The sequence below is a fragment of the Ambystoma mexicanum genome, chromosome 1q, assembly GCF_040938575.1.
Source record: "Ambystoma mexicanum isolate Mex_15411 chromosome 1q, UKY_AmexF1_1, whole genome shotgun sequence".
NCBI classification, from domain to species: Eukaryota; Metazoa; Chordata; class Amphibia; order Caudata; family Ambystomatidae; genus Ambystoma; species Ambystoma mexicanum.
This window is the reverse complement of record NC_090922.1, coordinates 190,581,526-191,708,276: the sequence shown is the minus strand read 5'-3', so window position 1 is coordinate 191,708,276 and position 1,126,751 is coordinate 190,581,526. Positions and strand designations below refer to the sequence as shown.

General features: G+C 46.9%; 1 protein-coding gene and 2 pseudogenes across 1 annotated transcript; all 3 read right to left on the bottom strand.

Annotated features, from left to right (window-relative positions):
• Positions 1-283,071: 283,071 nt before the first annotated feature.
• CYTH2 (cytohesin 2) lies at positions 283,072-765,536 on the bottom strand. Its single transcript, XM_069637143.1, has 12 exons — positions 765,303-765,536; positions 639,806-639,953; positions 569,472-569,538; positions 492,305-492,423; positions 481,928-482,008; positions 418,084-418,196; positions 417,115-417,263; positions 391,692-391,803; positions 388,564-388,640; positions 388,369-388,440; positions 325,892-326,046; positions 283,072-286,230 (listed from the first exon to the last, which is right to left on the bottom strand). Exons 1-12 carry the CDS (start codon positions 765,319-765,321, stop codon positions 286,125-286,127), a joined length of 1,218 nt encoding a protein of 405 aa, XP_069493244.1. The 5' UTR covers positions 765,322-765,536; the 3' UTR covers positions 283,072-286,124.
• Positions 466,240-466,716, bottom strand: LOC138521142 (large ribosomal subunit protein eL32 pseudogene; annotated as a pseudogene).
• Positions 761,537-761,856, bottom strand: LOC138522825 (cytochrome c-like; annotated as a pseudogene).
• Positions 765,537-1,126,751: the final 361,215 nt, after the last annotated feature.

Genomic DNA, 1,126,751 nt, shown 5'->3' with positions numbered 1-1,126,751 from the left:
CAAGCTCCAGCAATCACACAGTCCGCTTCCTCAAGCTGGGCGAAGCAGTTGAATAACAAGGAAAATCAGCTTTTCACTAGAAAATATGCTATCAATAGTGTTTGGTGATGTGGACCCACGATTCCCTGCTTTGGAAGGTAATGTTCTACCAGAAAAGCTCTGCTCTGCTGAATTCATCCCATCCATCTGAATTCCTTTCCTTCCAACCTGGGCCCAATCTCAAAAGTGTCTATACCTTGTGCATAAGGGGATCCACTCATCAAAGCCCCCCTATGGAACAGGTTTGGATGGTCATGGTGCCGCTCCATCGCCATGCCCAACATCGCGATTCCAAAGTATTCCACATTCTCCAGACAGTTTGTGTGTGACACACACTGTGCCTTGTTAGCGGAGAAAGACACACAATCTTCGAAATTGCAGTGCTCCCCAGTGCAAGGATCTTAGTCATAGGCTGGAGACAGGGATATGAATAGCATAGCTTCAAAGTACAGTATGGTGGATTTATATTGTTTTCAATTTCTTCTGTTATCCTGGCGAAGTAGCTGTGAAGCCTTTGAAGCTTGCAAATAATGGCATAGTTTAAAATGAATAATAAAAGTCCATCCTTTCAAAAGGAAAAGTTCTGGGTTGATTAACATGTATGTTTCCATGTGTGGCCAAGTTGCACCAAGAGTCAATTCTTTGGCATTTGCCCAAAACAAAATATTCCTGTCCGTAACCTACAAAGAACTGGTTTCCCTTTAAAACATCTTCCATATATGAGTTGTCCCCAAGACTTAACATCTACTTTCTTGCAGAAAATAAGTGTATAAACATGAGGTGTCTGTTTCTGAATCACTGTATCCTTGACCCCGGGCTGTTTTCTTGTAACCTCGATTGGCTTACCACCAGACCTGCCATTTTTTCTAATCACATCGCGGAGTAGAGTGGGCATGAGAAAAGCAAGTGTCATTAGGATGGCGAGCAATGACCGGCCGCATGTTCCTTCCCAAAGATGCTGGTAAAGGACCTGTGGCCACCACAGCCCTTTCTTGCAGCAATCTGCATTGTGGGAAATTCACACACCATGCGGTTGGCCACATTAGGAGGCCAGGGAACCTGCTATGGACTCCTCTCCATGCAAGGGTGAAACGTGGACCTCGCCAAGGATCTTCTTGGCCAGAATCACGATGCGATAAAGGTCAACCTGCCCATGGTTGAAGGCGAGAGCAGAGGCACTGTGTTCTGCTAAACTGGAAGTGAAACAACTCTCAATGCCATTATTTGAAGCTCCTGTCTGCATGAGGGAGGGCATGGATCTTGCTTTTACTACTCCTATCCCACAATCCTTTGGTGCATGCCGGTTGACGTGAACCCTTTGGTGAGTCCTATCTGCTAGGACAGATCAAAACTCTTTCTAACCTGTTGAATTATGTTCTCAAGTATAATTGTGCATTTGTCAGTCTTACTATGACAATAGTGAGGCGGTTTGTCAGAGGTTGCAGAAAGGAGTTTTTAATTTAGAACAAAGAAAGTGTAAAAAGGCTGCAACCTTTTCAAATGTTTAGGGTTCTAGTTTAATTGTGCGTTAGGTAGGTAAGCAAAGCTGAGCTTTCATAAGTGTGTGCTTCTTCCTGCCCACTTCCTTCAAATCCTATTCATGCGCTAGGTCCATCTTGTAATTTTTACCCCAACCACTTCCGCTCCTCCTCCCAGGAAGTCATGGCCTATTTCTGAAGCTCATTCCTCTCTTGTTTCACAACCCCGCGCATTCTGGTAACTATAGTGCCAGCTCTATCGCTGACAGCAAGCTTGCAGGTCCTATCATTAACTACGGAAACTGGGGCTGAACTACTGAACAATCCTAAACCTGGAACTGTGCTATCCGCATGGTATGTCGATATCAATGAAGCAGCCTTATAATACGTATGGCAGTTGAGCGTTATATTGATTCGCATTGTAAATCGACAACTTTGTAATCACTGCATTTGGGACTGGGTTTGAAATGTGTATTCCACAGCATGAAATGATTTGAGAATGGATTAATATTACTATTTCTTTTGTACAGATGTCATGTGATCAGCTAATACATTTTGCTCTGTTGTACCGCCTAACAGTAAGAATATCATTAAAGGCTTTGAAGAAAAAAGCGACAACGCTTCATGTCTTGAGATATCGTAGGATCTGAATGGGTTTCGTTTCTTTTCAGCTAAACCCATCAGCTAACTCATGACAGGATCCATTTCTGCAGTGAAAAATGTATATGGCTAAAGGAAACTTTGTATAGCACAATTGTGGGGAATACAATACTTTGTAACTTCCTGGTCCCTCGCCAAATATACTAGTACATAAATTAGGACTCGTAAAGGATATTGCATGCCAATAAATAATTAAGGACATCTTCTTGCCCGTCCCTCCAAATGCTGACAGACTGGTTTTACTAGTCCTTACTTAATCTCTGGATTATTAAAGAAGGATGTGTGGATTTCGCTAAATAATAAAGGTTTATACAATTTACTGTTCCAAACTTCCATCAAAGGAATTTTGCGAGATGGCTTATGGTTGGCAAATGTCAAAATTCCTCTGTGAGCTATAATGAGTTAAAGGAATTTGGTGCGGGTAAAGAAAATACTCTGTATGATCCCAGGCCAACGCAATCGTGAATAAGTAATGTATTGATCCATGGTGAATGCTTACATCATCTGTCTGTGTGTCTATTTGTCAATACATTTGAGCATCCTCCCAAGCATCCATCTACTACCTGCTCACCTGCCAGTGCATCCATTTATCCAACCTTCCAGCTATTCATGCACCATCCATCGGCCCATCAATTCATCCATCAGTCAGGAGCATCCTTTCATCCATCCATGTATCTGCCTGTCTGTCCATCCAATAGTACATCATACAATTGACCACAAATTGGTCCAGCGTGCCTTGTAGACCCTTGTTGCTGTCACTCACTGGTGTGCCCTATGGCTCCAAGAAAGCATTTGGGCAGCTTTCCTGCAATGAAAGGCACACCCCTGCAGTAATGGAAGTGGTGAGTCACCTAGAGGTAGGATGGTGAAAGCAATGTCTTCCTGTGCTACATCTCTACTGTGTGTAACTCGGCACCTACTCCCAAAATAATCTTTGCTCTGGTAGGGCCTCACCTCTTGCTTGATTTGAGCAGGCAACTATGAGGTTGTGTGCTCATCGGTCTCCTGATGCCTACACAAATGTAGCCTCTTTCACTTCCGGGTCACCAAATCCAATCCTATCAAGTATTGGAGTGATGGACATGTCTAAGCATCTGTCAATCTACATCAACTGAATTGGGTGGGGCCATCTTAGCTCCCAAGGGGAAGGGCACCACCAATGGACACCCATGCTTCAGTCTCGCACTTGGCAGATGTTGATGTGGTGGGAGCGGACCCTGCAGCTACCGTTACGCATCTTACGCCAGCATTCAATTGATTGCAACCACAAAGGAATGTTGTGGGCCACTGCTCACCTCCAACCGCGTTCTGCTTCTCCACCGGACATCGCTTAATCTTGGGGAAAAAGGATACAGCATGTGTTGCCGCTAAAGGAAGCAGCTCTCTGCCCCAACTCAGTGAAGTCCCATGTTTCAGTTCCCACATACTGCCTCCTTAGGAGTATGGAGGAAACATTAAAAATACGTGGTATTTCACATAACTATTATTTTTTAAATAGAACTTAACTATGAGTTGCAGTGGGACGGGGTGCATAGCAAGTACCACGTGGGATAAATATGGGTTATCCCATCCAATCCCAACTCCTAATTAGCTGATATTTGGAAAATATGAGGTATTTGAAATGCCACATGTTAACCATTACTGCCGTACTCATAATGCGGCCCCAGTTATTACTTAAGATTTCCGTTTGTGAAGCTTGGAAATGGATGCCGGCCATTCTGGCTGATTCAGCATTTGCAGTTCTGGCATTATCTTTTTCAGTAACAAATTACAAAGGGTCATCATTTTCTATGATTACCTTGTGACCAATGGCTTTTTATTTAAAGGGCGGGATAAATATCAGTTTCTGTTACATGTCCTATATCGGCGGTGTAGCTAGAGAACTGGAAACTGTGCACAGGGATCCTACAATCCACCCTGCAGCGCCTGACACCTTTTGGCCCAGCCCCCTCTTCCCCTCTGACCTAGACCATTGCATTAACTCCACAGCCCCCAGATATAGGGCACAGACTCAGGACCCTGCGGAAGAAAGCCTAAACTAAAGGCCCTGCCGAGGGCTTTTCACATTGAAAGCCCTGCTGCAGTGAGCTCACGCTAAAGACGCCCTACTATGAAGCTTGCACTGAGGCCAACGCTTTAGGAAGCTTGGCTGCCTTATGCTGCGTACGCTTTCCATCTTTCATGACCGCCCCCACTTCTAATAATTGAGACCATTCATTGGCTGTGGCTATAATAGAGAGCAACTTGATTTTTTGTTTTTTTAAATATAAAACTGGAGTTGTCTTACCAGTGATCCCAAAAGCATTTGGTATAATTTACATTTCATTTACATCGAAGTGGATTTATCTCAGACTGTGGTGGATGGCCAATGGAAATAATACCAAGGGCTTTTAGGATCAGCCTTTCGTATTCTTTCCATTGGCCATCCACCACAGTCTGACCCTTCTCTCCTTTCTCCATGAGTGCCAGGTCATCTGCTGCCCATCTTTCCCAAAGCCACAGCTATGCTGGTTCAATCTTGGGTCTCGGATTATTTGTACACTACATGGCCAATTTTGGTGGCAGCTGTTCTTTTTCCTTCTAGGCCACCATGTAACTCTTCTGTAGCGAACAACCTCATTGGTGCTTCTTCACAATGCCTGCCTGTGAGTGTCTGAGTGGGGTATCAAGGCCTCAGCTGATCACCGTTTCTGCCTTAAAATAGGTTTTCCTACCTTTGCCTTCCCTGTATTTGTCCCCCTGATTCTTCGCCCCAGTTCGCAAACCAACAGCAGTAATGTGCCCCGTAATCACATCTGGTCTACTTTGCTTGCCGATAGTCTTCTGGGGATGTTTCGGGTTCACATCCCATTTCTTGCCTCACTTTCATTCCTTTTACGCATGGCGGCAGGGTTTGGCAATTCAGCAATTCAATTTGTGCCCGCTAACTCTTTAGGATGAAATACTGTATAAGGGTTGAACATTCAGACCTTGTAAAGACTTTTCAAAACAGTCTTAGTAAATGGCAATGCCAAAAAGTACCATGCTTTAGATCTGTAACAAACAAGTTTCCCAGGGCATTCTCGGACTGGAGGAAACATGATTTTTTTTCTAGTTCCAAAACATTGTTCTGGGAAGATTAGCGCATTTTACAATTAATTGATTGAAAACACGTTTTCCACTAAGCCCCTCTACTAACAATGAACATGGCTCACATAATAACCTGTTCTATGGCATGTTTGCCACTCAGTTGGATCTACAAACACGTTTTAGCTTTCACAGAGAGTAAATATTAACGTGTCTATGAGTCTGGTCCCACCCCAAGGGCAGGGACGTCATTTGGAGGTCGCCAGGGGTCGCAGTTGTCTGAGCCTTAACCCCTGCTGTCTGGCTTGCGACCCCTGTATTTTAAGGGCAAACTTTTTTTTAAAAAAACGGAAGCTGTGGGCTGCTGACAGTGGCATAACGGGCGCGGGGCCGGGGGCAGGTGGTGGGGGGCGTCTCACAGACACAGCAACAACAGTGAGGCAACCCCATTTCAGTGGGTGACACCAGGTCAGTCTACAGATGGAATCTAGCAAACGCAACGCAGCTTGTGCCCCAGGCCCCGGGCCATACGAAGGACGGCACGATAAAGGGCCTGGGAGGTTAGGCGCAGGGTGGGGGGAACGGCGTGAAAGCCGAGGGGAGGGGTGACCAAATGGCGCCCACAACTCAGCGTTGCCAGGAAATAGCACGGCAACAACAAGGAAAGGTGTGAGGGGAAAACAGCAGGGGGGCTGGGGGAAATCCAGCCCCCCAAGGGAAGAACAAAGGGGTTCAGGGATATAAGTAGCCCCAGAAAAATGTATGAGCCACAAACCAGGTAAGGAGCTCACCTCATTTGGGTAAGCTCCTAGGGCCTGGAAAAGGGGGAAGGAAAACGTTTTTTCTTTTCCCAGGGTCAGTTGTTCGCTCACCTCTGCGGGTAAGCTGAAGGAATTGCACCGAGGGACTGAAGAAGGCAGGAGAAGGTCGTTCGTTCGATCACCTCTGTCGGGTAAGCTGAAGAAAATTCACTGGGAGACTGAAGAAGGAAGGAGAAGCGGTCCACTCACGTAAGCACCTGCCCGCTGAGTGGGGATCTGTGGTCCGCCCACTGAAGCAGAAACCAACTGGAGGTCCGGGTCGCTGCCAGCGGAAGGAAGAAGCAGCTGGAGGGCCGTGACGGAGAGAAGAACACAGTGCAGCAAGTCGCAACAAACGGAGCAGGAAGGAGGGGCCACCCCGCCCACAGGCGGCCAACAAAAACATTGCAACTTGTGCCTGGGCCGTTGCCTAGTAACCACGCACATGAAGCGAGCAATTTTCACAAAGAGGGGCACGCCTACAGCAAAGCCGACACGGTTTTAAAGGGGCAGCTACACAAACGCGTCTTCGAGGGCAACGTGCAGGAAAGGCACATCTGGGAAAAGAACAGTGAAATTAAAGAAACACGCACAATACGTTTAATTGGAGCGGCAAAGGGCGGGAAAGGCCCAACTGGGGGAGGAACAGTGAGTGATTAAAGAGACACACACGAGGGGTTACTCAGAGACCCGGAAGAAAGTGAAAGGAACAGCAAAATTGGTTACACAGCAAGCAATATAAAAGGAAAGCGGCAGATTGCAGCAGAAAGGAAGAATTCAAACAAGAAGAATGGCGGAGGAAACATCAAGAAGGGCACAGGAATTCAGTGAATGGGTCAGAAAGGCAGAAAAAGAGTATGGGGCACAATGGGTTTTGGAAGTCATGCAAAAGGAGGAAAGGGCAAAGGTAATGTCGCCTTTGCTGATAGAGGAGTCCAGCAACAGCGAAGGAGAAGAGGCAGAACCACAAGGACAGAAGAGGGGGAGAGAAGAGCCAAGGAGATTGCAAGACCAGGCGGAGGCACCCAGGAAGAAGAGGAAGGAAAAGAATAAAGGTACTGTGAAACGTGATGATAAAGTGGGGAGGCAAATTGTTAAAATGTTGAAAACCTGCATCACGGGTACGGGTAAGTCACCCAAAACCAGTGGCAGGAAGGGCAGAGGGCATAGGGGACTCGGGGAGGAGCAGGGGGTTTCATCATCCGAAGTAGAGAGCAGTGATGACGAGGAGAGGGATCACCTGAAGGCATAGGTAAAATGGGAAGGTGTCGTTAGCAAAGAAAATCAGAGGGGCTCTGGGCCACAGGGGAAAGGAAGAGGGGCAGGGGGGGCAGGGTCGGTACCCATAGAGACCCCGGTCCCAACACCTCAGGGGGCACCAATGGTACCAAATCCAGAAGGGGTCCCTCAAGGTACCAATCCCCAGGGGACAACACCCGGCCAGCCATTAGCACCTGTAGGAGCAATGGCAGTACCTGTGGCAGGAAACCCACCGCAGGGGGTGGTACCACCAGTGGTAGCGGCTACAGTTACAGCAGACAAGGAAGGGGGGCCAGCCATGACTAAGTATGGCAGACCAACAATGGGAAAGGATGCACAGGGCCGGTCCATGAAGGCAATGGCATGGTATATAAATGATAAGGTAAAGGGAAAAATATGGAGAAAAGAGTTCATTGACATTTTTTCGCTACTAGAATGTCAAAAAAGAGGGATGAATGTGTCAATAGAGGACATAAAGGAAGATGAGAAAGGCCTACTGAGGAGGATAACAGTAGTAAAGAGCTTTGACAACTGGTTGGCAGCCTTTCAGATAATGTCCACCATCATATTGCAGAAATACCCAGAGGACGGGGTAGCATTAGTCGCATATCAACAGAGGGTGTTAAAAGTGTACAAGACATTTGGGGGGGATGCATGGCAGGAATATGACCACGAGTTTAGAAAAGAAATGGATTGCTTCCCGGATATGGGGTGGGACGAGGAAAACTTTAACCTATGCATATTTAACGTATTGAAAGAAAAATGGGACTCCAGGGAACGGAACTCGGGAGGGCAGCAGAGAAGGCAGTATTGGCAGAATGATTACAGAGCTGAGTATAGATATAATAGAAGATACAGTAATAGCTATGACAGGTCTAGGGAGCAGAGTTTTCGGAATAGGCAATATGGGTCACAAAGAGGTTGGCAGAGCAGCTTACCACCAACTACACAGGGGGGCGGCAACGGAAACACGTGGTCACCACAGGCAGAGCCGGGGCAATGTTGGAATTTTGAAAAAGGGGTGCCGTGCAGCTGGGGCTGGAAGTGCAAGTTCAGCCACAAGTGCGAGAAATGTAAAGGAGACCATAGCAACTCCAAGTGCACGAGGGCAACAGCACCCAGCAACAGAGGCAACGAGAAGCGGAATTAAGGGCTATGGCGAGAAGGGGGGCTACACCAGTTAAAATTGAGAAAATGGAAGGGTGGCTCCAAACTTTCCCAGACCAAGAAGCTGCCAATTTGATCAGAAAAGGTTTCCAAGAGGGGTTTAACATTCCATTTACAGGGCAAGGATCGCAAAATATCCCTAGAAACTTAAAGTCTGCAATGGAGAACAAAGAAGTAGTGACCAAAAAAATCCGGAAAGAGGTGGAATTAACAGAGACATTGAAGTTTGGGGAGAATTCCTGGGGTCATTTAATGGGTCAGTCTTCTGGCGCTCGCCCATCAACGAACAGGGGAAAAGAGTGTTGTTCACGGTTGCGGCAGGGGGCTTTAGTTTTGGCGCAATACTAGGAAGAGAGTGGTGCGCGGAGAAATGGCCAAGGGCATGGCAGGAGGCAGCGTGGACTAGGAATATCACGCTGCTGGAACTTTTTCCAATCTGGGTAGCATTATGCTCATGTGGAGAGGAGATGAATAATAAAGAAGTGGCGGTGTTGTCGGATAACATGGCAGTGGTGCACGTGTTGAATAAAGGGAGTGCATCATGCCCAGTAGTATTGGAATTAATGAGAGCGTCACGCTGGAATGCCTAAAAAATAATGTATGCATAAGGGCGAGGCACATCTCTGGAGAAGCAAATGTCGTAGCTGACGCCTTGTCTCGTTTTCAGTGGGAAAGGTTCAGGGAGATGAGGCCGGATGCCAAAAGGGAGAAAACGCCCACGCCAAAGAAGGCATTGGTCCCATTAAAAGCTCTGGAAAGGAAAGAAAGGTTGACTACAAGGTGAACTCAAAAGAAAAAGGAAAACCGCAGGTCATAGACAAGCTGACAAGGAACGCCCAAACGTACAAAACGGGTAAGCAGTACGAAAAGCATGTAAAAAATGTATTGGTGGAAACAGGAGTGCAAGATGTGGGAAAAATTTCGACGGATAAAATGTGTGCATTTTTGGAAGGGGCATTTGCCAAAAGGAAAAAGAAAAGCTGGGCGGCTGCACAATTAGCCGCAGTTGCATACACCGCAAAGGTGGCTGGTGTACCAGATCCAACAGACAGCCCACGGCTAAAGTATGCAATGAAGGGTTGGGCAAAGTTAGAAGGAAAGAAACCGGACAGCAGGAGGCCCCTGAATTTTGGGAAACTAGTGATTCTGTTGAAAGTATTACAAAGTACATGTAGCAGAATATATGAAACAGCACTGTTCAGGGCAGCATTCGCCTTGGAATACTATGGGGCCTTCAGGGTAGGGGAACAAGTGGCCTGTAACACAATAGCGGGAGATGGCCTGGCAAAAAGCAATGTTAGTATAGGAAGCAAGGGCATGTCCATAATGTTGAGAAAATCCAAAACTGAACAGACAGGAAAGGGGAGAGCAATAGACCTCAACTGCATCAGAGAGAAGGACCACTGTCCTAGATGCATCACCCAGGCATTTTTGGATATCCGACCGCAGGTCGCACGGACAATTGCTAATACATAGGGACGGCAGCGCACTCAGCAGGTACCAGTTCCAGGCGGTATTAAAACAAGCAGTAGCCAAAGCAGGGTGGGATCCAGCTGAATTTGGGACACACTCATTTAGAATAGGAGTAGCTACTTCTGCATGGGCAGGGGGCCTGGGAGCAAAGGGTGTGAAAAGGATTGGGGAGTGGAGGTCACAATGTTTTAAGAAATACATAAGAGAGGAACTGATATGAACCTATCCCCCCCCTTTTCCACAGAGATGGGCCCCTACAAGTCGGCATGGATAGTGGGGCACTCCTTCGTGACACGGGCAGGCAGGTGGATTGAGGAAGTGAAGCAAGGACTCCACTTCAAGAAGACAATCACGTCCTGGTGGGGCCTCCCGGGGATGCACTGGGAGGACATTCACAACAGGTTGTCGGACCTGATCGACTTCAGGAATCCCCCCCCCCCCGAGTACCTGGTTATACACCTTGGGGGAAACGATCTGGTCAGCACAAATAGGGGGAATTACAGAGAAGCATTTGCGAGTCCCTGCATAGCATAGCACACAGTTGGTAGAAAACTGAAATTTTCATGTCAGAAGTAATAGCACAGAGAATCTGGTATGGGGCGCATCGGAGGCAAGCCATCGAGACAGCGAGAAGAAAGCTAAACAAAGCAGTGGAGAAATACTGCAGGAGCACAGGGCTCCACTTCATAAAGCACGGTCTCTCCCAAAACAACCCAGAGATGTTTCATCAGGACGGAGTGCACCTGTCTACCAAGGGGATGTTTTTTTTTTTTTCTGACAACATTTTCAGGGCACTGGAAGAGCGGGAATGCACATGGGGTGCTTTTGGGGGGACCTGAGCGGCCGAGGCAACACCCACTCAGCAGTGGCGGCTGCTATGATAGGGCGGCCGGGCGCCGCCCCCCCCAAAAAAAGAGAGAAGCTAAAAGAGATTCAGTCAGAGAACTTCTCTGATTGAATCTCTTTTAGCTTTAGTGCTGCTGCATTTCCTTTGCCAACAGCGTGGGGGCGCTGTGGCAAGGAAATAGGCCTGCCCGGCATTCACAGTGGGACCGCGGGGCGCGTCCCAATTTAGTAATTTTTTTTCTATAGTAGAGGCGTGGAGCTCGTAGCTCCACGCACTCTACGTAGCCCCTTTAATTAGAAGCCTGGCGGGGCGCTTCAGGGGTGGCCCCGCCAGTATGAAATGTGCGCAAACAGCGCAGTTCCCCTCCCCTGCCATCGATACAGTAATGTCATTGGCTGACAAACAGCCAATGAGATTACTGTATCTATGCAGGGTGTGTGCGTGCGCGCGCCTGCGCGCCTTCACACCCTGTTTGTTGACTTCAGTTCTTTCTTTCCAGCCATCAACAACACAAGTGTGCTGCTGCCCCACCCAGTGACCAGGCGCCGCTGCGGACCGGTAAGTACCCTTTCTTCTCTGGGCCCGGGGACGGGAGTGTTACTTACATTATTACACTCCCCTCCCCGAGCCCAAACTATGTGGTCCACCACACGGCCAGGGCCAGGGCCCAACCCCACACTGAACGATGTGTAGGCCAGGGCCTACACGTTGTTCAGTGTTGCAGTGCCGAGCTGACTGCCGTCAGCTTGGGGCGAGACAGTACTAGAAGCGGGCCGCCCGCTACACAAGGCTCGCCCCAAGTTGACGGCAGTCAGCTCGGCGGGGGCCGCCTGCGGCCTGGGCCTAGCCTACTTTTGTTTACCCCTGGTCCGTGCGTGGCCCAAGGGCCTTGCCTTGGGCCACGCCGGATCGGGACGCAAGGCCCAGGGCAGGCAGGCGTGCACTGCTGCTGCACTGCAGTGCTGCAGCTGCCCATACAGCGGCCCGCGACCACTCCGCATCTGCTATTGTGCCGTTTTATATTTTCGGCATTTTTCAACAAAAAATGCCGAAAATATAAAACGGCACAAGTCACCCGGGAGAGCCCTGGCAGGGAGAGGCTCTGCCAGGGCTCTCCCTGCTGGTGACTTGTGCCGTTTTATATTTTCGGCATTTTTTGTTGAAAAATGCCGAAAATATAAAACGGCACAATAGCAGATGCGGAGTGGTCGCGGGCCGCTGTATGGGCAGCTGCAGCAGTGCAGCAGCAGTGCACGCCTGCCTGCCCTGGCCCTTGCGTCCCGATCCGGCGTGGCCCAAGGCAAGGCCCTTGGGCCACGCACGGACCAGGTAAACGAAATCGAAAAATGCCGAAAATAAAACGGCACAATTAGCAGATGCGCCGGGGCCCGGAGTGGTTGCGGCTGAGTTGCACTCATGTATTGCAAACGATGCATACACATTGTACAATCAGCCATGCGTAGCGTGCACACACCCAGCAGCCACACTGACTGCATAGCCTTGCTCGTACCTCAGTGTGGCTGGGTGTGTGCACGCTACGCATGGCTGATTGTACAATGTGTGTGTGCATCGTTTGCAATACATGAGTGCAACTCAGCCGCGACCACTCCGGGCCCCGGCGCATGGTCCATCAGACATGCCTATCTGGCTGATGGAGTGACGAGCGAGCGTGCGCACTCTGGAGGGTATACATAACCTATGTATACCCTCCAGAGTGCGCACGCTCGCTCGTCACTCCATCAGCCATGATCAGTCATGCTCTTCACACACGCAGCCTCGCTGATTGCACCCCTTCATAATCAGTACCATCAGCGGTGCTTATTTGAAAAATAAGGATGAAATTAACTTGGCAGTACTTTAAGCCTGCATACAGTTGCACTCATACCTGCCTAACCTCTGAGTTTAGCCCGCAGACTCAGGGTTTTCACGCTCTTCTCTGGGAAGAGTGTGGAGTCTCTGTTTTATCACACCAGTGACCAGGCTCAGAATTGCTGCGGCTAAGGGATTCAGATGGGCTGGCGCAGTCAACATTGAAGCGGCTATGGCGGCACTTGCCGCACCTGCACCCCTAAAAAAGGGTGTTTTTAAAATTGTCAATCATTTTCTAAAGGGTTACCTGTATTTGTTCCTGCCAGGGAAGCGCTGATCAAGGGCGTGATAAAATGTTAGATGTCTCAGCAGGACTATCCAGGCTGCGGGCATTTTCCCCTCATTCTGTTTCTTTTAAGTAACCCACTTGGCACTTCTTATTAAAGGCATTAGCAGAAAAGTGAATGGGAATGGTCAATTTCTCTGTGAAGCCACAGCTCATTGGGATGGGCTGCTTAGCATTTAAAAGCCCCATAATCTGCATCTATGCTAAAGTAAATACCAGACTAACAATCCATACTAGTTTGTGCCTTGTCTGCATGGTTGACATGAAAACAATGTTTTTACCCTTTATGAGGCATTGCATATTTTTTTTTCGTCCTGCATAACAAGATGCATGCCAGTGTGAAATGACAGAACTGCATTCTGGGACCCGTAGTAGTCTTGTAGTTATAACAGGGAAACTAGGGTATATTCCCAGAATCAACTTAAAGAGGCTGGAAGGCCGTCTCTGAATGGAATGGTGTCTGGGCGCAAATTTCAAAATGATGTTTGGAGGTCCCTTTCCCTTCAGCTGAGAAGACCTGCCTGCACATGTGAGCAAAAATGCCTCTATCTGGAATAGTGCAAGGTTTTCCAGGTGCAAAAGGTCCCTGTCGAAATGGTAAATGAGTTTTTTTGAGGGTGGTTTCATTTGATGCAGTTTTCTACGCAGTTTATCCTTTTGACACTTTGGCAGAGCCTCGTGTGACTGGGCGGAGTCTTGTGTGGATATGGGCATACAGCTCACTCAGGGATTTTTTTTCTAAAAGTAGGCAGGCCTGGCTGCACTGCACGTCGTCTGCTGTGGGACTCCTCTCCTAGGAGGTGTACCCTGGCTTAGCCACCAGTGCTATCCTAGGCAGCCACTGGACACCTGGCCTGGGTAGAAAGGGCTGAACTCAAGCCTCAGGAGACCCCAGCACCTCAGATCAGCCTGGTTTGCCCCTGGGATGTATTTTTGGGATGGGGAAGGGTCGTCGTGCTACCATCTCCCCTCATTCAGTCCTCTTTTACAAACGATAGTGAGACTCCACTTGGCTGGAGCCTCAACTTGTAGAGTGAGAAGTGCGCAATACAATTTAACGCATGGATGGTCTGGCAGTGGCTGGCACACTCATAAACTGGTAGACACAGTGACCGTATTACAGAATCGGGCACGCCGAGTCAGGCATGTATCTTTAAGTGCTTGAGAAATTGACCTGTTTCGGATATGATTTCATTTATATCAATTATTTAAAACATGTCACTTGTTTCTTTGTCAGTCATGTATATATTCCATTATCGCAACACTTGTTTTTACTCTTCTGAGTGCGTATAACTAACACCCAAAAAAAGTATATGGCAAGTAGTACTATTCAAAACAATACTGCCTACTGTTTGTTTGCTTTGTTTGTGTACAAACTTTCAAAATGATTGACCAGTGAATGTTCTGTTACAAACGAGCTATTTGCAGTTATTTTGTGGGTTACCTTGAATTCTTTGTTTCAATGGCCTTATATATGTTAGGATTTTGTTTAAGGTTGCAGTGATCTATTTGACAGAACAGTGAGAAATGTGAAGTATGTTTTGATGTTATGGTTGTTGGTTGATAATAAAGCACTCAACATAGTAAACTATTTCTGTTGCATTTTTCTCCATGCAATATGTATGTGCCATTTCTGAGACCTGTGCATTCCACGTGTTGCAACTTTGAGCAACTGACGCAATGGCAACTCAGCGAGGCAGACAGCCATTAGAGGTAGGACAAATATGTCGCATTAATTAAGTGGTTAAAAACTAAAGTCATATTTTAGCTTAGTTTCCCCCTTTCAGAAAATGCCTCAAATCCCACCTTAGTAAGAGGATGAACGCATGTGAATGCCAGTAACAGCATGACAAACATGTTTCCATCATTACTGACTATATAATGAATTTATTTATGCATACACCATAGTACCAGCTATTCCCAGTACAAGCTGCTGTAAAATACACCATCACACTTGCACACGTAAGAATAGTGTACCACCATTAATATGTAAAACCGAATGCTTTTTTCATATTTCGGTGGGTTTTTTGGACAGTAAATTGCACATTTTGTAGGCCATTTTTCCAAAATTTTCGCGGGGGGAGAACCCCCCCGCACCCCCCTTGCTCGCGTCTATATTCGGCCTGGGAAATTTACGCCCCACCAGCTTTCAAACTCACCAGCCGCCACTGCCACTCAGGTGTGGCGGCATGTGTCCAAGAACGGATGCCTAAGGGTAACAAAGACTTGGTGAGGAGAAGCCTTAGGAAACTGAAAAGCTGGACACGATGTGCCCAAAAGCAAATTATTGTGATATATGTTTTATTGTGTATTTTCTGTAAGAAAAGAAAATGCCTATGGCCTATAATTTTTCCACAAACAAAATTGGTCTGCTATGTTATTCCATAGGTAGGGTTCAGGTAACAAGAGCAAAGGGAGCCCACACTACTCAGCCTATGCCCCAGACCCTGGGCCGTACGAAGGACGGCACGATGAAGGGCCTGGGAGGTTAGGCGCAGGGTTGGGGGGAAACGGCGTGATAGCCGAGGGGAGGCGTGACCGAATGGCACCCACAACTCAGCGTTGCCAGGAAATAGCACGGCAACAACAAGGAAAGGTGTGAGGGGAAAACAGCAGTGGGCCGGGGGAAGTCCAGCCCCCCAAGGGAAGAACAAAGGGGCTTGGGGATATAAGGAGCCCCAGAAAAATGTATGAGCCACAAACCAGGTATGGTGCTCACCTCATTCGGGTAAGCTCCTAGGGCCTGGAAAAGGGGGAAGGAAAACGTTTACCACCCAACCCACCCTACAAAGATAACGAAAGAAGGAGGAAACAGGCAGGAGCCGGAACGCCGAGTACTTTCTTCGGTACACGGTACAAGAAAGTCGTAGGCGGCACGTGTCCAGGAACGGATGCCTAAGGATAACAAAGACTTGGTGAGGAGAAGCCTTGGGCAACTACAAAGCTGGACACGATGTGCCCAAAAGCAAATTATTGTGATATATGTTTTATTGTGTATTTTCTGTAAGAAAATAAAATGCCTACGGCCTATAATTTTCCACAAACAAAATTGGTCAGCTATGTTATTCCATAGGTAAGGTTCAGGTAACAAGAGCAAAGGGAGCCCACACTACTCAAGGCGAGTGATACAAGCTAAGTACACTGTAGTCAGGCCTGACTGTGTCAAGGAGGATGGGGCAGGCCAGGGACCATCGGCTTAAGGTTAAAATTGTAACAGTTTGCTTTGAAGATGTGGTGCACAGAGCTCAGTTGAGCTCTATGCACGCATCTGCAAAGCAAACTGTTACAATTGTAACCGTCAGCCATGCTCAAGCACAGAGCAGCAGGACTCAGGGCATTGGTGCCCCCTCCTCCCCTCTGCACTGAATCCACGGCTCAGATTAAAAAAAAAAAAGAAGAGACACACAATCTGGTCAAAACTAAGCTATCCAGAGGGCCAGAGCCAGACACACTGGCACACCACCAACGCTCAGCCACCCATGGGCCAGATACTGTGAGATACCTACACCTATAGCTTCACAGCTACCCATAGACAGTGCTGCTTCATCATGTGGCTAAGCAGTGGTCACTTAGGAAGAGACACAGACTGCAGGCAGCAGATCCTCGCTGCCAGTCTGGATCAAGCAACAGGAAGGCTTGGGCCACCTGCATGATAACAGGTAAGAAATGCGCAGAACTACTCAGGCTTGAATTTTGGCAGGTTCGCTTGCACTCTCAGCAGTCTCCTGTTTAAATCAGAGGTCCAGTTCCATTTTGAAGTACTGAAGTGGCAAACGTACATGTAAATCCTCTGCTGTGCACATGAAGCTGGAGAGTGCCCTGGCTTTTGAATTCAAAATGTTTATATTTTTTAAATGTTTGCATGTATGCGAAGCAACCATTTTCTATTATCACCCGATTAGGCTGGGCGTCACTTCCCATTATGCATTTTAATAAGCACCTCAAAGTTGTATCCTTAACAAGATTAAAGCAGGGCAGGTGGGTTTGGCGAAGGGGTCCCTAAAATGCACTGCCAATACGCGACTACACTGATTAGAAAGCGATAGAACAGTTCCTGCCCATGAAATCATGGCTCTTGCATTTGAGACTTCCTACAGAGCCATTTAATTAGAGGAAAATATGGTGATGCATTTTGGGGTGGAGAAATAACACTCCTTTGAAATGTGTAGAGACTGCCTTATTCCTTTACATGCAGGAACAAACAGCGATTGGCAGGGGTGACTTTTGGTCTCCCGTGTGAGCAATGTTCAAGAGTAGACACTAGTTATTGAGTTGTGATGATAATTGCGTTTTTTTAAAAGTACTTTTATACTTGTGCGTACGGCTCCTCGTCCAGCTACTGACAGGCGCGCATCATGGTAGTCACTTGTGAGTACTCTGTCAGGAGTCGCAAACCACATTGGCAGAGACGTTGCGCACAAAATCGATTTTCTGAAGTAGTTACATATTTATATTTAAAGAAAACAATGGAATAAGTGTGCAATACCTTGCCATATTATTCTAAGCATTCAAAAATGATGCGACAACCATCATCCACAGAAACATATGGTTATTGACACACTGGGCCTAATTTACACATTGTTTTTCAATGGAACAGCTTCATTGTAAAAACGCTTTTGTAAATCAAGCCGCTGCACACATACTAAGCTTTCAGAAAAATAACCTGAGCAGAGATGTTCCTACAATGTTGCTGACAAAATATTAAAGGTGGGCACCTTTTAAACTCCAGACTCTGTATCAAAATATTTCAAAATATACCTGCAGAATTAAGACCATGTGCTTATGCATTCATGCAGGTTTGTGGGGAAGTGTCCTATCTGGGACTGGAGCAGATCTCACTTTGAAACCTGGCTTTGGCACTGGTTCAACAGGTGCAAACAATTTGTTTTACTGCTGCCTCAAAAAACACCCCTGGGGATGAGGGCGGCAGATCGTACGCCATCCCAAAACATTTGGCAGACACAGCCCATCTTCTTCCTGTACCCTCAACTTGTGCCCTGCTTTTGTTGCACTGAGACTTGCATCTAATGCTTGTAATCGTGCAGTTAATGCGAGGATATTCATTAACAGAGACCTGTAAGTCCCAAAAAATCAGCCGAAGCTGAAAATGTATTTTTCTCGAATCTGTGGAAAAAGCAGTTAGCAGCGGTCCCTTCTGCTGCGTGTTAATAAAATACACACAAGGCGTGGAACGTGAGGAGATCACATTTTGTATGCATGCTGATATGGGTAATGACATTTGTTATTTTATTTGATTTTAGCTAAGTAGGTTATGCTATTGGTGGATTGCGGCTTTTAGTGTTTTGTGTTTTTTTGTGTGACACCTGAAGCAGTAACTCATGGTGTCACCAACACCAGCCTCCCCCGCCACCTCCCCCTCCCAGGGAGAGGTTGACACCATGAGTTACCGCACCGAGTGTCACCAATATACACAGCACAAAAAGCCAGCAGTAGCACATGGCACACTCTGCCAGCAGCGAGGCACTGTAAACATTGCCATCAATGAAACATAGCTGAAAGGCCCAGCTGTGCAGACACACAGCATAGTCTGCCATAAGTGGCACAAGACACACACTACCAGCAGAGACACATACTGCATCGTGTTAGCAGTGACACATAGCATAAGATGCTATACAGGCACATACTATTCCAAGCTAGGAGTGACACACAGTACAAACGGCCAGCTGTATTACCCAGTATATAAGGCTATCAGTGACACAAAGCACAAAGTGCAGGCAGTGACACATCGCTCACTGTTCTAGCATGCGCTTTTTTTTACAACAGCATTGACAACCAGCACAACGTGACAACATCTACCAGTGACGCACTCTGTCAGCAGACACGACAAGCACTGCGAGTTTAATGCATTGGTGATGAGATCTAAAATATGTCGCTCATTTGTATCTCTTTATACGGTTTCAAATATACTGTTAATTTTGCTTCCAGAAAGTGGTCATTCCGATGTGTTACATTGTCTACATTTGAATGCACTTTCATCCTTGATGCAGCATGCGGGGATGGGCACAGCGGGCACACACTAGCCTTATAACGTTTTGGGCTGCCAGGCTCAGCCCGGGCTGGTGGAAAGATGGCGAATGAACGAGTTGTTCCCTTTAAGTGTTATTCTCGCTGTTGCTCTCAAAGTATTCCTTAATTAACTTGGCAATTAAGAGAACACACCATTTTGGCTAAGTGTCACAGTTAGGATTTTATCCCAAGTCCTCAGTTTTGAGAATGGCCGATTTAACAAGTAGTCAATCTCTTCTGGTGCGAGGTCAAATTACATCACTTCCTGTGATGTCACTTGGGACCGGTCAAATTACATCACTTCTGGTGATGTCATCAGGAGGTCAAGGGTCATGTGATGTCACTTCCGCTACCCCTGGCATTTTGGTGAAATGACGTCCCTGCCCAAGGGTAGTCCGGCTCTGAAATGCTAGGCAATTCTCCTTTGAACAAGAGTACTACCAGCAACACCAGACACATGTTTCAGCATCATTATTATTACTAAGGGTAATCCAGATATGAATCCTTTGCTTGCTCTCCTTACACAGGCTCAGCTTCACCTCACTGACAATGCCACGCCCCGCAAGCAAGGCAGAAACATGTCTGGAGTTGATGATAGTGCATCTGTTCTGAGCAGAATTGCCTAGCATTTCAGTGCTGCTGTGCCATTGTGGGTTGGACCAGACATATGTGCAAATGCACATTTTACCTCTGGTAAGATGCAGTGAGCTAAAACATGGTAGTAGACACTCCTCCGTGGGGAAGGTATTGTCCAATTTGACCCAATGTCAATTTGACCTACTCCCATTTGACTGCATCTTTTTGACCTAATTTGGTAGCTCCAATGGTACACTTTAATAAAAAATAGGTGTGGGGTGGGGTAAGGGAATAGGTTGAGGTGGGGGGAATTTAGGGGGGTGGGGAGGTCTCCCCGCATTATGGGGGTTGAGGTGGGGTCTCCCTCCGCAGTAGGGCAAAAAGAATTAGGTCAAGAAAATTAGGACAAATGGGCAGTAGGTCAAGTTTTGTAGGTCAAGCACCCCATATCCAGTGGGGAAACATCTCATAGAACAGGTTGTTTGAGCCATGTTCATTCTCAGTAGAGGGGAACCCACATTTCTGTTAAATACATTTGAAAACTCATTATTACACACAAGATACATTTCTTTTCAAGAAAAGTCCCCAGAGCCATTTCCATCTGCACTTTGAAAAGTTTCAAAGGATGTCAACATCTCATCCTTGGGCAAAGTGAGGAAGACCCACCAATGTCAGCAGTCAGGAACAATGCTCCGCCGCGTCTGTCCCTTTAAGGAGCTCTCGGATTCTACCACGAAGAGTTGAGTTGTGGCAAATCCTAGGGTTTTGCAGAGAATGCCCTTCCCCCTACCACAGCCGCCGGTCGGCCTACCTTTGGGGTATTCCCCTGCATATCTGTTCGTTCTAGATCCGCCCCGGGGTCTCGCAGCTTGCAAGCAGCCTCCTCGGGAGTGAGCTCTGCAGGCTCAACCCTTGACATTGCTGCATGATCCACTGTGCTATTGGATATTTTTAAATCCCAAGGATCGCTGCAGGTTATGCCTTGGCACTTTGATATTTGCAAATCGCTAATCTACCATGCAGGCACATCTTAAAGGGGATTCCTCGTTTTCTCTCCATCACAAGCAATGGCAGGGTGGTGTAAACAGGAAAGAGGAAGAAAGGAGGAAAACAAACATTGCTTGGCTCAGAAAACCATGTCTGCCGACATCTGCACCGCAGCCCTGATTCCCTAGATTAACCAATTCTCCAAAAGTGATTGTATACTCGATTTATTTCTTCTAATAGAATTTGTATTTAAATGTGTGTTTATATGCTTTCATGACGCTCTGTCGAAATAAAGCTATTTCTGAATCTGAGGAATAACCAATACTAAAGTTGGCTGTGGCCTCACAACCGGTTACTCAGGAAGACAGGTGAAAGTTTGGGGTGATACAGATGTCCCTGAGGGTGTTGATGGCTAAGTATCCTGAATATGGATGTTGTTTTCTTATATTTCCCACTCTTAATATGCCCTAGTATACCCTTAATATACACTTAACATACCACCACACAGTCATACCGCCCATCTCCCTGAAAAATCCTCTTACCACTAACAGAATTATTAGTAACAGACAAAGGGCCTGATTAATGGAATTTTTAGCACTGTGCAAAGTCACTCTGCACTGCAAAAGTGCTCTTTGCACTATGCTAAATGGGCCTAATTCACGGACCAAAGAGTACTTTTGCAGTGAGAAGTGGCTTTGCACTGCAAAAAAAACACTTTGCACCGCTCTGTGGATCAGGGTGTTTGTTGGTGGTGCAAAGTCGCGTTGCACCACGCAAAAATCCCATGAATCAGGCCCAAAGTCTTGTTGACATATCGCCTCGGGTATTGATAATACTATGATGTCCATGAGCACCTCTTCTCTCCCCCTGGCAGTGCTGTACCCCCAAAGGATGTGCCTCTAGAAGTACTGGGGCAGGGCACTGCATGTGTGTGTGGCGATGGAGCAGATGAGATCCTACCACTGCTCAGATGGCAGGCTGTTGTGGTTGACGATGCAAGGTGGACGAGGGGCCAACCAGGAGGCTGGAGCAATAGTTGAGCCTGTTGAAGGCCAGATTGGCCATCAGGATTCTAGCAGAGCGAAAGATCAGATATGTATTCATGCATGAATCTGTACTTTTATAAAGTTCGGCAATCACCCAAAGGCATCTTGGCACTATCAGAGAGAATAAACAGTGGCAGGAAAGGAAAAGAGTGTGTGGTAACGATCACAGGAGGTTACATAAATAGGTCTTAAGTTGTTTCCTAAAGATAAGCAAATCTCCATTCTTAGTAGAGGAGAGAGGGACTTCCACTATTTAGCCACAAGGACCAAAAAGGACTGGACTCCTAGTCCATCCCGTCAATAAGGTGGAACACAAATGGGCATGAGATGTTAAGATTAGTGGTCGAAGTGGGCGGGAGCAGTTGCGAGTGGTGCTCCTTTACTTTTATTTTAATAAGAAACCGATCCGGAATGGTTTCGTTTTAAAACAATAGTGTAGGAAGAAATTGAAACTTGCACTTCAGTGCACTGCACTGAACGTTCCCTTAAACATCAGCCGCATGTGCTACGGGGGTTTATTGTGCGTAGGAGGGGGCGTGACAATGGGGTTTGTTGGAAGCAGGGGCAGGCCAGCAGGGAGCACAGTTCCACTACTTCTTTTCGTACACTTCAGCCACTGGTTAAGATGCATGTTGGACAATGGCGTTGCAGTTTAAATAACGAAGGTGTAACTCCAGGACATTGCAAAGATTTAAAAACCAAAAACATAGATTTAAAGACAATCGTGTTTTTAACTGGTAGCCAGTGCAACGACTACCTGCCAGGGCAGCGGCATTCAGCTTTTTTTTTTTACTTAGACAAGATTTTGGATTCTTTGCCACCATAGGATCAAAGTGGATGACAGTCCAAGGTAGGTGCTGGTTTTTCAATCCTGCCAACAAGATATGAAGGCATACATTATGATTCCCTGATGTGGCAAGGCTAAAAGTGGTTGAAGTCATTTTACTCTTTTAGATGAAAAAAGCAAGAATTTGAAACATCTGTGGCCTGTTTCTTTAGGGTCAGGTCAATACAGACCTCATTAAAATCACTTCTATCTATGCTGCCATTGAGGACTGGATGATCAATGCCCTCAATGGCAATAAAACTAAGATAATGCTTGTTGGTACTCCTCAACGTCTTGCCAAGCTGGATTTCAGAGATTCAGCTTTTAACGTCTCCGGAACTACAATTCAGGCCAGCCCCTAGGTCAAGACCCTTGACTTTTATTTAGATGCCAATCTCAACATGAACAAACATTTTAGCCAGCTGAAGGTCTCCTGCGCCTATACAACACGCCTTATCAGACAAATCAAACCTTTCTTATCCACCAACACTGCAGCCCTTGCCGGTGCCCTGGTCAACTCCAGACTTTAGCAACTGCCTCTTGGCTGGTACGTCTCGGTCCAATCTAGTTTCCTTACAGGTGGTTCAGAATAATGCTGTTCGTGCAGCAAGTGATATCTCCAGAAGGAGCCATATCACTGAAGCCCGTAACTCCCTACACTGGCTTCTTATTAAGCACTGCATTGCATATAAGGTACTTTCCCCTCACTCATAAGTGCCTCATAGACAATGCCCCATCTTACTTGAGAGAATGGATTAAGCTTTCTCAGTCATCTCGCATTCTACGATCCAACAACTCCAATAACCTTACGCAGCCGCAGTACAAGCTTGCTCGCTTAGGCGGCACTAGCTTTGGCTCTGTTGCCCCACGTTGGAACTCTCTCCCTGTTTTTCTGCGCACCTGCCCTGAGCTTTCATCCTTTAAGAAATCTCTTAAAACATTTATTTTTGCATTCTTATTACTAGTCGCTATCAACCCCAGCGTCACCCTGGTGTGCCATTTGCTTCTTTCTACTGAGCTCTCTTACTTGCTGCGCACTGAGGCCTACAAGGATACTGTTTTTTACAGTGTGCTTGGCTTTAGGACATGGGCCTAACATGTCAGGTCAGAAGGAGTCATTTATGGATTCCAGGCATCTGTAATGGCTAGCACTTCGGCCTTATCAGGGTTTATTTCTAGATAATGTACATCCATCTGTTTTTTTAAGGTCATCAAACAGTCTTTGACTCTTGCTGGCGTAAGATCTCTACTACCAGATAACTTCACCAGATTCTGGATGTCATCAGCATAATTAAAATAGAAGAATCCCTACTGTCACATCATGTGCATCAATGGATGAGTGTAGAGTTTGAAAAGGAGTGGAGGCAGTGCAGAGCCCTGTGGCATTCCGCATTTAAGTGGTATGGATTTTGATATAAAAGTACTCAATAGTACTAAATGTGTTTGATTAGTTGAAAATGATTGAATCAATGTAAGTGCCATGCCACAATTTCCCTGTCTTTCCAGTTGGGAACAGAGTTGTATGGTGGTCAACAGTGTCGAACACCGCAGAACCACCGCTGTCAGCCTCTTCCCTCAGGTGATCTAGGATTGCAATTGTTACAAGTTTGTTTGGTGCTACGAGTCGGCTTGGAACCAAACTGGGCTGTGTCAATTAAGGCAGACTCCTCTACGAAACATTGCAATTTGTGTACCACCACTCGATCGAGTTGGTTTGCCCAAAAATGACAACTGGGAGATGTTGGGGTGGGAGGGGGGGTGGTGCTTGGGTCTGTCCGCTATGAAGAAGCTTTCTTCAACAGTGGTTTCACCACCGCTTGTTAAAAGGCTACGGGAAAAGTTTCATGATTCAGCTAGGAGTTAAATAATTGGTGGATACCATTGGTATTCAGCCAATCAGGTGGCTACAACAGTGGGCAAGAATACACAGCCTCCGCTTGCTGTTTCCAGCCACCCAAGTCCCTTCCACATGGGCTCCATCTTTTTTCTGGGGTGAATGTGGGGAGGCAACAGGGAGCCCACGCATTAAAGAAATGGGTAAACACTTCCCCACCCTTCCGGTTGAAAAAGGGAGTGGCCATTTTGATTTTCTTTTCTCAGGAGATTGGCGTCACGCAATAAGCACAGCAAATCTCCCAAGGGGAAAAAAAATATCTGCACCCCAGGCAAACCCGTGATGGGAATAGCAATCACTCCCAAGCAGAGAGGCATACAGGCTGGTAACTGCCCACAGCCCTTGCCTAGGTTCGGGCTGCTTGGCCGTTACTGGGTATGTACGCCCCCTTGCTGTGGCATAATTGCTACAATAATAAAGGGAAGACATTGTGTGCCACCTTCAGAGTATCTGCAGGAGACCCCGAGCACTTAGATTATGCATTTGACTTCCCTTGCTCTAGTTGGGTAGATATTAATTGTTAGCAAGGACAATGCCGATTTAATCTTGTTGAAGGTATGTACAAAAAACATGGCAAAGTTGTCACCCAGGGCTTGTGAGTGGTTGATGTTATCCAACTCTGGCCAGTTACATAATTAATTTATAAATGAGAATAGTTATTTTACTAGATCAATCATCAATCATATTACCAAATTATTGTTTTTGGCTATTAGGATCTCAGCTATGTTTCTTCAATGTTATTGTTTTAATAGCATCTTTAGCCCTGGGTTATAATAACATCGTTTTCAACTTTTCAGGACATTAAGTTATTTTCCAGAGTAAACTTATGTTTGGGACTCAGAGGTTCAGCCCAGTGAGCACAGCCTGTCACTACAGTGGGGTTAAAACCAGCTTTGGAGTGACAGTATATCAGAGATTCCCTTACCGAATGGCCCCCAAAGATGAGAGCAAAGTTACTAGAAGGCTGGTAAAGGGGCAGATCGGTACAAGAGGGAAACAGATCTTCGCTGAAACCATCAGTAGGGCAGCCACTTTTCCCTCAGGCACAGAGACTGCAACTGTCCAGGTAGTACTTTTGTTTGTAGCATAAACTGAGTTCTTAACAAAAGTGACTTGTTGTCAATATTCAATTAACACACCCAGTTTCATTGTACGCCCAGGACAAGAAATTAAATGCAATCATGCTATATGCATACACATCTAGGTGATAGAGTTAGTTTCCTTATGGAAGGGGATTTCATTTTAAAATGTATTCATGTGGAGAGGACCCTATGCTCCTGGCGCCTCCTCTTTGGAATTGACATAGGGGATAACCACAAGGAAACCCAAGTTCACATGTTACAGGTCATTTTGGTGGCAGCCAGGTGTTGTCTGGCACAGAAGTGGAGGAGTCCACGCATGCCAGGTGAAAAAGAATGGGTCACTAAAGTTCGGGCCATTTACGACATGGAGTTCTTACACACCTCACAGATGAGTCCAAATCGAACATTGAAGAACTGTGGCTCCCCTTTTTCGAGAAATACAGACGCCTGGCCTAACGTGACAGCACTGCACTGGGGGCTCCCCCCACCCAGACATGAAAGGCCACCGGGAATGGTACTAACATAAAAATGTTCAATGTTGGGCCCAAAACTCCAGTGTGCAAGGGAATAACTGATTGTACTTTGAAACGTTCTTCATGAGCTCACCAGGTGGACTAAAAACATGAGCTCGAATTGGGTGCGGGTGCGGTGGGGGGGACTGGGGGGATTTATTGTTATAATTGCTTAAGGAGATCTATGTTAACACGTGTTACACAATGTTATTACCCAAAATGCCAATAAAATGATTTTTAAAAAAACAAACTTCTTTGTGGGACTCGGGTATAAAGCGTGATCGCTTACAAGGGAGCTAAGGTACATTGCTCCAAAGCAACTACTATCCCATCCGGGCAGCTATGCTATCCTGATGGGTGCTACTAAGTATTATAGATTGTTTCCCAGAAATCATACCCCTGGTGGCTACTTTCCATGGATGGGAAAAGCAAGCAGACATTGTTTTAGGATTTACCGGATTGGATTGATAGATTGGATGAGTAAATGGGATGCTGTTTGGACCTGGACACTGGTATAAGGCCGTGTATATGCACATCTGATGTTGAGTAAAAGTGAGTGGCAGATGTTAAGGATATAAGTAGGTTGAGTCAGGCTGCAGTGGCCATGGACATGACACAACCATTCTTCATCCCACAAGAAGCCACATATTGCGCAGTGAGTTAGAAACCTGACAGCAGAGTTAGGTCAGGTAATTATGAGACGATAGGCCAGAGTGGAGGAAGTGAGTGAGAAAACTCAAAGAGAGCAGAGACCACAGCGCTCACTCACTGCACTCAAGCTGCATGTCACTTTTCTCATTCTGGAGAAAAAGCGGCATGAGCTGTTATTTGGCAGAGCAACGGGGAAGAAGGTTTCAGCCTGAGTAACAACATGCCTCCCAACAACAGAACCCCTAGATGAGTGGAAGCACCAAATCCCAACTTATGGCTACTTTTACCTCAACACAAACTCAACTAGACAAATGCCCGAAAAGTTGGGGCATGCCCATGACAGAGCACCCGACCAGATGGCCGCACTTTAAGCGAGCTCTCAGTCACAGCACAATAGCCTTCTGAAAATATTCTGTCCAGATCACTAAGATGACGAAAGAATTTACGAATGCCCCGATGGTTGAATTCTGCACAGTGGAATGCCGAAGCTCCAAGGGAGAGACAAAGGTTTGCTGCTGCTCTTCACCCCTACGCACACCTAGGAGGCAAGACAGAAGGCACTCCATGACCTAAGTATTCAGGTGTGCTGGGCCCGATCTGCTGATGCTGTTTTCCTGCCTGGCTGCCTGGTAGTCTGGGCTGCTTTCAAGGATTGCTGTGACTGACTTCACTGGATGTAAGGGAGGCCTTCCACAACAGTTAAAAAGAGACCTGCTACTGCCATGGCTTGAGTGTGCAGATCCTGAGGAACAGAAGGTAGCACTGGTGGGTGGTTCTCAGGATGGCAGACCTCCCTGGGCCTTGCTTCAAAGGCTTTCTGAGTTGGTGGTAGGGATCCCTAGCACTCTCCAAGAGTACTCCAAGAGTAGTGCCTGTCTTAAGCTAGATCCAGAGTGGGTGAGCTGCCTGTAATTTAATGGCCTTCTTCACAAAGTAAAAGTGTGAGAACATTCATCACTAGGTGGTTGGGACTTCCCTGCAGCTTGGGGATTTGCACGGTTGGTGGTATGCACCGGTTGGAGGAGTTGTCTGGCCAGTGTCAGCAAGCGGCCTGCTTCCTGCTGTCTGAGAGCAACCTAGGGGTATTCTCTCATGTAGACCCTGATATTCCTATGTTCAGGTGGGCAGGGCCATCTGCTTTGGATCCCAACCTTGGGGGTGGACGAGCGAGGGAGGATCACCTGGAGAGGGGGGTCCGGGTTGCACCCATGGGAAGACCCCACGTGAGATGTAGTATCCCAACAGGAAGATAGACGAGGAGGAAGAAATCCCTGAAGCCTTCATGGGATATGCGGGTCCCACCGTTCCTGATCCAAGCGGGAGGCGGAAAAATCATACCAGAACAGAAGCAGGCAGTGAGGAGGGTCAGATGAGACAAAAACATGGATTTGACCTCAAAACCTATTTACCTTCCCCCATTTCCCATGATAGAGGGTGCTGTCAAGACCAGTACTTTCATGTCAGGGTACCAGGTGTAGGGAGTAACCTAACAAAAGGGGAATTACCACAGTAGTATAAAAACAGGGCCAGGGCATTCCCCTCTCTCCTCTGACAATCAACCTATGATCATTCAGCCTATAAATATCAATTTCCATCTTGTCCTGTCTCCTCCTGTCCATTTCCAACATGTACTGGGACGAGGAAGAGGGAACTGAGAATTAGGAAGATTACCCATAGGAACAGTACTGTGCAGAGGGAGATAGATGACTGGATAGGCCTACACTAAACCACTAGGCTGTCCCCTTAATTTAGTAGGCAGGGTCAGGAATTTGACACTAACCATACACACTAGACTCAAATTGACCCTCAGTTAAGGTATAAAAGGTGGACTTCTGCCAGAGTAAATGAGCAAGCTGGAGTTGCTGATCGTGGAAGCGAAGGAACAGGAGGCTGCAGCAGGAGCAGCCCGGAGAATCCGGAGGAGAACAGGACACCAGGACGCTGACCCGGGGTTGTAGAGTGTCGAGGGAGCTGTGTCTCCATGGGTCGGCTAGGGGAAAGCTGTGACCTGTTGGCCGTATCCAGGCCAGTGCTCGTTCCTCTGGGAACATTAATGTTGAATGCCAATGCCAATGCCATGAAGAAGCAAGAATTTTGTTTTGGTGTTAAAAGTGTTATGACCAGTGTGTGTTAGATGAATTGCCTTTTTTCTTGCCCCTGAAGAAGTTCTTTCATATCTTCAACTACAGATAAAGAACGAAACATGTTGGGTTTTCAAAGATGTTGTATAAATAGCCAACATTTAACAAAGAGGTATTTAGTTGATTAGAACCACATGTTAGTACGCATGAGGATTCATTGAATAAGGGCATAAGGTGTCACAAGAGAGTATCCTTTAGAAAGGGACTGTCTTTTGTTTGAACTAGGAGTGTTTATCATGACACGGGGTCTCTTATATATTGTAGAGGCAACCATTTGTTGAGCACAGCTGGTTGCAGTATTGGATTTTATTCTTGTATTTTTAAAGGTGAAAACTTATGAGTATTGATTTAATTTCACTTTAAATTTAAAAAAATAGAAAATGAAATAAATTGTGTGTTTTTATTAGATAGGTGCTACGCACCAAGTTTTTATTACTATATGAATATGTTCATAAAATGTCAATTTAATAAAGTATTATAAATATATGTATTACCTGAAGGTTTAATTGTTTTGTTTGTTAAGTGGTGTGCACTATCTCAAGGGAGGGTCAACATGGAAGCCACGAGATTCTTTAGTTTAGAAACTGTCGTAAGCCGTGCTATGGGGACGAATCTCGGGGCTATTTAAATTTTCCCCAGAGTCTTTTCTGTGTTATTTGGCAGGTACCAGGTGTGTCTGAAGTGCAGGTGGTGAGACCCTGGCCTTGAAACTGTGAGAAACTAGAAGGTGTTTCACCCTTCTAGTTTAATCCCTGGGGGTCTCTCTCCCAGGTGGCCTGGGCACGGCCATCGCATTTGGAATCAGACACTGGGGGTGGACCAGTGTGGGAGGATCACTTGGGTGAGGGGTCTTCGGGAGTGGGAGTAGGACACCTGATGGCGAGATGCGGTATCCCCATCCCTTTAACACCTTTACCCCATCCTACCCGATAGGATATTTGGAAACGTTCCCTACACTAACACTTTTACACGAACAGCCTGCTCTGAGAGAAAAAAGACACACCCGAGCAGTGTACCTGACATGTTCCAATACAATGGTCAGGCAAGGTCAGGCAATTACTGGTAATCGCTCACACCTGACTTCCATTAAACTTCTCCACACGGATAAAAGGTGGAGCAAGAGAGAACACTCTGAGCGAGGCAAAGCACACGAAGGAACAGTACTTTCCCAACGGCAGCTGAGTGAAGGAAGGAAGACGGCAAATCAAGAAGGGTATGCACGGAGGGAGATACCCTTGACCTTTTCGGCGAGAAGCCATTACTTTCCAGAACCCTTCAGATTAGAAAGCCTAAGGCCAGGAAACAAGACTGAAGAATTCTGTATTGTGTGTCGGAGATACCCGGGGCCCTTGTGCGTGGCTGACTAAGTCGGGGAGGAACAGCAGCCGCTGTGGTACCGTCCTTGGCTCCAAGATCAAAAGCAACACCAGAGAGATCAACACAGTCGCTGAGTTGAGGATACTGATGCAAGACCGGTCTGTGTTGAAGTCAAGGTTGCAAGCGGCAACATTGCATAAAGAGCGCAAGAACAAACATTGAAACGCATGTGATGAAAGACGTGAGGAAAGCTTAATTGCTGATGAATGTTTGAACATTGAAGGAAAAGATACAATACCAGTGACAGAGTGGTCCGTCACCACTAAGGTGCTCAATTCAAGGTCCCTGTAAGGCATCCAGCCAAGAAGTGGCAGAAACAGAAGTTGAAGATTGGCAAGAACTTTGTGTGAATTGAATCAAAGTGGTCTGCAACGGTTTAAGCAAAACCAATCACACATTCAAAAGTCTTTGATTTTTTATATCAAGAGGAAAACATAGAAAGTGAGATTACATGGTCCAAGCACAAACGAGGGAGACCATTTGTGAACATTGTGATAAAGTGGTCCAAGCACGAACGAGGGAGACCATTTGTGAACATTGTGCCAAAGTGGTCTGAGCCCGATCAAGGGAAACCAAGTGTGAATATTCTGCTAAAGGGATCCGAGCCCAAAAGAGGGAGATCCATAGTCCGAGCCTGAAGGAGGGAGACCCATGATGAACACTTGAAGCGAGAACTTGTGCATGTAAAAATCCTGAGAAGAAAAGAACTTTGTGGCTTGTTTGTTACAACAGGCAGTAAGAGACTGTTACTGAGAAAGAAACTTTTGCAGAAGGCTCTGATACCTATGCTTTGAACTGTATCCTCGTGGCCGAAAAGCCAGAGTGTTTGCAAAGCTCGAACATGCTGCCTTGCCTCATGTTGGAAACATGGGAAAGGGAAGCCAGCTGCTCAACTATCTTTTTCTTTTGTGCATACATTATTGTCCCACACCATTTTGTATTTAAAAGTAAGGATTGGCAATAGATTTATTAGCATGAGCCTTTCTATTTTAACAGAGACTCGACTAGGACTGCGTTATTATTATTTGATGGTCACATCTAGCTCCCATCCTTAGATTTAGGTTTAGATAGGTGTTTAACAAACCCATTGAAGTTCAATAAACACCCTTGAACTGTGTTCACTTATGTCTGTCTTCACTGTTTGATACCATGCCTTCCTTACAACACACACATCCCAAGGAAACGGCCCGCCAGTGCCGTGCTACTCAGTGAGTTTCAATGAAAGGGAGAACCTCAGTAGCGTGTGGGAGGCTGGAGTGGGAGTGTTGAAAGAGAAAAGTGCATGCGGCACGACAGTGACAGAGCAAGCAAGAAAACGAAATAAAGGTGCTTGAGCAGCATGAATGAACAGAAAAAGGAAACAGTATGAATTGTAAAGAAAAGGAAGAAACAAGAGGGTGCGAGCAACCCGGAAAGAAAGTCAAGTGAAAGTTTTAAAGGTGTGAGCGGCACAAAAAAAAAGGGAAAAGAAATAAAAGCCTGCAAGTGGCCCGAGGAGAGACAGTAGAAGGTGCCAATGGAAAGTTTGCAAATAGCAAGGAATGGCAGAAGGTGCCAAAAGAAAGCAAGAAGGCAAGATAAAGGGCCTCATTACAAGTGAGGCAGTAAGGGGTTAATGACGCCGGTAAAGGTGCCGGCGCCGTTAACCCCGTACCCCCTCATTATGAGGTCCCCTCGTGGGACCCGCTCTGGACGTCTGGTCAGAGCAGACGTCCTTTGCGGGAACGGCGAGTGGACCAGCATGTTAACAACGGGCCCGTCATTAACGGGCCCATTGTTAGCATGCTCCCCATTCCCATTGAGCCCTATGGGGGCTCAAATGGGAATGGGGATGGTCCGGGTCTGGGTTCCCTGAATGAGGAAATACCGGGACCTCCAAAGTCGGAATGGCCCGGTATTTCCCCATTCAGCAACCACAGACCCGGACCCGACTTTGGAGGCAGCCATGCCCAATGAGGCCCAAAGAGTTTAAGGAAAGAGGCTATGTATCAGAGTGGTCGCACATGGGCAGGAGTAAAAGCCCTGCATTCTCGAAAGTCTCTGATATTGCCCCAGTGTTAAAAGAGTAGGTGTACAACGCCACTTGATAGAAGGTGGAACATGGGAGAGCTACACTGAGAGTAAAGTTGGAGCAAAATCTCCAAAATGAAAGAAAGGCTGTTAAAACTCTACAAGAAGGAGTTGTGCTTTCAGAAGTGCATCCTGACAAGATTAACCTTTGTGTTTTGTGTTTGTGAACTTTGAAGTGAATCCTTTGAGACAGGAGGGGGATAGACTTGGGGCAGGGAACCCTGAGAGGCCCAAAGGAAACTACGATATACATTGTTGAAAAGAGAGAGGCCTAGACTTGGGGAAGGGAACCCTAAGAGGCCTAAAAGGAACTGTGACTCTTTGTTTTGGGAACCAGAGGGGTCAAAGCTTGGGGAAGGGAACCCCCAAGAGACCCAGAGATATTGTAAACTGTATTGTCCTGCTGCAAGAGCCCTACCTAGAAGATACCAAGGGCACCCTTTTTGCGTTCAACTATTTTTTAAGTGGCAGAACTAAACCTGATGGTACAGCTACCTGAAACCAGCCGGGGTTTACATTTTCTTTTTGAACCACCATTTTTCTTTAAGAAGACCTAACACCACATTTGTTTTAAGAGAAAGAGGGCAAATATTGGTTTTGATACTGACAGAGTTTGGTTTTGGACTTAGGGACATCGACAGCCCTTAGCAGCATCAGCTGAGGGAACAATCCCATCCCATTAGAGTTAGGGCCAGCTAGGCACTACACCAACCTTACAAAATATTATAATAAAGATTTTTGAAACTGTTACTTTTGAGACTGTACATTTGAGACATGCCTGTCTCACATGTCCCTGATAGAAGACCTGTATTGTCACCCTCCTTTTCAGACAGAGGGTTAACTAGGAATGGAAGCCAGGATAAGATATCTGGGTTAACCTTCCCACATAGTGTTTGGCATTTTGTCTCTTGCAGTGCACACAGGGGGCTGGCCTCCACACTTCATTGCCCTCCATGGGTAATCCCACATTCGGGTCATTGACGCTGGTTCCAACCTGCACCATTTACTCTTTCACTGTGCATCCTCCATATCGGCAAGGTGAAACAATACATGGGTAATGACAAGGACATCATTACCCAGCTTCAACTGAACACAGCTAAGATTAAGGGAGAACCTTAGGTAATATCTGAGAAAGATGAGGACCTCAAGGGAAAGGCAAGAAGGAACAAAATGAGGATTCTGGGTTTTTCGAACCAACCTGGCACAAACAACATCACAGAGAAGTTTGTGAAACGTTTCCTTCTGGACTTGTTGGACAATGCTCTTGTCTCTTCACACATCCATGCCATGAGACACCAGAAAGAAATTTACAGAATCTGGCTAAGAAACTGCCACATGATAGAGGGCGACACTGGGCTGCCATGACGTTTCAAGTGACATTGAGAGTGACCAAAATGAAAAATGTGCTTCCTCACTGACCCAAAAGAGGGCTGGATTGTGCTAGATCCAGACATAAAGCCAGCAAGCAGAGCAGAACCAGAAATGCATGAGGATGAAACTTCCCTTAATGAATATGCAACTGTGCCACAAGGCACTGATCCAATCACACTGTTTTGTTCTCATCCTAATTAACCTTTCTTTTGGCCCACTAGTCCAGTTGTGTGCCATTTCAGTATCATAGGGGAGTGCTGCAGCAGTCTAGCTGCTCTTGGCCATATGTATTGCATGTATTACTTACATCTGAGCCATTTGGTCACTTGAGTCAAGTACCAGTTGGGAATGACGTAGCCTTACTTTTACTCGTATTCTACTCCATGCTCTAGGCCATCGATTGGTGTGTATGGATTTGCCCCCCCCTTGTTCTACAAGTTATGCTTCCAATCCTTTCTTTGAAGCTATTAACCAGTAAGGGGGCATTGTGTGCCAGTTAATTGGGGGAAATGCTGTGGGTGGTCGAGGAGGGAGGAACCTGCTGGCAGGGGCAGTTCATTATATTCACAAACGCAGAGTTGAGGAGATGAACACGGTGCTGGAAAATAGCGGAGAGAATCGTTAGGACACAGAGGAATGTTGATACATCAAATGGGGCAACAAACAAAAATGAAACATGCAACATCTGGGGCCATAAAGATATTACGAATGTGAGACACATTTCCTCTTATGCCAATAGGTCATACGTAAGCATCTACTGAAAGCCCCCACCTTGGGGTCAGAACACAAACCTCTACTTAATTCTTAAGAGCTTTGACCATCACAGATGCTCCTCTCCATATTTTTTAAGCTCTATAGCGTTGACCACAATGACTCAGAGATCTATGCAACAATATAAACTATGAAAGGTGGACCTCAGCTTGGGTGATAGACCTTAATAGTGGAGGGAGAATTTAGTGGAGTTAAAGTGGCCCTTCTTAATGTTTACACACCCAACTGGGACTCCCTGAAATTTTATGAAACCCTGTGCAGAGCCTGATTCAATTTCATGGCTATGAAATAGATAAAGGGAGATTCTAATTTTACCCTAAATCTGTAAATGGACCGGTCGAGTACCAAATAGAGTGCCACCTAAGGCGGCATTGATGTGGCAGGAACTCACACAGAATCACTCACTTTCTTATATATGGCTGGACACATTTCATTCATCTGCGCATGATGATTTATTTTAAATAGATTACATAATGCTGTCCTATTCTCTTCTCATAAATGTACTGGCTTTCAGAGACGTCTCTCAGATCACTCACCTGCAATGCATTCCATCTAACTCTTTTGGGTGGACATAAATGATGGCGGTTCTAATGAAACCCTATCATAAGTGTTGTTTCTAAACATTGTGTGGTGGAGAAAACAGATCTCTCTGTCAATTGAAAGCAGCTGTCAGTAGGTAGTGATCAGAGAGTGTGTCAAGGACCATACAAGGTGGTATGTACCATAGTTCAGTGAGAAAGCAAATAATGAGGTCAGATTTTCAGTCAGACCAAAATCAATTTGCTCGCCATTCTGGCGAGGGCACGGGCCTGGTAGATTATTTGTTTGGTCGAGTAGACATGAGCAAAACAAAAATCAACATTGCAAGACTCGAAGACTCTAAGGGTAGCCTGCACCATGACAAACCCAACATAAACAAAACATTGGAATCCTTTCATAGAGCAGTGTATCACACTAGAGTCCTAGGAGACCTGGAAGACATCAAACACTTTCTCAGCAAAGTGTTGATTGGGTTGATAATAGGAGATCCTAAATTCCCTGTGAACTGTAGAACAAGGGTGCAAAACGTTAGATCTGTGGGCTAGATCAGACCCATACAGACCCTTCCTCTGGCCCTCCACACAGACAGTGCACATTGCATAGCAAGGTAGACTGACATGGGAGATCAATGGTGAGGCTCCTCTACTCCAGTGGTTCCATTTCTTGTGATGTGCAGGAAGGATGCTGTCACCTGCAGCTGATTCTATGCCTCCAAAATAAAAACAATAAAATAATTAGATTTTAAATAAAGGTGAAGAGCACATTAAGCAGCTGTTTTCTTTTAAATAAAAGTTGTATGGCATTTGTTCTGCATCTGCCCCGAAAAATATTGAGAAGGAGTGTTAGAGCAAGTTGGAGGCACGAGCAGAAGAGGAGCAGCTGGAAAGAGACTGCAGAGAGGAGGCAGTTCAGAGGCAGAGGAGAAAGATGTTTGCCGGTACGGGAACTACAGTAGCGGTAACCTTGCCGGCACCATAGTTCCCGGACCGGCAAACTACGAGTTCTGCTCGTGGGTGCCATACCGGCCGCCGGGTCTGTCCTGGCGGCCATACCGGCACCCGCGAGCAGAGCATGTCGGATGTACCGTCACCATTCTCAATGGTGCCGGTGCATCCAACCTCCCCTTTCCCATTGAGCCCTATGTGGCTGAAATGGGAATGAGGAGTAATGCATTCCGGCGGCCGCGAAATGGGCAATAACTGGGTCCGGCTGGGCCGTAATGACCCAGTAATTGTCCATTCATGGTTGCTGGAAACAATTACAAGTTTGGCAGCAGCCTGCCGGTTTTACCGTCGAGGCGACTGCCAAACGTGTAATGGGGCGTTGTAAGTAGTAGCTTGTGAGTGATACTAGAAGGAAAGAGGTGATAATTGGAAACATCAGGAGGAGAGAGATGAAGAATACTGAGAGGGTGCTTAAAGGAAATGTCACATCAGAATGGAGCATATTGAGAAGCATATAGTAGAGGAAGGTGATTAGATATAGCATCCAGAGGAACAAAGGAGGAACGCTTTGAAAACAGGAGGAGGTCGCAGGAAACACCAACAGACGGAGGCGTCTGGAGAAGAGAATTGGGGTAGAACACTGATTATAAGTGTCCACAAGGGGGCAGGAGGGTGGTGAGTGAAGATACCCAGGGGCAGAGGGGGGAAGTTAAGTAGACTTGGGAGTTATTTCTGCTAGAAAACTTCAGGTGCGAGATGGGGAGAAATACTAAGGACAGGGTTGGAGAGAAGAGAAGGAAGGAAAAAGATGTAGAGTTTAGAGTTAAGTAGACAGTATGGGTAGACTAAAGCCGGAGAGGACAGAATTTGGGAAGGATGAGGTATAAACATGTGGTCAGACATCAAGGAGGTGAAGGAGGGGGGCGCTTACGAGCTTGTGACCATGATGGTCGCTTCCTGGTGAGCTCTGTCTAAGGACGCCTGGAGGAGGGTGCCCGCAGCTGGATATTCAGTGCGCACAGTTAAGATGAACTGTGACTTGGCATGCTAAGGACCCGGAGTACCTGGTGTCCAGATTTGCAGGGGACCCACGATCTGTGAGCCCCGTTGGGCAAAGTATTGGTGGTGAAGGCTGCGGCCTGGGACAGAGGCCAGGACATCGGCCGTGTGTGGCGTACCCATTGGTCTTCTGCGCAGGGCCAGTGTTGAGAAGCGCAAGCCTTGCCGGGATATCCCTGCCCCATTGCCGGAGGGAGTGGAACACCTGAATCAGTGGGGGAGGAGCGGGTGCTCGGGACGGTGAGCGATGGCCGCTCCGGCCCCTGCTGGGACCTGCTGCCGGCAAAGGAGCGCATTGGTTGTGGACAAAGAGGCAGCCTACGGTGAGGAGGTAGCCCCCCTATCACTGGCAGGCTCTGCCACCCTGGGGACTTGTGGCCATTGTGGTATGTGTGCCCTGCTAAGGCTGGAGGCAGCAGTCTGCTCCCTGGCAAACAGCAGTGGGCTGGCACTGTAGGGTGCTGCAGATTGAGCCCGTGGAGCCACACTGGACTAACTGTGGAGGATACAGTGATTGAATTTTAGACTAAGGCCTGTTGTGCAGGTGGTGCTGGCTGTGAGTGATGCATTGGGGTGGGCCCTAGTCTGATGCCGGGCAGCATTTGAATTGTGTTTTTTTCTTTTGAATTGAGGATCCTTTCACTGGTCTGAGGTTATGGATGGGGCTGGCTCTCTGAGCTGGCCTAGGGACTGTTCGGTGCCCCTGCCTGGCACCTGGTGTGTAGGAGGTGATCCTTGTTGATGCACTCACCTGGCTGACATTTTCTTTAGTGAACTTGGAGGCCTGGCTGAGAGGTTAGGCTTCATGGATGTAGGCAACAAGAATCAGGCCCGGCTGTAGTTTGGGCATAAGGATGTGTTGCCTGCAGGCGCAGATAGAATGGCTTCTCCCGGGGCAACAATAGGAAAAGAGAAAATGGGGGGCTCTGCTGGTCAGGGCCCCAACACTGCTGGAGTTGACCCTACTCTGGCCCTGGAATTAGTGCTCGCCGAGATGAAAAATGGTTTTGCAGCCATCAATACTAAGCTGGATGGTATGGTTTATAAGGTGAACAGAATGCAAGAGTGTATTGATAAGGAGAGCGGCCGCATATCCGAGACAGAGCAGCGAGTGGGAACTCTGAAAGATTCAAGCTTGGCAATGAGCCAGGCGCTGCCCACATTACAGCATGAGGCGAAGAATATTAGGGATAAAAATGAGGATTTGGAGGCACTGTCTCAAAGGAATAACATCTGTGTTGTGGGGATCCATGAGTCAGTACCGTCTCAGAATCCACTCCCAGTCATTGCATGCTTATTGAGTTATAGGGATCGAGACGTGGTGCTGTGGCGGCAGGCAAGCAAGCTTGGCATTCTGCAATAAAAGGAGGCTGGGGTCTCATTCTATCCAGACTTTACTCCCTCGGTTCAACGCAGCAGGCTTTCCTTTCTGGTGGCCAAGCGCTCACTGAGGGAGCACAGTTTACAGTTCGCAATGCTTTATCATTCTAAACAAGACCCACTTTTTCACTGAGTGGAGGTGCAGGATTTCTTGGAGTCACTGACGAAGGGCTGATGAGCTCTGGGGTGGAGGAGACAGGGGTAATTGTGGATTTGGTGGCTGGAAGTGCAGGGGGCTCCTGTACGGTACTGTGCTAGGCTGGTCATCATGCAAAGTCTGATGCAGGACTGCTGTTATTATTGTGGGCATGAGTTTCTTGGGTCCGCTGAATACAGTGCCGCTGGAATTGCTATTGTCATGAATGTAAGGAAACAGTTAACTTGCTACGATCCTTGAAGTGGTTGTCCCCATCCTCTTGGGGATTGTCCATGGGTTGGGCTCATTGAGTTGTTGAGTCTGACGTCTCCAGGTGTATGCCTGAGTTGTTATGGGGTGTATTGGGAGGGGGATGTAAGTGGGGTGTTTCTCTGCAAGTTGCCGTTGGGCAGTGTGGGAGGGGGCGGGATGGGGGAATTATGGTTGGGTTAGGGTGAACATTGAAAATGGTTCATGTCTTTACAGGGAATGGTACACCTGTGGGTGGCTGTATCCGGGAGACCACAACCGAGTGCTGGTGGCGCCACGTGCAATAGATTTTATGGGAGTTGTACAGTTCTTAGTTGGAATGTCTGCCGGCTTAATAACCAGTGATAAGTCAGGCCTGGTACTGCGCTACTGTGAGCGGCACAAGGCTAAAATTATCATGTTACAGGAAACCCACTTGCTTGCGATATTATGCGACCATTTCCACATATTTCAGGGGGGTGCTTACCCTGATCCATAGGTCACTTAGGTTTTGGGTAATAGATGAAGTGATTGGCCCGGAGGAGAGGTCTGTCATTGTGTTGGGGATTTTGTCACACACCCCAGTTACTATAGTTAATGTGTACGGACCGAATGTCGATGATCTTAGGTTTTTCAAAGTTCTCCTGAAGTGTTATAAATATAAGGGTACCAACATTGTCTGGGCCAGAGATTTCCACACGATCCTGGACGGGGTCATGGGTAGGTCTATGAGGGGTTCTCGCTCTCTCTCTCAGGTGGCTCGTCAAATCTAGAGTGGCATGAAGGTGCTAAAGTTATTGGATGTGTGGAGAATGCTTCATCCTGACATTAGGGAGTATTCGTATTATCAGGAGTCCATGATATGGCATCTCAAATTTACTTCATTCTGGCTGGCCCGGCATTGTTGAGAACGACTGTGGCATGTGAGCTTCTTCCCAGGATGCTATCGGACCACTCCCTTCTGGGGTGGACGATTGATTTGGGAAAGGAATGTGTGGTGAGAACCTTCTGGTGGTTTAAGGCGCAGGTTCTGCTGGGTATCGTTTATCGTAGTGAGGTGCTTGTCCGGCGATGGCTAGGAAATATGGGGAGGAAGAGGCGCCGGGATGTCGTCTTGCCAAAGTGATTAGATGAGAAGGAGGAATGGCTGATATTGCAGCATTGCATACTGCGAGTGGGCAGGTGTTGTCTAACCCAGAGCAGATATTAGGTACCTTTAGGACCTTTTATGCCAGTCTATACAGTTCCAGGGAGCGTGTGGATGCCATGTTGCTTATGGAGTACTTCCAAGGTGCGTCCTTGGCGACATTGGGTGATGACGCTGTGGAATAGCTCGACCCCACATTTACGGTTGAAGATATTCTGGCAGTTATGAGGGCATTACCGTCATCTAAGGCACCTGCCACCAATGATAGCTTGGCTGAATTCTATAAAGAGTTTGTCCCTAATATAGCGAGGCATATGCTGAGTATGTGGCAGGAGGCAATGAGGATGGGAGTGCTTCCCTCATCGCTCCATGAGGCAGTGGTCACTTTGATTTTTGAAGCCAGGTAAAGACCCTCAAGCTCGTGCATTCTACCAACCTATTTCTCTTCTTAATTTAGACATGAAAATGTTTGCTAAGATCCTGGCCGAATAGGTTATTGCCCTATATGACATACATTATCCACAAAGACCAGTAAGGGTTTATCACTGGGCGTTCCACTGAACTGAATTTGAGGAATATTTTTGAAATCCTATCACAGATAGATCCAAGGGCCCAAACGGTAGCTGCCTTCATAGATGCCAAGAAGGCATTTGATTCTGTTGGGTGGGACTATTTGTTCTTGGTCTTGCAGGCGGTTGGTATCACGGAATGTTTCTTGAGTGTGGTGCGAATCCTGTATGAGTGGGCTAACGCCCACATAGGATTGTTTGGTAAACACTGTGCAGCATTTCTTTTAGAGTGGGGGATGCAGCATTGTTGCCCGTTGTTGTGGCGGCCCACCTCCGAAAGTGTCACTCCGAGCAGGGATTGGCTTTGGGCGGTGGGCAGGAGCTTGTGTCCCTGTATGCAAATGATATTGTTCTCTTTCTAAAGCACCCAAAAGTTATCTTGGGACCCTTGGCGGAGGAGGTAGAGCAACTTGGGGAGTTCTCGGGACTCCACGTAACTGGGCTAAGTCTGTCTTGTTCCCGTTGAATCATAGTACAATGGAGCCCAGAATGTGCTCTCCTTTAGGTGGGAGCAGAGATCCATTCTATATATGAAGATTTAGATCATCAAGCCCCGAGATACTTTGCTGGGTGAGAACCATTTGGCCTTTTTAGAGGAACTTCCGATAAAGTTTGATAAGTGGTGCACCCTGCCTATTTCGCTAATGGGACGGCTGGCGATAGCCAAGATGGTGGTGATACCCAAGGTTCTATATGTTTTTCAAAATGTTCCTGTGTGGCTTGTAGTGGTGCCTTTTGCGGACTTCCAGCATTTGATGGTTAAATTGTTGTGGCATCCTAAACATTCTTGCATTAAGTGGGACACAAGGACTAAACCCTATGTGGATGGGGGAGGGGGTGATGAGCGCGCCGGATAGGGAGTTATACTTCCTGGTGTTGCTACTCCATTTCGTTGTGTATTGGATGTCGGATGCTGGTTCTTATCCCCATGTGCATATCTAGCGCTCCTCAGTCCACCGGTATTTGTTGCAAAATACGTAATTGACGTTGAAAGTGCACGACCAGTGTAAATTTGACCCAGTGGCTTGCACAATCCATGCATGGAGGAGAGTCTTGGGGCCGTTGAAGGTGGAGTTCCTGTATGCGCAGGGCTCTGCATCCGACGTGTGATAAGGCATTGGCTATGGAATGGGAAGGATTGGTTATCAGATTTATGTTTGATATGTATCCTTAGGGGTTGTGAGTTATGAGCAATTTGCGAAGGAGGTGGGTCGTGATTTCCGCCTGGGGTTTCAATATCAATGTGTGAGAGCATACCCTAGGTCTCCATTCTTTCCACAGGAGCCGGTAGTGGTGCCACTTTTGCAGTACCTCGCAAATTCGGCCAATGCAGGGCATGTAGTATCTGCTATTTCTAGGGCAGTTATGCAAAAAAAACAAATGTAGAGTTGGGCTGTGGACCGAAATGCTGTGTTGCTCCGCGTTGTCTTGCTTTCAAGGCCAGAGCATTGCCCCTGAGCAATCCTCCTTCAGCCATACCTCTACTTCTATGCCAGTGGTGTGGTTGGCAGACAGGACCTGGTTCCGCGATATGGATCATGTGTACTGTGCACTGTCGTCCGGGGCTAGTAGGCGAAGGAATACCTCAGACCCCTTCATCCTGTTCCTTGGAATTCGGCAGCGAATTGGGATGGAACCATACACTTTTTTTGGAAGGGTGCAGGGATGTATGCTATTTCTGGTGAATTGTTGGGACAATGCGCTGTTCTTTATTGTTCGGTGGGTTTTCCCTGTAAGCCGCATTGCTCAGTTACATTGTGCTGTATCGGATTGTATCTGTATGAGACGTGAACCTTAATAAATACTATTTTAAAAGGAGGTGAAGGAGGAAGTCAAGGAGATATAGTGAAGAGGAAAGGACGGAAGAGGAGGGGCCAGAGAAGTCCCTTGAAACATGAGACATATTGCAACTTGTTGAGAACATAGACAAGGCCAGGATGTGGAAACTAGAGCCAGGACCCTGTATTAGGGAGGTAGCAAAGAGATTTCCACTAAGCTTTGGAAAAGGCTTCGACTGCATGCCTTTTAGGTGCTGCTGCTGCGGTTGTGCATTTCGCCATCAGTCATAAGCCTCAGGAGCTGCTTTTTAGTGCTTTATTGAATTATGAGATCCTAGAGAGAACAGAATGATAAGAGTCAGGCTGTTACAGAGGCATGGACTCTGAACCATCTTCTCCCTAGTTTTTCTTATTCATATGGGGGATTAGGAGAAATATGACATGCAGGCAATGGAGAGCGCACCTGGGAACATAATAGGTCACTTATTCAGATGTCTGGGACCATCATTATAAAGGATTTGATAGATAATGCACGCCACTTCTTTGGATTACTTTTGTGAAAAGGCAGCTAGTGGGCAATCTTTAGAGCTCAGAGATTTGCTATCTTAACCTAATGCAAAAGAGAAGCCTAAACTCTGTGATTTGTCCTAGTTGAAGTATATGAGCAAAATAGGCGCAGTTGGGAGTTCATTTAGCAATCAGGGTGTCTATAGCGGTTCTGAAACTCTTAGCAATGCAATAGATCAGAGCTTTAAGACAATGCAGTAGAAAAGAAAATTATTTATCAGTACTGGCAACCCAAGAGAACACGGATAAACCAGTATCAAGCCAGTTGCCAATTTCCATGACTTTATCTTTGGGGTAAAGGGATGTAGGGAAGATTTCTGGCAAGGCAGCTCTGCTTGGAGAAGTACTGAGAGATTTCAGGCCAGTTAAATCAGTTATGTATTCCAGCATTTAATGCCTCTATTCACCCCAGACAGTTGTTTAAGACGTCATATTGGCCCGAGCGACCATCCACGCTCAATTGAATCTGGGTGTGATCTGTGAATGGATAGCAGTCGAGGTCAAAGGATGAGATCATGTCTAGCAGGAGACAGATGTAAATATCAAAGAGACTGGGCATACATGAAAAGCCCTGGTGTATTGCCATGGTCAATTGACCTCATTTTGGTACAAAGGTTGCCCAAAGAGACCGCCAAGCTCCTACCTCATGGAAATAACTTGGGCCAATCCAATCCATGAACTGTGCTTCCACAACCTCCAGCAGGTAGGTAATCAAGATCTTGAAGTACATCATGAAAAAAGGCATTGGGGAGGTTCAGTCAGCACCTGATAGTAAGCTGTCCCATATCTTGATGAGGTTGGATTCTGCCCCATGACAAGGTCTGAACCGAGACTGGGTGGAATCTGGGGGTACATGATTATCCAGCTGGGCCTACAGCAGACGGCCTACTTCAACTTTATGTATCTTACTAATGGGGGGAAAGACAGTAACAGATGGATAAATGCTGGGCATGGCTGGATCCAAAGAATGTTTCTTTTCAGAGGAGGCTTGATTAGGCATCCTTTGAAGTGGGTGGGCAACAAACCCTCCTTGAGAGAATAGTTTACAATGTCTATCACAATAGTGGCAATCTGGTCTACTGCGGCCTTTGTCGCACAAGATGGGATCAAAAGAACTCATTACTTCGAGGATTTAATTAATTTTATTCTGGTTGCAACATTGCTAGCCAAGCGTGGAGTAAAGGAAAAAGTAGGACTCAGCCCTACAAAAGGGTTAAATACTGGGAGCTTGTTTGAATAATCACGAAACTTAGCAATCGTTTCGATAAACATTCTTATACAAAATAAGGTGCAATTATGGCTCAGTAGAAAGTGGACTCGAATTTTCAGGAGATACTTGGCCAGATATACTTTGTTCTGAGTTAAAGAGCTTATAAGCATGGTTGGATTCCAAAATGATATGCTTCTCCATGCTAACTATGAAATAATTCAATAAAAATAGATATAAATCTGTCCTACCCGCCGAAGGACAAGGCAGACAATGAAAATAGTTGGATGTATTGTCCACTCTGAATGCTGTTAAGCCCACGCTTCATTGAATCCAAAAGAGGGGTTTTGTTGAATATCTTTAGGTCCATGATGTCTCAAATATTTCATTAAAGGAGAAGGTAACAGTCCAGGATGTTTTTTCATGACTTCCCTAGAGGATTCTTTACATAGGATCTTTCAGAAGGATCAGGTAAGTGGAGCCGTCACCACAAACCTTATAACGCCCCAGATATTGCAAGAAGGTTAGAATATTGGAGCAACAGACATCAGAAAGAGCGATAGAGAAAGAAGATAAGCAAATGATGATCCGAGTAGGACAATGGCACATTTAGTAAGGCATTTGAGAGAAGCAAGTGACCAATTGAGCCTATACTGGAATAGGAGCAGGAGAAAGAGAAATGAACTGAGATCATCAAAGAGCAGGGAAATGGAACATTTTAGCTTTACCCAATTTGTCAATACGTTGTCCACCCAGTCAGCCACACACCCAGTCAGCCACAAACAGATGGAGGGAGGAGGCTAGACAGTCAAATATTATCTAAATCCAACTTGAAAAAGGCTGTTGTAGAATGCATCAAAAGCCCATGTTAGACCTTGCAGCGGGGATGCAAACTGAGGCTAAGATTCATGGGCTAGAGAACATGTTCAAAGCATATAAATGAAGACATTGTTCACAAGGGCAAAAGTCTCAGACACATAGTGGAAGCAAATGAAAGAATGAAAGTTACGCGTATAAATAGCCACACAAGAACTACTGAGGGTTTCAGTAAAAATTCAATTGATTACACCTAATCCAAGACTACGACCACTATGTAGGTTGCAAAGGTGGTGTTATGTAGCTGAGTGGGCGGCGCAAAGGACCAACCGATGTGGGTAGAGTTTGAACAAGTTCATTTAAGCAATTCTCCTCTGCATCATCCGTTCCCCAAACAATTCCAAGTAAACCTACGACATGGGCGGTGGGGGTTAAATGCATCAGAATTAACATATACCGCTGCATTACCAAACTGCCCAACTATGAATTGGGCAGAAAGTTGGAGGATTCACCTCAAGCAATCAGCTGGATGTAAATCACTGACTTTCTGCCAGAATTACTGCACTGGAATTACTACCACAGTAACTCCACCGAAAAAGTCCCACAGAGTCCAATGGCCTCTGAAAAAATGGGGCTTTACTCTGCTGCTCACAAATGTAATCCGGCGGTAATTCCACCAGACCAAGTGGTGGTAATGGCAATTTCGTTGGGTGGTACTGTGGCAGATTTACCTCCAGAATATTGACCAACTCGTAATGACCCCCAATGTCTGATCAGTCTCGAGCTTGAAAGTTTTCCCAGAGCCTACTTCACTAGTCTACCACAAGTCTTTCAGTCCTGGATTTAATGGGTTCCTGTATCATTCTTCTCAAAGTATCCTTCTGGTCTGACCAGTGGTTGTTGTACGTAATGGTTTCACACACCCCTCTTCACTGAGGCTCCTCTCCACCTGATCGGTTTGCTGATGTAGATGTCTCTGTATCTCTTTCAGTAGTCGCTGGTATGGGATACATTTCTCTCCCAATCCCAAGGTGGTGCCATGGGGTTAGTTTGTCTTCTTGCACCAGAGGCTGATTGATTTGGACCTTGTCCCCTCCCTCTCCTAGGGTGCTGACCCTTGCCTCTACACACTCTTCTCCAACCCTATGCTTTGCATGACATTCCACAATGTTCTGCCTCATGCAAACAACCTTTGTTTTTCCTCTATTACATTTTCTGCGTCTTCTCTAATCTCCTCCTGATCTTCCACAACCTACCTCTGATATTTCAAGCATTCTTGCGGATCTACCACATCCTCCTGATCTTTCACCAGTTGCCCCTGATGTTCCACAACCTCCTTGTGATCTTTAACCACCTCCTCCTGACCTTCCATCACCTCCTTCTCCCCCCGAGTATCAATCTACTCTTTAAGCCCTTGTGCCACCTCCTTCAGCCTTTGTGAACCAACACCAATCACCTCCTACAATGAACTCCAAGCACACACACACACAATGACTGAGGTGCTGGGCTCATAGTGTTTGAGACACACCATCCAATCCAATAGTAGGTGAGGGTTTACAAAGTGCATCACCACAGGATAGGGGAAATGGGCAAACATTGCTTGTACATGGTTCTATGGACAGCTACAACATTGGACGCATTGTCAGCTGCCACAAAACCCACTTGTAAACCACAGGAGTGAGACATTATACCACAACCACCTTTATTTTCTCCCAGAGATCAAATCCACTGTAGGACCTGCTATCAAACTATTACACAAGGTGGCCGTCTGACCAATGGTCTTTGACAGCTGATGTCCCAAGCGTTGAGAGCTGCAAATGAAAGTGAGCCAGTGTCCAGTGATGGCTATACAATCCCTGCGTTGAGCACTGGTCCATATGTTCATTATTAGGTAGACTTTCTTACCCTCACAGTGATCCAGTCAATTTTCCACTCCCTCCACAACATATCGTAAACACAGGGTCTTCAGATAATTTCAAGAGGAACCCAGCAGGCACCTAAGAGGGCCCAGTCTCCACAAGGCCCCAGAATCCTGAAAAGGTATTCTGGCACTGCCCAATGACTGCTCAGGCAGCAGCCTCAGACTGGTGTAGTCAATAGGGAACCTTCATACTGAAAATAACCCTAATATGAAAGTGTGTTCAGAGTTCAGCAACTTCTCTGTACTATTAAACTTGCCATTCAGGGCTGTGGGGCCTCTCAGTGCTGTGCTTTACGTTCAATGGCATGTACACTGTGGGCTGAAACATTCCCTCTGCACTCAGTGCTGTGAGGGGGGCCCCACTGTGACACGCAATGTGCTTGCTATACAGGCAATAAACGGGAATAGCCTAACTTATCAAGTCCTATTACCAGGGCTCAAGTCGAGGGTACATGCGGGGGACGGAGTCTGCCACTTTTTTCAGAGGGTGGACTTAGTCCCCCCAAGCTAAAATTAGAACCATTGAATGTTGTCCTCTTTGAATTTATGCATTAAAGCTGACCAGAGGATCGAACCACAGACATCAGGTTTGTAGGCCGGACACTTCACCAGCGCACTATATATATAACCTGATGAAAATTAACCGACAACTAGAGGCAAAATGTCTCATTTCGGTACTGCAAGTCCCAGGGAAAACATTTGTATTGGTTCTTGGAGGTTAAAACATGCACATCTTTTAACGTTTTCAAAAACACTATTAGAATAAAATATCCTCTCTTGGTTTTGTTTGTGTGTTGCTTTTATAAAAGGCACATGCCATTTCGGCCTGTGCAATTTGGGTGGTTATGCAAAGGCAATTCAATGAAATGTGCACATTTCACGTTGATGTGCTAATTTCTGGCGATGTCGCATTCCCTTGCATTTGTTGATGAGTCCCCTCACTTTAATTTTAAGAACTTGACCCCTGCCTATTACCATTGCAGCTCCCACCACAGGAACACTAAGCTTTGCATAGATTGCACTCTCAGGCGGTATATTGTCAGAGTGTCACACTATTCACCTTTCTTTCTTGCAGCGTAATCTAGAACATGTTCCCCGATCCAAAGCAGCCCACCCTACCCTTTTGTTTCCTAACTCCATTCTAGTCTAGACTGGGCCACATCTGACCTCCCAGCTTGGCAGCTATAAATCACTATTCCAGGGTTTGGATGCCACTCCAAGGTTTGCAGCATGCTACGTTGGCTGACTTGCACTGTAATAAGTAAATAAAAACTTTTTTTTAAAACTCTTAACATATAATAACGCACAGAACCCCTCTGACATGAAGAGTTTTGTTCTCTTATTCACCTTCTCCTTCTGTGCTTTAGAGAGCCTAACAGCATTTAGGGGATGTGCAAGTAAGCAACATAAAATGCATGTGCCTCCTTGCCCTGTTTCTGTGAATGCCTTCCTCCTCCTCTCAGCATGTTGAACTGGCCGGACGGAGGGCAATTTGTCAGTTATATACCCTCACCTTATCAGTACAGCAGTGCCATATGACTTCTCATTTGTTCTACATAAGGGCAGAACATATCACCTTAAAATAAAAAAAAATCTCTCTTCTGCTGGACTTGAGACAAAGTGTGTGTGTAGTGATACATTTTATTCTGTTTTACGTAGCTAACAAATGCATACCTGTAAAGTTAGTAGGATTGCATTAAAACCTATATGATAATGTTTTGCACATATCTATATATATATATATATATATATATATATATATATATATATATATATATATACATAATATAGTGCGGCGGTCGCTGCACTGTAGTTGAGAATCAAGTCCATAGGAAACCTGAAAATTGAATTGCTAATAACGTTTGACTTGCATGACGGATTAGGCTGATATTTTGCAAACAAAAAGATTGTCAAGGACCCACTCCCCACACTGGAAATTCTGGGAAAGATTTGTTAGAAAAATGAAAAAGTTATCAAGAAAGCAAAGAAAGGCTGTTTTCAGCCTACTGCCATTCATTGCCCCATAGAGAAAAAGTCCACATTTCTGCAAAGTGCACAGCAAAAACTGCTAGACGTAATTGCACCACGCACGAAACAACTTGAGCACAAAGCATTGGCTCGATTTGCACATGGGGTCTGCGGTTATTCTGTCCAATAGTTGTTAAATATTTGGCGCAGAAGGCGGCACCCTCTCCTTCTAAAATTATAGCTATACCTGCCATGGTGCTCTGCAAAAAAGCTGCCATTCTTTTTGTTCGATGCAAGAGATAACCAGAGTTAGCCAAAAACGAAAAGTGGAAAAAATGACATATATAGGAAGAAAAAGGATGAAATGGCATCAGGCTAGAGGTGGGGATGGGGAAGAGGACACCATGTGAAATTGGGAAGTTGGCGGGGGAAGGCTGGTGACCAAGGTCAGAGCTCAAACATTTTCGCATAACACTGGATCAGGAATGAAAGTGCGTTACACGAAAATAACCAGGGTTATTTTCAGGAATTTACAAATAACCATGGTTATTTGTAGTGCATTGCAAATATAACCGCAGTTATGGAACAAAAAGATTTTCTTTTAAAAGAAAGAGTTACAAAAATGTGATTAACACAAAAAAAGAGGATTTTTACAGCTACTGTAAGGTGGTGGGTAATGGGTGCAGCTGAAGACTATGGCTACTGGGTTACTTTAAGGAAATGAATGGCGCAATATGGAAAGCGGACACGGCCGAAATCCATGGTGAGTAGGGCAGAAAGACATGTATACTGGCCATGGCTGAAGACCATGGCCTCCTTGTTGGCCCAAAAGAAACATATTGGGGGAACATGTACAGTGGACATGGCCTATGGAACTTGATACTCAACTTAACTATAGTGTGGCAACCGCTCAGATTCCACAGATGTAGTGAAGAAAGCGGAAAAAGCTGTAATGAATATACAGAGACGGACACTACTTAACCCGAGAGTTGGGGACTTCAATGTAGAAGACTCACAGTTGAGATTTATCACCAGATACAATATAGATAGTTATAAGATCCAACAGATGCGTAGGAAACATTGCACCTTCTTCGACTGGGTGAAGATATTCAATAATGGATCAAAGACTGCCCTAGTGTACCTTACAAGAAAGCACCTACTATCAGAACTATGTTGCGTCTTTCAAGTATGCCAGACCTATCTTGTGACAATGGAAATTGGTTGTCAACCTCTCAATCTTTTGGTTTCCAAAAATGAGGATCTTGTTCCATTTGTCTCTTTGCCCTTAATACAAGTGGGTTAGATTTACCTACATTGGGCAGACACTGTATTCAACAATTCATAAACTGTAGAACCAAGTTTGTTGTGTATGGGATCATTTGTTTATGTGCACTTATATATATTGGAAGCACGATAGTTAAGAATACAAATTTGTTAAAACACATTAATGAGTTGGGGAGCCAGGAGATCAAATATCCACTGGTCATGCACTGGCAGGAAACACATCAAATAGACAATAAGGACTGCATCAGATTAATTGGACTACAGAGGGTTAAATGTGGTGTCAGAGGTGGAGACCATGAATTGCAACTGCGCCAAGCTGAAGCACGACTGATATGCAAATATCGATCTGTGACTCTGGGTCTCAATACAGAACACGAATTCAATGTATTTCTGTAATTGTCATCTACTTTTCATTAACTTATAACATGGATCTACATGTAGGAACAATATTACCCCTCTTTCATCAATACTATGGTCATATAAACGTTTCAGCTCTATGTTCTTAGTACATATCTGATATAACAACCGCCTTGGGGTAACCTCTTCAAACGGTCATTCCCTAATAAAGTTCATCCTTGATGATACTGACACAATTCATAGTATGCTTCTCTGATCTACTAGTATGACCATTGCCCCCATCTTGGTCCTCTACTGGATATCATTTATTTTGATATCCTTCGATTGTAACTTATGGCACTTCGGTATATATATCAAATATACTCAGTTGTTTTTGTTAAGTTAGACTGGTTGTTATACACAAGGTGTATTATAGCATGCCCCCTCTAGTTCCATCCTCCATGTAATTGAGGATAGGGCTCACCCTTACTAGATACTGCAGTTTTTTTCCATATGCACTATTATTTTGTTACTGAGAAGGAGTCACTGCACCTTCAACATGTATGTATCTTATCACCATACTGCATATTGGAATTTTCTCTGTCCCGCCCAGGGTGGGTACATTGAAATATTCATACCACGATAGTGATTGCCCAATACATTTTTTCACAGATCACTTTGGACATCGGTCCCTGAAATGTCAGACCAAGGCGTTACTTTGCAGGTAATGACTCACTCTATTTTAATTTATGTGGTTTGGTGACCTCACATAGTTTCAAAATAAGATAGTGAATTCCATAATCTATATTCTTGTAGATTGCCCTGGACAATTGTCCCATGAAATGTCGGACCCAACGTAGCTATTGCAGACATAATTGGATTGTTCCGAATTTGGGATTGGCACAGCATTCTTGGCCAACCAATGTACTGTTCCTTCGGGATCAGCACTAGCACAATATATTTATAAACCTTGCATGAAGTGATTCTGATATCTTTTATATTATTTCTAGCAGGAATTGTAGATATTACTTGGTACGGAATCGCCCAGCAGCATTGCATTCAATTCATAGACACAGCAGCTATGCAAGAGCAGTGACCCATAGGCGAATGGTTACCAGTTACTTGAAACTTTTGACAATTGGAGTCAAAAACACAACAGGTCTACACTAATTACTTGTCTCTTTTGTTCTCTCCCTCCTGACCACTGTACCTGGAATATGTGTAGCTATAACATGGCTGGTTTAATTGATGACATATTTCAAAGCATGCCTTTACATTACATGTTCTATCACATGGGTTGCTATCAACTTTCAGTTTTCACTGTTCGTGTGATATACCATCTTTTATGTCAAACATGTATGGTAAATTCAATCGCTACAGCCTTGAAAAAGACCCATGCAAAGTCGAAACAATTGTTGGCTGTGTTTGTCCCATCGCATTATCAGCGGCATTGCATTTTGCCTTGTTGGAGGAGAATTAATTTCATTTGGGGAGGAATGATAGCTCAGGGGCCACGTGTTTGTCTTTGAAGCAAACCAACACAATGCAACACAGATTCGAATCCCGACCCTACGCTTAGAAACTGCTCATGGTATTAAGCGTGATATAAATGAACAATTATAATAATTATAAGATTCCCACTACCAATATGGCGCCCGTTGTTCTATGTACCGGTCTAGATGTGCCACACATCGGAACTCTACATAGGAGAAAAGTTCCATTGGCAACAGTGCGTTGCTACACTTTCTGCAAAATGCTCCGTAAATTTGTTCTTCTAATCCTATGTCCTTTTTTCGCATAATCCTACAAACCTTCTCTCTGTTAGTCCAAGTTCATGTTACTAACCTTTATTTCTTCAATGTCTAGTCAACTCGCATCACTGACTCAGCTTTCTAAATGCTCTACCTTATGTACTGCTGCTTTATTTTCCCATGTTAATCCTTTAAATATAACAGCAGCTATCATATTACACCTCCAAACCCCACATGATGAGTGTTTTGTGGACAACGTGTCTTTCGCAGTTTCTAACGATTCTCCTGCCGCCCAAGCCCCTTGTGAAATCTTCCTCCCGATGCCCCAAGTCGATGGGAGTGACCTATCTGAGACACGCCCCCTTTCGAACTCTTGTGTTTCCCTGTTACAAAACGTTATAAGAGACTCTACCAGAAATCCATTAAAGATGACTAAAGCGATCCAATTAACTAATTCAGTGCTGACGTCAAATTCACAGAGTATGCCTCTTAAAGGCGCTGTGCAGAAAAAGAGATGCAAATCTGTAGCAGACCCCTCCACCTTAAGATGGCATTTTTACCAAATGAGATCCCCTCAACTATCCACAAAGATGAGACATCCAATTTTTCAGTAGCCTTGTATGAGAAGGATAGCTTCACCTCGAACACAACGTGGAATGCCCCGACTGATGGAAACTTACTGGATATTGAGGAAAGTAATCAGGTAGTGAATTACAAAGTTTGGTCATCCGCAGCCGTGACGGTGAATACAGTTACAAACGAAGCTACCCATTATAACACTTCTAAAATAATGGAAGTTATACAAGTTCTGCGTGAATCTCCAATCCATCAGCAAGCCTGCGGTCTGGAAACAAGTCACCCATCCACTGAGAAACCCATCACCCTTGAGTCCTTACGTATATGCAAGACCTTGATAGAAGGGGCCATTGAGCAGTCAGTTAACGCTGATAACAACCAGCAAACAGGTCTCCATTCAGGTGAAAATTCCCATGAGATGCCTGGTGATATAGACTTCTCATACCTTACAGTACTAACAAACATTTACAAGCTGTGCAAAACAGCTCCTTGGTTGAGGTGTCAACAAGTGTCTGTTTGAGGTCAGAACACACAGACGTGCTCTCCCATAGAATCGCTAAAGAAAGGGTTCACAAAGTTCTCCACTCTAAAGTGCTCCTGGGAGCTTAATAAATATGGACTGTGATGTGATTCTACGACCTGACCCTCATAAAACATCTATTGAATAATGTAATTCAATGCAGTGTGTAAATGAGGATACTCAAGCCTACCTTCCACCTGCAAAACCTTCCTGCCAAAAAAAGGTTTGGCTATGCAATTCCAATGACAACGTTTACTCTTCAGATCCAATGTCGTCCAGCTCAAGGGCAGCTCCTGATAAGGAAGTGGAATTCCCCAGCGACAGGAGGCTTCCTCGAGAGACCTACAACCAAACAGTCCAGAAGACATACCATACCTCATGAGAGTATTGATGTAGTAAAGAAATCAGAAGAATACTTATTATGTAAGCAACTTGAAAACCTCTGAGCAAATTTAATCTTGGCTATGTCGATTTTGTTAGCACTGTATCTGAAGCTATATGAACATTTATCTGATAACTACAAAGATCAATCAACACTGATCACTTTAATGAACTCAAAACTGATCCATTTTGAATCTTTCATTGAAACATTCAGAGAAAGGAAATTGAAAGATAAAGAGTTGGATAACGCAGTACTGAAGACATTGGTTGAGCTGGTTAGAGCTGCAAGAGCCGTCCAAAGAGCAGACCGTGGTAATACAACTGGCTTCTCTGCGAACAAAGACTTGGTCGACTCATCACCCGTGCTAGCACACATCCAAACATCGATGAAAACAAAACTCTTACCAATGTCAAAACATTTGCCAGTCAATCAAACTATGGGAAACTCAATCATCCGTCCAGAATCTCTGCAGACGGATGTGAAATAGCTGGCCCCTTTGGAGTACTGTTACACACTGAACCTGAAACCATTGCCCAGACCGTTAACACTCCAGTATTAATTGATCAAGAGGTAGTACACGATGCAGCAATTTCAAGAAGTAAACCTACTGAAACTATCTTAATATCGGAGACTGAAGAGATAGACCCCGCCAGTTCGACAGTGACCTATGCAATATTTGCAGGAAAGTGTCAGGGATCTTTCGCCAAATGAAAGAAACTTGTAATCCCAAAATTAACGAAGAAAACAAAAAATAGGGCAATGCCGCACAGCGCTACTAAAACAACAAGCTTGCAAAGCTTTATAAAGAACTTAAACCAGCCGGCGGCCAACGCTCGAATAGTGGAACCGATGCCCCATCGTAAAGCCACTTTGGTAGAAGCCTGAAAAGTCCTGCATAAGAACCCTTCACTTAATTCCACCTCTAGATGATTTGCTGCTTGAGATGTCTGTAAGAAGAACCTGATGAGAGTATGATCACAATCAATTCTAATGACAATGAAAGGAACATGATATTGATATTCCGATGTCAACCTCCCCTTATCTAACTTTGGTAGAGTAGCGGAAGAAACTATGAATCGACCGATTGAATCTGTAAACCCTGATTCTTTGCTAACGCAATTGATCATAAACTCTATATCTACCACCATATATAAAAACTCAGAGCAGAGGAACAGCAATATGCAAAAACAAATGAGTGCAAAAGCCACAAGAAAGACGGCAAGAGAAACTGTACTGAGCAATCCACGAGTACCACAAATACTGCTAGAAAGGGTCATTTTCTATCATGTTCCCAACCTATCCTTCCTAGCGACATTAGAATAGTATCTTTTGTTAATGAAGATGAAAATGGCAGAGTCTTCCTCCATATGGCAACTACTGTCTTGACATCTCACATTTTGGATTCCTGTGATCAGTTACAACCTCTTGGTTTTGATGTAAAAGACCCTGAACTGAGATATTGCATAAGCGATCGTAAACCCACATCACCATTGACAGTACCGGAGAACATGCCTCACAAAATCCATAAGAAAAAATGGCTGGCTATATTGGAGACCCTGCTGAAAAAAAAATGGCTGGCTATATTGGACACCTAGCTGTACTCTGCCTCTGAAAACGGCAGAGAAACGCTTCAATTTGATGATTTAAATTCTCTTAAAATTACCATTAAAGGTCGTAATGTAACATTCAACGCAAGCCACCCGATGCAGAAAGAGACTGTAACTCTACTGAACAATGAAAACAATCACTCATGGAACTGGCTAGCAAGAGCCTTATCCACAACCTCAAAGACATAAAGCCAGAAGGAAATGGAGACATGGTCCTTGGGAATCGGTTCTTGGAACACCCGTGGTTTTACCCACCTCTTACAAGGATTACCTGTTCAATTGACCACTTTGGGAATCACATGCCTCCAAGAAACTTGGTTGACTGAGGTCCCTCTTTTGGAAGGTTTTTCTACCCATCATAATAAAGTAGTCAAAGATAAGGTTGGTAGACCTAACTCAGGTTTAACCATCTTTGTCAATAAGAGCCTGAATCTAGAAGTTGTAAGAGAAATTCAACCAAATCCCTATATACAGATCTTGATAATCAAATTAAATGAGCAATCAGCGAGTTCGAATAACAAATATCTAGTTTTTAATTTATACTGGAACCCTAAATGTTCTGCGTGATCAACCTTTCTGGACAATGTGATGAGGCAAATAGATGACATCTATGCTACACTCCAAGAAACCTGCCTGATTCTATGCAGAGATCTCAACCTGGATTGTTTGGATTTGAAACTAGCCGAAAATATTTTCATGATGTCCAAACAGAAACTTAAACATTTGAGATACCAAAAATGGAATGAAGGGATTGTAGCCAGACAATTTCACCTGTTACACGGCAACATACCAGGAGAACCTGGACAAATGCAGTATCGAGTTTGACATTAGACCATTTCTATGTCTATTCAAGCACACTAAGTCGAACAACTTCTTTACGAGTAATACCAATGACATCAAGTGATCATGAACTTTTGATCTTAACCTTCAGTATGCCCAGCACAGCGGCAACACAGACATGGCCCTATCCAATAGAATTGGAATCAAGCAGAAAGCTGTTGAGGCTAAAAACAAGGGATTCTGGAAAATTCATTGAGAACTTGTTGCAATGGCTGCCCCTTGTCTATGGAAATGTAAAATATGAAAGTGTGGTATCTGTTTTCAAAGAACATCAATAAAAAAACATGAGACCTCACTTTAAACCAAAGTATTGCTATGACAATGTAGTTTCAAAGCAAAAGCGATTATTGAGCAAAGAAGTGAGAGATCTACAAAACGCCACCTTACTTGTGCGAGTCCAATTAATCAATTAGAGAAAGCAAAAATATTGCAATTGGATAGCAGGGCACAAATCACTATTGTTCCAATGAGATTCGGAACTAATGCTCAAAACAATGGGGTCAAAAAACTTGACAAATATCCTGCAATTGCTAAATGGAGGTAACATTCCAACATGTCCTTTCCTTCTGAACCCGGTACCAGAGAATGCATGGGTGTCTCATTTCTCATCCCTGTACGGAGAGAATACCCACAAAAGTTCTGAACCAATGTCAACAAGGAGAGATTCCTGGAACATAAAATTCGATGAAGATGACATCTTAATGATCATAAAGAAACCAAGTAATTCAAGAGTGCCAGGCCCGGATGGGCTTTCTAATGAAATATTGAAAGCTGCCCCTGAAGCATGGGGCAAAGGTTTGCTACATCTTGTTAAAGCAGATTACTCTGATAGGCGAAATTCCACCCTCATGGAAAAAGGTATAATCCTACCGACCTTTAAGAAAGGTGACCGGTTGGGACCAGAAAACTAATGCCTGATCGCCCTGCTCGATGTGCTAGGAAAGATCTTTGCCTGTGTTTTATTAAAATGTCTAAATGATTAGGTGACCATGACTGGGTCCCTGGACTGTCGACAAACAGGATTTTTTAAAAGGCATTGGATGTAGCCCCAATCTGCTGCTGTTGGGCCTGATGAAGATGCAAGCCATTAGAGGAGACTGCAAAATCTATCGTGCACGCATCGATCTCGAAAGTGCTTTTGACAGTATAGTCAGAGAACGCTTATGGAAGAAAATGCTTGAGGCTGAATGCCTTCCAGATATGCTAAACACTATTAAAGATCTTTACTCAGGAACCTCATTGTAAATCAGGTTAAACCAAGAAAGCAATCTGACAAAAATTATTCTGACTTAAAATGGGTTAAAACAAGGCCGCCCTATAGCAGCATGTCTATTTAATTTCTCCATTTCCAATGTGAGACACATCATCTACCCAACACCGTCATGCTCACCAAAAGTAAACAGCCAATTGATAGGGTGGCTACGCTATGCCGATGACTTGATGGTGCTGGACAGAACCCTTGAAATTAAATGCACTCCAACTTCATGTAACCCAAAATGAATTAAAAATGAACTCAGAAAATAAGAAATTCTGGTTCTCGGAAGTCGCTTGGATGGTAAATAAGAGATCATCGCCTGCAAGCAATTCCAGCGATTAAATACATGGGAGCAATGATCAGCGCAAATGTCACTGAATCCCATTGGAAAGACCATTTGACGACTAAATTAAAACAATTGATAGACCAAGCAAAGATAATTGGGCGAAAATATGGGAAATTCTCACTCATACCAATTATTCAATTCTACAACCAAAAGGTGGTCCCAGTTATTACCTATGTAGCTGAGGCATGTCTTGGACTACCATGGAAGACGTGGGACTGGCTGGAAGGTAAATCTTGGCATACTATACTCCACCTGCCGAATGCAGTCCCTATTATCATCATTCGTCACGAGATTGGTCTCTTGTCTCTTAACATAAGAGTGAATTGGAAATCACTTTGACTTCAGTAAAATACACTTGAGGAATTGTCCAATTCAATTTAATGTGTTGTTACCAAAAAAAGACACCTCCCCAGACTGGGCATTGGCCTTGTGGGTTAAATCTCGTCAATCTTTGCTCTCAGCAGTAGGCGTGTCAGCTGAAATCCTATGCCAGAATCCTGCCTAAGTAAAAAGGATTTTAAGGGCAGACGACTGGACCTCCGGAACTCATGCTCTCTCTAAAAACCAGAAGACTTGCTTCTAACGCCACCTTACCTATCTAAATCCCCTAATGCTAAGCATCAGGACTTCTTCTTAAGATTTTGTCTGAATATTCTGCATAATAGAACCACGCTATGTAGGTATGGAATAGCCACAAATGCAATATGCAGACTATGCAACAGTGAAGTGGAATCCTTAAAACATTTAATCCTATTTTGTCCAGAACTACGAACCCTGAGAACTGTCTACCTGTATACCCACCTATTTCCGAAATTTCAATTGGATGCAGACGCATGGTGGGAGGCTCTAGATGTGGGTGCCAATAAGAAGTGGCAATATGCACTGGTACAATATTTGGAAACGGTTTTTAAAAACTTATCTGAAACTTAAGATATGGGGATATGTGTGAAATGGGACAATTTCTGATTTGCAAAACGTTGGTAATTAACTGTATGCTTATAATAAAAAAATAAAATGTAAATCCTGCTTTAGAAATACATGTTGGGTTCACTGAGCTTTTGCCTTCTCCTCCACCTACAGAAAGGACATGGGGTTCTCTGTGCTTTAGCCCTTCTGTCTATCTACAAAATGCACACTGGTTTTTCAGTGCATTGTGCTTCTCCTATGTCCACTAAATTAATCTGGGGTTCCAGTGCTTTGGCCTTCTCTGTGCCTACAAAATGCATGTGGGGTATACAACCCTTCCACCCACAATGCACACCTATACCCACACACAAATCATGTACCCTCAATGCCCTCCAATAAATTCAGACCCAATTCCCCAACTGTACCTTTATCGATTTCATGCTATTCTAAACTAAACTATCCTGGCTACAATACCATCTTTATATATAAAGCGGAATGTATGTATGTGTGTGTGTGTATGTTTGTCTGGCTATACAAATCCACACCGTTGAACCTACATCTGCAAAATTTGGCATGGATTCCTCTTTTCTATAGGGCAAGATCGTAGTCTATGTTTGGATGCAAAGATTTTATATGCAAAACATTTTTGGGGTCTGTGTCTGTATGATAGTCCGGCTATACAAATCCACACTGTTGAACCCACTGCTACCACACTCTGCATGTATTCCTCATTTGTCTGGGACAAGATTATAGTCTATGTTTGGATGCAAAAGAATCACTCTGTAGACACTTTCATTTACTGATCCTCACCCTGATTCACTACAGTAGGTACTAGAAGGAGGCAACATTTTTATAAAGTGTCTGAATTAAAAGTGTTGGTTATTACTTTGAAATTCATTACTACTGTATATAGTTCGAAAGTGTTTATTAAAGCATTTTTAAAGGGAATTAAAAAAAAGGAACTGTTTTTATATCACGCCTCTCCAAATATGGGAAATGGCAATGTTACAGTTTACTTAGGTTCATTCACGAGAAGAAACACAATCAATCAATCTTTCTTGGACATTTTCTCAAATTTGCTGAATCCATTGAGTGACTGAAACATGCCACACAAAAAACAAACATCACTTGGAAAAGCTCCAACTGATGCAAAGAGACAAATCAATACCAAGAGCTTCAGAAACACAACAACGAACAGCAGCACGACTTGCCGACCAGAGGACAAGAGCAATTTTATCCAGGGCAAATGAGATGCCAGAGCAAACTGAAGCAAGACTTGCTGACATCAGGACAAGAGCAACATCCTCCAGGGCACATGAGACACCAGAGCAAACTGAAGCAAGTCTTGACGACAAGAGCAACATCCTCCAGGGCACATGAGACACCAGAGCAAACTGAAGCAAGACATGCCGACAAGCGGCCAAGAGCAACATCCTCCAAGGCACATGAGACACCACTCGCTCAGGATACAGGCAACGCAGGGTAACCCCGCTAGTTCCCTATAAACTTGAGCAGCACCTGTCTCTTTAAACACCAACCAACAACTAACAGACCCACGTTTTAACTCACCTGGCATTATTACAGACACACGGTCGAACTCTGTAAAACCTCATATTTCGAACCCTGGGAAAAACCTGTCAAGGTCGGCCTGGTCAAAACCATGGAAATCCTAGGAGTTTGGGTTTCGCAGAAAACATGCGCTGCATGCCTAATTGCTATGCCACACGCAGAGGATTGCACGCAGGATCGTGTCCTCCACCCAGGGATATCACACAGATTTATACCGCTACAGACAAAGTGACATTGTGACAACCTCGCTTTCAATGGGGCATAGTTTTATGTGTTTAGGACCAAAGTAGCACCCCATGGTGTCCCTTGTCTGATGGCACCTTTGGCAGTAATCTTGAATTGACTATTGTACAACTAGAGGTGCTCCTATTCGATTTTCAAGCCACATTATAGTGCCTCTTTGTCTCAATGTGTGTGGCCATACTGTCAGACGTGCCTTTCCTGAGAGGGCCAGCACCTGCTAAGGCGATGATGATTATCTGAAGACGGAGCCCAGAGTTAATAATCTCCTTAGCCAATTAGCCAAAGGTCTTAGCGCTGATGTCACGTCCCAGAGACAAGGTCGATTACCCACAGTGTATTTATATCCAACTTTCACACGCCAGCCATCCGAATCTAAAAGATGGCTGCCACAAAAGAACTGGCTACAGCCACGGTGAGCATACCTAGAGTGATGTTAATTGCTTGTAAAGTGTGTTTGCGATCCTACCGCTGCTTCAAAGCACCAAGCATGCACAGGCGAAAGAAGGAAGTAAGTTGGCAACAGAAGGCTCAGTTAATGGCGGCCTGATAGTTGGGGAGGATTTGTGAGGGTACGTTTAAAGACATACGAAGGTTATTTGCGTCTTCACAGGCCACTCTTTGCAGTTAGGTGAAGATATCTTCGAGGTTGTTGTGTTACACGATGCTTTCTCGTGTTGGTTATTGATTAGGTACCTCTTGGCGCGGCCTATAGGAGGAGAGCCTCGGTTTGGAAGGCGAGGATGGAAGACATATCTGTGGTGGAAAGGGAAGTGGAGTCACTCCTGACTGAGGGATATTTTCAGGAGGATGAAGAGCAGGAAATGTGAAATAGTGCAGTTTTAATAAATATATCCCTTTATGTTGAATTCCTCACGTGTATAGGCTCTAAATGTATCAGCATTATTGGTATCCACGTTAATGACCTCAGAACGATGAATGGTGCAGCTGGGGTGCGAATCAGTGCACGCAGTTTGCACATCATTCTCTGAAGAAAGGACTCGCTGAGCTATGTTCTGACTGGAGCAGTGTTGAAAGTATGCCCAGGAGTTCAGAGTTGAGTGGGTCAGGGGCCTTTACAACCTCCGCCCCGGCTGCTCTGTCTGTCTCTCTCTTTCAAAGTGGCCCCAAATTACACATTTTCAGCAAGCCCAACCCTTTTCCTATGAGAAGATGTGGAAATGCCACACAAAAGAGGCCCAGGGTGCAGAGGCCTACCGGGAAATCTCCAGAGTTCCCTAAAGGCCAGTGCAGCCCTGATTCCGGGAGCAGAGTCACTTAAAGGTCCAAAGGACAACTCCAAAAGGTAGGCCAATAGAGGCATAGTGCGTTTACGCTTTTAAGCATTCTAACGTTATGTAATGTTATATTATGACATTGAGATGTATAGCATTGACGTGTGCCTAGTCTCCAGGTGTTCTCATGGATCTGTAAGACTGGTGAGTGTTAGTTTAGTGGGGAGGAGATGGAATATGCAAGATAGCTTTTTTTGTGGCGGGTCTGTTTCTGGATGTTCGGTGTCAACAACATGGAGGGCTGGGGAGCACATTGTGTACAGTGCACCTTTAGGGGAGAGAGCCACCCCAGTGAGCATAGTATTAAAGCACGCACGCACACCCCTATTGTTAAAACAGCATATTTAATATATGTTTCTTTCACTGCACTTACCTATGGTTGTAGGCTGCAGCTCTTCTCATCAGGATCCTCGGAATGTTGGTGAAAATGGACCATTGGGAGGTCCCCCCTGTAGTGACCAGGGGCAATGCACTGACCTTTGTGGCCTGAAGAAAATGAGACGGAGGGGGACATAGGCTCTTCTTTACTGCTACTATTTCATCCAAAAGTAGTCAAGTAAATTATCTGCAAACGTATTGGCGAATATTTCAATTCGTGTTCTTTGCTCCCTAATCCTGTGTTAAAGAGGTTGTTCTACTACTTAACAAGGCATCTCAACACATTGTAGGTATGATATGATTATAATTAAACAAAACTTCAATCCTTGAATATATGGTGACATTGGTGGTTAGTGGGAGAAAAATAACACTGTGGACCCCAGCAATATGCTTTCCATGTGCTTTTATTGTCTCTTACATTTGCTAGTGTTGGAGAAACCAGGCTCATGAAATCATTCTGAGATAGCAGCAAGGTCAGAGACAGATCATGTCTTGGGAGACAATCACCAGAATAGCATGATTACTCTACCAGGGCAAACCCGCAACAATCGGGAGGATAGCTCAGCGGCAACGCGCTCGCCTTGGAAGCAAGACCACATGGAGAAATACAGGTTCGATCCCTGGGTCCGCACTTAGAAACCTCTGGTATTAAACGTGTTATAAATAACCTATCATATCATATCATAACATACAAAAACTTTGATAGCTGAACCATTAGAATGATCATTTCAGACAATAATGAACACACATGTACTTATGACTTTAGACAATGCTATGCTTGACAAGGAATACAACATAATGGATACTCTAAAGGAATTGAACATCCAACAACAAAATTTAAAAATTAAAGATCTTCATAAACAATCCAACTTTACGCCCATCTTTTCAGAAGATAACATTATTGATACCTTCCATCGAGCTGTAACTAATGACATCCATGCACTGGCAGATCAGAATAAGCATTACAGACATCACACTGTTAATCTTACTCGATCAGAATCATCGGCCTTATGTCATCTAGCATCCAATGATGCTCTTATCATCAAGAAGGCAGATAAAGGTGGAAACGTCATTATTATGGATAGACAAGACTATGTGAATATGGGACTATCTCACCTTAATGTTATTGGTTGCTATGAGATTCTAAAATCTAACCCGCTTCCATATCTGAAACATCAAGTTAATACTCTCATTGACAAATGGTACACCAAAGGGCTCATCACAGATCGCCTCTGCATTGTCCACAAGGCCTTCTGGGGCCTGGGGCCACAATACCTTCAACTCTCTCTTCCTAAATATCTGCCTTCACAAGCCCTTCGCTCATCCGTCTCCAACTCCCTCATGGTCAGCCGCTTCTCGAAGCAACGAGCTGGGGGTAGATCTCTCTCCGCAGCAGGGGCCTCCCTCTGGAACAGCCTTCCTGCCTCCCTGAAACTTGAGGAGAACCATCTCCGGTTCCGGAAGCACCTCAAAACCTTCCTCTTCGCTTCTGCCTTCTCTCTCCCTCTCCCCTGCTAAACTCCCCACTGACGTTTGCACTAAACCTGCATCTGGGTCACTCTGTGACCTCGGTGCAGGGCCCAGCCACTCTCCACTTGCACTGCCTCCCTGGCTCCCCCTGCACTGTGGGACTGTCACTGCATCCCTACAGCCCCCTTCCCAGCACTTGCTCTGCACTTACCTCGCACTTGCCACCAGCTGGCCCTTTTATTATTATTTATTATTTTATTACGCTACTTACCTTGTACTGCACTTTCCCCCCCACCTCCTCCCCCTGCACTTTCTCCTTTTCCCCTTACCTCTGCACTTGCGCGATCTGAATGACACCTGGCCTAGTAGGATCGTTTGTCTGTCTTCCCCTTGTTTCCCCCCCTCCCTGCCTCGTCGCGCCTTGAAACACTTGTGTATAGGCGCGTTACAAATACCATATCATATCATATCATATCAGATGTGGAGAAATTATATCTTATTGTTGAACATCCAACCATGTCGACAGAATATTTCCTCCAAAAGATTCATAAGGCATTCCAGAATATATCAGAGGGGAGCCTATTATTAGTGGGCAAGGCAGGATTTTGGAACCAATCTCTATTTACATTAATGAATGTTTGACACCACTAGTATCTTACATACGTGATACCATGCATATTTTGCACATATTGGAGAAACGACCTTATCGCTCGAATCTTCTGTTAGTTACACTCGATGTGAAGGCGTTATATACGTCAATTGATCATAAGAAAGAGATTGAGACTGTGAATTACATCTTTCGACAAGAATCAGCCTTGTATCATGTACACTTAGAAATGATCACAGAACTATTGATGTTTGCACTACAAAACAATGTGTTTCTCTTCAATAATATGTATTTCAAACAACGTATTTATATTTATTTTATTTATAGAGCGCACTAGGTCCGAGGGCATCCGGGCGTGTATTTTAGTTACAGTATAATAAGGCAGGCATGGCAAAAGAATTACAGTTTAAGATACAAGTTACAATTTACAGAAAAGAAACATTTATAAACATATATACATAAAGAAGTTCCGTGTGAGCGAGAGGACAAAACCTATGTACCAACAGTGAGGATAGGTGACAAGCGCATGGGCAGTGATTGGCGGGAAGGAGATGGGTCTTGGGCGATTAGCCAGCCTTTGGCCATGTTTTTGAAACTGTGGAAGGATGGTTCAGATCTAATCAGGTTGGGAAGCGAGTTCCAATGTTTCGCTGCCATAACAGGGAATCTGGCTCTGCCAGATCTTTGCAAGTTGAAACGTGGAATAGAGAGGCAGTTAGTCTGCGCAGTTCTGCGAGGTCTGTTGGTGTTGTGTAGGTTGAATCTATTGGCTAAGTATAGTGGTGCTTGGTTGGACAGGCATTTATGGGTGAGGGCGAGTGATTTCAGTGAGATTCGTTGAGTGACAGAAAGCCAGCGTAAGTTACGTCTGGTGTCTGAGATGTGCTGGTTCCTAAGGATGTTGAGGGCAGCTCTAATAGAGTTATTTTGGATGATTTGTAGCTTGTTTAAGTTGCATTTGTAATAAGCTTACATAAGCTTACAAGTGTAAGCCGCTGTGGTGGAAACTGCATTTGTTTGTCTGGCCAAGGATAAGGTTGAGTCGTGTCCTTTGAGGTTTTGATAGTGTTACCATTGATATTGAAGGAATTGAACTCAGGGGTGAGTTTAGATAATTTGTGCGGGGAACCAAGTATGAGGAGCTCTGTCTTCTTGTCATTTAAAGAGAGTCCGTGTTGCACCATCCACGCTTGGATGACTAGGTAGATGGCATTCACAGAGAGAGAGTCAGCTGCGTAGTCTCCAGAGATAGGGTTGAGTATCTGGGTGTCGTCGGCATAATTGGTATATGTGACACCCAGATAGTCCAAAATATCGAATAGCGGTTTTGTGAACACGTTATACAATGTGGGAGAAACACAAGAACCTTGTGGTACCCCACAGGTGATGGGTGCCGGCGATGCTGCTGCTAGTGGAGAGAAGACACACATCGATCTGTTGTCCAAGAATGAAGTGATCCAGGCTGTGGCTTTGTCAGAAAAATGGGTTTAAGGTGGTGACACAGAGTTTGATGATTGACGAGATCAAACGCTGCAGAGAGATCTAGAAGGAGTAGTAGGGCAAGTTTGCGCCTTGTCTCTTAGATCTTCAATTCGAGTTTTGAGGTCGATAAGGGCAGTTTCAGTTCCGTGACGTGGTCGGAATCCAGATTGCCTTAGACCCAAGAGTTTATTAGATTCAAGATAGTCTTGAATCTGTAGGTATGCTGCACGGTCAATGATTTTGAGTAGGAACGGCACTGTGGTGATGAGCCTGTAATTTGTGGGTATATTGGCATCCAGTTTGGGTTTTTTAGGAGCGGGATCACCCAGGCATCCTTCAAATTGTCCAGTACAGTCCCTGTGCTGAATGAAGAATTGCAACGTATCAGTATTGCAATGGGTGTGAGCTTTGTGCCCTCGGTGGCCAACATCTTTATGCATCATTTCGAGCAGCAATATGTTTTCACTCATAACATTTTTTTTGACACGATCTATATTTGGAAGAGATTTATAGATGATGTGTTCATGACATGGACCGATAGTGTTGAAAATCTGATGGAATTTGTTCAATATTTGAATGAAAATGAGTGGGGTTTACAATTTACTGTTCAGTGGAATGTAACTTCGATTGATTTCCTTGATCTGACTGTAATAGTGACTGATAATGGTTTCAAGACTAAAAACTTTCGTAAACTGACTTCGGTTAATGCTGTGTTGCATGCAACAAGTTGTCACAAAAAGACAGTAATCAATAATATCCCTAAAGGGGAATATATTAGCGCAAGGCGAAACTGCTCAGACTCCAGTGATTTTTCTGTCAAAAAAGGTGTAATTCATGACAAGTTCAAAGCAAGAGCCTATATGCTCCTGGTACTGAACAAAGCAGAACGGGATGTTTCAAGTCTGAAGTGAGAATGTTTATTAATTCTGAGACAAAAATGTACCAAACATGTGAATCAAGTAAGATTTATAACTAGATTTAATGCTGACAGTAACAATCTCTATACAATTCTGAAACGACATTGGCATTTGCTACATTTAGATTCAGATCTGACTAAATGGCTTGAACCTAATCCTGGTATTATTTTTAGTAGAACTCCGACATTGAAAAATATTTTGTGCCCATCATACATGCCAAATTCAAGCAGGGGTAATACATGGTTGTCTCATGATCGACCCAATGGCTTCTACAAATGTGTTAGCTGCAACATGTGCGTAGACACATTGGAGACAGCAGTACTAGACTTTAGAACCTTGGGGAAACATATGATTAAATCATTTATTAATTGTAACACAAACTTTGTAATTTATTGCATCACCTGTGTCTGTGGATTATGCTATATTGGAAGTACCATTAGGCACCTGGAAATTCGGATAAGAGAACATTTGTCATCCATCTCTAATCGCAAGAGTAAATATCCTTTAGCATTGCATTGGCAGGAAATGCATCAAATGGATGACAAACAAGTTATCCGTTTTACAGGTATAGCTCAAACAAACCTCTCACAGAGGGAAGGCAACCGGGAACTTAAACTAAGACAATTAGAGGCAAGATTAATTTGCAAATATAGGTTGGTAACTCAGGGCCTTAATTCAGATCATGAATTCTATGTGTTCCTCTGAAGCCTATCAATAGTTCACACAATGTACTCAGTAACTAATGATTCTAACTAATGCAATCTTAATTTAGAAGAGCTCTGTGAACCCTCATATATATCAAAATGTGTCCCATATAGGTTAAAAGGTATAATTGGGTGTGTGCCAATGAACTAATATGCTTCAATATGCTTTGATTGTAAAATAGTTTTGTGGAATAATGTTTTGTGGAAGTTATCGATATTTATGAAATCAATCTGTTAATATTATATCAATGATAATGTGTACTGTTTAGCTAAATGCTTTTAACCTAGACTGCAGGCATTAATGTTGAGGTGAATGTTACAGTTATTCTTAGCTTTAAGCCATACGCAATGATCTGAAGGGTGGCTAATGTCGTGCCATGATAGCTGACTGACAGAAAGATGCACATGTATGAGATAAATCAATAATTGATTACAGGAAATTCAGTAATGAGGAGGAATATCCATGATCTCCAATCATTTTTGTTATTTAGATATGATTGGAGGAGCTTTGCTATTTATGCAATGGAATAGACATACATAGCCCTAGGGACTGCACGATTAATTTTTAATATCACGAATAAATCATTAATGTGACTTTTTTTCCATTATGAGCAAGGAGAGCAATACTATTGCGATTACTTGTATATCCAAGGTGTCTAATTATGAAAAGAGTACGGTTTGGTGGATCATACCTATAGAACTTATATGGAGAATACTCACGCAAGATGGCGGACACATTGGACCGAGTGTCAATGCATCTGCAACTAGACTAGCTTTACTTTATCAGATGTAGGAAACAGCGCGGCCGGTTCTCCCAAAAAAGTAGCAGTTGCAGAAAGGCTGGTGAGTAAGGAGGACGTTAATTTTGTTACGGTCCCTCAAGGAACCGATGTGCACAGCTCAGTTCCAATTAACTTAGCTAAATTGACAATTAGGCGCTCATTCAGAACTATCAGGCCGATTCATGGAATAATTAGCGCGGCGCAAGTGGGCAAAAACGTGCGAATCGCAGTGGAATAGCGAAAATCGCAGTGCAAGTGCGAAAATCGCACGAAAAGCAGCGCACATCGATTCATGGAAGTCCGTGCGCGAGAAAACCAGTGGATGTGCGATAAAAAAGTGCGCGGCGCACGTTGGCGCACAGGCCATCTAACAGCGTGCGCCAGGTCACAGCGAAAATCGCACAGGCCACAGCGAAATTCGCACATAGCGCGGCGCACGCAACAAAAGTAGGCGGAACACGGGCGTAACACTCGGAATGGGGAACAACTTGCCAAAACGTGGGCGTCACGGGGGAAAGTACAGGGCACAAGTGCGCGGAACGCCCACACGCTCGCCTACAACACGTATTCATGGAATAGAATAGGGGAAAAAAGCGCACGCTCAAACCAGCGCACAGGCACAAACACGACCGCCACAAGAAAGCAGGCGGTAGCGTCTCTGCGGCTGTAAGAAATGTGCGCCAAAAGGTGCGCCAACAAATAGCACCTATATACTGCCATGATGAATGTCCTATACTGTGGCCCTCCAGGAAAAATGACGTGCAAAGGGGTACCCACAAACACGGACACCCGCTGACAAAAAATACGTGTGCGTGTATACCGGGGTGCGCGGGAAGTCTCACACGCGATCGGGCCTGGGGGAGCGGGCTACGTGTATCTCAGGGGTTTGCGTGAAGTTTTTCACGCGATCGGGCCTGGGGGAGCGGGCTACGTGTATCTCAGGGGTTCGCGTGAAGTTTCTCACGCGATCGGGCCTGGGGGAGCGGGCTACGTGTATCTCAGGGGTTCGCGTGAAGTTTCTCACGCGATCGGGCCTGGGGGAGCGGGCTACGTGTATCTCAGGGGTTCGCGTGAAGTTTCTCACGCGATCGGGCCTGGGGGAGCGGGCTACGTGTATTTCAGGGGTCACCGTCTGCCTTGCGTGTAGAAGAACGCGTAGCCAACACCCGCTGTGAAGTAACAGCGTGTGAACCCCAACGAATGGAAAACACACGCACCGCACGAAAAGCACGTACAGAACATAAAGGCACGCGGGATCACCAAGCCCTGCCAGGGCAAAGCCCGTGCGCAAAACGTCACAGACGCGCTTACGCTGTAAGGGCCTTTGGTCCAATGAAATCGCGTACGCGTGCTGACGCGCTTACGCGCTAAGGGCCTTTCCTCGATTTTCACGCTGACGTGCAGGATTTTCACGTGCCAAATCACTCCGTATCAAGCTGGCCACGCGAAAACACACGGAAGACCCGCTCCTGCCCAGAAGGCCGAATTACTGCCCCCCAGTGCCCCGAGCAGCCTCCCACGTGCCATCTGCTGCTGCCTGCCTGCCTGCCTGCCTGCCTGCCTGCCTGCTGCCACCGTGCCCTGCCATTTGGTGCCTGCACATCAGCCATCTGCAGGTGTCCAGTTGCTGTGTCCACCCCTGCTGGAACAGAAGACTCCCGACTCGGATAACATCGCTCCACAGCCCAGCCCCAGGACCCAGTTGCCCACCCACTCTTGCCCCTGGGGTTGCCATGTCGGGCACATCAACATCTGGCACCAGTGGCAACCCCCAGCCAGAGGGGCACCAGCTTCACTGCCACCGAAGTTGGTGTCCTGGTGGAGCAAGTCCTGGGGCAGTATGATGCCCTCTTCGGATCGTCCCGCGCCAACAAGGAAGGACGGGACAGGATCTGGGCCGACTGTGTGGTTGCCATCAACGCGGAGGGGGTGGCAACCCGCACCATCCAGAAGGTCAAGAAGCGCTGGGAAGACTTGAGGTCCAGGACCCTCATGAAGGCCCGGCGCCTCGTGGAGGGGGGGCCGGGGCCGCATGAGTTCCATCCAGTTGAGGGTCCTGGAACGCGCACACTCAGCGCTCCACGCCCAGGTCCTTGAGAGGGAGAACCGTCTGGAGTTGAGCGGTAAGTGGCCAAGCATTGCTGTGTGAGACAGGGCATGTTGCAGTGTGCTGGTTGTCTGATACTTGCCTGCATGTGTGACATAGGCCATGTACGCCTGTATGTGTGCAGGGACATCATGGGAATGCATGTGCGACCTGTAATGTGTGAACCGCACGGTTGTTGCATGTGTTTGAATGCGACATGGGGAGCCCTGTGCAGATTGCACACATGAGAGCATGGCAGTCTCTGTTCCTGGACATGGGTGGGGGCGAGGGATGGGTGCTGATGCCAGATACATATGTGGTATCCATGTCTGTGTGCCTGACCTGCGTGTCTGTGACTTGTGAGTGCCATGGATGCATGACACATGTGTGTGACAATGTACAGATTCACTGATGCAGCCTAGTCATCCTTGTATGCACTGTGATTGGGGTGTACGGGGCCAGATGGATGTGACTGAGGTGAAGTGTGTGCATGTGATAGGCATGACCCATGATGCATGTGAGTCCCATTACATTGTATGATTCGAGAGTCCATTGGACATGCATTGAAATGTCCATGGCACGCACCATGAGTGTCACTGTGTGTGTTTTGCCTGGACTGACACATGTGTTGTGGTGTGACATGATGGAAGTGTACTTTGACAGTGGCACTCATCTGCTATTGCTTCCTGTCTAGGGGACCATTGTACAGTACCCTGATGCTTGTGTTCTATGTCTCCCTCTACGCAGCGGCTAGTGAAGGAGAGGGCGGAGACGGCGCTGTGGAGCAAGGCGGCGGGGATGCCCCCACGGCTGCAGCGGAAGGGGTGGGTGAGCCCCCACAGGGGCCTGCTACGGCGGTAGACGGCGAGGAGCCATCCAGGTTGGTGGTTTCCACAGAGGAGGAGGAGGCCACCACTGAGGCGCACATGGGGCCTGGTGGGGGCATCCCTGCTGGTGCAAGTGGTGCAGTCCAGGGGCAGGGGCAGGAGGCAGCACAGGTCACCGTGGAGGGGCCTGTGCATGTTGCTGTCCCTGAACCTGTGGGTGCACCACCTTGCACCAGCAGGGATGCCCCGTCCCAGGCCCGTCCGCAGGTAGAGGGGATGTCCATGTCATCTGACTCCCCTCCACCTGCGGACGAGGGGACCCCTGGCCGTGTGGAGAAGGTCCTGATTGGGGTCGCGATGCGCACGGCTGTGATTCGTGATGCCGTGCGTGCTTCCCAGGAGGAGCACGCACGTCATCACGAAGAGCACCGTGCCGACGTGGCCCAATTGGGATCGGCCATGTTCGGGGGTTTCCTGCATGTCGGCCAATCTGGCGGCCCTCCCCTCCTCTGTGGAGACTTTACGCCAGTCGTTCTCCTTGCCGTCTTCCGGCCCAGATGCCACCAGGGCCCCCTGTGGACCTGCCCTGACCAATGCAGCCAGCTGGGTGGGGATCCCATCCCTGCCACAGTCGGGAGTCAGAGGTCCAGCAGGGGTGGACAACACAGCAACTGGACCCCAGCAGATGGAGGATGTGACGGCATCATCGGGCAGGGCACGTGCACGACGGCGTTGGTGGTTTCCATCATCCTGGATGCCGTCGTGCTGGCAGAGGCAGTGGCGTCGGAGGCAGCAGCAGGCTCGACGTGGGAGGCATCATGGCTCGGGGCCATCAAGATCAGAGGGGCAGGCATCGGCCGGAGGGCAGGAGAACCCTGGGATGGTAGTGTCTTCCGTGTGGGAGCAGCTGGTCCAGCGGATAGGTGCGGAGCGGCAGCGGGCGGAAGAGGAGCGGCTCACCATGGTCAGGGCGGAGTTCTCCATGCGTCGGGCATTGAGGCGGGCTGAGTGCCTCGAGGAAGCTCGCAGGGAGTTTGAGGTGAACATGGGGTTATCCCTGCGAGACCTCGGGGCCAGGACAGAGTCCCGCCTCCAGGACATCGACATGGAGTTCGATGATGCCCTGGCCGGCAACATCACAGAGTGAGCCGCAGGACTTGCCCGCTGCCATTGTATATAGTTATATAGTTAGTGGTAGGTTTCCTTTAAATTATTTTATTTTTTATTTGGTTGCGATTGGACAATGCGCCACTTTCTTGTATATAGTTCAGTTTTTAGTTAGTTGACATAGTTAGGTTTAATTTGGTTGGGCTCATGGACCCAGGATCATCTTGTATATAGTTCTTGGATGGATGATGTATTTTTTAGGATTTTTTTTTGGACACATGGAGCAATGTGTTTTATATTTCATTTACACTTGGATTTCTTTTGTGACTGTGACTTTGGACACCATTTTTTAGGATTGTGCTTTGTGTTTCGAATTTTTTTTCATCAACATTCTTCTTTTGGTTGTTTTGCTTTGTGGTTTTTTCTATTTCTTTTCCATTCTAGTTGATTTTTAATACATTTTCATTTCATCTTTCAATGTGTAGTATCATCTCATTGCTTTCATGCATGACATGTGGGGTGTTTCAACATTCACTTGCAACGATTGTGTGTGACAGACATATGTTCATTTGCGTTATTTACATTGGGTGTGTCACATGTAATTGCCTCTGATGTGTGGGTGGATGTGATAGTTGGTTGGGCCTTTTGGCAGGGGAGGCTGGCCATTACGGTCATGATTGGGGATTGTTGGGACCCAGGTGCAGGGGGGGGCATGGATGGGACATGGGTGGGGGCCTGCTGGCAGGTGCCCCACAGTGCTGGGGGGTGGGGGTGCAGGGGAACAGGAGTTGGACATGAGTGGGGGCCTGCTGGCAGGTGCCCCACAGTGCTGGGGGGTGGGGGTGGTGGGAGACATGAGCTGGACATGAGTGGGGGCCTGGTGGAGGCTGCCCCTGCACTGCTGGGGGTGGGGGTAATAGGGGACATGAGTGGGGGCCTGGTGGAGGCTGCCCCTGGTGGCTGGGGGGTGGGGGTGGTGGGAGACATGAGCTGGACATGAGTGGGGGCCTGGTGGAGGCTGCCCCTGCACTGCTGGGGGGTGGGGGTGGTGGTAGACATGGGTGGGGGCCTGGTGGAGGCTGCCCCTGCACTGCTGGGGGGTGGGGGTGCTGGGAGACATGAGTTGGACATGAGTGGGGGCCTGGTGGAGGCTGCCCCTGCACTGCTGGGGGGTGCGGGTAATAGGGGACATGAGTGGGGGCCTGGTGGAGGGTGTCCCCACAGTGCTGGGGGTGGGGGTGCTGGGTGACATGAGTGGGGGCCTGCTGGCAGGTGCCCCACAGTGCTGGGGGGTGGGGGTGGTGGGGGACATGGGTTGGACATGGGTGGGGGCCTGCTGGCAGGTGCCCCACAGTGCTGGGGGGTGGGAGTGGTGGGGGACATGAGTTGGACATGGGTGGGGGCCTGCTGGCAGGTGCCCCACAGTGCTGGGGGGTGGGGGTGGTGGGAGACATGAGCTGGACATGAGTGGGGGCCTGGTGGAGGCTGCCCCTGCACTGCTGGGGGGTGGGGGTAATAGGGGACATGAGTGGGGGCCTGGTGGAGGCTGCCCCTGGTGGCTGGGGGGTGGGGGTGGTGGGAGACATGAGTTGGACATGAGTGGGGGCCTGGTGGAGGCTGCCCCTGCACTGCTGGGGGGTGGGGGTGGTGGTAGACATGGGTGGGGGCCTGGTGGAGGCTGCCCCTGCACTGCTAGGGGGTGGGGGTGCTGGGAGACATGAGTTGGACATGAGTGGGGGCCTGGTGGAGGCTGCCCCTGCACTGCTGGGGGGTGGGGGTAATAGGGGACATGAGTGGGGGCCTGGTGGAGGGTGTCCCCACAGTGCTGGGGGGTGGGGGTGCTGGGTGACATGAGTGGGGGCCTGCTGGCAGGTGCCCCACAGTGCTGGGGGGTGGGGGTGGTGGGGGACATGAGTTGGACATGGGTGGGGGCCTGCTGGCAGGTGCCCCACAGTGCTGGGGGGTGGGGGTGGTGGGGGACATGAGTTGGACATGGGTGGGGGCCTGCTGGCAGGTGCCCCACAGTGCTGGGGGGTGGGGGTGGTGGGGGACATGAGTTGGACATGGGTGGGGGCCTGCTGGCAGGTGCCCCACAGTGCTGGGGGGTGGGGGTGGTGGGGGACATGAGTTGGTGTTCATTAGTTCAAGGAGACATGTGCCTTTGCTGGGGGGCATGCCCATGTTGGGTGGGCTGCCTGCGGGACATGACCAGGGATGCAGGGTAGTCCCCTGTGGTGTGGGCTGCCTGCAGGGGCCGTGGAGGGTGTACAGGGAACACCTGGGAGGACCCACACTGTCAAATCACATGTAGGACTCCCCGGCACCCCTGAAATACACGTACCCTGCTGAAATCGCGTGTAAAACTTCCCGCGCACCCCTGAAATACACGTACCCTGCTGAAATCGCGTGTAAAACTTCCCGCGCACCCCTGAAATACACGTGCCCAGGCTATTCGCGTGTGGAACTTCCCGCGCACCCCTGAAATACACGCGCCCAGGATATTCGCGTGTGGAACTTCCCGCGCACCCCTGAAATACACGTACCCTGCTGAAATTGCGTGTAAAACTTCCCGCGCACCCCTGAAATACACGTACCCTGCTGAAATCGCGTGTAAAACTTCCCGCGCACCCCTGAAATACACACGGCCAGGCTATTCGCGTGTGGAACTTCCCGCACACCCCTGAAATGCACGCGCCCTGGCTATTCGCGTGTGGAACTGCCCGCGCACCCCTGAAATACACGCGCCCAGGCTATTCGCGTGTGGAACTTCCCGCGCACCCCTGAAATACACGCGCCCTGGCTATTCGCGTGTGGAACTTCCCGCGCACCCCTGAAATACACGCACCCAGGCTATTCGCGTGTGGAACTTCCCGCGCACCCCTGAAATACACACGCCCAGGCTATTCGCGTGTGGAACTTCCCGCGCACCCCTGAAATACACGCGCCCAGGCTATTCGCGTGTGGAACTTCCTGCGCACCCCTGAAATACACTCGCCCAGGCTATTCGCGTGTGGAACTTCCCGCGCACCCCTGAAATACACGTACCCTGCTGAAATCGCGTGTAAAACTTCCCGCGCACCCCTGAAATACACGCGCCCAGGCTATTCGCGTGTCGAACTTCCCGCGCACCCCTGAAATACACGCGCCCAGGCTATTCGCGTGTCGAACTTCCCGCGCACCCCTGAAATACACGCGCCCATGCTATTCGCGTGTGGAACTTCCCACGCACCCCTGAAATACACGCGCCCAGGCTATTCGCGTGTGGAACTTCCCGCGCACCCCTGAAATACACGCGCCCAGGCTATTCGCGTGTGGAACTTCCCGCGCACCCCTGAAATACACGCGCCCAGGCTATTCGCGTGTGGAACTTCCCGCGCACCCCTGAAATACACGCGCCCAGGCCAATCGCGTGTGGAACTTCTCACGCACCCCTGGAATACACATAGCCCGCTCCCCCAGGCCCGATCGCGTGAGGAACTTCACGCGAACCCCTGAAATACACGTAGCACGCTGGGAGACATGAGTGGGGGCCTGGTGGAGGGTGCCCCTGGTGACTGGGGGGGTGGGGGTGGTGGGAGACATGGGTGGGGGCCTGGTGGAGGCTGCCCCTGCACTGCTGGGGTGTGGGGGTGGTGGGAGACATGAGTGGGGGCCTGGTGGAGGGTGCCCCTGGTGGCTGGGGGGTGGGGGTGGTGGGATACATGGGTGGGGGCCTGGTGGCGGGTGCCCCTGGTGGCTGGGGGTGGGGGTGGTGGTAGACATGAGTGGGGGCCTGGTGGAGGGTGCCCCTGGTGGCTGGGGGGTGGGGGTGGTGGGAGACATGAGTGGGGGCCTGGTGGAGGGTGCCCCTGCACTGCTGGGGGGTGGGGGTGCAGGGGGACATGAGCAGGTGTGCAGGGTAGTCCCCTGTTTTGTGGGCTGCCTGCAGGGGCCGTGGAGGGTGTACAGGGAACACCTGTGAGGACCCACCCAGCCTAATCGCGTGTGTAACTTCCCACGCTCCCCTGTAATACACGTACCAAGCCAACTCGCGTGTGATAATTCCCGCGCACCCCTGTAATACACGTACCCAGCCGAATCGCGTGTAAAACTTCCCGTGTACCCCTGTAATACACGTACCCAGCCAAATCGCGTGTGATAATTCCCGCGTACCCCTGTGATACACGTGCCCTGGCTAATCGCGTGTAAAACTTCACGCGTACCCCTGTAATACACGTACCCTGGCCAATCGCATGTTCAACTTCCCGCGTACCCCTGTAATACACGTACCCTGGCTAATCGCGTGTATAACTTCACGCGTACCCCTGACATGCACGTTACCCGCTTTGCGTTCCTTGTTTGGCAGCCCTGTAAACTGGTCCAGGGTTAGCGCAGCCCTTTGCGATGATTTAGCGATTTTGATGGCTTTTCCTTGCGCGAGAGCGTTCTTGGGGGCGTTACTGGCGCTGCTGCAGGGTCGCTGCGATACTCTGCGCCACGGCTGGTTTGGGAGCCTAAAATCCATGAATACGCTGTGCGCGGAAATCGGTTTTAGCGCACGTGCCTGGCGCAGACAATCGCACGCGGACACTCTGCGCCAGCCGCTTGCGACACTTTTCTGCGAAATTCTATGAATTACCCTGTTAATTTCTCTGTTTTTCTTTTCCTGGGTCCACCTAATAATCACCAACATTGAATATATGGTTGGATGACACATGGAATATGATCTACAGTAATTGTGATGTAAGAGAAAGTGCTAATGCATGAAGCAAAAGGTAATACAATTTACAATGAGCTATAAGGTGTTATGGTGTTGGTCTGATATGGTTATATATGCACCAGAGAATATGAATATGATTACATGGTTTATGATTTACAGATGGTGGATGGATTTTCAGTGCTATAAATAATTGTGGTGGTAAGTGCAGATCGGAATAATTCAATGAGAACCAGAAATAGTGAATTTGGATTATATAGTTAGTGTTGGTTTTAATCTGTGGTATTTGTTTTTACTATTTAAATCATCACATTGGGCTAATGACACCAGAAATCGGAAGAGTGGAACTGGTAATTATGCAATTTTTGCTCTTTTTTGACAGTCGGGGATACATGATGTGACATACCGCAATTGAGATCATTGTTATAAATATTTCTTCATACAAATTAACAGGTTGTTTATTTTTCTTATGCTTTACGCCTGAATTGATTGGTATGTATTTACATTGATCAAACTATAATGTGGTGAATATGCAATTGCTACAATTAACTATACGTATAATGCATACTTCGTGGAACACGTGAAAACCTGTATTACATACGATACAACATGTATATAACTATTACTGTATTTTGGTTTTGCCATCCCCGGATACGTCTTGCACTGTGCTATTCATTTGGGTCTGATTATGACAATTGCAAATTATATACAGATTGTTGAATTTATACGTTAACGTAACTTGATGATTGGTCAGCCTCAGAAGAAGGGACGTTCCCGAAACACGTGTCAGGCTGATCTGGTCTACCATTAAATTATGCACAACTGTGCATATTAAAAAATCAACTGTTTTGGAGCAGTGTGATTGTATAAACTTTGTATACCACATTTCATAAACTGGGGATTGCAGGGCAATACATCCACACTATACAAATCACCCGCAGCCGCAGAACAAACCAGTATCGTTATTGATTGCAAGCGCTGGTGATCTCTGTCTCACCTTGCCCCACATTCTCTTGGTGCCAATAGGACATCGTACTTTTAGTGACGTTCATAGTGGTCATTTTTAAGGTAGGGCGTAGTTGCCCCACCTGACAGTGATTATCCAATCCCGTCTCCCCGTTACCACATACAGATATAGTACCTATGTTAAAGTTATCTTCCTATAACCACTCACGTTGCATGTTAGGTTTTTAGATTGCACGTCAATGATGACGAGTTTTTGCTATAAATACTATGTTTTTTTCTGAAATGAAGTGGAGTTGGAAGAGAGAGAAGATTGAGCCGTTGCTGATGTTCATTGTACTCCCCGTTTTATGAACTTGTCATTAAACCGACTCCCTTTGCCAAACTATTGAGTTGTCATAGTTATTTGATGCATGAGTATGAATCTGCATCCCCATCTATCTCGAGGGTACTGCTACTCATCTTAAAGGGCTGTTTGGAGATCCCCAGTCAGGGGGCTGGCTGGAGACCATCCAGTTCACTTGGTAACAGAGATTGATGGTTCGATTAGATAAAATACCCATTGGCCGTCGACATAAGTAACTTCAGGTCCTCAGCAATATCACAAGTCCTTTGCCATCCGGCTGATAGAACGAGAAGCTCCCTGTAGATAGTGTTTACTTTAATTGAAAACCCTGCAGGTTAGGTGTGAAGGGACCGTTGCTTTCCCCCAAAAACCCCTTCCCTCGTCTATGAGCAGCTGTTTGAACGAGCGGCATGGAAAGGCGGTAACGAAGGCATTGATCCCAAGCGTCCGGAGAGTAAAAACATGCGAACCGTGAGTGAAAAAGACTGGCAAAAGCCTGCATGCCTTAAAAAACAAGTAAAGGGAAGGTAACAAAGGGAGGTGGGACAAACATAATGTCAGACTAAGAATAGAACGTAAGTGTATACATAAGGGAAAACATTGACTCGAGTGTGGCCGAGCAATATAAAGAGGTATCGTGAGTGTGGCCGCGATAAGAATATACGCCCAGTGCCTAGGTTTTAAAGATCGCTAGCAGAAGCCTTCATCTAAGGTCCCGTAAACGGGATGACGTAGGAGACCAAATCGATTAAAGACGATCTGAAAGAGATGGGCTTAGATTCCATGTCGGAATACAAATAGGGGCAGGATGCTCTGAGGAAGCAGATGGCATAACATTTGTGTGGCCAGCCAGAGTCTGTCTGTCTGTTTAATGTGGTTTAATAAGTCTATGACATCATAAGGTCAAAAAACTTTTTGAAATAGCATGAAAATTGCACGATTATAAAGAGAAATGTTGCATGGCATGGATTGATGGTTGTTGTTAACAAAAGTGAAAAGTAAAATTATTGTTGAAAAAACATGATTGTAGCTTGCGACGATTGGTGCTCGCTCACATTGTACATTTTTGTTTGTGAAATATAAAATATAATAAAGTGTTATACAAAGAGAAGATAAACAGGTTAAGCATGGAAGACATTACCCCATTGATACATTTGTGCAAACAGTTGCCAAAGCATGCACCTAAGCTTAAACAGTACAGTGCGGAATGGGTTAAAGGGACCGCAGACAAAATGTTTATGCCATGGCCCCAAGGTGGATTGCTATCTAAAACGGTCCTGCAGCACATGACCACATATTTACACGCCACATACACAGGAAAAAAGTCAGATAAACGCCTAGCTAGCTTAGAACTTTGGAAGATGTATCAAGAATTAAAAGAGGAGGAGCCACCGATTGGATACTGAATATATGCACAGGGGGGTGAAGAGAGTTCTGTGCCACCCACCCCATCTGAAACAAAAAGCGAAGCTGGTAAAGATGAAGGATTGTACCCGTTGAGGGAACTTAAAGCAGCCACGAGATATAGCAATCTGTCATATGAGTCGCCTACGCAAAGTAGTAACGAAAGGCCAGAGCAAGACAAGAAAAGAAATATTACCTCCAAAGTCCCGAGGGACAAGGAGAGATGTGAAAAGGAAAAAGGTGATCAAGCACAAGCAAGTACATCGCTAGGTACGAGAAGAGAGGAAAAAAGATGGAAAGGAGATGAGGATAGACTGATGAGATAGCATTCACACAGAACAAATGGATGGGATGTCAGATTTTATTGAAACTCAATGGTAAAGGCATTGAGGATATGAGACAAAGGGAAGAACAAGACGAATTAGAAGGAAAAGAGAAGGAAAAGGAAAGACAAGAAAGAGACAAAGGGGTTAGGAAAAAAGATAGGCAGAAACGAGAGCAGTTATATCACGACAAACAAGTCAGAAAACAGGAAAAGGCAGAAGAAAAAAGAAAACGCAATCATAAGCAGAGAACAGCGATGATCACGAAAGAATAGAACAAAGGAGAATAGAAGAACAACAAAAAATCAGAGAGAAGAGAATAAAAAGACGAAGAGATGAGGAAGGCCGAAGGGCAAATGAATGAAGAGATGTTGAGGAAACAAGAAAAAGATAAGGTTAGAGAGGAAGCGAGAAAGCAAAGAGAATTTGATGATGACATAGAACGCAAGCGAAGACAGAGAGCACGGGATCTCGAATATCTGGAAAGAGAAGCTAAAAAACCCGATCCAGTAGTAGACTGGGAAGATATAGAAGAATTCTTTCCTGAGTTCGATTCAGTACCACGCATGTCTAGAGTAAGGGCCTCATCACGAGTTGGGCGGTAACGCTGGCGCTAATAGCGCTGGCGCTATCTACCCTACCGCCAAACCCACCGGCGCTATTAGCGCCGGATCACGGGTTTGGTGGATTTGGAATTCCCCATTCCCCATTGAGCCCATTCGGGAATGCCCCATTCCCCATTGGGCTCAATGGGGAAATTTCGCGCTCATACCGCCAGCGGATTTCCCGCCAGCGGTATGAGCGTGGATTTCCCCCCAGCTCAGAGCTGGGGAGAAATCTGCCAAAGCCCTGATTTGGCAGACCCTTAAATCTGGCGGTAACAGTGCAACCGCCGGATTTAAGGGTCACCACCAAACTCATGATGAGGCCCTAAATCTAGAAGATGACTTCGACACCAGAAGTATCGGAGAGACAATCAATAGAATATATGATGAGATGGGAATAGAAAAAGTACCCCAAGGAAAGGGAAAGGATGAGCGCCTTGAAAGCACTGAGCTGTATGATACTGAGGACGCCTCCGGAAAGTAGCAGACATAGAGAGCTGTCGTTAGATCGGCTGACTCTAAATAGAAATGAAGAGGATGAGAGAAGCTGCACAAGTTGGGCACAGACAATCTCAGACGCAGAGAGAGAAGAAAATGAAGAAAGAGAAGACGAGAGAAGTCGCGAGAGAGGCTTCTCTAGGGGAAAGGGAATAAGATGGTCGGATTCTATTTGGTCCGCACGTAACGCGCCAGAGCTAGCCATACAATCAGATCGGCATGAACGATTGTCACATGGTCAGAGGGGGGTGTCTCCACCACCGTATGTGAGCAGGTTAAGGACATTACCAGGTAGACGGTGATGTGGGAATATTACCCCTCTGGTAGACAGAAAAATGATGAGAGAGGAAAAGGAGTTCAATGTGTCGCCTTATTAGAAAAAGGAGGAACAAGGCCACAATATATACCTTGGCCGCATAAGGATAGAGAAAACCTGAAAAATAAGCTCCCAGTGTTGACATCTGGAGCTGGACAATGGATACATGAGTTAGAAAAAGTGACGGGAGGGAACACTCTAGCTATAGGGGATATTAAGGGTCTTTTAATCGCCATACTTGGTAATAGAGCTGACAATGTGTGGACACGTGCAGGTTACCCTGTGGTGACTACAGTTAATACTGCACAGGATGGAGCGCCATTTAACAATTGTCGAACCACGGTATGAAAAGCGCTTCAAGTGCTATACCCAGAAACTTCTGATATGGGAGCTATAATGATTCGCAAGATGAAGGAGAGAGATGATAAGTTGCTTTACATTCAGAATTTCCAAGACGTGTGGGTACTGGAAACGCGGGAATCTTGGGGGAAATCTATACCCGTATTTTACCATATACTATGCTAGGGGCTGCTAGAACAGGTACAGAAGCAGCTCAAGAAATTGTTTGGGATTGAGGCTAAGCCATGGTCTGAAATACAGCTGACCATCACACACTATTGCAGGCTGCTGCAAGAGAAGAATTGCAAAAAGGATGCTGCACGAAAGGACGAAGAGGCTAAATTAGTGCAGAAGAAATTATCAAAATATGCCATTGAGGGGGCAATGATTACTAATACAGATGGATCAAATACGCTACGCAGCAGGTCAATAACCAAAGGCAGTTTGATCAAGGCACCAATGGGTTTTACCCAAGAGGAAGAGGTTTTCGAGGAAGAGGATGGCAGAGTAATCAGGGAGGTTTTCAGAGTAAACAAGGAAGTTTTCAAAATATGCAAAATGGGAATCAGAATGTGCAAAATGGGCAATAATCAGAAAACCACCAGCATGTTGGATGTGTGGGATGACAGGGCATCTAGCACGTATGTGCAGAAGTCATGGAATGGTGCAAAACGACCAATTCACAAGAGGAGGGATGGTGAATCCATCTGCCTTCTCGCAGCAGGGTGGAAATGGATTTGCACAGAATCACATTGTACAGCAGCAAGCGCCAAGAGTACAGCAAAGCTACAGCCGCAGCAGAATGTGACAAATTTTCCACAGGGACAGTCTCAACAGTCTCCGATGCAACTGTCAGAAACAACAGGCACAGGACAGGTACTGAATTATGGAATAGGAAATGCCACTGGTGATGGAGGAAATCCATTCACTAAGTATGGCAGAGGATTATATATGGATTAGGACAGCTCACTGGGAGACCTGATGTGTTCTATCCTATCAGTGACACCAGACCCTCACGAGGAACCAAGGGTAGAGGTCTGTATAGGGGATAAGGAATATTCGTTCTTAGTTGACACGGGTGCGACACACTCGTGTATACGTGAAGGCAGGTTTTCTTTGTCCGGCGATGCCATAGGGCTTTTCAGGAGCAACAAGTCGTGTTCCTTTTACAAAAGAACTTCCAGTTTCAATAGGAGAATGTGACATGAAAGTACCATTGCTATATTCGAGACAAACTCATGTAAATATATTGGGACAAGACTTGATGACAAAGTTAAAAATGACAATCTCGTTCACAGAGAAGGGCATAGTATGTTCAACTCCAGGTATGCATTATTTGAACGTGTGCAAAATGATCAGAGCATATGCAGGACAAATGGCTATGAGAGCTATTCCGTTGGAACCAGAGATATTCGCATATGGAGTGCGCATATTAATGTCATGGCTACCAGGCCTTTCATACAGAACATTGAGAACACCAGATGAGTTTCTGTTCAGGCCAAGAATACCTATGCATGAGGAAAAGGGACGAGTGTTTGCCTTAACAATACATGATGCCATAGTGCGAGGAGAAATGGCTTTGCTTGATGGCTGTGATGATGAAGGCAGACAATGGTGCCCAATAATCGCCATTGGGGAAGGGTACAGATTGACTGACATCACTAATGATGATCTATTTGAAGAACAAATAGGTGAAGATTGGATGACATTTGAGGTAATCTCATTTATTAGGTGAAAATGATTAAAAGAGAGGTGCCCCAGAGAATGATGCTGGCACAAAAACATTCTGAATATTTTTATGCCGACATGTTAAAGCTCCCTGTCTCATTATGGACTACAGGCCCTTATGATGTAGGCTTACTGAAAGGAGTTGGAGAAGTGAAGATTAAATTGAAACCAGGAGCTATTTTGCCAAAAGCACGAGAGTATCCCATGTCTAGAGAAGCGGATGAAGGAATTTTTAAGACAATTTCTGCCATGATGGATCAAGGTATTTTAGTGACGTCAGAGTCGTCATGCAATACTTCGATTTACCCAGTGAAAAAAGGGAAGGGGGCTTAGGAGTCTTGGAGGCTAGTACAAGATCTTTGCCCGATAAACCAGATAGTCGAGGTCGAGTTCCCTCAGTCCCGAACCGTCCACGATCCTATGTAATATACCCGTTGAAGCATGGTATTTCACAGTGATTGACTTAAAAAACACATTTTTCTCAATCCCACTGCACAAGGATTCACAGGACTTGACATCATTTACATTCAGACAAGTTTGTCTGAAAAGTACAAGACTACCTCAAGGATATTGTGAGTCTCCTTCAATTTTCAATAGGGTCATGCAGATGGACTTAAGCAATATTGCATTAGAGAGTGTTGTATTGCAATATGGGGATGACATTCTGATTTGCAGCAGAACAGTGGAAAAGTGCAGGCGCGATTCCATTCAGCTATTGACTATAATTGCTGAGAAAGGATATAAAGTTGACAAAGAGAAGTTACAATATTGTCTACAAGAAGTGCTGTACATAGGCCAGCTGATCTCACATGAAGGGAAAAGGATTACACCTGAAAGAGCTGAAGCCATTTCAAAAACAGCTAAGCCACACACGATAAAACAGATACAGAGTTTTCCAGGGTTATGCAATTACGTCAGAGCATGGGTCTTTGATTACAGACGTATACTAAGCCTTTATTACAAGCCTTAAAGAAAGCACAGGCAATGAAATAAAAAAAATCATGTGGACTAAGACCATGGAGGAAGGGTTTGGTGAACTAAAAAAGGCCATTTGCACGGCACCAGTCTTAGGGATTCCCAATTATGCAGAGGAATGCTATCTGTTTTCACACAGGAATGGCAGTGTTATGACAGCAATCCTTACACAGAAAACCACGTTGGGGTACAAGCCCCTAGCATACTACAGTGGGAATTTGGACCCAGTAATGAGAGGTCACTTCCTGTGCGAACAAAGTTTGGCTGCCGCAGCGTTCGCCATTGAGAAAGCTACAACCATTGTAATGGGGTGCCCAATGACATTATTCAGCGAGCTCACATTATTTGCCATTTTAGAAAAAACGAAAGGCACATTGACATCTCAAAGAGCTTCTGCTTATGAGGTGGTCATATCGAACCAAACGATTAAAATAGTACGATGCAAAATAGTGAGCCCAGCTATGTTTTTACCAGAACCAGTCACTGAAGGAGAGACGATACATGATTGCACGAACTAGGAAGAATTTTATGATGAGATTCCTAGAGTGAAAGAAAATGCATTGGCAGAAGGAGAAATTGGGCCTCATTACGAGTCCGGCGGTAACCGTGACCTGAAATTCCAGCAGGTTACTGCCGGACTTGTATTACCATTCCGCCTCCGTGATTCCTGGAATTACCAGGGCATTACGACCCCAGTGACCCGGGAATTCCGAAGGTGGAATTCGGTAAATCCCCATTCCCATTGAGTTCCATAGGACTCAATGGGAATGGGGAAGTGGATACACCGACACCACCTCGTGATGGTGCTGGTGTATCCACATCCGCCTGCAGGCGGGTGGTGTTAAACCCGCCAGGTCAGACCTGGTATGAATGACACCTCTGCCTGCAGGACTTGAGATCACCTAGTATGGAAACAACAGTGGCAGCAGGTTTATCGCCACTGTTAATTCCACACCGGGTGACTCGTAATGAGGCCCATTGTCTTTGTTGATGGTCCTTCGAGGAACGATCAAAATGATGGACTGAGATATACAGGTGCCGATGTGATGAAGCACACAGCGAATGGGGAATTCCGAGTACTCATTAGTGCATGGTTACCCTCACATTATTCAGCACAGGCTGCAGAATTATTGGCGTTGATACTCACGCTCGAGAATCACGCAGACCAGGAAGTGACGGTGTACAGTGACTCTGCCTATGTGACGTCAACCATGCACGCAGGCTTAGCATGCTGGAAAAGGAGGAACTACCTCCGAGCGGACAGCACGCCATTGCAACACGCCGCCTTATTTGACAGGCTCATAAAGGCACTACAACTCCCAGTGGGCATAGCGGTCGTGAAATGCGCCGCACACACGAAAGGGACAGATTTTATCTCACGTGGAAATCAAGCAGCAGACACTGAAGCCAAGCGTGTGGCAACCGAAGATGAAATAATAATGAATGTGAAAATGCCTGATGTGAATGAGAAAATTATTGTTGCACGAAGTGAGTGGGAAGGCTATAGTAATATGTCAAACACTCAGTTAATGCAGCTCCAAGCGGAGGCACAGTAGGAAGAAAAGAACCTCTGGAAGCAAAGAGGGTGTTCTTTAAACCCCTCCGAGAGCTTGTGGCGACAAGACAGCACTGGTAAACCAGTGATGCCTATAGCCTTATTGAAGATAGCACTGGAACACTTACACTATCCAGCGCACATAACAAAGGGAATCTAGTAGCAACAATTGCCCAAGACTGATTTATTCCGAACTTGGCAGAACATGTTGCATTTTTCATAATAAATTGCAAAATCTGTCAGAAGTTTACGGCTGGGCATACAATACGTGTGATAAGAGGAGTCATCCCAAGGCCTAATGGGCCTTTTCAGCACTTGCACATCGATTATGTCGATATGATTCAAGTATGTAACGGCTACAGGTATTTAATTGTTGTGGTGTGTCCATTCTCTAGATGGATAGAAGCAGGTCCATGTACACACCCAGACTATACCTTTGTGGCCAAATTCCTGGTGAGGGAGGTGTTTCCCAGATGGGGAGTGTGTGAAGTTATGAGGTCAGATAATGGTCCTCATTTTGTTAATGCAGTATTTGAACAGATCAGCTTGTTGCTTGGTATAAAGAACAAGTTTTCATCGGCGTATCATCCTCAAGGGTATCGGGTTGGTGAGAAGCTCAATGGCTTGTTAAAGGAAAGGATAGCCAAGTTGAAGCTTACTCTGAAGAAGGGAAGGTTACATTGTCTTCCATTGGCACTGTATGCACTCAGAAACCAACCTGGTTCTGATTACCATCTCACGCCGCACGAAATCGTGACGGACAGAAGGATGTGAACGCCTTTAACACCTCAAACTAGAGTGCTCAGCCAACAGGAGAAGTGTTGGGATTGGAAATGCAAAACTATTTGGACTGTATGACATCTTGTTTCTCTGTAATTTGTAATTTCAGGACAGCTGCAGCGACAACAAGAAGGGTGTAGATCAGTACAGAACACAGAAGGAGATGCTACAACAGATAAACTTTCCAAATTACATGTACCTCAATTATTCCCTGGGGACACTGTCTTAGAAAGGAATCACACAAGAAAAAAGTGGGACGAGCCAAGGTTCCACGGCCCATTCATAGTAGAGGACGTTACACTCTCTGCAGTTATGTTACAGGGAAAAAGAGCTTCGATCTTCCTGGGTGACGTCAAGCCATATATCGGAGAAATTCCTCTGTCCGCACCCCACCGCGAAGAGACTACAGACAACGGGGAAGAATCACAGCACGAGCAGACAAGATCCATGATGAGGAAGAAGGATGCATGACCAGTCGAGCAAAGGGCAAGAAACTTTTGTGCAAAGTTGTGGCTTAGTTCTGGACATTTAATTTAAGCATAATAAGGAAAGAAGGACACAAAACACAAACACTCTGTGCATCCTAGTTGCAGGGTGAAGGAAGAGAATTGCATTTATAAGCCACAAATAGCTTGTTGATTTTGAACTTTGGACTGAGGCACACTGAAGCCTTGATAAGAAAAGCTATGCCAAATTTTGATCGAGGACATATAAATTGGAAAACAATACAGTATCCTTAGTCCTTGGCCACAGAATCCTTGTTTGGACTCACTTATGGTGTCACACAATAAGGACCTCACCAAAGACATTCTGATCTATTCCGAGTTAGTATAAAGGTCCTACTCGTCGCTGGTGGGAAGACTCACAAGCATAACAGAGTGTCTTCAAGAAAATGAAAAGACAATAAAGAGGCTGCTCACAGTGATTGCAGAACAGTTTCTTTTACTTCCGGAGTACAGAAAGGACAAAGCAAATGTCCCTATCACAAGAAAATAACAGACTAGCTAATGCTGTATTTTTTCGCTTAATTGAAGACTTTTCAGACCTTGTGGGGAGACATGCCAATGTCGATGTCCTCACTTTCATCAGAGATCCAGCAAACACTACACATCTAAGTATGCTCCTGCATAGTATTGTGATTCAGGTCTCACTTTTCAGTCATCATCGAAATCACAGAAGAGTGTAGAAACTTTCCTTCAAGGGACAGCTCATCAAGGTGTTGCCAAGGACTTCACTTTTGTTTATACTGACAAGAAAACAACATGTTGTCTGGAGTGAAGCAGATTAGAGGCCTAGACTGGGAATTGGTCTATATGGATCATGCAATTTAAGACTTACTGAACTTATTGCCTTATTTGGAACTTTTGTTAGTGGAAAGATAACTGTTTCCAGAGACAAGAGACAGTCTATTATTCAGACCAAGAGGATAATCGGTCCAGCACTCGTGACCTGCAAGCAGAGACAGCGGAGTCCAGATATAGTGACACTGTTTAGCATGCATTAAAGGAATTAGTTTTGCTTCCTTAGATGATCGAGATGGGAAGCCAGAACGGCGGCATAGTCCTCCTTCATGCGGAAAGACATTCATATTGGCCCACGAACAAATGCTGTAAAATTACCTACAAGTGTATAATTTACACATGCATTGTGTTCATTATCATACTGTTGTCATTAACAATTAGAACTGCATTTTTTATAGGAGCACAAAGCGTTCAGATTCCCATGCACCCACCTAATGATGTACGCATGAGACCTACAAAGGTGCCCAGACCTTACATTTTCATTCCAGTTCCTAGAAAGAATGATGGAGTGACTGAGCTTGAGATGGATGTGATAAACAATGACACGCACACGGCACTTGTGTTAACAAATTCATTGAAATGCCGGAGACAGGGTCGGCAAAGTAAACCAGTCAAGGGATTGATGAAAGGTACACCTACACAGATAATGGGCACATGCACACCTGGTCTAGTGTCAATGATTTCAGAATCACATTCCAGAGAATGGGGAAAGTTTGAACAAACAAACGATGAGACGTTTTACACCAAGAGAAGTTGAGAGACAAATGAAGAAAGCTGAACTTTTAAAGAGACAAAAGACTTTAGAAAGTAAGCAACTAGAGACCACACCTGCAAGCACATCTGATCCTGCGAGACATGATATCAGGGCAGTGCCTGGAGTGAAGACACAGACAGAAATTATAAGAGACATTTTCATGCCTAGTTGGTATATTGAAAGGATGAAGCAAATTTCACAATCTACCACTTGAACAGTACAAATGGGAACGCCCGGATCACTGATGGAGATGCCTGAGAATCCTCCAGCAAGAAGGAGCTATACAGAAGTATTGTGTAACATGCTTGTGGAAGCTCATATCAAAAGAGTAAGAGCCAGAGGAAGTACACAAGAAGACAATAAAGAACTGAACGATTACCTGGACAGCACAGCACACTTGGTAAACAACGTATGGTACCAACATATGAAGGAAGTTGGAAGGCGAACTTCAGATGAAGAATGCTTTGTTTGTGCACTCCTACCGTACAGCATTGGAAAGTCAAAAATCTTCGTAGCTGTTGAGATAGATGTCAAAACAGCACACTGCCTGTCGCATTTAGCAATGTGCATGACCAGAGGTCAGTTCATGGGAAGTGATGCTTTGCTCAAATGGGCAACTGAGGCAACTGACCCAAATGAAGATGATTATGTCCAAGATATAAAGACGAGAAATAATGGCAAAACGAAGAATACTGTGATCAGATATGAGAACCCTGGAACAAAAGGAGCAGAGATCAGAAGAGAAGCAAACAAAAAACTTGACATCAAAGGAAAATCTACAGAAGATGCCCGCAAATGGAATAACAGAGGATAAATGCAAATCTGGGAAACAGTGCTTTCTCCAGACGGTTGGGAGAAAGGAGTGGTGATTTGCAGAGCACGGATGATCATTAGATACTATAAAGAAACAATTGAAAATGCACAAATGATATGCAAACCATTATGGCCGAGGCTTGCAAGACTACTGACATGGGTCGAAGATTGAGGATGACCCCTGCAGAAAGTGCCCTTGGATAGTTGCAAACTAAACTTCAGAAACAATGGTACAAGAAAAATGGGAGAGAATCAGAACTGTGGACAAATCTTTAATGCTATAGGAATGATGCATGGAACTGCAGTAATCATGGACCGTTATTGGGCGTGTGGATCCAAAGCATATATCAGATTGCCAAAGGATTGGGGAGGTATATGTACATTGGTGAATGTCCATGTTCCAGCATTGGTGATTCCAAGGAGTGATCTGAATATTGACAGTTTCCCAAAAGCAGATACTCACCTAAGGAAGAAGAGATCTGTGGAACTGCTAAGCCGAATGAAGAGAGAAAACTACTTCTCTGCCAAATTAATAGAAGCCTTTGATGCAATCCCATATGAACATAGGTTGTTTAGCCCAACCTTATTAGTGTTCACGATGATTCTGATCCCAAGAATTCAAGTTGGAGCAAATACTAAATGGTTGCAGATAACCAGATGGGAGTTATTGCAGTCCATCAACATCACCATAAAAGAATTTAATGCAATCAAAGAAGAGTTAAGAGCAATCGGACTGATGACACTCCAGGATGTATATGTCCTAGACATGATCACAGCTATGGATGTACGTGTTTGTGCAAAAATTGGAGAATCATGTTGCACATTTATACCTTCACACGATGACGAGAATGGAACTATAACAGAAGCCATAAGCATGCTGACACAACTACAGAATCAGATGATGGATGAAGTTGACGAAGTTGATGATGACAGTTGGTTTGGAACACTGTTTTCATGGGTTCCACAATGGATGCCAGATGCATTCATGTTCCTAGGATCCCTACTGATGATGATACTGCTTGGATCCTGTGTTATCAAGCTAATATTCTCTCAGTGCCAGAAAGCTGCAAAAAAGGACATAGGGATGAAGATCATGATTGATGCTGAGTCAGGATGGAAGCCCAAGGACCTGACTGACGAAGAAATAAGAGACTTTGTGAAGGCCAGCATTTATGCACCAGAAGGAACAAAGTTCCGATATCTGAGGAAACATAGAAAATATGTGGGAAAATGGATCTATTGTAATCCAAGTGGAGAATGCCAATTGATGACATGGGGCAAGGATGAACACGTGAGAACAGCAGGATGCTTAAAGGGAGTCATAAAGATATGGACCCCAAAGAAGAATTTCTTCAGATCTAGATGTCTGGATCTAGAGGATGAAGAAAAAATGGATACAAAGAAGGAAGTGAGAGTGGTTGATGAATCACCCAGACGGGGGAGTGAAGAGGAAGTGCCAAGTGTCATCCACACTCCAGCCACCCCCTTCGTAGTACCCGGTACTTTCATGCCAAAATATGTGACTTATGATGAACAACTGAACCAGCAGAGAGCAGCGCCTGGGCTCTGCCCAGTAACTATCAGAGTAACAGCACCTATTGAAGTGCCGACACCTAAGAAAACCTGGACAGTAAGGTACCCATTGAGAAAAACATATCTACAGTCAAGACAAAATGACAGTTGTCAGAAGGGAATACCTGAAGAAGCCAAGAAGATAATAAAGGAAGACGAATGGTGACTTCATAAGACATCGGACTGACACACACATGGATGATATATGACCAGAGAATGCTGATAGAAGATGAAGTCAAAAGGAGATACTATGGATAAATGATATCTTGACGTCAAGATGAAGAAACGTATGCCATATACACAATGAAGATATTCAGTTAGTTTAAGCATGTACCGATGCAAGAAATACCGCAAGAACCAAAGAAATTGTGAAGCTTGCATATGCTTAATAGTAAATAGATTGCGGCAAGCGCCAACATGTACAAATATATACCTCAAGAGCACTTTATACATAAGTATAATTCCACTACTCACATGAGCAGAATTAAACAAAGGTTACTAAAGGTCTCAAGAGGAGAGTGTTGCAGCAAACAAATCGAGAACTAAGACAGAGCGTAACCCAGCTAGGAAGGACCATGCCAAGAAGCCAGGGTCGTATCTGGCTGGAAAAGGCCGACAGTGGATACAATTAAGGAGAAAAGAACAGAGTATCCTGTGCAGAAAGGTCAAGATAAGCCACAGATGGTAGAAGGCTGGCAGAATTAAATCACATACACGAAAATACATGAAGAAGAGGCTGATTTCACGGTGTCCTAGTCACGTGACAAGGAAGGCTGGAAGAGTGAGACTTTCACACCTACGCATGGATCTCTGCCATGCTCATACTCCTTAAAAGTTCTCAGACCAAGAAGCAGACTCGAGGCCAAACTACAAAGCAGTAATTGACACATGCTCACTGAGGTGATGATTGATTGTAACATAATTGGAAGGAAGCTGGGGTGCAGACTAACTCCCTGCACCTGGCTGGTCGTTCTGCATGCTGCTAGACATAGGTGCAAAAGTATGAATGGGGTTGTTGCCAACCCAATCATAGAGGACCGTGTGATCTAGGGTCCTATAGAGAGTAGAGCCAATGGGACGTCGTACTTTTAGTGACGTTCATAGTGGTAATTTTTAAGGAAGGGCTTAGTTGCCCTATCTGACAGTGATTATCAATCACCTCTCCCCGTTACCACATACAGATATTCCTATAACCAATCACGTTGCATGTTAGGTTTTTAGACTGCACGTCAATGATGATGAGTTTTTGCTATAAATACTGTGTTTTTTCTGAAATTAAGTGGAGTTGGACAAGAGAGAGAAGATCGAGTGGTTGCTGATGCTCATTGTACTCCCCGTTTTATGAACTTGTCATTAAATGGACTCCCTTTGGCAAACTATTAAGTTGTTATAGTTATTCGAAGCATGAGTATGAACCTGCATCCCCATCTATCTCGAGGGTACTGCCACTCATCTTAAAGGTCTGTTTGGAGATCCTGAGTCAGAGGGCTGGCTGGAGACCATCCAGTTCAGCTCAATGTTACTGAAGCTTTGGTTCTCTCTAGGCTAGACTACTGCAATAGCCTTCTCTTGAATCTACCCTCGTCCTCCCTACGACCCCTCCAGCTAATCCAGAATAGGGCAGCAAGACTTATCCTTGGCCTCAAGCCAAGGGACTGCATTGCTCCTGCCCCAAATACTCTCCACTGGCTCCCGGTTGCTGCAAGGATCAAATTCATGTCCCCCTGCATCATCCATAAGGCTGTCTGGGGCCGGGGACCATGCTATCTGCAACTTTCTCTTACTAAATACTCTCCCTCTAGATGTCTATGTTCCTCTTGTACCAACACTCAATCACCTTCAGCAGCCGCCTGCCACCCAGCATTTGCCTTGGCACCCACTTACCAATGCCACTGTAGGCCTGCACTTACCTATTTATTGCAGCTGAACTCTCCCTAGCACTTCCTACATTGGGCACTTACATCTGCTGCTCACTCATGAGCACAGGCACTCCAGGCTCTTATCCCCATTCCCTCTTCCCCTCTACTCTCCCTGCACTTGCACGCTCTGAATGCTCACTAGGCCTAGTAGGTTCGTCTTTATCCTCCAGTGTATTCATTGTTTTTCTTTTCAATCCCATGTTCCCTCCGTGTTGCCCTGTGGGCGCTTTTAAAGACAATTTTCTTGTATACGCACCTAAAAAATGCACAATAGATAAATAATACTAATGACCCTAAGGAATACCCCACAATCGTCCAGAGGGTTTGCACCGTTCAAACGCCTACTTTGAAGGCAGCCTCGGTCATTGATAAACATACTCAAAGAAGAGTGGGAAGAACAGCCACCTCAGGAAAAACCCCTGACGGAGTTGTAGAGGAGGTCCCAAATATAACCTGCACTCCAGTCGCCCATTTTGAAGTACCAGGAACGTTCACACCGAGATATGTGACGTATGATAAGCAAATAAACCAGCAGAGAGCCGCAGTAGGGCTCTGCCGAGTACCTTTCAGAAGAACAACGCCTATTGAAGTCCCAGTGCCCAGAAAACCATGGACAGTAAGGTATCCATTAAGAAAACCCTACCAGAATATGAGACGAAATGAAGATTGCTTAAGTACCATCCCGGAAGAAACCAAAAAAGCCTTAATGGAAGACGAATAGTGACGTCACGAGGGCCCGGACAGACTCACAGATGGAAGAAATGACAACCAAAAAATGACACACAGAGACAAAACGCCATGAATAAAGATATTGTGAACCCAAAGGGAGAGAACGAGGTTGAAATACAAAGAAGCTTAAGCTGTGAGCAGGATGAAGATATTCAACAATATAACACCTGTAAATATGCTTGGAACTGCAAGAAAGATAATAAAACATTTCGCCTTGCTATGCTAAGTAGAAGAATAGCGCGGCAAGCGCCATTATACATACTTTACCTCAAAACGAAGCACAATGTTATAAGTGTGATTCCACTTTGCACGAAAAGCAGAATCAACTCAGGTTAATAGAGACCAAACAAGACAAAATTCATATTCTAAGCAAAACGAGAAGAGACGGCTGAATCGAAACTCAGAAGATGCAACTCGTGCCATGAGAGCCAAGGTCATACCAATAGAAGGAACAAACAGTAGCTAGATATAATTGAAACTTAAGAACAGAATATCCTGTCTTCTTAGGGTCGAGTTAAGGAGGCGTAGGCAGGTGGCAAGCTAAATACGAATTAAATGCACAAATTAAGAGAAACTAGACAAATTCACAGTGTGGGTAGCACGTGACCAGCCGAGCGAGAAGGAGCATGGGTTCACACCTACGCTTGGCATCTGCCCAGGCAGAGATATCAGAACTTTTCCAGACAGAAGATGCAGTTTCAAGGCCAACCACAGTAAAATAATTGACACATAGTTGCTGAAGCGATGATTGATTGTAACCTTAATTGGAGGAAGGATGGGTAACTAGGGGGCACCCTGCACCTATGGGCGTAATTTTAGGGGGGACAGGGTGTTTGTCCCCCCCAACTTTCATGGCACACCATTTTGTCCCCATTCATTTGGCTGGGGTAACTTTTCTTCAGATGTCATGTCCCCCCCAACTTTTTCAGCAAAGTTACTCCACTGCCTGCACCTGGCTGACCGTTCTGCATGCTGCTAAGCAAAGTGGAAATTTATGCATGGGGTTGGTGCCAACCCAATCATAATGGACCAAATAATCTAGGGTCCTATAGTTAGTAGAACCAATGGGGCGTCGTACTTTTAGTGACATCTACAGTAGTCTTATTTGAAGGAAGGGCATAGACGGCCACCTGAAAGTGTTTACCCAATCCCATCACTCCGTTTACCATATACAGATATAGTACCTATATTAAAGCTACCTTTTCCTAGCCAATAGAATTGCATGTCAACATTTGAGTGTTACACGTCAATTATGATGAGTTTTGAGTATAAATGTCACTGCTTGTATGAAGTTCGTTGGAGTTGAAGCGAGACGTACTATCGCATCACTGCTGATTTCAATGACTCCCCATTTTTTGTACTTGTCATTAAACCGACTCCCTTTGCCAAACCATTGAGTTGTCCTTATTGATTGGTGTTGTAGCAATAAATCTGCACCCCCATCCATCTCAAGGTGCAGCTATCTCGTCTTAAAGTACTTCGGAGCAAACCTCGGCTCTATGGGCCGTCCGGGGGTCTCCTGAGTACAGAGTATGAACATAACTTGGCCAAACATATACAAGTGCTTATAAGTCCCATTGAGGCCCTGCTTCCTTTTCTCATGCAACATAGGAGGGTGATTTTGGGCTCTTGATAGTTCGGTGCTCGCTCAGCTTTCCTGTCTTCATACTCCATGGTGTGTATGTTTGGCACAGCGTGCGGCTCCTTAAAAGCAGGAGTTTCTGAGCGTGTGCTAGGACTGCCAGTTTCTTTCTTTAGTGTGCCGAAGTCTATGCTAGGGGTTTGGGGGAGCTAGATATGTTAGCACTGGAAGTTCTTAAACGAGACAAGAAGAACTCAAGCCAGCATCGAAACAAGGTATTGAGTGATTGACAGTGACACCATATTCCTTCAACATGGCACATGCAGGGCTAGGGCAGAGGCGGACTCATAGGGGGTTCTCCAGCCTGCACCCCCATTGGGCCAATCAAGGCTGGGGTAGAAAAACAGCCCCAGCCTTTTATGGCCCATAAGGCATGCGTGCTGGGGTACTGAACACTGTCAAAGGGGAAACACATTTCCCTTTGACAGTTAACGCCATCCCAGGAGCACTCCCTCCGTTGTTGTTGCCGCTTAGATAGTGCACTGGGCTGGCTTGGCTCCTCCATAGTGGGTGGCGGGTCCGCAGCCCTTCACCCATTATGGACAAGATGTCTCTGGCGGGAACCTTCGAAAGCACTGACAAGCCATGGAGAGCATCGTTATAGGCTCCACTGTGATGTTTACTAAATGTCATAAGGATTAGCGGCATGGCCATCTATTGAGATGAGATATGGGGCATTTGTTCAAGAAGGCATAAGTCTGTGGGCACCAGTTTTCACCTCCGTTCAACTAAGAACCTATGTAGGTGTCGTTGGAGAGGCATTTAAGCACAGTGTACTGATTGAACCAATCAAGGCAGCCTATCCACCCCACTACAGTACAGGGATAATGGTGCATCACTGGCATCTTGTCAGGCTAGGCACTCTGCCTCTGCTTTGTACCAGTTTGATGACAAGTTGGGTCCAGGTCGAAGGTTGGTGTCTCATGATGCAGGCTCTTGCTGGAGAAAAGACAGTAGAATGGTGCATACTGGAAGCCAACCCTCTGGGTGCCCGCACACGGGTATACGAGAAGCCCGGGGTGCAGACTCCCTACACCACGCTGGTGGCTTCAACGATTTTCATGGTATAGGGACAGTGTGGACACTGATAGGAAAGCAAATAGATGTCTTTCCAGGAGTTGCCAGTGAGTGGTGAAACCAGGTGGTGGCAAGGCAGGGTGGACAGGATACTGCTAGGCTGGTGGTAGATAGGAGATTGGTAAGCAGGAGAGAGGCAGGAGGGACAGGTATGTGGCAGACATACAGGAAAAAGGAAGGAGGCATACTGGATGGGTACAGGTAGGTGGCAGGCTGGCTGGGTTCAGGTAGGTGGCTGGCTGGGAATAGGCAGGAAGCAGACAGGCAGTTGGCAACTAGAAGGAAGAAGGTATGAGGGAACAAGAGTCAGGGCCACTCCAAGGAATTCAGGCACGGCTTCGGGGTACAGGTAATGGAGGTCAGGGAACACACAGTCTCCCAAGGAGCGTTAAGACCCTCTGAATTAGCAGTGACAGTGGTTTATAAGCACCGCCGGCATGGTGTTTAGACTAGGGGCCTCATTACGACTCAGGCGGTAAGGGGTTTACGGCGGCGTAAACAGCGCCGACCCTTACCGCCTGATTCCGAGGTCCCTTAGCGCCATGGAGGTTTTAACACCTGCTTTTAGCAGGTGTTAAAATCCATGGCGCTAAGGGACCTTGATGTTAATTACGCCACCGTAATTTACGGTGGCGTAATTAACGCCTTCCCCACTCCCATTATGCCCTATGGGGCAAAAATGGGAATGGGGAAGGGTAAATGGGGATTGGGGACTTACCGCCCCGCCAACCTCGGAATGGGGCGGTAAGTCCGCCAACCACCATGGCGTAAACGTAGTTTACGCCATGGTGGTAAAGGTACGACCCAGGCGGTAATTTACCGCCTGGGTCGTAATGAGGCCCTAGGTGTTCCTGCGCCCGTCGCCATAACCATGGGGGAACGTATTCCAAACTGGGCATACATGGAGCAGGAGAGCCGGTCCTCTAAGCATGAGCAGTCAAGGCAAGATGGCGGCACCCACGGAGGCTGTCGCTGCTGTGGCTCTCCGCAAGGCCTGCCGCTCCCCACCATGACAACCTGTTCTGCGAGCCCGCCACCCACCAACAGCACAGGTAGACCAACCAATCGGCGTGTGCTGGTGGGGCGGCACATGACACATCACTCTTTATCACCGGTTTATGTTACATTTTGTTATGTAGAGCTTCATATTGTGACAAATCACTACTGTGTTGGTCTCAGAGTACCTAGCCCTTTATGAGGATGGGGTGTTGTGTTCCAGGTAGGGTGTCCATGCCCGATGTCTGAAAGAAAAAGGAGTTCTAGAGAGACAGGAAGGATTTAGGGTTAGGGAAGGAAATGAGGCTGAGGTGGAGAGTATTTGGAAAAAAACGTGTTGGTCACATTACCTACAAACCCTATGTACATCTTCTATCATGATCATTGTGATGTGTTTTATTGTCAACAGTAAGCATGAATGCAGAGTATCCAACCTAGTCCCATGTAAAAAGAATTGTATATTGGGTGCGTGTGGGTCGCGAAATGTGCTCAAGCAGAATGTGTAGCCAAATTCCCCTGGAGGCAGCTTGAATCTTCCAGAGAGCTAGACTGCAGAATCTTTATTCTGGGGCTGCCGGCCCCAAGCACCAGGAAGGTCCAGTCGAGCCAGTATGTGTCTGAACTAGAATGCTCTGGAGAGAAAGGGATGGGGGATTAGAGACACTACTGGTTTGATCATTTGAGGAGGTTCCAGCATGGCATGCTGTGCCAGTGACTGAGTGAAAGCTGGACTGGATTACTGTGGGACTTGACGCATTCTATGGGGTGCAGCACTCAAGGTGGAATGGGGCTAGAATAAATTCTCTATCGACCCTAACAGCAACTGTATACAGCAGCTATACGCTACACACAGAGCACATGCACAATGGTCCACCACATGCAAATTACATGGACATGTGTCAGATACGTCAAAGATACACTCAATACATGTCCACTTGTCAGGCAGTATTTCAGAACGACTACGACTCGACCTATATGGCTTGCAAAGGCGCGATAGCTGGCATTAGGTATACTGCATACCGTAGCATGTTTACGAAACAAATAAATAAAGCCATGATCCTTTGTTGGTAGCGCAAAGCATTATGGAAATTAGTTTTCAATGTACCATTTTCGAGGGAACACTTGCAATATGAGCTGTAACAATGGGCTTGGATCGCGGGGGTGAACGTATAGTTTTCAGTGTTTTGTCCAGTGAAACATGTAAGCAAAAGAAAGGACAGGCGCTTTCCTTATTGGCTGGTAGAACTTTCATGGAGGCAGTTACTAGTGTGGTGGCGTCTGCTGTTGGTGCGTGATGGCAGTGAGGCGTGTTTAAGAATTCCTAGGTGTTGTGAGGGCTACTAACAGATACTCATACTGGCTTCCCTCCTGCTGACAGCCAGGGGGCTGTAGGGTTGCTGGTAAAGCAGAGCACACTTCGGAGGCGTCAGAGCTAGGAAGTGTCTGTGTGCAGAACAAGTGCTGGGGGAAAGGGGAGGTCACAAGGGAAAGATTCACAAAATGGATCTCCTCCAGCCTAAGCCCTACCAGAATTGAGAAGAGAGAACAAGAGTCTCCCTTGCATGTACTGAATTGGTAAATAAACAACTGCAATGCAGCATTAGAAAGTTAAATTAGAGATATGGTTGCAAAGTTAAAGTTTGCATAGCAGGCAGGCTAGGTCAAAGGAGACATTGAATATTAAGGACAACACTCTAGGAGGGCAACAGTCCATTAGAAGACAAGTATGCAAAGGCTGTCTGGCACCTTAAGCACAGGCTTCGACACTTCCTTTACTGCCTAAATATGTTCAAGTGTAGCCCAAAGGATCAGGAGAGGTCACATTCTTCCACCTACTCCCCCGAAGAAGCTCTGGTTTGGTCAGGTCAAACTGGACTTAACACTTGGCAGTAACCTCTGGTGTTGCCAAGGCTGAATGCAAGCCAATTGGAAAGGTCCTATAGCTCCTTCATCCTAGCGTCAATGTTAGATTTACCACATCAGTACCTCATGATCGCTACCAGTATTAGGTCTATGTGGACACGGGATTAGGCTTGTTATAAAATCTTGGAATTCATGTTCCCTGATATTTTGTAGTTTGGGCTATTAGGTGGTGCTGTAAGTACTACCTCTAAGCCAAACCTTTTGGGATCTCAAGATAGGAGAATGATGAAATGTGAGAGGGATACATAGCCGGTGGGTGTTTGGCTTTTTCCCCACTCCTTGACCACCCATGGTCATGCTAGTCCCTAACACAATTCCCACCCACTACTTTCCCCTCTCTACCCAAAACACACCTGTTCAAGCTGCCTCTGTGCTCTTAATGGGATGCCAGTGTTATTTCTATGCAGTCTTCTGAAAATAAATATTTGAATTTCAATTATAAACCAGTTTATAAGGGGGGGTGGTTGGGGGTGTGTGTGTGTGTGTGTGTGTTAAAAAAAATTGCAATGCCAACAGTTTTGGGTCTTGTATATGCATTAGATAGGTATTCATCAAGCACTGCCATCATATGGCCGAGTACTAACAGCATTTTCAAGCTTTTGGCAATCTATGGCCAGATAACACCATTAGGCCAGTGCCCGGACAAAGCTGAATCCACGCCTTTACATGTTTCATTAGAGGGATTTTTTTGCACCGTGCGCTCTGGCCCAGTCAACTACATCTTAGGGAAGACATCACAAGAGTAAGGGGGAAAGGGAACAGGATGGAGCAGTAGAAATGTCATTCCAATGTTTGTTGCTATTTTATGTTACTCTTACAAAGTTTTTCTCTTTGGCTTGGTTTCTGTCACTGAGCCAGAAAGCGGAAAAAGGCATAACCGGATCAACGTCTGGTTATTAAGTATGATCAGAAAAGCAACTGGAAATTCTTAATTAAGCCACTAGATGGCAACATATGCAAAGTATTTGAAAATGTAGGCAGACGCATGCCGGAGCAGGACGATTTGGCGCGGCCATTCGGCGCGGGCTGATTTGGCGCGGCCGATTGGCCAGAGCCTGTTTTGGCGCCCATTTCGGCGCGGCCAGTTCGCCGCAGGGATGTTCAGGCGCCAGGATGTTTTGGCGCGGGAGGAGAGCTCGCCCCAATGCTCCTTGGGCACTGTTTAGTACGCCATAATGATGGAACAGCAAGACTACAAGTCCCAGAATGAATAGGGCGACCCTGGGAATGCAGCAAGCATCACGGGGGATCTTTTGGCAGCGTGGTGCCCCAGTTGGAGGTTCCCTGCAATTCCAGCACCGGCATCACTTGGAGCACCGTGATCAGAGAGCATGATGACCCCCCCCCCCCCTAAGCCACCTGTCCAGATATTATGATGTACATGCTTAGCTCAGCTCTTTGTCCAGACTGTGCATGTCTATGCATTCACCCCGAACAGTTCAATCTTCCCACCTGCGCCCCCTTATCCGCCCACCCTTGTCCCGCAAATTGGTCGAAAGGTGTCAACTTCTAAAGGCTGAGCATCAAAACATGAAAACACTAAAAGGGCCTAGATTTCCCCACCGAACTCCAAGAGGGTCAGGAGCCCGAGTTTCTATAAAAGAGATGTTTCCACGGTGGGAGCGGGAGTGTATTCCCCGTGCCAGAAGCAACTCCATAGTCATTAAACCATGGGTGGGGATTGCCTTAATAGAAGATTATAACAACATGAAAACACGAACTATGCACCGAATCCTTATAGGGACTCTAGAAACGACACATGGAGATGTATTAAATTTTACATTTGTAAAGCATTCTTAACCTGAGGGCATCAAGCCGCTACTTATATTACATGATTTTCCCAGGATCATATCCTTTGCTTAGGGATTACTCCGTGGCGTCAAACGCAGAGGCATCACCGCTGGCACTCTTATAGCCCCGATCCTCCGGTAAGTGCTGAGAGGAGAGGAAGCACTATGCCATTTCACAAGCTCACTCATTCAAACAGCCCCACATTTCTCGTTCTGTGACGTTGTCAGGGTGCCATGTAGCAGCCTTCCACACTACACATGCGGAGGGACTCACGGAGCTGATACCCAAGAAGCGGCCAGAGTAGATTCAGCGCTATGTACGGTCAGTCATTCATTCATTCACACAGTGGGGTGCCAGTCCCAGTGGTGTTGCACGGTCACACGAGGTCTAGTCAGCAGTGCCCTTGGCATTCAGAGTCCTCCTATGTAGGGAAGTGTGGACCGAGCAGCCACTCCCCCAGCTGTGCTCACTCTGCGGGCTACTCCCCACCCCTCCCCCCCTCTGTGCAGCTGGAGAGACTCTTGTGTCACAAGCTGTGTGATCCTGGTGCACTTACCACTGTGCCTGAAGTAGCGCACCGACGGGGCAGGGTGGGGCGCTGGCAGGGTTGGGGGCTGGTGTGCTGGCTCTCGCAGCAGTGGCTCACGTAGGCCCTGCTCCAGTCCCACACCCACAATTCTTTTCAAATGCAACACGTTAACATTACCTGCCAACGTGCTGTATTTGAAAAGAATTACTATTTTGAATTTGGCGTGAGGGAGTTTAGACGTGGCTGCAAGGTCAGCCACGTCCAAGCGTCCCCCGCGCCAAATCGACGGCACCAGAAAGGCTTCTGCGCCAAAATGGGCGCGCCGAACTGGCCGCCGCGCCAAAGCGGGCGTGGCCAGTTCTGCGCACCCTCTTCGGCGCGGGAACGTTTCGCCGCCGGTATGTTTTGGCGCGAGGACATGAGCTCGTACTTGCCCATAGGACAGTAAGGCAACGCCCAAAGCGCAGGTATAACATGCTAGTGTGCCTCCGTTTTTTGGGACACAATTGGACAGTTTTTGGGCCAAAACGGACCAGTTTGGTGAGGTAGTTCACTGTGAACGTGGTCAATTTCACCAGCGTTACTGAACCTTCTCTTTGCTTTGGTTGCCACTCACACTGTTGCACAGGGAATTCTGGAACATGGGCCACTTTTTCATTGGTGTCTGAGCCAATGTTCAGCCTCAGTACAACTCAGCGGACAGGTTGGTTGACTCTGCCCCAGCCCCTGGGGCCCTCAGTGTTGCATCTACCGCAATGTCTGCATGGGGTCTGGTTGGCTACGGGTATTCTGTTTTGCTACCTTGCCATCTGACCTTCTATAAAGAAAGTATTCTATTATGGAACCGATGTAGGTAGCTCGGTGGGTTATGACACCTGCTGCTGAGATCAGTTAAAGCTTTCTTAGCGTACCTTCCTTGCGAAATGTATAGTATTAGCTATGTTGATTGATGCGGCCAATCACGTTGTTGCAACAGGGCCTTAATGTCACATGAATGACAGTAAGAAAATATAAAACACATTTGAATTATTCTACTATGTGGAGCGCTTAGAAGCATCCGTACAGCAGCGCAAACACTAATAGAACTCATCTTGATTAGGTACAAGATTGTGTCTGTATTTTATTCTCTTAAATGATGCATTGCATTTTATATATGTCCATCCATACTCGACGCACTCGTGTCTTGTTCGTGTTATATGAAAACCTCAAATAAATAAACATACAGGCAGGGAGTTCCATCGGTCTCCAGGGTCAGGTCACTTCGAGACGATCTTTGTGCTCCTTTGCCCCCCCCCCCTCCTTCACCTCCTCCAATACCCCACCAGAGTCCCAGGACTGGGTGACTTTTAACCCGGAACACTCACTGCTACTTTATGGTGGCATCCACTGGATCATTCTGTGCATATGCAACACGTTAACAGGCGCAGTACCTGTCAGTGTGCCGCACTTGCCAAGAATTATGCTTTTTGGCTTACTGCACAAAACCCAGACTCATTTAAAAGTGGAAAAGGTCGCTTTAATGTGACCGGCCAAAGCTTACAATTAAACGCTTATCTGGCTCCATGGCCTTACAAACTAAAGACATATTTCAAACAACCAATTAAATAATTAAACATTCTCATTTTTTTACCCAACAATTAAATAATGAAATAAATCAATTTCCTCCCTAACTATCCCTTGGACCCTACCGTCTCCTTACCCCTTCTCCAGGCGTCCCGCTTTCTCCCCGCGGCCATGCCCCTCCAGGCTCAATACCTGTTCCCCGGGGTGGCCCGCTTGTACAAACAGCACCACCCCATCCTTTCCCGCACCATTCCCCCATTGTGCTTCCCTCCCCCCACATCTAAAGGGGCCATGCCCCCGGCACCAGAAAAACCCTCCCCTGAGGTGTTCTTTCTGCCCCACCCCCCCGCCACCAATTTTCCTACCTCCAACTCCCCAACCAATCTCCCAGCCAAGAGCTCAAGTCCGCCAGATAATGATTGTTCCCCAAAAACCGGAAAGTTTACCCATCCTCTCTACATCTCATCAATCCTTCCTAAACCATCTCCTTACGGTCCAAAACCTGTACTGTAACCAATGTACAAAATCCTACCATATCTCTGTTTATCCCCTTCCTTGCCCGCTCCAACGGACCCTCATTTCTCGCTCCCCTCCCACTCTCTGTGGCAAACACTTAGTCCCCACTACAGTTGCTTGAGGCCACACTTGTCGGACCCATAACAAACGACCCCTTTTATTTTCCTAGGAAGAGCCACACCCGTATCCCTTACCAGATCATTTTCCCCACCAAGACTAATCCCCCCCTTCTGGAGGCCCATAGCTTTCCGTCAACCCAGCCAACATAGGAAGCAACTAATCCCAGCCCAGCCCCCCATACCCGGACCATCTTACCACATCTTTATAGTTGCACCCCACTTCCCTGCCAACAACCCTTTTCTCAGCTTCTTTTCCCGCCCAATTAACCCTACAATGTCTCAAAAACCAGATTTTTGACATCTGACCGGACCTCTTAGCAGCATCTGAAAAAGAAATTACAAAATCACTTACAGATGAACAACATCCTGATAAATGCAACACTCCTGCTACCTACTGAAAAACTTCAATAAAGACATTCCGTTTGCCCCAGTCCCTGCCATACCCTTTGTATCTCCCTTACTCCCAGCATCCCAACCCTTTCTCCTACTCCTCTTAATAGCCCAGCCTGCTACCTTCAGATGCTGCACTCCTCCTAAATGAATGAGTTCCAACCTCCTAACCTTTCCCACACCACTAGTAACACCTCCTCAGTACCCTATCCTTTCTGGCCATCTCCTTAACCCTCTCCGGAAACACCCCAGGTCCTCTCCTACCCGTCCCCCTATATTTCGCCCCTTTCACCTAACCTTTAAACAATACACCTAAACCCACTTAGCCCCCCTTTTTCCTCTAAACTATTACCCTCCTGCTCACCCTTGCCCCCCCACCCTTCCATCACCTTATTAATTTGGCCCTGCGTTGCACCCCCGTCCATGCAGGCCCTTTACTTTATTACTCCTCTCGCCACTGCACCAGGGGCCAAACCTGCACCCCCGTCCATGCAGTCCCTTCCATATAACTAATCTTCAAGCTCCTTGCGTCCATTACCACCTGTTTCCCACCTGCACCAGGGGCCCTAGTGCACCCCCGTCCATGCAGGCCCCTTTTCTGCCTTACTCCTCTCCACCGCTGCACCAGGGACCAAGCGTGCGCCCCCGTCCATGCAGTCCATTCCACATAAATTCCTCTTCCAGCACCTTGCTTCGTTGCTCCACTTTTTTCCCCCAGCTGCACCAGGGGCCCTAGTGCACCCCCGTCCATGCAAACCCATCTCATCACTTCCCCTTGCTGCACCAGAGGCGCTCCCGCAGCTCCGTCCATGCAGCCTGAAGCTTACTCACCTTGTCGTGCAGCAAGCGTGAGGGCTTCGCCACCGTGGTCCATGCCCTCCAACGACGGCCACCACCCCTTAACAATTTCCACAGTTACATCCCCCCTGCTGCCCTCCCCTACCTACGCGTCTTCCTCCTCACCCTTCTCCTACCTCCTTTAAGTCGCCCCCAAAAACCTTTCATCAAACCTTGTGCCCCCCCTCCTTTTACGATAAACTGAGCCCGACCTACCAGCACACCCCAATTTACCTGGCATGCGGTCCTTCCCCCCCACCTCCTTGCCCCGCTCCTCGCCCTGACCCACTGTCCCCTGCCTGAAAACAATCTGTAACCGGATGCCGACCCGCACACCTGCTGCACTCGTGTTTAAATTTGCACATCCACCTCATGCAGCCTTCTTTATTGAACGCCCAACATGCTGTCGAGGGCTGTCCTCTGCCTCCTCCCCTCACCCCCTCATGGGCGGGGCGACCAATAAAGGGCCGGTAAGGCACTTGCTGTGTGCAATGTCGGGGCAGGCCTCGTTGGAACCATCCATTGCAGCCAAAGATCCATGTCTATCTCGCCCCAGACCGCCTGACTGTCCTCCGCCATTCTCGCTCTGAATTCCTCATCATAGCGTACCCAGGCAAAACCCCCAAAACTCGTGAAAGCCTTCCTAATTACGTCCATATATTTCAGCAGGGCCAAGCAACGCTCCGGGAATTTTCACAATATACACTGGCATAAATGATAAATGCTGACGTCCAAATCAAATAGTCAACGGGACCCTTGGGCGTGAAGCCAGTTCCCTCTCTTCTGCTTTAGACCCCTCCTTTGCTCTCACTTCCCTATGGAGCAACTTAAAAACATCTACAAATTCCCCCGCCTGAATCTTCTCCCTGGTCGCTGCCACCAAGTGCGCTCTCAACGGTTTTGTTATACCCATGTATGGTAGTTTTTTCTCCTTGCCTTTCGCTTCAACCTCCTTTTCTTTTTCAACTGGCACCTCGAGCACCAATGGCTCCACCACGTTGTCCGTTTGAACTTCCACTGAGCAAATGCCCTTCTCATCCCCCAAGGCTCCAATGGCCAGTACACCAACTTCTTTCCTCACCCCTTGCAGTCCAGACCCTTCATTTCCCGCCCCCCTTCTCGTGCCCCCCCTCTGCCATGCAGATGACCATTCCCTTTCCCGCTCACCTCTTTCCACACAGCCCGTCTGCGGTCTGGTGTCCACACCGATGCTCCTCATCTCTTTTCTTAGAGGGCTCCTACTGCGGGGACAAAACATATCAGCAGACTCACCCAGCCAATAGTTCCCCCGACCTCTTGCCCACCGACCACCCTGCACCTGCCTTTCCCGGTCCCACCTCCAACTTCTTCTCTTCTCTTCTCCCCCCCTCCCCTTCCAGCTCTATAACCTTCTACCTCCCACTGCCCCACATAATCCTCCAACCCACCTTCATCACCCCTTAAATACCTGTAACGCTCACCTGATTCCCGCAGAGGCGCCGGTCTTGACTGGGTGAATGCCGTATCTTAAGGTGATGTGTAACACACGGTTGGCTCTTTGGGCTGGACCTCTGTGCACTGTATGTCTGACTCGAAGAGTAAGATGTCTGCAGATAGAAAATATGGGATTAATGAACTGGGGTTATTGGGTGCCTCTCTCCTCTTCCCTTTCTCTTCTCCTGTAGAACCCCAAAGGTTAACGCCCTCACCTTAGGTAAGTGAACGCCAAGCTCTCCATCTGCCTCGGGGCAGGGTGCCATAACCAGTTCCTTCACTGGATAAGGGTGCAGGCCTCTTGACCTCAGAGGACTGCTGTCCGTCGTTAACTGCACGAACGGTAAGTTCTGGGCGCTTCAAATGTCTTAAAAGTCTTTTGTAATGATATCTCTTGTTTTGCAGGGTTCCGGCGATGGCGGATGGCGGGCTGATGAGAGTTGAGGATCGAACCCGCGTGAGGAATAGAAGCGCCTGGAAGCACGTAGGTAAGCGCTTGTAGCCTGCTTCACGATGCGCACTAACTGTCCCTTTTATCTTGCAGGTACAAGTTCGGAGCTTTAGAGAAGCTGAAGGGTGCTGGAATACCCACTGGATTCGGCGTGGGAAGGAGTAATGGCACGTGAGTAATAAAGTTGCCCAATGTCTTTAAACGCACCTTCTTTTATCTTTCAGATGCGGGATGCAGCGCCGAAGGCCTCCGGAGCGTGCGAAGAGCTGGTAAGCTTTTGTCTTTCAGATGCCGGAAAGCAGTGCGAAGACCTCCGGAACATGCAAAGAGTAGGTAAGCCTTTGTCTTTCAGATGCCGGAATGCAGCGCGAGGCGTTGGTGACAGCCGATGGACCAGGAAAGAGATGCGCTGCCACTGAAGACCGTAGTGCTAACCTGTTCTTTCTTTGTCTTTACAGGTGCTGCTGAAGACTGGATTCCAGGATGGTAAGCCTTTGTTTCCTTAGGCCCAGGATCAGAAGCAGAAGACACGATGAGCGTTCTGCTGCAGAGAATGCAGAATAACACAAAGCAAGATTCATCCATCGGGTGTGGTTTAAATAGCCTCCTGTAGTGCTTAGGTGTCTCCTTCCACAGCCACGCCTAGGTAAGAAAAGAGTTCCTGCTTTCCAGAAGAGTTCCAGTGTTCTGAACCTAGGGAGTGGCTCCTGCCCCACCCAACAGGAAAAGTAGTCCCAAACAGAAGAGGATCCGGGGTTCAACTGGCAGGTAAGTAAGCAGCATGGTCTGCTGCAGGTAAGTCCACCCAAGCATTATGAGCCCGGCGCTTCCAGCGCTGGGACTGGGCATCTTTATGAGCCTGGTGCCACTGGCGCCAGGACAGGGTCCAAAAGGTCCCAATTGGGACTGGCTGGCACTCGGAACCGGGGTTATGGGTCTGCTTCCAAGGGAGTCGGGCAAGTCCTGATCTTTTGGAAGCAGAGATCATGACAATACCATTGTGGATGCAAGCTCATGCCAGAGTTGAGTTGATCTTCTTTGTGCGAGCCCAGGGCGTCCGCCCCGCCACTCCTTTGACGTCTTCTCGGCGGGGCCGCAGAAACCCCTGCCTGGTCCTCTTCTCTCGGGCGAGGCGTGCCGTCCTCCACCCTGAAATCCTCATCACTAGGGGCCGTGCTGCACCCTCTAGGCTCTCCTTGCGCTGACCGAGGAGGGGCCGTTCTAAAATCCTCTACCTCCACCAGAACAGCGGGGGCTGCGCAGCGGCCTACGCCCTCACTCCTCCTACCCGGAGGGGCCGTTCCGCACCCCACTCCAACCTCCTCAATTGATGGGGACCTCTCCCTCCTTCTCCCACCTGCCCTCTTCTGCAGGTCTTTACCCCCTTTTCCCCTCTGCCCTGTCACCCCCTTCTGTGCCCCATTTCGCCCCCCACCGTGGTTCCCTTGACCCACCTCTTTTTGAGCACTCCGAGCTTCCCCTCGGCTATCATTTACTCCCTCCCTCACTGGCTCCCCACCCGAAATCATTTCTCCCCCGGACGCCCTCCCATCTATCTCCCTCCCCCTCTTCCTGCCCCTGGATTCCCAAACCTCCCCTCTCCCAGCCGCGGGGGTGCAAGCCACCACTGCCGCGAGAGCCCCATCTGCCGCTGCTCTACGATGTGGCCTACCACCACTTACCTCCCCCCCTCCCATGACCTCCCCCACTGCCCCTTCCAACTGGGCCCTAGATGCCCTACTAATTATTTCCAGGGCCTCCCTCAGAGCCCTAGCATCGACCAGACCCTTCTTGCTGGCTCCCTGGCCCACCATCGTGCACCAATAATCTGGTTGTGCACTATAATATGCCCCTTAAAAGTTAAACTAGTTAGCCTAAGCTCCCGAGCCAAAATCTACCCGTGGACCTATACCCCAATTGACACACTACTATCTTTGAACAGAGTTAACTAAGCACTAATAAAACCCAACTGGTAATATGTAATACCATAAATACTATTCTCAAAAATTATTATTATTTTTATTTTTTTATTTTGTTTATTTTTATTTTTTTTAAAATATATTTTCTTATTTTTACCCCCCCCCCCAAATACTGCCCTAGCCCTTGAAACCCCCTACCCTGGCAAATAAATTGCCACAGGAAAAAGAAAGCCCCAAAAACCAGCAGCCCAACTAACAATGGGGCCGAGAAGCGTCCGTGTCACACTGCCCCCTAGTGGCGTGTAAGCACCACCGCACTTGACTGAACAGAAATGGCGCGGTCCCTTTAATAGGATCGCACTGCCCCCTCCGTCACGCGACGGCTACCGCATACAGATTCCCCTCACCCAGACGCGAACCAACACGGGACCCGGCGCTCCACAAAAGAATGCCACCCACAACAACCAGTGGAAGGATGGTGCGCAAACAGCTAAACAACAACTAACTGAACCCAAAGATCTAAAAAATCCCCAGCACTTTAATGTAAATGCCCAACACCCAAATACACGAGACGATCCCTACTTCATCGAACTCTGCTCCCCTCGAAATCACCTCCAAATCTAACAACCATATGGAAGCAAACCGAGAACTTAACTGTGGAAACGTGGGAGATTGGATCTCTCCCGCAAGGCTAAATCTAGCCACTAGTACCCTAAGCGGACTGCCTGAGAGGGAATCACACGCTGATAGTAACACACTGGAAACAAGATCTCATGACAAAGAAACAGTAAACTACAAACAAGGTCGAGGACAAAGGCCTATTCCAGTGACAAAACTCAAAAAGAGTAAACAACACCAAACCCTGGAATAAGACCGTTAATACCAGGAAGGCACCCTCCAAACGGAACTCTCCAAAGTTCTCGCTGCAAATTGTTAACACTGAATCTCTGGAAAAAATTTTTAGGAAAAAAGCGTTATCATCGGAGTAAGTACTCAATGAAATCTCGGATGTGAAAATACTTGAGAGTATCATTACTCCCTTTGACACAGATTCAACGGCAAAGACCAGCGAGGAACGGCCAGTAACAGCCCAAGCTAGCCCTCTTGCAAACCCAGAGGCCTGCGCCAAAGGCCTTGTAACATCCACGCTACTTAGATGGCACTTTGGAACAGACCCGAGAAAGACAAGTACACACCTTACAAAGCCACTGATCGGACTTCCCTCCATATCTAACACAGTGTTACAATCAACGGGGTTCGGGCCCTTACAATCGATTGAGCCGAAGGAGTACTTTGAAGATCCTCACCAACCAGCTCTTAGTAAAAACCCTGCGCCAAGAACTAGCAACACGTCAGAGAAACGCAACGTGTCAGCTGTAACACAGACCAGCCCACTGACAGAAGAGCCACAGTACAGGCAGCCAAACAGAGAAGGAGGAAAAAGTGCACAACATGTTTTAATCCGTGCCACAAGACCATCAAGGCAATCTGATCAGGCATACTCATCCAAAAATTCCGACCTAAGAACAAAGCAAAAAAAAATTGGCTCAAATGAAAGCCTACAAATAAAGGATACACAAGGGAAAAAACCTGATCTGTTAAGTATCATGGCAACAGTTACAATAGCTCTCGCCCCGTTCAGCAAGCTCTACGAGTCTTTGAATGACACACTAAAAGACCAAACGTCATTGATTGCCCTAATGCACACCACGTTGACCTACCTGGAAGGTGCATTAGTGGCCAAAGACATTTGGCTGACCACAACCATGAAACAAAGGTCGGAAGAAAAATGAAATGCCCTGGATGACCGGATCCTTGAGATTATTTCCTTCCTTGACTAAACCAAAAACCTACCTCAGAGAGGCCTCAACACAAACCCAGGAGCCCTCCAAATCATGAGGCAAACAAGAAAGCCTCACAACCAAACCTCATCCTGCTGTCAAGAAAACATCCACGTGGACAACTCTAAGTGGATCTGAGAAGGGACTCCCCCCACAAAACGGAAATAAGGGCAAGGAAAGAAAGACTACAAAGCAAAAAGAAAACAGCCAAACCATCTGCGACCAGGAGCCTAGCTTATGCCCGTTAAACTTAACACCAGAACCAGTGGGAAACAATAGAGATAAAACTAAGAATAACTTGTTTACATTTGACATATTCAATCATTCCACGTGGCCGAAGGAGAGCGACTTGACAATGAAATTAGTCCCGCAATCTCAAGTACCAAATACTCAGCATAAACAGAAAAAAAAACAGAGAAAGACTTATTCCAACAATCTCAGGGAGGACATCTCTGTTATTCAACTGGAAAGACCAAAGATGGTCGAAAAGGACTTAAAATCAGAAAGTCAGTAGCTCCCAAAGAACTAGTTTCAATGACGAAGAGAGCGACGCAACTTCAGTGGACCTGATAAGGTTTTCATAGTCGAACCACCCTCCCCTGCATCGGATATGGAGTATACCTTGCCAGAAATGAAACTCCAGAACCAAAGAAGATCCCCATGAAGAGGAAAAACTACTCGCAAGAGACCGGACGACACAACATTGAGGACACCAACCTATAGAAGACGAACTACAGGACACCGGGAGGAACCCAAGGCAAAAGTATGGTCCAGAGAGCATAGTTTTCCACAAGCGAACAGCCCCTCCCGTACTAATAGACCTAACTCGAGAGGATCCCCAGTCAAGAGGAGACACGAGCGGGGCCAAAGTAAAGGAAGAAGCCATCCGACGGGAAACTTGACCTTAACCTCACAGACAAGAGGAAGAAAAACAAATACACTGGCCAAAAAAATCCACAGTCCTAGTATCTTCAAGCTGGAAAGACAACAAAAACATAGCGATAACCTAACCTTGAACAGAACCACAATACTATGCCTGTTCAAACAAATTCCTAATTTACGGAAACTAACAAACAAAGATATCTGGATAGTGGAGCCGTGCCATAATGGTAGAAGAGATTGCTCCTTCCTCCACATCCAGTCAATTGTAACAAAAAAACAGCTCAAAGGGGAAATAGACAACTTTAAGCTCCTTGGATACAACTTGAAAGAGCTTAACCAACCGGGAACCACACCTGGGGAAGACAATAGAGGCAAAACAAAGCAAAGTAGGGGAGGGTTAAGAAGTCCAACAGATCAGAGACCTCTAGCAAACTGTTCCACCAACGAGCCCAGAAACAACAGCCATATTCAGATGAGACCATCCACCTGTAATCCAGGTGGAAAACACTCTGCAAAGATCCAAACAGCATTTCTCATGCAAGAGGAACATTTTAAGAAATACAAAAAACAGATATTGACGACACGAGAAGAGGTGAATAGTGAAGAGGAAAGAGACCCAGAGCGAAGACCCCCAGGCCCATCAAAAAACCCTAAAATCTCAACTAACCTAATTACTGAAAAAGATAACCACTCAAGACAGAAAGTAAACAGCAATAAGCTCACAAAACCTACAAATTCTAAAAAATTGACATGGTCGCTGCCACAAGTGAAGATGACAAGTTTATCATAGCCACTATTATCGAGATCAGTAGTCCTGCAGGCCGGAACAACCGACCTACGTAACACTGGACAACTTAACCTTATTGTTATGGCCTCGTGGAATACCCGAGGTTTTAGCCATCTAACAACTCCCAGTGAGATCGATTTGGGCCAATTTGACATTTTATGTCTTCAAGAGACCTCGCTCACCACTCAACCTCATCTGGATGTATACATGTATACATGTATACATGCGTATATCCGTATACAATACGGATGTATTTCATACACACCAGCCAAAAAGAGCATTACTGGGAGGCCAAGTGCAGGACTCATCACGGCAATTTGCTCAAGCTTGGATATTGAAGGACCACTCTTCTCAAACACATTAATGCAAGCCACCTTACTTACCTGGAAACAAATTAAAATGGAGGGAAACTCAACAACGGAAACAATTGTAATAATCAATGCATACTGGAATCCGGAAGTGACGACAAATGAACTATACCTGAGTACGTTATCTAAAGCACTAGAAGTATCTACAATTGACCATCATTGCAATCATATAATAATTAATGGAGACTTCAATGCAATTTGCCTCGACATAGGCGATCAAAGGGTACATCTCCCTAGATCGGCTACAATTCTTGAAAGAGGGAGACTCTTGGAAAACCTTATGTCGGAAAATGATCTTAACAACCTGCACTGGATGAGAGATAAAACAAACGTACATTTACCAACTTGGGAGCGAACCATACAACACAGCACGATTGACCATACATACGTCTCAATCGAAATGTTGGACCTGATAACTTCTTTCTCAATTGTCAGAACAACAAATAGTGACCACAACCTACTAAAAACTACTTGGTCGGCCCCCAATGGCATACAACAACAAATGCCATTTCAAATAGAAACTGATACCAGAGGCACTCGACTAAAATTTTTGGCTGAAGCAATTGAACAAATATCCAACAAGTACAAAAAGCTCACGGGAAATGTCCAAGCTTCCGACAGACTACACTCCAATGTGGTAGATTATATACCACTTCTCCAGACTCACATACAGAAAAGGTCCTCGAGACCTACTGTGAATACTAGCCATCGACATACCTACGACATCCAACTAGTGATAAGAAGGAAAATCATGCGGCGGCTGACACGTATCCTGAAAAAATACAATACACTGGAAAATCAGGAACAGCTGACCCGCGAAAAAAGAGACTACAAACATTGGCTTGTACAACATAGGCATACGTTACACCAGCTGGATGCGGAACAAATGTTTCAAACAATATGCAAAAAGAACTCAAAAGAATTTTGGACTCTGATAAGAGGCACAAATAAAAACACCAGTGATGCCCTGCAAAACAACATAGGAGAAGCCCAATGGGTGAGCCACTATACCAACTTGTACAAACCTGCGCCTACTGACACTAATTCCACAACTTTAACCGTTTCATCGCCATGGAACATTCCTGAAGATGAAGGGACAATTTAGAATAAAATAAAAAAATTAACCAACTCCAGAGCTCTGAGCCCAGATGGTATTTCGAACCTAGTCCTTAAGAAGGACCCACAAGAATGGGCCAGTCTCTTGGGGAAAATCTTCACAAACTGAAACAGAGCGCAAGAAATACCATCATCCTGGGGGAAGGTATCGTGGTACCAATTTGAAAAAAAGGGGCAAGAGACGATCCTCGGCAATACGGACCGATAGCCCTTTTGGACGTTATCGGTAAAGTGTTCAGCTCCCTGGCGTTAGATGCCTTTCAAAACTGGCTATAAACGTCAAACACAGCAGACCCATTCCAAACAGGATTTATAAAAAACATGGGGACAAAAACCAACATACTCCTGCTGAGTACGATAAAAGCAAACATTTTGCAGGGAGCCCCAACTCTTTACATGCCATTTATTGACCGGGTCCAGGCCTTCGACCAGGTCAGTAGAACCCGTCTATGGGCAAAACTAGAGAACAATAATTGCCCCGAGTCAATAACAGGACCAATCCGAGCTTTCTACAATCAGACTTCGATGAGAGTAAGACTTAACAATCTCGGACAACTATCTGAAGAAATCACAACAGCCAGGGGTGTAAAGCAGGGGTGCCCATTGGCCCCTGCATTATATAACACCTACATAGCCGACTATGTGGGTACAGAAGAGACGCTGAGAATCTTTCCTCCAAAAGTGGGAGATAAAAAAGTCTCTAGAATATTGTATGCCGACTACATTATTCTTCTAGATGTAATGCTGATCGGCCTACATCGGCAGATCAACAACCCCTCCCAGTACTTAAAGACTAACAACCTAGAAATGAATAAAGTAAAAACGAAGGTAATGGGTAATTTTTCCCGCGAGAGAAAAAACTGGATAAAACCAACTGAAACGCAGATGGCCTCAGATTGGAGAAGGTAAAATCCTTCAGATGTCTTGGGGTAACGAAAAGTAGCAGTCCAACAGAGCATCCGATGCAAGACTCCCTACTAGCCAGACTAAAAATCTTAACGTCCCAAGCAAAGGCAATTGACAATGAGCATGAATGCTTCTCGTTAATACCTGTCATCAATTTCTTCAGAGAAAAGGTTACACCAAGCTTGACGTATGGAACAGAGGCAATGCCACTACTGCCAACATCTTTATGGCTGAAACTTGAGAGCTACTTTTGGAGAAGAGTTCTGGGCTTATCAGGCACGACACTGATGGCGCTTATTAGGCGGGAACTATGTATGTTATCTCTGGAAGCAATAACCATAAGAAATACTCTGATGTTGTACATAAAGGTGATCATTAAGAATATACCACTGATTAGGTCCATTGTCAACTGGAAAGTGGTAGTAATCTCATCATGAACAAATGGGCCCCAACTAATCAAAAAGTACTGTAGAGCCTAAATACCACGGAAATCGAACTACTAGAAAACCCAAATAAAGTGGTAAAACGGCTAATGGAAAAAGACTGGATTACAGCATTAGAGATGGCCAACAACTATAAATTAACAGAGGGCTTTCCAACAACGCCAATGAAACTGAACACTCTTCAGAGCTATATAGAGAAATTCCCAGACAAACGCCTTGTGAGACTATTTCTAAGATTCAGACTGAATCAGATAAAGACCAACAAAGTATTGGCGGCCAGAAAACAGTCTACCTCCAATAAATGCTGATACTGTGATGAAAAAGACAGGATAGAAACCAGTCAGCACCTTCTACTATCCTGCACAGGAACACAACTCATCAGAGAAAGACATTTGAATAAAATCCTCGCAACTTTCACGACTTTTGACGAAGAGAGTTGGTGGACCGCCTTAAACAGCGGGACAAAAACAAAATGGGTGATTGGTGTGGCTCTATTCTTTAAAGAACTCGACCTGAACCAAAGAAATTAATCCTGATGGGAAAAGGAAAACTAGTCGACCCACCACACACTCAAAACTTTAGAAAAAGTGTGGAGCTTGATGGAAATATTCACTCTCCATTTTTTAGTAAAAATTGTATTACAATTAAAATTCAAATAAATAAATAAAGACGGCAAGAACACGCGAGCGGGAGGAAGTGAAGATGAAAGGCAAACAGAAGACAAAGATTAAACAAAAAAGTGAAGGGCAGAATCGGAGAGATGCTGCTTCTACCCCTCAGCCCGCTATGTAGCACTCACTACAGGGCTCCCGAAGCCTGACCCTCCCCCCACCGGCTCTCTCTCCCTCTCCACAGGTGACCCGCTCAGGCTGCTCCACCAAAACCCTTCGTCCTCATGAATTATTAAAGTGGTGTCCTACTGTCCGGCGGCCCAGCACCTGGCAATCCCGAGAGCCCAGAGATGCGATCCGCTGAGCAAGCCAGGCAAATTCAAACCCAGAAATCCGCCAGACTGCCATCTGCATCCAATATTGCAGCAATTTGTCAGAAAAGCAGCATTTTGCATGCACACAACACAGGAATTAAATATGCACCGTCAACAACAGATCTGCGTTAAATACGTTTCTCAATTATCTTTGCAAGAGAGGCCCTGAAATATCAACTGCTTGGGGGCCTCCACAGGGTCTCATCTGGCACTGCATACAGCTCACTATTTCCAGAATAGTGAAATTCGGTGTCACCGTTATGCCACTTTGAGTACTGAGGGTGTTAATCCTACTGGAGTTTCAGGGCTCTTCTAGAAATAGGAGGAATTTCTGGTGAGTTCATTAGTTGCCGTTATTAAATAGTCGCTGGTCATTGTAATGATGAGAGGGTGCAAATTAAATTAAGTCACTGCCTCAAAACAATGTCTCCAACGGTAAATTACAATTTCTCCACTCTCCCTGCTATGTCTACATATCGCTTCATTTCTTTTTCGGCCTATGTTACTGGTTCATCCTGCTCCCCACCAATGATTGTGCACTCAGACACCAAATAAGACATAGGACACCAGAAGTAGAAAAGTATAGGAGCCAACCCCAGGGACGATGGCTCTGCTCTGCCCTGCCCCAGGCGTGTCTCACCCTTATATGCAGATGGAGTGGCTGACCCATTCTCCACCAATAGCACAGCCAATAAAACATATATCCATATAAGGTGCAGTGCAGAGAGGAAGTTTGATTTCTTTTTGGAGTTCTGCTGATGAGTGATTTCCTGGTCATGGGGCAGTCTTTGTCCTCGGAGGTCTGTTCCAGCCGTGTTCATAGTCACATAGCCATGTACTTCTCAAGAAGCGCCATAATTAGCCAAGGCTACCCAAGGCGTGGTATCCACACATTCCACAGCACTGTGACCTTGCTTGCCTGTGACCCGTTTCCCCTTGTCACGTGCCTCGGATGAAACGAGAATACACATATTAGAAATGGTAACGTGTCCACTTTGTTTTCCCCTCTCTTCTTCTGCCACATACAAGGGTTGCCTAGCACTGTGCATATCTGCCACCTTTGATCCCTTTCATATTATACACGTTCCAAGCACTATCACGATATATTACGAGTAAAGAAATAATAAACAAAAGATACAGCACTATCTAGTGACCCAAACCTCCCAGCGGGCCTATTAACCACTACCACCATTCCCTCTCCACTTTGCCACCTAGTGCAACCTGGTGGTATAGAGCCGCTTGCCGTTTGATAGTGTCAATATCCTTTGTGGTCGCACCCTCCTCCCCTACGTATACGCAGCAAGATTTGTTAAGAACAGTGCATACCCCCCTTTCTGTGCCAGTAATACATCTAGTGTCATTCTATTCCGCATCGCCGTAGCTTCTACACTGTGTTTGTGCTTTTTGCATAAGCCCCAAAGCATCAGCAGTAGCATTTGCAAACAGTTCTAATGATGCTGATATAATCACTATTGCTCGCTCCAGGTCATATGCCCTCCAATTGAGGAAGCATTACTCTGATCGCTTGTTGGAATCCTGTATTACGTATTGTTAATGGGTTCTCCACTGTCTCTCTCTTAGACCTAGCCGCTTCCTTTTCCAGCTGCCCGCTAAGGACATCTGGGTAAATGTATCCCATTGTGCACGTCCCTTTCCAATTCCATGGCAACGTCTTGTATGCTCGGTGGTCACACAGCCAAAATACTTCTGGGCTGTATAATCTAACCTTATATGTTTTGTTGGAGTCCTACGCAATTATCCTTGTTAAAGGGAGGAGGGCCTCTAGTGTTGCAAATTTTAGAAGGTTGCATGATACCCAATGCATCAATCAATATTCCGTCTAGCTCATATATCGTAATGTTGAAGCTATCATTTTCTTCCATTACTGGAAGAGTGCATTTCATTGTTTGTGGGCCGTATATACGATCCATGTTATTTATCATAACTGTGTGTAAGCATGGTTTATAGGTCCCTACCGAGACCTCAGTGTATCCAGTGATATTGCTAACAACATCACGACTGCATACACAATATGGCACCGGAAAGGATAAATTAAAGAAAAGGACTGCTTCACTCAATTTTACTATAGCTCCCCAAGTTTCACCTACCGTTCCCATTTCGACACTGGGAACAGTTCAGCTACTTGGGGTGTACCTTGCTGTGCATGTTTGGGGAAATGCACACATAACCATCAATGTCGAGAAGTCGAAAGAACATGCCCCACCCTGAGTGATGCTGATGAATCCATTCATATTCCACTCCGCCAAAGTCTTCCAAATTACTGCTCGCCCAACTAACTTCAGCAGCCATGGCTTTGGGCACACCTGCAACAATAAAACATCCAAATGTATAGATCCCTCACTTTCTTCACTTGTTTCAATTGGCTGAAGTGTCTCATGACCCTCACGGGACCATCCCATGGGTCAATGCAATAAACAACATCACTTATTCTGTCTGTGATGATATGTAAACATTCATAATACAAAAATGAGCAAGTTTATCGAACCAAGACAGACACTTACTCCTAACTGTCAAATATCAAATGGTGCCAATGACTGCTGTTTTCCCAAACTTTAATACATAAAAAGCATATATCGTCAGTACATAGATAATCATAGGACACTCAAAAAGTTACATATAACATACACAACATGGTACAATTAGTGTTCATCCAAACGCTACTATTTGGATATTGATTCACAACAAATACATTCTCTATGATCCTTTTCTCAGGATTGACATAAGAAACAAATGTGCATTCGTAATACAAAGTGCAAATGTTGCTAATCTGGACAGTGCATCAGTGAGACACTGGGACAAAAGTCATATCGTCTCGACGAAATGTTATATTGAAAACTAGCTGTTCCCGGCGTGACATGTGCTGTTCTAGCATATCTTAAAGGCCAATATGGGTTGGTGTTTCATAGGGTCACTTCTGTCCCCCTTCTTAAATATCAGAATGACCACAGATCGCTTCCAGGAAGGGGGCATAGGTGCCTGTGATTTATTAATGGTCATTGAAAAGGCTAAACGTATAGGAAACTCTTTTTTTGAATTTGCAAGGCATATTTGTATCAGATGAAATGAGAGGTAATCGTGGTATAAGAACAGTATCTAAGTTTAATCCATCGATTACACCAGCCTCTATGAGGTGTAGATGTGCAATTGTCAACATTTTTCCATTGCGTAGTAGCATAATTACAGCACCTACTTTCAGTTTTCGCTTGTGAGAAGGCATTCGTTCTACAGGGTTTTGCTCTTCAGAGACTGAATCGTTGAGCCAATACTTAACTGTTCAATGACACTGGAACCCCCACTGAAGAGAAGTCGGGGTGGAAAGAAGTAACTTGAACTTATTCTGAATATTTGCAATAGTAGAAGGTGAAGGTGACCACGTAGATCAGTGATCATTCTGTCTGCTAAATTAATAGCTGTTGTTGTAGTGGAAGGGCAGGCAGATGTGCACTTTGCCATTTGGACAGCAGAGGGCAACCTAAAACTGATAAATTGCATCAGCTGAGTACGGAAACATACCTATGTGTTTTATATCTATATAGATATCTGTCTGATGAATACTGTGTGATTATCCTAACCAACCCCATTGCTGTGCTTCAAATGTTACTGTTAGGGTTTCAAAAGTCTACTCCTTTCCATTAGTAAATGTGTCTCTTTAGCATGTACACAATTGATACTATTGTAACCATGTTGTAAAAATCTCCCAGTCAAAAGATCAGATTCTTTGGTGAATGCATCAATAGTACTGCAGATGCAACGAGCATGCAAAATTCCCCAAGAGGAATATTCTTAATTATACTTTTCTGATGGTTACTGGAAGCCAATAAAACAGAGTTTGTCTCTGAAAGTTTCTGGTAAGTGGTTGACATCATTGTGCTGTGTTTAAAAGAAAGAGAGACATCCAGGAAGGTGATCTCAGTGGGATGTGTTACAAGTAAAAATGATGCCAAACTGATTCTAACAAAAGTCTGCAAAAGGCTTGCATCTCCTTGCCAAATTGGAAAAATGTCATCAATAAAAAGATATCACTTGACAATGTGGGGTAAATAAATGTTTTTGGTGTAAACATGTACCTCATAAAGAGGTTGGCCAAAGTTGGTTCATAGGTAGCCCACATTGCTACCCCTTGTGTCTGTCTGAAAAAAATCACCATTGAAGAGACACACATTATTGGTCAGGGTGAACCATTACATTTCTTTAAGCATTAGTACATGTGCCATGTACAAACCTGGTCGATTCTCATAAGTATAATCAGTAGTTCTCAAGGCTATGGCATGTGCGATTGAGTTGTACAAAGCTTTGCCATCCAATCTAACAAAGCAATAATCCTCATTCCATACAAATGTATCAAGGATTTGAAGCAGATGCATTGTGTTTCTAAGGTAAGCCGGAATGTTAACCAACTTGCTGCGAATTATGGAATCAATGTATTCCGAATATTTGTCGGTAATCCACCCTGTGCCACTGACTATTGGGCGTCCCTCTTGTTTTGGTCAAAATCTTGATGCACTTTGGGCACAAAATAAATTGTGGGTACTCTTGGACGTTCTCCTGTTAAGAATGCTCTTTTGTACTCTGTCAATAATCCGTAACAGATCCATCTGGATATCAATTATTTAGCTTCCGTGCCAATTTTATGACTGCCTGTCATTATTATCGCATAACAGCTCAGTGTATCTAAATGTCTCTTGGCCGTAGTGATGTTGTCGTGTCTATTAAGGATAACAATATTTCCACCCTTGTCCGCCTTTTTGATGACAATCCCAGCAATATTGCTAGGAGACTTCAATGCATGCCTTTCTAACAATTACACGTTTTTCCTGCTATGTCCTAAATTGCCTTTATCTATAGCTTTATGTATGTCAAGGGTTACAGCTCTATGGAAGATATAATTGTTCTTTTATAACAGGCTTAATACCAAGGCGTGCTTTCTAAGCGCGGGATCAGGATTCGAACCTGTGTTGCATTGCATTGTCTTTCTTCCAAGACTAGCACATTGCCCAGAGCTATCCTTCCTCCCCAATCAATCATGTTGTTATTACTGAACACTGGTGTAAAGGTGGAATTATTCTTAAGTTAGGTGATTAGCTGTGATGTCCAAATCCTGAAGCACTTCTAACTCTGAAATGACTGTCTGACCCTCTAAAGAGAGAATATATTGTACATTCTGAATGTCTTTGATTGTAGACTCACTGTCAGGAAGATGATGACGAAAGACTGTGTATGTTTTAATTTCCTGATAAATTTAAATGTATCAATTTGCGCATTGATCCAATCAATGTCATTAATAGGAGCAAAGGATAAACCCTTGTTAAGGACTCAATGATCATCATCAGTAAGAGCCCTATCTGAGAGATTGAGAACTACATCTACTGACAACATGGTCTCTCCTGCTTCTGCGACCGAGATCTTGTAATTCTTCTTCTTGGGGCTTCTGTTTCTCTTGTTTCTGGGTCTTCTTCCTCTCATTCCCCTTCTTAGTCTGAATCGGTTAATATATGTGATTGACAAGGTTCTTGGAAAGTGACATGTTTGGCATGTGCTCTGGTTTTGCCTTTTCTGTAGCTCTTGATCTGGTCTAAAAAATGACTCTTCTTCACTGCTTGATTTCTAAGCAAACAATCTGATGCAACTAGGTTGCTCGCCTCGGGTTCACTCTCAGTGTCAGAACTTCCTGGTGATGACAATGTTGTGCTATCCTTAGATCTTGGTTGTTTCGTATTATCATATTTAGGCTGAAAAGTGTAAACGCGATTATTGCAATAATCCTTATCATCCCTAAAGCAATTCAGGGATTCCTGAATTTTACCTCGCCTTGATGGATTTGCAGTATACTGTTCCATTCATTTGTTATTTCTCTATTTTGATGGCCACAATCCGCTTAATTACTCTCTCGTGGTCTTGACTTGTGTGTTCTATCAAAAGTTCTATCACATTCTTAGAACTGGTATCTAGATTTTCATGCCACTTATTATAAGTTAAATCAGTATCTTCTGAGTTTTAGAAGTCAGGGAAGATCACCATTCTGACTCCTCTTGGAATTTTCATGGTAGTCATTTGCCAAAATGTGTTTATCTCTTTCTTAGATAATCTCTCTCTAATTTGACAAGTTTCGGTACCAGAGTTTCCTGTACGTTAGGATCCATTCTAAAGGCATTTGATGAACTGCGCCTCTCGGGGCAAAGAGAGCTTTAATGTCTTCATCATGTGAAATTAATTTATCAGCCATATTGGAAGGAGGAAACAATAGCTCAAAGAACCTCCTGGTAAGTTTGAGAAACTACTGAATACAATGAAGCCCAACCTGGGTTCGAGCTGATTTCCCTACTTTTAAGAAGGATGGTGTGCTGCAGTGTGGGCCTAGTGTGGTGCTGGCCCCAATACCACAATCAACAGGCGAATGCAAACAGGTGTGTCTAGACCTCAATGTGCTCCCATCAAAAAAGAAATTGGTTAAGATATGTTTCTGTTATTGAATATATAACCAATCACAAAGGACTGAAAAGCACACAGAGTAAGTCCATTTCAATCAAGTGTGAATTTCACAAAGCAACAATAAAGTGAGTAAATAATCAGCCATGTACTCCCCATATGAGATACTGTTTGGAAGGAATATGCCAACACTGAGAAGTTATTGTTGCCACAGCGGGTGCCCCTAAGGACTATTGGATGCTGATTATATCTCCTGACTATGAAAGCATACACAGGATGGAACGTGCACACAGGCCTAGACTGACATTGACAATGCGCACAAGCACAATAGAAGTAGGAGGGAGGTGGGAATGCAGTCATGCTTAGAAACGAGGAGAGTAAGGGGAAGAGAGGGCAAAAATAGAAAGGCTTCCATATAATCAGAAATCTGAAAAAAGAGTGCCAGGATAAGGCCCTGCTCTACCCAGGTATGTGAACATTCATGATACAAAAATGAGCAAGGTGATGGAACCCAGACAGACATTTAATTACTCCTAACTGTCAAATATCAAATGGTCACAATGACTGCTGTTTTTGCAAAATTTTATACATAAAAAGCATGTATCGTCAGTACATCGATAATCATAGAACACTCAACAAGTTACATATAACATACACAACATGGTACAATTAGTGTTCATCCAAACGCTACTATTTGGATAATGATGCACAACAAATACATTCTCCATGATTCTCTTCTCAGGATTAACATGAGAAACAAATGTGCATTCGTAATACAAAGTGCAAATGTGACTAATCTGGACAGTGCATCAGTGAGACACTGGGACAAAAGTCATATCGTCTCAATGGAATCTAAAAGTGGTATTTAATGTGCTGGACTGAAGAGAATTAAGAAGAGTCCCAGAGGAGGAGCCAGTGAGATGCATCTTCATCAAGTTCAAGCTAAACTTATCTGCAAGTACAGGACTGTTCACCAGGGGTGAAATTCAGAACATGAAATGAGTGTTTTTTGTGAAGAATATAGCCCTTGTATTTTTACCAATGCAGTGAACAATCAAACATCACTTGGTAATTTTAATTTTTCCATTTATTTTTCAGTTATCAGATGCATATCGTATATGAACTAATTGACAACCCACTGAGGGTATTTTAGTGATTAACTTGCAGATGACAAGCAGGCATGACTCCCTATGAGCATGTTTATTTTTTCAAGTATGATGGTTTGAGTTTAACTCAATGTGCATCCTTGAGTACTTAATTCTTGTTTATCTGCTTCAAAACCTAAACACTGTTTTCCAATAATCACTCTGGCTTATCCGTTAAGGTTGAGGTGACAGAGGTGATTTTAGTAATGATCATGAAAATGACAAGCAGGCATGATTCCCTAGGATGATTTTATTTCTCCAATAAAATGGTTATAGGGCAACTCAACCTGCATCCTTGGGTAGCTAATTCTTGCCAATCTGTTTATAAGTAAATCCTTATTTTCCAATTACGACTATGGCTTACCCATTCAGGCTGCTAGTTAGTTTCCCGAATGTGGTCAGACATACATATTCAGCAAGGCAGACTTTCTGGTGTGAAACAAGTCGAGTTGATTAGGATCGGCACAATGTATTTCTGGAGGTTAATGTTTGAAACGTAGAGTAGAGGAAACAAACAGGCTCTATATTAGGTGATTGAGGTTAGTGTTTGACTCAAGTTGTATCTTAATTGACAGTCCGAATAGATACGTTAGAGCCTTTGGAGAAGGCGGCAAGTTACTGAGCAGTGTTTACATTCACACATAATTGATGCCCCTGACATCAGACGTTTCGCATGGGATGTCACTATTTGAATATTAAACTTAATTCTGCAAAAAGGCAGCTGATACATGCAGAACGCCGCTTTTCGGATCTAGGAAAATCACAGGCCTAAAAAAGCTGTCATATTTCTAAGGTACGTGGGTCTTGGGGTACATTTTCAGATGTTAGCCGTTAGTAAATTACATTGTCGATTCTAGTTTATGTGACATTTTGGAGACTAGGATATCATCACAATATATTTGCATGGTGTTTGTTTTTCATTCTTCATATGACACATACTCCATCAGGAGTTTGCATTTGTCTTCAAGAAGGAACCTTGGAGTTATGTGTCGGGGAGTAAGCACCATTGCATAGGTGATACAGTACAATTGTCTTGTGTTATGCCTTGATTGATTGATTGATTGATTGATTGATTGATTGATTTATAGAGCGCTTTACACCAAGGCCCTTTACAATGGAGCAACAAAGTACAGAGTAATAATAACAAATAACATTGGGAGCAAAAATTACAACTTGAATCATTCAACAAAACAGTGCAAAGAGCAATTAACTGAGAGGGGGTGGAGTGGGAATAGGAGTGTTGAGGGGGGCAGAAAAGGATTGGATGAGTGTAGAAGGGAGAGAGAGTGTAATGGGAGAGGGGAGAGAGGAATTGGAAGAGGGGAAAACAGAGGGGGTAGAGAGGGCAGGGGGGGCTTCGAGGTGGGGAATGGAGGAGGAGGGATTTAAGGGAAGTGTGAAATGAGGTGAGGGTAGTGGAAGAGCGGATTGAGAGGGGGAGTGAGTTCCAGTGCAGAGGAGCAAGAAGTTGGAAGGAGCGGAACCGGGAGGAAGCGCAGGGGGAAGAGGTACAGTGAGAAGGAAGTGGTCAGCGGAACGAAGGGAGCGAGAGGGGGACTAGAAGGAGAGAAGGGAGGAGAGATAAGGAGGAGCAAGACCATGGAGGGATTTGAAAAGAAGGCACAGAAGTGAAATTTAAGTTGTAGGTGGAAAGGTAGCCAGCAAAGGTGAGAGAGCGAGGAGGAGATGGAGTCACGGGAGGTAAGGAGACAAAGGGTACGAATAGCAGAGTAGTATATGGATTTAAGAGGGGCAAGCTGAGATGCGGGAAGTCCGAAGATTAGAGACGAGCAGTAGAAGAGGCGGGAAAAGATGAGAGAGGAGATTAGGAGTTTGGTAGCGTGGAATGTGAGGGAGGGACGGATTTTGCGAATATTGTAGAGGTGGTTCGGCAGGAGCGGGAGGTGAGTGAAATGTGTTGCGAAAAGGTGAGAGAGGAGTCAAATAGAACGCCTAGTTTGCGAGCATGGGTGGAGATAGGGAGATTGGAGGGAGGAAAGTGGATGAAAGGGAGGATGGGAGGGATGGGGAAGAGTATTAGAGGGGAAGAAAAGGAACTCAGTTTTATCGGTGTTAAGAGAGAGAAAGCGGGAGGACATCCAGTTCTTGATGACTGTGAGACAAGAGGAGAGCCTTGCCATGTGGCATGTATCTAATGCAGCCAGTGAACGTTTTTCTGTTTTTTGTTCAAGGAACTAGGTTTGACAGCTCATGCAAATGAAAGATCAAGTACACTAATTCAGACTGGCTGATACAGAGTATGAATTGATAAGATACAAGTTTTACCGGGATTCAGATCACTTATGGTTTAGATGGTGGTGTGCATTTTATTTCGGCCGGATCAAGAGTTGGTACCGTTTGAGGGTAGTTTACGGCGGGTTGTCATATGTGTGCATTGGGTACCCCCACATCCCTGCTTAATAGCTGGAGTATGAGTGTTTGCCTGGATAAACATTGCCCAATACCGACTTTGCATGGAGTTCTTATCGGACTTTCTAATTGAGTTTTGAAATATAAGCTCATATTGCATGGCCTTGTTATGGGTGTTGATCGTTGTTTGGGTAAGACATTATTTAGTAGTAAACAGGTTGAAAATTGTCAAAAAAGAGTCACATTCTTGCCTTATTGTTTATATTAAACTGCACTGCTTAACATTGGTCTATACAGACTTTTTACTGCAGTCACGCATAATCCTTTCAATTGTGTATTCCAAGACATGCCTTTAGTTTATGGCCACTTAATAGGTGTGGATGGGCTTTAGGGACGACACAAACAAAATGTTGAACTAATTACAAATTGTTAACTGAGTTAATCAGGTTGAATTCAATTTTAATCAGATTGTTTTTTTTTTTCTGCTATGTATGTCCTTGTCAAAGCGAAGCATGTTTTGTGTTTAAATTGTTGTACTGTCAGATAACCTCTTGATTATGTTAATTACCATTGCTCCTTTGTTCAAATGCATGTGACCTGATTGTTATTTGTAATGGGCCTTTTCCATGTCACCAGCCCCGATGAAAACCTTTAATGGTTGAAACACATGTTGGGTGTACAGTTGAATCATGTTATGGTTGCTTTGTGAAATATACACAATTTTTCACTGCCAAGGATGTGAAAACTCTAGGCTTCTACCTAGATGCCACGCTCTCCTTCAACAAACAGGTGAATTCTCTGACCTCAGCCACAGCCCACACCTGTAAGCTTATCAGAGCTGGTAAACACAGTATCTCTGATGAGAACTGCTTGATCCTAGCGAGAGCCCTCATATTATCCAGGCTCGATTATTGTAATGCCCTATATATTGGGGCTAACAAATTCATCCCGCATAGAATACAAATTCTACAAAATAATGCCTTGAGAGCAGCTTTGGCATCCCCAAACGAACCCATATCTCTAAGATAAGGAGGAACAACAACTGGCAGTCGTCCCAAGACAAAATCTTACTGAAAGTTGCCGCCCTCACTCACAAAGCCCTGAATAATGCGGCACCACCCTACTCCCCAATAGATTCATAGAAAGAAGATCATCCAGACCTTCCAGAAGCTCCTATGCCAACACCCTTATCATTCCGAGATCAGAATTGACTAAGGCTGGAGGTGCTAGCTTCCCCGTCCGGGCGGCCCAACTATGGAACTCACTGCCCACAGCCATACGCGCTGAGAAATCCTACCTTAAATTCAGAGCCAACTACATCAATCACCTGAAACACTCGATCAACTAACCACCACCCTGGACATCCTCCTGCCTGTATTATTGATACAAATTGTATATTATAATTGCTCTATATTGCTTGACCATTGCTACACCACCGGCAAGCATCATATAAATATCATATCCTGTATATATCCTATTGTATAAATATGTATAATTACCTGTATAATAATGTATTGCATTGCTGCCTATCCTATCTATAGTATTTTCACCATGTAAAACGCAACGTGTAACTATTGTAACCATTTTTAAGCTTTGCATACCTTGTACTGCTGCGCCCTCTTACACTTGGGTCTGGTGCGCATTATAAATGAATAAAACAAACAAACAAACATACTTGATTGAAGTAAACTTACTCTGCAAACTTTGTGTTCCTTTGCGATTGGTTAAGATATTTTTCTGTTATTGACAATATAAACAATGGCCCCCATTACAAGTTCGATGGTCGGGAATCCGGTTTTACCATGAAGGCGGTGACACTGTTTCCGTGACCGCAAGCATGCAGTAGTAAGGTGCGATTACGGTTTGTCGGTCACCCGCACCAGACCATTGCAGAAAACGGTGTCACCGCCGTAACGGAAACACTCACGTAGACGGATGCATCGGGCAATATGGCAGCGCTACATCTGTATCCGCCACGTCCATATCGGATACGGAAATACCGGTTCTGGAAACACCGTGATCGCGAAAACCAGAAAGAAAGCGGCGGCCATTACTTAAAACACAATCCACTGCAATCCTCAGTAACCACTAGGCCTACAGCTCCTGTGACTTTCTACAGACAACCACTGAGATGACATCAAGGATTTCAGCCACCCACCAGCGCAAACCCCGCTTCAGCGAAGCTGAGCTGACAGTGCTCGTTCAGCACATTGTGGACAATGCAGCACTGCTGTTCAATGCAGATCAAAGGCGCAGCACACAGCAGAGGCAGAAGGAAATATGGTCAGCCGCTGCACAGAGGTGCACAGCAGTCAGTGTCACAGTGTGCAAGGTGAAGGACTGACACAAGCGCTGGGACGATCTGCAGCTGCGTGTCCATAACCTCATGGCAGCACACAGGCAGCGCAGCACAGCACAGGAGGGGGACCACCTTCACCTCTGAAGCTTCAGACCTGGGAGGAGCGGTGCAGCAGCTTCATGCACCTAGAGGGGATCAAGGGAGTTGGTCAAGCAGAGGTCGGAGCCGGCACACCTGCCGAGGCTGGTAAGTACACAGAGTGCAAAGTCATGAGTGCGAATGATGGAACACTCCCTCCCCCATCCTCCAGTCAGGGCCTAGAGGCACACTACACATCCACCATTGACCCCACCCCCTAGGCAGGGCCTAGAGGCACACAACACATCCACCATTGACCCCCCCAGGCAGGTCCTAGAGGCACACAACACATCCACCATTGTCCCCCCCAGGCAGGGCCTAGAGGCACACAGCACATCCACCATTAACCCGCCCTCTGCCCCAGGCAGGCCCTAGAGGCACACAACACATCCACCATTGACCCCACCACACACAACACCCCCATGTGACAACACCATCAGGACAGGCAGCCGGCATGGGAATGTGTACAAGCCGTGATCCACACACCTGAGTGCGTCAACCATCAAATGTGTGTACATGCAAGTGGACCAATTATGAGGAGTGCTTTGCATGTAAATGCCCCATTCACATCCTGTCACGTGACTAACAGCATGCCCTACATTCCCCCACAGGCACATCAACCAACAGTGACTTGGCACAACAGCCAACGCCAAGGGGGACTGCACGGGGCCCTCGGACAAGACCATCACAGTGCCCAATGACACTGACACCTCCATCCCCGCTGCACCTGAAGTCCAGCATGTGGCAACACAAAATACACCTGCTGCCAGTTCCATTGCACCCACCAGTGGCCGTCAACCAACCAGCAACAATGACGCAGCCAGCGCCAAGAGTGCGCCGGGAGAACAGGGCGTTTACGCACCCGGAAATGCGAATGACGGGGACAACACCACTCCAGAACAGGTGGCCATATTAAGCCCCATGGGACCTCACAGTCCATTGCGGTCCCCCACACCTTCGAACCCGGAAATCTGCGCCCGCCTACAGCGCATTGAGGAGCACCAGGCAAGCCTGACGGACCTTGTCAAGCAACAGCTCCAGGAGGCAAGGCTGCAACGTGAGGAGGCACAACTACAACGGGAGAGCACTGCCACCTCTGTGCGCCACTTCTCACATGCCTTCGCCATGACGAACATGGTTTATCATGGTCGGGTCAGGGAGGGGAATAACATCATGTCCAATATTACAGAGACAATGCTGGTTGCCCAGCAGGCTTACCTGGGCTGTGTGCCACCTACAAACCCTGCATTGCCCTCTGCCAGCAGCACACCCTCCAGTTTGGTGACCAGTAGCCCTCGTAGGAGGTCATCACGGCTGGCAGGACCCTCTGGAAAGGATATCCATGGGCACAAGCACAGCAGAAAATAGGCTGGGCATTGCAGAACTGTTCTCCCACTAGTTGTGATGGGCTCTGGGTTGGGGTGGTGGGAGTGGTCCTTAGCGGGGTTAGTCAGTTGGGGCCTGGTTGGTGGGTGGGTACGTTGGGGTGGTGGGGGTGGTCCTTAGTGGGGTTAGTCAGTTGGGGCCTGGTTGATGGGTGGGTACGTTGGGCTGGTGGGGGGGCACGTGTGTTCTTGATTGCAATCCAATACCTATTTCCCCTGTTAATTCTGAAATACACTTGTGTCAAAATGAAAATGACGAGTGGACAATCTCATTTCGTGTGTATTCAAATCATTTACTGAAGTGCTGAATGTACATAGGAAGTGTATCAGAAAAAATGGTGTGCGAGTGCTGCATGTGCATGTTGTCCATCAATGGCACCCCGGCCTGGTAGAGCACCCATCCCATCACCATCATCCGGGGGCAGTGGAATGTTCCTGCGTATGCACAGATTGTGCAGCATAGCACATGCAAGTACTATTTTCCCTGTCTTCGCCGGGTAGTACTGCAATGAGCCACCTGATCTGCTCAGGTAGCAGAACCTGGCCTTCAGCAGTCCAAAGGTTCACTCTATCACGCCACATGTGCGTATGTGTGCCTGGTTGTAGTCCTCCTAATGCCTGTTCCGTGGCCGTTGTATGGGCGTCATCAGCCATGGCGTGAGTGTATATCCGGCATCACTTGCATGGGAGTGAAGGCAAGGGCACATGTTACTGTTTGTGGGATTACTGTCTTAATCAGATGCAGTCCACTGATGCCCCTTCTGGTGGTGTTTGAATCAACTATTGAGCGCACTTGGATCAAATCACAATGCTGGGGTCTGTGATGCTTAGATTTGTGGAGCAATGGTGGGCCACAACATGTTCTAATCATCGTAATGCACATGCGTTCTGATGTGGTGGGTGACTCCTGTATTGTGATGTGATGGGCAGATCTGCATCAGACAGACACAGATCACTTCAAAGATGTGATCATTGCAAAGATGTGACCACTGCACACTGCACAAGATGCTCCCATCGTGTGCATGGGAATAGCAAATGTACATTGGGCGGGGCAAGGACTCACATCCTCATGTTGACATTGCATGTAGTGCCAACCCATGGCTAGGGTGTGCATGGAGGTAGGCAGGGCATGTTCTTGCATGACATGGCATGGGGAAATGTTGGACTTGCCACAGTGAGCTGTGTGGTTTCTGGTGCTTGTCCATTCCCCACCCCCTCACCCCTCTCAATACACAGGGGTCAAGCATTGACAGTTGTGCTAGCCCAACTGCCTGGGACACTGTGGCCCTTGACTATTCTCCCCCCAATACACAGGGGTCATGCATTGGCAGGTGCACTCGCCCAACTAACTGGGACACTGTGGGCCTTGACTATCCCCCCGCCCCCAATACACAGGGATCATGCATTGGCAGTTGTACTCACCCAACAGCCATGTGCTTTGTCCCACATAATGTTCCATGTAGCTTGGCAATGTTGAATTCCGCAAGACCATCGAGTCGTGTGTGGACCCCGGGATTCATGTGCAGCAATAGGTGATCACTTGTTGGGCATCGCAGGCCATCTGGGCATTCAGTGAGTGGAATTGCTTCCGATTGCGGTACACCACCTCAATTGCATGTCTGACAGTCAACTCCACGTGCGTGCAATCTAACACGCCTATGCAATTGGGCATGTCTGCAATGGCATGGAAGGCCCCTTTGGTTGCAATGACCTGGGCAGAGGTATGGGGTAGGTAAATGTACTATAACACATGGCGCAGCAGCACATCCAGTACCTGGACCAGTATCCTTGAAAAACAGGATTGTGACAGCCCATGCAGCTCCCCAACAGTGTGGCGAGGAAATGCAAGGTGGCGAGGAAATGCAGTACAGAGACTACCTTCAGCAGGGGGGGGGATTGCAGTCCGGATGCCGATGCAGCTGCTGATGTCCTCTTCGATGAGGGTGACGATGGATATGATTGAGACCCTGTCAAGCTGGTATAATGTGTGAATTTGACCTGGGTTCAGGTTCCAGGGTGAGGCCCTGATGCAGGGTATTTCTGGCTGCCTGTGGAGTGGTACCTGCTGACCATTTCTGTTTGGGATGGGCACTGGGGGCCTAATTTGCCTCCAGTGCCTACGCCTCCTCCTCCTCTGCCCCTTTGCTGCCTCAATCTGCACTGCTGCTTGCAGGTTCCCTATCCCAAATGCTGCTAGGGTGACTGACAGCATGGTTATGTTGGAAGGTGGCCTGAGTGTGTGTGTGGCCCTTTTGTAGGCTCCCAACGGCCTATGATGTGCAGCTGGCCGGATTGTGCACACCTGGGGCCTGTTTCAGCTCACCTGACACTGTTTAATGCAATGTCCGCAGTGCCAGTGGTACCAGCACAATGTTTACGGTGTTTACGCCATGATGGTGGCAGTGTTTCCGTGTCCGTGCTACTCGTAATGTGCCTGGTGTTGTGCATTGCCGGTGATTGGGGGTGCGCATTTGAGTCATCGCGCTGTTTCCGCCCACGGAGATACCGGGTGTGTTGACACCGCGGGGGGTCACTTTGCAGTGGTGGTGTTTCCGGATTCGTGGGTCAGAATGAGCCGGTCCAGTAAACAGTGCCGGTACGGGTTTACCAGCACCGTTAAGTCTACATCGGCTAACTTGTAATGAGGGCCAATGTCTTGTTTAATGGGAGCACATTGAGGTCTAGGCACATCTGTTAGCATCTTATGGGGAGTATCCTGTTGCTGAATGTTGTCTGGATCGTAGGCCATGTAGAACAAATGGTAACAGCTTATCCCACTGTGTACCTTCTTCTTCCATTTGTTTAAACAGTTCTTTCTTTCTTTAGTTCCTGGTGCAGCCTCTTCACTACACCTGCCGATTCCGGATGATATAGAATATGAAACAGTTGCATAATACATAGTTTTTCGCACAGTGCCTTTGTGAGTTCTGCTGAGAAAGGACTGCCATTGGCAGATGTCATTTTTATGGTATCCCAACTCTTGCCATGATGTCTTTCATCAGTATGTCCACTGTTGTTTTTGCTTTACAATTTCTTGCTGGAAAATCTTTAGGGCATCTGCTAAACATTTCTATGAACACTAAGATGTATCTGTTCCCTATTGATGTCCTATTGAGCAGTCCCAAATAGTCTGCTGTGGGGTTCATGTTGCAACAGGCCCACCTTGTCCTTTCCCCTTCGATCCCTCCTCTAACACGTGACACAGTTAGCAATATGCATCTGCTAGTTCTCTCTGATCGTGTGCCACCAGGCCATGGCCACAAGGCATGGGGACCATTGTCTCCTTGCTCATGTGCACAGTATCCATGGGCCCATTGTAACATATCCTTCCTCAATGGGGTGGGCAGCTTTATTACCCACTTTCCAAATGATTTGTACCACATGTTCCTTCCACCTGTGTGATTAAGTCATTTTGTTTCTTCAGGTTAATGTACTGTATTAGTTCTTCATCTACCGTTTGCCAATCTGCCAGCAGTCTCTCTCATTTGCCCTGTTCCTTAGAACGGCCTTTCCATAAGGTGATTTTAGTAGCCCCTGGTTGTGGCGTGTTTGCTACATGCCATACTTGTTCTTGCATGGGTGCAATTGGCTGTGTGTCAGAAGTGAGCGGCGGGGTCAAATAGTTTCTAATCGCCTGCTTCACCACAGAGTCTACCAGATTATTTCCTTCTGCCCATTTCCCTTTCTTTTTATGTGCCTTTGTCTTCACAAACCATACCCTGTGTCGTGTGTCTAGTAAGTCATCAATGTATTTCCATTCATAAACAATGATGGCAGATTCATCTGGCGCTCAAAAGTATTGGGCTCTCCATCATTGTAAATATAAGGTGAGCCCTTTGAATACATAATACCAGTCCACCACCAGTGTGGCAGTTAGCTCAGGTGGGATATTCTGCATGGCTCAGAGCCTCAACACAAAAGACTGTAGTTCTCCATGCTGTGCGCTCCTGCCCTCAACCACCACCAAATCATACTGTCACTGACCATCCTTCTTGTATGCTATTGCTGCTGAAGCATGCGATGTGTCAATATATATTGAACTCCCATCGCAGTCGAAAAGTGGAGCCATTGATGCCTTTACCTGAAAATGTCATGTCATGTATTTACTGTCTCCACCCAGCATTTGTGCAGTTCGTCAAGTAATATTCCTTCCACGGCAAATACCTCTAATTTCCTTCCTCAAAATGTAATGAAATAGTTGTGAGCAATGCAGTCCATTTCCCTATCCTCTATGTGCTGACATTGCCTTGTTACATTTTAGATGAGATCAACCTCTGTAACAGCTTTGTTTTTTTTTTACAATGCATGTAGCCCCTCCCCCGTGATTTACCTAAATGTAGTACTTGCCCAGTAAAGTGTACACAGTTGTCATTCACACCGTATTTTAATTCTGCAGTTTTGTAATTCTGTGAGCTATCCGCTACCAGGTGGCGGTTATCTCCATACTTCTGTGTCACACCGGCTGCCTGCATGCTTTCTGATACCACAGCCCAAGTATAGAATGGCAAGTCAGGATTTGGGCTCACTAATGTGGGCGCCCTGTTTAACGATGCTATCAGTTTCTGAAAAGCCTCAGTGTGCTCCTCAGTTCAGTCAAACCTCTCTGCTCTCAACAATTCATATAGTATCTTTGTATATTATGCAAATAAGGACATGCCATTCCTTGAAAAACACAATATACCTATTGCTCTGTGCAAAGCAGTGTGATCAGTGAGCAACTGTAGCCCATGTATTAGTTGAAGCCTGTCTTTAGATATGCTTTTCACTTGGCTAGAAATGGTAACCCTGCAAAACCTCACTTCAGTTTGAAACAGTTGTGCTTTGTGTCCATTCAAGTTCAGCGCCCCCTCCTGTAAAGCGGTTAAAGGATAGTTCCGGGACTTTTTTTTTATTGTTCCTATGGTTCGGCCATGTGTTTTTAAGCATAAATCGGTAGATCGTAGAAAACTTTCCTATGGACCTTACCCGACTTTTCGTCCATTAACGCACTCGAAATCAGCCGCCATTTTCTGATAATCCTATCATTTCCCCCCATCGCCCTGGCTCACCTGCTTTTGCGGCACTAAATCAAATCCCCCGCCCCTGAAACAGACTTGATCAAAACATTCATATTCCCCGCCTCTATCCGTGACGTGACTGAGCTGCGTAAGCAAACGCGCCCAGGCGTCTTCTACGCGACTCCACACAGAACCAGGAAATCAACACAGATGAGCTCACACAACACAGCGCGCCACAATTGGGAATATGAAACTGTACTTTTAAATTAAACCGCAAGATTGTAAATTTGGTAAAGTACATTTATTTGACATCAAATGTTTTGAGAATATTCAGCGATTTGCATTTTTATTTGCTCACGTTCCAAAAAGTTCGTTTTTGAGGCACACGATGTTCCTTTGCTGTACACAGGGTCTTAGATCATCTCACAATACAGTGCCACAATTCGGAATATGAAACTGTGGTTTAAAAGCAAACGGTAAGATTGTACATTTGGCAAAGTACATTTATTTGACATCAAATGTTTTGAGAATATTCAGCGATTTGCATTTTTATTTGCACACGTTCCAAAAAGTTCATTTTTGAGGCAAACGATGTTCCTTTGCTGTACACAGGGTCTTAGATCATCTCACAATACAGCGCCACAATTCGGAATATGAAACTGTGGTTTAAAAGCAAACGGCAAGATTGTACATTTGGCAAAGTACATTTATTTGACATCAAAGGTTTAGAGAATATTCAGCGATTTGCATTTTTATTTGCTCTCGATCCAAAATAGTTCGTCTTGAGGCAAGCGATGTTCGTGTGCAGTACACAGGGTGTTGGTTTACGATAAAATAAGCTCTTCGGTCGCACTGATAATCGCATGGCTGTTCCAACAACGAGGCACTAGGCCACCACAACGGTCTGTATGTTGCATCTAGCCGTTAGTACCGCGTAAGGGCATACTTGTACTTGGCGATCGTCCCATAAAATGGTCAGGGTGGGAACGTTGTTCACGCGGAGAAGCAGCTGGCGGTTAAAAAACCCATCCGCCGGTGTCTGGTACTTGTGACAGACAATAATGGATGATGTACCTGTTTGAAAAACATAAAAAATGAAATTAGTCTCACCATCAGATCTTTATTAAAATTATTCATTTTATATATTAGGTCGGGAAATTATTTCATAGCTAGGACAGTGCAACTGGGTATTATACGTCAAGGGGGGGCTGTAGGATACTGAGACAGTCCCCCAGTGCAGGGGTTGACAGGGAGGCAGTGCAGGTGGAGAGTGGAAGGGCCCAGGACCGAGGTCGCAGACAGTGGACCAGTTGTAGCAGGGGAGAGGGAGAGAGAAAGCAGAAACAAAGAGGAAGGTTTTGAGGTGCTTCCGTAAAAGGAGATGGTTTTCCCCAAGATAGTGCGCGGTACAAAACAATATGCCACATAGAACGAACAAGTACAACTTAACCCGTCTTTAAAGCTACTGTATAGTAATTAAATTGCGGTATAAACTCATCTAAAGAGTTACTTACATTATATTTGCATTTTCCATTGTGTCTGTGCGTAGGGCAGCCCCGAAATACCACTCCTTCTATGCCGACGTTATTTCTTCTAATGAACAAACATGAAATGGCTTTCGTTTCTGAAATTATATTCATTATCGTTTCTTACGTTATTGCCCCACACCCCCAAAAAGAAGTCTTTCGGGATGGTCCCGGCCTGTCAAGGTCAAATAACAATAGAAACTTATACTGAGTCGTGGGCCATTCCATCAAAGCAGCTGACCTTCACTTTGAACGAGCACACATTCCTTATAAGCTACATTCAGTGTAAGGCCATCTCACAGGACTTGAAATTTACACTCCATCTTTGCATTTCCATCTTTGCAGCCCCAGAGAACCATAAATACGGAGACATTCTATATTTTTTGAAAAATGATTTATATTACTGTTTGGTTGGATAGACACATTGCATGTACACTGAGCAATCACTTTTATTTACACATTACATAGATACACATATTCAATGGGCCTGCGACATGAGGAGACTCGAGAGAACAGACAATCAAATTACAATAATTTAAACCGTGATGTGTATTTCTCAATGAGCTCTTCTTTAGGTGGACATGGAACAGAGGCAATGTTGGGTGGCAATGCAGTTGTCCCCTGCACAGGTTTGTTCACAACTCCATTTATGTGCCTATCTAGGACGTCAACAATAAGTCTCTCAATAAACTCATATTGCATATCCTCAAACACTGGTTTGATCACCCATTGTTTACTTCTTTTAGTGAAGGCCTTATTGTAGCGAAGCGTCCCTAAAGTTCCGGTCGTCCTATTTTGTTGACGGCCAACATTATGGTTATGTGCCAAGACCGCTAGAAGAGTCCGATTTATCATGCCCTCCATGCCAAAATGCAATCGTTTTGGCCTGTACTTTAGGCACATATTGTGGAACACCTCCAAATCTCCTGTGTGGCAGAATTCCGTGAGTCCCCTCAAATCTCGTGTTATAGTTTTATCAAATACAATCTTTTCAATGGCTTTGTGAGTGGGTGATGAAGGAATCAACCACTTCTTCTTCCGTGCCTCCTCTGTGGACAAATGGCCATGTTCACAATTGTGGAAATGTTGGTTTGTGTTCCAACGGTGAACGTTGGTACAGTGTAACATTACTGACCGCCATTTTTCCAGTAGAATTTCCAACGATCCGCCACATGTTTTTGAGCTCTACCAAAGATGGTTGCTGATTGACTTGGACCACTGTGAAATACCTTGCATTTCTTTTTTTTTACCTGCAGCAGACATTTTTTTATTGATTGTTTTTGCAAGATGCCAAACGTCAAATTGGTGATTTATATTTTTGTACTCTTCTCTCATTGTCTTGGCAATTGAAACGTGTCTGTCCGTGGCTATCAGGTCGATCACCATTCCCCGCGATTGTAGTTCTTGCAATGATGCTACAAAGCCAACTTTCTCCATGGCCACTGAGGATGTACTTTGTGACACCTGCACGACCACCGAACTCACAATTTTCTTACTTTCCATGTCCTGAAAGTGGTAGGTGCAGTACTTGGCTGAAAATCCTGGGCTGTCGCACTGTCCATCACCGGCTAGCCTGAACCGTTTGCCCGCGAATGTACTATCAATAGACATTTTTTCCATTCTCCAAGCTTCGCTAATGGCTGGAAATAGATAATCGGTTTGGTATTTGTAGAACTGAGTTTTCGCAATGAAATGGATTCCCACAAACTGAAAGAAAGACTCTAATTTTTTAAAACTTGAACCACTAAAAAGTGCAGCCGCTGCACAAAGTAGATTGCCTGCTGGCAGTTGTCCCAGCATGGGTTGTGCAGACCATGAGAAAGGATGATATTTTGTACAGGTGGCATGTATTTTAAGGTTAGTGCCTCGAATTGCACGAGTCACATTAATCAATGGCTCCCCACATACTTCCCCACCTACCGAATGCCCACATTTCAACCGAATAATAATATCAATCAAACAACTATCGAATACAATGAATTTGGCCTCTTTCCTTATACTGTCACTCTGCATCCCAGCTGGTTCGGCCTGTAACGTTGAGGACATGTCACTCACATGAAAGGTAGAATCTCTGATATCGTCTTCCGCTATGTTCAGTGATATTGATGGTGTTTAATTGTAGTCCACTTCATTCTCTTCCATTGCAACATCTGTTCCTTCTCCGGCGATGGGTGAATAAGACAATTTCTTCAACTTTCTCGCGGTCTTAGTTTTTGCGGGTGTGGATTCTGTGAATTGATCTCCGACTGCAGCCGAACTACCAGGAGGACATTCACTATCAATGGCTGGTGGTGGTATAGCTCCGTTGTCAATCACTTCATATTCTTCCCATTGGCACGATGCATCTCCAGTCTCAAGTCCCTGCCAAAAGGTTTGACAAGCAACATCTCTCGTTCGCTTCACTGTCTGTGTAGATCTAGTTCGTACACCCACTCGCAACTAGAGGACAGATTGGAAAAGGGATGTTCAGTTTAAACACAACTTACAGTATTGAACTATTAACAGTGAAAAACAACATAATATAGTGACCAGGACACTAACCTTCTTTTGCTTTCTTTTCTTTGAAACTTTCTTGCCTCGAAACTTCAACATCAGGACGCTGTTGCTCCGACTCGTGTGTGCATGTCTCCACTTCCTCTTGCGCTGCAACGAATATATTTTCATGATAAGCACATCCGTCACGCACTGACGCTCCATCGACTCCCTGAAACATAGAACTTTCATTAGTATGTATAATAATATCGAAAACACAAAATGTACTTGGGGACCAATACCCACGTACATCTCAATAGCAAAACACGAATGAACGCTTTGTGTAGAACATTCAAACGACAATTATTCACGCACTGTTGATCTAGTTAGATGGAACTGTCAATATCCATACCTCGGGCTCCTCATAGACTTCCATTGATGATATTATTGAAGATGATGCTTCAGTGACTCCCTGAAACACAGTAATTGCATTAGTATGGTTTTCTATTTTGATAAAAAAGAACAGAAACTTTGTGCAGGCGTCAACGGCTCATCTAAATAGACCTGCACAAATGATCAGTTGTCTAAAATAAATAATGGATATGTAAATATGATTCGATTTGCTCGATCGTTGGAAGTGTCACCACCCAGAGATCTGCATCAACTACTAGGGGTGATGTTCTTGTAGAAGAAGGTCTGTCATCTCCCTGAAACATAGTACTTGCGTTAATAAAGAAGGAAGTATAGCGGATGTAATCACGTCATATGATTTCACTTGATCGAACTGTCAGTATCCATACCTCGAAATGCATAAGAACATCAAGGGACGATGTAACTGCGGTGCACACTTCTGCAAGCTGTTGCGCCGACCCGTAACTGCATGCTCCCCCTTCTTCTTGGACTAATGCTCCATCGACTCCCTGAAACATAGGACTTTCATTAGTAATGAACACAATATTGAAAAAAGAAGACACATAGGCGGGCGACGACAGAAGGACATATCAATGGCTAAAAACGAAAGAAACATTGTGTGTAACAATCACGCTACAAGAATGCAAGATCTGATGATCTCCATCGATGGAACTGTCTGGAAACGTACCTCAAGCATCTGAGTGACATCAACGGTAGTCGTCAATACGTTGGACTCCTCAGCATCTCCCTGAAAGACAGTACTTGCATTATTTTGGATAACAATAATTATAACTGAAAACAAAGACTAGAGGATGAGTACAAGGGTGTACCATTAGGTAAAATAATTACACGATAAATTAAAACTATTGATTTACATGCCTAAAACAAGTCAGTGGCAGAATAGCCAAGTAAGATTACCCGATAGGCGCTTGAAGTGGCTGATGACTGCAATAACGACACGGAGGGAGAATCTTCCGCCTTCATATTGAGTGGATACATAAATGGGGAAATTATTGTTAGCTAATGCTACACACTACCGCAAGGCCGAGAGATAAATACGTAAACTTGACTCACCAGTGGAGGGATGTGGACGAATAGAGTGGGAATAGCGGTTGAGAGCAATTTTCGCCTCGCCCGCGGTGTGTTCTTCTTTATTAGCAATGATGTGGAGTACATGTCAGAGGTAAAGTGCCTGCTGCAGATGCGGTATCGATCACCCCTCTTGTCCGCAAAGACTTCTAGGACTCTACTTTCAAGCTCAGACGGTGGATATCCGCAATATCGGACCCATTCTCTTATCTGATCTATTGTCTTAGGGAAAACATGCATTATAGTACCTTCAGATTTATTATGGGTCTTCGAAGGGCAACCGCCAATGGAACAGGCAGGCATTGTGGAAAGTTCTGAAAAGTAAAGATCAACAATTCTCTATGAATACCAATGTAAACTCAGAACATGTGACTAGTTCCTTGCATGTACTGTCTTGAACGAAAAGAAATTGGACGCAAAATGATTATGGTACATGGCCTTACCTTGACGAACAAACAGTTAGATGCAGGGATCAGAGTAGTTTCTTGTCGTAGAACAGGGAGCAGTTCACAGGTTGCAAACTGAGGAGTTTCCTCGAAGTGTTCACGGAAGTTCACAGAGACGAAGAGCAGATAACCAGCACCTTCACGGGTTGACTAGCAAAGCGCAAAGAAGTGCTCATTAGAAATATGAAGTGGGTTATAAAGAATTCGAAACAGGGGTGTGTTTGTGAATGAATGACGTGTATATGTCGTGGCATTATGAGGTTTGCAGGGGGCCGTCCAGCGTGAGGGGGGATGCTTGGCAGGAGACACGGGGTCTGGAGGTAGACATGGGAACAACAACCCATGCTCTATAGACCACTTTGAAGTGTACATGGTCTTTGGCACCTCTTGGCCTTTATCGCTCCCTGACAGCTCCACTTGCCAGCACAAGTACCCCGGTTCGAACTGCCTTTGATAGGGCAGGGGGTGGATTGGGGCGGTGGTCGTGCAGACAAGACACAGGAAGACTCGTGAATGGAGACACACTTATGTGGATTGCAGGGGGCCGTCCAGCGTGAGGGGGGATGCTTGGCAGGAGACACAGGGTCTGGAGGTAGACATGGGAACAACAACCCATGCTCTATAGACCACTTTGAAGTGTACATGGTCTTTGGCACCTCTTGGCCTTTATCGCTCCCTGACAGCTCCACTTGCCAGCACAAGTACCCCGGTGCGAACTGCCTTTGATAGGGTGGGGGGTGGATTGGGGCGGTGGTCGTGCAGACAAGACACAGGAAGACTCATGAATGGAGACACACTTATGTGGATTGCAGGGGGCCGTCCAGCGTGAGGGGGGATGCTTGGCAGGAGACACGGGGTCTGGAGGTAGACATGGGAACAACAACCCATGCTCTATAGACCGCTTTGAAGTGTACATGGTCTTTGGGACCTCTTGGCCTTTATCGCTCCCTGACAGCTCCACTTGCCAGCACAAGTACCCCGGTGCGAACTGCCTTTGATAGGGTGGGGGGTGGATTGGGGCGGTGGTGGTGCAGACAAGACACAGGAAGACTCGTGAATGGAGACCCACTTATGTGGATTGCAGGGGGCCGTCCAGCGTGAGGGGGATGCTTGGCAGGAGACACGGGGTCTGGAGGTAGACATGGGAACAACAACCCATGCTCTATAGACCACTTTGAAGTGTACATGGTCTTTGGCACCTCTTGGCCTTTATCGCTCCCTGACAGCTCCACTTGGCAGCACAAGTACCCCGGTGCGAACTGCCTTTGATAGGCCGGGGGGGTGTGGATTAGGGCGCTGGTCGTGCAGACAAGACTCGTTTGCCGCAGGGCCTCACCAAGGAGAGGCCATCTCACTGCATGTAAGAGGCAGGCTGAAGGATCTAGTACATGGAAGGCAGGGGGGTGAGTTTATAAATACCTCAGCCTCCCAGGAGAATATATGGGTGCAGTTCACCCTGGAGACCCTGGATGCCTAGGCAGTTAGTCAGCAGCAGGCTGGCCTGTGGTGGCAAGGCGGCACGGGCCAGAGGGGGTCATCTCTGTACCCGGTGCCCAAAAGGATGATTTATTATGATCAACCATATTGATTATTTACCTATAACCATGTTTTGTATCAATAAAATCCAACGGCCTTCCTTTTATTGCCAACGCTTGAACAAAGTGGTGTGGTAAGTATTTTTGGGGGAGGAGGCAAGGCCGGGAGGCTTGATGCCAACATGCAAAATAACATATGTATGTCTGCTGCATATGGGTTCAACGGTTATGTGGATTGAAGGTGGGCGGCCAGCGTGAGGGAGGATGCTGGCCGGAGACATGTGGTGTGACAAGACAAGGCACAGGAAGACTATTCAATGGAGACACACTAGATTCATTTAAAAAATCAAAACAACCATTGTTAAAATATATGTTGGGTTTTATTTTAGATCTTAATTTCAATTGAACATAAATAATAAACATTACACATTGTAAAGTTCCGGTTGCAGCACATCCAGGGAAAATCCGCGGTATTGTCCACTGTCGCTGGGGAAATGTTGTCTAATGGCAAGTACCGCACAGGCAGGTATTACTCTCCGAACGCGGTGTCCGAGCCTCCCGTGAAGCCACCAAGTGAAGCAACGATAGGCCACCAGCCTGTACCACCTGTGAAAATGAAAGATGCAAACTGTATTAAAATGACAAAACTTTCTTATCACTGTCGATTCAGGTAAAAAATGTCATTCTGCTTTGAAAAAAATTCTATCTAGAAAATGCACAATATGGAGCCAATTTACATGCATTCGAATGATATGTAGATGTAATTTTATATGTGGGAGACGACCATGACATAGTAGTGGCATCACTGACATCACAACCAGAGTATACTTACTCGTTACTCGGATTACGCGGACGAACAGTGCCGCGAAGTTCGTGCATAAGCACCATCATCATCCTCAACACGGTCCGTGAGAGGCAGGCTTCCCTGAACTCTGGCAGCTCGGTGATGCATTGCGGACTTGGCTCGCCTTCCGAAATGTAGGCCAAGCACCCGGAATTTTCACGGCAGCAGCAGTTCTCCTCCTCAGTTGGCATTAGCTCGCACCGATTGCACGTGCACCAGGTGGAGACGCCGTCCATGCAACATGGTCCAGGCTCTTCATCCGTTGACTGGTCCTCCCAACTGCCGTCCGAATCCCCATCGTTTCCGCGTGCTTGCCTTTCCAGTAGTTCCTCCTCGGTGTACTCGGGCTCGTACATATACGGCATTATTGTAGCCATTGTGTGGTAAAGAAAGTAAAATAATTTACAGAGATGGTACAGGTGTTCACAAGGCCTAGAAGCGGCGAAGGTAGCTGACCAGAGCACAGAAACGAGTCACAGAATACTCAAAGTAACACAGAGAGAGGAATGGAATCGAAAATCTGCTGCTGTATGTTGTGAAACGGTGTGTTTATACTTATTGAGGAAAGAGGCGTCCTGCCATTTCCATGGCAACACTTCATTAGCTGAGGCGCAGCGATTGTTGACACGAAACGTGCTTTGGCGTTGGGAAATGGGCTGTACGCGTCTGCTGATGTCAGGCTCAGGGGCGGGGGATTTGATTTAGTGCCGCAAAAGCAGGTGAGCCAGGGCGATGGGGGGAAATGATAGGATTATCAGAAAATGGCGGCTGATTTCGAGTGCGTTAATGGACGAAAAGTCGGGAAAGGTCCATAGGAAATTTTTCTACGATCTACCGATTTATGCTTAAAAACACATGGCCGAACCATAGGAACAATAAAAAAAAGTCCCGGAACTATCCTTTAACACTTCCTCTAGATGGCCCGCATGCTGTTCTGATGTTTCTGTACATATTAGCACATCATCTACATATCGTATCACATAATTCAAACATTCAATATCCTGCAGAATACGTCTCATAGCTGCATGAGAAATAGTAGGGCTGTCCCCAAGCCACGGAGGGAATGCATTCCATACATACACTCCCCCCGACCCACCCCTCCACTGTAAAGGCAGTCAATGCTCATGAATCTGTTGCTAGTGGTAGTGAACAAAATCCATTAGAAATGTCTAAGACACCAAAGATTTTCATCCCTGGCTGTATTTTTGCCATCATATCCGGGGAGGAAGCCCCCAGTTGTGGGTGGGATTGTAAATGCTGATTTATCACCCCATAATCAATAGTTAAGCGAAACGTCTGGTCTGGCTTTCTCACAGCCCACACTGGCGAGACAAATGGTACCCATCCCACATAGTCAGTGATAGCACTGCTCTTTTAAATCCACAATTATTTCCCTGATTGGAGTCAATGCATCTGGGGTTATCCCGTATGGTTTTACGTACTGTGGTACACTCTTCAGCGTTAACACCACACAGTCATTTGTTCTGCCAAAGTCCAGTTTGTTACGTGCCCATTTATCTGGAAATCTGTCCTCCCCCTCAGTCAGAATACCGTTCGTTTGTGTCATGGTAAGTGTTGCTTTTTGTGGTGGCTGTCACTACCGCCATGGATATGATTTGTATCATCCCTGTGCTACCTCGTAGTGAAATGCACCTAATCGCCAAATCAATTATTGTCTTTATATGAGAAGATTTGGAATATGTTCAATGACTTCTTTTGATTTTGGTGTCTTTTCTCATTATCCTTCTGTACTATGATTCTGTTTTTTTGTATATACTTGTAAATAAATAAATAAAAAATTATTGCATCCTCTCTTTGCCATAATCAGAGAATGTGTGTAGAACAAATGTGGAGCTCTTGTGGTCTCTAGGAGCTGCTTAAAAGTCGTTCTCTGTTCACAAGCAGCACCTGCTTGACCTAGAGATGGGCGTGTGCCATCATGAGGAAAATCATGGCCACAGCAATAGCAGGTACTGCCTACTTGCTCAAGAATATGCGGCACAGATATTTTGTTTTATTTGCCTTGAATAGCGCCTTCTACAAAGTGCTGTATCGAATAAAAGAGGATGGTACAATCAAAATGTGAAATGCATTCCAGACAATTAATGAACAGTAGAGAGAAAATCGAATCAATTATTAGAAATAGCAGAAGTGCTTTGAGATTGGTTTGGAAGCTACAAGAAGAGGAGTGGATGGACAGAGGAAGAGAGTTGCAATGCTTGGGTGAAAGAAAGGCGAAATTGCATCAACAAGAAGATGCACAGGGGGCTTTGGGATAGAAGGAACGCACTGGTTCTGCGAGTGTAACGCATGGAAGGGAGAGTAGAGTGATATCAGTTAAGAAAGAGACCGTGGATACATTTAAAGACAATTGAAAGAAAGTGGAAAAGAAGACGAGACTCAAAGGGAGATACAGAAAGCAGGGAGGAAGAAATGGAGAAACAAGGGAAAGCAAGAAAAGAAAACAAATGGATTAATTACATACAGAGCGAAGGGGAGCAAGCTGAGAAGCAGATATACCAAGACGAAGCTTAGTGGCGTGGTACGAACAGGCACAATTGATATTAAATAAAGTGCAGGAGTGAGGAGCAGTGAAAGAAATGTGAAGAGAGAGAAGGGTCTGAGATAAGTTGCATGATGGAGAACGGGGAAGAGGGGGAGGAACGGAGGAAGAAGGAAAGAAAATAACCTCCATTTTTGAGAGGTTAAGGAAATGAGATGACATCCAGAGTTGAATAGCTAAAAGACAGAGACAGTGGAGTACAATGTGTTCGAAAAGGAGGAGAAAGATTTGGGTGTCATTGTAAAGAGATGGAAAGAAAGATTATAAGAAGAGACGAGTGTGGATGTGTTGAGAGTGGAACAGTATAAAGTGAGAAAAGTAAAAGGACCTAGAACAGACCCTCGAGGGACCCCATACAGAAGAGGACAGAGAGGTGAAGTTTGGCCAGCCCAGGTGACAGAATAGGATCGGTTGGAAATCTCTGAAGGACAAAAAATTAAAAAACCTAGGAAGGAGAGTGTTGAAAGAAGAAGTAGACGATTAACCCTATTCACAGGCTACAGAGATGTCAAGAAGAATAAGAATGGAATAGAGCTTAGAATGCCGGGCAGTGAGAAGAATGTTGGAGACATGCAGAAGCGCAGTCTCGATGGAATGAACGGGATGGAAAGCAGATTGAAGTGGCGGAAGGAGGGAGTGGAGGTTGAGATAGAAATTGACCTGTTAGTATATAGCTTGCTATACGAGTTCAGAGAGAAAGAGAAGTAGATAAATATGGGGGACATTAGCAGGGATAGAAGGAACATCGATCATCAGAGGGTTTGCATGTGCTTGAATAAAGGAGGGGAAAATAAGAATTAGCAAGAGAGGAGCTCAGCCAAATGCGATACTGGATAAAGTGAGAGTAGGTTTGAGAAATGAGAGCAGAGGGAATAGAGTCAGAGGGAGAAGCAGTAGGATGGGCACAAATGAGAAGGGCAGAAGTATCAAAGTCAGAAAGAGGAGAAAAAGCAATAATGTGTAAGGGGGAAAAGTCGGCGGAGAAGAACAAAAGGGGCAGCAGCAGGTGGGTAAGAGGAGAGAGATTGCTTAAAAGTTAAAGTAATTTGCAAAGGCGACGGAGGAGAGAGATGACAAAAGGTAGTGATCAGAGGGTCGAGGGGAGAGAATTGTGTGCAGGAGCAGAAAGAGACGACCAGGGTGGTGAAAAAGGGAAAGCCTGATACTTGATCAGTGGGTGCCATAGTGGAAGTACTGAGTTTCATTGTATCCATTGTCTCCAACTGCCTTTCAATGGCCATGCCAGTAAGTGTCATGGTCAGCATTTCTTCTAGTGTTTGTGGCTTCTGGATTCGTTTTGTGCCGAAGGCAGAATATTCACAACTCACTATGATATGCGATTCAATGGCCTTCTCATTGGACAAAAGATGCCAATCACAATGTTTCTCATGTGAGCAAAGGTGCATCCCACCATTGTCAATCGTTTCTCCTTTTGTCTCTGCAGTTGTGTGAAATAAATGGTGTCCATAGTCCACATAGGTGCGCATAGCAAATAATTAGTTTAAAGCATTTCTTAAATCATCAAAACAGTGATGGTTTCTTCAGGGATTTCATAAATTAGGTCATGCAAAGAGGAACCCACAAAAAATGTGAGTAGGTGTTTCTTTCTTCTGTCTTCTGGGTGGTAAACTACCTTGATAGATCCAATTGTGATGGTAATTGTAGTGCCAATGCCTCACTGGGAATGGGCAGGACTGCCCTGCTTGGAGTGGATATTTGAACATCCAACGTGATGTAAAACTGCGGGGGTGCATTGGGTGCTTGAAACACAATGAAAAACAGCAGTGTCGATTGACTAGCCTGTATCTGCAAAGCATAGTATCGCTTTTTAATTTTGGAGTGTAATGCATAAATAAATAAAATAATGTGTGTTCGTAAGTAGAATGAGAGAGTTGTGGATTTGATTTTAAGTTCTCCTTTGCATGCTGTGTATGCATCTCCACATCTGTATATATGTCTCCTACCTTTCAGAAGCACTGGGTTGGCAGTGCGCACCAGTGTGTGTGAGAGACACATTTCATGTAGAGGTAACGGGAGGATAGCTCAGTGGCAACGTGATCGCCTTGGAAGCAAGACGACACAAAGCAACACAGGTTTGATCCCCGGGTCCCCGCTAAGAAACCTCTGGGTATTTAAGACATTATAAATACGCAACTAAGACAAAAAAAACAATTACGCCACTAAAAAGAAACAATTCCTTTAACAGCGCCCGAGCTTTAAAAATGCAAATAAAATAAATAAACCACAGGAGCGTGGAAATGCCCTGGGTAGATGGAGCCCAAAAGTACATGTTTAAATGCCAGATCCAGGCAACCCTGGCCCACATAATCTTTGAGCAGGAAAGCCAAAACTAGAAACGCCAGGAGACAGGTATTGGAGCCCCATGGGCGAAGGGCTTATTACCACCTCGTCACCATTGTCATTCTTGAGAGATGGGTCACATTGCAAAACTGTTTTATAATGTACATTAAACACTAACTCAAGAGTGATTGGGATGACCGTCTTCCGTTTATTCTGCTATCCTCGAATTGCTTGCAACCAAAGAGCTCAGCAGAGGATAGTAAATGGGTTTGTCGATTTTATGGCTTCAAGAGACCACCGCTGAAATATTTTTTTTAAAAAACAAACATTATGGGTATTGGTTGGTTTAAAGTCAAGCTACTTACAATAGCAGCTGGGGGCACACACCTGGCCTAGGCTGATTCATTTCCCTATCTAGGAGTTGCCTTAAACAAAACCCGAACTGTGGTAACCAACTTTCTAGTTTTGCTACAAAAAGGCCAGACTAATGAAGCAATCTTGCAGTTTGGCAAGATCGTGTTAGGGAGTGCCATGGATTCTGTCCTCCTGACATATCGAGTACAATCTCTGGCAGTTGCTAGTTAAGGCACACACGTTTGGGGCTATAGCCCAGTGGCAGCCCTTCAATGCAGAGGGCATTATTTTGTGTGCAGTTTATTTGGGGGTTTCGAATGATGCTCCTACAATCTTACTGCACTTGGATGCTGGCCTGGGTTTTATTGCTGAACAAATTAACTTGAGACTCCCGAAATTTTCAATCACATTTTGGAGATGTGGGGAGCAGCATTTGACCCACTGGATCCTGCACAATGTGCTCTCCGCAGATACTGTATATTCCAATCCGGACTGCTATATGTCAGAAGAAAATGTGTTATGATGGGACCTGGTGATCTTTTCTTAACACCTTCGCTGGCCGTTTCAGTCAATATATGATCCCTTTGTCTCGAATATGACAATGTTCAACTCCAACGTGGATTTAATCAAGAACGTGGTAAACGGTCAGTAAAGCACTTTCTCGATTAGAAACGGGAGTTTAATTCGAAATTACTGTGGTTGGTTTCATGAGACTCGTTATAGGGCCGTTTTGTTTAACTTTAGGGCAAACTGTCATCCATTAGCCTGGTTAGTTCCCAGCTGTTCTACTAGAGTGCATTTTAAGCCCCACACAACGGACCTGTGTCTGTGATGCACTTTCATTGGGTGATTTGATGCATTTCCTCTTGTTTGGTCTAGTTTTTAAACATCTTAGAAGGGCATATCTTGTACCAATTTTAAGGGCGTGTAATTTTAGATCGGTCTGTGATGCCAAGAAGCATCTCCTTTCCCTTACTGGGGAAAATGTTGCCTGTGCAGTTTAATGTTTTATTGAAAAGGTTTTATATGTTAAAAATACTAATAATGTATATTACTTTTTATTTATTATCATTGTAAAATGTGATACTTTACAATATATTAATCGTCAAAATAAAGTTGTTTACCTACCAACTTATGCTCCAACTGCCCACCCTCTCCCCATAGCATGTCATTTCCCTGAGGAGACCCATAGAGGGTCGCTCCTATGCATAACGATGTGAAAGGGTGAGACAAACAACAAGAACACAGACATTATAGGGATCTAAGTAACTTATCAGTAGGGGAATATGGCAATTAAACCTGCATCTTTAGGAAGACGGAGAGCGTGCTAGGCATGACAAGTCTCCTACTGTCCCGTTCGGTCATGATGGATTTATGAAAAGACATTACATTTACAAAGTGACAACTGGATCTATTTATTCTGAACAGGACAGATGTATCGCCAATACCCTCGAGATTTAAGCAGTGCACACTCACAGCATGATCCTTCTGAAGACTCTACGAGCCTTAAGGCAGCACTGGCATTGGAGTATTTGCCTACAATTTAGACTTCCCTCATTTTCGTTCTTTCAGTCATGCCACCACTAGCCATAACTAAATAAATGGACACATTCTAATTCGACGAAAAAAACTCGACCAAATCACAAGAAGCCAAAAGTAAGATCTAAAAACAAGGTGTTAGCCATTTGCGCCTTTCTTTCACCATTTATTTTATTTATTGAACATTTGCAAGGCACCTTATACATCAGATAGTGTTTCCAGGCCCCACAAGTCAAAGTGAGGGGGGGGAGCAGCAGAGCATAGCAACAATAAACGGTCCTACTAAGCCTTTTGACATTCGGATCGTGCAGGTGCAGCAACAGGAAGTGCAGTGGGGGATGGGAAGGGTGAAGGCGGGGGGCAATGAGGGGGGAACGAGGAAAGAAGGGGCCCCAGGGGCTGGGTAAGTGCTGGCAGGTAAGTGCGTGGGGGGAGCCTGGAGGGCAAGTGCACAGGGGAACGGGAAAGGGGGTAACTAGTGCAAGGAGAGTGGGTGTGGGGGGGTGTGGACTAGACTCCTGTCCAGTCAGGGAAGGTGCCCGAAGGAAAGTGCTGGAACGGAACACTGAGGCAGACTGGTCAAGGGAAGGGCCTAGCCCCCTATATGACTCAGCAGGACCAGGCAGCCTGTCGCAAGAGCAGGGGAGGCGTTACCAAGGAAGAGAGAGAGGGCAGGAGGAGAAAAGGAAGGTCCCAATTCAGGGCATTATTGTGCCCTTCTGATACATAGGAGGGGAACAAAGCAGTGTTTGCATCTCTATTTTGCTTTCCTCTTCCTTTTTGGAAAACCAAACTCCCTCCACAAATAAACCATTTTCCCCTTTTACAAACGTACAATCTATATCCTTTTTGCACATACATATATATCAATGAAAAAACTTTGTTAAGGGGACGTTATGGTTAAGTTGCAGTAATAAAAACCTATGAAATTCAGTGAAAAAACTTTGTTAAAGGGACGTTATGGTTGCAAGTAAAATGGAAAAACCCCTGAAATTCGCCAGTTATTGTAAGCTTAGCACCCATAACTCGCGCCACCACCATGCACTGCTAAGAATAACACACATGATATTAGAGATGACATCACAAATATGATTGAATTTCATGCAGTCTCATTAAGTGGCACCAAAGTTATAAGCCATCCAAGAACTGCTTTTCACCAACCCTGTAATGCTGATTTGTCAGCGAACTTCTCAGGGCTGTTCACGAACACCCGAACCGTTTGCGGATTTTCACGGTGAAGAACATCCGTTTTTTGCTTCTTGCAGCCATATCCCATCCCATCCTCATCACCCCTCACCTCCCCAGAGATTATTTGATAAGTTTTACAATGCAATGTTGTGTTTTTTAATATGTTTTACGGCGATGTCCGCGGACACAGGTCGCAGTCCGCGAATCCAAGATGGCGGGCGTTTCCAAAAATCGGACGCACTTCACCATCCAATCAGTGGGTGCGTCCGATGTCCGTGGACACCACGTTGCCTTCTAAACCAATCTGAGGCCTGTCCGCGGAGCGAACAGGGACGTGTGTCCGTGTAGCGGACATAGATATCACTAGTTGTTTGGGACCTACTTTTTGGTCGTTTTAAAAAAACTACTGGACAGATTTCCCCCAAATTTACAACAGCATGCTTTCAGGACCAAGCCGCCACTCCTGCCACAAATTTGGTGAAAATCCGTCCAGCGGTTTGGGCTGTAGGCGTGAGCAAAGTTTTTCTCCATTCATTCTACGGGAAAAAAATAGATTTTGGGCCACCCCTCTAACTTTGCCCCCTCTAGACCAAACCTCACCAAACTTTGCACAATAATTCAGAGCAGGCCATATACATTTCCTGCAAAGTTTGGTGAGGATTCATCCAGGGGGAGCACAGTTATAAGCCGCCCACAAAGTGTTCTTCCTATGGGTTTAGCAACTTAACCATAACTACATGGCCAATACCGCATTGGCAAGGACCTGAAAGCATGGTTTTACAAATGTGCCCCAGTTTTCTTTTTTGACAAGTGTCATAATTTAGGTACAAAAAATAGTGATATACCTTTGGTGACTGAGGTGTAGCCTGTGGCCATGGGCAGTGGCCAGAATGTCTGAGTCATGGAATAAGGTCATGATGCGGACAAACTGGCCACTGGCCATGATCACGAGGGACAGCACATGGGGTTAAAGTGGCCATGTCCACCTAGGACTGGCTTTGTGGTAAAGCTATTTGAAATTAGGATAGGTTTGAAAGGGAGGAAAAATGTGCTTATGGTAATATGGTCATAGGGTTCTCTTTTTGCCTTCTGCAGGCTGTCATGGAAAGCGAAGAGGGGCCCTGTACGGAACTCCGCCTTCCCGTTCCATGGTGGCCATCTTGGAAAAGGATTTTCCTTCCTACACCGGGACATTGCAGGCGTCCTGGTGAGTGAAGAAAAATCCTTTTTTTAGCACCACGGATTCCCACTTTGAGAAGCTAGGGTGCTAATGACCTTCATCCCCCATTACAGGGGCTAGAATGGGGGGATAATGGTCCGGAGACCTCGTTATCCACCCTCGCTTTGCTTGGGCTGATAACTTGGGCTGCCAGGCCGGTATACACCATTCCAGTCCTTGGAATGGGGGATAAACGCCACAGTATTTCCATTAGTATAACACAAAATGCAAATGGAAATGTTGGAAAATCTTATTGAGTCTATGTACTTTACTGAGAAATATAAGGTAGATAGAGTCAGTTCTATTTTTAGTTCTATTTTTTAACTGTGAAAGGTGGTTCTTAAAGGAACATATCTTTTATTGTTTTTGGATGCATTTCTTTTTTTTAGCAGGAGAGCTTAGAACGAAAGGTGGGGAGGGAAATGAGGGAAGAGGCACCAAACACTCATATGGAGGGGCAGGTGGACAGGGGAAAATGTTGCGCATGTGTTATTTCTAAGGTAGGGGGAAGTGTTTTTTATGCTCCTTGATTACAGCAGTGGCGGTGTCTCTTGGGGATGAGGGATGGCATTAGCTGATTCTATTTTAAGATAAATAGCAGTTTTGGTTAAAGTATGTACTGTGTACTAGATTGTTAATGGATGAGTAGGAATAGGTGTTGCAGCTGTACAAGAGAAATTTTGAAGTTGAAAGTTCCTCGATCAGTAGAAAATGCAGTTCCGAACTGTCCGTGAAGTATGGATCTTATCGTGAAGTGCGGACGAGTTCTCAGACATGTCATCATGCCGCTCCCCAGCATATGGTCATGTGGCACTGTCCGAAAGGTGTGCAATGAAGTCAGATGTTCGTAGATGTCTATGGATGCAAAAGTAGTTGAAATTGTTGCAAAAAGTGTATAGAAGTGTTAAAAATGATTCTAGAAGGTGGGAAATGGGAAAGTTTTAAGGTGACACTTTGTAAATTGGACACAAATGTTGATATTAGTAAGTTGTAGGAAAATAGCATGCACTGGTAAAAACACATGAAATTCACTGAATAAACTTTGTTAAAGTGACATTATGGTTAAGTTGCACTAATACAAACCCATGAAATTCAATGAAAAAACGTTGTTAAAGGGACGTTATGGTTAAGATGCGCTACTAAAAACCTATTAAATTCAGTGAAAACACTTTGTTAAAGGGACGTTATGGTTACAAGTAAAACCGAAAAAACCCTGAAATTCGCCAGTTATGGTAAGCTAAGCAGCCATAACTTGCACCACCACTGTGCACTGCTAAGAATAACACCCATGATAATCAAACATATTTGTGATGTCATCTTTGATGTCATGGGTGTTATTCTTAGCAGTGCACAGTGGTGGCGGGAGTTATGGTTGCTTAGCTTACCATAACTGGCGGATTTCAGGTATTTTTCTGGTTTTACTTGTAACCATAACTTCCCTTTAACAAAGTTTTTTCACTGAATTTGATAGGTTTTTCGTAGCGCATCTTAACCATAACGTCCCTTTAACAATTGTTTTCGTTGCATTTCATAGGTTTTTATTACTGCAACTTAACCATAACGTCCCCTTAACAAAGTTTTTTCATTGAATATATATATATATATATATATATATATATATATATATATATATATATATATATAGTGCATTTCTTTGCAATTATTTTTCTGCACTGAACATGTTCTGCACTGAAATCAGGGTGCCTTTGATCACATTTAATGGAGCTCAGTTTGGGACAATGGCTAGGACGTGGTATGTCCAGAAATTCCTATTGCTTGTGAAATCACTTTACCCATCACTGGGTTCTTAAGTGTTCACAGATGGCTTGCGGTTGGCACCTTTCATCCTGGACCAAAAGACCAGGCAGGGCTGTGCCGTTCACTTCAATGCTATTGAATGTGGCAGTTGGACGACACTACCACTGAAGGACTATGATGAGGGTGAAATCGAACAAAAACTGACTTTACACAATCTATTGCTTTGACTGAGAAATCTATATGCTTCTTTGAAGGGCTTGGTGGGGAAGATCCAGCGATTAATCTCACTCTCTGGCTACAAAATCAGTTGGTCAATATCCGAAGTGATGCCATTGACTTTTCATCATCAAAGAGGACGAGTAGAGGTGTGCCGCACAGGTGCTTCAAATGTTGGTGCAATAGAATGAACTACCTGGGCTTTTGGACTGTGTGCAGACCCATGGTCCACCATAAGGCATTACAGCAAAATAATAAGCCTAACATGGACAAGGTGCTAGGTCGTCTGCTCGCAGTTAAGGCAGGTGGTCAAAGCTGCACTTTTCATTGTGGCGGAAGAGGCCTGCACCAGTGTAAGCAGTGTCTTCGAAGAGAAGGCACTATAATCCTCAAACCAGATGCATTATGGCAGTTACAGCTCCATCAAGTACACAGATGAGCATCAAAACTTTTAATGATGCCATCTGGTCTTCAATGCGAGACGCAAGTTAAAGTGCATTACATGTGGGTGAGAAAAATGCATAGAAGCTGAAGCAAGTAAGGTGGGCTCCCTTAACCAGTAGTCTCTGATTAGTACAAAATCAAGAAGAAAAAAGTCAAACCATCACCCAACCTGGCTTTTTTGAGAGATTATTGGCTTAAGATCTGCAAGAATTTTACTGAATTGTTTTTTCAATTGCATGCACGATTTCTCTGACTGGTCTTATGTTATGTTACTTGGTATATGTGTGGTGCCTTGTTGACATTGTTATGGATTCAAAGCACTTTTGTATGGCAAATGTTAAATCATAGTACTGCAGCGCTGAGCCAGGCTGCCTTTGAATTCCTCTTTTTGGATTCCCATGAAGAAAATAAGTGCAGCCAATCTCGGGGTGTCTGTGCTCCATCTCGCCCCATATGTGCACAGCAGACACAGCACAGCCATGATTTCTATAACTGCTAAAAATGCAGTTTTGATGCAAAGGAATATGTGCTCAGCCGCCACAGCACAGTCAATTTTTCTGTAACTGCTCAAATGCAGTTTTGTGAGGCAGGGATTTCTGTTGGGCTGGTAAATGTACCCCACACGTGTGTAGTTCAGACTTATACTAAGAGTTGGGGACCTGTATGCCAAAGGATAGTTTTATGAAGTCTTACCTCAAGTGGACTTTAGGAACACTCCCCTAATAATCATCTTTACGTGTTGGCAGTATTTGGACCATACAACAGCATCAACAATTTATCCCTCTGATCTGCAGCAAGATGTTGGCAGTATTTTGTCTGGACTTGAGCAGTGTAACCATTTGTACATCATTGAATGAAAGGGTGGCTTGCCTGCCTGCAAGAGGGAGTCTAGACAAGAATGTCTGGAACGATTCATAGTGTTTAGATTGCCAAATTCTTCCCTGTGGCTTGTAAAAGTCTGTCTTCTATGTAGGTATAGCCACCCATCCCTTTTGTCTCCTTTCATAGTTTGTGGGGGAGATTCCTGTCCCCGGAAAGTTTAGTGCCTTTGAATTTCCTGCCCAGGAACATTTGTTCTGCTGTTTTCAAACACCATTTTTTTTCCTTCCTTACTTTCTTTCACAGAAACCAAGTCTTCAGTAAATACATATAATATACACTTAAACCACCCCAGTTCCACCCATAACATACTGTTTCTGTACAATATTTCCAGCATCTTTCCATGCCATGAAACTGATCTGATCTGTCAAGGCTTTGCTGAAAATGTGTATTAAGGAAACTGCTTCATGTGAAATCCCCATGTAAAATGAGAATGTGGAAATTTGTTTGCAAAGACAGTGAAACAATGTTTTTTAAAGCTGAAAATGTGAAATCATCCCAGATACTCACACAGAAACAGTATGTTATGGGTGGAACTGGGGTGGTTTAAGTGTATATTATATGTATTTACTGAAGGCTTGGTTTCTGTGAAAGAAAGTAAGGAAGGAAAAAAATGGTGTTTGAAAACAGCAGAACAAAGGGTCCTGGGCAGGAAATTCAAAGGCACTAAACTTTCCGGGGACAGGAATCTCCCCCACAAACTATGAAAGGAGACAAAAGGGATGGGTGGCTATACCTACATAGAAGACAGACTTTTACAAGCAACAGGGAAGAATTTGGCAATATGAACACTATGAATCGTTCGACATTCTTGTCTAGACTCCCTCTTGCAGGCAGGCAAGCCACCCTTTCATTCAATGATGTACAAATGGTTACACTGCTCAAGTCCAGACAAAATACTGCCAACATCTTGCTGCAGATCAGAGGGATAAATAGTTGATGCTGTCGTATGGTCCAAATACTGCCAACACGTAAAGATGATTATTAGGGGAGTTTTCCTAAAGTTCGCTTGAGGTAAGACTTCATAAAACTATCCTTTGGCATACAGGTGCCCAACTCTTAGTATAAGTCTGTACTACACACGTGTTGGGTACATTTACCAGCCCAACAGAAATCCCTGCCTCACAAAACTGCATTTGAGCAGTTACAGAAAAATTGACTGTGCTGTGCGGCTGAGCACATATTCCTTTGCATCAAAACTGCATTTTTAGCAGTTATAGAAATCATGGCTGTGCTGTGTCTGCCGTGCACATATGGGGCGAGATGGAGCACAGACACCCCGAGATTGGCGGCACTTATTTTCTTCATGGGAATCCAAAAAGAGGAATTCAAAGGCAGCCTGGCTCAGCACTGCAGTGCTGGGATTTGTATAAACTTCAAACTGCCAAAGAAAATGTTTTATGTAAAACGGCTTTGCACTGGTGCTATCTTCAGTTTTTAACATCACCCAGCTTGGGTTGTAGTAAAACACAGCCATGTTCATCCATATTTAGGTTGTACACCAACAAATGGGGGCATTCCTCACTGAATGACACGCTGTGTTAAGCAAAATCTGTGAAGAGCAGAGAAACCCATTTCAGGCCGTACAACCCGCGTTCACTCTTGCAATAAAGTAACCTATGCAGAAGACTTCAAAAAGAAAGCTTTTCTCCCTGTCCATGCAGCAATTACAAAGAACAATATTTCCAGCATCATTCCATGCCGTGAATCTGATCTGTCAAGGCTTTGCTGAAAATGTGTGTTAAGGAAACTGCATCTTGTGAAATCCCCATGTAAAATGAGAATGTGGAAATTTGTTTGCAAAGGCAGTGAAACAATATTTTTTAAAGCTGAAAATGTGAAATCATCCCAGATACTCACACAGAAACAGTATGTTATGGGTGAAACTGGGGTGGTTTAAGGGTATATTATATGTATTTACTGAAGACTTGGTTTCTGTGAAAGAAAGTAAGGAAGGAAAAAAAAATGGTGTTGAAAACAGCAGAACAATGGGTCCTGGGCAGGAAATTCAAAGGCACTAAACTTTCCGGAGACAGGCATCTCCCCCACAAACTATGAAAGGGCCAAGATGTGAGAATTCACAAAATCGTCAGACTGACTGGCTTTTCCTCCAGCCAGGAACAATGGATCAAGGGGAACTGGCCTTGTCACATGCAAGTGTGAATTTCTCGTGACAACTCTCCTCAGTTGCATCTGCCAGCATGAAAGTGTGCTATGGTAACTCTGCTGCCAAGAACTGACACAGAGTGGGCAGGCTGGCTGGGGAAATTTTAAGGACCGCCCTGCAGTGACAGATGCCATCCATTTGATTTAAGACTTTTTATATTAAAGCATTTATTTCAGTTACCTGAAGAAGCAGCAATGTGAAATTATGACCGTTTTGATGTAAATTGTGTACCATTAAAACAAGACTATGTGGGTTATCCTAGCATGTGGGGGACACGAACGGCATTAAAGGGGCATTTCTGGAAAAAAAGAGTACATGACACAGTTATGAAAGTTAAATGAAAATATGCCCGACATTAATAGGCTTAGGTGTATTCTTTCTAAGAATTTTAGGGGAAATATTTTCCATAGAAATTGTGAGAAAAGTGCCAGAAGGACAAAACATCATTGTACAAACTTGGGAGTTGGAATGGCATATTCCTTGTAAAATATGGGGTCTGCCTATTTGATTTTCAAGAGAATAACAATTGTAAATATAAGAGTTTTGTCTCATAACTGAATTTGGCAAAAGTAACTGTGGCATAACAAAGCACGTCATAAAAACACCCACACTAAAACTGATGTCACTTCCCGGGATCCAATCTGCTTACAGGGAGGCGGCGACATCCACAGGCTGACCTATCCAATCTTAGAGATAGGTCTAGCTTAGTTCTGCCCACATAGTAAAAATCCTCTGATGTCATCCGGTTTATAAAAGGAGGAAGCTTAGGGAGAGGCAGAAGATTCAAGGGACAGATATTCAAGAATCAGGACATCCACAAATCAACCTCCAGAGATCCAGACATTCCACATTCACCCTGCAAAACTGCAGTTGCAGGCCAGGGGTAGCTGATCCAGATCCAGAACCTCCTATCCAGGCAGAACTATTTACCCAGAATGAAACCCTACAAAATTCCCAATGATTCAGGGAGAAAGGAGGAAAGGCTGCAGACCCCTTTGGGAGAATCCTGTAACTAGACCTGTCCTTGCCCAGCTGTTGCACCTGCTGTCTACTGAGACCAGACCCCGGTTGCCTCGCTGTGTCCTTAGAGGAGAGCCACTGCTGCGCAGTGACCAGACCCTTGTCCCGCTGTCCAGTGACGCAGTTAGATGTCCAAACTACCCAATTCAAGTGCTTCATGTAAGTATCACCCTTCCCAAGTAACCAAAAAGCTGCATCCTTTGCTCTGTTACTTTGCATTTGTCCAACACTATAAGAAACCCTATAAGAAATCCTATAAGTATCCTAGTAACTTCTTAAAATTGCTAGAATCCTTTGTGTATCCTGTCCTTAGAAAAATCTGAGTTTGTTTTCATGTGTTAGCGCAATTCTTTTCTAATCATTTCAGTCCTTAGTACTATTTTGAATAATTTAATTAATTTCCCATAAAGATGAACGTGGCGTGTATAGGTTAGCCTTGCAAGTAACCTCCTCGCACAACGGGTCTTTCTTTAAATACCTAGCCACTAAAATTTAGTAGCAGTAGAATAAATCATTTTTCTAACAAACCCGAGTTGCCTGTGAAAGTGTATCTCGTTCAAAAATCCAATTTTTCCCTTCCGTTTAAGGATCCCATGCTCTCACCCATCCAGAGTCACCCTTTCACTTTAGTATCATACATGTTATGTGCTTTTGTACCTTAGCATCAAAACCGACTTCCGATTTTGATTGTTTAGCCCAATTCCCAAGTTGTTTGCTCGTTTTAAACCCGTGAAAATCAAGAAATTGCAATTTTGCCACGTGCGATTCTTGCTGCACTGTTTTTCCTCCCAAAGTCGACTTTCTAACCTGTATACCCATTGTTAGTACATTGCTTTGTAGCTTGTGAGTCTTCTTGCTTCTTTGATACAGCCACACACATTCTTGCCTTATCCGTTCAACCGCACATGTAAAATCACCATTCAGTAATTCCGAGTTCCATTTTGCTCATTTTTCAAGGGAGCTCAATCCGATTTTGGCCTCCCAGTCAGGGGTGGTAAGTCAGATTTTCATTCTGAGTTTTGCCTAGTATACCCGAGTACTTGCTACTCCTCTCCACACACACACAACTTGGTTAACAGGGGTTTGAGGGAGTGTTGCAGAGGGAATGCCTAACTGTGGGGCTATTTGAAATTACTACCGAAAAGTAATCTTGCTTTCATTAATTTGTGCATTGTGTATCTGATGTTAGAAGGTTAAACTAAGTGTACCCTATCATTTTACTGTGTAATTATCACCACACTGGTGATTGCTGCCCTATATTGAATGTGTTAGATTTTTATTCAAAATTCAAAATAAATAAATATTTCATTATTACACACCGGCCTGGTTCATGGTCCATTGCGACACAGGGTGTACGTTAATGGGGGTCTGAGACAGGTTGGCTGCCTTCTCAAAAACTGAATCTGAATGTAATAAGCTTAAAAGCGTTTTTATTGTGCGCCGCATCCCTAGCCAGTAGAAAGAGTCCTGTGCCGCATCTTTAAAATCCTTAACACAAGGAACCTTGGTAGAGTGGCAGAGCAGCCAGGCTTATCATAGGAGGAAGATATGAGCTGTAGGCAAGTACACTGAACCCAGTTAGTACAGGATTCCAAAGAAACACTTGCACAGGTAATGGTCTATTAAAATATATAATTTATTATATTTACACGAGGAGGTCAGAAATATACTTAGTTCAATTAACCAACACACCTTGGAATACTTATAAATACTGTACAAAGGCCACTGCTTGAGTGGTAATTGCTCGTGGTTGCAACTGCTCCAGTGGTATTTGCTTGCGGTACAATGTTTACAGAGTGTGACACTAATGAGAGTTCTACCGTATTATTGGTATGACCGTGCACTTGCATTCATTGTATTTAGTTAGCAAAATCACATGAGATAAAGGCCCTGATTCACACAAGCGTTTTAGAATGGCGTAATCCCATAGGAAAATTCTCTGTGAATCAGGCCCAAAAAGGGTTGGTTAGTGAAACAGTAGCAGAGCTTAACTTTCCAGAGACACTTTCTTGGCAAACAAACCCTTATAAAATCCAATCCCTAACTATATGCAAAAGTCAGTTTAGAGTGGATTCAAAGTATTAAGAAGCAGCAGAACAGGAAACGTTCCTTAGGATACTTTGAGTCTCTAGGAAAACATACTTGAAGAATTAACACAACGATGGAGACCCTGCAAAAGCACTCACTAAAGGGACAATACCCGGCAGCTTGGGTTAGAGGCAAGAGTGGACACTCTGGACACCTCTTCATGCACTGTAACTCTCTGGAGCGTCATCTCGATTCAAGGTAAGCAATACTTTTCATCCACAGTACCTTAGGTTACAAGAAATGCTCCTAGCTAGATTATCCTCTGTGCAGCAGCGACGGACCCAGTCTCCTGATTCCTCGGTCTGGTGACAGAAGGACTATGTGATGTCGCAGCAGAAGTCTCAAGAGAAGACCCTTGGCACCAATTTCTTCAGTCTCCCTGCTCAGTCTGCAGTTTTGGCGCCTTTTCTCAGCACCAACAAAGGACAGTATTGTTGATATTTGGTTCTGGAGTCCTGCACTCCGGTGAGGGGACTCAGATGAGTCGGATTGTGTCTCGAGGTTCACCTGGAGCTCAGTAAAGACTTGGATGGATTTGGCCTCTGAAAGACATTGCACTGCAAAGGCGTCAGAGGTCTCCTGGTATTCGTGGTCTGCAGCTCTGGAAAGGCACAACACCTTGGGAGATGGCTCAAATTGCAGTTTAAAAAAATATATTTTATATAGTTTATAAGCAAAACGTTTGCAAGCAGAAAAATAAATAACCATTTCCTTCTTTTCCCAAATGGAAGAAAACCTGCCTTAAAATGGGCAAACTCTCCCTGGCCCCCAAGTTTATTTTGATTCCCCCCACTAGTCCATCGTCGGGCAGAGTCTTGACACATTCCCTTATGAATTTCACTGCTGCAATGATCAGCAAGGTCATATCGCCTCTCAGCAACATGGACCACCACTCTGCTGCTGCTAGGGATCTGAAACCTTTGAGGAAGTGCCCAAAATGTTTTGACCCGATAAGTGTTGGGGGCATGCAGTCAATAAACAAATGAGGAAGGTTTTGACCCGATGTTAGTGTATTTGCAGAACCTACAACCAAGGGCCTTTGAACTTGTGACAGTTCTAGCTGACATGATTTCCATAGTTTTAAATAGGCTCAAGTCTGATCCTCAAAGTCGGCCCTGAAAAATGGATCCATGAACATCTTCAGGTAATCTGGTTGGTTACCCCCTACATCTAGATTCTTTCACTAAATTGTAAGAGTTTGTATTTGTTAGCCTCGCCATTTGTGATTATCAAATCTAGGGTCTGCAGCTTCTTCTTGGCCTTCCCCGGGTTCCGACAAAGTCTTCCACTGAGACACCTAGGTAGTCTAACCTGGTTTTACAGTCCATTTCCCACGTAACAAGGTCACTTTCATCCTTCAACAGCTCTGATCTTATGATGGACAGGATTGAGGGCGAGTTCTCATCCATACATTTACCGAAAAGGTTTAGAGATTTCCAGTCGGCTGCTGCTTTCAGTGAGCCCAAATCCAGCTCACGTCTGATTACCTGGATTGGTACTGTTCTTGGGAGACCCAGTACCCGTTTCCAGAAGGTCCCCTCCAAGAGAGCCCAGTGTTTTTTTATGGAACCTGAGCAGATCCTCTGCTCTGTAAGTTAGCACTGGGACCACCTTTGCCTTGTAGAATTCCAGCAGTGGGATGATAGAATACTGACAGTATCTGTGCTTATTTATTTATTTACTTTTGGATTTTTAAAGCGCTCACACAGCCCGTGGGCATCGAGGCGCTGTTACAGGAATTTTTTGTTTTTTATTTGCGTAATTGTTTTGTTTGTTCTTAGTTGCGTATTTATAACGCGCTTAAATACCCAGAGGTTTCTAAGCGCAGACCCGAGGATCAAACCTATGTTGCTTCATGTCGTCTTGCTTCCAAGACGAGCACGTTGCCGCTGACCTATTCTCCCGGGACTTCACAGTCAGAGCCTGGCTTCACATGGCAATGACTTTCCCCTTCAGCGCTACCCGAGTGTGTGTGTGTTTCCACCATACTGCTGGAGATGTGGACCCCTAGACATTTGAAGTCCTTCACAACATTGATCGCCTCAGACTCCAAAAACCATCTGAACGTGTCTTTCCTCGCAGACTGTCCCTTCTATATTATTAAGATTTTTGTTTTTGCAGTGTTAATCTGAAAGTCATTTTTCACTGACGTTAGTTGTCTCTGCAGACCGATGGCTGCTTGGTCTAGGTGAACTAAGTCATCTGCATACAGTAGACGGAAGACATTTACCCCTGCAAATTGCAGTTTGTCTCAGGGCTGGTTGGCCCCACCAGCCAAAGGGAAGGAGTTGTCCACTTTGGAGCTCCCCTGTTAAAAGGAAAGTGGGGTCAGGACAGCTTCACAGTGATGCAAAGGGTCTGCAGGCATCTCTGTTCATCTTCAGTTTCGGTTACTTCAGTTTCCAGTGGTCAACAGGCCTTTCACCTCAGGAACATCACCTTTTATTCAGTTTCAGCACCCAGTCTTCTGCAATCTCCCTCAGCAGTTTACAGAAAGGGGCAGGTGACTGTCCAATCAGGACAGCAAGACCCACAGTGGCCACTGATTCCATTCAGGCAGGCAAAGGGCAGGGGAGTGAATAACTCCTCCCCCACCTCCTGTCTGCCCGACGCTGGCCCTCATTACGAGTTTGGCAGCATGGCTGCTGCCGAAATCGCGTCCGGGTCCTCAGAATGAGGAATAACCGGGCCATTCCAAGTTCGGAAGGCCCGGTAATTCCTCCCTCCAAGGACCCAGACCCGGTCCTTCCCCATTCCCATTTCAGCCCCCATAGGGCTGGATGGGAATGGGAGAGGGAGCAAACAACGGGCCATTACGAATTGGCCCGTTGTTTGCTCCCTCTTCCCCTCGCGGGACCCGGTAAGCACGCCTGGTTTGACCAGGCGTTGCTTCCTGGGTCCTGCGAGGGGACCTCGTAATGAGGCGGTACAGGGTAAACGGCGCCGGCACCTTTTACGGCACTGTTTACCCCGTACCGCCAGGGACGTAATGAGGGCCACACAGTTAGCTAGGTTCATGCATTTCCGAGGCCTACAAGATTCAAGGCCTTCAGCCACTAAAGGGCATTCATGCACATCTGGTACGTGGCAAAGCGGCTGTTGCCTTCCAAAAATAAGTCCCTTGGGAGTCCATTGCCAAGGCAGCACCGTGAGCCTCCCCATCGGCTTTTTGCAGACATTACTGTCTTGACCAGAGCTCCCGGGCTGATGCCCAATTTGGCCAGGCAGTTCTTAAGAATTTGTTCCCATAAGGGTATTTTCCATCCGCCCGTAGTACTGATGGTCAGTGCTTGGGAATCTCCCCCAAGTATGGATGAAAGGGGACGGGACATAAGAGTATGACCAAGTTACTCACCTTAGCGACTACCTTACTCCTAGTCCATAGTCCCCTTTCCTCCATACGCCCGCATGCAATCCCCTCTAATAAGAATCCTCTATTGTTGCGAAATGGTCCTGGACCAGGCAATAGAAAAGAACTGAAGGGCGATGCGCGTGGTGGAAGTCAGGAGGGCGGGGCTACGGTTACGTGCGGTGGCCCCGTGTAAAAATAAAAGGTCAAACATTTTTAGCTGGGCTCCTCATAGGCCCTGTTAGTCAAAGTCTTGTGGCGTCGACACGTCCTCAGTCCGTTGGCCAACTAACAGGGCCTATGAGGAGCCCAGCTGTCACACACAGGATTGACCGCGACTATCAATTTAGGACCCCATATGGGACATATGGGGCAAGAAACCACCACCACTAGCCTTGATAAACACCCACGAGGTGGAAACACGTGTCGGATGACCTTAACTGGGATCCTGAGCCACACTACAAACTATTTAATGATTCAAAATTTGCACTTATCACCAAACACAAAACGACATGGGAAATCTATTTTCTGAAAAAGTAAATAAATTGAGAGGTATCCAGGATAACCCCTGATCATACAACAACAGAGGTGTGGGCTTCACTTCAAAACGCATCCTGTGACTTTGCACCAAACAAAAGGACATCACAAAAATAAACAGAGTTTAGCAAAGACGGTTCCTACCCTAGGGCCCCAGTACAATTTTGTCAATATGGGGCTTCATCGTCAACTACAGCCCCACTATCCAAACGCACAAAAAAACAGTCTCTCCAGCCTCCCGCTCAACAAAGGCCATCAGCTGCCCTCTGTAGTCCACCTTCAATTCCACCGGATACCAGACAGCTGCCGTTAGTTGCAAATCGTCCAGGGATTTTTGCACCTCCAGCAGCCTGTGATGTCTAGACCTTGATTAAGCACTGAAATACGGAACCAGAAGAATCCTTGTGCCCTCCTCCAATCCCTTAGGTTTAGATGCCTTCTACAAGAGCCTCCCTTTAGCTTCAAAGGCCAGGAGTGTAATCACCACCAGCCCTCCATCAGCTCCCCGAGAGGGTTCCACATGCCTTGCAGACAAAATGCTTTCTGCGTAAAACTGTTTGCCAACAACCTTCTGCCCCCACCACTGAGTCAATGAGTGATTGTGATGACTGTCTCAGGAAGTCAGGTGTCATTTTTGACTAATCACATAACCTGCATGTCTAAAATGTTCCGTTGTCTCTAATTTCTTATGATGAAACCAACAGAATCACATGCTGTTCATAGACTAGCGAGCAGTACCCAGACTTGGTGGTGTGAAGTGAGAAGGAACTGTAGTGAAGAGATGTCTTAGTACTGTTTGGCCCACCTGAACTGTGAATCAGACCTAGAGTGAGAACTCCAGGTTGCCGCTTTGCAAATGGACTCGAGAGGAACATTTGCAATGAACGCTATGGAAACCCCAGTGCCCCGAGTAGAGTGTGCTTTAGGCTTGAATGGCAGATTTCTCTCTTGGCAAGAGTGTAACGAGTGTGATGCAACTGACAATCCACTTAGAAATGGCTGATTTAGAGACAGGGTTCGCTTCTCTACCAGCCACCACTGAGACAAAAAAACTGGTTGGTTTTCCTTAGTGGTCTAGTTTTCTCCAGATAACATATGACTGCCCTGCGCACATCCAGTGTGTGTAGGCTTCTTTCTGCCACGTTAGTGGGGTTCTGGAAGAATGTGGGTAGTTCTATTGACTGGTTTACATGGAGCTTTGAAATGAACTTGGGCGCAAACCGTGGGTGAGTGTGCAGAACCACCTTGTCTTTGTGGATAGTGACAAATGGGTCTAGAACTGAAAGGGCCTGCAGTTCACTAACTCTTCTTATTGAAGTGACTGCCACCAGTAAAGCGGTCTTGTAAGTGAGTGCTTTAAGGCTAGCCTTATGCATCGGTTCAAAGGGAGATCCCATAAGTCTAGTAAGTACCACATTTAGGTCCCATCCAGAAGCTGGGTTTGAAATAGGGGGATGAAGTCTTTTAACCCCTTCCATGAAAGCCTTGATTACTGGGATCTTCCACCACAAAACCTCTCTCTGGGATGTGGTATACACTGAAAGTGCGGCTAAGTGGACCTTCAGGGAATTAAAAACCAGACCCCAGTCCAGTAAATGAGTTAGGTATAATACAATATGTGTTGGTGAGCTGTCTATAGGATTGATGCTCTTGGAATTACACCAGGTGACGAAGCGTTTCCATTTATTGGAGTAGCAATGTCTGGTGTTAGGCTTTCTTGCTTCTTTAAGCAGGTCCATGCATCTCTGAGGAAGTTGGAGGTGCCCGAACTCTATGACTTCAGGAGCCCGGCCGCTAAGGTTAGAGTTTGCGGGTATGGATGAAGTGTTTCCCCTTTGTCCTGCGATAGCATATTGTATGGGCAAGGTAGTTTCCAGTAACCTGGGCATTGTGAGTTCTGTAGAGTTGCGAAGAAGTCAATTTCTGAGAAGCCCCATTCTGCGAAAATGTTGTAGACAATGTCTTCGTGTAGTCGCCATTCATACTCTCTGGGTAGCGGGAAGTCTCTGCTGAGCACGTCCACCAAAAGATTGAGTTCCCCTGGAACATGTTGAAACAGGAGGAACATCTTGTGTTTGAGAGCCCACTCTCATATGTTCTGGGACAGTTTGGATAACCCCGGAGAGTGTGTGTGCCCCTGTTTGTTCAGATAATACATGGCCCTTGTACTGTCCGTGAGGACTAGTACTGTCTTCCCCTGTAATTGTGTATGAAAGGCCTTCAGTGTTTTGAACACTGCTAACAGCTCCAACAGGTGTATGTGGTTGGATGCAACTGCTGGGGACTAAACGCTGTGCGCTGTCTGCTGGAGGAGGTGAGCCCACCACCCTGTGCGAGACGCGTCAGTTGTTAGAGTGGCTTCTACTGCGGGGGTGGTAATGGTCTTCCCTTCAAGAGGTTTTCCCTTGACCACCACTACAGACAGAGACCGAGGGCTGCCGAGACAACCACTGGATCGTCCAATTGTTCGCTGGCCTGACACCATTGGCTGTTGAGCCACTCTTGCAAGGGTCGCATGCATAATCATGCGTGTGGGACTAAATAAATGCAGGAGGCCATCATTCTTAACAGTCGCATGGCCTTGCGTACCGTCACCTCTCGACTGGCTACATACTGAGGGATCTGAAACAGCATGTTTTGAACCCTTTCATTGGAGGGAAAGATGAGGCCATCATCTGTCTGAATCAGAGCCCCCAGAAATGGTTTGACTTGAATGGGGTCTAGGCTGGACTTCTTCTCATTTATTGAGAATCCCAGACCTTAGAGTAGGTCCATTGTCTCTTGGGTGTTTGAAAAGCATGTTCCATATGAATCCCCTGTATGAGCCAGTCGTCGAGGTAAGGATAAACTGGGATGGATTTCCTGCGCAGGTGAGACGCCACTACTGCCGTCACCTTCGTAAATACCCTTGGGGCTGAGGCAATGGCAAAGGTAAGGACCTTGAACTGCTAGTGCTTGTCCTCTATCATGAACCTTAGGTATTTTCTGTGCGTTGGCAACATTGAAATATGAAATTATGCATCTTTCATGTCCAATGTTGATATGTAATTCCCTGTATTGTTAGAGGGATTACCTCTTGCAATGTTATCATTCAAAACTTTTGTGGTTTGACAAATTTGTTTGCTAGGCGCAAGTCTAGCACAGGGCGCATGGTGAGATCCTTGTTGGATACAAGGAAGTACACTGAATAAATACCCTTGTTTACCGGTAGAACAGGGACGACTTTGATTGCGATCTTTTCCTGGAGGATCTCGACCTCTTGCAGTAGGATCTTCAGAAATTCCGGTGAGAAATGCCTGGACCTTGGTGGTCGGTATCGAGGTGGTCGGCTGAACTCGATACAGTAACCGTGGGTGACAGACTTGAGCACCCACTGGTCTGTGGTAATCCCCTCCCATGCATGGAAGAATTATATTATCCATCCCCCCCCGACCAGGGAGACATGGGAGGGGACCCGGATCCGCAAGTAATTTCTGATTGAAGGCCAGGAAGCCTCTAGGGGTGGTGCTTCTACCCCTTCCTTTGCCACAGCGCTGTCCTCTAGACGGATATTGGTTTGAGGCAGCTGACCCCCTGTCCTGAGTACCATGTGTTTCCCGTTCCGTACTGATTGTGTGGGGAACATGGGAAAGATTGTCCACGAAAGGAGCGACAAGAGTTTCCACCTCACTGCTGAAAAGGCTTTTGAGTTGTCTAGTTTAATTACTTCAAAGTCTCATGTTCCTTCTTCGCAGTTTCTAGTGCCTCATCTACCGCTTTACCAAACAGGTTAGATTCCTCCACCGGTTTGTTAATGAGGGATGCCTGAGTTTCTGGCTTGAATCCCAAATTGTTCAACCATGCGTGCCTCTTTAGTAGGGTACCTTGGGCCAGAGTTCTCCCTGCTGTCTCTGCAGCATCTAGGGTACTCTGAAGAATATTATGATTCACCTGCCTCCCCTCTGACACAATCGCCAGCAGGCATGACCGTGTTGGCTCAGGGACCTCTTGCAGGCCTTCTTGGAGCAGATTCCACTGAACGTCGCTGGGGCTGGCCAACAACGTAGTATTGTTGGCAAGTCTGGTGGAATAGGCTACCACAGTTGTGACACGTTTCCTGGGGCATTCTACATTTTGCAGTCCTTGTCCGGTGGGGCTTTGCCCGTCTAAAAGAGTAATCCTGCTCTTTTACTAGTCGTAGGCACCACTAGGGAATCTGGTGTGGCATGTCCCCGAATGTAGAGAGGGTCGGTAGGTGAGGGGCGAAAAAGCTTCTCGACCGGTGGGTTCACAGCTCTCGTTTTCTATGGTGTCAGCAAAGAAGGAGCAATACACCATTTAATGGAGTTCAGCAAGCCTGGCTTGCAGGTGGTTTCTCCTTCAGAATATCTTCCACAAAGTCGGTGTCTTGCACTGCTTCTTGCGTGGCAATCTGAAAATGTTCTGCAGCTTTCTTCAAAATAGCATTTAATGCCATCTGGTCATCTATGGGAGATGCCTGTCCTATATGAGATGCGGGAGGATCCATGCACAATGTGTCTGGATCAAGTGTATTGGTCGGTGACAGCCATGGAGCATTGTCCACTGGCTGCTCACCCCCCCAATCTTGGGCTTGGTCAATAGGGTCCTCAGAGGGATCATCTTCCTGTACATAAGGGTCCTGAGGAACCTCCTTTGGTTCCATCAGGTCAAACACCTCCTCACGAAGAGGACAAGGGTTCCTTTGAAATTTAGATACAGTAGAGTATAGGTCTTCCTCACTAGAACGTTTAGGCAATGTAAACCTTTCTGAAAAGTCCACGAATTTTGAGAGTTTATTCATACACCCCTCAGACCTGTCCCTGGTCCATAAAGATGAGCCAGAGGGGTCTGGAGGGGGGTGGGAGTGCTCTTCATGCGGATCTGTGCACCTAGTATGTCACGATTTATAGAATAGTACTCCTGCCTTTCTCACAATGTGGACGTGTCCTTCTACCTGTCTTTAGGCCTATTAGCTGCCAAAACGTTGTTTGCATGACTCTTGCGGATGCTCGGCGTATCTGGGAGGGATTTCAACTGTTCTAGCGGCTTCGCCATAGCTTTCGACATTGCCAGAACTTTCTGCGTCGGCACGCTGTTACGAGGCGTCTCGATGCTCTTATGAATCTTGGTGCTGACACCCTTGTCAGTGGAATGCCCGGACGCATGCCACCAGGCGGCTGAGGGGAGGGCTGCTGACCCTGTGGATCGGTGGGTTCCATCGAAGAAATATGCATACCTGTTGGGGTATTTGACCGTCCCGATGAGTCCGTCGAGGCAGTTTGGGGGGTTGTATGTTTACCTTTGTGAGTACTGTGTGCGTCCCTGTCACCGGGGTGTACACTCCCCATGGCAGAACCGGTGGCCTGCCTGCCGGGACCGGATGACTCAGAGCGTGGCTGCTCTGCAGATAGGTCGATGGCATCTGTGTCAGAGCCACGCCTGTCGCTCAATTCCTCGTCATTCTCGGCGCTTGTGGCGGTGGGGTTGCTACCCTCGGCCTGCATCATGGCATAGACCACCCACCATTTAACTTGCCGGTCTTTTATCGTCTTATGATGAAAGAGCTGGCAAGACCTACAGAACTCCTCGTGGTGATCGAGATAGGCACTTATGGCACCTCTGGTGCATGTCTTTCTAGGGGTACTTGCCTTTACAAGAAGGACAACATTTGAAAGGTGTCCTTTCCAGCGCTCATGTTTATAGCGACAGCAAAAACAGAAGGGAAAAGAGAGCAGAGAAGGAAACACATTCTTGAAAAGAATTGGAGCCCCGGACCACACTCTCTCTACTGTGAAGGCCAGGACGGAGGGCCAAGGCCACACGGTTGTAAGCGATGACTGGAGCAACAGCCGTTGAAGTCGGGGGTTGTCTTCTGTGGCCTTCAGCGGTGGTAGATAAATAGTCGTTAATGAAGGGGATGAATATATAAATGACCAGTGGTCGTGGACGAAGATATTAGTTTGCAATTTTTACAAGCTTGCATAAGGTGACCAGCTAGCTGGGCGGAAAAAAACAATCTGAGGGACCTCAACAAGTTAGGTTATTTTGGGTACACCACACGTCATGTTAGGGTTAGTGTTACAGGCACGCCCATGTTGACGACCCCTTTAGATTCTCGGAAGACAAGATGCAATACTCTGTGATTACCACTAGATGTTAGACTATGCACAGCATGTGATTCTAAGCAGATTCACAAGCATCAGAAACATATTTTTAATGATCCTTTATGAAATACATCTTGAAACATCACACAGAGATAGACGTAAACTTGGCCACTGCATTTCGGTCCTGGGGTCATTCTTTAGTGCTGACTCTGTGCCAGTAATCAGTAACACATGAGCTTGCATGTTCACATAACTACTTAAAGTAAGGACCAATCATCTAATGTATTAGCTTGTGTTTTAGTAACAGCTGTATTTGCAATCGAAACATCCTTGCATCTTACACATCCTGTACTGGCACCAGGATGCAACTGTTATTAAAACTGAAGCCGAAATGCTGGGCTGCCAATTTGCTCTGAAACTTAAAGACTCTTGGTCTCCTTCACTGAGTGAAAACAAAAAAGGATACAGGCTACCCTTCCATTTTCCTTGTATTCTAACAATCTTGAGATATGTTAGGTGCTATAGTTAGAGATTCCACTGCACACTACCATAAATCTGATTAAAAAAACAGTTTAATATTTCAAACTGTTTTTAAAAAACAGTTCATATTAAACAAAAAGAAACACTGAGGGTACCATCCCTTTGTCGATATTATGGACGACCCTAGACATTTTCTTATAAAAACTTTGCCACACTGTGGGGTTTGTATACAAAAGTGAAAAGATTTTATAACACAACCATATTTAACAAAACTAGTTCTCGTACAGGTTCAACAAAGAAAAATCAAACACCCTTCATGTAATTTGAGGAGTGATTCGGATCATTATATCTGTAAGATAAAACTCACTCTAGATGTATCTATTTAGTACAGAAAGGTGGCTTGTTGTGGGAATGACCAAATCAAGCAGAAACAGACGTCTGACTCATATGTCTATTTGGTCAGGCTATAGGTTGACACATTATGTTTCAGCCCCTAATGTGAGATATGTCCGTCCTAGAAATTCTCGTCTGATTGCCAACAGAGCCTTCATCAGGGCATAGGAAATCTTGTGGTAAATGTAGTTTGTTGTCGATTTACAAAACTCTTTCGTATAGAGAAGTGTAAATGACAAAAATTACCAAAACAACCCATTAAAAACTGATGTATGGAATACTGCTCTTTATTCCAAGTACAAAAAGACATAGCTCAACAGTAACCTCTTTATTATTTCCTCTTGTTTAGGGCAAATTTCTTTATGTATTTTCTTTCAGTGGATTAAATCTCCACCAACATCAAAGGCTTCTCCTTAAATAACAGAGACTTACATTACTACATATCAATCACGGATGAGCTAGGAGTAATCTTTACCTAATTTTTTCTTCACCAAGTGAATCTGAGCGTAAATGAAGGGTTTGGGTAGTCTTAGAACGCCTCTTGATCTTATCTCCTTTCTGAAAAGGGGCTGGCCACTGTCAAAAGACATAAATGTGCCCAATGTTTTCTTTATTCTCAAATCAAAAGACTACCAGCATGTCACAGTTCATATGCATCTACAAATGATGGACACTGAAACTCTCGGTCATTAATACCACACGTTAGGGCACTATAGTCCCTCACCCCGTTACGTGAGAATTTGAAATGTTGCCTAAGTACATTTTGGGTACTCTCAAAAAGATTACAGAAAAAGGTTTTGAAATTATGTGATAGTCCCTGCCATCGTTATTTATTGAAAGGACTCTTTAATGTTAAAGGATATTTGTACCGTGCAGTATAACCACCAGAGTGGTCCCCTGGCGCTATAGGTCCCATATGGTTGTCAATAGAGGCCACATGAATGTGTCAACGTGCTAGCAAACATTGGGAAGAGTATTTTAACTGCACCACGTTGTCCATTGCAAGGGCGTTGAAACATTTCCGGCATCTCATACTAAACACTCTAATAACATAATGCTCTGTTTGCTCGGGGGTGACAGTAAAATGCTAGACAATTCCATTTTACACCAGAACATAGTTCTACCCATTCCGTGTATTCAAATATGTATCTACTTACATTTCCACATACTGGTACAGTCATGATTTTCAAAAAGGCACTACGGAGCAAAGAGGCAGCATCAGAACTAGACGCCGTCTTTTATGTTTTCGCGTGTTAACATACTTAATTCAGGAGGCAGTTGATTCGGATGCAGAGGGGCCACCATATTGAAAATGAGCCCAAAATGACTGTTCATTGATACGGTCTGTGCAAATCAGTCATTCTTTGTTATCTCCCAAACTTTTCAAATGTCCAATATGACCTCCTATGTAATTCTCAAGGCTCACACCATTTAAATGACTTGAAAAAATTCGGTAAACTAGGATGTATCACAATCATTCCGAAACCTGTTTTAAAATTGTATTTTTTGTCAAGATCGCTTGCGAACCTTTTTTTAATGTATTTTGAAAAAAAGGCTCAATACTTGAGCCATTTATTAGACATATTTCTCAGTTTATCCTTGTTTAACGCACCTACTTCTCTACTCAAGGACATAAGAACCTTGTTTCCAAAGAGAAAACAAGAATGTTCACCAATGTGCTGTCCTGCAGGGAACAAGTTGAATTATTAAAACCTGTTAATCCCACATCAGGGATCCCAGACCCCAAGTTAGAAAAGGCATGATGTCAATGCTGGTGTACTTATTAACTTACTGATGTACTCTAGAACTAAACAAATATGTACCATGAATACAGCTTTCAACTAACTGGTTAGCCAAAATACAGGTTTTTCTTTATTACTGAGGAGTCTAATACCACAACGTCCAGTGTAAGATGTGCCAATTCCGATGTGTATTTCATAATGTGGTATAAAATCTAAGAAATTGATTTTTGACAAACACGTTTTTAAACGTTCAGTAACTACATTCACCCAATGCATGAACAGACTCCATTCAGTCGCAGTATCTAGGCCCCTTTTCACTGAATCTTGACGCATATGCACTTTTGATGCTTGTGACGCATTTGCCTATGAAAATATGTTTGTTGTGGTCACGTGGGTTCCTTACTGTACTATTAGTATGACCGCTTGTAATATTGTCCTCACATTTTTTGATTTAATTAACTTATTCAACTGCCATAGGTTTAATATAAGAATGAGTGTTCAATCTTTCGAGTGAATAAGAAACTAAGTGGCATATACAACCAACCTTGTTTGTCCTTGGTATCTCCTTTGTCCAAGTGGAAGTTGATCCCTGGCAGAAGTCCTGGGATATGTCAACATGTTATTGTTTTGCCTTGGTGGTATGTGGGGCGTTTCTAGAAAACTCTATGCAGCACATATGTTTCACTGTGTCCATCATTCTCTTGTCATGGCGATTTCCTCCCAATTGTGCGCAAACAATGTTATTCTTTGCCCTAGAGGCATGCTGCGAGACCTCTATATGACAGTGACTTTGTAGCCAAGGTAGAGCTCCTGGAGGGACTTCCTTTACCCCAAGAGCTATGGAATTGATATTACCTTTGCTGGTATTACCGTGGAAACTGTTACCAGGAAAGTGATTGGATATGAAAAGTCTTTTGGTGAGAAAAAAAAAGATGGCTTTCCTTTGTTGTTGCACTTCCCCACACAGAAAGGGTCTGCTGTTTACGGCTTTCAGCAATTTCAGTCTAATTTTCCTTCTTTGATTTTTCCAAGGCCTTGTCTGCCTGTGATCTGAACAGGTTCTTCCCATCACACAGCACGTTAATGATATGTACCTGGGTCTCTGGTATAAGCCCAGACATATTTATCCATGAATACCTTTTAACCTGCCATCTCTGCTTCGTCCAAGTTTGAATTGATCGTAGTGTTGGAGGTCATCCTGACTTCTTGCATTATGCCCTGTGCCCTAGACATCTCAGCATTTTAATTAAAGGCCACATTTGATCCCATTTGGAGTGCTGATATCTTGGAAGGAGTGCTGTGGATTTGCCAATGTATGTATAACATACATCTTCGTGCATGTATTTGTTTACTCCGAGTCACTTTGAACCTCCGCTGTACACGATTTTCGATGCTAGAACATTTTCTAGCGGTTGTGACCATCATGGAGTCTGCTTTGGGGTGGCTTTGAACACTCATAGTGCCATCTGAGTCTGGCCAGTACTTCTCAATACAAAAAAGTACACGCCTGGCTGTAGCAAATGTCAGCTAGGAATAATCAGATGTTTCTTCACTTGTTGCATGATGGATATTTCTGACAGTGCTCTTGGTTCATTCAATAGTCTCCATGAGAAAAACGTTGTCCTCTTTGTCCTTAGGGATATTTACCTTAAATCTCGTGGCAGGCCTTTGTATTCGAGTTAATCATCATTAGGTGAGGATCACAATGGGGATTCAGGGTCTTTGGGAGTATTTTGTTTAACCATGCCATTTACCTTCAGCCTCACCCTGTAACTGCTCATGTTCTTTTCGGAGAAGTAGTGGTCACCCCGTGCTGGTTAACCAGTGGTTGACTGTATTTTGGAAAGACTGCAGGGGTTGATCCCGAGCGGTTCTCTTGCTTTCCCGTCATCCTATTTTGCAAAAATGCATTAAGGACACACAGACATTCAAATCATAGTCAACACACAGACATTCAAATCATAATCCAGTGAAATGGCCCCTTGTATAATTCTTGCTCTTCTATGAAGAGACAGTGTGTCTTTGAAGGCAGCCTGTGGTTTCTCAATGGAGAGAATATTTCAGCTGAACAACATTTTTTTCTTTTACCGTAGGTTTTCCCAACAGCTGGTAACAGTGCAAACAAGCACATGATTTTGGGGACCCCAACATTGTCGTGTGGAAGAAATGTTAGCATAATCCTTGCTGGTCCTATGTGCTCTCCCCTGTTTAAGTGGGCAGATCCAGGCAACGTTTTTTCTCTGAGTTTTTTTGAGTGTCGGTCAAGCGGCCTTTCCCTGGAACAGTGTGAGCAGATTTGTATGGATGACCTGGGGCCTTCTCCGAACGGGCATTTCTGTTACCCTTCCCTTCTTTCGGAGACTAACAGACATCATAATGGTCCCACATCTACCAGTCTACAATGCATTAGCCGCCTACACTTTTTCCCCAATGATTTCAGTGCCTTGGGCATAACATTCTGGTAATCTTGCCACTTTAATATTGGTGATGCTGTGGAACACACTAGTTACACACTGCGTGTGTCTATCCATGGGAACCTGGGGTTATAAAATAGGCAAAACCTGATGGCAGTTTTCTCCCTGCCTCCAAGAGGCCAAAAACACAGATGAGAAACCTTTAAAAAAACAGTGACAAATAAATTACTTACCTCTCGGTAATGTTCTTTCTGATGGATGTTCCTCCCATGGATTCCTTAACTATGATATTCTTATCCCAAACACAGCTCACCCTCAGAAACATTTCTACCAACCGCGGGTGCAGCGCAGCTCCGACCAATGACTCCACGCAACCGCGTCAAGCATGTCGTTTTAGGCCAGAATATATCGAGGAATAGCACCTCATGTTCTCAGTTCTGCCTTTTTCCCCTAGCACTCTGTTGCTGAGGGTGAAAAGCTAATTATATTTTATTAGCTATACGCAAAGAAGGGCAGGTTTGGAGGGCGATGAGGAATCCGTGGGGGGACCATCCATCATATAGAACATTACTGAGAGGTATGTCATTTGTTCCTTTAACGGACTCCTTGCTCCAACATATTTCTCATTTATGAGACTCCCATAGCAGTATGTGGATCTGGAGAAGGGAGGAGAGCAAGAGGACACCACCCAAGCCACACAACTCTGGAGGAAAGTTCTGCAGAAGTGTGTCTTGCCCCAAAAGGGAAACCAAACAGTAATGTTTGACCAACGTGGGCTGTAGCCACTGTAGGGCAGAGATGGCCACCAGATCTCTGGTAAAATGAACCCCAGGACCTTCATGCACATCCTTCCTAGACAGATCATGGCATCCTGAGATGCAGAGAATGAAAGGGTATGTTTGGTCAAAGCCCTGCCAACACACACTTACAAAAACAACACAAAAGAATTCGAGTATGTACAGTAGGTATTTTTCAATTTGTAAATTGGTCCGTTTCACATGCTGTGCATAGTCCGCCATCTAGTGATGGGCGGGAGTATTACTTTTTGTTGATTAAACTAAGTTCGGCCCTGACTGGAGCGTGCAAGTAATACGACTCATATATTTAGGATGTATAGATGCTACCTACAATACTCCTTTTAGTCGACACCCTTCTCTGGTGTTTTTTGTCTGCAATCGGTTTTCGACACAAGTGAATAAGCAGAGAAAACAGACGTGGTGCATAAGGCACAAAAAGCTGGTAATCTTTGACGTCCTTCGTCCGAGAGACGTAGTAGCTGAGAGCCTGCACCGTGTCCAGCCGATTAAATTGGTCCTCTGGCTTGGGAGCATGAATCAGAGTAAAATATACTGGAAGATGGATCTTTTGAGAGAGATGGAAGTCTGGGAACATGTACGGGAAGGACGGTCTCACTCTCAAGGTCACCTTGTCTTTGGAGAAAACCAAATAAAGGCTCAACTGATCACAGCTGGAGCATGGCAGAAGAGAAGGCAACTAGGAAAATCACCTTAAGGGTGAGCAATCAAAGAAAACATGAATGCAAGGGCTCAAAACAGACCCATAAGGACTGTCAACACTAAATTAAAATTCACGCTGGACCCACAAACTGGCGAGGTGGAAGCTGATCACACGATCCCCGGAAAAATTGCATAACAGTGGGAAAAGTGAAGAAACAGCCATGCTCAGGGTCCTGTTGAAAACAGATATAGGGGTCAGGTACATTTCTACAGTGCCGATCAGCAGCTCCTCCACGGCCGAGGAAAGCAACAAAAAAGAATGAAAACAAAAGGATCCAGATCCCTCTCCTGGCACAAAGCTGATATTTTACGCCATCTGCAATCATAAACCGGCTTAGTGGCCGGCCTCCAAGATCAGAGAAGCACATCCCAGGACGTCGGCTGACCAGTCCCATTCTTTATCCAGCTTCTCAGCAGCCAAGCATGACGGTTCAAGTTGATGGCTTAGAAACCCACACCTCTAGCAGATCCACTCTCTTCTGGAGGCGTGAGGGAGGGAAGATGGATATGTCCAGCACCTCCAGCTACCACATTCTCCGAGCACAGCACCTCCAGCTACCACATTCTCAGAGCCCAGTCCAGAGTGGTCAAAATCAACCTAGACCTGAAATGGCATAGTCTCCTGAGCACCAGAGGAATGATGGGGATCAGCAGCAACACATTTTACACTGGAACTGAAGAGGTCCACCTGAGCAGTCCCTCACCAGGAGATCTTCTCCAGTACGTCCTTGTAGATCTCCCACTCATAAGCCAAAGTCTGTCTCCATTCCAGCAAGATGGCCCGCTGATCTCCAGAATTAGTCGGATTAGTTCCTGGCACAGAGGCAAGAAGCCCCCCCAGGTAAAGCATGGCCACTGTGTTGTCTGTCAGGACCAAGAGATGCTTGCTTTTCAAAGAGGGGAGGAAGGCAACCAGGGCCAGCATGATCGCCCCCAATTCCAGCAAGTTGAAGTGCTACTGAGACTCTGATGGGGACCACAGTCAGCTCACCATTCCGACAGTCATGGACTAGTTTCTGGGATTGGAGGACTTCCACCATCTGGAAGATGTTTGCCCCTCAAATGAAAAAACTCTGCCCAGAAGCAGGTGTCCAAGACATCTCAGACAAACCCGAAGCGTCTTTAAGTTCAGGGAAAAGCCCAGGCTGTGCAACAGGCTGCACATACAGAACAAATGTGTCGGAGCCTGGTCTGGGGAGCAAGTTCAGACTAGTCAGTCGTCCAGGAAAAGAAAAACATGAGTGTCTTCCCTCCTGAGGCAAGCAACAACCATTGCCAACAGCTTGATCAAAACCCCAGGTGCCTATGATGGACGGAAAGGCAGGATTTAGATCTGGTAGTGGCAATTGCCCACAATGAATCTCAGGTACTTCCTGTGCTGGATGTGAATGGGGACATGAAGTAGGCATCCTGAAGATCCAGTGACATCAACCAGTCCAGTCAATCAAGGGCTTGGAGGGTCTGACCAGAGTTACCAACTTGAATTTTTCCTTGCGTAGGTACACATTCAGCAGCCCTAGATCCAGGATGGGCTCCAATCCTTCAGAAAATGAAAGTAAACTGAACACCAGCATCTGCCCTATTCCAAGCGCAGTACCAGTTGAACTGCATCCTTTTTCAGAAGCGGACTAACCTCTGTCCAAAGGACACTGTCCGGAGGCAAGTGGGCTGGAAGGAGAATGGTCTTGAGGGAGTTTAATGAAAGGGCGACAATATCCCCGATGAAAGACCAAGCTTTGGATGTGGTGAGACACCATTCTGAACCAGACAAATGTCCATCCCTGGGAGGTCCCCTGCCCATGCCCCTTGGGAAACAGACAGGTTGCGGTTTTCCTGAAGATTTGTGACCTCTTCTAGGTGGGCATATGAGGTAGAGGGTTGTTGCACTGCTAGACGCAGGGTCTTTGCTGTAGCATGAGAAGGTTGGAACCTCTGTAAGGAGTCATTGTCTTCACCCCCAAAGAGGCTATGCCCACTAAAAGGCATATCTAGAAGCTTTGCTTAGAAGTCCTGTGCAAACCCAGAGGCCCTCATCCTCACCACTGTGCCTGTAGCCATCGCCGTCCCACACAGTCAGCAGCAGTGCCCAGTCCTGACTGCAATATCCAACGAGACTCCTCTGCCATCTTGAACCAGTGCCTCAAAGCCCCGTCATCTGTGGGATGTTTCAACCCACTAGTCCAGGCCGTGCAACATTACTGTGCATTGCTTGCAGCAGAAACATCAGAATAGCTGCCGGAAAGCATGCTGCTCGGTAAAAATCACCAGAAAGTGTGCAGTAAATATCTGAAAAATAGGCTGCCATCCACTTTTGCCTCTGTCAGTGGTAACACAGGAGACCACTGCCAAAACCCAACATTTGGCTGCCCAGAGAGCAAAATCATTGCAAAAGAAATACAGAGCTGTTTTAAAAAAAATCAGTTTTTCCCTGGCTGTCAAATTTGCAAAATTCATGGCTCACAAACCACCCAAAAAGATCCAACCTCCTTGTTGGGTGGTGAACATCATTCTACTTCAAGAATCCACATAAATATAATGTCAGCAGAAGTATATGTTATCTGAACAAAGCCCAATATTGAAGATGGTTGCTGGAAGAAATCTGTCAAAAATGGGTGTAATACCGTTACCCCCCTCTGTCAGAAGCTGGCGATTTTAAAACCTGTCATGTGTAAAGTTGTACATTGAACTCAAACTATGCCAAAGAAAGACTTGCTATCAGAAGCCTAAGAGGTGGATACAATTCAAAACTATATTCTAAAAAGGCTTGAAGTAAGAAATTGGTTGATGTATTTGTTAAAAATGTAAGTTATATTTTAGGACAAGACAATTTCAGACATTGTGTTTAAAAGTTAAAGTTTCCCACACTGAGCTTGAAAGACATTCCACACCCTTTTACCCAACAAAGGAATCTTCCCCCCTGCTCTCTGCTAAGAAACTGGCAGGCTGGTGTGAAAGGAAATGGTAGGGGCACTCTGGCATGTTGCTCTGAGTGGAGACAATGGAGTCCTTGAGCTGAATGGAAATGCTAATTCGGGTGTGACTGACAACAACTGCTCTGGCAGGGAGGCAAAGCCATGTGAGACTCTGACTCAGCCAAGATCTTGGAGGCGGGCCAGACTGAAAATGTGGATTGAAACTGGAGTAAATATATGTTTAAGGAAAAGACTTATAACAAATTGTACGGAACTGACAAAAATATGAAATTTTGAGATTATTAAATTAAAAAATTCACTCACAGTTTAAAACTAATCTGGAATCTGTGCGATGTTCAGAGACTGAAACCATGAACATTTTTAATATTGTAGCTATTGTGATTATGCTAGGAACATGAAAAATTACAGAAGTATGACCAGATGGTATGTGCATGTATATGTAAAAAATGTACAGATCCGAAAATATGTAACCAACCAAAAGCGCAAAAAACTGTCATTTATGAACCAAAACTCTTATGAAGACGAGACTTGAACAGAGACGTGCCTTAATTAATCTGTCATGTAATTATGTATTATTAACAAGTTGTGCATATTGAAAATATGTTTTTTGGGAAAAATAGATTTTCTGGGTAAAAGCGAAGGGGAGGTTCTTCCCTAGATTGTAAATGGCAGCATCACTCTGACACATGATGACACACTGTTCCCTTCTCAAATCAGGGGACAGGGAATTCTCTGACCTATCAGATCCTTAGAGGGTTGGGCATAGACAATCAGCCTCCCCACCCACTTGGGAAAATGGATAAATAAGGACTGCTGAGGACAGGCAAGGGACACTTTCTCACTCATCCACTTATCCTCGGTGAAGCACCCTGCAGGAAGATCCAGACTCCAGACTCTAGAACCAGACCCAGAATCCAGACTCTAGAACCAGACTCTAGAACCCTGAAGCAGAGGCCTAATCCAAAAAGCTGAACCTTTTCAGCAGGCCTTTTAAAATCTTACAAACCTGATTTAACCCCTAACTTCCACGGGGCCTAACCTAACTGATCCAACAGCCTGGCTGAGCTGTCGATGCTACTGGCCAACAACCTTTGCTAGAACCCAAGATCCAGATCAGTCCAGCAGAGCTGTAACCCAGAACCAGTCAGACCCAGTCCAGAGGCCGCGCAGACAAGAGTGCCTTGCTGAGAGCAGAGTCCAGGTGCACTGAAGCCTGTCCGGTGGCGAGTGAAGTCCAAACCATTGACCAGATCTTTGACAGGCCCATTCCATTCCAAAGCCATAGTTGTAAGTATTTAGTGTAGAACTGTCCATAACCAACCTCTTAGTATTAAGTAACCCAATCCAACCATTCCAACCCATCCATAACTGTGTTATTGAATCTCTTTTGTCTATCCTAAATTCTTCACTCCTCCACATAATCCTTGATAATTGTAGTGATAATCATCTTGGCGCTAATATATATTTTCTGGAGAAAGGCAATCGTCTCGTACAGACAGAAACCATCCGGAGGTGCCTCTGGATAGGTGGCTGGGCTTTCGTGTAGTTTGCGACTCCATGGACTCTTTAGTGTTAAGAAATCTTTGTTCCAAATCTTCAACAGCGCATCTTTCATTTTGAAATCTTGACTTTTTGAGAAAAGTCAACCTTTATTAAAACCTCCAACTTTTTAACCGTATGTGATAGGAACAAGCTTTAAATGTAATTTTGAAGCTAACATCCTTAGCTTTCAAACGAACCTGAAACAACATTCCAATTCCTTATAGTTTTTCCGTAATCCTGCACATGGAAAAGTTGCCGCGATTTCACATTTGGCTTAATTTCTCTCCATATAAAAAAACAGCTATTTCTTGCTTTCAACTTCTGAATTTTGTTTTGCATCTGCTAATCATTTTACAATCATTGCTAGTGTTGACCTGAACCAATCCAAAGCAACTCTCACTAGTTCTGAATCCCATTTAGCGAATTGAAGTCATTCTTACCATTTCTCCCATTCAATTCATATTACATTTAAAAGCAATTGCCTTTTTTAAAATCATTACTGTTCTCTCTATGCTTGCTGGGAGAATTGGGATTGAACTTCATTGTTGATTGTTATTCCTGAAACCTGTGTGCCCTCATTGTATATCTCCATATTGCATGTTGGGGGGAGTGAGTAACGACAGGGGGAAAGAGTGATTATATTGTCTTTGGTTGAATTCATATCAAGTTTATTTCTGTGTTGCATTCTTTCCTATCATTGCATTTCCTTGAACCCACACAAAATATTCTCTGCTACATTAATCCTCCTATTCCTACTCCTAATTGATTAAAGAGATTGTTGATATTGTAATATTACCCATTGCTGATCATTGTTCATATTCATAAGTGTGATATTCAGATATTATTCATAGTCATAAAAGTATAATCTATATATTGTTCAATTCTTCAGATAAATCTTTTAATTTGCAGAACAACCCTATTTCTTAGTTCAGTGAGACCGGGGGGATTCAAAGAGAGGGGCGTTATATAAGGGTACATCATCCAGAATTAAAAGAACTTTTGACATAAAAATATATAAATAAGGGTCTCCATTAGGCATCCCTTACTAGGCATTGACTAAATTGGAGTGCTGGATTGAAATCATTTACAGATTGGGGGCTCGTGGCCGGGATTTCTGGATTAGATCTACCACTTGTGCAGCTTAACTCAGTGTGCCAACGAATAGGATACATAAATCCTGTTGGGCTGACACACTGTGTTACACTGTAAAAGCACCCCTCAAAAGGGAACGCTCTAAAGAAACAGTCTGTTTTGCAAACATAAAATAATATACTTCGGTAAATCAGGAAGGAAATTAATATTTCCAAAATGGCGACATTGGTAGACATCAAGATAGCTAGAGAACACCTTTTACATTTGTGAGAGGTGAGTGGACTGAGCAGGACCAGAATGTGTGGTTGCAGGCAATCACACAACAGATCACGGCAACTGGGTTAGATATCTGGAGAGATCAGGGTCCCTTATATGTGGCCCTGAGTGAACTATATATGGCCCCTAAGGCCAGGATGAACAAAATAAGATTGCCAAGATAGCGGCATATTTATATTTGTCTATGGGAGCCATACAGGACAAATATGCTGAAGGCCAAGATCTGGCAAGTAGGCAACTGATGGCATTAGAAAAGGCCCAATCTGATCTGGACTCTTCTGAGCAGAGGCTGCAGAGGAGCCAGGAGTCAGAAAATGAAAGCAGGCAGTATATAGTTAAAATAAAAGAGGATATGGGTATGCTGCAACAGGAAAAGGCAGACCAGGATACCAGAATTCTGGCCTTGCAGAAGGAGTACCAAGAAGGTTTGGACTCTCTACTGCAGAGCCAGAAAAAGTTGGAGCAACAACTGGATTTCAACAGGGCATGCACAGAGCAGGTAGCCACCCTGCAAAGCCACCTAGATAGAGAGAAGGCAGAGAGCAATACATTGATTTTGAAAGACCTGGATACGCAGGCAGAGTTTGATGAAGATCACCAGAAAGCTGGTGCCCTTCAAAGACAGAGGGATGACCTGGCGGCACAGAGGCAGGCTCTTGTGCACGAAAGGGACACCTTAGGCCAGGAAGTCTGTCACTTAAAAGGGAAACTGGAAGAAAATCACCTGGCCCTCCAGGGACTGGGTGACCTCCAAAAAGAGCATGCAAGATTGTTAGAGCACACCAGGAGGGTGGAAGATGCTCTGGCAAGGAAGGAACAGCCCAGTACTCAAAAGCTACCCAGGAAGCACAGAGAGAAAATGAGGCTCTCTGTGAGAATAATGACAAGCTCCACATGCAGGTAGCCATGCAAGAGAGACTGATAGAGGAACAGAAAGCTCAGGTTCTTGCATGGGAACAGGGAGCAGGGGCTGATAGAGATGAGGTTTGCTGGGAAAGGGAAACACCTGAGCATAACCTCAGGAACCCTAGTACCAGAGGCCTTCATCTCTCCCAGTCCCTGGACTCTGCTACCCCCGTGTCCACTGGCGCACATGAGCCCAGGGCCACGGGGATGGCAGATTACTATCCAGTCAGAAGTATGAGGCTCATAGGCCAGTCAATCCGGGAGAGCCTAGAAGATCAGACGGGCACCTCTGAGAGCAGTGCCTCTGAGTCAGAGGATGAATGGACCAGGGTTACCCCAACTAAGAAGGCTAATAAGGCAAAAAGGGCCTTGCTTAAGGACCCCTTAAAACAAATCAAGGCAATAAGGAGCGTCATCACGCCTTATCATGAGAACGCCAAGTATTCCGTTTGGGAGCACTTACAGCTCTTTGAGCAGATGATGGAAACTTTCCATTTGAAAGACAGTAGTAGCTGCATTCAGTATGTGAAATGGACATTCTCACCAGAATAATCCAGTTTCTTTGTGGGGCTGGAGGACCAAAATCATTCTAGATGGTCCACCTATAGGGCGGCCATCTTGAAGCATTTTTCTGTACACAGAAATCCACAAGAGGCTCGCAAGGCAGCCTACAACTTGAAATGTGGGGAGGATCAGGGCCCACAAGAATTTGTGCAGGAACTAAAGCGTGCCTTTGCTCAGACTACCAGAAGGTTGCGCACGGACAGCAGAGAATTTGTTCATACTTTTTTCCACGCTCTACCAAAGTATAATATGACCCACCTAGTGAGAGATTTTCATGAGAAAAGATCACTAGACTGGGTCATTGAACAGGCCACCAGGATCTATGATGTGCAAAAGCCCATAGACAACAAGAATACTCAAAAAAGCCCCAAAACAACCAACCCCCCTGCTGCTGCTAAGGTGGCAGAGCTAAAGGTTGCCCCCATTTTAGATTTGGAGATGGGGGGCCTAAAAACTTGCCTGCACAACAGAATAATCCCAAGCCCAGAAGGCCCTCGGGCCAGTCACAGACAGGGAGCCAAGAAGGTAGTCCCACAAATGGGATCCCTCACTCCCCTGACTATGTAAGTCCCCGCTACAAGAGGAACAGACCCATCCTGGGTTATGTGTGGACTCCTCCAGCCCAAGGGGGGGGGGAATCCAAGCAGGCACCTAACCCAGGGAACTGCCCTCCTAACTTCCCACAGGAGGGCAGAAACTCCCCAAATCCTGGACAGAACTTCTCCCCCAGGAATCCACTAAACTCTCAACCCCAAAATCATCCATCCTTCTTTCCCCAATTCCCTGAGTCCAGACCACCTAATCCGGGAGAGGGGAGGCCAAGGGTGGAGGGGTAACCAAATCTTCCCAACCCGGGGTACTACCAGAGAAGGGATAGCTACCCTTCCCAGTATCAGCCCAGGGGAGAAATAAGAACCCCGTATCTGCCTGAGCGGGTATCACAGCTAGAGCGCCAGGTCCAAAACATGGCACAGGATCTGGGTCGCATGCTGAGGGCTCAGCAGAAACCTCAGATGAGCATGCCGGCGCAGAATGCCCCAAACTCTGGACCTGGTGCTCCAGAACAATGACGGGGCAGCACCCCAGCAACCCACCGGTTCCCAGGGAGGAGGCACAAGGGGAATGGGGGGTGTAAAGCCTTGGAGGAAGCTTCCTTCCCCACTTGTAGAAAGCCCCTGGAAACCCAGGAACCGGAAACAAAATCTCCTGCCCCCGAGAGCCTGCCACCCAAGGAGCAGAGGGTGGGTAGGAGAAACAAAGAACCCAAAACACCCATTTTGAGGAGGTACAGATATTCCAAATTGAAGGAGAGGGGGTCCTCAGAGGATCTTGGGGAAAGGATCTTCTCCTTCAGAGATGGGGGAACTCCTCCCAAGGAAAAATGGGTCCCAAAGGATTCAAATCCAGACTGGGTAGATGTGGGGACTGAGCTAGCGCCACCCATCATCCAATCCCAGAACCAACAACATGAAAATCCCCTGGTTCAAACCCATCCTGGTGGCTGCCTCCAAAAAAGGGGGGGGCGGGCCAGAACCGGAACCAGGGGAACTCAAAACTTCTATCTCTAGTTGCCACCTTTTTCTTGCAGATTCCCAAGACTCTCCACAGAATTCTACCCAAATCTCTTCTCTCTCAATGTCCAAAACTAAAAAACTCACCCACCAGTTGTCCAAAAATGTACATTATCTGTGCCCCCTTGCAGAGAAGGAGGGAAGATACTATGCCCCGGTACAAAGACAGGGGCAGGGTACAATTTTGTCACTGGTGGACACTGGATCCCAAGCTACCCTTCTGTCCAAAAACGCCTTTCATAAACTAAATTCAGGAAGGGGGCAGAATTATCAAATTCCTCTCACCTCTCTTCCTGGATAACTTTAGAACTTTGACGGGAAGGAAATTCCCGTCGAGGGGACTGCGGATTTGGACATTAAAAATGGGCGACACAAGGTGAAGCACCCGGTCATAGTTGTGACTTCAGAGGCCACCCCTTGTTTACCAGGGAATGACCTCCTGAGAGGGTTGTCACCCCTAATAGACTGTGTAAACAAGGTCCTCTGGACCCAGACTAGCCGACCAATAAAATTGAGACAGAGCGTCAACCATGTTAGTTTAAACGGCACATGCCACATGGTTGAACAAAAATCTGACCAAGTAGAATTTCACTTCCAGAACAACCAAATTCCAGATGTGACAGTAATAGCAGTAGGACAACAGACTGGTGATGGGGGGGTCCTCTCTATTTCTGAAAATCAACCTTCCTTCCAGTCTAAGGTGGCATTCCACACTGGAAGGAAACATTCTAAAATTCTTTACCAATCCACAATCAGACATTCCCACTCCTATAGTCCAGAAAGATGGGAAATCAGCTTGGAGCCTGGCTGATATTCAGCAAATTGGAGAGCAGTTGTTCATCCCTGTTCAGTTAAATGAAGGGAAGGACTCTGTTCTCGCCCGAGTGTGTGTGAACAACGGTAAGAGCTTCATCAGAGAAGCCATGTTCCGCCGACTCCCAAAATATCCAGCCATTCCCACATTTAGACTGATAGACAAATGGGAAACGGATCTTGAAACACCCAACTCCAAACATCTCCTGCCAAGAAGGTTTATGCTCAAAATCTCCATAGGCAACAAAAGCATAGTTCATAATTGTTGGGTCGTGCTAGACGTCACTGCCGCCTTTTACTTAGGCAGTGATATTCTCAATCGCGTTGCCATTATTTGGACCTAATAAACTTCAAAGCTTGGTCCCGATTAGCAGATAATCCCATGGGCTTTGATGACCCAGAGAAAGCATTTAGGTCAGCTCAACTGCTGCCTTATGCAGTTGAAATTCAGATTGGAGAGGAAGTCCCCATCCCAGAAAGGACCCGACAATTCTCCTTGGAAGTGAAAGTTAAAAGAGTACAGAAATTGAAAAACCCTGATGCTTATATTCATGTAAATGCTTCTCTCCAACAGCAAGGGTTAGGGTAAACCCAACACCACTAGTCAACATAGAACATGACACCATTCCAATAGAGGTGGATAACAGCGACTTAAAGAGTATCACTCTAGCCGCAGGCACCATTACTGGAATGGTGGTTGATGACCGACATTTTTCCATTGATTTAGGAAATGAACTGTTAGGACCAATCCCCAAGGACTGTTTTGACAGTGACAGTGATGACAACACAACACCAGACAGGCTCTTTACCCGGCATGGGGGGAACTTTCTGGTGTACACTTCCTGCCCTTATGATAAGGAAGATGTGACTTGTGACTTCAGGAGGGATGAGGTGATTTTCTAGGTTCATGAGGGCTGCCTTTCCCACCTGAAGCCACCAGTCCAAATCAGCACTCTGACCAGGGACTTCTCCACCCAGCAGTAGGAGGCCACTGAGATAGCAAAACCATAAGTCTTTCCAGGCTTCAGGCAGATGGTTGAAGAGAGAGTCAACCTAGCTGATACCTGTGAGACTCTGCAGCAGAAGCAAAAGTTGAAACAAGTTTTCTTGGATTTTCAAGATCTCTTTGCGGTGGACTCATATGACTATGGTCGCACTGACATCCACACAACAATTCCCACAGACCCTGGCATGACTCCAGTGTTTGTGAAGCAATATCGCTGGCCTCTCGCATCAATGGAGTCCCTTACTGAAATAATTGAGAACCTTGACTCCCGTGGGATAATCCGTCCAGTCCACAGCACCTTCAATAATCCGGTGCTGGGGATATTGAAGCCAAACGGCCAGTGGAGACTCTGCGCCGACCTTAGGGAGCTCAACAAACGGGTCCATACTTCCCGATGGCCTCTTCCCTACATTGACCAAGGGCTGGCCCAGATCCAGGGGTCACAGGTATTCACTGCAATAGACATGGCCAATGGATACTGGACTGTACCTGTCAGTAGGGAGGACCAATACAAGCTGGCCTTTACCTTTGGGGGGCAGCAGTACACATGGACCCGGACTCCCTTCGGATACCTCAACTCCGAGAATGAGTTCAACATTGTTCTACATAAGGCCATGCCCGACCTGGGTGAGAGGGGTAACCTGGCTTATGCGGATGATGTCCTCATCAAAAGCTCAACTGTGGAGGAACACATAGCGGAGATCTGTTATGTTCTGACACAGTTGAGGGCCGCCGGAGCAAAACTTTCCTTTCAAAAGGCACAGTGGTGTAGAACCCGTATACATTTCTTGGGGCATGAGATTACTCTCCAGGGTCTCTGTCCCCTGGAAAAGAAAGTGGAAGCCCTCTAGAAATTGAAAGACCCCACAACTCTGCGGGAACTAAGGAGCCTCCTTGGACTGACTAATTACAGCAGAAAGTTCATTGAGGGCTACGCAGAGATCACCAGACCCCTGATTCATCTTTTGAAGGGGGGGGGTCAAGTGGGAATGGGGTCCAGAACAAGCCGAGGCAGTAAGACAACTCAAAAGAAGCCTCTCACAAGCGCCTTGCCTAGCTTACCCTGTCAGAAACAAGGAGTTCTTCTTGGAGACAGGGTTCTCAAATACATGCTTGACTGCAGTATTATACCAAAAGCATGACAAGGTCAATAAAGTAATCTCCTATGCGAGTAAAACTTTATCCTCTGTGGAGGAAATATTCAACGATTGTGAGAAGGCACGCCTGGCAACGGTGTGGGCATTGAAGAATTACCACCCGTTCATCTAGGGGGAACACATCATAGTGGGGATTCCACACCAGCCTTTGTAATATCTCCAAAGTGACAGAATCCGGGACAGAAATGTGAGTAATTCCCGAATTACTTCCTGGATTCTGTGAATCCAAGGTTTTCATGTGGAGGTCGGATATGGCCAAAACAAGAAGAGTCCCCTCGCGCAAGGTCTGGCTGACTTGCATGATTGTGCCAAGGAAAACTATCTCGAGGACGAAAGTCTAAAAATCAAGGACAACATGGAGGCATACCTCAATTCCCCACACAAAATCTTTGAAGAAGACAAGTGTGAGGGAATGACCACTGTCTATGTGGATGGATGCTCTTACCATGTTCACAACAACGGGAAAAATAACTTGTGGCCGGCGTAGGGAATGCATGGGTGAATGAGACCCCAGAACCCTCCGCTGGGTACAAGATTTGTCCTCGAAGTAGTCAAGTGGCAGAGTTGATGGCTGTGCATCAATCCATCCTCACTGCTGCACAACATCAACTCCACGAACTGGTAATAATCACTGATTCGGATTATGTACGGAACGGGTTCGTGGAGCACCTGGTTAATTGGAAAACCAGAGGCATGCTATGTGCTAATAACAAATTATTGAAACATGGGAAGTTAATTCAAAATATTGATGATCTGGTCACCTCGAATGGGATGACCATCTACTGGAAAAAGATCAAGGGTCATTCCAAAGTAGAGGGACCAGACAAAACTGGAAATGACAAAGCTTATCAGCTGGCCAAAACCGGGGCCATCCAAGGGGATCTAATAGTGATCGAGTCCCTGTTGGGGGGAATCCAGGTCACTGATATCACTAGGTCCCAGACAAATGCTCACAATGATCTCTCAACTGCACAATGGAGTAAGGAGACCCCAGATTCTGATTTTATTACGGCTCAAAAAGAAGATCCAATAATTGCTAAGTTTTATCAACACATGGAGGACCCTGAGAACTTTCCCCTGACGGATACTGATTACATTGGGAAAGAGGACCTCAGAGTGTTGATGAAATGTCCAAAAATGTTCCGAATCCAAGACTATTTGTTGGTAAGGAGATCACTAGCTGGCCATGATCAGTGGGTGGTCCCTACCTCATTCTGAAGCCTGATGTTAAGTCACACCCATGATTCGGCCACAGCCGGTCATGGGGCGTTTCATACAACACTTGAAATCTTAAGAGAGGTTGCATACTGGCCACACATGGGGCAGGACCTCGACCAATACTTGAAGGGGTGTCTTGTGTGTGCACAATTTCAGCCAACATCCCTCACACACCGTGCGCCTCTCCAAAAGAGGGGGATGACACTGCCATAGTCAGATTTGCAAGTCGACTTTATCAGGCCCGTGATTCGCTCCTCTAGGGGAAGCAAGTACTTGTTGACCGTGACATACTTGTTCACTAAATGGGTGGAATGTCTCTGGGTCCCAAACTGCAAGCCAGAAACAGCAGCTGCCCTGATGATCATTCACATCTTTTTCGCGTTTTGGACTACCCCAATAGATCGAGTCAGACAGAGGTAGCCACTTAACCAGCGAAGTAATGACAAAGATGTGGGAGATACTTGGGTTTAAAAGGAAGCTCCATATTGCTTACCGGGTACCCTCTAGTGGTCCAGTCGAGAGATACAACAGAACAATTGTGAGCATATTAAAAAAGTTTGTGGCAGATTCTGGGCCAAGTTGGGATATTCGATTACCTCTTGTCCTAATGGCCATCAGATCTACCCCTTCATCTGCAACTAAAATGTCACCGTTTGAGCTGATGACTGGACGCAGGATGGTGCTACCCCAGCATCTGCTCTATAGAACTCAAGAGCAGACATTGATCAATGCCTCCACAACTCATGAGTATGTTGAAAATCTAAGAAAACACCTTCAACATGCTTTTGCCTATGCTCAGCGAAATCTAGAGAGATCTGCAGACAGCATGAAGACCCACTATGGCTTAAAGACTACCAGAAAAGAATACAATGTAGGAGACCGGGTCTACTTATACAATTTCCAAAGGAACCAGGCCAAACAGCGAACATTGTTGCCTACCTGGAGGGGTCCTTTTGAAATTGTAGACAATATCTCACCAGTTGCCTACACAATCTGCATCCCCCAAAGGCAGTTTGGCAGAGGGGGGAAGATAAGTGGGTCCATATTAATCAACTAAAGTGTTGCCATCCTAGGCGCACTCTGCAGCAACTGGAGTTGTCTTCTGCAACCCTAGAGGGGGCAACTCCAGCTCCATAAAATTCCAACTCTAAAATATTCTGTATATAGTCTATAAAATATAATAAAAATGTGTCCCGATGATCAAAATATATGTGTCTGCCCCACTTCATTAATAGTGGTGGGGAAATGTCTACAAATATGTTGATCCGTGGGGCCCGGAGTATCACTCAATACTCCTATTAGGACTTGCAAGGAGAACTGATCGATCCACCCCTGATGGAGGAAAAGATGATGAACTTTGCCATTTGTGGAATCAGAAGAGATGAAACTGACATCCCAGTCTTGCGAATTCCCATTGATGGTCGATCAACGCCAATCGCAAGAGGGGGGCTTGTGGGATGTTTCAACCCACAACCCACTAGTCCAGGCCCTGCAACATTACTGTGCATTGCTTGCAGCAGAAACGTCAGAATGGCTGCCGGAAAACATGCTGCTCGCTAAAAATCACCAGAAAGTGCGCAGTAAAAATCGGAAAAATAGGCCGCCATCCACTTTTGCCTATGTCAGTGGTAACACAGGGGACCACTGCCAAAACCCATCATTTGGCTGCCCAGAGAGAAAAATCATTGCAAAAGAAATACAGAGCTGTTTTAAAAATCCATTTTCCCTGGCTGTCAATAAAACCTGTCATGTGTAAAGTTGTATATTGAACTCAAACTATGCCAAAGAAAGACTTGCTATCAGAAGCCTAAGAGGTGGATACAATTCAAAACTATATTCTAAAAAGGCTTGAAGTAAGAAATTGGTTGATGTATTTGTTAAAAATGTAAGTTATATTTTAGGACAAGACAATTTCAGACATTGTGTTTAAAAGTTAAAGTTTCCCCACACTGAGCTTCAAAGACATTCCACACCCTTTTACCCAACAAAGGAATCTCCCCCCTGCTCTCTGCTAAGAAACTGGCAGACTGGTGTGAAAGGAAATGTGAGGGGCACTCTGGCATGTTGCTCTGAGTGGAGACAATGGAGTCCTTGAGCTGAATGTAAATGCTAATTCGGGTGTGACTGACAACAACCGCTCTGGCAGGAAGACAAGCCATGTGAATCTCTGACTCCGCCAAGTTCTTGGAGGCGGGCCAGACTGAAAATGTGGATTGAAACTGGAGTAAATATATGTTTAAGTAAAAGACCTATAACAAATTGTACAGAACTGACAAAAATATGAAATTTAGAGATTATTAAATTGAAAAATTCGCTCACAGTCTAAAACTGATCTGGAATCTGTGCGATGTTCAGAGACTGAACCACGAACATTTTTAATATTGTAGCTATTGTGATTATGCTAGGAACATGAAAAATTACAGAAGTATGACTAGATGATATGTGCATGTATAGGTAAAAAATTGTACAGATCCAAAAATGTGTAACCAACCAAAAGCGCAAAGAACCGTCATTTATTAACCAAAACTCTTATGAAGACGGGACTTGAACAGAGACGTGCCCTAATTAATCGGTCATGTATTATGTATTATTAACAAGTTGTGCATATTGAAAATATGTTTTTTGGGAAAAAATAGATTTTCTGGGTAAAAAGAAAGGGGAGGTTCTTCCCTAGATTGTAAATGGCAGCATCACTCTAACACATGATGACACACTGTTCCCTTCTCAAATCAGGGGACAGGGAATTCTCTGACCTATCAGATCCTTAGAGGGTTGGGCATAGACAATCAACCTCCCCACCCACTTGGGAAAATGAATAAATAGGGACTGCTGAGGACAGGCAAGGGACACTTTCTCACTCATCCACTGATCCTCTGGCGAAGCACCCTGCAGGAAGATCCAGATTCCAGACTCTAGAACCAGACCCAGAATCCAGACTCTAGAACCAGACTCTAGAACCCTGAAGCAGAGGCCTAATCCAAAAAGCTGAACCCTTTTCAGCAGGCCTTTAAAAATCTTGCAAACCTGATTTAACCCCTAACTTCCACGGGACCTAACCTAACTGACCCAACAGCCTAGCTGAGCTCTCGCTGCTACTGGCCAACAACCTTTGCTAGAACCCAAGATCCAGATCAGTCGAGCAGAGCTGTAACCCAGAACCCATCAGACCCAGTCCAGAGGCTGCGCAGACCAGAGTGCCTTGCTGAGAACAGAGTCCAGGTGCCCTGAAGCCTGTCCGGTGGCAAGTGAAGTCCAAACCCTTGACCAGATCTTTGACCGGCCCATTCCAAATCCATAGTTGTAAGTATTTAGTGTAGAACTGTCCATAACCAACCTCTTAGTATTAAGTAACCCAATCCAACCATTCCAACCTATCCATAACTGCATTATTGAATCTCTTTCCAGTCTATCCTAAATTCTTCTCTCCTCCACATAATCCTAGATAATTGTAGTGATAATCATCTTGGCGCTAATATATATTTTCTGGAGAAAGGCAATCGTCTCGTACAGACAGAAACCCTGCGGAGGCGCCTCTGGATAGGTGGCTGGGCTGTCGTAGTTTGCGGCTCCATAGACTCTTTAGTGTTAAGAAATCTTTGTTCCAAATCTTCAACAGCGCATCTTTCATTTTAAAATCTTGACTTTTTGAGAAAAATCAACCTTTATTAAAACCTCTGTAACATTTGAACCGTATGTGATAGGAACGTGATTTAAATGCAATTCTGAAGCTAACATGCTCTCCTTTCAAAACGAACCTGAAACGATGTTACAATTCCTTATAGTTTCTCCATAATCGCATGTCCCACAAGTGGAAAAGTTGCCGTGATTTCGCATTTGGCTTAATTTCTCTCCATATGAAAAAACAGCTATTTCTTGCTTTCAACTTCTGAATTTCGTTTTCCATCTGCTAATCATTTTACAATCATTGCTAGTGTTGACTTGAATCAATCCAAAGCAATTCTCACTAGTTCTGAATCCCATTTAGTGAATTTAAGTCATTCTTACCATTTCTCCCATTCAATTCATATAACATTTAAAAGCAATTGACCTGTTTTAAAATCATTACTGTTCTCTCTAAGGTTTCTGGGGGAATTGGGATTGAACTGCATTGTTGATTGTTATTCCTGAAACCTGTGTGCCCTCATTCCAGATCTACATATTGCATATTGGGGGAGTGAGTAACAACAGGGGGAAAGAGTCATTATATTGTCTTTGGTTGAATTCATATCAAGTTTATTTCTGTGTTGCATTCTTTCCTATCATTGTATTTCCTTGAATCTGCACAAAGTATTCTCTGCTACATTAATCCTCCTATTCCTACTCCTAATTGATTAAAGAGATTGTTGATATTGTAATATTACCCATTGCTGATCATTGTTCATATTCATAAGTGTGATATTCAGATATTATTCATAGTAATAAAAGTATAATCTATATATTGTTCAATTCTTCAGATAAATCTTTTAATTTGCAGAACAACCCTATTTCTTGGTTCAGTGAGACAGGGGGATTCAAAGAGAGGGGCGTTATATAAGGGTACATCATCCAGAATTAAAAGAACTTTTGACATAAAAATATATAAATAAGGGTTTCCATTGGGCATCCCATACTAGGCATTGACTTAGTTGGAGTGCTGGATTGAAATCACTTACACAGCGGCCACAGACAATGCCGACCAAAGGCCAAAAGAAAATGTAGCCAGGATACAGGAGGCATTTCTCCCTCTCAAAGGGCAAGAGTGTTCACCACATCCATCTTGCTTTCTCTGTCCAGAGCCAGAGAAGAAAACATGGATGTTTTAGAGTTGGCATTGCAGCCTGAACCACCAAGGTCTCGGGGAAGAGTGCGTGGAAAGGCCAGGTCTGAAGGAGCCAGGCGGTATGTCTTAGCCAGGTCTCAGTAAACTGCAGAGACGAAAGCAGGTTTTTCCCTGGCTTCCAGTACTGGACCCCAACTGCCAGTTTGAAGGGCAGTAAGGGCCCCTTCCGAGGACCTTTATCTAGGGTTTTAATAACCTCAAACAGAACTTCGGCCTGGAAGGGGCTGACAATCCTAGTGTCTCCACCACTTTGGCAATCAGCCTTTGGAATGTACCCTGGGGTTTCCCCAGAGACTGCGCGAATAATATGTCTGACTCTGGGGATGTATCCAGACAACTGGTCTCCTGCAAGTCAGAAGAAAGTTCCAAAAACTAGGAAGTCCCTAACCTCTTTAGTGCGTAGGGGTTCCATCCCAAAGCGATAGGGTCACACTCCTCATCTAAGATTTCACCCATCTTTGACATAAATTCCCCCATTGGAAGAGGGGCATCTGCCAGAGGAGCTTCAGCATGTTTGGCGCTTAGGTAGTAGGGGCCAGCACCTATCGCTTAACACCAGATGGTGGAACGTGTTGATGAAGGGATGCACCCCCCACACATAGGAGCCAGGCACAAGCCTTTAGGCGTGCAGTTGTGGTCACAGGGTCCATACCGGCCGGCTTGTCCTAGCATGGCAGGCATTGTTATGTTATGTTATATACATTTCTAAAGCGCACATACACCCAGAGGTACCTTGACGCTAGGTGAAACAGTAACAGCAGAAGTACAGGGAGCCTAGTACAAATAGGTTTTAAGGGCACGGCGAAAAGACAGATGGTGCTCAGCCATGCGAAGAGGCAGGGGGAGACTGTTCCAGGTTTTAGCGGCAATGACAGAGAAAGCCCGGCCACCAACACGAGAGAGTTTGATTCGAGAGATAAAAATCAAAAGAGCAGATTGAGAGCGCAGGGGACAGGATGGCACATAGCAGGGAAATTTTGATTGAATGTATTCAGCGCCCTGCTTATAGAAGGCACGATGCACAATGCACGTTGACTTAAAAAGGATGCGCTTTCAATGGGCAGCCAATGCAGTTGCCTAAGGAGCGGGGTAATGTGGGCTCCAAAGGGAGGGCGAGTCATTGCCCGAACCGCTGCATTTGCAGCAGCTGGAGGCAGTTGATAAGATAACCAGGCTGAGGGAGTTGCAGTGGTCCATGGTGCTCAGTACTAAAGCACTGTGGTGTGGTATAAGGTAGGCACAAAGGGAAGCCCTATGCACAGTATATGCAGTCTAAAGTGGCCAGACTTGCATACGGCCACTACCTGGGATGCCATGGACAGGGAGGATGACAGTCACTGATGGACAAAAATGCCAACGCTGCGCTTTTGTCTGAGATGTTAATCATCTTCAGCCTGAAAGTCTCCCATTCCTCCGGGCTGAAGGATTGGGTGGGAAACTGTACCTGTGGAGATGCTTCCTGGGGGTCCCACCAAACAGTATAGACAGACCCTGTGAAGTCGTAAACCGACATTTGTCGAATGCCATCCACGCAGGGCTTAAAGCCTGACGCCATGTGTGAGCAGCAATATTCACAGAAGTCTGAGTGGCAGAGGCCCTGAAATGAATAGATTGCCTGGAAAAAAGGAGGTCATCGGGCACGCCTCAATATATACTGGCCAAAACAGCATGTCCGACGCATGGCGCAAAGAGGCATCGGGTGGAGAAGACGCAGAGTTGTGTTGCGTCCTCTGGTGGTGGAAAGGTTTCTTAAGATCAGCTTTGCTGGGGATAAGAGTATCATAGATAAGGAATCAGTGGGAGGAAGGAATCCATTAGAAAATTATTTCTATAGAATCTGTGCACCTTACCCTTGCATGCACAGTGACTGGTCTTTCGAGTGTTTTCTCTGTTTATGCACGTGTCCAAAAACGATTGCAGACAAAAAACATTTGAGCATGGTGTTGACTAAAAGGAGCATTTTGGGTAGCATGTATACCTCATATATGAATCTTATTACCGATACGCTCCAGTCAATGCCTAAGGAACAAGCTACGTACCTGTAACTTCTGTTCTCCAGCAATGGTATCTTTCATGGACTCACATGCTTATAAATATTACGTCGTCAGGCTGGGAATCCTCTGGAACAATAAATCAGTTTTGCTTTAAACGTTAAAAAACTGGTTGGTACTTGCATAGCCTACTGCTGTCACTTTGGGTGATACTGCCCTAGCCAATGGCAGTGGTACTCCTTACCTCCACCCTTGTTGGTCATCTTCAGATTTAAAAGTGCACATAATGTGGAAGTACACAACAACGAAGAGCCATAGAGGGGTAGGCGGTGTTAGGGAGAATTTTCATTTCTTGTGCCCATTCCCCTCAACCTGAGAGTCCCCCCAATCCTCCAGGACTTTTGCTGAACTTCTGGGATTTTTTGTTTTACTCTCCTGAGTGAGTGGGCCTTTTTCCCACTCCCTCATTCTTTTGCTTTGGATGGGCATCCAATTCTTTCTGCCATTATATTATTTTTGCTTTTAATGGAGCCATGCGTTCATCCATGTATTTCTCTACAGGCATCTGTAATAAATAAATTGTTGCAGCACCTGAAGTGCAGTGTTGCTGGGGAGTCTCTTAGGCTTTCCTTCCTATTCTTTATTAGTTTTTCTTTAGAACTACTGTTCAGGGATAGTAGGATACTTTTATCTTACCATTATTTTTGTGGGATCAGCACACGCCACCTTATGTGGAGTGCAGAGGGGCTATATTTTTACTTCTCTCGCACTCCTCCTGTAACTTTTATAGTTATAGAAATAGACAAACCTAAATGGCTGGTGGCAGTGGATACCTTTTAACCATTTTTTGTGTTAGTTACTCGCAGGCTGTTTCCACAGCTGCAGTACGGCACCCATGGTTGACAATTTTCCCAAAATGGCCTCAGTCTTCTTTTATCACTGTTTGTCATTGTGTGTTCCTGCTTGTCCCTTCTACTATTCCAAGCGGGGGTGGGTCCTCTGAGTTTTGCCTTTGACGGGATCACTTTGTGAAGCCCAGCAAGACTCCAGTGCATTTGCTGGGGTAGCAAATGAGGGAGGAGCCCGAAACCTCTCTGGCCTTTGTCTCAGGGTATGTCTGGCTGGAACCATTTCGAACTGGGTGGCTGACTGTCCTGCAAGGACAGCCACCCCCAGGTGATTGACAGGTCCATAGGACTGAATGAATGGCTTCCTGCATAAAAGGTGAGGCTTTGGGACAGAAGGCAGAGTTGACCACAGGAACCGAAACTCGGAAGAAGATGAAGACCAGAAATGCCTGCAACACCTCCAGTAACCACAGCTGAAGTACTGCTGTTCTCCTGTCCCAGTTTTCAAATGAACAAGAAAGCTCTGCCAAGGACGACTTCATTCTCTGGGCTGGTGAGTATAACTTTAATTTGAGCGGTGCCCCGATATCCTGCGACCTTGCTGGGCTGCAAAATCCCAATACCTGGGGTACCTCAACCACCTTTAAGTGCATTGCCTTGCCATTGACGAATCTCGCTGGAACGTCAGTGGGATCCGTATGGATCTCCAGAAGGATGAATCCTCTTTGCAGGAGTGCAGGACCGGGAAAAAAAGAAGATGCCAACCGGCAGTGATCGTTAGCTACTGGTGCTGAGAATAAGGTGCCAGAACCACAAACCAACGCAGGGGTAAGAAGAATATTTTGCTGGCAAGTCCCTTTTTCAACTAATGCTGCCGAAGTCCATCCCGGGTCCCCCCTTTCGTCACCACAAACAAGGACTTGAGATCGGGTTTGCAGCCGTGCATCCAGAAGGCATCCAGCTGCATCAACTTCTTCACTTTCAAGGTACTTTGGGGCTTAAGGGAACCTTGCCTGAAGCCGTTTGTGTTGCTCGTTTGCTTTTGGAGCACTGTTTTGACTGTTTGGGTGTTCATCCATTTTCAGTCACCCAGGCCTAACATCCTGTCCCCCTCCAGGAAGGCTTCTCCTAAGCCTCAGAACTTTTACCAAGACCAACTAACTGTTTACTTGTGCTAAGACGATTTGCATCAGAACTGTCACATTGGTATTGACTTGGGCATTGCTGATTTCCTAACAGTAAATGCTCTGAACCTCTAGCCTGGGCACTGCCTGTTTCCCACAACAACAACAAAAACGAACTGAAGAACTCCTTTCTTGTTAGGGAAAAGACTGCCAAAACCGTATAAGAGCTGCTACTAGTATTGATTACATGTGCTTGTTGCTCTCTACATTCTTGAACTTACCTAAACTTGAATCATGCAGAGTTAATTTACAGTAAGTACTTTTACTGACCTAAACTGAAGTCACTCTGTGTGGATAAGAAAAGCATATAAAAATGTATTCTCCTGCTTTAATCCTCCTTACTATCCTAAATGTATGTGTTTTGTTGCTAGTTGGAAAAAAAAAACAAAAAATTTGTCATGGGTCGCCCCTCTAAGAACGAACACGGCAAAAATGGTCTGTTCTATGGGATGGTACCCACTCTAGAGTCCACAGCCACATTCTAGCTCACTGTACCTTTCACAGATCGGAAATATACATTTGCAGATCAGTCTTTGCCCCACCCACATGGGCAGTCCAGCACCGAAAGGTAATTACCTTCTGGACAAGAGTCCCAACAGCAACCCCATACACATGTTTCAGCCTTGTTGGGCATCATCAGTGAGGTCGAGCTATGCCTCTCTGAGCACAGTGAGCAAGGGGTCCACGTCTGGAGGACCCCAGGACACTTAGGGTGACTAAACCTAAGGCCCTTAAAATAATCTATCCTTGGTAGTTGATCCATTATTCCTCAGTTTCTAACTGCCTTGTGTGTATATATACAATAAATCACTATTTGTGATATAACTGCAAGTATGTAAGTGTTTCTTTGGTTCTATGTATATTCTGGTTTCTTTGTACTGATTTACAGCTTACATTCCTCCTCCCAAGATAAGACTGGCTGCTCTGCCACTCTACCAACCTTGGGTAGTACAAGCCTATATTAGAAGGTGGGGGCCCTAAAACCATGGGATAAGTCTTGTAGAGTCCAATACCAATTGGACTGTAGAAAAACCTACCCAACGGGCAGAAGGGTTGAATGTGAATCCATGAAAGATACTTATGCTGGAGAACAGGAGTTAAAGGTAAATAATTTGTTCCTTCTCCAGCATTGGACCTTTCATGGATTCACATGCTCATGAATACGATTACATAACAGTACATGCACAACCACCAATGGGAGACGGTACAGGTCTCTAAAGAAGCAATGGAAACGCACCCCTGGAGCACTCCCCTCAAGCAAAAAGGTTGCAAAGCACTGCATGGCCGAAACAGGACTCCACCCTGGAATCCCTGTCAATGCAGTAGAATTTTGTGAAGGTGTGGGTATACCTTCACAAAGCAGCCGTGCGGATATTGAGCAGACAGACAGGAACGCATTCCACCAAGCCATGGCTCTGGTGGAATGCACCCTTGGTCTACCTGGCAGTGGTCGGTTCACCGGCTGGTGACAGTAGGTGAAACAGCCAGATAGCCACCTGGAAACAGAAGACTTTGACAGGGTCTTCCCTTGTACACTAGGGACAAATGTGAGAAAAAGCTGTCAAGTTTTGCGAAAGTCTTTTGTGCATGCAATATAAAACTTTTATGCACAAGCAACGTCCAATGATTGCAACACCCTCTCTGCCGGTGAGCTGAGAGAACCAAACAACACAGCTGGGGCCAGCTGTTCGTTCAGGTGGAAAGTCTATGGAACCTTTGGCATGAATGGGGGATGAATGTGCAGCACCACCCGGATTGATGGAAAGTCAAATACAGTTGTTTGAAGGAGAGACCTTGCAACTCACCAACAACGCGCCTGGCCGATGTAATCGCCACCAGAAAAACAGTTTTCCCCGAGAAGCACTTTAGAGGTGCATGATGTAGAGGCTGAAAAGGTGGGCCCATGAGCTTGGAGAGTACTATATCGAGATTGAGCTCCCACGCTGGAGCTGGTGCTTTTCCTGGAGGAAAAGTATGGGACAGACCATTGAGGAACTCCTTAACGAGCCTATGAGACCGAAGGAAAGGCTTGCCAGATGTGCAAGTGTAGCGAGAAATAGCCGTGAGATGGACTTTTATGGATGTGTGGCCTTTGCCAATGATAGAAGTTATGGCAGTATTTGATTAGCTTTGATTCGAAGAGGGCCCAACTCTTGTGAATGACACCAAATAGTGAAACACTTCACTTGTGTTTGTAGCAGGAGAGAATGGACAGATCTCTAGCCTTTGCCAGGATCTTTCTGCATTCTAGGGGTAAGGAACAAGTTACTTACCTGTAACTGTTGTTCTCCAGCATGGGTCTGGCATGGAGTCACATGCTCATGAATATTCCCCGTCGTCAGGCCGGGAAACCTCAGTATAGAAAAAAATCAGTATCAGTTTCGTTTCTGATCTGTGTTTCTTAGTAGTAACCAATCACTGGTCTCTGGGTCATACTGCCCCCAGCCAATGACTGCCCTCTCCCTAAGCCCCACCTCTGGCAGCCATCCTCAGATTTGGTAGCACGTAAAGTGGCAGTATGACCAAGTGAAGAGCCGCAGAGGGGTAGGCGGGAGGGTTCGCATGTGAATCCATGCCGAACCCATGCTGGAGAACAACAGTTACAGGTAAGTAACTTGTTCCTTCTCCAGCATGGGGTCTGGCATGGATTCACATGCTCATGAATAAGAGAATACATAGCAGTACACACATGCACAACCACGGGAGGTGGCAACAGGCTCAACATTAGGCAATACAACAACTCAACATTAAGCATCTCTTACCTCCTCACCAGGCTCACCTTAGGCGAACAGGTTGCGCAGCACTGCTTGGCCGACCCTGGACTCCTCCCTGAAGTCCTGATCGACGCAGTAGAATCTTGTGAAGGTGTGCGTCGACCTCCACGTTGCAGCCCTGCAGATGTCCAGCAGGGGCACACCAGACAGGAATGCCGTGGTAGCAGCGATCGCTCTGGTCGAATGGGCTCTCGGACAGCTGGGCTGCGGTCGGTTTGCCAACCGGTGACAGTGCATGATGCAGCCGGAGAGCCATCTGGAAATGGAAGTCTTCGAGAGAGCCTTTCCTTGATTCACAGTCCCAAAGTTTACAAACAGCTGTGACGTCTTCCGAAAACTCTTCGTGCGGTCCACGTAGAACTTCAGCGCTCTAGCTACATCCAGCGAGTGCAAAGTCCTCTCGGCCGGCGACGAAGGCGACAGGAAGAAAACTGGCAACACCAAGGGCTCGTTGAGGTGGAAGTCCGACGGCACCTTGGGCATAAAGGAGGGGTGCGTCCTCAGCACCACCCTCGTGTAATGAAAAGTCAAGTATGGTGGCTTGCAAAATAGGGCCTGGATCTCTCCCACTCGTCGTGCGGAGGTGATGGCGACAAGGAAAGCTGTCTTCCATGACAGGAACTTCAAAGGCGCCAAATGCATAGGCTCGAATGGGGCCCCCATGAGCCTGGTCAGCACCACATTAAGCTCCCACGCCGGGGCAGGAGCCTTCACCGGCGGGAATGATCGGAATAGTCCCTTCATGAGTTCTTTCACCAGGCGATGAGACCACAAAGTCGCCCGTCCCTTAGTCCTGGTATATTGGGAGATTGCAGCCAGATGTATTTTGATGGAGGCGTGAGCCAGTCCAGCTTTGGCCAGCGACAGTAGGTACGGCAGTACTTGAGGGGCCGTAATCCGCAGAGGGTCAATCTTCTATGCACGGCACCAGACAGAGAACCTCCCGTTTATGTCTGTAGCACTTGAGAGTTGAGGACGCCCTGGCCTTTGCAAGAACCTCTCTGCAGTCGGCCGGGATGTCGTACCCTCCAAACTCTAGCGCTGCAGGAGCCAGGCCTGCAAGTTCAGCGACTCCGGGTTGTGGTGAAGAATGGCGCCTCCTTCTCTGGAGAGAAGGTCTGCGTCCGTCAGCAGCTTGACTGGTGTGGACGTTGACAAGTCCAGAAGGTCCGTGAACCAGATCTGTCTCGGCCACGCCGGTGCGACGAGGATCATCCTGCACCGGGACCTCTTGAGCTGGTTGATGAGCCGGAGCAGCAACGGCAGCGGAGGGAACGCATAAAGAAATAGGCCGTCCCAGGGGAACGAGAAAGCATTGCCCATGGCTCCTCGGCTGGGGGAACCTGCTGGCGAACCTCCGGCACTTGGAATTCGTCGCCGTCGTGAACAGATCGATTTGGGGTTCGCCCCATCGTCAGAAGAGTCGATCCACTTGATCCTGGCGTAGTTCCCACTCGTGGCACGAGCGCAGCTCCCTGCTGAGTGAGTCAGCGATCATGTTTTTTTTTCCTGCCAGATGAAGAGGCACCAGAAAAATCCATTGGGCGACGGCCCAATGCCACAGATCCTGGGCTTCCTTGGATAGGGCCGGGGACCTGGTTCCGCCCTGCTTCCGGATGTAGAACATCTTGGTGGTGTTGTCGGTGAAGATCCTCACCACCTTGCCCTTGAGGGATGGAAGAAAGGACCTGAGGGCCCAGAACACTGCGCGGAGCTCCAAGATGTTGATGTGGAGTGACTTCTCCTCCGGGAGCCAAAGGCCTCTCGCGTGAAGATCTCCAAAGTGTGCTCCCCAACCTTCCAGGGAGGCGTCCGTCATCACCGTCACCTGGTGAGCTAGGGTCTGAAAGTCCATGCCCGCCAACAGATGGGAGCGGGTACCCCACCACCGGATCGCCTGACGGAACGTCTCGTTGAGAGGGATCCTGTCCTCGAAGCTGCCCGTCGACTGGACCCAGCGGCCGTCGAGGAACTCTTGTAAGGGGCGCATCCAAAGCCTGCAAAGGCGCACCAGATAAATGCAGGAGGACATCATCCCGAGGAGGGACTTCATAGATCTTACCCTGGCCATGTCCGTGGCCAGCAGACGCTGCACCTTGCCCAGAATGGTCCTGGTCCTTTCCTCCGAAGGCGAGGCCAGCCGCGCCACTGTGTCGAGCTTGGCTCCCAGAAACAGGGCGACTTGCGACGGAACCAGGTGGGATTTTTGAAAGTTGATGGAGAATCCCAGGTCCGTGAGCAGCTGGACGGTCTTCGCAGTGTGCTCCACGGCGAGCTCCCTTGTCCTTGCCCGGATGAGCCAGTTGTCCAGGTAGGGGTAGACGTGGATCCCCTTTAGGTGCAGCCGCGCCGCCACCGGTGCGAGGCACTTGGTGAACACCCTGGGTGCCCACTTCAATCCGAACAGGAGGGCCTTGAACTGATAGTGCCGCCCTTGGACCACGAACGTGAGGAACTTTCGGTGTCTTTTTAGAATGGGGATGTGGAAGTACGCATCCTCCAAGTCCAACGACGACAGGAAATCGCCCTCCTCCAGCTGTCCCAGCACGTGCTGGAGGGTGACCATACGGAACTTCTGTGCCTTGATGTACTTGTTCAGTCGTCGCAGGTCCAGGATGGGGCGCCATCCTCCTGTCTTCTTTTTTACGAGGAAGTACCTTGAGTAAACTCCGGAGCCCCGAAGCCTCTTTGGGACGAGCTCAATGGCACCCTTCTTGAGCATCGCCCTTACTTCCAACAGTAGTTTAGGGACGTGATTTTCCTTCCTGGCCACGGGTGGAACGCAAGGGCACTTCTTCTGAAACTCGAGGGCGTGGCCTTGGGCCAGGGCATCCAGCACCCAACGGTCGGTGGAGATGGACTCCCAAACGCTGACGAACCTCGCCAGCCGGCCTCCCACCGGGGGGCTTCGGCAGGGGCCCAACCCCACGGTCGGTTCAATCTTGTTTGGAGGCCGCCTTGCCTCCTTGACCTCCCTGTCGACGACGACGGGCACCACCTGACTTGCTGCGTCCCCTGTAGGCTTCCTGGGGACAAAGATCTTGCCGCTTGGCGGTACGTGGAGGAGCCACTGCGGGATCCCTTGGAGGCACCTTGTCTGCCTTCTGAGCTCCAAAAGGACGGCCGTCGTCGTTGGAGCACTCCCAGTGCCCGGGCAGTCTCTGTGTCTGTCTTGATGGCCTGAAGGGACTCATCAACCGCCTTCCCAAACAGGTTGTTCCCGTCGAAGGGCATGTCCAAAACCTTGGTTTGTACGTCCTGGCGGAAATCCGTGGCCTTGAGCCATCCTCGTCGTCTCAAGAAAACGCCGTTGCCCAACTGACGGAAACTGGTGCCGGCGTTGTCCGTTGCCACCGTGATGGCGTGGTCCGAAGCAATCTCACCTTCCTGTAGGATTTCAAGGGCTTCAGCCCTTTTGGCGTCCGGAAGGAAATCCAACGGAGGGGCGATTTTGAACCACAACTCCCTGTCGTAGCGGGCTACGATAGCCAGGGCGTTGGCCGCCTTGATAGTCGTTGCTGCGGATGAGATGATCCGTCGTCACATCGTGTCCAGCTTCCTGCCCTCGCCGTCCGGCGGGGAAGTTGATGTCGAGGCCGATGCTCCCCCAGCTTTCTTCTTTGCCGCCGCCGAGATGACCGAATCCGGGGTAGGTTGCGCCCGAAGGCACAAGGGGGCAGCGTCGGGGACCCGGTACTTCTTCTCGTACCGGTCCCTCTTTGCCGGCGCCGTGGCAGGGTTCTTGAGGAGGGCAAGCCCCTCATCCCAGATTTCATCAAGAAGCGGTACGGTGAGGACCGTCTTCCTTTTAGCCTTGCGCCGTTGGTAAAGGAACCCTTCCTTCTTCTTCTCTTCCGGGAAGAGCTGGAAGAGCTCGGATGCCCTGGAAATCATGGCATGAAAGGATCCAATCTCGTCGGGCGGGGACGCCCGAGCAGGGGGCAACGGGGGACACGTCCCGTCGTCGCCTCCGTCGTCATCTGTACCTGTCGTAGCCGTGTCTGTGCCTGTATCATCCCCGTGGGTAGAAGACTGGGGGGAAGGCAGAGCAGGCCGCAGAGGTGGGAGAGGTGGCATAGGATGCGTCGTCCTCCTCTTATGCGGTGGACTTTCCAAAGGTCCTGGCTCCGGTTCCCCCATCGGGTCTGGCTCAGGTACCTCCGTCGGGGGGAGGGGCAACCTTGTCCTTATCTCCGAGCATAAGGACTGAATCGCTGACAAAATGGCCGCCGAAGTGTCTTGCGGCGCCGGAAACGACAGGCGCGAGGGCTCTTGAGGAGCCTCGTTGGCGACACCGTCGCTCTCGTCGTCGCCCTCGTCGGGATCCCTCCAGATGGGCTGGGTCTCTTCCACGACTTCGATGAGCTCTTCTTCAGAGGTCGTGTCCGTATCCACAATGGCCACCAGCCCCTTCCCAACCTTTTCCAACGAGGACTTCGTGGGGGTCTTCTCAATGGACCTGAAAGACGACTCCCTCCGCGGTGGCAGGGAGACTCTGGTTCCTGAGGTCGCCTCCACTGGTGTAGCCTCCACAGGCTGAGCCAGGGCCGCGGCGACATCCTCAATCGAGGTCTTAGCAGGGTGAATTAAGGCCATTGTCACCTTCTGTACGCCTGGGGCCTTCACCTTGGGGGGAGGGTCCGAGTCTCGCTCCCCCTCTGCCGGAATCTTCGAGATCGACCGGGGCCTCTCCAGAAGCTTCGCCGGGTTCTCGGATTTCCTCTTACCCGAGCCAGAGTGTTGGCTCGTGGTTGATGGCGTCGGGGGAGGGTGCGCCCTGCCTGGCAGCCAAGGAGCCCGACCGTTCGGCGCTCCCGGTGCCCGCGGACTCGCGGTGCTTAGCCTTTTGTTGGCCCCCCGTCGCCGGGGCACCCTTCCAGGACTTAGAAGACCGCTTGGACTTCTTTTTCTTCTTCTCGCCTGACGGGCTCTTCCCTTCCAGCCAGTTGGCGAGACAGAGGTGGCGATCCTTCATGGTCCACTCCGACATGTTCCCACAAAACGCACAGTCCTTCTCCGTGTGGGTCTTGTCCTCATGGAGACAGAGGCATAACGAATGCTCGTCCTCCTTGAAAACATTCTGAAGCTGGCATCCAGGGCAGGTCCTGAACAGCTTCCCAGGCGTCAAGCTTCCTTTCTCCTGGGCCATGTCCAGGGTAGGCCTCGGAACTTCTGCAATCCTCCAAAAGCGTAACTCGACGAAATCTTCACCCTTGAGGGGCGTAGAAAACTCCGAAACAGATCCCCGTTGATCGGATGTAGAAACGGTGGAGCTTGAGGCTCTATTTAACCGAAAACTGAGAAAAATCTCCTGAAAAAGCGCGAAAACGCAGCAAAAGCTCGAGAGCTACAGCACGAGGACTCCCAACACTTGAACGTGCGGTAAAAATCTGAGGATGGCTGCCAGAGGCGGGGCTTAGGGAGAGGGCAGTCATTGGCTGGGGGCAGTATGACCCAGAGACAAGTGATTGGTTACTACTAAGAAAGACAGATCAGAAACGAAACTGATACTGATTTTTTTCTATACCGAGGATTCCCGGCCTGACGACGGGGAATATTCATGAGCATGTGAATCCATGCCAGACCCCATGCTGGAGAAGGAGATGTGTCCAAATTTTAGGTTTGCATGAGCCAAGCCGTCAACTTCAGAGATGCAGGATTGTGGTGTAAAATGGACCCTCCTTCTCTAGAGAGTAGGTCTAGGTGAGGAGGCAATTTGATGCAAGCTGCTTCCGACAGATTTAGAAGGTTGGGATACCAAATCTGCCGTGGCCACGCCGGAGTGAGGAGGATCATCTTGCATCAGCTCTGTTTGAGGGCATGGACTACTCAAAGAAGAGGAATAGTACACCAAAATGTTTCTGTAGGGCGGAATAACTATTAAACTCAGACAATTTCAACTTGTATTTGAAACGCAAGAACTCAAAATCAAGAAGAGTATGACCATCATCAACTGGACCCATTTTCCTAATCCCAGCCCATTGCCAGGAAACCCAAAGAAGTGTCCTATTAATCTGCACAGCTGGGTTCCTCCACAAACAAGAATCTGCACAAAGAATGAACTTATCCCCACGGGTGACATTGCTCTTCTTCCAAACCAGCAAGATATGCTTAATAAAAGGTGTGGTCGAGTCACACGGAGGTCTACTGTCCATGCAAAGCAGACAGTCAAGTGGGACAGGAGAAACAGAATCCTTCTCAATAGTGGACCAATTCGGAAAATCATCTTGGTCTAGAAACCAGGAACGGAGAGAATGCAGTGTGAAGGCTGCACAATATTTCCCAACTACAGGAAAACCAAAACCACCCAAGTGCACTGCCTCAAAAAGACATCTTTCAGAAATATTGGCTTCCTACCCCTCACCCCAAAGAAAATGACTACATAATGTGTTAATATGCTCCAGTTTACCCAGAAGTGGAAGCATGCTAAACACATACAGCAGCTGGGGAACAGTGTCATCTTAATTGTACTAGTTTTACCCCAGAGCAACAAAGACAGTATATCCCACTTTAGACATAGCACTGCAATCTCCACAAGCTTAAGCCCAATGTTGAAACCCAGGAGTTAATTCATGTCCCTAGTGAGCCGGATACCTAAATACTTAAAACCACCCAGGGACTAAGCATTTCACCCTCCATCAAAGAGGGCGCTGTGACACAAAGACGAGCTAGGGAAGATCAATGTCTTACCAATGATAACCTAATAATCAGAGATTTCGCCAAACAAATGCAAAGATAACAACTCCTTATAAGAGCTTTCTGGGTACGAGAGCAACACCAATAGATAAAAGCACATTAGAAACAACCACCAAACGGAATGCCTCGTATATATCTCTGAGCACTGCAGCCAATGGTTCTATGAACAAGTCATAAAGCATAGGTGACAAAGGACAGCCCTGCCGTGTATCTCTTCTAATGGCAAAAAATAAAAGGTAACACCATTGATGGACACCCTGCTAGTCTGCATGGTTTGCCCGCGATAATGTGTTTGACCAAGAGTAAGCCACTTTCAGCTTCTTTGGTCTATAAACTACTTACTCCATGTGAATAGAACTTGCCATCTTCGTATGGCAAAGACTGCTGGGACTGAGACCTAGGTTGCAAATTCTCTGATATTGAATAGTTTCGTATTTGTGCTGGTCCATGCAGATTCAAGATCGACTTAAATTTGGGCTTCACACAGCAAAGTATCAATCATTACATCTATTGTTCCCCCGAAAATGTGGTGTCTTGTAGGTGGAGTCTTGATGAGTTTATGTTGGAATTGTAAAAGGGTTGCAGCTACTACCTTGCATGTGTTCTGGTATTGTCAGAAGATCCAGTCATACTGGGGCGAGGTTCTCCAGCGTATGGACCTTGTGCTGGGCCTCTCTGTTCCTTGCACGCCTATGTTGTGTATTTGGACCTATTTCCAGCTAATATTGGCTTGTCTGTTGGTAAGCTCTTGGGTTTATAGAACTCTTGTGGTGGCTAAGAAGCATATTTCGTTGCATTAGAAGAGTGATGCCCAGGCCCACAGCTGATGACCGGCTTCACAGCTTATCAATCCTTTCTGGCAGGGAGAAGGTGTCCTTCAAGTATAAAAAGCGACTTGATAAGTATGCAGCCATTTGGGAGGAGTTTAATGACTTATGTTTAGCTACCCCCCCCCACCAAGCCACCGCCTCATTTTTTCCTTCTTCCTTAGGTAATTTTCCTTTTTTGCATTTGATAATTTAATGGGCCTGTTGCCGTTATACTGTGGATCTGTTTTGAATTCATTGCCATTATGTATAAATTGTTGATGTTCTTTCTGAAAATTCAATAAACAAATAAAAGCAATTGGAGGGAATGCGTATAAAGGAACCAGTGCTCACAAGGCGTGAAGAGCGCATCCCCCAGAATCCTCCATTGCCTGCTGGCAAACTGGTCACACTTGGATTTAGCCGCTGCAGCAAACAAGTCGATCTGTGGGAGACCCCACATTAAGAAAAGCCAATGAACTTGATCCTTAATCCCGATGGAGTTCCCAATCGTGGCAGGATTGCAGTTCCCTGCTGAGGGAATCTGCAACAGTGTTGTGGATCCCTGCTAGGTGAAAGGGAATGAGGCACATGCCCTGGGATAGAGCCCACTGCCACAGTGTTTGTAACTCCTTGGACAGAACGGTAGTGTGGGTCCCTCCCTGCTTCTTGGTGTAGAACGGTATCTGTAAAAATGCGAACCTCTTCGCCTTGGAGCTGGTGTTGAAAGCACGAGAGCCCAAAACACAGCTCAGAAATCTAACACAATTATTATGTAGTAGCTTCTCCTCAGGCTGCCAAAGTCCTCTGGCGTGGAACGTCCAGAGTACAACTCCCCCTCCCCCCAACCCTCCAGAGAGGCATCCATTGTCACTGTGACCTGATGTCCCAGTGGCCGAAAGGGGGCACCTGCATGAGGTGCTGTCGATGAGAACACCAATGCAGAGTCTGCCGAAGCTCCAGGTTGAGTGAGATCTTGTCGTTCCAGGAGCCACACACCTGTTTCCACCTGGCATCTAGAATTCCTGGAGAGGTCTCATAAACAGTCTGCAGTGAGGCACCAGAGGGATGCATGAGGACATAATCCTGAGTAAAGACTTGTTTGAGTGAAGCGTCGTAAATTGGGAGGACAGCTGCTGAATCTTGTGAAGCACAGCCTTGACCCTCTCCTCTGAGGGGTTGGCCAAGCACTGCAGTGTGTTGAGTTGTGGGCCTAAGGACAGTGCTTTCTGAGATGGAAACACGCATGACTTTTGAAAGATTATGGAGAATCCCAGCGAAGTCGGGCATTGGATGGTTTGTTCAGTGTTGGAGGGCCAGTGGGAGTGACTGCGCGCAGATTAGTCAGTTATCCAGGAAAGGTTAAGCGTAGACACATGTGCGGCGCAGATAGGCAGCCACTGGTGCCAGGCACTTGGAGAATATCCTTAGAGCTGACTTTAGTCTGAACGGCAGGGCCTTGAATTGGTAGTGCTTCCGCTGCACCACGAAGCGAAGGAAAGACCTGTGCTTCCAATGGATGGGTATGTGGAAGTATGCATCCTCCAAGTCCACTTACGAGAGGAAATCCCGTTCCAGTTATTCCAACACATGCTGAAGCATGACCATGCAGATCATGCGATTTTAGAAACTTGTTGAGGTCCCCTAGGGCCAGGATGTGTTGCCACCCACCACCTTTTTTTCTACCCAGAAAGTATCGCGAGTACACTCCGGATCCCCAAAAGTGCAATGGAATGGCTTCTATAGCCCCATTTTTGTAGCAGGGCCTGACCTCTTGTAGAAGGAGTGGCAGATCTTCTTGCCTTCGTAGTGTAGGAATGGAGGGGAATTTGTCCAAGAATTTCAGTGTGTGACAGTGTTGAACGATGTTGAGTACCCGTTTGTCGGTGGTGATGTTCCGCGATTGCTCGACAAACTGCGATAGCCAGCCTCCCACTGGGGTGCTGAATTGGAGGTGCGCGTTCCGACGCTGGTCAGGCTTGTTTCAGGGTTATTGAGCAGGTGGTAGAACCGCATCGACTCTGCGTACCCCTATATGCCTGCGATCTTCAGCTGTATGCCTCTTGCAAACTGGTGCGGGATGTTTGCCGATAGGTAGGCCGACAGTCTCTGGAGGTACTGGAGAATCTGCCCTTCCTGGACCGCAAGTACTGCCTTCTCTGCTGCAGGGCACCCATGGACCGAGAAATATATGTGTCGGTCTTGACAGCCAACAGTGTCTCGTCAACCTTTTTCTGCTCAAAGAGGTCTACCCCATCAAACGGCATGTCCATAACCTTCGACTGTACCTCTGGATGGATGTTTTTGGCCTTTAACCACCGCTGGCACCTTAGGACTGCTCCATTGGCACCATGCCCCATGACAGGTTGGCCGACCACTTTCTTGCAGTGAGGCTACCATACAGTCAGGGCCTGGCTGAGTGTGAAGACATTTTGGAGCGGACTCTGACTTTATATTTCTTCTCCAGTCGGTCTTTGTTTGGGGGGTGCCGAGGAAGGTTCTTCATAATCAGCAGTGCATCCTCCCAGAAGTCAAGCATTGGGACAGCAACTACTGATTTTCTGGAGCCCGCTTGCCTCTGAAAAAGGAACCTTTCATTGTGTTGTTTCAATGGAACAAGGTCAAAAAGCTTCACAACTCGAGCAAGCAGGGCATGGAAGGAACCAATTTCGTCTGGAGGCAAATCTCTGGAAGGCATGTCTGGCGTCTCCACATCAGCCAGTACCAGGTCTTTATACTAGTCAGTAGCAGTATGCGTGTCCGGAGAGGCAACTGTATCCGGGCCAGCATCCGTGCCTGGGCATAGCGGCAGGAGCAGCAAACAACTGAGGAGTGAAGGCACAGGGAAGGGCTTCTACTTGGCCTACTTGGGCCACCCTGAGCAGCTGGAGAAGGTAGGCACTACTGCAATTCAGTGACCAGAGATTGTAGAGTAGACAGAATGTCCACAGATCGGTCTCTGGGTGCCACTGGCATTCCCCCTTGTGGAACAGGTGCTGGTGGTGGCACAGCCAAGGGTGGCTGGGGTTCCCGGCAGAATTGGGTCTGGCCCTTCCTCCATTTCCTCATGTTCAGTTAATGAAGTCTCCAGAGGCTCTTCATCTTCTGAGAACATACTCTCTTGGATCAACTGGGCAGGAGGCTTCGCTGGAACCAGGATCAAGAGTAGTTTGTATTTAGTTGGTGGGGGTATCTCCTTGTGCACACTTGTGCTTCTAGGCAGTGGCGCTTGTGGAGTCGACGGTAGTGCCATAGACAACAATGGTGCAGATGTTGGCCTTAGAGGCAGAGTGATCCTGGGTACTGTTGAAGTCGCGATCGTGGACAAAGGGGACTTCAACGAGGAGGTAATTTTCGATGGACTGTCGACAGGACTGTCGTTGAGGTGGTCATGGATGAAGTAGCTGGCATTGACGACGATGTTCGCCAGTGGCTCATCAATGGGGGAACCGTGGTTATCAACAACGGAACCCTCACCTTCAAAGAGTGGAACGAGTGTTTAGCAGTGGCCGTAGACAACGTGGTCGTAGACTGGACCGGAGATCGGGTCGCTGCCATCAATGTGGAGGAGGTCAGAGCCTGCGACTTATGTCCCTTTGTTTGGGAGATACATCATTTTTATTCTTCATCCCATCTCCTAGTGAGACACCCCCTCCCCCAACTTTTTGCTGGACGCCTGGACCTTTTTATGAAATCGTGAATGAGTGGAGCCTATTTTCCACTCATTCATTCTTATGGACTCTGTCTTTTGGAACTCTATTCTTTGCATTCTTACCTGTCCTGTGGAGTCGATTTTCCTCCATAACACTTAACAGCATCAGTATTTTACTATTGCAGAACACAGCTCCGTATGGGCAGTGTTGCGGGGAACCCTTAGTGTCCTCCTTTGAGATTCTTTCCTTTATCCTTTAGTAACTACAGTTCTTCAGGATCGAGAGATACTTAGTATCTCTCCCAAAAACTTTACAGTCTGAGAGATTGGCAGATACCGCCTTCGGTGGAGTGCCAAAGGGATACCTAGCAGCCCCTTCTCTCTGATCCTGTGACTTTTATGTCACATAGACAAACTCCTAGTTATGGCTGGTGGCAGTGGACGTGTCCTACCAACTATTGTATGATTTTTCCACAGCAGGCTATGTCCACATCCTCAGTAGTGTACAATTGGGGCAACCAAGAAATAACTTGGGACACCCCTTCTTTTTTTTGTGTTAGGCTCACCTGGTCTCTGCAGAAGCGTTGGGGCACGGTTGCAGCCCTCCCTGAACTTGAATCACCCCCATCAGGCCTCTCCCTCAGTGGAAAAGCTGTGAGCGGTGGTACATGGTGATACTGTTTCTGTGTGGAGATAAGTGTGTGTGAGTGCACCAATCTGTGATTGTTGTACCTCTCGAACCCTTCACCCCAAAGTACGGTTTCTGTGAGCATACGCCGGCCCATAAAGCTCACCTGTGAATTATGGAAGATAAACTCTCCATCCTGCTACTTCTGGCAGGGGCGCGTCGAATGGGATATAGTTCCTTCACTGATCCCGGATAAGGATTAGTCCAGTCCAGCTGCGACTATGCTTCTCCTTATGATTGGTAAGTCTTTCTTGAGCTCTTGTGATGCTGTTCGTTCTGTTAAATGTCTATGTGTTGCTCCTATTTATGCCCGCAATAATGTCTCTCTTCTGTTTTCTTCCCTTAGATGGAAATGCGGTCTCAATGCAGATGTGAGACGCGAGACACAGCCGGATGGAAGATGGATGCTACTGCAATTTTCGACAGCAGGTTAAGTGATGGTTTAAGGAAAAGCGTGAAGTATGGCGAAGCACAACCTTAAACTGACTGTTTTTTCAATGTCTAACCTTGTCTTCTGTTTTTCCTTGCAGGCGCTGCTGTCGGCAATGGAGTGTGTCGTGCTGCGGTGCCAAGATGAAGATTTCGGCGTTCCGGAAAGTGTAAAGATGAATACTTGGTTCACCGAAGAGATGTACAGGTAAGAACAGCTTCCCCCAGTTGGAAAGTATGCTGGCAGGAAGCAGGATGGCCAGGAAGCAGGATCTTCAAAGCTAAGTCTGACCTCAGGCGACGGTGAGGGTTACGCTGCTTGCAAGTGCAGAATAACGCGAAGCGTCTGTCTTGAGGATCGCGGCAGCTTATATAGCTGAGATCGTGGGCACGGCCATTAAGGCCGGCTTACCAGCCACACCCTGCCACTCCTAGAGAGTGAGCACGATGCAAAGGCAATCCATTAGCAGCCTTAATGGATGGAATGTTCAAGGTTAATGCATCTGAAGTGCTATGTCCATAATAAAAGCTTTTTGGTGTCAAATGGATGTTCTTGTTTACTTTTGTTTATGAGCCTGGAGCCAGGACAGTGTCCACCCAGGTCTGCTGTGCATGCGACCCCTGCCTGCCTGTGCCCCTGACTTCATGACCAAGGCCCCTCTCAAGGGTGGTTCTCCTCCCAGTCCTGGTTTGGTGGGATTATTGTGATGGAACTGTCTGATTAAACGCAGAGCATGGATGTGTTCCTTGGTTCCCAAGTTCAGTCTTGAGGTCCGTTACCTTTCCAGTCAATTAGGTAATACAATTTTGATTGAACCACCTTGGAGTCCAGGATGGATTTGACTTCATATTCTGGTTCTCCAACTATTACTTCGGACTCTGGCAGAGAACCAAGCCGTGTTTTGGACTTCATTGGTTTGAGGAGAGAGACATGAAATACGGGGTGAATTTTCATGTGAGATGGTAACTCCAATTTCATGGCGACAGGATTGATTATGGACTTCATGGTGTAGGGGCCCAGGTATCTTGGGCGGAAAGTACTTGGCCCCTTCAGGGGAATATATTTGGATGCTAACCACACTTTTTCTCCAGTCTGGTAGGCGGGAGCTTCCTTCCGATGTCGATCAGCAAACAGTTTTTGTCTTTCGTTAGCCTTGGTCAGATGCTCTGTCACCTCCTTAAGAACCTGAGTGATGGTTTTATGCAAGTTGTTTATGGCTGGCATTTCCAGGGTATCGGGTGGATCAAATAGTGATGTCCTCGGATGCCTTCCGTGCACAGTGTGGAATGCAGTTTTCCCTGTGCTTGTGTGAACTGAGTTGTTGTATGCATACTCAGCTATCCAGAGGATATTTTTACAAGAATCCTCGGACTGTTGCAAAATACACCCGACATATTGCTCTAAAGTTTGGTTGGTTCATTCAGTTTGCCCATCAGTTTGAGGGTGATGGCTTGTGGACAACCGGAGATCGATTTTGGCAATCGTACAACACTTTCTCCAAAAGGCAGAAACAAATTGAGTTCCGCGATCAGATACTAATATTGATGGAAATCCATGCAATCTAACAATTTGCTCTAGGAACACAGAAGCGAGAGTTGACGTAGTTGGGAGTCCCTTCAGAGGGATGAAATGGGCCCTTTTGGAGAATAAATCCATGACTAATATGGTGTTGTATCCATTGCAGGGTTGAAGATCTGTGATGAAGTCCATTGACAGGGTATGCCAAGGTGCTAGCAGTACTGTTAGGGGATGTAGTAAGGCAGCGGGGTTCTGTTTCTGAGACTTGTGTTGTGCACAGACACCACAGGTTACAATAAATTGGGTGATGTCTTTTCGCCAGGTTGGCCACCAGTAGGTTTGTTTAACCTTAGCCTGAGTTTTGGCTATTCCTGGGTCTCCTTCCACTAATGAATTGTGGTAATTTGTGATTATTTGCTTTTGCAGTTCTTGGTCTTGGACATATAATCGTCCTTGGAAATAAGGTAGATTGTCTTCGATGGTGTACTAGTCCCCTTTTAACAGCCATTCCGGTTTTGTTGATTGATCCATCGGGGATTGCAAACTGGTTCTTTGGTCATCCACACACGTGGTGGCAGCTATTCTGGTTTGAATTCTTTCCTCAGGAATTATGGCCACAGGGTCGGATGCTTTAAAAGCCTCTTTTTCTTCACTCACGCGTGATAGAGCATCTGCTTTCCCATTGCGTACTCCAGGTCTATAAGTGATAAAACTGTATTCCGCGAAAAAGAAAGCCCAACGAAGTGGACGCGAGGATTGTGCTTTGGCGGTTTTCAAGTATTGCAAGTTACGGTGGTCCGTGATGACAGTGACCGTATGTCTCGCCCCAAGAGGTAATGTCTCCAGGCCTTGAATGCTGCTTTAATCACCAGTAATTCCTTATCTGTGATTGCGTAGTTCAACTCGGGGGCTGAAAATTTGTGGGACCAGAATGCTATGAGGTGTAGTTGTCCCGTTTCAGGGTCTCGTTGTGACAATACTGCGCCCATGGCTATTATTGAAGCATCTGTCTCAACTATGTAAGGTAGGTCTGGTCGTGGGTGTCAAAGGACTGGTGCTGTAGTGAATGCTAGTTTCAACTTCTGGAAGGCTTCTTCAGCTTCTGTCGACGAATGGAACTTTTGATTTTTCTTTAACAAGGAGGTAATTGGATGTACAATTTGTGAAAACCCAGGTATAAACGGACGGTAAAAGTTGGCGAATCCGAACACACTTTGCACTCCTTTCGTGGATGTTGGTGAGGGCCATTGGAGGATTGTATCCACCTTTCATGTATCCATATGTACGCCTTGTGGTGTGAGCATGAAACCAAGAAACTCAACCTCGGTTAGATGGAGAAAAAAAAATGTCCAACTTTGCATACAATTGGTGTTGTCGAAGCTTCTCTAAGACTTCCCGGACATGGCCTACATGTTCTTCCATGGAATTTGAGTAGATAAGAATGTCGTAAATGCAAACAAGAGTGCAAACGTCCAGTAGTTCACGGAGTACATCATTCATAAAGAATTGGAACGCCGCTGGGGCATTGCATAGCCCGAAGGGCATGACCTGATATTCAAAGAGGCCGTACTTCGTGCGGAAGGGCGTTTTCCACTCGTCTCCCTCTTTTACTCTTACAAGATGGTATGCTCCTCTTAAATCCAGTTTTATGTAGATTTGAGCATGTTTCACTTAGTCCAGGAGCTCTGGTATAAGTGGTAAAGGATATCGATTTTTTACTGTGATCTGATTGATGGCTCTATAGTCAATGCAAGTTCTTAAGTGCCCCTCCTTTTTAGGCACGAAGAATAAGTGCGAGGAGGCAGGTGACTTGGACGGGCGATGAACCCATTCGGCAGGTACTGATCCAGGTAAGTTCTAAGATGCTTATTTTCCTGTTCTGTCAGAGCATAAATTCGGCTGCTAAGGATCTGAGTTCCGGGTACACAATCTATTTGATAATCGTAGGGTCTGTGCTGGGGCAGAACTTGGCTTGCTCTTTTTTGAAGACATCCTGGTAATCTTGGTATTCAAGCGGTAAGGAGGTGATGAGGCCCAACACGATTCCTTTCTTCGGTTTCAGATTGGTGTAATCTTTTTTGTAACATGTGTTGGCACAATCATGAGGAAATGTCAGAACTCGTTTTCCCCAGTTGATCCTAGGATTGTGGGTCTCCAGCCAGGGAATTCCCAATATCATCTGGAACTGAGGAGCACCGATGAGATCGAAAGTAATGACCTCTTGATGCCCGTCCTGACACAGAAGCTTGACTTTCTCTGTGTATTGTGTCACCAGGCCGGATGATAGCTGAGAACCATCCACAGCACTGACGTTTTCCGATTTCTGCTTCTGTCGGATGGGAAGGCCTATTCGGAGAGCCAAATCTTGGTCAATGTAGTTACCCACAGCTCCACAATCAAAATATACTCCAAGGCATTTGTTTTTGATGGTTGCTTGTGATTCACCAAAAGCACTGGAAGGACTACATGTGACGTCTGTACGGATTCCTTTTTCATGCTCGACAAGTGGACCCCTACACTTGCCGGGCATTGGCGTTTCGAGTTCTGTTCTTCTTCATCAATTTTGTCTGTTGCCCCAACCGTTTTCTAGGGTGGTTTTACTGGGCAGTCATGAAGGAAGTGACCTGCTAGTCCAAAATATAAGCAAAGCTGTTGTCTTCTTTTTTCCCTTTCTGCTTTGGTAAGGGGACTTCGTAATCCACCAATCTGCATTGCTTCAGACTGTTCATGAGGTTTAGTCTGATTCTCACGAGGTTGTACGTAAACTGACCGTCCTTCTGATCTAGCTCGATCCATTTTCCCATTCTGCAACCTATGATCGAGTTGCACCGTCAGGTCTATGTAGTCGCACACCTCTCAGGGGGGATTCACCACTTGCGCCAACACATCCTTAAGTTCTCCACGTAACCCTCGGTAAAAGATTGTAGTCCTCTTCTCTTCTGGTCAGTTGGTCTGGGCTAGGAGACGATTGAAGGTTGTATATAGATCTTGACTCCCTTGTCTGAGTGACAACTCGTTATCTAGAGCTTGTCCTCGAGTATCACGGGCAAACAATTTTTCCATCTCATGTTGGAAATTCCCAAAGTTCCCGAGTAAAGGGTCATCTTGATTTACCAAATGTATAGACCTGTTCGCAGCACTACCTCCTAAATACGAGCATACAAACGCCACTTTGGCTTGGTCATTAGGAATGGCTCCTGGTCTGCAAAAGAAATGAAGGTGACATTGGTTCATAAATACAGCAAACTTGTTTGGGTCGCCGATGAAGCGTTCAGGAGGGGCTAGAGGCACTGCTCCTGGAAGAACCACCTGAACCGGTGTTGATTGTTGTGGTGTGGAAGAACGAGAAGAATGGGTCACTCCAGGCAGTGGAGCCTGTCCTGCTTGTGCTTGTAGCATTTGTCTTGCCAATTCATCAGTTCTTTCTCGAGTTACAATAAGATCCCTCCGTAATGCATTGGTTTCCTGTCTTGAAGCATGTACTTTCAGCACATAATTGCCCTAGTAAGAGGGCTAACTGATCTGTTTCTGAAGTTTCCATAATGCCCAGACAGAGAGTATTAGAGGCTTTGCGTTCTGTTACTCTCACCTGGTCTCTGCGGAGGCGTTGGGGCACGGTTGCAGCCCTTCCTGAACTTGAATCACCCCCTTCAGGCCTCTCCCTCAGTGGAAAAACTGTGAGCGGTGGTACGTGGTGATACTGCTCCTGCATGGTGATAAGAGTGTGTGAGTGCGCCAATCTGTGATTGTTGTACCTCTCGAACCCTTCACCCCAAAGTACGGTTTCTGTGAGCACATAAAGCTCACCTGCGAATTATGGAAGATAAACTCTCCATCCTGCTACTTCTGGCAGGGGTGTGTCGAATGGGATCTAGTTCCTTCACTGATCCCGGATAAGGATTAGTCCAGTCCAGCTGCGACTATACTTCTCTTTATGATTGGTAAGTCTTTCTTGAGCTCTTGTGATGCTGTTAGTTCTGTTTAATGTCTTTATATGTTGCTCCTATTTATGCCCGCAACAATGTCTCTCTTCTGTTTTCTTCCCTTAGATGGAAATGCGAACTCAATGCAGCTGTGAGACGCGAGAGGCGGCCGGATGGAAGATGGATGCTACCGCAATGTTCGACAGCAGGTAAGTGATGGTTTAAGGAAAAGCGCGAAGTATGGCGAAGCGCAACCTTTAACTGACAGTTTTTTCGATGTCTAACCTTGTCTTCTGTTTTTCCTTACAGGCGCTGCTGTCGGCGATGGAGCGTGTCGTGCTGAGGTGCCAAGATGAAGATTTCGGCGTTCCGGAAAGTGTAAAGATGAATACTTGGTTCGCCGAAGAGATGTACAGGTAAGAACAGCTTCCCACAGTTGGTAAGCTTGCTGGCAGGCAGCAGGATGTCCAGGAAGCAGGATCTTCAAAGGTAAGTCTGACCTCCACCGACAGTGAGCGTTACGCTGCTTGCAAGTGCAGAATAACGCAAAGCGTTTGTCTTGAGGATCAGGGCAGCTTATATAGCTGAGCTCGTGGGCACGCCCATTAGGGCTGGTTTACCAGCCACAACTAGAGTGTGAGCACGTGCAAATGCAATCCATTAGCAGCCACACCCAAGAATACACTTGGGGCTGCTTAATGGATTGAATGTTCAAGGTTAATGCATCCTGCTTAATGGATGGAATGTTCAAGGTTAAGGCATCTGAAGTGCTATGTCCATAATAAAAGCCAAAGGCACCAGGACAGTGTCCACCCAGGTCTCCTGTTCATGCAACCCCTGCATGCCTGTGCCCCTGACTTCATGACCGTGACAGCTTGCCATTACTAGTGTGGTTGCTTTTTGTTAGCCCTTCTACCATTCTGGGAGGGGGGAGAACAGTGTGTGCATTTTGCCTTCAGCGGGAACTCTTGGGTGTCACCGTCTAGGCTCCAGAGTGTCCAGGCAGGGAAGAAGTGGGGGAGGAGTTTTGCACCCCACTGTCCTTTATCTGCCAGAGTGCCTGAATGGGACCAGCTCCCACTGGGGGTCTGGCTGTCCTGTTTGGACAGCCAAACACGCCTTTCTGTAAACTGCTGAGGAAGATTGCAGAGGAGTGAGTGTTGGAACTGTATAAGAGGTGAGGCACCTGGAGTGAAAAGCAAGTCGACCACTGGAAGAAAACGACCAGAGATGCCTGCAGACTCTTTGTAACACTGAAGCGACCACTGCTGTCCTGACCCCGTTTTCTGTGCGACAGAGGAACTCCGAAGAGGACAACTCCTTCCCTTTGACTGGTGGGAACAACCAGTCCCAATACAAACTCTGATTTGAGCCATCTTCCAAGGTCTTGTGAGTTTACAGAGCTGCAGGGCCCCAATACCAGGAGACATGCTGCCCATTTTGAGTGCAATATTGTGGAAAGGACCGAATCCATCCAAATCCTTGCTGAGCCCTCAAGGACACTCCAGAGTTCCAATCCAACTCATCCGTACACCTTTCAGCAGAGTGTGGGACTGCAGGAAGTGAATTGACAGCACGAATCGCATCCTCTGTTGGTGCTGTCGAAAAGGCACCAAAACCTCAGAGTAATCACAGAAGTTGCTAAAAGCGGTGCCAGAGGTTCTCCCTCGAGACTGCAGCTGAGAGATCCCGTCCATTGTCTTGCTGCCTTTTCATCATCAGACCAAGGAATCTAGAGGTCGGTTCCAGAGCTGCAGCATCACGGAGCATACAGCACAAATGTTTTCTTCAACCCTAAGATATTGTGGGGAAAAAGTTATTTCCTCACCTTATTCCAGAAAGTCGCTCCAGAGTGTTGGAGTGCATGTAGACGTATCCAGGGCAACACCCCCTTACCTTTTTTTTATTTGGCATTTATATAGCACACAAAGCCCAGAGGCATCTAGGCGCTTTTTACTTAAGAGATTGGTTACAATGTAAACTTATAACAGGCAGTTACAGTCAGTCAGACAGGTACAACACAATGGTAGCAGAATACAGGTTACAGCATTGTCTAACATGGTTTACAAGTCTAATGATGCAGTAGTTTGTTGCACATTTTATGACTGTTGCTTGCAGCATAGAGCAGCAGATGAGCAAGTTACAAAATACGGTATACAGACAATAGCTCAGAGATGTCATTTTTAGCTGCCAGTGAGAACCCTAAGCTTAGGTTAGTTTCGATCTTGGGTGAAAAGCCAGATTTGAAGGCCTTTGCGGAAGGACCATAAGGATGGGTCTGTCCTCAAGGCTAGGGCCATAGAGTACCAAGGTTTGGCCGCAATCCCTAGGAAGCTGGAGCCTCCTGCTTTTTATCATTTGAATCTCGGTATAGAGACTAGGCTAGCGTAGGTGGAACGGGCGGGTCTGTTGGACTGGGATTTTGATATTTGGTTGATTAGGTATGCTGGGGTGCTGTTAGAGAGGCATTTATGTGTCAGAGATGATTTTGAATTTAATCCGATCTCGTACCAGGAGCCAGTGGATGGTGCGTCTAGTTGAAGATATATGTTAATGTTAATGTAAAAGGACATTTGTACCGCGCACTATCACCACCGGAGTGGTCCCCTGGTGCTCTGGCGGCTCTGAAAGAGGAAGGGAGGGCGAGTTAGTGGGAGAAAGCTGGATAAGTACAAGAAAGCAGTGATGAGCTGTTGGCGGCCTCAGCCTGGTGGGTCCGTTGGCTGGGCCTGGGGTGTTTGCAGCCAGTAGTCGTCGTGTACTGTTGTGCGAGTCTATGTGTGTTTTTGTTTTGTTGCTGCAATGTAGTGAAGTTTGTTGTGCTGTAGGTTTGTGGTTGTGTTTGGTTTGGAGTTTGAGAGGTGTAAGCAGAGGGGGAAATAGTGGAATTGGTTAGTTGGCATCTGAATTGACATTTTGGGCTTGCGTGATCTCCCCGGATGGGGTGTGGGAGCACCCTTGTGCTTCAGTCCTGATCTGGGCCCGTCCGTTATTCAAGGTCCCTTTCACATCTCGCTCCCACCTCCACCAGCCTCCCTCACAACTCCACCTGTCCTCCCTTCCCACTCATACAGCTAGTGCACCCGCCAATGTCCACAATTCAGCTAGTGTGGTGATTGCCAATATCCCGCCAATTTTACAACACTGTGGTATCTGGTAGCAAATAAGGGTGAGTGAAGATGTTGGATGGGATTGGCTGGGGTTGTTGACACCGACTCCATGGGTGTCGCCTGTGTTCCACTCTACCCGGCGTCACCCGTCCAGGTGCCGTGGGAGCTTCTCAGTCGGTTCTGGGAGCTGTCAGTGTCCTCTCCAGTTTAGTCATCCTTTTTCCTTTGTTGTTTTGGTTTTCAGTTTGAGTTTGTGGAGTTGAAGAGTCAGGTTTGTAGTAATTTTCAGAATTTTAGGTGATCTTTGGTGTTTCTTATTTCTTTTGGGATGTTTTTCCAAGTTTTTGCGGCTAAGTGGTAGAAGGAGGTGCCTCCAAGTGTTTTCTTAAGGTATGGTTTTAGTTCCAGGAGGATTTCGTTGCTTGACCTGAGGAGTCTCGTTGGCTTGTAGATTGTTAATTTTCTTTTGTAGGAATTCGGCTCCTTGTCCACTGATTGCCCTGTGCGTTATGCACATTGTTTTGAAGGTGATGCAATCTTTTACTGGGAGCCAGTGTAGTGTTTTTAGGGCAGGAGTGATGTGGTCTCTTCTGGATAATTTGAGGAGTAGTCTGGGTGCTGTATTTTGGATCCATTGTAGTTTCTTCAGTAGGTATTTTGGTATGCCGAGGTAGAGGCTGTTTTCATAGTCGATTCTTGACATGAAGAGGGCGACGATAGTGAGTGTTTTGTACGTGAAGGTGAGGAAAGGTAGGATTCTTCGTGCCATGTGGAGGAGGAAGAAACATCTCTTGACTGTTGCATTTATTTGTGGTTCTAAAGGTTAGGGTGTTGTCCATCAGGACTCCCAGATTTTTTACTACTTTAGATGGTGAGGTTCCCAATTCCTTTGGCCACGGGATGGCGGTTTCGTTCTCTTGGTCTTTGGATATGATCATGATTTCTGTCTTTCCTGGGTTGATTTTCAGGTTGTTCGCATTCATCCAGTTGAAGAGTTCTTTTAGACAGTTGATTAGGGTTGAATGGTCGTTTCGGGTGTCTTTGATTTTGTAGATGATTTGAGTATCATCAGCGTAGTTGTAATGTAATGTAATTTTTGAAGATTCTGATAACTGGAGTCTGGTAGATGTTGAAGTAAATTGGTGATAGTGAGGATCCTTGTGGCACTCCACAGTCGTTAAATTGTAGGGTGGATTTGAAGGGTTTAATCCATACGGTTTCTGTTCTGTCTGCTAGGAATGATTTAGTCCAGAGTAGTGTTGTGTCTGTTATGCCTATGTCTTCTAGTCTTTTGGTTAATGTTGAGTGCTGCTCTGATCGCATTGTTTTGCACTACTTGTATTTTACTGATGTTGCATGCATTGGAGCCCACAAAAAGGGAGTTGCAGTATCAATCCTGGATAGGATAAGTGCTCTTGCCAGTGCGATGCAGCTGTCAGAGGATAAGAAGGGTCTGCTAGCTCTGATTAATTTGGAGGAGTAGGCTGTTGAGGAGACTATTGCATTAACTTGCCTTTTTAGGGTAAGTGCAGAGTCAATGTAGACAATTTACGTTTTTATCTCCTTGGCTACATTTATGATGTTGCCGTCAATGTTGAAAGATTTGTAGAGTTGGGGAAGTTTGTTCAGTTTGGGTTGGCTACCAATGATGAGTAATTCAGTTTTCTCATCATCGAGACATAATTCGTTTTCGCGCCATCCATGTTTGGATAGTGAGGTACATTTTGATTAGTGTATTAGAGTCAGTGTCACATGAGCCAGTGATGGGTAAGAGTATTTAGGAGTCGTCCGCGTAGTTTGTATACTTGACACCCAATTTGTCAAGAGTCTTGGGGCACCCCGCAGGAGACTGGGACTAGGTTGGCTGCTGATGAGGGATAGAAGACTTTCTTTGTGCGGTTAGAGACGAAGGATTCAATCCACTCTATGGCTTTGGGTGAGAATTGAGCAGCTATTGCCAGGTGTTGGCAAAGGATTTTGTGGTTAACCAGGTCGAACGCTGCAGATAGATCGAGTAGAAGGAGAATCGCTAGGTCCCCTTTGTCCTGGTTTTGGTCCGTTTGGATTTTAAGGTCAAAAAGTTCGGTTTCCGTTCTGTGGCCCAGGCGGAAGTGTGACTGTCTAAGGCCTAGGAGGTTATTAGATTCCGAGAATGTTTGTACTCGTCGAATAATAGCAGGAGAAAAGGAACCGCAGTGATGGGTCGATAATTAGTAGGGATGTTAGCATCCAGGGTCAGTTTTTTAAACAGTGGGAGTACCCAAGCTTCTTTTAGATTGTCAGGCACTTTGCTGGAGGTGAAGGAGTTATTGATTAGACTGGTAATGAAGGGCGCACGCTCATTGATGCAATCCTTAATCAAGGTGGATGTCATGCTGGCATCTTGAGGGCTTCAGTCCTTTGATAATTTTGATATTATCCGTAGTGAACACAGGTGTAAATTTGAATTTGTGTGCGAGATGCTGAGAAGCTGTGCGTGAGTTAACTGGAGAGTTGTTGTGGGTAAGTTTGGTCTTCTTAGCTTCAATTTTGATTTGGAGAAGGGTGATTTTATCTGGAAGGGCATTTTCGGGAGTTTGAGCACCACAGCTGATCCTTGATGCAGTGATCAGGGTTGGGGCAGGCGATTCCAACTCCTGAAGTATAACGAAGAGTTCCCTAGAGCTAGATTGAGCATTCTCAATTCTTTGATTCAATGAGTTCCCTTTGGCTGTGATGGTTGCTTCCTTGTATTCAATAGCTAGGTCGCAGAAGTGTGCCTTATTTGCATTTGAGGGTGTTTTTTCCAAATGCACTCAGCTGATCTTTTTGCCGCGCACAAGGTTTTGAGGTTCGCGGAGAAACAAGGGTTAGATGGTGCTATAGGTTTTACTTTGCAGGTGCTTAGTGGAACAATTTTGTTGGACGGTTTGGTTATAGAGGGTCACCATAAGAGGTGCGATCAGGATTAGTGTGTGGAAGGCTGGTTATTGGTAGTACGAGGGGTAGCATATTATCTCGGTTGATGTTCCGCTGGCTTCTTGATAGCATTGCCAATGTGAGTGAGGCTGGGTTTGACGGAATTAGTGATTATTGCAGTAGAAAATAGGATGACATTGTGGTCAGACCATGGGCAAGGGGTGTTAGCTAGTATATTAGTGACACAGTTGCTATCAACTAACCAATCCAAGGTTTGTCCCTTTTCATGTGTAGGGAGGGAGATACGGTGAGTGAAGCCTTGAGCTTCCATCGTGTTGGCGAGAAGGCACGCTTGGGTGTCTGTAGGGTCGTTCAGGCCTAGATTAAAGTCACCCAAAATGACTATTTTGGGCAGTGGCTTGGAGTTGGATGCTAGGAGGGAGGCAATATTGTCTTCGAATGATAATGGCCCTGGAGGTCTGTAGACAATGTGGAGGGTTAGGGTGCAGGTGGACGTGAGATTTTAACTTATCACCAGATGGAAATGAGTGGTCTGGATATTCTGAGATTGATATTTTTAGCCATGAGTGCCACTCCTTCCCCTTTGGAGGTATTTCTGTCTTTCCTGTAGTTGGTATGCCCTTCTGGGATGGCCAGGGAGAGGGCTGGGCCTGATGCTGAGTGCAACCATGTTTCACTGGTTGCGAGGATGTCTAGGTCATTGGTCTTGATGAGGTCTGTAATGCCTAGAGAGAGGGCAGGGAGGGATCTAACATTCACACGGGTGCTCTTTTAGAGTGAATCGTGGTGTCCGTATGGTCAGTGTCCTTAATGTTAGTTTTCACAATTTTTGGTTTTTGGGACTTTTTGTGGTGCGTGGGTTGGTCCAAAAGGGTTTCAACAACCCACGGGGCGTTCCACCATTTGGGTGCGTGTTGATGATCATAGGAGGAGGGTGATTGCTTTCCAGAAGATGATGGTTGGTTGCTGTGGCCAGAGGACAAGGTAGGCATTGAGAAATGTTTGGTATAGGAGTGTGTGCCGGAGGCTAGGTGTATGTTTCTCAAGATGGTAGAGCATGGGATTCAATGGGATGGGGTGTGCGGTTTGTTACTCAGCTCAAGGTGGTCTGGTGTATTCTCGTCAGGGGTGTGCAGATATGTGAAAGGGTGTAACTTCGGTAAGAAGTAAATTGGCAGAATAGAGCGCGGGTGCCATTTGTAGTCCTTGAGGCTAGGGGCGGGAATAGTATTTCAGTTTAAAGTTAAATGCGAATCGCTGATTGCAGCAGGATGCCGTGTAAGGGTTATGGGAAGTTTCATATTGTAGAAGGTGGATGGGTTGGTCATATACACCGGGACTCTTCTGGTTTAGAGTGCGAGTCTAGGCTCAAGCAGGTCAGAAGATGGGTATGCCTGGTAATATGGTAGGCAATTAGGCTGAGAAAGGGCTTATTTCGGAAACTCACAGAGGGGCCCAAAAGCAGTGCGTAGGCGTAGCTAGACTTAACAGCAGACCAGAGGTCTGAAGTGAGCTGTAATTAAGCACTTAGGTGCGCTTTGCCTTTGGGGGTCAATAATGGTCCTAAGTGTGATTCCTCCTAATGGAAGCAAGTGAAGCAGGGAGCTTACCAAATGAGGGCATAAACAGTGCCACGGCTAGATTTGGGGCCTATGCTAAGTGTGGGTTCTCTGTCGATAAGGCGATGACGGAGACATGTGAGTTATTAGTCTTTGTGCAAGTAGTTAAAATATGAATGCAGCATGGTACCATTTGAACAAAGCAGTTAAACTGTTAAATATATGGGCATTATGGTGCAAGTAATGAAGCAGGTAAATACAAATGCAGTACATTGCTAGTGCTGTTTTACAGAGAGACACACAGAGGTGGTTAAACATATGTACTCAACTCGATCTGGGTAGATTGCAGAAAGGAAATCAGCATTACGGTTACCATTTGCCTTCAGATGGTCAGTAGCGTAGAGAGGCGCGTCAGCATTTATAAGTTGGGAGGGTTGCGGTCTGATGCGTGGTGAAAGCTGGAGGCCGCACGACATAGGCGTATGGCTCGGAGAGGAGATCGCTAAAGGTGTATCCCAGTAATAAGTGCGTGATGTGAGGACACAGTCGAGCTGGTTGTGTACCAGGACACGGGATTACTGTGATTAAGTGAAGCAATGACGATACTTACTAAATAAACCGGTTGCAGAGCCGAGTGTCCCCAGGTTGTAGATCTAGCATGCGGCGGCGCACCTCCAGATGCTGACAGGCTCAGACAGGGGCCTTTAGCGTGGGCCTTTGGTGGGGTCTGGCGTTCGCCTGTCGGCTTCCTGATTGGTCAGGTAATGCTGCATTGTGGAACCACTCTGGTGCGGCAGGAAATGGCAGCCATTTCGGAGAGGGTCTCTCTCCTAGTCAGGTGCAAATACACTAGTGAAAAGAAGATCAGTCTCATTCCACAGGCAGGAGAGAACGCACCAATTCACAGCAGTGCGATTATAATGCATTTAGGAGTGAATTTGCTCGCTCAGCGATTCATCTGGTTGCAGCTCAGGAGGGGTTACCTTAATTCGAGTTGCAGGGGCCATATGTGCCTCCAGCAATGCCTTTTATCTCATGGCTCATCTGATGCCGAATGGCAGCTTTCAGGGCTGCCTGCTTGCAGTGAGTGATATCGGAGAATGATGGGGCCAGAGCGTGGGCCTTTGGTGGGGGCCGCGTTCGCCTGCCGGCCCCCCCTTTGGTCAGGTAATGAAGGGAGGGCAACCAATCAAGGGAGCAACATGCTGCAATGTGAAAGAACTCTGGTGCTGCAGGAAATGGCAGCCATTTTGCACAGGGTCTCTCTCCTAGTACGGTGCAAATACAGCAGTGAAAAGAAGATCAGTCTGATTTGTTGGGCAGGAAAGAATGCACCAATTCACAGCGGTGTTATCTCTGACTCAAGCCACTGCTTGTGTCCCTTTAGCGAGTCCTTTAACAGGGTCTCCAACATTGGTAAAGTCTTCTTGTAACTTCTTTCCTAGAGACTAGAAACTATCCACAGGAACTTTTGACTTCTTCTGCTTTTCAAGACTTTAAGCCTCTCCAAACTGCCTTTTAGCTAGGTTTGCGTTTTGGACTTTATAAGACTTGGTGTACAGGGAAATTGCCTCTAGAACCTGAAGCTCTGCTAGGTAACACTAACCAACTGTTTTCCTTCCTAAAAATCACTATCTTATATGTGTATGCTGACTAAATGCAATTACCATATTACTTTGTGGGTGCACGTTGTTACCGATAGTACGGTAGACCTGTCAAACTCCTAACAATTGTGCGCGTTCAGCAACTACCACCTAAGAAGTGGCCTTTTGTAAGGAACAAATTACTTACGTGTGACTGTTGTTCTCCAGCATGGGTCTGGCATGGATTCACATGCTCATGAATATTCCCCGGCGTCAGGCTGGGAATCCTCGGTAAAGAAAAAATCAGTTTCAGTTTTGTTTCTGAACTGTCTTTCTACTAGTAACCAATCACTGGTCTCCTGGTCATACTGCCCCCAGCCAATGACTGCCCTCTACCTAAGCTCCTCCTCTGGCAGCCATCTTCAGATTTGATAGCACGTAAAGTGGCAGTGAGACCAAGTGAAGAGGCGCAGAGGGGTACGAGGGAGGGTTCGCATGTGAATCCATGCCAGACCCATGCTGGAAAACAACAGTTACAGGTAAGTAACTTGTTCCTTCTCCAGCATGGGGTCTGGCATGGATTCACATGCTCATGAATATAAGGATACATAGCAGTATACACATGCACAACCACACGAGGTGGCAAGGCTCAACATTAAGCAACTCTTACCTCCTCACCAGGCCCACCTTCAGGCAAACAGGTTGCGCAGCACTGCCTGGCCGACCCTGGACTCCTCCCTGGAATCCCGGTCAACGCAGTAGAATCTCGTGAAGGTCTGCTTCGACCTCCACGTAGCAGCCCTGCAGATGTCCAGCAGGGGTACGCCAGACAAGAACGCTGTGGTAGCAGCGATCGCTCTGGTCGAGGGGGCTCTTGGACAACCAGGCAACGGTCGGTTTGCCAACTGGTGAGAGTGCATGATGCAGCCGGAGAGCCATCTGGAAATGGAAGCCTTCGAGAGGGCCTTCCCTTGGTTCACAAGTCCAAAGTTCACAAACAGTTGTGATGTCTTCCGAAGGCTCTTCGTGCGGTCTACGTAGAACTTCAGCGCTCCAGCTACATCCAGTGAGTGCAAAGTCCTCTCAGCCGGCGACAAAGGCGACGGGAAGAAACCAGGTAACACCAAGGGCTCGTTGAGATGGAAGTCCGACGGCACCTTGGGCATGAAGGAGGGGTGCGTCCTCAGCACCACCCTCCTTTTGTGGAAAGTCAGAAGTCAGGTATAGAGGTTTACAGGAGAGGGCCTGGATCTCTTCCATTTGTCGTGCGGAGGTGATGGCCACAAGAAACGCAGTCTTCCACGAGAGGAACTTCAATGGTGCTGGATGCAGAGGCTCGAATGGCGGCCCCATGAGCCTGCTCAGCACCACGTTGAGCTCCCACGCCGGGGCTGGAGCCTTCACCGGCGGGAATGATCAGAACAATCCTTTCATAAACTCCTTCACCAGGCGATGGGACCACAGAGATGATCGTCCCGGAGTTCTGGTGTAGCGGGAGATCGACGCTAGATATATCTTAATGGAGGCGTGCGCTAGCCCCGCCTTGGCCAGCGACAGTAGGTACGGCAGCACCTGTGGGGCCGTAATCCGCAGAGGGTTAATCTTCTGTGCACGGCACCAGACAGAGAACCACTTCCACTTATGTTCATAGCACTTGAGTCGAGGACTCCCTGGCCTTTGCAAGTACCTCCTTGCAGTCCGCCGGGATCCCGCTGCAGGAGCCAGGTCTGCAAGTTCAGTGACCCGGGTCGTGGTGGAGGATGGCGCCTCCTTCTCTGGCGTGGAGATCCGCGTCCGCCAGCAGTTTGACTGGGGGGGGGGCGCTGACATGTCCAGAAGGTCCGGGAACCAGATCTGTCTCGGCCATGCCGGTGTGATGAGGATCATCCTGCACCGGGACCATCTGAGTTGGTTGATGAGTCACAGCAGCAACGGCGGGAACGCATACAGGAACAGGCCGTCCCAGGGGAATGAGAAGGCATGGCCTATGCTCCCCGGCTGGGGAAACCTGCTGGCGAACCTCCGGCACTTGGTGTTCGTCACCGTCGCGAATAGATCGATCTGGGGATTGCCCCATTGTTGGAATAGCAAATCCACTTGATCCTGCCGCAGTTTCTACTCGTGGAAGCTCCCTGCTGAGTGAGTCGGCGATGGTGTTCTTTATTCCTGCCAGGTGGAAGGGTACCAGAAACATACCTTGGGCGACGGCCCAGTGCCACAGATCCTGCACCTCCTTGGATAGGGCTGGGGATCTGGTACCTCCCTGCTTCCGGATGTAGAACATTGTGGTGGTGTTGTCGGTGAAGATCCTCACCACCTTGCGCTTGAGGGACGGAAGGAATGACCTGAGGGCCCAGAACATGGCCCGGAGCTCCAGTATCTTGATGAGGAGTGACCTCTCCTCCGGGAGCCAAAGGCCTCTTGCGTGGAGATCTCTGGTGTGCACTCCCCATCCCTCCAGGGAGGCGTCCGTCGTCACCGTCTCCTGATGTGCCGGGGTCTGGCAGTCCATACCCGCCGGCAGAGGCGCGCAGGTGCCCCACCACCGGATTGCTTGGCGGAAGGTCTCGTTGAGCGAGATCCTGTCTTCGAAGCTGCCCGCCGCTTGCATCCAACAGGCGTCGAGGCACTCTCGCAGTGGCCGCATCCGCAGTCTGCACAGGCGCACTAGGAAGATGCACGAGGTCATCATGCCGAGAAGGGACTTGATGGACCTCACCCTGGCCACGTCCATGGTCAACAGCCGCTGCACCTTACCCATGATGGTCTTCGTCCTTTCCTCCGACGGGGATGCCAGTTGCGCTACTGTGTCGAGCTTGGCTCCCAGAAACAGTGCGACCTGCGACAGAACCAGGTGGGATTTGGCGAAGTTGATGGAGAATCCCAGATCGATGAGCAGTTCGACGGTCTTCGCTGTGTGCTCGACGGCGAGTTCTCTTGTCTTTGCTCGGATGAGCTAATCGTCCAGAGAGGGGTAGACGTGGTTCCCCTGCAGGCACAGCCGCGCTGCACTGGTGCTAGGCATTTGTGTAACGCTCACCTGATTCCCACGGAGGCGCTGATCCCGGCTGAGCTGCTCGTTTCTTCAATTGAGAAGCGTAGAGCTCGGACGACTCTCAGGACTGGGCTTCCTCTTATCGAATGTCTGACTTGCAGGGTAAGTTTTCTGCAGGTGGAAGAAAAAGGATTAATCACCGTTTGATGGGATTCCTTCTCCCACCAATCGCCAGTTTCTCCCACAGCCTAGCTTTCTACTTGTCTCGGAAAGCTCTCACCTTAGGCGTATAAATGCTGAGCTCTCCATCCTGCGTCTGGTGCAGGGGCGCGTGGATTCCAGTTACGTCACTGGATGAGTTCAGTGTTGAGGCTCAAGTCTTTTGCGGCCTTAGTTGTGGCACTGGTGCTGGGATGCCGAAGAGCGATGCCGCCGTTACTGCACGAGCGGATGCCTGTAAGTATACTGTAGTCTTTAAGCTTTAAAAGATGGGCACCTCAATAATGTCCCTTTTCCTTTGTTTCAGGCCTCGGGATGCTGTGCGTAGTTTTCCGTTGCCGCTGCACGTGCCGATGCACGTAAGTATAATGTTTGTTGGCCGCTTTTAATGGCACCTCTAATAATGTCCTTTTTCTAGTTTTCAGGTGCCGGATGCTGCAGGCTTTATATCCGTTGCCACTGCACGTGCCAATGCACGTAAGTATAATGATCGTTGGCCGCTTTTAATGGCACCTCTAATAATGTCCTTTTTCTAGTTTTCAGGTGCCGGGATGCTGCGGTTGATGCGGCCGCTTCTCCGCGTGCAAAAACTGTTAAGTTAAGGTGAATGCGACTGCCTTCACCCGAACCCCTTTTTAATGATGTCCTTTGCCTTTCAGGTGCAGAGAAGCTGCCGAAGAGAAGGCCGCGGTTAGCTCCGTTGCAATCACGGATGGATCAGGTAAGCGGCTGCGAGCGAGTTGCACTTTTCTAACCTTATGTTTATTCTTTGCAGGTTTTGCCAGTGACTAGATTCCGGGATCTGGTAAGTATTGTTCTGTGTCTTTCTTCATCCACAGGTTGCTGCGCGGAAGCTGAAGATGACTCTGGACCTGGAATGCAGGAGCCGACTCGGTGAGCGTCCTGCTGCTGCTGCAGAATAACGCGAAGCACATGTTTTCCATCGGGCGTGGTTTAAATAGCAGAGAAGTGCTTCCAGTGTGTGTTCTTCCACCGGTTCCACCCAGGTAAGAAAAGAGTTCCTGAATGGAGGGAATAGTTCCTCCCAGCCCTGATGGCTGGGGACTTCAACCAGACTGGATTGTTCTGGGTAAATATGCAGCATGGTCTGCCTCAGGTAAGTCCACCCAAGCATTATTACACTGTTTATCAATATGAGCCCGGCGCCTATGGAAACCCTTTATGAGCCTGGCGCCAAAGGCGCCAGGACACGGTCCAAAGGGCCCCTGTAGGGGTCTGCTGGGTCCGGAGTAGTGGAAGACGGGTCTGCTTCCGAGGGCGCCGGGCCAGTCCTGGCCCCTCGGGAGTAGTGCCCATGACAGCACCCCCCCTCAAGGCCTCTCCAAAACTTGTCCTCCCCGGGGGTATTGGTTTATCGGGAAAGGTTCGGTGAAATTTCTGGACTAGACGAGGAGCATGGACGTGGTCATAGGGTTCCCATGACCTTTCCTGAGGTCCGTAGCCTTTCCAGTCGATTAGGTAGAATAGCTTCGATCTGATGATTTTAGAGTCCAAAATGTCTTTTACTTCAAATTCGGGCTCCCCATTCACTTGAATGGGCTCTGGAGGATTGGTCAATCTGGTTCCAGGTTGCATGGGTTTCAAAAGAGATACGTGAAATACAGGATGTATTCTCATATGGGTTGGCAATTCTAATTTAACGGCCACTGGATTAATTATGGCCGTAATTGGATATGGTCCCAGGTATTTGGGGTTGAAGGTGCGAGGCCCTTTAAGCGATAAATGTTTGGTGGACAGCCAGACTTGATCCCCAACCTGGTATTGAGGGGCATTGCTTCGGTGTTGATCTGCTCCTTTTTTGTACCTCTCTTTAGCTTGTTGTAGATGTGCAGTCGCTTCCTTAAAAGCTTGGGTAATAAGGGTGTGCAATTGATCCACGGCGGGTGTTCCAAGATCTTGAGGTGGATCAAGGTTGGAGGTTCGAGGATGAATCCCATACAAGATGTAGAAGGGACTCTTCCCGGTACCCGAATGAACTGAATTGTTGTAAGCATATTCAGCTATCCAAAGGATGTCCTTCCAGTTACTCTCCGACTGTTGTAGCATGCATCGTAAATATTGCTTGAGAGTCTGGTTTGTTCTCTCGGTTTGCCCGTCGGTCTGGGGATGATGGCTAGTCGAAAGTCTTACATCGATTTGAGCTAATCGACAACAGCTACGCCAAAAGTGGGAAATAAACTGGCTCCCCCTATCTGAGATTAGTACTGACGGGAAGCCGTGTAGCCGGATGATGTTTTCAAGAAATACTTTGGCTAGGACTGATGCTGAAGGTAAGCCTTTTAGCGGAATGAAGTGGGCCATTTTAGAAAACAGGTCCACAATAACAAGAATGGTGTTGTACCCGGAACAGGAGGGTAAGTCTGTGATGAAGTCCATGGAAAAGGTATGCCAGGGACACGGTGGGATGTCTAATGGTTGCAGAAGACCAGCCAGCCTCTTCTTCTGACCCTTGTTTTGAGCGCACACACCGCAGGACATCACAAATTCCTTTATGTCTTTTCTCCACGAAGGCCACCAGAAGTGTCTCCTCACCTTTTCTGTGGTTTTGGCAATGCCAGGGTGACCCTCAATTAATGAATCATGATAGCAGGAGATTACCTGTCTTTGTAAATCGGCGTGTGGTAGGAACAATCGTCCTTGGAAATAAGGCAAGTCATTGCTTACGGTGAAATCTTTTCCTTTTTGTAACCAGTTCAGTAAGTCTGGTGAGGTTACAAGTTGTTTAGTTTTTTCTTCAATATCCTCAATGGATTGTGAAGAAATCAGACCCACGATCCTTTGTTCAGGAATTATTGGTACAGGTTCTGGATTGGCAACGTTATCTCCCATTCCAATTCGGGAAAGAGCATCCGCTTTGCCGTTCTTGTTGCCGGGGCGATAAGTGATCACAAAGTCAAATTCAGCAAAGAATAGAGCCCAGCGAAGCTGTCTGGAGGATTGAGCCTTGGCGGTCTTCAGATACTGCAGATTTCGATGATCGGTGATTACTGTGACGGTGTGTCTGGCCCCGAGGAGATAATGCCTCCATGCCTTAAAGGCTGATTTAATCGCTAGAAGCTCTTTGTCTGTGATGGTGTAGTTGATCTCAGGCGCCGAGAACTTCCGAGACCAGAATGCCACAGGATGCAGTTGGTTAGTCTCTGGATCTCTTTGTGATAGGACTGCTCCCATTGCTAATCTGGAGGCGTCGGTTTCAACGATGTAAGGGAGGTCCGGGCGTGGGTGTTTCAGTATTGGCGCCGAAGTGAATTTAGCCTTTAGCTCTTGGAAGGCTAGTTCTGCTTCTGCGGACCATTCAAAGCGTTTATTTTTTCTTAAGAGGGCGGTGATGGGTTGTACCACTTGTGAAAACTCTGGAATAAATCTACGGTAAAAATCGGCAAAGCCTAGCATGCTTTGAACGCCTTTCACGGAAGTAGGAGACGGCCATTTGAGGATAGCGTCTACTTTTCTCGAGTCCATGTGGACTCCTTTGGGTGTCAGAATAAATCCCAAAATTTCGACCTCAGTGACATGAAAAACACATTTTTCGAGCTTGGCAAAAAGTTTATGTTGGCGAAGTTTTTCAAGGACCGCCCTAACATGATTTCGATGGTCAGTTTCTGAAGATGAGTACACAAGAATGTCATCTATGTAGACGACAATGCAGACATCAATGAGCTCTCCGAGGACATCATTCATAAAATATTGGAAGGCGGCCGGTGCATTGCATAGTCCAAAGGGCATCACTTGGTATTCAAATAGTCCATACTTAGTGCGAAAGGCTGTCTTCCATTCATCTCCTTCCTTGACCCGTACCAAGTGATAAGCTCCCCGGAGATCAAGCTTAGTATAAATACAGGCGTTTTTTACCTGGTCAAGGAGTTCCGGGATCAGAGGTAAGGGGTACCGTTTTTTACTGTTATCTGGTTCAGAGCACGATAATCTATACAGGTTCTGAGGTCACCTTCTTTTTTTGGTACGAAGAACAGAGCCGAGGATGCAGGGGACTTTGACGGACGGATACAGCCATTGGCCAGGTACTGCTCTAAATACTGTCGCAGATGAAGGTTCTCAGGCTCGGTAAGGGCGTAAATCCTACTGCAAAGGGGAGTTGCACTGGGTAGCAAATCTATCTGACAATCGTATGATCTGTGGGGTGGCAAGGTGTTAGCCTGTTCCTTTTGAAAAACATCTTGGAACTCTCGATACTCTAGAGGTAATTGTGGACCGTCAGCCGTTATTGACGCTAGGCCAATGTTGGGTCGTGGATAACAAGTTGGTGTGCACTCTGGGAACTTTATCGTCTTTGCTCGCCAATCAATCTGAGGATTGTGTTTCTCCAACCAAGGAATCCCTAGAATTACTTGGAATTGAGGAGCCTTGATCACGTCGAACACAATTACCTCCTGATGCCCGTCTTGGCCTAGTATCGTCACATCAGTAGTGGTATGGGTCACTGGTCTGGAGGCGATTTCCGTCCCATCCACCGTGGTAATGACGTCTTTAACCACCTTTGGACAAAGAGGTAAGTTCATCCTGGAAGCCAATTCGCGGTCCACATAATTTCCAACTGCTCCGCTATCAATGTATGCCTTAATTGCATGCAAACGATCCGGTTGCCCTGGGTTTACGAGGACCATTGGCATTATGAAGTGCGAGGTCAAAGAACTGGTTTTTACGCTCGGCAAGCGGACCTCTACACTTGTCGGGCGAGGTCGTTTCCCGGCTCAGGCTTTTCAGAAGCTCCCACTGTCTTCTTAGGTGGTTTCACCGGGCAATCTCGAAGAAAATGTCCTGAATTTCCACAATAGAGACATAGTTGCATTTGTCGTCTCCTGTCGCGTTCTTTCTGGGTTTGGGGACCCTTTACAACCCCAATTTGCATAGGTTCGACGGCTTCAACTCCTTTGGTGTGACTTTGAGGCTTAGGGAACACTCGTGTTTCAAACCTGGATCGATCCGCCTTTCTGTTTTGTAGTCTGTGATCCAATTGGACCACCAAATCAATGTACTCTGAACAATCCTGAGGAGGATTCACTACCTGGGCAAGGACGTCTGAGTTTGCCACGCAAACCCCTATGAAAAAGCGTGATTCTTTTGTCCTCAGGCCATCTGGTTTCCACGATTAGCCTATTGAATGATGCAATGTAGGCCAAAAGATCTTGATTGCCCTGTCGTAGGGAAAGGAGTTCGTTGTCCAGGGCCTGCCCCTGGGAATGCCTTGCAAAAAGTCTTTCCATATTTGCCTGGAAGGTCAGGAAATCATGAAGGATCAGGTCATCCTGTGTAACCAGAGGGATCGACCAATCAGCGGCACTGCCGCTAAGATACGAAAGCACAAAGGCTACCTTAGTCTGGTCAGTCGGAAAGGCTGCAGGTCTACAAAGAAAGTGCAATCGGCATTGATTTATAAACACCGCAAACCTTTTAGGGTCACCAGAGAAGCATTCAGGCGGAGCCAATGGCACATTTCTGGGTAGGTTGATTTGAACAGGATTGGCTGAAGCCGCTGGGATATAGCTCCCTCCTGAATTAGGTAGCGGGGTTTGCCCCGCTTGTGTCTGTAATAACTGTCTGGCGAGATCATCAGTTCGTTCTTTTGATATTATCAATTCCCTCCTAAGGGCATTCGTTTCCTGGCGGGCAGCATGAACTTCAGCTCCTAATTCCTCTAATAACTGGGCCAGTTGGTCTGTGTCGGAAGTTTCCATAGCGCCTGGGTAGGAGATTATTGGTGGGCTTCGCGTTCTGTAACGCTCACCTGATTCCCACAGAGGCGCTGATCCCGGCTGGGCTGCTCGTTTCTTCAATTGAGAAGCGTAGAGCTCGGACGACTCTCAGGACTGGGCTTCCTCTTATCGAATGTCTGACTTGCAGGGTAAGTTTTCTGCAGGTGGAAGAAAAAGGATTAATCACCGTTTGATGGGATTCCTTCTCCCACCAATCGCCAGTTTCTCCCACAGCCTAGCTTTCTACTTGTCTCGGCGAGCTCTCACCTTAGGCGTATAAATGCTGAGCTCTCCATCCTGCGTCTGGTGCAGGGGTGCGTGGATTCCAGTTAAGTCACTGGATGAGTTCAGTGTTGAGGCTCAAGTCTTTTGCGGCCTTAGTTGTGGCACTGGTGCTGGGATGCCGAAGAGCGATGCCGCTGTTACTGCACGAGCGGATGCCTGTAAGTATACTGTAGTCTTTAGGCTTTAAAAGATGGGCACCTCAATAATGTCCCTTTTCCTTTGTTTCAGGCCTCGGGATGCTGTGCGTAGTTTTCCGTTGCCGCTGCACGTGCCGATGCACGCAAGTATAATGTTCGTTGGCCGCTTTTAATGGCACCTCTAATAATGTCCTTTTTCTAGTTTTCAGGTGCCGGGATGCTGCGGGCTTTAAATCCGTTGCCACTGCACGTGCCGATGCACGTAAGTATAATGATCGTTGGCCGCTTTTAATGGCACCTCTAATAATGTCCTTTTTCTAGTTTTCAGGTGCCGGGATGCTGCGGTTGATGCGGCCGCTCTGCGCGTGCAAAAACTGGTAAGTTAAGATGAATGCGACTGCCTTCACCCGAACCCCTTTTTAATTATGTCCTTTGCCTTTCAGGTGCAGAGAAGCTGCTGAAGAGAAGGCCGCGGTTAGCTACGTTGCAATCACGGATGGATCAGGTAAGCGGGCGCGGCTGCGAGCGAGTTGCACTTTTCTAACCTTATGTTTATTCTTTGCAGGTTTTGCCGGTGACTGGATTCCGGGATCTGGTAAGTATTGTTCTGTGTCTTTCTTCATCCACAGGTTGCTGCGCGGAAGCTGAAGATGACTCTGGACCTGGAATGCAGGAGCCGACTCGGTGAGCGTCCTGCTGCTGCTGCAGAATAACGCGAAGCACGTGTTTTCCATCGGGCGTGGTTTAAATAGCAGAGAAGTGCTTCCAGTGTGTGTTCTTCCACCGGTTCCACCCAGGTAAGAAAAGAGTTCCTGAATGGAGGGAATAGTTCCTCCCAGCCCGGATGGCTGTGGACTTCAACCAGACTGGATTGTTCTGGGTAAATATGCAGCATGGTCTGCCTCAGGTAAGTCCACCCAAGCATTATTACACTGTTTATCAATATGAGCCCGGCGCCTATGGAAACCCTTTATGAGCCTGGCGCCAAAGGCGCCAGGACACGGTCCAAAGGGCCCCTGTAGGGGTCTGCTGGGTCCGGAGTAGTGGAAGACGGGTCTGCTTCCGAGGGCGCTGGGCCAGTCCTGGCCCCTCGGGAGTAGCGACCATGACAATTTGGTGAATACACTGGGTGCCGACTTCAATCCGAAAGGAAGGGCCTTGAATTGGTAGTGCCGTCCTTGGACTACAAATCTGAGAAACTTTCGATGCCCTTTTAGAACGGGGATGTGAAACTAGGCATCCTCCAAGTCCAGCGACGATAGGAAGTCGCCTTCCTCCAGCTGCCCAAGCACGTGCTGGAGGGTGACCATCTGGAACTTCTGGCCCTGATGTACTTGTTTAAACGACAAAGGTCCAGGATGGGTCGCCAACCGCCGGTATTCTTTCTTACGAGGCAGTATCGAGAGTACACTCTAGAGCCCCGGAGCCTCTTTGGGACGAGCTTGATGGCTCCTTTCTTCAGCATCGCCCTTACTTCCAGCAGCAGTTGAGGGACGTGGTTTTCCTTCCTGGCCACGGGTGGAAAGCGGGGGCAATTCTTTAATAACTGGAGAGTGTGCCCGCGGGCCAGGGCATCCAGCACCCATCGGTCGGTGGAGATGGACTCCCACACGCTGATGAACTTCGCCAGCAGGCCTCCCACCGGGGTGCTCACTGGGGGGCCAGACGCTATGGCTGGTTCAGTCCTACTTGGCAGTGGCCTTGCCGCCTTGGCCTCCTTGGCGACGACGAGATCCTCCTGACTTGCCGCGTCCTTTGTAGGCCTCCTGCAATGAGGAGCGGGCCGCCTGGCGGTACGTAGAGGAGCTGTAGCCGAATCCTTTGGAGGCACCTTGCTTGCCTCCAGAGTTCCGAAAGGGCGGCCGACATTGCTGCAAAACCCCCAATGCCCGGGCCGTCTGTGTCGGCCTTGATGGCCTGCAGTGATTCATCCACTGTCTTGCCAATCAGGTTATTCCCGTCGAAGGGCATGTCCAAAACTCTGGTTCGCACGTCCTGGCAGAAATCGGTCGCCTTGAGCCAACCACACCGTCGAAGACAAACACTGTTGCCCAACTGGCGGAAACCGGTGTCAGCAATGTCCGTGGCCACCGTTATGGCGTGGTCCGACGCCACCTCGCCTTACTGCAGGATCTCTAGTGCCTCCACCCTCTTGTCCTCCAGTAGGAAGTCCAACAGAGGAGCTATCTTAAACCAAAGCTCCCGGTCGTAGCGGGCCACAATTGCTAGGGCGTTGGCCGATTTAATAGTCGTCGCTGCTGACGAGATGACCCGTCGCCCCATGGCGTCCAGTTTCTTCCCCTCGCCGTCCGGGGCGGGGGGGGTTAAAGTCGAAGCCGTAGCTCCTGCCGCCTTCTTCTTGGCCGCCGCCGAGACGACCGAATCCGGGGTCGGCTGCACCCTAAGGCACAGAGGGGCGGAATCCGGGAGCCGGTACTTCTTCTTGTACCAGTCTCTCTTGGCAGGGGTCGTGGATGGGTTCTTCAGGAGCAACAGCCCCTCGTCCCAGGTGTCGTCAAGTAACGGGACCGAGAGGACCATCTTCCTTTTGGCCTCACACCGTTGATAGAGGAAACCTTCCTTCTTCTGTTCTTCGGAGCAGAGCTCGAAGAGCTCGGATGCCCTGGCAATCATCGCATGAAAGGAGCCAATTTTGTCAGGTGGGGAGGTCCGAGGGGGTGGTGATGGAAGGCCTATCCCGTCGTCCCCACAGTCGTCATCCGTCCCCGTCGTGGCAGTCTCTGTTCACGTGTCCTCCCTAGGATCAGGGGAAGGATATGAAGGCTGTGAGGGCCGCGAAGGCTGGAAGGGTGGGGAAGGGGGATGAACTCTCCTCCGCTTGCTTGGAGGGATCCCCGATGGGCCAGGCTCAGCTGGATCGTCCGTTGGGAGTAAGGGCAACCTCATCTCCGTACATAAGGCCTGGATCGCCATCAAGATGGCTCCGAGTTGTCCTGTGGCTCGGGTACCGGTGGTGACGGGCGCAACGGTTGGTGAGTGGAATCCTCCGCCTCCACGGGAACCTCGTTGGCACCGCCGTCGCTCTCTTTGTCCGCCTCGTCGGGATCCCTCCCGTGGGACCGGACCTCCTCGAACTTCTTGTTGAGGATCTTCACGACTCCAGCCAGCTCCTCTTCAGAGGCTGTATTTGTGTCTGTGATGGCCATGGGCCCCCCCTCTTTTTCCACCAGGGTTCTCACGGGGGGGTCTTATTGATGGGCTGAAAAGAGGATTCCCTTCGCGGTGGCAGGGAAACTCTGGACCCCGAGGTCGCCTCCACTGGGGGAGCCTCCACAGGCTTCGCCAGGGCCACCACGACTCCCTCGATAGAGGCCTTAACCGGGTGAATCAAGGCCTTCACGACTTTAGGCGCGCTTGAGGCCTTCACCTTGGAGGGAGGGTCACCGCCTCACTCCCCCTCAGCTGTTTCCGTCGGGATCGACCAGGGCTTCTCCAGAAGCTTACCCGGGTTCTCCGATTTTCTCTTCCCCAAGCCAGAGCGTTGGCTCGTGGTTGAAGGTTGATGGTGTCAGTGAAAGCGTGCCCTGCCTGGCAGCCGAGGAGCCTGACCGTTCGGCGCTCCCGGGGCCCGCGGACTCGCGGTGCTTAGCCTTTTGTTGAGCCCCCGTCGCCGGAGCGCCCTCAAAGGACTTAGAAGACCGCTCGGACCTCTTCTTCTCACCTACCGCTGGGCTCTTCCCTTCCAGCCAGTTGGTGAGGCGGATTTGTCGATCCTTCATGGTCCACTCCGACATGCTCTTGCAAAACGCACAGTCCTTCTCCACGTGCGTTTTGTCTTCGTGAAGGCAGTAGAGGCATCTAGAATGCTCGTCTTCTTTGAAGACATTCTGCAAATCGCATCCAGGGCAGTTCCTGAACAGCTTGGATCCGGGCGCAGAGCTTCCTTTGTCCTGGGTCATATCTATGTGGTAGGACACAAGGTCTTTCTGGAATCCTCCGAGAAGCGTAACTCGACGAAAACTTCGCCCTTAAGGGGCATAGAAAAATTCCGAAACGGGCCCCCGTTGATCGGAATTAGAAACGGTGGGGCTTGAGGCTCGATTGACCGAAGAAAAATGAGATTAAACTCTGAAAAATCACAAAACGCAGTAAAAGCTCGAGAGCTATAGCACAAGGACTCCCAACACTTGAACGTGCGGTAAAAATCTGAAGATGGCTGCCAGGAGGGGTTTAGGTAGAGAGCAGTCATTGGCTAGGGGCAGTATGACCCAGAGACCAGTGATTGGTTACTAGTAGAAAGACAGTTCAGAAACGAAACTGAAACTGATTTTTTCTTTACCGAGGATTCCCAGCCTGACGACGGGGAATATTCATGAGCATGTGAATCCATGCAAGTGTCATGCGCCGCTTCAGCACCTGGCGTCTTTGGCCCCGCTGCCGCTTAGGGACTTCCTGATTCCCGTCACGCTGACGCGACGTCTCTCTCTACGCGGTCTAGTCTTCTCCGCCGTAGCGCTATTTAACCACTCCTCTCCCAGAGCACTGCGCGTTGCAACCTTCCACGGTCAGCTGTTTCTCCTCGCTGCCGCGGTCTTGCTACACGCAGTTTACCTTTTGCTCCTCGAGCATTTATTCCTCTTACTCTTTCCATCCTTATTTACCGGTCTACGCCGGTCCCAGTTTTTCGTCTCCTCTCATCCTTCATTCCTCTGTTCCAGCCCTCTGCCTTCACTTGTTTACTTTATCTATTTGGCGCATTGCTGTGTTTATATTTCTCCTGGTTCCTGTTGCTACCTTCTCCCCTCATTTCATCTGCATACACGTCCAGCGGCCATCAGTATACTTCCCGGTCCAAGGGGTTTTTTGCCTATTCTGGCTTTTTTCCCCCTTCCTGTCTCTCCCGGGAGGGGGATACGGTCAGGGCGCATTTACACGCTCTCACTGTGGCTTCCTCTTGTGGGAGACACTCTCAACCTCGAAAAAAGGAAAAGGATTATACGGCACATCGAACACTCAGTCCAGCTGAAGAGGATTTCGACTCCACAGGTGAGGAGGTTGAAGAGAGAAAGGAGGGCATTGTAACAGTGGTAGAAACGGAGGCTGACAGTTTGCAACGCTAACAAACACCAATCATGGCTACTCCTGAGCAAGTGCAGGATCTAATTGCTGCGGTACAAAGCCTTTCTCTAGAAATGCAGAATATGAAAACTGAAAACAATCTGTTAAAACAAATGGTGGCAGTAAGGGAGCCCCCCAACACAGACCTACCCCCTATGCCTTTATCTTCAGGGAAGTATGATGGTTCCCCCAAGACCCTAAAAGAATTCCTTGACGCTTGCAGGGTGTATTTTTCCTTCAGAACCCGCACCTACGCCTCGGATCACTCCAAGGTTGGATTCCTGGTGTCTAATATGACAGGGAACGCTCTAGCCTGGGCCACCCCTCTGGTCACCGGAAACGACCCTGTCCTTCAGAATTACGATGCATTTATTGCTTTTGTTAAACAAACCTTTGAGAGACCCGAAATCTCAATGGCAGCTGGTGAAGACTTGATGGACATTCGTCAAGGACAGTTTGATGTTCTGTCTTATATCTCCTCCTTTAAGAGATTGGCCATGGAGACGGGTTGGTCTGAGCAGTCTCAATTTATTTTGTTCCGCAGAGGCCTTCGAGAAGAATTAAAAGATGAAATGGCTCACTTTCCTCGGCCTACTTCCCTGCAGGATCTTATGACGGCCGCCCTTCAGATGGAGTACAGGATGCAAGAAAGGCGTCAAGAAAGAAGAAAAGCACGTACCTCCTTTTTAAGGACCTCCTCACCTCCTTCGGCAGCGCCCAAACCTCACGATGAGCCCATGCAAATCGGCACTACTCGCCGTTCTTTAACACCTGAAGAAAGAAGGAGGAGAAGGGAACAGGGCCTATGTGCCTACTGTGCCTCTGATCGCCACACGGTGCATAATTGTACTGAACTAACCAAGAAACCGGCGGAAAACGCAAACCCTCGAACCTAGTGGGGACGGGTTATCGAGGGAAGTCTTCCAGTCCCTACGTTACTATGTCTATTGATTCCTCGAACCCTTCTGAAGATTCACGCCTGATGGTTATAACGGTCCAGGTTACTATCAATGGCAGCCCAGTAGAGACACTGGCTCTCTTGGATTGCGGTGCCGCAGGAAACTTCGCTGACACCCTATGGGTAGACAAAGTGGGTGCTACACGGATAGACCGGAGCCACGGTCAGAAAGTAGAAGGAGTAGACGGCACACCTTTGAGTTCAGGACTCATTGTTCAAACAACCGAACCACTTCCACTGACTATATTTCAACATTCAGAAGTCATTACCTTTGACATCATTCGAGCAGCCCATTTTCCTCTTATCTTGGGGATTACCTGGTTGCGACAACATAATCCCCATGTCGACTGGAAGTCTAATACTTTGCAGTTTAATTCCAGTTATTGCCAGACACACTGCTTTAAAGAAGCACATTACCAGGAGGTAAAGATATCTCCCACTGTTCTCCCCACGAGTATAGGGGTGCTTTCCATTGACTCGGTATTGGAAGAATACCCTATGGTGTTTGCTGAATCCGCTCCCATGGCATTACCACCTCACAGACCGGAGGACTGCTCTATCGAGCTAATACCCAATGCCCTGGTTCCATTTGGACGAATGTTTGCTTTATCCAAGACTGAAAAGGACGCTTTACGGAAATATCTGGATGACAACTTGTGCAACGGTCTCATCAGACCCTCTAAATCCCCGGCGGGTGCTCCCTTGTTTTTTATTCCGAAGAGGGATTCTAAGGACCTCAGACCATGCATCGATTACAGGGGACTCAATAAAGTCACTCGTAAGGATAGATATCCCATGCCCCTCATTCCTGACATTTTGGAATCTGTGCAGGGTGCAACAGTTTTCTCTAAATTGGATCTGCGCAATGCATATCATTTACTCAGAGTGAGTCCAGGAGACGAATGGAAGACGGCCTTCAGGACACCATTCGGCCTTTACGAATACTACGTTATGCCTTTCGGACTGGCCAATGCTCCCGCTATCTTCCAAAGGTTCATAGACCGAATATTCTCTGATTTATTGTTTATTTCAGTTGTGGTTTACCTTGACGACATACTTGTTTTTTCACAGTCCATGTCAGAACATCTAATACATCTCACTGAGGTCCTGGAGCGCCTTAAAAAACATCATTTATTGGCCAAACGTGAAAAGTGTGTTTTTGGGGTATCCTCGGTCCCTTACTTAGGGTTTATCCTTTCACCACAAGGAGTACAAATGGATCAAAAGAAGATTGAGGCCATTCTTCATTGGCAGGCTCCTTCCTCAGTCAAAGAGGTTCAGAGATTCCTGGGACTGGCTAATTTTTATAGGCGTTTCGTGCCAGGTTTTTCCAACACTGTCCTACCTATTACCAATTTGTTAAAAAAGACATCAATGCCTTTCATTTGGAGCCCTCAGGCTGAAGAAAGCTTTCAACTTTTGAAGAAGAGCTTCTGCAGCGCTCCCATCCTATGCCAGCCAGACCAAAGTAAACCTTTTATTGTGGAGACAGATGCCTCTGCTGCAGCAATAGGAGCAGTTCTACTACAAGAGCATGACAACGCTGAACACCCAATAGCATATCTATCAAAAACTCTCACTCCGAGTCAACGGAATTATTCAGTAATCGAACGTGAACTACTGGCCATGAAAAAAGCCTGTGAAGTCTGGAGACACCTCTTACAGGGGTGCAACCACCCTTTTGTAATACGGACAGACCATAAGAATTTACAAGTATTACAGTCAATGGATTGCATAAATTCTAGACAAGCCCGGTGGGCGCATTTTTTCTCACAATATGACTTTACCATCACATATATTCCTGGAAGCCAAAACACTTTGGCAGATGCCCTGTCCAGAAAGGCTTTTACCTCCCATGTTGCCTCATCCTGCCCGGAAAAGTTGTTTCCCAGGAATCGCATTGTTGCCACTATCTCTTCCCTGTTTCAACGGATAAAAGAAGCTGTCTCCTTACATCCAGAACCTCGCGGCATGATCCAAAAAGATGGTTTGTTCCTAAAGAAACAGAGGATCTGGATACCTTCCAAACCTCTTCAAAAAGACATATTGTCCTGGTGCCATGATCACAAGACAGCAGGCCATAGGGGACAAGCCAGCACCTTGGACTTGATTAGTAGAGCCTTTTATTGGCCTAATATGTCTAAAGATGTTAAACAGTATGTCAAGTCCTGCAGAGTCTGCTGTCAGAGTAAAAACAACACAAAAAAACCCATAGGTCTGCTGCAACAAGATGCCATCCCGGAACGTCCATGGAGTCATATGTCTACAGATTTCATTGTGGACTTACCTTCGTCCCACGGATGTTCATGCATAATGGTGTCCATCGATTCTCTCACCAAGATGGCTCATTTTTCTCCACTCCCTGGTATACCAACTGCCGATGGTATGGCATTAGTATTCATTAAAGATGTGTTCCGACTCCATGGTCTCCCCGACAAAATTGTATCAGACCGAGGAAGCCAATTCGTCTCCAGATTCTGGAAATCCTTATGCGCCGCTCTTAATATTCAGCGCGCTTTATCATCAGGATATCATCCCCATACCAATGGGCAGACAGAGCGGTTAAACGCCACGTTGGAACAATATTTGCGCAGCTACACCAATATGGAACAAGACAATTGGGTGGATATGCTGCCGACGGCGGAGTTCGCATATAATACCAGTCATTCCGCAAGCAAGATGTCTCCATTCTATTGCTCATATGGCTTTCATCCCCGAGCCATCATTCCCCAATTTTTCTGCAAACCTGCTCTTCCCGCGGTAGAAGAGGCACTAAACCGAATAAGGGACATCCAAGACAAAGCCAAGTTGAACCTCAGAGATAGCCTCCAGGCTTACAAGAGGCAAGCTGACCGACACCGGCAGGTTGTACCTGATTGGGAGGTTGGCTCCAAGGTATGGTTGTCCACTAAATACCTTCCTAGATGGTCTCGCCCATCTAAACTGTCCCCCAGGTTTATCGGTCCCTATCCCATTTCTGCCAAGATCAATCCAGTGGCCTTCCGCCTTAAGCTGCCACATTCTCTTAGGCGGATTCACCCAGTGTTTCACGCATCTCTTTTGAAGAGTGCAGAACAGTCATTAAGGGCTCGTCCTTTCCCCACTCTTTCTCACTCACCTGATGTTCCTGAGTATGAAGTGTCCGGGTTGCTGGACTCCAGATACCGCAAAGGGCGCCTGGAATACTTGGTGCATTGGAAGGGTTTTTCACATGCGGAGGACTCTTGGGAACCAATTGCACACATCCACGCTCCTATCATTCTCCGGAAGTTTCACCGTTTGCATCCCGGCAAACCGGGTGGCCTGGGCCTTGGCGGGGGGCATACTGTCATGCGCCGCTTCAGCACCTGGCGTCTTTGGCCCCGCTGCCGCTTAGGGACTTCCTGATTCCCGTCACGCTGACGCGACGTCTCTCTCTACGCGGTCTAGTCTTCTCCGCCGTAGCGCTATTTAACCACTCCTCTCCCAGAGCACTGCGCGTTGCAACCTTCCACGGTCAGCTGTTTCTCCTCGCTGCCGCGGTCTTGCTACACGCAGTTTACCTTTTGCTCCTCGAGCATTTATTCCTCTTACTCTTTCCATCCTTATTTACCGGTCTACGCCGGTCCCAGTTTTTCGTCTCCTCTCATCCTTCATTCCTCTGTTCCAGCCCTCTGCCTTCACTTGTTTACTTTATCTATTTGGCGCATTGCTGTGTTTATATTTCTCCTGGTTCCTGTTGCTACCTTCTCCCCTCATTTCATCTGCATACACGTCCAGCGGCCATCAGTATACTTCCCGGTCCAAGGGGTTTTTTGCCTATTCTGGCTTTTTTCCCCCTTCCTGTCTCTCCCGGGAGGGGGATACGGTCAGGGCGCATTTACACGCTCTCACTGTGGCTTCCTCTTGTGGGAGACACTCTCAACCTCGAAAAAAGGAAAAGGATTATACGGCACATCGAACACTCAGTCCAGCTGAAGAGGATTTCGACTCCACAGGTGAGGAGGTTGAAGAGAGAAAGGAGGGCATTGTAACAGTGGTAGAAACGGAGGCTGACAGCAAGACCCCATGCTGGAGAAGTATACGTATGTGTGTTGGTTTATTGTTCTAAGTATTTAACAGTGACTTGTGTAAATATAATAAATGTATATTTTAATATATATGTATGTCTAAGTGTTTCTGTGATGTGCATTACTAACAAGGTCAGTGTACTTACCTACAGTTCACATCTTCCTCTTAAGTTAAGCCAGACTGCTCTGCCACACTACCAAAGTCTCTCGGTAGTACAGACTGATACCAAGTGTTGGGTATCTACAAACCACTGGGATAGCTTATTAAAGTCTCAAAGTGGGACTTTAGGAAAAATTACACCCCCTTTTTTGTTTTTCCCCTGGGAAGTATCCTTATGGAATCTTCACTTCTTTGTAGAGGGAATCCGATCTATGGGTCTGCCAACCCTGGCAGAGGCATGACTGCGGAACGAGGCCAAGTCAGAGGCCCTGGCACCCTCTTCCAGCCAAGCCATCAACCTTCTATGGCGGTCCTTCTGAATCTTCGCAGAGAAGGCTTGGCAAATGGAGCAGTCGTCCATGTCATGCGGGTGCAAGCAATAGAAGCATTTCTCGTGTCTATCGTCCACAAAAATAATTCTTGAGGCAACACTGGAGCAGGGCCTGAAAAGGCTTTTCCTACTGGTGTCCACTATGCCTACATGGAGAGAGCCTGAAAAATTGAGAAGAAGGCCTCTCAGAATATCGATGTTCAGAAGCTTGTTGGATGTTCAGATCTTCACCGGCAACAGAACCCCACTACCAGCAGACACACCCGTAACCGATGTAAGGGAGGAAGGGTCCCCCAGTCCACCCCTTCATTCCTGATGACGCACACAATATGCCCATTTCACGGTTGACAGCGCACCTCTGGCCAAGGTGTGAGGTAGTCATTGAATGATACATAACTGTGCATGGCCTATGAGCCACGAGACTCCATTTTGTATGAACTGCAGTCTCCATTTTCTATTAGGCCGCACATACACACTGAACGTGAGCTTACATCTCTCCCCTTCTCTCGCCGCGTACAGCTAGGCTGCCACCTCCCCCCCCCCCAATCTCCTCCCCTCGGCCGGCTCAACGGCTGCCCTGTTCTCACGGAAGCTTGGGTGCGAATTGTTGCAAGCTTACACTGTATCTCTCTTCTTCCTCTGAGATCACTGTCCTGTGGGTGACCTGGCTAAAGCCTGGCCATAGAAAAACTACCCATCTCCACAAATCTGCCTCCGCTCTGACAAACCCCTCCTTAAGAATGATGGACCTCGAACCCCCCAACCTTATGTCCCTTTCATGTAACAGTTGCAAGACCCCCACTGATGTGCCACCCTAGTTCACCCCCACGTATCTAATCCCGTGAGGCCATATATTTTTCATGTACTGACAAATAGTAAAACACCCATGTTTGATCTAAGAAACGTCTGATCAATGTATTCTGAAATTCTGTGTTTGATAAGGCATCTGGACCCATGTACCTTCGCTCTTATATTATGATGAAGTTTATGTACCATAATAAATCGTGCCTAGCCTAGTATGAAGTGTTAGCAAGAATTATAACTGCACAGACATCGCCTGACCCCCGCACCCCTCCTAGAGTAGCCCAGCTGACCCATATGCCTCGAAAAGTTGCAAGTTCAGCGCTGACCAATCCTGGAGCAGCACGATTATATGATCTGTAATGTGTTGTCTTCTCCAACCAATGAGCAATACTTATTGTATCCCCTATAGCACACGTCATCAATTATGTGTTTTTGTAATAAAATGTGTATTTTCTGTATCTTGGGCAGAGTGCTCTCGGAGTAGCAGAGTTCTATGCGTGCCCCATTTAACTTCATATAAAAAGGCATCAGTTTTACTCACTCGCAATTGGTCCTGGTCTCATTCCCTACTGGTGTGTGTCCATTGGTGTCTTATTATTTGGTTATTTTGTTGTGTAAGTGGGGACTGGCAGCTTTCATTTGGTGACCCCGACACAATAGCGTCCTTTCGTTCTTTTGGTACAAGACGTCACCCGGCCACAGCGGCGAGATCCTGGGCGCCCCCGTCAAGGCTGCCCACCTACGGCAACTTGTACCTTTTAGAAGTGCGCACGTTAGGAAAGAAGGTTCCACGGATCCCGGCTTTGCAAATACCCGGCTGTACCGCTTGCCGGAGCCGGGTCTGGCCATTGAGCGTGGGGCAGCACCTTGACAAACCGGGTCCGGAGGCTCTGAGATGAATACGGACATGTGAGTATCAATTGCGAGAGACTCTAAAAGAAGGTAAGGGGAACGGGAAGGGAGTCAGATCGAGGTATTCTTTCGGGGATATTTGGTGAGATAGAAGCGAAGGATCTTTTTTTTTTCTTTACACTCTTTTCTGCATATGGCCATTAGGATTTTATAAGAGGTGACAAGGTGAACAGAGGTACCTAGGAACCTAGCTCCACGAGGGGGTAGAAGGCGGAGCTGCATAGTGCTCTCGACTAGAACAAGAGGTTAAACGGTGAAAAAATAAACAAAGTCGGAGTCTTGTATAGGAAGAAGAATCGGAATAGAACGAGCTGTGCTTTTTCTCTTCTTTCGAAGGAAATAAGGTCTCTAGAGGGAGGTCCACAAGGGACAAGGAAGGGGGGAGATTCTGGGTGAAGTAAGAGGGCAAGGGAGAACAGGGAGTTAGGGTTTGTGGTTCATGTTTATGTTTCACGTTTGTGTCTAGTGTTACATGTTGCATGTGTGTGTCAATTTGTGCATTGAACGTCAACTGGCCAATGTTCCGTTTTATTTTTTTTAGAAAATGAAATTTGATCGTATGAAGTGTTTAAAGGTTTAACAAAAGCATATTGTGACAGTGGTACTACAAAATTGATGAAAAATCTCTTTGAGAGCATCTCGCAACCCCAGGTTTTCAAGAGTGGCCTTAGAGTGTTCATACCGTCACACATGCACTTCACAGCCAATAATAAACGTACGATGGGGGTGGAGACACCACTCATGCATATATGCCAGAGCCTACCTGTGAACACTGAGAAAATAAAGAAATACCATGAACAGTGGCGAACAGAAATGAAAGGGGAGGGGATGCCCCAGATATGGCCAGAAGGTGGGTCGTTCGTTAAAACAATGCTAGACATGGTAGCAACATACTTGACTACCAAATATAAAGGTAAACAACTCCAAAACAGAAGAGAAGTGTTAGATTTGTGGAGGTTATTCGAAGAAATACCCCCGTGCAAGAAAAGTGGCAAAGGTGAACCATCCCAGGAAGCGGGCAGCAGCGAGGAAGGGGGAGAGAATATGGAAAAGGAAACAGAGCCTAAAAAGTTATACACACTGCTAACGAAACCTGCAGAGGGATATAGCGACCCTATGTATGAACCAAAGCCAAGCGCTCCCCCCAAATTATCAGCAACAGCCCCTCCTCCTTATGATGAAAAGGGGTTGTATGGACAAACGTGCACACCTCCGGGCAGCTTAGGGCAGTTGACACAATATTTAGAAACACAATTAACAATGACACAAGCAGAACTAACAAGGTTAAGGGGGATATGCGAACAAAGCCAGCTTTCACCAGGGGGTGGGCAAACACTGCCACCCCCTGACACCTTAGACACCAGTAAGTACATTGGTGGGTGACTAGAAAGCAGGAGACTTTCTATTCGGCATTGATAACACCTCCGTTATAATAGTACGGGTAGATCGAGGAGAGAAGCAGGTGAGTATGGGACAAGGGAGTTTGACATCAGAAAGAGAAGAAGAATATTGGAGTGACCTAGACGAGGACGAGGAGGGGAATGGAGCAGGTGGTGTGTCACTACACAGTGGGTCAGCACCTAGCTAACAAGGGGAAGAGGAAGGGTGGCACCCACAGTGATTGAGGAACAGAATGGGGAGAATGGCAGTAGCATGGAAGAAGGGAGCAAAGGTGACCAAGGGAAAGGGGAAGAGCAAGTTACAGATGCCATTGATACACAAGGGAGCGGGAAGGCCTCATATCCCCTGGGCACAAATGGATAAAGCTAATCTATTGAAAACATTGCCTCTCCTCTCAGGGGGAGCGAGTAAATGGATATAAGCCTTTGAGAAAAATACTGCGAGGGTTCCGCTCGCAATAGGCGACGTCAAAAGCTTGTTTGTGTCAGCATTAGGTGATTAGGCTAACTGGGTGTGGGTGAAAGCAGGATTCCCTGGAGTGATGTTGGATTGTGACCGCCATGATGGGACGTCATTTAACACTGAGGGCTCAGGTAGGGGATGCACTGAGGAGCACATTCCCAGACACCCCCGGCTTACAATCAGTAATGCAATGCACCATGGAGGGGGGAGAAGATGCAGCTGCGTACATTCTCCAGGTGCAGGATATGTGGAGGGCAGAGACGGGCACGGCTTGGGACCAATCCACCTCTCTTTTTTACTTCATAATTAAGAGAGGCCCCCCAAAGGAAGTAGAGAAGGCCCTTGATAAAAATGCTGGGATAGAAGCCAAAGGCTTCCCAGAAATACAGAGTATTATAGTACACCACAGTAGGAGGATGAAAGACAGGGAAAAGGAGATGGTGCAGAAAAGATTGGCAGATGAAGCAAAGCTTGTACAAACGAAATTGGTGATGGTCGTAGCAGTAGCTGCAGCCCTCCCCACAGAACGGCAAGAAGATGGGGAGGAGGGGCAAATAGCAGCATAGGCAAGAATGGCAGCAAATGGACAGGAGCAATGGGCTGGCGGGGAACAGTATGGAGGTCCACAATGGCAAGGAAGAGCAGGACGAGGAGGACAAGGTGGGTACCAAGGCCAAAAAGGGGGGTATGGAGGCCAAGGGCCCAGAGGAGGAGGAAAAGGAGTGTGCTGGGCATGTGGCAGGTGGGGGCATTTTGCAAGAGAATGTCATACCCGCCCCATGGCACCTTATCAGAATGAACAGCAATATGGCCACCCCCACCCAGGTAGCCCCATGGCCTGCCAATGCGAGGATATAGACAAGAGCAAAGTGACCCCCGGTACACACACACAAAGAGCACCGGCACAGGGCACCCAGCAGCAACTACTGCAAGAGAATCGCATAATACACGCACGCAGCAATCCATTTGTCACTGCGGCAAATGGGCGTACCAGCGCCGTTTGGAGGAGTAGATGTGGTGGGAGACAATGTTTTCAACCACCACGAGACAAGACATCAATCATAGGACAGCCCACAGAGAGCACTTGCATGTCCAATCCTGTCAACAACCCGAAGCCCAGACGAGGAACCACACGTGGGGGTGGAGATAGGAAACAAGCAGTTCATCTTTATGGTGGACTCAGGAGCGGAAAAATCATGTCTAAAAGAAGGCTGGTTCCCCCCGTCAGACCAGAAGTTGGAAATGCAGGGATTCTCTGGGGCGGTGGTCGAGGTTCCATACACTCAAGATTTGAATGCAACAGTGGGGGGGGGGGAGACAGTACGAGCACCCTTACTGTATTATGAAGATTTGCCAATACATTTACTGGGGAGGGACCTCCTCAGCAAGCTCAATATGACTATCTCTTTTACAGAGAGAGGAAAAGTATGCTCAACACCAGGCATATGTGCCATGAGAGCAATTTTACTGATACCCACAATAGCCAGTGAATTAACAGTTCGCAGAGTGCCAGTAGACCCAGACATGTTTGTACAGGGGATACAAGTATTGGCAAGTGGTCCCTGAAATCACACGCCAGGAGTGGCGAGTACCATCATAAAAACAAGTTACTCCATTACCTGGTAACGTTCTTTCGATGGGATGGTCCGACAACGTATTCCATATCTATGACAGTAATCCCCACAGCTGTGCTGCTTCGGAAAATCTTTCGGTGTCTGCGTCCTGCGTCAATGACGTTGATACGCCGCCCTTAAGGACCTCCTCCAACGGCCGACGTCACTGGACGTTATAAGTAGGACGCACGACGCCCGTAGCCTCAGTTGTAGTTTTTTCCCAGAACGTGTGGCACCAGTCTTCTGCCAATCTGACCACACAAAGCCTTGCGGAAACGTAAGCTGCAATCACATAAGAGATTCTGTAGCAGGGAGGGAGCGATATGGAATACGTCGTCGGACCATCCCATCGAAAGAACGTTACCAGGTAAGAGAGTAACTTGTTCTTCGAGGGGATTGGGTCCTCCAAAGTATTCCATATCTATGACAGACTCCCAAAGCAGTACCAATGCAAGGAGGTGGGAAAATAATTTAGAAAACAGAAATTTAGAATGCCCAATCAAATTGCGGAGTAAAGGACCGCCTTGCCAAAGGCCAGATCCTGCCCCCGGATGGAATCGAGGGAGTAGTGACGTACAAAAGTATGTACCAAAGCCCAGGTGGCTGCATCACAGAAGTTACGAATAGGAACACCCGTTTGTAGGGCAGTAGAGGCAGCCATAACCCTGGTAGAATGGGCCCGTAAGCCGACCGGTAGGTCCTTACCCGCCAAGCGGTAACACTCAGAGAGTCCAGCGAGACAAAGTCTGTTTCGTCACAGCTTGTCCCAAACGCTTTCCAGCGTAACCAATGAAGAGTTGATCTTCCACTCTGACCCGGGACATGCATGAAATATAAAAGCTTAACGCTCTCCTATGATCAAGCCTATGGAGCCTCTCCTCTTCCTTACCAGGATGTGGTGGAGGATAAAACGCCGGAAGAACAACCTTCTGGCCTAAATGAAATTCCGACACAACCTTCGGAAGAAAGGAAGGACGAACTCCAAGGACAACCCTGTCCTTATGAAACACAGTGAAGGGTGGCTTAACTGAAAGTGCCTGTAACTCACTCACTCTGCGATTGGAAGTGACCGCAACCAAAAACACAGTTTTAAGAGTCAACAGTCTCAAAGGGCATGAATGCAAAGGCCCAAACAGAGCACCCATCAGAAACTTGAGAACAAGGTTCAAATCCCAACCGGGAACCTGTAAAGGTGACGGAGGGAACACATTAGTGAGCCCTTTCAGAAACTGAGAAATGAAAGGAATCTTAAAATAGGAACACTCTTCAGACGAGTGCTTAAATATTGACAGCGCCGCCAGGTAACCTTTAATGGTACCCACTTGAAGGCCCCTGTGGGCCAAAGAAAGCAAAGAAGACAGAACCATGGGAATGTCATGCAAAAGGATCCACATTCTTAACCCTGCACCAGTCGCAGAACTTACGGCAACGGTACAGGGACTTTTTTTTGCGGGCCGGCTGGCCGAAAGCAACACCTCCATCACGTCTTCAGGGAGGTCCCAATCCTTATACCTCAACCTTTCAGAAACCAAGCGTGAAGGTTGAGGGATCTGACCTCTGGATGGAGAACCTGACACCCCCCCTCCCGTGATAGCAGATCGTCTCGGTAGGGAAGACGATGTGGAGGGCAGATGGACAAGTCGAGAAGGTCCGGGTACCACGTCCTCCGGGCCCACGCCGGAGCAATGAGGATCATCTGGGAACCGAACCTCCGTAACCCCCGCAGCACTTGCGGAATGACGGGGACTGGAGGAAACGCGTACAGCAGTGGGAATGACCACTCCACCACAAACGCGTCTCCTAAGGCTCCTTTCGGAGGAAATTCCCGCGAGCAGAACCTCTCGCCCTTCCGGTTGACACTGGACGCGAAGAGATCCACATGAGGGGTTACCCAAAGGGCGAGATCTCCAGGAGAATCTCCTGAGCCAACTCCCACTCGTGAGAGATCACGCTCTGCTTGCTCAGAGCGTCCGCCGTCTCGTTTTCGTCTCCGGTCAGATGAACTGCCGAGATCGAAACTTCCTGCTGGATTGCCCAGAACCAGAGCTGCATCGCCTCCCTGCACAGAGGAAGTGACCCTGCCCCCCCACTTTTTGTTTAGGTAGTGCATGGCCACCGTGTTGTCCGTCAGGAACAGGACATTCTTCCCTCGCACAGTCGGCAGAAAAGCCTCCAGGCTAGCCTGACGGCCCTCAGCTCCAACAGATTGATATGGAGTCTGGACTCCGACGGAGACCAACGACCGCTTACTGTCAACTCGTTGGCATGAGCTCCCCATCCCGTGAGGGATGCGTCCGTCACGATTGTCACCTCCGCCCAGGGTAGCCAAAATGGAGCCCACTTAATCAGATTGTCTTCGACGGCCCACCACAGAAGGTCCTCGGCGACCAAGGATGGCACCTAAACAGGGTCCGACATCCTGCCGGAGGACTGAGACCACTGGAGCTTGAGTGCCCATTGCAAAGATCTCATCCACAACCTGGCCTCTGGCACCAGAAGAATGCAGGATGCCATGAGGCCGAGCAATCTCAAGAACTCAAATGCTGGGAGACTCTAGGCAAGCTCAAACTTGTGCACCATCTGCTGAATGTGATGAGCCCTCACCTGGGGAGGAAAACACTGCCCCAGGGACATGTGGAGCACAGCTCCGAAGTACTGGATCCTCTGAGTTGGTGTCAAATGGGACTTCTTTAAGTTGAGGGAGAAGCCCAGCTTGTGGAGGGAGCGGCAGGTGACTGACATATGATCCAGGACCTGCTCGGGAGAGCGCGCCCTGATCAACCAATCGTCCAGGTAGGGGTAGACGTGAATCCCCCCTTTCCTGAGGTGCACTGCCACCACTACCATGAGCTTGATGAAAACCCTTGGGGCGGAGGTCAAACCGAACAGCAGGACCCGAAACTGAAAGTGCGAGTCGCCAACCGCGAACCTCAGGTACTTCTTGTGCTTTGGATGTATTGGCACATGAAAATAAGCGTCATTGAGGTCGAGAGACACCAACCAGTCCTGAAGTTGAAGGGCCTGGAGGAATTGAGAGAGAGTAACCATCTTGAACTTGTCCTTCCTGAGGAGTTTGTTCAAATCGCGCAAGTCCATGATGGGTCTCAATCCCCCGTCTTTCTTGGAAATCAAAAAATAAGGAGAATACCATCCCTTGCTCCTCTCCGCTACAGGCACCAGTTCTATGGCGCCTTTCTCTAGCAGGGATTGAATTTCCTGCGCAAGGAGCGGATCAGGACTTTCAAAGAGAGATTCCCCGGTTGATTGTCTTGAGGCCTCTGCCGGAAAGGAAGACCGTAGCCGTGGGTTATGATCTCCAGAACCCACACATCTGAAGTAATGGCGTACCACTCTGCAAGATGCTGCGCCACCCTGTAACGCTCACCTGATTCTCGCAGAGGCGCCGGTCTTGACTGGGCGACTACCGTATCTTCAAAGGTGATGTGTAGCACCCGGTTGGCTCTTTGGGCTGGACCTCTGTGCACTGTATGCCTGACGTGTAGAGTAAGATGTCTGCAGATAGAAAATATGGGGTTAATGAACTGGGGTTATTGGGGTGTCCCTATCTCTTTCCTCTTCTCCTCTCCTGTAGACCCCCAAAGGTTAACGCTCTCACCTTAGGTAAGTGAATGCCGAGCTCTCCATCTGCCTCGGGGCAGGGTGCTGTAACCAGTTTCTTCACTGGATAGGTAGCGCAGGCCTCTTGACTTCAGAGGACTCCTGTCCGTCGTTTACTGCACGAACAGTAAATTTCGAGTCATTCAAATGTCTTTAAAGTCTTTAGTAATGATGTCTCTTGTTTTGCAGGGTTCCGGCGATGGCGGATGACGGGCTGAAGTGAGTTGAAGATGGAGCCCGTGTGATGAATAGAAGCGCCTGGAAGCACGTAAGTAAGCGCTTGTTGCCTGCTTCACTATGCGCTCTAACTGTCTTTTTATTTTGCAGGTACGAGTTTGGAGCGGCTGCAGGGTGCCGGAATACCCACTGGATTAGATGTGGAAAGGAGTAATGGCACGTGAGTATTAAAGTTCCCCAATGTCTTTAAACGCACCTTGTTTTGTCTTTCAGATGCGGGATGCAGCGCCGAAGGCCTCCGGAGCGTGCGAAGAGTTGGTAAACTTTTGTCTTTCAGATGCCGGAATGCAGTGTGAAGACCTCCGGAGCGCACGAAGAGTAGGTAAGCCTTTGCCTTTCAGATGCCGGAATGCTAACCTGTTCTTTCTTGTCTTTATAGGTGTTGCTGAAGACTGGATTCAGGATGGTAAGCCTTTGCCTTTCAGATGCCGGAATGCTAACCTGTTCTTTCTTGTCTTTATAGGTGTTGCTGAAGACTGGATTCAGGATGGTAAGCCTTTGCCTTTCAGATGCCGGAATGCTAACCTGTTCTTTCTTGTCTTTATAGGTGTTGCTGAAGACTGTATTCAGGATGGTAAGCCTTTTTCCTTAGGCCCAGGACCGGATGCAGAAGACACGATGAGCGTTCTGCTGCAGAGGTTGCAGAATAACGCAAAGCAAGATTCATCCACCGGGTGTGGTTTAAATAGCCTCCTGTAGTGCTTAGGTGTCTCCTTCCACAGCCACGCCTAAGTAAGAAAAGAGTTCCTGGTAAGAAAAGAGTTCCTGCCTTCCAGAAGAGTTCCAGTGTTCTGAATCTAGGGAGTGGCTCCAGCCCCACCCAACAGGAAAAGTAGTTCCAAACAGAAGAGGATCAGAGGCTCAACTGGCAGGCAAGTAAGCAGCATGGTCTGCTGAAGGTAAGTCCACCCAAGCATTATGAGCCCGGCGCTTCCAGCGCTGGGACTGGGCATATTTATGAGCCTGGTGCCACTGGCGCCAGGACTGGGTCCAAAAGGTCCCAATTGGGACTGGTTGGCACTCGGAACCTGGGTTATGGATCTGCTTCCAAGGGAGTTGGGAAAACCCTGACCTTTTGGAAGCAGAGATCATGACAGTACCCCCCCTCAAGGCCCCTCCCAAACCGGGATTCTCCGGGGGTTTTGGCTTGTCAGGAAATGTTCGGTGAAATCTTTTGATTAGGCGAGGAGCGTGGACATATTCAGCAGGTTCCCAGGATCTCTCTTGGGGGCCGTAGCCTTTCCAGTCAATTAGGTAGAATAGTTTAGATTTGGAGATATTGGAGTCCAGAATGCTTTTGACTTCAAACTCGAGTTCTCCATCCACTAGGATAGGTTTTGGAGATTTGGTTAGTCGGGTTTGAGGTTGCACGGGTTTTAATAGAGAGACGTGGAAGACCGGATGTATCTTCATGTGCGGGGGCAAGTCCAACTTGACCGCTACTGGGTTTACTATGGTAGTGATGGAATAGGGACCAAGGTATCTTGGGTTGAATGTGCGTGGCCCTTTTAGAGATAGATATTTGGTGGATAACCAGACTTGATCCCCTACTTGATAGTGAGGGGCTTCCTTCCGATGTTGATCTGCTCCTTTCTTGTATTGTTCTTTAGCCCTTTGAAGGTGAGAAACAGCTTCCTTAAAGGCTTGGGTGATTGTAGAATGCAGGTAGTCTACTGCTGGTGTTTCAAGATCTTGGAGGGGATCCAACGCCGAGGTTCGAGGGTGACTGCCGTACAAAAGAAAAAACGGGGTTTTCCCAGTTCCCGAATGGACAGAGTTATTGTAGGCATACTCGGCTATCCAAAGGATATCTTTCCAAGTTTTTTCAGTTTGTTGCAGCATGCAGCGTAAATACTGTTCCAGAGTTTGATTGGTCCTCTCGGTTTGTCCGTCGGTCTGAGGGTGGTGACTGGTCGATAGTCTCACATCAATTTGAGCCGACCGACAGCAACTTCGTCAAAAATGAGAAATAAATTGACTACCTCGATCCGAAATTAGAACCGAAGGAAAACCGTGCAGTCGGACGATGTTTTCGAGAAATTCTCGGGCCAGAGTTGCTGCTGTTGGCAAACCTTTGAGCGGAATGAAATGCGCCATCTTGGAGAATAAGTCCACGATTACTAGAATCGTATTGTATCCGGAGCATGGAGGTAGATCGGTGATGAAGTCCATAGAAAGCGTATGCCAAGGGCGAGGTGGGATGTCAATAGGGCGTAAGAGGCCTGCTGGTCTTTCCTTTTGACTTTTGTTTTGGGCGCATACTCCAAAGGACATTATAAAGTCTCTGATATCTTTTTTCCAAGACGGCCACCAGAAGTAGCGCTTGATCTTTTCTGAGGTCTTGGCTATACCGGGATGACCTTCCATTAAAGAGTCGTGATAACAAGAGATTACTTTTTTCTGTAAATCTGTGCTGGGTAGGTATAATCGTTCTTGGAAATACAATAAGTTGTCCTTTACTGCAAAGTCCTTTCCCTGCAGATGCCAATTCTGTATGTCTGCTGGAGTTACAAGTTGCCTGGCTTTATCCTTAACTTCCTCTATGGATTCTGTGGCGATTACACCCAGAATTCTTTGTTCGGGAATGATTGGTACAGGTTTAGGGTTGACCAAGTGTTCTTCCACTCCCATCCGAGAAAGGGCATCGGCTTTACCGTTCTTTGTACCAGGACGATAGGTAATTATGAAGTCAAACTCGGCAAAGAATAATGCCCAACGGAGTTGTCTACAGGATTGGGCTTTTGCGGTCTTCAAATATTGCAGGTTTCGGTGATCCGTAATCACAGTAACGGTATGTCGGGCCCCCAGCAGATAATGCCGCCAAGCCTTAAAGGCAGACTTGATAGCCAGAAGTTCCTTGTCAGTAATCGTGTAATTGATTTCAGGAGGCGAGAATTTGCGGGACCAAAATGCCACGGGATGCAACTGATTGGTTACCGGGTCCTTTTGTGATAGAACTGCCACCATGGCAAGGCTTGAAGCATCAGTTTCCACGATGTAGGGGAGTTCGGGGCGAGGGTGTTTTAAGATTGGTGCAGAGATAAATTTAGTCTTCAAATCCTGGAAAGCTTGTTCCGCCTCGGTAGACCATTCAAAACGTTTGTTTTTCTTTAACAAGGCAGTGATGGGCTGGACTATTCGAGAGAATTCGGGGATAAACCTGCGGTAAAAGTTAGCGAAGCCTAACATGCTCTGCACACCTTTTACGGAGGATGGTGATGGCCATTTGAGAACTGCATCGACCTTCTTTGAATCCATACGCACTCCGCCAGGTGATAATATGAATCCCAAGAATTCAACTTCAGTCACGTTGAAAACACATTTTTCCAACTTAGCGAAAAGTTTGTGTTGACGCAATCTTTCGAGGACCATTTTCACGTGTTTCCGATTTTCAGATTCCGATGAAGAATAAACGAGGATGTCGTCAATGTAAATAACAACACATACATCTATGAGCTCTCCGAGGACATCGTTCATAAAATATTGAAAGGCGGCCGGGGCATTGCAAAGTCCGAAGGGCATGACCTGATATTCAAATAGCCCATACTTGGTGCGGAAGGCCGTCTTCCATTCATCGCCCTCTTTTACTCGTACCAAGTGGTAAGCTCCTCTAAGATCCAGCTTTGTATATATGCATGCTTTTCTGACTTGGTCCAGGAGTTCAGGGATCAAAGGTAACGGATATCTATTCTTAACGGTGATCTGGTTCAGGGAGCGATAATCGATACAAGTTCTAAGGTCTCCTTCCTTTTTTGGAACGAAGAACAAAGCTGAAGAAGCAGGGGACTTGGAAGGACGAATAAACCCATTTGCCAGGTATTGATCCAGGTATTGTCGAAGGTGAAGGTTCTCAGGCTCGGTGAGGGCATAAATTCTACTACAAGGAGGAGTAGATCCAGGTATCAGGTCTATCTGGCAGTCATAAGACCTATGAGGAGGTAGAGAGTTAGCCTGATCCTTCCGGAAAACATCTTGGTATTCTAGGTATTCGGGAGGTAACTGGGGAGTCTCTGAAGAAATTGCGGCCAGTGCAACACCAGGTGGAGGGTGACAAGTAGAGACACATTCTGGAAACTGGACCGTTCTTGCTCGTCAATCGATCAGAGGATTGTGTTTCTCTAACCAAGGTATTCCTAGAATAATCTGAAACTGAGGGGCCTTGATCACATCGAACACGATCTTCTCATGGTGTCCATCTCGACTTACTAGCGTCACCTCTTGAGTGGTATGCGTTACTGGCCCGGAGGCTATCTCCGTACCATCCACCGTAGTAATGACGTCCTTTACAGCCTTGGGACAAAGAGTTAGATTCATCCTCAAAACCATTTCATGATCCACATAATTGCCGATGGCACCGCTGTCGACGTAAGCTTCAATTGCATGTAATCGATCTGGATTATCAGGGCTAATGAGGACCATAGGTATCACGAAATGCGAGGTCACGGAACTGGTTTTCACGCTCGGCAAGAGGACCTCTATTCTTGTCGGGCGAGGTCGTTTCCCTGCTCAGAGTTTGTAACTTTGGTAACTGCAGCTCCTACTGCCTTCTTGGCAGGTTTCACCGGACAATCTCGAAGAAAGTGCCCTGAGTTTCCGCAATATAGGCATAATTGCAACTGTTTCCTCCTTTCCCGCTCCCTTTGTGTTAGAGGACCTTTCAGACCCCCTATTTGCATGGGTTCCCCGGAGTCTACTCCTTTGGAAGGAGTTGGCGGTTTGGAAAATACTCGAGCATCAAACTTGGAACGATCGGCCTTCCTGTTCTGCAGCCTGTGATCTATTTGAACGACCAAGTCTATATAATCCGAACAGTCTTGTGGGGGATTCACTACTTGGGCTAAAACGTCTTTGAGCTCTCCACGTAGACCTCTATAAAACAGCGTAATCCTTTTGTCCTCAGGCCATTGAGTTTCCACTATTAGTCTATTGAAAGATGCAATATAAGCCAAAAGGTCTTGATTAAACTGTCGCAACGAAAGAAGCTCATTGTCCAAGGCCTGCCCCTGTGAATGTCTTGCGAACAGTTTTTCCATACTAAGCTGAAAGGCTTGAAAATCATGGAGAACCGGATCATCTTGATTAACTAGAGGGATCGACCAGTCTGCCGCATTGCCACTAAGGTACGAAAGTACAAAAGCTACTTTTGCTTGATCAGTTGGAAAGGCTGCTGGCCGGCATAAGAAGTGCAACCGGCACTGATTGATAAATACTGCAAACCTCTTTGGGTCACCAGAAAATCGTTCGGGCGGAGCCAGAGGTACATTCCCAGGTAGGTTGATCTGCACTGGATTCATAGAGGATGTTGAAGGAAGATTTGCCCCTGATGCGGTTAACGGGGTCTGTCCGGCTTGTGACTGTAGCACTTGTCTAGCAAGATTGTCTGTTCTCTCCTTGGAAATAATTAGTTCCCTTCTTAGAGCATTCGTTTCCTGACGAGCTGCATGCACTTCTGCCCTTAGTTCCCCAAGTAACCGGGCTAGGGGGTCAGTATCCGAGGTTTCCATAGCGCCTGGGCGAGAGTTTTGCGGTAGGCTTTGCGTTCTGTAACGCTCACCTGATTCTCGCAGAGGCGCCGGTCTTGACTGGGCGACTACCGTATCTTCAAAGGTGATGTGTAGCACCCGGTTGGCTCTTTGGGCTGGACCTCTGTGCACTGTATGCCTGACGTGTAGAGTAAGATGTCTGCAGATAGAAAATATGGGGTTAATGAACTGGGGTTATTGGGGTGTCCCTATCTCTTTCCTCTTCTCCTCTCCTGTAGACCCCCAAAGGTTAACGCTCTCACCTTAGGTAAGTGAATGCCGAGCTCTCCATCTGCCTCGGGGCAGGGTGCTGTAACCAGTTTCTTCACTGGATAGGTAGCGCAGGCCTCTTGACTTCAGAGGACTGCTGTCCGTCGTTTACTGCATGAACGGTAAGTTTCGAGTCATTCAAATGTCTTTAAAGTCTTTAGTAATGATGTCTCTTGTTTTGCAGGGTTCCGGCGATGGCGGATGACGGGCTGAAGTGAGTTGAAGATGGAGCCCGTGTGATGAATAGAAGCGCCTGGAAGCACGTAAGTAAGCGCTTGTTGCCTGCTTCACTATGCGCTCTAACTGTCTTTTTATTTTGCAGGTACGAGTTTGGAGCGGCTGCAGGGTGCCGGAATACCCACTGGATTAGATGTGGAAAGGAGTAATGGCACGTGAGTATTAAAGTTCCCCAATGTCTTTAAACGCACCTTGTTTTGTCTTTCAGATGCGGGATGCAGTGTGAAGACCTCCGGAGCGCACGAAGAGTAGGTAAGCCTTTGCCTTTCAGATGCCGGAATGCTAACCTGTTCTTTCTTGTCTTTATAGGTGTTGCTGAAGACTGGATTCAGGATGGTAAGCCTTTGCCTTTCAGATGCCGGAATGCTAACCTGTTCTTTCTTGTCTTTATAGGTGTTGCTGAAGACTGGATTCAGGATGGTAAGCCTTTTTCCTTAGGCCCAGGACCGGATGCAGAAGACACGATGAGCGTTCTGCTGCAGAGGTTGCAGAATAACGCAAAGCAAGATTCATCCACCGGGTGTGGTTTAAATAGCCTCCTGTAGTGCTTAGGTGTCTCCTTCCACAGCCACGCCCAAGTAAGAAAAGAGTTCCTGGTAAGAAAAGAGTTCCTGCCTTCCAGAAGAGTTCCAGTGTTCTGAATCTAGGGAGTGGCTCCAGCCCCACCCAACAGGAAAAGTATTTCCAAACAGAAGAGGATCAGAGGCTCAACTGGCAGGCAAGTAAGCAGCATGGTCTGCTGAAGGTAAGTCCACCCAAGCATTATGAGCCCGGCGCTTCCAGCGCTGGGACTGGGCATATTTATGAGCCTGGTGCCACTGGCGCCAGGACTGGGTCCAAAAGGTCCCAATTGGGACTGGTTGGCACTCGGAACCTGGGTTATGGATCTGCTTCCAAGGGAGTTGGGAAAACCCTGACCTTTTGGAAGCAGAGATCATGACACAGCCTTCCCCCAACCGGCGAACCATGGGACATGGCCTCATGACTGAGCTGAAGCGGCTGCAGCGTTGCCTGAGGGCAAAGAGGCAACAGCCCGAGTGGCCTTGGCACCTCGAGTACCTTGTTTTCCACCTCTGGCACTCCTACGGTAGCCCCTTTGACTGGTGGCTCCTCTCGTTTTACCCAAGGATGAGTAATAACCAAAGTAACCTCCCCTCCATTGCTGTCCCCTAGGATGAAAAGGCAGAGGTTGTCGAACTGCAGCGCCCAATGATTTCGCTGCAGCTTTTGAGGTCTGCAACCTCTCAAGGCTCTTGTCAGCCTTGCTGCCAAAAAGATGTTCCCCGTCAAAGGGCATGTTGAGGAGCCGGGCCTGCACATCAGGAGCAAACCCCGACTTCTGCAACCACGCAAACCTGCATATCACGGTGCTCGCCGCCATGGACCAGCTGACGCAATCTGCCATGTCCAAACCCGACTGAACGGCCTCACACATGGCATCCTTGCCATCCTGAACTATGGCAAGGAAACCATCCCGTTCGTCCCCTTCGGGAATATGTTCAGCCGCTAAGGAAACACAGTTCCACAGAGTGTGCGTGAAACGTGACAAGGCACATACGGAGTTGGCCGCCTGAAGCGCCACACCCCCTGAAGAAAACACTTTCTTCGCCCAGCCGTCAAAACGCTTGTCGTCCCTATCAGGAGGGATGGTAGAATACGATGCCTGCTTCGCCGGGGCCGTAGCCGCCTGCACCACCAAACTCTCCGGAGTGGGGTGCTTGGACAAGTAGCAGGGGTCGCTACTGGCTGGGTGGTATTTTCACGCCAAAGACTTGCCCACTGCTGGGAGACTCTCCGGAGCAGTCCAAGTCACCGCCACCCTCCTTTGTAGAGCCATATTAAACGGCAGTACCGGGTTAGTTGGTAGACCAAGGTCGAGGATATCCGTCAGGTCATCCTGAAGAAACGCCCCCAGGGGAGCAGACCATCCCAAGTACTCAGTGACCCTTGACATAAGGCACCGGTACGAGGAGTCGGCATGAGTGCCAGGCTCAGGCCTACAAAACTCCACCTCCGGAGAGGTGTCCATCGTGCAAGGACTGCCTCAGGTCCTCAAACTGGCTATGGCCCGAGAGAATCTCATCAGGCACCATATTAGGAACCATGCCATCATCAGAGCCCTCACCCACCTCTGAAATAAACTCAAGATGGCGGTAAGAAGGCACAGAATGTGAACCAAAGCCATGCTTGACCTTGGCCAGAGCCTTTCTAGGGGGTTCCACCGAGCCTCGGGGTACCCCCATCAACACAGCCTCAAAAGGCGTCGAGGGCATTGAGTGAATCGGCGTTGACGCCGAACACAGCGCCGACAGCATTGATGGCGTCGACACAGGCCTCGAGGCCGGAGCCCCGAGCGTGTTCTTCGACAGCCTGGGCGCCGACGACTTCTTCGGAGGCGGGGCCTCAAAAGAGTCCGTCGACGACCTCAGCGCCACCGGCGTCTTCCTTGAAGACATCACAGGTTCACACGGTCTCCAGTGCGTCGAGGACCGGGACCTGGACCGGGCATGATGAGAACTATTCCCCTTGTCCAAGCGGGACCTCTCCCGCGAATCGTGCCGACCACCCGAGCCCAAAGGTGTGCGTGCAGTGTCTCTCGACCGATCACGACCGACCCCACTCGGAGGCGCAGAGGGACTGGTGCCCTGCGATTCGAGAATCGCTAACATTTTCTTGCCGAAGGAAGCCCATTACTCCGGCGTCGCCTGCTTGGTAGCGTAAGCGACCCGCCGACGGTCGGAGTCCTCGGAAGAGGACGGGGAAGGCGACCGATGACGCCGCTTCCGGGAGTGCCTCGAAGAGGCAGAGGAGTGGCGGGACCGACTCCGGGACCGAGACCCACTGGACTTCTGACGACGACACAGAGTCGCCTCTCGAATCGTCCGTCGAAAGCCCCGCAGACCTCGACTTCCGTGGCTTAGAAGTTACCTACGGATAACTTCTTCTTGCGCTCCCGCAAGGCTTTAGACGTGAGCGACTGGCAGTCGACACAGTCATCCGTGTCATGGGCCTCCCCGAGGCACCAGAGGCAGGCGTTGTGCGAGTCCGTAACCGACATCTTGGCCCCACAGTCCCCGCACTTCTTAAAGCCCGGACGCGGTGTGGAAGACGAGGTAGACATCTTCACGAAGAAAAGACTTCACAAAACGAAACAGGTTTGAAGAACCGAGAAAGAACTCCAAAGAGTCGAGGCGGAAAAAATGGAACTCAGGCTACGGGCGTCGTGCGTCCTACTTATAACATCCAGTGACGTCGGCCGTCAGAGGAGGTCCTCGAGGGCGGCGTATCGACGTCATCGACGCAGGACGCAGAAAGATTTTCTGAAGCAGCATAGCTGTGGTAATTACTGTCATAGATATGGAATACGTCGGAGGACCCAATCCCCCTCGAATTTGTGTTTCGTCCCGTGGCAGCACCTGAGGTGGCACCCGGGTCGATAATGTCCATAGATCTGCATAGTGTACAAGTATCCGCAAAATCGAATAGCAGTAGTGGGAATGGATGCGCATGGGTGCGAGTGGTGGACAGTACTGTGCATAGATCCCAATATAGCACTACGTGACTTATATGATGGAGAAATAGTAATGGAGATTTGTATCCCATGTGAAATGATGATTCAGCAAAGAAAAGTGACAAATCCCCTCATGGCCATCGTCAGTGCACTGTCGACATTTTTAGACCAAGGCATGCAACAGGTTCCATCAATACTGTGGACCACAGGTCCCCACGACGTAGGGCTCCTGCAGGAAGTTACCCCAGTAAAGATTAAACTCAAACCAGGAGCAATATTGCCCCGAGTAAAACAGTATCCCCTGTCAAGAGAAGCTGAGGAAGGAATAAAAGAAACAATACACGCCCTATTAGAACAAGAGATTATTGTGCCATCAAATTCACCTTGTAATACTTGCATTTATCCAATCAAAAAAGCAAAGGGCAGGGCTTGGAGGATCATATAGAACTTTAGGCCTCTTAATGACATCATACAAAAGGAATTTCCACTTGTACCAAACCCTGCATCCATTTTGTGTAGCATCCCAAAGTCAGCAACACGTTTCACAATGGTAGACATGAAAAAAGCATTTTTCACGGTACAACTGGACCCAGAATCATGATATTTACCCTGGGGGGAAAGAGATATGAACATTGTCGGTTGCCCCAGGGCTATTGTGAGAGCCCGAGTATTTTTAACAGAATACTACATTAAGATCTTGGGAACATTGACACAATGAGCACCATCATTCAGTACGTAGATCTACTAATTTGTGGAGAAAATGAGGAAGAGTGCAGAAACGACTCTGCTTAATTTACTGGCCCACAAGGGGTACAAGGTAGACAAAGAGAAATGACAGTACTGCTTAACAGAAGTGCTGCATTTGGGACAATTGATATCCAAAGATGGCAAGAGAATACTAGCAGACAGAGCAGCTGCAGTGCGCACAGCCAGTAAACCCCACGCAGTGAAAGAAATGCAGAAATTCCTTGGCATATGTAATTATTGCCAAGCATGGATACTAGATTATGCAGCATACACAAGGCCCTTACTGCAGGCACTCAAAGAAGCACAGAGAGAAAGCACTGCACTTGCACGGACCCCAGAAATGAACACAGCCTTTGACACACTTAAAGAATTAATTTCATCCGCGCCAGTTCTAACCACCCCTGGTTTCGTTTTTTATTTGTATAGCGCGGCTGAACCCTAAGGTAACTGCGCGCATTATCTTAGTGTTACAGAAAGGTGCCCATACAGACAGTGACAGAGATGATATAGTACAATAGATACAGTACAATAGTTAATATGAGGGACCAGGTTACAGAATGGTCAATGACAAGGCATATGTAGGATACAAGGATACATGTGGCCGAGTATCATAACTGTAGAAACACATTAGATCCAAGGATACTTAAGTATAAAGAGATCAGGGCACATGATTTAGCTAAGTGCAGTTAAGAATCTATTGCTGAGTGGCGAGTAGTTCCTTTACCTTGGCTCGGAACGGCCAGAACGATGCATCAGCCCAGATTGTCAAAGGTAAGGCATTCCAGGATTTAGCTGCTAGTACAGGAATGCTAGCTCCCCCTGCTGTTTTCAAGTTCAACCTTCAACCTTGGGATGATAAGCTGGTGTAGATAAGGGTATCTAGTTGATCTGGTGGAGTTCTGTCTCGTGAATTTGTCTGATAAGTAGCGTGGGGCTGTCAGGTAAAGGCATTTATGTGTAATGACCAGTGCTTGTAGTTTAATTCTCTCACGGATAGTGAGCCAGTGAAATTCCTTTCTGGCAGAGGAGATGTGGTCCTTGCGTGGGAGATTAAGGGTGCATCTAAGAACGTTGTTTTGGAGTATTTGTAGTCTGTTCAAGTTATGGTTTGTGAAGCCGAGGAATAGTGTGTTGCAGTAGTCCAATTTGGACAATGCGGGCCCTAGCCAATGTGAGGCGACTATTGGTGGGTAAGAAAGGTTTGCAGGCATTGATAAGTTTATTGGTGTAGGCTGTGGATGAGATGGTAGCGTTAATTTGTTTTTTGAGGGAGAGAGTTGAGTCGAGATACACACCCAGTGTTTTGACTTCTTTTGATACTTTTATGATGTTGCCATCAATGTCAAAGGATTGGTATCTGGGGTCCAGTTTATTGAGACGGGCCTGTGATCCCACTATCAGTAGTTCCATCTTGTCATCGTTTAAGCAGAGGCTATGGGTGGCCATCCATGCTTGGATTTCAAGGTAGATCTTGTTTAGTTTTGTAACATCCTCCTCATAGCGCCCCAAAAGCGCGATGAGGACTGGGTGTCGTAAGCATAGTTCGTATATGTGACTCCCAGGTCATCAAGGCGGTCAAAGAGTAGCTTGGTGAAGATATTGTAAAGCTTAGGGGAGATGCATGAACCTTGGGGGACTCCACATTGGATCAGGACAGGGTCCGCTGCGGCGCCACCTGAGGGGGCGAAGACCCTAGTTGTTCTGTCCGAAAGGAAGGACCAAATCCAATTGGTGGCATCCTGGGAGAATGCAGCAGCCGAGGAGAGGTGTTTAGTGAGTATTTGAGGGTCGACTAAGTCGAAGGCAGCGGACAAATCTAACAAGAGCAGGATGGCCAGATTGCCCTTGTCTTTGGCTTCATCTATTTGGATTTTTAGGTCCAGGAGGGCTGTTTCAGTCCCATACCTGGGTCTAAAGCCAGATTGTTGCAGACCTAGAAGGTTGTCTTCCAAATGTTGTTGTACTTGGAGGTAGGCTACTCTATTATTTTTAGGAGAAAGGGGGCCAGTGGTGATGGGTCTGTAGATCGTAGGTGTATTAGGGTCAAGGTTAGGTTTTTTGAGTAAAGGTAGGAACCAGGCCTCTTTGAGGTTGTGTGGAACTACTGAGTTTTTAAACGAAGAGTTGATCAGGGTGGTGGTAAATGGGCTAGTTCTTTGGCCCCATCCTTGATAACTGATGCAGGGCATAGGTCGCCTAGACAATTAGATGGTTTTAGGCTAGCAATTCTATTGTTAACTTCGTCCTCTGTGACTGGCGAGAAGTGGAAGAGAGGGCAGTTGGTATGGTGTGAGCTGAGTGTGTAACTTGTGTGGTGTTTGGTAGTGAGGTTGGCTTTTTTTATTCTATCTTAGCTTGCAGGAGGGTTATTTTATTAGAGAGTGCTTGTTGGATGTTGTTGCACCAAGTTTCATCCTTGATGCAGTCATCAGTAGGGGCACGGGAAATTCTAGTTCTCTTAGGATGAAGCGCAACTCTTTTGTGCCGGATTTGGCGTTGTGGATTCTCGTATTGAAAATCTCTTTTTTTGCATTCATGATAACAGCTTTGTATGTAGCTGCTGTTGAGAATTTTTCTTTAGTGGCAATTGAAGGGGCTTTCCTCCAACTGGATTCAGCTGTTCTCTTGAGGTTCCAAGTGCTTTTAGTTCTGCCGAGAACCATTTATTCGCATGGGCAGTTGGTTTGATCTTTCTTAATTTTAGTGGTGCTATTTGGTTCAGGGCTAGTTCTAGTGTGTCATTGTAGAGTTTGACTAGGGATGTGGGATTAGAGTAGGGGGTGGTAAGTGCTGCAGCGTCGATTGGGTGCAGTAATGGTCTGAGGTTCTCAATGGAGATATTGCATTTGTTCCTGGCTAGAGAATGCAGTGGGACGGTGAGTGGTGGGATTTTTTGTGAAGTTATAGGTATAGTAAAGCTGATAAGATGGTGGTCTGACCAGGTGCAGGGTGTGACGTCAGTCAAAGAGATGTCACAGTTGACGTCGGCAAACCAATATAGAGTTCTGCCTTTAGCATGTGTGGGGTTGTTAATGCATTGTGTCAGGCCTAATTGTGTGATAGTGTCACTGATCAAGGAAGCATTTCTATCATTAGGGTCTTGAAGGCCAAGGTTGAAGTCGCCCAATAATATAATTTGCAAGCCTCGTTTTGTATTGGATGTCAAAAGGTGGGAGATGTCCTCCTCAAAGGAGGAGATTGCTACCAGGTGAGGCAGTATAGTTTTGGAGCAGGACAATGGGATTTTAAAGGATAGGAGTTCGGCAGAAGATATGTCTAGGTTAGTGACTTCACGGATACTTAGGTTGTTTTTTGCAATTACAGCCACCCCCACCCCAAGAGTTCCATCTGCTCTGATAATAGAGTAGTTCTCTGGGATGGCAATTTAGATGGACCGGCAGCGGCATGTAACCAGGTTTCTGTTACAGCAAGGAGGTCTAAATTATTAGATGTAATCACATCTGCGATATCCAGAGCATGGGCTACTAGCGATCGTGCGTTGAGGAGGGCACCTTTGATTGTAGTGGTAGCAGAGGCCACTGTGTTGTCAAGCGGGAGATCACAGGCTAAAGGTAGGCTGGGGGTTATTGGAGTTGTCAGTGAGAGAAGCCGGTGGAACAGGACGTGGCAATTTGGGGTTCCCTGAATGCGTGGTTGGAGTTCTCAGAGGCGTATGCTGGAGACTGGTGCAGGATCTTAGTCTAGCATTTCTTAGAAGCACGGGGCATGCAAGGTCAAGACTCCTGATGTTAGGCATGTTCAGGCAGGAGCCAAGTTTAGTGTTTCTCAAAATGAGTGGGGCATGGGATCAGGGGTGTAGGCGGAGTGGTAAATTTGGAAATCCATTCTGAGGGTGACAGGATTGGCAGAGTAGTGTACTTGGCACTAGAAGGTAAGGAAGGGAGTGTTTTATCCCAATTGTTAGGTGGGAGGTTTGAAGGCGATATGTTGTGGAATAAGGGGAGGATGGAGGCCATTGTAAGTGTCACTCTTCTTAGTGAGGCCATGTTAGGTACTAGTTAGTAGGAGGGGGTGTTGGATCAGTCGCATACAGCAATTGTCTGGTGACAGTAGGTCAGTTCAAAAGCTAATGCAGATTGTGCAACAAATTACAGAAATAGGCTGATTCAATTTGTGCAACACAGTATAAGAATAGGCTGATTCAATTAATGCAACACGGTCTAAGAATAAGCTGATGCAATTTGTGCAACACGGTATAAAAATAGGCTGATTTAGGTTGAGCAACAAGCTATAGTGATAAGCTAGTGCTAGTCCGATGATCGCAGCAAAGTATAGAAAACTGAGATAGACTAGGAGATCGATAAAGGACGGACGTTAGTGTTCATATATCTGGGTACTGTGCTGGTCGTTTGGCCATAGGGTATAATGCTATTGCCTGTAAGCAATAGTGTTAATGAAGCGCTGCTGTGTAGATCGCATGTCGTAGTTTTAGTGGGTTGGTTCTGGCTGTGCGTCCGCTCGTCTTATGTCCAGAATAGAGTGATGGGGTGGGAGGACTCAGTAGCCTGTAAACTCGTGTCCGTAGGATTGAATCGAGCGTTGGCGCCATGAGTCATAATAGGCGCGTTGTGATCGGGCAGCGTCACTGGGCTCTTGGCTCCGCAGGCGCGGACAGGCGCGGACAGGAACGTGCAATGTGTTGTGTGGTTTAGGGAGATGTGCCGGCTCTTCCTTTCCGGCGTTCTGAGGGTCCGGAAGTAGTGGGGTCCTCCAATGATAGCTTATCAACAACGGGCCTGGTTGCCTAGCAACTAGGATGCTAACGGTACGGTGCCCATTTTAGGATGGCTTCTCGTGTCAGCTTTAGGAATCGAGCAACAAAGGGCCAGTTAAGGCTGTTGGTAGTCGTGCTGCATGCGGTTCACCTCTGGATGTGGGTAAGACAGCAGCAAATCTGCTTACCAGGGCAATGATGATACCTGTTAATCTCGATCGCCACGTCTCAGGCGGCATCAGGCAGGTGATGGTCGCAGACAGAGTGGGCTCCTGCCTCTCCTGGTTTCTGCGGCTTTCAATTGCAGACATGGGTCGAGCAGCCGAATATAATGTCTCTTGTGGATGTGCCAGCTCTCGCCATCCGGTGCCCTGAGGGTCCAGAAGTAGCTGGGTTCTCCAATGATAGCGTATCAACCCTGATTAGGGCCGCAAGTTTTTTCTTTTCTCACATTGTGATGAACACTCATGACAGCAGTACGGACACAGAAAATGTCACTGGGACACAAGCCCCTAGCTTACTACAGTGGAACACTTGATGTGGTAATGCAAGGACACTTTGCGTGCGAACAGGCTCTCGCAGCTGCCGCATTCGCCATTGAAAAAAGCGCCACTATTGTAATGGGATGTTCAGTGACACTGTTTGTGGAGCACTCAATGTTTGCCATTCTTGAAAGATCGAAGTCCACACTGACAACACAAAGAGCCACAACATATGAGATCATTCTATCTAGTTCAGACATACACACAGTACGGTGTAAAACAGTGAACCCAGCAACATTCATTACCGAAGCATGCACTCTAGGAGATATGCAAAACCACGATAGTGCCACGTACAAAGGGGAAGAGGACGACTTGCCCAGAGCAAGCAAAAATGCCCTAGAGGAGGGGGAGGTGTATTTTGTAGATGGGTCAGCATCAATTTGCCCAGAGACAGGAGAAAAACACGTAGGCGCGGCAGTGGTGCGGTTAGAGGACGGAGAGTATGAGGTAATAGTGCAAACGAGATTACCCATGCATTTTTCGACTAAGGAAGCAGAATTAGTGGCACTAATTGAGGCTTTACACACAGCAAAAGGGTGTGCAGGAACAATCTATAAAGATTCAGCTTACAAGACCAAAAAAGTACATGGGGGACTGTCGAGATGGGTGAAGAAGAGGGTTCAGAAGGGCAAATGGGCCCCCAGTACAACATGCAGAACTTTTAAAAGAACTAATAGAAGCATTCACAGAACCAACAGTGGAGGCCCTGGTCAAATGCCAAGCCCACACAATTAACATTGACGTCATCTCTTTTGGAAACGAGGCAGCGGACGCTCCCACCAAAGAAGCGGCCTATTTACAAAAACATATAGAAGGAGAGTTTATAGTAAGAGCAAATGTGGAAGAGGAAAAAGACAATGGGTACACTTCAATGCCAATATCGCAAATAATTGATTTACAAAAGCGGGCCCCACTTGATGAAAAAGAGCTATGGACAAAAAGAGGGTGTACACAGTCATCCACTGACCTCCTCTGGAGACAACACTGGACTGGTAAGGTGGTAACGCACCTGGAACTATTAGAAATAGCACTTCAGCAACTGCACTTTCCCGCACACGCTGTAAAAAACCACTTGGCAGCAGACGTACAGGAAAATTGGTTCATACCAGGGTTACAGGATCATGTGACAAAATTCCCAATATAATGTACAACATGCCAAACATACAATTCAGGAATAACATTGAGAATGCTGAGAGGGACATTGCCCTGCCCCATTGGACCATTCAGTGAACGGCATATTGAATACACAGACATAAGGGAAAGGTGCAATGGAGCACGATGTCGAATTGTGGTGGTCTGCCCCTTTTCACGTTTGGTCGAAGCGGACCCTGCACCCACCCAGATGCAAAATGTGCAGCAACATTTTTAGTAAGGGAAGTTTTCCCCAGATGGGGAATATGTGACGTCATACGTTCCGACAACGGGACACATTTTGTGAATTACTTGTTTAAGACAGTAGTGACCCTGTTGGGCATCAACCATAAACTCTGTTCGATTTATCACCCCGAAGCAAATGGGGTTGTGGAAAAAGCAACAGCCTTCTTAAAAGCAGACTCTCAAAATATAGTGTCACACCCTAAAGAAAAATTGGGTGTACTGCTTGCCATTGGCATTGTTTGAATTAAGAACACAACCTAGCAAAGACCACCACTTGTCCCGCATGAAATAGTGACAGGGAGACAAATGCATACCTGTAACGCTCACCTGATTCCCACGGAGGCGCTGATCCCGGCTGGGCTGCTATCGTTTCTTCAATTGAGAAGCGTAGAGCTCGGACGACTCTCAGGACTGGGCTTCCTCTTATCGAATGTCTGACTTGCAGGGTAAGTTTTCTGCAGGTGGAAGAAAAAGGGTTCATCACCGTTTGATGGGATTCCTTCTCCCACCAATCGCCAGTTTCTCCCACAGCCTAGCTTTCTACTTGTCTCGGCGAGCTCTCACCTTAGGCGTATAAATGCTGAGCTCTCCATCCTGCGTGTGGTGCAGGGGTGCGTGGATTCCAGTTACGTCACTGGATGAGTTCAGTGTTGAGGCTCAAGTCTTTTGCGGCCTTAGTTGTGGCACTGGTGCTGGGATGCCGAAGAGCGATGCCGCCGTTACTGCACGAGCGGATGCCTGTAAGTATACTGTAGTCTTCAGGCTTTAAAAGATGGGCACCTCAATAATGTCCCTTTTCCTTTGTTTCAGGCCTCGGGATGCTGTGGGCGTAGTTTTCCGTTGCCGCTGCACGTGCCGATGCACGTAAGTATAATGTTCGTTGGCCGCTTTTAATGGCACCTCTAATAATGTCCTTTTTCTAGTTTTCAGGTGCCAGGATGCTGCGGTTGATGCGGCCGCTTCTGCGCGTGCAAAATCTGGTAAGTTAAGATGAATGCGACTGCCTTCACCCAAACCCCTTTTTAATTATGTCCTTTGCCTTTCAGGTGCAGAGAAGCTGCCGAAGAGAAGGCCGCGGTTAGCTCCGTTGCAATCACGGATGGATCAGGTGAGCGGGCGCGGCTGCGAGCGAGTTGCACTTTTCTAACCTTATGTTTATTCTTTGCAGGTTTTGCCAGTGACTGGATTCCGGGATCTGCTAAGTATTGTTCTGTGTCTTTCTTCATCCACAGGTTGCTGCGCGGAAGCTGAAGATGACTCTGGACCTGGAATGCAGGAGCCGACTCGGTGAGCGTCCTGCTGCTGCTGCAGAATAACGCGAAGCACGTGTTTTCCATCGGGCGTGGTTTAAATAGCAGAGAAGTGCTTCCAGTGTGTGTTCTTCCACCGGTTCCCCCCAGGTAAGAAAAGAGTTCCTGAATGGAGGGAATAGTTCCTCCCAGCCCTGATGGCTGGGGACGTCAACCAGACTGGATTGTTCTGGGTAAATATGCAGCATGGTCTGCCTCAGGTAAGTCCACCCAAGCATTATTACACTGTTTTCAATATGAGCCCGGCGCCTATGGTGCCGGGACTGAAACCCTTCATGAGCCTGGCGCCAAAGGCGCCAGGACACGGTCCAAAGGGCCCCTGTAGGGGTCTGCTGTGTCCGGAGTAGTGGAAGACGGGTCTGCTTCCGAGGGCGCTGGGCCAGTCCTGGCCCCTCGGGAGTAGCGCCCATGACAATACTCCAGCATCAGATGCTCATATAACAGCCACAATACTGGGTGAGGTATTTCAGGAATACTTGAGAATGCTAACAAGAGCGGCAAGGAGCATAGCAAAACAAATAGCCCCACCCTTTACACAGTAAAATTAAACCAACAGTGACAGCAGCAGCAGACAGCCCCAGCACACAACTAATGCCTGGGTAAACAGTGTATGTGCGCAGTTTGGTAAGGTGATGGAATGCTCCACGATTTCATGGCCCCTACGAAGTGATATATTGCACACCCACTGCAGTGAAAGTGAAGGGACTGAAATACTGGATTCATTTATCGGACGTGCGAAAGGCACATGAGTGTAATAACTGAGTGGGGGACAGCATATTGAAGAAGGAACAACACAAACATAAAATACATGGTCACAAAGAAAAGAATGACACTGCATAAATGAAATGCTGAAATAAGGGAATGAAAAGAGAAAAATAATTGGTGAAAAAAATTGAAGGGCAATAACTGAGAAATAGAAAGGCAATAAAAAAAAAATAATTCAGACATTAGTGTATATGTTTATGTTTTACATTTATATAGCGCGCCAGGTACCCTAGGGCTTAAGGGCGCTGAGAAACGTAAAAAACACTCGGATGAGACAGGGAAAAAATACGGTAGCAGAGTCCAGAGACTGGCTAAAGAGCAGCAGTCCCGCGAAAAGCAGGGTCAAGAGTAGGAGGGAGACGCTTTACGAGAAAAGTGCAGTTTTCAGCCCTTTCTTGAAGATTTCAGTGGATGAAGTGGTCCTCAATATAGATGAGAGTTCCACTTCTGAGGGGCTGCGAATGTAACAGCGGCCTCCCTAGATTTTTTTGTTTTCAGGCGTGGCACAATCAAGGTGTTGGTTTCGTCCGATCTAATGGATCTGATGTTTTGTTTTGTCGTGACTAGTTCTTTCAAGTACAAGGGCATGGTTCCATGTACACATTTATGTGTGATAAGAAGAAGCCTGAGCGCTACCCTAGCCTGAACAGGTAACCAGTGTAGACTTCGACGAGCTTCTGATACATGGTCCCTTCCCTCCATATATGAGGTCAGACTCCAGCCGGGCACCTGAGACCTATGCCTAATATCTCCCCTAACTGTATTTCTACCTTCGTGGTTTGATGCATTGGCACGTTTTATTGAATAACAAACTGCATGTTGAAATTACAAATGGTTTATGTTTTGCTGTAATCATTTTAAACATTTTCACTAGAAAATATATTTTGCATTAAAACTATGCTGAAAATGTTTACATATGAGTTAGAAATATGTGTTTTTTCACCAATAAGGTTGTTTTTTCAAACAATGGCTGTCCCAACTATATGGGTATCTTAAAGGGTCTAAAAACCAGTTTGCACTTAAATCATTGATGCAACGTTTTCGAACTACAGAGGGAAGGACAACCCCCTAGTCACATGGTCCCTTCTCGACAGTCGTTTCACCACTCTGACTGCGCCATTCTGTACGACCTGTAAACGATGGAAATCAGATAGAGGCAGCCCAACGAGGAGGCTGCAACAATAATCGATCTTTGATCCGATTATAGCTCTAGCCAGTGTTTCGGAATTAGTTTCCGAGATAAAAGGTCTGAGGCAACGAAACAACTTAAGAAAATATGATGCCGATGAAACGAGGCTGTTCACTTGAGCCTGCATATTCAAGTTTTTGTCAAAATAGATGCCCAATGTTTTGACTTTACTCATGACATCTATTTGACAACTATCTATAAGAAATGACTTGTAGCTGGGACCCAACTTCTCTAGTTTGTTTTCTGAACCAATGAGTAAAAGCTCGGTTTTTGAGCTATTAATGGCTAGGCCATTGACCACCATCCACTATATATGCATATAGTAGAAGTAACACTGTCTTTGTATTGCTTCTTTCTCATATTTGTCTCCCTCCTTCGTCTTCTATACGTCTGCCTACACCTCGACATTTCTTGATCGAATAACATTTTACTTTATAAAAGTGTAAATGTAGCATAAAATAAATTGTACAGTAAAACAAAAAGAAATTTAGTGTGTGCTTAACCAAATTATATCTCACTCTGTAGGTACAATAATTTGTAACGAGGGCCCTCAATCCAGCGACTCAACAGTAGAAAGCAATAGCAGAAATATTAGCAATAGTAGAGCATACTCTTGAATGTGGATTGTGTTTTTTCTGCGATATTTTTTACACTGTTATTTTGCCTCACATTGTACTGGGCCATAACTTTGATCTCTATCGATATAAAAGAGGGTGAAGGTGGAGTTAAAATGATACAAGAAGGAACCCACTTAGTGTGGGATGGTTTTAAATTAATATGGGCCCATAATATTTCCACAAATTTCACTACCCTGCACAGAAACAGAACTGTCAGAAACACAGGCTGGTTACTCGATAACTGACCATCATGATCATGACTTTAACGTGTATGATATGAATGATCCCGATCCCTATACATTTATGTTGGCACATGTTGATCTCCATAGAGCCATACAACCTCCCTCAAGTGGTGATTATGTGAATGATGAAACACAGACCCACCCCAGCACCTGACACAATTTATTGGCAGCCGAGCTGTGGGAGGAGTGGGGAGGTAATGACTGGTATATTCCCATCCGATACCAAACATTATTAGAAGTCCAAGGTGGTAAAGGGGGGAACCGAAGCGAAAAAGGGGGGTGGGATGGAAAAGGTATGATGCTTATCATGGCTTGGGCTTAGATTCGGTGGAAGAGCCATGCCACCCAGATCAATCAAACAAATGGTATTCAGATATAAGTACAATGGCAAAGCAAGCAACTAATGAAAGCTGCTATGTGTGCTCCGTGATTCCCCATGCTCACGGGACCCCCAAAAATGTTACCACAAGAGGCGCCTATTGCTGAGGCTCAGTGTTTAATACATCTTGCACTGTGTAGAATTAAAAGCACCTATCAGGCGCACACTGTTTCATTACAAATGCTGCAAAACGAAAAGACCTGCCACCACAAGCCACAAGGGGTACTATGCGTCAAGGAGTTATTTTTTTGTGATTCAAGGGACAATGTTTGCCGACAACAGATGGCAGGAGGAACAAGTGATGTGCAAGACAGAGGCCTTGCGAGGACTGTCAGATGAAAAGCTCCAATGGATCAATGACACATGCACTCCTGTCTAGTCTCAGCACATTGCCAAACTAACGTGGGTCACTGCTCTCGAGAAGCCTATCAAAATACAACGTGAAATACCATACGAACTGTGCTTCCATGGAGAAGGGAAAATGCCTTGGGTGCAAACAAGGACTGCAACAAAACGCTCATTATGCCCAACATGAAGAAAGGAACAGCGGCTTTAATGGACACTTACTGTGTATGTGGCAAACAGGCGTACTTGCACCTTCTGCCATCATGGAGGGGCACTTGCGCTCTGGCAATGCTGCACTCCGCCCGGGTGGTAATACCAGAAAGCCATATCCAAGGGGTGAGGGTGCCAGCCAAGACGCCCCAGGCACCCTAGTCAACTACCAAAGAACCCCCTGCGTATGATGTCTTGTCGGAAGAGCAGCTGTGAGATAGTGTGTCACGGAAACGAAGGGCACCAACTTACATCTCCACAGAATCCTCAGAACTTTTGCCACAAATACCTGACAAGTTTAAGTTGTTTAGTTCCGCAGAAACCTTCTTTGCATCACTTGTACCAAGCATCCAAGCTCGAGCAAACGCAAAATTGTTGCAGATAGTCCGCTGGGAACTCATACAGCTGGCCAACACAGAAGCATTCAATGTCATTAAGGTGGAACTAAGAGCATTGTGGTTGATGACCATGCAGAACCGCTATGTCCTGGACCATCTCACAGCAATGGACAGCGGTCTTTGCTGAAAAATCGGAAGTACATGTAGCACTTTTGTACCCTCTGCCGATGCAGATAATGGAACTTTGTCGCACTTAATAGCAGCCGTGCACAACCTCGGAGAGAGAATGAAAGAAGGGCGAGTGCAGTCCAGCACGTGGTTCGACAATCTGTTTGAGTGGGTCCCGTCATAGCTCGGGATGGCTGTGAAGCTGCGGATACCTATCATCGTCTTTTTTCTGCTCATTGTCTGCGTGTGCCAGGTGGGACTTGGGTGCTGCGCAAAATCCATTCCTAACAGTGCAATGATGATGGTGATAATGGGCAACACAGCAAAGGTGGTTCAAATGACACATGAAGGACAGGTCCAGACAGGAGAAGAGGCAGAGCCAAAATATAGGATGACTGATATAATATATAAATAAAATAAAAACACAGGCTACGTTGTAGATCCTCTCTATTACACCACCATTAAAGCACCTCATAATTTAGAATGGTGCACGGAAGTATGGGTAGACCTGGCGGGATATGGGTGCTGTATGTATATGACCTGTATCCCAGATGAGTATGCACCGAGGGGGGAAAGCCTTAGGTCGGTGTGTCGGGTTTGGGTGCCAATAAAGGGAACCCCAGCCTGGCATGAAGCAGTGGCTGAGGAAAACAAACAGACGTTTGGAAGACTTACATTATTCGTTACTTAAGTAACAAAAGGGGGGAATGTAAGGGAGGGTCTCCCAGGCCCCCCTTCATTCCTGATGACGCACACGATATGCCCATTCATAACTGTGCATGGCCTAAGAGACACGAGACTCCATTTTGTATGAAATGCAGACTCCATTTTCTATTGGGCCGCACATACACACTGAACGCGAGCATACACCTCTCCCCTTCTCTCGACGTGCACAGCCAGGATGCCACCCCTCACCTCCTCCCCTCTGCCGGCTCCACGGCTGCCCTATTCTCACGGAAGCTTGGGCACAAATTGTTGCAAGCTTACACTGTATCTCTTCCTCTGAGATCACGGTCCTGTGGGTGACCTGGTTAAAGCCTGGCCATAGAAAAACCATCCATCTCCACAAATCTGCCTCCGCACTGACAAACCCCTCCTTGAGAATGACGTACCTTGAACCCCCTAACCTTATTTTCCTTTGTTGTAACAGTTGCAAGACCCGCGCTAATGTGCCACCCTAGTTCACCCCCATATATCTAATCCCGTGCGGCCATATATTTTTCCTGTACTAACAAATAGTAAAACACCCATGTTTGATCTAAAAAACGTCTGATCAATGTATTCTGAAATACTGTATTAGAGCAGGCATCCAGACCCATGTACCTTCACTCTCCCTGTGGCCCAGGCCAAATGTCCATGCGATATAGATTATGTTGAAGTTTATGTACCATATTAAATCTTGCATAGCCTAGTATGAAGTGTTAGTTAGCAAGAATTATAACTGCACGGACATCACCTGACCCTGCACCCCTCCCAGATGAGCCCAACGGACTCATGTGCCTCAAGAAGATGCAAGTTCAGCGCTGACCAATCCTGGAGCAGCACGATTATATGATCTGTAATGTCTTGTCTTCTCCAACCAATGAGCAATACCTATTGTATCCCCTATAGCACAAGTCATCAATGACGTGTTTTTGTACTATAATGTGTATTTTCTGTATCTTGGGCAGAGCGCTCTCCGAGTAGCACAGTTCTCTGCGTGCCCCATTTAACTTTATATAAATGCATCACTTTTACTCACTCGCAATTGGTCCTGGTCTCATTCCCTACTGGGGTGTGTCCATTGGTGTCTTGTTATTTCGTTGTATGAATGGGGAATGCCAGCTTTCACCGATGAAGAAAAAAAGTTTGAAAAGTTTCTCAAAAGTAGATAAAAAAGTTGAATTTCAAGGAGAGAAGCAACGAGGACACCAACACTTAAATGTGTGGTAAAAACTGAAGATGGCCACTAGAGGTGGAGCCAAGGAGGACCACTGTCATTGGTTGGGGCAGTATGACCCAAAGAGACAGCAATAGGCTACATAAGTAATAAGCAGTTTTTTTTTTTACTTTAAAGCAAAACTGCTTTATTATTAGCGGGGATACCCAGCCTGGCAGGGAATACTTTGTGAATCCATGAAAGATCCAATGCTTGAGAGCTTAATAAACAAAAAGTAATACTCCAGGCCATCACTGGATGGTGGTCTATGCACAGCATGAGAAACAAACCAATTTAAAATCTGAAAAATACATTCTGTAGATGCAAAAACAAAAGAAGAATTATATTGAGCCTTAAAACTCCTTGCAGAAATTCATGCACGTATATGGGTCTAGATTATATCCAATTCCCAGACCACTTTGCTATTGTGCCAGTCTAACCAAACTCATTAGCCACTAGGCATGCAATGGTGAGTGAGTTTTCCCCTTTCCCTTAACAGCCCAATCCGGATAAAGAGATGTTACTTGCTAGAGGTACTGTGGAAGGTTGAGGTTGATTACCCAATTCAATATCCGGATAGGCCACTAGGAATGACAAGCATTATTCTGTCACTCCTCCTCAGCAGTATTATTTACGAACCTGACATACAGAAAATAATTTACTTTATCAGAAACAACCACAAGAGTTGGGATATAATGACCTTAGCCCATTGGATTTTATATATTTATTTTATTAAGTCAAAATGGTCATACATTAATTTTAAATAATACAAAAGAAGAAAGAATTACAAAAAAATACAAAAAGGAATCCAACAATACTATTCCCTTCACCTGCAGAAGGGGACAAAGACTAGTTGAAAATGAAAGATTGGTATGCATGTTCACAGTCATAATTATTTTAATAAGCGTGCCGATCTAAGTGTTTCTGGAGCATCAATGGAGAAAGCAGCGCTCTCACCTACCATTTGGCACAGACCGATCTAGCGCTCCCGACATTTTCTCTCAATGTGGGGCGGGATCTTAATTTCTTGGCAGGTGACTGTGTCTGGCCCTGGGAGAATTGATCACGGAAGAAAAATAGGAAAAAAATGTGGATTATTTATTGTACAGGAGGTCTCAAACTTTTGCTGCCATTCATTTATTATCAGCTAGCGGAAGCACGCAGGCATTGGAAAGTTGCGCCAATGAGGCCAGACGCCATTCTCCCTGTCCAATCACGTTTCAACATTGGCTGGACATCTACAGGTTTTTTTGTTTTCTTTTTTTTTACAAATGGTGCAAAAGTGGACTTCAGTTATAATCTTTTGTATTTCACACTGAAGTACTGTTGGCATGGTTACAGCATGAGTCCTGTTCAAAAGCCATGCAGCAGTTGATGCCATTCCGAAAGCGATTCCAAAACAGATAACTTTGTCTAATTTGAGCATTTATTTTTTGAAGTCTGCTTGAATTCTTTTTCTATGAAAGGTTCACTCCTACAGAAAATGTCAGTTTATTTCCAGTGCGAATGCTTTTAAAAAAAATGCGTTTTAAACAATGCTATATTTAGTCCACCTTATTGCAACAGATCTAACAAAAGCCAGTTGATGGGTATTAGCAGAGTCTCTTGACAGGTGTGCACTTCCACAGCCAATGTTCACTTCCATTGTTTTTTTTAGGCTAAAGCCCTTTCAGTACTTTTATACTTTACAGTGCTCTGCACACGAATCCCTGCAGTAATCACTGACATCTTGCTAACAACAGCCCCTTCCATCTTTACTGTCCTGTCTTTCTCCCATGTTGGTCGGCGCCTCTCCACCTTTCTGGGCTTTGCTTAATTATTTTGTCACAAGAATACACGTTCCTGCAACCTACCAAATATTCACTTGAAATAAACCATACCTACCCTGTGCCTTTAATTTCTGTGGTCTATGCTCCAGAATCAACACCAGCCATATGAAATGCCATTGACCTTTATCCAGGTTGTGGACCGCACTGTATTGAAATGTCCTGACCGTTTCAGCTTCCCAACGCACCCCAATCTCAAAGGAGGATGCAAGGATCAGCCTTTTTTGAGCCAGACTACACACATTTATCCTTTCTTCGTTCCCCTCCTCAGAATGTGAAATATTTTAAAAATGGATGCACAACTAGGATTCTCAGGGGCTGCAAATCAGCTGGAAATTAGGATATCCAACAAACACTGATCCAGAGCAAGTATAAGCAATTGTAACTTGTGCTTATAGACTGAAAATTAAGTCAGCAAACCCCATAGTAAAAGGATCACCCCCAATTCGTACTCAACCATACATTTCTTTTGAAAGATCTAGATTTTGTTGTAGCACCATTTTGCATAAACCTACCCCAGCCACTAAAAGAGGCCGGGACCCCTGTAAACCAGGTAACCTATTTATGTAAATGTGAAGGGGTTTGGGGGCGGGCACACTTTGGCAGTATAGTAGTAGCCAATACTTTAATCAAAGCATTAGAAATCTGCACCGGGGAAATCTTTGGTTATGGACAGTATCAATATGTGTAAAGCACAAAGCACATCCAATCCTCATTTCATCCAGCTGTCTATCCAGAAACCTGAAAACCTGCATTTCGTTTTAGTAGTCTGATGGAAACATAATTTAAAAGACAGATAATTGCTCTGAAAACATGACCATAGCTTATCAAACAGAGAAAGATGTTTCATACTCTGATCTGGGTAAAGAAAACTCTCCTAAAGAACGACCACTGTATAGTTCTTCACACCCCATCATGCACATCTGCATTCTATTTCTGCGATTGTCATACTGTTAAGCTTCACCCATTACAAAGTGTGGTCATCTTTTATTGGCATACGCTGGCGCTAAAGAAAACACCACACTTACTGTGCATTTGTTAGTGCTGGATGTGACTTGGATAGCAACTATTTAACAACATTCTAGGCTACGCTCCACTACACCCAATCAAAAATATGTGACACAATCCTACTGCCTCCAATTTTTGTCCATCAACCTGCTGGCAATCGGAGCAGGATACAGTGATATAAAAGCATGTTTCCATACAGGCTGCAAGTCACGACAAAAGGAACAGAAGATACAGCTGCTTCTGACCAACTTTGTGAAGAAGCAGGGACTCTTCTTTCTCCGGGGAGGGGGGTTGCACACAATTTGAAGAAGATTCGTTCCCAGAAGCGCAACTGAGGCCCGAGCATTCAGAACAATTGGCAAGTTGGCAATGCTATGCTGTACCTTTCATGAAGAGAATTTACTCTGGTTCCAGTCCTATTGCACAGGTGTCACAGTGTCCAACAAGAGAATGGGATTCACACTTGGGGGCCACAGAAACTACTGATACACAGATCTCTTTTCTGGTCATATCTGCGTTCGACATCAAAGTAAATAAAGATCAGTTTAGTAAGCATTCCATATGAAAAGTAGTGGACCACAAAGGATCGGAACCAAATTCACCTAAACCCGACATCTCGGTTCTATTTCCACATTGAAAAATTGGGCTTCTTCAGCCTAGTGGTTTGACTTGTTCAGAATCGAATTACATTTTCTAGTAGGGTAGGGCATGATGCCCCTCCCTGGTTGGGCATAGCAGCCCCGCCTGAGGTTATGAGCCATAAATGGCTGTGAAAGTTGTTCACCTCTACCCACACAGTTGCTCGGTCTCAAGTCTCTCCTTTGTCACAAGTCTTCAGCTTTGAGAGAGAAGGAGAAAAGGTAGAGCAGGGTGCTTCCAATTGGTCAGTTGAAGTGTAAGCCACGCCTGCCGAGGCAGGCCGGTGTCCTCAAGCCTGCTCCTGCTGCTGCTGAAGCTGCTGCTTCTTCTTAACAGATATCCTCTTCTTGCGTGCTGCCAGCATCTCGTAGAAGGGATCAATGCTTACTGCTGCCCTGCAGAGTGGAGCAAGGAGCGAGGACAAAAGACAAAAAGGAAAATAATTAGAATAAATTACGCTAATAATTGTGCCAATTAGCCTTTTTCCAAGAGGTGACTTGAGAACAATGTGGTTGTGAAGATCACTTGATAAGTTGCATAAAAGGCAGATCCCTGATGAAGAATGTGGTCTGAAACGCATTGGATCAAGAATAGTGAATAAAAGCCTGTGGTTTTATGCAACTGAAGCAATCAGCACGAGTCATACTAATCAAGAATTTCTTGCGACCATAATTATATAAATGATTTATGTATAAATGAAACAGCAAATGGTTTAACCAATAAGGGTTAACACAGCCACTGACTAGGACGGCAACCATTCTACAGTATGGTCGTCCTGACCAAACATAGGAAGTGACTACGAAATTAATTTTTGAAGAACTAGGAACGCTATATTTGACTAATGCACTGTGAGAACTTCACTGTCTCCCAAAGCTACGTAGGGTGGGTCTGGAATATAAACATTCAAAAAGAGCAGGCTTGACCACTATTTTTACTACACCTCTCTGTATCGTCGTCAAGTTCAGTGAGCGTTACAGAGATTTGTAATTTTTATGCTTCATACACTCTCCTGGTGAGACCCCCAGCACTTTTTGCTGGACATCTGGACCTTTTTCTTTCATTCCTGAATGAGTGGAGCTTTTTTCAACTCAATCTTATGTCTTTTGGAACTCTATTCTTTGTACTCTACCTGTACTATGGCGTCGGTCTGCTCCATAGCTCTTGAAGGTATCTGTGTTTTTACTACGGCAGCAAACTACTAAGGACAGTGTTGCTGGGGACCCTTACGGTCTTCCTTTACGATTACTTTTTCTGTATCCTCAAGTAACTACCGTTCTTAAAGATAGAGATACTTAGTATCTCTTCCAAAATCTATAGTCCCGAGTTTGGCACACACCACCTTCAGTGGAGTGCCAATGGTATACCTAGTGTCCCCATTCTCTCTGCTCCAGTGACTTTTTAGTCACATAGACAATCTCCTAGTTATGGCTGGTGGCAGTGGACCTGTTCTACCAACTATTGTGTAATTTTTATATTGCAGGCTATGACTGATGGGTAAGAATTAGTGCAGTCCAACTGGTATGGGACTACAAAAGATGTATTTCTTGGTATTAGTTAATCCACCTTTTAATACAGGCCTGTACAATACAAGTTGGTAGTGTGACTGAGCAGCCACGCTTACCTTAAAGAGGTGTAACGTGAGCTGTAGAGCTGTACAATGAAATCAGCAAATGGTGGTATTCAAGTAAACACTTACACACTTAAAGTTACATAATAAATTATGTATTATTTACACACAAAGATATTTAAAGCATTCTTTAAAAAACAGCAATTAGTTGTAGCATTAATTCCAACTTAGGATTCAATTAAAAAAGTGAACAATAAAGCAGGTGAGTAATTCATTCATACATTACACATGTTCCAGCACCCAGAGGTGACCTCAGTCGAGGTCAGTATAACATTTATATTGGCATCACCTTAGCAGTATTGAGTAGTTTTTTAAGGAAGGGAAGGTTAGGGTTAGATCAGAACATACTGATAGGTTGTAAGAACAGTTAGATTCTCCCAAAGGGATGCAGCCAGTCTATTATCCCAGCATTAAAGTGTTCAACATTTAAAACCTGTAAGGGAATAAGCACTGCCAAAGCCAAAAGTGTTAGAAGGAGGCCTTTAGGGAGTCAGGACAGTTCTGACACTCTTCATCATAGCAAAATGTTCTTAAATAGTGTTCAAAAGAGAAATCACAGCAACTCAAGAGGAGCCGCCTTTAGAAAGCACAAGGCCAGCGCAGGTAAGTTGAGATCAACTCAGTGTAGAGTTAAATCGCACTCCCAAAGGTAGGAAGCACCCTAAAAGGCAAAAGGATAAAATACTCCAAGCCCACAGTGCCTTTGAAATGAAGATGTTGTTCCAGCTAGATGCTGTGCAGCAGACCCATGTTCCTGTTCCTTGGTCGTGGTGGCGAAAGGGAGGACGTCTGGCGGGCTCTCGCGGCAGCACTTGCGAGAGGTACTCGGCAGCAATGGATTTCCGTCGATTCAGCATCTCTTTGTGGTTTTGGTGCCTTTTTCTCAGCGTCAAAGAAGAATGAAAAGCTCTGGTTAGATGTGCATTGACCCCTCAGTCCTGGACTCTGGTGAGGGGACTCTGGATGCACATTTCCTGTTTCTGTAGGGCCCTCTGGATGCCCGCAAAGTTTTGGCCGGATTTGCACTTCGAAAGACAACGCACTCACAGATGGTCAAGGTACCCCAGGTATTGGGCTTTTGCAGACTTGGAAAGTTGCAGCAAGTCGTGGGTTGCACCAAAATAGAGTTTGTCTTGAGGCTAGTTGGTCCCACCAGCCTACGGGAGGAAATCATCCTGTACGGGTCTTCCCTGTTGATTGGAAAACGGGGTCAACACAGCTGCAGGGCTTCACCGGGCACTTCACAGCCAAGGGGTGCTGCTAGTGTTTTCTCTCGTCTTCTGCCCTCCAGTGGTCGACAGCTTCTAGTCCCACAAACCTCACTTTTTATGCAAGTTCCCATTCATTCACAGCCCTAGGCTGTCAATCACACAGCAGGGTGGATGTCCTCGACGACAGCCAGTCGGCCAACAGGAACTGGTTTCACTCAGGCACACCCAGAGTCAAAGGACTGGAAAGTTTCAGGACCCTCCCTCACTTCCTGCCTTTCCACACACACTAGAGCCTGGGCAGGCAAAACACACAAAGGACTCAAACCTGATGCAAACAAAAGAGTAAAAGCCCAGAAGAAACGAACTAACAAGAAATGGCGAAAAACAAAGACAGGGCCATTTTGAGAAAATGGTCACCCTTGGGTGCAGTACTGCAGCCGAGGTATCAGCCTGACGATGCATGTTACTAGGTAGTAAAAAAGAAACCACTGCAACCAGTCATTTCATAATGTTACATAAGGAATGGGTTAAAGGAGATATATAACCCCCCCCCCCCCCCCCGCAGCAATCCACATAGGGTGGTGTGTGCTGGACCCATAAAGTAAAGGCTAGTAGGACAGGGGTCATCTTACTATTCTTGGGAACAGTAGTTCACCCAAGAGAATGTAGTTAAACATTAAGAGAAGTCTAAGGGACTTCTCATTGGCACTACACAAAAGGTGCCGTGTCTCACAATGCAAAAAGAAGATGCCTATGGAGTTTACCAGACTCTGTAAAACAGTAAGGAACACAGAAAATCAGTCAGGAAAACACATGGGTGAGTGAGAAAAAGGTCCCACTCACTCAGGAGTAAAAATTAAAAAGCCCCGAGTCCAGCAAAAAAGCTGGGGTCTCTAAGGTTAAAGTGAATTGGCACAGAAATGAGAATTCTCCCTAACATTGACCCTAGCCTCGGTAGTGCACAATAGGGGCACCCAAGTACCAACTTGGGGCCTCCCTTCTTTTTTCGCCATTACTAGGGTGGTTGTTCTTTGTTAGCCCTTCTTCAACCATTATGGGTGGAGGAGGTCAGTGTATGTGTTTTGCCTTTGGCAGGAACCCTTGGGTGTCCCCGCCTAGGCTGCAGAGGGTCTGGGCAGGCAGGAAGTGGAGGAGTTTTCCAACCCCCTGTTTTTTGTCTGCCAGAGTGCATGAATAGGACCAGCTCCCACAGGGTGTCTTGGCTGTCCTGATTGGACAGCAAAGCGCCCCTTTCTGTAAAATGCTGATAGAGATTGCTGAGGAGTGTGTGCTGGAACTGTATAAAAGGTGAGGTTTCTGGAGTGAAAGACCACTGGAAGCTGAAGTAACTGAAATATAAGATGACCAGAGACTCAGCAACCTTTTTGTAACACTGTGAAGCGACCACTGCTGTCCTGACCCTGTTTTCTGTGCGTCAGAGGAGCTCCGAAGAGGACGACTCCTTGCCTTGCCTGGTGGGAACAACCAGTCCCAAGTTGAACTTTGAAATTAACTATCTCCCCGAGGTCCTAGGAGTTTCCAGAGCTGCGGAACCCCAATACCCTTTCGAGTGCATTCTCATATAAAGGCCGAATACGTCCAAATATTTGCTGAACCCGTAAGGGCACTCCAGAGATCCGATCCAACTCACCCAGACCCCCTCCCCAGAGTGCTGGACTGCAGGAAGAAAAGATCATTGACCGGGCGATCCGTGTCCTTTGTTGGTGCTGCAGAAAAGGTGCCAAAACCACAGAGTGAACCAGAAGTTTCTGAAAGTCGTGCCACAGGTTCTCCCTCAAGACTGCTGCTGAGAGACCCAGTCCATTGTCATGCCTTCAGCCTTCAGACCAAGGAATCCGGAGGTCGGGTCTAGAGCAGTAACATCGCGGAGCATCCAGCACAAACATTTTCTTCTAACCTAAGGTACTGTGGGGAAATAGGTATTGCTTACCTGAGTCCAAGAAGTCGCTCCAGAGCACTTCAGTGCACCCAGAGGTGTCCAGGGTCACCCCCTCTTACCTCCGACTCAAACGGCTGTTTGTGGTCCTTCATCGAGCCCTTTTGCAGGTCTCCCTTGTTAGTTGTTAACTTGATGCTTCTGTAACACTAGAGACTGGAAGAAATCCTCAGGAACTCTTCGTATTCTGCTGCTTCTCAGGACTTTGAGCCCTTTCCGAACTGCCTTTAACTAGGGTTGCGTTTTTGGACTTAAAAGACTTGCTTTGCGAAGAAACCCTCTCTACAACCTTAAACCAAGCTAATGTTAAACTAACTAACCATTTTCCTCCCTTATAGTAACTGTTATATGTGTTTGCAGAGTAAATGTATTACCGTATGGGATACATTACTCACCGTAATTGTATTGCTGGTGCTTGTACCTGCTTAGATTCACATGCTCTGCATAGTCCAACATCTAGTGTAAGTCGCAGAGTATGACGAGATTTGTTTTCGAAACTCAAAAACGGACGTAGACAGGGCGTGATTAGTAATACTATCCCTAGCGTGACGTGTACTGTACTCATGGTCCTTCACGCGTTGAAGTCCCTCAGATTGTTTGTTTCTGAATTGAGGTTGCATGAAGTCTAGCGTGAGTACAGATGGTGTAAAGCAGAACAGAAAACCCCAGAAAACATCTATGCGCCTTCTACTCTAGTAGGGGAGGAAGGGTGGGCGCATGTGAATCTAAGCAGTTACGGTGAGTAATGTATCCCTTCTGGAGCTTGTAGATCAGCTTAGATCACATACTCTGCATAGAGTAGCAAGCTCGACGACTGGTTAGTCCGAAGTAGGGCTTCACCGGGCAAACCAACCGTCCAGGAGTTGCAGCAAGCGTCTCTTTCAAGTTCTTCTTCGGATTCTTTCGTCCAGTGGTCGACTCTGCCTTCCAAGCAAAAAGCCTTAACTTTTATGCAGGTTTCTCCCATTCATTCGCAGCCTAGCTGACACTCAGAAAGCATGGTGGCTGTCCTTCAAGGACAGCCAGCCAGCCAATCACCTTTGGGTGCATTCCTGTAACCAAGCGGATTAAGCACAGGGAGTTTCATGCACCTCCCTCATGTGCTGCCCTGCCAGACACGCTGGAGCCAGAGGCCTTCACCAGTGAATCCCGCCAAAGACAAAATGAACAAAGGGACCAAACCTGGTTTGGGGCGCAGAGTAAATCTCAAGAAGGACCTTTCCAACAAAAAATGGCAAAAACAAAGATCAGGGCCATTTTGACAAAATGGGCACCCAAAATGAGCACCCATGGGTGTTTTACTGCAGGTACAATTGCAGCCTGCTGTAAAATCACAAAGTGGTAGGAAAAAGTAAACCACTGCCACGGTTAGGAAAAATTCTCATAAATGTACCAATTCCTCCCACCTTAGAGCCCTCCAGCTCTTTTGCTAAACTTTGGGACTTTGAACTACTGTTTCCCAGAGTAAGTAAAGTGACATTGACTTTACTAGTCTCTTTAAATTCCTAGACCCAGCACACCCTATCTTAGAGTGCTGGACGGGTTACTTAGTATCCCCCGTGTCTAGATACTCATGTAGCTGTCAAATCAAATGCTACCCTTTCCTCTCAAAATGGCTGGTGGCAGTAGTTTTACAACAAACTACCATGATTTTTCCCCGACCGCAAACACTGGTAGCGTTAAATCGCGGGAGCCATGTTTTTCAAGATGGCGTCTGAGCCCCCTCTGTAAAAACAGGTCCCGGTCTTCTTTTATCGCCGTTTCTTTGTGGAAAGGTCCTTCTAGAGTTTTGCTCTGCGCGCCAAACCAGGTTTGGTTCCTTTGTTCATTCGCCTTTGGAGGGCTTCAGGAGTAAAGACCGCCTCTGGCGCCCGAGTGTCTGGGTTGGAAGTGAGGGAGGTGCCCGAAACTCCCTGTGCTTAGTATTGCAGGAGACCCAAATGCACTTGGTGGCAATTGGCTGGCTGACTGTCCGGCAAGGAGAGCCACCCTGCTGGGAGAGTGACAGCTAGGCTGGAATGAATGGGAGAGAACTCAATAAAAAGGCGAGTCTCTTAACTCGGAAGGCAGAGTCGACCACTGGAACGAAAGAACCGAAGACTAGCTTGAAGAGGATGGCTTCTGCAACTCCTGGACCGTTGGTTTGCCCGGTGAAGTCCTGTTGAGGGTCTGAATCGTCAAGTTCACCTCGACAAGGACAACTTCTCCCATTGAGTTGGTGGGACCAATCAACTCAACAATAAGCCACCTGGACACCTTATCTCGGAGCTGGTTGAATTTCCTCAAAGTGTTGCAGGAAAATGTATAACCAGGGAGAGGGACACCAGTTTGTATGCTTTACTCACAGGAACCGAAATTGAGGTTTGCCAAGTGCCAGCCTTTGACTGTTCCAGTGCAGTGCAGGAGTCCCCCGGCGTCCTCCCTCTTGTCCCCACGACTGAGGCCCAGGAACAGCGAGATATGCAGGAACTGCCAGGAACAGAAGTCTTCAGCTGCATCTTTTTCTTCATTTGTAAGGTACTGTGAAATGTGACAGAGTACTTACATCTCGCGGTGAAAGTGCTTGAAACTTTTGCAACTTGCAGGCATAATCAGCATGTGACCCAACATATGATTCTCCTTTTTACAAACTACTTCTGAGAACTTTGGCAGAGACGTTTCTGTTTACTTACCAGAACTGCTTTATCCAATCCAAGACTTTGGCCTAGTCTATTGAATTGACTCTTCTGGTGAGCTCAAAATATCTATATCTGCACTGTCTAATAAATAAATGTATTCTTTTTATGTGCTGATAACCTAGGTCTTTTTGCTCCTCCTTCAAAGTATTCTGAATGCCTCAGAAACTTAGAGTGTACAGTACTGAGGTATATTTGTGTGATTATATTGCCTACTTCTTATGAATGTTTTATACCTGACAGTTAAATAAATTAATAAATATTTAACAAAGAAACCTTGAGTGTAAGAGTTATTTGAACTCCTGTGATTGTAGACCTTTGTGTAATATTACTGCTCACATTCCCCTCTTGAGATAAGCCTGGCTGCTCAGCTCCGCTACCAAATACTATGTAGTACAGACTTATACCAAAGGTTGGTTTTGCTTACACCTGTAGTCCTGTAGTGGTCCCAATGGGTTCTGCATACAAACTTTGCCTAACACTGGTGGCATGCGGTGAGGTTAAATTGTAGAGTTGTTACATTGAGAGTTCTGCTTTACTTTTGTTCAAATAATAACCTTCACAAGGCTAAGCACCACTAGAAAAACAATTTTAAAATGCCTGATATGGATAACTTCAGACATGAAGCCCTGATCACTCTAACAGTAGATCAACTGAAATATGTGGAAGGACAGGAATCTCACTGTTAAAGGAAAGAAAAATGAATTGAAGGATTGTTGAATTATCAAAGTCTGAGAAGTAGGTCTGTCACCACTACTCCTCCAGCAAATCTGGAAAATGATGAGGATGATGATGTAGAGTATAACTCTAATGTTACTGAAGGGTCAGAAGAGTCATAGGAGTCTCAGGATGTGAGCCCCACTGCACCTCAACAAGCTCTTAGGCCTAAACCTTTAGCCACAGGGATCCTACCAGGCCCAGTACAGAGTACAGAATTTGTGTCTCTTGAAAAAATGAGACTTGAGTTAGAGTTCAAAAGGCTACAACTACAAACTGAAAGTAAACAAATAAATCAAACTCAGAGAAATGGAAATGCAACATGCTCTTGAAAATGTTTCTATCCCAGAGTCTTCTAGGTCTTCCAGTCTTAAGAGTCACTGCATGCCCAAAGAGGCTGCGACTATGTACAAGGTGAAACTTGATATTTTGAATTAGTTGGGTGTTTTTTGAGTATAACTATGGGATTCAGGGTTTCACAGGGAATCAGTTGATTCCTTGGCTTTTGTCTAGGCTCCCCCAGGTTGCAACTGCTGCTGTAATCGAGGTGCGGGAACTTGAAAGATTGGAGTATGGACATGTGAAGCTAGCTTTAATAGATAGATTTGGGAAAACTCCTTCCCAGTACCTTAAGAGGTTTAGGACCCTCAAAAAGACTAATGGTACCCCTTGGGCTACCTGGGTGTGTGAATGTTAGAAAAACTTAGATGGTTGGGTTAAGGGTTACAGAGTGAACTCTTTTGAAGGAATGAGATATCTGTTTTTATTAGAATCTATTTGTAATGCCTGTTCTCCTGAGCTGAGACAGCACTTGGCTAACTCAAATGAGATTGATCCCAAAAAGTTACCAAGAGCAGCTAACTCAAGGGTAGCCAACAGGGCCACTCTCAAGGATTCTGGGGCCACTCATAACAAGCATGAGGGGAAGCAGCATCAAGGTGAGAATAAAGATAGCTCTAATTCCAACCAACCAGAAGAGGCCACCAAACCACATAAGGGTAGGTCCAATGGGAAACTTGGTAGGTCTAGTGAATCTTCTGGTGCCCAACCAGAGGAAGGTCAGCAGAAACCCCTATTCCAGAGAGCATTTGGTAAATGCTATGTCTGTGGGTCTGTAGACCATCTAAAATGAGATCCCAGATGCCAGGATAAACCTGCAGGGGTCAGCACTGCCTCCTTAGCCTTCATCCCTGAAGGCGAAGTACAAATGGCTAGTGCCCACTTTCACCTATTGGCTGAAGAACCCTTGGGTGTTCAAGCCAGTGTATCCTTAGAACTCCTGGATCTGGGTAAGAAACAGAATATGGATGTGTATAACTCCATTCCAGATAACGCCAAAGGGTATTATATGGACAGTGTTCTCGTAAATGGCTGGGATACTCCTGCCATGAGAGACACTGGGCCCAGCAGAACAGTTGTAGATTAAAGCTTTTTCAAGCCTGAGGATGTTGCTAAGGCACCCAAAGGTCCCACTAGATGTGCTGGAGGCCTTGTCCAATTGGTTCCCATTCTACCAGCTCTCATTCAGTGTAACTAAATGACAGTGAGGATTCCTGTCCGTATTCAGAATGAGGTGCCTGGGAGAGTCCTGTTGGGGAATGATTTAAAAACTCTAGGAGTAGTGTCAAGTGCACCCAGGCCTCCCAGTAAGAGGAAACAGGACCAAACCAAATTGGCTAGAGAGGCAACCTTAAGAGACCACTCTGAGCCTGTGGAACCCTCTACACAGAACCCCACTGTAAGCCCTTGTGTTAGTAAATTGACCTCTAAACAAGGCAAATCTGAGGCTAGAATAGTAGGGAAATGGGAGCCTCAACCAAGCTCCATCATTCCCATCCAGTTCTAAAGTTTCTGACCCACCCTGCTTCTGAGGAAAAGGTGGATAGACAAATTGGACCCCTCTCTAGGCCTGTGAGAACTGGCAATTCTCAAAGCTGGTGGAAAACCAGGAAATATAGGTCTAAGGCTAAACACTTTAAGACTGTTGGATCTTCTACTGATGACTCCAGTGTAAATCCCAGTGTTAGGAGGGAAACTTCTAAGCCAGGTAAACTGAGATCTCAGAGGAAGTGGAAGCATGTACCTTGCTTGACCACAGCCCCTCCAACCAAGATACCCGAGACCCAACCTGCTCTTGTGAGAAAGGTGGGGAGGAACTATGGCGGCCCCTCTAGGTCTAAGGGATTCCTTTCTAAGGACCCCTTGAAAAAGCCTATGGTAGGTTCAGAGGTTGTCGCAACTTCTGAGGGAGTGTTAGATCAGATCCCCTACACCTTAAATATGAGAGATTTACCAAACAGGGTTTGTAGGTCATATAGCTTACATATGAAAACAACTGATAAAAAGTGCCATAGCAAGGGTTACAAAAGGTTGCTAGTGTACTCAGCAGGCCATTTAACCGACTTGCAACAGGAGATCCATCCGGGTGGGGATAAGATCCTCCTGTCACTTAGTCTGGGGGGAGTGGGGTTAGAGGGTGAGTGTTACGAAGAATTCTCATAAATGTGCCAATTCCTTCCACCTTAGAGTCCTCTAGTTCTTTTGCAAAACCTTGGGACTTTTAACTTTTTAAATCAATGTGTTTTACTCTTGCGTTTTCTTTGGTTATTGAGTCTAACCAACTCCATAGGCATCATCTTTTCATTTGTGTCACACAGCATCCTAAGTGCAGTGGCACAGGGAAACCTTTTCAGACTTTCTCAAGGTTTAAATACCTTCTCTGGGATAAACTACTGTTTCCCAGAGTAAGTAAAGTGAAAATTATAAGTTACTCACCGTAGTGACTAAAGTACTCTTATAGTCCATAGTCCCCTTTCCTCCCTACTCTATGGGCGTCCCTTCCAAGGCACGGGAGACGGAAGACATGCATTACTCACCGTAATAGCATTTCTGATGATTGTATCTGCTTAGATTCACATGCTGTGCATATGTTATGTTATTTTGCATTTATATAGCGCCTTATATACCATTGGTATGGTCTGAAGGCGCTGGTAGGTTGAACGCCCTTGGGAACCGACGTTCTGGTCAGTAGGGAGAATCGAGAGAGTCCAAAGGTGCGTGTGCGCACCAGGTATGTGTGCAGCTGGTGCGAAATTCGTGTAGTAGCTGCTTCATAGCGGTAGGTGTGGTGGTTGAGAGATCAGGAGTATGTGTTCGCTCTGGCAGGATTTATCCAGACCGAGTGTGGCTGTGTTAGGCCTGAGGAGAACGCCTGGCTGGGGGGGTGTGTAACCAGCAGTGTTTACACAGAGTGATGGGGAGTGAGCGGGAGATGTTGATATGAGAACAGTTGTACCGAATGGTGTCATAGTATCTCTGTGTTCTAGTTGAGTGGTGGTGTAAAGAAGAGAGTAAGCGTGGGGTGTGGTATAATGGGATATATGCTCTTTCAAATGTTCCCTGCATTCCAAGGCATATTATGTACGTTCTGCAATTCTATGCGATCAAGTCCGTTCTATGCACTTGTATTCGTTTCAGGCGTTCGAGATCAGGTGTTTCACTCATCCGCTCTATACGCACATCCGTTCTATACGCACATCCCCTCCTCACACTCATCCTAATCTGCACACTCATCCTAATCTGCACACTCATTCGGTCCTCCCACTCATCGGGTCCACAAACTACTCATCCACTCGATATGCTACTCATCCGCTTCACACGCACTAGTCCGCTCGATATGCTACTCATCCGCTTTACACGCACTAGTCCGCTCAATATGCTACTCAGCCGCTCCCCGCACTCAGCCGCTCTACCTACTCATACGCTCTACACGCTCATCCGGTCTAAACTTTCATCCGGTCTATAAGTTCATCAGGTCTATACGTTCATTCGTTCTGTATAGTCATCAGTTCTACGCACGTTCATTGTCATTATCAATCATTATCTCCATTTCTGCAGTATAGATCTCCTTACTTTCCCAGTGGTTTATTCATATTATCTACTTCACTGTTTTGATCTACTTTACTTGTTTAGTTCTGTTTGTCTTTCTAGTTTACATTCGAGTTTATTAGATGTCAATTTCTCGCATCCGGTAATTTGTTGGGTCGGTGTCATTGTGATGCTGTTAGTTTGGAAACCGGTTTGTTTTAGGGGGAAGAGCCAGGTTTTCAGTAGTTTGCGGAAGAACGCTAGATCTTCAGTTAGGCAAATGTGGGGTGGGAGGGAGTTCCACAGGGTTGGGGCCAGGGGTGAGAATGATGATCCGCCTAACCTGACGGAGTTTGTCTTAGGAATTACTAGGAGGCCGGCTGAGCTTGATCTCAAGGTGCGAGTGGGATGATAAGGTTTTAGTTTGTCTTGAAGATATTGAGGTCCGGTTTTAAGCAGTTTTCGATGGGAGAGGCATAAGGTTTTGAAAGCCACCCTACGGGCTACAGGAAGCCAGTGCAGCGTCTTAAGGGCTGGGGAGACGTGGTTCTTGGACCGAGCGCAAGTAGCATTTTGGCCGCCGCGTTTTGTGCCCTTTGGAGTTTATTCAGTTGGTAAGTGTGGATTCCAAGGTATAGGGGGTTTGCGTAGTCCAGTCTTGATATAACGATTGATTGGACTGCGGAGAGTCTGTTGGGAAATGAGAGAGATGGAAAGATGCGCCTAAGGGTTTTAAGGTGGTAGTGGCAGGACTTTGAGACATTGTTGACTTGGCACGAGAGTGTTAGGTCAGAGTCAAGGGTGCATCCAAGATTTTTCACCGAGTTGGAGGGGGTCGGTGAGTTGCCCATGGCGGGTGGCCAGGGTAGTGGGTGCGGAAGAAGTTCAGAGTTGCCGCAAACCATGATTTCCGTTTTGGAGGGGTTTAACAGGAGGTGGCTTTGGGTCATCCAGAGTTCTATGTCAAGGAGGCAGGATGCCAGGTCCGGTCGGGAGTTGGGTTTCGAGTTCAGGAGTTTAAGAATTAGTTGAGTGTCGTCGGCGTAGTTGTAACACAGGATGTTGTGTGAACGAATTATTGGTGGGAGGGTGATCAAGTAGAGATTGAACAGGAGGGCGGATAGGCATGCTCCTTTTGGGACTCCCGTGTCGACCGGTCAGGCTTGGGAGGTATAGGTGGAGAGTATCGTTATTTGGTGCCTATCTTTGAGGAATGAAGCTATCCATTTAAGAGCGGTTCCACGAATTCCTAGGGAGTGGAGGCGGTCTAGGAGGATTGAGTGATTGATTGTGTCAAAGGCGGTGGATAGGTCGAGAAGGATTAGTGCGGCGCATCCTGCGGAGTCTGCTGTCATCTTAAGGTCATCCCAGATTGAGGTTAGGGTGGTTTCAGTTCCGTGACAAGCTCTGAAACCCGATTGTGTGGGGTCTAGGAGGTTGTTGGCTTCGACAAAGGCATTTAGTTGGGAGTAGGCAGTTTGGTTAATGAGTTTGGCAAGGAACCTGGTGTTTGAGATGGGGCGGTAGCTTTTGGGCTCGAGAGGGTCGAGTGAGGGTTTTTTAATTAGAGGTTTGACATGGACCGTTTTGAATGCGTCGGGAAAGATACTGGAGGAAAGGGAGGCATTTATATGGCATATAGGCAAAGGCATATGGGCATATATGGCAAAGGGAGGCATATGGTCCGACATCTAGTGGTAACCGCAGAGTATTGCAGCTTGTCTTTCGGGGACCGAAAGGGGACGTCGGCATAGGTGTGTCTGTAACACTATCCCTATCGTGACGTGTAGTATACCCAAAATCCCTCACATGCCAAGGTCCCTCCGCTTGTATTTTTTCTGCCATGAGGGAGCCCAAAGCTATAGTGAGTGAGTACGTGAAGAAGAGAGAAGTAGTACAATGTCTATGTTCCTTCCACATTGAGCGGGGAGGTAGCATGTGATTTTAAGCAGATACAATCATCAGAAATGCTATTACGGTGAGTAATGCATGTCTTCTGATGCTCGTTAATCTGCTTAGAATCACATCCTGTGCATAGACTAGCGAGCAGCACCCACAGTTGGAGGTGGTTTGTGAGAAGGAACAGTAGAGAAAAGATGTCTTAATACTGCTTGTCCCACCTGAGAATTAGACCTAGAATGAGTGACTAGGCAAAAGTGTTTTGTAAAGGTGTGTACAGAACTCCGGGTTGCCGCTTTGCAAATGGACTCAAGGGGAACATTTGCAATGAATGCTATGGATGCCCCAGTGCCCCGCGTAGAATGTGCTCTAGGCTTAAAGGGCAGTTCTCTCTCAAAATTGGTTTGTTTTCCTCAGTGGTTTAGTTCTTTCCAGGTAGAACATGACTGCCCTGCGCACATCTAGTGTGTGTAGGCTTCTTTCGGCCATGCTAGTAGGATTCTGGAAAAAGCTAGGTAGTTCAATCGATTGGTTCACATGGAACTTCGAGATGAATTTAGGCGCAAATCTGGAGTGAGTACGCAGAATTACCTTATCCCTGTGGACTGTAACAAAGGGGTCTAGAACAGAAAGTGCCTGTAGTTCGCTAACCCTTGATAGCCACTAGGAAGGCCGTTTTATAAGTCAGGTCTTTTAGACTTGCTTTATGCATTGGCTCACAGGGAGCTCCCATGAGCCTGGTCAAAATCACATTTAGGTCCCACCAAGGAGCTGGGTGAGAAAAGGGAGGATAAATCTTCTTAACCCCTTCCATAAAGGCTGTAATCACCGGTATCTTCCACCATGACACCTTTTGTTGTGATGTGGTGTAGGCTGTGAGAGCAGCCAGATGAACATTTAGGAATTGAAGACCAACCCAGTATCTAACAGATGGGTTAGGTACAGCACAATGTGTGTGGGTGAGCAATCGATGGGACTGACGCCCTTGGAATTAGACCAGATGACAAAACGTTTCCATTTGCTGGCATAGCAATAACGTGTATTAGATTTTCTAGCTTCCCTGAGTATGTCCATGCACCTCTGAGGGAACTGTAGGTGTCCAAACTCTATGACCTCAGGAGGCAAGCTGCTAAATTCAGAGTTTGTGGGCATGGGTGTAGGGCCTCCCCTCTGTCCCGAGACAACATGTTGTATGGGCGGGGTCGTTTTACTGGTGGGGAGAGGGACATTTCAATCAGATGAGCGAACCAGGGTTGGCGGGCCCACATGGGGGCGACCAGTATCATGGTAACTGGTTCCTGGTGCATCTTGTGCACTATCTTGTTGAGAAGGGGAGTCGGGGGGTGAGGGGGGAGCGTAGACAAATTTCCCCGACCATGTTATCCGGAGACCGTTCCCCTTGGAGCCTCTGGGGGTAACTGGAGGCTTAGTCTTGGCATTGGGCGTTCTCCTGAGTTGCAAACAGGTTGATCTCTGGGAAGCCCTATGCTGCGAAGACGTTAGACACAATGTCTTCATGCAGACGCCATTCGTATTCCCCTGCAACATGTTGGGATAACAGAAACATCTTGTGCTTGAGAGCCCATATCCAAATGTTTTAGGACAGCTTGGCTAGCCCTGGAGAGTGAGTGCCCCCCTGTTTTTTCAGGTAATATATGGTTGTAGCGCCGTCTGTTCGAATCAGCACTGTCTTCCCTTGTAGTTGCATCTGAAAGGTCTTTAATGCCTTGAACACGGCTAATAGCTCCAGTAAATTTATATGGTTGGACGCTACCTGAGGGGACCAGACTCCATGTGCTGTCTGCTGAAGCAGGTGAGACCCCCCCCACCCCGTAAGAGATGCGTCTGTCGTGAGAGTGGCTTCCACTGCAGGGGTGGTGAAGGTTTTCCCCTTCAAGAGGTTTTCTCTTGACCACCACTGCAGAGAGAGAACGAGGGCTGGCGAGACAACTACGAGATCTTCCCATTGTCTGCTGGCCTGACACCACTGGCTGTTGAGCCACTCTTGCATGGGACGCATGCGCAGCCGCGTGTGGGGAACCAAGTATATGCACAACGCCATCGTTCTTAGCAAACGCGTGGCTTTGCGGACCATCACCTCCCGACTGTCTACATTTTGAGGGATCTGAAAAAGCATGATCTGAGCCCTCTCGTTGGAGGGGAAGACAAGGCCGTCTTTCGTCCCGATTAGAGCTCCCAGAAATTGTTTTATTTGGCTGGGGACTAGACTTGATTTCTTCTCGTTGATAGAGAACCCCAGACTGAACAGAAGGTCTACTGTCTTTTGTGTGTTCAAAAAACACGTGCCGTACGAGTCCCCTGTTATGAGCCAGTCGTCGAGGTAAGGGTAAACCGAGACGGATAACCTGCGCAGGTGTGCTGCCTCTACTGCCAGGACCTTTGTAAACACCCTTGTCGACGAAGCGATGCCAAAGGGGAGTACCTTGAATTGGTAATGCCTGTCCTCTATCATGAACCTTAGATATTTTCTGTGCGCTGGCAACATTGAAATATGAAAGTATGCATCTTTCATGTCCAATGTTGCCATGTAGTCCCCCTGTTTCAGAGGGATCACCTCCTGTAGCGTTACCATGCAAAACTTTTGAGGTTTTATGAACTTGTTCGCTGGGTGCAGATCTAGAACAGGGCGCATGGTGAGGTTCTTTTTGGGTAGAAGGAAGTACACTGAATAAATACTCTTGTTTACCTGAAGAATAGGGATGGCTTCCACCTCTTGATTCAGGATCTCCAGATGGTCCGGTGAAAGGCGCCGTGAGAGTGGTGGTCTGAATTGTGGAGGTCGGGCGAATTCCACGCAGTACCCGTGGGCAACAGTCTTTATGACCCACTCGTCTGAAGTTCTCCCCTCCCATGCCATGAGGAAAGATGTTAAGCGCCCCCCGACCGGGGTGACATGGGAGGCGACCTGGATCTGATGGTCAACCTGATGTTTGTCCGGCATTGAAGTTTCCTGTGCCATAGTTGTTCTGACTTGCACGGGACTGCCCTCGAAAGGACCGCCGATAATTATTTCCTCTCTGGGGAGTGGGGGGTTAGTGGGGGGGGGGGTCTTTGAGTGATTTGCTGTAGAGACTTCAGGGTCTCATGCTCCTTCATGGACTGCCTTTCCGAAGAGGTTAGCTTCTTCAATCTGTTTATTGATGAGCGAGGCTTTCATTTCAGGTTTAAACCCAGAGGAACGCAGCCAAGCGTGCCTTTTGAGTAAGGTTCCTTGGGCCAGAGACCTGCCTGCTGTTTCAGCGGTGTCCAGAGTGTTCTTTATCACATTCTGGTTCACTTGCCTGCCTTCGGCCACAATATTGAGAAGCTTGGACCTGGTGGGCACTGGGACCTCTTGGAGACCTTGTACTAGGTTCCATTGAGCGTCAGCATAACTCGCCAATAGCGTAGTTATTCGCTATGTGCGTAGTCTATGAGGCAGACAAGGTAACCCATTTACGAGGGCATAAAGCCTTTTTGATTCTCTATCTGGAGGTGCCTCCCCTGTAGCAAGGGGTACTCCTGCCCGTTTCTGGGTGGTGCTCACTAACAGAGAATCTGGGGTGGCATGCCCTTTAATGTATTGAGGGTCTGAAGGAGCTGGCCGAAACAACTTTTCAACTCTCGGATTCACTGTCCGGGTTTGAGCTGGTGACACTAGGGAGCCAATCTTCTCTTAATAGAATTAAGGAGGGGAATGGCCTGGCTACAGGGAGGTTTCTCCTCAAGGGTATCCTCTACAAAGTCCTGCTCAGGCACTGCCTCTTGCGTAGAGATTTGAACATGTTCAGCTGCCTTCTTTAACATGGTATTGAAGGCCATTTGGTAGTCTACAGGCGAGGCCTGGCGAGCCAGGATGGACGGGTAGGAATCCAGGCACAATGCATCAGTGTCCTGATCTTGATGTGGAAGCGTCCATGGGTCCGTCACCACTTTCTGGGTTTCTTCCCAATTGCCCGTGGCATCCGCCTGGTCCTCATCGTAATTTTGTAGGAAGGAAGGTTCTTCATCCTCACTGTAGATGTCCCTATAGGTATCCATCTGGACGATGTCTTCATGATGGACGGGGACAGAAGGCTGATCTTCATGGAAATACGAAGTAGATTGAAGGGTAGGCTCACCCAGACATCTTTTCTGGGAAGGATGGTCAGAAAAATTGATAATTCTTTCAAGACGGTCCATACACCCCTCAAATTTCCATTTAGAGGACCCAGAAGGGCCTACAGGTGGAAAAGCGTTGTCTTCTGCCCTTTGGCGTCGAAAATTGTCTCTCTGGGTGTTGGAAAGAGGCTCTTGACTGTCCTCATAGGTATCGTGAGAATCGGGGCACCCTGACGTATCTAAAGATTTGTCCGTGGCCTGCCCCATGTTTTTCGGCAGAACGGGAATAAGTCCAACCGCTGTTTGATTACCGCCGAATCGGCGTGAGTTAGCGGGCCCGAAGGTTTATCGGCAGACTTACCGCCTTCCGCAGTATTAAAGAGCCCAGAGGTTGGTTTTTCGCCTTGAGGCCTAGTCGTGATTTTTGGGCCTACCGCGTCCTTCGGAATCGTTGTAGCGTAGGATTTCCGCGCTTCGATGTGTAAACCCGATTTAGGGATAGCGCCTTTGTTTGTCTTGGAATGCCCAGTCACAAGACGCTGTTGCGGATGCGGGGAAGGCTTTGGATCTGGACGATCCAATGGAATCCACTGACATTTTCGACGGCCCTGCTGGCGCTTTTACCTTTTTCGACATATCCATAGAAAATAGGTGTAGGGGTTGTGTGCTTAATGTAATGCGCTTGTATGCCCCTGTCGCTGGGTGTTGTCCCTGAAGCGAGACCAGAGTCAGGCCTTAAAGGGTCGGGGACGGGCGTGGCGGACCTAGAAATGTCCGCCTCGAGGTCTATCACACGCGCAACTGATGTGTTGTCCCTGAAGCGAGACCAGAGTCAGGCCTTAAAGGGTCGGGGACGGGCGTGGCGGACCTAGAAATGTCCGCCTCGAGGTCTATCACACGCGCAACTGATGTTTGGTCATCGGAGGTGCCTCCATCACTTTCGGTGGGTGTGGCGGTGGGGGAAGGGGATTCCAACCGCGACATACCGTACGCAGCCCACCGCTTTACAAGGCACTTCTTAAGGGTCTTAGGCCAAAATAGTTTTCAAGCCACACACCGCTTTTTGTTGTGATCTAGGGGAGACGGGAGTTGCAGGTCCTGTGTTCGTCCTTCCAAGGGTATCTAGTCCTACACTTAGGACAGAACCTAAAAGGAGTCCTTTCCATAGCCAAAGGGGAAGATGACCAGACCTATAGGGTAAAGAGGGGGAAAGAGGAAAGACATACTGGAAATATGGCCACCCCGACCACACACTCCCTACTGTACAGGCCGGCCAGAAGGCCGGTGGATGCTTCAGCCGCCGGATCGTAGGTACAGAACACCACCGCCGTAGACAAGTCCCCCGTAGTCTTCGTCGAAGTTATTCTTGGCGTCTAAATTACTTAAGGGGAAAATAACCGACAAGTCGGTTAGGATATTAAACAACGTCTCTTAAGTAAGAGCTCCGCTATATAGGGCGACCAGTTATCTGGGAGCAAAAACACAATCGGAGGGACCTCAGCGCGTGAGGGATTTTGGGTACACTACACGTCACGATAGGGATAGTGTTACAGACACACCTATGCAGACGTCCCCTTTCGGTCCCGGAAAGACAAGATGAATTACTCTGCGGTTACCACTGGATGTCGGATCATATGCACAGCCTGTGATTCTAAGCAGATTAACAAGCATCAGAACCTTTCTTCACCTTTAAATTTAGAGGGGCGCGGCCCAGGGAGCATGCGCTGCCCTGACTCTGCCCTCCGGCTCCACACCTCAGTCCCCATTGACGCGTCGACAAATTTAACATTGCCTAATGACACCAGTATTAATAGGGGGGAGGTTGGAGGGACGTATGGAGGAAAGGGGACTCTGATTACGTTAGTCACTACGGTGAGTAACTTCTAATTACTCTTACGTCCTGTCCCCTTTCCTCCATACTGTATGGGCAATTACAACTGATTGTAGCCCCAGGGTGGAGAGGAGACCCTCCTTAAGCAAATAGGTTCCTGAGAACCGCCTGTCCGAAAGCTGCATCAGATCTAGAGCCGTCATCCAAACAGTAATGCTTTCAGAAAGCCGAGGGAGAGGCCCAAGTGGCCGCCCTGCTTATGACTTGCCAAGGGACATGGTGCTGGAATGCTTTGGAATGCGATGGCCGTTGCCCTGGCCCTGACTGCGTGGGCATGCATGTTGGCCGGGAGCGGCTTGTGATGGCCCTCGTAAGCTTCCTTGATGGCAGAGTACATCCAGTGGGATATGGAGGCCTTAGAGGCCCGATAGCCTGGCCTCGATCCTCCGAAAGTGACAAACAGAGCGTCCGACTTGCGGAAGCCCTTGGTCCCGTCCAAGTAGAATTTTAGGGCACGCCTGACATCCAGGCAGTGCAGCACTCTGTGCTTCATACTTGGGATCGGGGAAGAACGTAGGAAGGACTATTTCTTCGTTCAAGTGAAATGCAGATGGAACCTTGGGCAGAAATGCTGAGTGCGTCCGCATGACTACCTTGTCCTTGTGAAAGATGGTATATGGTTCAGAGGCGATCAGCGCCTGGATCTCGCTGAATCTGCGAGCCGAGGTAAGACCGACTAGTAAGGCCGTCTTGATGGTGACCAGCCTAATGTCCACGAACACCATTGGCTTGAATTTTTTGTGAGCCAGGCCGCCCAAGACTATGTTAAGGTCCCACACAGGGTGCGGTCTCTTGACAGGCGGGTAGAGCCTAACGAGATCAGTCAGATGTTTGATGATAGTGTTGGAGGAGGACAAAATGCCTTCCTCCGAGTTCCTGTAAGCCCCAATGGCTGCAAGGTATGTATGGCAGGTGTCCACCTGTATGCCCGAATGAGCGAGGTGCGCTGAAAAAGAATCTGGTCCATTTGCTTTTGTACTGGGCCCTGGTGGCTTTGCTCTTGGCACCCTGTATGATCTCCAGATTGGCCTGTGAGAGGCTAAGGTGCTGCAGCGTTACGTGCTCAGGTACCACGCTGTGAGGGCTAGCTTCCCTGGCGCGGGGTGGATGATTCTGCCCACCCTGCTGCACCACAAGGCGGGCTGGGCCCGTCGGAAGGTGCATCGGGGGCAACTTCGAGAGGCTGAGTAGCTCTGAAAACCATGGCCTGGCCAGTCACCAGGAAGCTATCAGACTGATGAGCCGGTGAGACTCCTTGATCCTGCAAATTACCCTGTGGATCCGGGGAGTGGGTGGAAAGGCGTAGGGCCTCATGCAGGTACACTGGAGGTGAAATGCGTCACCCAGGGAGCCGGGGCTCTGACCCTGCCAGGATGCGAACTGGGGACACTTTTTGTTGTGCCAGGTGGCAAAGAGATCAACTTGGGATGACCCCACCTGTTGAAAATCTCCTGAATAACAACGTCATTTAGCTGCCACTCTTAATTGTCTGCTCCCAGCCTGCTGAGCCGGTCCGCCTCCAGGTTGGATTCCCCCGGGAAGTGGACTGCCAATAAGTAAATGTCATTTTCCAGGGCCCATTCCCACATGCTGATCGCCAGCCTGCACAGAGGAGGGGATCTGGTGCCTCCCTGCTTGTTGACGTAGTACATGCTGGTCGAGTTGTCTGTCTGAATGAGGACAACCTTTTCCTTGAGAAGTGGTAGGAATGCTCTGAGCACTAGCAAGATGCCGTTCAGCTCCAACCAATTGTTGTGGGATTCCTGCTCCTTTCGAGTGCCGTGGACCGAGAGACCGCCCAGGGAGGCTCCCCAGTCCTCGAGCGAGGAGTCTGTGGTGATGGTGGCCTGCGGAGAGGGCGGCCAAAAGGGCTTGCCCGTCCGTAGGTTGCAATCCATGGACCACCAAGTTAGGTCCGGGTGGAGAGGTGGAGGAACGTTGAACATCACGGATTGCGAGCCCCGCTCCGGATTACATGAGGCCGCGAAGTGCCGCGGAATCCTTCTCATCCTTAGTCTTGTGTGTGGCACGACTAACAGGACCGCCGCCAGAAGACCCAGGAGATATTGGTACCACCCTGCTGAGGAAGTGGGCGGTGGCCCTCTTGATGGCCGAGATTTTGTCTTCCGACGGGAAAACCCTCTCGCAGCGTGTTCATAAGGGCATGGGAAGAGTGGCGAACCGCTTCCGGAGATGTAGCCCTGACAAGCCAGTCGTCGAAGTATGGGTAGATGTGGAGGCTGAGTGCTCTGAGGAGGGCTGCCACAGCGTTCATGAGTCTGGTAAAGACCCTGGGGGCCGAGTTGAGGCCAAATGGAAGTGCTTTGATTTGGAAATGGTAGCCCATGATCCTGAGCCGTAGGAAAGGACGATGGGGCTGCCAAATCGTGACATGTAGGTACGCGTCCTTCAGGTCCAGGGAGCACATCCAGTCTCCCTTGTCCAATGTCTCTGCTATAAAAGCTGGCGTAACCATCTTGAATTTTTGCAGGGGTAGGCAGAGGTTGAGGGTGGAAAGGAGGAGTAGATGGCGCCGGAGGCTGGGGTCAAGGACCGGCGGAGGATACAGAGTTGGCTGTGGGGTCGGAGGAAGCAGCTGCACTGGGGCCTCGGGCCCCGATGGCGGCGTCTATGGTGCCTCTAGCATGGCGGGAAGGACTTCCCTGACTGCCTCTTTAATGATAACCCCCAATCTGAGGAGACCTCATGAGGCCGAGAAACTACTCGAAGCGCAGCTCCTCGCAGGCCAAAGAAGTGGCAGGGGGTACCGACAGGGTAGCTCGGGGCTGCTGGGGCCGCTGCACACCTTGTCCATATGGACGCAAAGGAAAGTTGCCCTTTGCAAATAAAGGGTAGACTGTAGGCCACGTACCTGGTTGAAGCCAGTCCCACCTTGACACTCGTTCTTTGCCGAATTCTTGGAATGGTGTCGGACGGGTGCCCCTTTCTGGTGCGGCAGCCATTTTGTCGAGCTGCCTGCCACATGCCTGCCACGTGCCTGCGACGTGTTGCTCAGCCCGCTGGGCCCGGCCTCGTCCAAGACTCTTCGTGTGGATCACGAGGCCTTCCCTGCTCTTAAGGCCTGGGGCCGGTAGGTGTGACACCCTCGACCCGGGGGTCGGTAGAGCTGCATTTACGTGCCGCCTCGGACTTACTACCGGTATTAGGGCGTAGCCCCACAGATGCATTGCTGGTGTTAGGGTGTAGCACCTCACCCATTGTGCCGGTAAAAAGGCATAGCCCCTCGGGTGTAGACCCGGTACAAGAACCTTCTGTTCCTTCAAACACTGCGCCTGGGAGGATCCGAGGATACCGCCACCCGAAGGCCGGTAGCTGTAGCAGCTTCAGTGCACGATCCGGTAGAAGGACCTGGACGGTCCCTCCCGCGCGGGAGTCCCCCCGGGAAGTAGTCTCCCTTGCGGAGTGCGCTGGAAAATATCGGCCCTACCTTAGGCCTGGTTCGATGCTTCACAAAGTTCTTGAGATCCTCCAGAAGCGACCTCTGGAAGAGCTCCCTCCACCTGGCTAGTGTGTTCTTCAGCGTCTTCGAGGACAGCGAGTCACACGGCGAACATTATTGCCAATCGTGGTCTGGGCCAAGCCAAGGTAGGCAGAGGGCGTGGGGGTCTGAAGTTAGGAAGAGCCAGTTGCAGGATGGACACCTGCTGAACCCTGTAGAAGTCGCCATGCGCTGGGGAGGAGCGTGATGCCTGAGGACCCAGTACCTGAATGATAGATAAGACAAAAAAAGACAAAGAAGTATCCGCGCGTGGAATTACATGGCCGAAGCAAAACCCAGGAGCGCTGGTGAATTCGGCCCGTTCCCGTCGACACAGAAAAGGGGTCTGAAAAATACATGAGAGTGGGAAAAAGGTCTCACTCTCTCCAGGTTAGAAATTAAAAAGTCCTAAAGTCTAGCAAAAAGAGCTGGGTGTCTCTAAGGTAGAAGGGAATTAGCACATGTCTGAGAATTCTACCTAACACCCTTCAACAGGCCAATGTGACCATCAAAGCAAGTTGGTCAGAGTCAAGTGGTCTACCTTGGTTATGAGGAGGGGAAATCAAGCCCTTACCCAGCAAAGTACAGGCTGTACAAGACTAACCCACTTCAACTACTCAAACTCAAGTAAGAGTATTAGGCAAGATTGTATGCAGTACCTTTTGGGTGTACTACAACAACCCTGACTTCCTGGCAATAGAAACCCAAACTTTTGCACTACACGAGCAGCCAGGCTTATCTTAAGAGGGGTCAATGTGAGCTGTAGGGGAGTTACACAGAGATTCACGTGACAAGTATTCAAATAAACTCTTAAACACAAGGTTTCTTGATAAAACAATTATTAATTTAGTTATCAATCAGTTATAATAAGCCTTCTTCAGAAGGGAGCAATATAAAACACCACACACACATACTTCAAAAATACACACTCTTAGTTAACTAAATCAGCAAATACCCATTTGGGATGACACACAGGCATTACCTACACCCTCAGGTGACTTCAATAGCTAGGGTGCTGTTGAATTTAATATATCACTGTTGCATTTAGAATATTCTTAGGTGTAGTGTTAAAGAGAAGAGTTCAGAATAAAACAAGTATTCAAACAGTTATTTTTAAGTAGGTAAGTGCTTTCAAAACAACCACCCAATGCAAAGTTAGTAAACCCTTTCGTGGAAGGAAGGCAAAACACATAAGCGGAAGAGAGAAGAGTCATTCAGAGACCCTAGGCCAGCCAAAGTTAAGGTGAACTGAAGCTCTTCTTGCAGGTGAGTAGAAAGTATTTTCCAATGTCTAATAAGTCTTTGTAGAATAGAAGAAAATTCAAGTAGGGCCACAAGCTGATAAGGCTTGTGAAGTAAAGAAGCCGACAGCAACTCTACACATGCAACTAAGCAAGTCTTCAAAGAGGATAAGTGGCTACACAACAAGAGGTAAGTTCTCTCAGACTTAACAGTACCTTAAGGTTGAAGAAAAAGTGCAGCAGAAGACTTCTGTTCCTGTGCAGCTTTGCAGATCTCGCTGTTCCTGGGCCTCAGTCGTGGGGACAAGAGGGAGGACTTCTGGGGACTCCTGCACTGCAATGGGACGGTCACTGCTCGCAACCGGCAAACTTCAAACAAGTGGCTGTTCAGTATTTCATCTCCTTGCGTCTACCGCAAATGGCAACACTGCAGTTCCTGGCTGTCCAGATGGGCTTTCCTTGCTTCTGGGGTCCCGCACTCTGTTGAAGGGGCTCAGGCTCGGTCAGTCCCGCTTCCTGGGAGTCCGGAGGATCTTCCTGGAGCTCTTGACCAGCTTAAAAGCAACGCACACAAACTGGTGTTCCTCTCCCTGGCTATCCGGTTCCAGCAGCGACTGCAGTAGATACTCGACCAGCTTTGAGAGGATGTCCAGGTGGCTTACTTTGGAGTCGATTGGTCCCACCAACTCAAAAGGGAGAAGTCGTCCTTGCAGGGGCTTCTCCGTCGATACTAATTTGGAGTTTCAGCACTGCAACAGGGCTTCACCGGGCAAACCAATGGTCCAGGAGTTGCAGTAGGCGTCTTCTTCGGATTCCTTCGTCCAGTGGTCGACTGCCTTCCAAGCCAAAAAGCCTCGCCTTTTATGCAGTTTGCTCCCATTAATTCCAGCCTAGCTGTCAGTCACCCAGCAGGGTGGCTGTCCTTGCCGGACAACCAGCCGGCCAATCACCTAAGAATGCATCCCTGTCTCCTAGGAGACTAAGCACAGGGAGTTTTGGGCACCTCCTTCACTTCCTGCCCCAGTCAGACACCCTGGAGCCAGAGGCGGGTTTCACTCGTGAAGCCCGCCAAAGACAAAACAAACAAAGGGACCAAACCTGGTTTGGCGCGCATAGTAAATCTCAAGAAGGACCTTTCCACAAAGAAATGGCGAAAAAAGAAGACCTGAGCCATTTTGACAAAAATGGCACCCGTGGGTGCTTTACAGTGGCTGCAAACGCAGCCCGCAGTAAAATCCCATAATGGTAGTAAAAAAGTAAACCACTGCCACCAGCCATTCAGTGAGGAAAGGGTAACATAAAAATGTTACATGAGAAGCTAGACAAAGGGGATACTAAGTAACCCCTCCATCACCCTATAGTAAGATGGTGTGTGCTGGATCTTAAGTTACAAATGTAAGTAAAGTCAATTTAACTTTACTGCTCTGGGAAACAGTAGTTTATCCCAGAGAAGGTATTTAAACATTTGGGAAGTCTGAAAGACTTCCCTGTCTGGACGCAAGGTGCTGTGTGATGCAATGTAAATATGATGCCTACGGAATTTGTCAAACTCCACAACCAAAAGAAACAGTGTACAAACTAACATTAAAACACACGAGAGAGTGGGAAAAAGGGTCTCACTCTCTCCACGTTAAAAAAATCAAGCCCTCAAAATCCAGCAAAGTTGCAGGGGGTCTCCAAAGAAAAGGTGGAATTAGCACATTTCTGAGAATTCTCCCTAACAAAGAGCCTTCTTAGAACTTGCTGGTTATAACAGTAACTTCATTGAGAACTATGGGACCATACCTTCTCCTCTGAATACCATATCCTCTCCAAATTACCCCAAAAAGGTCAAGTGCAATGAGGACTGTGAAAAAGCCTTCCAGGGGCAGAAAGATGCCCTCTGTAAAGCTCCAGTGCTGAGAGCTGCAGATTTCCACACAGGGATAGGAGCAGTCTTGAGTCAGTTTGATAGCAAAAGCCGGGAGCAAACCATCTGCTTTATTAGTAGAACATTAAAAGATGGGGAAACAAGGTATGGCTCCCAAAATGCACCTTCCTCATTGACTTTTACACCCTGGTGTAGTAGCCGCCCTGCAACATGGAGTATGGTTCCCCAAATGCACTTGCCGGATTGACTTTTGCATCCTGGTGTAGTAGCCCCTTGCAACATGGGGTACGGCTCGCCAAATGTACCTACCTGATCCGCTTTGATGTAACCATACTCTGTTGCACTTGAATGTAACATAAGCACTGTAACAAATCTCAAGCATAAGCGCCTAGATACCACCGGGTTTGGTGCGATAGAATATATATATATATATATATATATATATATATATATATATATATATATATATATATATATATATATATATATATATATATGATACATTACTCACCGTAATCGTATTTCTGATGCTTGTATCTGCTTAGATTCACATGCTGTGCATAGGCCGACATCTAGTGGAAGCTGCGGAGTATTACAGTTTGTTTTTGAAACTCGAAACTGGGCGTCGACACAGGGCGTGCCAGTAATACTACAAGCATCAGAAATACGATTACGGTGAGTAATGTATCCCTTCTGAGGCTTGTGGAATCTGCTTAGATCACATGCTGTGCATAGATTAGCGAGCAGTACCTGAAGAAAGGGGTGGGATATGAAAAGGGTCATGAGCAAATAAGTGTCTTAGAACTGCTTGTCCCACTTGTGTATCTGCCTTGGAATGGGTGTCAATGCAGTAATGCTGAGTAAAAGTGTGAATAGAGCTCCAAGTAGCTGCTTTGCAAATGGTGTCGAGGGGTACATTTGCAATGAAAGCCAGAGTGGCCCCAATGCCTCTAGTAGAGTGGGCTCTTGGCATGAAAGCCAGAGTTCTTTCAGAGAGTGAGTAACACAGCTGGATACAGTTAAGAATCTACTTCGAGATGGCACCTTTAGAGACGCGATCCCCCTCTCTGCCTGTAGCTACGGAGACAAACAGTTGATCTGTTTTCCTTAGCGGTCTGGTTTTATTTACATAGTAGAGGACCGCCCTACGCACATCTAGGGTGTGTAGTTTCACCTCAGCCGAGCTTTGAGGGTCTTGGAAGAAAGCCGGAAGCTCGATGGACTGGTTTACGTGGAATTTAGATATAAACTTGGGTGAGAACCTAGGGTGTGTGCGTAAAACCAGTTTATCTTTATGGACAGTAAAGAAGGGACCCTGCACTGACAGAGCCTGAATTCACTGACTCTTCTTATAGATGTAATTGCTACTAAGAAGGCCGTTTTGTAAGTCGGGTGTTTGAGACTGCTTTTATGCATGGGCTCGAAAGGGGGGCCCATGAGCTTAGATAGCACCACGTTAAGGTCCCATCCTGGTGGTGGGTTTGAAATAGGAGGGTGAAGTCTCTTTACTCCTTCCATGAAGGCTTTAACTACTGGTACTTTCCACCACGACACCTTGTTATGGGAAGTGGTGTAAGCTGACAGAGCTGCCAGGTGTACCTTCAGTGAGTTAAAAACCAGTCCTGCATCCAGCAGGTGGAGCATGTATGTAACGATAGTGGAAGGAGTGCAATGAACTGGGTTGATTTGTTTATCCTGGCACCAGATAACGAATCTCTTCCATTTGTCAAAGTAGCAGTGCCTCGTGTTTGGCTTCCTAGATTCTTTTAGGATGTCCATACACCTCCGTGGTAAATTGAGATGTCCGAACTCTATGACCTCGGGAGCCATGCTGCCAGGTTCATTGAGTTGGGTTGAGGGTGCACTGTTTGACCTTGGTGCTGGGACAGTAGGTTGTACCAGGCCGTAAGTTTGATCGGTTCGCACACCGCTAGTCTGCGTAGGTGTGGGAACCACGGTTGTCTCGCCCACATGGGAGCAACCAGGACGAGCGTCATCGACTCTCTGTTCATCTTGTTGACCCCCCCCTTCCCGATGAGGAGTTGGTGGAAACGCGTACGCAAACATTCCTGACCAGTTCATCCACAGGGCGTTCCCCTGGGAGTCTGGTTGGGGGAACCTGGATGCAAATCCTGGGCATTGTCTGTTTTCGCTTGTGGCGAATAGGTCTACAGTGGGGAAGCCCCACTGAGAGAAGATATCTTCTACGACTCTTCTGTGTAGACACCATTCGTGTTCTTCTGGGAGGGGGTCTCTGCTTAGAGCATCCGCTAGAGAATTGAGATCCCCTGGAACATGTTGCGATGACAGGAAGATGTTCCGTCTGACTGCCCATTTCCAAATTTTCTGGGCAAGCTTGGACCGATTTGGCGAACAAGTCCCTCCTTGCTTGTTCAGGTAAAACATGGCTGTAGTGCTGTCCGTCCGGATTTGCACTGACAGATTTAGCAGGTAGGGTTCGAACGCTTGAAGCGCTCTGAATACTGCCAGAAGCTCTAGCAGGTTGATGTGATTCTTGGCCACTGAGTGAGACCAGAGACCCTGAGCTGTGTGGTGGAGATGGTGAGCTCCACACCCTGTCAGACATGCATCGGTTGTGACTACCGCCTGTATCTCGGGATCGTAAAAGGGTTTCCCCTTGGACAGATTTTCTCTTGTCGACCAGTTTAGGCTTTGTACAAGTGTTGGCAAAACGACCACTAGATCGTCCCACTGACCACTTGCCTGAGACCACTGTTTCGCCAACCATTTCTGCATGGGATGCACGCGCAGGCGCGCGTGGGCGACCAGGTAAATACATGACGCCATCATGCCCAGCAACCGCATTGATTTGTACTGTTAACTGGCGACCGGACTGATATTGCGGAATTTGCAGCAGTATATTCCGAATATTTTCCTCGGAAGGAAAGGTCAACCCCTCTTGAGTGTCTAGGATAGCTCCTAGGAACTGTTTGGAAGTGCTTGGCACCAGACTTGACTTTTTCTCGTTTATTGAGGAGCCCAATTCGAAGAGGAGGTCGATTGTCCTTTGTATGTTTGTTCTGCAAATTAGTGGGGTCTCCCCCGTGATGAGCCAGTCGTCCAGGTAAGGTACACCGGGATTGCCTCCCTGCGTAGGTGTGCTGCTGCTACCGCCAGTACCTTGGTGAATACCCTGGGAGCCGAAGCTATCCCGAAGGGCAGTACCTTGAACTGGTAGTGCCGACTGTCCACCTTGAAGCGCAAGTACTTTCTGTGCGCTGGGAACATGGAAATCTGAAAATGGGCATCTTTCATGTCCAATGTTGCCATGTAATCCCCCTTTTTTAGGAGGGGGATTACCTCTTGGAGAGTAGTCATGTGAAATTTTTGGGGCTTGACATACTTGTTTGCAGGCCGTAAGTCCAATACTGAGCGCATTGTCAAAACTTTTTTTGGCACAAGGAAGTACGTTGAATAAATACCCTTGTTTACCTGGTGTCCCGTGACGAGTTCTATCGCGTCCTTTGCTAGCAGATTGACGATCTCCTCGAGGAGGATCTTCTGGTGTTCCAAAGAAAGTATTCTTTGTCGTGGAGGGTGGTTCCGGGGACGCTCCAATAGTTCTATGCAGTACCCAGTGGATACTGTGGACAGCACCCATCTGTCTGATGTGATCCCTTCCCAAACTTGGGTGAAGTTGGAAATGCGTCCCCCTACTGGGGTTGCGTGAGAAGGGACCCTGAACGGAGCGTCACTGTTTTGGTGGAGGCGTGCCGCCTCCTTTACTGGGACTGCCTCTATCCTTACCACGTCCTCTTTTATTACCCCTGCCGTAACCCTGGGTAGACTGCTGGTTATTATTGTTCCACGGTGTACCCTGCCCCTGGGAATAGTTAGATCCTCTCTGGGAATTTTGGCCGTGTGGGCGACGAAAATTGCCATTCCCTCTTTGATTAGGGGGTTTGTTGGTTAGTTGGCCTAGGGATTTGAGTGTCTCATTCGTCCTTGGCATTTTTCAGCGCGCCCTCGACTGCCTTACCAAACAGATCCGGCTCTGCCGGTTTATCCAACAAAGATGCTTGGGTTTCTGCTTTGAATCCAGACTGCCGTAACCAAGCATGTCTCTTGATAACAGTTCCTTCTGCTATCAATCTGCCGGCGTAATCCGCGGCATCAAAGGTTGCTTTTAAAATGCACCCGGACACGGCTCTTCCCTCCGCCGCATCTCGTGCCAACTGGCTCTTTAAGGGTTCTGGGGCGGAGTCTATGAGTGCCGCGACTTCTTCCCACTGATGGCAGTTGTAGCTGGCCAACAGGGTGGTGGAGTTGGCAATCCTTGCCTGGTAGGCGGAAGTGGAGGCTACTTTCCTGCGCAACCCATACAGTTTCTTGCTCTCCTTGTCGGGAGGAGCTTCGGACGATGACAAGGGTGTTCCGGCCCTCCTACGGGTGTTAGTAACAACCAGGGAGTCCGGTTTCAGATGCTCCCTTATATACAGTGGGTCTGATTGGGCTGCCCTGAAAAGTTTCTCAATCCTGGGGTTCACTGCCCTGGTGAGGTTAGGATTTAAAAGTGAAGGGTCTATTCTCCTCTGAATAGATTTAAGGATAGGGATGGCCTGAGCAACAGGCCTCCTTTCTCCCATTAACTCTTCTGCGAAGTCCCTCTCCTCTTGAGCACCCTGTGTGTCAATGTGGAAATGTTCTGCCGCTCGGGACAGAACTTCATTCAGGAGATGTTGATTGTCGACAGGGGAGTCGGTAATCGGGGGTTCTTTCTCTACCGGGGAATCTACTCTGTAGGTCTCAGGGTCTTCCTCTTCCTCTTCCTCATCATCCCCATAGTAGCCCATACCAGTTTGCTCTTCCAACATGCCCAAATCTGGACCCTCACAAAAGGATGCATCCCCTTGATATTGGGAGTAGGGCTGTATATATAAGGGGTCCGAAGACTGTGTTGGAGCTTCAAACCGAGACTTCTTACTTGGAGGTATTGGATCCTTAGAGCCTGAGGGTGCTGACCCGTCGGGAGTATAGGAGTGAAAGTGTTCAGGGTTCTTTGTGTAAAAATCTGCCAATGAAGACATCCTTGACATAACCCTGTCTATGTCATCAGTAGACCATTCTCTAGAACTGGGAATGATCTTTTCTGGGCCTTCTCTGCCTTATCCTGACTAGACTTACTGGTTTTAGCAGGTGTCCTTGAGATACCAGAGTACTGGGACTTGTCTGTCTGTTTATGTGGAGTGGGAAGTTTGAGGTGTGTGAGGAGGCTGAGACTGCTTCCTCTGTTTTCCCCACTCCCCGTGGGCGGAAGAGTGTTTTCCCTGTTTTTTTGCCCCTCCGGAGCATTCCGACACCTGGCATCGAGGTTCGGGGGTAGTGTCCCTATCTTTAGAACCTGGAGGTAGGGACTCGGGAGCCGCCATTACGCTGTCTGCGGGCGCCGACTCCTGGAGTGCGGTCTGGGGATGGAAGTCGGCTTCATCTTCAGACGATCGAACTTCTGTTACCTTGGGGAGCGAGGACTCTTGGCAACAGTGGATGATTGCCTGGAGTCATGCAGCGATCTAGATCGAGAACGCCCAGAGGACACCGATTCGGACCGTTCTCTATATGCCTCTTTCCGAGAACTCGACGTGCGGGTCGAGTCTCGGTTGGACTTCATGTGCTTTGTGGAAGTACTGTGGGTCGCGCTTGTGTCGCCGGGGGTCTTCCCCCATAGCCCCCCTGCCGGACGACCTTCCGAGGTCGGGGACTTGCGCTCGGCTGTCTCTTGACGCCACGTTGCCCTCGCCGTCTGAAAGCACGGCGTCGCTGCCATCGCTGAAGGCGCCCTCCGCTGCCATGGCCTCCCGACGCCTGGCGTGGTGGCCCAACGCTTGATCGAACGGCCCTTAAGTGTTTTCGGTTTAAACCTACTACACGCTCTGAAGTTCGCCTCAGGGTGGTCCCGCGGCAAGCAGAGATTGCACGTGGCGTGCCTGTCGACCCAAGGGTACTTGCGGTTGCACTTGGGGCAGAATTGGAAAGGGGTACCCTCCATACGCACCTTGTGGCAGCGGGCTAGTAAGTGTAGGAATATAGAAGAATGTACCTATATACCAAAAGAGTGTAGAGTATGTCCACCCCGCACTCTCCCTACTTGCAGGGCGGAGGCCAGGGGCCTTCCGAGGCCCAAATCCGTTGTGCAGCTGTCGACGGTCGAAATCTTCTCCGGGCCGGCGTCGAGTGTAGAAGTTCGGTGACTCGACGTTGGGGTGGAGAAATGGTTAAATATAACAATATTTATCAAAGTGAATGTTTTTTGTATTGTGTGGGCCTTTTTCTTTCAATCCTGAATGAGTGGTGCCTTTTTACACTCATGTATGCTTGTGGGCTCTGTCTTTTGGAACTCTATTCTTTGTATTCTACCTGTACTATGGAGCCGGTCTGCTCCATTGCTCTTAAAGACATCTGTGTTTTTACTGCTTATGGGCAGTGTTGCTGTGAACCCTTAGGGTCCTCCTTTACGATTCTTTTTCTGCATCCTCAACTAACTACAGTTCTTAAGGATAGAGAGGCACTTAGTATCTCTTCCAAAAACGCTATAGTTTGAGAGATTGGCACATATCACCTTCAGTGGAGGGCCAAAGGGATACCTAGTATCCCCATTTCTCTGTACTCCTGAGATTTTTTTTTGTCACACAGACAATCTCCTAGTTATGGCTGGTGGCAGTGGACGTGTTCTACAAACTACTGTGTGATTTGTATACAGCAGGCTATGTTGATAGCCTCGGTAGTGCACCATAGGGGTGTGATGCTGGAAATGCATCGGAGGGACAGGGCTTCCGTATCCTTGTCCTTTACTGCCTTTTATCGTGTGCTCTGTCCTGTTTTCCGTGCATGAGTTCATGTGGGGACTCCTGGCGGTGCAGCTCTCTTTTGGTTTGGTGTACAGACCCATAGGATACGCTTAAGGCACCCATGGGTGGGGGTACAACTCTGTGCCCCTAGTGTATGTTTTTGGGCACCTGTGTGTGACCCACAGAGCAGGCTATGGGCTGGTGGCAGCTCCATGCTGAATTTGAAATGTGCTCTGAGTATCCTCCATTTTGGGATACCCAGGCTCTGCCATTGGAATCAGTTGATTCCTGATAGGAAACAAGATGGCCCCTGCGGCCTCTTGCTTGCTATTGCCTGCTACCTGGTTTTCCCAAAGTCCTGGGAAGCCCTGACTCCGTCTCTTCGCCCTGACTGGCTGTTGGGTGGAAGTTCCATATATGGAGTTGTTGTGAAGTCCAGGCGAGACTGGCTGGAGCCTTCCCAGTGACTATGTTGTGGGTACACCCTGTGGGTGGGACCTGGGTGAATGGAGTGTGTGACCAATATGCACTTCTTGTTGTGGATGTCTAGTTTCTGGTTGACACAATGACTGAGACAGCCATGCCCGAAACTGGAATGAATGCAGTGTGGAGTGTTGAATGGCTGGGTACTTGTCCCAATACACATAACTTGTTGTGAGTGTCTGGAGAGAAGTGAATGGCCTGAATGCACTATGCACATAATTGGCTGCCTGCCTGCATGAATGCCCTTCTGACCAATTGGTTGCCCGAGTGTGACCCAGCAGAATGAATGGGAGATCAACTAGTATATCTGGGGGCCTCTCACTGCTAGAATTCGTGTTCAGAAGCTGGAGTCCACTACGAAGAGTAACTGGAGTAAAACTGAAGCTTAACCTTGAAGCCCTGCTGGAAGAGAAGAATTGCTGTTGCCCTTCTTCATCAAAGCTGCTGTGCGCCTCCAAGGACTGACCCAGAGAGGAGCTGGTACGGCGCCCTCTTCCCAAGCTACGAGGGACCATCGTGCACCGGCTGATCTTTGCCAAGGCTCCTTGGTAGACAGACCTACGACAGGCTGCCAACCAGAGACGGGGACTGCTGCGGAATCCCAAAGAGAAGCGCCCTGACTGTTGTCCGCCACCGTCGACGACCGCCATCGCCGACTGGAGCCGCAGTGCTCCCGTTGCCTAAGAACTTTCGATTCACGGACGCGCTTGTCCGCACCGCCACCCTCCTTATCCCACTGGAGAAGGCCAAGCCATCAACACGCCAAGGAGCATCCGCCGGTGGGTTTCCCACCACACAGAGACGCTGACGACTCGACGCCCTTGCTGGGCCACAGTTCTTCAAACTCTTTGCGGTCCTGAACTATCGACATCGAGGTGCCCCGCACGCCTCTTCCTCGCAGGACGTTTACGCTTCCCCATCGACGAGCACCGCTAGGAAAGAAGCTGCCACTTCACCATCGTAGTTCACCCTGTTCTCTGTCGGACGTTCGACGACCCGCGACTCCTGTCTTAAAGGAGGGCACTCAAGAAGGGCCGTCGATTACCAGACGAGGAACGCTACAACGCCAGGTACTTTGGGGTTGCAGAACAATTGGAAAGTCTCTTGTGAACAATATATGGACTGGGCTTGTGATATATCTTTATTCTACAGGTTGCCCAGGTGGGGGGTGGAGGAGGGGGAATCTCCACACAGAACTGTGTCTAGTGGTAGGGGCCAGTATTCTGCCAATTGTTCTAACCAACTGCTTTCCTCTTATATCTATTGTTGGTTTCCGTTACAAACTGATTTGTGTGCCATTTAACCGTACAGTTGATGCACTTTAAAGAGATCTAATAGTAATTGTGGTACCACGTAGAACTGTATATTTGCCATTATAGATAACCGAGTACAAAGTGAGTTATCGTGATATTGTACATAACCTTGAATATTAATTATATAAAGACTGTTTTAACTAATATAGTGTGTGGACATTCATTTGTGGATGTTTGGGGACTACACTGTACTGCATCACCTCCTGAGAAGCTAGGCCTTGACTGCTCGACCACGTACCAGTAATAGAGAATCTTGGCTGGGGTCCTCTGTGCCTCTCCTCCGCCATATAGATAGCAGAAGTACAGACCCCCCTCCAGTCTTTACAAGGGGCACCCAAGTACCAACCTGGGACCTCCCTTCTTTTTTCGCCCTTCTCATATCATTCGGGGAGAGGGAGGTCAGTGTGTGTGTTTTGCCTTTGGCGGGAACCCTTGGGTATCCGGGCCTAGGCTCCAGAGTGTCTGGGCAGGAAGTGGGGGATAAGTCTTCCACCCCACTGTCCTTTGTCTGCCAGAGAAGCTCCCACAAGGGGGTCTGGATGTCCTGATTGGACAGCCAAACGCCCCTTTCTGTAAAATGCTGAGCGAGATTGCAGAGGAGTGGGTGCTGGAACTGTATCAAAGTTGAGTCTTCTAGAGTGAAAAGCAAGTCGACCACTGGAAGCATAAGTGACTGAAGAATGAGACGACCAGAGGCACCTGCATACCCTTTGCAACATTGAAGCAACCACAGCTGTCATGATCCCGTTCTCTAAGCTACAGCGGAGCTCCAAAGAGGACAGGGACATATACTTTCTTTGAAAAGTTTTGTGAGGATTTGTCCAGGGGGTGAAATTATAAGCCCCCTATGGGTTGAGCAACTTAACCATAACTACAGGGCTGTAAAGCCCTGCAATATTTGTGAAAGTGGGTTTGTATGTTCGGGGTTGGCTCCAGCCCCATAAAAGCTGGTGAGCTGAAATTGTGGCACAAGGTCGGCATACCAGTCGGGGTGTACTGGTGAGAGCGAAATTTGACCAACCACACCCATTCGCCCTGCACTGGGTGGGGTCCGGCCCTGTGCTATCACTATAGGTGATTTTGGGAGAATGCCGATTTTGCAATTTTTCAAAAATAGGACATTATGAGACAATAAAACATATACAAGGCTATTATACAAGGCTATAGCAGACCCAGAAGTGCATGTCAGCTACAGACCCCAGCAACGCCGGGTGGTACCGCTAGTTGGTAATAACCTACACTTATCTTGTTTCAGGAATACTATAGTTATATCAACACTGTCACAAGTGACCCTGGCCACTGTATAAATTGTTCTGTTTCAGGACCAATACACTTGCACTACCAAAAAGACAAGCACTTGGTAACATATTTAACTTATTCTTCTCTTAGGAATGGATACAGTTACACCAGTATTACTTTTCAGAACACAGTTCAAAGGTAAGCAATAAGCATCTCAGGGGTAAGTAAGAACTCAGGATACACATTTAGAATGGCAATCAGCTATTCAAGGTGAGTAAAACCTTACTAGTTCTATTACAGGAATATGCAGTTATACCAAGGATACTTTGCAGAAGAGTGGAACACAATTCTAAGGTACATAAGAAATCTATATACTTTTCCGTAGTTCTAGTAAGATCCACTGGAGGAGGTCTGAACAGTCTGCCCACCATGAGGTTGGCATCCTGTCTCCCCCCCACCCCCCAAGTGAGGTCCTGCTGTAGGTGAGCGGGTATAGTGACCGAGGCCCTTCTCATTCGCAGCCTGGTGTAAGGTATGGCCAGGAGACAGGTAGTTACGGATCTTCTGAGGAAGTGAGCAACAGAAGATTTGATTGCCACCACCTTCTCAACGTGGGGAACACCCTCTGCTTCTGAGTGTGCCACAGCAGTCCCAAAAACACCAGTGTTTGTGTAGAGTAAAGCTGAGACTTCTGGAAGTTAATTGAGAACCCCAGTTCGTAGAGTGTAGTCATGAGTCTGCTGAGTACCTGATCTGCTCCGGGGCCCCCACCCTGCTGCATTGCCCTGCAACATACAACTTCTCCCCTTGGATTGGTGGGACCAATCAACCCCAAAGCGAACGCGTCTGGACATCCTCTCGGAGCTGGCTGTACTTCCATTGCTGCCACGCATGGTAGGCCTTGAAGACGCTTCTGTAATCCTCCAAGAACAAAAAAAAATAAAAATACACCTTTTAGGGGCGCTGTGGAATCCGAAAAACGGGTCCCCGTTAATCGGAAGATGGATCGATGGAGCTTGAGGCTCGATTGACTGAAAAAATAGAGCAAAAATCTTAGAAAAATCGCTAAACGCAGTACAAGCTCGAGAGCTGAAGCACGAGGACTCCCAACACTTGAACGTGCAGTAACAATCCTCTGAAGATGGCTGCCAGAGGAGGGGCTTAGGTAGAGGGCAGTCATTGGCTGGGGGCAGTATGACCCAGAGACCAGTGATTGGTTGTTAGGAGAAAGACAGTTCAGAAGTGAAACTGATTTTTTCTTTAACGAGTATTCCCAGCCTGACGACGGGGAATATTCAAGAGCATGTGAATCCATGCCAGACCCCATGCTGGAGAACTATCTGAAAAAGTTACTAGGGTTCCACAGTTCTGCTCCGAACTATGCTGTGCACACAGAACGGGGTATACACCACATTGGGGACGATTGATATGCAGCGCCATGTATGCACTGGCTTGGAATATGGTCCAACCCGAGTGCTAGCTTATCTCATGAAATTATTAAAAGTTTACTCTCAAGATCCCTTTGGCGTGAAGTACCACGGCTCAATTTCATCTCTGTCTGAGACAATGCCCCAAGCCTGCAGTGTCCAGACTACTTGCTCACTACAGTCGAGTAATATGTACAAGAGGGCTTTCCGATCCTTAATCTTTACAAAACGCGAATCCACTGGGTTTCTTCTTGAGTGAAAAAGAAAACATACACTTCTTGTGAAACCTGATGTAATCCAGCCTTATTTGTTACAGAGCAATAAACCTGTAGATCGGTGGGCACTGACTAGGGCACGTTGTGTAATCTCTTGTTAATAAGAGATAACATGAGGATCTGGCAGGGCTATGAGCAGTTCTCGGTTTACCCAGGCTGTAGTGCTGTAAACAAAGACAGTTACATTTCGTTTTGTTCTGTCCGTGCTACGATGACATTAGGAAATGGACAATCACTCCACTACTGAGAAGCAAATTTTAACCAATGCAGTTCGGCACTCATTTTTGTTGCGCGAGGAACCCTTAGTCGTTACCTGGTGTGCCCTAGAATTTCTGAGAAAGGCATGGAACAGAGGAAAACATATTGTGGATGCTCAATCTTAAAGTGTTTTTATTGAATGTTGTTAGATTTTAACTATTGAGTGGTCTAGTATGATCATGAACATTGCATTTTACTTTATTGAATCAGGTACATCTGTTTTGTATTGGTTTACAAATTTTATCTGAATAAACTTTATTATGATGAAATACTGAAGGACAAAAACCTTATCCTTTTCACCTAAAGATTTATTTCATTAGAATGTGAGGGTTAGAATAGTACTTTGGACACAGAATGGCTTAGACATTCTGACACTGACAGGTCCTTAGTTTTGAGATAAAGTAGGGAAAGGCCTCTAGTACAGGGACAGCGAGGCATTTTGCCAACCCCTTGCTGACAACCTAGGAGGAGCCCCTGGACACAACGCAGGCAGGAGACCATGATGGCCACTGCAATCAAAAGCAGAAGACGACCCTCGTGGCAGAAATGAAAATGCTAATCCCGCAAGGCCCATCTTCATGCTGGGGTGCTGCAACTGCAGCGGGCGGCCTCTTGTCTCAATCATCGAGCGCCTGCAGAGTCCCAAGTCCAGACTCAGGACGGCGACCAATGCATCAAAATAGCCCAGCGGGGCACTGGTCAGTCCACAGGGTGGACCTAAAGCACTTCTGCAAAGGCATCCAAGTGCAGGATGCTCGAAAAGGGATTGAGACTAATTGTTCTGACCAGTACAGTGCTTTCAGGAAGTTGAAGAAGCAAGGCTTCGCCAGGACAGTTGCTGAAGGCAAATGGTGGTTGGCTGCAACGACGATTCACTGGTCTTCAGGGGGTGCTCCACTTTGAAGGCATGTTCGCTCAAACAATGATCTAAAAAATGGTGCAGTAGTCCTTTTAGCCTGAATTTCGAGCAGGACCCCCCTCCCCAAGCCCACCAATAGTAAAGATATGCCTCATTCAAACTAGCTGGGGCTGTCAAATCATAGACTCCGTCCAGCCACCAAAATCTACCCAGCAAAAGACACATGCTAACAGGATGTGGACTGGGACCAGACAGTCCCAGCCCCCACATCCAGCCACAAACACATACCGTTGCTTTGCCCATGAAAGGCTAGGCTTTGCCTGCTAAAGGGCTAAATATAGGGCAAATTCATTGCACAGCCATTTTAGGGATTATAGTACTCGAAAATGCATTATGCAGTAAAACACAAAAGTACACGCAATACAGTTGAAAAAGAAAAACAGTAGGAAATCGTCCGCTGCCACCAGCCAGTCCTGGACACATCATGCAAGTTAAACATAAAGTCACTTAAAACAAAAGAGGAAAGGATACAAATTACTCCTACTGCACTTCATTGTAAAGTGATGTGTGCAGTGTAAAACACAAGGAATTTCATAATGGGGGACAGAGACCCTATGCACTGGTAGACCTAGTGAATGATCAGTGCACCCCCAAAACAGATGAGCTAAGCAAGGTAGGTAAAGCACAGAAGCTTTATCTCCAAAAGTCAGTAAAGGTAAACAAAAAAAATGAAAAAAAAGAAAATACAGCAAAACGTTGGGAGTTCCAGTCTAAGGGGGGCAGCAGCAAATAAATCTTTCCTCATACCCTTAATAGGCATGCCCCAGCCTTTAATTCTTACTTGATGGATTTGATCCACTCCTCCTTTTCTTCAGGCGTCGGGGCTGAAATCCGATAAACATTGTGGTTACCTTCGACCACACGGCCGTCTGCCTCCGTCTTGCATGCCTTGATAAGCGCTCCCTTGTTGTTTGGGATGTATAGCTCAAAGCAATTCTGTGAGGGTGAAGGAATAAATGCACAGGAAGGTCAATAGGCAGGATGCTAAAGGCACATTTATTTGCTATACAATCGAACTGCCACTAGACCGGGAGACTTTAATTTTACACAATATTAGTTATTCCCTGTGGTAACACTTGCTATTCTTTATACTCCATACAAGTGGGATTTTACTCCCAGTATGTGAGATTTCCCAGAGCACATCTTTGCACAGCACAGGCAACACAAGCCTATCCACCTGCACAAAGGCACTGGGTTTACCCCTATACATGATCCACATCCAACACATTTGCAGTCTTCCCACTCCTGTAATTTACTCTCAGGCTACATTCATTTGCCCTCATTACAAGTATGGCGATCCGGAAATAAGGGTGCCGGTAGCAACGTACTGACACCCTTTGCGGACTGCCATACTACAACGATGCTGGTAGGGGCCACGGATCCCCAGGCTGGCCTGGCCTGCCGGGAGCTCAGGCCCCTACCAGAATGGTTGTCACAGAAACACCGGCACCGCTAGCAATGGTGCCGGTGCTTCCATGTCCCCATTTCCATGGAGTCCGATAGGACTCCATGGAAATGGGGAATAATAGTTACCACCGCCGCTTGATATTCCGGTGGCACTGGGATATCAGGTGGTGGTAACGGTGTTCCGGGCAACCTCTTAATGAGGCCCAATGTCTTCTAAAATAGGTTTTTGGCAGCTTATTGGTTTTAGATTCCCATGTTATGCAGAGTCTGCCATCTAGTGATTGGTCCTGATTATTTCACTTTTTTTACTAGAAGTTTCGTACTAGGCATCCACACTGATTCCGCACTATTAGGATCCCGCTATAACATATCTGTACTTCCCAGGATGCTCCTGAGAGCTGATGCCATCTTCAGATTTGTTTATAATTTTTCTTCCCTGATAAAGTTTGGCATTATGAATGGTTTAGTCCTTAATGCTAATAAAGTGCAACACTAACTAATAAGAAAATATGTTGTATTAAAAATACACACTTCCCTTTAACATCACAACATAACGGCAGTTGGGTGATTTATAAATATCACACATGTCTGGTCCCATGAAAACAAACTGCAGCTGGTGCACAGCTTGAAGAGGGACTTCTCTGACATGATCCGGCACAGTATAGGCATTGGCTTCTGGAAGCTTCCAAGAATACCACCTCGACAATTTCTGCCCTTGAGGGGTGATGAAAGATGCCAAAAAACAGGTCCCCGTTAATTGGAAGAATAAGCGATGGAGCAAAAAAATTTAATTTTCCTGTCACAAAAGTGAAAACACACAGAAGCTCGAAGAGCAAAACGCGAGAACTCCCAACACTTGAACATGCAGTGAAAATCTGTAGATGGCTGCCAGAGGAGGGGCTTCGGTAGAGGGCAGTCATTGGCTGGGGGCAGTATGACCCAGAGCTCAGTGATTGGTTGTTAGGAGGAAGACAGTTTAGAAACTAAACTGAAACTGTTTTTTCCTTTTACTGAGGATTCCCAGCCTGACGGCTGGGAATATTCATGAGCATGTGAATCCATGCCAGACCCCATGCTGGAGAAGAAAACAGTCTTCAAAACATTAACTTGAAATGGCTAGAAACAATATGCTTAAAAAGGATCATATTTGTCAGCTCTGACAACAAAACGAGTAGATGCCGAACTGGATGGGCTCTACAATGGATCCACCCATCAAGTGATTCTTAGCCACAGAGTCAAACAGCAATCACTGTCAAATAAGATGTACAGGAAGTCACACGGACATAAAGAACTCAGTTCAAGGTAGAGCTAAAGGGATGAATTTCACTCTGTAGAAGCTGCAGGCAAAGCCTCAACCAATAATTATTTTTGAAAACACTTATGTGGAGTGCGCTTCTGGCACTAACAGTATTATCACATCAACAAAATAACTTTCAGTAGTATTTATTTTTTGCATTGAGCTCATGCGGTTTCCTTCTTTATACATTGATACACATCCTTATAATTATTTCCTCTCATTTCTTCTCAGTACACATCCTTATAATTCTTTTCTCTCAACACGTTTCCCCACATGAAATACACGTGGTTCATCAGGAGAGATTCAAAATTCTGTGTTTTGTGATATTATTTCTGATATATTATTCCTTCGTTCTTAATTATCTCTCTCATTTTTGAAAATCGTTTTAACTAAAGTAAGATATAGGCAGGTTTCTGCTTTGAGCCTCCGTTAGACATATTCTTGTCTTTCGAGTACGAAGGCACGAAGAATCCCCTTAGTTTAACAATTGCACTGTCCACTTAAAATGTCAGCTGCATGCTCCCGCGTCTGCATGTGCATGATAACCAGAAACCATAGGAAAGCAAGCCGAATACCAGGCGCCGATTAATCTGTGCCAGCGTTTTTCCTGTATGAAAGTCACCGAGCCTCAACCAATAACTTTTGTATTGTTTGTGTGAAATATTTCTTGCCTACTCATGATATACACAATGTCCTGGAAATCATCAGGTGCCTCTACATAAAGTCGTCAAAGCCTAGGTATTGAGGGTCAGACAGATCACAGGACCCTAACGATAGAAGAGACATGAGGAGGAAGAAGGGGTATAGCGATGCTTTACCAATGCATATTTTTTCTAAGCAATTTTCTATGAAACAATTATTTTGAAAAAACCCATCTAAATATATAGATGGGTAAGCGATTAAAAGCGCTGCATCAGTGTTAGGGAGAATTTTCAGTTTTTAGTGCTAAAATCCTCCCACCTTAGAGTCCACCAGCGCTTTGCAGAACTTTGGGACTTTGGACTTTTAATTCTATGTGTTTCTATGTTTTTCTTTTTGACTTTGGAGTCTGACAAACTCCATAGGCATCATCTTTACATTGTGACACACAGCACCTTCAGTACAGTGGCACGGGGAAGTCTCTTAGATTTCCCAAAGGTTTAAATATCTTCTCTTGGTGAAACTACTGTTTCCAAGAGCAGTGAGGTGAAGTGAAAATGACTTTACTTACATTTTGTAACTTTCAAGACCCAGCACACACTATCTTACAACATGGTGCTGGAGGGGTTACTTAGTATCCCCTTTGTCTAGTTTCTCATGTAACATTTTTCTATGTTACCCTTTCTACAATTAATGGCTGGTGGCAGCGGTTTCTTTTTCCCTACCAGTGTGTGTTTTTAACGCGGGCTGCAATTTCAGCTGCAGTAAGACATCCATGGGTGCCCATATTGTCAAAATGGCCCCGGTCTTCTTTTTCGCCATTTTTTGTTGGAAAGCTCCTTCTTGAGATTTACTTTGCACGCCAAACCAGATATGGTCCCCTTGTTTTTGTCTTTGGCGGGATTCACTGATGAAGCCCACCTCTAGCTCCAGCATGTCTGGCAGGAGCAGGCAGTGAGGGACGTGCCCCGAAACTCTCTGTGCTTAATCCCTTTGATTACAGGAAGGTGATTGGCCAGCTAGGCTGTAATCAATCAGAGAAACCTGCATAAAAGGCAAGGCTTTTTGGCTTGGAAGGCAGAGTCGACCACTGGATGAAGGAATCCGAAGAAGAACCAAGATGCTTTCTGCAACTCCTGGACCGTTGGTTTGCCCGGCAAAGCCCTGCTGCATTGCTGAAGCTCCGAATTTGCCTCGACTAGAGAAGCCCTGCAAGGACTTCTCCCCTTGAATTGGTGGGACCAATCAACTCCAAAGTGAACTTGTTTGGACATCCTCTCTGAGCTGGCTGTACTGCCACTGCTGCTGCTGGAACCGAAGTGCCAGGGAGAGGAACACCAAGTGGAGTGCATCACTTTTAAGATGGACATGAGCTGCTCGAATATCCTCCGGACTCCCAGTACCAGGACTGCCCAAGCCTGAGCCACCTCAGAGTGCTGGACAGCAGATGCGAGGAAAGTCCAGAGTGGTATCCGTGAGACCATGGTGGTGCTATTTGCTGAGGCGCAAGGAGCTTAAACCGTGACGTGCCGCAGAACTGAAGTTGGTCCTTTTCTGCCGCTGACTGCCTTGATCTGTTGTAGGAGTCCCCAGACGTCCTCCCTCTTGTCCCCACGACTGAGGCCCAGGAACAACAGGATCTACAGAGCCACACAGTAACACTAGTCAGCTGGAACCATTTCTTCTAACCAAAGGTACTGTACAGTCTAAGAGTACTTACCTATTGTCTTGTAGCGTTACTTGATGTGAGTTGAGACTTGTCTTGGTTACTTCTGTAGAGTTGCTTGCATCTTCAGCAACTCACAAGCCTCCCAGCTTGTGGTCCTACATTGATTCTACTTTTTCTACAAATACTTCTAAAACATTGTGAAAGACTTTAACTTACCTGCAAGAAGTCCTTCAGCTCACCTAGACTTTTGCCCAATTGACATTGGCTGGCCTGGCTCCCTGAATGACTCTTCTCTCCTCTGATTGTGTGTTTCTACCTTACTTTCAGGAAAGGGTTAACTTACTTTGCATTAGGGGGTTCAAAAGTACTTACCTGCTTTATAATACTTGTGTGATTTCTTGTTTTTTTCTGAAACTTCTTTACTTTAAACCTCGTATCAGTATTACTCTAAATGTACCAGTGATACATTAATGTCCACAGTGTCATAGTCATTTAAGTCACCTGAGGGTGTAGGAAGTGTATGTGTTCCATTCCAAATGTGTACTTGCTGATTTAGAGAAACTAAGTGTGTATTTTGGAGTGTATGTGTGTTACTATTATATTGCCCCTTCTGATGAAGGCTTATTCAAACTGACTGTTTAATTAATAATTGTTTAATCAAGAAACCTTCAGTGTAAGTGTTTATTTGGATACTAGACACTGAATCTCTGTGTAACTCCCCTACTGCTCATATTGACCCCTCTTGAGATAGGTCTGGCTGCTCAGCCACACTACCAACCTGTGTAGTACAGACGTATACCAAAGGTTGGGTTCCCATTGCCAGGAGGTCAAGGTTGTGGTACTGCACCAAATCTTGCCTAACAACAATGCAGAGGGTTTTTAACTTAATCCTCGCAGCCACTGGGAGCCAGTGCAGAGATTTCAGTCCTGGAGAGATACGATCCCTGGGCTTGAGGCCAATGACAAGTCTTGCAGTCCTGTTCTGGAAGAGTTGCATAGGGCGGTGAGTAGAAGCAGGGAGATTTAGAAAGAGGCTGTTGCAGTAGTCCAGCCTAGCAAGAACCAGAGCTCTGGAGACAGTGAGCTTCTGGGGGAAGGAGAGGAAAGGAAGAATACAGGTACTGTGACTATGAAGATGACTTGAATTCAGGGTTAATGGCCTTCTATCTGTCAGTAGCGTTTAATTTAGTGATCACCCGTTGCTCCTCCGTAGACTTCGGGAAGTCGCCAATTTTAGTGACAAAGCCTTAGCCTGGATTGACTCCTTTCTGGGACACAGATCAATTAGGTTCTGCAGTAATATGGCAGAAGCTCAACCTATCCCTTTGAACTACAGAGTTTTGGAGGGTGCTTGTATATCGCATATTTTGTACAACATATTAACCACCCCCCTTTTCGATCTACTTGAAAAAAAACAGATATGCTTTTCAAACTATGCCGACGACACCCAATGCCTTATCACCCTGACTGGGGATTATGCGGAGGACACTAAGTGGATCAATGAGATCTATAATGTGATTCACTGCTGGATGTGTCGGAATGATTCAGCTCTTAACTGCGACAAGACAGAATTTATGATCAAAGGTCCTAGTCGGAGATAGAAAAATCTTAGCGTGGACTACGCATAATTCCAGATTGGAGATTGTGTTATCAAGTCAAAAGATAAAATGAAGACTTTGGGGGTTACGTTTGACCAAGGTCTTACCATGAACGCCCAAGTCAGTAGCCTTGCCGCTACTTCAACGTATTATATAAGACTATTGTGCCATATTAGACCAGATCTTTCCCAGAAATCTTGTGAAACGGTAGCAAGGGCTATTATTGGCTCTAAGATGGATTATTGTGGCAGTCTCCTGTTAGACATAGAGAAGAAAGAAATAGGGAGACTGCAAATGATCCAGAACAGCACAGTTAGGGCCATTCTGGGGCTGAAGAAATTCGACCATGACTCTGATGCAAGGAAAAGCCTGCACTGGCTGCATATCGAGTCAAGAATTGAGTTTCGCCTGCTCTTGATTACTTTCAAATGCCTCGCCAATCAATTTCCAGCTTATGTTGCAGATAATTTGCAAAAGAAGAGGGTTACTAGGGACCTGAGATCCACCTCCCTCAAACTATTACAAATACCAACCACCAATCTTGTCTTTGTCAATAAATGTGCGTTTTGGGCAGCAGCACCCAGAAAATGGAATGCCTTGACTCTGGAACTTAAACGTATATTTTGTTAGGTTCATTGTGCCGTGTTTGTAAACTGTTTGGAGATCTGTCCACTGATTGTCATGTGTATTAGGACTCCTGTCCTTGGTGCCTATATGCCCCCGGGCCTTTTTTGGCTGCGCCAGAAACAAAGAAAGTAAAGGTCAATGCAGAGTCATCTGTTAAAGCCTCTTTTCTAATAAAAGTCTCTTATGCTGGATTTAGGATTTTTTCATTTTAACCCTGGACCTTTTTTTCACTGCCTCATGTGTGTTTACCCGATTTGAATTTTGTGTTTTCACTGTTTTTGAAGTATGACAAACTCCATAGGCATCTGCTTTTTGTATGGTGACACAGCACCCTCAGTGCAGTATCACTGAGAAATCCTTTAGATTTCTCATAGTGTTTTACTACCTTTTCTTTTGTGAACTACAGTTCCCAAGAATAGTAAAGTGAAATTGACTCAACTGACCTTTTCTCTTTGTGGGTCCAGCACACACCATCTTATGTGGAGTGCTGGGGTGAAGTGGTTACCTAGTAGCCCCTTATCCTTTCTCTCATAACATTTTTATGTTACCCCCCACTACTTTAAATGGCTGGTGGCAGTGGTTTACTTTTCCCTACCACTGTGCTTTTCTGCCGCAGGCTGAACCCTCAGCTGCAGTACAGCACCCATTGGGGACCATTTTGTCAAACTGGCACATGTCTTTTTTCGCCATTTTCTGTTTTTAAGGTCTTTGTTGGGTTTTACTCTGTGCGTTGAGACAGATTTGTGCCCTTTGTTTGTCTTGCCTTTGGCTGGCTTCAGCCCTGAAACCTGCCCCTGGCTCCAGTGTGTCTGGAAGGACAGGATGTGAGGGAGGGTCCCGTAACCCCCGTCCTTTCTCTCTAGGAATATCTGAAAGCAACTAGTCCTGATTGGCTGGTTGTCCTGGCCACCCTGTTGTGCGATTGACAGCAGAGACTGTGCATGAATGGAAGAAACCTGCTTAAAAGGCGAGGGTTTTGGGACTACATGTCGAGCACTGGGAGAAACACCCGATGAAAAAACAGTAAACAAAGCTTGCTGCAACCTCCTGGACCTTTGAATTACCCTTTGAATTGCACAGTGAAGCCCTGCTGCATTGCTGAACTCCTTTTTCACCTCGACAGAGAAGCTTCGGACCACCATCCCGGGATTGCTGCACCTCTCCGTTGCTTCAGAAGTTCAATGCTAGGGGTCGAGTGCCCATAGTCAAGTGAAACGTCTGCAGCGGTAACTAATCTGGCTAGAAGCTCAAGGAGTCTCCTAAGGACCCTTCAGAAGCAGGACCTCCAGTTCCAGAGTCCCCTCGCCAGAGTGCAGGACCGAAGGAGTGAAGCAAGTCCAACCAGTATCCGTGATCCGCATTGTTGCCGTTTGCCAAGCTATGAAACCGCAGGGTGGCACTGAACCGAAAAGAGCCCATAGCTGCCGATGACCTTAAGTACTGCCACATGGACCCCTCCAAATGTCCTCCCTCTTGTCCCCACGACTGAGGCCCAGGAACCAGGGTCTGCACTGCTGTAGCAAGACAGAAACCAGCTGGACCACTCTTCTTCTAACCAGAGGTACTGTTTAGGCCTGAGGTACTTACCTCATTGTCTTTAGCCGCGCCCTTCTCAATTGGGAATTGCATTGGCTTACCTTCTTTTCCAGTTGATTCCAACTCCTTCCTCACAAGTTTACAGCTTGTGACCTACATTGATTTTACTGAACCTCTCTAACTTTGTGCAAGACTTTGATCTAAGAAGTGCATCAGATCCATAGAATGTGTCCCAAATGACGTTGGCTGTCCTGGTTCCCTGAAGACTCTTCTAACTCCATTCACTTTGATATTGTTTGTCCCTCATAGGCGGTACTTCTGTACTGGTACTGCTGGGAAAGGCTTATCTAGATTTCATTAGAAGACTTATGTCCTCACATTTACAGAGAAACTGTTCTAACCTTTTTACTTCCCTAACCTTTTACTTTCTACAACCTTAGAATCTGCAAACTTTACTAATGTGATATATAAATGTCATTACTGTCCTTGTAACTTAAGTCACCTCAGGGTGTAGGAATTGAGTAAGAAGCATATCCAAAGATTATCCACTAACATGTTTTGATTCTGAAAAGTAATTTTAAAGTCTGTTTACTTTGTTACAACAAATTGTCTTTTTTAAAAATACTTATTTAAATATGTATGTTAATTAAATAACCATTTATAACTAAAATCTTGAGTGTAGGTTTTACTTGGTTACTTGTATTGACGGATTGTATTTGTACAGCTCACATTTACCCATCTTGAGATAAGCCTGGCTGCTCAGTCACACTACCAACTTGTGTAGTACAGACCTATACCAAAAGGTGTGTTACCTAACACCAAGCAGATAATTGAGACCAAGTCTCACAGTGAGACTACACCAATAATTACCCAACAAGGGCCTGTTTTAACAAACAAATATCAAAGTTCTATTCTTCTCTCGATCTTCACATGCTCAAGTTCTTGTTTTCAATGTTCATCATGGGTCTCCCTCCTTCAGGCTTGGACCCCCTTTTTACCACAATATTCACACTGTCTCCCTCGTTCGGGCTCGGATCCCTTTCGGGCTTTAAACCATGTAATCTCAGTTTCTACGGTTTCCTCTTAAAATCAAAATCGAAGGATTTCGAATGTGCAATGGATTTTGCTTAAACCGGCACAGGACCATTTACATCACACAATGTTCTGATCAATCTTCTAATTTCGTTTCTGCCACTTCTTGGCGGAATACCTTACAGAGACCTCCGATTAAGCAACTTCACAGTGCCGGACCACTGTCAACAGTATCGTATTTTTCCTTCTCAAGTTCAAACATTCATGAGCAGCTTAGCTTTACTCACGTCTTTCTTCACAAATGTTTAATAATGTTCATTCCAGCACTCATCATACAATGTTGCCACTTGCAATATTGACTTCAACACAGACCACTCTTGCATCGGTCTCCCCAACTCACCGGCTGTGTTGATCGCTTTGGCTTCTTTGTTCTTGGAGCCAAGAACGATACCAAGGTGGCTGCTGCTCCTCCCTGGCTTGGTAAGTTACGAGGGAGGGCCTCCAGTATCTGACACACAATGCAGGATTCTTCAGCTTGGTTTCCTGACCTTACGCTTTCTGCCTCAAAGGTTTCTTGAAATGAACGGTTTCTTGACGAAAAGGTCAAGGGTATTTCCCTCCTTGTGAACCCTTCTTAGTTTACCGTCTTTCTCCCCTCCTTCAGCTGCTGACTCGAAACTGCTGTTCCTTTGTCTGCTTTGCCTCACTCACTCAGAGTGTGCTCTCGTGCTCCGTCTTTTATCCATGTGGGGAAGTTTAATGGAAGTCAGGTGTGAGTAAATGTCAGTAATTGCCCGACTTCGCCAGGTCATAGTAGCGGGACGTGTCCGGTACACTGCTTGGGTGTGTGTGTGTTCTCCCAGAGTGGGCTGTCTGTGTGAAAGGGTTTGTGAAGGGAAGGTGGTGCGGGGGGGGGGTAAAGTTCCCACGTATCCAACCTGGTAGGATGGGGTAAAGGTGTTAGAGGGGGAGGGATTCCACGTCTCGCCATACGGTGTCTCACTCCCCAAGCACCCCTCGCCCATGTGATCCTCCCACACTGGTCCACCCCCAGGAACTGGATCCAAAAGCAACAGATCCCTAGGGACTAGCAGGTGAGACACCTTCTGGTTTCTCACAGAGGCCAATGAGGAATCCATGAGAGGAACATCCATCAGAAAGAACATTTTCGAGAGATAAACTATTTGTTCTTCTAATTGACTCTATCCTGCAAGGTATTCCTCATCTATGATAGACTCCTGTCGCAGGATATATAGCTGTAAGAGGGAGGAGAGCAAGGATAGCAAATATAACAAAGCTCTGCAGAGATGTTCCACCAAAACAAGTATCCTGCCCAGTTTGAGAAACCAAGCAGTAATATTTGGTGAACATGTGCAGCGAGGCCCATGTAGCTGCCAGGCAAATGTCCAGGACAGGGATTAATCTATGCAGAGAAGAGGCGGCAGCCAGTCCTCTGTTTGAATAAGGTCTGGGAGACTCGGGCACATCCTTACAAGCGAGATCATAACATACCACGATGCAGAGGATGATCCACCTTGACAGGGTCTGTTTGATCACAGTCATGGCAGCACAGACAGCAAGCAGCATGACAAACAAAAAGCTTGCAATCTTTCCTGACCTCACTCGTCCGAGAGATTTAGCAGCCGAGAGCCTGCACCAGGTCCATCTGATGGAATCCTTCCACTGCCTTAGAAGGATTAGGTGGAAGTTGGATCTTTTGAGAAATGAAAATCACAGACTACCTTAGGAAGGAAGGAGGGTCTCACTTTCCACGTCAACTTTTTGGGATAAAACAAAAGGGAGGTTTACACACAGTGCCTGGAGCTCACTCGCCCTCCTCAAGGAAGTGATGGTAACCAAGAAAATCACCTTAGGGGTGAGCAATCTAATAGAACATGAATGCAGGGCTCAAACAGTGCTCCCGTAAGAAATGTCAATACCAAATTAAAGTCCCACGCTACAACCACAAACCGGCATGGAGGAAAACAGTTTGCACAAACTTCACAAAAAATGCATAACAGTGGGAACTGTTAAGAAGGAGCCTTGCTCAGGGGGTCCATTTTAATCAGAGAGCAGCCAGGTACCTCTTCACAGTGCTAATCTGCAGGCCCGTTCAGGCAAGGACATCAGAAAATCCATAACAGATGCTATATATGACAGGATAAAGGGTCCAGATCCTTAATACAGCACCCAGTTGAGCATGTACGCCATCTGTAAGCATAATAGACATAGTAGCATACCTCAGGGCTGAGAGGAGTACATCCAGGATGTCCTCCGTCAAGTCCAACTCCTTTTTTTTACCTGAGCCTTTCAGCAACCAAGCATGACGGTTCAGGCTCCTGAGGTTCGGGTAGAGGACCTGGCCGTCTGACTCAGAGTGCAGGTCCACCCTGTTCGGCAGGCATCAGGGAGGGCAGATGGACAGGTCTAGCAACTCTGGGTACCATGTTCTCAGAGCCCAGTCCAGAGCTATTAGAATCAATGTGGACCCAAATAGGCGCAGCCTCCTGGGTTACCACATTGGTATGACACGGATCGGTGGGAAAGCATAGTGGAGGTCGTACGTTCAGTCGACTGTCAAGTGTCCCATAGAGCACCCTCCCAAGGAAATTCCATGGAGCAGAACAACTCACACTTCCTGATCACACTGGATGCAAAGAGGTCCACCTGAGGAGTTCACCAGTGGGAAAAAGCTCCTTGAGGACTTCCTAGCAGAGATCCTACTAAGGGCAGGTTAGTCTGTCTGTTCAGAGCATCTGCTGTGACATACACTTTGCCTGCAAGGTGAGTTGCCGTCAGAGACATGTCGTTCTTCAGATCCCAGAACCAGTTGCACTGCTTCTTTTCATAGCATCAAGGACTCCACATCACCTTGCTTGTTGAGAAAGTGCATGGCCAATGTGTTGTCTGTCAGGACCAGCACAGTGTTGCTCGGAGAGAAGGAAGGCAACCAGGGCCAGTCCGATTTCCATGATCTTCAGCAGATTGACGTGTTCCAGAGACACAGAGGGAGACCACAGACTGCTCATTGTCTGACCAGACAGATGAGCGCCCCTGCCCGTCAGAGAAGCATCGGCAAATAATTTTACCTGAGGCCAGGATTGTTAAGGCAATGTACCCTTTAACTGGTTGTTTCGCAGGGCCCACCATGTAAGGTCTTGAGAAACACTGCTCGAACCCTGCAGAAGATCTGACATTTTCTCCAGAAACTGAGACCATTGATAATAGAGGAGCCACTGAAGGGATCTCATGTGCAAACTGTGCTTCCGGAAACCACCAGAATGCAGGAGGCCATGAGACACGGTAAGCACAGAACGGCTGAGGTGGGAACTTATCTCTGGGACTGAAGACTTGAACCATCAGAGAGATGTTTGCCACTCCGTCGTTGGGCGGAAAGTCACTGCCCAGACAAGTGTCCAAGACCACCTAATAAATCGGAGGGACTGGGAAGGCAAAACCTGAGATATTTTGAAGTTTAGGGAAACGCCCAAGCTGTGGAACAAGTCAGCCGATACCTAGTCTGGGGAGCCAGTTGTCCAGTTAGGGAAAACATGAATTCTTTCTCTTCTGAGATGAGCCGCCACAACTGCCAGTCCCTTGGTGAAAATGCTGGGGGCCGAAGAAAAACCCATCGGGAAGACCTTGAATTGCTAGCGATGATAGCCCACTACGAATCTCATCTACTTTCTGTGCTTTTTTGATACCAACCAGTCCTAAAGGTCCAAAGCTTCAGCTAGAGTAACCATCTTGAATTTCTCCTAGTGTAGGTTCATATTCAAACGTCTTAGATCCAGGATGGGAGCACAAGCCTCATTCTTTCTTCAGAACCAGGAAATAAGTCCAGTACCACCCTCATGACTGAATTGAGCACTGCACCAGTTTGATCGTGCCCTTGCAAGAAGTTGATGAATTTCTTTCAAAGCAAGGGATCCAGTCTAAGAAGAGCTGGAATGAGGGAGGTCTGGAGGGTATGCAATAAAAGGAAGATGGTAACCCTGTCGACCGATGTTCAAGGCCAAAGCATCAAACATGGTGCAAAACCATTCCGAACTGAACAGGAAAATCCTCCCTCCCATTAGAGACTTATGGAGGAAGTTTTGCATCTGGGGTGGCAGATGGTAGTGTGGAGGAGGCAATACCTTTTCTCTGAGCATCTCTGCTTCTACTCAAGGGGAACATAGACTGCTGCCTACCTGGCCAGACTAGCCTCTCGCATGAGGGGCATAGGGGGAAGAGGGTCGAAACCCACAACCTCTGCTGAGTGGTGTTCGTGGATTTTTTGAACAGCCATGTCTAAAGGCTTGGCTTAGAGGATTGGAACCTCTGCAAAGATTCATCAGCCTTTGCGCCAAAAAGGTTATACCCATCAAAGATCATTATCTAGGAGCTTCAACGTACACACTCTGGCATTCTTATTCAGGAATGTCGCCACAACCTCTGTGCCATTAGCCATTGCACACCCCAAACAATCGGTCATGTCCAGTCCCGATTGGAGAATTTGGTCGGAGACCTGCCTACCATTATGGATAATGCTCTCAAATCCCTCCCGAACCTTACCTTCCCGGGAGGTGTTAGGTTGTTCACTCTTATTGACACATTTTTCAATATAATTTAACTTTGGAAAAATTCCTGAACCCTGTTTGCATACTGGAATTATAGCTCACTTAAGAAATGGTTAATGAAAGCGGACAGATGTGTTGCTGAACCAGGGCTTCTCAAAAAATAAGTGAACATATCCTTGTTTGAATTACCAGCACTGTCATAATGTGATGAAAGGGGCATCAATTTGACAACATTCTACTGGAAAACTAGTAGTATCACTAAAGTATGCCACATGCAGTCGCCCCAATGTGATCAAATGTCCATGCAGTAGTTCTGTTGGAATGCCTTCTTAGAAACTCAAATTACAATTGACTGAGCATCCGACTTCAGAATTTAAAATCACTAGTAGTCACACACTTTGCTGGAAATAACCACAAGGTTATTGAAATGCAGTTTGTGATTTTTGAAGTGGTTAGACAACAAGAAGGGGAAATAATTTAAGTGAACTTACCACAACGAGAGACATTCTGGATTAATAAAATGTCTTCTTTGGCATCAAAAGGTATGAATGCAGAATGGGATCGGGGTTGCTTTATCTAAAATCATGCAACTTGCCACATCGTTTCAACAATTTGTCAGATGTATTGGTAATATACACAAGATTGCAACATTTATTGTTTCTTTGCACTAGTAATGAAAAGGGAGAATGTTAGAATGGTTTGTGAAATATTGCGAATTTTGCTGATAACTTAGCTGGACTTGTATTTTTAGTACAATTCTTCACACAGTGTCTTGCAATATTGAGAATAATCGCCCTTTCCTCTTGGTCGAGTTAAAATATAATTCAAATGTAATGTTACCAGCTATTTAATAGGACACCCTTCAGCTTTCAAGTCGCATAATATCTAGAATTGATCTACATGCTTTTATAACTTTCCCAAGATGGAGTCTATACTTTACGTACAGATTCTACTGACTTTAGCAGACATGATGGAAGCATGAACCCTGTGCGAGAAAATACTAGCGTCTTATTGAATGACATTCACACTGATTGTTTCATTACGAGAGTGAACGCCACACACTTAGTCTGTGACAGTAAAAGTTTATAATAAATGTATAATGTCCACCCAAATATGATTCTTTAATTAGTAAGATGCCCGTAAGATTAGTGACATGATTTCAACATTTCTATTTTATTAGAGAACTGGAGCAGTCAAACATAATTTTGCTGCTTTTGAGGTATGTTGGAAAGTCAAATACAAGGACTTGTACAATTTCGGTCCCTGTTAAAATTGAGCCATGTTATTGACAATTATTTATCAATGAAACTCCCAAGTACATCATTGGATTTTCTTTTCACCACTGAGGTCAGACACCAAGTGACTGTTCATCTCTGCGAACTGAATTGTATGACTAAACATGACTCGTCAACTATTTCACTTCAACGGGTTAGGACTATTGTTTTCTTGGATACATTTTGACTTGATAATACAAACATCAGAATAACTGAATTCTTTTCTTTTTAGAGAAATTGAGATGGGAGGCGTTTGCATTCCTGACCAAGGGCTTTACCGAAACTCGTTGAAATAGGTAATCCACATGATACACCTGAAATAATGAAGAACACTATATGTGTATGGAATTTCACCATTGTGAAGGAGATTACATTTTTGGAGTGAGTTTTCGTAAGATTTAGTTAAATGAATACTCACATGATTTCTGTACACAATGTAAATTATCCTTCTTTATATAATTTGTTGAAGTTCTTTTTTCATAGAACACTTATTAGTTTTCATAACAAACAAAAAGAAAAGCAGTCACAGTGAATCCGAGTACTCATGCCAGTTTCACAGACTACCGCTTGCGCTCCCACAGTGTACTATAAGAGGCGATTCCCGGCTCCCATCTCCTCCTCATCGAAAATATTGAGTCCCCCTCCTCCCATTTTCACAAGATTTTGTCCACATACTCTGGGCATCCCTGTGCAGCATAAAAGTGTTGCTCCATCGACACACAGATGTTTACATCAGCCACCCATGCCCCACCCCCCCATTTCATGGCAATGTTCAGTTTTATCAAACCAATCATCGGGGACATAAAAACCTTTTCAATCGATTATATGAGTTCTCACCCCAAATCCCCAGAAGTAACATCTTAGGGTCCTGTGATATCTCTGTGCCTAGTATCTTGGATAGTTTATTGCAGCAAACTGACCAAAAGTGGTAGATCCATGGGCAGCCCCAAAGAATGTGTATAAAAGTGCCCTCTCCACCACACATTTCAAGCATTGAGGGTTAATACAACCCCATCGAAACAGCAAGACCCTGGGATAAAATGCCCTATTAAGGATTTTGAATTGCACTAGGCGGAATCTGGAAGAGGTTGCAACTTCCCTGGGGAACATCAAGGCCTTCACCCAGTCTTCGGTTCGATGAGTCCCACGTCCGCCTCCCATTTTGCCTTAAGATTGGAGAACACTGAGTTGCAAAAGCAGTCATGGCTTGGTACAGGGTGGAAGTAATCTATGGAGATATAGAATGGGAGGTTGGAAAAGGTATGTTTACTCATCCCCATGCTCCAAGTCACTAAGGGACCACTTTGGCAGATCCTGAAATTGCTGTGTCCCGTGCTCTGTGTTATGGTGTTGTTGAAAGAGATCTGGGGGTCGGGATGCAGAGGTCACTTTCAGCATCAGACTTCAGGCCCAGCTAGTTTGTGGTTCCGCGCTCTGGCAAGATGGTTCCTGGCAATGGACATCTGGATGACCTTGAGACGATGGAAAACGAACAACTACGTTGTTGATGACATCAGAGGACGCCCAGGACAAGATGGAGGCCGAGATCAACAACGGCCACTTCCACTTTTAAATTAGTCTTTTTAGAAGAACTTTACTCTTGTGGCGGAAATAAAGAAGTTGGTCCTGCAAAGCACCTCTCCGTGCTGGAGAGCGGCAATTGTAGCTCTTGTTTCACAAGTCAAGGATCCGTGGAGTCCCAAGTATAAATTTAAGACAGCAACCATGACAGCGAGGTAGCCCACAAGGAAGCTAGTTAACCCACCGGGGGTTCAGGAACACTGCAGACGGCTTTCAAAGGCAGGATTCTCAAGCAGGGGCCAAGACTGGGTCTTCTCACTGTCGGTCGAAGTACCATTAATGACTTCTTGAAATCAGCAAAGAAGCAGAGCTACACAGGGACAGCTGAAGATCATGCTGGTTGGCTGCAAAGAAGAATTCAGAGTCTGAAGTCAGATGCTCCTCCTTCCAAGGGGTCTTGGCTACAATGATCTGTTAGATGGCTGCAGGAGATCTCCATTTTCTCCAGGATTTCTGCTGGAATCTCCTTCAAGCCCACCAATGGTAAGCATCTGCACCATTCAAACTGGCAGTGGCTGTCCACTCATGGACAGCCTTCGGCAACAACATCTTCCCAGCACCAGACCCTATGGCATGGACGTGGATTTAGCTAGACAGTCCCAGCTCTCACGTTTGTGCGCACGCCGTCTTCTGCTCTTTCTTAATACATTCCCTCTACCCAGGACCTTTGTAACTCTCCGTCTCTCTACTTTGTGGAGAAGATAAACAAAACTCATGCCGATAGTCGTTCCTTGGGACTGAGGCTGTTACTGTCTCCTGTCGCAGTTACATTATCTCTCACTATGAAGTGTTCAGTGTTTACTGTTTTTAGGGTGGAGGATATCACTATGGCCGTTTCTAAACCATCTCTGGACCCTCTTGTTCCTGGCAATTTTCGGCCTATATCTCTCTTGCCTTTTTAAATGAAGCTTCTTGAATCTTTGGTCTGTCTGCTTTTCAGCTCCTTTCTTGAAGAATCTCTGTTCATTGACCATTCACAATCTTGTTTTCACTCCGGCTGCGGGACAGAGATTGTGCTGGTCTCCATCGCGGATGATCTGGCCCAGATGTATGATTAAGGCAGGGTCGACACTGTTGCTTGACTTTCCGCCGCATTTGATATTGATCATGCCATCCTGAAGGATCGCCTGGCAGGGCCGGTCTCTTTTGTGCCGTCTTAGCCTTGTTCTTTTTCTTTCTCTCTGATCGCTATCAAACCCTTGTCTTTACCCTTTTTGCTCTCAGGCTGCGGATCTCACTTGTGGTGTTCCTCAAGTATTTGCCTTCTCGCCAGTGCTTTTCAGTGTGTACATTCAACCTCTGACCAAACAATTTCCTCCCATGGTTTCCTCTGCTATTCTTATGCGGATTGTTAGGGAAAAGTTTAATTTCTGTGCCAATTCCCTTTAACCTTAGAGACCCCCAGCTCTTTTGCTTGACTCATGGCTTTTTAATTTTTACTCCTGAGTGAGTGGGACCTTTTTCTCACCCACTCATGTGTTTCCCTGACTATGATTTTCTGTGTTCCTTACTGTTTTATGGAGTAGGGTAAACTCCATAGGCATCTGCTTTCGCATTGTGACACATAGCACATTTTTTGCATTGCCACCAAGGAGTCCCTTGACTTCTCTTAATGTTTAACTACATTTTCATGGGTGAGCTACTGTTCCCAAGAATAGTAAGATGAACCCTGTGTTACTTACCTTTACTTTATGGGTCCAGCACACACCACCCTATATGAAGTGCTGGGGTAGGGTGGAAGGGGGTTACATAGTAACTTCTTTAACCCATTCCCCATGTAACATTTTGCTACACTAACTCACTTGAATGACTAGTGGCAGTGGTTTCTTTTTTACTACCTAGTGACATGGATCTGCAGGCTGATAACACAGCTACAGTGCTACACCCAAGGGTGACCATTTTCTCAAAATGGTCCAGTCGCCTTTTTTTTGCCATTTCTTGCTAGTTTCTTCTGTGTTTTTACTCTGTTTGCATCAGGTTTCAGTCCTTTGTGTGTTTTTCCTTTGGCGGGCTTCAGCCCTGAAGCCCGCCCAGGCTCTAGTGTGTCTGGAAAGGCAGGAAGATGGGGAGGGTCCTGAAACTTCCCTGTCCTTTGTCTTTGGGTGTGCCTGAGTGAAACCAGTTCCTCCTATTGGTCGTCTGGCTGTCCTGGAGGACAGCCGCCGTGCTGTGTGATTGGCAGCCTAAGGCCGTGAATGAATGAGAACTTATATAAAAAGCGAGGTTTTTGGGACTAGAAGCAAAGTCGACCACCGGAGGACAACATCCGAAGCAGAAGACGCCAGCAGCACCTTCCAGGACCGCAAAGTGCCGGTGGAGCCCTGCAGCTCTGCTGACCCCGTTTTCGAAGGGAAGAACCGTACGGGACGACATCATCCCTTAGGCTGGTGGGACCAGCTAGCCTCAAGACAAACTATTTTGGTGCAACCACCCTGACTTGCTGCGGCTTTCCAAGGCTGCTGAAGCCCAATACTTGGGGTATCTTCACCATCTTCAAAATACTTACAATTTAGTAATATTTAAATTTTTGTTTAGTTTTTGCATGAAAAATAGCGCTTCATCATCGCGCTTGTTAGGAAAGATTGTATGTAGTCCCCTTTGGGAGCACTTTAACAACCCTGACCAGCTGGCAATAGGAGCCCAACCTTTGGTATAAGTCTGAACTACACAGGTTGGTAGCGTGTTGAGCAGCCAGGCTTATCTCAAGAGGGGTCAATGTGAGCTGTAGGGGAGTTAAACAGAGATTCACAGTGGCAAGTATTCAAATAAACTCTACACACAAGGTTTCTTGATTAAACAATTATTAATTTAACAGTCAGTTTGAATGAGCCTTAATACACACTCTTGATATTTCTAAAATCAGTAAGTACCCTTTTGGAATGGCACACAGACACTGCCTACACTCAGGTGTCTTTAGTAATTAGGACCCTGTGGACATTAATATACCACTGTTTGCATTTAGAACCAGATTTAAGAGAATGTCAAAGAAAAAGGTTATTGAACAAAAATAAGAGATAACACACATATTCTGAAGCAGGTAAGTATTTTTGAAAAACCCCAATGCAAAGTTGACCAAACACAATGTCAGAGGGAAGAAGAGTCATTCAGCGAGCCAAGCTAGGCCAAAGTCACTTGGGCAAAAGTCAATGTGAGCTGAAGCACTCTTGCAGGTAGGTACAAGTCTTGCACAATGTTTTAGAAGTCTTTGTAGAAAAGAAAAAAAATCGAAGCAGGGCCACAAGCTGTTTAGGCTTGTGAAGTAAAGCAGCTGATAGCAACTCCACAAAAGCAACCACGACAAGTCTCCAATGAGAACAAGTGAGGTTACACAACAAGATGTAAGTTCTCTTAGACTTTACAGTACCTTTGGTTAGAAGAAAAGGGCTTTGGCTGGCTTCTGTTTCTGTGCAGCTCTGCAGATCCTGTGTTCCTGGGCCTCAGTTGTAGGGACAAGAGGGAGGACATCTGGAAGACTCCTGCACTGCAACTGGATGGTCAGCGACAGAAAAGGGCCAACTGCTATTCAGTGGCACTTCGCGGTTTCAGCTCCTTGTGTCTCAGCAAATAGCACTACTGTGGACTCTTGGCTGTCAAGATGGGCTTTCCTTGCATCTGAGGTCCAAAACTCTGCTGAGGTGGCTCAGGCTCGGTCAGTCCTGCTTCCTGGGAGTCCGGAGGATCTTCCTGGAGCTCTTGGCCAACTTAAAAGCAACACACACGATCTGGTCTTCCTCTCCCTGGCTCTACGGTTTCCAGAAGCAACGGCAGTGGAAATTCAACCAGCTCTGAGAGGATGTGCAGGTGGTTTACTTTGGAGTTGATTGGTCCCACCAAGTCAAGGGGAGAAGTCGTCCTAGCAGGACTTCTCTAGTCGAGGCAAATTCCAAGCTTCAGCACAGCAGCAGGGCTTCACGGGGCGAACCAACGGTCCAGGAGTTGCAGCAGGCATCTCTTCCAAGTTCTTCTTCGGATTCCTTTGTCCAGTGGTCGAGCCTGCCTACCAAGCCAAAAAGCCGCGCCTTTTATGCAGGTTTCTCCCATTCATTCAAGCCTAGCTGTCAGTCACCCAGCAGGGTGGCTGTCCTTGCAGGACAGCCAGCCGGCCAATCACCTAGGAGTGCATTCCTGTCTCCTAGGAGACTAAACACATGGAGTTTCGGGCACTTCCCCCGCTTCCTGCCCCCGCCAGACACCCTGGAGCCAGAGGCGGGCTTCACTTATGAATCCCACCAAAGACAAAACCAGGTTTGGCGCGCGGAGTAAATCTTAAGAAGGACCTTTCCACAAAGAAATGGTGAAAAAAGAAGACCGGGCCATCTTGACAAAAATGGCACCCTTGGGTGCTTTACTGCAGCTGTGAATGCCGCCTGCGGTAAACGCACACCACAGTAGTTAAAAGTAAACCACTGCCACCAGCCAGTCATCGAGGAAAGGGTAACATAACATTGTTACATGAGAAGCTAGACAGAGGGGATACTAAGTAACCCTTCCAGCACCCTATTGTAAGATAGAGTTAGCTGGGTCTAGAAAGGTAAAAAGTGTAGTAAAGTCAATTTTACTTCACTGCTCTTGGAAACAGTAGTTTATCAAAGAGAAGGTATTTAAACCTTGGGGAAATCTGAAAGACTTCCCTGTGTCAATGCACTGAAGGTGCTGTGTGACACAATGTAAAAGATGATGCCTATGGAGTTTGTTAGACTCCACAACCTAAAGAAACAGTGTTTAAATCACATTAAAATACATGAGAGAGTGGGGAAAAGGGTCTCACTCTCTCCAGGTTAAAAATTCAAGTCCTAAAAATCCAGCAAAGTTGCTGGGGGTCTCTAAGGTAGAGGGGAATTAGCACATTTCTGAGAATTATCCCTAACAGAACTTCTGGGCAGCTTATTGCTCAAATGTCTCTGCTTCCTTGCACTTAAGAAAGCTGTGCTTGGGTTTCCTATGCATGCAAAACTTTGCCCCATGCTTTGCTTTCAACACGGCCTCCCAGGCCTTTTCTCCATGTGTGGCAGTGTTGTTTTTGCCATCTGCCTCCAACCAAGTCAGTGATTGGTGGGGGAGTTGCCTTTCAACACCAATGAGAGATCGGCAGGCTTAGCCTGCCCACTGCCTCAAAGGCCCACTTCAAAGGCCCTCCTCCCCATCTACTTCCCTGTCCGCTACCGGGACGCTACATGAACATACTACCGCAGCCTGGCCCTCCATTGGGGCAGCCAGCTCACGCAGCAATGATTCTAGACTACCAAGACTCTATTACTTCCCTCTCCATGGATTAGTTCCCTCCTTCTGTTACCTTTGCTTTTGCCTTCATGGTCCTTCACTCTCCCCTTTGTCTGTTCCAACTGGTCTCCCTGTTATACTCTAATGCTCTAGCTCCCGGACTCACCTCTTACTCATACCTAATTTCTTTTGACCTGTGGTGCCTTCGCATTTACCTTTGATAGTCAATTTTGGGTGTGTTTTTGGGAAGTCAAATTTGAGTATATTTTTTGAAAGTCAACTTTGGGTGTGTTTTAGAAAGTCGAATTTGGGTATGTTTTTAGTTTAACTTTTGGCCCTAAATTGTAACCTGCTAACCCAGTGACTGTTCCATACCGCTGTACTTGCATATTTCTCCAAATGCCTCCTCCCTCTGCCTGCCCATGGCGTTATCAGTTTCTCCCATCTACTCCAACTGCTTCTCTATCAACTATCCGCCCCTTCTCACTAAGACGGGTAATGAGAAATTGAAAAAGGATATCCTGGCCTCCAACCCAGGTCTCCCCATTGCTGCTACCTATTCCAGCATCTCTGCCAGACATACCCTCAATGGCATACTCTGTCGTTCCTTCTCCAGATCTCTGGACCCCTCATATGATCTCTGTGCTCTGTCCCGTCTCCTCCTCTCCCATTAATGGTGGCACCCGCTTGAAAGTTCTCATGGATTCCTTGGACTCCTCCATAGTCATCATTAATGTCTACCTAAAAGGCACGGTCATAGAGCAAGGCCCTTAGGCCAATCTCCTCCTCTTTGATAGGAGGTTCCGTCGCCTTATCAACATTCTCTCATCTCCCTTTCATCTCCAGCTGTCCCCTACTCTCCTCCCCTGGCTACCCTGCCCTCTTTTCCTTCCTCCTCTGCCCTACCCCAAGCTCCCTCCACAGCTACGCAGGGCGTACCCCCGATTTGTACCCCTCCCCGGAAGGTCTTTAAGGTTGGCAACCTTCTTTAGCTTGCTACTCTCAACTCTCGCTCTGCTGTCAAACACTCCTTTGACATCTGCCACCTCCTTGAAGAACTTGACCTTGATGTCTTCGGTCTTACCGAGACATGGTTCACGGCCAGCTCTGTCACAAGCTTTGACACTCTCCTCCCTGATGGCTACAAGATCCTCTCCGCCCCCAGATCCACCCAGCCTGGAGGGGGTGGAGCCCTGATCAGCCCTGAGTGGATTCCTGCCTCCATCATCCCCACTCAGACTTAGTCCTCTTTCGAATGCCTTGTCTGCAGGCTCTCTCTCCTAGCCATTCTCTTACCGTTGCTACTCTATACCGGCCCCCTGGTCAAATCACCTCTTTTCTCTCAGAGTGGGCAGACCTCTCCTCCTCCCTCCTGGCCTCAATCACTCAACTCCTCCTCCTTGGTGATGTCAACATCCATCTTGATTATCCCGGTTCTTCATCTGCACTCTTTCGCGACCTCTGCGATTCACTCTCCCTCTCTATCCTCCCCTTTGGCCCGACTCACTCTGCTGGTCACACACTTGATCTCCTCTGGCCTCCCCCCCTCTAGTCCCCTCACAACTCCTCTCTCCTGGAGTGATCACTGCCTCCTCTCAAGCCAAGACTGCCACCCACCTTCTCGGATATCCGGCCCATGAAGCGCGTGTCAGTCGATGCTTTCGCGCCATCTTCTCCTACTCCCCCGCCTTCCCACCCCAGGCTGACTCGCACCCTAACACAGCCCTGTCCCTGCTCTATTCCTCCATTTCTGCTCCTCTTGATGCTCTTGCCCCTGTCATGAGGATCCGCTTGAAGTCCAAAGCCAAGTGCAATTTTTGGTATGACTCTGACCTAGCTACACTTAAACGTAAGTGTAGGGCGGCTGAGAGGAAATGGAGGGCTTTTCTTGTTCATTCTCTGACAAACTGGCCTGCCGCCTGCTCCAAATGTAATACCGACTCCCTGTCCGTACCAAGAAGAGAGTCCACATTCAAGCCTGTGTCTCTGCGGCATCTAACAACTCGGCCGAAATCTCCAAAATCTGTAAGGAGCTGGCCAACCCTGCTGCAGTCTCCACCCCTCTTCTCGCCTCCCAGGCTCTTTGCAATGCCCTTGCCTCTCACTTTATCTCTAAAACCCAGGAAATATTGTCACCCTCACCTCCGCCCCGATCTCTCCCCCCCTTCTTTGCCTGCATACCCTCCTTCACCTACCCCACACCCTCTTTCTCCTCCTCTCCTCTTTTCTCACCTGATGAGGTTGCTAGACAAGTCCGATCTATAAAAGCCTCATCAAAACAGGTTCATCCCTGTTCCTCTAAAACCATTAAGGACCACATTGATACTCTCGCTCCGGCCTTTGCCGATTTCTGCAACCTCTCCTTTGCCTCTGGATCTTTCCCCTCCCCTCTGAAGCACTCCCTTGTGCATCCTCCGCTTAGGAAACCCACAGTTGATCCTTCTTGTCCGGCTAACTATCACACAATTTCCATTACTCCCCTTTTGGGTAAACTCCTGGAAAAGTTGGCCATCTCTCAACTTAATCTCCATTCCGATTCGGTCGGTTCTCTCCATGATCACCAATCTGGCTCCAGAGCTGCCAGAATCACAGAAACTGCTGTCCTGAACATCTGTGAAGATCTGCTCTCCCACCTTGACTACCACACTCCCTCGGTCATCAACCTACTTGCTCTCTCCTCTGCTTTCGACACGGTCAAACATACCACCCTGCTCAACCGTCTCTGTGACAACCTGGGTATCACCGATCAGGCTCTGGCCTGCCTGCCTCTTTCCTCTCTGATCGACCCTCCCAGGTACAACTTGGGTCCTTCCTATCATCCATCTCCCTTTCTACCTGTGGTGTTCCACCAGGGGTCTAGCTTCTCGCCATGGCTTTTCAACCAATACCAGGCAACTCTCAGCTGCTGCATTTCCTTTTCTTGCTCAAATATCCAGTACTATGCTGAGACACCCAACTCATTTTCAGGTTTCCCTCAGCCACCCCCTCCCCTTCCCTCATCTCGGATTGCCTAATTGCCATTCATATTTGGTGTGCCGCCAACGATCTTTGTCTAAATGCCAACAAGAATGAGATCCTCCTCATAGGTACACCTTCACCTTCCTTTCCCCCCACTCTCTGGCCGGCCTCCCTTGGCCCTCCTCCCCCTACCTGCAAGACCAAAAACCCTGGTGGTCATCTTTGATTCCACATTGTCCTTCTCCGCACACATCTCTGACATCTCTAAAAGTCAAACTTCTTACTGCACCTCCTCAGAGGTACTCTACCTTTCCTCTCCTTCCCTCAGAAGCTTACTGTGTCCCAAGCTCTGGTTCTCTCTAGGTTGGACTACTGTAACAGCCTCTTTCTAAATCTACCTGCCTCCACTCTCCGCCCTTTACAACTAATCCAGAACAGGACTGCAAGACTTTTCCTTGGCCTCAAGCCCTGGGATTGTATCTCTCCAGCTCTGAAATCCCTCCATTGGCTCAGAGTGGATGCAAGGATTACATTTAAAATCCTCCGCATTGTCCAGAAGGCTCTCTGGGGCCTCGGGCCAAAATACCTTCAACTATCCCTCCGTAAATACCTCCCCTCTTGAACCCTTCGCTCCTCTACTTCTAACTCCCTCAGGATCAGTCGTTTTTCAAAGAAACGAGCTGGGGCAGATTTGTCTTCGGCTGGGGCCTTCCTTTGGAACAGCCTACTTGTCACCTTCAAACTTGAGGAGGACCATCTACGGTTCTGGAAGCACCTCAAGACCTTCCTCTTCGCTTCTGCCTTTGCCCCCCTTATCCCCTGCTGATCCGTTTTCTCCCCGGCACCGGGCACCTGGCCACCCTCTGTCCTTCGGCCCAGGTACCTGCTCACCCTGCCACTCCCCCTGCACGGCCTCCGGGCCTCCCCTTGCACTGGGGTCTGTATCTGTACCCATACAGTCCCCCACCCACTTCTCTTCTGCACTTATCAGATATACCCTATCTGCTTAACCCAGCACTTGCCACTTGCTGGCTGCACTACCACCTATGTTAATTTATTCATTTTACTTATTTATTCTGTTCTCTCCACTGTTCTGTACTTTCCACCTCTCCCCCCTCCCATGCAGTTGCCCCCTTTTCCCTTTCCCATGCACTTGCGCGTTCTTAATGTCACTGGGCCTAGTAAAACCGTTGTTTTTCTTCTCCCCCGTTCCCCTCCCTTTGCCTGGTCACGATCTGAAACACTTGTGTATGAGCGCAATACACATAAAATATATCATATCTGTGAGTGCATTGTCTTCCGAAGTACGAATCCGGCCAAATCTTCGTAGGCATCCAGAGTACCCTACAGAAGCAAGAAATTTGCGTGCAGAGCCACCTCACCAGAGTACAGGACCCATGGATCAAAGAACTTCTAACCAGAGCCTTTCGTTCTTCTTTGGCGCTGAAGAAAAAGCTCCAAAACCAAAAAGAGCCACCGAATCAAAGGAAATCCATTTATTTAATTTATTTGTTATCTGTATACCACTTATACACAAGTGAAGTGCTTCAAAGCACTACAAGGCGGGAAGGAAAACAAGGGAATACAATGATCATTCTTAGGCCTGGAGGATTCTGAATGATATAAACAGACAAACTAGCATACTAGGCCTGACAACATTTCTCCTAGTTCAAGTGCATGAAGTGGAACAGTTGGGACATAGCTCAGGGGTGGGAGATGTGGGAGGGGGGGGGGGGCAGCGGCTGGACAGATAAACCAACTGGTCCTAGTACATTTAGGTCATAAATAGGGGAGAGGGACGGAGGAGGAGAAAAGGATGGTCTAGAGAAGTTTCCGTAACTTAAGATGCTCCGGCTCAAGACAGAGAGAGGCTGTTCCAGAGGGAAGCACCTGCAGAGTATGAGGATCTCTGTTTGTGAAAGCGGCTCACCCCCAGAGAGTTGGATGACGACAAGAGGAGGGCTCTAAAGGGAGAGCATTTAGGAAGAGAGCGTTGTAGATAGTGCGAGCCTGGCCCCAGAATGCATGGATTATGCAGACGGTCTTGAACTTGATACTTGCCGCCACAGTGAGCCAGTGAAGAGATTTCTGCACTGGAGAGATGCAGTTCCAGGGCTTGAGGCCAAGGATAAGTCTTGCGGTTCTGTTCTGGATGAGTTGTAGAGAACGGAGAGTAGAAGTAGAAAGATTGAGAAAGAGGCTGTTGCAATAGCCCAGTCTAGAGAGAATCAGTGCTCTTGAAGTGATGAGCCTCTGGGGGAAAGTGAGAAAAGGTTGAATACCTCTGAGAACGTTCAGTTAGTTGTTTGACTTTTTGGAGATATCCGAGAAGTGGGAAGAGAAGGAGAGAGTGGAGTAGAAGATGACCACAATATTTTTTGCCCCATTGATAGGTGAGGGCGCAGGGCCAAGGGAGGCAGGCTAGTCAGAAAGTGGGAAAGCTGGAGCAGGGTTCCCAAATGAAGACAATCTCCGTCTTACTGGCATTCAGGCATAGATCGTTAGCAGCACAGCAAGCCTGCATTGCGGATAGACATTCAGGGATGAGCGAGGAGGAGGAGGAGGCTGAGGGTAACCTGAAAGAGAGCTGTGTGTCATCGGCATAACACTGAAAGTTAGAGGTTAAGGTTAGATCCCTGGGGGACACCACAAGTGGAGAGAGTGATAGAGGAAAGGAAGGGCCCGAGTTCCATCTGGGAGAGCCGATCAGAGAGAAAGTAGGCGAGCCATGCCAGGGCTTGATCTGTGATGCCCAGGGTATCACGGAGATGGGTGATCAGAATGTTGTAGTTTACTGTATCGAAATCAGAAGAGAGATCAGGAAGAATGAGAACATAGGTAGAGTAGGAGTCAAGATTTGAGAGCAGGCCTTCACGGGTGTTCAGAAGAGCAGTTTCCGTGCCTCTGGATGCTAAAAGCCAGACTGATGGTCATGGAGACAACCAACAGATTCCGTATGGAAGATAAGTTGAGTGATAGCCAGCTTCTCCAGGCGTTTTCCCAGGAAAGGGGTGCTAGAGATCGGGCGATAGTTTGCCAGAATGGACGGGTCTAGAGGGTTTTCTGAGCAGAGGGTGCACAAGAGAGTGCTTGAGAGGAGAGGGGAAAACTCCAGTGGTGAAAGAGTGGTTGCAGAGGTCAGCCAAGGCTGGGGCGAGAGTGTCAATATTGTACTTGATGGTTTTGGAGGGGCAGGGGTCCACCTGTTTGGAGGAGGCTTTCATGGACCTGACTTGTCTAGAGACCTCATCAGGTGTGACAGGGAGGAGAGAAGAGGGGGAGGGGTAGGGGTGGCCGAGTGGGGCCCAAGAGATGTTGGTGCAAGGGGGAGCAGAAGAGAGAGAGGACAGGATGTCCTGTGTTTTGGTGGTGAAGTGTGCGGCCAAGGCTGAGCAAAGGGCCTGGGTAGGTGTAGTAGAGGATGCGGCTGCGGTAAGGTTGGCCAGTTCCTTGCAGACTTTGAAGAGTTCAGACTCAGCAGAGATGCAGGCTTGAATGTAGACTCTTTTCTTGGAGCGGATGCATAGTCTATATTGCCTTTGAAGATGGCGGCAGGCCAGTTTGTCAGAGGGTGTACCTGAAGATCCCCATTTCCGTTCTGCTGCTCAGCACTTGCGTTTAAGGGCAGCCAGATCGGAGTCGCACACAGAGTTTCACTTTATGGCAGGCTTCACTCGGACCCTCATGACAGGAGCAAGAATTTCAAGAGTGTTGGAGATGGAATGATAAAAGTTGGAGAGGGCTGTATCAGGGTGAAAGTCAGCCATAGGAGAAGGAGGAGAGTAGATGGAGGCAAAGGCAGCCGCTGATGACCCTTTTCATAGGTTGGATGACCTTGAAGGCAGGAGGTGGTCTAGGGTGTGCTATTGCCAAAGAAAAGCTTCAAGTGAGAAGAGAGAAGAGAATGATCAGCCCATGAGAGTTAAGTAGTGAGAGGAATCGAGAATGGGATATTTGTGATATTTGTGTGTGTGTGTTTGGAGAGGAAGGAGTAGAGTTGGAGTTTGAGTTGGGTGTGTCTTTGTGACCGGGTTTTGTTTTGTTGTCCAATTTGTTGGAGGCTGTTACGCTAACCAGGACCCCACAGGGGTTTCGATCGGACCCGGACAGCTGCGGTCTCCTTCAACGTGATGCGTAGTGCAGAGATGACTGTCTGGACTGGCCCACCTAGTCTTGTCTGCTGGACCCGAAGAAGTATTTTCCTTATGTTCATAAAAGATGAGCTCTCCATCCTGCGTGTCTTGCAGGGGCGCGTAGATACCAGTTACTTCACTAGTTTGAAGGCGTTGGGAGAGTAAATATTGACTCTGAAGTCCCTGGCGGGATTGGTAAGTATCAAGTTCAAAGAGTTCAATGTGCCTGATGTTCACTCTTGTCCCCTTCCTTCCTTAAGTTGCAACTGAGTTCGTGAGAAGAAGGTCTCGTAGCTGCTGCTGGCGTTCAGGCAAGAGTCTGTGTTACCCAACGCTGTCCGGTAACTATTGCATGCGTTAACGTGTTGTTTTTCTCCCTCTTTACAGATGCGGCATATGAAAATGTGGAGAGTTATGGAATAATACCGCCGGTGGTATATCAGGTAAGTGTATGGTGGTAAGAGGTTGTATTTGTTGATTCCCTTGGCTCACCTTGTTTTGTCTTGTGTCCCGTAGGTGCCGGATTACGGCGAAGAAATGATGGAGACAGTGCCGGATCGAAAGATGCTGTGAGAACTGGTGAGTATGGCGCCGTGCTGGAGCTGGCAAAGCGACGCATGCAGGACTGATGTACTTAGGTCCGGAGATGAAATGGTTCCGGAATTAGGTGAGGAATTTGAAATAAGTTAGTTTTCTAACCTCGTCCTTTTCTTCTTCTTTATTCCAGGAGCTCCGGATTCGAGGAGGGCGTGGCAGAAGACTGAGTGCTGGCTGCAGGCACGCGGGCGTGGCAGAAGACTGGATGCTGGCTGCAGGCACGGTGAGCGTCACGCTGCTGGATGCAGAATAACGCATGTGCTGCTGTTCGGGTGTGGTTTAAATAGCCTCCAAAGTAGTTCCAAGTAAGAAGTTCCCTAGAGCCACGCCCGAGTAAAAAAATAGTCCCAGTAATAAAATAGTCCCATCCAGGCCTCATGTAGGCTTGGACTCTTTTGCAGCATGGTCTGCATCAGGTAAGTAAAGTCTATGAGCCTGGCGCCTATGGCGCCAGGACTGATTTCTATGATGAGCCTGGCGCATAAGGCGCCAGGACTGAACCCAGACAGCCCCTAGCCGGGGCTGCTGAGGTTTAAACAAATGTCTGGATGCCTGCTCCCGGAGCTGAGGGCCTTGGTCCTGATGCCCTGGTGGTAGGCTTTTATTTGAGGCACAGTTAGAGAGCGTATTCTTGGGGTGCCATGTAGGTTATGTTTTTCCCATGTTCCATGGCTAAGCGCATTTCCCTAGTGTCATATAATTGATGTGTTTAGGGTGATTGTGAGCTCTAAGGTGGCAGTTTTTCTTGTCAGTGGAGTCGGGTTAGTTGGTGCATTACGTGCTGGCCACACGTGTATATAGGGGATTGTGTCAGTGATAGTTTTAGTGGAATTCCTCCTTTTTCAAGAAATGTAAGGAGGGAGAGTATGTAATGTGTATCTGACGTGAGGTGGTGACATTACTGTTGTATGGAATGTGGTGATGTCAGAGTGTATGGAGTGTTGGGGATGTTATGCTCTGAAAGCTGGTTCTAAGGTTTACAGTTGAGAGCTATGCTGGCTTGAAGGGACACGCCGATGATTCATCCTGGCAACTTACTGAAAATAAACCTACAATTAATTTACCTGCTGGTCCGGGTGTTCTTCAGGTACCAGGTTATTACACAGTGCTTGTTCCCTTTCAGGTTTTAAATGTTGAACACTTTAATGCTGGGATAATAGACTGCCTGCATCCCTTTGGGAGAATATAACTGTTCTTACAACCTATCGGTCAGTTCGGATCTAACCCCAACCTTTTCTTCCTTAAATACCTCAATACTGCAAAGGGGATACCTATATAAATGTTGTACTGACCTCAACTGACTTCACCTCTGGGTGCTTGAACATGTGTAACATATGAATTTATTGATTGTTCACTTTTTTAATTGAATCCTAACTTGGGATGAATGTTATAACCAATTACTGCTTTTTAAAGAATGCTTTAAAGATCTGTGTGTATAAATACATACTTTATTATATAACTTTAAGTGTGTAAGTGTTTAATTGGATAACTGTATTTACTGATTTCATTGTGCAGCTCTACAGCTCACATTAACCCTCTTAAGATAAGTATGGCTGGCTCAGTCACACTACCAACTTGTGTAGTACAGGCCTATATTAAAAGGTGGACTACCTAATACCAAGAGATAAGTCTTGTGTAGTCCCACACCAGTTGGACTACACTAATTCTTACCCAACACGGATGACACCCAGATCCTGGTTCGCCTTGACCTTTCTCATCTTTAGTCAGCAGCGAAGTTCAGGTCCTGGATGGAAGCCATGGGGGAATGGATATGTAACAACTGGCTCAAATTGAGCAGCAAGAAAACTGAAGTGTTGGTGGTAAGCAATCCTGTTTCTTCTCTTTGGACTTCTGATTTCTGGCGATCCTCTCTAGAAGATCTCTTCATGTCCCTATCCCTGTGGTTAAGGATTTAGGAGTAAAAGTATCTGCCTCTCCATCTATGGACCCTCAAGTTAGTGAAGTATGCCAACGGGGCAACTTAACTAAAAGTGCTCTGCAAGGTCCTCCCTTTCGTTACGGTGCAGCTCCGTGCTCCTGTGGCGTCTTCTCTCATTACATCCTCGAACAGTTATTGTAACATTTTTGGCTCAGCCTGTCCATCTACTGCAACGCCTCCAGATGCTTCAGCATTCGGCAGCGCGTTTGGCCACTTCCACACCACGCTGTGCCCATATTTCACCTGCACTATGGCTACATCAACACCCGGTCGCCCAGCACATTCAATTTAAAGCTTTATGTTTAGTGCACTTTGCCTTCTATGGTCACTGTGCAGAGTACCTTCAGGTGAAATTCCGTCCATATGTACCTGGTTGAGCACTGTGCTCTGTGGATGCCTGTTTTATCCCAGTCTCTAGGTTTAAGTTAAGTCAGATTGGTGGCCGCTCTATATCTGTGGCGACCTCATCCTTATGGAGCGCTCTACCTCGCGCACTTCAGGTCACAGCAAATCACTTCTCTTTCCGCCAGGCTTTGAGAACCTCTCTTTTTAAATGTCTTTCCTACTGTCCTGCTGAGTAGTGCAAAGATGCTTCTGTGGTGATGTTATGGAGAATGTTAATTTCTGTTCCAATTTCCTTCAACCTTAGAGACCCCTAGCTCTTTTGCTGGACTTAGGACTTTTTAAATTTCCATTCTTCAGTGAGTGGGACCTTTTCCTCACTCTCTCATGTGTTTTGCAACCCCCCCTTTCCCCGATTTAGATTTTGTGTGTTCACTGTTTTTGGAGTCTGACAAACTCCATAGGCATCTGCGTGTGTATGGCGACAGCACCTGAAGTGCAGTGTCACTGAGAAATCCTTTGTATTTCTCTTAAGGTTTAAATACCATTTCTTGGGTCAACTACAATTCCAGTAAGATGAAATTAATCTTACTTACCTTTTCTCTTTGTAGGCCCAGCACACCCCATCTTATGTGGAGTGCTGGGGGGTTACTTAGTAGCCCCTTCTACTTTGTCATGTAACATTGTTAACCACACTACTTTAAATGGCTGGTGGCAGTGGTTTAATTTTGACTATCATTGTGCTACCAATTTGCTTTTCTATCGCAGGCTGAACCCTCCGCTGCAGTACAGCACCCATGGATGTCCATTTTGTCAAAATGGCCTGTGTCGTTTCTTTTTCGCCATTTTCTATTTTCACAGTCTTTCTTGGCTTTTACTCTGTGCGTTGACAGATTTGAGCACTTTGTGTATTTCTCCTTTGGCGGGCTTCAGCCCTGAAGACTCCCCTGTCCTTTGTCTCTAGGAGTGCCTGAGCAAAACCAGTCCTGATTGGCCGGCTGGCTGTCCTGCATGGACAACCCCCCTGCTGTGTGATTGTCAGCCTAGGCTGTGGTGCATGAATGGGAAAACCTGATTAAAAGGCAAGGGTTTGGGGACTACCGACAAAGAAACAGTGAAACGAAGCCCGCTGCAACCTACTGGACCTTCAAAGGCCCGGTGAAGCCCTGATGCTGTGCTGACCTCCTTTTTCACCTCGACAGAGAAGCTCCGACGGTACGACTTCTCCCCTTAGGTTAGTGGGACCAACTAACCCCGAGACAAACTCCACTTTGGCGCAATCCCCGACTTGCTGTGCCTCTCCGTTGCTGCAGAAGCCCAATGCCAGGGTGCGAGTGTCCATAGTCAAGTGCAACGTTTGCCACAGAACGAATCTGGCCAAAAGCTCCAGGGGCCTCCTAAGGACACTCCAGAACCAGGAATTCCCGATCCAGAGTCCGCTCACCATTGTCCAGGACTGAGGGAGCAAGAAAAGTCCGACCAGAGATTTGTTCTGCATCAGTGCTGTTTGCGAAGCGCTGAAACCGCAAAGTGCAGCTGAATCGAAAAAGAGCCCGCAGCGGCAGACAAGCTTCCAGAGTACCGCCGCAGGTGCCCTCCAGACATCTTCCCTCTTGTTCCCATGACTGAGGCTCAGGAACCAGGGTCTGCATACCTGTAGCAAGACGGAATCCAGCTGGACCACTCTTCTTCTAACCAGAGGTACTGTTTGGGCTTGGGGGTACTTAACGTCTTGCCTTAAGTCGTGCTATCTCACTTGAGATTTGCACCTGCGTAGCTTTCTGAGTTGATTGCAACTCCCCTTTGCACAGGTTGTTAGGCAAAGTTTGAATGCAGTACCCTCTGGGAACACTACAAACATCACTGACTACAGGTATAGGAAACCCAACCTTTGGTATAAGCGTGTACTACAGTTATGGTAGCGTGTTGAGCAGCCAGGCTTATCTCAAGAGGGGAAATGTGAGCAGTAGTGGAGTTACAAAGATCCACATTTACAGGTATTCAAATAAACTCGTACACTTAATGTTTCTTTCATAAACAATTATTAATTTATTTATCAGTCAGTTATAAAACCTTCTTCAGAAGGGAGTAAGATAATATTAACACACAAATACACTTCAATACTGTACACTCTGTTTCTGAATCAGAAAAGACCCTTTTGGGATGGCCCACAGACACAACTTACACACACAGGTGACATCAATTACTAGGGTGCTGGAGACATTAATATTTTACTGTTGGCATTCAGAATACTCTTAAAGGTTGGTAAAAGGCAAAGGTTATTTGAACACAAGAGATCACAAATTTCTTAAGCAGGGCAAAACACTTTTTATATCCTCTTAGAAGAGTCATACAATTCAATAGGCTAAGCCAAAGTCAATGGGCAAAAGTCTTGGATAGGATGAAGCAGCACTTCTGGTTAGTAAATGGAAAAGTCTTTGCACAAGTTCTTAGGAGTCTTTGATGAAAAGAAGAATCAAATGTAGGGCCACAAGCTGATTAGACTTGTGAGTTGTGGAAGTTACAGCCAAGAGGTAAGTTCTCTTAGACTTGTTTTACAGTACCTTAGAAATGAAGAAAAGATGCAGCTGATGACTTCTGTTCCTGTGCAGCTCTGCAGATCTCACTGTTCCTGGGCCTCAGTCGTGGGGACAAGAGGGAGGACGTCGGGGTACTCTTGCAATGCACTGGGACGGTCAAAACTAGCAACCGGCAAACTTCACTTTCAGTGGCTGTTTCGCATTTCAGCTCCTCGCGTCTACCGCAAATAGCAACAACGCGGTTCCTGGCTGTTGAGGTGGGCTTTCCTTGCTTCTGGGGTCCCGCACTCTGTTGAGGGGGCTTAGGCTTCGTCAGTCCTGCTTCTAGGGAGTCCGGAGGATCTTCCAAAAGCTCTAGGCCAGCTTAAAAGCAACACACACAATCTGGTGTTCCTTTCTCTCTGGATCTACGGTTTCCAGCAGCAACTTGTGGAAATTCAACCAGCCCCGAGATGGATGTCCAGATGGCTTACTTTGGAGTTGATTGGTCCCACCAACTCAAAGGGAGAAGTCGTCCTTGCAGGGGCTTCTGTCGATGTGAACTTGGAGTTTCGGCACTGCAGCAGGGTTTCACCGGGCAAACCAACAGTCCAGGAGTCGCAGCAGGCGTCCTCTTCAAGTTCTTCTTCGGTTCCTTCGTCCAGTGGTCAACTCTGCCTTCCAAGCCAAAAGACTCACCTTTTATTCAGTTTTCGCCCATTCATTCCAGCCTAGCTGTCACTCACCCAGAAGGGTGGCTGTCCTTGCCGGACATTCAGCCAGCCAATCACCACAGAGTGCATTTGGGTCTCCTAGTAGACTAAGAGTTTCGGGCAACTCCCTCACTTCCTGCCTATCCCATACACTCTGGAGCCAGAGGCGGGCTTCACTCCTGAATCCCGCCAAATGCAAAATGAACCAAGAGACCAAACATGGTTAGGTGCGCAGAGAAAATCTCTAGAAGGACCTTTCCACAAAGAACTGGCGAAAAAGAAGACCGGGGGTCACTGTCAAAGATGGCTCTGCACCATTTTGAAAAAGATGGCTCCCGCATTGCTTTACCGGAGCACCGAACGCAGCCCACGGTAGAGACATACCATGGCCGTTCAAACTAAACCACTGCCACCAGCCATTCAGTGAGGAAAGGGTAACATAAAAATGTTACAGGAGGATCTAGACACAGGGGATACTAAGTAACCCCTCCAGCACTCTATTGTAAGCTTGTGTGTGCTGGGTCTAGAAAGTTACAATGGTAAGTAAAGTCAATTTCACTTTACTACTCTGGGAAACAGTACTTTATCCCAGAGAAGGTATTTAAACCTTTGGGGAAATCTGAAACACTGAAGGTGCTGTGTGACACCATGTAAAAGATGATGCCTATGGAGTTTGTCAGACTCTATAAGCAACACTCCCTCCTTCCCTGCAGCTCTCTGCCCGGCCTCCCTTGGCCCTCTTCCTGCTCCTACCTGCAAGGCAAAAAACCTCGGGGTCATCTTCAACTCCGCACTCTCTTTCTCTCCTCACATATCTGACGTCTCTAAGAAGTCACACTACCAACTACACCTCCTCAGAGGTATCCTTCCTTTCCTCTCCTTCCCCCAGAAGCTCACTGTCTCCAGAGCCCTGGTTCTCTCAAAGCTGGACTACTGTAACAGCCTCTATCTAAATCTTCCTGCCTCTACTCTCCGCCCTTTGCAACTCATCCAGAACAGGACTGCAAGACTTGTCCTTGGCCTCAAGCCCAGGGACTGTATCTCTCCAGGACAGAAATCGCTACAATGGCTCCCAGTGGCCGCGAGGATTAAGTTCAAAACCCTCTGCATTGTCCACAAGGCCTTCTGGGGCCTTGGGCCAAAATACCTTCAACTCTCTCTTCCTAAATATCTTCCTTCTCGAGCTCTTCGCTCATCCACCTCCAACTACCTCCGGGTCAGCCGCTTCTCCAAGCAACAAGCTGGGGGTAGATCTCTCTCCGCAGCAGGCGCCTCCCTCTGGAACAGCCTTCCTGCCTCCCTGAAACTTGAGGAGAACCATCTGCGGTTCCGGAAGCACCTCAAAACCTTCCTCTTTGCCTCTGCTTTCTCTCCCTCTCTCCCTTGCTAGAATCACTGAACCTGCACTGAATCTGCAACTGGCCACTCACCGATCTCGGTCCTTGGCCCTGCCACTCTTCCCTGCACTGCCTACCTGCACTACGGGACTGTCTCTGTATCCTACAGCCCCTTCTCCCGGCACTTACCTTGCACTTGCCACCAGCTGGCCCTATAATTTATCTTGTATTCTACTAACCATGGACTGCACTCTCCTCTCCCCCTTGCACTTTTCCCAGTCCCCCTACCCTTGCGCGATCTGAATGACACCTGGCCTAGTAGGATCGCTGTCTGTTCTCCTCTTGTTCCGCCCCCCCCCCTGCCTCGTCGTGCCTTGAAACACTTGTGTATAGGCGCGTTACAAATGCCATATCATAACAGAAACGGAGGTAAAATTCACACTAAAATATATGAGAGAGTGGGAAAAGGGGTCACACTCTCCAGGTTAAAAAAATCAAGTCCTCAAAATCCAGCAAAGTTGCTGGGGGTCTCTAATGTGAAGGGAATTAGCAAATGTCTGAATTCTCCCATAACACAGGCCTGACAGCGTGTGCATCTTCAGTGATTTCCTTTTGAACAATCTGACTTTGTGAAAGACTTTGATCCAAGAAGTGCATCAGAACTATTGACTTTGTCCGAATAACTTTGGATGTCTTGGCTCCCTAAAGGCACTCTTCTAAATCCATTTACTTTGGCATTGCTTGTCCCTCCATTTGGTCGTAGCTTGTTGAATACTGTTACTGTTGGGAAAGGCTTACCTAGACTTCATTGGAGAATTCCATTGTCCTCACCATTTTAAGAATCTTTTCTAACCTTTTCATTTTCCATAACCCTTTCTTTCTGCAACCCAGAGTCTACAAAGTACATTGGTGTGATATATAAATGCAAATACTATCATTGTAATTGAAGTCACTTCAGGGTGTAGGAGAAGTGTATTGTGCGTATCCAAAGAATATTCACCAGCTTTATTGATTCTGTAAAGTATTTGCAAAAGCTTACTGAATTGTTACAACGAATTGCCTTTTTAAAGAATGCTTATTTAAAACTGATGTTAAATAAATCATTATTTATAACTGAAACCTTGAGTAGAAGTGTTAATTGGCTACTTGTATTGACAAATTTCATCAGCTCTACAGCTCACATTTACCCTTCTTGAGATATGCCTGGCTGCTCAGTCGCACTACCAACTTGTGTAGTACAGATCCATACCAAACGGTGAGTTATCTAATACCAATCAGATAAGCCTTGTGTAGTCTCACACAGTGTGACTGCACCAATTATTACCCAACAGGTGAAAGCTGCGCTATAGAAATAAATGTAACATAACATCCAGCCACAAACACACACCGCCACATTCTCGGATAAAGCTAGAGCTGTCCACAGGAAAGGGATTACCATATATGTCAAGTCAGGTCCTGAGAAGTCAAGAAGAAGGCGGCCAAAATACAAAACAGCCAAAGGACAGGGAAAAATGATGTGGCACAGCTGTTTTAGAGTATAATGAACTCTCAAAGGTATTAAGGGGTGCTAGAGAGAATTTTCAGAAATGTGCTAATTCCCTTCTACCTTAGAGACCCCCAGCTCTTTTGCTGGACTTCAGGACTTTTTTTCTCTCATGTAATTTTAATGTTATTTATTCTCTATGTTTCTTTTGACTTTGGAGTCTGACAAACTCCATAGGCATCATCTTTACATTGTGTCACACAGCACCGTCAGTGCAGTGACACAGGGAAGTCTCTTAGATTTCCAAAAGGTTTAAATACCTTCTCTTGGTGAAACTACTGTTTCCAAAAGCAGTGAAGTGAAATTGACTTTATTTAAATTTTGTAACTTTCTAGACCCAGCACACGCCATTTTACCATAGGGTGCTGGAGGGGTTACTTACTATCCCCTTTGTCTACCTTCTCATGTAACATTTTTATGTTACCCTTTCTACAATTAATGGCTGGTGGCAGTGGTTTACTTTTTACTAGCATTATGTGTTTTTACCTCGGGCTGCGTTCACAGCGGCAGTAAAGCACCCATGGGGGCCCATTGTGTCAAAATGGCCCCGGTCTTTTTTCGCCATTTCTTGTTCGAAAGGTCCTTCTTGAGTTTTAGTCTGTGCGCCAAAGCAGGTTTGGTCTCTTTGTTCGTTTTGTCTTCGGCGGGATTCATGCGTGAAGCAGGCCTCTGGCTCCAGTATGTCTGGCAGGGGGTGCCCGAAACTCTGTGCTTAATCCCCTTGGTTACAGGAATGCACCCAAAGGTGAATGGCCGCTGGCTTCAGGACAGCCACACTGCTGTGTGATTGACAGCTAGGCTGGAATGAATGGGAGAAACCTGCATAAAAGGCGAGGCTTTTTGGCTTGGAAGGCAGAGTCGACTACTGGACGAAGGAATCCGAGGAAGAACTTGGAAGAGACACCTGATGCAACTCCTGGACCGTGGGTTTGCCCGGTGAAGCCCTGCTGCTGTGCTGAAGCTCTGAATTCGCCTTGACTAGAGAAGGCCTGCAAGGACAACTTCTCCCTTTGAGTTGGTGGGACCAATGAACTCCAAAGTAAGCCCGCCAGGACATCCTCTCAAAGCTGGTTGTATTTCTACTGCTGCAGGAACCGAAGTGCCAGGGAGAGGAACAACAAATTGTGTGCGTTACCTTTAAGTCAGACCCGGGCGCTAGGAAGATCCTCCGGACTTCCCCCGACGCAGGGCTGACCAAGCCTGAGGCACCTCAGAGTGCTGGACCCCAGTAGCAAGGAAAGTCTGACGTGGTATCCGAGAACCGCTGTGTTGCTTTTTGCCGTCAGACACGAGGAGCTGAAACACTGAAGGACTGCTGAATTGAAGTTTGCCCATTGCTGCCGCTGACCTTCCCATTGCAGAGCAGGAGTCCCCAGAAGTCCTCTCTCTTGTCCCCACGACTGAGGAACAACAGGATCTGAAGAGCTGCACAGGCACAGAAGCCAGCTGCGACCATTTCTTCTAAAGTCTAAGAGAATTTACCTCTTTGTTGTGTAGCTTAACTTGCTCTCAGTTGAAACCTGTCTTGGTTACCTTGCACAGTAGCTAAAGCTTTGCCCTTCACAAGCCTCCCAGCTTGTAACCCTTCAAGTGTTCTATTTTTCTACAAACATTTCTAAAAACTTTGTGCAAGACGTTTTACCTACCTGCGAAGAAGATCATCAGCTCCCCTTGACATTGTGCAATTAACATTGGCTGTCCTGGCTCCCTGAGTGACCCTTCTTACCTCTGACTCTGTGCTTTTTCTTTTCCCCAGGAAAGGGTTTATTTACTGAATATTGGAAGGTTTTAAAAGTACTTACCTGTATATGAAATATTTGTTCTGAGGGTGTAGAAGTGTCTGTGTGCCATCCCCAATGGGTATCATCTAATTTAGAGAAACTAAGATTGTTTTTGAAGTGTATTTTAATTGTTACATAGATTGCTCCCTTCTGAAGAAGGCTTATAAAACCGTCTATGAAATCAAGAAACCTTGAGTGTAAGTGTTTATTTGGATAACTGTACTGTGACCCCCCCCCCCAGGGCTATCTAGCCCCCATCTACATCACTGGCGCCAGAAAGTCTGCTACAGTAGTTGTCCCCGATTGGACAATTAGTGGCTGTTTGAATGGTGCAGATCCTTACCATGGATGGGCTTGGACTTCCTTCCAGCTCAGATTTTAGATAAAAGGACGACTCCTGCAACTTTTCTTCGGATCTACATCAGAGCCAAGAATCCTTCGAAGAAGAGCAGCCCGTTGATGACCCGAAGATGACTCCTGACATAGGTCAGCATCCCCTCCAGTGGCCGGCCTGGTGAAGCCCTGCTCCTCTGCCTCATCTCCAAGGACCCTCTGCGATGCTTCAGCCCTTGGACTACTGGGACCAACTAGTCTTGAAGCCTACTCAAGGAGCCAGTTCTTGAGAGCCTTCAGAAGTGTCCTGAAAATGCCCAGTACACTGACCAGCTCTCTGGTAGGCTACCTCTACAGAACTGCTTTGGAGTCCGGAACTTTGGTGGTCGCCTGCTTGTGCTACAAGTCGCCTTATCCCCGGATTTCAGCTTCCTGCCTTGAAAGGAACCTTTCCTAGAGCAGCGGCTGTGACCACAACTAGAAGGACGCCCGTCGTTGCCTGCAAACTGATTGTCGCTGGAACGCCTTTGTGTCCTGAAGAGGTCGGCATTGTTGGAATCTACAACGACCGTGATTGCATCTTACAGTTGCACCCCACCAAAAGAATCCTCGAACCTGCAACCCCATGGCACCTCTACGTGGAACAAAGGATGGAAGACCGTGCTCCCAGCGAACCCCCAAGTTGACCCATAGTGATCCCAGGGAAAAATTGTAGTCGGGAGGTGGGGTTAAAAGTAAGCATCACTGTGCCTGTCGCCAGCCTTCTTCCACCATCCTCCATAGAGAAAGTTGGGAATCGGTCCCTTTGTCTCCTAGCTCCCCTCTCACTCACCTTTGGTCTTCAAACCTGGATTGGGTATCCTGTCCCTGGATAAGCCTTGGGCCTGGAGGATTAGGGAGAACTTACCGGTCTTCTACTAAATTGTAGTTGAACTTTAAATAGTCTGAAACTAATCACCACCCAAAGTCCATTGCATCCTTTCTAAAGAGTACTCAAACATGTGAGAAACATTGTGTTGGAATCCGTAACTTTTGGGAACTAGGCCCCATGCATCTGAAGGCTGGACTTCTAACGAAAGGGATATTGTACTTGTGACTGGTTCCCATCATTTTACTGCATATGCATTACTTACATGCATTACACTGTTATGTTATTTTATGGTGTCCATTAAGCGAACCCATTGGAGACTTATATGACAGATTACTTACCGTAGTTGTATGTCTGATGATTGTATCTGCTTTGATTCACATGCTCTGCATATAGTCCGACATCTAGTGTTAATCGCGGAGTATTGCAGATTTCTTTTTTCAATGATCGAAAAGGGATGTTGCACCTGGGCGTGACTGTAACACTATCCCTGTAACACAATCGCTAACGTGACATGTAGTTTACCAAATATTGTTCACCCGTCGAGGTCCCACCAGATTGTTTTCGTTGTGCGGTGAGGGAGTCTTACAGAATGCGTGAGTGAGTACAGAAGGTGTAAGATGTCTATGTTCCTTCTGATCAAAGAGGGGAGGAAGGGGGGCGTATGTGCATCCAAGCAGATGCAATCATCAGAAATATGATTACGGTGAGTAATTTATGTCTTCTGATGCTTGTGAATCTGTTTAGAATCACATGGCATGCATAGACTACCGAGCAGTACCAGAAGATGGTGGTGGGATGTGTGAAGGAACAGTAGCAAAAAAGATGTCTTTGCACTGCCTGTCCCACCTGAGAATCAGGCTTAGAGTGTGTGTGTGTGTGTGTGTAAGCAGTAATGTTGAGTAAAGGAGTGACCAGGCTCGTGGTAACTGCTTTGCAAAAAGAATCCAGAGGAACATTTGCAATAAAGGCTATGGTAGCTCCTGTGCCTGGAGTATAATGAGCTTTAGGCGTAAATGGTAAACCTCTACAGGAGTCCTCCTTTTATCCAGATTTGGGTCTGGAAGCAGGCTTGAGGCCACGAATGGCAAGGTTTTGCTGCATTCCGACAGCCAATGGTTGTCCAATCATGGATAACCACTGGTTTCTACATCTGTCCAGCAACAGCCTTTCCGGCACCAGGGGCTGTGGACTGGGACCAACCAGTCCAAGTCCCCTCCCCTGGCTCATAGACACACACACAAAGGATCTCTAGTCCACAAAAGCACAGACCATAAATTGGGTTTCCTGATCTAAGGGGGCGGGAAGAAGGCCGAAGAACAACCTTGTGGCATGGCCATCTTTGGGTGCTAGACACCTTTCATAGCCATTTGCAGAAAATGCAAAAGGGCACAAGTAAAACATCACAGTCTTCAAATAAGACTGGGAAGACCAGAGTCCAGTGCCTTCCTCCCCTGGACTGGAGAGATGAACCATTATGAAGCCCACTCTGCATCCATCGCAGTTCCAAGCTCAGACCTTGCCGGATCTGCATTGGACCTGAATCTGAATGCAACTGGACAGCAGCTTTGCAGGGGCCCCTTCCTGCCTCAATACTGGAAACTTTACTGGCCTCCTCAGATTGCACCACCCTGCTTCTGCCCTTTCTCACCATTAGAAACGGCCAGCTGGATCTCAAAAGCCTGACTGTGCTGCTCCTATGGGCCATCCGACCCTGTCCTGGGCCACATCAATGCCTGTTCCCATCGGCTGCTCAGGAGCACTCCTCCCGTGCTGCGGGCCCAAAGTCTAGTTGCCTTCACCCTGTCCTGGGTGGTCTACACTGAACCTGACCCAACCACTGCTGCAAGATTTCAACTTTCACCCTGCAAAACACCTACTGCAAAAGCTAATGTGAGCCTTGTTACCCCCCCAGACTTCCTTTCGGGTGGTGTCTGTGGTGTGCAAGTCCAGAGGTCAAGATACCTTTCATCTCTTTACACACCCCTATTCCCTATGACTTGCATTAGTTGTAAAGTCCTCAAGTTAAAGCTAGGTACCTTACCGGGCCAAAGACAGTGTAGCCTAGGTTAGGAGTCCTCTCCTTAGTCACCTAGGGCTTGGGGATTGGTTGTCTACCCCCCCACCCCCTCAGCTGGAGGAATAACTGAAACCTTACTACAGTGAACCTTTGGAGAAACCAGTTAGTAAGACCACCTACCTGTAATAGGAGAAACTCAGCATTGTGCCAAAATGTTTATATACTAGCCATTTTAAGGCCGGCAAAATGTCCTTTCTGGTCCAGAAAAAGCCCTCCGTCATCTGCACCTTGTAGAGGGAGTGGGAATGGACATAAGTGCCTGGGTGTGTTGTGCTGCTGCCCCTCTTAAATGAGATGCATACTTTCAGAGCAAATCTAACATGCAATCTATAGGTGGGGGGATGGGGTGTGTGTTCTCTCTCTCTCATGCTATCTCACTTGCTATGACTTGGCTCCTGTAGCTCTCCCCAACAGGTCTCTCCATTCTCCTCCGTCTCACCCTCTTCCAGGAATTCATTAAAAAGTCTTCTAGAAATATCTGCTGGACCTTTTCAGCAGAACTTCATGCTCACTGTCCGGTACATTTTGTTTCACAGCCAATCATAGTACTTAACTCTCTCTGCCCAAGAAAGATAAGGGGTGAGCGGGCTGGGGATACAGTTGAGGTTGTGAGACGAAGTCCTTTTCCCAAAGCAGTCATGATTTTAGAACACTTAAATGTCAGGCAAGAAATAAAACACTGTCAACCAGCAATCTGAATTTCTTGTTCATGTTTTTGCAAGCACTTGAAAGGATGTTCATTTCTTCCAGATGGTGTCAGTAAGGTCCAGCATTTCCAGATGTATAACAGTCTGTGAAATTTCCTGTTTGGTAGTAATGGGGCCAGCACAAGGTTTAAGAAATTCCTTCTTTCGCAGAGCAAAAGTGACAAAATGTCCTATTCATGATCTCCCAGAAGATTTAAAAGAAATGAAAGTCTAGATCCTCCAAAAAGTTGAATATTTCAGGTTACCATCTGCCTCTTCCACAAAGGCAATGTTGGCTACAGTTGTCAGAGCTACAAAACATTTGTATGAAGTCTGATACATGGGGCGATATTGCTACACATTGAGGTCAAAGGTCCTAAAGACTGCACCTCTGGGCAGAGGCTGCTGTACTTGTTTGCCATTTCCCCGACTGACTTTCTCTGGGCTCCTAGTGCAAGGCCTTATCGGCAACTAGACTCTAGAGTGCCTCTCGGAGTTCGTGCCCCAAAAGTATGCTGTCCAGTGTGTGAATAGCCTTGGGCGGTTAGCTGCATGGGCTCTGCAAGTCAGTGGCAGTCTACAGTGTATTTGTAAGATAGTAGTGACAGCGTAATATAAATAAAATATATCAGTCCCAATGAGAAGACAATGCCAAAATGAAGAAGACCGTGCAGAAGCTCTGCTTTCCTGCATCCTCACCAGGAGTGAGCAGTTAGCACTGCCCTGCCAGTGTCTTGTCAAGTGGCTGAGGGAACACAGAACTGCTGGCAATGCAATAAAGTTCATGGTTTTCATTAAGGAAAAGTAAAACATAAGACTTTTGCATGGAAATGGTTTCAGAAGGGCTCTTTGGAAATGTAGTCCTTGAAAACAGGATAATATATGAAGGCCAACAACATAAAGGCATACAATTTAGATCTCAGTCGCTATAGCTTCTTCTGCGGATCACAAGACTTCTCTGGAGTTAGGGCTTGAACCCTATCCAAGTGTCTCAAAAGTCCTCGCTTTCAGAGGGGCTCTCCTCGCTTAAACATATTCCCTCTTCCAGAGCCACGAGGCTCTCCTTTTCAGTTAAATGTCCCCTTGTGCAGGGATCAAAGTCACTATCTCTTCACTATAGAACAACTATTTTCTGGTGTTGAAAGGGGCTCTGCCCTTCCGTTATACACCAAGACTTCTACGAAGAAGTGCATTCAGCTGATGACCCCAAGGACGAGCCCTGAAGCTCACCAGTAAGCCCTGTGTCTCTGTCCAGATCTCCAGACGACCCTAGTCAGTGCTTCTGCCCCTGGACTGGTGGAAACAACCAGTCTTGACCCCTGCTCATGAATCTGTCTCTTTGGAAGTGTCCCTGTATCACCCAGTGGATTGACAAGCTCTCCTCCTGGGCTACCTTGCCGTCGCCGTTCTGCGTGCATCCTTGAAACTCAGAGGATTTTAAACTTGTGCTACCAAACGTCTGCTCCTGCATTTTCAACCGTCTAGGCCCAACTGTTCATAGAAGATCGCCTGTCGCTGCCAGATCGTGGAGACCTCCGTTGCAATCAGTCTTCCTCACCACCTGGAGGAGTGCTGAGGTTGCCAGCTCTGCAGAAGTCTTCATTTCCTCGCAAGGGTGTTCAGCAGGACAGTGCTTGGAACCGTAATACAGCTACCCCAATCATCCAAAACTAAATCCTGTGTCCGAAAGGGACCTCTGTACCCACGACCGATGGGACTCCCTCGACTGATCCAAGCACAGAAAAGCATTTCCCCCAAAGGAATCTGGTACCTCAGCAATGGTCTTTGGAGAATTATGAGAAAGTGGGTAAGTTATCACACTTGTTTCTTTCCGCCCTTCCTCCACAGGGTTACATGGGCATAAAGCCTGTTCTAGATCAGTAATGGTCTACTGTAGGATCCCCTCATAAGCCTTTGAGAGAGATACTTGCCTGAAAGTTCCTTGACTTTTTGGAACTCTGAACCGCAACCAGTGGCATCATCCAATCACATATTAAACCTACCTGACAAGTAGATCTATTGGCAGTGATGACTTAGGGTACAACATTTTGCTACATTTCTTCGATTTTTCCAATCTTTTTCCCAGCGAGTCTCATGAAGTTCTCACTGAGGATGCAACTAATGTCTGTGCCTCCTTCAGTGACTTCCAAGGTAGGATATGATGCAGGTGGCACTTAGTAAACCTGGGCAAGTAACTTCACGGAAACAGAGTCTCGGTATTACTGGCTGATGCCAGTGTTACCATTTACCACACATGGAACCATTCTTAATGCCAGCCAGAGCGCTACAATGAAATCTCTGTGGTGTTTAAGTCCAGTAACCTGGCAACTATATTCTGTTGCCCTTTTGCTGTGTGGTGCACAAGTGATTGACTAAGATTTTTTCACAGCCAACTGGTGAGGAGAGGGCACACCAAACGCTCTATAGTGGCAGCTGTAGCAGAGCAGTAAGGCTTAACTCAAGGGAGAGGGGGAAGCTGGAAATGAAGTAAAGTTTATCAGCAGAGTCGCCCTCAAAGAACACACAAAGCTTGTTTATTGAAAAAATAAAATAACACACAATCTACCTTGGGTTAAACATAACATATCAAATGCAGTCTATGTATAAAAACATTGATTCATGCACAACTAAGACCCAACACAATCCTAAAGTACATGTTATTTTGCGACAGGCATAGTATCGAGAGAGACAGGCACAAGGATAACAGTTTGAAAACCTTTATTATTAAAAGTAGTAGGGTTGGTGGAATGCTTAACCTGCATTCTCTCTAATGGGGTGGTTCCCTCAAATGATGATTCAAAGGAGAGTTGAGGTCCGTAAGTTCCGAAAACAAAATCTGTCTTTGTCAAACATATGCTTGCCCTCAGTCTTGAAACAAATGGGGTGGGTCTTCTTAAAAGAAAAAAGGTGGTTCCAAAAGAAATGTAAAATAAGGTTGAATTCAAGTGGCCTTATCGTCAGGATTAGTCCTGCTAGTTCAAAAATGGTTCAACTCAAAAAAGGGTGCCCTTGGGATTTTCCAGACTGGATTCTTGCAACAAAAAAGTTCAGAGAATTTCTCCTGGGTTTCCCTTCCCCAAGCTTCTTAAAGCTTACAGTTCATTTGGACATCTCAGGGTTTCCTTCCTCAAGCATAAGCCCCCTTTTATTCTACAGTTTCACCAAAAGTTCCTAAGGTCGCTTGAAATCCTTTTCCCAAGCATTTATTTAAATTTCACAATTCTTATGGGCCTCTTAGGGTTCCCTTTACCAAGCCCCGGCCTTTCTTGTTGCAACAATTCCTCTCAATTTCCTTTTGGGCCTCTCAGGGCTCCCTTCCCCAAAACCTAGGCCCCTCAGGTCTCAAAAGATTCACGTCAAAGTTCCCAAACACAAAGGTTCATCTTGTTTGGATGCACCTCTGAAAGCACAGTTCCTTCTTGTTGAGTTTTAACAGCCTTTCTTCCACTTTGGGGATTTTGCTCTCAGTGTAGCTCCCACCCTTTTTCCACCTTCTCTCAAGTGGCATTGCACACCTCCTCTGTTTAACACTGGGTCAATATCAGACACTCGAGAACGCAGGGCTTTTACTCCTTCCCATGCGCGACCACTGATGCATAGCCCCTTTCCTTAAACTCTTTATCTTGCCTTCTTGCTTTCTTCTGGCACCTTCTGCCATTCCTTGCTATTTGCACACTTTCCTTTGTCCTCTTTTGCCTTTCCCTGCCACCTTCTGCCTTTCCATTCCACTTGCACACTTCTACTATCTTTCTCTCCTCGTGCCACTTGCACGCTTTTCTTTCTTTTCCCTTTTCGTTTCGTGCTGCTTGCACCAATTAAAACATTTCTTTCCGGGTGGCTCCCGCCCTCTTGTTTCTTCCTTTTCTTTACAATTCACACCGTTACCTTTTTTTTTCTTTCACACCGCTCGCGCACTTCTTTTTCACTCTCGCTCGGTCACTGTCGGACCGCTTGCACTTTCCTCTTCTAATGTTCCCGCTCCAGCCTCCCACACGCTACTGTGTTTCTCCCCTTCGTTGAAACTCATCCGAGTAGCACGGCGCTGGTGGGCAGTTTCCTCGGGATGTGTGTGTGTCAAGGTCAGGGTCTCACCACCTGCCCCTCAGCCACCCCAGGGACCAGCACACGTCCCAGAGGAACGAGCACTGGCCTGGATACGGCCAGCAGGTCACTGCTTAATCCAACTCATCTCCATGGAAATGCGGCTCCCTCGCCATGCTGCAACCCCTCCGACACACCGGGTCAGCGTCCTGGCGTCCCGTTCTCCTCCAGATCCACTGGGCTCCTCCTGCTGAAGCCTCCTTTTCCCTGGCTTCCACGATCCATCCAGCAACCCCAGCTCGCTCTGCTTTTCCTGGAAAAACTGGCTTGGGACAGAGAAGGGATCCCTTGTTGGACTCAGCTACACAGCCTCCCTTCTGCTCTCCCAACTGCTGCTCCCTGTACTGCTGAATGCCCCACCACTTATACCACTGAGCCCTGTCAAGGGGTTTCAGGTGTGAGCCCTTGGCCTCCCTTGCCAGACTCACATTAGGCCAATTGAAAGGACATGCCCGACCCTTAGGTCTCCTTCTCTCATGGTCATCCAGGAGTGGTGTTCAATAGAGTGCAGGTGTGTATAATTGTTAAGTGCCTGACCTCACTAAAGGGACAGCATATTGGTGGAGTGTAGTAGGCCTCTCCTTCCATCTTCCTCCTCACAGTACTTTACCCATAGATAATCTTTCTACCTCTCGGCCGCCTCTTCTTTGTCCCAGTACATGCTGGAAATAGGGAGGGGGGACAGGATGATATTGACAATACTTATAATTTCTACAGAATGAATGAGCTGGACAGAGTGCCTATCTGGTAAGCAGAGAGACTCCTTTCATCTATATCCATATATGATTAACATTGCAAACCTAGTAATTTACAGATTGTATTAAAACACAACCTTAAGATTGGTTTACACAGGAGATTGGAATACTATGGGCAATTGAAGTCCTACAGGTAGAGAATCTCAGTTACTATTATAACATTTCACAACAAACGGAAGTTGATATGGCAATGTATTAGAATTAATTTTCTTTTCTTGTCTCCTCTTTGTTCCTATTAACAATTGTGTTAACTCACCTTCAGACCACAACTACGCTTTGGTATGTGTTATGACAATATTAATTTATTTATGATTTACTTATTACTGTAATTAAATCTATGAACAACATGATCAATGGGGATTCAATGGATATACTTTCGTAATGATGTCGAATTATGAAATCAGTGATGATAAATAAATAACAGTGCCTATAGCCCTGACGATGGACGGAAGTCCGAAATGCATTGGCAAATAATGGGGCACTGATGAATCAGGCAGAAAAATAAAGAATACCCGACAATTGAAAAACTATACATAAAGTTTGGTTCCTCAATTTGAACTTTTTCTGAGATTGAAAATACCCCATAAAGGCTGAGGGAGAGCGTGATGATGTATGACTGGGAAAGGGGGAATGCCGTGTCTCTGTACCAGTAGATGATGTATGTGGAAAAATGAGGGAAGATGTTTTATCGCAGCTCAAAGAGGTCTTGGGAGGGGTACAGGTAGATTGGTTGTTAGTAGAACAAAGGGGATACCATATTTCACCCATGGATACCCCATTCCTAATCCCAAAGGACCCTCCAGCCAGGTGATGCTCCCTCGCTTGTCCAACCACAGGTTCTAGATTCAACAGCGATGGCTGTCCCCTGGTCACCCAAGAGGAGGAATCTGGGGGAATAGGATTGAGAACACCCTCCGGTTTCTCACATAATGCACTACCTGGTGGAAGGCACAATACAGAGCTGTGGGTGGGAAGAAGCAGAATCGCAGGCAAGAAATAAATACAGAGTACCTAGTCCACTGGAAAGGTTCCCCCCATTAGGAAGACTCCTGGGAACCTAGATCACATTTGCATGCCCATAGACTGGTTCTGAAATACCATCAATGTCATCCTGGCAAGCCGGGTGGTCCACCCTTAAGGAGGGGGTATACAGTCACACTTCCTACGTGGCGCTTGTGGAGCGCATGGAGGCTGCGACACCATAAGAATGTGCCACAGTTTCCAGTGCATTTCCGGGTTGTGGGTCTAGTCTTTTTCCTTCCTGGTATTTCATTTTATTTATAGCCACGCCCCGCGTTTCCCGCGGTGTGTTGCAATCCTTTGCTTGGTTTCTGGGTTTACGCGCTGTGCTTTGTGCTTTCTCCTGTGTTACCCTCCGGTCCAACTTACTTTCAGCCCTCTACCTTTGCTCTTTCTGCTCACCTCTGTTCTTCGCCTTCTGTGATTTTTCCGCGAGTTGCGGCTCGGGTTTCCCATCGTCTACGGTCACAGTTTCTTCTGCTCCACTTCCTAGTTTCGTCCCGTTTCAGCTTCTGTTTTCTCCAACTTTCCTGTCCACTGGGGTCCTGCCCACTCTTTATCCTTCTCTACTGTCCATTTTCCTTTTTCCACATTCTTTTACTTACCTGCTGCTTTGTTCTTCTGCTGTTATTCTCTGAGTCTGCCTTTTCCTTTTTCCCGGGCCGGCTCTCTCTCCTGACCGCCCGTGCCTACCTGTCCTCCGGCGGTGGAATTTCCTCAGACTCTGACCTCCAGTATCCTTCAGGTTTGCCCTTCCTTTGATAAACCGCATTCCTGGACATTTCTCTTCTGCTTACTTACCAGTCCTCCGGCTTCCCAAACTGGTACATCCTTGTGGACACTTCAACATCTCGCCACTACAGTCCTGCCACACAGATCCATCAACTTGAGAGGTTTTTTCTGCCCAAGGCTTTTTCCTCTCACTGGCGCTCTCAGGAAGGAGTCCTCAGCCGGCCAATTTGGAAAAGGCAGCAGAGTGGCTTCTATCCGAGGGCAGCCCTACCTCTTCACAACAAAAACATCAGAGTAGAAGAAGGCAGGGGAAACTACGCTCAACATCTTCTGAAGACACATGTGAGGAGGAGGAGGGGGGGGATCTTGGATTCAGTGACAACCAGAAGGTCGTAGACAAACCCGACGTACCTGACAATTTTAGTCATCATAAGGACCCAAAATGTCAGCACAGAACACAATCAGTCACAGTAATCACTAAAAATCTAGTATGTAGTAAGACATGCATTAATTACCGTAAAACCATTTCTGATTGTATCTGCTTAGATTCACATGCTGGGTATATAGTCCGACATCCAGAAGTCACCGCGGAGTATTGCATCTTGTCTTTCGAGAATCGAAAGGGGACGTCGACATGGGCGTGCCTGTAACACTATACCTAACATGACGTGTAGTGTACCCAAAATCCCTCACGCGCCGAGGTCCCTCCGATTGTATTTTTTCTGCCGTGAGGGAGCCCATGACCATCGTGAGTACAGAAAAGAGAGAAAGTAGTAAGACGTACATGTTCCTTCCATCCGAGCAGGGAGGAATGGTGGGCGCATGTGAATCTAAGCAGATACAATCATCAGAAATGCTTTTATGGTAAGTCATGCATGTCTTCTGATGCTCGTTAATCTGCTTGGAATCACATGCTGTGCAAAGACTAGCGAGCAGTACACAGAGTTGGAGGTGGGATGTGAGAAGGAACAGTAGTGAAAAGATGTTTTAGTACTGCTTGTCCCACCTGAGAATCAGACCTAGAATGAGTGTCTAGGTAAGTCTTTTGTAAAGGTGTGTACAGAACTCCAGGTTGCCGCTTTGCAAATGGACTCTAGGGGAACATTTGCAATGAATGCTAAGGAAGCCCCAGTGCCTCGAGTTGAATGTGCTCTAGGCTTGAAGGGCAGTTCTCTCTTAGCAAGAGCGAAACAGAGTGTGATGCATTTGACAATCCACCTAGAGATAGGAGATTTGGAGACCGGGTCTCCTCCTCTACCTGTTGCCACTGAAACGAAAAACAGATTTGTCTGTCTTAGTGGTCGAGTTCTTTCCATGTAAAACATGACTGCTCTGCGTACATCAAGTGTGTGCAGGCTTCTTTCTCCCATGTTTGAGGGGTTTTGAAAGAACATTGGTAGTTCTATGGTTTGGTTCACATGGAACTTTGAAATGAATTTAGGCGCAAACCTAGGGCGAGTGCGCAGAACCACCTCATCTCTGAACTGTTATAAAGGGGTCTAGAACTGATTGCTCTTGTAGTTCACTTACTCTCCCCTAATGGAAGTAATAGCTATTAAAAAGGCAGTCTTGTAGGCAAGATCTTTGAGACTTGCTCTATGTATGGGCCTCGAAAGGAGACCCCATAAGTCTAGTCAAAACCACGTTCAGGTCTCATCCGGGAGCTGGGTTAGAAATGGGAGGGTTTATTCCCTTTACTCCTTCCATGAAAGACTTAATAACTGGTATCTTCCACCACACCTTCTTTTGTGATGTAGTGATGTAGTGTAGGCTGAAAGAGCAGCTAAGTGAACCTTTAGAGAGAGTTAAAGACCAGGCTTGAGTCAAGTAAATGAGTCGGGTACAAAATAATATGTGTAGGAGAGCAGTCAATGGGGTTGATGCTCTTAGAGTTGTACCAGATGACAAAAGGCTTCCACTTATAGGAATAGCAATATCGAGTGTTAGGTTTTATTGCCTCCCTGAGTATGTACATAAATCTCTGAGGGAGTTGCAGGTGCCCAAACTCTAGGACTTCAGGAGCCAGGCCGCTAAGTTCAATATCTGTGGGCATTGGTGTGACAACATGTTGTACGGGCAAGGCAGTTTCATTAGAAGAGATAGGGACATCTCCAACAGATGAGCAAACCAGCAAACCAGGGTTAGCGGGCCAATGGGGGGGCCAACAATATCATTGTGACTGGTTCCTGGTGCATTTTGTGCACTATCTTCTTGAGAAGGGGAGTCGGGGGGGGGGGTGGGGGGGTGGACGTAAACAAATTTCTCTGACCATGTTATCCAGAGTCCATTCCCCTTGGAATGGTTCTGGGGGTACCTGGAGGCGTAATCTTGGCATTGAGTGTTCTCCAGAGTTGCAAACAAGTCGATCTCTGGAAAACCCCATTCCACGAAACCGTTAGAGACGATGTCTTCATGTAATCGCCATTCGTACTCTATTGGTAGTGGGAAATCTCTGCTGAGTACGTCTGCCAGAAGATTCAGTTACCCCGGAACATGTTGAAATAGCAGAAACATGTTGTGTCTGAGAGCCCACTTCCAAACTGTACCAGAACATTTGGACAGCCCTGGAGAGTGAGTGCCCCCTTGTTTGTTCAGATAGTACATGGCCGTGGTGCCGTCTGAGAGGATCAGGACCGTTTTTCCCTGCAGTTGAGTTTAAAAAGGTTTCAGCGCTTTGAATACTGCTAACAGTTCCAACAGGTTTATGTGGTTGGATGCCAAACTCTGTGCGCTGTCTGTTGAAGCAGGTGAGAGATGAGTCTGTAGTTAGAGTGGCTTCCACTGCGGGGGTGATGAAGGATTTCCCTTTCAAGAGGTTCTCCCTCAACCACCACCGTAGCGAGAGAACGAGGGCTGGCGAGACAACCACTAGATCGTCCCATTGTCCGCTGGCCTAACACCACTGGCTGTTGAGCCACTCCTGCATTGGATGCATGCTCAAGCGCGCGTGAGAAACCAAATAAATACATGAAGCCATCATTCCTAACAGCTGCAAAGCCTTGCGTACCATCACCTCTCGACCGGCTATATATTAAGGGATTTGAAACAGCATGTTTTGGACCCTCTCGTTGGAGGGGAAGATGAGGACGTACTTTGTTCGAATTAGAGCCCCTGGGCACGGTTCATAGACATAATTTCAAATACAAAATATTCGAAAGTCAAAAAGTCGAAAAAAAACCGTCGAAAAAAAAAATGTCGAATTTTTTTTTAATGACGTTTTTTTTTCGAAATGGGGGGGTTCCCCCCCCAACCCCCCCTTTTTTTTATTTTTACCTATTTTTTTCACAGAAACTAGAGCCCAAAAAAAAATATCGATAAAAAAAACAATTCGACTTTTTTTTTCGACTTTTTTGACTTTCGAAATTATGTTTTCGAAATTATGACTGGACACCCCTGGGCACTGCTTGCCCTGACTGGGGTCTAGGCTGGATTTCTTCTCGTTGATGGAGAATCCCAGACTGAATAAAAGATCAATTGTTCTTTGGGTATTTGACAGACAGATTTAGTAAGAGTCCCCTGTTATGAGCCAGTCGTCGAGCTAAGGATAGACCGGGATGGACTGCCTGCACAGGTGTGCTGCTGCCACTACTAGTGCCTTTGTAAATACCCTTGGTGCAGAGGCTATGCCGAAGGGTAGTACCTTGAATTGATAGTGTTTGTCTTGTATCATGAACCCGAGGCATTTTCTGTGTGCCGGCAACATTGAAATATGAAAGTATGCATCTTTCATGTCCAGTGTTGCCATGTAATTGCCCCTGTGAGAGCAGGGGAATTACTTCCTGCAGAGTGGCCATGCAGAACTTTTATGGCTTTACAAATTTGTTTGCTGGGCGCAGATCTAATACAGGGCACATGGTGAGATCCTTTTTGGGTACAAGGAGTACACTGAATAAATATCTTTGTTTACCTGTGAAAGAGGTACAACCTCTATGGCTCCCTTTTCTTGTAGTGTCTTGACTTCCTGAAGAAGGATACGTATATGGTCTGGCATCAGTAGTCTTGCGCGTGGAGGTCTGAACCTTGGGGACCGGCAGAACTCTATACAGTACTGTGGGCCACAGTCTTCAGCACCCACTGGTCTGTAGCTATCCCCTCCCATGCCTGAAGGAATGATGTTAGCCGGCCCCCGACCAGGGAGGCATGGGAGGGGACCCGGATCTTCGGGCATTTTGAACCTGAGGCCGGGGAGCCTCTGGGGGTAGAGTTCAGGCCCCTTCCTTTCCCACGACGCTGACCCATTTGGGGATACGGGTGGTGCATCTACTGGTTCTTTGTGGAGAGGTCAAATTATTTCCCGAGGTGTAGTGGTTTTGAGGTAAGCATTGGCCACAAAAAAGGTGTCTGGACCCAGTTCCTCGCCTTGTGGAGGGCTTTTGTGCGATTTGATCTAGCGTCTTCAGGGTGTTGTGCTCCTTCTTTGCGGTCTCAGGAGGTTTGTCGACCGCTCTTCCAAATAGGTTGCATTCTTCCAAGGGTTTATTAATAAGTGACGCTTGAGTTTCTGGCTTGAACCCAGAGTTTCTTAGCCACGCGTGTCTCTTAAGGAGGGTGCCTTGAGCTAAAGATCGACCCGCTGTCTCTGCGGAATCCAAAGTGTTCTTGAGTATACTTTGGTTTACTTGTCTGCCCTCGGTTACCGTGGACAGAAAACGAGTCCATAGCAGTTCAGGAACCTCTTGCATGCCTTTCTGTAACATGGCCCATTGAGCGTCCGCGTAGCTTGCTAACAAAGTAGTATTGGTAGCGGTGCGTGTACAAAAAAAACTGCTGCAGCCGTGACCCTCTTTCCAAGGGCGTAGAGTCTTTTACACTCTTTGCCAGCGGTTGCTTCCCCGGTTGACAGGGGAACACCTGCCCTTGTAGTGGTCACCACCAGTGAGTCTGGGGTGGAGTGACCTCTGATATAAAGGGGATCAGAGGGGGAACACCTAAATAGCTTTTCAATCCTTGGATTTACTGCTCTTGTGAGTGCAGGTGTTGATAACGAGGGAGCCAGACGCTTTTTAATTGAGTTTAGAAGAGGAATAGCCTGCCTGGCCGGCAGTTTCTCTTTAAGAATGTCCTCCACAAAGTCAGTCTCAGGAACAGCTTCATCAGTGGCAATCTTGAAATGTTCTGCTGCTTTGCGCAACATGGCATTAAACGTCATTTGATCGTCCACTGGAGAGGGCTATCTAGTGGGAGTGGTCTGGGGAGAATCTAAACACAGGGCATAAGGATCTGGAGAAGGATTTGGAGGCTGCCAAGGCGGAGGGTCACCCATATCCGGGTTTTCCCCCCACCCCTCTATGGGGTCCATGCATATCCTCACTGTCAATGAAATGATCATCATCCTGAGTGTCTGCAGGAACCGCCTCCTCAGTGAGGTTGGAAGTGTACACATCCTACTCCCGAGAGGAATCAAAGAGTCTTGGAAATGTAGCCACAGGGTTCAAAAAGCTTTCTTTCTGTGGTCTTTTAGGGGTGAATTGCTCTGAGAGGGTTACAAACCCATCAAGCCTGTCCATAAAATTCTCAAATGTTTCCCTAGTCCAAACAGAAGACCTAGAGGGGTCTAGGGGTGGAAAGGGCTCTTGTATACAGATCCTCTGACGCCAAACGTCGAGATTTTTGTCTCAAAGCCAAAGAAATACCTTCTTCGCCTTCCGAAAACTCTTCCCGGGGGACTGACAGAGGTTGTGTGTCCCTGTGCTTCTCCTTAGGCTTGGCGGAAGGTTCCGGTATTTCCTTAAGCCCATTCTTTGATTTCGACGAATCCTTGGGCTTTCCCGTTGGCGTCGGCGGATCCCCTGACTGACGCTTCTGAGCGTCTGCCGAAACAATTCTCGCAATGCTTTCGGTAACGTCCTCCGCAGTAGGGAGACGCGTAGCCTGGCCCTGCGGTTGTACAGTCTTCGGCCTTGTCGTTGGCGGATGCCTTCTTACGATGCGTCTCGACGGAATATTGGGGGTAGCGCCCTTCAATTTAGAGTGCCCGGTCGCTAGGCGCATCTGCGGGGAAGGCTGCCGATCGCGACGGTCGGTGGGCACGGCCGAAACTTCCAGTGTGCCCGTTGGCGCTGTAGTCTTCGACTTTGTCGAAGACTGGCCGGGGGTTGTGTGTTTAGTGAGTTGTGAGTGTTCGTCTTTGTCGCCGGGGTGTACAGTCCCCATAGCAGTGCCTGAGCCGTGCCTGGTGGGGCCGGGCACAGTCTATGCGGAGCAGGAGCGCTCTGCCGAAAGGTCAACATCCTCGAAGTCGGAGGCCTGCTCGTCACTGATGCCCTCGTCGCACTCTATGGTTGCGGCAGCAGGAGAACTTGACTCGGCCTTCGATATCCCGTAGGCCGCCCACCATTTGACACATCGATCCTTCAATGTCTTCGGACGGAGGAGCTTACAAGCCGCACAACCTTTTTCGTTGTGATCGAGGGGCAAGCAACGGTTACACAGTCGATGCTCATCTCTCCAAGGAAATTTGCTCTTGCAAATGGGGCAAACCCTAAATGGAGTCCTCTCCATACCCGAGGATAGGGAAAGTGACGAAGACCAGAGAGGAAAGAGGGAGGAAAGGGAAAGGCATTCTCAGATTTTACAGAAATGTGCACCCCGACCCCACTCTCCCTACTGTGTAGGCCAGCTGGAAGGACCGGCCAGGTGGCCGGCAACGCCGACTGGATCACCGTCTGTCGAAGGTCCGTGGAGGTTTCGCCGGAGATCCGGAACAGCCGTCGATAGGAAGGACGGTCAGAGAGATCTTGAAAAATAATATAATATATTCCACCAAGGGTCGATGGAACAATTAGCAATGTCTCTGGATGAGCTCTGCATAAGGCAACCAGTACGCCGGGTGTAAAAAAACAATCTGAGGGACCTCGACGCGCTAGGGATTTCGGGTACACTACACGCCACGCCACGTTAGGGATAGTGTTACAGGCACGCCCATGTCGACGTCCCCTTTCGATTCTCGAAAGACCAGATGCAATACTCTGTGGTGACCACTGGATGTCAGACTATATGCACATCATGTGATTCTAAGCAGATAACAAGCATCAGAACAAATTATACAAATGCACACCGTACAATGAATATAACACCTAGCGTGAGAAAGGGGTAAATACTTTAGGAACCAATCACACAGGGCCACCAAAGGTTAGGTTTAGATTACACCTATAGCAACACACCTCAGGTCTTATTACATATATAAGACATAGCAACAATAATAATAATGACTAACAGTTATACAATGTAACAGCCCATTTTCAGAAGACAGGAGTTAAAAACATTTAAAATTATGAGTAAATGCTAAAATAACAGTTCTTTGGAATAAAATGCCAGGAACCCAAGAAAACAGTCCATGTTATGTTATGTTATTTTGCATTTATCTAGCGCCTTATATACCATTGGTATGGTCTGAAGGCACTGGTAGGTTGAACGCCCTTGGGACCCGAAGTTCGGGTCAGTAGAGAGAGTCTAAAGGTGCGTGTGCGCACCAGGTATGTGTGCAGCTGGTGCGGAATTCGTGTAGTAGCTGCTTCTTAGCAGTAGGTGTGGTGGTTGAGAGATCAGGAGTATGTGTTCGCTCTGGCAGGATTTATCCAGACCGTGTGGCTGCGTTAGGCCCGAGGAGAGGGTGAGTAACCAGCAGTGTTTACATAGAGTGATGGGGAGTGAGCGGGAGATGTTGATATGAGAACAGTTATACCGAATGGTGTCATAGTATCTCTGTGTTCTAGTTGAGTGGTGGTGTAAGGAAGAGAGTAAGCGTGGGGTGTGGTATGATGTGATATATGCTCTTTCAAATGTTCCCTGCAATCCAAAGCATATTATGTACACATCTGTACAATGTATTTATCCGCTCCACACACTCATCCGCTCCCCACTCTCATCCTCTCTATTCGCTCTTACACGATCATCCGGTCAAACGTTCATCCGGTCTATACGTTCGTCCGTTCCGTATAGTCATCAGTTCTACGCACTCCTGCGTTCTATTCGCTTCTCTGTATTTACGCACTCATCACGCTCGTCGGCTCTACACACCCAACCACTCCACACACTCATATGCTTTAGTATGTTAATCTATTCTATACACTCATCCGATCTACATACTCATTTGATCTATCTAGTCATCTGTTTTTCCATTCATGCACTCTTCCACTCAGTGCATTAATCCGCTCTACGTATTTATCCGCTCCACACACTCATCCGCTCCACACACTCATCTGCTCTACGTACTTCATCCACGCCATTCACTACGTTCCTTCCTCATTCATTATGTCCATTTTCGCAGTTTAGATCTCCTTACTTTCGCAGTGATTTATTCATATTATCCACTTCAATGTTTTGATCTTCTTTACTCGTTTAGTTCTGTTTGTCTTTCTAGTTTACATTTGAGTTTATTAGCTGTCAGTTTCTCGCATCAGGTAGTTTGTTGGGTCGGTGTCATTGTGATGCTGTTAGTTTGGAAAACCGGTTGGTTTTAGGGGAAGAGCCAGGTTGTCAGTAGTTTGCGGAAAGACGCTAAATCCTCAGTTAGGCGGATGTGGGGTGGGAGCGAGTTCCACAGGTTTGGGGCCAGGGCTGAGAATGATGATCTGCTTAACTTGACTGAGTTTGTTTTAGGAATTACTAGGAGGCCGGCTGAGCTTGATCTTAGGGTGCGAGTGGGATGATAAGGTTTTAGTTTGTCTTGACAATATTGAGGTCCAGTTTTATGCAGTGCTCGATGGGAGAGGCATAAGGTTTTGAAAGCCACCCTACGGGCTACAGGAAGCCAGTGCAGTGTCTTAAGGGCTGGGGAGACGTGGTCTCTTGGACCGAGCGCAAGTACCATTTTGGCCGTCGCGTTTTGTGCCCTTTGGAGTTTATTCAGTTGGTAGGCGTGGATTCCAAGGTATAGGGGGTTTGCGTAGTCCAGTCTAGATATAACGATTGATTGGACCGCGGAGAGTCTGTTGGGAAATGAGAGATATGGAAAGATGCGCCTAAGGGTTTTAAGGTGGTAGTGGCAGGACATTGAGACATTGTTGACTTGGCGCGAGAGTGTTAGGTCAGAGTCAAGGGTGCATCCAAGATTTTTCACTGAGTTGGAGGGGGTCGGCGAGTTGCCCATGGCGGGTGGCCAGGGTAGTGGGTGCGCAAGAAGTTCGGAGTTGCCGCAAACCATGGTTTCCGTTTTGGAGGTGGTTTAACAAGAGGTGGCTTTGGGTCATCCAGAGTTCTATGTCAAGGAGGCAGGATGCCAGGTCCGGTCAGGAGTTGGGTTTTGAGTTCAGGAGTTTTAGGATTAATTGAGTGTCGCCGGCGTAGTTGTAACACAGGATGTTGTGTGAACGAATTATTGAAGGGAGGGTGATCAAGTAGAGATTGAACAGGAGGGCGGATAGGCATCCTCCTTGTGGGACTCACGTGTAGACCGGTCGAGCTTGGGAGGTATAGGTGGAGAGTATCGTTATTTGGTGCCTATCTTTGAGGAATTAAGTGATCGGAACAGATGATGGGGGTTGGGGGGGTTTAAATGAATCCGGGTGTTGGAGCTGAAGATGGCATCAAGAGTGTGTCCTTTATAGTGAGTCGGGCCATTTATGTGGGGTTGGAGGTTAATTGTGTCTAAACCGTCAACCAGAGAGTCTGTCATAGGGTTGGAGGCAATGTCGAGCCATATGTTGAAGTCTCCAAGAAGTGTGAGGTTGGGGTGGTTTAGTTGTAGGGTGGCAATAGTGTCGCAGAGGTTGTTTGCGAATTGTCTATCGTACCCAGGGGGCCTGTAGATTATTAGGAAGCTGTGTGAGATCGACGGGAGAGGGATAGTTTAACGAGGAGAGACTCGCAGGAAGGAATGGAAGGTTGGTTGTCGATGATTAAGGCGTGGAAGAGAGACTTGAAGACGAATGCTACTCCCCCTCCTCTGGAGGGACGGTTCAGTGGGATGAGGGAGTAGTCAGGGGGGAAGGCTTCATTAGCGATTGGGGCGAAGTCGTCAGAGAACCAAGTTTCGGTGATGAAGACTAGGTCTGGTTTGTCAGAGGCCATGAGGTCGAAGATGCAATGTCTGTTTTTTGCTACGTATCGGGCATTAAATAGGATGCAGTTCACGTCGGAAGGTGAGGATGGTCTCGGAGCTGGAGCGGAAGGGGGTGGTGGCGGAGTGTGGAAGCTGGAGAGGGAGGGCGGTGGGGTGGGTGACGATCGATGGGAATAGTGGGCGAGCAGAAGTATTGGCGGGCTTCAGCCGGGGTTGGTTGGCTGTGTGTGTTATGATGATCCGGTCTGTCCCGGGCGATTTGAAGGTGGGGTCTGGGCGGTTAGGAGTTTCAGTTGATGAGAAATCGAGGTTGAGGGGTTTCAGGAAGGGTGAAGCCACGGGGGAAGGAGGTGAGTGGGGGAATGAGGTGGTGGATCGAGACAAGGAAGGGGAAGAGTGCTGAGAGATTGAGGAGGACGAGGTACGTTTCCTCTTTAGTTTCTTTGTTGCGATTGGAGTGTGAGAGAGAGTGGGGGGTTTAAGGGGGAGAGGGATGCGACTTTGGTTCTTGCTAGGGCTAGGCGTGCAGTTTTTAGGGAGGGGAAAGGGTGCGGTCGGGGCGGGAAGGTGGTGGGGGTTCGAGGGCAGGGCAGGGTGTGCCAGGTGTGATGGTGAGGGGAGCGGGCACGGTTAACGTTGGTTGGTCGGTGGTGGGGTTCAGGGGAGGAGTGGCCTTAGGGTGGCTGGCTCGCCATCGTGCCCCTCTGGCTTGGTGTTTGGAGAGGGGGATAGCAGGGAGTGCAAGGGGGGGGGGACAGGAGGGACGGCAGATCGGGGAGTGGTCCACGGTGGTCGTTTCCGACAAGCTCTTATGGAATGGGAGCACTCATGTTTGGTACGATCCTTTAGGTGGATTAAGGAGGGCTTTCTAATTGTAGTTCTAAATTCAGTGGGGGCACACTTTTAGGTACACTTCCTGCAACTTTTCACAGAGAGGCTATTGGGCACACTTCTAAATGCAACTTTCACCGAGAGGCTATTGGGCACACCTCTAAATGCAACTTTTCACAGAGTGGCTATTGGGCACACTTCTAGATGCAACTTTTCACAGAGTGGCTATTGGGAACATTTCTAGATGCTACTTTCATAGAGAGGCTATTGGGCACACTTCTAAATTCACAGGGAGGCTATTGGGCACACTTCTAAATGCAACTTTCACAGGGAGGCTATTGGGCACACTTCTAAATGCAACTTTCACAGAGTGGCTATTGGGCACACTTCTAAATTCACAGGGAGGCTATTGGGCACACTTCTAAATGCAAGTACCTTTCCAGTCATGTTTTGAGACTTGTATGCAAGTTTGAAAGTACCCCCTATGAATCAACAGAACAAGATCTATAGGCACAGCCGCGGTTATAGGGATAAGGCAGGTAAGTTTGAGTTGAACCTCCCAGGTGCAGAGAAGGCAGAAACATATTCCAGGGAACAGGAGAGATACCTGAAAAGAGTTTGTCCTTTCCCCTGATCTGGTGGGGACACTGGATCACAGCTCCTGCTCAAAGGCGCAGTCTCCCTGAAGCTTCGATCTGTGCCTGCATCGCTGCACACAGAGCAGGTTCCCCTTTTTGACCAGTACTCATTAAGACTGTTTGTGGCGAACAGACCCAGGAATACTAATATCAGGACATCAGGTAATCGCTCTTGATCAATCTCACCTTACTGTAAAGCTCCAGAGGCCTGCGATGCCACAACTCCTGCAACCGCACCACTGAACTTTGCCTGCAAGACTATTTACTGGCTGGCTCCTCCCTCCTGTAGCCCTCTAAGCAAATCACAGGCAAATCATTCTTCCCTGGGGTCTCCTCTTCTGGGCCCAGCTTCAGAAGTCAAATCCTGAACCAGAGGATGTCAGGGAAACCCTGCATTCTCGCCAACTGCAGCAGACTTGCTTTTCTGCTCCATGACAACAGACCCCTGACCTGGGAGTCACTGGATGCAGAACAACAACTCTTACCAAGGATCTTGGGGGTCCTGCATTGTTGACTTGTCACTGGATCCTTTGGTGGGCCCTGAAAAACCAGCACAGCAACCGTATCTAGTAACAGCTCACTGCAATACTGGTGGGAAAGTCACTGAGCATAAGGAGAGACACTGTCCCAACATACAGGAAATTAAGCCATGGGTAGACTTGCCTACTAACAAGCTTTGTCAATTAGCCAAACTTTATACTAGAAGGTGGTTTTCCCTGAGGCTGGGAAATGAGCAAGCGGAGGATAGGGCTACGTTTGGATTCCAACACTCCTAGAACTTGTTGGTTAAGAGATTATTTTCCAATATATTTATACATATCACAGAATATCTTTTTTTACATGCAAAGAACTGGGGCACAGTGTAAAAAGAGGTACAATACAAGAACATCCAGAAACAAATACATACTGGCTTTCTGGGATCCTCCACCTCCCTAATACTGAGGTTCTCCAACGGAATGATCCCTCTCGGCTCTTTATCCTACAAAGAAATTACACACCATGTATTAGTTTCAATAACAGACAAATGTAATCTCTCTGTGCATCTTAACCAATGGTTTGCAATGGACCCAATCTAATACATGTATTTTTAACAGATACTTACTGTAGTGTATTCAAAGTAGTACAAACAGTTATCAGTCAGGATGAACCAGCGCCGCTTCCATGTTTTCACCCGTCCACCTGCAAAAGAGCCCGAGGCGGGGTAGAGTTCAATAAGACAGACAAGGCGGGCAAAACCAGAGGTAACAGAAAACCATAGCAGCTAACAATAGATGTGGCTAAGGTGTGAAAATGCAGTGTTAATGACATCAAGTGGGCTATTGGGAAAAGTTAGTGTCCAGCATGGATAAGGGACACACAATGCTTGCTTCACCCCAAAACTCGGTCAAACCCAATGTGCCTAGATTCTGTGCCAACCCCATCTCAGTTCTCCACTGCGCCCGTTTGCTGATCTGCACTGGCTGCCTGTTGCTTCTGTGCTACCAACACAGTAATGTTTAACTCCTTCGTTCAAATCAGCAGAACTCATTTTAGTGTCCAAAATGTGCAAACGTAGGCCTACCTTTCTAAATATCAACTGCAGTCGGTCATTAAAAGACACTATGTTCAGAAGCATCAAATCCTTAATCCTGGCTTTTCAGGCCCCCAAACTGCTAACCCATAAGTAATGCCCTACCATGCTTGCCTAGTAAATTGCGATGCCAGCCTGAAGCAGGCTGCGTTATTCAAGAGTCACTGCCTTATAAACATTTCTAATGTACCTCTATCCTGGGTTCCAGCCTCTCCTCATATCCCAAACCAAACTCTCCACACCAACACAGCCTTTACAGCATTAAGAGATTATCCCAGATCTACGAACAAATCACAACCAAACACTTGAAGCTTCCCTATACATTCACGCTATACATCAGTATCCTTGAATCCTTGACTGAGGTACGTCCATATGGCCTCTCCATTTAAGCATTGGTAGCCTACATATTGCTAATGTGCATCTTACTATTCCTTTCTTGTAACTGCAGAGCTGCAATTGCCACACATTTCTGACAAACCTTATTTTACATAAAGAACCTCTTGAACCAGTAGGGTTTAATTTTCATACTCACAGTACAGTATACTATAAACCTCACGGTCATCACCCCAAAACCAGCCACTCCCCTTCCAAATGATGTGTTAACAATTGCCATGATTCTTAGACAATATTTACAGGTATATAAACATTCAATCTAAAAATACTATTTCATGCCAGGTCTGTAAAGAGCATCTCGACCAAATCAGACTTCTCAGAGGTGAATGAAAGCATGATTACTAAATAAGTTTTAAAGCCAGTGACCTATGAAAGATGAGTACATTTCCCTCCCCCACCCAGAACATTTTATTCTAAGAAAGATATCCACCATCTGGAAAAGGGAAGCATGTTAGAGCATTGCTGCCCATCGCTGGGCATGCAAACTGCGAAGGACGAGTGAAGCGATGAGCTCTACCTACCTCCTGGGGAGTTATTGTGAGCAGGTGGGAGAGGTATTATCATCAGCAGCAAAAGCGTACACAGGTAGGGGAGCAGAAAAAAAGAGGGGTCGGAGGGGCCAGGCAGTAAAAGGGAGGGGTGAGAAGCAAAGAGTGAGGAGAGAGAGAGAGAGAAAGAGGGAAAAAAACAAGTTACATCAACATAAGCCGGAAAAAACAAGGTACATTCAACAGATCTGCCGCAGATGGGATTTGCCCCATGCATGGGACCAGCTCTGGTACTGCCATCAGCAGAGGCAAATCGGCCTCCAGGAAAATGTGGAGGTTTAACGACAGACCAACTGTGGACATGAGGCAAGCTTACACTCAACCATACTGGCCTTTCAGAGGCAGTTGTCTGTAGTTAAATCTTCAGGTTTTCCCAGCAGCCAGTAATACCTCTGCCAGTAACAGTCTTAAAGATACAGAAACACAACATTCGGGCAGTGGAGAGGGAGAACTGGCAGATCTCGGAAGCTAACATGCAAGAAAACATCTGGATTAGTTTAAAGAGTGCCAGAGGAATTGCATACAGGAAAACGAAAACTTCCTCCCCTCTAGCTGGGCCACTGGGACCAGCGCCAAGCTTTGAAGCCTGAACACAAGGAAACATTCCCACTACATTACATGCTGTGCGTCCCTTGTATAATAAACCAGGTTTCTGATCCAGGGAAGAAAGACATGTGGAATTCATACAACAACAAAGTTAGGCATATGCTCCATCATTTCCAAATAGGATTCAAAGAAAATGACCAGGAACACAAGCAAGGCAGGTCCCATCATGACATTCTATCGAGTTTTTCTCAATTTCTTTACTTGCATTTGGAAACAAATGAATATTTTTAGGCAACAATCTGTGGTGTAACCTGATCGAACATACTTTGGAGGGTCTTTGAGAATATGTGTAAAAAAATAACTAAAATCTGCATTGGATATTGCTTGTGCAAAAAGCTAATTGAACGCTTTATGGCCCCGTCAGAAGTAATAGTCTTAAAGGGTTGGAGGCCAAAGAATACAGACAGTTGTCAGTGTTACATGTTCCAGATCTCTTCCTCAAGGCAGGTGGTGAGCTGGGTTCAGTGCCAGTTTAACTGGATTACATCAGTAGGGTAGCGAGTACAGTTTAAGATTGGAAGTATAGTTTGTTACTTACCAGAAAGTGCTTAAAGTGCAACGTACAAGATGGGTAGAATATATAGAGACTAAAAACAACAAATCTTCTCAGAGTAGAGACACAACACAGTCTAGGAGATAGTAGCAAACTAAATTGTGTCTGAAAGATTTGGAGGATAAAAAATAAATAAATAACTATGCCTGCAAGTTAGAGAATTATGAGAAAGTTCAACATTTTCAAATACCATTTGCACCCTTCAAACTCTCCCTACTGTTTACGCACTGGTGCTCTCCCACCCTGTTCCACATCATTCCCCTCTTTAACCACAATTACAAACCACCAGTGTGTATCTCCTTTCTTTACTAACATCTTCAGAATTCCCTTTTCCCACGTACAGAGCATTGTATTTTGAAAGCAGAAGTAGGACGAAAGCTTTGTCCAAGCATGGTCTACATTCCCTGAGGGGTGCATGATGGGGAGAGGTTGTTCATAAACTCTACCACAAGTTACGAATGAGGTGAGCATGTGCTTGAATGAAGATACCAAAATCATTCTCTAATGCTTGCCAATGGGTTCTTGTATTTTATCCGACAAGGGCTACAAGTATTCCTCACCCAGCTTGAGGAGCCAGCCTTCTCTGTCTGGGTTGAAGAATGTGTGAGTCAAATCGTTTCCGTCGTCTTCCGGGATCTTGAATGGTTCATTCCTTATGCTGTCATACAGATTCTAGAAAGAAGGCAAAACCACCACAAATTATTCATGGCCATCAAACACCCACGCACAAGTGCTCAGAAGCGCCCTGTAGTTGGCTGCAAATCGACTTCCATGGGTGTTTCATGGCAAACTCATTTCTAAGCTTTAAACAAATCAGCTACAAAAAAGTTGGATATTATTAAGAAAATGCAATAAAACGGTCAAAACAGCTCTTTCCTGCTTCCCTGCACAACCTTCATTGCCACTAAACACAAAAATAACCACTTTTCTTTTGACTAAGCCCCGATATTAAAAACTTTACGTTGCTAATGTCCATTTCAAAGGATTTTTGGAAGCATCCTATCATGCAGGTTGCATGGCCAAAGTGCACCCTTGTGGTTTACAAATGCATTTTTTTCCAGACAAAAGTAGTGCTCCACTTTCATCCTGTAGTTTTTCTAAGGGAGGTGCATAAATACAAAAATGTATTCACATCAGGGTAAATGTGAAAACACATCAAGCGTATTTGCGCTATCCTCATTGGGGAACAGGGATTCAAGTAATGCATTCTCCCCAGATTCATAAACTTAGAATACATTCCCTCTAAACACATGGGATATTTAGGCATCCCCAGAAAGATGTGGTTTGTGTAATTCCGATGGGATAGAGCTAACGGTGGAAATGTTATGAAGACAAAATAGTTTCAGTGTTTTCAATATGGTGAAAGCTTTTATCACTGCTGCAGCTACCTAGGGTAGCATAGTTGGTGTTTCATCAACCAGAATGCTAATATTTGTTCCCAAAGGTGACAATTAAGGACATGACCCAGTTCGGGGCGCAAGCGGTCCAGTGGCCATGTGCCAGCATGTTTGCCCACCATCAGGATGTCTGTTGGGGTTCACCTTTCTGAATTCAATCATTCATGGCTAAAAGATAGCTCAAAAGTGTTCCCCATGTTCCCATTATCTAGGAACAGTGTATAGATGATTTGGGAATCGTGGGCGTATTACACACAGTTATGTCAACAGAACAGACTAGTTTAATGTGTAGAGTTAAATAAATATTAAAAAGGAGTTGATGGGGCAAAGCCCTGCGGCATGCTGCAGTCAGATTGCCACACGTCACTTTAAAATAGGGCTAGTGACACTGACTGTTGCTGCACCTAAAAGAAGGATTTAATACAATTTAGGGCCGTCCCTATCCAACCAATATTCTATGTCCTGTGAGCAGGATGGCGAGACTAATGTAAAAAGCCAGCTACTAGGCAGCTACCTCCAACTCTGAATGTTGGAAGCCCACTTATTGGAGCGCTGGGGAGACCGCCAGTCTGAATTCTGGGTAAAAGCAGGGGAGCTGGACCCAGAAACCAAGTCTACCACTGGAGGTGAAGTGACCTGAAGACTACGACGGCCACGGGATGCTGCAGGACTTCTGCAGGAACCAGCATTGACTGGGGCAACTCAGAAGTTGACCCCGGGTCACCAGCAGGCTTCTCTTCTTTGCAAGAATCTTGGCTTCAATGTAGATCTTAAGAGAGTCTGCATAAGTTCTCCTCTTATGCAGATTCGGAGATGGAAGCAAGTCCAAGCCCTTCAATGGAAAAGCTCTGCAAAATTCAAACAGCCAGTTGGTTTCACATTCGCCCAGCAGCAGACTCTCTGTCACCTAGAGATGTTGACTGCGAATAGACAGTCACAGACCCTCTCTTGGGTGCACACACACACAAAAACTCACTAGATCGCGAAAGCCGCAGCTTTCCAGGGCACGTACATGGCCTTACATGGGATTTCCTGAACTGTGAGGGCAGAAAGAAGGCCAAACTACAATGTGGCCAAAGAAAAAGCGAGCAACCTCATTGCATGGTCATCTTTGGACGCCAGCCACATTTAGAAGCCATATGCAGTAAATGCAAAGGTGCAAGAGTAAAATAAAACAAACACTATAACTGCTGCCTCCAGCTTGTCCTGGGCACATAGAAAGTGACCAGAAATCCAAAAGATACAAAGTTACTGCACTGTAAGGATGTGTGTGCAATATACAAAATACAGGAATACAAAAGAGAAACAGTTTCTCACTACAGACAGCTTAACTTCCCTTCAAAAGGTCAGGACAGGTTCAAAAGCAAAAAGAAGGGTGTCCCATTGAAAACAATGGAGGGAAAATGTGTAAAAGAGAAAATCTTTCCTAACAATTATCTTGGACATGACGGGTGGGAGCTGCTTTCTAGAGCACTACAATCAGACTAAAGACCCTCAAGTAATCTTTCCACAACTAGTACACAGACAGCCTTCTTTGACCTGTATTTCCTAGCTGGGCGCCCTGCCCAGACTACTGACCCTTGACTCTCTGGAACCTTTCTGGGACAGCTGAAAGGTGCCCGAGGGAACTAAGTGGCACAGGAAACAGTAAATGTTACCTGGCACAAAGCCCATGGGAGAGAGTTCTTGATTAGAAACTTCAAAGCAGAGCCACAAATTAAACTTCCTTTTTGTGAAAGAAACAGATGGGGCAAGAGCTACCAAGACCAATTCTGTCGAATATTTAAATCATGTGTCTGAATTCAGAGCTGCATTAAAAATCTTGAGTCTGTGCCGAGGAAGAGGACCAGGAAAGTTTGAATACAGCACTCCCACCAACCTCTGCCCATACTCTCAGATAACGTGTTGGTGCTTGCCTTGGGTGGCCCAACACAGATTAGGGAGTGTTCGACAGAAAGCCCACTTTGTACCACATGTCTTCGCTGCCTGTGCATTTTGCTGGTGGTGTGACTTATTTTTCTCCCAGCCTGGCTCCATCTCATCTATGTCTTGTGCTCTTCCTAAAAAATCCTCAACACTGCTAACGCAGGGATACTTGTGGAGGCTAAAGAAGGATGCTGCGAGCCAAGTAAGGCGGCGCCAAGCTTTTTATTTATGCAGCACAGAGAGCAGCAGGTACCGTCGCAGGCAACCGCTCTCTTAGCTGATCCAGAACCCGTACGAGTTCTGGAACACCAACAAAACATAACACATCTCCCCCGTCACTGAGGATAAAGCAGATTGAGGAAGGGTAGAAAAAAATGGGAACAACCAGGAAAGAACAGTATACTTGCAAAATTGTATTAATCACACAAAATCCATGAGCTTGGTAGGAAAATGTTTTTGTTCTCTCGCCACTACCGTCACTCACCACTATTCCACAATCGCTCTCACTGACCACACCTTCCAGCCTCACACTCCTTGGAATAAATCAACGTCTCTCTGCATAAGGCCGACTTATCCTTGCATAATGCCAGCCAACCCTTAGACCATACTTCTCCTCCATCCACCACCACAACACTGTTCCTTACCACTGCAATCCTTTTGGGTCCCAAAAATGTGCTCTCTAACCATATGAGACCATACCTGGAATACTCAACCTCCAACAGCCCACTCACGCTCTTTAACATTGAAAAGTTCATCAAACACTTTTATAGTGATGTTGTGCTTCCTCCACCATCTTCATCGCCTCTTCACGATTCACATTCACAGTGAATGCCAACCCCATCTATCCTGGACACAATTTTATCCCTGGTTGGCGTCCCTTTAATGAGACAAAAGGAGGTGCGATGCAGTAACTTCATACTATTTATTTCAAAACCATCCTCCACAACAATCCCGAACACATGGCCAATTATATGCCCCCTTTGAGAAATCGGTTGACACGCTCCACCAGATCATTTGCCCTAATATGATATAAGGCTGTGAGTGTGTGCTTGTTCCAAACTTTAGCAAAAACGCCCTCATGACCTCCGAACAAAACTGCATGCCATTATCAGTCACTATTTCTGTAGAAAACTCCTAACTATAAAAAAAAAAAAATCGTAAAAGAAAATAACACTAGCTCTGCCGTGGTTGCCTCCCTTACTTCCTTCCACTCTATCCATTTCGAATGGAAATCCACCAACACAAAAATGAACTTGAACCCATTATATCCACTGCAACGTTTTGCCAAGGCTCCCTGGAATCGCACCAGAAGAAGCAGTGTCTCCCTCACCACTTTACTTTTGTCACTTTTCAAGCACTCCTTGCAATTCCTGACTTACTTATCTACACCACTATCCATTGCTGCCCACCAATAACTCTGGCTCAGCATCCTCTTGGTGCCATTGTGCCACAATGCCCTTGATGGGCAATTTCTATCAGCTTCCCTCTGATGCCCTGAGGGGGAATCACTTTGTAGCCCCCACCCGAGTTTCCCTTCAACTAACACCAGCTCATCCTTCACTTCATAAAATAGTTCAAATGTCTTTTCAACATTGTTCCTGCTGGACCACCCTACTACTGTCCACTCAGCCGCTTTGCCAAATACCTCATCCTCTCCCTCTGCTACTCCTCAATCCTCTTCAGTCAAGGTACATTGCTCAAAGCAGGCAACAATGATTATTTCTTCCTTATTTCCAACTCTCCTTCTGTTGCTGCCACACTCTAATGGGAGGTGAGAAAGACAATCTGCAACCACATTCTTCTTCCCAGGTACAAAGCAAACTTGAAAAACAATTCTGTAACTCCAATATTCATTTAGACACCCTGGGCGAACCCTTGGGCCAATCGCCACAAGCCAACATTTGCACAAGATGCCTGTGATCAGTTTTCATAATAAACCTTGGCCCCACAAAAATAATTTTAAAAAGCATAATGGCCCAGAGCACAGCCAACGCTTCTCTTTCCACAACCGAGTAGTTTCTTTTAGCCCCTTGTAGTGGCATGGAGGCAAAAGCTACTACATGCTCCTCTTTCCCACTAGATTGTTGCGACAATGATGCTCCCAGACCCAACAAACAGGCATCCACCGTCAGCAATGTCTTCCGCCCACTCACAAATCCCCCTACAGAAGGCACAATGGATATCCCCCCTTTTTCATCTCTTGAAAAAACTTGATACATTCACCTGATCACTTAACTCCTTTCTTGAGTAAAGCTCTCAAGGGAGCGGAGATGAAAGAGAAATGATGTACACATTTGTGATAAAACTCTACCATGCCCATAAATGATCTCAAATGATATTTGTCTTGTGGTGTCCAGGCTTTACTGATGGCTTCTATCAAACTGTATTTTGGAGCTACCCCCCCGAGCGGAAATTTTGTGCCCAACATATTCTACCTCACATACTCCTATCTTGCACTTGCTATGCTTCACTGTCAACCCATCCTCGCGCAACCTCTCCAGCGCACTTCTCACCACTCTATCATGTTGCTCAATACTATCAGCGTAGATAAAAATGTCGTCTTGAAAAAAAGTCACATTTCTAACACCCTAAAACACTTTCTCCATAGTACGTTGAAAAAAAGGCACTGCCGAGGCCAACACAAAAGGCATCCTGAGAAACTTAAAAAATCCCTTCTGTGGTGATGAATGCTATTACTTCTTGACATTCTTGCGACAACGGCACCTGGTGGTGAGCAGCAAACAGATCCATTACAGTGAACCAGCTCCATTATCCAAGAAGAGCCAGGACTTCCGAAATAAACAGCAAAGGGTGTCTGTCCACTACAATGTTTTAATTCACGTCGCTCAAATCGACACACAGACGGATCTTCTCATTGCTCTTTGCCACTAGAACCACTGGGGATAGCCAATCCGTCCCTTCTACTCAGTCAACTCCTCTTTGAAGTAGTCCATCAGGTTCTCCATGCAATGGCAGCTTCATGTGATGAGGTACAGGCCGCATCGTATGCACTACTGGTTGAGCGCTTGGCCTCATCTTAATGCAATGTTCGTAGTCCTTTAGCTTCCTGAGTTTCTCTGAGAACACTTTAGGATATTCCAAGGCCCATTTATTTCCTATTTCTGCTATAGTTACAGGGTCAGAAGCATTTGCTTGGATGCAAATCCCTAGGTTCTTCTGTTCCTCTCATCCCAGTAAGGATGACCCTTTGTTTTGCTACAAAAATATCTACTATGCATTCTCTGCTCTTGTAGCCAATATTTGCCTGAAACTTCCCCAAGAGTTCAATCTCTGTCTCACCATAAGCACAAGGCCGGATGCGGGGAAGTGAAAACTCTTGGAAAGATCCGAGCTATTCACACAAAATACATCTATGGGCTCTCCACTTCCTCCAGATAATGCCGAAATTTCAAACATGTGGCAAGGTCTTCCTTCGCTATACTAGGGGGGCTGTGCTATGTCCTGCTCTGTTTGAGGGTTGGTTTCTATGCTCCACTACATTGATGGTGTTCTCCTTGCACATGCGTGCAAAGTGTCCTTTGCGCCTGCACTTGATGCAGTCTGCATTTCTTCTTGGACAAAATACACTGGCCGCTCCATGTCTTGGATTTCCACATCTGAAGCATTTCGGCTCCCTCTTACTTTCATTGTTTCATCTCTGTTTGAACGCACAAACTTCATAGTTCGGTTTTTCTATCTTTATTTCTTTCATGTGTTATGTCATTTGTTCAATGCTCCTGGTGAGCTCGACAGCTTGTTCCAAAGTCAAATCCTTTGCCAATAATTTTTCTTGCACTTTGGGATTATTGGTGCATCTTACTAGTTGATCTCTGATGAAGGAGTTGGTCAATGCGCCAAATTCACAAGTGTGGCTCAATGTCCTCAAGACAGCCACATACCCTTCCATGGGTTCCATTGGCTCCTATAGTTCGGAGTGGGCGTGACGTGTTGAAATACAGTGAATAATAACAGTTCCTGCAGATTTCTTCCAGTGTATAAAGTTGTTGAAACAACAAGTTAGCAACTAACAAAGGAGACTTAAAAATGGACTTGAGAAGAGAGCACAAGGAGCAGCTTGGGTCAGAGGTAAGAAGGGGTTGCCCTGGACACCTCTACCTGAACTCCAATGCTCTGGAGCGACTTCTTGTAATCAGAGAAGCAATACCTTTTTCGGCCCACAATACCTTTGGTTTGAAGAAAGTGTTTGTGTTGGCTCCTCGATGTGGCAGCTCTGGACCCAACCTCTGGATTCCTTGGTCTGGTGACGAAAGGCAGGACAATGAACGGTGTCCATCAGCAGCAGTCTTGAGGGAGGACGGACCTGCAGCATGACTTTCAGCAACTTCTTGGTTCACTCTGCTGTTTTGGCACCTTTTCAGCAGCACCAATAAAGGACATGGATCGCCCAGTCAATCTTCTTTGCTTCCTGCAATCCCACACTGGTGAGGCGGTCTGGGCGAGTTGAATCAGATCTCTGGAGAGTCCTTACGGTTTCTGCAAAGATTTAGACAGATTCGGCCTTTCCATGACGATGCAGGATTCTGCAAAGGTTTGGACAGATTCAGCCTTTCCATGACGATGCACTCGAAATGGGTAGCAGGTCTCCAGGCATTGGGGTTTCACAGCTCTGGTAGCTCCTAGGACCTCGGGAGATGGCTCATTTCAAAGTTTGTCTTGGGACTGGTTGTTCCCACCAGCCAAAGGGAAGGAGGAGTCCTCTTCGGAGCTCCTCTGTTGCATAGAAAACGGGGTCAGGACAGCAGTGGTCGCTTCACGGTTTTACAAAGGGTCTGCAGGCGTCTCTGGTAGTTGTCGTCTTCGATTACTTCGGTTTCCTGTGGTCGACTTGCTTTACACTCCAGAAGCCTCACCTTTTATACAGTTCCAGTAAACACTCATCTGCAATCTCTCTCAGCATTTTACAGAAAGGGGAGTTTGGCTGGTCAATGAGGACAGCCAGACCCCCTGTGGGAGCTAGACCTATTCAGGCACTCTGGCAGACAAAGGACGGGGTGGGGTCGGGGTAGACTCCTCCCCCACTTCTAACCTGCCCAGACACTCGAGCCTAGGCAGGGATACCTACTGGTGTATGTACGTACGTACGTACGTGTACACACACACACACACACACACACACACACACACACACACACACACACACACACACACACACACACACACACACACACACACACACACACACACACACACACACACACACACACACACACACACACACACACACACACACACACACACACACACACACACACACACACACACACACACACACACACACACACAAAGAATCACACAACCAAGCAAAGCAGGTAAAATCACCTATGGGCCTGCACAATAAAGTACGCTAAGACAAAACCAACCCCCGTTACATACGGTAGGCCCTATACCTGGGAGCAGGGCCTAACACAAAAAGGCAATTGACGAAAACAAAAAAAGAAGCAGACATTTTAACCTACCAGTAAAATAGTCTAAAACTCCCTTCGGTCGAAACCAACACTAGGGCAAAAATTAGCTGCCTCACGGGCACAACTGAAAATAGGTACACCCAAAACCACATACTTTAAAGGTAAAAAGGTCTGCAATGGCCCCCAAAATAAGACCAGGGGGAAAAAGCGCAAAGCTGAGAGGCCATAAAGAGAGGCCCTAGAACTGTCCAAAAATGAATTGTTTCTCAACCACTTGTCCATTAATCAAAACAGAGGTTGTAGTTTTCCTTGAAGAGCAGAGGGGCCACACGGCTATCCCCTTGCCCTCCTTTGTTTGTCCAAGCAGGTGGTCAGCTTTGGCCATTAGTTGTGTGTCACCCAGTCTCGAAACAGTTCTGACAGACGTATGGAGATGTCTTTCTGGGACAGTGTGGATGTATTCCTTCGTGCAAGACCTTTTCAGAATTCATGGGTGTGCTTGGAGGGATGGTCTACCATTGGTTTAAGTTATGCTTGGTGTGTGATTTGATGCAGGTGTCCACTCACTGGTTACCAGATAGGGATAAAAGCAGATCCCTTGCCATTCTCCTCGTCTATAGCTGGACGTCGGAACATGCACTCTGGAAGGCATGCAGCTCGAGGAACGACTGAAGCTCTGCACAATCACCCATGAATGTTCCGAAGAATCCGGCAGAGAAGCACTGATTCTCCAAAGAAGACTAGAAGGAACACTCTGTGGCATTCCTTTCCGCTGATCCAGTGGGCACAACTGGATCACAGCTCTTAAATCGAAGGCTTTTGTCTCCCTGAAGCTTCCAACCATGCCTGCATCAGAAGACCTTAAAGAGTGCTCCTTCGCGGTCATGACTCTTAAGACTCTCCAAGCCTACCCGCAAATCTTGACCACAGGAGCCCAGGCAAAAACTCTGGTTCACGTACCCTCACCTGAGAAGACCAGAGACCATGCTGCCTTCATTCCTGTGACTGCACAATAAAGCTCTCCTTCCCGATTAATCTTCCATGGTTGGAGCCTCTCCAATGTGCTTTCTTCAAAATGTCTTGTGCCTGCCGAAGACATGGAAACACTGCACCCCAGCAACTGCCACCAGAGCCAGCTCTCTTCTCCGCTCCTCTGGCTCCAACCATTGCCATGGGAACCACCCGATCCTGAATAATCATCATTCCAAAGGGCATGAGGGTCCCATCTGCGTCAATGTGCAGCCACTGGAGACTATGGTGGTCACTGAACAAGTGGTGAAGCAACTTCCTCTGGAAACCACATCAGGCAGAACTGCTTACAGTGTGCCAGGGTATTGCTCTCCTGGCCCTTAGGTGTGGCTGGCCGGCATTTTCTTCATCTCTGGGCCTCTTCCACCATCGTCGCAAACTCTTGAGGGTGTCCCTCCAAAGGAACTACAGGAATTGCTAGTTGGAGGCACTTGCACACTGAGGAAACTCTCTTCTATCAAAGACTGTCCCAATTCGCTATAATAGTCCCTTTTGGTCGCTTGGAATGTTCTTATCCGAGTTAAAATTATTTTTTCTACAGGTTAGTGCTGTTTCTTTTTCAGGAAGGCCTTTAACACTAGAAAGAACTACCATTTAAAAGGTGATGAACTTTTCTGCTACGTTGTGACCTCTCTGTTTTACAATTTTTTACTTACCTGTTAGATTATATTTAAAAAATGAATACTTACTCACGGTGGTGACTAACATACTCTTAGTCCATAGTCCCCTTTCCTCCATACTGTACGGGCGTCCCTCGTGGACGGGAGACAATCTTTTTCACCAGAAAGATCTTCTTCCCCTTTAAATTTAGAGGTGTGCGGGGGCACGGCCCTGGGAGCATGTGCATGCCTGACTCCGCCCACCGGCGCCACTCCTCAGTCCTGATTAACGCGTCGACAATATACAGAATTGCCTAATGACACCAGTATAATTAGGGGGGAGGATGATGGGACGTATGGAGGAAAGGGGACTATGGACTAAGTGTACGTTAGTCACTACGCTGAGTAACTATTAATTACTCTTACGTCCCTGTTCCTCTATACTGTATGGGCGATTACAACTGAACGTAGCCCCAGGGTGGAGAGGAGCGCCTCCTTAAGAAAACAAGTTTCTTAGAACCGCCTGCCCGAAAGCCGTGTCTGATCTAGGGGCGGCGTCCAAACAGTAGTGCTTACATAAAGCCAAAGTGGTGGGCCAGGTAGTTGCCTTGCTGATGACCTGCCACGGCACATGCCGTTGGAATGCGATGGCCGTGGCCATGGCCATGGCTCTGACCGCATGGCCATGCAAGTTAGCAGGCACTGTCTTGTGCTGCCCCTCATAAGTCACCTTGATGGCCACGACCATCCAACTTGCTATGGAGGCCTTAGAAACCCGATAACCGGGCCTTGAGCCACAGAAAGTGACAAGCAGGGAGTCCGATTTACAGTCCTTGGTCCTGTCCAGGTAGTATTGCAGAGCGTGTCTGATGTCCAGACAGTGCAAGACCCTCTGAAGCTCATCCTTGGGGTCAGCGAAGAATGTGGGTAAGACAATCTCCTCGTTGAGATGAAAGGAGCAGGTCACCATGGGTAGCAACGCAGGGCGCGTTCGCAAGACCACCTTGTCCTTGTGAAAAGTGGTTTAGGGCTCTGATGCCACCAGATCCTGAATCTCGCGGACTCTGCGCGCGCGGAGGTGATGCCCACAAGCAGGGCTGTCTTTATGGTGACCAGCCTGATGACCGTGGAAGTCATTGGCTTGAAAGGTTTGTGCGCCAAGGAGCTCAACACGACATTGACGCAGGGTGTGGTTTCTTTATAGGTCGCTAGAGCCTGTGGAGGCCCGCCAGATGTCGCTTGACCACCGGGTTGGAAGAAGAAAAGAGGCTCTCCTCCAAATTCCTGTAAGCCCCTATGGCGGCCAGATATGCGCAGCATGTGTCCACCTGTACACCGGAGTGGGCGAGGTGTGCTAAGGAGAGCACGTCTTCCAAGATGCACCTAAGAGGGTCGACCCCCTTAGAGTCGGCCCAATGACAGAATCTAGATCATGTACTCCTATATTGGCTACTAGTAGCCTTGCTTCTAGCGCCCTGGATGATCTCTAGGTTAGCTTGAGAGAGGTTCAAGTGTTTCAACGTGATCTGTTCAGGTACCACACTGCGAGGGCTAATTTGAGAGGAGCGGGGTGGAGTACCCTGCCCCCCTGCTGGGCCAGGAGGGGAGCTGGGCCCAGTGGGAGGTGAATGGGTGGTCTGCCCGATAGGCTGAGTAGCTCGGAGAACCACGGTCTCGCCAGCCACCAAGGAGCTATCAAGATGATGCTGAGGTGGCGAGATTCCTTGATCTTGCAGATCACCCTGTGGACCAGGGGTGTGGGCAGGAAGATGTATGCCATCATGCCGTTCCACCGTATCTGGAATGCATTGCCCAGGGAGCCGTAGCCCTGCCCCTGCCAGGAGGCGAACTGCTGGAATTTCCTGTTGTCCAGGAGGCAAATAGATCTACTTGGGGATGCCCCCATCTGACAAAGATCTCCTTCAGTACCAAGTCCTTCATTTGCCACTCGTAATTTTCCACCCCCAGTCTGCTGAGCCTGTCCGCCTCCAGGCTGCACTCCCCCGGGAGGTGGACTGCGGTGAGGAAGATGTTGTTTTCCAGTGCCCACTCCCACATGCTGATGGCTAGATTGCACAGTGGAGGGGATCTGGTAACCCCCTGCTTGTTGACACAGTACATGCTGTTGGAGTTCTCTGTCTGGACAAGAACTGTCGCAAGATCTTCTCCTCCTTGCCTAGCAGCGTCGAGGACGAATGAGGCTTAGAGTAGAGGGAAGCTGCAGCGATCACAGAAGAGTGAGGTTGAGAATGTGCCGAAAGCAAGAGTGTATCCCCCTCCATCTGCCTATACTTGGCGTTGAGGCGCCGATTGACAGGTTGGGCAGAGTGCAGCTTGAGCCAACCCCTTTTTGGCCAGGGCAACTACGTCTTTCTGCATCGGGATCCCTGTTCTGGTAGGGGGGTCTTAGGGTGAGGACTTCTGCCAAGACCCCCTCCTCGGGCTGCTCTACCTAGGGCTGAGGAAGGCCCAAATATTCTGCCAAACCTGCAAGGCGTTTGTGGAAGGCCCTGGCTGAAGATGGCGTGTCAGGGTGCTCCTCCTCTATTAGATGGAGAAAGGCCTTAAGAGCCAGCCATATGGCCTTCAATTCCAGCCAATTGATGTGGGACTCCTGCTGAGTCCAGACACCATGTACGCTGTGGCTGTCCAGAGTAGCTCCCCAGCCCTCTAGGGAGGAGTCTGTAGTAAAGGTGACCTGAGGGGCAAGCTGCCGGAAGGGCTTACCCTGCCACAGGTTGGAGTCCGCGGACCACCACATGAGGTCCTGGTGGAGAAAGGGAGTAATGTAAAATGGCTCTGCTTGGGAGCACTTCTCCTGAGTCCATGAGGTTGTGAAGTGCAACTGTAATCTCCTCATCTTGAGCCTTGTGTGGGGTACGGCCAACAGGACCGCCGCCATTATGGCTCAGCAACTAACTCAGATTATGTATTGTATGTACTCATTTATTGTATTAAGTTCTGCTTATCCAATCTACACCTATGCCCTACTATGTACTGTATTTGTTTACCTTGCATCTTTATCGGATTCCTGTATTTATATGTAACTTGCTCTTCTTGTAACCTAAGCTGTAAATCTCCTTATGCAATCGTTGCGCCCAGTTACCTCTGGGTTTGGTGCGCCTAACAAATAAACAAACATTATATCCAACAGCTGTTGGTACCACCAGGCCAAGGTCACTACCCTGGAGAGGAAGGGAGAGGTGGTTTTCTTGATGGCCGCTTCCTTGTCCTCCGAGGGAAGGATTGTCTCGGAGCTCATGTCCCAGATGAGGCCCAGGAAGGGAAGGGTCGGCGTGGGCTGCAGCTGAGACTTCTTGAGATTTGATAGTAAACACCAGGTCGTGTAAAGTGTATTCATCAGTGCGGAAGAGGTATGGTGAACCTCTTCCGGAGATGTGGCCTGGACGAGCCATTTGTCCAGGTATGGGTAAACATGGTGGCCCTGGGCCCTGAGGAGGGCTGCCACTGCATTCATCAACCTGGTAAACACCCTCAGGCTGAGTTGAGGCCAAAGGGTAGTACCTTGTATTGGGAATGGCAGCCCATGATCCTGAACCGCAGTAAGGAACGATGCGGCTGCCAAACCGGAACGTGTAGGTATGCGTCCTTCAGATCCAGGGAGCACATCCTGTCTAGTGTTTCTGCAATAAGTGCTGGCGTAACCATCTTGTATTTCTGCAGAGGAAGGGAGAGGTTGAGGGTGGACAGGTCCAACACCTCTTCGGCCAGCCTGGTGGTTCTTCTGTATGGCGAAAATCCTGGAATAAAAGCCCAAGCCTCGCTGGGAGATTGAGACTTCTTCCACAGCCTGGCTCTCGACGAGCGACCGGATCTCCGCCAATAGAGTTGCTGTCCCAATCTGTGGGAGAGGAGGGGAGGAGACGAAAGTACCCATAGGCGGTACCGCGTGTAGACTACGGAGAGGATCCAGGGGTCTGAAAAATTCTGGCACCAAAAGTGCATGTGAAAGGCAAGCCTGCCCCCCACCGGAGACACGTGGACCCGAAGGGGCACGTCATGCCTTCTTTCCCTCTGAGGCAGTTGCGGAAGAGGAGGACTGGAAAAAGCCCTTGACCCCCCCTTTTGTTGTTTCCTATGGTGCCGACTCGGAGAACAATCAGATTGCCTGGACCTTCACTCCTGAAAGCCCTGGAACCCGCCAGAGGCCCACCCCTTGTCGGAGCATTGCCGTGACTGGGTTTATGCCCTGGACGTGGACTTCGTAAGAATAGATAAAAGACTTTGCTGTGTGCGAGCCATTTTTATTTTTATCTAATTCTTCATCCGTGGTGGAGTGAAAGAGGTCACTACCCTCGAATGGAAGGTCCAATGTGCATTCCTGGACGTCAGGGTTGAACTTAGTAGCCCAGAGCAGGCAGTCCTTCTCATGTCCGTGGCGATGCAGATGGCCCGGCCAGAGGTATCGATGTGGGCCATGGTGGACTCCATGAGGTCCTGCGCTACCAGCTTGGCCTCTCCTAGGCCCGCCTTGTAGCGTGCTTGGCTCTACGCCGGAAGTTCTCGGAGGAAGTCCACAATTTCCCGCCAGAGCCTCTGGTTAACGGCTGCCGGCATGGCGTCCGTGTTGGCTTGACACAGGTGCAAGGAGGCATTGGAGTACAGCTTTTTCCCGTACGCCTCCAAGATCTTCTCCTTCTTGCCTAGCAGCATCGAGGACGAGGTGGGCGAGGATGACTGAGGCTTAGAGTAGAGTAATGCTGCAGCGATCACAGAAGAGTGAGGTTGCAGATGCACCGAAAGCAAGAGTGTATCCCCCTCCATCTGCCTATAGATGGCGTTGAGGCACCGATTGACAGGTTGGGCCGAGTGTGGCTTGAGCCACCCCTTTTTGGCCAGGGCAACTACGTCTTTCTGCCTCTGGATCCCCGTTCTGGTAGGGGGTCTTAGGGTGAGGACTTCTGCCAAGACCCCCTCATGGGCTGCTCCACCTCGGGCTAAGGAAGGCCCAAATATTCTGCCAAACTTGCAAGGCATTCATGGAAGGCCCTGGCTGAAGATGGCGTGTCAGGGTGCTCCTCCTCGTCAGTGTCCACTAGAGTGCATGGAGGATCTGGAACTGGTGGTGGGGTGCTGGGTGCCGTGGGCTGCGGTGTGGATACCGGAGCCGGTGGCTACTGAGGAAGCTGTTGTGGAGCTGGATGGGGCAGGGGTGGCTGTGCTGGGGCATGTGGCACTGGAGCCAGAGAGAAAATGACTATGGGTGCCAGTGGGGTGAACTGGGGGAGCATGTCCCTGATGGCATCCCGGAGGATGGTCCCCATCTGAGGAATTTGCATCAGCCCTAGGAACCTTTCAGAGAACCTCTCTTCGGAGGCTGTACAGGTGGCAGCAGATATTGACGGAGTGGCTAAGGGCAGCTGGGGCCGGGGCGCACTTTGCCTAGGGTGCAGGGGAAACCTGCCCTGAGCTGCTGATGGATAAACTATAAGCCACGCACCTGGTTGACACCAGTCCCACCTTGTGACTCTTTCCTCCACCCGTGGCCATCTTGTCTGGCACGGCAGCCATTTTGTCGAGCTGCGTGCCACCTGCCGAAGTCATGGTGCCTGGCTCGCTGGAACCAGCCCCATCCAAGAAGCTTGGTGTTAGAACAAAAGGCCTATCCCGCAACTTAGGCCGTGACCTAGAAGGCGTATTGCCCTCGGCAAAGCTGCCGGTAGTGCTGTGTGAAGGTGCCCCCTCGAACATAATGCCAGTACTAGGGCATTGCCCCTCGCGAGCAACCCCCGTAAAAGAACCTTGCGGTCCTTCAGCACTGACCCCGGAAGGATCCGGAGACCCCTCGGACGTGAGGCCGGTAGCAGGTCTAGCCTCGTGTGTGTGCTGGTGCTAGAACCCAGAAGGTCCCTCCCGGTCAGGCGCTACCTTGGAAGGAGTCACCCTTACGAGGTGCAATGGTGAATAGAGGCCTTTCCTTCAGTCTCAAGTGATGTTTGACGAAGTCCTTTAGGTCCTCGGGAGGGGACTTCTGGAACAGCTCCCTCCACCTAGCTAGCCTGTTCTTCAGTGCCTGTGGAGTCAGTGCGTCGCACGTGGAACAACCTTCCGAGCCGTGGTCGGGGGCTTAGGGCATGGGGGTAGAGAAGAGCCCCTCGCAGGCTGGACACCTGCTGAAGCCCGCTCAAGTCGACATGCACCGGGGAGGAGCGTGGTGTCAGAGGACCAAGGTACCCAATTGAAAAGAAAAAGACAGATAGGAAAATATCTGGGGAAGAGTGCGTGGTATTACATGGCCGCAGCCAAACCATGGAGCGCTGGTGAATTCGGCCCGTTCCTGTCGATGCAGAAAAGGGGAATGAGGAGTGGCGCCGGTGGGCAGAGTCAGGCGAGCGCATGCTCCCAGGTCCGCACCTCTAAATTTAAAGGGGAAGAAGATTTTTCTGGTGAAAAAGATTCCGTCTCCCGCCCCTCGCAAGTGACGCCCATACACTATGGAGGAAATGGGACGGAAGGCAAAGAAAAAAATTAAGATATTTTCTATACAGATATAGTATGTGGAACTTCTCTTATTTCATTTCCAAGGAAAAGTGTGAGCTGAACCTGCAACCCACCCTACTTCACCACCTCAAATTAGGCTTGGGATACTCTGCCACGACTACCACTTGAGAGCCTGGTGAGCTTGAGGGATTCACTAGTAGTACCTGAACAGGAAGAAATATCGGAGGACCGCTACCAAACAGCTGCACGGTCCTCAAGCATCATGTCATATTTGTCTACAGTGCAGCATTAACTCTAATTTTAGAAGTAGTTCCTGTGTGTGGGAGCCTTTTTTCGTTCACCGAATCATTGCTGCCAAACCGGACCCTGTCCCTGACACTGGGAGACTATGACTTCTAAAACTACTCCCAAACATTTTGACAGTTCATAGTTGCTTTCATTTAAGCTCAAGGGCTGAATTACACTCTATATCCCGGAAGACTGGATTCCCAATCAGTAGTTTAATCCCTTTAGAATACAATGTCGATTTTGGTACACATTGACCACACTTGGCTAACCCCTGTGCCCTAGAACCTCTACTGACCCAAACTCTCCCAGTGATCCTAACTTGGTAGGGTCATATGATAACAAGACATTGAGCTATACCCACTTACTCAACTGCAATTCGGCATTGCCTATTTTCCTGAACAACAAAGATAGAGAGCTGCTCTTTCATATTTACCACTAGGAGAATATGGTGGTATTGAGGGTAACTGTTCTAGGGCCCAGGTATATCAACCTACTTTGTTTACAGGGCGTTTCCTTTGAGTTCCTGACTCTCTAAGGTCACAGTACAGTAGAACAGTCAATACAATCCTCCAGAAGATAAAAGATGGTTTAAAAAAATAAAAAATAAAAAAGATATAAAGAAGTTTGCACAGGTTTGTTTATCCCACATCAAAGTGGAAGTCCACACAACAGATCCGCAAAAATAAAAAGGGGTGCCAAAAAAAGAATTCCTACAATACACAGGTAAATACAGTAAAATAACTGTTCTGAATCTGGCTTAAAACAGAGTGGTTTCATAGGACCATGGGACATTCACACAACTTCACAAAGTCCAACTGGTCTTTTTGTGAGGCTTGCATGCCTCAGAAGCCCAATTACGTCACAATTCCCAATGTGAAATCTTTGAGCAAACGTTGGAAGTAGATGGGTGGTCTGCACACAGTGCCCTGTATGAGGTTCAGACTCTAGAACACTTAAGAAGGATGAGATATGCCACCAGAGGTCCTTTACATCAGTAGTTTCACTTACCAATCTGCAGAATGGGCAATCGCAATCGCAGAGGTTAGTAATGACGCCACAAGTAGAGAAGAGCAGAATCCTCATTTTTGCTTTTTCCTCCGTTCATCTGGTGCTCCAATGAGAGTGGTCAGAGGGAGAGGGAGGTGGTCTGAGCTTAAAGTCTCCAACCACTATATCCCTTTTTTGTATATGTTATTATGGTAGCCCATATGGCTCCTAGGACCATGTGTATCCTAGGACAGGGGTGCCTTTCAAGACCGCCATTTTGACCTTAGGCTGATTCAATCTCCATACATTGTTTTTTTCGGGAGTAGGATGTGGTATCTGTACTTTAGTTTTGGCTTCATCAAAGGTACAAGCAGATCTACAGCATTAGTATCCCAATGTACCTTTAAGGTAGACATTTGGGGCACTAATGGCTTGTTCTAAGCACTGCGCTCTACCATTTTGTTTCTTCGGTCCCTTTCGTTTTGAGATGCTGGAATCTACTTGGTTGCGTTTCCTAGTCTTCCATGAACCATCATCGCTGTTTTGCTTACTCCTGGCAGATGGGTCTTACTTATGGGAAGGCAGTTTGTTCTTAGTTTTGGATGCTGGACCTGTTGGTGCCTGGGGTTTAAGTACATGGGTGTTCGGGTCCTGCAACTAACAGAACGAGAAGAAGAAAAGAACCACCACAGTGAATTAAATGTGGGCCCTGGGTTGGTTGGTTATTCGAGATACTTACCCTTAAGGGTCCCTGTGGTCTGATCGCTGGGTTCTACTGCTCCCCATCAACGACTCTCCAATGGGGCTACATTCGGCTTTGCTTCTATTCCCCTGAGGCTGCTGGGCCTCAAACAGAGCACTGGGTCTCTTCAAGGTTGTCCATTGCCATCCCCTGGGGAAGCTTGCAGTCTCCTCTGTAGCTTCAATGGAAGGGCGGAAAGGGTAGAAACGGGACTAACCTGGATTTTCACTGTAACCCTATTCTTGACCAAGATTTGCATTTTTAGCAACTACCATTAATTTAGAATACATTTTTAAATCTGTATATAAAACCCTCCTCTTGAAATAAAGTGTCATAGTTTGATCCGTAGGTTTCCTTCCTTGGAGTGTAATATGCCTGTGAATCTGTATTTTTTTTTTATGGTTAGCATAAGCTAATCCATTCATTCTTTCATGTAAAATCTGTTTAGCACTATGGTTTGTTCTGAGCTATCATATATCAACATTTGCCGAGAGCCATGCAGAAAGATATAATGTAAATATACTTGTTATTATGTATAGTGCAAATTCTAGTTTCTAAGCACAAAATGTGGTCTGTTTTAGTCCATTATGATTCAGGCTTTGCTGAGTGCGCAAGGAAATATGTTCATGATAAATGCTGAACGCAGTGTAGAGATGTTATTAGAAGAACTTGTCTGTTGGCAGGCTGCCAGCTATCCTTTAGCACAGAGAAACAGCCTTGACTGCGGAGATAGTAGGACACATGTTTTTGTTTCAGCAGAGTTAGGATGTCTTATACGAAAGACAAGAATGTTCGCACAATATGCCTTGCTTTCTTCGATTATATGTTCCAGCACAGTACATGCTATGATGAAATGCTTCTACGCATTTAATGTACGTCAATGCCACTATGTATATAAACAGTGGATTTCTGTTCAGTGTTAGTGCAAGCGCGTGGGGTAGTGTGTGCTAGTGCTAGGGGCCTTGGCTTGTTGGTGAGCAGCAGACTTTCCCTGTCATTAATAATAAACCGTTTGTCTCTTGTGATCTTAATTTGTTTGCATAGTATATATTTTGTGACTTACAATTGGCGCCCGAATAGGGACCCGTCCAAGGATGATCGAGGATGGCGTTTGGACCAGAGTATCAGGGATCCCTGCCAATTACAACAATGTTCCTTGCAGCAGTTGCTACTCCTGATCCACGTGTCGGCTAAACTATCATCTCCGGCAAAGGTTTTGAACCGTTGCAGCCCCGTGATGCTGTTTTGCATCTTTTGAATGAAGATCACCAGGCACGGAAATTTGTTTTTTGTTTGATGGGAGATTGCGTTGCCCCTCCTTGATATTCGGTGAGCTTGCGCTAAGTCGTTTGTTTGAAAAAATATATGCATATATGTTTTGCCAGGCTAGAATAGTTTTTTTAAAGATTCCTGATGTTAGAAAAATTCATACATGTTGTGCAGATTGTTACGATGAGAAAAATCCTGGGTGAGAAAATGAAATAATAATGACCCCATACTTTAGTGATCTAAGAGCAATACAGGGGAGATTGAGGAGTATGTTGGACAATTGGGATGTGGTCCCACAGTCAGTACACCAGTCAGTTAAAAGGAAATGAGCAGATAGGGGTCATTAGCTAGGGCACCCTCTTTTTAGATAGATACCCGTCACAAAAATGCTCAATTGACAGCTCATTGGTTCCAGATATTGCCGTGTCAGGGCAACATAATGTTTCTGTAGGGTTTGCAGGTACACCAGAAATATGCCCTGTATCTCAGCCAGTACACATTACTGTTGGTCCCTTTACAGATAAATTCCACTTGCTAACAACCAATTGTGGAGAGAACCTATTGGGATTAAATGTTGAAGAAATTGCACACAATGATTCATTACAGCACTAATTGTGTATACTTAATGTCCCAGCAGAACATTTTTCCACACAGTATTTAACATTGCCTTCTGATCTGGTGAGGAAAGGTGTAAGGAAATATCTGCCCGCACTTGTACCAGCACCATTTTGCCAGTTTTTAAAAAGGGCGACAATGTTTTGCCCTACCGGTTTGCAATTTATTTTAAGGACAAATTGACCATGATTCCTGCTCAGCGAACATACTTTTCTGTGATTGATGCATTTATCTTTACTAGAATACCACGGGGATACACTAAGTGTACTAGCATTTACAGTAGGGCTCTTAAGAAACAGGTTGCTCATGGGATGCTCACTATCAGAACACTTTTGTCATAATGAAAACCAGTTTTGTGTTGTGCTCCAATCTTGGGGAGTTCTAATTATGTCAAAAGGTTTGTCGTGTTTGTATATGTAAAAGATAGATGTGCTTTAGCAGTACTAACCCAGGAACATGGTGGGAAAAATAATCCTTGGGGATATTTTTCCTTCACATTGGGTCCTGTTAATTATTCGCTACCTGAATGTCTTTGATCAGTAGCTACAGCAGCTGCATCATGCAAAGAAAGTGAAGGCATGGTTTTGGGTCACTGCTTAACCATGGTGCCTCACTTAGTTGATCTGTTAGTTAAAGACACATGTCACATTAGCTCGAATTATGAACATACTCTGTTCACAGGACACATTAGGACAGCTAGATGTAACCTATTGAACACAGCTCAGTTGCTACCTCTGCCTGAGGTAAATGATGGGAATGAGGACGACCATGATTGTGTACACAAATGAACAAAAGAGCAAAGAATGAATAGATTTGACACACTTGTCACTTCCTGAACTAACGCACAGTAAATTGGAATGGCCCGACACACAAATCTTAGCATTGCTGTCTCAGACACAGACTAGAACAAACAGGTCTCACCTTGTATAAAATTGTTAAGGGCAGTGTTCATGCAGTATAATGCAGGAATTAATAGCTTTGCCTTGTTTGAAAACAGTTTAACAATATGTGCAATTCCCGATGCTGAACTTTTTTTTGGCTTCTTGAGATACATCTGATGCAGGAATACTGGCCTACTGATGCAGACTGGCCTGCAGCTGAACACCCAAGACAAGCCATCGCAGCAGTGTGGAATGCTTAATACCTCAGCGTGCCGGGCAGGATAACAACTACGCCTGAGAAGTACACAGTTTATGAAGCTGCTGGCTCCAATCCCCGAGTGCAAGATGCTCGTAGAAAATGCCTGCAATTGAGAGACGTATTTCCCTGCTGTTCTTCGAAACGGACATGTTTATCATACGTACATTATACAAACTGTTTTGCACGGATGGCAAGAAACAAATTGGATCTACGCTGCACATCTGAAATAATTACCTTTGCCTCTGCCCTATGACAAACTGGGTAAAAGAGGAGGGGGTATGGGGTAGCAAATGTGAACATGCCCCGGTGTGACTTTCAGTGAGAAGAAAAAATACACTGATCCTGGTTTTGAGCAACCTGAGGGTCCGTCGACATGTGAATATAACTGAACGGTTCAAAGATCACTCTGTGCCCGGAGTCACACGATACAATCTGTACCAAGGAAAGACTTTGTAAGTAGGAAAGTGCTGCATGCAGCACTTTGTGCAGCACCAACAAAAACCAACGTGCGTTCCCTCTATACCCGCCGAAAGAGGGCTGGAGGGGGGGGGCAGGGAACAGAAGACTAGAATTAAGGAAGGACATGTGGTCAAGTGACACCCACGGATGAACCTCTAGAGCCTATGTCAGTGAGGCTTCTTAATAGACACTGATCAACAATGCCCATGTTTGGGTTGCGCAGAAGTGAGGATATGGACACTTTTGCCACAGAAATGATCAGGTCCAGGAGACCATGGTCAGCTAGAAAGAAATATGTGATACATGGTCTGATAATAACTGTGGTAATGATAACTGTCTTTTGGGTACTAGAAAATGCACACCAGCTCAGAAAACTGTTGCCCACGTCCATCACACATGCTATACCATGTTATGCTATGCTATGCTTCTTTTCAAGTACATGCACACATGCTTGATAGTTTTCATCTTGAGCACCAGGTTGATTATTATATATATCCTGCTTTTTGCCCACAGCTTATTTATTTGAATTTATAAAGCAATTCTTGGCAATCAGACCCGGTGAATATAAAGCAGATTAAGATTTATCAAATTTGGTATAAAGGAAATCTACTTTCAAGTTCTGAAATCATAAAAAACTACAAATTATCTTTCAAAAAGTGAACACCACAATATGAATCTCTCCTGAGGAACCACGGCTAAAATCTGTGGGGAAACACGTGTTGGGAGAAAAAGTGCTTGCATGTACAATTAGATGATTGGAATGTATGAAACTAATGCATGAAGAATAAAATCACCTATGAATCAAAAAAGTAAGAATCTATCGTATCATATTTGGTGCAGGAGTCGCACAAACTGCAAGTGACAACATATGAGAAAAAATATTTAGACATTATTGTTTCAGCCACAATAAAGTTATTTGGAGTGCAGATCCGAGCACAAAGAATATCATTGGCACAGTAGAATCGCCCTTGAAAGGATTTCAAGCCAACAAAGGTTGAAATATCTAAACAAAATGATAATTATATATATCCTGCTTTTTGTCCACAGCTTATTATTTATTTATTTGAATTTATAAAGCACCCAGAGGCATTGTGGCGCTATTACAGAATGTTTGCTTCTTACAGGGTATTTGCTATGCACCCCTTAGAGCAATGTTTTCATTTAAATAGAATGATAGCATCAACAGTGTTGTCACCATTGCAGTGCTTGCAGGCGTCATCATAGGATGCTGCCAATGTATACAATACTTCACTGTTTTAGTTTCCATACTATTTACATGTTTCCAGAGATCTGGCGCACTTATAGGTCATCATGGTAAATTGCCAAAGATGTGCCTTCTTGCACTAAGACTATTGCCCCGTTTATGTTACTGCCTTAGTATGTAGCTACAGTTCCTTCTTATATCCCTGTTTTGACTGAGCGATCTGTCATGTAACTTGCCTGATGTCAATGTACCGTCTCCTCCACACTACTGCCTAGCTTTACTGTCCTAGAACTAGTTAGCTCAAGCTAAAAGTAGCCTTTGGGAATCTGCATTTTTTTAATGGTTAGCATAAGATAATCCATTCATTCATTCATTAATGTAAAATCGTTTTGGCACTATGGTTTGTTCTGAGCTATCATGGATCAACATTTGCTGAGAGCCATGCAGAAAGATATAATGTATATATACTTATTATGTATAGCGCAAATTCTTAGTTTCTAAGGGCTAAATGTGGTCCGTTTTTGTCCATTATGAATCAGGCTTTGCTGAGTGTTTGTTTGTTTATTTATTTGGTAATGCGCTCCAGGCCCGTAGGCAGATGGGCGCAACAGTACAAGTAGACTTGAAACTTAGTTACAGTGCCTGGCATAGGCTATTACAAAACAGTGGTAATTTACAACAAATGGTACAGGTGTTACAGTACTTATGGGAGCAAGATGGGTGAGCGCAGAAGAATATCGTCTTAACAAATGTATAACGTGATCAGCTAGATAAGGGTGAATGTCATTACATATCGTTGTTGTGCAGCCATTTGAGAGCGTTAGATCTAAATCTAGTGTAGGGTAGAGGGCGTCTAAGGTCAGGTGGGAGTAAGTTCCAAGATTGTGCAGCTCTATATAGCAAGGAAATATGTTCATGATAAATACTGAACTCAGCTGAACACAGTGTAGAGATGTTATTAGAATAACATGTCCGTTAGCACCTTTTTCTCAGCTCCAAAGGAGAACGAACATCTCTGGTTAGAAGTTCCTTGATCCCTTGAGAAAAGGGTGCCAAAACCACAAAAGGCAGCAGAATCACATAGTATCCATTGCTGCAGAGTGCCTCTCTTGAGTGCGGCAGCAGAATCCCGCCAGACGTCCTCCCTTTCGTCAATACAACCAAGGACCAGGAACATGGGTCTCCTACACTGCAACAGGAAGGCATCCAGCTGGAACCATTTATTCATGCCACAGGTACTGTAGGGCTTGGGGAACATATCTTTTGCCAATTGTGGTGCTTCCCATCTTTGGGGAGTACCATTTTAAACACGTTTCAGTTGACCTCAACTCACCTGCACTGGCCTCCCAGCTTGTGCTTCTTCAAGGTGGCTCCTCTTGAGCTTCTGTGATTTTCTACTGAACTACTGACTATTTTAAAAAAATTTCTAAGAAGAGAGCCTCCGAACTTTGAACTGGCCAATTGACTTTGGCTGTCCTGGCTCCCTAAAAGCCCCCTTCTGAACCTATTGGCTTTGGCAGTGCTTGTTCCCTTACCGGTTTTAATTGTTGAACACTATTATTGATGGGATAAAAGACTGCCTACAATCCTCTGGGTGAATCTGGGAGAATCTAACTGTTTTTCTACTTACAAAGTATGTTCTGATCTAACTAACTTTTCCCTCCGTGAGACAGAATATTGTAATGGTGATCACAAAGAAGTGTTATTACTGACCTCAAATAACGTCACTCAGAGTGCTGGAATATGTATAACACAAGAAAGGTTTACTCACCTAGTTCATTGTTATTGCTGAACTGAATCCTAACTTTGGATTAATGTTACTATTCGTTGATGCTTTTTAAAGATTGTCTAATTATCCCTGTGTATATAAAAATAAATATGTATACTATACGTGTGTAAGTGTTTATTTGGATATCTGGATTTACTAATTTCATTGTACAGCTATACAGCTCACATTACCCCTCTCAAGATAAGCCTGGCTGTTCGGTCACACTACCAACTTGTGTACTACAGGCCTATATTAAAAGTTAAGTTACCAAGAGATAAGTCTTGTACAGTAAACGCACCAGTTGCACACTACAAATTCTTACCCAACAAGGGGCCAGGTCTCTTGTCTTGACTCTTGAGAGTTAGTTGAAACACCCCTAGCTAGGGTTTCTTTAAAAGTGTCTGAGACTTGGTCTTGTACTTTGTAAAAGGCTTAGACTACTAAGAGCAAGGCCATTTTCTACTCTCCTTGTGTGTAAACCCAGGTAATCCACCCTTAAATTTATTTCAGAAAGTGCTGTTTAGACAGTATGCGATTCCCATCTAACCCCACATGCACACTTGCTATTTTTCCCCACTTCTTACAATAGTCAGTACAGCCGTTCACCAAGTGTCACATTTCTAACACTCCCGCCCACGCTTCACAACTCACTGGTCAGTGCATCTCCCTCACCCTTAGTAGTTCCTCAGGAAGATCTCCACCATCGTTGATGCCACGATTCATGGAAATGAACCGCTCCACACCAGGCTTGTCACGGACGTTGGGGTTGTGCAGACTGGTGTTCAGCATGATGACCGCAAAGGACAAAACATAGCAGGTGTCTAGAAAGCAAGAGCATGAGGCCGTCAGAGAGAGAGAGGGTGGGGGGGGGCACTTAGAGCAGCCCTACCAATCTATACATAACGAACATTCCAACTTAAGGTGCTGAAAACCTTTATCCATGAAAGCGCAAATTACAATTTTTGCTCCCACTTAAAGTGTGCGCGCATTTCTGTGTGTACCTGCATCGGAGTGTGGGTTGCTGTGTGTCTCCGTTTTTACATGGCAGTGATGAACTGTTGGGTTAAAGAAATCCATTGACTCAGGGGCTGGCTCCCAAACTAGACATGCCCCTATACAAACTGAGGAGCATCAGGCTGTGCAGGGCGGTTCAGTAAGACAGATTGTGGTTTCTCAACACAGAAAGTAAGGATGAGAACAATACTTCAAAAGATACAAGTGTCGGATAAACAAGCTCCTTCCAGAGCATAAGGTACTGTTGGACAAAAAAGCCATGACAACGGACTGAAGGAGGATCCTTGTAGGTGGAGTGTGGTGGTTGGAGGAGGAAGGGGGGAGAGGGCATAACAGGGACACAATGATCTAGCGAGGAATTGAGAAGGATAAACATTATTTCTGGGTCAGAGAACTATGGTAATTCAGAAATAGAGATATGTTCAGAGATGGATTGGGTTGAGCAGTCTATTTCCTTCTATCGTAAAATGTTGTTTCATCCACCTTATCAGTTTTAGCTTAAGACTTTACTCTGGTTTCAGTGGACTGATTTGTCAAGCCAAAGTCCTTGTAGTATGTAGCCATGCGCCTTCTGGGCAAGTCTCCACCACCTGATGTCAACCCTAGATGCCAGTGGTTGCACAGTACCTGTAGACTGGAACACCCCTGGGTTGCAGAGGCAGTATCTCTGTGCAAAGGCCTCCATCATGCGGTCTATTTTCTGTGCTTCTCCCGGAAGCCTGAAACTCCATAGAAATTGCCTGGGGTTATTAAAAAAAAAAAAAAAAAAACTTTAGTTTATGACCAAAGGACAAGATTACATGACATAGTAAGTACACAATCTAATATACAAGCCAAGAGCAAATCCCTTTCTCACAACTGAGCAGTGCAGGGGAACCAGGTGACAAACACACAGTTTACAACTGTTTATTTTTTCATGTCATCTTTATTTGAAGTAATGCGCTTTGAAGAGAAACGCATACCAAGAGGGCAATCCAGGAGCCAGATGCCTTTGATTAGAATGAGAGTTTAAGGAACTGGTTGGTGAGGGGTGTAAGTCAGGACATCCCATGGAACAATAAGGAACAATTTACTTCCCTGCAACTATTGTTCTCCAGCATGGGTCTGGCATGGATTCACATGCTCATTAATGTTCCCAGTCAGGCCGGGAATACTGACTAAAAGAAAAAAACTGTTTCACTTTCACTTACAAACTGTATTTCTCCTCTAAACCAATCACTGTACTCTGGGTCATACTGCCCACAGCCAATGACTGCCCTCTCCCTAAGCCCCTCCTCTGGCAGCCATCTTCAGATGTGTTAGGCATGTACAGTGGCAGTATGACCAAGAAGAGCTGCAGATGGGTAGGAGGGAGGGTTTGCATGTGAATTCATGCCAGACCCATGCTGGAGCACAATAGTTAAAGGTAAGTAACTTGTTCCTTCTCCACCATGGGTGTCTGGCATGTAAGCACATGCTCATGAATAAAGAATGGATAGCAGCACAACATTACACAACCACGGGAGGTGGCAAGGCTCAACAGAAGCAATCACTCTTACCTCCAGAACAGGCTCATCTTCAAGCAAACAGGTTGCGTAGCCCTGCTTGGACCGTGGACTCCTCTGGAATCTCTGTCGACGCAGTACAATCTCATGAAGGTGTGCGTGGATGTCCACATAGCAGCCCTGCAGATGTCCAGCAGGGGCACACCAGACAGTAACTCTGTCGTCGCAGCAATCACTCTGGTGGAATGAGCTCTCCGACGGGCAGGCAGCAGTAGGTTAGCCAACCAATGACGGGGTGTGATGCAGCCAGAGCGCCATTGTGAGATGGAAGCCTTGGACAAGGCCTTCCCATGGTTCACAGGACCAAAGTTCACGAACAGTTGACACTCTTCCAAAAACCCTTTGTGCATGCCATGTAGAGCTACAGAGCACGAGCAACGTCCAGCGAGTGCAAAGTCCTCTCAGTTGGCGATGAAGGTTTTGGAAAAAACACAGGCAACACCAAAAGGCATGTTGAGGTGGAATTCCGATGGAACCTTTGGCATGATGGAGGGGTGCATCCGTAGCACCACCCTTGATTTGTGAAAAGTCAGATATGGCTGTTTGCAGCATAGGGCCTGGATCATACCCACCCTCCTGGCAGAGGTGCTGGCCACGAGTCTTCCATGAGAGGAACTTGAGAGGGGCCTGATGCATAGGCTCGAATCTGATGCATATGCTCAAGGGGGCCCCAATGAGCCTCGTCAGCACCACGTTGAGTTCATGCCTTCACCGGCAGGAAAGATTCAAACAGTCCTTTGAGGAACTACTTGATGAGACAGTGAGACCAAAGGGAAGATCGTCCTGGAGACCTGTTGTAGTTGGAGATAGCTGCCAGAGGCATGCCAGCCCGCCTTGGCCAAGGACAAAAAGCATGGAAGAATCTGCGGGGCAGTGACCCTCAGAGGGTTGATCTTCTGCGACCGGCACCACAGAGGGAAACGTTTCCACTTATGCCCGTAGCACTTAAGGGTCGATGCCGCTCTGGCCTTGGCAAGGACTTCCTTGCAGACCGCTGGCAACTCGTATCCTCCCAACTCTGGGGTTGCAGGAGCCAAGCCCTCAGGTTCAGTGATCCTGGATCATGATGCAGTATTGTGCCTCCTTCTCTGGTGAGCAGGTCCGCGGCCACTGGCAATTGTGTTCTCGACTCCCGCCAGGTGAAAGGGGATGAGGAACATCTCTTGGTCGATGGCCAATCGCAACAAGTCCTGCGCCGCTCTGGAGAGTGCTAGGGATCGGGTGCCCCCCCGTTTCCTGATGTAGAACATCGCGCTGGTGTTGTCCATGAAGATCCTCACTACTTTGCCCTTCAGGGACGGAAGGAACTATTTAAGGGCCCAAAACACTGCCCGCAGATCCAGGATATTGATGTGGAGATCCTTCTTCTCCGACAGCCACAGGCATCTGCCGTGCAGACGTCCGACGTGGGCTCCCCAGCCCTCCAGGGAAGCGTCCGGGGTGACTGTCTCCTGATACAGGGGGTTGGGAAATCCTGTACCCCGGGTGACGGATTGGACGCCCCACCATTTTATCGCCCGATGGAACTCCTCGTCGAGGGGGATGCTGTCTGTGAAGCTTCCGGACACTTGTATCCACCAAGTGTCCAGGAACTCTTGAAGAGGCCGCACCCGTAACTTGCAGAGCCGGATAAGGTACATGTGAATCCCCTGTAGACGTAGATGAGCCGCCACTGGTGGCAGGCACTCCGTAAACACCCTGGGTGCTGACTTCAAGCCGAAAGTGAGGGCTTTGCATTGGTAGGTCTGCAACGTGACCATCCTGAATTTTTTGGGACTTGAGGTACTTGTTGAGATGCCAGAGGTCTAGAATGGGCCTCCAGCCCCTGGTCTTCTTTCTGACTAAGATGTATCTGGAGTAGACTCCGGAGCCTTGGAGTCTTGGAACTAGCTCCATCGCCCCTTTTCTTAGCATGGCCCGTACCTCCTGCAGGAGCTGAGGGATGTGCTGCTCCTGCCGGGTCACCGGAGGGATCCAGGGACACTTTCCCAGCAGCTCCAGGGTATGTCCGTGGGCGAGAGCGTCCACCACCCATCTGTCGGTGGAGATCATCTTCCACTCGCTGACGAATCCCGCCAGCTGGCCTCCCACCGGGTACATGGGTGGGGGTCTGACGTCCCGGGCCGGTTTAATCCTGCTTCGGCACCTGCGTTCCACCTTGGGGCCAATGACAGCGCTGGCCACCTCCACCGAAAGCCTTGGAACAGCCTCCTGGTTCGTGGACCGGGAGGTTTGACGGGACGATGATGAACCTCCACTGAAATCCTTGTCGATCTGCCAGACTTTCTGCCAGAGGCACGAAAATAAGAGCAGTGCTGGTGGAGTGCGCTCAGGGCACGAACCGTCTCTGTATCAGTCTTGAAGGGCCTGTAAGGACTCATTGACGATATTCCTGAAGAGGTTGTCCCAGTCGAAGGGCATGTCCAATACCCTCGTTTGGACCTGCTGGCGGAAATTGGTGGCTTTCAGCCAGCATAGATGGCGGAGGCAGACACCGTTCCCCCATCTGTCGGAACCCTGTGTCAGCGATGTCCAGGGCCACTGTGATGGCATGGCCCAATGCCACTTCCCCTTCCTGGAGGAGGGAAATAACCTCGAATAACCTCGACCCGCTTGTCGTAGGGTAGGAACTCCAGAATTGGGACGAGTTGGAACCACAGCACCCTGTCGTATCTGGTCACGATCGCTAGTGCGTTGGCCGCCTTGACGGTCGATGCGCGGAGTAGATGACTCTTCTCCCCATGTAGTCCAACTTCTTCCCTTCGCCGTCCGATGAGGGGATAGATAATCTCTTCCTCACAGCCGCCGATACCATGGAGTCTGGCGACGGCTGAGACCATAGGCACTTGGGTGCGGACTCCGGCACCGATACATTTTTACCAGCCTATCCTGCTTGGCTGGGCCCATGGCCCGATTCTTCAGCAGAGCCAGGCCCTCCTCCCAAACGTCATCCCGGAGGGGCACCGCCATGATGGTCTTCCTTCTGGCCTCGCACCTCTGGTATAGGAAGCCTTCCTTTTTGGTCTCCTCAGTCGTCAGTTTGAAGAGCTTGGACACTCTGGCGATCACGGCATGAAACAACCCCACCTGATCCGGTGGGGACGACCTAGGCTGTGGCGATCCGCTCGCCGTGATGTCGTCATTGTTGTCTGTGCCGTGGCCATGTTCGTCCCAGTGTCCTTGTCCCTAATGGGGGGGGGTAGGGGGGGAAGACATGTGGCGCGGGTGTGGAGGTTTATGCAGCGGCGGTGGATGGTGCTTCCTCTTTGTCGCTAGAGCCTGGTCCGGGGCACCGGGGGCAGGGCCATCCTTTTCTGAATTTCCGACACCAACGTGTGCAAGGTCGAAAGGATGTCCAGCGATAAATCTCTTGGCGGAATCGGGATGGTAGCCCTACTAGGCCCGTCCCCGTATTTTCGTCGTCGTCCCCCACATCCTCGTGGTTTGTGTTTATGGACTCCTGGTCTTCCTCGTCCGAGAAACAGATATCGTGCCTTGCAGTACGGCCTGCCCAGAGACAACCTCACACCCCCCACCCTTTTTTGCATCCTGAGGGGTTGGATTCAGGCTTAGTGACGGCATCTTCTTTTCCGTTGTCCTCTCTACCACCCCGGGTGAGGCCTTCCGCCTCGGGAGTAGGGATAGTCTGGGTGCAACCAGGGCTACCTTCACCGGGTTATACCCTTTGGCCTTCGTGAGAACGGCTGCCACCATTTCAATCGTCGATGACAATTTTTCTTGCGCCGCCTGGGCCTTATTAGGCAGGTTGGCTGCCTTTTCTTACACCAGAGGCTTCTTGGGCTTCTCCCGCAGCTTACCAAGGTTGGCCAATTTCCTCTTAGAGGAGGAGCAGGATCGATGGCTGGCGATGGAGGCAGATGGTGAGGTTGAACGCCACCTACCGATCGCGGGACCTGCTTGCGCAGGCGACCCTGGCGGAAACTAACTCGCAGTGCTTTACCTGGTCTTGGGCCCCCCACAGATTGGGCGCCCTTAACGGATTTAGAAGCCCGCTTCTCGGACCGGCCGGTCCTGGGTGAGGCACGCCCATGCTTGGGGAACGGGGCAGCAGCCTTCGCGCTGAGCCACGCCGCCAGCCTACTGCGACGGTCCTTCATGGTTCTCTTGGTGAACCCGAGGCAGTTTTCACAATCTCCTTCTCTGTGACCCAGATGGAGACAGTGAAGATGTTTGACCTCAACAAACACGTTCTGCACTCCGCAGCTGGAGCAGAGCTTGAAAAGGGAGCGTCCCTCTTTCTTCTTTTCCGACACGGTCCGAAGCGTGGAGTAGGCCCGATGGCCTTCTGGAACTTTGACGAAAACTCGATGATCCTTGCCCTTGAGGGGCATAAAAATGCAGCGACAAACGGATCACCGCTTGTCGGTGGATATAAAGAAAGAGCACACAAGCTCTGTTTGACAAAATTAGGACTTTTTCTCGAAAAGCGTGAACAAACGTAGAAAAGTTCACAGAGCAAAACTCAAGGACTCCCAATAGTTGAACGTGCAGTAGAAATCTGAAGATGGCTGTCAGAGCAGGGGCTTTGGGAGAGGTCAGTCATTGGCTGGGGGCAGTATGACCCAGAGTACCGTGATTGGTTTAGAGGAGAAATAAAGTTTGTAAGTGAAAGTGAAACATTTTTCTTTTACCGAGGATTCCTGGCCGGACGGGGAATATTCATGAGCATGTGAATCCATGCCAGACCCCACGCTGGAGAAAGCTACACATTTCCATGAGGAAACCTACATGGTTGGTGGCAGACTGATCATGAGGATGGTAGAGGAATGGTTAATAGGGACTCGCGGTGGCAAGGGGAATCAATATATAGACTAGGGGTATGTTTTCAAGGAGGAGATATAAAATGTGATTTTTTAAATACATGCATTGGTGAAATGTTCATCATGGGGCCATACACAATCTCTGCAAACAAGGTGTGATTTTATCTTCCAAGACTCACAAATAACGCCTAGGACCATCTTTATAAGCAACCCTATATATAGGGTCCAGGAAAATGGTTATACCAGTGTGCCCCATGTGAGAACCCACAAAGGTGTCTCACCCACTAGTCCCCTCGTGTGTATATATATATATATCTCCCTCCCCCACTCTCGCTCTCTCTCCACCCCCCCCCCCCCAACCCCCTAGGGCATAGCCATTGCCTTTGGATCCAGATCCCTGGGGGTGGACCAGTGCAAGAGGATCACATGGGTGAGGGGTCCTGGGAGAATGGGAAACTGGATGGTGAGACGCAGTGTCCCTCTCTTTCCCCCATCCCATCAGATAGGATATGTAAGAACTATACCCCCCATACCCCACCCATTTTCCTGCACAAACACTTTCAACGGACAGTGCGCTGTGGGAGAAAAAACACCCGTGCAGTATACCCGATGTGTCCTAATACAATGGTCAGGCAATTACTGACCATCACGCACACTCGACTTCCATTAAGCTTCCCCACGCGGATAAAAGGCGGTGCACGAAAGCACACTTAGTGAGACAAAGCACACAAAGAAACAGCGGTTTCGAGACCGCAGCTGAACGAGAGAGGAAAGATGGCAGAACAGGAAGGGATCGCAAGGAGGGACGTCCCTTGACCTTTCGAGCAAGAAGCCGTTACTTTCAACAGCCTTCGAGATTAGAGGCTGAAGAATACTGTATTGTGTCTCAAAGACACACAGGGCCCTCCCGCGTCACTAATCAAGGTGGGGAGAAGCAGCAGCCACTGTGGTACCATCCTTGGCTCCAAGAACTAAGCAGCATCAGTGAAATCACCACAGCCGGTGAGTTGGGGAGACCGATACAAGACCGGTCTGTGTTGAAGCCAAGCTTGCAAGTATCAACATTGTATGGCGAGCGCTGCAAAGAACATTGTTAAAACGTGCGCGATATAAGTCTCAAGCAAAGTTGAACTGCTGATGAGTGTTTGAACTTTGAAGAGACTTTGATACAATACCTTTGACGACAGAGTGGTCCGGCATCGCGTGGGCACTCAATTGAAGGTCTCTGTAAGGTGTCCAGCTTAAAAGTGGCAAAAGTGAAAGTTAAAAGAGACATATTAAGAAGAGAACAAAGAATGGAGAATCGAAGTGGTCCTAAGACGGAACAAGCTAAATCCTGCGCACAGTCGAAAGTCTTCAATTATGATATAATAAAGAAACTTTGGAAAATGAAATAAACGTGGTGCAAGCTCGGTTGAGGGAGACCAACTGAAGGTTTTGTGTTAAAGTGGGTCCGGCGGAGGTGGACCCGGGGGGGGGGGGTGGGGGGGACAGTAAATCTCCAGAGAAGTTGTGCATAGGAGAATTCTGAAATAAGAGACTTTGAATGGCAAAGAGACTGTGGCACAGAAGGTCCCGATACTGAGATTTTGAACTGCATCCTGGTGCTAGAAAAGCGAGAGTATGTGCTAAGCTTGAATGTGCCGCCTTGTCCCGTGCTGAAAACGTGGGGAAGGGAAGCCAACGGCTCAACTATCTTGACTTATCATTTCTTGAACACATTTCTTTCATATAACATGGTTTCCCACACTATTTGTATTTAGAAGTAAGGATTGACAATAGGTTTGTTAGTATAGGCCCTTTTATTTTGACCAGATTCTACTAGGACTGCGTTATTTATCATTTGATGGTCGTAACTTGCTCCCATCTTTAGATTTAGGATTAGATGGGCGTTTTTCAAACCCAATTGAAGTTCAATAAACACCCTTTAATTGTGATCACTTGTGTTGTTGTCACTGTTTGACACCATGCCTTCCTTACACCCATGGGAGACTGTACGACTCATGGTGGAAAGCCTAAAAAGTAGCCCTTAGTTCGCTGTGTGCTGCATGGAAAATGGTGGCAGCAAGAAGCTGTCGCAAATGCCCACTTGCCATATGTTTTTGAATTAGAGAGCAAATAAGCTTTTTTGCTCAGAGGTCCTAGCAAGAGCTCTTGAATTAGTCTATGAAGGAGCTCACATCTTAGCTTTACTTCCTGTTGCATGAAATGAAATGGTAGGCTACATATCGTACTGGCTACCGGGAGCTGGTGGAGCCTGAGGCCAGTGTTGCCAAGACCTAATGTTGTGAGGATTTTCCTAGACCTGTAAATTTACGGTTCAGGAATATCAATCCCCACTTAGGTTGCATGGCTTCTCTGTAAATGCCTGGGTATCGCAAGGGGGTAAACATTGCAGAGCAGTCAACGCTATACTCTATTAGTGGCAACAGAGTAACAAAATACACTGTAAAATCCAATAAAGGCAAAGTCGACATAACATATAAGTCATCATTAGGGCTTGCAAAATGCACTCAACCACTAGCATAGTAGAGAACTTCCTGGGAGGGTTGAGTACCAGTGTTACTTGTGAAATGTTTGCATGCCCACTAGATGCATCAGTGCACAAAGTTCTTAACAATTAACTGGAAGTCTATCTGTAGCAGTCTGCCATTCAAGCCTGTTGGTGAAGGCGGTCTCGGCGGAGGTGGTGAGTGTGGGCTCTGGAGCTGTTCTCTGGTGGATGTATACTAAGAAAAAAGAGGCCCGCCTCCCTGGGGGTGGAGGGGTTGGCCTGCTTATGCTTACTCTTAGAATATGTTATGATAGATTTCCAAAATCAAACCTGGGGTGGAATTTAGAGGACAACCTATTATGGTGAACAGGAAAGGCACTAAAATCTAGCCAAACCCAAACAAGTTAGGTAACAGAGCGGTAAAGCTTAGACTTAGGAGGGGCTGCGAGAGGGGTCTAGGACTACAGACCAACACCACTAATTAGAGTTAGACAGGTAAGTACATAAATATACAACGATTTATTAGGCCTTTAAAATCTACACTAATCAATGAAACCTCTAGGCAAATATTGTCACAGCACTATAAAATATATATTTACATGCAGTGCTCCAGATAAGATTTTGAGGTGGGAGTATGTATTTTAGTGCCTATTTTCAACTTTCGTACTAAATGGGGTTTCAAGGGTGTAATGTGAGAAACCTGACAGTGACTTTCTGACTAGTCCACAAGGATGTCATCCAGGTGGCCAGGACACAGCCATCACCATTGGATCCAGTTCCTGGGGGTGGACCAGTGAGGGAGGATCACCTGGATGGGTGGTCCTTGGAGAGTGGAAGTGGGACACAGACAGGTGAGACGCGGTATCCCCCTTCTTATAAACACCTTTTCCCCATCCAGGATATTCAAACACTCTATGCCCCTCCCTTTTCCAACTCTAACACTTTCGCACAGACAACGGAAAAACACCAGAGCGGTTTAAGCTGGCATGTCCTAACACAAGGGTGAGGCAATTAAACAGAATCACACACCTGACGGCCCTTCCCCACAGGGATAAAAGGTGGAGCACGAGAGCACCAGACGAGCAAGGCAGACCGCACAACGAGACAGCTATCCACGCACAGCAGTTCAAAAGGAGGAGAAAGACGGCGCGAACCGAGTGGGTGATAAGGAGAAAAGCAACCTTGCCCTTTCTGACCAAGGCCCGTGAGACGTCTGTGGAAGGAATTGTAAGACCGCGAACAATAGCCCAAGTGTGTTGCAGCAGATGTCGACGGTACACAGAGCATGCCTACGCTGATAAGCAGGACATAGGGAGACGCCTGCTACCGTGGTACCGGCCTTGACTCCCAAAACAAAGAAAGCCAAGTGGTTCATCACAGCCGGTGAGTAGAGGGGAGGACCGATAAATCAATTGAACTGTGTTGAACAAAAGTAGCAAACGGCTGATTGCAGAATGTACAAAGAACTGTTGATGTAAAAGGGGAAAGTCAGCTGCAGATGAGCCAGGCACCACGTGGGTTCTCAATCGAGAAACTCTGGGCGATTACCAGATTGTTGAAACTATTACCAGAAGGCCTTGGAAACGTGGTCATACGGGGTTCTAGTAAATTCCTCTGTACAGTCTTTGACCGGCAGACGATAGAGAAGAAGGGAAGCGAATCTCACATCATAAGAAAGTAGAAGGAACTGTGAGATTGGCAAGAGTGAACCTTGAAAGAGGGATGCCGATGGAAACAGGCAAAGTCTAAAGTCCCATAGAACAGTGTGTTGACAAGAGTGAACCCGGCAGAGGGTTGTCCATCTTCAACTGTTTAAAAAGACATTAAGATTTGTGAAGACAGGGATCCAAGGGTGAAAAAGCATCACCCAACGTGCAAGCAGAAAGGAACTTTTGTTTTTATTTTGAATGCATCAGGCCCTCGAAGGCAAGAGACTTTTTATAGAGCCAGAGACTTGGCCATCGAAGATCCTGTTAGCTGAAAACAGGAACTGTCGTCTCGTGCTGGGAAAGCCTGAGCGTGTGCTGTGCTCAAGAGCCCTGCCTTGTCATGTGCTCAAAATGTTGGTAAGGGAGACCACGACTAATGCATCCCGACATAATGTTTGTGAACACTTTATTTCTTATGATCCCTATCCCAGACTCTTTTGTAATTAGAGTAAAGATTGGCAATAGGTTTGTCTTAGTATAGGCCTTTTTATTTGACAAGACGACACTAGGTCTGCCTTATTTTAATTTGATGGTCGTAGCTTGCTCCCATCTTAGATTTAGGTTTAGATTAGGCATTTTATCACCCTACCTATAAAGTTTAAACACCCTTGAACTGTAATCACTTGTGTCCGTCTATTCTTGATACCATACCTTCCTTACAGTACACACTGCTTTTATAATTAGAGTGTACATTAAAATAGAACAGTCAAAATGCTTCGCAAGAGTGCAAATAGTATGCAACGGGCAACCAGAACATGACTAAACTTGAAAATGAATAGAACAATTCCCCACGCATTTACATGCAAAACATTGTGTGCAACAACCTCCGGCTCTCCAACAGGGACAGGCTCTCCCGACTCTCCATCTACTAGCGTAGCCCCCCCCTTCCACTCGAGAGCAAATATTCACCAACAAAGCAGTTGCGCTCATTCCGATTACCCGCTTGTTCCCTGCCTGCTGCAACGCTGAAACCAGCCATGCGTACTGCCAAACATCCCCATTTGTCATTATCCCCCTTAAATAGATATTCCTTCAGCCGCTAACAAGCCTTACCTAAGTCTCTCATGGCAGACCCGGGCTCCTTGCACAGGTATTAGGTCACAGCAGAAAAGTGAGGAAATGTGATGCAGAGGAGGCCCACCTCCCCCTCTGCATGTCTGCACAAACAGACACCACTGCCATCAGGAACAGCAGACTATCTGCAGAAATGCTGCATGCCCTTCCATCTTGCTCTCAACCCATAGAAACAAGAAATATGCTGCTCATAGGGCGCACATGCGCTAAACTTGACCTTAATGTCCTCGGTATCAACGAGACATGGTTCACGGCCATCTCTGTCACGAGCTTTGATACGCTCCTACCCGACGGCTACAAGCTACTCTCTGCACTCAGGGCCAACCGCTCTGGTGGGGGGTGTAGCCCTGATCTTCCCCGAGTGGATTCCTGCCTCCGTCACTCCTATGCAGGCCTAATCCTCTTGAATGCCTCGTCTGCAGGCTCTCTCTCCTTCTCCCCTAGCCATTCACTTATTGTGGCTACTATATATCGGCCACCTGGTCAGATTTCATCCTTCCTCTCTGAGTAGGCTGACCTCTCCGCCTCACACCTGGCCTCCATGACTCACTCCTCCTTCTTGGAGACTTCAACATCCACCTGGACGCCTCCTGTCCTCCCTCTGGACTCTTTCGCGACCTCTGCGACTCTCTCTCACGCTCCATTCTCCCCTCTGACCAACTCACTCTGCCGGTCACACTCTGGATATTCTGATCTCTTCAGACCTTGCCCTCTCTGTCCCCCTCACCACTCCTCTCTCCTGGAGTGATCACTTTTTCCTCTCCTCCCACCTCACCCTCCCTACACCTCAGGCCAAGCCACTTCCATCACTGCCACCCATCTTCTCGGTCATCCGACCCATGAAGCGCGTGTCAGCTGAGGCTTTCGCCGCCACCTTCTCACCCCCCACCCACCTCGGGCTGACTCATTCTGACACAGTCCTCTCCACTCTGCTATATCTGATACTCTTGATATCCTTGCCCCTGTCATGAGAATCCGCCTGAAGCCCAAAGCCAAGGGCAACTCCTGGTTCGACTCAGACTTTAAACGCAAGTGTAGGGTGGCCGAGAGGAAATGGCGTGCTTCATGTACATCCTCTCACAAGCTGGCCTGCCGCCTGCTGCAAAGGCAATACCGGCTCTCTGTCCTAACCAAGAAGAGAGCGCACATCCAATGCTGTGTCTCTGCAGCATCTAACAACTCGGCTGAACTCTTTAAAATCTGCAAGGAACTGGCCAATCCTGCTGCAGTCTATCTCTCCTGTCCCCTCCCAGGCCCTCTGTACAGCACTGGGTTCTCACTTCATCTCGAAAACTCAGGACATCCTGTCCTCTCTCCGCTCCTATCCCCCCCACCCCACTCCTTTTTCTTCCTTTGGCCTTTCTGCAGCCTCCTCTCCTCCCTTCTTCTCTGCCTTTCCCTTGTTCTCTGCTGATGAGGTTTCTAGACAAGTCCGATCTATGAAGGTCTTGTCAAAACAGGTTCACCCCTGTTCCTCCAAAACCATAAAGGACCACATTGACTCCCTGGCTCCTGCCCTGGCTGATTTCTGCAATCACTCCATGGCCACTGGAGTCTTCCCATCCGCCCCAAAGCACTCCCTTGTGCACCCCCTTCTTAAGAAACCCTCTGCCGACCCCTCCTGCCCAGCTAACTATCGCCCCATCTTCATCGCTCCCTTCCTGGGTAAGCTCCTGAAAAAACTGGCCATCTCCCAGTTTAATCTCCACACTGAATCTGTTGGTTGTTTTAGTGACCATCAGTCTGGCTTCAGAGCTGCCAGAAGCACGGAAACTGCTCTCCTGAACATCTGTGAAGACCTGCTCTCCAACCTTGACTAACACCCCTTGCGTCCTCATCCTGCTTGATCTCTCTTCTGCCTTTGATACTGTCAACCATGCCATCCTGCTCAACCGTCTCCATGATAACCTGGGTATCACTCGTCAGGCTCTGGCGTGGCGGACTTCATTCCTCTCCGACTGACCCTCCCAGGTTCAACTTGAGTTCTTCCTCTCTGCTCTCTTTTTTTCTACCTGTGGTGTCCCCCAGGGGTCTACCCTCTCTCCCTGGCTGTTCGTTCAATACCTAGCACGCCTGGGCCACCCCATAGCTGCTCTCTGCCCCTACTTTCAGTGCTACGCGGATTACGCAGCTCATCTTCAGACTACCCTCGGCCTCCTCCTCTACTTCCCTCATCTCTGTCTGACTGCTATCCAGGAGTGGTATGCCGCCAATGTCCTCTGCCTTAATGCCAGTAAGACCGAGATTCTCCTCATAGGCACACCCGCTCCCTCCTTTCCCGTAGCTCTCTGGCCGGCATCTCTTGGCCCCCTTCCTGCTCCCACCTGAAAGGCAAAAAATCTCGGGGTCATCTTCGATTCTACACTCTCCTCTCCTCACATCTCTGTCGTCTCTAAGAAGTCACACTACCAGCTGCACCTCCTCAGAGGTATTCTTCCTTTCCTCTCCTTCCCCCAGTAGCTCACTGTCTCCAGAGCTCTGGTTCTCTCCATGCTGGACTATTGCAACAGCTTCTTTCTAAATCTGCCTGCTTCTACTCTCCGCCCTCTGCAACTTATCCAGAACAGGACTGCTAGACTTGTACTTGGCCTCAAGCCCAGGGATCGTATCTCTCCAGGACTGAAATCTCTGCACTGGCTCCCAGTGGCTGCGAGGATCAAGTTCAAAACCCTCTGCATCGTCCACAAGGCCTTCTGGGGCTTGGAGCCTCAATACCTTCAACTCTCTCTTCCTAAATACCTTCCTTCTCAAGCTCTTCGCTCATCTGCCTCCAATTCCTTCAGGGTCAGTCACTTCTCCAAGCAACGATTGGTGGTAGATCTCTTTCTTCGGCTGGGGCCTCCCTCTGGTACAGCCTCCCTGAAACTTGAGGAGAATCATCTTTGGTTCCGGAAGCACCTCAAAACCTCTCTCTTTGCGTCTGTATTTTCTCTTCCTCTCCCTTGCTGATTTCCTGGCTGACACTGAAACTGCACTGGTTACCTGGCCACCCTCTGATCTCGGGCCCAGGTCCACTCCCCCGCCAGTTGCACTCCTGCACTGCCTTCCTGGCAACCCCCGCACTTGTTGACTGTTTCTGAATCCCTACAGTCCCACTTACAGCACTTGACACCTGACGTCTGCACTTATCCTTTCACTTGCCACCTGCTGGCCATACTTTTACTTACTGTTTATTATGGTCTTATCCCATGTACTGCACTGTCCTCTCCCCTTACCCCCTCGCACTTCTCCTTCCCCTGCCAATGCCCATGCACTTGCTCGATCTGAATGACACCTGGCCTAGTAGGATCATTGTCCGTCTTCCCCCTCTTCCCCCTCCCTTGCCTCGTCGCGCCTTGAAACACATGTGTATAGGCACATTATAAATGCCATATCATAGCATATCATAAACTCATCTTTGGTTCAAACTGGCCAACAACTCGCAACAGCCTCAGCAGACCCAGACCATAAACCCCTCCTCTCCACACCCCCATGCAAACAAGATCACCATGGCAATCAGGGAGTCAAACCACGCACAACTTAGACTGCCAAGTCCAGCCAGCTGGCACACGATGCTCCAGCACAACAAGCTACCCTCCTAACCACCCTGACCAATGCACCACATAGCCTTAAGAACTCAGTCACCCACGCCACCTCTAAAAGGTGCACTTGTCCACGCAGGATTGATCCCAGCTCACGCCTTAGACATTAACAATCTCATCACAGATCAGAACCTAGATAACCAAGCCATCACAGAAACTTGGCTGCATGCTGCCTTCAGCCCTGCCCTGTCTATAGCAGTCCCCAATGGCTTCACCAAATTCAGAAGTAACAGACCTAATGCTAGAGACGGAGGAGTGGCCCTGATAGCAAAATAATCACTTCCCTTTAGACATTTTCAGTACCACCTTGGATGCCAACTGAAACTTACTCTCAGTCAAACTGACTATCTCTCACACAGACACTGCTTCACTCCATGTCATATCGCCCTCCAGGACCAACCCTAACGTTCAAAGAGGAACTCTTACATACCTTGGGAACCAACATTAAGCCCACTACCAAAACTATCCTCTTAGGTGACCTAAACCTTGGCTTCAATAACACTTCTGACCCTAATGCTGCATCAGTAACTAATTCCCTCAGCACACTATGCTTTAAACACTGTATTAGAACCCCCAACAATGTCAAAGGTTGTACTTTAGATTGAATTGCTCACCTTAACTGCCAGGTTGCTGTCTGGTCCAATACCCCTGCCCATGGTCTGACCACCACATTGTGTCCTTCACTATCCCGCTTATTGGGCAACTACACACAGCACCCAGTCACTGCTACCTACCTGGGCCTAAAGCCTCAGAAAAAATTGTATAGTGCCCCTGCTCAAGACACTCCAATTGGAATATCTCCACACCAATGACCCTTATGTACTTGCTGATCTCCACTCCAGACGCTGATGGCAGCCATGGACACCATTGCTCCCTTAGCAACCTGCAAAACAAAACCTTCAGTGCACATAAACTCCTCATTCACGTCCGACCTCCAAGAGCTCTGCACTAAAAAACAGCAAATAGAATCTAATTTGAAAGAAATCACCCTCACCGGAGGTTGTTGTTCACTACATTTTGCGAATTCCCCTGGCGTGGTGAGTAGGCCCAGGCCCCCAGCCCCCCAGAGCATCCCATCTTTATTTTACCTGTGCTTTAAAAAGCACGTGCAGCGCACTCGGCGACTGCTTGTCCCAGCAAGCCCCACCGCTTCCTGACTCCCTGTGCCCGCCTGCCGCACCGCCCCCGCGACCGGATTGGTGCCTGGAAGCACCCAGCAACAGAGGCCCTAAAAACCCTGCTGGCTCGCCGCACCCGCGCCATTTGCGAATTCCCCTGGCGTGGTGAGTAGGCCCAGGCCCCCAGCCCCCCAGAGCATCCCATCTTTATTTTACCTGTGCTTTAAAAAGCACGTGCAGCGCACTCGGCGACTGCTTGTCCCAGCAAGCCCCACCGCTTCCTGACTCCCTGTGCCCGCCTCCCGCACCGCCCCCGCGACCGGATTGGTGCCTGGAAGCACCCAGCAACAGAGGCCCTAAAAACCCTGCTGGCTCGCCGCACCCGCGCCATTTGCGAATTCCCCTGGCGTGGTGAGTAGGCCCAGGCCCCCAGCCCCCCAGAGCATCCCATCTTTATTTTACCTGTGCTTTAAAAAGCACGTGCAGCGCACTCGGCGACTGCTTGTCCCAGCAAGCCCCACCGCTTCCTGACTCCCTGTGCCCGCCTCCCGCACCGCCCCCGCGACCGGATTGGTGCTCGGCGCGGCCATAAGGAACACTCCAGGGCAGCCCCCTGCCCGGCAGCCCCTGCGGCTAAGGGCCCCAAGGCCAAGGGCGGCTCCGACATTGGCGGCTCCAAGATGTGTCTGCAGGTGTCTGCAGGGGACGCCAAGGAAGCCAGCAGCCAACAGACACCAACAAAAACCGTGAGTGTGGTATGGGTGGGGAATAGAGCAATCACTCTACTCCAGAAAACCCCCGCCACTCTATCTTACCTACCAAGAACATATCCACTCTTTATAGAACTTTAAATGTTAGCATGTCCACTCTTAGATAGAAGCACCAAATGTGACTGTTGGCATGTGCCACACTTAGATGGAATTTCTCAAGCTTAGCCCGCGTCGGATCTAGATAGAAATACGATGGTTAGCATATGCCACACTCAGATGAAATTTCTCAAGTTTAGTCTGCGCCAAATCTAGACAGAAATGTGACTGTTAGCATATGCCACACTTAGATGGAATTTCAGAAATGTGACTGTTAGCATATGCCACACTTAGATGGAATTTCAGAAATGTGACTGTTAGCATATGCCACACTTAGATGGAATTTCTCAAGTTTAGTCTGCGCCAAATCTAGACAGAAATGTGATTGTTAACATGTGCCACACTTGCATGGAATCCTCAAGCTTAGCCTGCGTCGCATCTAGATAGAAATACGATGGTTAGCATATACCACACTTAGATGGAATTTCTCAAGTTTAGTCTGCGCCAAATCTAGACAGAAATGTGATTGTTAACAGGTGCCACACTTGCATGGAATTCTCAAGCTTAGCCCGCGTCGCATCTAGATAGAAATACGATGGTTAGCATATGCCGCACTTAGATGGAATTTCTCAAGTTTAGTCTGCGCCAAATCTAGACAGAAATATGACTGTTAGCATATGCCACACTTAGATGGAATTTCAGAAATGTGATTGTTAGCATATGCCACACTTAGATGGAATTTCAGAAATGTGACTGTTAGCATATGCCACACTTAGATGGGATTTCAGAAATGTGACTGTTAGCATATGCCACACTTAGATGGGATTTCAGAAATGTGACTGTTAGCATATGCCACACCTAGATGGAATTCTCAAGCTTAGTTTGCGCCAAATCTAGGCAGTAACATGATTGTTGGCATGTGCCACACTTGGACGGAATTCTCAAACTTAGCCCGCGTTGCATTTAAATAGAAATATGATTGTTAGCAAATACCACACCTAGATAGAATTTCAGAAATGTGACTATTAGCATATGTGACTCTTAGCATGCACCACACTTAGAATTATGAACCTAGCTTGCGCGACATCTAGATAGAAATGTGACTGTTAGCATGTACCGGACCTAGATGGAATCCCACAATTGCAAGGACAGCAATGCCAACTAACCAACTAACTAACAATTCCATCCCTCTGCATACACCTCTCAAACTATAACCAAACACAACCACAAGCCTTAAACGCAGCAATCCGCACAAACTTCACAACAATGCAACAACAAAACAAACCACACATAGACTTGCACAACAGCACACGACGACTACGGACCATAAAACACCCCAAGCCCAGCCGACGGACCCACCGGGCTGAGGCTGCCAACAGCACATCACTGCTCTCTTGCACTTTTCCAGCTTATTCCTACTAACCCACCCCCCCTCCTCCCCTTTTCAGAGCCGCCAGAGCGCCAGGGGACCACTTCGGTGGTGATAGTGCGCGGTACAAATGACCTTTAACATTAACATTAACTACTGCAGCTAAACTCTACAAACAAGCCATCCTTCTTGCTAAATCCTCAAACTATAATGCAAGGAATTATCAATGCTAAGTCTAATAATTGAGAGATCTTTACCATCCTCAGGGAATTAGAAGCTCCATCCATCCCCTCCCCACCCCCCAGCATTACCAAAGACGGGGCATGGTGCACTAATATACAGAATGTCATGCTTGAACAAATGCACACCTTACATAAATAAAATCCACCTCAAGCAATCTACACTCAAAGCCTATCAGCCCGCCTCAACCATCCCTCCCCAACTGCCACCTGTCAAGACCTTCCCATGTTTTGCTTCAACAATATCACAGATGCGAAAGTCGTAGCTATCTTAAAGGACCTTAAATCCACGCGGTGTAAAGGTGACACATGATTTGCCTCCATCATTAAGGACTGTTCTGAGTTGCTGACACCCTTCGCCACCGCCCTCATTAACGCTGCCTCATCTGGTTTAGTCCCCACTAGCCCCAAAGAAGTAAAGGTACTCCCCACTTATGATAAAACCCTCTCTAGACCCTCCTGTCCCAGATAACTACAGACCAATCACAACGGTCCCCCATCTACTGAAAATGTTGAACAGAGCGGCCTACATCCAAATTCAGCGCTACCTGGAAGCCAACCTTATCCTGGGAATGTGCCAGTCTGGTTTTCGCCCAAGCCATGGAACACAATCAGCCCTCCTTGACCTCAAGAACCAGCTCAACGAGATCAAGGATGAGGGGAAGCCTTCCCTGCTTTAACTCCTTGATGTATCGGCTGCGTTCGACCTGGTTCACCATAAGATCCCTCTGTCATCACCTCACCACTGCAGCCAGCTTTTCACCAGAAGCCACAACCTGGATTGCCTCCTTTCTCGGAGGGAAGATCTATCAGAGTGTTTGCCAAGAACGCCAGCGCCCCCAGCACCAATCTCTTGTGGTGTGCCTCAAGGGTCCTGTGTATCCCCTACCCTCTATAATAGTTTTACTAAATAGCTATTTGACTTACTAGACTCCATCGGTATATCTTATACCAACAATGATGATGACACCAAAATCCTCCTCCCCCCTCTCTGGCAACTACCTTCAAGACTCTACCACGCTAGACACTGTTGACATGACCATCCAGGTTTGGATGGCCTACCACTGCCACTGCCTCAACAATGACAAGACAGATTCTTTTTGTTGGGCCAGCGGCAGTGTCAAGAAAGCTAATGCCCAATATGCGTCATTCAATATAGACAGCATACCAATTCCTGTCTCATCCTCAGTGAAGACTTTGGGGGTCTACCTTGACGCCACTCTCTCACTTACTCGCCAAGTGAATGCCATTGCCTCATCGGCTGCCTACGCTACAAAACTGATCAATGCTTATAGAAATTTCTTATCCACGGACAGTTGCCTTTCAATCTCCCGACCAATCATCGGATCTAGTCTCAACTATTGTAATGCACTCTTTGCAGGCACCTCGTCGCACAACATCCAGAAGATGCGGGGGATCCAGAAAAAAGCCCTCTGAGCAGCACTCAATATTCCCACACGAGAACACATCTTCTCCACAAGAAGAAAGGTACACTGGCTCCCAATACGATAACGGATCCTATTCAAAACATTGTCAATCACACACAGATGCCTCTCCAATGGTGCTCCCCTTTGCCTCTCAAAGAAAATTATGAAAGCTCATTCATCAAGGCACACCAGATCAGCTTATGCATACCTTCTCGTCCAGCCAAAAATTAAATGGACTAAAGCTGGAGGCTCCTGTGTCCCCACTATTGTAGTCAAACAATGGAACTCTTCCGCCCTCCTTGCAAGCCAAACAATCCTATTGGGCCTTCCGGGGAGCCCATAAAGCATGGCTGTTCACAAACTATGAAGTGGGACTCCCCAGTTGTACTGATTTATGCGACATTTTATGCAAGTAACAGCACCTTGTGGGTTTAGTGAGTTTTATAAATGAAAAAATAAAGTAAATCAACACATAAGAAACCAAACAGTGTTGTGTAACAGATATGTCTGGCTTCAAACAATGTAAGAAAAGACTTGTGTAGTGGAAGCAAGCATTTACTGAAGAGGAAAAAAATAAAAATAAAAATAAAATAAATCACTATTTGTTTCTTACAAAGGATACTTCCCAATTGTAACCATTTTCCATCTTATTACCGATAAGATCCTAACACGCTAGGAAAATACAAATGCATGTATATAAAAAGGTTCTCTCCTTCAGCATCTACATTCACAAAGCACAACAGAATTTTATCAGAAGCAAACCCTTCCTTATCCCACTGAGCTCAGTGCAATGAGCCTTTCAGAAACAGCAGAGAAAAAAGGCGCTGCACCAACCTATAAGAATCAAAGAATGTGTTTTGGTTTCTGTTAAGTCACCCTCTGCTCTCAACTGGTGCGTAAAGGATATGCATGGAAAGACAAAAGGGGTCATATTTACAAGATTTTAATGCGTAAAAGGGCCTTGTACAACACATATCTGGGAGGACAATATATATACGTTCATCCTTAGACGATCGAAAGCTTTCGATTGAATAACCAGTGTATAACAGGTACTCAGATTAATACAATTAATTAGAAAAAATTTCAAGCAGCACTAAACCATTTCCTTACCACTTACTATGTCCGGCCCTGAAAACCTTTGGGGCCCTTTACCCTAAAATCATCAGTTGCATAGTTGTACTTGTCAGATAGGTTTACTATGTGATTTGAGGGTACCAGTGGTTGCGACACAAAGTTCCAAAAATTTATGGAAAGTTCAGGTGTGTAGCTCGTTCCATCCCACTACTCTAAGACAGGCCTAGGAGTGGATCCGTGAGCAGATCACCACAGATCTAAATCAGAATAGAGAGATGGGGATACGACTTCATGACCATGTAACTCTATGATAACGGGGGATGGAGGAACAGATATGTTAACTTACTGTGCGACTTCGATTTCTGAAGAGACCACTGCTGGTGTTCCGGAATACTCCTTCTGTGTTTCGACCAGTCGAAGGAGGCCAATGCGTCACGAGTGCAGAGGTCACTCTCGGACGTAGGCTTTAGTTTAGGTCTGTCGCAGGGCTTTAATCTCAGTTCCAGGCACCGTCCAGCTGTACACACTAGTGAAGAAAAGACTTCCGCGAGCAGGCGACCTTAGGATGCTTCCAGGGAGCGAAGAGGATGGATTACAACACGAGTCACCATGATCAGGTGGCAGCAGGCGATCCTTCAGTGAATCTACAAAGGAGCAGATTCTGCACAGCTTTTGCTGATGCAGGAAGGCTATTCAAAGGATGCACTTGGAACAATGGCTGCAGGTAGATCATGAGAGAGCTAGCCAATCCACCACTTGACCCAGCGACACGCCCAAAGTCTCAGAAGACACAGAGATTGGTTGTTCTCACTGGTCCAGGGATGAAAGCACTAACAATAGTTTTCTTCAGATCAGGCAGAGGAGCAGGGCTTCACCAAAACTTCAATGTATTTGATGCTGGTCAGCTGCAAAGGTCCTCTTCAGGGGGTCGAAGCAGCAGCTTTGGAAAGGGCATTCCATTCAAGGCAATTCTATCCCGAGAGGGCAGGAAGAGGGCAAAAGAACAATATGGCCAATGGACAGGCAAATATCTCGGGGCTGGCCATCTTAGTCTGCTAGCCACTCTTAGTAGCTATTTGTGGTATTTGCAAATGTGCACAAGTAAAATATTTAAAATACAGTAGGAAAATATCTGCTGCCACCAGCCCATCCTGGACACGTATTTGTAACACAAATGTTACAAAATAAAGAGTTAAGGATACAAAGTGTTATAACTGCACTTCACTTTAGGGCAATTTGTGCAGTTGTAAAAGAAATACAGGAAATCCATAAAAAGAGACCGTTTCTCAGCACTGAGTCTCATGGACTGATCAGTCTCCCTATTAAAAAGAGCACAAAGCAAGGGAAGTAAAGCAGATGGAATTACTGATCTCCAAAAACTCAAATCAGGAGTCCAAACAAAGCAAAATGAAAGGGTGCCCCATAGAGGTCTATGGGAGGAAAGCAGCAAAAATAAAATCTTTCCCAACAGAAAAGACCACATTAGAGAGGCCATTTAGAACTGTATGTAGTTAGCATGTGGCCTAGAACTGGTGCGGTACAAAAAACATCTTACATTACATGAGTAATTATGTCTAAGTATTCTACATCAGACCCCCTAGTGTCCACACTAACTTGCTAGATGTTGTTTTTGGCTACCCGATGCAGAGTGTGACAGCCTCCGTTCCCTAAGCTCCAAGCTCCATGTGTTAAACAGCAAGCACCGGACCAACCGCTGCATGTTGAATATGGTGAGCGAGGACCCAAAGCATGGGCTAGCTTCACTTCCTATGCAAGTTGTGTGTGTGAGGGGTCAGTAATGCGAGGCGGACAACTGTTTGAGGATCTTTCAAAATATGCTATTTTATTATTAAAGACAACATATCAAAATGCCTCATTGTCCCTACTCTGCTGAGAAATTCCCTACCTAGTCTAAAAGCTAAGGGAATCCAGTAACACAGGATTGCTGGCTCTCACGCTAAACAAAATCAAAGAAAAGGTATGGTAACTCAACATAACATGAACAATTTGAACATTTCCTAAATGGCTTTCTAATATCCTGAGTGATTTCCCTTCCCCAGGATTTAAAGCAGTTCAACAAAAGGTGCAACCCTGGAAAGAAAATGCCTTAGCTCAGTTCCTAAAGTTATAAAATCAAATTTCATCAACAAACGTTTCCCTGGCAACACATTTCCTCTTTTGGGTGATATGTTCCACTTCAAAGAGAATAGCCCCAATGGTAATCCTTGCCAGGATGCTTTGTCATTCCCACAGGAAGATTTGCCACAGTTCAAAAGAAAATGCAATATCCACGTTGTCAATGATACGACAGTTCTTGGTAAACAGTTAGGATTCCTTGAATTTTGGTTTCAACATTTAAAATATTATATTTGTCAGGATGACTTCTTAGTACTGCTGCTTCTCCTCAACAACTATATTTTTTCTTTTTTTTACCATGGGAACAGTCACCTTTGCCCCCAAAGTATTTCACCTTGCCTTCGATAATTGCAATGTAGCATCTACTGACAACCTGATATAACTCTTGTGTTTCAATATTTTCAACTACTGCCACAGCTTCAGCTTCAATACTTTTAGACCGACTTTGACAAATAGAAGGTTTAAGATACTTACCTGTAACTATTGTTCTCCAGCATGGGTCTGGCATGGATTCACATGCTCATGAATATTCCCTGTCGTGAGGCTGGGAATCCTCAGTAAAAGAAAAAACAGTTTGGCAATCACTTTAAAACTCTCCTCTAAACCAATCACTGTCCTCTTTGTCATATTGCCCCCCTTCAATGACAGTCCTGTCCCTAAGCCCCGTTTCTGGCAGCCATCTTAAGATTTGGTAAGCACGTAAAGTGGCAGTAGGACCAAGAAGAGCCGGAGAGGGGAAGGGGGGAGGGTTTGCATTTGAATTCATGTCAGAACCATGCTGGAGAAAAATAGTTACAGGTACTTAAACCTTCAGCTTGGGGCTGGCATGGATGCAAATGCTCATGAATAACGAATACACAGCAGTGCAACATTACAAAACCACCACGGGAGGTGGCAAGGCTCAACAGAAGCAATTAACTCCTACCTCTGGAACAGCCTCACCTCAAGCGAACAGGTTGCGCAGCAATGCTTGGCTGACTCTAGAGTCCTCCCTGCAATCCCTGTCGATGCAGTAGAACTTCGTGAAGGTGTGCGTGGACCTCTACGTAGCAGTCCTCCCTGCAATCTCTGTCGACGCAGTAGAACTTCGTGAAGGTGTGCGTGGACCTCTACGTAGCAGAAACGATCTTGTTGCAGCGATCGCTCTGGTGGAGTGGGTTCTCAGACAGCTGGGCAGCTGTCGGTTGGCCAACTGATTACAGTGCGTGATGCAGCTGGAGAGCCACCTTGGAATGGAAGCCTACGTCAAAGCCTTTCCATGGTTCACAGCACCAAAGTTCGCGAACAGTTCTGAAGTCTTTCGAAAACTTTGTGCGAGTCACGTAGAACATCAGGGCACGAGCAACGTTCAGCTAGTCCATGGCCATTTCCACCGGCGACAAAGGTTTCGGAAGAAAACAGGTAACACCAAAGGCACGTTGAGGTGGAATTTCCGACAGAACCTTAGGCATGAAAGTGGGGTGCGTATGCAGTAGCACCCTTGATTCGTGGAAAGTCAGGTACGGTTGCTTGCAGGGTAAGGCCTTGATCTCACCTACACATCTGGCAGAGGTGATGGCCACAAGGAAAGCCGTCTTCCACGAGAGAAACTTGAGTGGGGCCTGATGCATAGGCTCGAAGGGGGCCCCCATGAGCCTCGTCGGAAACACATTGAGTTCCCACGCTGGGGAAGGAGCCTTCACTGGCAGGAAAGATCGGAAAAGTCCTTTGAGAAACCCCTTGACAAGTCTGTGGGACCAAAGCAAGGATCTTCCTGGGGATCTGGTGCAGCGGGAGATAGCCGCCAGATGCATATTGATGGAGGCATCCGCCAGACCAGCCTTTCCCAAGGATAGCAAGTATGGGAGAATCTGTGGGGCTGTGACCCTCAGATGGGTAATCTTCTGCGACTGGCACCATGCCGCAAAACACTTCCACTTATGGCCGTAGCCATTTAAGGTCGACAATGCCCTAGCCTTGGCGAGGACCTCCCTGCAGTCTACTGGCAACTCATAACCTCTAAACTCTAAGGCTGCAGGAGCCAATCCCTCAGGTTCAGAGATCCTGGGTAGTGATGAAGGATTGCACCACCCTCTCTGGTGAGAAGATCCAGAACCACCAGCAACTTGGCTCGAGGCGATGCCGACAGGCTGAGAAGGCCCAGATACCAAATCTGACTCAGCCACGTCAGGGCGATGAGTTTCATCGTGCATTGACACTGTCCGAGTGTGTTGATGACTCGTAGTGGGAACGGAGGAAACGTGTACAGAAACAGCCCTTCCCACGGGAAGGAGAACACGTCCCCCAGGTTCCTCGGCTGGTGGAATCTGCTGGCAAACTTCTCCCATTTGGAGTTTGCTGCTGTCGCAAAGAGATCGATCTGGGGTCTGCACCATTTGACAAACATGTGGTCCACTCCCACTCGTGGCAGGAGCACAGTTCCCTGCTGAGGAGTCTGCAATCGTGTTCTTGACTCCCGCCAGGTGAAGAGGGACGAGGAACATCCTGTGTCCGATGGCCCATTGCCACAAGTCCTGCGCCTTCTTGGAGAGCGCTGGGGATCAAGTGCCCCCTGCTTCCTGATGTAAAACATGGTGGTGGTGTTGTTTGTGAAGATCCTCACCACCTTGCCTTTCAGAGACGGTAGGAACGACTTGATGGCCCAGAACACTGCCCGTAGCTCCAGGATTTTTATATGTGATCTTTCTCCTACGGCAGCCACAGGCCTCTGGTGTACAGACGTCCGTGTGCGCTCCCCAACCTTCCAGGGAGGCCTCTGTGGTGACCGTCTCCTGGTATGGTGGGTTTTGAAATACCGTGCCTTGGGCGAAGTTGGAGCGGACTGCCCGCCGGGACTCCTCGTTGAGGGATCTGGTCTGTGAAGCTGCAGAGATGGACGAGGTACATGCAGAATGACATCATGCCCAGTAACGACTTGATGGCCTATACTGTGGCCGTCTTCATCGACAACGGCCGTTGCACCTTTCCTTGAATGGCTGCAAGCCTCTCCTCCGAGGGTGCCGCCAGGCAAGACACCGTATAGAGTCTGGCGCCCAGGAACAGTGCATTCTGCGATGGTGTTAAGCAGGACTTCCGATAGTTGACAAATAATCCCAGATCCGTCAATAGTCAAACGGTCATCTCCGTGTTTGTCGGCCAGCTCCTGCGAGTGGGCGTGTATCAGCCAGTCGTCCAGGTACGGGTATATGTGTATGCCCTTTAGACGTAGATGGACCACCACTGGTGCCAGGCATTTCGTGAACACTCTTGGGGCCGACTTCAAGCCGACTGGTAGGGCCCTGAACTGGTAGTGCGGGCCCTGCACCACAAAACGTAGTACTTTACAATGTTTCTTGTGAATGGGGATGTGGAAATCGGTGTCCTCCAGGTCCAACGACGCCAAGAAGTCACCTTTTTCCAGTTGGCCGAGCACGTGCTGCAATATGACCATCCTGAATTTTGGGACTAAGTATTTGTTTAGACGTCGTAGGTCCAGGATGGGTCTACAGCCCCCTGTATTCTTTCTGACTAGAAAGTATCTTGAACAGACTCGGGAGCCCCGGAACCGTTGGGGAACTAGCTCTATCGCCCCCTTTCGTAGCATGGCTCGTACCTCTTCCAGAAGCTGAGGGATGTGCTGCTCCTGAAGGGGAACCGGAGGGATCCGCGGACATCTGCGTTGGAACTCAAAGTGTGTCTTTGAGCAAGAGCATCCAGCAACCATCTGTGGATCGTGATCTTTCTCCACTCGCTGACAAACCTCATCAGCCGGCATCCCACTGGGGTGCACGGGTGGGGGCCAGAAGACCTGGCCGGTTCAGGCTTGCTTGGGCACCAGCATCCGGCACTGTGGGCGACGTGACGCTGTCCTCCGTTACTGTAGACCTGAGAGCAGCCTCTGTAGGCTTCTTACATTGAAGACCAGGAAGGCTGCCTGTACGGCGTGGAGAACCCCTTTGAAGATCTGCTCGTTTATCCCCTGGAGGAGCGAAAAGACGATGAGCGGTGCTGCTGCAGAGTGCCGAAGGAGCGGGCCGTCTCTGTATCCGTCTTGATGGCCTGCAGGACTCATCACCGGCCTTCCAAAACAAATTTTCCCTGTCGAAGGTCATGTCCAGTACCTTTGAATGGACCTCCTGACGGAAATTAGTGGCTTTCATCCATCCCGTCGACGAAGGCAGACACGGTTCCCCATTTGCCGGAACCCTATGTCGGCGACGTCCAATGCTACTGTGAAGGCATGATCCGACGCCACCTCCCACTTCCTGGAAGAAAGCGAGGCTTCCATCTTCTTATCATCGGGAAGGAACTCTAGGACCGGTCCTAGTTTGTACCACAATTCCCTGTTGTACCTGGCCAGGATCACAAGCGTGTTGGCTGCTTAGATTGTGGACACTGCAGTGTAAATCAACTTCTTCCCCACTGCGTCCATCCTTTACCCCTCGCTGTCCAGAGGGACCGAGGATGGGTTAGCTGACCGTTTCCTCATGGCCGCCGACACCACCGAGTCTGGCGATGGTCGCGAGCTCAGGCACTTGGATGTAGAGTCTGGCACCATATACTTCTTTTCCAGCCTATCCCGCTTGGCTAGAGCTGTGCTAAGATTCTTCATGAGGGCCAGGCCCTCTTCCCAAACATCGTCCAGAAAGAGCCCTGCCATGATTGTCTTCTTCTTGGCCTCTCGCCTTTGGTACAATTGGCCCTCATTCTTGGTCCCCTGGGTGCCAGCTGGAATAGCTTGGAGGCCCTGGCGATCATGAGTGGATCAAACCCACCTCTTGTGGTGGGGAAACCCTATGTGGGGCATCCAAATGTGGCGACTCACCGTCCGCTGCGACAATGTCCTCATCATCCGTCGTCGAAGCAGTATCTGTTCCCTTACCGGTGTCTGAGTCTGCTGGGGGAGTTGGGGCCCGACATGGTGGAGGAAGTGGATATGGGGGCGTCGGATGACGCTTCTTGGGCGGAGGCTGATCTGGGAACTGGGGGACAACAGGTAATGCTACTGTGGGCATGCTCATCTGGATCTCCAACACCAAGGTGTGGAGAGTCGACAGAATATCCAAGGAAATGTCCCTCGGCTGAGAAGGCATAACAGGAAAGCTAGGCATTAAGCCAATGTCGCCGTCTTCCTGGACCGTATGCATGGATACCTGGTCTTTGTCGTTCGTGGACGAGACCTCCATAGCTTGAGCGATGACCTGGGAGGGCTGTTTGGGGGCCTCCTCGCCCCCCCTCCTTTTTTCCTCCCTGAGGGTTTTGGACCGGGCCTGGAACAATATCTTTACCCCTTCTGGCGTGCCTGCAGACTTTGCCAAAGTTTGTGGTGGTGTCACAAATGGGGGCACACTTTCTTGGTTGCGGGAGCCACCCTCGTACCACTATCGTATGGCAGCACCCGTAGCTGCCATAGTAGTAGTAGTAGCCATCAACGAGGGTCGCCAACGAGGTTGTCTCCTGTGCCGGTTGAGCCTGCTTGGGCTGCGCAGCCTTCTCCTCTGTCCTCGGCTTTTCTGATTTCTCCTGAAGCTTAGCCAGGGTAGATGACTTCCTCTTCGAAGAGGACCTTGAAGGTAGAATGGTTATGGAGGTCGAGGGTGATGCCGATTGCGCCCTATCCACTTTATGAACCTGCTTACGCAGCGAACCCGGTGTACTCTGATTTGCAGATCTTGGCCTTATCTTGGGTCCCCACGAATGAGGTGCCCTCAAAGGACTTAGAACACCACTCATCAGACCGGCCAGTCTAGGACGAGGCATGACCCTGCTCGGAGCACCGGTCAGAGGCCTTGTTCGTGTTAAGCCATGCCACCAGTATTCTGTGTCTGACTTTCGACTACTGAGAAAAACCTAGGTATATCCCTCTCTACCTCCTTATGGTCCGGGTGTAGGCAGTAGAGGCATTGGAGGTGCATGTCCTACACAACACACATTCCGTAGCCCGCATTTAGTGCAGGGTCTGAAGAGGGACCTTTCCTCCTTTTCCATCATGGTCGGAGGGCGCAAAGTAGGCCCAAGAAGGCCTTCTTGAATCTTCGTCCTTGAGGGGCACAGAATTTCATCGACAACTGGTCCCCATTGCCGGAAGATGAAGAAAAGAGCACACAGGCTCTTTGAAACAAAACATACAAATAGCTCTAGGAGCAAATCGAGGACTCCCAACACTGAAGTGTGCAGTAAAGATCTGAAGATGGCTGCCATAGGCGGAGTTTTGGGAGAGGATCGTCATTGGATGGGGGCAGTATGACCCAGAGTACAGTGATTGGTTTAGAGGAAAAATACAGTTTTTAAGTGAAAGTGAAACTGCTTTCTTTTACTGAGGATTCCCAGCCCGAGGGCGGGGAATATTCATGAGCATGTGAATCCTTGCCAGACCCCATGCTGGAGAATTTATAGTACTTCAACCTTCTGAGGTAGGCTATGCACTCTTCCTTTGAATTGCTTTCTTTAAAAGGGCAGCCTCTTCGCCTCTCTAACTGCCACAATGACAACCTGGGTTTTTCTTCAAGACTCACTTCTTCTCTGGCCTCCACAGTCTTGGGCATTACAGCCCGAGACTACTTCAAAATAGTCTTTACAAGCAACCAGTTCCCGTTTCTCAACTTTAACTTTGTCTTTCTCCCAGATATCAGCCCAAAATATTACCCAGAAGTCTTGGTGCAACTTGCTTAGCTTCAGGTTATACTTGCACTTGTTTCTTATGCCACTTGATTGTTAGTAACTTCACAGTGCAGCTGCATGATTCTTTAACTCTCAGAAAAGTTCTTTTTACAAGTATCTCTTGGCTTGGACAATTTTAGTATAGTTGGCTCACAACAAGATATAGTCGTTCTACTGCTGCAGCATTACAATGTTTCATTCCAATAATGAGCTATCAAATTGCCTTTCAATCGAGTCTTAGCTTCAAGTGGTTAATGTTATTACAAGAGTTCTACAAGTTTTTCATTATGCAAGTGATGGGAAAATGCTGGAGCACGCGCAAGTGCAACATTTCCCTTCTCCACCATTGTCGGTTAACGGTCGCTCGTGTTAAAGCATGAACACTTCAAACTTGATACTGTTACCCACATACACTCACGCAAGGGATCAGAATACTCTGCTCAACTCAGCGGCTTTGGTTCTTCTTCCCTTCCCTTTTTGTAGGTTTCTCACGGCTTCGGGTGGCGGTCCGAACCACAGCTTCCTCCGTTAGGTATCCATGAAACCCGCCACACCGCCAGGAAGCTTCTTTGACTCCCGGGACCTGCAATTGCTAAATGACTCTCTGCTATGGCCCCCAGCACGCTTCTGTTTGCGCAATCTCGGCAATCAGGTGCCCAATAAGGAAAACAGTCTTCCTGCATATCTTCCACCGCGCCAACTCTGCAATTCAAATTTGGGAAAACCACCACCTCTTCTTAGACTGCGAGCACTGTGCTGTCAAGATTCTACTGCTGCTGCTGCTGCACTGACTCCGGTTCCAGTTCTTTCTACTACTCTGACCACAGTCACATTTCCAGCTACTGCTACTACTAATACTAAAAAAAGAAAAAAAATCCGATTTCTCCATCAAACTCTAGGTTCTCAATGTAGAATCACTCTCCTTAACTCTATTAAAGATACAATCCTCATATATTGACTGAGAAGAGAAACGCAGTTGGTTTATAGCCTTATTTCCAAGATTCCTTTCCATTGATCTCTGAGGAAAAAGTGGATTTTTAAGTTTAGAGATTTTAGTTGTTTTTTCTGTCCCTTTCATATTCAAGGGCGTCACATCCGTCTCACACCCATTAACTGTCTTATTAGGGGGTTCCGATGAATCATAATAATAGGTAATCCGATGTTTTGGCCCTTTCCCAAAGTTCTTCCTTTTCAGGGAAAAATACTGTGTCTCATCCCACAGGATCTCCCTACAACCCTGGGCCCGGTCTCTTCCCAGGTGCTCCTCCCACAGTACACCACCCCCAAGGTAAGGATCAGAAAGCGCCTGCCTTTCCCTGGCCACCTGGGAGGAGACATTAGGCAGGGGTGTAGTGAGGGATTCATAGGATTCATCACATGTGCCATAAAGAGAAAATCAGAAATGTGAGGAAGTGATCAGGTCAATGCAACATCAACAACAACTTTGTACATGCAGGCACATTTTTGCATATTCCCGACAGGACCAATCAGAAGCAAGGATCTTGGGAGGAGAGAACCTGCATTGGAGTGCAGTGCGTGCGGTATACCTTGCGGTTGCAGCCACAGAACACGCAGCCCCTCTGTTTGGAAGGGGTAGATGATTTAACCAATGTTGAGCCTCAAAAAAGAGATTTAACATTGTTGCCCTTCAAGCATAGTTAGTTTGGAGACAGCGGACTCCTGGCTCATTTATATTCATCAATGGCCCTGCTCTTCTATTTTCTTTTTTTAAGAGTGTATTGAGCCAAGAGGAGGCAGTGCACTGTAGCCTTTGTGCATGCCTCTGCAACTTCTGTTGTGCAAATTTACACAGCTCATAAGTGAGCAGCTGTATTGTGGGGTCCAAAGGATTCATTCTTTAAATAAACAGATACACGGTTACTCATAATTCTGCAGTAGTTTGCAGCCAACCATATTCTTTCTGGTAACATCCTGCTTTATTTAGTGCTTTATTTGTTTAATAGATCTAAACACTAACTCACACGTTTAGCCTATCCTGGGCCTATGTTGATGGTCCATTGTATGTAGATAATGTATGGGATACATTATACATTGTAATCATATTTCTGATGCTTGTATCTGCTTAGATTCACATGCTGTACATAGTCCGACATCTAGTGGAAGCTGCGGAGTATTACAGTTTTCGAAATTCGAAAAGGGACGTCGACGGAGCGTGCCAGTAATACTATCCCTAGTGTGACGTCCACTGCACCCAAACCTACAAGCTATTGCAACTATAAGCAGGTCACCCAAATGTACTGAAACTCTCTTATTGGCCTGGTGTAATGGTACTTCACACGTGGGGGATCTCGTACACTCTGCGGTCTATAGGAAATTGCGTTCGAACATGGCCGGGATGAGGAGACTATTTAAAAAGGCACATTAACAATACAGGTAATGTTTTATCATGTGTTACTATGTTTTTTTCACTACAAAAACTATTATGCCATCAAGGTCAGGGGTCGAGGTCATGCCTCTTAGGTCAAGTAGATAAAATAAGTTCCTCGGTCTGCAGTACATTAAAGAGTTTAAGGCCTGAACATACATTATATGGGGTCGAGCAAGCCATAAAATGCAGATTATTCTTGTGTGTTCTCCAAACTCCCCATATTGACTTGCACAGGTACCCTATGCACCTCCCAAAGGGCAGTTGAGTTGGTATCCCGCAGGACTGTTATCCCGCAGTTAACACAGTTATCCTCACAAAGGGATATTGACAGAGGGGAAGGAATTAAGTAACTTCAGGTACCAGCAGGCCCCAACAGCACAGCAACCACAATCCCACAGAATGCTCCAACCCTCTTCATTAGGCAGTGTTTGGGCTGCTCTGCAAAGCCACAACAGTTCCTTTGAACTTGAGCACGTCCTGTCGGCAGAGAGAACCAAATGCAGAAAGTACACCAGCGAAGTGGGTTTGTGGCTTTGGAAGGACGAAAGGACTGGCAAAGAAGAAGAGAGAATGTGGAATCGCGTTAGGATGTGTTCCACTAAGAGCCAAGATGGCAGAGATGGCTGCTGTGCCAGTTAACCCTTCACTGGTACCTATTTGGCTAATTATGTATGTTAGGCAAGATTTCCCTTAAGTGTAATTTTCCATCCATTTGTGAGCCCCCCAAACTTTCTGCTTTCGTTTGGCTTACCTAACTTGACTTTTTCCAGTGGATCACAGCCTTCAGCTGCACTCCTCTGGGCTTTCACTCATATGTTATGGGGCAACTGACACGTCCTTCAGGCTGCCAGTACTGGGAAACTAGGTTTCCCTTAGTCTTCGACTAGGTTGCCATATTTTGGTAACTTTTTATCTATGTGCCAAGTACGGAACAAGTTATTTACCTGTAACTGTTGTTCTCCAGCATAGGTCTGGCATGGATTCACATGCTCATGGCTATTCCCAGTCAGGCTGGGAATCCTCGGTAAAAGAAAAAATCAGTTTCATTTCTGAACGGTCTTTCTCCTAACAACCAATCACTGAGCTCTGGGTCATACTGCACCCAGCCAATGATTGCCCTCTACCCCAGCCCCTCCTCTGGCAGCCATCTTAAGATTTGGTAGCACGGTAAGTGGCAGTTAGACCAAGAGAAGAGCCGCAGAGGGGAATGTGGGAGGGTTTGCATGTGAATCCATGCCAGACCCTGCTGGAGAACAACAGTTACAGGTAAGTAACTTGTTCCTTCGCCAGCATTGTGTCTGGCATGGATTCACATATCATGAATAAAGAATACATAGCAGTACACACATGCACAACCACAGGAGGTGGCAAGGCTCAACAGAAGCAATCTCTTATCTCCTCACCAGGCTCACCTTCACTGCTTGGCTGACTCTGGACTCCTCCCTGGAATTCCTGTTGACGCAGTAGAATTTCATAAAGGTGTGCATCGACCTGCACATAGCAGCCCTGGAGATATCCGGCAGTGGCACAACAGACAGGAACGCTGTTGTAGCAGCGATCGCCCTGGTGGAATGGGCTCTCGGACAGCCAGGCAGCGGTCAATTTGCCAACCGGTGACAGTGAGCGATACAGCAGGAGAGCCACCTGGAAATGGAAGCCTTGGACAGGGCCTTCCCATGGTTCAGAGGACCAAAGTTCACAAAAAGCTGTGAAGTTTCCAGAAACTCTTTGTGCGGGCCTCGCAAAACGTTAGCACTCGAGCCACATCCAGTGAGTGCAAAGTCCTTTCAGCCAGCGACTAAGGCGTCGGAAAAAACACAGGTAACACCAAGGGTTAGCTGAGGGGAAATTCCGATGGAACCTTCGGCATGAAGGAGGGGTGCGTTCGCAGCACTACCCTTGTCTCGTGAAAAATCAAGTAATGCTGCTTGCATGACAGGGCCTGGATCTCACCTACTCGACTTGCAGAGGCGATTGCCATGAGGAAAGCCGTCTTCCACAACAGAAACTAGAGCAGAGCTGAGTGCATAGGTTCGAATAGGGCCTCCATGAGCCTAGTCAGCACAACATTGAGTTACCACGCTGGGGCCAGGGCCTTCACCGACGGGAACTAGCAGAACAGTCCTTTGAACTCCTTAACTAGACGGTGCGACCACAGAGAAGACCGTCCCAGAGATCTCGTGTAGAGGGAGATAACCGCCAGATGAACCTTAATGGAGGCATGAGCCAGTCCAGATTTAGCTAACGACAGTAAATACGGAAGTACTTGAGGGGCCGTGACCCACAGAGGGTTGATCTTCTGAGAACGGCACCAAATTGCAAAGCGCTTCCATTTGTGTCTGTAGCATCGTAGAGTAGACGACGCCCTGGCCTAGGCGAGAATCTCTTTGCAGTCCGTCGGAAGATCATAGCCACCGAACTCTAGTGCTGCAGGAGCCAGGCCTTCAGGTTCAGAGACCCCGGGTCGTGGTGAAGAATGGCGCCTCCTTCCCTGGCGAAAAGATCCATGGCCACTGGTAGCTTGACTGGCGGTGACGCTGACATGCTGAGAAGGTCTGGGTATCAGATCTGCCTCGGCCACGCTGGTGCGACAAGGATCATCCTGCACTGGTACCGTCTGAGTTGATTGAACACTCAAAGAAGCAAAGACAACAGAGGGAACGCATACAGAAACCAGCCTTCCCAAGGGAATGAGAATGCGTCCCCCATGCTCCCCAGCTGGGGGAACCTGGTGGCGAACATCCGGCACTTGGTTTTTGTTGCCGTCGCAAACAGATCGATCGGGGGATTGCCTCATTTGAGGAAAAGGTAGTCCACTTGATCCTGCCGAAGCTCCCACTCGTGGCAAGACCGCAGCTCCCTGCTGAGGGAGTAGGCGACGGTGTTTTTTTACTCCTGCCAGGTGAAACGGGATGAGGAATATCCCCAGGGCGACGGCTCAGTGCCACAAGTCCCGAGCCTCTTTGGAGAGCACTGGGGATCTGATGCCATCCTGTTTCCGGGTTGTAAAACATTGTATTTGTATTTATTTGTTTATATAGCGCTTTACACCAAAGCGCTGCACAATAGAACAACTTAATACATGAAACAAACAATATAACGGTAGAAGCAAATTACAATATGAATTAGTCAACAAAACAGTAAGAAGAGCAATTAACTGAAGGGAATAGGGAGAGTAGTGGAGTAGGACTGAGTGGGAGGGAGGGGGAGGGGTGAGGAGGAGTAGGAGGAGGGAAGGGGAAAAGGTGAGAGGAGGTAGGGGAGGGAGATAATCAAGGGGAAAGATAAAGGAGGGAGGGGAGGCAGGAAGGGGAAGGGGTTGCAAGGAGGAGAGTGGAGAAGGAGAGATTTAAGGGAGGTGCGGAATGAGGAGAAGGTAGGTGATAGTATTGTCCGTGAAGACCCTCACCACTTTGCCATTGAGAGATGGCAGAAACGACTTGAAGGCCCAGAACACCGCCCGTATTTCCGTCTCCTCTGGCAATCACATACCACTGGCGTGACTCTGGCATTGTGGGCTCCCCACCCTTCCAGGGAAGTGTTCGTCGTTACCGTCTCCTTGTACGGGGGGGAGGGGTGAGGGTCTGGACATCCTTGCCTCCGGCTAGATGGGCACGAACGCTCCACCACCTGATCGCTCGATGGAACTCCTCATCAAGCGCGATCCTGTCCAGGAAGCTTCCGGACACCTTGGCGCAATGGGCGTCGAGGAAGTCCTGCAACAGGCGCTTCTGCAACTTGCAGAGTCGAATGAGGTAAATGCATGACGACATCATGCAGAGAAGAGACTTTATGGCCCTCACTGTGGCGATCTTCAGTGCCAACAGCCGTTGCCCCTTGCCCAAGATGGCCTCTATCCTCTCCTTCAACGGTGACGCCAGGCATGACACCATGTCAAGCCAGGATCCCAGGAACAGAGCGTCCTGCGAAGGAGTCACGCAGGACTTTATTCACTAGAGAACCCCAGATCCGTCATGTGGTCGACGGCGAGGTCTCTTGATCTGGCCCGGATGAGCCAGTCGTCCAAGAAGGAGTAGTTGTGGATCCCTTGCAGTCTAGGTGGGCCACCACTTGCTCCAGGCACTTGGTGAAGACTCTGGGTGCCGACCTCAGTCCGAAAGGAAGGGCCTTGAATTGGTAATGCTTCCCTGGAGCGACAAAGCAAAGAAACTTGCGGTGTCCTTTGTGGATGGGGGAAGTACGCATCCTCCAGGTCCAATGACGACAGAAAGTCTCCCTCTTCCAGCTACCTGAGCATGTGTTGAAGAGTGACCATTCTGAACTTCTGGGACTTTATGTACTGGTTCAGTCATCGAAGGAAGTACCTTGAGTAAACTCCGGAGCCGCTTTGGCACTAGCTCTATCGCCCCTTTCCTTAACATGGCCCGCACCTCCAGTAGCAGCTGAGGGACGTGGTTTTCCTGCCGGGCCACCAGTGATATTTGAGGACACTTTCGTTGAAATTCTAGCGTGTGTCCCTGGGCGACAGCGTCCAGCACCCAACGGTAGGTGGAGATGGTCTTCCACACGCTGGCCAAGTTCGCCAGCCAGCCTCCCACCGGGGTGCACGGTGGGGCCCCGACGTCTTGGCCGGTTCAATCCTGTCTGGAGACCCAACGGTCCCGGACTACGACAGCGACTGCCCCCGAATGCCTGGGAGTGTCCCCGGTTGGCTTCTTGGGTCGAGGGACATGGGGGCTGGCGGTAAGAGATGGAGCCCCCGCCGAAACCCCTCAAAGATCGGCTAGACTTTCCTCCTGAGGAACGGAAGGACTGCAGTCGTCATCGTAGCGTGCCCAGGGAACGAATTGTCTTTGTGTCCACCTTGATGGCCTGGAGGGTTTCATCCACAGCTTTTCTCAATAGGCTGTCCCTGTCAAAGGGCATGTCCAAAACCCTTGTGTGGACCACTTGCCTAAAGTTGGTGGCCCTGAGCCAACCATGACGTCGAAGGCAGACACCGTTATCCATCTGGCGGAACCCCACGTCCGCAAGTCCATGGCCACCGTGATGGCATGATCGGAGGCCACCTCGCCTTCTTGGAGGAGTTCCAAGGCCTCAACCCGCTTATCGTCAGGGAGGAAGTCCAGGAGCGGAACTAGCTTAAACCACAGCTCCCGGTCGTACCTGGCTACGATGGCAAGGACGTTGGCAGCCTTGATCATGGTCGCCGCATTGTAGATAACCTTCCTACCCATAGAGTCCAATTTCTTCCCCTCACTGTCCGGAGGGGTGGATGAAGCAGAAGACGTCGAGCCCAACGATTTCTTCCTGGCGGCCGCCGAGACCACTGAGTCTGGCGACGGTTGAGACCATAGGCACTTGGGTGCACAGTCCGGCACCCTGTGCTTTTTCTCCAGTCGGTCTTTCTTTGCTGGGGCTGTGGAGGGGTTCTGTATCAGTGCCAGCCCTTCGTCCTAAACATCGTCCTGTAGAGGGACCGAGAGGATGGTCTTCCTCTTCGCCTCTCGGCGCTGATACAAGAAAAGCTCTGATGCTCGGGAGATCATTGCGTGGAATGATCCTATCTCGTCCGGAGGAGAGGCTCTGGGCAGAGGCGACGGGAGGTTCCCCCATCCCGCTGTCATCCGTGCCCGTCATCGCTGTGTCCGATTCCGTCTCCCTTGGGGGGCAGAGGCTGTGCACAGGGTGGAGAAGGGTGGCACGGAGGCATCAGGAGTCTCCTCCTCTTGGTCGGTTGTTCCCCCCGATGGCAACGGGCAACCGTGTCATGATCCCAGTTAGTGAGCATAGTCCGCATTCAGGCTAGGCAAGGAACATTAAATAAATCACCAGGTCAAAAGTCGGTGTTAGCTTGGCAGATCTGGCATTTACACCATTCACAGCATTCATTTCCTTAGACTCCCATGATGTTCAACAGTTATTTCATACACTTAACATGGCTGCCGCAAAACCCATTTACAAGTAGCAGCACTGTTCTATTCATATTTGCATAGGGAGCTACTTAAGCCCCGCCTCCGCTCGAACGCGTGCTTTGCGTCTGCTCCGTTGACAGTGGGCAACGCTACTAGCGTTTCTCCTCACAGAACCTGTCAAAGAAAGGATAAATCAGAGACATTAGTTTACGAATAGTTAGAGTACCATAGTTCCATAGAAGAGACTTACCCGACAGAATGTATTCTATGATGCGGTTTTCTTCAGTAAGAACATTTATTCGCTTGTAGTCTCAGCATCTTCAGTCACAAGTTTCTTCCGCAGCCACTGCATCTTCCGAAGGTTTTTCCTCAACTTTCCGAAAACCTGCAGACAACACCAGAGATATTTAAGTAAAAAAACGAACTTAACAGTTTAACAGAGAAGACATTTTATAAGCATTTACGTACCTGAAAGTTCTTCAAGTTTTCACCTCGCAGTTGTACCGCGCTTCACCTGGAAGGCTGCAGTTACTCCGTATTGGCGAACTTACGTTTTTTAAAGACGTTTTCTCATCCTGAGTAACTTTGCAGCCATCCACAGCCCTAATTCTTTCCCGAATTCCTAGAACCTGCTAAAAAGAGAAAGACAACAAGAGTAATTAGTAAGAGATCTCTCCAACGTGGGAATTAATTCAATCCCTTAAGGATTACAGTGTTTTACCTGTTTACTTACCCAAAGACTCATTCTGTAAAGAATAAAAATTTCAAGGCAAAGAAGCTATAGAGTTCATCAGCAACCCAAGTTACCATTGTTTCTCCATCTCAACGCACCCCTGTAGAAAAGCAGGATGGATAGCTCCATAATAATAAAACACAGGTGAGAAGGGAATTCAGCCATAGAGTTAGAAGAGAGTGATTTAAGGGAATACACATCTCATGTAGTATTAACTCAGTTAATGGATGTTATAGCATTTCTATTGTTGTCATTTCTTTGTTCAAACAGAAAAAGAATCCTAAAGACTCCAAGTAATCAGGTCCACAGGCTGGGAAGGTATTACACTCCAGATGACTCCAGATTAAGCGTTACAGACCGGCACTGGCGCCGTGGGAGGGGCGGATGGCGAGATCACCGGTATCTTCCTCTGTAACTCGTACACCAGCGAGTTGAGGGCCGAGATGATATCCAGTGCAAAGTCTCTTGGAGGCCTCTGGGCAGCAGGAGAAGGACTTGGGCCTCCGTCGTCCTGGGGCCCCTTGTCCTCTCCCACAACGTTATCCCCATCACCCTCGTCGTGGGGCGAGTGCCCGGCGCCTCCGTCATTGTCATCGCCCTCTTGGAAGGTATGGACGGAAATGACGTCATCCTCATCTTCAGCCAAAGAAATGTCCGTTCCCTGAAGGCCTTCAAACCACCCCCGCCCCCCTTTCTTTGGGTCCAGAGGGGTCAGTCTCAGGCTGAGGTCCAGCATCCTCTTCTCGGCATCTTATCAGCAAGCATATTCGAAGCCTCCCTCCTGGGAGGAAGGGTCATCATTGCTGTTGCCGTCACCTGGGGGACCCTGCGGGTCTGCACCTACGGCCCGTGAAAGCAAAGCCACCACCACCACCACCTCGAGGGAGGGTGAAGCTTTCGCCTGGTGCACCTGGGCCTTCAGAGTGAGGCCGGATTGGAGGTCTTGCTTAAGGGCCGGATCAGACCCTATGCTCCTTTGGCCTTCTCTGCCGCGGGTAGGCTGGACACCGTACTCTGCTTGGCCTTCTCCTTTCTGGTCTTCTCTGGGTTCTCCTGTAGCTTACCCGGGTTATCCGACTTTCTCTTGGATGAGAAACAAGAGCATTGACTGGAGATTGACGTGGATGGAGATGATGGGCGTGCCCTAAACGTTGCTGGACCTGCAGCAGCAGCGATCCCGACGGAAGCAGACTCGGTGCTTGGCCTTGTGTTGGGCCCCCACAGGTGGAGCACCCTCAAAGGACTTAGAAGCCTGCTCAGCTTTCCTGGATCCAGGAGAGGCATGCCCATGGGTATCACCCGGTGCAGAAGCCTTGGCCTGCAGCCATGCTTCCAACCGTTGATGTCGGTCCCTCAACGTGCGCTTCGAGAAGCCACAGCAAAAAGCACAATCTTCCTCCTTGTGCGTCGGGTGCAGGCAATACAGGCACTGGGAATGTTGGTCGTCCATATATACATTCCGCAAACCGCAGTCTGAGCCCAGCTTGAAGAGGAAGGGTTGTCCTTTTCGTCTGACATGATCCACGCAGTGTATGCCTGAAGAATCTTCTGGAAGCCTCCAAGAAGAACACTCAATGAAAACAGCCCTTGAGGGGCATTGAAAAATTCGAAAAACGGATCCCCATTAGTCGGAAGGATGATTGATAGAGCACACAGGCTCGACTGACCGAAAAATAGAGTTTAACCCTCAAAAGCAAAAAACGCAGCAAAAGCTCGAAGAGCAAAGCACAATAACTCCCAACACTTGAACATGCAGTAAAAATCCCAAGATGGCTGCCACAGGAGGGGTTTAGGTAGAGGGCAGTCCTTGGCTGGCGGGCAGTATGACCCAGAGCTCAGTGATTGGTTGTTAGGAGAAAGACAGTTCAGAAATGAAACTGATATTTTCTTTTACCAAGGATTCCCAGCCTGACGGGGAATATTCATGAGCATGTTAATCCATGTCAGACCCCATGCTGGAGAACTTGCTGTATGGCGCATAGGGTTCCTTTTGTTTTATGGCCCTAGCCACCCTCTAAGGATTTTTTTATGTTTGTACAAGTGTGCCTAGGATGAACTGGTGGCAGCAGTTTACTTTTAAAGTATTTTTACTTCGTTTTTATGGACCATACCGCGTTTGGCCCAAGACGATGGCCAGTGCCGAAAATGGCTGTGCCACAAAGTCCTGTTCTGTACTTTGGCCATTTTCTTCCTTTGCCTTCCCCTCTGTTATTTTGCATCGTACCAAGAAGGCCTGCAAATGCACTTCGCCCCTTTGGAGTAGTGGGATCAACTACTCTCGGCACCTCCTACTTACCCTCACAAAGAGCCCCTTCGGAAGTGTTTCTGGGCCATCCAGTGAACTGTCCAGCTCAAACCCAGGGTACCACACAGAACGCTGCCGCCCCGAGTGGAGACTTGAAACTTTGGGAATCATTGTCCTAGCTCCACTGCGTCACAGGTTTATAAGCGTACATCATGCCGCAAGCATTTGCGGTGCTGTGTTGCCCCGCTGCAAGTGCCTGCAGATCGGCCCCACCATATCCTGAGACGTGCTGCACCGGAACTATCCTTCTCCTTTCTTCGAGAGCAGAGAAAAGGCTGCTGTATCTCCACGGACGATCGTAATGTCCCGCAGCCACTGAGAGCCAGAGCCTCCTGAAACTGTAGGGTTAACACCTACGAACAAAGTGGGCTAGACTGCCAAAGGTTGGTCCGGACTGTGTCGAGGGTCGGTGAGTACTTTTAGCACTTACCGGTGGCCCCCTGCCACATCCATCTATTTTTACGCACAAGAATCCCTTAAAAGATACTCACCTTGGCTGGGCTATCTTGCGCTTCCCAGCTATTCCCGAACTCCAAAAGTTGTTCTATCTGCAAGGGTAGACCCTCCTCTTGGAATAGTACTTATTCGTCACCGCCTCAAGCCCCTTCCTGAGCAGCTACAGCCCCCTGAATAGAACCTGCTTTTTGCTTTCCGCACGACCACGTGTTGCTAACGCACAGCAGTACTTTGAGCGCTAGACTACATAAGTTAAGAATTGACTACGAAGAACTGCCTAATTTGATATCTGTGTTGAACTTGCCCCTTTCTATTGAAGGTTGTGGCCATTTTCTCCCCTTTCATCAGCATTAGGCTAAACGCAATATTGTACGTATGTTAAATAGTGAATAAGCGTGTGTGGTAATTGTTTTGTTGATAACTGTGGTTTAATCGTGTTTTGTTATAAAGGCCTATAATACATTTATTTTTGATATACATCTGTCTAAGGGTAATCTGTGGCGTTTTACTGTGTGTGCTCACTGTGGGCTCCCGATCACTCTCACCCCTCCTGAGACTTAGTCTTGGCCGCCTGCCAAGCTACCGTAGATTGGTCTGGTTTGTCCAGAAGGTTCCCCTGTTCCACTAAACTAGGGTGGCCTCCTAAACCTCTGCCCACCAGGTCAGTTTAGAAATCCATCTTAACAACGTACCAGTCTTAAATTACCCTATCAGCCTCCCAGAGACAAACGTTAGATAGAGCTAAACTATCAGGGTTTAGAGGGGGATACCAAGCCCCCAAGGGAAAAGAAAAGGGACTGGGAACAGGCAGTCGTAACAAAGATCCTGAGAGAGACTGAGGTATCCAGTTGTGTTCCATTGATACAAGGAGAGAGCACCAGAAAACCAGGGCGTATAAAGACTGATGCATGGTGGAGCCTGCTAGGCTGCAAGAGAGGTTGCTACGTGCCAGTAACGGCAGCCAATGCAGAAGGAGACATGAGATCAGCCCACCTACAGGGAGCTGGGGTTAAAACAGCAAGAACTCTACCTGTTAGCCGAAGAGTTGGAACTCACCTATGGCTGGAATGAAAAAGAAAAGAATATCAACTGCCTGACAAGGAGCCAATGAAGGTGGTGAGAAATGCTTCTAGACTGAGGACTTCTTGTTTGTTTCTTTTTTAATTTGTTTCTTTTTTGTATTGTTTAAAGCGCGGACCGAGCTGGAGAGCAGCGAAACACTGTACAGAGTGTGGCTAGCCAGCGTTTGGGCTGCCATCTTTTAAAAGTAGCGCAGTACTTTGAGGTCTTTGTGTTGGTATGCGCGTCCATTGGAATTAGTCCTTGGTCAGGTGTTGTCGAAAAAAAGGCATTTTTTGAGAGATTTGCAAAATTGGAGAATTGTGGGCACACAATTATTAGGTATAGGATTTTGAAACTTGTTGACTATCATTTGGAACCTTTTAGTTGTAGAATAGGGTTGTCAAGCACATGTTCTAGAAAAATTATTCATAATGGCAGGGACCTGGGGGGGTACGATTGCCACCGGGGCGTCATCTTATGTTATCCAGACTCCAGCACTTTTGATTTAGACTATTAGATGTAGTTTTCCCCCAGAGACTGATGGGAAGAAATGCGGTAAATGCCAATGTTACAAAACCCAGAACTTTAAACTTATGATGTGGTCCCTTGAGTCGCACTAAGTAAATAACTTTAGCAGGGTTTGAAATTGAGGGGAGCTGGGAGCTATTAAGCTTCTGCTTGTAGCCTAGAAGAGCCTGGTTAGCTTGACACCAACAGCTACCAGGAGCTACGTTTCGCTCCATAGGTCAACCAATGCCAAATATACACATCTATGTGAATTTAACCCTGTGCGTTTGGAATAATCTATAGACATTAGGACACATCTATACAACAATTAAAGTATAAGCGGTCATAAATAATTAAACAAACGACCTGTTTGAATCTTATAGGCAAGTTTGCGGAATGCTATGTTTCAGCTCCTTGTGCCCCTGTGGTAGCTCCTGGTCGCTGGTTAATGCTGCATACCAAGAAGCTGCTTTTCGCTCTTGTTTATCCAAACTTTCGATCCCTGCTTTAGCATGACGTTTTGAAGGAAGTGACTTCAACATAAGCCACTAACTGCTCTGGAAAAAGATTCACAGTTCGAAATGCAGTGCTTTTGAACCTAAGGCAAAGCACACTGTTCTTCAAATGAATAAACACAAAAAGAAACCTGCAGTTTTGATGAACGAAGCCATCAAAGTTTAGGCAGAGTAATTTCAAGTTGCAGTTGTTCTCAGCTTGTGCCCAATGGCTTTCTATAGGCCAATAGTATTTCATGTGACAGACTATGTTTGGAGGGAAAGGGAACATCCAAAGTTGTGGTCCAGCAGATGGGATGCAGGTTATTCTAGCAGCAAGCACAACAAAGAAAGTCAACACAAGGCCCCTTGAAGACGTTGCTATATTGAAGAAAGATTAACCAGATGCTGGAGTATGGTCGGTAGCCAACATCGCACTGTTGGTTAACCAAAGGGGTGCAGACGTTGGCAGAGATGTTTAATTAAGGTAAGATGCAGTCTTGGGCAGTCGTGCGTGGCAGATCTTACCTAGTGACAGCCCTTTGCAGGAAAAGTCGTGCCCATATACAATGAGGGAGCTGCACAGAGACAAACTAGCGCTACACAATGGAACCAGGATTCGGAGCTGTACTTATTGAGTCAACAGAATGGAGACTAGTACGGTTCCCCGCCGGTCATATGGAGTGTGACGTCTGGAGTGTGCTGAGCGCAGCGGTACTCCTCAGAAGTAGTGCAGGAAACATCTGGATCTTTAGGAGGAAGGGATACATTAGCGCAGGAAATCTGATACTGGCTACATAGGAGGAGCTAATCACATGGATATAGAGGTAGAGAAGGGGCAGGCTGCTGCAGAGTAAGCCAAGGGGAGGCTGGCTGGTGCAGAGGAGGTGCTGGACTTAGGCAGATCAGGCATCTCCTCTTCTGTCCTGTACAAAATCCTCATAGACGACAAGTATTCCTCACAGGCACACTGAGAAGTCCTTCCCAGGCAAAGGAATGTGGCCAAAAGGAAAAACCTAGGAAAATACAACTTGTAGGTACAAGGCAATGAAGAATATGGGTCCAGTGCCGACATAGAATAAGGATTGAAGATAATCCAAGATCCCTAGTCAGTGGTGCTGACCAGTAGCCTACCCTCAGCTAATACCCTGGGTTCATAGGCAAAACAAAAACTGTGCCGTCCCCATTTTTGTAATGGCTGGTACAGTTGGAATCAGAGGAGTTAAATTATCAACGGTATTATAAAATTCTTCACTCTCGGCTAAATTATATTTTCTTGGAGTCCACACTTCAGCCGCTGAGGACTGCAAACTACTTTTCTATTTTCTCCATTCCACATGCCAGTTTTGCAGTCATGCTGCCTGTGAAGATGCATTTCTGAAATCAGCCCAGATGGGAGGATTTTGGGGGACCATCTTATTATGGTGAACAGAGGTTAGCCAAACCCAATCAAGGTAGCAGAGCAGACAAGGCTCAGTCTCAGGAAGGGTGTGAGAGTGGTCCAGGGCTACAATGAGCCCACAGTGAGCAACACTAGTAATTCCAGTTAGACAGGTAAGTATATAAAAGGCCTTTAGATTACACACTAAGCAGATAAAAATACCAGGAGAAGATTGTCACACAAAACCCTTATAAAACAGATGTACACACTTACCCTTAGGAGAGATAGATTGGCATTTGATACAATGACCACACAGGTAAGTAGCTCAGATGCATAAAGATAAAAAGAACTCTTAGAACCAACACAAAACAGTTTCCCTAATTCTTATAAAGTCGAACCCGAAAATGGTTTGGTGCCATGTTCCAAAAAGTCACCAGTTCTAAAGCATACACTTCTTCAGCTAAGTTTGTATAGAAATAGCAGTTCAAGTGGTTAAGATTACAAAGTTAAAGTTCCAAGTAAAGTAAAGTACAGATTAGGACTCCACTCAATCCTACACAAAAGGATAGCCCGAGGGCTCAATCCTTAACCCAGTTTCCACCATCAAACGTCAGGTAGCAGTGAGTTACGGTCAGGACTATAAGCCATAGCTACCCTATGGGAGACTAGGGGGAAAGCAATAGCTATGAGGACTTACCCCCTGGCTCACAGTTCTCCAGATACCACTTGTGGAGGTTCAAGACTTTGTCGCTGGTTTGTTCTTCTGTCTTGGTTCATTTTGCAACGGTTGTCAAGACAGCTAGACATAAGAGATGATGTATTTTGTGGGATTTACTTTTGGTCCATTGGAGTGCTTGGGAATTGGTTCCAGGCAGCTTTCAGTTGAAAACTTAAATGAAGACAGTTAAAAAATGCTGTGGGACAACGGCCAAGGGACACCTCAGGGAAAGGACGACGAGATCTAACGAAGGTCACTGCAGCAGTGAACATGCCCAGCTCAGCTTCCCCTTGAGGGAGATGGCTGAATAATGCAGGAGTAGGTGACTTGTGGCACAAATTGAAGATCTGCAAAGTTCCAAGGCTCGCTCAAAATGGCGACGGCTGAAGCGAGGTATCCCTGGAGAGAGCTTGTCAGTCCAACGGTTGGTCCAGGGACACTTCAGATGAGTCAGCAGGCACAAATCAATGAGCTGGGGTTAAAACTGGTAGTTCCCACGAATCGAAGCACCCACAAAGGCCTTCTTGAAATCAGGAGAGACTAGCAGGGCTTCACCAGCACAACAATGGAGTCGATGCCGGTCAGCTGCAGAGGTAGTCAGCGGGCTGCTCTTCTTCATAGGTGTGTTGGCTCCAACAGTGATGTGAAGAACTGTTGTACAAGCCCTCCTTTTATCCGAGATTCAAGCTGGGAGCAAGCCAAAGCCACCAAAGGTAAGGATCAGAACCATTAAAACAGCCAGTGGCCGCTGGTCACATCTTCCCAGCAACAAACGCACCCAAAAGCCACATCTTTCCCCGGAAAGGGATTTCCATATAAGACGTTCCCTACCCTGATAAGGCAGGAAGAAGGTCAAAGAACAATATGGCCAACGGACAAGCGAAAAACTTTGTGGCACCTCCCTTTTAGGCTGCTAGCCACCTTTAAAAAGGTATTTGCGACATATGGAACGAGTGAAATAACAGAAAAACAGTACAAATATCACATCTGCCAACAGCTTGTCTTGGGCACATTGTTAAAGTAATAAAAAAGCCATTATATAGGATGACATGCATAACTTACCGTAAAGGCATTTCTGATGGTTGTATCTGCTTAGATTCACATGCTCTGCATAGTCCGACATCCAGTGGTCATTGCACAGTATTGCATCTTGTTTTTCGAAAGTCTAAAAGGCGTGTCTGTATTTTTTTCTGCCATGAGGGAACCTTATGACTAACATGAGAGTACAGAAAAGAGAGAAAGTAATAAGACGTCTAGGTTCCTTCCATCCGAGCGGGGCAGAAGGGCAGGCGCACGTGAATCTAAGCAGATACAACCATCAGAAATGCTTTTATGGTAAGTAATGCATGTCTTCTGAGGTTTGTTAATCTGCTTAGAATCACATGCTGTGCATAGACTAGCGAGCAGTACCCGGAGTTGGAGGTGGGTTGTGAGAAGGACCAGAAGAGAAAATATGTCTTAGTACTGCTTGTCCCACTTGGGAATCAGATCTAGAATGGGCATCTAGACAATAGAGTTTTGTAAAGGTGTGTACAGAACTCCAGGTTTCCGCCTTGCAAATTGACTCAAGGGGAACATTTGCAATGAATGCCATGGATGCCCCAGTGCCTCGAGTAGAATGTGCTCTAGGCTTGAAGGGCAGTTCTCTCTTAGCAAGAGAGAAACAGAGAGTGATGCACTGGACAATCCATCTAGATATAGTGGATTTGGAAACTGCATCTCCTTCTCTTCCTGCCGCCAATGAGACAAAGAACTGATTAGTCTTTCTCAGTGGTCTAGTTCTTTCCATATAAAACATGACCGCCCTGCGCACATCAAGTGTGTGCAGGCTCTTCTCTCAAGTTTGATGGGTTTTGAAAGAACGTTGGTAGTTCTATAGACTGGTTGACATGAAATTTTGAAATGAACTTCGGTGCAAACATAGGGTATGTGCGTAGAACCACCTTATCTTTGTGAACTGTTACAAAGGGATCTAATATAGAGAGCGCTTGTAGTTCACTCACTCTCCTAATGGAGGTGATAGCTATCAAGAAAGCAGTCTTAAGAGTGAGATCCTTAAGGGTTGCTTTATGCATGGGCTCGAAGGGGGGAGCACATTAGCCTGGTTAGTACAACGTTCAGGTCCCATCCGGGAGCAGGGTTAGATATAGGAGGGTGAATTCTTTTCACCCCCTGCATGAAGGCTTTAATAACTGGAACTTTCCACCATGACACCTTATGTTGAGACGTAGTGTAGGCGGAGAGTGCAGCTAGATGAACTTTAATAGAATTAAAGATTAAACCTGAGTCCAACAAGTGAGTCAGGTATAGAACAATATGTGTGGGAAAGCAGTCAATGGGGTTGATGCTCTTTGATTTACACCAGATGACAAAGCGTTTCCACTTGCTAGAGTAGCAGTAACGCGTGTTCGGTTTCCTTGCCTCTCTGAGGACGTCCATGCATCTCTGTGGGAGCTGCAAATGTCCAAATTCTATGACATCAGGTGCCAGGCTGCCAAGTTCAGGGTCTGTGGGCATGGATGCAGCGTTTGGCTCCTGTCCTGTGACAACATGTTGTATGGGCAGGGTAGTTTCACTGGAGGAGACAGTGACATCTCCATCAGATTAGCGAACCAGGGTTGGCGGGCCCACATGGGGGCAACCAGTATCATGGTAACTGGTTCCAGGTGCATTTTGTGCACTATCTTGTTGAGAAAGGGAGTCGGGGGGGAGGGTGGGGGTATGGGGGGTTGAAGCATAGACAAATTACCCTGACCATGTTATCCAGAGACCGTTCCCCTTGGAGCAGTTCTGGGGGTACCAGAATCTTGGCGTAATCTTTTTTTTTTTTTTGGGAGTTTACTGTTTTTTATTTGACAAACAGAGCTGCACAGACAAGGGGACAGTCTACTCGTTCTCCTCACTGCGCAATCTGGCGTTTGGATTTGTGAGTTTGATGGCGGATGGTCTTGCGGTTTTTGGATGAAACATTGTGGGCGATCTCAGCACAAAAAGACTTGTTACTCATCACGAGCACTTCCAGTTCCTTCACGTTGTGTACTAGAAACTTGCGGAATCCAGACGGTAACATGTGCTGGTCCGTTTATCGTTACCGTAACCAATGTTGGGCATCAGAATCTGTCCCTTAAACCTCCTGCAAACTCGGTTATCAATACCCCTTGGTTTACGCCAATTTTCGCTTAATCTTAACATAACGATCAGACTGGTGACGAATGAACTTCTTGGTTCTTTTCTCGAGTATCGTCGCTTTGATAAGAGGTCTTAAGGCAGCCATGATTGCGGCTCGAAAACGTCCGCCTGCTCAGTCGAGAGGCTGAAGGAAGAGCCTGGAGGCGTATTCTTGGCATTGAGTGTTCTCCAGAGTTGAGAACAGCCCTGATCTCTGGGAAGCCCCATTCTGCGAAAACGTTGGAGACAATGTCTTTGTGTAATCGCCATTCGTACTCTGCAGGCAGAAGGAAGTCTCTGCTGAGTCCGTCTGCCAGAAGATTGAGTTCCCCTGGTACATGTTGAGTTAACAGGAACATGTTGTGTTTAAGAGCCCACTTCCAGATGTTCTGGGACAGCTTGGACAGTCCTGGAGAGTGAGTACCCCCTTGCTTGTTCAGGTAGTACATGGCCGTGGTGCTGTCTGTGAGGATCAGCACTGTTTTCCCTTGTAGGTGCGTCTGGAAAGCCTTCAGTGCTTTGAAGACCGCCAACAATTCCAGCAGGTTTATGTGTTTGGACGCCACACTTGGAGTCCAAACTCTGTGTGCAGTCTGATGGGATAGGTGAGCCCCCCATCCTGTGAGGGATGCGTCTGTGGTTAGAGTGGCGTCCATAGCGGGGGTGGCAAAGGATTTCCCCACCACAAGGTTTTCCCTCGACCACCACCGCAGCGAGAGAACCAAGGCTTGCGAGACAACCACTAGATCGTCCCATTATACGCTGGGCTGACACCATTGGCTGTTGAGCCACTCTTGCATTGGGTGCATGTGCAGGCACGCGTGAGGGACCAAATAAATACATGACGACATCATTCCTAGCAATCGCATGGCTTTGCGTACTGTCATCTCTCGACCGGCTACATATTGAGGGATCTAAAACATCCTTTGTCGAATTAGAGCCCCTAGGCATTGCTTGACTTGGCTCGGGTCTAGACTGGACTTCTTCTCGTTGATGGAGAAGCCCAGGTGGAACAAAAGGTCTACAGTCTTTTGGGTATTTGAGAAGCATGTTTTGTAAGAATCCCCTGTTATGAGCCAGTCGTCGAGGTAAGGATAGACCGGAATGGACAACCTGCACAGGTGTGCCGCTGCCACTGCCAGTACCTTCGTGAATACCCTTGGCGCTGAGGCTATGCCGAAGGGTAGCACTTTGAACTGATAGTTTTTGCCTTCGATCATGAACCTGAGGTATTTCCTGTGTGCTGGCAACATTGAAATATGAAAGTATGCAGCTTTCATGTCCAGTGTTGCCATGTAATCCCCCTGTGTGAGCAGGGGGATTACCTCCTGCAAAGTCACCATACGAAATATTTGAGGTTTTACGAATTTGTTCGCTGGGCGCAGATCTAAAACAGGGCGCATGGTTAAATCCTTTTTGGGTACAAGGAAGTACACTGAATAAATACCCTCCTTTACCTGTGATAGAGGCACAACCTCTATGGTTCCTTTTTCCAACAGCAGTTCGACTTCCTGAAGAAGGTTGGAGAGGTGTTCCGGTGATAGACGTCTTCCCCTTGGGGATCTGAGTGTTGGGATCTACTCAATTCGATGCAGTAACCGTGGGCTATTTTCAACAGTACCCAACTGTCTGTGGTAATTCCCTCCCATGCTTGCAGGAATGATGTTAACCGGCCCCTGACTGGAGATGCATGGAGGGGACCCAAACCTTCGGGTCATTTGGTGGTGGTAGCCGGGGGACCTCTGGGAGTGGGGCCCTGACTTCTTCCCTTGCCACAACATTGTCCTCTTCGAGCATACGGTCCACTGGTTCCCTGAGGGGAGGACCAGTTGCTGGCTGAGGTGTATTGTTGTTGATTTTGTCATTGGCCACGAAAAAAAGCGCCTGTGACCATAACCTTGCTTATGATTTGGTCCTTATATTGTGATTTGGTCCGGGTTTTTAGTGTTTCGTGTTCCTTCTTAGCGGTTTCCAGTGCGTCGTCAACCGCCTTGCCAAACAAGTTTGAGTCTTCAAGGGGTTTGTTGATGAGGGACACCTGTGTTTCTGGCTTGAAACCTGAGTTTCTGAGCCAAGCATGTCGCTTAAGAAGTACACCCTGGACTAATGAGCAGCCAGCCGTTTCCGCAGCATCTAAGGTGTTCTTGATGGTGCTTTGGTTTACCCGAGTACCTTCTGTCACAGTGGCTAATAAGCGGGTTTGCAAGGGCTCAGGGACTTCTTGTAGGCCTTCGCGCAACAGTCCCCATTGGGCATCGGCGTAGCTAGCCAACAAAGTTGTATTGTTGGCAATACGCGTGGCAAAAGCAGCCGAGGATGTAATCCTCTTCCCTAAGGCATAAAGCTTCTTCCCCTCTTTGTCCGGAGGTGCTTCGCTAGTTGATAGCGTGACCCCTGCCCTTTTCCTCGTGGTGGTTAATACCAGGGAATCAGGTATGGAATGACCCCTAATATATAAGGGATCAGACGGTGATGGGCTAAAAAGCTTCTCGATTCTTGGATTGACCCCTCTAACCAATGCAGGTGTAGACAAAGAGGGAACAAGGCGTCTCTTGATTGAGGCGAGAAGGGATATGGCTTGGCTAGCAGGTGGCTTTTCCTTGATTATTTTCTCAACAAAATCTACTTCTGGGGTAGTTTCCCCTGTATCAATTTGAAAATGTGCTGCCGCCTTGCGTAGCATTGCATTGAAAGTGGGTTGATCATCCACAGGCGAAGGCTCTCTGACCGGTGTGGTCTGAGGAGAGGGCAGATCTGAAACATCAGGGTGTGTTGATGCCCCTGGTGACTGCCAGGGCTGTGGTTCACATATGTCTGGGTCTTCCTCAAAGTCCCCTACAGGGTCTTGTAGATCTTCAGTATTTAGGAATTCTTCCTCTTCTTGAAAGTGTGGATCCTCTTCAGTGAGGTCATATGTATCTATTTCTTCCTCAAGCGGGTCAAAAAGTCTTGGGAATTTGGCCCTAGGGTCTTCAGGGAGCACCTCCCTTGGCCTTTTGGGTGGAATGTGTTCAGAAATGGACACAAACCTATCTAGCCTGTCCACACATGGTTCAAATCTTTCCCTATTCCACTGGGATAACCCTCAACGGTCTAGTGGCGGAAAGGCTTGCTCCTCCGCCTCTAGGCGTCGAGATCTCTCCCATAGCGTGGAGGATATACCCCTGTCGCCCTCTGAGAAGCCTTCTCGTGGGCCCAGCAATGAGTACGTATCTCTGGGTTTTCCCTTCGACCTAGGGGGAGGTACCGGCATACCCTCTGTAGATTTCAGCGTCTCTCTGACCTTCTGAGCGGGCTTTGGTGACTCCTTCACCAGCTGTCTCTGCGAATCTTTGGAGACTATTCTAGCTATGCTTTCCATGACCAGTTTCTCTGTCGAGGGCTGGTTGTGAATAGTTTTTGGCGGAGCCGAAACCTTCCCATCAACGGACGCCCTCTTCCGAGGCGTTTCGATGGACGTTTTGGTGGTAGCGCCCTTAGTTTAAGAGGGCCCAGTCGCTAGGCGCGCATGCGGCTGCGGGGAGGGCTGCCGGCCCTTATGGTCGGCGGAGGCTGCCGGTTGATTCGGCGTCTCCGTTGGAGCTGAGGCCTTCTTCGATTTACTCGACAAATGGACGTGGGCTGTGTTTTTAGTGACTTTTTCGTGTGCGTCAGCGTCGCCGGGGTGTACATCCCCATAAGTAGGGCCAGAGCCAAGCTTTTCGGGGCCGGGGACAGACGCGATGGAGTGGGAGCGCTAAAGTGAGAGGTCAACAACCTCAGTTACGGAGGTAGCGTTATCACTATCCACCTCTTGACCCTGCATTCCTTCAAAGTCTTTGGACAAAGGAGTTTACAGCCCGCACAGCCGGCCTCGTTGTGGTCGAGGGGTAAGCAGCAGTTACACCGCTTATGCTTGTCCTTTCACGGAAATTTGCAGTTACGTGGGCAAAATCTAAAAGGAGTCCTCTCCATAGCTGAGGATGTAACCAGTGAGAACGACCCGGAAGGAAAGGGGGGAGAAAAGGAAAGGCATTCTAGAAGAAACAGAAATGTCCACACCAACCCCCACTCTCCCTACTGTGTAGGCCGGCGAGGCCGGGCCACGTGTTCGGTAGCGTCGATCGGATCACCTCCGGCAAAACCACCGCTGAAGATCTTGACTCGACAGGGAAGTTGAATGGCCGTCGAAAGAGGGCTGGAGGTGGTTTAAGTAAACAATAACTGACAAATCGACCAAGGGTGAAATAAATGGTAAATGGCAATGTCTCTTACAAGCTCTGCATAAGGCGACCAGTATTCTGGGCGGAAAGAAACAATCTGAGGGACCTCGACGCGTGAGGGATTTTGAGTACACTATACATCACTATAGGGATAGTATTACAGACACGCCTATGTCGACGTCCCCTTTTCGACTTTCAAAAAACACGATGCAATAGTCCGTAGTGACCACCGGATGTCGGACTATGCACAGCATGTGATTCTAAGCAGATTAACAAATATCAGAAACTAAGTATCAGAAACACACTTCACTGTAATGTGATGTGTGCAACTGTAACAATACAATAATTCACAAAGAGAGACAATCTCTCAGTACTGATGGTCTTAAGGACTAGTCAGTTCCCCCATAAGAATGAGAAAACCAGCCAGGGAAGTAAAGCAGAAGGCTTTACTTACCTCCAAAAAGTCAGGACAGTGTTCAAACCATGCAAAAAGAAAGTGTCCACAGAAATCCTACCTTTTTAAGCTCGAAATGTGGATCAAGAGATACCAACACCAGATTTGACATCGACCTGGGGTGGTTCCGGTAGTTGGGAAAATAGGGAATGTTTGCATATTCATATGGGAAGATGTAGTAGTGGTGCTCTGGAAGTTACAGTAGCAAGGCATTATAGAACCAGTAGACGTGCCTGAGTGGGTTTCACTAATTGTGGTGGTGCAGAAGGCGAATGGGTAGATTAGACTGTGTGGATCTGAAAAGGATGTGGTTGAAGACAGGTTTCAGCTGCCCATTATAGTGAAGATGGTGAACTTGGTTGGAATGCAAGGGTATTCAGTACAATGGGCTTGGCCTCAGCCTATTGGGTCAAGCTGCACCCCAGCTCACTCTAGTATACCACATTCATAACACCAGAGGGGACTTTTCATTTCAGGAGAATGCCACTCGCCTCGGTATTCAGCAGTAGCTTTTTTCCAATGGCTCATGCATACGTTGGTACAGAGATCTAGAAGGAGTAGTTTTGTAATCAATGATATTTTAGTTACCGGCGAGTCGTAGAAGGAGCATGATCAGAGGTTGGGGAGGGTGTGCAAGATCATTTCTGAGGCAGGAATGACCTTATTAAGGGAGAAGAACAAGTTACTTACCCCTGGTAACGTTCTTTTGATTGGATGTTCCTCCTACATACTCCTCATTTTATGATAATTTTCTCTCCAGCATCAGCTGCTTCAGAATTTCTTTTCGACAGGGGGCACTGTGTGCCGTCTCGTCGAGTCGATGTCCCTCGAGGGCCTCCGTTCGACTGTTGAAGCCATCATCAGTATAAGCAGCGCCTGTTGGCTTCAGTTTTGTTCCCTCCCCCGCCCTGGAAGAGGGATTACCAGGCGTACCATAGACTGTAGGCTCCAGGAAAGCATAAAGTGTAAGAACACGTAAATTGTATGGCGGGTAGGCTGGGAGGGGCGATGAGGAATATATGGGAGGAACATCCAATTGAATGAACGCAACCAGGGGTAAGTAACTTATTCTTCTAATGGGTTGTGTCGTCCCATGTATTCCTCACCTGGGAGTGGGAGTACAAATTACATTTTGTTATAATCATGGATCGAATGAAAGACCGCTTTAGCAAATTGGATTCATCTTCCAGTCAGGGAGGACAGACAGTAATGTCTCACAAACATGTGAACAAACGACCAAGTGGCCACTGAACACATTTCTTGGATTGGGACACCTCTTTGAAGAGCAGCAGAGGTTGCCAAGCCCCTTGTGGAATGTGCTCTTAGGACTTCCAGCGGGTCCTTGACCGCTAATCTGTAACATTCACCAATAGCCAGGATAATCCTTCAGGATATGGTTTGTTTTGTAACAGCTAGACCCAATTTGGGGCCAGTATAGCCAATGAATAATTGGTCATTTGAGCAATTTAGCCATTGTAGATATGTAAAAACTGAGAGCCCCTTTTGGGTCCAGTCTATGTAATCGTTCCTCCTGGGGAGGTGGGTAGAAAGTTGGTAAAATGATTTTTTGCAAAAAATGGAAGTCGGAGACTACCTTAAGTAAGAAAGAAGGTTTCACTTTGAGAATAACCTTGTATGGAAAACTATATGTGGAGGTTTACAGGAAAGAGCCTGCAACTCGCTTACCCTGCGAGCTGAGGACATTGCAATAAGCAGAACCGTTGTGAAAGTTAAAAGTCTTAATGGGCATGAGTGTAAAGGCTCAAAGGGAATGCATGTTAAAACACCAGATTGAGATCCCATACAAGGACATCCAATGGAACTGGTGGCAATACATTAGTAAGGTCTTTTAGGAATTCATAAATCAGAGAGATCTTAAAATATGAATCCTCCTCTGAAGAGCACTTAAAAATAGATAGTGCCTCTACGGGAACTTTTAATTGTTGCAATCTGGAGTGCCAGATTTGCCAAATGTAACAAAAAAGAAAGCACCATAGGTGTGTCACAGACAGGGATCCACATTCTTATCCCTGCACCACCTGCTGAACTTGTTCCAACGACAGCGGTACAAAGATATGGCCTTCTGGCCGAAAGCAAAATCTCCATTACGTCATCCGGGAGGTCCCAATCCTTGTATCTCAGCATTCCAGAAACCATGCGTGAAGGCTGAGAGTCTTGACCTCTGGATGAAGAACCCAACCTTCCTCTCGCGAGAGAAGATCCTCTCTTTGTGGAAAATGCATTGGAGGGTACATGGACATATCCAGAAGGTCCGGGTACCACGTCCTTCTGGCCCAAATCCAGAGCAATTAGGATCATGGATGTCCTGAACTTTCTCAACCTCCTGATCACGTGAGGAATGACAGGGATTGGAGGTAACATACAGGAGTGGAAATTCCCGGTTCACCACAAACGCATCCCCTAGAGCTCCTCTTGGAGGAAATTCCCTGGAGCAAAACAGTTCGCACTTTCGGTTGACACTGGTCGCGAACAGATCCACTTGAGGGGTTCCCCAAAGGGTGAGATCTCTTCAAGGACTTCCTGAGCTAGTTCCCACTCGTGGGAGATTGCTCTGCCTGCTCAGAGCACCCGCCGTGGTGTTCTCCTCTCCGGCTAGCCGAGCTGCCGATAGGGAGATTCCTTCTTGAATTGCCCAGAACCAGAGCTGCATTGCCTCTCTGCACAGTGGTAGTGACCCTACACCTCCTCTCTTGTTGAGGTAGTACATGGCCACTGTGTTGTCCGTCATTATTAAGACATTCTTTCCCAGTATAGAGGGTAAAAAAGCCTTCAGCGCTAGTCTGTTTGCCCTCAGCTCCAAAAGGTTGATATGTAGTTTGGACTCTGATGGAGACCAACGACTGCCGATTGTCAGATCGTTGGTGTGGGCTCCCCACACCGTGAGTGAGGCATCCGTCACTACCGTTATCTCCGACCATGGCTGTCAAAAAGATTCTCCCTTGAGAATGTTGTCCTTGCAAGCCCACCACAGAAGGTCCTTAGAGACCCTACTTGGAACTTTCAGGTGGTCTGACATTCTGCCTGAAAGCTGGGACCATTGAGTCCTGAGAGCCCATTGGAGGGATCTCATTCTCACGCAAGCCTCTGGCACCAGGAAAATGCAGGATGCCATGAGACTGAGCAACCTAAACAAAAAAGAAAAAACAACAACAACAAAAAAAAGAAAAATCGAAGGCCGGAAGATGCTGGGCAGTCTGGAATTTGGTAAGCATCTGCAGAATGTGTTGAGCTCTCAACTCGGGTGGCGAGGCTTTCCCCGAAAAAGAACCAGGACTGCTCCAATAAATTGGAGTCTTTGAGATGGTATCATGTGGGACTTCTTGGAATTGAGGGAGAAGCCCAGTCTGTGGAGAGAGTGGCAAGTTATGCTGAGATGTTCCAGGGCTTGTTCGGGTAAACTAGTCCTGATCAGCAAATCATCTAGGTAGGGGTAGACGTGAATTCCCCCTCTCCCGATACTCGCTGCCACCACCGCCATCAACTTAGTGAAAACCCTCAGGGCGAAGGTCAGCCCAAATGGCAGTATTAAAAACTGATATGAGACCTGCCAACCTCAGGTACTTTCTGTGCTTGGGATAGGCACATGAAAGTAAGAAGCCTGGCGGTCCAATTTTATTATCCAGTCTTGGAGTTGGAGAGCCTGAAGGATTTGGGAAAGGGAAACCATCTTGAATTTGTCCTTCCTGAGGAACTTGTTCAAGTTACTTAAATCCAAGATGGGTCTCAAACCTCCATCCTTTTCGGGAATCAGTAGGTATGGGGAATACCACTCTTGTTCCTTTTTCGTTACAGGTACATGTTCTATTGCACACATTTCCTGCACAAGGGGCGGATCCAGAACATTTGAAAGAGTTTGTTCCCCGGTGGTGATCCCAAGGCCTTTTTTGGAAAGGAAAGCAGCAACATTGGGCTACAGTTTCCAGTGCCCATGCATCTGAAGTAATGCCTGGCCACTCATTTAGATGCGGAGTAAGTTTGCCTCCCACCGGGGTCTTGTGAGTCAAGGTCTCAGAGTGGTTGTGTGGCGGCAGATGGTAAAATTGCTGTCGCTTGGGTTGGCTTAGCATCTCTCCCTCGTTTACCATGAGGGAATCTTCTCTGACCTCTTTGACCGGCTTGTTCACTTCCAATTCAGGAGTAGAACCGAAAGGAATTAACCCTTCAGGAAGATGAGCAAGAGTAGTGGTGTTGAGGCTGTCTAATGGCGGTGCTAAGGGATTTAGCTGCCGCCTTTTAGGTCTGCAGATTTTCCAAACTCTCATCCACCTTGCTGTCAAACAGCATCAAGCCGTCAAAGGGCATGTTGAGTAATCTAGCTTGCACATCTGGTGTAAACCCAGACTTCCTCAACCACGCAAATCTAACATTGTGCTAGCCACCATGGATCTGCAGATGCTGTCTGCAGTATCCAGACATGACTGGAGCCAGGAAGCAGTCTTTCCTCTCCTTCTGGGATGTGGTCAGCCGCCATAGCTACGCAGTCCCACAGGGTAAACGCAAACCTTGACACAGGACAAGATACATTAGTTGATTATAATGCCATACTGCCAACAGTATATACCTTTCTCGCCCAGGCATCCACTCTCTTATCATAGCTATCAGGAGGGATTGATGGGTATGATGCATGCTTGGTAGGTGTAGCAGCCTGAACCATCAAACCTTCTGGTGTTGGGTGCTTAGTCAGATACTCTGGGATGCTGCTGGATGGTCTGTATTTTTTAACAACATTTTTATTCACTGCAGCCGCAGTTTCTGGTGCCTCCCAATTTGCTGAATCCCTTTTTTGTAATGCAATGTGAAATGGCAAGATTGGATCTTTCTGGGGACCTTGGTCCAAGATGGCTGTCATGTCATCCTGCTCAAAAGAAGGAGTAGGCCTAGTGCAGCCCAAAAACTCTATATCCTTACTCAGTCTCCCATATGAGGAGTCAGCATGTTCAGTAGTATCTGGCTTGCCAAATTCTAACTCGGGATAGGTATCTAACACACTGGCTGACTGAAGGTTGTCATAGAAGTCCTTTAATCTAAACTCATCAGAGATCAGTTCATCTGGCACATTGGGGGTGCCAAATTGTAACCCAAATGGTGGTATGTTATCATCTGATGGTGGTTCATCTTCATAGATGGCTGATAAAGACCTTAACTCTCTTTAAGGCAAAGGTTTGAAAATCTTTTTTTGGACCACCACTGGCGTCGACAATGACTTCGAAGTCGGAATCGCCCTAGTCGGCATCGACATCGGTACTGGTGTCAAAGGCTCCGACTGTGCCAGCGAAGGCGTCTACTTTTAGGTTTCTCTGCTGGTCCTTCGAGGGGGTTGAGGCTGCATTCTCGAAGTTTGAGCATTTCACTACAAAATGCATCCCCTTTGCTGGGGTGTCCGATCTAGTTGGACACTTGATTAACTCAGCCGAGGAATCACTGGAGGAAGTTACCCTATGAAGCAGTTTTTTGGCCTTCTTCGAAGACGAAGAATGGCATGATCGATTTCCCGATCGAGAACGTTTTGATTTTTTACGTCGAGAAGAATGCCTCGACTCATCAGTCTTTCTCTTAGAACGCTTCAAAAGGAGACTTCGAAGGCAACCTCCCCAACGCCAATTTACTTTTATACCCTCCTGACAGCCTTTTCGTTCATCGCCTGACAGGAGCCAAAGGCGGAGGTACGGTGACCAGTACCAAGACACCAGACCTATGTGGTGTGGGTCAGTGATCGACATCTTCGATCCACAGTCTTGGCACTTTTTTTGAAGCCCGTCCATGCATTGATGGAGCAGACAGGGAAGATATTTTCGAAACAAAACTATCGAAGTTCACAGAAGAACCGAAGCACGCCATAATTCTCTCAAAGCGTTAGCTTGGAAAAACGGAACTGAAGCCAACGGGCGCTGCGTGTACCACTTATACTGATGTCGACAGTCGAACGGAGGTCCTAGAGGGACATCGACTCGATGAGACGTCACACAGCACCGCCTGTCGAAAAGAAATTCCAAAGCAGCTGGAGATTTAATTATCATAAAATGAAGAATACATGGGAGGACACAATCCATTCGAAATGCAGGTTGCAGATTTCGTCCTTTGGGTACTTGGGTCATAAGCGGAGTGAATTAGGGGTAGAACCAAAAGAAGAATTAGTCTCAGCTATTGTCCAACTAAGCATGTACAGGTACAGGCAAGAAGTGAGGTAATTTTTGGGATTCATCGTAAACTATGCCAAATTCATCATGAACTTTGTGGACTGGTGCAAAATTATCTGCGGTCCATGTAAGAAAGGAGTGTACCTTCAGTGGTTCAGTGAGTGTCAAAGAGTTTGCGGACTTCAAGAAGGCAATGGCGAGTGCTCCTGTGTTTACCAAATTTGACACTCCCTGTGAGACATGGATCATGACTGATGCCATCAAATCTGGTTTGGGAGCTGTACTCCTGCAGAAGCAAAGTGGTGTACACAGAGTGGTGGCTTTTGTTTCTCAAACATTGAGGAGGTGGAAAGCAGGTGTTACGCTCACCTGGCTCCCACAGGGGTGTCGGTCGGACCCGGACAGCTGCGGTCTCCACCCACGTGATGCGTAGTGCAGCGATGACTGACTGGATCTGCCCTACTAATCTTGTCTGCTTAACCCGTAGAAATATTCTCCTTATATTCTTGAAAGATGAGCTCTCCATCCTGGGGGATTTGCAGGGGCGCGTCGATTCCAGTTACTTCACTGGTTTGAAGGCTCGGGAGAGTTCCGGAGAGAATTGACTCGGAGGTTCCTGGTGAGGACCAGTAAGTATTAAGTTTATAGAGTTCAATATGTCCGATGTTCACTCTTGTTCTCCCCTTCCTTTCTTGTCTTGCAGCTGGCTCGTGAAAAGATGCTCTTGTGGCAGCTGGTGGCGCTCAGGTAAGAGTCTGTATTACCCGGCGCTGTCCAGTAAATGTTGCACGAGGAAAACGTGTTGTTTTGTCTCTCTTTACAGATGCGGCACGTGAAAATATGGAGAGTCACAAAAGGATGCCTCCGGTGGTAAATCAGGTAAGTCTATGGTGGTAAGAATTATATTTGTTGGTTCCCTCGGCTCACCTTGTGTTTGTCTTTTGTCTCCTAGGTGCCGAAGTTCGGCGAAGAAATGATGGAGGCAGACCGACTCGAAGGATGCTGTGAAGACTGGTGAGTATGGCGCGGCACTGCAGCTGGAGGTGAGGCGCGTGCAGAAATGATGTTCTTTACAGGTCCAGAGACCAGATGGATCCAGAATCAGGAGTGGAATAGAAATAAGTTTGTTTTCTAACCTTGTCCCTTTCTTTCCTCTTTGTTTTAGGAGCTCCGGATTTGAGGCGGGCGTGGCAGAAGACTGGATGCAGGCTGCAGGCACAGTGAGTGTTACGCTGCTGGATGGAGAATAACGCGAAGCGTGTGTTGCTGGTTGGGCGTGGTTTAAATAGCCTCAAAAGTAGTCCCAGGTAAGAAGTCCCTAGAACCACACCCGAGTAAAAAATAGTCCCTGTAGAAAAATAGTCCCTTTCAGGCTTCATGTTGGATTGGAGTCATTTGCAGCATGGTCTGCCTGAGGTAAGTAATGACTATGAGCCTGGCGCCTTAGGCGCCAGGACTGATTCCTACTATGAGCCTGGCTCCTAAGGCGCCAGGACTGAACCCAGATAGCCCCTAGCCGGGGCTGCTGAGGTTTTACTAAATGTCTAGATGCCTGCTACCGGAGCCGATGGGCTTGGTAGGCATCATGACAGCAGGTACTACATTATTGAAAGGGAAGCGCCAAGGCTTCTATGGGCTGTGAAGAAGTTCTGAACATTCCTGTGCCTAAGAAGTTTTCAAATGCACACAGGTCACAAAACCTAGGTGGGGTGTGTGCATGACCGACACGTTGGAAGGAGAGTCACATAGGATTATTCTGTGGGTCCCGTCATTGAAGAGTCATGATATTTCCATAGAACATAGACCGGGCAAGGAGAAAGCAGTAGCAGATTTGCACTCCTGGGTGGAGAGGGTTTGTCAAGCGGAAAGCAAAGAAGTGGTGGGAAGAAGCGGATGAACAAGTCTTTCTTGTGTGTAGTGATACTCCATGTAAGGAGGACTGGGAAAGGGCCATGGGAGAGGACACAGTCTTAAAGTAGGTAGATTGAAGAAGGCGGCGGGAACCTGCTGTAGGTGAGAAACTAAAACAATTCTACAAAATCAAAGGGGAACGGATTGTGGACAACGGATACTTATGTAAAGGAGGTAAGGTGGCGTCCCCAAATGGAATACGCAAAACATATTAAGAGGTGGGACACAAAGTATATTTGGCCATGGCTAAGACCAAGGGAAGACTCATAGGAGATCATTAGTGGCCTAGGATAAACTCAGATGTGGATACGTTGGTAAGAAGTTGTATTGTGCGCAATGAGTCCGACAAAATCTCAAGGAACCGAGAGCAGCCATTGAGACTATTGAGGTTTTCCAGTTTATCTTGGGAGTCTGTTGCTCTGGACATAATGGGACTGCTTGATGGGATGAAGGGAAAGAGAAAGTGCATGCTAGTACTGTTGGACCTTTATTCTAATTGTGTAGAAATTAAGGTTTCTCTGATGTTTTTCAAAGGGAAGGGTTTCCAGGTAAAATACTCACAGACAAAGGGGGTCTATTTAATTGGGTATTGTAAAGACCTTTTTGCTGGGAGTGGGCGTTGCACACCATAAGACCTTGTTATATCATCCAGAAACCAATGGGGAGGAGGATAGGTTTAACCTTGCCATTATACAGGTCATCAGGATGTCAATCAGTGCTGGGGAAAGTTGGAAGAAAGCGGTAGAGAAATTAGCTCTGCATACTAGTACAAGGTTGGTGCTACTTGAGGTTTTGGGGAGAAGGAAGCCCCACACTGCAGTGTCCGCCACCCGTGCAAGGTCCATGGAGTGGGACAAACAGAGTATTGGGAACTTAGTTCAAAACAAGGCCGACAGTATGAAGGCGAGGTAGGATCTGTGCAAGAGGAGTCTCACAAAGGGGAGTAGATCCTCTTGAAAAAAGGAGGTACTGTGCCCAAAGAGAAGAGCATGGCTTTGGGTCCAAAAAGGGTGTTCAGAGTATTTGACAATGCTGCGGTCACTAAGGATGGCAAAGACTGGAATAAGGGGAGGCTGGCTGGGAAAGAGGGTGCCCGGCAAGTGGACCAACATGCGTCAAACAGGATGTGAAGAGGGGAGGTCTGTTATATTCTTCCTTCTGTAAATTGCAATGTTGACTGTAAGTGTGGGTTCGGGTATCCTTAGGAAGAATGGTCACAGGAATGCCCAGGAGCATCAGTTTGTGCGTTCTCAGGAGATTGGTTAGTTCTGGAGACCATTTACCATGCTTATGTGTTTCTTTAAAAACATGAACCTAAAACCTACCTAATCTGCCGTGGTCCAAGTCTGTATCCTGTGATACAGGCTTATCCCATTGGTAGTTTAATATTTAAATACAGCTACTAGATCCCCAGACACAAGTGTACTCTTTTCCATTTTTATGTGGGGGAAGCTGAGGTGGCATTCAGAATCTCAGACCAACAGAGTGAGCCCAAACATCTCAACTTTCCTCTACAGCATTCTTAGATAATCGAGAACTACCTTTGCATTAAAGGACCAAAAACATAAATCCTTCTGATCAGCAAAAGCATCTCCACGATTCTACCTTTCTCGGGGATAGCCAGACCTGTGCTCAACCCACCCCCACAAATCAATTAAATAATGTGAGCATTATTCTTGGTGCTAATCTATTTTCAATGCCATAGATCAAAACCCTCTCCCACAATCCCCATTATCCGCTACGTGTACTATCATTTTGCAATTAGTCCAGAGCAAAGGCAGTTTACACTAAGGTCAGAGACCACATCTCCCACGCATGCACATACAAATACACACATCAAAGGATCTACTTCAAAATACCCGTCTGTCTCGCCAGGCAGCTAGCCTAGAAGACTGCAAAAGGTTAGTTATCTTCCTCCTGCACCAGAGGTCCCAGAAGAGAATAAGATCAAGTATGAATGATAAATTGCAACCTAAACACAGCAACAAAACAAGTACTGGTAAGACAGTTTTTTAACAAAGGACACAAAGCTCTAGAACGGTCTTCAGAAGACGCTGAGAATTGAAGAAAACCATCACAAATTTCAATAATAAAACTTAAATCGGCACATTTTTTAAACAAGCTAACCCTGGAATTGGAATATATTATGCCCCTTTACTTTTGTTTTCTTCACCAGCTGGTATACACCCTTATAAATGGTAAACGCCTCTTTCTCGAGCTATGGCCAATATGCTATTTTACAAAATGCAACCCCAGAATTGCTGGTCATGAACATGTCAGATCAGATCCAACTGGAGGCCTTCTGCCATTCCCCGCCTCCCTCCTGTGAATTTCATCCACTGCTACCCCGGTCGATCTCTGCACCACCCTAGTTTGGTCTGGTGGCTATTGGCGCAAACCCACAGTTTCTTTTTATAAACAAATGCTGATGACACAGTGGTTTTAAGAAGGAAATGCCAGTGCAGAAAATTACTTCAGCGAAAACCCAAATATCTGATCATATGTTTCCTGAATGAGCCTCTTGCTTCCTCTGCGGTGCCGCAAACAGTTTTTTCCTTCCCGTAAGACTTCCATCTCGTCTGTTCTCAAAGCACAGATGTAGGAAATCACCCTGAGGTTTTCCTGCCGCTGACGCCCACAGCCACTCGTCCAGAAACAGTACTCACCGCAGGGCTTGCACCAGATTTAGGTCAGTGAACTCATGGAGGTCGACAAAGGCATGAAGCACTGCGATGTTAAAATCCTCCCTGCAATAGAATATACAAAAGGAGTCAGCAGGATAGTAGTTTGAAGCAGAGCAAGTCATTAAATGAGAAAGAAGCTGAAATAATTCACACAGTCGGGTACAAGTAAAGATCTGTGAAAATGCAAAGAAAATTGGATCCCAGCAGGCAACTGGCCTACTAAACAATAGCTATGCAATAAATGTCACGAGCCAATAAACCTTTTGTGCTCATAGTGAAAAGCGTTTGTATGGAGCACGAAGACTAATGCCATGTTTTCATTGAGTACAATTATTATTCTTTAAGAGCATTGTGCCTAGATTGATAAAGGTGCGAGTAACAGAGAAGGAACGTGTGCCTTATTAATAGTTGCGCGAGGAGAAAGTTTGGAATTCCAAATGCGACAATGGCAGACAAAGCATTTATGGTGTTAGAACAAAGGCAGAGCTGGAGATCAAAGAATCTCTCTTTTTTTTTTAAACCGACTATTTACAAACTGCACTTCGTAATCGTTTCACAAACTTCCAAAATAAAGATCCCATGCACATGCTTCAGCAGCTCTCTACTATTTTTTATCATTTTCCTTTTCAAAGATTGCATGCTAAAACATACAGTTTTCTGAAGGAGGCAAAAACACAAGGAGTATCCGATGAACAAATAAAGATTGGACAGCATGACTTATAGATGTACTAACAGGAGGTCTTCAGCATCAAAGAGCCAAAACGTGTTCTACAGGCCGCCCAAAAGGCCCTTAGGTCCCGAGGACACAAACTGCTGCCATATCACATCCATACCACTCCTCATCCAAAACAGCCATCACACTTCTGTGGAGCCCATTCCGGATTTGGAGAGATACATTTGACAATCACACCTGCATAGTGCTCCCCAGAGTGTTTCAACTGGGGGTTTGCATAGTTGCATTGCCCAACTAGGTTTCCCAGCTTAGACTGCTGCTTCGGATCCCCCCCTTGCGGCTTGCGTTTCGCCACCTTTGTCTTTTTCCAGACTAAGTTTAACAGTATATTTTACTGCTGTTGTGTTCTGCCACACTTACACATTTGGCCTGACTAAGGCTCCCAATCTGGATTGCTACTTTAAAGATCGCCACTATTTGTTTTTCATTGCATTCAATTTTGCCAGACATGGGCTCCTAATTGATATTGCTGTTATACAAATGCCAAATAACATAACTCTGGACTAGGCAACCAAACCCTTAATCTTGTCACAAAGAAAACTCTAAACCTGAATTATGACACTGAAACGCTCCAGATAATGAATTTTGCCATGCAGTGACTCTGCCACCTTGAACTAGTGACTGCCATATTCGGTCAATTTAAGCTGAGGTGAGTTTCTAACTTTGAATTTGTCAATACTGGACTCTGGTCACTTTAAATTCTCACTATAACTCTGTCATGTAGAATTTGCCACTTCAAGATTCTGTCCCCATGAACTCTGCTGTTGTGAATTTCCTAAATTTGAGCTTGCCACTGCGCGACTGTCACTTGGAATTTTGGTACTGTGGGACTATCACTGAGCTTTGAATTCTGCTGTGAAATGTCTAACTCTGAATTTTGCTACTGTAAGACCCTATTACTCTGAACTTGGCGGATTGGAGTCGCCTCACCTTGAAGTCTTGTCCTTATTTTTTTTGCCAATCTTGCAACTTGCCTCACTTAAATTCTGCCACTGTGATCCTCTCCCCCCCCTCTTTGAACGTTGTCGCTGTGAGCTCTGTCTCTTCAAATTCTAAAGCTGTGAGGTTACACTCACTCCTAGCCGTGCCGTGGTGCGGCAAGGCCACATAGAACTTTGTCACTGAGATTTGACCACTTTACAGCACACCTGCTAGAGTTCGCCACCTCTGAGCCGCACCACTCTGCCACCCAGCCTTTTGGACTCCAACACCCTGAACTGCTCACTGTTAATTCTGGAAACTTTCAACCTGCTGCCTCGAAATAATAGCACTGTGATGCTGGGGTTTATAAGGCTCTGAGACTGATATAGCCACCACAGAGAGGCATCTGCCACTGTGAACCCGATACCACTACAAAACCCTAACAAGCTGGCGTTCCCAAGCACCATAAAACTCTGATACTGACATACAACCATGACAGAGACCAACACCACTGTGAACCTGATACCACTACAAGGCCCCAACAAAGTGAGCCTAAACCATCTGGAAGCCAAAGCCACATTGAGCCATTCACCAATACAAGACACCATCGCTATGGGGACTTAAGACCAGGAAGTCCCAACAGAGAAAGTACTTACCTCTCCGAGATCATGCCATTGGGAGTCTCCCATCACAAGCTCCTACTGGGATAGCTAACGCCCTCGAGATAGGACTGATCCCAAGGGTACGGTTTAGACCACGGATAAGGCGCCCCCTCGAGATAATGCTAGCCCATGGGGCAGGTTTACCCACTGACACCAGAAACAGTCCCGCACATTGGACAGCTCGACCACTGGGATAGCCTGATAATATCACACTACACACTAACCGCGCAAAACCTCTGCTCTATGCTGGAATAGCACAAACAGCCCAAGCAAAAAGAAAAACCCTGAGTACAAACAGACAATCCACCCAAACAACCAACCTGACTGGGAAAAACGGAAACAAGAAACCCAACCCCCAAGCAGCAAGTCAACACTACAAAATGCACAGTGCCATGAAAGACTGATGTACAAGAAATAGCCAAAATAGAACAAAGAAAATGGAACAAGGCCAAACATCTCCAAACAACAAGCCCAGGAACCAACTAACATCAAAAAATAGCACATCTTCCCTCACACCCTTTTGCAGAAACAAGACCAAAATCACTGAACTTATCGCGCAACCTATTATCAACCTACCACCCACTTGCACAACCAACCATAAGAACCGTAAGCACATATAACAATGTTAGTCACTGTAGTGACCATCTTACTCCTAGTCCATAGACCCCTTTCCTCCATACTTGTGGAACATTCCGTCCTTCGAAGCACTTGTCAAAAAGCTTCAAATATTTAATTTTTGTCCTTTTATTTTTACGTGGGGCCACAGCATGTGGCCGTAAACCCGCTCTCCTGAGCTCCGCCCCTCGCATCGCCCTTCAGTCCTTTTCCATCGCCAGGTCTGAGACCATTTAACCTCATTAGTGCCAAGGGTTGAGGTATATCATCCTTGGAATTCCCTCCGTGTTGCCTCGTCCTTTTCGACACTTCGTTTTGTGTGATCCCTGCTAAGCAGGGATCACACAAAACTGTAATCCAACCCCCGGGCTATGTGAGGGGGAGATCCCCCCTCACTGCCAGGGGGCTGGATTACCTTCAGTTTCACATCGGCATGCATAAAGCACGCCGACGTGAAAGTGAAAGTAATTTTCACCACAGCAGCCATTTCAGGCTGCTGCAGTGAAAATAGCAGGCGAGTGTTCACTTTTTCCCCCTCGAGCTCCAGCTGTATTTCAAGCTGGAGATCGAGGAAGGTGTTGTTGGAAAGGGGAAATTCTCTCCTTTCCAACGACACCTTGTGTGACAGCATTGCTGCTGCGAATCAGGCGCAGGGCGCTCGACGCGTGGGCAGTAATGCCCACTAGACACCAGGGATACGTTTGTGACGTGGGAGGCGGGGGGGCTGCTTACAGTAAGCAGATCTCTCCCCCTCCCAGCCCCCAAAGCATGGGGGCACATGTGCACAACCGTGGGGGCAGATGGCTGATCATCTTCCCCAGGGAAGGGGGCAAAAAAAAAAAAAATAGAACAGGGATGGGGTGGGGGGCCCAGGATTTCTTTTGCCCCCCTGAAAGGGTGGTGGCTCTCCCCCTCCCACACCAAGTGGAAAGGGGGGGGGCACCCCTTGTAGCCCTCCCTGGGGGCAGATTTATGCCCTCAGGCAGGTGTACATGAGGTGGCCCCCCCTCCAATTGGAGGGGGGGCACCAGGAATTAGTACAGGCCCCCCAAAGGATGGAGCTTGCAGGTTAGCCCCCCCCGGGGCAGATGGCTGGGGCAGATGGCTGATCTGCCCCCAGGGAATGGGGCAAAATAAAATTAAAAAATAAACAATATCAACTGGGATGGGGCGTGGGGGTGGGGGAGGCCCCTAGACCCCAGGGATTTTTTTTGCCCGCCTGAAAGGGTGGTGGCCCTCCCCCTCCCACACCAAGTGGAAAGGGGGGGCACCCCTTGTAGCCCTCCCTGGGAGCAGATTTATGCCCCCAGGCAGGAGTACATGAGGTGACCCCCCATCCAATTGGGGGGTTGGGGAGGCGCACCAGGAATAAGTGTGCAGGCCCCCCAAAGGATGGGCCCTGCAGGTTAGGGCCCACCTGGGGGCAGATGGCTGATCATCTTCCCCCAGAGAAGGGGCAAAATTAAAAGAAAAAAAAAAATTACTAAAGGGAATTTTGGGTGGGAGGGGGGGGCATTAGCCACCAGGGATTTATTTTACAGAAAAGGGGGGGCTCTCCCCCTCACCCCAAGGGGAAATGGGGGCACCCCTTGTAGCCCTCCCTGGGGGCAGATATCTGCTCCTAGGAAGGGGCATCTGCCCCCAGGGAGGGCGGAGATGCCCCCCTGCATTTGGTGTGGGGGGGGGGGGGTAGAGGGTCACCCCCATTACATTAGAAACATGCCTGGCGGTTTAGGGTGCCCCTCAGTCCACCCTAAAGTGTAGTGTACCATTTTCCATTTTTTTCTTTGTTTACGAAACGTCCCTTGGCGCAGAGGGGCACATTGGTGTACCAATCTGGCCCCAGGGTGCCCAAACCTTACTGCCCCACCTACCGGGGGGCCTGTCCCACACATTTTTGGTGGCCCTCACCATCCCCACCCCAAATGGAGGGGGGGGGGGTGTACCTCACGCAGCCGTTTGTAGGAGGCCTGCATGAGGTGCCACCGCCACCCATTTGGGATAAGGGGAGAGATGGCTCCACAAGAATTGTGGGATAGGACCCCCAGTGGGTGGGGCAGTAAGGTTTGGGCACCCCGGGGCCAGATTGGCACACCAATGTGCCCCTCTGCACCAAGGGGAGTTGGGTTACCAAAGGAACCAAAAGTGAAAATGGTGGAACGCATTTTAGGGGGGGCTGTGGGGCACCCCAAAGGGACGGGGAATTTTCTAATGGGATGGGGCGGTGACCCCCCACCCACAATGGAGTGGGTGCCATGTCATGCAGCCCTCCCTTGGACCAGATATCTGCTCCTAGAAAGGCATGCCTGAGCCCAGGCAGGAGTGCAGGACAGCCCCGCCCCCTATCTGCCCCTGCGGAGGGCTACATTTTGCTGGTGTGACCGTAGGTAACATGTTTTTTGTTTGGTTTGCAGCTTTTCTATGCGAGCAGCTGCAACGTTATGCGAGTACTGTTTTATTATTTTATGGTTAGGACCCATTATCAGTGGGGTGGGTGAAACTGGGGCAGGGTTGTTAGTGGTGTGGGTGGGAATGGGCCGTCTGGGCAGATATGTTGGTGGGCTGGGACACAAATTGCCCACCATGCCAGCGTAACATTGGCGTTTCCCTGGGAGCGGATCCCTCCCATGTGGGTTGTCCGTCTGCAAGCCCAGGCTCCACCTCTGGCTGTGCTACGTTACAGATGTCACCTCTGGGGAGATCCTGCTGGGGCTCCCCTGGAGCTGCTGCTGTGCTTAGGGGACGGTACATGGTACATGGATGTCCAAGGCCAGGGACATCACCTCCAACCGTCCTGGAGTTGCAGCTGGGCTGCATTACAGCTTTTCCCTTTGGGGAGGTATTGGCACACTGCCGAGACTCCCTGGTGGGGAGAAGCTGTAACGCAGGGCAGGCAGGGCTCCAGCAAAGTCGGTGGTAATATCCCTGGCCTTGGGCACCCTTCTCCCATGTGGGTCTTTGCTGGGGGTTCTGGGTAATACATTCTGGGCCGATTTGAGTATCAGACCTCTGTGGATTCCCACAGGTGTCCTCTTTTGGGAAATGCATGGGGTTCCCCGTTTTCCTTGCTGGCTTCGACAACCTAGGCCCAAGTCTGTAGGTTACCCACAAAAACAAAATGGGCTGTGCCAAAAGGCTTGGGGTTAGCCTTTTCCTTTTGCGCCCCCGGTAGGTGCAACCACACATGTGAGGTACCGTTTTCATCGTGACACGTGTGGGGATGCGGGAAGGTAGGCCATGTGTTGTTAGCGGTGTGTTTCAGTGGGTGGCCTGAGCGAAATGTCTGAGAATTGTCTTCATTTCCAGCCAATTTCAGAGACATTTCCCTGTGTCCACTCACCGAAACACGTCGTCAACAACAGATGTCATACCTTCTCGCGTTCCCACAGTTGTCCCGACGAAAACGGTACCTCACATGTGTGGGTGCACCTACCGGGGGCGCAAAAGGAAAAGGGTGACCCGCTGGTAAGCCCAAGCCTTTCGCCACAGCACATATTGTTCATGTGGCCAACCTACAGATTTGGGCCTATGGTGTCGAAGCCAGCAAGGAAAACAGGGAACCCCACACATTTTCCAAAAGAGGACACCTGTGGGAATGCACAGAGGTCTGACTTGCGCGAAGCGGCCCAGAATTTATTACCGAGAACCCCAGACAAAGTGAACATTGTGTTTTTTCCCCCCACCAAATATCACACTTTGTCGGGGATTGTGGCTAAAAAAAACTGGGGCAATTTGCGCGAGGCAGACCTCTGTGGATTCCCACGGGTGTCCTCTTTTGGGAAATGCATGGGGTTCCCCGTTTTCCTTGCTGCCATCGACAAGGAAGGAAGGAAGGAAGGAAGGAAGGAAGGAAGGAAGGAAGGAAGGAACAACTTTATCCTTGTGGAAAGTGAGGAACCGATGTTCGACGGAAAGCGTTTGGAGTTTGCTTACACGCCTTGCAGAAGTTATTGCAATCAGAAAAGCAACCTTCCAAGAAAGGTATGGGATTATTTGAGACATACGGTTAGTGTCTCACATATGTACCATTAATAATATTTGTGCACTTTCTTCCTCCTCTTTCTCTTCTCTATTTTTCTTCTTCCTTTGCTTTGTTACATACATTTTAGTAAATTCATATTAAATTATCAAGTTTGTTTATCTGTAATTCTGCTTCGATTGTTCGAATCTACTGTGTCATGTATCATCTGTTTATGATATATAAAATAAAAATGTTGAATGATGAATATTCAATAAACATTCATTAAATTGAAGAAAAAAAAACAATCAAAAAATGGATCACAAAAACACTAGACAACATCGCACCAGAAAAACCATTCACCCTCTCACTAAAGAAAACAATGGCAAGACTATTAACACCCCACAGACCAAAGAAAACTAACAGAAAACTGGAAGAAAGGAGAAAAAACTACCATCAACAGAAATAAATAGAAGAAAAAAAACGAACACCACCAAACAGATCACAAACTCGAGCAACACCCAGAAAGAGATGTTCAACATCACCAACGAGCTGAGAAACCCAAAATCATGCAAAAACCCACCCACGCCATCACAAAAACTATGTGATGACCATGCAGACCACTGCAAAAACAAAATCACAAACGTCCACCAAGTCATTAAGAGCATGCCAAAAGCACTAACAAACCCCCCACTTTCCCCAACCAGCCGATGCCGGAATCATCTACAAGACTTAAATACCCCCCACCACTTTCAACAGAAAATAAACAACCTAGTGAACAAAAGCAAAAGAGCCGACTCACCAGCAGACCCCTGCCCACCACACATATGCAAGACTATCCTCACCGAGGAAACAAGCAGAATATTTTCTCAACCTCTTCAACCACTCACTAGCAGCAGAAGCTGTGCCACAAGCCTTCAAATCAGCATACATCAAGGCATTTCTTAAGGACCCATCGGGAAACACTGAAGACCTAACCAACTACCGACCAATCTCAAACATCCCATAACTGGCGTAACTCCTAGGTTACGAACAAGTCCTGAAACATGTAGAAAACAATTGGATACTAGACCAGGCACAAGCTGGCTTCAGACCCATGAGAGGAACGTAAACCGCATTATTATTGATATAGGACGATTTAAAACCAATACGGCACTAATACTACTTAATCCATCAGCAGCCTTCGATACAGTCCACCGCAACACAGCGTTACTTTGGCTAAAAACCTTCATGGCAGAAAGAATGGAAACCATTTGGCTAACCCCCTTCTACTCAACGCTCCACACAACAACTTGCAGAGTCCCACAAGGCTCATCCCTCTTACCACTGCTATTCAACATCTACATGGCCCCTCATCAAAACACACAGCCTCACCTGCTACAATTACACAGACGACACACATCTACAAAATCAACGCTAGCGAAGAACAAAACCCAACCCTCACCAACTGCCTCACAGAAATAAATAACTGGATGAGTACTAACCGCCTTAAACTCAACCTAGACAAAACAGAAATCATGATCACGCCCAATGGCCTGTCGTACCAACACCACATTCCATGGCCTACTGAAATGGGAAATTGACTGGAACCATCCAAAATGATCAAAAATCTCTGAAGATTAATGTACAACTTACTCGAACCGCAGGTCAACACAGTACTAAAGAAAGGTTTCTTCCACCTACACACAATCAAGCGGATACTTCCCTCTTTCACCATCCCATATAGAACCCTTGCCGTCATTTCTCTCCTTATGTCAAGAATAGACAGCACCAACAGCATCTCGAAATGCCAAACTACCTTACTAAAAAGAAAACTACAATGAATACAGAACGCAGCAGCAAGGCTACTCCTAAGAGAATACATCACACCAGCACTGAGAACCCTACACACTGGCTACCGGTCAAAAAAACTAATTTTCTTCAAAACGCTCTGCATAACAAAGATCAATCCACAGTCAAGGAACAGTAGTCATGCAGGGAAACATTTCCATCTACAAACCAAACCGAACACTAATATCCAGCAATGGCAATTCACCTCGAACCAAAACAATGTTCCGAGCGGAAATTTGGGGGAACAGCGTTTTCCTGCACTGCGGCAAAACTTTGCCACTCGCTCCAAAAGGAAATACGAACAACAGAAGATCACCTAAAGTACAGAAAATTGCTAAAAACATGGCTCTTTAACTCACTGAGCTAAACATGAAAAATCAACAAAGGGAAACTGCCAACACATCACAACGGAAACACCACAGCAACCGAAATGTGACAAACAGAAACTGGATCACCCAACAAAAAATTAAAACATTCTACCAGAAATCACCACAGAACAGTATATACTCAACTTAACATAACCATGGCACTAAAGGACATAGGCGAATATCCACTAACCCTACTAAAACCTCTACAATACCCTGCATACTCACCCTCAAACATTGAGCAAAACACACATCTCTACTGCAGCAAAAATCTAAAAACCACCACAAATGCTGACACTCCGCAACACCCAACTGGAAACAAAGCCAATTACACACAAATCACCCATACACCAAGCAACGTCTACCAACTAAAAGCAAAACAGCACACAGTGACCATATTTTCTGAACTGAAGCTACCAACAGCAACTCAAAGCTATCTTGCGCTTCCCCCCCCCCCCCCCATCAATCCCACTAAGCCCTCCTTCCTTTTCAGATCTGCCAGAGCCTGGAGACCATGAAAATGGCAGCAGTCAGCAGTACAAATCCCAATAACATAACATTCTGGGAGGGTCTCTCACACAAAGGAATAAATGCAAGCTATCACAGACAGGCATTAGCATATACCAGTCAGAACTGGTTCCAGGCTGACTACAGTCCTGGGATGCAGGGATACAATGTCCCAGATGACCACTTCACCTCATACACAAAGAGGGCAAGTGATGGGCATGTGACCCCCTCAGGTCTTCGCGGCAAACAAAGACAACTTCTACTTTGGTAAAATAAAGATAAAAAAAATAAAAATAAAAAACACAGAGGAACCATATTACATAGGCCAAAAAGCCACACACAGGTTAGCCATATGACTGGCAGTAAAGGGGTGCCTTCTCTGGGACACTATGGGGAACACCTGCCTTAGGATTCACAAGGACACGTAAGGCAGAGCACACAAAAACAGCCACACTCTGGGTCAGGCTTTGGATAAAGCCTGTTGGGAGAAAAACAGTCTAAACCCCAGAAAAGCTAGCAAAAAGCACAGGGGTCTACAAAGAGGGCTTTTAAGCTAACAGAGTAAGATGCAGCTACGCAGAAAGGGGTACTGAGGCGTGGTTGGTATGGGGAAGCAGCAAGATCCCTGATAAAATAAAACAGCCATATGCAAACAGGACTTTGAACAGTAGGAGCATAAGATAGACAACTCTAATGAGACATAAAAGGGCAGCAAGTAGACTACAGGTTAATAAAACAAAAAACGTCCTTTAGCTGCAGCACTCTTACCGCTCGCCAAGATAGTCCCCGATGGCTGTCTTGTTCAGTCCTTCACCTTTGTACAGGAATCTGGCGATTTCCTCTGGCGTGTTTTTCAGCAGATCATTCTCTTGCAAGAACAGGATTCCCTTAATAGAGAGAAGTGGTAGTCAAACACAACATAAGGTTAAAAACAAAAGGCAGTCTGAAACACTCCTTTGTAACTTAGTAAAACTTGGGGTTTCAACATAAGTAACCCAGGGTAATCCAGACATGGACCCCTTGCTCACTGTGTCTTAGAGAGACGCAGCTTCACCTGACTGATGAGGCCAGACTAGGCGGAAACACGTGTCTGGAGTTGCTAATGGTACTCTTGTTTAGAGGAGATTTGCCTAGCATTTTCGGTGCTGGAATGCCCTTGTGGATGGGACAAAGACTGATATGCAAATGGATATTTCTCCTCTGTGAAGGGTGCAGGGAGCTAAAACGTGGTCGTAGAGCCACCCCCCACCCAGAGTTGAAGGAATTCCATAGAACAGGTATCCTTTTTCCTTCATTCCTTATATCCCCCCCGCCCGCATTCCTTGATCGGCCCTATGTCCTATCACTTTTCCTTTTCCCCCAGCCGTCTCAGTCGGGTCCAGCATCTCCCTTTCTGGCAGGGTCTGCTGCCTCCAACAGAGAGGCAGCCGCATCCCGCTCTGTGCCACGGGCCTTCCTTCGTGAGCATCTCTGTACCGGTGCTGCCTTCTCCCGGCTGCGTCAGCTGCAGACTCTGCTTCCTGCTGGGAATTGTAACTACCAGGTAAGGGGAGTTGGAAGGGGGTGAGAGGTGCATACTCTGTCCTCACGGCACCCTGCTTGGGAATAGGGGTGGGGTACCCCCTCCCTCGACAGGGCCTGAAGGCAGGCCCTGCCTTACACAGTGCTTCCTGATGTTAATACCAAAAGAAGGTTCATTAAGACTAGCACTGTATCCAGCCATACAGATAAGAGGTGTATCAGACCCTTTAACCTCCTAAGAAAAAATGGGAGATGCTCCCAAAAAAGAAACACACGAGTAAAACTAACTACTCACAAAAAAACCAAAAAAGAAAACAAAAAAACAGGCACATACGCGCTTTCCTCTAGACAGAGTTATGGATAGTTTTGGACCAGCAGTACACATAGTGCCAAATGAAGAAACTACCATTATTATTGCCTGATCGAAAAAGGTACAAAAAGGTATCTTTTGATGAGCATGAATAACTCAGTAGTGCAAAGAAACATGTATTACAAGAACATTTCTGTTTTACAATCTAAAAAAAAAATTCTTCCTTAGAAGATACTCCCTTTGGGTGGGAGACGTACATTTTATCACGCCTTAAAAAATCATTTTACTCCCAACTTTGAAAAGTAGGGAGTAAAATAATCCCTTTTCAAAATCTTATCTGGAGCACTGACTGGATCATAATCAGATCGCTTACAGAGGAAAGTAAAAGGATCTCTTTTCCCCAATGATCTAGATAAGATTTCGAAATGGGAGTATTTTACTCCTTCCATCCTAAAGTTGAAAGAAACATTATTTGTAGGGAGTATCGGAAATGTTTTGTGATAAATATATGTCTTTGCGCCTAGTTATTCATCTACATTATAAGATCTACTATTCCCTCTTTGAATCAGGAAGCAACAATAGTGTTTCTTCCAGTGGCACTACATGTACCAGTGGCACTACATGTACCACTGGCCCAAACATATCCATGTAGCTGTGTGGATAAAATTAGAGGGACATGCTCCTTTGTGCCGGTGTCATATTTATTGGTTGGAAATGCTTTTACTCCATATTTTTATTTTTGAGACTATTTGCCTATTTTAAGAAGGAAAACATGGCTAAAATGTCCCTTATCTATAGGGCTGCTTATCCCCTAATAACCAATGACAGATTACTGAGGATCACATTTTGTTAAAACTGTTTTCCCTGTTGCAAATGTATAGTGCATTATTGTACTGAAACAATGGCAGATGCTGGTATTTAACAGGATGGTGATTAACTAGAGGTTTACTTATGAGAAACAATGGTGAGGTTTGAGGTGTTTTTTCTTGTACTCGAGTGAACAGTGTATGGGGGGAACGCACGTGCAGCATGCGCCAAAATCATGGTACATTCACAGATAGGTGCACAAGCTCGTAAATTTCAATGGAAGTCAGTCTCTCTGGGAGCCTGATTGCAGAAAATAACACATATAGATATCACGCCTATTGGCAGTACAAGAGAACAAACAGGTAATAGCAATCACACCTTAAAGAAGGAAAGCCGATGGTGGCATACCACTGTTTCAGACTTCACCAAAAAGAAGAAAGACGGAGCGACCAAAACAATATTGAAATTAGAAAGCTGAAGGGTAATATATTTCAAAACTTGATACATATGCAGTTTAGACAAGTGGAAGTTTTTTTGGAAGCCGAGTAGGAGACAATTAAGATTTAACAATGGAATGAGGAGGAACAATGCAAAACAATCGCTGTACAAGTTCTAAAACAAACTGCAGGTACACAAGTCAAATTGCAAGCTACTAGCTAGCCATAAAAAGTAACTTGTCACCTCAATTCTACACAAACACACAGTACACAATTTCTTACTCGCCAAGAGTCAACTATCACAAGCCAATGGCTAGAGAGGAGTGCAAATGTTGAGCCCAGATAATATTCAAAGCACTTTACTAACCCAAATCTATGGTAAAGATTCAGTTGTGATTGAGGGCCACACACGTCTTTTCAGCAATTGCAGAGCTATCTAAAATGTCAAGTATGTTACTTGAATACAGAAGAAACACAGATGCACACTGGCCCATCAATTGTACAACCAAAAAGCAATGGAAGGGTTTGACGATTCAACCAATGACATTCCCTGAGTATATTTTGCCTGAATGAAAAGAGTAAGGTAAAAATGATGTAGCTCATAGGCCAAGCTAATGTCCTCCGTTACTCACCTACTGATAGACGTTGTGGAAGTCTTAGTACACCTGTGACCAAGCCCAAAGCAAACAAAGAAATCATAGAATGGAAAAGCAGAGAACATCTCAAGTTAGATTGTGACTGCTAGCCTGCCCTCCCCATCAAAGAAGTGGAAGGAAACCCCTTCAGCAGAAATAAACGGCGGAACAGCTCTTGGACAGCATAAAACAAACCAGTCAATCTTAGGTGTGAGGAATAAAGGAGACTTAAAGATCAAACTTGGGTCAGAGAAAAAACTATATGGCATTGCCCCAGAAGTCCCTCAGGTGTCTGACCTGAGTAATGGCCATTTATTCAGAGGACTTTCATTCTGTTGCACATTTGCTAGAAGGTTCCGGGGAATTCCTAAGAAGAGGCAAACAGTTTAAGAAGGCAGCGTGCTTGGAGCTTTTGCTTCCCCGGAATGGGATTTAAGATGCAGTCAAGGCGCTCAGATGAACTTCTGTCCACGAGCAAATGGGCAGGGTCAGGTCCGCCATTGACTTGAATAAGTTCCCACAATTTATAGCATTTGATACAATATGGTCTCCGTAAACAAGCACCCATATGGCCTCTAAACTAGGGCAAACCCTGAGAGAGCATGACCAATAGCCACCACTGCCTCCAATATAGGATCTGGTTGCCTCCAATGACCATCGTCCCTAAAGTGATATGAGATACAGGAGGCCTCCCAACCCAGGAGACTAGCATCCGTAGTGAAGGTCAATTAATCCGGCAGCAAAATTAGTAGTCACTTCGAGACGGTCTCATCTGCCAGCCACCTCTGAAAGGATTAGGCCATGTCCAATTACATCAGAATTTGATGTGCTTAATAGACCTACTGGGAATTCCATCTCTGCAGAAGGTGTAAAACTATGTGCTTGATGTGTAGCCTAGTCCTGGGACTGTTGCCACTGAAACGCCTTTGGGCAGGGACATGGCCAGAACAGAAACCCAATACCACATATTCAGAGCTTTTGAAGAAGGAAAAAACATTCTTTGCTCTTGATGGTGTTGAGAACTGATACATTGCAGGAATTTAGGTGAGATTCTTGCCTACTCTTAATTCAGAATCCATCATGCACCTCCAGGTGGTTTCGCACAACCTTCACATCTTCTGTTGTCTTAAGAGCAGAAATTCCTTTCTCACTGATTACTCCCAGCAATGTGGCAAGGACCTTCGTCAAAATTTTGAGTACAGTGCTTAACTCGAACAGGACAGCTACAAACTAATAATGGTCTTAGCCCACACTGAACAGCAGGCATTTCAGGTAACTTTCTGAAGTAAGCATGTGAAAGTACAGTGACAAATTGCAGAAATGTGTCCCTTCTCCCCAAGGGAAACCCCTCCCCCATCCCCCTTGTGAGGCCTGGGAGATGAGCCTCTCCATAATAACCTCCCAAGGGGTAAAGGCAAGTGAGTCCTCACCAGGGGAGACTATTACCTTTCCCATGTGGAACCCTAGAGGAACTTCCAAAATAACCTTTTCAAACGTTTCCGGTAAACATATATGAAGAAATAACTAGTATGTGTTTCTGCCAACAAGAAATGGAAGAGTTCCCTTTAAGTCCCCATATCATTGGGACGAGGAAGAGGACGTATGGAGGAGACAAGAATTTGCAAGAGAAAGAGAAGGAAAACAGGTTAACTCTTACCTCCGGAACAGACTCACTTCAAGCAAACAGGTTGCGTAGCACTGCTTGGTCAACTCCCCCCTGGAATCCCTGTCGACGCAGGAGAACCTCATGAAGGTTTGCGTGGACTCCACGTAGCAGCACTACAGATGTCCAGCAGGGGCACACAAAACACAAAGGCCTTCATCGCAGCAATCGCTCTGGTGGAGTGGGCTCTCGGAAGGACGGGCAGCGGTCGGTTCGCCGACCTATGACAATGCATGATGCAGCCGGAGATCCACCTTGAATCAGAAGCCTTGGACAAGGCCTTGCCATGGTCCACAGGACCAAAGTTCACAAACGGCTATGAATTCTTCCAAAAACCTTATGTGCGCATCACATAGAACTTCAAGGCACGAGCAACGTCCAGCGAGTGTAAGGTCCTTTCAGCCGGTGAAGGTTTCGGAAAAAACAGTTAAAACCAAGGCCCGTTGAGATGGAATTCAGACTGAACCTTTGGCATGAAAGAGGGGTGCGTCCGCATCACCGCCCTCGATTCGTGGAAAGTCAGGTATGGTTGCTTGCAGGATAGGGCCTTGATATCACCCACCCTTTCGGCAGAGGTGATGGCCACAAGGAAAGCAGTTTTCCACAAGAGGAATGAGAGGGGCCTGATGCATCGGCTTGAAAGGGCCGCCCCCGCCCCCATGAGCCTCGTCAGAACCACATTGAGTTCTCAAGCCGGGGCAGGAGCCTACACTGGCGGGAAAGATCGAAAAAATCCTTTGCGGAACTCCTCGAGTCAGTGGGACCACAGAGAAGATCTTCCCGGAGACCTGGTCTAGCGGGAGATAGCTGCCAGATGCACCTTGGTAGAAGCGTGTGCCAGGCTGGCCTTGGCCAAGGAGAGCAAGTATGGAAGAATTTGCGGGGCCGTGACCTTCAGCGGGGTAATCTTCTGCGACCAGCACCACGAAGCAAAACGCTTCCACTTATGACCATAGCACTTCAAAGTCGACGAAGACCTGGCCTTGGCGAGGACATCTCTGCAGTCTGCAGGCAACTCATATCCACCAAACTCTAGGGCTGCAGAAGCCAAGCCTTCAGGTTCAGCGACCCTGGGTCGTGATGCAGGATTGTGCCTCCTTCTCTGTTAAGAAGATCTAGAACTACCGGCACCTTGACTGGGGAGACACCAACAGACTGAGGTCCGGATACCAAATCTGCCTCAGCCACGCCGGGGAGAAGAGTATCATCCTGTACTGGCACTGTCTGAGTGTGTTGATGACTCGTAGGAGGAGAGGCAATGGAGGAAGCATGTACAGGAGCAGGCCTTCCCACAGGAAGGAGAACGCGTCCCCCATGCTCCTTGGATGGTGGAATCTGCTGGCAAACTTATGGCATTTGGATTTCGCTGCCGCAAATAGATCGACCTGGGGTCTGCCCCCCTTGACGAAGATGCGGTCCACCTGGTCCTGCCAAGGTTCCCACTCGGGCAAGAGCGCAACTCCCAATGGTGTTCTTGACTCCTGCTAAGTGAAGAGGAACATCTCTTGTCCGACGGCCCAGCCCCACAAGTCCTGCGCTTCCTTGGAAAGTGCTGGGGATCGAGTGCCCCCTGTTTACTGATGTAGAACATTGTGGTTGTGTTGTCCGTGAAGATCCTCACCACCTTGCCCTTCAGAGACGGAACAAACAACTTGAGCGCCCAGAACACTGCCCGTAGGTCCATGATGTTGATATGGAGATCCCCCTCTTCCGGAACTCTCAGGCCTCTGGCGTGCAGATGTCGAGTGGGGGCTCCCCAGCCTTCCAGGGAAGCGTCAGTGGTGACCATCTCCTGGTATGAAGGGTTTTTAAACCCCCTTGGCCCGGGCGATGTTGGTGCAGATGCCCCATCACATTAGCGCCCGACGGAACTCTTCGTCGAGCGGGATCTAATCCGCGAACCTTCCGGATACCTTTATCCAGTGAGCGTCCAGGAACTCTTTAAGAGGTTGCATCTGTAACCCGCAGAGTCAGCTGAGGTAGATGCAGGACGACGACATGCCGAGCAACAGTCTTCATCAAACAGCTGCTGCACCTTCCCTTGAATGCCCCTACTCTCTCCTCCGAGGGTGACACTGGGCAGGACACAGTATTGAGTCTGGCTCCTAGGAATAGTGCGTTCTGCGATGGTCTGCGATAGTTGAGGAAAATCCCAGATCTGTCAGCTGCTGGACGGTCGCCTCTGTGTGTCCGTCTGCCAACTCTCGCAAATGAGCATGTCGAGGTACGGGTATACGTGTATATCCCGAAGATGCAGATGGGCCGCCACTGGTGCCAGGCACTTCGTGAACACTCTGGGGGCCGACTTCAAGCCGAAAGGTAGGTCCTTGAACTGTTAGTGCTGTTCCAGCACTACGAAGCACAGAAAGTTTGGTGTTTCCTGTGAATGGAGATGTGGAAGTAGGCGTCCTCCAGGTCCAGCGACATCAAGAAGTCTTCTTTTTCCAGTTGGCTGAGCAAGTATTGCAGCGTGACCATCCTGACTTTTTGGGACTCTAGGCATTTGTTCAGACGTCGTAGGTCTATAATGGGACTCCAGCCCCCTGTTTTCTTTCTGACCAGAAATATCTGGAATAGACCCCAGAGTCGCTAGGGAACTAGCTCCATCGTCCCTTTTCACAGCATGGCCCGTACCTCCTCCAAGAGCTGAGGGATGTGCTGCTCCTGACAGACCACCGGAGAAATCCGCGGGCACCTGCACTGAAACTCCAGGGTGTGTCCTTGGGCGAGAGTGTCCAGCACCCATCTGTCGGTGGTGATCTTTTTTCCACTCGCTGATGAACCCCGGCAGCCGGCCTCCCTCCTGGCCGGTTCAGGCTTGCTTCGGTGCCGGCGTCCTGTTCTGCGGCAATGCTGTCCTCCGCCACTGTAGGCCTGGGGACGGCCTCTGTAGGCTTCGTGAGTCGTAGATTTGAAAGGCGAACGGTGCGATGAGGAGAAACCTTGATGGTGGACCCCACAGTGTAAATCGCCTTCCTTCCCATGATGTCCATCTTCTTCCCCTCGCTGTCCGGACAGACTAAAGAGGACGGGTTAGCCGACCATTTTCTTGCGGCCGCTGAAACCACCTAATCCGGTGATGGTTGCGACCTCAGGCACTTGGGTGTGGATTCCGCCATTCAGTACTTCTTCTCCAGCCTGCCAAGTTTAGCCGGAGCCGTGCAAGGGTTCTTCAAGAGGGCCAGGCCATCCTTCCACACGTCGTCCAGAAGGGGCACAGCCATGATTGTCTTCCTCTTGGCCTTGCGCCTCTGGTACAAGTAACCCTCCTTTCTGGTTTCTTCAGGCACAAGCTGGAAAAGCTTGTAGGCTCTGGCGATCATGGAATGAAACAACCCCACCTCACCCGGTGGGGACACCCTAGGCTGCGGAGATCCCACCGCCCCTTGCAACGATATCCTCATCGTCGTCTGTCTTGGCCGTATCGGTCCCCGTACCCGTGTCTGCTGGAGGAGAGGGGACCCGACGCGGATGGGGAGGCTGAAATGGGGGCATCGGATGACACTTCCTCTTTTTTGCTGGCGGCTGATCGGGGACCTGGGGTGCTATTGTAACCCGGGCCCTGTGGCATACTCTTCTGGATCTGACACCAAGGTGTGGAGGGTCGACAGGATGTCCAGAGACACATCCCTCAGCTGAGCTGGTGTCATCGGAACACTAGGCCCTGCGCTATCGTCGCCATCGTTCTCCCCTTCCACATCCTTGTGGACCGTGTGTAAGGGCTCCAGTTCCTTGTCATCTGTGGACGAAACTTCCACAATTTGGGCCATGGCCTGGGACTGATCCGGGGCCTCATCCCCCCCACCCCGCTTTTCCACCCTGAGGGGCTGAAACTGGGTTCTAAGCCGGTGTCCCCTTTTCCGGGGTGCCTGCAGAATTTGCCAAAGTCACTGCGGCGGTTTGCGCCTCGGTGGCAGGGATACCTTTTGCGCTGCGGGGACTACCTTCACAGGGTCGGCCCCCTTAGCCATTGTGAGAGCAGCCACCACCAACTCATCGTCGACGAAGTGTTATCCTGTGCCTATTGGGCCTTCTTGGGCAGTTCAGCCTGCTTCCCCCTCCGTCCGCGGCTTCTCAGGCTTCTCCCGCAGTTTATCCAGGTTGGTCGATTTCCTTTTCGAGGAGAAGCTGGAAATGGAGGCCGAGGGTGATGTAGATCGCGCCCTGTCCAACATGGGACACTCTTCCACTGCAACCCGGGTGGATCCGGACTTGCAGTTCATGACCTGGTTTTGGGCCCCCATGCATGAGGCACCCTCAAAGGACTTAGAAGACCGCTCCTCGGACCGGCCAGTCCTGGGTGAGGCATGACCCTGCTCTGAGCACGGGGCAGAGGCCTTGGCTTTCAGCCACAACACCAGTCTACTGTGCCTATCCTGTGTCGTTTTCTTGGAGAAACAAAGTCATATCTCGCACTCTCCTTCTTTGTGGTCTGGATGCTGGCAGTAGAGGCATTGTAGGTGCTGGTCTTCAACAAACACATTCCGGAGCCCGCAATTGGTGCAGGACTTGAAGAGGGATCTTCCCTCCTTCTCTGTCATGGCCGGAGGGCACAAAGTAGGCCCGATGGCCTTCTGCAATCTTTGACGATCTTTGCCCTTGAGGGGTGCTGAAATTCACAGATAACAGATCCCAGCTGTCGGCAGATGGAGGAGCGAGCACACTAACTTTTGTAATATAAATATAACCTTTTTCCATCAAAAACACAAAAACGAAGTAGCTCACAGAGCAATCTCTAGGACTCCCAACACTAAAGCGTGTAGTAAACATCTGCAGGTGGCTTCCAGAGGAGGGGCTTAGGGAGAGGGCAGTCATTGGGAGAGAGCTGTCATTGGATGGGGGCAGTAAGACGCAGAGGACAGTGATAGGAGAAGGGAGTAGTTGCTTACCTGGAACTCCATTTCTCCAGCGTTGGTAGCTTTCATGGATTCACATGCTGTGAATATTCACTGTCAGTCTGGAAAAACCCCAGTAACTTTAGTATGACATGCATTACTCACCGTAATAGCATTTCTGATGGTTGTATCTGCCTAGATTTACATGCTGTGCATATGGTCCAACATCCAGTGGAAACCGCACAGTATTGCATCTTGTCTTTCGGGGATCGAAAGGGGACATCAGCATAGGCGGGTCTGTAACACTATCCCTATAGTGACATGTAGTGTACCCAAAATCCCTCACGCGCAGAGGTCCCTCCGATTGTATTTTTTCTGCCATGAGGGAGCCTCAGGCTATTGTGAGTGAGTACATGAAGAGATAAAGTAGTAAGACGTATATGTTCCTTCCACCCAAAGCGGGGAGCAGGGAGGGCACATTTGAATCTAAGCAGGTACAACCATCAGAAATGCTATTACAGTGAGCAATGCATGTCTTCTGATGTTTGTTAATCTGCTTAGAATCACATGCTGTGCATAGACTAGCGAGCAGTACCCGGAGTTGGAGGTGGGTTATGAGAAGGAACAGTAGATCAAAGATGTCTTAATACTGCTTGTCCCACCTGAGAATCAAATCTAGAATGAGTGTTTAGGCAATAGTGTTTTGTAAAAGGTGTGTACAGAACTCCAGTTTGCCGCTTTGCAAATGGATTTGAGGGGAACATTTGCAATGAATGCTATGGAAGCCCCTGTGCCCCGAGTAGAGTGTGCTCTAGGCTTGAAGGGCAGTTCTCAGTTCTCTCTTAGCAAGAGAGTATAACACAGTGTGATGCATTTGACAATCCACCTTGAGATAGCTGATTTAGAGACAGGATCCCCTTCTCTACCAGCTGCCACTGAAACGAAAAACTGGTTGTCTTCCTCAGTTGTTTTGTTCTTTCCAGGTAAAACATGACTGACCTGCGCACATCTAGTGTGTGTAGGCTTCTTTTGGACATGCTAGTGGGATTCTGGAAGAAAGTGGGTAGTTCAATTGATTGGTTCACAAGAAATTTTGAGATGAATTTAGGCGCAAATCTGGGATGAGTGCACAGAACCACCTTATCCCTGTGGATTGTAACAATAGGGTCTAGAACAGAAAGGGCCTGTAGTTCGCTAACCCTTCTAATAGAAGTGATAGCCACTAGGAAGGCTGTCTTGTCAGTAAGGTCTTTTAGACTTGCTTTATGCATTAGCTCAAAGGGAGATCCCTTGAGTCTGGTTTAAACGACATTTAGATCCCATCCAGGAGCTGGGTGAGAAATGAGGGGATGGATTCTCTTAACCCCTTCCATAAAAGCCTTAATAACCAGTATTTTTCACCATGACACTTTCTGTTGTGACGTGGTGTGGGCTGAGAGAGCAGCAAGATTAACCTTAAGGGAATTGAAGACCAATACTGCGTCTAACAAATGAGTTAGGTACAGCACAATGTGTGTGGGTGAGCAATCGATGGGATTGACGCCCTTGGTATTACACCTGATGAAAAAAGCGTTTCCATTTACTGGAACAGCAATAGCACGTGTTAGGTTTCCTAGTTTCCCTGAGTATGTCCATGCATCTATGAGGGAGCTGAAGGTGTCCAAACTCTATGACCTCAGGAGCCAGGCTGCTAAGTTCAGAGTTTGTGGGCATGGGTGTAGGGTCTCGCCCCCCCCCGTCCTGAGACAATATGTATATTGTACGGGCAAAGTAGTTTCACAGGGGGGGGGGGTGGGGGAGGTACATTTCCATTAGATGAGCAAACCGGGGTTGGCGGGCCCACACAGGGGCCACCAGTATCATGGTAACTGGTTCCTGGTGCATCTTGTGCACTATCTTGTTGAGAAAGTGAGTCGGGGGTAGGGGGGTTTTGTGGAGCATAGACAAATTTCCCTGACCATGCTATCCAGGATCCGTTCCCCTTGGAACGGTTCTGGGGATACCTGGAGGCGTAGTCTTGGCATTGGGCGTTCTGAGTAGCGAACAGATCTATCTCTGGAAATCCCCATTCTGAGAAGACGTTGAAGACAATGTTTTCATGTAGATGCCATTCATATTCTAAGGGCAGTGGGAAATCTCTGATGAGCACGTCCGCCAGAAGATTGAGTTCCCCTGGAACGTGTTGGGACAACAGGAACATGTGTTTAAGGGCCCACATCCAAATGTTTTGGGACAGCTTGGATAGCCCTGGAGAGCATGTGCCTCCTTATTTGTTTAGGTAGTACACGGCTGTGGTGCTGTCTGTCAGGACCAGAACTGTCTTCCTTGTAGTTGGAGCATGAAAGGCCTTTAGTGCCTTGAATGCTGCTAATAGATTTAACAGATTTATATGGTTGGATACTACTTGTGGGGACCTCGCTCCTTGTGTCATGAATTGTCGGACGTGTCCCTTTTGGACTTCCTGGTCCCTGGCACATCAGGGCTTGCACTCTGCGCTACTACCAACATGGCCGTCAAACACGGAACGTTGCTTACCAGCTTCCGCGCCGGACGTAGCACGTTCTATAAGTAAGCCACGCCGCCGCGGCCCCGCGCATCTCAACGCTACCGCTTGCAGTGGCTAGACGTGTGCTGCCGTAGTTCGCTCTCGCTGACTACTCGATCCCTGGTTCCTGGTCCTATTATCCCTTCCTCCTTCTTTCCCTTCCGTTCACCTTCCTCCTGTTTCCCGGACTTCTGTGTACCCGTTTCCGAGTACACTTCTTCAACTCCTGGATTTCCCAGACATACTGAACGTTCCTGGCGTTGGAAAGCCGAACACACACACTGGACTCCGGAGACGTCCACACGGGACTATACAAGACCCGGACTGTGCGCAAGAAGGGTCCTTCCAAGAGCTCCAGCAAACAACAGCGACAGGTGAGAAGGGGGGAAACATGTGACACCTTGCGCTGTCTGCTGAAGTAGGTCAGCCCCCCCACCCCGTGAGAGATGCGTCTGTCCCGAGTGGTTTCCACTGCGGGGGTGGTGAATGTCTTCCCTTTCAAGAGGTTTTCCCTCGACCACCACTGCAGAGAGAGAACAAGGGCTGGCGAGACAACTACCAGATCTTCCCATTGTCTGCTGGCCTGACACCACTGGCTGTTGGGCCACTCTTGCATAGGACGCATGCGCAGCCATGCGTGGGGAACTAAATAAAGTCATGACACAATCATACCTAGCAAGCGCACTGCCTTGTGTACCGTCACTTCCTGACTGGCTACATATTGAGGGATCTGAGAAAGCATGTTCTGAACCCTCTCGGAGGGGAAGACGAGACACTTCTTTGTCTGAATCAGAGCACCTAGGAATTGCTTGGCTTGACTGGGGTCTAAGCTGGATTTCTTCTCATTGATGGAGAATCCTAGACTGAAGACGAGGTCGATGGTCTTCTGTGTATTTCTTAGGCATGTCTCGTAAGAGTCCCTTGTTATGAGCCAGTCGTCGCGGTAAAGGTAGACGGGGACGGATAGTCTGGGCAGGTGTGCTGCTGCCACTGCCAGGACTTTCGTAAACACCCTTGGCGTCGAGGCAATGCCAAAGGGGGGGTACTTTGAACTGATAGTGCTTGTCCTCTATCATGACCCTTAAGTATTTTCTGTGCGCTGGCAACATTGAAATATGAAAGTATGCATCTTTCATGTTCAATGTTGTCATGTAATCACCATTTTAACATCGGAATTACTTCCTGCAAAGTTTCCATACAAAACTATTGAGGTTTGACAAATTTGTTTGCTGGGCGCAAATCAAGTACAGGGCGCATGGTGAGGTCCTTTTTGGGTACAAGGAAGTACACTGAATAAATACCCTTGTTTAACTGAAGAATAGGGACGTCTTCTATGGCGTCCTTTTCCAGAAGTGCTTCCACCTCTTGCTACAGGATTCTCAGATGATCTGGCGCCAGGCGTCTTGTCTTGTGTTGTCTGAACTGTGGAGGTCAGGCGAATTCCACGCAGTAACCGTGGCCGACAGTCTTTAGAACCCACTGGTCTGAAGTAATCCCCTCCCATGCCGAAAGGAAAGATGTTAAGCGCCCCCCCTCCCGACCAGGGTGACATGGGAGGGGACCTGGATCCGTAGGTCATTTCTGACCAGAGGCTGCAGTACCCCTGGAGTTGGGGCCTCTGCCTTTCCCGTATCGCTGACCCCTAGGTGGATAGTTGGCGGGGGTACTGGTTGCTTGGTTGGAGTTCCAGTTGTTTCCCGTGTTGTAGATGTTTTGGGCAGAACGGGATTGGCCTCGAAAGGACCGGCGGGAACCGCTACCCCTCTGGGGGAGGGTTTTTGTGGTATCTGTTGCAGGGATTTAAGAGTCTCATGCTCTTTTTTTGGCAGTCTCCCAAGCATTGTCGACCTTTGATAGGTTTGTTTATAAGAGCAGCTTGGGTTTCCGGCTTGAAGCCCAAGTTTCGGAGTCAAGCGTGCCGTTTAAGCAGAGTGCCCTGCGCCATTGATCTTCCTGCCGTCTCCGCAGTATCCAGAGTGTTCTTTAAAACATTCTGATTGACTTGCCTGCCCTCAGCCACGAAGGCGAGTAATTTGGATCTTGCGGGTTCAGGCCCCTCCTGGAGACCTTCTTGTATAAGGTTCCATTGCGCATCAGCAAAACTGGCAAGCAAAGTGGTGTTGTTTGCTATGCGCGTGGTAAAGGCAGCTGCCGTGGTCACGCGTTTCCACAAGGCATACAACCTTTTAGACAACTTATCTAGAGGAGCTTCTCCCGTAGCAAAGGGTACTCCTGCCTGTTTCCGGGTGGTGGTGACCACTAGGGTATCGGGGGTATGTGTCCATTTAAATTTCGTCCTCCGGGTGGGAAGAAATTAAATGGTCTTGAGAAGATTTTCCAGGAAATCTTAAGGTTGACATGAATGGGATGCTCACGAGGTCTCTTGGGTTTAGGGTGCTCTGAGAGCGACAATCCTTTCTAGGCGGTGCATGCACCCTTCACAATTTTCCCTGGTCCATTTAGATGAACCAGAAGGTGTAAAAGGGGGAAAATCTTCATTTTCTTGCCTTTGGCGCCGAAATTTATTAGCAAAAGCGCTAGATAAAGGCTCCAGAATATCCTCAGTCTTCGCGAGCATCGGGGTGCTGTGGCGCATCTTCAGACGTGTCCGCGGCACGCTCCTTGCATTTCGATGTTTTCTTAGGCATCAACCACACTGCCAAAGTGATCCTCGTGATACTTTCGGCGATGTCCGGCGAATCGGAGCGTGCCGTAGGCCCAGCGGTAGAAGGAGGCCTTGAGGTAGGTTTTTCACCTACAGATTGCCTAGAAGGCCCAACGGTAGATTTCTGTCCTACCGGGCCTTAGGGGGCGTCGAATGAGCAAGCTTCACCGGCCAAATGTGATTTTGAAGTAGCGCCCTTAAATTTCAAAGGCCCAGTCACAATAAGCTGATGCGGATTTGCCAAAGGCTGTTGATCTGCAAGATCAGAAGAAACAGTTGACATTTTCGGCGGTCCTGTTCACGCTTTCAGTTTCGACGAACCCGTTGAAATTGGGGGAGGGGTTGTGTGTTTAGTGAGGGTTTTATGTATGCCCCTGTCGCCGTGTGTTGTGCCTGTAGCGTGACTTGCGTCAGACCTGGAAGGGTCGGGGAGGGGCGTGGCGGACCTAGGAGGGTCCGTCGTAAGGTCAATGGCATCCGGAACGGATGCTTGATCATCACTGGTGCCCCCGTCACTTTCGGCGGGTGCGGCGATGGGGGAAGAAAATCCAGCCTGCGACATGCCGTAGGCGACCCACCGCTTAACGCGGCACGCCTTAAGAGTTTTGGGTTAAATGAGTCTACAAACTGCGCACCGCGCTTCGTCATGGTCAAGGGGTAGACAATTATTGCACTTATCGTGCTCGTCCTTCCACGGGTATCTGACCCTGCAAAAGGGGCAAAACTTAAATGGTGTCCTTTCCATAGCGAAATGTAATAAAAGATGACCAGACCTAGAGGGGAAAGCGGAGAGACCTAACGAAAGATATGACCACCCCGGAGCCCACTCGCCCTACTGTGTAGGCTGGCCAGAGGACCTGGCAACGTGGATGACTCTGCTGCCGGATCGTAGGCGTCGAGGTCCACCGCCGTCGAAAGTTCCCACAGTCTTCGTCGTAGTATCTTGAAGCACTGCCGAAGTGACTTTAGGGAAATAAACCGAAAAGGTTGGTAAACAAGGATAAACAATGTCTCTAATGAAGAGCTCCGCAATGGGACGACCAGTTATCTGGGTGGAAAAAAACTATCTGAGGGACCTCGGCGTGTGAGGGATTTTGGGTACACTACACGTCACGATAGGGATAGTGTTACAGACACGCCTTTGCCGACGTCCCCTTTCAGTCCCCGAAAGACAAGATGCAATACTCTGTGGTTACCATTGGATGTGGGACCATATGCACAGCACGCGATTCTAAGCAGATTAACAAACATCAGAAAGTAGTTTTCCAATGGAAAAAATGTTTACTCCTATCGATGTCGTTATGGGTGCTTTAGATAGCACTAATGGGACGTCGAGTGTATAGCACCGCCCCTGCTGCTTTCCCTCAGGGGGGAATGCTGGAAGGCGCATGTGAATCCATGAAAGATACCAAAGCTGGAGAAATAGAGTTACAGGTAAGCAACTACTCCCTTCTCGGGCATTGGATCTTTCATGGATTCACATGCTGTGAAAAGAATGCCTGAAGTGCACATCAGGCAAATAGGACATATACAATATGATCAAAGAGAGAAGGACATAACTTTAAGTCAATAACAGACTAGTAGAGTCAAAACCCTGGAAGCTGCGGGGCTTACATTACTGGAACAGAGCACTGCACGCCCCACATGTACGTCCTCACCATGCTGCCAACTCAGACAGTAGTGCCTGGTGAACGTGTGGGGCCCTGCCCATGTTGCTGCCATACGGCTGCTGAGGTCGCCATGGACCTTGTAGAGTGAGCTCTGGGAGCTTACTGCAATGGTTTGTTGGCTTTATGGTGGCAGAAAGATATAGTCGCTGCCACCCAGCATGCGATGCCTGGTTTTGAAATCAGCCACCCTTTACTGGAGGGGCTGAAAGCCACAAAGAGTTGTCTGGATGATCTGAACTCCCGATAGTAGTGGAAAACTCTTGACATCCAGGGAATATAAAGCTTTTTCCACTGGAGTAGAAGCATTAGGGTAAAAAGTTGATACAGTGATCGTAGTTATTGTGAAAATCTGATGGAATCCGGAATGAAATGTGGATTTGTAGAGAGAAGAACCCTGTCCTTCATGAAGCGCAAATATAGTGGGTCAATGACCAGAGCCTGCAGTTCTGAAACCCGTCTGGAGGACAGGGGGTGGGGTGGGTAGGGAGAGCCCTGAAAAGACCCTTGAGGAAATGCTTAATTACTCTGTCACTGAAAAGTGGTGCAGAATTCCTTTTCCGCGTGAACCTTGATAATCGCTGCTAGGTGAACCTTGATAGACGATATTGCTAGACCATCTTTTGTTAACAGCAAAAGGTAACGAAGGAGTTGAAGTGAAACATGCAATGGCTGTAGGTTAGGCTGTCGAGAACACCAGGCACAAAACGTTTTCCATTTATGGGCGTATGAGGTGCTGGTAGACAGAGCCCTTGTCACAGCCAGAATGCGGCGACAATCCTGAGGTATATTTAGGTTGCCGAATTTGGATTGGTCAGGAGCCATGCAGCCAGGTTGAGGGAGCCTGGATTGTGATGCCACACCATTCCCTTGTTCTGAGAGAGGAGATCCGGCTGGGAACCCAGGTGAAGGGGATCATCCACCGCAGGGTGAAGAAGGTCGGAGAACCAGGTCTGCATGGGCCAGAATGTAGCCACTAAGACGACTTTGCAGGGAACCTTGCGAATCGTCTGAACTGTTTTCCTCATAAAGGGGGCGTGGAGGAAATGCGTAAGCGAACATCCCCGGGAAAGAGAATGCGTCCCCTCTGCATCTCAGATGAGGGATTCTGCTGGAAAACTGATGGCACGGTTTGTTGTCTGGGCTGGCGAACAGGTCCAAAAGGGGAATGCCCCACTTTTAGAAGATCTTTGTCACCTGGGAGATGTTCAGTCACCATTCGTGCATCTGAGAAGAGGCCCTGCTGAGGGAATCCGCCTATATGTTCTGAATCCCTGACAGGAGGAAAGCCAGGATCTGAATCCTGGGCTGTATGGCCCAGTGCCAGATGGTTTGGGCTTCCTGGGAAAGGAGTTGCAGTGTGTTCTGCCCTGCTTGCGTAATTAGAACATGGTTGTGGTGTTGTCGGTGAGAATCCTTACCACCGAGTCCTGGGTGAGGGGGAGAAAAGATCTGGGTGCCCAATGTACCGCCCTCAGTTCTAGGATGTTGATATAAAGACGTAAGTCTTTGACTTGGAACTGGTCCAGATGAGCACCCCATCCAGTTTGCGAGGCATCTGTCACGATAGTGTGTAGAAAATCCGGTTCTACCAGGGGCATGCCCAGCTCGATGTTGACTGGATGAGTCCACCATTGTAGTGTGTCTGCCAGGGGCTGGGAGATTACCACCCTGTCCGACCAAGAGCCCTGGATCTAGGACCAGCTGGAAGTGAGAAATTCCTCTGCTGGGCGCATAAAGAGACGACAATTTGGAATGAGTCGGATGCAGGACGACATGGTGCCGAGGAGGGAAATGTACGAGTGGACGCGACAGATGTTCCTGGTGTAAACGAGCCCGCGAGGGACAAGAGTTTCCCCATCCTCTCCTTCGATGGCTTGACTTGATTGAGAGATGTCTGGAATTGCGCTCCAAGAAAGACCAAATACTTTGTGGGCATCAGAAAAGATTTGCTGAAGTTGATGGAGAATCCTAGACGGTGTAGGAACATTGTGGTGTTGAGAGACTCCGTCGTCTGTTGGTAAGTAGCCCCCGTGACCAACCAGTCGTCCAGGTACAGGTAAAAGTGGTGGCCGTTTCGCCAGAGGTAAGCTGCTACAGGAGCCAGACACTTGGTGAAAGTCCTGGGAGCTGACTTTAGGACAAAAGGGAGAACCTGAAACTGGTAATAGCTGTTGCCCACCATGAATCTGAGAAATGTTCCATGTCTTGGGTGCATAGGTATGTGAAAGTAAGCGTCGTCGAGATCTAGAGACGCCAAAAACTCCTCAGGTTGAACTGCCCTTATATATAACGTCTTGCAACGTTCGCATCCTGAAATTTAGCTTTTTTATGTTCTTGTTGAGCAGTCGCAGGTCTAGAATGGGGCGCCATTTTCCATTTGGCTTCTTGACTACGAAAAATCTGGAGTAGGTACCCTTTCCTCTTGCTGATGAGGGACCCTCAGGATTGCCCCTTTTAGTAGCATGAGACACATCTGGTGACGCAAGCCCCGAAGGTGAGGCTGAGATGTTTTTACTGGAGGAAAAGGGTTGCGGAAGCCTGAACTCCGAGTGGCCGTATTGGATAGCTTCCAGCACCCATCCCTATTGACGCAAACTCGTTGGGGTGGAACGCTACCTTCCCTCCCAGTTGGCTGCCCATGTGGCTGTCATTGTTGCAGCTTGCATTGACAGCCTCTTTGTGAAGAGGAGGATCCCTTTTCCTCTGGCCTTGGTACTCCTTGTTGCGTTGGGCAGTCTGGACGGAACGCCTGTAGCCTTGGGAGCTACTGTAACTCTTATCTAGAGAATCTGAAAATCTTGCATTTCCTGAGGCACCGCAAAAGGAGTGAAGGGGGCGAAAAGATCTTCCCTGCAGGGCTGTAAGGGATCTTGCAGTATCCAAGTCCTCTTTCATGGTTTTCAAAGCGTTGTCGATCTTTCCCCCGAAAATATTTTACCCCTCGCAAGGCATGTCCACAACTTTGTGTTGAACCTCTTGGTGGAAATCCATGCAGCGAAGCCAAGCTTGACGCCTGAGAACCACCCTGTTATTACCTTGCTTGAAACCACTCTCTGCAAGGTCGACCGCAATGTTTATACTGTGGTTCGATGCATCCTCCCCCTCTCGCACCAAAAGCATAGCTTCCTTCCTCTGCTGCTCCGGAAGGTGGTCTAACAGTGGGGCCAGCCGGTGCCACATCTCGCGGTCGTACCTCGCCATGATGGCCAACGAGTTGGCAGCCTTCACAGTAGTGGCTCCAATAGTGAGGACTTTCTTACCGAAAGCGTCCAATTTACGGATCTTATTTTCGGGAGGAGTGGCGCACTTGTGTTGGGTGCAAGCATTTCTACTAGCTGCTGCAGAAACAACCGACTCCAGTGCAGGCTGCGCTGTCAGACACTTCGGAGTGGATTCAGGAGCTTTGAATTTCTTTTCCAAGCAGCATTTGACCACTGGCTCGGTAAATGGGTGCTTCATCGTAGGGAAACCCTCCTGCCATACGGGATCCAATATAGTGATTGAGAAAACCGCTTTTCTTCTTTTCCCCATGTGGTCAAACAAGAAGCAGTCCTTTTCCTCCCCGGAATGAGACCAAATTCCTGACAGGCTTTAGCCATCATGGTATGGAATGCCCCTATGTCATCCGGCGGAGATGGTTGGGCCGGACTACTCTGAGCATCCTGGTCCGGGTCTGTATCCCTAGTATCCGCCTTCCTTGGAGAAGAGGAGACGGTGGAGGGGTGTCTTGTGGTGCAATGTCATCTAGTTCTCCTTCCTCCTGTTCTCTATGCCGCGGACTAAGAGCCCTAGGAGATGGGGGAGGAGGTCTAGCTGGGGATCGCCAACTGGGGCGAGAGTCCCGATTTCGTGAGGTGTCTGAAGTATCCTTCTGACAAAGAGTATTAAGTGGGCTTTCCAATAGTGGGACTGTTGGTGTTCGAAGCATAGGTAGCCTGGCGTCTAATTGTCCCAGGAGAGACTGCAAAGTGGTGAGAACCTGCAGAGAAAGCAATGACTGCAGACTAATTAGCGGATATTGAGGTGGAAAAGCCCCCATGTCCATTGAAGTGGACGACAGGGCAGGGGATTGCACAATCCGCTGCAGCCCTAGGATCGATGGATCTAGAAAAGGTGTTTCTGATGGCCCTTCTTTGGGATCAGAATTAAAAGCCACCTGCTCGCAGTATGGAGGTGCTTCAAAATCAGAAGTGATCTCATGCTGAAGTATTTCCTTCGGCTGTATGGTTTTATAACTTTCGAGCATGGGCTGCTGTGCAGGCACAGTTGTGTGCTTTGATCTCTTGAGAGCCGGATTCTCTACTGGTCGTGCCGAGAATTAAGGGTTGACGCATGTGGTCATCGACAGTATGGTGGTTGATGCTATGGTCGTCGACTGTGTTATCGTCAGCGGTTTGGTCGTCGGTAGTGCCATCACAGATGGAATGGTCGTCGACAGGACAGCTGTCGACTGTCTTCTTTGACAGAATAGTCACTGATGAAGCGTGCCGGGAGATGAGACACAGATGTTGTCTTCGTCGCCGGTATCCTCGTCGATGGAGAAGACGACGGCCTGGAAGACAACTTGGCTCTGTGCGTCGTGGCCGGATGAAGACTTGTGGGATTCTGAAGATCGATGCTTGTCAGTAGATGAAGATCTTTTTGTCGACGAGGACATAGGCCTCGATATGGCTTTATCCGAAGACTTACGGGCCAAGTCCACGGATTTCTGTGGGTGAGAGCCCTTCTCATTAGGTTTGGAAGTGTCCTGAGGGGGGCAAAACCTGCCCCTCACCACTCGACAGAGGCCCTTTCTTGCATTTATCCTGACCGGAAGAAGACCTGGGCTCACCGGAGCACCGTTTCTTAGGCAGCGGTTCTTCGGACCATGAGCATTGTCGCGGTGGTGACCGCTTAGCTGAGGGAGTGGACGCCCTGCCTCCACGTGAGGAACCAACATCCAAAGACGGATAGGGCCACTCATTCAGCCAACAAATTAGGCACCTTTTCCTGTCCTTAAGGGTTTTTTAGGCGAACCCCTGACAGATGTCGCAGTCTTCGATGGAATGATTGGGGTATATACAATATAGGCATTCAGAATGTCAGTCCCCTTCGTAGACATTCTTGAGGCTGCAGGTCTCACACAGCCTGAACAAAGACTTCTTCGGAACCGCGGATTCCATAACGGGGCCGGAAAACCCTCTTTCTTTTACAAAAGAGTGGGAACAACGAAAGCTGAAGTGATGAAAGAAAGTTTCTTTCACAAAAAGACATTCTCTGGAGAGAACGCAAGGTTATCCCAACGGTTTGGAAGACGGTTGAAATATGAGGGGAAGCCGCAGGCGGTGCTATACACTTCAAGTCACATTGGTGCTGCCTAAAGCACCCATACCAACGTCGATAGGACACTCAATAGGAAAATCATACTAAAGTTACCGGAGTTTTCCCAGCCTGACGACGTTGAATATTCACAGCATGTGAATCCATGAAAGATCCAATGCTGGAGAATTACAGTTTTTAAGTGAAAGTGAAACAGTTTTTTCTTTTATCGAGGATTCCCAGCCTGACGACTAGGAACATTCATGAGCATGTGAATCCATGCCAGACCCCATGCTGGAGAACAGATTTAACACTCCCTATAAAAGGGCAAGACCCTTAACTGCATTCTGTGTAACTGGAGTCCTCCTTAGTGTGTAATGGTCTCCTAGAGATTTCGACCATGTAACCTGGTCTCACAATGTCCATAACCTTCAGATCTGAGAAATAATTTCATCATCAGTCGTAAAAGAACAGCAGTCTGCCAATGGTAAAAGAACAGCAGTCTGCCAATGGCTTGGAGACTCCTTGGTGTGAGCAGGGTAGTCAGAGCATACTCAGGATCGAGGGTCGGCCTGTGGGGTGTTCGGAAGGCCTGAAGAAACACTCCCCTCTACCTCTGCCCTTCTGTGCTTTAGACTTGAGTAAAAGCTGAATGAAGCCCCCACCTGCTGGGGTTTTCCAACTGGACCGCTGTCTGGGATGGATAGGGATGGAGAGCATGTTTTGGGCTTGTGCTGGTTTTTAGAGTTCTCTCAGTTTTTAAACAAATCATGTTTGTCCCAAAAAACGATAATCTTAGTAAGGGGGCTTGATGTGCCTCGTCCAACTGTCACCTGGCACAAAGCACAGAAGCTGAAGACAAGGCTGCCGATTTTAGCTCATCAGATGCTAGGTCAGAAATAATCTGCACCTGCTTTTTCATAGCCAGACCTCTTTATGAACAGCAGCAAAATCACACAGCATGATGAGTAATGTCAGAAGTGAAAGTGACAGCCCAGATGGCTAAATTTGTGGACGCCTCTGTACACTTGAGATATTTTTCCACCAGATTAATTGTGCAGTGTCTTCTAATGCAAATCGGCCATTACTCTGGCCAGGTAGTCCAGATCAAAGCTTTGTTTGGTATAGCTTAGTTAAAGTCTCTAGAATATCATCAGGCTGCATCCACTCTTTATTAAGAGCTACAATACATTCTGGAAGCACATGTAAATCAACCTACTTTGGGGGCTTGAGCAGACTTATCTTGGCATCTGCTGAGGGTGAGATTCCGATTCCTGCATAGCCAGGTCATACATAGGACAGGATCTTAGCCAGGACCTTCCTTGCTACTATATTTCACTGTGCCCTCCTAAATATTCTCAATTGGGAACAAGGTTAGTTACCCGAGTTTTTGCTTTTTCCTGGAGGGTTATCAGGCTGGGGAGGTGTAAACTGGTTATATAGGCAGCCTCTACACTGGCCTCCATCACCACCTGTACACTCTCAAAAGGGAATTTGGTAACTGGAGCTGGCACATAAGTAGAATTGGAGTAACATTGCTTGTTTTTATGCTCCCTGTGGCAATTTGGAGCCCTGTACCTACCACGGACATGGGAGGACTGCATTTCAAAAGGTACTTGGCAAATACAGGACTCCGCAAATGGGAAGATTCTGCAAGAACAAGGTTTGAAGCACAGCACATCTTACCTCTGGAGCCCCTTTTAAACACAAGTCCCTGAAATGTTTTACAAACTGTGACGTATCCAGGGAGAGCGACACCTCTCCCCCAAAAGAGAGCCACATCCTTTGGGACTAGGGAGGTAAGCTTGCTTCAATTAACACCCCATAGGGGCTAGCGGAATCCCTCTGGAGGTGACTACCCGCTTAGGTGAGAGAGACCCTGATAGTGGAATAATTTAACCATCCCTCCCTCCCTCCTACTGACACAATTGTAGGGTATGTAGAGGCTAGGTTTTGTAATAACAGTATACACCCAGTACTCAAGGCAGACCTGACTTCTGACCATAGATACACCCAAACTCCCACAAAGAATGTGGACAGATGAGTGACTCAGCGCCTGGAGAACTGTCCGTGAGATGACCAATCAAAGAGGAGCTGCAGCAGGCCCCTCAGAGTTGAATGGCAAGATAGAGGCCAGAGGGAGTGTGGCCAGGAAGAGAGCAACCACCAGTGTTGGCGTGACAAGCCAGAACACCCTGCAGGGGAGTGTAGCGGTGGGTATGGGGGTAACAGAAAGAGCAAAGCGGCACCCAGTGGAAGAGTTACGTAAGCGTCTGCGCATCAAGAGAAGGAGAGATTCGACAGCCCTACAGAAGAGCACTTCCGCAGGACGTCTGGTACATACAGCCCTGAGAGGCTGTCACAAAGCCACCAGAAATGAGCAAATCCGTCGCACGATAGAGGGAGGTGGGCGATCAATCAAAACTTTTTTTTCAAAAGAGAGTGAAACCCAGAGCGGAGAGAAAGCTTGAAACCCCAAATAGGGAGTGAGAAGAGAACGGCCCCCAGAGCAGTGAAAGATAAAGTTTGAAAACACAGATCGAGGAATGAGAACAGATCCCAGAGTGTGGAGTGACAATCAAAATCCCAGAGTGGGGAGTAAAGGAAAATAAATCCCAATGGGAGCAGAGGGGGGCAAAATCCCAGAGTGGGGAGTGAGAAGAAACAGAAGAGCACTATAGTGGGGAGAGCAGGAGAACCCCAAAGAAGGGAGAAAGACAAAGAATCACAGAGTGGGAAGAGAGAGAGAAACTGTGAACCATGAGACAAACTTCACACTAAGAACTGCCATTTGGTTTTGAAACAAGCTATGTACAAAAGCCTGTACAAAAAGGGACAGGGTGGGTTTGCCTGTCCATATCCTTGCCCGACAAACAATTCATTTCGTGTTTTGATGTTTTCTTATGGAAATTGGAAAGTGAATTAAGACATATGTTACAGATGTCCTGACGAGCACCCTTTAGACCTTTTATAGAATAGGGATGGGGCCTGTAGAGTTAAGGAAAGATTATTTGCACTTAGCCAGAACAATAGCTCTAAAACTTTGTTGTGTTTGGCAGAGTCCTGATTCTGACCTGCCAAAATACATTTTGTGCCAGACTACAAACATGATACATGAAGTATTGCAAGTTAATACATTTGTCACAGGTCTGGTGTTCTTGCTGGAGAAATAAAGACTCCTGGCTCACTCCATTTGCGGCGGCTCAGAATACAAGAAAAACACGATAGCTTAAGTTCTCTACCAATTGGTCACCAGGTGCAACGTGAAGCAGTGGAGTCCGGCCAACTGCACTGCATGTCTAAGTGGGAGCATCTACAGTGCTGATTGCCTTACCACAACCCTGCTTCCCCCCTGCCCAAGATGACGATGACCCCACACACCTAATAGCGAGGAGTGCTATACTTATCACAAGATCTAGGAGAAAAGACAAAAAAATGTTTTTAAAAAGACATTGCAAAGGTGAACTTGTGTTACAAGTGTGTTACCTTGGCAGATAGCGGGGCTGGCGGTTGGGAAACATCAATAAAAAAAAATAGGTCTTTTTTTTAACAAAAGCTTAACTGGGATACTATGGGCTAGTCTATTTTTTCTCAATACCAAAATTGATGCGTCAGGTTTCAGAGTTTTTTTCTTGTATCCAGCTCTAGTAGCCTGCCTGCTTTTCACTCCCTCCGATTGGCCTGTATCCATGATCACATGCCCAGGAAACACCCTTCTTCACCGGCCATCCCAGGGCAGTCTTGCCCAGGCAGCCATCAGCTAAGGGCCAGAGACAAAGGGCAGAAGCAGCTCCAGTTTGTTTTTGCTTGGGAAGCCTGCCGCAATCAACCAGCAGCGACTGATAAGGTAAGTGTGGTCTGGGTGGGGAATACAGCAATTACTGTATTCCCGTAAAGCCCTACCACTCTTATTACCATACATAAGATAGCACACCCATGTCATTCAGTTAGTAAGTAGTTTTCCATATACTGCTGTGTTTCAAATGTAGGCCTTGCTCAAATATCGCAAATGCAATGGTTTTCCAAATACTCTATTCACTTAGATGGATTTGGAGGTTAGGAAATTTGTTGCACTTAGATTGATCTTGGGGGTAGGAAAAGTGTTAGATGTTTTAGGATTGTTCATTCCGTGCTTAAGGAACTGTCAGTATAGCTCACCACTGCTCCAGGGACTTGGAAATACACCTGTTACTTGATATTACCGTGCACAGAATGCCTGTGGGGACAGCCAGGTACCTCGATATGCAGTTAACCTAGCATTGCAACCAAAAGAAAGCACATGCAGGATTAAAGGGATGGTCTAGTAAAAATGTTTATTTAAAAAATAGATAGGCAACATAAAAAAAAAAATACTAGCATTCTCTTTTTTAAAACTTCCTATGTAAAATTTTGAGCTATTCAAGCTCAAAATTCGCAAAAGCAAGCACATGAGCGCATCCATTTTGTGAAATGGAGGCCCTCCTGTGCTGGCTTTTTCTTTTGCGGCACTAATGAAGGAAAAGCCAGCCAGCTGTAGTAAACAAAAGCTACCGCTGGGTGGCTTTCCCTTCATTAGTGCTGTAGGCGGAGGACGGGGACCGGAGACCAGAGCAGGAAAGCTGCAGCTGAATCTCGGTGAGTGCTATTTATTTATTTTTTTAAAAATAAGCACTAGCTGCGTTTTTTTTTCTAAGTTTTCCGGGCTGGAGGAGCCCAGAAAACTTAGAAATAAAACCGCAGCTTTAAAAACGTTGTATTTATGTTTGCGGTTGCTTTTGAAGCGACCGCAAACCTAAATACAACGTTATTGTGTTGGAAAACGCTGCGGTTTTTCTTTCCAAGTTTCTCAGGCTCCTCCGGCTCGGAGGAGCCTGAGAAACTTGGAAAGAAAAAACGCAGCGTTTTCCAACACAACCGCGTGTGTTTCTGCCTGCTGTGGCTATCACTTTGGGTCTCCGGTGCTCCGAGGGGAGCACCGGAGACCCAAAGTGAAAGCCACAGCAGGCAGAAACACAACGCGGTTATGTTTACATGCCGCGTAGTGTTTCTACCTACAGCTGATTTCCCATTTGGGGCTCTCGGGCTCCCCGTGGGGAGCCCGAGAGACCCAAATGGGAAATGCTGCGTTGTGTCTGCCTAAAACTGCTTTCCCATTTGGGGCTCTCGGCTCCCCGTGGGGAGCCCGAGAGCCCCAAATGGGAAAGCAGATTCAGGCAGAAACAACATGGTTGTTTTCCGCAATGCTGCGTTGTTTCTGCCTGAATCTGCTTTCCCATTTGGGGCTCTCGGGCTCCCCACGGGGAGTTTTAGCCTGAGAAACTTGGAAAGAAAAACCGCAGCGTTTTCCAACACAATAACGTTGTATTTGTGTTTGCGGTCGCTTCAAAAGCGACCGCAAACATAAATACGTTTTTAAAGCTGCGGTTTTATTTCTAAGTTTTCCGGGCTCCTCCAGCCCAGAAAACTTAGAAAAAAAGCCGCAGCTAGTGCTTATTTTTAAAAAAATAAATAAATAGCACTTACCGAGATTCAGCTGCAGCTTTCCTGCTCTGGTCTCCGGTCCCCGTCCTCCGCCTACAGCACTAATGAAGGGAAAGCCACCCAGCGGTAGCTTTTGTTTACTACAGCTGGCTGGCTTTTCCTTCATTAGTGCCGCAAAAGCAAAAGCCAGCACAGGAGGGCCTCCATTTCACAAAATGGATGCGCCCATGTGCTTGCTTTTGCGAATTTTGAGCTTGAATAGCTCAAAATTTTACATAGGAAGTTTTAAAAAAGAGAATGCTAGTATTTTTTTTTTATGTTGCCTATCTATTTTTTAAATAAAATGTTTTACTAGACCATCCCTTTAACCCATGTGGTACACTTAAAGCATGTACGCCACCCTTGCCTTAGCCTGCCCAGGATGCCCAAAGAAATGTGCTAATTCACCATCCATTGCACATATAACAGCTTAATTTAGCATCCTGCACAGTGATTACAATCTGACTTTCTTGACAATGTGTTGATTAGACTGCTTGGTTGACGTTTGAAGAACACAGTAGATGTGTAGTCAGACTATAAAGGTAACCAGTCTATTGCACTTAGAGAATCCCCTTAGCCAATTTCTATGGTAGCCTGTCTGCTCCCTGACGAGATGTTCTACGTCACTGAGTCTATTTTATTTATGGACCAGCAGGGTAGCCTGTCCATAAGGCCCAAAGGTCTACGAGGATAGTTGTTTTTTCTCCCCCACAGAAGATCGGAGGACGCAGCAACATCAAAGATGAGCTCCACCTGAGCTTAAGATATATGTACCCACACCAATTCGGTGGACATCCACCGCAGGCACAGCCATCCATCCACAGACTATCTAGAATGCAGCTACGACTAAGACAAATTCGGCCTAGCTGGTCACATAACGGTCTCACACAAACATCTGACTTGCCTCAACACCTCTGCCATCAGAATGCATCAACATATGTCACAAATTCAGTATACCTGGATACACAGTCTACTGCACTATTTTGTGACCTCCCGCAGCACCCGCCCACGTGCCTGAACTCTTGCGTTGCTTACTGGAGCCTAGCCAGCCCTCCAAAGTCCTAATCCAGGCCATATGCACACATGCATCTTAAGCCTCCTCTTAGATCTTTCCCATACCTAGAATTCGTTCCCCTAGAACGCTCAAACCACAATTTGCATGGGAGGTCATACAAATGGGGAAATGGTGCTATATAAATAACTACAATCATAATTGTTCTTTTTTTTAACTACAATACTATTATAGGGACTGTGTGGGAGAGATCTTGATTCATCAAGCATTTCCATCAAGAAATTGTATGTTCAGCTTAAACCTATTCCAGCTGTGAGAAACCTGTAGGTGCTGCACTCACTAGTCTCTCGGGATCGGTCTTCCAGGTGGCCAGGACACAGCCATTGCAGTTGGTTCCAGTTCCTGGGGCAGGACCAGTGAGGGAATATCACCTGGATGAGGGGTCTTCGGGGAGAAGAAGTGGGACACTGAAGGGTGAGACACGGTAACCCCTTCCTTATGACAACTTTTCCCCATCCTGCCAAGCAGGATATTTATAAACTGTCCCCCTGCCCCTTTTTTCCAACACAAACACTTTCTCACACTGAGCGACAACGGACTAAGACCAGAGCCGTTTACACAACATGTCCCAACACAAGGGTTAGTCATAGTCCGGCAACTGCCGACAACTACACACACCTGACAGCCCTTTCCCTTCCCCAAAGGGATAAAAGGCTGAGCAAGATAGCACTCTGAGCAAGGCCGAACCCACGAGGAAGCAGCTATTCCAGGACCTGAAAGGACGTCAAGGAGGGAGCTGCCCCTGCCCTTTTCTACCCAGATCTGTGAAGCCTCCAAAAAAGGAAACATAAGACCGGGACTCGCAGCTGGCGAATGGTGTGACGGATGTCTACGGTACACGGAACCCTCCCGCAATGATAGCCCGGGCAGGAAGACGCGGTTGCCATCGTGGTACCATCCTTGACTCAGGCGGAAAAAGAAACGCCACCGAGTTCAGCACAGCCGGTGAGTCGGAAGAACCGGATAGTGGACCGACTGTTAGGTTCATAGTTGCAGTGGCAACATTAAGAACATTAATAGACCGAGGTCTTTTTGTGAAGGAACTTGGTACCAGAGAGAAAGTGGTCCGGCGCCAAGTGGGCGCTCACCCGAAGCTCTCTAGCTGGTACCCCTCTCCTGATCAAAGAGAAGAACTAGTTACTCTTACCTTGTAACGTTCTTTCGATGGGATGTTCCTCCGACGTATTCCTTATCTTAGATAGAAATCCTTCAGCTTTGCTGGCCTCGGAAAATTTTTTCGCCAGAGGGCGCTGCGCGTCGATGATCGCCGAGTCGATGACCCTCGACGGCCTCCGTGCCGACGTCGACGTCATCCTGCCTATAAAGGCCGCGCGCAGCGTCCGTTGCTCAGTTCCGTTTTGTAGTCCCCAGTAATGTTTTTGGATTAGACTAATCACCTTGAAGGAGCATAGGCTGCAAACCCACAGGAAGTCATACTGCGGGGATGGATGGGAGGGTCGATAAGGAATACGTCGGAGGAACATCCCATCGAAAGAACGTTACAAGGTAAGAGTAACTAGTTCTTCGAAGGGATTGTGTCCTCCGACGTATTCCTTATCTTAGATAGACTCCCATAGCAGTGGTATTGTGACTGGAGGCGGGAGTAATAAAAGTTATGTTACCCTTCCAGAATGGACAGAGTGTAACACAGCCTTGCCGAATCTAGTTTCTTGACTAGAGGAGGAATCCAGGCTATAGAATTTGGTAAATGTATGTGCGGACGACCATGTGGCAGCCGCACATATATCTCGAATTGGCACCCCTCTTTGAAGGGCTGAGGATGTTGCGATACCCCTGGTAGAATGAGCCCTTAGATTTTGAGGAGGCTCCTTTCCTGCCAATTTGTAGCACTCCAGAATGGCTAAAATAATCCATCTGGAGATGGTTTGTTTTGTTATTGGAAGGCCCAACTTATGTCCTGCATAACCTACAAAGAGTTGGTCTGCTTGTCTGATCTTAGCCAATCTGCTGATATAGAAGCTCAAGGCTCGCTTAGGGTCCAGCCTGTGCAGTCTCTCTTCCTCCTTCCCCGGATGAGGAGGAGGGTAGAAAGAAGGTAATATAATCTTCTGAGTGATGTGAAACTCCGAGACTACCTTCGGGAGGAAGTTAGGCTTCACCTGAAGAACAACTTTGTCCTTGTAAAAGATTGTATGTGGAGGTTTACACGATAAGGCTTGCAACTCGCTAACCCTTCTAGCAGATGTCAATGCTATTAGCAAAACAGTTTTGAGGGTGAGAAGCTTCAATGAACAAGAGTGTAGTGGTTCAAAAGGGGCACCCTTTAGGAAGTTTAAAATTAGGTTTAAATCCCATAAGGGAACTTGAAAAGGTTTCGGGGGATAAACATTAGTTAATCCTTTTAGGTATTGTATTACCAATGGAATTTTGAAGTATGAAGGCTCCTCTGCAGTGCGCTTAAAGATTGATAGCGCTGCGAGATAGCCCTTAATTGTGCCAACCTGTAGGCCTGAATTAGCCAGGTAAAGTAAGAATGACAACACCATAGGTGTACCACAAGAAAAGGGTTCAATATTCTTTTCTCTGCACCAGCTGCAAAATTTGTTCCAACGGCAGCGGTATAGAGTTTTAGTTGCCGGCCTTCTGGCCGAAAGCAACACCTCCATAACATCATCCGGAAGGTCCCAATCCTTGTACCTCAACCTTTCAGACACCAAGCGTGAAGGTTGAGGGTCTTGATGGCTGGATGGAGAACCTGACCTTCCTTCTGCGAGAGAAGATCCTCTCTGTATGGCAGTCGAATTGGAGGGCAGATGGACATGTCTAGAAGGTCCGGGTACCACGTTCTCCTGGCCCAATCCGGGGCAATTAGGATCATGGTCTTCCGAAACCTTCTCAACCTCCTGATCATTTGAGGAATGACAGGGACCGGAGGGAACGCGTACAGAAGTGGGAACTCCCAGTCCACTACGAACGCATCTCCTAGAGCTCCTCTCGGGGGAAATTCCCTTGAGCAAAATCTGTCGCACTTCCTGTTGATACTGGTGGCGAACAGATCCACTTGAGGGGTTCCCCAAAGGGCGAAGATCTCTTGAAGGACTTCCTGAGCTATCTCCCACTCGTGAGAGACTGTGCTCTGCCTGCTCAGAGCGTCCGCTGTCAAGTTCTTCTCTCCGGCTAGGTGAATTGCCGATAGAGAGATTCCTTCCTGAATTGCCCAAAACCAGAGCTGCATCGCCTCTCTGCACAGTGGTAGTGAGCCTACGCCTCCTCTTTTGTTGAGGTAGTGCATGGCCACTGTATTGTCCGTCATTATTAGGACGTTTCTTCCCCGTACAGACGGCAGAAAAGCCTTCAGCGCTAGTCTGATGGCTCTCAGCTCCAACAGGTTGATATGTAGTCTGGACTCCGATGGAGACCAACGACCGCTGATGGTCAAGTCGTTGGCGTGAGCTCCCCACCCCGTGAGTGAGGCATCCGTGACTACTGTTATCTCCGGCCATGGTTGCCAAAACATTTCTCCTTTCAGGATGTTCTCCCGACAGGCCCACCACTGAAGGTCTCGGGCTACTTTGACCGGGATCCGAAGGAGATCTGTCATCCTTCCTGAGAACTGTGACCACTGAGTTCTCAGTGCCCACTGGAGGGATCTCATTCTCAGGCGAGCCTCCGGCACGAGGAATATGCAGGATGCCATGAGGCCTAGCAACCTCAGAAAGTCGTAGGCTGGGAGATATTGGGCATTCTGAAATCTGATGACCATCTGCAGAATATCTCGAGCCCTCACCTCTGGTGGCAAGGCTTTTCCCAGGGAAGTGTCCAGGACTGCTCCAATGAATTGGAGTCTCTGTGATGGTATCATCTGTGACTTCTTTAAATTGAGGGAGAAGCCCAGCTTGTGAAGGAAGTGGCAAACATAATCTAGTTGTCTCTGAGCCTGTTCCGAAGATACAGCTCTGATCAACCAATCGTCTAGGTAAGGGTAGACATGAATCCCTTCCCTCCTTAGACTTGCAGCCACAACCGACATTAGCTTGGTAAAGACCCTCGGGGCGGAGGTTAGCCCAAATGGCAGAACTCGAAATTGATAATGAGAGCTGCCAATTGCGAACCTCAGGTATCTCCTGTGCCTGGGATGGATCGGCACATGGAAATAAGCGTCCTGGAGGTCTAGAGATACCAACCAGTCCTGAAGCTGGAGGGCCTGAAGGATCTGAGAGAGAGTCACCATCTTGAACTTGTCCTTTCGGAGGAATTTGTTCAATTCCCGTAAGTCTAAGATGGGTCTCAGTCCTCCGTCCTTCTTCGGTATTATGAAGTAGGGGGAGTACCAACCCTTGTTCCTTTCCGCTACAGGTACCAGTTCTATGGCACCTTTCTCTAGCAGGTCTAAAACCTCCTGCAAGAGGAGCGGATCTGGAAGCTTCAAAGGGTTGTTCCCCGGTGGATGACTCTGAGGGATATGTAGGAAGGGCAGGCAGTAACCTTGGGCCACTGTCTCCAGAGCCCAAGCATCTGACGTAATAGCCTGCCATTCCGTCAGATGGTGAGTTAACCTGCCCCCTACTGGTGTTCTGTGAGGGGAGACCTCAGAGTGGTTTTGAAGCGGCTGATGCAGTTGCCGAAGGTAAAGTGGCTCCTGCTCCTGCGGGTGCGGCTTTCTTTCCCCTACCCCGTCCACCACGGGTAAATCTTCCTTGGCCTCTTTGAGCCGGTCGTCCCCTGCCCCTTCCATATGAGGAATAGTAACGAAAGGACCGTCCTCTCCACGATGATCCCGAAGGACGAAAGGTATTCTGACGGATAGCAGCTCCCAATGACTTGGCTGCTGCCTTGGACGTTTGCAGTTTCTCCAAACTGTCATCCGCCTTCTTTCCAAAGAGGGTAGAACCGTCAAAGGGCATATTCAAAAGCCTGGTCTGCACGTCAGAGGCAAAACCAGACTTCCTCAACCACGCATGCCTGCGGATTGTGGTACTTGCCGCCATGGCCCTGCTGATACTGTCAGCAGAATCTAGGCCAGTTTGTAGGGTCTCGCACATCGCATCTTTACCATCCCTGATGATGTTTAAAAATGCGTCCCTTTCCTCTCCTTCTTGGAGGCAGTCAGCCGCTGATGAAGCGCACTCCCAAAGGGTGTGGCTGAACCTAGCGAGCGTACAGGTCGCGTTAATAGACTTTAACGCCATGCTACAGGCAGAAAAAACCTTCTTAGCCATGGCATCATACTTTTTGTCATCCCTATCCTGCGGAGCAGTGGGGTATGCAGATGTGCTGCCTGATGAGGTTGCAGCCTGTACAACCAAGCTCTCAGGAGTAGGGTGTTTTGACAAATATTCAGGGTCAGAACTAGCCACCCTGTATTTTGTTGACAGTTTTTTATTTACTGCCGGGATAATTTCTGGCGTTTCCCAGTTTGTCAAAATCCTTCTCTGTAGAGCAGAGTGAAATGGAACCACAGGATCCTCCTGTGGGCCCTTGTCCAGTATGTCAGTGAGGTCATCCTGCTGAAAGGCAGGAGAAGGTGCAGACCAACCCATAAATTCTATGATTCTAGACATCAGAGCTCTATATGGAGTCTCCGCATGTTCTCCTGGGTCTGGTTTGATAAATTCTGCTTCAGGAGAAGTGTCCAAGCCACTAGCTTCCTGAAGTGCATCCTGAAGATTTTTTAATCTTCCTTCCTCAGAGGCGAAAGTCTCTGGCTCTGGTGATGTGGTCCTCTGTAAATCAATATCTTGGTCTGAATCCTCCCTTTCCTCAAAAATCGAGGTTAAAGGGGGATACATTGGTTTTTGGAATGGTATAAACCCCATTTCCAATGCAGAAGGAGCCATCATCACAGGCCTTGAAAACGTCGATGTCGTCGACACCGACGTGAAAGTACTCGAAGGCGCCGTGAAAAGCGTCGAGAAATGTGTACTAGGCCTCGAAGAACTCGAAAGGATCGGAGTCCTGCTCGAGAACGACGTCGACGTTCTCGGCGTCGAGTCGGAGGTCTTTTGTCTAACCGTTGGCTGTGGAGTAGCCGTGGTTCTTTCCTTCACCGGCGTCGATATCGGCGTCGACGTCGGCGTCGACTCGATCGACTGATGCGCCGATGAATCCTTCGACAACGGCGTCGATGGCGCCGACCTCTGTTTCGAAGGAGTTTTCGACGATGGCGTCGATGATGCTTTATCTCCCGATGGCTCAAGGCGCTTTCGGGTTGACTTTTCCGCCGGGTACTGCGACTCGCGGCGTTTAGATTTTTTGGGTTTTTTACCCGGGGTATCACCCTCAGCTGTCTTCGAGGGGGACGAGGCCGCTTTCTCGAAGACGCTTAGCATCTTTTTCCTGAATTCCTCCCACTCAGCTTGCGAGCTGCGTTTTGTGGGGCAATGAACTCTCTCAGGAGAACTCGACGAAGATGACGAAGGGGATCTCCTACGTCTCTTCTTCGAGTGTCTCGATGTCGACGAGTGGTGGGAGCCACTTCGTGATCTAGATCGAGAGTGTTTTTTATGGTGAGGAGACGAACGTCTCGACTCTACCGAAGAAGCTTTCGAGGAAGTTAAAGTTGACCTACCTCTCTCGAGCTTCCCCCTACGCTCCTTCAAGGCTTTCGCCGTCATGGAAAGGCATTCCTCACACTCCGAACTCTGGTGCGTGATTCCCAGACACCACAAACAGACCCTGTGAGGGTCCGTCAACGACATTTTCTTCCCGCAGTCTCGGCACTTTTTGAAACCGGACCGAGGGGTCGTCGGGTCGGAGGAGGATGCCATCGATATCGAGGTAAATAGTAGTTATTATATACGTTATCTTGACGAGAACTGAGCAACGGTGTTCCGAGGCACAACGAAGCGCGGAAAAACGGAACTGAGCAACGGACGCTGCGCGCGGCCTTTATAGGCAGGATGACGTCGACGTCGGCACGGAGGCCGTCGAGGGTCATCGACTCGGCGATCATCGACGCGCAGCGCCCTCTGGCGAAAAAATTTTCCGAGGCCAGCAAAGCTGAAGGATTTCTATCTAAGATAAGGAATACGTCGGAGGACACAATCCCTTCGAATGTCGAATTACAAACGTATTAAAACTACAAGTACCAAGAGGCCATACGGGAGGCCGTCGTGAGATGTCAAGGTGGTCATAAAAGAGTCAAGCCAAACCCCTTGTACAATCGAAAAAGTCCTTGACACATTAAGATGGCAAATTTGTGAAACAGGCGTTTGCGCCCGGCTGAGGGGGGGCGGAACGCCTTGAGAACTGTGTTTTTGTGAAGCACGCACTTACCATAAGCAAACAGCGACGCTGTGAGACGCGATCACCCTTCAGAAGTCTCTGTTTAAAATTGGCAAGTGCTTTGGAAGGTCTGAGCCTGGGTGAGGGGGACCTAACATGAACATTGTGAGATTGTTTCAACGGACATTGAGAGTTTCAATTATTACAAATTAGGAGATTGTGTTTGAAAGGCAGTAGTGAACCCAACTGAGGGACATCAAAAGGAAAGCATAGGGAAGTGAATCTCACTCTGTGAAGAAGCTAAGTGAGCTACATTGCGACGACACGTATGTACCTGACTGATGGATGTCCACAGTGAGTGGTTGATCTGAGCGCAGGCTAACGACAGAAAAGGATAGGAGCTTGGCTGAGGGGGATCCAAGGGTGAAGGGTAATCACCCTAAGTGAAGATTAACAGAAGGAACTTTTGATTTGTTGTTTTTGGCATATCAGACCCTCTGAAGCAAGAGACTTTGCATGAGAAGAGATTTGGGCACAGAAGGCCCCGATATAGAGAAAAGGAACTGTAAGCTTGTGCCGGAGAAGCCCAGGAGTGTGCTGTGCTCAAGAGTCCCGCCTTGTCCCCTGCTAAAAACGTGGGGAAGGAAGATCCCGGCCATAGCATCACAACATTTTGTGAATACTTATTTCTTTTCTTGTGAAATTATCCCACACTATTTTGTAGCATAGCAGTAAGGATTGACAATAGTTTTTTTAAGCATAGGCCCTTTATTTGACTAGACTCTACTAGGACTATTATTATTTTGATGGTCGTAGCTTTCTCCCATCTTAGATTTAGGTTAGGTGTTTATCTTACCCATTTTACAGTTTAATAAACACCCTTGAACTGTGATCACTTTCATCTGTCTTGCTTCGATACCATGCCTTCCTTACATTACTCACCTGTGATTTGCTGTTGGTTTCAATTCACTATTCCTGTTAGGATAAATGTCTGAGTGTCCCCAACTGGGTCTGGCTTCCCCTGACTTGCTGTTAGCCTGTCCAGAATAAGTCTGCATTAGGTTTTACTTACCTAGAATAACTGAGTCATTAATAGTGGAACACTGGGTTTTGCTTTCCCTGGTCTGATGTAGACAGACACAAAAACAGTCTTAGGTTTATACCTGCCTTTAAGTCGCTTATAGCTCCTGTAAAAAGTGTATAGGTTTGACTTACCTTGAGTATAACTGTTATCCTAAAATAAGATGGAGTTATTGCTTCCCTTAGTCTGTGAACTGAAAAGCAACTGTAATTGAATATTACACCCCAAGGTCTAGAATAATTGTTATCCTGAATCAAAGTTATAGGTTTATACTGTTCCTAGAATCGGTGTTTTTCACTAGATCAGAAAAGTATATTGTCCAGTTAATATTACTATGTGATTTCTTGCTGAGCGTCATAGTAACTGATAGGGTCTACTACCCTGGTATTCCTGAAAGTAATCTAAATGTAACTATTGGTTTTGATTTCCTGTTAGATGTTCGAATTAAGGATATATGGTTTGGTCTGTGTACCTTCAAGCATAGTGTTGTGTTTTTATAATTGTGCTTATATATAATGTGACAGTTCTTATTTTATCCAATATTTATCTGGGCCTACTTGTATTTAAATAAACCATTTATTTTTTACTGTGTTTCTTTGGACCATTTGTATTACAATGTCATTTGTACTGATTCTACATCCATCTCTCCATCCTAGGATAAGCCTGGCTGCTCTGTCTACGATACCCTGAACTCAGGTGGTACAGCCTTATACTAAGAGTGGAGTCTTGTACTGCCTCAGTTGAATTGTTTTACTAAGTCCTTAGAACTTCAGAAAAACTGTCCTAACATGCATAGATTGATTGATTATTTAGTATGCGCTTATATACAAGTGTTTCAAAGCACAACCATGCATGGGAGGCGAAGACATAGGGAAGACGAGACAGACGATCTTACTAGGCATGGTACATTCAGATCATGCGGGTAAACAGAGCAGGAAGTGCAGGGAGGGGGGCCAAAATGGGCCAAGTGTGCCCAGTCTCGTCAGAACATAGGTTGGGTGCAGAGAGATACCACTCTCATGGGTCGTAACCAAGTGCAGAGGTGCTGCAGCAATGTGCAAGGCCCGTGGGCAAGTGCAGGAGACTGGAGAGGAAGGCTTGGGACCTGTGAGGCTCTGAAGTTATCCAGGCAGCCAGTCAGCGAGACTGAACAGAAGTAGAGGAGAGAGAGCGAGAGACCAGTAAGAGGTGGTTACAAGGGGAGAAGCAGAGAGAAGGAGGAGGCGAAGAGGAGAGTCTTGAGGAGTTTCCGGATCTTAAAGCGATACGGCTTAACACGGAGAGAGGTAGGGAGGCTGTCCCAGAGGGAGGAACCGGCATTGGATAAAGATCTCCCCCCAAGTCTCTGCTTGGAGAAGCGGTTCTCCTGCAGAGAGTTGGAGGAAGATGAGGCGGGCTCGGGAAGGAGAGTATTTAGGAATTGTGTTGCAGATAGAGAGGACCCAGGTCCTAGAAAGCCTTGTGGACAATGCAACGGGTCTTGAAGTTAATCCTTGCAGCCACAGGGAGCCAGGGAAGGGATTTCAGCGCCGTAGAGATGCGGTCCCTGCTTTGAGGCCAAGGATAAGTCTTGCGGTTCTGTTCTGGATGAGTTGAAGAGGACGGCAGGTAGAAGAGGGCAGATTGAGAAAGAGGCTGTTGCAGTAGTCCACCTAGAGAGGACCAAGACTCAGTAGACGGTGAGCCTCTGGGAGAAAGTGAGAAAAGGTAGAATACCTCTGAAAAGGTGAAGTTGGTAGTGGGATTTTTTTATAGATGTCCGCAATGTGGGATGAGAAGGAGAGAAGATGACCCCCAGATTTTTTGCCTCGTTGGTAGGTGGAGACACAGGGCCAAGGGAGGCAGGCCAGAGAGAAAGCGGGAAGGCAGGAGCAGGGGTCTCGATGAGGACAATCTCTGCCTTACTGGCATTGCCGCAGAAGTTGTTGGCAGCACACCATGACTGAATTGCAGACAATCAGGTATGAGTGAGGACAAGGAAGAGGCCGAGGGTAGCCTGAAGGAGAGATGTGTGTCATCTGCATAGCGTTGGAAGCGAAAGTGGCCATCATACGGCTCAGGGGGGCCATGTAGCCATTGAAAAGCAAGGGAATAGGTTAGCTCCCTGGGTGACACTGCACGTAGAGGGAGTGATAGAAGAGAGAAAAGACCCCAGTTCCACCTGGGATGGGCGGCCAGAGAGAAAGGAAGTTAGCAACACCAAGGCCTGATCAGTGATTCCCAGGGTATCACAGAGACGCGCAATCAGGGTGTATGGTTCACTGTATTGAAGGCGGAGGAGGTCAAGTAGAATGAGGACAGAGAGAGAGAGTTAGAGTCCAGATTTGAGAGCAGATCTTCACAGGTGTTCAGAAGAGCAGTTTCCGGGCCTCTGGATGCTCCAAAGCCAGACTGATGGTCAGGGAAGCAACCAACAGATTCAGTGTGGAGTGTAAGCTGAGAAATAGCCAACTTCTACAGGAGTTTGCCCAGGAAAGGAGTGATAGTGATTGGGCGATAGTTTTCTCGAATGGAAGGGTCAGCCAAAGGTTTTTTTGGAGGAGAGGGTGCACAAGGGAGTGCATAAGAGCAGTTGGGAAAACTCCAGTGCTGAATGAGAGGTTGCAGAGGTTAGCTAAGGCTGGGGCAAGAGAATCAATGTTGTCCTTGATGGTTTTGGAAGGACAGGGGTCCACCTGTTTGGAGGAGGCTTTCATAGACGGAACTTGTCTAGTGACCTCCTCAGGTGAGAAAGAAGAGAGAAGAAAGAAGAACGGGAAGTGGGGGTGGCCAAGGGCGGTAAAACATGTTGATGTATGAGGTGGAGTGGAAGAGAGAGAGAAAGAGGATAGGATATCCTGTGTTTCTGAGGTGAATTATGCAGCTAGGGCCGGGCAAAGGGCCGGTGTGGGTGCAGTGGTGCATTGTGAATCAGTTTTACATTCACATGTTGTACATCAACCAGTTTGGTCCTGCGAGCTGTGTGTAAAATAAGCACAGTTTCAAATAAATCCTTTACCAACACCTGCCATACCAAAGCTTCTGCTCTGGTTTGACTTTGCTTTGTGAATATATGAGTTGTGCTCAACATAGCCACCCTGCATGTATTGTAATGGTGCATGTGCTAGGATGCAACTGCAGCACCTACTGCTCTCCTTGAGTAAGCTTTTGGCTCCCCACCACCCCCAGTAGCATGTTTGCCCCGTAATTCTTGGATGTACTGGACTTTCCATCGGGATAAAGCAAACTTTGTTCTTTCTTGACATCTAATGGCTGCACAACAAATATTTTACCAACTTGCTTTATGTCTGGTCACATGCAGATAACACCACACAGTCATTCTGACATCAAATGTATGTAATCTCTTCTATGCTACGGATTGTGGATCCTTAAAGAACCCTGGAAGATCAGAGTTCTGATTGACCTGACATTTTGGAATGCCCTGAGGGAGAATCAGGACTGTGTTCTTATCACAACAGGAGTGGTCCGCTCACTGATGTGACTTGTAATAGACATACCCTCCTTATAGAAGTGATGGACATTAGAAAGGCTACATCAATGTTTTAAATCACATTTTTGCATTGATTCCAAAGGTGCGGTCATGTGTCTGAAACACCAGATTTTGTCTCAATGGTTGCCGTGCCATAGCCATATGTGGATCATCTGACTCCCTTTAAATAATGCTTTAACTGGTACAGTCCACAATGTGTTCAATAAAGTGAAATATGCTGCCAACGCGATTAGGTGCACCTTAAGGAAATCACATAAGCCCTAGTGTGATAGGCATTTGAAATTAATTACACTAGCCTTTCAGTCACAAGATAATGGTGTGAAATTTCTTGTAGTAAACCAAATAAAAAAAAATGTATCCACTTGGCTTTCTCGATTCTCTAAGCATATCTGTATAAGATGGAAGCGATCCTCAAAGGAGAATGTCTAGGACTTGAGCGAGGTGTGAAGAATCCCACGCATCCCTCACTGAAACCATGCCTAAAGTCTCCTCGCAGGGAGGGCAGGAGCTTCCTGATCCCAACCCTGCGGGTGTTGTACTCCGGGAGGATCACCTGGGTGGAAACATGGTCCAGGGCAGTGAGGAGATTCCGTGGGATGAGACATAGTATTTATCCTACGATAAAGAGACTCTTAACACTCTGCCAAAAGAGGTTATGGCCGATTGCTGTTCGAATGCCTCTTAACATCCTATGAAACCCAAGGCCAGTCAGTTAGCACTGCGAGTAGAATGCTCGCTTTGACATCTGTGCTGAACATGCCGATGCAGGTTCGAATCCCGACAGGGCCAAACTCAGCCTTTCATACTTCCTAGGTCGATAAATGAGCACCACACACCATGGGTAAGCAGGGCTCAGATGTCTGAGGGTTCGTAACGCTATATAAATGCAAATTAATATTAGTAAGGTGGTGAACCCCAAAGTTGTAACAAAGTGTACTGTACCAAAAGAAATACTCTTTTGGGTATCCAATATTGAATGCCCTTCTCAATTTCAAGGGTACACTACAAGGGATGGTGGAAATATAGTCTTCTCTAAACCATCTTCCTCTAGAAAGGTTAAAACCTACAGCCCCTCTGTTAACATTACTAAGGGAATTAAATATACCCTTAAAAATTATCAAGTAGTAGAAAAACCTAACTTTGATGAAACAAACTATATGTCCCGGAATCCTAAAGTGACAGACGAGGAAGAAGGCTGAAGAGGCATGTAGATTTAGTGGTCAAGCAATTAGATTAACAGCCATTGCAGGAGTTGGGCAATTGAAACTAATGGCTCACACCTGAAGCCAATTGCCAAACCTGTGAGGCATAAAAGGCTGCAGCAGGAGAGGAGAGAAGGAAGGAACTGGAGCAGGAGTTGGAAGGCTGGCAGTAGTAGTAATAGAAGAGAACGAGGCTGGCAATTCACAAGGAAGTGTGAGCACGCAAGGGAGGCTGGAACGTGGAGACAGCAGATTTCATCTTCAAGTTCTGAGAGGATCCTGTGTTCTCAAAACCTGCATTGCTGTGGCTGCACCAAGGAAGATGTGCTGAGAGAGGAGTTTTCCCCATGTCCACCGAGTTCCTGTGATTGCAGAGCCGCGATTGTGCTGAAGCCCGAGGCCTGTAACAGAACGCAAGCCAGGGACTGGGTTGTAAATGACTCCCAATTAACGTGGCCGCACCGGAGACACCCGTGCTGCAGAAAGCCGTGGGTCCCAAGTGTGCCCAAAGCAGTAGTAGAAGAGAAAGTGAAGCAGCTCGCAATCGCAGTGTTCCTGGAGCCAGTGAGTGAAGCTCAGCATTTAGGTTCACTCAGCAAGCAGTGTCCGTAACTGTAAACAGCTCAAAAGTAACTTCCGTATGCTTAAAAGAGAGTATATTTATTTTTATTTTTTATTGACATGGTCGAAAGAGTATAAACTATTTGTCATTCTGAATAGCTTTCCTACAATGGAAATGTAGTATGCGCACTAATGATGAAAGCCATAGTGTTTGAGTATAAAGTAAAAGAAAATTACATCCATTGTTGAACATTCTTACTGTTGCCAGAGTGGTTGCATGTCCTTAATTGAACAGGGAACGTTTGCTAAAACCTTTCAGAAAACGAACTGTGACTTTCACAAGAGTTACAAGTGAATACAGCATCCAAGGAAGGGCGTGCGTGGCCAATTGTGTTTCCCGAAAGGAATCTGAAATCATCTCTGTGATATTACACGGGAATACAATCACTTGCAACCCTTTAAGGTTACAAATCTATCTTAAAGAGTGGGCGAGTGCATCCAAATCTGTTTTCCCTTTGAAGGCTGAACCTTGTAATATTCAGATCATTCTTTAATTCCAGAAGTTGATGTATTGACACAGAGAACAAGCATTACCCAAGCCAAGAGGCAAACCCTTTCCAAAGTGAAACAAGTCCTATTCAGATCCATCCACCTGATCTGTGAGGTTGTTAAAGGTCCAGTATCGCCTTATACAAGCGTGGCATTTTTACCTGAAGCTGGTAGAGTGGGAATACAGCTTCTGGATAATCATTGGAACCAAGACAGTGTGAATAAAGCTGGGGTGCTTGTAAAGAAGATTAGGGAATTAATCTGTTACACTGAAGCTGAGAGAAAGTCAGTCTTGGGGCAGAGGCAGGTAATACTTGTGGCAATAAGGCAGACAGAGGCAAATAGGCTGCCCTGTTCTTGAAGCATAGGAAAGTAGAGTGCATTGCCTACCTGTACAGGTCGAAGTGTCTTGTCATTACATGCTTAATAACACTAACACATAAAAATGAAGCAGAAGTACCTGAACTGTGGTGGTGTATAAAACGGTCAGTGGATGTTACATTGAAGTGGCGTAGTAGTAGTAGTAGATTGTGGAACAAAGGTGACTGTTCTCACAGTAGAAGGGCGGTTGTTGAGAGGGAACCAGCAACCGAAAGAGAAGCATTCTGACAATTATACCAAATATACTGCAGAGGTCCTAACCAATTCGTAAAGTTGTAGAAGAAGTGGTTAACCAAATCTTTGAACTGTGGTAAAAAATCGAGGAACGAAGATTTGTCCCATCTGTGATGTCTTAAAAGATTCAGTTATTATATCAAGCAAGACAGACTATGTGGAGCATTTTCCAGGCACCAGTTCCCTTTCTGTTCTGTACCTGGTGGAGGATCATGGTCCCCAGGACGTTCATTAGTTGAGCTAAGGTCAGCTCCTGAAGATGTTCTTTTACCAGTCTCCAAAGAGACCCGTTCCCAACAGGGTGAATGAGGGTGCATAAAACCGATCCATTCTACAACCTACGACGGAATACATACTTCAAAGAAGCAAGATAAACTATTAAAATAACTTTTTTCGCACCTTCTCAATGCTGGCCTGGCAAACCTAATTCTGCAGGCCCGGTAACTGATCTAATTAAAGACCTTTGGTAATATAGGACAGAAAGAAACAAGAAAATGAAAACCTTGGATGGTATAAAACCTTGCATATAGAAGCAATGCACTAATTGCAATATCAGGTCACCATCTTGGAGTAACAGCTGCTACCGATAGTTGATTCCAATCTAGAAGTCGATTACAAGTTCAGATCAGAGATTGGGGCTTTTAAGTAATGAAGGATCAGAGGGGGTTCAGCGGGATGACTGGTCAGCTTCTTCGTGCCCGCTGTTAATCTAACAGACTCAATACTGGCCATATCCAACTTTAGGGCCGAATTACATCAATGTTATTTTGGAACTTCTACCCTGTTGCTGATTAATATCTATTGTAAATTGTCAGGTGGTAAGTAGTTAACTTTTCTGATAGTCTGAACAACCTTTTAATTTCTTAGTCATAAATTGGTGAAATGGAGACCATACCATTTTGGTAGGTGATCTAAATTGTGGCTTTTATGGGCGATTTAAAGATGAAATTGGCCTGCTGATGAACTTGACTAATAGATACAATAAAAGTCTCCATCACAAAATCAGATTCTAAAAGGGTATGAGGTGGGGTCAGCTCATGAATTATTTGGAACCTGCATATGGTAAATGGTAACTTAAGAGGGGACAATCCCAACATCCCACCATGGTATTATGGTCCCTTACATTCCATGATTGGATATGTGTTTGTCTCCAAGTTGATTTTTGATGGGTCTGATTACTTTGAAGTACAGAAAACATATGAGCGATCATGCTCAGTTCATTCTTCGCTTAGAGAATATCACTGAGAAGGTTCATTTGGACAACAGGCCAACTGAATTACATGTTAATCCTTGGGGCAATAGGTTGTCTCATAGTTAGCCTCAACAAGAAGGCCCATGACATGTGATTTACAAAAAGGAACAATTATCTTCTCCAGAAAAACAAGCTTTTCTGAATTATTGATTAATCTGACAATGTTAAAATTCCACACCAACTGCCTCAATCACGTCTTCGATGTGCTTGTTTAAGAGAAAAAACATGGACTGAGCTTTATTACCAGATGATTGTCTAGTGATCCACTAAAATATTGATATCCTTCTGGCAAGAAATAAAGAGAAGAAACAAAATTACAAAAATTGGTTAATTCATCACATAGCGACTATGGCCATGCATGATAGCCAACATGTGTTGCTGCAATGTCCAGTTTTTTTTTCTTTTTTTTTTAATTGTTAAATCAAAACAGTTAACCAAACTCCAAGCCAAAATAAATCTGGTACGACCTCTACTTGGGAAAAATATTTGTCTGAATGATATGCTTTCCCCATTAACACAGAAGCAATTTGAGGAGGTGATTGGCTATTGGCTTTTACAACCAATTATACAATTATATTGTTGAGTTAATACACAAAGCCAACAATTCCAGAGCGGCTGCAGGTCCCATTAGGCCTTCAAATTCAACAGATGCTGAAGTTTCTTTCCAAAATAGCCTGTTCTTTTAAGATTCCATTGTCCTGGGATTCTTCATGCATTGTGGTCTTCTTTAGAACAGGAGATGTGGCGATAATTTAGAGGATTGGCCCCATCACCTTAATATGTCAGTAGTAAAATATTTGCATCACTTATTTTACAGCATCTTGAACAATGGACTAAAATAGTTGAGGGGCAACTGCTACAAGAACCTTGTCCATGAAATTTTGAATGAAGGGAAGAACAAGTTACTTCTTACCTTGTAACGTTCTTTCGACGGGATGTTCCTCCGACGTATTCCTTATCTTTGATAATACGTTTCCAGCTTGCTGGCCTCGGAAATTTTTTCTGTAGAGGGCGCTGTGCGTCGACGTCCACCGAGTCGATGTCCCTCGACGGCCACCGTATCGGCGCCGACGTCATCATGCCCATAGATAGCCACGCGCTGCGTCCGTTGCTCAGTTCCGTTTTGTAGCATAAGAAAAGTCATGCCTGAATTGGTTATTGACCTTGAAGGAGCGTAAGCTGCAACCACAAGGGAAGTATCACTGCGGGGATGGATGGGAGGGGCGATAAGGAATACGTCGGAGGAACATCCCGTCGAAAGAACGTTACAAGGTAAGAAGTAACTTGTTCTTCGAAGGGATTGTGTCCTCCGACGTATTCCCTATCTTTGATAGACTCCCATAGTAGAACAAGTTACTTCTTACCTTGTAACGTTCTTTCGACGGGATGTTCCTCCGACGTATTCCTCATCTTAGATATCTCCTTCCAGCTCTGCTGGCCTCGGAAATTTTTTTCTCTAGAGGGCGCTGCGCGTCGACGTCCTCCGAGTCGATGTCCTTCGACAGCCGCCGTATCGACGTCGACGTCATCCTGCCTATAAAGGCCGCGCGCAGCATCCGTTGCTCAGTTCCGTTTTGTAGCCCACAATAATACTTTCTGGACTAACTAATCACCCTGAAGGAGCGTAAGCTGCAACAACAAGGGAAGTAGAACTGCGGGGATGGATGGGAGGGTCGATGAGGAATACGTCGGAGGAACATCCCGTCGAAAGAACGTTACAAGGTAAGAAGTAACTTGTTCTTCGAAGGGATTGTGTCCTCCGACGTATTCCTCATCTTAGATAGGCTCCCATAGCAGTATTCTATTATCGGAGGAGGGAGTACTGACTTCACGCTGTCTTCTATTGATGAATAGAATGCAGTACAGCCCTTCCAAACCTAGTCTCTTGACTGGAGGAGGAATCCAGATTGTAAAAACGTGTAAAGGTATGGACAGACGACCATGTAGCAGCCGCACATATGTCTTTAACAGGCACGCCTCTTTTGAGGGCCGATGAAGCTGCAATACCTCTGGTCGAGTGAGCCCTAAGGTTTTGAGGGGGCTCCTTCCCTGCCAGTTTATAACATTCCAGAATGGCTAGAATGATCCATCTGGAAATGGTCTGCTTAGTTATTGGTAACCCCAGCTTGTGACCTGTGTAACCTACAAACAGCTGGTCTGCCTGTCTTATCCTGGCTAGTCTACTAATGTAAAAACTTAAAGCCCTCCTAGGGTCTAGCCTGTGTAACCTCTCTTCCTCTTTCCCCGGGTGAGGAGGAGGATAGAAAGATGGTAGGGTAATCTTCCGAGTGATATGGAATTCAGAAACCACCTTTGGGAGGAAATTAGGCTTCACTTGCAGGACAACTTTGTCTTTGTGAAATATAGTATGAGGGGGTTTACAAGAAAGAGCTTGTAATTCGCTCACCCTTCTAGCAGATGTAAGTGCTATTGATAAAACAGTTTTAAGGGTAAGGAATCTTAACGAACAAGAATGGAGAGGTTCGAAAGGTGTACCCATCAGGAAAGTTAGTACTAAGTTTAAATCCCATCGGGGAACTTGGAATGGTCTTGGGGGATAAACATTGGTTAACCCCTTTAGAAACTGTATTACCAAGGGTAATTTGAAATAGGATGGTTCTTCCGCAGTACGCTTAAAGATGGATAGCGCTGCGAGATAGCCCTTAATGGTGCCAACTTGAAGGCCTGAATTTGCCAAATATAGTAGGAAGGACAAAACCATTGGTGTACCACATGAAAAAGGGTCGATATTCTGTTCTCTACACCAGCTGCAAAATCTGTTCCAACGGCAGCGGTATAAAGACTTTGTTGCTGGCCTCCTTGCCGAAAGCAACACCTCCATAACATCATCAGGGAGGTCCCAATCCTTGTACCTCAGCCTTTCAGAAGCCAAGCGTGAAGGTTGAGGGTTTTGATGTCTGGATGGAGAACCTGACCTCCCTTCTGTGAGAGTAGGTTCTCTCTGAGTGGAAGTCGAATTGGAGGGCAGATGGACAAGTCTAGAAGGTCCGGGTACCACGTTCTCCTGGCCCAATCCGGGGCAATTAGGATCATGGTTCTCCGGAATCTTCTCAACCTCCTGATCATTTGAGGAATGACAGGGACCGGTGGGAACGCGTACAGAAGCGGAAACTCCCAGTCCACTATGAACGCGTCTCCCAGAGCTCCTCTCGGGGGAAATTCCCTTGAGCAGAACAGGTCGCATTTCCTGTTTAGGCTGGTGGCGAACAGATCTACCCGAGGGGTTCCCCAAAGGGCGAAGATCTCTTGAAGGACTTCCTGAGCTAGCTCCCACTCGTGGGAGACTGTGTTCTGCCTGCTCAGAGCGTCCGCTGTCAAGTTCTTCTCTCCGGCTAGGTGAACTGCCGATAGAGAGATTCCTTCTTGGATTGCCCAAAACCAGAGCTGCATCGCCTCTCTGCACAGGGGTAGTGATCCTACGCCTCCTCTTTTGTTGAGGTAATGCATGGCCACCGTGTTGTCCGTCATTATCAGGACGTTCTTCCCTTGTACAGCTGGCAGGAACGCCTTCAGCGCAAGTCTGATGGCTCTCAGCTCTAACAGGTTGATGTGTAGTCTGGACTCCGATGGAGACCAACGACCGCTGATGGTCAAGTCGTTGGCGTGGGCTCCCCACCCCGTGAGTGAGGCATCCGTGACTACTGTTATCTCCGGCCAGGGTTGCCAAAACTGTTCTCCTTTCAGAATGTTCTCCTGACAGGCCCACCACTGAAGGTCTCGAGCCACCCTGCCGGGAACCTGAAGAAGATCTGTCATTCTCCCTGAGAATTGTGACCACTGAGTCCTCAGTGCCCACTGGAGGGATCTCATTCTCAGGCGAGCCTCTGGCACTAGGAAAATGCAGGATGCCATGAGGCCTAGCAACCTCAAAAAGTCGAAGGCTGGGAGACGTTGGGCATGCTGGAACTTGGTAACCATCTGTAGAATATCTTGAGCCCTCACCTCTGGCGGCGAGGCTTTTCCCAGGGAAGTATCCAGGATCGCTCCTATGAACTGGAGTCTCTGCGATGGTATCATTTGTGACTTCTTTAAATTGAGGGAGAAGCCCAGTCTGTGAAGGAAGTGGCACACGTGATTTAGCTGGATCTGAGCTTGTTCCGGAGAAACAGCCCCGATCTACCAATCGTCCAGGTAGGGGTAGACGTGAATCCCTTCCCTCCTTAGACTTGCAGCCACTACCGACATTAACTTGGTGAAGACCCTCGGGGCGGAGGTCAGCCCAAATGGCAGCACTCGAAATTGATAGTGAGAGTTACCAATTGCGAACCTCAGGTATTTCCTGTGTTTGAGATGGATAGGCACATGGAAATAAGCGTCCTGAAGGTCCAGAGATACCAACCAGTCCTGGAACTGAAGGGCCTGGAGGATCTGAGAAAGAGTGACCATCTTGAATTTGTCTTTTCTGAGGAATTTGTTCAATTCTCGCAAGTCCAAGATGGGTCTCATTCCTCCGTCTTTCTTTGGAATGAGAAAGTAAGGGGAGTACCAGCCCTTGTTCCTCTCCGCTACAGGTACCGGTTCTATGGCACCTTTCTCTAGCAGGTCCCAAATTTCCTGCAAGAGGAGCGGATATGGAGCTTTCTGAGAGCTGATCCCCGGTGGATGACTCTGAGGTATACGTAGGAAAGGCAGGCAGTAACCTTGGGCAACTGTTTCCAAGCATCTGACGTGATAGCCTGCCACACCGTCAGATGTTGAGTCAACCTGCCTCCTACAGGTGTCCTGTGAGGGAAGTCCTCAGAGTGGTTTTGGGGCGGCTGATGCAGATGCCGATGGTAAAGAGGCACCTGCTGTTGCTGCGGCTTTTGAATATCTACCCCGTCCACCTCGGGTAGTTCTTCTTTGACCCCTTTGAGCCGGTCGTCCTCTACCTCTTCCGAATGCGGAGTAGAAGCGAAAGGACTTGCCCCTCGCAGAGGTTCCTGTGGGACGAAAAGGAGTCTGACGGATTGCAGCTCCTAGGGATTTTGCTGCTGCTTATGAAGTTTGCAGTTTCTCTAAACTGTCATCCGCCTTTTTCCCGAACAAAGAAGAGCCATCGAATGGCATGTTCAAGAGCCTGGCTTGCACATCTGGGGCAAAACCCGACTTTCTCAACCAAGCGAATCTCCTGGTTGATGTACTTGCCGCCATTGCTCTGCTGATACTGTCAGCCGAATCAATGCCCGTCTGGAGGGATTCGCACATAGCGTCTTTACCGCCCTGTATAATATTCAGGAACGCATCCCTTTCTTCTCCCTCCGGGATGCAGTCAGCCGCTGTAGAAGCACACTCCCAAAGTGTATGGCTGAACCTAGCAAGGGTGCAAGTAGCATTAACAGATTTTAACGCCATGCTACATGCTGAAAAGACTTTCTTTGCCATAGCATCATATTTTTTATCGTCCCTGTCCTGTGGGACGGTAGGATAAGCCGTCTTGACATCGGTAGAGGATGCTGCCTGTACCACCAGACTTTCTGGGGATGGGTGTTTAGACAAAAACTCTGGGTCTGTAGAAGATACCCTGTACTTTGTAGACAGTTTTTTATTTACTGCTGGTACTACATCTGGGGTTTCCCAGTTTGTCATGATCTTTCTCTGAAGAGCTTTATGAAAAGGCACCACAGGATCCTCCTGTGGGCCTTTGTCAAGAATATCCGTGAGGTCATCTTGTTGGAAAGATTGTGAAGGTGCAGACCACCCCATGAACTCTGTAATCCTGGCCATTAAGGCTCTGTAGGGGGTTTCAGCATGCTCCCCCGGGTCTGGTTTAGCAAACTCCACCTCAGGGGAAGTGTCTTACCCACTTGCCTCATGTAAAGAATCATGAAGATCCTTTAATCTGCGCTCTTCAGAGGAAAATTCCTCTCTAACTGGGGTTACAGGTCCCTGTAACTCAAATGTGTCTTCCTCTTCAGACAAATCACCCTCTTCTAAAATTGAGGATATAGTTCTCAATTGTTCTGAACTCATAAAGGGAGTAAATCCCATTTCCAAGGCAGAGGGTGCCGAACTTGTCATTATTGGCCTCGAAAACGTCGATGTCGTTGACGCCGACGTCGAAGGCTTCGAGCGTGGCGTCGAAAACAGAGGCGGAGGCCTCGAAGACCTCGACAGAATTGGAATTCTACTCGACAATATCGAAGCCATCGACGTCGAGGGCCTTGGGATAGTCACTGGATGTGTGGTAACCGTGACTTTTCTTGGCGTCGACGCCGGTGTCGAAGCCGGCGTCGAGTCGACAGACCCGTGTGTCGAAGGTCCCTTCGACAACGGCGTCGAAGACATCGACCTCGACGAAACCTTCGTCGACGGCGTCGACGGAACCTTCGAGGAAGGTTTGGAGGTCATAGTCCTGCTCGAGGGTTCGAGACGCGCTCGAGAGGTTTCTTTCGCCGGGTACTGCGACTCGCGGCGTTTTTGACCTTCGGGTCTTTCGACCAGAGCATCGCTCTCGGCAGTCTTCGAGGGGGTCGAGGACGCTTTCTCGAAGACGCTCATCATATTTTTTCGGAATTCCTCCCATTCAGCCCAGGAACTATGTTTCGTGGGGCAAGGGATTCTTTTTGGCGAAACAGAGGAAGAGGAAGACGGAGAAGGGGATCTTCGACGTCTCCTCTTCGAGTGCTTCGATCTCGAGGAGTGATGAGACCCACTCCGAGACCTGGAGCGCGAATGGTGACGAGGAGACGAATGTCTCGACTTCGTCGACGAAGAAGAAGCTTTAAAAGTCTTACCTTTCTCTAGCTTCCCCCTACGCTCCTTCAGGCCCTTAGCTGTCATGGACATACAGTCCTCGCACTCCGAACAATGGTGTTCAGCTCCCAAACACCACAGACAAATTCTGTGAGGATCGGTCAACGACATCTTTTTCCCACAATCTCAACATTTCTTGAAGCCGGATCGAGGAGTTGTCGGTTCCGACGAGGAAGCCATCGAGTATGGATCGAATAACTCGAGGTAAATAGGATTAATCTGACTAAGAACTGAGCAACGGTATTCCGAGGCACTGAGTAAGCGCGGAAAAATGGAACTGAGCAATGGACGCTGCGCGCGGCCTTTATAGGCAGGATGACGTCGATACGGCGGCTGTCGAAGGACATCGACTCGGAGGACATCGACACGCAGCGCCCTCTAGAGAAAACATTTTCCGAGGCCAGCAGAGCTGGAAGGAGATATCTAAGATGAGGAATACGTCGGAGGACACAATCCCTTCGAAGTGGCATGTAATTGGAGGTGGGAGTGAGAATGTTATGTATCCCTTTAGGGATGGACCGAATTTAATACGGCCTTGCCAAATCTGGTCTCTTGAGTAGTGGAGGAATCCAGATTGTAAAATTTTGTGGATGTATGTACGGAAGACCATGTGGCAGCCCACATATGTCTCGGACCGGTACCCCTCTTTGGAGAGCCGAAGAGGCTGCGATACCCCTGGTTGAATGAGCCCTGAGATTTTGGGGTGGCTCTTTCCCTGCCAGTTTGTAACATTCCAGAATGGCCAAAATAATCCACCTGGAGATGGTTTGTTTTGTTATGGGTAGGCCCAATTTGTGACCTGAGTATCCTATAAACAGTTGGTCTGCTTGCCTGATCCTAGCCATTCTGCTGATGTAAAAGCTGAGAGCTCGCCTTGGGTTCAGCCTATGTAGCCTTTCCTCCTCTTTCCCCGGATGGGGAGGAGGGTAGAACGAAGGTAAGGTAATTTTCTGAGTAATATGAAATTCAGAAACCACCTTTGGGAGGAAATTAGCCTTCACCTGTAGGACAACTTTGTCCTTGTGGAAGATTGTATGTGGGGTTTACAGGAGAGAGCTTGTAGCTCGCTCACCCTCCTAGCAGATGTTAGTGCCACCAATAGGACAGTTTTAAGCGTGAGAAATCTCAGCGCACAAGAGTGAAGTGGTTCGAATGGAGTGCCCATTAGGAAGTTTAAGACTAAATTTAAGTCCCATAAGGGAACCTGGAATGGTTTTGGAGGATAAACATTTATTAATCCCTTGAGAAATTGTACCACTAGAGGAAGTTTGAAATACGATGGTTCCTCCGCAGTGCGCTTGAAGATAGAAAGCGCTGCATGTCATGATGCCTACTCCCGGGAAGCCAGTTCAGGACCAGCGTCCCCGAAAGCAGACATCATGTCCCCAAGGAGGGACCCAGCAACCCCTTATAGGGGCTCTTTGGACATTGTCCTGGCGCCTTTGGCGCCAGGCTCATAGAAGGCATCAGTCCTGGCACCATAGACACCAGGCTCATTATGGGAGTGCTTGGATGGACTTACCTGATGCAGACCATGCTGCCGGATGCAGACCATGCTGCCGGATCCAGACCTCCTTGAGGTCTGAAAGGGACTATTTTACCTATGGGACTATTTTACCACTCGGGCGTGGCGGAGGAAGAATACTTACCTGGAACTACTTTGGGGGCTATTTAAACCACGCCCAGACAGCAGCTCACGCTTCGCGTTGTTCTGCATCTAGCAGCTGGACGCTCACTGTGTCTGCTCCTGCATTCTGGCTCCAGCCACGCCCGCCTGCAACCTGGAACCCCTGAAAAGGAAGGAAAGGAGAGAAAGGTGAATAATTGAACTTTACCTACCTCCATCCGGAGTCCGGAACCATCACTCCGACGATCCTGAAAAAAGACATTACTTTTAGAAGCGCATCGCATCGCTCGCTGCAGCGCCGCGTTCCACTCACCTTCACGAGGCGCCCTTGGGCTCTTCAGCGACCATTGGCACCATCGGTCGCCTTTCAGCACCTAAGGAGAAAAAGAGACAAAGCAAAGGTGAGCGAAGGAACAGATTGAGGAAGGCCGGATTCTTCCACCTTAAGACTTACCTGATTATTGTTGGGACAATCTTTCCTCACCTCGGGTCGGCGCCGCTTCTTTTGCACTTCCGTACCCCAGCCCCTAAGGGGAAAAAGACACACGCATAAGTGGGTGAAAGCAAGATCACTAAGGGAACCATCCATCAAAAAGACTCACCAGAGTTTACCTTCGGCGAATCCATTCCTCTACGCGGATTCTTCATCCTGCATCTGAAATAGAGAAAAGGACAACGGACAATTAAGGCTTGAACTTTTGCAACTGAATACTTACGGCCTCATATCGGAAAAGTCAAGCAGAGTTGAATACTCACCAAACCCGAGATCCAGTGAAGTAACTGGAAATCAACGCGCCCCTGCATCGGAAGCAGGATGGAGAGCTCGTCCTTTCAGACTCTAAGGTGAGACTCTACGGGGAATCGCGGAGGGGGTTCGAGGAGTGTGAGAGGAGGAAGGGGGAATCAGACACATTATCCAGCAGTCAGTTAATCCCCTTTTCCATCTACAGAAGGATTCTTCTACGGGCCAGACAGGCGAGGTTTGGGGGTCCGGTCCAGTCCCGTCTTCCGAGTCATGCGCATCACCTTAGAAGAGGTCGTAGCAGTCCTGAACAGGTTGGCGCCTCCGTGGGAATCAGGTGAGCGTTACACTGCGAGATAGCCTTTTACAGTGCCAACTTGAAGGCCTGAGTTTGCCAAGTAGAATAGAAACGATAACACTGTTGGTGTACCACATGAAAAAGGGTTGATATTCTCTTCCCTACACCAGCTGCAAAATTTGTTCCAACGGCAGCGGTATAAAGACTTTGTTGCTGGCCTTCTGGCCGAAAGCAACACCTCCAGGACGTCATCAGGGAGATCCCAATCCTTGTACCTCACCCTTTCAGAAGCCAAGCGTGAAGGTTGAGGGTTCTGGTGTCTGGGTGGATAACCTGACCTCCCTTCTGCGAGAGAAGATTCTCTTTGAGTGGAAGACGGATTGGAGGACAGATGGACATATCTAGAAGGTCCGGGTACCACGTTCTCCTGGCCCAATCCGGGGCAATTAGGATCATGGTTTTCCGGAATCTTCTCAACCTCCTGATCATTTGAGGAATAACAGGGACTGGTGGGAACGTGTAAAGGAGTGGAAAATCCCAGTCCACTACGAACGCGTCTCCTAGAGCTCCTCTCGGGGGAAATTCCCTTGAACAGAACAGATCGCACTTCCTGTTGGTGAGGGGTTCCCCAAAGGGCGAAGATCTCTTGAAGGACTTCCTGAGCTAGCTCCCACTCGTGGGAGACTGTGCTCTGCCTGCTCAGAGCGTCCGCTGTCAAGTTCTTCTCTCCGGCTAGGTGGACTGCCGATAGAAAGATTCCTTCTTGGATTGCCCAAAACCAGAGCTGCATCGCCTCTCTGCACAGTGGCAGTGATCCTACGCCTCCTCTTTTGTTGAGGTAGTGCATGGCCACCGTGTTGTCCGTCATTATCAGGACATTTCTCCCCTGTACTGATGGCAGGAAAGCTTTCAGCGCTAGTCTGATCGCTCTCAGCTCCAATAGGTTGATGTGTAGTCTGGACTCCGATGGAGACCAACAATCGCTGATGGTCAAGTCGTTGGCATGGGCTCCCCACCCCGTGAGTGAGGCGTCTGTGACTACTGTTATCTCCGGCCATGGTTGCCAAAACAGTTCTCCTTTCAAGATGTTCTCTGGATAGGCCCACCATTGAAGGTCGCGGGCTACCTTGTCCGGAATCCAGAGGAGATCTGTCATTCTCCCTGAGAATTGCGACCACTGACTTCTCAGTGCCCACTGAAGAGATCTCATTCTCAGGCGAGCTCCTGGCACAAGGAAGATGCAGGATGCCATGAGGCCTACCAACCTCAAAAAGTCAAAGGCTGGGAGACGTTGGGCATTTTGAAACTTGGTGACCATCTGTAGAATATCTTGAGCCCTCACCTCTGGTGGCGAGGCTTTTCCCATGGAAGTGTCCAGGACCGCTCCAATGAACTGGAGTCTCTGTGATGGTATCATCTGAGACTTCTTTAAATTGAGGGAGAAGCCCAGTTTGTGAAGGAAGTGGCAGACATAATCTAGCTGGGCCTGGGCCTGTTTCGAAGATACAGCCCTGATCAGCCAATCGTCCAGGTAGGGGTAGACGTGGATCCCTTCCCTCCTTAGACTCGCCGCCACTACCGACATCAGCTTGGTGAAGACCTTCGGGGCGCAGGTCAGCCCAAATGGCAGAACTCAAAATTGATAATGAGAGTCGCCAATTGCGAACCGCAGGTATTTCCTGTGTTTGAGATGGATTGGCACATGGAAATAAGCATCCTGAAGGCCCAGAGATACCAGCCAGTCCTGGAGCTGGAGGGCCTGAAGGATCTGAGAGAGAGTTACCATCTTGAACTTGTCCTTCCTGAGGAACTTGTTCAATTCTCGTAAGTCCAGGATGGGTCTCAGTCCTCCGTCCTTCTTTGGTATGAGAAAGTAGGGGGGAGTACCAGCCCTTGTTCCTGTCCGCTACAGGTACCGGTTCTATGGCACCTTTCTCTAGCAGGTCTATAATTTCCTGCAAGAGGAGCGGATCTGGAACTTTTAGAGGGCTGTTCCCCGGTGGAGGACTCTGAGGGATGTGTGGAAAGGGTAGGCAGTAACCCTGGGCAACTGTCTCCAATGCCCAAGCATCTGACGTTATAGCTTGCCATTCCGTCAGATGGTGAGTTAACCTGCCCCCTACAGGTGTATTGTGTGGAAAGGCCTCAGAGTGGTTTGGGGGTGGCTGATGCAGATGCCGAGGGTAAAGAGGCACCTGCTGCTGCTACGGCCTTCGTACTTTTGACCCGTCCACCTCGGGTGGATCTCCTTTGGCCACTTTGAGCCTGCTGTCCTCTGCCTTTCCCGAATGCGGAATAATAGCGAAAGGACTTTCCTCTCCCAGAGGTTCCTGAGGGGCGAAAAGGAGTTTGGCGGATAGCAGCTCCTAAAGATTTTACTGCTGCTTTAGAAGTCTGCAACTTTTCCAGACTGTCATCAGCCTTTTTCCCGAATAGTGAAGAGCCGTCAAAGGGCATATTCAAAAGTCTGGCCTGTACATCTGGAGCAAAGCCAGACTTTCGCAACCACGCATGCCTGCGGATTGTTGTACTTGCCGCCATGGCCCTGCTGATACTGTCAGCGGAATCGATGCCAGTTTGAAGTGATTCGCACATGGCATCTTTGCCATCTTTAATAATGTTAATGAAGGCTTCCTTTTCCTCTCCTTCGGGTATGCAGTCAGCCGCTGATGAAGCACACTCCCATAGTGTGTGACTGAACCTGGCGAGCGTACAGGTGGCGTTGATGGACTTCAACGCCATACTACAAGCAGAGAAGACTTTCTTCGCCATAGAATCGTACCTCTTGTCATCTCTATCCTGTGGGACAGTAGGGTAAGCGGTCCTACTGCTAGATGAAGTTGCCTCTTGAACCACCAGGCTCTCTGGAGTCAGGTGTTTTGATAAGTATTCAGGGCCAGCAGCCGCTACCCTATACTTGGCTGACAATCTTTTATTGACCGCAGGGATAACTTCAGGAGTTTCCCAATTAGATGTAATTTTCCTTTGTAAGGCTGCATGGAAGGGGACCACAGGGTCCTCCTGTGGACCTTTGTCTAATACGTCTGTTAGGTCATCCTGTTGAAAAACAGGTGAAGGCGCAGACCAACCATAAATTCAATAATCCTTGCCATAAGGCTTCTATAGGGTGTTTCGGCATGTTCTCCTGGGTCTGGTTTAACAAATTCCACGTCTGGGGAAGTGTCCAGCCCACTTGCCTCATGTAGTGCCTCCTGTAGGTCCTTCAGCCTTCTTTCCTCAGAGGTGAAATCCTCTGAAATAGGTAGTGTGCTCCTCTGTAACCCAAATGTTTCCTGGTCAGAATCTTCCCCCTCTTCATAAATTGAAGATAGTCCAGGGTACTCCGACCTCTGAAATGGTGTAAAACCCATCTCTAAGGCAGAAGGAGCCAAACTCTTCATTATTGGGCACGAAAACGTCGATGTCGTCGACGCCGATGTGACAGGCTTCGAAGGCGCCGAGAACGGCGTCGAAAAAACTGGAAGGGGTCTCGAAGAACTCGAGAGGATCGGGATCCTACTCGAGGACATCGACGACGGTCTCGGCGTCGTGCCGGAGGCCCTTGGAATCACCGTTGGCTGTGGAGTAGCCTTGGTCTTCTCTTTCATCGGCAACGATGATGGCGTCGAGTCGATCGACCGATGCGTCGAGGAACCCTTCGACAATGGCGTTGATGGCACCGATCCGTGCGTCGAAGGAATCTTCGACGACGGCGTCAAAGATGGTGCCTTCTTAGCCGATGGCTCGTGGCGCTCTCGGGTGGAGTGTTTTGCCGGGTGCTGCGACTCACATAGTTTTGATTTTTTGGGTTTTTCACCCAGGGTATCACCCTCCGCTGTCTTCGAGGGGGTCGAGGCCGCGTTCTCGAAGACGCTTAACATTTTCTTTCTGAATTCCTCCCACTCAGCTTGAGAGCTGTGTTTTGTGGGACAGGAGACCCTTTCTGGGGACACAGAAGACGACGAGGAAGGTGATCTTCGACGTCTCTTTTTTGAGTGTCTTGATCTCGACGAATGGTGGGAGCTACTTCGAGATCTAGAATGGGAATGTTTGACGGCGAGGAGACGAATGCCTCGACTCAGCCGAAGAAACCTTCGAGGAGGTTTTGACTGACTTACCTTTCTTGAGCTTCCCCTTGCGCTCTTTCAAGGCTTTCGCCGTCATGGACATGCAGTTCTCACGCTCTGAACAATGGTGCTCGGATCCCAAGCACCACAAGCAGATCCTGTGTGGATCCGTTATCGACATTTTTTTACCGCAGTCTCGACATTTCTTGAAGCCGGATCGCGGCGTCGTCTGTTCCGATGAAGATGCCATCGAGAACGAGCAGGTATTATTCGAGTAGATATAGAGTTATCCTGACTGAACTGAGCAACGACGTTCCGAGGCCCCACGAAGCACGGAAAAACGGAACTGAGCAACGGACGCAGCGCAGCGCGTGGCTATTTATGGGCATGATGACGTCGGTGCCGATACGGTGGCCGTCGAGGGACATCGACTCGGCAGACGTCGACGCGCAGCGCCCTCTACAGAAACAATTTCCGAGGCCAGCAAGCTGGAAACGTATTATCAAAGATAACGAATACGTCGGAGGACACAATCCCTTCGAAGTATGCCTACTGGGGATGCATTGATAATTAAGCAATATGCCCAGAGCGGTGGGGGCATTACTGAGTCAGGTAATGCCTCAGGGCCCATAGTTATAGGCCTGAGCGAAGCGAGGACCTTACTGAAGGCCCCGGGGCATTACCTGACTCAGTAATACCCCCGCCGCTCGGGGTATATTGCTATTAGTACCCCGGCCCGCAAGATCTGCCTGACCAGGGCACTAAAAGCAGTTTTTTCTGTCGCGAAACGCTGCAGCGTCTGTTTTCCCTTTCCATGGCGGCCATCGGGAGCGGACGCGCTGGGAACAGAACTGTTCCCAGGGTGTCCGCTCCCGAAAGACGACAGAGAAGAAGGTAAGTGTGGTTGGGGTGAGGGAAAAGAAAAAAAAAAAAGAAAAAAAAAAGCGTCACCAGAATCCCCAGCGGGGGATGATGGTAGCCTCCAGCTGTGTGGCGGCGCAGAGCGGGGATGGCCCGCCGTGGACAAAGGAGGCAGAAGGTAAGTCGGGTGGGGAGGGCAGGGAGGTAGGAGCAAAGAGGAACAAAAAAAAATCCTTACCCGAGTCCCCGGCGGGGGGCGAAGGCAGCTTCTCAGCCATGGGGAGGCTCTGACCCGCTTCAAGCCTCCTCATTGGCTGAGGGGCTGCCACACCCCCTGCCATGGACAAGGCGGCTGGAAGCCCAGCTGAGAATCAAGGGATTCTCAGCCGGGTAATGACCCGGCGAGAGCCAATCAGAATGCGTGTTGCATTCTGCTGAACTTTCGCCGGGTGCTAATGAAGCATACAATCATGTACTACCTTCGACTGTTTTCTCACAATTAGAACATTTGAAATAATGTTCTCGTTGAAATATACTATTTTAATAACTATTTACAATTGCAGGGAGAAATTAAGGTTTTACAAGTCCTCTTCCAAGCCCCAGAGTTCATTTTCATCTACAAAATAGTTATCACATAGCAATTTGTCACCATGACACTAACACGGTTCTGTGCACCTTAGTGACCGAGGTCGGAAATTTGAAATGCACACCACAGCGGCTTTTGACGCATGCACACCGTACCAGCTATATGAATGATTGTGGTGCACATGGGAGTGTACACATAGAAGAATATTGATTATCTGCCTTCTCCCAGCCGAATTGTGATGGCTCTGGTCGGGTGCTGTTGATAAGCGCGTTGCCACTCCATCAGCTGGTAATGAGTCCTTGAGATCTATGGTTTAGATAGGATCTTGTTGGTGGCAGATTTTCACTTTGCATCTTTGTTTTCCCCCCTCACCAACACAGTAAACCAATGTCTGAAATCTTTGTTCCTGGCAAGTAGACTTGAAAAATGAATCATTATCCATCGTACATCTTCCTTCTTAAGTTTGTCTAGAATTCCAAGTCTTCCCAAAGCTTCAAGGATTTCTTTTTTTGAAGTCTTCAAAACATTCCAGAAAGATAGTTTCCTTTCTTCGTAAAGCACACTGTAACCTCACAACCTGAAAGAGCATGAAGGCCTGCACTTTTGTAGGCCCCAAGCAGGAGCACACACGTTTGAGATCTAAAAATCTTCTATTAGCTCCAACTCTTGTGACAGACATGCTGTCAGATGGGCAAAACAGTGACCACCACAGTGAAAGGACAAAATCATTGTCATCAGGTGAAATATTGTGGAGGGTAGTCGCAGGACAACGTGATACATAAAGGGAGTGAAGAATTATTTTTGTGTCAGACTCCTCATGTGTGCTTTCAATGTCTGCAAAATCATTTCCATCTGATGACTTTGCTTCATTTCTCCAACTGGCTAACAGACTGCTTTTTATCCTCTCTGCATGCAGAATTGCTTTAGTTTAGAGGTAAGCTGTTAACTATCTTTAGTTTTAGAATGCATTAGGAGGGTTCTCATGAAAAAAAGCTCAAAATGTAGAGAATCTGTGATTTTGTACTCAACCGGTGTTATTTTACCTGCTATTTTGCTTTGCATGGAGTTCTTGAGTGAATTTCCAAGGGAAGTATCAAATATTACATTAGTTATATCATACTTGAGCAGATAAGGTTCTACTTTCTTGTTGAATTCAACTGCAAGATTACTGCATGTCATAACATATGACTGTTTCTGCAGTGCTTGCAATTCTGCCATTCCGGGATGGACAGCTGCTGAATATGTTTGCTCTGGTTCAGATAATCTGTCCTCAGAAACAAATGAAGAGACATCTGTCATGTTGTTAAAAACCTCAGTTTGTTGGTTCCTCTTACATCTTCATCAGCTTGCTTTTGTTTGCAGCTGAAATCCTTGTACCATCTAATTTGAACAGTGCAAAAGGTACTGCAAAGAATTTATAATTACTCAAGCATTCCTTGTAGATCATTCCAAGCAGATCAATGTGAAGCAATCAGCAAACGCGAGAACAAAGAATGATTTGCCTTCAGCTGCACCTTGATGTCTGATACTTTTGTCTTAACAACTTTGCGTGCACTTGTACACAGCTGACATGTCTCTTTCTTCATTGGTGCCCACCGACTACAACTGTCTGATTCAATCTAGTCTTCTTTAAAGATGATGTACATTTGGCAACCTTTTTCTGTCATTCTTGATGTGTCCTTCTGAATCATTTCATCAATAACGGACCAGGTCGAGATGTTGAGTTCTATTCCATCATAATTCACAAGATTAGTCAATGTCATGATCGAGTTATAGATCTGTTGAACATCTTCCTTTTGGCATGTTGCTTTGGATGCTGTTAGCTGGCGATGTTTTGACTGTTCGTAATCTGTGATTCCTACAATTTGTTTTTGCTTCTGTAGACAGCCATGCCAGATCAGTTTGTGCTAGAGTTTGTTTCTTTTGAGTAATATTAACCACACCAGCAAGTACTTTCATTGGCCTGTTTTGATGTTCCAGAGCTTCATCTGAACCTAAAGCACACAAAATGGTACTTTTGTCTTGCTTACTACCCAATTGACTTTCTGAAACTAACTCAACAGGTACGGGTGTTCGCTTTCAAGTGGTTTCATCCTAGCTTACTGGCGTAGTTGATCAAATTGAGCGCTAAACTTTCAAGTGATGCAAGATGTAAATCGCAGTTTGCAGTTCGGATGGATCTGATAAATAAAAGCATTGTGTCCACCATAGGAATGTACTGAAGAGCAACTCCGAGTGTTGGTTTTTCTTGAGATTCATTGCCTCAAATGCTTCTATTTTGGCCACCACATTCAAATTTATCAGAACTGTCACAATTATCTACTAATTTTGTTTCTTGGGAATCATTCACTTGTAAACTTTTAAGTAACTTCTTAAACTCCTTTCCTCAATGTCAACATGAGCTTTGTAGAATTCATCAATGATGCATTTGAAAAGTTCAAGCCTTAGTGGCGTGTGTGCTTCAAATGCTCTCATTTCACACTTCCCTGGTCGAATCTTTGACACATGTGCATCATAAAGTACAGTTAAGGTGGCATCAATGCCTGTACCATGCAAGAAAGAACCAATAGCTTGAAGTATCGCCATTATTATATGAAGCTCACCTGGTCTAAGCATCCAGTTCTTTGAGAAGTCTGTTTTAGCCAAAGCTAATTTTAAAACAGGCTTGTAAAGGCCAAGGTCAAATGTACCAACTGTTTTTGATTCAGGGGTGACAACAGATGTTATTTTCTCCAACTTCTTCACTGAGCTGTGATTGTGTACTTGTTGGCTGGCATCTATGAGTGTGAGTACACAGACTCTAGTTTCTTTAGTTGGAGGATCACTTTTACTGGAATTGGAAGCTGACCAAGTCGGAACTCTAGTGAGCGGTTCTGACGGTCTCACATTCATCAGTCTCGGTTTCTTCAGTGAGAATACAATGTGTATCCGGCCACTCTTCATCAAAACATTTTTACAATTCACTCAGCAGCAAGACTTCCGGCATCCTCCAAAGTAGGTCCTCAAGCCTGTTGGAATCTAAAATAACCGTATTGCTCGCTGTATTGCTCTCTGTATAATCAATGATTTGACTGCTTACAGGATTCTGCGGTTTGCACCCTTTGGGAATGTTGGAAGATATGACCTCAGACAGGGACTGAGGAATCTTCTGCAGTGATCGAAGGGATGATGGTCCCGATATTTCAATTGGGCTTAGGACATATGATTCGTCCTTTTCCTGATAGACCACGAGTATCCTCAAGTAAGTCAATGTTGTCAGTAGCACAACAAACAAATCTGCCTCTGATCAACTGAGGGAATGCAAGATCCTCCACACTCATCCATTTGTTTTATTACCTCTGTTGCCATCTGTGTGTCAAACTGAAGGACTGTGGTGTTATCTATAGAAGGTCCCATGCAATGCAGAAATTGAATGGTGAATTTTGAGCACAACTGCCACTTATAATGGCATTTTGCAGGTATGCCGTGTGGTAGAAGTGCTCGCCTGTGAAGCTTGTTTTGATGATAGAATATCATATATAAACATCTGTCAATTTAGGAGCCCTGCTCATTACAGTGGTATCCCACTTTTCTGAATTACAGAACCACTTGTAAAAAATAACTTCCTTTTGAATGACATGTGCCAAATTCACCTCAAAACTTCCAGTGAATTTCCATTTTTCACAAGTTAGTAAGGCTTGCTGTAAAATCGTAGCTGCTTCAAGAAGGGTTATCATATTTTTCTCAATATCCTCAAATTCTTCTTCTGCATGAGATATTACTTTCAGTGAGACTCATTGTGCTTCATTACCCTTTTGGTATTACTAAAAATAATGTCAATACATTCAAGCTCTTCTATGAAACTCTTGATTTGTTTTCTTGTTTTCATCTGTCCTCCATCTAAAGCATTGTTGTCTGCAATTTTCTTGGATTTCCCCCATTGCGGTTACGTTGCCGTCAACATTTGTTCCATCGTGAGACAGTGAATTTGGCTGCATCTTTCCGCTTAGCGTAGGCTTGCATCGTAAGACATTCACTATATAGCTTGTGAAAGGCAATCGTCCTTGCGGGAGGGTCTCCAGGAGCTTTACAATCGCCAATACAAATCTTTAATGTATCATTGTTAAACAGTTTTACTGCTCTCCAAACGGATGTCTGCTGAATCAGTTGCTATGAAACATAATTGATCTCTGTTTTTTCCTTCTTTATCGCAAAAGAAACATTTGTGTCGTACATCTGTATTTTTGATCTTGTAGTGCAGGTTCCTTCTACTTCTTCCTCTTCTTCATGGCTGGAGATCGACTGCTTTGGCTCACATAACTGCTCTCCATACAATCTTTTGTTTCGATCCATGTTTGCCTTATGATATGAAAGGTTATTTATAACGTGCTTAATGCCCAGAGGTTTCTAAGCATGGACCCGGGAATCAAACCTGTGTTGCTCCATGTCGTCTTGCTTCCAAGGTGAGAACGTTGCCCCTAAGCTATCCTCCCGAGTACATTGCTTGTATTATTCCGAATGCCACAAAGCTTTTTCATTTTTCAGTTCTTCAGGGGTTAAGTTGCATAATTGTAGACCTATATTCAAGTATTTGTTATTGTTCCACTTGGCTCTCTTAGACTTCACCCTTTTCATAACATTTTGGATTAACCAGGGGAGATTGCTTTCTTTGTTGACATAAGACATACACGGAAAAGCCAGTTATCCATTTTATTTTGTAGGGCTGTTGTTGAAAGTTCTACTTTTAAATGACTTTCGATATCAGGAGGTATCGACATTTTGAAAAATTGATCTTACAGAAAGAGGGAATCAAATTTGACGCTTCAACTGCTCTTAAATAATTTGACAATGACCAGAATCTGTAACCAAATAGAAGGAAACAAATGTTAGAAATCAAGTAAAACGAACTGCAAACAGAACCTTCGAAATAATAAGAGATATCAAATAATTTTAAGGACCTTCTTTATTCAGTTTTTATGGTGAACAAAAGTGCAAATATTTGATAGGATCCCTCTGAAAGGAGTAATAGATCAAATTCTGATCAATAAATTGTAGTGGCGGCCATCTTGGATTAATGACATCACACAGGCACTGGTATATTCTTCATTTGCAATGCACCACTATTATTCATAACTTCCCTTCATTCAAAATCCCACGTAATTACATATGTCTCAACTAAATAGCAAAGATTGTCAAAATTCCAAATTGGCATTCGTCATTCTCCACAAACTTCACTGAATGGTCCAATTATCATTGAATAAAAGATGTGAAAGCACAGATGGGTGCGTTTTAGCACCTTGTTTTTTCAATCTATCTTATTTGGGGAGACAACCTGGACTTAGTGAGAGTGTTTCCTCCACGGTTGGGGGAGGAAAGAATTCCCATGCTGGCATATGGCTGATGATGATAATTTTTGACCTGGCCCCCATCTGTTTGCAGCATTGTTTAAATAATTTACTAGGCTAAGCAAAAGAAAATATGACTTAGTAACACATCTAAAACAATATCATGCTTTTTCCCAAACAGGCATTAGACACAGATAGAGTTGGCATTCAAGCCTTAAAACATCTTTGTTTGTAGCACAGATGAGAAACATCAGGACTAGAATGTGTCGGTTCTCAATTTCACCACTGATAAAGCACTACAAACTGAAAGTTGTTCCCGTTATTGTTTATGGATTTAAATTTAACATCAAAACTGATTGCCAACATCTCATGAAGGACAGAAGGCCTTATTTGGAGTTTTTTACTACCAACTTGTGTTTCTGCCTCAGTGATAAGCAATGAATTGGGTTTATTGTCTCTCCAAGTCATAGTATCCTGGTAATCGTTATTGATATATTATAATATTCTATCTCCACCAAATGAGTCTGGGACCGGTCAAATAAGGCACTTTTCAAAAATGTTACAGCTTTTCTGGTGTTTATGGATTATTGTGAAGTCATCCTTAAACAACTCGACCCATTCTTCTAAGAACCGTAGCTCTATAAAATGTAAATGGTGGGAGTTGGACTGGTATAAAACAATTAATCAAATTTCCTCACATAGGTTATATCAATCATGGATGCATACGAGAACAGACAAAATTAGGTTCTGTCCTAATAGAAACTTGCCCCTGTCCGAGAGCACATAATGTGTTTTTAAAGGTTTCATTTTAATCCATTGCCAACTTTAGAGATCATGTGTCCTAGAAACAAGTGGTCAGCTGATTCATTGAATTGTGATCTAAGTGGGCTTAAAGACCAACAGGAAACCTTGAAGCAGAATTTGGTACTGGACCGTCAGTTCACAGAGCCTGATGGTTACTTATTTTAGCCTTATATGTATATTATATAGAAACAGTATCGACTACATGTTTTGACAGAGCTTGCATACAAGACTTCAGGTTTTGCTGCTTTAATCAACAAGATTTCTGTTTTGTTTATTTAAAATGAATTGAATATTGTGATCAAACCACAATTGGTGATTTTAGAGTGACAAATCATCAGATTTAATTGTCAAGGTAATGATTTATTTTGTTATTGGTCAATCCCGGAACTAGTTTTATTTCTGAAATGTAAGCTTTAATCGTACATTGAAGCACTTGCATTCCTTTTTCTTGCGTTGTGAGAGGTTTGTATACACTATCATATTGAATAAAAAGAAAACATAAAACTAAGTGAATGTCCAATCAGTATAGTTATTAAAAATATAATCTTTACAAAAATGCTTACGCACATTGCAAGTAATGAACGTGGTAGGACTGTGTCTTTTAGGGGAGTGATGTTATGCTCTGTCCTTGAAGAGATTACCAGGAACCGCAAGTAGAAAAGGAAAGCTTCTTTGTTGGTTACAGCATAAGGATAGTTGAGATCCACAGATTCACAGGATACAAGACTTGGGTAATGGCAAGGAATCCATCAGCACATCCCCCTAATTAAGCCAGCCGCTTTCCAACTATCATATATAGAACATTCAGCACTCACACACATTCTACATTCAGATCTCCTATGACATCATTCATGCAGAGAAGGCTAGGCAGGAAGAAGCGCGACACAAGTTGCACATCCAGAATGTACTTCAATTTCACAAAAGTGCTTCAATAACTAGTATGCAGTAGTCGCATGACCAGACTCTTGACTGGGGCGGCCCATGTGGGGCACTGACTTATGAAGGGGTGGCATGAAGCGCGAGCGCTCACGCACACCGAATGATCATAGTTTAGGATAATGTGGTGGCACCTGGGCTGGCCAATCAGATTCCAGGGGTAGTACGTGCCACCCAAGGCCAATTCCTGGACACAGCACTGGTATGCAGGTGGTTTAGTTAAGGTTTTTAGAATGGAGCAAATCTTCAATATTAACATAATACACATAAAGCCTGTGTTTAGAGGGAAAAGCTGCTGTCAAACTCTATCCATAGTAAGCACTAGTAGCTATTGTTCATAGCTTGCGCCCACTGCTTTCCCACAGATGCAGTGTTAGCGCATCGGACAAAGCCAGCCGGAAAGCCTATGGTCATGGAGAAAAAGGAGCTTACAAGTCATTGGTCAACTGGTTAGGTGTAGGCTACATAGGAGATCACCCCTGAACAAGGAGGACAGCGCAAGAGCACCAGATGTGGTCTGGGTGGAGGAAAGAGGACGCTTCACACTTTGCTTAAGCTTTCTTTGTCAAGATGGCAGCCCCCAGGGAAACCGCAGTGAAGCCAGTGAACAAGCGGTTGAGGAGCCAACCATATGATGTAGCAGTTGTAGTTCTTGGACACTACCTACTGCTGGTCCGTTGTAGGGTCCCAGACTCAATTTAAGCAGAGTCAGCAGCTACAAGAACTATTGCAGATGAAATGCAAAGTGCTGTGAAGATCAACCTCTCTCTATGAAACAGTTCAAGGGTTGTGAGCATGAACGTGGCTCCCTCTGGTCCTGAGGTATGGGGCTTGAAGGTGCTAGCAGTACTTTGAGGTTGATTTGTGATTAAGACAAAGGCAACACACACTGTACTCAGATCAGCTCAATGTTATCAGGTGGATGAGCATCGTTAACTAACTTTGAATACTATATCTGGATAATATCCCTCTAGAAGTCCAGTACATCTATTAATTAGGACCACTTATACAGACACACGAGTAACTTCAATACGCTATGGATTACCTTCCACTAATATTTACTTTGTGGACAATTGCCCAGATGCTTCCCCTGGGCCCATATCACTCATTTCTGAGATATCTGCCAAACACTAGAGGATTCATTTGTTGACTTTCCATGCTGCTACATGGCATCCATGGACACATGACTGGCAGAAGCCAATAACAGATTAATTGTGCAGTAATTGTTGACGATACTAACATCACTCCAAAGAAATTTTGTTACGATTGTCTTTTTATAGCTGCATTATATATACACTGAGCCCTGAAGAAGAGAAGCAGTTCGCGAAACACGTGTCGGCTCATTAGATTTACTTATGAATCAACAATACATGTGTGGTTACTACAAATATGTTCTTTGGCAATGTGACTATCACACAACCACGACAATAAAGAGTGTAAGCACACTAGAAACTTGAATCTTTTACAACTACGTCGAGGTCACATTCGAGAGTTCAGGAGCAGAGACTTTGTCTACCTTGTCAGAGGGGGTGCACATCTTCAGTTGCTTCAGGAGGAGTCCCAGACTTGGACAATGTTCAAATACACAACTACATAGCTGGATCCACACTGAGCTACCAATTAGGAAGCGTACAGACTATTCCCAATATAAATAACCTAGTTCATAGCAAAACTGAAGCATTGTGGGAAATGTTTCATGCTTCAAATAGCTTGGATTACAGGGAGCCAATAAGCACAGCCTAGCATGAGGAAAGTTGCAATGCTCATATGTAATCAAACAAACACGGGGCCTAGCTAAAATGTTTTTAATTGGTGGGCTTACTGTGCCTGCCAACCTTGCTCTACAAAAGTGACCGATGAGAAAGACAGAACTGCCACCTAACATTTTAAAGCATGGAGAGGCCACAGGCATCCATTAATGTGCACAGCTGGCATTTGATTTTAAGTGGTGAAGAACAAAAACATTTGGCAGATAACTGAACTTAATCACTGGAAGATCATGTTTTGCCCAAGATAAAACAATTATGGTGAAGAAGGGAAGCTAAAATTAGAATCCAGTTTTTTTCACCATGGAAACATCTGATCAATGCCCATTGCTCCCAACTCATTTGGACCAACTATTTTACAGTCATCCATACTCTTACGTCCTGTCCCCTTTCCTCCATACTGTATGGGCGTCCCTTCCAAGGGGCGGGAGACAACCTTTTTCACCAGAAAAAAACATTCTTCCCCTTTAAATTTAGAGGCGCGCTGGGGTGCGGCCCAGGGAGCATGCGCTGCCCTGACTCCGCCCTCCGACACCATACCTCAGTCCCCTTTTCCGTGTCGACGGGAACGGGCCGAATTCGCCAGCGCTCCTGGGTTTGGCTTCGGCCATGTAATTCCACGTGCGGATACTTCGTCTTTTTGTCATTCAGGTACTCGGTCCTCAGGCATCACACCCCTCCCCGGCGTAGGTCGACTTCTACAGGGTTCAGCAGGTGTCCAGCCTGCAACGGGCTCTTCCCAACTTCAGACCCCCCCCATGCCCTCTGCCTACGTTGCCTTGGCCCAGACCACGGTTGGCAAGCTTGTTCAGCGTGTGGCTCGCTGTCCTCGAAAGCACTGAAGGAGAAGACTAGCCAGGTGGAGGGAGCTCTTCCAGAAGTCGCATCCAGAGTACCTTAAGAACTTAGTCAAACATCAAACCAAGCCCACGGTCAGGCCGATATTCTCCATCACACCCCGCAATGGAGTCTCCTTCCCAGGGACTCTCCCACGCAGGAGGGACCGGTCATGTCCTTATACCAGCACGTTCACCAAGGCTGCTGCAGCTACCGCCCTCCGGGCCGAGGGATCCTCGGTTCCTCCCGGTGACAGTGTTGAGGGACCAGAAGGTTCTTTTACCAGGTCTTCACCATGGCCGAGGGGCTACGCCTTAATACCGGCAATACGTCCGAGGGGGCACCTAAACGCAGCTCTACCGACATCGGGGTCGAGGGTGCTACACCTACCGGGCCTAGACCCGAGGAGCAGGGTAGGCCTTGTGATCCACACGCAAGAGTCTTGGACGAGGCCGGGCCCAGCGGGCTGAGCAACACGTCGCAGGCACGTGGCAGGCAGCTCGTAAAAATTGCTGCCACGCCAGACACATGCACCTGTCCGACGCCATTCCAGGAATTCGGAGAAGAACGAGTGTGATGGTGGGACTGGCCTCAACCAGGTACGTGGCCTACAGCCTACCCCTCTTTTGCACATAGCAGCTTTCCTTTGCATCAATATGGGCAGGGTATGCAGCGGCTCCAGCAGCTCCCCGCTACCCTGGCAGCACCCTTTGCCACCTCCTCTGCCAGTGAAGTGGTCTTCTTCGAGAGGTTCCTCGGCCTCATGAAGTCACCTCGGATGGGGGTTATCCTCAAAGACGCCATCAGGAAAGTCCATCCCGCAATGTTAGCGGCACCACAGACGCCTCCTCCGGCTCCCCAGCAGACTCCTCAGGCGGCTCTGTACCAGCCTCCGCCACCTCCGGCCACGGTCCCTGTACCCCAGCCTCAGGCGCCAACTCCTCCTCCTCCTCCTCCTCCTCCTTCTCCTCCTCCTCCTCCTCCACAGGATGAGGAGCAGGCGCCATCCTCAGCCAGGGCCTCCCACGAACGTCGTGCCTACCCCAACCAGAGGTCAAGCAGCCGGCAGAGGGGGTTCTGGTTGAAGTCCTCACACGACGCCCCTCTGCCAAATCGGGGATTCCTCTGCAGACCGATGTAGTCTCCCTGGCCAAGAACGGCTGGCTCAAACCCCACTCAGCCCAGCCGGCTAATCGACGCCTGGACGTCAAGTACAGGCAGATGGAGGGGGATACACTCTTGCTCTCGGGGCATCCTCAGCCACACTCCTTGGTGATCCCTGCGGCATCACTATACTTCCAAGCCTCAGTCGTCCTCAGCCTCTTCCTCTGCGGTGCTGCTAGGCAAGGAGGAGAAGATCGTGGAGACGTACAGCAAGAAACTCTATTCCAACGCATCCTTACATCTTCGTCAGGCCAATGCAGATGCCATGCTGGCTGCTGCCAACCAAAGATTATGGCAGGAAATTGCAGACTTCCTCCCGGAACTCCCCACCCAGAGCCAATCATGCTTTAAGGTGGGGCTAGCCGAGGCCAAGCTGGTGGCGCATGATCTCATGAAATACACTGTGGCTCATATTGACACCTCAAGCCGTGCCATCTGTATTGCCACTGCCATGAGGAGGACAGCCTGGCTCCAGGCAACTAAGTTCAACCCGGACGTCCAGCAACGCATATTAGATCTACCGTTTGAGGGGGGGGGGGGGGCCGTTTCCACTCCTCCACTAACGAAGAGCTGGACAAAAAGAAAAACTGCTCACAAACGGCCAGATCTTTATCCATCCTTACAAAGACCACGCCCAAATCGGACACCCAATCTCAGCAGCGCTCCGATAGGGGTCGTATGTATGGAGGGTTCCAGGGCTTCCAGGAGCGGTAGATCCAGGCAGCCCAACCGCTCGCCGTCTCAGAGCCAGTGTAAGCAACAAAAAGGTGAATGGGGGGTGAGTAAGGGCTTTTTCCAGTCGCCCTCCTCCGCGACAGGCTCCCAGGGAAAGAAGGCATGACACGCCCCCTTCGGGTCCACGTGTCTCCGGTGGGGGGCAGGCTTGCTCTCCATGCACATTTCTGACCCGAGAATTTTGCAGACCCCTGGATCCTCTCCATAGTATCCACGGGGTACCGCCTCCCTATCCCAGCTACTCCACTCCACTCCACTCCACTCCACTCCACTCCACTCAGGTTGGGACAGCAACTCTTTTGGGGAAGATCCGGTCGCTCGTAGAGAGCCAGGCAGTGGAGGAAGTCCCAGCCTCCCAGCGAGGCTTTGGCTTTTACTCCAGGATTTTCGCCTTTCAGAAGAACCAGGCGGGCCTGAGAGTTGTGCTGGACCTTTCACCCTCAAACTCTCCTTACCCCTGCAAAAATTAAAGATGGTTACGCCAGCTTTTATAGCGGAGACATTGGACAAGGGAGACTGGATGTGCTCCCTGGACCTGAAGTACGCATACCTGCATGCCCGATTTGGCAGCCCCATCGTTCTTTCGGTTCAGGATCATGGGCTACCATTTTCAGTACAAGGTTTTTCCGTTTGGCCTCAACTCGGCCCCCAGGGTCTTCACCAGGCTCATGAATGTGCTGGCGGCCCTCCTCAGAGCACCGGGCATCCACATTTACCCATACCTCGACAACTGGCTCGTTAGGGCTAGATCTCCGGGAAGCGGTTAACCACTCTTCCCATGCCCTTAGGAACACACTGTACGATCTGGGCTTTTCGCTCAATCTCAAGTAGTCGCAGCTGCAACCCACGCAGTGTGACATTTTTGGGCCTTCCCTCGGGCACGTGCTCCCAGAAGGTATTTTCTTCGGAGGAAAAAATCTTGGCTATCAAGAGGGCCTCCACCCACTTCCTAAACAGAGAAGTGACATCGGCATGGTGGTATCAACATCTCCTGGGTCTAATGGCAGCGGTCCTATTAGCCGTCTCGCACACGAGACTAAGGATGAGGAGGATTCAGCTGCACTTCGTGGCCTCATGGAACGCGGAGCGGAGCTCTCAATCCGATATAATCAACTTTCCCCCATCTCTCCACCCAGACCTAACTTGGTGGTCCAGAGACTGCAACCTACGGATGGAAAAGCCCTTTCAACCGCCCACTCAGCAGGCCACCGTCACCACGGTTTCCTCTCTCAAGGGCTGGAGAACCACCCTGGACGATCTCTGTCCACGGCACCTGGACTCGACAGGAGCAGGAATACCACATCAATTGGCTAGAGCTGAACGCCATCTGGCTGGCACTCAAGGCATTCCTACCACTGCTCAGAGGCAAGGTTGTCCTCATCCAGACGGACAACTCTACCAGCATGTACTACGTCGAACAAGCAGGGAGGCACCAGATCCCCTCCTCTGTGGAGACTGGCGATCAGCATGTGGGAGTGGGCCCTGGAAAACGATATTTACCTCATGGCAATCCACCTCCCGGGGGAATCCAACCTGGAAGCAGACAATTACGAGTAGCATCTAAACAACCTTGTTATTCAGGAGATCTTCAACAGGTAGGGTCACCCCCAGGTGGATCTCTTCGCCACCTGGCAAAACAAGAAGTGTCCCCAGTACGCATCCTGGCAAGGTCATGGCCCCGGCTCTCTGAGCGACGCATTTAACCTCCAGTGGACCGGCATGAAAGCCTACGCATTTCCGCCCACGCCCCTAATTCACAGAGTAATTTGCAAAATCAAGGAGTCTCGCAAACTCCACATCATTCTAATGGCTCCATGGGGGCCACCAAGGCCATGGTTTTCGGAGCTGCTCAGTCTCTCTGAAGTGTCCCTGATTCACCTCCCGACGGGGAAACTAGCCCTCACAGTGTGGTACCTGAGCAGATAACGCTGCGGCACCTCAGCCTCTCACAAGCCAATCTGGCGATCATACAGGGCGCCAGGAGCAAGGCTACCAGGGCCCAGTACAAAAGCAAATGGACCAGATTCTGCCACTGGGCAGACTAAAAGGGAATCGACCCCCTGGCGTGCATCTTGGACGACATGCTCCCCTTCTCGGCGCACCTCGCCCACTCAGGCGTGCAGGGGGACACCTGCTGCACATACCTCGCAGCCATAGGGGCTTACAGGAACTCAGAGGAAGGTATCTTCTCCTCCAATGCTATTGTCAAGAAACACCTGACGGGGCTCACAAGGCTCTACCCGCCCGTCGAGACCGCACCCTGTGTGGTACCTTAACATAGTCTTGGGTGCTCTGGCGCACAAACCATTCGAGCCAATGGCGTCCGTGGACATCAGGCTAGTCACCATCAAGACGGCCTTACTAGTCGGCCTCGGCTCGTAGAGTCAGCGAAATCCAGGCGCTGGTCGCCTCGGAACCATATACTACCTTTCACAAGACAAAGTAGTCCTGTGGACACACCCGGCATTTCTGCCCAAGGTTCCGTCTGCTTTCCACTTTAACAAAGAAATAGTACTTCCTACGTGTTTTCCCGATCCCAAGGACGAAGCACAGAGTGCTGCACTGCCTGGATGTCAGGCGCACCCTGAAATTCTACTCGGACAGGACCAAGGGATTCTGCAAATCGGACGCCCTGTTTCAAGACCAGGCTATCAGGCCTCTAAGGCTTCCATATCCCGCTGGATGGTCGCTGCCATCAAGGAAGCATGTGAGGGCCAACACAACCCGCTCCCGGCCAACATGCATGCCCACGCAGTCTGGACCAAGGCAACGGCCATCGTATTCCAGCGCCATGTCCCTTGGCAAGTCATAAGCAGGGCAGCCACTTGGGCCTCTCCCTCAGCTTTCTGCAAGCATTACTGTTTGGATGCCGGCTCTAGATCTGATGCGGCTTTCGGACAGGCGGTTCTCAGGAACCGATTGGCTTAAGGAGGGTATCCTCTCCACCCTGGGGCTACAATCAGTTGTAATCGCCCATATAGTATGGAGGAAAGGGGACGGGATGTAAGAGTAATTATAAGTTACTCACCGTAGTAACTAACGTACTCTTAGTCCATAGTCCCCTTTCCTCCATACGTCCCACCAACCTCCGCCCTAATAATACTGGTGTCATTAGGCAATGTTAAATCTATTGTCGATGCGTCAATGGGGACTGAGGTGTGGCGAAGGAGGGCGGAGTCAGGGCAGTCCATGCTCCCTCGGACGCACCCCTGCTCGCCTCTAAATTTAAAGGGAAAGAACGTTTCTTCTGGTGAAAAAGGTTCAGTCTCCCGCCCCTTGGAAGGGACGCCCATACAGTATGGAGGAAAGGGGACTATGGACTAAGAGTACGTTAGTCACTACGGTCAGTAACTTATAATTTGTGGAAGGTGTTGCAGGGATGCCAATTAGATACTGCACCATTAAAACATTTGGTGGTCACGCAATCGGGAGTCATCACCACTTAGAAACGTTCCTGTGTTTTTTCCTGGTCAATCACAGGATGCGGGTCATCATATTAGTGGGGACCTGCAGAAAACTTTCCTTTGCTCCCAGATCACAAAATGGCTGCAACACTATGCAGCCCTCCAAAGGATCACAAACAGCTGCCACTAGGCAGTGAGAACACACAATGAGTTAGTCAGGGCTACCTGCTCGAGTAAACAGACTACAGGATATATTTAGGACTCCCGTGACACACATACTGAATTACAGCACCAGGGAGGCCCGTGCCGGACCTCACTGGGAAAAAAGAGGCTGGTGAAAGAAGGGGGATGTGGGGGTGGGAGGGCGGGGGAAGAGAAGAATATACAAAAATCAAACATGACAGGGGATTCACTGTTAATCACAGATTAATACTTTTGGTCTAGCAGACATCGATCACAAAATGTATATGCAGGGTAAGAAACCTAATGTTGCAAACTACTGGACAAGCATAAAACTCACCTGTCCCTTGCCAAGAATGCAAGTTCTCCAAAAGCACAGACACTGTACACCATTTCTTACTCGCCAAGATTGAATTACCACTCACCAATCGGTAATGCAAATGTAATGCCCTGGTGCATGGATGCAAATCTATTGACTAACATATGTCAAACCTTCTCTAGCCCCCTCGCCTACCACACAACACCCACACCTCTTCTCACTCTGTCTATGCAACATGTCTTCGTAGATCCCTTACGACTTCGATTTAGCACCCTGAACTTTCAATTGCCATCACAGGCACCTGGATCTCCCCACATAACTCCTACCTTTCCCACTCTCCCCATCCAGTTTGGAAGGGTGGTGGATTGGGGTTCCTCATTACCAAGGCCCTTACAATGCTGCCACCCCTTAGACATCACCTCCTCATCTTTTGGATATGCACCGTTTCTACTCCTACCTACTACTGTTCTAGCTCTCCATCAACGCCCTGCTCTTCAACTCCTACTACCCTAACCAGAATGTTCTCCTTGAAGCACATCTCCATTACTATTCCTGGGGCCCTAACCTTTATAAGCCCTCCAAAGCCTTGCACCTTGGACTTGACTCCTAACTGACCACACCAACTCCCTCCAAGTCCAGCCTACTACCCAAGCTGGTAACTCTTGATCTTTCTCCCTACTTTGCTCTCCTCCACTGACTTCTGCATTGACCCCTTTCCCTCTGCTCGTTCCATCGTTCCTTTAACGTCACTGACCGTGCACCCATTACACAGCCTCTCGCCTCCGTCAAGGGGAAATTCAAGCAGGACTCTTACCCCTTACTTGGATGCGAGAACCTAACTCCTACCTCTCTCCCCTATTCATGCATCGCTCATTGACAATGCTTTTTCTGACTCACTATGCACATATGACTCAGTTTGACCAACACTATCCTGAATGCACAGTCACACCTTTCCACCCCCAGGCCCTGGATCACCTCTGAGATCCGGACCCTAAAAAACATGCAGCATAACCTAGGATGCTGGTGCAAATCCCAGATGCACACCCTATTCCTAGCCTACAAAAACTGCATTGCTGTGCTCTATTCTGCACTGGGCTCACAAACCCAATCTCTTCTCTTCACAATCATCCCTGCAAACTCATTTACCCTCCAAGCTTTGCTCAGACCTCCTAGGTCAATATCCCTGGTTGGAGTGTCTTCTCTCATTGCGACTTGCTCTTAAATTATTTTCTAATCGCATTCAGCCTTAACTACAAAATCTTGCTATGTTTATCTTCATACTAAAACCATTTCTTCCACCTTCCGACTTTCAGACAGCAGTCAAAGAGCCGATTTTCTCAAAGCCGAGTGGTTAAAATGCTATTCTTTCTAAGCTCCCAACTTTTTCAACTGAACCACTCAAAGCTCTCGTCTATCAATGTGTCTTCTAAATTCAAGCACACAACCTTATACATTTTAAACTCTGCTTCATCATCTTCAATGCACTTGCCCCGAAGGATTTTGCCTACTTAGCAGGGGAACACAAGCACTCAGGTGTATCCTGTACCATAAGTAGCTGCAGTTTCTCAAGTTTGGAAAGGTACACATTTCAAAGATCCAAATGTTAAAATCAAGCATTCTGGAACTCCCCTTTCTGTTCTTTCTTCCGATTTGTTCCCTCTGCCTGATCCTTCAAACCCATGTTTCCAGACTTGCTTAGTTCTATGTTGCTCAATAATGTACTATCAGCTCAGTCAGACTTATTTTGTTAACTGACTGTTACTTTATGTGATTTGTAATGTACTTGTATTCACTTTAAAACCAATGACTTGGTTGTATGGTCTTTTTTTAATGTTGTTGCATTTACGCTCGTTTATCACTCCTTGTTACCATCTATGTTAAGGTACACTATATTAAATTATTAAATATTTAAAAACTGAATGAGGTAAGTGGGGATCTTTGTGGAGGTACCAGACTCTGGGGAACACCAGCTTTGCGGTTTCTGGCTGACATTGAGGGAACTAAATTGTCAGTAATTAATCCCAATCTGCTCTGACCGGGCTATGCAAAATAAAAATGAAAAGGGCAGCAACAAAAAACTGGTCACACAGCACTACCCCTCAAACAATACCAAGCCATGCCACTTCAAATAAGCCTAGGAATAGCTATGGATGTACTATGTAATTATTGCATCGAGTGCATCTCAAAACATCTCCTAACAATGGGTTAGACAGCATACAATGAACTTCCATATCAGTAACAAATGACATCTGGCAACCTGAAAATAGCAGATGAACATTCTAGTCCGGTAAGAGCAGTACAGCAAAAATGGCAAGCCAGAAACCACGAACAGATCATGCAGACAGAGCAGCAAGACACGAAACGCTTGCAAAGAGGATGCACCAGCAAGGCACTTGTAAAGTACCAGGAAGAGGGATGGATGGGTAGTGTCGGCAGGGCAGAGGGGCGGAAAACACGGACAGGGTGGCAAAAGGTATGCTCAGGAAAGTTAGTCGAAAAAGCAATGCATCAGCAGGATGGGAAATAGCAGCTGAAGGAAGACACTACAGGAAGCAGTGGCAGAGTGGGGAGCATCAGCAGTGGGATGGAGAGCACCACGAGTGTGCAAAGACCCTGGCTTTGGTCCTAATGATATACCTTTTTAGGGTCCATGTTGAATTTTTTGCGTCCCATTCCCACCTTTCGATTCCGCTGCAAAGTTTTACTGAGGGCGAGAAGAAAAATTAAGCAGTGTAAAGACATTATTCTTGCACATGAAGAGTCTATGATATAAAGTGGTTTTAGTCGCCCTTGCTATCTCTCTTGCGTGCATCATTCACCCTCTAATAGTGGAAAGAAAGAACCATCTTGTACAATAATTTTTTTTAAAAAAAGGGTATAACCTTCACAAAAGAAATTATGTTTTACAAATTGCTAGAAAAATGTATACATTACTTTGAAAACTCTAGACATGGCTAACAGAATACATGAACACTTTACTTACCAGGATCTCTTTCCTGAGTGTTTACATCTATAACACACACGCACAGACCCAACCCTCTCCTCCCCTCCCCTTTGAGCTCAGAATGTAGGATTGAGGACACAATAACCCCTCTCTGAGCAGAGTAACCGCTGTATTTTTAGTTTTGGTTTGAGTATGAGATAGGTCGGTCTGAATTTGTCCCCCTTGATTTCTTGATTTTGATGAATTGCCTACTTTTTATAAAGGTCTGCATTTAAATTAACTTTTTTAGTAAGGCTTAAATTGTTTTTTTAACTTGGATTTTTTTGTGAACAGAGATCATGTATAGGTTCTTGGCTGGTTTGCATTTTAAATTTAATGTAGTGATAAGATAGGTGGTTTTCTATTGTTTAACCCTTTGCATTGTACAGATTTTGTAACCCAGCTGAGACTGCACACTAACGATAGGTGTAAATATCTGTATGTTATGTCTTATCTGGAATCTAAAGTGATATAATTTTGCTATCCGTTTTACTTTTTATTAATTGCATACGTATTCGGTTTTGTATTGAAATGTAAATGGTAGTTCTGCCGCATAGAGTTTATAAGGACGATGGAATACACTAAGAGCCCATAACAGGCTCAAAACTGAAGAAAACTGTTTCACTTCAGAAATCGGGAACTACATTTTTTAAAAAGGCGCCCGATTACTGACTTTGATAAAACACCTGCGAAAGAGAGGTGTGTGCAACCATCGCAGGTTGATAGGCATTAGAGACATCATTTATGTTTCAGTACCTTACAAAGCGCAAGGTTCACTCCCAGGTGGCATCTTGGCACCGACAAGCTTCCCAACAAGATCTAACGCGCGATCAGATCAACGGATAAAGATTATTTTTTTTATTTCTGCAGAATTGTACTCGGTCCTGGGTGAGCCGGGTATGTTCAGTAGTTTGTCGCAGTGCTGGGCTTCAGCACACAACCGGAGAATCTTAGCGATCTGAGGTAGAGCTTCTAAGCACAATGGGCATGCAGGGATAGAAAGATGAAACTTCTCAGAGAGATATTGTAATCTGCATGATAGATGGTGCTTAGGTGCCTAACGTACTTATGCTACGCCATCAACAACCAAGGCAGACAGCACAGGGTGGGCATACTAGATTTAGATGGCTAAGATTAGCAAAACAAGCACTGCTCCATTTCACACTCTACAACCCAGCAATGGAAAAAATTGAAAAATCGGAAAACATCGTAATGCAACAGTCCATCCTAACGGTTAAGAAAACATTTCCTAAGATGGAAGAGGGAACGTGAAAATGCGTGTTTGCAAAGGAGAAAGGTACTGCCTTGCCCACTGCTCGAATATGTGGTTTAAAGGACAGGTTCTGGTCCAATAACCCCTCCCCCCATCCCGATACCTGAAATGAGAAAGAGGGGATGGGGCAGCCCCCAGTGATGTAGGTCAGAAGAAGAGGTCCCATCTGGAGGTGCCAAAGCCAAACATCTCCGTTTTAGAGAAGTTGAACCTCAACCTAACTGGTATCCACCCAAGAGGTCACCTCCTGCATGAATGCAGAAAGGTAATCCCTGGCTGGAACCAGATTCCACCAACTACCCAATCAAAAGCAGGAGGGTTTAAGTGTTATCTAAATATATGTAAAAGCAGATCCCATGATGATCCAATAGCAAGTATATATATATATATATATATATATATATATATGTATATATGATACATTACTCACTGTAATCTTATTTCTGATGCTTGTATCTGCTTAGATTCACATGCTATGCATAGGCCGACATCTAGTGGAAGCTGCGGAGTATTACAGTTTGTTTTTCGAAACTCGAAAATGGGCGTCGACACAGGGCGTGCCAGTAATACTATGCCTAGTGTGACGTCCACTGTACCCAAGATCCCTCACGCGTCTAGGATCCTCAGATTGTGTTTTTTCTGACATGAGGTAGCATGAGGAGTAGCGTGAGTACAAATAATCCAAGCAGATAGACAGAAAGGTAAGACTACAAGCAATCATGCGCCTTCTCTCAGAGGGGAGGAAGGGTGGGTCGCATGTGAATCTAAGCAGATACAAGCATCAGAAATACGATTACAGTGAGTAATGTATCCCTTCTGAGGCTTGTGGAATCTGCTTAGATCACATGCTGTGCATAGATTAGCGAGCAGTACCTGAAGAAGGAGGTGGGATGTGAGAAGGGTCATGAGCAAATAAGTGTCTTAGAACCGCTTGTCCCACTTGTGTATCTGCCTTGGAATGGGTGTCAATGCAGTAATGCAGAGTAAAAGTGTGAATAGAGCTCCAAGTAGCTGCTTTGCAAATGGTGTCAAGGGGTACATTTGCAATGAAAGCCAGAGTGGCCCCAATGCCTCTAGTAGAGTGAGCTCTTGGCGTGAAAGGCAGAGTTCTTTCAGAGAGTGAGTAACACAGTTGGATACAGTTAATAATCCACTTCGAGATGGCACCTTTAGAGACGCGATCCCCTTCTCTGCGTGTAGCTACAGAGACAAACAGTTGATCTGTTTTTCTTAGCGGTCTGGTTTTATTTACATAGTAGAGGACCGCCCTACGAACATCTAGGGTGTGTAGTTTCACCTCAGCCGAGCTTTGCGGGTCCTGGAAGAAAGCCGGAAGCTCGATGGACTGGTTTACATGGAATTTTGATATAAATTTAGGTGAGAACCTAGGGTGTGTGTGTAAAACCAGTTTGTCTTTATGGACAGTAAAGAAGGGATCCTGCACTGACAGAGCCTGAATTTCACTGACCCTTCTTATAGAAGTAATAGCTACTAAGAAGGCCGTTTTAGAAGTCAGGTGTTTGAGACTGCTTTTATGCATGGGTTCGAAAGGGGGGCCCATGAGCTTGGCTAGCACCACATTAAGGTCCCACCCTGGTGGTGGGTTTGAAATAGGAGGGTGAAGTCTCTTTACTCCTTCCATGAAGGCTTTAACTACTGGTACTTTCCACCACGAAACCTTGCTATGGGAAGTGGTGTAAGCCGACAGGGCTGCCAGGTGTACTTTCAGTGAGTTAAAAACCAATCCTGCATCTAGCAGGTGGAGCATGTATGTAACAATAGTGGAAGGAGTGCAATCAACCGGGTTGATTTGTCTACTCTGGCACCAGATAACGAACCTCTTTCACTTGTCAAAGTAACAGTGCCTTGTGTTTGGTTTCCTAGATTCCTTTAGGATGTCCATACACCTCTGTGGCAAATTGAGATGTCCAAACTCTATGACCTCAGGAGCCATGCTGCCAGGTTCATTGAGTTGGGTTGCTGGTGCACTGTTTGACCTTGGTGCTGGGACAGTAGGTTGTACCAGGCTGGAAGTTTGATGGGCTCGCACACCGCCATCCTGCGTAGGTGTGGGAACCACAGTTGTCTTTCCCACATGGGAGCAACTAGGACGAGCGTCATCGACTCTCAGTTCATCTTGTTCACCACTTTCCTGATGAGGAGTTGGTGGAAAAGCGTACGCAAACATCCCTGACCAGTTCATCCACAGGGCGTTCCCCTGGGAGTCTGGTTGGGGGAACCTGGATGCAAATCCTGGGCATTGTCTGTTTTCGCTGTGGCGAATAAGTCTATTGTGGGGAAACCCCACTGAGAGAAGATATCTTCTACGACCTCTCTGTGTAGAACCCATTTGTGTTCCTCTGGGAGGGAGTCTCTGCTCAGAGCATCCGCTAGGGAATTGAGCTCCCCTGGAACATGTTGTGATGACAGGAAGATGTTCCGTCTGAGTGCCCATATCCAGATTTTCTGGGCAAGCTTGGACAGATTTGGCGAGCGAGTCCCTCCTTGCTTGTTCAGGTAGAACATGGCTGTTGTGCTGTCTGTCCGGATTTGCACTGACAGGTTTAGTAGGTGGGGCTCGAACGCTTGAAGCGCTCTGAAAACTGCCAGAAGCTCTAGCAGGTTGATGTGGTTCTTGGCGACTGAGGGAGACCAGAGACCCTGAGCTGTGTGGTGGAGATGGTGAGCTCCCCACCCCGTCAGACATGCATCGGTAGTGACTACTGCCTGTACTTCGGGATTGTAAAAGGGTTTTCCCTGTGCAAGATTCTCTCTTGTCCACCAGTGAAGGCTTTGTACTAGTGTTGGCGAAACGACCACTAGATCGTCACACTGACCACTTGCCTGAGACCACTGTTTCGCCAACCATTCCTATATGGGACCCATGCGCAGGCGCGCGTGGGGGACCAGGTAAATACATGACGCCATCATGCACAGCAAACGCATTGCTTTGCGTACCGTTATTTGGTGACCGGACTGATATTGCGGAATTTGCAGTAGTATATTCCGAATTCTTTCCTCTGAAGGAAATGTCAACCCCTCTTGAGTATCTAGGATTGCTCCTAGGAACTGTTTGGAGGTGCTTGGCACCAGGCTTGACTTTTTCTCGTTGATTGAAAAGCCTAATTCGTGGAGGAGGTCGATAGTCCTTTGGATGTTTGTTCTGCAAATTACTGGGGTTTCCCCCGTTATGAGCCAGTCGTCCAGATAAGGGTACAGCGGGATTGCCTCCCTGCGTTGGTGTGCAGCTGCCACCGCCAGTACCTTGGTGAATACCCTTGGTGCCGAAGCTATCCCAAAGGGCAGTACCTTGAACTGGTAGTGCCGACTGTCCACCTTGAAGCGCAAGTACCTTCTGTGCGCTGGGAACATGGAAATATGAAAATAGGCATCTTTCATATCCAAGGTTGCCATGTAATCCCCCTTTTTTAGGAGGGGGATTACCTCTTGTAGCGTAGTCATAAGAAACTTTTGGACCTTGACATACTTGTTGGCAGGCCGTAAATCCAATACTGGGCGCATTGTCAAATCTTTTTTTGGCACAAGGAAGTAAGTTGAATAAATACCCTTGTTTACCTGGTGTCTCGGGACGAGTTCTATCGCGTCCTTTGCTAGCAGATTGGCGATCTCCTCGAGGAGAATCTTCTGATGTTCTAAAGAGTGTACTCTTTGTCGTGGAGGATGGTTCCGGGGACGCTGCAGTAGTTCTATACAGTACCCTGCGGATACTGTTGACAGCACCCATCTGTCTGATGTGATCCCTTCCCAAGCCTGGGTGAAGTTGGAAATGCGTCCCCCTACTGGAGTTGCGTGAGAAGGGACCCTGAACTGAGCGTCACTGCTTTGGTGGAGGCGTGCCGCCTCCTTTACTGGGGCTGCCTCTGCCTTTACCACGTCCTCTCCCATTACCCCTGCCGTAACCCTGGGTAGACTGTTGGCTGTTGTTGGTCCACTGTGTACCCTACCCCTGGGAATAGTTTGATCCTCTCTGGGAATTTTGGCCGCGTGTACGACAAAAATTACTATTCCCTCTCTGGTTAGGGGGTTTATTGGTTAACTGGCCAAGGGACTTGAGTGTCTCGTATTCGTCCTTGGCATTCTTCAGCGCATCCTCGACCGCCTTACCAAACAACAGATCAGCTTCCACCTGTTTGTCCAACAATGATGCCTGGGTTTCTGCCTTAAAACCAGACTGCCGTAACCACGCATGTCTCTTGATAACAATACCTTCTGCTATCAATCTGCCTGCGTTGTCCGCGGCGTCAAAAGTTGCTTTTAAAATACAACCGGACACGGCTCTACCCTCTGCAGAAATTCATGCTAACTGGCCCTTTAAGGGTTCCGGTGCAGAGGCTATGAGTGCCGCAACTTCTTCCCACTGATGGCAGTTGTAGCTGGCCAACAGGGTGGTGGAGTTGGCAATCCTTGCCTGATAGGCAGACGTTGAGGCTACTTTTCTGACGAAACCATATCGTTTTTTGCTCTCCTCGTCTGGAGGAGCTTCGGACGATGACAAGGGTGTTCCAGCCCTCTTACGAGTGTTAGTGACAACTAGGGAGTCTGGCTTCAGATGTCCTCTTATATAGAGAGCGTCAGACTGGGCTGCCCTGAAAAGTTTTTCAACTCTGGGATTGACTGCTCTGGTGAGGTTCGGGTTCACCAGGGACGGGTCTATTCTTCGCTGAATAGACTTTAGGATAGGGATGGTCTGGGCAACAGGCCTCCTTTCTCCCACTAACTCCTCGGCGAAGTCCCTCTCTTCCTGGACACCGTGGGTGTTAATATGGAAATGTTCTGCTGCACGTGCGAGAACCTCGTTCAGGAGGGGTTGGTTATCGACAGGGGAGTCGGTAACCGGGGCTTCCTTCTCTACCGGGGAATCTACTCTGTAGGTTTCAGGGTCTTCCTCTTCCTCTTCTTGGTCCTCATCATCCCCATAGTAGGCCGTCCCGGTTTGCTCTTCTACCATGCCAAATTCTTGGTCCTCACCAAAGGAAGTCTCTCCTTGATACAGTGAGTATAGCCGTGAGTATGGTTGTACCTCGAAGTTGTCTTTAGACCTCATTGGTGTCTCAAACCGGGGCTTCTTACTCGGGGGGGGGGGGATAGGATCATTAGAGCCTGAGGGTGTAGCCCCTTGTGGATTATATGAAAGGAAATGGTCTGGATTTTTATCGTAAAAGTCTGTCAAAGAAGACATCCTTGACATGACCCTATCTATGTCATCACTCGACCATTTTTTGGAACTGGTAATGACTCTCTCAGAAGGTCTAGGAGATTTATCTTGAGTAGATTTGCTGGTTTTAGAAATATCAGCAGACCTGGTCTGGTCTGTCTGTGTAGGAGGAGTGGAGTGTTTCACAGGTGTGGAAGATCGAACTTCTGTTAGCCTAGGGAGCGAGGCACTCTTGGCAAGAGTGGATGATTGCCTGGAGTCATGCGGCGATCTCGATTGAGAGCGCCCAGAGGACACAGATTCGGACCGTTCTGTTTGTGCCTCTTTCCGAGAACTCGACGTCGTCGAGTCTCGGTTGGACTTTGTGTGTTTTGTGCTAGTGGTGTGTGTCGCCGGGGGTCTTCCCCATAGCCGCCCTGTCGGACGACCTTCCGAGGTCGGGGACCTGCGCTCGGCTCTCTTTCGACGCCGTAATGCCCTCGCCGTCCGAAAGCATGGCGTCGCTGCCATCGCTGAAGGCGCCCTCCGCTGCCATGGCCGCCTGCCTGGCGTGGTGGGCCCAGCGCTTCGTCGAACGGTCCTTAAGTGTCTTAGGTTTAAACCTACTACACGCTCTGCAGTTCGCTTCGGGGGTGGTCCCTCGGCAAGCAGAGATTGCACGTGGGTGCCTGTCGACCCAAGGGTATTTGCGATTGCACTTGGGGCAGAATTGAAAAGGGGTAACCTCCATACGCACCTAGAGGCAGCGGGCTGGTAAGTGTAGGAAATGTATAAGGTGTATCTATATACCAAGAGTGTAGAGTATGTTCAACCCCCCACTCTCCCTACTTGCAGGGCCGAGGCCAGAGGCCTTCCAAGGCCCGGGCCGAGGCCAGAGGCCTTCCGAGGCCCAAATCCGTCGTGCAGCAGCCGACGGTCGATTTCTTCTCCAAGCCGGCGTCGAGTGTCGAAGTTCGACGTTGGGATGGGGAAAGGATGTAAATTAATCAATTTTTTAGCAAAAGTATGGCTAAGGCCAGGGGACTCCGCAAAATGCTTCCGACCAGTATGGGGGAAAAAAACAATCTGAGGATCCCAGACGCGTGAGGGATCTTGGGTACAGTGGACGTCACACTAGCGATAGTATTACTGGCACGCCCTGTTTCGACGCCCATTTTCGAGTTTCGAAAAACAAACTGTAATACTTCGCAGCTTCCACTAGATGTTGGCCTATGCACAGCATGTGATCTAAGCAGATTCCACAAGCCTCAGAAATATATATATATATATATATATATATATGTGTACCAGAAGGGAAGTGCTAGGGAGTGAGCAGCTGTAAGTGCTGAGTGGTCAGCTGCCAATAAATGAGTGCAGGCACTGTGGTAACATGAGTCAGTGGGTGCCAGGGCAAGTGCTGGGAGCAGGCAGAGGTTGATGTCGATTGGGTGTGAGAGGCCAGGGCCCAAGAGGACAGATAATGGCCCCCTGGTCACCAATCTCAGAAACTGTGGGGTTTAGCAGAGGAGAGAGGAAGGGAAGGAGGAAGTAAAAAAAGGAGGTGAAAAGGAAAGTCTTGAGCTTACAGAATTTGAGATCTGGCGCAAGACGAAGAGGAAGGAGGAGGCTGTTCCAGAGGAAGGAGCCTGCTGAGGAAAGGGATCGGCCACCAGCTGGCTGTTTAGCCAAGTTCTTGATGCACAGAGTTGGTGCGGGATGAAGGTAAAGATCTGGAGGAATAGTATTTAGTGAGAACAAGTTGTAGATAGCACGGTCCCCCGGCCCCAGACAGCCTTCTGGATGATGAAGGGCTAGAAAGATGCAGTCCCTGGGCTTGAGGCCAAGGATAAGTCTTGCAGCCCTGTTCTGGATTAGCTGGAGGAATCATAGGGAGGAGGAGGAGGGTGGTTACGTAAGAGGCTATTGTAGTAGTCTAGCCTAGAGAAAACCAGAGCTCTAGAGACATTGAGCTTCTGGGGGGAAGTGAGTAAAGGAAAAATTCCTTTGAGGAGGTGAAGGAGAAAGTGGGCCTTCTTGGCAAGGTCCTGAATGTGCAGGAAAAAGGAAAGAGGAGTCGAAGATTACTCCAAGGTTTCTGGCTCCAGATGAAGGCTAAAGGGGAGAGCCCATCAAAAGACTGCCAGAGTGAGGGGAAGAAACAGGGAGCAGGAGTCCCAATAGGAAGGATCTCAGTCTTGCTGGTGTTGAGTCAAAGATCATTGGCAGTTCACTAGGACTGGAGGGCAGATCGGCAGTCACGAATGATGGAGGAGAAAAAGAGAGGGTCAGAGGGCAATTTGAAGAAGCGTTATGTGACATCTGCATAACAATGGTAGTTAGGGGAGAAGGTGGAAATTAGGTGTGCAAGTGGCGCAAGATAGGCGTTAAAGAGCGAAGGAGAAAGGTTGAAGCCCTGGGGGACACCGCAGGTGTAGATAGACGTGGGGAGGGGAAAAGAGCCCTGAATAACCTGGGAAGGACAGTCATTAAGGAAGGAGGTCAGCCAGTCCAGTGCCCTCTCCGAGATACCTAGGGTATTGTGGAGCCGTTTTATGAGGATGGAGTGGTTGACCGTATCAAATGCAGAGGAGAGATCAAGTAGAATGAGAACAGCTGGAGAGTTGGAATCAAGAGCAGCGAGCAGTTCCTTACAGGTGTCATAAGAGCAATTTTCGTGCCTATGGATGCTCTGAATCCAGATTGATGGTCGTGGAGGCAACCAACAAGGTCAGTGTGCTGGGTCAGTTGGGGGAAGACCAGCGTCTTTAAGAGTTTCCCCAAGGAAGGGGGTGATAGATATGGAGCAGTAGTTGACTGGACAAGAAGGGTCTGCAGAAGGTTTTTTCAGGAGGGGCGCATAAGGGAGTGCTTGAGGGAGGAAGGGAAAGATCCAGTGGCAAAAGAGTGGTTGCAGAAGGCAGCAAGTGCAGGGGCAAGATAGCCAATATTGTCCTTAATGTTTCTGGAGGAGCAGGGTGAAACCTGAATGGAGGAGACCTTCGTGGAGCAGACAACTCTGGTGACCTCATCAGGTGTGATAGAGAAGGAGGCAAGAAAGGCAGGGTGTTGGGTGGGAGGCCATAGGAAGTGGGGGAGAGGGAGAGGGAGAGGGAGAGTGAGAGGGAGGCAAGGGTGCTCAGGATGTTCTGAGTTTTTGCAGTGAAGTGTTGGCCAGTGCGTTGCAGGGGGGCCTGGGAAGGAAGTGGCGAGGAGGAGACTGCGGAAGAGTTGTCTGGTTCCCTGCAGATTTTTAAGAGTTCAGCCGTGTTGTTGGGTGAACCATAGACGCAAGCCTGGAAGTTGACTTTTCTTATGCGGATGGAGAGTCTGTATTGCCTTTGGAGCAGGAGAAAGGCCAGTTTGTCAGAGGGTGAGCCTGAGGTCTGCCACTTCCATTCTGCAGCTTTGCACTTGTGTTTCAGGACTGCAAGTTCGGTGTTGCGCTTGGAGTCATGTTTCAGGCGGATCCTCATGACTGGGGCAAGAATGTCAAGTGTATTAGTAATGGCAAGATGGAGGTTGCTGAGAGCAGAGTCAGAGGTAGACTCTAGTGGGGAGAGATGGGTGATGAAGGTGGATGTGAAGGCAGCAACGGACACTCTTTTCATCGGACGGATGCTTGTGAATGAATTTGGCAGGGCTGGGGCAGGTGCGGTCAGAGGGCCAAGAGGACCTAGGAGAAAGGAGTAGTCTGACCAGTAGGGCAGTGTGATCAGTGGGGAGGAGAGTGAAAGATCAGTGTGGATGAAGGCATCAACAGTGTCCAGCCTTGCCGCTCACTTCCTGTCCGCTTGCTCTCGTCTGTCTCCCCCCCACTCCCTCCTATTCCATGGTGCTCTCTATCTCGCCTATCTTCTCTAACTGCTTCTCCATTGACTATCCTGCTCTCCTCACTAAATTTGGTAGGAAAAAGTTTAAAAAGGACATCCTGGTCTCCAACCCCGGCCTCCCTATCGCTGACACCTACACCAGTGCCTCCTCCAAGGAAACTCTCACTGACATCCTTTTTCGTGCCTTCGCCTGATCTATGGACCCTTCATATAGTCTCTGTGCTTCCTTTCTCCTCTTCTCCCATTAATGGTGGCACCAGATGAGATGTCCTCTTGGCCCCCTTCCACTCCTCTAAGGCTATCATTAATGTCTACGCTAATGGGAACCTTCACCTCTTTGATAGACGCTTCCCACGCCTCATCAACTTCCTTTCTCTCCTGCTGTCCCCCCTCCTCTGTCCTCAGCTACCTTGCTTCCACACTCCCTCCCTGCCCCCCTCTCGTGCTCCGTCACCTCCGCAGTGCGTACCTCTAATCTGTACCCCTCCCCGGAAGTCCTTCAAGATTGGCAACCTTCTCCACGTTGCCACTCTTAACTCTCGCTCTGCCATCAAACAGCCTCTGATATCTGTCGCCTTCTTGAGGAACTGGACCTTGATGTCCTCGGTCTCACTGAGACATGGTTCACCAGCTTTGACACACTCCTACCTGACGGTTACAAGATCCTCTGTGCTCAGGCCCAACCGTACTGGGGGGGGTGTGGCCCTTATCTTCCCTGAGTGGATTCCTGCCACTGTCACTCCTACGCAGACCTACTCCTCTTTTGAATGCGTTGTCTGCCGACTCGCTCTCTCTCTCTCTCCTAGCCATTCCCTTACCGTGGCTACTATCTATCGGCCACCTGGTCAAATGTCCTCCTTCCTCTCCGAGTGGGCGGACCTCTCCTCCTCACTCCTGTCCTCTACCACTCAACTCCTCTTTCTTGGAGACTTCAACATCCACCTGGATGCCTCCTGTCCCCCCTCTGGACTCTTTCGTGACCTCTGACTCTCACTCTCTATTCTCCCGTCTGGGCCGACTCATTCGGCAGGGCACACCCTTGATGCTCTGATCTCTTCTGACCTTCGCCTCTCCGTCCCTCTCTCCGCTCCTCTCTTCTGGAGTGATCACTTTCTCCTATCCTCCCACCTCACCTTCCCTACCCCACAGGCAAAGCCACCCTCATCACTGCCACCCTCCTTCTCGGTCATCCGACCCATGAAGTGTCAGTTGAGGCTTTCGCTGCCACCTTCTCGCCCCCCCCCCCCACTCCCTTCGGCTGACTCCCACCCTGACACAGCCCTCTCCACGCTCCACTCTGCTATATCTGATACTCTGGATATCCTTGCCCCTGTCATGAGAATCCGCCTGAAATACAAAGCCAAATGTAACTCCTGGTATCACTCGGATCTGGACACCCTAAAACGCAAGTGTAGGGTGGCAGAGAGGAAATGGCGTGCTTCATGTTCATCCTCTGACAAACTGGTCTGCCGCCTGCTCCAAAGGCAATACCGGCTGTCCGTTCTCACCACGAAGAGAGCCCTTATCCAAGCCTGCATCTCTGCGGCATCTAACAATTCGGCCGAACTCTTTAAAATCTGCAAGGAGCTGGCCAACCCTGCTGCGATCTCTACCTCTCCTGTCCCCTCCCAGGCCCTCTGCACGGCACTGGCCTCTCACTTCATCTCTAAAACTCAGGACATCCTGTCCTCACTCTCCTCCCATCACCTCCCTCCCTCTATTCCTTGCTCTTCCTCTGGCCCTTCTGCAGCCACCCCTCCTCCCTCCTTCTTTGCCTTTCCCCTTTTCCCCGCTGACGAGGTTTCCAGACAAGTCCGATCTATGAAAGTCTCATCAAAACAGGTTCACCCCTGTTCCTCCAAAACTATTAAGGACCACATCGACTCCCTGGCTCCTGCCCTGGCTGACTTTTGCAACCACTCCTTCACCGCTGGGGTCTTTCCATCCTCACCTTAAGCACTCCCTTGTGCACACTCTTCTTAAGAAACCCTCCTCCGACCCCTCCTGCCCGGCTAACTATCGCCCAATCTCCATCACTCCCTTCCTGGGCAAGCTCCTGGAGAAACTGGCCATCTCCCAGCTTATCCTCCATGCTGAATCTGTTGGTAGTGTTCATGACCATCAGTCTGGCTTCAGAGCTGCCAGAAGCACCGAAGCACCGAAACTGCTCTCCTGAACATCCATGAGGACCTGCTCTCGAACCTTGACTCCAACACTCTGTGTTCTCATTTTGCTAGATCTCTTCTGCCTTTGATACTGTCAACCATGCCATCCTGCTCAACCGTCTCCGTGATAACCTGGGTATCACTGGTCAGGCTCTGACGTGGCTGACCTCTTTCCTCTCCAATCGACCCTCCCAGGTCCAACTGGGGTCCTTCCTCTCTGACATCTTTTTCTCTACCTGTGGTGTCCCCCAGGGATCTAACCTCTCTCCCTGGCCGTTCAACCAGTATCTGGCACTCCTTGCCCACCGCATCGCCACTCTCTGCCCCAACTTTCAGTGCTATCCGGATGATACCCTGCTCATTTTCAGGCTACCCTTTGCCTCCTCTTCTCCTTCCCTCATCTCTGACTGTCTGTCTGCTATCCAGGGATGGTGTGCCGCCAATGACCTCTGCTATAATGCCACTAAGACTGAGATTCTACTCATCGGCACACCCACTCCCTCCTTCCCTGCAGCTCTCTGGCCGGCCTCTCTTGGCCCTCTTCCTGCTCCTACCTGCAAGGCAAAAAACCTCTGGGTCATCTTCGACTCCACACTCTCCTTCTCTCATCACATATCTGACGTCTCCAAGAAGTCACACTACCAGTTGCACCTCCTCAGAGGTATTCTTCCTTTCCTCTCCTTCCCCCAGAAGCTCACTGTCTCCCGAGCCCTGGTTCTTTCAAAGCTGGACTACTGGAACAGCCTCTATCTTAATCTGCCTGCCTCTACTCTCCGCCCTCTGCAACTTATCCAGAACAGGACAGCGAGACTGTTCCTTGGCCTCAAGCCCAGGGGCCGTATCTCTCCAGGACTGAAATCTCTACACTGGCTCTCATGGCTGCGAGGATTAAGTTCAAAACCCTCTGCATTGTCCACAAGGCCTTCTGGGGCCTGGGGCCTAAATACCTTCAACTCTCTCTTCCTAAATATCTTCCTTCTCGAGCTCTTCGCTCATCCGCCTCCAACTCCCTCAGGGTCAGCCGCTTCTCCAAGCAACGAGTTGGGGGTAGATCTCTCTCCGCGGCAGGGGCCTCCCTCTGGAACAGCCTTCCTGCCTCCCTGAAACTTGAGGAGAACCATCTCCGATTCCGGAAGCACCACAAAACCTTCCTCTTTGCTTCTGCTTTCTCTCCCCCTCTTCCCTGCTAAATTCTTGACTGAAACTGTACTGAATCTGCAACTGGGCACTCTCACCGATCTCGGTCCCTGGCCCAGCCACTCTCCAATTGCACTGCCTGCCTGGCAACCCCTGCACTGCGGAACTGTCTATGTATCCCTTCAGCCCTCCTTCCCAGCACTTGTCTGCACTTACCTTGCACTTGCCACCAGCTGGCCCTAGTATTTATTTGTTGCTCTACTTACCCTGTACTTCACTTCCCCCCCTTTCCCCTTGCACTTTTCCCTTCCCTCCACCCATGCACTTGCGCGATCTGAATGACACCTGACCTAGTAGGATCGTTGTCTGCTTTGTTCACCCCTCCCTGCCTCGTCGTGCCTTGAAACACTTGTGTATAGGCGCATTACAAATGCCATATCATATATCATATCAAGTGGGTATGACCAGAAGGGAGAATTGAGAGGCAGAACGAGGAGCAGAGGTCACAGAAAAGAGTGGATGTCATGCTTGAGGAGTCAAGGTTGATGTTCAAAAATCGGCCACAAGAAGGAGTTTAGAGGTGGTTGTGAGGAGAGAGAAGGAGAATCCGCCCATTCAGAAAGGAACAGGGTGGTAGATCCAGGTGGGCAGTATATGGTGGCAATGGCCAGAGAGGCGGTGGGAGAGATGACCAGCTTGCAGACCAGGCTGTCGAGGGATGAGTAAGGCTGGGTGGGTATGAGGGAAGAAGGGACCCACTCAGGGAAGATCAGAGCAACCCAACAGCCAACATGATAAGGGTGAGGCTTGGAGATGATCTTATAGCCATCAGGAAGAAGGGAATCAAAAGCAATGACTGAGCTGTCATTGAACCATTTCTCAGTAAGAGCAAGGCTATCGAGGTCAAGGTTTTCGAGGAGGCAGATGTTGGAAGAGTGTGATGGCAGAGCGAGCATTAAGCGTGGCTAGATGCAAGAGGTCTCCACCTTTGAAGGTTTTCCGAGGAGGGTTACAGGGGCTTGGTACACCAGTCGGAGGGGAGGGTACATAGAGTGGAAGACTGAGTAGCAGGTGTGGGAAGGAAGTTAATGAGGGACGGCAGGCAACTGTCAAAGAGGAGGAGGGTTGGGTTGAGGACCCTCAACGAAGATAGTGCCAGTATGATAGACATTAATGATACACCTTGATGATGCGAAGCAAGCCAAAAGGACTTCCCATTTAGTGCCACCATTCATGGGTGAAGATACAAGAGGAGAGAGTAGAGGTGAGGAACCATAGATCTGGAGAGAGGACAGAAAAGAGGATATGAGTGAAGATCTGTCTGGAAGTTTCGCCGAAGTAGGTGCCTGCGATAGGTAGGCCATGGTTAACGGTCAGGGTGTCTTTAAACTTTTCTCTTCCAGACTTCCTCAGAGAGGGAGGATAGGCAATAGTGTAGCAGTCAGAGAAGATAGGGGAGATGGTGAGTGCATTAGCGGTAGAGGAGGAGAACAGGAAAAGAGGAGGGGCTACACAGTACAGTTCAAGCACAAACTCACCAGGCGGCCTAGAAGCCAATGCAAATAAGAGGACAGATGCACTTGGAATACTTTAATACTACAGATGGGTACACACACCCCCCCCACCTTTCAATTTGCAAAAATACAACAAATGCACTGCAAAAAGGGATGCAAAGGCTTTGAATTTGCAAAAATCCAAAAAATGCAGTGCAAAAAGGGGTGCAAAGATTTTAAAAACACACAGCAGTCTTTGATTTCGCAAAAAGAGACACAAAGGTGATGAAGGAAGGAATACGTGAAATTGCAGGAGGCCGAATGGTGTAGGCACACCTTGGTTCAATTGTCAGGCTTAGTGGAGAGGCAGTGAAAGTGTCCAGCCGTCATTCACAGGTAATTCTGCAGTTTGCGTCTAGTTGCAGAAGCCCAGTTTGTGGGGTAACAGGTTGCCTGCCTGGGGGTTGTTACATGGTTTGCTGCGGTGAAAAGGATGGGTGGGGGGCCTCTGGGCCCTCCTAGGCCTGGGAAAGGGCCTTAGTTGTGGGCCTTTGTGTCTGGGTCCAGCACAGCCTGCCAGCTTCCGATTGGTCCTATGAAGGAGGGGAGGAACAATCAGTATGTGGCAAGGAAGGCAGCAGAGCACTCTGGTGCTCCCCGGAGGCGGGCAGCCATCTTAGAAGGTGCTGGTCTGAAAGCCTGTAGCAAAAAAAGGCCACAAAGATGTTTAGCAGGCCTCAGCCCGGTGAGCTCGAATGCAGCGCAGAGGCACTGAAAAGTTAAGCCTAGGTAACAGTAGGTAATAGGTGGGGGATGATCCTCATTCCTGTTGCAGGTAGCCAATGTGTGGAAGCAAGTAAGCTCCCAGACAGCAGAGTCAGCCTCCTCAAAGCGCCGCCATCCCAAATCTCTGGTCTGCTTTACTCCCGGTGTCCTTATCGAGCAGGCACCCCAGTCTCTGCCATCTGCTCAGCTCCTTCGTTCGGGCCTCCACCACTGAGTTGGAGAGGTGTTGGGGGACCGCTACCAATTGTTGCGCACCACACCAGGTCTAAGGGGCCCACTCTTGTTGCAGGTCGGAGCTTCCTGCTGCCATCTGTTGCTAAGATTTGGATTGAAAGGCTGGGTAGTCTGCTCAAGAAAAATAGCACCCAGGAAAATGATCAGAGATGCAGCCCAGAAGAACACCATGGCTGACGAAGACCACCAATAGATAAAGAAAGGGAGAACAAAGTTAAAATAAGTGCAAATCTGCATGCACCACCTTATGGCCCTCCTGATTTGATCTGCCAACGAGCCCATTACAAATTCAGTGGCCTTACCGAACTGAAACTGGCAATGTAAGTCAGCCAGAAGTTACAACCTTCAATAAAAAGATGAAGTTGGGACAGGATTTCTACCTTGGCCTCAAGGGGCACAGCAGAATGTAGCAGGGGCAAGATGGGGACACAATTCTGCTGAATAATGCTACTTACAATTGCCGCCAATAAAATAAAAAAAAATAAAAGCGCAGTTGGATCGTACATTTCCATCCATCACACCGTCATGAGTGAAACCCCAACTGGTCACAGCTGGCACCAGCTTTCAACATTATGGCTGATCACTTGGTACTATAAAGCCTTCCAAGTCCCAAGCCCCCCCCCTCCAAGGCATGGTGTTCCTTATTACAGAGACCTGGCTACGTGAGACATCTGATCCTACTCTGATTCAAGCCATGCCATCCGGGTATAGCATCTGGCATGGTGACAGAGACTCTGCTCATCCGGGTGGGAGTTTAGCTGAAATCTTTAAAGCCGCGCTGTTGTGTGCGCTATTACCTTTCCAGCATCACATTCAAATGGGGCCTTTGCTTATGCGCATTATTTTGTCACTGACTCAAACCGGTGCATGCGATGCTGGTCTATTGCCCACCTAATCAGGACGCGGCATTCTGTTCCTCGTTCTTAGACCTTCCGGCTGATCTTAGACATCGGCACTGAAATCTGGTGAGACTAGGTGATTTTAATCCCCCCCTCTAAAAATCACGTTTGAAAGGATTGGTCGTTTATTGCCGTCAATGAACGATTTCGACCTCTGCAACATATTACTGGCCCTACCCATATACACGGTAACAGGCTAGATATTGCTTTTTCGGCCCATGCACTGATCATGGCCTTTCCTTCTTATAAGGTTCTATGGACAGATCCTTTCGTGCTTCCATTTGTCCTGCATGGATTTGCCAGTCGAGCCCCCCCCATGACTCAACCCTCTAAGTTTAAGAGAAAATGGACTGCAATTTGTCCTACAGCAATTTCAGCAGAGCTGACATCACCCCTTCATGAGGGGAAAACCCCAACCTGTCTCGGCTGGCATCAGCTTTTAACATTACGGCTGATCATTTGGCACCTTTAAAGCCTTCCAAGTCCTGAGCTCGCCCCTCTGAGCCATGGTTTTCCTCACATTTGACTGAGCTTCGCCTGGATTGCAGGAAAGCTGAGAGCAAATGGTGGATTGACTACTCACCTCATCCAAGATCTCTCTTTCAGAGGGCAACTCTCATCTATCAGCAAACCATAGAGGTAGCTAAACGCTCCTATTTTTCTGGCCAAATTACACATGCTCATAATCAACCTAGAACACTTTTTAAGATCGTTAAATCCTTATCAGTCAGACCCTCTCCTCCAAGCAGTACTATTCCAACTCAGTCCTTGTTTATTACCCAACTTATTTATTGACAAAATAAATCTTATTCGCCAAACTATATCAGCATCTTGTTCAAGCCTACATGCTCTGCTCCATCTGCAGCTTTCATTGACCCAGGGCCAAGGTCTGTTTTTCCACCCGTAGGCTCGGACGATATAATTCAAGCCACGTCTAAACTCAGATCGACCTTTCGTTTGGACACTATTCCTCTTTTTGTCCTAAAACAAATTATACCCGACATTGCAACCCCTTGTTACTTTGGCTGTAAATCACTCTTTTTTCTCTAGATCTATCCCATCACCCTCAAGAAAGCCTCTGTGATCCCACTCTCAAAAAGGTGTTGCTTCATCCTTTACTTGCCTCTAACTATGGTCCAATTCCCCATCTTTCTTCCTTGATGAAGCTGTTGGAATCTCTAGTTACACCTATGCTGAGCTCTTTCCTGGAAAGCTCTTCCTTCTTCAACCCTTTCCAATCATGTGTCAGGCCAGGTCGAGGAACCGAATCGGTTCTGGTATCGGTTGTGGATGATATTGCACAGCTTGCGGATCTGGGTGGAGGAGGCGTGCTGATTTTATCAGATCTGTCGGCCGCCTTTGACCCCCATACATCACACCATTTTGCTTCACAGACTGTCCGCTGCTGGCATTTCCGGTGTGGTGCTGGACTGGTTAGGGTCCCGTTGTGCCAATCACTCTCAAACTCCCCGTCTTCACCCCTTCACTTCATCTTCCCGTTCTGTGCCTTGTGGTGTCCCCCAGAGATCTGCAATTTCACCCATTCTTTTCAATGTATACGTTCAGCCCCTTGCTCATCTCATTCAATCTTTTTGGCATTGTTATATGCATGCAGATGACGCGCAGATCATAGTTTCCCTAAAACTGGATAATCCTTCCGGGGCTGCTAATATCAGTAATTGCCTGTAGTCTGTCAGGGATTGGATGTGCCAGAATTGTCTTAAATTGAACAGTGATAAAACAGAGGTCTTGATTATCAGCTCTCCATCGGCAGTTCTGTCCTCCTTTCCTAGGCCCATTTCCGAAGCCAAAATGGCTGCCTCCCTCTCTATGGAGGCCCACAATTCAGGTTGGTCTGTCAGCAAGGCCATTTTAAACTCGAGTCCTGTTGCTCCCGTTTCACCCAACCCCTCTACGTACACCGGTGGGGGCTATTTTAATTTTGAGCACACTGGACTGTTCTAATGCACTTTATCTGCTTCATCTATTGGAGTGATTTCAGGTGCTGCAAAACACAGCAGCCTGTGCCATCTTTGGGCTTTTGTTCCAGTGACCATGTTTCTTCATTGTTGCACAGCATGCATTGGTTTCCAGTGGCACACAGTGTTGAGTTTAATGCACTATGCTTAGTTCATCTAGTCTTCAATAATCAGGGAGCTGATAATTTGCAGCAAATATGTAGCTGCTATGCTCTGGCCTGGCCGCTCCATTTGTGCTCTGACTTTTTGATTCTAGTTCCTACAAACCATCAAACTAGAAAAGGCAGCCGAGCATTTTCTGTCACCGCCTCACACTTCTGGAATAAGCTTCCTCTCGCTCTGTGAAAAACAGACGATCACCTGGCTTTTCAGTGTCATCTCAAAACCTTCTTATTCAATTAAACTGTTGCTTTTTCTTCTTACTTCTTTTTGCTCTCGCTGGATCTCTTTAGCGCCATTTTGCCCACGGATGTAAGCTGCACTATATAAAACAGTATAACAAACATAACATAAAAAGTGGTTTGTTAAATAACGGTACTAGAGCGCTTCCATTATCTTCTTAGGAACTAAAGATTCCAAACAAGAGCAAGTCATAGTGTGACAAATCCCCACCAGCGGCAGCAAGCACGTGATCATACATGCTAGCCTGTGATAGCTATATACTTTTTAATTGTAGTTCTGACACCACTGCTCACGTACGATATACAGGTAAAGTATCCCCAAATGTACATTACAAGGATACTACAAGTCAATGAGGAGTTTTGTGTCCAAACAGTGGAATGAGGCTGAACCCAGAGTTCCTTTATGAAGGTGAGAAAATTCCAAGGTGACCTGAAATGTTCCGTTGGTCCACAGTAGGGGGTATTTTCTGCCACACAGTACGGGTTAATTTATGGTGGCACCAGCATCCATATGAAATCTTCATCTCTTGCTTACTTTAAAGCAAGAGCTCTTCCAGTTGTTGATGGGTATGGTGAATACAGAATTGGTTCTGATGGGAAAAAAACACTAATATGCAGCTTGTAATGTGTTGTCAAAAATATTTTCAGTGGTTTGATAAAATTAATGTTGAAGCCATTTTATGATTTAAAGGAAGTGATAACATGAAGACTTAACAGCATGTTAAACTCCAGCCGTGCAGTCCAGCATGTTAAACTATGGCAGTGCACACAAGAAACCTACTATCATATGCAATTAGGTAATGGTTGTAAAGTTTTACAGTACATTATTTTAGCAAAGTAAATTGAAAAAGCAAGTCACAGCTTCAATTAAGTGCTGAAGTGGCAGCTGGAATTCTGCTTTATGCTGGCTAAAGCAACAGGCATGAATCACAGCCATACTGTAATAAGTTATAGTATAAATTATATTAGCACCCGGCAACACGAATCCACCGGATGCACTTGTTGTGGATTGGCTCATTTCCGACCCAAACCACAGTGTAATCCCGTAGACGCACTTGCGTGCATTGTGCGCCGGGTACACTTTTCAGGCGACCATGTAGTCCCTTACTCCTTTTCCAAGGTGGACATTTTTTGTTTCTTTTTTTCAGTGTAAGTGAATGGCTGCCATAGAAAGGGAGAAGGGACTGCGCGTACTCCCTTCTCCCCTTCCATGGCGGCCATTTTCTTTGTTTACTATGGCCGGCACAGAAAACTGACTACGTTTTCTGTCCGCAGCAGGCTGCGTGGGGAGTAATGCCAGGGGGCAGGGAGGATTAAATACAGTCACACTAACCCACACATTCTGGGCTTCGTTGATAGCGCACCTCTCGCACTCAAGGTCTCCACCTGGGTTTTATCTTTAATGTATTCATCCCTGTACCTTGTGTTACACAGGATGTATTTCATGCTGGGGGGAAAACTCAGATCATTTATGGACGCTTGTTTTGTGTTAGGACAGGGGGGTTGCCTGCTTATCATGGAATGCAGGGGTGTGGGAGTCGGGTCAGTGGTGTGGGGCTGGCTTTCTGGCAGGCGGATGGCGTTAGAGGCCTGCTGTCAGCTTAGTGGTGATGAACGGGCACTGCGCAGAGCCTGGGGTTGTCTCACGCTCTTGCAGGGCGCATTCCTCTGAAAGATACTAAATGTTTGCAACAGTGAAGGGACAATGGGGGAAGTGGACTTCCGTGGAAACTGGCTGCGTGGGTTCATTCTGCCTTAATGATGATGGACCTAGTGAAATCTTTCTGTGGAGCTCGGCTGGTGCAGCGTGGATATGCAAGCCTGTGTTTTCGCCATAACTACAAAATGGCGTTTCTTTCTAGGTGTCTCCTAATACCATGCATCTGCTGTTCACGCTATATTGCTTTTGCACCGAGTTTCATAGTGCAATTCTCTCCTCCCTTATACATTACCTCATAGGGGATTTGCCTTACCTGAAAGCGCTTAAGGGGGTGGGATAAACCAACTTCCATCCCAACACAGCCTGTGTGTAATATGTTTGCTACAGGTCTACTATACCACTACTGTACATTACATCACTACTCTTCTTACAGCTGAATTATGCCATAGTGGATTCTGCCAGAGACAGCACACTGTGTATACTGTACATTAAAAGGCTATTGCATGTCATCTTCGAGTTCTTTGACTTCATACAACAATTCAGACTTCTGCTTCACTCCTATTTGGTGACAGAACTCCACACTGGCAGGCAATATGCTTATAATGTAGAGTAGAAAGTATTACCCCATACTTCCAGTGGGCAGTGATAGCGCTATTACACTTTAATAAAAATGCACAGACTTTTAGAGGTTTCCTTGCACTATAAGAAAAGTACATTACTAGACAAGTGAAATAAGGTATTACAGTTACATTGCAATGTCACAATGACTACTGCTAGAGTTCGAACACACTAAGAGAAAAGCTGCCTTAGCAGAATTCCACAAGACACAAACTATTATTCTAAGGGAGGATTATCTTTTCAGATTCCTTTTTTTCATCTAACAAGTCATACGATTTAGTTGATAAGGAAATATTTAGATTGATTTAGTGTACTATGTGCAGTTTACCGAGTATGAACAGGAACCTACCACTTATTCTTATACTAGACATTGGTATTTAAACTTCTTTTTTCAAAACTGCTTAAACACTGATATTTACAAGATGTATTTGGTGTTTTCGAGAATGAAATGCACAATCATCCGCCAAGTCCTTAAAGGAATGATGACTTGGCTATATTATAAGCAATGCAATAAAGTACCCCTTAGAGTGCGTAAAAATAATATTGCAAATCTCCTGGGAATTCCGCCAACTTATAAAAGTAGTACCCCTTATGCCTTCGTCATCCCGTATGCCCCCTTGTGCTGACTTGCAGTAACCTAACAATTTAAGGTATGTGGTACCATACGCCATATATACACACACATTACACATGCTGTAATTCTTGAAGCATTAATCTCCCGATTAAAAAAAGAAAATGGGTGCTCCGACTTTTACTTTTCTGCCATTTAACGAAAGCAGGGAGGTAAAGAGATATGCAGAGGCAAAAAAAGTAAGCAACCTCCAAACCACCCGCCAGGTATAAAGTGCAAGCTCTTATGGTAATCACCGAGGCGCGGTCTCAGCTGCCGCCAATAAACCGCCGAAAAGACCTGCGAGAAACGACATTAATCAAACACACCTGGAAAACAAAATTAAAACGTAAGCCCTTGGCTCTGTTGCAGACGGGTAATTCCCACAGTCATGTTAGAACACTAACCAATGACGCATTACATATAAAACATGTGCCTCTCCTTAAGCAGGGGAAAGTAGGATGGGGAAACTCTTCAGTCTCCTTGACAACCAGCAAAGGAACAAGTTTATGTCCAGAGGGAGTCCTGAGAAATATTCTTCCGGAAACGCTCACATTTTTTTGTTTAGAAGAGGACATCCGCATTAACATACATGCGTGGGTTAAAAGCAAAAAGTACAAGTTAGTTACCGTAGTAACGCTTGTATTGCTGATCTTCAGTCCCCTGGCTGCATGCCCAATACAGGTTCTGGCTTTAGGCCAGTTTACGAACATTCGTAAGAAGCAAAAATGCACACTTCCTGGAACAGACGTCTTCATTAATCAGACATGTCGAAATAGTTTGAAGCATGACAGTTTGCATATGGACGCGGGATGGCTGTCTGCAGGGAACTCGAGAAATGTCCTGGTGTGCCTTTGCACGGTGGGCCTCTTATGTGGGTACACTCGTTTTATTCTCTCCAAAACTCCTCTCCCATGCACCTTAACCCCTTCCTTTTCACCTCTCCTTATCCCCCACATCCCCGTGAAGTAAAGTGTTACCTTTAAAGCCCTGTATTATAGGGTTAAATGTGTTTAAAAAATAAATACAAGAACTTATTGAGCCAATGTTTTTTTCAAAGTTTCTAGTGCGAGAACTCACCAAATCCCATTTAGAACAGTTGGATTTGTTCCCACAGATTAATATGGGCCACTTTGAAAAACATTTCCAAGGCCACTTGTGGGGTCCCAGTCCACCCCTTGACTGACAATTTGAATCAAACATTCTTCAGGAGGACATGTCCTAACTGAGCATGTGCTGTGACCTGTAAGGATATTTGGCATGTTACAGCACAGAGTACAGCACTACTGCACAAGTAGCATTTTTTTTTGCAGCACCACCACAAGGGTGCGGTGCATTGCTATATGGGTTAGCAGATTAACAAGGAAAGACAGACTATTCAGTCAAAAAACGATTTTAACATATAAGATGCAAATCTATTTTTACAGTTAAAAGCACACGTGTTCATTTAAAAATGCACACTATTTTTCACCTGAAATGCCTATATTGCTAGAGACACATTTGAAAATTAACAGCTAACATATTAACCATTAACCTGACTAATAAAACCTTATTTTAATATAAATCACTAATAAAATGTGTTCTCTACTGCAGAATTAGGCATACTTTAAAAACCATTTAAATGAGTGTGCAGATTTTTTTTTTCTTCTCTTCTCTGCCTGATTATCCGTGTTGTTGTGCACAGTAACTGCAGGAGGAAGGAAGTCAGATTTGCAACAATTGCAAATGTATAAGCGAAGCTATTGTTGAAGAGTAGGAGGATGAGAGATGATGGATTTCATTGGAACACGTCATAAAGAGGGCTGAGAGGAAAGTTTTAGTGGGCAGTAGCAGGGAAAAAGACAGGCAGACATCTTTCTGCACTACTGGGGAGAAGACCTGGCTGTGGGGGTGTCCTGCTGCAGTCGAGACTGGGGAAAGCTGAAAGAATTACCTTTCCACTGGCAGAGGCAGTCCTATCTGAAAAAGCTGAGAATTCCAGGCAATGACCCCGGCTTGAGAAGGCAAGCGTTCATTTTTGCTGGAGTTAAGCCAAGAGAGCCACATTCACAGAGAGAAGCCTCTGAACAGATAAGGTAATTACCTAACTGGGGGAGCTGTGTGTGTGCACGAAAGTATGCAGTCAGTGTAGAAAAATGAAAGTCCCGTGCGTGTCTTAATCAAGTGCTAATGTTGCAATTTAAGTTCTGTTCTCCGCCACTATAATTGCAGTGTGTCATTGAAAATGCTTTGATTGTTCCATTTTATTGCTGTAAAGAATGAGATCATGTATAAATGCAACTTTTATAATACAGAAAATATTTGAAAACAGACGGGTGGTTTATTTTCTATTTACCATTACAATGCCAATGATGTGGGGAGATTTTTAAACAGTGCAATGGTCATTTTAAGACAGATGTGTGTATGTCAGAATCAGTATGAATAATTGTGAGTGACTGTAGTATAACTTGTTGGAGGTACATGAGCCAACGGGAAGAGAGACTCTCTGAACATAGCTCCCTACCGTATATAAGGTAGTGGAAATTACCACAAGACTACCACATATAGCTCTCTGTCGTAAATAAGTCAGTGAGTTTGCCCATGGTGGCGCACCAACACTATCACTGGAAATTGTGGTATCTCTAGAATGCAGGTCTGAGGTCTCTCTAGTGATCACACGAAAAATCTAAGCGAAGATAAGGGATTCTGGACATTGGGGCCACAAATAAAACAAGGGAATTATGCTCACCAAAATACCACCAACCACGTATACCAAATATGCAGGTCTGGGTGCTGAAATAATGCATGTCCATTGTATTATTGTTGCACATGGCCAAATCTGAATACAAAGAGTGATTATTGCTAAGTTATTTTTCGGCGGTAATAAAATACCGTCAGGCCCCAAATCTCCACAAAATACCCTACATATTTATGGTGCGTTGCAGGCCGGGAAAGTGATCATAGAGTACCTACTGGGCGTGGCAAGCGTGTCTCACACTGCCATTTGCACATTAAAGGGAACCCATTTTATAATAGCAGTGTGCCACTAAAAACGAATTTCAGAATGTCACAAAGGGAAACCACATTCTCAGATCTAGTGCAATATTTAGAGGCAAAGTTATTTGCACATGGGAATTGGTCTTCGAACAGTACCTTAGAATGGAGTAACCGCATTCAGGGTGAGGTGCAGAAAGAAAAACTAGACAATATTTTTGCAGAAGGCAGCATAATTCAGGTCTGCCTTACAAGATTATTGAATGCAGCCGATAAAAGTGCAGAGAAAGACTGTTTAATACGGCTATGCGGCAAAATATGGTTTATTTTAAACAAGTCCCTGCGAATGCAAGAGAATGATACTCAGCTAATTAACAGGTTAAAGACTGAATTAGATGGGGCAAGTAAAAATCAGGAAATGTTGAGAGCAGAATTGGATGTATGCCAAAAAGACATGCAATTAAGATGCAGAGACTTTGATACTCAGTTATCCAAAAGCAAGAAACAATTTGAAGATAGTGAGCAAGAATTGACACACTTAAAAGCCTTAGTGGATCACATTAGGCAGGATAAAGATGAGGTTGTTTCAGAAATGCAGATTTTACAAAAAGAACATTGCGAAAAAGAAGGTGATCTCCAGAGTGCAGAACAAGAAATGATTAAAATGATCCAAGAAAGAGACAAGAGAAATAAAGAGTTCAATGAATGCCAAATGCAAATGTGCGATATGCAGGAGGCAATTAATAAAATGAGTGATGAAAATAATTATTTGCATGATGAAGCCAACAGACTCCTTAAAAAGTGTAAGGACTTAGAACAGCAAATGTGCATTCCCAGGTCCCAGGAGAGGCGGCAGGGTACCACATTCAATGGAGTGGAGGTGAATTCTAGCTCTGCCCAAAGAGCTAGTGCCCCAGTGACAGGACCGGTGACTGAACTTGGTTGCAGCGCCCTTGGGGGATTTGATACTCCCATTGGGGGCAGCCACCAATCTCATACACCTGAAAACAGGATTGAATCACAAAATAGTGCAATTCCATGCATTGCAACAAGTAGCCCCATAAAAATAATGAAATCCATTAAAGCCCTGATCAAACCATTTAAAAAGGGAGGTGAATGCTGCATTGAGGATCACTTAGAAGCGGTGCATGACATTTTTAAAGCGCTCCAGATACCTAAGGAACAGTACAGACAATATTTTCATTTAACTTTAGATGCCCCGACGGCCAGCATCATAAGGGGATTAAATGAACAGCAGAATATGACATGGCTGGAGTTTGAAAAAGAAATTAGGCGTCATTTTTCTCCTTTTCAGTCATTGCAGGAGGCAAAGAAAGTCGCGTACACTATTACTGCTGGACCTAATACATCACCTCGCCAATTTTTACAAGACTTAAAAAGAGCATTCTCTCGCTTTGATGTATCTTTTGACTCAAATTCCAATGAGTTTAAAACCGCATACTTCTATGGGCTACAGAAAGACATCATATCCCAATTGGTCCGTGAATTTGACCGTGACAAGTCCCTTGAATGGATTGTACATCAAAGCACCAAGCTATATGAGGTACTCTATTGTCAGGGTAGAGAAAGTGATAAAATGAAAGATACTAGGCCTAAATCTAAAGAACCCTCAGCCACAGTAATGGAAATCAGGTCAGCCAAAATGTCCCTTGAGTCTGCTCAAAGCCAAGGTAAAAATAATGTGACACCTGAACAAAGGGGTAATCAACAAAGATCGCCATTTCCTGTACCAATGTTCCAATCACATGATCCTAGTAATAGAGAGAGCTACATCAGCCCTAGATATTTAGGAGATAGACCCCGGGTAAGATACCGGTCTGATATGGCAGGTATGAACAATAACCAGAGACAAAATCAAGATCAAAGAAATGATGGTCCCTACCAGTCATTGGGGACACAGAGCAGATTTGATCCCAGCACCATGATATATGGTAATCAGGATAGGCCCCGATATGTGGATCGATTTACTGATAATGGAAATCAACATAGGGGCCAGTACCCACAATCTGAGAGACAGGACATGAAGCAAAACGTGAACTACAGTCCACGCCAGTACAATGATTCCCCACCAGGGGACTATAATCAAAGGATGGGTGCAACCCGCTCCCCTCCACAAATGAATCAAGAGTTCAGAAACCATCCCAACCGGTATCAATCACCTGAGAGGTATCAGAATAGATCCAATCAGGGGGAAAACAACCAATATCGACCTAGGCCACAGAAAGAGGATCCTAGAGAGGTGGAAAGGTTCCAATGCCTTGAGGCCCAAGTGAAAATGTTAGCTGAGCAAATAGGAAAGCTCTATACAGCGCAAAAACAACCTTCCAAAGAGGGGGCTGATGGCCATAGCAATGACCGGGGGGCTTCCGAAAAGTGACTAAGTACTCATGATAACTGCAGTGCCAAAATGACAGATTGCTCTGATATAACTTTGCATAACGACTCTGAGATGACTAATGGATTAAAAATGAAAGTACCAGTAAATGAAATTGTGATGGAAAGTGTAAATACTTCTAGAAAAGAGGTACGGTTTAACTTAAAGCTAAATAAAACAGTAAAGATTTGCACAAATGAAAAAGAAACATTAGGAATTCCAAAAGAACAAAGGGACAGATTTAAGAAAAATGACTCATGCATGGGGAATACCAGTGAACAGGGAGTAAGTGGGGATGCCATAGCTCCTTCCCTGGGCAAGCAAAACAATGACCAAACACAGACAGAAAAAGGAAATACTCACAAGGAGGGTACAAGTCAATCACCTGAAAAATTCTTTGAGCCACATATTTTTGAAGAGGCTGAAAGGGCTGGTATTACACTAAATGATCACAAATGCACAGAATTAAAAAATGACAAATTGCTGAATGATGTTGTTACACATGTTCAGTTGGAAGGTTGTAATGTGGTCTCTGATGTTACCCAGATGGATGGGCGAACGGTGGCCACACTCCAAAAAACCTCTGAACATGGAGAAATGAATAAAATACCTCGCACAGAAATGGGTAAAAAGGAGGGAAAAATGTCTTTTCATTTACCAATGTGCTTAGCCAAAAGTGAAAAAGACCTGAGAAAGGTGAGCCCTGAAATCAGTAAGAATTCACATTTCTTATGTGTATTAGAGGAAGTTGAGGACAGATATTATGCACCCATCACTGTAGAAGAAAAATGCCACACCTTTGCTATGATTGACACTGGCGCACAGGCCACAATTATGTCCAAGGAGCTGGTAAAGAGTATCAATGAAGGGAGGCCTCCACAGAGTCAGATCACAGTGAAGGCAAATCAAGGCCCAGTGCATAACTTTAATGGGGAGGAGGTGCCCATCATAGGTGTAACTGAGGTTGACATAAAAATAGGAAAGCACAGAATGAAACAAGAGGTATTGATCACATCTATTTGTGAAATTCCATTTCTGATGGGGACAGATTGCCTGAAAAGATTGTCTCCTCTCATAGATGGGGTGAATGGAGTGCTGTGGTCCTTAACCAAAAAACCATTGAGGCCTAAGAAACTAAAATCACAAAACAGCAATATAAAAGAATGTCACACCGTTGCCAAAACAAATGATGCTGTGGAGGTATATCTCCAGAATAGCTGCATACCTAGTGTCACTGTTATATTAATGTGTCAAGACAAAGATCAGAGCGACAATGAAAAACTACCTGTACAAATATACTTGGACCCAAGGAAAGATTGGCAGACTGCCATAGATGAGTACACATTACGTTTCTACTTAAAAGAGAATACATGCAAACAGAATATTGTTCCTAAAACAGATTCAGAAAAACACATTACCACTCTGGCAGAGATACACATGGAAGATGAGCAACCATGGGTTCACGTTGGTATAAATGATTATCTTAAAACAATAAAAGCCACTTTAGCGCTTGAACATGAAAGGAGTTTCATTAATGAGAAATTGTTGCAAAAAATTATGGAGAGGGAAGAAATCCCGAAATTTAGGATTAAAAACCAATATGTTTCTGGGTTGGACAGTCCAGACTTTGAAAACCGAATTACAGGCAGATGCATGCTTAAAATTAGCATTGGGCAGAAAACAATTTACCATAATGTATGGATAGTGAGTGGAGCACAAAATGAATTTTACATGGGCAATGACATCATGCACAGAATGTGTATGGTGTTAGATTTCCTTAATCAAAAAATATGGTCACGCCTAGGTGGGCCGGCGCCTGAATTTGAAGACAAAAGAAGGGCTTATCATTGTGCACAACTAGTTCCTTATGCAGTCGAATTACAAATGAGGAAAAATACTATTGTTCCTGCATTTACAAAACAGTTTGCAATAACACTGAAATGCAAAAATGGACAGCAGATGAAAGGCTATGATGCATTTGTATGCCTGAATGAATCCATAAAACAGCAAGGCCTGGATTATGAATACATTCCATTGGTAGACATTGGTGAGGGATCTGTAAAAATCATGGTAAATAATAAAGGTTGTCAGGACATTCATTTAGAGGAAAACTCCCCATTAGGAATGGCCATACAAAAATCACATTATACGGCAGATTTAAATAACATGGTGATTGGGAATATTCCTGAAAAATATGTAGATGCCAAGGGCGAGTTGCCAGAACACCTGGACTCTCAGCCCAAAGGAATATTTAAAATTCACTCTGTGTATCCTTATGATTCAAATGAGACAGTGTGCTGCCATCAAGAGGATTGCATAATATTTAATTTAAATGAAAATGAAACAGGAAATCAGCCCATTGAAGTGGAAGCTGATATGCCAAAATATTTGAAAGTGGCAGCTCTACAAAAAGACACAGCCACACAGTTAGAGGAAAGCGCTGAGATTCCTTTACCAGAAGAGTTTCCAGAATTTTCCAGAATGGTAGAAGAGCAGATCTCCTTAGCGGATGCATGTGACAGCGATGAGGATCGACGCAATCTGAGGGAAATATTTATGGAGTTTAAGGATGTATTTGCAAAAGATGCTTATGATTGTGGTTTAACTGATTTACATGTGGCCACACTACCAGAAGGTTGTAGCAGAAATCCAGTGTTTGTACGCCAGTATAGACTACCGCTGGCATGTTTAGAATCATTGGCAGAGATTATTAAAAATTTGGAATCACGGGGAATAATTAGGCCCATTCATAGCACATCCAATACGCCTATTTTAGGTGTGTTAAAGCCAAATGGTCAATGGCGGCTGTGTGCAAACTTAAGAGAGTTAAATAAAAGAGTACCAGTATCTAGATGGCCACTACCATTCATTGATCAGGGCCTAGCTCAGATACATGGTTCAAATGTATTTACCACGTTAGATCTCACATCTGGATATTGGTGTGTGCCATTGGCAGAGGAGATACAACACCTATTTTCCTTTACATTTGACAGGACTCAATATGCCTGGCTTAGAACTCCGTTCGGGTACATCAATAGTGGGAGTGAATTTGGCATATTTTTGAGAAAGGCCATGCCGGATGCAGCGGAAAGAGGGACAATAGTTTATGTGGATGATGTCTTGATAAAAAATGAAAACCTTAAAAGCCATTTTGATGAAATAAGACATGTGCTTGGCCAATTGCAGAAAGCAGGCGCCAAAGTATCTTTGCAAAAAGCACAATGGTGCAAGAAAAAAGTGAACTTTCTAGGGCATGAAGTGACTGAACATGGGCTAAATCCACAAAGGAAGAAAATAGAGGCCATACAAAGATTAAAAGATCCTAAAAATGTGAAAGGAGTAAAAAGTTTATTAGGGATGACAGGCTATAACAGAAAGTTCATTGAGAATTATGCAGAAATCACTCAACCATTGACTAAACTGCTTAAACTAAATACTCCCTGGAGATGGGAAAGAGAGCAATCTGATGCAGTGGCTAGATTGAAGGAATGTCTTGTAAAGGCACCATGTTTAGCATACCCCATAAAGGACAGGGATTTCTTTATAGAAATAGGCTTTTCTGAACATTGTATGTCAGCAGTGTTATCACAAAAACACGATTTGAATCACAAAACCATTGCATATGCAAGTAAGGCATTTTCCCAAGTTGAAATGAAATTTAATGAATGCGAAAAGGCCCTATTAACCACTGTGTGGGCGCTACAACATTTCCGCCCCATTATTCAGGGAGAAAAGGTGATTATTGAAACAAATCATCAACCTTTGCAATTTTTAGAGAGTAAAAGAATTAGATCAGGCAATCTAGCGCAATCCAGAATCACTTCATGGACACTGGCATTACAAGGTTTTCCCGTAGAAGTAATATATGGACAAAATAAAAAGAGCCCAATTGCTCAAGGGTTAGCTGACTTACATGACTGTGCAGTTGGACAAATAACAAATGAAATGGATGTGGAAGCTAGTTTACAGGAATTTGAACAATCACCACACAAAGCTTTTGATGAAAAAACATGCAAGGATTTGCCAACTGTATATGTGGATGGTTGTGCTTTTCACATTGAAAATGACAGTAATAAACAATTAGTGGCAGGAATAGGAAATGTCTGGTTGAAATGTGAAGGCGTTCCTAGTATAGGGATGAGGATTGGAGATAGGAGCAGTCAGGTGGCGGAATTGGCAGCCATCTATAAAGCAATTGCTACTGCAGTTGATAAAAAGTTCAGTGAAATTGTCCTGGTGACTGATTCTGACTATGCACGGAATAGCTTTGTGGAGTATTTGCCTGGTTGGAAAGCAAGAGGCATGGTTACATACAACAAAAAGCCACTTAAACATGGAAAAATGATACAAGCCATAGACAAATTGGTGTCAGAAAATAATTTAACAATATACTGGAGAAAAATTCGTGGGCATTTAAAAACACCAGGAGAGGATAAGGAGGGAAATGATAAGGCAGACCATCTGGCTAAGATTGGGGCTGTGATGGGAGAATTGCTACCTATTGATTATTTAATGGGTGAAATACAAATTGATGCAGTCACACGTTCTAAAGCACCAAAGGAGGTAGATCAACCGGTGGTGCAGTGGAGTCATGACACGCCAGACCAAGATTTGATTGAGGCACAAAAGAATGATCAAATTTTAGGAATCTATTATAATCATTTGATAGATCCTGAACAAAATCCTTTAACAGAAAATGATTGTATGGGAAAAGAAGAGTTGAGGGTGTTATTAAAGAACAAAACACGAATTAGATTACAGGATGGACTCATGATTAGAGAGTCCATAACAGGGCAAATACAGTGGGTAGTACCCCTTTCATTCAGAGGACTAATGCTACACCATGCACACGATGCCATAACTGCAGGCCATAGAGGTTCACAAAAGACATTAGAAATACTAAAAGATTATGCTTACTGGCCACATATGTCCCAAGATGTGGAATTATATACTAGAGGATGTCTAGTATGCGCCCAATTTAAACCTGCTTCACCAATGCATAGAGCACCATTGATGAAAAGAGGCCTAACTCTCCCATGGTCAGATTTGCAAATAGACTATGTAGGTCCTTTAAAAAGGTCGAGCAGGGGACACCGCTATATTTTGAGTGTGGTATGTTTGATGTCAAAGTGGATTGAGTGCATTCCCGCACCAGATTGTAGTGCGCAAACAGCAGCCACATTGCTGGTGAACCATGTGTTCTCAAGGTTTGGGTTGCCACAAAGAATTGAGTCAGACAGAGGAAGTCATTTCACAAGTACTCTAATGAGTAAGGTATGGCAAATACTAGGTGTGAAAAGGAAACTACATATCGCATATCGGGCGGCGTCTTCAGGTACAGTTGAAAGAAGCAATAGGTCTGTTGTGGACATTTTAAAGAAATTTGTGGCAGAAGCAGGTTCCAGCTGGGATTTGCGTTTACCATTGGTTTTGATGGCAATCAGGTCGACTCCTGCCAAAGCAACAGGTGTTAGCCCCCATGAGGTCTTAACAGGTAGGAAAATGGTGTTACCACAACTCCTACTATACAGAACACATGAGCAAACTCTAGTGAGTGCATCCACAGTTCATGAATATATTGATGAACTGAGGAGGCATTTGCAACATGCATTTGCTTTTGTGCAGAGAAATCTGGAAAGAGCTGCTGACAGTGCTAAGTCATATTATGACAAAAAGACATCAGTAAAGGAATACAATGTAGGGGATCAGGTGTACAAGTTTCATTTTGGAAAAAGTAAACAGAAAAATTCTAAATTTCTGGCAGCCTGGCAGGGGCCATTTCGAATTATAGATAAAGTCTCTCCTGTAGTGTATAAAATTTTGAAAAATGAAGGTGAAACAGCAATAGAGCAGTTTGTCCATGTAAATCAAATCAAACCATGCCATCCCAGACATGAGATCAGGCAGCTTGAGCATGTGGAAACGGATAGAGTCCCTTGAGAAAATAAATGGGTGTGATCAGGAGGCAGTGACAAAGAAGTTAAAAAAAAGTTGATTGTTATGATGGCACATAAACACTGTAATATATGTGAAAATATATAATATAAATAAATAAATAAATAAATAAATAAATAAATGCACATATAACGGAAGCTCGTGGTTGGTGTGCAGAGAGAAAGTGTATTAAATATTGAATGCTGTTTTATATGTGTTTGTTTTCTTTTAACTTGTGTTTAATTTCAGAAAAAAGAAAAAAAAAACGAAGTATTTTTACCAAGCATGTTTTATTTTTGGCAAAAGGATGAAGTTAGTATTGTGCTATGTACTTAATCTGTTTATTTTCTATTTTGATTTAGACAATTAACATTATTTGATCGGAGGTTCCGGGATCAGAGGCCACGGGAGACGATGGAGTCCTGGAGTCCCCTGGATGAAGACCAAAAGATGCCTGCCTCCAGGTGGAGGTGAAGACAAAATAACCGGAATGCCAAAAGAGATGACTACTGTGGATTCAAGATTGCCAAGATGAAAGTACTCGAATGAACCGAATAACATCGCTGGCCGGGATATACCAAAAGAGACAAAACAAAAGTCCCGGCATATGAAGTTCCACGTATTTATTATTTTAATTATTTATTTTAACTTGTTATATTACTTATTTGTTTTAGTTAGTTGTTTTATTTCATTGTTTTTAATTGACTTGGAAAATTTAAACTTAAAGTAATGCCACTTCCACTGAGAAGGCAAATGTGGAACATTTTATGGACTTATGGACTCAGATGAAATATTGATTGCAAATTTTCATTGATGCACATGAATATTCATTTTGTTGGATTGATATATTGTATAAAAAAAAAAAAGAACAAGTTGTTTTTAGAGATTGGCTTGGATTATAGCCAAGTTCTAAAAACAAAAGGAGGGTATATGTAAGGATATTTGGCATGTTACAGCACAGAGTACAGCACTACTGCACAAGTAGCATTTTTTTTTGCAGCACCACCACAAGGGTGCGGTGCATTGCTATATGGGTTAGCAGATTAACAAGGAAAGACAGACTATTCAGTCAAAAAACGATTTTAACATATAAGATGCAAATCTATTTTTACAGTTAAAAGCACACGTGTTCATTTAAAAATGCACACTATTTTTCACCTGAAATGCCTATATTGCTAGAGACACATTTGAAAATTAACAGCTAACATATTAACCATTAACCTGACTAATAAAACCTTATTTTAATATAAATCACTAATAAAATGTGTTCTCTACTGCAGAATTAGGCATACTTTAAAAACCATTTAAATGAGTGTGCAGATTTTTTTTTTCTTCTCTTCTCTGCCTGATTATCCGTGTTGTTGTGCACAGTAACTGCAGGAGGAAGGAAGTCAGATTTGCAACAATTGCAAATGTATAAGCGAAGCTATTGTTGAAGAGTAGGAGGATGAGAGATGATGGATTTCATTGGAACACGTCATAAAGAGGGCTGAGAGGAAAGTTTTAGTGGGCAGTAGCAGGGAAAAAGACAGGCAGACATCTTTCTGCACTACTGGGGAGAAGACCTGGCTGTGGGGGTGTCCTGCTGCAGTCGAGACTGGGGAAAGCTGAAAGAATTACCTTTCCACTGGCAGAGGCAGTCCTATCTGAAAAAGCTGAGAATTCCAGGCAATGACCCCGGCTTGAGAAGGCAAGCGTTCATTTTTGCTGGAGTTAAGCCAAGAGAGCCACATTCACAGAGAGAAGCCTCTGAACAGATAAGGTAATTACCTAACTGGGGGAGCTGTGTGTGTGCACGAAAGTATGCAGTCAGTGTAGAAAAATGAAAGTCCCGTGCGTGTCTTAATCAAGTGCTAATGTTGCAATTTAAGTTCTGTTCTCCGCCACTATAATTGCAGTGTGTCATTGAAAATGCTTTGATTGTTCCATTTTATTGCTGTAAAGAATGAGATCATGTATAAATGCAACTTTTATAATACAGAAAATATTTGAAAACAGACGGGTGGTTTATTTTCTATTTACCATTACAATGCCAATGATGTGGGGAGATTTTTAAACAGTGCAATGGTCATTTTAAGACAGATGTGTGTATGTCAGAATCAGTATGAATAATTGTGAGTGACTGTAGTATAACTTGTTGGAGGTACATGAGCCAACGGGAAGAGAGACTCTCTGAACATAGCTCCCTACCGTATATAAGGTAGTGGAAATTACCACAAGACTACCACATATAGCTCTCTGTCGTAAATAAGTCAGTGAGTTTGCCCATGGTGGCGCACCAACACTATCACTGGAAATTGTGGTATCTCTAGAATGCAGGTCTGAGGTCTCTCTAGTGATCACACGAAAAATCTAAGCGAAGATAAGGGATTCTGGACATTGGGGCCACAAATAAAACAAGGGAATTATGCTCACCAAAATACCACCAACCACGTATACCAAATATGCAGGTCTGGGTGCTGAAATAATGCATGTCCATTGTATTATTGTTGCACATGGCCAAATCTGAATACAAAGAGTGATTATTGCTAAGTTATTTTTCGGCGGTAATAAAATACCGTCAGGCCCCAAATCTCCACAAAATACCCTACAGACCCTGCGCTTGCAAAAAAAACTAACCTACGTGGCGTTAGAAAATACAGAAGGCGTCTGATAGTTTAAGAAGAGGAATACCATGAAATTATCGAATGGAAAAATTGCCAATACATATATATATATATTATTTTAAATTCGATCATTTCTACGGATTCCTAAAAAGCAGCTCCACCTTACCGTGGCATTCTAAAAAGCAGGACATAATCCAGGGAGCAATCAACTCCTTAGGAGGCTCCCTTGCCGAGCCATCCACAGGTAACACACACCAGCAAAATAAAGAGATTAGGCTTTTGCATGGGAGCCCCTTTAGGCATGCAAGCCCTGTAAGGAAAAGAAGGTCACACTGGACGCCCTTAACTTTAGATTTTTCATGACTGATTTGCCAGCCTTTTTCAAAAATAAATTAACATCCAGTCTTATTCGGGAGACGACGGTTGCGCTCCCTAAAACAACCGTCAGGGGTTAGACGCCCCAAGGACACATTCGGAATAGGCGATTCAGAAATCTCCATCCAAAGGGATGTTCCAAGGGGGTCACCCAATGTTAAAAGCCAGTATGAGTTCCTCTGTCAAATATTTTCTGTTTGTGCGAATGACGTCATATACAGTTATGGCTAATGCCTCCCATGGAAAAGCGATAGCAGGAGAAGCCAAGAACAGACCTGGCTTGATACCTGAAAAATTTCTCAAAATCCTGAGCAGAATCCACATCTTGAGCTACAGTAGCCTAGGAATTTACAATGTAGCAATCACCAGAGACTGGGGAAAGAATGCACTTATTGAAAGCGGCCTCTACATTCGAATCCCAATATTCCTATTTAACCCAATAATCGTGCCTCTATTTTGTCTAATGATAGAATGAGTACCAAAGAACAAGAACATGATGCCAAACCGAGGGAGACTGGACAGAAGCCCTACTTATGCATCTTGTCAAGACCAGTTTGGTGGCAAAGCTCTGCCAATGTCTGTGGCTATCGCACTCTTCAAACAAAACAGAGGAAAGCAATGAACCTGTAATCCCATCCCAGGAAGCACAGCTGGGTTTAAAGTTTTAAGGATGACTTATTCCCCACAAGAAGCCTTGCTGCTGATCCTTGCCCGGCTCAGATATGCACAGATGGGAGACCAGTAACTGTACTGTGCTTCAGTGTGTCTAGTTCTGCACCTTCTCCAGTGGGTCTTCGATCATCCTGTGATACTTAAGTATCACCACTGGAACTATCTAAGGACCACAGAGTACCGCTGCCACTGGTGAACTTGAGTTTTCCAATTTATGAAGTTTCGGAAGACCGTGTTTGGGCACTCCAGCAGAATACCTACCAAAGTATTCGCCTACGCCAATGGTCTTCAAACTTTTTGCCTGGGCCCCCCGCCCCTAGCAAAATGTGGGCAGGACGGGCACCCCCAAAAATGCCAAATGGACAATATGTACATACGGCTATGAACTATTGCGTGCTGTCACAGCATCCTATTCCCAGTATAGTCCCTGGGCTCCCCCACCTGCTACCATCACAGTCCCTGGGCTCTCCCCACCCCATCACAGACTCTGGGCTCTCCCCACCCTGCTCCCACCACTATCCCAGTGCTCCCACACATCTTGCTCCCACCACAGTCCCTGGGCTTCCCCCACCCTGTTTCCAACACAGTAGGAGGGCCAGTGGGACCGGGTGAATTTTTTAAGTGGCGGGGCATAAATATTAGCAACAAAAATGCCATAGCGACCGAGTGCGGCGAGGTAGCCTGAACCAATCAATGGGGGTTTGTGGGGCATTTTCCGCCCGTGATTTTTAAATAATGGGTTAAAATGGTGAATTTTAGAGCATACTTTAAAAAAAATGGGTAAAAAGCCAAACAGTTTGCAAATGGCGCTGGTAGGCCAAGTGGGAAAGTGTGGTATTTTTGACTGCACATCTATGAAAGATATCCAGTACAAAAAATACCATCCATGTCCCCTAGGCTCCACACTGTCTCAGAAGGAGAGCTGAATTTGGTAGGTGGGTAGGGGGATTGTGCAACAAAGACATTTTTAAAATGCCTTTTTTGTACAACCCTCCTTCCCCACTCTACTCCGACCTGCCAAAATCAGCTCAATGGACCAAAACACACACTCACACAGCAATCACACAGAAATCACTATCATTCATACGAACACCCATCAACAAACACTCATTCATAGCATAAGCATACACGCATCCATACACATGTAAATAAAAAATAAATTGACATAAACGTACCTTCGGCAGGGGCCTTCGCATGGATGCTGAAATGCCCCGCTCCAGGTTGCTCATTCCTTATGTGCAAGGAGGCACATGAGCTCCCCCTCGCACATACAGACATGCAGTGACCCAGCCAGCATTTCCAATGAGCTAAGCAAGGCTGGTGAAGCAAAACACCCCAGCCTTGCATGGCTCAGTGAGCATGTGCGTCTGGGGAACTGAACTGTCAAAGGGAAACAGTGTTTCCCCTCTGACAGTCCAGCCAGCCCAGGAGCATTCCCCATCGCTGGAAAATTCAGCTGTAGGAGTGCTGTGGCTTATCTTTTGAAGTACTTTTTTTGTTTAATGAAAATAGCGAACTGAACTTTGGGGGATCTGGAGGAGTGACTTCACCACATATATCTGCAATGGTCATTCCCAGATCCTTGAGACCAGCAGTGTTTTCCAGGCCAAGTCACCTAGCACAGTTTGCAAAGCCCAAATAGCCGGAAACCACAAGTCCCAGAACCCACTCATTTTGTCAGAAGGAAATCATGCACCGGATCCAGGCCATTCATCTGCGGATCCAGGAGGAAGAGGCCCGTAAAAAATCCCCACTTGTGTCCCAAAGGTCAAGAAGGACATCAAAAAGAACAGCGCTTCCCTCACTCTAAATGGACTTTGTCAGTAGATTGGGAAGAGGAAACTAGGTCTGCATAACACTGTTTTCCTACTAAAAGAAAATCTGGACTGGACTAAAAAGTTGCATTTGCTATTTTAAGTGCCAGGAAGACGGCAGGGAAGACGGGAATACTCTGCACAAGTACTTTCCAACCCTCACTGACAACCTCCATGGGAAACCCGCACCATTCCCCCGGGTAGTACTGAGAAGGGCAGAAGGAAGTGCAGCTCCTCCCCACAGGAGAACCAATGGGTACACATGCACAACAATGCCACAAGCAAGTGCTTTTTTCAGCCTCTACATCCGTTAAGAGGAATGCTCAGCATTCCCACGCCCACTGCTGTGGTGTTCAGAAATCAGCCAAAATAAAAAAAAGGGGGGGGAGATAGAGCGATTCAGGGGGTAACCGTCTAGCAGCAGACATTGAGGGGGAGCAGCTGCCACCCATCCATGGGATAGAAGATTCTGCACTGTGATACAAGATGACTGCTGGCCATTTGATAGACTTCCTCCAAAGGGGCTGAACTTCACAGCATATCTGCCACGGAGCATGCTCAGACCAGTCATGTGACCGTTCCCTAAGGCCCTTATACGAGGCAGCTCCCAGTAAAGGGGAGTTTTGGAGTTGCAAGTGAGAGTTTGGAGAAGGGGCATTGGAAAAGATGGGAGGCAAGAGCAGAAGGAACCGGAGCAGAAGGAAGGAGGCTATCGAGCTGACCAGAGAGCAGGGGACGAGGTGATGAATAGCAAGGGGCAGCTGTGGAGGATTACCAGAAGTCGTGAGCTGTTGGAGGGGGAGTGGAAGGAGGAACAAGTACAGTGGAGATTGACAGTTCCAGTTCCAGTATAATTTTTAAAAAAACAAGCAGTTGGAGGTGACACCAAGAGAGAGGTTGAGTAGTTTGGTCAAGAAGAGGTTGGAGGCAACACTAGAGGAGGAGGAGTGCATTAAGGAGGTGTTGGGAATAGCTAATGCAGAATAAATTAAGAGAGCCGGTCAGACGGGGAGGAGTACAAAGAAGGAATCACACCCTGTTACAAGGGTGTATGTAAAAGAGTTTAGTTGGAGATACAATCATGTGATGGAGTGTCAAGGAGAGTCGTTGAGTTAGAGGTCCCAATAAGCACAAGACTGTTACAACTCATTGAGTACATGAGGACGGAGTGTTGGGGCATTTGATAGGTAGGTAGGACAGAGAAGCATAACCCAGTCTGCAACACAGCTCAGGCATCAGGCCACATGGTGAAAGACATCTGCATCACCTACTCTCGACACGGCCAAAGCCTAATGTGCAAGTGCATGTGGGGCGCAGAGGTCAAGAGAAGATGTTCGACCAAGACACTAGGACAAGAACCTGAATTACAGACAAAAGAGCCTAGAAGCAACAGTGGAGAGTGATTGACTTAGGAGGAAGAATAGCCATGGAACAGATCCCTAAAATAAGCACCCCAGAGACTTTGGTTGCAAACCAGGAGAGTGTTTCTGAAACCAGAGACTTCTGCATAGAATGAGATTAAAGCCTCCCTACGGTGTTGGGGAGGGCACTTAAAATCCCTGACACCATTCTAAGAAAAGAAAACAACCAGAAACCGATATGCTGTGTTGCATCATATGTAGTGTTCGTTACAGGCCTCCCCTAATTCTAGTATGTGTACACTTGTGTACAGGCGCATTATAAATGACATGACATATATGCCTCCCCATCCAATTATCGGCCGTCTGTTGAACTATCGTGACACAGACAATATTTTGCAGGCCACTAGAAGCATATGAGAAATGTGCTTTAAAAATACTGACCTCAAATTCCTTTTCAGATTTAGAGTGTATAGGACCAGGCACCAATTTAATATTGTGAAGCATTAGCCATGGAAAGAAGGATGTTACTCCATGGTATGTCATGCAAAGCAGAGAATGTGATAGATGCCAGTGTCACTTTCGCCAATCAAGTCGTGGAGGCAATACCTAGAGTGTGTTCTCCCAGCCATAAAGAAACTACTAGAAATGCTGCTTGACCTCTGCCCTTGGACTAAAACGTGCTTTTAGACCAATGACGTCCAGATGGGTGTCATTTGGTTTGTTGAACGTGGTTATTGCCACTGTTTTCTCAATTTGTGTGTGGCAAAACAGGCATAAATTATATATAGCCTTAGTTATTTGATTATCAGTGTGGAGAAGAACCATGATACCTTTAGCTCCCATGACCACAGATGCTTCATCAAATGACTCGTCGTTATGGGGTTACTCACTGACAGTTGAGTGAGTCTGTGTGGATGGGGGTGTGTAGGTTTTGTTGGGTTTGCATAATGACCGATTCATAGGGACAAGGCAAGTTTTTTTGTCTCATAACTCGTAAATGTCAAATCCATCATTGATGGATGTTGGCATGGAATGTCAGAGGTTGAAATAATTACAAGAAAACTTGGACAATAAAAACATGCGTATGCGGTGTCAAACACTATTCTATGCATGCAAGAGAGACATATGGGGAAAAGAGTATGCATTGCTAGCTCTGTCATGTAAGAAAAAGGCACTGTGCTTATGATATTAGGCAGGTTAGAGGGGTACTTGTAAAACAGCCTTCTTTGGGATCAACAAAGGCAGGGCGGGATCATTGGGCACTTACTGAGAGCTTTTAAAGTGTACATCAGAGGAAGCATCTGAATAACCCCGGGCGCGTGTCTTGTCAGCCGTGTTGTAAGGAAGCCTTTCTTTGAAGCTCCTGATGATCCGGACAGATCCTGACTTATGGACAATAGTTGAAATTGCCCAGAACGGCATAGTGCGAGAAAGATGGCGGCTGCGAGAACCTTCTGAGGCATCGAGGAACTAAGCATTGTTCTATCGATCCTAGAAAGGATGCATGAAAGCTACAGGCGAACCTCATTGACGGTACCTGGCGAAGACAGTCGCGCGGACGCACAGAAAAAGATGCAGTCAGGGACCCGGTAGCTTTGGAGGCATGGGTGACGGAGTCAGCTGCCGTGCGGCCAGTGCAGCAGCTTCGGGTGCAGCAAGCGACAGAGTAATACACCAGGTGAACGGGGGCTGCACAGCCAGGAGGGCACTGCGGCGGGTAAGCCCTCACTAACACAACAGATATCACATTATAACGTGCACGTCCCAGGAATACAATAAGGAGATACAACGTTGCCCGTAGGGTGTTTCACATCGAGCAGGACCGCACAACAGAGGATGGAACTACGAAGTGCCTGATCTTGGAACAAAGTATCAGCGCTGAGCATCCCACGTTACAAAAAGGATTGATTAGGTGAAACTGTATGCAACGAAGAGTACGGCAAGCAGGAACTTTGTACTGCACATGCTATCGAACAGCGCTTTTGGACAGCCTTGAAGGGGGAGAGCCCAATATTGGGCACACACCCTAGGGGGAACAACGAGGTTGGTACCGATGGTTCAGATCAACCCACAGACACACCGAGTCGGCCCAGGAGGGTGGATTGGCAGTACGTGTTTGAGCCGGAAGGATAATATATCAAGAAAGATTTGCCTAAGCCAAATAAGGGACAATACCAGAAGGACAGCACCCTCTGTGGTATACGGCGAGCATCAACTGGTGTAGGCCATCACACCTAAGGTGGCAGCCAGCAGCCCAGATACAGGGATACACAGAACAGAAGACAGTGCTGCCGGCTGTGTTGCAATCGACATACATACAAAGACAGCCTAAGGAAGGGCGGAAGCGCTTGCAGCTACTAGGCTTATGGCTCACTGCTGCAACGGCATGAATCTCGGCTAACAAGTGGCAAAAGCAAACGAGACTGTATGACTTGTGGAGCAGGGCAAGTGGCAGATTGCACTAGCTACCTCAGCAAAATACGAAGAGGTCCAGGTGGGCGTAATACCCTTGACAGAGCAAGAATATACATGCGCCGATCGTGGACACTGGCAATCTAGTACAAATGACAGCTGGTTGACCATAATCAGACAACCGGAAGTGGGCCCAAACACAATAAGAGCCCCAACCATGACACACCCCACAGGACACACACATGGAAAAAGCATGCAAGCATTGACAAGCCTGAAGGTGGCAAATCAAGACAGGAACCACTGCTGCGAACATAAGCAGCGTGGTCAGTTAATGCTTGAAGGCGGAAAGCTCAAGGCTGGTGGCACCATAGTACCACAAAGGGCACGTCCAGCTGCGGAGTCTGGTCGAGGTGCCTGGGAGGCATCCCTACTTCCCGGGAAATTAAGATCAGGTCTCGGTCATCATCACCTGGCGTCCAACAAAAACTAAGCAATCCAGTCGGTGGACTAGAGCAGAGTCGCCAGTCCAGCAAAAATCACCTATGGCGTCAAAGGCGCAAACTAATAAGTCCAAACAGCCGACAATAGACACCTTTACTAAATCCACAAATATGGCAGACAGCACTGCACCAGAGGCTCAATCTACACAAGGAAAACAAAATCGAGCGAAAGTAGACCAACAGGTCCCAGATGCCATAGCAGCCCTGAAGATTGCTTTGGAATCCAAGATGGACGCCATTAGCCTGGACGTGAATCTCCTCACGCAAGATGTTCAGTGCGCTCCGAGAGGGCTCAGACTACTGGAAAAAGAGGTAGCGGCGAAAACAGCCGCTCAAAAGGACACCTCCAAGGACGTATCAATATTGCAACGGCAACTGCAGAATTTGGAGGATAAGTTGACGACGTGGAAGGCCGGGGCAGACGCAATAATGTGAGAATCATTGGACTTCCTGAAGGGGAGGAGGGCGCAAACCCCACCAACTTTATCAAAAATATGCTGCTACATGAAATAGACCCGGGCATCCTCACTCAGGGCTTCACAGTAGAAGGAGCTCACAGGTCCCTGATGACGAAACAACCACCAGGTGCCCCACCGGGGCTCATAATAGACAGGATTCTCAATTATAAAGATAGAGAAGTATCTTCGAACATTTCCGGAAAGGCGGCACAATTCAGCGAGTGTCAGCAAATATTACTGCATACCCAGATAATACCTTGAGGGTGCAAAAACAAAGGATGCATTTTACCTCTGTCAAGAGAAGGATGCGTGGTGCGAAACTTAAATATATGCTATTATACCCAACAGGACTGAAGATGTTCAACAAGGGCAGAGCCATCTTTTTTGACAACCCGTAAGACGCTCACACGTGGATGGACACAGAACTTGCCATCTGAAGTGGTCCAGACAATGGGCAAAGGAGAAGCACGCTGAAAATCCTGCGGGACATTGCAAGGATGTAGCTGGTATGACCATCAGGCTGACAGATCAAGACCTTGTGCACAGAACACAGGCACCAATAATTAAGCAATACAGGAGACAGAAGTGCGCATACCATCAGTGGCGTGCTGCAGAGAGGTGACCTTCCCCACAGTGTGGATTTGTTTCTTTTCGGATACTAGTTGTCAAGTATCCACCTGCTGCACCCAAGCCCTCATGACAAGCAACAGGGCTAGGGAGGAGACACAGGACTGCATGAGCACAAGGTATTGAGCTGGGCAATTGTTGGTAAGGGAGTTGGGGTAGTTGGGAAGGGGTTATTCTATAGATCCACACGCGCGACGCATGATAGTTGCATCGGATTGTTGAGATATGCGGAATGGATTATACGAGATGGGGGACCATAAGATAGCCAGATGGAATGTTAGAGGGCTGAATAGTTCTATTAAGCAAAATTGGCTAATTTCATATTTGAGACGCCAGAAGATAGACATTGCACTCCCTCAAGAGACACACCTTACTAAGGATAGACAAGCTGCACTCATTAGCAAATTGAATGGGATGCCTGCGGGCTCGGCGTTTGCAATAGGGGGTCTGACATGGGTGGCGCCGTCCGTGCCCTTCAAGGTCCTGAAGACTTTTGTGGCGATGATGACGGCAGGATGATTATTATTCAAGGGCTTGTGGAACAAAGATAGGTTTGTTTCATTAATACTTATGCACCAAACCATGATACTGCAGCCTATTTCCGCTCATTATACCCCCAGATTGGTAAACTCAGGGATGGTACAGTGATATTGGGGTGGGGAGGGGTGACTTTAATTAGACAGATCAGATGACAAAGTAACACATCCGGGTCCCCCGGCCAAAGCTTTAAACATATTATTGCAATTGTTCAAACTGTCCGATGAATGGGGAGCCCTACACCCGCACGCCCGGGGATACTCTCAATATACCGCCCCCTAAGGACCTCTATACTAGATTGGACTATGTATTTACAAGAGAAGAGACGTTGGGAGAATTTGAAGCAGCAGAATACAATGCTAGGCTGCTTTCAGATCACGCTCCCTTAGTGATTACATGGCGAACTCGCCCTCATAGGGCACCTATCCTGACCAGGAAGCTGAGAAGCGAGTCCCTTGGGATGGGATGTTCCGAGAACAGCAGACGAAAGGGGTGAAAGAGCACTTTAGGAATAATACCGGTAGTGTGGATTCAGCAGGTACATCGTGGGAAGCTTTTAAGGTTGTCATCAGAGGGACTGCGATAGCCAAGGCGAAGGGTCTGCAAGTTGTGATAGAAAATGATTTAGGTAAAGCGGAGACTAAGCTGGAGGCCATAGAAAGCTCAAGGGAAGGGTCCTGTGATAAGGCTCCTGAAATAGCCCTAATACAGGAGATATGTCTGGAGCATTGAGATAGATTGGGCAAGCTGAATTACAAGAAATATGTAGAGAGACAACACGCTGAAAGGGACAAGCCTGGACGTTTACTGGCCTAGCTATATACGAGTAAGTCCAGATGAGAATTGATACGGGAGATCGCGGTGGGGACAGAGAAATGATAGTAGCGCAGGAAGGTATTAATGAGTGCTTTTATGATTTTTTATGACTATATTTATTTATTATTACATTTGTAAGGTGCACCTAACCCTCGGGCATCTGGGCACAACAGCTTATGATAATGGGTACATGTTTGAACAGACTTAAGAGATTGGTTACAGAATTTCAAAAAGCTTCAGCGTATGGTTACAGGTTATGCAGGTTGCGAAAGGCATACTTGAGTATATGGTTATGATCCCAAGCGGTTGGTTACAGTATACATCAAGCTCCAGTGTTTGGTTACTGGTCATGCAGGTCGTGAAAAGGCATGCTTAGGTGTATGGTTGCAGATTGGTTGGGGCTTTCAGTGCAAAGGGTCCTGAGAGAATAGCCAGGTTTTTCGTTTTTTTTGCAGAATGAGAGTAGGGCGGGATCCATTTTGTTGGCCAGTGGTAGGGCGTACCAATAGTTGGCAGCCGTGACAGGGAAGCTTGAGCCACCAGCTCTTTGTCTATAGTATCTGGGCTTGGTTAGTTGTCTGAGGTAGGCAGTGCAAGTGGGTCTGGATGATTTGTTTTTTACTATGAGATTGGACAGGTAGCGGGGGGCGGTGTTGAGACATTGAGTGTGAGATGAAGGAAATGTGCTCTGATTTGGGTATGTTTAGAGCTGCTCCTATGGCATGGTTTTGCACTATTTGAAGTTTCTGGATATTTTTGAGTGAAGAGCCTGCAAAGATGGCATTGCAGTAGTCGATCTTGGAGAGGATGAGTGCTCTTGCCAAGTTGATGCGGTTCTCTTATGTGAGATAGGGTCTACAGGCCGTGATGAGTTTGGCTGTGCAGGCAGATATGTAAGGCTTTTTCCGTGCCGTGGCCTGGGCGGAAGCCAGATTGTCTGAGTCCAGCAGGCGGTGAGTTTCTAGATATTTTTGTATCTAGACATAGGCTACCCTATCCAGGATTTTTAACAGGAATGGTACCATTGTGATGGGGCGGTAGTTGGTGGGTATATTTGTGTCGAGTGTGGGTTTTCCAAAAGTGGCATCACCCACGCATTCTACAGGTTGTCTGGTACTTTGTCAAGAGGCAAATGAGCAGTTTATGAGCGAGGTGATGAAGGGAGCCAGATTATCTGTCCAGTCTTTGATTAGTGTTGCGGGACAGATATCATCTTGGCATCGAGTGGGCTTAAGACCTTTTATGATTTTGGTTGTTTCCATCGTAATAGGAGAGAACTCAAATTTAGGGAAAGGCTTAGGCGGAGTGAAATTGGTTGTGGGCTGCTAGGAAGTATTACATTTAAATTTGTTATTGTTGATTTTGAGCTGAAAAGACTTGATTTTATCCATGAGTGCTTTTTGTATGTTTTCACACCAGGTTTGGTCTTTGATGCACATGTCTGGTGTCTGAGAGGGGCTTTCTAGTTATCTTAGGACTGAAAAGAGCTCTTTGGAGCTAGAGTTGGCATTTTCAATGTGTAGATTGTACGTATTGGTTTTGGCCCGATGAGTAGCTTTTTTGTAGTCTGGGGCTTTGGAGGTGAATGGTTCTTTGTTTGTGATTGAGGGATTTCTCCTCCAGTTATTTTCTGCGTTTCTTTTTTTTGCTGTGTAGATCTTTAAGTTCAGGGGTGAACCAGTGGTTGAGGATTAGCTTTGCAGTTCCCTAACGGGGCAGATTTCATAGCTTGATTATAGGTGGAAACCAAGGAGGCGAGGTCAGCTGTCTCTTCCATGGGTGTAGTGAGCTGTGAGATCAGTGGGAGAATGCTGTCGGGTGTAATGTTGCGCGAGTTACAGGCTTGGGTAGCTGGTGTCATCTGCGTTGGCAGATTATTGGGTGAGCTGGCGTTGATGGTGAATAGAATAATGTTATGGTCTGATCATGGGCAGGGGTCATTATTGGATACGTTGTCAGTGCAACTGTAGTCTGCGAGCCAGTCGAGTGTGCAACCTTTTGCGTGGGTTAGGTCGGACGAACGTAGGGTGAAGCCTTGTGTTTTGATGGAGTTGGCTAGGTTGGAGGTTTGAGTGTCGAAGCTGTCATGGAGACCTAGATTGAAGTCACAGAGGGTAGGGCGTCAATGTCGCCATCGAAGGAGGAGATGGGCCCTGGAGGTCTATTGAACAGATGTAGGATTAGAGGGGTCATAGCAGAGATTGTGATTTTTGTGGACAAGAGTTCTGCTGATGTAATTGGGATGTTTGGGATTTCTCTGATAAGATTTGTTTTGGATATGAAGGCAGGATGAGGTATTTCTTTAAGGCTTTGGAATAGGTGGTCCTTTTTGGTCCTGACTCTGAGCCTAGAGTTTCTGTGGGCACGGGTGGGCACCGAAGTTGCTGTGTTATTGTCAAAAGTGTATGACTTACAGCTTGTTGGAAGCAGAGTTTGATTGTTGGGTATGGGCTGTTTAGAGGTATTAGGTGAAGGTGGTGTAGGGGCCAAGGGTAGGAGTATACTCCGGGGTATGGGTATTACTGGTATCCGGATGAGCCTGGGCATAGCACTGCTGTAATGTGCGTAAGTGGTGTTGGGAGGGGTGGTATTACGAGGCGTGTGGGTTGGATAGCGTATAGGCACGTTCATTTGACTAAGGTTAGATGTTTTCATTGGTAGGTTAGGGCCTAGTTGTCTATTGTTTAGCAAGATGGAGGCTGCTGCTGGCTCAGGGTCTTGTGCCGGCGAAAGAGCCTAGTGTGTACAAGGGTGGCGTACACTTATGTTGTCTTGGTTGGCTAGTAAAAGGGAGCAGGTTAGTTCATCTAAAAGATTCAGGGGCAGGCTAGAAAAATCGTCGGATTTTCCAGGAACTCAGAGCAGTAAGTGCCTGCTGGAGAAGGAGAGAGGCTGGGAAGCTAGTAAAATTGTCGGGAATGTGGAGGCGTTTCCGTGTCTAGTGGGCTAGTGCGTTATTACTAAGTAACTTACTAAGTAACCAGCAAATTAATGAAAGCGTGGAGGCATGTACAAATTAGCGGCCTAGCACGTGCAGATCAATAAAGGCATGGAAGCATGTACAGGTCTGGCGGGCTAACACGAACAGGTCAATAACGGCATGGAAGCATATACAAGTCTAGCAGGTTAGTACGTACAGATCAATAAGGCATGGAAGCCTGTACAAGTATGTCGGGCTAACACGTTAATGCCAACTGGGCAATACATCACCAGGTAATTAGCAAGCAGCAGATTAATAAAAGGCATGGAGCAAGTCTAGCGGGCTAACACATACATTTCAATAAAGGCATGGAAGCATGTACCACTCAGCATTCCCAGGTGAGCTGGTGTGACCCTCTGACCCGCCTGGGTCTTTTTGATCTTGGGCCATGTTCTTGTGTGCCCCCAGTCCCTGCGTGCTGCCTCGCTTCCCCAACTCCCTTCCTTCCTTCCTCTTCCCCTCCCTCCACCCGCCTCCCAGCCCTCTCTTCACCCGTGATTGGTTGCTTGTGTTTTTGCACTGTGGGATTACGCCTTTACCACTCAGCATTCCCAGGTGAGCTGGTGTGACCCTCTGACCCTCCTGGGCCTTTTTTGATCTTGGGCCGTGTTCTTGTGGGCATACCCCACGTGCTGCCTCGCTTCCCCGACTCCCTTCCTTCCTCTTCCCCTCCCTCCGCCCGCCTCCCAGCCCTCCCTCCACCCGTGATTCGTTAGTTCTCTGGTATTAACGGACCCTCCCAGGGCAGCCCTCTGCCCAGCAGCGCCTCTGGCGAGGGGCCCCAAAGGCAGAAGGCGGCTCCCACAGTGGCGGCTCCCGTTAGTTTCTGCAGATGTCAGCAGGGGAAGCCAGCAGCCAGCCATCAACCAGCAGCAACGAACAAGGTAGGATTGGCCAGGGTGGGGAGTAGAGCAATCACTCTACTCTGGAACCCCTGCCACACAACAAATTTACGTACATTGGAATAGTACTGTGATTATTACCAGGTGCCCTCTAGGATATTACTGCGATTATTAGCGTGCGCCTTCTAAGATGGTACCATGATTCTTAGCTTGTCTTTCTAGGATAGTACTGTGATTATTAGACTTTGACGCACCCTTAGAGCTTACCACAAACTGACTTGAATCACATCTAGAAAGCTCCACAATAGAATAGTACTGTGATTATTGGCTTGCCTCCTGAGATTACTATGGCTATTAGATTGTGCCTTCTGGGACAGTACTTCGACTATTAGACTGCGCCACACTCTTGGAGTCTACCACATACAGACTTGAATTACATCTAGAAAACATTGCAACAGAATAGTAATGTGATTATTGACTTATGCCTGCCTAAGAAAATACTGTAATGATTAGCTTTGCCTCTAGAATAGTACTGTGGTTATCGGCTTCGGCCTTCTAGAATAGTACTGCGTAGTACGACGCACGCTTAGAGATTACCACATACTCACTAGACTCACATCTAGAAAGCACCACAATAGAATAGTACAGTGATTATGGACCTGTGCATTCCTAAAATAGTACTGTGATTATCGGTTTACCTTCTAGGATAGTAATGGGATTATTTACTTGTGCCTCTTCTGGGATGGTGTCATGAGCCTTAGCCTGTGTCCCTTTAGGACAGCACTGTGATTAATAGCTTGTACTTCTCTAGGATAGTACTGTGCTTTTTTTTCTTTATTTTTTTTTACACCACGACGCATCCATAGTGAGGAGCACATATTGACTTAAAACACATCTAGAAAGCAGAAAGCACCACAATGCCTTTCTAGGATAGTACCAGGATGATTAGCTGGTGCCTCTCTGGGACAGAACTGTAATTAACGGCATCCGCAGCACCCCTACAGATTTGTGGATATTAGCTAAAATCACATCAAGGAAACACCACAATAAGAACAGTACCGAGATTACTAACCTGCACTCCTCGAGGATAACAGTGATTATCACCTTGTCCCACACTGCGAAAGTACTGTAACGATTAGCCTGAACCACACTGGGATAGCTCTGAATATTGGCCTATGTCACACCATTAGAGAATTGGCAAGAAGGCCTAAGCCCTTACATCACCAAAACAAGAGTTCCCTCAGCTCGACAGCCACAACATTTAGAAGAGCCTGATGAAAACAAAAACCCAAGACTGAAACTGGAAGAGCTCTTCGACGACACAGACAACTGAATTAACACCTCAACTAGAGATCGACTTGGAAGGAAACCTTAATACCAGTCAGAAGACAACGCTGATAAAGCACAAACCAAACTATACTTTTAAAATCCACTGCAACCTAATAAACGCAAGATCCATGTCAAAACAGTCAACCGAGATCTTCGACCTTCTCTGCGACAACGGCATCAACATCCTATTCATCACAGAAACAAGGCTGGACGACAACCACAAAATCACACTCCAAAGCTGCCTCCCCCACCAACTTGAAATGCCTTCAGTTAAACAGGAAAAATAAAAAAGGAGGAGGCCCCGCAATGGCATTCAAGGAACCTGAAAGTAAAAACAGACGAACCTCTTAACATCATGAACTGCGAATCCATGGTCATACACCTCTCGAAGAATCCAAAAACAAACATTAAATTCATACTAGTTTACAGACCACCGACATACGATGCAACCTTCGACAAGACAACTTCATAGAAGCCATCGAACACAAACATCTAATAATCCTGGCGACTTCAACGTTTGGTTTCAAAGAAAAACACACCAACTTTCAAAATTCACTAAACGGCAGCTAACAACCATGAAGCTACAACAGTTGGTCAAAGGGGTAACACACTCGGCAGGACACACCCTTGACGCAATCTTCAGTTTTCACCACGGCACCACTGATACAAATACTTTGGAGCGACTATCTCATCATTCCATTCGTGATCACACTACCAACTCAAGTCAGCATCCAGCCCCTCAAGATGCCAAACACCACAAAAAGAAACTGAAAAACCGTCAAAGCAAGCAACCTAATGGAACAACCAGAGACAACCAAACCTTCAATAGCAGAACTATGAGAAGGGAGACCTAGACGGGAAAGTGGAGCTACTCCACAAATGGATCGCTGAAACAATCGAAAACATCGCCCGGAAAAACCATTTACCCCCTTCAAGAAAAAGAGCAATGGCAAAATGCTTCACCCCACTACTAAGCACCATGTAAAAGAACAAGAAGCTAGAATTGGAATGGAGGAAAGAATACGACCAAGATAAGAAAACCCAGTTCTAGAAACAAATCCGATCATATAAGAAGGAAATTCAAAAGGCAAAGAAAAGGCATTATGATTACAAAATCACTAATGCCACCAACACAAAAAGAAATGTTCAACAACATAAATGAAATGAGAAACCCACGAGGTTGTGAGAGCACTCCAATACCCTCACAGAAACTATGCAACGACTTGGCAGACCATTTCAAAAACAAAATCAACGACATCCGACAAATCATACAAAACAGACCAACCAACCTTGAAATACTTGTGTATAGGCGCATTTTAAATGCCATGTCATAACATAACCCTAACACTCAATCAACCGCCCCTGACGAGGAGCCACAGCACAAACTATCAGTAGAGACATTCGTCAAGCTGGTAAAACACAGCAAGAAAGCAGGATCGCCCATGGATCCCTGCACCCCCTGGACATCTACAAATCAATCCTTGCACAAGGAACTCCATCAGATTACTACAGAAACCTCATCTGTCGCTCACAACAGGGACTGTACCCTGATCCTTCAAATCAGCATATATTAAGCTACTTAAGTGGCGATGTGGAAGACCTCTCCAACTACAGACCGATTGCAAACATTCCCTACCTGGCAAAAGGCCTAGAAACATACATATACAAATTAAGCCAAGAACATGTAGAAAAACACCACTTGCTAGACCAAGAACAAGTCGGCTTCAGACCTGCAAGAGGAACAGAATTGGCACTACTATCCATCTGGGACGACCTAAAAACAAACGCAGACTCCAACACAACCTCGGCTCTGATTCTGCTCGACCTCGCCGCAGTTTTCGACACAGTAAGCCATGACACCCTAATCAAAAGATTGGAAGATATAGATATAACGTACATGGCACTACCCTGGATTAAATCATTCTTAGCAGACTGAACAGAACCCGTATAGATAAAACCATTCAAATCTACTCCAGGAGTTAATGACTGTGGAGTACAATAAGGATCCTCACTATCACCACTATACTTCAACATCTACCAGATTCCAGTAATGAGGATCTTCAAAAAAATACAACATTACATGCTACAACTATGAAGACGACACTCAAATCATCTACAAAATCGAAGATACTCAAGCCTATGACTCAACCCTAATAGAATGTCTAAAGGAAATTTTTCACTGGATGAATGCCAACAACTTGAAAATCAACCCAGGAAAAATAGCAATCATGATTATATCCAAAAACAAAGAGAAGAACACCTACATTCCCTGGCCGACGGACAAGGGAACCGCGCCCACACCTTTTAAGGTAGTAAAAAAACCTGGCAGTCCTAATGGATAACGCCCTAACATTAGAACCACAAGTAAACATAATTAAGAAATGCTTCTTCCTTCACACAACAAAAAGAATCCTACCTTTCCTCTCCTCTATCCACAAAACACTGACAATCGTCACCCTTATCATGTCAAGAATCGACTACGCAAACAGCCTCTACCTCGAGATGCCGGAATACCTCCTGAAGAAATTACAACACATCCAAAATGCAGCAGCCAGACTCCTCCTCAAACAATGCAGAAGAGACCACATCACTCCAAAAAAAACTAACAATCTCACCACTCCTCACACACTCTAACCAAACACAACCACACCTCTTAAAGCTGCAGCAAACCGCACGCACTTCACCACACTGCAACAACAACCACACAACACAAACCCCCAACAGCAGCACACGACAGACTCAGAAATGAATAACACACCAATATGCTCGGTGAACAGTGTTAACTGAACTGAAGCTGCCAACAGTACTTCACAGCTCCCTTGCTATTCTCCAAACGTTGTCCTACTAACATGCATAACCTACCCCCTTTCTTTGCTTCCGATCCACCAGAGTGCCAGGGGACCACTCCGGTGGTGATAGTGCGAGGTACAAATATCCTTTAACATTAACATTATTACAAGGAATTGTATACAGAGATGACAGGAGGGGATGCGTCGGAAATAGATGATGCTCTGGCACAGATCGACCTCCCCCAGCTAGATACAGAGTCAGTCGATAGGCTTCAGGCCCCCATAACCATTGAAGAGCTGGAAGCTACCATAAGGGAGTTGCCGACGGGTAAAACTCCAGGGGTGGAGGGGTTTTCTGGTGAATCTTACAAGGAATTAGTGACGGATGTGGCGCCCCCACTGCCGATCATGTTGAACGAGGAGCTGGACACAGGTGCACTGCCGGAGGCGCTGATGGAGTCTGTTCTAGTTCCACTATTGAAGCCCAATAAGCCTGGAACAGATTGAGCAAAGAGAGGGGTCTATACGATCTGCAATCAGGATGGGAAAATCCTGACGGCCTTGCTAGCCAACAGGCTTAAGCCAGTAATAGCTCAACTTCTACACCCAGATCAGACAGGCTATGTGCCAGGCAGGAATACCACATGTATTCTGAGGAGATTACACCATGTCAGACAGTACCCATGGAAGTGCACATCGATACGCAGGGGCATCGCTTGATGCGGTGAAAGCATTTGATTCGGTCAGATGGCCATGGCTACTAGCCATGCTGCGCAGCTTCAGAATGGGGCCAAATTATATAAAGTGGGTGCGGGTATTGTATAGCCGCCTACAATCTAGAGTTCAGACAGGAACCCACATTTCCGATAAATGGCAGTTGGAGAAAGGCACCAGACAAGGCTGCCTGTGGTCTCCTATGCTGTTTACACTGTATTTGGAACCACTGGGAGTGTACCTCAGGAAGGAATATCACGGATCTGGCATAACAATACAGGGCAACGTTAATTTAATCTCGCTATATGCAGAATTTATGCTTTTGAATTTACAGAACCCGGAAATTAACTTACAGTATATTCTAGATGTGTTTGAGCGGTACACGGATTTGTCAGGCTTTACGATTAATGCACAGAAGTCATGCTTGTTCCCCTTAGGAGCGTATGAGGGGACTCCTCTGAGTGCACTGCCTATGCTACCTGTAAAGTGGGAGGTCAATTCATTCAGATACCCGGGAGTGGATACATTTCATGACCCCAAGACGGAATATTTACAGAACACGCTTAAGGCGGTAGACAAGGTAGAATAGTCCATGGCCTTTTGGGTCAGATAGCCGCTCTCAATGATGAGGAGAGCAGCATTATTAAAAATGGTAGTGCACCTGAGACTTCATTTCTTTATTAATATCCTGCACAACATCCACAAAGGCTTTAACCCTTTAAATGCCAGCGACGAGCCGGCTCGTCGGTAAAAACCGCTCCAGGTTGCCACCGACGAGCCGGCTCGTCGGTGGCACTTAAGGGGTTAATGAGGGGGGAAATGTTGGAGGGTTTGGGCGGTGAATACCGCAATTTTAAAAAAAAACCATTGGCACTGGGGGGGAACCTCCATGGCACTTAAGAGGTTAAGAGGCTCAACAGTATTTGTCGAGGCTTCCTATGGCAAGGTGGCATAAAGGTGCCCAATTTGGAGGCATATTTTGCGGCGACTCAGCTGCAATTCATAACTGACTGGTTATCCGATGAACCGTGATGCTGCAGCCCTTATGTGCCCCATTTTATTTGAAGGAGGTGATATGGACGATACCACTGTGTACCCTGAAATCCTCTCTGCTGCTGAAGCTGGGGGAGATGATATGGCTTAGCCTGACGCTTTTAAGAGACCCTGACACCCTATTCCACCCCCCACCCCCGGTCCCATTGGTGACACTGAAGGCTGATGACCCACATCTTAAACAGTGTGAGGAGTCATCTGTGCTTCTGTTCAGCACAGAGGACCCCAGCCAAGATTCTCCATTATTGGTATTGTGGCTGAGCAATCAAGGCCTAGCTTCTCAGGAGGTGATGCAGGCAGGTTCTTAAGTACAGTGTAGTCCCCAAGCCCCCACAAAGGAATGTCCACACACTGTATTAGTTAAAACACAGTCTTTATATAATTAATATTCAAGGTTATGTACACTATCACAATAACTCACTTTGTGCTCAGAAAATCTACAATGGCAAATATCTACAGTTCTAAAGTGGGCACTCTTGCTTCACCCATGATTCTGTGGTAGAGACCTGATGTGGTGGCCTCCCTCCTGTGCATTAAGGTTTAGTTGCAGGCACTCTACCTTCCAGCAATGTTTTCAGCAGCAGGGCCTCCTTCTCCCAAGTGGCTGGCTCTCTTTGTGTTCCATGGGAGAGTCGAGCAGCAATTCAGTTTCCTTTGGGGCCAAACACTGGGTAATAAAGTGGCTGGGACAAGTCACCAGAGGGCTGCGCATCTGCTTCTGTGTTTAGTGTTACCCTTTGGCAAGCTATCTCAGCCTCTCCGACTGCCACCCTTCTAGCTGGTTCTTTAAGTGATGGCTATGGTCTTCATTAGTCCTCCATTCGTATTGGGAATGAAGGAGATGGTCATAATAGTGTATGAGATGGTCTCACGGTTTTAAGCACAGCCCACAGCCTAGGCACCATCTTGGATTCCTTCTTTTTCCGATATGTGGTTCTACAGTGCTCTACCGTGAAGGGGAAGCACTGAGCTTGTGCCAAAGTCCTGCACGTCTGACCGCAATATCGATCTGCTCCGACATCATCTGTACGCTCCAGTGAGTAATTATCTCCGTTTGTTAGCGTGTTGCCATTTAGCTCTGCATTTCAAGTTACATTTTTTTTAATTGGACATTTGTATGGGGCCTATAAACAAGTATTTCCAGGCACCACAAGATGGGGGCAGGTGTGGGCTGAGGGGGGGTGGAGACATTGGAATCACGAAAGTAGAACAAAAAAACAGGTATAATGGCCATATGTGCTGGGCAGGCCAAAGTGGCAAGTGCCAGGGCAAAGGGAGGATGAGTTTGATGGACAGGGAGCACCCAAGTTGGACTAGTACGGGAAAGGGAGCTTAAGGGCAAGTGCTGGCAAAGGATGCTGGGGGACTGGTAAGGGTTGGTCTGGTCGCTGTATGACTTGGAGAGGACCAGCCCCCAGTCGCAGCGGCAGAGGGAGAGTTAGCAAGGGAAGGAAGGTCTTGAGAAGTTTCCAAAACTTTAGAAGATCCGGCTCAAGTAGATCAATGCCTGCCGGTGACTTATAGCCCTTTCCCAGCATGTTCTACGCCTGCAAGCTTTTACAGGACAACGAATTACCACATCCCAGAGGGAATAAGGAACCAAGGGGTGGTCCAGTTACCTCCACCGTCTAGAACCCATCATGGTTGGCAGCTGACCACCCCAATTTCCCATATACAGTGAATGATTCTGACTTCCCAAGACTCTTAGCACTGAAATGGATATTCGGAGCGCTTCAGGAGTGTTTCCTGTGTTGGCCTGTATGGTGGCGAGTCGGTTGTTCCTTTCCATCTTGAAGCGCTGTGCCTGCATTACAAAACGTCTTTTAAGAATATGGAGCGTGGCAGAGTGCTGCAGGAGTGTTTCCTGTGTTCCCTGGGCTCCCGGCGCCTTGCATTTTGTGGGCTGCTCACTGCCATCTGTGTTAACCGGATTGTCGGACCCCAGCAGAGTGGTGGGATTACAGGGATTAGAAGCTAAAGACTGCCTCCAGCTCGTGGCGCGGTTATTTAAAACCATTAAAGCCAACTTTGACCAGGGAACTTGTTTGCATTGAAGTGTGCTATCAGACTCTTCCGATCACTTTGGAACTTTGTTTATGAAGTAGACATTGACTGTGGGTTCACATCTCGGGCCACCCCTACCTCGGAGCTAGACATGAGTTCTGATTTGGTGGCGGCGTCTGGTTTACCCAGAGCACAGCACCAATTTAAATAGTTGGAAGATCAGATGCAGTTATCTGCTAACCAGCAGAGCCTTTTTGATGTGGCGAGTTTGCCGGCCTGTTCTTCGGACTCAGTTGGTGATGCTCTTTTAACGGATGTTGAAAGTTGGCAGAAAGATTCAGAGGGTGGAATTGAAATAAAAGCAAATAACATCAAAGCTACTGGCTCCTTGCCCGCCTCCTAGCTCCAATTTACATCTTTATTCATCACTTAAGCCTTTTAAAATCTCTGCAACAATGGTAGACTATGAATCGGAAATAGAACCCCCAAGATATAGGGGGTCTGGATTTAACCGACGCATAAATATTGGAGGCTGATGTATCCTTATTAATTGAGGGGAAAATGTAAATTCTAAAGGGTAAGGATTCTGCTTGAACTCTTCCTGGTAGTCCATTAGACACTCTCCATGGTGGTATCGCAAATTAAGGATTTGGTTGGACCTTCTCACGAGAGGGTGGTTAACACAAATAATAATAATGGATTTTGTGACTCCCCTTTCAGAGTGGACTTAGCCTGCCCCTTCCCAAAGGATATCGGTCATTCCTGCGCCACCTCAATCAGTGCCAAATTTGGCTACACAAAACTGTATAGTTCAAACGTCCAGTCAGTCTTCTGCCATAGATAAATGCAGATGGGACGTCATCATGTTTAGCAGCTCGTGTAGCCAGAGATTTTGCTTTTCTTAAGGAGAAATTAGACGTTAAGGCTAAATAAATGTAAGCCAAATCATCGACCAATGTTTTTAACATCAAATTGTCACAACAGAAGAAAAAATAAAAAATAAAAAGACACTGGGTCCGATAGGAATAAAACTGATTTAGCTCATAAAGAAGGTTTGTCAGCTGATTGGTTTTGGCTTGCTTTCAAGTTCTTACCCACGAGTGACATCATTGCCAACTTTGGGGCCAAAAGTAACATCTAAAGATGCTGAGAGGTATTCATCTGCTTCATCATCATTAGAGGACTCTATTTTCACCAGAAATGTCATTGGATCCATCAAACCCTCTCAATTCTACGGCATTTCAAACCCGCTGTAACTTTATGGCAGCATAACTATCTCCTTAGCCCAACTTCTTACATTATATGAAGCAGTTAACGAGCATGTCAAGGATCAAGCAACTCGGATCCATTCTAAAATGATGTAAGTGAAATCCTTCATTACAAGCAAGGGTTGATCATGAAGCAGCAACTTCAGCTCAGCTGCAAAGGAATCTTCAGGCGTCTTTCGAATTGGAAAGGGTAGATAACTATTTTTTAAAAACATACCACGGTCTCTACTAGAAATTTTAAAGGAAAAAAGGGGGTGAGGGGGGTTGTTTCTGCACAGAACTTAACAAATGTTGACCAACAACGAGAGTACCCTTCACAAAAGTAAAGGTTACAACAAACGAACCCATCTCTCTGCTACCACATTTGATTTGTTCTGGAGAGATAATTGTTCAACAATCAATTACACCATCCATTGAAGTGGATCTCCCCTTCAAAGGAGACCTACTAGATTCTGAAAGCACTCAGCATAGTTCACTACCAAATCCAAATAAATCGATAAAGCCAGCTCTATGTGAATCTGAAGCTATATAAAGCCCTTCCACCATCAAAATAATGGATACTACAACAACTGATGTTTTATCGGACGATCCATACCCAATCTTTAGCTTTCAAAAGAGGAAAAAAAAAAGAAAAAAATCACTAATAAAACCAAGAAGGGGGGTGTCCAATAAAAAAAACATTTCCAGCAAGTCAAAAAAGGAAAATCCAATGTCTCGAGACAATTTTTGCTTGATATATCAACACCGCCGACATTTTCGAAGCTAGCGCCTGGAAAGAAAACCAACCTTTCATCCTCTCAAGCACGTCCACAACAAACACTTATTGAGCAAGTGGAGATTTAATCTAATACCACTAAAGCTCTAGAGGACAGAGCGTTGAGGATGACATACTAGATATTTCCACTTATACAGTGGATGATGAAGGGACCTAAATGACACATTTAGAACAGGGAAGGCAATGTTTGATCTCAACTGAACCAGACTCAAATTTGACAAAAATTCCCCTTTTCTTTCGTTAGCTGAAAAATGTAAGTTAATTAACCTGAAATTCACCTCGAGGAAAAAGCATAAAAACCAAAAATTATCTATTAATGACCAGACAGAGTCTGGAAAATGTAATCATTAGAAATAATTTAGGCACCAATCTGAAAGGTTTAAGATATGATGAACTGAATTCAGGTTTGAGACCTGGTGGGAAAGATCTGTGGGGAAATCTACTGCTTTTGGATCGCCTATTAACAACAGATGATGGTTTGGTTTTAAATCGTCAAAATGTACTGAAATTAGTTTACCATATCCCTCTGTTGCACTTCGTTAATACTGAGGATATAAAGATTGTAGAATTCCCAAATGAGGCTTGATTGGATATAGTCATTCTTATCTTGAAGTCTAACTGGGTAAAAAAATCCTTTCTGGAAATGGCCCACCTGCTTCTCCTTTTGGGCTTTGAATTGAATGAATTGACTAATAAGAGACATGTAACACAAAATTCTTCCGAGCACAAAAAGTCACATTTTACAAGAAAGACATTGACTGCTGAAATCATTGCTCCTTTAAAAAGTGCATACAAGTTGAATATTCCTGTAAAGTCCAAAGAGTGAGAGTTGAATAACTAATGTACAGAGGTAACCCATCCTATAAAAAGGTCACATTTAGTTGTACTTATGGATCTAAGAGGAAGATTATAGAACTTTGGGGAAACCTCAGTAAAGCTCCGCAATTTGATCAGTGGACTTGGATATACAATATGATATGGCATTTGTAACACGCCTATACACAAGTGTTTCAAGGCACGATGAGTCAAGGAAGGGGGGGAAAAGAGGGAGGACAGAGACAACGATCTTACTAGGCCAAGTGACATTGACATTGCGCAAGTGCAGTGGAGGGGGTGGGGGAAAGTGCCAGCGGAAAGGGGGGGGCAGGTGGCAGGTGCAAGGGTAAGTGCAGACAGCAGGTGTCCAAAGGTGCAGGAAGGGGGACTGTAGGGTTAAAGATACAGACCCAAGTGCAAGGGTTGCTGGGAGGCAATGCGGGTGTGCAACTGGGCGGGTAGGGACCTGGGCCCGGAATCGGAGGGTAGCCAGGTGACCAGTGCAGTATCAAACAAGAAATCAGAAGGGGAGAGGAAGAGAGAAGGCAGAAGCAAAGAAGAAGGTCTTGAGGTGCTTCCGGAACCAAAGATGGTTCTCCTCGAGTTTCAGAGAGGCAGGGAGGCTGTTCCAGAGGGAGGCACCTTCCAAACAAAGATCTAACACCAAATCGTTGCTTGGAGAAGAACCACTGAACCCTGAGGGAGTTGGAGGAACAAAGAGCTCGAGTAGGAAGGTATTTACAAAGAGAGAGTTGGAGGTATTGTGGACCCATGACCCAGAATGCCTTCTGGACAATGCAGAGGGTCTTGAACATAATCCTTGCAGCCACTTGGAGCCAATGCAGAGATTTCAGTGTTGGGAAGATACGATCCCTGGGCTTGAGACCAAGGACAAGTCTGCCAGTCCTGTTCTGGATGAGTTGCAGAGGGCGGAGAGTAGAAGCAGGCAGATTTAGAAAGAGACTGTTGCAGCAGTCCAGCCTAGAAGGAACGAGAGCTTTAGCGACAGTGAGCTTCTGGCGGAAAGAGAGGAAAGGAAGAATACCTCTGGGGAGGTGCAGTTGGTAGTTTGACTTCTTAGAGACGTCAGAGATGTGAGGAGAAAAGGAGAGTGTGGAGTTGAAGATGACCCACAGGTTCTTAGCCTTACAGTTGGGAGCAGGAAGAGGGCAAAGGGAGGCCGGCCAGAGAGTGACAGGAAAAGAGGGTGCAGGCGTGCTGATGAGGAGAATCTCCGTCTTACTGGCATTAAGGCAGAGATCATTGGCGGCACACCATTCCTGGATAGCAGACAGACAGATGAGTGAAAGAGAAGAGGTGGCAGAGGGGAGCCTGAAAACAAGCAGAGTGTCATCCGCATAGCACTGAAAGTTAGAGCAGAGAGCGGCAATGCGGTGGGTGAGAGGTGGCAGGTACTGGTTGAACAGCCAAGGAGAGAGGTTAGACCCCTGAGGAACACCACAGGTAGAGCGAGATAGAGGAAAGGAAGGACCCAAGTTAGACCTGGGAGGGTCGATCAGAGAGGTACGAGGTCAGCCAGGCCAGGGCTTGATCAGTGATACCCAGGTCATCACAGAGACTATTGAGCAGCATGGCATGGTTGACGGTGCCAAAGGCAGAAGAGAGATCGAGTAAGATGAGGACAGAGGGGATATTAGAATCAAGGTTAAAGAGCAGGTCTTCACAGATTTTCAGGAGAGCAGTTTCCGTGTTTCTGGCTGCTCTGAAGCCAGACGGATGGTCATGGAGACAACCAACAGATTCAGTGTTAAGATTAAGCTGGGAGATGGGCAGCTTTTCTAGGAGTTTTCCCAGGAAAGGAGTGATGGAGATCAGGCGATAGCCGGGCAGAAGGGGTCGGCTGAGGGTTTCTTGAGAAGAGGGTGCACAAGAGAGTGCTTCAGGGGGGGGGAAGGGAAGGCTCCAGTGGCGAAGGAGTGGTTGCAGACGTTAGCCAGGGCAGGGGTGAGGGTGTCAATGAGGTCCTTGAAGGTTTTGGAAGAAGAGAGAAGAACCTGTTTTGATGAGACTTTCATAGATTGGACTTGTCTAGAAACCTTGTCAGGGGAGAACAGAGGAAAGGAAGAGAAAGAGGGAGGAGAGGTGGCCACGGGGGGGCCGTAGGTAGAGGAGAACGTAGAGGGGGGAGGAGAGAGGGTGGACAGGATGTCTTTGGATTTAGAGATGAGAAGCCAGAGCCATGCAAAGGGTCTGGGAAGGGACAGGAGAGGAAGAGACTGCGGCAGGATTGGCCATCTCCTTGCAGATTTGAAAGAGTTTGGCGAGTTGTTAGATGCCGCAGAGACGCAGGCTTGGCTGTGGGCTCTCTTCCGAGAGCAGATATTGCCTTTGGAGCAGGCGGCAGGCCAGTTTGTCAGAGGATGTGCAAGAAGCTAGCAATTTCCTCTCAGCTACCCTGCACTTGCGTTTAAGGGTGACGAGGTCAGAGTCATACCAGGAGTTGCACTTGGCTTTGGGCTTCAAGCGGATTCTCATGACAGAGGCAAGAACATCGGGAGTATCAGAGATAGAAGAGTGGCGCATGGAAAGGGTTGTGTCAGGATGCGAGTCAGCCGGAGGGGGGGGGGCGAAAGAAAATTGCAGCGAAAGCCTCAACTGACACATGATTCATGGGTCTGATGACCAAGAAGGTAGGTGGCAGTGCTGGAGTTGGCTTGGCCTGAGGGGTAGAGCGGGAGCAATGGGAGGAATGGAGAAAAGTGATCACTCCAGGAGAGAGAGGAGTGGTGATGGGGATAGAGAGGAGGAGGAGGTCTGAGGAGATCAGAGCATCTAGGGTGGGCCATGAAGAGCGAGTCAGGCCAGAAGAGAGAAAGAGAAAGTCATAGAGGTCGTGAAACAGTCCAGAGGAGGGACAGGAAGCCTCTAGGTGGATGTTAAAGTCTCCAAGAGGGAGGAGTTGAATGGTCGAGGCCAGGAGGGAGGCGGAGAGGTCCCCCCACTCCAAGAGGAAGGAGGTGATCTGACCAGGTAGCCGATAGATAGTAGCCATGGTAAGAGTGACCAGGAGAGAGAGAGAGAGAGCCTGGAGACAAGGCATTCGAAAGAGGAGTAAGCCTGGATAGGAATGACAGAGGCAGGAATCCACTCTGGGAAGATCAAGGCTACACCCCCTCCGGAACGGTTGGATCTGGGCGCCGAGAGGATCTTGTAGCCATCCGGGAGGAGAGTGTCAAAGCTTGTGACAGAGCTTGTCGTGAACCCTGCCTCAGTGAGACCAAGGACATCAAGATCAAGTTCTTCCAGAAGGCAGCAGATGGCAGGAGTGTTTGACAGCTGAGCGAGAGTTGAGAGTGGCAATATGGAGAAGTTTGACAAACTTGAAAGACTTCCGGGGAGGGCTACAAATCAGAGGTATGCCCTGCAGAGGTTTAGAAGGAGCCCGAGGGGTCGGGGTGGGGGCAGAAGAGGAAGGAGGCGAGGGCAAGGTAGCCAAGGAGGAGTCAGAGGGGGGAGGCAAGGAAGCCAAATAAGGGAGAGAAGGGACAGCAGGAGAAGAAAGGGAATTGATGAGGCGCGGGAAGCCTCTATCAAAGAGGAGAAGGTTGGCCTGAGGGCCTTGGACCAAGACAGTGCCATTCAGGTAAACATTAATGATGACCTTAGAGGAGTGGAAGAGGGTGTAAAGACTGGAGGGGGGGTCTATACTTCTGCTCTCTATATGGTAGAGGAGAGGCACAGAGGACCCCAGCCAAGATTCTCTATTATTGGTATTGTGGTCGCGCAATTAAGGCCTAGCTTCTCAGGAGATGATGCAGGCTGGTTCTTAAGTACAGTGTAGTCCCCAAGCCCCCACAAAGGAATGTCCACACACTGTATTAGTTAAAACACAGTCTTTATATAATTAATATTCAAGGTTATGTACACTATCACAATAACTCACTTTGCGCTCAGAAAATCTACAATGGCAAATATATACAGTTCTAAAGGGGTACCACAATTATTATCAGATCTCTTTAAAGTGCATCAACTATACTCTGGTTAAATGTCACACAGATCACTTAAGAAAGGCAACCAACCATACACATAGGAGGAAAGCAGTTGGTTAGAACAACTGGTAAAATACTGGCCGCTACCGTTAAACACAGTTCTGTGTGGAGATCCCCCCCCCCACCTGGAGAACCGTTAAAGTAAAGACATATCACAAGCCCAATCCATATATTGTTCTAGAAGTCTTATTTCCCTCTAAGATAGTTCTACAACCCCAATGTACCTGGAATAGCAGAGTTCGTCGACGGATCCTTCTTGAGCGGCTCCCTTTAAGGCAGGAACCATGGCTCGTCGAGATCCCACAAGGAAAAAGGGTTGAACGACGATGGTGAGGTGGCAGCTTCGTTCCTAGCGGTGCTCGTCGATGGAGGAGCGTTGGCGTCCTGCAAGGAAGAGGCGTGCGGGGCACCTCGATGACGATAGTTCAGGACCGCAAAGAGATTGTGAAGAACTGTAGCCCAGCAAGGGCGTTGAGTCATCCGGCATCACTACTGTGGTCAGGTGGCAGGAAACCCACCGGCAGATGCTCCTCGGTGCATCGGCGGCCTCGACTTTCTCCAGTGGGACAAGGCTGTCGACGGTGCAGGCGAGAGCGTCCTTGGATCAAATGTTATTTAGGCAAAGGGAGCTCGGCGGCTCCGGTCGGCGACGGAGATGGACAACAGTGTCCGGCGCTTCTCCTTGCGATTCCGCAGCGGTCCCAGTCTACGGTCGGCAGCCTATCATAGGTCTGTCTACCAGGGAGCTTTGGCAAAGATCAGCTGGTGCACGATGGTCCCTCGTAGCTCAGAAAGAGGGTGCCTTACCAGGTCCTCTCTGGGCCAGTCCTTGGAGACACAGCGGCTTTCAGATCGACGAAGTAGAGCAGCAGCAAGACTTCTCTTCCACCAGGGCTTCAAGATTAAGCTTCAGTTTCAACTCCAGTTTCTCTTCAGCTTCTGAACATGAATTCTAGCAGTGAGAGGGCCCCCAGATATACTAGTTGACCTCCCATTCATTCTGCTGGGTCACACTCAGGCAACCAATCGGTCAGACGGGCATTCATGCAGGCAGGCAGTGAGGTGCATAGTGCATTCAGGCCATTCACTTCTCTCCAGACACTCACAACAAGTTATGTGTATTGGGACAAGTACCCAGCCATTCAACTCTCCACACTGCATTCATACCAGTTTTCGGGCAGGGCTGTCTCGGTCATTGTGTTAAACACCAGAAACTAGACATCCACAACAAGAAGTGCATATTCGTCACACACCCAGGTCCCACCCACAGGGTGTACCCACAACATACAGTCACTGGGAAGGCTCCAACAATTCTAGCCTGGACTTCACAACAACATCATATATGGAGCTTCCACCCAACAGCCAGTCAGGGGGAAGGGACAGAGTCAGGGCTTCCCAGAACTTTGGGAAAACTAGGTAACAGCCAAGGGGCCACATGGCAGGGCCTGGGTATCCCCAAAATGGAGGATATTCAGAGCACCTGTCAAATTCAGCATGGAGCTGCCACCAGCCCATATCCTGCTCTGTGGGCCACACACAGGTGCCCAAAAACATACACTAGGGGAACAGGGCTGTACCCCCACCCATGGGTGCCATAAGGGTATACCATGGGTCTGTACACCAAACCAAAAGAGAGCTGCACCGCCAGGAGTCCCACATGAACTCATGCACGGAAAACAGGACAGAACACATGATAAAAAAACAGTAAAGGACAAGGCAACGGAGGCCCTGTCCCTCCAATGCTTTTCCAGCATCACAGGGGGCCACGAGGGCCTCCCACTGAGTGCCACCATTAATGGGAGAAGAAGAGAAAGGAGAGAGCACAGAGACCATATGAAGAGTCCATAGGTCTGACGAGGGAACGACAAATAGGAAGCACTGGTATAAGTGTCAGCGATAGGGAGGCCTGGGTTGGATGATGGAGGCTCTCAACTCGTGTAAAAAATAACCACTGTCAACGCTGAGAGAGCATTTCACCAATGCCTCTTGGAATACTTGTGGCTTTGTCCATCTATTTAATAATTGTGAAATGGACATTCGATCTTTTGATGTTTTTTTTTTTTCCAGGAACCTTGGATGTCGTGTTTACTCGTTCTTGATGGTTTTAGTCTTCATCTTAAACCTGCTTAAAGGGGAGAAGCTCTTCGGACCTTCTTACTTTAGTGAAAAATGGTCTGGGATTTCAGGTTGTTGTATCTTGGAGCAGAACGCTTTTGTTCAGGGAATCTTACTGTAATTTGAGAAGGGAACTGCCTCGAATTTGCAACGTGTCTTGATTCTCAATTTGTATTGGAACCCTGAAGCAATAACTAATAATTTTGTGCACTGTCATGGACATCATTGATAAGCATTCAGCCCAACCTGATCCTCCATTTGTAGTTACATCCAGAGATTTGAACATACCATGTTTTATAAAAGAGGTCACATTAGCAGGGATTTTGATATTGTGACTAACAAATCTCATGCTAGAGTTGCAAGTTGGGCCGTTGCAATACAGACTAGAGACTTCCACATGTTAAATAGTCAAACGAAGGGGGAGTCCCCGGCTAACTTTACATGGTCTACTGGGGTACATTCTCGTATTTTAGACAATTTCTTCATCTCTGACAATATGTTGAAAAACAAAGACTTTAAAAGGTGCTTGATATGAAGAAAAGTGATCTTTCCCTATTAAGATTGACATGCAACATTAAAGCACCCGCTAGATTGCTCCGGGTTTTCCCTAAGGATGTCTCTACTCTGTTCACTTAATACAACGAAAAACTGGGAGATCATCATTGACCTGTGGTTGCTAGACTTCCTCGCTAGACTTCCTCGTACGTAACAAAGGTGCAAAACCAACCTTTGTTCCTAAACACACCTACGATGAAGTGATCAAGAAACCACTACGGCCAGGTTTACGGGCAATCGGCGGTTTGAACTCTGAATCCACAGTTGTACTGCTTATAAAGCAGAAGCAAAAATATAAAAATTGGTTAATTCTTTATACAGCTCAATAGTTACTGCCTGATGCAGAACTGATGCAAAGGGCTATAGAATACACAACTTCAAGGGACATTTGGCAGTAGTTTAACAGAGAAATCTCATCTCAACCGGTGCTCCTGGTGAGCATGGTGACAAAGGAAAACTAGGCACAATTTTTAAGTAAATTGTTTGTACCAGTCCGGCAACCTATGAATTCTCCAGTAAAGAATCCTAGGAAGGCATGGTCAATTCCTTTGTATACCTGCAACTTGGAAATGTTGATTTTAAAAAAATGCACATTTGTGGAGGGCTCGGGGGTCGGACGGCCTCACCAACAATATAATTAAAGCGGCCTCCGAGTCCTGGATCCCTTTTATTTTTAAAATATTTAAACAGGTGATGCGACTGGGAGTCGTTCCTGACTCCTGGAGGTGAGCAATCATAGTTCCCATTTTTAAGAGGGGTAATAGGGTGGATCCCAACAACTACCACCCTATTGCCCTCTTGGATGTTTTGGGGAAATTGTTTGCTGCAGTAATTCTGAGGCACCTCCAAACGTGGGCCAGCAGTGCGGGTAGGTGTGATTCCCATCAAACGGGATTTGTAAAAAGGGGTAGGAACTGACCTGAACTCGTTTCTCTTAAACCTCTTAAAAATGAAGGCGATAGAAAATGGTACAAACATTTATTTGGCCTTCATTGACCTTAAGAAAGCCTTTGAAAGTATCGACCGACAAATTTTGTGGTCCAAGTTGAAGGCCTGGGGCTGTCCTTCTGATCTATTATTGGCAATTAAAGCCCTTTACAGCTCAACTAAGAAACAGATTAGGCTGAACTCTCAGGATAGTTTGACTAAGGAGATTCCCACCTACAGGGGATTGAATCAGGGCCGTCCTCTGGCGCCAATCTTTTTTTAAATTTGACTTGACCAAGACGGATCTTACACCTGCATTTCCAGCTAAAATTAATGGCTAACCTCTTGGCATGGATGCTCTACACGGATGATCTAGTCTTGATCGATCAGACTCCCATAGGGCTTCTGTGGTATGAAATGGGTTGAAGATAAACAATGAAAAGACAAACATCTTGGTTTTACGCTCAATGAGAGGCAGACAAGGGCCTCCTTTCAGATGGTTTGTAGGTTGTGATGAACTTACCCAAGTAAATACCACAACTTACTTGGGTACTTGCATTAATTCCAGTATTAATGATAATCCTCAGCAACTGGAATTGAGAACGAAAGTTAAAAGTTTGACTGCTCAGGGTAGAGTGATAACTAAGTATGGACAATTTTTCCGTTTAACTTGTGCTTGCTTTCTATAAATCAAAAGGTATCCGGATCATAACCTATGCAGCAGAGGCCTTTTTATCTACTTCGTGTAAAATGCTGTATTAATTTGAGGGCACTTTTCGGAGACGAGTACTCAGTTTACCAAGGAGAGTATCCAAATCGGTTTTTAGGCGTGAACTTGATCTAGTTTCAATATATGCAGTAACAGTGTGGAAGACTCTTTATATCGGAAATGTGTGATGCCTGATACACCACTACCGTATCAGATATTGACTACAGAGAATGGGAAGGGAGACTCTTAATTCCTTGAACAATGCAACTCGAGATGTTTGCATATTCTAGACTATGTGGGAACTGCACAGGAAACGCGTGTGATGAACCTGGGCTTGGTCAAGAGAAAGTTATGGGAACAAGACCGGATTTTGACAGAGCAATCCAGAAATCTAAGCTCAATGCGAATTTGCAAAAAGAAAGTAGGGCATACAATTCTGTGCTGAGACAGTTAAATGTCCAAGTCCTTCGTATCATTACCAGTTTTTCAGATTCCACTTGAGCATATTCCCCACAAAACAAACTCTGGCGGCCTACAAAATAGAGGTGTTCAATCTCGATTGCAGATTTTGTGGTGCAGAGAGGAAAGTGTAAACGTTGAAACACATTCTGTTTTGTTCAGGGTTGACTGCGTTAAGAACTAGATATCTGGGACCTTTATTGAAGAAAATAAAACTTACACTGCAGAAGAATGGTGGAACAGGTTTTTATTGGGAGAGAACTTTACCATACATTTTTGGATGAACATTTTTAAATCTGATTTTATCAAAGTGATGAATTAACACTGTTGAAGATATGAGGATTTGAACATTTGAATTAATTTGGGAGGTTTGTAAGTAATGGTGCATATTTCCATTGATGTTGATGATTTTAATCAATTGAGTTACAGGATTTTATTGATTATGGATTCTATAGATAATAGTTTGCAATAAATCAGATATCTTGATAAAAAATTAAAAAAAATATTCCACCCATGTGCATATACGCCTCACAGTCCTAAAAACAAACTCAAACAACCAATAGCCTGCTTTGAGGCATGCAGGATAGAAAAAGTAAATTCATATAATGTTTTCCTACCCACAAAATCTCTTATATTTGGGGACTAGTTATAGTTAAACTAGACACACAGTTGAGTTTTGCAACTAACCAGGAGACTGAACACTTTTACCCAAAAGAAGCTGCTAAAAACAAGCAGTCACGCAAGACACACAACAGTACTACCAATCACAGATTACAGTCAAACTCTAAATACAGTTCATAACATTAAAAAGCAATGTTCAGCACTAAATAGAGTACGGTTATGGAATCTGCTTAAAGGACTATAATGTGCTCTCCTAATTCATGACCATGCCCCATTTCTGAGCAGTCCTCATGTATCCTCACCTGCCCTCATTTGCCTCAAGTCCTTCCACCTCGTTCATTGCCTCGCTCAGCTCATCCCGTAACCTCTGAATCTCGGCCAGCAACTCTAGTTTCCGCCGGCGGATGTTCTCCAGTTCCATCCGCTCCTCTGGGGTCAAGTCCGCTGGTACTGAAAGGGAAAAGAGATCAAACATTTAACAGGTGGCTAAATAACCAAACATTCTAGTTTTAACATCAGAGAGATAGGTTTATCAGATCGCAGAGTCCTTGTGTGGACCAGTGATGACCCATCATGCAGAAAACACATACACCATGAATGATAAATGGAAGCACAAGACCAAGAGCCAAGCATAATCAACTCATTCTTGGCAAGGCAGAATCCAATAAAACAGAATTATGCCATTGTCAAGTCACAGAACAAGAATTTTCGCTGCCAAAATACTCGCATATAACAGACCAAATACAGTAATTAAATCTAAGATGTAACACAACAGATCAAACTGGAAGGCAGAGCAGCTCAAGATTCCTAGTTCTAATGCGAATTCATAGTTGGGTGAGTAGTGCAAAGTGTGATTAAAGTCCAATGGATCCTAAGGCCCTGGAACATCAGGAATCAGAGGTCAAAACATATAGCATAAAAAGTAAAAGCCCCCTAAAAGAGGTCTTACAAAAAGGTAACTTCAAGTACATTTACATTTGACGTAATTGAACACCAAAGATTATAGTGCACATTTTTGCATCAAAAACTTGCATTTACACATATGAAGAAAGTAAATTGTGTATTTTCCGTAGTCGAAAATGTGTTATGGAGCCAGGCATCAGTAACATACTAAAGCAGTTGAAGAAGAAAAAGCCTCTGTAGTCTGTAGCAAGGGCACAGTTCAACTTTCTAAAGCACCTGCAATTCAGTAAGCAACTGAAAACCGCACAGTTCAGGAAAGCCTGACTTAACCACAGACCACCAGTGGAAAATCAATGTACACTCACAGGACCATCAAAGGAACAGGGTACACCGCTAACTACTGTGATGGCCGTCATAGCATCACAACTTCAAGCCATAGAGAGCCGTCGCCACTGCCACACCTACACAATGAACAAAGCATTTTTTCAGCAACAGAGGAAAAAAAAAAAGTAGATGTCGGGAGCATGTGCAGCTCTGCCCACATCCAGTCCATGCCCCTGAACTTGCTTTCCCATAAGCTTTACTTCCGCTTCTTCAGTCCTTTTACTCTTAAACAAAATGCAACCATGTATCCATTAACGAAATGATGTACAGAATTACGTTATATAACTTAATCATTATTGTCTGCAATTTAGGGCAATACAGGCTCTTATAAGCCCAATTTATGGGCTTGAGGAAAGTGAGGGCACATAAGGTGGGTTGAGGGAGCTCAAGAGACTGTAGTGCTAAGCTGCTGCAGACAATAAGGCTGTTAAAACCAAGCCCTGCAACAGGGTGTTGAGTGGGTTTGTACTGGGGAGGGAAAAAAAAAAGAAAGCATTCCAAAATGGCATCTAAGCAACAGACTCTAGGCAGACTTGGGGTGAACCGTCTTTTTAATGGTCATGGGCTGCCAGAAGAGGAGAAGGAAGAGCCTGCCACGTACACGGAGAGCGAAGGGTACAAATCGAATGAGGGCAGAGGCCATTAAGGAACCAGAAAGGGCAGTGGCAAGAAAAAGGGAAGTGGAAGAAGGAATGGGGACAGCCGTAGAGGGAGGATGAAGAGACATGCAGCACCTTGCATGTCACATGGAATCCTGAGAGCCATCAGGTTCCACGGTTACACTGGTAAATATTGCCTGGAAGCCCTGGATCCTGACTGGCTCTCAGGATTATAGCATTCCACTAGAGATGCTAATATGGCGTTAATAACCCATTCCACAGGCTATACTGGTGAATAACAGCCCAGCAGCCAGAGTTAAAGGCCTGATCGAAGCTGGGGGTTTTAACAAGGGAACCGAGACGTTATTCCGCCATGGAGCAGGTTACCAATCAGTAGCACCCCAGGTTGCCAATCCGGAAGCCCAGGGTGCTGATAGCGGTGCCGTTTCTATGAATCAACAGGACGCCTCACAGCGTCCCGTTCATTCATAGAAAAGATGGTTTAGAGATGGCTGCCACAGAGCTGGAAGATGGGGCTCTAAGCCGAGCCCCTCTTCCATTTCCATGGTGGCAGGAAGGAGGAGGTCTAAGAAGCAGCAGTGGTGGTGGGCTGCCAGTAGCACATCCATCAGGTAAGTGGGGGTGGGAGGGACGGGGAAAATGATGTTAAGGGAAGGGAGGGGGGGTGGAGGGAGATGGCCGGGTGGGGGAAGCAACCACCAGGTTGCTCGGAACGCAGGCTTGCATCGTGGAATTCAGACCCGGATCCAAGCAGCCTGATTAGCACCCAGGGGGGAAGTGAGGGTGGGAGCAGCCAATGTGATTTATACCAATCACTATTGCCATTTAACAGGGTCTCCGAGCACTTTTGCATATAGACAAGAAGTGGTGGGTTAAGTTAGGGGGGAGAAAGAGAGTGGCCATCATTTTACAGCTTTAGGTCTAATCATAAAGAAACACATGGCTGCAAAACAGTCTACTATACGCTGCATTTATAGATTTTTCAGCAGCTTTTGATATAGGCAACCAGAGGTTTCTGGGGTCTAAAGTGACAAGCTGGAGAATTCACCTCCCCAATCTTTTAGACTAATAGATATGCATATGGTTTCCTAGGTTAAAACGAAGATGGAGGCCTACTAGACTTGCGGCCATGTGACAAAAGATTAGGCAGACTTTTTTTTTGGAAACATTCGAAGGGACAGTCCGATTCAGGCATTTGTGAAGTAAGCACATTGTCCTAAAACTGGTATGCTCTTTCAGATAACCAACATAGAGAGGCACAAGAAGGCAAAATACGGTGTTGCTTGGAGAGTCCAAAGATTAAACATACTGCTGTATTTTGGGCAAGCTGAAGCTGCAAAATTGAGGAGGTGGGAAAACTGGCATAAGCACATTAGCAGAGTGAGTGAAGGCATTAATAAGGACTCACACTATAATAGGCATAAGAGCTTAAGGGACTAAAAGGAGACGTCCTTTATAACTTTTTGAGCGGTTCTCAGAATTTAAGGCAGAGACATAGAATATCCATCCAGAAGCCCAGGTTACAGACCGGAATCACAGAGTGGTGGGTTTCAGTGGAGAAAGGAAGGTAGGGATTGAAACAGGGAGATGTCTTGGGGAATTTTGTTTGAACTAAAGTAGCAAAAGTATTTTTGGTCCTGGTTGAGTTATAAAAAAAACTGTTTGCCAACCAGTTTTTTTTTTTTTTTTTTTTTTTTTTTTTTTTAATAGTGGTCGGGCAACTTCCTTGAATAATAGATGGTTTAGGAAAATTTGAATATGGTACCCCATCCAACTCACCAAGGACGTTTCACCACATTTGCTGAAAGGCAATTTCACAACATGTGTTTCTGTACTTTCTAAGGGGAGGGTGCAGGATCAGGGAGTAGGTAAAAGAAGTATAGGAGGCTCATTGGGTGGGTGGTCTGCTAGCACCCCATAAAAAAGCTGCAAAAGAAATGCAGTGAAATATACCCCTTGGGAAGTTATACCAGACCTGTGAATAAATGAAAAATAATCGCCTTTTGACCGATAATGGACATTAAAAGAAGTTTTATGATAAATGGCCAGATGAGATGTAGATGAAGAAATACAAGGGGAGAGAGAGAAGATCCCTTAGGCACTTCATAAGAGATATCGGAGAGAACACATCTATGTGATTACTTCGATAATAACATTTCGAAGCCCAATGATTCAAGTCATACATTCCACAACGCCACGTACTATGTAGAAGAATGTGCGACTTGGCTCAAATGAACTTTCCTAATTTAACATTTCAGGTTAAAGGTTTTTTTCCAAAACTTTTTAAACTGAGCATAACTTTCTTGGTGTTATGTACATATATAGCATGCCACCTTTTTTACCATCCCGTATATACGGTAAAATGGGGCTCTCGAAATTCAGTATTTTGTGCCTAGAAATTTTGACATCCTTTATTTTGGTATGATCCCGAAAGAACTGGAAAAAAGCACCTAGATGAATGCAGTGGGATCTTCTGAAAATAAAAAACAGTAGTGGAATCGCATCCCAGCATTGTGTAAAGGTGAGAAGATGTTTTGGTCCCCAATGTAACAGGTGTGAAGGGCAAGGTAGGAACAGAAGTCCATTATCTGATGCACTAATAAGGTCAACCAAAATCGCCAGGCCAGCTACTTCTGTGCTAGGACCTGGCCTGAAGCCAGATTGGAATTTTTCCAGGGAGTGAAGGTTCAAGATGTGTTCTTGTGGCTGCTGGGTGACAAAAGTATTAATCATTTTTGGGTATTGCAGTAGATTGTTGCTCGGGCAATAGCTACTAGAAGAGGTAGAGTCCATTGAGGTTTCCTTTTATTTTTTTAAATAAGAGGGCGGTCAGTAGCTACTGGAAGGAGGTAAAGTACAATGAGGGTTTTTTGATAACAGGGAGAAAAATGGCGTTTGAAGTAAGTTGGGCAAATCTCCCCTTTAAAAGAAATGTTCAAAAAGGAAGAATGGGGTGGTAATATCGGCATGTAGCAGGTCCAACAAAGAGGGAATAGGGCCGGCTAGGGAAGCAGAAGGTTTTAGGTACTTCAAGGAAAGCACTACCTTTTTAAGGCGAGGGATGTGAAAGAAAACTAAGAAGCCAAACAGGCCTTTTTATCACTGACACTGGGATATTTGTCCTGTATAGCAATTGTATTTCATTACAAAAGTCGAATGAGATGGGACTGCAAGATTGTGGTGGGCTGTAAACGAAGAGGGCGAGGAGTTAAAATATTTTACAGTCTCTATGGCAGACGTATTCAAACAGTGGCTCGCCACCCCACTGGGGGCGCCGCAGCCTCATTCCCAGGGGGGGTGGGACCTGCAGCCACACAAAAAAAAAAAAGAAAAAGATTATTTTAGGGAGGGAAGAAAAAGTGGGGTAAGAGGTAGCCTTGGCCAGACGTGGTTCATCGAGGGCTCCCCTCACCCATTATAGAGGAGCCGAGGAGCCAGCCCAGTGAAACACTGAGGGCTACCTCAGCTGCTTTTTCCAGCAGCTGGGGAGGAAACTTCATGACCAGGGCCGAAGGTAAGTTTATGTTAATTTTTTTTGTATTTATGTATGTGTATGGATGCGAGTATGCTTCTGTTATGAGTGAGTGTATGATGGGTGCTTGTGTGAATGAGAGTGCTTGCTGTGTGAATGTGTCTGTTTTAGTTGGTCGGTGGAGTGATTTTGGCGAGTCAGTGGGGTGGTGGGGGGGGGGGTTGAAGAGTTGTACAACAGAGGCACTCTGGGCCCCCCAGCGCCAATTGCAAACTGTTTATGGGCTTTTTCCCCTATTTTTTTTTTTTTTTAAGTATGCTCTAAAATGCCTCACGTTTACCCCATTATTTCAATACATTTCCCAAGGGGTCGGGGGGGGGGCGCGGCGGTGGGCAGGGAACCCCCGGTTAGGTAAAATATCACTTACTGCCGTTTTACCTCTATTTGTGGACACCCCACCTTTTTGCTTTTGTTTCAGCCTCCTGACCTCACCTCCTTCCAGTTAAGCACAGTCTTCAGCTGTGCTCCACTGGGCTTTCACGCATTATTCTGGGGAAACCGACTTGTACTTCTGACAGTCAGTACCAGGAAACATTGTTTCCTGTAGTCTTATGACTTTGTTGCCACTTTTGTCAACCGTTTTTCAGTGCGTTAAGTACATTACTATACTGCGCACTGGAGTTCTGGCGTTTTTGGGAGTCCCCTTAAGGATTATTTGGCAACTGGACAATGTGCCTAGGAGTAGACCGTGGCAGCAGAAGCTTTTTGTGTATTTTTTAAATTAACTTTTACTGAGCCATATCGCGCCTACCGAGTTTGGCTCATGACTGTGGCTAGAGTCAGTCATGGCCGTGCCTAAACATCTTTTGGCTTCTCCTTTGGCCATTTTGTCCTTTGGCCTCCCCCTTGCTTTTTGTGACCCGGGGAGTCCTTTTTGGGCATGCACTCACCCATGGAAGCCAAATGCAGGACACGTGTGTGGGTACCCAGGAAGTGGGCTGGGACTTTCTGGTCCCAATCCACACTACTGGTGCCAGGATGTCTGGTGTAGATGAGAGCTGCAGTGGTCCCTGACCACTACTAGCGTGAATGAGTGGAGCAGATCTCATTGGCCAGCTGAGGTGCGAGCACTCGCTGGACTTTAGGACATGAGGAGGGGCTCTGAGTGCAGACCTGCAAATCACCCCGAGGTCCGAATCGACCTCTACACGGAGCCAAGTATCCTGAGAAGTAAAGCAGATCAAAGGACTGCCATGAACCACACAGATCAAGTTTGGCACTCTGAGCCCGCTGTTGTCGTGGTAGTGCCCTGCTTTGTGCTCGGTCTCCAAAGACCTGCAAAGGTGCTTCAAACCGTTTCAGTGGTGGGACCAACCACTCTCAATGTCTCCTTGGTGCCCTGCAAACTAGCCATCTCGGAAGTGTGCCTGGGCACACCAGTGAACTGGCCAGCTTGTTGCTTGGCACCCGTGCTGGAGCGTTGCTACATCGAGTTTTGGCACAAGCTTTGGGAGAACCCTAGTTTGCACTGTAAGGCACCTTCTTGGCAAATCTTGCTGCCCCTACTTTTGGCTGCGAGAGAGGAGTGTCAGTCCGTGAGACTTGGGTGCTCCTGTGTCAGTGTGCGACAGTAGCGGTCGCTGCCGGCTACTTTTCCGCCTTTCATCAAGTGTCCCGAGACCAGCGGCATCAGTGCTTTCGTTGTCCTGCATTTGTGACGAGAGCTACAGCTCCTGACGTAAATGAGATGCGCATCCACACCCGCAGCAACTCTGCACTTTGAAGTGTAACCAAGGAGGGGATTTCATAGTCCAGACGACCTTCAAACCTGCCAAGTTTGAATACGGAGTGAGGGAAGGGCGGCGAGTAACCATACCACTTACCGGTGGACCCTAGTTCATCCATACAGTTTTATGCACAAAGGATCCCTTGTGGTCCTTGTCTTGAATTTGGAGGGGCTCTTGCTCCCTATAGTCATCTGAAAGTTAGGGATAGCTTTGTTCACCGTAGCAGACCCTGCCTCGGACTCTTGGTACTGAATTCCCCGCACTCCAGTGTCCTCTTCTAACTTTTCCTTCCCATTGAAATTTGTCCCTTGTGAACTTTACGCATCGACAAGAGCTTTTACGCACAAACATTACATTGAGCACAAGGCTGCAATCTTCATAGGGCTGGACTTCTTAAATTAGGGATATTCATTTCTGGAGTTGGCCATTGTTAGAGTTTGTGTTTTTTCTCTCCTCACAGGGTTTAGCGGGAATCCCAGCTCTACCGCACTGAGCGAAAAGTGACTGTACGTATATTTTACATAGTGTATATTTTACATAGTGTGTTTAAGTAGTGATATTACTGTGTTCTTCTTTAGTCATGTGGGTTTGTTAAAGGCCTAATAAATTGTATATTTGTTATATACTACTGTGTAAGAGTAATTCTTGTGTCCTACTGTGTGTGCTCATCCAGGACCTCAGATCACCCCCACTACTCCCGAGACTTAGCCTTGACTGCTCTCCAAGTTACCTTGAATTGTCCTGGCTAACTTTGCAGAAGTGTTCCTTGTTACACTAAACTAGGGTGGCATCCTGAACGAACCTCTGTTCGCCAGTGCAGAGTTCGAAAATCCATTATAACATCCTCCTTGATTGTTTCGAGTACACTCGCTGCAATCAGTCACTATGGCATACCTGGGAGAAATAGTTATGCCCCTCCACTTATGCCCCTCCACTTCAAAAATTTAGCAGCCACCACTAGGACTGTGCTGGGAGCAGGATGGAGGGATCCCAGGGACTGTGGTGGGACATGATGGGAGGGTGGGGGGTGGGGTGCCATGGCATAGTGCTGGTAGCAGGGTGGGGAGAGCCCAGGGAATGGGCTAGGAGTGGAATGAGGAAGCCCAGAGACTGCTATGGTAGCAGGTGGGGGAGCCCATGGACTATACTAGTACTAGGGTGCAGTGACGGCATGCTATAGTTAACAGCCATTTGAACTTACTGTCCATTTGTAATTTTTAGGGGGGACCGGCGTGCCCACATTTTGCTCGGGGGGGGCGGTAAAGGGAGGAACCAGGCCAAAGACGTTTGAAGATCACTGCTCTAGGGAGAGGAAGTACTTTTCTTCTTTTAAAGCAGTTTAAGGCCTGAACAGTCGTTTCTTTCTTTGTCTCCTTGGTGGGGAGTTGAAATGCTAAAATGCAAGCCAGGTGAAGCAATAGAAGATAGGTGGGCGACATTTAGTGACCGAGAGGCTGAGGAGAGCTGTTAATGAAGAGAATGATGCGTGGAGATGCCTCGCGACTTGTCAAAATGTCTTACCTATTTCTCTTCTCCCATGCTTGGCCAAAAACCCAGAACATTTTGTCTTTACAGATGCATAACCTACGTGAATCGTCTAGCTTGCTAAATTCTCAACTAGCTGGCTTTTGACATGCGAGAGAGAGAGTTGGTCTTGTTTTCAATAGGTGCTGCTTGGTGCATTTCTGCAGATGGCAGAAGTGTTAAGGAACCCTTTGGCCATTTTGGACACCATCAACCACTCGCTGCTACTGCTTTGTCTACAAGAAGCTGGTAGCAATGGCACTGCCTGGGCCTGGTTAAATCATTTTCTCACCAATACAAATCTTTCCCCTGGTCATGTAGAGATCGTCCAAGGTTCTGCTATGCCTCCAATTCTTTTTTAAATACAGAATATTCATCCATTAGCCAAGCTTATACATTCCCCCAGCCTTGATGAGTACTCCTATGCAGATAGCCATGACTGGGCAAACCTCTGGCCAGATTGGCTTACAATATGAACCAAACTGAAAACTGACCTTATTGCCAGTAGCCAATAACAGTGCACAGATGCAATGTGTGTGTGTTAGGGCAGTATGGGGTTCCGTCAGGCGGCCATTGATATGGGAGGTTTGCAAGAAATTTAAAAATCAAGCTCTCTTTTTGCAGGTTTTGTTAGGCTGTAAGAGCAGGAGATTATGCAACAGACCCACAACTTGTGTTTCAGAGGAGTTTTGGTAGAGGTAGGAGATTTTGCTAGTACATTAGAATTCAGTGCTTTTTGAAACCTTTTTGCCCCCGTTTGATTATTGGACCGCAGTTGTCTTTCCTTTAAGATTGCCTCCACCTCATAAAAACAGAGCGGAAAAAGTACCCTGTCATTTCACTCATTCGTTTTACTCTTTGAAGCTGCCCAAAAACATTTTTTTTTTTAAAGTGAAAAAAAAAAGTTTTATTCCAAATCCCATTCTGCTGCGTTTTTCACTTCCATTTGTTTCCCTTGCCTTTCCTTTAACTCGAAGGTTTCCTTTTGTATTCCAACTTTTATGTAAAGCACTTTCTGAATTGGGTGCAAAGAAAATAACCCGTACTGTTTTGTATCACCTTTCAGTGCCAGAGAGCCTAGTGCACATCCATTTGCTTGCTCTAGTCTGAAATCTTGTACTGCTTTAGGAAGGAATTGAAAGCATGAAAAGACCTAGGGATTCACAATTGGGAGAGCAGGATTTGGACTTCTTGGGGGTGAGGGTGTTAATTACTAGGTAGATCTATCAGAGGGACTGTACCACTTACAGGCCCGGACACCCACCGTTAGTGATGGGTCCATCCACTATGCTGGAGACACCCTGGATGCAATCTTCTGCAGAGAAGCACTATGCGCATTGGCGTCACCGATGGTATGGAGCGACGATTACTTAACACCATTCTACATCACGCTCAAAATCTGCCTACTGGCCGGAAAGGAAATGCTCCAGGCTAGCAAGAAAAGAAACTGGGAGAACCTAGGAGGCCTTAAACGTATTAGACTCGACCCTACCGAGCAGCACAGAACCCACCGAAACAACCGTAGACACAGCAGAAAACACACAACACCTGGATCTCTGATGCCCTAGACCACCTGACACCAGTAAAACCTTTCAAATACACACCAAAAAAAACAGTTCCTGAAAATGTTTCACAGAAGAACTGAAAGAACTCTAAAAAACCAACCGCACAAAGGAAAAGACATGGATAGAATACAACCACCAATACAAAATAAAATACCAAAGACAGCTCAGACTATATAAAAAGTTCTCAAAGCAAAAAAAAAAAAGAAAAAAAATAATGATTACGCCACAAGAATTGAGTCAGCAAACAATCCACAAAAAGAACTCTGCAGAATCATCAAGAGATTTTAAAAAATCTCATTCTGCAAGAAATTTGTCACCCCAACACAAGTACTTTGTAACATCACCAACCACCCGAGATCAAAAATAGAAACAATCCAGCAGACCAACACAACCCGGGCTAATGCAACCACAAACGCCATACCCCAGAAAAGGGGCGAAACACAGGCTGCAGCAAAGTCCAGCTGCCTAGAACCAATTTGTATTTGATTTATTTATATAGCGCACCTCGGCCAAGGGCATCCGGGCGTATCGATTAAGTTACAACATATTATAAGCATAGCAGAGCAGGGTAAAAGGCAGGACAATAAACAAGAAACAACATTCACAAATGATATACATATACAAATGATAAGGACAGCTAATTACATATGTACAAACAGCAATCACAGTAGAAACCTTTGCCACACTGATTCAAGGACACCAACCTTGCAGGATCCCCAAGGGACCCCTGCCCTCCTGACATCTTCAAAGAAATCCTCAACCACAGAACTCCAGCAACACTTCCAGAACCTAATGAACCTATCACTCAAAAAAGCAATCGTACCAACCACCTACAAGTCTGCATACATCAAACCACTGATAAAAAAGGAATCAGAAAGTGCATTACACCCAAGCAACTACAGACTGATATCCATCCTGTCCTACCCAGTGAAGATCCTGGAGAACCAAGTGTACAAGACCCTATTTAAATACGTTGAAACAAACGGAATACTCGGCAGGTCACAAGTTGGCTTCAGACCGATGAGAGGAACAGAATCAGCGCTCCCATCGATATGGAACAACCTGAAAATAAACACAGCCGACACCCAATCGGCCCTCATTCTACTGGACATATCTGAGGCGTTTGACACAATCAGCCATGCAACACTAATAAAAAGATTATGGAATGTGGCATACTGGAATCGTCACTGAAGTGGCTTGCCTCCTTCCTCACAAACTGAGCTAAAAGAACCTACCTACCACCTATAATCTCAAACACAGAAAAAATATCCCCTGCAGAGTTCCACAGGGATCAAGTCGCTCTCCCGATTTTAAACAACTAAATGTGGCCACTGATGAAAATCATTCAAACACGAACTAATCGCCTACAACTATGCAGACGACACACAACTGATTGTATGGACCAACACAACCCAGGAACAAAATAATCGCCTTAAAAACTGCCTTGCAGACTTCTCTAACTGGATGACAATGAACGACCTCAAACTGAACCCGGCAAAAACAAACATAATGCTCTCACCTACAGAAATCAACGCAGCCAACCCACAACTGAACTGGCTGCCAGCATGGAATCGCAACCAGAGACTTCCAACGTAGTAACTAACTTATGAACAAGGGACTATCCCTGGGACCGCAAGTCAACGCGATTACCAAAAAATGCTTCTTATTCCCAAGACTTCTCAGAGGACTACTCCCATAACTCTCCTTCCCTCACAGAACCCTCACAATCATATCCCTGATACTTACAAGAACTGACTATGCAAACAGCCTCTACCTTGGAATACCAGAAAGACTCATCAAGAAACTGCAAAGGATGCAAAACACGGCAGCAAGGATTCTATAAGATTAAACAGAAGAGGACACATCACTCCAGCTCCAAATAGCCTACACTGGTTACCAGTAACAAAATAAATGCATCATTAAATTCAAAGCACTCTGCATCACCCAGGGTGCCTTGCACAGATAAGGAGCCAAATTCCTGCAAGAAAAGATCAGCCGCTACAGCCCAAAAAAAGGGACCCAAGATAAAGCGACGACCTACAAAAAGTGAAAAAACAATACGAAAAAAAGAAATTCAGAGGAACAGCGTCCTCACGTCTAATTGCAAACCTCGAAACACCATGCCCAAAGAAATTAAAACCACAGAAGACCACATTACCTTCAGGAAAGGACACCAAACCTAGTTAGTCAACAGAAAATGACAACTACAAAAGGGACATCGGCAGCAATAATAATCGCAGACCAAAAAGAAATTCATTAAGGGACACAGTCACAGGTAACAGCAGCCACATCTTAGAGAACCAGAAAACTGCACCACCCCCACCTCCTGCCCACCCCTCCCCCAACCATGCCTGATAACTTCAGTGAGCTCCGAAAATAAGGCCGCCCAACCAACGGACAGACTTTAGGGATAGCACCTTGCCCAATTATGCACTAAGGAAACTCAGACAGGTAAACCATTAAAACTCTAGCAACAATACAACCGGACCACCCACAACTAGGGCCACCGTAACCTATGGTTGACAGAGCACCTTACCCTCTTTATTTAGAACTCCTACAGTGCACCCTTTCGGGAACAGTCCGGACATCGGGTCTCCACCTAATGACCACAACTAACCTGGACGAACAACAAGAAGCACACTAGACTCAACTGCGCACCTGCCACCATAACCGCAAGGGAAGTCAGCCCTGACCCAGAGAGGAGGCGAGATGAGCTGACGAATCACGGCCAAGAACATTGGTATATACCATTAAACAGCAACCAAAGAGTAATGCCAGAAGCTCCACCAAACCGACCGATTTACATATGGGCTAGCCACACTACACATAAGTACACCAAGAATCAAATGAATGTTCACACCCTACAATCTCACTGAGATTCTGGAAGCACACATAGGGGGAACACCACCCCAGCACATAGACCATAAATCTGTCAACTACACAATTACACACCAACACCATAGTCATATACCAACAACCATCTGCAACTCTGGACCCCTTATGGATACAACTAACCAGTGTCCCCAACCAAAATTCCACCCCAACATCACGACGCACACAAACACTAGCACACATCTGAGGCACTGAGTCTTACCCATTCGGTTACAACACACAGGGCTTCTCCAAACCAACTCCCACATGCAAAACAACGCTCACAGATGCCATTTCCCCCTGCATCTGAACCTATTCTTTCAACCTATCCTCACTAACACTCCAAGTCACCCTCTCTTGCAGAGCCACATGAACGCCTGGAGACTGCCCTTGGGTGGTTGTGGTACGCGATATAAATGAGCACAACATGTACAATTTCCAGAAATTCTTAAGTCATGGAAATAAAACATATTTGAAGGATTTATTCTTACATTAGTGCAACCCTCCCTCTCGTGGCTAAAAATAGACATTTCGGGATACATTTAAAAATATACAATACTTATTTTCTAAGCACCCTTTACCGATATAAATTAACTTTTGCTACTTTAAGATTTTGTTTTATGTCTAATTGGGTTTGCTCGTGAAAGTAGAATGTTTTTTTAAAAGCAAGAGAGAAAAGAAGTGAAATTTAGCGGCTATTCTCTCCCAAAATACAGACCAAGTTTTTGCAGGAGCATTATGACAACTCGAGGGTTCCACTTATTTTGCTGATTTAGCAATATGTCAGTGATGTCATCAATGAGATTTGTGACGGCATCTTTGATGTCATGGGTGTTAGTCCTTTCAGTGCACACTGGTGGTACGAGTTATGGTTGCTTAGCCTACCATAACTGTCGAATTATGTTTTATTTTTCTCTCGGTTTTACCTGTAACCATAACGTCCCTTTAGCAACATTTTTGTTAGTGAATTTCAAAGGTTTTTAGTAGGGCACTGGAAGCAGAACGTTGCTTTCCCATAGTGCATTTATAAATGAAGCTATGTTTGTAGTACCGCACCTAAACCATAACATCCCTTTAGCAATGTTTTTTGTGGCCGATTATGATATAAAGCTCCTTGTAGAGTGTCACAATTTAAGTGGCAATGAAGGGAGGCAGTGCGATGCGCATCGTATACCCTCCACATAATTGTGTGCTAAATGGAAGCCCATGATACTGTGGAAAACACTGCAGTGCAAACAGGTAGAAATGGGTGGCTGTTGAAACTGATGGTTGTGCGTGTTGCAGTGCTTTTTCAAGAGCGCAAGTGCACAAGCACAAACAATTATTCCTATACTTCCAAAAGGGGCAGCAAGGCAATGTGTATAGAGCGTGCAGAATACGGAAATGCAGTAATATCAACAAGAACGCGGTTTGTGGGGGAAAACTGCTCATGCTGTGAAACGATAGATTCCCATTTCTTCAGTACGACAATGGCACAAGTTGTAAAAAGACACAAATACAGTTCTTCACAATGTACCGCGCTTTCTCCATTTCCGGACCAAATAAAAAAATAACAGGCCTACATGGGTGTCTGCATATTGGGATACAAAATTATGCAGGCGATCGGAAACAGAAGAATTACCTGGCCTACCACCTCACTCAGCACAAACGCCACTGAAAATCATGTTACATGGTGTGCATTTGTCCCTCTACAATCAACAACAATAATATCGTCGGGATCAAGCATCACCAAAGTCTCACACACACACACACACACAAACAAAAAGCAATCACTGCAGTGTAGGTGCTCCATACGCGTATAAACCCACACAACTCCCACTGGACTCTTTTCCATTCACTGTAATGTACATACAATTCACCCACAAAGCATATGCTGTGAAACATACAACACACAGCCATAAGCTCACTCTCTGCATGTAGGTCGACAAATATACTTTATACCACAGTCTGTGCGTGCACGACACACCCAGAAAGCTTTTGCACAATCCCGTGTCCTCCACAATCCCAAATATAAGATGGCTATATGCTAAAGGGGTGAATGTTAAACGTACAACCCTCCAACTGTCGCGATGTCCGCAGAATTTTGCTGGTGTGCGCACGCGGGAGTAGTGGAATAGATGTCAAGCAGGGTTGGGGATGTCCTTTGTAGTTGTGGCTCTTAAAAAGGCTTTTATAATTGTTTTTATTTGTTGTACGGCGCCTCACATTCTTACAATAGCTTCTTCAGTGCAGCCTGTAGATTGGAAAACCAAATTTCATTGCCACTGGGCGATAATGAAATGCAATTTCCATTGAAAAGGTGCACATATCACATATCGATAACCAATGTTGTCATTCTCATAGGAGTACATTCCAGCAGCATGTAAAATGTTACACATGCTTCAGTCGATAAGACGCCTTCCCACCTCTGGCTGCCGACAACATTCATTGGAATAGTTATATACTGGACTTGGTGGTATACATGAGAAAAGCACCTTCGCAGTGGAAAAGATGCGCTGCACTTCTTTCATCATCTTATTGAGTTGACGGTACACACTTGCACAAGCTATGGATCCCAAAAGCAATGCTCCATAGTGCACTACCACAACGTGTACAGTACCAAAGTGGCCACTTGTCGACATTCAGCAAGCAAATGGTTGAAAGTATGGACAGGGCCTCTTTCCACGGCATACTGGAGCAGATCTAGCACAAAGCGATCACCCACTATGAAAACTGTGCGTCTCGCCATCTCTGCCAGCCTCACTACACACAGTAATGAAACCAAACATGGCCGCACTTTCCTGTGACGCACACTCTAATCACCTGATTGGACAAGTGCAACAAGCGCAATTGGCCAGCATGGTCAAAGGCGCAGAATGTAGCATATTCGCCTCGTAAAGTATCGTGAGAGCCGCACCCCAATAAATCATGAACAGCCCTTCTTCCCTTTCCACTATCCTCTTCCCACCAAGGCCTTATTAGATATTGGTAAGTACTCACACACGCATCCATCAATCAATGCCCTCCAAGACTTCACCATCTTACAATGACAGGTCTCCACAAGACTTCTTATGTACCGTTACAAAATCAGCCTGCACGTGTGCCGTTATTGGGAAACACGTCCAGTGGCAAGTGAAACATTCCAGGAGTTATACATGCACATTCATCCACATAAGCACCCATCACCACAAAACAATAAGGTATGAAATTGTTTTGGGCAGTATGGTCAGAACTCTGTTATAAGTGCCTCTGCGCACAATATCTGCCTCCAAGCACCCACTACGTGTTTAAAACGCATACTGATGCTCCTCCCATCTACCATAAAGTGGCAATTTGTTGGTATGTTCTTGCAATGTTTTAATTTACCCATATCATACACTATAATATCGAAACAGGAACTCTGTTCTTTCTTTCCCACAATGGTACGCAAATAGTTCCCCACTAACCCACCTACTAAATAACTCGTAAAAAGAAGTCACTAAAGCCACCACTGAATGTATTTTAGCAACCTACAGTCACTTTCCAAAAGGTCAGTGTCTGCATGGGTGTGGTGCTTTGTATGCTGAACTGTTGCCATAGGCTCTTTTTAAATCTGAAGGCTTTCACTCTGCGCCCTCTGCAACTCATCCATAAGAGGTGTGTGCAACTTGTTCTTCGCATGAACGACAGGGATCGTATCTCTGCTGGACTAAAACGGCTGCAATAGGTTCCAGTGGCTGCGAACAATAAAATAAAAGCCCTGTGGATTATGCAGAAGGCCGTCTATCCCCTGGGACCTCAATACCTTGCACTCTCACTTCCTAAATATCTGCTTGCTCCAGCTCTTCCCTCATCTACCTCCTACTCCCTCCGGGTCAGTTGCTTCTAAACGCAACCAGATGGTGGTAGATGTGTTTCTTCTGCTGGTGCCTCTGTGTGCAACACGCTCCCGGTCTCCCTGGACCTTGAGGAGAAGCATTGTAGGCTCTGAAAGCACCTGAAACCTTTCCATGTGCTTCTTTTTTCCCTGCTCACTTCCTGGCTAACAAGTATTCTGCACTGGTTTCCTACCCACCCTATAATCTGTGCCCCAGGCCACCTCCCTACCTACAGTTCCACCCCTGCACTGGCTTTCTGCCAACCCCCGCACTTGGGGCCTTTTTTCCAGAACCCTAATAGTCCAGCCACCACTTGATATCTACACTTAGCCTTGCACTTGCCAGCACCGGACGTAGTTGAATGCATTTCCATTTTTTATCGTTCCCTTATACTGCACTTTGCCCTCCCCTTTCCCATTCATTTGCTCAATCTCAGCTGGCCTAGAGGAATCAATGTCTCTGTGTGGCCTCCATTCCGCCTCCCTTTCCTTGTTGTGCCTTCACACAATTGTATGGTGGCACGTTACAAATGGCACAAAATACAATAGCACATCATGTCATATGATGCACACACTGCACTCATGACAGGATGCCTGCCACGTACCTTGTACACTTCAAAATATGGTCTTCCCATTGTAATGCATGTGCTAGAAATGTCAACAAAGGGATCCCACAAAAGCTGCAGGGAATGTAGATTAGCAACGTTAAGCAAGTGCGTGCAGTGCATGCACATACAAACAGGATGCATGTACCTTACCTTGCAACCTTTCACCATAGCCTCCTACATTTATCTGTCCAAACAGACCTTAAACACAGTGTTTGTGTACACACTGCAACCAGCGACCACATTGCACAATGGCTTAGCCTCCACAGTAAAACAAAAGAGGTGATGGTCGGACGGTTTAGAATCAATCTTAACCTCTGGCATTGCTCTGGGCAACCCTCCAGACCATCGTTCTTCGCCTGCCAAGCCATTACAAAAGGGGAAAGACCATATGCAAATCAGGCTTGGTCCCACCCGCAAAGGGGTAGTCCAGCCCCAACTGCTAGGTCACATCCCTTCTTCACGAGACCACAAGCATCCCCAGGTATGGTGGTCTGGAGGGTTGCCCAGAGCAATGCCAGTGGTTAAGATTCATTCTAAACCTTCCAGCCATCAACTCTTTGTTTTTGCTTTGTCACCCCGAGTGGGACGGGTATGCCCAGACGTGGGTCCCGTGCCTGCTGGGCCTAGAGACCCAAACTACTCCTCATTGATGAGCCCCAACAAGAGCGAAACATGTTTGGGGATGCTTGTGGTGTTGTGCAGAAAGGATGTGGCCTAGCAGTTCGGGCTGGACTGCCCCTTTTGGGGTGAGGCCAAGCCTGATTTGCATATGTCTTTCCCCTTCTGTAATGGCTTCGCAGGCGAAGAACGGTTATCTGGAGGGTTGCCCAGAGCAATGCCAGTGGTTAAGATTCATTCTAAACCTTCCAGCCATCACCTCTGTGTTTTTGCTTAGCCTCCACAGTGCCAATGCTATAGGTGCCATTCTAAAAACAGCCGGATCTGCCACATCTAATCCTCAAAGTCCCACGGAATCCACAGCATTACTGTGCTAGAAACTGGAGGGGGAGGGTGTTTAGGGGGTGTTGTGGGGGGAGGGTAATGTAAGACAGGGGTGGGGATTGTGTCTTTAGGATTGTCTCTAAAAACACCTATATATTTATTGTTTTTGTCGTGTGTTTTTTATGTACGTGCATTCATACAATTTTTTTCTTGTTTTTCTCTCTATTGCTCGCTGTCTATTTGCTTCTCCTCCTGACATTTTTCTCGACTGAAGATGGAACAATTATCTTACATTGCTACAGGATTCTCTGCAAAGCTTCGTGCAGAGTGGCAAACATAACAGCATTACCAACAGAAGTTTTAGAAAAATGCCATTTCCTTGGAACCATTGCAAATGTTGCTGGTTATTAATGCTTTCACAGTCGGTGCTGAACATCCCAGCACTGCAAATAAATTGCACATGCTTCTGTTTATCCAACATCTCCCAACCCCTGGCTGTGGACAAATTACACCGGCATGCTCCCAATGTCCTCTTTTTCACCTTTGCAGTAGGAAATATCTGCATCCCAGCTGCCATCAACTTTTTTAAGTAAGCGAACAACCTTGAGCACGACATGTGCCCCAAATATAGTCCTCCACAATGCACGACCACCACATCTACAGTACCAAAAGAGGCCACACATTTGCAAAGGAGATCCATGCACCAGAAACCCCACTCAAACTGTGCCCCAAAAAAGCCTGCACTTCTTCCAACTAAAAGTCAGTATCGAAGCCTCTTTCCACGGCATATCTGTGCACAAAGATATCACTGACTAGAAGCACTCGCCGTCTGTTCATTTCTGCCAATTCACTGCATCCAACTTTCGGTAAATATGTCACTGCCCCTTCCGGTGAACCACACCCTCAAATCCTCATTGGAGAATCCCCACAGTTCCATTTGTGAAGGCTCCATGCTCAGAAGGCCATGATGTGGCATGTGCACTTTGCCAGCTACAGCTAGGGGCACGCGCCAGTAAAGTAGACAATACTTCTTCCCTTTGCACTAAAATTTTCCATCACTTCCTTACTGGCCAATCACCAATCACTTACTGAACCTCGGCATTGCACACTATCATTTCTGTACAGAACTCCATATTTCCCGTTAAACACTCTTGAGAACACATTCCCTTTGCTTCCAAAGCCCCTCCACCAGAAACATTTCCTACAGGATGCCCTATTTCAGCAACCACAATGATCCTGCAGCGTACTTTTCGCCATGCACACAACAGTCCACTCCTGCGCACACCCAGAACAGCACTTTGAATCCATGCATGCGACCATGTGGGCAGCTAACATAGTGCACAAACGTAACATACATAGCGGCCCTTCAACCCAACTCCCTCACACCATAAAGCACCCATTCACGCAAACAGGTCGCAATTAGCAGCATCCACAAACATACCACAGCCTCAATCACCCCTACCCACTGCCATTCACAAAGTTTTGTGTCACTACCAACCTACCCACAACCTTTTCACAACATTGACCCTACTTCAACAAGTCAGCACAGAGCATAGTAACCAAGCACATTTAAGGTGCACTTCTACCATATCCTCTTCCATACTGACAGTATGCAAACCCAGCAGCCAGTGCCCACACTGCATGCCTTTTCACATCACCATCGCCAGGTACACATCAAACACTTTACCATGTTGTAACAGTGTCCTCACCTGCAAAACCAAACATGCATGCATGGCACCACACTTCTCCTGCTCTATTGCGTGAAGGCACCACCCACTAACTGTTGCAGGATCCAAAAGGCATTACTGCCGTATCTGTCCTAACGTCCTAGCCTCTGAGTGCATGGCCGAAGACACTAGCCTTCGGGCATGCACCCAACAGTCTAGGCCTTCAACACTCTCACTGCTACATAAGGGCAACATCCATTTCACCAACTACGACAATCCACATACACAGCACTGCCACCAGCACTCCTACCCAACCTGCACACCGCCATACAGCTAAACAGGACAAATTGCTACACTTACCACAATGTACAAACACAACACTGTCTCCTGCACCCCTGTGCACTTTTCATATAGTATGAACGTACCCACTTCCATTCACAAAGTAATGTGTCACGGTAAACCTACCCATATACTGTTCGCAACATTGCTCCTATTCCAACCAATCTGCACACACCACACTATGCAAGTACCCCCCTCTACCGGATACAGAGTCACACATGCATTGCTGCGGTGTGTGAGCTGAAGCCCTAGGCTCTTGAGAGCATGGCCTTTGACCATGTACCCAATAGTGTAAACCTCCACCAAACCCCTCCCACCCAACTGCATGCACCCAAGCATGCCACCATGTCCCCAACCACGCTTCCATCCGCATAGCACAGGCACCAGTGATCCCACCTATCCTGTGCCATAACCAATTCACTCCCCTTCTGAAATTAACCAGCCACCACTCACCACGGAAAGAGGTTGCCGCAGACAGGCCGCCAATATAGATCCAAAACACTGTCTCCTGCACCCCTGTGCACTTTCATTCACCTATTACGGACGTACCCACTTCCATTCACAAAGTATGGTATCACTGCCAACCTACCCACATAGTGTTCGCTACATTAGCCCTACTCCAACCAATCTGCAAACACCACACTATGCAGGCACCCCCCCTTAGACCGGATACAGAGTAACACATGATGAGTTGCGGTGGGTGAGATGAAGCCCTAGGCTTTTCAGAGCATGGACTCTGGCCTACGGCCTTCGGCCTTCGGCCATGCACCCAATAGTCTAATCCTTCAACAGACCAACCACAACTACATGCACCCATGGATGTCACCATGCCCCCAACTACCGCAATCCATTCGCATCTTAAAAACACCTGCCACCACTCACCACAGAAAGAGGTCGCCGCAAACCGCTCTCGGCAGAAGCGGTTGTGCCTTTACGACAGCTGCCTGAAATCAACACAAAGTTGTCGGCTGTCTAGGTAGCCAGGAAATCTCGCTATACGCACCAATACTGCAGCCACTCCTCAGTCTTCTTCCACCTACTTACATATGTCACATTAACCACTTGTCCCTCTCCTATCCTTTCCCTCCCTTGATGCGGCCAACACATGTTGTACGGTACATTCTGCAGACACTTCCACTGACGCACTGTCCTCCGAGACACCATGGCGGCGTTTCGCAAACATTGTTGACGCACAGCACGCTTCCCTCCAGCCAACCACCAGCCGGGTCCAAAGTTCTCCGACAGCAAGCCGTACTGCAAGCCAATGACACTTCTGACCACGGAGCGAACAGGGAAATGGGTCCTCATAGCGGACCCAGATATCACTAATTTTTAGAGACGTACATTTCAGTTGTTTGCAATAAAAGTACTGGTCGGATTCCCACCAAAGACACAAAAGCACACTTTCTGATGCAAACCCCCGCTCCTGCCGCAAATTTGGTGAAAATCCGTCCAGCCGTTCGGGCTGTAGCCGTGTGCAAAGTTTTGCCCCATTCAGTCTATGGGGGGGAAAACAAATGTGGAACTTTGCCTATAACTTTGCCCCCGCGCCCCGTGCCCCCTCCACGAAACCTCCCCCAACTTGCGTGAGAATTCAGAGCCGAACATATACTTTTTTTTGCAAAGTTTGGTGAGGATTCGTCCGGGGGAGCAAAGTTATAAGCCGCCAAAAAAGTGCTCTTCCTATGAGTTTAGCAACTTAACGCCCGCTACCGCAGGCCATGTAATATGGTACATTACTCACTGCAATTGTATTTCTGATGCTTTTATCTGCTTAGATTCACATGCTATGCATAGATTAGAGAGCAGTGTTTGGAGAAGGTGGTGGGCTGCGAAAAGGTACAGCATAGATTTTGAAAATATATTGTTATCTCCAAAACTCTACAGATCACAGCCCTAAGCAGGAATCGTAAACTACCCACTGACTCAGCTGAAAGACTAGTGCCTAAATATTGTGGGAGCGGCTCTCCAATTGTGTCACAGTAACATACAGAAGATGCAAGGTTGCAACACTGGCTGCAGAGATAAAAAGGGAGTGCTGCTGAAAAAGAGCTAATCCAGACCAGAATCAAATTGGCAAAAGGTTGGCCTGAGATTTCCCATTGTTGCGCTTTGCAAACTTGTGACATTGTTATAAAATCCACTGACAGCAGAAATCCATGAAGCTTATTCCACATGTTCTTATTTGATATATTATCAGTTTTCTTGTGCAGCAGGCAACATGCAGCCAGCTAGGAATAGGCTCCTTTTCTTGTTCAGTCTTCAGTCATGGGTGGAATTAAGGGCAATGTGTATCTGGCATTTTGGAGACTTTTGGAAAATCAAGCCACCACTAAATTCAATGATAATATACACTCGACTGAGAAGAGTAGAACTCAGACATGTAATACTTTTAAGGGGATGTGAGGTGATCTTAAACAACCGATAGGCTAATAAGACTGTTTGACCATTATACTTGGTTAGTTCTGTGAATTTGCCATCCCTTCATTAATGGCATGGGCTAATCACTTGTTTTGTAAATCAATTATTCATATGTTTGCAATGCAGGAAAACAAGGGAAAGCAGTTAGAACTTGAAAATGCACCACAGCAAATAATTGCAGTTGAAACCTGTGTGTTTCAGTTGTTGGGGTTTTACATAGCAGGGACTGGAGTAGCCAAAACAAATCCTTTTTTTGGTCAGTTTTCGTTTTATAAAGAACTAAAGAAAATGCCATTAGTACTACTGTCTGTCATGTTGCAAGGTGGCTCTCTGCATTACTGTGGTTGTAAAACAGCAGACAAAGGTCTGAAGAACAGAACTGTAGTAAGCACAGATGCTAATCGCCTCTACAGCAAGTCAAGCAGCAGCACTCAAGTCGGATTTCTTCAGGCACTGTACATAAACAAAAGAACAGGGGTATGTTAATAATATGCATCACATTATCTTTATTTCCTACCTCCTCCCAGGATCACGCTCCACGTGGCACCCTGGTTACCTCAACGCCTTTACAAAAAGCTCAAAGCCTAAATCGTTCTCTTTTGCAGAGCTCTGGAACCTACCCTTGAAAGTAGGTTTGGGATAAAGTGTCTACAGGTTAACAGTTTGAAATGAAGAGTCTTCACCAAGCTCTAAAAAATGATGTCCGTTTTCAATGTCTGCCCTTAGGCTTGCTCCTAGGAGTACTAAAAGTAAACTATCTACACTATTCCCAAGTATCCTGACAGATAAGATATTCTCTTAGCTCCTTGGCCTTTGTCCCTTGTGACAGTTCAGGTTATGCCGAGGACTTTTCCATTCAAGTCTCCACTCAACAAATGCTCAAAAATGCTGCAGGGTCATTAGGCAATCGGCTTAATCTCACCTTGTCTGAAGGAAGCATTCTTTGTCCAGGTAGCAACACAGCTAATACGCCGATACATTGAAGATCATACTGTCAACGTCCGGCATGAGAAGGGTCTCCTCCTAGCAGTCCAACCAGCATCACTTCTTTCCAGCCAGTTGGTTTAGCAAATCCGATCTAAACTGCAAAGTGCAAATGTAAACCCCTGGCTGTTAGAAACACTATTCACTTGCCCAGAGCCTCTTTTGGCAGGTTTTTCCAGGGCCTTTGGCATGGAGCGACAAAAAAGGTGCACCACTTTGCCTAGGATTGCAGTGGTAGGGCAGGTGACGCAGTGCAACACTCTTGCATATAAAATAATCTCTTTCACTCAGCTCATAGCAAATGGCACTCTGCTGTCAGAGTCCACATGAGCGCCATCCTCTGCAAATGAAGTGGCAGCCTAAATGACAATTGAGGAAAATGTTAAATTGATGTCGAAATGCAGTGACTACTGTGCAACTTAATAGAGCCCTGGTCTAATGCCTTAGCAAATATATCTACTTGGTACTGAGGACTAAAGAGTATGGCATCCAATCCAAATTTAAGTTCCAAAATGCCATTCCACAATTGAGTAAGGTGTCCAAGTACTGAAAGTGAACTTATTCTCTAAAAGAAAGTCCTTACAGTGTCAAAAGTGTTTAATGGCAACCACACCTTAACAATAGTTCCTATGGGGATCAACCCTACTACCTTTGGCTTCCGAACGTGGTAGCGCTTCCACCCAAACCTTCCTGACTGGATGTGATCTTGACAGTTGCTAGAGCCGCGCACAAAATCTGCACATTCCTTTGGGGTCAGTACAGACCGGGAGTTGCATGATGGCTAGCTACTGATAGCGGGCTGCAGCACCAATCTTCTGTGTTCATGAGGTCCTGTGCATGATGTTGCATCATATGGCACTGCAGCTCGGTACCAGACGTTCCCCAGCAATCGGTTTTATTACATAGAGTACTGGTGAGAAGATGCAGTCGTTCTTCGCCCTATAGTATGAAGCCAGTTCACCCTGCTGGGAGTAAGAAGTGTCCTATGCCCTTATGGCTACACTGGTGCAGATGGAGTTAGTGGACTTGGCGCTGTGATGCCACAAATACATTACACTTTCAGATCTCAAATGCTGCATTTGTAATACACTGTACCAATGTGTAATATGAACGTTGTCCTTTCCGCAAGTCTTTGTAACCATTATTGTCCTCCCCAGACTGAATAGCCTTTATCTTGGTCGTCATCGTGACGAGACTCCGACTCCTCATAAGCAGATGCGGGTAGTGGTCATCCCTCCAGTTAACAAGTGCTTTGCTCTAAAAGTGGACAACTAGTGCCAACAAAAACGTAGGATAGACTAGGTAGGTAGGTGGCCGTCCCTTTTTGCTGCCTACAATTCTCTATTGATGTGTTTATATGAAAGACATCACCAGTGACTGCTACACAGCAGAGAACTACTTTTTGTCTTTTTTTTTTTTAACTGAAGAGGATCTATGAAGTAAAAATAAGCTTCATTTAAAGTAATTATCGGACAAAAAGAAAGTGTTACAAAAAATACATATGCGCATCTCAAAAGTTATATTTACTTCCTCAAAAATACCCAATCAATACAGAGAACTACTTTTTTCGCTCTGTGAAAAACGCATGCCCAACTTCCAAACGTTTGGATTCAAATACTCCCACTACAACACCTTATCTGAAGCGCTAGTAGTAGTTCCGAGTCCAGGAACCCTCCAAACGTTACCTCTGTATCTACTGTCAAGCCAGTAAAAGACCCTCACACTTCCGCCTCAGTGAGAGGGCTGAAGCTCCTAGTATGCCTCCCTTCACACAGCCCACACCAACACTTACGTGCTTTCGAAAAATGGTCACTTATTCATCGCCACAAAAAAGGGGCAGATTGCCATCTCAGCTACAACCACTGAATGCACTATCCTACAACAAAGTATTATAAGAATGTATATGCAAGCAGCAAGTATTTTCTGACCACTTAAACATGATGGCTTGCCTTAAAGTCCTGAATGTAATCTCCTGCCTGCCTCCAAACAATTCTGTGAGGTTCTGCTCGCTGTGGCAAATAAAGATTGTGTGCGATTTTGCCATGCAAGGTAGTCCTAGGGATGTAGGAGCCAGCAGTAATAACAAAACGATGGCCTTATTTCAATGTTGTACTTCCCCCTCGGTTATATTCGATTTTATTTTCTAGATGTTCCCGAACTACAGCCTATTATATTTTTTCACGACAACACACTCTAATTCCTACTAATTAGCATATTCACTCCACTGCTCTATGAACCTCCTCTCAATGACTCTGCTTAAGAAAATTGCTCCCAAATATCCGAACCATGCATGCTCCAACCACTTTCCCAGAACCAGAGATGTTAGGAGCAGCTCGATTAGCCAAAATCCCCACTGTCAATTCCGAACTATGGCTGATCAAATTCCCCCAGCCTTACCAACGAAACACAGATTCTACTCCAGAAGGATAGGGCCAGAGTTTTCTCAGTTACCATTTCTCGGAGTGTTTAACAGCAGTGTACGGAAAGGTGGAAATTGGCTTAGACATAAATCGATTAAAACAGAAGTTGACTTTTGGCTGCAGTTGAAAGCTCCGGGACCCTGTTTTGGCCCTCTTTAAATGAGTGCTTGCCATGTTTCTGGACGGTCGGTGAAGAATGGAGGCATCACACTTGGTTATTTGCACCACAGGTCAATTAAGTCAAGGGTGCATGCTTTTTTCAATTGGAGATGCTACACAAGATTCTGCCTTTCTTTCGTTCTTTTCTATCCCCTTACATTGAAGTCATTGATTACTGCTATCCCTGCTCGCCTGAATTATAGCAATTATCTCTATTTTCGGAGGCTATCTTATCTTCTAAAAAAGACGCCAGTTTACCCAGAATGCTGCTGCTTCTCTCGAGCCAAACGTAAACTGAATTCACATTTCCACTCTGCTGAGGAGTATTCCCTGGCTCCTGTTCAGCAGCAAGTCCAGTTTGAGGTGCTTTGTTTTACTCACAGGTCATCTTTTCATTGATCTGATCCTCCACATTAAACCATTATGTTATGACTTGCTTTATTCCCCCATGGACTGCTTTTCTCCTACCTGTATACTATAGTATACCACTTTTCATACAGTACCAGTCTCCACCCTATTCCAACAGCACCAAGGCTTGTCTTGCTTGCCCTGATGGGGCCAGAATACAGCACTCTACAAACCTTGGTTTGGGAGAGTAGAAAAGGGCAGAAGAAGGCAGGGTCATTGATTCACCAAAATGCCAGAGGTAGAGGAAGTGACATCACTTCCTATGATGTTATCAAGTGTGTGATTTCTCATGACCTTTGACCTGCATGGCATAAGTTCCTCTTTAACCCTAGTGACATCACAGGAAGTGGCTTGCAAGTGTAAGTAAAAGTACACAAATGTACAATTTGTAAAATACCCAATAGTTACTAAAGCAGACCAGAATATTTTAGAAACCAACCCCATTTTAGCAACGGTGCTGCCTTCATATGCCTTGGAAGGGGTCATGATATCATAGGGTTAGACCCAATAGAATCTAGATAGGCAGAGGCACTGCCATAGATGAAGTTTACCCATGGTAACATTCTTTCGACTGGCTGTTCCTCCCACGTACTACTCATCTTTGATATTTCCCAAAATCCAGCTTGCTGCTTCGGAATTTATTTTTCAGTAGACGGCGCTGTGAGTCGATGCCTGGTCGAGTCTATATCCCTCGGAGGCCTCCGTCTGGACGTCAACGTCACCGCAGGTATTAGTAGCGCGTGCAGCGCCAGCTGGCCTCAGTTCCGTTTTGACGAGTGGAGCTCTGCTTTGTGATCAACAGTTACTCCCCTTGAGAGAGCGTAGACTGCAACTGCAAGAAAAGATTTACTGTGGGGTAGGAGAGGAGGGGCGATAAGGAATACGTGGGAGGAACATTCAGACGAAAGAATGTTACCATGGGTAAGTAACTGGTTCTTCGAATGAATTGTGTCCTCCCACGTATTCCTCATCTTTGATACACTCCCAAAGCAGTTTACATAATTTGGAGGGAGTACAATGTAATGCAGAATCTTGGCTCGTGGAGGAGTCCAGTCTGTAGTATTTAGTAAAGGTGTGCACAGACGACCATGTGGCAGCTGCGCATATATAGTTTATCGGTACTCCCCTCTGCAAAGCAGACAAAGTTGCAACACCCCTGGTCGAATGAGATATTAGATGTTCTGGAGGGTCCTTACCGGTCCGTCTGTAACCTTCCGATATAGTTAAAATAATCCATCTGGAGATATTCTGTTTGGTAATCGCTAGACCTGATTTGTGACCTGAATAGCCCACAAATAACGGTTATTCTGCCGTAGTTTTGCCAATGTGGAAATGTAAAAGCTCAGTGCACGTCTAGGGTCGAGTCTGTGAAGTCTTTCTTCCTCTTTCCCCAGATGTGGTGGAGGATAAAATGATGGTAATGTTATCTTCTGAGTAATATGAAACTCAGAAACAACCTTGCGGAGAAAGGTAGGCTTCACTTTTAGTACCACTCTGTCTTTATGAAAAACAGTATGAGGAGGCTGATGTTATTGCCACTAAGAAAATGGTTTTCAAAGTAAGAAGTCTTAATGGACAAGAATGTAGAGGCTTGAAAGGAGCACCCATCAGAAACTTTAAAACCAAGTTGAGACCCACAGTGGGACCTGAATGGGGGTTGGAGGGTAACCCATTAGTTAAACTCTTTAAGAATGTTACTACTAGAGGAATCTTAAAGTAGGAGACTTCCTCTGAAGTGCGCTTAGAAAATATAAAGCACTACCAGGTATCCCTTGATAGTACCAATCTAGAGCCCCAGATTTGCCAGATGCAATAGAAAAGAGAACACCATTGGTGTGTTACATGAGAAAGGGTCAACATTCTTATCATGGCACCAGCTGCAGAACTTATTCCAGCGGCAGCGGTATAAAGATTTGGTTGCTGGCCTTCTGGCCTAAAGCAAAACGTCCATTACGTCGTCCGGGAGGTCCCAATCCTTGTCTCTCAGTCTCTCAGAAACCCTGAAGCTGAGAGTCCTGATATCCGGATGGAGAACACGACCCTCTTCTCGCGAAAGACGGTCCTCTCTTTGTGGAAGACAAATCGGAGGGCAGATGGACATGTCCAGAAGGTCCGGGTACCACGTTCTCCTGGCCCAGTCTGGGGCAGTTAGGATCATGGATTTCTTCTCAACCTCCTGATTACGCGAGGAATCACGGGCACAGGAGGAAACACGTACAGGATTGGAAATTCCCAGTCCACCACGAACGCGTCTCTTAAAGCTCCTCTTGGGACAAACTCCCTTGAGCAGTACAGTTCGCACTTCCTGTTGACACTGGTCATGAACAGATCCACTTGAGGGGTTCCGCAAAGGGTGAAAATCTCTTGAAGGACATCCTGAGCTAGTTCCCACTCGTGGGAGATTGTGCTCTGCCTGCTCAGAGCGTCTGCCATTGTGTTCTTCTCTCCAGCTAGGTGAACTGCCGACAGAGATTCCTTGCTGTATTGCCCAAAACCAGAGCTGGATTGCCTCTCTGCACAGTGGTATTGACCTTACACCTCTCTTGTTGAGGTAGTACATGGCCACTATGTTGTCCGTCATTATCAGGACATTATTTCCCTGTAGTGTACAGATGGCAGGAAGGCTTTCAGCGCTAGTATGATTGTCCTCAGCACTAAAAGGTTGATGTGTAGTTTGGATTCCTATTGAGACCAATGACTGCTGATGGTCAAATCGTTAGTATGGGCTCCCCACCCCGTGAGTTAGGGCGTCCGTCACTACCGAGATCTCCAGCCGTGGTTGCCAAAAAGGTTCTCCTTTCAGAATGTTCTCCCAACAGGCCCACGACTGAAGCTCCAGTGAGACTCGTGTAGGAGATCTGACATCCTTCCTGAGAATTGTGACCACTGGGTACTCAGAGCCCACTGGAGAGATCTCATTCTCAGGCGAGCTTCTGGCACCAGACAAATGCAGGATACCATGAGCCCGAGCAACCTCAGAATGTAGATGTTGGGCACTCTGGAATTTCGTGACCATCTGCAGAACGTCTCGAGTCCTCACCGCTGGTGGCGAGGCTTTTCCCCAGGGATGCATCCAGGACTGCTCAGATGAATTGGAGTCTTAATGATGGTATCATGTGGGACTTCTTGAAGTTGAGGCAGAAGCCCAGCCTGTGAAGGGAGCGATAGATGTGGCTGAGATGGTTCAAGGTCTGTTCTGGGCAACTGGGTATGTTGAGAAGTCTAGATTGTACGTTTGGGGCAAATCCTGACTTCTGCAGCCACGCAAATCTGCGGATCACTGTACTAGCCGCCATAGCTCTGCTGATGCGGTCAACAGAGTCGAGACCAGTCTGAGGGATTCGCACATAGCGTCTTTCCCATCCTTGACAATGTTAGGGAAACCGTCTTATTCCTCCCCTTCGGGGATATGGTCCGCCGCCATCGAAATGCATTCCCAAAGGGTGTGGGCAAATCTCACTAGCGTGCACGTGGCATTGGCAGATTTTAAGGCCAAAATGCCAGCCGAGAAAACCTTCTTGGCCATGGCGTCGTAGCATTGATCATCCCTATCCTGCGGTATCGTGGGATAGGCATTTTGACTACCTGAGGAAGTGGCTGCCTGCACTACAAGGCTTTCTGTTGTAGGATGCTTTGAAAGGCACAGAGGGTCAGAACTAGAAGCTGTGTATTTGGCTGTTAACAGCCCGGACAACCTCGGGTGTTTCCCAATTGAAGTCACTCTCCTCAGCAAGGCCTGATGGAAAGGCACAATTGGGTCCTCCTCTGGTCTAAAATATCAGTTAAAGGCGTGGGTCTGGACCATCCCATATACTCCATGGCTCTCGTCATGAGCTGTCTGTACGTTACTTCAGCATGGTCCACCAGATCTGCCTTTCCAAAATCCACATCAGAACTATCAATACAGATGGAACACTAACTGGCTCCCTATACAAGACAGGATCACTTTTAGAACCCTAATGATCACCCACAAGTGTCTGGATAACTCAGCCCCCAAGTACCTTGTAGACAAATTCTCTAGAAAGGAAAGCACTAGACCCAACTACTGTTACGCTCACCTGGTATCCACGGGGATGCCACTCAGCCCTGGTTGACTGATTTGCGCCTGGAACCCTCTTCCCGATCCCGGGTGGTGCCTTCGATGGACGTCAGACCTGAAAGCACAGGAGGACTAGATTCAAGATCAGGTAAGGTCTTCTCCCACCTCCCCTGGGTTTGACCCTTAGTCCCTCTCCTCACCTTACTGTAATATTTGCCGTGCTCTCCGTCCTGCCTTCTTTGCAGGGGTACGTAGTCTTCAGTGGGGTTGGGCGACCGAATTACTTTACTGGTGTGAGCCCATTCAAGTGTCTTTAAGATAGGTCTTACTGCAGCAGTCTTTGTATGTTACTATTCTTGCCTTCGTTTCTTTGTGGTTAATGTTTTTTCTTTCCCCCCCTAGGTGAGCGGGAGATTCGGCGTGTCGCGCTGGTTCGATTGAGCACCTGCCGGTAATGGATGGCGCAAGAAGCGCACTACGATTCGGTAAGTATCGCGCTATGTGTGACGCTGCTTCGCCTTGTACTTGCTAACCTGTGTTTCTTCTCTCCTTACAGGTCGCAATGGTCTTCTCCAGGGAGTGTGGTATTCCGGAACGATGCCAGCCAAGAGGTGGCCAGCCAGGTGAGGTTCTCGTGATGTTTGAGGCTTACGCCGTAAGTAACCTTTTCTAACGTTGTCTTTCTCCCTTTCCTTTCAGGTTGTTTCGTTCCGGTGAGTATGCGGTGGCCAGAAGATGCAGATTGCTGGATGGGTGACCGCGAGTAAGCAGAAGCAGGAACGAGCATCGGGCGGATACAAGATGGAGTTCGCAGGTAAGAGTCTATAAATGATGTCTTTTTCTCCTCTGCAGGCTCGTTGCTCCGATGATTGCCGGCATCAAGGACACTGGACGCGGTGAGCGTTACACTGCAGGCTGCAGAATAACACGAAGTGTGTTCTGTTGCTTGGGTGTGGTTTAAATAGCCTCCCAGCAAAGTAGTCCAGGTAAAGTAGTCCCAGACTACCACACCCAAAACACTATACCGCATAGTCCAGTTCTAGGAACTGGACTGTGTGAGTGCCTCCATGTTGACTGCAGGCCCAAGCAAAAGTAGTCCCCTTCAAAGATGTTCCTCATACTGAATATGAGACTGGCGCCAAAGAGAATCTTGGAAGAAGGTGCAAGGCCTCTGAGGCCCTAATGGAACCCCGAACCCTGACCTTACCTGGCATGTGGGCATGCCAGTGGAGGTTTTGGTTAAGGGTCGTGACACTACGCCCACTGCCTTAACATCCCTAAATTCAAACTAATCAAAGCTGGGCAGAGAGGGGGGGGAATCTAGCTTCCCAGTGCTAGCAGCCAAAATCTGGAATGCTCTGCCCCTTGCCCTAAGGACAGAACCTTTGTTCCCATCCTCCCGGAATAATGTAAAATCATGGCTTTTCTCCCAGTCTAATTAACGCCACACCTCGCCTGATGACTGATTAAACTGCAAGACCAGAATGAAAATAGCCTAGATACTAGGTGACCACCCGGAAGGTCTCGCCACAAAACCTTTCTAGCTCGGGATATGTACAATGTATATGTAACACAAGTCAAGGACCTTGTGCTCGGCAGCACCATTTTTCTGCCACTTTTTTCTCTATACCTGTCCTGGTAACCTCGTATTAGCTAGATCACCACCTGCATTGGATAAGAACATTACTGATTTCCGAACGATAATTCTCTTGCTTCCTGTAATCTTGTGACTTGATCTGCAACACAAGTCTAGCGCCTTGGTATGTTACCATACTTTATCTGCCCCTTTCTGTCTTCTGTCTTCACCTATCCTGTTCATTTTATTTCATGGTTTGTTTTTGTAACCATTGTTGGCGGGTTTGGCGCGCTATATAAGCGAATAATCTAAACTAAACCACTTACTTCATGGAGACAATCTTGCAAGTTCTTCATGCGAGATTCCTCTGATACAAGTTCATCAGGTACAGATGGTGTCCCATATTGCAACCCAAAGATAGTGTTTTAAAGTACTTTTTACGTGGTGTATACGTTTTTTCAAATGAAGTAGGTGTTATGGATGTCATAACAGGAGCCACAACAGTCGATGTCCTCAACACAAGTGCCAAAGGCTTCGATGGAATCGGCGATGGCGTCAATGACTTCATCATTATCGTCAATGTTTTCAACAAATATGTTGATGGGATTGACACAAGCAGCACCAAGGAGGTCGACACTCGAGGCGTCGATGGCTCGTCCATCGGTACCGGCGCCGACGGCATCAAAGACGCACTCTTTGGACCTGTTGTAAAGATTTCCTTCGGCATCGATTTTTAAGGCTTTCTCTCAACTCGAGGGATAAGATCGTTCTCGAGGAGGTTTGACAGCCAGGTCTGAAGACACACAGCTCTTGTGCTTTCGAGGTCTTTCAACTGTAGCATCTCCTCTAGGTGTTGTCGAGGGAGGCAAGGGCGCGTTCACGAACACCTTCGTCATACGGAGCCTAAACTCCTCCCACTGAGCTAGGGTACTAGATTTCGAAGGGCAAATGACCTGTTCGGGTGAACTAGATGACGAAGTGGACAGCGACCTATAGCGCCTCTTTTTGCCATGCCTCGAAACAAGGAATGATGCAAACCACTTCTCGAATGGGAGCGTTTAGACTTCTTACGACGAGGAGACTGTGGTCTCGACTCGTCTGATTTACGTTTAGAAGGGGATTTTTTAGGCTTACCTCTCTCCAACTTCCCTCTGCGCGCTCTCAAAGCCTTGGCTGTCATCAACAGGCAGACCTCACACTCCGAACACGGATGGTTTGACCCTAAACACCACAGGCAGATCCTGTGCGGGTCCATCATTTTCGCACCGCAGTCCTGCCACTTCTTTAATTCAGACCGAGGAGCGGATGATGCTGATGATGATGAAGCCATATTGCATCGAAAACTCGAATTTTCGAAGAAACTCGAAGACTATTTCTGACTAGAAACTAGGCATTATGTTACCAAGGATGTGACGCACGGAAAAATGGAACCGAGGCCAACGAGCGCTGCGTGTGCAACTTATACGTGCAGTGATGTTGATGGCAAGACTGAGGCATCCGATGGACATCGACTCGACCATGCATCGACGCACGGCGCCCTCTACTGAAAAAAAAACATTCCGAGGCAGCAAGCTGGATATTGGGAAATATCAAAAATAAGGAATACATGAGAGGACACAATGCATTCGAAATACCACTTCAGCATTGTATGGCCAGTTACTTCCATATTATGCCAGTTATAGCTGCATATCAGGTATGGTCATTACATGATAAGTAGAGCCTTTAAATTGCCAGTTGCAGGGATTTTACAGTATCCAAAAATTCAATAGACGCAAGGCGCTCCTCCAAGGTCCCTGTCTGACCCTGTCCGGTGCTGCAGGGCACACCTCGACCTGCCGCTGCATCGTGTCCCTTTGCCTCTTGTCAATGCTCTCAAAGGATTCACACTGACTTGGTGTACTGCACATTTGGACCACGATCATAAATCCTGACTTCGATTGTTCCGGTAAGCAATTATGGATCATGTTGGTCTGGACCAGCTACCCTCCCTGGACACTCATCTATAACCGCTCATCTCTGGCCAAAAATATGTATCATGTTGTGCCTCCTACTTGCCCCATCTCATAAAAATTGAAAAAAGTGAAAAAGTCACAATTAACTTAAAACTACTTTTCTATTGTACAGTATTTCCAACTGTGCATCCACCATTTTGTACTGCGTTTTAGTGCTCTTTGGCAAAATTTTATTTTAGGTGTGCTCCCAACTGTGCATCCGCCATCTTGTACTTAAGCAAAAAGCCCCGAGCCGCGGGGGCATTACTGAGTCAGGTTATGCCTCAGGGCCCATAGTTACACTTAACGAAGGCCCTGGGGCATTACCTGACTTGTTAATGCCCCCGCGGTTCAGGGCTTATTGCCATTAGTACCCTGGCCCACAAGACAGGGGTAGTAATAGCATTTTTTTCTGTTCCGAAATGCTGCAGCGTTTCGGAACAGAAAAAAGAAAAAGAAAAATTCCAAGAGTCAGTTTTCCCTATCCATGGTGGCCATCGGGAGCGGACGCGCTGGGAACAAAAGTGTTCCCAGCGCGTTCGCTCTCAAAAAAGGACCAAAAAGAAGGTAAGTGGGGATGGGAGGGCAGGAGAGGCTTGTTTGGAGGGGGAGGGAGAACAAACATCCTTAACAAAGGAGGATGGCAGGCTCCAGCCGTGTGGTGGCTCGGAGCAGGGATTACCCCGTTCCGAGCCTCCTCATTGGCTGAGGGCTTGCCACACACCCCCGCCGGGGACATAAAGTAGAAGATTTGAGGGATTCTGCGTCGGGTAAATCAGATTCCGTGTAACAATCTGATGGTTTCTTGCCGGGCACTAATACTTTAGTGCTCTGTGGCAAAATTCAAATGTAGGTGTGCTTCCAACTGTGCATCCACCATTTTGCACTGCTTTTAGTGCTCTTTGACAACATTCGAATTTAGGTGTGCATTCCAATTTGTTAATTGCTAATATCTGGGCTTTTACAGCATACCCATTGATTTTGTCTGCTTGGCCACCTGGTGAGATTCTATTGTTGCATAGTGCACCGACACTCTCCCCTGCTTTCCTCTATTTCCCTGGCCCACTTTTTTGTCCCTGTCCCCATGATGCTCTCGCTCTCTCGTCTGTATTCTAATTGCTTCTCCATCACCTATCCTCCCTCTCCCACGAAGTCTGAAAGGCAGAAACTTAAAAAGTCACTCCTGAGCTCCAGCCCCTGGTCCGCCCTTAGCAGACACCTACATCAATGCATCCACCAGACTTTCACTGACGTCCTCTTTGCTGCTCCTCTTCAGACTTATGGACTACACATATGGTTTCTGTCCTCTCCCCTTTCACCTCCTCAGCCATTACTGGTGGCACCAGTTGGGAAGTGCTCTTGGCTCACTTTGCATCGTCCAAAATGCACCATTAATGTATATCACAATGGCACTACAATGGCCTAGCGCTCTCAGTCAAACCGTCTAGTTCTCAATACAGGTCTACCATCTCTCTGAAACTTTCCCCCCTCCTCTGCCACCACCCCTCCAACCCTCATCTCCCCTCCCCCTCCATGGTGGTACCCCCACCCCTGTGGCTCCACTTGCAAAACCTTTAAAGGCGGCAACCGGCTTCATTTAGCTATCCTCAACTCTCGCTCTGCTATCAAATACTCCTCAGACATCTGTCAGACCTTGACATCCTTGCTCTCACTGAGACGTGGTTCAAGGCCAGCTCTGTCATTGCTTTTGACACTGTTCTCCCTGAGGGCTACAAGATCCTGTCCAATCCCAGGCCTCCCAGCTTGTTGGTGGGGTGGCTCTGGTCTTCCATGAGTGGGTTCCTTCCACCATCATCCCCACTCAAACTTAGCTCATCGTTTGAAAGCCTAGACTGCAGGCTTTCTGTCTATCCTCCCTTCTCTCTTACTCTCGCTACCATCTACAGGCCCATCGGACCAACCTCCTTTTTCATCTCAGAATGGGCTGACCTGTCCTCTTCTGGCCGCCTCCCCCAAACTTATCTTACATGGGGACTACATTCACCTTGACTCTCCTGACGTTGCTACTGTTCTCTTTCGCTACCTCTGCGTCACTCTTTCCCCTCACTATCCTTCCCCTACGGCCCTACCCACTCTGCTGGACACACCTTGGATGCTCTTGTTAGGGAGAATTCTCTGTTAAGGCTAATTTCCCAAACCTAGTGAGTCCCCCCCAGCAGCTTTGCTGGATTTTTGGGGTTTATTTTTTTCTCCTGCTAAGAGTGAGACTCTTTTTCTCCCACTCTTAGACATGATTTGAGATATCCTTTGACTTTGTAATGTGTTTTATGGGCTATGGGGTCTTTTACTCCATAGGGCTTCATGTGTTTTTGGTATGTGTTACACAGCACCCTCCGTGCCATAACACAGGGGTGTCATAGTGACCCCCAAACATAGACTCCGTACCCTGGGACTGACTACTGTCTCCCAGGGCATGTAAAGTTACCATTGGCTTTACTAGTCCTAAATTGTGAACAGAACCAGTACAAACCATCATATTGTGGACGTACTGGTAGGGGCAATTCGATTGCCCCTGGGTCTGTTGTTCGAGGGGGCACTGTCCAGTCCCCCCTGAGCGAGTTTTGGCTGGTGGCAGTGAATACTACTTTTTATAGTCAACCGCGGATATATTCCTATGGGATTTTCCCATTGTTCGAGGCTAATACTTTTTAACATAGCCTCAAACATACCGCAGGTTTATTTATTTAATATTAATTCACCGGTTGGTATTTTTTGCCAGAACTCGGTTACAAAATGGCGTTTGTGTTCGCTTCTGTGACTCCAACCCAAGTCGAGCCCTTTGTTCCACTTTTTGGCGGGCTTCTCCACAGAAGCCTCCAAAAGTGGTGCCCCTCTGTCTGGGTACCACAGGGGGTGTGGGAGGGGGTTTAGGCAACCTGGACTGAGTTGCCTCGGCAACTCAAGTCGCACTCTTGGCCAGGCGGCTCACCACTTCAGACGTCGCCACAGGACCAAAGAATCCGAAGACAGAGAAGAGGGAGAAGCTGAGCCGACCTGCAACGATGTCACCACCGGTGGAGCCCTGCTGAACCGACTCACCACTTCTTCCAACGACAGAGGAGACCTTCATCCCGAAGAGTCTTCTTCCTTTGACTGGTGGGGATAACCAGTTTGCCCGCCTTTTCGCCTTCCCGGATCATCTCGTGGCCGCCTTGCCTGTGCCAAGCACCCCAGCAACCGGGAACCATGTTTTCTCCACTACCGCGAATAAAAGGGTAGTACCTTTTAACCGGAGAACTCTGCGGCTGGTTTCTTCCCTGGCAGTGCAACAACCTTCAGCTTTCCTCCACGTCGAGACCATCTCTTCCTCTGGACAACGCCGCGACTTGCACCTGCTGCCAGGAACAACTGCCCCCGCTGGAGGATCCTCTCCACTTTAAAGGTACTGTGTCCGCTGGCCTCCCTCGCAACGGTCTATGTGGGGTGACTCTTAAAGACTCAATTTACCACTTGGGTTGGCCATAGGCTAGCTAACTGAACTTTTCTAAACTGAACTGATTCCTTTCTGAACTCTCTGCAAGACTCTCCACGCCTTTTAAACTGTGTGACCTTGGGCGCAGTGGTGTTCTACTCTCTCCAAGAGGGAGCCTGGCCTCTGAACCTTTTGCTCACAAGTAGACTTTGACTTTCCTGGCTTGCTAAGTGCTTCTAAAGGATTGTGCTGTGTGCTGTTCCTAATTTCTGCCTTTTCCCTCCCTTTTTCTTAAACTTATTGGAGTGCCATCTTTAGTTAAGCGCGCACCTCTGTCTGGAAATAAGTGGTGTTAACTAAGACTTGTCCAATAAGGAATAAGGGATGTATATATAATAATAGTGACTGTGTTTTTGAACTTACTTATAATAATAGTGCTAGAGTGTTTCTAAGTGTGTCTTTAAATAAATAATTATATACTTGATCCCAAAGCTCTGGTCAGTGTTTGCTTGTGCTACTGTATTTTGGTACCTATCTTGTATACTCTATATTCTGTCTAACTCTTCTTGAGAGAAGTCTGGCTGCTCAGCCACAGCTACCAGGTAAATCTGGGTGGTACAGACTGCTACCAATTGGGTTTACTGCCAACACCTGTAGTCTTAAGCCTTTTGCAGTGGTCCCTAAGGGAACTGCACAGGTTTCTGCCTAACAGCTCTCATCTCAACAGAAATCCCTCCCTCTCTTCAACCCTCATACTAACCCCCTCTCCTGGTCGGACCACTTCCTCTCTTCCCACTTTCACCTCCCATGTCCCCTGATGATGCCTCCTTCCGCACTACCAGTCTCTGTCATTGGACCGATGAAGCGAGTGTCAGTGGCTGCATTTGCCTTTTCCTTCATCCCTCACCCCCCCCCCCCCCTTCACTTGATTCTCCCTCCGACTCTGTTCTAGCTAACCTTCATCTCTATATCTCTAACACCTTGGACATCCTTGCCCCGTCACGAGGGTCCGCATGAAGCCTGCCTCCAAATAAAACTCTTGGTATAACTGACTTGGCAGCTTTGAAATGCAAGTGCAAAGCTGCAGAGCAGAAGTGGCTGGCATCTAGATCGTGCTCTGACAAACTGGCCTGCCGCCTACTCCAAAGGCAATATCATCTCGCCATCTGCTCCAATAAGGGCGCATGTCAAAGCCTGCATTGCTGGAGCCACCAATAACACAGCAGGGCTCTTTAAAATCTGCAAAGGACTTGCCAATCCTACCGCAGTCTCCTCCTCCTTCCCAGGCCCTCTTCCCTGACCACCCACCACTCCTCCAAAACTCTAGACATCCTGTCCTGTCCGTCTTCTGCTCCCCCTGGTCTCGTGCCTCCCTTGGACCCTTTCTCTGCCCCCCCCCATATACTCTCTTCCTTCTCTCCCATTGCACCAGATGATATCTCTAGAGTTGTCCGCTCTATGAAAGTCTCCTCCTAGCAGGTGCTCCCCTGCTCCTCCAGAACCATCAACGACAACATCGCCTCTCCCGCCCCAGGCTTGGCTGACCTCTGCAACCACTCATTTGTTACTGGCTCCTTCCCACAACCCCTTACGCACTATCTTGTGCACCCTCTCCTAAAAAAGGTCATCTGTTGACCCTTCTTGCCCGACTATCGTCCCATCTCTAAACACCCCTTTTTTGGGCAAACTCATGGAGAAGCTGGTCATCCACCAACTTACCCTGCACACTGAAGTGGCAGACTGCCTCCATGACCACCAGTCTGGTTTCAGGGCATCCAGAGGCACAGAAACTGCTCTCCTGAAGACCTGTGAAGACGTTATCTCTAACCTAAACTCAAACACTCCAGCTGTTTTGATCATCATTGACCTTTCTTCTGCCTTTGACACAGTCAACCATTCCATCCTTATAAACCGTCTCCATGATACCCTAGGCGTCACTGACAGGACACTGGCATGGCTTACCTCCATCGTTTCTAACAGACCATTCCAAGTGCAAATCGGTCCTTCTCTCTCCTCCACCTCACTCTCCAACTGTGCCGTCCCTCAGGGCTCTATCCTATCGCCATGGCTCTTCAACATATACCTGGCCGCTCTGGCCCTCCTGATCTCCACCTTCTCCCCTCATTTCCAGTGTTATGCAAACGACACACAACTCCCTTTCAAGCTACCATCCTCTACATCCTCCGCCTGTTCCCTCATACCCGACTGCCTGACTGCTATTCAGGCATGGTGCTCTGCCAATGATCTCTGCCTTATTGCCAGTAAGATGGATATTCTTCTCATTGGGACGCCTGATCCTTGTTTCTGCCACAGTCTCTGGTCCCCCTCCCCTCACCCAGCTGCGAGGCAAAAAAAATGGGATCATCTTTGAGTCTTCTCCCCTTTTCTCTCCACACATCATGGACCTTGCCAACAAGTTCAACTTTCAGCTGCACCTCCTCAGGGGAATTCTACCTTTCCTCACTTTCCACCAGAAGCTCAACGTCTCCAGAGCCCTGGTTCTCTCGATGCTGGACTACTGCAACAGCCACTTCCTCAATCTACCTCTTTCCGCCCTTCACCCCTGTCAACTAATCCAGAATAGGACTGCAAGACATATCCTTGGCCTCAAGCCCAGGCACCACATTTCCCATGCCCTAAATACTCTCCACTGGCTCCCATTGAGTGGAAGGATCAAATTCAAGACTCTTTGCATCATCCACAAGGCTGTCTGGGGCCTGGGACCTCTACATCCAGCTTTCCCTCCCTAGATACCTCCCTGCCAGAGTACTTCCGTCCTCTGGCTCCAACTCCCTGCAGGTCAAACATTTTTCCAAGCAGAGTGTGGGAGGTAGATCACTTTCTTCTGCTGGTTCCTCCTTTTGGAACGGCCTCTCTGCCCCACTCAGACTTGAGCCAGATCTTCTTAAATTCCAGAAACTCAAGACTTTCCTTTTCTCCTCTTCCTTCCCTCTCCTCCTCCAGTGCAAAGTCTCCTTCTGCTGCTGCAACTGGAGGGCCTGGTCCCTTCAGAGTCATACTGGTACCAGACCACCCCTACCAGTCCCCCCAGAATCCCTTGCAACACATAAATTAGTTTTCAAAAATTGATTAGCAGAGTTTGCTAATTAAACTGTTCATGATTAGCAAACAAACCTATTTGATTAGCAATGTTGTACTACTATTTGTAATGTCACCAGAAGTTATTTGTTCCCAAGGACATGGTAATTGCCAACTTCAGGTGGACAAAATGTACTTTGCCTGTCATTGATATCAACTGTTTTCGTTATAGCATTAAATGCCACTTTTGGTAGCGGGCAGGCACTGTTAACGCACCTCAAGCCCGAGCCAGGTAGGCCCAAGTGAGCATTCCAGCCCTGCATGGCTAGAAATCGGTATTTATTGTTATGAGCACTACGAGCCATCATCTGTGGTGCAGATAAATGTTTTATTTGTTTTAAGGGAACCGGGATATGCGCAATTCATGTTACCTTCAAAATAAATTACACATATATTTGCGACTAGAAATAACTATTTCCAGGACCTAAAGGTAAGCCAAGAGGTGCAAAGGTGAGTGGACATTGAGAGTCTAGGTGTGGCACTCCAATGGAGATTCAGCCTGCCCACGGGCACTGCCTCCAGGAACACAGTGAAGGCTGGGTAAAGGCACAGTAGGCCAGCATGAAAGGCTGGAGACTACTTGCAGATTCTGGATTGGCCAGCTCTCTCCCAGAGGTGCTAATATATAATAAAATTAATCGTAGAGCAAATCAAGCTCTCAGAGCTAACTGCAGCATATGACATTGCAGTAAATATATATGTACAGCCTGGAAGAAAGTACTGATCACTACTTTGTTTAAAAATTTAGTTAGCTTTGTGTATTCATTATGTAAGAGGAAAGAATGGCGTAGGAGGCAGAGAACTGGCCAAACCAAATGGGATATTGTCATTTACGGCCATCTAATGTTCAGGTTAGCTGGTATAAAGCAACAGGGTGAAAAGATAGAATGTCAAGGAGTTTGGGATCAGCTCCTAGATTGAGCACCAGTTGTACTGATGCATGGAACCAGCAGTCAGTGCGATCATCTACATTTTCAAAAGCGTTCACTCGTCAATATGATACATTTACCCCAACAAAATGAAATGTATATATATCATGGAGAAGAACAAGTTACTTTCTTACCTGGTAACGTTCTTTCGATGGGATGGTCCGACGACGTATTCCATATCTATGACAGGTAATGTCCACAGCTGTGCTGCTTCGGAAAATCTTTGGCGTCTGCGTCCATGACGTCGATGCGCCGTCCCCGAGGACCTCCTCCGACGGCCGACATCACCCGATGTGATAAGTAGGACGCACGACGCCCATAGCCTCAGTTATATTTTTTTCCCCAGAACGTGTGCCACCAGTTTTCTGTCAGTCAGACACACAAGGCCTTGCGGAACGCATGCTGCAATCGCAAAAGAAATTCTGCAGCGGGGAAGGCAGGGAGGGAGCGATATGGAATACGTCGTCGGACCATCCCATCGAAAGAACGTTACCAGGTAAGAAAGTAACTTGTTCTTCGAGGGGACTGGGTCCTCCGACGTATTCCATATCTATGACAGACTCCCAAAGCAGTACCAAGCAAGGAGGTGGGAAAGAATTTAGAATACAAATTTAGCATGCCCAATCAAATTGCAGAATAGAGAACTGCCTTGCCAAAGGCCAGATCTTGCCCTCTGATGGAATCAAGGGAATAGTGACGTACAAAAGTATGTACTGAAGCCCAGGTGGCTGCATCACAGATGTGACGAGTAGGAACTCCCCTCTGCAGGGCAGTAGACGCAGCCACTCCTCTGGTAGAATGGGCCCGCAAGCCAGACGGAGGGTCGATAGCTAAAATAATCCGACGAGACAAAGTCTGTTTCGTCACAGCGTGTCCCAAACGCTTCCCAGCATAAGCAATGAAAAGTTGTTTGTCCACTCTGACCCGGGACATGCGCGAAATATAAAAGCTCAACGCTCTCCGAGGATCAAGCCTATGGAGCCTCTCCTCTTCCTTACCAGGATGTGGAGGAGGATAGAACGCCGGAAGAACAACCTTCTGGCTCAAATGAAAATCCGAAACCACCTTCGGAAGAAAAGAAGGACGAACTCTAAGGACAACCCTGTCCTTGTGAAACACAGTGAAGGGTGGCTTAACTGAAAGTGCCTGTAACTCACTCACTCTGTGAGCGGAAGTAACCGCAACCAAAAACACAGTTTTCAGAGTCAACAGCCTCAAAGGGCAAGAATGTAAAGGCTCAAACGGAGCACCCATAAGAAACTTAAGAACAAGGTTCAAATCCCAACCTGGCACCAAAAAAGGTGACGGAGGGAACACATTAGTGAGCCCTTTCAAAAACTGCGAAATTAAAGGAATCTTAAAATAGGAACACTCTTCAGACGAGCGCTTAAATATGGACAGCGCTGCCAGGTAACCTTAAATGGTCCCCACTTGCAAGCCCCTGTGGGCCAAAGAAAGCAAAAAAGACAAAACCATGGGAATGTCGCATTCAAAAGGATCCACATTCTGAACTCTGCACCAGTCGCAGAACTTTCTCCAACGGCAACGGTACAGAGACTTTGTCGCCGGCCGCCTGGCCGAGAGCAACACCTCCATCACGTCTTCAGGGAGGTCCCCATCCTTATACCTCAACCTTTCAGAAGCCAAGCGTGAAGATTGAGGGATTTGACCTCTGGATGGAGAACCTGACCCCCCCCTCCCGTGAGAGCAGATTGCCTCGGTAGGGAAGACGACGTGGAGGGCAGGTGGACACGTCTAGAAGGTCCGGGTACCACGTCCTCCGGGCCACGCCAGAGCAATGAGGATCATTTGGGAACCGAACCTCCGCAACACTTGCGGGATGACGGGGACTGGAGGAAACGCGTACAGCAGTGGGAATGACCACTCCACCACAAACGCGTCTCCCAAGGCTCGGTTTGGAGGAAATTCCCGCGAGCAAAACCTTTCGCACTTCCGGTTGACACTGGAGGCGAAGAGATCCACTTGAGGGGTCCCCCAAAGGGCGAAGATCTCCAGGAGAATCTCCTGAGCCAGCTCCCACTCGTGAGAGATCGTGCTCTGCCTGCTCAGAGCATCCGCCGTCTCGTTGTCGACTCCAGCCAGATGAACCGCCGAGATCGAAACTTCCTGCTGGATGGCCCAGAACTCGAGCTGCATCGCCTCCCTGCACAGCGGAAGTGACCCTGTCCCACCCTTTTTGTTGAGGTAGTGCATGGCCACCGTGTTGTCCGTCAGAATCAGGACACTCTTCCCACGCACAGTCGGCAGAAAAGCCTTCAGGGCTAGCCTGAGGGCCCTCAGCTCCAACAGATTGATATGGAGTCTGGACTCCGACGGAGACCAACGACCGCTGACTGTCAACTCGTTGGCATGAGCTCCCCATCCCGTGAGGGATGCGTCCGTCACGATCGTCACATCCGGCCAGGGCAGCCAAAATGGGGCCCCCTTCCTCAGATTGCCCTCGACGGTCCACCACAGAAGGTCCCGGGCTACCAAGGGCGGCACCTGAACAGGGTCCGACAGCCTGCCGGAGGACAGAGCACTGGAGCTTGAGTGGCCACTGCAAAGATCTCATCCGCAGACGAGCCTCTGGCACCAGAAGAATACAGGATGCCATGAGGCCGAGCAGTCTCAAGAACTCGGACGCTGGGAGATTCTGGGCAAACTGAAACTTGTGCACCATCTGCTGAATGTGAAGAGCCCTCACCTGAGGAGGAAAACACTGCCCCAGGGACGTGTCGAGCACTGCTCCGATGTACTGGAGCCGCTGCGTTGGTGTCAAATGGGACTTCTTTAAATTGAGGGAGAAGCCCAGCCTGTGAAGGGAGTGGCAGGTGATGGACAGATGATCCAGGACTTGCTCGGGAGAGCTCCCCCTGATCAACCAATCGTCCAGGTAGGGGTAGACGTGAATCCCCCCTTTCCTGAGATGCGCTGCCACCACCACCATGAGCTTGGTGAAAACCCTCGGGGCGGAGGTCAATCCGAACGACAGGACCCGAAACTGAAAGTGCGAGTCGCCAACCGCGAACCTCAGGTACTTCTTGTGCTTGGGATGGATCAGCATATGGAAGTAAGCATCCTTGAGGTCGAGAGACACCAACCAGTCCTGAAGTTGAAGGGCCTGGAGGACTTGAGAAAGAGTCACCATCTTGAACTTGTCCTTCCTGAGGAGTTTGTTCAAACCGCGCAAGTCCATGATGGGTCTCAATCCCCCGTCTTTCTTTGAAATAAAAAAATAAGGGGAATACCATCCCTTGTGCCTCTCCGCTACAGGCACCAGTTCTATGGCGCCTTTCTCCAGCAGGGCTTAAATTTCCTGCGCAAGGAGCGGATACAGACTCTTCAAAGAGAGGTTCCCTGGTGGATTGTCGTGAGGCCTCTGCCGAAAAGGAAGACAGTAGCTGTGGGTTATGATCTCCAGAACCCACACATCCGAAGTAATGGCTTTCCACTCTACAAGATGCTGCGCCAGCCTTCCCCCAACCGGCGAACCATGGGACCTGGCCTCATGACTGAGTGGTAGCGGCTGCGGCATTGCCTGAGGGCAAAGAGGCAACTGCCCGAGTGGCCTTGGCACCTCGAGTACCTGTGTTCCCACCTCTGGCACTCTTACGATGGCCTCTTTGACTGCTAGCTCCTCTCGCTTTACTGAAGGACGAGTAATAGCGAAAGGAACCTCCCCTCCATTGCTGTCCCCCTAGGAAGAAAAGGCGGAGGTTGGCGAACTGCAGCACCCAACGATTTCGCTGCAGCTTTGGAGGTCTGCAACCTCTCAAGGCTCCCGTCAGCCTTGCTGCCAAAAAGGTGTTCACCGTCAAAAGGCATGTTGAGGAGCCGTGACTGCACATCAGGAGCGAACCCAGACTTCCGCAACCACGCAAACCTGCGCATTATGGTGCTCGCCGCCATGGACCTGCTGACACAATCCGCCAAGTCCAAACCCGACTGAACGGCCTCACACATAGCATCCTTGCCATCCTGAACCATAGCAAGGAAACCATCCCGTTCGTCCTCTTTGGGAATATGATCAGCCGCTAATGCAAACCAAGATGCTGAAATGCACTTGCACACCAAATTGTTAATGACAATTAAAGACAGATCTTTTATAATGCTTAATGATAAATAACTTCAGACAAGAATTTGAGGTGCAGGGGAGAAAAACTCAGCCTTGGTATCTAGGCTGGAATATACTAGAGAACAGAAGAAATCCAAATCTTAGAAAGCTGCGTCCCCTGCACACTGTCAATGAGGCAATAAGGCTAAGAAGATGTAAAAACAGGTCTGACTGGTTTCGAGAAGGCTTTTTGTATATTTTACACACCTACAGTGTATACAATTTTTAGAATGACAGTGATATGTAATTCAATACATCCAAAGAATGACATACAATAATTCTGTTAGTTTTTAGAGGAAAAGATGTCTTCTCCTTTTTTATTATTTTCAGGTTGGCCCAACACGTTTCGAGATTCATATTCTCTTCATCAGGGGCATAAATCTTCAATAATTCTTTCACTTTAATCTACAAATAATTAATCAAACATTAATTAATGTTTTTACAAAAGGTCAAAAGAAAAATAATTAACCAAGTTGAATCACTTTTTATAAAAAACAGTCAAAAAAAACAATTTATAAAGAGGGGCATCCCTTTACAAGTTCCTCAATGAACCTGCCCTTGCTAGGGTACAATTGTTGAGAGTGCAATGATTTGATTCATGTTGTACATTTGGTACCGAAATATTATGTCATGCGAGACCAAGATTCAAAATAATGTAGTTTTAACAAGATTTCTACACATTATGAACCTTTAATTTACATAGATATACTATCTTGAGACATAGTAATGCCTAGAAAAGATTCAAATAAATAAATAGAGCCTGAATATAAAGTAGGGAAGAGGTGGGGAGAAGGAGAACTCTCCCTTCTTCCGGTAAGATAGTGGATTGAAGTACAGGGAGAGAGCAGTGGTTGCTGAAGGTAGTCTAGTGAGGAAGCTCCGTTCTCCTATGGGAGAATAAGAGCATAAGTGCCTGCAGTCCGTGTAGGCTTAAGAAATAGCCCTATGATGTAAAAGAGAACTTACTTTCAATTAGATGATAGAAGAAGCAACAGTCCACGGCAGGAATGCGGTCAGGAAGCCCAGCTCTCAGACCGCATCTGCCGCGGACTGTTTATTTTTACTCAATGATGGAGCCGTGACGTCACTCGCGCATGCGCGAGCGGCGCCACAACAACCATGATGTCACTCGCGAGCGGCGCCACAACAACCATGATGTCACTCATTGAGTATAAATAAACAGTCCGCGGCCGATGCGGTCTGAGAGCTGGGCTTCCTGACCGCATTCCTGCCATGGACTGTTGCTTCTTCTATCATCTAATTGAAAGTAAGTTCTCTTTTACATCATAGGGCTATTTCTTAAGCCTACACGGACTGCAGGCACTTATGCTCTTATTCTCCCATAGGAGAACGGAGCTTCCTCACTAGACTACCTTCAGCAACCACTGCTCTCTCCCTGTACTTCAATCCACTATCTTACCGGAAGAAGGGTGAGTTCTCCTTCTCCCCACCTCTTCCCTACTTCATATTCAGGCTCTATTTATTTGAATCTTTTCTAGGCATTATTATGTCTCAAGATAGTATATCTATGTAAATTAAAGGTTCATAATGTGTAGAAATATTGTTAAAACTACATTATTTTCAATCTTGGTCTCACATGACATAATATTTCGGTACCAAATGTACAACATGAATCAAATCATTGCACTCTCAACAATTGTACCCTAGCAAGGTCAGGTTCATTGAGGAACTTGTAAGGGGATGCCCCTCTTTATAAATAGTTTTTTTGACTGTTTTTTATAAAAAGTGATTCAACTTGGTTAATTATTTTTCTTTTGACCTTTTGTAAAAACATTAATGTTTAATTATTTGTAGATTAAAGTGAAAGAAATATTGAAGATTTATGCCCCTGATGGAGAATATGAATCTCGAAACGCGTTGGGCCAACCTGAAAATAACAAAAAAGGAGAAGACATCTTTTCCACTAAAAACTAACAGAATTATGTATGTCATTCTTTTGATGTATTGAATTACATACCACTGTCATTCTAAAATTTGTATACACTGTATGTGTGTACAATATACAAAAAGCCTTCTCGACACCAGTCAGACCTGTTTTTACATCTCCTTAGGCTTATTGCCTCATTGACAGTGTGCAGGGGACGCAGCTTTCAAAGATTTGGATTTCTTCTGTTCTCCAGCCGCTAATACAACACAGTTCCACAGAGTGTGCGTGAAACGAGACAATGCACATATGGAGTTGGCCGCCTGAAGCGCCATACCCCCCGAAGAAAACACTTTCTTCGCCCAGCCGTCAAAACGTTTGTCGTCCCTATCCGGAGGGATGGTAGGATACGGGATACGACGCCTGCTTTGCCGGGACCGTAGCCGCCTGCACCACCAAACTCTCCGGGGTGGGGTGCCTAGACAAGTAGCAGGGGTCGCTACTGGCTGGACGGTATTTTCGCGACAAAGACTTGCCCACTGCCGGGAGACTCTTTGGAGCAGTCCAAGCCGCCGCCACCCTTCTCTGCAGAGCCATATGAAAAGGCAAAACCGGGTCAGTGGGTGGACCGAGATCAAAGATGTCCGTGAGATCATCCTGAACGAACTCCCCTGGGGGAGCTGACCAACCCAAGTACTCGGTAACCCGAGACATAAGGCGCTGATATGAAGAATCGGCATGAGTGCCAGGCTCCGGCCGACAAAACTCCACCTCCGGAGAGGTGTCCAGTCCACTGGCATCATGCAGCGAATGCCTCAGGTCATCAAACTGGCTATGGCCCGAGATAAGGTCATCTGGAACCGGAACCAGGCCGCCATCAGAGCCTTCATCACCCTCCGAAATGTACTCCAGGCGGGGAGAGGAAGACCTCTGCGGACCAAAGCAGTGCCGGACCTTAGCCATAGCCTTTCTAGGGGCAAACCCCGTGCCACGGGGCCCCTCCGACACCACCGCCTCGAAGGTGCCGGCGTCGACAGAAAAGGCGTCGACGACAGCTGCAGCGCTGTCAGCATCGGCGGCGTCGACACAGTCCTCAAAGCCGGAGCTCCAAGCATGTCTCTCGACAACCTGGGCGCCGACGGTGTCGACGACCCCCTCGAAGACGGAACCTCGAGAGAAATCGTCGACGACCTCGGCGCCACAGGCATCGACGTCTTCTTCGAAGACGGCACAGGATCACGCGGTCTCGAGCGCGTCGAGGACCGGGACCTGGAACGGGCATGGCGAGAACGGCTACCCTTGTCCGAGCGGGACCTCTCCCGCGAGCCGTGCCGACCACCCGAGCCCAAAGGCGTACGGGCGGTGTCTCTCGACCGGTGCCGACCGACCCCACTCAGAGGCGCGGACGGACCAGTGCCCTGCGATTCCAGAATCGCTATCATCTGCTTCCCGAAGGAAGCCCATTCCTCCGGTGTCGCTTGCATGGAGGGATAAGCGACCCGCCGACGGGCGGAGTCCTCGGAAGAGGACGGGGAAGGCGACCTATGCCGGCGCTTCCTGGAATGCCTAGAAGAGGCGGAGGAGTGGCGAGATCGACTCCTGGAAGGAGACCCACCGGACTTCCGACGATGACGCGGAGAGTCATCCCTCGAGTCATCGGTCGAAAGCCCCGCAGACCTCGACTTCCGGGGCTTAGACACCCGGCCTACCGACAGCTTCTTCTTGCGTTCCCGCAAGGCCTTTGCAGTGAGCGACTGGCAGTCGACACAGTCGTCCGTATCGTGGGCCTCCCCGAGGCACCAGAGGCAGGCGTCGTGCGAGTCCGTGACCGACATCTTGGACCCACAGTCCCCGCAGTTCTTGAAGCCCGGATGCGGGGTCGAAGATGAGAAAGATATCGCCACGAACAGGTCTTCACAACCAACCGAACAGGTTCAACGAACCGAGAATAGAAAACAGCAACTTCAACGAGTCGAGGCGTACCGAGATTCACGAAGCGAACACGTTCGCGGAAAAAACGGAACTGAGGCTATGGGCGTCGTGCGTCCTACTCATCACATCGGGTGACGTCGGCCGTCGGAGGAGCTCCTCGGGGACGGCGCATCGACGTAGGACGCAGACGCCAAAGATTTTCCGAAGCAGCACAGCTGTGGACATTACCCGTCATAGATATGGAATACGTCGGAGGACCCAATCCCCTCGAAAATGCAGTGTTTTACAATAGCAGTAGATTAATCATGCATTGCAACAACTTGCATTGTTAAGTATGGAATTGCAGTACTGTCTTTTAAAACATGAAAATTAACCCACACTGGTCTTTGTCAAAAAGCATATTGTTGGCTTAATAAAAGTATCCCGATTCATTTTGGTTTGTAATTATTTTTTTTTAAAAACACACTTATCGTGTTGTCTAGCACTCTCACAAGGTCTTTGGCACTTTTGAGATTGAAGGAGACGATTACTGCTGCACTCTCCCTCTCCATTAGAACCCTTTGAACTTTCAGTGAACAGAGAAAAGAGGGTGGAGAGATCCCCGAGGTCAAGAGAGGAATACATGGGGAGGTGTGCCTTCATTGAACAGGACAATTTAAATAGCTAGCTGTGCTACACAAGTGTTCATTTAAGTATCAAACCTACAGAATTGCATAGCAAATTGCTATGCGACACTGCTTCTTTTATGCCATGCCTTGCCAGCACTTGCCTTCAGGCTCCCTTTCCCGGACTAGCCTAACCTGGTCCCCCCCCTGTTCACTGCACTCATCCTCCCTGGCACTTGCCACCTTGGCCCACTCAGCACTTGTCCACCCACTCCCCTGGAACACCAAACTCCTGAACTTCTCCCTTCGACTCCTCCCCCACACACATACCTTTTTGTCATGCACCTGCATGGTAGAATTGTCACAAAGCCAATAGAACAGTTTTTGTTGTTCTTCCTTTATGGTTTGCATGTTCTCCCTCCCCATTTCCCCCACCCCCACACCATCTTGTCTTGTGGTGCCTGGAAACACTTGTGTATAAGCGCCATACAAATGCCCAATAAATAAATAAAATGCACGTTGCCAACAACGCACAGGAGCATTAATGCTTTGATTCATTATTGATGTGTTATTTATATAGGGCTTTCGCCAAAGCACTATCCATAGCACATGCCAGGATTTGGACCTGCAAACTGCAGATCACACAAATCGCAGCAGAGTGTGCTTAAACCGCTGAGCTATCTTACCACTTTGCTATTACAAATGCAATGACATAATAAGAAAAAATGTCAAAACTGGCTGCACAACGTAGGCTAGACAAGTAACCCTTCTGTTTGATTTAGCCTTGATGATGCACAGTAAGACATACCTAGATGGGTTGCACCAAAATGCCAATCTAACCACGTAACTACACTCATCATGGTTACTTTATCAGAGAGGCCCCCAAAAAAAAAAACAATGCCACAGTAAAAAAACAAAAAAAAAATGCTAGACTGGCTGCACCCAAATACCAGCCTAGCCAATTACATGTATCATGATTTCTTAATCAGAAATGCCCAGTTCAAAATGTCAAGCCACACTATGAAATTGCTAAACTAGCTGCACCAAAATGCAAATCTAGCAACATAACACTCATGATGCTTACCTTCATTATGAATTTCTAGAAAATATGGCAAGACACTAAGAAATTACTAGACTGGCTGTACCATAATGCCAGTCTAGCCACTAATACATGTCCTGCCTGCTTCATCATTGATGACCTTTATACATTAGCACAACCCTCTTCTGCCCCACCCTTGCCACACGTTCCCTCTCCCTCCCACTCCCACTCTCCTCACCCAACCCCCAAAATCAACTCCTCTGTCCAGTATTACCTCAACATCCCTCTTCCTCATCCCAGTACTTATGTATGAGTAGAGACGCTTGGGCACTAGGCCGTTTCTGGTGTGTTCTTGTAGTTTTTGCAGCAAGGTCACAGGAAGAGGAGGTGTTGCCCACACCGACTTGGACGCAGTTTGACCCGGATACCTTGAGCTTAAATTATTACTATTCACATTCTGTTTTCCAGTGGGTTACATGTATTTTATTTGCGTGAGTTAAGTGGTCAGCCGATTGCCGGGGGTGCCTCGGATTTCAAAATGAAATTATTTCTTTTTGAAGTTGGAGCCCTCAGTCAACGCAGATGCAGTGCCAGAGGTTGCACAGGGTTGCCAGGGGTCGTAGTTGTGACCCCTAGTGACCCACAAAATGACGTCCCTAGTAGAAGGGGGAAATGAGGGAAACAGTAAACACAAATGAAATATCTGCAGAGCCTGCGTAGCCTGCACAGCTAAGAAAAAGTAAGCGGGTAGGGATGGAGCTTGTGATAGTTTGCAGCAAAAAACATAGGTTCAGCGGTTCTAAGAAAATGGCAAATGCTTAAAGCTTGTGTGAACAAGCTGTGGTAAAACAGACAAAGGAAATGGACCAGAGGACATGGTTCAATTTAGAGATTTATTAAAAAGGAAAAATAATGGCTTTTTTATCCCTACAAACTACGATGGAGATGATGTTCCACAAGCTTCAAAAGAAAACATTAACCAATGTCCGTGAGGATGTCTCAAAAATTCTGTTCTCCGTCCAAATCTATTCTATCCTATACTCTCCCTACCACTAATAATATAAATAAACTCTGCCTAAGTAAGTGGACTCCCACTATACTTGGCTGCTGGGGGCCGCTTGACCCCTCCAACCACACAATTGTGTATTTGGTTTGCTCTCTTTTCCTCGGCCCGGCCTGTTGATACATTTCAAAGTTATAAATGTTCTTGTAAGATTGCAAAGTTTACACGGTTCACAAAGTTTACAGGGTCCAGCTCCCGCTAGGAGTGAATTGCTTCCCACCAACGTATTCCTTGTTCGATGGCACTATACTTTCAAGTTCATATTGTTCTCTGAAGGTGTTCAGCAGTTTGCCTATTCTAGCTGGGTCTTTTTATCCTCTATGGATTATTAAATCCTTCAGCCAAGCGTGGGCTGTGCGGTCCTTCAGGCCCTCTGGATAGTGATTGGCCTTTACTGCCGCATGCAGCATTTTGTGGTTCTGCCCCTTGTGGGTTATTCGGCTTTCCAGCTTTATGTTTCTCTGCTTGTATTCACCCCCATCATGGGGTATTCCATGTGTCGGCCACTCGTCTGTCCAGGCATTCTGCTTACGCTCACCCCCTCATGAGTATTCTCAAAGGCAGCCACTTGTGGGATATTCTGGCACCGCACTGCTCTCCTCACACTTCTTTCGTTCAACCACATGCCTGTGCTCCTGCAGCGTGGCTCATTGGGGGAGGCAGCGTCTCAGTTTGCTTTAGAACGGACACTGAAGTCTTCGGGGTCACTTTTTTTGCATTGATTTCTTGTGCCAGTAACTGGCAGGACTTTCGGCGCCGGCCCTGCTGGACGGTAGTGTGCAACAGCGGCCACACTTTGCTTCTCCATCCGTTCGGGGCTCCACGTGTCTCAGGCTCTTAGTCTTCCTGGACTCGGCAGCATTCCACAGGCTCTGGATTTCCTCCACCCACCATGTTCTCCAAGTGGTCCAATCTGCAGGTTCCTCTGTGAAAGAAGGCATCTGTTCCACTGTGTTTCTCTCGCTCGCCCCCAGCTGGCTCTTTCTCCTCCTGTCTCAGTGCCGGTTTCTTTATTCTCCTCCCTGGAACAAAACATAAAACCCCATTGGTTCCTCTGTTCAGGTATGGGGGCCAATAACACTTGCCTTTAAAAAGGGATCTGCCCATTTTGATAGTCATGTATCCAACAACTACTTGGGAGTTGAAGTTAAAGGGAAGTGAGGAAAATCCTTTACTTGGGGATTATTTGTCCCCTAAAGGGGAAGATGGCGGAGCATATAACCACTGGGGCAGTGTCTAGTACTTACATGGAGATCTGAAATTAATGATTAGTTGTGCGATCAACTCAAGATGTACTTCAGCACTCGCTTTAACCGTATAGACGTATTCATCTGAAAGTACCCTCCCAATTTGCATCGAAGTGGAGAGTGACTTTATGCCTGGCAACTTGAAACATGTACCCCTGCATAGGTGTTAACATAAACTGACTGACCGCAGAGATAAATCTGTGATTGCCCGGCCAACTATTAGGAGGGAGCGAGTTCAGAGTAGACAATAACTCATTGAGTGAGAGGGTTAGCCGGTGTATGTCCCTTACCTTCTTTAACTGTTACTTACCTGCTGGGCTCTGTACTATACTTCACTTGTGATAAGAATAAAGATCTCCTTTTGCACCTGTGGCTGCTGTTCGACGTACCTGTTGGTCTATCTTAACCTTTGGAAAGAAGGTGAACCTAGCGTCTGCCTGTGCTATGCTTGGGGGTGGAGACATGACATGACGTCCACTAACTCCCAGAGGGACAAGGCCCCTCCTGCCTTGCTACATGAGGGCCAGCCTCCCGAGAGTGCAGACGTTACCCAGCTGATTGTGCCTGCCTATGCATCCTACGCGATCAGTGGCTCCTTGTGACCTGTACCTACCTACATTTAGAATTCAGCTACCATTGATGCCCGACAAATACCCAGCATACTACATACCAAGTTGCTGGGTGGTGTTCGGCTACTAACCACTTTATCAAAAACCCTGAGCTGGAATACTGGTCTTGGGACCTTAACTGCTTGTCCCTAATGTGGGCTGTACTCCTGTAACCCGCACTGCTACTGGCCTAATGAATACACCTGTACAGCAATCAGTCCATTGCTGAGCCACATAGCTCCTTACCCTGCAGTGCCCACCAGTGATCTAGTGGCGTCAACCGAGATAAAAGACAGAGCACGCATGCTGAGTCCTAAACTGCTGCACGGGGTTCGGGGGGGGGGATGGGAGGAACATCCCTGTGTACCTCGCTACCCCGGCACCCGGCACGCAGTTATTAGAAGCCTGGCTGCTGCCCGAAATGCGCCCTCGCCCCACGCATACAAAATCATCCAAGCAGAAAGCTCTTGTTAATAGAGTTTGGTGCGCAGTCACGCAAGACCAGACATTTGCAGCGTTTCGTACTCGCACCCTTTCTGGAGGCCTTCCATGCTTCATGGACGGTGTCCATGGCTGTATATGGCGTAGTCCCAATGAGGCTTGGGGACAAATGAGGAGACAAGCAAATCGGAGCAGGCGATCTTAGGTAGTGGACAGTTTTTTGCTCCATTAGTGGTCACACTCGACGAACATACCTGATGTTTAGCGTGCAACTCTGCAAGGCTTGGTTGGAACTGGTGACCAGGCTTACTTTGGTGTTGCAAGCATTTCTTACAACTGCTCTCATCCGGGCGTTACCCTGGAGCAGCCTAGATAATGCTGAGCCAAATGCCACTTAAGACTACTTCGGGTCATACGTGTCCGACTCCTGAGAGGAGGCGCGATTACTTGCGTCAGCGCTTCAAGGGCCTTATTGCTTTTACTCCGGATTGAATGTTCTTGTTAAGAGCTCGGGGCAGCATTATATTAGTAGTGGTGCAAGGCCTACAGATTGTTTGGATTGCGTATGTAAGTAGGCTTGTCATAGCCTTTAGTATAGAGTATTGTGTGGGAACATGTTTAGTATGGTTTATAGTAATTTGTCTAACATGTTTTCTCCCGCAGGTATCGGGCAAACGTGAGGTTTTGGAACCATGGACCTTGCAAGTTTATAACGCGCCAGTGAGGTGCTTGAACCCCTGTAAGTGGCCTTTATGTATTTATTATGCATTTTTAAGGCGCTTATACATCAAGGAATTGTTTTTCAACGCGCACAAATGGAAAATCAAATGGCATGAGCATGCAGGGCACTTGTGGAGGGAGCTGAGGGACCCATTGGCTTCATGTGGAGGGGTTGGTTAATGTGTGCCGCTGGCGTGGGGTTCCCTTTCCCTACTCTGTGTGTCCCTTTTAAGAGCGTTTCTTTTTCTGATGTTCCCAAGGAATGGTGCTTTCTTCCCTGCCTGAATGCATTAGGAGTGAGTGTATGAGTCCTGCTGAGTGTTCTACGGATGCCAGTTGGAGTGGGGCTGGCTGAGTGGCAGTGCTTGCTTTGGCTGTCCCTTACCTTCTTGTACCATTACTTGCCTGCCCGTAGCCTGTACAAAACCTGAACCTGTAACTAAAGAATAAAGACTCCTTTTGTACCAGTAGCTCCTGGTCTACTTATCAGACGGTCTACCTTCACATAAAGCCACGAACACACACACGAAACAAGACTCTTGGAAAGGTGAGGTTGCTCACTGCAGGAACTACTTTACCCCTATATTCTCATTACCCCCCTTTCCTCCATCCTCATAGAATGCACATTGACAGAAGACAGGAACGTGGCCATTTTCCAACAGAAAATTCCTCGCATTTAATTTGAAAGCACAAATATGCCCGTGGCCTTGCCCTGCCACTCCATTACCATTTGTGCAGACTGATGACTGTTTTAGCAGGGAAGGTGAAGGAGTACGCAGGAAGGAGGGTTACTGACTAGGCATAATGTAGCTACTACAGTAATGTATTGTACTTGTCATTTGTAAAGCGCCAATTTTACGGTTATTATAGTTTCAATGCGCCGTTAGTGGGAACGCCCTGGGGGAGAGGGAATGGGAGAGGGTGTGTGTGGTTTTTTTTTTTTTCCTTCTCTCTCTCTCTCTCTCCCTCTCTCGACCCCCCCTATCTCCCCTCTCTCCCCCCCCCTCTTTCCCCCCCTCCCCCTGAAAAAGGCTTAGCAGGACTGGCCAGGCTTCGGTAGAAAAGCTACCCATGTAGTTCAGGATGGTGCTGAGAAGGATTGGGTTGGTGCCAGTGCTAGTAACTGGCTATGTATTCAGCGTGCCCAAATTTATCATAGGACTGTGCCGTATTCTGCTGTCCAGAGGCGTGGAGGCATAGTCGGGTGCAAGTTGGTGGAGAATGTATGAACAGCATGGCCGGATTGTTGTCGTAGTCCTTTCTGTATACAGAGATGTGTGGTTCTCTGTGCCTGCAGCCAGTGTAGTGGTGCGTTATATGTACCATTGCTGCCAATTGGAGGTACTTTGATGATAGGGCACCCGCTAACGTATTTGGCTTCTTCTCTTGGTTTTTGCAGCTGTGACAGAAACAGCTGCAGTCTATGTCCCAGATAATCGCCACAGGAGTACAGAGTACAGATTCTTCTATGTGGTTTAGGCGTTGGTTCAATCACACCACTGCGACACCACTACTATTGTTGTGATCGGCTGGTTTTCTGTCAGTTTGCCTGGTGAAGTCGTTCATCACTCCTGTGACATTACCTAGGAGAGTGCTGTGCATCCACTAGTGGCGCTTGAGGAAAGGCAGTGTCGTGATAGGTTTATGGGAGTGTTGTGTGGTGCAGGCCGCCGCGAACACAGTCAGCAACGTCAGTTGTTTGCAGCAAAAAGTTCAGAGACACCACAAACGCAGCCAGCCCCGCCGGTTTTCAGGATAAAGCGGTAAAAAGGCAGGTTTTGGGGGCTTTTTTGAAGGAAAGGCAGTTTTCGATGCGTCAGATGTGTTGAGGAAGAGAGTTCCAGATGGTGGGCGCTAGTATAGAGAAAGCTGATCCACCAACTCTGGTGGAGTGGTGCTAGGAAGGACAGAGCCCGATCAGAGGTTTCTGAGGGGTGGAGGACCCAACATGATCTTGCCAAACAAGTTCAAAAGCAATGCCTGGCCAAATCGGGTGTCACACAGAGAGCTGGCATCAATGTAGTGACTGTAGAGCACAGGGGGCGCTGCCTGGAGATGTGTGACCACGTGCAAGCATATGCAGCTATGAGTTACATTTAAATACAAGGAATGTTCTACTGGAAAATTACTGCAGTCCCATCCCGCATAGGTGGATTGTTGTTTTGTTATGTCAGCGATATTATGCCTTCTGCCTGTTTTAGCGCTACACAAATTAATAAAGTAAAAAAGAGTGCCAAAAGTATGGAAGACGTGCGACAGGAAGTAGGAGTACAGTGGAATAAGGGTTTATTTAAAAGCATCAGACGACCAAGGATTTGAAAAAAATATTAGGAGCTCATGCAAGTCAATAAGGGCATTTCTGTACTTTAACTTCTAATTCTATCAAACAAAGTAATAAGAAGAACAGAAGTGTAAATTAAACCAGCAGTAAGCCACTCTTACCATAAGGACCAATAGACATGGCCACTCCAGGAATTACACATTTTATGCTGCCTGCTTCATAGCACTTCTATACAAATCCAAGGTTGGTGATCAAAGCAATCGACCTGTGATTTGCCCGCTTATACATTTGCTTACTATAAACAAACATTCGAGTTGCAATAATGACTCTGTAGTTCTAGTTAGGTTGGCCTCACCCATATGAAGAATACTTTTTCAGACGCTCATAACCGTTTTAAAAATGTTCCCCCAAAAATATGCAGCCAACTGACTGTCTAGGTGAAACTTTAAAAGAGATCCATCGAAGGGGAGCGAAATTATATGCGAAGGAGGGGGCAGAGGCGGGAGGGACTGGGGGATTGCGGCAAATTTTGCTGTCACCTACAGCAAAATATGCTGACAGATTTGCACCACTTGCGAGGCCCTGCCATTTGGTCATAAAACATCCAGACAATAACTTGGTGAAAATCCATCCAGCAGTGACTTTTATTTTAACCGGGCCCCAAAAGTCAAAATTCAGTTCTTTATATGTCACGCTCACACGCCTAGATTTGTGGAACTATACGGCCGGTCTGGTGGTATTAGCTATTATTTTCTACTCAGTTAAGGCTATCAGATTGTCGAAAAAAAGACATTATTTAACGGGGTAGGAGGTGGAGAAAAAAACAACTGCCCACAGAATGCACTGCAAGATATAATCAGAGCATGCAACCAGTGGGCTTGGAGATTCCAGGGTCTAAAAAATGTGTTGCTCTTCTCAGTGATGGTGCATTTGCTCTGGAAAGAAATGCCAACATCCCTCCACGTCATTAACTTCCTGCAACTAGAGGTTCCATGATACTCACGACAGCATGCCCCATCCACGAGGACAACAGGATATGGTGCAAATGACAATAGAATGAACTCCGTTCTCAAAAAAGAAATCTGCTTGGCATGTAGGAACCTCATCTCTGCGGCAAAAGCTGGCTACTAGTCAGAGACCATTGACAAGGCATCCAAAAAAGCAGAACACGCTTCAAGGCCATCAAGTATGGTAACAACCCTGTACTAGAGACGACGATTCCCCAAACAACAGAAATGTTTAACACCAACATGGACTTCTTTCAGGCCAAAACTAGACAAGCTCGAGCATTACAGACTGCTATACGTTTGCTGCATAGAGCGCCCACCCCCTATCTCGTTGCCAAACACGCCCAAATGGATTAAGCTCACGGTCATCACCCTGGAGAGAACAGACAAATACTTCCAGCTCTTAAAGCTACTTCCTGTGTAAATGACATCCTGCATTATGAAAGCCATCTCATGGACAGCACACACATCTACAAATCACCAGTGCCTCCCTCCTGCCAGGCGTCTTCGCTGGTGGCACTATAGACCAGCCACATTCCTTAACTCCAGACCCACATGGCCTAGCTAATACCACGCCATCAGGCACCTATCCTTCATCAGAAACTCCACACAGAAATGTACTGCCTTTACGCTAAATGGTAGAATCTTTCAAAGCAACTTCTACAAGAATACCCACCTGACTTTCTTCCAAGATGAAGCACAGAGACCACCTCCACCAAGATCATCGAGAATGGCCTATGGATTTTGGGCAAAGGAGATCATGCCTTTTAATCCTGCTTGACATCTTCCATGCCTTTGACACAGTCGATTACAGAGCTCACCCCAAAACCCTGGCCACCCACATGGGATGCGACAACATGTGTCTATACTCGTTTCCATTCTATTTAACCAGTAACCCTCAGCTAATCGATGTGGACGTCAATGAATCCCTGTATTCTGCAAAATCTATTTTGACATCACCCATCTCTAAACTATACATTGACCCCCTGGAGGAACTCCTGGCCACCCAGGACATGAAGTTACACCAACAATACACTGCTTCACCAAAAATTCAACTGCATCATCGACATCCATCAACTGAAAGGCTCCCATTTTCTTATACATGTCTGGATGTTAAGTACATATTTTAAACAAACAGAATTCATCCTCCCAGGAAACCCCACCAAGGATGACTGAGTGCAGCACTAGTTTAAATTAAGCTTGATCGATTCACTGTACAGCTAGGATGGGTAAATCCCTTGGATTGATCATCATTGGGGAACTTTCGTCCAAGGCCCACATCTTAAAAAAATTTAAAAAACAAAAAAAACACCAAGAGCCCGCCACTATCTCCCATTTGGCACATGATGAAGCTGTCCATCTCAGCCACAGATTTTGGAAAAGACGCTGGGACTCTTGTCATTTCCACAGTAGATGGCCACAAGGCACTTGCCACAGGGGCTTAGCTTCCACCCTGCCCACACAAATTCATCCAGCATGCACCAGCCAGTTTCAAAGATGCGTAGAAAAGTAATCAAATCATGTGTATTAAGGAACCGCGCAGTCTACCGCTCTAATCCTACATCTCTTTCAAGATATCCTGTCGCTCTAATCCTACATCTCTTTCAAGATATCCTGTATCACAAACAAAGTGGTGGTAACCAATTATTTCTACTACATGTGTGCATGATTAAGTGTCTCTTACTTTTCTGTCCTGTTGTCCTCCCCTTCCACACACGCTCTCCTACCACCTACGCTCTCCTCACCCAGTTCCCCTCGATATATTCAGAATTTTTATCCATTGAGCACTCCTCCAACCCAGTTCCAAGTCACTGCTATAGACATTCTTCAATAAATACTAAACGAGATACAACACCGCTAGCCTGGAGCAATACCAAAAAAATGTAAGAACGAGAAAGCAAGAACACTGGCTTCATCATGCAGGGAAATGTCCAGGACCCAAGTGCTATTTTGCTCCTGGTTAAAGCCTAGAAGAGCCTGTTTAGCTTGGAACCAACAGCTACCAGGAGCTGCTACTTGTGACTCTCTTTGCCCACTTAGCTATGGGAAATGAACTTTGCATGTTTGTGAATGTGTATAAAAGGAGAACTAGAATAACTTGAGGCCTAATAAAGTTTGCATCGAACACATACAGTAGATTTGCTGCTTGCTATGTACTCGCTTCTGCATAACAGGTGATGCCTGATTACTAGGAGCTGCTTTTGACCATAACTTATCAGCTGAGGAGCACAGGAAGGCAGTCGCAGGCCAGACCTCCCCCTCCCCCCTTCCCACAAACCTCATTACCTAGTGTACATGGCTCCACTGCCCCTCAGCTGGGTTTCCGCTATAGAAAATCTCTTAAATGCGTGGGTGTCACTTGCCATCTTAACCACATTGGAATAGTTTAGAATACAGAAGTCTTGGAAAAACAAGCATCCAGAGACTGTAGTACAATGAACTTTAATTCCCAACCTATCTGGGTATAAAAGACCGTTCATCCACAATAGGTACAAAGGGGACAGGTGAGCTTCAGAGAACTGACCTGAACAGGACCTACACTTTTAAACAGAAACGGACCCCCTCAATCGAGAACAAAAGCGTACAAATAAGCAGAACTCCAATTTAACCTGTGATAAAAGTGCAACACCAAGACCACAAAAGAATAAGGCTTAAGTAACCACAAAAGCATGTTCGGACACCTTGCAGGGAAGTGGGACTGGGGAGTACTAGGGAAGGTTAGCAACAAGTACTAGGGAAGGTTAGCAAGTTAATGTGTGCAGAAAAGAGGGGAGACTGGGGCATGAGGCGCTTGAGTACGAAGATACATTTTTTGTTTTCCACGGTTTAGATCTACCTGCAGAGAAATGTTGAGATCCTCGTACTTTGGGTTATGGGCATCACACGAGTATGGAGGAAAAGAACAACTTTATGTAGAACTGTTGAGGTCTATGTAATCCCCAAAAATGTAAACAGGACTCTTCCCCTTCTTCAAACGTAGGTACACAACAAGCGCTTCAAGTTGTCTCTTGAAGGCATAGTCAAGCTTTCGATACCAAATAAATCAAATGGATCCAAATTATTTGGCTGCGTATTTGAAAAAAAATGGTTCTTTCTCGAGATGTAAAGAATAAGTATTCAGAATAATACTCGATAACTAGACAAGTATTTCGTTAAACACTTAAACAAATAGCGTTTTTATTTATTTTTTATTTAAACGCCTTTAAAACCACAATGTATGAATCACTAATAAAAGGAGTGCCATACAAGTTAGTATCAACAGAGTAATAAGGCCCAAAGCAAGAAAATATCAAAGTTGCTGCCAAGCAACAATTTTATGTCAATCTACAAAGGGTACTTTTCACAATTACATTGATTTACTTTCTGACAGCAGAGACGAACCACCAATAGAAAAGTATTCAGCCAAAATTGGACTGCAGAGCGAAGTCACATATCAGTGCATACCAATTCGTCCTAAGTTTGAAACGTGATTAGTGTGCTGCTTAAAGAACTGAAAACCCCATTGCCACAGGCTACCACAGCCTCAGACCAAGCTATGGCTTTCCTGCTCAAATTCTATGAAAATAATAATTTCCCTTGCTATCCAATTCCGATTCTAGGTCTACAAAATATCAGCACTGTTGGGCTTAGGTTATGGGGTTTATGCCGGAAGCCACTTGTATACCGGGACACACATCACCACCAGAGGAGGCAACACATCTGCTGCGTTTTCTGTGACAAAAGCTACACACAAAACACAAAGGAAAGACCCAGTCCACACATCTGGTCTCGAAAGAAGACTAAACGAGACTGTAAACATGGTAACTGCTCAACCACTCATCTTGCTTTCTAAACACTGGAGGTGCACTGTTTTGCAATATCTTCATGGGGGTACACAGAGCTGCACCATTACTCTCTTATCACCAATCTGGCATCCAATTAACTAAACCGGTAAAGCTTGGCAAGTGGTCCATTTTTGAGGCAAACCTTCTAGGGTGCTTACACAGGTTGTCTAGCCATGTCGGTGCTCATCATGGGAAAAAGAAACGACACACAGCTAGACCAAGCTGACTTGATTGAGAAATATCAGCACACTCTCAGTGCTAGGTCTTTAAGGCTCACTGGGTAAAAGTGAGCTGCCAACTGCCTGTTTTAAAAATCAAAACAGAGGTTCTGCCAGTATGAGACAAAAAAAAAAGTCGAGGGGATTATGGATCAAAGGACCAAATTGGTAATACAGAATTCCTTACATCCTTTTGGGGCAATATATATATATATATATATATATATATATATATATATAATACATTACTCACCGTAATCGTATTTCTGATGCTTGCATCTGCTTAGATTCACATGCTGTGCATAGGCTGACATCTAGTGGAAGCTGCGGAGTATTACAGTTTGTTTTTCAAAACTCGAAAAGGGGTGTCTAACTAGGGCGCGCCAGTAATACTATCCCTAGTGCGACGTCCACTGTACCCATGATCCCTCTCGCGTGTAGGACCCTCAGATTGTATTTTTTCTGACATGAGGTAGCATGAGGAGTAGCATGAGTACAGAGTATCCAAGCAGATAAAGACTACAAGCACCCATGTGCCTTCTCTCAGAGGGTAGGAAGGGCGGGCGCATGTGAAGCTAAGCAGATACAAGCAACAGAAATACGATTACGATGAGTAATGTATCCCTTCTGAGGCTTGTGGAATCTGCTTAGATCACATGCTATACATAGATTAGCGAGCAGTGTAAGAAGAAGGAGGTGGGATGTGAGAAGGGTCATGAGCGAACAAATGTCTTCGAACCGCTTGTCCCACTTGAGTATCTGTCTTGGAATGAGTGTCAATGCAGTAGTGCTGAGTAAAAGTGTGAATGGAGCTCCATGTAGCTGCTTTGCAAATGGTGTCAAGGGGTACATTTGCAATGAAAGCCAGAGTGGCCCCAGTACCTCTAGTGGAGTGGGCCCTTGGCGTAAAAGGTAGTGTCTTTTCTGAAAGGGAGTAGCACAGTTGGATACATTTAACTATCCATCTAGAGATGGCAGCTTTAGAGACGCAATCTCATTCTCTGCCTGTAGCTATGGAGATGAACAGTTGATATGTTTTTGTTAGCGGTCTGGTCTTGTCTACGTAGTAGAGGACCGCTCTTCTCACATCTAAAGCTAAAGTGTGTAGTTTCACCTCAGCAAAGCTGTTGGGTTCTTGGAAAAAGGCCAGTAGCTCAATGGACTGGTTAACATGGAATTTGGAAATAAACTTAGGTGAGAACCTAGGGTGAGTTCGTAAAACCAGTTTATCCTTATGTATAGTAAAGAAAGGATCCTGCACTAACAATTTCACGGACCCTTCTTATGGATGTAATGGCTACTAAGAAGACAGTCTTTTAAGTCTGGTGTCTGAGACTAGCTTTATGCATGGGTTCAAAGGGGTGTGGGGGGGGCATGAGTTTAGCAAGCACCACATTAAGGTCCCACCCTGGTGGTGGGTTAGAAATTGGAGGGTGGAGTCTCTTCACCCCTTCCATAAAGGCTTTGACCACTGGAACCTTCCACCATGACACCTTTTTATGGGAGGTAGTGTAGGCTGACAGCACCGCCAGGTGTACCTTGAGTGAATTAAATACTAGCCCTGTGTTCAGTAGGTGGAGCATGTAGGTGACAATATTGGAAGGAGTGCAATCAACTGGGTTGATCTGTTTATTCTGGCACCAAATAACAAATATTTTCCACTTATCAAAGTAACAGTGCCTTGTGTTAGGTTTCCTTGATTCTTTTAGGATATCCATACATCTCTGTGGTAAATTGAGATGGCCAAACTCTATGACTTCAGGAGCCATGCTGCCAAGTTCATCGAGTTGGGTTGAGGATGCACTGTTTGTCCTCCGTGCTGGGAGAGTAGTTGTACCAGCACGGGAATCTGATGGGTTCGCACACCACCAGTTTGCGCAGGTGCGGGAACCACGGTTGTCTCGCCCACATAGGAGCAACTAGGATGAGCGTCATCGATTCCCTGTGTATCTTGTTGACCACCTTCCTCATCAGAGGGGTTGGTGAAAAAGTGTAGGCAAACATCCCTGACCAGTTCATCCATAGAGCGTTCCCCTTGGAGCCTGGCTGGGGGAACCTGGATGCGAATCCTGGGCATGGTCTGTTTTCGCTTGTGGCAAATAGGTCTATAGTGGGGAAACCCCACTGTGAGAAGAGATCTCCTAAGACTTCTTCGTGAACAACATTTGTGTTCCTCTGGGAGAGGATCTCTGCTTAAAGCGCCCGCTAGTGAATTGAGATCCCCTGGAACATGTTGAGACGACAGGTAAATGTTCTGTCTGAGTGCCCATATCCAAATTTTCTGGGCAAGCCTAGACAGATTTGGCGAATGAGTGCCCCCCTGTTTGTTTATGTAAAACATTGCGGTCGTGCTGTCTGTTAGCATCTGCACTGACAGGTTGATTAGGTGGGGTTTGAACGCCCGAAGCGCTCTGAAGACTGCCAGAAGTTCTAGTAGGTTGATGTGATTCTGAGCCACTGTGTGAGACCAGAGGCCCTGAGCTGTGTGGTGAAGGTGGTGTGCTCCCCACCCTGACAGGGACGCATCTGTTGTGACTACGGCCTGTATTTCTGGATCGTAAAAAGGTTTCCCCTTTGAAAGAGTCTCTCTTGTCCACCAGCGAAGACTCTGTACTAGTGTTGGCGAAACGACCACTAGATCGTCCCACTGACCACTTGCCTGAGACCACTGTTTCGCCAACCATTCCTGCATGCGCAGGCGCGCGCGCGTGGCGAACCAGGTAAATGCATGATGCCATCATGCCTAGTAAACACATCGCTTTGCGCACTCTTATCTGGCGACCAGACTGATAGAGGAATTTGCAGTAACATATTCCGAATTCTTTCCTCAGATGTAAAGGCCAACCCCTCTTTGGTGTCTAGGACAGCTCCTAGGAACTGTTTGGAGGTGCTTGGCACCAGGCTTGATTTTTCTCGTTTATTGAGAAGCCCAATTGAAAGAGGAGGTTGATTGTTCTTTGAATGTTGGATCTGCAAATTACGGGAGTTTCCCCTGTGATGAGCCAGTCGACATGGTAAGAGTACACTGGGATTGCCTCCCTGCGTAGGTGCGCCGTCACCACCGCCAGTACCTTGGTGAAAGTCCTTGGAGCAGAGGCTATACTGAAGGGCAGCACCTTTAACTGGTAGTTCTGGCTGCCTACCTGGAAATGCAAGAACCTTCTGTGCTCTGGGAACATGGAAATATGAAAATAGGCATCTTTCTTGTCCAATGTTGCCATGTAATCTCCTCCTTTTAGTAGTCACATGAAATTTCTGAGGCTTGACATACTTGTTTGCAGGTCGTAAGTCTAATACTGGGCGCATTGTTAGATCTTTTTTTGGCACAAGGAAGTAAGTTGAATAAATACCCTGGTTTACCTGGTTGCCCGGGACGAGTTCTATCGCGTCCTTTGCAGGAAGAATGACGATCTCCTCGAGGAGGATTCTTTGGTGCTCCAAGGAGTGTATTTTCTGTCTTGAGGATGGTCACGGGTGCATTCCGTTCGATACAGTATCCCGTGGAAACTGTGGACAGCACCCATCTGTCTGAGGTGATCCCTTCCCATGCGTGGGTGAAGGTGGAAATGCACCCCCCCCCCTACTGGGGATGCATGGGAAGGGACCTGGAGCAGAATGTCACTGTTTGTTGGGAGGCGTAGTGCCTCTACCTGGGCTGCCTCTCCCCCTACCACGGCCCCTCTTTTGACCTCTGGTGAACCCCTGGGTAGCCTATTGGTTGCCTCCCCATGATGTTCATTGGCCTTGAAAGTAATTGGACCCTCTCTGGGAAGTTTGGCCGCGAGAGCGACGAAAATTATTATTCCCTTGTTGGTTTGTGGGTTTATTAGTTAGTTGTCCAAGGGACTTCAAGGTGTCACATTTGTCCTTGGCTGTTTTGAGTGCCTCATCCACCGCCTTTCCAAAGAAGAAAAGCCGGTCAAGTGGCACAGCGAGTTGAGCGCTTGCTTCGACATCCGTGCAGAGCCTGCTAACGAAGGTTCGAATCCCGGCAGGGCCAAACTCAGCCTTTCATCCTTCCGAGGTCGATAAATGAGCACCACACACCGTGGGTCATAAGCAGCGCTCAGATACCGGAGGGTTCGTAGCGCTATATAAGTGCCAAATTATTATTATTATTATTATTATTTGGTTCCACCGGCATGTCAATGAGGGTGGCTTGGGTCTTGGGTTTAAACCCCGACTGCCTCAGTCAAGCGTGTCTCTTGATAACTGTGCTCTCTGCAATAAGCCGCCCTGCATTGTCTGCTGCGTCAAAGTTAACCTTGAGAATGCATCCGGACACCGATATTCCTTCCAACGCAATCTGGGCCAACTGGCTCTTTAGAGGTTCAGGTGCGGAGGCAATGAGGGCAGCTACCTGTTCCCATTGGTGACAATTGAAACTTGCCAGCAGAGTGGTGGTATTAGCAATTCTTGCCTGGTAAGCGGAAGTGGAAGCCACTTTCCTTCCTAGCCCATATATTTTTTTTCTCTCCTTGTCTGGGGGAGCTTCAGAAGATGCTAGAGGTGTCCCCGCCCTCTTCCTGGTGGTTGTAACCACTAATGAGTAGGGTTTAAGCTGAACCCTTATGTAAAGGGAGTCAGAGGGGGCGGCCCTGAATAATTTCTCTATTCGTGGGTTAACTGCCCGGGTAAGATTAGGGGTGAGCAGAGAAGGGTCGATTCTGCGTTGAACATAACTTCAGAATTGGGATGGCTTGGACAATGGATTTTTTATCCCCCAGAATTTGCTCTGCAAAGTCCCTCTCTTCTTGGGCCCCGAGTATCTGTCTGGTAATGGGCTGCGACCTTAACTAAGACCTCGTTCTGCAATGGCTGATTATCCACAGGTGAGTCATTCACCGGTGGGTCCTTGGGAACAAGGGAGTCGAGACTATAGGCCTCTGCCTCGTCTTCCTCCTCCTCATCCTGGTCCTCATCGTCTCCATAATAGTCGGCCCATGCCTGGTCGTCCAGTGTTTGTATTTCTGGATCCTCACCATACTGCTGGTAAGGTTCAAAAGTGAATGGGTCTGAAATCAGCCCCTGAACTGGAGTCTCAGCACTGAAGGAACCCACAGCGTTCATGCCCTCGAGTTGCCTGGCGTTTGGTGGAGCAGTCCTCAAGTGTCTTTGTTTTGAAGAGCTTACAAGTTCTGCAATTTGCCTCGGGGTGGTCCCTAGGAAGACACAGATTACAGGTGTTATGCTCATCTACCCAAGGGAACTCACGGTTGCACTTGGGACAGAATTTAAATGGAGTACTCTCCACATGTTAATATCTGGCAGTGGGCAAGTGTATGTAGGAAAATAAACAAGTGCGAGTATGTCCTCCCCTCACTCTCCCTACTTGCAGGGCAAAGGCCAGAGGCCTTCCGAGGCCCGGGCCACGGCCAGAGGCCTTCCGAGGCCCAAAGTCCGTCGTGCAGTCTCGACGGCTGTTCGTTCTCCAGTTACCGGCGTCGATCTTCGGAATCTCGACGTGGGATTTGAGGAACGGGGATTTTTTCGTTAATTTTACGATAAATGGCTAAAAGCCAGGGAACTCCACAACTATGCTTCAGACAAGTATGCAGAAAAAAAACAATCTGAGGGTCCTACACGCTTGAGGGATCATGGGTACAGTGGACATCACACTAGGGATATTATTACTGGCACGCCCTAGTTCGACGCCCCTTTTCGAGTTTCGAAAAACAAACTAATACTCTGCAGCTTCCACTAGATGTCGGCCTATGCACAGCATGTGATCTAAGCAGATTCCACAAGCCTCAGAATTATATATATATATTAGAGGGTCCTTTATAAATTATGGAAGAAAGGACAAACTAAAACGTATACATTGGGGAGTACATGTCCCCACTGCTCCTGGGCTAGGTTCTCTCTACACCAATAAAATTAAATAGGAGATCTTGGATACCATCAATATTTACTAAAGAATACATTATAGGGAACCCGCAGCCTAGTGCAGCACGCACAGTAAAAGGGAACATCCTAATTACTCTCCAAACTCCCTGTACCACACTGCACGGAGCAAGGCAACAGACTGGATGGGTCCCGATATACACATATATTTAGTGTCAACATCCAATTTCCCCAATTCTATGTCTAGTCACTGAATGCGCAGTTTACCAGGGTATCTTATTTTACTTACTTTCTATTCTCAATAAAAAGCTAACATTTAAATCCAGTGCTGCGTCTTAACAATGTTGCATCTGGTGCCTAAAAAAATTTTTTTTATACCATATGAAAAAAAGAATCTTATTTAGATAACTCGGGAGTGGGTATATAGTGGCCCTGCTTTTATAAAATAATACTTTGGCTTAACAGTGCTCACTCTGTACACCCGGAAATATACCCAACTGTAGCTTGTGTATTTTGTGACCTAACACCTCCCTATTGTAACCAAGTAACTAAATGTTGTAAACGTAATCTTGCCTATGTACACTTTCATGTAAAAGTGCCTTGATGCCTTTGGGCTGTAGTGCGCTCTACAAATGTAAAAAAATAAATAAAATAACAGGGTGCCTTAGCACCATGACTCGTTGGGTCTTATCGCAAAGCAGACGTATAGTACAGCATACTGCCATGAGCTAGCTGACTGAAGTCTCCCCACTCCCCCCACAATTCTCCGAGTGAGAGCACAGGGTGTTTGGACCGTATGTTCCATAAGTCTGAATGGTAGGACGACAGGCACCGCTTCCAGGCGTACATTCGTACAAATGGTCTTAACATTGGAAGAAGTAAAGTAATAAAATGGCCCTGGGTTTTCGGCAAGTGTATGGTAACGTCCTTTGTGCACATAGGGAATCCAATGCCTCTTTCTCCAACGTCATGCTTGAGAGAAGCATGCCCTGAAGTCCCTGCAAGTGTTCAGAAATACGCATGAAGGGTGGGGGGGCGGGTTATGGATTTACAGAAACTGTCATACTTTCCAAGGAAAGATAATTCATTCTCTATATATTTGGCGACATGGGCGGGCACTGAAATGCACAGGAGGAGGTCGGGAGGGTACAGGCCCTGGATGCACTCTATGTGTAGGGTAATATACCTGGGAAGAAGAGGCCAGTTGAAGTTATGGATTCCCATTATCAGCATGGCAGCATGTCTAAGAGCAAGCGAGGATGTAGTAGGGCCTCTGCCTTTCCCTGTAGAGACACTGGGGGTGGGGAGGCGGCGGGACAGGCAGGAGCCCTGGATGTGTTCAATCTGCATGGAATCATGCGTGGGAGCCGCGCACTAACTGGAGTTCCCTATTCCTCATATCCGGAAGGCGTGGGAGTAACTCCCTGACCAGAGGCCTGGAGTTCTTCCATTTGTATAAATGCATGCCCTGAGGGAACAGGCAGCTGGAACTCTAGCCTCCCAGAAGCTTCCAGAACAAACACATTTCCCTGTTTTGGCACCAATGTACAGTGCATAATACTATTAGTCACTGCTTGGCAGCCATCTGCCATTTGGCCTAGGTTTATGGCGCAATAAAGGAGAACAGAACGGGTGCTCTAGAAGCTTGGTCTATTTTATAGCGGCTACATGTGTGCCGTTTCCAGCACCTCTTGGTCTATTTTATGGCGGCTACATGTGTGCCGTTTCCATCACCAGCACAGCCAAATTACTGCGGATTAGCATCGCAAAAACACACGCACTCTGGAATATAGCTTTCCTAAACACAAACCCTCCGTTTCCAGCACCAAGTTTTGAAATTTTAATCCCTCTGGCAAGAGCAGCACGGGTGAAGAGGGCACCTAAATGCCTCCTTCCAGCCAGTGTCATCCCAGGGCACAATTGTCGTCAGGAGATGGTGCTGAACAAGGGCAGTCTTTGTCATACTGGAATTTGCTAGGAGGAGCGAGCCTTAAATTGCGTAATAGCCACTTAACAGACATTTGCATAAAGACGTAGACAATACAGTGTGCTGGAAAAGACAGCAGAATAATGAAATATAAGACACGCCAATTTGCCTCCCACGTAATCAAATCCAGACAGCGGTCCTCAAAGGCACATTTAGTTTCTGCTGGCAACATTTGAAGAGGCAGGAGTCGGTCTGTCAGTTATGAGGCCGTACTAAAAGGCGCCCCGCCATTTCATTCAGGAGGCCAACATGCACCATTGTTGGTTTCAAATTCTGCATACATCAGCCGTGAACCAAAAAGACAGTTCACTCGCTGTAAGCAGATAGCGTACATAATTGGTATATGACCCGGGCAGGGTTTGGCAATCGGGACCAGAGTTTCTCTTCAATGCTCTCAATAGATTCTCTCTCCTCGGTCGCTTTAAAGACACACATAAAACGTTATCGTAAAGGTTAAAAAACGAAGTAGACATCTTCTGAAGATTATGGCTATATTTTTATTTTGCGCCCAAAAAAACTAACAAAAAAACAGTTGAAGCCTGGAGGCATCAGGGCACACAACACAAATACAAACACACACGGGACGAGACCACGCACCCAGTCACGGTCAATATAAAATACATTTTAAAAAAGCAGTTACAGAAAGCAAGCTAATAAAGTCACCGGGAAATTCTTTCAGATACTTAACTGGGGCTGACACCAAATAGACATTTGTGCTCGAGTGTAAGAAGCCAGAAAGTTATCGGAGCTTCCACAGGCAACCAGGGAAGCGTGCACCTAGCCTCAGAGATCTGATTTCTTCTTCCCAATCTTTCAACAACTCGCACAGCACGGTTTTGTATTGCCTATGATTTAGCAATATTGCTCTTACTTCTTCCATACAGCAGACTAGCGCAATAATCCATTTTAGCTCCAAATATGGCCCTTGCTATAATAGCGCAGCTCTACTTAGAAAGAAAAGGTCTAATTTGACTGAGAAACTTGAGATGGTAAGCTGACACCAAAAGTTAACTTTATTGCAGTAGTGATAGTACATCCAGCAATAACGTTTTTTGTACTCAGAATCCTAATTTCTTAAGTTTAGAGCCAGTGTCTGCTAGCATTAACTCGGTCTTGGAATCATTAAGTGCCAACCCATTCTGAGCCATCCAGTGCTAGATAATGGAATACACTTCATTAATGACTTCAGTGTCCTTATGATCCTCAGAGATGGGGAGAGGGCACAGAGTGTTATCCGCCTAGTCAGTGTATGTAATGCCCTTTGAATCCAGTTATTCAAACAGGAGTTTTGTAAAGAGGTTATAAAGGGTCAGAGACAAACACGAACACTGTGGCACACCGCAAAACATCAGTGACAACACCGCCAGACACTCTAGCCTTCCAATCAGACAGAAAGGATTTCACCAACTTAGCTGTAAGAGGTGAGAAGTTGGCAGAATGAGACAATCTGTCGACCAAGATTGCATGATGGACTAATCTTGCTCAAAAGCAGCCAAAAGATCCAGCAGCATCAGGAATACAAAACCACCTTTGTTAATGGACGGCAGGATGTTAGCTTTCAAGTCCAACATGCCAGTTTCAATGACATGTGCCTGCCTAAAACCAGATTGGCGTTTACAAAGAACGTTTTGATTGTTAAAATGTGCCTGAACTTGAAGATACACCACTCAATCCTGAATTGTCAGTAGGAATTACATTTGTTATTGGTCTATAATTTGTTGCTACTGGCAGATCTAAAGTGGCCTTTTTTGATAAGGGTGTAATCCAGGCTTGTTTAATAATGTCTGGCACAAGTCCCTCTGAGAAAGATATATTAATAAACTTGGTGTAAAGAGGGATTAACATTGGAGCACAGGCTTTAACCAAAATTGCTAGACAATGATCGCCCTTACAGGTGGTAGGTTTAAGCTGAGCGACAATGTCCGAGTACTCCGTTTCAGTCACTGACTGAAACATATCGGATATCTGCCAGATAGTACAACAGTAGGTGTGCTAGATGCTAGCTCTCGTTCTAAAGTCCCAACATTAACTAGTGGATCTGCATCCTCCTTAAGTCTATCCTTAATGTTCTTTCTAACATTTAGAACTTTTTTTTACTATAACTTCCAAGATAGACGCACACCAGGATTTATCGTTGGTCAGTTTCTCTACAGGAGGAACTAGATTTTCTAACTCCTTTGGGATTTTAAAAAGTTCACTGGCATCTGTCTGGGCATTAGTAATACGCAAATCATAATCCAATTTGTTTACCTCAATGATTGCATTCTAATACTTTGCTACAATATTATAGGCATCCTTATTCTCGACCGATCTAGAATTGGCCCAGATATTATGAGCCTTTCATTTAATCTATTTCAAATAATGTAACTATGAAGTGTACCAAGGTTTATTATTTTTTTTAGATGGTAAGTTACAAGATTTGTTTGGCGAAACCCGGCCTATGGCAGTGGACAGATAAGTCAGATACGGCAGTGCCAGATTGTACGAGGTGACATAAGCATCTAGGTTAAATCGCAGAGGGGCAATAAAAAGGGACCAGAGCTTTCGCAGCGAGTGCCTGAAGAGTCTGGGAAAAAACAGTGACCTTCGGTGGCTGCTTCTTCCTTACCTGCCTAGGCGAGATGATATAAAAATTAATGAAACTGCGATTGTGATCATACCATGGGCATGGAGCAATGACAACTCCCTCATTAGTGGTGTTACAACTAGCCATCAGTCGAGTAAATTTGTGTTGGGCTTAAGCAACGGTAACAGCATTGATAAGAATTGGCCATGAAAGTCCAACATGAGTGATGGAGGTCTGTAAAGTAGCAGCAAGTTGACGGTTGTGCTGAGATCGGTAAGTATCTTGACATGGATGATATCACACTCCACCGGACTCTGCATACCAACCTCATAAATATCAAGCGAAGACTTAAAGACAAGAGCACCCCCCATCCCCTCCAACACCTGTTACTACCAATCCTATCTGCTCCAATACTAATGAATCCCAGTGGAAAAGCCAAAGCAAGAGAGGGTGGTATGCATTCTCAAGCAGGTTCTTTTCTCACCTATGCATGTTAAAATAACCAAAAGAATTAATAGTAGCTTGGCACAGACGCACGGATTCAATAGTTATTAGTACACTCAGGAAAAGATGGTCCGCATCAGCCCTACAGACTCTGCATTGACCAGTTTACACCATACAAATAGGAGTAAAAATACTCCACAAAAAATGGGAAACGGACACCTAAAACAATGAGCCCCTGCTTACACGCACACAGCCCCATGGATAGACCAGTAGTGTTGTAGTAACACAGGAAGAAGCTACGATTATAACTGATCAGAAGAAGAACGCATTTATCTTTTCTCACCTTTTCTTCCCTTTCTCACCTTCCCCCAGAAGGTCACTGTCTCCAGAGCCATGGTTCTCACTCTCTAGGCTGGACTATTGCAACAGCGTCCCTCTCAAGCTGCCTTCCGTTACTCTCTGCCCTCTGCAACTAATCCAGAACAGGACTGCAAGACTTATCCTTGGCCTCAAGCCCAGCGGCCATATCGCTCCAGCTCTGAAATGTCTCCATTGGCTCCCGGTGGCTACAAGGATCAATTTGCATTGTCCACAAAGCTTTCTGGGTCTTGTGCCCTCACTACATCAAAAGGGCTCTTCCTAAATACCTTCCTTCCCAAGCCCTTCACTCAGCTACCTCCAACTCTCTAAGGGTCAGACGCTTCTCCAGACAAGAGTGGGGTTGGACCTCTCTCTCCTGTGCAGGTGCCTCCCTCTGGAATGGCCTCCTTGCCCCACTCAAACGGGAGCCGGACCACCAGAAGTTCTGGAAGCAGCTCAAAATCTTCCTATTCTGCTCTACTTTCTCCCTCTCCCTCCCCTGCTGACCTAACTGACCTACCCGTCTCTCTTGATCAGTCACCCCTGCACTGCCAAAGGCCTTCCACGCACTTACTGGCTATAACTGTAACCGCTACAGGTCCTTGCCTCTTTGCACTTACCCAGAGCCGCACTTACCCAGAGCCACGCGGCCCTGTGCTGCTCCTACTCCGGGCATTGCTGGCCCTGTTCCCCCCCCCCGTCCCTCTCCTTTGCACTTCTTCTCGCACAATCTGAATAACACAAGGCCAAGTAAGATCGTTTGTCTTGTTCTCCCTCTGTCTTCCCTCCGTTGTCTTATCACACCTAGAAACACTTGTGTAAAGGCGCGTTATACATATATCTTTTTATGTGCCTGAATAACTAGGTGAAAAGCAATTATGATTACAAAAATATTTCTGTTTTCCAGTTAATACATTTTTACTCGGTTACAAAATACTCTCACTAGGAATCCGACTTACATTTTTACTCCCTAAAAAATTATTTTACTCCCAACTTTAAAAAAATAGGGAGTAAAACACTCTCACATCTGAAGCTCTGGTAGCATATCTTCCAAATATAATATGGATAACAAGTAGATTCCCAGAACGCTTGGTGGCACCCACACAGGGAAGGCTGAAGATTCAATTCTTAACTGGCTGTATATAATTTGCTACTTCTAACAAAAGAAACAAGGTGTAGACTTAGATGGCACACATTTGATTTAATACACACCCTGTATTTCACAAAAACAAAAAAAGCAAGTTCTTCCGTTGACACGTAAACTTGCATTATGCATAGCAAAAAAGTGAAAAAAGTGCATGCAGAAATTCACATCTCAGTCCTGTGGAACAGATAAGAGGCCTTTTACCCAACCCTCTTATTGTACAATTACTGGCAAATAGAATATGCACAGAAATGCAGGGCAATCTTGAGGACCTGAGCACCAAGCGTAGGATGGGAACCTAAAGACTTTAGCTTTGGCCAATTGTGACACCTAGGGGGCAATTCATCAGCGCAGAGGCAGCGCAGGCGAGCAGCGCAGAGAGGGAGCGTGCGCCAGCTGTGTGCGCTAAACAGCATTCTGGCGCACCGCGTATTCATGGAATTTCCAAGGCATTTTCAGTGCTGGTGCAGAGAACATCCCGCAGCGCCAGTTACGCCCCCAAGAACGCCCCTTGCGCAAAGAAAAGCCATTGAAATGCCCAATGCAGCGCAAAGGGCTGTGCTAACCCTGGACCAGCTTACAGGGCCGCTACACTGTAATTGCGTGAAAATACTACGCGTACCTCGCTCACAGCAGACAAAACACATGAAAATGTACTTGCGCACCCCTCGGAATACGCATACCCCGCTCGCGGCAGGTAAATTGTGTAGACAAAGCACCCCCTGTGGTGTGGGCTGCCTGTGGGGCATGTCCAGGGTGGATGGCCTGCCTGCAGGGCATGGGGAGGGCGAGTGGGCTGCCTGTGGGGCATGCCCAGGGTCGGATGGGGTACCTGCGTGTATTTTGTGGGTGCGCAGGGAGTTTCACACGCGATAGGCCTTGTGTGAGTGGGGTATGTGTATTTCGGGGTGCGCGGGAAGTTTTACATGCGATTTTGCCTTGTGGCCCCTCCCAAGTGTGGCCTTTCCCCCCTCCCCATGCCCTGCAGGCAGCCCACACCACAGGGGAGTACCCTACAAACCTCACCACGCCCTGCAGTCAACCCACATGGCACCATGCACTTGTGAGCGCACTTGTGAGCCCCGACTCATGTCCCCCACCCACCATTGACGGGCACCTGCCAGCAGGCCCTGACTCATGTCCAAACACCCACCCACCATTGACGTGCACCTGCCAGCAGGCCCCGACTCATGTCCCCCCACCGACACGTCATCACACTCCAGACCCATGGCCCTTATGGCCACCCAAATCCCACCCCACGCCACCCCAGTCCAAAGACCCAACCAAGTATTCCATCCACTCCACATTGAATTCCCAATGTCATGATAGAAAATAAATAATCAGCATGCCCATGAATACATGTCCCTAAGACCCACACAATGGCGACACGTGACTGTGAAAAACCACATTGTGACATGCACAAAACAAATGAGAGAAGACCACACAAGTATAGAAAAAAAGTGTATAGATGGACAAGCCAAATGAATTTAAAAAACGCACACACCAACAACAAAAAATATTCCAAGTCCGGAAGTCCATAAAAGAAAAAAGAAAATGAATGCTGTAACCAATAAAATCCAAAGTAAAATGGCTTCAATGGGTCCGTCCATCAAACAAAAATCAGAGTTTAAAAAAGCAAAGTATTCCACCATGGGACCAAGAAAATGAAATCCAGGTCCAAAACTATTTACAAATGAACATCCAAGGGTCCATGGGCCCAACAATCCAAAGGAAACCTAACCTAAATCCTACCTAATTAATAACTATACACAAAAAAGCGGGCATAGTCCATGCGCCCCAAAGGAAAAAAAAAATAGAAAGAAACTTACACCTACAGAACTATTTACAAAGGTGGCGGGCAAGTCCAACGGCTCACTCGTTGATGTCCCGGGCCAGGGCATCATCGAACTCCTCTTCAACGTGCTGTTGGCGGGCCTCTTCTCTGGCCCCGAGGTCTCGCAGGGATAAAGCCATGTCCACCTCCAACTCCCTGCAAATTTCCTCGAGGCACTCAGCCCGCCTCAACCCCCGCGCATGGAGTTCTCTGCCCTGACCATAGTGAGCCGTGCCTCTTCCGCCCACCGCCACTCCGCATCTATTTGCCGGCCGAACCGCTGCCACACGGAAGACACTCCCAATCCAGGGTCCTCCTGCCCTCTGGCCGATGCCTGCCCCAGTGATGTTGATGGCTCTGAGCCATCATCACTCCCACCTTGAGCCTGCTGCTGCCGTGCATGTGCCCTGCCTGTCGATGCCTGCACATCCTCCTCCTGCTGGTGTCCAGTTGTTGGGGTGGCCACCCCTGCTGGACCTCCGACTCCCGACTGTGGCAGGGATGTGTCCTCCACCAGCCTGGCCGCTGGGTCTAGGGCAGCTCCACAGGGTGCCCAGGTGATTCTTGGGCAAGAAGACGGCACGGAGGACGGCTGGCGCATAGGGTGTTCGGTTGAGGAGGGGGTCGGAAGAAGGTCCAGCACACGGAGGAACCCAGCACTGGTGACCCATCCTAGTCGGTCGACGCGGTCAACGAGGCATCTGAAAGAACGTGCATTGTCCACACGGGAACCCTGCACGTCATCCCGAATGCCACGTTGACGCAACGCCACCCCAGCCAGGACAGGCTCAACACGGGCCCATATTGCCACGTCCGCAGGAAGAGAGAAGGCCAGTTGTTGTGTGCGCATCCCCTCCCTGATAACCGGTCTGGACGAAGGCATCCCTGCTGGTGCCGGATGATGCAGTCACAGGATCGTGGACATGATTACACACAGGCACCTCTGCGGCTGCCTGTGCTGCCTCCTGTCCCTGCCCCTGGACTGCACCACTAGCACCAGTGGAACCCCCCCCCCTTCCAGGCCCCGTGCGTGGCCCTTCCACGGCCTCCTCCACAACCAAACCCCCCCCCACCCCCAACAACCTGGATGACTCTGTGCCATCATCTTCCATAGTTCCCTGTGGGGTCTCTGCTGCCCCTACTGCTGCCGAGGAGTCCACCTCCGACCTCCGCCTCTTGGACCTACCCGCAGCAGCTGCGGCCGCGGCACCAGACTCCTCATCGGGGAGTGAGATGACAACACGGGAGGGGAGCTGGGCCTTGGGTCTCCGGCTGGCTGTGGGATCCCTGCTGCTGTGCTCCACAGCACAGTCTCCACCCTCTTCATCAGTTGACGCTGCAGAAAGGGAGAGATAACACAGGCATCAGGGCACTGTACAATGGTCTGATACTGCCACTCATGTGCAACTGTCATGTGTGTATCAAACTTCACAGATGGCATCACACTCCCCAACACACATCATTTGAACCCACACACATGCGCAAATTAACAGGAATGATGCAGCAGGCAGCACCATCCATACACATACAACAGCATGAGCATCCAAAGGTCAGCATGACGTCACATGCAATAAGGGGGTGCCAAACACATGCACACACGCCACCAGACATACATGCATCTGTACATCTCCACCACCTGTCACAGTGAAATCATAGCCAACTATGTCACCTCTGCCAATCAGCCTCCTACATGTCGGGGTCACATGCATCCATGGTGTATCACAGTGGCACACATGTCAAATACATGCACTTGTACACCATGCACGTACATGAAGGTGGAACCAGCATCCATGTGTCACACCCCAACCATGCCATAGTACATACACAGAAATGTAAACATGTGTGCACCAACACATGCATTTGGCCATCATGCATTAAGACATACACCATTGATGTGACTCACACATGACTGGACTCACATGCGGCAGGCTCATGTCCCTGTACATACACATCCATACATGGCCCTTTCAAGACATATGTCCAGCCTGCACACTCCTGGCACACCTCAACATGCACTGCGTCCAATCAGTACGCATGTACACTTACCGGTCGACTCCGGAAGGGTCGGCATCTGAAGGACTTGGAGGTGGAGCGCTGGCTGTATGCGTTCCAGGACCCTCATCTGGATGTTGATAAGGCGGACCCAGCACCCATCTGCATGCTTATGCCATCAAGAGGCGCCGGGCCATGCTGAGGGTCCTGGACCTGAAGTCCTCCCAGCGCTTCCGGACATGTGCCATGTCGCAGGCTGCCACCCCCTCCACGTTGATGGCAGCCACAATGTCCTTCCAGATCCTCTTCCGTCCTTCATTGTCGGCGCGTGAACTTCCAAAGAGGGCATCATAATGCACCAGGACTTGCTCCACCAGGATACCAACTTCTGCGGCACTGAAGCCGGTAGCCCTCTGCCTCTCTGGCTGGGGGTTGCCAGTGGTCTCAGATGTTGTTTACCCCGACATGGCAACCCCCGAGGGAGGTGTGGGTGGGCAACTGGTTCCTGGTGCTGGGCTGTGGAGCGATGGAACTTCAGTCAGGAGTATTCTGTTCTAGCAGGGGTGGTCACAGCAACTGGATCCCTGTAGATGGCTGACGTGCAGGCACCAAATAGCAGGGCTTGTGGCGAGCAGGCAGGCAGCAGCAGATGGCAGGTGGGAGCGTGCTTGGGGCTCTTGGGGGGGGTGGGCAGGAAAATGACCTTCTGGGCAGGAGCATGGTCTTCAGTTTGTTGTTGCGTGGCCAGCTTGATATGGAGTGAATTGGCAAGTGAAAAAATAGCACGTCAGCGTGTAATTCAAGGAAAGGCCCTTAGCGCATACGGGCGTCTGTGACATTACGCGCGCAGGCTTTTCCCTCCACACGGGGGCATGTTGATTGTACACGTGCAAAGACTGCACGTCTGGGTGTCACTGCGTGTAATTGGAAGAAAGGCCCTTAGCGCTTAAGTGACGTTGCACGTGTGGGCATGGTTAAAAGGTATGCGTAGGACGCCATTTTCTTGTACGTACTTTTTGTAGAGAGCGAGCGGGTGATTCTTGTACTTCTTGTCGGTTCACACGCGATTACTTCACAACGGTTCCAGTTCGTACTTCATGTATACTCAGACAGCATTAAAATCTTCTTTTGGTGGGGGTGTTGCCAACGCGCACACGCGCGTCTTTTTCACATTCTTTTTCCAGGCAGATGGTGAGTCGCGCATGTATTTTCAACTGTGGTTGCCCCGTGTGTCGCGTACCCAGTCAGAGGTCATTGTTGCCTGCGTGTACCACGCGTACGCTTATTTTTGTGTTTCTGGGTGCCACAGCATAGTGTGGGTTCTTTATTCCACGCATGTGGGCTACCAGGGGTCGTGTATGTTAAATTGTGTTTTCGGGGTGCCTGAGCGTTGCGTGCCCCGTCATCTTCCCCCAGGAGTCACAGACAGCCTTGCTAGAGCACAAGGGTAGGTATTCCATCTAGTACCCTGCCCCTTTCACCCCAATTGCCCAGGACAATTGTTTACTGCACCTCCCATTCGCACAAGAACATCAGTGCCATGGTTGGGAGGCGACCAAGTGGTAAGGGAGGCAAAGGTGGCCGACCTCCAAGAGGTGGCCACGGTAGGGGACATGGCCCGGATGTGCAGGGAGGCCAGTGTGTGGAGGACCGATCAGGGACACCTATTGCCCCCCGCAATGGGTCGGGGAGATGCAGCTGACACCATCCCAGCTCAGGCCTTGTTAACCCGGCCCATATTGTCAACCGAACCGGCACAGGATGACTCCCAGGCTGACTTCCAGGCTGACTTCCGTGTCACCAAGTAAAAGCCACATGTGGCGGTGAAAGTCGCTGTAACCAGGCCACATGGATCTGGGGCAGCAATGTCATCTGCTGCCCCAAGTAGCCAGGGTGAGGAGACTGCAGGGGCAGCTGCAGCTCAATCCACCCCAGCTCCGAGTCACCAAGCCGGGACAGTGTTGGTCCAAGTCCATCACACCGATGTTGGTCCTGTCAACATCACCCAGCAGCCAATGCCTGCAGTGCGACCTTTGATCATCGTGCCTTTGGCTACTTCCAGTGCCCAGTCCATCTGTGCTGAAGCCCCTACAAACCAGAGCGGCGTAAGCCACTCAGGGTCCGCGCCACCTCTCAAGAGGAAGAAGGGTGTTCTTGCGGTACAGGCTGGGACCCCAGACACGGCTCCCCCCTCTGGCACGTCAAGCAAGCGTAGTTTCAATGATGTGGAACTAGACACACCTGTGGGCTATGTGTCGGCCCATGGCCATGAAATGCTGGTGACTGCAGGGTGCAAGACTACGACTGCTCAACGCAGGGCACACTGGCAGTGCATCACAGACCAGATTAGTTCCCTTGGATTTGTGAGGCGCACAGCTAATTATTGCTCTAAGCGGTGGAATGACCTCAAACGCAGAGCAAAGAACAAGCTGGCTTCCAATCATGCCTCTACTCTGGTGACTGGCAGTGGGTCTCCACCAGAGGAGGAAGAACTCATAGAACATGAGTCTATCACTGGAGGCTTCATCTCGTAGGATCAGATCCAAGGCGTGGGAGACCTACCAGATCATGAGGCAATGTCCGGTGAGTGGCCATGCATGTTTGTGCAAACCATGTGTATGTTGCTTGGGTGACGTGTTCTGATTGAGTGCCAGGTGAGGCTGTGTAGTCATGACTGCTATGGGTCACCCATGTGGTGCCTCCAAACCATCCCCCGGCCTTGGGTTTGAGTTTTACAGTATCCCTTCTGACCGCAGTTGACAATTTGCATCTGAATACTGCACTTGCCCTCAACTGCCATCATGCCACAACATTGTTCAAACTGTTTTCCTGTTCATTCTGCCTGATTGATGAAATCCTTTGCAGGTTTGCCACACATTTTTGTGCCGTTATGCCCCAAATGTAACATACTTCAGACATAGATTACACCCCACAATGCCCCACATTTCTTTACTGATTATGGGAATGATTTCATCGATCAGGCTGAGTGAGTATGGTGCACCTACACATGCCCTGCATACAATTACTTCGGGGCCCTGTTTGAATGTTCAACATGACAATTGTGTTCTGTCATGTCCAAGTGACTAACCATTGATGTATCCATGTGCCTCCTATCACTGCATAAGTGCACACTGGCTTTGTAGCAGCGTGTGGCACATGCGTGTTTTGTCACACTCTTTTGCATGTTCTATTTCATGATGTCCATCTCACATGGATGGGTGACAGTACTGATTTGCTACTATCTGGGTTTCCTTGTCAAGTGTGCCATGGCAATGCTACGTGCCATCTGTGTGCTGGTATGTGTCATGAATGTGGATTGTCCATGCCACTCAAAGGCTAATGTGTGATGCTGGTGCTATGCAGCACATGTGTTGCTTTCACATCGTGGCGTCCTCAGTGGCTGCTTTTAGGTTCCCCTTCATTGCCAGTGCATGCATGCCAGAGTTATTGTCATGTGTGACATGTGTCATTTATGTATTTGATGTGTACCTCGTGGTGCCTATGTATGTAGGCTATGCTGCTCATGCCTGTCTTCATCACTTTTTTTTTTATATTTTTGCAGGTGATGAGGCACTAGATGCTGTTGAGGAGGAGATGGTGCAGAGGCCGGAGTACTCACAGCCACAACCAGGCACCAGTGGAGGATGTGGGGTGGTGGTGGGTGAAAATCCATTACTCCTACAGACCATCCTGTCCACGGGTGTCACTGGGTACACCTCCGCAGACCTCTACATCTCAGGTGCCAAATCTGACATTGAGACAAATGTCCCGTCGCAGGTGAGTGTTTCTGGCAGGGATGCTGTTCTGTCCAACCCACCTGCAATGGGGGTAGACCCCGCTATGGGACATTCAGTGTTGGAAAGTCCGCCTGTGGCGGTTATGGATGCAGGGTCACACGCCACTAGATTTGCTCCTGTTCCTGGGCCAGCAAATCGAAAGGAGGAATGCAGTCCTGCAGCCTCAGGCAGTGCCAGCACAGCAAGGTGCACATCACCTTGCCCCAAACAGGTGTGGTGCCCCCCAACGCGGTGGCCGTGCGCCACCAGGCAATACTGTGTGGGAGGACTCCATATATACTATTGCAGCACAACAGGGGGCATCATGTGAGATGATGGCTCAGGCCATGTATAGGGTGGCCACTTCCATTCTACCCCCTGAAAGGCAGGTGGAGCTCCAGCAGCAGGCAACAGAGTCCATGTGCCGCTCACACAGGGAGGCCATGTTGGCGGCCAACAGGGACCGACGGGCTGGACTGGAGACTCTGGGCACAGCCATATCTGCAGAGTCACAGGCCCACATGGATGCCCTGAGGTTAGAACACACGTCCCTCAGAGATACTCTGGGTGCATTTGAGGTGTCCCAGAGTACAAGGTTAGAACAGCAGCTTGGGCAGCTAACACGCACACTCTCAGCTAAGCTCCAGGCAACCCGTGAGGAGATCCGGGCATCATGCGAGGCCTTGCAGGCAGAAATGCGTGCTATCCGTGAGGGGCTGCATGGGGATCTCCGTACCATCATCCTGCAGAACCAAAACTTTCATACCCGCATGCTTGCTGCCATGGAGGAGCATGCCAAGGCTTTGCGTGGTCTGCCTCCCATATCACGCGCACCTTCTGATCTACCAGAGGGTGTTGACAGAAACGTTCTCCCACTGTAGGGTAGCAGTGCAGGCCATGAGCCCATAGAGTTTTTTTTTTTTGTTCCTCAAAATCCACACATGTGGGTGTTGGGGTACACCCTGTACCTTCTCCCTCCTGGGTGGCCCCCCTCCTCCCCTGGTCGACACATGGCCATTTTTTATTTATTTTTTCCTTTTCTTTTTTTCAAATTTCATTCCGAATTGCAAAATAAAATTAGTATTTAATTCATTTATTATGTTTTTTTCATCTTCTTTTTTCTATTTATTATTTTCATTTGTAGTTTGGTATTTTAATTTTCAAAAAAAATGTTTAAGTTAAATTGTATTCTGATTTTTCGTTTATTATTTTATTTACTTGGTTTACTTTACATTTACTTTTTCTTTTCCTTTATTTAATTTGCTTTTACTTTTTTGTTCATAACCATTTACTTTCAGATTGTGAATTCATGTTACAGTGTGTTGCTTTGTGTGGCTCCCGTAGGCATCCACTGTGTATTCCAGCTGGGCACATGCAGGCTTGTCCTGTCTTTGGGTTAGAAACTTGTGTCCCTGACACACAATCCCCTCCTGCTTCCCCTTTCCATGGGTTCGCAAAGGGTGTGGCCAAGTGACAGTAACTTACACAGAGGCATTGGGGTCCCATAGGTTGTGTGGGCAGTCTGTATCCAAACTGTGTATGCATCCCTAGTGGGGATTGGTGTTCATTTCTCCACTGCATGGTGGATTTGTATATGGTTTTACATACAGGACTTTTTGCATATGTACATGTAACTTTTTCATGTCTTAACGAGCCTGTCTCCATTGCAGATGCAGTTCATGTTGTATGCAGTACACTGCCACATTTGGCTACAAGCAACACACTGCAGTTGAAAAGGAGTCGATGTGCTGCCTTTGTCAGGTTGTGACACTTGCACTACTTTCATTTTTTACTGTCATATGTTGCCACTGTTGGATCCTGTACTGATGTTTTGTCTTGCTGGTACTTGTTCGTGTGTGCTGTTTTTTTTTCATTAGTGAGAGCAAATTGTCTCTGGCCTGTTTGCATTTGGGACGGTGCACTTTGTGACACTTTGTGCATTCATTTGGTTGCTTTCACATTGCATGCCATGCCATGGTGTGTTGGGTAGCTGAGATAGGGTTAGGGAGGGGTTGGGTGACATGCCACTATTTGGATGTAGCATTTTGCAAAGGGGTAGACCTTCATGCTGCATGAATGTGTGCCTTCTAGTGACACAGCATTGGGTGTGGTTAAGTAGCTACGGATGCACACAATGTAGCACTTCCAGGTAAACAATCTCAGGGTGGCATGGTTGTGACAGTGGACTGTCCCTTTTGTCATCATCATAAATTGTCAGCTGTTATGTGCCAGGCCTGTGTGCGCTCTGCAGGGGTGGGATTTTAGGTGAAGAAATGTGCCACAAGCTGGGTACGGGCTGCCTCACCTCGTGCCCTTTCACCTCCCATGCGCAGCGGCCGTGCATGTGGTTGGGGATGTGGGGGCACCACCATGTCCACCGGCACGCCCCGCCGGGTTGCATCGTTGTGCAGGACACATGCCGCCACTATGATCCTGCACACTACTGGGGGCGCATATAGCAGCTGCCCACCAGAGCGGTCAAGGGAGCAAAAGCGTGACTTCAGCACTCCGAATGTGCGCTCCACTATGCCCCAGGTTGCAATATGGGCTATGATGTATTTTACCTCGGGTGGTGTGGTGGGGTTCCGTATTGGCGTCATCATGTAGGTGCTCAGAGAGTATGCACTGTCCCCTGGGGAGGTGATAATGGTTGTCATTAGTGGGATTTTTCCCATTTGTCAGTGTCTGACATACATGCATGTGCAGAGGCATTTATACTCACCAATTAGCCATGTGTCACCATGCCTCCCAGCTTCCAGGTCCCGGTTTAGGGGTGACATTCGGAATATGAAACTATCATGGCTGGACCCCGGATAGTTGGCATATACTGAAGTGATGATTACCTTGGCATTTTCGATAGATGTGCTCAGTGGCCCTGGGAGGACGTAGAGCCACATGGGTGCAATCAATGGCACCTAGCACTTTGGGGAAGTGTACCACCCCGTAAAAGTCCTGGACAACGGCCTGCCTTTCTGCAGGTGTTCTGGGTATGTATATGTGCCTGCGGACTGAGGGGCGTGCAGTTATGATCGTCAACACCTGGTGTAGGCAGAGTGACTGTGTGGCCTGTGAGACACCCCAAACTATAGCACTTGTCCGCTGAAATGACCCAGTAGCCAAGAAGTGCAGTACATTGAGCACCTTTTCCAAGGGGCTCAGTGCTTGGGAGCACAGGGTGGGTGATGCGAGGTCCTCCTCCCACTCCCTGACCAATTCTAGGATTATTAGTGTTGGAAACCTGTACCTCCCATACACCTGGTCATCAGGCATCCCAAAAAGGCTCGTCCTGGGTAAAAAAAAAATGCGGGGCCTGGCTAACATCCTCCTCCTGCGGTGTCCCACAGCCACTGCTGCGAGGAACAGTATATTCATTGTAGCGTATGAGCTTGTTTGTTTGCGCGCACTTTTATGCTGCGCGGGCCGCTTAGAATTTACGACTGCTTCCTGCTGGCGTACGTGTTTCCGGATTAACGCGTTTTTTTGGCACAGGGGTTTCTCCTGTATGATTCCATGAATACGTGTTGTTAGCGCATGTGTTGTTAGCGCGCGTGTGGGCGTTGCGAGCATTTACCTCACGTACTTCCCCCCCCCCCCCAACGCCCATATTTTCACGCGTTGTTCCCCATTCCACGTGTTACGCTCCGTGTTACGCCCCCTTTTCTTGTGTGCGCTACACGTTGTGCGCTTTCCCTGTGCGCATCGCGTACAGCGTTTGGTGACGTGTGTGCCCGCGTGCGCCACCCATGGATTTGGCGCACATCCAGGGTTTACACGCGCAGCGCATTCCATGAATCGACGAACGGCTGCGTGCGCGGCTTTAGCAAACGTGCGCTGTGATTTTCACAATGGCGCTCCTCTTTTTCGGCGCACATTTATTCCATGAATTACCCTGCTAGTGTGGGCAAATTATTGGCATGGCAAACAATGTGGTCATGCTGGAATGAAGAATTTCCCGCCCTAACACAATGGGGCATCTCTCTCAAATTATGGAACAGTTATTTGTTTTGTCGAGATCCTTGTGATATATACGATATTTATCCTAACCATGCAGCTGCAGCATTTATACACACAGACCTCTAACACTACACTGTTAGGGTTCGAAATTCTTCTTTATTAACATTTTTAAATTCTCAAAGTTAAGGTCACATGTACATGTTTGTAAGGCACCAGTTAGTTGGCCACGGAGAGCTAAAATCAGCTCCTGATGACTCTTGGTTTGAAGCCAACCAGGCTCTCCTATACTAAAAGTAGCCGCTAAATCGCTCCCAGCAATTTCGAACACTGCACTGCATTTACACACCAATACCCAGGCAGTGCAAGCACACCCGTCCCCCGCAACAAAGCCAGATACCATTGTAGCTGTAACAAGGCATACTGGAATCCGAGATTACTACCTTTTCTAGACTGAACTCTTTTTACTGTGATCACTATGAATAATGGAATGTGGCTTCTGTGCTAACAAGGCATAATGGAATTTGGTACTGCTTTTGCTGGGGTAAATAGGTCATCAAAAACGTACTCGGGCCCCTTTCTGCCCTCGCGGTTTTACAGGGTCCAAACTCCATCCAACAGATCGGCAGGATGCAGTCAGGCCTGCCCAAATGCAAGCTTGCTCTGCTGAGCTGCCCGAATTTCAATTATTTCCAGCAGCTTGGCCCTTCCCAGTTTGGCTACAAACGAGGCTACCTGAAGTTCTACCGATATAACTCAACCACAGTCACTTTTTTATATCCCTTTTACCACACGCATATACAGATGCCCTCACCTCCCACCTGTGTGTCTTTTTCTATTGCCCCCATCCTGCCTGACTACATCTAAAAAAGACAGTTTCTGCCTTGCAGGTAGGGATTTAAGCGGGCCAGGGCAAGACAGGCTTAGCCCTGGCAGCCTCCGAATATGGCCCTTGAACCAGGGTTCCGTCAGGGCTCTCCGAACTGACATCCCCGACCACGTTTGAGGCGATACTTTTGCCAGTAGATGTCACCTTCAGTAATGTTAAAAATAACATCAGTTAAAGACATTTGAAATTAGGCTGTTTCAAACAGGAAATGGAAATTATAAGAATACATTGTTCGATTTTTGCCACACATCGCATTAAAGTACTTTCATTATAATGCCATCAATTAGTATGTACGAATAATGGAATGTGGGATCGCATGGTTTACCGAGCCGATTTGATGTTCCGTTTCATATTTGAATAGATTTATTTTGGTCATAATTTGTACGCACATTAACCAGATTTTAATACATCTTTTAAACAAGAATATGTTCCCTTTCGTTGCACATATGTGAACGCCATTGGCTCTGTTAAGTTACTCCTTTAATTACACAGGCCAAGCCCCTTTTAAAGCTTTATTAGCTACTTGGGATTTCAGCCAGCAAGAAGTTGTTCAGACCCCACCCGAAATATTGCATTACAATTCCCTTGGAGCCTCCCCCGCCCCACCACGTGTTAAAAGTACTGCTTGCCGTCTTTGGGAGGTAAACAAAATAAAACTAGAGAAATCCAAGTAGCCTAAATATTAGGGAAACAGGAATAGGGACAATCATAAACAAGCGGACGTACCAAAAGAATGAAGGGCTAAGCTGCTGTAAAAATGTGCAATTCAGGCAGCTCCGCAGAGCAAACCTTCATTTAGGCAGGCCATCGTGCAGGTGCAGCCTACAGGTGGGTTAGGAGGAGTTTGGACCCTGTAAAACCATAAGGGCAGAATGGAGCCTCGGTACGTTTTTGGCGACTTCTTTGCGGATTGCAGCAGCCAGCGTCGCTAGACAGTCACAATGGGCTGACGCACATTTGGACACTGCAAAGCTCCTTGCTAATGGCCCGGTGTGTGCATTAAGATTGACACCGCGGGTGCATTTAAATGAAGAAAAACAAAAATATTAAGCCAACAAGACCTTACTGGATGATCTCCAGTTCGGTTTTAAAAAAAGCACGTGGAAAAGCACGTGGAGTTTTTCGCCGTCCATTCCAGAATATTGACAGATCGCTAATAATGTGCAAGGAAGAGGAACAGAAGCAGTCTCATACTGGGAGACGGAGGCGTTCACCCGAGTTCCACGAGCAGCAGGACATTACCATCAATGGCCTATTGAAAACTGGAAATATTCGCCCTCGCTCGTTATCCACTATCGCCTGACTTCCATAACTGCCAGCCCAACCAGCGATGTCTCGCCAATTAGTGCGCACCCCAAGGGCATGACCGGCCACATGACGAGTTGGCCGAAAACACATGCGATCCCATTTTTTGCTCCCTCCAACACGCAGATGCGGCCTGCCATCGGCTCTCGCCTGGTGTCCGAGGCACGCTGAACAGGAATCCACATATGGCACATAGGCACCATGTCTGCGGCCCTATTGCAGCCAAGCGCATTCTGTCTCTGCAATGCACAAGACTCAACATGCTGCTGTGAGCATACAGAAGCAGCAACGTTATTTCGACAGGACATTGCCTCCTGTCTCAGTCAGGCAGAAGTATTTACGGGTATTCCGACCACTGTCACAGCCATACATAACTGTCCACCTCCCTTTTCGGGGCAATGACTGATGAGACATGCGCAAACAAGGAGCCTTGGCCTATACCTGGGTCATGGCTGCTTTTGGTCTAGTTGTGTCCTTCCACGAGGCTGGCTGTTTTTAAATGTTGTGTGCTGTCACAGAAGCAGAGTCGCCCCTGTCCGTTGTGGGAACAATGCAAAAGGTGCCTAGTTTCCTATCTAGGTACAACAAATGCAGTCACAGCCTTGCAGAAGTATCCACATCCCTTCCATAGGCGCTATTCCTTCCCGAGAACCTCATCTGCTGTTGCAAGAGCCCTTTCGCGGGGGAGTTTCTCCTGCTGAACCATCCTAAGGCAACAGTGTTCTTTCCCAAGACCATCTCTGCTCATAAAGCTATGCAGAAGGGGCAACGTCTTATGCCCAAGTCCCTACCTCATGTTAAAATGGAGGCCAGGCCCAGGTACACTGCCTACTGTTATAGCCATACAATATTGGCCAAAGTTCTTTACCAAGCCAGACCTAGTAGAAAGGGAGAAAAAAAACCAGCCCACCTCCCACTATACACCAAGGCTCTAGAATACATTATCTCAAATATTCAGGCTGGCCAGTTTTGTCCAGCACTTGGAAGCTTATGAAGCGCCGGCTTTTCAAAGAACAGCTCCAGGCACACGAACATCGGACTCCCTGACAGCTCCCCTCCATTTCCCCGTCCTCTTACAACCGCTACATACAAATTACCCTATGTCCACCTCCCATGTTCTTGTGAAGTCGCGGAAGTGGCTGAGAAGGGCAAGCCTGAAGGGATTGCTTAGAGAACTGGTTCAAAAAGGTTAAAATGAAGCTAAAGAGAAGGTGAGGCGTCGGGACTATTAGCCAGAATATACAAAAGGACCCCGAAACTGAGAACGGGGAATACATTGAAGAGGGATGGGGAAGCCTCCCACCCCCCTACTAAACTCATAACAAGGAAGAAGCCCAGGAAACACCACAATCACCCATTTTATTTTGGCCGAATTCCCAATGGACCTACGATTGACAAGTATGTCGAGAGGTATCCCCTCAGCCAGCCATACCGATCCAGGGACCTGCAGATCTATCCATGTGTGGATGTAGAGCCACAGGCTATGATTAAAGACACCTGTATGGACAGCTTGGACTAAACACCAAGCAGCCATGTTGCAGATGTCGTTAGAGACACCACCACATAGCAGCATTAGACATGAAGCACACGTGCCACCTGCACTTCAGAACATAAACATGCACTTGAATACCAGCATACAGTTCTATAGTTGGAGGACAGAAACATATATACTGTCATTGCTTTATTATTTTGCCATTAGGCAAACGCAGCAACCGGAAGAGACAAAACTATGGAAATGTAGTATAGCATGGACACTGTAGAAACCGCATTATAAGGTTTAGGACAATTACAGCAGGCCTCAGGCCTCTTCAGGCTGGACAGAAAGCAAGACGTGCGAGGCAGGACCCGCAGCCAAGGTCATGAGATACAGATGAAATTCCAATCCTCAGACGACAAAGGGACCAGCTGCAGAAAAGACTAATACATTCTCATAATTCAGAACTGCACAGCTCCAATTTGTGGTCTCAGAACACATGTGACGTGGCCGAAGCAGACAATGGACAGCGATCTGCAGTGGGAAAGGAGAGCCAGTCCCGGGCAGCCAGACACAGACTGGAAAAAAAGTATGCAACAAGTGTTGCGCCGGTCAGGAGAGCACTCTCATAAGCTAAGGTGGTGCACACAGGTTACAATACAGACACAATCATTCTTATTACCTTGAAGAGGTACACAGTGAGCTGAGAATCTTTGCAGATCCCAGGCCTGGGGACGTGAGCTCTAGCCAATCACAGTTTAGTACCCTAGGAGTAGTTAGCAACGGGCAAGAACCAATGACGATAAGTCCACAACACTGCAACAATGTTATAGTTAGTGACTTGGGGATGGAACAGGCCAGCCACCTGACATGCGAGGGCCAGTAACATCTATAATGTCCACTATAGGTAAAAGAATACTCAATACCCAATCACTTGGCCCGGTAGGTTTTCTGGAAAGAGATCCAAGTTGAAACGTTGCGCTGACACCATTCGGAAGTAAAACCGTCCTGCAAGCTGAGGAAGAGAGAGATGTGCATGGATTTCTTCTGTTCCTATGCCGATCCCTGTTGATTTTGTCTGTAGTAAACCACAGTTTGAACTTGCCATTGACAGAGTCCTCCCTGTATCCTGGGGGAGGGAATTGGGCCAGCCAAGTCCGCAGACTTCCAGTGTCCCTCCGACATACCTCGGGGTCCATCCCCAAAAAGTTGGTAGCAGAGGATGGTTGGCTGCGCCAGCCCAGCACCAGGTCGTCTCCTCCGCCGCCGCCGCACCCGAGAGGCTGCAGGCCACGGAGACTTGACTCTGGTGCTTCCCAATTGGCACTCTTCTGAAGAGCAATGTGGAAAGGTAAAATGGGATTCTTTTGAGGACCTTTATCAAGGATGTCTGTAAGGTCATCTTGTTCGAAAGGGAGGTCAGGCTACATCCCAGGAAATACACCACCTTGGTCATCAATTGCCTGTACGAGGCATATCCATGTTCATCTGACTCAGGCTTTCCAAATTCTAATTCTGGTGAAGTGTCCACTCTTCTGGCTGTAGAACCCGATGCCTGAGGAGTCGTTGATGTCTTTGAAGAAGATCGACTTCGGTGGCAACCAAGACTTGAATGGCGCCGCTGGCGTTGATGGCGCAGCTGGCGTTGAGGAACACGACTTGTATTCCGACATGACTCGAAGGATCCCTCGATTGATTTCTCATCGTGTCTAGGTCTCAACAGCTCTCGATGTGGATCTGGCCTTTGTCCCGGGCTAGAAGGCGCGCAGGATTTGGGTCAAGTCCTTTCCTTACCGGCTTTAGGAGGTGCAGTAGGAACCTGGCCTGTCAAGGGTTTTTGGGTCTCCAATATTGTAAGCATTTCTAACCTGATTGCAGCCCATTCGACAGGGGTGGAGGCCTTTATGGGACAGGATATTGCTCTCTCAGGAGATGAGTCGGACGAGAATGTCAAAGTAGGCGACGCATGGTGCCTCTTCGAGTTCCTTAACGACGAGGAGTGGTGGGGGCCACGCCTTGACCTTCTTTCTTCGAGTAGAGTCGCCTCTTGCATCATCAGAAGGTTTCTTCGACGGGGTAGTCGATGGGGATTTCTTAGGGACTCTACCCAGCGCTAATTTCCCATTTCGCTCCTTCAGAGCTTTTCCAGTCATCGATTGACATTTTGACCAGGCTGAGGTCTTGTGCTCCACACCGAAACACCACAAGCATACTCGATGCGGATCAGTCAGCGACATCTTTGCATCGCATTCTTGACACGGTCTTGGGGTAATCGGTGTCGAAGATGAAGACATTGTCGTATATTTCGCGAGGAAATACTGAAGCGTGCCATAGTTCAAGCATAAGCTAAATCAAACAGAACTGAAGCCAACGGTTGCTGCACATGCTATTTATGCCTTCGATGACATCATCCTCAAGACGGAGGCCCTCAAGGGACATCGTGTCAACTGCATCAACGTGCATCGCCCTCTGTCGAAAATGTTTTGCTGAAGCAGCTGAAGCTGGATATTGAATATCAGCAATGAAGAATACGTGGGAGATCACAATTAATTCGAAATGCCTTACAGCAGGATTAACAAGAGAATATATCAGACTTATTTTGTGGAAGGGGGTTGGTTCTGGGTCATTTTACCAGTGGAATAAATAGCCTTCGGACCAACAGTATTGTTTTTCCGCGTCCTAAACAGCAATCCCAAAATACTGCAGGACGGGTAAAAGTATATAAATAAACTTTAGTCCTAGAATATGTGATGAAAGTGCAGGACAGTGGGAAGAAAAAACATTGTTTACCCAACCATGATATTATTTACTGGAAGCCTAATGATCGGATAACCAGTGCCAATAGGCAAGTGCTGCAAGAGTACACTCTCATTCCTGGCCTGGTTCAATCAGGAAAAATAAATAAATAAAAATCGGATGACCCATTATGCAAGGACCACCCCAGGATCCAGTGGCAAAACACACTTGCTATGGTATTATAAACACTTGGTTTTCCCTCTCACAGCAGAAGGCCAAGGAGGGAAATAACTAAGGCTTAACCCAAAGACTCCATGCAGTTACTAAAGTCAGATTGTATGAACCTCACTGAAACATAGCTTCAGGAGGAGCATAGCATCAAGATCTCGACCAACATATATATATTTTTATTATTAAATCAATAATGTGTCTGCTTTTTCCCCTCCAAACAACTCTCTGCATCCCGTGAACCTTGACCTTTCAGGTTTACCCTTATTCTAATAGTATCCATATTAATATAGCTTTTAACTGTATCCCCCTTGTTGTATGGCGCTCCGTTGCTTAACAGCTAGCTTTGAGGAGATGTACAAACTGGTGGTGCATACATACAAGTAAAGTTTTTCATAACATCCCAAAGAGACAACATTTTCCAGAGAAAGGGCCAGGTGCTGGGCGCTTAAGATGAGATGCCACCCCATACCAGAAGCACGTCCGAGAAGCAAAACTGGTTTGGATATTAAAAAGGTGCCACATTAAGTCAACTTTGACTGATGAATTGGCAGACTACTTGGGGAGACAAGAGCAAGAGAGAGGAACGCTTATAAGACCAGATACTGCTAGGGGAAGAGAAGGTCACATTGGAACGACTGAAGTATGTTTCCAAAGCATCAAGAATCTTCCAGACATGTGTGGTTAACCTGGGTGGGTAAAGGATACACGTGTAGGTGGACAGATTACAGAGATCAACAGAACACCCCAATACAGTTCTTGTTTATGTCTGGCAAGAGTGAGCTATCTGAGGGTTTCCATACTCCTGTAGAGGACACCTACCATGTGGGAGATTACCATAAAGCCATCTGCGCAACATTATCACCCAATTCCACAGCTAGAAAAGGGGAGCAGTTAAAAAAAAACTACTTTAAAACCGACATCAAATGGTGGTAGTAATTGGAAGTCAACCATGATAAGAGAAGATTTAACTGAAATGAGACCATCACTGTTTGGACGTCTATTCAGAGGATGCAGTGTGGGCAGAAATCCTAATGGCTTGCCTTGTGTCAATTCCTGTGCTGGCTACTGTTATATGGCCTACTCTGTCATTCAGGAAACATACAAATCCTAGGATAGAAATTTGACAAATCAGGTTTATTCCAGACACAAGAAGGAAAGGCTCAAAATGCCAGCTAAACAAGAGAAGGCCATCTTTAGAAGTGGAGACCTGTCGCACACACCTGCTGGTCTTTGGAAATGATATGATCCTTTGGTTTTATGAGTGATATTCTTTAGGTCGATTCTGCATATTGTTATTAAAGGTGGAATGGCAGAATAGAAAGACGGCTATAGGCATCTGCCTAGGGTATTTTTCTTGGCTAAACAGAATTTTATTGTCCACAATACATTCAAATTGCTAACTAATAGTATAATTCATTTATGATTTACCAAGTTTAGTTCTGTTCATGTTCAGATACAAAACTCATCTACTATTTGCAAAGATGGAAACATGTACTCTATGATGGACAGTAGTTATCATCTAATATATTACGCCATCACTTACCATAATAACTATCCATACAATGTTAAATATTACTAATCACTAATATATAGAGGTCACAAGATGATAAATAACAGTTTGTCACGCTACACATCTGCTACACATCCACTGATGCCCTACTCATATTGATTTTAAACCAATAAATACATTTAAAAAAACATTGCAACCTTTGACAAAGTTGAGTTTCTCACTCACTAACGTTTGAGGTGCGTTACCAGCTAGATGATGCAAGGCTTTTTATCCCGAGTGTCTGTTGAAGATTGCTAGCGTAGAGCAAGTGTTGCTTATGTGCAAACATCCAGCCTGATGTGCATGCAAAGGACTGAGCTACACTCTTGATTTAAGGCTAGAATAGAGTCAATGCACAGGGCCTAACCAATGGTAGAGGTGTAGAAGAAGTTGTTAATCTATTCTTTGAACACTGGCAAATCTTGGCAAGAAGACATCCAGGATTACCATTGGTGATATTTTTTGGCTGGAATTGGAAGGGGATCTTTTCATCTGAAAGCTGAAGTACTATTACAAGTGGATTTTTGTTTGATGAACTTTTGTTTTGAATTAGAACTTACAAGAACTTGTTTAAGACTTTTCTTCCCTAATGAACATTATGAGGAACTAATAACTGGTTCAAGGCTTGTCTTTTCCATTGAACATTTTCTTGAAGTTGACTTTGAAACCCTGGGGAAGGGATTTATCCAGGACAGGTGAAGGTCATCCAAAATACCATTTAATTATGGTTTATTCTTTTATGTTGTTTATGATTACCTTAGAATGTTTTGTTGTTTAGTGTGAGGGCCAATTAACCTATGTTAGGAGTGGTTCCATTAGTCAATTCCTGGATAGAGTAGAGCAAGCGAGGTTTCATTATCAAATTTTTACTTTAATAAAATGTCTGACGAAAACTACAAACGGTAGTCCACCTTGTATTACTGACCCCTCACACAGACATCCAACATATGACCAATATATAGGCAGTAGGGTGGTGACAAGGCAAGAAACATCCTGCTTCTGAATGAGGAATTGCTGCTTCTCCAAACACATGCAGCCCGCTCACGGTCTATGTACACCGCAGCACTGGAAGCCCGAGGCACAAAAGGCTGCGAACAAGAGCGCAGTGTGCTATGCGTCTGGCTTCTAGGGACGCAGGATGGAGGCAGCCAGAGCCCACAGCAGATACATAAGAGTGTTTGGGGGTGCTGCGCAGAGGTGACGGGCCTGGGGGTGAACAGGGACCGGGAGTGGTCCAGTTACAAAATGGCCAGACCTAAAGAATGAAGACTTTTGTTCTGGAATCCTCAGTTTCTGTCTTTTGTAACCAGCCTTTAGACATAGATCTATGCAATCATGATTTTCGAAACCCCTGTTCAAAGGACAAATCGATTCCTTGGAGCAGAGGTATTCGGTGGCTACTGAGAGAGACCACATGGACCAGTAGCACAAGACCTTAGGTAGCATAGAGAACAGAACATCTAGGCCAGTTGTGGGAAGAGCACTAGTCGTCCTTTTGTGGGAATCCGAAGGAACACAGTAGTTAGCTGTAGATGATCTTTGAAAGTACTTTTCAGGGCTGGTAACTCCAGGGACAGAGTCATCAGTACGAGGTGCTGTATAGAAGTATCAGGGTTTCTATGGTTATGCAAACCCTTTAAAGCTAAAGAAATTGCCTTGTTGAATATCTCCTTGTATGCTATAGAAGGGAATAGAGTCTCTCTAGAAAGGTTTGTCACGATAAACATGCAGCTGCCGCAAGTAATCGAGACAAGAACATTACAAGCAAAAAACAGGAGTATCCCATCATAACAGATTGGAGAATACAGCATCAAGGTAGAGAAAATACAGAAGCAGAAGAAAAAAAACAAAATCGGTCACCAAAGGCCTGGTAGCATTTGCTGAGAGAAAAGGACAGGTAGTAGAAGCCATGTGATGAATCAGGGGGTAAAGTCTAGCACAAACAAAGCTCGGCATGCATACTGGCTTCCGTGTTTCCTGAATTAGTTTTGCTATGCAAAACGCTTTGTTACAGTCCCAACAGAGAAAGAGGAAGCAGAACAGAATGTCGGAATACAAGCAGACGCCACTTAAAACCTTGGGGTCCAGATAGTGGAAAACGGTTCAAGCAACCAAATAGCAAGGAGAGATTGAGGATGGGAAATAGCCAATTCTGGGCTTCACCAAAACTTGGGAGGAAATAGTCTAGAGGACTCATTACAGTTTCCCCGTTCTGGGAAAAATGCAGGTAAAATTGCCACAGATTCAGTCGCTGGCATTTTTACCGGACCGGGGAAACACACGTTTGCATGTGGGGGCCCCGAATCTACCTCCAGGCCTGACGTGCCAGAGGATCGGGCCCCCACCGGCCAAAAAATGCTGCAATTACTGACACCAGTTCTATTGATTCCGGTACTTGAGCCCATCCCCTACATTCCTGCCTCCCGTAATATTGGGATACCAGGCAGGGGTAATGCCAATTCAGTTCTGGTGGCATCCAGCCAGAATTACCGGCGAGATACCACCAAACTCGGAATGAGGGCCTGGATCTTATAAATTGATAAGTTCGAAGGTGAAGCTAAACAGAGTGCAGCTATCTGCCCAGGAATTTAAGACGGCATGCCATTTTATGTGATATTTTGCTCCAATACAACACAAGTTTTATTATCATCCTTTATCATCCTCAGATTCATGAAAGGCTAAGGTGGCCATGCCTCAGCATTTGTCCTTTTGAAGAATAGGCTGCTCTCATGTGTGAGACCAATGCCTTACGCATGCCTGTAGGTGAGAAACTTACTGCGGAGGGCTAAAGTTACTTAGTGGTGGTTGGTGGCCTGCAGACTGTGGAGGATCAAGGGCCAACAGAATGCAAGCAGAGAGTTTGAAGATGAAACTGGGGATAGGGGATGTTAAGGTTCTGGAGGATTGTGCAGGCGGTGGGTGTGGGATGAGCGAGTTGGAGAGAAAGAACAGCAATAGGGCGTTCCAGGGATATGCGATGGCTCAGTTGCTGATATTGGTGTCAAGTGTAGGTGTGTGGAGGCAATGTAGACTGTGGCAAGCATAAGGAGAAAAACTGCATCAGTGCCAGTACTACTACAGTAGTGGAACACTTTTGAAGATATGAAATACAGTGAAAACTGGAACCAACTGACAAGACTACATTTAAATGAAATGCTGTTCAGGAAGTTAACGTTTTGGAATTTACAATAAGTAAAATGAGTAAAATGGGTTGAGTGTATTCCACTCTTCTTCATCTTCTTAGATAGTGTGTGCTTTTGAGAGAAACGAGAATTTCGGCCAAGAATAAGTGGCAACTCTTACTGGCTTTACCTCTAGCGGGTTGCTTTACACCCAAATAACAGAAGGCCGGGAGTATGCCACCACATCTCATTCTGTGCCACACGCACTTCACCCATTACAAACTAGGCTTGCACAGGCCTTGCAGCTGTCCATGCGTTCCAGGAATGTAAAACAACTCCTCAATGAAGTAGTGTATTTAGTCACAGCTGAGCAGATCAAGTTAGGGCTGAAGCAACAGCCTTGCGTAAACCACTGTGAGAGGATTGTAGCAGGGCTAGGGAAACAAATTACATAATGCGGTTTCTGTCCGGAGCCTCGCATGCCCAGTGATACCAGCTCAACCCTGTGCCAGCTCCAACACTAGTCACTTTGGCATTGAGGAATAAGGTGATCACTATGCTTCAATTTCTTTGATCTACTCTTGAGCAGTTTCAACACTTAAAACAGAAAAATAAACGAAACTTTCTATTTTTTAAGTGAGTACACCCCCTCTATGGTGCAAGAACAAAGCCTTTGAGGTAGTACCTCATCATATTCTTTGCCAAAAACAATTCCCTATTTTCTGTTCCATTCTTATAACCCATCACACTTCCTGTCTGTAGCCCTCTAGCTACTTCCTGCCCATCACTCCACCTCTTCTTTAGCTGCTCTTCAGGCAGATAAGTGCGCTCTTTCACTGGTGAGCATTTAGACTTTGTATATTGAATGGTTTTTACATGTGCACTTCATCGTTGGAAGCAAATCGCAACAACTTTATTTCTTCGTAATAACAATTAGTTTTGCTTGACTGTAGTACTCAGTGTTGAGTCCTGCATAGCAAACCTGCTTACTGCGGAGCTTCGCAGATCGAAAGCCCGCTGAGACGAACACGCATAGTGGGTCCAAGGCTACGCTTAAAGCACATTCGGGGATTCTGCTCAGCCACATAGCCAAAGCGCCAGGCTGCAAGGAGTGCCAGGGCCCCCTCCCTCGGGGAGGCAGAGTTGTGCTGTGTCCCATATGCGGAAAGCGGGCCCAAGTCAGAGCTCGAGTCGGAATTCGGAGCACACTGTTCAGAAGACCGTGCATCGGTGCTGTGAGCGATAAACGCTCCAACAGACACTGGGACTGCATTAAGAGCCGGAGCACAGGCTGACAGCCCACAGTTCATAACACAGTCAGATTTTTTCAGCAATCACGCCAAGGGACACAATCAGAAGATCACCAGGAGATCAAGCAAAGGGCTTAGATCAAGCAAAGGGCTTCTATAATAAAGCTTGGGCTGTGAAAGGCAGCACAAGTACTGCGGGTGTGAAAAGCCACTGATACAACACACATTGATCCCGGCAGATGAGCACTACAGCCTGCTCCAGATCAGGCAGTGACACCGAGAACCTATGACAAGCCCTCCAACCACTAAAAATGTCTGATTATGAGTGGAGTGGAGTGGAGTGCACGCAGAGAGCGATCTGGCGCTCGGGGGGGTGGGGGGAGAGTCAAGCATATACAGTAGAGACTGGCCTCCCTACAGTCTGTACCAAAAGAGTAAAACCACCAGGAGATATAAGGAAAGCATGTCCGCAAAAGCCACCGCCATTAATGAGAGCTTTGAGGGGAGTAACACGACACAGATGAGGAAGTCCTCTTCTATTCACCTGGTCCACATTGTGGGGTCGAGCAGCAGGCCCCAGAGGCAGCGGACGCCTTTGGTAAGCTGAGAGAAGCTTTCCTCCAAAGAGCCGGAGTGCCAAGCCTCTTTACCCCCCCCAATCCCAGCGGTAGACAAAATGGGCGATTCTGATAAAGACACAGGCAAAGAGTTGCCAGAAGCTACTGCGTCCACCCAAGAGGAGGACAGTAAGCTGTTTTAAGTGAGTGCACCCCCTCTATGGTGCAAGAAAGACAGGAAAGAGAAAGACCTGGAATCCCTGGACACGGAGATGTCGGACATGTTTGATCCAGATGACATCAGGAACCTTAAGTCCTCGGACCGGCCGCCCTCGCCTAGAGTAGTCAAATATATGGCACAGAGGATCAGGAAAGCGCTGGATAAAGACACCAGGTCACGCATGAGAGCGGAGTTCCCACAGCCAGATTTAGAGGGCAAAGTAACCGAAGCCCCCGAACTGGACCCCAAAATGATCACCTTGGTTACAAAGATCTCAAAAGACATGAGGAAAGGTATGGACAGGTCTTGGAGTAGCTGCCAGTCCCTTGGCAAAATCAAGGATCTGGCCGAGCAGGCCAGAGAAACAGGTGAGGAAGTGAATGTGGAGACTTTGCCTAGTTGGGACCAACGAACAGTAAGCCTCTTAGGTAATGCCAACTGCGCCATCTCCTCAGAGAGGACTACTCCTAAAGACAGACCCAAGGCTGAGCGACCTCGCTACCTATGAAGCGGGTGAGGCAGTACAGGAGCTCCTGCTCAGAGAGGCATTTTGCAAGGAGATGGGGAGGTTTGTTGGCACGTACACCTCCCTGGAGAAAGCACAAGCCTCTATAAAGAAAATCTTCTGAGGCATAGTTTTTGCCAGGACTGGCCACTATCAGGGTCAATTAGCCCGTCGCTTCTCCTTGTCTCAAAGACATAGCCAGAGCCCATTACTGGAAATCGAGACAGCAAGACTTTTTTCCGTCCAGGGGAAGGAACCCCAGTGGTTGCAGAGGAGTGGGAAGAGCACAAAGAGCAATCTCAGGTAAGAGAAACTTGCATAACATATCCACCGGAACAGGGGAGAACATTGCGATTTTGGCAAAACTGGGGCGCGCTATCCAGCAATACATGGGTGCGCCAAGCGACCCGAAGCTTTCACCTAGAGTTCATACAAACTAGAATTCAGGTAGCCTGGACAGACCCTATTTTCATGTCACAAGCAGAAGAGAAGCTCCTTCACAGCAAGCTCACACAGAACCGGCTGAAGGGGTCAATAGAGCAATGTAGAGCACAGAGCCCAAATTCGTTAACAATATATTCCTGGTGCACATGAAAGAGAAGGTGCGGCCCATTATCAACCTAAAAGAGCTAAACAGCTGGGTGATCTACAGGCATTTCAAGATGGGAGGCATTCACCGGGGATGTTCTCAGGAAAGACAACTGGATAGCCTGAACAGATTTGAAAAACGCTTACCCGACGGTCCCAATAGCGCCTGAGTATCGTCCTTTTCTAGCTTTCGGTTGGGAAGGGCAATTCTGGCAATTCAAGATGCTACCTTTCAGTCTTGCTTCGGCCCGTGGGCATTTACCAAACTGATGAGACCAGTAGCAGCGGCATCAGAGAAAAGGGCAATCGCATAATTTATCTCACCGATATCCTCCAAGCAGACAACAGGGAGACCTTGATAATATCAGACTGGAAGAGGCAAATGGGCTCCTGGAGAACTAGAACTACATATAAACTGTCTAGAACCGTTAGCTGCCTCTTTCGCAATCAAGGCATATACGAAGGACAGGGCAAACTGCTGCATCCTCCTAAGGATGAACAATATATCAGCAGTCAGGTACATCAACCACCTAGACAAGGGTCAAGACTCCTCGCAAACTAGCAAAGGTTTTTGGGCATTACTGCCTGCAGTCTGGAATTTCAGTGACAGCAGCGTTATCTCCCAGGGTCTCTCAATGTGGTAGGGGATTGGAACTCATGTTACCCGACGTGTTCCAGCAACTGGAAACTCAAAGGTATCTTTCAGCAGCTGGATCATTTATGGGGACCAATTCATGTGTCCCTATTCGCATCCAGAATGAATTGGTAAACACCCACATTCTTCAGCTGGAGGATGGATCCGAGAGTGCAAGGGACAAACGCATTCCTTCAAGACTAGGGCAGGGGTGTGCACTATTCCACCCTTTGTGATGCTGAGCAAGGCTTTAGCAAAAGTGTGCAGAGAGCGCAACAATAGTGAATGTAGTGACCACTTGGAAATCGCTAGTATGGTTTCCAGCTCTGATGGAACTTTCCTCGGATTTCACGCAGATTCTCCCACCAGAAATACACCTGCTCACGGACTACATCCTCTGAGAGCGAGGAACGCACTCATGTTGATGGCATTCAAGCTGTCTAAAGAAGATGGGTGATGCTAGGCATTTCGGACCACGCTGCCAAATTCATCTTGGACTCTTTGACCCCTTCCACACGCAGGAGCGACAACATGGCATGAAGCAAGTGGGAGAGCCAGTGCAAAAGGAGAGGTAATCCTCCCGTTTCTGCCACTGTAGTATCAGTCTGTAGCTTGGGAGAGGGAAAGGCCTTCAGGACAGTGTGACTCTACAGATCGGCAATATCAGCCTGACATGCAACGGTTGACGGTGCGCCTCTAGATCACCCAGCAGTGGTAAGGCTCATGAAGGGGGCACGGTTCTGAGTTCCCCCGGCACCAAAATACGTCTTATGGGACGTGAACGTGGTGTTATGGTTTCTATCGAGCTGGCCAGTGAACAAGTACCTCTCAATGACACAGCTGTCTGGGAAGCTTGCAATGTTACTGTGTCTGGTATAGTGTAGGAGAGTCTCAGACGTCAAGTGTTGGAGGTAGATTGGAAGACCTATTGCCTGGAGGGCATTACTTTTACACTGACGAAGAGGACCAAGACCAACTCCTCTTCCATCTCTTATCCTTATCTGCCCAGATAACCGCAGTTATGCGTGGCGGCTTGCATCAAGGAGTGTGAGAACAGGACAGCAGAATTCCGTCCGGCAGGGGTGTCAGAGCTATTGACCGCACACAGGAAGCCTTTTAAAGCAGTAGCGACGGCCACTAGTGCCAGGTGGGTCCGCAAGATTATGCAGCAGGGCGGGTATTGATCTAACCCAGTTCGGAGAGCAGTTGGCGAAATGGGCCATGGCGTCCAAGGCATTTATGGCAGGAGTTGCGCTCGCTGCTATCCTACGAGCAGCAGACTAGCGAAGTGACAGTTCAAGAGTTTTTATTTTAAGCCAGTCCCATCAGTGGTGGACCAGAGTTTTGAACAAGCATAATGTTCGCTCCGGTCTTGACACAGAATGAAGACTACCCTGGTTTACAGCACCAGGAGTCTTGATTCTATTAAAGACACAGAGGCAAGAATTACTTTCCCGCCCGGTGCATGTGCTGTATATTAGCGGTGTACTAACTCTAGTTCTCCCTAGCTGATGAACAGGCAGTGCATTCTTCCCCCCCCCTTAACTGTGTTCTTTCGATTTCACAGGAGACAACCAGAAAAACGGCTGAATGGCCTGGAGTGCAGAGGGGGAGCGAGTGAGCTTGTTTCATGGGGAAGGAGCTGTTTTTTGTAGCAAATTTCGTCCCAGAGGAGTTTATCGGGGAACACTGTTGACTTTCGAGTGGCATTGTTAGAGTTGCAATTCAAAAGGATCAGTTCAGAGTAACCAAAGAGGTGGTGTAGCAGGAAGTAGCTAGAGGGCTACAGACAGGAAGTGTGATGGACTATAAGAATGAAACAGAAAAGAGGGAAATGTATTTTTTGAAGAAAAAAAAAATAACATTGTGTTTATTTTTCTGTTTTAAGTGTTGAAACTGCTGTAGATTAAAGATGTCGAAGCATAATGCTTGCCTCCGTGTCTTTAATAGAATCAAGACTACCGGTGCTTTAAGCTGGAGTAATCTTCATTCTATATCAACCAACACTGGAGGCACCCAATTATGCATGCATTCCTCTTTTCTTTAACCAGCAGCAAAGAATACAAGGTTTCCAAACCTGCGAACAGTAAAAAATATTTTGCTCAAACAGACAATTTGTTCAAATAATTCTATCCAGGATAGTAGCTCAGATCATGCCTCAACCCTTACAAGCAGAACAAAGCCTTTGAGGTAGTACCTCATCATATTCTTTGCCAATTAACTTGTGTTTTGGAGCGCATTTAGGTTTTTCTTCTTATAACGGTCTTACCTGGATATATATTTTGATATTTGGTATTGTATCTGTGATAATTTTTTTCTTCATTCCAACAATATAGTTTGCAGAGCGTGCACAGGTACGTGTGTGAAGATCTGCACAGGCTATGTCTGGCCTCCAAGTGACCCTGTGCATTTGTGGTTGTGTAGGGTGTTTGCGTCTGGTTCTTAAGAGTGGGCCGCAATTAGAGGAAACACAGGTGACTGAATAGAGCGTAATCCCTCAGATCTTTACAATAAACCGGTATCACCCAATAATCTTGTGGCAAAAAATGCTGAACACAAAAATGCAGACTTTCGAAGTGCACACATCCACGCAATTATGTGTGTGTGAGTGGGGATAGTAAAAAAATATAAAAGGGCGTATTGGGGGTGTGGGGGACGGCAAAGAAAAAAGAAAGGAAAACAAAAATAACACCAACAAAACACAATCTTTTTGTGTTCAGCATCAGCATGTTTATTTTCGCGTAGTAATCAAACAGATTCCAGTAAGCCTGCTCGGCTTCAGTACCTGCATCTTGCTTGGCTATTTTCGCCCTCATCTCCGATGCTCTCGCAACACTGCTGTGCATTGCTCCGTTGAAGTGGTTGGGGAGGGTCCTCTGCTCGAGACTTTTTTTCCCCAATATGTTAAGTGAGAACATTAAAGTACGGTGTCTTCAAAATAAAGGAGGTATTTTAAAAAAGGTACAACTGCGAGCTCCAGAGTGGGACGAGGGTTCTTTTCAGGATTCAGTTCCTCCCTTGAAAAGCTATTTCTAACGTTCGGATACAGTCCAATTCTTTGGAGAGAAATGGGGTTCCCCTTAGGCAATAGGCTTTAGCCAGTAAGGGAATGACTGTTTATGGATCATGACGTTTGAGACCTAAATAATACTTGGCTGCTGCCAATGACCATCTTATTGATAGATAAAATTGCTGATTTACATCCAGCTGGTACCTGCAACCATTTTAGGACAGCCTGAACCTGAGCAACCCAAACATCATAAGCACTCTGCAAAACAAGATTTTCGGGTGAGGCCGTGGGGGAGGTGTTGGCTTCCCCCTAGGATGCCATGCCCACATGATGAAGGGAAAATGTGGTACAGCTCTCGGCCAAACCTCTCGGGTGGAGTGCATTATATAGGCCCTTTCGATATCCGACTCCTTCTCTCAACCCTCTGTGGAATCCGTCTCTTCTCCTAAGAAGAGGGAGTCAGTGGGGTATGCTGCCTCGAGGTCAGGGCACAACAGTTTTAGTGAAACCCTTTTTCCGAACCAGCAAATATACAGAGCCTACCTTTGTCAGAGCTGTGTCAATCAGAAGTATGGAGAACCTTCAAGAGTGTCATTGCTTTAAGAAGCCCATAGAGAAGGTGGAACGCAATGAGTTGTGTTCAGAGTGTCCCAAGCGATATTGCCTGAAAATATAGCACAGACTTCTGAAATGGCACCTGCCCTTTTCGAAGAAACAGAAAAGGTTACAGGTAAGCTGTTGGATATCTTACTCACATTTTTGAATTACTGAAGGAGGTATGAGTGAATGGCTCTGCACCAGTTCTTAGAAGATGGGTCGTGAGATCAGTGTGCCTGATATCTTGTCGGCAGAATGGAGAAATGTGCTTCTGATGCAGAAGGACACTAAGATGTCAGGAACAAAAGAGCAAGGGTGCCTTTTTGGTAACAGATTCATGAAGACTTGGGTCATCCTATGTCCATATATTTAAGGCATTGGAAAAAGCACAAACAAATCTAAGGAGAGACTTTACCCCATGTGTTGTTCTTTCCATGGCTGGAAGAGGCACGGTCTCTTCCTCTGGCTGCTTTCCCCAGGTCCAGCCCCACTTCCCAGCTGTTGACCACAAAGGGATCCGATTCATATACTTGGAGAGGTTGACACAACCTCCTTCCCGTAGGGATGGGGCCAGTAGAGAGGCAGGAGCAGAAGAGGATTGGGACGCTCAAATCCCTTGACGTGGTAACGATTTTGCAATCAAGTGTTCTTTTCTGGAGAATTTGAAAAGGGGAATTTGGGGAGGGAGGCGGGGTAGGTAGTAGTCCAGACGTGCTTGTTAATGCCAGAAATAGTCAACTATCAATTCAGACGCTTGGGCACTTCAAACTGGATATCACAGCAATTACCCCCTCATCAACTGGTTCCTCCTGTCCCCTTGGCAAAGAAACAGTTGTGGTAGACCAGGGGTTTCAGGACCTCAAAGGGACCAGTGAGTCCTACAATTCAGTTTGGGTTTCCCTTCCTCAGTTCAATATTTTTGGTTCTAAAAGTGTTTAAGGGGTAGCAGAGTTATCACTCTATATTCCTTAAACCCCTTTGTGGTTTTTAATGGAGGACTAGTAGCTTGCAATTTGATATTTTTACCCCAGTTTCTAAATCACACACAGAACTAACATGCAAGACCAGGGTTTCAAATTGAGAGGAGCTAGGAGCTATTTAGCTCATTCTTGTGGCCTAGAAGAGCATGGTCAGCTTGACACCAACAGCTGCCCAGAGCTACTTTTGGCTCCCAGGTCAAACTGATGCCGAACAAACACACCTATGTGGATTGAACTGTGTCCCAAATAGAATTAGGACAAATCTAAAATCTAAACAAAATGTAAAGCATAAGGGGTCATTACTATTGGACAATTGCATCTTATGTGGAAGTTATATTTGCAGAACACTATGTACTTGCTCCTGGTTCCTTAGTGGTAGCTCCTGGTCACTGGTTAATGTTGAATACCCAGGAGCTGCTTTTAGCTCCTGCTTATCGCATCTTAATTTCGATCCCAGAAGACAACCTTGGTTTCTAATGCTTCTTTTCCGGGAGATCAGGAACTATGCGTGGTTAGTTGTTACAATGATAAGACATTAAGACTAGAGTGTTTCATCCTCCATCTACCTCTCAGCTGCCTATTTCATTTTGCAAACCATCTCTTCTGCCACCCTGGCTTGCTGGGTGTAATGGGTGCTCAAGGAGGGTTGACATTTCACTGGCTCCAAATCGATCTTATTGGGGGAAGGAGAGGTCATGGAAGTTGGAGGTGGTCCTCTGTGGAGCGTATTGTTTGAAGGCATCAACCACAAGTGTTATCATAAGCATGTTCAACATGCAGCTAATGTATAGCAAGGGTTTGGAACCTGCATAGAAGGTCTCCATTGTTGGCATTAAATGGTTATACTCCCTTACTAATGCGAGTGGGGGTTTTATACTATGGGGGAAACAAAAGGGCAAGTATTAAAGCTCACACCCATCCTCCTGGTGGATTCTCGCTCTCCTTTTGCAGTGTTCGTATGAAGAGTGTTACACTTCGTTGTATTGCTCGTTGTTGGTGGATTTTCTCCAGACGATCTCCTTGCATTCATTGATGGGATGGATTGCTTTCATGGTTTGAGGACCTTTATGGTTATCAGGCTTGTTCTTCCAGCTACAGAAGATGAGGGACTAACACAGGAGCTTTGAGCTCTAGGACTTTGGCCGATTGGGTTGTGTAAAAGGTTTTTTTTTGCATTTGCATTAAATGCATTTTAATTTTTTGCTGCTGGTTGAAGTAAAGAAGAACCAACGCATAATACTCAGATCCGTGTCTCTTAACTGCATCTATGCGCCCTTGCTCACGGTAGAGGGAAGGGTTCGACATTATCATAAGGATGCCGAAGCAGCAAAAAGTGTGGCTGGACTTTGCACACATTGGGTCCGATTCACAGAAGCGTTTTATAAATGACAAAACCCCATTGGAAAACGCTCTGAATTAGGGCCTTTGTGAAGAAAAAGAACCCTTTCTTCTTACAGGCCGCTGCAGAAAGATGTGCAGGCAGACATTTTTTAAAATAAATAGTTTAAAACAAAAATGGGCCACCACTTAGTTTCTACTGACCAGTATATATTAAACATAGCCCAGATGGACGAGTTTTGGTGTTTTAATGCAACTACAGTGGTGATGCATAAAAGCCAATTACCGTAACATACCATGTTAGTTTAGAAATATGTGCAATTCTCTTCCCCCCCCAGTTTGTTGATCCTAGTTAGGATGACGGACTGAAGCCCTGCTCAACTTCAAACCGGTGTCCTTCAGACTGCATAAAGAACTTCGATTGAAATACAAAGGGGCATGAGCATGGTTTTTCAGGGATTATAAACGTCAACCATCTGAAATCGATGTTCCTTTCTAAGATCCAAACAATATAAAGCTCTGGGGTGAATTTAAAGAGTGAATTTGAAACCTGTGAAATATGCCATATTCACAACAAAAACAGGGGTGAAATCAAGTGTGCAATTTTTGGGTGGGGGCATAGTTGGAAGACTTAAAAGGTGATCACCCAACGACCTTTAGGAGTGCACACAAACATTAGCTTTCATCTTGCACTCTCATTTTCTAATGCCCCAAATTCCCATGAAGCACCATACATGCCCATGCTTTGCTGTATGACAGTAACCTACGCGTGAACCAGCATAACAGAATTGTGTAGTACGAATGTTCAAACACCCACGGATATTGGTAGTGCCCCAAATAGATAGATAAATAAATAAATACACACATGCCCTACACGTCACCCAACACCACTAAACAGAAGGGGATGAAACAGCTCACAGAATAGCTTTCAAATCGTATTCTGCAATCCAAGCCTGTTCAAGCATGTTATTTTGAATGTATGCAGTACTTTTAGTTCAGGTAGTGGGTTGGCGTGGTCATGGGGATTATCACGGCCAGTCACTGGGTGGCTAAATAACCAAACAGCCACAAGCTGTGTCCATCCTCACGTCATCTCCCACCTTTCTGTACTCCAATGCAATCGTTTCGGTTTATAAGTGGAGCGTAAGCAGAAAGAATAGCCCAAACTAATAGAAATGGGATACATCAACTCTGTAACAGGGGCACAAATTCAATTTGGAAGCTACAAGCCAGCCATAAAAAGTAACCCAACACCTCAACTCTATACGCAGCACACCATCACTCGCCAAGAGTCCAATATAACTAGCCAAAGGCTAGCGTCGAGTGCAGAATTTGCACCCTGCTATGTAGAGTAGTTCTTTACATTCTCCTGGCTTAAATTAAGCCATTATTTCGAAAATGAGCCTTAAGTTCAAACATTTGGCTGGTACTTTATGATGCAATATGCACATCTATGTATCTTTTGATGGCTTTGCACAGCGTTTCGTTATATTTTCGATTAGGGTTCAAACCTTATTTTGCATTCCTCGTTCGCACAAGGAAGTTGTTTAGGAATTGCGTCCTCGTCAAGCCTTGCAAATTCTAAAAAAAAAGTCCCACTAGACCTGCAGGTCGTGTTACTTCGTTTACACCCTCGACCTCGAGGCTTCATTGTTACTCCCAGGTCTCCCCTTCCAGAATGTGATTATTCCCACACCCCCCAGTTCCCTTTGGTCGTGTCCACCACAGGAGTTCCCCCTTCTTTTACAGTGATTTAAAAGCACTCACATTATAGCCAAATACTGTGAATGCAGCAGCAGAGGGATTACATGGCCGGTATGCCATTTTGAAGTTAGGCGGAAGTGTGCTGGCAGCTTTGCAGCACCGTAGCATGGGGCGTGCACCTCAACAATAGCTTGCAGCCGCTCCACAATGCTTTGGTGGGACTGGGATAGGAAGAGGGTTCTGGAGAACCACCATCAATTCCTCCAGGTAGCACCGATTGGGCATGCATCCTTGGTTCCCAGAGCCCCTGTAATCCCAACTGGAGTGGTGACCAATGTCACGGTGTATTCATTTCTCCCAAACAGGAACGAGTCATAAGAATGAACAGTATGACTTGGAACACCAACTACTTATTAAGACATAACTATCCTGGAATTAATCTCCTTTTTGCACCCAGAGGTATTTGCAAAAAGAGCAGTTCATTTGATAACACTTAAGTACAAGGAGTAGGCTCCTTTAAGCGAGTAGCAAACACATAGGTTCAGTGCATCATATAGGGCTGGGCGATGTGGGACAAAAGTTACATCTCAATATGTTTGGGCTGAATTGCAATATACAATATGTATCTCAATATTGTTGATGCAGATTAAATGCCCAGTCGTAAACCACCACTGCGTGCGAGATGTCACAAACACATTTATAAGGCATTGATCAAAATAAAGTGCAAATACAGGGTTCCTGTTTGATACACACAGCTGTGTAAATATCAAAATGTAAATACTAAATAGTATATTACAGACATGTTCAGGTTCGAAATTGAGGGGAGCTGGGGGTCATTTATCTCCTGCTTGTAGCATAGAAGAGCTTAGTTAGCTTGACACCAACAGCTACCAGGAGTCCCTTTTGGCTCCCCAGACCAACGAACGCTGAACAAACACACCCATATGAATGTAATTATGTTGATTTGGAACAAATTATAAATAACTTTAGGGCACATGTGTGCAACATTTAAAGCACGATGGGTCATAAATAAGGGATAAAATGTAAGTGCGCATCTAATGTGGAAGTAAGATTTTCAGAACGCTATGCACTAGCTCCTGGTTCTCCAGTGGTAGCTACTGGTCAAAGATTAGTGTTGGAAACCCAGGAACTGGTTTAGGCTCCTGCTTAGCCAATCTCAATGTTGGTCCCTGTATGTATATATCCCAATATGAATTAACTATGTTGTCTCGCCCTATATCTATTTTGAAAATATAAATCGATATATCTCCAAAACTCGATATATCGCCCAGCCATAGCATCGGATGTCAGGTGCTCTGGATTAAAAAGGGATCTTGGAGCACAGATGGCTCTTCAAAAGTACAGAACAAACCCAATGACAGAGTTGGCAAAGCCGAACAGGGGTTATGCTAAGGACTGATCCAAACGCAAACTCATTGATAAAGAACTTTCTGCCATTACTGTAAACCCTTTTCACCGCTACCCGTGGCCCATCACACCACAGACCCTTTGAATCAAACCACGGTAAACTAACACAGATCAAGAAGCAAATCAAACCGCATATTCAACCAGCTTGTAGATTGGGTTTGCACTTTTCATATAAAGTAGCAGATTAGCCTTAGCTGTTCAGCATTCTCCGTCAAACCAGCTCTTGGATGTGAGGGCTACCTGCCGTAGCCTACTTGCTGGTTTGGTAAAAAAGGGGGAGCACGATCAGCACCAATTCATTATAACTATTAATAAATGTACCCTCTGCTACACCTTCCATACAGAGATAAGATGTTCTACAGCAGCATAAAAGGATTGTTTATGGACAGAGAAGTCTGTGGGCAGCCACTTAATACTGCACCTAGCATGACCTGCAGGAATTACCATGGTTGCACTGCTCAGTTGTCCACTACCAACATCCTGGGCACCTCCCTCGGAAACAGAACAATGCACTGGACGATGATTACTCTCTGTGCGCCCTAGAACTTCAAGGCATGCAACATTGTCCAGTCACTTGCACTTATAAAGATATAGTCAATCCTCGGGCTCCCATTGTGGCCAGTGTATGTAAATCCTGCTGGTGGAACAGAGCCAATTCTACCATTACAAGCCCGCAAATTAGCATTGTAAAATATGTGATTCTATCGATTGCATACTGATGGTGTCTTAGTGGTCTGTCACAGACCAAAGTGGGAATGCTCCATACTAAGTCCTGGTCATCTCAGAGGCCGATCAGATCTTCCTATGGGCTTTATCGGGAGATTGATATCACGAAGATTAGCGGATTCACTGTGTCCTTCAATTCGTAATCATACATTATCTGAAACATTTTCCTGGGGGTATACAATGGTGTACATATGGTCTGTTATAGATATTAAACAAAATGATGGACATTCTATTCTTAGTGATTGATTCCAGACATTGCAAATCTTCTGAGTCAGTTGGTCTATCGGTAAACTCTAGACAGATACGTGGGCTCACCAGGGTCAACAACCCACTCTTTGGTCTTCCATGAGGACTTCTACTAGCTGGTATCATAAAGGAGCTTAAAGCCTTGTTAGTCCACTGTTTCCATCACCCATGTTTCCATACCAGATCAAGACTAGATAGGTTTAATTCATGATTTTGGTCGCCCATATGTCTTAAAAGGCCAGACACATTCCAGGATAGCATCTTACATTTTTGGGTGGGTACTTTATCCAAAAAGGGAAGTGGAATAAAAGCAGAGTGGGAACTGGAAGCAATGTATCCAATGGTTGAACCAATAGTGGCCAGTCCACTCCATCAGGGCCCTCTTCCCCCATCTGATCTTAACCAATTACAGCTGAGCTCCTCACTGCCTCTCTGCAGGTGCCATTCCAAACCGGAGATATGTGCGCCACTAGATGCATATTCTATCTGTTCAGGTAACAGATGGGGGAGCTAGGACTCTCCGCACATAACCCTGGGACAAAGGGTGATTCGCAGCCGAGGGAGGTGGCCCGGGGATACAATATGTACTGTGTCTCACACCAGGGAACTGTTCAAGGGAAGGGAAATGGGTTGGGAGGAGGGAAGGTTAAAAAAAGTTAATGGGGATGTTAAGGGATTAGAGATAGGGGGACATACAGTTATGGAGGGGGCTGTCCATTTTGCAGAAGAAATATTATGTTGATGTGATAGAAATGTAACTATTTCAAGGTGCAGTGTATAATTCAAGTGCTTATCATGGAATGTAAGGGGGCTTAATACCCTGCAGAAGCGAAGGAAAGGTCAGCCCTTCTTGAGGCGTCAATCAACCGGATTTGGTGGCGCTCCAAGTAACCCATATCTGAAAGGCAGATTTGTGTAGACGACGTCTACGTCAGTACCCACATATATCACAGGAAAATGCGGAAAGCAAGGTGGCAGGGGTGTTGATAGCGATAAAGCATGTGTCAGAGCTTCAAATAGTTTGCACCAAGATTCATAAGGAGGGCAGATACGTATTTGTTATTCTAAAGCTCATGACTATTACACTCAATACATACCCCAAACACAGGCCAAGGTGGTTTTCTGAAAATCATGGGGCAACTGGAATCTTTCATGGAAGGAGAATTATTGATTTTGGGGGACTTTAATGTAGCATGGGATCCAGATCAGGACCGCAGTATGTTGATTAGATATGTTGCAGCCTCTCCATCGGTGGCCCTGCAAAAGAAATTTGCAGACCTCTCCATTGTAGATATTTGGCTTACCTTAAAAGGGGGAAGAAAAGGGATATACCTTTAACTCACAAGTAACATTCTCCCGGATAGATAATGAATCAATCTCCACCCCACTCCTAGGCTCAATTACCAAATAATTAATATTGCAAAAGAGAGAAAAACTTTGGTCTTGGAGATTTCCACTAACGCTTCTGCAAGATCCAGTGGTCAGGGGAGAAATTGCAGAGCGAATAAAGGAATACTTTGTCCAAAATCAAGAGGTGGAAACGTTGATGAATATTATTTGGGATGCGTTTAAGGCGACATTGAGAGGTTTCCTTATAGATGCAGAGGCTAACAGACACAAGCAGAGTATGGCTCTAGAACTTGAATTAGAAGAGGAACTAGCCCTAGTTATAAAGAAGATGGAAACTGACTCAGGTCCTTTGATTCAGAAAAGAGTATAGGAAAACGGTTTTCCTATCACTAAGAAAACACATTTTCTTAAAACAACATTACTATATAAAAGCCAACAAAATGGACCGCCTTCTAGCATTTAAGCTGCGTCACCGTGCAGCATCAAGGATTATACAATAGATCAAACCACATCAGAAACCTTAAAACATTCTCACACAGTTCCACTCCTATACTAAATTATATATAGCCGAAGCTCCGGTACCACTTTTACAGACAGAGTATCTAGAGTCGGTCACTCTTTCCCAGCTCATGGTAGCAGACACCCAGGCGCTTGAAGCGCCTATAACTCAGGAGGAGGTGATTCGGGTTATCTGGGAGCTTCCCTTAAACAAGTCACCAGGCCCAGACCGGTACCCAGCCAGGTTTTACAAAAACATTCATTAACTTATTAACCACCATACTGACTAAATTAAACAATTCTTACACACACACTCCAAATTACTCCTTCAATGGAAGAGGCAAAAATGATCCTCTTCCACAAGCCTGGAAAAGATCCAGCAAATTACGGGTTTTAATCGCCCAATAGCCTTAATCAACATAGATGCGAAAATGTTCACTGGGATTTTAGCCTATCGGTTAGTGGATCATATGCCCACACTCATACACCCGAACTAACAGGCTTTATTAAGCTCAGACAGACGCATGACAATATTCGCAGTGTCTGTCATTTCTTAACGAAAGTGGAAAATAACCACATTTCTGCAGTTCTCCTCTCTATAGACGCGGAAAAAGCCTTTGACCATGTGGAATGGTCGTTTCTTTTTCCAACCCTGACTAGGGTGGGATTTGGACCAAAGTGTATGGCGTTGATTAAGGCCAATTATAAAAATCTGTTAATAAATGGCCATAGATCTCCCCTTATTTAACTACAACAGGAAACCAAACAAAGGAGCCCTCTGTCACCCATGATATATGTGCTTCACTTAGAAACTTTATTGACCAAGTTTAGACAGAGGGAATAAAAGGGATACATTTTGGCGGTATGTCCCGTAACATTATAGCCTATGCGGATGAAATGTTACTTATGGTAGCAGATGCACTTAATACTCTGCAGTTCACCACTCAGGAGCTGGAGATTTTTGGCTAAGTGGCGGGTCTAAAGATCAATGCAGCTAAATCTGAGATTTTACGCGTATCCCTCTCACCATCAGAAATGCAGGACCTATGGGAAACATACGCAACTTGGGTGGGCGCAGGCAGGGATAAAACTACTTGGGGTAGTAATTCACCTATATATGCAGCTAATTACCCCAAGATGCTGAGTGAAATAGAAGCACAGTTAAAGAGGTGGGATCCTCTAACCATTTCATGGTTGGGTAGAATAAACTCTGAAAATGGCTACCCTTCCTAAAGCCTTGTACACTTCAAGCATTACCTATTAGAGTTCCCCTGTCATTTTTCCACAGAATACACAAACCTATTTCAGCATTCATATGGCAGAATTGAAACTCTAAGGGTAGCCCTAAATACACTAATGATTCCAACCAAGAAGGGAGGATTAGGCCTCCCCAATGTTTTGAAGTACTACTGCGCTGCTCAAATAAGGGCGATTAAAGAATGGTCTATGGGAGAGTTGGGGGAAAGATGGAACAAGCGTTGGGGGGGGGGGTGGAGGGGGACCGAGGCTTCAGGAAGTACTGTGGTTGCCAAAACAGGACCGTCCGGCTAACATACACGCAAGTGATATTATGGGTGTAGTAGAGGAAACCTGGGATGCAGCAGTTAAGAAGCATAATTGGACAACATACCCACTCCCCACTTACACCTCTATTCTTTAACCCTCAGTTTACAGATCAGGAGCCCAATGCATTCAAAGAATGGAAACAGGCTTAATGCGAAAAACTAATGTTTCAGGTGGAGGAGGTTAAATCATTCACACAATGTAAACAAGAGTTTGGTCTGTTGGAAAACTCTAGATTCCAATTTTTTAAAGTGAGACATTGGACCCTCGGCCCACTGGTAAATTCTGCAGCGGTAAGAGGGCTAGCACCATTAGAAAACTTTGTGACACACGATCGAGAGGGTCTCAGCCCTTATCTCAAATCTACATAAACTGATGGAGGAGGAAGCAGCTAACAAGGTGACTAGTTACATACGTCGCTGACAGGTAACTTTGGGGGAAGAGATCTCAAACAGATTTGTGGAAAGCAATTTCAAACTCATTAGATCAATCCAGATCAGAGAGTTTTGGTATAAACTAATGCTGCAATGGCATTATACTCCGGCTCATTCATGTAAAATGAAACCGATATGATCAGACAAAGGTTGGAGGGATTGTGGACGGGTGGGGAATTGGGAACATGTATGGTGGAGTTTCCCAGTGCTGACACAGTACTGGGAAGCAGTGAATAAATATGAACAAAATATTTCCTTCTCCTTCTCAAAAGTCAAGATCTCAACGATCGTGCCTACAAGTAATATTAGAGGAGGACTTTAGGCAGCAGCCAAAGACAACACAGAAGGCATATGTACTGTTGCGCGCACACAGTAATAATTCATTTCCCACACAACAGTACCACCAAAACTTCACCAGAACCTGCATTTGAAAAGTACCTTCCCCTTGCGAGTGAGCAATTAACCCGAATATAGCACCCCTATCCTAGCCCTATACATATGTAACCCCCCGCCCCCCAAAAAAAGGTCCAAGCAGGCTTCTTCCAGGCTACCACGTCCTTCACAACACTTGCACAGGTGTACCACACATCAAAGTCCTCACTCATTTGATTGTGCCCATAGCTCATCTTTCTTGCATACAGAACATAGTGGAGCAAATTCGCTCCTAAATTCTGCAACTGCTATCTTCAAGACATTACCAGTGTCCAGTACAGTCACGTCTCTCCAAACGGTACAGGATTTAGGGTCATGCCTGCGCTGGGCAGGGTTAGGAACAGTCCCACATTGCCACTTTCTACTATCCTATGTCTAAGTCATTGGTTAGTCAAATTCTACTCTTCGTGAGTAAGAAAGCGTGTGCTGTGTGTATGTATGGAATTGAGGTGGCAAGTGATTTATGGCTGGCTAGCAACTTGCAACTTTAAATGTTCGCCCCCGCCAAATGTTCATGATTTTTGCAGACAGGTTAACCAAAAGCATATATTTGAACACATAGGAGACCAGAATAAACCAACACCCCTTCGGCCGTGAGCCCACAAACCAGACAACAGGGATTGCTCCACTTCAAACTCCAGGTAAAATAACCAACAGGCCGACCAACTTCCACAGCAGCCAAGCAACAGGAGACCAAACTGCCACCAGGAAGGACACAATCCACCAAATTGACAAGTGCTTTGCGATGGCCACATGGTGTCACGTAGAACTATGAAATACTAACAGCTAAATAAATAAAACACCCACACCACTGTAGTTGAACTCCCATCATTTATATTTCCCCTTGTATGAACATTCTTATAAAACACAAAAACACAGGTCTGCGCACAGTCAGCCCCAAAGACAAGCTGTGTACCAGCCACTTTTACTCCCTAAAAATAGGCAAATACCCGCCGTTGCAAACCAACAAAAAAAAAACACAACCAATACAAAAACAGTTAACAGACACATGAGCCTACACCGTGCTTCCACCCCTATTCTGATCAGTGATACTAACAGAGCCGTGCCAAAGGAAGGTACTATTATTACTACCTGATCTAAACAGTAGCTTTAAAAAAAAAGTCAAAATGTATCTTTTAATGTGCATGAATTACTAGATGCTAAGAAGTGTGGGATACACACAAAGGACTGCTTTAGAGTTAAAATATATTTGTATTCGCCCACAAAATACCTGCATTATGGAAATTACCTTTTACTGCCTGAAAGCTAATCCTATTCCCCAACATAAAAAAACAGGGAGCAAAATACTCCCAAAACAAAATGTTCTCTGCAACCCTATGTAGCCTCAGTCCCACACTTGACACAAAGTCCTGTGCACGCAGACAGACTTCCTGCGTGATGTGACTCTTACACACAGATCCTATGCTACAGCACTCATCGAACTGAGTATTCTCTGCATTTACACTTCTACAACACAAACACGGAAGGTGTGACCTTGATGTAATCATTTTATTTGCATTTTGTTGTGGATGCGATCTCCATCAGGCATTGTTTGAATACACAGCACTGCTAAGCACCACTACCCACAGACACTGAATTCTAGTTAGATCTGTAAGCCATGCTTGCAGTCAGGACAGACTGCGCTAAACAGATACTGTGTCTGAAGACAGTTGCATTAAACCAAGTGTTGCAGCTCTATCCAGCACATGCCACTGCACACAACACACAGCTGCATACATAAACAATGATTGCCGCAGTGGAACTATTGAAGAGCCAGTGGAGCACTCCTCTGACCCCCAACACTGATTGAGGCGCATGCAGATAAATCCACACAGGGAAAAGTTGTTTTTGCGAGTTTTCCTGCATTCACCTCATCCCGCATCACAGATTTACCTGTCGCCTGCATAGGAATACACGTCTCTCTGCAGAAAGGATTCCGACTGCCTGCTTTAGCATCTGCTAAACCTCAAGCGCTGGCTGAAAGAATCAAATGTAACTATAGACACCAGGTCTTTTCACAAGAGTCATAATTATTGATCTCCACGGTGCGTGAATTTTGTGAATACGTTGATTCCGGTATAGGGTCCGTCCGGATTCCACCCCACACAGAAAATCATAAACCGGTGGAAGGAATTTGACTCAAGATGTAATCTGGGTCTTGCGCGACGGGTTCTCTGGCCTCAAAGTACTGGGGGCTAATACAGGCAATCTGCATGCAAGTCACCATGCACCCAGATCCCCACCTAAGCTGTGGAGCAAACGCATTGTTGGGCATGTATACAGCAATACCAAACCATACTGACAGCAGAGGTCTGCTTTTCAAAACTCCACTAGCATACCCAGGGCAAGTACCCTCTCAAAGACAAACGTTATGCCTCCCAGAAACCTTATGGTTCGGATGGGATTTCCCACACAGCCTGCACAACTGCTTTCCTTAGCTGGCATTCCTGGAACTTTGCAAAGTACAAAACGTATTAGCATGGAAGAGCTAGAATGTCAGCAGTCTGCAGAGTTTTGGAAGAGAAAGGGGGAGTTACAGGGTAAACCTATAGTAGGAGTGGAGGAAATAAAATGAGAGGATAAAAGCAGGGATCTCAGACCCCTTGCTCCCCTCTGCGTGTTTAAAATGGTTTTCTAATTAATGTGTTAAAGTCTCTCTCAACAGGTTCGTGCCACAGTTAGAACAGAACTATCTTCAATCAGATAACTTGGCATGGATCCATTTCTGCCCATTTGAGGCTTTGGTTATGGATAGACGTTACTCACTGCTAATCATTGGCAGCCCACCACGTCAGAGTCTAACAACAGAGTCCCCGAATCCCATAAGGCATTCACGGTTAATCTATGTTCAAATATTGCACATCATGCTTACCTGGGGTCTATGCTAAACCTGCCAATATCAATGTTATTCAGGTTGCAGGTGCATGCGATTTGCATATTTCTGTGATGCATGTGCAGCGTTGAGCTAGATCATGCCATGCTGGTGTGTTATGCCAGGCTAACCTCCATTAGTGATCTTCCATGGAACCACTCACACTCAACCATAGCACCACAGAGCCTCTCACTGTGTCGCGAAAGAACACCAGCATTCACGCACCGAGGAGTAACAAGATATAACCTACCAGACACATCAAAGTACCTATGCACATTGTAATATGTATTGCTGTGCTGGCAGTACTGCTAAGGGATAGAATGCAACTCTAAGGTAACCATATGCACATTCTTGGTGCACTGTTCCCTTAATACCAACCATATTCATGAAGCAACAAAAAGTATACCAAGGTCTGCCATAATGTCTCCTTTCTGTGCTTTGAAGTCAAACACATGGAAACTGAGCATGTGCACTCTCATTCATTATGAAATGTTCGGCTGTGGTCCAGCGGATGACCAGAATCCTCCCCACCCAGACAGCCCACTGTTCTAAGAGCCCTTAGCAAAGGAAGGGAGTGTTCAACAAATGACAAAGCTCCACCACCCAGCAAAGGTGTGACAAATTCACCAGCAAAAGTAAAACCAGATTAATCATAATCTTGAAATAACCAGCTGGGTTTTTTAATCCAGCAATAAAAACAAGTATTCAGAGTGAAGGGGGAAGACAGCATTCACGCTAATCACTGGGAGGATCGGACTCCTCTGGGATGCACCGTCAGATGCGCCACGATGTTCTTAAGAGGAAACTGGTCACAAGGCAATTACTACTCTGCGAGTATAACCGAAACAGTCTGAACGCCCACACAGATGGCGGATAAGCACACACGTCCATGGCTTAAAAGACTACACTCAGAACGTGCACAGTATGCAGGTGAGATTTAGTTAATCCTTCCATTCAATGTTGTGATCCACAGGACGGCATAGCAGCCTGCCCTTTAAGGGCAAAAAATGCCCCGTGAAGCGTTCTGTTAAGTTTAGTATGTTGACTCACCAAAAGTGAAAAACACTTTACCTTTAAGGTGCAACATTTTCTCTTTTCACTGGCTAGTAATAATTGGCTCTTGGCGAGTAAGATACTGTGTGCCAGGCATATGTATAGAATTGAAGTGGAGAGTGGCTTTTTATGGCTGGCTAGAAGCTGATTTTTTTCCTATTGCTACCTCATTAAAATCTTGGGCAGAACACTGTAGATGTGCATCACTGGGGAGGTAGGGGGTGGGGTGCCCTTTGTTCTTCTAATCCCGATGCTCACTAAGACCTACATAAAAACGGGTCTTCAGCAAATTTAGAAACATCGTACAATTAATGCAGTCATTAGCTGTCTCACTACAGCTAAGCACAAGTCAGTCATATACTGAGCACTCCCTGGATAAGTATAGGATAACCAGTTACAACTACACACAAAATGCACCTTAATATTTCGTTCTCATTCAGACACCCTAAAACGTATCCTTCCAATTTTCTGAGATCTTGACCTAAAAATCATTTGGTTTGCTTCAACATGCATTGAAGCGATCACAAACAGTGTGTTCCTTCTTTTAATATGCCCCACCTCCTTTTGAACTTCCCCTCAGTTTCACCTAAACCTGGTTTCCCTCACTGGTTCACCCTTTCCTCCACACAGACCACCACCTGGATATCACAGGTGAGGGCGCAATACACTAACTTCCACAAAAAGCCATAGCACGATATTAAAGATCTCTGACATAACATAATATATCACATTGCACTGCATTCAATTAGCTTTTCTTCCATTTTCCTATGGCAAAATAAGCATAGAGACCAACTCAAGATCTGTCACATTTTATGATCCCCTTAGATCTTTCGGCAAAGTAAGGATAGGTATATCAGTTGTCTACTTCCCTAATATAGAGTCAAACAAATACCATGATCACAGCCTACTCGCAGGTTCTCTAACACAGTGTGTTACTTGTGCGATAGAAGATACATCCAAGCTTCTTGTGTGGGGAGCTTTAAAGGTCCATTGTACACCAGACAAACTGTATACACATTAAGGTAAAACCAGATCAAATGTAAGTTGTTACAGAGACAGTGACATACTGGCCATCCACACCCTAGCCAGCCCCAGATGTAACTGTCACACTGTAGAAAATGTATATTTATGCACACAGAACATTACACAGATGCACGCTCCACTCCGACATCACAAACACGGCAGCCATCAGATACCTGAGACTAAAACATACACATATTGCTGACCACAGTACCAAACAGAGATAATTTAATCACCTCTCTCACAAAGTGGCCAAGCAGGAATGGATCTTCGAGGATCTGGCTTTCCCCGGCGTTCTCATTCCACGTTTCCCGCATTTACCTGTACGCACAGCCAACTCTTGATTCTGACACTTCTGTCAGTCAACCCGGTGCTCTCACATTATCCCCATGGTTGAGCCTTTACAACAGTTACACATGCACAGCCCACCGTAGTCAAATATCCTCCTCCCCAAGGCTTTCCACCCGTTTGGTTAATGTATATCCTACTCCTGCTCCACCCACCCCTTCACCTCTTTAGATGCTTCTACACCATCCCACAAAGAAAGTGCCACTATCCAAACAACCCTAAGCGACGTAAGACCACTAAGGTAGTAATGGGCCCAGTACCAAAGCTTATTAACGTAAACAAATGTACACATACATCTCTCAATTGCTAAGCACAATGGGCATCAATAGATGTATGTGTGGGAAAGTATACACATGCATTTAGAACATACTTTTTTGTCATTAAGTGTTTTAATGTGTGGCTAAGACTAGGTTTAAAAGTTGGACAGTGCAAGTTTAGCAAAAGATATAAAATATACAAATAGCCTTAGAGATGCATACATACATCCATGAAATAAATAAAGCCAGCGACTGTTTAATTTTCAGATTTTGCTTGCTCAGGGTATTCTATCAAATTGTTCGTCTCTGATGCCTTCTTAATGACAGCAAAGATAATTTTAGTTCCCAGGATACATTTCTTGGGGTTATCCAAGTACTCCATCAGCATATCCTTATTCCATGTAATACCTTTATTTTAATTAGCATCCGTGGAGGAGAATCCAGGAGCCTTCCCAGTCTTGCGTCCAATTAAGCCATCAAGATTAGGGCCCACTCTGTGTTTGCCACCATTTCGACAGTGTGGCACTGTGTACACTTCAAAACAAAGACCTTCTTGCCTTTCTCAGCGTCTCCCATTTTGAGTCCAGCTCCGATTCCACTCTTGCTTCCTCGCTGATACACTGACTGTACTCGCATTTAGAACATACAATGCACTAAACAGTAGCAAAGCTAATTTGTCTCTTTCAAATAGATGTGTATATATCACCAAGAAATGTATGGTTGGTTTAGCAAGGTTGGAAAAAACCCTTTCACCTGAAATGTGAAAGTAGGAAAGTCAATTTGAGACAAGTCACACATTCCACAACGCTGCCTAGTAGCCACCGCTGGAAGTTCACCCCCAGTTCTGAGCCACAACAGCAAGGCATTGTGGGTATGCAAATTAGCTCAAATACAAAAGTTTGGGCCCAAACTCTCGTCCAAGCATGATAGGATTCAAAGACTAGCATCTCAAAACACTTTCTTTTTTTTCTCTTTTTTACAAATGTGTGCCAAGAGCGTTTTATGCCACAACGGACTAAACTGGAAATAATGTTTAGACCACTGTATAGAGGCATAGGGGGCTAAAAAGAGGATGACCCCAAATAAATTAATTTAGCAAAAACAAAGAGCTATGCACACCATTTTAAAGCACATTGGTACAGCTCTTAAGAAGCACATTTGGAAAGTTCGACACTCGTCACTCCTTTTTGCAGCCCCTGTAGGCTATGTGTTACCCAGCAATGTGGAGAGCCAAATTAGCTGCAGCAGCATGCTGGTCACTCATTGGTCAACTGCAGTCTATGGCCCACACAGACAAACAAACGAGCGCCATTGCATGCACAGTGCACTGCAACCATGATGCATTGCAAAATCTCTGGGATGTTGTAGCTGCTATGAATGATCTATACAAGTGGAGAGGTGGGGCTTTGGATCAAAACTGGGGAAAGAGGGTGTGCCATGTGCCTCCCCCGAAGCCCTCCCTTCGATGCCCATGCTAGTCAGGTAATCTATGATAAGCAAAGGAATGTCATAATACACTCAACACTCTAGACGGCATACATACCCAGCACTGCAAAGCAAAAAATGTCAAGAACTCGGGGGCCAATATATTTATGTTAAGTGCACCACTTTCCCGCTTCCCATTAATTCTAAAGTGTAAAACGTGATGCACTACAAAGAGTGTGCTACTTTGCTTGCAGCTATGGTAAGCCACAGCCTGCCAGGGCAAGCGGGTGCGAGTGTCTAGCTGTGGATAGTTAACGCAGGATGGCATGAAAATTATGCCACTGGCAGTGCCATTTGTTTATGCCACCTTACCAGTGATGCAAATGATGCCACTGACAGTGCCATTTGTTTATGCCACCTTACCAGTGATGCAAATGATGCCGCTGGCAGTGCCATTTGTTCATGCCACCTTACCAGTGACACACGAGTACGTGGCCCCTACTGATCCTGTACTTGATACACCTCCAATGCATGGCTGGGCCCCGATCCATGACCTAGCTGCATAAATAATAGTTTGGGAATTCGCTCTGGGCTATATCTGCCCATATCACAACAAAATCTCCTTGTGGTGCAACAGGGATTCCTAAGAAAAACAGACAATGTCCTGAAAAAAAGACACAGAAAACCGTTATTCTTCTTACTCCCCTCCACACTCCAGGGGCTGCAACAGCAGCATGAAATAAAGAAGAAGAAAAAACAGGACACAGGCTGTGTGCGCCCTTTACAGGCTGATAAACCAACACTTTGGGCTTTAGAGCTAAGAAAAGGCTGAATGTTATAATGAAGTACAGATTGGTTTTCAGTCAAACCAGCACTATGAGATAGTTCAGTTTTATGATCTGGGATATACAAAAAAAAGCCATCAGGCAAGGAGGGGTTTGCGTGTGGCAGCTGGGAGTGGGGGTCATCAGAAACTCTGTGGCCAAGAAAAAGGGGATCGTCAGACAATTTGATGCCAAGCGCATGGGGGTGCGTCAGTCAGACACTCGGCTGCCAAGCATGGGGCCATCATCAGACACTTGGTTCCCTGTAGCTCAACACTGGCGCACATCATTGGAAACCTATAGCCAAGCCCGGGCAGGTCATCAAACATGTCCCGTCAGCCATTTATGAACGCTGATGGAATGTTGATGCAAGTGTGACAGCTCAGGAGAATGTTGGTGTGCTCAGTGTGTGAATGTACTCTGTCAATTGGGGCCTGAGCTGGGGCGCATTAGGATGGCTGTTGGGGGGTCTCTGTATATACTCAAGAGTAACTGGAACCTTAAAGTAACAGTATATATGTATAACAGAGGCAGGATTTGTGTTAATGAAGCTCAGATCTGGCCTGTGGCGAGCGTACAGCAATCCTCTTTCAAATCACTGCATGGATGCTTAATCCCAAAGCAAACACTGGTCAAGAGACAAACGATTCCTTATAGCAAGGTGCAGGCTGATCATCAGTTTGATCTCTATTCTACATCAAAGGCTGTTTATATACTGCATTTCCTCCAAACTATTGCCCTTGCTTTGCTAACCGCCTACCTTAACGCTCAGAGTTTAAGTGAGGCGTAATAGCCAGTTCCTGAGAACATTTTGGAACCATGAACAATCAGGGATTTTTTTCAAGTTCTTGGGTGCATTGTACCACAGGTGATACGCTTGACATTAACAGTGACCTTCTGCATGTGCCCGTTTGCTGTACATTTAAAAGGCAGAGGGGCTTGATTTGGAAGAAATATCGCACAGACATTATACATAGTGCCTTACAACAAGGGGAGAACCACGCTGAGGACCTGACATATTTACTTTGAAAGAGATCCTACAGATGTATTTCAAACGACCTTTCAAACCACCAAACGTAATCAGTCTATCGCTATTTAGATGTTTTAATGTGTTATCAGGCCCCTGGCATCTCACAACACGTCTGACTATGCCTTTCTAGCCAGAGACTACAAGCATCCTATGCAACAAATAACTCATGACCACAGATTCAAAAACCCAAATGTCCCGAGGGATGTAGCCATAGAATCACGACATGCATCATCTTCCAATACATCAAACCGGCTTTGGTAACATGTGGCCCTTTACAAAACACCATGTATCAAACCCACCTATTCTAATCTGAACTAATTACTGTAATCTGACTAGAAATGCAATTCCCGCTGTCACTGGTAACCCGTAAGGTCTCCGTAATTCAATAAAAAAGGACTGCAGTTCCCAGCCTCCTCTCTACTTTAATACTACAATGCCAGAAAAATTGAAACGGACAACTCCAAGAATACGGTAGCATTGCAATACAACACGGGGAAATAAGTGTACACAAGGGTAAACTGACAACCACTACAGCTCCCATCATTCTCTTCGAGTCACAACGGCCTGTTTAGCCTCTCCCCGGGGAGATTTCTTACAGGATGTGCCCTCTTTTAATCTGGGTCACTAGGCAACCTTAGACAATTTAGAAAGAGAAGACCCCTCCAACGACCAAACCTAATAGCACGATCTGCGCCCACACCCCTCTCCGAAGTAAAATGGTACGTGCCGTTAAAGCCCCTTACCGTAGACGGTCTCTTCCATTGCTGCGAGCGAGGGAGGTGTGCCAAGGTTTCGAATACGGGGTTTTGTGAGCCCCACGTGTCTTTTTGTTGTCCTCTCTGACACTTACACCTGGGCAACCCGTTCTACGTTTCCCCCGATCGCATAATCCAAACCATGTCTAATCTACGAGAACACATACGGCCCTTCCCTGCCGGAGCCGTCGCCCGTAGCTAGCACCGCCCAGTTCCCTCAAGCCTCCAATCACACATTGTTCTGAGCCTGTCAGTCAGCTGAGAAGGACAACCTCGAAACCAATCACAGTAGACTTTCTGGGGTCTTTGTCTTAGGTTTCCTTTATGAGGGTGTTCTTTGGCTGCATGCTCATCGAATCACAGCACTGCCGCACATGAGGCAAGGCGGGCTAAATTCTGGAGTGGAATTCGCTCTTAGCCATTCGGATACTCTGTGTCATCGAAGTCGCCAATCAGTGTAAAGGGAGGCGGGATCAATCGCAGAGAGTCTCAAAAATCGAGGTATTAGGGCGTGGGCTGTCTTAAAGACGCAGTTTACCCCCAAACTGCGCTAAAGCCAACAACTGCGCCTTCTAGTCAGCGTATGTTACCCGTTTCCGTTTTACGCCCTTTTTGTTTTTACAAGAACTGATTTAGGAATTTTGCGAGTTTCAATAAATGCCAGCAATGGGAGGGAACTCTTACTATTTTGTATCTACCAAGAGTAGGGTCATCCACAACTGACGATATTAAGTGCGTACTACATCATCCCTCTAATCGTACTACATCATCCCTCTAATCTTTCATGGTTTAAGAGACTGCCGTAACACTCCACATACAATCATCTCCAATTAAATTGTGTACAACATAGTGGCTGATTTGTCTTTTCACTTAGATTAGTGGCACTTTATGATTCATGCTTCCGTAGCGTAGGAAGAAGCCGGGGGACACATCATTCTCAAATTCCTGAGTGGAGAGGATACAGTACCGTTTATCCCCTCCACATTCCAAGGCATCCACATCACAGTGGTCTCATAGGGTGAGCAAAAGGGAAACTCACGTAAACCGCCTGATGCAAAGACGTCAGTACACACTGTTTTATAAAGCATCAATAACATGGATCGTACACTGCCAAGACTGCTTTGCTGCTGTTGACAGCAAAACTCTGATCAAATAATTCTGTAATGTATTCTGTCTTCACTGTTGTGAGGTTCCTGTATACGGGAGTGGCGTGCTGGGAAAGGAACTGCTTTATTAGTGTGATGTCGGCAGGGACATCTAACGGGGCCTGACACAGGGCAGGCTCAGGCTCAATCAGCGTGGCGCAGCGCATCGCTGTGCAGGAAACAGAATACACAACCACTCATTGTAGTGCATAAACCCGGACTGGCGTTCTGACGCCAGTTCCGGTGATTCCTTTATTTCCACCTCCCTGCCCTCCTGTCACGTGACCGGCTACTCTCTGGCACGTGACACCACATTCCTCCCCAACTTGGAATGTTTTTTGCCAATAATGAACAATAACAAAAAAACTTAACGGGTGCAATATGTTCTAGTCCCTCAGGGCTCATCTGGGCAGGCTCACCTGCTGGTAGATTTCATCTACCACGTATCCCCGGAGGCGGGACGATGGTTTTGGTCTTTCCTTCAGGTGGTATCGGGGATTGTCTCTCTCTCTGGGTTAACCACCAGGGGGCTCTCGGGCTGGACTTCATCTCCTTGTCGACTGGGAGATCTCGGCTCTCCTGGTGTTTCAAAGAGTCTGGGTGTCGGTGGGGTTTGCGGCCGGCAGGGCGAGCCGGATCCTTCTCTCGCGGCTTCCGGTCTTTCTTCCCATAACTCTGGCGGTACTTTCCTGAAGTGTGAAATATTCCTCATCACGGTCTCACTTCCTCTGGTGGCCGTGATCATGTGTGATTCGCGCCGCTGACCATCCAGGGCTGGAATTCAAAATTGAGGGACATCTTCCTGGGGGTGGCCCGATTCTTGATGATGACTGTGTCTCCGGGTGTTGGCTCCCGGGGGCTGGCTCGTCGAGACGTACTCTCTTGTTCATTCCGTTTTGCTTTCTTAGCGCCTATGGTTGGAAGATCTGGCTCAGGCATTATCCCCCTGGGGTTTATGGGGAGCTCTGCCTGTATCGGTACCCAAACATAAGTGCTGCTGGGCTGATTCCTGTCGAGGAGTGCGGGGTCTGCCTGTGGGTCCTCAGAAATCGATACACAGCCTTCAGCCATGAATGTCCCCTTTACTTGGCGATACGGATTACTTTGTTGAGTGACCCCATGAATCGTTGGGCGTCGCCGTTTGCCTGTGGCCATCCCGGGGTGATCCGTTTGTGTCGTACGTTGAGATCCCGGAAGAATTGGCGTAGTTCTTGGCTGGTGAAGGGCGGCCCGTTGTGACTCTTGATTTTTGATGGGATTCCGTGTATTGCAAATATCTTCTCCAATGTGAGAGTCATGGTCTCGGCATTGGTGGATGCCACGTGTTCGACTTCGGGATACCTGCTGAACTCATCGATCAGGACAAGTAGGTAGCCTTCCCCAGCAATGGTACAGTAATCGATGCTGACAGCTTCCCACCGTTTGCTGCTTCTCGGGCGCTGATAATGGGTTCTGGGTTCTCAGCTCTCCAGGTGGCTTGGCAGGCTGCGCAAGACCCCACCAGCTCCATCACCCGCTGTTGCATGTTGGCCATCCGCATCCTGGATTTCAGGTATGCTGTTGTTTTCACAATACCTTGGTGCCTGCTGTGGACTTGTCTGAGGGCTCGTTCTTCCAATGATGTGGGTAGCACAATCCGGTGGCCTTTGAGTATTACCCCTTCGGGGGCTAAGGTAAGTTCGTGACAGATTCCGAACAGGGATTGAAGTTTTGCTTGGGCAGCTGCGGTGCGCTGAGCCATGGAGGTAAGGAAGTTCTTCCAATTCCCTGATTGGATGGCGGTTATGGTGTGGGTTAGAATGGTGTCCATCTCGGTCTCGGCTATTTCTCGCAGGGTCAACGTCTGCGGTCGGGCACAGGCTACCACATGGCACACATGTTTGTCTGTTTCTTTTGTGTGGTGTTCTTGATCTGTGGCGGGCCGTGAGTGGCGAGTCAGGTAGTCTGCATTCCCGGTCGGTATTCTACTTCTATGTTGTAAGGCTGGAGTAGTAGCATCCACTTTTCGATGCGTGCTGGTGGGTGGGGTGCTGATCCTCTGAAAATTGGGATAAGTGGTTTGTGATCTCAAAATACTTTAGCCTGCTTGCCCAGCAGGTAGACTTTGAAATGTCTGCATCCCCACAGAATGGCGAGGGCCTCTTTCTCTATGTGTGCGTAATTTTGTTCTGTTTTGGTCAGCGCACGACTAGCAAAGGCGATTGGGTAAATGTTTCCATCGTTGTCTGTCTGGGTAAGTACGACCCCTAGGCCGACTGGGCTAGCATCGACTAGGAGTTCTGTATGTCTCGCGATGTCGAAAAAAGCCATTGTAGTGGAGGTGTATAGAGTGTCTTTGATTCGCTGGAACGCTTGTTGGTGGGTCGGCAACCAATCCCACTTTTGGTCCTTCTTAGTTAATTCTCGGAGGGGACTTGCGATGGTGGCGAGATCTGGAATGAATCTCACACAGTACGTTGCCATTCCCATGAAACTCCTTACTTCCGTGGCTGATAGTGGGGGCCTGGTGTTTTTGATGTTGTTGACTTTGGCCGGATCTGGCAACACCCCTCTTGCATTGAATATGTATCCAGTTCTTCCTTTCCGAATTCCCACTTTTCGGTATTCAGGGTCAGTCCGGATTCCTCTAGTCTGCGTAGGACCACCCAAGGCGCTTGAGGTGTTCACATTCGTTGGATGCATATACGATGATATCATCGCTGATGTTCGTCGTCCCTTCCAAGCCGGTGAGGACTTTCTGAATTTCTTGCTGAAATACTTGGGCAGCTGACGATATTCCGAAATGTAGCCGCTTGTAGCATCGCAGTCCGAGGTGGGAGGAGAACCTAGTGATGTATCTCGACTCCTTGGCTAGTTTAAGTTGATGGTAGCCGGACCTGAGGTCAAGCTTGCTGAATATGGTTGGCCCCGTTAAGTCCACAATAAGTTGTCTATGGTCGGTGTAATGTGGCGTTCTCTCCCCATGGCTGCGTTGGGGAGTCTCATGTCAATGCAGATTCGTACTGCGTTGGGTTGTTTGTTTTTTTTTTGCAACTACCCTGCGGGATACCCATGGGGTTGGCCCAGATGTCTTCTCTATGATGCCCGCTTCTTCTAGTTTGTCCAGTTCTTTTTCTACCGCTTCCCTCATGTGGAATGGTACTCAGCAATGGTGTACTGCTTTTGGTTCAATGGTGGGGTCAATGTGGAGTTTGATGGTTCTGCCCCTTAGGCACCCGATGCCTTGGAATACCTTGTGATGTTGTTCCAGTAGGTCGTCGATCTCCCTGCGTTGGATTGAAGTGGGAGAATGGAAGAACAGGCTCCCACCCTTCCCCTCTCGCGCTTGGCCTAGAGGGTCACGGCCTAGACACCCGCCACGAGAGGAGTTTGCCTATCTACCAGACGACCAAATACCCTGGTACAGGAACATACGGATGTGCTCACCTACCTGCCCATCAGCCCGTCCTGTCCATGCCGACACCTGCGGCATGGATCAACTCGACTAAACCTACACGTCGTTAGAGATGCCATGACGACCTAGCCAACGGTCAGCACACCTGTGCAAACATGCACACCGGACACTCCCACACCAATCCACACGAAGAACAAACTCAGTGCTATGACGTAGGCGACAGACATACCCACGGACGTGCATCTTTATTATTTTCCACATAGGCTCTCAAAATGCAGAAACGCAAGACGCATAATGAACTTATCTAAAAAGGCTTGCTCACGCTTCTTCTAAGAACCATGTACCATGATGAAGAATATAACGGAGACACGATACTGAGGATAGAGCAATATGATACCGTAACCTAAAGCGCTCTGCATCAAACGGTTCCACCTATGCACCAGGCCCAAGTAGGCCGCAAGCAAAAGCTTCCATGAACATTGAATGAGCAAGAGCTTGGTTGCTGACCCTGCAGAATGAGCCCGGCGAAAACACACCGCCAAGGGCACGATGTTGCAATCTCGCACGCTGCAAGCCGACGCCAAGGTCGCACCTGCAATATAAACCAGGCACACAGTGGGAAAAACAATATTAATTGTGCTGAATTTCGCCTCAAACACGGTCCCACCTCACGTGACAAAGCCAACCCTGACAGGATGCCAAGCCCAGAAGGAAGGATACGCCTGAATCCCACGTTTCAAGACACAGGCAGATACAATTAAAAGACTCATTGGACATCTGCAGCAGTGGGAGTAGTCGACCTCCCAACATATGAATAAATCCTCACATTGTTTACACCTACCCATAGTAAAACATTGTTGCAAATGACAGGTGCACCGCGAGCTGGGAACAGCGATAGTCTCAGACTGGGAGGCTCGCGAGCGGACCAATTAGAACATGGGGCTCTTATCACTGACGTCATTAACATTGACCAATCCTCAGAGGTCTTCATGTAACAATTTTCATGTATCAAATTGAAGGGACAGCCCAAGTATACCACCTGACTAACCCTCAACCACTAACACCGTTCTCTATATGTATGCTATACTAACCCTACCACTCGAGTAACCAATCCAGAGTGGAAATAGGTTTTTTGCTAAACTTTCTAAGGTGATGCAAGTAGGGCGTCATACTAAGGTAAAAAGGGCCTGCGAGCCCCACGATTGTGTGTGTGTCAGGACGGACGCGTACGATCCTTGACCCATCCCTGCCGTTTTGTCTAATAAACAGCAGAGTCACCTTGCTTCTTGCGTGTGTCTCATACTCTATCTCTTTTGGGACGGCCGACCCCGGCAGAATTTCCCCCCGACAAGTTGGAGGCACTGCTGAGATCTGTTTAAGATCTGTTTTTTTATTTTTATTTTTTCCAGGTACTCCCGTTGCGAGGAGGCCCGGCGGCGCGGCCCCCTCTGCCGTTGCCCCCTTCTGAGGACTACAGGACCATCGCGGAACTGCGAGAAGACCGGACAGCGCAATCCGGATATTGGCCTTCGGGAGCCGGTTGAGAAGTATCCCGCCCGCGGTTGGCGAGTGTCCAGACGTGGTCCAGACGAGTGGAGGTGGCGAGCCGCTTGGAGGGGTGCACGCAGTCGAGCGGCCCCGCATCAAGAGAACTTGGTGAGCATGCCACGCACAACAAGCAATGTGAAATTGTGAGGGAGGGGGGAGGAATTAAATACGGGAGGTGGGAGGTGTTGCACAGGTGCGCGGCGAAGGTTTGACAATTTAGTGTAGGCAATGAAATGAATGGTAGCCGAACGAGTGCGAGAGCAGTCGGCTACGTTACGCGAGAGAGGGGGGTGGAGCACGAAAACATCACGTGCGGCCGCTCGTAGACACTGATTGGCCTAGGTCGCGACTACGTGTAAGGGTGTGTGTGTGTGGTTTCCTACGATTTGGCATTTATTGATCAATGAGTAGATGAGGATCCCTATTGTTCGAGCAAGAAACTCGATAGGTAGATGACGTTTCCCTGTAGACGGTAGCTAGCTAGTTGCCCAATACGGAAGATAATTGGCTGGTTAAGCCCTCCTGTCGAGGGGCGTATCACACGCGAGGCGACGCAGCGTGCGCAGTCCGATTATATTATTGATTACCTTGTTCCAGGAGTGACAGGAAGACAGCTGTGGGGTTAACGGGGGTAGATTGCAAGTGTATTTTGGACTTAAAGAATATATGAAGAACTTACCAGTAGTTCGAAGAGATCGGTGACGTCACCAGCAGGGCTTACATAGGACATCTCGAGAACCAGGCATCTTTATTTTTGAGTGGTGGGGAAGAGAAATGTGGTAAGGGAGTGGAAACGGAGATAAACGGTAATGAGTTGATCGGGGAAAGGCGAAACGGGGGACGTGGCTGCGCGCGGAGAACGCCGGCAACGGCAGGTGTAGAAGAGGGAGGAGGAGCAAATGAAAATAGGACGGCAGTATAAGAACGTCACAAGGGGCACGCAGCCGCAGGGGGCTACATGCGCCTCGGCCGCAGGGGGCCGTAAGGGTGTTGTGTAAAGGAAGAAAAAAAAAAAAAGACGAAAATATACAAATGTAAATACTATATTTTACTAATTTTTCCTTAGTGGACTATCGCAAGTCCCCAAACTTACGGGGCCAGGTAAAGATATAAGGCTGTATATTGTAAACTGCTAGTGAGATAACCGCTACCAAATAGGGGAAGGGTAACAAGTGGAGCGCTACTATGTCACACGGGACAGGATCGGGAGGGTGGGGGAACACCCTCACTACCCCACTACAACACATATGTACAACACTGTCACCCCATAGGGAGAAACTGATCAAGTATAGCATAGAATGGACACAGGGGACGGACAACAAAATGATAACACCATGGCCGCCTAATGGTAGCTTCGATCCATATACCCAACATTCACTATTAAACCATCTGCATAATACATACAAAGGGAAGAAGTTGACAAACCATGTGGAGGTGTTTAACTTATGGAGGATGTTCCAAGGGTCCCGACCAGGACCAAATGGAATGTTCACTGTGGGGGAAATACCGGAAGAAAAAGAGATTAAGGAGGAAGGAGAGAATGGGGAAAAGGGGAGTGAAGACCCAAAGAACACGGGGAACGGACAAGAGGGAGGAGAAAAGAATAATAACTCAAAAGAAAATGAAATAAAAAAGGAACAGAGCAACGATATACCCCTAGCAAAGGTAGTGAAAACAGAGGGAGGGGGGTTGTACCCTTTAAGAGAATTAGGAGAAATAGAAAGAGGACAGTTAAGGGCAGCTGAGGGGTACTCGAACCCGGCATACAGCCCGCCACCATATGTGGCTCATAGGAAGATGCCAGCAGGGGAGTGGAGGACTGGAGAAGAACAAACTGTGGATATAGGACATGATGAGTGGGTAGCTGCGCAGATACTATTAAAATTACGAGGTTCATTAACAGGAGAAGAGAAGGAGGTAGTAAGGAAAATAGACGAGGATAATACCAGGGAGAGTGGAATGAGAGGGGAAGAGCTGTTACGACAAAAGGAAGAGATTTTGGAGGAACGACTAGCAGAGTTAAGGGATGAGCAGAATGAACTGATCAAACAGCTCGAGAGGGAGGAAAAAGAGAGAGCGAGGAAAAGGAAAGAAGGTAAGAACGAATTGGAAAAAATAAGAGAACGAACTGAGGAGCAAAGGAGAGAAGCTGAAAGGGTAAAAGCAGCAGCAGAAAGGGTATCAAGAGCAGTGCTACGAGAGAGGAAAAGGGAAGAAGAAGAGAAAGAAAAAGAAATGGCAATGTGGAAGAAGAGATTACTATCAGAAACGACTAAGAAATACGAAGAAGGGAGGGTGATAGAGAGTATATTAGAAAGGGAGAGGGTGAGATGGGAAAGGAAGAAAGAGGATGAAAGGATATTGGAAAAGGTGAGTAGTGAAGTAATGGAGGAATTAAAAAGGAAAAGGGAGGACATTGGTAGAGAGATGGAGGAGAGAAATGAAGGGGAAAGAGAAGATAGGAGAAGGGAGAGTGAAGTAAGGGGGTATGTATATAGAGACGCAGAAGTAGCAACAACATCAGCGCAAAGGGGAGCGGTTGGTAAAGGAGAAAAGGGAGAACCGGACCTAATAGACTTAAAAACAGTAACAATCAAGGGAAAAAAGACAGAGTGGGGGCTGCCGTTTATGAATGACTTTTGTAGTGAGGAAGAAGAAGGAATGGAGAAGGAAGGAAGAAACAGTGAAAGGGAAAGCCTAGATAAACTATACACCACCCGGACCAATACAGACTCACCATGGATCTGTAGGAGAAAGGATGAACTGGAGAGAAGTGAGGAGGAAGAGCAAGGAATAGCGGAAAGACAGACACATGAAGCCACACCATCACCATCACACCCTCTCCCATCCCACCCTACATGCTCAACCACCTCACGCTCATTACGTACAATTAAACTTGCGCCCTTCACAAACGAACTGACACCCTATGCAGGTCGGCTTAGAGACCTCCCTAGACGCAGGCAGGAAGGACGAATGCACATGCCCACATTAAATACAGGAAATGATGGAAGAAGGGGAAAAGATGGAGAAGAAAGAGTTACGAACGAAATTGACGATGTAGGAGAGAGGGAAGAAGAGGAGGGGTGTGAGGACTCGATTTTATGGAACCCAAGGGGTAAAACGAGACACAACTTAATGCCACTTCTGGAGAGGGGAGGGGTTAGACCACAGTACGTCCCTTGGAAGCATACAGACAAAGAGAATATAAAGTGCAGGCTCCCATCATTAAGTGGAGGTGCGGGTAAATGGATATATGAAATGGAAAAACACACCGCAGGACAGAAACTGGCAGTGGGAGATGTAAAGGGCCATCTAATATCGATATTAGGGGATGCAGCGGATGACATTTGGAAGAGAGCGGGATTCCCGGGGGTAACAATAGCAAACACATCGCACGATGGGGCACCATTCGCAAACTGCAGACATGCACTATGGCAGGCACTGAGGGTACAGTACCCAGACACATCAGACATAGGAGCAATTACCTCAGGCAAGATGCGTGAGAACGAAGATCCTGTTGATTATATCCAGGAAATCCAAGAGAAGTGGCGCATGGAAACTAGAGAACCATGGGACAAAACACCAGCAATATTTTATCATATACTAGTACAAGGGCTCCCAGAAGGTGTTCAGAAACAACTGAAGAAAGTAGTGGGAATGGAAGCAAAAGCAGGGCCAGAAATACAACTGACAATAGTGCATCATTGCAGGACATGGCAAGGAAAAATGAAACAAAAGGAAGAGGACAGGAAAACGGAAGAGGCTAAACTAGTACAGAAAAAACTTACTAAATACACAATGGAAGGGGCACTAATAACTACCCCTACAACAATGACCCAAAGCCCCACACAAGTAGTGCCTGCACAAGATCCCTCCCAAATACCACCCTCACAGACTATAACACAACAGGTGCCGCCACTCCAACCATACACGACCAACATGGGAGGAGGATACTCAATGCCAGGAGCTGGGTATTATAATTACAACAGGGGAAGAGGAGGAATTATGAGAAGGAGAGGATACGGATATAACACACAACAGCAGGTGGGAGGACTTAGAAATTCCTACCCCACCGGGCAACCAGTATACCAGGACAACACAGGAAGCTTTCCATGGCAGAGTAGGGAACCACCGGTGTGTTGGAGTTGTGGATTGGTAGGGCACATGTCACGCACGTGTAGAGTAAGACCAGGAACACCATCATGGAGCGAACAGGGACAACCAAGGCCCACACAAGAACAGCAGGGCATACAGCAACAGCAGACGTTGCAACAGGGAAATGAACAGCAACAACTAATAACACAACAACAGCCACAGACATATTCACTGCCACAACAACAGGTAGCGATAACACAACAACCCCAAGCACAACAAACACAACTGGGTAGGGTGACGGTCCTGGGACACAACCCTTACACAGGAATTGGTCAATCGTTGTACCCTCAATAGGACAGCCCACAGACGGCCTTGGTGTGTCCCATCCTGTCGGTAACACCTAATAGTGCGGAGGAACCACGCATAGAGGTAACGATAGGTGACAAAAAATTATCATTCCTTGTTGACACCGGGGCGACCCGGTCTTGCATAAGGGAAGGTAAATTTAAGATGTCGGGCGAAGCCATGAACACCCAAGGGTTCTCTGGGGCTAGAGGATTGGTTCCTTTTACTGATAACATTCCCTTATCTATAGGAGATTATGACATGTCAGTCCCACTTTTATATTATAGTGCCTCACCAGTAAATATACTGGGGAGAGACATAATGAACAGGTTGAATATGACAATCTCCTTTACGGAGGACGGCATCATTTGCTCTACTCCAGGAATTAACATGCTCACAGCACGACAGATTATGCAAGCATATTGCGGACAGACAGCGATTAGGGCTGAGCCAGTAGATGGCGAACTCTTCCAGTACGGGACAGACATGGCATTTGCATGGATGCCAGGGATAGAGGGAAAGATCTGGAGGAGGCCAGCAGCCTATTTGTTCAGACCAGAAACACCAGTCAATGAACCAGAAGGAAAGGTGGTTCCAGTGGACATTGAGAGCATTATAGCAACAGCTGATTACATTGCTGTACATGCCCAAGACAGAGAAGGAAGAGCATGGAGGGCAGTGATAGCACTAGCAGAAGGATGTAGACTCACCCAGGTGTCAGATGAGGAGCTGTTCTCAGAAGAAAAGGAGGAAGGTGAAATGGTGTTTATGATGAGTGTGGAAATATGGCTAAGAGTGGCGTACAAACAAGTAGCACAGAAAATTGCAATGGCACTTGAGGCACCCACATCCACCCCAGTTCCCTTCTTTGAGGAGGACATGACAAAAGTACCCACATCATTATGGACTACTAGCCCCTATGACGTGGGGTGCATAAAAAGTATAGGGGGAGTAAGGATAAAATTGAAAAAAGGTGCAATACTCCCCAGAGTGAAACAGTACCCACTATCAAAAGAGGCAGATGAGGGCATATATGAAACCATAACGGCCCTTATAGATAATGGCATATTGGTCCCCTCAGAATCACCATGTAACACTGCTGTATACCCAGTGCGTAAGGCTAGAGGGGGGTCTTGGCGCTTCATACAGGATCTCAGGCCCTTGAACAACATAGTAGAAGCAGAACACCCCATAGCCGCAAACCCGGCCACAATATTGTGTGGCATTCCAGCAGAAGCATCACGATTTACAGTGATCGACATTAAAAATGCTTTTTTTTCAATACCATTGCACCCAGACTCACAAGATCTGACAAGCTTCACTTACAGAAACACAAAGTGGAAACACACCAGATTGCGACAAGGGTACTGCGAATCACCCTCAATTTTCAACAGAGTAATACAGATGGATTTGGGTAACATTGAAGTGGAAAGCACAGTGTTGCAGTATGTCGACAACATAATAATTTGCAGTTCAAACGAAAGAACATGCAGGGAGGACTCATTAAAGATGCTGACAATATTGGCTGAAAAAGGTTACAAGGTAGACATGGAAAAGTTACAGTACTGTCAAGAACAGGTACTTTACATTGGTCAGCTCATATCCCAACATGGAAGAAAGATTGCACCACAAAGAGCACAGGCCATTTCAAAAACACCAGTGCCACAAACAGTGAGGGAACTGCAGCAGTTCCTGGGTCTGTGCAACTACTGTAGAGCATGGGTATTTGATTACAGTTCATACATAGGACCCCTGCTTGAGGCGTTAAAGGAAGCTAATAAAGGGGAGAAAAAGTTGGGGTGGACAATGGAAATGAAAGAGGCTTTTGATGAACTGAAAGATGCGATATCAACTGCTCCGGTACTGGCAACCCCAGACTATGAGCGACAATTCTTCATATTTTCACATTGCGACTCAGCAGTAATGAAAGCAGTGTTGGCTCAAAAAACAAGCATGGGCTACAAACCAGTAGCATTTTACAGCGGCCACTTAGATCCTGTGATGTTAGGTCATTTCCCTTGCGAACAAGGTCTCGCCGCAGCTGCTTTTGCGGTAGAGAAAGCATCAGCAATCACCATGGGGTGCCCAACTACACTGTTTGTGGAACATGCACTATTTGCAATATTGAATAAACCTAAGTCCACCCTAACCACGCAAAGGGCATCAGGTTATGAGATCATCTTATCCAGAGCTGAACTATCAATTGTTAGATGCAGCACGGTCAACCCTGCAAGGTTCCTAGCAGAAGTAATTGAGGAAGGAGATTATGCCCACGACTGTACGCAAATAACTGAAATGTACTCATGTACTAGAAAGATTGAAGAGACCGCACTAGAGGGGGGTGAGCTCCTGTTCATTGATGGGTCATCAACTATCGACCAAAGGGATGGTATAAGGAGGACTGGGGCAGCAGTGGTAAAAATGATGGAGGTACCGGTGTGTGTGGCAATGAAATGTGTACAACTACCACAGCATTATTCCGCTCAAGCAGCAGAATTAATTGCACTAATCTTGGCGTTGAAGGAAAGCTTTGACAAACGAGTGACCATATATTCCGACAGCGCATATGTTACGTCCACTGTCCACTCAGGGCTGTCGAAATGGAGAAGAAGAGGGTTTAGGAGAGCTGATGGCACTCCAGTGCAACATGCCCTCCTATTGGCTGAACTAATTGAAGCAATAAATGACCCCCAAGAATTAGCTTTGGTCAAATGCACCGCACACACCAATGGTGAAGACCACATTTCAAAAGGGAATGCAGCAGCAGACGCACATGCGAAGTATGCTGCATATTTTGGTGAGATATGGAACCCCCCAGAGTCAAAGAGAGGGAGAGGGAGGGGAATGGCTAAGGAGATGTTGATAAGAGAAGGGTACACCCATCTCCCAGCCACACAGATAATGGAGCTACAAGCGGCTGCACCAATGGCAGAAAAAGAAATATGGGTAAAAAGAGGATGCACAATGTTACCAACTGACGCACTATGGCGCCAGGGTGACACTGGAAAGATTGTAATACCACTGGCACTATTGAACACCGCCCTGAGCCAACTACACCACCCAGCCCACACAGGCAAGGAAGTAATTGCAGCACGAATTAGGGAAGACTGGTTCTGCCCCGAGTTAAATTCTCATGTGTCAAATTTTATCAGCAATTGTCTCACATGTCAACAGTTTACGGCCGGTCACACTCTGAAGGTGATAAGAGGTACTATACCCCGGCCAGAGGGACCCTTCCGACATCTCCATATTGACTATGTTGATATGATCAACGTATGTCAAGGAAATAGGTATATGATTGTAGTAGTATGCCCATTCTCGAGGTGGATTGAAGCAGGGCCCTGTTCACACCCAGATGCATTCAGAGCAGCTAAATTCCTAGTGAGGGAGGTCTTCCCCAGGTGGGGAGTGTGCGAGGTACTGCGGTCAGATAATGGCCCACATTTCGCAAACGAAATGTTCCAGCACATCACATCCTTACTGAACATCAAGCATAAATTTGCATGTGCATACCACCCACAGGCCAACGGTATATGTGAACGCCTGAATGGCCTATTAAAGGAGGCAATTGCAAAAATACAGCAAACAACAAAGAAGAGTTGGTTGTATTGCCTTCCACTAGCCCTATTTGAGCTAAGGAATAGACCAGGTTCCGACCACCACCTCACCACTCACGAGGTGGTTACCGGACGTCAAATGCGCCTTCCCCTAACGCCAACATCAAGAGCATTTACCGACCACGAGAGTACTGCAAATGTCCTTGGCGATGAAATGTACCAATATGTGTCTTCTTTGATTACTAGTGTAGTGTTTGTGTCTCAACAGCTCGAGCGCACGCGGGGCGGGTCTAACAGCGGTCAACAAGAAGACGCGGATAAAGAATTGGAAAAGGAAAGACTGTGCAAAATTGCTAAAGGTGACCACGTACTACTTTGCAATTTCAACAGAAAGTGGAACAGCCCACGCTTCACTGGCCCCCATCTGCTAGAGGAGGTATCAACGAGACCAGTAAAGCTACAGGACAAACGTGCCTGGAACCACCTACACGACGTAAAGATCTACAAACTCCAGACCCGCCCCAGCGCCACCGACAGGGCCACTGGAAGAACAACAACAGAGTCACCAACGGAGGAAGAGACTTCTACCACAACTAACGGCCTAAGTGTCCCCATACCCTGCCACCCCTCAGATTCCCCAGAGACAACTACTAGAAAAGAAAGGGGTGATCCCCATACCGCCCACCCCATGGTTACACGATCAAAGAGTAAAGAGACTTCCGCCAGTTGAGCCCCAAACCCTCTGCCCATTGACCCCCTACCTACTGTAGTAATAACTGAACTGAAGGACATTGTCGTGCACATATACACATGTAAACACCTGAATGTTCTCTTTCTTTTCTCTCGCACATGCAGGTACAGCGTATTATTGTACTACTAAGAAAGTAGATAACTAACCAATTCACTGCCCAGGAGTAGATGGTACCCTCAGACGATAATTACCTGGAAGAATTGTCACACCAATTTGTATATGAAATAAAAAGGCCAAAGTACCTGAAAAGAAGGAGGGTACGTGTCTACTACACAGCATTCCTCTTGGCCATAGAACATTCAATGCCCCACCTCCAACCATACTTGCCTGCCCTAAGAGATAGATCGCTTAGATTGGCGTGGGAACAGCTTTTCGTCTGGGCACTGAATGACTACTTGATAGGGATAGCTTAAAAACAACAACTAACACTAATAACAAGCATATTAAGAATTTTCAGGCGGGCAACTGTAACGTCGCAAGAATAAGCTGCCGGACTGCAGCAAGGTAAGAGCAAAATGCCGGTGAAATTAGCATCTGTAATAAAATTGATAGGGATTTTAATGATCACCGGGTTCTTGGCTGCCTCTGTATGGCAGTACAGCTATGCTATCAATATTATTGCTGTACCCAAACCTAATACACCCCCACCCTCAGCTGCAACAGGTGTTACGTCAGGTGGTACTAGTAAAATCCCACACAAGGAAAATAGAGTTAAACGCAGCACATACTCAGATAATAAAGGTATTGACAACTACATACAAGATTCAGCACACATCTCAAACAACATATGGTACCAACACATGACCCACATAGGTAAGCAGACAACAGAAGAAAGCTGCTACGTTTGCTCATTAATCCCATACGCCATGAGCGCTTCTCGAACATTTGTTGCCACGGAGATAGATGAAAAAATCGCACAATGTATAATATACCTGGCACTGTTCCAGACGAAAGGAAGATTTCAAGGGACAGTGGTGCAACTGGTGTGGAAAACACGAGATACATATCCATATGAAAACAACTTCCTCAAGACTTATTTGAGTTACCACAAGAGCAGTTTACATGCTGAAGCATTCAGATACATAACAAGTGGCCCTGAAAAAGGAGAAACAAAGAAAGTTACACTACAGTACCTACCATGTGATTGGTACGCCACTGAAGTTCCTGGTAAAAACGGATGTTGGGAAAGACCACTGATGATAATAACAGGGAAGGTGTACATGAACAACAAATGGGACATAGGAGTGGTTGGCAGCAACATGGTAACAAGAGAAAATATTTCAACTATTGATGGACACAACCATAGATGTTGGATGACTTGGGTCAAGTACGTACCCATGCTCACGTGGATGGAGAAGGATGAAGACCCAATAACAATACTGCCGCTAACTGCGCCTAAGGTATGCTACCAACATAAAGGAGAAGTGGACGTAGGATACAACACCAACTGTGAAAGCGTGATGGAGTTACCTGAGGGGGGAGCAGGAACAGCAGTAGTAATGGACCATTACTGGGCCTGTGGAGAAAAGGCATACCACACACTGCCCCCTCTGTGGAATGGTATATGCTCAATGGTGCACGTTAATGTACCATCACTAGTGGTGCCCCAGAAACATGTGAATATGGCGAATTTCCCCAAAATGGATGAAGGAAACAAGAGGAAGAAGAGATCTGCACAGCTTCAGAAGGGGCCAGAGAACAGGAACAATGGCAACAACACTGTCCTGAATAGGAAGAAAAGACAAGGAGAACCTCTGACAGGAAATTACCTGTGGGGAAGGTCGGAAACAGCACTCACTTCAATTCCGCCAGAACACAGACTATTCAGCAGAGCAGCAATGTTCTTCTCCTCAATAATACATCCGGGACTACAGGCTTACGCAAACGCAAAATGGCTCCAGATAACTAGATGGGAACTAATGATGACAATTAACTCTACAGTAAATGGATTCAACGCAATAAAAGAGGAACTGCGAGCAGTGAGGATGGTGGCACTACAGAACAGATATGTACTGGACCTCCTCACAGCCATGGAAGGAGGAGTTTGCGCTAAGATAGGACAATCATGCTGCACATTCACCCCTGCCAACGATGCTGACAATGGTACACTGACAGAAGCAGTTTTACAATTGGCCCAGATGCACTCAAAAATGATGGATGAAAGTAAAGGTGTGAAAAAGGACGAGAGCTGGTTTTCAATATTATGGTCATGGATGCCATCTTGGCTGTCAGATGGACTGAAGATTATAGTTGGATGTACTATTTTGGCTGGAGCTACACTGATCATAATAAGATTTTGGAAGGCCCGGAAGGCACGCACCACAGACGAGATGATCGAAATGGTTGGTATGCACCTCTTGATGCCAACAGATGACGGCAAACACACAGGCACAATCATAAAAGAGAGAGAGAAGTTGCGCAACCAGATCATCACCAACCACCTGGACCCACCATCTGTGAAGCTCGAGAACCCAAGAAACCCAAGGAGCTACATAGGGAAATGAGTATACTGCACTCCTGGAGGAACCTGTGCATATATGTATTGGTCATTTGAAGACCATGTTAACCACTATGGACATTTGGGAGGAATAACTAAAATATGGAGAGTAAGAGGAGATAAAGAAAAGGATTTGTTTGTGGTCGACAAGTCGACCAGAGGGGGGACTGAAGTGGGAGAATGGAAGAACAGGCTCCCACCCTTCCCCTCTCGCGCTTGGCCTAGAGGGTCACGGCCTAGACACCCGCCACGAGAGGAGTTTGCCTATCTACCAGACAACCAAATACCCTGGTACAGGAACATGCCCACCTACCTGCCCAGCAGCCCGCCCTGTCCATGCCGACACCTGCGGCATGGATCAACTCGACTAAACCTACACATCGTTAGAGATGCCATGACGACCTAGCCAACGGTCAGCACACCTGTGCAAACATGCACACCGGACACTCCCACACCAATCCACACGAAGAACATACTCAGTGCTATGACGTAGGCGACAGACATACCCACGGACGTGCATCTTTATTATTTTCCACATAGGCTCTCAAAATGCAGAAACGCAAGACGCATAATGAACTTATCTAAAAAGGCTTGCTCACGCTTCTTCTAAGAACCATGTACCATAATGAAGAATATAACGGAGACACGATACTGAGGATAGAGCAATATGATACCGTAACCTAAAGCGCTCTGCATCAAACGGTTCCACCTATGCACCAGGCCCAAGTAGGCCGCAAGCAAAAGCTTCCATGAACATTGAATGAGCAAGAGCTTGTTTGCTGACCCTGCAGAATGAGCCCGGCGAAAACACACCGCCAAGGGCACGATGTTGCAATCTCGCACGCTGCAAGCCGACGCCAAGGTCGCACCTGCAAGATAAACCAGGCACACAGTGGGAAAAACAATATTAATTGTGCTGAATTTCGCCTCAAACACGGTCCCACCTCACGTGACAAAGCCAACCCTGACAGGATGCCAAGCCCAGAAGGAAGGATACGCCTGAATCCCACGTTTCAAGACACAGGCAGATACAATTAAAAGACTCATTGGACATCTGCAGCAGTGGGAGTAGTCGACCTCCCAACATATGAATAAATCCTCACATTGTTTACACCTACCCATAGTAAAACATTGTTGCAAATGACAGGTGCACCGCGAGCTGGGAACAGCGATAGTCTCAGACTGGGAGGCTCGCGAGCGGACCAATTAGAACATGGGGCTCTTATCACTGACGCCATTAACATTGACCAATCCTCAGAGGTCTTCATGTAACAATTTTCATGTATCAAATTGAAGGGACAGCCCAAGTATACCACCTGACTAACCCTCAACCACTAACACCGTTCTCTATATGTATGCTATACTAACCCTACCACTCGAGTAACCAATCCAGAGTGGAAATAGGTTTTTTGCTAAACTTTCTAAGGTGACGCAAGTAGCGCGACATACTAAGGTAAAAAGGGCCTGCGAGCCCCACGATTGTGTGTGTGTCAGGACGGACGCGTACGATCCTTGACCCATCCCTGCCGTTTTGTCTAATAAACAGCAGAGTCAACTTGCTTCTTGCGTGTGTCTCATACGCTATCTCTTTTGGGATATACGGGAGGAGTTGGGGCCTCCCTGCCCGGAGGTCTACGGACGGCCCGGCCGACCCCGGCAGAATTTCCCCCCGACAGGATGCTGAAGGCAAAGTAGATTAGTTTCAGCTTCTCTGCGGTTCTACAGTTAGCAGTGTTTCACAGCCAGCATCGACGATGTAGATTCGTGCTCGGCACGTGGCGCTGTTGTGGGCGAAGTCAGATTTGAACGACCCTTGCACCAGCAGAGGTTTCTTGCAGCTGTATGCATACAGTCTGACCTTCCTTTCTTTGAGTTTGGGCTTTGGGTGGAGCTTGTTGAATGCTGATACCGGCATTACATTGACGGTTGCGCCTGTGTCTATGACCATGCACAGTGGTTCTCCATCAGAGATGACAGTGCATGATGGTCTCTTCCGTTTTCTGGACCATTGCGGCTCTACGGCTGTTACGCTCACCTGGTTCCCACAGGGGCGTCGATCGGACCCGGACAGCTGCGGTCTCCACCAACGTGATGCGTAGTGAAGAGATGTCAGTCTGGACTGGCCCGCCTAATCTTGTCTGCTGGACTCGCAGAAGTATTCTCCTGCAAGTGGAGAAAGGGATTTAGCCACCCATGGACTTTAGTGATGGCCCCCCAACAGTTCTCGTTCTCCCCACTAATCACCTCCGATATTCCCTTTTGGTAACCTCACCTTATGTTTTTAAATGATGAGCTCTCCATCCTGCATGGCATGCAGGGGCGCGTAGATACCAGTTACTTCACTGGGTTGAAGGTACTGGAGGAGTTCTGGAGGAATATTGACTCCAGTGTCTATAAAGTTCAAAGAGTTCAATATGTCCGATGTTCACTCTTGTTCCATTCCCTCGTTAGGTTGCAGCTGGGTCCAAAAGAATATTGCCTGGAAGAGTCTGTATTACCAAACACTGTCCGGTAAAAGTTGCATGAGTTTCACTTGCTGTTTTCTCTCCCTTTATAGGTGCGGCATAGGAAGATGCGGCGAATTAAAGAATAATACCTCCGGTGGTAAAGCAGGTAAGCCTATGGTGGCAAGAGATTGTCCTTGTTGGTTTTCTCAACTCACCTTGTTATTCCTTTTGTTTTCCCCCCAGGTGCAGGGTTTCGACGAAGAAAATGATGGAGGCAGCGCCGAGTCGAAAGATGCGGTGGACTGGTGAGTATAATGCGGCGCTGCTGCTGGCGAAGCGACGCGTGCTGAAATAATGTCCTTTCCAGGCTTGGAGATGTGCTGGGTCCGGAATCAGGTAAGGAATCAAATAATGTCTGTGATCTAACCTCTTCTCCTTTCTTTGCCTTTTGTCTAGGAGCTCCGGATTCGAGGCGGGCGTGGCAGAAGACTGGATGCTGACTTGCAGACACGGTGAGCGTCACGCTGCTGGATGCAGAATAACGCAAAGCATGGGCTGCTGTTCGGGTGTGGTTTAAATAGCTTGCAAAGTAGTCCCAGGTAAGAAGTTCCCCAGAACCACACCCGAGTGAAAAATAGTCCCTGTAATAAAATAGTCCCATCCAGGCCTCACGTTGGCTTGGACTCATTTGCAGCATGGTCTGCATAAGGTAAGTAAAGTCTATGAGCTGGCGCCTATAGCGCCAGGACTGATTTCTATGATGAGCCTGGCGCCTAAGGCGCCAGGACTGAATCCAAACAGCCCCCACCCGGGGCTGTTGGGGTTTTAATGAGTATCTCGATGCCTGCTCCCGGGGCTGATGGACTCGATCCGGATGCCCGAGGGTGGGCAACATGACAACGGCCGAGATGAGATGTATGCGGTGCACTTGTTTGTTGGACTTTTGCCGTTTGTCGTGGTCCCTTCTATCGGGGGATGCGCTGTCCTCACTGTCTTCGCTTTCACTTGTGTTCGGTGATCTCTGGGAGTGGTCTACTGCTCCTGCCCTTCCTTTCTTGCTTTGTTGGCGAGGCACTTCTCGGGGGGCGAACTTCTTCCGGTGTTCTTGTGTCTGCCGCAGTGTTTGTTCTCGATCGCCTCTGTTCGGTGGGTTTAGGCAGACATCCGCGTAGTGGTTAAGGCGGTTGCACTTGCGGCATGTCGATCCCCATGCAGGGCAAGACTCTCCCTTGTGCCATGGGCCGCCGCACCATTTGCATGCATTGTCTCTCCCTTGTACCGCTTGGGGTCTGGTCATGTTTCCTCTTTGCTCGCTTTGTTCTCGGGTGTTTTGGTGCCTCGATATGGCTGCAACGTCTTCCGTAGGCTTTGGGTTGCCGAGCGGGAGTCTTTGGATTGCCACCTCGATTGCTGCTACCTGGTCTTCTGTTTGTTCGCGCAGGTGTGCCATTTCTAAGATTCGGGACAGGCGTATGTTCCTCTCTGATAGGATGGCCCTCCTCAGTTTTTCGGACGAAATTCCGTTTATGATTTGAAGAGGAATGGCGAACTCTTCGTTGCGGAACTCACAGCCGACCGCCATTCTGCGCAAGCATGCGTGGAATTTGTCCACTGTCTCGTTTTTACACTGTTTGGCCATGCAGAAATGAAAGCGTTCATAGTCCGGGATGAGGTCGGGCCTGAACATGTTGGTGAGTGCATTCTTTGCAGCGTCGTAGCTGTTTGCGTCTCCGCGGTCCGGGACCGCGTTGAACAGGCGTAGTGCTGCTGCTCCGATGGTGAGTAGAAGGAATGTGCGTTTCTTCTTTGGTAATGTGATCTCTCTTGCATCAAGGTGCATTTCAAATTATTGTAGCGAGATCTCCCACCGAATGGCCGCACCTGTGGTGAAGGGGTCAAAAGGCGGCATGAGGGTGGTCAGCGCTGGGTCGGGGTGATCTGGATTGGCGTTTCTCCCTGCTGACGGGCTTGCACCCGCCCTCGCGGGGCTTGTTTCAGCACTGGACATGGTAGGCGCTGTGGCGTTTCGCAAATGAAGTCTATATTTGGATGAAAAAATATCCTATGTGGGCCCAGGCTAGCTGGATTACACTCACCAATGTCCAGGGTTGGTGCTTTTGGGCGTTTGCAATGTCCGCTGGCACTTTCGGCCCTGTCTCCTTGGCCTGTGATGCAGGAGGGTCTTGTTACTTGCTGTGGCTGTGTTTGTGCTTCCCAATTGAATGTAGGGGCTTGAGAACCGTGTTTTTTTCTTCTCTCCGTTTCTTTTGATGGCTTCAGAACGTTGGGGTTGCGAGAGTGAGGCTCTGCTTCCTTGTCTGTAAACGGGCCGTGTGATAGAACATTGGGGGAGTGAGAGTGAGGCTCTGCATGCGCGCCCGTGTTAATACGCGGCCTCTCACTCTCCTGCTCCCCTTGCTGGCCGGATGTTGTGGCCCGCAGTGATCGTGCTTGGGGCTCTTTTAGACCTCGTCGCCAGTGTGATGTTGGCAGGGACATCTAACGGGGCCTGACACAGGGCAGGCTCAGGCTCAATCAGCGTGGCGCGTCGCTGCGCAGGAAACAGAATACACAACCACTCGTTGTAGTGCATAAACCCAGACTGGCGTTCTGACGCCAGTTCCGGTGATTCCTTTATTTCCGCCTCCCTGCCCCCCCTGTCACGTGACCGGCTACTCTCCGGCACGTGACACCACAATTAGCATGCGATGCGCGCACACATGAGCTGTGGTTACGTGACTGGTCTGCGTGTCGGCACGTGCCAACATGGTGATGTTGCGCTACCCTACATCTCCCCCCAAAATAAATGCAGTCCTACCCCATCTCCTCAATCGACCGTCGAGGTCTCCTGACCATGCAGCGTGGTCTTTCTTGTTGGGGTGATTCACCATTTCCCGCCAGATGTTCCCCATCACAACTGTGCTCATCTCTGTCGGCTTCCTCTCTGTCCGCAGAGTATCCTCATCCTCCTTGTCTCTCGCGCAGCAAGCAATCAGCACATCCAGTCAAGAGAAGCAGGTGCCTCGCTTGGCACACGCCTCTGCATGTGGAGCCGGCGCACAGCTAAAAGTGCTACCAGCAGCTTTTCCCCTTGCATCACATGTTTACACAATCAACATAAGGACACAGCAAGTGTGCAAGAAGCTGATGAGACAGGGCATCAAGTGCACGTGTCTCAAGGTGAGCGTGTGAAGGTTAGTCCAGCCACAAGACATCACATCCAGTCGGTGGAAACTAGTGGCCTAGTAGGGAAGGCTACAAAGTACACCCTGACCAGAACACAACACACGCCCAGCCCGAGAGTGGGCCCCACCAAGAGCTGATGAAGGCGGTCACTGACAGATGCATACAACTAAAAGAAGGTGAACAAGTGCAGACTATGCAGAGCTCCATCAATACCTCTTCCTACTGCAGGAGAGCAGTAGCATTTGACGGTGAGTAAGGCACAGAAGGGAGCATGGAGCTTGCAATCCGCTGCAGAAAGATGACAGACTGGCAGCAGTCACCGTCAGCCTGTGGAAATGTCACCATGGGAGCCATCAGGATGGCAGGAGTCACGCGCAAACAGGAACTCATGGCAAGACTTGTCACAAGTCTTGTTTATGAAGCTGTCAGAAATGGCACTCTGTCAAGAGTGGCACAGGGTACCCAGGTAGATTTTGGGTGGCTGTGCCGAAGTAAGGTAGCAAATAAGCACACACAGCAGGGAGTTAAAACAAGAAAGAAGAGTAGGAAACTAGCTGTGAGCCAAAAGGGGCAAAAGATACAAAGGTACAAACCAACTGGATTCCCTCTTGGGGTGTATGCTGAAATGGGAAAGAGTGTTCCACGAACCTTAGGAAACTCCAGCCTTCTGCACAGATTACTATAACAGAGGCCCACGCTGTATGCTCATGGCTGGGAACAACAGCAGTGGGTGTCTGTAACACTGAAAACGCGACAAGGGAAGGGGCAGAGGTTACCTGCCGGAAACCAACAGGCAAGCTCTGTACAAAGGGATTACATAAGACACATGAGAAGACAAGAACAGATATATCTAGCGAAAAGGAAGTCAATGAGCAATCTAGCACAAGGAAATGAAGGAAAGGCAGTTAGACTGAAGTAGATAACCAAAGGTGGAGTACAGAGGACTCAAGGAAGAGAACAAGGGAGCAGCAGTCAGGAAAACAGAAGGGCTGCAAAGTAGGAAGCAGGTCTGCAGTCAAGAGTGGGACTAGGTGCAGGCAAATTGTAGTGGACTGCGGAGGACTGTAGTAGGCTGCAAGGCAGGGAGTCCAGAAGAAACAGGACAGAGAGAGATTAGTAGGAGGCGACAGACAGGGAGCCCAAAAGAATAGGGCCGCGAGGTAGGGAGCCCAGAGGAGCAGGGCTGTAGGCAGCTAAAAGTAAACAGGCTGTACTGCAGAGGAGTGTAGCAAGCCGCAAGGCAGGGAGTCCAGAGGACACGGGCTGTAGGCAGCGGAGGGAGCAGGCTGCAAGGAAGGAGCCCAGAGGACAAGGGCTGTAGGCAGCGAAGAGGTGCAGGCTGCAAGGTAGGGAGCCCAGAGGACAAGGGCTGTAGGCAGCGAAGAGGTGCAGGCTGCAAGGTAGGGAGCCCAGAGGACAAGGGGTTGGAGACAGCAGAGGGTTGCAGGCTGTAGGGCAGGGAGCCCAGAGGACAAGGACTGTAGGCAGCCGCAGTGAGGCAGGCTGCAGGGCAGGAAGCCCAGAGGACAAGGACTGTAGGCAGCCGGAGTGAGGCAGGCTGCAAGGCAAGGAGCCCAGAAGAGCAGGACAGCAAGGAGTGAGCCCAGAGGAGCAGGGCCGCTGGCTGTAGAGGACTGCAGAGGACTGTAGTAGGCTGCAAGGCAGGAAGCCCAGAGGACAAGGGCTGTAGGTAGAAGGCAGCGGAGCGTGATCGGCTGCAAGGCAGGGAGCCCGGAAAGGGCACTGGATCAAAACAGGATAAAGCAGCAACAGGAACAGCATACAAAGTAGCGGGTCAAGGCAAACAGGAGCGGGGAGATCTCAAGATGCAAGACACTGTGCTCCTGCAGGCAGCTGCTTATATACAGCCCTGCCCTGGGGCAGCACACCGGATGACAATCTGCCTCCTCCCTCTCTGGTCCTGAGCAGGTGGAAGCAGCACTGGCCGCTAGGGCTTCTGGGGATTGTGGTCCCAATAACGATGAATGAGAATAGCCAGGAATTGAGGAATGTAGCCAGGTGCATTATGGTAAATGTAGTTAATTGAATAAAATAAGAAAGAACCAAAGTTGAGCAAATGGAAATAAAAGACCAAGGCATGAAAAGGAGTTGTTCAAGGAGTATTAGGAGGATAAATGAGTACCAAGTAGTCCACGATGGTTGCCAATGCGTGTGCCAGCGGCGCGGGCATGACAGAAGCCCTTCGACACCTACGCGGATTGTGCTGCCCTCCGGTGGGAGCTGTGGCTACAGCAATTCGAGCTACACCTCAAATCAAGAAGATTGCAGTAGCAGAAGAGAAACATACACTCCTCATGTTGAATCTAGGAACACTGACCCTGTGGCTGTTTAACAACCTGCCTAACAGAGGCCCGGAAGACGACTATCAGTCAGCTAGAAGAGCGCTGAACAACAAATTCAAACCCCAACTAAACCCAGATTACGAGAGGTTCCAGCTGTCCAAGTCGATTGATGACTTTTCCACACAATGACCCGAGAGCTAGCAAAAGGAAGCAAGTTTCCCAACAAGGAGGTCTCGGTGCGACAACAAGCCATCCACGGCATCTCGTCTGAAAAACTCAGGAGGGACATACTATCAGAGAGGAACCTGCCCCTCGAACAAATTTTGGAGATGGGACGTCAGAGAAAGAGGACAAACTCCCAGAACGCGGCCGCCATGGACACAGCAATCCTGCAAATGGTGCAGAGGAGCATGGCACAAAAAAGAGCCATGACCAGCTATCGGAGCATCATGTCGAAAATGCGAGAAGGTCAACCATTTCACCTCTGTTCGCCTCAGCCCTAAGTTCCAGTGAGAGCCTCTCAAGTAACACTCGAGAGGGACCCGGAAGCCAAGATCAAACTATCAGGCAAATCGAAAAGGAAAAGCAAGGACGGTGGGGGGAGATCAAATCACCAGTGATAGTGACATTGAAATCAGTGAACAATCCGAGGTGGAGTCGATTTCCAGAATGATACACTAAACACCTGAAGAGACAGAATGAATCAGCTGAGATGCACAGTGCTGGTGAACAGCACCCCGGCAAGAATGGTCATTGACATAGGGTCTACAGTGAACGTCATGCCGCTGAACAAGTTTAAACACTGCCAGGTAGCCCCCAACTGCAACACAAGACTGTCTGACTCTATGCATATGGGAGCAAAAAGCCCCTCCCTGTAAAAGGGTCTTTCAAAGCCAATGTGGCATACAAAGGTGAAGCGTTTTGCACCAGAATTTACGTAGTTGACACAGGCATAGACTTTGCTAAGCTGCAGAACAGCAGAAAGACTGAAACTAATACATTTCACGTTCCAACTGCAGCAACCAGCCATTGACAAATTGCTAGAAAAACATGCAAACCTATTCAAAGTAATTGGCTGTCTAAAGAACTGAACGGTCACCCTCCACATAGACCGCACTGTGGAGCCAAAAGTAGTCAGACACAGAAGAGTCCCCTTTCATATGTGTGCGGCTATGGCAGCAGAGCTGAAGAAGCTGGAAGATTTGGATATCATTGAGAAAACGTTGGGGCCCACCACGTGGGTATCTCTGATGGTCTTCACCAAGATACTGAAGCAACCGAATGCCATATGGATCTGTATTGGCATGATGCTGCCCAACTGGGCAATTGGACGCGAGCAACATAAAACTCCCACCATAGATGAGCTGATTGTCTATTTAATGGGGGCCACCATGTTCAGCAAGTTAGATCTCCAGTCCGGCTACCATCAGATCAGGTTGGCCAGGGAGCCGAGATACATAATGATGTTCTCCTCGCACCTGGGCTCTGAAGGTACCAAAGGCTCAACTTCAGCATTTCGTCGGCAGCCAGGATCTTTCAAAATGAGATCTGTGTGGGATGTATTGACCCACTTCGCTATCTTATGTGGCATCACTCTGATAGTTATGGTGCAAGAAACAGCAACAATGGCGGCAAAACCCTTGTGTGCGCCAAAAACGTCCAAAACCGTGTGTTTAAACACACAAAAAGATGGATGCACAACCTGCCACCCATGGTGCAGATATGGTGGGATAGAACACGCACTGCAGAAAATGTGCAAGTGGGCTCTATGACCAGCAAACCGAGTGCAGAGAGAGAAGCAGCGTTTTGCAAATGAAACTCCAAAATGTTCCTATAAATGACATTTGCTTTGTTGCTAAAAACTCCAAAATGCCTATACACAACACTTCTCAACATACAAAATCTTACTTGGCGCTAATGTTCATGGAATCTAATGAAGCATGGCGATTATACAAAGTTCTAAAGTGTAAAGAGCAAAACATTTCCTCAGACAAACTAGATTGTATGTAAACTGACAGCTCTTGTCAAAATCTGTGTGCAGTACACTGGGCTACATGTGAATGACAGCTGTCAGATGAGCTTCTGATGAAACTTCAAAGTATCTAAACTAAAAGTCTGCCGATTAGCCAACATAAAAGGATTGCTGCTAAAAGGAATACAGATCTCAGTTGTGTTTTTGATCCCACAGGTTTAAAGCTAAGAAAGTAAGGTATTTATGTTTGATGCAACCAGTTTGGTTTCTGCTGGGTTTAAGAAATTAAGAATAATTTAACCTGGCTGAGCTGCAAGAAATGTGGAAAAACAGGTTTCTCCCAAGGGGAGGGAAATCCTCTCAGCAGAAACTCTCTGGGAGATGATAATTGTGGGTTAGGCCAGACTTTTGTCTACAAAAAAGAGAATGAACATTGGCAGATCCTCCAGCCCAGGAAATGGATGTGTGAAAGGGTCGTAAATTGCTCCTGGAAGGAATTCCCCAAAGGAGGGGGCTACTCCTGGACTACAGGGAGAGACAAAGGGACGGACCACTTGCTGTTAAGAACGAACAATTAACAATTTGTAGAGACTCATAACTTGTTCTTCAAAGTTGTAAAAAATATAAAAAGGACAGAGTTGTTAGTTTAATCTTTGGCTGCACATTTTAAGAGGCGGTAGAACTGTGTAACACATTCTGGACAGGAATGGCAATATATGTGGTTTTATGTGACCTGTGTTAATGCTACAATTGTGAAAATTTACACACACATCCCTATGTTAAACGCACATATTTGTGGAGATTTTCAGACAATTTGGAAACTGTGTTCATGGCGAAAATGACAAAATTCTGTAGAAAGGTGAAACAAGATCCCACAGTTGCGGGATTTTGATGAACAGATGCTACATAAAATATGGAATCTTTGTGTGTGATTTGTGTAGAGGTGACCAATGTAGAAATATGCATTTAGGATAAAATCCGATTTTGACACTAGTGGCTGAGGGGAGGTTTCTAAGGACTGTAAGGCTAAACCATAAATGTGACATCATCTGGCCTTGCTCCAATCACTCAGATGCAAGGCGGAGATGATGTCCTGATCCAATCACAGCTCACAGGGGCAATCTTAGTTAAGCCGGCCCATGCACCCATTTTGTGATGTAATTTAAAAGGATAAATAGAGACAGCTAACAAGACATAAGGACTCACTGATTCAGTAACTTTCCTGATTCCGACAAAGCACTTGGTTCCAGCATTCTACATCCAGCTTTAACATCCTTCCAGATCCAGATGCCCAGAACCTTGCCAAGCAATAGCGAACTATTGATTTTCAGCAAGGCCTAAATCATCAAACTTATTCTCACAACCCAGTGGAGCGCTGTGGTGTGGGAAGGCCTTCTGAACCAGTATCCTGAAATTATCTGGCTTGCTACCACAAGGCTTGCATGGTGAACTCACTATCCAGCTGATTTGAAATACCCAGAAACAAGGAGGGTAGATCCTGTGCAAATCCGGTGATCAGCCTAGCTGATCCAGTCCTGCGCCTGATGTGCTGTCCTTTCCTTGATAGACCCGATCCAATAACTAGAACTGATGGTCCAATTTAATTACAAAGAACTGTAAGTATTAATAGGAAGAACAGTGACCCATAATATATCTGCATTGTATGATCTCAATCTCAAACCCATCCCTCTTTAACTCAGAACCATAGTATTGCTAGAACTATCCTTGTGCTGACTTTTCTCTCATCTGTGTTACTAAACCCTAACTTCTTATTGATTTGATTAAGAAAAGTAATTCCAAAACCAAACGGAAACTAGAGTATCACGCATGAATGGTTATGAGCGGCCATGAATAACTGATTCCTGTGTGGCATTTTATTTTTTGTACCCTTTAACATAGTATAAGAAAACCTATCTGTCATTTTTAACCCGAATTTCTGTTTTCCATTCCCGCGCCTATTTTGCAAAAACAACTCTTACTAAAACCTCTATAACTCCCTCAGTTTTTGTGATAGAAGCTACATTTCAACTCCTACTTGTACCTAACATCCTTAGCTATCCAAAGAACCATAAACTGATTGGCCCGTTATAGCGAAAACCGCACAAGGAAAAGTTTGCCGCGATCTGACATTCTGAAAGATTTTACACGTGTGAATTAGCTTCAAATTATTTTATCCTTTGACTTAGAGATTCCAAATGTTTTCGTTTGACTAAATCATTGCATGTGATTATTTGCATATGTTCAAAGTGGCTCCCATAGAAATATATCATAATCTAAGCATTTTTGACCACATTTGGTGTTTTGCTCAGACAATTTCAAAGACATCCTGACAGTTAAAAAGTCAACTCTGTTCTTCTCTTGAGTTTAAAAAGTGGAAGGTGGGAGTGATATTCTGTTTGATTTGTGTTATTCCTGAATACCTGCTCTCTCCTCACATCTATTTAAATCGCCTATTGGTGGGTTGAGGGGTGCTGCAGGGGGAACCTCTAACCATAGTACTATCTGTTCCAAACCAACACAACAGTATTCGTTTCTGTGATGCATTTGTTTTTGTGTTCATTATTTGACTCCTAGTGCATTAAAGACATTATTTAGTGTTCTGTTACCCTATTGGTGATTGTTGTTACCTATTAAAATATATTGTGATTTAAATTCTAAATACATAAATAAATACTTACCTTTGCAAACTAGCCTGATTCGTGGTTCAGTGTGAACGGGGCGGGGGGGGGGGGGGGCAGGGGTCTCAGGAGTAGATTGTGATATGATGATATGAGTGGTATATCGTTCAGAATATTGAACTTATAGATAGAATAAATAAGGGTTTCATTTGTGCACTACATGCTGGGCGTGACTTGGGTGTGTGCCAGATTGAAATCACTTACAGCTTGGGGGCTCGGGTCCGGGTTCCTGAATTTGACATACCACTTGTGACAGTCTAACACAGCGTGCTAGCCGGCGGGGTACATACACCTTGTTGGGTTACCATACTGTGCTGCACTGTACAAGCACACCTCAAAAGAAATACTCAAAGGAATTGGGCCTGTTAGCAAAAGTAAAGTAACCCTGAGATAAGTCAGAAGGAAATTAATATTTCCGGAATGGCGACCCCAGTGGAAATTAATATTGCTAGGGAACACTTCCTGCACAAATTGTTTGTCAGGGGTGAATGGCCAGAACAGGACGAACAGGTATGGCTGCAGGGAATAAAACAACAAATCGCTGAAATCAACCTTGATACCTGGCAGGATAAGGGTCCATTACATCAAGCGCTTAGCGAGCTGTACATGCCCCCAAAAATAAAAAGAGGAGCAGTGTAAAATTGTCAAAATAGCGGCCTACCTATACCTCCACATAGGACTCATACAGGAAAAGCATGCAGACTATATAGATTTGACAAAGAGGCAAGGGGAAGCACTGCAGAAAATCCAGACTAATCTGGACTTTGCAGAGCAACGGCTCCAGGAAAGCAAAGAATCAGAAACAGAGGCTAGGCAGTATATCACCAAACTCCAGGAAGATCTGGCTCTCTTACAGCAAGAGAATACAGAACAAAATACCCAGGTACATACACTGCAAAAAGAATGTCAGGAAAGGCTTGACTCTTTACAACAAAGTCAACAAAACCTGGCACAACAGTTACATTTTAATAGAACCTGCGCAGAGCAGGTAGTCACATTACAGAACCACATAGGCACATAAGTACGACCTGCTGATTGACTAAACTTGTACATCCCCACATATTAAGATGTAAATAACTCTGCCTTCTCTGTGTAATTTGACTTGTATATTGTATTTGTATTTTGTATTTTGTATTACTTGCCTATGTAATGTGACTATTCATATATGGCCTGTACATTATGTAACTTTTGTAAGCTTCGCATATCCTTGCTGCGCCCTGCTACTCCCGGGTCTGGTGCACTCTATAAATGTAATAAACAAACAAACAAACAAACAAACAAACATAGACCAATTAAAAGGATTCTTCTGATTCAGCATTGGTGAATAGAATTTACAGCATCGTTCAGACCTGGATGGCCACTCACGGCCTCTGTCTGAATAATGATAAAACAGAGCTCCTCATCCTGGGATCTGCACCTCTACTCACTAGACTTGGTACAAACTACTCATCAGTCATCATTGATGGGGACCTTATTAAGGTGGCCAAGGAAGTAAACACACTAGGTTTTTACTTAGACTGTACACTAACATTCACAAAACAGGTAAACTCCCTAGCCTCTTCAACAGCTTATACATGCAAACTAATTAGAGCTAGCAAACACTTCCTCTCAGCCAACAGCTGCATGACCCTAGCAAGAGCTCTCATCCTATCCAGATTAGACTATTGTAATGCCCTCTACATTGGAGCGAACATAAAATACAGACTCTCCAAAACAATGCCCTTAGAGCGGCACTCAATATCTCCAGGAAAGAACATATCTCTGAAACTAGAAGAAAACACAAGTGGCTCTCCATACGGGAGAAAATAAAACTAAAAACAGCATCCCTCACTTACAAAAGCCTCAACAACAAAGCCCCCGATACCTAATAGAAAGATTCTTTAGAAAAACCTCTACTAGACCCATGAGACGAGCTAACTCCAACTGCCTTCAGGTGCCTCGCTTTAAACTATCCACTATCAGAGGTACCAGCTTCCCAATTAAAGCAGCTCAACCATGGAACTCACTGCCCAACACACTCAGAAGGGACCAAGCCTTTACTAAATTCAGACAAAATTTTATTAAATGGCTATTAGCGACTGCTGAAAATTGAACTCATTGAATTTGACCTCTTATGTAAACATTTGTACATTATATCTAATATTGACTGTCTGTTGTTTTGTCACACCACTGATTACTTAATATATGTATATGCACAATTTTTACTAAACTAGTTGTTTCTTCTTCAAATGCCATTATCTTGTAACCAAAGTAACTATGTACTAAGCTGTATGACTTCTTAATGCCTGCGCCCTGATACCTTCGGGTCCGGCGCACATAATAAATACTAAACAAGCAAACAAACATAAAAGAGGAAAATAATAAATTAATTATTAAAGACCTAGAATCCCAAGCCGAGTTTGATGAGGAGCACCAGAGAGCTGGTACATTTAAAAAACAGAGGGACGACCTGGCTGAGCAGAGGGACACTCTAAGTCAGGAGAGGGATGCCTTAGGCCAGGAAATCAGCCATTTAAAAACTAAGTTGGAGGAAAGTAAGCTGGCCCTTCAGGAGTTTGGGGAAATCAAAACTGATTATGAAAAGCTGTTAGAGCACACCAGGCGGGTGGAGGATGCTTTGGCAAAGAACAATCAGACCAATAAGGACCAAACTCAGGAGGTGAGTCTCCTGCAGCAAAAATTGGGCCAATATTCCTAATTCAGGCAGGAAGCACAGAGAGACAATGAGGCTCTCTGTGAAAAGAATGACAAGCTCCACAAACAGGTAGCCATGCAAGAACAAATCATAGAGACCAGTAAGGCCTTAATAGAGGAGCAAAAGGGTCAGATCTTGGCATCTCATCAGGGAATAGGGGCTGAAAGAGATGAGGTAAAATGGGAAAGAGAAACTCCTGAGCATAACCTCAGGACCCCTGGCATCAGGGACTTTAATCCCTTCAGTTCCATGGACTCTGCCACCCTCATGTCCACTGGCTCATATGAACCAAGGGCCACGGGAGGGTGGACTTCAACACAATGGGAGATATGGGACTGACAGATCAGCGCCTCCCAGAAATGGATGGGCGGGCATCTATGTACAGATTCCCAAATATTAGGGCCAGCCTCTCTGATCAGGGAGACTCCACTGAGGAGAGAATCAGAGAACTGGATCCTCAGATATATCACCTACTAAGGGATCAGTCAGTCAAATTTGGTGGGAAATTCCATGAAACTAGGCCCACTAAGAGCATCTTAAAAACCTCTTCCCAGCCGGGCACTGGGGGCAGGGGGTACTCAGCCAATCCTGGGAGAAAGGGAGAGTCAGAGACTCTTCTAAGCACCACAGGTCTCAAGAGACTAGTCCCCCACATTCTACAAGCCATTCCCAAGCCCGCAGAATCAGGGAGAGCCTAGAGGATCAGACAGCCACCTCAGGTAGCAGTGCCTCTGAGTCAGAGGATGAGTGGACAAGGGTTACCAAAACTAAAAAGGCCAACAAAATTAAGAGGGCCCTACTGAAAGATCCCCTGAAGCAAATCAAGGCTATTAGGAGCGTCATAACGCCCTGCCATAAAAATGCCAAATATTCAGTTTGGGAGCACCTCGAATTGTATGAGCAAATGTTGGAGACTTTCCACCTGAAGGATTGCCAAAGCTGCATTCAGTATGTCAAGTGGACATTTTCCCCTGAATACTCCAGCTTCTTTGCGGGGCTGGAGGATCAGAACCACTCAAGATGGTCCACCTATAGGGCGGCCATCCTAAAGCATTTCTCAAGACACAGAAACCCTCAAGATGCCCGCAAGGCATCCTACAATCTGCAATGTGGGGAAGACCAGGCCCCACAAGAATTTGTCCAAGAGCTGAAACGTGCCTTTGCGCAGACCACCAGGAGGGTGCGCACAGACAGTAGGGAATTCATCAATATCTTCTTTCATGCACTCCCTAAATACATTATGACCCAGCTGGTAAGGGACTTTCATGAGAAAAGATAACTAGACTGGGTCATTGAACAAGCAAATCGCATTTACGAAGTGCAAAAACCAGTAGGAAATAAAAGTGCCAATAAAAGCCCAAAACCAACCAACACCCCTGCTGCTGTTAACGTGGCGGAGGTGAAGGTTACCGCCATTTTAGATCTGGAGATGGGGGGCCTAAAAACACTCCTGCGCAAAATCCTACTAACCAAAGACCCAGAAGGCACTTGGGCCAATCCCAAGCAGGGAGTCAGGGAGGTAACTACACAAATGGGACCCCTAACTCCCCTGACTACATCAGCCCCCATTACAAGGGCAGCAGACCCATCCTGGGCTATGTGTGGACTCCCCCAGCCCAAGGGAGGTTCAACCAGGTATCCACCAAACCAGGAAACTTCCCTCCTCACTTTCCCCAAGAGGGCAGTAATCCCCCAAATGCTGGGTTGAGTTTCTTTCCACGGTACCTGCCAAACACCAACCCCCAAAACAACCCATCTTTCTTTCCCCACTTTCCTGAGCCCAGGCAGCCCAATACGGGAGAGGGGAGGCCAAGGGTGGAGGGGTACTAAAACTATCCCAACCAAGGGTATTATGGGAGAAGAGACAGATACCCTTCCCGTGATCAACCCCGGGTAGGCCAGAGAACCCCATACCAGCTAGAGTGGGTGTCCCAACTGGAGCGCCAGGTCCAGAACTTGGCACAGGATCTGGGTCGCATGTTGAGGGCTCAGCAAAACCCTCAGATGAACATGACGACTCAGAACCCCTCAAATCAAGGGCTGGTACTCCAGAACAATGATGGGGAGAGAACCTCGACAACCCACCGGTTCCCAGGGAGGAGGCACAGGGAGAAGACTGGTGTAAAGCCTTAGAGGAAGCTTCCTTCCCCACTTGTGAAAAGCCCCTGGAAACCCAGGAACCGGAACCCGAATCTCCTGCACCCGCAAGTCTGCAACCCAAGGAACAGAGGGCGAGTAGGAGTAATAAAGGGCCTAACGAGATCCATTTTGTGGAGGAGGTTCGAATCTTCCAATTTGAAGGAGAGGGGTCCTCAGAGGATTCTGGGAAAAGGATCTTCTCCTTCAGGGATGGGGGAACTCCTCCCAAAGAAAAATGGGTCCCAAGAGATCCTGATCAAGACTGGGTAGATGTGGGGACCGAGTTAAAACCGCTCATCATTGAGACCCAGAATGACCAGCAAGAAAATCACCTGCCCCAAACTAATTCTGGTGACTGCCTCCAGAAAGGGGGGAAGCCCAGAATTAGAACCAGGGGAGCCCAAAACTCTGCCCATATCCAACTGCCACCTTCTTCTTACAAGTTCCCAAGATCCCAAACAAAATCCTGCCCAAATCACCCCTCTGTCAGAATCCAGAAATTTGCATTATCTTTGCCCCCTTGAGGAAAAGGAGGGAAGATTGTATGCCCCAGTCCAAATAAAGGGGCAATGTACATTTTTGGCACTGGTAGACACTGGATCCCAAGCCACCCTTCTGTCAAAAAGGGCCTTTGATCAGCTGAATTCGGGAAGGGGGGAGAAATACCAAATCCCTCTCACCCCTCTTCCTGGACAACTTCAGAACTTGGATGGGAAGGAGATTCCTGTCGAGGGGACTGCGGATTTAGAAATTAAAATTGGGTGACACAAGGTGAAGCACCCGGTCATAGTTGTGACTCCAGAGGGCACACCATGTTTACTAGGGAATGACATCCTATGTTGATTGTCTCCCGTAATACATTGTGTAAACAAGGTCTTCTGGACCCAGACTAACCAACCAATAAAACTAAAACATAGTGCCAACCATGTTAGTTTAAATACCACATCCCACACGGTTGAACACAAACCTGACCAAATTGAATTCCATTTCCAAAACAACCAAATCCCTGACTTGACAGTAATTGCAGTAGGACAACAAACTGGTGTGGGAAGTCCTCTCTATTTCTGAAAATCAACCTTCCTTCAAGTCTTAAGTGGCATTCCACATTGGAAGGGAACACTCTGAAATTCTATACAAATTCACAATCAGAAAATCAATCAATCAATCAAAACAAATGTATTCGGATGTATAAAAACAACCATTAAACGACAAATCAACACATTATTGCACAAATCCAAAATACAAATTCTTAAAATTACAATTCATAAAACTAAAGTCAATATACATTTCCACGGACAACATACAGATACAATTAATTATCAGATGGTTAACTCATCAAAGGCTATTTTTAAAAAAAAATAGTTGAGTAAGGGATCATACAAAAAGCAATATAGGAACCTTTGTCCCATTACTGGTGCTATTAGGCTTTATTACAGACCTTCACCCCCTTGCAGTTTTAGAATACTATTTCTGAAATACATTGCTCTTTTCAAGAACGTCAAAAGAGCCCATGCTGTATATACAGTTTCGGCACTCAAAAAGAACACAAGAGCAGCCCTATGTGTGCGTATCAACGTCTTCTTAAGAGCTGGAATCAGTGTCAGTTTACGAATACCAACATACCCAGTACAAAAGAACAGCAAATGAGAGAGATCCTCTCTACTGTGTCCACAGACTGGGCAACCCGCTGTGTCAGAAAATCCCACTTCTATAGTCCAAAATGATGAGAAACCAGCTCAAAGCTTGGCTGACATTCAGAAAATTGGGGAACAATTGTTCATCCCCATTCAGTTAAATGAGGGGAAGGACTCTGTTCTCACCCGAGTGTGCGTGAACACAGTAAGAGCTTCATCAGCGAAGCCATGTTCCGAAAACTCCCAAAAGATCCAACCATTCCCACATTTAAATTGATAGACAAATGGGAAATGGACCTGGAAAACACCCAATTGCAAACATCTCCTGCCTAGCAGGTGCATGCTCAAATTTTCAATAGGCAACAAGAGCATAGTCCATAATTGTTGGGTCGTGCGAGATGTCCCTGCTGCATTTTATTTAGGCAGTGACATTCTCAATCGCTTTGCCATTAGTTTGGACCTAATAAACTTCAAAGTCTGATCCCGATTAGCGGGTAATCCCATGGAGAGGAAGAATTTCGGTCAGCTCAACTGCTGCCATATGCTGTTGAAATTCAGATCGGAGAGAAAGTCACCATCCCAGAATGGATCCGACAATTCTCACTTGAAGTAAAAATTAAAAGAGGACAGAAACTGAAAAATCCTGACGCCTATGTTCACCTCAATGCCCATCTCCAACAGCAAGGGTTCGGGTTGAACCCAACACCACTAGTTAATACAGAACACGTCACCATTCAAATAGAGGTGGAGAACAGCGACCTTCGGAGTATCACTCTGGGTGCAGGCACCATCATTGGAATGGAGGTTGATGACCAACATTTTTCCATAGTTTTAGGTAACGAACTGGTAGGACCAATCCCCAATGACTGTTTTGACAGTGATAGCGACAATGACACAACACCAGACAGGATCTTCACCCGGCATGGGGGGAATTTCCTGGTGTACTCTTCCTGCCCTTATGGTAAGGAAAATGTGACCTGTGACTTTAGGAGGGATGAGGTGATCTTTCAATTCCACCAGGACTGCCTTCCCCACCTGAAGCCATCAGTCCAAGTCAGTACTTTGACCAGGGACATCTCCACCCAGCTGGAGGAGGCCGCTGAGATAGCCAAACCAGAAGTCTTTCTGGGCTTCAGGCAGATGGTTGAAGAGAGAGTCAACCTAGCTGATGCCTGCGAGACTCTGGAGCAAAAGCAAAAATTGAAACAAGTTTTCTTAGACTTTCAAGATCTCTTTGCGGTGGACTCATACGACTGTGGTCGCACCGACATCCACACAACAACAATTCCCACGGACCCTGGCATGACTCCAGTGTTTGTGAAGCAATGTCGCTGGCCTCTCGCATCAATGGAGTCCCTTACTGAAATAATTAAGTACCTTGAGTCCCGTGGGATAATTAGTCCAGTCCACAGCACCTTCAATAATCGGGTGCTGGGGATTTTGAAACCAAACGGCCAGTGGAGACTCTGTGCTGACCTAAGGGAGCTCAACAAATGGGTCCATACTTCCCGATAGCCTGTTCCCTACATTGACCAAGGTCTGGCGCAGATAAAAGGAGGCACGGCCTGCCAAAATGGGACCAGTGCGGTGACCCAGCAAACCAGTGTATGTGTTCATTTATTGCATGACACAGCCGGCCCTGCACAGGTCCTTACTGTGGCCACCCATCACAAAGTGACACAGAGGGCGCTGGTTGGGAGCTGCAGGAAGGACTGAGACATTTGATTTGCATAAAAGAAAAGAGCCTTTTGGTACTATAAGTATAACCACAGAATTGTAGCTTTGAAATATGTGTGTGAAATCGATTAAAGCATCTACCCCTTCTGAGCATATAATGCAAAATTTGCTCTCTCCTCATTTATTAATTTGTCAGAATACTCTCCATAATAGAACAATTTGTGTAAACCACAAGACATATATAATCATTTGTCCTGCTCATATGCAAGGATAGTAAGCCAAAATGGAAGTGGGTCTATTGTTTTTTGTTGTTGCTTCAAATGGCTCCCAAATATGTAGATTGTGAGGCTGGCCTCAGGCAATACTGGTGGATATAGATTTGGGGCGTATAGTGTCAGTTGGGGTGGTGTATGGGGTCTCTTCCTTCTTTCTATAAAAAATACATTGAGAAAAACAAAATAAAACAATAGCCATATTGCATAATTATAATAGCATAATAATAGCATACTGCCTCATGCTACTCTGGCCAACCTCCTCCTATAAGTATGATAATCATCCCACAGTGCTTCAAAACATAATACTTGCACCAGAGCCCTATTTATAAAAACAAACTCAGAATCGTACAGATCTAAAGCTCAGTTCTTCCACATAAGGATTGTAAAAACTGGGCAGACAGCCACCCCAAATGAAGAGCATATTAGTCTGGGTAGGTGACAGTGGAACCAATGTGTCAAGGTGTATAACTGGCTTTGCAGCTACATTATACTGGCACCCTAGGCAGATCTTCTCATCCCACTGCACAGAACTATGTTGTCTTTGGTCAAACATTTGGCCTTCTTTAGCCTATTGCCAGCCCTTTCTTTGCATGAATGCATTTAGAGGAAAGGAATCCAGACAGAAAAGAGATGAACAAATGTCACAGACCATTGGCAAGCATATTTTTAGGGCTGCTTATTTTACACAACATACAGGCCGATTCATGGAATAATTAGCGCGGCGCAAGTGGGCAAAAACGTGCGAATCGCAGTGGAATAGCGAAAATCGCAGTGCAAGTGCGAAAATCGCACGAAAAGCAGCGCACATCGATTCATGGAAGTCCGTGCGCGCGAAAACCAGCGGATGTGCGATAAAAAAGTGCGCGGCGCACGTTGGCGCACAGGCCATCTAACAGCGTGCGCCAGGTCACAGCGAAAATCGCACAGGCCACAGCGAAATTCGCACATAGCGCGGCGCACGCAACAAAAGTAGGCGGAACACGGGCGTAACACTCGGAATGGGGAACAACTTGCCAAAACGTGGGCGTCACGGGGGAAGTACAGGGCACAAGTGCGCGGAACGCCCACACGCTCGCCTACAACACGTATTCATGGAATAGAATAGGGCAAAAAAGCGCACGCTCAAACCAGCGCACAGGCACAAACACGACCGCCACAAGAAAGCAGGCGGTTGCGTCTCTGCGGCTGTGAGAAATGTGCGCCAAAAGGTGCGCCAACAAATAGCACCTATATACTGCCATGATGAATGTCCAATACTGTGGCCCTCCAGGACAAATGACGTGCAAAGGGGTACCCACAAACACGGACACCCGCTGACAAAAAATACGTGTGCGTGTATACCGGGGTGCGCGGGAAGTCTCACACGCGATTTGGCCGGGTACGTGGATTTCAGGGGTGCGCGGGAAGTTCCACACGCGATTTCAGAAAGGTATGTGTATTTCAGGGGTGCGCGGGAAGTTCCACACGCGATTTCAGCAGGGTACGTGTATTTCAGGGGTGCGCGGGAAGTTCCACACGCGATTGGCCCAGTGCGAGCAAGGTATGTGTATTTCAGGGGTGCGCGGGAAGTTCCACACGCGATTTCATCAGGTACGTGTAATGCAGGGGTGCGCGGGAAGTTCCACACGCGATTGGCCCAGTGCGAGCAGGGTACGTGGATTTCAGGGGTGCGCGGGAAGTTCCACACGCAATTTCAGCAAGGTATGTGTATTTCAGGGGTGCGCGGGAAGTTCCACACGCGATTTCAGCAGGGTATGTGTATTTCAGGGGTTCTGGGTAGTACCACACGTGAATTGGCCGTGTGGGCCCTCCCAGGTGTACGCTCCACAACCTCCACACCACGGGGGACTACCCTGCACCCATGCTCATGTCCCGCAGGCAGCCCATCCACCATGGGCATGCCCCCCAGCCAACCCACATGTCACCTTGCACTACTGATCAACAATGCATGTCTACCACCACCCCCACCCCCCTGCCACCATGGGCATCCTCCACCAGGCCCCCACTCATGTCTACCACCACCCCCACCCCCCTGCCACCATGGGCAGCCTCCACCAGGCCCCCACTCATGTCTAACACCACCCCCACCCCCCAGCATCCAGGGTCACCCTCGACCAGGCCCCCACTCATGTCTCCCACCACCCCCACCCCCCAGCAGTGCAGGGGCAGCCTCCACCAGGCCCCCACCCATGTCTCCCACCACCCCCACCCCCCAGCCACCAGGGGCAGCCTCCACCAGGCCCCCACTCATGTCTCCCACCACCCCCACCCCCCAGCCACCAGGGGCAGCCTCCACCAGGCCCCCACTCATGTCTACCACCACCCCCACCCCCCAGCATGCAGGGTCACCCTCCACCAGGCCCCCACTCATGTCTACCACCACCCCCACCCCCCTGCCACCATGGGCAGCCTCCACCAGGCCCCCACTCATGTCTCCCACCAACCCCACCTCCCTGCCACCATGGGCAGCCTCCACCAGGCCCCCACTCATGTCTCCCACCGCCCCCACCCCCCAGCAGTGCAGGGTCACCCTCCACCAGGCCCCCACTCATGTCTCCCACCACCCCCACCCCCCAGCAGTGCAGGGGCAGCCTCCACCAGGCCCCCACTCATGTCTCCCACCACCCCCACCCCCCAGCAGTGCAGGGGCAGCCTCCACCAGCCCCCCACTCATGTCTACCACCACCCCCACCCCCCTGCCACCATGGCCACCCTCCACCAGGCCCCCACTAATGTCCCCCTGCACCCCCACCCCCCAGCATCCAGGGTCACCCTCCACCAGGCCCCCACTCATGTCTCCCACCACCCCCACCCCCCAGCATCCAGGGTCACCCTCCACCAGGCCCCCACTCATGTCTCCCACCACCCCCACCCCCCAGCATCCAGGGTCACCCTCCACCAGGCCCCCACTCATGTCTCCCACCACACCCACCCCCCAGCAGTGCAGGGTCACCCTCCACCAGGCCCCCACCCATGTCTCCCACCACCCCACCCCCCAGCAGTGCAGGGGCAGCCTCCACCAGGCCCCCACTCATGTCTCCCACCACCCCCACCCCCCAGCAGTGCAGGGGCAGCCTCCACCAGGCCCCCACTCATGTCTCCCACCACCCCCACCCCCCAGCAGTGCAGGGGCAGCCTCCACCAGGCCCCCACTCATGTCTCCCACCACCCCCACCCCCCAGCCACCACGGGCAGCCCCCACCAGGCCCCCACCCATGTCTCCCACCACCCCCACCCCCCAGCAGTGCAGGGGCAGCCTCCACCAGGCACCCACTCATGTCTCCCAACACCCCCACACCCCAGCCCCCAGGGGCAGCCCCCACCAGGCCCCCACCCATGTCTCCCACCACCCCCACCCCTCAGCAGTTCAGGGGCAGCCTCCACCAGGCCCCCACTCATGTCTCCCACCACCCCCACCCCCCTGCCACCATGGGCAGACTCCACCAGGCCCCCACTCATGTCTCCCACCACCCCCACCCCCCAGCCACCAGGGGCAGCCTCCACCAGGCCCCCACTCATGTCCCCCTGCACCCCCACCCCCCTGCCACCATGGGCATCCTCCACCAGGCCCCCACTCATGTCTCCCACCACCCCCACCCCCCAGCCACCAGGGGCAGCCCCCACCAGGCCCCCACCCATGTCTCCCACCACCCCCACCCCCCAGCAGTGCAGGGGCAGCCTCCACCAGGCCCCCACTCATGTCTCCCACCACCCCCACCCCCCAGCAGTGCAGGGGCAGCCTCCACCAGGCACCCACTCATGTCTCCCACCACCCCCACCACCCAGCCACCAGGGGCAGCCTCCACCAGGCCCCCACCCATGTCTCCCACCACCCCCACCCCCCAGCAGTGCAGGGGCAGCCTCCAGCAGGCCCCCACTCATGTCTCCCACCACCCCCACCCCCCAGCAGTGCAGGGGCACCCTCCACCAGGCCCCCACTCATGTCTCCCACCACCCCCAGCCCCCAGCAGTGCAGGGGCAGCCTCCACCAGGCCCCCACTCATGTCTCCCACCACCCCCACCCCCCAGCATCCAGGGTCACCCTCCACCAGGCCCCCACTCATGTCTCCCACCACCCCCACCCCCCAGCATCCAGGGTCACCCTCCACCAGGCCCCCACTCATGTCTCCCACCACCCCCACCCCCCAGCAGTGCAGGGTCACCCTCCACCAGGCCCCCACCCATGTCTCCCACCACCCCACCCCCCAGCAGTGCAGGGGCAGCCTCCACCAGGCCCCCACTCATGTCTCCCACCACCCCCACCCCCCAGCAGTGCAGGGTCACCCTCCACCAGGCCCCCACTCATGTCTCCCACCACCCCCACCCCCCAGCAGTGCAGGGGCAGCCTCCACCAGGCCCCCACTCATGTCTACCACCACCCCCACCCCCCAGCAGTGCAGGGGCAGCCTCCACCAGGCCCCCACTCATGTCTACCACCACCCCCACCCCCCAGCATCCAGGGTCACCCTCCACCAGGCCCCCACTCATGTCTCCCACCACCCGCACCCCCCAGCAGTGCAGGGTCACCCTCCACCAGGCCCCCACTCATGTCTCCCACCACCCCCACCCCCCAGCAGTGCAGGGGCAGCCTCCACCAGGCCCCCACTCATGTCTACCACCACCCCCACCCCCCAGCAGTGCAGGGGCAGCCTCCACCAGGCCCCCACTCATGTCTCCCACCACCCCCACCCCCCCAGAAGTGCAGGGGCAGCCTCCACCAGGCCCCCACTCATGTCTCCCACCACCCCCACCCCCCAGCATCCAGGGTCACCCTCCACCAGGCCCCCACTCATGTCTCCCACCACCCCCACCCCCCAGCATCCAGGGTCACCCTCCACCAGGCCCCCACTCATGTCTCCCACCACCCCCACCCCCCAGCAGTGCAGGGTCACCCTCCACCAGGCCCCCACCCATGTCTCCCACCACCCCCACCCCCCAGCAGTGCAGGGGCAGCCTCCACCAGGCCCCCACTCATGTCTCCCACCACCCCCACCCCCCAGCAGTGCAGGGGAAGCCTCCACCAGGCCCCCACTCATGTCTCCCACCACCCCCACCCCCCAGCCACCAGGGGCAGCCCCCACCAGGCCCCCACCCATGTCTCCCACCACCCCCACCCCCCAGCAGTGCAGGGGCAATCTCCACCAGGCACCCACTCATGTCTCCCACCACCCCCACCCCCCAGCCACCAGGGGCAGCCTCCAGCAGGCCCCCACTCATGTCCCCCTGCACCCCCACCCCCCAGCATCCAGGGTCACCCTCCACCAGGCACCCACTCATGTCTCCCACCACCCCCACCCCCCAGCAGTGCAGGGGCAGCCTCCACCAGGCCCCCACTCATGTCTCCCACCACCCCCACCCCCTGCCACCATGGGCAGCCCCCACCAGGCCCCCGCCCATGTCTCCCACCACCCCCACCCCCCAGCAGTGCAGGGGCAGCCTCCACCAGGCACCCACTCATGTCTCCCACCACCCCCACCCCCCAGCCACCAGGGGCAGCCTCCAGCAGGCCCCCACTCATGTCCCCCTGCACCCCCACCCCCCAGCATCCAGGGTCACCCTCCACCAGGCACCCACTCATGTCTCCCACCACCCCCACCCCCCAGCAGTGCAGGGGCAGCCTCCACCAGGCCCCCACTCATGTCTCTCACCACACCCACCCCCCAGCCACCAGGGGCAGCCCCCACCAGGCCCCCACCCATGTCTCCCACCACCCCCACCCCCCAGCAGTGCAGGGGCAGCCTCCACCAGGCACCCACTCATGTCTCCCACCACCCCCACCCCCCAGCCACCAGGGGCAGCCTCCAGCAGGCCCCCACTCATGTCCCCCTGCACCCCCACCCCCCAGCATCCAGGGTCACCCTCCACCAGGCACCCACTCATGTCTCCCACCACCCCCACCCCCCAGCAGTGCAGGGGCAGCCTCCACCAGGCCCCCACTCATGTCTCCCACCACCCCCACCCCCCAGCCACCAGGGGCAGCCCCCACCAGGCCCCCACCCATGTCTCCCACCACCCCCACCCCCCAGCAGTGCAGGGGCAGCCTCCACCAGGCCCCCACTCATGTCTCCCACCACCCCCACCCCCCAGCATCCAGGGTCACCCTCCACCAGGCCCCCACTCATGTCTCCCACCACCCCCACCCCCCAGCAGTGCAGGGGCAGCCTCCACCAGGCCCCCACTCATGTCTACCACCACCCCCACCCCCCAGCATCCAGGGTCACCCTCCACCAGGCCCCCACTCATGTCTCCCACCACCCCCACCCCCCAGCAGTGCAGGGTCACCCTCCACCAGGCACCCACTCATGTCTCCCACCACCCCCACCCCCCAGCATCCAGGGTCACCCTCCACCAGGCACCCACTCATGTCTCCCACCACCCCCACCCCCCTGCCACCATGGGCAGCCCCCACCAGGTCCTCACAATCCCCAATCATGTGCGTAATGGTCAGCCTCCACAGCCAAAAAGCCCTACCAAGTAACCCATTCAGCCACATGGAAATGGAAATCACATGTTACACCCCCAATGTTCATGAAGCTAATGAACCCATGTCCGTCACACACAATGGTTGCAATTGAATGGGAAAACACACAACATGACATGCATGAAACCAATGAGATGATACCACACAGTGAAGTATGGAAACAAAATTGTATTGAAAAAAATAAAGAATGCTAAAGAAAGAAAACAAACTACAATGTGAATGAGAAAAAAAAAGCTGCATGTCCGTATAAAAACACAAAACTGCAAATCAGAATCCCAAAAAATTCTGTCCAAAGTCAAATGTAAAAAAATCTCCATGCAATAAAGAACTATGTACAAAACTACCAAGGGTCCATGAGCCCAACTGAACAAAGGAAACCTACTAAAAAACCTACATAAAAATCAACTATATACAAAAAGTGGAGCAGTGTCTGTCGACTCCAAATCATAATAAGAAAGAAAGGAAACCTAAAACTAAAGAACTATATACAAAGGCGGCGGGCAAGTCCAGCGGCTCACTCCGTGGTGTCCCGGGCCAGGGCATCATCGAACTCCTGTTCGATGTCCCGGAGGCCGTCCAGTTCCATGGCCCCGAGGGTCCGCAGGGACGACGCCGTGTCCTCCTCCAACCCCCTGCGGATTGCCTCGAGGCACTCGGCCCGCCTCAGGGCCCTCCGCATGGAGTTCTCCGCCCTGACCATTGTGAGCCACGCCTCTTCCGCCCGCCGCCGCTCCGCACCTATGGCGTGGCCCAACCGCTGCCACACGGAAGACACTCTCTGTCCTGGGTCCCCCTGCCCTCCGGCCGATGCCTGCCCCTCCGATGTCGAAAGCCCCGAGCCTTCATGTCTCCCACCATGTTGCTGCTGCTGCTGCTCTGCCTCTGCCCGTGCACTGCCTCCTGCTGCCTGCACATCCTCTGCCGGCTGGGGTGCAGTTGTTGATGTGGCCACCCCTGCTGGACCTCCGACTCCCGACTGTGGCAGGGATGCCTCCTCCACCAGCCTGGCCGCACCGTCAGAGGCAGCTCCACAGGGCACCCAGGTGACTGATGGGTGGGAAGATGGCACAGAGGACGACTGGCGCGTAGGGGGTGCAGTTGAGGAGGGGGTCGGAGCAAGCCCCATCAGACGGAGGAATCCGGCCTGGGTGACCTGTCCCAGCAGGCTGACGTGGTCAACGAGCCATTCGAGATGACGTGCAGTCTCTCCATGAAAAGACTGCAGGTCACCTCGCATGGCCCGTTGACGCAACGCCACACCAGCCAGGACAGGCTCAACCCGGACCTGGATGGCCACGTCCGCAGGCAGAGGAAGGCCAGTTGACGTCAGCTCATCCCCTGCCTGAAAACGGGTCTGGACGTAGGCATCCCTGCTGGTGCAAGATGATGCAGGGACAGGATCGGGGACAGGATTGCACACAGGCACCTCCGCGGCCGCCTGTGCTGCCTCCTGTCCCTGGTCCTGCACTGCACCACTAGCACCAGTGGGATCCCCACCTCCAGACCCCGTCTCTGGTGCTTGCACGGCCTCCTCCTCCACCAAAACCCCCACCAACCTGGATGACTCCGTGCCATCTTCCCCTGTTGGGCCCTGTGGGGTCCCAGCTGCCCCTTCTGCTGCCGAGGAGTCCAACTGCAACCTCCGCCTCTTGGACCTCCCCCCGGCAGCTGCGGCCTGGGACGCGGCACCGGACTCCTCACTCCCCGACGAGATGACAACACGGGAGGGGAGCCGGGCCTTGCGTCTCCGGCTGGCGGTCGGATCCCCGCCGCTGTGCTCCACAGCACCTTCTCCGCCCTCTTCATCAGTTGACGCTGCAGACAGGGAGAAACAAAACACAGGCATCAGGGCACTGTACAATGGACACATACACGCATGACAGTTGCACATGAGTGGCATTGGCAAACCTCAGACATGTCATCACAATCCCCAACACACATGTCACTGCAACTCGCACACATGAGCCATACCACAGCCATATCGCAACTGGCACCACCATCCATACACATACAACAGCATGAGCAGCCAAAGGGGAGCCAGACATCACATGCAACACAGGAAGTGCACCACACATGTACACACACCACCACACTTGCATGCATGTCTACACCTCTGCCAAGTGTCACACTGTTCAGACGGGCATCCATGTCACATCTGCCAATCAGGCTTCCACATACCGCTGTCACATGCATCCATGTTGCATCACTGTTGCACCCTTGTCAAATACACACACATGCACATGTACACAGTGCTCATACATGCAGCCGAAAACAACATACATGCCTGACATGACGGACATGTCTACTTACATACACATTCATCCAAACATGTGTGCACGCACAACTGCATTTGCCATGCAAGCCCACACACACAAGCACCATCCATGTCTCACACATTACAGCCCTCGCATGTGTCTGCCCCACGGCCCTGTACACCCCCACCCATACTCGACCCCATACAAACAGATGAGCAACCGGCACAATGCCGAATAATCACCACACGCACTGCTCACAATCAGGATGCATGTACACTCACCGCTCGACTCCAGACGGGTCTGCTTCTCTAGGACCTGGACGTGGAGCGCTGGGGATATGCTTTCCAGGACCCCCATCTGTTCTTCCGACAAGTGGCCCCGGCGCCCCTTGGCATCCGCTGCCTTCAAGAGGCGCCGGGCCTTGTTCAGGGTCCTGGACCTGAAGTCCTCCCAGCGCTTCCTGACATGTTGTAAGTCCCGGACTGCCACCCCCTCCGCGTTGATGGCAGTCACGATGTCAGTCCAGATCCGAGTCCGTCCTTCCTTGTCGGCGCGGGAACTTCCGAAGAGGGCATCATACTGCCCCAGGACTTGCTCCACCAGGACACCAACTTCGGTGGCACTGAAGCTGGTGCCCCTCTGCCTCTCTGGCCGGGGGTTGTCAGTGGTCACAGATGGTGTTTGCCCCGACATGACAACCCCAGAGGCAGGAGTGGGTGGGCAACTGGGTCCTGGGGCTGGGCTGTGGAGCGATGGAATTCCAGTCGGGAGTCTTCGGTTCCAGCAGGGGTGGTCACAGCAACAGCACCCCTGGCTGATGTGCAGGCAGCAAATGGCAGTGCACGTGGGCAGCAGGCAGTCAGGCAGCAGCAGATGGCAGGTGGGAGCGTGCTCGGGGCTCTGGGGGGCAGTAGTTCGGCCTTCTGGGCAGGAGCATGGTCTTCCGTGTGCTTACGCGTGGCCAGCTTGGTACGGAGTGATTTGGCACGTGAAAATCCTGCACGTCAGCGTGAAAACCGAGGAAAGGCCCTTAGCGCGTAAGCGCGTCAGCACGCATACGCGATTCTATTGGACCAAAGGCCCTCAGCGCGTAAGCGCGTCTGTGACGTGACCCGCACGGGTGTTTCCCACACAGCACGTGATGACAGAGCACACGTGGAAAGACTGCACGTCAGAGTGTCATCACGTGTAATTGGACAGCACGTCAGAGTCTCATCGCGTGTAATTGGACAAAAGTGCGCGTACACGCGATTGGCCTATGTACGTGTATATCAGGTGTGCGCGGACACTTACACACGCAAGTACGTCAGCGCACCTGTATCCCGGTGTGCGCGGGAATTTCCACACGCTATTGGACTGGGTACTGGATTTCAGGGGTGCGCGGGTCACACGCTCGCCTACAACACGCGCAACACATTAATTTGCGCGCTAACAAAATAACAAGCTCAGACCCAGGATGAACATACCGTTCCTAGCAGCAGTGGGCGTGGCCTACCAAAGGAGGAGGAGGAGGATAGTCAGGGCCAGAATATTCACACCCAGAACCAGCCTTTTCGGGATGCCTGATGACCAGGTGCATGGGAGGTACAGGTTTCCACCACACATCATACTGGACCTGGTGAGTGAGTGGGAGGATGACCTCACATCACCCACCCTGTGCTCCCAAGCACTCAGCCCCCTGGAGAAGGTCCTCAATGTACTACACTTCTTAACCACTGGATCATTTCAGCGGACAAGTGCCATTGTGGGTGGTGTATCACAGGCCACCCAGTCACGCTGCCTACACCAGGTCTTGAACATCATCACTGCACGCCCATCAGTCCGCAGGCACATATACCTGCCCAGAACCCCTGCAGAAAGGCATGCTGCCGGCCTGGATTTCTACGCTGTGGCACGATTCCCCAAAGTGCTAGGTGCCATCGACTGCACCCATGTGGCTCTACGTCCCCCCAGGGCATCTGAGCACATCTATAGGAACCGCAAGCACTGGCATTCCATCAACGTGCAGGTAGTATGTAATGCCAAGGGAATCATCACCTCAGTATATGCCAACTATCCCGGGTCAACCCACGACAGCTTCATTTACCGAATGTCCACCCTAAGCCGGGACCTAGAAGCTTGGCGGCATGGTGATACATGGCTGCTTGGTGAGTATGAATGCCACTGCACATGCATGCATGTCAGATACTGAGCAAGGTCACAACCCCACCAATGATACCAATCACCACCTCCACAGGGGACAGTGCCTACCCTCTCAGCCCCCACATGATGACGCCAATTCGGAACCCCACCACACCACCCCAGGTAAGATATAACGCAGCCCACATTACAACCCGGGGCATAGTGGAGCGCACATTCGGAGTGCTGAAGTCACGCTTTCGCTCCCTTGACCGTTCTGGCGGGCAGCTGTTGTACGCTCCCCCAGTAGTGTGCAGGATCATAGTGGCAGCATGTGTCCTGCACAACGTTGCAACACGCCGGGGCCTGGCCGTGGACATGGTGGTGCCCCCCCATCCCCAACCACATGCACAGCCGCTGCGCATGGGAGGGGAAAGGGCACGGGGGGAGGCAGCCCGTACACAGCTAGTGGCTAATTACTTCACATAGAAATCACACCCCTGTGGAGTGCACACTGCCCTGGCACATTCCATCTGACAATCAATGATGACTCAACCTGACACTGATCCTGAATGTCTGGAGAAAGAACCGTGAAAACCATATCAGCCTGAGATTGTTCACCTGGAAGTGTCGCAATGTGTGCATCCCTACCCACACAGACACCACCAATGCAGTTTTGTGAAGTTACACATTCAAGCAGCTAAAATGAATACCCACTTGCAAAATGCAACAAGAGGACAGTGCCATGTCAGCCAACCCAACCCCAGCACCGCCACACGACACACCGTGCCATGTCATGCTATTTGCAGGTAAACAAAGTAATCCCCACAACATGACACTAGTGTCACAATGTACAGAGTCCCTATTAGAAACTTGCAACACCTGAAATGCTCACAGTAATGCCGGACCAACAACAAACTTGAGCACGTACTACCATTAACATGACATCACTAATGTTAAATATTAGTAGTCTCACCACCTGGAAATGCCTGCACTCCCACCACTACCAACTGTGCAGTGTTGGCGCCATGTAGAGTTGTAGGTGCACTGCTGCCAACATGGACCACATCTCCAGACTAGAGGTCCTTGTGTAGACATGAGGAAGGGACCTGCAAATTGGGAGGTAGACACAGAAGATGAGTTACACATCAATGCAACTTGCAGTGTACAACACAACAGCAATATGCACTAGGAATGTATACACAGTATTGACTACAGACTGCCCACACAGCTCATGGGAGTCCAACGTCATTGTGTAATTCACTGTCACTTGGGCACACCCTTTGCAAGCCCATGGAAACGGGAAGCAGGAGGGGTGTGTGTGACTCAAACCCAAGCATCTGAACCAAATACATTACAAGCCTGCATGTGCCCAGCCACAATGCAGCGTATGCCCACAGGAACCACGGAAGCCAACAAATCGTCCCAAAAATATTGGGAATAAAATAAATAAAAATAAAAATAAAATTAAAAAAAAATCAAAAATGGCCATTGAAGGGCCCGGGGGGGTTGGGGAGGCCACCCAGGAGGTCCGAGGACAGGATGCACACCAGAACCCACCTGCGTGGATCCTGGGAAAATAAAACACCTCCATGGGCTCATGGCCCACACAGCTACCCTATTGTGGGAGTATTACTGCTGTCGCTATTATCACCCTGTGCAGCTGCATCCTGAGGTGGTTGCACAATGGGAGGCAGCCCACGCAAGGCCCTAGTCTGCTCCTCCATGGCTGCAAGCATGCGGGTGTGGTAGGTCTGGTTCTGGAGGATGAGTGTGCGGAGGTCCCCATGCAACAACTCACGGGATGCCCGGACCTCCGCCCTCGTTGCCTGCATCTCAGCTGAGAGCGTACGGGTGAGACGCTCCAGCTGCTGTTCTGTCCTTTGGTGTGTTGAAGCCTCAAGCTCAACAAGAGTCGTCCTGAGGTGAAGGAGCTCCTGCCTCAGGGCTTCCCTGTGGCCCTGGGACTCAATGGAGATGGCCTCCTGCAGAGTCGCCAGTGCCGCCCGCCTGTCCCTGTTGGACCCCAACATGTCCTCCCTGTGTGACTGGCAGATGGAGTCGGTTGCCTGCTCTAGTCGCTCCATCAGCCTTTCAGGGGGGACAATGGAAGTGGCCACCCTATCCATGGCCTGAGCCATCATCTCGGATGATGCTGCCTGTTGTGTTGCCATACCGTAAATGGATTGCTCCCATGCGGTATTGCCAGGTGGCGTACGGCCACCACGTCGGCGGGCACCACACCTGTCTGGGGCAAGGCGAACTGCGCCTTGCTGTGCCGGCACTGCCTGAGGCTGCAGGACTGCATTCCCCCCCTGATCTGCTGGCCCAGGAACAGGATCAGATGTCGCGGAGTGTGACCCTGCATCCGTAACCACCAAAGGCGTAGCTGCCAACACTGACATCCCCATTGAGGGTTCTGACCCTGGTGCAGGTGGGTGAGACAGAACAGAATCCCTCCCTGGAACACTCACCTGCGACGGCACGTAGGTCTCATCCGAATCAACACCTGAGTACAGCTCGGGGGAGGTGCAGCCAGAGACACCCCTTGAGAGCACGACCTGCAGCACTTGTGGGTTCTCACCCACCACCACACCACGTCCCTCACTGGTGGTTGGTCGGCCCTCTGACCCCTCCTGGGTCTGCACCATCTCCACAACCCCAGCAGTATCAGGTGCGTCTTCCCCTGCAAAGACATAAAAACAAAGAAATGGAAACAGGCATTAGCACCATGGCACACAATGAGGGCTGAGAAGCAAGAGAACCAGTACTTGTTTGACACATGTCCCACATGACTAAAACCCTCCCATGCATGCACCCTCACTGCGTATGAAGGGCAGGCAAATGGCACACACTGATGACACCAAGATGGAAGATGAACACATTTTCTGCATGCTGCCTGGCAGTGGCATCACACATTGGCCTGTGATTGGCAGGTGAAACACACATGCCATCACACAGATGGCATGTACCATTGCTATTGAGTGAAGATGGAGAGGAGGGCAGCACCTATTCATTCAGTCCAGTTCCCGCATGTAATAGCTTTTCTAATTCAAACAGGTCAGATTCTTCACCTGGAGCTGCCAGTCCGAAATGGTGCAATTGCACAGGGACATGTCTGAACAAATGATATCCAGGTAACAAAGTCACTCCACTTTACCATAGCCATGTCAGACATGTGACTAGAGGACTGCGACATGCCTAGTAAAAGTGGTGGAACGCAAACAATCTGACTAAATGAACAGTGAAAAATTAAGCAACAATGTTGTGGCAAGGTGACACTTCAAGGGCAACTGGCGTGCAGTTGGGCTAGATGTCTACTGTTGGCAGAAGGGATACTGCTATGGCCAAATGCAGCTGCGCAGGATGTATTGCATGAAGCACATGGCTGACCCATACGACTCAGGCGCACACACTCTCACCTGGCACACAAACAGAAGCCCTCACACACACCATGCACATGGATGACACACACATGCATGTGCACTCACCGGACAATGCCTCGTAATCAGCCAAATCTCCCACGCCTTGGATCTGTTCCTCCGTGACGTAGATCCCAGCGACTGACTCATGTGGAGTGAGTTCCATGTCTACTACTGGAGACCCACCTCCAGTCACTAGAGTTGCGGCATGACTTGAGGCCAGCTTACTCTTTGCCCTGCGCTTTAGGTCATTCCAGCGCTTATAGCAATCATTGGCTGTGCGCCTCACGATTCCAAGGGCACTTACGATGTCCGCAACGGTCTGCCAGTGTGCCTGGCGTTGTGCAGGTGTGGTCTTGGAACCTGCAACAATGACCATCTCGTTGTCATGTGCGGACACATACTCGACAAGTGCATTCAGTTCGTCATCCGTGAAGCTGGGCTTCCTGGATGGGCCGGACTGTGTAGCCGTGTCTGGGGCATCAGCCTGTGCCGAACGAGCACTCTTCCTCTTCCGCTTGGAAGGTGGTGGTGATCCTGAGTGTCCTGCGCCGCTCTGGACACTAGGGGCAGGAGCCCTGGTGGACTCTGTATCAGGAGTGTGGGATTGCACACTCAGCATGGGAGTTGGTGCAGGCATTGGCTCTAGTGTGATGGTGTCAGGGGGAATGTCAGCAGCATGGACTAGGACCGACACTGTCCGGGCTGGGTGTGTGAGGGCTGGGGTGGATGGAGCCGCAGCTGCCCCTGCAGCCTCTCCGCCCTGCCTACTTGGTGCAGCAGATGACCTTGCTGCCCCAGATGCACGTGGCATGGTGACATCAACGTGCACCAGCGCACGTGTCATAGGCCTGCTGACCTGGAAGTCAGCCATGGAGTCAGCCAGGTCTGGTGCCACAATGGGCTGGTCCAACAAGGGCTGAGCATGGATGGTGTCAGCCACATCAGCCTCAACGGGAGGGGGGAGGGGTGGGGGTATTATGGGTGCCCTTGACTGGTCCTCCACACATGGGGGGACAGGCTCACCCTGCAAGTAACGACCACGTCCCCTACAGGATCCACCACGGCCACCACTTGTGGCTCTTCCACCTTTGCCACCCTTACGGAATCCTCGCCTCCCAGCCATGGCACTGATGTTAATGTGCGTATGGGAGTGGCTGTAAAATATTGTCCTGGGCAATTGGGGGTCAAAGGGGTTGGGTACCAGATGGTAATTGTACCCTAGTGCTCTTGCAAGGCTGATTGTAACCCCTGGGGAAAGATGACGGGTCACGCTACGCACAGGAGCCCCAAAAAAGGGAGATGACGTGCACGCAACCCCTCCTAGACCACGTGTGCAGAAAGAAAAACCTGCACTACGCTGTGGCACCCAGTAACACAAGAATGAACGTATGCGTGTCACACGCAGCCTAGAATTACCTCTGAAGGGGTAGGCTACACACGGGGCAAGCACAGATGTTAGATACGTGCGTGACTCACCGTCTGCCAGGTAAAAGAGCGTGAAAAAGGAGCGCGTTTGGTTGGCAACACCCCCGCCAAAAGAAGATTTGTACGCTGTCTGAGGAGACAGGACAACAGTAGAAGGGAACACTGTTCGAGGGAACAGGCCCAGGTAAACCAGTAAAAGAGAAAATAGAGAAAAAGCTGTCAGAGGTAACAGGGAATACGAACTTGAAACGCCGTGAAGTAAATCGCGTGTGAAACGACAAGAAGTACAGAATTCACCCACTCGCTCTCCACGAAAAGCACGTACAAGGAAATGGTGTTCTACGCGTACCTTTTATACAGGCCCACACGTCCAGCGTCACTTACGCGGCGTGTACGCGCTAGGGCCATTTCACCCAATTACACGCTTTGTCACTTCTGCGTGTAGGGCCATTTCCACCAATCACACGCGATGACACTCTGACGTGCAGTCTTTCCACGTGTGCTCTGTCATCACGTGCTGTGTGGGAAACACCCGTGCGGGTCACGTCACAGACGGGCTTACGCGCTGAGGGCCTTTGGTCCAATAGAATCGCGTATGCGTGCTGACGCGCTTACGCGCTAAGGGCCTTTCCTCGGTTTTCACGCTGACGTGCAGGATTTTCACGTGCCAAATGACTCCGTACCAAGCTGGCCACGCGTAAGCACACGGAAGACCACGCTCCTGCCCAGAAGGCCGAACTACTGCCCCCCAGAGCCCCGAGCACGCTCCCACCTGCCATCTGCTGCTGCCTGACTGCCTGCTGCCCACGTGCACTGCCATTTGCTGCCTGCACATCAGCCAGGGGTGCTGTTGCTGTGACCACCCCTGCTGGAACCGAAGACTCCCGACTGGAATTCCATCGCTCCACAGCCCAGCCCCAGGACCCAGTTGCCCACCCACTCCTGCCTCTGGGGTTGTCATGTCGGGGCAAACACCATCTGTGACCACTGACAACCCCCGGCCAGAGAGGCAGAGGGGCACCAGCTTCAGTGCCACCGAAGTTGGTGTCCTGGTGGAGCAAGTCCTGGGGCAGTATGATGCCCTCTTCGGAAGTTCCCGCGCCGACAAGGAAGGACGGACTCGGATCTGGACTGACATCGTGACTGCCATCAACGCGGAGGGGGTGGCAGTCCGGGACTTACAACATGTCAGGAAGCGCTGGGAGGACTTCAGGTCCAGGACCCTGAACAAGGCCCGGCGCCTCTTGAAGGCAGCGGATGCCAAGGGGCGCCGGGGCCACTTGTCGGAAGAACAGATGGGGGTCCTGGAAAGCATATCCCCAGCGCTCCACGTCCAGGTCCTAGAGAAGCAGACCCGTCTGGAGTCGAGCGGTGAGTGTACATGCATCCTGATTGTGAGCAGTGCGTGTGGTGATTATTCGGCATTGTGCCGGTTGCTCATCTGTTTGTATGGGGTCGAGTATGGGTGGGGGTGTACAGGGCCGTGGGGCAGACACATGCGAGGGCTGTAATGTGTGAGACATGGATGGTGCTTGTGTGTGTGGGCTTGCATGGCAAATGCAGTTGTGCGTGCACACATGTTTGGATGAATGTGTATGTAAGTAGACATGTCCGTCATGTCAGGCATGTATGTTGTTTTCGGCTGCATGTATGAGCACTGTGTACATGTGCATGTGTGTGTATTTGACAAGGGTGCAACAGTGATGCAACATGGATGCATGTGACAGCGGTATGTGGAAGCCTGATTGGCAGATGTGACATGGATGCCCGTCTGAACAGTGTGACACTTGGCAGAGGTGTAGACATGCATGCAAGTGTGGTGGTGTGTGTACATGTGTGGTGCACTTCCTGTGTTGCATGTGATGTCTGGCTCCCCTTTGGCTGCTCATGCTGTTGTATGTGTATGGATGGTGGTGCCAGTTGCGATATGGCTGTGGTATGGCTCATGTGTGCGAGTTGCAGTGACATGTGTGTTGGGGATTGTGATGACATGTCTGAGGTTTGCCAATGCCACTCATGTGCAACTGTCATGCGTGTATGTGTCCATTGTACAGTGCCCTGATGCCTGTGTTTTGTTTCTCCCTGTCTGCAGCGTCAACTGATGAAGAGGGCGGAGAAGGTGCTGTGGAGCACAGCGGCGGGGATCCGACCGCCAGCCGGAGACGCAAGGCCCGGCTCCCCTCCCGTGTTGTCATCTCGTCGGGGAGTGAGGAGTCCGGTGCCGCGTCCCAGGCCGCAGCTGCCGGGGGGAGGTCCAAGAGGCAGAGGTTGCAGTTGGACTCCTCGGCAGCAGAAGGGGCAGCTGGGACCCCACAGGGCCCAACAGGGGAAGATGGCACGGAGTCATCCAGGTTGGTGGGGGGTTTGGTGGAGGAGGAGGCCGTGCAAGCACCAGAGACGGGGTCTGGAGGTGGGGATCCCACTGGTGCTAGTGGTGCAGTGCAGGACCAGGGACAGGAGGCAGCACAGGCGGCCGCGGAGGTGCCTGTGTGCAATCCTGTCCCCGATCCTGTCCCTGCATCATCTTGCACCAGCAGGGATGCCTACGTCCAGACGCGTTTTCAGGCAGGGGATGAGCTGACGTCAACAGGCCTTCCTCTGCCTGCGGACGTGGCCATCCAGGTCCGGGTTGAGCCTGTCCTGGCTGGTGTGGCGTTGCGTCAACGGGCCATGCGAGGTGACCTGCAGTCTTTTCATGGAGAGACTGCACGTCATCTCGAATGGCTCGTTGACCACGTCAGCCTGCTGGGACAGGTCACCCAGGCCGGATTCCTCCGTCTGATGGGGCTTGCTCCGACCCCCTCCTCAACTGGACCCCCTACGCGCCAGTCGTCCTCTGTGCCATCTTCCCACCCATCAGTCACCTGGGTGCCCTGTGGAGCTGCCTCTGACGGTGCGGCCAGGCTGGTGGAGGAGGCATCCCTGCCACAGTCGGGAGTCGGAGGTCCAGCAGGGGTGGCCACATCAACAACTGCACCCCAGCCGGCGGAGGATGTGCAGGCAGCAGGAGGCAGTGCACGGGCAGAGGCAGAGCAGCAGCAGCAGCAACATGGTGGGAGACATGAAGGCTCGTGGGCTTTCGACATCGGAGGGGCAGGCATCGGCCGGAGGGCAGGGGGACCCAGGACAGAGAGTGTCTTCCGTGTGGCAGCGGTTGGGCCACGCCATAGGTGCGGAGCGGCGGCGGGCGGAAGAGGCGCGGCTCACAATGGTCAGGGCGGAGAACTCCATGCGGAGGGCCCTGAGGTGGGCCGAGTGCCTCGAGGCAATCCGCAGGGGGTTGGAGGAGGTCTCGGCGTCGTCCCTGCGGACCCTCGGGGCCATGGAACTGGACCGCTTCCGGGACATCGAACAGGAGTTCGATGATGCCCTGGCCCCGGACACCACGGAGTGAGCCGCTGGACTTGCCCGCCGCCTTTGTATATAGTTCTTTAGTTTTAGGTTTCCTTTCTTTCTTATTATGATTTGGAGCCGACGGACACTGCTCCACTTTTTGTATATAGTTGATTTTTAGGTAGGTTTTTTAGTAGGTTTCCTTTGTTCAGTTGGGCTCATGGACCCTTGGTAGTTTTGTACATAGTTCTTTATTGCATGGAGATTTTTTTACATTTGACTTTGGACAAAATTTTTTGGGATTCTGATTTGCAGTTTTGTGTTTTTATACGGACATGCAGCTTTTTTTTTCTCATTCACATTGTAGTTTGTTTTCTTTCTTTAGCATTCTTTATTTTTTTCAATACAATTTTGTTTCCATACTTCACTGTGTGGTATCATCTCATTGGTTTCATGCATGTCATGTTGTGTGTTTTCCCATTCAATTGCAACCATTGTGTGGGACGGACATGGGTTCATTAGCTTCATGAACATTGGGGGTGTAACATGTGATTTCCATTTCCATGTGGCTGAATGGGTTACTTGGTAGGGCTTTTTGGCTGTGGAGGCTGACCATTACGCACATGATTGGGGATTGTGAGGACCTGGTGGGGGCTGCCCATGGTGGCAGGGTGGTGGGGGTGGTGGGAGACATGAGTGGGTGCCTGGTGGAGGGTGACCCTGGATGCTGGGGGGTGGGGGTGGTGGGAGACATGAGTGGGTGCCTGGTGGAGGGTGACCCTGCACTGCTGGGGGGTGGGGGTGGTGGGAGACATGGGTGGGGGCCTGGTGGAGGCTGCCCCTGCACTGCTGGGAGGTGGGGGTGGTGGGAGACATGGGTGGGGGCCTGGTGGAGGCTGCCCCTGCACTGCTGGGGGGTGGGGGTGGTGGGAGACATGAGTGGGGGCCTGGTGGAGGGTGACCCTGGATGCTGGGGGGTGGGGGTGGTGGGAGACATGAGTGGGGGCCTGGTGGAGGGTGACCCTGGATGCTGGGGGGAGACATGAGTGGGTGCCTGGTGGAGGGTGACCCTGGATGCTGGGGGGTGGGGGTGGTGGGAGACATGAGTGGGGGCCTGGTGGAGGGTGACCCTGGGGGGTGGGGGTGCAGGGGGACATGAGTGGGGGCCTGGTGGAGGGTGGCCATGGTGGCAGGGGGGGTGGGGGTGGTGGTAGACAGGAGTGGGGGCCTGGTGGAGGCTGCCCCTGCACTGCTGGGGGGTGGGGGTGGTGGGAGACATGAGTGGGGGCCTGGTGGAGGCTGCCCCTGCACTGCTGGGGGGTGGGGGTGGTGGGAGACATGAGTGGGGGCCTGGTGGAGGGTGACCCTGCACTGCTGGGGGGTGGGGGTGGTGGGAGACATGAGTGGGGGCCTGGTGGAGGCTGCCCATGGTGGCAGGGGGGTGGGGGTGGTGGGAGACATGAGTGGGGGCCTGGTGGAGGCTGCCCATGGTGGCAGGGGGGTGGGGGTGGTGGTAGACATGAGTGGGGGCCTGGTGGAGGGTGACCCTGGATGCTGGGGGGTGGGGGTGGTGGGAGACATGAGTGGGGGCCTGGTGGAGGGTGACCCTGGATGCTGGGGGGTGGGGGTGGTGGGAGACATGAGTGGGGGCCTGGTGGAGGGTGACCCTGGATGCTGGGGGGTGGGGGTGGTGGGAGACATGAGTGGGGGCCTGGTGGAGGCTGCCCCTGCACTGCTGGGGGGTGGGGGTGGTGGGAGACATGAGTGGGGGCCTGGTGGAGGCTGCCCCTGCACTGCTGGGGGGTGGGGGTGGTGGGAGACATGAGTGGGGGCCTGGTGGAGGCTGCCCCTGCACTGCTGGGGGGTGGGGGTGGTGGGAGACATGGGTGGGGGCCTGGTGGAGGCTGCCCCTGGTGGCTGGGGGGTGGGGGTGGTGGGAGACATGAGTGGGTGCCTGGTGGAGGCTGCCCCTGCACTGCTGGGGGGTGGGGGTGGTGGGAGACATGAGTGGGGGCCTGGTGGAGGCTGCCCCTGCACTGCTGGGGGGTGGGGGTGGTCGGAGACATGGGTGGGTGCCTGGTGGGGGCTGCCCCTGGTGGCTGGGGGGTGGGGGTGGTGGGAGACATGAGTGGGGGCCTGGTGGAGGATGCACATGGTGGCAGGGGGGTGGGGGTGCAGGGGGACATGAGTGGGGGCCTGGTGGAGGCTGCCCCTGGTGGCTGGGGGGTGGGGGTGGTGGGAGACATGAGTGGGGGCCTGGTGGAGTCTGCCCATGGTGGCAGGGGGGTGGGGGTGGTGGGAGACATGAGTGGGTGCCTGGTGGAGGGTGACCCTGGATGCTGGGGGGTGGGGGTGCAGGGGGACATGAGTGGGGGCCTGCTGGAGGCTGCCCCTGGTGGCTGGGGGGTGGGGGTGGTGGGAGACATGAGTGGGTGCCTGGTGGAGGCTGCCCCTGCACTGCTGGGGGGTGGGGGTGGTGGGAGACATGGGTGGGGGCCTGGTGGGGGCTGCCCCTGGTGGCTGGGGGTTGGGGGTGGTGGGAGACATGAGTGGGGGCCTGGTGGAGGCTGCCCCTGCACTGCTGGGGGGTGGGGGTGGTGGGAGACATGAGTGGGGGCCTGGTGGAGGCTGCCCCTGCACTGCAGGGGGGTGGGGGTGGTGGGAGACATGGGTGGGGGCCTGGTGGGGGCTGCCCCTGGTGGCTGGGGGGTGGGGGTGGTGGTGGGAGACATGAGTGGTTGCCTGGTGGAGGCTGCCCCTGCACTGCTGGGGGGTGGGGGTAGTGGGAGACATGGGTGGGGGCCTGGTGGGGGCTGCCCCTGGTGGCTGGGGGGTGGGGGTGGTGGGAGACATGAGTGGGGGCCTGGTGGAGGCTGCCCCTGCACTGCTGGGGGGTGGGGGTGGTGGGAGACATGAGTGGGGGCCTGGTGGAGGCTGCCCCTGCACTGCTGGGGGGTGGGGGTGGTGGGAGACATGAGTGGGGGCCTGGTGGAGGCTGCCCCTGCACTGCTGGGGGGTGGGGGTGGTGTGAGACATGGGTGGGGGCCTGGTGGAGGGTGACCCTGCACTGCTGGGGGGTGGGGGTGGTGGGAGACATGAGTGGGGGCCTGGTGGAGGGTGACCCTGGATGCTGGGGGGTGGGGGTGGTGGGAGACATGAGTAGGGGCCTGGTGGAGGGTGACCCTGGATGCTGGGTGGTGGGGGTGGTGGGAGACATGGGTGGGGGCCTGGTGGGGGCTGCCCCTGGTGGCTGGGGGGTGGGGGTGGTGGGAGACATGAGTGGGGGCCTGGTGGAGGCTGCCCCTGCACTGCTGGGGGGTGGGGGTGGTGGGAGACATGAGTGGGGGCCTGGTGGAGGCTGCCCCTGCACTGCTGGGGGGTGGGGGTGGTGGGAGACATGAGTGGGGGCCTGGTGGAGGCTACCCCTGCACTGCTGGGGGGTGGGGGTGGTGGGAGACATGGGTGGGGGCCTGGTGGAGGGTGACCCTGCACTGCGGGGGGGTGGGGGTGGTGGGAGACATGAGTGGGGGCCTGGTGGAGGGTGACCCTGGATGCTGGGGGGTGGGGGTGGTGGGAGACATGAGTGGGGGCCTGGTGGAGGGTGACCCTGGATGCTGGGGGGTGGGGGTGGTGGGAGACATGAGTGGGGGCCTGGTGGAGGCTGCCCCTGCACTGCTGGGGGGTGGGGGTGGTGGGAGACATGAGTGGGGGCCTGGTGGAGGCTGCCCCTGCACTGCTGGGGGGTGGGGGTGGTGGGAGACATGAGTGGGGGCCTGGTGGAGGGTGACCCTGCACTGCTGGGGGGTGGGGTTGGTGGGAGACATGAGTGGGGGCCTGGTGGAGGGTGACCCTGGATGCTGGGGGGTGGGGGTGGTGGGAGACATGAGTGGGTGCCTGGTGGAGGCTGCCCCTGCACTGCTGGGGGGTGGGGGTGGTGGGAGACATGAGTGGGGGCCTGGTGGAGGCTGCCCCTGCACTGCTGGGGGGTGGGGGTGGTGGGAGACATGAGTGGGGGCCTGGTGGAGGGTGACCCTGCACTGCTGGGGGGTGGGGGTGGTGGGAGACATGAGTGGGGGCCTGGTGGAGGGTGACCCTGGATGCTGGGGGGTGGGGGTGGTGGTAGACATGAGTGGGGGCCTGGTGGAGGCTGCCTCTGCACTGCTGGGGGGTGGGGGAGGTAGTAGACATGAGTGGGGGCCTGGTGGAGGCTGCCCCTGCACTGCTGGGGGGTGGGGGTGGTGGGAGACATGAGTGGGGGCCTGGTGGAGGGTGACCCTGCACTGCTGGGGGGTGGGGGTGGTGGGAGACATGAGTGGGGGCCTGGTGGAGGGTGACCCTGGATGCTGGGGGGTGGGGGTGGTGGTAGACATGAGTGGGGGCCTGGTGGAGGCTGCCCCTGCACTGCTGGGGGGTGGGGGTGGTGGGAGACATGAGTGGGGGCCTGGTGGAGGGCGACCCTGCACTGCTGGGGGGTGGGGGTGGTGGGAGACATGAGTGGGGGCCTGGTGGAGGGTGACCCTGGATGCTGGGGGGTGGGGGTGGTGGTAGACATGAGTGGGGGCCTGGTGGAGGCTGCCCCTACACTGCTGGGGGGTGGGGGTGGTGGTAGACATGAGTGGGGGCCTGGTGGAGGCTGCCCCTGCACTGCTGGGGGGTGGGGGTGGTGGGAGACATGAGTGGGGGCCTGGTGGAGGGTGACCCTGCACTGCTGGGGGGTGGGGGTGGTGGGAGACATGAGTGGGGGCCTGGTGGAGGCTGCCCCTGCACTGCTGGGGGGTGGGGGTGGTGGGAGACATGGGTGGGGGCCTGGTGGAGGGTGACCCTGCACTGCTGGGGGGTGGGGGTGGTGGGAGACATGAGTGGGGGCCTGGTGGAGGGTGACCCTGGATGCTGGGGGGTGGGGGTGGTGGGAGACATGAGTGGGGGCCTGGTGGAGGGTGACCCTGGATGCTGGGGGGTGGGGGTGGTGGGAGACATGAGTGGGGGCCTGGTGGAGGCTGCCCCTGCACTGCTGGGGGGTGGGGGTGGTGGGAGACATGAGTGGGGGCCTGGTGGAGGCTGCCCCTGCACTGCTGGGGGGTGGGGGTGGGGGTGGTGGGAGACATGAGTGGGGGCCTGTTGGAGGCTGCCCCTGCACTGCTGGGGGGTGGGGGTGGTGGGAGACATGGGTGGGGGCCTGGTGGAGGCTGCCCCTGGTGGCTGGGGGGTGGGGGTGCTGGGAGACATGAGTGGGTGCCTGGTGGGGGCTGCCCCTGCTGGCTGGGGGGTGGGGGTGGTGGGAGACATGAGTGGGTGCCTGGTGGAGGCTGCCCCTGCACTGCTGGGGGGTGGGGGTGGTGGGAGACATGGGTGGGGGCCTGGTGGGGGCTGCCCCTGGTGGCTGGGGGGTGGGGGTGGTGGGAGACATGAGTGGGGGCCTGGTGGAGGCTGCCCCTGCACTGCTGGGGGGTGGGGTTGGTGGGAGACATGAGTGGGGGCCTGGTGGAGGCTGCCCCTGCACTGCTGGGGGGTGGGGGTGGTGGGAGACATGAGTGGGGGCCTGGTGGAGGCTGCCCCTGCACTGCTGGGGTGTGGGGGTGGTGGGAGACATGGGTGGGGGCCTGGTGGAGGGTGACCCTGCACTGCTGGGGGGTGGGGGTGGTGGGAGACATGAGTGGGGGCCTGGTGGAGGGTGACCCTGGATGCTGGGGGGTGGGGGTGGTGGGAGACATGAGTGGGGGCCTGGTGGAGGGTGACCCTGGATGCTGGTGGGTGGGGGTGGTGGGAGACATGAGTGGGGGCCTGGTGGAGGCTGCCCCTGCACTGCTGGGGGGTGGGGGTGGTGGGAGACATGAGTGGGGGCCTGGTGGAGGCTGCCCCTGCACTGCTGGGGGGGGGGGGTGGTGGTAGACATGAGTGGGGGCCTGGTGGAGGCTGCCCCTGCACTGCTGGGGGGTGGGGGTGGTGGGAGACATGAGTGGGGGCCTGGTGGAGGGTGACCCTGCACTGCTGGGGGGTGGGGGTGGTGGGAGACATGAGTGGGGGCCTGGTGGAGGGTGACCCTGGATGCTGGGTGGTGGGGGTGGTGGTAGACATGAGTGGGGGCCTGGTGGAGGCTGCCCCTGCACTGCTGGGGGGTGGGGGTGGTGGTAGACATGAGTGGGGGCCTGGTGGAGGCTGCCCCTGCACTGCTGGGGGGTGGGGGTGGTGGGAGACATGAGTGGGGGCCTGGTGGAGGGTGACCCTGCACTGCTGGGGGGTGGGGGTGGTGGGAGACATGAGTGGGGGCCTGGTGGAGGGTGACCCTGGATGCTGGGGGGTGGGGGTGGTGGTAGACATGAGTGGGGGCCTGGTGGAGGCTGCCCCTGCACTGCTGGGGGGTGGGGGTGGTGGGAGACATGAGTGGGAGCCTGGTGGAGGGTGACCCTGGATGCTGGGGGGTGGGGGTGGGGGGAGACATGAGTGGGGGCCTGGTGGAGGCTGCCCCTGCACTGCTGGGGGGTGGGGGTGGTGGGAGACATGGGTGGGGGCCTGGTGGGGGCTGCCCCTGGTGGCTGGGGGGTGGGGGTGGTGGGAGACATGAGTGGGGGCCTTGTGGAGGATGCCCATGGTGGCAGGGGGGTGGGGGTGCAGGGGGACATGAGTGGGGGCCTGGTGGAGGCTGCCCCTGGTGGCTGGGGGGTGGGGGTGGTGGGAGACATGAGTGGGGGCCTGGTGGAGTCTGCCCATGGTGGCAGGGGGGTGGGGGTGGTGAGAGACATGAGTGGGGGCCTGGTGGAGGCTGCCCCTGCACTGCTGGGGGGTGGGGGTGGTGGGAGACATGGGTGGGGGCCTGGTGGAGGCTGCCCCTGGTGGCTGGGGGGTGGGGGTGGTGGGAGACATGAGTGGGTGCCTGGTGGAGGGTGCCCCTGGATGCTGGGGGGTGGGGGTGGTGGGAGACATGAGTGGGGGCCTGGTGGAGGCTGCCCCTGGTGGCTGGGGGGTGGGGGTGGTGGGAGACATGGGTGGGGGCCTGCTGGCAGGTGCCCCACAGTGCTGGGGGGTGGGGGTGGTAGTAGACATGCATTGTTGATCAGTAGTGCAAGGTGACATGTGGGTTGGCTGGGGGGCATGCCCATGGTGGATGGGCTGCCTGCGGGACATGAGCAGGGGTGCAGGGTAGTCCCCCGTGGTGTGGGCTGCCTGCAGGGGCCGTGGAGGTTGTGGAGCGTACACCTGGGAGGACCCACACGGCCAATTCACGTGTAGTACTCCCCAGAACCCCTGAAATACACGTACCCTGATGAAATCGCGTGTGGAACTTCCCGCGCACCCATGGAATACACGTACCCTGATGAAATCGCGTGTGGAACTTCCCGCGCACCCATGGAATACACGTACCCTGCTCCCACTGGCCCATTCGCGTGTGTAACTTCCCGCGCACCCCTGAAATACACATACCCTGCTGAAATCGCTTGTGGAACTTCCCGCGCACCCATGTAATACACGTACCCTGCTCGCACTGGCCCATTCGCGTGTGGGACTTCCCGCGCACCCCTGAAATGCACGTACCCTGCAGAAATCGCGTGTGGAACTTGCCGCGCACCCCTGAAATACACGTACCCTGCTGAAATCGCGTGTGGAACTTCCCGCGCACCCATGTAATACACGTACCCTGCTCGCACTGGCCCATTCACGTGTGGAACTTCCCGCGCACCCCTGAAATGCACGTACCCTGCAGAAATCGCGTGTGGAACTTGCCGCGCACCCCTGAAATACACGTACCCTGCTGAAATCGCGTGTGCAACTTCCCGCGCACCCCTGAAATTCACGTACCCTGCTTGCACGGGGCCAGTCGCGTGTGGAACTTCCCGCGCACCCCTGCAATACACGTTCCCCGCTTGGCATTTGCTGTTTGCCAGCCCGGTGAACTGGTCCAGGGTTAGCGCAGCCCTTTGCGATGATTTAGCGATTTTGATGGCTTTTCCTTGCGCGAGGGCGTTCTTGGGGGCGTTACTGGCGCTGCTGCAGGGTCGCTGCGATTCTCTGCGCCACGGCTGGTTTGGAAGCCTGAAATCCATGAATACGCTGTGCGCGGAAATCGGTTTTAGCGCACGTGCCTGGCGCAGTCAATCGCACGCGGACACTCTGCGCCAGCCGCTTGCGACACTTTTCTGCGAAATTCTATGAATTACCCTCATAGTCTTGCTTTTTTCTAGAATTTTAAAGAAAAATCATTAAATAACATGACTACTGTGCCATTATAATACAAATTAAAATTGAATCTTTAACCAAGCAGCATATGTTGTACTTGTACAACAGCAATGATAAAATATTTTAAAATCATTTGAACATAAATGTATCAAGTTTAGCCTAGAAAGATATGTGACGATGGCAATTGTAAAAGAAATCAATGTTCCTAAAAACAGCCTTGACCCAAGGGCATCTGTATTAATACAATCTAGATTGTATACAAATTTCGCAAAATAAACGGTTCTCAAATCATGCTGAGTAGGACATTCTTATCAATGAATGGTTTAGAGTATCTATTTCATGAGTACTTGTATAATATCTACAAACGTTTTGTGTCGAAAGATAGTTAGCCCTAATATTGAGTATTTAATTAGTTGTTAGGATATTCAGTCTTAACCTTAGAAATCGAGATCTCTAATGTGCTCTTGGGGATCCTTTTTTTAAGTAGGGTGTAATCACTTTCTAAGAACCAAGCTATGTGGTCTAGTGCTTTGGGTGTGGTAGCCTAGGGACTACTTTACCTGGACTATTTTGTTGGGGCTATTTAAACCACACCCGAGCAAGACAACACGTTTCGCGTTACTTTGCAGCTTGCAACGTGACGCTCACCATGTCCAGCTTTTCCCTCGAACCTCCGAGAAGCAGAACCTGCAAGGAGACAAAAGGAACATCATTAGCAGCAGCATCTTACCTGCAGTCTTCATCTTTAAACACTCGGAGCAACTGAGAACAGCTTCCTCGAATCTGCACGCCTCCCGGACAGAGCGACCTGAAAGAGGAAGATAGAGGCAACATTAAAGAAAGCAGTAGAGACATTTACAAATTCCGAACTGCTCAAAAGGCTTACCTGGCTGGTCGCCTCTTGGCTGGCACCACTCCGGACATTCCACTCATGCTGAAGAACACCGCGACCTACAAGGAAGGAAAACACAGGTTAGCAAAGGCAATACTTTGCAGCGCTGCACATAGCGCTTACTTACCGCTCATAGCGCTCTTAATGCGCCATCATTTACCAGCGGGACTCAACCAAGCCAGTCCGCTGAAGCACTGCATACCTAAGGGAGAAAAAAAGAGACATTTTAAACAAAGAAAGGCATGCAGGATAGCAACAAAACTAAAGAACAGCAATAAGATATACCTGAACAATATCAAACGGGCCGGCGTCAGTGAAGTAACTGGACCGCACTCGCCCATGGAAGACAACGCGCCCCTGCAAAGAAGGCAGGACAGAGAGCACGCCTAATTCTACCACAAGGTGAGGAGAGGACGCTAGAGGGACTGAAATCATACAGGGGTGGAGGGAGGATACTTACCCCAGTCGGTCAGTCTTGAACACAGTCCTCCTGTATTTCCAGGCAGAACCTTCCCCGCAGACCACATCAGGGCAAAGCTGAGAAGCATACCAGCGAGTAACCCGGCTGGGTGGCGTCACTGTGGATACCAGGTGAGCGTAACAGAACGCAAAGCCTACCATAACAAATCCACCTGGGCACCATGGAGACATCAGAAATGGACCAATTGGCTCAATTACTAGGAGAGCTTCGTGCTGAGGTTCATTCTGCCCGACAAGAGACGAATGCCCTCTGGAGAGACCTAATAGTGACCAAAGAACGCACTGAAGAGATTAGCAGGCAATACTTGCAATCACAGGCAGGACAGACGCCTCTACCTGGAAGCAATCCAACGATGCAAAACCCCGCCATACCACTCACTCCGGTATAGATCACGTTACCTGGAACAGTGCCCCTGGCACCACCAGAAAGGTTCTCAGGTGACCCACAGAAGTATTCGGCATTCATCAATCAGTGCCGCCTTCATTTTCTTTGTAGGCCTGGAGCATTTCCAAACGACCAAGCTCGGGCAGCTTTTGTCTTATCATACCTGAGTGGTGGTGCAGCTGATTGGTTGGTGCCATTGGTAACCCATGACAATTCTCTATTACATGACTTTGGGGGGTTCCAGAGAAAAATGGAAAAACATTTTGCTCGCCATGCCCAGGAACAAGCAGTAGACAATGAACTCTTGTCCCTCCGATAGGAGAATCAGGACTTGTTAACATACATTGCTACCTTCAACAGACTGGTTTCCGAAGGTAGGTGGCCAGAAAACGAAAGAACCACGTTATTCCATTGAGGCTTACGAGGCAAATTAAAGGACGTCTTAGCCCAGGTGGTTGATCCACCCAGAGACTGTGCAGAATTCATAAATCTGGTCGTGCAGCTAGACCACCGGTTGCAGGACCGAAAGGCAGACCGGTCTAAGACGGACCCTCGGACCGTGTATGTTCGACCAAGGGAAAACACACTCTGTGTACCTGAAAATGCTGTAGAACCCATGCAGATTGGAGGGATACGGCCTCCATTAACAAAACAAGAGCGGGACGAAAGAAGACAACAACAGCTTTGTTTGTATTGTGGGAAACAAGGACATTTCCTGAAGGACTGTCCAGTAAAACCCCCAAGAAGAACAGTCGGGGCGACAGAGAAGAATGAAGCTAAGGAATAAGAAAACTACCAAGCTCGACAAACGTAGAGGCCAGTTTGTCGAGTGAGAAGAAAGAGTTGCTGACCTCGCACTTTGCAATACCAGTGATCTTAATTAACCACCAACAGTCGTCAAGAATGCATGCCGTTGAAGCATACATCGATAGCGGAGCAATTGGAAATTATATTGATCAAGAACTGGCAGCAGAGATGGGGCTTCCTTTGTGTTCTAAGCCAACTATGGACAAGGTAACCACCGTGGATGGGACAGAAATCGCTTCCGGACCAGTAACCCAGTGCACAGCCAGGGTAACTTTGCTATGCCAGGACGGACATCAGGAGTCTATTTCATTCGATCTCATCAAGGCACCTCAGTTCAGGCTAATACTAGGGATGCCATGGTTGGTTGCTCACAACCCTTTGATATACTGGCGGGCACGAAAAATTAACCTTCCCCAGTGACTGCTCCCCTGCCTGCTATTACCAAGAGGAGAAACCAGACGTCTGTATCCCCATGACTCCCGGAGCGACAGTATCAACCCTGGGAGCAACTAATACCTTGCCAAGTGAATACCATGATTTCCCGGATGTTTTCCGAAAGGACCAAGCCAATACATTGCTGCCGCACAGGCCCTATGACTGTCAGATCGACCTTGTTCTTGATGCACAAATCCCTTGCGGCAGGATCTACGCTCTCACAGAACCAGAAAACCTTCATTTGAAATCCTATTTAGACCAATACCTTGCAAACGGATTTATCCGTCCTTCGAAGTCCCCCGCAGCCAGTCCTTTGTTCTTCGTACCGAAAAAGGAAGGAGACTTGAGAACCTGTATTGCCTACCGCGCATTGAACCAGATCACTGTGAAGAACCGCTACCCCTTGCCACTTATCCCTGAGATGCTAGACCAAGTTAAAGATGCCCAGATTTATACCAAATTGGACCTTCGAGGAGCGTACCACCTGGTCTGAGTCAGAAAAGGAGATGAATGGAAAACCGCCTTCCGTACTAAGTACGGCTTGTTTGAATATCAAGTCATGCCCTTCGGGTTATGCAACGCTCCTGCGGCATTGCAGTATGTCATGAATGACGTTTTAAGGGAGTTAATTGATGTGTGCGCCTTAGTGTACATAGACGACATCTTAGTATACTCAGCCTCGGAACAAGATCATGTCAGGCACGTTCATTCAGTCCTCACCAAGCTCTGTCAACATCGCTTGTTTGCAAAGCTTGAAAAATGCTTTTTTCACGTCACCGAAGTAGAATTTCTTGGTTTTATCCTTACTCCAGGAGGCATCAGAATGCACGTGCACAAGGTAGATGCCATTCAGAAATGGCCTTCACAACGTCTCTGAAGGGGGTACAAAGCATGCTGGGCTTTGCGAACTTCTACCGCAGGTTCATCCCAGACTTCTCTCAGGTTGTGTACCCAATCACAGTACTATTACGAAAAAACAATAAAAAGTTTGCTTGGACCGAAGAAGCAGAAGAAGCCTTTCAGGAACTTAAACTAAGGTTTACCTCCGCTCCAATCCTGCGACATCCTCATCCAGACCTCCCTTATGTCGTTGAAACTGATGCATCCAGTCTCGCAATGGGGGCTGTCCTTTCAAAGACAGAGAGACCCGGAAACCGGCCAGCTACATCCTGTGGCCTTTGGGTCAAAAAAGTTCTCATATCCAGAGATTAATTATGCCATCACGGACAAGGAATTCCTGGCTATCAAATCCACCTTCAAAGCCTGGAGGCACTACCTTCTGGGGGCCAGACACACCATTACAGTCATCACAGACCACCAAAACCTGCAATATCTCAAAACAGCCAAGGCCCAGTCCTCGCGCCAATTACAGTGGGCCCTTTTTTTCGCCAAATATGATTATGTAATCACATTTCGACCAGGAGTCAGAAACAGAAAGGCAGATGCCTTATCTCGCATGGGCATAGATGAAATAGTATATACAACTCCAGACCCAGTACCTATTATACCTGAAGACAAACTCTTGAGTATCACTACAGCCTTAACACAAGCAGAACTACGAAAAGAAATCCAACGGACATTGAATCCTGATGCCTACCTCGCATAGCAAACTCAAGGAGAACAATATACCATCAAGGACCATCTACCCTTTTTTAGGGATCACCTATATGTACCCAAGAAGGAATTACAACAGCATATTATTTCAAACTATCACGATTCACTGATCGAAGGGCATCCTGGGATCACCAAAACCATAGCTAAGGTGAAAGAGAACTTTTGGTGGCCTACCTGGCGTAAGGACATCATTCAGTATATTCAGTCCTGCGGTGTCTGCGCACAAAATAAATCACAGAAACAAAAACCATCTGGTCTCCTACAACCATTGGACATTCCTCCAGTTCCATGGCACACTCTTTCCCTTGACTTCATCACTGATCTACCTCCAAGCCAAGGGTTCAATACCATCCTTGTAGTTGTGGACTTATCCTCAAAGATGGCCCATTTTATTCCTCTCAAAGGCCTCCCAGACGCAGCCACTTTAGCAAAAGTGTTCCTGCAGGGTGTGGTTAAGCTACATGGCTTCCCTTCGGTTCTGGTCTCTGATCGAGGCAGCCAGTTTGTTTCAAACTTCTGGAGAAAATGTGCAATGGCGCAGATCGACGTTCGGCTATCTACCAGTCACCATCCCCAAATGGACGGCCAAACCAAGAGAACCAATCAGACATTCAAGCAATATTTACGGTGCATGCTGCACCACGAACAAAGGAATTGGAAAGACCTACTATGGATAGCCGAATATGCCTATAACAATTCTTTGCATTCAAGCACGGGACAAACGCCCTTCTATACCCTTTATGGCAGACATCCATGTACCTCTGAACTAGACCTTCCAGCCAGCTTGGAAATGCCAGCGGTAAAGACTCTACACAGAACCATTACTCAGGCTTTCAAAAGGGCAAAGGAACACCTTATTCATGGCAAAAAAAAACAAAAGAGATTCGCCGACCAACACCGGAAAAAGGCCCCTGATTATCAAGTAGGGGACAAAGTTTGGTTAGCCGCTAAATTCGTACCCATCAAGGGAACCCGGACCTTTCATCCCAGATTCTTAGGACCCTATACCATTAAGGCAATTATCAACCCAGCAGCCGTGAAACTGGATTTACCACCTAATCTACACATCCACCCGGTATTCCATGTGTCCTTCCTAAAACCAATGCAACCCGACACACGGATTGGGACACCACCTAAGCCCATACTTGTTTACGGAGAACAAGAATTCGAAGTCAAAGATATCTTGGACTCTAAATACTCTAGGAACAAGCTATATCATCTCGTCGATTGGAAAGGATTTGGACCACAAGATAGATCCTGGGAGCCCAGTGAGAATATCCACACACCACGTCTAATCAGGAAATTCCATCTGAACTTCCCAACCAAACCTGGGCCAGACAGAAGGAACACCATAGGAGGGGCCTTAGGGAGGAGTGCTGTCACGACCCTCGCCCAAAACCCCCTCTGGGAAACCCATTGGCCATGTGGAGTCAGGACTCGGGCCTCTAGAGCCTGGCATCATCTTTAAAAGCCCTCATGGGGCCAGTCCTGGCGCCTGTGGTGCCAGGCTCATACACCATGAAAAACAATGTGCTTGGGAACTACTTTATTGTATTGTCAGCCAACATGGAGGCATCCACATAGCTTGGTTCCTAAGAACCAAGCTATGCGGTCTAGTATTTTGGGTGTGGTAGCCTAGGGACTACTTTACCTGGACTATTTTGTTGGGGCTATTTAAACCACACCCGAGCAAGACAACACGCTTCGCGTTACTTTGCAGCTTGCAAAACACTTGCAGCTACTGAGAACAGCTTCCTCGAATCTGCACGCCTCCCGGACAGAACGACCTGAAAGAGGAAGATAGAGGCAATATTAAAGAAAGCAGTAGAGACATTTACAAATTACGAACTGTTCAAAAGGCTTACCTGGCTGGTCGCCTCTCGTCTGGCACCACTCCGGACATTCCACTCGCGCTGAAGAACACAGCGACCTACAAGGAAGGAAAACACAGGTTAGCAAAGGCAAGACTTCGCAGCGCTGCGCATAGCGCTGCGCATAGCGCTTACTTACCGCATCATAGCGCGCTTAATGCGCCTTCATTTACCAGCGGGACTCAACCAAGCCAGTTCACCGCGCTGAAGCTCTGCATACCTATGGGAGAAAAAAGAGACATTTTAAACAAAGAAAGGCATGCAGGATAGCAACAAAACTAAAGAACAGCAATAAGACTTACCTGAACAATATCAAACGGGCCGGCGTCAGTGAAATAACTGGACCGCACTCGCCCATGACAGACAACGCGCCCCTGCAAAGAAGGCAGGACGGAGAGCACGCCTAATTCTACCACAAGGTGAGGAGAGGGCGCTAGAGGGACTGAAATCATATGGGGGTGGAGGGAGGATACTTACCCCAGTCGGTCAGTCTTGAACACAGACCTCCTGCATTTCCAGGCAGAACCTTCCCCGCAGACCACATCAGGGCAAAGCTGAGAAGCATACCAGCGAGTAACCCGGCTGGGTGGTGTCCCTGTGGATACCAGGTGAGTGTAACAGAGAGTCACGGATAAGGGTGACTTCGTATTCCTCCTGTTTAGAAGCAGATTGGAAGTAATGCCTCTGGATGAGTGAGGAGGTTGTGTCATTCTCAACTGGGTGCAAAAGAGACGCATTGGAACACTGGATGGATGCGAGCTAGACTCTTGGGCAGCTTGAGGTGGTAAACCACCGGGTTGACTTTGGGGAGAATTTCGTAAGGACCCAAGTAACGGGGAGATAGTTTGGAAATTTGAACCCATTGGGGGAGGTATCTTGTGGACAACCAGACCCTGGAACTCACATTCCACTCAGGGTCTTTTATGCAGTGGTGATCCGCCTGTGTCTGGTACCTACTACGTGACTCCAGCAGGCTTCTCTTTGCTGTGTTATGGGCGGCAGCGATCTCTGCCAACTTGGTTTCAGTGGAAGGTATTTTGGTAGGGGGAGGCCTAGCCGGGAATATGCTGCGAGGGCAGAGCCCATAAGTGCAAAAGAACGTGCTGAATCCTATAGCTGAATAAACGGTGTTGTTGGAAAATTCAGCCTTGGGTAACAGGGAAACCCAATTGTCTTGGTGTTGGTTGGTGTAGCACCGGAGAAATTGCTATTGAGACGCTCAGTTTGTCCATTCGTCTGGGGATGAAACCCAGACGACAATGCTCTTTCTATACCCAGTCTGTCGCAGAGCGCTTTCCAGAATTTGGATGTGTATTGGCTCCCTCTGTCAGAGGTAATCTTTTCAGGCAAACAGTGCAGTTGAAAGATGTTCCGGATAAACATCCCGGCCATACCTGAGGCTGAAGGAACCCCTGGCAGAGGAGCGAAATGGGCCAGCTTGGAGTATGAGTCGACGGAAACCATAATGCATGAATACTCTTGAGAGATGGGAAGGTCAACTATAAAATCTGTGGAGATATGACTCCAGGGCTTGGTGCGTACCGGGGCTTGTTCAAGAAGGCCTAGGGGCTTTTGGGTGCAATGTTTGCTTCTGGCACAGACCGGGAATGCTTTGACGAACTTCTCCACATCTCAGGGTAGGTTGGGCCAAAAGAACATGCATGTGACCAACTCCAAAGTGCTCTTGATGCCACGATGTCCTGTGGTAATGTCATGGTACCAGACCAAAACCTTCTGTTGCAGAGTCCAGGTAGGTACGTATAACTACTGGTTTCCAAGAAGAAATCCGTCTTTGCGCTCCACCTGGAGGTTGGTGGTGCTATGCAATGTGGGTTGTGATTGTACTACCGCCTCCTTAATCTCTTGCAGAAAAGAGGATACCAGGCATACTATCCTGTTCCTCAGGAAGATGGCTTCTGGTCAGTGTTTGGACAGGAGACTTGATGCATCAGATGGGAAAGAGCATCCGCCAATGCGTTCTGACTACCGGGTACTTAATGTAAAAATCATACTGGGTGAAAAAATGGGCCCACCTTGCTTTCCGGGAGTTGACGCATTCCATACTCTGCAGGACTTTCAGGTTCTTGGAATCAGTGCAGATGGTGAATGGGTGAATGCCGTCTTGCAGAAGGTGTCTCCATTCCTCACAAGCTACCTTAATTGCCAACAATTCTTTCTCTATGACAGAGTAGTTGCGTTGGCTCGTGGTTAGGGTCTTGGACAGATAGGCTATCGGGTGTTCCAGGCCATCTTTTTCCTGGAGTAAGATGGCTCGCACTGCCCCTGCCAAGGCGTCCGCTTCGACTACAAAGGCCTTGGACTGATCAGGTTGATGGAGGATGGGCGCGCAGCAGAACAAATCCTTGAGGTGGATGGTCGGCTTCATCTGTCCACTTAAAGGCTTTGGCCTCCTTCTTGAGTAGAGCTGTGATGGGCAACACCACATCGGAGAAATTGGCAATACATTTACAATAAAAGTTAGTCAACCCTAAGAACCTTTGTATCTCTTTCACTGAAGATGGGGTCGGCCACTCAAGGATGGCCGAGACTTTCTTGGGGTCCATCATGATTCCCTGGTTAGAAAGGATAAATCCCAGGTAGTGTACAGTGGAGACTCCAAAGAGACACTTCTCGGTTTTGACAAGCAAATGATGAGACTGCAGTCGGTGGAGTACTGGGGGTGCGGGAGAAGACCAAGATGCCGTCCAGATAGATAATGATGTTCAGGTAAAGGAGGTTCGAGAACAACTGGTCCATAAACTGCTGAAAAACACACAGAGCATTAACACAGCAAAAGGGCATGACCTTATACTCCTCAAAATGCCCATATGGGGTTCTGAAGGCCATTTTCCATTCATCGCCTTCTCGTATTCTGAGCAGATTATAGGCACTCCGGAGGTTGAGTTTGGAAAAAATGGAAGCACCCTGGACCGCCCAAGGATATCAGAGATGAGAGGTATGGGGTAACGATCCCTGATGGTGACCTTGTTCAGCCTTTTGTAGTAGATGCAAGGCCTCAATTCGGTGGAGTCCTGTTTGGGGATAAAGAACAATGATGCTCCTGCCGGGGATCAGGATGGTTGGATAAGACCGTTCTCAAGATGGGCATCCAGGTATATCTCAAGGCTTTCTTCTCCGGAAGGGACAGGGAAAACATCTGTCTGAAAGGGACCAGGGCTCCAGGTACCAAAACGATTGAGCAATCTTCCAGGCGATGTGGAGGTAAGTCGAATATGGCCTTGTTGATGAAAACTTCCTCGTACTCCCGAGCTCTGGCGGTATACAGTAAACCCCTCTGGATTCGGTATTCATTGCGGCATGGTTTTAACTTTCTCCTCTAGCTTCTCGGAAATACAATTCTGTCTACAGAAGGTGGAGTTGAAAGCCAGGATGTTGTTGGCCCATTCTATAGTAGGATCGTGTTTCCTGAGCAATGTAATGCCTAGGATCAGCTTGGATAATATCAAAAGCCATCCTTTCAGTATGTTGTAGCACTTTGACCAAGAGATCTTCAGTGATGTGTGTTATATAGGTCCAGAAGTGAGAGGAGTACCGACTACACCCTCTACGTTTTGATCTTCTTCTCATCGCAAGCAACGTATTCCAACCTTGTCTGCCCATACAGTGTCGATGAAGTCACCCGCAGCTCCACAGTCGATGAGGGCTAAGGTGTCGATCTTCTGTTGATCGGCAAAGATTTGTAGGGCGACCACCGTGAGACGAGAGTCATCCTTGTCGAGGGAAGGAGCGACAGTTAGAGATACATAGAGACTGCACGGAAAACCTCAGATCCTCGTCCCTATTAGGTCCGAGGTCAACCATTTCCCGAATGTCTTGGAGGGACTTCCGGACAGTTCTTGAGTAGATGACCATCTGAGGCGCATTACATACAGAGACCAGCATCTCTCTGGTGCTTTCTTTCTTCAGGGGTCAATGGAGCTCGGACAGACCCAATCTGCATGGGTTACTCTTTAGATTGCCGAACTGCAGGCCGAGATAGGAATGACGGAGACATGGATTGGGTGGAAGGGCCTTTGCTCTTCCTTCTCTCTGATCTTCTTTTCCCTAGACTCTATTCAATCTGCAGAACCGTGGAGAGCAGATCGGAAAATGTCACAGGCCGAGAGGTCCGGGCTAGCTCATCCTTTAGTTCTTCTTTGAGACCCCAACGGAATATTGCATACTGCGCTTGTTCCGGCCAACCGGCTTCAGTCGCAAGTCGTTTGAAGGAAGGATTGTATGTGAGCAAGTCAAACGACCCCTGATGTATATCCAGGAGCTCTTCACAAACTACAAATGTAGTTTCACGGCGTTCGAAAGCCTGTTTAAATAACGTTAAGAAACCATCATAGTCATGGAGTACAGGGTTATTGCCGGTTACCAGCGGCGTAGCCCATGCTAGGGCATTGCCCGTCATGTTCAAAACCATGAATCCCACTTGGGAGTGTTCTGTGGCATAGGTGTTGGCTCAAAAGGTGAAGTGAACCATACAGGCTTCGATTAACTCTTTAAGCGTAAACTTGCCAGAAGACAGAGCCAAGGGGGGTAGGTCAGCCAGATCAGGATCACGACCAGAGACCAGCTGGTGCAGGACAGAGATTTCTGCCTTCAAATTCTGTACCTCCAGTGTCAGGCCTTGCACAGCCGCCACTATTTCCTGCACTTGTTCCGCAGTGGCTGTGTTAGCTTCTGGGCGTCTGTGGTCTCCCTTGCTAATCCTAAAAATAAAATAAAAATACATCATTTTTTTTCATTGAGGCTTTTTGGGTGTGGCCAGCAGCATGTGGCTCTTTATTTTTGGAGTGGCTGGTTTTCTGGTAGCTATAGCTGGTAAGATAGCTCAGTGGGTTGAGCGCTCGCTGTCGCAATGTATATGTGTGTGATCGGCAGGTTGCAGGTTCGACTCCCTGCAAGGTCAACTCAGCCTTCCATCCTGTTGAGGTTGATAAATGAGTACCAGGAGAGTGGTCAGAGCACTTGGAACTGTTGGTTACTGAGCCTACCTTGTTAGTGAGATACCAGATTTGTTTGATTAAGCATCCAGTTTGTAGAAACCAAAGGGCACGGGTTCTAGTGCCCCAAATCTGTGTTGGATAGGTTTTTGCTGGGTTGCTACCTAGGTGGCACTTACAAACATGATTATAAGTTTTTATTGTTTGTTTTTGTCATTCATTGTTCCACATAATTCAGTCAGTAATTCACACTCTTGTTTTTGATACCATCGGTTTTTAAAATGTTTGATTATTGATTTGATCACCAAAGGCGCCGACACGTGTTTCAACCAACAAAAGGTCTTTATCAAGGCTTCGATTAAGGTGTCTGAAGCGTGGTAATTCAGGTGAACCGCTGGCCCAGGATATGCAATGATCACCAATATTGGTATATCTCCCTAGTACGGTGCCTGGATGCACTTGGTAGATTTCTGCCGGTCAATCGGTCCTGACTGAATTATGTGGAACAATGAAAGACAAAAACAAACAATAAAAACTTATAATCATGTTTGTAAGTGCCACCTAGGTAGGAACCCAGCAAAAACCTACCTGATAAATGAGTACAAACACAGGCTGGGTGATATTGTTTGTATATTTGTTATATATATAGGTGAGGAAGGATAGCCTAGGGGCACTGTGTTTGTGTTTGTCTTGGAAGCAAGACGACACAGCGCATAGGTTTAAATCCCAATCCCGCGCTTATAAACCACAACTCTGGTATTAAGCACATTATACATGAACAATTAAATAAATTAATAAAATATAAGAAGCGCTTAAGGGTAAGTGCTATATAATAACACATAATTATCATTTGGCCCTGGACGTCTGCTTGCATTCACAGTAATGTGGTAATTTAGCCTATATGCACTGATATCAATGAAACATGTGGTGATCCATTCTTGGATGCAATGTATGTCACTTTACAGTGATACGTAACCATATTTTTCATAGTGTACTTAGAAAAAATGCAATGTGATGCCACTTCCTGTATTGTTAAGGGCTGAAAGGTTGTGTTCCATCGCTTCTCGTGATGTCACTTTGTGGTGGGGTCAATTGACATCACTTCCTGTGATGTCATCAGAGGTCAAGGGTCGTGTGATGTCACTTCCTCTACCCATGGCATTTTGGTGAAATTACGTCCTTGGACCTTAACTTACGCTCTCAATCCCTGTATTGGACTGGTACCCTCTTGGGAACTCTCGGATCACTTGTACAACATACCAGTTTTTTTTTTGTGCCACTTGGTTTTTTCCCCTTTCCTTGGTTGTTTCGGGAGCGAGGCCGGTGGGCCGCTTGCCGTTCAAGCACCCACTGTGGCTTCCTCTCGAGACAGGCCATATCTGCATAAAAAAGGGCAATCTCTGGATAAAGAAGAAGAACCAACCGCAGAACTCCACCAGCTCAGGTGAGGAGGAGGGGGATCTTGTTGATTCTGAAGATGAGACCTACAAGGTTGACAGAAATTCATTGCACTTCAGTCCCCCAGAGATAAATTGGAGGATGTACTTCACAAAGTTTGAGAAATTAATAGAGATGATTTGCTTCAGAAAAGAATTAGTAAAGAGGAACCAGGTTTGGTTCACATTACTACCTATCCGGCTCAAAGTAGGAGCATAAAACAGATAATTAATAAAAACTGACAAGGTCTGAAATTGGATTCAGTTTTGGAAAGACTGTTTCGAATGCACCCATTTTTGCTTATAGAAAGAGTGAGTCATTGAGAAATCTGTTGGTGAAGGCAGAAATTATAGAAAAAGGTGAACGACAGAGCGAATGGAGAGGGACACGACCATGTGGACATTGTCAACATTGTCATAACATTATGAAAGGGAATAAATGTAACCATCCGTGTACAGGAAATAGTATACCATTACACCATTTGTGTACTTGGCACTCAAAGGATGTAGTGTATAGTGTTGTCCATGTGGGCTATTCTATGTAGGCATGGCAAAGAGGAAAGGGAATGTCAGATGGACCAAGCATAAGTCTAACGTGAGAATGAAGAGAAAAAGGTTACCTGCATCAAAGCATTTTTGGAGGTTGGGCACACAGTGGCTCAAATGAGGTTCATAATTCATGAGCAGGTACAATTACCTCTGAGAGGCAGTGATTTAGGGACAAAGTTATTGAAAAAGGAGATCTGGTGGATTGGGAAATTGGAGGCATTAATCCCGCAGAGTATAAATGTCGAGTGGGAACTTTACCCACATTTGGATAAAGAATTGTGGTTACTAATATGAGTGATAGAGAAGAGGATCGTTAAATACTTGTAATAGTGATTTTTGACTATTAAAGAAAGGGATCTGGAATTTATGTAAATATTATAGCAGTAGAGTAGATGGATCTTACTAATGGTGAGTTGAAATGGTATGACAGAGATGGAGCATGATGTTTTTGATACACAAGTGAATAACTTACTGGTAGATAGAGAGCAGTGAGGAGAGGGATTATAGTGGCTACATTTGGGAAGGAAGGAACAATCCATACTAGGTAGTAGACAGAACGGCCATCTTGGAGTGGAGCACAGAAAGGGTTTAGCATCCACTGACTTTATAACAATATGTTGTTAATAAGCATAGAAGAGAGAGAGAAGGGAAAGGACACAGCAAATAAATCACCAGACTAGTAAATCTTTGGAGAGTCGGCCGAAGAGGTGCTTTTAACAGATAAGAGTGTGAAGGTGTAGCCCCAAGCACATCACTGGTGCTGCAAAGGACTGACTGGGGGCCCCAAGTGGTCCCTCTTTCAGAGACATTTTGGAGTGGATGTGTAACCTGGCCAAGGGGGATGGGAAAGGGCACAAACACAGCACTGGGTGCCCTTCTCCCCAGTTGAACTGCTTCATATGCACCGAGTGAAGTAACATCAGTACAGCGTTGCCCCCAGGTTATGTTGCCCGAGTGGGTTCGCCATGTCATCGAAGTAAGATTGCAGGAGTAGCCGGACACCCCAGCAAACACTCAGCTAGCGCTGAATCACATAGCTGACCACCATGGAGACATGAAAGATTGATTCTTAGGATATGGTGGGATAGGAGGAACCCAGTAGCCACAGAGCATGGTGTGACCCGGACCACAGTGACGTTTTGAGGAGGGTCCCAGAGGGCACAACAGCACTGAGTATTCCCCCCCCACGGCGAGCATTGAGGAGAATATGGGAGTAGGGGCCCCCTGACCTCTGGTGGTGGTGGTAGACACCTGCAGATGGTGCAGGGGGGTGCAAGCCCCCAGTCTTGTGCCCGCCTCCCTGGTGCAGGCTGGGATCCCCATCCATTGATAAAGGAGGACTCAGGGATGATCCTTTAAAACGCTCCAGGCCTGGGCTCGGCGCGTAGGCCCAGCAGGTTAACATCGATTGGCAAACCAGAGCCAGGGTTATGTCTGAAAAGTTATATTAGAGGTTGGCATGAGGTCCTGCACATGTGGTGGAGATGGACACTGGAGCGGGTAGGCCTCAAGGCCCGTCGGGGACTCTAAGCAAGTTGGTCAGAGTCTGTGATCACACAAAACAATACTCTGAGGTCTGCCCATTGACATATAATCCTCCTTCCTGAACTGTGATGTAAGAGTGGAGTGTGGAGGAAGGAGGTTCCCATCTACATAGGCCCTTAATGGTGTGGGCCACCAAGTATGGGGCGTGTGCCCGCCACATGGTCGCGTCAGGGAAACAACAGCCCAAATTGATCAGGTGGCCTTGAAGACCAGAATACATAAGAGGCAACATCAGTCATCCTGCGGGGTCAATAGGAGAGGAGAGGGTGGTGAAGGTCATGCACTGGGAAAGAGGCTGCAGTGCATGGCAGCAAAGCTGAAGCTAGCTACATACAAATATACCCCAAACCGTTCTGGGCTGGAAACTTTGGGGCAGCGCGAAATGGCTTCTACATTGGAGGAATCTGCAGCAACCAAGAAGGACGTGGCGACCCTGATGGAGGAAATACAGAATATGAGAGCAGATATTGGAAGCAGGGTTGACAAGATTACCCAGAGGATAGATAAGATGGAGGAGCGTTTGGAGGAAGTTGAACACAGCCAAACATCCCTGACACAAATAGACCAGATGTCGAAAATGGAACACTGCAAGGAGGAATTTCGAATGATGATTTGGAAAACTGTGAACGGCGGAACAATCTTAGGCTCTTCGGAATCCTGGATAGAGAGGGAGGGTCTGAGCAGGATTTGAAACATACATTTCATGAGGGCACGAAACTGGTGTTCGAAGATGATACTTTTGATGAGGCTAATGATAGAGAGGGTACACCGGGCGGTCGGTACTGCTAGGGATCCCAGGTCAGTCCTGGCCCTTTTCCATAACTACGTGGACAAAATGAAAATCCTAGAGAAAGCGAAACTGAGGGGCCCAATCAACTTTGGCACTTCCAGAATAACAATGTTTCAAGCTCTATCCTCACTGACCCTCGCAAGGATAAGGATGTGTGTGCCCCTGACGAAATGGCTTCAGGAGACAGGTGTGTGGTATAGATGGGGGTTCTTGTTCTCCCTCACATTAGAACTGGAGGGACACAACCATAGGCTGATGACAAAAGATACATTTGCAGTGCCACAAGGGAGTTGCTGGGTGGATCCGATAGAGAGAAGAACCACAGTGAAAGATTGGACTAAGAGAGGCAGTGGCGCATCAAAGGGCCGAGAAGGAGGCATATTCTGGGATCTAGGAAATACAGAAAGTTGAACGCGTCCCTAGTGGTGGACACTTGAAGCACACCTGGAACAATGAAATTAGGTTAATGGCGAAGGAGGTGGTCTTAAATGGGCTTGGGGTTGGTGGGGGAGACAAGGCGATACTACTGCAGGCTGGAGGTTCTATGACAGGTTAAAGGGGACTTGTGGGACCCACAGGGGTCGCAAGTAGACTTTGAAGAAATTATACGTATTGAGGTGGAGGGGGGAAGGGGGCTCAGTGGTTAGGAAGATGAGTGAGCGCCGGACCGGGAGGCAACCGGTCCCTGCTGGTGGTCCGATCTCAGCCCAGTGACGATAACCGGGAGGTGTCGGGGCACCTTTAAGGGGGGTTAGGAGTGTTAGGAGGGAGGTGGGGAATGGGTTAGGAAAAGGGTCTTCTCGAAGTTGAGTTCAATTGATTGCAGGTCGGGGAGTTCTTCATTTGGCCGCCTGGAGAGGGGTTTAGAGGGGTGGATGGTGAGATGTTACTATGGCAGTGAATTTAGGAACCCCGGGGGGTGGTCATTTTAAGATGGGAATGTTGAATGTCAAGGTGCTGAACTCACCCATGAAACGGTTGTTAGTGGCCAGGTGTTATAAGAGGCGTCACGAGATCGCTGGTTACCTTTTCTTCCTGGGGAGCGAGGAGATGAGGCTGCCAGTCTGTCGATGGATCTTCGCAAAGATGAAAGAGCAACGCGGGGAACCGACCCAACACCCTCCTGACAATAAACGACAGGATTGAGCTGAACCAGCTCCCAACGTCACGGGTAGCACTTCTCTGTATTTGCGTGACGTCAGGACATTGAAAACACTGACAGAGAAGGCCAGGTGAAGTCCTCTTCGGTACCAGCAGTTCGAGGGACGGATCTTCGGTAATTCCTCGGTGGTAGTAATGGCACAGATACCGGCAGGGCACAAGACCAGTAGAAAAGGAAATGGGGAGGCAGACCCTTCAAGGAGGAAAGAAAGAGTTGGGGAAGAGAACGAACACCCCAGGACTGGACCCCTTCCCAACCAAGGAATGGTGCAGGACTAGAGAGGAACCCAGGCAGGGACCTACCTAACCCCAAGGACCAAGTACCAGACTGGAACCCAAAGGGGCAAGTAACAAGGCAGGGCAGGGCACAAGGAACACAGCAAAGGATAAGGGGCACTGGGCTAAGCACGAGGTAGAAATAGGAACAGGACAGGAGCAGAACAGAGACTCAGGCAAGATTGGGCTCCTGGAGCGTGTACACGGAACAAACCGCGTTGAGACGCGTTGTTTCCGGGTCTGCGAAGGCTATTTATAGCCTGGGACCAAAGTGAGGCCTGGAACGCAAGCCGCTGTCACTGCGCATGCGCGAAACGTCGGATACTGATGTTCCGCGCATGCGCAGGACATTCAAGATGGCCGCGCCCAGGGAGCCGGGAGCCCGGACCGCGGTACGCCAAGGAGAAAGGCGCCAACGCGGATACAATCTCCAGGAGGGAGACCGCCGCAGCTGAGGACCCCGACCCCCAGACCAGGTGAGTGGCGCGCGCTGCGTGACACCATACCCCCTCCCGGACAACCCCGCGGCACCAGGTTTCCAGGGATAGCGACGGAAGAAGTCCCGAACTAAGCGCGGGGCATGTACAAAGGAGCAAGGCTCCCAAGTGCGGTCACAAGCTGGATAGCCCTTCCAACTGACCAAATACTGAAGCACCCCACGCCTAATCCGCGAATCACAAATCTCCTCCACCTCAAACTCAGGGACCCCCTGGACCAACACCGGGGCAGGACGGGAACATGGACGGCCGAGAACATCGGGCACACAGGGTTTCAAAAGAGAGATATGAAAAACAGGATGTATCCGCCAAGAGTGAGGCAAAGACAAACGAAAGGCAACAGGGGAAATGCGTCGAAGGACGCGAAAGGGCCCAAAAAAGCAGGGAGCCAATTTCACGGGCAAATTGCGAACAGGCAGATTCTTGGAAGATAGCCAAACCATATCGCCAACCTGAAGGTCGGGCTCAGGACTCTGCCGTTTATCGGCCTGAACTTTCATACGTGCTTGTGCCACTGCCAAGGTACTGGCCGCCAGGCGATGTTGATCACGGATGAGAGCCACCATGGCATCAGCCGACGGAACGGCACTAGGAGGCATCGGACGAAGAGGCAGCAGCTTGGGGTGCAGACCAACAGAACAAACGAAGGGACTGAGTCCGGTAGCAGAATGAACAGCATTGTTGTAAGCCACCTCTGCGGTGTCTAACCAATCTGACCAGTTGTCCTGAGTTGCATTGGCGTAACATCGCAGGTACTGTTCAAGGGATTGATTAGTACGCTCGGTTTGCCCATTGGTTTGGGGATGGTAACCGGAACTCAGAGCGCGCTGAATGTCCAAATGACGACACAGTTGATCCCAGAAAGAAGAAATAAACTGCGAACCACGATCCGACAAAATCTTCTCAGGAAGACCGTGAAGACGATACACCTCATGTAAGAAACGTCGAGCCATCTGGGAGGCAGTGGGCAACTTCGGAAAAGGTATGAAGTGAGCCAACTTGGAAAAACAATCCACCACTACCATGATACACGTATTCCCACCAGAGGGCGGTAATTCAACAATGAAGTCCGTGGCAATAGTATGCCATGGGTACGGTGGCGTAGACGTAGGCCGCAGTAGACCAAGGGGTTTCTTGCGTGGAACTTTCACCTGAGCACAAACAGGGCAAGAATCCACATATTGCTTAACTTGTTTGGCCCATCCTGGCCACCAGAATTGTCGTGCAACCAATTCTTGGGTGGTATTGACCCCACGATGACCACAGACAACGGAATCATGACAATTCTGTAGGACAGTCCTTTGAAGATTCAAAGTGGGGACGTACAGGCGATCCTTGAAGAAAAGCAATCCGTCGCGTTCACAGATATCATAATGTCGCAATACCAGGGATCTGGAGGGATCCGCCCGAGTCGCATCTAAGAGTTGCTGAAGCTGAGGAGTCAACATCGATAGGAAATGCTTCGAAGCAATCAAGGGTTCCTTGGTCTTGGCTCTGTCTATGTCGTCCTCCAAGGATCGGGACAGGGCATCAGCCTTTATGTTCTGAGAGCAAGGTATGTAAGTCACCACGAAATCGAACTGAGAAAAGAAAAAGGCCCAACGTGCATGCCGTGAGGTTCTGCATTGCAAGGAACGTAAAAACTGAAGGTTACGGTGGTCTGTGCGCACTTCCACTGGATATTTACCACCCAGCAAGTGATGACGCCACTCTTCGAAGGCTGCTTTTATGGCCAAAAGTTCCTTCTCGATCACAGCGTAATTTCTTTCGCTGGGTGACAGCTTCCGCGAATAGTAGGCCACAGGATGTTCTGTTTCTGTAACTGGATCATGCTGCAACAGGACTGCACCAACTGCATAGTCCAAGGCATCCGTTTCAACTCCGGATGATTCAAAATAGGAGCTGACATAAAGGCTTTTTTTAATTCCTGAAATGCCACTTCGGCCTGAGAATCCCAAAAGAAAGGAATCTTGTTGCTGGTCAGACGAGTCAACATGGCAGTTAAGCGAGAAAAATGAGGAATGAAACGTCGGTAAAAATTAGCGAAGCCCAAGAACCGTTGCAGTGACTTAACATCATGGGGCTGTTTCCATTCCTGTATGGCTTGCAGTTTCGTGGGGTCCATTCGAACTCCTGTGCGGCTGATTACATAGCCTAGGAATTCCACACTTTCCAGATGAAATTGACATTTCTCAGCTTTGGCATACAAATGATTGGCAGATAATCTACGGAGGACTTCCTGAACATGTTCAACATGAGCCATGCGAGTAGAAGAAAAAATCAAGATGTCGTCCAGATATACCCATACTGACACTCCTACAAGATCTGAAAAGACAACATCCATGAACCGTTGGAAGACTGCCGGGGCATTGCAGAGTCCAAACGGCATTACCCTATACTCGTAATGCCCAAAAGGTGTTTTGAAGGCCGTCTTCCACTCATCACCATCTTTAATCCGCACTAAGTGGTAGGCTCCTCTTAAATCCAACTTGGTGAAGATCTGAGCTGATTTCAAGGATTCAATGATGTCCCGGATGAGTGGCAGGGGGTATCGGTCCTTGCACGTGATTTCATTCAACCGGCGATAATCAATACACGGGCGCAAAGTACCCTCTTTCTTTTTGACGAAGAAAAGCGGAAATCTCGCAGGGGATTTGGATGGTACAATGTAGCCCTTATCAAGGCAATCCTCGATGTACTCCTGCAGGACACCCTTTTCTAATTGCGTCAAAGAATAAACCTTGCCATGAGGAATGACTGCATCAGGCAGAATATCAATGGAGCAGTCGAACTGTCTGTGAGGAGGCAATGGAATGTCTTCCGGTTTGGAGAATACTTTGAGAAATTCAGCATATTCCTGAGGTATGGACTGAGTAACATATAGGCGGACAGAGGTGTTTCCAGGAGTGGGTAGCCCCAAACCAGATTTCGCTGGAAGGGTATCACGAAGATGAAATTCCTGAGAACAACGTGCAGAAGAAAAGACCATGGTTCGGGAAGTCCAATTGACCTGTGGATTGTGGTAAAGCAGCCAAGGCAAGCCGAGCACTACCGGGAAGGAGGGAGACTTGATCACATCCAACGAAATCCGTTCAAGATGTTCTTCCACTGATAGCCATAACTGACCGGAATGTTGGCACACAGGACCCGAAGACAATGGTGTACCATCGATTACCTCAACCACTGCTGAATGTTCCTTGCGATACAGGTGGATCCCATTGGAAACCGCAAACGAGGCATCAATGTAATTGCCCGATGCTCCACAGTCCAGAAGAGCCCTGGTCGTAATGCATTTCCCTTGCCATGCAATACCGACTTCCATGACCAACAAGGGCACCGAGTGCATGGGAGGAAGGTCTGAATCAGAAAAACGGCCCACCGCTGCCTTCTCACCACACAGCGGGCCCGTTAGTTTTCCGACTTCTTCAAGGGACGTAGAGGACAGGTACCTAGATAATGTCCAGTCCCTCCACAATACAAACATAGGTTTTGTTGACGTCTTCTCTTCTTCTCAGCCTCAGATAATGGTCCGCGAATAGCTCCTAGTTGCATGGGCTCAGGACCCGCGTCAGTCGGGGTTGTAGATCCTGAAGGGTGTACTGAGGGACCCGGATGGTATCTCTCCGTTCGACGACGTTCACTTCTCCTTTCAGCCAGTCTGTGGTCGATACGGAGGACCTGATCCAACAATGCCGGTAGGGTTTCTGGTTCAGGAATATGCAGCAATTCATCCTTGTATTCGTCTCGTAACCCACGACGGAACAAAGTCTTCTGAGTAATTTCGGGCCATTGGGAATCAGTTGCAAGCTGCCGAAACCGACTAATGTAGTTAATGATGTCACCAGATCCCTGTTTGATTTCCATCAGCTGGTTCTGGGCCACGGCAGCCAGGTTTGGTGGTTTGAAGATATCCAGAAAGGCTTTTTCAAAAGCAGCAAAATCACTCAACAAGGGACTATCGGCGGAAACCAGGGGAGCAGCCCAAGCTAGAGCGTTGCCGGTCAAGTTACCTAGGATGTACCCTATCTTGGCCTTGTCTTGATTGAAATGGCTTGATCGAAACTGAAAATGAATCCGGCAATGGGTACAAAACTCCGCCACTCGACGAGGATCACCATCGAACTTCATAGGAGTTGTGTGGGCCATAGAGTTCTCAGGATGTGGAGCAAAATTCAATCCTCGACCCATTGCTTGCCGGAGAGTGTCATTCTCCTGGCGCAGGGTGGTCATCTCGAGACGCATGGCTCGTACTTCCTCACGTAGTTCTTGCATGTCTGCCATGTCGGAGCTGGAGGAAAGGCGTCTCAATCTGTTATAAGAGGCGTCACGAGATCGCTGGTTACCTTTTCTTCCTGGGGAGCGAGGAGATGAGGCTGCCAGTCTGTCGATGGATCTTCGCAAAGATGAAAGAGCAACGCGGGGAACCGACCCAACACCCTCCTGACAATAAACGACAGGATTGAGCTGAACCAGCTCCCAACGTCACGGGTAGCACTTCTCTGTATTTGCGTGACGTCAGGACAGTGAAAACACTGACAGAGAAGGCCAGGTGCAGTCCTCTTCGGTACCAGCAGTTCGAGGGACGGATCTTCGGTAATTCCTCGGTGGTAGTAATGGCACAGATACCGGCAGGGCACAAGACCAGTAGAAAAGGAAATGGGGAGGCAGACCCTTCAAGGAGGAAAGAAAGAGTTGGGGAAGAGAACGAACACCCCAGGACCGGACCCCTTCCCAACCAAGGAATGGTGCAGGACTAGAGAGGAACCCAGGCAGGGACCTACCTAACCCCAAGGACCAAGTACCAGACTGGAACCCAAAGGGGCAAGTAACAAGGCAGGGCAGGGCACAAGGAACACAGCAAAGGATAAGGGGCACTGGGCTAAGCACGAGGTAGAAATAGGAACAGGACAGGAGCAGAACAGAGACTCAGGCAAGATTGGGCTCCTGGAGCGTGTACACGGAACAAACCGCGTTGAGACGCGTTGTTTCCGGGTCTGCGAAGGCTATTTATAGCCTGGGACCAAAGTGAGGCCTGGAACGCAAGCCGCTGTCACTGCGCATGCGCGAAACGTCGGATACTGACGTTCCGCGCATGCGCAGGACATTCAAGATGGCCGCGCCCAGGGAGCCGGGAGCCCGGACCGCGGTACGCCAAGGAGAAAGGCGCCAACGTGGATACAATCTCCAGGAGGGAGACCGCCGCAGCTGAGGACCCCGACCCCCAGACCAGGTGAGTGGCGCGCGCTGCGTGACACCAGGGAATTCCGAAGAGCAGGCCTTGATATGATGTTTCTCCAGGAGACAAAATATGCCAGCAGGAGGAACGTAGCGTCCCGGGTGGTGGATTGGGGCAGGAATACTGGGGCTTCGGGCTCTTGAGGAAAGCAGGGTTTGGAATTCTCATTGGGAAGGAGCTCAAAATGGAAGTGACCAAGGTTTGGGCAGATGAAAAATGCAGAGCTCTCTTGATTGTTGGTACTGTACAGAAAGTGTGTTTTACGCTCGCTACTGTTTACTGCCCGAACCAGGGTCCGGTGCGGTTTCTGTTGAAAACTCTCCCGAAGTTGATGTTGGAGGCTTCAGGCAATATAATAGTGGGTGGAGACTTTAACATGTGGGCTGATGTTAAATTGGATAGACAAGCAAGAAACACAGGGACGCAGGATCCACCCAGGAGGGGATGCAGGGAGATCTTGGAAATGATGGGGGTCTACGAGCTCCGGGATGAATGGCAGCACTGTCACCCGAATGAAAAGGTGTACACCTTCTACTTGGTTTCACACAGTACCTTCACTAGGATAGACTATTTGTATATTTCAAGGGGTCTGTGGGAGGAGACGCTGGATGTGGAGATATCTACGATTGCATGGTCGGACCATGACATGGCAACATTGGAACTGAACAGGCTCGGCCTAGTACAAAAGGGGTCCACGTGGAGGTGTTCCGTGCGGAAATGACCACTGAAATTGAGGAATATTTTAAGGTAAATAACACGGGAGAGGTCTCCAGGAGGACGGTGTGGGAGGATGGGAGGGCGACATGGAGGGGATACTGATATGAAAGGGTGCGAGGAAAAAAAGGGAGCGTGTGTTAATTGAAAATAGGCTAAGGTATGAGATTGTTCATCTTGGTAGGAGGGTGAGGGACGCCACTTAAGATAAGGAGGACAGAGTCCTGGAGGCGAGGAGGAAAAGGGAAGAGATTAGGCTCCTTGTGGAAGGTCAGACAGTTAGGAAATTACAGTTCCTGAAACAGAGGTTCTATGAAAAGTTAGATAGGGCGGATGCTTTACTGGCTGCCAGGTTGAGGGCTCAGCGGTCTGAGAGGTGGCTGACGGCCATAGAAGGGGTAGGGGCGTCACAGGACCACGGGACGGAAAGGATTCAAGAAGCGTTTGCGACATTTTATGAAAACATATACAAATCAGAGGCCAATCAGGGACAGGGAGACATTAAGGTCTATTTGTCTGGAACGCAGATGCCAAGGCTTTCCCAGGAGGAGGCCGAAGCACTGGAGGCCCCATTTACGGCAGAAGAAATAAAGTGGGCGGTGACGCGACTACTGCTGGGTAAGGCCCCGGGGGTGATGAGTTCTCGGCAGGTTTTTGTAAGTCATTTATCTCCCCCCTCCTACCTGTCATGGTGGAGCTCTTTAATGATATTCTGGAGACAGGGGAAGCCCCGGAATCCTTCTCCCGCGCATTAATAACTGTGATCCATAAGGAGGGTAGGGACCCCAGAAACTGTGGATTATATCGACCCATCTCCCTCCTGAACATTGATGCTAAGATTTACATGAGGGTACTGGCGGCGAGATTGGAAACATACATGCCGCACCTGATACACTCTCATCAGGTGGGATTTATAATGGGCCGACAGGGGGTGGACACGATGAGGAAAACTTTACAATTGATTCATGAGACACCCGAGATGGGGGGAGAAAGCGTTAGATAGGGTAAAGTGGGGCTTTCTCAAAGAGGTTCGGGGAAGGTGGGTTTGGGGGCCAGGTTTAAGAGGGGCGTAATGGTGGTGTATACCTCCCCAAGGGCATCCGTGGCGGTTAATGGTGGGTACTCCCGCTGGTTCGCCCTAAGTAGAGGTATGAGGCAGGGCTGTCCCCTCTCCCCGACTCTATTCGCGCTTTCCCTTGAGCCTCTAGCTCAGAGGATCAGAGGGGATCCCTGAGTTGAGGGACTCACAGTGGGTGGAGTGGATTATAAAGTGGCGTTAGACGTGGATGATATGGTCTTGCATATAAGGAACCCCCTAACCTCGATATCAAGGCTAATCCACCTGATTGAACAATTCTGAGAGCTATCTGGCTTCAAGATTAATAGGGCCAAGTCAGTCCTATTTCCTTTGACGGGGGACGGGGCTGAAGACAGCGGTAGATTCGCCCCATTGGAATTAACGGTAAAATGGGATACATTGAGATACCTGGGGATTAACCTTACCAGGCAGATGGGAGCTTTGTTTGAAGCAAATTTCCCTCCCCTCATCGCTGGGTTTCAAGCCGACCTTGAAAGATGGGGAAAACTGACCGTATTGTGGCTCGGCCACCTTAACCCCCTGAAGAAGTTTTGCCTACCTAGGATCTTATACGCATTTCAGATGCTTCCAATCTGGGTCCTTGAGTCCTTTTTCCAGGAGACAACAGGGGAGATGCTTACATTTCTGTGGCAGGGGAAGAAAGCAAGAGTTGGATATGGCGTCTTTACACTGCCGAAGAAAAGGGGGGGCTTCGACTCCCGAATTTTAAGCTGTACTATAAAGCGGCACAGCTAAGGGTCCCCATACTCCTCCTAAGGATGCAGAAGGAATTTCAGTGGGTAGAGTTGGACAACTGTAATTTAGCTCCTGCCACAGTGGCAGAGTGGCTGTGGGTCCCAAGAGGTAGACTTCCATGTGGAATCAGGGACCCTCCGATATGGGAGAACCATCTGGGAAATTTGGCAGGAAAAGGTGGATATGCAGTGAGTGATGACATGGCCATCTCCCCTTAGTCATATTTGGGCACCCGGTGTCGGGCATGAGAACCTAAACCCTAACAGATTCCAAGCATGGTTTGAGGCGGGCCTGGAGAGGGTGGGTCAGCTCTGGAAAGTGGGCTCCTTCATAACGATTACGGACCTGGAAGAGGAATTGGATATAGGTGCTCTCTCGGTTTTCTCATACCTCCAGTCAAAGGGGGTGCTCACGAGAGAAAAATGGAAAGAGGGGATACAGAGAGATCTCACTCCCTTTGAACGTTTCCTAGATAAAAGAAACTGAACGAAGGGCTTGATCTCTGCTAAGTATACTGCACTACGGTTACCAGACAATTGGTCGAAAAAAATTGGTCGACTGGACAAATGGTCGAACAAATTTGGTCGAAAACCAAATGGTCGAATTTTTTTTTTTTTGTTGTATTTTCACCCTTTTTTTTTTTGGGGGGGGGGGTCCCTCATCCCCCTTTTATTCTAAAAAACCCCCTTTTTTTAAAAACGAAAACCCGAAAAATAAATATATAATTAAAAAAAAAATCGACCATTTCGTTTTCGACCAAATTGCGTCGACCAAATGTCATTCGACCAGTTTTCAGTCGACCAAATGTCTGGACACCCTGCACTACTGACTGCAGGGAAGGGGTCCACAGAGAAACTGAGACAGAGATGGAAAAGAGATATGGAGAGGGAAATAGACCCGGGGCTATAGGCGAGACTGTGTGAAGGGGCCTCAAGGACCTCGATCTGTAATCAGTACAAACTACACGCCATTCAACTTCTCCATAGATTGCAATATGACCCGGTGCGGCTCTCGAAATGTTTCAGTCGGCGAGTCCCATGTGTTGCCGATTGTGTGGGGAAAGGGCCAACTACTGGCATATGTAGTGGGGATGCCCGCGTTTATGGGTGTTCTGGAACGAAGTGATGGGGTGGGTTAAAGACCTAGATGGGATCCACCGTATCAAAACACTGTTCCTGATATTATTTGGAATGGAAGAAGTAGAGGGAGAGCTGAGGAGGTTGACCGGTGTGGCAGTGCCCCTGCCGCTTACAGCACAACCTGCCTACTTATGAAATGGAAAAGTGTTACGACTCCCGGCAAGAAAGAATGGATCAATGTTGCTTAAATATATGTGTAATGGAAAAAATAACTGCAGCGCTTCATGGGAAGACAGTGCCACATGAGGGGTTATGTGGTGAATTTATGGCCAGATACCTGAAGTACTAGGGAATAAGATGTGGTATTTGACATGAGGTTATCAAATGGTGATATGGAGTGGCTCATATAGGGAGAGTGGTGAATTTCTCCCCCCGAAGGGATTACTCCAACCAGATGAGGTCCCAAGAGAGAGAACACCCCCCAAGAGGTGGCCAAAGATATTATTCAGAAGCAAGTGTAAGATTCTCTACCAGGTCGCAACCGATAGTTTACATGTTGGTTTATTTTATGTTGAAGATGACAAAGTTTAAGGGAGGGAGGGAAGGGTGTGGGTACAGGGGATGAGTGAAAAGTACTAAGATATCAAGGGAGCTATTGTTGGGGGGGTGAAAAGGGTTTGCTTGTTACTGTCTCAAGTCTTATTCCTGTTGTTGATGGTTTCTGATGTATGAAAATTACAATAAAAACAACATTTTTAAAAAGAAGAGAAAGTAGCGATTGAATGGATGTACTTTTATATAAAACGGGTAACAACATTAATTGTCTTATGCCGCTGGAAATGCAGGCAGTTGGTATAATAATAGGCTGATGACTAAGTGCTATTTTAGAGCAGTAGCAGCTAGTAGAATCGAGAGGAGAGAGAGAAGACATTAAGAGTTGGTACGTTTTGTTGACATAAGTATTGTGAGAAACCTGAGGGCATTCTCACATCTACTCTCCTTGGATCCTCTATTTAGGTGGCCAGGGAAAGGCCATCGCTTTTGGATCCTAACCCTAAGGGTGGACAAGCGAGGAAGGATCACCTGGATAGAGGGTCCTTGGGGATTACAGATGGGATGCTCTTAGGTGAGACACAATATTCTGCATCTTCTTTTGAGAAAGGAACCCATATCCCAGATGTAGTTATGGGATATTGTTCACCCTGTTCCCTTGATTCGGAGAAGGAAAGGAGATATCATAATTCCAAGTGGGTTAAACAGATAAGGAGAAAGATTGGGGCTAAACTACATCATTGGGATAAAACACAATATTCCCCTGATCCCTGGCATAACCAACCTAACCATCCTCCCACCTTTTTGGGTCATTATAAAGTATATCCCCTTTATCCGCCTCTTGGAATACCTAACAGTACTGAGACTAGGAAGAAACACTTGCGAATTACTAATATTACACCCTTTCCCTATTCAAGTACTGAGACGAGGATGAAGCAACTGAGAGTAGTAAACACCAATTACACTCACCATTTTAGTACCGAGACATAGAAGATGCATGAAGGTCAGGCATGTTCTGGTAATGAGAGCCAGGCAACAGTAATTGATGGAATACATCGACATCCTGTTACCAGACCACAGGTGTTTAAAAAACGGGACATTGAAGCGGAACAATTGAAAGAAGAAGCAGAAGGAGCTATGTGGAAACGAGAGAAGCCGAAAAGCCAAGACACCGAATGAGACCCTGGGAGCCCTGCTGGAGTGAAAGTGCAGGACAGAGATTCCACAGAGGGGAAGGCATGCAGCAAAAGCTGTCGGCAAGCAAAGGAGAAGCTGCGCATGACAGCCAGATTGAGCGGAGAGAGGCGCCCAGCCATCAGTCTTTCCTAAAAGGAGGGAGAAGCCATGTGAAGGGGCTGTAAGTGTCTGGGACACTTTAATCACAAGGGCGCTCCAGGAAATGGTGAATGGAGTAGCAGTCAATGAAAATCAATGAAGTGGCATTGTTACGAATACCTAAATGAATGAGATGCCCTTATTGAATACTGAACTGAGTAAAGCATGCAAGGTTGCCTTTATTGAACACCAAACTGAGTTAAAGCAAGCAAAGCAACCTTTAATGAATCAACCTTTAATGAATACTGAATTGAATGAAACAAGTTAAGTTACCTTTATGGAAAACCAAATTGGAAGAAAATAAGTAAATGTGTGTTTATTTAAGGTAAACATATGAAGAACTATTCATGGAATAACAAATTGGATGACTGAATGAAATTGAATAAGAAAACTGCATTTATAATGGAATCTGCATTTATGATGGAATGAACAACGAACTGAAAACTAATAAACAGCTGAGTTGAATAAAGAAGTATGAGTACAAAGTGAAACCCAGATATGGAAACCACTCGGATGTTAAAGTTGTGAAGCTGCATTTGAGAAACTACTTGTTTGGCTAGATAGTGAACTTCTCAAGTGAGCCTATAAGTTCCTGTTTGCGTGACCTGTAATGGTTCGACCGTATGGTCTGAAACTACGCCAAGCACAGGGATCTAGTGTATGGTGAACCCAGAACTATTGAAAGCGAATGCTAAGCTCCTGGATGTGTGACCTGTCATGGGTGGACCATGAGGTCTGAAACTTGACCAAGACCAGGGAACCCTGTCAAGCAGACAAGTAAGTTTGCTGTAGTGAAAGAAGGAAACAACAAATGGTGAATATCAGATTTGGGTATGGGAGCCCTGAGTTGTAAAGACTTATGGGAAATCAATCGCCAGACAAGGCTTCAAGATACTTCTTTTTATGTTATATTTGAACATTGAACCTGGGGACAGAACGCTACAACATATTGCCCTGGACCTTATTGAATTTGGGCAAGGGCACCCCAACCTTTGCAAAAGTGTCAAACTTTATTTCTTCAAGTTTCAAACGAAGGTAAATTGAACATTGTGATGAACATATTGAATTTGGGGAAAACAAGCTAAAGAGTAAGCCTGAGATGGAAATAGCTCCGAACTTTGTTTGAATCACTGTTTAGTTTATGGTTGACATGCCTACACATTGTATTGTATTAGTTGTGCGGACAAGCATAGGTTTTGGACACAGACAGACTTTTCCGTTGAACATTCTGAGACAGACTTTCCTTAGGTTATTTAGGTAAGGAAATCTCACCTTAGCTTATGGCAAGATAGGCCTTACTCCAGCCTGACATTTTCTTAATAAAAAAATGTTGTTCAACTTTGAATCGGTTGTCTGTGTCTCCTTCCATGATGCCAACCTCACAGTTTGTTAAGGCCACTTTAAGATTGGCCATTTTAGAAAGTATACAATAGCTGAGTCGTAGAGGATCCAGTTTGGAGTCTGCCACAGTAGAAGCACAGGCAATGGAGAGAGAGAGGTTGCATATTTTTGCTGGTAGGTTTGTTTCATGGGTGGGGGTGCATGAGAATTTAGCATAGGGAATACCTGGTTATCTGGAGAAAATGTGAATGTGTATAAATTATGTTAAAATCTGGTGTTTTGTTTTGTAGTGGGGACAGCAGATTGGAAATCTGAATAGAAGGGAAATGGAGGACATACTATTGATATTGGATAGCCTTCAAGGAGGAAGGTAAGAAGTTGAATATGAAAATACTAGATTGAGGCCTATGAGGAAACACATATGAAAGGTAATATCCTTTTATGCAGGAATTGGATCTCTTCAGGAGTTTTAACAAACATTGAGGCTTGAGGAAGATTCTCTCACCAATAATTGAAAACAGTTCAGTGACTATCATGAGTTTTTTTTTCGATGTAGAATTCTATGTGGGAAAAAATGAATTTAATTGAGGACCATAAATTGATTCAAGTTTCATTATGTATGAGGGAAGTACACCAGACTGTCCAGAGAGTAGGGATGAGATTCCCGAAACGTGTAGAGATAACTTTGAGGAGCGGAGTGGAATACAGTCTGGGAAATGCTATGAGTTTGATTATTGAGAAATGTAATTCTTGATCTGTACTTTATAGTTTGTGTAGGAAATACTTAAGATGGGAGCTTATATATTACAATTGCATGAATATCTTTAGATGAAAGAGGCAATAATTTTGTCACAAAAAATTAGACTGTTTGTATAATAGGTATAATATATTTTGTTCTGTTTTGAGAAGAAGGCATTGGGTACTTTATGTATAATTTATGTTTATGAATCATTTCATTTAAAGAGATATATAAAAACACACATTTTTCTTAAATGCAATATATGAGATTTATGTTATATATCAATTTAATTGACCGTTTAAATCTGTGAACATTAGGAAGGGCTTTATTGTCCCAATTGGAGTGTGCCTGGGATCCTCAGATCAGAGGAGGTATTGTATATTTTAATAGACATTAAACCATGTTGATATTGCAGAAAAGAGGCTGGAACACATTTAGGAAGAGATAAGGCATTTTGCCATATTAGTACCTGGCAAAGGTCAATCAGATTGTAACAATCAATCTGATTACCCCTCACCGGGGCTTTACCCGACCAGGAATCCGTCTCCTAACGTTTCTTTCCTTTGTCCCCGGCGGGAGTGTGTGGCAGCCCCTCAGCCATTGAGGCAGCTCAGAACGGGGTAATCCCTGCTCCAATCCACCACACGGTGTCAACAATCTCGATGTCAATATCCCCGCTTCCCTCTTCAACTTCCTCACCTGTTGAATCAGAGTCCTCTTCAATAGATCTGAGAGTTCGATGCGCTCTGTAGTCCTTTTCTTTTTTTCTTTGTTGCGGATATCTCCCACGAGAAGAAGCCACAGTGAGAATGATAGGAACGCCCTGACCGTGACCCCCTCCCGGGAGAGACCGAAAAGGGGAAAAAGCCAAGTGTAGGCAAAAACCCCAGAAATCACAACAGCAGGTGGGAATCCTGATGGAGGTTGTAGCAGTTGAACTCAACGGAAATCAGCAATACTCAGTAATAGAAAGTGAGGAAGGAATAACAGGAAACAGGAAGTGTAGGAAATGCAATATCTCCCACAACAAAATAAAATGGAAAAATTGCAAGCAAAAACAGGATGGTTAATAAACCAAAGAATAAGAAGGAAAATAGAGAGAGAAAGGTCCCGAGAATCGGAACCTGAAAGGACGAGGAGGAGTAGAGAGAGGAAAGCTCAGCGGAGCCAGAATACACCGTACAGCAAACCGCGGCAGCAAAAGAAAGCACAGCTGACCGGAAGGGTTGCAACGCACAGAAGGAAGATAGGGTGTGGCTTAAATAACGACACGTTCGCTAAACGGAGAAAGACTAGACCGTCAAGTGGACGTGACGTGAAACACGTGACAGGAATTAGGAAGTGCGTAATCGGAATCGGGGCCACAGACGCCAGGTAGGAATGCGTCACATGACACACGGCTTGAGGCTGCCATCTTCCCTCACTGGGGATTCAGGTAAGTGTTTTCCCTGCACCTCCCACGCCCCCAATCCAAACAAGCCCCTACCCGCGCTCCCAACCTCAGTTACCTTCTTTTTGGTCCATTTTGGAAGCTGACGTGCTGGTAACACTTCTGTCCCCAGTGTGTCCGCTCCCGATCCGCGACAGGCCATCATGGAAAGGAAGAAGGGACTACACATAGTATACCAAAAAACATGCCAATAGCAGCAATAAGATCAGAGCTCGGGTAAGAGTCCCTAGAGGCAACAATGAAATGGATATCCATGGGACTACTGAGAAAACTCTGTGAAGACAACCCGGCAGAGGGATATAAAATACTGGGAACGAAAGGTCAGGCTAAAAGTTCTATCTACATAAACCGTTGGAAAAGCGAATGGTGTCGGATACTCAATGAACTAGAATCATCAGAGGATGAGTTGGTAACAAACTCAAATGGAGAAAAAGAAAAACTTTTAAGAAATGACTGGATTTTAACCAGAGAATCAAAAATGAAATTGAAAAATATAGGAAACATGGCAACTGAACATAGGAAAATAAATGTTTTACCTGATTACCTGCAAAACCTTCCCTCAAGCACCCACAGAGGCAAACTGCTAAAAATGTGCTTAGGAGTCTACCCGACAAACGAATACAAAAAGAGAACAGGACGAAGAGGAGTCAATGAAGGAAATTGCAGATTTTGTCTAGAGAATGACCAGCAAGAAACACCATTCCATCTTTTGATAAACTGCACAGGAATAATAAAAGAAAGAAATCAAATGTTGAGAAACCATATGTCTTCACTGACACACAGAAGTGACGACGAACAACGGGATTACTTCATACAAGGGATCAATCACAAATTTACTTGTGCAGGAATAAACCTGTTAGACAAATTATTGACAGAAAAAGACAAGGATTCAGTATCAGACATTAAACAAATTTAAATGAAGAAGAGGGGCGAGTGAGAGACATGGAAAATGCCAGGTTTTAAGGAAAAGAGAAAGGACATGAAAAGGACAAAGATAGTGCGATAAAAGTTTGCATTGTAAACCAAATTGTGCACTTTAAATTAAAAAAAATAAAAAATATGGGCTATAGATCTTTTACCAAATAGGAACCATTGACCTAGAAACAATAAACGCTTAACTAAGCAACGATAGTCCATATATAATTGACAGTAAGACTTTTACTTGTTGATCATAGGAATAATGGAGAATCTGCTTATTTGATATTGATACACTTAATTGCGAGCTCAGTTGTTCCGCTTTGTTTACAAGCATTTGTGCTATTAAATTTCCATCAGGGTTTGTGGAGATATGAAAACCGAGGTATTTAAAATCAATGACGATTTCTAACTTATTTGAGCCTATTTTCCATGTATATCCAATTCCGTTCTTAGATTCCGAAAATCTGATAACTTTCGATTTAGTGGGGTTTATTATAAGATCATTTTCCACAGTATATTGATGGAGGGCGTCTATATACAATACTGCAAACCCAATTGAGTGTTGTCCAAAAGGATAACATAGTTAGCGAAAGCCAACCAAAACATTTTACGTGCATCTGAACGAGGAGATATAATTGCAGCCTTTTTCAATGAACTCTCCCAGGCCTGAAATATACAAGTTAAAGAGACCGGGGGCTAACATGCACCCCTGCTGTAGACTTCTATAAAAGAAGAGATTTCCTTTGTGGTGTCTCCCTGCAAATGTAGTCTAATTTGCAATTTAGTGTCGGAATGCAAATGTATTAAGATGTCAAGGAAACACTCTGGAATCTCCCACATAAGCAGCTTGTGCCAAAGATGAGATCTGTTGACGATGTAAAATGCCAACGAGAGATCTATGTATGTTGCTTACATCAGTGGAGCATTTTATGATATATATATATATATATATAGCCATTAAGTGAAGTACTAACCCCCTTCCTGAAACCTGAAATCATGAAAGTGTCATGATTCTTAAAGTTTTGGCCACCCAAGAGGCAAACATTTTGCTCTTGGCGTACAGGAACTCAATTGGTACATAAGCGTTCATGTACCTGATCTGTATTATATGATTAAATAGGACAGTTGGGACTGCCGCACACACGTTGGGTGCATTCTTCAAAATCCTATTACAAATACCATTTGGCACTGGTGCTCTAGAATTGATCAATCTTCTTATTTAGTCTAATGTATCCTCCATTTCTATTTTAGAGACTAAAAGGTGTTGAATTAGGAATCACAGCCTGATCTTCAGTATGAGGGCATCCAGATTTTCAAAGTGTGTGACCCACCTTTCTCCTAAAATAGGGATTTGCTGGCATTCTAGGGCCTCATCAGCAGTTGGGTGGTATCCCAGTGGTAAATCCGCCGGGATACCGCCCATCGTCAATAGCGTTACCGCAATTTGGTCTTGCGCTATTACCGCCAGATCCCGAGTTGCAGCAATGCTTTTGCTTCCCATTTTTTTAAGAATCCATAGGACTCTATGGGGAAGTAACAGCACTATTACCTGCAATATTAGCGCTGCAGTTGTAGCACAGCAAATGGGCAGAAAGTGGACAGTTTTACCTCCTGCAAAAAGCTGGAGGTAAACCTCCCACTTTCCGCACAAACTCGCTATTGGGCTGGAGCGGTAATGCAGCGGTAATAGCATTACCGTTACATTTTTGCCTCTCCACCAACCCCTGATGAAGCCCATAGTTGATTATTTTCAGACTTATTATGAAGAGCCCAAAATGTATGTTTCTTTTTCTAACAATAACTTCAAGCATAATCTCCCAGTTTTCTGTAGTAAGCTTCAACAGTGGCTTTTAAGACAGTTTTTAGAATGTTGTTGTTCTAATCTTATTTCTTCTAGCTTCCTGGTTAAGGATGTGCTACATTTGTTATTAGATTCAATAATATGTCAGATTTCTCTGTACATTTACTGTACAAGGTTATCATAAATATGTGTGCAAGCCTTACAACTTCTTTTACAAGTAGATAGTCTTTTTAAAGTATACAATATGAAAATAGGAAAGTTGACTGGAAAGAATTCTCCAATTTTCTAATTAAATGAAGTATTGTTATACAATTTCCAAATAGAATGATTAAAAGATTGTATTCTGTTGGAGCAACAAGATATACAATTATTGTAAGAATTCATTGTCAATGCGGTGAGCCCATGTTTAGATGTTATTAGCTGGGGTACCCGGCGTTGCCCGTGTCCTGTTCAAGAGTGTCTCATGTGCCCTGGAGGATGTTGCTCTTGTCCTCTTGTCGGCAAGTCTTGCTTCAGTTTGGTCTGGTGTCTCATGGGCCATGGAGGATGTTGCTCTTGTCCACCTCATGTCAGCAAGTCTTGCTTCATTTTGCTCTGGCATCTCATTTGTCCTGGAGAAATGTGCTCTTGTCCTCTTGTCGGCAAGTCGTGCTGCTGTTTGTTGTTGTGTTTCAAAAGCTCTTGATATTGATTTTCGCTTTGCATCAGATGGAGCTTTTACAAGTGATGTTCGTTTTTTGTATGTGGCATGTTTCAGTCATTCAATGGCTTCAGCACATCTGAGAAAATGTCCAAGAAGGATTGATTGATTGTGCTCTCTTCTCGCGAATGAACTTTAGTAAACTGTAACCTTGCCATTTTTCATATTTGGAGTGGGTTGATAACCAACACATCGAACATTTAGCTTCAGACACTTTTCAAAATGTTGCCTCATTCTAGTACCGACTGAAGTGAATCAAGGTTGAGCATCATTAAGTGATGGTGTCTACGGAGTGAATTTTTTGCATCCAAACATAGACTACACACCTGCCCCAGACAAATGAGGAATCCATGCAAAATTTGGTAGCAGTGGGTTCAACGGTGTGGATTTGTATAGCCAGACTAACAAACAGACACACATCCAAAACATTTTTTGCATAGAATATTTTTGCATCCAAACATAGACTACAATCTTGCCCCAGACAAAAGAGGAATCAATGCAAAATTTGGTAGACTTGAGTTCAACGGTGTGGATTTGTATAGCCGGACCAACATACACACATACATACATTCCGTTTTATATATAAAGATATACAGATTCAAATCAAAGGTTGCAATCAGCATATCATGGTCACTTAGTTCGGTTTTCCAGAATATAAAAGCTTGAGCACCGATGGACTTATGGGGCGGTCACAAAAATATCATCAATGTGGCAGTGAAAAGTATCCCCGTGCCAAGTATTCCTACTTGGGATGTTAGCCTTTACACTGCTATTGTGGAGTACTATGTGATGTAACCCATTTGGTGCCCTGAGATTGATTATTGTTAGAAGGTACGCATGAAGGAGAAGATGATTCCTCTCTGCAATGATCATTCATACAGGATGAGTTTAAATCAATGGCCAATATGATGTCCCATGATAATAACTCACTATGGAAATTGTCCAATTTTGTTATAATCTCGGCAAGATATGCATTATGTGAGGAATGAGAGGGATTCCAATATACGTTAATATACGTTAATTCGAAGAATATCTTTAGTTAAGAGTTCTTCTTATATCTTAACTCTTACAGCCATAAGGCCTTGGTGCATATCAGATAGCTTTACGATGATAAGAGCCAACCTAATTTTAATGGTAATTATAAGACCACCAGATGGTCTACCTCGATTGCCCTGTCACTGGTTGATGAATTACTTAGTAACCATCAAAATTGAATAGATCTAGGAGCCATACGTCTTGAAGGAAAATAAATTAAGTATTTCTCTAATATGGCACATCATTGGATATTGATTAAAAGATTGTAGCAACCTCTTGTAATTCAAGAGATAACTTTTAACGAGGGATATTTGCCAAAGACAATCAATTTTTTAAATTGGTTTTGGATTCCTCAGTTGAATAGCTGATGGTAGCCATGACCAGTCTGAAATACTCACAGGGGATATATGTTTAGTTCCAAGCAGTTGAACTGAGCAATTCTTATTATTTCTGCCAGGACATCAGATTTTTTATTCTTCCATGTTATACAGGCTAAAAGTCTAAGGATGAAGAGTAAATCCAGTCATATTCAATTCCTGATATGAAGAAAGATCATAACCCATCTGTCACGTCTCCCTTTGCTCGTCCTATTAGGAATCACACAAGCACACGCCCCACACCACACCTAATCACAAGAGCAGTCCCTACACACAGAAAGAACCAGCAGGTTGTCTGGCGTAGGAGGACACCAGCCTGTAGCCCCGGTGTTTACCGTCCTTTGTTTCGCTGGCAGTTACCATGGAGGCGCACTCATGTGTCAAGATTGGAGGCCTTATCCCGTCCCTCCTCACCTGAATCTTCTGTGGCAGATTCCTTCGGATTCAACTCCGTCTTCTTACGGTCCTTCCTCCTTACAGGAGTATTGTTCTTTGAAGTCTTGGCTTTCTTTTCGTGCAAATAGGGTCTAGCCCCTCCGGAGGCCACCGCGGCAGAGATAGAACCCTGTCCGCAGGGAACCCCAGGGGGCCAGACCTAAATCAGGGAAAAAGCACGAAGGCAGAAAAAACCCTGTTTCCAGATGGGTTCTAATAAGGAGTGGAGAATTCCGTTCTCAAGTAATTAAAGTCTGGCTGCTGCCGATAGCTGAAGTAGTTGACCTCCAACTCCGGTGGAGAGAGCCAGTTAAGCCCTACGGTGACAGTAGGGCGAAGCACACAGAGGAAAGATACAGAAACTCAAATAAACCAATAAATAAATCTTAAAGGAAGACAGAACAGAGAGAAATGCCCGTAAATAACAGTGCTAAATAAGGAAATGTGTGCAGGTAACCATAAGCAGAAAGTAGAAATATGTCTGCAGAGTGCAGTAAGTATGCAAATGAAAATTTAGAGTGTAGAGAAGACGAAAGGTAGAAAACGCCGAATCAAATAAACTGAAATGATTCGGCGGAGGTGTAGTACAGAAGCACAAGCGAGGCGGAGCTATAGAACAGAAGAGGAGAGAAACGCTAGCAGAAGTAGCAAGAACCAAGAGACAGGTAACAAGGGAAGAAATTATGTAAAGCACAAAAGGTAGGCACAAAGAAGGCAAAAGGTAGCTGCAAGGATGGTCGGCAAGGAGGAAATATCCAACAACGAAGTTCCACACGAACCGGAGCGATGTGTACAGATACAACGCATCGGTTTGGGGGAGGAGTCAGAATTTAAAGGTACGGCCACCATCTTGAGTGAGGACTAGAGCGCTCGCAAGTCAATGTTTCCAGCGCTTCCAAACCTTCCATTCTCCGTTCCTGACAGTATACCCCCGTCTTCTCGGGGGACCCCCTGGTTTGCCCGGATGAAGGCGATGGAACCTCTGCACAAGGCTTTTGGCATGTATATGGCTCACAGGTTCCCATGTCCTCTCTTCCACTGGATAACCCTTCCAATGAACCAAATAGTGCAACCGTCCCTTGTGGTATCTGGAATCGACAAGACGAGACACCTCATATTCCTCTGGCGTAGAGCTCACCTGAGCACGCGTCTTGAACACAGGTCTCTTAAATGGGTCATCCTTATGTTCTTTAAGAAGGGAGACATGGAAGATGGGATGTACCCTTCTGAGATATTCAGGTAGCTTGATCTTATATGCAACTGGGTTGATCTGTTGAAGAATGGGAAATGGCCCAAGGAAACGAGAGGAGAACTTCCCCTTATGAACCCATCTGGGTAGAAATCTGGTGGATAACCAGACAAGGTGCCCTATCTTCCAGCTCGGGTTGGCAGTACGACCCTTGTCTGCCCATTTCTTGTGTGTAAGTTGACTCGCTTGGTGTGCTTCCTTAGCGAGTCTGTGTACCTCCTGTAGGTCCTGTAGCACCCCATCCAACGCCGGGATCTTGGTAGAAGGAGGATTAAGCCAGGGTAAATGTTGAGGATGATATCCGTAGGTACAATAGAAAGGACTCATCTGGATCGAGGTATGGAGAGAGTTATTGTAGGCGAATTCTGCCTGTGGGAGGAAACGATACCACTCTTCTTGTTGCGGACTGCAAAAACACCTGAGGTACTGTTCTAGGCTGGCATTTAATCTTTCCGTTTGGCCATTGCTCTGTGGGTGGTATCCAGAAGAGAGTGCCTTGTGAATCCCTAGAACCTGGCAGAGAGAAGCCCAGAACTTGGAGGTGAATTGGGGTCCTCTGTCCGACACTATGGTCCTGGGCAAACCATGTAGACGGACTATATCCTGAAGGAAGGTTGCGGCCATTTCGGAGGCTGAAGGAACCTGTTTAAAGGCCGAAAAATGGGCGAGTTTGCTAAATGAGTCAACTGTCACCATAATCGTAGTCATGCCATATGACGGAGGGAGGTCTACAATAAAATCAGTAGAGATGTGTTCCCAAGGATTGTCCGGTAAGGGTTCTTGCTGAAGCAGCCCCAGAGGTCTTCCCGTTCGGTGTTTGTTAGATGCACAGACTGAACAAGTGGAAATGTACAGGCTTACGTCTCTTCTTAAGGTCGGCCACCAGAAACCCCTCCGTATCAGATCCAATGTCTTCCTGATTCCGGGATGTCCAGATAAAGGAGTGTCATGACACCATGAAAGAATCTGATCTTGTAGCTTCTTAGTGGGAACATAGAGAGCTCCTTCATGATAATACAATCCGTCCTTATCTTGAATGACAGTTGACGGAAGCTCGGTACCCATCTGATACTGTGGAATGAGGTCTTGAAGAAATGAAACAGTTGAAGCCAATACCTTGAGATTAGGGAAAACCAATTCGTGTCCCGTGTAGGAGCCAGAGGTATCCCCAAGGCTTCTTGACAAGGCATCAGCCTTCATGTTCTCGGTACCAGGTAAGTATGTAATTACAAAATCATATTGTAAAAAGAAATATGCCCATCTGGCATGCCTGGCGTTGGAACATTCCAATTGTTGTAAAACCCGAAGGTTACGATGGTCCGTTCTAATAGTAAACGGATGAGTAGCTCCCTGTAAAAGATGTCTCCACTCTTGACAGGCCAGTTTGATAGCCAATAGCTCCTTTTCAATCACAGAGTAGTTGAGTTCACTACAGGTAAGTGTCTTGGAGTAATAAGCTATCGGATGTTCATAGTCGTCATCTGACCTTTGAAGCAGAACTGCTCCCACCGCCCCTGTAGAAGCGTCTGTTTCCAGAATGTAAGGTCGATTCTGATCTGGTTGGACCAGAATGGGGGCTGTGGAAAAACATTCTTTTAGAAAACAGAAGGCTTTTTGGGGCCCTTCATTGAATACAAACTTGACTCCTTTCTTCAATAGAGAGGTCAGTGGAAGTACCTTGTTAGAAAAGTTGGGAATGAACCTTCGATAAAAATTGGCCAATCCTAGGAAGCTTTGGAGTTCTTTGATATTGCCAGGATTTCTCCATTCTCTGATAGCCTTTACCTTACTGGGGTCCATCTCGATACCTTCTTTGGATAAGATATATCCTAGATAGGACACGGACGTAGTTTCAAATGAGCATTTCTCCGGATTTACCAGTAGTTGATGGAATTTCAGACGCTGTAAGACTAGTCTGACCAGTGACCTGTGCTCTGATAGAGTCTTGGAAAAAATGAGGATGTCGTCCAGGTACACTACCACCGATACAAACAGCATATCTGTGAATATCTTGTCCATATACCTCTGGAAAATAGCCGGTGCATTCACAAGACCAAATGGCATCACTCGGTATTCGAAGAGTCCAAAAGGGGTACGGAACGCCGTCTTCCACTCGTCCCCTTTCTTGATCCTCAAAAGGTGGTAAGCCCCTCTTAAGTCAAGCTTGGTAAAGAACACCGCCCCATGTACGGCCTCCAAGATGTCCCGGATCAAAGGCATAGGATACCTATCTCGAATGGTAACCTTGTTGAGCCCCCTGTAGTCTATACAAGGGCGTAGCTCTGCTGAGTCCTTTTTAGGAATGAAGAACAAGGAAGCCCCGCAGGAGGATCTGGACTCTTGGATGAGTCCGTTTTGAAGATTTGCGTCGAGGTAATCTCTCAGAGCCTTCCTCTCTGGTAGAGACAACGGGTACATCCTCCCAAAGGGCACCACCGCCTCAGGTATTAAGTCTATACCACAATCCTCTGTTCTATGAGGCGGGAGTTGACGGGGAACTGCATCCAGGAACACCTCTGAGAATTCTTGATAATGGATGGGCACTGATGCCACTGTGATTGGAACTGGAGTACTGTTTCGGTCATATGCTAAAGTGTTGGATGTTGAGGACAAGCTCATGCAGTGTGATTTACAAAATGTAGAATTGAAGACTACCTTGTTAGCCATCCAATCAATTAGAGGGTTGTGCCTCCTTAACCAAGGAATGCCAATGACCAACGGAAAATGAGCTGCCCTGATCTGATCGAATACCAGGAACTCCTCGTGATGGCCTAACCTCATTCTCAACGGAGTGGTCTCCTTGGTAATAGGTCCTGAAGATAAGGGTCTTCCGTCCACCCCTTCCACCGGAATGGGAGCGGCTTTAGATTTTGTTGGAACAAAATGTTCTGCTGCCCACTTGGAGTCGATAAAATTCCCTGCTGCTCCACAGTCAAGCATGGCGAGTACCTCTGTGGGACCTGCATCAGACAGCCATAAGTCAACTCGAAACACCATTAGACTGTTGTCATCCGGAGTGGTTACTGCTCTTGTGTAGTTGCAAGGGTGCTTGTTACTCCCCCCGAAACCTCCCTTGCTGTAGATCGGGGGTTGAAGTTTCCCTGTCGTCGAGGTGGCACCTCAGGACAGTCTCTCAAAAAGTGCTTCGAGGAGCCACAATACATACACAGTCCAGCCTCTCTTCTTCTTCTCTTTTCTTCTTGAGTTAGAGGTCCCCGGGCCGCCCCTATCTGCATAGGTTCTTCAGGAGGATGGGTAGCTCTGGTGGGAGGGACAGGAGAGGGGAGGCCAGTTGGCTGCGGAACGCCTCGGGTTCGTCTTCTTTCTAGTCGTCTCTCTTGTAGACGAAACTCAATCTGAAGAGATAACGTAACCAGATCTTGAAAGGATGCAGGTCTCGCAACTCGGGCCAGCTCATCCTTGATTTCATCACGAAGGCCACGTCTGTAGATGGTTTGCTGAGCGGAATCAGGCCAATCTGCCTTGGCTGCCAACCTCTGGAAACGAGTCAGATAGGTTTGTACGTCAGTGTTTCCCTGGCTGACATCTAGGATAGCTTCTAGAGAGGAATAGAAGACTTCTGGTCGGTCGAAACGTTCTTTAAACACCTCTGTAAAACGATCATAGTCTCCCAAAATCGGGTCGTTTCCGGTAACAAACGGTGTAGCCCATGAAAGCGCATTACCCATTAGGTTTGCAATTATAAACCCGACCTTAGATCTAGCAGTCTCATAAGCATGAGGTCGAAAGGCAAAATACACCTTACATGCGTCAATAAAGTCCTTCAGCCCTCCCGGGTGACCATCATATTTGCCAAAAGAGAGTGGCATTGTAGGCAGGTCTCCCCTGTCATCACGATGCAACACAACCTGTTGTCGGAGGGCTATGTTCTCTGTTCTCAAAGCCTGGACCTCCATGGTAAGGTTCTGCATCGCTGCTACCAATTCTTGATATTGTTCTAACGATGCCATGGTAGATATTGGGCGTTGTATGCTGTCAAGATTGGAGGCCTTATCCCGTCCCTCCTCACCTGAATCTTCTGTGGCAGATTCCTTCGGATTCAACTCCGTCTTCTTACGGTCCTTCCTCCTTACAGGAGTCTTGTTCTTTTCGTGCAAATAGGGTCTAGCCCCTCCGGAGGCCACCGCGGCAGAGATAGAACCCTGTCCGCAGGGAACCCCAGGGGGCCAGACCTAAATCAGGGAAAAAGCACAAAGGCAGAAAAAACCCTGTTTCCAGATGGGTTCTAATAAGGAGTGGAGAATTCCGTTCTCAAGTAATTGAAGTCTGGCTGCTGCCGATAGCTGAAGTAGTTGACCTCCAACTCCGGTGGAGAGAGCCAGTTAAGCCCTACGGTGACAGTAGGGCGAAGCACACAGAGGAAAGATACAGAAACTCAAATAAACCAATAAATAAATCTTAAAGGAAGACAGAACAGAGAGAAATGCCCGTAAATAACAGTGCTAAATAAGGAAATGTGTGCAGGTAACCATAAGCAGAAAGTAGAAATATGTCTGCAGAGTGCAGTAAGTCTGCAAAAGAAAATTTAGAGTGTAGAGAAGACGAAAGGTAGAAAACGCCGAATCAAATAAACTGAAATGATTCGGCGGAGGTGTAGTACAGAAGCACAAGCGAGGCGGAGCTATAGAACAGAAGAGGAGAGAAACGCTAGCAGAAGTAAACAAGAACCAAGAGACAGGTAACAAGGGAAGAAATTATGTAAAGCACAAAAGGTAGGCACAAAGAAGGCAAAAGGTAGCTGCAAGGATGGTCGGCAAGGAGGAAATATCCAACAACGAAGTTCCACACGAACCGGAGCGATGTGTACAGATACAACGCATCGGTTTGGGGGAGGAGTCAGAATTTAAAGGTACGGCCACCATCTTGAGTGAGGACTAGAGCGCTCGCAAGTCAATGTTTCCAGCGCTTCCAAACCTTCCATTCTCCGTTCCTGACATCATGGCTGGTCACGCCCACGGAGACTCCCACGGCAATCCCGAACATCCGGCGTCCCGTGACCACGTGATCACGTCACGTCTCGCACGTCCATGGGACACATCATGTGACTACTTAATCAGTTTAAAAGCATCTTGGCAACATGGGTACAGCGCTTCACAGCTGATCTCTTGAGGATTGTTTAGCGCTCTGGTTTACCTGCTTATGTTCCTGGACTTTGCGACCTCGGACTGTTCTCCGGATTTGTTTTGCCTGCCCCTCGGATTTCTGCCTCATGGATTCCGCCTTGATTCCCTGGCTCCTTGACCTTGGAACTCTCTCTTGGACTGCCTTTGGATTATCCTTTCTGAACCTTGAATCTTGGAACTTGGTTTTTGACCTTCTTGCCTTACTGGTCCATCTACATCAGACCCAGGTGTGATCCACCTTAAAGCCGTGCTGAACGCCTCTTCACCTCCATCAGCAATCTGTGGCTTTCGCCACGTTTAGGACTCTACCTACAGCACTCCTGGGTAAGCCTTGTTAATATTGATTGTTACCCGTACCAATTGCACTGCTCTTGTTTAACCATTAAACATTGCCTTGCAGCGGTCAGGGGTCCTTCCGGCGTTCCTGTTACCTGATTGATGGCTCAACACACCTGTGGCCTCAAAGATTGCACAGACAGTGTATCCTTTCTGTCTGTGCGGTACTTGGGGACGGTGGTACAATAATTGGGGAATCTCATTAATGAGGGCAAGAATATTTGATCTATTAATTATGATCTTTGATTAATTAGTTAGTACAAACTCAGACAGGGAAACTGCACTCCTGAGCACCCGTGATCTCGACTCCAACTCTCCTTCCGTTCTCATCCTCCTTGACCTCTCTGTTGCCTTTGATATGGTCAATCATGCCACCCTTACAAATTGGCTCTGTGATACCATTGGCATCACAGACCTGACTGTGGACTGGCTGCCCTCCTTCCTCTCTGAACAGCCTCCCCAGGTTCAACTGGGCCCTTTTCTCTCCTCCATCTCACTCTCCACCTGTGGTGTCCCCCAGAGCTCTATTCTCTCACCTTGGCCCATTTGATCTCTGCCTTCTCTCCTAACATACAGTGTTATGGGGATGACACACAACTCTCCTTCAAGCTTCCCTCCTCTGCCTCCTCCTCTTCCTCTGTTATACCTCACTGTCTGTCTGCTATTCAGGCATGGTGCACTGCTAATGATCTCTGCCATAATGCCAGTAATACTGAGATACTTCGCATTGGGACTCCTGCTCCCTCCATTCCCCGTACACTCTGGCCACCCTCCATGGGCTCTCTCCCCTCCTATGAAGCAAAAAACCTACATGTCACCTTCGACTCCTCTCTCTCCTTCTCTCTTCACATCACAGACCTTGCCAAGAAGACTCACTTTCAGCTTCACCTGCTCAGAGGCATTCGTCATTTCCTCACCTTCCCACAGAAACTCAATGTCTCCAGAGCTCTGGTCTTCTCCAGGCTTGGTTACTTTAACAGCCTCTTCTTCATCCTACCCAACTCCTCCCTTTACCCCCTTCAACTAACCCAGAATAGGATTGCAAAACTTGTCCTTGGAGTCAAGCCCAGGGACCGCATCTCTCCCGCCCTAAAATCTCTCCACTGGCTCCCGGTTGCTGGGAGGATCAAGTTGAAAACCCTCTGCATCATCCACAAGGCTTTCTGGGGTCTGGAACCCTGCTACATCCAACTCTCTCTTCCTAAATACTTCCCTGATAGAGCCCTTCAGTCTTCTATCTCCAACTCTCTGTAGGTCAGTCGCTTCTCCAAGCAGAGAGTGGGGGTAGATCTCTCTACTCTGCAGGTACCTCCCTATGGAATGGCCTCCTTGCCCCTCTCAGACTTGAGCCGAATTTCCTTAAATTCTGGAAGCTTCTCAAGACCCTCCTTTCCTCTTCCTACTTCCCTCTCCCCCTTCCCTGTAAATCTTTCCCCTGTCTGCCTTTGACTGTCTGCATGGTTCATTCAGATTCTTGCAGGACACCAACCCCCTCCCCTCACCAGTCTACCCCTGCACGTGGTCTCCTCTAACCACTCCCCCCAGCCGCACTTGCTTTTCGGGGCTCCCTCTCTGTACTAGCCTGGCTGGGCCTGCACCCCTTAGCCCTTCCAGCCTGTTCCTCGCACTTTGCGTGTGGACCTTTCTGCCCCTGCACTCTCTCCTTCCTGGGCTCTGTCCACCTGGCCTCCCCAGGCACTTGCTTAACCCTCCGGCACTTCCCCTCCTACCCTGCACTTCTACGATCCGAATGTCGCAAGCCCTGGTAGGACCGTTTCTGTTTTGTCATCCCTGTCCCCCACCCCTTGTCTTGTTGCACCATAAAACACATTATATATAGGCGCATTATAAAAACCCAATGAATAAATAAATAAATCATTAATGGGGCGTTGTCATATGGAGATGTGTAGCACCATTTCCTAAGTGTCGATTTATTTTGGTGCTGGACATTGCCCCGGTTGTTGTTTGATCCACCGAAATATTTTTACATTTGTTAAGGGGACGCTTGGGCCCTTAACAAACATGGGAACCTGGTTTGTTTGAGTATGCACCGATTGATGTGTCTCAACTTGTATCTCATCAGAAGTGTCTTTTTTACAACCTCTGCCAGTCCCCAGATCTTGGCAGACTTTCTGTTTTTCATGTTTCATAACACCATCATCAGCCGCAACCTGCAAAGGGCTGCGCCTTGAGATTTTTGGTTTCTTCCTTGCCTTGATATTACTCTGATGTTATTGTCGACTTGACTATTGGTATTGAATTTAGTTCATTCACCTTGATACTTTTTCCAGAAATAGGATTATCTTTAATAATTTGCAGTGAGCATAAAAACTTTCTTGAACATTTCTTTTTATAGCCCCTGCTTTTTTGATTTTTGGTTTGCTTTTGGTGTTGGGGTTTATTTCAGACTCGTTCAGAATATATAGATTTTGGGCATGTATTATTGCTTTTGTTAATCGAGGCAGAAACGCCTTGTTTCAATGCTGGATCACAAACGACCTGGATGTCATTTACAGTTTCATCTAATTTAGCAATGTCCAATTCTTGTTCGTCTTGTTCTGTTCTTATATCAATTGATAATGTTATAGCCTGTGGTACATTTACTTGAGGATTTTGCATATAACTCGCTTCCCAGGTTTCTAGCTTGGTATTGATCATGTTCATTAATAAGGTGTGGGATTTCACCTCAACATTAATGTTATCATATAATTTAACAAAGGAGCTGAGTACCAAATTAAGGGTAGAGATTGAGGGTGATCCCAATTTAATTTTGTTGTCAGTGTCTCTGAATGTATGGTGGAGCATTGATGGATCCGATTAACAACTCGGCAAGGAAGAACTATCTAAGCTATTGGATAAGTGCTCTGAAAAGAACAATGGTGTGTCTGATAGGGATTTATCTAATCATAATGAAGTGTCATGGTTGTTGCTTCCACATGTGTATGAGGGAAAAAGGCACAGCCCGGGGTGGGGAAGGTACATCTTTATTTGAGGAGCCCATATATAGCTTTGTTAAGGTCCTTTTGGACCATGCAATGATGCACAATGACACAGGTTATGGTGTGTGTGGGGTATTATCCAAATTGACCTTTTACTATTGACCTTTTGTCCTAATTGACCTAATGATAGTGGTCTTAATTGGCCTTCTGCACAATTGACCTTTACCTTTATTTTACTTTTATATACATGTGTGGGGTGGGTTTGGGGTAATATATAATATAATGGGATTGGGTAGGGGGTTGCAGGGGTTTTCCCCCGCCCCGCATATATGTCTTAATTGACATTCATTTCACGATCAATTGTGAAAAGTTCAATTCTCCCGCGATCAATTGTGAAAAGGTCAATTGGTATACATCCTTGTGTAGAGAAGTGGGCAAGAAACAAAATAAAGATTGTGCCATATTAGGTGCTTTGGTTCAGCTTATGTATTCTGGTATGATGCAGCAAGGAAGCAGCACTTCATTCTAAGTCGGGGTGGGGAGCTCTGGTGAGCAGCTCCTGCTCCTTTGAGGTTTTGCTTCCGCCTGAGCCTTTGTTCATTCCTCATGTGCAAGGGATGCTGTGCAGGGTAGGCCAGTGAGAGCGCAAGGAATTAAAGCAGACGCAACATTAAAACAAGCATTAGTTCATGACATTGGGCCTCATTACGAGTGCGGTGGTAAGAGGTTAACGGCACCGGTAAGGATGCCGGTGCCGTTAACACTTTACCGCCGCATTCCGAGGTCCCTTAGCGGGTCCCACTAAGGCCGGCTGGTAAAACCAGCCGTCCTTAGCGGGAGTCGCTAAGGGACCTGGGAGCTAATAACGAGCTTGCTATTTGCAGGCCCCTTATTAGCTCCCTCCCCATTGAGCCCTATGGGGGATCGAATGGGAATGGGGAATGGTTTTCTGAATGGGTACTTACCGGGTCCTCCAAGGTTGGAATGACCCGGTAAGTCCCCATTCAGAGAACCCGGACAAGTTTGGAGGCAGCCATGGTGCTAGTAGCACCATGGCTGCCTCCAAACTCGTAATGACCACCATTATCTTTGAGTCAATGGGACAATGTTTTCTCTGCTGGGGTTTAGAAAGATGTCCTTGAAATTAACTATTGGGAGAAAGGGTCTCTCCTCAGTTGGAGCTTCAGGTTGTCCAGTTTCTTTTTGACTGTAGTTTTTTGTTGCTTCTTTGCTGGTCTCATTGCTAGGATTTATCTTTGTCAGGGTAGCGTCTGGTTAATGGACTTTGCCCTCTTAACATCCTTCCACATCGTGGTCTCTTTTTACTGTCACAACCTATGTTTGGCACAGCACTACCCTCTCCACGTTCCATGTTTTCCCTTATGTCCTCTTGATCTACATCTCTTTAGCCTTGTGGAGTGGTACTAGGTTACCATAAGTCGACGGGGCGAGTCTGTCCTTATGCAGCAATCATATTCCTTCCCTAGGAGCTGTCCTTTGTGCGTGGGCCATTGTCGTTTTCCTGCCATCATGCAAGTCGTTCCTCTTGTATTGCACTTCTCTCAGTTGCTCCTATATTTGTTCTGGTTCTATGTTGACATTCCTCCTTTATTTACTTACCCATCTTGGTTAGAGGAAGGTGTTTGCAGACTTTTTGCATATTAGGGAAAAGGCTGAGACTTTAGGGAAAAGGCTGAGACTCTGGTGATATGGTTGGGAGTAACTTCATGCATCAAAATAGTTTTATAGACTTCCTCCATGTAGTCCATGTAGTCCAGTCCTCATGCAATCGCTGCTTGTAGAACGCCCTTTATATAGTGGTTTGCTCTTTCTTCTTACCCACTGTGGATGGAATAGAGATGCTTTTGATGTTTTATGCCCGTTTGCTTTGGCTACTCTTGCATCTCTGTCAACATGAACGGCATCCTGTTGCCTGTTACATTTTTGCAAGGTTCCCTTCTTATATGGAGACTTCTTTGATGAAGGCAATGGTGGTTTTATTGGTGATGTCATCCAGAAATGTTATTTCCATCCACTTGAACAAATAGTCTACCACAACAATGGAGTACTTTTAAACAGATGTCAAGTACTTGACAGAGAAAGTGAAATTGATGCCAACTTTGTGCCTGGTTTCTGGATCCCATTCCATTGAATGCAATTGTTCTGCCTTGTCTTTAGTTGTTTTTGTCTGTTTTTTTACAAGTGGCGCATCTTTTTGCTTGTCTTTTTGTATCCATGTCCATGTGTGACCATGAGCACCTTCCCCTTATGTGTTGTGTGGTTAGTGTCATACCAGTGTGGCCTTCATGTCCCATGTCAATGAATCTCTGTTTCAGGTCTGCTAAGAGAATAAACATTGGGCCTCATTACGACCCTGGCGGAATGGGTTTAACAGCGCCGGTAATGGTGCCGGTGCCGTTCAACCCATTCCGCCCTAGCGAGAATGGGTTGAACGGCACCGGTTGAAAGGGTTCCCTTGCGAGACCCGCTCTGAACGTCTGGTCAGACCAGACGTCCTTTGCGGGTCCCGTGATAGGACCAGGGAGCTAACAACGGACCCGTTATTAATGGGCCTGTTGTTAGCTCCCTCCCCATTCTCATTGAGCCCTATGGGGGCTCGAATGGGAATGGGGATGGGTATTTTGAATGAGGAATTACCCTGTCCCCCAAGGTTGCAATCGCTCGGTACTTCCTCATTCAAGGAATCTGGACCCGGACACGAGTTTGGAGGCAGCCATGCCCTTATTAAGGGCATGCCTGCCTCCAAACTCATAATGAGGCCCATTGTGTTTCTCTTGATCATGGTACCCTGCAAGTATATTTTTGCAGGTACCTTCCAGCAGCATTGTAGGTCGGTAACTAGCCTCTTGCCATGGGTCACTCATCCAGATTGTAGGTCCTCACTCTACTTAGTTTCATCCTGCTGTGTTTTCTCTCCCGATTCCTTTTGCATTATCACCCTTCCTCAGTAATTGTCAGGGTCAGCAAGCAATGCTGCAAAGCATTTATCCTTGAGGATCATTTCTTCTTTACCTGTGTCCATCAGTAATTGGGACAAGCAAACTGCCTGCTGGTTCCACCGACCTGGGAGGTGTTCAATAGACTAGCTATACTCTTGCAATTTTGACACCAGTCTCACTAACTGTACTTTTTGAACCTCATTTGCTTGAGGGGCTTTTGGACTATCAACAGCCTGAGTTTCCTGTGCCAGAGGAATTCTCAGACATGATTCAGTGCCCATGTGTGTGCCAACATCTTGCGTGGAATGACGGAGTAGGGTATTTTGGTCTCCGTTAATGCTTTTGATGTGAACGCTACTGGGTGCATTTGACCTTTTCTCTTTTGTAGACGAGCCACACCTACTCCATATGCTGTGGATCTGCGGCTATCAATGTGTATCTTCTGACAACAAATGGTTTCAGGAAGAGTGCATTGTCTGTGTCATCCTTAATTTGAATGAATACTTGTTGGCATTGAGCAGACGTTGTTTAGTGTTTTCCTTTTCTCAGTAAAATTTGCAAGCACTCGGTCTTCGTAGACGAGTTTAGGATACATTTGACATAATATTAACCCATTCCCATAAAAGATTTTAGTTTTTCCTTGTTGTTGGGTTCTGGAGTATCTTGGATACCTTGCACCAGGCTCTTTGGGATCGCCATCTGTAGATGATATAAAATATCCCAGTCCAATTTTATTGTAGGAACCCACACGTTTCTTTGTTTTAGGTGGAATGGAATTCTGGTCACGTCTTAGACTATTGCTTGGTTGTGTTCTTCTATGATGATGATAGGTTATTTATAACGCGCTTACTACCCAGAGGTTTCTAAGCGCGGACCTGGGGATCGAACCTGTGGTGCTCTGTGTCGTCTTGCTTCCAGGGCGAGCACGTTGCCCCTGAGCTATCCTCCCAAGACACGTTGGGACCTGTGACGATCCTTCAGATAGCGTTACTTTTTCCCCCACGGAGACCCTTTCCATGTGACTAGGGAGGTGCGCCGCGCTCACCAATAGTCCCCCTAGTGGTGGTAATATGCATGAGGGCCTCATGGAGAGGATCTCCCCCACAGGGGACAAGTACACGAATCGGGGATACAGCTCCTTTAACTTCCAACCCCATAAGTTAGTGACAAAGCCCAAACTGCTTTTCCCCAGACTTATATCAGAAACCATGTATTATTGTGCTGGGTCAGACAGTCTTAACGTCATAAATACAGGGACGAGGAAGAACTGCAGAATGCTACAGTCAAATGGGAAAAATGCTTCACCAGCTGTTGTCAATGGAACTGACGTTATGCCTGGGGTGGACTCTGCTATATCAAGATGCCAGAAACAAACAACAGGGGAGGAGAGATGGAGAAAAAGAGAGACAGAGAGGAAGATACCATTGGAACGCGAGATCGAGGTCAAGGTGGAGGTAGAAGCAGAAGGAAGACTTGAGATGCTTGAGGGAGAGAAGTGGAGGGTGTGGTTCAAGAGAACGCACAAGAACATCTTGCAGGCCGAGTAGGTGTTGGCGAAGTGGAAGCAGAAGCGGAAAGTGGAGAATGCGTCCCGCACGGAGGCAGAATACCAAATTTACGGGGGAATTTATACTGCGGTTTGTTTGTAGTGTGGTAACCAGCCACATTGTGTTGAAGGGCGGGGTAGCCTGTGCTCAATTGTATTCATGTGAGATTTCTGTGGTCCCTCATGAGTCAGGCCCCCCCAGTAACAAAAAAGAGGGCTCTACCTAGTATTTGGACTAAAAGTACTACTAGGGGCAATAATATTGGTGCTAGTGGGACTGTGTGTGATAAAGATCTGCATTACTCAATGCCGCAAAACTAATAAGAAATCGATAGGGATGAAGGTGATGGTGGATGTGAATATGGGAGAAGGAAAGGACAAGATAGTGGAAGAAAGAGATAACCTGAGAAGAAGAATAAGGGAATGTCCACTGTTCCCAACTATAAATGGTAATATTCAATAACCCATTCGACAACAAGACGTAGGGGGGAGGTGGGGAATGGGTATGTTTCAACCCAGGAGGAGAATTCAGTTATATGACCTGGAGTTTTGACTATCATGCAAATTACTATGGACAACTCTGAGGAGTGTAAAAAAATTGCTACCAAGACCGAAGGTGACAAGGTACAGAGGAGTGGTCGACAGGTTGACCAGAGGGGGGACTGAAAAGAGGGTTCCAGGAATGCCCCTCCTCACCCCATGAACATGACAGCCCAAAGAGCCAAGAACGCATGAAGTCACTCATTTGTTGGATAAACCCCAAGTGTACCAATGACTGGCACAAATGCAGAGAGGTATCCATTCAGACAGCCATTCCAAACATATCCAGTGCATATCCTTTCAGACACAGGGGCCTCGACGGTGATCATGGATGCAATCACTATAATGGACTGCATTGATTAAATGCCATGAAAACATTGGGCTGACGTCACTAGTGACACCACGGCGTAGCAGCGTTAGTCATGAAAAACACTCACAGCCCTGCACAGCATTACCCAAACTCACACTCGTATACACGAAGAACATGCTTACAAAGTTCTGTAGATAGAGGACAGATACATATACATACTGTCAAAGCCTTTATTATTTTTGGCATTAGCCAAATGCAGTAACGATGAAATGCAAGGCAACAAGAGATCCTGAGCAAGCTTGCAGATGCTTATGGGAACTTACCCTATGGAACTAAAGGAGTATATATGGAGCCTGGTAGGACCATGTACGACTAACCTATAGGTAACATAGCACCGTATGAGCATGTAAAAATCACATTATAATTCTAAGGAAAATTACAGAAGGCCTCAAGCTACAGGACACCAGACAACGGAAGCATACTCAGGCTGCACACAGCGAAGACCGGGTTCACAGCCAAGGTCAGAGATAAACAGGTGCATTCCAAGCTCCAAACGACAAGGGGCCAGCTGCAGGAAAACAGAATAAATCCTCAAAAATGCAGACCCAAAGAGCTCGATTCTGTGGTCTACAACCACGTTATGCAGCCGAACTAGACAATGGTCATTCACCCCTGGTGGGAAGACAAGCCGTTCTCAGCAACCCAGACGAGAAATTAAACTAATGTTGCAACGTGGATCACACCCTCATAGGCAAAGGTGGTGTTACTACCAGATTCAATTGAGACACATAGGGCCAAATTACACGGTAGGTGGAGAACCATGGCGCAATTTGCGCCATGATTCATGCCGGTAAAATACCGGCACTGCCTTGGTGCAAAAGGGAATTACCGCCCCATTCCAAGGTTGGAGGGGCGGTAATTCCCCCTTCCACCATTGCCCTTCCCCATTCCCATTTTTGCCCCATATGGCATAATGGGAATGGGGAAGGCGCTAATTACGGCACCGCAAATTGCGGTACCGTAATAAACTCCCTGGATCCCTTTGCGGGTTGGTTTTTAACGCCTGCAAAAAGCAGGCGTTAAAATCCCCAACCCGCAAAGGGACCTCGTAGTAAGGCGGTAAGGATTTACCGGTACCGGTAAAATACCGGTACCAGTAAACCCTTACCGCCTACCGTGTAATGAGGCCCATAGTCATTTCACATCACCTTGAAGATGTGCACAGAGGGCTGAGAAATGAACTGGGTCCCATGCCTGGGGAGACCGTATCTAACCAATCAAGAGACAGAAATCATGGGGTGGATGGCAGAGGGCAAGGGCCAATGGTATGTCTACGACCCTGCAACAACGTCACAGATCGTTTCTTGGGGATGGGGCAGGTCAGCCACCTGACATTCGAGGGCCAGTAGAATAACCTGTATATGGCCTAGCCATAGGTGATACCACTCTAAGCACTCAATCAGTAGGGGAGATAGGTTTTTGGGGGAGGGCCCAGGTGATGATGCCATTTGAGGTCAAAACTGTGAAGCGCGTCTTGGGGTGAACAGAAGTACTGGAGAATTGTCATTGTCTTGTATGATACCTGTCATTCTTTTTGTAATAAACAACAGTTTGACTTGCCCTTGGCTGAGTCCTCCAATATTCTGGGGAGAGGGTTGTTGGGCACTCGGGAAGGCAATCCCTGGACCGCTTGTATACCAGGTTTCGCACCAACACACGGTTCACCCTGAACCCCCCTCTGCCAGGCTCAGATCCGTTCTAACACAAAATCTTCAATCAGTCTCCCTCTGCCGGGCTCGGACAAATGTATCTATCATAACACAAACTTGCTTTAACACAAAGCTTTGAACATATCTCCCTCCATCGGGCTCAGACCAACTTTATCTACTTTGCCCTCAACTTTCTTTACTCTATCAATACCAAAGCCTTTCGATTGTGCACAGGATTTGGCTTGACCTGTTTTAGGACCACTTCGATTCACAATCCTTTGCCACTCTTTCACTTTTGTGAACTCTCAGATGGACACCTTACAGAGACCTTCGATTGAGCATGCACGCAGTGCCGGACGACTCTGTCAAAGGTATCATATATCTTAGTTTCAAAGTTAAATCACTCATCTGCAGTTCAACTTTACTCACGTTGGTTATCACGCGCTTTTCATACAATGTTCGTTCCAGCGCTCACCATACAATGTTGCCGCTTGCAACCTTGGCTTCAACACAGACCGGTCTTGTATCGGTCTCCCCAACTCGCCGGCTGTGTTGATTTCACTGACGCTGCCTTGTTTTTGGAGCCAAGGAGAGTACCACGGCAGCTGGTGGTTCTCCCTACCTTGATTATCGATGTGGGAGGGCCCTGGGTACCTTTGACACACAATGCAGGATTCCTCCGCCTGGTTTCCTGGTTTTACGCTTTCTATTCTCGAGGCTTCATGAAAGTAACAGTTCCTTATTGAAAAGGTAAATGGAATTTCCCTCCTTGTGATCCCCTTTGGTTTAGCCATGTTTCTCCTCGTGTTAAACTGCCATCTTGAAACTGCTGTTTCCTCATGTGCTTTGCCTCGCTCAGAGTGTGCCCTCGTCCTCTGCCTTTTATCCGTGTGGGGAAGTGTAATGGAAGTCAGGTGTGAGTGGTGGTCAGTAATTGCCTGACCATTGTATTGGGACACGTCAGCTATACGACTTGTGTTAATCCATTTTCTCTCGTCACGGGCTGTCCGTAAGAAAGTGTTTGTCTTGTGAAAGGGGTGGATGTGAGTTCCTAAGTATCCTACCTGGTAGGATGGGGAAAAGGTGTTACAGGGAAGGGGATACCCCATCTCATCATCCAGTGTCCCACTCCCACTCCTGAAGAGCCCTTACCCAGGTGATCCTCCCGCACAGGTACACCCCCGGGAACTGGATCCAAAAGCGATGGCTGTGTCCTGGCCACCTGGATGAGAGATCCCTGGGGACTAGTGGGTGAGACACCTTCTGGTTTCACACAACAGCCACCGGCACTTGTAATCTGGCAGTAATTCGACCAGAACCAAGTGATGGTAACGGTAATTCAGTTGGATGGTATTTCAGCAGATTTACCGCCAGTATCCCGCCCAACTTGTAATGAGGCCCTATATATCGCCACAAGGTCACAGGCAGAACCGGTGAAGCATGCCGACTGCAAAACCAGGTAACAGGAGTTGTTAAAAGTCCGGGAGGGAGCCAAGGGAAAGCTTAGAGAGCCTAGGAAAACAGGTAACAGCAAGTTACTATGAAGAACTGTTAACTAAGCAAACAAGTATAAAGAACAGTTAATTAACAGAGAGATAACACTTATCTCAGCGGTTGTGAATTGAGTCTGTCTTTAAAACTCCAACCTCAACTCCCTGCAACGTTATTCAAGGGGTTATCTTCTCGAACTCCGGCAAAGGAACAGAACCCTTCCAGGGGACTTCTGGAGCATCATTGACGAGAACAGGGTTCTTGAGGGGACTTTCATGGACAATCATAGACAAAGACATACCATCTTAAAATACATGGGGAATAGAAGTCCTCCTGCACACACCCCAGAATCATCTAGGGCTGGTCTTCAGAGCAAAAACCAACCACCCTCTATTAATAGGCTATTGCATGCTTATGATTGGTCGACACCAGATCCTGTCAAGAGTCCTGTCATTTCAATCCAAATAGTCAACACTCCCTTTTGAAATAAGAGGAAAATCATTGTCTTTGTCGTTATCTTCTCTTTTGTAAAGCTGAGAATCAGGCCCTTTCTGTTAGAGAGTAACATCTGGGGAATGGAGAATACTTGAGACCGTAAATGTGAAGAAACCAATCAAGTAGTTAATCACTTTGAACCACAATTCCCTGGCCAGCTCCTCAAAGGTGTGGCGCTGGAGAGTCGAGAGAGAATCAGAGAGCATCTTTGTTGTTGCATTGTGGGTAGAATAAAGAATATAAAGAAAGTCAAAAGCGTGGAAACCTCTGTAAAGGAATTGCAAGTTTTGCTAAAAACTCTATTAGAAACATTGGGCAACCAGTTAGGAGAAGGGACTCATTCTCCTAGCCCCACAAGGATCCAGTAGAGCTGTCTTGTTTTGTTTGTGTATCACAAAATGCCTGGAACCTTTTGGAATTTTTATTTTGAAACAGCCTGACGTCTTTGGGGACACTTTACATCCAGGAGAAGGGAGTCATTCTCCTGGGTCACAAGCAGAACCAGAATTTGATTATTGTTTGTTGTACTGACAGGGATAGCATAGGAGCCTTTCTTACTGGGATAGTGCCTTTTATTTGGGACTTACTCTGACTTCCTGACAAGCACCTGAGTTTCTTTAATTTAGGCAGGGAAATCAGAATAGAGTTAAGGACAGATAGGTTTATATTTCTTTTTAATAAAAGTTTAAACAAATCATCACGGCACCACTTGGTCAGTCTCTGCATTCCTTGTCGCCACAGATCGTACACCAATATGTCGTCTTGGAAGTGTTTGATATTTTTCATTCCTTTGAGTGCGTTTGTCACTATGCATTAGAATACTGAACCTGTCAAGCAAAGTGCAGAGGGCCTCCTGGCAAAGCAACATGTCATACTGGTCACACAAGCAGTATGTGACGGATCCAGGGATTTTGCCCCTTCTCCCGGAGTGTACTAGGGAGGTGAGCCAACTCTGTTAACAGCCCCTAGGAGACAGGGCAAGTGAGATACAAGCGGGGGTGACCCCCAAATACGGGACTAGGAATGCCCCAGCAGGACATGTACCCCACTTCCCTTACATGAAGAAAACCCATTTTTCATTGGTTATATGGAAAGAGAACAGGGCACTAATGAGCAAGGACCCTTTAATGTGGTTGGTGTGGTTTCTGATCAGTATGTGTTGCCTAAAGGGTGGAACCAACAGACCCGTCCCCCTTCTCTCAGGGAGGAAGATAAAAGCCTCATTGGATCGACACACGAGAGGAGAGCCAGTGAGCTAGAGAGAGCCCACGAGCTGGAGAGAGCCAGTCAGTTGCAGAGAATGAGCTGGAGAGTGCGAGACAATCACCTGCAAGCTAACACAGAGGAGAGATTGTCACCCTTGGAGGAGTCCAGAGATAGTGCTAGGCAGTTTGCGTGTTGTGCTGAGAAAGAGAAAATCCCGCAGAACGCTGTACTGATGGACAGAGCTGGGAGTCAGAGGAGCTCCACCCCGCCAAGCCCAGAAGAGACTTGACCGATCCATAGCCGGTCAACCAGTGCCTTACCTCATGGATGGACACCAGAGTTCTTTCGAGGACAGTGGAGACAAACCGTCACAGACATCGAGACAGACAAGTTGAAGGCATGTTTCCACACCAGCCTGAGGCGCCACCTTCCCCAACGAGCAAGTGCACCGAAAACTGAACAACTTGCAGCAGGATGAGGGCAGCCAGGCCACGCGATACTCCATGAGGAAGGGAGAAAACCACAGGTCCATGAAGGAGAAGGACTGACAAAGCAAACCGCCCAAGTTGGGTTGATAACGAAGATATCCCATGAGGGGGTGAGAAACTTTACAGGTCCAAGAAGGGCCGACCAAGTTAAATGCCCAAGTTAGGCTGAAAACCAAGATACCCCATGCAGGGTGGGTGGTGGGGGGGTGAGAAACCCAAAAGTCCAAGAGGGTCCGACAAACCGAACTGCCCAACCAAGATATACTACTAAGGGGAAATATACTCCTGAAGGATTGACAGAGCTGAAGTGTTTTGCCCAAGTCGGTCTGAGAGCCAAGATATCCCACCAAGGGACAAGATATCCAAGAACCCCAGAAGGGTGGAAATTCCAAATTGCCTGTGGTGGCTTGAAAGACAATATTTTTAACAATCATACGAACAAGCACTAGCTGTTGCACCACACCAGATAACCAAGAGAAGAGACAGCCAAAAGGATATATTGTTGAGACGGGCAGGAGGTCTAAGACTTGATAAACAGATATTTGGGTGGGGGCCAGGATCCAGCACCACAAAGAAATGATGAAGACTTAAATATTTAGGAACTGTTTATGTGTGCACGCTGCATGAGAGAGACACAAGAAACATCCGGGTGGAGGTCAGAAACCACCCACCACTACCAAATTTAAAAAAGGGATCCCTTTCAGAACTTCACGGTTTTTCTTATGCTAGTGTGTTTTGCGAGAGTTAGGGACAGACTCTAAAACAGATTAGGTTTCGGACGGAGGACCTTTTTCTGTTGTGCGACATCCTGGCAAGCACCCTTTTGTTATTTATGTAGAATAGGGAAAACCCACCTCCTTTAGACATAGGGTCAGAGTAAGCCTTATTTCTTTTAAACAAAACCTAAACAGTTTAAAACTATGGCCTCTTGTCCTTCTCCTAATAGTACCAATCTCCATGACATTAAACAAAATAATACAAGCTGCAAAGTGAGATCAATGTTTGTTGTTATCAGCTAAGGTGAAATATTTGGGACAAGGGAAATACCTGTTGGTGCAACACGGACACATGACAGTGGCGGCCATGGAAACTACACAGGGTCTGAGAAAAGTGAAGAATGAGCTGATGATAACACCTGAATGGCTGCTGCTGTGGGATTTGCATATCTTCCCAGTGGGGAAAATAATTGGCCTAGAGCACTTTGGACACCAAGGGATGACTAAGACTAAAGCATGACTGAAGAAGAAGGTATCCATGCTGGATTTGGAACAGGTGGTGGATGTGGTTGGTTGATGTCCGTGGTGTCAGGCAACAGGGAGGCTGACAAGACCCCTATCAATTGAGAAAAATCCCCACAGAAGCACAATGGCATGGAAAAGAATCTGCGTGGACTTTGGCATGATTTGCTGTGTTCTTACCAACGGCAAGCAGAAGGAGAAGCAGTATATTCTGAAGCCAAACCCTCATATTACATGTATTCCTATTCCAGCTGCAAAATATTGCTTCTGGGGCAGAAATTCCTGGACCTCAGGGATGGTGATAGAGATGACAGCTGAAGTACATTCAGTGGTGAAACACAACATTTGGGCCCCCATGCTGTCCCCCCAGCTCAGAAATAAAGCACGGCCATGCCATGTTCTGTGCCATCATGGACCGCAATGCATGTGCAATGCTCATGATGATCAAGGTGCTGCAGAGGCACACAGCGTTCTATACTAGGTGATAGATTTAAGTATGCATTTTAATCAAACCTTAAATCGTTTAGATAGCACAGAAACAAGGGGGCTGTGCCTGGTTCCTGAGTCCTGACACCCAAATGTTCCAGCCAACTCTGCGTGCGGCCAGTAATGTTATGTACAGCAATTTTACCATAGGCAAACATGTTCATGCTGGCTCTGTTAGTATATGCCACTATCTTGATGTACAAATATTCTCTTGTTGGCGTTGCACTTAATGCCAGTAAAAATATATTGCGACAGGAAGAAAACATGTTATTGCTGCTGTGCAAATGCTTGCCCAACCCCAGCACCACCATGTAAGAATACTCTTCCAGGGTTTGAAATTAAGAGGTGCTACTTTAACTGTTATCCCATTATGTGTGATCCATTGCATTTAAATGTATATTAGATGTTTTGTAATTCTTCTTTATTAACATTCTGAAATACTCCAAGTTAATGTCACATATACATGTTTGTAAGGCACCAGCTGGCCTGAGGAGCCAAGAGTAGCTCATGGTAGCTGTTGGTTTCAATCTAACCAGGCTCTCCTAGGCCAGAAGCAGGAGCTAAGTAGCTCCCAGCAATTCCGAACTCTGCTCTTCATGATTGACTTTGCTCCCAATGGCAGTAAAACATGCAATGCTACAGTAAGAAATAATTTCCTTGTTTCAACCATCATGAGAGAACACACACCATATTGGCTTTTCTCCTTACACAAGTAAAAATGCCATCCACAGAAAGAAAATGTCTAGTCTGCCTGCCCCGTCATGTTATAAATCCCCCACCACGTTTAATAACATTCATCAAGTTGGCTTTGCCCAAAAATACTAGTACAATGTAGGAAAACGTCTATACTCCAGCGCCCCTTGCCTAGGCCCAGCCTCCCATGCAAACATTCATACCCATTCACCCACCAGCCACTCACCCAGTGGAGGCTGGTGAAATATTTTAATTGGAGGGACGTAAACATTTCCCACAAATATGCCAGTGTGACCGAGCATAGCGATAGCGAGAGAGCCCGAACCAACCAAAGGTTTTCAGGGATCGTGGGGGTAGAAGGGCGTGCCCCCACCCCCTGAGAAAAGTTTTGAAGAAAGGGTTAAAATGGTGTGTTAAACACCACACTTTCTGTGAAACATTGGGTGAAACGGCAGACAATGTGCAAATGATTTTGTACGGTAACTCCAATCCAAACATCCAATAGATGCAATTCACCAACAGTGCACAGGTGTATTTGCCAATGCTTTGCCAGTATAAAAACATTTTCATGCTGGCTGTGCACATACATGTCCATGATAGCTCCACAAACGGTTGTAGGTTAAAGGATCGAAAACAAAGCGCCGAAATACAATACTTTAGAGTCAAAAGTACAGAAAAAAAATTCTATTTTTTTTTGGGGCAGGGGGTCGCTCCCCCAATCGCCCGTTTTTTGGCCAAAAACCATTAATTTTACCTATACCAAAACCCAAAAAAAAAGACATTAAAAAAATGCATTCGTTTTTTTTTTTTCGGTCCTTTTGACTCGAATGTATTGCATTCGATCCTTTTGTTGAATTCGAAAAGATGACCGGACACCTCCACAAACATATGCCAGTATTCCCATATAAGAGCATATTCATGTTTGCTTTGCACATAATGCCAATAATGATATTCTAGGAAAGCATGTCTTGGCTGGATCTGCCAATATAGGGCAGTATCCCCATGTATGGACATACTCCCGTTGGCTTTGTCATTAAAAATGCCATGCCACAATATGTCCAAATTGGCTGCACAAAAATGCCACGTACTAACACTTATCATGCTTATTTTATCATAGATGCCCAGAAATAAATGCCACAGTAAGAAATAGCGAGAATGCTGGGAGATTGGATAAGCAGGAGAAAAAAGCAATTCCTTGATATGCAGCGTTAACTAGTGACCAGGAGCTACCAGTGGGGAACGAGGAGCTAGTTCAAAGTGTTACGCCAATCAAACTTTCACATGAGATGCAAACATATAATTGGGTCTATTATTTATGATCCCTTATGCTTTAAATGTTGTATAAATATGCCCATATGTTTATGTATAGGTTGCCCAAAATGCATAGAGTTAAATACACATAGGTGTGGTGTTCAGCATCAGCCAAAAGTAGCTCCTGGTAGCTATTAGTTTAAAGCTAACCAGGCTCTTTTATTCTAAAAGCAGGAGCTAATTAGTGCCCAGCTCCCCTGAACGTCTATCCCTGAGAATGGCTGCCTCAAAAGGCCAGTCTAGCCACATAATAACACTTATCATGCTTTCTTTACCTTAGATGCCCAGAATAAAATGCCATGCCACCGTGCAAAATAGCTAGACTGCCTGCATTAACATGCTAGCCTAGCCACCTAATAACACATATCCGGCTTGCTTTATTACAGCTGCCAGGTAACATGTGTGGGACAGGCATGGTATCAAGAGAGATACAGACTCAAAAGTAACAGTTTGAAAACCTTTATTTATAACCTTTGTTAGGTTGGTGAAATGCCTTACTGGCCCTAAATCCAAAGGGGGTGTTTCCCTCAACTGATGCTTCTAAGGGCCATCGATGTGCATAAGTCCAAAACCAAAGTCTGTCTGTGTCTAAACCTATGCTTGCCCTCACTCTTAGACAAAATGCATTCAGGGATCTTCTTAAAGAAGAAATTGTGGTTAAAAAGAAAATGTAAACCACAGCTTGTTTCCGGTAGTCTTACCAATAAGTGTAGTTCTGCCAGTTCAAAATAGTTCAACTCAAAAGGGTTGCCCTTCGAACCTTCCACGTCGGGCTCTTGCCATAAGTCAATAGAATTCACAATGTCTCTGGGTCTCGTGGGGTTCCCTTCCCCAAGCTTCGATCCTTCCAGTTCCAAACAAAAAGACACAGTTCCCGTTAGGCCTCTCAGGGTTCCGTTCCATATGGTTTAGGCCTATCTTCACAATGTTCAACAATGTCTCTGGTGGGCCTGTCGGGGTTCCCTTCCCCAAGGTTAGGCTTTTGTTCTTCAAGTTTAACAATGTCTTTTGTGGGCCTCTCAGAGTTCCCTTCCCCATGCCTAGGCGTCTCTTCTTTCACACAAAAGTTCACCATGTAAAGATGCCCCATTTTAACACACAGTTCTTTCCATGGGGTAGTGTCAGAGACTTTCGAAAACGCTGGGCTTTGGCTCCTCCCCTGCGTGACCACTCTGACACCTGACCCCTCTCTTTGTAGTCTGTTTCTTCCTTTTGGGCACCTTTGCTTCTTGTGCTCTTTTCCACTCTGGCTTTGTTTCTCTTTCACCTTCTTTCACCTTTCTTTCCTTAAATGGTGCACACCTATTTATTTATTTATTTTTACATTTGTAAAGCGCCAAAACCCTGAGGCATCCGGGCACTGGTGCGAACCAGTTACATGATACAAAAGCGTCAACATAAGTGTGTCATCCCACCCATGACACATAGGGCCTCTTTACACGGACGGCGTTAAGGGTTAACGGTCACCGTTAACGGTACCGGTGACCGTTAACCCTTACCGCCTTACTACGAGGTCAGTTTGCGGGTTGGAGACTTTAACGCCTGCTTTTTGCAGGCGTTAAAAACCAACCCGCAAAGGGACCAGGGGAGCTAATTACGGTACCACAATTTGCGGTGCCGTAATTAGCACCTTCCCCATCCCCATTATGCCCTATGGGGCAAAAATGGGAATGGGGAAGGGCAATGGGGGAAGGGGGAATTACCGCCCACCAACCTTGGAATAGGGCGGTAATTCCCCTTTCCACCAAGGCGGTGCCGGTATTTTACATGCATGGACCAAGGTGCTAATAGCACCTTGGTCTACCGCCGTCCGTGTAATGAGGCCCATAGACATGACACCTACAACCTTCCCTCTTCCTTGCTGTGCCTCTTGTACACTCCTCTTGACTTTATCGTGCCCCTGGCACATTCTGCTCTTTGGTCATGCACCCTTGCACCTTCCTTTATTCGTATTGTGCCTCTTGCATTTTCCCTTTTCAATCTGTGGGTCTTTTGTACCCCCTTTTCCTGGTTTTGGGTCGCTTGCACCCTTTTCATTACTTTCCGTCACTTTGTAATTCACTTTCTCAATCTATCGTGTCACTCGCACCCTTCTTTCCTGTTTCGGGTTGCTTGCACCCTCACTTTGCTTTCTTTCACTCGTTTTCAATCTTTCACTTATTTTCAATTTGTCGGGTCGCACGCACACCCCCTTTCCTGCTTCGAGTTGCTTGCACCCTCACTTGACTGTCTTTCACTTCGAACCCCTTGCGCACAACGTTTTTTCCTTGCTTTCTTTTCCTTTCCGCTTCCTGCTTTACTTTCTGCTTTCAAGCCGCTGCTCCCGCTCCAGCCATCCTCACACGCCTGGGTTCCTATCTTCATCTAGCAAGACTCACCCAGACAGCGCGGTGACGCCGAGCAGCTCCCAGGTATATGGAAGTGAGGTCAGGGTCTCACCTCCTGCCCTCAGGCACCCCTGGGTCTGACACATGTTCCAAGGGAATGAGCACTGGCCTGGACACGGACGGACAATAAGTAGCACCTTGCCTTCCTCCGGCATCATGGAGACACAGGTCCTTCGCCACGCTGTGACCCCTCTCATACACCAGGCCAGCATCTCTGTGTCCCGTTCTCCACCCAAGCTTCTCGTGTTGCTACCTTAACATTCCAACCAGCAATCCCAGCTCGCTCGTACTTCTTGGCAGAATCACACCTTCCATACCTGAAGTAATTGTCAAGTGGAGTCAGATGTAAATGGTTTGGGTCGATTGCCTGACCATGCCTGACTATAAGTGGGACAATCTACTGGTGTTACATGGTAGACCTCATTTTGTATTTCTGTGTTGTTTCTATGAGTAATGCTCATTGCTGCTGATCGCCTCGTCTTCGTCCCAGTACTTATTGGAAAGCGGGAGGGGGAGATGGGGTATTATTGGGAAAGGGGGAATACCATGTCTCACTCTTGGGTATTCTCCTCCCAATCCCCTGTGACACTCCACTCGGGGGATCCTCCCTCATTTGTCCACCCCCAGGATCGGGATCCAAAAGCGATGGTCCTTCCCTGGCCACCTGAATGGAAGATCCAGGGGAAGTAGGTGGGAGAATACCATCAGGTTTCTTACACAGGCTTCGAAATTGCTGGGAGCTTGGAGCAATGTAGCTCCTGCTTCTGGCCTAGGAGAGCCTGGTTAGTTTGAAACCATCTGCTACCAGGAGCTACTTTCAGCTCCCCAGGCCCACTTGTGCCGTCAACCTTGAATATGTGACATTAACGTTGAGTATTTGAGCATGTTAATAAAGAAGAATTAGCTCTAAAACATCTGGTACACATTTAATGGGCAAAAGGTTAAAGGATACCTGTCCTGTGGAAGTTTGATATACGGTGTGCTGTGTACTCACTCCTGGATCCCAAGTGGCAGTTCCTGCCTACTGAGTGATGGCTGCCACACAGGAGCTGGTTTTAGCTCCTGTTCCCAAATCTAAATTTCTAACCCTGCAGTAAAAATTCCCATGTCACAGAAAGAAATGTCACCCAAATACCAGTCTAGCCAGCTAATAACACATGTCATGCTTGCTTTATCGTGGATGGAGGCCAATTAAACATGTCATGCCACAGTAAGAAATGGCTAGACTGGCTGTACCAAAATACAAGTCTAGCCACGTAATAACACTTATCATGCATGCTTTATTGTAAAGCTGCAGTCATGGGCCCTGGCGAAATGAGACAATTATGTTAGCTTAGTTCAACTGAACAATCCCTGGAAAAATACCTGAAGGCGGAAACAGGAACAGGTGATGAAGTGGGTTAGGTCAGTAGTGGAACGGAACAGGACCAAGAAACCAGCAGGAGGATGGAGTGGTGGATTGCGGAGGCTGTTACTAGGAAAGGGTACTGAGGATTGAGTGTGCATGTGTGCGTGAGTGATAGTAAGAGGACATAGGAGGTAGTTATAATGAGTGGCAGTGAGAGGAGGGAGGTAGTACTAGAGAGGGAATGATAGTCAGAGGAGAGAGGTGGTAGTAGTAAGTGGTAGCAAGAGGAGAGAGGTAGTAGTAGGGATTAGTGGTCCATACTTTTTAGTGGAGTTCACATACATTTGATATTAGCCGTAGTTAGATTTATATGGCATGTACTCCATATGCAAAATATTTTACTTGATTTTTAACTACTTAATGGAATTGCTTATAAACGTGTTTTGATTTTTAGAACTATTGTATTATATTTCTAGATTTGTTTTGGTGGAGTAGATGCTGATAGAAAGATATTCTATTACGCTGATGGTTTATGGATATTTTAAATGATGAACATTTTTTATTTACTTTTATTATGAAATAATTGAGTGTTTTTATCTAACAATTGATGTGACATAATTGTATTTTTTATTTTTAAGCGAAAGGTTTATTTATATAAGCCAAATACTCGATAAATAAAAATATAAAAAACAAATATTGCTTAATTGTATAAAGTTGGATGAACTCAAAGTGATTACTTCTCTTGATGTCGATAAGGGCTCTTGTTAATAATCACAGGTAATGTTAATTATACAGTGCCTGCAGTGAATCACAGGATCATGCAGGACTAACTAGGGTAAGCTTAGGATGACAGAGAATTTGGGCATATCAATAAGATCGAACTGGCAGCACTCCCAATGAGGTGTCCCAAATGCAACATCAACTGGAAGGCTGTGAAGGTGCACCAGATCTGACAAGACTGGTCAAGCATTAACTGCAACAGTAACAGAGGGTGTTTAATTTTGCAGTACAGCAATATGTTTTTGCCTTGCATGGGTTTTCCCATTTAATTTGTAGCATCGCCAGAATCTAGTAGTGTTCACGAGACTTCACCGCTAGGAATAAAAAAAAGATTGGGACAGACTTACAACAACACCTAACCAGGGTCCAATATTAGCACTGGCAACATTTTTGGGGATAATTCTCATGGAATTGGAAAAGGTGCTCCATCAAGGGGAGCATGATGGGCAAGAATTGTGAGATAATATATGATGTAAGGAACTGAAAAATGTTTAAGACTATACGTGTAGAATAATGTTGAATTGAAATCCAGTTTTGGGTTGGCCTGGAATAATTGATTTTGGTCTGTATTGAAATTGACATTTTTATTTGTTTGGAAAGCACAATATTTTATATAACTTGGTAATATCAGTGAAAAGGTTTCTTGGAAACTAGAAAACACTGAATTAAAAAAAATATTGCAGGTAAAGCGTATTAGCTCAATGTAGGGTTTTTGGACCTGGTTGCAGTGAGTTGATGGCAGTATGGCTGCAGTATGAAACCCAAAGAGGCATCCCTCATCTGCAGGTCTGTTGCATTCCCTGCTTACTATTAACTGGCAACCTCTTTGTACAGTTCTATAGGAAATACCCACCCTCTTTGCAGTACAGATAAAGAGTTTCTTGATGTTGTCTATTCCTATCTTCAAGGTGAAGGAGGTTTTGTGTAAGCACAATTTCCATGGCCTTTGGAGGTGGGATGCGTCATCAAGAGGTACAATCCTGAAGTGGCTTTGTGGTGTTTCTTATCTCTTCTTTTCTTGTTGTCTTTCCATCCTGCACTGGTTCCTTCAATGTGGGCCGGCTTCTTTTTCAATTCATGCTGGAGGCTGTTCCTTAAGAAAGCCTGCTTATGTACCATCATGCCATGTGGTCAACACTGTAAAATGCTTGCCATGCACCCACCCTCTGGCACTCGATCATGGTATCTGCTCAGAATGGCCACCACAACTCTCCAATTTTACATCTTTTTTTAAAATGTTGCTTTTTCAACATCACCTGACCAAGCACTAATCCCAATGGGCGCAAATACCAATGCACAGACCACAACTCACAGTACTGCACTACTGTTGAAGAATGCAACCCAAAAGGCTAGCTACCCACACTGAGTATAGCGTTCTGCTGTGCCCGAGCTAGGTCCGCGCTTTAAACAATACAATTAAAATGAAATAAATGCATGAATGGAGCAATGTACTCAATCAAATCACGTGATATAACACAAGACAGTAATTTTCAATGGTTTTTGAAACATCAAAAATGCAACAAAACACATCTTAAAATGCAATACCTTATAGTATGAAAGATGACAGTTCCCTAAGTCAACTTGATATGATATGATATTTTATTTGTATCACGCTCGTACACAAGTGTTTCAGAGCGCGACTAGGCAAGGGAGGGGAGACAGGGAAGAACACAAAACAACAACAATCTTACTATGCCCAGTGACATTGAGAACGTGCAAGTGCATGGGAAAGGGAAAAGGGAAAAAGTGCACGGAAAGGGGAGAGTGGAAAGTGCAGCGCAGAGGAGAGCAGATAAATAAATAATAAATAATAAATAAATAGAAAATGGAAGCAATAAACAGTGATAGTGCAGCCAGCAAGTGGCTTGGTGTGTTCATTGCAGAAGTCTATTGGTCGATGTGCATGGCTACGCTGATTCCATCTCAACACAAGACCTTGGGCTTGTCTCAGTAATCTTCTGCAATCTGTCAGGACCTATGGGTTTAGGATCATCTGATAAAGGCTACATGGAGAATCTGTGAGAGGAAGGAAGGACAGACAATGGTATCGGCTGCAAGCCAGGGCAAGGGCTTGAAGAAGGACCAAGCAAAAACCAATATGATCAGAGACAGTGAAGATGAAAGAACACCACCGGAGTCCGGGATATGAACCGTAGTGCAGCAGAAAAAGAGTCAGTCATCAGAAGGCTAAGAATGTACCCATTACCAGTAATCTAAGGGTAGAGCTCAATTTGCAGAGTGAAGTGCAGAGGGGAGTGTACCTGACCTGAGGGGACTTTATAGTGGGTTGCGCTTTCCACACTGAGTAAGGTAATACGTAGGAGGGCTAGGCAGAGAAGGATCAATGAGAGGAGTATAAGACATGGCCATGATTGGGGCTGTGATCCACTATGAGCTTGCGCCACGCATATAGGGAATTGTGGTCCATGGCCACGGTGGTCATTTTAATCTCCCCACAGGACAGCATGGTGCTGGACGTCATGCTCCACAGCAGGCTACCAGTGAAGCAATGCACCAAAGGGTAACAGAGATCCAGCTGCCTGGTGAAGAGCCACCACAGAGCCCAGAATAACAGCAGGCAGAAGGAGATGCAAGCTGGCATCTACCTCCTCCTTGGTCTCTCACAAACCTTCATCATCAGTGACTGAAATAACTCTTTGGCAGAGAAAGTCATACAATTCCCAGGCCTAAAGATTTTGCAGTAAAACCGTGTTGTTGGAAGTCTAAACACTTCCCTGCTTACATTTTCAAGAGTAAAAGACTTCCATGACAAAATAATTGAAGTTTAAAAAGATTGATAGAATTCTCATGCTTTACTGTATCTATTACTGTCAGGCCTCAGCGTGAGTAGGAAGGGATGCAGGGAGACGTTCAAGGAAAATAAAAATGTGATCAGCGTTTAAGTATATGTTTGCACTGATTTTAGGCCCTGCACAATGTTTGGAAGTCTTAGAGCCTCATTAGGTTCGGTTGAAATCGGCGGTAATGCGGCAGTGGTTCCGTTGCTGCCGCATTAATACCACATTACCGTCACATTACTGCACCACTGTACCGCAGGTTTGGTGGAAAGGTGGTCGATTTACCTACAGCAAAAAGAAGGCGGTAAATCCTCCTCATTACCGCTAAAAATAATCAAAATAGGCAGAAACACCTCCTATGGTATTTGCGCCAAAATCCTCATGGAGTCCTAAAATGGTGATTAACACTGCCTTACCACCACTTGTAATCCTGTCGTAAATCCATTAGACTAAGTGGTAGTAATGGTAATCGAGTCTGATGGTAATTCAGCGGACTCGTAGTGAGGTCTAAACCTTCTGGCACCTATTGTCTGGACATTTTGGTGCTTTTTCTGGAAGTAAAAATGCCTAGAAAAAGGGTTAACTGAAGCACTGCCCAGTACCCCCTGATTATATGGAAGGCAATAAAGATGTGGGTACTGCACTCACCGTTCATCCACAGAGAGACAGAAGAATCCAGGGGTAGGTGAAATAGGCCTCAAAGAGGCAGCGGGCAGAGATTGCATTATGAAAAGTCATTGGGCGGCTGATGTTGTGAAGAGCAGAGTCTTGCAGACAGGGCACAAGGGAAGGATACATATGTGGACAGAGCCCCTTTTCTGTGTTTAGAGAGGGGCCTCCATTTCCCCCCAAGCAGGCTGAAGGAGAAAGGAACTGTGGTCAGAAAGCCATTTTGACTATACCAAAGCTGACTATGTTAGTTCCCCTGACTTCTTGGTGGCTTCTTGAAACCCTAACTTATTTTTGCTGACAGGAACACCTCTACTGAGGTTCCCCTGAAGAATGCAATTTCTTTTAACAGGCTGCCCTAAGTAGCTATTATGGCAACCAGAGCAGGGCACTACAAAAGTGCCCGATTTTGTCCCAGTGTGAAATATCTCGCCCTGTAAGTGTTAGTGTCAAAGTCAGGCGGCAGATTTACAAAAGTGCCCAATTTTGTCCCAGTGTGAAATATCTCGCCCTGTAAGTGTTAGTGTCAAAGTCAGGCGGCAGATTTATACTTGTTACTTGGCTGAACATTATTGTAGTCTTTTTACCGTGTTAGCTGCCACTTTCTGCTTTAGCAGGCGTAGAGTGACTACTAAGCTGTTACTAAGCCCTATCAACTACCCACTATATTTGAGGCTGTCCTCCGTGTGTTTCTATCATGATGAGCTGCCATTCTGGCCATTTGGACTTGCCTGGTCTCTCCCCAGAGACCAAATACGTTCTTTGTGTGAGTGCCTTCTAGTTCTGACTGGATGAGGGTCACCCAGGCATTACAATCTACACCCTTGTATGTATCCTGATTGGATATCTGCCAAAACATTTAATGATGCACGGATGCAGATGGAAAAGTGTGTGTGTGTTTGTCAGTTTGTAGTGATCCCAAACCATTCCTCTGAATCCACCTGGAACCACAACTGTGTAGCTGCAGAGAGAGATGCTGAAGATCCTTAGTGGGGGTCTGTGTTGCTTCCTCCAAATCTTCGAAAGGGGAGGCTTTGCTCCTCTCCATCCAAGGAAATCCTGTTTCAGGCTGCTCTGGCAGGAACAGCTGCATCCATTTTCACTAGAACCATGTGTGTTCACCCCAATGAGCTTCTGCTTCGTTTGCCTGCGAATATAACAGGAATGGGTGCCTCTGCTGCCTTTCTACAAGATGTGTATTGCTGCTGCTCGAACCCATCTTCTCTTCCGGGGGACAACTTATCCTGGACTTTGGCAGCTCTCCATCCTTAAGGGACCGACCTGCATACAGCCCTGTAGTTGGTTGTCCTCATGGTGCATTACTGCTTCCGAAGGGCCAGTGTTGTGGTATCCTGGTGCAGCAGCAGTACTGTTGCCAATCCCCATATGTTGAACTCATCTGGTTGACCTGATCCATCCTTCCAAGCCCAGCGGTCTGTGTGCAGTCCCTGCACCAGGGGTTAGAACTGCAACATGCAAAACCAGACATCTCTTTGCATTACTGCACCCCTGAACTGTCGGCCATTTCTAAAGAAGCCAGCAGTCTTTTCCAACTCCTCGGGGTCTTTGGGCCTCAAATCCATTTCTTGTGGTCAACATCAATCCCTGGTGGCTTTGTGTGCATAACATTTCCCAAGATACCACCACAGCAACTTTGCTTCTGAAACTGTAGCTCAGCTTTGCAACCTTCTCTAATAGGCTTCTGGTTGTCGAACCTGGGTTAGGGACTCATCTGGTCGGGTATGACATCTTTGCAAGCCTGAAGATTTCCTATTCTGCAACCCGCCCGGAACGCTGGTAATACCTACATTTTTCCTAAACCTGGAACATGATCCATTGGCTCTGTCCCTTTCATTTCTAGGCATGCACTTTTTTGAACCTCTAAAATTTAATTAAAGTACTTGAAGCATTTACGTACCAGTAAATATGCATTGGATAACTGTTCCCATTGCCCTTTAGGAGTTTTTGGCACATGTACTTGATTTGTACTGCCTAACTGCAACTTAAATGCACTGCTGTGTAAAACTCACTACTTCCCACTTATTAAAAATCTGTAAAAGCAGTGAAAAGTATACTGACCTTACATTGCTTTCTTATTCGTTTCAAATATGCTTTGGGTCTCTTATTGATCCTTAATGTTTATCTACGACTTCTGCCCATGTTTAGTACTTACTTGTAAATGGTATATTTCTTAATGCTTAATTTAACACTAAAGAATATGTTTTGCAGTAAAGCTAATGCATGGACAATCCTTTATTGTGCGCTGCGAGTTAACCAAGTGTAATGTTTGAAAACAATCTTCCTTCTTATTAGTGAAAGCATAGCTGCTATCCCACGGCACACAAGTGAGAGTCAGAAGTCACTTGGTGGAAACCATGCTGAACACTATAGGTCGCCTTTTCTCAGCCGTCAAAGGAGGACACCTGAAGAATCTTCTGCTAACATTAAAGGCAGTAATGAGATGAAGGACACAGTGAGTACCTCATAATTGCCAAAATACCTACACTAAGAGTTTATTGCACATATACCATTGAATGTAATTTATTTACAATTTGTTAAGTTGCCTTTGGGTAATGTGGCAAGCCAGAAGAAGGACTTGGACCAGAGGATATAGAATTCAAGTATTGTTTTATTCAACTTAAAAGAAAAACGCCTCACTAACTCTCTTGCTAAAGGGGAGTTCCTTTCCTATCAAACTAAACTAAGGTGCTTGTCAATAGTCAAAAGAAAAATAGTCTTTTGTCCAAACCTATTCACTAAGCTGGGCCTACCACTTAGACAAAATAATAGAAAATTAGGTGGAATGCCCTGCACTCAGTGTTGGATGCTAGAATATTTCCCAGCTGTTCCAGGAATCTCTCCTGATTTCTGGATTCCTTAAAATAACAGTATTCCTCATTTCACAGTTCTTGGCAGTTTATTACAGTTCCTCAAGATTCACAAGTTCAACAACAAATAGACTTAAGTTTCAGAAAAAACAAAATGACCAAAGTTCTTTAGATGGAGGGATATTTCCATGATCCCTCTTATCTCTCTGCATCACTTCAGTTGCTCGCTCACCACTAGATTTAGGTTTTGGGTGCCTTCGGGCTCCCATCATGTTTGTTCTTCACTTTCTTTATTGGCTCTCTCTGGCTATCTTGGGTTTCCTTGTCCCATGTGCTATGGAAAGAGAAGAGGGGCTCCATATGGAGCCCGGCCTTCCCTTTCCATGTCCTCCATCTTGGAAAATAATTTTACTTCTTACAGCCAGACGCCGCATGCATCCCATTGTAGGAAGGCAAATCCCTTTTTTTTAAGCACCCTGCGTTACCCCTTTGGTAACCCAGGGTGCTAATGGCCTTCTTCCTCCGTTCCAGAACCTGGAATGGGGGATAACGGCCCAAAGCCCTCGTTATCCACCCTCACTTTGTTTGGTTCGATAACTTGGGCTGCCGGGCTGTTATCCCCTGTTCCAGCCGCGTTCCAGCCGCGTTCCAGCCGCGTTCCAGCCCCTGAACGCCACATTATTACTTTGAGGCAAGCACAAGCGGTCTTGTCCGTATTATCTTGAGCCACATACATTTTTTAATCAGTATTACTGACTCCTGTGTAAGTAGATAATATCTGGTATATAGGGAGGTCTCCATGTGAAATTGTGAATGGGTGTCTAGAGGGGAATCACTCTCAGTGAGGTCCCACTTTCCCAAACCCGTAGGGAGGGTTTTGCATAGCAGTCTCAAAGGGGGTGGCTCCCCCTAGGGGAGAAGTGATGGATTGCCCGAATTCATCATCGTAACCTACCTGTAAATGTGAAATTGAATGATGTACTGCTGAGCCCTTGACAAAGAATGATAGTAGACAAGTTGAAAGAACTGTGCTCTGCAAGAGGTCTCCCTTTAACTAGAGAAAAAGCGACTCTGTAAAAGAGCGTGTGCATTTTCAAACCAGTGATGCTAATGAAGATGGGGACTAGGAGGAAGTTCTTGCTTCTCCTACTACTAGCTCTGTATCTGAGTCTAGAAATACTGAAGCCCCTTTCTTAGCAGCGAAAGTGCCCTTAAGATTCAAGGCCACTGAGCTGGACATAAGGACATAAAAAATCCAAGCTGGCTGTTAATGCAGAGGCCAGAGGCCTTGACAGCAAAAGACTAGAATAGGAAAACAAACCGTTCCATATTGATGTTGCAGAAAGGAAGATAAAGAGGGTTGACTAAGAGGAGGAGAGAGCTGGAAATGAAAATGTTACATTTAGAAACTGTTAAAGTGACTGGTTCTAATCCTTCTAGGTCTGGGAATGGCTTGGGATCGTCTCCTCCCAGGTATTCTAATAATCTGGTGACAATGTACCGTATGTGGTGAGGAATGACACTTAGTTTGGTTGAGTTCATTGGAAATGACTTGTGGTTTACAAGCTGTCACTCATAAAAGCAAAGCTATGTGCCTTGTGTGTAGGCTTGCCTAGGGTACCTGTGATACCATTTTGGAATTAGAAAAGTCTGAAGAGGAAAAATATGACAGTGTGAAAGCTGCATTAACTCTAAACTTTGGTAAGACTCCCATTCATTATCTGAGAAGTTTTATAGAGTTCAAAAAGACCAACATTATGAGTAGCATGACTTAGGGCTGAATGGCGACTAAGTAGACTACCTTGAGGGCATGGTCCATTTGGTCATTGTAGTAAAGTGACCTTGTGATCAGGATCTGGGAAAGCTTTCTCACAAATCGGATTCTCTGCCTTTTTTTCATGTGGGGCCTGCTACACGTCAGTGAGGAGAAAATGCAAGATACAAGCAGAAATGTGGAGCAAGCTACCACACCCTCCTCTACCATTCATTCAGGGAGATGCAGACAAGTTATAAATGCATCACGCCTAGACCTACATATCTAAAAACAACGTTATTACAGCTTTTGATAACGAATACAATCAACATACCTTTACATACATATGCAAGTTCTTAATACACCAAGACTTTTGTGCAAAAATAGCAGTCACCCACTCTCAGAAGAGACCTTTGCACAAGTTTAAGTGCAAGAGAATGAGAGGCCCAGGAGAGGAGGACGATAAGCAGAGGAACTGAGACCACAACACCAGGAGACAAGAGGTTCAGGAACATTTAAAAACCACAAGACTGTTAGTGTTTGAGACATATATATATCCAGAAAAGAGAACCCTGGAGTGAAAAATGTGAAACCCATATACAGACTGAATACAGACACTGTGTTGATCCCACAGACTTTATTGTTTTGACAAGTGAAGCTATCTGCACTATTCATTAAATAGTTGAAACATGGAATGATGCAGATTCTGTTTCAGTTGAGAGGCTGAATTGTATGTATCCAGTGGGGTGAAGAGTAACTTCTAATAATGGACATTCTCACACTTACCTGTTACCTGTGGTCCTTTCACTGGCGATGAGGATCACCGTGGCTACCCCACCGAGCACTCTGCGGTGTAAAGACAAACTGATCCAGTATGGGCACATTGTTGTCATGAAGCATGCTGCGCGGCGAAGAGAACATTGCTGACAATTGAAGAAGGTGAGAGACCTTTTTTGCCACATTTTCAACTAATTGGGGCAGTCCAGGGGGAAGAATCCGAAGTGCGAGCTAAGCTCCAGGCAGTGACCGCATGAACTGAGCACCAGGCAGTGGCCTCAGGACCCAGAGAAGGTTGGCACAAGCTTCGGCTGCAGATGGCACGAAGAACGCTTGTGGGTTAGAGTAAAGGACCCGCAAGCATGCAGAAGTGTGGTGGCCATTTTGGTTACCATGACAATGGATATACAATAACATTGAGGACTAGTACGGCCTGTGTGGAGCAGATCCTCATGACTCTGGGTGGCTTCTTCGTGCCAGTGGCAGTTACGACAGCAGAACGGATCTCACCCTATGTAACATTTCTCCGGTGGAAATAGTGTAGATCTTCACTGCTCTGAGCAACATCTTCCTTTTGTCAGTGGTGGTTAGTGCAATGAATAACAAAGAGCATTTGTGAGCTTTTGGTGTAGTACCTCACGGTCGAGGAGGCACGAAGTGGATTGTTGTTATGAACGCTGACAGTTGGTGCAAAGTGCAAAAGTGTGCATGGTGAAAATCACAAGTAATTGCAAAGACAATCTTTTGAGAAGTACAATTGTTTGCATATGATAGGCACCCTGTCATTGCATTAACATGGCCATACAAAGCGTTCCTCCTCCTAATTGCTTTCTGGATGTTCAAGGGGAACCAGTCATACCATGGAAAAGATGGAAGAAAAGATTTGATCATTATTTTCTTGCTACGCATGACTTGAATTCTTATGCTGAAAGAAAAGAATGCCTGTTAATGCATTGTTTAGGCAACTATGGCCAAGAACAATTTGAAAATATACTGCCATTGTCACAGGATCAGTCATTGGGTCTCACTGAATATATGAACTGCATAAAAATACTTGACAAACATTATGAAAAGTTGATAAGTATCATCCTCGAAAGGTAACATTTTTGAAAAAGGAAACAGCAGAATGAGGAATCTGTAGAACGATATATAACTCCTCTCAGGGGTTTTGCAGCTTCATGGGAATTTGGCAATTCCCTGAATGAGAGATTACAAGATCAACTCATGCTCGAGTGCAGCAATGAGAAAGTCAGGGAATCTCTGTGGCCCAAAAGCAATCCTTCAATTGACGAGGTGATTAGAGTAACAAAAGAAGTAGAACATACACACAAATGTGTGAAAGAACTAGAAAAAAGATTGGAGCCAGCAGTGAAAAGGACTGAGGAAATGATGGAGATCTCAGCAGTTTAAATAAGGAAAACAGACAAGAAGGAACAGAATGGAAAAGTAGACGTAACCAATACCAGAAAAAGATTCATCAAGAATAAAGAAACAAAGGAAGGCGATGATAGGAGGAGATGTTTTCACTGTGACAGTTTGTTTCACCTTGTTAGTAGTGAAAAATGTCTGCACATTAAAACTGTATGTAAAAGATGCAGCAGGAACGGACATTTTACATCCTGTTGCAGAACTAAGTCGGAAAATATTGACTGTGTAGATGAGTTGTGTGAGGATAAAGAGGAATGTACATGTTTAGTGGATAGTCAGTCGATCGAGGATACCGCTATGGTTGAGGATGATGCTGATATGGAAAAGCCTAGGTCTACCTTTGACTACAGATGCAAGCAATCATGGTTTAGGCGCTATTCTATCTCAAAGGTGTGAAAGTGGGAAGTTTACTGTAGTGTTTGTTTCAAGGGTTTAGAGGGATGCAGAAAAAAATTATTCAACCATTGTGAAGGAGCTTTTGGCCATCAAATGGGCTATTGAGAAATTTCATACCCTTTTTTGAGGAGTGAAATTTACAGTGAGATCGGACCATAAACCTTTAAAAGAAATTCTTATATCGAAAGGTATCATCTCACATTCACAAGTGGGTTGCAAGTTAACAGGAATATAATTGCGAGTTTGAATATCTTCTGGATGTTAAAAACAAGGCAGCGGACTGTCTATCAAGACTTACCAGTGTTGTTGAAGATGATGGAGATGAGGAAGACCAGGTTATTTTCATCAAGCAAATGGTTGTAGTGGAAAACGAATGGCATGAAGCTATGTTATACAATGTTATCATGGTAAATGTCAAGGAAACGCTTGAAGGTGGCTGTAAAGGAAGTGATATTAGGGGAGGTCTAATTCCTGATCCCATCATACATGTTTTTGATGAGCTTTGTGTTAAAGATGGCTTGGTCCCCAGGGGGGACAAGTTGTTTCCTCCTTTAGAAATTCAGAGTAGGATTCTGGAGATGGCACATGAGGGCCATCAGGGCATGTCCAAAACCAAACAGTTACTTAGACAGAATTATTGGTGGCCTGATATGGACCTACAGGTTGAGAGGGTCATTTGTGAGTGTGCAGAGTGTGACACTGTGGAAAAGAGTGTGTTACCTATGACTTTGATGTCAATTCCTTCATTGTTCTGGCAACGTGTAGGCTTAGATATCATAGGACCAGTGAGATCTCAAGGTTTATTCAGTTATTATACTGTTCTGGTTGGCATGCTTTTGCATTGGCCAGAAATGTCCTTGGTGAAGCATGTATGCACAAAGAATATCATTCAGTTTCTGGATGATATTTCCTTTTAAATTGAAGGTTATCCTACCACCATTGTAACAGATAATAGTGTCCAACTAATTTCTGAAGAAACTGAATTGTTTAAAAAAAAAGAATGGCATACAGCACAAGACCAGCTCCATATATCATCCAGAGACCAAAGGAATGGTTGAGAGATTCAATAGGGTCATTAAAGAAAGTATCACATTCGACATTTTAGAGGGGAGGGATTGGAGAAAGGCAGCAGAGGATACCGTACATGCCAGTACTGGTGTGTCTCCCTTTGAGATTTTGAGAGGAAGGAAGCCAAATACCAGGGTCTGTCCTGCATGGCTTGATAGGGCGTGTTTGAAAGATGCTGATTTAGACATGATCAAAGATAACATCAGTAAAAAGCATTTGTATAATAAGAATAGGTTTGATGTTAGAAATGCCACAAAGAAATGTACAGTCAAGACGGGTGATTGGGTACATATAAAATGTCCCCAAAACAGATTGGAAGGGGAATTGGTTGGTCTAAGCTGCTGGAAGTTATCAATTGACTTCATGGTGCAGTAAAGGTAGTGGATGGGAGAGTGGGGAATGTGAATAGAGTTTGCAAATGTGTGGAGAGGCAGGTGTGTGCCCCAAATGTTCCAAAAATGAAAGAGTCAAGTGTGTCTAGAAGGAAAGAGTCAAATGTACAAGACTAGTGTCTTTGATGGAAAAGATCAAATTGGACGGCGCAATGTGTTAGGTCGCCCTTTACGACTTTGTAAGAAGCCAGGATACCTGAGAGATTATCTGGTTTCATTGTGCTATTTAAAGTTGTTTTCATTTATTCCAAATGCTATTATTCACTGAAGAGTTCATTTTCTTTTTGTTTAAAAAAAAATGTATAATCATTTTTTATAAGTGCTATTCCTTTTTGTAAATATGTTGGTGATTAATTTGTAAATACCATGTTTTGTGGAATATATAGTTCTGGTAAATCCCACCTCAGCTATGTTATGTTAATTTTCAGTTTGTGAAAAAAGGGAGAAATGTACTATTTATTACATAGGCGGAATGTGAGTGGAATGTGGAACATGGAACACATAGAGTAAGATGCAGATTCTGTCAGTTGAGAGGCTGACTTGTATGTATCCGGTGGAGTGAAGAGTAACTTCTAATAAAGGACATTCTCCCTCTTACCTGTGACCTGTGATCCTCTTAATATCCCATTGTTGAGTCGAATTATCATAAATTGGGACTATCCTGTAATAATGCTTAGTAAACTTTTGTTCTGCTGGCATACATCTCTTCCTCTTTCTCACATTGATCCACTCAGCTCTGTGACATCCTTCCGGAGCACATTATAGATTATGAGTTAACAATGTCAACTTTCAAGCTAGTAGCCAGCCATAAAGAGTCACTTGCCACCTCAATTCTATACATACACACAGCACACCATTTCTTACTTGCCAAGATTCAGTTATCACAAGCCAATGGCTAGTGGCGAGTGCACGTTTTGAGCCCTCATAGATTCTATTACTCCAAGTTGAATCATTGCACAGCTAATTCTAACGCTTTGGAACCCAGGAAGGTAGCCTTCTCTGCCGTCATGTGGGTGTCTCACAGAGTACACCTTAAAACAGAGGGGCTTCTCAGAAAGCTGGGGACACAAAGACACCAGGTCAACAAACAATTCCCTCCACCTAGGATCCAAATACCACTACTACCAAGGTTATTAGTGGTGTGTCAGACATCCCCAAACTTCCAGCCATTTGCTGAGTCTGTGGGAGAATTGGCACCCCCTTCAAAATAGCCTCAGAATCTGTGGAAGTTCATGAACAACGCCCCTATGAGAAAATTGTGGTTCAGACAATTCTAGACAATATGGCTCATTATGCGTATGCCAGTAATACGGCAGAAATACTTGCATTTCGGTATTACCGTTGCCGGCAGGGTGATCACCAGAATTACCGGCATATTATGAGTTCACGGGTGCATGCACATCCCACACCGGAAACGGTAGTACCGGCACACTGGTATTACCGGCATCAATGGCAGTTTGCCGGTATTACCGACAGATTAGTGCCGGTAATACTGATACTGCTATCCAAACTGCTGGAAATAGCATCACCGTCAGAACGGGAAGGCTGTTGGCGGCCATCTTGAAAGCACAATTCACTCTGAATTCCCAGTGTCTGCTGCCATCCAGTCCCAGAAGTACTGCCAAAAGCTGAACGTTTCTGAGGAGGAGGTCACTGCATTGTCAGATGCAGTGGTAGTGAATTCTGACAAACCTTTGAGAGACTACACGGGAAGACCAGTGTGCAAAGAAAATATTTCCATATGGGCAGAAGTCATGGCAAGGGTGACGGCTGTGGGAACTGTCCCTCGCAATACCAGGGATTGCCGCCAACGTTGGGATGACCTCAAGGCAATGATTCATAGCCTCACTGCAAAGCATAGGACTGAGTGTGCCATCACAGGAAGATGCACAGTGGACCCCCGCCACCTCATGCCCTGGGAGGAGACGGCCAGCAGCATTCTACACATGAAGAGCATTGACGGGATAGGGAGCGCAGATGCTGGAGCAATGACCCAAAGTAATGGCTGTAAGTACAACTGCATGTACGTGTACATGTAGTCCCCAATTGCATGCATCAACCAGCATAGATGCACAGAATGGGCATGGGAACTGGTTCAACACATGGCTGGCACAGCAAATGGCCCATGCACGCACACACATGCGCATGCAATGTCGCTGAAATGTGCATGCATTCACGTGGACACATGAGAAGCACCCATGTGTGCCAATATCGTCCACATAAGAAAGTGATGCCCCACCACACCCACAACAAAGACCCACCTTGGCAGGCCAACAGGCAATGTGCACATGCATGTACTGTGTATACACTCAGCAGGCACCACCACCACATACATGCAGGAGCACCCATTAGTGCAATAGCACCCAAGCGAACCACATGAAATGTGGAACTCTGGAACAAACACAATGTCTCATGAGTGTAACGCAAGCCCACAGACATGTCTGCTAGATGATTAACAGCATGTCATTACATTTCCAACAGGAACACAGTCCATGGGCAGTGAAGAGGCCAGACCCTCGACCACAGGCACATCAACTGCCCCCACACCTGTACAGCCCAAACCATTCACCAGCAGGAGCAAGAAGCAGGGCAGGGATGCCGGGCCAACATTGATACCAGCACCACCACCACTACCTACCACCTCTGTTGACACACCTTCAAGCCCTGATGGAGATGCAATCCCCATGCCAGCAGTCAGTGCCCTCCCACCCCACAACCAGCCAGGAAAGTGACCCGGCTGTCACTACAGCTCTCAGTGCCATGCCACAGCCACCACATGTAGTGACACACACTGTGCCCATCACAGCAGTGGTACACAGACCCCAGGGAGCCAGCACAACATCATCCCCATCACATGGAGTGCAGCCACTGGCACATTGTGGCATGGCCCTTGTCCCTACCACTGAAGAGGAAGAGGAGGATGAGGATGAGCACAACATGGGCGATACTACACCATGCTTCAGCCCAGCCCTGCCCAAAGCCCACACAGCCCACCACCACTGCCTGGGACCAACATGCGCATAATACGTGCGATGCTGGGTGGCATTGAGAGGCAGCAGGCAGAAATGCACTCACTTGCGGGACAGCAGCTGCAAGAAATGCAGGCCATACGGGACTGCCTTCAGGGGTGCACCCTCAGGATTGCCCGCTCACTCGGCCATGCCAATGCAACCATGGTAACACTGGGGCAGAGAGTGCGTGAGCACACTGATTCTTCCTTATCCTTTGCAAAGTTGCTGAACTAGGCCATTTAGCTAACCCTAGAGTACATCCAGAAACAGGGGCCTGAGCCATCCGCTTCTGTTACCACCACAGGGGGCCCCCTACCCTGCACCCTAAGGCACCGCTCACTGCGCCACCTGACTGCCAAGGAGCAGAAGCAGGACCCAAGGCCAAGAGGACCAGGAAATTGCATTTGGACACTGTAGGTTGTACTGAGGGTGGGTGTTTTGGGGATGGTGATTTAGACGTTGGGTGTTTTGGGGCGTGTGATTTTGAGGGTGGATTTTTTAGGGAGGGTGTGTTTGAGGGAGGGTGATTTTTAGGTTCATGTTTTGGGGAAAGGTGTGTTTGATAGAGGGTGTTTGGGGAGGGTGATTTTGAGGGTGGGTGTTTTGGGGAGTGTGATTTTGAGGGTGTGTGTTTTGAGGAGGGTGTGTTTGAGGGGGGTATTTCTGGGAGGGTGTTTTGGGGAGGATGATTTTGAGGGTGGGTGTTTGGGGGAGGGTGATTTTGAGGGTGTGTGTTTTGGGGAGAATGTGGTTGTTTTGGAGAGGGGTATTTTGAGGGTGGCTGTTTTGGAGAGGGTGTGTTTGAGGGTGGGTATTTTGGGGAGGGGCGATGCTGTTGTGGGGATGTTAGTTACATGTTGCAAGATTTTAAAAAATGTACTTGAAGCAATGACAGGACATTCCTTATTGGGTGCAAGTGTTCAATGTGCGCAGAAACACTTATTGGAGTGCGATTTGGTGGCTTCATCCGAAGAAGTTGTCAATATGTTCCTGGCGAGCCAGTCGCCCAAACCAGGCCTCTACACCCTCAGTGCATGCATGTGTGGCTCCCGCAGCCACCGTGTCATCCTCTTCAGGGTGTGGCATGTGCACATCCGGGTTCAGGGGAATGTTGCACTGGATGCATATGTTGTGCAACATTGCACATGCCAGCACTATCTGGCCCACCTTGTCCGGCTTGTACATGAGTGCACACCAAGTGCGGTGTAGACATCGGAAGCTTGCCTTCCACAGGCCAAAGGTGCGCTCAATTGACACCCTAGTGAGGATATTGGCACGAGTGTATGTCCCCTCAAGTGCTGTCAGGGGAGTCCACAGAGGAGTCATAAGCTACGGAATCTGTGGGTATCCAGAGTCACCTGCAAGGAGGATAGACATAAGCGTACATCATGGTGATCTGTGGAAGCATTGCCTCTAATAGCAGCATCTCAATTGACAGTCCATGCATGTAGTGGGATGTGTGATGTTGCATTTTGGCACCTCTAGTCCATTGTGTGGGGCTGGCCTGTTGTGAAGCATGTCTTGGCCATTCACTGATGAATTGTGGGTCATGCCCTACTCCCGTGGGTTGCTGCTTGTCATGCGATGGGTGTGCGCATGGGTCCTGCATGTATGGGGCATTGCGAGGGCATGTAATCTATGTGTGTCCCCCCCCCCTTCCCATTGCACGTCACCTGTCCAGCAAGGCTAGTGTGATCTTACATGTACTCACCCAATATCCAGGTCTGTTGGCCTCTTTGCCCCTCGATGTATGCTGGCAGTGTGCTGTTTCACAGGACCATGCCGACATGGATTGATCCTGGGAACCGTGCACAGCAGTGGGTGATCGTGAAGTTCCACATCACAGGTGACCTGGACTTTTAGAGAATGTGACTGCTTTCCATTCCTGTAGACTTCCTCTCTCCTATGGTGCCACCAATTCTACATGTGTGCAATCTGGGGATGCCACCACATTGGGCATGCATGCAATGACATAAAAACCTGCCTTTGTGGCATTCACCTGTGCCCGGGAGGTGGGGAGTGCAAGATGCTGTCCCATGTGGCGCTGGAGTACGTCCAGCGCCTGACTCCACACTCTGGAGAAGGTAGGCTGTGTAATGGCATGCAGCTGGCCAACTGTGTTTTGGGAAGTGCCTGTGCCAAGGAAGTGCAGGACCAACACCAGCTTTACCATCGTGGTATGGCTGTCCTGATGCCGATCCTGCTCCCTATGTCTTCTTGGATCAGGTTGAGGAGATCTACAAGGCTCTCCCTGTGGAGGCGGTACAGGGCAAGGATTTGCATGTCAGTGAGGGTCCATGGTCAGGCCCTTACATGGGGTATGGGCGCACACCTTGCCTGGGCTCTCCTCCTCACAATTTTCCTCCTCTCCACTGCCTCTTGTTCCCTCTGGTGGTCCTCCAGCTCCTGCAGCTCCATGTTGACCTGGAGCAGCTGTATGTCAATTCTGACTGCAATAAGTGGCAGCATGGTGGTGTAGGGAAGTGTGTTTGGGGAAGGTGTGGCCCTTTTGTACTCTTCCAGGGTGAATTGGGTGCAACTGGGTGCATTGGTGTGCACCTGTGGCCTCATTTCCCACACTTCTATGCATTTACTGCCTGCTTTCAGGTATAGGTAGCTCTGCCTTGGTTTTGCCGGTATTACCAGCCAATATCAGCCAGTATTACCGGCAAATCCAATCTTGTCATATGCCGGTGATGCCATTGTGCCGGTATTACCGGCGCAGATTTCTGGCCCATCCGGTATTTTCATTGCCGGTACTACCAGTGCTGGTAATTCCGGATGAGTTGATACAGACGCTGGTAATTCTGGCAACTGTGTTCCGGCAGACTTGTATTTGGCCGGACTGGTAAAAGTGCTGGTAAACGGTATTGCTGGCATTTTTACTGTATACCAGCCAACTTGTAATGAGTCCCAATGTCTCTATATACTACTTGTAAATTATCAAAAGACCACTGGGATTAGGGGCACTGCCTCTATTATTTCTGTGGCAGTCGGTATTCCTTTTGAGCATGGGTGTCTCTTAAAGGGAACATTTGAGTTCAACAAACTTGCCACCGGACCCCATAAAGATTTCCCACTGCTGCAGTTACTATTCAAATTACAGGACAGATGCATACCTGTAAGTGTGTAAGAAAATATACCCAACAAGGTCTTGCTAGGGAATTGCTTGAAGGACAAAGGCTTATTTAATGGATCCTCACTCACTGGTTGTGAGCTGTAACTCACTTCCTCTTAAAGGCCAGCTTGTGAAGGAGCTTACTGCCAAGCCTGTAAAGCAGCCCAGACTCAAGAGGAGGAAGAGTGTCTCTTCTCCCGAATTTCCTGGGTCAAAACATGGAGCTCTTCATGCACTTAGTAGCAGTGTTTAATTTGTAAAGAAATAAGTGCCAGGGCTCAACATTTTCTGTTGTCGGACACCAGTGCTTTATACAGACTTACCCGCAATAGGTCAGGAATTATGGAAGACTTTTTAGCTTGGAAACTTGTGGTTATTTGATAAAAGGATAACCATGTTATCATATTAAAGGCAGTGACAACTTGTGAACTTGAAAAAAAGATGGCGGTGTAAATTGTATGACCTGGTGAAGTGAGCCAACAAGATTCACTTATTTCACAAGGTTTTGAGGGGTTACAGATCCATGAAAAAGTATGAAAATATGGGCATAATGGTTGATTTTGTAGTAAAATTCTTTTTTTAAATGGGCTAGGTAGGTCTAGGTTATAACGACACTTATGAAGGGAAAGAAAAACAGATGCAGTAGGAGCAACATAGATGCACCTCCTTTGTAGAGAACGGGTTAGCATAGAAAAAGGAATGTATGTGATTTCTTCTAAAATATCTCACCTAATGGAGGTTTCATGGAATCCATTTCACCGAAAAATGAAATCTACTTTTTACTTTTTCTACTCTGTTTTTTTTATAATGAAGGGGGAGACCCCCTGCAACTCCCTCTCACCCCTCCCTACCCTAACCTATACCCTTACCCCACACCCCACCTATCATGCATTACACATATACCATTTCCCCTACCATTTTTAGTGAAATGGATTCGGTGAAAGGGTATTCGAAAATCTATGGTAACATAGAAAGGGTCCCTGGCACATAGAACAGGTGTGGTATGGGAAGCTGAGCAAGCTTCCTTCCCAAATAACAGGTTAAGTTGCAGGTAGAGCAGATCAATCTTCATAGAACAAGCATAGCATGGGCCTCAACAACCCAAGCTTCTCACACATGTAGAACTCGTCCAGCAGCAGTTCAAGCTTTTGAATGATTCTCTCACACAGGAAAGGTCAGCTTGACCTGTTGTGTTCTTCTTTGATAGCTAATGTGATTATCCTAAATCCTGTCTGACAGGTGTGTAACTGGGGTGATGAAGGCTGTGGCAGTGAACATTTGAAGGGGTGGTGGGCCCGGCTGTACAATTCACACTTGGCACATTTTGACCATTCGTTCAATGTATGTTGCAGTGGCCTTAGTGGATTTGGTAGGGCATGTTTCTCTCTCACACACAGAACAGGCAGATTATGGGAAGCAGCACTGCAGGGTTTAAAGGAATGGTTCGCCCAAAAATGTTTATTTCAAAAACGATTGGCGTTTTTTTTTTCGAAGTCCCTATGTAAAATTTTGAGCAATTCAAGCTCAAAAATTGAAAAAGCAAGCACATGGGCGCATTCATTTTGTGAAATGGCTACCCGTCTGTGCTGGCTTTTGCGGCACTAATGAAGGAAAAGCCAGCCAGCTGTAGTAAACAAAAGCTACCACTGGGTGGCTTTTCCTTAATTGGTGCCGGGAAACTTAGAAAGAAAAACTGCAGCGTTTTCAAACACAATCGCGTTGTGTTTCTGCCTAAATCTGCTTTCCCATTTGGGGCTTTAGGGCTCCCGATGGGGAGCCCTAGAGCCCCAAATGGGAAAGCAGTTTTAGGCAGAAACACTGCAGCATTTAGCATTGCGGAAAACAACCGCGTAGTGTTTCTGCCTAAATCTGCTTTCCCATTTGGGGCTTTAGGGCTCCCCAAAGGGAGCCCTAGAGCCCCAAATGGGAAAGCAGAATTAGGCAGAAACACAGCAGCATGTAAACACAACCGTGTTGTGTTTCTGCCTGCCTTTGCTTTCACTTTGGGTCTCCGGTGCTCTCCTAGGGGAGCACCGGGGACCCAAAGTGATAGCCACGTCAGGCAGAAACACAATGCGATTGTGTTTGAAAATGCTGCGGTTTTTCTTTCTGAGTTTCTCAGGCTCCTCTGAGCTTGAGAAACTTAGAAAGAAAAACCGCAGCGTTTTCAAAGACAACCGCGTTGTGTTTCTGCCTAAATCTGCTTTCCCATTTGGGGCTCTCGGGCTCCCCACGGGGGGTCCTAAAGCCCCAAATGGGAAAGCAGATTTAGGCAGAAACACTGCAGCATTTAGCATTTCCCATTTGGGGCTCTCGGGCCCCCTGTGGGGAGCCCGAGAGCCCCAAATGGGAAATCAGCTGTAGGCAGAAACACAGCGGCATGTAAACACAACCGTGTTGTGTTTCTGCCTGCCTTTGCTTTCACTTTGGGTCTCCGGTGCTCCCATGGGGGAGCACCGGAGACCCAAAGTGATAGCCACGTCAGGCAGAAACACAATGCGATTGTGTTTGAAAATGCTGCGGTTTTTCTTTCTGAGTTTCTCAGGCTCCTCTGAGCTTGAGAAACTTAGAAAGAAAAACCGCAGCGTTTTCAAAGACAACCGCGTTGTGTTTCTGCCTAAATCTGCTTTCCCATTTGGGGCTCTCGGGCTCCCCACGGGGGGTCCTAAAGCCCCAAATGGGAAAGCAGATTTAGGCAGAAACACTGCAGCATTTAGCATTTCCCATTTGGGGCTCTCGGGCCCCCTGTGGGGAGCCCGAGAGCCCCAAATGGGAAATCAGCTGTAGGCAGAAACACAGCGGCATGTAAACACAACCGTGTTGTGTTTCTGCCTGCCTTTGCTTTCACTTTGGGTCTCCGGTGCTCCCATGGGGGAGCACCGGAGACCCAAAGTGATAGCCACGTCAGGCAGAAACACAATGCGATTGTGTTTGAAAATGCTGCAGTTTTTCTTTCTGAGTTTCTCAGGCTCCTCTGAGCTTGAGAAACTTAGAAAGAAAAACCGCAGCGTTTTCAAAGACAACCGCGTTGTGTTTCTGCCTAAATCTGCTTTCCCATTTGGGGCTCTCGGGCTCCCCACGGGGGGTCCTAAAGCCCCAAATGGGAAAGCAGATTTAGGCAGAAACACTGCAGCATTTAGCATTTCCCATTTGGGGCTCTCGGGCCCCCTGTGGGGAGCCCGAGAGCCCCAAATGGGAAATCAGCTGTAGGCAGAAACACAGCGGCATGTAAACACAACCGTGTTGTGTTTCTGCCTGCCTTTGCTTTCACTTTGGGTCTCCGGTGCTCCCATGGGGGAGCACCGGAGACCCAAAGTGATAGCCACGGCAGGCAGAAACACAACGCGGTTGTGTTTCAAAACGCTGCGGTTTTTCTTTCTGAGTTTCTCAGGCTCCTCCGAGCCGGAGGAGCCTGAGAAACTTAGAAAGAAAAACCGCAGCGTTTTCAAACACAATAACGTTGTATTTATGTTTGCGGTCACTTCAAAAGCTACCGCAAACATAAATACAACGTTTTTAAAGCTGCAGTTTTATTTCTAAGTTTTCCGGGCTCCTCCAGCCCGGAAATCTTAGAAAAAGAACCGCAGCTAGTGTTTATTTTTATTAAAAAAATAGCACTTACCGAGATGCAGCTGCAGCTTTTCTGCCTGTAGTCTCCGGTCCCGTCCTCCGCGTACAGCACCAATGAAGGAAAAGCCACCCAGTGGTAGCTTTTGTTTACTACAGCTGGCTGGCTTTTCCTTCATTAGTGCTGCAAAAGCCAAAGCGAGCACAGCGGCGGGCATCCATTTCACAAAATGGACGCCCCCATGTGCTATTTTTGAGCTTGAATTGCTCAACATTTTACATAGGGACTTCGAAAAAAAAACGGCAATTGTTTTTTTTTTATGTTGCCTATCTATTTTTGAAATAAATTTTTTTGGGCGAACCATTCCTTTAATGACATAACAACTAGTCACAGCAAGTGCAACAGTAACGTAAGAAGAACAACTACAATAGCATTTCAGTTTTTCACACACAGAATGGGTCAACATGAGCCTTCCTCACAGAGTGCGTCATGATAGGCCTTGGTAGAAGGGCATTTCCTCACACAGATCGGATACAGAATGGCCTACACCAGTTCATGTTATTTCAAATATAGTATGTCAACATGAGATGCAGAAATGAATGTTTCACTAACAAGTAACCATCAACTTCAGGAGTGCACGCTTTTCTTGCATAAAATAAATCAACATCAGCCTCAGCAGTAATCCCTTGCCTCCAATAGAAAAGGCCCTTGTGGGCTGCACTCTGGAAAGGCAACCTTCCTTCAATACAGAACCGGAAATCAGCAGTGCAAGCTTTGATCATATATAATAGGTACTGCATGAGACTCAGCAGTGCAAGCTTCCATTAGGCATAATGGCTGCAGCAAGCGAGCCAGCAGTACAAGCATCCCTCACATACATTATGTTAGGCACAGTTTGAATGCAGTACCCTCTGGGAACACTACAAACAACTTTAACTACAGGTATAGGCAACCCAGCCTTTGGTATAAGCTTGTACTACACAGTTTTGGTAGCGTGTTGAGCAGCCAGGCTTATCTCAAGAGGGGAATTGTGAGCTGTAGTGGAGTTACACAAAGATTCACAGTTACAGGCATTCAAATAAACTCTTACACTCAAGGTTTCTTGCATAAACAATTAATAATTTATTTATCAGTCAGTTATAAAGCCTTCTTTAGAAGGGAGCAATAGAATAGTAACACACAAGTTTACTTCAATACTTTACACTCTGAGTTTCTGGATCAGAGAAGGCCCTTTTGGGATGGCCGACAGACACAACCTACACCCACAGGTGACTTCATTAACAAGGGTGCTGGAGATATTAATACCTTACTGTTGGCATACAAAATACTCTCAATAGTTTGTAAAAGGCAAAGGTTATTAGAACACAAGTAATTACAAATATTCTTAAGCAGGGCAAATACTTTCAGATAACAAGTGAAGAGTCTTTCAATTTAATAGTCTAAGCCAAAGTCAATGGGCAAACGTCTTTATATAGGATGCAGCATTTCAGTTAAGTAAATGGAAAAGTCTTTGCACAAGTTCTTAGAAGTCTTCGATAAAAAGAAGAACCAAATGTAGGGCCACAAGCTGATTAGACTTGTGAGTTGCAGACATTACAAGCACTTCCACAGTAAGAGGTAAGTTATCTTAGACTTGTTTTACAGTACCTTAGTAAAGAAGAAAAAGATGCAGCTGAAGACTTCTGTTCCTGTACAGCTCTGCAGATCTCACTGTTCCTGTGCCTCAGTCGTGGGGACAAGACGGAGGGCGTCGGGGGACTCCTGAACTGTATTGGCACTGTCAAAGCTGGCAACCAGCAAACTTTACTTTCAGTGGCTGTTTTGCGTTTCAGCTCCTTGTGGTACAGCAAATAGCAATAAGCTCTGTTCCTGGTTGTCAAGGTGGACTTTCCTCAGATCTGAGGTCCCGCACTCAACTGAGGGGGTTCAGGCTTTAATCAGTCCTGCTTCGGGGGAGTCCGGAGGATCTTCCAAAAAGCTTTTGGCCATCTTACAAGCAGCGCACACAATCTGGTGTCCCTCTCCTTGGCTCTACGGTTTCCTGCAGCACTCTGAGGAAATGCAACCAGCTCCAAGATGGGTGTCCAGGTGGCTTACTTGGGAGTTGATTGGTCCCACCAACTCAAAGGGAGAAGTCATCCTTGCAGGGCTTCTCTGTCGATGCGAACTTGGCAATTTTGACCTGCAGCAGAGCTTCACCGGGCAAACCAACAGTCCAGGAGTTGCAGCAGCCGTCCTCTTCAAGCTCTTCTTTGGTTCCTTCCTCCAGTGGTCGACTCTGCCTTCCAAGCCAAGTGACTTGCCTTGTATTCAGTTCTCTCCCAATCATTCCAGCCTAGCTGTTACTCACCCAGCAGGGTGCCTGTCCTTGGTGGACAGTCAGCCAGCCAATCGCCACAGAGTACATTTGGGTCTCCTAGGAGACTAAGCACAGGGAGTTTCAGGCACCTCCCTCACTTCCTGCCTACCCAAGACACTCTGGAGCCAGAGGGGGATTTCACTCCTGAAGCCCGCCAAAGGCTAAGAACAAAGGGACCAAACCTGGTTTGGTGCGCAGAGAAAAACTGGAGAAGGACCTTTCCACAAAGAAATGGCGAAAAAAGAAGACTGGGGACCATTTTAACGATTTCAAAAATATGGCTCTTGCAATATAACGTTACCGGAGCTGCAAACAGTTTGCGGTCGGGGTAAATCATGGTAGTTCATTGCAAAACTACTGCCACCAGCCATTCTGAGAGGAAAGGGTAACATATGAATGCTACATGAGTAACTAGACATAGGGGATACTAAGTAACCCCTCCAGCACCCTATTGTAAAATAGGGTGTGCTGGGTCTAGAATTTTATAGGACTAAGTGAAGTCAATTTCACTCCACTGCTCTGGGAAACAGTAGTTGATCCCAGAGTAGGTATTTAAACCTTGGGAAATCTGAAAGTCTTCCCTGTGGCACTGCACTGAAGGTGCTGTGTGACAGAATTGTAAAAGATGATGCCTGTGGAGTTGGCTAGACTCCATAAAAAAGAAACACAGTGTATAAAATCACAGTAAAATACATGAGAGAGGGGGGAAAAAGGGTCTCACTCTCCCCAGGTTAAAAAAAAATCACGTCATCAAAATCCAGCAAAGTTGTTGGGGATCTCTGAGGAAGAGGGAATTAGCACATTTTGAGGATTCTCCCTAACACATTAGTTTTAGCATTGTCTTTAGCAATTCAAACTCTACTCACAAAGAACCGTCATTGGATTTTCCTCAGTAATGAAGCTCCCCTTATGTAAAACAACATGTGCAAGCTCTTGCAAGTAAAACAGGTTCAGTACGGACCTCAGCAGTGCAATCTCTCCCCACAAGGATTTGTCACAGTAGGGGCCTTTGTAGTCCATGCTCCACTCACAAAAAACAGACACAGTGGAATAAGCAGCGGCGGTTCAAGCACTGCTTATATAGAACATGCATAGCATGGGCCTCCACAGTGCGCCACAGTGCAAGTGTCCCTCTAATGTAACAGGCAGAGCATGTGGCTCAGCAGTAAATTCACTCTCCATGTCGAGTAGGCACTTCATGAGTTTTAGCAATTTAAGCTTCCCCATTGTAACATAGCCACGGCATGGGCTTCTGCAGTGCTCCCTTCATGCATTCAGGTCCTCTGCAAAGCTGCCCACATCATGTTGCGCTCCCAGACTACCACATGTACTAGTCACTATATGGGCCTTAGTAGTGCCTGCTCCCCTCACCTAGAATAATCACAGCATGTGCCTCTGCATTTCTCCCTCCATGCATCAAGGTCCTCTGCAAACTTCTGCACATCATGTTGTGCACACAGACTACCTCACATAATAGTCATCATATGGGCCTTGGCGTTGCCTGCTTCCTCACATAAAATAGTCACAGTATGGGCCTCTGCAGTGCTCCCATTATGCATCCAGGCCCTATGGAACCTTCGGCACAACATGTTGTACTCACAGACTACTACATACAATAGTCACAACATGTCTCTTTGTAGTGTCTGCTCTGACACTGCAGTGATTGCATCATTCATTTGGGTCCCTTGCAACTCCCCCACCCCATTATTATATTGTGCAACTCGTCCTTCCAGATTGCTATATTATGTCATTGAGTTGTTCAGTCGAGGATTCACATTTAAACAAGAGTTGTAAATTCTTAGCTGGCCTTTTCCAATTTACAGCAATAGAGATTTTTGTGTGGTATTTCCACATTTTACCACAGGAAAAGGGCTGGGTTTGCTGAAAATGTGTAACATGGGGCCACTTTGAAAATTATTTCCAGGGCCTCTTTTGGCTCCCAGTCCACCCCTGGTTCTTGTACTTTGTGGGTCTGAGGAAAGTTGGTGAACCAAACTAAGTAAGCGCTGGATGTGTGTGGCCGTTATGTATTCAAAGGGTCTTCCAGAGTGCCTGATTTATTCTCAGAACTCAGCGAAGCCCAGCATTACGTTTTACATTAGCAGTTGTATATATATAAATAAAAATAAATGGAAACGAAAATTGGAATTCTAGTAAACTTCTTGAAAATTCAGTGCTGGAGATGGGCTGGATTTTTACGGAACCAAATATGACAAAAAAAAGGACTCTCTGGATCTAAGTTCCTGAAACATCCAAAAGCCCTTTTGTCTCTGCAGCTCGTTAACACTGCACCTGCAGGGATCCTGAGGCCTGGGAGTCAGTGGTCGAAGTGTACGAAAAGAAATAGTGAAACTATGTTCCCTGCTGGCCTGCACCCACTCCACACAAACCCCATCACCACACCGCCTCCCACACACAATCCAAACCCCCAAACACATGCACCTGCTGTTTAAGGGAACGTTCAAGTTTAAACGTGCAAGTTTAAACTTCTTCCTACACTGTTATTTTAAAATGAAACCCTTCCGGAACGGTTTCTTTTTAAAATAAAAGTATTGGAGCAGTAAAACTTAATTTTAAAAAAGTAGAAGAGCACCGCTGCCAAACGCTCCCGCTCACTTCGACCACTCCCCGTAGCGTCGCGTTTCAGAGGCGCAATTTACACACTGGGTGCAGGCTCTGGGCACTGAACCATGACTTCCAGGTTCCAGCACAACCTGGTTACTATGCATGGCACCCTGTATGTGGGTGGAGTAGCAGAGGTACTGTACTGAAAGAAGGGTGAGTCAAAAGTTGTATGTGCTTGTGTGTGAGCCTAAGGGTGACAGGGATGAGTGCCTGCGAGCGTGTGTAACGATAAGGTGTGAGTGTCTGTGAGAATGTGCAAGGGTGGGCACGGGCATGAGGTGCGGGGGCCTGGGAGTGTGAGAGGCGTAGGTGTCTGCCAGCGTGTGTCAGGGTGGGAGGTATGGGCAGAGGTTTAAGTGGGGTGAGAAATCGAGGGGGGCGAAGGCTCTCGTTTGGGGGCATGGCTAAAGTGATGGGTATAGCCTAAGAATTGATGGCCATGGCCTAAAAAACACAAGGAAGAACAGGAGAGCAGCAAGTAGCCCTTAGCTGCCCTCAATGTCAGAGTTACCTCATTGGACCCTGGATTACAGAATATTTGTAATAATCACGGCAACATTTCTTTACTATTTTAGGCCATATTCTCAATGTGTTTCCCCACTAGCTGCACCCCATACCATCCAACAAACGACAGAAATGTAGTGAAATTGAGGTGGACCATCAGCACCATTTAGGGGTGGTCTCTTGCTTGTTAAGGGCTGCATCCATGCATGTGCCCCAGGCTGCGCCTCACTGATGACGCCCAATGAGGCTGAAACATGTCTGGGGCCGCTTGTGGTCTTGTGCCGAAGGGATGTGACCTTGCAACTTGGGCTGGACTGCCCTTTAGGGGTAGCACCAAGCCTGATTTGCATATGGTCTTTCCCCTTCTTTAATGGCTTGGCAGGCAGAACAGCGATGGTCTGGAAGGTTGCCAAGAGCTGTGCCAGTGGTTATGATTGATTCAAAACCTTCCATCGTCATCTTTTAGTTTTGCTTAGGGCTGTATCTCTGCATGTGTAAGTTATCTGCTCCTTTCCCTCCTAAAACAGGGGTTGCCACAAAAGTGACAAAAAAATAAAACCACAAATTAGTATAACAGAAAGGCTTTCAGCAAATCCCTCCAACAGTGTTTTATATGCGGTACTGTAGCTACCCAATGGGGATGGTGTACGCCGTCTGAAAAATATGTTCCGATGCTGTCCATCCATATGCTCCCTCGATGTGTGTCTTGTACATCAGCACAGGGCCAGAACCAAGGAAAACAATCTCTCCTGTCTCCATGCCAGCAACCTCTTCCAGGGATGTCCTTTCACCAAAATGCCAGGGGTAGTGGAAGCGACACCATGTGAACCTTGACCTCTGATGACCCCCACCCCGAAGTGACATCACCGGAAATGATGGAACACCTTTCACCCCTTGACAAAACAGGAAGTAGCATCACATAGCATTGTTCCCAAGTACACTACGAAAAATATGGTTACGATATCATTTTAATGTGATATACATTTCACACAAGAATGGATCACCATATGACTAAATTACTTTGAATGCAAGCAGACGCCGAAGGCCAAACGATAATGATGTGTCTTATCTATTGCACCTTATATAGAACAAATATACATATAATCAGTGGCGTCGCTAGTGGGGGATGGGGGGGGCCACTGCACACAATACAATATCACACAAACTGAGTTGGTACTCATTTATTTTCCTTAGAAGGGTGAAAGGGTGAAAGGCTGAGTTGGCGTTGCCAGGATTCGAACCTGAAACCTGCAGATCACACACACATTGCAGCAGCAAACACTCAATCCACTGAGCTAACTTACCGGCTATAGTAAAATGAGCAATTACATGTCTGAAAGTTCTCAAAGTCAGAACTTACACTCTGTAGTGAATACCATTAAACTGGTTACTGAGATTAAACAGCAGGCCAGTTCATCTGCAGGTCTGGTGCAAAGTTGGCCACATGTCAAGCCTGCATGGATCTACTTTTCAAGCTTCAGAAGTTGGCAAAATGCATACCATTGGGAGGGTTCATAACAGTGTATTAAATCATTTAAAGTAGCGCAGGGAAAACAACGCACTCACACGGCATCCTGTACTCTGGGCACTCGTCACCGCATACATGCAACCAAACATTCTGAACAGCATGCTTGGGACATAGGAAAGATAGACACATTACAACAAAGTATTAATTGTGGCACAATGAAATCAAGGGCCACTTCATGTGCTATCGTCAAACATTTCCACACAGTACACAAGCTTTTAGACACAAGGATTTTGTCAAGCGACCGAGGACACCAAGATGGAATGTCTTGTGATGATCGTAACAGAGACAACAGCAGAAATAAACATGCTATAACTGCAACTTGTGAAAGGCAAAATACATAGTTTGAAATTGATGCTTATTTTACTTGCTTTTTGGCAGTTTTTGTCTGCATTGTGAATTTGAGGTGTTTAAGAACAGACTACATCAGCGATACTCCCTCCTGAAGTGTGCCTGAAATAAACCTTTAATGAGTCTAGCAATTATTGTATAGGATTCCAGAAAGAGAATTTATTTGTTATTCCTATTCTCTCTTATTTAGGGTCACTGCTACACTTGTGGAACCCTCTGTGTTTTAAGAGGCCTGAATAAGAAAGTCAGCCACTCCAGAAACGGCCAGCTTGAAACTTAGTACGCAACCACTCGCAGCTTCGGTTGACAGGACGTGGATGAGTATGTGGTCCTGTTTATCTTTGTGTTGGCCGGTGGCTTTGAAGGCTCCCAGGCATGGGAGGGGTTCGTTGGCCCCGTATGCATAGATTGCCACCCGAGCTCTCTTCAATTTGGGCTTTTGTGGAAGTTTGAGGTACTCGGCTTCCGGCATGGCATTGATGGTGGCTCCTGAGTCCACAAGGAATTCAAATTCTTGTCCTTGGATGGACAGTTGCATTGTGGGACTATGTTCAGACGTCGTGGGATTTCCCAGGGCATATAGGTATCATCTCCTCTTCCTTTCTGCGCTGGACTGTGAGTCTGACTCACTTGTGGATGGTGTGTCTGTGTGTAGGAGATGAATTCTTCTCCTCCCTTTTCAGCTGCCATCAGGTTACTGGGAGTTTTTGACCTGTGTGTGGCATCTTTCTTTGTGGTGTCACCTTTCCAGTACTTTATTCCTTTCTTCTCTGTGGTGCTGAGGTGGGGACATGCGCCTGTGCAAATTTTGTTCAGAAGAACTTGTTCTGGCGGATTTTGGGTTCCGGCACATGGCGCGAAAATGGTCACCACCACCCGTCGTGTGGGAGGTGTATCGAACTGATGGTGGCAACAGTAAAGACAGACACAGTGATCACATAGGAAGGATGTATATTTAACAATTAATGCAGGGTGGAAAAACACCTAACCTAAAGCTAAGATGGGAGCTATTGTCGACCATCAAATGAAAAATAAGGCAGTCCTTGTGGCGTTGTGTCAAATTAAAGGGCATGTACTAAGAAAAACCTATTGCCAAGTTCTTACAACTAATTATAGAAAGAGTGTGGAATAGGGTTTCAATAAAGAAATGAAGTGTTCCACATTATAAGTCAGGATGTGTTTGCCAGGGGTCTCCCTTACCCACTTTTTCAGCATGGGATTAAGGTGGGACCTTGGAGCACAGCACACACTTGAGCTTTCTCAGCACGAGCCGACAGTTCTGTTCCAGCTATCAGGTTCTTTGATGGTAAAGTCTCTTTTCAATATAAAGTCTCTTGCCTTTGAAGGCCTGATGTATTCCACAATAAACAAACAAACAGTTATTTTCCACAGTTCATGTTGGGTGATGGCTTCAACCCTGGGTCCCCCTCTTCCGGGCGCTGACCCGTCATGTATCATATTCAACCAATACATTGAACAGTTCCTATCTCAATGAACTTTGTGTGATAGCTTTTCACCCCTGGATCTTCCTCAACCGGCTCAGACCCCACTTAACAAGGGGGAGTATTCACTTCCCCTGGTCTTCCAATACCTGTTACATTCACAAGTCTTAATGTCTTTTTAAACAGTACTTCAGGCTTCGTTCCTGATTGTTGGCTTCCCTCTTCCGGGTTCACTCTCGCCAACTTTTGCAACACACTTTTCATGCACTCATTTCATCAAGTGGGATTCATTTCCCTTTGCTTCTCAATCATCTGTAGATCAAAGACTTTCAACGTTACAGAGGATTTTACAAGACCCCTGTATGTCTACTCTTTTTGCCTCTTCTGAAGGACTTCTGGTTTCAGTAGTTTCTACCATCAGGTAATTGCCCAGAGCTTCCTGCCTGAGCACCCACCTGGTGTCAGAATTTGCTGTTGCTGGTTTTCCACCTCTTTCCTCAATCGTATCTTTAAATCTTTCAAAGTTCAAATTAGCCATTGCCTACTTTTCGTTTAACAGAGTTCCCCCCCTTATCGATTCTCCTCTCAATCACAGGCTGTGATGAACTGCTTGCTTTTCTTTATCCTTGGAGTCAAGGTTGGCACCAATGAGACCAGCGTCCTTCCCTGGCTTGGTTATCAGCAGAGGAGGGTGTCACGTACTGTAGACATCTGCTGGAACACACGCTGGCTATTGCTCGTGGTATTATGTTTCCATTTGCATAGGTGTCACAGGCCTTGATTGGACAGGGAAAGGTTACTTCTCTCCTTGTCACCCTCTCAGTATTTGCCTTCTTTCGCCTCCTCTTGAACTGCTGTGCTGAGTTAGCTCTCACGTCGTGCGGTCTGCCTTTTTCGTCTTGTGCTCTGGTGCTCCACCTTTTATCCCAGTGGGGAAGGGAAAGGGCCTTCAGGTGTGTGTGGTTCTGGTCAATTGCCTGACTTTGCCTGACCCTTGTATTGGGACATGTCAGGTAAACGGCTCTGGTGTTATTCCATTGTCTTCCATGTTGAGTGAAAGTGATTGTGTCGGAAAAGGGGAGGGGGCGTGTTTTGGAATATTCTACGTGGTAGGATGGGGAAAAGGTGTTGAAAGGAGGGGGATACTGCATCTCACCCATCAGTGTCTCACTCCCACCCCCCCCAAAACCCCTCATCCCAGTGATCCTCCCTCACTGGTCCATCCCCAGGAACTGGATCCAATAGCGATGGCTGTGTCCTGGCCACCTGGATGACAGATCCCCGGGGACTTGCTAGGGAGACACCTTCAGGTTTCTCACAGAGATCATACCCACATCAAAAACACTGCTGCTTCTCCTGCTGGGCGTCTTTTGCTGAGTGTTGTTGAGATAAGAGTTTGTTTATGGCCTCTTCTTTGATGGTCAGTGGCACGGAAATGTGGGCCTTACTCAATATGGATATTTGTAGGTCTAGAGCAGACGATGTTCTGGCTAGGACAAATATTTCTGCTAACGACTGCAGTACTTGCAGTACTTGCAGTAGTTTCTTTTTTAGTATTAGTATTATGGACTCACACCCCGCAACTACTTGGGATTTGATGGCTTTGTTATTGTTGTACAGGTGAAATTCATAATGCTTTAGTCTTGAGACGTGTTACAAATGTGTCCATGCTCTACATTGGCAAACTGAACACCAAATGGCATACCGACAGGATATCAAATTTATTGGATTGAAAACCATCAAGCCACATATCAGGGGTGGCGATTGCCAACTCCGATTACGCCAAGAAGAAGCGCGTATGATCTGCAAACTTCGATGTGTCCAACTCGGTTTCAATCAAGAACATGAACTAAATGTTTTCTTATAATCTTTTCATATGTGGACTTTAAGTAAATTAATGATATTAGGGTACCTGTTGATGCATCTACATCCCAACAGTGGCATTGTGCAAATCTGTCACGACCCTCGCCCAAAACCCCCTCTGGCAAACCCATTGGCCAGGTGGAGTCAGGACTCGGGCCTCTAGAGCCTGGCATCCTCTTCAAAAGCCTTCATGGGGCCAGTCCTGGCGCCTATGGCGCCAGGCTCATACTCCATGAAAAACAATGTGCTTGGGAACTACTTTATAGTATTGTCAGCCAACATGGAGGCATCCACATAGCTTGGTTCTGAAGAACCAAGCTATGCGGTCTAATGTTTTGGGTGTGGTAGCCTAGGGACTACTTTACCTGGACTATTTTGTTGGGGCTATTTAAACCACACCCGAGCAAGACAACACACTTTGCGTTACTTTGCAGCTTGCAACGTGACGCTCACCGTGTCCAGCTATTCCCTCGAACCTCGGAGAAGCAGAACCTGCAAGGAGAGAAAAGGAACATCTTTAGCAGCAGCATTTTACCTGCAGTCTTCATCTTTAAACACTCGCAGCTACTGAGAACAGCTTCCTCGAATCTGCACGCCTCTCGGACAGAACAACCTGAAAGAGGAAGATAGAGGCAACATGAAAGAAAGCAGTAGAGATATTTACAAATTACGAACTGCTCAAAAGGCTTACCTGGCTGGTCGCCTCTCGGCTGGCACCACTCCGGACATTCCACTCATGCTGAAGAACACCGCGACCTACAAGGAAGGAAAACACAGGTTAGCAAAGGCAAGACTTTGCAGCGCTACGCATATCGCTTACTTACCGCATCATAGCGCTCTTAATGCGCCATCATTTACCAGCGGGGCTCAACCAAGCCAGTTCCCCGCGCTGAAGCTCCGAAAACCTAAGGGAGAAAAAAGAGACATTTTAAACAAAGCAAGGCATGCAGGATGGCAACAAAACTAAAGAACAACAATAAGACCTACCTGAACAATATCAAACTGGCCGGCGTCAGTGAAGTAACTGGACCGCACTCGCTCATGAAAGACAACAAGCCCCTGCAAAGAAGGCAGGACGGAGAGCACGCCTAATTCTACCACAAGGCGGGGAGAGGGCGGTAGAGGGACTGAAATCATACGGGGGTGGAGGGAGGATACTTACCCCAGTCGGTCAGTCTTGAACACAGTCCTCCTGTATTTTCAGGCAGAACCTTCCCTGCAGACCACATCAGGGCAAAGCTGAGAAGCATACCAGTGAGTAACACGGCTGGGTGGCATCCCTGTGGATACCAGGTGAGCGAAGCAGAACGCGAAGTCTACCATAACAATCCACTTGGGCGCCATGGAGACATCAGAAATGGACCAATTGGCCCAATTACTAGGAAAGCTTTGTGCTGAGGTTGATTCTGCCCGACAAGAGACTAATGCCCTCCGGAGAGACCCAATAGTGACCAAAGAACGCACTGAAGAGATTAGCAGGCAATACGTGCAATCACAGGCAGGACAGACACCTCTACCTGGAAGCAATCCAATGATGCAAAACCCTGCCATATCACCCACTCCGATACAGATCACGTTACCTGGAACAGTGCCCCTGCCACCACCAGAAAGGTTCTCAGGCGACCCACGGAAGTATGCAGCATTCATCAATCAGTGCCGCCTTAATTTTCGTTGTAGGACTGGAGCATTTCCAAACGACCAAGCTCGGGTAGCTTTTTTCTTATCATACCTCAGTGGTAGTGCAGCAGATTGGTCGGTGCCGTTGGTAACCCATGACAATCCTCTATTACATGACTTTGGGGGGTTCCAGAGAGAAATGGAAAAACATTTTGCTCGCCATACCCAGGAACAAGCAGTAGACAATGAACTCTTGTCCCTCCGATAGGAGAATCAGGACTTGTTAACATACATTGCTACCTTCAACAGACTGGTTTCCAAAGCTAGGTGGCCAGAAAAGGAAAGAACCATGTTATTCCATCGAGGCTTACGAGGCAAATTAAAGGACGTCTTAGCCCAGGTGGTTGATCCACCCAGAGACTGTGCGGAATTAATAAATCTGGTCGTGCAGCTAGACCACCGGTTGCAGGACCGCAAGGCAGACCGGTCTAAGATGGACCCTTGGACCGTGTATGTTCGACCAAGGGAAAACACACCCTATGTACCTGAAAATGCTGTAGAACCCATTCAGATTGGAGGGATATGGCCTCCATTAACAAAACAAGAGCGGGACAAAAGAAGACAACAACAGCTTTGTTTGTATTGTGGGAAACCAGGACATTTCCTGAAGGACTGTCCAGTAAAACCCCCAAGAAGAACAGCCGCGGCCCAGAGAAGGATGAAGCTAAGGAATCGGAAAACTACCAAGCTTGACAAGCGCAGAGGTCAGTTTTTCGAGTGAGAACAAAGAGTTGCTGACCTCGCACTTTGCAATACCAGTGATCTTAATTAACCACCAACAGTCATCAAGAATGCATGCCGTTGAAGCATACATCGATAGCGGAGCAGTTGGAAATTATATTGATCAAGAACTGGCAGCAGAGATGGGGCTTCCTTTGTGTTCTAAGCCAACTATGGACAAGGTAACCACCGTGGATGGGACAGAAATCGCTTCCGGATTAACAGTAACCAAGTGCACAGCCAGGGTAACCTTGCTGTGCCAGGACGGACATCGGGAGTCTATTTTATTCGATCTCATCAAGGCACCTCAGTTCAGGCTAATACTAGGGATGCCATGGTTGGTTGCTCACAACCTTTTGATAGACTGGCGGCCACGAAAATTAACGTTCCCCGGTGACTGCTCCCCTGCCTGCTATTACCAAGAGGAGAAACCCAACGTCTGTATCCCCATGACTCCCGGAGTGACAGTATCAACCCTGGGAGCAACTAATACCTTGCCAAGTGAATACCATGATTTCCAGGATGTTTTCCGAAAGGATCAAGCCAATACATTGCCGCCGCACAGGCCCTAGGATTGTCAGATCGACCTTGTTCCTGGCGCACAAATCCCTTGCGGCAGGATCTACGCTCTCACAGAACCTGAAAACCTACATTTGAAATCCTATTTAGACCAGTACCTTGCAAATGGATTTATCCGTCCTTCGAAGTCCCCTGCAGCCAGTCCTTTGTTTTTCGTACCGAAAAAGGAAGGAGACTTGAGAACCTGTATTGACTACCACGCATTGAACCAGATCACTGTGAAGAACCGCTACCCCTTGCCACTTATCCCTGAGATGCTAGACCAAGTTAAAGATGCCCAGATTTATACCAAATTGGACCTACAAGGAGCGTACCACCTGGTCCGAGTCAGAAAAGAAGATGAATGGAAAACCGCCTTCCGTACTAAGTACGGCTTGTTTGAATATCAAGTCATGCCCTTCGGGTTATGCAACGCACCTGCGGCATTCCAATATTTCATGAATGACATCTTAAGGGAGTTAATTGATGTGTGCGCCTTAGTGTACATAGATGACATCTTAGTATACTCAGCCTCGGAACAAGATCATAATGTCCAATGTTTGTGTTGCCTAGCGCACACCTAATTTTAAGGATTTTTATAGAATTTATAGAAAGTTAGCGGGGTGCCGGGGGGAATAACTACCTTGACACTGGGTTGTTTTTAACATATGTAAAACCAACAGATTGTCCACAAACTTGTGGAACTCTCCCGTCCCCTGCACACCCTTGCAATTGTAAAAACAATCAAGAACCTTCACAATTGTTTGCACAATGATAACAGAATGCTTTGTTTAGAAAAAAAGGAAAGGTTTATGGAAGAAACCAATTTAGGACACTGTTGGTATAAAAATGATAGCAATCATCAATTTAATTTGGTTCTGAATCATCTGTTATGAATATGTGTTCTCCAACATGGTGATTTGGACACACTTATTTTTAAATCACATATAATTCAGGCACAGGATAGTTTGTGGGCATACAATGTATTCATCACACTTTCAGCAAGATTGATTTATAACATATAATGTTCACATGCTGTGATGACAAATATTTTTTCGACGCATTTCGGGGTAGTTGGAGTCCCCTTCTTCAAGATTTGATAGCCCTCTTCATTCCATTTATCTTTGATTATCCTACAATATATGATATAAGAATCAATTCATAATTTCTGGCTATTAGCTGTCATGTCACTTTTTTGAGAAAAGAAATTCTTTCTTTAATAATCACCTGGATGTCCAATGTAGAATATCCTGACTGGATATGTTATTAGAAAAATATCAACACAATAATAGTTGGAATCCTCAGTTGCTATCCAACCTGTAGATCATGGGTGCACAACATACGGCCCGCGGGCCAGTTGCGGCCCGCCATGCTCTTTTGTCCGGCCCGCGAGGCACAAAGACTTTCCTAATGGAGGGCGGCCCGCGGCCGCCCTCCATTAGGAAAGTCTTTGTTGTCTTCCGGGCCGGACAAAACACTGGCCGTCATTGGCTCAGCACACATGCACCACGTTGCTCCTACGAGCCACGTAGTGTGTGTGTGCTGACCCAATGGAGGGCCAGCACTACGGCTGGCGTGGTCCATAAGGCTTGATCCCAGAAGGCATTTCAGCCTTGGACCACGCCAGCCGTAGTACGATTCCAGCGTTCCTGCTTACCTGCCTTCCAGCACGTCTCCGGTAAGTGGTCTGTTTGCGTTTGTGTGTCGGGTCTGTTTTACTTTATGTTTGTGTGTGTATGTTGCGATGGGGGGGTGTCGGATGTGTATGAATGTTGGAATTTGAATGTATTTTGTGTGTGTGTTGAGATGCGGAGGTGGGGGGGTGTCGGATGTGTATGAATGTTTTGATTTGAATGTATTTTGTGTGTATGTTGAGATGCGGGGGTCGGGGGGTGTCGGATGTGTATGAATGTTTTGATTTGAATGTATTTTGTGTGTATGTTGAGATGCGGAGGTGGGGGGTGTGTCTGATGTGTGTGAATGTTTGTATTTGAATGTATTTTGTGTGTATGTTGAGATGCGGGGGTGGGGGTGGGTGTCGGATGTGTATGAATGTTTTGATTTGAATGTTTTTTGTGTGCTGAGTTGGGAGGGTGGGGGTTCGGGTCTGTATGGGTGCATGCTTGTGTGTGTGTGCTGAGTTGGGGTTGGGGGGGTTCGGGTCTGTGTGTGCTGATTTGGGGGGTGGGGGTTCAGGTCTGTATGGGTGCATGTGTGTGTGCTGAGTTGGGGGGTGGGGGTTCGGGTCTGTATGGGTGCATGTGTGTGTGCTGAGTTGGGGGGTGGGGGTCCGGGTCTGTAAGGGTGCATGTGTGTGTGCTGAGTTGGGGGGTGGGGGGTTCGGGTCTGTAAGGGTGCATGTGTGTGTGCTGAGTTGGGGGGTGGGGGGTTCGGGTCTGTACGGGTGCATGTGTGTGTGCTGAGTTGGGGGGTGGGGGGTTCGAGTCTGTATGGGTGCATGTTTGTGTGTGTGTGCTGAGTTGGGGTTGGGGGGGTTCGGGTCTGTGTGTGCTGATTTGGGGGGTGGGGGTTCAGGTCTGTATGGGTGCATGTGTGTGTGCTGAGTTGGGGGGTGGGGGTTCGGGTCTGTATGGGTGCATGTGTGTGTGCTGAGTTGGGGGGGTGGGGGTCCGGGTCTGTAAGGGTGCATGTGTGTGTGCTGAGTTGGGGGGTGGGGGGTTCGGGTCTGTAAGGGTGCATGTGTGTGTGCTGAGTTGGGGGGTGGGGGTTCGGGTCTGTACGGGTGCATGTGTGTGTGCTGAGTTGGGGGGTGGGGGGTTCGAGTCTGTATGGGTGCATGTGTGTGTGCTGAGTTGGGGGGTTGGGGGGTTCGGGTCTGTATGGGTGCATGTGTGTGTGCTGAGTTGGGGGGTGGGGGTTCGGGTCTGTAAGGGTGCATGTGTGTGTGCTGAGTTGGGGGGTGGGGGGTTTGGGTCTGTAAGGGTGCATGTGTGTGTGCTGAGTTGGTGGGTGGGGGGTTCGGGTCTGTATGGGTGCATGCTTGAGAATGTGTGTGCTGCGTTGGGGGCGGGGGGTTCGGGTCTGTATGGGTTCATGCTTGAGAATGTGTGTGCTGCGTTGGGGGCGGGGGTTCGGGTCTGTATGGGTGCATGCTTGAGAGTGTGTTTGGGGTATAGTGTTTGGTTGGGGGTGAGGGGGCCATGGGGCATAGTGTTTGGTTGGGGGTGAGGGGGCCATGGGGCATAGTGTTTGGTTGGGGGTGAGGGACAGGGGGCATAGTGTTTGGTTGGGGGTGGGGGCCATGGGGCATAGTGTTTGGTTGGGGTGGGGGCCATGGGGCATAGTGTTTGGTTGGGGGTGAGGGGCCCATGGGGCATAGTGTTTGGTTGGGGGTTAGGGGGGCGAGGGGGCCATGGGGCATAGTGTTTGGTTGAGTGTGAGGGGCAGGGGGCATAGTGTTTGCTTGGGGGGTGAGGGACAGGGGGCATAGTGTTTGGTTGGGGGTTAGGGGGGTGAGGGGGCCATGGGGCATAGTGTTTGGTTGGGGGTGAGGGGCCCATGGGGCATAGTGTTTGGTTGGGGGTGGGGGCCATGGGGCATAGTGTTTGGTTGGGGGTGAGGGGGCCCATGGGGCATAGTGTTTGGTTGGGGGTGAGGGGGCCATGGGGCATAGTGTTTGGTGGGCGGTGAGAGACAGAGGGCATAGTGTTTGCTTGGGGGGTGAGGGACAGGGGGCATAGTGTTTGGTTGGAGGTGGGAGCCATGGGGCATAGTGTTTGGTTGGGGGTTAGGGGGGTGAGGGGGCCATGGGGCATAGTGTTTGGTTGAGTGTGAGGGGCAGGGGGCATAGTGTTTGCTTGGGGGGTGAGGGACAGGGGGCATAGTGTTTGGTTGGGGGTTAGGGGGTGAGGGGGCCATGGGGCATAGTGTTTGGTTGGGGTGAGGGACAGGGGGCATAGTGTTTGCTTGGGGGGTGAGGGACAGGGGGCATAGTGTTTGGTTGGGGGTGGGGGCCATGGGGCATAGTGTTTGGTTGGGGTGGGGGTCATGGGGCATAGTGCTTGGTTGGGGGTGAGGGGCCCATGGGGCATAGTGTTTGGTTGGGGGTTAGGGACAGGGGGCATAGTGTTTGCTTGGGGGGTGAGGGACAGGGGACATAGTGTTTGGTTGGGGGTGGGGGCCATGGGGCATAGTGTTTGGTTGGGGGTCATGGGGCATAGTGTTTGGTTGGGGGGTGAGGGGCCCATGGGGCATAGTGTTTGGTTGGGGGTTAGGGGGGTGAGGGGGCCATGGGGCATAGTGTTTGGTTGGGGGTGAGGGACAGGGGGCATAGTGTTTGGTTGGGGGTGGGGGCCATGGGGCATAGTGTTTGGTTGGGGTGGGGGCCATGGGGCATAGTGTTTGGTTGGGGGTGAGGGGCCCATGGGGCATAGTGTTTGGTTGGGGGTGAGGGGCCCATGGGGCATAGTGTTTGGTTGGGGGTTAGGGGGGTGAGGGGGCCATGGGGCATAGTGTTTGGTTGGGGGTGGGGGCCATGGGGCATAGTGTTTGGTTGGGGGTGAGGGGGCCCATGGGGCATAGTGTTTGGTTGGGGGTGAGGGGGCCATGGGGCATAGTGTTTGGTTGGCGGTGAGAGACAGAGGGCATAGTGTTTGCTTGGGGGGTGAGGGACAGGGGGCATAGTGTTTGGTTGGAGGTGGGAGCCATGGGGCATAGTGTTTGGTTGGGGGTTAGGGGGGTGAGGGGGCCATGGGGCATAGTGTTTGGTTGGGGGTGAGGGGACCATGGGGCATAGTGTTTGGTTGGGGGTGAGGGGACCATGGGGCATAGTGTTTGGTTGGGGATGGGAGCCATGGGGCATAGTGTTGCACTCCAAGAGTGAACTCAATAATAAAGCTAAAACAGGCACAGTTAGGAGATGTACATCCTTTGCTTTTTTGAGGAAACCTGACTCAACGAAGGCCATACTCCTCTTGGGTAACCCAAACAGCAAACTATAGCAGTCCAAAATAACGGAATGTCCAATCAAGGGTCAATAAAATATATATAATTTAATTAAATAGACGATATACAATAACTAAATCGAAATAAATGATAGCAATGGAAAATGTGTAGTACAAAATGTAAGTTTGAAATGCAATAAAAATCGTTACCCCTCAAAAACATCTTTTTCCATGTGTTTAATACAAATTGGGGGTTGAAAAAGCCTCCTGACATGTCCCGCCTACCGCCCCGCCCACTTTTACTTTTCGGCCCACTATAGCCCTCATGTAAGGTACTTTCGGCCCTCTGTCAAAATCAGTTGTGCACCCCTGCTGTAGATGTAATAGAAAAGCAATAAAAAAGGGCTTAATTAAAAAGGAATCCACTAAAGAAGGGTTCAGTCTAGGATAGTTATGTGGAGGAGAACCTGGTCTAATTAGAGATAAAAATTACCCTGGTGGTTCTTTAAATGTGTTAGAGGCTACTTCTTCGATGGATAGAGTATCTCTAGTGTTCTGGGAGAGTCCTCAGGAAATGGGGATAGAGCAGAAAATGGAGCCCCTCTGCTTATGTCTGTAAAACACATAAAAATGTGCGGTGTTAGAAAGGTCTAACTCAATAGGTTTAGAAAAGACCAGATCTTAATGATAAGTTTGCTGAAAAAAAGCTTCTAGCTCATAGTTTATAGCGGTACCCAATAGTAAATATTGACTACCAAAATTCATTCTCAAGGTAGAACTGGAAAAAAAGCTCAATTCGATACGTCTCCCTTACCTCCTTCCAGAGAAGATGCTGTGTTTGCCGGCGCTGTATCTCGAGCCGTTCCTCACGGTCCTAGCTCGAAATGGCCGCTATTTACATTGTGACGTCATCACGTGCAAACGTGATGACGTCATGATGTTTACAACGTCAACGTGTGACGTAAAACGTCACACGGGCGTATTGTGATTAGAACTGTATGATCTTAGTGTATGAGAGCGTATGTTTGTGCTATATACCTTGGAATTGGTGTAATAAAGCATAAATATTGTTAAATGAATGTAATCCTAGAATGGTCTAAGGTATTGGGGCAAATTAAATTCTCATAAGGCTTAGGTGGCGAGTATGCTGAATACCCTGTATTGCTTGTAGTCAATTTGACATGTCCAACTTAGCGCTATGGTTTATTAAAACCTAGTGTTCCTCTTGCTACATTTACATCATGACTTCTTAGTGTGTACCCGCATCTCACCGGGTGGAAAGCTAATGGAGTCTTGGGCATCCATATGATTATCAGTTTAAGAAGCACATGCTCAGATTCTGCAGTTTGTATCTAATACTTACATCCTGAATGGGTTTTTAAAAAAAACATGCAACAAAGATGCAAAAGGAATTAATTGATTCACATTCTGTTTTTGTCAAGGGATAATAACATTTTGTACATGTCTAGTTGTAAGATAGATCCGAGAAACATTATTCAGTTGTCCTGCTGGGAGCCCTCTCTTGTTTTACAGAAATGGGGCGAAACTATACTCTTCATTCATCCCGTTGGGGGCTAAACTGTTTAGTTTCTCTATCCAGAAGATTTCCCTCTGGTTCATGCGTCTAGCATGATTGCCACCTCTAGGTGCCTTGTTCACAATTTCCAAAATCACAACCTTAAGTTGGGAGATATTGTGTTTTTTTAGGGCAAAATGTCTCGCTACTGGTGAGTTTGTGCTGTTGGTTCTTATATTGCTTTTGTGCTCGTTCCAGCGCTCCTTAGCTTTCCTTTGTGTCTGCCCAACGTAGTAAATGCCACATGGGCAGCTTAGGCCGTAAATGATTGATTTTGTGTCGCAGGTAGCGAAATCCTTTAGGGGAATTTTTTGGCCATTAGATGGATGTCGTACATAGCTTCCTTTCATTATGTTGTTGCAATTGCCACAACTAAGGCATGCATAAGTGCCTGTTTTTCTCTTTGAGAGTGTTTTTTGATTGTCAACTTTCGGCCTTTCAGCTTTTACTAGGCAGTCCCTGAAGTTCCGGCCCCTTTTATAGGCGATGATAGGTGGTTCGGGAAATAGTCTCTTCAGTTGTGGGTCCAGATTGATTATTCTCCAGTTCTTCTTAATCATCCTTGTTATATGGTGATTCTGTGCCGAATATCTCAGAGCATAGAGAAATGGGATCTCTTTGGGTCTGTTCCTTGGTGTGCGGAGATCTTTCCTTTCCAATGCGTGTGTTTTCTCCTCTGCTGTCTTGACAATGGACTCCGGGTAGCCTCTTTCCTTATATCTTTGTGTCATCAGTTGATTTTCCTTCCTGAGTGTATCAGTTGTTGAGATGATCCTTTTTAGTCGGAGAAATTGATTCTAGAGTAGATTATTCTTTAGATGTGCGGGATGATGACTCATAAAATGCAGCGTGTTATTAACGTCCGTGGGTTTATGTTAGACGTTTGTGATTATTCCTTCTTGGCCAATCTCCAGTTCCACGTCTAAAAAATGTAGTTTGGGGGTTCCGATTTCCATCGTAAACTTGATTCTGTCATGGACTGAGTTGATATATTGCAGGAATTCCTCCAATTCAGTGTGTTGTCCTCTCCATATGACAAAAACGTCATCAATATACCTTTTCCAGGTAATAATCCTTTCACAAAATTTTGTCGGTATTAAAATCCATTTCATCTCTAGGTGATACATGAATAAGTTGGCATAAGCAGGGGCCATAGCTGACCCCATTGAAGTTCCTGATTCTTGTAAGTAGTATTGAGTCTTGTATCTGAAATAGTTGTTGACGAGTATAATTTTGCTCAACTCCATAATGAAGATTTTGTTGGCTTCGCATTCGTTCCGTAGTAAAGACCATTGCAGTGCTTCCAAACCGTCTTGATGTGGGATGCATGTGTACAGGCTCTGTACATCAAACGAAACCAGTAAATCATCTCTATTGATGTTCGTTAAGGTGTCTAGATGATTGAGGAAATCTGTGGTATCCTTGAGATATGTAGAAGTAGTTTGTACTATAGGTTGCAGTGCTCTGTCCACATAGATTGCTAGTGGATTGAAGACACTGTCAGTTCCTGCAACAATTGGTCTAAGAGGAGGTTTTGTCAAATGTTTATGTATTTTAGGCAGTCCGTAGAAAATTAGAGTGATGGGGTGTTCATTGGTTAAGAACAGTTTAGTTTTGTTAGAGATCCAACCTTGGTCCTCTGCTGCCTCAAGCGTAGTCTCAATAATGTTTGAAATTTCTCTGACTGGATCATGTTCAATTTTTACGTACGTATTTTCATCCGTTAGGAGTTCCAAGATCTTCTCCTCGTAGTAAGTTGTGTCCATAATAACTATGGCACCCCCTTTGTCTGCCGGTTTTAAGGTGAGAGTTCTGTCATCTGAAAGATTTTTGATAATTTCATTTTGCCTTCTCCTAGTATTGTAGTTTCTTGATCTGGTGAAATTCACCCTGTTAAGATCCTTTGTCATCTGTTCTTCAAACATTCTGATAGTTGTATTATTAATTTGAGGGTCAAAATGACTCTTGGGTTTCATTTCCAAGTATTGATGTGGTTCTTGTACTGTAACGCTCACCTGATTCCCGTAGAGGCGCCGGTCTTGACTGGGCGTATACCGTATCTTCAAAGGTGATGTGTAACACACGGCTGGCTCTTTGGGCTGGACCTCTGTGCACTGTATGTCTGGCTCGAAGGGTAAGATGTCTGCAGATAGAAAATGTGGGATTAATGAACTGGGTTATTGAATGTCTCTCTCTTCTTCCCTTTCTCTTCTCCTGTAGAACCCCAAAGGTTAACGCTCTCACCTTAGGTAAGTGAAATTACGAACTGCTCAAAAGGCTTACCTGGCTGGTCGCCTCTCGGCTGGCACCACTCCGGACATTTCACTTGTGCTGCAGAACACTGCGACCTACAAGGAAGGAAAACATAGGTTAGCAAAGGCAAGACTTTGCAGAGCTGTGCATAGTGCTTACTTACCGCCTCATAGCGCTCTTAATGTGCCATCATTTACCAGCGGGGCTCAACCAAGCCAGTTCGCTGCACTGAAGCTCTGCATACCTAAGGAGAAAAAAGAGACAGTTTAAACAAAGAAAGGCATGCAGGATAGCAACAAATCTAAAGAACAGCAATAAGACCTACCTGAACAATATCAAACGGGCCGGCGTCAGTGAAGTAACTGGACCGCACTCGCCCATGAAAGACAACAAGCCCCTGCAAAGAAGGCAGGACGGAGAGCACGCCTAATTCTACCACAAGGTGAGGAGAGGGCGGAAGAGGGACTGGAATCATACGGGGGTGGAGGGAGGATACTTACCCCAGTCGGTCAGTCTTGAACATAGTCCTCCTGTATTTTCAGGCAGAACCTTCCCCGCAGACTACATCAGGGCAAAGCTGAGAAGCATACCAGTGAGTAACCCGAATGGGTGGCGTCCCTGTGGATACCAGGTGAGCATAACAGAATCTCATTGAAAATTGAGCGTTTTAATGTCCCAACATACCATTACAAGACTCTCTCATAAGATATCAGCACAGCAAACATTAGTTTTCCGTAACACGATATTAGGATATCTGTTAATGCATCCATTTCCCTAAAGTGGCATTGTGAGAATTTAAATTTAAAATGAGGACTCTGGCACTATTTAAGAGCACCACTTATTATGACCACTATTATATTACTTTAATCTGCTACGAATTGTACAGATTCTCTTATAGACCATCTAAGCACAAGTAGAAATCAATGTAATAATTTAAGAAACAAACATTCGCCAATCACCTTAAAAGACACTCTGTTGTACATGCGTGATATGTGTTATTCCCGGTTGGGGGATTGAACTCATGTATATTTAGGCAATGATCCGTGCGTTTCCACCTTGTGCTGTAGGAACAGGGCTAACACCCGATTTACTTAGCTATTTAACAATGTCTCCATATATTTTTTCCATATGCCATTATATAAGCTAGGACTGTATTGGGCCAATAGCTATCTAACTAATAATTAGCACTTGGCATGCATACCAGCGACGGTACCATAGGACGGAGTATACGTGAACAATTAGTTCAGTCTATCTAATCCATATCTCTGTGCTAAAGCGCGGCTCATATTGTATCAGAACCAGGAAGTGTCACCAGGCAACACCCGGTCACATGACTTGAGCCTCATCTGGATTGGACTAACAGGCCGACGCCTATTAATACGAAACATCAGTCACGTCTATATGTAGCTGAGTTTTCCAAGGCTTATGAAGCAGTGTTAAGCTCATATTAGTCACATTGCAAACTTAATATGCATGACAAATTAATACGATGTATTTTGGGATGCGTTTCTTTAGTGCAACCTAATGTTGCTAGGCAACGCAGGAACAGTCCGGTCACATGATCAGAGACCTTTTAGCTCTCCTGCGCCCTTATAGGCTGTTGGAACCAACACCCTCTTTTCCTTGGAAACATGAACGGCCACATGGCACGAACGACGCATGTGAATTGCATTGAAGCAGTTATTTGGTGAGTTCATGTAGTCAATACTTATGAGGATAGTGTTTTTCGATTGCAGCTTTTTCAATTTGTGGACCAGGAGCCGATTTGCTTTGTTGCTGTGCACATAGTAGAACTGGTTGGTATATGTTAGTGCTCTGGCCGCCTTGTCTGCTAAGTGCATTTCTAGGGAGCGTTTTGCTTTTTGGAGCACGCGGCTCGCTATACTATTCTGGCCTTGTTTGAGGATGCGTTCCGCTTCTGTCACTTCCGCCTCAAGTGCGTCTTGTTGCAGCTTGCGCAGTGTCTGAGCTGGGCGGTACAGTCGTTTGCCGTGCCCCTAATGATGGGTTTCATGGCATCCCAGATCGTGGCAATTGGTGTCTTCGGTGGTATTCTCCCTAAAGTAGTTCTTGAGGGCTTCTGCCATTTCCGTTCTGATCGCAATGTCTGTCAAGATCTGGTCATGTAGTTTCCATTGCCGCTGAGGCGGCTCGGGGAAGCTCTCTACCCTCAGATTCATTGTGACTGGTGCGTGGTCCGAAAGGGCTCTGTGTCCAATTTGGATGGATTCGACGCAGGGGATGAGAGCGCTGGAGAGTAGCAGTAGGTCGATTCTAGAATGCCCCAGGTGGGCATGGGAGAAGAAAGTGTAGTCCCTTCCCCCCATGTTAGCCCATCTCCATGCATCTATAGTGTCGGTTTCCCTCATGAATTCTGCCATGGCGAGAGCCTTACCAAAGTCCTCCTTGGATGGAGGGAGCGTTTTGTCCAGGTTTGGGTCTGGAGCCAAGTTGAAATCACCCTCTATGAACAGCTGACCTTCAGTGAAGGAGAGGAGTATGGGGAGGAGGTTGCTAAGGAATGGGCTTTGCGCTGTTTTTGGGCAGTATATGGCTGTTATAGTGATGGGAAGCTCAACTAATAGATCTTTCAACAGAAGATATCGACCCTCTGGATCCCTCTTGATGGTAATGTTTGTTAAGGGTAGGTCTCGTCTCAGCAGGATGGTGACCCCTCTCTTCTTGAGACCAGCTGAGGCAAAGTACCATTTTGTGTAGCGTTGAAAGGCTATGCGGCGCTCGTCCATCCTGAGGAGGTGTGTCTCCTGCAAGCATACAATGTCGGGTGCCAGTTGGGCGAGCCTGTGCTCCATGGATTTCCTTTTCCGAGGGGCATTCAGACCATGGACGTTCCAGGTCAGGATCAAGTGCTCCCTATTCGGCCGGGACATTTGTGATTAGGTTGGATAGCTGAATTACCCTGAGTTTTACTATTTGCAGGGCTGGAGACCACCCCCCTCCGGTGGGACAAATTGGCATTGTTATGGTGGTTCCGTGCAAAGGGATGAGCCCCTTTTCATCTTGTGTCTTGATGCCCGATTCCCCCCTGCTTCCAGCTCTCTCCTCAACTCCAGCTCCCCCTTTCCCTCTGACCAAGACGAACCAACAAAAGAAACTAGAACAAAACTTGAAACAGGAAACAAATATCGGTATCCAGACCAGCCTTCTACCAACGGGGCTGTCGGCTGGGCTGTGGCTACCAGCTGGATAGGAGACCAAGGGGTCTCGTGCTGTATAGGTGAAAGCAATGCAGTGCGAGAGAGAGCACAGTGGATTACTATGGTTAAGGAGATTGCTAAATTGGGTTCCTTCCGGCAGGGTCCTGGGAGGCCAGATCGTTTGTGTGGTTCTAGGTTCCAAGATAGAGCCCCCGCAAGGGGGGTTGGCCGACTGCCTGAGGGCTGTAAATCAGGAAGTCCCAGGCTGCTGAATTCGGTGAGAGCAATTCTCCTAGGTGGAGACACCAGGGTATGGGCAGATGGGGCCCTCAGCGATTGTTGGTGTTCCTCACCCTGGAAGACGGGCCGCGCACCCTACGTCGGCCCGCTACCCGGGACCAGGAGCGGGGGGACTCCCTGTTGGCCCCCTCGGGGGAGCGGATCGAGCCCCCTTGGACCACCTCCTCCGTGTCCGGGTTCATAAATAGTTTCACTTCTCACGGGGAAGGGATTTGCTGCATTTTCCCTTCCCAGGTGAAGGCGAGGCCCGAGGGAAAGCTCCAGCCGAAGGGTATCTTGCGATCGCGCAGCCAGTCCGCCATGGGTTTGAGAGCTCTTCGTTTAGCCAGGGTTGATGCTGCCAGATCTTGAAAGAGGGCTATCTCTGAGTCCCGGAAGTGGATGTGTTCCATGGCCCTGGCCTCTTGCATTATCTCCTCCTTGAGCTTATAGAAATGGACCCTTACTAGAACGTCAGCTGCCCCGTTAGGACTCTGCCTGGGTCTTGCCCTGTGCACTCTATTGAGCTCCAGGGAGAATTATCTGGAAGGGTGATGATATGACGGAGGAGATCGGATACGTATGCTGGGAGGTCTTTCTCCGGGATTGCCGTTGGAATTCCCCGGATTCTGATATTGCTCCACCTCGAGCGGTTTTCAGCATCTTCTTGTTTGACTTCGAGAGCCTCGCACCTGTGCTCCAAGGCCCTAATTCTGTCAGCTCCTTCTCCGATCTCAAAATTCTGTACGCATAGTGTGGTTTCGATTTCCTTGGTCCTCGATTCGATCTCCCCTACTCTTTTGTCCAGACGAGCACTTTGACCCTTTACTTCTTCCGTGCCCTTCTGAAATTCCCTGGTGAGGGCTGATAGGAGGTCATGCAAGTCAGCTTTTGTAACCCCTTGGGATGCCCTGGTTGCCTGGTCCTCGAGGGGGGCATCTCCCATCTCACCTTCGTTGCGCTCACCCTTTTTGTTCCCCTCCCCCCCAGCAGGCATGTTTACATCTGAGATGTCCGTTTTCTTGGTGGTTTTATTGGATTTGGTCATGGCGCTTCAGTTCAGCCCCATACAAGTAGGATAGGGAGGGGCGGGTAAGGCCGTGCCAGTCCGGTTCTTGCGAATTCTAGCAGATCCTCCTAAGGCGCTTATTCTTCGATTAAGATCCTTGACGAGGGGTGGGGGCTCGATAGTTCAGGTGATGTGGGATGAGCGCCAAACCCTTGCTATCAGGGGCTTATTTGGAGTATGTTTCGGGCACCCGGTCCAGGCCAGTTCCAGGAGGCTGCAGAGCGTCCAGGGGGAACCGGAGCCCAGGTGGCCGCCTCTTGCAGCCCGATCGTGGGAGGATGCAGGTTATCCGGGAAGGAATGTCCTGAGTGCGCTGCCGCTTGGGGCAATGTGAGAGGGAGAAGCGCACCGAGGGATCACTTAGCTGTAGGAGCAGTGCCTCGCTCCGATGCGCCCCTGCTGGAGGACCGCCGCCACCTGGCGGGAAGGCACAGAAAAGCGGCGAGGCCGACAGGGAAGATGGCCGCCCCCCTCGAAGTTGCACTTGACGGGCAGAGCGACGGGCCCTGTGCAGCAGTCGGCCTGGTCTGGGACGCAGACCAGGCCGTTTCGTCGTGGGCGATACCGGGTGCTGAGCCCCCAGCTGTAGGTGCATCTCGGGGGGAGGAGGATGACAGCAGGGGCTGGGCTCCTGCCAGACTCCCCTCCACCGGCAGACCCGCAGGTCTGTAGTGTCTGGGTGCTCCAGTAGGGTAGCGGAGGCCCTCCTCGCAGAGGTTCCAGGCTATGTCTGGGGCCGTTGGTTGCGGAGGCGTGCTGGTGTCGCAGCAACGGAGGGTGATTCCCGCTGTTAGTTGTGGGGGAGAGCCTCTGGCAGCCCCCCAGAGACCTGGCAGTGGATGCCCCACGCCGGTCGCGTCCACCTGGCGGCCCTCGGAGAGTTTGTGTAGCGGGAGGGAGAGGTGGAGGATCCGGGGGTGGGAAGAGATGAGAAAGCCAGCCACCGGGGGCCTCCCGCTCAGTCCGATGGAGACCGCAGCATCTTCACCACGTCGAGGTCGGGTCCGGCACCTCCTCAGCCCTCCGTTTCATTAACAGGCTCCCCTCGGAAAGATCCGCCAGAGGCCGAGTTAAGCTTAGGCAGCGCCCGCCATTTTGACCTCACTCCTCGATCGGGCTCTTCGCGGGTCTGCCTCAGGCGGAACAGCCGTTAGGCATAACGTAATCGAGTCGGAAGACTCTCGGCATGCTCCTTCGTCTGAGCTGCACTCCAACGCTTTTTATCAGCTTCAAACTCAAAATTCACCGGGCATTGTGGCTGGTAACGTGGCGCCAGATGGGAGCTCTCACAGAGCCGAACCGACCGCCATGACTCGAAGCCACGCCCCTAAAAAGTTGATATTCGATTAAATATAACCCATGTATTATAAAACATATCAAGGTTATTAGTAAAGAAAGCATAACATTTTTCAATGAGATGAATAGAGTAAATATAATTCCACCATGTGGCATAAGAAAGGTTGCTGGCATTTTTCCAATTAGTAGTCATAATATTAAAAGCAATGCAAATAAAAAGATTAAATAAACTATAAGATACAGTAGTTTTCATATATGTGTTCACAATGGGTCCAATCATTAAATTACATAGCAACAAAGGTTCTTTAAAATGAAAAATAATTTGTAGATATTTCAAAGTTTTGGGACCAAAAAGAGTGAACAAATGTATAATCATAAATTTAATTTAACAAGTCTGCATTGGGAGCTTGACATGACTAACAATTATTGGGAGAGTAACCTGATAGTTTAGCAATTCTTGCAGGTGTTAGGTAAGCACGGCGTAGAATAGAGAAATAAGTCTGGGTTAAGTTGGCAGCAACAGAGGTGGAATAATACTGTTTCAAAATACTTGTCCAAATATCCAGGGAGGGTTGAAAGTTCCAATCAAGCTTCCATTGTCTGACAATAATGGTAGTGTATAAACTCCTGTTTTCAGGTTAATTTAAGATGGAATATAGCTTAGCGGCTTTGATTGAAGATCTATCAACATTAGGGTTACAGAGGTGAAGGAGATTTTTGAGTGAGGGTTAAAAATGACTTGGAGATGGACATGAAAAGAGAATAGTGAAAAGTCAAATCGGAGTCAAGAACATTGTATTGGTGACATAATTGTAGGAAAGGAATTTGTACACAGTTGGGAAATAGATGTTTTATTTATTCAATACCAGAATATTACCATCTGTTAAAAATAGTGGTGTTTACTTTATTAGAGATAGATTTATTAAACCAGAAGAAAATATTGTCAGAATCGGTTTGACAAAATGAGTTAACGGGGAATTTTCCCCAGATAGGTTTGAGAAACTCTAAAGAGGGGTACGAAGTAATATTTGGCCAATAAGAGGTAAGAAGAAAATTGGTGAGACAGAGTGGAGCAATTACATTGGCATCAATGTGAATCCACGTCAGAGCATTTAATAATTGATTCACATTGAAAAAGAATAGACCAGTTTGTTGAAGGGCAAATGCTCTGTGATACAACAAGAAGTCGGAAAACTTTACACCCCAGCATGTTTGGGAAGTTTTAGTTTATTAATGGCAATTTCTGGTATTTTTTGGTTACATGAAAATGTAGAGAGTATAGTATACTTTTTTTGGGATAAAATGAATGGGGATTGAGACGGGCATCATAGATAAACAGTAAAGAACAATAGGGCTAAGCATCATTTCGATGGAGTCGAGACAACCCCACCAAGATAAGAATAATGGTGACCATTTAGACACCATATCCTTAGCTTTACCAAACATAAGGTTAGTCTTGAGAATAATGGTTGTCTGAATATCGTTTGAGAAGTGCAAACCTCTATATTTAATAAAAAGAGGATTGCCAGGTCCTTCCAAATAAGAGAGTATTAGCTAACATGCAAGCATTGGTGGTGGCATAATTTCTGATGCATCATGATTTAGTTTGTATCCAGACATTAGTGTAAATTCATCAATCATAGATATAAGACTTTTAATGGAAGTGTCAGGATTAGATATGTAGTAAAATATCATCCGGGTATGCAGACTTTTGACCTCAAGACTGCCATAGAGAATGCCTGTTATGTTCTCGTTTGATCTGATATTCTGTAAAAGGGGTACACGGGATAGGTTCAAAAGTAAAGTTGAGAGAGGGCAACCTTGACGTGTACCTCTAGTTATGTAGAAAGATTGAGAAAGAGAGTTGTTAGTTATAATTCTAGTAGATGACATAGAATAAAGCATTTGGTCAAGGTTAATGAAATAAGTAGTAACACAATGCCATATTAAGGACTCAAACATAAACATCCAGGAAACTTGATTAAATGCTTTTTCAGCTTCCAATGTAAGAGCTAAGGGATCTTTTGATTTTTGGGAGTGGGATACTATATTGAAGAGTATCCTAGTGTTAGAGGATGCAAAACAATCCTTGATAAATCTGGATTGATCAATGTGAATGAGTTAAGGAAGAAAGATCTCTAATCTTTCAGCTAAAATGTTTTAAAAATGTTTGAGTCTGAATTAATTTAAGAGATTGGTCTATCATTTTGAACACAGGAAGGGTCGTTATTGGGCTTTGGAAATAAAATAGGTGCCTCCCCAGAAGAACCACAACTACTACCTTGTTCAGAGAAGTAATTGTAAAGTTCTAAAAGCTTGGGGGAAAGTGAATCAATAAACAGCTCAAGGACGTCTGAGGTCCGGAGGTATATTTGGACCTTCAAATGTCTGTGAAATCAAAAAGCTGGTTTTCAATGTTCTGATTGGGCACGCTCCCATTGGCTTACTTGTCCGCCAAGTGGACCAATGGGTCTTGTTCCACAATTTGATGTCCTTTTTCTAGCAGAGGGCGTGAAGATGAGGCGCATCTCTTCTTTTTCTTTCAGGCACATTGCCGAGCAAGGGTGCGCTGGCTCATTCCGGTCTGGAGTCAATTAGATTCACCCACAATGTTGTCTACCCTTCGAGATTTAAAATGTGGCACCTAGCCTACATCTGTGTTAGCAGTTTCATCATTTTTAAGATCTGTTTTTAATAAGAGAATGTTATTGTCTAGATACATTTTTAGACTGTATGTGTGCTTGGGAATACTGCTGGCTAAGGACTTTGTTATTCACTGTTTTAAGATGTATGATGTTTATGATTATAGTTGTTTTATTTTGTATTGTTTACCTTTTATGGCAGTCAAGCCAAAATAAAGGAATTGATTGATTGACATAAAAATCAATTGAATTACCATCAGGTGACCTTTTTTACTTCAAGCAGGGTACTGGGAGTATTAAGGGAAGTAAAATCGATATGGTTTGCATGATTCTTCCTATTTTTGTTAAAGAAAGATTGGATTTGAGATGATTTAATATCCAGATCTGCTGAGTATAGATTAGAATAGAAGTACAAGAAGGCATTGCTAATGTCCCTTTCTCTAGTTAATCTCTTACCAGCAGGGTCAGTGATTAATGATAGACTTCTCTTTTTTATTCTTTAGATAGGTGGTACGTATTTTGCCAGCCTTATTAGAGCCACCATAAAATGTAGTTTTCGAATGGAGTAGAGAATTAGCAGCTTTATCCGTACACAATTTATTGAATTCAGTACGTTTACCCAGGAGAGTTTTAAGCATACTGGGTTTTGGATCATTGTAATAGCAGATTTCAAGCTTTTTAATAGTAGCCAACAAGTTATTAGATAAGGCTTCTGCTTGTTTTTCTTTGGACATCAAATTGAATAATAAAACCTTGCCAAGCTGCTTTAAAAACATGCCAGTTATTATGGGCAGAAGAATGTTCTGAACGATTGAAGTTGATACATTCATTAATAAATACTTGTTTCTTTTATTAAATAAGAGTGTCATCTTTCAAAAGAAAATAATTAAATCTCCATCCCTGCAAACGTTTGGGGGAAATGCTCCCATTCTAATGTAGCGGTGACTGGGGGGCATGATCAGAAATAGCTATGGGGCCAATTTCCGAGATATTTAAAGCTGAGGTTAATGAGGGGTTAACAAATATATAATCTATTCTGGATAGAGATTGATGGGGGTGAGAAACACATTAAAATCCTTCGCATCAGGATGGCAAAATCACCAAGAATATACCAAATTTAGATTTTCCAATAAATTTAGGAAATTCTTACCTGACTTAAAATTGTTAAAGGGGGAGGTTTGTTTCTGATCAAGTGTGAAATCATATATCTGGTTAAAATCCCCACAAACAATTAATTGACAAAGGTTTGGGGGACGTAGGACCATAAACATTCACAATGGTAAGTGGAAGATTATTAATAAAAGCATCAACAATCATCCAACGACCTTCAAAGTCTTTTTCTTCTTTGACTAAGGAAAAAGAGGCCCTTTTGTTGGCCAGGATAGAGACTCTTTGTTTTTTCCCAATTGCCTTTGAATAGAAGGTTTGACCAATCCATGAACCTTTAATCTTCTTGTTCTCACAGTCAAAGTCTAAATGAGTTTCTCCAAGGCAAGGCAAGTAAGTTTTACATTTAGCAAGATGAGAAATCATTTTTGGACATTTGATAGGGTGATCTTTTGCTTTAGCTTTCCAAGTAACAATCTTAATAGTCATTTACGCGTAAAATGGTAAAGGGTGATCATCATAGGTATAGCGCATAAAGGGATACCACAGCACCAGCGATCTATAACTATGGTGAAAATGCAAGCTATGCAAGAATTAAATATTGTCATACCAGCATAATATAGATATTAACATAAAAGGGGAGACACATAAGGAAAGCTAAATGAGAAAAAGAGAAAACACTAACAATGAAGAAGAAAAGTGATTATGTAGAAGTTATAGCACAGAAAAAGAGTAAGGAAGCAAAGGAAAAGAGGAAAGAAAAAAAATGGTATAACTGTATCCTGGAAGTTTCAGAAGCACAAGATGAGTTGGGCATAGAAACCCATAGAAGACCAACAGGAGATAAAGATAATTGACTGGAATATGGAATGACAGGGCCATAGAATAGTGTATAGTAAGACATTAATGTTAGCATGCCAAGACAATGAGCAAAATAGCACATCAGTTAGGGATGATGAAGGGGTCACAGTGCAATCCAATCAATTGAGTCAGCATTGCAGGGAGATGAGGGAAGGTTCAGATACTTTAATAGGTTTAATATGAGATCTTGATTTGTCTCCAGATTTGTCAGGGCGGCTCGTAGGGTTAGGAGGGACCGATGATTCTGATCTGTTGCGGGTAATGTTGTATTTTCCGAATGTAGAGAGGGTGGAGATGAATGCAGGGAGGATGTGGTATCCATTGGTGTTGCTTGAAGGGATTGAAGACAATTGGAGAGATCATTGGGATCAACAAATTCTTTGGTAGGTCCATCTGGAATTGTTATAATAATTTTTGCAGGTTCTAGCAAACCATATATGATTCCCATTTTATTTAGGCGCTGTCTCATATCAAGAAATGATTTTCAATTATCTTTTGTAGTTTTCAAGAAGTAGCAAGAGATGAACACTTTTTGGCCCTGGAATATAATAAGAGAACTCTTTTTAGCTGCTAGAAGTACTTGACAAGCTTGTTGGTGCCTTAAGAAACATGCAATAAGTGGTCTCGGAGCGGAGGGAATGGAGGAAAATCGATGTTCTGTTCGATGTGCTTGATGCAGTTCCAGAGGAGGAGAAAAAGTGACATTTAATGCCCTGCTAATCCATTTTATGAGAAAGTTTATAGGGTCATCAGATTCAGCTTGTTCCAGAATCCCATAGAAGCGTAGGTTATCTCTGCGGTGCCTGTCCACCAATTCAGCAATTCAGCAACATCTGACTAATTGGAATACTGTGCGCTGTACGTTTTCCAAGCCCTAAACCCTATCTTCCACAAAGGATATTCTTTCTTCTGCTTCATCCAGTCTTCCAGTCTTTCAATTCACTTTTAAAACATTTCAATTCTTCTTGTATATTTGAAGAGTGAGCATTTAAAGCAGTAATTGAGGAGCGAATGCCAGTTATCTCATTCAATATTTGTTCCACGCAGGAGCCAATTGGGCCATCAATTAAAGATGCATTATTATTATTGCCAGCCATATTCATATGAAGAAATGTAATAATGAAAGCTGAGGTCAGTGAATAAGCTGGAGGAGCAGTGTAATAATTCAGGCGGACACAGGGTGTCAACACTTAGTAGGCCCGAATCAGGAGGATGAAAGCCACGGTGTAACATAGCTAATCACGCCGTAAATTGCACTCAGCAGAAAGAAAGCCACAGAAACCATTGAGCGATAAATGAGGTATTGTAGTACCACTGTTGCAGGAAGTATGCACCATGAAACCGTACGTGTCAGGATGGATCACACGCCCTCTCCATTATCTCAGGAGATGCAAGACTCAAACATTGTAATGAAGCGCCCCCTTCGCCATAGCTATGTCACCCGGGATAAGACCACTGCCAGCCAAAATGAACTCCACGCTGCAGGCCTGAATGTGCGATGGTCCCGCTCTGAGGAAGCAGCACAGCGGTGTGGAAGCCTCTGCTATTTTCCAGGTATTCGAAGTCAAGCAAAAAGCATGTAGAAAAGCAGGTTACCTAATAGATTCAAGAAATATGTGCTCAAGAAGTGTCCAAAAGCTCATATTTAGCCCATATTAGAAGAAATATCTCTCTGTCAGTGAGAGCTATTGGTCTATGTGACCCTCTTGTTGCCGCTTGGCCACGTCTCCCCCTAACCCCCTGGTAAGTTCTTGCTTTTGAGCTCACATCCTTTTGTTTTCTTGTATGGTAGTTGTGGTTTTATTTTGTCAGTATAAAACATAGGGCTACACATACCACAATAAAATCTGCTGGGAGCCTAAAAGCCAGGACTCTAAGTGCATCTGACATGTTTTGATTTGAATGTGTGACAGCATATTCTGCCCTTAGTTAGTACTTCAAACAGCAGTGTGTCTTATCGATCTGCCAGTTCAGTTGCACAGCGAGTAGAGCGCTCGCTTTGACATCCGTGCAGAGCCTGCTTACACAGTTTCGAATCCCAGCAGGGCCAAACTCAGCCTTTCATCCTTCCGAGGTTGATAAATGAGCACCACACACCGTGGGCACATCGGTTCGCTGTGCTATAAAAATGCCAAATTATTATTATTTTTATCTGGATGCTGTGAAAATACATTGCATTCCCACAAAAACCTCAGCATACAGTACATTACATAAACTGGAGGTTTTCAGTTCTTGAATATGGATTTCCATTGTAACTTAGTCTGTTCCTTTGGGAAAGTTGCAATTGCATGCATTTGTGTTCTGCACATATCTGATCCACTGAACACATAATTGATGCTCTTGTAATTTCACAATCAACCGGTTTCCAAAGAAAGTCCCCTAATCCCTAAACGCATCAACGCAGGGCGGAGAGTTTGACCAGCCGAAAGTTTAATTGCATGCTAAAAATAGCTACAGTACTGTGAATGTTCAAAATGTTGCATGTTACATGTGTGTGTCCATGTCACCCTTTAAGTGAACAGGTTTGAAATACGTTTGCCCATCCTCCAAGCTCCGCAAGACAAATCCTTTAACGGAATTGAATTCTAGGAAGAACCACCCTAAGAGGCATCTATTACGTGACAAAGGTTGTAATATTGTGTTTTAAGCCTATAAAAGGCCTTTAGAGATTACTTTACACTTGCTCTACCTATGGTAACAACATGTGGGGAAAGTCCACACATAACATGTTAGTGGTCCTCCATCACACATCCGACGACCCTGCTTTTGACTGCTCTTACCCAGTTGTTCAGAACAAACAAGGGCAAGGTTACCTTAAGTATGCCCGGCCTATTGTTCCTCAGACCCTATCATCAATGGTCTGTAGGTTACCTTCTATGGAGAGTATTTTCTGGTTGCGGTTTTGAATTATTTCCCTTTTTTTGATGTTCAATTGTCATGTGTGGGTGGTTTAGTCAGTATGTTGGGAGATTTCCAGCCACCTGGTTGTCATGTCAAATATCATCCCTTTTTGTTTTTTTTATTGTGTTTTGCCTACAAAAATAAGCTTTTCCCGAAACAATGATATACAAAACCAGAACAAGAAAAAACAAGAAAAGTCCTGAAATCTTGCAATACACTAACAATAAAGAAGACATTACTGCAAAGAATTAATAACATTTCATCAAAGCACAACAGTCTGTTCAATTGAATTCATTCACAAAACCATGCCTATGGAGGCCATATAGACCCCACCCACCATGCCCTTTTCTTACTGCTGCAGAGAGGTGAAAGATAATAGTGCCATTAAGGGAGGTCCTCATACCAGATCGAAACCCTACCTGATGTCCTGATGTTTAGAGAAAAGTTTAAGGTCCTTTATCTGTTGGGATAGGTCTCTGAGCAAGAGAGAAGCAAATGTATTGCTGGAGGTGTCTAAGAGGACAATTAGTCTGAAGTTATTTGGGTCAGACATGTCGCCCTGTTTGTAGATGGGTATGATGATGGATTGTTTCCAGGTGTTTGCTATATTACCCTCCCACTAAACACTCTTATAGAGAGTCAACAAAGGTCACACCCATAGCTCCAGGTCCTGCTTGAAGAGCATTGGTGGGATATCATCGGTACCCGGTGCCGCAGACGGCTTTGCCCTCCCAATGGGCCACCGTACATCCCCCTCATCCCAAGGGCAAGCCTCCCAGTCCTTCTGGCCCATATTGAGGGACAAACACTTGTGCTCATCCCTTTTGTGTTTCATTTTGTTTTTATTTCGTTTATTACTCTTTTTTTTTATAATGACCTGTTGAATCCTCTCTATTGCTTCATCCTCCCCTCATTGACAACATTTATTCCATGGGTGGGATGTTGAAATCCTTGTTTATTCCTTCTTCGATTACCTTTGATTCGTTTCTGCTTCCTAATCCCCACTTTCTATGCCTCCCTGAAACCTAGATTTCAGCCTTTAACACTGCAACTTCTGCAGCTTTGATGACTGCTTCTCGTCAATTAGAAAAGGGGGCGGGGGTGACATTAGCATCTTTTTTCATTCCTCATGGTATCTCGTGTTTGCTTTCCGTTTCTTCTTTTGAATATGCTCTTGCTCTTACTCTAAACCACTTCATCCTCCCTGCTTAATGGTCTATCCTCCTCTTTGCTCCTTTCAGTCTTCTGTGACAATATTGACTTGACGTTGTCTCTGGTCCCTTCTGTTTTCTCTTCCTTTCTTCTAAGTGACTTCAACCTTCATCTTTCTTCTCCTCATTCCTCTGGCTACTTTCTTCCTTTGTTGATTCTTATTGACTTATTTCATCTCCCTATCTCTCCCTATCACATGTCTTGCGCCTCTCTTGACTTACTTGTATCCACTCATCCTCCTAACTCTGCTATCTCAAGGTTTTCTTTTCTTTAATACTATGTTCTATTCTATTGTCTCCCGTTCTCATCCTACTGTCTTCTTTCTGCATAATGATCATCATTTTGAAACATCTTCCCTTTCTGCTATTGCTAATGTCTCCCTTCCTTCTCTTGATGACATGTCATCTCTTCATCCTGGTTCTTCCTCTTCTCTGTTTTCTTCTGCTTGGTTCGCCAAGAGGGATTCTCTTTATCCTCTTAGTCCTTTTGTTCCACCTCGTGAATCACCTCAACCATAGCTCACTTCCTCTTTGCAGTGTACTTGGAGAGTGCTGCATACATTAGAACAGTACTGAAAGAAAATCCCAGTCTGGGCTCATTCTCTTTCCTCTTTTCATGCTACTTGCAGTCTTGAGGTTTTCCATGCTAACCAGCCTTATTACAAAACACTCAGTTCTACCTTCAGGCCTCAACTTTGTCGAATATTCTCTCTTCTTAACAATTTTCAGGTTCCTTGCCCTTCCAATCTTCTCTGAATTTTTCTCTGTTTGCTTCTAATTTTGCTTCTTAGCTTCAAAAGTTTAGTTCTTATGTTCCCTTAACTCGTCCTACTCCTTCTTCTCCTAGATGTTGTGTCTTCTTCATTTTTTGTTTTACTCCTTGCTGAAAATTCAGTTCTTCTGTTGGTACAGCGGGTGAATCCTACTGCCGCTCATTCAGATCCCCTTCCATCTGATGGCCTTACCCTGGCGTATCCTCTTTCTTCCTTATTTGACATATTTTCATAAAGATCCTGGTAGAAAGGTAGACATTATCTCCTTCTTCAAGCATGCTACCTGTCTTCTTATTCTTAAAAAAAAGTCTTTTAATGTATTTCTTCCTTTCAGTTTTTGTCCTGTTTCTCTTATTTGTTTTATATTATTTTGGAACTTGCTCGCTATTCTCAGCTATCCTCACATCAATAGCCATTGCCAGTCATCCACTGCAGCACTTCAAAGCCATACTAATGGCAGAAAGCGCTATACAAATGTCAAATAACATAACATAACATCTGGAATCTGACTCTCTTCTACATCTTTTACAATTAAGGTTTTCATCCGACCATTAGAATGAAACTGCTTATCTACATGTCACTAATTCTCATCATCTGAAACAATTTTCTTTTTGTATTCATCATGAATTGACTGTGTCTTTTGACACAGTGGATCATTGAATACTTTGCTCCTCTCTTTTTTCTTTTGACATTTCAAGATCTGCCCTCTCTTGGTTTTTGTCTTACCACCCTTGTTGCCCTTAATCTGTTTATTTGGCTGGTAAATCCTTTTGCTATTTACCTTTGTGTTTTGGTGTTCCATAAGGGTATGTGTTTGACCCTCTGCTTTTTTCTTTGTACACTATGCCTTTGTCTGCCAATATTAAGTCTTAGGGGTTTCAGTGTCATTTTTGTTCTGTTTCTCAGATCCCGTTCTCCTTTCCTTCCTTTTCTGATCGATTTCACTATAATTGCCTCTCTGTTGTGAAGCTACGGATGCCTCTTTCATGCTCTTAATTTTAAAATTGGGATGTTCTTCTTTCTTGCTCCCCTTCCTTATAATTGTCCTCCTCCTCATCTTTCTTTTTCTTTCTTTCTGTCCTGACTCTTTTCTTCCTCTGGGTGTAATCTGGGCATTATTTTTGATTCCCCTCTTCCCTTTGCTAGTCCGATTTCCTCCTTCCTTGCATCATTCATCCACTTCTTACTTTCTCTGCCTCTAAAACTTGTATTCTTACTTTGCTTTTTTCCTTGACTTTGATTACTGCTCTTCTCTTCTTGGAGGACTCATTGCCTGTCTTCTCAGTCCTCATCATTTTATTTCTAATTCTGCCATTTATCTCCTTTGTCGTCTTCCTCTCCGTTCCCACATCTCTGCCTATCGTGCTGCACTCCGATGGCTTTCTCTTCCTGGCAGATTGCAGTACCCTTTCTTCTGCATTGCCTTAAAGTGAGCCCATCGTCTTGCTACCTCTTATCTTTCCACCTTGATGTCTGTCTGTACTCCAGCTCATACCCTTCAATCTACTTCTTTGTTTCTTCTTGTTTTCCGCGTCCTCAGTGTGTGTAATCTCTTTCTTTGTTTTCACTCCTTTCGCCTACATTTTGAAATGGTCTGCGTTATGGTATAGTAGATTCAGTCTCTACATTTTCCTCTTTTCATTAGTCCCTCAAATACCAGATCCTTTATAAATTCTGATTTCGACTTCGTCCTAGTTATCCGCTTTTCTACTCCTTGATATGTTAGTTTTGTACATCATTTGGACAACGCTTTAGCGAAAGCACTTAATAAATTCAAATGAGTTAAAAAAAAAGCATGTTGGAAGGTAGTGTTTCTGGAGAACGGTTGGTGGGGTGTTATTTAATGGATTTATTTATTTACAGGTTCAGCAAGGACGACACAAGTAATTTCATGCTGCTGAGATACAGTGTCAACCGGCAATTCTGGCCAAGAAAAACGGACGGTGGGCCTCATTACGAGTTTGCCAGTCCAGATACAACGGTACCAGTAAGCTTACCGGTACCGTTGTATCCGGACCAGCAAACTCTGAGTGCCTTTCATTCCGCCAGGTCTGAGCACAGCTTGCCTGTAGCACCGGCACGGTAATGAGCTGTGCTGGTGCTACAGGCGCCCCTAAAGGGCTCAATGGGAATGGGAATCACCTGATTCCGGCACCCCGGTAATTGCTCATTCGCGGGTGTCTATTACAAGCATGGCTACCTCCAAACTTGTAATGAGGCCTAGTGTGTTTCTCAAAACTCAAAACTTATTTTGTTTAAAGAAATAACTCAATTGTGCTTTGTCTACCCACTTCTTTTTTACGGCTTTCCTCTCAAGTATTTGCATCAGCAAAGTTACCAAACCAAGAATGTATCCCGCTATGCAAGATGTAACCACTGTAAATTAAGTATTTAAGTATGTAACCTACTATGTAAGCAACTCTTGTAACCAACCATCTTAAGCAAAAAGCACCCAGTGCCTTTGGGTTCGGTGCGCTATATAAGTGTCAAAATAAATAAATTAATTAAATGACAGAAAACTGAATTGATACGAGTAGTTTACCTAGCGGGAGGAATGGGACATTCCTGCTCCTGTCCGGGCTACAAATGCATGCATTGAAACACTCTGCACATGCTCAGAAGAAACAAGCTTTGCTCCGAGGTAAACTCGGAGATTTAGCATAGATTTCAGCATTTTGAGAGGAATGCATCACTCGTGGCTCGTAGGGTGTCGGTGTGAGAACATCTGGCCACCGCACTGAGAGGACTCTGCAGGAGTGAGGTGATTATGTACTGAAAGTGTCTTCCAACGTGTCTGATGTATTTACAGGACTGCGCCTAGCCAAGATTTACATTTTGAATTCGGAATTCTATAAATGAAAACATTGAAAAGAATGTTGGACTAATAGTAAACTTCTTGAAACTGTTTTAACTGTTTTAATCAGCTTTCATGTACTCCAGTGCTGGGGTTGGGCTGGATTTTTCAGAACCAGCATCAGACAAACATTTCCAGAAATATTCAAAAGTCCTTGTCCCAGCTGTTAGCGACCACTACACCTACAGTCACCCTGAAGCGCCCTAGCATGTTGCAGCGTACCAACATTGTGCACTGTTGCAGTACGAAGCTTTTCCCTTGCGCTCTGCCCAGATGATGGCTCTGATGCCATCACGGAGCATGGGGGGCATAGCCAAGCGTCAGGAAGCACGGGGTACAGTGCACGACAGAGGATTCCTCTACGTAGGATATATTTAAACAAACAGAATGCTGTACAACTTAATAGAACAGATCGATAACTCAGACCACCACAGGTCGAGAAACACACGATGCAGCAGTGGGCTGAGCAATGTTTATCAGAAATGTAATCATCCCAGAAGGACTATGAACCACGTGAAATCACACTCATAGAATAACATCAATACAGATCACTATGCACGTGTATTGCAAAACCTAGCGGCCCTACCATCAAGGTAACTTGCTCCCACACCTAACATCACACATTTATATCAAAAACACACAATGTATGATGCAGATCACAAATCATAACACACGTACATTGAATGAATCAACTATTTAAATTGCAATCGAGAGAACACTGATGTGAATACAACCCTGACAAATGGAGTGTCAGCTGAAATAGGGATGAAAAAAACATTCTAACCTACACAAAATTGATACGTAAACCAGGCAAAACGCCACATGAAACAAAGGACACACAAGACGTCGACTCAAGATGCTTGAGTTTTCGGCACGGGAGGGGTCTGGACCCGCGATGTGAATTCAGTCCCGCCTCTCTAGGACACTTATAATTAGATGGAGGCAGCCTCAATGGAGATGCAATCTGGTGCTTGTGTTGCATAGGTTAATAGTGCCCACCAATACAATTTCAACATACAAATGTTGCCAACACGGAATGAAGTACGAGGGGCGGCATAGAGACAGCTTAGAGCGAGCAGAGAGCACGAGACTCCGGCATCGCTCTGGTGGAGCAGAATGCCACTCCCTCCTCCAATGATACATGAGAAGCAATAGTGAATATGATGTCAGTGAGGAAAGAACTCATGAGGAAATCATCACAGCGATTCCTGGTCATCTTTTGAAGGTGGGTGCAAACTATACAGCAGACTTGTGGGGAAGATCACAGCACCACATTGCTAAAGATGAGGGGATTCCCTGACACAAGAAAGGCACCTCCAAGCAGACACGCGGAATGCATGCTGCAGAACCCCACCAGCGTTCCTGCCCATTCCCAGCACTCCTTCCATAGCATGATGAAATAGATGGTTGAAGCGATTCCACATGTCTGTAGAAGTCTGGATGGAGCAGAACATGCAAAGGCAAGGCAGAAAGCAAGAATGTGGGTGTTGAAGGACATAGGATATTTCGAACGCATACCTGTACACCCAGTGCCAATGGCCGATGCTGCCTTGGATGTTATCACGGACTCCAAACAGCGCATGACCAAAAGGTTCGCAGGAGCGCCAACTATACTGTTACATAGAACCCAGTTCTACACCAGGAAACAAGCCATGACAGAATCCATCAATGATTTTATGGTCGTCTTTAGAGAATTGGCAACTCCATGCAACTTTGGAAACAAAGACGAAGGAAGAGTACGGGACATATAGGTAACGAACGGAAGAGACCTAAAACTGCAAGAAAAAATGACTAATGCAAAAAAAAACAATGCTAGAAAAGGCGATTGTGATAGCACAGACGGCAGCGGTGGAGACAACAGTCAGACGGAAGATGGTAGAGGAACAAGAGCATGATGAAGTCAAGCTCAGAACAAGGGGTCACACAATTCATGGAAGACTGTAGAAATGAAAAGCAATAATAATTACTACAAGAAACAAAAGCAGCGAGAAACAATCAAATGCTAGAGGTGAGGTCTTGATTGTCATCTAGCTAATGATGAGAAATGCCCAGCAAGGCAGGAAATGGGTGTAAGTTGCAAGAAAATAGGCCGCTTCACCAAATTCTGCACATTCAAGAAAATGTGGAAAGTCACTGTAGTAGCAGTGTCGTCAAGCGACACGGAGGAAGAACACCCAACGATACCAGCTATGAGTACCAAGAGAAGAAACCCAAATCCAAGCCGTACTGTCAGATGATGGTCAATGACGTTAAAGTGTCCATGTTAGCGGATTCGGGTTCAGACCTCACCATTATTCTCATAGGCATTTTAAAACATGTTTAAGCACTGATACAATACAGCTCAAGCCCTCAGATGTAGAATCTGGCATATACGACAGAAATAAGATCATGTTGACAGGTACACTCAATGGTTTCAGAGGTCCAAAGGGAGAAGTAAAAAGAAAAGTGTGTATGGGACGAATGTTAGTGACCTCATCTTAGGGTGGGATGATCAGAGGAGCCTTAAAATAAAACTGGATCCATGCAGGCAAGAACAAGTATACTCAATAACTATGGAAAACATCAATGAATACTAATGATGCACTAAGATATACTCTGGCAAAGCAACAGTCATTTGAAGAAATATTCCCATGAAATCATATTGCAAAAGGACGCTTTGCCTGTAAAGCACACAGTTAGGCCTGTTCCTGTAATGGCGAGAAAGGAGCTGCAGACGCTGCTCGACAACATGAGGCAAAGGACACCATTGAACCATTGAACCAGTTGAGGTGACCAACTGACTCAGCACGGCGGTTCTCTCAAAGAAGAGACGGAGAAGCTATGCCTTTGAGTCGATAGCCGGATCTTAACAAAAGCATATGAACGGAACCTGTTACAGAACATATCGGAAGTGATATACATCATAGGCGATGTGAAAATATTTTCAAAGCTTGACATGAGAAAGTGCTAACCATCAGGATTCTCTTCATGACAAATCCAACAAACTCACAGTGTTCATTACGCCATTAGGAGTCTACAAGTTCACCTGCATGCCCTTTGGCCATGCTTCGACAGCAACCGTCTTTTAATGTCTCATGAAAAAGATACTCGGAAAGTTAAAAAATTTGACTTATTTTCAGGATGACGATTGTCAACAATCTCCGGGATCACAACGGAACCCTGCATGATGTGCTAGTGAAATTAAGCACAGCAGGTGTACGACTATGCAGAGAACATGCTGTTTTGGTGTCCCCATATCTTCAATTTATAATCTCTGGTGAAGGTATCTCTACCTCTTCTCTACCATTATTTTGCTATTATGGTGGCTGAGACCGCTGTCGGGAGGGCTGCTGGCGAGCTTTGTGGAGCTGCTGCTGAGGTGCCGCCTCATGGACCTGCTCTCTGCCATTTGTGCCCATGTGGTAGTTGAGGGCATGTCGTGAGGCGGAGGTGGTGCTGTGGGCCATGTGGAGGTCGTGCTGCACTGCAAGACCGCTTGGAGCTTGGACGTTGTTGTCCTTCCCTCCTCCTTGCTTGTTGGCGGTCCAGTGCCGCTGCGGCCGGCATTGTGGACGCTGCGTTAGTCGCGGTGGCTTGTTCTCTGGAGGGCTTCCTGATTGCACTTGCTTGCCTGGGGCCTGCGAGTGGGGTCTTGTCAGTGCCTTCTGGAGTTGTGGGTGACGGTGGCTGTTCCTCTGGTGAATTTTTCATCCGCTCTCACTGGCTTCGGGACTGAAAGTGGGATGCTTTCAGTGCTTTTCCAGAGCTTTCCCGCAGTCTGCAGAGATTTTGTTTCTTCCTGGTTTGCGGCTCCTTGTGGCAGCTGGTGGCTGGACATCTGTGTCACTTGGCCGGACCCAGGAGGGTTGGGAGACTGGAGCGTTGCCCTTTTGGTGTTGGGGCTGTCCATTGAGGGGAGCTTGGAGATTGGCGCTGGTGCTTAATTTGACCAGGTTGGGCTCATTTTCATGAACTAATGACTACTTTTTTCCCCCCTTACCTGGTTTGGGAATTGACTTGACTCCTTTAATATCCGCCTCCCCCACAGTTTTTGTTTTGTTGGGTGTGTCTATTTGTGTCTTGCAACAAGTCACTCTGTTGCTTGACTTTAATTTGACTGTATTTTTGGTTCATCATTGCATTTCTTCTTGAGGGTTGTTCTTTGTCTTTGTGTCCTCTCTTTTTGTGTCCTGCTTTTGCATGCCATCTTTTCTATTATTGTTCCAATTCAAGGTGCTATACAAGAAAAATAAAATACAGTCCAGAGAGGAGTTGGTGAGCACCAGCAGAAGATAAAGACCAGCTGAAATAATTTATGGCGTTATCAGAATGCTACGCAAAGTATGTCAAAACTTTTTCAAGCAAAATTAAACCCATGAGAATCTTTCTAAAAAGAAGGGGTGCCTTTCCAGTGGACAGATAATTGGCAATGTTCGCTCGATTGCAACAAAGGCAACATAATGAAAGCGTCCTGCATAAAGCCATTCAATGGTCTGTTGGAGACAAGCGTCACAGTGGATGCCAGTGCAAATGGTATTGATGCTACTCACACCAGCATACGGGTCAAGACAAGCAAATTGTGGTTTACTCCTCGAAAGCCCTGATGACAGCCTAGTCAAACTACTCTGTGATTGAAAGGGAAATGCCTGCTTGTGCGTGGGCGGCTCAGCATTGCAGATACTATTTGTGTGGTAAACACTTTTGACTTATCACAGACCACAAGCCTTTACTGAAGATTTTACGACCAGCAAGTCACAAGCCTTCAACGCCAAGGCTAGCAATTCTAGTGGCTAAAATGCAAGAATCTTCATTCCAAGTGACTCACACACCAGGATGGAAGAATAGGCAGGCAGACTACCTATCTCGACTCCCTGCGGTTACCAACAGCAGTCTAACTGATTTCTAGACAGATGAGTGTATAGTCACAACTATACATGATCTCAGGGAGTACGAAGATACTACCATTGACAAACACAAATGGATGTGCTGCTGCATGAAGAAGGGAAGAAACCTAAAGTGGGGAGTGCTCTACCAACGCAAAATCGATCAGAGACACAACAGCAAAAAGGACAGACAAAGCACAGATGGGACGAGTCAAGCACGGACCATCATGTCGGGAGAGGCGAATGAAAGTACTTCCTCAGAGAAGGAGCGGAATCCCCTGCGTGAGAACTCTGCGGAAAGAAATGAAGATAAGTCTGATATTAGAACGGACAATGAAAGATCAGAACAAGATATGGGCCCCACAATCGAACATCATCTTCAGACAAGCAGGAAAACTCCAGGGAAACTATGTGACTATGAATGTATTGAACATATTATACAGAGGGAGATGTGTGGTGCGCGGCTTCTCCCTGGCGCTCCTCCCAGATGACGGCCCTGATGTCCTCACAGAGCACGGGGGGATGGTCATGCTCTGGAGAGCATGAGGAGTGGCACAGATGGCATGGAGCAAGCAGAGAGCATGGCGGCTCCTGCATCGCTCTGGTGGAGCTCAATGCCGCGATCTCCTCCATTGATACATGAGAAGCGATAGTGAATAGGATGTAAAATCACTAAATAAAGACCTAATGAGGAAATCATCTCAGCGAATGCTGGTCATCCTTTGAAGGTAGGTGCAAACTGCATAGCACACTTGTGCGGAAGATCCCTGCACCACAACTGTCTGCATGATCTGGGCTCTTGGCGGGCCTAACCCCTACTGTAGCCCCCAAACATTGGAATACATCACAGTACACATTTTTACCTTAAATAATTGTAACAAACAATTTTTTGATTGGAAAAACATATGATCATTTTATTGGAGTAATCCTAACGCGCGGTCCTTGTCCTGCAAAGGCCACACGTATGCCCGGCCTAAAAATACTTTTTCAGGTGGCCCTGCCATTCCAATTTTTACATAGTTCATTTTAAAACCGGTGAGCGCTCCTCTCTTCGGATTCTTGCGAGAACAGCCCGCCCCGGATCTGACTGCCAGTTCAGTTGCTTCCATATTATTTCAATGGAGCAAACCAGGCCACTGCAATCAATTATTGCAGAGTCTCAACTTTCCCTAGTGGTGTCAGTGCCCGTCTCACCCCATCCTGGCTCATGCAGCCAGCGGGTATATCTCGCGGCATGACCGCAGCGCGCCTCCTTTTCTAGGACTGCCCTTGTAACTCCGCCTGTGACAGAAAAACAAATTGGAACCCAGGCCAGAAATCCCTAGGTACAAAGGGAACTGTTGCCAAAACATGCCACACATTATTGTTCATCTCAACACCATGCCCCTGAGCTGGGAGGGTGGGTGGCTGCTGATGCCCAGGCTGCAAAGAGGGATAGCTCCCTTGGGCCGGGCCATTTTATGTGCCTCCCCAGGGCCAGCTGGTTCTATCCGGACCCTGGGGGCACGCCCTTTCCGCCTCCCTGAGTCGAGGGGAGGGGGGCCTGACGCAGGGGGTCAGAGGGGCAGCCCACTATACCGGCTGCCCCACTAGCACCCCCTGCGTGGGCTGGGGCATTTGCTGAAAAATCCCTGGTTCCAAACACAAAGAGGGTCCTGACATTAGTCCTGGTTACCAGAGACTTACCCAGATTCTTTAGCTCACTATCACTCACAGAGGAGAAATATCCAAAACATATCAGTCTTTGTCCTGCCCTGGGGCAGTCCAGCACCGAAATGCCAGGCAATTCTCCTCTGAACAAGAGTACCAAGAGCAACGCCAGACACGTGTTTCCAAGGACGAGTATGCGCGTCCTTTTTGCATAGACTTGCATAATAGCCTCGCACTTAAGGGGTTAAATCACCTGCTGCAAGAGGGCTTCTGGGCGGAGGCCCCGTGAAGGGTTAGCACGTTTTTTGCTAAATGATCAAGTGCTGCTCACTTCATTGTGAGAAGGCTGCGTCATCAATGGACCAGCTGATCATAACTCCCAGGTTCCCAGGCGGCAGGGGAAGGAGAGGGGTGGACAGGCCAACGGGTTAGGCAGCTGTTTTTCCTGAAATGTTATATGTTTAGACCTGCCTGCACATTCGATTTCCTTTTTTCTCATTCGTGCTGCCTAATGTGCTGCAAATTGGGTTGTTTCCACTTCGGGATGGATACTGCTCCCGTAGTCAAATCGAAAGTTAGCCCCCATGCATCCTGTCGCTGGTGGCGCCCCACAGTAATGCATTTCTCTTTCCAGCAACGGCTGTGCCATACAGTTCACCTTTACAGACGGACATGCAGTGCCTGTGAACGGCAAAATGGAAGTCTTCAAAGCACTAGTCGGGCAGCAGGACTTGTTGAAGAGACGCATGGGCCCGTTTGAAACCGACGTTTGTCCCGCCCCCTTGTCTGGCGAGTACTACTGGAATTGGGAACAATGTTTCCAATATTATGTGTTGTGTTTCTCACACTCTGCAGACGGTTCGGGTGTGGAGGGATGGGAGGGTGGGTGGCCCTGACACGTCGTGTAACAAATATTTGGGGCTGCGGCCTCAGACTACACACATTTAAAGTAGCCTTTAAAAAAACGGACTACGATCAAAAAAAATGTATCAAGTCAATCGATTGAAAAGACTTTAATATAACGGCTAGCAAAAATCCAACAATTACTTCTCTATTGCGACTGCGTGTGATTGTAAACATGGCCGATAGTGACATCTACTGGTAAAGATCAGTTTATTCACCCATCGTCCTTTCAGCGTTCCTGGAAGTCTATTTGGGATTCCGGTTGAAGTGCGGAAACTGGCTTCCACTACTTTTCTTTTTTTACAACCAATTTCATGGTCCTTCGTGTTTTCCACTAATGTTATTCATCCCCAAATGTTTGTTTTTTATTTCACAGTTTTTACATTCACAGCATAAACACAATGTGAGGGGAAACACTCCACAGTATCCTATATCGCCCCAACCAGAGACGAACCATTAAAAAAAAAAAAAAAAAAAAAAAACAGTGTCCCTTCTTCCAAACTTTCTGTCTGTAACTTAAAAAATATATATATATTGTAGGTGATTTTTCTGGCAATGAATAGTGTGCGCTGAAAAATGTGTCTGGTGAATTTTCTGCAATGAAATCACTTTGTACCAAATTCTTGATTCGGCAATGCTACGTTTTGAAGTTCAAGAGCATAACTATACATTTTTCCACCCAAAAGCAGTTACATCAAAACTGAACTCGGTTTACCCATTCATGAAGCATGGATGGGATATCACCTCGCAGGGACTTTGGGTGGCGTCATCCTAGCCAAGGGAAGCTGGAAGAGGCCCATTGAGACCAAGAAGGAATCCCGTCTCACACACCAGACTCCTCCCTCCTCCCCTCCACCCAGCACCGTTGGGGGGAGGAGGGGGACAAATACGTTATTGTTGACAAAGGCCAAGGCCATTCACAAGGGATGTTACTCAGGCGGCTTTGTAAAATGTGTCCCTTCATTTCATTGGACAAGTGTGCAGTTGCAGTAGGAGCCTTAGTCAATTGGACTATTGCAATGTGCTCCAGGCGGGAGAGGGAGGCGATATATCAATTAATCTTATTAGCAGATTCCAGGTCGCGCGCTCAAAACGGATTGACTTTTTGGACGTGAGAGAAGGGATTATGTCCAAGGACCTGCTCTGACTTCTAGTATAGTACACAGCTCACCCTAAAATTGTCTGCATAACCTCCAAATGCATCAATGGGGCGTCTCCTGCCTATGGGTAATATCACATGGTATGTTCTAGTTTAGTTTCGTTTATTTATTTGTAAAGCGCACCTAACCCTCGGGTAACTGGGCGCATGAGCTTGGTACAGAAGCAAAGAGAATAGACTCACAAGTAGATTACAGTGGCCGACTTGGCTTTACAGGTAGGCAGTTTACAATTTAATACAAACCAGTAAGTGCTGGAATTGCCAGTGGTTACAATTAGTTTAGCAATGCAGGGTAGTTGGTCCTATCTGTGAGCCAATTCCTTACTTTGGCTTTCAATGGCGAAAAAGATTGCTCAGTCCTGATCGTGAGCGGGAGGGAGCTCCAGTATTAGGCATAGATTAACTGGCTCCTCCAGTAGTTTTTAGGTTAAACCTTGGTATGCTGGGGCAGTGTGAGTAGGAGGATCTGGTGAGTCTGGCAGATTCATATCTAGTGAAGTTGTCTGAGAGGTATTTCGGTGCAGAGTTGGACAGACATTTGTGCGTGATAGCAATGGTGCGGATCAGGATTCTGTCACGGATCGGTAGCCAATGGGTGTCCCGTCCGAGGCTTGAGATGTGGTGAGACCTCGGTATGTTCAGAGCTGCCCTCAGAGCATTATTCTGAAGGACCTGTAGTCTGTTGAGGTTTCGTTCGGAAGAGCCTAGGAATAGAGAGTTACAGTAATCTAGCTTAGATAAGACTAGTGGCCTGGCTAGGGTAATGCAGCAGTTAGTGGACAGGTATGATTTGCAAGCATTATTGAGCTTATTGATTTCTGCAGTTGTGAATGCAGTGGCGCTCACTTGTTTCTTGAGTGAGGGAGTGGAATCTAGGATGGAAACTATGGCCTGTCGCAGATCACAGGCTCCTCGTATCTAGGACACACTTAGACCAGAGGATTACAAGATTTTCAGTTTTGGGACCCAGGATTTGGAATACATTCCCAAATTCTGTTATTGACAGCACACGTTTTTCTAGTTTCCGGCACCTGTTGAAACAGCACCAGACCAAGTAGGTGTTAAGTGTGGGTCCCAGTGGAGTTCAGGTCAGGGAGTGGAGGCAATTGATTTAAAAAAAAGATGACACGTTTTCCTGTACACTGTTGTTTGGTCTCAGTAAATTACACTGTGGTACATGTCTTTGCCGAAATTACCTTGTGGAGGTAAAAAAAAAAGGAATGTATATGTTGAGAGGTAGTGGACATGAGGAAGGATATGGGATTGCGGGGGCTAATGGGGATGATGGGGGGCATGGAGCGACCCCCCATTTAAATAAAAACAAAAAGTCACCCAGTAACCTCAGAGAAGTAAATCACCACAAGGTGCGTTAATTTGGTGAAACCACGTAGAACTGGTGTTCCAAGTGACGGACTGACAGAGAGAACACAATGAAAACCAATGCAGTGGACCGCCTACCTTTGACATTCCACCCACCATCGCGCCAACCTTGCCCGACCACCACTCCTTGGCACCATGCTCCCTTCTAACCTGTTCCATGTTAAAGTCAGAGTTCCACTACTTTTTTGGTATACTTGTAACACTGTCCCTGGCAAGGCACGGTGTGGTGGGTAACACTTGCACACTGCTGGGTCTGAACTGTGGCTAGCCCAAGCAGACAACCACACAAGAAACCACACAAGAAAGCAAACAGCCTAGTCAGAGCCTTTCCGATCCGTGCAATCACAAACTGGAATGGCCTGCTCCTAAACCTTAGATTAGAGACTAATCACCTTGTTTTCAGAAAAAAGCTGAAACCACTCCTGTTTAAATAAATTGGACTGCAAGACAGTTAGTAATATATACTGAACACACCAATGTTTGGTCTTCCTCCACAGACCAAGTCTCCTGTTTCTTTGTATTGTTATTGCCGTCCTATCTTTTTGTTGGCGCCCCGATGCCCGCAGGCTTTTGGTGCCTTACACATAAATAAATAAATAAATAAATAAATAAATAAATGTCTGCAGCGTTTTTGAACATTTCAGGTCCTTTAAACTCACGTAAAGATGAGAACATGTCACTCCTTCTCTGGGCAGAGGAGATGTGTTCACTCTGGGGTGCCACCTTTTAAAATCACTGGAGGCTGGGGGGGGGGCTTAACTCTTATGGTGCGACCTTGACCCAGGTGATTTCATCAGAAGTGACATCACAGGAAGTAAGAGACATCACAAGCACATGCCTGTGGTAACACACTGACTAGGCCTTCTTGTTTAAATGACTGCCTACATACACACAATATACCACTCTCCGTACAAGGCTTGGTGCATTTCAGTGGGACAGTATAAAATCTGTGTAACATTCAAAGATTAGAAACACTTTTTGTGCATTTATTTTCTCCATCTGTGTGTGCTGATCTTTTCTCTTGTTTCTAAGCGCTGTAACAATAAGGGTTGCTATCAACAAATGCAGTGACACTCAATGGTTTCACCTCAGAATGATGAAGGTCTGAGTCGGCCTAAACTGAATCCAAACATCTGATGTGGAGTATATGCAAACATTTCTACACCAGGTGCTCATTCCACAAAACGACCTTCAATGTAAACAGCATGTGGCACCGTGTTAGCCAGTTGCCCAAACACAATACATCCATTTCTGTCATTGCCCCTAAACGATTGGCCTGGAAAATGAACCAACACAAGGGTGCTAAAAACAAAATGAATACAACATTATAATGGATACAGGCCCAGACTACAAGTTACTCTAACGAAGGATACGCGTATGGCACCTGCTCGCTTCTCTAAATGGCCTTTTAGCTACCCAGCCTCTTTTTTTTGTCCCAATCAAAGTCACTGTAGTAGATTGAATTTCAGCCAGCTTTTGTACGAGGTCATTGCTGTTATTTGTTTTTTTTTTTACCATGTTTGTATTTGATGTATTTTTGTAATGTTCTTGGTCATGCACTGTGAATACCTGGCTTCTCTTGACTGGCAGACATGGCAAAAGGGGAGTGCCTTTTTGGGAGCTCACTTCATGACAGTGTAATGCTTTTGGAACACCAAAATCAACAGATGTATATGAATCTAACTCCCTTTTCTACGTGAATACTTGTTTAATGCTGTATACTGTAGTAATAATGTGTCATTTTGGCACTATTTGTAAGCAAGCAAGTTAGCTACAATGCATTTATTAATGCCCCACCTGCTGACAGAGTTTGGCACCCTCTACATTGCAGTTTCAGAGTATTTTGCTTAGGCATCAAGTGGTCAGATACCAGTGCCCCGCCGCTATAAAAGACTATACAGATGTGCTTTTGAGCCTGAAGGGGTGGACCTGAGAACAACTGGTACACTTGCACTGGCCCAATAAAAAGTGATTTAGCCATCACAAGATAAGGTCTGTTGCATTAATAGACTCATCATTCCTGAGCAAGTGTTGGTTGATGTGTGTTCTTATGTTTTTGTTGTGCTTGACTGCCCCCAATTGGTCATGTGTTGCTCACCTCTAGGATGACTGTGGCTATGAGAAACTGGCAGTTCTAAAAAGCAACATCAGAGCACTACACAGGCATGTGCAGCTGTGTCATTATTAAGCTATTTCACATGTCGGTTACTGGGGAAAAGCCCATCTCTGAATGTTTCTGAAGCAAGTAAGATGGGGATCTTCTGCAGCAGCCAAGTCAAGAGATTGTTGCTGCTGCAACTTGCATGTGTTCCCCCATTCTAACTGGGTGACCACTGAGGGCTACATTGTCCAAACATTTTCTGGGCACAAGTGATCAGATGCGCTAGCACATCTCTTCCATTTGTGCCCACAAATGTTGGCCACACACAACTCACAAAGGGCATCTGAATATGTGCATTGTAGATGCACATATTAAGATGCCCTCTGTCACCCACTTTGTGCAAATAAGGAGTCCCAACTTCCCATTGTGTCATGATTACATTTTTAGCTTTGATCATATCCTCATTAAGTACATTTCTTTAAGTACCTGTTTTTGCCCGTTGTTGAAACATGATTGTATATAAGATAATAACTTTCTCAACAGAAGATTTAGCACAGCTATCCTAGTTCAAGGACCTGTTTACTTCAACACTAAGTAGTTATAGAATATTTCTAACATAGAAGGGGTTTGTTTATACTGACCTGGATGGTCTACTTGATTGACCCATATCTTGGACACCAGCTATGCTGACCTATACCTTACACTAATTCTTCTTTTTATTAAGAAACTAAGATTTTTACATCATTTTTCTCCCTAGGAACTCATTATGAAGTAGCCACTAAAGACATTTCAGTATTGGGAACGTATTCTGTATTCATATCTACCCACTCCTCATACTTTCAACCTAATTTATTTCAAAAGATAGGCTTTGAGAGCTTTACAAAAATTAAAAAGGGATTCTTGTTTTCTAATTTCCCAGGGTAAACCTTCTGTCTCCTCTGGAAACACAAGTGTATAGCGGGGTACACTGGTCGCAGTTCCCGGGAGGGTTGGTATCTGATCACTTTTTCTGCCACGTATGATGGCGCCAGATTATTAAGGCGTTTGTAGGTGAGACACGGAATCTTAAAATTGATTCTGTACCCCACTGCCAACCAGTGAAGGGAACGGCGCAGTGCTGAGATTGGGGAAGATTTACAACTCTAAGGATGTGTCTGAACAATGCATTTTGTGCCCTCGGCAACCGATGCAGATGTTTATTTGGGATACCTGCCAATCGACTGTTTCAATAATCTAACTGCGAATTAACCAGGGCTCCTACTACAGTGGCATGCTCTTCAGATGGCACCAACGTGCGGGCATAACGCAGTGAATTCAATGCAGCCAGCACTTACGCCCCCACCTGCTTTTCACAGCCCAAATTGTCATGCCAAATGCAACCAAGATTTTTTTATCTCAGTGGCAAAATTAAGATTGGAACCCAAAACACACAGTCGGTGAGGGCGTCTATCAACACTAAGGAGACGTTTTGGTCCGAACAAGGCCACTTCTGTTTTGCTAGGATTAAGTTGCAGCCAGTTCGAGGACATCCATTTGCTGACATCGTCTAATCACTGCCCAACGCTGTGATAAAACGCCTCAAAATCTCCAAGCTTAATGAACACCTGCGTGTCGTGAGCATACAATTAGAAGCTGACCTTATGTCTCCATACGCGGGTACAAATAATACAAAAAAGGGGACAGTGATGACCCCTGAGGTACACCGCATCCCTGACGTAGAGGGCCTAAGTTAAACCCTCCCAACCTCACTTGTTGCTGGCGATCCGATAACAAGAATTCGATCCATTTGATGGCATATTCCAAGAGATTCACTGCCTCTCTAAGACTCTTAGACTATAGGACGCTGTGATCTACTGTGTCGAATGCTGTGGAGAGGTCCAGCGTCACCAGCAGGCAACAATTCACCTTGATCTGCAACCCAGAGGAGCACGTGCCAGATGGCTATTAACACTGTCTCTGTGCCAAATCCTGGTCAGAATCCGGATATAAAAGGGTCCAGTAGAGCTTCCTTCTCAACAGGGTCCTGCAACTGGACTGTGACTGCTTTTTATTTCATAGCGTTCCTGGCAACATCATGTGCTATATTCTGTCATCAGCATATCATACCAATCACAGCTAATGATGTGGTTACCTAACTCAAGCGTGGCTTCATTTGGCAGATGGTAGGAGTAAAAGGTTCAAATGAAATGGCATTGGCTGCCAAATGTCTATGGTAGCCTGAGCTGATCCACTCAAGGGTCTCCGCTCAAACCCCTCAGCTAATTCAGCAGCATTGGCTGCCAGCTGTGTCACTTTACCTAGGGTGTTCTCCTTGCTGGTCAGGCATGGGTGACTTATTTCTGGTGGAAAGGCTTCCACTAGAGCTGGCCGTTCTTCTTTTTGTGTTTGAGCAACTCTTTCATTCTTGTTTCCTTTTTTTCCAATACAGACATGAACCTTCATGTGTGAGAAAGTGAGCCTCACTTCTTGAAATGTCTATGAAGAGTTTGATTCATCCATTCTTTGACACTGGCCCACCTCATTGAATGTGCAGGTTGCAATTGTCATGTTCCACTTTATTTTAGTGTCCAATGTGCTCTGCCCGGCAGGTGTCTCACGGCCCAATCACATGGGTGCTTCATCCGTGTCATTTTCTTCAGGGTGCAAGCATCTGTTCCTTATATGTGACCGGCTCCACCCTAGTTCTTGAAGCCCTTAAAAGGCAACTATGTAATGAGCTCTCCTAAATTCCACATAGACCACCTTCCCTCTTGATGTACCCCCATGATAAGTTGTTCTCCATGGGGATAGACCAGGTAACTCCCTGCAGAGACTATAATGGCTGCACTCTGGCACCAATAGTCATTAAAATACACAGTTTGAACCCTATTCAACAAATCAACTCTTCATTAAAAATGCATTTAAGACTATTGTGCCACCCCTTGGTTCCTGGTAGGCAACCGTTGACTGGCACAGATATAAAAACCTCTCCAAAATATATTTCAAGTGTGCTGACTGGTCATATAAAATATACTAATGTGCAGCAAAGTTGTTTTGCTTTCCCCTTGCTGGGGATTTGAAGTGAGATTGTGAGACACAGCAATCCAACAACCTCAATGACGAGCCATGCGACTCCTTACCCCAATTTTAATTCGGAACATTTACTGCAGGGGGGAGGAGGTTCTAGGCGAGGGATTCCTTGTGAGACCGACACAAAATGGAACATGTATCTGCCTGCCTGGTAGAGGGGATAAAAGAAGCATGCAGTTGGGAGCCTACTTTCTTGGGTGTCCATCTTTTGATTGAGCAAGATGCTGTGTTGGGGAGCAGACAATCCTTTGTCCAACTAATGGACCAGTCAGGAGTGTTATGATATGATGATAGGTTATTTATAATGCGCCTAACACCCAGAGGTTTCTAAGCGCAGACCCGGGGATTGAACCTCTGTTGCTCCGTGTCGTCTTGCTTCCGAGGCGAGCATGTTGCCCCTCAGCTGTCCCCCCCTGACAAGAACCCCCCCTCCTACCAGAGCATGGTCGCAGTGTTAGTGTTAGCATCTGGTGAACTAAAGAGTTGCAGCCTACATGGGAAAGAGTCACTGAACATCCTGTCTATGAGACAGGATCAAGAGCTGTGGTCCAAAGATAAAAGATGACGAGGTCTGATAAAATGCCCATGTGAGGAGCATTTCAAAAGTCCAGTGATGTGAGGAGGCAAGGGGTTTTGTGAAGTAAACGGCAGCCTAATTAGTCTTGCTCTGGTAGAATAAATAATTATAGTATGGTATGCAGAAAGCGTTACCCAACTTACTCTGCCGAACTAGGAGTGGGGGGAATGGGATATGCAGTTTTAGCATGCATCCCATTTAAAATCTTCACGATAGTGTTCGAAGATGTCATGCTACCTTGCTGTTACCTTTTGTGATTTTTCTAGGGAAGGTTTCCAGGGGAGTATCCAAGATGTTAGGAACAAGGAATCTGGGCGGTGAATCACTGAAAATATCTGGATTTCTATGGCAGCCGGGTCTTGGGCCCTCAAGCCCCACTGCGGCCACCACTACAGTCGTGGGCAGGGGTGAGCATTTCAGGTTGCAAGCCACTAGCAAGCCATAAAAAGTTAAGTCCCTCCCCACCTCAATTATACACACACATACAGCACACAATTTCTTGCTCGCCAAGAGTCAATGATCGCTAGCCATTGGCTACCGGCAAGGCCATATTTGGAGCCCTGGTCATGGTTACTAAATGTGTGGCCCTTCGGATGTTTAGGACTTCAACTCCCATTAGCCCCAGTTAGTAAAGTCCTTAGTGAAGGATCATGGAAGTGTAGAGGAGGAGTCAAGTACTCCCACCAAAAGCTCCACCCACATGTTGCCTGTATTTTGGGACCCGTAAATTGCAACACGTGCAGTACCAGTGAGGATGCCTGTACCGCAAAGAATTCTTGAAACAAGGTATCCATTTATAAAACCCTATATGCATTCACGAAGATATGATGGTCATTTGGCCAAAGTCCCGGAAGAAGTGTGAGAATGAGTGAAAAAGAAGATTGATGACGTCATGTGAAGCAGAACTGATGCACCCAGAAAAGGTACATGAGGCAAAAGAACATAGACATTCTATAAAATCTGAAATGGCGGTGTCAAAGATAAGCAACATTTCGGGCTTGAGATGAAGATGCTCATGCTACAGAAATGCTGAAGAAAATGCAAAATCAGTTTACACTTGTACAGAGGCAGTAACGCAAGTAGACAAAGTGATCTTAAGGCTGGCTACGTAGTGAATAGTTTGGGGTGATGCCCCAATGTATATACATATGAATGTATAGAATCTGGATGTTCCACAATGCACTTTAGCAAGGCTTGAAACCATGTCATTGGAAAGGGTTTTCAGTGTGGCGCAGTTGGAATAAAACTGATGGCAATACAGGAATTCAAGAAAGGCTTGGGTGGCCCAGCACCAAGAAGTCAAGGCCACCGTGAGCCTGGTTGTCCATCCAGTAGTTACATGAACGTGAGAAAGAAACAAACTTCTGTTTGAGGTGGAATGGAAAAACACTGAAGGCATCAAGAGTTCATCATTTAATAGTATTAAAAGCAGCAAAGAGCTTGAAAACGCAGTCTCCAGTCACATGGTCAGATCAAAATAAACATTGGGTCAAGCTACACCGAAACCAGAAGACAAACTATGTCTATATTCCCTTTTATTCTCAGGCGCAGAGAGCTTCTGCAAGGCCAAGTTCAAAGCCTTAATTGACTGGCAGACTGCAAGAGTGATGATAGATGTTGGACTAATTTGGAGGGGAAGCATGACCACGCCAACCCTCCCTGCATCTGGAGTGGTAGCCTGCGTGCTGCCAGCGTGTGGAATATTCTAGAAGGGCCCAAGGTTGCCAACCAATTGTAGAGAGCCACATATCAAAGAGCTCTATAGTTTGTGTAACCAATGGATTGTCGTATATTTTGTGATGATGAAGAGGACTTGCACTAGAGGAGGGCTTAGTTGTCCACCTGATGTTAGAGACCCAATCACTTCACCTGTTAATATGGAACATATACTTAGATGTTCCCTGTAAGCCTATCACATCCACAAGTAGGTTATTGTAGTTTGCCACGTAGTGTGACGTCACTGATGATGTGTTTTTACTATAAAAGTTGTGTTTTTTTATAGAATGGGTTGAGAGAAATCGAGCGAACATCCGTTGATATCCGTTATAACTCCCTGTTTCAGATAATTGAAAATAAAACAGTACTAAGTTTTGCCAACTTGCTGAGTCGGTTTGATTATTGATGTTTGAGTAAATTCTACATCCCCATCCATCTCTAAGTATTAGTACCTCATCTTAAAGGGCCCTAGGTCTATGGGTTCACGTGGTAGCAGAGAGAGGATGGTTCAAGATCCGTCGACCGAGTAGGCTTTTAAGGGTCTTAGAAATATCGGATGTCCTCTGCCATTTAGCTGGAGGACCACAAGGCATCCTGTGGATAGCAGCTGAAACCAAGTTCTTGCCAGACAAACAAAGCAGGTGGGATGGGTCCCTCTTTCACAGAATTCCCCTCCCGGTTTCTACAGGCAACTGAGCGGATCAAAGGCTAAGGTGGCCGGTTGAGGAGGTGACGATCCCGAGGGTCAGGAGCTGAAAAGAGAATGTTGAGTAGATTGAGAAAGGTGGCAAAAACGATGATTGCATATTAAGTGGGGAAAGTGATAATGGGGAGAAAGTAACGGAGGGTTGGTGGGGTATTTGAGTTAATGACGAAGAGCGTCAAGTGAAGATATATGGACGAGGAGCGATCCATAAAATAAGCCCAGAATCCTACGTCAAGGACGTCTAGGAGTTGTTTTGAAATCCAAGTGGATATATAGACTACAAACAGATAGATCTGTTAAAGAAAACAATTCACACTCTGATCGGAGTAATATTACGGGCGAGAGTACCCATGAAGAGCGTTGGCAGAGATATATGTTGGGCCAGCCAATCTGTCTGTTTGTATATTGTATGTGTTGTATGTGTTAAGGAAATTATGAAATGTCAAAGAGCTACAACTAATAGATTGTGGTAAAAGTATGAGGGTAGATTAATTATTTATTTAGTTAAAGGTATTGACTGAACAGGTAGATTGAAGTAAAGTGAGACATACAGGTTTGGAGCTGCGACGATTGGTGCACGCTCATATTGTATTGTATTTTTCTTTGTAAAATAATGGTAAGTATTGACAGTCGATTATGACTAGTCATGATGGAAGATGTTACTCCGCTCATGCACCTGTGCAAACAGCTGCCAAAACACGCACCCAAGCTTAAGCAATATAGTGCAGAATGGATAAAGGGCAGGGCAGAAAAAATGTTCATGCCATGGCCACAAGGGGGATCGCTGTCAAAAGCAGTTTTGCAACACTTGACCACAAACTTCCACGCTGCATACACGGGAAACAAAGTTGGAAAAAAGGTTAGATAGTCTAGAGCTTCGGAAAATGTACCAGGAGGAACGGGAAGACCCATCTCCTGGAGACTGGATGCTTAACAAGTGTAAAGAGGGGGGTGTTGAGCTTTCGGCTCCATCTACTGCGCCTGAAGTAAATGGCGATACTACGAAAGATGAAGGATTGTATCCATTAAGGGAGCTTAAAGCAGCGGCAGTATACAGTAATCCAATGCATGAGCCACCTGTGTATAGTAGTGACGATAGTCCAAAAAACTCCAGAAAGGGATGCGATCTCTAAAGTCTTACGGGACAAAGAGAGAAGTGAACGACCAAGTATGACCCTAGATATAGAATGAGAAATAAAGAGATGGAAGGGGGGAAAGGATAAAGTTGACGAGATAGCGCTCATACAGAACAAATGAATGGATGGTCAGATATTGCTCAAACTTGATGGGAAGAGCATCAAAGAAGTACAGCAAGGGGAAGATCAAGATGATCAAGATAAAAAGAGAGGGAACGAGAGAAACGATTGAAAGAAGACAAGTCTAAAAGAAAGAGTAGACAAAGACGATAACAAATGTATCAGGAAGAACAGCTAAGAAATAAGGAAAGAGCAGAAGAGCAAAGAAAATATGACAATAGGCAGAGAGCAATTGAAGAACGAGACAGACTAGAAAGGAAAAGAGAAGAAGAGGAAGAACAGAAATTAAGAGACAAAAGAATGCAAAGAAGCAGAGATGACGAGGTGCTTAGGGCAAATGAGAAAAGGGAAGCAAAAAGGCAGGAAGAGGAAAGGATTAGGGAGGGAAGCGAAGAAACAAAGAGAATTTGATGAGGAAATGGAACGAAAGAGAAGCCAGAGGGCACACAACATTGATCGCATTGAGAAAGAGCTAATGGAACAAAATCCATTAGTGGCATGTGAGGACATAGAGGAGTTCCTCCCATCACAAGATCCTATGCCGGACCATCTAGAGTAAATCTAGAGGAGGATTTTGAGATAGGAAGCATCAGAGACAGAATCGAGAAGGCTTATGAGGAAATGCGGACAAAAAGTGAATCGAGAAAAAAGGGAAAGACGATCGATCTGAAAGTGTCAAGTCACAAGGCAAAGAGGGGAACCTGTTCAGCCTCGAGCATAGAGCCTTGTCTTTGGACAGGCTGACTCTAAATAGAGACGAGATGGAGGACAGTCATATTAGTTGGGGACAAGATATGTCAGACGAAGAAAGGGAAATATTCCGTGGGGAGGATGGTGCTGGTGCGTGCGGTCCAGAGGGGTGTTTTCAGACAGACAAGGAAGTGAGGTGGTCAGACTTGGAACTGCCTAAAGAAAGGACGCCAGAGCCTATGGTGCGGCCAGAGCGACCTAAAAGGTGACCTCTTAGTGAGAGGGGGGACTCACCACCATATGTGAGTAGGCTGAGGTCATTACCAGGAAGAAGGTGATCGGGAACCATTGTCCCTGCGATTTTGGGATTTCACAACTTCCCTTGTTAGAAAAAAGGAGGGGCCAGACCGCAGTATATCCTGTGGCCCCAGATGGATAAGGATAATTTAAGGTGTAAGCTTCCGAGTTGGACTTCGGGCACCCGGAAATGGATCTATTAATTAGAATAAATGACAGGAGGAAACACGTTAGCTATACGGGACCTCAAGGGTCTGCTAGCAGCTACCCTTGGGGAGAGGGCTGATGACATTTGGACGAGAACAGGCTACTCAAGTGTCACAGCACAGAACACAGCGCATGATGGAGTGCTGTTTAATAATCTAGAGCGGCAGTCTGGAAAGCGCGTAGAGTACAGTATCCTGTTACGTCAAATATGTGTGCAATTATGGCACATAAGATGCAGAAAGGTGAGGATCTGCTTGCTTGCATTCAGAATTTTCAAGAACAGTGGTATTTGGAAACTCGAGAGCCGTGGGGAAAATAGATACCTGTATTCTATCATATTTTGTGTCAGCGATTGCCAGACCCGGTACAGAGACAGCTCAAGAAGCTGGTGGGTATGGAGGCAAAGCCATGGCCAGAAATACAGCTGACCATTGCGCACCATTTCCGATTATTGCAGGTGAAAAACCAAAAGAGAGAAGATGCTAGGAAGATCGAGGAAGCTAAATTAGTACAGAAGAAGCTGTCGAAATATGCTATAGAAGGGCCGATGTTAACTAGCAGGGAAGGGCCACGATCACAACAGACAGCATGTATGCTACAGATGAATAACCAACGGCAGTCAGATCAATGAGGGAACAGATTTATGCTGTGAGGTTGCTTCCCGCAGAAGAGGAGGCTTTCAGAATAATCAGGGAAACTTTCAGAATAACGAAGGTGGTTTTCAGAATGTGCAGAATGATAATCAAGGCATGTAGGGAGGGCAAATCATGAAGATTCCATCCTGTGTGTTGGACATGTGGAATGACAGGGCACATTGTGCGAACATGTGGAAGCTAAGGGTATGTGCAGAATGGTCAGTTCTGAAGGTGGGGTTCAGCTAATCCCCCAGCATGTAGCCCACAAAGTAGGGACTGGTTCGCCCAACATCAGACAGTGGATCAATCACAGGTACCACAAACAAAGCAGGCTTTGCAACCACAGAAAGGACCATTGAATCTGCTGCAAGGGCAGTCACAGCAGACACCCATGAAAATACAGCAGAGCGCAAACACAGGACAGCTATTGAATCCTAGAGTAGGGGGTGTCACTGTAGTGGGAGGGAATCCTTTTACAGGTACGGGAATAAGTATATAGCCACAATAGGACAGCCCCCAGGGTGACTTGATGTGTTCAGTACTATTGGTGAGGCCAAATCCTTCAGAGGAACCGAGGGTTGACGTTACAATAGGAGGCAAATCCTTTTCTTTTTTAGTAGACACAGGGGCAACTCGCTCATGTATACTAGAGGGAACATTTTCATTATCAGGTAATGCGATGAATGCTCAAGCGTTCTCTGGAACTACAAGTAGAGTTCCTTTTACTGAGAAATTGCCAGTCTCTATAGGAGAATGTGATATGTCTGTCCCATTATTGTATTCTAGACAGACACCAGTAAATATACTGGGCAGAGATCTAATGACGGAGATAAATATGACGATCTTCTTCACTGATGAAGGCATAGTGTGGTCAACGCCAGGAATACATTATTTAAATGTGGGTGAATTTATCATGGCATTTACAGGACAAATAGCCATGTGAGGAACGCGGTTAGAACCAGAAGTTTTTCACTATGGGGTACGCATTTTGTTAACGTGGCTACCCGGTTTAGTGGGCAAGATTATGAGAATACCTGATTAATTTCTGTTCAGGCCACAGATACCTATAGGCAAAGAGGGGGGACAGGGTTTTCCCTTTGAATTGCAGGCAGCCATAGTGCGAGGGGAATTGGCCATGCTCAAAGGTAGGGATAAGGGTAGGCCATGGAGAACAGTGATTACTATTGGAGAAGGATGTAGATTGACTGATGTCACTGACGAGGATATGTTTACAGATGACCTATCAGATGACGAAGTAGTGTTCGAGATGAGAATTACATATTGGATCAGGACAGAAAATGTTGATAGTGCGGCAGCATCCCGCATTTTTTGAAGAAGATATGGAGAAAGTGCCAATTTCTTTATGGACTATGGGCCCATATGACGTAGGCCTGTTAAAAGGAGTGGGAGAAGTTAAGATTAAGCTGAAACCAGGAGCAATTTTACCTCGAGCAACCCAGTATCCCTTTTCTCGATAGGCAGATGAGGGTATTTTCAAGACTAAATTGGCCATGATGGATCAAGGCATTTTAGTGACGTCAGAATCACCATGCAATACCGCAGTGTATCCTATCAAAAAATCAAAAAGGGAGGCAGTGGCGTTTAATTCAGGACATGAGGCCAATTAATCAGATTGTAGAGGCAGAGATTCCTCTAGTTCCAAATCCGGCAATGATACGTATATGTAGTATGTAGTATCCCTGTTAATGTGCGATATTTCACAGTGATTGACTTGAAAAATGCGTTTTTCTCAATCCCATTTCATAAAGATTCCCAAGATCTTAAGTTGTTTATGTTTCATCAGACTAAGCTGAAAAGTGCAAGTTTTCTCCAAGTTTACAGTGTATCTCCATCGTTCTTTAACATGGGCCTGCAGATAGAACTAAGCAATATTGATTTGTTATGCTGCAATACGTAGATGATATTTTGGTCTGTAGCACATCAGAGGAAGAGTGCAAACGAGACTTGATTCAGCGAATGATTATTTTAGCAACAAAAGAATATAAGATGGAAACAGAGAAATTGCAGTATTGCCAAGAAGAGTTGTTGTATGAAGGACAGTTTATCTCACATGAAGGAAAGAAAGTTACACCTGAAAGAGCTGCGGCGATTTTGAAAACATTGAAACCGCATACGATAAAGCAAATGCAACAGTTTTTAGGACTGTGTAATTATGTCAGAGCATGGGTATTTGATTATAGTTCATACACAAGACCATTGTTGCAGGCCCTGAAAAAAAGCACAGGTGAATTAGGAAAGACTTGAAGGGACTGAGGAAATTGAGGAGGGGTTTGATGAACTAAAAAAGGCAATATGCACAGCTCCAGTTTTAGGAATTCTCAATTGTTCTGAGGAGTTCTTTTTATTTTCGCACACAAATGGGACAGTCATGACAGCAGTACTCACACAGACAACTACATTGGGGTACAAACCCTTAGCATATTACAGTGGGATTCTGGACCCAGTAATGAGGGGTCGCTTCCCTTGCAAACAATCATTGGCAGCAGCCGCGTTTGCTATTGAGAAGTCTGCCAGCATAGTGATGGGGTGTTGCATGACGTTATTTGTTGAGAATGCTTTGTTTCTTGTTTTGGAGAAACCCAAGGGTAGACTGACATCTCAAAGAGCTTCTGCTTATGAGGTATTTATATCAAATCCAGCGATTAAAATATGCAGGTGTAAAATGGTGAACCCCACCATGTTTGTAGCTGAACCACTGGCATAGGATGAACAAGTGGATGATTGCTCAAATTATGAGTAATTCTATGACGAGATCCCGAGAGTAAAAAAAAATGCTCTATCAGCTGGGGAGATTCTCTTTATTGATGGTTATTGATGGTTCTTCGAAGATTGATCAAACTGATGGAGAAAGGCATTCAGGCTCAGCTGTGGTAAGACACAGAGCCAATGGGGAATTTGAAGTGGTAGAAAGTGCGAGATTACTGTCTTATTTTTCAGCACAGGCTGCAGAATTGGTGGCGCTTATTGTCGTGCTCGAGAATCATGCAGGCCAGGAAGTAACAGTGTACAGTGACTCCACCTACGTGACGTCAACCACACACGCAGGGCTAGTACATTGGAAAAGGAGAGGTTACCTGCGAGGGGACGGCACTCCAGTGCAACACGCTGCATTATTGGACAGTCTTATTAAAGGACTACAACTCCCAGTAGCCATCGCCATAGTTAAGTGCACAGCGCACACTAAGAGAACAGACTTTATTTCACGTGGAAAACAAGCCGCAGATGAAGAGGCCAAACAAATTCCATATTCTTCTGATATTTTTAATTTTGATACGCCTGATGTGAAAGAGAAAATGGTTATGATGATCTTTTGAATGAAAGCGTTAATCACTTATCACAAGCACAGTTAATGGAAGTTCAAGGTGGAGCTTCACACGAAGAGAAAGGACTGTGGATGTGAAGGGGGTGTTCTTTATCCCCTTCCAATGCATTGTGGTGACAAGACATCACTGGTAAACTGGTGATGCCTGTAGCCTTATAAAGGGTGGCTTTAGAACAGCTACACTACCCTGCGCATGTCACTCAGGAGAGCCTCACAGCAACTATTGCAGAGGACTGGTTCATACCGTACCTGTTTGAACACGTTGCTTTTTATGTAGTGAATTGCATCGTATGTCAAAAGTTTACTGCTGGGCACACGCTGCGAACAGTCAGAGGAGTAATTCCTCGACCAAATGGTCCTTTTCAGCATTTACATATCGATTATGTTGATATGCTGCAGGTCTGTAATGGATATAGGTATATGATAGTGCTGGTGTGCCCCTTCTTAAGGTGGACTAAGGCTGGTCCATGCACACATCCTGACACCACTTGCGCTGCAAAGTTTTTAGTCTGAGAAGTACTCCATAGATGGTGAGTATGTGAGGTGCTGAGATCAGATAATGGCCCCCATTTTGTGAATGAGGTTTTTGAGCAAATTTGCTTATTGCTTAGTATAAAACACAAGTTTTTTTCTGCTTATCACCGCAAGCGAATGGTATATGTGAGAGACTCAACGGTCTGCTCAAAGATAGAATAGCTAAATTGAAACTGACACTGAAAAAAGGGTGGCTGCATTGCCTGCCCCTTGCATTATATGCATTGAGAAATCAGCCCGGCACTGACCACCACCTCATACCCCACGAACTAGTCACAGGGAGGAGAATGAGAACATCTCTAACTCCTCCATTGAGGACTAGAAGTGATGCCCAGACAACTGCAGATATGTTAGGAGATGAGTTACGTGCATACTTAACATGTATGACGGCTAGTATCTCTGTCATTTCAGATCAAGTCAAGTGGACGTGGTGTCGGTCTCAGAACACAGATAAAGACCATACAGCAACCAGAGTTAAAGAACTATGTTTACCAAAACTATTTGCTGGAGATCAGGTTTTCATCAGAAATGTCAACGAAAGTGGCACAAGCCTAGATTTAGCAGCCCTTTTGTTGTTGAGGACATTACTTTGTCAGCAGTCAAAGTCCTAGGGAGACGAGCTTGGATACACCAAGATGATGTGAATGTCTGTGCTGGAGAGACCGCCGAACCCCCAACCCATTTGGAAGCAAGTCAAGGAGATGAGGTTCAGCACGTGAAGACTCGATCGATGACGAGGAAGAAGGATGCAGAGACTATCCAGTAGGCAGATAAAAGTGTACATTTGGACTGTGACTCCCCTGAAACACTCTTTGTAGCTGCTAAGCAAAGAGTGAAAAAGTTACTGTTCTTGAGCCACAGGAGATTGCTGACATTGGACTGTGGAGGGGGGAAGTAAACAAAGAATGCCGGATTTGGACTTTTTGTTTGACGACTGGAAGAGGGAGCAGTTCCCAGACTCGTTTCTCACTGAGATTCTCTTTGGAGGTGCCTGTGGTGTTATCTGATGTTGATATACACAGACTACTTCTTGCTGTCTTCATATTTATACTCAGAGCTTACCCTGCTCTTGTTGAGAGGAGCACTGACATACATACTTTTATCCAGGATCCTAAGAATGGCCTGACTATTAGACGTTTATTGGCAGCAATTATAGAACAGATCAGACTATTGCCTGAACATCTTTCCGGACACACAGATGGTCCTATCTAACGATGATGCCCACAAACTACTTGTTATGATCTTTTACTGTTTGCTTCAAGTTCATCCTTATCTTGTTTGGCGAGACACCAATTATTTTGTGTTTAATGCGAGGTCCTGCAAATCGTCCAGTAATCAGTCCGTTATTTGTGGAGATCATAGAGCAAATTCGACATCTACTGGAGCATCTGACGAGTTTGCCTGAATAAAATGAGTTTTTCCTTCCTTAAAAGTAATTACGGGACGACCACCATGGGGCGCAGAGATCAGCATGCTCTCTCTGTAAGCTCCGTAACCAGCACCACGGATGATGGAATGAGCCCCCGTCTTTTGGAACCCCCCCACTGAACAAATAAGGGATTTTGCCGTGTGAACGCCCCCCCCACCCCGAGGAAAAATCGCGATGTAAATCGGCCCTCCTCGGCCTCAGTAAATGCAAGAGAATATCGGGGCCTCCGAGGCACGTGGAAATCGAAACCAACTGCATGTGTCTCGCCGTTAGAAGGCCCGGAAGGAGTGTGTTCGGCTCCCGGAGTAAAACACCCTCACACGAGGACGTGAGATCAGCCATCCGACCCGGTGAGCACGAATAAGTGCTGCGCGAAGGAGTGAACTGCAGATTGCAAACATACCAATTTGTGACAGAGTGACATTGGGGAAAACTGCTGAGTGGAGCCCTCACAGATCTGCGACTTCCCGGGTGAACCCAACGGCGGAGTTGTCTAGGCCAAAAAAGGTGCGCAAACCCCACCAGAGGCGGAATTCATAATCGGAACAGACAGGGGACAGCGCCTACCCCCCCTCAGAGCTGACTGCCCAGCACGACTCCCTGCCTGCCAACAGCAAACTACCCACAGTGCAACTCGAGGAGTAGGCCGTCATCATTCACCTAGATCGAGTGAGGCGTGGGTTATCACAGCGCGCGCAGTTTCTACCCAGGCCCACCATCTGTGATCTGTATGAGTACTAAGCATAAACTAGCTCACTTTGCCTACACCCCCACCTTGCTTGCAACCGCTGACGCCAAGATGGCAAACTGCGCCACTACAGGAGACGACCCTGGCTGCAGCTACGAAAGGAGACATAGCTGCCCTACTGGTGGAGATTAAGAACCTGGGAACAAATATAGGTGGCAAAATAGATAGGATCACTCAATGGCTCAATAGCATGGAGGACAGACTCGAGGGAGTTGAAAACAATCAGGCCTCCATTGACACACTGAAAGGGCAACTCGACCAAAGAATGACGGAACTGGAACGACGCGAATACGAGTTTAAACTTAAACTCGATGATTTGGAGAACAGAGAAAGGAGGAATAATATACACTTTGGTATTCCGGAGAGAGAGGGGGAAACGGAAGCGGACCTTAAGGAGACACTTCACAACATCATCAAACTTCTGACAACGGATGATGAGGTGGATGAACTGGTAACCAAACGAATTCATAGAGCAGGAGGCCCAGCGAGTGGACCATGCTCAGTCCTCGCCCGATTTCACCGATTCAGGGACAAAGCTAGAATTCTTGAGAAAGCCAGAATAAGCGAGAAGATTACGCTATGCGGAGCACAAATCTCCATTTACCAAGATCTCTCCTCCTTGACCCTAACCCTCAGAAAAATGTGCGGACCTCTAACGAAGATGCTCAAGCAAAAGAATGTTCGATATAGATGGGGTTACCCCTTCTCCCTCAAGTTCCAATACGAGGGGACCAGATTCAGACTGCGATTGGAGAATGAGATAAAATCGTGCATATCTGACCTCTTAGGGACACAAGGAGAAGATGCTAGTCAAGAAGCGACAAAAAAGGAAGGAAGAGAATGGCGACTCCAAGGCCCCCGGAGGAGAGTGAAGGGGTCGTGAAAATTCAGGAGGGGCAATCTCTTCCCAGAAACGGACAACTGACACCAGGTGATACTGGTAAGACAATTCCAATCAAAGTATGTAAATGGTGTGATATGGATGCACTAAAGTACACACATTCCCTGGACTCTAATGAAGATAATTAGGGGGGAACCACCAGGGGGCTCACTCTGGACTACGATGACTTATTCTGGTCAAGGGGCGTGAAGTAACGACCCCCAGAAGTGGTCCGATGTCGACCTGAAACAACTGACCGGGCTCGACCAGACGCCATCAATTAGGAAGGAGGAAGGAGGGCGGTGAGTGGGAGGGAAGAGTTAAGGAAAGAAAGAAGGTCAGAGCAGCAAACATAATGAACCACAACAGCCAATTCAGCTTGCGGCTCGTGAGCATAGAGCATCGCCGAGTGTATACAAAGAGACAACTCCCAGCGAGAAAGACTATGGCTACGAACATTAATGTAAGGGAACCGGTCTCCTTAAGAGTTGGAACACTCAATGTTAAAGGGCTCAACTCACTGACGAAACGGTCCCTTGTAGCCAGAGAATTTTGTAGAAGCGGATTAGATATTCTTCTACTCCAGGAAACAAAATACATAAAAGGAGATGAACAACGGATCATTGGGAAACGAGTGAGAACTGAATTTTGGGGCTCTGGCCCACTCAGAAAGGGAGGGGTGATTAGAAAAGGCATAGATTTTGTTATGACCAAGACTTGGTCAGACGTTGAAGGACGAGCAATGTTAGTAAATGGGCAACTAGGTAATCTGAACGTCACGATTGCCACCTTGTACGCTCTGAACACAGGCCAGTCTATATTTCTCTCCAAAACAATCCCTAAGATACTACTTGAAGCCACCGGGCACATCATCTTGGGGGGGGGGGGATTTAATCAATGGGCAAACCCGGCCACAGACCGGAATCCTGGGAACCCTACCATGGCTCATCAGAATAGACCTGAACCGACTGAGCTAGCTCATATGATGGAACTGTATAACATGGTAGACGCATGGAGAGCTCTTCATCCGGAAGAACAAGGCTACACTTTCTATTGTGCTCCCCATAATACGTACACCCACATAGATTACATGTATCTCTCCAGAGAGCTCTCTGAAGTAACATCACAGGCAAAGATAACCCGATCGCTTGGTCCGACCATGACATGGTCCTCACAGACATTCAGTGGGCCGACCTACCTAAAAATAGTGGGAAATGGCGTTGCAACGAGAGCCTTTGGAGGGATGTCGTTTTCAGAACTGAAATGGAGACAGAAATCGCCGAATTCTTCAAAAGAAACGACAATGGAGAGGTATCCAAACAAACAGTGTGGGAGGTCGGGAAGGCCACCTGGAGGGGGATCTTGATAAGGGAAGGCTCATCAAAGAAGAGAGAACGTAATCTTATTGAACAAAGGCTCCGAACTGAAATTTGCCAATTAGAACGCACACCCAAAATAGGCGAAGAAGTGGATCCTCAGAAGATGAACAAAGCCAAGAGAAAAGAAACGAACTGAAACTATTGGAGCATGAACAGGTTGTGCGTAAACTAAGATTTTTAAAACAAAAATTCTACGAGAAGGGCGATAAGGCTGACGCACTTCTCGCCGCCAGGCTGCGAGAACAAAGAGCGGAGGGAAGAGTATTAGAAATTGAAGACGATACCTCCCCCACATCACACACCCACACCACATCCCAGAACATTTTGTCGACTTTTATGAAATTTTATATTCTTCTGAGTTAGACCCTGAGCGATCACAGACAGAGTCTGTCCTCAATAGATGTACCCCGTATTCCTGACTTAGAGGTCGAATCACTAGAATCCTCAGGTTCTGTCTAGGGGGAGGGGGGCGGAACAGAGGAGGGGGGCAAGGTCATGTTTTTGCACGAACTCTATGTATGAAGAAGGTGTTTGCAGGACAGACACTAAATACGCCAAATTTTAAGGGTTCGCTGCTCCATTACAAGATAGTTAATTGTGTACTTAAATGTATCCTTTCTTTGCATGACTTGTATCTGTAAAACTAATAAAACCAAATTTACAAAGAAAAAGTAATTACAGGCAGACATGTGGTCCATAGAGCATATTGCAGGTCGAGAAAGTGAGCAAGGTCAACAACGTTTGGAAAGACATCATTGGTGGAGCCTCATGTATTGGTGCATAATATATGACGGTTCTACGGTTATCATTGTTTCTGATAATTCCCACTGTGTATTTCATTGGTCCCAAGAAAGCAGTGCTCCCTTTGCTCCTTCCCACTCCAGTCACCTTGGCAGAGCTAGATATTGTGAGAAGGCCGAGGCCTTATGTGATTGTCCCTACTCCAGTAGCTCATGTGAAGGCACCAATTTTTCTGACGTGTGTCCCTAGAAATCCTTTTGCAGGAAGGACTTTTTTAGATATGCTTACTGAGCGCCAGATACAGGTTCTTAGAGAGAAACAAAGAAAGAGACCTAAGAGAAGTGCAAGGGAGGATGATTATGAATTAAAACATGATTTAGACAGTACAGCACATTTGGGGAACAACCGGTGGTATCAGCACATGAAAGAGAACAGGTGGTATCAGCACATGAAAGAGGTGGGAAAAAGAACTTCTGAGGAGGACTGCTATGTATGTGCACTCCTGCCTTATGCTACGGGTAAGTCTAAAATATTCATAGCTATTTAAATAGATGTTCAAACGGCTCATTGCCTTACTCACCTTGCACTCTGCCATACAAGAGGTCAGTTTCAGGGCCGAACGGCATCCTTGATATGGGTGACAGAAAGGACAGCACCAGATGAAGATGATTATGTCCAAGATTTGAAGACAAGTGCGAGAGCACACACCTGAAATCATATGATAAGATGTGAACAGCCTAGTATGAAGGGAGCAGGAATTATATGGGAAGTAAACAGAAGACTCAATTGTCAAGGGAAGAGTGAAGAAGAAATGTGAAGCTGCAAGGAAAGAGGTCAAATGCAGATCTGGGGAACAGTGCTTTCTCCAGATGAATGGGAACAAGGTGTAGTCATATGCAGAGCTGTGGCAGTAACTGGTCATTGCAAAAACCAGTTATCGAACAAGTGGAAAATTGACGTAAACCTCTATGGCCAAGGCTTGCAAAGTTGCTGACGTGGGTCGAAGAAAAAAAAGCAGGTGCATTGCAGATAGTGCCTCTGGCTAGGGCAGAGCTATGTTTCAGAAACAATGGCACAAGAAAAGTTTGAGAGAATCAGCAATGCGGATGAATCTTTGATGTACCAGGAATGAAAGACGGGACAGTAGTAATAATGGATCACTATTGGGCCTGTGGATCCAGAGCTTACATGAAGCTGCCCAGAGATTGGGCAGGACTCTGTTTTATAGTGATCATTCATGTTCCAGCGTTTGTGATTCCTAAAAGTGACTTGAACATTGGCGAGTTTCCAAAAGCAGATGCTCACCTGAGGAAGAAGAGATCTGCTGAGCTCTTGAATCGAATGAAGAGGGAGAACTATTTCTCAGCCAAATCGATAGAAGCATTTGTTGCCATTCCATATGAGCACAGATTGTTCAGTCAGACTTCAGCAATATTCACGACAATCTTTATGCCCAGGATCCAGGTGATGACGAATGCCAAATGGTTACAAATAATGGGAGCTTTTGTAGATGATCAACACCACCATAAAGGAATTCAATGCTATCAAGGAGGAGCTGAGAGTCATCAAACTGATGACTCTTCAGAATAGATATGTCTTGGACATGATTACAGCTATGGATGGAGGTTTTTGTGCCAAAATTGGAGAATCATGTTGCACAATCATACCTTCTCATGACGACGAGAATGGCACCTTTAGATAGGCCATAACGATGCTGACAAACCTAAACGTCAAGATGGAGGACTAGGTGGAAGACATTGCTGATGACAATTGCTTTGCGTCAATCTTTTCATGGGTTCCACAATGGATGGCGAAAATGTTTAAGTTACTTGGAGCCCTGTTGGTGATGATCATTTTTGGATTTTGTGTGATCAGGATAATAATCACACAATTCAAGAAGACTGCAAAGAAAGCAGTAGGAATGAAGATTGTGATTGATGTGATTGATGTTGAATCAGGATTTGAACCTAAAGAGCTGACAGATGAAGAAATCAGAGACTACGTAAAGGCCAGCATTCATGTACATCAGGGAACAAAGTTATTGTATCCAAAGACCCACAAGAAGTATGTGGGAATATGGATCTACTGCAGTCCCAATGGACAATGCATGCTTATGACTTGGAGTGCTGATAAGCATGTGAATCAGCAGGATGCCTGAAAGGAGTCATAAAGATATGGGTCCCAAAGAAGCATTTCTTCAGACGAGGATGTCTTGATGTGAAGACTGATGAGAGAGTGGTCAATGAATCGCCCAGAGAGGGGAGTGTAGCGGAGGAGTCAAGTAACCCCACCAAAAGCTCTGTCCCCATGTTGACTATATGTTGGGAACTGGAAATTGCAATACGTGCAGTACCATTGAGGATGCCTGTACCGCAAAGAATTCTTGAAACAAGGTATCCATTTATAAAACCCTATATGCATTCACGAAGATATGATGGTCATTTGGACAAAGTCCCGGAAGAAGTGTGAAAATGAGTGAAATAGAAGATTGGTGACATCATGCGGAGCAGAACTGATGCACCCAGAAAAGGTCAAAAGAACATAGACATTCTATTAGATCTGAAATGGAGGTGTCAAAGATGAGCAACATTTCGGGCTCGAGATGAAGATGCTCATGCTACAGAAATGCTGAACAAAATGCAAAATCAGTTTACACTTGTACAGATGCAGTAACACAAGTAGACGAAGTGACCTGAAGGCTGGCTACATAGTGAATAGCTTGCAGCGATGCGCCAATGTATATACATATGAATGTATAGAATCTGGACGTTCCACAATGCACTTTAGCAAGGCTTGAAACCATGTGATTGGAAAGGGTTTTCAGTGTGGCGCAGTTGGAAAATAACTGATGGCGATGGAGAAATTCAAGAAAGGCTTGGCTGGCCCAGCACCAAGAAGTCGAGGCCACCGTGAGCCTGGTTGTCCATCCAGTAGTTACATGAACATGAGAAAGAAACAAACTTCTGTTTGAGGTGGAATGGAAAAACACTGAAGGCATCAATAGTTTTTCATTTAATAGTATTAAAAGCAGCAAAGAGCTCGAAAATGCAGTCTCTAGTCACATGGTCAGATCAAAATAGACATTGGGTCAAGCTACACCAAAACCAGAAGACAAACTATGTCTGTACTCCCTTTTATTCGCAGGTGCAGAGAGCTTCTACAAGGTCAAGTTCAAAGCCTTAATTGACTGGCAGACTGCAAGAGTGATGATAGATGTTAGGCTAATTGGGGGGGCATGCCCATGCAAACCCTCCCTGCACCTGAAGTGGTAGGTTCAAGGGTGCCAATCGATTGTAGAGGGCCACGTATCAAAGAGCCCTATAAGTTTGTGTAACCAATGGATTGTCGTATATTTTGTGACGATGAAGATGACTTGCCTGAAAGGAGGGCTTAGTTGTCCACCTGATGTTAGAGACCCAATCACTTCCCCCGTTAGTATGGAACGTATACTTGGATGTTCCCTGTAAGCCTATCACATCCCCAAGTAGGTTTTTGTTGTTTGCCATGTAGTGTGACATCACTGATGGTGAGTTTTTACTATAAACGTTGTGTTTTTTATATAATGCGTTAAGAGAAATCGAGCAAACGTCCGTTGATGTCTGTTGTAACTCCCTGTTTTAGATAATTGCAAATAAAACAGTAGTAAGTTTTGCCAACTTCCTGAGTCGGTTTGATTATTGATGTTTGAGTAAATTCTGCATCCCCTAAGTATTGCTACCTCGTCTTAAAGGGCCCTGGGTCTATAGGTTCAGAAGTTCACTAATTCTCTGAGTGCCAGCAGCTTCGTAGCAATATTGGAAATAACTAATGTTATTTCAACGGCAACATTATTCTCAATTTATTGACTGCTGAACTTTGAATATATGCATTCAGGTTCCTCAAAGTTCTCTGGAGTTCTCTTTTCACGCCTTGAAGCACTTGTGTATAGGCGCGTTATAAATGCCATATCTTATCGTATCATATCTACATAAGTGTCCGAGCCCATGGGTCAAGCCCACTTTATTGGCAGAACTTTTTTTTCTCCTTCTGCTTTACAAAAGTAATGTGCACGGCTGTTGTATGGGGAAATTCTAAAACTCAATCAAGATTGAAATAAGAGCAACCCATTGCATGCTTTCCACAGCTGACATCAAAAGTTCATTCTCATTCTTGTTTCTTGGAATTATACTGAAACTGAAGTCTCAAATCATGTTCTGTAAATACTGGCATTTTAGCGCAAATTGTTTTGCATTCCTTTGTGGATAAAAAATGTAACTGGGAATGTATATCAGAATGTACTCGTAAGTTAATAGGACATGATTGTGGAAAGTCTTTCAGGTGCCAGGCCTCAAACGAGTTGGAAAGTGGAAGCCATCTTCACTGTTGTGTACTTAAATATAAAATAATTAAGCTACGGAAATCACAATGCACTTGTTCACACATTTGAAACTTGCTGTACCAGTAAGTGCTGCTTATTCAAGATTTCACAAACTAAGCTTACTCCAAAATCGATTTCTGTGGTTTTTATTTATTTATTTATTTGCCATTTATAAAGCGCATGTAACCCAGAGGCACTAGGCGCTAGAGCTTAAGAGATTGGTTACAGGAGAGTACTTCATCAGGTGCAGTTGCATACGACATATAATTACAAAATACAGGTATACAGATATGCAAAACAGGCATGACATATATATTGTAACTAGTTACTGCATCAGTAATTATAACTCATGGCAAGTAGTACTGGGAATTGCAGGCATTGATAAGTAGATAAATGTACTGCAAGTCTTCTTTATGGGATTGGGCGGTTGGTTAGTAATGGACTGTCTAACACAGGCCTTGTGTCTCATTGTTGGGAATCTAGGCTGAAAAGTCTAGTTTTCAGACATTTTCGGAATGACTAGAGGGATGGGTCATTTCTTAGCTTTGGTGGCAAGGTGTTCCACAGTTTGGCTGCTACTACCGGGAAGCTGGACCCACCTGCTTCCTGTCTTTTAAATCTAGGTGTGGCAATGAGGTTAGCATAAGAGGCTTATGTGGGTCTATTAGTTTGGGTTTTGACAATTTGGTTACTGAGGTAAACTGGTGCATTGTTGGCGAGACATTTATGGGTGAGAGTAAGGATTTTGAATTTGATCCTATCTTGGACTGGAAGCCAGTGGATGTGTCATCTGGTTGACGAGATGTGCTCATTCTTGGGTATATTTAGCGCAGCTCTGATAGCATTATTTTGTACTATTTGGAGTTTTTTGATGTTTCTAGTACTAGATCCTGCAAATAGAGAATTACAATAATCTATCCTCGAGAGGATTAATGCTCTTGCTAGGGTAATGCTGTTATATGTCAAGAGGAAAGGTCTACTAGATCTAATATGTTTAGGCGTGTAGGCTGCCGACGAGACAATGCATTGACCTGTCTGGTTAGGGGAGATGGAAGAGTCAATTTAGACCCCCAGTGTTTGTATTTAATTGGCGACATTGATAGTATTGTCATCAATGTTGAATGATTTGTATTATTTTGATAGGTTATTTAGTTTAGATTTGTTTCCTATTAAGATTAGCTCAGTCTTGTCATCGAGGGATAATTCATTTTGAGCCATCCAGGCCAGGAGGGCAAGGTACATTTTGTTAAGGTTGTTGGCGTCAGTGTCATAGCAACCTATGATAGGTATGTATATTTGCATTTCATCCGCATAATTTGTGTACATAATACCCATTTTGTCTAGTTTGTCAAATAGGAGCTTTGTGAAAGCATTATACAATGTCGGTGATACGCAAGAGCCTTGCGGTACGACGCATGTTAGTAGGACTGGTGGGGCTGCTGATGAGGTAGAGAAGACTCACATTGTGCGATTCGAGAGAAAAGATTCGATCCATTTGATGGCTTCAGGTGCGAAGTGGACCACAGTTTCGAGATGATGACATAAGATTTTATGATTGACCAAATCAAAAGCTGCGGAAAGGTCTAGTACAGCGGTATTCAAACTGTGGGGAGAGCTGCCGCAGGGGGCCACAGGCGCATTCCCTGGAGGGCCATGAGAGCCCAGCAAGAAATGTAAAAAAATAACATTTTTTTTTAGTTTGGAAGAAATGGGCAGGGGCGGCTCACATGGCCGGACTGAAGCTTGAAACTGTCTCAGGCACAAATGAAAATATGGCCCGCAGTTGTAAATGGATATTCATTCCTTTAGTCACAGACTGTTTGAATAGTACCCAAGGGGGTGCTTTGTGTTAAAATGTAAGTAAATTGTGATATTTAAATAATATTTATTCAGCAACATTGGTCAGAATTACTAACTGCATAGTGAAGTAACTCATCAAAATGGCCCACATTGGTCAAAAGGGTGGCCCATTTTGACTGGCCCACACTAGCATTTTGCATTTTTGGTACAAGCATTGCCCTATTGCCCAATGGGCCAGTCCGAGCATGGTAGTTCATCCATAATGGCGAGGGGACACCCACCCAGTGGCCCCCTCACTGATTATGGAGGATCTAAGGAGCCAGCCGAGTGAAACAATGAGCACTCACTCAGCTGCTTTTTACAGCTGAGGGAGTGCTCCTGGGCTGGCTGAACTGTCAAAGGGAAACACTATTTATGCTCACTGAGCCATGCAAGTGCGTGGGTGTTTTGCTTCGCCAGCATTGCATAGCTCATTGGAAATGCTGGCTGGCACACTACATGTTTGTATGTGGTAGGGTGAGCTCCTGCGCCTCCTCGCACATTCGGACAGAGCAGCCTGGAGCAGGGCATTTCAGCACCAACACGCAGGCCAATGAAGAAGGGAAGGTATCTTTTTCCTGGACATCTATCATAGATGTCCAGTAAAAAATGTCATGCCTGCCCCCTTGGTCCCGCAGCACCAATTGCAAACTGTTTGGCTATGTACCCATTTCTTTTCAAAGTATGCTCTTCAATGCAAAATATTAACCCATTATTTTCTTTTTAAAATCACGGGGGGAAAACCCCACAAATCACCCTTGATTGGTTCGGGCTCCCTCACTGCACTCAGTCGCTATGGCATTTTTGGGGGAAATAGTGATGCCCCTCCACTTAAGAAAATCACCAACCACCACTGGCCCTCGGACTGTGTTGGGAATGGGATGGGGGAAGACCAGGGACTGTGGTGGGAGCAGGATGGGCGGGAGCCATGGGATAGTGGTGAGAGCAGGGTAGTGAGAGCCGAGGGTGTGTGATTGGGTGGGGGAGATCCCAGGGACTGGGTAGGAGTGGGATGAGGGAGCCCAGCGACTGTGATGGGAGCAAGTGGAGGAGGCCAGGGACTATACTGGGAGTAGGGTGCAGTGACGCACGTAATCATTCATAGCCATTTGTACATACTGTCCATTTGGCATATTTTGGGGGTGCCGGCCTGCCCAAATTGTGTTCAGGGGGGCCCAGGCCAAAAAAGTTTGAAGACCACTGGTCTAGTAGGAGGAGGATACAGAGGTCTCATCTGTCCTTGAATTGGTCCATTTGTGTTTTTATGTCCAATAGAGCCGTCTCTATTCCATGACAAGGTCTGAACAAAGATTGTTTCAGTCCTAAGAGTTTGTTAGTTTCCAAGAATTTTTGGATCTGCAGGTAAGCTTCAGGGTTGAGGATTTTTTAATAAGAATGGGACTGTAGTGATAGGTCGGTAATTAGTTGGGATGTTAGGGTCCAAGGTAGTACCCAGGCTTCTTTTAGATCATCAGGTACAGAACTGGTGGCAAATGAGCTGTTGATGAGCTGTTGATGAGCTGTTGATGATAGTGGTGATGAGTGGTGCCAATTCATTTTCACATTCTTTTATATGGGTGGCAGGACAGATGTTGCCTTTGCATCTCAAAGGTTTTAATCCTTTGATGATGTTAATTGTTTCTGCTGTGGACACTGGCGTGAACGTACATTTACTAGTCACGTGTTGTTCTAAGGTCGCAAATGCAATTTGGGAGGCAGGGTCAAGGTTGGGTTTCGTTTTTTAATTTCAATTTTACTTTGCAGGACGTTGCTTTTGTCTGTGAGGGCCTTTTGCACATTGGTGCTCTTTGATGGAATGGTCAGGGGTCGGGGGTGGTGATTCCATCTCACGCACAAGGGTGAATAATTCTCTAGAACTTGATTAGGCATTCTGGATTCTCTGATTATATGAGTTACTTTTAGCTTTGATGATAGCTTCCTCGTAGTTGTTAGCTAATTTCTGAAAGAGGGTTTTGTTGGCAGGTGTTGATGATTTTAGTCAACTACTTTCGGCTGACCCTTTCGTCGCACGCAAGTTTTGTAGGTCTGAGGTGAACCAGGCATTTGAGTGTGCTTTAGGTTTTGCTTTTTTGGATTTCAATGGAGCTACTTTATCAATGGCTTTTAGCATAGTTTTATCATACTGCCTGACTAGTAAGGACGGATCAGTGTCAGGGTAAGATGAGTTTGTTATAGGTGATAAGGGAGGGAGCATGTTATCGCGGTTGATATTTTTTTAACTTCTAGACAGTAACGTGGATGTTGGTGGGGAGAGTTTGGTAAGTTTGGTCATTATAGTGGTGAAGAAGATTATGGTGTTGTGGTCAGACCATGGTGAAGGGGTGTTAGATAGGATGTCCGTGACACAATTAGTGTCAGCATTCCAATCTAAGGTACGTCCTTTTTGGTGGGTTAGTGAACAGATGCGATGAGAGAATCCTTGGGCTTTCATGGAATTGGCTAGGAAGCCTGCATGGGTGTCCAAAGGATCGTTCAGACCGAGATTAAAGTCACCTAGGAGGATGGCTTTAGAATGGGTTTTCATATTGAAGGCAAGGAGAGAGGTAATATCCTCTTCGAAGGTGGACAAGGGACCTGGGGGTCTATATGCAATGTGGATGGTGCAAGTACAAGTATATGTGAGTTCAATTTTCAAAGTGATTACTTCACCCGTGGTGATGGTGAATTCTTCTGATATTCTTATATCCAAGGTATTTTTTTAGCTAGGAGAGCTACTCCACCTCCTTTAGCTGTTGTTCTGTCCTTCCTGTAAATTGCATATCCCTCTGAGATAGCTAGTGATAGGGAGGGGCCTGAGGCCATGCAGAGCCAAGTTTCTGTGACTGCCAGAATGTCTAGATCATTAACTTTGATGAGGTCTGCAATGTCTAAGGCATGGGCTGTGATTTATCTTGCATTAATAAAGGCACCTTTCAGATGTATCACAGAGTCAGTATGGTCAGGTTCCTTAATATTAAAATTGTAGTTCTTTCGAAGTTTTAACTTGTTTCCAGTTGTGTGTGACATTTGGTATGCTGGAATGGAGGGGGTCAACCTTATAGGGGGAGGTGATGTATGGGTTTGCTGAGGTGTAGTCGCTCCGAGACTGGTGTGTCAGGAATCTGGGGTTTAAGAGGTATTTCCAGAGTGGATGGGTTAGTAAGCTTAGGGGCTTTAGTATACCTTTGGGTGTGGCATGGACCAGTCCGTGATGATAGTCTAAGTCTCCTTATGGGTCCGGTAATAGGACATGTGCAGTGAGGACTGACTGAGACAGTAGAACCTACTGTCTCACTGATGTTTGCTATTGTAGTGATGTAGGGTATAAATGTTGGCGCAGGGAAAGGGGGAGATTTAGGTAGGAAGGGGGTAGGGCAAAGGAGGTGGTGTTGCTGCGCACACCATAAGCGGGCAAGGCCGTACCCTACCAAGATGAATGAGCCTGTTGAGCAAGGCCGATCCCCTATGCTTTTAGTCACCATGATTGGTCTTAGAGTTCTCTAGAAGTGGGTGGAGGGGGTACACAGGGGTTTTGTAAATCCCTAATGCATTTTTACTGTTGGCAGTGGCACAGGTGGTAACAGTAATAGTAGGTAACATAGGTGAACAGAATAGGTACAGTAGTGTAGACTGTAGCTGAGGTGCTGAATTTACAGAAAAGGTGGGGCTTAGCACAATGCTATTTACCGTGACTGTAAAGGCAGAATACAAGTAAAGAGTTCAAATGAGACATTTGTAGCAGCAAAAATAGTGGCAGAATGTACATAAGCAGTAAATAACAATGGCAGAATGTACATGGTCAAAGAGTGTCATAGGCCAGGCCACAGCGGTGAATTACGGGTAGATAATATTTTGGCTTAAATAAAGTATAGCAAGGCACTGTTAACAGTGGCTATGATAGGAGATAGAGTTTTTTTAAGCACTGGGAAGGTACAACAACAGTCAATGTTTTCAACAGCTACACAAGGTGCAATAATCAATATCCTCAGCAGCTAGGCACAGTGCAATAATCAATATTCTCAACAACTAGGCACAGTGCAATCTATATAAATCAAAATGTAAATGTTCGTTTGTTCAAAACCTTAAATCTCCGAAAGTTCTTCACCGATTGCTTTGAAATTTTGACACACCGTTGCATTCAAATAGGCGCGTGTTTGTATCTACCTACTATACCTAGATGTCACCATCTGCTGGATGTAAAAGCAACACACGCTGGCTCAAATACGTGCCGAGGAATCAGCAGAGCGACGTGCAGCCAGACTTTAGGATGCATGGTTGCGCGCACGGCGATCGCGTTCTGCAGCTTCAGATCTGCCTCGAATGCGACAGGCTGAGACTGGCTGAGTAGATCAGTGTCAAACACGACTCTGTGCTCAACAATCACGCGATTACAATCGCATTGCATTCCGGTACAACCCAGCTGATGATTATAGTTTGAACCGGCATGTTCTCATCGGCACCATGACTGAAGTGTGTCCTTATTGGAAGGCTCCGAAATTTGATGGAGAAACGAAAGGAATGTGTTGCGCTGCAGGAAAATTAAACTGCCACAACTTGGAGAACTGCCAGAGCCATTAAAAACTACCCACCAGCATTGTGTGTCAAACACGACTCCATGCTCAGCAATCACGCGATTACAATCGCCTTGCATTCCGGTACAACCCAGCTGATGATTATAGTTTGAGCCGGCATGTTCTCATCGGCACCATGACTGAAGTGTGTCCTTATTGGAAGGCTCTGAAATTTGATGGAGAAACTAAAGGAATGTGATGCGCCGCCGGGAGAATTAAACTGCCTCAACTTGGAGAACCGCCAGAGCCATTAAAAACTACCCGCACGCATTGTGAAATTAAACATATTACAAACGTGTGCTTTCTCTTTCCTTTCTTTTCTATTTAACCAGACTGAGCCACAACAACGTGTGGCCGGGGACAGCTAGTAATCAATATTCTCAGCAGCTAGGCAAGGTGCAATAATCAATATTCTCAGCAGCTAGACACAGTGCAATAATCAATATTCTCAGCAACTAGGCACGGTGCAATAATCAATATTCTCAGCAGCTAGTCATGGTGCAATAATCAATATTCTCAGCAGATAGTGTGTGAACAGTCACACCCTCGCCCTCTCAGATATAATCATAATGATGTTGACTATTTTGTTAGCGTAGCGTGATTTTCAATTAAACACGTTGAATCCTAGTGATCCATCTCGTTTTAGCATCAGTCACTATCCATTGACATTTGTGCTTTTGCCACCCGCTGCCTCTAACCTAGCTGGAGTATATGCTACCTGTTGGCTCTAGCCATAATATATTACATGCTACATGGTGCCACTGATCTGGCTATACTACTATATGCTATCTGTTGTCTTGTGCCTTGGTATATTACATGATACCTTCTGACTCTGACCTTGATGCATTCTATGAGACCTGCTGCCTCGAGCCTTAGTATTCTACATGTTACCTAGTGCCATTGGCCTGGCTGCATTATTACAGGGTATCTGCTTAGTATATTACAGAATACTTGCTGCCACTGATTTGGTTGTACTATATGCGTCCTATTGCCTCTACCCTTAATGTACTACATGCTACCTATACCTACTGACCTGGTCGAATTATAGGAGATCTGTCACTTCTAGCCTAAGTGCTTCATGTGTTACCTGCTGCCACTGACTTGATTGTATGTTTGACCCCCTCTGCCATTGGCTTCAGTGCAGCCACTGGTCTTAGGGCATTACGTACTACCAGTTGCCAATAGCCTTAATGCACTATATGATACTTGTCCTACTAGCCTTAGGGTATAATGTACCACTTGCTGCCACTTACATAAGTGCGGTATATACTACCGCCTTGCTCCTTCCTTCACTCCAATCACCACAGAAACACTGTACGTCTGCCTATCTTACTACATTTACAATACTGCTCATGATGTATTGGTTCCTCCTGTCAGTTTGTACCCCATTCCTATCACTCATTACTAACTATAGCACTAAGCCCCCTGCTGCCAACCAATACACGTCCTTTACACCCAAAATACAACATCCTACTGCATGCCCTTCCTTCACTCCTAACTTGACCTTACCCCGCATGAGCTACTATGTTTTAACACCCACTACCACTACCCGGTACTTGCATATCATTGACTCCTTCTGCACTATGCCTTGCTCCAACCCGTACCTGAACTCACCTGCCTTATGGCTGGAACACTTCGCCACCAAGCCCACGCTTAATCAACCCTGCGCTCTCCACCTCAGGAACCTCAGACTAGGCTCTAGATTCCACCATAACTTTCAACTCCCACAATACAACACCAATACTAAACCCCTTCTGGCCCAGGGCCACATCACATCTATACTTGACCCTATTGATATCACAACGCCAAACCATATAGATGTCTCAATTCTCCCTTATAATAGCCCTAACTCTACAAGAGAAAGCATAATGAAAGGGGCCCTCGTCAAGGCTAGATCCCTCCTAGTTTATGCACTTGACATTGCTGACTTTATTGTAACCCAAGACTTAGACTTTTTAGCTATCACTGAAACGTGGCTGCATGTTGCAGCCCTCTCTGTCTTTGGCCATCCCCGACAATTACGCCATCCTTAGATATGATAGGAACTCCAACCACGCTAAAGGTGGGGGCGTAGCCTTCATCTTCAAAAGTTCTCTTGAACTCAGGCCTATCCTCAATCAGCAGATCCTGTCGGCTGAACTATTATCAGTCAAACTGCCTTTATCACCCAACCAAACTGCCATTTTACATCTTATTTTACCGACCACCAGGTCCTATTGCCACCTTTACCGATGATATTACATCCATCCTCGCAGACAACACTAAACCCAAGTCCCAAATTATACTATTGGGGGACCTCAATCTGGGATTCCAAGACCCAAACGACTCCAAAGCCCTTGAGCTTGCCAATACCTTAACAGACTTAGGTTTCACTCACCATATCCATGTACCTACGCATAACAAAGGCAGAACCCATGACTGGCTCTCGGATCTGAATTGCAGTATCAATTTGGTATTGATCACACCCTGTCTGTGGCAAATATTGCCGCAGCCATCAGCACCAGAAATAAGAAGGACATTACAAAAGAGAAACTACTCTCTCTCATCCTCCCCTTCCTGAACAAAATGGCAACATCCTGCTCTGACTCCACTGCTCTAGTAGATACTTACAACCAAACTATCCAAAAAGCGCTAAACATCATAGCTGCATTGAAATTACGGAAACCCAAACCCTGCGCTCATCTCAATTCGTGGTTCACACCACACCTGAGAGATCTACGCAAAGCAAAAAGAAACGCAGAGGCGCGATGGAAAAGTCTCCCTACAGATTACAACAAAAGCTCTCCAATCCTAGCATCTTCCAACTACAAAGAAGTAATATTTATTGCTGAAAAAGATATGTACAATAAGCGCATCCTTCAGGCTGAATGTAACACCAAAGAGCTCTTCAAGATCATCAAAGAACTTGAAGCTCCCGTAGCCCCACTTGACAATTGCAACACTGACACCGTCTTGTGTACCAACATCCAAAAACCACTCTTGGATAAAGTATCCACACTCCAAAGTAAAATTAATGACAAAAAATGCAGTCTCTCCTCAGATTCACTACGCAACCCCCACCAGAACAAATTACCACCAATGACACACTCCGCTAAACCCTTCCGCTTCACACCTCTCTCTATTCCTGAGTTGGAAAATATTATCAGAAAGCTAAAACCATCGAACTGCCAAGGCGACTCCTGCCCCGCACCTGTCATCAAGGAAGCCGTCCATGATCTTGCACCTTTCATTACCACCTTTATTAACGCCTCTTTCCAAACGGGCACAGTCCCTGATAACCTGAAGGACGCTTGGGTCATCCCGTTAATAAAAAAACATACCTTAGATCCAAGTAACCCGTCCAACTACAGGCCCATTACCAGAGTACCTTTCTTATTGAAAATCTTGGACCGTGCTGCTTATCTACAAATTCAGGAATACTTAGAAAACAATAAACTCCTTGGCCTACGACAATCTGGATTCCGACTGAGGCACGGAACTGAAACTGCCCTGATTGACTTAAAAGCACAAATAGAAGACCTAAACGACAATGAAAGATGGCCCTCCTACTTTTGCTAGACTTATTGGCAGCCTTTGATGTGGTCAACCACCAAATCTTATGCCACCACCTCAACAATACTGCCCACTTCTCAGTTGAAGCAACCTCTTGGATCAGATCCTTTCTGGCAAACAGAACTATGCGGGTCTTCTCCCCAACTGCATCTGCCGAACCCTCTCCAGTCTTGTGTGGAGTCCTGCAAGGGTCTTGTGTCTCTCCCACACTTTACAATGCGATTCACCCGTTATAGCCGAAATCGTGCAAAGAAAAGTTTGCCGCAAATTGAAATTCTGAAAGGTTTACAAGTGTGAATTAGCTTTAAATTATTTCCCACTTGGACTTTCAGCTTTCAAATGTTTTCCTTTGACTAAATCATTGCTTGTGATTGTTTGTATCTGTTCAAAGCGGCTCCCATAGGAATTTATAACAATTTAAGTATTTTTGACCACATTTGGTGTTTTTGCTCAGTCAATTCCAAAGCCATCCTGACAGCTGAAAAGTCAATTCCGTTTTTCTCTTGTGTCTGAAGGGGGAAGGTGAGAGTGATATCTGTTTGATTTGTGCTATTCCTGAATACCTGCTCTCTCCTCACATCTATTTAATTGCCTATTGGGGGGTTGAGGGGTGTTGTAGGGGAACCCCTAACCATAGTGCCATCTGTTCTAAACCAATCAAAAAGTATTTTTTTCTGTGCTGCAGTTGTTTTTGTGTTCATTATTTGACTCCTAGTGCATTAAAGAGATTATTCAGTGTTCTCTCACTCCATTGGTGATTGTTGTGTAAATATATTGTGATTTAAATTCTAATTACATAAATAAATATTTACCTTTACAAACTAGCCTGATTCCTGGTTCAGTGTGACGGGGGAGGGGGCGGGTCTCAGGAGAAGGATGTGATATGAGTGGTATATCATTTAGAATATTGAACTTATAGATAAAAATAAATAATGGTGTCATGTGTGCACTACACGCTGGGCGTGACTTGGGTGTGTGCCGGATTGAAATCACTTGCAGGTATTACGCCTTCCTTTGGCCCATTAGATGCATCTTTCACCCCCAACTCACCAGAGGCGTATCAAGGATTGTTTAACAAGTGGGTCCTTGAGCTAATGTAATAGGGCTTACCTTAAGGGGAGCCCGAAGAGGGAACCGGGCTTGTTCGGACCCAGACCGAATCTGTAGGAGCTGCCAAGCTTAGCGAAGGTGGAGCAAAGCAACCCAGGTGGGTTCAGAGGGGTTCTCTACCAGAGAAAAATGTTAAATCAGGGGTTGAAATGCTGAATTCTACAGAACACTTTCTGTGATAAATTAGGTAAAAAGTCACACAGTTTACAATCTGTTTTGTAGGGTAAAACATGAAAACAATTCCATTAGATGCCAAGTCATCAACAATGCACAGGAGCATTTTCAAAGTAATTTTCATAATGCCTTTGCACACTGTATGCCAGTCCCCCGCAAGTGTCAAAAAGTGTTCATATTGATTGTGCCCAAACACGTCCATTCTGGTTCTCCTATATATGCCAGTATTTCCACATCAGAAAATACTCATGTTTGCTTTTCCCATGATGCCAGTAATGATACTAGAACACAAAACATGTTCATGCTGGCTCTGCCAATATATGACATATCCCCAGGTAAGAGCATGTTCTTGTTGGCTTTGCCTTAATGCCAGTTAAAAGAAAAAGCTATGCCACAGTAAGAAAACATACCTTTACTGGTTAGCTGGCACAGTAGCTCAGCGGGTTGAGCCCTTGCTGCTGCAATCTGCGTGTAATCTGCAGGTCACAGGTTTAAATCCCAGCAAAGCCCACTCAGCCTTTCAACCTTCTGAGGTCAATAAATGAGTACCAACTCCGTTTGGGTACTCATTTTATATAAATATGTTCTGTGTACAGTGCTTTGGGGAAAGTGCTATCAAAATAACAAATCATTATCATTACACAAATCCCCATACAAAAACACTCATCATGTTGTATTTGCCCCCTAATGCCAGTAGAAAATATCATGCAACACTAAGAAAACATTGCCTTGCGGGCTGCACAAACCCCCCACACCCCATCCCACCCGGCCTATGTAAGTACACTTATCAGGTTGACTTTGACCTTAACTCCAGTAAAACAATGCCATGCCACAGTAAAGAAACATGCCCTCCCCCATGTAAGAACACTCACAAAGCTGGCTTTATCCTTAATGTGAGTATAAAATTCAATGCCCCAGTAGGACCCAGCCAGCACCATTGCAGTAACCCCCCCCCTTACTGCAACCCCTCCTTCACATAATAACACTCAAGTTGGCTTTGCCTTGCCCAAAGATTCCAGTAAAACATGCCATGATCCTGGCAAAAGATGTTTATGCTCCAATGCACGTGTCAGGCTTGGACTGGCCTATAGGGCAATAGGGCAATGCCCGAACCAAAAACACAAAATGCTAGGGTGTAGCAGTGTTTTCTGGTCAAGTAGGCCACTTCTTTGGCCAATGCGGCCCAGTTTGATGAGTTACTTCACTATGCGGTTAGTAGTTTTGGCCAGTGTTGCTGGATACATATTCTTTAAAATGCACAATTTGCATCACATTTTATCAAAAAAACTTCCCCTTGGGTACTATTCAAACAGTCTGTCACAAAAGGAGTGAATTGCCATTTACAACTGTGGACCACTTTTTCATAGCTGCCTGAGACAGTTTCATAGCACAGTCCGAGCCTGGCACGCGCACACACACACCCACACCCATACAGCTTCTGTCATTCACACTGCATTCTCCTTCACATGCACACTCGCACCCATGTACAACATTCAAACTGCATGTATTCATACGCATGCACTTAGACACACCCTCATATACAAACATACATACACGCACTTACACACACCTTCACATGCATGCATACATATATACATGCATACAATCCACACGTACACAGAAACAAACATGCATTTGTTCTTACGTGTTTCCCTCTGGACCCTCTCAGGCCCTTCCCGGTCTACACCTCTGTATCTCACAGGCTATTTAGTTAAAAGAACGCTAATCCATGGGCATATGGGCCAACTAAAAGATGAGCCCAGCATTTAAGCCTTTAGCTTCCCCATAGGGGGTGTATTGATATCATCCCCTGGGCAGGCTTTTATCCTCAGCACGTTTGCTGAGGACACAGTCACATTAAGTACGTATAAAAGTAAGCAAATACACTGCTCTCTGGGGTGCGAAATGTGACAGCTTTTTGCCGTCTGAGCCCGGGCTGGGCCTCACAGCATATTGATGAATGCTGCATCAAAGTGGGAGGGCTTCAGCCCTCCCAAGCCCATGGCTGGCGCCACCCATGCTTGTGATAGAAGCTGAAAAAAATTAAGGTATTTTTTTTTTAAACTTTATTTTTGCATTTTAGTAAAACATGCATATAAACCAGCCCCAACAGTGGGCTGCACACTTGCCGCCATTGCCCCCCCTGCGTCCACCCCTCCACCCCCCCGCACCCCACGACATATACACTTCACTCCGACAGTCCCATTATGCAGCAAGCTTCTATTGCATTTTGGTTTTCTAGGGTGCAGATTGCGGCGACTGAGCAGGTGACTCAGTGGGAACGGCGTTGGAGAGGAGGTATGAAATACACGGGCCCCAAATGTCCGGAGGTCTCGCATGGAGGGGCAGTGTCTTTATGAATTCTGTTTCTGTTTCTTGGCAATAAAGAATGTCTTTCCTCCAGTTCGCTAGTGTAGGAGGTGCACCTTGCCCCATGCCATAGCTGTTCTTCTATGTGCCAGTACCAAAAGCACAATTGCTAGTTTTCTAACTGGCGATGATAAGGATTTCGTCAACCCTAGGAGTGCCACCACTGGGGTGTGCTCCACACCCTCGCCGATTATTGCTTCGGTTTCACCAAGTACATCTGACCAGAATTTGGCCACTGTCGGGCAGCTCCACGCCAGGTGCAGAAAATCAGCATCAGGTGTCCCACATCTGTCGCAAGATGCGTTCGACTCAGGGTGATGTCTGTTTCTCTTTTTGGCTGAGTAATATGTTTGGTGCAGAAAGTTGAAATGAATTTGTTTGAAGCAGGAGTTAAGTGCCACTTTTTGGGTCTGACGTAGTATGTAATCCCAGTCTTCGTCTGGGATGGGCGTTTTTAGCGAAGTTTCCCACTTTGCTTTTGTTTTGAGGTTTGATGGTAATGTGTCCGTGAGCAGGGCTTTGTAGATAGATGAGACCAATTTGCCCTCCCTTGTGCCTGAATTACTCTGTGCAGTAGCTGCCAAGTGGGTGGTTGTTGTGGGAACGATGGAATGAGGTCTTGTAGGGTATAACAAACTCTGAAGTATATAAAAATATTTAGGGAGGTGGTACTACCTTTCTCCTTCGCTTGCTGAGGCGTTATGAAGGTATCTTGTATGAAAAGGTCGCCTAGTGTGCTTATTTTGCATTTGTCTGCCCAGTTTAGGAAGACTTTCTCAGCAGTGAGTGGGACCCCGGGGATGAATTTAACGGGGAGTAAGGCGAGTATCTGAACCGTATCTTATACTTTTGTGCCATTTTCCGCCATATTGTGTATGTAGATTGCACTATGTTCAGTGTCGTGTGTGGCACGGCCTGTTTACAGATGATCACGGCACTCAGCAAGTTGGGTGAGGCCAATGCCCGTTCGACCTGTACGTGTGGTCTTACGAACTGGAGCTCATACCAGTGACTAAGGAACTGGGCTTGTGCTGCCCAGTAGTACCATTCCAAATCGGGTAGTCCTAGGCCACCCTTGGTGACAGGGAGCACGAGGGACGTGTATGCCACCCTTGCGGGTTTGCCCACCCAAATGAGGTTTAGAACCAGACTTCTCAGATTTCCCAGAAAGCGCCGTGTCAACAGGATAGGGATGTTGGAAAATAGATAGTGGAGTTTGGGGAGAATTACCATTTTTACCAATGAAGCTCTTCCCCAGAGGGTGAGTGGGAGAGTTTTCCACCTGTTCACCTTTTCCCTTAGTGTTCTCAGTGTGCTTTCGTAGTTGTCTTTGAATATGTCGTGGTGGTTCAGGGACATCAGGATTCCTAGGTATCGGACGTGAGCTTTTTCCCAATAAAAGTTGAAATTATCTTTAAATGTTCTGGTCTTTGTATTTAAGGGAAATGCAATTGATTTAGATTGATTGATTTTCAACCCTGATACCAACCCACACTTTATTATTTCACGCATAATCGGGTTGAGGTTTTCGCTGGGGTTTTGCATGTACAGGACTATGTCGTCGGCATAGAGGGATATTATCAAACAGTGAGGTCCTATTTTGAGCCCTCTCTGAATTTGGCATTCTCTGAGGCCCGTAGCTAGGGGCTCCATCACAAGGGCAAATATCATGGCGGATAATGGGCCTGGTGCCGCGTTGGAGATTTATATATGCCGAGCGAGTCGACCCGAGGGGGATTGCTGATAGGGGCTGATTATAGAGAAGCGAGACCAGCTTAATATACTGTTTCCCAAGTCAGAGCTGCTGCAGCACGGCAAACAAGAAGGGCCACTCGATGGAATCGAACGCCTTTTCGGCATCCAGCAGCACCGCCACCGCCTGCTGGTCGGGTTCTCGTGCTGCCAGAACCCTGAACATTCTACGTATCCCTGTAGATGTAATGTAACATTGAAACTGCTTGCTTTGGTGTGCATGAAAGTGTCCATATACAACACACGGGTGTATATGAACACTTTATTTACACCAAACAAGGCTTCTTGTGGCACTCCTCCAGTTTAACGGCACCAAAAGGGTACCGTATATGTGCGCTAGTTTAGCGCACATATTAAACTGGCGGAGAGCCACAAGAATAGGCTTCCAAAAAGCCAGTTTACGAATGTGGCAGTTGCTAGGTTGGTTTCCAATTCATCTCTGCAACCACCACATGTATTCTGAAAGTGACGCATTCCTTTCGACTCCGGAGGAATGCGCCACCTTCAGAATAGGTCTTAAGTATCCAAAAGGTAGGTAAGCCTTTTAACGTCCTTTTCGGTACTTAACACCTGGATGAGAATAGGGCATCTGCCAAATTGCATTATGTACAGGGCACTATTCCCAGATGTAGTGCCACAGAGAACAACATATTTACATGCTGTACGAAGATGCCTATTTTAATTGATTATTAAAAGTATGCATGTTTTGTATGTAAATTCTGAAGTAGGTGCACCACAGTGCTTAACATGCCAGCATGTCGGGAACAGTTTGTATGTTTCTGCACACAAAAGAAAAAAAGGGCTTGGGACCAGTTACAACCAATTCTGAACTGTTCATGGGCCATGTCCAGGTGCCAAATTCACATGGACGGCATCCGGGCATTTCAACTATTTCAGTTGAAATGGCCCGAGCCCCAGAGGGGCCCCTGAGAAGCTGTCCTCATAATGGCAGTGTTTTGGCACAGCATCGTCATTATCTAAAGCTTGCATGGCAAAATCATTACATGTGCGGTTGGCCGCACGCATTTGACAGTCTGCCTTTGCAGGTACCCTCAGGCTCTCAACTCAGTTTGGTTCTTGTTGCCTTTTTACTCCCGTTTGGTTAATATTAGCCCCTTGCTGAGAGAGCAGTGGCTAATAGAGAGGCTGGCTGCCTGTCCCATGAATGAACTGCTCCCATTAACTCCTTGCTCTATTCCTTTGTGTCTATTATAATTCAAGCATCCCACAGGTGCCTAAAATAGTTTTTCTCACATGTAGCAAAGGGGGCCCGTAAACATCATGTTGAAATGGGCCCCCACACATCTTCAGCCGGCCCTGCAAATTCAAATGATTCTACAGGAATCTTGGCGACCATGGATTTGGCCAAGGCCGAAGGTGCAAGTCCAGGGGCCAATCCAGAGTCCGGTCACAGGGCATACAAGAATGGTGCACAGCGGAGGTAGGCAGTGTGACACCTGGTGCTGAAAAAAAAATAAAAACCTACTCACAGCATTTCTTTCAGGTATTTCTATGGTTTTGATTTTTGGCACAGGAACAGGGATAAGGTTTTGCAAGCTATTAGGTAGAAGCCTGAAAGAGTGGTAAGGGAGGGGACATTTCCTCCTTGCGCTTTAGGAGGGCTAACATGGGTAGGGGCAACTTAGGGCAAGATTACAGCCTCACGAATTCCCAAGAAGTAATAGATAATGAATGATGTCATAGCACTCCCTAAAGCTCGCACCTGTTGTAAACTGGTAATCTCAGTTTATCGTCAGGCGCTACAGGGAATGTCAAGAGAAGGTTTAGGAGTTGGACCTGATCTTTTGAAAGTTTCTAAATAATGGTGCATTGCGGGCAGCAGTGGGGGAGAGACACATTCCAGGCCTCACTATCTCCTAGTTTCTATTTGTGTACTGGGGGTCAACTCGCTCTCCAGAGCTCTACAGGGCTCAGGGAAGGTGGGCCGTAAAGAAGAGCATAATTCAAGCCATTAAATGTTTGTTTCTAACATTTCTACTGTATTAGCGAGACTAGCTGGCACCTGTGTAATGATTAAATGCCTCGCTGCTTACTTCCAAGGACTTGTGAGGGAGGAGACCGGGCATTTCTGTCTGGGTCGCTGCGTTATGTTTCAGCAAGTCTCTCGCGGCCTTGCTCTTATGCATGAAGAATAATGTACTAGTGGAGCAGAATAAGTTTTCAGCACAGCAGTTTTAACAGAAGGCAAGAGGCAAAGGTTAGAAAACAAAATGAAGATTTCAATCACATCAAAATGGCCGCACTTTAGTCAAGCTTATGGCTTTGCATTTCTAATACTAAACACATGAGGCGGTTGGTCTTCGGCCAGAAGAATACATTGCCTCTATCATTGAGGGGTGTCTACTTTTTTCTGGACTGACAAACCCTCCTTTTGGCCGTATGCCAAATGCCTCATCCGTACATTGCATCCTCTTCCGACCAAGTATCTGATTCTGAATCTTGCATATTACTAGTCTCCTCCTCGTTGTCATCAATATTGATTGACATGAATTCTTTCACTGTCTTCAATTCATAATTTTCCTGAGTACCTGATTTAGTAGTGCTCTTTTTTGCTACCATCTGTACACACTCCTCACTTATTTCAGTACACACTATAGGTAAGCAGTGTATACAACAACAACATGTCATGAATATTCCTAGCACTGCTACTAGGATCGCAAATCATTTCCATCCCCATGAGCGTAATACCTCCCAAAACCAGGAGCTTATGTTCAATTCCCAACTTCCTTCAGGGGGGTGTAGGTCAGAGCTTAAAACGTGCAACTTTCTTATTGCTTCGAAAATCGTAGGGGAGGAGTCGCTTACAACACGCTGATCCCACGATTTTACAAACTCCCCCACGATCAACCAAGATTACATCAACAGCCATCCTATTTTGGAGTGTCATGAATCTAATTCCTTTTTCCTCTAATGTCATATTGTATAATATATCTGTTGCTCCATTTATTGTTTTCTCTAATATTCTGGGCAGTTGTCTTATATTATAGGAGTTTATTGCTTGGCCCCAAAATGGTATGAATGATTTGCTATGTCTTCTACGATCAAGCCTCCTTCCTCATTTCGCCGTGGTCTTGACCTGGCCAATTTGGCTATATTTGCTGTTCTTGAAAGGAATACCCCCGGGAACAAAAGTCCCAAATAACAAGTACCTCCCCAGTTTCTAGGTAACCAGGGATACGCTTTTTCTCCACATATGAAATAAACAGGATCACCTACATAAACTGGCTCTACCTCCTTATCAAGGAATGCTATATTCATGCATCTAGTGAATGTACCCACCGAATAGGAACCCTTTTTTCTCAGGCAAAAGGGGACAGAGCGTGGACTGTAATTTACTGTATAGGAGTGGGGCTCTGTATCTTTATTTCCTTCTGGGTTCATATGAAACGTGATTACAGAGGATTCATAGGGCACAAATAATCTGTCTTGTGGCATTACTACTGGTGTGATCAGTCGTGCTTTGTGAAATATAGAACAACCCACAGGTTTCATAATAATTTCTTTGAATTCATTCATTTTTGTTCTATCTAATTGACCAGTTTCACTTTCGTTCCATTTCCCATAATATAATGCACTCAAGGATGCGTAAAATGCAGAACTCAATGGCAACGGCTGCACATACCAACCAATTCCCTTACCACCATGCTGCGACAAGTGGGCACATACCCAGCAATTCTTTTTCTCAATATTGAGTGAGTCATATTCATTATTAGCAGTAATGTGTTATTCCCATAACCTTCCCTGTGTCTTTCTTCCATTGGGGACAGAGTGTGAGTAATCACATGGACCGGGCTTTCAGTAGTGGAGATGTTTCCAACAGGCAAGAGTACTTCCAAGGGGTGTATTTCTTCTAAGTACCATAATACCAGTACTGTCATTATTGGGGCTAATATACTCATTACACACATGACTATCGTTAAGATCAGCATACAATTCTTTCGGCAATCTCTTTTTTGTAACCTTCCAGTCTCTATAGTTAACTCATTATCAGCAGTGGTGCAGGAGGGGGCAAAAGCTGGTTCCGGCATTTTCTCTCGCTTTTCTTCTTCTCCAACAATGTTCGTCGTGAATGTCTCTTATCGTTGTACTCGTTCGAATGTCAATACGTTCGGTAAATGTCAACAGTTTGTTCTGCCAGTTCTTAGCAGCCTGGATTGCTATACATTGGGCAAGATTTCTGTGCATCTGCACATTGCTCAAAGAACTCCAGAGCAGTTATCAATTGCCTCCGTAACATGTGAGCCCCTCTTGTCCGTAATGGGTGATCTGCACATGGATTTTTTTTAGCACTGCGGAGCCTCGCTCTTGGGCTGACCGATTTGCACAACCCTCCCTCTGCTCTCCCCTAGTCCTCCGGTTCCTATTTCATCCGTGATAGGAAACAGAGGGAACAAAGATCAAAAAGAAATGTAGATTTGATCACTCCTTCCTTCGAGACCATAAATTATACCGCCTTGCTCCTGATATCGTGTGATCAATGAATAGTGCGGACGCACTTCCAGACTGGCAGATGGTGGTGGGCGCCAAAGTGATGATGCAGGTTTCATTTCAGGCTGCGGCGCAATGAAAGATGGTGGGCGCCAAAGTGGTACACATTTTGTGTCACCCAGCAATGATGCAGGTTCTGCTGGACAACGTTGGGGCACTCTTTGCCCTTTCTCCTTTATAGCAATCTTTTCAGGCTTCGTTTCAGGTTTTATTTCAGGATCAGACAGATTTTGTGGCAAAGAACTGGCCACAGTTTTTTTTCGTTTCTGGGACCGCTGTCTCTTTCTGGTCGTCTTGATCAGGCAGCTTTTCAGACGGCGATTGGACCATTTTAGCGTGCGTTGCATGTATCCACGCCTTCCTCCCGTCTACGCGGATTGCAGTTTGTGTTGCCAAAAGTATCTGGTATGGTCCACGCCATAAGGGTGCAAGTGATGTTTTCTCTCAAAATTCTTAACCAGAACCTATTCTCCGGGTTCCAGGGAATGCCCCGGACCAGTGTATCTAATGGGTAGATCCTCCTGCACCTGCTAATGAATCAAATTTTTGAATTAACAGATTACAGTAAATGCTGAGCACAGGATATTAAATCTCATTTAGCCACTTTGGCTGTGGTGCACACCAAACATTCACCGGCCTCCCATTCACTATCTCGTATGGGGAGAGCCCAGTTCTTGCCTGCACAGATGTGTAACAGTGGTAATGCGTCTACCCAGCTCAACTTGTTTCCTGCACACATTTTACTTATTTTGGCCTTTAAAATGCCATTGTGATGTTCAATAAGACCGGCACTCATGGGGTGCCCAGAACAATGGAATCTCTTGTCAATCTGGAGACCTGCGCAAATCTGTAATATACCTGCGCCCACAAAATGTGGGCCATTATCTGACCATATGACACAGGGCAGACCAAACCGGTAAAAATACTCCTTTAACATTACTTTTGCAGTGCTCATCTGTCATGATGCCCGCTCCCGGGGAGCCGGTTCAAGCCCGGCGTCCCCGAAAGCGGACATCCAGTCCCCAAGGAAGGACCCAGCAACCCCATATAGGGGCCCTTTGGACAGTGTCCTGGCGCCTATGGCGCCAGGCTCATAAAAGACACCAGTCCTGGCGCCATAGGCGCCAGGCTCATTATGGGAATGCTTGGGTGCACTTACCTGATGCAGACCATGCTGCAGGATCCCGGCCTCCTTGAGGCCTGAAAGTAACTACTTTACCTGTGGGACTAATTTACCATCCGGGCATGGTCGGGGAAGGATACATACCTGATTGGAGGAATGATACATACCTGGAACTTCTTCCAAGGCTATTTAAACCCCACCCGAACAGCCACACGTGCTTCGCGTTGTTCTGCATCTAGCAGCTGGACGCTCACCGTGTCTGCTCCTGCATCCTGACTTCTGCCACGCCTGCCAGCATCCTGGATCACCTGCAAAGGAAGAGAAGAAGAGAACAGAAGAAGGAAAAGTCCTTACCTGCTAAATCCGCATCCCGGAGACATCTCGCCGACAATCCTGAAAAGGAAGACTTTAATTTAAAAGCTCATCGCATCGATCGCTGCAGCGCCGCATTCCACTCACCTTTACAGGGCGCCTCCATGTTCAGCAGTGATCATCCGGATTCGCAGTCACGCCCCAGCGCCTAGGGAGAAAAAGACCAGAACAAAAGGTGAGAGAGAGAAGGGGAATAAGGAAAGCTAAATCTCCATGTTAAGACTTACCTGTTGATTCATTCCCTCTTCATTTCGGGTCCGCGCCGCATCCTGGCATTTCCGGACCCCGGCCCCTAAGGGGAAAAAAAGACATCAGCGTTAATGAGCGAATGAAAAGACATTACCAAAAAACGCTCATTAAAGACTTACCTGATTTCTACAAGGATTTCACCTCTCATCTCGGGTCGGTGCCTGTTCCCTGGCTTTCCGTACCCCGGGCCCTATGGGGAAAAAGACACTAGCATTAGTACATTAATGCATGGACACAAGGGGAACCTCTTATCAAAAAAACTTACCTGGAAGCCAAGCAAGTTTGGTTCTCACCAATCCGAAAATCCAGTGAAGTAACTGGATACCAACGCGCCCCTGCATCAGAAGCAGGATGGAGAGCTCGTCCTTCCAGACCCTAAGGTGAGACGCTACGAGAAATCACAGAAGGGTTTCAAGGAGGATGAGAGGGGAAAGTGGGAGGCCAATTGCATTACCCCGCAGACAGTTAATCCCCAATTTTCGCCTACAGAAGGATACTTCTGCGAGCCAGACAAGCCAGATTTGGGGGCCCGGTCCAGTCCGTCTTCCGAACCCTGCGCATCACCTTAGAAGAGGTCACAGCAGCGCAAACCAGGCCAGCGCCTCCGTGGGAGTCAGGTGAGTGTAACAGAACGTGAAGCCTTCCTACAAATTCCCACCCAGGCGCTATGGAAAGTTCTGAAACTGATCAGTTGGCCCAATTACTGGGGGAATTACGGGCCGAAGTACATGCCGCTCGTCAAGAGACTAATACCCTCAGGAGGGAATTAATAATATCAAAGGAAAGAACTGATGACCTGGCCAGACAGCTTTTGCAAGGTCAAGCTGGGCAAACTCCTCTACCCGGTTCTGGAGGGAACCCCGCTCCTGTGGTTTCCAGTAACCCTGTGCAGATTAATCTACCTGGAAACATGCCGCCGGCCCCACCCGAACGCTTTGCTGGGGACCCCAAACGATTCGCCGTATTCATTAATCAGTGTTGTTTGCACTTCCTTTGCAGACCTGGGGCCTTCCCTTATGATCAGACCAAGGTAGCCTTTGTCTTGTCATATCTCAGCGGCTGCGCTGCCGATTGGTCAGTTCCACTGGTTACTCAAGATGACCCGATTCTCAGTCACTTTCAAAGGTTTCAAGCAAGCATGGAAAGGTTATTTGCTCGACACTCTCAGGGGCAGGCTCTGGATTACGAACTTCTATCCCTGCGACAGGGCAATGAAGACCACCTATCCTATATTGCAACCTTTAATAGACTAATTGTGGAAACGGGGTGGCCAGAGGATAAAAGAGTCACGTTGTTTTATCGAGGCCTTCGCGGAGAACTTAAAGATGTCTTGGCCCAAGTTGTAAATCCGCCCCAAGAATGCACAGAGTATATAGACTTAGTGGTACAATTGGATCACAGACTTCAAAACAGAAAAGCAGATCGGTCCAGGTTTGAGACCCGGGTGTTGGTCAAGACCCATTCTAATCCCAAGGGAGTTGATGTCTCTGAGCCTATGCAAATTGGAGGGGTTAAAGGACCCTTAACTCAAAAGGAGCGTGAAATGAGGCAGCAGTTAAAATTATGTCTTTATTGTGGGAATTCTGGACACTTTCTACGAGATTGCCCGGCTAAACCGCCCCGAAAGGCGGTAGGAGCCGCTGATAAAAACCATGAAGAATCTGTTTCGGGAAACGACCCATCCTGACAAGTGTAGGGGTCCTCTTGCCGAGCTTGAAAACTAACTCTCAGACCTCGCATTTCATTGTGCCAATGGTTCTTGTAGATCCAGAACAGCGTAAGCAGTTGCATGCAATAAAGGCATACATCGATAGTGGTGCTATTGGAAACTATGTGGATCGTGAATTGGTCTCTACGATTAACCTCCCTCTCCGTCCTAAAACCAGCAAAGATGTCATCACCACAGTCGATGGAACTGAAATTGCCTCTAGACTGGTAACACATTCCACTAGTGAGGTGACTCTTATTGGTCCCGACGGCCATCGGGAGGGTGTTGTGTTTGATGTAATCAAGGCTCCTCAGTTTCAGGTTATTCTTGGAATCCCTTGGTTAGAGACAAATAATCCTCGAATTGATTGGCGAGCTAAGAGAATAACCTTCCCGGATTGTACACAAACCTGCTACCCAGAAAACCTGAAGATTAATCTAGCATCTGTAACCTCTGCCCCCATGCAACTACCTCCGGAATACCAAGACTTTCAGGACGTCTTCCAAAAGGAACAGGCCAACACGTTACCTCCTCACAGATCGTACGATTGCCAAATCGATCTGGTGCCCGGTGCACAACCCCCTTGTAGCAGGATTTATGCCCTTACCGAACCTGAGAATCTGCATTTGAGACAATATTTGGATCAATACCTAACTAATGGTTTTATTCGCCCGTCAAAGTCCCCGGCATCCTCGGCTTTGTTCTTCGTGCCCAAAAAAGAAAGCGACCTTAGAACTTGTATCGATTACCGCGCATTGAACCAGATAACGGTTAAAAACCGTTATCCTCTGCCTCTGATCCCTGAACTCCTTGACCAGGTGAAGGATGCTTGCATATACACCAAGTTAGATCTCCGGGGGGCTTATCATCTGGTACGAGTTAAAGAAGGTGACGAATGGAAAACTGCCTTCCGTACTAAATACGGATTATTCGAGTACCAGGTGATGCCTTTCGGATTGTGTAACGCGCCGGCTGCCTTCCAATACTTCATGAATGATGTCCTTCGGGAACTCATCGATGTTTGTGTTGTCGTATATATCGATGACATTCTGGTGTACTCCTCTTCGGAATCTGATCACAGAAAACACGTCAGGGCAGTACTTGAGAAACTGTGCCAACACAAACTATTTGCTAAATTGGAGAAATGTGTTTTCCATACCACAGAAGTCGAGTTTCTAGGTTTCATCCTGACACCCAAAGGAGTCCGAATGGACTCAAGAAAAGTGGATGCCATCCTCAAATGGCCATCACCTAGCTCTGTAAAAGGGGTTCAAAGCATGCTCGGCTTTGCCAATTTCTATCGCAGGTTTATCCCGGAATTTTCACGCGTGGTACAACCCATTACTGCACTCTTGAGGAAAAATAAACGTTTTGAATGGTCTGAAGAAGCCGAGCAGGCCTTTCAGGATTTAAAAGCTAAGTTTACCTCCGCACCTATATTGAAACACCCGAGTCCAGATCTCCCTTATGTCGTCGAGACTGACGCATCCAGCCTGCCATGGGAGCTGTCCTGTCCCAAAGAGATCCCGAAACCAACCAACTGCATCCCTTAGCATTTTGGTCCAGAAAATTCTCGGCACCCGAGGTTAATTATGCAATCACGGACAAAGAACTGTTAGCCATTAAGTCCGCTTTTAAAGCATGGCGGCATTATCTGCTTGGCGCTCGACATACCATCACAGTGATCACTGATCACCGGAATTTACAGTATTTGAAAACCGGCAAGGCTCAGTCATCACGGCAGCTCCGATGGGCTTTGTTTTTCGCTGAATTTGATTTCGTGATTACCTATTGACCTGGCTGCAAGAATGGCAAAGCAGACGCCTTATCCCGAATTGTAATGGGAGAATCTGATACAAACTCAGAACCAGTACCAATAATTCCCGAACAGAGGATTCTAGGCATGACTTTGTTACAGACGCTTGAAGACATTCAAGCCAGAGTGAAACAACTCCTGGACCCTACAACCTTACAGGAATGGATACAAAAGGGATCAGACTTTACCATAGATAATGGTTTACCTTATTTCCAAGGACGCTTATTCCTGCCACATAAGGAATTACACGAACTAGTTATTTCCGGTTATCATGATACATTAATAGAGGGACACCCCGGTATTGCCAAGACAGAGGAAAAGGTGAAATGACAATTTTGGTGGCCCTCTTGGCGAAAAGATGTTAAATCTTTTGTGATGTCCTGTGGTGTTTGCACCCAAAATAAAAGTCAAAAGAAAAGACCAGCCGGTCTCCTTCAACCTCTAGACATACCACCAGCACCCTGGCACACCCTATCAATGGATTTTATTACGGACCTGCCTCCTTGTTCTGGGTACAATACTATTCTGGTAATTGTGGATTTGTTTTCCAAAATGGCCCACTTTATTCCTTTGAAAGGTTTACCTTCAGCTTCTGTCCTAGCTAAAGAATTCCTCGAAAATATTGTTCGGCTACATGGATTCCCATCTATACTAATCTCTGACCGGGGAAGCCAATTAATTTCCCACTTCTGGCGCAAATGTTGTCAAATGGCGCAGATCGACGTAAGATTATCGACCAGTCACCACCCTCAGACCGATGGTCAGACCGAGAGGACAAATCAGACTCTTGAACAGTACTTACGGTGTATGTTACAGCAATCTGAAAGCAACTGGAAAGACATTCTTTGGATAGCCGAATACGCATATAATAATTCGGTACACTCTGGAACTGGCCACAGTCCTTTTTATACTTTGTTTGGGCATCACCCTCGAACCTCAAACCTTGACTCACCTCAGAACCTCGGAATGCCTGCAGTAGAACATCTGCATTCTACAATTACCCAAGCTTTCAAAGAGGCAACTACGCATTTACAACAAGCCAAGAGAAAATACAAGGAGAATGCTGATCTACATCGGAGTGAAGCACCTCCGTATCAGATTGGGGATCAAGTGTGGTTAGCTACCAGACATTTACCACTCAAAGGGCCTCAAACTTTTAACCCAAAATATCTGGGACCTTATTCTATTACGGCAATAATTAACCCAGTGGCTGTTAAACTTGATTTACCAGCTAATATGCGAATTCACTCTGTTTTTCATGTGTCACTTCTGAAACCAGTGGTATCCGGAACCCGACTACTCAAACCTCCAGAAACTATTCTAATAGATGGGGAGCCCGAATTCGAAGTGAAGAACATTTTAGACTCAAAAATGTTTAGGTCAAAACTGTTCTACCTAATTGATTGGAAGGGGTACGGACCTCAGGAGAGGTCGTGGGAACTCAGCGACCATGTGCATGCACCTCGATTAGTCAAGAAATTCCACCGACTCTTCCCAGACAAACCAAAACCCCCGGAGGGAACAACCTTGGGAGGGGCCTTGGAGGGGAGTGCTGTCATGATGCCCGCTCCCGGGGAGCCGGTTCAAGCCCGGCGTCCCCGAAAGCGGACATTCAGTCCCCAAGGAAGGACCCAGCAACCCCACATAGGGGCCCTTTGGACAGTGTCCTGGTGCCTATGGCGCCAGGCTCATAAAAGACATCAGTCCTGGTGCCATAGGCGCCAGGCTCATTATGGGAATGCTTGGGTGCACTTACCTGATGCAGACCATGCTGCAGGATCCCGGCCTCCTTGAGGCCTGAAAGGAACTACTTTACCTGTGGGACTAATTTACCATCCGGGCGTGGTCGGGGAAGGATACATACCTGATTGGAGAAAGGATACATACCTGGATCTTCTTCCAAGGCTATTTAAACCCCACCCGAACAGCCACACGTGCTTCGCGTTGTTCTGCATCTAGCAGCTGGACGCTCACCGTGTCTGCTCCTGCATCCTGACTTCTGCCACGCCTGCCAGCATCCTGGATCACCTGCAAAGGAAGAGAAGAAGAGAACAGAAGAAGGAAAAGTCCTTACCTGCTAAAATCCGCATCCCGGAGACATCTCGTCGACAATCCTGAAAAGGAAGACTTTAATTTAAAAGCTCATCGCGTCGATCGCTGCAGCGCCGCATTCCACTCACCTTTACAGGGCGCCTCCATGTTCAGCAGCGATCATCCGGATTCGCAGTCACGCCCCAGCACCTAGGGAGAAAAAGACCAGAACAAAAGGTGAGAGAGAGAAGGGGAATAAGGAAAGCTAAATCTCCATGTTAAGACTTACCTGTTGATTCATTCCCTCTTCATTTCGGGTCCGTGCCGCATCCTGGCATTTCCGGACCCCGGCCCCTAAGGGGAAAAAAAGACATCAGCGTTAATGAGCGAATGAAAAGACATTACCAAAAAACGCTCATTAAAGACTTACCTGATTTCTACAAGGATTTCACCTCTCATCTCGAGTCGGTGCCTGTTCCCCGGCTTTCCGTACCCCGGCCCCTATGGGGAAAAAGACACTAGCATTAGTACATTAATGCATGGACACAAAGGGAACCTCTTATCAAAAAAACTTACCTGGAAGCCAAGCAAGTTTGGTTCTCACCAATCTGAAAATCCAGTGAAGTAACTGTATACCAACGTGCCCCTGCATCAGAAGCAGGATGGAGAGCTCGTCCTTCCAGACCCTAAGGTGAGACGCTACGAGAAATCACAGAAGGGTTTCAAGGAGGGTGAGAGGGGAAAGTGGGATGCCGATTGCATTACCCCGCAGACAGTTAATCCCCTATTTTCGCCTACAGAAGGATACTTCTGCGAGCCAGACAAGCCAGATTTGGGGGCCCGGTCCAGTCCGTCTTCCGAACCCTGCGCATCACCTTAGAAGATGTCACAGCAGCGCGAACCAGGCCAGCGCCTCCGTGGGAGTCAGGTGAGCGTAACATCATCGCAGTGCAGTCTTTTAATGGATATGCTTCCACCCACTTACTGAATGCACATATAACCACTAGAACGTACTTCAAGTTTTGGCACCTCTCCATCTCTGTGAAATCAAAATGGATTATCTCAAATGGCATAGAGGGAGGGCCGGAACTGCCTGTTGGAGTCACTGTTCCCTTCCCCACATTGTGTTGTAGGCACGTGATACAATTTTGGACCAGCCTCTCAGCATTTTTCTTTATGTGTGTATTCTCCCATACTGTGGCTAGATGCTGAACTATCTTTTTTGTACAAATGTGAGTAGGGCTGTGGGCCATCATGACAATTGCAATTACATAGGAGTTGGGCAGCATCCAATTCTTACTTTTCTTGTCCACCCAGCAACCTTCTAGATCTAATTCTGCAGAGCCCTCAGCCCACCCTTGTATCTCGTCAGCAGTGGCTTCTGCCTGCATCTCTTTGACAGTAGCAATTACATTTTCTATCATGCAGGGCACTTCCTCAGACTGTACTGTCAACATTTTGGTATTCAAATCAGTGGCAGTTTGCTTCGCAATCCTGTCTGCAAATGCGTTTCCCTCTCCTACTTTGCATGTTACTTTTTTATGCGCCTCGCATTTCACTATTGCTAGGCGCTTTTGACACATAAGTGCAGACAGTAACCGTACAATCAAAGGGCCATGTTGAATTCTGGCCCCATGTGATGTCAAGAAACCCCTCTCAGCCCAGAGTCGCCAAAGTTATGAACCACGCCAAAGGCGTATTGGCTGTCAGTATATATGTTTACACTAAAATTTTCAGAAATCTCACAAGCTCTGGTTAAAGCTATTATCTCTGCGGCTTGTGCAGAGTTGTAGGGGATTCTTTTACTCTCTACAATACTCTTCAACGTAGTGATAGCATAGGCAGCAGTTGATGTGCCATCAGGTAATTTAAAACAGGAGCCGTCACAAAACAGTTCTCCATCTGGATCTTTTTGTGGGGTATCTGTTAAATCAATTCTTCCTTTCGTTTCTTCCTCAGTAACCATTAAACAATCATGGGGAGGTGATTCATTCTCACCTAGTTCTTCCATGGGCAGTGGCATTAATTCTGCAGGATTCAAAGCGCTACACCTCATAATTTGGATGTGTGGCGCAAAGAGGACAATTTCGTATCTAGTCAATCTAGCAGAGGTGAGGTGTTGCGTCTGCGTTCTATTTAATAGAACATCTATGGATTGTGGCACCATCAAAATTAAGGTGTGCCCCAACACCATTCCTTCGGTTTGTTTCACTGACGCAGCAGCCACTGCAACAGCTCGCAAACAACGTGGTAGTGCTCATGCTACATGGACCCGCGCGGAAGAAAAATAGCCGCAAGGCCTATTTGTTCCACCTTGTTCCTGTGTCAAAACAGCCAACACGCAGCCCTCACTTTCATGTACAAACAATCTGAAAATTTTCTCATAATTTGTTGTGCCCAAAACTGGAGCAGAACTCAATGCAGTTTTGAGCAGATCAAATGCTCTCTGACATTCTTAATTCCACTGCAAAGGCATCACAGCATCCTTTTTTGTCAATGCCACCATTGGTTTCACAATCAATGCAAACTTCACAATCCACTGCCAGCAATAGGAAGCCATGCCTATTATAGCTCTGTATCCTTTTTGTGTTTTTGGAATAGGCATACCAGAAATACTCTCTATTCGTTCTGGTGTCAGTCTTCTCCCCTCTCTCGAAAGTAGGTAGCCCAAATAAGCCACCTCCTTTCGACAATATTGGAATTTCTTTAAGCTTGCTTTATGGCCATGCGCTGCTAAGTGTGTCAATAATAAAACAGTACTTTTTTTTACAAATCTCCTCTGTATAAGCAGCGATTAATAGGTCATCTATATACTGTAACAATACACAACCTGTCGGTAATTCTAGCATATCTAGCTGTTCTTTCAATGTTCTGCTGTAAATACTCAGATTCTCTGTGTAGCCCTGTGGAATGCGCGTGAATGTAAATGATCGCCCTCCTAATGTGAAGGCAAACAGATATCTGGTTTCCTTGTGTACTGGAATGCTAAAGAAGGCATTCTTCAAGTCAATAACACTAAAGTACCCTGCCGAGGCGGATATCATTGTCAAAATTGTGGTAACGTCTGGAATCATTGGGAATTGAGGATCTACTACTTTGTTTAATGTACGCAGATCAATTATGAAACGATACGGTATCTCATTACCTCCTTTCTTATACACCGGGAGAATGGGGCTGTTACATGTACTGCCTGTAATATCTTCAATCACCGCCAATTTTACCATATCAGAAACAATACTTTTCAACCCTTTTTCTGACTCTACCGAAATCTTATACTGTGGAATGTTACTCCCTCTTTTAGAGCAATTTTTACTGGCTCTATTTTCAAGCATCCCACATCATTGTCATTCATCGCCCATATGCAAGTTGGCACTTTACTCAATTCTCCTGGCAAAGGTTTGGACAAAAATTCAGACACTGGTACATTCTGTGGCGAAATTGTCAAGAACACTCCATCAGGAGTGCAATGGATAACTGCACTCAGTTTTTTCAATAGATTTAAACCCAAAAGGTTTTCCCCACAATTTTCTGTTAAGAGAAATGGACAATATTCAGTGAATGGATCTAATGTCACTGCTACTGGTTGGGGCACTGGATTGATCACTGGGGTACCTGCGAACCCTACTGAAATATTTCTTTGCCCTGAAAGTAGTATCTCTGGAACCAAATGATAGTCTATCAAGCACTTTTGTGCCCCCGTATCTATGAGAAAGCTGTGCTCCCTATTCCGGACTTTCATTTCTACATAGGGTCCTTTTTGATTCACGGGAATAGACACTGGTTCCGACCCCTGTCTTGGGCTGTCCTATTGAGGAAATAGCACATCATCCGATGTGTAATCACTACTATTACTATGGTACGTATTTGATTGGGTATCAAAAATGTTCCCGCCCCTCCCTCTATTTCCATTTTGCATGTTCTGTTGGCCCTGATTTTGGCTAAAAGCTGTCTGATTTTGAGTAACATTTCCTTGATTATTTAGGTTATGCTGCATATTATTTCTATTCTGCCCATTTGTTCCTGGGTGTCCCCTATGCTGTCTTCTCTGTCCATACCCATTTCTATTTTGTAAATGTGGACATTGCGCTCGCCAGTGACCTTCCTCTCTGCAGTACGCACACTGATTTAGTCCCAGAGGTAAAACCAGCCGTTAAGGTCGGGTCCCGCAAAGGGAACTCATAGTAAAGCGGTAAGGGTTTACCGGTACCGGCCCCCTTACCGGTACCGGGAAACCCTTACCGCCTACCGTGTAATGAGGCCCATAGTCTTTTATCTGCTTCTGTGCTTACATCCTGTCCACTAAAATCTGTAAATACTTCCTCAAATCTATTAAAATAATCTGTGGCTAACTCATCCTTGCCCTGAATGCATGCAGTCAATTTGTCCCATACAATTCTTTTTCTGGAACAGTTTCTTTCCATTTTTTGTATTATCTGTGCTGGTAACACCGCCATATTTGTCGATGGTTTTCCGCCCGCTTCTCTATTCTTATCCTCTGCTACTAGATCTGCCCATGTGGCGCCATAGGCCACGTCATCATCCACTTTTCTTATTTGCTTCCATATGTCTGCTGGCACAACTACTAGGAATATTAAATCTATATCATTCACAGTGAACATGGACGATTTCAAATTGGACTCTATTTCCTTATAGAATCCCACTGGATTCTTTCTTATATCGGGAATCGTCTGTTTTATGTTATTCACTTCCTGTCTGGAGAAGGGGTCGTGCACATATTGTGTTGTATAATGTGCTTCCGTTACTCGCGCTGGTTGGTTGCCTACTGCAGGAATCTTTACTTTAGGCACAAAAGTAGGTGGGACTTCTCTCATGGGAAATACCGCACTCACTGTTCCTCCCCCTTCTCTCATATGCAATACTATTCCTAAATCAAGTGATAAGGCTGTTTCTCCTGTTCCACGTTCTAGTGCTCTCTTGTATACTGCCATCATTTTGGGGGGGCTGGCTTTCTTATCATCTATATCTTTGCCTATCAAATATTCAACCATTGTCTGCAGTGCTTTTCTTTTCATTGGCAAGAGGTATTCATCAAATATTTCATGTATTTCCACTGTGGGAATACTAGGATCTGTAATCCAATTTAACGCCTCTCGTATACATACTTTTAGTTTATCACCCGTTTGTCTTGGCGACGGCAGAAATCGCTGCTTTACATATGGTATCGCCGCTTCCCTCCTATCTCTCCTAATATCTTTATTCCTCTTCCCCGGCGTGGCAAACATTTCAGCATATGCATCATCAAGTTCATTCATAAATTCAAAAAGTCTGTCTACACACTCCCTTATTTCTTCATCTCTCTCTCTACAACGTGCTAATGCATTCAAATCCAACAACTGTTGCGGCGGTAGCCTCCCAATTAACTGTTTCCATCTCCCTGTTAAATATTCCCCCATGCATTCCAACAATACCTGTCTTTCATTGCTCCTCCTGAAAACATACATCGAAGCTAGTGCTGACGTTTCATCATTCCCGTTTATATACATTTCTACCTGTTCGTGCAACTCTCGTTTTCCTTCCTTGCTGATCGCAGTACAGGTCACTCTAGCACATTCACTTTGTCCGGTTCCCTCTCTCGTTTCAATGAGTTCAAGTTCAATTATTGGAGGGGCGGATTGGACAGAAACAATCTCTTGGGAGGGCGGTGCGGATGGGACAACGAGAACGGGAAGTGACTGTTGCAGCGCTGGCTGGCTAATGGGAGGCGCTGATTGTAGGATCTGTGGCTGTGCTGGGGTTTGATCAGTAGGGAGGGCTGAACAACTGGAGGGGGCTGAGCAATAGTCACTGGTGCGGGCTTTTTAGTCTCTTTTTAGCTGTGGGTATATTTTATCTATACTCAACTGACCACGTCTGTTTGATTTTCTCAAACTATCATCCCACTCCTCCTCCTGCTTTTCTTTCACTCTTTCTGCTTTCGACTTATGCCTGCACGCGCTCTTCTCTCTACTTTTCCAACGAAGCATAGCTTCCTTTCTCCAGTCTCTAAGGATATCAAATGCCGCAGGACGTGTTTTCTTTTTCAACAACACCTTCTCCAAGTAATCTATCCTCAAAATCTCGAAACTCCCGTGATTCGGCCATTGCAAATCTTCCTCTTTTCTGGTTTGCCTATGCCAAATCTCACAAAACATTATCACCCCTACACCATACTTCACATACATCTCATACGCCGGCGCCCCCTCGGGTGGTGCGACCTGACCAGTTTCCAAAGATTGTCTACTGCAGCGGAAAAATCCTGCTAAGGTGGCCAGTGCCCGAGGCATGTTTTAACCTTACCCTCGGCTAATCAACCTTACACTGGGCGTTTCATTTTGCAAAATCTACTCTCAAACAATATCAGGGTTACTTCAAATTGGGGCATGACTCACCTGATCAATAAAGTCGTCTCTCAAGACGCAATTCGTCCGTATACTGATGCAACCAATAATCGTTGTGTCTGTGTATCTTGGCTCACTCTGCCTCATTTCGGGGCCCTCGCCTCCTTGTTCGCTGGCCAGTTGTGTGCAGATCTGCAAAGGAGTCTCTCATCACTTTCATAGGGGCGCCCCCGAACACCTCTTGATCCTGGCTCGATCGTCCTGTCCTCGCCGTTCTCTCCGCCTTCCTTATTTTACAACGTACATGATGGAACAAGTGGGGGAGGGTCCCTACTCGGGCACCATCTTGAAGGGGCCCCTAGAGGACCCTCGCGTATGGAAACAAGGCACAATCACCACACACGAACTGATACGACAGACACAAGGTTGTATTCCCAAAAGCTAGGGTTTATTGCAAAGCAAATAGACTCAGTTGGCCAACTGGGTCCCACGCCCCGTGACGTGTGTTTCCAGACCCTGGGGGACGCAAGAGAGTGTGAATCGTACAACAGTTACATATATACAAAGCAAGCATTTTACAATCAGTGGTGACACATTCAATACCGCCCATAATGTATTTCCTTTGAATTGGGTTTGATGATTGACAATTGTCATGAGTATGATACCTTCAGACATTTATTTGGCAACAGTTTTCACTTTAATGAGCCTGCAGACACAATTCTTTGTTTTAAGAACACACTGCTTCTGTTCTCTGCAAGCAAGCTGCATGCAGGGGAGAGACACATTCCAGGCCTCACTATCTCCTAGTTTCTTTTCGTGTACTGGGGGTCAACTCGCTCTCCAAGGCTCTACAGGGCTCAGGGAAGGGGGGATGTAAAGGAGAGCATAATTCAAGCCATTAAATGTTCGTTTTTAACATTTCTACTGTATAAGCGAGACTAGCTGGCACCTGTGTAATGATTAAAGGCCTCGCTGCTTACTTCCAAGGACTTGTGAGGGAGGAGACCGGGCATTTCTGTCTGGGTCGCTGCGTTATGTTTCAACAAGTCTCTCGCGGCTTTGCTCTTATGCATGAACAATAATGTACTAGTGGAGCAGAATAAGTTTTCAGCAAAGCAGTTTTAACAGAAGGCAAGAGGCAAAGGTTAGAAAACAAAATGGCGATTTCAATCACATCAAAATGGCCGCACTTTAGTCAAGCTTATGGCTATGTATTTCTAATACTAAACACATGATGCGGTTGGTCTTCGGCCAACAGAATACTTTGCCTCTATCATTGAGGGGTGTCTACTTTTTCTGGACTGACACTTTGGACATGAAATTCTAAGGCGTGACCACCTGTCGTGATGCCTGCCTCCAACAGTACGCGCGTCAGATATAACCGCCTTAGCCGCTGGTAGGGCTGGCAAAATAAAAGGAAGTGTGCTCTTGTCTCCTTGGTGGCCCCGCATGATGGACTACACGCTGGGTCGTTGCTCTTCCATTTGGAGGTAAAGGCGGTGATTGGCAGGATCCCTAGTCTAAGCCTCATGGACAGTGATTGAGCTACTTGGCTTACTTATGGCAACTTATTTGAAAGTCACTTCCATGGTGCCTCCAAGTATCAAAGACGGATGATGCTCCTTGCAATGTCCTTTTCTGTGAAGTCACTTCTGTAGGATATTTGCATGTATGGTAGGTATTGTGTCCTTTTTCCGACAGTAATTTCTTTGTGGTACTTAACTACGAAGGCATTACTTCTAAATTTCCATTGAAATTTTAGGGACTTGTGGGGTAAGGTGTAAAAAGGGGTGGGCAGGGGTGTAGGTAGGAGCAGTAATGAAGAGAAAGAGGAGACATGGGGCAAAATTTTTAAAAAAGTCGATGAAAACATTTGAATTAATTACTTGGTGGTTAAGTACCACAAAGTAATTACTGTTGGCAAAAGAACGTGGAACCTAATGGTATGTCCTCTTGGCTAGACTGGAATTTGGGGTCAGCCCGTGTAGCCCTTTCTTACCATGGCATGCATTTTTTTCTGGACATCCTGTCCGGGACAGCAGTGTTGCTGTGTGCTCCTGGTTGGCCTGGCTACTTGTAGAACAGCGGTCTTGAGCAGGGCGTGGACTGCAGTGTGGCTGTATGCTCCTGCTCTGCACCCTCCATGCACAGTGGGGGGCATAGCAGGAGCATATTATGTGTCCCGCTCCAGGCCATTGACTGCACTGAAGGGCCAATAAGGGGCAGAGCCAGATGCAGAGCAGGAGCACACACCTCCATGCCCCACCCTTGTCCGGGTGGTGAATGTGGCAGGGAGAGGGTATGTAGTTAAGTCATCATATGGGGGGCGGGGTGCGGGAAGGGGGAGCAGGAACGATTGTGCCATTTTAGCCTTAATTTTCGAAGGTGCATTTTGGGGGCGGGGACGTAGCAGGACATTTTCATGGCTCGTCCCCCCGCTCTTGCAATGCTTGATACTCCCCTGCTTTGGGATTAGCAACAACGCTCCTTAAACTCTGCTGATTGCTTTGCGTTGACTCTCAACCTTCTTGCTAAATATTTTAATAAATCTGCGGCCAACATTTATTTCCACAAAGTTCAAGCGTGTCGCCTCGTTATTGGCCTGGGCGAACACGAAGGGAAGTGTTGGTTTGCTGGCACGCTTTCCCACGCGGAGGACTGCCGCCGTTCTAAAGTAAACGCGTGAAACTGTGAAGATAAAGTTGTTTTGCACTGGCATTCAGGGCCACTTGTGTTAATGCCGCGGCGGTTGGAGGGCTCGAGAACGTGTCGAGGTCGCGCGGGAAGGAATTTGGCGGAATGTTTTCTGTCAGCACCTGCTTTTACTGGCTGGAAAATAACCTGTCCGAGAGCGGCTGATCTGGCTGGTGTCCTAGGCCTGTTAACCGAGAACAGAAAGCCGCTCGTGAACGTCCAGTCCCATTGTTGCTTATTATAGTCAAGCGGAGCGACGCATGCGCACCCTCTCCAAATAAGTGAGGCAACCGTCGCTTTCAGAGGCCCGTGCGTGTTAATGTGTGCGGCACTTCCGCAGCCAAACTGACCTATTATGTACACACATGGCCACAATGTTGAGCATACCACCCCCATGTTTATAGTTGCCAAACGTCTCCGTGTCATTTGTGACGCCTTGAGCCAGTCCTGGCTTTTCACTTTGCATGCTGGGACTTGTAGTTTCGTTTCTGTGCGGGTTTAGGAGTCCCCGCATACAAACTGAATAGCCAGGACTGGCTCAAGGTGTCACGTTTTTGGGGATAGGCCTCCTGCTGTCTGAAATTAGTTTCTAATTCCAAACATTGGCCATTCGGTTTGGACATGCCAAGCCCCCCCCCCTCGCCTCCCCCTCAACAGGGCCTCCTGAAGATGTGTGGGGACGCATTTTAAAATGTGAGGGCGGAAGGGTAGGTCTCTTGCCTTCAGCTTGCTTTTATCTCAGGCGCACATATGTGATCGCATAATATATTAGGAATGGGAAGAATTCTTCAAAAATGATCTGTGTTCTTTCTCATACTTCACACTATGCTCATCCTGTCTGTTGCGAGGCTACATGTCTCTTAGTGATACTGGCAATGTGGTTTTATTCGGGGAATATTTGATTCACGCACAGCCTCGCCCCCGTGCCATGGTTTCTGTGACAAAATCCTACATAAAGGAATGCATAGGGCTTTTGGTGTACACATGATCACGATAATGTGTATTCTCCTCTTCCTGGCAGAACCAAGAAATGCACACATCAGTGGGAACCGAAACCCTGAATGACAATTTAAGAGATTACACATTCTTTGTCACAATCACAGTCCTCCAAAGTGTGTTGGCCCAATTCAGCTAAAAAGGTCGAAATGCCCATACGCCTCCCCCGACTCTGTACCCTTTGCATTGCTGTCGCGTCGGGTGTAGGAAAATTGCTCGCGTCTTTTCAGCACCCACTCGAGAGAAACGTCGCATGTTCCCACCGGCATCATGCTCCCATCACTGAGCACCTCGCCAAACTGCTAAAAGAATTTCACCTCTCTATCCTCGATGGCTCTCTAATTTTGGGAGGACAACACATGCTCTCGATCTGGAACAAGCAACACAACAACGGTGATATTTTAAGACCTTATCCACTTCACAGCTTGCCCTCCAGCCTGGCTGAATGCCTAGTGGTGACAGCCCACACTTTGTTGCTTAGGCCATTTTTTACATTGCTTTGCCCACTGGGCCCTCTCACACCTTGCCAATTCCTTCTTCCTTACCACCGCCCTTTATGTCCTACACTCACCATCCAAGAATTGGCAGTAGACTAATGACTGGGTAGGGCTATGGCGGCAACCGCTTCTTTATTGACACTTCCCATACAGGTGATCCCCTCTGGACTGCCCAGCCGCAGGAACTGTGCTGACCTGGTGTCCAAGCTGTGCCCCCTTTCCCCCTCCCTAGATCTTTCACTGTCCTTGTTGGTCTTTCTTTTCTTGCCCGGAAACTTCAGAACTAGTTACCTTTTCCTGCCACCCTTTCTTTCCCCTTTCTGAGTACCCCTCTCTACCCTCCCAAACCAACGCCCCCGGCATCACCAAGTTCGTGTACCTCAGAGCAGAGCGTTGCCGTTTAATACTCCTTTGCTTCTGGGTGCTTTTGGCCCTGTCATTGTGTTGTCACTCAGCGGATGCGCCGTGTAATTCCGCCATGACGCCTCCACCTTTAGTGCCATGTTCCTAGTTTCCCCAAACCTCATCCATTTGCTTGTCGGGCATTTACTGTCTTTAATGTGCCCTTCAGCTTTACATTTTTGTTGCCCTATTTATCCTCTTCATTTGCACCCATGTTCTTCCAGTACTTCTATTGCTGCAACCATGTCTTTCTACTGAGGCCCCTCTGCAAACTGTGTTGACTCATTCAGAATATATGGTTGCATGGTTGGGCATACGGCTCCCCAGAGAGGGTTGCTCTTTAGGCAAGCAATTTTGGCCATTTGGGTGTTGTAAGCCTACATACATTGTAAGGAATATGTGCTAGAAGCAATTATTTAGTTTTATCTTCACTAGGGGTGCAAGTCATATGATTGCATTGCTAGCCCAATGTTACTTTTCGGTAGCTACTGGGGTGCCAATATATTTTTTTTAATCCTGCTCTCCGCCATTTTGAGTTAGGGCCTCCTTTGTTCAGGCCAGTATGCACACGTGGGCTCTTTGTGAGTCCACTCATGCACACTCCATATATGTTTGAACCTGGCGTGGAGCAGCTCCTGGCCCTGGCCCAGCCAGCGTGGTTTTGATGAGCGGTGAATTTAGGTCAGGGTTGTCCAACTCCAGGCCTAAAGGGCCGGATCGATGCCAGATTTTCAGGATACCCCTCATTAATAAATATTCATGAGATAAATTAGCATACAATGATTCTAAATGTATGCACATTTTTCCTCATTAATATTAATGAGGGTTATCCTGAAAACCTGTCGGGAGTCCATCCCTCGGGGCAAAGACCTGGACAACCCTGGTTTAGGTGCAATCAGATGGGCTGGGTGCTTAGCCCATTGTTTTTAGCCCCTGCGTGTGATTGGTGGGCAGACCTGGGCCACACCATCTGTATGTGCATGTATGCATGTGTGTTTCTCTGCATGTGTGCCTACTTCCCGTCCTCCGAGTTCAGCCTGACTGCTCTTCATCATTACTTCCCCCAAGAGGGATTTAGCATCCATTTTGAGTTGGGTGACCTTGCCCCACCTTAAGGTTAGCGGTTGTACAGCCCTGAAAAGAGGATTGCATAAAACTTTTTTTTAGTTAAGTTTTTTATTAAAACCTTTCACAAATACAAAGAACGTTTTTAAAGAAAATGTGCAAAGATTTACTAAAATGTTTGATTAAAGCGAGACTTCACAAAGTCATGCAAGTCACATTTAGAGCAACATACCAATACAGTACATTATAAACAGTTAAACAGTTGACAATATACCCTACACACTAACATACACATATAATCTATATTCACCTACAATTTAGCAAAGTATATGGACCTGAACATATACCTCAGTAATAAAATTTAATAGGGATCTATTGCCTTAGAGTAAACAAACAAAACATTAGATAAGAATTAAGTAAATAATTTCATCGCCGCAAACCATGCAGTCCCTAAGAGGAGTCCTGTAACCTCAACAAACACTTGGCTCAATGAGGAATGTCACCAATTTTGGAAAACATCCCTTTTAATGAAGCAATTAGGGGGCTTCTAACGTATAGGTGGCTACCCCATAATAACTTCTCCCTTAACTTTTGGCAGATAACTGCATAGATATAATGCACAAATCTCCCCAAAAGTAAAATTCCAATCTGCATTAAAAATACACATTCCGTGACTAAATGACGTAGAGTTTTCAGGCAATTTTTTGTACACAATCTGCACGTGCGCTTATCTCTGGATAGGCCAATTCGAGGGACGATAACTTCGAGATTATGAAGACAGTTCATTCTACATTTTAAGAACCACAATCTGATATTCTTCGATGGGAATTTAATTAAATATGATGGCTTTGGAGACTTTGAGTGACTAGGGAAAATCATTAATTCTTTGTAGAGTTTTAATTTGGAAAGAGACTCAACATTTTCTATATTATCCAGTCTCTCAACTTTGTTTTAATTACTGCCTGAGAGGATTTGAGGCCAATAGCCACTTTATTCAGAATGCATTTGCAAGATCTCATGAATTCATTTGAAGACATATCCATCTCAGACCGGAAAACATCTACCAATTTAGCAAAAAGAGAATCACCATTCCCATTTTTTTATCTTGAAGAAGAGCCGCAATTTGTTTGGTTTATACACCAACCACCATGAATTAATACTCAGCTCCAGTCTAATGTCACCTATCGGTGCAGACGAAGGAAGACCGAGCACTGACCTCCAAATGTTTCCCTTGAGAGAATCCATTCATTTCCTACTCCTAATTGTAAGAAACTCCAGACCATACAAAACTGAAGGAATAACTTTTTTTGATTGGTAAAATATTAACAATGGGCACTACGAGAAGTTGCAAAACCTAGCCTGAATTATCTTCATGATGGAAATAAGAGCAACAAACTTAGCCCCAACTTTTTCTTTAATAACATTCAAATGGGACCAGTTCGCGAAGATGAACCCCAGATAAACAAACTGGTCTACTTCTTCAATCTTATTATCATCAATTACCCACCTGAAATATTTATCATTCACCTTTTTGTTAAAGGACATTATTCTCGATTTGTCAGGGTTAATTATAAGGCTATTCTCTCTAGCGTATTCAGCCACCAGTTCAATGTTCCCCTGGAGGCCGATGAGGGTCTGATCCCAGAAAATTTGATCACAAGAATGAGCCATACAACCGACCTTCATGAAGCCTAGTTTAGGCGGAGAAAGCGTGGAATTCACCAAGACACCAATTTCAGGCAGACTCGGGCTCTGTTCACTCTGTCAAAGCGTTTGATAGATCCAAATTAGCTGAGTACAAGGAATGGACCTTTCCCCTTCCTACTTTTGACAGAGTGTAAATATAAGTTCATTTTGTGTGGTTCCCCTACCTTTTCTAAAGCCTGTTTGGAAAATGCTCAGCCTCTTTTTAGTGTCTTTCCATCTACCCAGGTCCTTTAGCACAAACCAGCTAAGACCTTGCATGTTCAATCAATTAAAGAGATCGGCCTGTTACTTTGCGGGGCCATCCTACTCCTCCACTTAAAATGGGGAGTATATTCGCCTCAGCCCAGGACTTCGGCATAGTCAGGTCTAAGGCTACTTGTGCAAACAAAGTATATAAGGTTTTGTGCCATAATGTAGCGTTGCCCCTCAGAACCCTACTGGATACTCTGTCCGGACCACATGCACTTGAGTTCTTAATTTCTGAGAGTGCAATTTCCAAATCGTTCCATTCAAAGTTCAACTTCCAAGGAAACACGGAGGGCCTTACCATGGCTGTTTTGTTACCTGCTTCAGTCGCAAAAAGGGCAGAGGAGTGTTAAACCCAAGATGGTTCCGAGACACAATTGGCTTGATATATAATCTGTTTATTTCTGTGATCATTGTTATAGACATGATGTAGATACAAAATTAAGAACCTTGACGTTTTCTTGCTGTGTTTGAGAGGGAGGAGGCCATCCAAGTCCAGTCGTCGGACACTGAGGTCCCCAGTCCAGTATATACCTGCATTCATCCTGAAATATCTATCTTACAACACAATGTTGGTGCACCTTGAAAAACACATTCAGTTCCCTCATTAAAACGTCTATTTTGGAGAGTACTCTTCGCCCTGGCGGTGAATGACTTGTTGTAAGGGTCCAGATCCAGCGCTGTCAAGGGGGGCACATGTACCAGTTGCTCAAGTAACGTGGTGACATAAAAGTCACGTGGTGGGTGACATCAGGAGGGTTGACGTTATTGAGCGTGGTGCAGATAGTATATAGTTTGTTAAAACACAGGAGCTAGCGCAGCACAACAAGTCCCACGGGGGAACGGAATAGAAGGTGTGTAATTTGTTTAATGATGGGGTAGCTGGTGCAGCATGGGCTTAGGGGTGGGGGTGCAAGGTATTTTTGGGGTATTGGGGTAGGGAAAGCATTTTTGGAGAGAGCTCATAAAAAAGGGCTGCAGGCATTTGTGACAGCAATGTTTATTTTTTGATTAATCAGCAGAAACAGTGCACAGTAATGTGCAAGCATGAGGATTCCCAGGAGTCCTAGCAGAGTCTCTCCATGGGATACTTTCGAGGCCACATAGCTAGGCACCTGGCTGTCCAATAAGAATTGGCAGGGCAAAAAGGAATCAAATACAGTTAATTAAAATATATTCATGGTGTTGGTTATATTTTTAGAAGCACACCTGGCAGCGAGGCATGAGAAGGGAGCTGGAGGGCTAGAGCAATGGGGCAGCAGTTGTGGGGTGCATGACAGGGAACCAATCAGCGGGGAGAGGTTTCAGTGTTCCTAGGGTGGAACATTGTAAAGTGTCCTCACTGATGTCCGCAGGGCACATCATTGGTCGGACTCGGTGAGAAGGTCTCGCCCTGTGCCATCAAAAGATGCCATGTCCAATTAGTACACAGCAGGGTATCCACTTGTATATTGAACAGTGTCAACCAAAGACCAGTAAATGTTTTTTGACCGATCAGCACAATAATGTAAGTGTGGGGCAGCGTGGGAAGGTTTGCGACATCACGAGGGGTGTCAATATGATTTTGTTCCAAGAAATGTTTTATCCAATAAGGGTCACCTAAAGTAAATACCTCTACATGGGTCTGACATGTCTCCACCAATTAGCTCCTGTGACCTGCCCCAAAAATGTAACTACAATGTTAATTCTGGTAATTTGTGTATAAAAAGTCCAGCCGAAGTGGGTGGTGTTGAGAGCTCATTTCATTCAGTTCAGTTCCACAGGGCTGTCTGAACTGTGTCTCCCAGCTGTTTGGGTCCAATAAACCTGCGTTACTTCTTGCTTGGTGTATGCTCCTTTTTGGATTACTTTTTCTTCCCTGGGATTAACTTTAGCAGAGGTCCCCTGGTACATTGTGGAGTCCCCAGCGAGATCCTCAGTTCCCTTGGCGAGCTGAGGGTATTCTTGGCGTACTCCTGGGGGTGCCGGACAGGCGGGCTGAGACCAGTTTGAAGTGCACTCACAAGGAGGTCCGGCAGATGCAGAGCTTGGAAAGGTCTGCCTGGTCCCGAGTACCACCCGCGCTCAAAGGGAGGTGGGACAGGAGACTCAGCGTCAAGAGGACTTGAGGATCTGTAGAGCACGTGAGTGTACGTTTCCATGAACACGCAGCGCTGTGCATGCACGCACGCGGAAGAGCTATTTATGGAGTATCGGACACATCCTACAGGGGGGAGGATGATAGGCCGTAGTAGTCGTAGATATTAGTTCCACTTCTCTAGTAGGGATCTGCTGTCTGATGTCACATGTGAGCATTCCATGTAGTCCAGCTTATTTTTTCTTGCCATTCTGGTAACTCTAGTTCTTTACTTCTAGTGGAGTAAGATAAAAGTTTATGTGGAAGAATGCAAAGAAGCAAAGCAGGATGAGCCACGCACGCCTGACGTGGCACAGGGAAATAAATATCTCCTTCCCAACTACCTTATGCAGTAAGTAGGTAGCTGTAAGAAAGAGCTAATAATACCGGCTATTGTTACTTTTTAGACAAGAGAACTTTCCACTCAATAATTTGTAGGCCCGAACTTAAAGAAAAATCAAAACTACAAATCACAAAACACAAAGTGCAGATAACAAAGGCTGTGACTGGATAAAAGAGACGGTGCTGTGAAGTGACTGTGTTAACCCATTTTGTGTCTTACAAGTCAACTATCTATGAATAAATAGACATGGCATGAGACCAACCACTTAGTGAAACTTAACGCATTGTTAGAGTTAAATGCCCTTCTCTGGAGCCTTCAGGCTGTTTCAGTCCAAATGTAAACTACAACCATAAAATGTAATGGGCGGAAGGTTTTAATTAATCATAACCACTGGCACTACTCTGGGCAACCTTCCACACCACCATTTCTTAGCCCGTCTTCGTCATCGCAGAAGGAGACCAGTCATATGTAAATCAGTATTCAAACTGCCACCAATGGGAGCGGACCAGCCTGTACTGGTAGGCCACATCCTCGCTCCCCTCTGCATGGAAATAGGAGCAATGCAAGACATAGTTTAGCCTTGTTGGGCTTCATCAGTGAGGTGAAGTTTGGTTTTCTCTGGCACAGAGAGCAAGGGACCCATATCTGAGGCCTAAACATGGCTGAGGCTTCTCGTGGTCTCATGTAGAAGAGATGTGACTGTTCTCAAACGGCATATGCCATGATTAGGGGATCGCACACTTCTTACCACATGGATAAGATCTATGATATTCAAAAACAAGATGTGTAAAAACAGGTGTCTACACCACAAAAGACAGGACAAGAAGAACCAAATATATATCAAAAAATCACGTTAGAAGGTATTTTTATTATTAAATCTATAGAGTAAAACACTCCTAAAATGATCAAATTGCATAAAATTCAAAACACAATGTATAAAACATGTAAAACATACACTTTACAAGACACAAGGAAAACACATACTGTGGGTTAATTGTTGTAATGATTGCAACGTTTCTCCGTCTGAAATTTCACACTGGAGTAGTTTTTCAAATTCTAAAGTGCAATTGGTATATTTTTCTAAAACCCAACTTGTACAAGTTTCTGTCCTTAAAACACAGACAAATGTAGGACATTCATCAGGGGTATATTTGCTTGTGTATTTATAGTGATAATTCTTCTTTCCTATCACTTTTTTTCTGTCAGTTCCTCAACAATGATGAATCCTACGGGTTAAAGACACACTGTTATTGATGTATTTTTAAAGTTTTGAAAGTCTTGTCATTAGACTTTAAAACGAGAAAAACCCCGATCCACCTGGGGGGCTTAGTATGTTAAATTCTTACATACCTTCTAGAGTGTGGTAAATGTATCCACAGTCTACGTACACCAAACAAATTGGTGATAGGGGGTGATTTCCTTTCAAATGGGGAAGATCACTCGAAACCTCCTCTTTCTCTGTGAAACTAAAAAACACACACACACAGAGAATGTCTAAGTATAAAATCTAAAGACTGGGACTAACCAATATATGAATGTCTAAATGGTGTGTAATCTTACCTACAAGTGTTGCAGGTAGGTTCTATTGCTGTTGGAAGGGCATGTACCACCACGGCTGTTGTTGTTAGGTATTGCTTGGAATTGTAAGCACCTTTATACTCTGATGATATAATGCTTTATGTCCTCAGTTTCTGACAGAGGCACTGATACCATTGGGTGTCTCTCTCATACCATCTAACACCAACAGCCGTAATACGTTTTGTCTAAATAAAGTATATATATTTTTAAACCTTCCTGCTTTTTCAAAAGCTTAATTCTTCCAATGCATGATGAAGTAATCTGAACATTACGAAAGCTTGCAAATAAATTATTTTATTAGCCTAACAAAAGTATCATCCTGTTGATATTTTATTTTGGGATCAATACTATATATATATATATATATATATATATATATATATATATATATATATATATATATATATATATATATATATATATATATATTTATCTGGCTTACTAAGGCTTATCTTTCTGTAACTTACTGTGATTTATTCAGTGATGTCACTCCCTATGAAGTCATTGTAGTCAATAGGCACATTACATCATTTCCGGTAGTCTGGGCCCTGGCCTGGCTGACCTCTTTCCTCTCTGATTGACTGTCCCAGGTCCAACCTGGGTCCTTCCTTTCCTCTATCTCACTCTCTACCTGTGGTGTTCCCCAGGGGTCTAACCTCTCTCCCTGGCTCTTCAACCAATATCTGGCACCTCTCGCCCACGGCATTGCTGCCCTCTGCTCAACTTTCAGTTCTATGCTGATGACACTCAGGTCATTTTCAGGCTTCCCTCTTCCCCCTGCCACCTCTTCTCCTTCTCTCATCTCTGACGGTCTGTCTGCTATCCAGGAGTGGTGTGCCACCAATGATCTCTGCCTTAATGCCAGTAAGATGCAGATTCTCCTCTTTGGCACACCGGCAACCCTCCTTTCCTGTCATTCTCTAGCCAGCCTCCATGGCCCTCTCCCTGCTCCCACCTGTGAGGCTAGGAACCTCGGGTTCATCTTTGACTCCTCACTCTCCTTTTCTCCTCACATCTCTGATGTCTCTAAGAAGGCAAACTACCAACTGCACCTTCTCAGAGGTATTATTAATTTTGTCCCCTTCCCCCAAAAGTTCACTATCTCTAGAGTACTGGTTCTCTCAAGGCTGGACTACGGCAACAGCCTCTTTCTAAATCTGCCTGCTTCTACTCTTTACGCTCTGCAACTCATCCAGAACAGGACTGTGAGACTTGTCCTGTGCCTCAAGCCCTGGGTGTCAGGGCTCCAGTCTTCAGGCTCAGGAGTGGCACGAACCAACCCTCCCTTCTGCAGTCTGGGCACCTGCAAGTCCGACCTTATACAGGACACCGAGACTCCAGTGTGGAAAGAGGGTTAGGGACATGTTGGTTGGATGGGTTCAGCAGTAGGGTAACCGGTGAGAGGGTTAGGAGAGGGGAAGTGGACAGGGAAGGGAACAATGGGTAACACATTAAACATACATTCACATTATTATACAGTGTGCACCAGAGAGTCTGAAAAGATGGAAATAGACTTAGCTCTGGGGTGAGTACTGGCCTCCTGCCTGTGTACTCTCAGGTCCGGTAACAAACTGGAGCGTATTACCTCTGCAAGAAAGCACTAAGTTACTATATTGTGTGTTACGTCACACACCCAAAACAACACTTGCCAGCATACAATTGGTTAATCTGCACCCTGTTGCGTGTGCTAGCAGTGCGGAGCACTATGAGTTAGTGCGTGGGTTAATGCTGTCAACAAGCCGACACATGCGGAGTTGCCACATGTGGCCCCGCACTGTACAGTTGGATCCACTGGGTCTTAGACCCTTGAGCGATCCGTTTTATGAATCAAGGAAGCGTGCAGTCTGCCGCACGTGACTTGTGGCGGCTCAAGCACTCTGCTCTATGCGATTCCCCCTCGTGGCTAATTGCCATGCAAATCGCATGCACTGCTTTGGACTCGGGACCTCCCTGGGTAATGCGCGCGATATGCCAGGTTTTTTGCTTGGGTGCCCAGGTCGTGACTTAGCTGTTCTGTCGCCGGGGGGTCTGTGTGGAGTGTGGGCAGAGCCCCCCCTTGTGCGTGCCCCAGCTGCCTTCTCGGACCGTGTTGGCCCCGCAGTGTGGCGGCGTCTTTCTATGCGCTCTTCCCCTTATCTCTGGAGTTCCCCTAGCGCAAGCGCTACTTAGCTTTTCTTGGCGAGGGAAGGTGGTTGGGGCGTGGCCCCTCGTGCAGATCCCCAATCTCGGAGCTCTTCTGAACACGTCCTCTCCTGCCGGAGGCTGAAGCACAAGCCCCGTGCTTTGGATATCCGAGCGCGCACGCGTGCGTGAGGCCCGCCCCTCTTGGGCTTGTTCCTGTAGTCCTGACCCCAGGGGAATCTGGGTAATGTAGTTTTTGCTGCCTTTTTCCTGCAAACAGGACACAACAGTCTTCTATAAGGATGTAATCTGTTCCTAGTGTTGTCAGACCTTAACACCTTTGGATTCTTCTGGTTTTGGTCCCTCCCTGGGTCCAAAATGGAAGGATTTAAGTCTTGCCTCATGACACTGGGATTGTATCTCTCCAACCCTGAAATCTCTTCATTGGCTCCCAGTGGCTGCAAGGATTACATTCAAGACCCTTTGCATTGTACACAATGCTTTCTGGGTTCTGGGTCCGCAATACCTTCAACTCTCCCTCCTTAAATAACTTCCTACTCAAGCTCTTCGCTCGTCCACTTCCAACTCCCTCAGGGTCAATTGCTTCTCCAAGAAACATGTTGGGGGTAGATCTCTTTCCTCGGCTGGGGCCTCCCTCTGGAACAGCCTCCCTGCCTCTCTGAAACATGAGGAGAACCATCTTTGGTTCCAGAAGCACCTCAAGACCTTCCTCTTTGCTTCTGCCTTCGCTCTTCCTCTCCCCTGCTGATCTGTCTGCTTTGGCACCGGGCGCCTGGCTACCCTGTGATTTTCAGGCCCAGGTCCCTGCCCACCCAGTCTCACACCCTCACTGCCTCCTGGTAACCCTTGCACTGGGGTCTGTATCTGCCACCATACAGTCCCCTTACCTGCACTTATGAGACACCCCTTGTCTGGCTTTAACCTTGCATTTGCCATCTTCTGGCTGCACTACCTGATGTTGCGTTATCCCTTGTTCAGCACTTTCCACTCCTCCCCTGCCCCTTGCACTTTCCGCCTTCCCTCTCCCCTGCACTTGCGCGTTCTCAATGTCACTGGGCCTGGTAAGATTGTTGTTCTGTTCTCCCTTGTTCCCCTCCATTGCCTTGTCGCGCTCTGAAACACTTGTGTATGAGCGCGATTCAAATATCATATCATATCATACCCCACCCATTTTGGTGACTTAAGTTAACCTCACTGTCTGGCCGCCAGCTATGCATTTGAGAAGTTGGCACCTATGCTGCTCCTCACGCAGCACTCACACGCAGAGCGGGCTGGATCTAGCTGAGGGGGCGGGGAGGCAGTGGCAGAGCCAATATTTCAAAAAGGGTCGAGTCACATGTCAAAATTGGAGCTCGGGGATTGGTGGCGGGAGACAGAAACCTGTGGCGAGATTATAGGGAAAGCAATTCGGCAAAAGATAAACAAAATTGGGCAATGCATGCATGTTAGTCCTGGTCATGCGTTAAAGTCTTACATCTGCATAGAAGGCCAAGCTGCGAGCGCTTTGCAGCCAGTCACCTCCGATCCCCTCACTTGCGAGTTACTTTCATGAATCTGGGGGCTTCCATGCAGGAGATAGGCGGGAACAGAATACCGAGAGCGCTTCACCTCCTGCTTTCTGTTCCTGCATATCGCTCTGAATCTTGGCTCTCTTGTCACCCTTGATAAGTCATTTTTCCCTGCCAAAATTGAAAGTGACTAGAAACCGCCAAATCCCACACTTTTAAGAGCTACGTGAAACATGGATATAGACGCTCGTCATTGCCATAGTCCATATATTCTCTTTTTGGAAATGGCATCCGAGTGCAATCATACCCTTGCAGAGGTGCACAACCTGTGCAGCAGCAAGCAACCACTCTGAATTTGCCTGAACCCCCACCCCGTATTGTGATGCTCGTGGCTGCCTGGCTCCCATAGTGCAGCGTAGAGGGCACACTGGACCGTGCAGGCGAGTTAATAACTCTCCCGACTGTCCCTGGGAATTGGCGGCATGTTTTGACGTTAAGCAGATGCGATTAGTGATTGAAACTGTGTCGTTTTAATCTTGATTCGCCCTCCCAACCAGCTCCTGAGCTGGAAAGCCTATCTCTTCGCTCGACGCTCTGACCTTGAGCAGGCCCGTGCCCAGCCCTCGCACAGCAAATCTCTTTCCCAGCTCCCTCCCCCTGCCCTGGCACTGCTTCCGGCGGGAGGAGGAGATGATTACTCGTTGAATCAAGAAGATAATTGTCCCACCCGATCCATGTGTTGCCCCACCGACACTCGCCTTTAAAGTGGCCGCCAGCTACTGAGATCCAGGAGTAAACCGCGGGGAATGCGTTCACATTGCGGAAGTAAACTAGGGAGTTATTGGAGCTGCCCCCTGGCAGCCCCTTAAAGGCTCTTTGTACCTTCAGTGGATTGTGTGCGTTACTGCAGCGGACAGCACTGCACATCTGCAGAGAATCTATTGAGTACCTGAGAGATCAATTGATGCTCCACCCTTCAGATCCCAGTATTTAATGGAGGCTTTGGCTAGCCTAGGACCCTAATCTTAAACTGACCATAATCATTGCCGAACTCTGGAGTTAGGAAACAAGTGGGTAAATGTCATACAAAACAGAGGTGTGGAACAAACTGAAGTTGCTGTGGTTCAGGATCGCGCCACACCTGAAGAACAACGAGAAGTCAGATACTGCGATTTCAGAGGATCTTGTGCTAGTTTGTTCCAAAACCACACAGCTAGCACACACCAAAATAAATTGCTGAAGGGCGGTGTAAACAATTCCAGGTGGGAAATCACACAGAGGGAGCTGGGAGCCCTGCTTTAATGCTAATTTCAAGCAAAAAATAAAATGTAACAGTTGCTGGTGGGGCAAACATAAGAAAAAACAAAGGCAATGTTCAGCCATTAGATGCATCAGATTTGACATCATACGACAATATGGGCGCGCTTGCCACAAATGCAGGGCTAACACCAGAGTTAGCAACTGGAGAATCAGATGGCTTAGATGACATATGAACCATTGGTCCAGCTGCAGGAAAGCACCCTGGGAAAAGTTACACATGGACTGCAAGACCAAGGAAATGCTGCTTGGCTCACGATCACCTGGCACAGTTGTAGACACTGAGATGCACAAGTCAAGAGTAGGCGGAGAGGCAAGCCCTTTGCTGAAGACTAGCATCAAAACGACGCGATACAAGAGGAATCCCATCCACATTCAAGGGTATAAATGAACAACTTTGAAGTTTATAGACAGATCAGCTGTATATCACAGAAAAGGGCTTGGTGGTGGTATGCTGCGATGATCAAGCAGCACACAAGATGAAAGAGTTAGGTACCAGAGGGGAAGGGAAATACCATCGCTTTTGCGTCCTGCACGCTCAGAGGAACGAATGGAGCTATTACATTGTAGAGACAGAGGCCCACAGAGTTGACTGGTGCTTGAAACATTTCAAAAGGTTAATTTGGGGGCTCTCAGTGACCATCAGGAAGGAACGTAAATCATATGTTCACACATGTTCTGCTACAAAGGGGTGTCCACTCCGTCCGCAAGGATATGTTGCTGGATGGTTGAAATCATGACTTACAATGCCAGTGTTATGTATGTACGGAAAGAAAAATACAGTGGCTGATTTTCAACACTGCCAGTTAAGCCCTTGCAACACTCGAGTGGCGCTGAAACAGACTGGAACAACGAAAATAAATCCATGGTAACGCCTGTACTGCCAAGCATCAGCCAAGAGGAGTGGATCCAAGCTAGTTGGGGTGACCTGAAAAGCAACCAGCTGCGTAAGGGCATCAAGGAAGGGTGGAAATAACCCAAAGTATTGTCCATGTTTTCCATGCGATTTCGGAAGGACCCTGGGGTATCATGAGGGGTAACCACAATGTATCGTCTTTGTGCACACACTCAAATTTCACGGCATTGGCTCATGAAGGGTGTGCTTCTGGTGGTTGGAAATGTTTGCAGAAGAAGAAGATTTTGTGCGGAACTGCCTGCCATGCAAAATGAGCAACAAGACCAACGAATCATCGTCCACCTATACAACCAGCCTAAGTCCCCCGCACAGTGTGGGTAAAGGTAGTTCTAGACATTGTGGGCTGGTATGAAATCGTGGACCAAGGAAGGTCTGTGTACTAGTGCACATGGACAACGCCGGCAAGTGGGTAGAATGTGGCGTGCTGGTAGGAGAAGTATCGACATGGAAATTCAGCAAGTTCCTGGAGGGACAATGAGATACAGTTTGTAACAGAGGAAATGCACACATTCCTGAAGGACCAAAACATAGCCCGTTGCCACCCATCCCTACATCATTCTGCAGGAAATGGAATAGTGGAGCGCATTAACCACTTGCATCCATCACCACTTGCATCCATCTGCATCCATCTGGCTGTGACACCTTTGTTGGTTTGGAGGGGTGTTCTTAAAGAGGCCCTGAATGCATACAGCTCATACCAGATATGAGCACAGGAGTCTTCTACCTGTAGTGCTTATGAGGATAAGGAAGTCTAGTAGCCGCCCTAACCCTCTGTGATTGAGCAAGTAAAGGCCATTGGATGTAAACATGGAGGGTACCTTAGGCAGAATTAGATGTAATCAGGCCAGCTACAAAAAAATATGGTGATCAAAGGGAGTCTACAAAAGAACTCAATTTAATGTCAGGGATTGGTTAAGAGTGAAGGCTCCCCTACATGTGCCTAAGAGTCTTCCCAGATTCCAACCAGCTGCCAGAGTCACTGCTGGCAGCAAAAGCGGGGTCTGCAGAGAGACCGGAACAGGTGGTCACTCAATGACATCATAAAAGTTAGAGCCATCAGTAATGTGGACCTCCCTCCCCCGTGCAGATGCAGTAATACCCGCAAGCATGAGATATCCTTATGGAACTGAAGAGACCCAGGAATGCTCAACCAGAAGTAGAAGTCTGTGTCCATTGAAAATAGTGATTTCACATATTACTTGTTTATGTCTTTCCCCACCATACCTGCCTCCTTTCTTCATTACCCCTCACTCTGTCCTGCCCCGTTCTACTGTTTCATCTCCCTTGTGCAGGAGGAGAGGGTAGGTGTCAGCATGGTGGTTGGGAGCTCCACATTCAGCCAGAATTCCGCTCTAGAATGTTTTCTTGTAGTATGATAGTTTGTGGGAGACCATGCTTTGGTGCACAGCTGGTGTTGCCCCCTGTAATAACTTCTCCTTGCAGGGGTGTAGACTTTTGGTTTTCCCGGGTGGAGCGAGGGGGGAGCCGACGGCTAAAAAAAAGCAAATGTTGTATTATAAGTATAGGAACTTTAACAAAAATAGCCTTTCCTGGGGGGTGCCCAGGTCCCGAAGCACCCACGTTCTCTGCACCCCTGTCTCCCTTGTTACTATAACTACCTTCCTGTCATGCCTCACTTTCTTCAAAACAGGAGAATCCTTATCTTGGTGATTTGAGGTAGTCAGTCCTTTCCTATCTACAAAGGACAGCCAGTTGTCGTAAATCAGGGAAACATTTCGTTACCTTGGGTCTAGCTGGTCACAGAAGAAATAGCTTCTTCTGCACATGGAGATGGACCGGTTTCAAATTTCTCTGGATTCTTTAGCGACTCAGGTTCCTCTCCCTCAGAGTGTTCAGATCAGGGAGAATCCACGCGTGGGGTGCAGTGACAGATTCCTGGGCTAAATATAATGGAGATCCCTTACTTGAGATTTCTTGGGTCCCAACATGGGGCCTCATTCCAAGTATGGCACTCCGGACTGCCATACTACAACGATCTGGGAGGGGCCACGGATCCCCCAGCAGGCCTGACCTGTCGGGAGTTCAGGCCCCTACCGGCAAGGTTGTCACAGAAGCACTGGCACCGTTACCAACAGTGCTGGTGCTTCTGTGTCCCCATTTCCATGGAAATGGGCATTAACACTTAGCGCCGCCACTTGTGATAACCCGTTAGCATCGGGATATCTGGCCTCATTAAGGGTATTATGGGGCTGCCACCAAACTCGTAATGAGGCCCATGGACAACTCTACCATATGTGTGTTTCTGTCTGCCGATTGCATTTGGTGAGAGGGGAGAGACCAGAGGTGTGGTGGGAGCACTGGATAATTACAATGTTCTGCTACAACCATTTTTGGGAAACACCAGATTTTGCATTTGTCAATTGCCTTGGAAAAAGGAGGTAGAGAGGTTCAAGCTCTGATTCTGAGTTCGGGTTGAAAGCTGACATTCTCCCTTCCAGTTTTCAGCACCACCATTTTGAGGTGGTCTGGAAAGAATGGACGGGTATATGTCATGCTTCAGAGCTGTAAAGATTGCCAAAATCCCTTATTGTGGGTGCAGGATGTGCAGCAGTATCGCTGCAAGCATTTCAGAAAATAGTGCACTTTTCTAGTTTGCGAACGTGTCCTTACGCTTTCAGTAAATTAGGAAAGTGGTGTTGCAGTCTGGTAAATGCCTTAAATAACACTTGGAAACATGTGCAGTAGATGTTCACAGCAATTCACAAGTGGGCCCGATTCTGTGGTGCATGCAATAACAAGAAATGAAGGATGAACACTTTCTTTAAAAGCACCATATTCTGATAAAGTGCTAATGTGGTGGTCTGGCAACAAAGCCACGAGTTTAGCATGTGCCTGATTTACTGCTTGACAACAGCCTTAGCAACCATGGGAAATGCAGGGCCGCCACTGCAAGAGAATTCCGCTCTCAAGCGAACAGCTTTAGCACGTCAATAAGAGGAGTGGAAATACGACACCAGTGAGGTGCCGTTAAACACTGCTTCACACTTTTTCCTTTATAAAAATGGCATTTGCAAGACTGTATTAACGGGTACTATCAATGTACGCATCGTTTTGCTTGTGCAGTTGGTTGGTCTGGCCCCTGAATGCGGTCCTTGGCAGCCCCTTGCATATCAGGCAAGGCTGTTGCCATGCAGTAAATCACGGCTTTTCACAGGAGTGGAGGCCTTCGTTTATTGCCGCCACTCCCACAAAACATCAGAATGCACGTCTTCATGGAAAAGTGTCTCGTGGCACAATTCCATTTTAACATGCACCTCTTAATCAGGCCCTCAGACACAGAACCTGAGGTGTTGATGAATGTAGTTCCGATATACCCGCGTCATGCGTACCCTATGACTCTGTACGGTATGTGGCGGTGACTCTTGCTTGTATCTTTTACCTGGATGGGAGAACCCATGACCTATCAGCTGCCAGTGCGGGGACACCATGAGTGCTGCTTCTCCGAGCAGAGCTGGGAGTAAAGTGATGAGGTTAAAGAAGCTGTGGCACGTGCAGCGAGATCTATTCGGAAGCAGGCGGATCCCCGAATGTGCAGAAATGCTCTTTTCACGAAAAGCAGAAGGCTCTTTAATCAAAATGTGTTGTTCTTCGTCAATGATAAAATGTAATTCCTCCAACGCAGCTGATTATATTTCTAAGAATCTGGAGGCTTTTTTAAAGGAATTAATTACCATGGACTGTCTTAAAACAGTGGAGCCTTCACTGATATCTAGTTTCTCTCTGGGTGTTGTAGGAAAGTCAGACTCTTTAACTCTCCTTAATGCCCTGTGCTAAGTAGGGATTAGCACACTTGTACGGTTATCGACCTCTGCTGTTGCTCATCGAGCTAATGCCCTGATTCATTATTTCCTTCTACGCTGGGCAGGGTTTTCATTTTGAATACATGTTCAGAGGCGTTGCTATGGGGCGGGGGGCTGAGGGGTCTATAGCCGCGGGTCTTTTGGTTGTAGTCCCGGATAGAAGCTCAGGTGCTACAACCAAAATGCTATAGCTAGCCCCGAATCCCGCCAGTCCCAGCGTTAGCTTAGCCCCTGATCTTTTCCTGACCTAGCAACACCCCTGTGTTTAAGTAAGAATCTGCACCTAGTGTGCATATTTTCGTTTAAAGGGCCCTTGCAACTAATTAACAAGAAAGTCAATTAACTTATCAGCACAGACATTGTAAAAAGTCTGATTGGTTTGGAAAATCACACAGCGAATTGCACAAACCCACACCTATCTAATTCGCAACAAATACATGGTTGGTGTTGAAATTTAAAAAAACAAGAATGGCATGACCCCATTCGAAGTGCTTCCAGCCAAATCCAGCATAGGTTAGGCATTCTCTTCCGGGTTCTTGTCGATTATTCAGTGTATTGCATTTTCTCCATGCTAAAGGCTTATTTGTTCATACATTGATTTCCTAAGTTATTTGATGTCCTAATGCCAAATATAGTCCCACTTTGATGGACCCGAGCAGTACGTGTCCCCATATCCAAGAAGGGAGATAGGGGGTCTCCTTCCAACTACAGACCCATCTCCCTTCTTGATGCAGGGGGCAAGCTGTTTGCAAAGGCAGTGCTGGGTCATTTGGATGCTTGGGCTCAGGAGGCAGGTGCTTTGAATCTATACCTGATCCTGGAGAAATGTGTTATGCTAAGGAACATGAAAGTTTATGCCATATTATTTGACCTCAAAACTGCCTTTGACAGTGTGCCCAGGGCGAGATTGTGGCAGGTTGGCGGGTTTGGGTATTCCTTCTGGTATTCTGCGAGCTATCCAATCTCTGTATACTAATCATGAGGCGGTAATCAGATATGCATTGGATGGCCGAACAACGGGGAAAATAAAAATTGATGTGGGAGTGAGACAAGGCTGCATCCTTGCCCCCAGTTTGTTCTGCTTTATAAATGGGGTTATTGATTCGCTGCTGGCTGAGTTAACTGATGCATCATCTCTGGCGAACAAAAGAATCCCTATTTTATTATTTGCAGATGATGCAGTCTTGCTTTCCCTTACTCCCAAAGGTCTTCAGAAGCAATTAGCCATCTTTGAAAACTTTTTGTCAAATGGTTTCACTATTAATGCTAAGAAAACCCAGTCATTGGTGTTTAACAAAAGTAGAGTTAAGAGCATACGCCTTATAACAAGACCTAGAGATGGTCCAATTGAGCAGGTAACCCAGTACGATTAGGTGTTAGAATGATGGCTAATTACACGCGGAGTGACCAGGTAAATAGGGTGGCACTTAAGTTGACTAGGCACTATGAGGCTGTGTCAAGATTTATCCAGGATCAGTGGGCAGAACCGGTTAGCGCAACTCTGCAGATTAAATGTTAATTTTAATGTTAAAGGTATTTGTATCACACACCGTCACCCCCGGAGTGGTCCCCAGGCGCTCTGGTGGATCTGAAAAGGAGGGTGTGAAAAAAAGGGCAGAGGGGATGGGTTGGTAGGGTGTAGTGGGAATAAGAAAGTGAGAGTTGTGATTTCCTGTTGGCAGCTTCATTTCGGTTTGCACTGTTTTCTGTGCTGAAGTGCGCTTTTCAGGTTGGTGCGACTTCCCATGTGCTGCTGTGAGGATTTATGTGTTGTTAATCTGTTTTTGTAGTGTGGTGAAGTACGTGCGTATTGATGTTCAAAGATGTGGTTGTGTGAGTTTCTGTATGGGAAGTGTATGCCGAAAGGTGAGGTTTTAGAGTTGGGTTAGCAGGTTTTTCTTACTTCTTTGCGTTTCTGTGCTTAACATCTTTGATTATCCTGTGTGTTTGGTGTGGTAGTTTGCCCGCTTAGTTGGTGGGCATATTGAGGAGTGACAGTTTTCCTCTATGCTACTCTAGTGTTATGTCTACCTGGCTGATGCTGATGGGTTCCCCGTCCTGGGTTGACGATGATTGGGATAGAGGGTTCTGGTCACTCCCTGCCCATCCATTGTCGGTCTTTACCTCTCTAAGTTTCCTATGTGGACATGGTTTGTTGGGGTTTCCCCCTGCCACCCTCCAGTTAGGGAAGATTAGGTTCTTGTTTCTCGTTGGGTGCATGATTCCTAGTCGTTTTCTTCTGGGGCAAAAAGCCACATTCTGAGTAGTTTTCTGAAATCCAATGATCCCTTGTGTTGCGTATGTTTTTTGGTAGGTCATTCCAGGTTATTGCTGCAAGGTGAGAGAAAGATGATCCTCCAAATTTTCTTTCATTGTATGGTGTTTGTTCTAAGCAAATGTTGCTTGATTTGAGTGGTCTTGTTGGAGAGTAGATGGTTATTTTCTCATTTAGAAACCCTGCTCCTTGGCCGTGGATAGCTCTGTGTGTGAAGCACATTGTTTTGAACTTTATTTGCTGTTTAATTGGTAACCAGTGTAGAATTGTCAGCATTGGGGTAATGTGGTCTCTTCGTGGTAGTTTGAGCAGGAGTCTGTCCGCAGCATTTTGGATGTGCTGAAGTTTCTTTAATAGTCGTTCTGGCATTCCTAAGTATAGGCTGTTGGCACAGCCTACTCTGGACATGATGAGTGTGATGATGGTGAGTGTTTTGTGGGTGAAAGAAAGTAATGGTAGGATCCTTAAGATAGCGTGTAGGAGGAAGAAACATTTCTTGAGTATGGTGTTTACTTGTGGCTCAGGGGTTATTTCATTGTCCACCAAGGCACACAGGTTTTTTACTATCATTGATGGAGTCGGCGCTGTTCCAAGTTCTGTCGGCCATGGGATGTAGTGATTGTTTTCCTCGCTTTTGAATATGATGATTATTTCTGTTTTGCCCGGGTTGAGTTTGACGCTGTTAGTGTTCATCCAGCCAAAGAGTGCTTGTAGGCAGTCTTTCAGCGTTGTGTTTCCTTCCCTTGTATCTTGTATTTTGTAGACGATCTGTGTGTCATCAGCATAGTTGTAGCATGTGAGGCCATGTTTTTTAATGAGCTTGATTAGTGGCATCAGGCATATGTTGAAAAGCAATGGGGATAAGGAGGATCCTTGTGGTACTCAGCAGTTGAATTCTCTTGGGGTTGATTTGGAAGGTTTGATCCATACAGTTTCTGTTCTGTTTGTTAGGAAGGATTTTATCCATAGTAGGGCTAGGTCAGTGATTCTTATTCCTTCCAATCTCCTGATTAGGATATCATGGTTGACTCTGCCAAATGCTGCAGAGAGATCCAGAAGTTTTAGAGTTGTGCTTTTGTCTGAGTCTGCATTAGTCTTTAGATTGTCCCAGATTGAGAGCAGTGCCATTTCCATTCCTCTCATTGGTCTGAAGCCTACTTTTGCTTGATCCAGCATTAGGTGTTCTTGTATGAATTCTTGTGTTATTTTGTAGACGTATATTTCAAGTAGTTTCACTGGGTACAGGATGTTTGAGATGGGTCTGTAGTTGGAGAGGTCCTCCACATTTCCTGCTGTGTCCTTGAGGAGCGGCTTGATGTATGCTGATTTGAAGGATTGTGGTACTTTCTCTATTGAAATTGATTGGTTGAAAAGGTTTCTGTAGTATTCCATGGGTGTTCCTTGTGTGAGGATTGATTTGTGTTTATCTGGGGGGGGGACAGGGATCCATGGGGGAGCCAATTTTGCTGCCATTGTTTACCAGCTTGACGAAAGTTTCTGCTGATATTTGGGGAAGCTTTGGAGTTTGTTCTGGTGATCCTCAGATGGCTGGGTAGGTAGCATGTTGTAGTTGGTTGGTCTGCTTTGTATAATTTGTTGGATGGTGCTGATTTTGTTTTTGAAGTGGTCTGAGAGGTTGTTGCATAATTTCAGTAAAGGTATTGGCGTGTTGCTGCAGCCAGGGGGATTTTCGTTTTGTTTATGATTTTAAACAGTTCTTATTGAGTGTTGGCGGCTTTGATGATTCTGTTGTAGTATTTATTTTTGGCCTCATGGATTTCCTTTTTGTATGAGTGGATATGTCTTTGGAATTGTAATTTCTTCACCAGCTCGTTTTATTTCCTCCATTCTATTTCAAGCTTCCTGTTTTTCCTTTTCATGGTACTAAGTAGCGGGGTAAACCCTTTTGCTGTTGCTCTATTGTGCGATGGGGTGAAAGGTTTTTCTTTGGAAATCTCGTCTATTGTTCTGGTGATCCATCTGTGCAGTAGTTCTGTTTTTCTGTCAAGCTCAGCTTCATTCAGAGTCATTTCTGGTGGTTTGTTCGTTTCCATTAGTTCTACTAGGTTACTATTTTTAATGGTTCTCCAAATTCTTTTCATGATAGTCGGCAGTTTGTCAGGTTGTTTGGTTGTTGATGTGGCAAGCGTGATCACGAAGGGGATGATGCGGTTGTCGCTCCAGAGGATCTGTGTCGGTGGCGCCATGGTGATAAGGCTTTTGGTTGCAAATATTGCATCTAGCGTATGTCCCACCGCCTGAGTTGCTCCTTTTATTAGCTGATGTAGTTTCATTGTCCTCAGTTGTTTGGCTAATGATTTTTGTGTTTTAGCGGTTTCTCGGTCAAACCAGATGTGGAAATCTTCAAGGATTATCAGGTTTTCCTGCTCTATGGCTAGGTTGGTGATGGATTTAGTGAAGGTGTCCACGAAGGTTGCATCCTGTGTCGATGGTCTATATTCCAGGATCAATTTGAGGTTTGTCTTTGGTTTGCTGTTAGGCAAAGGATTAGGGATACACAGTTTTTGATGGTTAGCAGTTCTTCAGTGTCAATTTTGAGGTGTTCCATGTATGCCAGTCCTCTTCCACTTTTGTTTTTCCTGTTTGCTTGTGAGTACTTGAAGTTGTCGGGGAAGCAGTCAGTTATGGAATGTAATTTTGTAATTCTGGGGCATGCATGTATAACATCAGTATGTTGCAATTTGTGGAACACAAATTCTTAAAAACAATCCTGGGCCTGGCTGTGAACTCCCCAATGCGCTGGTTTTCTGGGAAATGGATTTGCAGAGCACAGGTTTTATTTGTGGAATGCAGCCTGTGTTCTTTTGGGTTAGTGTATGGACCAATTGTAACTTGGGCAACTACAGGAAAGCAGCAAAATATGTTTTATCTCAGCATGTAGGCTCAAACTCACCTTGGCTAGCGGCTATAAGAAATTAGCTCTTTTCCATGGAGAGTCTCGGGAGGATAGCTCAGGGGCAACGCGCTCACCTTGGAAGCAAGATGACGTGGAGCAAAACAGGTTTGATTCCCGGGTACGTGCTTAGAAGCCTTTGGGTATTAAGCGTGAAATAAATAATCATTTACAATGCTTATAATTACAATTTATTGGCTCAACCCTTTTTCAATCTCAAAAATGTTTAAGACAATTGAAAAAGATGGGTGAGTGAAATTTGCATAAAATGAGCAACCTCAACGAGCCTGACTTTATACGTAGCATGGAAGTTAGAGCCTGGTCTTGAGTGCTATTTAGATGGAATGCGGCCGAAATGTATGAGAATTTTAAATACAAAGCTGTGTTTTGGCATTCTCCCTTTGGCCAGTCTGAAGCATAAATGGAGCCCGAGTAACTCAGCAACCTGCCCATTTTGATGCACTTTATCGTCTTTTGTCCAGAATATTTTTATATTAGAAAGAAATATCTGATTCCTCGTTTTAGACAATTTTGTACAAGAAGACTAAGTGAGGCTTTCCATTTGTGCCTGGCCGGGTGTGGGGAGTGAATTAGCGACCCATTGTATGGGGAATTATGTATAACAGGCGTGGAAGAAGAGAACAAAACACATTAGTTGTTTGGCGAATGATGTTTTAATCCTGGATAATGAATTGCTTACATCTTAAACTTTCAACTTTTTAAGCATGTACCAGAGTTTTTTCCTCTTTTGGTTTTACCCTATTACTACTTATTTTATTTACTGTTGACTGTTTTATGTGATGAATTTTGTATGTGACTTTTATGATCTGCCGGATCGAGAAAGAAAAGTTATATAAAAACATGAGCATTAAAATTTAAAAACACACGAACGGCATGACCCCATTCGAAGTGCTTCAAGCCAAATTAAACATAGGTTTGGTAATCTCTTCCGGGTTCTTTCTCGATTATTCAGTGTGTTGCATTTTCACCATGCTGAAGGCTTATTTGTTCATAAATTGATTTCCTAGGTCATTTGATGTACTTCAAAAGTATCTGTTCATTTTGGATTCAGGATATGTGTTAACTATTTGAACTGTGTATTTGTATCCAACAGTATTTTAGTATTGTTTCAGTTTTTTCCATTTCTGTTGTTTTATATCATACTGTTGTTCCGTTTTTGTTTCTTTTATGCTCATCTAATTGAACTGTTTAATGATGTAATTTAGACATTATAAAGTATTTTAGTGTATATTTAGTGGAGGCTCTTGCACATCCATGCACATTCATTGCCCAAAGGCGGTATGATAGAGGTGCTCCAGCTTCACTGTGCATATGCAGGAAACATGAAGCACATCCAGCGCCGGAGCAGAAGGGTATTCATTGCATCAGACAGTTTGAGGCTGAGTCCGCTGGAATCCGGAGCGGGGTTGCAGTTAAGAAAATAAAAAAATATATGTATGTGTATGCTTGTGTACGAGGGTTTGTGATATGTCTTGCCCTGAAGCTCTCTTCCGGGTGGGGACTTTCAGGGTAGAATTACTGCCATAGACAATGAAAAATGCACAGCTTGGTCAGCACCAAGTACCACTGAGGACTCCAGTTCTCGTGAGGCCTAGCAGAACGTCAATAATGAGCGTCGGTTATGGGACCATAAGCGGAACGAAAAGCAGCATCACTTCCAGGCTCAGCCCTTCCCAATGCGCTCCAGCCATGGTGACTCTTAACTGCCCAGCATCTCTAGACAAGGTGTCTGCATGCTTTTTCTTAGTTTCTCGACCTCAGGCCCTGCATTTGGATTGCATTCTATCTTGCCTTCTGGATCCGTCGTTTTGGTGTTTTTTTTTGCCCCAAAATGTCTTCTGGAATTCTTCACCCATTCTCTACCAAGGCGTATCTCCTTTCGGCTGTCTGTGGACTGCTAGACCCAGACCTATAGGATCTGTTTGCACTTGAGTCTCCTTAGGAATATGTTGAATAAGCCTCTGACCCCAGTTTGAGAACTCTCGGTTGTCTCTGGGTACTTAACCCCCTGAAACCTTGAAGGGATTTGCTGCTTAAAGTTATTCCGCTCCATCTCTGATCTTTATCCACTGCTTGGAAACCGCAAAGATCTTATTCCTGTTAAGACCTTTTGAACTGTGGAACTATAACATATCAGAGATCTGGGCTGGAATAGGGGTAAAGGAGGGGGTTTACTTGCGGTACTATTTTTACCTTGTTTCTACCAACAAAAGTAGAGTTAAGAGCAAACTACGCCTTATAACAAGACCTAGAGATGGTCTAATTGAGCAGGTCACCCAGTACAATTAGGTGTTAGAATGATGGCTAATTACACGCGGAGTGACCAGGTAAATAGGGCGGCAGATAAGTTGACTAGGCACTATGAGGCTGTGTCAAGATTTATCCAGGATCAGTGGGCAGGACCGGTTAGTGCAACTCTGCAGATTTAATGTTAATTTTAATGTTAAAGGTATTTGTATCACACACCGTCACCCCCGGAGTGGTCCCCAGGCACTCTGGTGGATCTGAAAAGGAGGGTGTGAAAAAAAGGGCAGAGGGGATGGGTTGGTAGGGTTTAGTGGGAATAAGAAAGTGAGAGTTGTGATTTCCTGTTGGCAGCTTCATTTCGGTTTGCACAGTTTACTGAGCTGAAGTGCGCTTTTCAGGTCGGTGCGACTTCCCATGTGCTGTTGTGAGGGTTTATGTGTTGTTCATCTGTTTTTGTAGTGTGGTGAAGTACGTGCGTATTGCTGTTCAAAGATTTGGTTGTGTGAGTTTCTGTATGGGAAGTGTATGCCGAAAGGTGAGGTTTTAGAGTTGGGTTAGCAGGTTTTCCTTACTTCTTTGTCTTTGCGTTTCTGTGCTTAACATCTTTGATTATCCTGTGTGTTTGGTGTGGTAGTTCGCCCGCTTAGTTGGCGGGCATATTGAGGAGTGACAGTTTTCCTCTATGCTACTCTAGTGTTATGTCTACCTGGCTGATGCTGGTGGGTTCCCCGACCTGGGTTGACGATGATTGGGATAGAGGGTTCTGGTCACTCCCTGCCCATCCATTGTCGGTCTTTACCTCTCTAAGTTTCCTATGTGGACATGGTTTGTTGGGGTTTCCCCCTGCCACCCTCCAGTTAGGGAAGATTAGGTTCTTGTTACTCGTTGTGTGCATGATTCCTGGTCGTTTTCTTCTGGGGCAAAAAGCCACATTCTGAGTAGTTTTCTGAAATCCAGTGATCCCTTGTGTTGCGTATGTTTTTTGGTAGGTCATTCCAGGTTATTGCTGCAAGGTGAGAGAAAGATGATCCTCCGAATTTTCTTTCATTGTATGGTGTTTGTTCTAAGCAAATGTTGCTTGATTTGAGTGGTCTTGTTGGACAGTAGATGGTTATTTTCTCATTTAGAAACCCTGCTCCTTGGCCGTGGATAATTCTGTGTGTTAAGCACATTGTTTTGAACTTTATTTGCTGTTTAATTTGTAACCAGTGTAGAATTGTCAGCATTGGGGTAATGTGGTCTCTTTGTGGTAGTTTGAGCAGGAGTCTGTCCGCAGCATTTTGGATGTGCTGAAGTTTCTTTAATAGTCGTTCTGGCATTCCTAAGTATAGGCTGTTGGCACAGCCTACTCTGGACATGATGGGTGTGATGATGGTGAGTGTTTTGTGGGTGAAAGAAAGTAATGGTAGGATCCTTAAGATAGCGTGTAGGAGGAAGAAACATTTCTTGAGTATGGTGTTTACTTGTGGCTCAGGGGTTATTTCATTGTCCACCAAGGCTGTCAGGAACCAGGATTGGAAATGCTGGAGTCGATGGAAGTTCCGACCCCGAGGATCTTTCTAGTCCTCATCCAACATGGCGCGATGCCTTTAAAGGCAGGCTCCGCCCCCCTGCTCGGCGCGTTGTATCTGTTGCTGTTTCATTCAACGCTCCGAGTGCTGTTTACTCGTGTCTTCGTTCCGTGATTTCTACTCCTTCTACAGCCCTCCCGTAGCAAGCCTGAACTACGCTCGTTTCCTTTCCTCTCTTACCTATCTATCCTTTTTTCTGTGTTTCCGTCTTCCTGCTTTTGCCTCCCCAGTTAACTTTTACATTCTACCTTGTCGCTGTAGCTCTGTACTGTACTGTCAACAATACTTTCGTTTGCTTAGAGCACCTTCCTATCCGCCAGCAGTTTTGGTTCAACTTCCTACCTTTTGGACGCAGTGCCACTTCTTCGCACCGTGTTCTCTACTTCATTTCTGCTGCCTTTCGTCCACTGCCAGCTCGGCAGCTCCCTTCTTACTTGATTCTGTACCCCCAGTCATATGCTGTGTTTTGCTCGCCTCCGCGAGGTTTATCTAGTTTACCATCGGATTGTAATTTCACCTCTCTGGATCCACAACAAGAGCTGCTGAGCATCTGTGCCATCTCTTCGAATCATCATCAAGACCATCTATGAACTAGGGTTTTTTCTGCCTCGTGCTTTTTCCCTAGATTGGAGGCTGGCCCCCTGGGGTTCCCCTAGGACAGGTCTTTGCCTCTGTCAAGGTGGCCTCCGGAGGGGCTAGACCTTACCTGCACGAAAAAAAGGTTCGAGCACCCAAGGGTGCAAGGATTAAAAAGAGACTCCAGAAGACTGAAACCGGCCGTCAAGAATCCACCTCAGGAGAGTCAGGTGAGGAGAAAGGGGAGGTAGACTCAGATTGTGACAGAATACAATGCCCGTGCAATACCATGGCCTCCTTGGAACAATACCAAGAACTAGTGGCAGCTATGCAATACCTAACTGCAGTAGTCCAAGCGCTGAGAACTGAGAATATCGCCCTCCGACAACAGGTGGTCTTACACCGTGACGACCGCGGGGATCTACCCGCTATGCCCCTTTCTTTTGGCAAGTACGATGGTCACCCAGGGGGATTAAAGGACTTCCTCAACGCCTGCAATGTTTATTTTGCCTTTCGCACCCATGCCTATGAATCCGCCAAGTCCAGAGTCGGATTTATTATTGCCAACCTCATTGGCAACGCACTGGCTTGGGCCACTCCCCTGGTAGCCAGAAATGACCCCTCCCTGAATGACTATGACCGTTTTGTGGAAGCCTTTAAGGATAAGTTTGACAGACCAGAAGTATTCTACTCTTCACTGGAAGCTATATTGGATGTCACACAAGGGAACACAGACGTCCAGACCTACATATCCCGCTTCCAGAGATTGGCGGCTAAGGCAGATTGGCCGGACTCTGCTCAACAAACAATATTCAGAAGAGGGCTACACGATGAAATCAAGGATGAGTTAGCTCGTGTAGCTCGACCTGTGTCCTGCCAAGGATTGATGACTCTATCTCTACAGATCGAATTCCGTCTATCAGAACGGAGACAAGAAAGAAGACGAATCAGAGGCACCCCTCAGACTGTCGGTCTACCTGCTCCTTCTCCCACATCCAGGTCAAACCTCACTCCTGAAGAACCTATGCAAATAAGAGCCACCCGAGGGCCTCTCACACCTGAGGAACGCAAACGAAGAAGAGAAGCCGGATTGTGCATGTACTGCGGTTCCTCTAAACATTTACTAACAAAACTGTCCGGAAGTTCCTCCTAGGCGGAAGGAAAACTACAGCCCCCGAGCTGTCGAAAGGGAAGTCTCGGGGGAGTTGCCAAGTACCCTTGCAACTGCTCAAGAACCATGAATAACCCCGAGGAGAACAGTCTGATGGTGTTCCGAGTTAAATTGTGGCTATCTGACTCGAGTCCCACTGAAGTTCTTGCAATGTTAGATTGTGGAGCAGCCGGAAACTTTATGGACTCCAATTGGGCTAAGGAACATCAGGTGTCCACAAGACCAAAGACAACTCCCATACCTGTAGAAGGTGTGGATGGGAGGCCTTTGTCCTCCGGACCTATTACTAAAGAGACTATACCTTTGAAGATGGAATTGAGTCACCATTCTGAATATTTGGTGTTCGATCAGATCCGAGCTGCGCACTTTCCATTGGTCATTGGTATCCCTTGGTTAAGACGACACAATCCTCAGATCAACTGGAAGGCCAATAGAGTGAGCTTTAATTCGCACTTTTGTAAGTCCACTTGTATGAACCAGTCAATCGGCTTAACTCACCATGGCGGGAGGTCGGGTCCTGCTCTAAGTCCGGCTATCATCGCTTTGGTTCCAACACATTACCAAGAGTATTCGGAGGTGTTTTTAGACATCCAACCACGTGAGTTACCTCCTCACAGGGCAGAAGACTGTGGTATCGACTTACTTCCGGATGCTGTAGTTCCGTTTGGACGGATGTATCCCTTGTCTCTCCCTGAAAGAAAAGCTCCATGGAATTACCTAGACTCCAATCTTCAAAACGGGCTTATCCAGGAGTCCAGATCCGCTTGTGGTGCCTCCTTGTTCTTTATTCCGAAGAAGGATAGTGCAGAATTACGTCCATGCATAGACTATAGAGGTTTGAATAAGGTGACGATTCGGGACAGGTATCCCATGCCTTTGATCCGAGATATTCTGGAGGCAGTACAGGGGGCTATTTACTTCACCAAACTGGATTTAAGGGGCGCTTACCACCTCCTAAGGATAAGAAGAGGGGACGAATGGAAGACGGCGTTCCGCACCCCATTTGGACTTTTCGAGTACAGGGTGATGCCGTTTGGCCTTGTCAATGCCCCAGCCATTTTTCAAAGATACATGGACAAGGTATTCGCGGATATGTTGTTCGTATCTGTTGTAGTGTACTTGGACGACATCCTGGTATTCTCCCAGACATTACCCGAGCATAGGGTACTGGTTAAGAGAGTACTGCAACGTCTTCAAGAACACAAGCTATTAGTTAAACCGGAGAAGTGCCAATTCGAAACCACCTCTGTATCCTACCTAGGATTCCTTTTGTCAGGAAGAGGCATAGAGATGGATCCAGGTAAGGTTAAGGCCATCAGGGAATGGAGAGAACCCAACACCGTCAAGGAGCTACAAAGCTTCTTAGGGTTAGCAAATTTTTACAGGAGGTTCATTCCCAACTTCTCCAACCTAGTGCTTCCTCTTACCTCCCTGCTAAAGAAGGGTGTCAAGTTTGCCTTCGGAGAGGAACAACAGAGGGCTATTCTAACCCTTAAGGAGTGTTTTTCTTCTGCTCCTGTTCTGGTACAACCAGACCAAACCAAACCTTTCATTTTGGAGACTGATGCGTCGATAGGAGCGATAGGTGCTATCCTATTGCAGAAGGCCGCGGATGAGTATGAACACCCAGTGGCATACTTTTCTAAGACCCTCACCAGCAGCGAACGCAATTACTCTGTTCTGGAAAGAGAGCTGTTGGCCATCAAATTAGCCTGTCAAGAATGGCGACATCTCCTACAGGGCGCTGCCCATTGTTTTGTGATCAGAACGGACCATCGTAACCTTCAAGTTCTCCAACAAATGGAGTGTACCAATGCCCGACGGGCTTATTTTTTTTTGCAATTCGATTTTGTGATAACCTACATTCCCGGCTCCGAAAACGCCAGTGCGATGCCTTGTCACGAAGCATCGGGGACAACTCAGGGAATTACGAAGGGCATGACCGTATTTTCCCCAATCTTAAGGTTTTAGCAACTACTGTCTCCTTCCTCCAAGACCTGATACCTCAATATCAGGCTTGCACAGAACTCCCTTCTTCGGTCCGCTTACGTAGTGATGGGTTGTACTACCATGAAGACGCACTTTTCATTCCCACTAAAGATCTGCAGAAACTCATTCTTTCCTGGTGTCATGATTCTCCCTTGACAGGACATCCCGGTATCCGAAAGACCTATGAATTGCTGCAACGAGGTTTCTGGTGGCCAAGGGTAAGAAAGGATGTGCACCAGTATGTCACTTCATGCTCTATATGTGCTTCTAATAAATACCGCACTGGCAAACCACTCGGTCTCTTGCAGCAGCATTCCTTACCATCACGACCATGGGAACACGTGTCTACAGACTTCATTGTCGAACTCCCTCCTTCTAACAACATGACAGTAATCATGGTCACAATAGACTCCTTCAGCAAGCTGGCCTACTTTTCTGCATTCAGGCAGATACCATCCGCTTCTGAGACCGCTGAGGTCTTTCTTCGAGACATTGTCCGACTGCATGGATTACCCCGGACTATTGTATCGGACAGGGGACCTCAGTTTACGTCCAAATTCTGGACTTCACTTTGTCAGACTTTGGGAATCCACCGGGCTCTTTCCTCGGGTTACCACCCTCAGAGTAACGGGCAGACAGAAAGGCTGAATGCCAGCCTAGAACAATACTTGCGGTGTTTCTGCAGTCCACAGCAGGAGAGGTGGTACCATTTCCTCTCGCAAGCAGAGTTTGCATACAATAACACTCTGCATACCTCTATCCAAATGAGCCCCTTTTTGTGCACATATGGGTATCATCCTCAACATCTACCGGGTCTTAGTTCTCCAGCCACAAGGATCCCTGCCTTGGATGGTATCTTGCAGGAAATACATGAAATACATGGTCTTGCCAAGAAGGCACACCAGGCCAGTCTACAGACTCAAAAGAGATGGGCAGATAAGAACCGGGGATCTAATCCCAACTGGGGTGTGGGACAACTGGTCTGGTTGTCAACCAAATTCCTACCTAGATGGGTTCATGCTGGAAAGTTTTCCCCTCGATTTCTTGGGCCATTTTCTATCCTTCAACAAATCAATCCGGTAGCCTACAGGCTCATACTTCCGGACTACCTCAAGAGAGTTCATCCGGTTTTTCACATATCCTTGCTTAAGGAGTATAAGGAAGATCCGTTCCTTAGACCCATCCACAAGGGTCGCGCCCAAGTACGATGTATTCCGGAAGAATACAAAGTGGCTTACCTGGTGGATTCCAGATACCGCAAGGGCAGACTCCAATACCTGGTACACTGGAAGGGCTATCCAGTGGAAGAAAGGTCCTGGGAACCAGTTAGCCACGCACCCAGACTTCTCAGGAAGTTCCATTGTCTCCACCCGGGCAAGCCGGGGGGTTCCCCGAGAGGAAGGAGGTATACTGTCAGGAACCAGGATTGGAAATGCTGGAGTCGATGGAAGTTCCGACCCCGAGGATCTTTCTAGTCCTCATCCAACATGGCGCGATGCCTTTAAAGGCAGGCTCCGCCCCCCTGCTCGGCGCGTTGTATCTGTTGCTGTTTCATTCAACGCTCCGAGTGCTGTTTACTCGTGTCTTCATTCCGTGATTTCTACTCCTTCTACAGCCCTCCCGTAGCGAGCCTGAACTACGCTCGTTTCCTTTCCTCTCTTACCTATCTATCCTTTTTTCTGTGTTTCCGTCTTCCTGCTTTTGCCTCCCCAGTTAACTTTTACATTCTACCTTGTCGCTGTAGCTCTGTACTGTACTGTCAACAATACTTTCGTTTGCTTAGAGCACCTTCCTATCCGCCAGCAGTTTTGGTTCAACTTCCTACCTTTTGGACGCAGTGCCACTTCTTCGCACCGTGTTCTCTACTTCATTTCTGCTGCCTTTCGTCCACTGCCAGCTCGGCAGCTCCCTTCTTACTTGATTCTGTACCCCCAGTCATATGCTGTGTTTTGCTCGCCTCCGCGAGGTTTATCTAGTTTACCATCGGATTGTAATTTCACATCTCTGGATCCACAACAAGAGCTGCTGAGCATCTGTGCCATCTCTTCGAATCATCATCAAGACCATCTATGAACTAGGGTTTTTTCTGCCTCGTGCTTTTTCCCTAGATTGGAGGCTGGCCCCCTGGGGTTCCCCTAGGACAGGTCTTTGCCTCTGTCAAGGTGGCCTCCGGAGGGGCTAGACCTTACCTGCACGAAAAGAAGGTTCGAGCACCCAAGGGTGCAAGGATTAAAAAGAGACTCCAGAAGACTGAAACCGGCCGTCAAGAATCCACCACAGGAGAGTCAGTCAGGTGAGGAGAAAGGGGAGATAGACTCAGATCGTGACAAAGGCACACAGGTTTTTTACTATCATTGATGGAGTCGGCGCTGTTCCAAGTTCTGTCAGCCATGGGATGTAGTGATTGTTTTCCTCGCTTTTAAATATGATGATTATTTCTGTTTTGACCGGGTTGAGTTTGACGCTGTTAGTGTTCATCCAGCCATAGAGTGCTTGTAGGCAGTCTTTCAGCGTTGTGTTTCCTTCCTGTGTATCTTGTATTTTGTAGATGATCTGTGTGTCATCAGCATAGTTGTAGCATGTGAGGCCATGTTTTTTAATGAGCTTGATTAGTGGCGTCAGGCATACGTTGAAAAGCAATGGGGATAAGGAGGATCCTTGTGGTACTCAGCAGTTGAATTTTCTTGGGGTTGATTTGGAAGGTTTGATCCATACAGTTTCTGTTCTGTTTGTTAGGAAGGATTTTATCCATAGTAGGGCTAGGTCAGTGATTCTTATTCCTTCCAATCTCCTGATTAGGGTATCATGGTTGACTGTGCCAAATGCTGCAGAGAGATCCAGAAGTTTTAGAGTTGTGCTTTTGTCTGAGTCTGCATTAGTCTTTAGATTGTCCCAGATTGAGAGCAGTGCCATTTCCATTCCTCTCATTGGTCTGAAGCCTACTTTTGCTTGATCCAGCATTAGGTGTTCTTGTATGAATTCTTGTGTTATTTTGTAGACGTATATTTCAAGTAGTTTCACTGGGTACAGGATGTTTGAGATGGGTCTGTAGTTGGAGAGGTCCTCCACATTTCCTGCTGTGTCCTTGAGGAGCGGCTTGATGTATGCTGATTTGAAGGATTGTGGTACTTTCTCTATTGAAATTGATTGGTTGAAAAGGTTTCTGTAGTATTCCATGGGTGTTCCTTGTGTGAGGATTGATTTGTGTGTATCTGGGGGGGGGGCAGGGATCCATGGGGGAGCCAATTTTGTTGCTATTGTTTACCAGCTTGACGAAAGTCTCTGCTGATATTTGGGGAAGCTTTGGAGTTTGTTCTGGTGATCCTCAGATGGCTGGGTAGGTAGCATGTTGTAGTTGGTTGGTCTGCTTTGTATAATTTGTTGGATGGTGCTGATTTTGTTTTTGAAGTGGTCTGAGAGGTTGTTGCATAATTTCAGTAAAGGTATTGGCGTGTTGCTGCAGCCAGGGGGATTTTCGTTTTGTTTATGATTTTAAACAGTTCTTATTGAGTGTTGGCGGCTTTGATGATTCTGTTGTAGTATTTATTTTTGGCCTCATGGATTTCCTTTTTGTATGAGTGGATATGTCTTTGGAATTGTAATTTCTTCACCAGCTCGTTTTATTTCCTCCATTCTATTTCAAGCTTCCTGTTTTTCCTTTTCATGGTACTGAGTAGCGGGGTAAACCCTTTTGCTGTTGCTCTATTGTGCGATGGGGTGAAAGGTTTTTCTTTGGAGATCTCGTCTATTGTTCTGGTGATCCATCTGTGCAGTAGTTCTGTTTTTCTGTCAAGCTCAGCTTCATTCAGAGTCATTTCTGGTGGTTTGTTCGTTTCCAGTAGTTCTACTAGGTTACTATTTTTAATGGTCCTCCAAATTCTTTTCATGATAGTCGGCAGTTTGTCGGGTTGTTTGGTTGTTGATGTGGCAAGCGTAATCATGAAGGGGATGATGCGGTTGTCGCTCCAGAGGATCTGTGTCGGTGGCGCCATGGTGATAAGGTTTTTGTTTGCAAATATTGCATCTAGCGTATGTCCCGCCGCCTGAGTTGCTCCTTTGATTAGCTGATGTAGTTTCATTGTCCTCAGTTGTTTGGCTAGTGATTTTTGTGTTTTAGCGCTTTCTGCGTCAAACCAGATGTTGAAATCTTCAAGGATTATCAGGTTTTCCTGCTCTATGGCTAGGTTGGTGATGGATTCAGTGAAGGCGTCCACGAAGGTTGCATCGTGTGTCGATGGTCTATATTCCAGGATCAATTTGAGGTTTGTCTTTGGGTTTGCTGTTAGGCAAAGGATTAGGGATACACAGTTTTCGATGGTTAGCAGTTCTTCAGTGTCAATTTTGAGGTGTTCCATGTATGCCAGTGCTCTTCCACTTTTGTTTTTCCTGTTTGCTTGTGAGTACCTGAAGTTGTCGGGGAAGCAGTCAGTTATGGAATGTAATTTTGTAATTCTGGGGCATGCATGTATAACATCAGTATGTTGCAATTTGTGGAACACAAATTCTTAAAAACAATCCTGGGCCTGGCTGTGAACTCCCCAATGCACTGGTTTTCTGGGAAATGGATTTGCAGAGCACAGGTTTTATTTGTGGAATGCAGCCTTTGTTCTTTTGGGTTAGTGTATGGACCAATTGTAACTTGGGCAACTACAGGAAAGCAGCAAAATATGTTTTATCTCAGCATGTAGGCTCAAACTCACCTTGGCTAGCGGCTATAAGAAATTAGCTCTTTTCCATGGAGAGTCTCCGGAGGATAGCTCAGGGGCAACGCGCTCACCTTGGAAGCAAGATGACGTGGAGCAAAACAGGTTTGATCCCCGGGTACGTGCTTAGAAGCCTCTGGGTATTAAGCGTGAAATAAATAACCATTTACAATGCTTATAATTACAATTTGTTGGCTCAACCCTTTTTCAATCTCAAAAATGTTTAAGGCAATTGAAAAAGATGGGTGAGGGAAATTCGCATAAAATTAGCAACCTCAACTAGCCTGACTTTATACGTATCATGGAAGTTAGAGCCTGGTCTTGAGTGCTATTTAGATGGAATGCGGCCGAAATGTATGAGAATTTTAAATACAAAGCTGTGTTTTGGCATTCTCCCTTTAGCCAGTCTGAAGCATAAATGGAGCCCGAGTAACTGAGCAACCTGCCCATTTTGATGCACTTTATCGTCTTTTGTCCAGAATATTTTTATATTAGAAAGAAATATCTGATTCCTCGTTTTAGACAATTTTGCACAAGAAGACTAAGTGAGGCTTTCCATTTGTGCCTGGCCGGGTGTGAGGAGTGAATTAGCGACCCATTGTATGGGGAATTATGTATAACAGGCGTGGAAGAAGAGAACAAAACACATTAGTTGTTTGGCGAATGATTTTTTAATCCTGGATAATGAATTGCTTACATCTTAAACTTTCAACTTTTTAAGCATGTACCAGAGTTTTTTCCTCTTTTGGTTTTACCCTATTACTACTTATTTTATTTACTGTTGACTGTTTTATGTGATGAATTTTGTATGTGACTTTTATGATCTGCCGGATCGAGAAAGAAAAGTTATATAAAAACATGAGCATTAAAATTTAAAAACACACGAACGGCATGACCCCATTCGAAGTGCTTCAAGCCAAATTAAACATAGGTTTGGTAATCTCTTCCGGGTTCTTTCTCGATTATTCGGTGTATTGCATTTTCACCATGCTGAAGGCTTATTTGTTCATAAATTGATTTCCTAGGTCATTTGATGTACTTCAAAAGTATCTGTTCATTTTGGATTCAGGATATGTGTTAACTATTTGAACTGTGTATTTGTATCCAACAGTATTTAGTCTTTTTTCAGCTTTTTCCATTTCTGTTGTTTTATATCATACTGTTGTTCCGTTTTTGTTTCTTTTATGCTCATCTAATTGAACTGTTTAATGATGTAATTTAGATTTTATAAAGTATTTTAGTGTATATTTAGTGGAGGCTCTTGCGCATCCATGCACATTCATTGCCCAAAGGCGGTATGATAGAGGTGGTCCAGCTTCACTGTGCATATGCAGGAACCATGAAGCACATCCAGCGCCGGAGCAGAAGGGTATTCATTGCATCAGATAGTTTGAGGCTGAGTCCGCTGGAATCCGGAGCGGGGTTGCAGTTAAGAAAATAAAAAAATATATGTATGTGTATGCTTGTGTACGAGGGTTTGTGATATGTCTTGCCCTGAAGCTCTCTTCCGGGTGGGGACTTTCAGGGTAGAATTACTGCCATAGACAATGAAAAATGCACAGCTTGGTCAGCACCGAGTACCACTGAGGACTCCAGTTCTCATGAGGCCTAGCAGAACGTCAATAATGAGCGTCGGTCATGGGACCATATGTGGAACGAAAAGCAGCATCACTTCCAGGCTCAGCCCTTCCCAATGCGCTCCAGCCATGGTGACTCTTAACTGCCCAGCATCTCTAGACAAGGTGTCTGCATGCTTTTTCTTAGTTTCTCGACCTCAGGCCCTGCATTCGGATTGCATTCTATCTTGCCTTCTGGATCCGTCGTTTTGGTGTTATTTTTTGCCCCAAAATGTCTTCTGGAATTCTTCACCCATTCTCTACCAAGGCGTATCTCCTTTCGGCTGTCTGTGGACTGCTAGACCCAGACTTATAGGATCTGTTTGCACTTGAGTCTCCTTAGGAATATGTTGAATAAGCCTCTGACCCCAGTTTGAGAACTCTCGGTTGTCTCTGGGTACTTAACCCCCTGAAACCTTGAAGGGATTTGCTGCTTAAAGTTATTCCGCTCCATCTCTGATCTTTATCCACTGCTTGGAAACCGCAAAGATCTTATTCCTGTTAAGACCTTTTGAACTGTGGAACTATAACATACCAGAGATCCGGGCTGGAATAGGGGTAAAGGAGGGGGTTTACTTGCGGCACTATTTTTACCTTGTTTCTACCAACCTTGCCTTCCAGTTCAGGGAGAAAGTTGACTGCCATACCTATCGCCAACCATTTGCCCCATTCCAAAAACCAACATTGTTGTCAGTCGTTGTGGGCTGTGCAACTGGAGGAAGCTCCTCTTCTGGGGGTGTTCGGTCTTGAGGACAGGGATCCTCACTGACACCTCTGAAAGCATTACCTTGCAGGCATTGCTGTATACCTACGCTCTCTCTTTGAGATATGAAACGATGACGCACCAGTTTGATCCCCTTCTTCGTCTTTATCCTTCCACTAGAGAGCCAGCTCCTCAACTGGGTTGCATTTTTAGTGCTTCCATAGCCTGCTCTGTCACAAACCCAGCTGTAAACTCTGCATCACTGCTCAGCTCCTCTGACTTGTCTGTTGCTAATAGATGTCGGAGTCCCTGCAGGTAGTTGCTGCAGATGTTCCCTTAGCTCCACCAGTTCACAATCGTGGGGACCAGGCATAGCCCCAGCAATCCTGCAGCAGTCCTGTCATTGAGCCATCTCCCAAGCAGGGCATACCAGGCTTCCTGGCTCAAGCAGCTTCTCTTACTTAGCTAGGCACCCGGGAATGGAGATGAAGTACAAGGCCCCCGTTGCTACTGCCATGAGCCTGTCTCCAGTGGCTGAATCCCGACCCCCAGTAGATGCATCTGACTACATTTGAAAGCTTTCTTTCTACACTAGTATAACTGCTTCACCCAAGGAGTTCTACATTCTGGCACATTCCCGTACACTGAGGGCTGAATACATCCGAAAACAACTCCAGTCATGCCCATAACACAACCCTAAGCAGGGAATCAACCACACCCAGGAGCCCTGACACTCATATGTGTGCAGCCCCACTGACTGTGTCCCCTATATTTGCAATTCAGTCACCAGGGGATTTAATTGTAGAACTAATTTGGAGAATCATATGCAGTTTTCATGTACCCACCCCCCCCCCCCTGCACTTGTCTCACATGACACTATCCATGTGTCTTCTTCAGTAAAGCCTTATTTTACTTTTCAGTGGTCGCTTGCCCATAATAGGCAAGGGGGCATCGACCTGCCACTCATTTTGGAAGAGCCAAGTCAGCCTGGTGAAAACACTAAGAACTCCTGCAGCTACCACAAGAAGCAGGTAGAGCACTCCTGGGCTGGCTTTAACCTTACAGTCAAAAGGAAACATAGTTTCCCTTAAAGAGTTCATTTGTACCCTCGCGCGCATACCCAATGACGCACGCAAGGCTGGGGGCGTTTTGCTTCTCGAGCCTTGCCTAGCTCATTTGTCATGCAGGCGGGGGCATTGCCGGTGCCAGTTAGTGAATGTTTTAATTGGAGGGATGTAAATGTTTCCCACGAATATGCAGGAGCGACTGAGAGTAGCGAGAAAACCGGAAGCAACCAAGGGTTTATTTGAGGTGTTGTCCCCCCAAGAAGGATTTTAAAATATTGGGTTAAAACCTTGAATTTGCAGCACACTTTCTGTGAAAAATTGGATCAAAAGTCACAGTTTGCAATCAGTTTTGTAGGGTAACACGTGACAATATCCAATAGATGCAAGTCACCATCAATGCACAGGGCAACAATGTACAGGAGCATTTCCATCCCATTTTCATGATGCCTTTGCCCACTATATATGGCAATATTAAAAATAAAATGTTCATGCTGATTGTGCACATACATGTCCAGGGAGACTGGGCGTGCGGTGGGATGCTAGCTCAGAATCTATAGGCTCACTGTAAAAGAGCGCACCCTCCAAGCATATCTTATGCTTCCCAGGGGTTTACCCTGTTAGCTGGGTCAAGGCCTCAGGAGTGGAACACTCTTTCTGGCATCTAAAGAATTCTGCCTAATTTGGACCTCCCTCTCAAAGCAACCCTGAAACCACTGGCAGGTCTTTGAAGCCAGACCCTGCAACTGCTTCAGGAGAAGTTCACGCTGCTTCGCCTGCAGGGGAAGGTCAGTCTGCAGACACTGGACCTGATTGTTCACAGGCAGGCAGGCCTTGCATTCTATTCGGAACTTCCTCTCCAGCAGGAGTGCAGCCTCGGCAGGCCTTTACTTTTAGTCGTGTGACCAGGGCATCACATCCTCGGGCATCCAGGCTGTACTCTGTGTCACCATTGCCAAGCCCATCAGTTCGTTCGAAAGACCTTTAAGAGGGCGTCCTTCAGGCCGCTCGCATGATGAAGGAACAGAACACACAACGCACCTAGAAAGTGGGTGTAAACAGCTTTATTTGTAGTAAAGGAACAATGACTTGTCTAAAAATATTGCATCATACTTGTCTAAAAGGAGCTAGGAAGACGTGTGCTGTATTCCGTAGAATCAACAGGTTCCTCGTGCCTGTCTTCTTGTTTTTCTTGTATTTTTCATTAATTGGTCTATTTTTCGAATTTATAGTAACTTAAAATGTACAGCAAGCATTGTACCCTTTTAAAAAGAACACTAAGCTTTGAAAGGTAAGGCACGGGAGATTCTCATCTCTTATGTTTGAAATTAGCCCATTCTAATTGATAGTAACTTTAAATTGTGCAGAAATCATTTTAATGCAGAAGTACAGTTTTGACCTTTGAAAGCGAAGCACAAAAGATTGTTTCCCAAGTTTTGTATCAGAAGAGACCATTTTGATTATTTTAAAGTGTTAATCACATCAGTGAAAAGAACAACAAAGCATTGATCAATGACAGAATTTGAGTTTAGTGAAACTTTAGTGAAACTGTCGTAGTTCTACTACAGTGAAGCACTGCACAAAGTGCTAATTATATTAACACTACTGTTTCCAATTAGCCTACTGTACCCGATGGGCCTTGCTAATCCATTCATGTGAAATATGTACAAGATCACACATGTATGCTTTATTCAGTCACCACCCAGATACTCCCTTTACCGCTTTGCTTTGCCAAATATGGTAGGTAGGGGCATCAATGGCACTATAAAAAGGCTGCAACACATTTAGTCATGTGGGCTGTTGGAGCAGGTAATGGCTAACATTTTCAGAACTTTGGAGTGTGATACAAGGACTGGAATGGAGCACTGAGGGCTTTTTTGCAGCAAGAGTGGGAAAAGGGGCCAGGAGGGTGTCTATCATAGTCAATAGAAGCCAACCTTGGCTCATGGATTCCTCGTGCTTGCCTACTTGTCTTTCTTCTCTTTCTTTCTTTTCTCCCTTCCTTCCCTGACCTCACCTTGGGATTTTGGAACTCTATGAAAAACAGTTGATGTTGTAGAGAGACCAAAGCTGTTGTATTCCATGCTCCTCTTCTAACGAATAAACCTTGTTCATTCAGCGCCGGGCTCATGCCTTCAATATAAAAACATGGTGCTAATGTGTCAGATGTGGTTATAGTAGCAGGAGGAGGTGAACATCAGGAGGAGGCGATTACACCAGGAGAACATAATTGGAGTCTGGAGGTGGGGCTCACAACTGGAGGCGGTGGCAAGAGGTTAAAGGAGCTAGTTGTAGTGAGGGGAGGTGGCAAATGTGAAGAGGATGTGGTAACAGCTGGAGGAGGTGGTAACGAAAATAGTAAGAACAGGGAGGACAGAGGAGTTTGGATGGACCAAAGACAGGTGGAGGAGGCAGGAATAGGGATAAGATCCAGGCAGGAAGGACAATAGTGGATTAGCGAGGTGTAACAGTGTCAAAGTAGGAGACTGACACACAGGTGGCATTCTTTTGGCTAAAATAAAAGAGAAATCCCTACTGAGAGGGGTTTCCCTACCTCAGCCAAATGCTAAGGATTCTGTCTGGATGTCTGTCCAAAACAAGTAGTCCACCGTCATGTGTCAAAACATACTCCTTCCCTTAGACTCTAAATCAAATTAAGTAAAGTGGTGTCCCGAAGAATGGTTCCCTTCTTCTGGATGATAAACCAAATTTCACTTTCGGGTGATGAAAAAGGAAAAGTTCTTCAAAAAGGTCAAAACCAAAAGTCTCAAAGCTTTCTTAACTTGGCACTCCACCGATGCACATGGAAAAAGAAATTCTTGTATCTTCACAGTTTTAGGTGGATGTCTCCCTCTCCCCCTAGCCTTCTTCAGGATTTTCAATACCTTTCACAGCACCAGAATGAACGGCCTCCTTCTCCTGGCCTATACCATGGAGTTCACAATGCAAGGGGGAATGACTCCCTTCTACATGTCTTCCTTGGGTTTCTCACAATGCCAAGGGAATGACTCCCTTCCCTTGGCTTCTCACACAATGTTCACAACCACCAGGGTGGGACGATTGCCTTCCCCTGGCCTTTCTACAACTCTTCACAATGCCAAGAGAATTACTCCCTCCTCTTGGCTTCTCACACAATGTTCACAACCACCAGGGTGGGATGACTCCCTTCCCCTGGCCCTTCTCAGGCTCTTCAAATTACCCAGAGAATGACTCCCTTCTCTTAGCTTCTTTCACAATGTTCATCAACACCATGGGGAATTACTCCCTTCCCCTGGCCTTCTCACAACGTTTACAGCACACCTGGTTCACTACCCTGCCAGGTACTGCGACTATGAAGATGACTTTGGAGGCAGTTCATTATTGGGTGAGGGTCTGTGGGGAATCTTAGAGTGTCCTCACTTCTTTCCCCAAAATATCCTCCCCCCAAGTGGCCAGGGAAAGGCCATCAATCGTGGATCCCTGGGGATGGATATGCGACGGAGGATCACCTGGGAAGAGGAGACTTGGGGAGTGGGGATGAGACATCCTTGGGTGAGACATGGTGTCCCCCATTTCCCTTTTATCAGGAATTAAATGGCTCCCAGGCTTTTATGGGATATTTCCAATCCCGTCCCTATTGTGTTAGAAAACTATCTCCAAATGTATACTGAGATGAGTAAGAGACCACAAAGGAACCTCCATTCATTCTTTATTGGCTCAGACATGCACATACATCACTCTGGTACTGGGACCAGGAAGAGGGATGCAGAGTACCAAGACCGTTGTGAATTCAAGGTGGATGACCTGCACCTGGAGCCAAAGGACTGGCATAAATGGCCCGCTTAGGTGAGGCTAATAGAGAGACCAAGGAGAAAGGAGAAGCCAGAGAGAAGGTGCTTGCAGACGGAGAAGGCAGAGATGAAGGCATGGAGATGCGTGTTCCAAGCACTGCAGTGCTGCAGAGAAGTTGCAGCGAAAGCGGATTGGGGCTGGAGTTGTTGGAAGGTCTCCTGGGGCCAGATTACAGAAACCTTGCACTGGTGCAAGTGGAAAGTTTGCACGGTATTAGCACCAGGGCAATGTTTGCCCTATTTTTAAAAACACTGGGACACATTACAAAAGCATCACACATCGACAAGTGCACTTTGGCATATTACAAGCACGAGGGCTAACATTGCCCTAGTGCTAAAAAGATACATTTTTGATGCATTTTTGCATCAGGGCAAAGTTTGCCCTAGTGCTAAAACCATTATATATTAGCACTAGGGCGAACTTTGCCCTGGATGAAAAGTTTAGTGAAAATTGATATTTTTTGCATTTTGTGAATTCTGAGGCTTCCTTCTCATGAAGCTGATTCTCTGGGTAATTTCCTTTTCTATGGGTCTGATTAGATGAAAATTCCCATAGGTTCTCATATCAAGTGTCCCATCAACTCGTCCTTTTTAATATTAATTGGGCTGGATGAGAAGTTCAAGAAGGCAAACTTAATTTCCTCCTTACAGGATAGGAGGGGTAGTACCTTTCATTCTCTCTCCTCCCCGTCCCCCAGGAGGCATAATATAGATGACAAAACTAGGGAGGTGGGGGTTTATCTGTATGTCTAAAGAGATGATAATCTTGTTTCTGGCAGGAACCAGACACTCTCAGGGGAAAAAATGATTATAACTGTTCCCCGCTATGGTTAATCTCACTGGAAGAATTGCCTGGGAGGTTTATAGATGGAAGGTGACAAACATTCTAAGGCTTAGATGGCTGTGGGGTCATGGATTCTCACCGACCCTGACCTTACGTTGATCCAATGACGTGGAGTTTATCAGTTTCTGTTTCAAGGGTAGATGACCTACTAGTGGAAAAGGTGACATTGGTCAACTCTTTTCTCGGTGTAGCAATCGTGGGGCTAGAGCTCATATTACCCATCTTACTGATCGTGAGGGTTCCCCAGTAAGGGTGTCAAAGTAAGAGACTGACACACCAGTGGCACTTTTTTGGCAACAGACTTTTAGTAAGTGAAATAAAAGAGAAAACCCTGACTGACCCTATTACTAAGTGGGGTTTTCCATATCCTAAAGAAATACTAAGTATTCCGTCAGGATGTCCATCGAAAACAAGTAGTCCACCATTGTGTGTCAAAACCTATTTCCATCCCTTACACTCTAAATCAAACTAAGTAATCCCGGCTAAGGTATTTGGAGGCACCATTCTGAGTCCATTCGTTTGTGTGTCTCTCCCAGCCTACCTGACAATCACTATGGTAGCTGGAAGGTTGTGGGTATTCCTTCCAAAATGAGAGGGAGTTTTCTTGTAACATTAGGTGTAGGAGACTGTGGTATTGGACACAGTTTTCATTGTTAACACTAATTGCAAAAACTCCACCTACCAGAATCCATACAGTAGAGGAAGTTCAAATGTTCTTGTGAAATGATTGAAGTATTGCGTTAGGAGTGAGACAGGGAAGCTTATTCAATATACTTCCTGGTAAAAAAAAGAGGCCACACAGAAAAAAGAATAGACCCTTATGAGACTTTTGGAAATGGTTAATTCTGCAGATAAAAGTAGCCATCATTCAGCATGCTTCACCATCGATCTTCAAGACCTTTTTTTTTTAAAAAAAACAAATCCTTTAGGGCATACCCACATCTTTCTATTTGTATGCTATTGAAATGATAGAGCTCTTTGACAAAATAACTCAATTAAAACTGTACATAAGATAAGGTAAAATGACACTTGAGGCTGTGGCAGTAGAGAATACCTATAGGAGGGAGAAAAAAGAAGATGGCCTTTTAGGTGGGTCTGGAAGATGGGAAAAGAAGCAGAAAAACAAATGTGAGTGACAAAAGTATTCCAGTGTTTAGGAGCAATTAGAGAGAAGGAACGAGAGCGGGAAGAGACACAAGTGGGTTTAGGAACAGAGAGGAGAAAGAGTGATTGGGAGCCAAGGGATTTGGAGTATAGATAAGGAGAGCGACCATGCAGACACTTGAACACAATACAGAGGAATTGAAAAAGAAGATAAAGATCAAAAGAAAGTAAAGAGGTAAAGTGAAGAAAAGGAATAATAGATAGAAGACCGAAGTTGTAGTTGAAAGATTTGATGAATTGAGGAATTGAAGACACAGTTTAGTGGAGTCAAATGAGATTAGGGAATGTCAAGCAGTAATGTGGAGCAGTAGTTGAGCGGAGAGAAGATAATCAAGTAGATCAAGAGTTTGGTAACCTGGAAAGAAAGAAAAGGAGGAGCACGACGAAAATAAAAAAAATTGAAATGGGCATAATAGGCAGTATTGGTCATGTGAAGTGCGAAGGAAAGAGAGGTATCAAAGACAACACCACATTTTAGAGTGAAGGAAGAAAAGGAAATAGCAGGTGGGGAAGTAAAGACCTGAGGGAAGAGTGGGAGGAGGAGGAGAATGTGGGAAGTAAATACATTTGGTTTTAGATGGGTTAAGATGGAGAAAACGGGAAGCCGTCCATGTCTTGATTACAGAGAGACAAGATGATACAGTAGAATTAATTGAGAGAGTGAGGGATGAAAAGGAAAAGAAAATGTGAGTGTCACCAGTATAGAAATGGCAAAAGACGTTAAAGGAGCTGATGAGGGCAGAGAGAGGAATGGTATAGTGGAAGAAAAGCAGAGGACCAAGAACAGAGCCATGATGAATGCCATAGAAAAGAGGACTGTTCTCCTGCCCACAAGACAGATACAGAAAAAAAGCCTAAGGATTAAAGGGGGGAAGAAGGATAGAGTGATCAACAGTATCAAAGCCTGCTGAAAGATCAAGAAGAATACGAATAGATGATTGCTTATTGTGAAGAGCAGAGAGTAGTGAATTTGAAAGGTGTAATAGTGCAGATTCAGTGGAGTGAGATGGACAGAAAACCGATTGAAGAGGAGGGTGACGAGAGTGGAGGTGTAGAAAGGAGGATATTTGAGAGTATACGAGCCAGTCAAGAAGTTTTGATACGTTGGAAGCAAGGGAGAAATCTAAGGAAGGTTGTTTCAGAATATGGATGATGACAGCATGTTTAAAGGAAGATGAAAGGGTAAGCTTAATTAAAGAAGTAAGGTAAGGGATAAGAAGTGGGTAGTATGAAGGAATCAGGGCAGCAGGTATGGGATCAAGAGGGAATGTAGTTGGATGTGCACAAGCTAGACATTTAGATGTTATACAGTCAGTTAGGGGAGAACAGAAAGACAACAAAGGCGAAGAAAGGGAGTCGGAGGAGGTTAAGAAGGTAAGGGAGGAGGGGAGGTGAAAAGGGGGAGAGAGATGATTAGGGGTAAGAGGTAAAAGAGTAAGACAGGTTAGAGACCTTCAAAGTGAAAAAGTGGGCAAAGTCAGGGGCGGAAAGGGGGAAGAAAGAGAAGGGTCGGTGGTGGGGAGAGAGAATGTTGTTAAATAATTGGAATAAATTAAGAGGGTGGTGAGAAAGAGAGAGGGTGCATGAAGAGAAATATTGATTTTTAGCCAAGAGTAAGAGGGAATCATAAGCTCACCTCCCCCTTTTTCTCTGCTTCCCTCACTGTTTTCTTCCCACTATGATTGTAAAGTGCTCCGTTGCATCCCGAAGCTAGATCTGCGCTCAGTCAATACCCTAATAATAATAATAATAATAGAAGGAGTGGAGAATATCCAATGTAAGAAGGTCATCAGATGCATTAGACTTCTTTCAGCAGCGCTCTTCTTTGCAAAGAGTGGAGCAAAGAAATAGAAGAGAAGGTGAAAACCAGGGTTGGGGATGTTTCTTAGAAGGAGAAATGGGACGAGGATTATTAGATTGGTCAAGCATAGCGAGAAGAGCTGAGTGAAGATGAGAAGAAGTAGCATCCGCTGAAAGAGAAGAGATGCTTTCAATGGGAACAAGAGAAGAAGAGAGAACAGAAAGGTAGAGTGGTTGAAAGAGTGAAAGTCACAACGTAAAAAAGATACAGGGAGAGGGAAAGAAAGGGAGAGAGAGAAGGAAGTGGTTAGAGGAATAGGTTGGGTAGGCTGTAACAGGAGTGTTGCAGGAAAAGGAGGTACAAATTAAATCGAAAGAGAAGCCAGATGAATGAGAGGGGGGAGCAGGGAGTTGAGTCAGAGGTAGGAGTGGAAGAGAGTAGTGAATACTAGACAGATGAAGCTTAGCTCCAAGGTAAGAGAACATTGCTACTATTTCAAAGCCTTCCCCTTCACATGGGAATCCGCAGCAAGGATGTTTACAAAATACCTGCTGGTAGCAGTGGCAACATTGAGACATTAGGGTGTTTTTATATGCCCAAATCTAGGTAATTAGTCTGTCTAAAATCCAACTTCAATGAAAACCGCCGTGACTCCTCAAATACTCTAGAGCCTTACCTTTGATTCTCCCATAAATGGCAAAAGTCTTTCATACGCTAGCTTCCTACTAACGACTTACCACTGGCATAGTTGGAGTGATTTTGTTTCATTCATAGGACAGTTGTCTTAAGGACAGAAGAAAATACATGGTTTTCTTCTGAGGGACAGTCTCTCCTTGTTAGCATTAGACTGGCAACATATTTTCTAATCCTAAAATGAACCTACACTCCGCTGATGCTGTTGTACGAATGGGTTGGAGGACTTATCAAACCATCCTCAATTCTAGGATGTTTAATGGCTAGTGTGACAATTTGAGGGACCAATAGCAGAGCGCATGAATTCACTGACCCTTTCAAGATTGCATCAACATCCAAAATGGGGGTCTCTGCAAGAGTGAGGTGTATGTCTAGCCTGTGACTTGAATACATGCTGAAGTATGGTTATTTTGGTATTCACATAGGTCTAATGCTTGGCCCAATTGTCTCTGAACACATTAGTACAATTGGACATTTCTGGCAACTCCGGACACCACGTTATCCGGCCCAGTCAGAGGGAATCAGGATCAACGTGGTGCAGAACAGGCACCTAGCTCCCGAGAACCAGCGGAAACACAGGGATTGGTGGGAACACGTAAAGGAGGTCCAAAGTGCACTCTACCATCAGTCGGTCCCCCATCGCTCCCGGACGAGGAAATTACCTGGAGCAGAACAGCTCGCATTTCCTGTTAACATTGGAAGCAAAGAGGTCCACTTAAGGAGTCCCCAAAAGGAGAATATCTCCTCCACAACATCCTGGCAGACCTCCCATTCATGGGAGGCTGAAGAATGTCTGCTCAAGGCATCCGCTGTGACAGTCTCTTCTGGCCAGGTGGACTGTCGTCAGGGACACTATTCTCCATAGCCCAGAACCACAGTTGCATTGCTTCTCTGCACAGAGTCAATGAGTCCAGAGGTGGACTGTGAACCAAGAGGCCCTGGAAATCATTTTCAAAGTGGCCCCATATTATACATTTTCAGCAAGCCCAACCCTTTTCCCATGGTAAAATTTGGAAATGAAATGGGTAAATCACTGACCTTACCAAACACAAACATGTGCTGTGGTCTATCTTGTGGTAATCACATGAAATCTTCATTCTTTAAAGATGTTAGTTCAGCAAACAAACCTGAAAGCATGTAGTCAAGATATTTTTTGTCTCTAATCATTTTAGCCTTTTTCATTGGAAATGACTATTGGAAAGTTGTTGTTGTGTTAAACCAAATCCATAGATCCCTTTGCTTCTTTGCTCTCAAATCTGAGCATTTTCTAACAGCACAAATTACATTCTGAAAACACTATGGCACTGTTGCACACTAGCGAATAAAATACAATAGCACAAGATAGAGAAAAAGTAGTCAGCAGCGACCAAATATTATCACAAACTACAGCTTTTATTAATAATTATTAAAAAAATCATAAAAAACATACAGATGTTAAAACCTAGTAAAAATAAAGTACAAGTGACACAATACTCACAATCAAATTGTAACAATTCATCTCTAGTCATTCAGTAGACTAGGTACAAGACTCCTATTAACACATTAATGTAGTATATACAGGAGGAAAAAATATCGGTCAATGACAACCCAAATACATAGACCAGTAGATCTAATCCCTGGTAGTATGCCTCGACATGTTTCAGTTCATGTGATTTCTTGAGAACTTTCTTCAGGAGGAAGTATTTTGATCCGTCACTTTCTTTTTAGCATTCACTGCACCACTTCATAATTCTAAAGTGCTTAACCCAAAAGGAGGTGCTGCTAGCCTTTGGGGTCGAAGTAGTATAGGGGAAAGCTGGACAATGTTCTGTCTTCAAGCACGAAATGCACCCATTGCAGATTCAAATTCTCCAAGTGGCGCCAGAAAATATAGATCTAGTCTTGGAGGGCAATGCAATCAGGGCGTAATCTTTTTCACCACTCCTCTCCATACAGTTTAGAGAGAATCAGAATGGGGGATAGAATCCACTGCGCTCGCGTTAGTTAAATACGTGTCTAGCGCGTCCTGCGGTCTGCAAGGAGTGTGCTCCAAAAGGTTTGGTCTTTGGAGGTAGAATGCACACTAGCGAATACCTGCCTTGTGCGAAGTGAGCAAAATCAGACCTGCAAATTGCAACTCCACTAAACTCTGAAGGACACGATAGCCCACGGTTCTCCATCATAAACACATGACTATCTCCCAGAAGAATACGGGAACACAAACCAACAACAGAACAAGGCAATTTAACATAAATCAATTGTTCATCTGATCATCTCTACGTTGTCTTTACATCTCCAGAAATGGAAGGTGGAAAAAATAGCTGGGTATCATTTTTACTTGATTTTTACATAATGGAAAAAAGGAAAAAAACAGCAAATGGACCAAATGCAGATGGCCTCATTACGAGTTACCGCACCTGCATACTACGAGTTCTGCGGGCGGGTGCCGTCCAACTGCCAGGTCAGACCTGGTGGGTGGGACAGCACCCGCCCGCAGACTTTCAGGGATGCACCGGCACTGTTGCGCACAGTCTCATGGGACTCAGGGAATGGGGATTTACGAATGCTGCCACCTGATTTATCGGACCGCCGGGGCTGTAATGCCCCAGTTTTCCGGCAAGTCAGGCGGGGGTAAATCATCACGAGTCCGGCGGCAGCCTGCAGGTTTTAACGGCACGGCTACCGCCGGACTCGTAATGAGGCCCATTTTCTTTGGAATACAGTCAGAGCCTCATATTGTAGTGTCAGTTAACCTTCAAATCCTTTTATCTTTCTGCTCATTTAAGAGTATAACTGAATGCTCTAAGACTGATTTTCGTCATTACTTTTGCTTTGTGGAGGTTGTTGCAATCCTCTGGCCCAACACACAAGAAACGTTGTAAAGGGCATTTGTATTCACGTAGCTCAGGTGCTTTCATGCCTACATATTGTCTCATTTTTTTGTAGAAACCACATGAAAGGCCGCTAAAGTTACACGAGTGATGTAAGATCTCTGTATGTGGTTATTCCAACGAGCATGGTTGAGGACAGTTCCAAATGCCAGAGTTTTTTGGTAAGACACTCCGTACGTGTGCAGGGGTACTTTCTATGTTGTTATTCCTCAATTACAACTGACCCGTCACAGTGATATGTACATGGAGCAAGATGAAGTCTTAAAATGTATAATTTTTATTGTTAAAAATTGGTGATGCGTAGCAGCTGCACACGTATATGAGTAATATATATGGTTACCTTGTTGCCGCAGCTTTAGGCGGCATATTGTTAGTTGCAATCCACTGGCGTAGCGTATTTGTGAAGCCACAATGGTCATCCTTCACTCACGTGGTCCAGGAGTATTTACGCCTGCACATTGTCTCATTTTCATCATAGAAACCACACGGAGGGCCACTATAGACGCACGAGTAACAAGAGTAACAAGAGATCTGTGTACCTGATAATTCCAATGCGCACTGTTAAGGACAGCTCCAAGTGCCAACATACATTGGTAAGATACTCGGTACACTTTCAGGGTTTTAATCTTGGTTTCTATTTTCCAATTACAATTGTCTTGGCCAGTCACAATGTAGTGTACATGGGGCAAGATGTAGTCACAATTTTTATTGTTAGCAAGTAAATATATATCAGGAGTGCAGTCCGTTTTGCGTACCACTGTATGTAGGTTCTTTGACATCAAGCGCTCAGTGTAGCGCGAAACGCGTTGTGTTGCAGGTCGTGCACCACGGCGTCCTGCCTCTGTCTGTTTGTCTGTTGCTGCTTTTGCTATTTTTGTAATTTTCTTGCATTTTTATCATTAAAAACATGCGTATCAACTACACAGTGTTTACTTTTTCTTTTCATCTGTCCTAATTGTGGAGTCTACATTTGGCCCGCGGGAGTGCGGTTCCTCTCTCCTCCTCTCCTGGATATATATACATATATATTCAAAAAGAGGAAAACCAATTTCCCAGGACCAAGATGGAACCGGGAAGAGCTGACCAGCGGAATGCACTACCAAGAACAGCAGAGAAAGTCGTTGGTGACTCTCTGCACAGAGGCAAAACACAATCCAAAGTTTTACCAGACTAACAGTGCTTTATTAAATGTCAGCATGGCAAGGAAAGAATCCAGAAACGACGCGTTTCACGGTGCACAGACCGCTTGATCACGTTTAAAAGTGCGAACATAAACAAGGTGACTTTAAAAAGGGTTCTTAGTCTCTTTGATCTCGGTGTCGGATAGAGTGTATCCATTTCACACACGGTGCTTTGACTACATTTCAAAGGCAGACATCTTTAAATGTATAAAAAGCTTTGTAGTTACTGCAACATTTGTGCACATTGAAGATGCTTCTTAGTGTATAAGTCTCCTTTCTCAGCGGTATTTTCATGCATTATTAGCACTTTCTCAATCGTTAAATAGAAGTAAAAAATAGTTAAACAACTCACATATTGTAATTAGCGCTTAGTGCATTTAATTCCAAGTGGGAGAGTAAACATATTTTGAGCGTGTTAAAACACTTAATGCATATAATGGTTCTCGTTTCGCTTCCGTGACTTTTAGTTGCAGCCTCAAAGTTATTTGCACATTCAAAACACCGTGTGTGTGTGTCCTGTTCCTGCCGTGACCAAGTGTATTGCTAGATCATAGATCCGCCTTTTAAAACCTTATGCGGAATTATGATATTCACACAAAACCCATTACTATATTTAATTATAAGCAAAGAAATAAACAAAGGATGTTGCTTACATTCCTAAATTAAACATATGCTATGATGTTAAATGGAACATAAGAATTAGGTGTACTACCTTGTGCAAAATTACAAGACAGCACCAGCCCAAATACATAGTTCCAAGTGAACTAATCCTAGTCTCTAAAGTGCTGGTTGCCTTTTTGCTATAAAGTGCCAAGTGCATGTCTTACGTAAAGTACAAAGTGCCTAATATAAAGTGCATAGTGCCTGTAAACATTCGACTTGTGCAAAATGGCAAAGGGATGGTTATAATATACACGTTACACCAGAAATTCGGTCTTTAAAAATAGTTCACAAAGACAGCATTGTAAAAAGCAACATTCTTTTCTTGCACAGCATAAAATAGTTATGGGTCTAAAATTCGAAAAATCATGTGTTAGGTTCGGAAGGAATATATAGAAGGGCAGAAAAAGAAAGGGAATAGCAGAACAGAGACAGGATAAGAAATACCCAATTATGTGTGTAACCTTGGCGCACTTTCATATATATATATTTTTTTTTTCAAAAGAACTGGCTGAACGTCAGTTATGCGAGGAGCACTCTCCTTCATACCATGCTTCAATAATCAGTCCGTAATCAGCAAATCCGTTATGGCTTCTTTATTAGTTAAAATACAGCATTCTAGCTTCCCAGAAAAGTCGACGCGTTTCGCGGCGTTACTTGCCGCTTGCTCACAACCAATATATATATATACACAAGCCAAATAATAGTGCTCTGTGTTTTGTGTGTCTCTCACAGGACCGACCTGTCGTTTGCATACTAAGAGAAGCTGATACATGAAAATAAGGAAGAACAGAACAGGCTATTAAAAAATAAGAAGCATGTTCCCAAACAATGTAAATTGTGAAATCTGAGAATGTTTTTTAATTTAAAAATAAAATAAAATCTGAGAAATAAACAGTCACTTTACCGGTTTACCAGCTTATAAATTCTTACAGTATTGTGTCTTCGTAAGTATCCTGTATCTAAACTGCTGTGCATTATTCTTGGTGATAACTACGCTTATTCTGCACCTCCTTTATAATCACAAACCCCATTAGCAACATAGTGGGTTGAAACATGTAGGGTAGAGTCAGAAAATCAGACACAGACGACTACGATAGTATAGAAAAGTGATTTGCTGTACTACTAGTGAACATAGATAGTAGATGTGTTGGACAGCATAACATTTTGTAATCACAATCAGCACTATACGGTTGTGTGACTTTTTCCTTTTTCCTTATTTCAAATTTTGTATGTTAAGTTTCTGCTTATAACTATGTGTTAGGGCACACGTGTATATTGTTGGATTTGGTACATGTATACATCTTTTGATTGTAAATAATGTCTTATTGTTAAGTGTTTTTTCTAGTAAAATTATAATAACATAACAGTGTAATGTATTTATACCATCCATTGTCATAGGGTTTATTTGTTTTACCAGTACAATCCGCAATATAATTTTTTAGGTGGTAAGCCATAGACAAAGGAGTCATATATTGGTGTTATATGGGAGGGTAGTTCAGTGGCAACGCTTTTGTCTTGGAAGCAAGACAAGGCATAGCAACACATGTTCGAATCCGCGGCTCGCACTTAGAAACTGGTTCCCGGTACTATGCGCATTATAAAAGAACAATTATAATTGTGGACTTTCCATATCATTCCAGGATAAAGACAGTTTTGTTATTGCTCTGACAGGAAACAAGATGAATTTTTGTTTAGAGTTACCTGTTTTTGTCAGCTTAGTCCGGTCAAAATCTGCGCCATTAATGCCATATTTGACAGGTGCCAAGAAATGTACTAGGAACAAGGCAACACATTAAGAAAATGACACAGGAATTTATTGGTTGCCTGTTGTCCATCGCACTGAGGACTGCCAAGTCTCCTATGAAATGCCTTGTGGAGCAATGCAGGACAGAGAAGCTCATTAGGATCGTGAGACAAGGGAGGATAACCTACATCACACTCTGGGGATTTCCTGTCCTCAAACGAAGGTCACTCCAGTGGGATCCCCCTTGCCCTATCCCCTAGGGTGTGTTAAGTTTCAGGCCCGATTGGATTCACCGGGATGCCCAAGATTAGAATCATCTGGCTTTTCCAGACCTTTGAATTATCCAAGGAGAATACAGTCTCATAGCCCTGGGCCTATTGTCCCAAATTCCCTGAGGCTCCGAAGGAGACTTCATCGCAGAGGATTTTGGCTGTTATGTATGACAGGTTCAGGGTCTTGATCCTGTCAAGGGAGAGTGGGCACACCGCCCAACCTCTGGTATGCAGCCTACTAGGGCTTATGCCAGAGCCGGTCCTATCCCAGAGATGGGGTGAGGGAGTTGGGGGGCCCCAGTACCTTACACCACTAAGCGTGTGTTATGTTGTGTTGATATTGGTAATATTGTTTTTTCCACCGTACCTACTTGCTTTTTATCTGGCCCGAGGTCTTTTTCGTTCATTCCGGCATCCAGAAATCATGGCGTCAACAGCAGACCATGCTGAATGGGAGAAGGTGGATGACAGCTGCACGTCTCACTCCACCGATGACGCCAAATGAATCTATGAAGAGGCATCCTTCCCGCACGTAGGAGGAGAGGTCACTCCGATGAGCCCTGGCAGCTCCGAACAGGGAAAATAGGGAGAATGCCAGCAAAGTGAAGAAGTACATGTCTAATCACAGACTTTTACATGTTGCCCCATGAAAGCCTTGCCCCAGGGGAAAGCACAGGGGAAGATTGGCCAAATAGAGCAGGTGACTTGCAGGACCAATGTAAAGGGTGGAGGTGGTCAATACCCAGATGGGGTGGGTTATAAACTCTCTGGACTCCAAGGAAAGAATAAGGGGTATTCGAGTGAGGTTGAAAGCGGATGAGGTGTAAATGGGAGAGCAGGCAACAAAGAGCAGCGTACAAAGGAAATTGTGGGAGTGTTCGATGAAAGTGCAGCTAAGGTGAGGAAGAGAGAGTGGTACCAAGGTCGAGAGACTGTATTGATTGTGTTATGAGAGTCAGAGAGTGTGAGGAGAGAACGTATTAGGGAAATAGGAGAATGTGAGAGTAAGAGGAGGGAAATATATATATAGTAGAAGGCAGGAGTGGGCAGAATGAGAGAGTGTGAGAGAAAGAGACAGAAGTGTGGTAGGAGCGAGATAGAATAGGCATAGCAGGAGAGGCAGGGCTCATAACGAAGGCACATGTGGGTAGACGTAGTTCCCCCTTTTCTTCAGCAGGCACCTTCATATGATAATTTCTGGTGATGCCTTATTCAATTGGTATGTTAATGAGTTCACCCCTCACCCACATTTTCTTTTAGGACTTGACACCTGAGGAGAGGTTATGATATGATATGATGTGGCATTGATCATGTGCCTGTATACAAGTGTTTCTAGGCGTAACAAGACAAGGAGGGGGAAACAAAGGGAAGACAAAATAACGGCCTTACTAGGCCTTGTGTCATTCAGATCATGCAAGTGTGGGGAATAGGGAAGGGGAGAAGTGCCAGGGGGGAATGAGAGGGAAGTGCAGTTAACTCACACGTGCAGCCAGCGGGTGGCTCATAAGTGCAGCAAGAAGGGACTGTAGGGTTGCAGATACAGACCCTTAAGTGCTGGGGAGCCCACAGGCAGTGCAAGGGCAACTGGACCTGCAGGAGCCTGGGCCCGAGTTCAGAGGGTGACCAGGTGACCACTGTGCGGAGCAGTCAGGTGCATCAGCAGGGGAGAGGAAGTTAGAAAGCGGAAGCGAAAAGGAAGTTCTTGAGTTGCTTCCGGAACCAGAGGTGGTTCTGCTCAAGTTTGAGAGAGGCAGGGAGGCTGTTCCAGAGGGAGGCCCCAGCTTAGGAGATAGATCTGCCTCCAACTCTTTGTTGGAAAAGTGTCTGACCCTCAGAGAGGTGGAGGTGGATGAGCAGAGAGCTCGAGAAGGAAGATGTTTTGGAAAACAAAGTTGGGGGTAGAGCGGTCCTATGGCCCAGAAAGCCTTATTGGAGGATTCAGAGGTTCTTGAAGATGATCCTTGCAGCCATGGAGAGCCAGTGAAGAGATTTCAGAGATGGGCACTGGTGGGTTCCACTTTTCTATTTCGTTATCGAGGGGGGTTGCCCAAAGAAGTACAGAAAGCTCTCGACAAGATAGTAGGAATAGAAGCAAAGGGGTGGTCCGAAATAATTGTGCACCATTGTAAACGTATTAAAGAGCAAGAGAATGAAACAGAGGATGCAGGCTGAGGAAGTAAAACTGGTGCAGAAAGAAAAAATTAGCAGAAATGTCAATATAAGGAGCAGTAGTGGCAGTGACTTAAACGGACTCGGCAGGCAGGCAGAACCACGAGCGGATGCAAGAATAGCGGCAGTTTGGCAAAACAGAGGCCAATGGAATAGTAGGTTCCAACCACAGTACGCAGAGTGGTATCAGGGGGGTCAACCATGAGGACGAGGGGGGTTCCATGGAGATCGAGGAGGCGGAGGCGGCTTTGGGGGAATGGGAACAAGGGGAGGAGCAGGACCAGTCCAGTGTTGGGGATGTGGTAAACTGGGTAATTTCGTAAGGGAGTGCAGAAGTAGGGGTAGGTCCGGATATAACCCATATGTCCCTGCATTCCCAGCCCCTCAGCAGCAACACTTTCAAGTGCCTCCCATGTCCACATCAATACCATTTGAAATACACCAAGCTTACTCACAGTTACCGCCACAGCCCCCTCACACGCAGATGTACACCCCACCTGGCCATTTACCGCAACCAGTACTGCCAGCCCACTCACATTTTCCCACGTGCCAAACAGTAACACTGTTCCGAATGGGACAATGATAAATTATCAGGGAGCGACTGTCATAGGGGGAACCCCTTTACTTTCCCAGGAACAAATATATATCCTGATTGAGACAGCCCACAGAAAGCTCTTGCGTGCCGAGTCCTGTCCATGACTAACAACCCAGACGAGGAAACCTTGGTGGGCGCTGAGATAGAAACAAACAATTTATTTTCATGGTTGACACAGGTGCCACTAAATCATGCATCAGTGAAGGCAAATTCCCATTATCGGGCAACACTCAACACGCAGGGGTTCTCTGGGGCTGTGGCAAGGGTTCCTTATACAGAAGAATTACCCCTCAAAATAGGGGGCATATTACTGTGCACCCCTTTCCTCTATTCAGAGACCTCCCCAGTTAATTTGTTAGGTAGGGATCTCTTGAGCAAATTGAATATGACCATCTCCTTTACAGATCAGGGAATTGTGTGTGCTACCCCGGGATGTGTGCTGTGAGAGCAATGATGATAATACAAGCCATTGGAAAGGAGGTGGTGGTCCGCGACATTCCTATTGACCTCAATATGTGTGTGTACTGGATTACTGTGCTGCTTGATGCAGTGCCTCAGGTTGGAAAGGGCTGTTGGCAGTGCCGCCGGATTTCATCTTTAAACCAGTTGTGTCCTCAGAGCTTGCTGCAGGAATGGTGATTTCACTGGATTTGGAGGAGTTGTTGGTGTTAGAAAAGAGGAATGTGGTCCTGGAGAGGGATTCGGATGGAAATCAGTGGTGCACTGTATTGTGTAGAGCACAGGCCAACCCCTTAAAGGAAGTGACAGATGAGGATCTCTTTGAAGAAAGGGATGATGAGGGCGAAAGGTGTTGGCCATTTACATAACCTGTGACATAATGGTGCAATACCGCACAGTACAATGTCCATGATGGTTTCCATTGCAGCCCCCTCCTTTGTGAAGGTTGATTTAGCACAGGTCCTTGAGAAGTTATGGATGACTAATGCCCATGATGTAGGCCTTTTGCAGCGAGTGATCCCCATATGAATAACACTCAAACCATGCACAGTACTACCGCAAGTGAGGCAGGACCCATTGTCTAGTGAAGCAGAGGAAGGAATAAGAGACACCATTGCTTCCCTTTTACAACAAGGCCTAATTGTTCCCTCTAATTCACCCTGCAATATGACGATCTACCTGATAGAAAAGGCAAAAGGGTCCAGTTGGAGGATGATCCAGGATCTCTGCCACTAAACGATATTGTACAATCAGAATTCCTGGTTGCTCCTAACCCTGCTACAATTGTGTGCAGTATCCCAAAGCAAGCAACACGTTTCACTGTTGTCGATTTGAAAAACCCTTCTTCTCTATACCCTTACATCCTGACTCGCAGTACATCACTGCGTTTACATATGGGGGACTGCGGTACAAACACACAAGACTGCCCCAGGGGTACTGTGCATCACTCAGTATCTTTAACAGGATCCTACATGCATACTTAGGGAACATACAGGTACCCAGCACCATCATTTAATATGTAGATGACTTGCTAGTGTGCACTAATGACGAACAACAGTGCAGGAGGGACTCGATCATGCTCCTTCAGTTGCTAGCGCACAAGGGCTACAAAGTGGACAAGGCTAAGCTACAGTATTGCCTTCAGGAAGTTCTGTACCTAAAACAATTAAAATATATGCACGGTAAGAAAATAACCCCATAGAGCGCTGCATCTGTACACGGTGCTTCCCAGCCAAAGATCATCAAAGAAATGCAGACATTTCTCAGACTATGCAATTATTGCCAAGTGTGGATTCTTGACTACACTGCATCCACCAGGCCTCTATTGCAAGGCCTTAAAGAGGTACAAAAGACATACAACAAAATAACATGAACTGAAATCATACATACAAGCTTTAATGACCTGAAAGAGGTGATTTATGCTGCTCCAGTGCTAGCAACCCAAGATTACACGCAAGAGTTCTATCTGTTTTCTCATTCCACTGGGCAGCTTATGACAGCCGTGCTTACTCAGAAAAGCACTATGGGCCACAAGCCATTTGCCTATCACAGTGCAGTGCTAGATTCAGTAATACAAGGAAAATATCCTTGCAAACAGGCACTTGCCACTGCTGCATTCCCAATAGAGAAAAGTTACACAGTTACCATGGGGTGTCCCATAACATTGTATGTGGAGCACGCAGTGTTTGCCATACTAGGGCATTCCAAATCTACATTACTACACAGCAGGTATCAGCATTTTGTCCAGCCCAAATATTCACGTAGTGTGATGCAGGACAGTGAAACCTGCTATATTTTTTACTAAACATGACTGCGTGACGTTTGAGGGGGAGAAGAATGACATACTTAAAGCAAAGGATAGCCCACTTGAGCACGGGGAAGTGTTCTTCATTGATGGGTCAGCAACTATTGACCAGGGGACAGGCCTCAGTCATACAGGTGCAGCAATTGTCTGCCTAGTGGATGGGGAGTACGAAACTCTAATGCAGAAAATGTTGCCCATGCATTTACTCAGCACAAGCCGCAGAGTTTATTGCGCTCATTGAAGTACTTTCAGCGTCCCAGGGGTATTGTGTAACTATTTATTCTGATTTTGCCTATGTTAGCACTACAGTGCACTCTGAGCTCGCAAGGTGGAAAAGAAGGGGGTTTAGGAGAGCCGATGGCTCCCCTGTTCAGCATTACTTGACAAGTTCATTGATGCCCTTTCTCAGCCCACAATGACAGCGGTGGTCAAGTGCACCGCCCATACCAATGATACAGATGAGGTTTCACTCGTGTATATTATAATGTGTATCCTTGTAGCGTTCGTTCAAGTACACCCATGTACCTCTGTGTAACAGAGCGCTGTATCGAGAAGCCCTCTGGCGCTGACTCATAGTGACATGTCACTACAAGGATACAAATTATAATATATACAGAGCATACTTGGAAAGGCCCTGATGAAGGACTACATAGTCCGAAATGCATTGGCCACTTTATGATGTTGACTTATAAACAACGTCAGCACGCTATACTTTGAGAATAAAATACACTACTGAAGAATTAATTATTTGTTCAACTTGGATTAATGGAAAATTGAAATATTCGATAAATCCTGTTGGGATTAAAGGGTGTGCGGCCCACACCGCAGACAGGATTGTCGAGGTCATTTTTCAGTTCACTTCTTCTGTGCTGGCACACGGTAGCACAAGTTAGTGGGCTGCACCCCAAGCAGCATTATTTTTGGATAAACTCATGCGTAACAAAGAATAACCAGCAGTGCCCGCTCGCATCCCCAGCTTTCTCCATAAGCCAAAGCAGTTATGCCACATGAGTTGCTGCTGGTCGCTTTCAATAAGCTTCATCATCTATCTCACATGTCGAAAGAACATATTGCTGTAGATATACAGGAGGACTAGTATGTCCCCAATCTGCAAGCGGGACTGGGCCGGGCGGTATCCCGGCGGTATTACCGTGCGGTTACTGCCCACGCTGATAGCGTTACCACCAACCGGTCCGGCGCTATTAGTGCTGGATCAAGGGTTGGGCAGTAACTGTAATTCCCCATTGGGTCCTTTGGACTCAATGGGGATTTTTTGGCACAATTAGCACGCGCTAATAGCACAGCACTAATTGCGCCCAAAAATGGGAAATTTCCAGCGTGTTTATCCCCAACTCTGAGCTGGGTAAACACAACAGACCAATGTTTGGGCACTTAAATGCAGCGGTAATAGCATTAGCATTTAAGGGCTACCCCCCAACTCGTGATGAGGCCCACTGACTAAAATGGTGATCAATTGTATTACAAACAATGTGATATGTTATGGTGTTTTTTAGAAAATGGCCATTCTTGTGTGAAACTCCAAAACTGGAAATGGTTAACAGGCATGGCACTTAAAAGCCTCATACTCAAATACAAACAATGTGATATGTTACAGTGGTTTTTTTTTCTCGCAAATAGCGATTCTTGTCATTTTTGAGTTTATGTCAAACTCCAAAACTGGACATGGTTAACAGGTATGGTGCTTAAAAGCCAGGAGACAGTATTGGGAGTGGGTGCCACACAGAACCTATGAGGAACGAGAGACTCATGATGAAGCAAGGAAAACATGTAATGTAATTCTTGGGTTGTCCCAGCAGTTGCCCATGTGTTAATCTGGTTTATAACTGAGTATAATTATAATTGTCAGTCCTCGGTTGGTATACTGGCCAAAGATTCGGCACAGACTGGGGCGCGGAGGAGAGACCATAAGTGGTTCTCCAATTCCGCTGTCCCCCGTCCGTGTCCCACAAGACAGGACTCAATATCAGCCTCCCCATGGGCTGGATTTATTTATGTGGTACAGCGTATCACATTTATAACAAACTACACTTGCTAACAGGGATGTGACAAACGGACAAGGTTTTCCAGTATTTATAGTTTATATTATGTTGTTTGCCTACACCAAGATGGCGATGCAAGGATCACTTTACACATGCACGGTGTTGCCATACCAGCTAATATAAACACCTCGACTGAGTCGTGCCACTCTTTAGCGGTCATTCGTTCGAGGTGGACAGCGTTCGTCAAGGAGAGCATCCTTTCTCTCTGTGGTAAGAAACACACATCTACATGCAAGGGGCCTGATATGCAAAAGGCGAAATCAATAGAAACACTGAATAACAAAGACCGCTCGGACAGGTCTATTCTTTAGGTCAAATGGTCAATATACATTATAAATGATGGTGGAGGACACATATTGTAAGGATAAGAGAACAGGACGGGAACTATGAATGAGGTCATGTGCCTGTATACAAGTGTTTCTAGGCGTAACAAGACAAGGAGGGGGAAACAAAGGGAAGACAAAATAACGGCCTTACTAGGCCTTGTGTCATTCAGATCATGCAAGTGTGGGGGTATTAAGACTTTAGACACAACAATGCCCACGGTAGTCTGTGTGCAGTGTCCCTTCATTCATTTTTAAAAGCCTCACAGCTATTGATAACAATCGAGTTTACAATGGACTAGGATCCATGCATCAATAGATGGTTTACATGGACCTATTTTACTTTTTACAGTTTGACGGTTGGCAGCTGGACAATAATACTGCAGCAACGTTCTCTCCGCCTTAATGGGGTGACTCATAAGGTGGGTGAGTAACGTTGCGCTGTAACTTTTAACAACTAGTTTGGTTGATCCACAAACGAGTGTGGGTTATTCCGCTCTTTGGCATAAATGTGACATATCTATAATGAGAACTGATTTTCCCCCTTTTCTCCGTAGAGTCAGAAGAATTGGGATTACATTTAGTATAACTATCACGCCTCCGCCGTTCCGCAGGTCTCACTGGCGTCTTTGGAATGCTTGGCGCTGGCGCTGCCATTAGAATGTTCCGTCCTAGCCCTATTACTTCCTGGTTAACGGTCTAGTCTTTCTTGTCTGTCTTGTTTTCCTATTTAGCCCCACCTCCGTTTCTGGTTCGGCGAGTTGCAACTTTGCCTTTTCGGTTGGTTGCCGTGCTCCGCTCGGTTTACTTCTACATTGTTTCCTCTTGCTCTACTCCCGTTACTGAGCCCTGCTCACTCTTTCCCGCTTCTCTGTGGACTTGGCGGCGGTTTCTCCGTTCCGCTCGCTCCTCCTTGATCCCTCTCTCCCTTTCTCTCCTTCTTGACTTTCCCTGTTTCTGCCTTTCTGTTTCCCTCTTCTCTCTGTTAGCTGGTTCTCCAGTTTCTCTGTAGTGTTCACGCTCCTCGGGCCGTGCTGCAGGTTATAATCCGGGTGCCTTCCTTATCGGGTTGTTTACTCCACGCTGCCATTCCGGATTCGCCAGCCTGCTACACTCTCCAGACTTACACATCTTCAGTGTATTCTCATCTGCATCCACGTCTCCTGGGACACCTTGCCACTCCATCCATCCCCTCGATCATCAGAACTGGAAAGAATCCTGCCTACCTGTAATGCACTGTTACAGATCCGCTAGAAGAGGTTTTTTTTAAGCTGTTGCTTTTTTTTTCCTCTTCTTGTGGTCTCTGCAGAGGAGGAGTCCCCGGCTTCCCTGTTTATCAGCGAATCAGGGTGGCTTCCTACCGCGGAAGACCATTTCTCTTCACAAAAAAAAGAAGACCAAAAGAAAGCCCTGTCAACGCGGAAGCTCCTCTGAAGAAACAGGTGAGGAGGAAGGGGAGGTGGACTTGGACATAACTGATATACAGCCGGTTACAGCGGAGTTTGACAATAACACAACACACAGGTCAGTATAAAAGGGAATGAAGGGCGTTAATATTAAAAATACATTAGAGATAGTCACATACCTTAAAAAACTAAATGAGTACGTGTTACAATTTACAGATATAGAATAACCAGTAATGACGGGAAGAATGGAAAGTTAGCTCCTAGCACCCTGAAGAAGGAAAATATTTTGAAATGCGTTGGCTTGGAGTTGTTTATTGTGAAAGACAACTTTGGGAGCATACTGACTAGAGGCTGGGAAATACTGAGCTGGTATAGAATCTTAGAGTGTGATTCCCAGTTTAACACATGGTTTTGAATACGATATCTTGAGTGTTTTCATGATGTTTAAGACATTTATATCAACGTTTGATTTGAGGTGAAATACACTACTTATGTATAAATTGAATGACGGAGTGGGTAATGCACTTCTTTGTTAATATGTTTCATGAATGTGTATATGAATTTGTTTGAACAAAATAATTCTTATAAGCTTAAAAAGGGAAAATTATAAAAAATAAAGAGTGGTTGTATGTTTAACATCCCTCTTATTAAAAATTAACTTTGAGTATGCATGCTTTGGTTCAAAGTTTCTGAAATACTGACTGTGATTAAGTTTTAGACTGGTTATTTAATCAGGATTTATTGATTATTGGGTGGATGCCCTATCAGAATGCAGGAAGGAATTGCTGGTGGTAACAACAGGCCTTTGGTGTTTTGTATAGTTGAATTGGGGTCTTTTGTAACCTAGAGACCGTATCTTCCCGCACCTGAAATTACACGACATAGTCTCATTGAACATGTTTTAACATTGAAAATTACTACCTCTTCAATAGGGTAGTTTTGTCACGCCACCCAACCCGGTCCTGTCCCAGCCCACTCGTGCGATGCGGCGTGCCACGCCTTGGAGGGTTTACCCTCGCTTTCGCCTGGGAGGTACGGGGCGTGTCGTTCCGCGCAGGTGCGGCCGACCTCTTCCTGCTTTCCGCGCATGCGCGGTGTACGATGCTCTCGGCTCCCGGCCGATTTGCGGCCCAAGCCTCGCTTTGGGTCTCCAGCACCTGGGAAACTACACGGCTTGCGTTTTAAGCCTCCCGGCTGTCGGAGGTCCTATTTAAGGAGCCCGGTGGTTTGGCATATCGCGTCTCAACGTGGTTTGACCGGATCGTTGTTTTGCTCCTTGCCCTTGTCCTGAATACCGTTCTGTCCTGCTTGCTGGTTTCCCTTCCTTTCCGGTCTGTCCCTTCCTTAGCCGGTTAGGGAATCCCTTACTGTTCCCAGTTCCATGCTCCTTCCCTCCTGGGGTGGTTCCCCTCTCTAGTGGTTCTCTGTTCCTTCTCTGGGTTCTTTGTCCTCCCTGAGCTCCTTGCCTTCCCGCCTTCCCTTGCATTCAGTGGCTTCCTGATTCCTGCTTCTGGATTCGACACTTCTCATCTCGCTCCAGTTGTCTTCAGAGAACCTCCAGCTAAAGACCATCAGGCTCCCCCTGTCAGTGCTTGCACTGTCCTGATGCCACATTAATCAGGGGTGAGCGAACCTGTGGCATCGGGAGCTGGTTCACCTCTAGTCCGGTACCTATTTGGACGGGAGTTGGGCTGGTTCCTGGTGTCACTCTCACTTCACTACAGAACTACTGGCAATCTGGCATCATCTACTAAACAGACTTCTGGACGAACAGGTACGCTGCGCCCTAGTGTCGCCATCTTTAACAGATTGAGACGCCAGACTTCAAATTCTTCGGAATCAGAGATGGATGAGAACACCAGTCTTCGTGATGAGATGCAGGCCTTACGTGCTGAGATGATTGCCCTCCGCCAGGAGAACCAGACCCTACGCCAGATGGTAACCCCAAGCAATAATGCTGTTCCTCCGCCTGAGAGTGCTATGGCTCATACCACTCCAATCAAGTTTGATGGAGACCCCAGACGTGTGGGGGAATTCTGCAATCATTGCCGGATACACTTCCTGTACCGTTCAGCCCACTTTAACAACGATAGAGCCAAGATTGGATATATTTTGGGCAATTTGTCTGGCAACGCGCTTGCTTGGGTAACACCACTTGTGGTTTCTAACAGTCCCATTTTAGGTGATTTTGTGGCCTTTGAGAAGGCATTTTTGGAAGTATTTCAGTCCCCCAATCTGGCTTCAACAGCACAGAACCAGTTAATGGATTTAAAACAAGCCAACACAGACATAATCTCTTATATAGGCCGTTTTCGCCAACTTGCAACAGATTCTCAATGGCCTGAAATAACACAAAAGACCTTGTTTCGCCGAGGATTAAGAGAAGAGTACAAGGACGAGTTGTTACACATTCCTGAACCCGAAGATCTACAGAAGCTCATTGAACAGGTGCTAAAGATCGATCAGAGAGTGGCAGAGAGAAGAGGCGAAAGACGCCGTTTTGAGAGATCGGACCTCAGACCTCCAATTCCGCCCGCTGGGACACCAGTGTCCCCGAACACCACTCAAGAACCCATGCAGTTAGGTGCCGTAAGGGGCCCTTTGTCTGAGGAAGAGAAGAAGAGGAGGAGGAGCCAACGTTTATGTTTATACTGTGGAGCCGCAGGTCATTTTCTAGGTACCTGTCCTCTAAGACCAATCAAGAAAGGGGGAAACTAGGTGACCTGTCCTGCTCTGGAAAGGCCCCGACAGGTCTGATCAAGCCACCAGTCCTTTCCTGCTCTGAATCGGTATTTCCACCCATGTTGCCTGCAGTCCTCATGATTTTGAAGGTCAGTCTCAAGTGGCTGAATAGAACAGTCGAGATCCATGGATTATTGGATTGTGGGGCATCTGGGAACTACATCGATGAGCGCTTTGCCATCAACAACGGCATACCTTTGCTTACCAAGAAACAAGTGATTCCAGTTGAAGTAATTGATGGAACACCATTGGCTTCCGGCCCCATACGATTACATACTATAGGTATGTTGTTATGCATCAAGGGACACGAGGAGAAAATCGCGCTGGATGTTATAAAGACACCTTCATATCAAGTGGTCTTGGGGTTACCTTGGCTTCAGCGACACAACCCCACTATAAACTGGGAAACACGTACTTTGGAGTTCGCTTCCCCTTTTTGCCTTCAAGAATGCTGTAACTCAAACACATCTTCTAAGACGTCAGTCTCGACGGCCTTAGTCCCAGCTAAAGAATCATCTGGTTTATGTTCCCTGTCGATGATACCATCTGAATATGCTGATTGGATGTCGGTATTCTCCGAACCAAGGGACATAGCTCTGCCGCCTCATAGGCCTTTTGACTGCTCCATAGACTTGGTTCCCGGAGCCGTAATGCCACATGGTAAGGTGTATGCCCTCACCCAGTCCGAAAAACAGGTCCTCCGGGATTATCTCGATGAGTGCATCAAGAAAGGGTACATCGTCCCTTCCAAGTCACCTGCAGGTTTCCCATTGTTTTTTGTGAAGAAAAAGGAGGGTTCTTTACGGCCTTGCATTGACTACCGCCAATTGAACGACATCACCCTTGAGGACAGGTACCCGTTACCATTGATCCGGAATATCATGGAGTCCTTACGTTCAGCCAGGGTCTTTACTAAATTAGACCTCCGCGGAGCCTATCATCTCGTCAGAATCAAACAGGGAGATGAGTGGAAGACGGCTTTCAAGACACCTTTCGGGCATTATGAATACAAGGTCATGCCCTTTGGGCTGTGTAACGCCCCGGCTGTCTTCCAACGGTTTATGGACTATGTTTTCAGCGACTTAATTGGCATCTCTGTCTGGGTGTATTTAGATGACATCTTGATCTACTCCGACAATATAAAGGAACATATCTCCCACGTTCGCGTAGTTCTTCAACGATTGTTACAACATAATCTGTTTGCCAAGGCTGAGAAATGTTCTTTTCATCAGGATGAGATGGAATTCCTGGGATATGTAATCACGGCTACAGGAATTAGTATGGATTCCGGTAAGGTCCGGGCTATTCAGAACTGGAAACAACCACAGGACGTGAGATCACTTCAGCGATTCCTGGGATTCGCAAACTTCTATCGGCGTTTCATTCCACATTTTTCACGACTCACAGCTCCATTGACACGTCTGACCAGTGTGAAGATACCCTATCTCTGGGATACTGAGGCATCAGTAGCATTCGATGCTTTGAAGTCTGCATTCTGTACAGCACCCGTACTTTGTCACCCCAATGACGAGATGCCTTACATCGTCGAAACCGACGCTTCCAGCTTTGCTGTCGGTGCAGTCCTGTTGCAGAAACATCCCTCTACGGGTGACGAACATCCTGTGGCCTATTACTCACGGAAACTCACTCCCTGCGAACAAAACTACTCAGTCATAGAAAGGGAGTTATTGGCAATCAAGACAGCGTTTGAAGAATGGAGGCATCATTTACTTGGTGGCCGCTTTTCAGTTGAAGTCCGCACCGACCACCGCAACCTGCAGTATTTGCGATCTTTGCAGTGTCATACCGCCCGTCAAGCTCGATGGGCCTTTTTCTTCTCCCATTACGATTTTAACATCACGTATATTCCGAGTGCCCGGAATCTAAAAGCTGATGCTTTATCTCGCTCCTTGGAAAGAGAGGTGGAGGGGATCAACCAACCCATTCCGTTAATTTCCCCCAAGCACTTTCTTCTCACGATCTCTCCCCATTTGCGGAAGATCCTCCAGGAAACCCAGACAGACCCAGACCGCACCAATCTACTGAAACGTCCTCAAATCTCAGAACGTGAAGGATTTCTCTTCTTCCTACACCGGTTGTACATAGCATCTAGAGCACGACGTTTGGACATTCTCCATGGGTTCCATGACTCACTAGTAGGAGGTCATCGGGGCATCAAGGCAACTCAGGAGTTGATTTCCAGACAGTTCTGGTGGCCAGGTTGGGCTAAGGAAACTAAACTATATGTGGAGAGCTGCCCAGTTTGCGCCCAGACCAAGACACCCAGAAGAAGACCTTTGGGGTTGCTCCGACCCACAGAACTACCACCCTATCCCTGGCATACCATTGCCACTGATTTCATTGTTGAGCTTCCACCATCAGAGGGACACACCTGCATCATGGTAGTGGTGGATTGTTTCACTAAGTCTGCACATTTTATTCCCTTTACCAGGATTCCTACTTCCTCTCAAATGGCTTTGGCTTTTCTGCATAACATCTACCGCTTACATGGTTTACCAGAAAAGATCATTTCAGATCGTGGATCTCAGTTTCTCTCCTCCTTTTGGCATCAGTTATGCAGTCACCTTGGAATACGCAGAGCTTTGAGTTCGGGTTATCACCCGCAGACTAATGGGCAGACTGAAAGAACAAATCAGACCTTGGAGCAATACTTGCGTTGCTACACTAATGCCACCCAATCCAACTGGATGAAATACCTGGATTTGGCGGAAGTTTCTTACAACAATGCGACTCACGCAGCCACTGGTGTCAGTCCTTATATGTGCTCTACCGGACAGCATCCTAAGCTGATCCCCTTCTGTCCTATGCCACCAAGCGCTGTTCCATCGGCTGACCAGATGATCCGCGATATCCAAAAGCAGCATGATTTGGCTCGGAGTGCCCTGGCAGATGCACAACTGCGCATGAGGGAGCAGGCCAATCGGGGAAGGACCATTGAACCCAGATTTCAGGTGGGAGATCAAGTTTGGTTATCATCCAAGAACTTACCTGTACGTAATCTGCCCACTAAACTAGCACCACGGTTTTTTGGGCCTTTCAAGATTTCCAAATGCATATCGGAAGTAGCATTTCGATTGATATTGCCCCAATCTTGGCAGGTACACCCTGTCTTTCACGTTTCCCTGTTAAAACCCTTTGTGAAAGACACATTTGGACGTGCCAGCCCATGTCCAGCCTCAATTCAGGTTCAGGGGGTACCGGAATTTGAAGTACAGGAGATTTGTGACTCCCGAATTCGTCGAGGTGTGCTCCAGTTTCTGGTAGATTGGAAGGGTTATCCTGCTTGTGACCGTACCTGGGAACCGCACAATTTCGTGCATGCACCTCGCCTTGTCCGTGACTTTTTTCTCCGTTTTCCCTGGAAGCCTCGGGCCCCGGGTCTTTCTGGGAGGGGGCATGGTGTCACGCCACCCAACCCGGTGCTATCCCAGCCCACTCGTGCGATGCGGCGTGCCACGCCTTGGAGGGTTTACCCTCGCTTTCGCCTGGGAGGTACGGGGCGTGTCGTTCCGCGCAGGTGCGGCCGACCTCTTCCTGCTTTCCGCGCATGCGCGGTGTACGATGCTCTCGGCTCCCGGCCGATTTGCGGCCCAAGCCTCGCTTTGGGTCTCCAGCACCTGGGAAACTACACGGCTTGCGTTTCAAGCCTCCCGGCTGTCGGAGGTCCTATTTAAGGAGCCCGGTGGTTTGGCATATCGCGTCTCAACGTGGTTTGACCGGATCGTTGTTTTGCTCCTTGCCCTTGTCCTGAATACCGTTCTGTCCTGCTTGCTGGTTTCCCTTCCTTTCCGGTCTGTCCCTTCCTTAGCCGGTTAGGGAATCCCTTCCTGTTCCCAGTTCCTTGCTCCTTCCCTCCTGGGGTGGTTCCCCTCTCTAGTGGTTCTCTGTTCCTTCTCTGGGTTCTTTGTCCTCCCTGAGCTCCTTGCCTTCCCGCCTTCCCTTGCATTCAGTGGCTTCCTGATTCCTGCTTCTGGATTCGACACTTCTCATCTCGCTCCAGTTGTCTTCAGAGAACCTCCAGCTAAAGACCATCAGGCTCCCCCTGTCAGTGCTTGCACTGTCCTGATGCCACATTAATCAGGGGTGAGCGAACCTGTGGCATCGGGAGCTGGTTCACCTCCAGTCCGGTACCTATTTGGACGGGAGTTGGGCTGGTTCCTGGTGTCACTCTCACTTCACTACAGAACTACTGGCAATCTGGCATCATCTACTAAACAGACTTCTGGACGAACAGGTACGCTGCGCCCTAGTGACGCCATCTTTAACAAGTTTGAGCTTACTACAGAAACTTGTGGTATTATTATTGAAATTGACCGAAGTATTGAAAGAAAAAGTTAAAGATCAGATAGAGTTAGTTGAATTGGAAGTGGACTCATATGAACAATGTTTGGAGGATGACCTAGAAATACAGGAATATGCTGTCCCAAGGCTCTGGCTAAAAGCATTAAATAAAATACCAAAACATACATCTTCATGCAGAAGTGCTATTTTGAACTATGTTAAAAGAGTTCCCAACCTCTACCTGTTCGGCTCTGGAGACTTGGAATTTGTAAAGTTTCCAAGCAGAAATGTGAGGAATGTAGTAGAGGTGAGATTTTCATCACAAAAAGCATGGAAGGCCTTTAAAAGCAACAAAAAAGAACTGGAAAAAGTCAGTTTGTTGATCTTTGAGAAGCCTCCGGGGGAAGTGCAAAGCGACCAAAACAGCGAAAGTCTTGCTCCTGAAGGAGCCAGAGTAAGAGCTGTGGAAAGCCCAAACCAGCAACCAGAAGTTTCCCTTCAGGGAAACTCTGAAGACATTAAGGCTAGTACCTTAGCGGCACTCCCAGAGATTCTCACACAAGTCCTACTGAAGCTGGGGCTAAGTCAGCAGAGCCTTTAGGCAAAATGAAATCAACATCACAAGCTGGAATACCCGTGGACCAAAGACCTTCACCGCCAGCAGTAGAAAGAGAAACCTTTTTTTATAAACTCTGATGTCATTCTACTCCAGGAGACTTGTTACAGACATCCAATAGAAATAGAAGGCTACACAATATTTACAATTCCGGCAAGTCAGAAATCTAAAGGACGACCGTCGGGTGGTTTGTTGCTCGGGATTAATAATTCTTTCAGTAATAATGTCACACTTTTGCATAATGAAAGGGAAGGCATCTTAGCATGTGAAGTCAAGCTACAGTCCCCTCACTGTCTTCTTTCCTTCGTAGTAGTGAACATTTACTGGAACCCAGCACAATGCAGTATTGAACAGTTTCATCAGTCACTGTCGCTGGTCTTGGAGAAGATAGTATTGTTCCATGGAGTCGCTAGTGTGATCTTGGGAGGTGACTTAAATAGTCAGTGCATAGCGACTCAAGACACAAAGAACTTGTCAAAATGGGCAAAAATCTCCAAGACAGGGAGACAGTGGATAGAGCATCTAAAATAATGGGGTCTCGTTATGCTAAATGGCAATATAGAAGGCGACTGTCCCTCGAAACCAACATGGACCCGTGATAACTCGTTCTCCACATTAGACTATGTTTTTGTTGCTTAAAACCTACAGATGAAGGAAACATTTATGGAAACAATTTGGGGAGAAGGGAGTGATCATGCTCGACTAAGAGTTAAAATCAAGAGCCCAATGGAGGTCCAACTAGAAAAATATCCACATGAACTACAACTGAGGAAAGGCAAAGCGGTCCTGGAGAAATACGAAAGAGTGGGACGTAATCTGAATGAGAAGTTAAATCATATCTCTTTAGAAGAACAAAAAGAGAATTGCAAGCCTGACTGCTTTAAGCCATTTATTTGGTCGGTGCACCGCCCAACTGCAGGAGCCTGGAGAAAAGAAACACATCATCAACATTCGTTTGATGAAGAAACGTGGATTCAAAAAAGGACCTTGAGGCGTGAAGTTAGACGGTTAAAGAAGATTATTACATATCCATCGGAACTTCAAACAGAACAGAAAAAGCTCATCAGAAATTATAAGCAATGGTCACGAGCAAGAAAGGTCCTTCATCACCAACAAGATAATGAACAGATGCTGGAGGCTCTCTGTGACAATAGCACTCGTAATTTTTGGTCGATCATCAATAGCAAAGGAAAGAAATCAGCCAGTAACAACATCCAATGTAATCTGGTTCCAGAAAAGAGATGGACAGACTACTTGACAAAAAACTTTGAAAACATGTATACCACCATGGAAGAATTTCAGGAGGACGTCAAGTGGGAACTCGATTTTGACATAAAACTAGTAGAAGAACTGATTATGAGCACCTCATCATCAAAGGAAGCGGGCCCAAACGGGTTAACTTATCAGGTTTTGAAGAACAATGTAAACACCTGGGCGACCCTTCTTGATACGCTTTATAGGGAAATACTAGAGTCAAAATGCTTTCCTCCTTCCTGGAAACAAGCGGTTATAATACCATTCTATAAGGGGGGGGATAGATCCCAGCCTGAAAACTATAGGCCAATTGCGCTCTTGGATATTGAAATCAAGATTTTTATGCAGATCCTCTTGTTAGAGCTAGAGGATTGGGCCAAATCAAATAACATCATTTCTAAATTTCAAACGGGATTCAGACGAGGGATGTCGACAACATTAAATGGCATCACCCTGAGTCTCTTAGCAGAACACTCTAAAAAATATGGAGAGGACCCGATATACGGAGCTTGGTTAGACTTCTCCAGAGCCTTTGACCTGGTAAATAGGGAGAAACTATGGGCTAAATTGAGGAGGTGGGGTCTCCCAAGCAAGCTCCTGGCTATATTAATTGAGCTCCACAAAAACACCTCGCTCATAGTTAGATTAGATGAGGCTGGTCATTTTACAAATAAAATCAGTGTGGAGCAAGGAGTGCGACAGGGGTGCATGAGAGCCCCATTTTTCTTCAACCTTTATTTGTCGGATCTGGGTGATTTTCTACAAAATTGGACCATGGCAAGTCCCAAATTCAACTCTACTAAGGTTCATTGGCTCGCCTATGCAGATGACATCGTCCTGTTTGACAGGACAGCAATAGGCTTGCAGCACTTATTGAATGGTCTAAGTGAATATACCAAACTTAACGGTCTACAAGTAAATCCAAAGAAGTCCAAAATCCTGGTGCTGAAACATCCGAAAAAGCAAATGAACTTTGGTAAATGGTTTTTTGAAGGTGAAGCGATTACAAGGGTAGATGAATTAGTCTACTTGGGCTACACATTGTTCGCTTCACCCTCAGTTAGCAAGGTGGAACTAGAAATAATATCTAAGGTGGAGAAAACAATACCTCAGATGAAAAATATCTTTTTTGAGCTGTGTAAATTCACAATCAAACCATTAATAAAGTATTATAGCGCCAAAGTAGTTCCAGTAATATTGTACGGACTGGAGGCCCAACCAAAGCTCTGGGACTTAGACTGGTTAAAAGTAGAAGGTCAGATTTGGAAGAGCTCCTTGGGATTGCCCAGCTGTCGTCCAATGCAGGTCCTAAGGTTGGAACTTGGCCTGAAATCATTGCAGCAACAAGTAGCCTGGAGATTGCTATCTTTATACATGCTAATGATAATCCTGCAAAAGAATTCCCTCTATGAAGACTTCAAGTATCATCTTCAAATGGACAGTTCCAAGATTCTTCAACATTTGGATACGAAAGCTAAAAGCAACTTGGCAGAAGCAGACTCATCGGTAGCAACCCTAAAAGAAAATCCTATGAAAGTAAAGAAAGAACTGGAAATAATGGATTGGTTTAGAACAGGTTCTGGAAATGAGGTTTATAAAACCAAAGAACAGCTTTCTAGTAGTGGAACAAAAACTGGGAGAACTGCCTAAATATCTGCTAAAACATCCAAGCAGTGAATCAAGATCTGTCTTTCTCAGGGCGCGCCTAAATCTAATTCATACAGGCGAGATTTTAAACATCATAAGGCAAAGTCAGAACCCAATATCATTTTGTAAAGTATGAGCAAATCAAAATAAGCAAAACCTGCACCATCTACTCTTAGAATGTGAAGGAACTTGGGAAATCAGAGTCTTGTACTTAGGGAAATTTGTCCATAGACATGAATGCTTGCATTGCAAGAACTTTTGGAATCGTCTGATCTCGGGGCAAAACACAGCCTTGACGATTGCAGTGGGTCAGGTTCTTTTAAAACTTGGCCTGGTCCAAACTGGCATTTGGCAGACTGAGACTAATGTTTCCTAAGAAAAATTGGTTCATCTTATTGGTAGAACTTAATAATTGAGGAGGAGGTGCAGTTTCTTTGGGGAAATTAAAGTTATCATTTTCTTTTTCTGTTTCTTTAGTTCATTTGTTTTCCTTCCTTCCTTCTTTTAAAGGTATGTCTTCTGTTTGGTAGAACTGTAAAAAAAAAAAGAAGAACTGTAAACTTAATGTTGATCTTAATTTGGCAATAAGTTGGTTTTTAATATTTTGCAAAGATCTAATTTGATCAAAACAAATAAAAAAATAAAAAACTTACTACAGAAACTTGTGGTATTATTATTGGTTGTGCACATCCTTTCGTCTTGTTTCCTTACAGTACTGGTCACACCTTAAGAACTATCCCAGGTATCTTACCCCACCCTATAGGCCCATTCTGTGAGTTGCAAATCAACTATGCAGACATGGGGGAGAGGTGTAATGGGTGTTGTTAGATGATTGTCATTGTGTGTCCCTTCTGCTGATGGGTGGAAGCAGGTCCTTGTGCAGATCCAGATGCTAAGTGTGCTGCCAGGTTTTTGGCGAGGGAGGTTTTCCCTCGATGGGAAGTGTGTGATGTATTATGGTCCCACAATGGCACCCACTTATTTGATGAGCTGTTCAAGGAAATAACAGCATTACTGTGCACAATTTACCACCCCCAGGCCAATGGAGTTGTAGAACGGATCAATGGTCTATTGAAGAGTAAACTTTCCAAGCTGTGCATCACGTTAAAGAAAAACTGGGTACACTGCTTGCCCCTGGCAGTGTTTAGCATGCGCACGCAGCCCTGCAAGCATCATCATTTATAGCCCCATGAGGTGGTAACAGGGTGGCGAATGTACACACCCCTATCTCCTATCAGAAACGCTCTAGATGTTCACAGAACTGCACCCGTTCTGGGGGATGAGGTCAGGGTTCACCGTTCTGCCTTAACAAAAGCAATAGCATGTATCTCTCAACAGAAAGTGCCACCACATCAACCTAGTGCTGACCTCCCAGATCCAGTGATGCTCCTAGGAGATCAGATCTTTTCAAAAATGTTGTCTGCAGGTGGAGTGAGCCTAGTACAGCAGACCTTTAATGGTCATCCATGCCACTCCACTTGCGGTAACGGTTTGGGAGCTGTGGTATTGGATACATCTTTTGGATATCCAGAGGGCCTCCTGTGCCGCACTCCCTGAACAGGTTCAGTAGATGTTACAGGTGTAAAAACTGTGACACAAACTGATCTATTGATTCAAATGATTTCTATGAGCATATGTATATAACTATGACCAGCGACAAAATATTGTTTTATGATACTATTCTATTTTAATGTGTTTTTGCAATCTGTCTACCTCCACACAATATATTTGTGCAGCTACGCACAACTTGCACTTTCTTTTTACCCCCTCCTTTGCTTCTGCAATCTTTCTTCTCTCTTCTTCTATAATGAAAGTTAAAATGCATATAAATCCATTTGGTGCACGGCCATATCCTCGCTCTTGTGAGCATTCTACAGAAACCATGTTTTCCTCTACCCATATCTGTGTTTTGCATTGTGTAGCTGGACTCTGTTGGGTAACCCTCTGCAGAGGAAAAAGGCAGGATCTGTGACCATTAATTGGAACCTGGGCCACTGGCTGCTCATAGAGAAGTTTCACCCAGCTCGTGTAGTGAGGTCCTTACCCATTTTAACCATCACCGCCCAGAGAAAAGCCCAAAACGATTAAGTCAAAGTCCTTCTTTGAGTCTAGTGCCATGACCACATGGGGCCTCTCCAGAGAGTCAGAGAGTGCCATGGCATTGTGGAGCCTTCTTGCATTTTTTCTTGTGGCCCTGCCTGGCACAAATCCACATTGGTCCCGATGTATTAACCTATTCACGAGCACAAGCAATCTATTAGCTAAGACTTTGGCTAGGATGTTTGCCTCCACATTCAATAGCGAGATTGGTCGATATGAGAGACATGCATTCAAGGGTTTCTCTTTTTCATGTCTAACTACTATAGTGGCCAGTCTAAGATCCTCCGGTAGTTGACCCTGTTCCCAGCTTTCCCACAGCATTCCCAGCATGTGGTCTTCCACTTTGTTCCAGGGGCATCTCCAGAATTCGACCGGAAACCCATTGGGGCCCGGTGATTTCCCTACTTGGACGGCCTCCAGGTGTTCCTCCTTGGTTATGTCCACCCTCAACCCCAACCGCTCCTGCTCACTCAGGCACGGCAGGGCTATGTTGGCCAGGTACCCATCTATCTCCCCGGCTGAGGGCCCCAGAATTTCCATGAACAGATTCTGGTAGTAGTATGCAAAGGCTTGGGCAATGGCCCTCCATTCCGTATGTTCCCCCTATCCCTATCCGCAGTGGCCCAAACCCACCTCGCCCCTCCTCCCTAACCATGCGAGCATACGCCCCCCTTTTTCCTTCAGGTCATATACTTAGGCCCGTTTGATTAAGTGAGCTTGACGAGTTTCTTCCATTGCTACCTCGCTGTACACCCTCTCTGCCTTATCCAGCTCTCACGTGGGTCCAACTGAGGGTGCCTGGGCATCCCACGCCTCTGCCTACACTACCTCCCTCTCCTTTTCCCATAGTTTGGCACATCTCTCCCTCTCGTGTGCTCCTATTGTGCCTCTGACTGCTCCCCTTATCACCACCTTGTATACTTCCTATAGTGTGCCCCCCTTTCCACCATTCCCGTGTTCAGGGTGAAGTACTCTTATGTTCCCCCCTGATCGCAGCGTTCCCCAGCTGGTAAGCATTCAATCTCCATGCCCTTGCCCAGGCTTTCTCATTCCCTTCCCAACAGATAAGGAGTGGAGCATGGTTGGACAGTCCCCTGGGAAGATATTGTGCCTCTGCCACTCTTCCCACTGATGTACAGGGTACTACAATTTAATCTAGCCGTGATCAGGAATTGTGGGTCCCTGAGTGGTAGGAGAAGTGTATCTGGTCTGGGTGGAGGTCCCTCCAATCATCACATAACCCAGTCGTCTCAATAAAGGATGCTAGTTTAGTGTGCCCCTCCCCCCAGGACACATCACTCCCTTGGAACATCGGTCCATGCCCATGTCCCGAACGTCATTGAAATCGCCCAGTGATTGTAGTTCCATTAGGAAGTGTACCTGCAGCGGCGCTAGTGCATGTGCACTGATAATGAGAACTGTCCTCCCCCCAGATGACCCTTGTAGTTCCCACATATTGTCCCCATCTGTCCCTCACCACCTTGTTGACCTGCAGGGGCACAGATTTGTGTACCAGAATTGCTGCCCCCCGTGAACCGCTGTAAAAATCTTTATGGGCTGTGTCACATTCGGCCCCCTGTTTCCCATAAAATCTCCCATACTGAAATCCACCAACCCACCTCCATCTGATAAATCATCTAGCAGCGCAAGCCCTGTTAAACCGCAAAACTACATCTCGCAGAAGCCTGGCTCTCCCTCTGCTTTCTATCTGACCACTCTCAACCATTCTTCTTCACATCCTTCCGATTATTCCCTTTCTAACACCCGGTTTATCCTGACAAAACACAATCCCAGTTATTACCGTGTGTTTCACCAACCCCATTCCTCTGATTGTCATTCTCTGAATTCCCAATCGAAAGTCATCTACTCTTCCAAGAACCCCAATAGTCTTCACATAATGGTTTTCGTTTCACGTAATACCTCTTTCCCTTCCGACCCGGTAAGACACTTAGAAACTCTACCACCTTCGTTTCCCGGCACAAACACTTTTCCCCGACACAACTCTAGAACTGTTTACCTGACATGTCCCGACACAAGGGTCAGGCAGAGTCAGGCAATTAATTCTAATCACACACACCTGATGACCCTTTCCCTTCCCCACAGGGATAAAAGGTGGAGCCAGTGAGCACAGTACGAGCAAGGCGAGAAAGGCTAACACGAAAGACTGTACAATGAGATGGCTAATCCAAGGCAGCAGTTCAGACGAAGAAGAAAGGTGGCGGGAAGTAAGAGGGAGGCGAGGAGAGAAAGAACCTTGCCCTTTTCATCGCAGATCCGTGGAACCTTTGTCGAGGGGAATCTAAGACTGTGGACAATAGCCCCAGTGTCAGGCTGCAGTTGTCAATGGTACGCAGGGCCAGTCTATGTTGATACAGCAGAGCAGAGAAGGCTTGCGCACCCGTAGTACCAGCCTTGACTCCACAGAAGCTACAGCCAGCGATTAAGCACCGCTGGTGAGTCGAGGGGAGAATCGATAAGAGCCTGGACTGTGTTGAGTGAGAATCTCAAAGTTGCAAGTTTGAACAAAGCACATGAACTTTAATTGAACTGTAAAAAGTGTGAAGGGGAGACCAGCGGCAGAGGGAAACTGACACCATGTGGGTGTCAACTCAAGAGACTTTGGTCGAGCACCATATTGAGAAACTTCAGAAACCAGAAGGCCATGGGAAGGCCACCAAAGGAATGCAAAGTGGTCATATGTGAGGGTCGAGCAAAAGCCCCGTACATTCGAAAGACTGATTCGTCAATTGGCAAGAAAGTAAGGGAAGTGAATCCTGTATGGTATATAAGGAAAAGGGACGTGAATCCCGGAAAACATTTGAAACTGTTATAAAGTGCAGGCAAGGATCCAATCCCGGATGAGGGAGATCCGATAGAAAGTGCACAGGAAGATCTGAGCCCGGACGACGGAGATCAGGGGTGAAGTTAAACTCAACACTGGCAGTCGAGAGAGGTCTGAACCCAATAGAGGGAGATCCAGGGGTGAAGTCGTCAACCAAGGGCTGGCAGTTGAGAAAGGTCAGAGTCCGAGCAAGGGAGATCCAAGGAGTTAAGTTATCACCCAAAGTTTAAGGAGAAAAGAATAAGGAGTAAGAGACGCAAAAGAAATACTATTGAGAAAGAGTCAGCCCAGAAGAGGAGGACCCAGGGGGGAAACTGTCACCCTATCGGAAATTGTGAAATAAGATACAAAAAGGGTCAGCCCAGAAGATGGGGATCCAGGGGTGAACCGCCATCACCCTAGCAAACTTTGATTTGTTAAAGGAACTTTATCATCTGCCTAGTGAACTTTCATTTGTTAAGGAACTTTTGTTTTGTTGTTTAAACCACATCAGGCCCGGAATACAAGCGACTTTCAGAGGAAACGAGACTTGGCCATTGAAGGTCCTGAGAACTGCCAGTGGAACTGTTGTGTCATGCTATAGATGCCCGAGACTGTACTGTGCTCCACCAACTCCACCTTACCCCATTCTCAAAACGTGGGCAAGGGAGATCCAGGCTACAGCCTCCTAATTTATCATTTAAAAACACTTTTTCCTTTCTTGAGACTTATCCCACACCCTTTGTATTTAGTGTAAGGAACTGGTATTAGGTTGTCTTAACATAGGCCTTTTTGTTTGACACAACACCACTAGGACTGCCTTATTTTTCATTTGACGGTCGCCACCAGTCCCCATCTTAGATTTTGGTTTAGATTAGATGTTTTTCCAACCCACATACCATCTTTTCATTGTTTAATAAACACCCTTCAACTGTGATTGCTTGTGTCTGTCTTACATGTGTCACCATGAGTTTCTCGCAGTGGTTCTCACGCCTACATTCGTTGTTGCGGTGCTGTGCAGCAGAGACTCAAGGCACTCACTATGATCCATGCTCTCCCCTCAGTGGTGGGTCCTGCCGCTCAGGTGAGGAACCTTCTGCCAGATGTGGAAATACAAGGTGAGAGGGGGACCTCCTCTCGCTTCGGTCCTGATTTCGGTGGGGGGATTCCTCTACCTTGGGCTACTTCTTTTTTCCTTTTCTTCCCCCCACTCCCTCCCCTAGCACCCAAGGTCGGCACCTGACCATTCCTCCTCCAGCCAAGCGATGTCTGGCCAGAGCGCACTCTATGATGATGCACTGTTACTGCGTATGTGTGGTGAGTACCACTTCTTTCGGACCTTTAGCATGGTTTTGGGGCAGAACGACGTTAAGAAGGCCTGCTCCATGCTCTGTACCACAGCACCCTCCCTTAACCCCCTGAAAAACACTTAATAGTGGGACCCAGGGGATTGCTCGCCCAAACGACAACACCAGTGCCAGATGTCTCCACCATGATTCCGCTGCCACCCCCCATATTACGTATCCTGCCAGAGAAGAAAAAGAAGGATCATCGCGCAGAAAGCCGAGATCCAATTATCTGTCCCAAGACTCATCACAGCTGCTAAAAGAAATACCAGATCAATACAGATTGTATACCAAGGAAGAGACATTCTTTGCATCGTTATTAGTACCAGGCATACAAGCAGCTGCCAACGCCAAGTGGCTTCAGATAGTCTGCTGGGAAGTGCTACAGTTGGAGAAGGACACTGAACAAGGGCTGAATGCCATAAACGCTGAGATGCAAGCAATCAGCTTGATAACCCTGCAGAACCGCTACTTTCTCGGTTTGCTTACTGGAATGGAAGGAGGCATCTGTAAAAAAATCATGGTTTCATGTTGTACGTACTTACCTCCAAATGAAGCTGCCAATGTGCCTCTTACACAAATAATAGAGGCCCTGCACACTCTCGGTACGCACATGCAAACGGAGGTGGTGATAGTGAAAATTCTGGTACCAGTGCTGATGTTCATGGTGGTGATCTTCTGCACGTGCCAGATGGGACTTCGATACTGTGCCTAGCAGTGCAATGATGATGGTTTCAATTGGGGTACATGGCTCACCTTGCAGTGCAAAAGACAGGCAGGTACAAACTGATGACCCAAATATGCCCCGCATGGTTAAGTTAGAGCAACGTCTTTATCCCCATCAGGCACCGTCACCATTCCCCCACCAGACCTCAAGAACTATGATGAGCACTGGGTTGACCTAGCAGGAGATGGGGGGGTGTATAAATCTCATGTGTACCCAAGAGCAGTATGTGCAAGCAGGGGAAAGTTTAAGATCTGTGTGTAAAGCATGGGTGCCCAAGAAGGGAGAAAATGGAGGAGGACAGAGAAAGATTTACATGGCAGTTTGTTAATGTTGGATGAATGAAGGGGGAATGTTGGGAAATGGGGATCATCGTCCCAGGCACTGAAGAGGTTCTGGATGAGGCGGAGGCGTAAGAGCCTGTTGTTGGTGCTTGGGGAGGATATAGGGGCAAGGGGGTGTCGATAGAAGCTGCACCATGGCCAGCTTATTATATACTTTGATGTACAGTGAAATGCCATCTTAGAAACCAGCAGCCCAGACCTAGATATACGTGTGTGCATGCAGGGTCTTGTTGCAGCGTTGGCAGCCAGAGATAGAACAAACCTGTGGAGATTCATATGCCTTTCATTGTTATACTATTAGCATTTGTATCCCAGAAGGAAACTCTAAGTTATAGTGCCCAGATGCTCTGTCCCAAGACCCCAGCATTGCAGTGTATCAGCCAGCCCCAGACCACCGACCATAAAACTGTTTGATCGCCAATCTATCAGGAAGTTCACAGCAGAAAGGCGGGTTCACTGCACCGTGGAGCCATGTGATTTGTGCTGCGAGGTGCCAGGGGGAAAAGTAACAAACCTAAAACTAGTGTGGAAAGATTAGGGAAGGCGCTGATGTGTCTGGGATCGAGCTGGGGTTTGTAAGTTATCGTGACCTCGAGAGTATCCTCTGCGCCCATGTCTGCAGTACCATGTGCGCATTATGCTACAGATAGAGAATCCAATGATTTGTATTGATAATTGCCAATAAGCAGTTTTTGCGCCTGATTACGCACGAAGAAGAACCCCACGTGGAAGAAGATGAACAGGAGAGGCTGGGACCAATAGCCTGGCATCTCTTATCGAGCAGGAGATATATGTATAGGGTCGCACCAACCAGCTACTGGAAATTGAAACCTATATGATGCACGTCATCTGTGGCGACATGTAAGTTCAAAACCCTGATGTCTGCTGTGAATTTTTCAGTGTGCTCTGTGTTAGCAGAGTTCTTCGCTGGCATGTATTTTTCTTGGGTGTGATTAAACATTGTTCTCCTTGCAAAAGGTGTCCTGGGTGTTTTTCCCTACCGGGTGTTATTTTGTGTGTGTGCGTTGGAGGTCTGCGAAACAACTTCCGGTGTCTGAACTTAACAGCTTTGTTGCAAGGTCTTGCAATATGGCCATCCAGATGTGCAATAGGACTGCATTGATGTCCTTAAAGAGGAAAAGTGGCCACTGATGAGAGCAACATGTGCTTTCAAGCGCAAAGGGTTCTCCATTTGGTTTGTGGGAAAGAATGTGAATCCACATACCGGACATGACAATGTGGTACTACCATATTTACTAAACTTAACTAAGTTAGGTAGATTACTTTCTACAACGGTCACCCTGTCAGCCATAACACGGATAAGTGCTTTGCAGACTTCCTTTCTTCTGATTCTTGTCATAAAAGGGGTGGTAGACTTGTAAAGAGAGAACCAGTCAGGAGTCCATCTTCTGCATTTGAACTTAATCCCATCTCTCCCTAACTAATGGCGCTCCAACTCCAACTCATATACCTTATGCACAGGGCTGATTTAAATCACCATTCCTTGAATGTTACTTTTCTGGTTGCCATTGTGATGTTGTTAATCCGACCTCCGGTGTGTTCCAGGAGGTCGGACCGCACTCGCACAACTGCCCACACTCTCACTCTGGAGCACAAAGAAGACACACGACTCACTGTGTTAGCGGGTCGCACTGGAATAATCTCTTCTAGGTGAATCTCTTTGTTACTGCCCTGATCACATGGCGCGGGTCTCCCCTCGCTCACGTGATTGGGGCTGGTTGACTAGACCACAGCCATAACCTCGCCAAGGAGAGGGCATGAAATACAAGCGTTTACTTAAGGGAAGCATTCCTAGTACTTCACGGGGCCTGGTAGCCTTTAGAACACACCCTTCTGTTCTCCACATGATGATCTCTGATGCTCTTGTAATCCATTCTCAATTCTTTCTTATCTTATCCTTATACTGCAGCTGACCAGTCTCTCGACTCTGATCTGGAAAGGGCCCTCGTGCTAGAATGAGGGAATCATGCCTCAATAAAATAGGGCTCCCAGCGTCCAAGGCGTTCCTCTTTCAGTGATCACTGCTGTCAGAAGGTTGATAGACCACCCTCCGGTAGGCATTGGGCCTGTTCAACTCAAGGGAAAGGGGACACTACAGGCCCTTTTTTAAGAAAATGCCCATTGCAGACATTTGGAGAACAGTAACTTGCAGGCCCATTCATACTGCAACAAGTCATTGCTGTCTAGAGTTTGGCGACCATGCAGACACCTGACGACTGTTTCCATCAGGTTAGCTGGAGAAGCAGAGAAAGAAAGTAAGGGCTACGCAGATAACATGGCTCTGCAGAAGGACATGCTTGGAGTGTGGAAGGAGAGTTGAGGGAGGGAGCAGCCGAAGGATTGGATGCTCAGCCGGGGAGCCAGGTTTGAGGAGGAGGCCTGATACTCCAGGCGCTGAGCCAGGCAGTGTGAGACAGGGTGTAAAATTGGCTGTAAAGCCGTAGCAGACTTTATGTTGGTGGTTAAGTGTTGACAATGGAGCAGCCATAACGGAAAAGGAAGTATTACTTCTACTTGTAGTTGTCCATCATAGGTATTGTAATCATGATTTATTTTATTTTATTTATGTATTCATTTATAACGCACTGGTAGCCCGCAGGCCCTGGGGGGCAAGTGTGAAAATAAACAACTCTCCCCTACCACCCTAATGCCAGATTCTGATATATATATATGTTCTCAGAGGTATCCATCAGCTCTCTTACTGCAAACATGAACTGAAGATTAACTGAGACTTCAGTGTTTTATGGGGTCTCTCTGGAAGCTTTGTTTCTTACGTGAGCTCTATATTTTTCGCAGAAGATCATCCTCATTCTTCGTATTTGCTGTTTTTCTTCTTTTTTTGCTCCAGTATGTGAAAGCAGACGAAATATTTCTGAAGATGTAATAATAGAGCAGAGAGTGACGAGGCATTTTCAGATACCTGATCGGTTTACACTAGATTGGCTTTATTAAAAGGAGTTAATTCTTGTTAAACTGTAACCTGAAGCCGCTAATGGGCAGATTTTTCTTGTGCTTATGATTATAGTGAATATACCGATGATGCAGAACTGGGATAACAACTTTTCTTTGCTTCTAAATATCAAGAGGTTTTGTTTGTAGACACCGAAGTCAACCACTAGACATTACCTGCTGAAACTCTTCTCAGCGAAGAGCCCTTTGAAAGTACTCACATGGTATGGAGTACCTTCACAGACGTTTTAAAATGTGCATGTCTATTTCCAAATACACTCATACAGTGGCACCATCCCAGAGTTCACCATCCCCTCCTTATAGTCAGGACATGCGGGCTGGCAAAGAAAGAGATCTAGGGGAATCCACAAATGCCTGTCAATTACAGAGGCTGAACCTTCCCTGTTGCCTGAAAAAAGAGTCAAGACAGCCCAGGACCAAGTCAGATTCTAGGAGAACTACTGTAGCAGCCCGCCCACGGGCACCGAGGCGGGTTGCACAGGATACTAGGATCACCTGGTGGACAATAGAGCTGCACTCACACAGCAGGTGGACCGCAGGGGGCACCCTGCAGATTCCGGATCACCGGAATCGGACACATGAGCTGGGGGTACCCAGCTGACAGCAGCCTCGGCTCTGAGGGCACCCAGGCTGGAGTTGCAACACAGGCCGTGGTCACACGACAGGACAGACACAAAAGACCAAACAGAGTCAGAGTGGCCACTTCCTGTGGCTCTGCTACCGTGACCCTCACGTGCCAGCTGAGCCCCTTTTATTGAGACGAGTCATGACAAGGTCATGACTTGTCTTAAAGAGGCAATACGCCCATAGTTAAAAGGGCAATATACAACACTCCTCCCTTATTATCACAAAACCAAACAAACATAAAAACAACAAGCCTCGAACCAGGCCCACAACTTTGGTGCATTCCAGTCCACAAACCACTCCTGACACCTACGAAATCACTTCAAACTGTGGTGCATTCCAGTCTGAGGGCCCACTTGAGGTCCAGTGACCCATTTTGGCATCAAAATATGCCTAGATCAAACTGTCCTCCTTGGGGAGTTACACTCTGGTACCCCGGCTTCCGCTGAAGACACTTGTGGCCACTTGTGCCGCTGCAGGACAGAAAGAACACACTCTCATCTTCCTCATCCTCTGCATAATCATATGGCCTCCAGTGGTCCTCTGTCACCTGGAGCACAGCTGTTTTGGGGGGCTTCCTCCCCGTAACCTCCTTTGATGCACTCCCTGCTGCTGGCCCGACCATGCTGGCAGGTGTTTTGGGTAGGACACACGGTGCAAAATGATCTTCTTTTCCTCACCTCGGGCACGTATGTCCTTCGGTTGGGCACTCATGCGCGTGCGGGAGGCCCCATCCACACTGAAGGCATAGCGTGGCACCTGGCTCTCTTCGTGGCCACTCCCCTTTTGTTGTTGGCCTACCTCCTTGCCATTTGCCCACAGCCAACACCTCCTCCAACTTCACCCGGGGCTTCCACCTTGAGCTGCTGCCTGGAGAGGTCCCTGGCTGAGGAAAGAACTTCCACCAGATCCTGGGCGAGGCCCAATTCTAGGATTGGTCAAGGCCAAGCCCTGGCTCACTGAGGAACTGTTTACGCAGCTTATCAGAGCTACAGATGTAAATTATCTGAGCCCTAATATCATCATCCTCAAAATTGCCCAGAGCACAGGAGAACGCGATGCGGCAAAGCTTGCCATGAAATGCATTGAGACTCTCCCCTTGTCTCATGCATCTCATTCTGAACCATTCATAATCCTGGATGATCATGGGCATAAAGTACTTGTTCATTGCTGCAATGGCTGCATCATACGATTGGTCTCTGGGCCGCAAGGTCTTGAACAGTCTCTGGACAGCCGGGCCGGCTGAATACAGGAGGGTTGGGCGTTTTGCCCTGTCCTTGATCTCGACGACCTCAAAATATAGCTTGAGGTTCTCCACCCATGCCGTCCACCAGGGTCCTAGACTGGCAGGTGCTCCTACCACATCGAAGGGATACAGCTGTCCATTTTGTCAATACGTCTCTTCATTTTCCTCATCCCCCGTGATGGGTACTTAATGTCGCTTAGTTCCTTGCCCCCAGGGCGCAGAAGCACTCACTTGGAGCCGCTACCCTGTGGCGTCATGTCGTGTGGACTTAGTTGCTTGATGCTGGGTTCAGCCCTCCACAGCACCACGCCAGGCCTGTGGGTACTCTGCTGACCACACCCCACCCGGACAGCCCAAATGTCCGCTCTCCTTCTTTGGTCAGTGTGCTCACCACCAGACAGCTCCACGCAGAGTCTGGATATTGAGCCCTCTCATATTTTAATATTTTCTTATCAGAGCAGGAAGGGCAGCTCTTCTCCCCTTCTGGCGGTATACCACCCCGTGCCCAGTGTGCTTACCACCAGACAGCTCCACGCCATGGCGGGATGTTGAGTCCTCCCTTGTTTTAATATTTCCCCACCCCTCGCTCCAGGGGACAGCAGAGAGGCTCCTCTCTGGGGTGATTGATGGTCCCCTTCGACGCACCCACCAACTCATGGTTGCCGAAGGGAAATGTGGGCCTTCACTTCCGGGGGCCGCTGGCAGTGTACGCGGCCATTGTGGTGCGGACTGCGTCCTTATGGGGGATGGGTGTGCACACCTACAGCCTGCCCGCAATCCTGATATAGTGGACGGCGCACACAGCCACTGTTAGGAGAGACACCAGGTGCTACCAACCAGGCTGCAGCGTACCTTTGTTTCATCGCCGCTGGCCCGGTTGTTCCCAGGCAACTCCTCCTCTTTTCGTGGCCGCCCCCCCTGCCTCCTCACACGCGGCCAACGCTGCTTCTTGGGCAGCACAACAGGCTTCTGGCAGCCCAAACAGACGTGTGCACGGGTTCAGACCACCCCTCGTCGCCAATGTAGCGGGCCGCCCATGGGCATCAGGGCGGGTCGCACAGGATTACGGATCACCCGGTGGACAATAGAGCTGCGCTCACGCAACAGGCGGACCGCAGGGGACACCCTCCAGATTCCGGATCACCAGAATCAGGCACATGAGCTGGGCACACCCAGCTGACTGCAGCCTTGGCTCTGGGGGCACCCAGGCCGGGGCTGCAACACAGGCCATGGTCACACGGCAGGACAGACACAAAAGACCACATGGAGTCAGACTGGCCACTTCCTGGGGCTCCGCTGCAGTGACTCTCACGTGCCAGCAGACCCCCTTTTATTGAGACTAGTCGTGACAAGGTCATGACTTGTTGTCTTAAAGGGGCAATACGCCCACCATTAAATGGGCAATACACAACAACTACCACCTGCAACTTCATCATTCAATACAAGTACCTTTCCCTCACTCAATCTAACCGGCGAAGCACTAACCCTCCCCGTTTAGCAGTGAGGCTTGCAAGTGGTGCAACAAGTCTTGCAAGAAATGACACTTACACGATACTCCAAAACAATTGCGAACCCTAACTGAAATTCACAGAAAAAAGGGCTGAATAGAAGCACCAACTATACAAACTCACACAGCATCACTAACTCACTCCCAAAGGCTGATAGGCATGCAAGGGAGTGAGAGAAAACAAGTGCCTGCTACACAAATTACCGGAGCACAAGGACTGAATCCAAATTGGCCAGCAGGATTTTAAAAACGTCCTCCCCAGTCTGGGACTGCAAAACCTCTTGACCAATGACATTGATGCCACCTAACCCAGGACTGCCAGAGCCAGTCAGGGAGTCACTAGCTGTCCCATGGCCTATATATGAGCCAGTTTCTAAATTATCAAGGAGAAGGGAAGCAGAAGGACGTTGTCGGAGGAGCTGGAGCGAGAGGGGAAGAGTGGCTTGAAGAGGAGCTGAAAGATCATGGAGTGGTGAGAGGTCTGAGAGCACTAAGTCCAACGGGAGAGCTGGAAGGATGAGCAAGCTGATAAAGCCGGGAGGCCCAGAGGAATCTCACAGACCTGGGACTCTCAGAGAGAGTGGAAAGAAAAGATCTGACTCAGGTGGGTGACTTGGACAGAGGCTTTGAGAATACCTGTGAGAGTGTACAGGCCCCCATAAACCGGAGAATGCGAGAATGTGGAAGGGCAGAGCATGCGTGGGTGTAGGCTGAGGTGACCACTATATCCCTTAGAAGTGTATTTCTGAATGGCCTGGAATTGCTACAAGGAAGAAGTGAGCCTCGGGCTCTTCGCCTGGATGGATTACAAATAGGGACCTAACTGCTATTTCCTTGAGAATGTGTTTTAGAGACAAGAAGTGTGCAGGGCTCAATATCGCTTCGACTGTGTAGATTAGAGCTCGAGAGACTGTGATTTGTGGACCATAAAGAAGTGTGCTTGGTGCTATATCGCTTTGACTGTGTAGATTAGAGACCAAAAGGGAAAAGAGGATACCTATCAGATAGGAGACCCCTGATGCACTTTTGTTTAACCCATCCTGACACTGTCTGCTTGCATTGTTCTAAGCCAGGAGCACACTGTGAAGTTGTAAATAAACCCCCAATTACCTAGAGATGTTTTTCCCCAACACCATCCCAAAAATGCAAATAAACTGTGCAAAACGTACTTCTTTGTCACATGTTCTGTTTGATCCTCCATATACCTTAGCCAATAAGATGGAATACCTCTGCATTCGGGCATAGGTTTTTGTTTCATACAGATCAAGTGATTGTGATGAACTGCTTTTCAAAGAACCTATTCCCAGAGAGATTGGTGGATGCTTTAAGTTATGCTATCAGAAAAAAAACAGGATTCTTCTGGCTCCTTCCGCAGCCTTCTGGTCTAGATGTAAGGTAACTACTGTGGCCATATTGAGCAATGTGTTACCAAAAGCAGTTTGCAAAGTTGCTGTGTGGGCCTCAGTCCAGATTTTCTGCTAATGAGTAGACACATATGCACATCCTGATTTCCAGGTGGGGCAAGGACCAGAAAAATCCTCCCAGCCAAAGCCCTCTCCTCCTTCTCACCTCCACTCCCACCGATCCTTTTCCTGTTTGCGTTATATATTGTTTAACTAATTCATAACATTAAAGGACACACACTGAGACAGGAGGCGGGAGAAGTGAAGTTCAGATCTCTTTACTTTTGAATTCTTCAGGTACAATCAGATCAGGTGTCGTCATCAGGATTAAGTTGCGTGTAGAGTAGCACCTACTGGATATCCATTAACTCTGACTCACAGGATTAACTGAGAATCATGGAACACACATGCCTATGGCCTACCCAGGATTCCATGCATCATCCCATTTGTGACATGACCAACTCCTGTCACTCAAACATGCAATCAGTCAGGACACAACAAGATGTTTTTTAAAGGAATTCCCGAGTCCAGCTTGCGACTGGGAAATAATTCAACACTTATGATTTTACGAAGGATACCATCCCGAGAGAACCTTTCCTTGTCAAACACTGTGCATCATTTTACCCGAATACAGAGATATGAGCACTGATAAGGGAAAAATAGTTTGAAGAAGATACACACTGAAGGGACATCTCTCCCACTTCTCCCCATTCCACTCTGCTCGTCATCCTCAGCACTTTGCAATCCCCTGTCTTTAGTCTAGTGTTAGGTACAAGTAACTAACATTCTGCCTCCTTCCTTCTACTCCTCCTTCTTGCACCTACTTCCATTACCCTTACCTTCACAATGTTCTGGCTTTGTGATGGCCTGACAGTGGTTTGAAGAAATATAGAACATAACATTGTATGGTCTCCTTCCCTTTGCTAGTTTCTTCCTCCCCTTAATTTGCACCCCGCCCCCTTCTTCCTTTTCACTATCAGTATTTGAAATGGCAACCAATTTAACAGTATTGTGTCTCCTTCTTTTTCCTACTCCTTTCCTTTCACTATTTTTCCACTTTCTGTACTCTTCACCCTCAACACTTTGTAAAGTCATCCCAGTGGTGAAAACCCCACTATAGAGGCAAAGGGAATCATAACAAGGACCCTAATGGACTCTCCATTAATATTCATAAACATTGAATAGGTACAATTTCAAGCAAGACAATTATTTGCTGGCACGTTTGAGATCAAACAGCTGGACGTCATCGACCTTGATGTCGAGAACGTAATTGTAGCGAACAAAAAAGCCAGAACCCATGTCAGACACATATCTGTGGTCCCTAAAATACCTCAGAAGTCTCCTCAAGACCCAACCTAAACTACCAAAGACACTACAGTGTATTTTGTGAACAATACAATGTGTAAAGACCCTGAAAGACCAAGGAAACTTCACAAATGAAAGGATTCCAGACATGGAGGCGGAATGCCAACTCCCCTTTGCCCATCTACACCTCCTAGACCTGTCTTGCGCATTATTTCACCGATCCACTTCCCAGCTGAGTATTATATTCTCTACTTTGCTCAGAGACCGTACATCAAATGCCGCTCTGATGGATGCCATCTTAAATGTCGAATAAAGTGGCTGCAAAGAATATTAACTCTTTCTCTTTACCTCAACAAAATACCTCTGTCATGGTTCGTGCCCTTACATCTCAAATAATATTCTTAGTCTACTGGTTCCTTCAATATTAGAATCTATGATAGAAACCTCCAACCCCGGGGGCACCATACTATAGACTTTCTGTTCTTAGAAAATACCTGCCACAAGTTCCTTTGGTGGTTCCAACAGTAAAGAAAAATGACCTATCATCACTGCCTCCCTCATTGACAACCACAGCTCCCGTGGACAAGGAGAGAAGAAGAATGGATTCTCTTGGGACAAAAGCCTGCACCGGCATAGCCACAATATTGGAGGCAGCCAGCTCAGCATTCATCTAGGTCATTAAGATAGACATTTGTAGGACTCATTAAAATACTTTGCAGCTTTTATCCTGGACTACAAAGAGAAGATGTCCCATAGACAAGGTTTAACGTCAAGAATATACTCCTAGGGTAGAGTTGCATGTGTTTTTGGTGATGCATAGCAGAAAATCCTGAATGTGAAATGTTTCACTCACCTCGTTCTGGTGGTAATGCAAACGAGGAGTTACCCCTATGAATACAGAGGTGGATACTTTAAAATTGGTGGATTTAGTGTCACATACGAAGGCCTGTGGCATGCTACCCTTCCACCAATCATTGAAACCTTTTTTCAAACGTGTTCATGCCCCCGATGACCTACATTACAAGATGTATCAGTGGCAGCCCAGAAGCCATCAGATGACTGTAAAGATCTAACAGAACAAGCATGAAGCCCACCAATGGCTACTATAGAAAAATGAAAATCCTGCACTGAAGCAATTGAAAAGCTTCCTGATTGTTCACCTCTCAACAGCCAGCTGGGTGAAAACATCCCATAAACTTTCACCTAATGAACAGACCTATGAGGAGATATATCCTTCAAGATTTGTTTGTTTGTTTGTTTATTTTATTTCTATAGCGCTTCGGACCCGGGAGTAAAAGGCCGCTTAGTACAAGTTACAGGCACAGTACATGGTAATAGGCAGTAGTAGTAGGGTAGCAGATATATACAGAATATACAGACAGTCGAGGTAATAGCAACCAATAGTGACAAAATGAGACAAGTGCAATATGTACAGTTTATAGCTAAGTCTAACTTAAGGTTGACTTTTTGTCAGAAGCCACCCAATGGCAAGTTTCATGAACGACTGGAAGGATTTGGAAGACTAAATATTCAGTGGCAGGGTGTTCCAGAGTTGGGAGGCGAGGACAGTGAAGCTCGAGCCTCCGGCTCTTTTAGAGGTAAATCTAGGTACTGTAAAATGACTAGAGGATCCGATTTTCCAGTTGTCTGCCCAAAATACCACCACAGAAGTCACACAAAAAAACAGATCTAAACTGGGTGAACCAGTTGGGCTCTGTCCTTGCACACAAAAAAAGCAGTAAAGAAGGTGCCCGAATTACAACGTGGAAAAGAGATGCACTCCTGATATTTTCTAGTAAGAAAGCACATTCTACATTTTAAAGTGGCAAGTAAATCAGGGAAGAAAGATAACTTCAGGAACCCAGCTCTGTATTGGTGTAGGCTAGATTTTCGCTTGTGATCTTAAGGGTACTTATTTCAACAAAACATTGCAAGTGCGTGAGTTTCATTGTGAAAACTCGACACTACCGGTACAGAATCCGGCCATCCAGGGTGAAGTCAGTACTGCAATGTAATGGAAGCTACACATCTCAAGAAAGTATATGTTTGTATAACTCTACTTGGATGACTGCCTGAGAAAAGTGCGTTCCTTCAAAAACGCATATGAGGTTTTCAAACCATTTGTCAACCTTTGATGAAACTGAACCATCAAGTAACCATGGCAAAGTATTCTCCCACTATTGTACAAAGGACCTAGTAGGTTTAAAAGATTCACTACCAATTGGCGATCCTGGACACCGACAGTGCAAGAGTGTTTCCTGCGGAAGAGAGACTTATTTCTAGCTTGAAGTATAAATAGTATATATAAAGCCTTCTGGTCTAGATGTAAGGTAACTACTGTGGCCATATTGAGCAATGTGTTACCAAAAGCAGTTTACAAAGTTGCTCTGTGGACCTCAGTTCACATTTTGTGCTAATGTATAGACAGATATGTACATGCTGATTTCCACAAGAGGCAAGGATCAGAAAAATCCTCCCAGCCAAAGTCCTCTCCTTCTCAACTCCACTCCCCCTATCCTTTTCATCTTTGCATTATTTATTGTTTAAGTAATTCCTAACATTAAAGGATTAATTAATTAAGTCATTCCTAACACTGAGACAGGAGGCAGGAGAATTAAAGTTCAGATCACTTTACTTTTGAATTCTTCGGGTACAATCAGATCAGGTGTCATCATCAGGATTAAGTTACATGTAGAGTACCACCTACTGGATATCCATTAACTCTTTCCATCAGGCTGGTGCCTCCACTCGTGGGCTTGATTGTCTTGTTTATCTTCATTGTACCCATTCCAAGTAATCATATATTGGTACGAAAGAACTATCCCAAAGAAGGATGTTCCTTTACAGTGGTGGTGCAAACGGAAAAACTTGATCAAGGAAGTACTTTTTCATAAAAAACAAAGAATTCCTTAGTTAGGGACATGCTCATCCTTGGAAGGTTGGGGAGTGAAAAGTCTTCTTACATCACCATGTTAGAAGTGAGGGTAGTACATCTAGACGCACATGCTTTTCTTCCCTCATCGGCAAAAAGTCTATACTAATTCAAGCAGACAACTCTACAATAATATCTGAACAAATGAGAAGGAACAAGATACACATCGCTATTATTGGTGGCGAAGGTAATCTGGCAGTAGACTCTAATGTGAACCCTATGAATATCATCAGTAAACATTCCTGGGTTACACATTCAAGCAGATACATTAGGCAAGTGCTCCCTTGAAGAATACGAGTGAGTGTAAATGATACAGTTCTTGGGGATATTTTCTCCTGTTGTGGAACACCAGAAAAAGTATCTTTTTACTAGCAAAGAAATGTAAAGTGGGGAGACCTCCTATTCAGGTTTCCAGAGGAAGGCTCAAAGAAGAATGCCCTTCCGATATGATGGGAGGTTTCTGTATGCATTTCTTCTTCTCCCAAAATTGACTATTAAGTTGAAACAATCTTCATAACCCGGTGTTGCCCTCACAGCAGTGACACCCGGGCCTTTCCACTTCAACACTTGTCCCGACGATCACAGCGTATACCATCACACCGTAACATTGCTACATTTGGTACATGCTTCTTGAATACCTCCAATACTGGCATTTGATCCTGGCTTGGGAAAGCATGAATATTTTGAAAGTGGCAATCTATGCTTTCAAGCAGAAAAGGTTCTACTTGTGCTGTTTCCAGATGTACTGCAGCCATGTCATATGACAGGAAGACACAGTATCACTTTAGCTACATTATCTAGCAAAATCAGGCCTGCATTTAAGTGAATTTAGCAGCTATTTCAGCCTATGTCCTTTTTATGGCTATACTTTTTTCACAATTCTGGGGCCCTTTGACTTTTTGGCCTGAGACAGGTATATCCTCAGTGAGGAACCCTTCTCCACCTTTGTACATACATACTGTTTTGCTAAGTTAGTAGGTCTTCGTTTTAAACTGAGGCAAGGAGTTGAGCTACATCTCTGCTGGAAGGTAGCATTTTGTGTAGAAATTAGAACGGTGAATAAAACACAGACTTTTAGTGATAGCAAACCAGCTTTCTACATAACTTAGGTGGTTCTCAATCATCGTCAACTTCCATGGTAACCAAGCTATATCACTTTCTTCCTATTTCCTTATCCTTCCTCTTCAGCAGAGAGAACCCAATATATATTTTAGATGTTAGAAGAACTCCCTGTGTACCCAGCAGACAAATCCACTTTTTGTTAACGGTGAAGTAGACCTTTGAGGTCACACAGCATCCAAACAATCCATTAAAAAAATCACACCAAGCCAAATCCAGGGCTCTATTTATAAACGTCTAAGTGGCTAGGGCTAAGACCTATAAAGCGGCACGTTCGAGAATAATAATTCAAATGTCTCCTAATCCTTAATGTTTCCAAACAGATGCAAGAGTAGATGCTAATGTCCGCCAGGCATCCTTGCACAACCTATTGAAATAGAGGCAGCAGTGGCTTTGGATCTGTGTTTGCACTGTCTTCCCTCCTTTTGAAGATTTGGGATGAGCTTGGTATTCGGTATTGCTCACTTAGTTCGACTAGCAAACTGGTCGAAACACATCCCCCCCTCCAAAGGAAGATAGATGGTGGGTTGGATTTCGGTATTTTGAAAGGGGGAGTGCGGGCAAAGGGGACGGGGGGGTTCTGTGGGTCTCTTCCCACATTTTGCAATGAAATATCAGCAAATAAAATGTGATTAAACGTGTTTTGACCAGTGAAAATCGAACAAACTTCATATATCCCAATACTCTATTCAGTGTTTTTAGGAATATTTATTAAAATCCTGCAATGGAAATGGAAACAATACTAACTTTTAATTCTAGTTGCCCTTGATGGGTTCTTCATAAACAACGCTGTCTCCTTCAGGTGAATTCATGGCAAAGAACACATTAACATATAGAGAAGACATTTTCTCTCTCTCTCTCTCTGCCTCTCTTCTTCATGGAAATGGATTGCTAACTGTACTAAACCACACGGTGGCATACGGGAACATCCTAGCTTCCTCAACGTGAAAGGTTTGCTCTTTCTCTAGTTATATTTGAGTGCCCAATCTCTTTCTTGTTTGGATATTTTCTTATGGGGACAGACATTAAGATGTAGCTGGTGACATCGTTTTGGAGTGAAGAGAGGAGAATAGCAGAAGAAGTGAACCCCCAGACAAGAGGTGGGACAATGGGGCAAAGGAATAGAAAATAAAAGGTGGGATAGAGCTTGAAGTGCAGGAGAAGCACCAAGAAAATATGATATAAGATATGTCAGGAGTGGAAAGATAGGAATAAGAAGAATAGAACATTTCTGGAAAGGAAAGGAGACAATAGAAGTAGAAACATCTAGGGTAGGGGAATGAGAGAAATGGGAATGGCACAAAGCAGATAGATCAGGAGATATCAATAAAAGGTGAGTTAGAGAACAGAAAAAGAAACATCACAAGAAAGACCCAAGCAATAACCATGGATAGATCAGAAAGAGAACAAAGGAATCCAGAAGGTTGAAAAGCCAGAATCACCCTGGGGGAGAGAAGCTAGTTGGGGAAATTAAGTGGGATGATCTATGAGAGGGAAGCGGAAGGAGATATACCAGAAATGGAAACAGTCCAGGAGGATGAGAGGGAGAATAGATAGGTCCTGCAGATGGAACTGTTCAATCTCTGCTGCCAACAACGGTCGAAGAGCCTTTTGGCAGCATTTCATGGGTGGGGGTAGGGAGGGGTAACCCTAAAGCTGCATGGGCAAATGAGATCTGGGGGAATGTGATCCAAGTGTGACATGACTTCCACCAACCCCGGAATCTATGTGTATGGAAGGTGGGGAGGAGCACCTAAGGAGACTTCTGTATTCTGACAGCAGCAATGGCAAAGAAGAATTCCAAGGCGACTAAGAAAGAAACCAAATGGACACTTAAAACCTCATTGATTGTCAATGACTCTTGTCAACCCAACTCTTGATCTTGTTTGAGAAGACAGAACCCGAGGGGATTCTGGGATGGTCTGATGGACCAGGTTCCTTAGCAAGCTGGTATTGCTACGTTTTTGTTGTTGTTTTGAAAACACCTCATTCTTCAGTCCATTAACTCTAAAGCTTGGACTCATTTGAGTTGTTCAATACATTTACTTAAATAAAACTTTGTGAGGCCTAAGTTGTCTGTTGATCCCATGGGCAAAGCTAATGAATGTTTATGAAGTTACTGTGGATAACCAAGATGGAGAGATAGGATTGAAATGCAGCATAATTTCCTTAGCTTGTCGCCTTCCTTGTGCTACTCTCTCTTTCCTAATGTGTATCCTCCATACCTCCTCTTTACCCACAGCACCTTGTGGTCTGGCAGCGGTGTAACGGGCCATAAAAGCAACCAACATAGCACCGTATGTTGTCTCCTTCACTTTGTGCTACTGTTTCTCTTCCTGTAGTGCCCCATTCCTATCTCCTCTTCCATCTCAGCACATTGAGAAACCTTGACAGTGGTATAAAGTGCTATGTAAGCAGGCAGCATACACTATAACACCCTCTCACCTGATTA

Coding starts and splice junctions, on each gene's coding strand:
- CYTH2 (XM_069637143.1), bottom strand. Junction 417,264..418,083: donor AGGGGTGTTCCAGTCTACAG/GTACTGTGCAAC, acceptor CTTGCTTTCTAG/ACACCTGCTATGTTTTGTCC. Junction 326,047..388,368: donor TGGAGGATCCCAGAAAGCCA/GTATGTATTTGT, acceptor TCACCCTCACAG/AATTGCTTTGAGCTATACAT.